The sequence below is a fragment of the Symsagittifera roscoffensis genome, chromosome 4 (assembly GCF_963678635.1).
Source record: "Symsagittifera roscoffensis chromosome 4, txSymRosc1.1, whole genome shotgun sequence".
Classification (NCBI taxonomy): domain Eukaryota; kingdom Metazoa; phylum Xenacoelomorpha; order Acoela; family Convolutidae; genus Symsagittifera; species Symsagittifera roscoffensis.
This window is the reverse complement of record NC_087065.1, coordinates 71,481,213-72,383,655: the sequence shown is the minus strand read 5'-3', so window position 1 is coordinate 72,383,655 and position 902,443 is coordinate 71,481,213. Positions and strand designations below refer to the sequence as shown.

The following is a 902,443-nucleotide window of genomic DNA, read 5'->3' as shown; positions in this document are numbered from 1 at the left end:
TTCCAAATTGGTTCAACGAAGCTTATATGTCATAATTGATTTGTTAATAGGAGCAAAATTTATAACTTTGTACTTAATATGGCATGTGGGGGCATGTTTTCACAAAAAACCTCGATCTTTTTAGAAAAAAAAGTTTAATTTTACTTTTTTACCTTTAAATTTTCCTTGTTAATACTGCTCCATAGACCTTAAAAGGCAGTCGGAACATTCAGGGCTTCGCCCCTGATACGTGCACTCTTGTTGTACTTAACGCGCAATAGAATGCGTTCTTATAACACTAGTAAATGGCAAATTAATCGTTCCAAATCAAATTGAGGCCGCCAATTTATTCCGTTGAAAGCAAAACGAGACGCTGAACGCAACCCTTCAATTAAGAAAAAAGCGAACAAGATTTCTTTTTTTTGGTTATTTTGTCAATTAATCAACCGAAAAAAAAACGAGTTAATTTGAAATGCAGCCCATAACATTCAGAGTTTCGCGCTGATATACGAGCAGTCTTGTCTACATAAATGAAGGCTAAAATGCTGGGTTCACTAATTCACTCTGACATGTTCTGCTGCAATTTAGAACAATAAAAAATATTGTAAATAGGCTTTAGAAATCGAATTTCAGAAAAACGCAATAGGGGATCTGGAAAAATTTAGTAGCGACTAAATAATTATATAGAACCAACATCAAAGTTTTCAAATATTGGCCGGTTATAATTTGGGTATTCCCTGTTGTGTTCTCTTCTAGCTAGTTATAGTGGGAAGCTGAATTTTCTGTTATTAGCCTGAGAGGCTCGGGGGACTATAACGGGAAAGACCCTAGAAGATTGTAGCTTGTAATCTGGAGGTAAAGTCATAATGGGAAACTGTTTGGCTCTTTTTTCTTTTCCCCAATTTTTTAGAAGTAAGTTTTTTGTTCGCAAGATTGTGAAATAAGTTTGCATGTGAACTAATTAGGCCATAGCAAACTTATTTGGTCTTGATATTTAACCTTTAGATCCTCTCGTTACACCATAAAACTGATGCTTATCTGAGGTGGTGGGGTGGGGTAGGGAATTAACTATTTTTTGCACTAATTTTTTCTTAGTTTTTATCTCGTTCAATCACTGTAACAATTTCTGATATTCATATATACTCAGCATGGGAAAAATCAACTGGTTGCAGAACAAATTTTGCCTTTTCGTAGTGAACTAAGAAGAATGAATTTTTTCATAGACAAAACTAGTTGTAATTACTTTGACCTGTGAGTGAAATGGAATTATTATACTTTTAATTGTAGCTGACGATTATTTGCAATTTTCTAACAAAGTTTGTTTCCACAAAGATCCGGTTTCCTTGTCAATTTATCTAGCAGCAAACATATTCAAATTGAATATATAAGTATTATAAGGCAAAGTTACAATTGCTGCTATGGACTTTGCTCAGTCTATAACCTATGTTCGACCGTCATAACTTGCGTCGAAAATAAGATATGGATCGACCGTGTGGATCAAATCATGAGTGGAACACCTCAGCACGGACAATATGAAAACTACAAAATTATAAACTTGGTTTCAACACCTTCCGGTTGTTTTTGATTTTGCAAGAACCAGAAAAATAAGAGTGGTTTTGCGATAAAAAGAAGATAATAGATCTTTTTAAAATTTGGACTTAAGCTAATTGAAATTATGCAATGCAATAACCACTTTTTCTCTTGTTTTCTCTTATTAACTACCCATTTTGATTGGTGATGACCCACAAACAAGGATTGAATACTAATTTAAAACATTTTGAGGCATAATTGTGCACTTTAAGAACAGTAGGCGGTTTCTTCAACAAACCAAAGTCAGATTTGTCGCGTAATCAGCAAAATTGCTACTTTTTTAAATCTTCTTCACTGTTTTGGATTCCACAAACAAATAGATAAAACATTTAGCCGCTCAAAATTGCTCCATAAATAGTATTTGCGGAATCTGGAACAGTTTTTCGAATCCGAACAGTTTGCGGACAACAAATATGAGTATGAAAATTGGAGCTGTTGTGAAATCCGCACCTGTAAGCGGAATCTGAAAATAGAACGCGGACTCCGCATACTGCCAGCGGAATCCGAAAATTGTCAATAGAATCTGCTTTCATTTGTGGAATCTAGTTACATATGTAGTTTCGTTTTTTTATAAACTTTTTTTTCACCAGGTGTTCACCAGCAAGTTCAACCTCAATAAATGCTAACAGTTGATCCGCTACCGGTTGAAAAACCAAACATTCGACTTTTTTTCTACCCCAAATTTACAAAGTTCGATCTCAACTCCTGCCATCATACGCTCAATTTCGATCTCAATTCTTGCAATTTACACTCAAATTCGATCTCAATTCCTGTCAACATACACCCAACTTCGATTTCATTTTCCTGCCAACTGATCAAAATGAAGTGAACTAATTCACCAGTTCATTTCAATTCAATTCAATTTCAATTTGCGAAAACAGAACAGACCAGAACATCGTTTAAAAAAACATTATGTGCTTTTTGCTTTTGAGTTTTTGACACTTTTGTGTTTTGATTTTAAAATTTGATGTAGCTGTAGCTGTTCAAGTTTTGTTAACCTTTATTCGCAAACAAATTTACTGTAGCAGCAGTTTTTCGAACTTCATTCTGTTGCCTTTACATCCGTTGTTTTTCTCCTCCACTGAACAGTTTGACCAAACGGCCAAACTTTAAGACCAAAACGTCGCATATTACATTCAGCAAAAATAGTACGGAAAATTAGAATACGTTTAAATTAGAAAACTCAAATAAAACGAACAAAAACAACAAACAGCTTACAGTTCAAGTAGTTCGTTCCAAGTTGCACTCTTATTCCAGAGTGGACTCGGCCATAATATCACAAACTATCTCTCGGGAATTATTCTCGTCGACATATTCACCTCAGCATGCTTTTTTGTGGAGTTGGATTGTGCTTATGATGGAATCTATCTGCTCGCTGAACTTGAGATTTTTCATTAAAGTGTCCGACTCACGCTCGTTTTTTTGCTAGCAACAGATCCCATCCTCCCTAAGCACAGATTCCCAAGAATGGCGACTTTCAAAAGGTTGTGAGGTTTTGCTGCTTAAAAACTTAGCAGCACACTATGTTGATTTCAAACCATTGGTCTTTCTCGATACTGATGTATCTGGCCAAAGCATCTCTCCTCGTCAAGCCAAAGCGTCTTTTTCTCGGCAAGAACGACGCAAAAAAATGGCTGATTGTAAGATTGATAACACTCAATTCGCAATTTATTTTGTTATGAAAACCAAGCACAAGGGAATTAATTTTCAAAATTGAAACAAAAAATTAAAAAATCAAGAAACTTTTTTCAGGAAGCTCCGCTAAAGCAGCAAGGATTCTCAAAGTGACATCCGCATTTTTGAGAGAATTCATTCCAGCAACTGCTTGTTTCTTTGTGCAATTGATTTTCAAATAACAAACACGGCATGTTTCTCCAGCCGGCAAGATAGTCGATCTTAGCTATTGTCAAAATTTTCAGAATCAGATGCAATTGGATGCACTGCAAAGTAATTTTCATGATCTCAGATTAAAGCGAAGAATAAATCTAGAGGTTTTTCATTTTGAATGTGATTAGCAGGTGAATAGTTAGGCTCTGATCAAACACATAACATTTTTACCTGCCTTATACCGGTGACGCATAATGCAAACTCAAAATTTCTGACAACTCAAAACGATCAAAGCGACTCAAAATATATTCCTGCGGTTTTCCATCCTTGTTTGTTTTTAGCTTTAGGCTTAGGGTTTTTGTTCGAGTCTACATTTATTGACACCCTGAATCACAATTTTTTTGAAATTGTCTGGCAAACATTATCTGACTCGTTTCCTTGATTCGGCATATAACTCTTTCTCAAATCTGAGTAATCAACGTATGAACTGCCACTGCCGGATGGTTCAGTTCCCGCAGTATCCTGTGGTTTGTCGACCAACCGAACTGTGCACTGGCGCACTTAACGGTCGCTGATTATGATAAATGTTCTTTGACACACCCAGATTGTTTCAAATAGACCATTTTTTGCAGCTGAGCGGGTTTGGACGATATCTTCTGCTCTCTCGAAACTCTTCAGCTGATGACACAAGTATCATTGTGCTCGTGGCTTTTTCTTATACTCAATGCAGCTGCGTTTTCTTTTCTGCCTTCCGGAACACTAAAGATTACGCTTCTCGGCGGTTTAGACCAGTTGGTTTTTAAGATTATTGATTACTGATAAATTTACTGCACTTTTCAGGTGGAAGAGACGGCATCAGGACATGTACTTTTTCGTTCACCCAAACACTTTTACTTAGCATAATGAAATGCCCAATGAAAGCCTTATGAAATAAAACCTGATATAAGACTAAACTGAGGAACGACTGAGTGACAGAATTTAAATGACTTTTGATTTAATGACTGACTGACTTTTTTCTTGGTAATTTCCCTGATGCAGGACTTTTTGCTTCAGTGATAAGGATTATTTTACTGTAAAAAAACTACAGTGGTGCTAAAATCGCCTTGAGGGCTGCAAAACCAAAGAGAAAAAAGTTTATAAGCCATTGATGAACAACAATCTTGATGATCCAATTAGAACTGGTGTTATAGATTAAATTAGATTTGGTGATTAATTGAATGCACTCTATTTTTGATGAGAGCCTTGGCTGCTAAATTGATATGAGTTCGATTTCATCTGGTGCTTAACATGAATTGGATCAACTCATCGAATCATTTCATCTCATTGGATCACATCATCTCAAAGCAGTGCTTTACTTTCATTTTTCAATTGCGCTTTACTTTCATTTAATGTTTTGCTTATCTCATTGCTATGCTGGTCTAGGTATAACAGAGGCAGTTTATTTGAATGGAAGGTTCGGTGGTTCGAATCCTTGCCAACGAAATCTCTGTTTAACAAAACCCAACAAGATAAATGTGTGTTTCAAAATTGTGTTGTCCTTAAATAGTCTTTAAAAAACAAAGCGTAAGAAAATTTAATGCTCGTCTTACTGTTTTTTTTTACTCCACAATTAATTAACCAAACAGTTCATCCACACAAAATGAAAAAACGTGGTTTTAATTACTGAAATGCCGAAAATAAAAAGAGTTAATGATATGCAAAATGTGTCAGTTCTAATTTAGTTTTAATTTTAGACCAGCAAAAAAGAGGTTTACAAAAAACAAATTAGTTTTTTTCAAGTATTTCATACCGGTTTCACATCTGAAAGGGAAAGGAAGAAAATCTCAAAATTTATCTGGCAATGTTTTAAATGTTGATTTGGAACTCCCTTGACAGTGGATGAAAATTTGATCTTAAGTTCCACAGATCATTCAACTTATGTTTTATTATCGGTTTTGGAAATGACTGTTATGTGGATTCTACAAACATAATGAGTCAAGCGACTTTTTCCCTTCGAGTATTTTTTTGTTTCAGACTTCGACCTTCGTTTTAGAACGCAAAAAAGCAACAAGCCTGCCATTTTGCTGAAGAGCGATGCCATTTTATCAATTCACGAGGACTTCTCCGGTACATCTTTGATGTCCATTTCAGTAAAAATTTCAGTTTGATTTTTAGGATCTGTTTTATTAGGCTGCAAAACATCCTAAATGGGTGCCCGTCCATCATCAACAAGCAGAGTTTCAAGGAATATCCCTCTTCATACCCCGAGAGTTGCACCAGTTCAATCCCGTATACTGAATTACTTATTTCATCTCAAAAACTGTAGATAATCAGTTTTATCGCACATACTAAAAACTTCTTAGTAATTTTCTGTTTTAGCCTACAACACAGAATAAGATGGCGACAAAACATTTGGACGTCGTTTTATATCACCACCATGGGCCTTGCGGCCTAATATTGCCAGTGGGAGCTTATGCTGGCTCAGTATAAGTGACAAGGGCGAATCTTACCCTCAGTTCAACCTCAGATTTCTTTTTGAATGATTGTCTGACAATTTCAATCTCATCTTTGTTTCCAAAAAAATGTTTTCTTCTGCGTAGTCATTCTCTTGTCATTATTTAGTCAGTTTAATCTCATAAACGTTCATCAGATAATGTCGAAACATAATTAGTAATTGACATTTTAAGGTCGTTTTTTTTATCAAATGTAACTTGTTATTTATATTTTCATCATGCAGTCTCAGTAACTAATTTGAAAACTGAATTTTAGAAAAGTTAAAGGAATATATTGGTCATCACCAAGAGTGTGGCCATTCCGTATCCTTGAAAGACCGCTGAAACAGATTCAAGACGTAGAGATTGGGAACTACCCATGGATTTCACTTAATATTTGAAACATGTTAAGAATCTTGTCTCTGGAATCCAGGAAAGGATAAAAAAACTAAATTGCGCGTCTATTTAGTGCAGAGTTTGGCCTCGTAAGGAAAATCGAGAAACACTGAGCTCCATATGATATCATAGGATACAAGCGCTGATAGAACGTTTAAAATATATGAGCGAAAACGCATTTTTGCTGCGTGCACATGGACAGGGACTAAAGTTCAACGTTTTTCTCGATAAATTTTTTAAAGCAAATACTAGGTTTTTCAAAGTATGTTTCAGTTTTGGCTGTTCTGTCATTGGCACTTATTTTTTCTGTATTTTTCAAAAAAAACTCAAAAAAAAAAACGTTTCCCTTGCGAGATAAACTTTGAAATGTTTGATAACCGGGATTAGTTTAAAATTTAGTCAAGAAGATGTCAAGTGGATGTAATAGTCAACAAAAGACTACTGCGACTTTTTTACAGCTCTCATTGCCTATAAACCCGGGTTGACCAAAACTTCTTATCATACAACTTCCATATATGAGAAATTTCTTGTCATACAACGTCATACATTTCCATGCGTACAGAAAATTGTATGAACACTCTATGATAAGAATTTTTTCATAAATGAAAGTTGTATGATAGGCGTTTTTCCATAAACCAAAAAGTTGATTTTTTGTTTCTAAATTAAATTACTGAAAAATTTTGGATTGTGTTTGTAGCTTAACACAAGTGACAAAGACCTTGGTTTACTCAAAGCACCAAAGGTTGGACGGTCTTGCAAATACAATGCAAAGAAAACAACCTGAATTGTCTTAAAGATGTTTTTCACAAATGATATTTACGAAAATAACAAACTTTTGAAATTTGGCAAATTTTGGATGATTATTTAAAAATTTGAACTTTTAAATTATCAGACATTGAGCAAAGCATACATAAACAAAAGAAATAGGAATTTTTAGCGTTTTTGAAAAAAATCATACAGCGAAAAGAAAAAAAAACCAACCTTAATGTACCCAGGACTACGTTATGCACACAACAAATTTAAATTGCATGCAAAAAAATTGTAAAATGTTTGATTGCGTACAAAATTCCATATGCAGTTGAAAAAAAAACAAATTCGGGTAATTTCATATATGGGAATGGTATGACAGTGCTTCCATCAAAAATAGAGTGAACTCAAATACTTAGTTCACTTCAATCGGTAACATCCGTTCTAATTGGATAATCAAGATTAGATCCATCAATGGCTTGATAATTTTTCACTCTTTTGTTTTGTACCTCTCCAAGCGATTGTAGCATCTCTATAGTTCGTTTCAGTGAAACGGTCCTTCTAAGTAAAGCAAAAAGTACTGCTTCAAAAAATTCCGTTAACCAATTATACCAAGACTAAAGTCATGCAGTCATCATACTAAAACTCAGTTCATTTCTGTCATTCAGTCTTTATTTAAGTCAGTCTTTCATCTTGCTTTCTTTCATAAGTCTTTCATCGTTCATTTTATCATGCTGTGTAGAATTTTTTGTGTGAATGGAAAAGTATATGTCCTGATAGTGTCACTTCCATCTGGGAAAAAGCAGTAAATTCATCAATAGTCAGTGATTGGTGCGTAAAAATAAACTGGTCTGAACCGCCGACAAGTGCCATCTTTAGCGTCCCGGAAGGCAGAAAAATACGCAGCAGCATGAAAAATACCAAAATTTCACAAACACAATGGTGCATCAGCTGTATCATCAGTTGTCAGTAGTATTGTATCGTGTCCCGGATCCTAAGGGGGGGGGGGTCCTTCCTAAGGGGGGGGGGGTCCTCACGTAAAGCAAAATCCTAGGAAAGGGGTCCTTAATTTTTTGGAGGACCCCTATCCTAGGATTTTGTAAACGAAAGAAATTTTCCACTCAAAAAGCAGAAGACCCCTACTTAGGATCTTGCTAAGTTTAGCTTAACAACAAGGGACACGATACAAAATTCTTTCTAATTCCAATTTTTGGGGTCCTAAATATTGGTCCTGGTTAATTATATGAATCATGTTAATTGTAATATTTGTTTCGAGCAAATGAACTTTCGACCTAGTTGAAATTTGTTAGTGAACGGGGAATTGACTTTTATGGTATATAATAAAAATGCGCCGGCCAATTTGGCAGCGTATCTTAACTGTTGGCAGCAGTAAACTAATTCCTTAACTTGACCTAAATTTTATGGTGAAAAGGCAGTAAATTGAAATTACTCTCAAAAGGCGGCGGCCGTTTCTGGGCAAAATATACCAAATGATAAATTTGACAAATTTTGAAATAAGAAAAATGAAATTAGAGGGAACTTGGTGTACTGAAGATATTGATAATGAACATTTACAATTAAGAGTGTTTTCAACCGCAGAAAAAAACTCATTTTTCAAATTTACTAATGAACGCTATGTCGTCTTCCTCGAAAGGGCAAAGGAAATTTCAAAGAAAGAATACGAGTTAATTTTCAAAGAACAATTTTATTTGAGTGAGCTTCAACAAATCTCTTGGTGCATTTCTACAAAACAAAAGTATGGTACTGTGAGCGATTTGAATCTTGCTGATTATGAAAACGTATTCGACTATTCGTATGATCTTACCTCAAAAAGGGTTGATAAAGACTTGGAGAGAAAAATCCGTCTATGTTTCAACAAGCTATCAAAATACAAAAAACTTCCGGTGGTTTATTTAATTATTTACCACCGTTATCTTAATGAGACTAAATGGTATTTGTAAGGTCACTTTTATTTCCACTGGCTTGAAATTCAGCAGGTTGGAGAGGTGTTGGAAAAAATAAATAATGAAATTGCAAAAAAGCAGAGTAACTCCTATTGATTTGAAAATAATTCACGAAATTTATACGTCTTTGAAACAAACTTATCCTGATAATTCTAACCGACGCAACTATTTTCTAGCTGCATGTTCTCTGTTTTTTGTTAGTTCTGATAACCTTAACTACGACATTTTAATTAAGTTGAGACCTTATGGTGGCTAGATCGGTATTGATAACTCTTCCTTGGACAAATACTTGAAAAATTCCAAAACTTTACGATTGCACGCTATTTTGCACGATGCGGCCGGATTTTTACACGAATTTTATCAACAGGGTCCCACGTACTGTTACATGTTGCCCTGGAACTGTAATAACAGCTTATTGGGACATTTGAGTGGAATAGCGTTCTGCCTTTTCATTAAGTTGAAAAAACCAGAAGTTTATCATTTACTAGAATGCTAGGCGAGAGATCAGTTGTGCTTGACGTGGAAGGCTTTCGTTACAAGAAAAACTCCTTTCTGGTTAAAGAATTAGCAATAACAACTTCAGACTACAGCGATCGACTCAATTTCCTACCTCCAGTAAATTTCAATATACTACCAAAGCTTGAACAAAAAGCTTACAACTGGTTAACAAATTATTTACACGGTCTCCATTGGGAAAACGGTGATTATCTTTATATAAACTTGAATCAAATACTTCAGAGTTTTGTGCTGAGAAATCCCGGTGCCGTTTTTTACGCTAAAGGAAAAGAAAAGACAGAATTTTTGGCCAAGTACTTGGACCGAAAGATTGAAAACCTAGATGATTTGGGCTGTCCTCGGGTTGAAAACTTATATTTTAAAAATTATCGAAGTTGCAATAAACATATTCCACATTACAACTCCAGGAATCATTGTGCCCTGAAGAAAACCAAGGTTTTTTATGATTGATTGAAAAATGAACAACAGCGAGAGATCAGCAAAAGTGGAGACATACCTATCACCAAATTCAATGCTTTGTGCGTGGATGACTCCAGAGGGTGATATTAAAATTTCATTAACGAGAATAGAGCTTATTGATTGCAGTGGCCAAATTGTTCAGAGGAAGGAGCAAATAATAATTTCCGAAGAAGAGTTGTCTACGTTGAAGAGGTTTTTTCCAGTTATTGATCAATTTGTATACTTCCAGAGATTCAAGTTTATCAGAAATGTTAGCCAGCAAGCGAGGAGTATATCTTCCCGAACTAGTCTTAGTACCCAAACGTCAGCCAGGAGTTCAGATGGATCTAAACAGCAGTGAATTGCCAGATGAGATTAAGACGATTGTGAAAGAGGATACTGTGAAGAAAATAATGTACTACAAAAAACTGCAAATACCCCAGCAAACTTTGTTCTAGAAATGCATGACATAAATGATAGAGATTTCACACGTTATGGAATTTTTTACTGTTCTCAAAACTAATTCAATTTTTTACAAGCTTCATTCAAAGAGAGAAAAAGTCTAACACAGTCTGTAGAATAAATAGTTTCTCAAATGTCAGAAGCAACAACAGCAGTAGATGAACCTGACGCAACATTAGTAACAGAGTTTGTTTATAACGAGACAAACAGTGAAAAAAAAATCATGGAAGTTTTGTAACAATGTAACTTTGCCAAGGTCTGAAGTAGTTTTTGTTGCGCAAATGGTAGTAATTCTAATTTTACTAACTTTCTGCATTCTCAAACTTTCTTTCACTAAATTAAGTTGCAAAGAAACGTCAGTTTGGTTCTCAATTTTATCAGGCTTGGTTGGTTACGTACTACCAAACCCAAGAATATGAATAAAGTGATTGATACTTTGACAAGAATTTTTATGGCGATAGTGGGACCTTCAGGATCCGGGAAAACTGAGTTAATTTTGAAACTTCTGATGGGAAATACTTTTTACCCTAAATTTGGAACCGTTCTATATTTTTACAAAGAGATGCAACCTGCATTCTTAGAAAAAGTGTCTTCTCGCGAAGTGAATGTGGAGTTCATGAAATTCGACGGATTCGAATCTGTGAGAAAATTAGAAAATGTTCTTCTAGTTTTCGATGATTCATGTGAAGACATCTATAATGACAAGGAATTTGTTAGGTTAGCGACAGCGGGTAGACATAGAGGGATAGATGTAATATATGTTAAGCATAACTTGTTTCAACAAAAACGATGGTCGCGTACGATTGATTTGAACACTTCACACATCATTCTGTTCAAATCGCTTCGCGACGTTCAGCAACTAGATTTTTTAGGAAGACAATTGAATGTATCAAAATTTTTGAGAAACTGTGTTACGAATTAGCTACCAGAGACTCTTTTGGACATCTTCTAATCGACTTGGACCCCCGTACATCAGATTGTTTGAGATATTGTTCAAATATCACACCACCTGGGCCAACAGTTTTTTATTTACCCTTATCTGAAGCAGAAACTACTCCAATCACAAATGAAAAAGAAAAACTTATCTATTCTGCGACATATGGTACAACTGAAACCTGACCAGCTAAGAAGATTAATTCGAAAAACTTCAAATCGTGAGATCATAACACTTATTTGTGAATGTTTGCTCAATGTAGTCAATGGAAACGTACCCGTTAAAATCGTAAACATCGAACGATTCGAGACAGCATACAAATACTTAATAACTCCAAAAACCAGTGTTGTCAAAAAACGTGCGATTATTTTGAGTAAAGAAGGCTTCTATTTAGTTCGACAAATACTTTATTTTTGTTACAAGTACCTCACAACTTAATGATGACTGCTGAAGAATTCATTCTAATTGCGAAACACTTACATGTTAAAAAGCAGCCACATGCTGCACGTGTTCTTCATGATAATAATATTAAACATAAAAATGCTCAACTGTCCTATCTTAACCGGCTTAGACCCCAATTACCTCCACAAACTAGTAAGACTACTGCAACGAAGGAAACATTTACGGATAATGTTGAGCCCCAACAAGAACAGCTTAAACTGTTAACGGACGATGAAGAAGTACCGGTCGAACGTGTTAAAGACGAAATACTAGAAGAGAAACACAATAGACAGACCGAAAGCTTTTTAGGACAGTTACAAGTTTTAGAAGACAAAAAATTTGTTAGAGCAAAAACCGTACTTGAAATCATAGAAAATTCAGAAAGAGTAACCATAAACCGTGACAATGAGGTGATATATGTAGATAAAGTACCAACAGGACTTAAAGCTACAATATTTTTATACGACATACAACAACCAACGAAAAAATTACACAATCCGGCGTTCATTAACATTTTAACTGCTCTCAACTTGAATGAAAACCTGGTAATAAATCGAAATGCCAAACACGCGGTTCAGTCAGCGCCTATTAACGCTCAAGAGAAACGAGAACCCGGACTCTCAAGAACCCGCTCAACGTCGCCCACTTGGCAGGAAAAAAGTAGTGCAAACCTTAAGAGAAGTAAAAAACACAAACGAAAAAGTCTCAGCGGTAATAGAAAAACCCAAAACCAAAAACGTGAAAAAGAGTCAGAAGAAGGCTCTGACTCATACGGAACGCCCCATAACGATTCAGATTCTCCAACGTCAGAAAAGACGAAGGCGCAAACAAAACAATGGGAAAATTACCAAGATTGAAGAAAAATTGTTGAAAACTAAATACAGTGACAAAGGTCCCGCGTTATTTGGTAGTGTGAACAACTTGATAAAAGCAAGCAATTTGTCGCGAAAGAAAGTTAAACATTTCCTTCATACTGAACCTGCTTACACGAAATATCAAACTGTGATCCGAAAAACGCCTCGACTCAAGGTCATAGTTTACGATATCGACGAAATTTGGTCATTAGATCTGGCCTTTGTTGATAAACTTGCCCAGTACAACCATGATGTTAAGTATCTGATTGTTGCAGTTGACTGCATGTCCCGCTATCTCAGAGTGCAACCCTTGAAATCAAAGTATGCTACTACAACAGCAGAAGCGTTCAAACTAATGATAACGACAAAACAACCGGAAAAAGTATGGGTGGACAAGGGCACAGAGTTTAAAGGGTCCTTCGAAGCATTATGTAAAAAGAAAGGCATAAACACATATAGCACAGAGAGCGAGAAAAAATCCGCATTCGCTGAGAGAAATATCCGTTCCTTGAAAAATCTTATTTATAAGTACTTGGAGGATAAATGGACTTACTCATACATTGACAAATTGCAAGATTTTGTCAATGCAATTAATTCGAGAACAAATCGTGTCACAAATCTTGCACCAAATAAAGTAACTAAAAAATATGTTCCTCGCCTGATTTCATTAAGAGCAGAGCAGTCTTTGAAGTTAGTTCGACGTCCAAAGCTTTATGTTGGTGATTATGTTAGACTTGCCAAAGTAGACATACGTTTTCGCAAGGGTTACAAACAATCGTTCACCGATGAAGTGTTTGAAGTTTGTGACATACCAACACAAAATCCCCCAACATACAATTTGACTGATTCTAACAGAGAACCGATTGAGGGAAAATTTTACGAGTCTGAACTAATTCGCGTTCTGGAGAAGGACAATCATGACTGAGGGCATTTCCGACAGCCTTTTCACCCATAATGTTCCCCCTTCCTTCACAATTACCCTAGTTTCATCTGCATCAATAAACGTTTTTAAAGATAACACTCTGGCCAACTTCAAAAATCTCCTGAGTGAAGAAATAAATTTGCAAGGTGAATGGAGAGTAGCAGTTACAGAAATTACCTTCCCTACTCAGATAAACAACGTAACTGACAACAACATTGTGTACTACAAAAAAGATCGGGTTATAGCAAGCATGAAAGTTGAGAAAGACAAGATCTCCAGACCTTATCTTGGAGAGACAGCAAAAATAACAAAAGGAGAATATACGAGCATTGATCAAATACTGGACGAGATTCGTCGAAAGACAGAATTAGAGAAATTGGATTACGTAATAGATCCAATAACCAAACATCTTTCCTTATGGCTGCATTATTGGGAAGGTATAACTTTTTCAAGCCCGCAAATTCCTAGTCTACTTGGATTCAAAGGAGTCAGAGATGGAACTGTTTATCATATAGGTTACAAACAAGGAAGCACGAAATATAGCACATTCTCTACCCAAGATCTTATTGCTGACTATCCCGTTGATGTATGCGCTGGTACTCAGCTTATGTTTAATTATCTGGACATAATTCATTATCAAATAGTCGGAGACACAAAAGCACCCCTTTTACGATCATTGATACAAATCGTCGAGTGAAAAACGGTTACGCATGTACAATTGAACCGAATCATCGTAAAGTGTTTAGTAATTTGGATTTTAAAAAACTTTTGGTCAATAATATTTCCAATATTTCTGTGAACTTGCGCACAGAAACTGGAGGACTTGTTCCTTTCGCTGGAGGGGGAAAAGTTGTTCTGAATTTGAAATTTCAAAAGTTTAGCAATTGATCATAATGGATTCATATTACCACAACCAAGCAAACCCACCACATTTCTCGGGGCATTATAGACAACGAGGCAGTGGCTTCGGTGCATTAGCTTTGGGAATAGGAAGAGTCGCACTTCCACTGGCTCAAAAATTTATGATACCCGCGGCTAAAAAAATCGGAAAAGAACTACTTCTTCAGGCAGCCTTAGAACTGATAGAAGTTGCAACAAAAAGAAAAAGTCCTAAGCAGGCACTCAAAAGCACCGTTCGAAAAACAATCAAAAAGCAAGTAGGAGGATGAAGTAGATCTCGGAAAAGTCATCCGAAAAGAACGACGGCGTTTAAACGAAAAACGAGACGCATCATTCCCAGAAAACGAACTGTACAGAGAAGTCGCTCCGATTTCTTTACAAGGGTTAAAAATGATTTCTAATTTAATCCCGAGTGAAGCAACTCACAGCTCCTTGAACTTATTTGAGAAACCGCCTTTACTTGTCTCTTTTGAAAATGCATTCACCCAAAAAATTGGACCTTCCTACTCTCCTGATGGTCCTATGCTCGAGTTTGAAGTACTCGGCGACAGAAATAATTTCATCGATCTTCAACGTACTCGTTTGGAAATAGTTGCACGAATTGTTCGAAGCAATGGAAACGTGCTTCGAACGCATGCTACAGAGGCGGCAAACAGAGATACGCCGTATTTTGTTAACAATCCTTTATCTTCATTATTTTCTGAGTGTACACTGTCTCTGAATGGTGAAAAAATATCAACTACCAATGCTAATTTTGCCCATAAAAGCTTTATTGAGACCGAGTTTTCATACGGTAATGATGCTAAGAAAACATGGTTGGCTTGTCAAGGTTGTTATTATGAAGAAAATACATCAGCCATTGACGGTGCTGGAAGGAGAGCTGATGATGTTACGGAGCGTAAAGGTCTCGTTGCGGCCTCGAGCGAGCTGAAGCTATTTGGTAAAATTGCTTGCAACTTTTTGTCGTGTGACAAGCATCTACTTAGCGGTGTGACAATAAGATTGTCTCTTAGACGTTCTCCTAATGATTTTGTTGTCATATCTGAAGATGCAGCTAAACACTACAAGGTACAAATAATCGAAGCTAGTTTTTATGTCAGAAAGATGATTGTGACTGACAATGTTCCCTCATCGATAGAAAAAAAACATTGAGAACCAGGCCATTTACAATTACCTTGAAGAAGTGCCAAAATCGGTTTTCGCAACTGCAGGAGTACAAAGCTGGCGACAAGAGGATGTTTTTGCAAAAGAACCTGTTCGAAGAATGATAGTAGCAATGAGCATAAACGAAGCATATTTGGGTACTAATAGAACAAACCCTTTTCATTACCAGAAATTTGGGTTGAATGAGATCATTGTGTACAGAAACGGTCTACCCATTGCCGGAACTCCCATCTCAACATCAGACAACAAAAGAATTTATTATAATACGCTTGAGGCTCTTGATTTTGTCTTAAACACTAGTCATGGAATCAGTCTCGCTAATTATGATAATCATTATATTATGGCTTTTGATCTCACGTCTACTCAGGAGGCTTCACACGATTTTATTCATCCTGAATTGACCAATTGCACTATTTCGCTCGAACTCAAGTTTGACGCAGGTCTCGGTAATAACGTCGAGTTATTGTTTATGGGAGAGCGGGCATCAACAGTTTATGTGCGTTCAGATAGAAAAATTACCAAAAACACTCCTATGACCTAAAATAGACATGGATAATCTTCAACTAGTAGAAATTATTAACCGTTGTAAACATTTGAAACATCGCTTTAGAGGTGTTTTTCCGGCAGATTTGCCATGCTCTTCAGTACTGAAAAACGATAATACATTCATGATTATGAATGCCTCACCATCGGATCAACCTGGAACCCACTGGTTGCTTTTTGCTCAAGCTGGAGGACAGATATTCTTCGCAGATCCTCTAGGCAAACGATTATGTGATTATCCCCTAGTGTACAAGAATATGCGACGTACAATTCACGAGGGAAATCAGCTACTGTTGAAAAAACCAATACAATCAGCTGATTCAATGTTATGCGGACTTTATTGTATTTATGTTGCTCATGTTATAATTACAAACAAATTTCCAATAGGTTTCAAACTTAATGATCATGATTTGATAAGATTTGCCAAACATATGTTATTCTAAATTAATTTATTGATGTTTTTGTAAAACTTTAAATTCGTTTTTTTTTTTCAATTCATTCTTATTAACAACAAAAAATTTTTTCTGCAAGTTTATGTGAACCGCGAAAAGTTTCATATCAAGTCCTTCGAAATATTAAGGCATGGCCGTTTGGTTTAAGGGGCAATAGCTAACCCGGCGTTGCTCGTCGCTACGCTCCTCGGGAACGCCTCCCGCTTGTGTAGTAACATTTTTTTTTGATATACAAGAGCGAAAGAAAACCAATATTTAAAACTTGAATTTCTTCTCCATGATAAATTTCACAAACAAAGTGTTTGAATCAATTTCCATACAACCATACCCAATTAAAATTATGTCAATTATTTTAGAAAACTCAGCAGCGTTTTCACCATTCAAAATGTTAGTAAAGCGTTCAATTGTTACGTTAGTAATCAGGTCAGTTTGAGTTTGAACAGATTTAGTCTGCGAGCCGAAGCAAACTTGAGGCAATCGTCTGCGAACTGGAACACCACTAACATCTAAGTTGTTGATGGAGTTATAATTCACAGCTATTTTCAGTTTTTCCATCAGAGGGCCAGACAATTCATAGTTGGAGCAACCCAAAATTAAATATTTGAATGTAGAGAGAAGACAAGTAACAACGAAGGCTTTTGAAGTCATCTTGTTAAGTAAATCGGTAGACTCTTTCGTAAATTCGACCAGCACATGATAATGTTTTTCGTTGTCAATCGAATGGTTGCAAAAATCTAATTTATTCGAATGGGAGGATACTGCAAAATTTGCTTTTGAAGCGAAGCCCGAAAAGTTGGGTTCATGATTCAGGATGAAAAATTTGTAATTTTTACGGAACTGTTTGAAATAATCAGGGGATTGCTCATACATTGCTTCAACCATTGCTTTGAAGTTTCAATAGAATAACGAGTTGATAATGTTACACAACCCGACAGTTATCATCTTTTTCACTTTCGCATTCCTTTTCAGAGCATGAAGATTTTTTAGATTTGTTTCGCTTTTTTCTAAGTTTTTCAGTCACGTCGCAGTTTTTTGCTTTCGTCAACTTTTTAATTTTTGTGTAATTGTCCGCCAAGGACTCGAATTCACCAGTTGACAAAGTTATTCCTTGTCGATACTTGAAAGTTCCCTCTTCGTCTTTTTTGTACAATTTGATAGTTATGTAAGTACCGGTCTGTGCGAATGATTTTGCACCGACTCTAACTAAACGTTTATCATTCGAAGATATATCCCTAAAATCATCGAAATAGTCTACATCCGTGTCAAGAGAAGCGTACATTATAAATGAATAACAACCAACTGGTTTTTAGTGTGGAACGTTGAAGAATGACTAATCACAGTATACGAGACAGATCATGCGCTCCCAAAGTAAAAATTTAGGTGATAAAGTTTACGAGCGCCCTAAGCCATATTGATAAGACTTAATCACCAAGGATATAATTTCTTTAACGATAAACCTCTTTTTATATGGGTATTTAGTTACTTTTTCCCCCGGCTATACTCTAAAAATCTTCTAGTGTTATTTATTGTGACGGTTATTTTAATGACTGTTATGAATCATGGTAATGAGTTTCTAACAGCATAACAATGATTGTCTGGCAAACTATCATGAAAACTTGATTTTGAGTGCTTTCGCCCGTAGCCACTATAATAAAGCTGTCACATAAATCTAAAAAATCGGGTTTTCACATTCATTCCTAACATGACCTCAGGCGTCATGCATAAAAGAATGAATAAAATTTGATAGCCCCCACCTAAAAAGTTTTTAGCTTTGACCTAATTGAACTATGCCACCCCTTTCCTGATCTCATTCTCATTAAAAAAACTTTTCATACTTTTCTTTCTCTCCATTTCATTTCGGTAGTTCGGTCATTTCATTTTAACAAAACTTTAAACCTCTTCAAGTCATGACTAGTCCTTTACAAATAATCTCAGTGTCTGATTGAAAAAGAACAATTATCTACCAAACATACACGAGAAAGTCGATTGCAGTCATCCATCAACAGAAAGAGAGAGTCTCTCCGTCTACAGCAAGTCCGTTCAATGACTTGGCTCCCCGAAAAAACGACGAGAATCAAAACGAGGAATGGACTACAAAAAGTCATATCATGCTATCGAACTACCTCCTTGATCACATCGATCTGCTTAGACAGAATCGAAAACGAATGTACGAGAGTTGCACTATTCACGATATCCGGCATTAGAAAAGACGGAGATAAACGACACAACCTCGCTCGAGCAGTCTCCAAGAAAAATTCTCTTCGCGTATGACTGCGAGTCAATGCCGTTGTATGAAAATCAGGAGGGATGTATTCGTGACTATGCAGAGCGCGAAGCGTACTGGGATATTCCGACAGCAATGTCTCCCGAGTCGTTTGTTAGGGGAGCAGTTTCAACTCCAGAACAATCAACTTCCTATTCGGATGCTCGGGTTTCATCTAGTGCGGAGACAATTGATCTAGTCACCCCAGATCTCATTCAAGGCACTCCTCCAAATGCAGCTTGCTATGCGCCAAAAAAGAGAAAACTACAGTTTCGAGGTTTCTAATAACTTAAACAAAAAACTTTCCTTTGTTTCAAATATTATTCCAAGGTTTTATATTTTCATTTTTGTTTGATTTGACTTCTAAGCTATTTTAACATTACTGTGTGTATATTTTTTGTCTCAGTTTTTATTTTGCTCAATAGATCAACTAAAGTTTGCCCCGTAAAGTTTTCAGCAAAATCTTAGAGAAAAACTAGAAAAAAAATCACAAATCGAGAATAATTTTACGCTAAAATTGTTGTTTGAGAAAGAATGAGAGAGAGAGAGAGAGAGAGATAAATACACTTGCTCAGTAGTGAACCCCATTTGGAATATCCTTTTTGGGATATTGCTTTCTTTTCAAAAGAAAGATAAATATGGAAGGGTCCAACATTTTCTTGTTGGTAGTCCAACCATATTTATTTGGCTTTTTTATCAAACACTCTCTGTCCTCTCTCTCATCATACTTTGTGCCCGGTGGGGTTAGCCAGGTCTTACGCAAAGTAACAGAGAGTGTTTTAAGCCATAAATTTGCATTATATTACATTCATATACATGTTTTGGGTGTAAAACGGACAATTTTTTGGTAAAAATGTGAAAAAAAAATTATGTTTTTTTTTCGAAAAATGAACATGACCCTTAACCCTGCTCAGAAATTCATGGCAAATTGATTGAGGATAGTTTCAATGGATTTGGAGAGAAAAAAATTTTTTCCCAATTTTTTTTTTCAATATTTTCACAAAAATCAGATTTTCTCAAAAAATCACAACTTTTTAAGCGTCTACTCTCATTGATTGGGCTATAATTGTTTTTTTTTAAATTTCTACGCTTGTCCTAATTACGTATCAGATAGCTCCTAAAAATTTCAAACCACATTCACTTGAATTTAAAACGAGAACGAATAATTCAAGCTAAAAATGAAGGAAAAAAGAAGTTAAAAAATTATGTTTTTTAAATTTCGAACTTGACCAGTAGAACTGTGCTCGAGGTCCCACAAAACTTACTGGTTTTTTTGTTGATAGATCTAAAAGACACTTTTTTGAACATTACTTTTCCTTTTTTCAGAACATAAAAAGTTTGAGGTTTTCCTTTATTTTGAAAAAAAAAAATTCACTTGAAATTACAGAACGGGAGGCGTTCCCGAGGAGTTAGCGACGAGCAACGCCGGGTTAGCTATTGCCCCTTAAACCAAACGGCCATGCCTTAATATTTCGAAGGACATGATATGAAATGTTTCACGGGACACTGAATGACATGAAGGAAACTTTGATTCCGATATCTTTTACACATTCAAATGACAATCTATGCTTATCATGCATCGGTAACTATCAAGGTGTCAAATTTGCAAAACTTTCATTTTTTAAGTTTAGTAGTTTATTTCAACTTAATTAGTTAGTTGAGGGCTTTACTTTCTGAATACTTTTAGCTCATGTTTCTGTTTTTTATTATACTTATTTACGCAAACCAAGAAGTGGGCTTGAAATCATTAGGAAATTACTGTTTCACGGTTACATTTAGTCAGAAAAAGTTTTAGGCTCTATCTGAATCCTTCTAAGCTTTAAATTTTGTAATTTAGTGCTGAAATGTTAATTGAAAGTCTAAACCAGTCCCCTAAAAAAAGCCAAAACTTTATCGCTAGCCCTTAAAATTAACAGCAAAAGTTTGAGGCTGTAAATGAATCAGTTTTTAGTATACAAAACCCCTGCACTTGAGCAGAGTGATGAGACATATAGAGCTTGAAGCTAGAATAAACCCTGTTTTTGGAAAGGAAAGTACTTATTGCCAAGACGGCGAAGTATAACTCTCGTTAATGGCTTCTACTTGCCCTTACCCGCAAAGTTTTTTGGTGCTAGTCACTTCTCGCTTTTGCTTTTTCATAACCAGTTCTACTTCTTGAAATTTTCCTGAATTACTTCAGTAACTTCAACAAACAATGCCGAACTCTACTTCTATCGCGACACCTGTTCCTTGCCAGCAGTGCGGAAAAATACTGAGCTCTAAAAGGAACTTGAGAAGACATGAGCAAAAAGTTCACAAGATCCTTCCTCCCCCTCCTCCTCAAACTGTTTGCGATGAGTGTCTCGATTCATTTGAGAGTTTGTCGGAAGCCCGAGAGCACGTCGAGCTGGTACATGACATGACTTCGAATAGTCATTGTATCTATTGCCATACAATATTTCTCACCGCGGAAAGCTATGGACAACACTTGCTGAAGAAGCACGCATTGCCAGTTTGGGACGGCATTGCGACGACGTCTTCCGCTGCCCCAACGGAAAGCGCGTTCAGAGGCAAATTGCGTCGATACGATCTCAAAGTTGGTGAAAAAGAAATGGATTTGTTTCAAGTCATGATGCAAAACAAGGAGGAAATAGATGCTCTTATACTGGAAAGGGTCAAAGAGGGTCCGAACAAGGTGCAATTGCACGTGGAAGTGGGAATGATCAAAATTCCCACTGTGCAAGACGGGGACAGTGGAAACTTCGAAAGGATCATGCTGTTTCTGAACACTAAGACATTGACAGTGTACTTCGAGGGAATAGCTGGGGTTCAATTCTTGGAACTGACTGAACATATGGTCAACCAAGTCAATTCGTTCTCTTCTCATGGTAGCGGATGGATTATTGACAGAATTGAAAAATTGCAAATCAGTTTCGCGGCCTTCTCACCAATAAGAGCAGGATCCTACCTCGAGCTACCTGATGCACTCAGCGCAGCATCTACTCTGCTCACAAATATCAACACTAAAGATGATGACCGTTGCTTTCTCTACTGCTTTGTTGCCGCATATCACAATGTGAATGAGCCGGCCCTCTACCCCACATCTAGACGGTGGCTGGAGAAAAACAAAGTCTCAACCTACAATCTCGACAAAGAAGGAATTGTGAAAGTCAATGGGGAATACGAAATGCCAATGGGTCTGATGGATATGGACAGATTTGAAAAGTTGAACAATTGTCAAATCAACGTCTTCCGGTAAGCAAATTCTAATTGCCTTCTAAAAATTTTAAAATTCCTTCAATGATGTTCTTCACCTATTCAAACACCCTTTTTATTTCATTCCAAACCTAAATATAAAAATTATTTTTTTGTTCAGGTACAACGATGGCGAATTGTTGCCCATAAGAGTATTGAGCAGATTCACTACTAGCCTGATTGTGGACTTGTTGCTGCTGACAGATGGATCAAAATATCACTATGTGTTGATAAGTGATCTCGAGAAACTGGTCGAGTACGGGCGGCACAAAGTGCACCGATTTCAATCTGAGATTTGTCGCAAATGTTTCCACACATGCGCTTCATTCGAAACTCTGAGAAGACATCAAGAACTGTGCTACCAAGACGAAGATGTCGTCATAACAATGCCCAAGCCGGGAAAAGATGACCACAAGTTCAAAAACTTAACAGCTCGTTGGTACGTACCCAGAGTAATCTACTTTGATTTGGAGTCACTGCTCTTACCAGTATACGGACCGCAACCTGATCCGCGAAAATCTAGCACGCAAACAATTGAAATCCATCAACCGTGCGACTACGCGTTAGCAGTAATCGAATTTGGGAAAAAAAAGACCTGTTAAAGTTTGAGCTTAAAAGAGGACCGAATGTGATGGAAGAGCTAATTAGCTCCCTTGAATCGTTAGCGAGACAAATTTACGTAGAAAAAAGGAAATATTACACTTTCACTGGTATAACAGACCAGGAACGGGAATATGCTACAATTTGTTGGATATGCGAGAATGATTTTTCCGACAATGATCAAGTGGTACTTGATCATTGCCATTACACCAACAAGTTTCTGGGTTGGGCACACAATGAGTGTAACGTTAATAGAAAAACAACAAATTACATTCCAGTGGTAGCTCATAATTTGTCAAATTATGATTTACACTTTATAATCAAAGCGCTGGCAAAAAGCGATTCGGAAAACACTTTTTCCGTAATACCCGCATCTGAAGAAAAATATATATCCTTGACAATCTCAGTCTACAAAAAAACGTTCACGGACAAAAACGGAAAAATCAAAAAACTCTACAAAAATCTGAGATTCATCGATTCGTGTAGGTTCATGCTAGCATCGTTGTCAAAACTTGTCGATAATTTACCCAACGAAAAGTTTTTTCTGCTGGAGAACTATTTTGAAAAACTCGGCCACTCACGTGAAAAAGTCAGCCTGTTGAAAGAGAAAGGGCATTACCCCTACTCATACTTCAACTCATTCGAAAAATTCCGAGAAACTCGCCTTCCCCCACGAGCAATGTGGAAAAATAGTCTAACAGGAGGGGATGTGAGTGTTTCAAGAAGCGAGTACAATCATGCCCTTAAAGTTTTCACCGAACTGAAGTGTGGCTCACTTGGTGATTACCACGACTTGTACTTGACTACAGATGTGCTATTGTTTGCTTCCGTTTTCGAAGCTTTTCGTGAAGTTTGCTATCAAACATACGGGCTGGATTGCGCCTGTTACTTCACGGCAAGTAACCTTTCCGGGGACGCCTTTCTAAAAGTTTGTAAGCCCGAACTGAAACTCTTAACGGACCGTGAACATCTAGACCTTGTGCAGCGAATGATACGAGGAGGCATGTCGTCGGTTTACGCGCGCCGATTTTACAAAGCAAACAATAAATACCTCGACGATTTTTTGCCCTCAGAACCATCAAGCTACATCCTAAATATTGATGCAAACAATTTGTACGGGGGGATAATGAAACACTGCCGTTTGCCCTTAAACGATTTTTCAATAGTTGAAAAAAATCTGGCAGACATACTGCTCACCAGCGAAACCTCAGAGTGGGGTTATATAGTTGAAGTCAATTTAACCATACCCGAAGAGCTTCACGACTTCTTTGCTGATTACCCCCTTGCCCCCTCTCGTGAAGAAGTGGACATCGGTGCCATGAGCAACGAGCAAGTCGACATGTTGGGAAAATTTGGAATCACCACTCTGCCAAAAGTGCCAAAGCTTCTACAGACCTTGCATCCTAAAGAAGGTTATGTTTTGCACTACCTTACCCTAAAATTGTACCATGAGCTGGGAATGAAAATAACTCACCTCGGAAAAGTTCTTCAGTTCCGCCAAAGTCACTGGATGGCACCCTTTGTCGACCTCAACACCCGCCTACGAAAAGCCGCGGTAAATAAATTCCAGGAGAACTTCTACAAGCTAATTGTTAATTCAGCTTTCGGTAAGACAATGGAGTCTAAGTTAGGGAGAAAGAAGCTGGAGATTGTAAGGAATGAGAGAGAACTTTTACAAAAAAAACAGCTCTGAGCACAATGAAAAGCTTTCAAATCATTGACGATCAATTAGCCACAATTAGCTTTTCAGTAACAAAAATATTGTGGGATAAACCTATGGTAGTTGGTGCGACCATCCTAGACCTCGCCAAGCGTTTCATAATTCAGTTTCATTATCAAAAAATGAAACCAAATCTAAACTTGGAACTCCTTTACTCCGACACGGATAGTTTTATTTACGCTATAAAAACTGATGACGTTTACCGAGACTTGGAGAAAATAAAAGCTGATTTCGACTTTTCAAATTACGATAAGGACCATTTCTTGTTCGAGGATACCAACAAGAAAGTTGTGCTGAAGTTCAAAGACGAGACTGGTGGGAAGCCGATCAGAGAATTCATCGCCCTAAAACCGAAACTATATTCGGTCGTCCTTAATGGTAAATAAAATTTAAGCCACCCTTCCACCCCCCATTCCTACCTTTTACAGAACAAAAATACCACCACCAACCTACCTACACCCCTTAATTTGTTGCATTAAACTATGGGCATTTAGCTGATTTAGGCAACATTATACAATGTTGCCTAAACGTTGATTTATCTGACAACATATTCCCTCTTTTTTAATCATAATTTAGAGTCTTCTGCTCTTTTTTGGTAAAATGAATCAAATTTTATTCGGTATAAATTGAGTTGCTGAAGTGAAATGAAGCTATCCCCAACGTTGTAGAAAAGAATCATAATTTTGCTTCTGTTTAGAAGGCACTCAAAAATTGAGTGCCAAAGGAATTAAACAGAGTGCACAGAGAGAACTGGTCCACCAAATCTTCAGGGACACCTTATTCACTGGAAAAACAATGAGAGTGTACAACTATAATATAGTTTCGAAAGGTCACACCAATATGACAGTGAAACAAAACAAACTTGCATTATCACCATTCGACTCAAAACGTTTTCTACTTTTCGACGGAATTTCGACAATGCCCTTTGGCCATAAAGCCGCTGAAGAAAATGCTTTTCTAGAAGACATTTACATGGACACCGAGTGGGCCAACTCATACAATGAAACTGATAACAGTTCTCCCGATTTTACACTTCCGGATTGGGGATTTTTACAGCGGCCCTACTCAGAAGCAGAGCTGCAAGAAGAAGAAGAAGCTTCTAGTAGCCCAGTCCGTGAACGTCCCCCTATAAAAAACCCATTTATTTTATCTGAAGCTTCAGAAGAACGACCATCTAAAAAACAGCGCAAAGAAAACCAAAACAATAAACATTAAAGTCTGAAACATATATTTTCAGATGATTTTTACTGTTCGTCCTTTTTATACTTCGACTTGTATATGTTTTGGTTTTTACCAATTTACAACTAATAAAATACTCGTATTGAGCTCAATCACTGTTTTAACATAAATAGCTTCAGGCAAATAAACTAGTAGACGCAAACCAAGTGTTAATTCAAACAAATGTCTGAAATCCTTAGGCCTGTTTACAATAACAAACTTTAATAGCATGACAAATCTTTGACGAAAAGAAAGAAAGCCAGGAAATGATATCCACATGAAACTAGGACGAAAAAGAAAAGTTCAGGAATTAGGACGATTAATTTTAATTATCGCGGGAAAAGGGACCGCTTTAAAAGGAATTAGAAGGAATTAATGTATCGCGTCCCGGTTGTTGAGCTCAGCTTAACAAGATCCTAAGGAGGGGGTCTTTTACTTACTTTAGGGGTGGGAACTTGCGATCATTTACAAAATCCTAGGATAGGGGTCCTCCAAAAAATTAAGGACCCCTTTCCTAGGATTTTGCTTTACGTGAGGACCCCCCCCCCCCCTTAGGAAGGACCCCCCCTTAGGATCCGGGACACGATACAATACTACTTTGCAGTTTTCAATAGTAAATCCTTAGTTAAAAATAGCAAAAGATTACTGTCGATATTAAATCTTCAAGCATCGTCGGATTCAATTAGTGTTATTGCAATCACACCTGTGATAGTGCTTCAAGGCTTTTATGGTTCAATGGAAATGTAGTTTGCCGCTTACAAGCAATGAATTAGATTTAACCGTGAAGGGCATCAGCACTACAACAGTAAAAAAACAATGCAAGTAAAAAGATACTCTAGGACCAAAGCGGACGATCTCGACAAAGGTTACACCATCACCATCACCACATTTACCACATCATACAGTTCTCAATCCGATTATACCTTAAAAAAATTGCCGTGTGCTGAATGGAGCATTAAAAAATTTCAATGAACTTCACGTATTAAAAATCTGCTAAGGGGACACGGCCAACTTCCAATTTTAGTTTTTTTTCTGCAATAATTTAGACATAATCAACATGCTGTAACAGCAGACATCGAGAAAAAATTCCTTCACTTTGGTGTTCTTCCAGAGGATCATTCTTCTGCTCGTTTTTTGAGACGAGGGGATCACACATCAGATGTCGCCTTGAGATACTCGCCCACTTGCGCAAACTAAGCATTTCACCAAAACACCATCGACAGGCAGGCAATGTTTTCTGATGCAGCTTCTGCTGTTTTTCATAACTTTTAAATGGATGACCATCTGAATTCTATTGAAGATCCAGACGATGCGTTTGAGCTAAGTGTGGATCTGGTTAGTTAGCTAAGTTTAGGTTTTTAGTTGACGAATTTATTCAGCAAACTAACAAAGAGAGTTTTCAATTTAGCGCCGCCGGAAGCGCAATCTCGCAAGTAGTTAAAGAAAGTTTATATTGTGCCGATAAGTCAACACATAATTTCGGTCTAAAGTGGGACCAACAAGAAGACACTCGTTGTTGGTCGGGGGTCAATCAACTAATTAGTTCGATGACTCAGCGCACCGTTTGTTTTAAACTCTTCGGTTTTCAATCCAATAGGTTTTATCACAGCCTACACAGTTTGAGCGAAATTTCAACGAGCTGCTTTTGGACAAAAAATAGCTATTTTTGAACCACCTGTGAGAAAATACTGGTAGCTTCTGCTGAAACTACCAATTTTTTGGCCATTTTATGAACAAATTAAGAGCTCTTTTTGACAACCTACGAGCTCTTTTCGACACTTTAGGACTTTTTTGGACATTTATTTGTTACCTTTGGCCAATTTTTGGACAAATCTGCAGCCAGTTTGACTTGCGTTTCATCAAGCATAAAGTTCGTGTTCTTTCATGTGAAACATTTGTGGCCTATTGCTTAGAGTTTGGCGCTGTGTTTGAATTGGGTTGAAAGTCGGCGGCCAGAGAAATGTTGATTGATGTAAGCGAGAACTGCAAAATAACAAAACAATAGTCCAAAAACTGTAAAAAAGAAACCCCAGAAAAAAAGCTAGAACGCACTAAAAACCAAGAAAAACAAGAAGACCTAAACCTGGTTCCGTTGAAAGCAGACAATTAGTTTTTCTCACAATTTTTGACTTGTAAGACCACTTGCCTAATGAGAGCTAACCGTATTGGGATAATTTTCTGATCTCCATGGACTAGGAAACCGCTTAACGATAATTTGTTTCCCAAAAAAAAATGAGTATAGATTTTAAACTGACAAGACGATGTTGGAGCACAAATAGCAAATCAGTTCCAAGAATGATTAGACCTCTTAACTTCACCGTCTTTCTTGGCTGAACCTCAGTAACTGGGCAAAAATTGCTTCCAGCAACTCGCGCATCATCTCTTCTGCAATGCATCGGAGATGGCTTTTTGTGTAGCTATTTATTTGAGGCTAAATCTTAACAAGGAGTTCGCGAGGAAGAAAGTTATCTTTTTGTTCCAAGACTTGGGCTGTGTTCAAAGTTCATAGGCTGTGAATATTTGAGACGGGTGCTATATTTAGGCAAATTTTTCATTTTGTTGTAAATGTCAACTACTGAAATGATTCAACAATAGTTTTTGCTTGGATGCAACCAACTCAAGCGGATAAGCTGTTCATGTAGCCAAATGCAATGCTAATTTTGAATATGAAGAGAACTCGACTGATAGCAGCAGCTGAACTGCAAAAGTTACAAGTTTGGCGGTCAGGACCAAATTGATATCCGACAAATCAAGACTGTTTTTCTACACAACAACTGTTGAAGCAAAAAAAATGGAAGAACAAGCTCATTCGGTGTAGCCAACTTGGTCGCTTGGACAGCTATTAAAAAAGAAAATATGTAAACCCCACAAGCAATCAGAACTAGATATTGGCTAGACAATTAGAATGCGATTTAGTTCAAAATCGTTTGTTGAAAACCTTTCCTTGAAGTTCTGTGCATTAGAGACGTAGCCGAAAACTTTGCCCTGAAAGTTCTAAAGAAAGTCACCGACAGTCAAAACTAGATTCAAAAAGTGTAAGTGAACTTTCTTGTGCGAGATGTTTTAGAGCAGTATTTTATTGGAGAAAAGCAAAACTTAATAAGAACGAGACACTAGCCGTACGTAGTTCTAGTTCATACGAGTCAAGATTTTGGCGCGAGTAATGATAGTCAACCGCCAGTTTTGAATTAAGTTCACGCAAAAAAAGAAGATTTTAAGGTTTTAGGCAAGTTTGCAGGTTTCTGGAGTTCAAAAAAATTAGTACCTCAATTTTGTTCCGCACCTTATTTGCAACTATCAGACTTTCATTGCCTCGGTACTGCACTATTTTCATGGTTGCTGTTTATCAAAACCCCATGATGTAGGTCCTTGTCCGGGCTCTTTTTGACTATTCCTTTGCCAAATCTGTCAAGGGTCCTCGAAACAATCTTATCGTTCCAAGATTTTGGGTGTAGGTATTTCTATTTACCTTCATGGCCACATCAAACTTATTCCAAGTTGAAGTACTTCTGAAAAATCGATGAAGTGCGCTTTCTATTATGTTCTTCTTATAAGGCTAGTTCTTTCTTGTATACTTTTGCTGAACCGTACAAACGAGCCGGATGTTTACCTGTGGACCTCAACTTAGTGTACAGAGGTTCACTTATGTCACTGCCCTTTTTCAGATTTAAGATTTTTTGATAATGTCTTTCACAAATTATAGCACCCCTGAATCATCAGTGTTGTTCATTGCTTTTGTAGGAGCAGCGCAACACTTGTTTTCTCGGAGTAGAACAAATATTGAGTGTAAGTTAAATTGAAAACTCGAATTATCTATAAACGCGATAAAATTTCTACTCAAAGTTGATCTCGCAGAATTATGAGATAATTACAGGAATTTAGTATTGAAAAGTTAATCAAGGAAGAATTTATTCACTAACTGATTGCTCTGAGTGTTCAATTATTACGATGTTCCTGGGTTACCCCGTTTCAATGCTTAATCTGGGTAAATAACGATTTTACCCAGATTACCGATTTGCGCACCTTTTGTCATTATCTCTCGCCTGTCAAGGCGTTCGCATGATTGTCAAAGTTGTTTAATGCGTTGAAAGTTCTCAGACATCATAAGTTAGCAATGACTTTTGCCAAAGTAAAACTAGTTCAAGTTATGATCTTTCTAAATTAATAACAAGGAAACTTCCGTTTCCCTACAAGGTTCCCCTTTTTGAAGTTGGAGTGTTCCACTCACGACAGAGCAACTATGCTGGGATTTTTTTCATATCAATTGGTCCTTCATGATACATTTTCTACCACTTTTAGCACGTTATAAGGGACTATATATTTGGAGCCAAACAACAATTTTGTCAAGAGACAAATATCCAGTTCAAGTGTCCATTTTATTGCGCAAAACAGCTTTTGCGGCTTCTAGGTCTCTTATAATGTAGTTTTTCCTCACCTCTGGATCCATGAGAATTTTTTGGGCTTCAACCAGCACCTTGAAGTAGTCCTGTCTTCCACTTTTATCTGGATGGCACAGACGCGAAAGTTTCTTAAAATGCCTATACAGTGTTTCAGGCGGCGCCAGTTCCGGCAACAATAATAAAAAAACAATGAGACTGGGAGGGCAGGAAGAATGACTATGTGCGTCATGTAGACGCAGTCTCTCCGAAGTAGTTATTTTGTTAAGCTTTCTGCTTTCATTTAACTCGAAGCTTCTTCCTCTCCCTCTGACTTCCAGAAGTTTTCTTCTTGTACTTGCTCTGGAGCGAGGCCCTCTCGTTTTCGAGAGCTATATATTTTAATTTGTAGCCTTCAACGGCTCCCTTCAATTGTAGGGTTTTTAGTTGCTCCCTCAGTTGCAGGCTTGTCACCCACAGCTTCTCGCTATTACTTCTCCGCTTTACTTATCTCACCTTCAAGATTGATCAGCTCCTCGCTTGAGATTAGCGCCGGGTTCACAGTATTTGATATTGAAGCTGTTCGAGTGGCGCCTTATTTCTATTTTTTGCTTATGCCTACTATCCTGTATACTTTAGGTCGCACCACAGCCTTAACTTTAAACAGATCCAGCAGAAAATAAACAAAACCCCCGACATCTGGTTCCTGTCGGTTTCCTAAAAACCATATATATACATCCTCCTAACCCCACAGTCTACGCCGTGCTTTCATTTCTTTTATCTTAATACCGCAGGTAACAATGGGTTTTGTTTTTTTTTAATTCTCAATCTCACAGGTTGCACTATGTTTTGTTTTAATTGCACTCAAACATATCCTAATTTTATTCCACTAAACATGCTATGCTTATGTGAATTGCAATATCCTGATGTAAATGCAATATTCTGATGTTCCGTGCATTGCATCTTTGCTTCCCTTACCAAACAATGTTTTTCTTTTTCCTGTCTCTATCTACTTCTGGAGTTTCTCCTCAAGTGTAATAATTGTTCTCTCCCAGTGGGTTTAATGGCTGGACTACAGTTTTTTATTTTCTCGTCTTTATTAAAGCTGCGGAGAAAAATATACGTAAAATCAACCCTATAATTTGAAATAGAAGCTCAACTGTCAGCGTAGTGATTGCGACTTCCCTAACTATTTCCACATAACGGAGCACCTGTGTTTCCATTTTTAGCAAACCATGGAAAGCAATGTCAGCTGTATGGTGAAACTTTTAAGCAAATGATCCAATTGATCATGTGCGTTTTCCCCGTTTTGTCCAGGAAGGCCTCCCTTCCTATTATTGTTTTCCCACTATGCTTAATAAGTTGCGACAAGTGACTGTCTCTGAAATCTTTATCCGTGAAAAAACCACCATTGTTATTATCAAAGGAGCTCAAAGTTGCATATTTTTGCCGGTTTCTCTAATTGTTTTGGCGAGCTATTCAACTTCAGTTGCTTCGCATGTGATACCCAGGACAAATTACCTAATTCAAAAGCATTAAGATAGACTCTATTGCACAGCGTGAGAGTATAATTATGATAAGTTAATCTGCTGATTGGGTCTATAAATCTTATGTGCGACCCACTCCCAACTTTTTTAACTTCCACCGGTGCTTCTTCTGTGCTGAAGGATATTTGGCAACTTTGACCTGTATGTTTGCACATTAATGTAAGAGATTAATAAGCTCCCAGCCTTTTCGGAGTGGTAACATCGAGGCAAATTTTCTTCTACAAAAATTTTTTTCGTTTCCGGTTTCTTTTGCTAAATGCCAAATAATGTCATCTAAGTCAAATTCGCGCTTTTCTAGAAAACGCAGTGTGTTTTCATTTGTTAAGACTTCCCATGTGAAAAACGTATCTAGTTTACTTTGTGCTACATCTTTACTGGATAATCCCGCGAAACTTGCTGACAAATCAAACGTGGTTTCCTCAGCTGTGGAAAACACAAAAAGGTGATTTGTTTTATTCACGAGTACTCCCTGAGTTATGGTTTGATACCTTAAAACTTCAACAGCAAAATACCTCTATTTTACGGATCTTTTAATTTTCCCTCATAAGTAATTACTGTTTCTTGTTGCCAAGAGCCAAAGCTACTTGAGGTCGAAAAAATTGCTAAAGAAAATACTGGTCATCTAGTTGTTTTCATTTCGTTTATGTACGTGACAGAACCAAGTTTGAAACTGCTGTTCCTCCACTATCTCACTTGTGCCATTCCTGTTGGGTCCTCAAAACCATTACACTACTAGTTTTTGCAATTTTCACTCGAGCATACAAGATCTCATTGATTAGTTCACCATTGATTAGGACTGGCTACAGTTTTTTTGTTAGTGGACATACGTATCTGACACCTCTATTGCTCCCTTTCCTCATCAAAGTATTTGATAATTTTACTTCAAAACTTTCTCATCCACTTTCTCCCAAGGAAAAAAATATCCTAATTTCCAAAGCTTGGCATTTTAATTTACCCAATCATTCACGCAGTGGAATTACAAAAGGAACAAAGCTTGGAGTATTCATGCAGGTATGTTGCATCATCCCAACAGCTGCTTTTCTTAAGTCCCGCCACTGAATATGTCGCCAAACACATGCAATACTTTAGCCTTACTTCTCATGCCACCGGTTTAAACATTAGTTCCCCGCTTTTAAGCGCTTCTGTTTTCCCTTTTGTTTGAGTGCATTTGCTATTTTTGCTCAAGGATATTCTTTCAATATTATTAATGTTTTCAAAATCATATGCGACTAAAATTTCGCCACTTAGTTTTCTTAAGCTTAAAACTATGATTATTAACCCACCAAAAAACGTTTCCTTGTTTTCCATGATGAGGATTTGTATTTTGCTTTCACGAGTAAATTACCTGAACAAAAACATTACTATTATCATCATCATGGTCTTTAAAAAACAAATAGTCCCCAAGTCACTTATACGCCGACCTTTTATTTGGTTTTCTAGTCTTGTACCGTTTATTGCCTCTCATTCCCTTTTGTGATTCATTATTAACGTCATTTACAGTACAAGCTGCTTTAGATTCCGATCCTGTTTCTGCTTTTCCTCTTGACGGTATTTTGGGGCTTCCTACGCTTCTCCTTGGTTCGTCGATGGGTCTAACAGATTGAGTCTGTGTACATGCTGATGTGGCGATCGGTTCTTTGATGTCCATTACTTCCGTTGGAGTGTTGTAATTTTGTCTGATGTAACTTCTTCTGGGGTAAACCGACTAGGAGCTTCTAGTTTTGAGTTGTCGTTAAGGAATTCCACAACTACAAAATCGTTTTATTTTTACTCTGTTCTTTTGATGCATTGTTTTTGGTGCGATTATTTTTTCCTCTCGCTTCCTGAGCGTTAAATTTTGTTCGATCAGAACAGCCTTACCCCTATCATATTAATTTTTTTGCTGTTTCTTAGCTTTTTGGTATTCAATTAAAAATTTTTTAGATGATTTACAATCTCTTTGAGTATGTATTGTCCGTTATAGAACGACTTTAATGCATGAATTGAAGATCTATAAGCCATCATAACTGTTTGAAGATATTTGGCCCAGTCAGTGTGGTTTTCTCCCACAAACTTAGAGAAGGTTTTTTCGAATGTTCTGTTGGTTCTTTCAATCATTGAGTTTCCCTGAGGACTATATGATGTTGTACTAGTTCTATCGATTCCCATTTCGGAACACAAATTTTTGAAAAGGTGTGAGATGAAGTATGAGCCCTTGTTGCTGCTTGTTGCTGTGCAGATTTGCTGGGCAGCCGAAGCGTGAAATCCAATTATCGTCCAATTCCTTAGCTACAGTCTTTGCTCATTGGTTTTGAAGTGGTACCCATTCGTACCACTGTGAGAATTGATCTTCGATTAGAAGAATATACTTGAATCCTACTGATTCCGGTAGCGATCCCATGATATCCAACGCTACCTGCCAAAATGGACGGCTTGGCTTCCATGTCTGCAATGATTGTTTATGTTCAGTTATTGCATTGTTTTGGTGCGATTATTGTTTTCTCCCGCATCCTGACTGTTTACATTTGTTCGATCAAGAAAAGCCTTTAATCTATCATAATGATTTTCTGCTGTTTCTTAGCTTTTTGGTTTTGGTATTCAAATAAAAAAATTGGCGATAGAGAACACTTTAATTTCTTTGTCGGTCCCTTGCAATGCGAAAGGGTTAAAAAGTAGTACTTTGTTGTTCACGTTATGTTTAGGTCCGTATTGCTTTATGTCGTAGTAGGTCTTTTGCTGTTCTTGTTCGACGTTCAATGTATCAGTTTGTGGCTTGTTTCTGAGTTTTTTTTATGTCTCTGACGTAGTCGCCTGGCGTTGTAGAGACTTTAGTTTGTGATGTTTCGTAAATGCAATCTATTGGCAAGGCGCAAGGGCGACCAAAAATCAAGTAATACAGACTGTATTTTGTCACTGCATGAATTGAAGATCTATAAGCGTTCATAACAGTTTGAAGATACTTGACCCAGTCAGTGTGGTTTTCTCCCACAAAATAAGACAAGGTTTTTTCGATTGTTCTGTTGGTTCTTTCAATCATTGAGTTTCCCTGAGGATGATATGATTTTTTGCTAGCTCTATCAATTCCCATTTCGAAACACAATTTTTTTGAAAAGGTGTGGGATGAAGTATGATCCCTTGATGCTGTGCAGATTTGCTGGGCAGCCAAAGCGTGAAATCCAATTATCGACCTATTCCTTAGCTACAGTCTTTGCTCATTGGTTTTGAAGTGGTACCGCTCCGTACCACTGTGGGAATTGATCTTGGATTAGAAGAATTTACTTGAATCCTACTGATGCCCGTAGCGGTCCGATGATATCCAACGTTCCCTGCCAAAATGGATGGCTTGGCTTCCATGTCTGCAGTATATGTTTTTGTTTTATGTTTTTGGCTAGGATTTCTCTTTGCTATGCTTTTTTCACAGCTATTAACCCAATCTGTAATATCCCGACTCATTCCAGGCCAGTAAAACGTTTCTTGAGTACGCTGAAAAATCTTTTCGTAACCAAAAATGACCACAAGATTCATTGAGCGAAACGAGCTTTTCCTCCATGAACTTTTGAGTCATAACCATTTGGACTACGATGTACTGTCTTTTGTAAATCGTTTTCTTTTTCTAGTAATTCGTTTTCAATTAGCAAATTTTCGAAATCCGTCTAACATTTCCATAACTTTTTGAGGAGCCACTCATTTGCCTTTTCTCTGGTCTCCCTTTGTTTTGCACCCAGCTCTCTGCCGTTCTTATTTCATAAGGTTTCAGATGAACCGTTTGTAAATCCAAATCGGGAGTTTTCAGGGCTTCTTCCCAGATTTTGTTCGAAATATCTGTTCATTTTCCTATTTGATTAACCAACTCCTCAGTGGTAGTTGGAACCCTTGATAAGCAGTCTGCATTAGGAATTTTCTTTCCCGCTTCGTGCTTTGAATTGGAATTGGAATTGATCTAGTTTTTCCAACCATCTAGCTATCATACCGTCTGGCTCCATGAAGCTATAAAGCCACGTTAAGGCTCTGTTATCTGTAACTGATGAGAACTTTGGTCCCAACAGATATTTCCCAAATTAATGCGTGAATTGTATAATTGCATATAGATTCCTTTTGGTTGCGGAGTAATTTCGTTGTCCTTTATTCAGCGTTTTGCTGGCGTACGCATCTATGTATTGCTGCTTTTGTACCGGAATGGCACCTATCCCAGTTAATAAAGCATACGTTGTAAAGGTATTCCTATTTTCATCATTCAGATATCTCAGTATTGGTGCTTGCTGCAGTTTTTCTTTCAATTTCTTCAATGCTTCTTCGCAAGCTTCCTTAAGAAAGAATTTCCCGCTCTTATTAAGAAGTTCGTAAAGCGGTTCCGAACCTTTCTCTAAACCTTCGATAGAACCCAATTAGTCCTAACTCCGCCCGCAATTGTTTATTTTTGTGAGGATCTTTCATGTCTTTCACTGCGTTTATCTTTTCAGGATCAAACTCTACACCGTTGTTCGACTCAATATTTCCAAGAAAATGAATTTTCTTTTGAAAAAATTTTAACCCAGCTTCTTTCAGTCGACACAGACTAAATTCTAACCTCTTTAGGTTTTCTTTAAATGTTCGACTAAGGATTATATTGTCGTCTAGATACACCAAAGCATTTTCGTATGATAACTCACTTAGTGTTAACTCCATTAAATTTTGAAATGCTCATGGCGCTGAAGCGATACCCATCGGTAGTCTTTACCACTAATAGAGACCCATCGGCCTAATAAATGCTGTAGGGTTTTGCGAGTCTTCATCTAGCGCCAACTGAAATTAACCAGAAGGTTAATCAATTGTGGAAAAGAGCATGTTACCATCCAATGAGTCGATGACAACAGTTATCCTTGGTAGGAGCCAGCTTGTCTTTTCGATCTGATTTTTCAGTCCCCTGTAACCAATTAATAATCTGTGGGACCCTTTTTTTTCTTAACAAGTCTATATGGGGATGCTCAACTCGAACGAATTGGCTAAACTCGGTCTCCTTTTTCTAAACACTCCACGAGTTTTTTCATGACTTTTCGCTTTTCAAAAATTATACTTCAGTATGCCCGCCGAAATGGCTTTGCATCTGCGCTTAACTTTATTTTAGGGCTGATTTTATCCGAAAATCCTAAGTTCGTTGAGCTTGGTGAAAATATTTGGTAATGATTATCAAACATTATCTGTACTTTTTCCTTAAATTCAGATGACAATTTTGCACCGTCCAGAGTAGCCTGTTTGCCTATTTCAAAGGTGCGCTGATGTTGCGGTCGTTCCTTGTTACCAAAAAGTCCGTTTACTTAAATCTGATTTCTCAAATCAGTATAACGAGCGATTTTGCTGTCATGGTAAATTTTAATAGATTGATTTTGCATGTTCAGTACCTTCAGGCAATTTTCTCCTTGTTTTACACTAATTAGTGAATCAGCTACCATCAGTCCGGCTTTTTCTTCGAATTGCTGTATGGTTTGAAATAAACCTTTGTAACATTCGCCCGGAAGATACATATCGACGGAGAACAAAACTAAGTCCTAAGACGACTGGCTAACGTCTAAACAGAGCTTTGTATGCTTTCACCGTCTCTACCAAGCCAGTACTTTCGTGGGTCTTTCTAACATCGGGTCGACAAAAAATGTTACTGCTTTCGGCTTCGGTCAAAACACTCAATTTAACTTAATTACATGCAGAAATAGTGAGCTCATGGCTGGGTCTCAGTATCCCCAGACCACGAGGTCACTCCTAAAAACAGGGCTACTACTACTTATTGAATTATTATTGTTTTTGTTCAGTAGATAAAAATCATCATCTCCATCGAAGATGGATCAACCCCTTCCCCCAACTCCTAGCTTCTCATCTTAGTAGAATGAATTCGGATGTTAATTAAATTCAATTCAGGACATGACAGGGAAGCTAAAAGTTCATATAAAAGGATAAAAGTTTCAGTCCCGAAACCCCTCCGGATTCTCGAATCCACTGAATCAAGCACGTTACGATTGATTTCCCTGTAACCCGGAAGGCTGGTTTCCACCCCTCACTGTTTTTAACAACTGCTTTGCAACTATTGTAGCGACACAATAGTTGCAACTTGGAGCGGTCTGCTTTTCTCTGATTCTGAGTCTCAATTTTCTTGTTGTTGTCGTCGTCGCAACTATCGTTGTTGTGTTGCTTTTCAGTTTTTCTGCCAAAATGGTCGTTTTTGACGTTTCTGAGAATTGTTACGTCATCATTTCGAAAATTTAAAATTTAGGAATTTCCGAATCCTTCAGCCGTCACGATTTGTCCAATCGTTCGAATAACGTTCTTATTCCTTCTAAATAGCCAATTCGGAAGGTTCGCTGCTAAAAACTCCGAGACTGCAGAGATTGCATTTTTCCCATTCTGGTCGAATGTCACATACTCCCCGGACAGTCCGGTCAATGTCCTCATTGAATCTCGCAATGTTCGTAAAATAGATACAGTGTCATCGAACAGAATTTACAAAATGCACGAAATTATTTTTATCCACGTCATATCGACTCACTGCAGAATACAAATGGCATCATACTACATCACTATAGCCTTCAAATTCTTTCATTAATCTGCACATTGAGGATATGACCTAAGATAAAACATATTTTCCGACTTCCAATGTCAATGTCCTGATTAAAACTTTTTCTCCTAGGTTTAAAAGGTGTTGGTTTGCAGGACAGTCCTGCCAACCAACAAGCTAAAATTATCCTACTATGCTTCTTCCCTTCGGAAATCTTGCTTGTTATTGTCCTAAATATTAAAACTAAGAAACTCTGAGAAAGAACAATGAAACAATCTCCCTCTTCGAGAGATTACCCAAGCCTTTCATGTCACCACAAAGTGATCAGTTCTCCTGCACAGTAGCTGATTAAAAACAGTCATGTAGGCTGGAATATTTAAATGTACTCCTTCACTCAAGCCTTTCTAAATAAATAGTAAGTAAGCGTCACTAAAGCCACTCAATTAAAATCAAAATGCAAATTTATAAATGCAACAATTTCAAAACTCAACTAAATGTTTCAGTTTTCAATTACAACTTGGTTGCTTGGTTTCTCACTTGAGTTTTTTTTCACACACTAAAACAATTCTGAGTTTTAACTTTTCTTCATCACTCCTTTGTTTTTCTTCTTTTATCGTCGTTTAGAAATTCTAAAACTTCTAAATTCTTCTTATTTCGTCTCTTTTTGCATCTCGTTTTTCGGCCATTCGTCAATGTTCCATTTCTTCCTCCTGTGATACTGACTCTGCACTCTCAGTTTCCGTATCCTGCAACACGTCGTTAGCTATCCTGACACTGTTGGAAGCCGTCCCCTCCAACACTTCTGCTCTTCTACCCTTTGTTTGCAACAAGGTAGGGGATCCACGTTAGATTATCTGTTCCTGCAGAAGCTGTTGTGGAGACACAACGTCACATTTCTCTCCAAATCTTCCTTTAGCATCTCTGCCTTCTCCTTTCTACTACGTTCACTTGTCCTGGAAATTCTTTTCACAGCGGTGGTCACTGCATTCCGATGAGTCACGAGAGCTCGCTTAAAAGCTCCTGCTCCAATTCCAGCTGATATTCACTGTACACTCTGCCGTGCTTCGACATATGCTTTTTAGCATATTCGTACAACCATGCAGTCATGTTAGCTCTGAACCATGGCATCAATCGTCTTCTTGCCCATATCTTCTTCACTTCCATCGGAATGTTGAGAATTTTGCACATTGTCTCAAAAAGATCTAAATCTTTTAGAAAATCCAATTTCCGCAAATTTTCTCTCGTTGGCGCTTCCTGTCTATTATTTTCTCTCACATGAGCTTCCAGCCATCGTATCGCCATCATAACTCCCACTATCACTATTGTTATGGGCTGTGATGAGTCTGGTAAACCCATGGAGAGCAGCTCTCCAGAGTCCCAGATTACTACGCTTGGGATACCACCAGGTCTGCAGCAAGCAGTGGCAAGGAAACTCGTCATGTGTCAAGATGATGCTCCTCCAATTACGTTTTCCCGAAGCTTCCAGTAATGGTTCCACTTCCATCATCACTCGGCGGACTTCATCATTCTCGTCTACTGTATTGTAATCTGTGACAGTTGATCCTCTCTGTTTCTGTCTCTCAAAGTCACTAAAGTTCCCGCTCACGTATCCCATGAACTTCTTTCCTAGTATTGATTCCAACTCTTCCTTGGTTCTCTCTGGAACTGCTGAGAACATCTTACATAGCAACTCGTAAGATTTCTCGGACATCCTTGCCAGTCTCACACACTTCGGCACTGAGAAGGCTTGATCCACGATCGTTCTCGTACTCTTTACATCCACGGCTACGAAATGTACCGGGTATCTGCTCTTGCACATTGGAGCCAATGTCGAACCCACCAATCATCGTGCTCCTGATGGCCTACATTAAATCTCACTGTGTCTGATGTTCATTTCTGTCTCGATCGCTTCCCTCCATTTTCCTATGTATTTCTGCTCAGTCTGTAGAACCAAACATGCTGTAGAATCCTAGTGCAGTCACTAGATTCACCTCGGTTCCTCCATGGCAATCTGCTATCAGTTCCGCTTCTGTTCTTGCTTTCATCACGACGTTTCCAAACAATACCGTCAATTGCTTGTGTTGTTTATCTAGGGTCTTCACACAGTCCAGACCTCCACAAACGTGACCCTCCAGTCCACAGACTTCCGCCAGACAGCTACCAGGTTTGACCCAGTCTTCTGGTCCCCAGCCAGGCAACTCCACTTTATCTTCTCCGTTGCTCCTAGAGGCCGTTATCATCACATTATATATGATGTTAATGTCACGCAGGTTACAGTCTGCATTCATTTCCCTCTGCACGTCTTGTGTCGCCCGTAATATCGAGTCAGCGTTGGGACTAGGACACCATGATGGCCTCATCAATTCCCACACTGCCATCAAGCTCGTTCTCAGTAATTCATCTGAGAATCCCAACCCAAACTCCACTCTTTTGTCGGATTTTGGTACGGAAGGTGCAGTCACCTCTTCTTCCGAGACCAGTCCCAATTTGGCCTGTGGATTGTTAACGCTCTTAATCGTTACAATTCTGGACCTCCAGAATCTTAGTAACACCGCCTGCTCGTAATCGAAGAAGCAATCGCGTATGTCTTCACTCAGGAAAGGGTTGTACGCTATCCCTATGATTCCGGATACGTAGCTATACGATTTCTTCTTGATCGGTCCACAGTATTCACTGGATTTCGACAGTGCCCCCATAGATTCTTTAGTGAGTCTCAGCTCCTTGTTTGAAAATCTCCTGATTTCATCTATCTTTCTCATGGGCTCTAATTCCTCGGGTTCTTTCATGTTCACCCTCATCGGTTTGCTTTGCTGCATATCCAGCAAAGCTAGCAAGAGTAAGGCTTTCGCTCGCTCATCGCCCTCCCTCAGCATCTTAACACAACTGTTCAATGCAGGTACTGAAATTTGCTCTATCATGAATCGAATGAAACAGAGAGCGTCTCTCCGTTTCGCACACGCTACTGCTGCTCCCTCTTGGACTATCAGATCCCTCAGGTTCGTCATAAGGGAAACCTTCTCTTCTTTTGACCTCTTCCTTTCTTCTGAATCATATTCCTCGCGAGTCAATCCCATCATGCACCAGGCAAACCTCAGTTGTAACTCTGTTCTTACGTAAGGTACTGCCACGAGAGCGTGTATTCTTGGCGTAGTCCTCATCTCTTCTTCGAGGTACCTTAATACCACTGCCTTCCATGGAAGGCTCACCAACTGCTCCATCGTTTCTGCCTGTATCTCAGACGACGCTTAAGTCCCGTACGCCTTCTGCTTGAGGGTGGTGCCTTGCAACATTGTCTCTAGATAACCCTCCATGGCACTCTTGTCTTCTTCCAGAGCCATCACGTACCCTCTAGCCGAGTTTCGGTACTCCAACATTTCCTTGTATCCACCGGCGGATTCATCTATCGACACAGCCTCCGATACTGTCAGTCGGTTGTATTCTACTGGTACTAGTTGTCCTGCGACATTTCCCTTTCCGTGATTCATGGGAGATGGCTTAAAGTCTTTCATTCTGCTCTCTCCACATTGGCTGAGTATTTCCATTTCTAAGGTTGCTCCAGTCAGAGTGCGGTCACTCCTTTTGGATTTATAACCTGTTGAATTTATTCCCGCCATGAGAATGGGTGGCACCATCGCTATATCAGTTAACATTTTATCTGTGCCAGGCAATTGATAATCACCTTGTCCCAAATCCATGACCTCGTTTCCTTTTCGCTGAGTTAACAGCTTTCACCGATATCTCCGAATCCACCTTCGTCTTTCCGACTCTCCTCGGTATCACTCTGCTGCCCAACTTCAGATTCATCGCATTGATTTTATCAATCACCAATTTTGATCGCATCGTCCCTCTCCTGGTTCTTGACAGATACACCACCTCTCCTTTATCGTCCTGCGGTGTCATCTTGATGGGAGATTTCGCTTCACTTTCATCAGTGGCCGAGTCGATCAACTACTCACTCAGTCTCCCTTCACACTCATCAAGCTTGTCAAGGACTTCCCTCATCAAGGGTTGGTTGAGACCCGTTTTCAGAATGGACTGGGTCCCATAGCTCTGAACCACTGTCCAGACTTCTTCCATGAACGCCACTCTGTCCAATTTGCATCCCGTCCTATTCTCGTGTTCTCGGTGATGTATTTCCCATTCTTCTTCGGGCAGCGTTCCCAAGAAAGGTACTCTGGCTGAGGCCTCTATTCTTCTCCTTCTAGGTGATCCCATGAGGATTCTTTGGTCGTTATTTCTTGAATTGCCAGGAGAGCTGCTCTCCGGCAAATTCCGCTTCATTTCCATAAAGGCTGACGGAGGCTCCAGTGTCGAGGTGCCTTCATCCGCTGGCTCAGTCGTCTCCAACGTATCTGCGTTGTTCTCAAGATCGCTGAAGATATTGAAATCCAGGCTGGATGCTCCTCCTGTCGATGCCCTGTCGTCTTCCCCACCAGCTTGACTTGCATCTTGTTGCATGGGTTCTTCGGTTTGACGGCTTCCTCCCTGTCCGTCATCTCCTTCTGACACATCCTTGTTCGAGCTCGAGGGTCCTTGTTCATCATTGTCGGCTCCTTCCGGAAATCTCGGTATGATCAATGTACCGGCCGATCTATCTTCCTCTTCTCCATGGACCACTTTGATTTCCTCGCAGCCGAAGGGTGCTAGGGTTCTCGCCGGCAGTGTTCCTCCCACTTTCAACTCCGGTTTCACACTAGTCAGGATCAAGGAGGCTTCAGGCAGTTCAGTCCTGCCTCTCATCTTCATCGGAGCTAAGCCTAATCCCGTCCATTCTTCGTCAAATCCTCCAGGCTTGGGAGTCGCGGCGTTGCTTATTCGCCTTCTCGTCGCTTGATCCGTATATGCAAATCGCGTGTATTGTAACACGGCGGCATTTCTCCCTACAAAGTATGGATCCATCGTTCCCACGAAATTCCCTACTCTCCTTTCATTGGTTTCGAATGCTCTCAATCTAGGAGTCTGTACCACGGAGACTGCTCCAAGCAACATCCTTCTTATCAGAGGGAATTCAGGAATTGCCTCCGGCAGCTTCTCGTAATCACCCCAGTCCTTCGTCTCTTCTCTCTTTTTATGATATGCTGCATTGAGACGAGGCACTCTGGTTATTTCACCATTCGTTTTATCATAGGGTCTCATATTCCAAAGCTTCGGAAACAATTTGATGTGTCCTCTTTCTACTTCTCCCATGCGATCACGGAAGTGATCGTCAAAATTGATGACTGTCATCTCGGGCTCCGATATTTTCGAAAATAACAGATCTTAACTCATGAGCTCCCGCAATGTGTGCTGCTCACACCAGTTCAGTGTACTACCGTCCACTGCTGATATGAGGTTCAGGTGCAGCACCGACCTCCTATACGCCTCCACTTTAACGTCAGGGAACGCAAACGTGACTGCTGGTCCATAGATCACTGTCACAAACTCCGTGACTCCTCTGATCAGCGCTAAGGGATCGGTTCTCATAGCCAAGCTCAGATCGGTTAACAGGGGCATGCCTCCAACATGTCGTCTCTTTCAATAGCCTCGTCTTCTCCCGTTTCAAAGCGATTTTGTTGTAAGAGATACTGGATAAGAGTGTGTCTAAGGTCTTTTATCTTATTCCACGAGTCCGTGGACTTCTTCATATCTAAGTTCCTCACTCTCTCTCTCTCATCTGCTCCGGACAACGTGTCAGTTTCATCAGTCCTCCCAAGTTTCCTTGGGTAATCGCAATCAATGTCAGAAGTCCATCTAACCGCAGGTTCTGAATTCCTTCGGTGAGCAGCATCGCCGGTCCTTTCACGAAACTCTCTGCTCCAAATGTCACGAACAAGGCTATTAGTTCCACTATTGACACTTCCACTACTGCTTGGAGGAATTCTTTTATCAAGTAATGCGAGACTTTTGGGTAGACTTTTGCCAAGAAGGACGCGGTCCATCCGGCTCCCAACTCTTCCAGCATGCTGTCTGTCCGTTCAAAGCCCTCCTGTCCCTTCACTTCCTGGGTCCAGAAGGTTTCCAGAGTAATCCGACACATTCTATTCACAAATTCAGCGGTCCTTTCTCCGGCATTTTCCGCCAGGTTCACCTCCTTCAACAAGTAGGCATGGATCTTTGTGATCATCACGGGGCCTTGCTCAAAAGCATCTGCACCCAATGCCGCTACTCTAGGATTCAGGTGTAGCCACTGGTTGGCTTCCGGCTTGGTTCTCAAAACCATCGCCTCCAAATGAGCTCTCGTCTCTAGTGAATTTTTCCTTCTCGTGTTTTCACCTGTCACTTCCATTGCTCGGAACCATAAGTCGTTGGACATCGCCGCGATCACTCGATGGTCGTCGTCTATTCCCGGTTTCAGTTTGAGCTGTCGACTGAAATTGGACAGTTCCAGCCCCAGCACCTCATCCAACACTTACATGTGTAGCGCATGGTCCCTGAATCCTCTCATCGCGTTTGAGATATCTGACCACACTGCAGGTAGTTCAGCCTTGAGTGGCCTCAGGTTCTCCATCTCTATCTTGCGATTCGGGGCTGATATGATCACATCATATTTTTTTTTCCGAAAGCAAGGTCACAATCGCATACACAAACTTCAGTCCATCCGGGAGATGTGCATACCCCGGAGACAACGCGAATACTATTCTCGGTGTCACTTTGGTGAACGACCCCTCCTTCGTCGCATCCACCACTTCACCCATCGACTCAAGGATATCTTTTATCGCTGGCCACACAGCGTTCTCTGCCGTTGTAGGATCTCTGAGTCTGCTCAGAAAACCTCTACTGTGTAGATGATCGTTGGTGCCAGCGAACACGATCGTAATTGGGTTCATGTCCGTCTGCCTTTGTACCCCTATAGCCAGAGATATCGATTGCAGTAGGTCCAGGTCGACCGCTGCCAACATTATGACGTCCGGCCAAAACAGAGACTTGGAGGTGCACCCGAACTCTGAATTTGCTACTATCGTAATCTTGGCCTACCTCATTTCTGCTTTGTCATAGGCGGCGAAGATGGTATCATCTTTCTTTATCGCTTTCAATCCGCCGTATCTTTGGGCATCACCATCTTGATTCACTAGTTTTGGGTATATTCTCTCCTTCACATGACCAGGGGGTGAGCTTAATTGCCTAAACATCTTCACATGTTGTCCGATCGGCGCCCTTGTCACTAGAAATCTTCCAGGTCTCTCTTCCGATTCCCTTCATCATGACTCAATCTCACGTCTTGCAATGGTCTCGCGTTCCTTGGTCCCATTGTGTTGTTAGAGGGCAGTCCCTCTAGGTCAGCAAATCTCAAGGCCGTCGTGGAGCTGAAATTTATGCTAGCGGCTATCAACCAGTCTACGCCGGTTATCGAGTACAATCTGATGACGGATAGCGTCGCTCCATTCAGCATCCTCCTTGCATCTTCGATGAAGCTTACCCTCTGGAGATCCAGCTTCATTAGCTCGTCTTTGTATACATGCCAGGGAGACGGTATGGGTCTTGATCACATCAACGAGCCTCTGCTCGGGCGTCTCTCCTCTCGACTGGTACTTGTCGTCTCCGATCTAGTGTCCGATCTAGACGTGCCGGCTGTCTCTTCGATTGGGTTGACAGGTCCTATTCTTCTCCTAGGATGGATGGTCCTTCTCATCGGCGCTTCTCCCAATCGATCCTGTACGTCTGTCCTTTGACCTGGTTCGCTGGAGCTCTGTTGCCGGTAGTTCGTGACGGCCGGGACCGTACCCAAGCGTGTTTCCAGGCTAGGAGGCACAAAGGTGGTAATCACCGCGTCACTCGCTGTTCCTTCTTCCTTCAGCACTCCTGTGTCAAAGAGTTCCGCTTCTAACTCGTACAACCGCTCTTCGAAGACTCGATTCAACCAAGCTTGTCCTTCGATACTGTCGAAGTGGATGCCGTCCGTGGTCAGTCTGGCCTGATCCATAGCTCTCAACTCATGTTCGATGTCCATGAGGATCATTCTTCCGGCGTTCCGACTTGCGAGGTTTCTCAAGATGTTATTCCACCTGACGACTCCCTCGTTGTGCCTTCTTCCTGCTGCTGTCAAGCTTCTCGTGTTCATTGGCACAGTGCAAACGGTCAGTACCGCGCAATTGAATTTCTGCCAGAGGGTAGTAAACAAACACACCATCATTGACTCGCATAGTGCTTCCTGCTCATCTGAACCTCTGGAAATGTCATTCTTCCCAACCAGGATCATCACATTGGGGATCCTCCCTGGATTCATCAGTTCCACCATTCGATATAACTGGGCTATCGTCGCGCCTCCAAAGGCCATCACCGTGGTGACCCACGAGGTCCTCAAATTCGATAGTACTCTGACCAAGCTGTCTCCCAGTATCAGATGAGATGTCACCAGTGGTGGTTGCTGCAGGTTTACTGCCGGGCTCCAAGTCGCTCGATTGAAGCAAGCTCTCGGATCTGTCTCCGGAACTCCCGTGAAATTAAATTTCAATTGATTGTTCTTTTGTACGTCTATGATGCGAGACACTTTCTTCGCTGGCATCTTCTGTATTCTTCTCTCTGGGGCCTTCGAGCTCCCCATGAGTGGTGTCACGTCACTTATCCCCTGTCTGATCACGGTCTGGGAGAGTCGTACTCTGCCCGTGTCGTCGATCGTTTCATAGGGTGCAGTCACCCCGGAACCTGGCGCATTCTTGTTGGCGACCAGTCGTCCAGCTGTCTCTATCAGCTTCCTCACTGTCTGTTCCACGATGGGGTCTTCCAAGGTGTCAGTAGGATCCGGCATCGTCACTCGATTTGTCTCTGTCGGGAGCCGTGTCTCTGTTGTTTGACTCATTTCTCGAGGCGTCAAGAGCTCCATCGGGGACTGCCCACGAGGAAAATTCCTTGCAGGTATCATTTTCTCCACGGCCGTTGTCAACGCCATCTGTTCCGATCGCTCTTTGTAGTCCTGCCTCAAGCGCTCAATTTCTTGACCCTGCTTCTTGTTGCAGTCTTCAAACAACCTTCTCCACATGTCTCGATCTTCCTCCATCTTGAGCATGCTTTGGTCATCTCGTCCAGCTCCTTCTTCGTACTTTCCAGCTCATCCTTCATCTCATCCAGATCTTACATGGTTTGGTTCGTCTGAACCTTCTGTCCTACTTTCGCCCTCTTAGGTGGCACAGCTGCTCTCAGTGGTGAACCAGACGAGGCAGCCTCGCTGTTCATCTCCTGATGCATTCTCGTCAGCCCAGGTTTGGGCTTGGAGGGCATAGGCATCTCACCTGGTTGTAAGTCCTAGAACTTCCCAATCCAGGCTCATTCGCCAACTCACTCCCTGAGAGAGCCCCGTTTCTCCACCTCATCACTCTCATGTTCGGGCGGTCTAGTACTCCCCTCTCTCCATATGCTGCCATCAACAGGACTTCCGTGGGGCGGTCTCCACGGTTGTCATGCCCCAAGATGTTGATCAGGGCGGTCAGCAACATGAATACCTCTGGCTCCTCCAGAGCGAAGTCTCGATCGATCAGCCGACGATAGATCGCATCCACCATCGGTCCCACATATGCCTCTGCCAGGCCCATCAATTCATCCAAGTTGAAGTTATCCATTCTATTCTTTCAAGTTCGATTCGGTTTTGATTCAAAGATTTGACTCAAGTGAGTAATTAAACGATCAATCAGGATCTAGAAAAGAGGTCACGAATATCACACTTGTCAGTTTCATCTTAACATATATCGCTAAAATGCTAAAATTTGCTTAAAAACAGTTCAGATGAAAAGAAATTTTATCTTAAAATTTATTAAAATCAGTCGGTCTCTAAAATTTTAGAATTCGACCTAAGATTGGACAGTCCAAACTTTGGATCTATTCCTAAGATCGTCATTCAGTTGTTCATGATCACTAACCCCTACTTACTCAAGAGCTTAATAACATAACACATAACATAACATAGCACAAATATCACATATTTACATATAACTTAGTCTTTAGCCTAACACCCTCTCGCCTGTCGCTCAGCCTATACTTAAGTAATATTTCTTATGTAAATATATTTGTATATTAGTGTCAGAGAATATCACGTGTACAAGCGCGTACAATTCCCGAGGATGCAGTCGTCCTCTGTTTGGATCGTACACTGGAAGCGAGAGCTCCTTCACGTCCATTTCCACCAGGAAGTCCCTCAGCCTCGTCAAGAACAAGACTAGATTCTCTGGGTCCACGTGCTGCTTTTCCGTCGCCCTCGTCACCAAGAAGCATAGGTATTTTCCCGGTATCTGTGACGCCGCCGGAGGTAAGGCTGCTAGGCCCCCTATCCCTGGTCTTTGCTTCCAAAGGAATTCCACGTTTTTGTATTCTCTCTTAAAATCTGCGGCTAACGCTGTCCTAAAACTCATGTCTGCTGTGATTGCTATCGCACATGTTCTATTTGTGAGCATGAAATCACTGTCTGTTAGTATTATGTTGCTTGAATATTCATTTGATAAGTTAAAATATGACTCAACTACCCTCCCAATCTCAGGTTTCTTAGGTTCTTCGCCTGTTTCTGCTTCTAAGTCTCCTGTTTCTCTTGCTACTCTTAATTTTTTTATTATCAAGTTTTCAGTGTGGGTAAGTCCTACCCCCACTCCCCGGACAAAAATATCCATCGAAGTCCCCGTCGATCGCATTCCGGGTATCAAGTCGAGATTAGAAGCTGGAATGAGTAGTCGTCCTTCCAGGGCAGCCCAGGAAGGATCATCTCGTTCGGTCTTGATGTATTTCATGCTTTCACGATCTACGTCTTGAATCGTGACGCTGGTCTCCTTAGGATCCGAGGTCGTTTCATTCAGCCACTCTAAGACACGCAGTATCGTCAAATCTTGTTCATATGACTGCTGTTGCTCGTCGTCGAATTCTACCTCGGGATTCGACCAGTCGTCAACCCACTCATCGTCGTGATCATCGACTATGTCAATGCCTTGTGACACAGTTATTTCCTCTAGACCCACTACTTCCTCCACTATCTTCTTCAGATCTATCCTATCCACTACAAAGTCGTCGCCGTAAGGATTGTACTTTCTTCTTGGTCTTGTCCCGTCCTTCTGACGAGTCTGTATCGTGAACGGAAGATCCGATTCCAAATTCTTGGGAACTTCTATCTGTTCGGGATCGTGCCAATCTTCCTCTGCGTAGGGTAAGGTTTCAGCGTCCGCTTCGATCTCCTCGTTTGGATCCAGGTCCAGCGGTGTGTCCGTACCTTCCTCCACGACTTCGTTTCCATCGTTCTTCTCCCTGGTGCCCTTCTCGTTGACCTCACGAGCAGGATCTATCATTAGATAATCGCCTTATTCCATGTCCGCAGGTATACACCAGTCTTCTGTCGATGGATTGTGTGGCTTGATGTTCTCGTAGTGGGCGGCTCGGCCAGTACTCAGTCTATAAAAGCGTCCCTCCTGGTGCACCTCTGTAATCATGAAGGGTCCCCACCATTTTTTTAGGAGCTTTTTCGTCCCTTTCGGTGGTATAACGTTCTGAAATACCCATACGTAGTCCCCCACCGAGTAAGCCTTTGCACCAGCTGCTTTCTTGTCGAATCTTTTCCTCTGCCTTGCCTGTGCTTGCTGAGTATTTCGTCTACACAAATCGTTCAACTCCTGTTGGCGTCTGATCACATCCCTCACGTAGACCTGTGGGGACGTTTTCTTTCCCTCATACTCTGGGTAGAAGAAGGTTAAGGGTAAAGACTTTTCGTGTCCAGTTAGCATCATGTGTGGACTGACTCCGGTGGTGGAGTGTTGCGTGCTGTTGTATGCTCCCATCACCTGTGGAAGGTATCTGTCCCAATCGGTCATGTACCTGGAACAATATACTCTCAGCATCGACACTAACGTCCTATTCTGTCTTTCCACTAAGCCATTGGTCTGAGGGTGGTATGTCGTGGAGTGAGCTTGAGCGACCTGTGAGCGTCTCATGAGCTCTTTCGTAAGCTCGCCTACGAAAGCTGTTCCATTATCCGATTGAAACGTCATCGGACAGCCATGTCTCGCTATCCACGCATTGATCAGGTGGTCGCATGTCTCCTCCGCCGAGGCAGTTATGCAGGGCACGGCCTCTGCATACTTCGTAAAATGATCTATCATGACCAACACCTGATTATAACCACAGTCTGTCATGCATATTTTCTGGTGATCTATCTGCACCACCTCATTGAATTCAGACGACTCGATCGATTGTAATGGAAATCGCAACTTCCTTGGATCCTTGACTTGTTGGCATGACAGACATGCTGTTACCCACTTCTCGCATGCCTTTTTCATTCCAGGCCACTCAAAGCGCTTCAGGATCCTCTGATATACTTTGTCGATCCCCTGATGGCCCATCTGATCATGTGACCTGAATAATAGTTCTGTCTGATAGAGCTGCGGTAACACTATCGCGTTATACTTGTATAGGACTCTGTCTTCCTCTCTTCTTTTGTAAGCCACAATCCCGTCCTTGTTCAAATATAACCTCCCTTCCTTCTGCATGAAGTACTGTCTCAGGATGCGATAACTATCTTCCTCAAGATCCCCTTTATCTGGAGAACCATTCTCGATCCACCTTTTCAGGTTGATTGTCATGCGATCTTTTCTCTGCGCCCTTAGAAGATCCGGGAGTCTGTATCTCGCCTTCAAGTAGGTCTTCATGACCCTCATCTGACTATTCAGCTCATTAGGCTGGTGTGTGTCATCTTCCATCTTAACGCACCAAATCTTCGCCAACGGCTGTGTTTCTTGTTTAAACGGCTGAAGATCAGTCCTGACTACCTCTTTCTGCGGCAACAGACTTATCGAACGTTTCGATACCGCTATTGTCTCCAAGTCATCCGCTGCGTTGTCAAAGACTCTTTCGCTTGGTATAAGGTAGCGATCGCTGTCAGGATGCTGGTACACCTCTCTGTCCAGATCCCTTGCCCGAGTTTCCACTAGTAGTGTGTATCGCTAGTTCGGACAGTTCTGATCCCGAGCTCGAGTTCCTGTCTGAATAGGTGTCCATTCCTGAGTTCCGGGAACTGTCATCCGTTGAAGAGTTTGTGCTGGAGACTGCACGCTCCTCCAGATCATGTCCGTGCCTTCTTCGCATCCATCTGAACTCCCCGGACAAAACCTTGTTCTCTAGGTCCTGTTTCTCATCAGGAATTTTTTCGTCTATCTCAGACTGTTCCGGGTGTTGATTTTGTGCTCGCTGGTTCTTCTCATCATTCGTCTCCCCGGACAAATAGTCTTGCAGCAGATTTTGTTCAAACTTTTCACCTTCCTTATCCTGGTCCACAAAGATGACGGTTTTCCTTGATGAGAAGAACCAGCGAGCACAAGATCAACACCCGGAACAAGAACATTACTACCCCGCAAGCCCATGGCGATTTCGAGGGTTCTGTCATGTCGTATTCAAGCAACATTTCTATTTCCGCTCGGCACGCTTCCGATTTGTGTGGCGTCATTTGTCTTGCGCCTTCCCTATGGGGAACGGCGCCCTATTCAAGTTCGATTTCGTGTTCGACGAAATTACAGCAACCGATATCCGCCTTATGTTTTGAAAATACATCTGCGTTCCGATTTAGGAGGTCCCGCAATTTTTCGAAATCTCCCTCACCTATTTTTCCTTTTAAATGTTCTATCTCTGGCAAAACCGGTTTGTCAGATTCTAGTTCATGTGACGAGGAGCGTTCCGGAAAATTCGAGCAGCAAAACTTATGAATAGATTTTAATTCATTAATCCTCTTTAAAATTTTATCTTTATTGGCATGATAAGGACAGTCTTTCACACTATGTTTCTTCAAGTTTTGTGTCTCTTCATAGTCGGTCCTCATCGGCAAAGCGTAACCAAGCTTCTTTCCACGCTGGATTGAAACCGTGGTGTCCAGTGTGTTCAATAACACACTGACACACAGTCCGTTTCGCGTTACCGAGAAGCTCCGGCCTAAAATCACCGAACTCTGACTATTTGGATTCGGTACTAAGCAAACCTGTTTACTATCACTTAACGAATTCAAGTTTCTCATTCTAAAAATTGCCACCACAGCTTGTCCTGGCTGTAGTTTTACTTTTCTAAAAAAATTGGTAACTTGTTTTTGTCTGTTATTATCCTATTAATTGGTTTCTTAACATACTTCCGGTCCGGGTTTCGAATCCGTATCAGACCGTTGTTCAAGTCAATCATAACGTCAAAATTCCTGACAAAATCTCTGCCCAAGATGAATTGGTCGGCGTCGTCCAAGTTCTCTAGTACCAGGAAGCTCATCCAAAGATCCCGTCCTCCCATGTGGAGGACCGTTATTGGTGTTCTTCTGGCTACGTAAATGGCTCCTCGATTGGCGGCGGCCAACCGGAGATTCGTTGGAATTAGATCTTCCCCCGTGAAGCCCATTCTTTCCCAAGTTTTTATCGGCATCACACTCACTACCGCTCCTGTGTCCAGAAGCCCTACGACTCCGATTTTTGTTCCGTTGGTGTCGAGCAGATGTTCGATCACATCTGCTTCATACCCAATGTGTACTGCATCTTGTTCCATCATGGCGTCATGGCCTATCCTGCGGACTTTGAGTTCCTCCTCACCCAAATAGATCTGCCCCATTTGGTCATCATCTGTTGTTACATAAGTCCTAGTGTAGATACTGATTCCATCCACGTTCAGCATCACTTGATACGGCCCATAGACCTCCAGGTTGCGTCCATGAAGTTTCTTCATGCGAGGGCCACCCGTTGTTAGTAGTGCTCGCACAGCTCTCGACTCAGTGCGTGGCTCCACCTGCCTCAGATAATCTGCATATGTGTCCAAATGCATCAAAGTGAACTCGGATGGTTCACTCAGATTTCTGATTACCTGGTGTCCAGCCACTGAAATTATCGACTGTATCTTGCTTCCTTGTGGCACCATCATGCCGAACCTCTGACCGGAGATCACATTAAGTTTCATGCTCAAACTGCTTGGTGCTTTAGTCTCCTCGACCTCCGTTGCTTTGAAGTATTCAGTTGCTCCTGTAGTTTCTCATTCTCCAGTTCGAGTTTCACTTTTTGTTCGATCTCTTTCGTCACCAGTTCCTGCTGCACTCTATTTAGAGCATCCCTCGCGGCTGCCCTATAATCAATCTTGAAGTCATCGGCCGCAGTCACTGGTTCCGGTCCACATGTCTCTTCTGTTACCGCTTGCATTTTCTTTGCCGCCAGCTCTTGAGGTTTATTTTTTCTGCGTGCCTCCGCTTCACTCAACAGGCGAGCCTTGCTGGCTTTCACTCCTGACAAAGCTTCTTCATGCCTTGGATGCTTGATGTCTGCAACTGCATCCCAGAATTGCGGACAATCTGATTTAAAATGACCCTCCAAGTTGCAAAAGAAACACCTCGGGCCGAATTTTGCAATTACCCCTCTCATGAAATCCTCATGGTCCAATTTGACGCATCTTCGTCCTCGAGGCTAAAGCCTATTGCTTTCATGCCTTGTTTGTAAGTTGGGCATGCCGACACATGATGGTCCGTTGAACTGCAATTGGCACAAGAGCGTCTCTTATCCATATCATCTCTCGATTTATACCAATTGTTCCCCTGGTTTGCTGGTCCGTTGTTAAAATTGCCATAATTGTTCTTATAGTATCCAGATCTCGAAGGAGGTTTCAGCAAAAGATATTCTTTTTACTTGAGCCTCAACTCATCTGGTGTTGGCGCATTGGTTGATAGTGGTGTGTAATGCGTTGCCAGCATTGTCCGAAGTTCATCATTCTTCACACCATCTATGAATTTTGAGGCTACTGCCAGGTTCATCCTTCGGTTTGACTCATCCGGTTGGCTGCGTCTTCTCAGCATTTCCAAGTCATCGAGAAACTTGTCTATCGTTTCATCTTCTCGTTGCCTCCGTTTCTCCAAGCGCATCATCGCTTGGTGCCCCTGCACCCCTGATCCGAAACGGTTTAACAAGATTTCGAAGATTTTCTCAGCTTTGTCACGCTGATATTGCTTCTTGGCGATGACACAGTTCAGGGCTGTCCCTTCCAAGTTGCTGGTGAGCGCACTGCATTCCTGTCTCTCCGACAAGTCCTCTTCCTCGAAATGCAGCTTCATTACCTCTACCCAGGTATCAATACAGCCATCAGATTCATCTTTATAGCATCTTGGTTTCTTAAAGACTCTACTGGACTTCTCACTGCGTTCATTGGTTCTGGATAACCTTGTAAGGAATGTCTCCAAGGACCTGTTTAGGGGTTCAAAGGCTGTGGCCAATGCTGTATCATCCCTTGAGTGTCCCGCCTGGGTGTCCTCACACCTTGTCAAAGGCTCTGTATGCGGTGCATCCCCGTAATCCGAATCGCCGTGAGTGTTTCCCGCTCGGCCCACATGACCCCTCCCCGGGCTTGCATACCCCCTGTTACCGGAATCACTTCTCCCAGTCGCATGTGTGCCCTGCGTTGGCCGTTCATTAGAGGTCTGTCTGTTCCCCGTTGAATTTGCTCTACTGTTCGAGCCCCATGTTCTGCCCCTGCATCTAGTGGATCCATATGTCTTCCTCTTTTGATGTTCATTGAAGTTCACCTTCGGCTCCCTGCTGGGACCTCCCGAGTTCGGTTCCCCTTCTTTTGGTCCACTCTTGCTGCTTAGTAGCCGGTTTAACCTGTCCATGATAGCCTGAGTTTGCCTCTCCATCATCGCGTCTATCTTTGTGTCAAGAGTCCCAAGAGACTGCTCTTGCTGAATTCTTAACTTCTCCATGTCTTCTCTTAAGCGTAACTCTCGCTGTTCCGCTTCTCTTGTCATTCGCGACAAGTTCTTCGCCATATGCTCGTCCGTTCTTTCTTTCAAGCGTTTTTTGCTTCTACCAACTTCTTCTCTATTGCGGTTTATCTCTTCCCGCAGACTTTCTCTTTCAATGTGAACTGCCTTTTCTAGTTCACTCATTCTTATGGACATCTGAATTTGTCATAATCGCGAAGCCACTCGACTGGCCCGGTGTGTTTTCCTCTTTGTTTATCGTTCTCACCACACCAAATTTGTCCATGGTTCCAGTCTCTCTTCCGACGTATGCCTCATTCTCCTGGGTCGAACTATTGAGGCTGACTTGAAACCCAAAGTCCACTTGCTCTTCTTCGTCCTCCTCCTCCTGGGATTCACCTTCATTTCCTGCGCCCCCTCCCATGGTGAATGGAAAGATGTTTCCTAAGGTGTTCCTCATTCTTTCTGAGAACGATGATGACGTTGTTTGTTTCTCAGTCCCGCCTGCCATCATAGTGTTGTCTGTTGGAGATCTTCTAGTTGCCGCTATTTCAGTTGAGACGTCGGACAGTTCCGACAACTCCTCTCGATCCAATGTCCCGTTGGAAGTGGCAAAATCATGGCCTTGTTCTACCGGAGTAGATTCACTCGCCAGCCTTCTGCCTCTCCCTTCCAGTCCATGTACTTCCTGATTGTCGTTCATGGCATGGTCCTTATTGACCTCCACTTCTAACAATTTTTTTCGCTCTTCTGAGGTCTTCTGACTTCTCGTTTCAACCATTCTGCCTGAAACCGTCTCCCCTTTGTCGGTCCGGGCTCGTTTGATCCAATCCACAAAAGGATCGGTCATCGTTTTTCTTTACTTTTCAGGTATGAATTTCCTAGAGCTATTACCTCGTTTAGGTATCCTTGACTTGTATAGACTCATTCTCTATTTGTCACTTCTTAATGCCTATACACTTAATTCGATTGCTAGTGACCTTATAGTTTGACTACCAATAATAATGACACAACACAATAAATTTCACAAGATTCTATAAAATTGTGACCACGAATCCCTGTATGTTATCAGAGTACAGTTTGTATAAAATTTTTTCAATTTAACCGATTATCGGTTGTAAGATTTGAGTACTAGCACAATATGATGTTATCAGTCAATTTAAAAGATAGTGTACTCACTACCCAATCAAGCACAGTTTATGTAGATTTAAAATCAAAAACAAAAAGAAAAAAGATAATATAGAATGACAGAATATGAATACCTCTATGAAAAAACGTATGTGTATTGTACTTTTAGTCGGTCGCAGTACAATAGTCGAACTCGTCTTTTCAAGAAAAAGCTTTCCCTGCTCGGTGCTGCACCAAACAGACAAAACTTTGAAAGCAGTAATTTTCTCAAATGGGCGTCTATTGCACCCACCGAGTACTGTGTTACCAATCTGCCTTCGGACTGCCCGAGCTAGACCTACTACAATCCTCAGGGCAGTCATTTTTCACAAAAACGTATTGTGTTACAATCCACACCAATGAATTACGCTCTTTTTAGTTTAGACTTAGTGTCGCGAATATCCGAGTTCGGACCTGATTTGTTTTGGTCTGGTTTTTATTGAAACGCAAGTTACCAGTGCAGTCACTGATATCTAGCCTGTCTGTTATCAACCTAATACCTCTCATTTTAGTCTTTCTTCCGTCTACCTAAGTCCTTTAATAAAATAATACCCCTCCGGATTGGCACAAATAGGACCCTTCTGGACTAACAAAATTTAGACCCCTCCGGATTGGGACCCCTCTGAGTTAGTTAATATAAGACCCCTCCAGATTTGGACCCCTCCGAATTAGCAACTATAAGACCCCTCTGGATTCGGACCCCTCTTAATTTGAAAAATTTTTTGACCCCTCTGGATTGAAGTTAAGCCTCTTGATTGACAATTCACACTAACGGTGAAGGGTCTTATCGCTCGCCTAACTTCGGCTCGAATAAGGTTTTTCTGTGCCTTTAGCCTTCCCTTTTTGTCTAGAACGGCCTAAAGTTACCTTATTCAACCGCTATTACCTTTTGGTAGGGGTATAAGGGCTTTTCTAAAAGAAATTTATAAAACGTGAAGGGTCTACCCTCCCAAATTGGTGAACTTGCTAAAAACAATCTCAAAAAATTTTCACGCTTTTTTTTCCAAAAAGTTTTTGTCCCTATCAGTAAGCTCAGCTAATTTCTGATCTATTGGTACCAAGATCAACTGGATATGCCCAGTAGTTCCAAAGTTATTTAACAAAAACGTCTTTTTTCTAAAGTCAAAAAAAAATTCTCTCTTATAGGTTCCGCCTAACTTTTTCCGCAATTCTGCTCCTTTCGACCTAAAAATTATTGATCCGAGCTCAAAAGGCCTATACTCTTCTAGTTCAATGCAAAAGACCCGATCTAAAACGCTTTATTTGAAAAAATTTGCGAAAAACTATGCTACCTGTACCCCTCCGGATTGATGAATCCACCAAATCAAACACGTTAATTTCGATTTCTCTGCAACCGGGAAGGCTTTCGGGTAGCGGGTTTTCAAACTTGTAGATTCACTAGTGGACGTTGTCCGAACAACTATTTTTACTGTTCTAACTCAAAAATTTCAAAAATTTTTCTGATTTTATAGTGTTTTGTTTTCTCAAAAATCACGAAAGTTCGGTTTTTGGTTCCAAAATAGTTCCAACCACTTTCGAACTAGACTTAACCGGTTTTATCTATTATAGTAGTGCAGTTACGATATGTCACACTACTTTAATGCTTTTTTCCGTTTCAAAAAATATCGATATTTCAAAAATCGCGACTTGTGGGGGGATCAAAATATCGCTATTTTAACCCTAAAAACCGGTCTGCTTTCTGTGTTTTTCACTGAAAAACGGTATAAGAGTATTAATATAGGCTATATAAGTAATACTATTAGTAATACTATACCCCTCCGGGTTTGTTTAATATCCGAATTAAGGTGCTTAACTCGGATATTCGCAGTTCGGTGAAGGGTCACTACAGTGCAGCATTGTCGAGCCCCCCACAGATTACTATCTTACTTTTTGTACCAAAAGGGATACAAAACTTGTTAACGATACCCAACAGTCGATTGTTGTTGTCCTTGAGCCCCTTCTTGTTGCTCCTTGTACTGCTTGCCGGATCAGTCTTCTCCCAAGACCCTTCCGAATTGAGCGCAAATCAGCTGACCCTTCCGGATTGAGCGCAATTTATCATTAACGTGCTTAAATGCTCAAATAACCCTACAGTACAAGCCTCACAAATGGGCTACAAAATTGATCGTAACAATCCTGACTGATATAAATGCCTGTAACGACAATTTATTTATCAACAACAAACGGGAGGGTCAGATCACATCTTGTCTGGGGGGATGATTTCTACTGATTTTTTACCTTTTTACTGTTTTTGGTTTTTTCGGTTATTTTTTATGTTTTTTGTTTTTCTTGGGTACTATACTACTTTTTGTTTGGTTTTATATATATCTTTACGTGTTTTTGGTCACAAACCTCTCAGGGAACGAGGGAATGGCCGATCCCCCCACCCTTCCTGATTCGTGAATTTTCGGTCTTAACTAAGTTAAAAAGCTATTCACGGTAATCCGGAAGGCTTCCGCGTTCCGAACTACCCTTCCGCCCCGGCGGCTTAGGCCTAATAAGGGCGTTAATGTGAGCATCCGCTCGGCGCGGAGTGCTCCTTAACGGTTCTGCCGGTCATGATGTTAAAAAAGAATAACACCCAGGAGCGGCATAAAAACATCTATGTAACATTCGCCCGGAAGATACATATCGACGGAGAACAAAACTAAGTCCTAAGACGACTGGCTAACGTCTAAACAGAGCATTGCATGCTTTTCACCGTCTCTACCAAGCCAGTACTTTCGGTGGTCTTTGTAACATCGGGTCGATAAAAAACGTTACTGCTTTCGGCTTCGGTCAAAACACTCAAATTAACTTAATTACATGCAGAAATAGTGAGCTCATGACTGGGTCTCAGTATCCCCAGACCACGAGGTCACTCCTAAAAACAGGGCTACTACTACTTATTGAATTATTTTTGTTTTTGTTCAGTAGATAAAAATCATCATCTCCATCGAAGATGGATCAACCCCTTCCCCCAACTCCTAGCTTCTCATCTTAGTAGAATGAATTCGGATGTTAATTAAATTCAATTCAGGACATGACAGGGAAGCTAAAAGTTCATATAAAATGATAAAAGTTTCAGTCCCGAAATCCCTCCGGATTCTCGAAGCCACTGAATCAAGCACGTTAAGCTTGATTTCCCTGTAACCCGAAAGGCTGGTTTCCACCCCTCACTGTTGTTAGCAACTGCTTTGCAACTATTGTAGCGACACAATAGTTGCAACTTGGAGCGGTCTCTGCTACTTCTGCTTTTCTCTGATTCTGATTCTCAATTTTCTTGTTGTTGTCGTCGTCGCAACTATCGTTGTTGTGTTGCTTTTCAGTTTTTCTGCCAAAATGGCCGTTTTTGACATTTCTCAAAATTGTTACGTCATCACTTCGAAAATTTAAAACTTAGGAATTTCCAAATCCTTCAGCCTTCACAATTTGTCCAATCGTTCGAATAACGTTCTTATTCCTTCTAAATCGCCAATTCGGAAGGTTCGCTGCTAAAAACTCCGAGACTGTAGAGATTGCATTTTTTCCATTCTGGTCGAATGTCACACTTCTGGGCTACTGAGGACGGTACCGTTTTCATCCTTGATGACAATTTCTACTAGTTTTTCTGGTGGGGATGCTTGCATTCCTCTCTGCTTTTGCAAAGATTCGGACAGCGGTCGTTTTCTTGAGCTGATATAGGTAGCGCTGTCTGATGCTTCGTACTGTATAGCAATTGTTCGCCAATGTTTTTAATATTTTCCTGATCTATCGTGAAATCCAAAACAAGAAGGCAGGGTAAGCTGTTATCCGCCGTTATTAAAAACTCTTGGGCGAACTCTCCAGATTTTGATTTCTTTTGGATTTTGATGTCGACACTGCCATCAAGTTTCAATGCCAAATTGTTATCAGCTAACACTTTATAATTAAAATCTTTTATAGTTCATGGCTTTCCAAGTAATTCATACGTGTCGAAACTTATGAGCGAAATCCTACTCCCACTGTCTAACAGTCTTGTTACCATTTTCTTATTCAATAACAATTCCACATTGAAAGACTTCGTTTTGTTAGTGGAGCACACCTTGATTTCCTTGGCTTGTTCCGTGCTTTTATTCCAGGGCAATTTCGCTGAATGTGGGTAGAACTTCCACAAGTAAGACAATTACGGCAGTTTTTTGCCCAATGACCCTTTGCCCACATAGTCGAAATTTGTCAGAGATATATTTTTTTGGGATTATCATTTCTTTTGCGCATATTTGGTCCTGGGGTGGGAGTTCTTGCTCGATCTCTTGCACCTTGTTTCTTAAACCGGTTCCAATTGCGTTGCGTTCCTCCCAGTGGCTGTTGTCTCTTCAACCGCCACTGCTTCGGGCATTTTTTTCATTACGATTCGTTATTTGTTGAACTAAGCTGTTCACCGAGTCTAATAGGATTTCTGTGTCATCCCTCCGGATGGCTGCTATTCGTGGCGTTTATTCTTGCTCAAATCGAATTATGGCTCTCAGGTGAAGTGCCCACTCTAAAGCATTCGCGATGTTCATGACCGCGGAATATCACCGTTTTTTTACTGTAATTTCTTCGAAAAGCTTTCATCGTAGCTATTTCTAGTAGCCCCTGAGAGGGTACTGTAAAATTTGATTGCAGATTTTTGAAATCTTAACACGAAATGATTTGGCTGTTCATCAGTTTCGGTTGCACTTACAGTACGTTTCTTCAACCTTCTGTTAGATTCAGTCCAATTACTTCTTGCATTAAAAGATTATTTGACATATTACAACACAAATCAGCGGAAAAACTTCAAGATGGATATCTTTATTATCTAGTTTTCCTAGTTTTCTCTACTAAACGTGACTTTAACGTTTAATTGGTTTGTAATGTTTTCCTGACTTAATCGATTTTTCAAAAATTTCCAGAAAAAACTAATTTTATAAAATTTCTCAAATTTTGAAATTCTCGCCCTGTAAACGGGTGCTGTCAGGGTACTCTCAGGGGTTGCGGATCTTGTCTACAATTCTCAATTCTCAAATCCTTGTAGTTTTCGAGAAATGACGTTTTTATGATTTTTTCAAAAGTTTTGGAATTGTGAATTTTTTCTGGTTTTCAAAAAAGAAATACCTCTTACAGAAAACTTAAGGTGAAGTTTCTCTAAATCTGAATTTCCCAACGTTGTAGTTGGGTACTGTATGGGTTTTCTCAGGAGTTGCAAATCGTTCATCCAAATGCGACTGCTCAATTGCTTGCAGTTTCCCAGATGTGACGTTTCTTAGTTCATTATAAACTGAGATAGGTACTACTATAATAGAGTGGTCCCTGGAAAATAACCAGGTCCCTTGAGAATAAGACACCTAGCGCTCTCAAATCGTTTAATAATTATGATTGAGCCCTTCAGAAAGATGTCGCAGTACGTTTTTATAAATTTTATGTTTTGTTATCTTATAAAACCTCCCCCTAACCATTTTAAAGTTGAAAATCTAAAAAAAAACCGCCAATAGTGGGTTTTGATGTCAAATTAGTCAACCCAATCGTATGGTTGTTAAACCGGCTCTTTTCCAGCCCCCCCTTTTCAAAATACCGAGTTTTATGATTGTTTTACGTGTTATTACGGATAAATGCGTGATGTTACGCTGTAATGTATGAAGAACAAATTTGTTCACAGTTGTCGATTTGTTCACCACGCCAAATTGCATTGCATTTTTACAAGGTTAAATAAGTTTTTCAGATGTGAACTTTATAAAGGGGGGGGGGGGGGGAACTGGAAAAGAGCCGTTAAACCGTAAAATAAAGTAAAGCGAGCAAATTTCAATATATAAACAATAGTGATTACAATTTTCAATCTGAAAACTTTTTGGCTGAACATATTTTTTGCAAGATTTTTGAAATGAATAATTTATACACAAATTAGTTTTCAAAATTAACACATGCAATATGCATGCGGGACCTGTTATCATAGTTGCTTTTTCGAGGGACCACTCTATCATAGTAGTACCCTTAGATATGAAAAATTTGTCACAATTTGTTATGGTTTTTCAAAATTCGAATTAAAAAATCAAATGAAAAATGTTACAACATTTGAAGTTACTATCAGGAGTTGCAAATCTTGCGTCCAAATGTGACTGCTCAATTGCTTTCAGTTTTCCAGATGTGACGTTTCTGAGTTCATTTCAAATTTTTCGAAGAACATTTATAAAACTTAACAAAATTTTATGGTTCCTTAAAATTTGTATAGAAAACTTGAATTGGGTGCTGTCAGAGTTCACTCAAAGAATAGTTTTTTGAGTTGTTCAAAATTCGAAGCACCAGAAGTGCGGTACACACTAGTAAATATTAAAGGTATTGAATGAGGCAATGGAAACATTTAACATTTTCTTGAATTTGGGATTTGTGAATTACGAACAAAATGGTAGTTTAAGTTAAAATTGGCTAGTGTAAAAAGTTAAAAATCGGAACTTTTGTTTCTTTTCAATTTTCAAGGGTGGTCGAAACAAAAACAAAAAGCAAGGTCAATAATACTGTGAACACCAGCCTTGATTATACATTGAATTGTATTCGAAAACGTCGAACTCGTTATTAAAACGTATTACTGTGACATACTTGTTCTTATTTTCACCGAAAATTGACATGCTCTCATATTTGAAAACATATTTATCTTGCAGTTAAAGTGTTATTATTTTTGTTTTTTGATGGCCTGTAATATTTCAGTATGTGTAGTCATGCTTCAGATGTCTGCCAGGCTCTTGCTAATATCGTTGCTATGACAGCGTTACAAGCAATTGAATGCAAATCGTGTGGTGATCAAACAAATGTTTGGATTTGCACTGCTTGTTTTCACGTCGGTTGCTCTCGGTACATCAAAAATCATGCCCTAAACCACTTCAAAGAAACAAATCACAGTGTGTCGATATCTCCTGCGGACGCTTCTGTTTTTTGTTACGATTGCGATAAAGATCTTACGCTTTACGAGCAAAAGATAGTAGAATTGCAGAAGGCAATCGTTGTCAATCATGTTAACCGTATACAAGTTGTCATTATTGAATCAGGTTCTGACATCAGCGAGGAAAAAGCCAAAAACACTAAGCAGAACTTGGACGCTAATGATAATCCAGTTGAAGTTTTTCTAACTAGAACTTGTGGACTACGGAATCTGGGTAACACTTGTTACATGAACGCAGTTTTGCAATGTCTTGCTAATCTTTCTATATTCGCTCAATACATAGCCCAAGTAGCCGTCGATCCGACATGCTCAAACGAGAGCCGAACCAGCTCTGGCCGTAGTACGAGGTCGAGTAGACATGCAACACAAGTACCGGTAATTGCCGAGAGTCTATCATCGTTATTTCGAGCTATGAATTCTGAGAAATTGAGTCACTCACATAGTCCCGACTCGTTTCGAAATGCGTTCGCGAAATTGCACGATTCTTTTTGGGGTTTCCGGCAACAAGACGCTCATGAGTTCTTGCGAATTCTTTTGAGCCAACTCGAATCAGAGTTTCCTGTTTACCAGCCTCAATTAACAGACGTAATCAGCAAGTGTTTTGGAGGAAAATTGCAAAGTTTAGTCGTTTGCATTCAATGTGGATCTGAATATGAAAAAGTGGATTATTTTTATGATCTGTCGGTTGACATTCCCCAAGAGTTTTGGAGTAAACCCAAAGATCAAAGTTGTATGGAAGTATGTTCTATACAGGACTGTCTCTCAAAATTTTTCACATTAGAAAGTTTGACCGAGAACGAGTGGTTTTTCTGCGAAGGATGCAAATTAAAACAACCTTCAGCAAAGCAGTTTATGATCCTCAAAGAACCCGAGATTCTGTGTCTTCATATTAAACGGTTCAGACATGACAAAACTACTAGGTCGAAATTGAACAGTTTCATTCAGTTTCCCCTGAAGGGGTTAGATCTATCTCAGTACCTTGTGGAAAATGATAACGTTGAAATGTCTCCCTGTAAAAAGATGAAGAAAACGGCTTTGTACAATTTAAAATCACTCATTTTGCACCATGGTAGCAATTTATCTTCAGGACACTACACTTCATTTGTAAATATATCTCAGAAAGCGGTGCCAAATCAAATCTCTCAGAGTGTACAAGAAACTGAAAAATGGTTCCATTTTAATGATAGTACAGTGACCGAAGCTTCAGTAGACTCAGTCAAAAAATCTTCCGCTTATATCTTATTTTATTGTAAATCGTGAGCTTTTTTATTTCTCTCTCTCTAGCTTAATTTTTCATTTCTGTATTGTTTTGGCTTTTTGTACATGTTGATTAATTTAAGTTTCTAGCAATTCTTTTCCTTTGCGAGAACAATTTGAAATCGAGTTGCAACTTGAAATCGAGTTTGCCCCCCAAGAGTTATCGAAAAAGACGAATTTGTTCGTCTTTTTCTGAACACTGCAAACTCAGCAGGCAATGCCGCAATTTAAATTTTTTTTAAAAATTGTAAAAAAAAACAAATAAGAAATAAATTTGTTCAAAAAATTGTCGCCTGTGCAGCTTAAGTTTTAAGAAAGGCCAAATTGCACTAAATAATGGACAACACCAAAAGGGACGCTTGTGCGCTTAAAAAAAGAAAAAACATCGATTAAATTATAACTTAAACGAGGTTTGACAAATGACAGAGATTCTGTACCACATACAGGCGCGGTCTTGGTTTTTATCGAAATGAGGCGGCAAATTTTGAAAACAAAAAGTCGGTCGACCTTTTCAGGTACACCAAATTACTTTTGCGAGCTCATTCAAACTTATTTTTTCCAAATATTCTTTGAGGCGGGCAAATTTTAAAATGAACAGGCTAAAAGTGAACTTTTAGGGCCTTTTTTTAGACGGCTTTGAAATAAAAAAAACTTCTCATTTAAGCGCGCTGAAAATTATTGTACTAACAAGTGGTCAGGGAGTCAAAAGGGTGGTCCGCTTTGTCCACCCTTAAGTCGATACTTCAAAGACATCGAGCACTTGAAAAAAAAAAACAGGTTTTATTCACGTTTCATTCCATTACCAGGCGGGAAGGGGGGGATGTCGGATGGCTCTTTCTTAACATTCAACTTGTTAGATAGATCAAACATCATTCGATTTATCTGTGAGTTTATATATTTATAGCTAAACGAGCTGATTAAGCTGAAGTTTAATCTTACCCTCAAATTGTACAGGAAATTTAATAATTGAAACACCATTGAAATCGTCCAAAATTGTATCTGTAATTGGATGTTACAGATAATGCAATTATGAAGCTGCGGTTTATTCTGTTCATATTGAGTTCAATTATAGGTATATCAGTAGCAGTAGAATCCAACAGATACGATTAAATATGTCCGATACATGGATTATACCGGTACTTCTGCCGTATAGTCATGTAATATATTTTACGTCAGTCATTTAAACCAGTCGTTCAAGTATTTTGAACTATATAATTTTATTTCTTACCAATAACTAGGCGACTGTGCATATCATAACGAAACCCGGAATATTCTGAACTCCCAATTTGTTTAGTGAATTTTGTAATTTGAAAGCAAATTATAAAATTATCTTTGCGATAAGCAAAGGTATTGCAATCGGGTACTAGACTTTTTCCGTAAATAACTTTGTTGACAGGACTCATCTGAACTAATCTCTGGTGGTACCTTGGTTCATAATGAATTCAATTTTCTTAGTGTCCCTGCACACTTCGACTGGGACACAAAGGATTTGCTTTTTTTTCAAACGAAATTCCGTTTAAAAAAATTGTCTGCTTATCTTTTGTCGGGTTAGTTGCCACAACGTCTTTCATCTTTTTTCCGGCTTTTTTAGTCCGATTATTGAAAATGGGGAGGAACTTTGTATTCGGGTGTGTTTTGTTTTTTTCCACGCAAAATCAGGTACCTCATAAAATTGTCGGAATAGGTTGAGTGCTATATGTTAGCACTCAACGCAAAATCAGGTACCTTTCCACACAAAATCAGGTACCTCAAAAAATTGTCGGAATAGGTCGAGTTCTATATGTTAGCACTCTATTAAAGCCCTTTCTATCGCAAAAAGTTTTTCCACGCAAAATCTGGTACCTCATAAAATTGTCGGAATAGGTTGAGTGCTATATGTTAGCACTCAACGCAAAATCAGGTACCTTTCCACACAAAATCAGGTACCTCAAAAAATTGTCGGAATAGGTCGAGTGCTATATGTTAGCACTCTATTAAAGCCCTTTCAATCGCAAAAAGTTTTTCCACGCAAAATCTGGTACCTCAAAAAATCGTCGGAATAGGTTGATTGCTATATGTTAGCACTCTATTAAAGCCCTTTCAGTCGTGATTCAAAAATTGTACCGTGTCGAGAAAACGGTTTTAAAAATTTTAGATTTAGTCTAATTTCGAGCGAAAAAAGCAAGCGAGCAGTCTAACAATAGCTTATTTCTTAATCGAAGCTCATAAAACTTAGTTGGAGTTTTTTAAGCGCCATTTCGGGAATCAAAAATTCAAAAATATTGTTTTTTTTCGAGTTATTTCTCTACTTGTTGTCTAATCTGCCTATTTTAATATGACTGTTAAATAAGTAGTTAAGTAGTTTTTTTTCACGCAGAAAAAACACACTATTTTGAAAATTAATAATAGTTTTGTAACTTTTTTAGACTGATCGGAACATTCTGCGCTAATTGATTTTTTTGTTGCTCCGCTTGATATGTTTCGGCCTACATAAAAATTGGCTAAATGGCCTCATATTGCGTGTTGCGACGAGCGAAATTTTTTTTTAAACGTGTGTGTGTTTTGAGGGTGAGGGGAACTTAATAACTTCATTAGTCATATATATATTTTTTGATTTCTAAGGGCTTTTTAAACTTTTTCTGCCTAATAGGTTTCGGTTTATATTATATCGGCTTAGTGACTTCATACTGTTTCATTTGACGAGCAAATAAAGTTTTGTGTGTGCTTTGAGGGTGAGTGGGAATTATTAACTTTTTTTCGACTAATAAAGGTGATTTTTTTCTTCGATCTTTTTTGTTGCTTTTTTTCGGCTTAGAAGTTTTCTGCTCAGGTATTTTCGCCATTTTTACCGCTTAGTATTTTTTTAGATGTTAATTTTACATTCTGTTGTTTTCTGTTGACATCAGAATTACGTAAAAATTGCATACCAACAGTGGCAAACTGTTATTATGTTGCATAACAAAATTATTTCTTGGCTTGTCGGAATGGTAATCTTAGTTACGGATTGTTGGCCTTCCATCGTTCTAGCTACCTAGAATCCAGCAAATAAACAATTGGATCAAGTCAAAATCCTTTTCCCGCTCACTCTCCATAACAATACCAAGTTAAGATCCTCCACTTTAGCGTTTAAATTAAAATTAATTTGCTAAGTGCTGCGTGTAAAGTTCTCAATTCTGATTGGCTGGAAATTCGATTTTAACCAAGTTAACATCCTCCCCTCCAAACGGCTTTTGGGGGATGTTAACTTGTTGTAACTAATTACCTAAATGAATTTGAAAAAAAAACACAGCTGAAGTCTCGCATGTGTCTCTTTGAGGAATCGTTTGTTACTCTTCTCTTATTCGAAAAAGCATAAAATGATTTTTTTTGTATAGTGATCAATACGAATAGTGCGCACGAAATGGTCTGAAAAAAATTAAATTAAGTTGAATAGTTGCGGCGGAAAAGAACGAAAGTGACAGATAGGTTGAAGTTAGTGAGTTCGACATTTATTTTGCCTTTGGACTTGAAATGTTAGCAAAAACAACGAACTCATCTCTGTGCTCATCTCAAACAACGAACTCATCTCTGTGCTCATCTCTGAAAAGAAATCAAGAACTATTTCAGACAAAAAAACTGGTTAATTTCTCATTCTTAGGCATCACTGCAGCGAATATTTTCTATTCATAAGAAAATCTAGTGCCACCCTACTTGAAACTAAGAAATGAAGAGACAAAATACAAATATGAAACAAGATTACCGGTTGTGGTGCAAGTAGCACGGAAAGTTCTGATCACTATCTTTAAAAAATGTTTTCAAACAATAGTTTTTTTTCGTGGTTTAATGAAAGGATCGGAACGAAAGCCTGGAGCCGAAGCAAATTTGATAATATAAAAACTAATAAAAAACTGTTTTTATTCGTGGTCTAATGAGAAGATCTGTACGGAGGCCTGGAGTCTAAGCATGTTTGATAATATAAAAACTATTAGAAACAAAGATAGCCGGTTACTGTGCAACTAGCACAGAATTTTCCGACCATAGTCTTAAAAAAAACAAAAGTTTTCACAAATTTTTGCCGTTGTTTTGATAGTCGTGGTGTGATAAAAGTGGGGAATAACAAAAAACTGGGGATTATTTATATTCAAAGGCCATACTAAAACAAAAAAAATGAAAAACATTTTGTGTAGAAAATTTACTAGCAAAACGAAAAAACAATTTTAAGAAATCGTCGAAAATTTTTTCAAGTGTTTTGCATTTTTTGGACTTTTGAAAAATTTGAATCCAAAAAGGCGCTAAACTACTCAAAGTAAATTAACGCCCCAATTAAAACTAAAATTTAAGCTTTTAAGTTAAGCTAATATAGTCTTTTAAGCAATTAAAATCAGTTTGCTGGGTCGCTTTATTCGCTCGAAATGAAAATTTTGAGTGATGAAAACACACCCAAATACAAAATTTCTCCCCAATTTCAATGGTCGGAACAAAACACAGTTTTTAATTCGTGCGCAATGAAAGGATCTGAACGAAGGCCTGAAACCGAAGCATGTTTGATAATATAAAAGTATATTAAAAAACTGTTTTTTATTTGTGGTGTAATGAAATGATCTGAACAAAGGCCTGTAGCCTAGGCATATTTGATAGTAACATATAAAAGGTCTATTCGACAACACGTTTCCTCGAAACATTAAACAAAAATAATATGAATAATAAGAATTAGACTATTGTATACCTGCTGATTTGCTTTATTTGCTCGAAGTTAGACTAAAAATCAAATTTTTCAGTCTGATTTTTCTTGACAAAAAAATTTTAGGAATTTTTAATGGCGTTTCGAGTCACAAATGAAACGGTTTGTAAATGATAAACCACTTAATTAATTCGGATGGTTTTATGTGGTACCTGAGTTTGCGTGGAAAAAAAGTTCAAAAAAAAACAACCAAAGGTAAACTTCTTCCCCACTTTCAATTGTCAGAACAAAAACACGAAGCGAAAACTCAACGAAAGATTAACAAAATACTGCTGGTAGTAAAAAATCCCTTAGCTGAGTGACCGAGAATAGTCTAAAATAACCGCGAATGTGAAGACTTTCGAAAACAAATTGGAACAGAAATTAAAAAAGCAATTAATATTTCCAGACAGGAAAAAATAATTATTTGCAAAAACCTTCTGAAACCGGACTAATTTTCAAATGTTTTAAGCTTCTTAAGTCTTATGTTTTGTTTTCTAATAATTCGAAATTACATCAAGTCTTCTCCTTTATCCAATATTCTCTCTTAAAGAACTGGAAATTGATTTCAAGGAAAATTCAGTCAAAACTTGCTAAAATTATTCGAGATATATTGAAGGGCAATATCAGTGCCCTGATACGAGCAGTCATCTGTTATTTTTTTTCGTTAAATGAAAAAACTCTGAAAAAACTTTGCATACATATTACAAGGTCGCAGAGTTTAATAAGTTAGTACAACAAGCGCCAAACAAATAGATCCACTAATTTCATCCAGCATTTATTTAACCCAAGAGTATTGACGTTATCAACAACGTTAGCATTAGGTTTTTGGTCAAAAATTATTTAGTTCATTATTCGGCAGCCTGAAAATGAGCAGCAGTAAATCCAGTAATGTTGAGTGTGTCGGCAAACAAGACTGGACTTCAGAATACAACCATATAGACTGCACCAGATACTACAGAGAGGTTAGTCCGGCCACCATCGAAAATATCTGGGAAATCATTATTGGAGCAAAATGTCAGATCATACCAAATGGGATCAAGACAGTTTAGATATGCTGAAATTCAGGCGGTTCAGTTGAAGCAAGAGTCCTACAAAAACGAGTTTTTTGCTTTTACGTTAACAAAGAGCAATTGCATAAAAAAAAAGATGAAAATCAGAGCTGAATTTCTCATTATTGTTTTCACTCCTATAGCAAAAACGGGAAACTCGTTACATTCCGAGTTATGTTCCAAATGGCTCGACTCATTTTTAGCATATCTAAACTGCCTTGATCTCAATCGGTATGATCTGATATTCTCCATTGATAAAAACCGTATTCGATAAAACTTGGATAAGTTTTCGGCCGACACGAATAAATGTGTACTTGTCTAGTCGATCAGGGCGAGAAAAATCTTTTCGATTGTGGTCGATGTTACTCCGATATAATTCAACCAGTTAAACAGTTCAGTTTTGTCAAATTTTCTTTTTCCGCCAACAAAAGATTGAAAATTAGACCGAGCGAAATCGAAGCATATCAGCCCAACATGTTTCGTGGATTGCAGTTATAAAAAAAAATCGAACAAAAACTAAAGATGTGTAATCGAGTTGTGTGTTTCGTTCGGTGATCTAAATTTTTTGCGAGTTGCTATGGCGTACCCCTTTTTTCTGCAAGATAAATGTATATAGACGTCAAAGATTCAATTAGTACATTTTGATTATCAAGGTGGTCGATAGCGTTTTTGGAAAGAATTTTTTCTCCGAGAGAGACATATATAGATGACAAAGTTGTAATAAGTAATTTTTGAGTTTTAAGGGAATATACCTTGTTGATGTGGACGAAAAAAAAATTTAATTCTTTGCAGCAATGGGCAATTCTTGTAACTAAAAAGTACAGCAAATGAAAATATTTTAAAATTTCTGGTCCATTTTTTGCGTAATTAAATGCCTGATTTCGAAATAAGGTGAACGTTTGGCTAAAATCAAACCTAATTTTTATTGGACAAATAGTGAAAACAACCAAAAAACTATGTTTTAAGGAAAAAAATTACGAACGTTTTTACGAAAAAGTATCCGCAGTACTAAATTCGGCAGGAATTTGTTTTGCTTTAAATTAAGTCCTTTAAGTACAGCTGGAAATCAAAAGATAGTGCAAAAGTATGCTGTTGACTACGCTTGCGATTAGCAAGCGTTATCGAACTAGAACAAAGAGTTTTTTGGGATTACATCTTGTTTAACACAATCACTTGTATCGTGGTTCATAATTAATTCCAACTTCCATGCGTTCCTGTCCAGCTTAGCCTGGAGGAAACGAATATGCCTGGGGTGGTGAAGGTCCTCAGTTTGAATCTGACCAGGGCCTGTTTTTTTAAACGGGAAATATTCTGTTTCAAAAAATTGTTGGCCGATTATTTGTCTGCTCATCTATTGTCGGCTTAGTTGTCACTGTTTGGATTCGTTTTTTTTGTTGCGCGCATTTTTTGTTAATGTTGCTTTAAGTGTTTGACTTACTCTACATTTTGCGATTTTCCTTACCATGACTTCGTGTTTTTTTTTGTTTCGCTAAAAAAATTCCTCTGCCCAAATTATTTCGGCCTATTTTTTGTTGGCTTAATGTCATAGTTGTGGCTCGTATCAAGGGAAACACAATTTAAACACTACCCAAACACCACCCTCCTCAGTTTTTCCAGCGAAATGTTGTCTCCGTGGGAAAATTGATTTCCTCAAAACTTTGTGATGTGATAGCGAGTTCTTTGTCTGTGTGACAAATTCAGTTACAAGTTCGGTTAAAACTTCGAATTAGCCCAATCATCATGCATGATTCAAAACTTTAGCGCTCCTAAAATTGTTTGCTATTTTCTGACAACAGACCAGGAGATGATTGGGCAAACAAATTTAAAAAAAATATGTGGTATCAATATAATCATATTTTTAAATATTATTATATACAGAGGCCAAGCGGAGCTTCGTATCACTTGTGAAACAAAAATGAAAGACTATGAATACCAGCAAAACAAATCAAAAATTCGAAAAAAATCTTCAAAAAAACCGTTTCATAACGACAATTGTAAAAAAGACAAAAAGTTTCTGTAACAAAACTATCTGCACCATTAGAAACTTTACAATGAGCTTTCAAAATGCTAAAAAGAAACAAAAATGTTCTGCGGAATTTAAGCCGACAAAAATTAGCAGACACGAAAAACTAAAATATTCAAACATATACGAAAATATACAAAAAACAGGTCCTGACTGGATTCGAACGATTGAACGCTGTCTTTATAGGTAGGTGCAATAAATCTTTGCCACATGTTGCAAGTGATTCTATTAAGTTAGTTGTTAACCCAAAAAAGTCTATATTCAGGTTTGATAAGGTTTGCTAATCGCAAACGTAAACATGGATTTATTTTTAAACTGTATTATGATTCTGATTATTCAGTATCAGAAGCTTAATCGAGTAGTGTTTATTATATTTCGGTACAGTACATTTTTGGCCAGAAAGTTTTCTTTCATTACGTGGTTTCTTGTTTGTTACCACACTGGTTTTTGCACGCGCGCTTCCTATCTCTTTCTTTCTCTATCTCTCCCAGTGTTCCGACTTTCAAAGAAAGTGACAAAATATTTGTGCTCGGGTGGTATTTTTTCCACACAAGTTTCGACTTTTGAATTAACAATTTTTAGCAAAGTTTTTAACAACATTCGAGAGGTATTGTGTTCTTGAGCTCAAATTTAAAAGTACATAATTCATCTGTGATCAATTTTCTTAATAGTGCTTACGGATTCTTATTTAATGGGGTTTATCTCTAATTATAATCAAATACTCGACCTAAATCAAGACTTATATTTAAACATTATATGGACTAACCGTACAAAATGAGTAATATATCAATTCTACAAATATATATCTGAAGCCAGTGGCTTTATCACTTAATTAACAGGGTTTTTATCGAGCATCTTAAAACGTATTTTGCAGTTAGTGAAAAAAAATGGAAAGTTCCAAAATACAACTTTGCAGTTGTGTATGAAGTGAATATTAAATACAATATAAGTTTTGAACATTAAATCCTGCTTGAGGAGACTGAGCGATGGGTCGGTCCTATTATATCGGATTTTTTAGACGAGACGTGAAGTCTAATTAAAACAAGGATTTCGGTTGGTGTGAAAAATATTCCTAGTGATGTGAACAATGCTAACTAGGGGCGGATCTAGGATTTTTTCGAGGGGGATTTTCAAAAAATTGCAGAAAATTTTGCCGACTACTTTTTATTAGGTCGACCAAATTTATTTTCCGACGAGCTCTACCAAGTTCAACCTCTAACCCTGTTTTGTCCAAATAGTTTGCGCTGCGGGCGAATTTTCGAAATTTAGCCCAAAAAAAGCCTTTTAAGGCACTTTTAGACAGTTTTGACAAAAAAAGTCGTGTTTTTTTTGGCACGCGCTCCCCACTCAAAGTTAGTATATATTGGCGCCGAAGATAAAATTTAGAAATATCTAAGGTCAGCCAGCCAAAAATGGAAGTCTTAAAATAGTACCAAAGGTAGGTAGTCGGGGTTCGAATCGCTTTGAGTAGTTAGCGGGTCCAATAGCTGAGGGGTCCAATTTCTCTAATGATCTTAACAACTCTGATCGCTGGAGCAAAGATCCTTTGAGCCAACTGAACGATTTGCTCTCTAAACTGATTTAGCAACAAAATTGTTTACTTTGTTCAAGATTTAGAAAAACAATTTAAAAAAGAAGAGTCTCGTGCTCTGTAAATTTGTCTTACAGTCTGTCTACTAATAAATCAAGACATACAACTTAATTTTTTTAGCTTATGGACAAAGGGCAGATTGTGGAGCGGTGTGAGATAGTAGCCAAGTACACTGAGAGATGCCTGCTGCCCTTGTTTCAAAAGTGGGCCATAGATCTCGAGAAACCCCTCAAGTTCCTGGATGTTCTCTGTTGCTATGGAAACGATACCCTGGCATACACCAATGCTTACTACCAAGAGGTCAGCGCTTCTAATTGTTTCAGACCATTAGGAGGGGATTTATGGCCCCCTTCCGGGTATCGACCCCACCTATGCCAAAAGCAACCCCCCCCCCCCCCTTGTTGCTATTTCACGACTTGCAGCTTCATCGGACTGACACTTTTTTAAAATCCTGTCCAAAAGAATCCTAGATCCGTAGCGGATTACAGTTATTATTTGAAAATGTATGGTTTAAATTATTAATCTAGGTAAAATTTGGCTGAATTTCATTAGTTTCGAAGTTTTTTCAGGATTACGCGAAAACTTGGGCCTCAGAAGAAACCTGTTATCAAATTATTAAGCCCAGACAATTTCCAGTCAAAACGCTGGGCATCGACATTAGCGTACCGGCACTCGAATTTGGAAAGAAAGCTGGAATATACGACGAAATAAAAACTTTGGATCTCAACAACTTGCCCGATATGGATATCAATTTTTTGGAAGAAAATTGCAAACGAGCCAACATTTTAATAATGAACTCTCTCAATTATATCAAAGAAGATCAAATTCATCGAATAATTGACTGGTTTTCCGGCGGAAAAGAGCCAGGAATGATTGCAGTTGGGTTCATTTATCCTTATGACATACCAGAGCGAATAAGTCGATACAAAGAGCATTTACTGGAAAAACTCAAATTTTTTGGATCAGTCTCGATGATGAACAGATATCTCCGAGAAGCAGAGGCTCTGAGCTTTGGACCGGAATTCGGAACATGGCGTCGAGTCTACTATGAAATTTGGTACCTGACAAGAAACGAATAGATTAAGTTTACGACAACAGAAAGCAATCTTATAACTGGGTCAAACAAATCGAACTGTTTTTGATTTCAAAATTGGTCATTCAATAAATTCAATAAATGAGAAGCTATTCTTAGGAAAAACTTGATATCTATTCGGTGAGATTTGTTAAATCAGAAACAAAATTTTCAACAATATTTCTTTAATAGAATAATGAAAAAAAACAAGGATAGCCAGTTACTGTGCAAGTAGCACCGAATGTTCCGACCATAGTCTTTAGAAAATTACAGTTTAGAAAATTTTTTTCCAAATTAGTGTAGTTTTTTCTGCTTCGTGTGATAAAAAGATGTCGTAAAAATTTAATTTCGGCATATTAGACAGTCATAGTAACATGGGCAAATTGGAAAAATTTTATGTAGAAAAATGACTAGAAAATCTAAAAAAAAAGGTTTTTTCAAATTTTTTAATTTTTTTATTTTTGGACTTCTTGATTCCCAAAATAAAGCTTAAAACTCTAAAAACTAGATTTAATTGCCTTAAATTAAGTTTTAAGGTCTTATTTTAGGCAGATTTGAAGATTTCAGCTATTGTAAGCCTGCTCGCCGGTTTTTCTCGACACTGCCAAAAAAAAATTGGGAATGTGGTTCGAATCACGACAAACAGCTTCAGTATGATAAATCACTTAACCACCCAGTCTGATCATTATTTGTGGTACCTCATTTTTGCGAGGAAAACAAAAAAACTAAACCACATCCGAATACAAAACTCATCCCCATTTTCAATGGTGGGAACAAAAAACTAATTGAGGACTAATCACAAGAAAGTTTTTTGTTCCGACCATTTGAAAAATGGGGATGAACTTGGGGTGCATTCGGTTGTCTTTTTCTTTTTGTTTTCCACGCAAAATCAGGTACCGCAAATAATCATCGGACTGAGTTGATTGATATATCATATTAAAGCCCTTTCAGTCGTGATTCGAATCACAAGACTGTCTAATATGCCTAAATTATATTTTTACATCAGATCCTCTTATCACACCTGGCAGAAAAAACTACACTAGCTTGGAAAAATTTTCTAAAGACTATGGTCGGAACATTCTGTGCTACTTGCACCGTAATTGGCTATCCTTGTTTGCATGTCATACAAACAAAATAACAAAATTAGTTTTTTGTTCCGACGATGATTTTATGTTTTTGTTTCGTGCAAAACGAGGCCTAAAAACCATCCGACTAGGTTCCCTAGTTGACCAAAAATGATTATCATACAATTTTCATATATGGAAACTGTACGGCAAGCATTTTTTATTCAAAAAAAGTTAAAGCCAGTTTTTTCCATCAGCAGTCTGTTCAACTGTGCTCAAAAAGCCGCAGAAATCATTTAAAATTTTTTTCAATTGTTTTTAAAAATGTATGAAAATTGTATGATAATCAATTTCTCCATAGACTTGATGTATGGAATTGTATGATAAGAACTTTTGTTATATGGAATTGTATGATAAGCATTTTCATACAATTCCATAGTTGGTGTATGGAGGTCAACCCGGGTTGAGAGTTTTTCAAAATCAAATTCTTTCACTTCTGATTGCAGCTGTTTAAAATATTTAAAAAAATTAGACCTCTGTCGAGATAACAACATTGAAAAGTTTCGCTTTGTAGTAAAATTTCAGTAAAAACTTAGTTTCAACAATCAGATTTACTTCGACCTGTTCGTGAAATGATCAGTTGATAACTAGTTCATTAAACTCAATTGAGTTGGGACGTATGTCTAACTCATAGATTAATTTCAGATAAAGTACACCGTCTGCTCGTCACGCTATCTTATTTTCGGCCGGATAGATTCGTGCAACTTCTTAGTCTAATACCAATCTTAATCTTTTTCGTATATCTCTATGTCTCAATAGATCTAGTGTATACTGGTTTGTTACGAGTTGGTCTCTTGGAAAAGGCAACTAAGTTGTAGGTTAAATTCAGAATGCTCTGGTGCTGAAATTACAAGTAATTTCAGCACTTACAAATAAATGGGTTGTTAATTAGATGGAGTATGATTGGTTAGTCTTCAAAATTTTATAGGGATAAAATATCTAATTTATAACCAAAAATAATATATAGTTTAGATCAGGTTCCACCCATCCGGGTTTTACAGAGTTTTTTAGAATTATCTTTCTGCAATTTAAAGGATGGATGATGAACGTTGGTATTTGGCGAACATCATACTCTTGTCCGGTTCTTCTTGTTGAAGAAGTTCCAGGACGCTGGAGTTAGGGATATCAATCGTTGTGTCGTCTTGTGACAACGACTGTGTTCCCCAATGAAATCAATCTGATTTCAAAATGGTTTGCTATGACGGGTTTTTCTGTATTATGTAGAGAACTTGTTTTGTGTTCAACCTCGTCTGGGAATGGCGTGGAGATCGTGTGTGGAAGGGATGCCTCGTAACTCGGATCTGTACGTATACTTGAACATCGAGGTGGTCATTGGTCTGTTTCAATGAAGTCCTTTTCTTCGGAATCAAGTCGTACTTCAAATCCTTTAAGTTGTGGTTGTGAGCGGCATATCGGTTGTGTTCAGCCATTCTGTGGGTTGTGTGTGATGAGGTCGTCTTAGCTGCTTGATGCTCAGTTATTTTAAAAGTTATTTTAAAGTTGTTGTTACTTTAGTTATTTTAAAAGAGTTACTCACACTTGAGTATCTCTTATCAAAAATAAGGAGTGTGTCACAAAGCGTGTGTTCTAGCGCGGTAGGTTAGGCCGGCTATTAGGCATGCTCAGGACGTCGTCCTCTTCTGGTGGGTTAGGCCAGGAGTGAGGGTATGATTTCATGCTGGTTTTTTATGGGGTCCTGTTTTGTGTTAACCTTTTGTGTCGTGTTTGTTTCTGGTTTTTTCCTTTTGTTGTTTTAGTTGTGTCCTTTTCTCAAAAATCAAATTGTTTGGTTTGGGTTTGTCTTTCGACTTTTTGGTGTTTTATGCTTTCTTTTTTAGACTTATCAATAGTCTTCAAAAGAATAGATTATCCAGTTTTAAACTGGGTTAATCCGGTTTGGGTACCGTTGGTTTTCTTTTCTTAGTCATGCTGTTGTTTTATGATTTATGGTGTTTAGTAAGCTGCGTTTGATAGTTGGGATTATTATATAATTCCTTTCCAACCGGGTTAAAAGAAAGTTTGAAACTTGTAATTATTAGTTTGAGTTGTTATTAGTGAAAGTTAAAACTTGAAATCAATATTTTAAACAATTCGTTGTGGGCGAGCTGTGCGAGTGTGGATAGAATTTGTGTACGAATGATTCTTTAAAAGCTTAGAACTGCTGACATTTGTAGATGTTTACTGCTAAAAATTCTAATTTTACTGCTTTGTGGGGATTGAAATTATAAAGTTATTTTCAGTGTATTTAGATTTACTACATTGGGGAAAACAATTTATAGATGAATTTACTGCTGTGAAGAATCAATTTTACTGCGTCAATTATTGCGGTTAGTTAAGAAAAAAGTTTGCTATTTAAAAAAGTTTATAATGTATAAAAGAGTTTGCAATTGTTATTTCTGTTTTCTGTTTTCTTGTTTGTAGATGATGGTGATCTAAAGACTAATAATAAAGAAACATTTAATAAGAAATGGTTAGTTCGTTTTGAATTTATTAGTGTTATATTATTTAGTTCATACTTACCTAATTATCGGGGAAGAAACCGTGAGGGAAGATATCGTGTATTGAATCTGATGTGGTTAGTAATTTTCCTAATATGCGAATGATGTTTTTAGTTTCAAGTAGTGGCCAAAGCAATTGAAGTGCTTTTATGGTGTTTAGTTCTTCAGTGCCAACGAAAAACTCGTGATTGGTGTGCTCGATGAGGTTAAAAAGTTTGTGATTATGTTTAGTATTGTGAATGAATTCTAATATTGGGATTTCTATAGGTTGAATATATTCATGCGGGACAATAAGTGGTCGGGATTCTTCTAGATTAAAGGTCTTATTGAGTTGACAAAATATATACATTTGGGTTATAGGGTCATAATTTCTGAGGATTCCTTGGAAATTAGTGTCTTTAATACAGTATGGGAAATTCAAGAAAAATGGTGAAGTGTACTTTGAATTAATAAACTGAAAACGATGGTGGGGTTGTCGTGAAGGTGTGTGTAAATTAAAATGATTTTGAATGAATCTATAATATGTGTAAGTATGCGTTTGTTTAGTTCGTAACATGATGCCGTGTGAACAGTGCAAAGTTCGTTGTTTTGGAGTGAGGAAGTGAAAGGTTAGTGAAAAAGTTTGAAGTTTATCGTAAAATGTTTCATAAGCTTGGATGTCGATTAGTGCTTCGGAAATCATGTGGTCGTGTTTTTTATCTAGTCAGCTTAGTGTAAAGATGTAGGGTGTTTGGATGAAACGTTTTTCGGTTAGTTGTGTCTTAGCGAACTTATCTTCGTCTAGAAATTGATCTTGATTAGGTCTGATGATGTTGTGATCATAGTATTCAATAGAATAATCATTAGCTCGTGGTGCAGTTAAAATTATTAGTAGTTTTTTATATCCTAGATGCGTAAATCGTCTAGGTGTTAGTGTTGCGGTTAGTCTAAAAAGGTCAAGTTTACTTTTTTCTATTTCGTGAGGTGTGTTATTTAGTGGTATACAAAGTGGATTTGAAAAATAATAAAATGATGTCCAGTGAAATGTAGGGATTAGTACATGCTCATCGACATTGTAGCGTTGTTCAGTGTGAGGGTTGGAATGACTAATGGTATATTGGGGAAAGAGGGGTAGGGAATTTTGGAGAAAGTCTGGAGTATTAGTGTGGTCAGGGTGGTTGACATAATCGCGGGTTGTTCCGGGTTTGGAGGGGGAACGTGTGGCTAGGAAATTTTCTTTTGAATGTTCTATATGCATGGTTAGTAGTGGATGATGAATGGGTTGATGTTGAGGATTGATCTAAAGAAGGGGTACAACTTGAAGAGGATGTAGGAGTAGTTGGATTTGATGATGTTATGTTTGATGATAACTGGTGAATGGTTAGAGTGTGAGGATGTTGTATTTGTTGTTGAAGTGTAATTAGATTATCTAGTTCTTGTGAAATTTGTGTGGTTTCTGGGGAATTGTTGTTGGAATGGTCATTGGTAAAGGGGAGTATGTCGGGGTTGCTTGGGAAATATGAGACATAGTAGAGGAGGAATCATTTGTGGACTGGGAGTGAATGGGTTGAATGGGTTCGGAGTTTGCAAATTCGTCTGGGGTTTCGATGTCTGAGTTAATAAATTGTGAAATTGTATTAAAAACGGTGATTTCTGAATTCGTGTCAGAATCCATGCCGGATGATGTGTTAACATGGGGTGATTCAGGTGGCGGGAAGGCAAAAAGTGGGATGATGGGAATTGGGAATTTGTCGGCTCATCGTGGGCTAAAAAAAATTATTGTTCTGAGATTGAAAACTTGTGGTATATAGTTGCTCAATTATTTGTTCATATGTATCGTCATTTTGAGGTTGTTGTGTTACAATGTGTTGAATTGGACTTTGTATATGATTTGGTCTTGAGTTTGCGATGTTCACTAGTGCTAAGTTTCTGAAGTTTCGTGGTACTAGTGATAGTGGGTGGTTACGACTTAAACTTGTTAATTGTGGTGCTGTAGGTAATGTATTTGTGTTATTCTGTGATTCGTCATTTGTGTTTGGTGTAGTTGATAATTTTGTGTTGTATTCTTTTATTTGTGCATCTGAAAGTATTTTATTTATAGATGTGGAAAATATTCCGAAAAATCCTGCAAAAAGTCTGCGTGCTACGCTTGCTTGTCTATTTACTTGTGTGTGGATTGCGCATGTGTTATAAGTTCCTTTTAATAAAGAAAAAATAAATCCAATAAAATTAAACATTGCGTATAATATAGTCAATCTTTCTAAGATGTAATATGGCCGCCTAGATAGGCTAAAAGCTCGTTTTTGAAATTTACAAAACTAAAAATATTGATTGGTGATATATCTTGTGGTCGATATTTTTCGCCGTTTAGATAATTAAAATCTTTTATATCTTTAAAATATCCGCTGTAATCTTGTGCATAAATGTCTGAAAGTCCTGCTGTTTCTGCAAGTTTTGATCTATTGATTGTCGTTGTATAGTGTCCATTTTTGTTTGTAGTTCTTGAAGTTGTTGTGTACGTATGTGGTGTTGTATGTCGGATTTAGAATAGATGCCTATCGATTGTAAATCGATGTTTGGGTTTCGGGCTATAGCTCTAATGCTTTCGGGTGAAAACTTTTTTAATGGTGGCATTAATGTTGGATATGGTGTAAGTAGATAGTATTTATCTTCATCGGGATTTAATTGTACAACGTTGTGGCTATTTTCTGTTCCACATGGTACTGCTGTATCCCAAAAATATGTTCTTCTTGAGAGTGCATCAACAAAATATACTTCTTTTTTGTAGAATATTGGGATTCTTTTATAACATCTATTATCTGCAAAAACCTATAGAGGTGATACTTTTTTGGTACAAGTGTAATACCATAAGATGTTTCCTTCAAAATCAGTGAAATTTGATCTATTTTTGGGTAATAAATATCCTGCATATGGTATTTTTAGAACTGCTAGTGCTAATGAGTGTCGAATTTGTGTTCTTTCAAGTTCACATAGTTGGAATAGTGTTTCTAATTCTGAAAGTGACATTTCTTAAAAAATTCAGCTTATTGTGTAGTCTAATTTCATATCTAAGTGTATATCATAGTGAATTGCGCCAAACTGTGTGCTGTTCATAAGTGATAGTTTTTTTAAATGTGTTGCTGGTGTAAAACGTGAATTGATTTGGGTATTTTTGTTTTGTCTTTGTGGTAATTTTTTTGTTATTTTTTGATAAATTTCATAGTTCTCTTTATCTCTACTTAAAAACCATTCGGTGTGGGTACCGGAAGCTAATTTTAAAATTTGTGGATGATGAAAGTGGTCTTCATCATGGGTATGTAGTGGTAGATTGTAACAAATTGAATCTTTGTTTGGTTGACATTAACCTTGTGCATTTTTATGGGCGTTTGTTGTAAACATTAATAGTTAAGTGGTTTTTGGTTAAATACCATTTCATATGGTGACATTCCTAATGTTGTTGTGATTTGGGAGTTATATGATAGTGGGAATAATTTTACATCTGCTGACCATTCAGTATATCGGTTGTCATTTCCATTAATGATACATCTGAGGTATTCTTGTAATGAACGGTTCGTACCTTCAACTTATCCATTTGTCCAAGGTGCATGAGGTGTACGTGGTTTATGTTTAATGTTATATAAGTGGCATAATGTGATGATTTCATTATTAATAAATTCAGTGCCAGTGTCTGTGACTAAAATTTCGGGTAATCCAAATTTAGCTATCCAGTGTTCGTAGAGTGTTGTGTATGCAAAATAAACATTACAATGGGGTACTTGGTTAAGTGCTACATAATGTGTAAATTCATCAACAATTACCATTATATATGAGTTTCCTTCTGAGGATGGTGAAATTGGTCCTTTTGTGTCAAATGATATTCTGTGATTGAAATAAAGACTTTGTCCTTTAAAATCTTGTTTTTCTGCAATTTGTTTTTGATTTGGATAATGTTTATTTAATTGGCGTATTATAAAATCGTTGCATATTACTTTAATCCAGATTGGTGCATTGGGGAAATAAAAATTTTTCATAAAATTAGAAAATGTTTTTTTTTCTGATCCGGAATGTCTTTTTGTATTTAAGGTATGGGAAGTATTGAATGCAATTAACATCATATTTAAAGGTAGACATGGTACTTTTTTAATTAGGTGTTTGATATTCTATAATGTCTGTGTTTTCAATTATGGTGGTATTATTAAATTTTCTGAAGTATCTAAGGAGTTATTTGTTTCCTAAGATTGTGGTATCAGCTTTTGCTGGCTTAATTTTATATTTGTGCCATGATTTGAGTTGTTTAATGACGGGATCAAAGTTTTGGTATTTCTGTAATATTTCGAGTTTGATTTTTTCTGTTGTTGGTAGAAAAATGTTTTCTATTTAGATTTTTGATGGGGGTGTTGTATCAAGTGGGTCATGAAGATTAAAAACTTGATTTATCGTGTATTTTGAATCATTTGGTAACGGTCCTGATAGATTTATGGTATCAGTTAGGTTTTCCTTTTCTATTAAAGGGAATGAGTCTTTTTTATGTGGTTGTTGTTTAACTCGTTTTTGTTGAGTATTATTTTCGATCCAATGTGAATATGGAATTAGTTTGAATGTAGATGTTGCTAATAAATCAACTTCAAAATGGTTGTTTTGACCATCTAAATAGAGTGGGAAATGTTGTAGATTGTTTATTTGAGATTGATCTATGTCAGTTTTTACTGCATATTTACATTCTAGTCGTGGTGAAGTGTCATCTTTGGCGTGATAGAATTATATATTTTGTGGTATTTCAACTGTTGTGTTTCTTGTTAATAGTTCAGGTGATGTATTTCTACTAAGAGTATCAGGTAGTGCTAGGTTTGTTCCTGCTGTCCATACTATGTGTAAGTTGATTGCTTTTTTTATACATTTACATATTGTCAGAATGAGCGATGTTAAAAATGTGAGAAAAATTATAAATAGTAGAAAATTATCTGTTCTACTAAATAGATTACGAAACATTTAAATAGTTATGAAATTATCGTACCTGAGGAGGTTATCAAAGATTGTGGAAAGGGATATATATACTTCAAAGATTGAATAAAAATTTTTAAAAAGATTGCAAAAGGTTATGATAAAGAATGAATAGGGTTTCTATAATATCGGTTAAAAAAATTTAAGAAGGTTTGAGAGTTTTACGAAAAGGTTTGAAAATATTCGTTTGAATTTAGTGACTGTTGTTGAGAGAAGCTTTTAAAAAATGACTTGGTTTGTCGAATCTTTTTCAATTTTTTGGTGCTAAGTTTGAGTGCGGTCGGATTATTTATTGATTTTTTGACAAGTGGGTTGGATTTTGTCAAGAGTTGTTGAGGGGTTATTTTGAGGTGTTGGGGAGATCTTCTTGGTTTTTTTTTTTTATGGAATAATCGGGGGTATCCAAGAAATATTCGTACTTTAGGTTAAATGATTATGTGTTTTCTGTTCTTTAGGCAAATTTAATACTTTTGCTTGAGGTGTTTGGAAGTGCTAGTTGGGAAAATTTTGTTGATCTTTGTATCGCTTGATAGATGAGGGTTGTAATATTGAGATTATATTTGTTTTAGTTGTCATTTTGTAGCGGTTTGCTTATATCTGACCTGGAGGTCTTGATGTTATAGTTATAGATAGGCTTAGAGGTGAATATGTGTCGGCTAATAAGGTCGTATTGCTACAAGTAAAGTGTCTTGTTCGGGATGATTTCTATTGGCTGATTTTGAACTAGATTTGTTCGATTGTTTTTCAGCATGTTATTTTGAAAATGTGTATTGTCAAAATAAGTAAAAGAAGATGATGGAAAATAAAAATGAAAGTTATTTTTGAATTCAACTTTCTTCAATATTTTAGATTGCGGAATGAAAGTTTTATAATTTTTTCGTGGTTGACTTCTAAGTCGTGATGATTCTCTATGTTCAGATTTTTCTTTTTGATCTTGTGGTAGAATTTTTTCTGTCATTTCTATTTTTTCTTTCTTTTTGAGATATTTGTGTTTTTTGTTTAGGGGATGTTTGGTGAACGATTTACTTTTGTTGATCTGTTTTTGAGCTCGTTTGTTCATCATTGCGGTGATTTAATTTAGTTTCTGAATTGTTTTGAACAATTTTCAAACCTGTGAAAAAATATAATTGTGTTAATTTACGAAGTGCATATTCTTTGGGGTAATAGGTTAATAGGTTGTCATTTCCATTAATGATACATCTGAGGTATTCTTGTAATGAACGGTTCGTACCTTCAACTTATCCATTTGTCCAAGGTGCATGAGGTGTACGTGGTTTATGTTTAATGTTATATAAGTGGCATAATGTGATGATTTCATTATTAATAAATTCAGTGCCAGTGTCTGTGACTAAAATTTCGGGTAATCCAAATTTAGCTATCCAGTGTTCGTAGAGTGTTGTGTATGCAAAATAAACATTACAATGGGGTACTTGGTTAAGTGCTACATAATGTGTAAATTCATCAACAATTACCATTATATATGAGTTTCCTTCTGAGGATGGTGAAATTGGTCCTTTTGTGTCAAATGATATTCTGTGATTGAAATAAAGACTTTGTCCTTTAAAATCTTGTTTTTCTGCAATTTGTTTTTGATTTGGATAGTGTTTATTTAATTGGCGTATTATAAAATCGTTGCATAATACTTTAGTCCAGATTGGTGCATTGGGGAAATAAAAATTTTTCATAAAATTAGAAAATGTTTTTTTTTCTGATCCGGAATGTCTTTTTGTATTTAAGGTATGGGAAGTATTGAATGCAATTAACATCATATTTAAAGGTAGACATGGTACTTTTTTAATTAGGTGTTTGATATTCTATAATGTCTGTGTTTTCAATTATGGTGGTATTATTAAATTTTCTGAAGTATCTAAGGAGTGTTTTGTTTCCTAAGATTGTGGTATCAGCTTTTGCTGGCTTAATTTTATATTTGTGCCATAATTTGAGTTGTTTAATGACGGGATCAAAGTTTTGGTATTTCTGTAATATTTCGAGTGTGATTTTTTCTGTTGTTGGTAGAAAAATGTTTTCTATTTAGATTTTTGATGGGGGTGTTGTATCAAGTGGGTCATGAAGATTAAAAACTTGATTTATCGTGTATTTTGAATCATTTGGTAACGGTCCTGATAGATTTATGGTATCAGTTAGGTTTTCCTTTTCTATTAAAGGGAATGAGTCTTTTTTATGTGGTTGTTGTTTAACTCGTTTTTGTTGAGTATTATTTTTGGTCCAATGTGAATATGGAATTAGTTTGAATGTAGATGTTGCTAATAAATCAACTTCAAAATGGTTGTTTTGACCATCTAAATAGAGTGGGAAATGATGTAGATTGTTTATTTGAGATTGATCTATGTCAGTTTTTACTGCATATTTACATTCTAGTCGTGGTGAAGTGTCATCTTTGGCGTGATAGAATTATATATTTTGTGGTATTTCAACTGTTGTGTTTCTTGTTAATAGTTCAGGTGATGTATTTCTACTAAGAGTATCAGGTAGTGCTAGGTTTGTTCCTGCTGTCCATACTATGTCTAAGTTTGGAAATTTCTTTAAAATTAGTTGAAATCTGTAAAATCTATGGTTTGGATTTGATTTTTGTGTGAAAAGAAAAATGATAGGTTTATGGTCTGAAAATAAAACTGTTGGATGTTTGGATCTAAGTATTAAAAACTCATATTCTGTTAAAGTATGTATAATAGCTGTGCATTCTCTCATAAGGGTAGATAGTTGTAGTTCAGCTTGTGTAAATAGGCGAGAGTTTGCTGATATAAGATTCATTTTATTTGTTCCATTGTAGGATTGTAATAATGCAGCTCCATTGCCAAACTTTGAAGCATCGAACATTGCATAAAATGGTTGATTTGGATCTGGGGTTGTGTTTGAAATTTGTTCAGTGAGAACTTTTTTGATTTCTTCAAATCGTCTTTGGTGTTCTGTTGTCCATTCAGAATTATTTTGTTGTCAAAGAATATTATAGGTTGGTCTTAAGTACAATTGCATTTTATATACGTTTTTACTTAAGAAATTTAACATTCCAAGAAACTCCTGGATTTTCGTTTTATTTGTTGGTGGTTGAAGTTTTTGAATTGCGTCAATTTGCGATTTGAGTGGGGTTATAGTGTCTTTTTCTATGATGTGTCCAAGAAATTTTATGCGTGTTAAGAAAACATGTGATTTATCTGGGGCTGCTTTCATGTTTTCGTTCTGTAGAATTTGATGATTTTTTTCTAGAATTATGAACATTTCATCTTTTCTTTGTGATTGCATAACAACATCGTCTAAGTATGTGATTGCATTTTTACTAGATAAGAGTGGTCTAAAATTTCACTCATGAAGGCTCATGAGAAAGCTGCTGGTCCTATGGATATGCCATGGAATAGTCTATTAAATTCGTTTTGTTGATTTCCAATAACGAATTGTGTTAATCGTCGTGATTGTTCATCTAGTGGTGTTTGGTTATATGCACTGTTCATGTCTGCGGTTGTGAAATATTTACCGTTTGTTTTTGTTAAAATTACTTGGATTGGTTCTATTGGCCAATTACTTTTGGATTCATCAATCAGTGAATTGAGATATCTAGCATCTAGAACTATTTTTTAAGATTCTCTTTTGGCGAGGATAATAACAGGGTTAATAAAGGTGTTTACTTTCGGTTGTTCTTCTTTATTTACTGGAGATAAAGTTTCGTATTGTTCAAGTAGTCTATTGAATTTGTCATGTAAAGGAATTGGTACTTTACTTGCTCTTTGTTTTTGAAAACTGCGTGAGGTTTCAAGGGTAAATGTAGTGGTGAATTTATTTTTCCAACGTCAATTTTAGATGTTGCATAAACTGTTGGATATCTTAAGAGTAAATCGGCTAATTTTTCAAATTCATTCTGTGTTAATTGAGAGTGTTGAAAATTGAACATTATCAAGAATTTTTGTTGTTGTTCTGTGTAGTGTGATATTTTGAATGTTGGCCTAAAATAAGGTGTTTTTGTGAAACAGTCTGTGTTTATTTTTTCATTGCTTATTATTTTATTTATTGATAGTTTTTCATCGAGGATCGTTGATTGACATATATCTAGTAGTTGTAGTATATTATTCACCCTGTATGCTACTTCTTTTGTGGGGGAAATTGTTGCCTTAGTTTCGCTATATCCTAAGAGTCCTAAGGGTAAGGTGATTTTATATGGTGAATTGTTATACACGTGTAGAGAAATAATATCGGAGTTTGAGTCTTTCGTGTATTTTATGGATGAAATTGTTACTCTTAAAAATTTGTGAATTGGACGGAATTCAAAGTCTGACATATAAAGATGTTGTCTATTTTGATTTTTGTCATACTGGTGAACTTGTTTAATTGGAAATTCATAAATATAACCTGAGAGTGGTTTAAGATGTTTTCTTTCTTTATTATAGATGGGGTAAAATTTCGAAAAGAATGGTGGTTGTTTGTTCATTTTTTGGAAGAATGTTAAAGCGGTGTTTTGCATTTTTGTATAATTATCTTTTATATTAGTTGTATATATTAATAGTTGATATATACTTTGAGATGAACGGAATCGCAATAATATTGTGTTTTATATCTGTGATATGGATTATTTGCTTAAATGTTTTGTTGAGAAGTTTATTATGTTCGATTGTCTTTGTGGGAACAAGGAGAAGTTGAATTGTTCCAGAATTTGTTAAGGTTGAGCCTTCCTTGTGATGTTGCTAGTCTACTTGTTGTTTTTACGGATATCAGTCTCGGGTGTAGGATTTTGATTTCATTCCAAGTTGGAATATTAAAGATCTTTGATTCTGCTCCAGAGTCTAGTAAAAAACCTATTTCAAGGTCTGTTGGTTGAAAATCTTTACCTTTTGGACTTTCTAAAAGAAGGGGGGTTGTCCGATTTTTTTCTTTTGGTGGTTCTTAAGTATATTCTGGTAAATGTGATTTGTACAAGAACATGGTGTTTGTTCTTTTTTAGATTGTTGTGATGTTTTTACTTCATTTACTATATGTTCTGTTGGTACGTTATTACTTCTAGGTCTAGTGTGATAATCTAAAAGTAATTCCAAATGATTTTCGTAAATATGTGAAAGAAAAAGTTGTTCGTATGTAACAGTTTCATAATCAATTTCAACTTTTATCATGTTGACTAAAAGTGTGTTTTCTATACCACTTTCATTGTCTGTTGATTCACAATTAATGTGATTCAATTGTAACTCAGTAATTTCTGTGTTATAAATACCAAGGGAGTCTGAGTTTATTTCATCAATTGTTTGTACTTGATTTATTTGTCTCTGATGTGTTGGTGTATTACTTCTATATTTGTTTTGAGAGTCTGAATAACGTGTGTTATTCCTATGAGGTGATTGAGTGTAGTTTCTTTGTTTTTTGTTATAGTTTGGTTTCTTGTGCTGTGAATTTTCTCGTGATCTATTTTGATAATTGTTACAATTAAATCTTTGGTGATTTGATCGATTGTTTGAACAACCTCGTGATCGATTGTTATTTTGTTGATTGCGATTATTTGAATAGCTTCTGTTCCTATTGTTGGAATAATTTCTGTGTCTATTGTATGATGAGTTTCTTGATCTATCATTTGAATAGTGTCTATTCCCAGGATATGAATAGGAACTGGTACCAAACAAATAATTCTGTCTGTTTGAGTTTGATCGTGAATAATCATTTCGATAATGGGTATTTCTGATGTGTGATTGACTATATCTATTTTGTGACGGATTTCGTGAATTTTTCTTATCTGGTGATCTACCTCTGTAGTTAGAATTATAAAGTGATTGATTTTTTGAAAGATTTGAGCTATTTGGGAGTGGTTTTCCAGAGCTATTGTTATTATGAATGTTTTTGTTTGGTAAATTTTGATCTTTTTTTATATATTGGTAGAATGATTTATTTGGTTCTTTGTACTTTTGTGGTTTATTTTGATTGTCTTGCTGTTTTTGTCTGCATTCAGCAATGCTGTGTCTGTATCTTCGGCAATAGTTACACCATTTTTTAAATGATGGTTTACCTTTAAAATTTGGATTTTTCTCATCTATAATCAGAATTTCCGTGATTTTTTTGGATAAATCTGTGTCTGAATTATGTAAAATATTTATTTGTGTTGTTGTTGTTTGAATTTTTTTAACGTACTGTAATTTGAGTTTTTCTGTTTCTTCTAGTTTCATAGTGATTTCTGCTTGTTCTAGTTTATCTACTAGTTTTCTGAAGTCTAGATCTGGTTCTCGAAATGAGGAAGGATGTGATGCTCTCTTTTTAATTGCTATTTTTTGTAATTGAGGTGTTAGAGTCAACATTAGAATTTCTGTCATTTTTGTATTTTAATAATCAAGAGTGTTTAGTAAGTATGCTTTTCGGACTAGTGTTTCGATCCTTACTGCTAGTTGTTTGATCGTTTAATTTGGTAGTCTACGAATTTCATTGCATAAGACTCTTTGATGTTGTTTGTTCCTCTCTGAATCAAACATTTTTGAAAATTTTTGTGTGAATCTTTTCCAATCTGATTTCATTTCTATAATAAAAAAATTGAAAACCATTTTTGAGCTGCGCCATTATTTGTGGTTTGTGTTAACGCTGTGCGTCTATGTAATCAATTTTGGTGAAGTGGCGTATTTACGAGTTGAGGTCCTATGTTTAAAATTAAATTTGCTGTGACTGCACTTAAAGAACCTTCTACAGAATATTCAGGATCTGTGCCAGTGAATACCATCAATGGTTTGTTTGATTGTATTGATGATCCACCCATGAGGTATGGATTCATAGTCATCTGTAGTGATTCTACGGCATTTGGCATTTGTGAAAAATTTGTGAGTTGATTTTTTGTGATTTCGTGTTGTTGTAAATAATAGGGTAGTGGGATTTCGTTTTGCATTTGTGTTGGTTGATAATAATCTGTATTAACTGGGTTTTGTATTTGTATTGGTTGATATGATTGTGTATAGGTTGGGTTTTGCGTTTGCAATGGTTGGTGATTTTGTTTGCAATGGTTGGTGATTTTCGGATAAATCTGTGTCTGATTTATGTATATTATTTATTTGTGTTGTTGTTGTTGTTTGAATATTATTAGCGTACTGTAATTTGAGTTTTTCTGTTTCTTCTAGTTTCACAGTGATTTCAGCTTTTTCTGCTTGTTCTAGTTTCTTAGTGGTTTTGTTCATTACTTTTACTCTGTTGAAAAAATGGATAATTTTCACTTTGGTCTTGTGAATTGCGTGGGTAGTCATGAGAATTTACTGAAATTGTTGTTGGTTGTCGAAAATTTTTTCTTTGTAAAAATAAATGATTTTGGGTATTTGGGCGAAAAGATTTGTGGTCTATTTACATAGTTAGAATTGTGTTCTGCAAAATTATTTCTTGTGAATGTTCTTTCTTTTTGTATCGGTTTCATCATTGGTCTAAATGGTTGATAGCTCAAGTGTGAGTATCTAGGTTCAATGGTGGGTTTAACCCTAGATTGTAGTGTTACTTGTGGTAAGATTGGATTTTTTGCTGTTGTTACTACTGTGGTAACTACTATTTGTGAATTGGAATGATGTTTGAATCTCTTGTTGAGTGAGGTTCCTAGTTCCAATTAGATTTTCTAGTTTTATGACAGTTGAATTTAAACTACTATTTCCTGTTCTACTGAGTAGAAATGAATTATAGCTTAAAGGCGTTGCATCAGTTGTGAGTAAGTTATATCTTAACATAATCTTTGTTTATGGAAATTGTGCCAATTGCTTGACTTGAAATATCTGTTGGTATGTTAATGAAAAAAGGATGAGACCATTCAGAGTCCCAAACATAATCTGATTCTTCTGCTAATACCGTATCATCTGTTGAATTTTGGAGTCGTTACTAGTTAAATTTTGGTTTTGTGAAATACGTGGGTAATTGTGAGAACTTACTGTAGTTGTTTTTGGTTCTCGAAAAATTTGTTTTTGTGAAAAAAAATGATAATGATTATATGGGCGAAAAGATTTTGTGGTCTATTTACATAGTTATAATTGTGTTCTGCAAAGTTGTTTCTAGTGAATGTTCTTTGTTTTTGCGTTGCTTTCATCATTGGTCTAAATGGGTGATAGCTTACGTGTGGGTATCTTGGTTCAATGGTGGGTTTAACCGTAGATTGTAGTGTTACTTGTGGTAAGATTTGATTTTTTGGTCTTGGAGTTGTAAGATTTGGATGTATTGGTGAGATAATTTGTTGTGCTGTTGTTACTACTGTGGTAACCGCTCCTTCATTTGTGAGATGTGATGATGTTTGAATATGCTGTTGTGTGAGATTCCTAGTTTCATTTAGATTTTTTTGTTGTATGACAGTTGATTTTAAACTATTATTTCCTGTTCTACTGGGTAGAAATGGATTATAGCTTAAAGGTGTTGTATCAGTTGTGAGTGGGTTATATCTTAACATAATCTTTGTTTATGGAAATTGTGCCAATTGCTTGACTTGAAATATCTGTTGGTATGTTAATGAAAAAAGCATGAGACCATTCAGAGTCCCAAACATAATCTGATTCTTCTGCTAATACCGTATCATCTGTTGAATTTTGGAGTCGTTACTAGTTAATTTTTCACGGATTGTATTTAAATATTCAGAAAATATCGTGATTTTATGTCTTACAATTGTATGTTTTGATGTTTGAACTGGTGAAGTTTCTTGGGAATCTGGTTTTTCTAATATAGATATATAGCTATACACTATTCGAAATACTTCATTAGTAAATATTGAATTTTCTCTTTGTTAATTTTGGTGTTGTATATTTTTTCTATGTATTCTGCGAATACTTTTGAGAATTCTATATCTACGCCGTCTGTTTGAAGTAGATATCTACCATAAAACTTACTTGGGCTCTGTAATTCTATGGTATAGATTCTGTACTGTTGTGTTAGATGGCATATTTTTTTGAGATAGTGGTCGACAATTTGTCTTTTGATTTTTACTTCTGGAAATTCTGCTGTGCATGGACTAACTCCTCTTTCAAATAAATTTGCGATTAGGTTTTGACAAAATTATGTTTGTCCTCTATCATCAGTGAGTGAATTAATTAAAAATGGGAGGACGGAGTTTTCATCTTCACTTTCTTCATTTTGACTCATTTTTGTGCTTTATAACTTTTAATTTGTAACTTTCAATGTGTTTTATTGGTTGATTCCAATTGTATAGTCGTACTCGTTTGTTTTTGTATGTGTTGTTTTATTCTGCGTTTTCCTTGTATTGATGAATGAGATGTGGTTTCTGAGTCAGAAAAATATAATGTATCATTAACTTGGTAATTCTTATTTATTGAGTCTTTTAATTTATAAAGCTCTTCTAAATGACTTGTTTCTGATTTGGAGAATGCGTTTCTTTATTTTGAAAATCTTTTTCGTGTAATCTGTCTTCGTTTGCTTAGAATTTTTTGTTTGATTGTTTGTCGTTTTGTTCTAATAAATCCTGTTGACTTTCTGTGTGGAGTGATTACGAGATCATATTTCTCGTTGTTTATTTCACAGTTGTATAATATGATTGTTTGTTTTTTTTCTAGGTTGTCTAGTGACATAGGGCTTAGGATGACGGATGCAATATTTGGATTAGTGGGTTTTAATGCCTAAACTATTAGTTCTTACAATTTTTTCGGGTTAGCCTAACTTGGGTCTTGTGTTTTGGGTTGGAGAGAAAAGCATATATCGACTCCGAAGATTGATTGTTACTTTCTCTTGGCTAGTCTAAGTTAAGGTGTTAGGTATAATTAGGTTCGCAAGTAGTTCGTTAGATACTATTTTAAACTTACTAAGTCTAAGATCTATCCTGGGTCTGGTAAGAGGAGGGTTCAAGTGAAGGATGAATAACCGAAGTTCTTCACTGTTTATCCTAATTTGAATGGTTAGTGTTATTGAAAAATTTCTGTTAGTCCTGGTTCGTAGAAAGGGTTGGATAGTAAATCGACGTTTTAGGTCGTTAGACACTTTGCTAAATGTGTGGGGGAGAACAAAATTGTTCTATTTGATCCAAGGATAAGCCATGATGATCAGGATAAAATTTAATGATACAAAATTTAGTTTAGATAAACGTGAAATGGAGATCCAAGGAAAGCTTTGATGATCCGCTAAGATCAAAAAGGTTTAATTTTGGCAAAAGTAAAAAGTTGAATAGGCCTCTTTAAGGTAATATAAAGTTTGATTGACAGAAAGGTTTAGTTTTTGATGATGTTAGTGGTTTATTATTTGCTTGTTATCTTCAGGTGATGAAGCTGAGATGAAGAAATGATTTATATATTACTAACAATTTGTGTATTTACTAACTATTTTTTAGTTTTCATTTTCAATAAAGTTTCTTTCTAGATATCTTTTCAATTTACTGCAGATTTAAAGAAACGATTAGAGATCTTTTCATCAATCGTTATTGTACAATAATAGGTTTAGCGCCTGTAATTATTGGTGAAGTGTTTTCTTCAATTATACTACGTCTGCAAATGAAAATCTAAATTCATTGCTAATAAAAACTCTAAATATAAAAGTTTATGTTGGCTTTTGCCGTACGACCATGAAACTTATGGAAACGATCCGTTGTAGTCGTATATCGTCTCTTGTCCGAGGTCTTCTTCTAATACCGGGGAGTTTTCGTATTGTTCGGAATGATGGCTCTGATCTATTGAGTCGTAGAGACATTTCAATTAAATTATTGTCGTGTAACATTTTTGTGAATTTTGTCTAAGTCTAATCTAATTTTAGTTATTTCTAAACTATTTTATTGCTTAAGGTCTTATTCGAGACTTGTGGTCGCACCAGATGAGTTGAGACGTATGTCTAACTCATAGAGTAATTTCAGATAAGGTACACCGTCTGCTCGTCACGCTATCTTATTTTCGGCCGGATAGATTCGTGCAACTTCTTGGTCTAATACCAATCTTAATCTTACTCTTATATCTCTTAATCTCGATAGATCTAGAGTATACTGGTTTGTTACGAGTTCGTCTCTTGGAAAAGGCAACTAAGTTGTAGGTTAAATTCAGAATGCTCTGGTGCTGAAATTACAAGTAATTTCAGCACTTACAAATAAATGGGTTGTTAGTTAGATGGAGTATGATTGGTTAGTCTTCAATATTTCATAGGGATAAGATATCTAATTTATAACCAATAATAATATTTAGTTTGGATCAGGTTCCACAATGTTCAGCATCGGCACTTTCTCCAATTTTCAAACAATCAAATCAAATCAATTGTTTCCACTTATGTTTAGGAAAATAGGTTAATGTGGAGCCTATGGGGTGCTGCCAACAATTTTGGAAATTAATCAGTTTTTAAGAAAGTAAACTTGTGGCTCCTCCAAGTTGGAGGAGCTGTATCGAGCTGGTATTTTTGTATTTCCTGACTGTGCAGTTCCAGCTAAGTCTATGGTGTTTCCTTTGAGGTCTAGGGCTACAATAGAAATTTAACGGACAAGGCGTAAGAAAACGTATGGCAGTTACTCCTAACCAAGTGGGTGGTATTGATGCTCAAAACACAATTCTGGAATACCAGCTGCACAAAACAAGCAGTAGAAACGCTTGATGCAGTCATAGCCATGAGGCGTCAATTCGTAACAGGTGAGGATTTATAACAGAAGAAAGTTCGATACACGCGACAATCCGTGAACTTTTGAAGGGCAAAATTTTGTATCAGACGATTCTTGGTAGCACTTAGTCGCTGAAATGATGGAGTAAATATTTCCACTTATTTGTCAGTTGCATCAAAACTTAATCCTTAGTTAATTTTTGATTCAACAACGCTTCGAATTGATTTCACTAACGTTATCATTCAAACAATGGTCATCGTGAAACTATTAACATGAAAACTATAAGCACGGATATTCTTACATTCATTGTTGCAATTTTGCCTCACTTTTTACTGAAATCAATTTCGTTTATCCACTGATCCTAGTAATTTGGTCCGGAAATGACTCCAGAATTCATCATCAGCAAACGCGGTCAACAGCAACTTCTTCAGGAGGGAGAAAATACTACCGAAATCGACACAGCAATGTTACTGGTCAAACAGTCCGTTATCTTTTTCGATGGCGCCGTCATCGTTGAAAAGGATCCAAATAGCGACGAAAACATCCCACATGAGCCAAAAGTCAACTCGCAATTTTTTTAAAACAAAATAAAACGTAATAAACAAGGATAGCCGGTTACTGTGCAAGTAGTCCAGAATGTTTCGACCATAGTCTTAGAAAAATACAACAAAGTTTTTTCAAATCAGTGTAGTTTTTTCTGCGTGGTGTGATAAAAGGATCTGAACGAATAGCTAGAGCTTAGGCATATCCGACATTCATAATAAAGTAAACAATTTGAAATTGGACAACTGTGTTAAATGATAAAAAATGAAGAAAAAAAAGGGAAATAAAAAAAAACATATTACCGAACAATGGCGTAAGAAAACTCCAAAAATTAATTTGACTTGAGTAAAACTAAACTTATGCACGAATTAGCAATTGTGAATGGCCTAAAATGAACGTATATTAGCTTTAGCGCTCGCTTTATTCGCTCAAATGAAGACTAAAAATCAAACTATTCAAACGGGTTTTCCTAGACAGGGATTATGTTTTCGAACTTGCTTAACGTCTTTCGAATTACGACTGAAGGAGCATTATTATGATGTATCACTTGACCCATTCCGATTATTACACTTGCGAAAGCAAGTGTCTCATAAAAAGGAGCTATAGTTTTTGCCGTAAACAATTTTTCTTGCAATTTTTCATCTTGACTTATCATTGAAACTTAATAACTGCTAGGTTCATTCCCACTTGGCCTGGAGAAAAAGCCGTCGCTTTTGCAATCTAAGTTTTGTAAATTTTATTCTGTTGATATTTTAAATTCAATTGTCTTGCTTGGCATGTTTGCCTAGACTTCCTGCTTGATAAAAATAGGTATTATCAAAATGTAAGTGATTGATTTGTTTTCGAGAAGCTGCATACTCCTCTCTAGTTTCTTGCTATTGAACCTCTTTGTCTACAGCCTTCGAAAAAATGGGGCCGAGGGGGGGGGGGTGGCGGATATTGGCAAAAATTTTGGCCCTCGGATAAGTTCAAATGTGATATTTTTACCGTTTTGGAAACTTTTTGCCTTTTTTCGATTTGTACTTTCCCGAAAATTTGATTTTGGTTTCAATTGAAATAACGGGTTGTGGACAACTTTCCTGTAAAATCGATTATCTACATTTGTTTAAAAAAAACTTTTGAGTTCTTGGCCTGTTTTTGACACTTTTTAACTTTTCTCGAGAACTACCCTACCAAATCTGAATTTTTGGGTTTATTCTCCCAAATACCCTCCCGAATCCGAGTGGCTGAAATTGCTTCCAAAAAAAGAAAGTTTTGATACTTTGACTGTTTTTAGATTTCTGTCTTTTCTTGAAAACTACCCAGTCAATTCTACAAACATATTAAGTGCTCAATAGAGAAAATTTTATTTCGGAATTGTTTTTTGTTGAACTGGCCCCAACATAATTTTAGCAAAAAAAGAGTGTGAACTTTTGACCGTTTACTAAAAACATTTTGACAAAATTGTTATGATCAAAACTGTTACAAATCAACCTCACCGAAAAAGTCAACTAAAATTTTTGAAGACCTGACGGCATTTTAACTGAAATTCTTAGGCATGAAGAATTAAATGGAAGAATTGAACTGATTTGGAAGTATATAATTCAGAGAAGAACTATGAACTGGGGTTTGTATTAAAACATTCTGCCAAATTCCTTCATGAGCCAATAATTTTTGGTGAAGTAAAGACTTCTCCGAAAAGATCAGCTTCAAAAAACAAAATGATAGATTCGAAATGATTTCGAAGGATATATTCCAGAGAAGAGCAGTGAACTGGGTTTTGCTTTAAAACTTTCTGCCAAATTCCTTCACGAGCCAATAACATCACGAGAAGTGAAAACTTTTTTGAACTCAGATACAATTATTTCACTCAAGAGAATAAATTTTATTAATTATATAAAAACTTTTGATTAATTTTTGTAGAACTCTAGTTTTTAGTTTGAATGGAATAACTTTGCTCAGATGTTTAATTTAGTTGAAGTACCGCAGAGAAATTGTCTTAATTAGTAAAATGAGATCATGGTAGCGTTATCTGAAATGTGGTGTCCCGCAGGTCTCTGTTTGAGACCGTTCTTATTCATATTATTGATCTTTCAAAAGTCACGTGCAACTTTAGCTAGGTTTTGTTTTTAACAGCAAAGCAAATGTAATTCATCAAAATTAGAAAGCTGTCAATAAACGATTATTTTTGAACAAATAACTCTTTATATGAAAAATTGGCTCAGTTTAATGTATATCTAAATAGTGTTTTCCACCATATATCTTTTATAAATAGCAAAGCTTTGAAAAATAGAATGTCCTGCATGTATCTTGATGTCCATATTGATGCTAATTGGTTTTTTTATTGTTGCATTGTAGTCATGAGGTCTAGGCCTAGAAAACAATGTGACGTTTTATCGAAAAGGTGCCAATATGCTCTCAAAACAGTTGTGATTGAATGTTATACCTCAAGCATAAAGCTTATTTTGCAAAATGGATTTTCAGAGTACGGTTGCAGTTTCTACACGAAATTTTTACCTCTTCTTTTGATTAAAAAAATTAATTGACTGATTTTCCTTAAAGATTTTTTTAAGTTGCGAAGGAAGAAATTTTTAAACAATGTAATTTTAGTATAGTGGGGGTTGAAACCACCGGAACCTATCGTTTTTGTAACGTGATTCTATGAATTGGGAGACATGCAAAACGAAATCCAACGGATAATGGATTCGCTGTTAAAAGACTAACCGTTTACCAACTGCTACATCGAGGATATTTTAATTGACTCGAAAGGTTCACTGGAAGAACATAAAGCCATACTTTGGAAAATTCTTAAAATCTTAGAGAGCAAAAACATGGCAGTAAAATGGGAGAAAGATGTTTTTTTTTCAAAAAGATATTGAATGGTTAGGTTTCAGGATTTCAAACAAAGGAGTAAAACTATTGGTGGGGAAATCTGACTCAATAAAAAATCTCACGAACCCGATGAATATTTCAGAACTAAGATCATTTTTTGGTTCAATAAAACAGTATATGAAATTCGTACCTAATCTGTCAACGCTGAGTTCACCGCTTCACCCTCTATTAAACAAAAAATCAGTCTACCCATGGAATGATTCCCACAAGACAGCTTTTGAAGAACTAAAAAATCAAATTGTGAATATAACCGAGAATAACCACTTTGACATTAAAAGAAATCCAAGATTGAAAACAGACGTTTCGCACAACGGTTTAAGAGCTACACTTGAACAATAGGATGGGGAATCTTATATAACTATCGCGTTTGCATCTCAATTCTTAAACTTTCACGAAATGAATTATTCAGCTAATGAGTTAGAACTTTTGGGAGTGGTCTGGGCAACCGAACAATTTAAGAAATTCCTATACGGGTCAGTGTTTGAAATTCACACCGATCATAGAGCGTTATTGTTCGCGCAAAATGCAAACCACAGCAATAAAACTATGCATAGTAGACTGGCCCGTTGGGTAAATCGACACTTGCCTTTTAATTTTAAAACTAAAAACATCCCAGGAAAAGAAATGGGATTTACAGATTTATTATCGAGACTCTCTTCTGAAAAAGCTTTCCCAACTTCACATTATGACAACGAATTAGTGGTGGCGACGATTAACAAGATGTCAGAAAAATAAATTGTAAACTGTGACTGTAAGAAGAAGAACTTTTACAAAGAACGATTTCTTCATAAGTAATCCAAGGGATGTACACAGTGTAAAGAGTATTACAAACTTGGTCGGAAAGAATGAGAAGTTACTGCACACCCAACTGTCGTTCTTCGGGAATGTTCTTCTTAATTACGTCACAGACACACTTCGAATTTGCCATTCAAACCACTCGCGCTCAGAGTCCTGTACGAGCAGTTGATTTCGATTAGATCTTTCCAAGTTGAACTTCAATCAAGATTTTATCAGCCAAATCATATTTCCTTTTTTAAAATACCATAATTTTTAACTTTTAATCGAATTAAAGCTAGAAGACAAATCTGAGTTCTTAGCCTTTAAAACCTCAGTAAACTCTATAGAGTTATCAATATTTTCATAAAAACAAGGAGTTTCATTAAAATTCGAAAACGATATTATGTCTCAAGTCCATCAGAAACATTTTATGAAATAACAGGGAGAGTTTTAGCTGCCATCATCCTCAGCAGTATTCAAGGATCAATGCTCAAATAAACTACTACTCATGATGACAGACGAAAACAAAATTCTTAACGAATTCAAGAAGGCGTTAGAAGGAGAGAACCACTGGACCAATTCGGAGCATACTTGAAGACCTTTCAACGGGGCAATCATTTGAAAGAAAGAATACTGTTTATTGACAACAAATTGTTTGTCCCAGCAGCCCTCAGATTCCGGTTCATAACCTTTTTGCACAAAACTTACCCAGGACAGTTAGGTATGAAGGCACTGGCAGAGAACATTTGGTTGCCACATTTATACCGGGAATTTTACCACCACGGAAGAAAATGTGCACATTGTATAAAAGCCGGTATTAATCTTAAAGTCATTTTGGGCTCGGCTAATACTTAGAAATAACCAAAATTGTCGGAACTTGACGAAACATTAAACCTGGATTTTGCAGGTCCATTGTATAAAACTGGGGCAACACAAAATATTTATTTTTTTGCATCGATAGTTCTACTAATTTTGCTTCTGCGAAAGTGCTAAAAAAAAACTTCATCGTCCTTAATACTTACATTTCTGATGGATTACTGCAAATTACACGGATTTCGAAAATCAATCAGAGAAAAACATGAGTCATGTTTCCTTTCCAACTAGTTTAAGAAAATTCTGCAAGAAAAATTTAATTTCATTTCATGTACTATGGGAGATCATAGATCAAATGGAGTCGTAGAACGTCTAATTTACACCGTCAAAGCATAATAATGGCAATGTTGTTCAACGAGCCCAAACCGACAATGAATGCCGCGATCGAAAAAACTAAATTGTACCTTCGTTCATCGAAGAAAGCATCCATTTGATGTACAGCTTTCTTAAAACATTTTAATAGATGGCCTAACACTTTTTGGAAAATTTGGTTGCACACGCGGTTGATTCAGATGAAGGGAAGTTGATCATCTCAAAAGAGAGAGCCTAAGATTGGGGAAAAACACGGAGGATGGCTAATTGAAGGAGACCAGACCTGATAATAAAGGTTACAAGAGCGACCCGACGGACGAGTCAATGCAGGTCGCATCAAGAGCCCCCTTGTCGAACACCTTCAACCAAGGAGGTAAATGGTTTAGGAAGACCATGAATAGAAGGAAAGACCAACCGTGTTCTATACTCTTGGTGGAAAACAGATTTCGGACACTAAACTAAACATATGGTTATTTTTGATAAAGGCCACGTTCTAAGAAAATCGGACCTAGCATTCAAGAATACTCAACCATTGGCTCCAAGTAAACTTACGACCGTTCCGAATACCTTAGTTAAAATCATGAGTTACCAGGGAAAAGAAATAGAAACTCGCCAATCAACGGATGGACTCGAATGAAGCAGGACCATCACTTTCGGGTTCATCGGGTTCATCAGCTTCGAAGAGGCGAAAAAAGTATCCCCAACGCAAAAGGTTTCTCTTACGCTAATTCAGATTTTTACATCGTCGTTAGAGTTAGACCATTGGAACAACGACTTGGACGATTATCTGAGCACAGATTCTAGTGTTAAATCTAATTCCCATTTTTTTCTACTTGAAAGTTCTTTAGATCATTCAAGATGACATACTTCTGACAAACGACCAATCTCGGGATCCCCATCAACATCTAAGGGCACGAGCGAGAAGCCAATTTCAATAGAGAGTTCCCCCTAAAAACCAAGTGAACCAGTTCAAGCCACACCATTGTGCAACACATCACGACCAAGAAGAAAACCTGGGCCTACTAAGTTCTATGGAGAGAGATGGACGTTTCATCGGGCAAGTGCTTCCATTGACAGCAGCGATAGACGTTGAAGATTCAAACGAGGAACCTTTAAAATCATTTGCATCCTCTCACAAAAGCAGAGTTCTTAACAATTTTGAGTCCCACTATGCATTTTTTTGACACCATTGGTCGATTTCCAATCTAGACCACCTTTAGTCGCCGAGACGACGCATGTTCCCACTCAACCGCTCATCTTTGGAACCGCAAGTAGTGTTGTTAGGATCACCTACTCATATACCCCCGATGGAGGATAAAGACCAAGAGAGTGACAGTTCTTGAATCATTGATGGTGAAACCAGAATAGAGGGGATCACTTTCATCAAAACTTTAACGCAGCCGAAAAAAAAACTTTCAATTTTATATGTAGTTTAGTTTAATGCGTTTTAAATGATTACCATTGATTTAACTTTAATAATTTGCTAAATCCTACAGACTACATTTTGCTTTACTCAATAGTGGAGTGGGTACATTAGTGGTTTTCTTTATAGCACATTTTCTTTTAGTTTGTTCATTTATTTAGTGCAATTTAGTCTAATTTGCTTATATTTTAAATATCCCCCTATGTACATATTTTTTTCTCCCTGTTGTATATATCTAAAATGAACTGTACGTAGCTTATAATTTTTAATCCATTTTCATCTCCTGATACAGTTGTATATTCTCTTGTATATTCCACGGTGTGCTGTAATTTAGATTCTTTTTGGTTTCAAACTTTGGATCCCGTGGGGTGAAGGGTGAATGGAGTATGTGTGTGTGATTTAGACTAGCTATTTCATATGCGCAGATATAAACTTTTTTGCATTGGGCATCATTGTGATCGCGTGTTTTATTCTATTAACTTTGACCTCTAGCAACTAATTAGATACCTGTCAGTTGTGTTCTAACCGAAGTCCATTGGACTTTGCAGCACTTAATGTTCTCGTTAGACAAAAATCATTTTTATTTCAATACTTTCATTTTTTTTTCTTTTAACTTAGTTTAGTTAGCTTTAGTATACCAGTGCATTACTCCGTGATGCCATCAAGTTATCGACCAAAAAGCAAAGTGAAAAAAAGTTAATGAGCTTTTTCTGGAATTGAATTTTTACTTAAAAGTTACTAGGTCTTTTAGCAGACTGATGTTTTAGAGGTCTGACATATAAGCACATTCAAAACAGTCAACAAACCAGTACGCTAACTTCAGAATGCAAAGGCATCATTGCAAGTAGCGACCAATTGTTCAGCTGCGCTTATATTCGGCACGAGAAGAGCAATGCGGGTCAATCAGGGTTTTGGGTAAAATAATAGGGCCAACAGATTCCTTTTTTAGAATGAAATTACACAAATATAAAAGAGGATAATACCTCAAATGCCATCAAAATTACTAGTACTAAATGACATTTTAGACAAACGAGATAGCGAGCGAAGCGTTTTATTGGAAAGCATAGTGTTTTTATTCCCCTTCGGAATTCGATCACTTGCAGACCATTAAGATCCTGCTTTGGAGCTATTCCCAGCACCCAACAATTTTGGCTGAACGACTTCAAAAATTTACTAAGAGTCTTTGGCGTCTATGTATGCTAAACTTGAGGGGGAGCGCGCGAAGAAAACACGCGATGTTTTGGTAAAAAATTTCCTAAATCCGCCCCCTGGTTTGAACATTTATAAATAATGTACCAGAGAGGACAACTAACGAATCCATGGAGATGACATGCTTTGCTGCATTAATCCTATAAAACATGGCACTTTTGATACAACTTCATCAATTTGTGTTGGTTAAATTAAGCCTAGGATGGAAACCTAAAAATTTGAAATGGGTTTAAGGAAAAATTTTAAATTGGGCGTAGTTTCTTCCGCAGGGTATTTGGATGTGTTTGTTGAAGAACATTCTGAATAAGGAGAACGCTACGTCAGACAGAGATTTTAAGAGTGAATTCATTTTGCGAGTTCAGGTATTCTCAATTCAGATGGGATATTATTCGCGATCCTAAAATCGATGATGTCGAGACGAAAATTTGATATCTTCAGGTTTTTCAGACTGATATGTGTCCGCGATCAGCGCCACCCATGAAAACTTATCCGACCGGCGCGCCAAAATAGTATTTGGCCACGATCGGTTCGGCCGAATAACATTAATTTGCCACTGGCGTGTTTAACTGCTATACGATTTAGCAATACTTATTCAATGTAACAACATTTTTCTATTGTTCTGAGGTTTTTCTTTTGTTTGCAAAACTTAGAGCTTACTCATTTGGATGTGAGGTCTACGAAAATCAGTTATCTTTGTCTTTTCCTGGGTTATTGGCTGAGATCATGCGCAGGATCAAAAACTGTTAAAATTAATTTTTTTAAATGATTTTGTCTGCTACCATTAACAACTGCTGAATTAAAATTTTTTGGTCGCGGAGTTAACATTGGCGCTATTTTGAAAGTCCAAGAATAGCACGCGGACATCTATCCGGGACCTATGGAAACTAAGGAGTCGTTGTCGCCGCATGATTTTTGGTCGTTAAAACGATATCCGAAGGGAAGGGTATGCGTGACCAACCGTTAAACTTGTGTCTGTTCTCTTTCAATTTGTATCGGTTGGTCTGCAAATAGTCGGTTTTGAAAATACTTATTCGTAGTTTACCCTACACATGTTACCGACTACGCAACTTTTTCAAAGAGCCATTTTAACAAAAAAAATGCCGAAAAATTGAGTTATAGTTCTTATAACTAAATTAGACGGGTTGATCAGAGGTTGATCACCGAATTTAACCTGATTCACTTTGAACACTCCTTTAATTATGACAACACTCATCCTTGCTTTTGTTTGGCTAATTCAATCACTTTTTCCAGAAAAACAATAACTGGAAACTTGGACGAAAAAATTTAAAAAAATATTTGTAGTTTTTTTATTTTGCAAATTTTTTCTTTATTTTGAATTTTCCTTACATCAGTGTGGTTTGTAACATTAAGTTCTATCCTTTCCTACGTAAAGCATGAGCTGTTTTTTTTATTACAATTCCTTCTCTCTATTTTTTACTTATTTGATACAAGGCTGCCGCTATCAAGTTGTCAAACTAAAAAGCGGTCTAGGGATTTTAACAGACCGGTTTTTTAGCAGCTTCAGAACAATTATAACGTGCTGTGCTAAGGATTTTAGCAGACCGGTTTTTTTTAGCAGACTCAGAACAATGATAAAGTGTGCTAGCTAACTTCAAAAGCAGCATTGGCGATTAGCGTCCGCTTGCTCCGCAGCACTTCAATTCAACACGAGTATTACTGTGCGCGTTAATCTTTGTTTTGTCGCTAATTTAGACAGTTGTGTTTTTGAAGTTGATAGTTTTGTTGAAAAATCGTGAGATAATTGACTTAATTGAGGAAGCTTGGCCCCAGACTGAGCGTCTTTTTGAGTCTACCAATCAATCATCCATCACTTTATTACGTTGGTCTGCTAAAAGACTCTTTTTTCACTTTTTATGCTAAAAGATTGGTCTGCTAAACAATCGGTCCCCATAAAGTGTGATAGCTAACTTCAAACGCAGCATTGGCGACTAGCTACTGCTGCGCTTCAATTCAACACGAGTGTTATTGTGCGTGTAACTCTTTGTTTTGCCGCAAATTTAGACTGTTGTGTTTTTAAAGTTGATAGTTTTGTTGACATATCGTGAGATAATTGACTTAGTTGGGGACGCTTGGCTCCAGACTGAGCGTCTTTTTGAGTCTGTCAATCAATCATCCATCAATTTATCACGTTGGTCTGCTAAGAGACTCATTTTTCACTTTTTATGCTAATAGATTGGTCTGCTAAACGATCGGTCCCCCTAAAAAGCAAAACAAAAAAGTAAAAGATCTTGTTCTTCAACTAAATTGTTCATTAATAGGTGCAATGTCTTTTAGAAGAAGGTTTTTTTTTAGCAGACTGTCATTTAAGTACACTGAAAACAGTTGCCAAATGAGAACGCTAACTTCAGAAAGCGAACTCGGTATTGACAAGTACAGACCACTTGCTCATTCGGACGACACTTAAATTTTGCTGAGTAAGGCAAAACAAAGAGTAGGGGCAACAAACTCTTTTTATGGTATGAAATTACAAACACAAAAAGAGTATAATACCTAAAATCCCATCAGAACTCTTAGTACTAAATGAGATTTTTCTTAAACGAGATAGCGAACGTAGTGTTTTATTACCAAGCGCAAAGTTTTATTGCCAGCCATTGTTTTTTTTTCTTAACCACTTGAAAAACTTCGGAAAAATCGCATCTTCTCAAATCTAAAATTTTTTCGCAAATAAGGCTCTTTTTAGCAAAAAAATATGTCAAGAAATACAATCGCTGCCGTTAAGTAAGCACTCAAAACTCTTGACCGAGTGGCAACTAAGTCGACAATACTTGAATGGACGCCAGTTGAGCCCAAAACAAAAAGTCGCACAAATTTGAGCTAAGCGATGCAGCTCCCCCTAGTTAATACAGCCTACCCCTAGACCATTTAAGCAAAAAAAAAAATCAAAATACAGATTGACCTTGTTTTCTTTCGGAGTTTGTTTGTTTGAGTAATAAATATCGAACAAAGTAAATTAATAAAGAACTCACATTGAACAAAAACTGTCATTTTGAATCGAGATAGTGTTCAATTTCATCGTTTGCCTTTATTTTTATTTTTCCTCTTATTAGAAAAAGAAGTTTGTTTATTGTTGCTTTGATTTAGTTGCTGGCTTTGCTGGGGGTGTCTAACCCGTGAACTTCTTGGTTGATTCTGTTTGCTGGAACTCGAAATCGGAAAAGTTGCCGGAACTCTTCCAGTAGCGTAATGAAACGGCATAATTCTGGTTACATCAATCGGCAGCCATGAAATCGAACTAGTCGGCAACAAATCCAAACTTTGCTCGTAGACTTTCTTCAAGTTCAAAGACTGTCGCATTGTCAAGTCGGGCGCATTGCTCAAATTTGATTGGATGAAGATTTCGCACTTGGACGAAAAATCAGGTCTGCGAAGTAAATATGTGGCATTGGTTTCAAGGCGGCCTAACTTATTGATGAATTGAAGCAGTTTATGAAGTATGGCTTGGAAGTTGTTCACAGACATTTTCATCATTAAGTGGTTGAACTCAGCGTAGCCGATGGCGTAGTCTGTGACATGCAGAATACATGAGCAGTCGGCATCTACGCGTACCAAAACAACCTAAGCAACATGAATCAAATGATAAAAAGATAAAGTGATTAGTAAATAGTTTCAATGGATCAATTTAACATCCCCCCCCGCCCCCCCCCCCCCACCCTCAACACTGAGATGTTCAGATAAAAAAAAGAGAACCGATATTTTAACCATTAAACAATTAAAATGTTTTTAACCGAATTGGTTCAACCAATTTAGCTTCTAATAAATGATAAAAACAAATTGTAACAAGACTGCTCGTATCAGGGCGAAGCCCTGAATGTTCCGACTGCCTTTTGAGGTTAATGGAGCAGTAATAACATTTAAAAATTAAATAAAACAAGACTGCTCGTATCAGGGCGAAGCCCTGAAGGTTCCGACTGCCTTTTAAGGTTTTTGGAGCAGCAGTAATAACATAAAAAATTAAATGAAATAAAATAAAATGAAATTTTTTTTTCTAAAATTTGAAAATTTTTATGAAAATCATCCCCCCACACGCCATATAAAGTACAAAAAGATAGATTTCGCTCCTTCTAACAAACCAATTATGGCAAATAAGCTTCTTTTAACCAATTTGGAACGATTTATAAGACGGATTAAATCTCCGCTTACGCATTAATAGCGCGAATTATATCGCGCGTTAATTGTCCCAAATTGGTCAAAATGGCCAAAATGGCAATCTTTAAACCCTCATAACTTCACGAAAAATGATCACAGGTGAAATGTCTTTTCAAATTTAAGTTCAGGACAACAATGGATTTCGAATGATATAAAAAAATTCCGTCAAAAATGGCTAGTTAAAAAGTCAACATTTGTCTGAAGAAAAAAAAAACCCACCCCGAGCACAAATATTCCGTTACTTTCGTATCGAAAGTCGGAACAATAAAACAAAATTAAAAAAAAAATTTCTAAAATTTGAATTTTTTTAAATGAAAATCATCCCCCCACACACCATATAAATTACAAAAGGATAGATTTCGCTCCTTGAACCAAATCAATTATGGCAAATAAGCTTCTTTCAACCAATTTGGAACGATTTCTAAGACGGATTAACTCTCCGCTTACGCGTTAATAGCGCGAAATATATCGCGCGTTAATTGTCCCAAATTGGCCAAAATGGCAATCTTTAAACCCCCGTAATTTTACGAAAAATGATCACAGGTAAAATATCTTTTCAAATTTAAGCTCAGGACAACAATACCTTTCGAATGATATAAAAAAATTCCGTCAAAAACGGCTAGTTGAAAAGTCGAAATTTGTCTGAAGAAAAAAAAACCACCCCGAGCACAAATATTCCGTCACTTTCGTATCGAAAGTCGGAACAATTACTCTGTGCATGATGCATTTTATGAAGGTATTTGAGATGCGATTTTTTTCGGACGTTAGCAAAAAGTATTAAATTTATTAAATTGCCACTTCCTGATTGAGGGAACAAGACTGATTGAAGGTTTGGAGTGGCGTGGTAAAAAATCTAATTCTTTGGCCTTACTCAGATTAAGAATGCATTCCTGAAAGCTAATGTACAAGCCAAGATAAAACTTTTTTCAATAAATGGTTACATTGGACATGACATCACTGTCTCAAAAGACCAAATTAAGATCTTCCAACCCAGCGTTCAATTTAAATTTAAACTGCGTGTAAAATGCTCTATTCTGACTCGCTTAAATTTTGAAATCAGAACCAAGTTAACATCAACCAAAATGGCTTTGGGGAAAGGGGAGGATTTTACCGTGGTCTTTTTGAATTGCACTTTATCTTATACAGTCGTGTCATGAATACGCTCAAGCAGTATATGCCGCTTCGTTTGTTGAATCCCACAAACAATTAATTTTCCCATAGTACACATAATAAAACTACTGAAACAATTAAACAGAGAGGCGAAGCTTCGCTTCTCAAACACTTGCGAGAATACGACAAAAAGCAGCTCTAAAGTGCAATAAGTAAAAGTAGAAATAAGCCTCGAATTAGCAAAAAATAATAATATATATCTGAGTTTATTTGCGAGTTAGCTTAGAAAAAAAAGGTTCATAACAATACACTAAGCTGACGCTAGTGTAAAAAGTGTAAAGTACAAGGAAACCGAAAAAAAATGGATCGCAAACTTTTGATCTTTCGGATTTCGAAGAAAAAATATCGAGAAATTTAGCACTTTTTTATGCGTATCTGAAGACACAATGTTCCCAGTTCCATTGAAGCCCGGAAGTCATAAAGTGTCTAAAAAGTTATAGACCAAATAATTACTTTTATCGACCAGTCTGTAAATATAGAGCAAGTGGCTAGCCTGCATGAAAGGTATTGTAAACAGGATCCCGCTGCGGTAACCAGAGACATTTATCGGGCTCTAAAAACCAGTCTACCCGCATTTCGCCCCTCTTAAATTTAGTGGCACGCTTCGCCCCTCACACATTTTGCCCAAAATATTTTATTCACGAAGTGCAGTAATAAATCGATGAGGGGCGAAATAAGTGCGGGGCTAAACGCACCACAATCGTAAAAACTTACCTTTGAACTGGGAAACAAGTGAACCAACATCACAATTCGTACAGCTTCATCAACACTGAGTTCCTCCAAGCCGAACTCACACTGCATTTCCCGCTTTACTACATAGAACACTAATTGGTCCAAAGCCATATTCGTATTCGTTTCTAATTCATGCACTGTCGGCTGTTTAACCCAAACTGGGTTCTCAATTCCGACCACGAAAGACACGCCACTATTAACCCCATATAAATTGTGCATTGAGACAAATCTCGTTGGTTTATCGCCAGAACCATCAGGCGGTTCTGTTTTCAAAGAGCCGAAACGTTCTTCTAGCAGAAATTTGACTGCCTCTGAGCAAAGTAACCTTGGAGGGAAGTTGTTTAAAGGCGTGACTTCGCTGTTGAATTTGATGACAGATTTGTTAATTTCTGCACTAAATGTTTTGCTGAAGATCAGAACTATTTCTATGTCGTAAGCCAGCGAGCAAGAAGCTTTTAAAATCATTCAGGAAAGTTGCTTTTTTTAACGTTTGAGAAACACTCATGTGAACTTTATGTTGTTTTAGCTATAGAATCGTTTTGTAGACCAATAAATTCCAAAACAATCGGAAAAAATCAGTTTACTAATTGAACCGGTCCTCATTTATAATTGAAACAATTTATTATAAATAGTTCAAAATATCTGGAGTAATTTTTCTAGAAAACATACAAATATGAGCAGAAGCATACAATCGCAGATCTATAATTATGAGTGATATAATAATCAATTTAAACCTTAATAAGAACTAAGTTTTGAATACTTAAACAAGTGCAAATCATCATAACTTGACTAGCAGGTAATCCAAAAAAAGGTCAGATTTGACACTCTTGTTCGGCCGGTCTATCTTCGGGTCTGATTTCCTGGTCTATATGTACCACTCGGTTGTACAACTTGTAACAACACACTCCGAAAAGCAACGAGACCACGAGAATCAAAAAGATTATCAATAACAAAATTTCAATCGGAGCATCCATTTTTTTTACCGAACTGAATAATAGTAAAGACAGAAAAACAGAAACAGAATTAAAGTTTCTGTTATATTGTCATGGTTGTTAAAGACAATCTCTCAAATTTCAGATTTAGCCAATTTAAACACGTATTTATCGTTTGATGTCTGTCAGAACAACGAAACTCGCAAACAATCATCATTGTCCGACCGAATCGAATAGTTTGATGACAAATGCGTTCTAATCAAATAACAATGATCGGTAGTAGATTGATTGTCAAGTTACTTTGAGCTCATTTTATTGAGAAGAATGTAATTGTCGATCAAAATCATTCAGCAGTTGTGTTAAAACTACCGAAGATCTGTTCATGTTTCTGAAAGGCTTAGTAGTATAAAAAAAATCATCCTCAATTGAACAAGTGTACCGTACACATAGCGCAGAATGTTCCGAGCACGGTAAGCAACAGCGAATTGAAATTAAGCTCCGAAGGTAATTCAAAGTTAAAATGGTTTCAATGTCTGGTTGGGAATCCAGAAAGAAAATAGGTATAAAACCAGTTGAAACTTCAAAAACTTGCCAATTTCTTTGTAACATCGAGTGAACTTTTTGAAACTTCGTTGGGCAATTGAAAATAAATTATATGGGCTTAAGTACCATACCTTACTTAACTACCTCTGGAACTTGCTGGAAAAATCCACGCTACCCCGTAGTTTTCACCCAACGAGATTTGCCCGACCAGTATTCCAGAATATCTTTATAAGTTAGAGGTATACAAAAGTCACAAAACCTATTTAATCCTCAAATTTTCAACATAAAAGTTTAAGCCAAAGAGTCACTGTTTAATAATAATGTAACGAATAGTTTGCAAAAAAATGCACAATTAAAATTCATGCTTCGTCAAGCATGTCGAAAGAGACATATTTAAGCTGCATTGTTGCTATTAAGTTAGAATATGTACAGCCTAGTATCATGAAAAAGGTTATACTTAGTTGCATTTTTGAAAATCTTCCGTGCCAAAAAATCTCAATCTTAACAATTATAAGAAAATGAGATTTTGTTAACAATTTACCCCTATTGCAAAGGGAGGGGGGACTTCATTACGAGGTACAAAAACCGTATATGGTTAACTGTTCAATTCTTTCTTCAAATCGTTTATTCGAGACAGTGAAGAAAGTACAATCTGCAAAATCATTCACTGCATCAGGGTAGCTAGAACAGGCTGTTCAGCGAAACAAGTAGCTACCCCCGGGATAACTATTACAATTAAGCAACGACAAATATCAGTTCATGCTAATTAGAAAAAAACTGTCGATCAGCTGTACATTATCATTCTTAATGAAGTGGAAGGGGGAAAGAGCATTCAAAAATTGTTCCATTCAGCTGATTTAGTTTCCGAATTTATACAAAGGGCCAAATTTTGGTACTAGTTTACGACATCAATTTATGTCTTAATAACCCTAATTTTCTAAGGGCGCCTTTGGCGAAAAATTGAAGTAACTTGGAATCGAACCCGCTCCGACAAAAACGCAAATTTTTTGGTCACAACAAAACCTTTCAATAAGTGCTCAAAAAGGTTATTTTTGGCCCGTTTTTTTTTTCAAAAACTACCTCCGGTGCAGAAATTTTTAACAGAATGGTGTCCTATTTGGGTTTAAGGGCCGAACAACTTGCAAAATCCCTCTCAAAAAAAATCATGCGCATCTGGTGTTTTTTTTCTAAATGAACTTTATCGTTAGGATTTTGAAACTTTCTCCAGCCCAATCAAGGATCGTCTTGACACATCATCAATACTAATTCATGACACCTCTATGATTTTTGTTCGATGAATCAGAAGTCAACATAGGCCTAAAATTTTTCAATTATCTGACCCTGGTTTTGACAGAAACAGCCAAAAATTATTATTTAATTGAAATTTGCATGCAGAAAAAATAAAATTAGCATGAATATTCAAAAAGTAATACCCAAGTCAAATTTATAATTAACTAGCAATGCAACTTTCCTAGTAGTGTCAGGATGTCGATATCTACGATACAGACCGTGTCGATCATATTCAAAAGAGTGTCTTGATTTACATACAAATGGCCGATTTGTTCAGGCCTTATTATGACTCCCTTCTGAGGAATAGAATTTTCCACCTTTCGTAGCGCGACATCGAAAAGATTCGGCTGGTTCAGAATAACAGGATTGGCTAAATTTGCCTGCGTAAGTGGCGGATAGCTGACTGTTCCTTCTGCTTGTTGCGATAATGAAGAGATTACATCAACTCGGATAACTGCGGGATGCTGAAAATCAAAATCACTTAAAGGGGGATTCGCTAATACGAGTTTGGGGTTAGAAAAAATGTTGGTTTTACTTTTTAAGGCTTCAGAGTTATCTGCTTACATTCAAACGGGCAAAGAAAACGTATTACTGATATTTCCCGACCATGATTTCGAAGTTAGTAATCTTTGTTCCAGACATCATTCGATTTTTCCTGAAACTAGATTTGTGAAAACTTATTTAAAATGACTTTTGATGTTCTTAAATGCAACAGAACGCGTCAGCATGAACAAGTGGACAATTTTTTTCAATTTTGCGAACATGCAAATTACCATATAAACAAAAATAAACAAGATTAGGTTGTAATTTTTACAAAGGGGGATGAAAACTGGGAAAGAGCCAAAAAAAATTATCTGACCTGGAATCCAAGTTGATCTGTAGCTCTAAAAACCATTTGAGAGAAGTCAAACTCAATGTCTTTGACGTACACTGCGTGTAGTCGTTCGAAGCTGGCCACGACTCGCTTTCTCAGCAGATGCGTGAACAGACTAGGGATACTTTTCGCAAACGACGAGTACTTTTCACCTCTAGTCCTCTTGGAGATGCGCTCATAAACATGTTGGCATTGCTGTTGCTCCGATTTGACCAATTCCTGGAGACTAAAACAACACATAAATAGATAACAAACTGGGGTGACGAGGTTACGTTTCAGCCTCTCAATCGGAAGGTCGGATGTTCGAGACCCACCATGATCCGGGCTCGTTGTTTGAGGGTGAGGCAACATTACCCAGCCCAGAAAAATAACCAAAAAATTGCACATAGAACTTAAATTGGGGTACAACAGCGGTTCTCCGTGAAGAGCTGAAAAGCTCTTATGTTGGTCCTTTCCCTCGTGAATAAACCGTTTTAACTTAATTTGAAGTTTTCTGCAAACCATTTTGTTTGAAGGTACAAACATACCTAAAAGTGAATCATCCTATTCACATCCCTTGCAAACAATGCAAAAACAAAGAACTTTTTTGTATTCTCTGATCAAACATCGATCCAATAAGATACTTCGATAATAATTCTGGAAAAATTGCAAACAAAATTGTTTTCATAATTACTTTTCTAAACTACACCAATTATAAGAAATTAGAAAATTCAAGTTAAAACGTGAAATTCAATTTATTTTGCACCAATAATTATAATCAGCTTTGTTTATAATGTATGCACTTCGGAAACGTAAGCAAAAATGGGACAGCGAGATCAAATAAACAGAATCTTTGAATGCAAAAAAAAATCATATAAATTTTCAAAAAGCAAAAAACATTACCAACAAGGATCAAACACACGATCTCCAAACCACGCTATAGACCTTTGATATTTTCAAACTCTCGACAAAGATAAACTACAAGCTGTTAGTTTGCCAATGCTAAAAAGCTGAAGAATTATGAGGCAAAAAAACTCATTTTTTGACTATTTATACTCAATTTTTGACTAGTTGGCTGGAAAAGTGAACCATTACACTCTTTTGGTTGTGTAAAAAAAATGCAGTTTATAAAAGCACAAACATCATCAGAAATCTTTATACAGTCAAACAGCTTTGAAAACTTTTTCAAACAGGAAAATTAAAAAACACAATGCCCAGAAGCTCATAGAACATTATGAACCGCTTGCTTTAAAACAACCCACAAAGTACTTTTTTGTTTTCTGCAAATTTTCAAAAACAACTCAGTGATCACGATGACATTATGAATACAACTCTGAGCATTGATTTACCTTTAACGAGCCATTTTTGGATTGAACTTCTTAATGCCTGTTAACAAAAAAGCTCATTTGTTGGCGAAGATTGTTCCTCTTGACAATATGCAATTAGTCAAATGAGAATTATTTATAGGACAATTAGTTTTACTTCCATCCATTGCAAACATTTTAAAAAGATATCTAAAATACACATGCTCTCCCAAATGAAAAAACAAAAGATTGTTTGAGTTAATCAGAAACAAAAACCTAATTTTGCTCACCCAATTTAAAGTTCAACCTGGCAAGTCAAGTTTCGATGTGTTAACTAGATTTATTAAAATCAGCAATTGACAAACAATAAATTTGAGTTTGCAATGCAAATTGACTTTAAAAAAGCGTTTCACATCGAAACTCGTGTAGATTGTATCTTTGCAGATGACACTATACTGAAATGAAAATTTAACTTTTTCTTAAAAAAAAGCTCTTCCCAAAAAATGGTTTGATAAAACAGCCCAACCATCAACTATTCAAAATATCAATATATAAAACTTTGTGTGAAAAACACGTGACAAAGTGACAGCTTTTCGGAAAAAAACTGATTTCCATTGATTGCTGAGAACATTTGGGTACGATGGTTGACAAAAATTTAGCATTCAAGTCCTTGACAATTACGTCAATGGTAAATATTAGCGTTCAAGTCCATGACCTCTCCCCGAAAAAATGATTTGATAAAACTACCCAATCATCAATTATTCAAATCATCAATACATGAAATTTAGGGTTAAACACCTGACGAAGTGGAAACTTTTGGGAAAAAAACTGATTTCCATTGATTGCTGAGAACATTTGGGTACGATGGTTGACAAAAATTTAGCATTCAAGTCCTTGACAATTACGTCAATGGTAAATATTAGCGTTCAAGTCCATGACCTCTCCCCGAAAAAATGATTTGATAAAACTACCCAATCATCAATTATTCAAATCATCAATACATGAAATTTAGGGTTAAACACCTGACGAAGTGGAAACTTTTGGGAAAAAAACTGATTTCCATTGATTGCTGAGAACGTTTGGGTACGATGGTTGACAAAAATTTAGCATTCAAGTCCTTGACAATTACGTCAATGGTAAATATTAGCGTTCAAGTCCATGACCTCTCCCCGAAAAAATGATTTGATAAAACTACCCAATCATCAATTATTCAAATCATCAATACATGAAATTTAGGGTTAAACACCTGACGAAGTGGAAACTTTTGGGAAAAAAACTGATTTCCATTGATTGCTGAGAGTATTCGGTCACGATAGTTGACAAAATTTAGCTTTCAACTTCGAAAGAATCATTGAACGCAAGGAAACGAAAAAAATTGTTGCTTACTGAAAAAAAAACAATGCTTCGAGAAGCTCTTTGAACTTCACGAACAATTTATGTTGTACACTTTTTTGATAAAAATTGACCCAATTTGAGAAAAATGGATCAATAAATAAATTTTTAGTTTCGCTGACAAATCTACAAAAAATCCAGGTTCGGAACTGGACGCCGATTTCGTTTTCCGCAAACTTTAATTTTTTTTTTTTCGATTGAGTTTGCCTTACAAGGAAATGAACTGAACTTCAAAAAAAAGAGAAATAGAAGTTAAATCACAAAAATTTACATTTGAGGGAGAACAAATTTTCAGAATTTTACTAAAACAAACAAAAACATCACAACCTACCTATATATGAGTTTTTATTATGTTTATTAACTTTTAAAATATTAACAAATGGGCTAAACTCTGTGGCGCTGATTATGATATAAATTTGAAACAAATCGTAATATTTTGATACTCCCACGCAAAACAAGTGATTCAAATTGACATACTAACAGTAAGACGAGCCTTAAATACCAGATAAAGTTGAACTAAGACAAGCCAAGCCATTCAAATGATTATTATGAAATCAAATAAATAACCAGCTATTTTTCCAAACAAAAACGTGATTCCGTGCGTGCGATTCTAATTCAGCACCACGTACCTTCAATCTTTAAAAACTTAAAAGATTTTGCTTAAAGTTGTTAAAAGACGGTACTAGAAATTAAAAATGAATGCGTATCAAACACGTAGTGGCGCTAAAGGTAATTTATCATCTTCTGCCTGTCGGTCATATTTTATGAAATCCCTGAAACGTTTCGTTTTGATAGCAGATAATTTTTAGAGAAAACTTTTTGATTTTTATGTCAACAGACCATGGCAAAATCAAGCACAAGCTTAACATTTGAAAGAAAAATTACATTCATATGTTGGAGAACCAAACGTTAAAAAATGATCTTCAAACTAGTTTCATTCTTTTTTGAGCATAATCAATTTCAATATTCACGTAACCCATTTGTCGAGTAGCTATGCTCTTCGGAAAACGTACTGGTCAATATTAAATGATTAATTGTTGACAGTTGTACGCTAAATTAATTCATACTAAATTTCCTTTAGACATGTTTACGGAGAAGTTTTCTACTCTCTTAAGTACATATTTGGATGGTTACAAGCTAGAATTTTTTTATTTTCCACTTTTCAGGTCATTCGAGCATCTTGTACTCTAGAAAAAGGTCCAATTTGTGATGTTGTGTGACTCAATTTATTGTTGCTTTTTGCTGCTTTATTGCTGCTAATTGCTTTTATTGAATAAATAAAAGCAATTAGTTTGCCTCAATTCAAATTGGAACGATTGGTAAAGCGGGATAATTCCCACGGGTAAAAAATACACGTTTAACAATCACACAGAAGCGGAACTTCGCATCACTTGCGATACAGTAGAAAATAAGATGTAAAAACAAAAAAAATTGAAAATGGAAAAAAAATTCACAACACTGGAGAGGCTTCTCAAAGTCAACTCACAACACTGCAGAGGTTTCTAAAACAGGAATTGGAAAAAAAACAAAAATTGTACAAGCCAAATATAGCAAAAGCCAATATATAGATGAATATTGAAACCCGGTGGCATAGGCCATAGTTCGAACATGCAGGAAATGTCCCATTGAGAACGAAAAGATGACAAGGAGAAGAGGAGCGTCAAATTATCTGCGATACAATGCAAAAACATCATTGCAAGCTAGCAAAAGAAAAATGAAACTGAAATAGCAAAATCGAAACAAAATTAAAAAAGAAACAAGTTCAGAAAAATTGTGAAGAAACACAATAAACCGCGTTTAATAAGTCTTTAAATTTTATAAACTACAGGAATACATCAAAAACAGTTACATTTTTCATCAAATTTTAAAACGAGAAGTTTAGGCTCCATCGTGTCAGGTTAATATAGTGGTGTGCTAACTCGGCGGGGCCAACGAAAATTGGTCTGAATAAAAAACACCTCGAAAGTCGGAGCAAAAAATCTTTTTGTACTTTACAGCGTGTTGGCGAATACTACTCCATAGATCTAAAAAAAGGCAGTCAGAGTTTTGCCGTGACACCAGCAGTCTTGTTTTGTCTTAAACTTCAAATTTTTTGAAGCATGATATTACTTCCCAGGTTAATTCACTTAGCACAAGTGCATTCATGAGACGCTATCGCGTTGCCATATTTTGAAAGAAGCCTAATTTAAAAGGCGAAGAAGCTGAGTAAAAATAGCATTCACTGAAACAGGAAACTCAATTAAGGCGAATCAGGGAAGGATGCATTAGATTTGATTAGGTAATTTAAGCTTCTATTGAATTTTACCTAAGCACTTATGTCCAATCAATTCATTAGAACAATCTTGAGGCTTTGCTTCGCCTTAATTGGTAATAAAAAATGAGTCACGGATATAATCAATGATGCATAACAATGATTTAAAAAACGAAGCCAAAGTTCCAAGATTTTTTACGCAAAACATTTTTATTTCCGAAATTTAGTACGCAAAAGCTGGGCGAAGCTTTACCCGCAGTAAAAAACGCATACGTACAAATCCGTTTAAATGCTCAAACTTAAAAATTCGAAAATTTGATTTAAAACAACATTTCAACATGAAAGTCTAAATCTCCACACATTCTGACAAATTTTAGTGAACTTAATCAAGAAATAATTCGGTAAGAAATTTTCAATACGCCAAAAAAGTCCGGGCAGGATTCGAACGATTCGTCCCATCAATTGACCCCACCTCTGCGACAAATGCGGAAAAAAATTGATATCAGTAAACTATCAAATAGGTCACCGATCTAGTCAGACCTGAAAATTGTTTACCTGAAAATTCTATCTTCCTACTCGATAAAGCTTGATGATCAGAACCTTGTTTTAAACCATCATCTTCTTACATTTGGTAGAAACATAAAATACAAAAAGAGAAGGAAGCTCTTTTAATGCCCACCTCACATAAGCACCAGTTTTACGGGGTAACGAATGGTTTTTACAAGTTAACTATAAGGCCTTTTTCTGATGAAGTAAACCCTATTTAAGAAAACTTCATAAAGAGCTCAAGTTTTTATTCCACTAAAAGGAAACCTTCAAACCAAATCCACTTCCGAAATCAGAGAATTAGCTAACGTTTTTGGCTCTTTTTCCTTCCCCCCCCCCCACCTGCAAATTTTTACATGTAAATTTGTTGACCACATTGTCCGATTGTTATGAAAATTTACATACAGACTAATAAGGCCATGACAAACAAATTTGGTCTTCATACTCAACCTCGTAAAATCCTTCGTTACACTAATATATTGAAGCTCGTGTGAGGTGGGGGGGGGGGGGGGGGGGAAGGAAAAAGAGCCACGTTTTTTCACGCTATTTAACTTTGCGTTGGAGAAGGTAATTTAGATCAGTTTTACGGCGTAACGAATGGTTTTACAAGTAAACTATGAACCTAATTAGTCCGCATACCAATTTTTGTTAATAATTGAACATGTGAACAAACAAACCATAAGTCAGAGTTCGCAGGTGGGATGGGGGAGGAAAAAGAGCCGAGAAGGAAAGCATAGGACAAAATACAAACCGCCGAATCTCCAATCGTTCTTCTTTCTCCTCTTTTGTCAAATTCGGTTCGTATGGCGATCGCATCCCGTGTTTTGTAAAAAGTTTCAAGTACTTCTCGTGCGTTAGACCACCAATTTGCGAAGAATTTTTGTCATGAAAATCGTGTCCATTGAAATTTTTCGCGTGCTTTGTCAAGTGTTTTCGATACCAAGAAGCAGGATGATCAAAGCCACTTAAATTAAGCGCCGCTTCATTGTAAAATGATAAATTTAGGTCATTTTTTACGTTTTTCGTATCACTGGGCGATTTGCAATAAACCAAAGGTCTTTTAGCGGCAGTTTTCGGTTCTTCCTTGGGTTCTGAAATTCGTTTCCTGTCTTTAATTTCTCCAGCTTCAGATTTTTTCGGCGTGTAATGCTTCTGTTGTTTGCACAGTTCATATTGATTTTCGAAAAAGATCTGCAACTGCGAATGTTCTTCGAACATAGCTGGCGTGAAAAACGCCATCATGCTATATAAAAAACAAAGCCACATTAAACTGGCAGTTTAAATGGACTGAACCTGTTTACACCTTGAAATTAACCTGTGACTAGCGGGTCATGTCAGAAACTCATGTTTTGAAATCATAACTAACAGAAAAGTGTCTATGAACTCAAGGAAACCGAAATTACTTATTTTTTCGTTTGATTTTAATTATAGTCATTCATTTTTGTATCGCAAGTGGTGCTAAACTTAGCTTCGCCTCTGTGTTTTATCATATTTTTAAACCTTCACGCCTACACGAGAAATGAACAGAGAACGTTCTTGGAAAAGGAATATTTGGAAAAAAAACTGAAATATTTGGAAAAAAAATTGAAACTTTTTGGAAATTTTTACAACAGCTACTGTTGCCTGAATATTTTCTCTTTGCAGAACAACTGGCTATTCTTGTTGTATAAAAATTGATGATTTAAAAGGCATTTTTGAATTAAATTATGGCACTTTGACTCATCGTCTGCACCGCTCATGTTAATTGAGGCTAATTTTTTCCAGCTGTCTAAATCTAGTTTAAAAAGGCACGTTTTGTTTTGACGTTATCTAGATAATCTCGGAACACTCTAAAGCCGTTTTTGGGCCCTTTTTGAAAATTTCGATCAAAAAATTGCGTTTTTCGGCGCGCGCTCCCCTTTAAATAAAAAATACCTTGATGCCAAAGGCGCCTTTAGAAAAATTTTAGGGTTGGTCGGTCTAGAATGATGACGTGAAATAAAACCAAAGGAGGGACCCCTTGGTTGGCGAGGGGGTCGAAGTTCACAATTTCGATACTGAACTCCCAATCAACATTGATTCTAAAGAAAAAAATCCTCTTTCGAAACATATGTATTTTGAACATCATTTTCAGTCTCATTGAAAATTAACTTTCACCAATTTTCTTCCAAAGTGCTTTTATGAAGCAATTTAAAATAATTTCAGAGAATTCGCCTTAATAGTAAAGAATATAATTGGTTTTTCATATAGCAGATAAACGAACCACCTGCGTACTCATTCAAACTTGACGCCAATTTAATTGGATTTCATGCAAATTAGTCAAACTTGGCAGCAAATTCAATTTGGTGTATTTTTAATGACAATCTTTTAAATATTATGAGACAACACCCAATATCAACCGTTATTTCTTTAAACATCAGAAAAAAATCAATTACAGAATCAATTACTAATTAATAAGTCTCAAGTGAGCGTCTCAAACACTTCTTGCGTTGCCAATTTGACCGGATTAGAAGGATGAAGACAAAATTGGACACTTAAGGTAAAATTTGAAGCAATAGACCCGAGCGGCTCAAAATTGTTCCAAATATTTTGAGACTACTAAAACTTCCCTGAAAGTCGGAAAAAAAGTTTTTTTCTCATCACTGAGACATAACTTTATACAGCTTCGGTGATTGCATGAAAGAAAAATAGCCGACAAAAAGTTACAGAAGTGCCAATGAACTCAAACATGAAAAACAAAATTGAACATCTTTCAATTTTTGAAAGAAGTTTAAGCTAACGCTAGTTAGAGCACTTTCAATTTTATGAAACTTTTGTAAGCACTATTTTTTCAAATAAAACTAACCAAATTAAATGAAATTGACTAATTTTTTTTACTACGCTGGGAACTCTGATTATTAAAGTTCATTTTTGAAGCTAATTGAAATTCAAGTTTTTGCACCAATTACACTTTTGTTAATGAAGAGTGCAACCTAGGCTTTTTTAAGCAAATGAATATGAATTAACGTAGAATTGGTGATTCTACTGTATTACATGCTATAGTAACCTGAGCGTAAGATTGATTCGTCATTAAGTTAAGCAGTAGAGCAAACAAAGGGTAAAGTTCGAAATAGTTCAAGCGGCTCAAAATTGTTCCAAATATTTTGAGACTACTAAAACTTCCCTGAAAGTCGGAAAAAAAGTTTTTTTCTCATCACTGAGACATAACTTTATACAGCTTCGGTGATTGCATGAAAGAAAAATAGCCGACAAAAAGTTACAGAAGTGCCAATGAACTCAAACATGAAAAACAAAATTGAACATCTTTCAATTTTTGAAAGAAGTTTAAGCTAACGCTAGTTAGAGCACTTTCAATTTTATGAAACTTTTGTAAGCACTATTTTTTCAAATAAAACTAACCAAATTAAATGAAATTGACTAAATTTTTTTACTACGCTGGGAACTCTGATTATTAAAGTTCATTTTTGAAGCTAATTGAATGGGATTCTGAACCCAAATATGGAAGTTTGACTCCGGTCGACCTCTGGGTGACCTTAATTTGACTTTTGGGCTTTTTGACCCCAAAATTGCATGGAAAGCCCAATATTAACACCGGAAAGTGGCGCATTTCCCAGCCCAACCCCTGGAAATGAGAATGGGTCACCTTGCTAAAAATTGGGAGGAAAACTTATATATCGGGAACTATAGCAGAAGCCGATAGAGATATAGATTTTACATTACAACCTTGGAGTAGAGGATTTAATTTAAAGCGGACTTGGTAAACATTGAGTTCAATTTAGCTTGGCGAATGCGCTAATAATAGAATATCAACCAGGGTAAAAGAAAAGTAGTCCCAGAGGAAATTGATAGTAATGAGACCGCGGCATGAGAGTTAAGTTTGCTAAATAGTATGAACGGACGGGAAACTTACTGGCTCCCCGGAGGTGACTTTCTGGTTTGATTTGACCCCTAATAGACGAACTACGTTCCCCTGATAGCTAGAAGGTCGGGATTGGAATAGAGTACAGATAGAAAATTTAGATGCCTGAAATTGGCTAGCTACCCATGAAAAGGGCCTCCCCATACCCTTGGGAGGTCGGAACGTTAACGGGATAATTAAAATAAAGACCTTGGGAGGATTACTGAGTAAACATAGCATGGTTTGGAGGTTGAATTGAACTCGAGAGCTGAAGTTCACAGAAATCAGGAATTGGTTGATTAGAATCGTATGACATTTGTTCGCTTGGTCAAATTGTGACAGCTACCGCATACCGGGTATCTAATAAGTGTGAAAAGATTGATAAAAGAAACCGAAGTTGGCACGTGGCAGAGTTGACAGGAGGAGGGATATAGTCTTATAACATGTGCGGACGGGTGATTTAGGCGGATGTCAGGACTGATAGGGAATGGCGTGACTTAACTAAAACTAAGTGTAAAGAAAGATAAGGAATTGGAGGGTACCGGAGAGCCTGTAAGAGTCAGAAGAATTATTGCGAGCGAATCGAATAGTTGGTTCTCAGTTAGTTAGAGAACAATTTGGGCTACAAGCTAAGGTAGTCGCTTGATTCTCAAAGTAAAGTGAGAACGAGATGGAAGACTTGTTAATGTGAATGTAGACTAGTTAGTGAATGTTAGTTAGGCTATCTAGAGGATAGCGGAATCGTTGTTGAACGATTGATTTTGAAAGAAGTTCTCGAGGAGAACGTTAGCTAGTAGTGAGGTGTTAATTGAACTGCAGGAGGCAGTTGGTTTAATTAATAGTAATCGCGAACCCCTTTCTTTAATTGAATGATTAATTTATATTTCAGCCAATTATAGGCTACTCGGAATTTGGTTATATTCATTTCTTAATTAATTCCTCTTATTGGAAATGTTGTTGCAATCGATTATTAATTGACGGGTGAGATACAGTTGAAAGAGCACGAATCACGGGGAGAGCAGCACAGTACAGTACAGAGCAGCCAACCACCAAATCAACCCATTTGGGATTGTGAACAATACTGGTAATCGGTTGCCCCGCTGACCTCAGTACCAAAGGGAACATATTGCGGCGGTGTGAAATAGCGAGCAAGACCGGCCTAAAGATATTGTGAATTCCCCCACGTTTACAATTAAACTTATCAAGAAACCAGAAGTCAAGGCCCAAGAAATCAAATTCTCCGAATACTAAATATGTGTCTTCACTTCGTTCCTTGAAATTTAAAAGCATATTTTCAAAATTCGAGTTGAATCTTGTTTTCATGAAACTGTGTCAACGATAATACGAGAATTAGATTGAACGTGAATTCTCCAAAAATTTCACAACAAAAATATCAAATTTGAGAAAACTTGAAAATAATTTTACGTGTATTCTGTGCGCGATTTAAAAGAGACTTGTAAGTCTGGAACGTTCTGCGCAGCAGCCGACAACAGTTATCACACTGCTGAATTGCATAGAATGGTACATCGCCAACCAATAATTATGAACTAATTTTCATCTCAGAAATTTCCATTATCGTGCGAAACACAAAAGAGCGCTGTTTTTGCCCAACTCAAAAACTTCTCAGGAAAATTTATTTTCCAAAAATAGTTTTGTCTCAATTTACGGTACGAAGTAATGTTTTAACCAAGAAATGATTTTCGTGTTACCAAACAAATATTCAATTATAAATAAAACTATAAAAAAACTAGAAAGATTGAATATTGTTTTTGAATAACAACTTATTATATAATCCATAATTTCTATCTAACGTTATATTTTAAAATCAAAAGTTACGTGTGAAATTTCGAAAGACTGAAGTTGTACAAGCAAAATGCTTAATGATTCAGAAAGTAAAATCAGCTATCATAAACTCGTGGCACAAGAGTTTCTTATAGAATATTTCATCTCAGTTGGAAAAACTTTTAGGCTGTATTCACCAGTTAAAATATAATAAATGAACTTGCTTGTATCTTCATTGATTTTCTTTTTGCTGAAACTTTCCCTGATCCACTAAAAATAGCAGGGGTCATACCCTTCTCCAAAAAAGGGACAAGCTAGTTTCGGAAGTTATCGTCCAATCTCGCTTTTACTATCAATAAGTCAAACTTTTGAAAAATTAAAAATCGGCAATTACTGGACTTTTTTCGTTTAGTTTGAACTTTGTATTCATTTCAATTTAGATTTCGCGATTAACGCTTGACTGTTGACGCTGTAGCCGAGCTAAGTGAACAAAAAAGGGACCCAAAACATGCCTGCCTGCGTTCTGTTGGGTCTGAAAAAGGCATTTGACACAGTTGATCAGAATGTTCTATTACTGAAATTGAAATGCCACGGTATCCGAGGGCCAAACTCGAAATAGCTAGAAAGCTATTTAAATAAAAGAATGCAAAGTGTGCACTTAACCGGTTTTGATTCAGAAACGCTTTATGAGTCTCATGGTGTACCGCAGTGGCCTATGGTAGGTCCTTCACTATTTTTAATTTATATCGAGGACCTGAATTCGGCAGCTATGAGTACTACTGTTATTCATTAAGCAGATGATACATCTCTGATTTCTAAGCAAAGAACGAGTCATTTAGAGTTCAAGGAAGATCTTAAAGGGTAGTGCATTGGCTGAAATCTAATTAACTAACGTTAAATCGAAAATTAAATAAATGCTAAATGATACATTTCAGAAACACTCCCCCTCCGTTGCTGCGTACAGACGGCCTCGTACTCTGTGTTATTCATGAATTAAATATCAGGATATATGCATTGACACCAAACCTATTTTGAAAGTACACATAGATAATGTATGCACTCACGTAGCAAAGTCGGCGGACTAGACCTGTCGATTGCGTAATTTTTCGAACAAAAGAATTCTCTTGCGATTTTATGATATAAACATTAAACCGTAAATAGAATACGGCACCTTAGTTTATGGACGTGTCAAAGAAAGGTCGCTTCGACCGATTTACTTTTCTTTGAAGACAATGTGCTGGATGGTTAGGTTATATTTTTTTACGATTTACTAGAAGCTGTTCTGAAAAATTGATTTCAACAATTTTTCTGATTACTTTACAAAGCCGAATCATAATTACAAGACTAGGTTCGTTATTCTAGGTTGTCTGAAACAAAAAAAATGCCAACAAAAAGATTACATTCAACTCCCAACATACACGTGGTACAAAACTATATAATCTGTTCGCTCGAATTGGACTGCTACCTCGCGAATCAAAAAATAACACTGCCATTCAGAATTAAGAGCAGAAATTTAACAAGACAATTTTGGAGTTTGATGATCAACTCATAGACTGTATTTACTAAATCTGTTTCGAATGAACATTTTTTTAAAAGTGCCTAAAAGCTTTAGTTTTTGTTTGTTTATTTTCTGATTTTATAATGAAAGGAAGCCATTTTTGATGCAAAAAAGAAACAGAACATAATACAATTGAGAACTACTTATTCGCAGGCTGTTTTTTGTTCTTGAAACTCAGGTTCATTCCTTGCAGGTGTGAGAATAGCAATTACCTTTTCTGGTGTACTTTTGTCAATTTTTTTCTTGTAATTTTCGAAAGGCAATCTCTCGTTAAATAATTTCATTACTTTTTAGGCTGTCCGCTTCGATGCTTGCCTCAGATTTTAGCATGAATTTGTTGACATAATTGATCCTACTTTTTGCCGAAAAAATGTTTCGATTTTTTTATTCCGAAATTTCCTACGGCTGAACTGACTTCTGAACTTAACTGAAATCTTAGCTGATTACGAGTTTCAAAAAAATAACTTTCAAACAAAAAAACTATTTTTTAACTTTCTAGTTGAAATGCACAACACACACAACCGCTTTCCCCGACTACCCCTACTCCTACACACATACAAACAATATCAAATAATATGCGTTATATGCGCTATCGAGTTCAAAAAACACTGTAACTACTGTGTACAATATTGATGCTTAATTGACGACTTTTAGACCACTTTAGTTTTCCACAAAAACAGCAAGTTAATTTGTTTTTGTTTCGACTTTCGTAACGAAAGTAACGGAATATTTGTGCTCGAAAAATTGTGCTTCAGAAAAATTTCGACTTTTTAACAGGCCATTTTTGACGGGATTTCTTTATTCAAAATGTATTATTGTCCTGAGCCTAAATTTGATAAGACATTTCACCTGTGATCATTTTTCGTAAAGTTATGGGGGTTTAAAATGCCTTTTGGCCAATTTGGGACAATTAACGCGCGATATATTTCGCGCTATTAACGTGTGAGCGGAGGTTTAATCCGTCTTAAAAATCGTTCCAAATTGGTTGAAGGAAGCTTATTTGCCATAAAAGATTTGTTACTAGGAGCAAAATTTACCACCTTGTAGTTTATATGGCGTGTGGGGGGATGATTTTCGCAAAAACCTCAAATTTTAACAAGTATATATTTTATTATTTTTTTTAATTTTGTTTTTCATGTTATTACTGCTCCATAGAACTTAAAAGGTAGTTGGAACATTCAGGGCTTCGCCTTGATACGAGCATTCTTGTTTAATTTTGAACTCGATAGCTCCATGGTTGTCTATAGCCCCACGGTAAATAAAACCATCAAATATTTATTTCGCTCAGGACACGTACAACTAGTCGCCATTTCAACAAACCCCGATATCTACAGACTAACACTTGAGGCACTTAATATACGCCAGGGCACCAACGCAACCTTTTTCTTAGAAAATATAAAGCTATGGCAATTTTAAAAAACTTCAGTGGAACAACGTTTTAAATCATATCTTTTCAAAACATTTTTTTTTTGATTTTCTTAAGACGCTTTGATAATTTTACAAAACATTATAAAAATTTACGAGCCGCTTTTATGTATAAAAATTGATTCATGCACCTCTAGCACAATCAGCAAGGAAAATCACATCTTATGCATGTGGCCCTGATTTTGCTACCAATTGCATGCTTAAATCCTTTCTTCCTAAAATCAATGTTTTTTGCACAAATGTGAGTTTACTGGTCGAACCCCTGAATGTTTCGACTGCCCTGTAACATCTAATGAATTACTTTTTTGAGATAATCTTTTTGCTAAATTTATAAAAGTGATGACAGGCTAAGTAAAGCACTTTATCCCCACACGCTAAGTAAATTGTAAGCTGATGTTTTAAGCGTCTAGTATTGTATTAGTATGCCCAAATAGTTTGCCTTAAGTCAACTTGGAGCAACTTCGAGCCGGATTGAATGTTTTTGATTTTGTTGAAGCCTTGTGGAATCTTAACGATAATCAGTAAGTTTGTTTGTTTTGGCAATCACGTTTGGTCCACCAGTGTTTTGGCCGCGACGGGATAGACAGGGAATGGACTTAAGCACCGGACTTCGTCTAAGTTTGCTCTCGTTTTGCTGTACTGTTTACAGTGCAGCAGTCTCCAATTATTGCCCTACCGTGCTAGGCGATCCGGCTCAAATAGCCGCTTCATCGTTAATAGCCTGTAGTATATCGCGCGTTAAATGTTCAAAGTTAAGCAAATTAACAAGCCTCAAACCCCCATAACTTTACGAAAAAAGATCACAAGTACTTTTCAGATAGTATTAAAAGTTCCATTTAAAAGTCTAGTTGTCTGAAAATTATTTGAAGACAAAAACACATCGAGTGCAAAAATTCAATCATTTTCTTTGAAAATTAGAGAAAAACTCAACTAGAACCAAAGAACGTATTTTACTCTTTCTAAAGAATTTACAAAATCAGCAAGACTTGAATGAAAACAAAGATTCGATTGCCAAAAATTTATCGCAGACTAATTATTGAAGTAATAGAACGCATAAAATATGCAAATGAAAAATAAAAATATAAAAAAATTGAAATCTAGAAGGTTTCGTAATTTTAGATTTTTTCGGTTTCAAATACACTTTAGTATTGCAATGCTTAAATCTTGTATGACTTTTTTTCTGCTTAATTGGTCCTAATTAAAAGGCGTTAAAAAATGTTGAATATTAACGGGAAAAAATTTATTGCAAGGGTAGTAACAATAATCACATTTGAAAAAACCAGATCAATCTGCATGTTATTTCGTTGGTAATTCCATAAATTCGGTCTTTTTTGTAAAAAGGATTTCAGGCTGGGTTGTATCTAGAAAATTATTTTGTGAGGTGAACTTCAACAGCAGCAAAACTTTAACAATTGAAACAGTAAGTTGACAATGAAAAAGCTGGAGAATTTTTCTGAAAAAAACCAATAATGTCGCATAAAAAGTTAAAAATTCAATACAATTTTTCTCAAGATTGTAAAAACGATAGTGACTCCTTTGAGCAGCTTGAACCACGGCTGTCAGGATATCCGGAAAAACACTCGACAAAATTCAAGTTTTTTGGGATATTAAATTTTATAACCCGAATTTCTACCAATCCATGAGTAGCCGACGAAAAAGTAACCACATGTAATGAAACAGCTCACTTGATAATTAGACCTTTGCAAACAATAAGTTTTGACTAAAACTATTTTCAAATGCTAATTTACGACGCTGATTTCTGCATGAGTAGAGTGATTTTCTCTAAACTATGCAATTAATGTTCAGACGAATTGAGAAGGAACTAAACTATGGCATTGGATCTGTTTTTTTTTCCAGCGGATTTGTCTCCTTTAACAAAAAAAACTTGTAAGATTATCACCTTGTAAGCCTTTTCAGCCGTGATTTGCATTCGAAAAGAAAAATTTGAAGTTGTCTCATTGTCGAGAAAAACTGGTCTGATTTTTTCGCTTTTCGGATAAAGGATTTATAAAACAATCTAAATTTTTCAAAGTTTTATCTACTACTAATTAATTCTTAGATCTCATTGACCAAAAGTCTCTTCTCACTAACTAAGAAACTAACAAAAATAAATTATTAATCACTTTTTTTGTTTCGACCAGTTTCGACTTTTTTGCTTCGAAAATTGAAAAAAAAACGACAACCAAAAAAAGGATTTTATTGTTACTTAAGAATTTACAAAACTACCAAGACTTGAATGAAAACAACTATTCGATTGCCATGAACGTATCATAGACTAATCTGTCTAGTTACCGAAGTAATAGAACGCATTAACTATATAAATGAAAAATTTAAAAAATCATAAAAAATTGGAATCGAGAAGGGTTCGGTTCGTAACTTTCAGATTTTTTCCGGTTTCAAATACACTTTAGTAATGCAATGCTAAAAACTTGTATGACAATTTTTCTGGTCAATTGGTCCTAATTAAAAGGCTTTTAGAATAAACTTTGACTATGAATGGGAAAAGTCCAGAACACGATTGCAATACCTTTGCTTGTCGCAAGCATAGTAACAAAAATCACATTGGAAAAAATCAGATCAATCTGCAAGCTATTTGCTGCATTTAGAAACTACTTTTGTACGGCGAACTTCAACAGTAAAACCGAGAAAGTAGAAAGTTTACAATGAACAATCGTCTTCTCTCACTAACTAAGAAACGAACAAAAAAAACACTTTTTTGGTTTTTTGTTCCGACCGGTGAAAGTGAGGAGAACCTTGCGGAAGTGCTTTGGTTTTTTTTGCTATTTTTTCAGCGAAAATTCAAATTTCATAAAAACTATTCAGATTGGGCCCTTTAAATAAAAGTCCTCTTAGCCGTAAAGCAACTGAAATTAAAAATTCTAAGAAATGTAATCTGTGTCGAAAAAAGCTTAAAAAATTTAGCTTTTTTGTCTAAATTCGAGCAATTAACATTTTTTTAAGATAAAAATTGGTTCATTTAGCTCTTCCGTGGCAATAAAAAAGCTGTGAAAAAATCAAAAAATCTTCCAAAAAAAATTCAGACATTTTTTTAAAGTTAGATGTAGCCAATTATGATTAATTTACTAAAACTCTGAGCTTTCGTTATCGCACTAAAACGACACAAATATGAAAAAAATTTCTCTAAGTTTTTTTTATGAATGTAGTCGAAACCTTCTGTGCGCTACTTTACACTGCAAACAACCGGTTTTACTTCCCTGTTTTATGAAACTGTTAAGTGTTATGACTTACAGAATTCCAATTAGAACAAAAGCACTTGGTTGCTGCGCACCTAACACAGAATATTCCGATCATAAATTCACTGTATTGATTTGAATTTATCAGTGTAAATTCCAGTGTCTAGAATTTCATCACAAGATGTTTTAATTTGGTAGAACTTGAGAAGTTTAAATCTATCTACTCTACGAAACGCTTATAAACTAAATATAAGACGGGAATGGCAATAAAGCAAGTACATTGGAATTTGCGTTTATAATGAAAAAACATCTTGGGATACATTTTTAGAATCCACGTTAAAGCTGATTAGCTTCTGATATAATATTTCGCTCGGCCGGATCGGACGTTTCGACACAGTATAGAAAAATGCTTCCGAGTCATCTGGTTCTTCTCACCAAGATTGCTGGTCTCAACAAAAACCACTCCATTTTGCTCCGAATTTCGAAAGACGAAATATTTTTGCTCGTGGTATTTTTTTCGCCAGATCAATTTCGACTTTTTAAATAGCCAATTTTCATTGTTTTGAGAATTTATGGGAGTTTGAAAACTCCCAATAGGGCTTATTTGCAACAATTAACTCGCGACATACATCGGGCTATATACGTGTGAGCGGCAATTTTATCGGCTCAAAAATCGTTCCAAATTGAGTTGAGGCAAAAAATTTTGTATTATTACTGAGCACCTTTTGTTTTGAAAAGTTTGTCAGTATTTTCAATTCATCGAGAATTAAGGGGCAGTCGGCTCAGTTGTGGCTTCACCCTGATGCGAACTGTTTTGTTAATTGGCTGTGTTTAGGGAGTATCAAAATATGAAATTCATCTAATTTTTATAACCTAAAACTAACTACTCGAGGTCAGTTAAAGGGCAGTTTAAACATTTAAGGCTTTTCCCTGATATACGAATAGTCTTGTTTTCTTCGGAAGCTTTGAATAATGCAGATAATCTGAACCTTTCTTCATCTACAAATAAAACGCGTGGCTGCGCAATTTTTCAATTCACAAACATAAATATCGATTAATCATAATTAAATTTATTTATTTTTATTAAACTAAAAAACGTTTTTTTTTGAAAATTCATTTCAGCATTCTTCATGGGGTTCGTTAACTATTGCTTGCCCCGAGGCTGCTTTGTTGCAACACTTGCTCATGATGAAAGTTCTAATTTGTTTGAACTGTTTGCACAAGTAGCTGCTGCAGAAAAAATACAACAGAGGATTGATGACAAAGTTCAACAGGTAAACTGTTTCAGTCATGGCGTAAATTTGCAGGACAACTTGTGGCGATATCACTTCGCTTGAGGAAAAATAGTTCACGACTTGAAGGATGAGCTGAGGAAGAACAATCACCACATACAGGAGGCAAACAATAAAAAGGGAGAAAGTAACTTTGTGTTTCTGGTTTCGTGATTTCTTTCGTTTCAGTGCCTTTTTTATCTTCGCCTGATGCTTACTTAAGCGACTGGCACGTTTTTCTCCGTTGGGTTGAGCAGAGTCGCTCTCTTTGCGTTTTCCTTTTTTCAGATTCACTTTTTCACGTGATTCGTAAACCGCCTCCGATTTATTTGAATCTAGAAGAATGTCATTGGTCGAGCCATGAGTCATGCAGTACTCTTCATTAATAGACATGGCTGAATAAACACTAAATTGACCCACGGAAATTTCCGACAGCTTTTTGCATCTCGAATCAATTCCGTTTTCAGATTGCTTTTCCGGATCTTCAATCACATTGATCGATATTTGCGAAGTGTTTTGACTGCTTCGGTATTCGGAGCAAACACGAGACAACGCAGCTTTTCGTTCTACTGTCGACATTTTCCGTTTTCGATTTGTGACAAGTTCAAAGGGATCCGAAATGCATTTAGAAGAGTGCTCAATTGGCAGATTGATAGACAACTTCTGTCGTGCTATCAGTGATTTGTCAACAGTTAGCTCGTCTTCGCTTGCAAAATTTTCATGGCTATTCGCATGAAATTTCTTGTCAATAATAGTTTCTTCGCGTCGCTCTAAAGGAAAATCCACAACAACTCTAGTTGAAATTTGTTCATTCCCTTCAGCTTTTGTCGCGCCATTCGAATTCCCGTTTTTGGTAACATCTTCCATTTTCAACTTGGTGTCTGCCGCCATTACTGCGTTTATAGCGTTTTCTTGCTTGTCAGCTGAATTAGCGGCCGGTTTGTAGGATTCCCGAGAGTGCAAAATCTTGGGATTGTACAAAGGCGCAAGAAACGAATGGGCGAAATAGTTTGAGATACCCTTGTACACTGCATAGAGTGACGCCCAACAAACTGATACGAGAAACACTCGCGACATTAGCCAATAACGGGGATAGAATTCGCTCAGCCAATCAGAGAGCTCAAAACAAATGAGGACTTCGGGTGAGCTATGGATTAAAACAAAGCTTGTCATTGCCACAAGCCAACGAACGACATGCGAGACTGAGAACCAGGTCTGATATTTCCAAGACATCTTAACGGCTACATAACGGTTAAAACTGATTGTTATAACTAGCAGGAAAGACATAGTTGTAAGAAAAGTGTAAGGAAAATATTCGAACGTGCATAACAGTTTTTGAGAGAAAAAGTTTATAAGAAAATTCGATAATTCGGTTTTGACGAGAACTACTATGCAAATAAGAAACTCCAACAGCGCGTTGGCACAAATCAAAATCTCGCTGGCCATTAGCTTCTTTTTTAATGCGAACATAATAAACAGAATCAAATTAAAAATACAAGCCAGAACTCCAAGAAACCGTTTTAGAGAAGAGTCAATTTCTGTCAAAACTGACACAGAAGTTGAATAAAATAGTATTTTCGACTCGTTATTGAGTGAAGAAGAATTTGTATCGTTCAAACTGCCCAGAATTAAAATTGGTTCCATTTTCGGTCAAACAAAGTCAGCGTTGAGCGGTAAGGTTATACAGGTTAGCAAGGAGAATTACCTTCAAAATAAAACTGGGAGGAGAAAATTTCAAATCAGACCTCATTTGATTATTAGTTCTACTAATCCCAGATGGTTAAAACAGGCACTGAGAAACAATATGTAAAGGAAGATAATTCCGGTGAAATTATAAACTGCAGTCAAGTTTTACTAATGGGTAATTTGAAATGCAGGAACTGCACGGGTAGCGCTTAATAGGATGAAATTCACTAACATAATCGACACCTAATTAGGTCTTTCTGTGAATTCGAATTAAAAAGAGGAAGTTATAAAAATGAAACCCCCCTAATAAAAATAAAAATAAATCTCATCAATAGTCATTAAAAATATGAACATTATTGAACCACGAAAAAACTAAGGGTTTGTGATACTTTTTGAACCAATGAAAGCAAAGAGAAAAAAATTTGGCCTTAGGGGTTTCAGTCAAAATAGACAGTTTTCATCTATAACATCATTTTTACTGATAGTTATGACTGGATGCCAAATCCAACGATAAGAAGAAAAAAATCTAAGCAGGCAGTGAAACAGGAAAATATTGGAGTAAACAATTAACGCTTACTATTGCCACAAAAAATAAAATATACAATAAAAAATGGCAGTAATTTGACCAGGACTTCAAAATGAAATTCATCAAAGCAGCAGTGGGACTTAAGGCTCAAAGCTTTCACATAAACAACCGAAGAATAAAATAAAACAGTGCGCTCTGATTCAAAGAACTTCAATTAGTTGCTAAAGAGCACCAGTAGTATGCATATAGTGCGTTAGGATCGGGGGGGGGGTTGTCATACATGGATGACCATTAGGTATAAATCATAATGGTCACCATGTATTAAATGATCAGCAATGGTCACCATGTAATAATCCTAATTGTCACCATGTATAATTTTATACCTAATGGTCACTATGTAATAATCCTAATTGTCACCATAAATAATTTTATACCTAATAGTCCTCATGTAAAACTTCGGTATATTATTGAGTATTCCCACTGAACGTTGTGGAAACGGGAATGGAATTAGGTTTTGGTCGGTGCATGTTTTCCCTTCTAAAGTTTGGGGGTATTGGTTTGTTTACATGTAAAATGACGTTATATACCTATTATATGCGACCAAACTATATGGTATATAGAAAAGCACAAGATTTTGGCAGCGTAGCTTAACTGTTGGCTGCGGTGAACGATTTCCTTCAAAAATGCATGTTTTATTACTGAATCTCGAAGAAAGCAAAATTCGTCAAGTGCGGCGGCCGCCACCTCTATTTAGGCAAAAATTAATAATCAATTTGACCAAAATAAGAATGAAAAATTTCGTTCAGCCAATTGAAGGTAAAAACAAAGAAAAATTATGGAACACTGAAAACTCTAAAATGATGAAATTGGCTTGAAAATTTTGACATTTCCATTTTCCGTGTCTACAAGAGACTGAAAAATAAACGTCTGAAATCTATGACAAAAACTTTGATTTGATAGAAAGGTTGAAAGAGCTAAAAGGTTGAAGTGGCTAAAGATCTTGAAAAACGAGAACACTGATGAAAGCCAAAAGTGCCCATTAATTTTGCTGCAACCATTTCTAAGACGTGTACCTAACTTGTTACTATAAAATTGAAGTGGAACAAAATTTCTTGGGGTCCGAGTAGAGGAAAACGCATGGCGCTCGACTCTCAGCCGAAAGGCGGCGTTTCGAAACCCGTCCGGAAATTGTACTGAAAGGAGGCAACAGTAGCTGGTATGGTGATATCCCCCCATAGATCGATTTTGTACTTTTTTTCTCACTTTGATAAAAAGCTTAACTTCTCGAATTACTGCTATTCAGTTAACAATTGGGTAAAATTTCAATTACTAAAAGAATGTATTGTTCAAAATTGAATTGTAAAATGTATAAATCAACCATATTAAATGGTTAGTTAATGGGTACGCATGTGAGTTAGGAAACGTTTCAAAACATGATCAGTTATATAAACAAAATCAGAAGCATCACCATTAAAGTTTTTATCAAAAATCAAATGTGCAATATAAATACAAAAAGAACCGCACATGGTAGAGTTTGAGTCTTGCATGGGAAAGTTTGTCATCAATTCAGTCACTTGATGAAAATTCTCGTTCAATCGTTTATACAGATTGGTGTACTGCCAGAGAGGAAGACCGAGAGGATCAGCGAAGTATAAAACATTTCTTCTGTTGCATATCACAATCCAATGTGTCCCCGGAGAATCTGATTTTGAAGTGTTCACAATCATAAAGATGTTGTTTGGGATGTGAGGTGGAAAATTGTCGGCTGCAAATACTCCAAAAAACTTATATTTCAGATGATTACAATTCTGAATGAGGTCCTGCAACTGGATTTCATCCATTTTCAGACTGTCGCAATGGGAAGGACGTTCTTTGTAACTTTGCGGTCGGAGGTAATAAATACATTGGATGAGCGTATACCCCAAACAAAAATTTCCAGGTTTGCTGTCAAAGCGTTTGAGAATTGAAGATCGAGTGAAACTGAGCAGTTAGTAAGTTCTGGATGCAAGAAGTCATGAGCTGCCTGCTGTGTGCTAGTGAGATCAAAACACATAATAAAGTGCTGTTGGTAGTTATCCAGAGTGATTCCCAGCCCGCAGTGCAACAAACCCAGCGCTGATAGTGTGTTGAAGAAGAGACGCTTATGATCTTGTGTACTGATTGGTGTACTTGCTATTGGTAAACCATTTCGTCTCAAAGTAACTTGCTCCAGTCCAAATTTTTGATAATGAAAAGGATTCGTTCGGTTTGTTCCTAGAAATGCATTATTTGTGTTCAATGCTATGATAATTTGTCTCACCGGTTCACGAGCAAAAATATCTTCCTGTTGCCAGCTGCGCTGACCAGCTGTTGCAAGAAATGTTTTTGTAATTTCTTCTTGATATGGGTAGTTCGCAGGAGTTTTGAGCAAAGTTGATTCAATGGCAGAGAGCACATGGTCGGTCACAGTCATTTTTCTAACATATAGGTTCGCTTCGAGTATTTGCAGCTTGTAATGCTTGGCAGCATCTTCCGATATAATGAGAAAATCTTCATGAGAACGTCTGTAGGAAAGTCTGAGGGTAACACCGCTCAACAAATGCTTGTCACATGTGAAAAAATCAACTCCAGCGGGTCCATAGAACCAAATTTCCCTCTATTCACGGACCAGTTCTCGTTGAGATGTGAAATCAGCTGCATCTATTGCAGCGGGATTGTTTTCAAAACGATATCCCTGACACTTAAGCCATGAGTCCTTGGCTCCTTTGCTGTTAGAAACTTCTGTTCCAATAAAGCTTTTATGCGCAAAATTACTATTGGCATTTGAGATTTTGAGTCCATTAGCAGAGAGGGTACAGTCAGAGAAAAGGGAATACAGGGAGTTGTTTACGAGGAACGGTGAATCAGACACAGTAGGATCAGTGTTGTCGTATCGCAGATCAGCTCCACTTGATTGCGTTACTTTGCATCGTATTTCCAAATAAATTTTTTGCAGGTCAACAAAATTATTACGGTCACCGGTGATTTCAAATTCAAGCATTGGTCCATTAGGTGAATAAACAGGTCCAATTTTTTGATCAAAAGCGTTTTCAAAAGTAATCAAAAGAGGTTGTTTTTCAAACAAATCTAGAGAGCTATGGGTAGCTTCATTGGGTAACAAATTAGCGATCATTTTTTATGTTTGAGAAAAAATCTGCTCGACTTCTCACTGGTCTGGTTTTTCTTCGAATGGTTGTTTTTCTTTTTCGAGCCCCTACTGACCTTCTTCTTCGTAATCCATTCATTGGTGTCTTTCGACGACGTCGTCTACCACCACCGAGTTGTTTTCTTGCAGTTTTTGTGACAGTGTTTTTCAATGCTTGTTTAGGAGACTTCTTTTTCATAGCGACATCAATTAGTTCTGGCGCTGCACTCATCAAAAGTTCTCTGCCCAGTTTTTTCGCTGCCGGTAGAATAACCCGTCGTGCAAACGGTATAGCAACACGACCAATACCAGCAGCCAAAGCGCCAAATCCACTGCCGCGTTGTCGGTAGTGTCCAGAGAAATGAGGAAGTGAAGCTTGCTTTGCATAATATTGTTCCATTGGTTTTCAATCAAAACGCTTGAATTTTAGAGTCAACACAACTTTACCAGTTCCTGCAAAGGGCACTAGTCTTCCAGTTTCTGTGCGCAACTGTACCGATATTGATTGTACAGATGAAGTGAATAATTTTTTGTAGTCTAAATTAGTGAAGTTTTTTCGATGATTAGGTTCAATGCTGCAGGCACTACCGTTTTTGATGCGTCTATTTGAATCAATGACGCGTAACAATGGGGCCTTTGCATCACCAACAGTTTGGTATTGACTAATGTCAATATAGACAAAAATTAGACTTGTCCCACTTGATAAGTCATATGGGAAATGAGATTCGTACAGTTCGTTTCCCTCATAAGATGCATCGAAGGAGGGTATCATTTTGTAACCAATGTGATATTCACCGTTCTCATCTAGCACAATCAGGTACTAGTGGTGGATGTTTGTTTTTCGTATTTAGTCAAACCAAAAGAGAGCGTGGTCATGCATCGACATAATGTGCTCAAGCAAATATGTGGACTTCTACGCATTCCCATTTGCAATGCGCCCTTCGGGCGCAAATGCCAATGCTCAATTAATTTTGCCAGGTGAAAAAAAAATTATTTTTAAAGTTCTGCTAAACTTTATTTTAAACTACCACCAGAAAACGCAAAGATTTCAAAGTGTAAAACAATCAAATTTTTGCCAATACCGGGCTTGCAATGAGACTGATGTTGGCAAAAGTAAAATAGAAAATGTAGAAAATGGAAAGAAAAAAAATTGTTCAAAAATAAGAACGCAACATCAAAAACTTATTTGATCTCCGCTCAAATCATAATTCAGATCAGCCTGATTTCAGATTTTAAGCGTAGAACTTATGGTTACGTCTGCTCCCTCTACAGGTCCCAGAGGGACCGAGTGAGCATCCTACCTCGATCCAGGTTAACGCATAGTTGTTCTTAATTTTTCACAAAATTTTTTTTCACTAATGATTGTTTTCAATTCCTCATGAGAAGCTGTATTAATTTAAAAAAAAAATGAATTTAGTCATCAATGCTTCCAAGAACAACTGATGTTAGGCGGTTACAAATGCGGTTGGTGAAAACTAGTTAGGGATAATGATGAGAAAAATTGTAAGTTTTCAAATGAATTTAAAAACTGTTTTTTTTCTTTTTTTCTTTTGTAAATCGGGAGAAATGAATCAGTTTTTTTTTAAGTTTTCCTCGCACCACCCACTGTTCCTAAGAAATGAAGATTCCTGCTCTAGCCGTTTATAACACTTTGGCAGAAAAAACATCAATATGATGTAAAATGTTTTAAAAAAGAGAAAAAGTTAAAAATTATGTTTTTTTTTTTAAAATCAAAAAATTGTAATTTTCAAAATTGAAAAAAAGTAAAAATTAAATGCATATTACAATTCACCGTACCCAACTTAGTGGGTATAGCATTTTAAATTACCAAAAAATGTTGAAAATTGTAGATTTTATGAAGTTTTCACTTTGGCTATTTTTCCTTGTCGCCTCCACTTAAGGCACCTTTGAGCCAACTTGAGAAACTGGAACCTAAACAAGCTATACAGATAGTCTGAATGAGCCATTTTCAGCGTGATAACACGCCTGGAAGAAAACAAAACTCCAGAAAAGAAAGAAAATTTTGAACTTTAACCTTTTTTCTTCTTCAAATGGCGATACTTAGAATAATTTTTCAGCTGAAAAGTTCAAAAAAAATCAAAAAATTCAAATTTTGAAAAAAATTTCAAAAAATCTCCTCAGTCTGTTTATTGGAGTCTTCGAGGTTTTGGGAGGTCTTATCTGGCGGCTAACAACAAAAGGATCACTTATTATAAAAATTTGAGAAAGTTCAAAAAAACATGTTTTTTCGATTTTTTTGACAGAATTCCGAAAGCAATATCTTGGCTAAAAACAAAAATGAGGGCCTAAAATTAGTACAAACAGTACTCCCACATAAAGTACATTAGGTTGGAAACAAAAAATTGACTCTGACTCAAAAATCGTTTTTTAACTTTATTTCTGAACAAAAAATTGTAAGAAAATCAAAAATTAAAAAATTTTTTGAAAAAAACGATTGTTTTGAAAAAGTGCCAAATTTTAGCTGAAACTTTTCATTTTAACTAAGAAAGCCAGAACAATGTTCTTTAAGCTCAAATAATTTAATTAAGCAAATTATTTTCAAGTTTTTTCGTTAAAGGCTTTTATTTTGAAAAAGTATTCAAAAATGGGTAAAAAAAAGTCAAAAAAATTAATTTTCTCAGATTGAAAAACCTCCACTGCCATGATGATTAGTTCGTTCGATAGTACTACTGAGATCAATTTAGACGTATTTTCATAAGTATATCAAAATTTTTATTTATTTTCGAGAATTAAGCAAAATAAAAACTTTTCTCAAATTGGGCAAAAAGCCCAAATTAGCCCAAACACCTGTTAAAAATTGTTGGGTCAAAAAGTCACAAAAGGAAACCCCTATTCGTTTGACATTTTAGGGCCGCATGCAAAAAATTAGACCAATCTAACCTGACAATTTCGAGAATCGACTTTTTTGCAAAATTTCTCTATAGTCCATTTGAGGGATATTACTTGTACCGGTGGGGGCCCCTACCCCACCTCAAAAAATTTTGTAATGCTGGAACGCGGCCACCAAGCTTTGCATTGTAGCCTAACAGACTGGGTATTTGGGGACTTGGGAATGAGATTCCTTCATTTGCGTTCATCCAAATGCTCATGCTATTCGTGATTTCTTGAGGACTCGCATCAAAATGAATTTTGTCTTTGAGTTTTGTTTTTATCTCATTAATCAATTGTTCTATAAAAGTGTACTCTCCTGATTTGATAAAAACTTTTTCGCCATAGTAGGGTCTGGAAATTGTATTCCGATTGCCAGCGTTGGATTTACTGGCTACTACTTCGGATGCTCTGAAGTACGTAAATTCCTCATCAGTAACATTGTTTAATTTTGTGGGGAAAATTATTTCTGAGAGAGCAACTCTCCAATCTCCGTCTAAAGCTATTTCTTCTTTACAAAAATTTCTAAAACTGGCCAAAGTGTTGCCTGGGAAATAATCCATTGATGCTGTTGAAATCAAATGTACAGTAAACTCATCACTGCCCATTTTCGTTATAATCAGCTTTGTTTCCAATTAAACTAAGTTCTTTTTCATAAAATTTTCCGCTGATTTCTTCCTTTTCCGCATCAATGAGACTGTATGTTGGAGGGTTTACAGTAGGAATGGCAACTATTTCAAAAACTTCGTCTGTAAAAATCTGCTTGTAACCTTTTCTAAAAGGCAAGTCAGTCTTCGCTATTCGAACATAGTCACCAACATAAAATTTTGGTTTCTGTACCAACTTCGATGAACTGTTTGCAATTAATGAAACTAAAGCAGGTACATGTTTTCTTGTGACCTTGTTTGGAGCCAATTTTGTTACTCTATTAACGCGTGAGTTAATCGTTTGAACAAAACTTTGTAATTTTTCAATATAACTGTAAGTCCATTCAAACTCCAAGTATTTGTACATAATACTTTTCAGCGATCGAATGTTTCTTTCGGCAAACGCTGATTTTTTTTCACTGTGAGTATTGTATTTGATGATTTCTCGTTTAGTACATAACTTTTCGAACTCTCCTTTAAACTCGGTGCCTTTGTCAACCCAAACTTTTTTTGGTTGTTTTGTTTTGATCATTTTTTTGAAAGCTTCGGTTGTTTCCTTAGCATATTTGGTCTTCAGGGGTTCCACTCGTAAGTAGCGAGAGAGGCAATCGACAGCAACTAACAAATATCGTACCCCTCGGTTATATTTAGCCAATTTATCAACATAAGCCAAGTCAAGAGACCAAATTTCGTTGATATCGTTAACAATCACTTTTAGCCGAGGATATGTTTTACGAAACAATCCATACTTTGTATGTGATGATTGAGATCTCAGAAATTTTTCAACTTTTTTTGGTGAGAGTTGACTAGCATTTGTTAAATTTTTAACGCTACCAAATGCAGCTGGACCTTTCGTGTAGAGTAATTTGAGTTTCTTTTCTTCACTGATAGTAGGATTTCCATTCTTTTGTTGACGTCGTCGCAAACGATTCTTTACTGCTTTCATAGTTTTTATCATCGTCGTCATCGTCGTCGTTGGTGTTGGGGAAAAATTCTTTTTTCTGGGTTTTTCTTTTGTCTGATTGCTTGGTTCTGGGTTTGAGAGTTGTCGATCGAGTCTTCGAAGAGGAGGGTTTTGATCTCTTCGAGTACTCAGTTGTCGGGTTGTCGTCGGAGACGAAGGAGGAAGAAGTTGAGAAGGGCTTAGCTGCTTCGCTCTTAAGCGAGCGGAGAATCTGTTTGGCATAAGTGTTGGACACTAAGCTAGGATCAAGATTCAGTTCTTTCAAAATTTGTGGATAAAAAACACCCTCAAGTTTTTTTGTGTTTTGCTGTGTATCGTACAAAAAAGATTCAATTTTAACGAGTGTTGGTTTTCCTTGAATTAAAACATATCCGTCAACGTCTAAAGTCAAGGATTCAACTTTGAACAACTGCTTTAGCACGATGTTTGCCCTTTCCAATTTATTAGCTTCCAATAGCCCTTGAATGGATTCCATAACCTTTCGAAACACTTCAGCGGTTTTTCCATTACTTTTTTCATCGTTTTTTTCTGTTCTCTTTGAACTTGTCTGCTGCAGTGAATTGTTTGATTCAAAATTTTTTTCTGCTTCATCATCACCGTCATCACTGAAATTAGTAAGTGCAGATAAATTTCTTTTTCGGTGCAGATTTGGTACTACATTATTAGGGGTTAAAGGAATAGGAGATGTTGGGTTTAATGGTGGTGGAGAGTCACGGCTGATATTTCGTTCTCGAAATCGTTGTATGTAATTGAGTTGAGATGATTTGTCGTTAATTAATGGATTATGAAGGATTTGAGATTGTGGTGCAGTTTTTTCATCTGGAGCATATGTTTTTCGAGGAATGAGGATGAATTCTTCAGCATACATGCCTGAGATTCTAGTTTTTCAAGTAAATGTAACACGATTCTCCGATTGATTTAACCAGTGGAATATTGTTTGCCAAAACTTTTCGTTTTTCTCGGATACTAAACTTAGGGTCAACAATTTTTCCAAATGGTATTTTCTTACTCTCGATGAAACTCTTGTTAGCTGGAACATGTCCCAGAAAAACATTTACAAAACAATCGCAAAGAAATCTAATAAAATTTGAATCAGCTTCTGTCAAAATTGATCTACAATGGCGAATATTGAGCATTTGCTTCAATATACATAATTCTTTCTCTTTCATTTTCAAGAGATGTGATAACTGCTTTCGAGGATGGTAAATAGAAAATGGTTGGTGATGGTGGAACTATGTTTGACGAATAACGAAGACATTCTGAAGTTTTGGGATCCAAGTCTATCAACAGATGACCAAAATCTTCTTTCGTTGCCAACTGATACGCATGACGGAGGAATTTTGCATTATTCAACTGTCTGCCTAAATAATCAATTTGTTGAATGTCTCGAGGTGATTTGAACAAAATTAAGTGAGTTGTATTCAAATCTATTGTACGTGATTGCTTACTTTGCTGAAATAAATTGTGCTTGACATAAATAACATGAACATTTTTATGTCGACCTGCTGTAGCTAATTTAACAAAATCTTTTTCATTAAAAATTTCTTCACAGGTATCATCAAAGACAATCATACAATCCCGTAAGTTATTAACAATTTCAAAGCTGGATAATTTTATAAATTCAATATCAAATTTGTTGTGAGAAACAAAGGAACGGTATTTGGGTTGATCGTGAAGATAAAAATAAAATATCTTGTTATACGATGGATAGAATGTACCTTTGAGAAGCATTTGAAAAATTAAATCAGTTTTGCCAGATCCTGAGGGACCTGAAACGGACATAAACAGACGATCTTTTGTTGAAATGATCTTATTCATTATTATAACTTGGGATTGGGTAACATGTAACCAACTGTACTGGATAGTATTGAAAGCCAAATGGCAGTCTCATCACAACTAAGGTTGTAAAAAGATAATTTTGAAATAGATAAAGAGAGCAAAATGAAAATGAAACAGACTTGCGTGAAAAAGACAACTTCTGCAGACGGAAGAGAAACAGAATTACAAAATTTCCAAGATCTGTTTTCGTGAGATAAAGACTTTTCGGCAACACCAATGTCAACAAAGTCGCAATCATTGTTCTCGACAGTGGTGGTTTCTTCAATTTCCATGTTTACCCGAAGACTTTTTTTGCTTATTTCTATCAAGGTTGATAGTTACAACTGCATACCAATCGCCTTTTTTTCTCTCTGATCTATTGCCGTTTGGTTTGTATTTTATTATATATCTTGCTATGTTTTTGTCTGTCAGAAGTATCCGAACAATTTTTTCTACGTTTCCGGTACTGATTTCGTCTAATAACTCTTTTGGTAAATTCTCACCTGTTAAACTCACATTTTGTGTGTTTTCTTTTGGCAAAAATATTTTTTTGAAATTTTGAATTTTCAAACACGACATGTTAGCAACTAGTAATCACACAAGATCAAAAGAAAATGAAGACAATCAATAAATATATTTATTATGATTCACAAAATTTGGCATATATATATATGTGATTCGTCATTTCGGTTCAACAGGCAAATCAACTCCTCGTTCAATGAAGAAAAACTCATATTTTGTGAATTTGTCATGGTTACAATTAGATTTGAACTTTACAACAAAATGAGCAGCAACTCTGATAGTGGCTTGAACTAAATGTATTTCCTCAACGTTATCAGTTTTGACTAATTCTTTCAGTTCAGCTGGAAGCTGATGGTCATGCAAATGAATTTGTCTTCTCTCTCCCAGCTGAGGTTGCAGCCCTTCCAGGTTGAGATTGAACAACGGAATTGACTGGCGAAATTCCTGGAGTCTGGACATTGTACAGGTGAAAGTAGTCAAGAACTGTAAAAAACTTCCGTAAATTATCGATTTCGATATCGTTCAGTGTAATTTGTTCGAGTTTTTGCAGGAGAGGTTTTCCTCGACAATCTAATATGCCTGTCCGCGTAAGAGTAACTTTAATTCTTGGTGTTAAATTGTTTTCAGGACTCTGATTAGTCATTGAAGCGTAAACCACCAAATTTGGAGATAAGGTTGTTTGCATCATTGGACAGTTCATTTTGTAACCAATCGAAAAAAACTTTGGATTTTCTACGGGTACAATGCTTTAATAATTGATGTGAGGGAAGTAAATGAGAATGTCGTTTGCAAATATGTTTTTCTTGACCCAATAACTGTTCAATCTTTGGGCAGCCAAAATCTTCCAAATTTGTCACGGGTAATTTCAAGTATTCAGCTAATAAAACAGATTTTTGTGTACCTTTAGCAAAAAAATGGGAATTTGGGTTCCTCAAACGAATGCTGTCAAAAATTTGATCCAAGTATGAGTAAGGGTATTCACCTTCGTCCCAACGAAGCCCGTGTAGAAATTTAGATACCCAATTGTACGCTTTTTTTTCTTCTTTTGATAAATTGTTGAATTGAACTGGTGGCAGAAAATGAATTGTATCAATTGTATTAGCAGAGCAAACGGAAAGTTCCTTTATGATCAAAGGTTTCTTGCCACATTTAAATCCTTCAATATCTAAAATAATGAGATGGTTGAAAAACAATTTTTTAGTTTTCTTTCTTTGGGTTAACATGACCTTCACTCAACATTCCAACAAACGAAATAACTTTGGTTTGAATGCTTTAAGAAATAAGCAAAACGCAATACCTGTCACGTGACCCAGGTAACAGTTTTTTATTGGACAAGGCAAAACATATGTGTACCCAGGACCGGTATGATTTTTTTCTTGCAAATATCCCGCTGCGTCATGCAATATAGCATGTATTCTAAGAAACTTGAAATGTTTCAAGTGTTTGTCGAGCGACGAATTGTCTATTCCAATTAAACCACCATATGGTCTGTTTTTCAAAACAAAATCCAAATTAATATCAGCATCCAAATACAAACAAGTGGCTAAAAAATACTGAAATCTGACTGATTTGTCTGGATATTGTGATTTTAAGTCTATAAAAATTTCATGAATGAGTTTTAAATCGAAAGTTGAAATCATGTTTACTGAACTCAATATAATAAAAAGGGAATAATGAAAAGTATGTATCAATTAAAACTTAACTTTCTCTTCAACAATAAATTTCACAAATAGCACATCAGTATCTACATCAAGTTTTCCATATCCACTTGTCAAAATATCCATTATTTTGCAAAAAGCGGCAGAATGGGGTCCATTAATTAAACTTTCAAATCTTTTCAAAGTTTCTGTATTCATCTCATCTGTTTGAACATGTCTGCTTTCTGTATGTTTCTTTGAAACTGAAGTCGAAACTCTTACGGATTTGTTTGATGTCGACGATGCAGCAGGCGTAACTGTATTATCAATTCGTTTCTGTCCCCCAACGGCCGGAGATTTCTTGCAAACGTTTTGATTTGGTGAAGTTTGTTTCTTAGATGATGTTGCAGAAATCAATAAATTGGGTAAACGTTTTTTGATTGCAGTGAAATCTAACAAATCGAGATTGGCTGCAACAGGTTGTGCTGAATAAGTGAGAGCTAGTTTAAGCTTGTCAAATAACTCACCGTTTCCTTTGACATCTTTAGCAGGAGAAACTAAGTATTTGAAGCAAGTGAAAATACAAGGAACACTGAAACATTTTTGGGAAGGAAAAAATTGGTTTAATTGTTCCTCTGAATCTACTTGAATCAATATATGGTAATGAATTTTTTTTTCATTCTCGACTGAAAAAGGGCAATATTCAGATTTGAAGTGGCTTCCAAAAACATAATTTTTAAAAGTAGATAAATTAGGAATTTTTTCAGTGATAACAAATTTGAAATTTGGTTGAAATTTTTTGAAATAATCAGGTAACACAACTTCGAACATAGCTTCTGCCATTTTGTAAAGGAAAATTAATTCGGGTCGTGCTTGAAATCCTTTGTGTTTGAGGAAAGTTGAGATTTCCTGGCTCGTTTACAGTTAGATTGTGGTTTGTCTTTGTTTTCAACAGTATCAGAAATTTCACTTGTTTGCGCTCGGATTGACTTTCCCGACTTTAGTAATTTTGAAAATTCTTCGCTGCTTAAGGAAAGTCTTTGTACACATTCAAATTCAGCGCCTTCAGCTGCTTTTTTGAAAACTTTCAGGAATACATAAGTTCCAGTTTGGTCATATGTTTTCAATGTAGCACGCACTAGTCTTTTACTGTTTTCCGAAATATCGAAATAGCAATCGCCAAAATCTTTATCTGCATCTGCTGTGGTGCTTGTTTTGGTTTTATTCATTGTAACGAGTAAATTTTCAAAGTAACTTGATTCAAAACTGAATAGAAAGAAATGAATGGTTCCGATTGATTGTATATGTCTGCAAAAGAAAGCGGCGTTGTATCTATTTTAATTTATATACACATGTAATTTATATCGCAAAGATATTGGATTGCAATTTAGTTCACATGGATAAGTATTTTGTGCATGTACAACTGATAAGAATTTTAATGGGTGTTAAAGGTCACAATGTGTAAACGTTATTTTTGATACAAGCTATTTGTTTGAATGCAATTTAGATAAACATAGAATACCACCCAAGGTAACATAAGTATTTTACACGCCCTCCCTTATTAAACCGATTAAAAACTACATAGGAGGTCTTGAAATTTCTAATTTTAGAAGAACCAATCCCTATTTTAATCTCTTGAGGCGTTTTCACAATTCATTTCAGTTTCATTTCTCTCCGCGTTACGTTTGTCATTTTCTTCCAACTTTTCTTCAAAAATGCCTTGTTATATTATTGCCGGATATTCCAATTACGAAAGAACCATTTTTTATGAAACCGTTCACGGTAATTTTGTAGCAATAATTAACGAAGAAAAAAGTTTCAATTCTGATGAGTGGACTTGTACTCATCACGTTATGATTCCCAAAATTTTTTTACATTTATTCAGTAAACTTTCCTTAAAAAATTCAAAGAAAGACGAAGAACTGAATATAAAGTATTTGAGTTACCTTACAAATTCTGGTAAATATACGGATCCTGACGAGCCTCTTGCTCTTCAGGTTGATATTTCAACTTTATCAAAACCAGTAAAAAAAATTTTGTATAAATACGATTGTGATGTTACTCCGATGTGTGAAAACCAATTAGAATACTTTGAAGAAATTGAATTTTTTGATCGTTTATGGGGAATGGAACAAATTGAGTCACCATCAGTAGTTACCCCGAAAGCTGATCCTTCCCCTGTAGTTTCACCATGGCTTGACGAACCGGGTTGCTCAACTCCAAAGCGTACCCCTGTGGCTACTGTGAGCAACCACATGGAAAACTTAACCCCTTCTCTCTGTCTAGCGCCAAAGAAAAAAAGGAAGTTAACAACACTAGAGAAAGCGCAGGAGTATTTGGACCTTATATAACTTTGAAACTGAGGTTGAGTTTTTTTGATTTTTGTTTGTATTTATTGTGTATAATAATTTAACTTTAAAATTGAGTTTGAGTTTGTATCTTGTATTTGTTCATTAATTATCACACGATTGGGTTCTGATTAAAAATTTATTTCAAAAGCCTTTAAAAATTGAAGTTACAAAATCATTTATTTTTATTAAATTGACTATTTTTTTTTCAATTAAAAACAAAAAAAAAATCCGTAAAATTTTCATTTTTTCCACAAATAGGATTTAACATATTAACATTGAAGTTCTTATTTACATTAGTGATCTTGACAAAAAACTGAAAAGCATCCATATATATATGCTAATTTTTAGAAAACAAGATTAAAAAAATCAAATTCGTTTTTTGAAAAAAGATAATTAACGTCAAAAAAAAAAACTGTAAAAAAATAATTTTGGATGAAAACTTATGTTGTCATATGTTTATTCAAATAGTTATCATACAAATTAAACATAATGAAAAATAGTATAAAAGATGTTTAAAACCAACTTTTTGATAAAAATAATTATTTTTTTTAAGGTTTTTTAGTTAAAAATTTGATTTTTTAATTACAAAAAGGAAAAAAAAGCATTAATTTTTTTCTTTTTTTACAAATTGGAGTTACCATTTGATCATTGATACTGTTGTCTCCAAAAATGGTCATATTGAAAAAAATACAAGTATTCATCATCATGCAAAATATTTGAGAAAAATAATAAAAATCAAACTTTTTAATTGATGACTCATCGTTTTTTCATTTTTCCGAAAAAATGCGATTTTCAACCAGAAGACGCAATTTTTTATTATGAGCAAGTGGTGTTATTATGAAAGTGCATTGAGGGGCACGACTAATGAGATTGTGGGAGTAGATGTTTTTTCATTAGTCTTCGAGAAAAACGCTAATCCCCTTAATCCCCCCTAAAACAACGAACTCATTTCTCTTTACAGAAAAGTATTTTTTCGGACTTTTTTTTCAACTCGAAAGACAACTGAGACAAATTCATGGTGATATGGACCGTGCGACCGCTCCGTGATTGACATCATTGATAACAATGCGCCTGGAAAGTTAAAAAACTGTCATTTTTTAGATTTTGCTTTACTTATTCATCATTTCAACTGTTTTTGATACTAATTTTGACGTTTTTATAGGATATTCTGTCCCCATGACAACTGGGATATTTAGGATCTATCATGTGTTGTGACATGCTCAACTTTTATTTGCAATTTCGAAAATTTCATCAATTTATAATTTGAATTGATAAAATATAAAATTAAAACTTTTCTATCTTGGCTCTAAAATCATTTTGGATTAAAATTTAGCCCAAACTTGGTTGGCTTAGATTAATTTCTATCGTTTGTAATAATTATTAACGTTTCAAACAACAATTTATCTGTTTCGTCCAATCGAATTTGAGTTTGCCAGTTATGGCGGGAAATTCAAATCTAATTCAAATTTTGGCGGGAACTTTAATTCAAATTCAAAATTACGCGCGCAAAACACAAACCGTTTTCTCTACAATTGGTAGACGAACAGTTATGCTTCTCATTTACTGTTGTTTCTGAGTGTAATTTGAGATCACTTGATTCTTTTTCTTTCTTAAAATCAATAGCTTAACTTATTTCAAAAAATGTTCAAATGCAATTTTTGTCCACTGAAATATGCAAATAAGAGCAATAGAAGTCGCCATGAGCGTGACAAACATTTTGTTGAAAAAGGACTTATTGTTTATCGATGCAATGAGTGTTCATTCACGGCTCAAATGCTTTCAAATTTACAAAAACATATTCTTCACACTCATGGTCAACTTGGAGGTGTTTGTGATTATTGTCATTTGGGATTTCATTCGCCCAAAAACTTATCAGCTCATTTACTAGCAACCCATGGTCTACCTGTTATGAGAGCTGCCTCTGCTGATTTAGCCACTACAAGTGCCGCTGCTAATGCTGCTCTCGGTGATGTGCATGCTGTCGATGAAGACGAAATCAACGGCACCAATCTTCAAAAAAGTGAGTCTGCTTTTTTCGGTGTTCTTGAAACGTATGTGATCGGCGGAAACCAACCCATGGATGAAACTCAGCCGATTGACCTTTTGCAGTTTATGCAAGAGAAAAAAGATGAAATTCAAAGTCTCATAATCGATCGAGTTGCAGAAGGACCTAGAAAAGTTCAGTTCAGCGCTAATTTAGGTTTGGTAAAACCTAAAGTAATAAATGACTCTAGTAAAACTGAGCACGACGAGCGGATTGACATTTATGCAAACTCTGATATGAAACCTGTGATGAGCTTAGGATTAGAAGATGATGAGTTTTTTGAAATGGTCGAAAAAATGCAAGCAGTTTTGGAGACTTTTGCATCTTATGGAAGCGGTTGGGTTTTGCAACATGTAATTCAAGTTTTTGTTAAACTTGCAAAGTTTTCACCAATCCGTGGGTCATCTTATATTGACTTGCCTTTTCGAATTCGAATGTCCCAGAATTTGATAAACATTAGAAATCACGAAGATAATAATTGCTTCGAACTTTGCTTTACCGCTGCTTATAGTCTGAAGCATGGTGTTGACCTACTTCTAACTGATCAACAAAAAGCGAACCCAGCAGCTGCGCGGACACAACCTGATACATACACTGCAGAAAGTGCACACAAAGCCCAAGGTAATTTTGATTCACCCATGAGTTTCGCTTCAATTGGAAAATTTGAACAACTTAACGACGTGCGGGTAAATGTGTTCCAGTACCACAAGGGAGATTTGTTGCCTATGTATATATCAAAACGACCAAACCAAGATAACAGCACCCAAACTGAAATATTTGACATGGACCTGCTTCTCTTGTATGAGCCTGCAAAGCATCACTATGTACTTATAATCGATTTGTTAAAGTTCATCTGCGAAATCAAAGGGTGTAAGTATCGCCCAATTGCACGTTTATGTAGAAACTGCTTTCACATTAGTTGGAGTGATGAAACTCACGAGCAACACATCCAGTGTTGTAAGGATCATGAACCTGCTCTAGTAGTCATGCCTTCAGCAGAAAAAGGTACCAACAGATACGAGTTCAAAAACCTCCAGGCCTTGTGGTTTGTACCACTTGTGATTTATTTTGATTTTGAATCATTTCTGAAACCTGTAGATTCTTGTCCTGATAATCCATCGCGATCATCTACCCGAGTTGTACAAAAACACGAAGCTTGTGGGTATTCATTGGCTGTAATTGAGCACGGAAATTCACAGCCCTACTTCTTTGACTATGACAGCTCTGATCAATGCATGAAAAAGTTTCTCAATCAGTTGCATCAATTAGCGAGAGAGATATATGATCAAAAGCGACGGTTTCCTCAATTTCTAGAAAGCCAAGAATCGTTGAACAAAGAAAACACATCAACATGTTGGATTTGCTGTATACATTTTACCAATGAGCACGAAAAATGTCTTGACCATTGCCATTTTTCTGGAAAATTTTTGGGATGGGCACATGAAAAATGCAACCTCGCAAGACGAACTGTAAATTTCACCCCAGTCATTGGACATAACATCCAGAACTATGACCTTCACCACATTTGTCTCGCATTGCATGAATGCGAGCCAACAAGTACAATGAGTGTTATACCTAGCACCGACGAAAAATATATATCGTTAAGCATTGGAGTCCTAATTAAAACTATAAAAAGGAAAAACGGATCCGAGCAAAAAGTTTTTGAATACCTCAGATTTATTGACTCATGCAAGTTTTTGAATTCTTCCTTGCAAAAATTGGTTGATAATCTACCAGCGGAAAAAATGTCAGTTTTGAACAAGTATTTTGCAAACGAGACGGAGGAGCAACGGTGTCTGATACGACAAAAAGGTTTCTACCCTTATTCGTACATGACCAAAAGAGAAAAATTTGCAGAAAAAGAATTGCCTCCTTTGCAAAATTGGTCCGATGTTTTGAATGGAGGAAAAGTTGCAGTTTCACAAGCGGATCTGGAGCATGCAAGGAAAGTTTTTAGAATGTTCAAATGTCAAAACTTGGAGGATTATCACAACTTGTATCTCAAGTGTGATACACTCCTTCTTGCTTGCGTCTTTGAAGAATTTCGACAAATTAGTCACCAAACTTATGGTCTGGACTGCGCGCACCATTTTAGTGCTTCAAACTTAGCTGGAGACGCCTTCAAACGTATCTGCAAAGACTCGAATGTTCAGCTTTTATCAGACCGCAGGCATCTCGAAATGGTCGAGAATATGATGCGAGGTGGTACTGCATCCGTGTTCCATAGTCGCTTTTTCAAAGCCAACAACAAAGAATGCCCCGACTTCAACCCAGATCAACCTAGCACCTACGGGTTTATGATCGATGCAAATAACCTCTATGGCGGCGTCATGCAAACGGAGAAATTACCGGTGCGTAACTTTGAGTTAATAGAGCATATAGAAGACGAGGTGATTGTGAACCAAATCCTCAACATGACTGAAGACTCTTTGATTGGATTTATATTGGAAGTTGATCTCGAGTACCCAGAAGAACTGCATGAGGATCATCAAGATTACCCTTTAGCTCCTACTAAAGAAAGTGTACCCCAGGATTGGTTGAGTCCCTACCAAACGAATTTACTCGAGCAGATGAAAAATCAAGACATTGCAAGACGTTCAATTGGAAAGACCAAAAAGTTACTGCAGACGCTGCATGACAAGTCAAACTATACAATTCATTACAAACTATTGCAATTGTTTGTTAGGTTGGGACTTAAAGTTAAAAAAGTGCACCGTGTGCTGAAGTTTGAACAAGAAGCATGGTTAGAACCATACATCACATTGAACACGACTAAACGACAACAAGCTAGAAATAAATTTGAGGAGGATTTGTACAAACTACTGAACAATTGTGCTTATGGGAAAACATGCGAGTCGAAGCGCAAACGGATGCTTGTTCGAATAGTTAGAGATTATCATGCCGCTTTGCGAGAAATTAGTGCATTCGAATTTAAATCCTACAAAATTTTTGGAGAAAACTTGGCAGCGTTCACTTCGAACCCAACAAAAATCTATTGGGATGTCCCAACAATTGTGGGAGCTAGTGTTCTTGAGTTAGCAAAGTTTCACATGTATAAATTTCATTACGATATAATGAAACCAAATTTTGAATGTCAACTACTGTATTCTGATACAGACAGTCTCCTGTACCAAGTCAAAAGTGAAGATTTATACCGAGAAATTTCCGAAAAAAGGAATATTTTGAATGAACTTGACTTGTCAAATTACCCGAAGAACCACCCTCTCTACGACCCAAAAAACAAAATGGTTGTTTTAAAATTCAAGGATGAGTTTCCAGGAGACATTATAACCGAGTTTATATCCCTCAAACCCAAGCTTTATTCCATTTTGTCCAGAGGTAATTAATTAATTTCTATTTGCCTTATTTGTGAGCACGAATTTCAAAAAATTTTGATTTTTTGTGGAATTTTTTTTGGAAAGCAATTTCTATTTGTGGGCGAAAAATTTTTTTTTTGTGGGCGAAATTTTTTTTTTTTTTGAGGGCGAAAAAATTTTTTTTTGTGGGCGATTTTTTTTTGTGGGCGAAATTTTTTTTTTTTTTTTGTGGGCGATTTTTTTTTTGCGGACGATTTTTTTTTTGTGGACAATTTTTTTTTTTTTGGAAAAAAAAAATTTTTTTTTTGTTCGAAAAATTTTTCGGGCGAAAAAGTGTTTTTTTTTTTTTTTTGCAAAAAAATTTTTTAATTTTTTTGGGCGATTTTTTTTTTTGTGTTGGTCGATTTTTTTAATGATGACTAATTTTTAAGGTCACACCTGGCCTTCATGTCATTTTTTTTTGTTGCACCTGACCTTCAAGTTAACATGATGTAGCTTCTAAAAAACACAAAACCACAGATTGCATTTGGTTCTTTTTTTACCACCACACATTAGTGATCATCAAAAAATTGATTAGAAATCATATAATTATATTTATAGATTGCAGAAAATTATCGGCGAAGGGTGTATCGAAAGCTGCTCAGAAGATGTTGAGCCATCAGCGATATCGAGACACCTTGACCTCTGGCTCGTTATTCAAAACTGAAAACAGTCGAATCGCATCCGAGTCACACAATCTGCAAACAGTGACTTCGACGAAAACATCGTTATCAGCTTTTGATGACAAACGCTACATCCTCGATGATGGTCAGCAGACTCTTCCCTACGGTCACAAAAACATCTTGGGTCAAACTGTGATTGGCATTGATGATAGTGATGACAACACAGCCGCTGTTAATTCTGACCCAACCGATGATGACGATTTGGAAAAATGGATGCCATTTTTTGAAGATCGTCAACAGCCAGTGTCGTGGGATTGTGACGATTTCCTAGATAGGGTGTCTGAAGAATTCGCTAACACTCAAAACATTAATTGGGACCATCCGGAAATTGATGATGAATACTCTGAGGATAGTTTTGCTGTTGAGAACACACAACCACATCGCTCGCTTCGACAACTGATGGACCAGGTCAATAGCAGTTGGCAAACTCCAGACCCCGGTCTGATTCGGGCAGCAGAAACCAACGACAGTGATATTGATAGCGGGGATATCGCGGATCTGGAGGCCAATACTTCCGATGAGGACGAGTCGTCATTCTTCAACGATTCGTTTTTCGATTATGAAGCAGTTGAAGTAGAAGAACCACGGTCAAAAAATCGACGAATAGATTAAAACACAAAAAAACACCACATTAACTTTTGTATAGTAAATAAAATTCAGTTATTTAATATGAGAATTGTCTGTACATAAAATTTGACCTACCGCTATTCCGTGTTTAGTGTGTATTTAAGTGCGAGTTTTTGTTCAGCTTTGGAACTCAATTAATCTGGGATATAAACAATTTCATTTAAGCGATAGTGTCTTTAGCATACTTTTGTATGTATTTGTATGTAATTTGAGTTTGAATCAAAGTTTTAAGAAGAATTGAGCAAACAGTCTATAGCGCAGTTAAACACTCCAGCTGGTTTCAGAACGAAGATTTGGCAAATCCTTTCCCGCACCAAACATGTAACCACAACGTTCAGTGGGAATACTCAATAATATACCGAAGTTTTACATGAGGACTATTAGGTATAAAATTATACATGGTGACAATTAGGATTATTACATGGTGACCATTGCTGATCATTTAATACATGGTGACCATTATGATTTATACCTAATGGTCATCCATGTATGACAACCCCCCCCCCGATCCTAGTGCACTATATGCATACTACTAGCACCTGCGCCTGAAAAAGCTTACGAAACAAAATTATACTATAGTAGCAGTGAGCTTTAATCAGTTCTTAATTAACCAAACATAGCTCGAAAAAATTCAAAAGCGTTTTCTTCAGTTCAAATTTTTTGGGACTTTTTTAAACGCTATAAGATAAATTTTAAAATTATGGCGCAACTGAGGGGCGTTATAAGGAAGCAATTTTGCCGATTTCTTTTCCAAGTTTGCTGTGAAAAGGCGGAATATTTCTTCTGTGGTTTTTTTTCACCATACAAATTTTTGTGAAGCCTGAAAGATTTGAATGCCCTGAAATTAAAATTTACACAGAGGCGAAGTGGAGCTTCCTACCACTTGCGATACAATACAAACATAATAAAAAATAGAAAGTCGGGAAGAAAATGAAAATGTTGAAAAAACTAGGTCCACCAAAATTTGAACTTCCTCTTCGTAAAACTAAACTTACGAAGAGGAAACAAAGCAGGCAATTTTTGAGCAGACAATAATATCCGAAAAATATATAATTTAACACTTGCACTTGCAACTTCAATGAAAATTGCTAACAGCACAAGAAAAATCCGTGATAGAGCAAGTAAGCCGACCAACTTTGAGCAGACATCAATTGATTCGAAAAAAAATTTTCGAATTTTTTATTAAAAAGTTTCATGTCTCCTGAAACTACAATGAACAACAAATGCACTTGCAACTACAATGAAAGGTGATTACAGCATTAGAAAAAACCGCGATGTAGCAACTAAGCCGAAAAATTTGAGCAGACAAACGAAAGTTCGACAAGTCAACTTTCACAGGAAAAAAAAACCAGTTGCATACATACTAAAAAAAAATCCGACCGTAACTCGAAACCCATATGATAGGGTGCAAAGGCAACTGCGTTACCTCTAGGCCAAGTGGGATCGAACGTGGAAGTTGTTAAGGTTAAATAGCAAAGCAAGTTAAAAATTTGTGAAAAAAAGTTGTTTACGGGAAAAAAGTCTAATCGCGATTACAAGACACTCGCTCTCGCACGTGTAAAAATCAAAATAAAACCCATGCTTTACAAATTAATATTTGTAATAGTTATAATAATACAAATTACAAAAACCAAATAATAAAAGTTCCATTTTAATAAACGGAAAATTAGCCGGAAACTGACTACACCTATTGACTACCTAAATACAAGTAGTCTTAGTTAAAATTTCAAAAAATTGAGCATTTCTTCAAATGTACCATTCCTACAAATTGACCATTTTGTGAACAAAGTTATTTAAAAAAGTCTAGTACCCGATTGCAATACCCTTGCCTATCGCAAGGGTAGTAAAAATCCATCTGTCAATTAAATTTTTGAGGATTGAAAATTGCTAATTCGATCCATTATTTATAATTAACGCGCTATATGTTTCGTTCTTATCAAAGCACAGACAACATCTAGCTCATAAACAATTCCAATTGAATTGATGCACTCTATGTAAGTTTTTGTTTGGTTTCGGTATAGATTCGTAGGTTTGCTTTTGATTTAATTTAGTTGCAGAACAGATGCAGTGACTTGGAATGGTTAGCGTAGCATAAAAGTGTTATTATATTCGAGTTTTTAGAACAATATGACGAGGACCGTTCTCGAGATTAAGAATTTTATTGCTAGGTTTCTTAGCAATTTTTCGCTGCAAATTTCAACTGACTGGGAAATTGAGAGTGGCCGGTTTGACATTTAAATTTTTATGATTGCCTTTTTCGATTGAATGTCACAATAATTGATCTTTTGCCCCGTTGAGACGACAAGACAATTTCCAAGGCGCTGGATCCAATACGCTGGACAATTTAATTTCAATACGCTGGATTGCTCTGGTTTTCGTTAATTAAAACGAAATAATTTCTACCACTTTTAAGTATTTCAAAAAATTCGAGTTCACAACTGTGATTAATTAGTATTATTGCAGCCAACGGCTAAACATAGATAAAATCAAGCGCTTGCCTCGCCCGCCAATTTTTACTGGATGATTTCTAATCCACGGTTGAATAGCTTTTCTAATGAAGCTTAAAAAAGGAATCGCAGTTGGCAAATAACTCTAAAAAGTTACCAGCACACAAGGCTGTTGCACCCTTCCTAGCCTGGGGCATAGTAAGGAAAAAGCGCAACTGTGTGACCACAACGTGGTAGGGGTCAACCCTTTTCAACCCATCGCTTTAACATCTTCAACCAACATTTTCCAGAGACCTTGAAGGACATTCGGAACGCTCAGGGCTTTGCCCTGATACGAGCAGTCTTGTTTTATTTCAAAAACGCTATTCACCATGAAATCTTTGGCATTTTTTTGTTCATAAAATATACAAAAGCAAAAGATGGTTGTAAAAAAAGAACAAAAAACCAAAAAAAATATTTGAAAATTTCGAAGAAAAAAACATATCAAGTTAAATCTATTTCAATATCAAGAATTGTTTACAATTGGCGCTTTTCTCCAAATTTAGACCAATTAGAGAAAACTGGATCAATAGATCAAGTTTTTACTAAAAGTCTACTTCGAAATTGAAAGTCATTCAATTTTTTTTACGATTGTGTAGTTTGCCTTCGTTTCAACAAAAGGAACAAGACTACTGGTATCAGGGCGAAGCCCTGAATTTTCCGACTGCCTGTTAAGGTCTGTGGAGCAGTAATAATATTTAAAAATTCAATGTAAAAAAATTTTTAAAAATATTTGAGATTTTTGTGGAAATCATCCCCCCACACGCCATAGAAAATACAAACTGATAGACTTCCCTCCTAGAAACACAACAATTATGGCAAATAAGCTTCCTTCAACCAATTTGGAACGATATCTAAGACCGATTGAATCACCACTCACTCGTTAATAGCTCGCAATATATGGCGCGTTAATCAACCCAAATTTGCCAAAACCCCCATAGCTTTACGAAAAATGAGCACAGAAGAAACATCTTTTCAAGTTAAAGCTCAGGACAACAATACCTTTTGAATGATATAAAAAATTCCGTCAAACATGGCTAGCTAGTTAAAAAGTCAAAATTTGTCTGAAAAAAAAACACACCGAGCAAAAGCATTCCGTTACTTTCGTTACAAAAGTTGGAACAATAAGCCGAAACTCGAAGGAATTAAAAAACCAAACAGCTGAAAAAAAACAAATTTGAGCGGAAAAAATTTTCAGACTTTTTCGTTTACTTGATAGTAACATTTTCGTTAACTTGAGCATAACAAGGACAGCCGGTTGCTTTGCTTTTTTGAGCGTAGTGGGATGAAAGAACAATACGAACGGGTAGAACGTTAACGAAATAGATAATCGACATTTGTCTTTGAATATTGAGAAAAAAAATTGGGACTGTTTTTTTTTGTGCAGAATAATTTTAAATTTTTTTGCCAAGCAAGCGCTAAATGAAGCTTCCAAGGCTAGTTTTCCTTGAGCAAAACTAAGTTTTTCATTAGTTAAAAGAAAACTTTTTCTCATTTCGAGAGGGCAGGTCTTATACTCGCTCAAAAATAGACTAAAAAATCATACCGGTTTTTCTCTTCTCTGGGACATTTTTCCCCATGTCCTTCAAATCACGACTGAAAAGCTTTTATATGACATATCACTCGACCAATTCTGATGATTGTTTGCTGAACCTCAGTTTGCTTAGAAAGGAAAAAAAGAAAACACACCTGAAGACAAAGTTCCTATCCACTTTCAATGGTTGAAACAAAAACATTAAAGAATGCTTTTTACAATAATAGAAAATATCGAGTGGCGAAGAGATGGCGTGTGACGTTATTAAAATGATAAGCTTCAATTTTTCCGTTTTTATTTCACAGTTATCAAGTGGGAATCAAAAAATGAAAATAACTCAAAGCTGTCCATTGAAAATCGATGGCTTCCGTCTACAAAAAGTCTCTCATGCTAAAAATTATCATGTCTTAGTTTTGCTCAAATGGACAAAAGAAGTAAAACTAACGGAAGAGATGGAAACGTATGTACACCAATCAGTTTTGTCAAAGGTCATTGTAACAAACTTCACCGACTAATAAATTTCAGACAACTTTACACTGCGTTTATTTCAAGGATAATTCACGCCTTCATTAAAAAATGAGTGTAAAATTAGTATAACAAAAATTGTACAGTTAAACGCAAAATCATTCACAGTTAGTGATTTGATCTGCAAAAAAAGGCGCGATTAAGATTGAAATTATCAGATTAAAACCGAAACCGAGGAGATAAGGGATTCCTACAGATTAAACTGACGGAATCGATTGAAATAAGATAAATACAATAAAATCAGCCTGGTTTGCTTGACTTCATATAAAATTTATGTTTTATATTCGATAAATTTGATTTGCTGAAGAAAAGAGAAACAATATCCTCTGTGACCATAAAAATAAAAATAACTAACCACCATTGCCTGCAGTTGATATGCGCTAAAGGGGGTCAACACGAAAGGGTAAAACTGTCCATAAAAGAGGAAACGCAAATTTAGATTCCAATTTATTAGAATTCTTACAATTTACGGATGGTTTTATAGCTTTGAACTTTGATTAAAGCATAATCAAAGTACGAATCCTAAATAGAAGCAGCTAACCAGCAGTAGATCATTAAAAGGTTGTGTGTATGAGAAAGAAACATTTCAAATAAGGGGCGGATTTAGGGGAAGCGGTTAAAGTGGACGCCCCCCCCCCCCCCCCACGGATTGGCCTCCTGCCTACCCGAAGGGTCCCCCTTTGTACTATTTTGAGATATCCATTTTTTGTTACAGAACCTAAAAGTTTTCTAAATATTCTAACTTTGAGGGGGGATCGCGCGCCGATAAAAAAAGGCCACAACTGTGTTATAAGAAAATTTGACCACAACAGGGCTCCAAAAATCAATTTGATCGACAAAATTTTCGAAATTTTTGAAAATCCGCCCCCCTCAAGAAAATCTTAGATCCGCCTCTGTTTCAAATAAAGCAAAAACTAAGCGAAGATTTAAAATAAGAGGTATTTAATCTTGAAAAATGGCTTACAATATTGTATATTCAATATTGGACGAATTTACTTGAGGAAAAAATTAGAGCAAAAAAAAACTGGTAGGAAGGAAAAATTGATCACTTGTTTTTAGCCTTCGACAGGGTATGTTCATTGATCTATATCTTTATCTTTCAGCCAAATTTTTTAAACAAAAAATCTAATTGAAAGCAACTTTTCGCAGAATGGCTTTGGCCTTCATTCAATTCTAATTCAATGTTTCTTTCAATATTACTAGCCTCTCAAGCACCTCCGGTGCTTCAAACAGATAAATGAACGCAAAAATTGTTTATATATAAAATGTAAGAAAAAAACTACGACATGAAGGCAACCGTAACAATAGACGAGGGAATCCAACGACGCTTTTGATTTAAAATTTGAACAATAAAAATGATTTCAACATCAAAGTTTTTTACAGTAAAACGGTCAAAGGTTCACATCTTCGTACTTTTCTCTCATGAAAAATGGCCGACAGCGTAAAACGGCACAGTTCATATTTAAAAAAAGATTGAAACAATTTCATTTGAGAAATCAACATATTCAAAAATGGGATTCATAATCCAGCGTAATTACAGTTAAAATATCAGACTCTTTTTTCTTAACATAATTGTAATAATAATGAAAAATTATGAAACATCATAAAATGCCAATTATTTTATTAACTTAATTAACTGAGCAATAATATTAAGATAAGAGACAAAATCTGCAGCAGCAGGTAGTAACCTAACATTACCCCACCAACAAAGTATCGACAATTTCACATTTTAAAAAGTTTTTTTTTTGAAATTCAACACTTAAAAATTTCAAACAAGATAAAATCTCACATATAGGAAAATGAAAGGCATTGAGCAGTCATGTTTGAAGTCCTCATAAACATTCTGAGAGTACCCCGCCATGGTGTTGAGTACTTCAAACTTTTTTAGAGCTGAAGTTTTTAAAAACTTTTAAAAAAGCTTATGTCTGAAACTAAGATAATTTGAGCAATCAAACTTGGAGGCAAAATCTGCAACCGTTGAGAATTCCCTGAGACCACCCCACTATAGGTTTGGGAATTTTCAATTTTGGCATATTTTATTTTTTTCAAAAATTTTGAAACACATCATATCTCAAAAACTGCAGTCAAATTGGATTAAAGAATTGCAACGCCTGAGAGTACCCTGAACAGCACTTCGAACTAGAGTTGAAACTTACAACTTTTGATCCAGTTTTTTTCCTTATCTTAGAGATTCGAAATTTAAAAAAACGTCATATCTCGAAAATAAAAATATTTGACCAGTCATGTTTTGAGGCAACATTTGCAACCCTTGAAAATATCCAACTACAGGGTCGAGAAATTCAACTTTTGTCAAGTTTTTATATTAAAACTCTTTGAAAATTTTTGAACAAATCATATAAACTGTCATATCTCGGAAACTAAAAGGCATTGAGCAGTCATATTTAGAGGCAGGATTTGCAACGCCTGAAAGCACCTTGACACCACCCCACACTTTACAGTTGAGAATAATCAGTTTTTTCCACATAATTTCTTTGAAATTTTTTTTAAAAAAACGTCTTATCTCGGAAACCAAAACTATTTGAGCAGTCATTTTTTGAGGCAAGATTTTCAAACCCATAGAGTACCCTAACAACACCCAACTACAGGGTTCAGAAATTCATATTTTGTCGATGTTTCAAATACACGTTTTATGAAAAATTTTGAAAAATTCACAAGAATCGTCGTATCTGCTAAATTGAAAAGATTTAGGTATTCATATTTGGAGGTTCAATTCGCAACCTATGAGGAAACCCTGACAGCATCCCACTTTTGGGTTGCTAATTTGAAACTTGAAGAAATTAACATTGCATTAAAGGTGAAAAATCGAAAACATTTTTTAAGCATTGCAATATACGATATAGCTTGAACGTGCAAAAATTCTTTCGTTGAACACGCAAAAATACGTTCAAAAGCTTAAACATGGTGAGATAGTGAAGCTCGCAATTAAATATCTAACAGACAGATTAATCATAGATAAAGGATTTTAAAATCAAAGCATTTCAGCCGACCAGCTGCATTCGAATAAATTTTCACCCCGCTATAGGGCTGGGAATTTCAAATTTTAACATGTTTTTCTTTAATTCATTTTTTTTGAAAAATCTTGAAAAGTATGGAAAACACGTCATATCGCGGTAACTAAAAAAAATTAAACAGTCAAATTTGGATTGATGCAAGATTTGCAACGAGGAGAAGCTTAAACATAGCGAGATGGTGAAGTCAGCAATTAAATATGTAATAATAGATAAAAGATTTTTAAAATAATACATTTCAGCCGACCAGCTGCATTTGAATAATTTTCAAACTGAGCCTTTTTAAGCAGATATCCCAACATTTCAATCAGACATTCAATCAAACCTGTCAAAAATGTAAATTAAATATTCACTTTTTTTTTAAAAACCCAAATTTCAGAGACCAAATGAGAACATTTATTTTATTTTGTGAGATTATTGAAATCCTCTCGCAAGCTTTTTCAAAAACTTAGACCAAAATCCATAGTTCATAAGTTTTGGAATCTGATTAAATACGCGGTAATCTAAATCATTCCAAATGAGGCAACTATGGTGTCAGTTTCAAAGTCAAGAGAAAGAGAAAAAAATGGGTATGACAAGTTTTCTGATCATCAGCAAAAAAAAACATATACAAAAAATAAACCAGCAAAAATTTCAGTGTGACTCCAACTCAACTGACGTTTAAAATTGGCTGGACTGCATTAATTTTCTCAAAGACAGGCAATGCAAACCATTTGTAAATTGTATATAAAAAGTAAAAGTCAAGAAAACACTATTTTCAGATTTATTTTTCTGATAAAAGAAATTTATATATAGATACCCAAGAAAAAAAATTTCGTTTAACAATTTCAGCTAGAAAAAATCAAAACCCAATTGTTAAATTGAAAATGCTCAGCCTACCCACAAACTTTTAAAATGAATCAAAATCAGGAATCTTTTTGCGGTTTAAAACAATTTTTGTTCAACAAAAACTTACAATGGACATGAAAAACCATATTATTTTAAATAGATATGAAGCGGAGATCAATGGCCATTTTTCATTTCTAAAATTAGAAATTTCGATCAGACAATAACGACAACTTCACAGAACGCAGTTGAACCAAATCAGCTGAACGTAAAAACTGAATAAAAAATTTAACAAAAAGAAAAAACTATACCGTTGTATTCATTAAGTAATCTTAACTATGCAAAAAAAATATCGAAATTTTTTTGAAAAAAATCGCGAAAATCAACTCAAGTTGACATTTTAGAACAATAAATATTTCTAGCAGCTTGGCTCAAAATTATCAATATTGAACTAAATAATTTCGAATTTGATAGAATGCCAGGATTGCTAAATACAAGCGCATCAAATAAATCGACTACGTTCGCACACAACATAGGCTAGAAATCAATGAAAACTAAACATTTAAAATCAATTGTTGACGAAAAAATAGCAAAGAAAAATTCTTTAAAAAGGACAAATCGAGAATTCAATTACCTGCACTCAAAACAAATGTTTCGCGAAGCGAACTAAAACAAAAAATGCTTTAGAAAGGACAACTCGACAATTCAATTACCTGCACTTTAAGAAAAGGTTTCGACCGAAGCAAACTCCAACAAAGAAAAAACAACTTTTTTTCAGAACAGTTTTAAAAATTTTTATTTTTATTTGTTTTGGCTTTCATTGCATAGGGTTTGTGAAATTGAGCTAGATTTCTCGGAAAACTCATTGAACCACTCTCAGATAAAACTAACGAAAAATAAAAAAGCCAAAATATTGGGAAAATAATCCGACAGAATTAAAGACAACTGACCTCCAGCAGACAAAAAAATAAACACAAACCTCTAAATCAAAAAGAACTGAAATGTAGAAAAACACAATTACAAAAACTTCATGATTTTGTCTCGATTAATGTTCAATTTCAGGAAAACAAGACCAGCAATACAATCGCCGCCGGGAAATAAGTATTCGGAAACAGTTGTCCAGCGGCAAGTGGGCGGACAAACTTTGGTAAAATCCCGTTAAGCTGAAAAATGAAAAAAAAATGACGAAAAAAACGCCAAGACCGATTAAAGGGTTTCCATTGCGTTCATTACTTTTGAAAACAGGGCCTGAATAGATTCAAACCTAACACTTGAGCCGTACCAGGCGTACTCTTTACCTGTAAACCAAGTGTGGTAGAGAAGCTAAGACATTTGAATTGATTATAAGCGAAGCTATCAAATGATTTTGTTGATCAACTGATTTCATTGATCAAATGGTTATTCTGAAAATAGTTTATGTTCCGATTTGATTGTGCTTGTTAATGCAAAGCAAAAAAAGTATATCGAAAGGCAAACTTGAAATTTCCATTTACAAGCAATAAAACAAAAAATCACTATATCAGGAATCAAAAATCAAATATTGATTTGATGATGATTTGAAAATCTCAAACTTGGGCTTCTGGCACATTCAAAACACGGCTATTTCCCATATTAGGTTCCCCAGAACAGACCAGTAAAAAAAATTGCATTTCCAACCATTGATTTTTTTTTGTAATTCGGGGGTATATGATAAGCTTACAAAGGCCCAAGAAGCCTTACAATTAAGAAAAATTAGGAACCACTTGCTTGCATAACGACTACAGGTAGAAGGTAGAAATTAAGGTAGAAATAGAGAAATAGGGTCTATATAGCTCAAGTTTTTAAAAACCCGTTTTGTCAAAACTGAGATTGTTTTTGGCTATAAGAAATCAAACGAAGTGCATCTTTAAAATGTGCCTGCAATAATCGATATTAAAGAATAGTCCACTATCAAAAGGACCCTGAATAGTTACAACTTATTATTTCAATGCAAAAAATGATTCTATAACTAAAGTAAGGGAACGGAGCTTTCGGCAGATAAAAAGAATCAAAAAGAGAATCAGAACTGTTAAGATTGGAATCAAATTTTAGAAGTGAAACAGAAAAAGCAACAATTAATTTCAACAATATTAAACATTGGGAGATCAAATGGTAAAATTTGCGATGAAGTGGCACGAATTTTTAATGAATTGGGCTTAAAAAAACAGGGGTTAAATATGTAAAATGAAAATCGATGGCCACAGACATTTAACCCTTTTCTCCAGGAAGGCTTATGCAAAACTAATGTATTTTGATCAACGCTGGGGAAATTTGCTGATAAAACGTAAAAGCTTTTGAAGAAGTAATAATTCTGCGCATCACTTTCTGTGTATGTAATCTTTCAGCCCTCTACGGGTTTCAGACATCCGTTTTTTTATGACGCAAATGATATGAAATGAGAATTTAAATTGACATACAATTTGTGAATGAATTTTAAATTTGGCCATTGATGTGAAATGCTCTTAAATAATTAAAATGCTGTGGGATATTTAATTAAATAAAGCTACGCAAGTCTGAGCAATTACTATAATAGTTAATTATTAAACTCAATTCTCGCGCTATTTAAAGCAAAATAGAATACAACAACTATAAAAAAAAACTAGCAATTAACGCACCTTCGGTGCTTCGAAATTTTTCGATAACTCATGAAAAACCGCATATATTGGAAACAACATCTGCAAACTTTTAGTGTACTCTGACTGCACCCAATTACAGGATTGGTAATTTCGAACTTTTAAATTTTTTTAAATTCCCATTTTAAAAGCGTCATCTCGAAAACTTAATGAGAAATTTGGAGCCAGATTTGCAACCACTGAGAGTCCCTGAGAGCACCCTACTATAGGGTTAGGAATCCAAAATTTGTGAATTTTTTTAAACCTAAGTTTCCCGAAAAAAAATTTAAAAAAACGTCATATCTCGGAAACTAAAAGGATTTGAGCATTCATATTAAGAGGCAAGCTTTGAGACGCCTGGGTGTACGCTGACAATAAGGTTGTATCTTCATCAAGTTAGTAGTTTCAAATTTTTTGAATTTCTTTGTAGATAAGTTCTTTGAGAAATTTTGATATAATAAAAAACGTCACATCTCGGAAAAAAAAAGCATTTGAGCAGTCACGTTTAGCAGTCGCATGTGGCAAGATTTGCAACTCTTTAGAGTACCCTGACAACGCCGAACTATAGAGTTGGGAATTTCAAATTTTGAAAAATAATTAATTTAAACTTTCTGAAAACTTTGAAAAAATCACAAAAAACGTCACATCTCGAAAACTACAAAGAATTGAGCAGTGATAAATGGAGGCAAAATTCGCAATCCTTGAGAGTAATTTAACAGGACCTAGCTACAGGGTTGGGAAATTCAGATTTTTATAGAATAATAATTTAAGTTTTCTGAAAATTTTTGAAAAAATCACAAAAAACGTCATATCTCGAAAACTACAAAGAACTGAGCAGTCACACTCAGAGGCAAGATTCGCAATCTTTGAGAGTACTCCGACAGGACCTAACTACAGGGTTGGAAATTTCAGATTTTTAAAGAAAAAAACAAACCAAGTTTTCTGAAAATTTTTGAAAAAATCGCAAAAAAGTCATATCTCGAAAACCACAAAGAATTGAGCAATCATACTTAGAGGCAAGATTCGCAATCTTTGAGAGTACTCCGACAAGACCTAACTACAGGGTTGGGATTTCACATTTTTTAAAACAAATAATAAATTAAGTTTTCTGAAAAATTTTGAAAAAATCACAAAAAACGTCATATCTCGAAAATTACAAGGATTTGAACAGTCATATTTGGAGGCAAGATTTGTAACTTCTTAGAGTACTCCGACAGCACCCAGCCACAGCTTTGAGAACTTCAACTTCTGTAAATTATTTTGTTATTTGAAATTCCCGAAAATTTTTGAAAAATCTCAAAAATCGTCTTATCTCGTTAACTAAAATGATTCGGGCATTCAAAATTGGAGGTCAAATTCGCAACCCCTAATTCGATATTGGGCTGCTTAATTTAAACTCGGTAAAAATAACCACTAAAATCAAATTGGAAAATCGAAAAAAATTCTTAACCATTGCAATATACGATACAGCCTAAACATGCAAAAATAATACGTTGAAAAAGCTTAAACACGGCGAGATAGTGAAGTCCGCATTTAAATTTATAATAGATATGAGGCCAAATTCGCAACCCCTAATTCGATATTGGGCTGCTTAATTTAAATTCGGTAAAATAACCACTAAAATCAAATTCGAAAATCGAAAAAAAAATTCTTAACCATTGCAATATACGTTATAGCTTAAACATGCAAAAATAATACGTTGAAAAAGCTTAAACATGGCGAGATAGTGAAGCCCGCATTTAAATATATAATAGATAGATTGGAAAATCGAAAAAAATTCTTAACCATTGCAATATACGATACAGCCTAAACATGCAAAAATAATACGTTGAAAAAGCTTAAACACGGCGAGATAATGAAGCCCGCATTCAAATTTATAATAGATATGAGGCCAAATTCGCAACCCCTAATTCGATATCGGGCTGCTTAATTTAAACTCGGTAAAATAATCACTAAAATCAAATTGGAAAACCGAAAAAAAATTCTTAACCATTGCAATATACGATGTAGCTTAAACATGCAAAAATAATACGTTGAAAAAGCTTAAACATGGCGAGATAGTGAAGCCCGCATTTAAATACCTGATAGATAGATTGGAAAAAACGTCATATCTCGGAAACTAAAAGGATTTGAGCATTCATATTAGGAGGCAAGCTTTGAAACGCCTGGGTGTACGCTGACAATAAGGTTGTATCTTCATCAGGTTAGTAGTTTCAAACTTTTTGAATTTCTTTGTAGATAAGTTCTTTGAGAAATTTTGAAAAAATAAAAAACGTCACATCTCGGAAAAAAACCATTTGAGCAGTCACGTTTAGCAGTCGCATTGGGCAAGATTTGCAACTCTTTAGAGTACCCTGACAACGCCGAACTATAGAGTTGGGAATTTCAAATTTTGAAAAATAATTAATTTAAACTTTCTGAAAATTTTGAAAAAATCACAAAAATCGTCACATCTCGAAAATTACAAAGAATTGAGCAGTGATAAATCGAGGCAAGATTCGCAATCCTTGAGAGTACTTTGACAGGACCTAGCTACAGGGTTGGGAATTTCAGATTTTTAAAGAATAATAATTTAAGTTTTCTGAAATTTTTTGAAAAAATCACAAAAAACGTCATATCTCGAAAACTACAAAGAATTGAGCAGTCATACTTAGAGGCAAGATTCGCAGTCTTTGGGAGTACTCCGACAAGACCTAACTACAGGGTTGGGATTTCACATTTTTTGAAACAAATAATAATTTAAGTTTTCTGAAAAATTTTGAAAAAATCACAAAAAACGTCATATCTCGAAAATTACAAGGATTTGAACAGTCATATTTGGAGGCAAGATTTGTAACTTCTTAGAGTACTCCGACAGCACCCAGCTACAGGTTTGAGAACTTCAACTTCTGTAAATTATTTTGTTATTTGAAATTCCTGAAAATTTTTGAAAAATCTCAAAAATCGTCTTTTCTCGTTAACTAAAATGATTCGGGCATTCAAAATTGGAGGTCAAATTCGCAACCCCTAATTCGATATTGGGCTGCTTAATTTAAACTCGGTAAAAATAACCACTAAAATCAAATTGGAAAATCGAAAAAAATTCTTAACCATTGCAATATACGATACAGCCTAAACATGCAAAAATAATACGTTGAAAAAGCTTAAACACGGCGAGATAGTGAAGTCCGCATTTAAATTTATAATAGATATGAGGCCAAATTCGCAACCCCTAATTCGATATTGGGCTGCTTAATTTAAATTCGGTAAAATAACCACTAAAATCAAATTCGAAAATCGAAAAAAAAATTCTTAACCATTGCAATATACGTTATAGCTTAAACATGCAAAAATAATACGTTGAAAAAGCTTAAACATGGCGAGATAGTGAAGCCCGCATTTAAATATATAATAGATAGATTGGAAAATCGAAAAAAATTCTTAACCATTGCAATATACGATACAGCCTAAACATGCAAAAATAATACGTTGAAAAAGCTTAAACACGGCGAGATAATGAAGCCCGCATTCAAATTTATAATAGATATGAGGCCAAATTCGCAACCCCTAATTCGATATTGGGCTGCTTAATTTAAACTCGGTAAAATAATCACTAAAATCAAATTGGAAAACCGAAAAAAAATTCTTAACCATTGCAATATACGATGTAGCTTAAACATGCAAAAATAATACGTTGAAAAAGCTTAAACATGGCGAGATAGTGAAGCCCGCATCCAAATTTATAATAGATATGAGGCCAAATTCGCAACCCCTAATTCGATATTGGGCTGCTTAATTTAAACTCGGTAAAATAATCACTAAAATCAAATTCGAAAATCGAAAAAAAATTCTTAACCATTGCAATATACGATGTAGCTTAAACATGCAAAAATAATACGTTGAAAAAGCTTAAACATGGCGAGATAGTGAAGCCCGCATTTAAATATATAATAGATAGATTGGAAAATCGAAAGAAACAGAACATAATACAATTGAGAACTATTTATTCGCTAGCTGTTTCTTTTTGTTCTTGAAACTCAGGTTCATTTCTTGCAGGTGTGAGAATAACAATTACTTTTTCTGGTGTACTTTTATCAATTTTTTTCGTGTAATTTTCAAAAGCCAATCTCTCGTTAAATAATTTCATTATTTTTTAGGCTGTCCGCTTCGATGCTTGCCTCAGATTTTAGCATGAAGTTGTTGACATAATTGATTCTAGTTTTTGCCGAAAAAATGTTTCGATTTTTTTTATTTCAAAATTTCTTACGCCTGAACTGACTTCTGCACTTAACTGAAATCTTATCTGATTACGAGTTTCAAAAAAAATAACTTTCAAACAAATCTTTTTTTTTCAACTTTCTAGTTGAAATGCACAACACACACAACCGCTGTCCCCGACTACCCCTACTCCCTACACACATACAAACAATATCAAAAAAATATGCGTTATGATTTACATCCAGTAACCGATTTTCTAGTTCAAATGACTTGCTCGAAGTAAATTAGGATATTTTTCTGAGCCTCCTTGAATAGAGCCTCCGCGATCGAGTTCAAAAAACACTGTAACTACTGTGTACAATATTTATGCTTAATTGACGACTTTTAGACCACCTTAGTTTTCCACAAAACAGCAAAACACACAAATTAATTTGTTTTTGTTCCGACTTTCGTAACGAAAGTAACGGAATATTTGTGTTCGAAAAATTGTGCTTCAGAAAAATTTCGACTTTTTAACAAGCCATTTTTGACGGGATTTCTTTATCCACAAGGTATTGTTGTCCTGAGCCTAAATTTGATAAGAAATTTCACTTGTGATCATTTTTCGTAAAGTTATGGGGGTTTAAAATGCCTTTTGGCCAATTTGGGACAATTAACGCGCGATATATTTCGCGCTATTAACGTGTAAGCGGAGATTTAATACGTCTTAAAAATCGTTCCAAATTCGTTGAAGGAAGCTTATTTGCCATAACAGATTTGTTACTAGGAGCAAAATTTACAACTTTGTAGTTTAGATGGCGTGTGGGGGGATGATTTTCGCAAAAACCTCAAATTTTAACAAGTATATATTTTATTATTTTTTTTAATTTTATTTTTCATGTTATTACTGCTCCATAGACCTTAAAAGGTAGTTGGAACATTCAGTGCTTCGCCTTGATACGAGCAGTCTTGTTTAATTTTGAACTCGATAGCTCCACGGTTGTCTATAGCCCCACGGTAAATAAAACCACCAAATATTTATTTCGCTCAGGAAACGTACAACTAGTCGCCATTTCAAAAAAAAAAACCGATATCTACAGACTAACACTTGAGGCACTTAATATACGCCAGGGCACCAACGCAACCTTTTTCTTAGAAAATATAAAGCTATGGCAATTTTAAAAAACTTCAGTGGAACAACGTTTTAAATCATATCTTTTCAAAACAATTTTTTTTGATTTTCTTAAGACGCTTTGATAATTTTACAAAACATTATAAAAATTTACAAGCCTCTTTTATGTATAAAAATTGATTCATGCACCTCTAGCACAATCAGCAAGGCAAATCACATCTTATGCATGTGGCCCTGATTTTAGCAATTGCATGCTTAAATCCTTTCTTCCTCAAATCAATGTTTTTTGCATAAATGTGAGTTTACTGGTCGAACCCCTGAATGTTTCGACTGCCCTGTAACATCTAATGAATTACTTTTTTGAGATAATCTTTTTGCTAAATTTATAAAAGAGATGACAGGCTAAGTAAAGCACTTTATCCCCACACGCTAAGTAAATTGTAAGCTGATGTTTTAAGCGTCTAGTATTGTATTAGTATGCCCAAATAGTTTGCCTTAAGTCAACTTGGAGCAACTTCGAGCCGGATTGAATGTTTTAGATTTTGTTGAAGCCCTGTGGAATCTTAACGATAATTAGTAAGTTTGTTTGTTTTGGCAATCACGTTTGGTCCACCAGTGTTTTGGCCGCGACGGGATAGACAGGGAATGGACTTTAGCACTGGACTTCGTCCAAGTTTGCTCTCGTTTTGCTGTACTGTTTACAGTGCAGCAGTCTCCAATTATTGCCCTACCGTGCTAGGCGATCCGGCTCAAATAGCCGCTTCATCGTTAATAGCCTGTAGTATATCGCTCGTTAAATGTTCAAAGTTAAGCAAATTAACAAACCTCAAACCCCCATAACTTTACGAAAAAAGATCACAAGTACTTTTCAGAACTTTGTTTGTATTAAAAGTTCCATTGAAAAGTCTAGTTGTCTGAAAATTATTTGAAGACAAAAACACATCGAGTTCAAAAATTCAATCATTTTCTTTGAAAATTAGAGAAAAACTCAACTAGAACCAAAGAACGTATTTTACTCTTTCTAAAGAATTTACAAAATCAGCAAGACTTGAATGAAAACAACTATTCGATTGCCAAAAATTTATCGCAGAATAATTATTGAAGTAATAGAACGCATAAAATATACAAATGAAAAATAAAAAATATAAAAAAACTAAAATCGAGAAGGTTTCGTAATTTTAGATTTTTTCGGTTTCAAATAGACTTTAGTAACGCAATGCTTAAATCTTGTATGACTATTTTTCTGGTTAATTGGTCCTAATTGAAAGGCCTTAAAATTAAATGTTGAATATTAACGGGAAAAAGTTTATTGCAAGGGTAGTAACAATAATCACATTTGAAAAAACCAGATCAATCTGCATGTTATTTCGTTGGTAATTCCATAAATTCGGTCTTTTTTGTAAAAAGGATCTCAAGCTGGGTTGTATTTAGAAAATTATTTTGTGAGGTGAACTTCAACAGCAGCAAAATTTTAACAATTGAAACAGAAAGTTGACAAAGAAAAAGCTGGAGAATTTTTCTGAAAAAAAAAACCAATAATGTCGCATAAAAAGTTAAAAATTCAATTTAATTTTTCTCAAGATTGTAAAAACGATAGTGACTCCTTTGAGAAGCTTGAACCACGGCTGTCAGGATATCCGGAAAAAACACACTCGACAAAATTCAAGTTTTTTGGGATATTAAATTTTATAACCCGAATTTCTACCAATCCATGAGTAGCCGACGAAAAAGTAACCACATGTAATGAAACAGTTCACTTGATAATTAGACCTTTGCAAACAATAAATTTTGACTAAAACTATTTTCAAATACTAATTTTACGACGCTGATTTCTGCATGAGTCGAGTGATTTTCTCTAAACTATGCAATTAATGTTCAGACGAATTGAGAAGGAACTAAACTATGGCATTGGATCTGTTTTTTTTTCAGCGGATTTGTCTCCTTTAACAAAAAACTTGTGAGGTTATCACCTTGTGAGCCTTTTCAGCCGTGATTGGCATTCGAAAAGAAAAATTTGAAGTTGTCTCATTGTCGAGAAAAACTGGTCTGATTTTTTCGCTTTTCGGATAAAGGATTTATAAAACAATCTAAATTTCACGACTTTTTTTTCAAAGTTTTATCTACTACTAACTAATTCTTAGATCTCATTGACCAAAAGTCTCTTCTCACTAACTAAGAAACTAACAAAAATAACTGATTAATCACTTTTTTTGTTTCGACCATGTTCGACTTTTTTGCTTCGAAAATTGAAAAAAAAAACGACAACCAAAAAAAGGATTTTATTGTTACTTAAGAATTTACAAAACTACCAAGACTTCAATGAAAACAACTATTCGATTGCTATGAACGTATCATAGAATAATCTGTCTAGTTACCGAAGTAATAGAACGCATTAACTATATAAATGAAAAATTTAAAAAATCATAAAAAATTGGAATCGAGAAGGGTTCGGTTCGTAACTTTCAGATTTTTTCCGGTTCCAAATACACTTAAGTAACGCAATGCCAAAAGCTTGTATGACAATTTTTCTGGTCAATTGGTCCTAATTAAAAGGCCTTTAGAAAAAACTTTGACTATGAATGGGAAAAGTCTAGAACACGATTGCAATACCTTTGCTTGTCGCAAGCGTAGTAGCAAAAATCACATTTGAAAAAACCAGATCAATCTGCAAGCTATTTGTTGTATTTAGAAACTACTTTTGTAAGGCGAATTTCAACAGTAATACCGAGAAAGTAGAAAGTTTACAATGAACAATCGTCTTCTCTCACTAACTAAGAAACGAACAAAAAAAACACTTCTTTGGTTTTTTGTTCCAACCATTGAAAGTGAGGAACCTTGCGGAGGTGCTTTAGTTTTTTGCTATTTTTTCAGCGAAAAGTCAAATTTCATAAAAACTATTCAGATTGGGCCCTTTAAATAAAAGTCCTTTTAGCCGTAAAGCAACTGAAATTCAAAATTCTAAGAAATGTAATCTGTGTCGAAAAAAGCTTAGAAAATTTTGCTTTTTTGTCTAAATTCGAGCAATTAACATTTGTTAAGATAAAAATTGGTTCATTTAACGCTTCCATGGCAATAAAAAAGCTGGGAAAAAAATCAAAAAATCTTCCAAAATAAATTCAGACATTTTTTTAAGTTAGATGTAGCCAATTATGATTAGTTTACTAAAACTCTGAGCTTTCGTTATCGCACTAAAACGACGCAAATATGAAAAAAAATTTCTCTGAGTTTTTTATGAATGTAGTCGAAACCTTCTGTGCGCTACTTTACTCTGCAAACAACCGGCTTTACTTCTCTGTTTTAGGAAACTGTTAAGTGTTATGACTTACAGAATTCCAATTAGAACAAAAGCACTTGGTTGCTGCGCACCTAACACAGAATATTCCGATCATAAATTCACTGTATTGATTTGAATTTATCAGTGTAAATTCCAGTGTCTTCAATTTCATCACAAGATGTTTTAATTTGGTAGAACTTGAGAAGTTTAAATCTATCTACTCTACGAAACGCTTATAAACTAAATATAAGACGGGAATGGCAATAAAGCAAGTACATTGGAATTTGCGTTTATAATGAAAAAACATCTTGGGATACATTTTTAGAATCCACACTAAAGCTGATTAGCTTCTGACAGGGGCGGATCTAGGATTTTCTCGAGGGGGGGGGCGGATTTCCAAAAAATTTTCCAAAATGCCTTCTGATATAATATTTCGCGCGGCCGGATCGGACGTTTCGACACAGTATAGAAAAATGCTTCCGAGTCATCTGGTTCTTCTCACCAAGATTGCTGGTCTCAACAAAAACCACTCCATTTTGCCTTTTTGCTCCGAATTTCGAAAGACGAAATATTTTTGCTCGGGGTATTTTTTTCGCCAGATCAATTTCGACTTTTTAAATAGCCAATTTTCATTGTTTTGATTTATGGGAGTTTGAGAATTTATGGGAGAGATCACTTTTTTGAAAATTTATGGGAGTTTGAAAACTCCCAATTGGGCTTATTTGCAACAATTAACTCGCGACATACATCGGGCTATATACGTGTGAGCGGCAATTTAATCGGCTCAAAAATCGTTCCAAATTGAGTAGAGGCAAAAAATTTTGTATTATTACTGAGCACCTTTTGTTTTGAAAAGTTTGTCAGTATTTTCAATTCATCGAGAATTAAGGGGCAGTCGGCTCAGTTGTGGCTTCACCCTGATGCGAACTGTTTTGTTAATTGGCTGTGTTTAGGGAGTATCAAAATATGAAATTCATCTAATTTTTATAACGTAAAACTAACTACTCGAGGTCAGTTAAAGGGCAGTTTAAACATTTAAGGCTTTTCCCTGATATACGAATAGTCTTGTTTTCTTCGGAAGCTTTTTATAATGCAGATAATCTGAACCTTTCTTCATCTACAAATAAAACGCGTGGCTGCGCAATTTTTCTATTCACAAACATAAATATCAATTAATCATAATTAAATTTATTTATTTTTTTTTACTAAAAAACATTTTTTTTTGAAAATTCATTTCAGCATTCTTCATGGGGTTCGTTAACTATTGCTTGCCCCGAGGCTGCTTTGTTGCAACACTTGCTCATGATGAAAGTTCTAATTTGTTTGAACTGTTTGCACAAGTAGCTGCTGCAGAAAAAATACAACAGAGGATTGATGACAAAGTTCAACAGGTAAACTGTTTCAGTCATGGCGTAAATTTGCAGGACAACTTGTGGCGATATCACTTCGCTTGAGGAAAAATAGTTCACGACTTGAAGGATGAGCTGAGGAAGAACAATCACCACATACAGGAGACAAACAATAAAAAGGGAGAAAGTAACTGTGTTTCTGGTTTCGTGATTTCTTTCGTTTCAATGCCTTTTTTATCTTCGCCTGATGCTTACTTAAGCGACTGGCACGTTTTTCTCCGTTGGGTTGAGCAGAGTCGCTCTCTTTGCTTTTTCCTTTTTTCAGATTCACTTTTTCACATGATTCGTACACCGCCTCCGATTTATTTGAATCTAGAAGAATGTCATTGGTCGAGCCATGAGTCATGCAGTACTCTTCATTAATAGACATGGCTGAATAAACACTAAATTGACCCACGGAAATTTCCGACAGCTTTTTGCATCTCGAATCAATTCCGTTTTCAGATTCCTTTTCCGGATCTTCAATCACATTGATCGATATTTGCGAAGTGTTTTGACTGCTTCGGTATTCGGAGCAAACACGATACAACGCAGCTTTTCGTTCTACTGTCGACATTTTCCGTTTTCGATTTGTGACAAGTTCAAAGGGATCCGAAATGCATTTAGAAGAGTGCTCAATTGGCAGATTGATAGACAACTTCTGTCGTGCTCTCACTGATTTGTCAACAGTTAGCTCGTCTTCGCTGGCAAAATTTTCATGGCTATTCGCACGAAATTTCTTGTCAATAATAGTTTCTTCGCGTTGCTCTAAAGGAAAATCCACAACAACTCTAGTTGAAATATGTTCATTCGCTTCAGCTTTTGTCGCGCCATTCGAATTCCCGTTTTTGGTGACATCTTCCATTTTCAACTTGGTGTCTGCCGCCATTCCTGCGTTTATAGCGTTTTCTTGCTTGTCAGCTGAATTAGCGGCCGGTTTGTAGGATTCCCGAGAATGCAAAATCTTGGGATTGTACAAAGGCGCAAGAAACGAATGAGCGAAATAGTTTGAGATACCCTTGTAGACTGCATAGAGTGACGCCCAACAAACTGATACGAGAAACACTCGCGACATTAGCCAATAACGGGGATAGAATTCGCTCAGCCAATCGGAGAGCTCAAAACAAATGAGGACTTCGGGTGAGCTATGGATTAAAACGAAGCTTGTCATTGCCACAAGCCAACGAACGACATGCGAGACTGAGAACCAGGTCTGATATTTCCAAGACATTTTAACGGCTACATAACGGTTAAAACTGATTGTTATAACTAGCAGGAAAGACATAGTTGTAAGAAAAGTGTAAGGAAAATATTCGAACGTGCATAACAGTTTTTGAGAGAAAAAGTTTATAAGAAAATTCGATAATTCGGTTTTGACGAGAACTACTATGCAAATAAGAAACTCCAACAGCGCGTTGGCACAAATCAAAATCTCGCTGGCCATTAGCTTCTTTTTTAATGCGAACATAATAAACAAAATCAAATTAAAAATACAAGCCAGAACTCCAAGAAACCGTTTTAGAGAAGAGTCAATTTCTGTCAAAACTGACACAGAAGTTGAATAAAATAGTATTTTCGACTCGTTATTGAGTGAAGAAGAATTTGTATCATTCAAACTGCCCAGAATTAAAAATGGTTCCTTTTTCGGTCAAACAAAGTCAGCGTTGAGCGGTAAGGTTATACAGGTTAGCGAGGAGAATTACCTTCAAAATAAAACTGGGAGGAGAAAATTTCAAATCAGACCTCATTTGATTATTAGTTCTACTAATCCCAGATGGTTAAAACAGGCACTGAGAAACAATATGTAAAGGAAGATAATTCCGGTGAAATTATAAACTGCAGTCAAGTTTTACTAATGGGTAATTTGAAATGCAGGAACTGCACGGGTAGCGCTTAATAGGATGAAATTCACTAACATAATCGACACCTAATTAGGTCTTTCTGTGAATTCGAATTAAAAAGAGGAAGTTATAAAAATGAAACCCCCCTAATAAAAATAAAAATAAATCTCATCAATAGTCATTAAAAATATGAACATTATTGAACCACGAAAAAACTAAGGGTTTGTGATACTTTTTGAACCAATGAAAGCAAAGAGAAAAAAATTTGGCCTTAGGGGTTTCAGTCAAAATAGACAGTTTTCATCTATAACATCATTTTTACTGATAGTTATGACTGGATGCCAAATCCAACGATAAGAAGAAAAAAATCTAAGCAGGCAGTGAAACAGGAAAATATTGGAGTAAACAATTAACGCTTACTATTGCCACAAAAAATAAAATATACAATAAAAAATGGCAGTAATTTGACCAGGACTTCAAAATGAAATTCATCAAAGCAGCAGTGGGACTTAAGGCTCAAAGCTTTCACATAAACAACCGAAGAATAAAATAAAACAGTGCGCTCTGATTCAAAGAACTTCAATTAGTTGCTAAAGAGCACCTGCGCCTGAAAAAGCTTACGAAACAAAATTATACTATAGTAGCAGTGAGCTTTAATCAGTTCTTAATTAACCAAACATAGCTCGAAAAAATTCAAAAGCGTTTTCTTCAGTTCAAATTTTTTGGGACTTTTTTAAACGCTATAAGATAAATTTTAAAATTATGGCGCAACTGAGGGGCGTTATAAGGAAGCAATTTTGCCGATTTCTTTTCCAAGTTTGCTGTGAAAAGGCGGAATATTTCTTCTGTGGTTTTTTTTTCACCATACAAATTTTTGTGAAGCCTGAAAGATTTGAATGCCCTGAAATTAAAATTTACACAGAGGCGAAGTGGAGCTTCCTACCACTTGCGATACAATACAAACATAATAAAAAATAGAAAGTCGGGAAGAAAATGAAAATGTTGAAAAAACTAGGTCCACCAAAATTTGAACTTCCTCTTCGTAAAACTAAACTTACGAAGAGGAAACAAAGCAGGCAATTTTTGAGCAGACAATAATATCCGAAAAATATATAATTTAACACTTGCACTTGCAACTTCAATGAAAATTGCTAACAGCACAAGAAAAATCCGTGATAGAGCAAGTAAGCCGACCAACTTTGAGCAGACATCAATTGATTCGAAAAAAAATTTTCGAATTTTTTATTAAAAAGTTTCATGTCTCCTGAAACTACAATGAACAACAAATGCACTTGCAACTACAATGAAAGGTGATTACAGCATTAGAAAAAACCGCGATGTAGCAACTAAGCCGAAAAATTTGAGCAGACAAACGAAAGTTCGACAAGTCAACTTTCACAGGAAAAAAAAACCAGTTGCATACATACTGAAAAAAAATCCGACCGTAACTCGAAACCCATATGATAGGGTGCAAAGGCAACTGCGTTACCTCTAGGCCAAGTGGGATCGAACGTGGAAGTTGTTAAGGTTAAATAGCAAAGCAAGTTAAAAATTTGTGAAAAAAAGTTGTTTACGGGAAAAAAGTCTAATCGCGATTACAAGACACTCGCTCTCGCACGTGTAAAAATCAAAATAAAACCCATGCTTTACAAATTAATATTTGTAATAGTTATAAAAAAACAAATTACAAAAACCAAATAATAAAAGTTCCATTTTAATAAACGGAAAATTAGCCGGAAACTGACTACACCTATTGACTACCTAAATACAAGTAGTCTTAGTTAAAATTTCAAAAAATTGAGCATTTCTTCAAATGTACCATTCCTACAAATTGACCATTTTGTGAACAAAGTTATTTAAAAAAGTCTAGTACCCGATTGCAATACCCTTGCCTATCGCAAGGGTAGTAAAAATCCATCTGTCAATTAAATTTTTGAGGATTGAAAATTGCTAATTCGATCCATTATTTATAATTAACGCGCTATATGTTTCGTTCTTATCAAAGCACAGACAACATCTAGCTCATAAACAATTCCAATTGAATTGATGCACTCTATGTAAGTTTTTGTTTGGTTTCGGTATAGATTCGTAGGTTTGCTTTTGATTTAATTTAGTTGCAGAACAGATGCAGTGACTTGGAATGGTTAGCGTAGCATAAAAGTGTTATTATATTCGAGTTTTTAGAACAATATGACGAGGACCGTTCTCGAGATTAAGAATTTTATTGCTAGGTTTCTTAGCAATTTTTCGCTGCAAATTTCAACTGACTGGGAAATTGAGAGTGGCCGGTTTGACATTTAAATTTTTATGATTGCCTTTTTCGATTGAATGTCACAATAATTGATCTTTTGCCCCGTTGAGACGACAAGACAATTTCCAAGGCGCTGGATCCAATACGCTGGACAATTTAATTTCAATACGCTGGATTGCTCTGGTTTTCGTTAATTAAAACGAAATAATTTCTACCACTTTTAAGTATTTCAAAAAATTCGAGTTCACAACTGTGATTAATTAGTATTATTGCAGCCAACGGCTAAACATAGATAAAATCAAGCGCTTGCCTCGCCCGCCAATTTTTACTGGATGATTTCTAATCCACGGTTGAATAGCTTTTCTAATGAAGCTTAAAAAAGGAATCGCAGTTGGCAAATAACTCTAAAAAGTTACCAGCACACAAGGCTGTTGCACCCTTCCTAGCCTGGGGCATAGTAAGGAAAAAGCGCAACTGTGTGACCACAACGTGGTAGGGGTCAACCCTTTTCAACCCATCGCTTTAACATCTTCAACCAACATTTTCCAGAGACCTTGAAGGACATTCGGAACGCTCAGGGCTTTGCCCTGATACGAGCAGTCTTGTTTTATTTCAAAAACGCTATTCACCATGAAATCTTTGGCATTTTTTTGTTCATAAAATATACAAAAGCAAAAGATGGTTGTAAAAAAAGAACAAAAAACCAAAAAAAATATTTGAAAATTTCGAAGAAAAAAACATATCAAGTTAAATCTATTTCAATATCAAGAATTGTTTACAATTGGCGCTTTTCTCCAAATTTAGACCAATTAGAGAAAACTGGATCAATAGATCAAGTTTTTACTAAAAGTCTACTTCGAAATTGAAAGTCATTCAATTTTTTTTACGATTGTGTAGTTTGCCTTCGTTTCAACAAAAGGAACAAGACTACTGGTATCAGGGCGAAGCCCTGAATTTTCCGACTGCCTGTTAAGGTCTGTGGAGCAGTAATAATATTTAAAAATTCAATGTAAAAAATTTTTTAAAAATATTTGAGATTTTTGTGGAAATCATCCCCCCACACGCCATAGAAAATACAAACTGATAGACTTCCCTCCTAGAAACACAACAATTATGGCAAATAAGCTTCCTTCAACCAATTTGGAACGATATCTAAGACCGATTGAATCACCACTCACTCGTTAATAGCTCGCAATATATGGCGCGTTAATCAACCCAAATTTGCCAAAACCCCCATAGCTTTACGAAAAATGAGCACAGAAGAAACATCTTTTCAAGTTAAAGCTCAGGACAACAATACCTTTTGAATGATATAAAAAATTCCGTCAAACATGGCTAGCTAGTTAAAAAGTCAAAATTTGTCTGAAAAAAAAACACACCGAGCAAAAGCATTCCGTTACTTTCGTTACAAAAGTTGGAACAATAAGCCGAAACTCGAAGGAATTAAAAAACCAAACAGCTGAAAAAAAAACAAATTTGAGCGGAAAAAATTTTCAGACTTTTTCGTTTACTTGATAGTAACATTTTCGTTAACTTGAGCATAACAAGGACAGCCGGTTGCTTTGCTTTTTTGAGCGTAGTGGGATGAAAGAACTATACGAACGGGTAGAACGTTAACGAAATAGATAATCGACATTTGTCTTTGAATATTGAGAAAAAAAATTGGGACTGTTTTTTTTGTGCAGAATAATTTTAAATTTTTTTGCCAAGCAAGCGCTAAATGAAGCTTCCAAGGCTAGTTTTCCTTGAGCAAAACTAAGTTTTTCATTAGTTAAAAGAAAACTTTTTCTCATTTCGAGAGGGCAGGTCTTATACTCGCTCAAAAATAGACTAAAAAATCATACCGGTTTTTCTCTTCTCTGGGACATTTTTCCCCATGTCCTTCAAATCACGACTGAAAAGCTTTTATATGACATATCACTCGACCAATTCTGATGATTGTTTGCTGAACCTCAGTTTGCTTAGAAAGGAAAAAAAGAAAACACACCTGAAGACAAAGTTCCTATCCACTTTCAATGGTTGAAACAAAAACATTAAAGAATGCTTTTTACAATAATAGAAAATATCGAGTGGCGAAGAGATGGCGTGTGACGTTATTAAAATGATAAGCTTCAATTTTTCCGTTTTTATTTCACAGTTATCAAGTGGGAATCAAAAAATGAAAATAACTCAAAGCTGTCCATTGAAAATCGATGGCTTCCGTCTACAAAAAGTCTCTCATGCTAAAAATTATCATGTCTTAGTTTTGCTCAAATGGACAAAAGAAGTAAAACTAACGGAAGAGATGGAAACGTATGTACACCAATCAGTTTTGTCAAAGGTCATTGTAACAAACTTCACCGACTAATAAATTTCAGACAACTTTACACTGCGTTTATTTCAAGGATAATTCACGCCTTCATTAAAAAATGAGTGTAAAATTAGTATAACAAAAATTGTACAGTTAAACGCAAAATCATTCACAGTTAGTGATTTGATCTGCAAAAAAAGGCGCGATTAAGATTGAAATTATCAGATTAAAACCGAAACCGAGGAGATAAGGGATTCCTACAGATTAAACTGACGGAATCGATTGAAATAAGATAAATACAATAAAATCAGCCTGGTTTGCTTGACTTCATATAAAATTTATGTTTTATATTCGATAAATTTGATTTGCTGAAGAAAAGAGAAACAATATCCTCTGTGACCATAAAATTAAAAATAACTAACCACCATTGCCTGCAGTTGATATGCGCTAAAGGGAGTCAACACGAAAGGGTAAAACTGTCCATAAAAGAGGAAACGCAAATTTAGATTCCAATTTATTAGAATTCTTACAATTTACGGATGGTTTTATAGCTTTGAACTTTGATTAAAGCATAATCAAAGTACGAATCCTAAATAGAAGCAGCTAACCAGCAGTAGATCATTAAAAGGTTGTGTGTATGAGAAAGAAACATTTCAAATAAGGGGCGGATTTAGGGGAAGCGGTTAAAGTGGACGCCCCCCCCCCCCCACGGATTGGCCTCCTGCCTACCCGAAGGGTCCCCCTTTGTACTATTTTGAGATATCCATTTTTTGTTACAGAACCTAAAAGTTTTCTAAATATTCTAACTTTGAGGGGGGATCGCGCGCCGATAAAAAAAGGCCACAACTGTGTTATAAGAAAATTTGACCACAACAGGGCTCCAAAAATCAATTTGATCGACAAAATTTTCGAAATTTTTGAAAATCCGCCCCCCTCAAGAAAATCTTAGATCCGCCTCTGTTTCAAATAAAGCAAAAACTAAGCGAAGATTTAAAATAAGAGGTATTTAATCTTGAAAAATGGCTTACAATATTGTATATTCAATATTGGACGAATTTACTTGAGGAAAAAATTAGAGCAAAAAAAAACTGGTAGGAAGGAAAAATTGATCACTTGTTTTTAGCCTTCGACAGGGTATGTTCATTGATCTATATCTTTATCTTTCAGCCAAATTTTTTAAACAAAAAATCTAATTGAAAGCAACTTTTCGCAGAATGGCTTTGGCCTTCATTCAATTCTAATTCAATGTTTCTTTCAATATTACTAGCCTCTCAAGCACCTCCGGTGCTTCAAACAGATAAATGAACGCAAAAATTGTTTATATATAAAATGTAAGAAAAAAACTACGACATGAAGGCAACCGTAACAATAGACGAGGGAATCCAACGACGCTTTTGATTTAAAATTTGAACAATAAAAATGATTTCAACATCAAAGTTTTTTACAGTAAAACGGTCAAAGGTTCACATCTTCGTACTTTTCTCTCATGAAAAATGGCCGACAGCGTAAAACGGCACAGTTCATATTTAAAAAAAGATTGAAACAATTTCATTTGAGAAATCAACATATTCAAAAATGGGATTCATAATCCAGCGTAATTACAGTTAAAATATCAGACTCTTTTTTCTTAACATAATTGTAATAATAATGAAAAATTATGAAACATCATAAAATGCCAATTATTTTATTAACTTAATTAACTGAGCAATAATATTAAGATAAGAGACAAAATCTGCAGCAGCAGGTAGTAACCTAACATTACCCCACCAACAAAGTATCGACAATTTCACATTTTAAAAAGTTTTTTTTTTGAAATTCAACACTTAAAAATTTCAAACAAGATAAAATCTCACATATAGGAAAATGAAAGGCATTGAGCAGTCATGTTTGAAGTCCTCATAAACATTCTGAGAGTACCCCGCCATGGTGTTGAGTACTTCAAACTTTTTTAGAGCTGAAGTTTTTAAAAACTTTTAAAAAAGCTTATGTCTGAAACTAAGATAATTTGAGCAATCAAACTTGGAGGCAAAATCTGCAACCTCTGAGAATTCCCTGAGACCACCCCACTATAGGTTTGGGAATTTTCAATTTTGGCATATTTTATTTTTTTCAAAAATTTTGAAACACATCATATCTCAAAAACTGCAGTCAAATTGGATTAAAGAATTGCAACGCCTGAGAGTACCCTGAACAGCACTTCGAACTAGAGTTGAAACTTACAACTTTTGATCCAGTTTTTTTCCTTATCTTAGAGATTCGAAATTTAAAAAAACGTCATATCTCGAAAATAAAAATATTTGACCAGTCATGTTTTGAGGCAACATTTGCAACCCTTGAAAATATCCAACTACAGGGTCGAGAAATTCAACTTTTGTCAAGTTTTTATATTAAAACTCTTTGAAAATTTTTGAACAAATCATATAAACTGTCATATCTCGGAAACTAAAAGGCATTGAGCAGTCATATTTAGAGGCAGGATTTGCAACGCCTGAAAGCACCTTGACACCACCCCACACTTTAGAGTTGAGAATAATCAGTTTTTTCCAGATAATTTCTTTGAAATTTTTTTTTAAAAAACGTCTTATCTCGGAAACCAAAACTATTTGAGCAGTCATTTTTTGAGGCAAGATTTTCAAACCCATAGAGTACCCTAACAACACCCAACTACAGGGTTCAGAAATTCATATTTTGTCGATGTTTCAAATACACGTTTTATGAAAAATTTTGAAAAATTCACAAGAATCGTCGTATCTGCTAAATTGAAAAGATTTAGGTATTCATATTTGGAGGTTCAATTCGCAACCTATGAGGAAACCCTGACAGCATCCCACGTTTGGGTTGCTAATTTGAAACTTGAAGAAATTAACATTGCATTAAAGGTGAAAAATCGAAAACATTTTTTAAGCATTGCAATATACGATATAGCTTGAACGCGCAAAAATTCTTTCGTTGAACACGCAAAAATACGTTCAAAAGCTTAAACATGGTGAGATAGTGAAGCTCGCAATTAAATATCTAACAGACAGATTAATCATAGATAAAGGATTTTAAAATCAAAGCATTTCAGCCGACCAGCTGCATTCGAATAAATTTTCACCCCGCTATAGGGCTGGGAATTTCAAATTTTAACATGTTTTTCTTTAATTCATTTTTTTTGAAAAATCTTGAAAAGTATGGAAAACACGTCATATCGCGGTAACTAAAAAAAATTAAACAGTCAAATTTGGATTGATGCAAGATTTGCAACGAGGAGAAGCTTAAACATAGCGAGATGGTGAAGTCAGCAATTAAATATGTAATAATAGATAAAAGATTTTTAAAATAATACATTTCAGCCGACCAGCTGCATTTGAATAATTTTCAAACTGAGCCTTTTTAAGCAGATATCCCAACATTTCAATCAGACATTCAATCAAACCTGTCAAAAATGTAAATTAAATATTCACTTTTTTTTAAAAAACCCAAATTTCAGAGACCAAATGAGAACATTTATTTTATTTTGTGAGATTATTGAAATCCTCTCGCAAGCTTTTTCAAAAACTTAGACCAAAATCCATAGTTCATAAGTTTTGGAATCTGATTAAATAGGCGGTAATCTAAATCATTCCAAATGAGGCAACTATGGTGTCAGTTTCAAAGTCAAGAGAAAGAGAAAAAAATGGGTATGACAAGTTTTCTGATCATCAGCAAAAAAAAACATATACAAAAAATAAACCAGCAAAAATTTCAGTGTGACTCCAACTCAACTGACGTTTAAAATTGGCTGGACTGCATTAATTTTCTCAAAGACAGGCAATGAAAACCATTTGTAAATTGTATATAAAAAGTAAAAGTCAAGAAAACACTATTTTCAGATTTATTTTTCTGATAAAAGAAATTTATATATAGATTCCCAAGAAAAAAAATTTCGTTTAACAATTTCAGCTAGAAAAAATCAAAACCCAATTGTTAAATTGAAAATGCTCAGCCTACCCACAAACTTTTAAAATGAATCAAAATCAGGAATCTTTTTGCGGTTTAAAACAATTTTTGTTCAACAAAAACTTACAATGGACATGAAAAACCATATTATTTTAAATAGATATGAAGCGGAGATCAATGGCCATTTTTCATTTCTAAAATTAGAAATTTCGATCAGACAATAACGACAACTTCACAGAACGCAGTTGAACCAAATCAGCTGAACGTAAAAACTGAATAAAAAATTTAACAAAAAGAAAAAACTATACCGTTGTATTCATTAAGTAATCTTAACTATGCAAAAAAAATATCGAAATTTTTTTGAAAAAAATCGCGAAAATCAACTCAAGTTGACATTTTAGAACAATAAATATTTCTAGCAGCTTGGCTCAAAATTATCAATATTGAACTAAATAATTTCGAATTTGATAGAATGCCAGGATTGCTAAATACAAGCGCATCAAATAAATCGACTACGTTCGCACACAACATAGGCTAGAAATCAATGAAAACTTAACATTTAAAATCAATTGTTGACGAAAAAATAGCAAAGAAAAATTCTTTAAAAAGGACAAATCGAGAATTCAATTACCTGCACTCAAAACAAATGTTTCGCGAAGCGAACTAAAACAAAAAATGCTTTAGAAAGGACAACTCGACAATTCAATTACCTGCACTTTAAGAAAAGGTTTCGACCGAAGCAAACTCCAACAAAGAAAAAACAACTTTTTTTCAGAACAGTTTTAAAAATTTTTATTTTTATTTGTTTTGGCTTTCATTGCATAGGGTTTGTGAAATTGAGCTAGATTTCTCGGAAAACTCATTGAACCACTCTCAGATAAAACTAACGAAAAATAAAAAAGCCAAAATATTGGGAAAATAATCCGACAGAATTAAAGACAACTGACCTCCAGCAGACAAAAAAATAAACACAAACCTCTAAATCAAAAAGAACTGAAATGTAGAAAAACACAATTACAAAAACTTCATGATTTTGTCTCGATTAATGTTCAATTTCAGGAAAACAAGACCAGCAATACAATCGCCGCCGGGAAATAAGTATTCGGAAACAGTTGTCCAGCGGCAAGTGGGCGGACAAACTTTGGTAAAATCCCGTTAAGCTGAAAAATGAAAAAAAAATGACGAAAAAAACGCCAAGACCGATTAAAGGGTTTCCATTGCGTTCATTACTTTTGAAAACAGGGCCTGAATAGATTCAAACCTAACACTTGAGCCGTACCAGGCGTACTCTTTACCTGTAAACCAAGTGTGGTAGAGAAGCTAAGACATTTGAATTGATTATAAGCGAAGCTATCAAATGATTTTGTTGATCAACTGATTTCATTGATCAAATGGTTATTCTGAAAATAGTTTATGTTCCGATTTGATTGTGCTTGTTAATGCAAAGCAAAAAAAGTATATCGAAAGGCAAACTTGAAATTTCCATTTACAAGCAATAAAACAAAAAATCACTATATCAGGAATCAAAAATCAAATATTGATTTGATGATGATTTGAAAATCTCAAACTTGGGCTTCTGGCACATTCAAAACACGGCTATTTCCCATATTAGGTTCCCCAGAACAGACCAGTAAAAAAAATTGCATTTCCAACCATTGATTTTTTTTTGTAATTCGGGGGTATATGATAAGCTTACAAAGGCCCAAGAAGCCTTACAATTAAGAAAAATTAGGAACCACTTGCTTGCATAACGACTACAGGTAGAAGGTAGAAATTAAGGTAGAAATAGAGAAATAGGGTCTATATAGCTCAAGTTTTTAAAAACCCGTTTTGTCAAAACTGAGATTGTTTTTGGCTATAAGAAATCAAACGAAGTGCATCTTTAAAATGTGCCTGCAATAATCGATATTAAAGAATAGTCCACTATCAAAAGGACCCTGAATAGTTACAACTTATTATTTCAATGCAAAAAATGATTCTATAACTAAAGTAAGGGAACGGAGCTTTCGGCAGATAAAAAGAATCAAAAAGAGAATCAGAACTGTTAAGATTGGAATCAAATTTTAGAAGTGAAACAGAAAAAGCAACAATTAATTTCAACAATATTAAACATTGGGAGATCAAATGGTAAAATTTGCGATGAAGTGGCACGAATTTTTAATGAATTGGGCTTAAAAAAACAGGGGTTAAATATGTAAAATGAAAATCGATGGCCACAGACATTTAACCCTTTTCTCCAGGAAGGCTTATGCAAAACTAATGTATTTTGATCAACGCTGGGGAAATTTGCTGATAAAACGTAAAAGCTTTTGAAGAAGTAATAATTCTGCGCATCACTTTCTGTGTATGTAATCTTTCAGCCCTCTACGGGTTTCAGACATCCGTTTTTTTATGACGCAAATGATATGAAATGAGAATTTAAATTGACATACAATTTGTGAATGAATTTTAAATTTGGCCATTGATGTGAAATGCTCTTAAATAATTAAAATGCTGTGGGATATTTAATTAAATAAAGCTACGCAAGTCTGAGCAATTACTATAATAGTTAATTATTAAAATCAATTCTCGCGCTATTTAAAGCAAAATAGAATACAACAACTATAAAAAAAAACTAGCAATTAACGCACCTTCGGTGCTTCGAAATTTTTCGATAACTCATGAAAAACCGCATATATTGGAAACAACATCTAGTTTATATATTGGAAACTTTTAGTGTACTCTGACTGCACCCAATTACAGGGTTGGTAATTTCGAACTTTTAAATTTTTTTAAATTCCCATTTTAAAAGCGTCATCTCGAAAACTTAATGAGAAATTTGGAGCCAGATTTGCAACCACTGAGAGTCCCTGAGAGCACCCTACTATAGGGTTAGGAATCCAAAATTTGTGAATTTTTTTAAACCTAAGTTTCCCGAAAAAAAAATTTAAAAAAACGTCATATCTCGGAAACTAAAAGGATTTGAGCATTCATATTAGGAGGCAAGCTTTGAGACGCCTGGGTGTACGCTGACAATAAGGTTGTATCTTCATCAAGTTAGTAGTTTCAAATTTTTTGAATTTCTTTGTAGATAAGTTCTTTGAGAAATTTTGATAAAATAAAAAACGTCACATCTCGGAAAAAAAAAGCATTTGAGCAGTCACGTTTAGCAGTCGCATGTGGCAAGATTTGCAACTCTTTAGAGTACCCTGACAACGCCGAACTATAGAGTTGGGAATTTCAAATTTTGAAAAATAATTAATTTAAACTTTCTGAAAACTTTGAAAAAATCACAAAAAACGTCACATCTCGAAAACTACAAAGAATTGAGCAGTGATAAATGGAGGCAAAATTCGCAATCCTTGAGAGTAATTTAACAGGACCTAGCTACAGGGTTGGGAAATTCAGATTTTTATAGAATAATAATTTAAGTTTTCTGAAAAATTTTGAAAAAATCACAAAAAACGTCATATCTCGAAAACTACAAAGAACTGAGCAGTCACACTCAGAGGCAAGATTCGCAATCTTTGAGAGTACTCCGACAGGACCTAACTACAGGGTTGGAAATTTCAGATTTTTAAAGAAAAAAACAAACCAAGTTTTCTGAAAATTTTTGAAAAAATCGCAAAAAAAGTCATATCTCGAAAACCACAAAGAATTGAGCAATCATACTTAGAGGCAAGATTCGCAATCTTTGAGAGTACTCCGACAAGACCTAACTACAGGGTTGGGATTTCACATTTTTTAAAACAAATAATAATTTAAGTTTTCTGAAAAATTTTGAAAAAATCACAAAAAACGTCATATCTCGAAAATTACAAGGATTTGAACAGTCATATTTGGAGGCAAGATTTGTAACTTCTTAGAGTACTCCGACAGCACCCAGCCACAGGTTTGAGAACTTCAACTTCTGTAAATTATTTTGTTATTTGAAATTCCTGAAAATTTTTGAAAAATCTCAAAAATCGTCTTATCTCGTTAACTAAAATGATTCGGGCATTCAAAATTGGAGGTCAAATTCGCAACCCCTAATTCGATATTGGGCTGCTTAATTTAAACTCGGTAAAAATAACCACTAAAATCAAATTGGAAAATCGAAAAAAATTCTTAACCATTGCAATATACGATACAGTCTAAACATGCAAAAATAATACGTTGAAAAAGCTTAAACACGGCGAGATAGTGAAGTCCGCATTTAAATTTATAATAGATATGAGGCCAAATTCGCAACCCCTAATTCGATATTGGGCTGCTTAATTTAAATTCGGTAAAATAACCACTAAAATCAAATTCGAAAATCGAAAAAAAAAATCTTAACCATTGCAATATACGTTATAGCTTAAACATGTAAAAATAATACGTTGAAAAAGCTTAAACATGGCGAGATAGTGAAGCCCGCATTTAAATATATAATAGATAGATTGGAAAATCGAAAAAAATTCTTAACCATTGCAATATACGATACAGCCTAAACATGCAAAAATAATACGTTGAAAAAGCTTAAACACGGCGAGATAATGAAGCCCGCATTTAAATTTATAATAGATATGAGGCCAAATTCGCAACCCCTAATTCGATATCGGGCTGCTTAATTTAAACTCGGTAAAATAATCACTAAAATCAAATTGGAAAACCGAAAAAAAATTCTTAACCATTGCAATATACGATGTAGCTTAAACATGCAAAAATAATACGTTGAAAAAGCTTAAACATGGCGAGATAGTGAAGCCCGCATTTAAATACCTGATAGATAGATTGGAAAAAACGTCATATCTCGGAAACTAAAAGGATTTGAGCATTCATATTAGGAGGCAAGCTTTGAAACGCCTGGGTGTACGCTGACAATAAGGTTGTATCTTCATCAGGTTAGTAGTTTCAAACTTTTTGAATTTCTTTGTAGATAAGTTCTTTGAGAAATTTTGAAAAAATAAAAAACGTCACATCTCGGAAAAAAACCATTTGAGCAGTCACGTTTAGCAGTCGCATGTGGCAAGATTTGCAACTCTTTAGAGTACCCTGACAACGCCGAACTATAGAGTTGGGAATTTCAAATTTTGAAAAATAATTAATTTAAACTTTCTGAAAATTTTGAAAAAATCACAAAAATCGTCACATCTCGAAAATTACAAAGAATTGAGCAGTGATAAATCGAGGCAAGATTCGCAATCCTTGAGAGTACTTTGACAGGACCTAGCTACAGGGTTGGGAATTTCAGATTTTTAAAGAATAATAATTTAAGTTTTCTGAAATTTTTTGAAAAAATCACAAAAAACGTCATATCTCGAAAACTACAAAGAATTGAGCAGTCATACTTAGAGGCAAGATTCGCAGTCTTTGGGAGTACTCCGACAAGACCTAACTACAGGGTTGGGATTTCACATTTTTTAAAACAAATAATAATTTAAGTTTTCTGAAAAATTTTGAAAAAATCACAAAAAACGTCATATCTCGAAAATTACAAGGATTTGAACAGTCATATTTGGAGGCAAGATTTGTAACTTCTTAGAGTACTCCGACAGCACCCAGCTACAGGTTTGAGAACTTCAACTTCTGTAAATTATTTTGTTATTTGAAATTCCTGAAAATTTTTGAAAAATCTCAAAAATCGTCTTATCTCGTTAACTAAAATGATTCGGGCATTCAAATTGGAGGTCAAATTCGCAACCCCTAATTCGATATTGGGCTGCTTAATTTAAACTCGGTAAAAATAACCACTAAAATCAAATTGGAAAATCGAAAAAAATTCTTAACCATTGCAATATACGATACAGCCTAAACATGCAAAAATAATACGTTGAAAAAGCTTAAACACGGCGAGATAGTGAAGTCCGCATTTAAATTTATAATAGATATGAGGCCAAATTCGCAACCCCTAATTCGATATTGGGCTGCTTAATTTAAATTCGGTAAAATAACCACTAAAATCAAATTCGAAAATAGAAAAAAAAATTCTTAACCATTGCAATATACGTTATAGCTTAAACATGCAAAAATAATACGTTGAAAAAGCTTAAACATGGCGAGATAGTGAAGCCCGCATTTAAATTTATAATAGATATGAGGCCAAATTCGCAACCCCTAATTCGATATCGGGCTGCTTAATTTAAACTCGGTAAAATAATCACTAAAATCAAATTGGAAAACCGAAAAAAAACTACAAAGAATTGAGCAGTCATACTTAGAGGCAAGATTCGCAGTCTTTGGGAGTACTCCGACAAGACCTAACTACAGGGTTGGGATTTCACATTTTTTAAAACAAATAATAATTTAAGTTTTCTGAAAAATTTTGAAAAAATCACAAAAAACGTCATATCTCGAAAATTACAAGGATTTGAACAGTCATATTTGGAGGCAAGATTTGTAACTTCTTAGAGTACTCCGACAGCACCCAGCTACAGGTTTGAGAACTTCAACTTCTGTAAATTATTTTGTTATTTGAAATTCCTGAAAATTTTTGAAAAATCTCAAAAATCGTCTTATCTCGTTAACTAAAATGATTCGGGCATTCAAAATTGGAGGTCAAATTCGCAACCCCTAATTCGATATTGGGCTGCGTAATTTAAACTCGGTAAAAATAACCACTAAAATCAAATTGGAAAATCGAAAAAAATTCTTAACCATTGCAATATACGATACAGCCTAAACATGCAAAAATAATACGTTGAAAAAGCTTAAACACGGCGAGATAGTGAAGTCCGCATTTAAATTTATAATAGATATGAGGCCAAATTCGCAACCCCTAATTCGATATTGGGCTGCTTAATTTAAATTCGGTAAAATAACCACTAAAATCAAATTCGAAAATCGAAAAAAAAATTCTTAACCATTGCAATATAGGTTATAGCTTAAACATGCAAAAATAATACGTTGAAAAAGCTTAAACATGGCGAGATAGTGAAGCCCGCATTTAAATATATAATAGATAGATTGGAAAATCGAAAAAAATTCTTAACCATTGCAATATACGATACAGCCTAAACATGCAAAAATAATACGTTGAAAAAGCTTAAACACGGCGAGATAATGAAGCCCGCATTCAAATTTATAATAGATATGAGGCCAAATTCGCAACCCCTAATTCGATATTGGGCTGCTTAATTTAAACTCGGTAAAATAATCACTAAAATCAAATTGGAAAACCGAAAAAAAATTCTTAACCATTGCAATATACGATGTAGCTTAAACATGCAAAAATAATACGTTGAAAAAGCTTAAACATGGCGAGATAGTGAAGCCCGCATTCAAATTTATAATAGATATGAGGCCAAATTCGCAACCCCTAATTCGATATTGGGCTGCTTAATTTAAACTCGGTAAAATAATCACTAAAATCAAATTGGAAAACCGAAAAAAAATTCTTAACCATTGCAATATACGATGTAGCTTAAACATGCAAAAATAATACGTTGAAAAAGCTTAAACATGGCGAGATAGTGAAGCCCGCATTTAAATACCTGATAGATAGATTGGAAAAAACGTCATATCTCGGAAACTAAAAGGATTTGAGCATTCATATTAGGAGGCAAGCTTTGAAACGCCTGGGTGTACGCTGACAATAAGGTTGTATCTTCATCAGGTTAGTAGTTTCAAACTTTTTGAATTTCTTTGTAGATAAGTTCTTTGAGAAATTTTGAAAAAATAAAAAACATCACATCTCGGAAAAAAAAGCATTTGAGCAGTCACGTTTAGCAGTCGCATGTGGCAAGATTTGCAACTCTTTAGAGTACCCTGACAACGCCGAACTATAGAGTTGGGAATTTCAAATTTTGAAAAATAATTAATTTAAACTTTCTGAAAATTTTGAAAAAAATCACAAAAATCGTCACATCTCGAAAGCTACAAAAATTGAGCAGTGATAAATGGAGGCAAGATTCGCAATCCTTGAGAGTACTTTGACAGGACCTAGCTACAGGGTTGGGAATTTCAGATTTTTAAAGAATAATAATTTAAGTTTTCTGAAATTTTTTGAAAAAATCACAAAAAACGTCATATCTCGAAAACTACAAAGAATTGAGCAGTCATACTTAGAGGCAAGATTCGCAATCTTTGAGAGTACTCCGACAGGACCTAACTACAGGGTTGGGAATTTCAGATTTAAAAGAAAGAAAATAAATCAAGTTTTCTGAAAATTTTTGAAAAAATCGCAAAAAAAGTCATATCTCGAAAACTACAAAGAATTGAGCAGTCATACTTAGAGGCAAGATTCGCAGTCTTTGAGAGTACTCCGACAAGACCTAAATACAGGGTTGGGATTTTAGATTTTTAAAAACTAATAATAATTTAAGTTTTCTGAAAAATTTTGAAAAAATCACAAAAAACGTCATATCTCGAAAATTACAAGGATTTGAACAGTCATATTTGGAGGCAAGATTTGTAACTCCTTAGAGTACTCCGACAGCACCCAGCTACAGGGTTGGGAACTTCAACTTTTGTAAATTATTTTGCTATTTGAGATTTCTGAAAATTTTTGAAAAAATCTCAAAAATCGTCTTATCTCGTTAACTAAAATGATTCGGGCATTCAAAATTGGAGGTCAAATTCGCAACCCCTAATTCGATATTGGGCTGCTTAATTTGAACTCGGTAAAAATAACCACTAAAATCAAATTGGGAATTCGAAAAAAATTCTTAACCATTGCAATATACGATACAGCCTAAACATGCAAAAATAATACGTTGAAAAAGCTTAAACACGGCGAGATAATGAAGCCCGCATTCAAATTTATAATAGATATGAGGCCAAATTCGCAACCCCTAATTCGATATTGGGCTGCTGAATTTAAACTTGGTAAAATAACCACTAAAATCAAATTGGAAAATCGAAAACAAAATTCTTAACCATAGCAATATACGATATAGCTTAAACATGCAAAAATAATACGTTGAAAAAGCTTAAACATGGCGAGATAGTGAAACCCGCATTTAAATATATCTCGCCATGATTAAGCTTTTTCAACGTTTTCGAGATATAATACTCCGACAGCACCCAGCTACAGGGTTGGGAACTTCAACTTTTGTAAATTATTTTGTTATTTGAAATTTCTGAAAATTTTTGAAAAAATCGTCTTATCTCGTTAACTAAAATGATTCGGGCATTCAAAATTGGAGGTCAAATTTGCAACTCCTAATTCAATATTGGGCTTCTTAATTTAAACTCGGTAAAAATAACCACTAAAATCAAATTGGAAAATCGAAAAAAATTCTTAACCATTGCAATATACGATACAGCCTAAACATGCAAAAATAATACGTTGAAAAAGCTTAAACACGGCGAGATAGTGAAGCCCGCATTCAAATTTATAATAGATATGAGGCCAAATTCGCAACCCCTAATTCGATATTGGGCTGCTTAATTTAAACTCGGTAAAATAATCACTAAAATCAAATTGGAAAACCGAAAAAAATTCTTAACCATTGCAATATACGATGTAGCTTAAACATGCAAAAATAATACGTTGAAAAAGCTTAAACATGGCGAGATAGTGAAGCCCGCATTTAAATATATAATAGATAGATTGGAAAATCGAAAAAAATTCTTAACCATTGCAATATACGATACAGCCTAAACATGCAAAAATAATACGTTGAAAAAGCTTAAACACGGCGAGATAGTGAAGCCCGCATTCAAATTTATAATAGATATGAGGCCAAATTCGCAACCCCTAATTCGATATTGGGCTGCTTAATTTAAACTCGGTAAAATAATCACTAAAATCAAATTGGAAAACCGAAAAAAAATTCTTAACCATTGCAATATACGATGTAGCTTAAACATGCAAAAATAATACGTTGAAAAAGCTTAAACATGGCGAGATAGTGAAGCCCGCATTTAAATATATAATAGATAGATTGGAAAATCGAAAAAAAAAAATCTTAACCATTGCAATATACGATATAGCTTAAACATGCTAAAATAATACGTTGAAAAAGCTTAAACATGGCGAGATAGTGAAGCCCGCATTTAAATATATAATAGATAGATTGGAAAATCGAAAAAAACTCTTAACCATTGCAATATACGATATAGCTTAAACATGCTAAAATAATACGTTGAAAAAGCTTAAACATGGCGAGATAGTGAAGCCCGCATTTAAATATATAATAGATGGTAACCAACTTTCGATTTCAAAAGCTTCAGGTTGGAAATGTTTTAAAATAAGGCAAAACATGTTTTAGAACAAAAAAAACTGTTTCTCATCCAAACTATTTCTTAAAACAAAAAAACGTTGTCTGCGAATCGAAACAGTCGTTAAAACACAGCCGCCGGTGAAATCATATGTGTACAAAGCTCATTTGAACCTAATCAAATAACCCGAACCCATTTATACCAAAATTTTTATCCGTCATTCTGATTGGTACATTTTGAGCAAACGGATAGCTAAGCTACTTGCCTTATGTCATACATCGTATAAACAAAACAGTCAACAGTGACCAAGAAAAAAAGGTTCGTACTAATACACTAATAATTTACTGACAATCGGTTTACTGAAAACACACCGAATACCCACCAAGCCGACTCACTTTAACGATTGCGTCATAAAAACTGATAAGCCTACCTTGATTTCACTATTTCATTATGATTCTACAAGTTCGTATGATACTGATTACTTGAATAAAATCTTTCAATAAACTTGAATAAAATGATTAAATCAAAATATCAGTATTCTTTTCGCGTTCCGCTAACACGGCAAAGAATTACAAAGCCAAAAAGAAAGTTTAGCAAAAATACGGGAAAACAAATTTTAGGGTCATCTAAGTTTGATTTAGAGAATAAGCATCTAATTTCAGGAGGTAATTCAGAAATTGTTCCACTTCAGAATACAAAATTTTGTCTGAAGCAGGTAAAAGTCAGACTGAAGCAGCAAAACTGGCATCAGTGGGCGAAGAACTCGATAGCCAATTCTTCCCAAGCAGCAATTCCTCAGCGCATGAAAGGATGCAGTCACTCAAGTCATAGAAAGTCTTAATTTTGGCAACTGACACTAGATAATTTCACCAATCTGACATTTCGCAACGTTGACACGTCACCGTTAATAGAAATGAATATGTTCTTCATTATCGCAAAGTTCTACAAATGAACGTATCGGTTTCAGTTAGCGTTCCGTTTATATCATGCTGCGGTCATCATTGGTTCACAAACAAATGAATTATAAATAATAACTTTAAGGGGGTATTCTCATGATGGAGGAAACGAATAATAAAATTTTTCAGACCAATCAGAATCGTTAGACATTCCTATTGTCTAAATAACTTTTGCACACAACCAAAGTCATTATTTACAAAAAATGAATTATACCAGCACAGCTAAGTTTTGTTTTACAATTCGTGTAGATATACAATAATATTTTTCTTTTTTTTCTTTTCTTAATCGACTTTAGGTTTCTATCTAATGAATGACTTCGATTTCACAATTTTCGAAAATTCCCGTGTTTGCTTATTTTCTAATCGGTCAATATGAATTTTAGTTGCCTGGCTTTTTTTAAGCTTTTTGTGAGATTTTTGCGAATTCGAGATTTTTGAAAACTCAATTCTGACGCTGCAGGCGAAACTTTCTTAGAGGGTTTTGACCTAACATTCTTATGGTTGGTCGACCAAAAATGAAGTCGTAAAATAATATTTTTTCCGCCGCCAACAAAAATCCGCCTCTGAACTTAACCAATTAAATTTTGACATTTGTTTTTTAATAATCAATCCACATTCAGTTCATCTTCGTACTTTTCAAAAAGTAAATCAGATTGTTAATTAGTTTTTAGGATGGAAATTTGAGGTTAAGTTGCTAAAAACGGACAAAAATGACCCAATTTTGCCGTATTTAAATATCATCAAACAAATACAGACCAACACAAAAGAGGAATAAAAGATAATTCAAGGTAATTTCATGAAAGCGAACCATCAATTAGGGTAACAATATGTCTAAATTATCTGCCCGTAAATAGCAGAACATGACAGCGATTGTTCTCTGCCCAAATTATTAGAACTCTTCTGTTAAATTTAAGAAAAACTTGCAAAGGGTGAAATTAAAAGCTAATGTGATGGAAACAGGCTTATCACAGAGAAGCCTACAATATACCTCGAATTAGCACTCAAATAGCTTTAGGTCAAAATAGAAAGCAAATGTCAAAATGAGTTCTGATAATCTGTTAAAAGCAGCAGCGTTGTGGGAAGTCAATGTGAAATCAGACGATCAAAACTATAAACGAAGAGCTTAGTTTTAACTTAGCTTAAGGAAAACATTTATAGAAGATGTATTTTTTTAATTTCGACAAAATTGAGACAATAATATTGCGTTAAAAAGACTTGCAGAATTTGTACGAGAGCGTTTCTTCAAAACCATTCATGCAAAAAGAGTCACTTCAGCCAAAAAAATTGTGAAGAAGGAATTTGGGAAATGAAGCGAACTCGAAAATAATTATTTATCCAATATGCTTTCTTTATTTAGACACCTCTTCTTGTTCTGAGAAACCCCGTCTAACACGCCTCAATTCACCCTTAATTTCCCCTTTTAATTGCTCTACAATAATTTCAAATAGAATCAAAAATCGAATAAAAGCTTCGCAAAAGCTCTTTATTCTAGGAAAAACATTTTAAAAAACAATAAAACGCTCGCGCGTTTTATTTTCGACTATTTTAACAACCACCCCCGCCGTCTAGGGGGAATATGTTAACTACGAGTGGGAATTTTCAGGTAATCAGAAATAAGCATTTTACACGCAGCGCTTGGCAAATTTATCTCAAATTATGTGCTGAAAAGGAAGGCTTAATTTGGTCAATCTGCAGTAGAATGTTAAGTCGATCACCTGATGCTACCGTGAAATGATAGCCGTTGAAGCGTATTCTCAACTGGGCTGGTTTGGAACGGCAAAATTCAGTCTGCAATCAGCAAAGACAGTGAGACTTTTATTTTTAACGTCCACTTAGCGAGGTTTAAATTGAATAGCACAATGATTGAAGATAGGCCACCGAAACTGAAAAACTCGCAAGGAACTTTCACGCAGCCGAAAAAAAACGAGATAATATATATTATAGAAAATAACTTTTGGATCTACTTAACAATCCGCAGCTAAAATATCTCTCGGGTCATCGAAATATTCAAAGAAATGCAGAAATTTCGTTCATCAGAAATTTCCCTCAAAGAAATGCAGAAATGTCCCTGAAAAACTATTATTTCGATAAATTTAGCTCAAAATTTTGAATGACTAGCGTATGTTTTAAACCTTGCGGAAGACGCTCCTTTTTGGCACCAGCGGATTTAGGGGCGAAGGGCGGACGCCCTTCCCTCAGGATTCGACCCCAGGCCGACCGAAAGGGTTCCCCCTTTCGTACTATTTTAAGATATCCATTTTTGGCTGACGGACCCTATAATCTTCCTAAAGGCGCCTTTGGCGCCAATATACACTAATTTTGAGAGGGGAGCACGCGCCGAAAAAACGCAATTTTTTGGTCAAAATTTTCCAGAAAAAAGCCAAAACTTCTTTTTTTTGGCCTGTTTTTTCAAAATTTGGCCAAAACAGAGTTTTTTTAGTGCTTTGGGAGCACTCGGAAAATAAAAATCAGTTTGGTTGACCTAAAAAAAGGGCCACAATTTTTTTTTAATTTGTTGAAATTTTTTTAAAAATCAGCTCCCCTTGGAAAATCCTAGATCCGCCCCTGACTTTAGGTATTGATCCCATTTTCGACCATACTTTAGGTTATAGGATCGAAACAGCGAGGTAGTGAGAGCTTTTTTCAGTAAGTAATTGAGCAACTTTGCTGTTCGTGCAAAAATCATTTAAGCAGACGATTCGAACTCACTATTTTACACTTCTGCGAAATACGATTTGCAAAAAAATGAATATTGATTATTCAATGCTGCACAATCGAAATATTACAAAGTTCAGCATTTGTTTTTATCTAAATCAAGCAATTCAAACAGGCAGGCCTTCAACACTTTCTCGAGGAGGCGGGGGCCACTACGGACCATCTTAAAGAATGCGTACCGACCATTCTCGTGTTGAAAATGCACACCTTACAAGGTGGCTTCGCCTGTTTCTATCGACTAGCAGCCATGCTTTTTGTGTTGTATCGCAAGTGGTGTGAGGCTTCGTTTCACTGAATTCGAACTGGAAAATTGAAAAATTTCTTAAGCATTGCAACATAAGATATAGCTTAAACGTGAAATTTTTTTCGTTAAACGTGCAAAAATATTACATTGAAAAAATCTAAAACATGGCTAAATAGATAAGCTCGCATTTAAAGACATAATAGAGATAGATTGACCAGAGGGGTAAAAAGAAGCTAACTAAACAAAGCTCGTGTAGGGTCAAGTAGGGTATCATATAAATACCTATTGGTCTTGATTCAGTTTCCAAGCAAATTTTTCAGCACAATTTTTAGGTTATGTCGCCAACTACTCAAATACATGAAGCCAATTACTCAATGCAAAACCATAAAACTGCATCGTGTAATTTCAGAGTGTTGTTGTTGTTAATGTTAGCCCCCAAGGGGCGCATCCGGCATGCTCAAACCGAGTCCTAGAAACTTTGCGACTTCGGTCGGCCAAAGCCAAAGGTCGATTGGGATACGAGTAATGGTGTATTTGGAGCAGTTGAAAAGGTGTAAAGTGGTGGGAGCAGAAGTACGGTAGGTTTTATTCAGAAGAAGAGATATCGGGAGAAGATATCGTACTTTCGGGAGAAGTGCATCTGCGCTAGCCTGCTTGAATTTTTTGGCGTGTAGTTGTTGCAGAGTCGATTTGTAATTTGTGAAAAAACTAAGCTCGTTAAAATTGTTTAGTGGTGAAAAATGAATGCATTTGATTTGTATTGGAAGATATTTTCTATTCAGGGACCGTATCTCAATTACTGTCGAGCGGATATGCCGAGGGGGTGGGGGGGGGGGGGGTTTGTTGAGGATTGGGGTGGTTGTGATAAAAAGGATTGGGTTTGAGGGGATGTATACTTTCAGTGTAAGTAATTGATGAAAAAAAAATTTTGCATTCTGAATGCAAAAAAATTTGCAACAAAAAAATTTTGCATTCTGAATGCAAATGTTCTAGAGCACTCATTTTTGTCCAACCTATTTGTGCAGAAAGCGGCCTTTTGAACAACATAAAGTTTGCTCAAAGACGTATAACTGGCTGCATGCAACCATGCTCGGCATACGTAATTTAAAGTTGGTCTGACCGAAGCCTTGTAGGTTACCAGTATCATCTCCTTCGACTTACCACAAGTTGTTCCCGATATGGCCTTCATGGACGCTTTCAAGCACGAGTCTTTTGCTGGAGTTCGCTTGCTGTCTTCTGCGAAATTAAGTGATTGCTCAGAAAGGACATCAAGTATTTTTGGGTGCTTTTCCAAAGGAATGGGTATTGTCCATTTTCACTAAAGTTCAGCATTGAATATTCTGGCCGAACCTTTGATAAAGAAAAAATAAGAAATCAGGATAAATTGGTGAAACTTATTAACTAGTTTGATAAAATAGGAGAAGTTTTTTGAAAATTGCTCGACTGAACGAAAGTAAAATCCGTCTGCGCACGATTGCAATTTTACTTCAGAGTGATAATGGCGAATGATGAACATCAAAAAATAAATGAAGTAGGTGATATGACTTACCCTTGTGGAGCACCTGTGCGATCAATCCTAGATATTGACAAAGCATCCCCAACAAATCTTCGCTTGGCGATCATCATCATCATCATCATCATATCCGATTTTTGATTGAGGTGCTGTCCTGTCCCATCAGCTGGGATTGGCACCACCAAGCATAGTCGAACTGCAGCTCTTCAAAAAACACAGTTTTGCGGGTCAGTTTGGGTAAGGCGACGTTCCTTGATATCATTTTTCACACAATCGAACCAAGTTTTTCTTGGTCTCCCACGTCTTTTGATGGAGATCTTCATCTCACTGGCGATTTTCATGAATGAAGCGGAGGGAGCGCGCTAAACTTGACAAAACCATCTAAGGCGTCTTCTCTAAAAGATGTTGATATAGTCACACAATCAGAGTTTATTAAGAAGTGTACATGGGCCATGAACACCGGGATCACTCAAATAATTTGGTAACAATAGGGTTAAGCTTCTCGGTACGCTGATGTCATGAAGGAGTCAAAAAAGTTCGATGACAGATCATTTAGAAAGCTTTAGATAAATCAAGCGAGCAAAAGAACTGTTCTAATGGGTAGCCTTTACTTTCTAAAACTCACTCACAAAAAAAATTCGAGGACTGATAGCCCCGTAGTAGTTGAATACATCGGTCAAAAGCCAGGTTGGTGGTCGGCTTTGGGCAGGTATTTACTCAGGGTTGGGTGAATTAAAATTTCTCAAAAATTTTAACAGCTGGGCTTGAAACTGAGGCCGGGCGGTAAGATTCGGACGATTTCGGGATCTTTGTATTTTTCAATATTTGAGGTATGATGTCAAGAGATAGAGAGCGGTTAAAAAGATGTGCTAAAAATGATAGTTACCGGGCCAATTCAATTTAGATGACCCGTGCATAGACCATCTGGCTCTAAAGCTTTTAACGGTTTCATCATTTTAATTGGCTCAGCTGAGTTTCAAAGCTTTTAGTTTGGTTACTATTTGAGTTTTAATGCTGTTTGTGTTCTCAATTTCGTTCGTTGTACAGAAAAAGCATACTACATGAAATGTGCTACATGCTAAAAGCTACAAGATTAAGGCGACGGTATGCAGAAAGTGTCTTATCACACAGAACCCGCTCAGCGTCAATGATATTATGCTGAAAAGGTTTCTTTACAAAATTATCTTCATTTTTTTGAACTTTTCCAATCCATTTTTTAAAACCTATAAAAAAATTTATGAGGCGTAAGAGAGATATCCTCGGCAATGGTGAGTTTTAGTAAAGTTTGCCGGTGGTCTGAGCCCAAAGTAAGAACTGTTTGCCAAGTAGAGCTGATGAGCTTCTACCATCTGGTCAGTCGAGTTTTGTGGTGATAATTTAGTGGGATGAATGAGAACTGAATAAGATCTGCTCCAAGCTTAGCCTAGCGTCGTTACTCTGGTATGATAGGAGCACCAAAGTGGGGAACCAGCGTTTGCATCGCCTAATACAATGCTATTCTCTTCAGAGAAGAGTGTTGTAATGGTTGCTTTATAGTCTTTAGGACAGCTACTATGGGGAGTAACATCAAAATTCTTGATTCAACTATTCTGATTCTTGACCTTCTTATTAATGCGTTGGGCCTCTAGAATTTTGTCTTCCACTATTTCAATTTCATCGTAGAGAGGACAATTAAGAATTGCAGCTAGTAGACCTCCTCCCTCTCGCGCTCGCTCTTTCCTAAGATAAGTGCGAGTACCACATTCATATTGCGTTTTTTCAAGAAACGACACTTAATCTGAAAAACCTAATTAGGGCCTAATTAGGGAGAGCGGTTTTTCGAAGTAAGTTAAGTTTCTTGAAAAAACGGCAATGTCAATCTAGTACTCGCACATTAGGGCTGCTTTTTCAGGTGCTTCACCAAAGATTCAATCACAGTTTTTTTGCAGAAGATTCAGGGTCTTTGTTAACGGAGAGAGTGGATTTGCTTGGTTAAAGGAAGTTTGTGGCAGATAATTGAACTAATAGTGTCGGTGTTTAAAATCGAGGCGGCGTTATTTACTGGGCAGAGTGTTGTTAAAGAAGGGATAGAGGTTGGTCGGGAGCGAGTTGCTGAGTTTATCAGGAGGGAAAAGATGCAGATAATTGACTGAACAAGTGGGACAAAAAAACTCTGTGATGATGACTCAACATGTTTAAACCGACGCATTTTAAATGAGCTCATCCACAAATGTGGCACCACACGCTTGCTTGGAACCGGATGACTTCGCGATTACACGGGGAGCAGGCATAACATTTGCGGTTGGGTTTTATGCCGGCGCGAAAAAGTATTAGGGTTAAAACCCGACCGACCAAGGAAACTCCGTAACCAAAAACCCAGTCCGAGTAAGCTTTTTGCGCTCCCAAAATGGGGAGGGGGAGGATAGAACAAGTGCAATTTGAAGCTGTTTGACCAACCGCCGAGTCCACCACTGGTAGGCAGCACTTCTGGACCCTCAACTACAGTCTGAAAAAAATGAGAAAGTTCAGACCAATTTAATATGTTAACATGTTTAAATATGTTTGTATACTTTAAAGTTTCGATTTTTCTTTAGCATTTGAAATTCACAGCCGAAACTTCTGTAGTTGGAGTTTTTCGTGTTACTTTCACAGCCCCCGCTATCGTTTTTAATACTAAACAAGACTGCTCGTATATCATGGCGAAGCCCTGAATGTTCCCACTGCACTTAAGGCCAATTAGAAAGTATTTTTTGTTGAATATAGGACTAAATAACGCTATGTGAAGTACTGAGAGTGTGTTTAGCGTCTCGTATTGTTTTAGTGGCATTAAATTGCTGACTTCAATTCAATTTGGAACGCAAAATTCTGCGTGGTCCTAGAACGCAATATATCGCGCGTTAATTGTCCAATATTGGCCAAATTAGCAATTTTCAAACCCCCGTTACTTTACGAAAAATAATCACAGGTAGAATATCTTTTTAGATTTGAGCTCAAACAACAATATCTTTCAGCTGCTATAAAAATACTCCGTCAAAAACGCTTCGTTAAGAAGTCGAAAATTGACAGCACAAAAGCTTGAACTTTTTGGTTTTCGTGAATTCGTTAGAAAATCGATGAACTTGGTTATATCTCGTTAGAAAAAATAACTGAAAAAACCACACCAAGCATAGATATTCGGCTTTTTCTTCGGAAGTCGGAATAAAATATTGCACATTCAGTCTCAACTGATTGGAGTTGGGTGAATTGTTAAGTTAACGTTGTGTTAATTTTTACTATTAAAATTGGGTAAGTGTTAAGGATATTTAAAAACCAGTTGCTTACAACTGGCTTTATGCTTGCTAATTTGTATAATGGAAAATCTTTCTGCTTTTTAGCCTGCCAGTCTGTTTACAAGTTTTTCTGCGAGCTGCGATAAAACCTACGCAAAGAAGCAAACTACAAAAGTAAGCCTTGAAAACTATCAACTTGAGATTGTACTTACTCAGTTCATTTAAAAATTTCAGAAAAATTATGCTTTTAGAAACCTTATTCACGAGTGGAACCTTATAGACTGGAACTTCCAATCACTTCATCAATGATTCTGACCTGAAACTTTCACATTCAAGGGTCATATCAGTAGATCACCATCTGACTTGATAGAAATTGAGTTTTCAATTAAAAAGCTGTTGGAAAGTCTCGAAATAAAACATAAGCAATTAAAGTTTAAAAAAAAGATAGAACAAAAAAATTAAGGGCTGCTGTTTCTGAGTAAGTTTTTGTGTGCTTTCAGATAAATTTATTCTTCGGAAGGAAGCCCGTTTTGAAAAACAGGACAAATTTGCTTTAACGACTTCTTCGATCTATGTCTCAGCTAGCATCTGAAAAATTTGTTACTTACGTTCAACATAATCGAGCAGACTGATTGATGGATTAAGTATCTAAAATCACGGTTTATGAACCAATTCCTCAAAGCTTGTGATATTCCAGTGGGGTAGTTAATCCGTCAAAAAGTCTGCTTATGATTACAGTTTAGTACTCAAAGTTTGATGTCTTGTAAGCCACAGGCCAAAGAAAATGCAACTTTTTGAATTCTAGCAAACAAATGATGTCTTCATTTTTGTCGTTTTTTCTGCAACTAGAGATAATAGTAATAAAAATTCCGCATAATTTGGATGAAACGATGTAGCTGGATCATAAATAGAACAATTTATTTTTCAAGGCTTTTTTACCACTCAATAAACCCATCATTAAGATGTTTTAGGTGCTGAAAAATCCCCATACACAGCACAAAAGCTTGAACTTTTTGGCTTACATGAAGTCGTTAGAAAATCGATGAATTTGGTTATCTATCTCGTTACAATTAAAAATAATTGAAAAAACTATTTGAACCGGCGTCTAAAATTAACCATACCTGATTTTGAGGCAACAGATATTAGAAAATCTAAAAAGCTTATACCAGAAAATTGAAAACATTTGAAACTAACGCAACTGGTTCTTTCCGTCAGCGCGGAATCATCAAAACAATTAGCAGTTTTCTGACGCAGGAGCAAACAATTTTTTCACTATTTTATTTTCTGTCGTTCTTGCGCTTCATATTTGAATTCACAAATAACGATGAAACAAACCTGTAAGTTAGCAAACGTGGATATTAATAGACTGCACTTGGGCTATGCGTGCCTATATGGCGATTGCCGTGATTATTATTGGTAAAATTTCAAAAGCTATCACCAGCTGATTGCCGCGAAATCGTAATAATCATATTATTAATTATGTTATATTCTGCGCAATCAATCTTCATTGATTCGGTATGATTTCGACCTTATGACTCTGTTTCATTTTATGCGCACTAAGCAAATGGATAAAACTACGATCAACGCAAAAAAACCTCAAGATTGCACCTCAAAGTCTCAAAACTTCACTTTTTCACTTGGATTGATTTGCTGTTAATTTGATTTAAAAGGTTTCGAATTTTCTTTCAAATAAATGAAAACGCACTTCCATTTCTGACTGTTCGCGTCCTCACAGGTGTTTGAGCGGAACAGCCCTACAAACAATCTTTTAAGGATCGCCCTGTCGTGAATCGTTCAAACCCTTAGGAAATGTAGTTTTTGTTTTCTTATATTCATTTGTAAAAATCTTCTTTCTTTTTTTACTTATGTAGCCGATACGGCATACGGATTGTAAGTTACGATCAATGATACTACCCCAGTTTCCCATCCCTTCAGAAAATCATTTCAAATGCGAGAAAACACTCACTTTTCAGAAGATAAATTTAGCGAAAAAAAACATGATCAAATTCACAACTTGAGAGAAAGATTTTTTATTTGATTCATATGCCAAACGAGTTCAATTCCACGTAAAAACTTTGCAAGTTAATCGAAGGAAATGATTTGAAACAAATATTTAGTAGATATTTGGTTTTCAAAACTAAAAATCGAATAGTGGAGCTTCTACACTTGGTCATTTAGGGGAAAGGGAGCATGAACTGTTGCTCCATAAATTACAGATTTCGAACTACTTAATTATGTTAAATTTATTCTTCGGGCAACTTGAGTTACTTATCTGACAACAGCTACTACAGGCTATTGTATGTAGAATCACAATTAAGCCTTTACAATCTCGAATTGGGATCCAAAACTCTAGCGTCTAGAAAACTGATTGTTGAATAAATCTACAAATATTTAGGTCGCGCGGGTTTTTTTTTTTACTTCATGAGATAGTCTGAAAATTGCTGACACTCACATTAATACGTTTGAGGATCCGATTTTGATGCCGGATCTTCGCAACAATTTCCCTCTCTCTTTTGGACGGACCTACTTAAGAATCCCCTTCTGCATGATATAGTTTTGGTGTAATTTTAGTATAAAAATTTCATTATCTTATGCAAATGCATCTTTTAACAATTTTTTTTCGTTGTAGTAGCGATTTGTTGTAGCGTTATTTAGGCACAGTATTTAGGCGTTATTTAACTTTCTATCGAAGACAAGTTTCTATAATACGACTAATATGTCACATAAAGTTCAAATTTAGAAAAATTTGAAAAACGAGGATTACTAAGAAGACCGTTGATTTCTCATGAAATCCCCTCAAATTCACTTATACATGATAGGCAAATTACACGCTCTCATAGCATAACTGCAGGTAAAAAGTGAGCTTGATGATTCAAGATTCCGAAATTTAAAAGCATAGGCAACAGACAGTTGGAAAAAGAGTCAATGAACGAAGTAATAAACAGAAAAAATACAGACCTATTTTTTGAAAAAAATCTCAAATTTCAGAGAATAGATGCCTTAAAGACACTTGAAGTTTTAGAAAAATTTATGATTACCACTTTTGTGATAAAATCAACCCAATTTGAGAAAACTGGAAAATAGGTAAAATTTTTATTTCGCTGGCAAATTCGATAATTAAGTTTCACTTTCGAAAGTAGAAGACAATTTATTATTCCTTACCTTTATACTTTCGCTGCTAGATTGTTGAGTTTGCTTTCCTTTTAACATTCTAGTCGAATTTGCCTTCTGTTTGTCCAATTTTTTTCAGGAAAAGTCTTGAAGTTTGTTCAGGCTCAAAAATTTCATTTCCTTTGTTAAAAGGAAGGCAAGCTCAATTATGGAAATGAGCTAACTTAAGCAGAAATCAGTCAAACCGCGATCAAATTTGAGCCTGAACAAACTTCGAGACTTTTCCTGAAAAAAAACGCAAAAAAATCATCGCGACCTATATTAAAGTCTGAACAACATTCATCACAAAGAAAAAACAAAGCCAACAGACAATTGAAAAAGAGTCAATAAATTCAAGGAAACAGAAAACAAACCTGATATGTTATTTCAAAGTAAAAATATAAATTGCTCTTTAAATTTCAATAAAAAAAATTAAGATTGACACGTTCTGGACCAAATCATCTCAATTTGAGAAACTGGTTACATAGGTAAAAAAAATTATTTCGCTGGGAATTCTGAAACTGAAAATTAACTTTCGAAATTAGAAGTCGATCATATTTTTCGTCATCTTTACACTTTCGCTGATTGCTAGTGGAGTTTGCTTTCCTTTTAACAAATAAAATGAACAAAAATCACAAATCAAACCGCGAAAAATAACTTGAGCGCGAACACGTTTCAAGACTAAGGCTTTTCACTGGTAAACACCAAGACCAATATAAGAGTCTTCACTGCGTTCATCGACTTTTTCAAAAAGAAATATTGATCGTTTGCTCAAAATGCAGTACTTCTTCAAAAAGCAAGCACGAACGATTCTTAAAATTAAAAAAAATTGCAGGTGAAGGTTTTTAATGGCAAAACCCAGAGATTTATCTAATAAAATATTTCGAAAAAACAGTTTCTTAGAGTTTTTAAAATTTGTTTGAAAATAAAACACGAATTTAAGTTTTCTGACTTTTTGGCCGAGAGCAATAAAATTCTCTAGTTATGAAACTTATGGCCTTTCAAAAGTGCTGAATGAATTAGCAGATATTAAAAAGCGCTACTATAAGCACTCGTCCTCGAGTAACAATTTGCTACCTTCATTTTACAAGGAAACATACAGAAAAATTGACTCAAAAAAGCTGAAAAAATTACCTTTAAAATTGTTGTCATAAAAACTTTAGTTCGATTTTTTATATTACAACCGACCTGAATTGTTTGACTAATAATAACTAATTTCTATCCTTAAAACCATACACAATCAGTTAACTAAGCCGACAAAACAAAAAAAACGTAATCATTTGAACCGAGAAAAAAACGAAAAAGCAAAAAAAGAAATTCAGAAGACAATTTTCCAACTATAAGACGATATAAAATATGCCAAAACTCATTAAGGCGAGAAGAAAAAAGAAAAAACGAAATTAAAAAAAAAAGACTTACAGACTGCTAAAAACGTTTAAAGTCCCATCCCCTTCATTACACACACACACGTAAACAATTTTTTTTGCTTATTAAAGGACGCAATATAAGGCCAATAAGCCGGAATAATATAAGCCGAAACTTACTGATGAACATTTTTGAATTTTTGAAAAAATTTCAAGATAAAGCTCTGACTTTCTAAACCAATTTACGGTTAAACCTTTTTGAAATTGTCCCAAGTTAGAAAAACTGGACTCTTTTCTGATTAGCACAAATCCGATTTGAGAAAAATTGATATTTAACTTCTCAGAGAAATCTAAAATCAAAATTGCTCACAGCAAAATCCATGATGTGGCAACTAAGCTGACAAAACACGTGTTTTGTCAGCTTAGTTGCTACATGGATTTTGTTGTGCGCAATTTTCATCGTAGTTACAAGTGTTGTTGATTAACTCCTGTACATACTGAAAAAAAAAACAAGCTCCAAGTGGTGACTTGAACCCTAAACCAAAGGGTACAGAGGCAATCGCGTTACCTATAGACCAAGTGGGAAGGTGTCTGAAGGTTCAATAATTAAGCAAGTTCAATTGACGGAAAGCTTATTATGGGAAAAAGTATTCTCATCGGGGAATTAGATGAGACTTCCTCTCGCAAGGGTTAATATTAAAAACAGCTTCATATATATTTTTTGCTTTTTGTAGTTCTTGCCCTTTTCTTCTGATGAAAATAACAAGATTAAGATTTTTTTTATTAAACTAACTTCAACTGTATGTACATGCTTAACATTATGATTTCGAGAGAATTTAAAACGCTATGATATACATACTAATAGTTCCCAGAAAAACAGCAGTTATTTTAATAAATTCGATTGATCCAAGCACCAATTCAACACAAGCTATTCAAGGCCCACTGCTAAGTTTATCTTGCAAAACGTGGAACACGCCGAGCGCACAACCCTCTTCAAAAAATATTTTGGTTCGTATAATTAAAATAACCACAAGACCGTTCGTGAGTGGAAAATTCGTGGCAGGCGACAATTCGTTACAATCGATAACTCGTAACAGAAGATATACCGATGATCACTGATTCACGCGCAGTTTTCCTCTTGCTGGATAAAAGCGCAGCGGAGCAAGCGTACTCTACTTTCTACTTGCCAATGCCTTGTTACCAATTGTCGCTTCTTACGAATCGTCGCCTGTTACGAATGGTCGCCCTGCCAAGACCATTAACACGTGTACCGAAGGTAAGATTTTTGTGTGGTTGCTTTTCTTTCAACGCTATAACGCAGGTACCAAATAAAACAGCCAATTGGCGCATTTACGAAGTGTTAAGAAATGAAATCGCACAAAAACGTCTTAATTTTTTTTTCGTCCGAATTTTTTACAGAAGTGATCAAAATATTCGGTGCCCTGCAAGTTTGCACAGCTATCGGTTATTGTTTTCAAATTTATGCAACTCCTATTCACTATTCATTGCCCTGCTACAACTTAAGCAGAAAAAAAGCAGTAGACCTAAATATAAACTGAGTCCTTGTCATCATTTTTCACATGGCGTCAAAGTGGAACTTATGCGCCTCTTCGCGTTTTTCTGCATCGTCTTCTCGTTTCTCTTGATACTGCAGTATGAGAACAATTATGCCAAGCACCACAACCACACTGAACAAGGCAATTGCGAACTTCCAGATGATGTCACTGGGAGTGAGCAGCAACTGGAACGTCCATTTCGAAGGCTTGTCTGGAGGATATGGAATCAAAATGAGCTGTGAGTTAGGAATCACGTTTTCCATCGACGCTTCCGCCACTTTCCCTCCCTCTCTGGTGGCTAGTGTTATAGTTAGTTTTTCAACGAAGTTGGGAACTTGTCCCAGTCCAAAAATGACTGAAGGCGACTGGAGGGCTTGATGGGTTGATTGAGATAGTTGAGTCCACACTGATTTACGAGACTTGCCATCAGATCCATGGGTTTCGTACCTATTAGAAATAAAAATTGATTTTATTATTCAGAAAATACCCGAACCCACACTATTTTACACACTCCGCAAACACAAGCAAGAAAATCTCAAAAAAAAATCTAAAAGACAAGGAATATTGAAATTAAAAAAAAACACTACTTAAAAAAATTTTTGCTAAAAAAAACTTGTGCCGGAATATAAAGCCGACCTGCAGCTTAAGAATATCACCTAGCATCTACACCATGGTCGCTTGGCGAGAAGACAACATTAGCCATCAATAAAGCAAATAGAACAGATGCTATGAGACATATTATGCCACCAAAGCACATGAGTTAAATAAGCGTCTTCACTTCGTTCATTGACACATAACGCACAAACAAGAAATGATTGCCTTTACCAATTAGCCATAGCGTTTGTAATATTCTTGAATCACGCCTACTTAATCGGCCGTCAAAGAAAACCAACTTCGACATTCAAAAACCTCTCGGACTACGGGATTGAAGCGCAGGTCTCCCAGTCAAGAGTCACTTGTTTTTACTGCTAGGCAATGGCGTCTTGCGACCAATTTTTACAAAGTTAAGGCGGTCTGAAAATTGCCAAACTTAATATACTGCGAGCAAAATGTTCAATTTCCATCAACGCGCAGCATGCGCGGCAAACTAATCCGGCCGAGAAATCATCCCGAATTAAATTGAGGTGTCTCAGTCAAAAACTGCACAAAGCTGTCTTTTGTATGCGCAAGATCAAAAACGCTTTCAAAGCAGAAGTAGCTGTGAAAAGGCCATAAGAGAAAAAAGCCAGAAAAAATGGTAAAGAGTTTTGAAAAATGACCTGTACGGAAATCGAACCTTATTCCTCAGTCATCCAATGTTTCAATCGACAGCCCTACACAACTGTGTAACTGACGCTTAGAGAATCCAAACAGTAGTCACTTATAAATAGGAGAATAGATGTTGGCAAACTGCCAATACTTGCGTGCGGTGAGAAAATTTTCGAAAAAAAAAACATTTTATCAATTTCTTTTACATCAAAGTGCCGACGGAAGATTCAAGTACTTTCCCTGATCCGAGCAGCTTTGTTGGATACTGAAAAATTGCTTCACAATTTATCAATAAGGTGCATTTTTAATGAAAAAAATTGAAAACTCACAACTTCAATATATTAAAGATAAAAACAAAATTTATCGCAAAAGGAACTATAATTGGGATACCAAAACATGAACATTACAAGGATATTTTCCAATGAACCATACGACTATGAATAGAAAAAACGGCCTCGTATAATAGCACAAAAACAATTGTTTATATAGAGGCGAAGCGGAGCTCCGCATCACTTGCGATACAATGGAACCATAGAAAAAATCATGTCGAAAATGAAAAACGTTGAAAAAATACAGGGTCTGCAAGAACTTTCGCATGTCTCGATAAAAATGCATTCTAGGCAAACCTACCAAGAAAGAAAGTCGAATATTATTTAAGCAGCAGAACAAAACTGACGAAGCCGAAAAAAAGCCTACTGTCTTTGAGCAGACACCTGTTGATCAAAATTTTTTTTTAGTAAAACATAGCTATCTGACAGTTGGAAAAGATTAATGAACGCAAAGAAACAGAAAAGAATACTAACTTGTTTTAGAAAAAAAACTTCAATTTGCGAAATTTAACGGGAAGAAATATGCCCTTAAATTTCACGAGCACCATGTTTGACCCCTTTTAAAATAAAATTAACACAATTGAGAAAACTGCATCAAAAGGTTAAACTTTTATTTAGATAGGAAATCTGATCATTAAACTCCATTTTCGAAGAGAAACTTCGATCACGTTTTTCGTAGATATTAGAATTTAGCTGTTCGATAGTGTGATTTGCCTTCCTTTTGACAAAGGAGATGAACTGAATTTGAAAAGAAATATCAAACGAAAGACAGCGAAAAAGTAAATTTGAGCCTGAACAAATTTTAAGACTTTTTCTAATACAGAGTCGAAGCTGCGCTTCGCTAACACTAGCGAGAACACGACAAAAAAGCAGTTTCGTAAAGTGAAATAAGCAAAAAAGAAAAGAGCGTCGAATTAGTAGAAGTTTGCTTATCGGATTCGAACCTGCGAACTCAAGATTTGGAGTCTCAAGCCCAGCCCTCTCGACCACGAACGCTTAGCAACCGGCAAACACTAGTCACAAACAAAGAAGCTACATATGCTGATAAATTGCCAATGCGATGCAACAAAAAAGGCGCCATATACGAATAGACACAATTTTGCATGTAATATTTTGGAATACAACAAACTGAAGGCATATCACGCTAACTTTTCATTTAATAAATTGGAAATCCACATTATGTATAAATTATGCATTTTAAAAAATTGCCTGATATATTGAGTAAAAAAATTCTGAAATCGAGTTTTTCTCAGTTTACTGTTGTTCGAAGAAATAGCTTTTTTGGTTCCTTTGATTTATTAAAAAAACATCAACTGTCTTAACTTATTGCTAATCGAATGTCAAAGCACATGCTATCAAAAAGCCACAAAGGTGCCACTAAGAGAGGCACTTATGTTTGGGACAGGTAAGAAAAAAAAGGTTCGTAATAATACACTACGCTCACTAAAGCTCACAAGAATAAAAAATGAAAAAAACATCACGGCCTATATAAGAGTCTGAACTACGTTCATTACTCTTAATAAAATCATAACTTTTGTTTAAACTGTAAAAATTACCTGATAGTTGGTCCGGGCAAATTAGCCCCGTAGTTCACATCTTCTCCAAATTTACAATCCTCGGCTCCACTTCCTCCTGGTCCACAATGGCCTCCGATAACCATGACCTTCAAAAACGCAGAATCCCCCTTGTCACTTATATCTTTATTCTCCATAAAGTACTCTCCATTTTTGTAGTACGAGTAGATCAAATTATTCCCTCCATCTTCCTTATAGTCAAAGAACGTAGCCGTCTCGACATCTCCTAAATTGAGATCCCGCGTGAAAAGTCCTCTGGCCCCGTTGCACTCATCTTTCCCGACACATTTTATATTTTGGAGCAAGAACAGCTTCGGTTTATCGGACGACTTCAAGACTACCAGAAAGTCAGGATACCCATCGAAATCAACATCCCCCGCTTTCAGAATCAAATTATTCGTCACTATTTTTGTATCTCCCACTCCTTGGAGCATGAAGCTCTTGGACTCTGGTTTGAAAGAGTGAAAAAGTTTCCAGTTGTTCTCAGAATAGTTACCACTGACCTCTTCTACATCATAGTAATAAATTTCAGACTCTTCGCATTTATCGTCAGTACATACTGGGAGCACAATCTCCTGTTTACCGTCTAAATCAACATCAACCACGATAGGAGTTCCATGGACTGACTTGCCTTCTGGAAAGGGGATTTCTGCTCTGCTCTCGTACTGTCCTCGGTCTCCCTCGAATATTTCAAGTGTTGTTTCGGAGCACAGAATAATATCAGGTTGATCGTCTCCCACAACATGGGCAAATGAGTGTCCACAGTTTTGGTTGTACTTTCCTGAGATGACGTTTCCACTCTTGTCTTTGAAAGGACTTGGTTGATATGCTTTGATATTTCCCACTAAAAAACTAACAATTTTATCGACTCGATTACATCGATCCTGCTTAACTTTAAACTCGCTTTTTCGTATTCAAGAAAGGGCCGTGTAGTGCAGGGTTGGATCTGTGAGATCTTTGGCCAGAATCACTCGCCGTCTGACGATTGAAACAGCCGCAGAGTGGGATTTATCTACGGTCGCTGATCGCAAATACGAAAATCTCTTTTCTGCTATTGATGCCAAAAAGTCCTCTTGTTTAATTAAATATCATGACGGGAGCTTAAGTCACGCTGATGAATTCGCTAAATTTTTGCCTTCGGCCACTAACCCGCTATATTATGATTTAAGCGGTGTCAAAATCCTGCCCCAAAAGTCACAACACTTACATCTCCCGGTCGCAAAATGGTTCAAAAAAACCTGATTTTTTCTGAAGTTTTTTTGTTTAAAAATTATTGTATATTTTTTGATATTATTATTTATGCCAAGACAACTACAGTCAGTTAAAACTCTTATTGCCCTTGCGATCCGCACGAGTATAGCAATCGAGGTACAAGACTTTTTTCCCGTATATAACTTCGTTCACAGAATGGTCAAAACTAAAAATGGTTAACTTATGTTCAGTTCATAATGAATTCAATTATTTTTTGTGTCTCCGGCACACATGGCCTGGAGTAACTAATATGCCTGGGATGTCAACGGTCTTATGTTCGAAGCTGAAATTCCGTTTAAAAAATGTCGGCTTATTATTTGACTGCTCATGTTTTGTCGGCTTAGTTGCTACATCGTAGAATTTGATTGTCTTGCTGTACGAACTTTACATTTTACCTCATTTTAGTTTTTTAATTTACTTTTCTTGTTTATAATTGTACCAACCTCGATTTCGTATAATCTCTTTTTTGGTTCACTTGAAAATTTTATTCTGCCCAGATGATTTCGGCTTATATTATAGCGGCTTAATGGCTTTTGAGTCATTTCAAGGAACATAATTTTTGTGCTCGATACATGTTTTTGTATTTTCATTAAACGGCCGTTGATTGTGTTTCGCGACGAGCTTTCTGCAAACAGAGGATCTTTCCAGGCAACCATTTGAAGCTTTATACTGTAGTTTTTTTTTCAATTTGGTATATGTTTTTGGACTTAACGGCTATCATTTTCTTTCCTGTCTACTAGCTTGCAATGCTATTTCTACAAGGTATCGCAAGTGGTGAAAAGCTCCGCTCAACCTCCATGTTCGAGTTCTAGAATTCTTTTGAGTTTATCTGGTCAAACCACACACAAACAATAGACTTAGATGAGGGGAAATATGGACACTTGCTATACAAATAGATGAGCATCGCAACCCTTGCGATACAAAAATGAAAGACGATGATTAATAGCCCATAGACAAAAGACAAAGCACATAATTAAAATAAAGCCAAGAGATATTTGGAAAAAGTCAATGAACGAACGTGTACAGAAACATGCTGACTTGTTTTTTGAAAAAATCTCAATCTTCGAATTTTCAAGAAAAATACATGGCCCTGAAGCTTCTTGAACTTCAAGAACAATTTATGATCGACACTTTCGTGATTAAATTAAGCCAATTGAGAAAACCGCATCAATAGGTTAAATTTTTATTTCGCTGGGAACTTCGATAATTAATTTAAAAAAATCATCACGACCCACGTTTGAACTACGTTTATCGACTCTTTAAAAAACACCTTCAAAAAACCATTTTTCGTCCAAAATTTTTTTAAAATCGCCTAATAAATCCTTGAAAAAAATACCTGCACCATTTACAAAAATTACACAGAGGCGAAGCTTCACTTCGCAACCACTAGCGAGAACACGGCAAAACGCAGCTTTATAAATTGCAATAAGAAAAAGTATAAATAAGCATCGAATTAGTAAAAATTCGACTACGTCTCGGTTTCGATCTGCGCCCTACTCCAACCTGAAGAAAATGAGCCTCAAGCACTAACCACTCTGCAATGGACGCTTAATAAATCACAAACACTAGCCACAAATAAAGCAGAGAACAGATGCTATGAAAACTCCAAGGCTACAGATCGTGATTATAGCAAAAAGGCACAAAAATAAGTTTTACTTGCGGGTTAGATTAGAAAAAAAAGGTTTGTACTAATACACTACGCTGCTGGCTAGTGTAAAAAGGAGCCTTCGGAATGCTAGAAAGAAACCGAACGTTCAAAAAAGTCCCTCATGTGGAAACTAAGCCGACAAAATTAAGCAGACAGACGATAGTCTAAAATAGCCGAACATTTTCAGTTTACAAAAAAAGTGCCCAGCTGGAATCAAATGCCCGGTCTTTGTCGTCTCAAGCATGCGTATTACGACTGCGCTTAAAGTTTTCCTTCATTTTGAATTTATACTAAAGCAAGTAAAAGACGTCTAACATTTTCACGAGCGAATTATGTAACAAAGTTATTTTCGTGAAAAAAGTCTAGTAACCGGTGACAACACCATTACTCATCGCAATGGTAAAAAAAACGGCAACCGAGATTTCTTTTTCCCTTTGCCAAAACAATAACAAACAATTAAAATCATTAACGCTTGGCGTACAGAAAATCTGGCAGTAAGCATATTACACTTACCGTCAATGGTATGAACTAAATTAAAGCCGCCTTCCACATTGCCTAAGAAATCCGGAACCTGGTCTCCATTCACGTCCAAAACCAGAGGCTGGCCATTGAAAACAATCGGCGATGAACCGTTGCCGTATGAGAAAGCTTCCAGTTCTTTTGAGTTCTGGACATCATGGTAGAACATTTTCAGTTCATACATCCGATCATCTTTTGTATTTTCAACCAGAACTGCCAGGTCAAGGGTATTATCGGCGTTGAAATCACCAGGAATTGCACCGACCGCCTGTTCGTCTGTTTTTAGCGACAATTTCATAATCGAGTCACGAGAGACGCGGGATCCATCGCTGTCTTTCTTCTTGTAGAACCAGATTGAAGCAGTTCCATTTTTATCAATCGAAACTATGTCAGTGTATTTGTCGTTGTTGAAATCACCTAGCGCTGCTAGAAGACCTTTCGTATTCGATGAAATAAAACTAGCCTTTGTCACGCTGTGAAAACTGGCTATGGTCAAAAGCAACAAAAAGTTTTGAGTGGTTGTCATTTTTTCCTAATCATTTCCTGAGATCTGAAATGAGCGACTGAGATGACAATCAAAACAAAAATTTGTCTAGACAATCAAATGGAAAACTTTTTACAACTAGTCTAAAAGCTTCAAAGGCAAACCTAAAATTTAAGCAAAATAAAACATTGGGCTATCATCCTTAGACAATGAGTCTGTATGCCTATTGGCTTAATAAAAAAAGACAGCTGCAAAAAACTTCGTTTATAGAAACATTAATCTATTTAATGACAATAGATCATGACAAATGAAGCCACTTTTGACTAACTCAAACAATAATTAAAATCAACGCATAACCCAGAAACGCTTTTAAAAAAGTGGCTCTTAAGTTCAAATACGAAAATGGTAATTCAAATTAAAAACAAAACGAAGACAAATAATTAAGTTAGCAACAAATACTGGCTCAACCAATATACTCAGTTGTACCTACTTCAAATACGGTAGAGCTACTTTGCACTTCAGCACTATAATTAACAGTTCAGAAAAATCATTGCCTTCAATTCAAGGAAACATTTTACATCATTCAGAATCTATTGTAACTTTCGGTAAGTGAATCTTTCAATTGGAAGTGAACAGCCAGATATCTGTATCTCTATAATATGAATGTGTTCCTAAGCCTGAAAAAAATTATGCACATTAAATTCTTCTAAAAGAGCTTTTTCATTTGTTTGTTTGCGATTTTGACGAGCTGGATGACGATATCTTGTTTTTTCCAGGGACTCAGGCATCATACATTTCACAGCAATAAACGTCCACAAATAACTATTCAACTCCTTCAGTGTCCTTGGCTCTATTTCACGACCGTCAATTTTTTGTTACATAGCAAAAAGAAGACAGGTCACAAAGTAGACAAGCCAATCAGAAAAAAAAAATCTTTTTTACTCGATTATGATTGGCTTAAGCCGTGCTTTTTAATGAAATGACAGCACTCCTCATTTCTCTGACCAAATTTAATTCTTAAGTGCCAACATACATTTTAAATTGAAGCACTTTTTTCGGTCTATTATGGTAGCTCCAATAGTCTGAAAATGTAAATGGCTAAACGCCCGTGATCGCCAGTGAAAAATAAACTGAAATTAGACATATCGATTTGGAAAATTGAACTGAATACATAAAATTGAGTAACTGCTACTTAATTTGACCAATTCTCAAAGCTTATTTTTTCGAAATCTGACTAAAGCTTTCAAATTTGGATAGTTTTTGATTTGAAACCTAGCGTTAATTTGATCCTTTTTGTTTTGTTACAGTAAAAAATCAATTTTGTAGATATTCATCGCGTTCAGTTCAGCTTTCATAAAAAAAAACTAGAACAAATCAAGTCTTTAAGAGTAACTATGCTCGAAATAATAACAGACTACTGATTGTTTTGTTAGTGTGTTGCAGTTTCAAAAAAAGTTATGAATCCAGAAGATTCCAATTCCAAGCTGTGCTGACTCTTCTGCTCAGAACATCCTGTTCTTTTTAGCCCGGTTAGAACCTCCTGGCCTTCTTGGAGGGAGGGGCATGCTTGCTGTTCCTGTGTGATGAGCCGGATGATACCTTGTGTTTACTGGATGAGGAGGGCTTGTGCATGGGGACCTGACCTCCCTTCTGACCATACTCCACCTCCTCTCTCATTCGCTCCTTGTCCTCCTTCGCCGCCTCTTCCTCCAAATCACTCCAGTCTTTTCCTTCAATGGAAACAAATAACTTCTTTTTTCTTTTTGACACAAAACCTTCAAAAAGCGAGAAATCATCACCATTGACCAGCGCAGGAATCGAGTATTTTTAGATCAACGGTCCCAATTTCTTAGTCTCCACCAAATATGAGAACAGATTTCAGATTACTCGCACTCGATTGAATAAGACCAGATAATTCTAAAACATTTGGACTCCGAGGCGGATGTAGGATTTTCTCGAGGGGAGGTGGATTTTGATCACTTTTTTTGGTTCGACCAAATGGACTTTAAAACACAAAAAGACATCGTATTTTTCGGCGCCTCTGTAAGACCGTTTTGGGCACTTTTTGGAAGGTATTGACTAAAATAATACATTTTTTTGGGCGCGAGCTTCCCTTAAAATTAGTATATTGGCGCCAAAGAAAAATCATTGGATAGTCGATGTATATTTTAGGCATCCATTCCCCAAATATGCATCTGGTTGGACTCTCGCGTTTTTCTTTCTTAGCCCCCGGTCCTGCTCAGTGCAAGGCCAACCGTTGGGGAGGGAGATGTCATTATCCACATTGCAGCGGCCTGTCCCACCTTGGAGGCGGATGACACTGGGACCCTCCAACAGAGACCGAAGTGGGAATTCGAACGCAAGACCTTCGTTTTGAGAGACGTATGCCTAACCCACTCGGCCTCTGCTGCTTTACGCGTCTTTCTACGACTCTCGCGTTTATTCATTAGTGGGGAGATGCAAAAAAAAATTTGAGCTTTGTAAGTCAAAATGACCCAAAAAATTATTTGACGAAAGACGTGGGTGGTTTTTTGAATAAATTTTTCATGCTTCTTGGAGCTTAGCCATTTTAAATGCATGTAGCGCTGCTGAAACCACAGAATGAACATATATAGCTGAACTTTCTGAGCCACAACTAGTTTTTTTGGAAAACATCTTTCATCCAAAACCTGTTTAGCTACCGTTTTCTCATCTTTTCAAAAATTGCGTATCATAGCCTCAAGTTTAATCTCAGTTCAAAACTCAAATCTATTTACTGGGCCGAACAAAGTGACTGAAAACGAGTGCGGCAGAACAATTGACAACGGATATAACTGGAAAAGATGTTAATTCTAAGTAAGTATTCGAGGTGTTGTATTTTTAACGTGAACAGCCAACGCTGACTCACTAACCACTGGACTCGTCGCTTCCTAGCTCCTCACTGCCGCCATCGTCCTCGTCCTCCTCTCCGGAGTAATCTGAGCCAGACTCATCACTGCTCTCCTCCTCCATCTCTGCCTCGTCGCCGCTGAAATGGTCCTCTAAGTCGTGAGACTACGAGTGTGAATACAGCAGCCGCAGTATGAGCCAATCGTAAATAAGCACCACTTACAAAACCAGCCAAACGCTTCGTCATCTGTAGTTTACATTTACTCTGGCTATTTGCACTGCCGTAATTGGAGAGCGTAATTTGCCGTTCTTTTAGCAAATTTGATAAGAAATCAACAGTAAAACCAAAAAAGTCAAATAAGAGCGCGATAAATTTTTAGGACTTTTCCCAAAAACCAAACGAAACCCACACACTCTAAGCATCTTCACTTCATTTTTTGACACTTAGTAACCCTAATTAATTTTGCACTCGAACCATTCAATCGCCAATGGAAATAGCCAAAAAAATTTCGATACAAAAAAAAACTTTCGGAAATTTTTCACAGTTTATCGAATTGAGATTGTGTGGGCTTCAAATGATATACCAATTAACCATTTAACTGTTTCGGACCTCATTTTGCGCTAAAAAACAGTGAATATAAAAAAGGGAGCTAATACATCTATAGCAATATCCAACCTGACTTTGAAGGTTTCATCCTCAACTTCGCTGTCATCGTCCTGGTCCAATTCCTCTTCCTGGGGATCCAGAAACTCCCAGCCTCCGTCAGCAAAGAACGCTTCGGGGTTGTCTGTTATGGTTTTCATAATCTTGGTCCAGTTCAAAGACTGCAAGCCTTCTGTGTACTTAATGTCGACTGAGTTCAGCCAGTCTTTGATTGCGTCGATAGATGCCATCGGAATCGAAGAGATCATTGCGGGTTTCTTGAAATAATCTTTGAAAATGAACACCATATCAAAGTGTTTCAATGTGAACTGAACTCTTTCAAAATGAACCAGTTCAACTTCTTCCAAAACTACTACAAATGTCGGCCACTCAACGACATTACAGAGCGCACTGCTAGTCGGTTGCAAGAAACACGTGGACCGGTGGGGCACTCCGAAAAACCCGAGCTCTCGGAAAGGCACCTCGAACTCTACCTGGCTTTTGGTCGCTTGCTCAACTCGGTCGATGAAACTCTTGAAAGCACTCTTTAATTTATGCCTCAGAACTCGCTCCTGCTGTTCTTCGTATACATCGTCCCTGTCTCGAGTAAAACTCTTTCCCAGATCTGTTGTAATCTCTCCCACTTCTGTGAAAAATTGCAAGTCAAAATGTTTCTTCTTTCCGATCATCAAGGCGTTTTTGAGATGAAAATGCAACGCAATTATCATTTCCTTATCACATGGTTGAAATATCGCAATTTTTATGTTGCTGAACAGAATGTCGACTTTATCGCCGTTCATACTTGTATATCTGAATCCATTAGTGTGCGATTCTAGCGACCCTTGCAACTTTTTTGACGAAAGAGTAGGACGACAGTAGAGATCTTTCAACTTCGGGTTGCCTTTGGTAGGGTTTATAACCAAGTCCTGCTGCTTAATGATTCCCTCTTTCTCTTTTTCCTCTGCTTCTCGAGCTTTGAATCTTTTCTGCACGTCCTTGATAAGTCGGAACGCGTTGTTCAGATTCGAACTCGGAGCCATCGATTCTCCAGCTTTCTTGATATTCGAAGCTCTGTAGTTGATTTCCTTGATGAAGTAGCTCTCGAGGTCTCCTTGAGTAGGATTTGTCAGAAACCCTGTAGGGTGGAAAAAATTTATTCTGAGGTACGTGTATTCGCCCTCAACTGCTGAACTAATGTTCTTGATTGTCGAGATGTGAAATGGAGTCGCGATTCCCTGTATTGGAAGAATCAAGCTTTCAGTTTTTCGGTCAACGTGTAATTTCATAGTTCGAACCTCAGGTTCAGAAAATGGCATGTTAGATACACTCTTATATGAGCTTTGCTTTTTCCGCGATTGTCCATCATCTTTTTTGTCGGCTTTCTGTGCAAGTAACCTTCGTTTCGCTTGGTCGTTCAGTTGTCGAGAAATCTCGCGTTGCCTTTCTTTTCGTTTCTCTTCCGCTTTATCATCTTGTCTCAATCTGCTCTGCAAAACAGCAACTTTGGCCTTCCTGGTTCCAAGTACTTCATTGACTTTGTTTTTATCATCGTCATCCTCTTCGTCGTCGTCATCTCTGAGATGTATTGACACATTTTTAGCCTTCCTCTTAGCGGTTGTCAGCACCTGAGCGCCTTTTTCATCCACAACTCTGACTGTATCTCCGACGAAAATTGCGTATACACTGTCTGTGCTGTTTTTCGCCTCTCGGTTCTTCAGATTCTCGAAACCCACGCAAACCACCAGAGTCATTCCTTTAGACACTCTAGCTTCACTTTTAGAGTTCAATACAAGTTGACCTTCTCTAAATTCAATTCCAGTTACGAAACCAAAATTTTTTGTAAGTTTCGGTGAAAGCTCTGGTTTTTTTCCTTTAACAAAATCAACTGTTTTACTGCAAATATCAGAAAACTTTGCCCCGGGAATCAGAGATGAAATTGCCAAATCTAATGCATCGCAGCATAATTCGTAAATGTCAGTTTGTTCTTTCGACGGGTTCACCATAAACGTCCGGACCAAGCAAGAACAGTGGCTTAAAAGCCTCAAACCACATTGAATTGTTATGACATTATAGGCTAAATTTCGATCATCGCTCTCAGCGCTGAACTTGAGCTGGTATTTGCCTCCACTTTGAATAATAGGCGGAAAACATGAGTCAACTTCAGATGGATCATAGCCTTGCAAATACTTCTTGTCTTCGCTAGCTTGCTCGATCTGCTCGGAAAATTTTGAGTGCTTAATTTTCCTATCTTTATCAATGAGAACAACTAGCTGATCTTTTATGTATTTAGTGAAGAAAGTTGACGTAAGTTCGCTGGATTTTTTCATCAGTTCCAGTCCTTTTTCATCTTTGGCTGCCAGCAAACTTGCGGTCTCTTTTGACACGTCCACTTTTCCAAAATTCGCCGCGTTAAGCGCCTTGTCCCATGATTTTATAAACTCGCTATCAAATGTATCCTTTACAAACGTTCCCAGTTGCTTTTTACTACCGTTTTCAAGAGCCCCGAATATTTTATCAAAATGCACTTTGTTGTCCCCTTTTTCTCGTACTATCATTTCAACTTGTGGCAGGTTTTCATCTTCATTCGATTGCAGAGGACTTAAGAATTCAACTTTTTTCTTCCCGGTCAAGACAAACAGTTTGTCACGCGCAAATACAACTAGAGTGTCCGTGATTTCGTACCCAAAGAGCCAGACTTGCATTGATTTCGATTTACAGTATACTAGGTCATCTCCAGTTCCTAAATATTGAACTTTTACAAAAGATGTCGCAAACTATTTTGTCAAATTATACTCTATGGAATTAGACTTCGCATACATATTACGAGTTTGCTAAATACTACGGTTTTTAAACCCTTTTCCCTCGGCTTTTTTGAAATCTGAATCATCTTACCGACAGCTACTGCAATGGCATCGCACGATTTCATCTCAGAAGTCCGCCAGTAATTATAGAAAACTTTCAACCGCTCTCGGCATAACGCATCGTTGAACTCCAGGGACATTCTGAATCTGAAACTGAGTTTTTGAGTTATATATCTAATTTTTGTCTCCCCGAAATATAAACGCCGATGTACAATACTAGTACAAAAAAATTTTTAAACTAAGCGAAGGAGCTAATAAAAACTAGTTTTTTGCATGAGGCAGGCTCGCTTGCTTTTTTTTTCAAAAAAAATTACTTTCTTTGCCAGTTGAAAGTTTTTTCAAATTATCACGGGTAAGTCAAATTACAATTCTAATCATAATAATTGTCAAAAACGGCAAAAGTTTAAATAACAAATTTGAAGTATTTGATTGATTGTATCACACTCTAACGAAATATTTAAGATAAATTATTTGAAAGCTTTCCTTGAGATTATTCCATAGGTTGCCACTGTTTTTTAAAAATGTAAGATATATTTTGTAACGGCAAAAGTATTAGCTATTAGCCTAATTGTTGTGATAAACTTATTAAATAGTTTGAGATGGGTATGTGCTAGTGATCACCTGGCTGGACGTTGCACACTTCCTGACCTGACCGAAGTGGACCACTGGTCTTCAGGTAGCGTGCCATCCACGATCTGGTCTGGACCCCGCACTGGAATTCTGGTCTCCTGGTGTGGAACCCGTAGCCCGATCTTGACTCTGGCTCTCCCCTTCTGCCTTCGTTATCTCTACGTCTGGGTGAGACCCCTCCTACGTTAGGCATGCAATTGTTTGCCTCTTTCTTCTCGACCGTGTTTCTGGTTTTAGCTTTCAACCGTGTGCAGAACGGTCACACCCCTGTTGGATCTACTCACATGCTGCTGCTGGCTCGCGAGAAACCTGATCCACAATCACGACAAGAACTGCGGTCACGCAAGTTTAAACTCAACTCAAAGCTGTCGTTTTATAACATTTCTATGCTCCTTCTTTTAAGCGCTGGTGATATTGAAAGTAATCCTGGCCCGGCTGTCGACCCTACTCAGTTGTTCAGATTTGTTAACGCCGCGGAGATCTTAGTCGGGTCGTCTGTGGCCATCTCGGATCTAACCTCCGGTATCTATGATGCTTCTATCCTCAAAGTTGACAACGATCGCTTCTTTGCTCACTTTCGTGGTTGGAATAAAAGCTATGACTCCTGGGTCAACCTTGATCAAATTTTCCAGCTCCCTGATGGTTATGTTCCGATAGGCCGGAATTCTCGCGGTCCTATTTGCCTTCTCGCGCCTCCTGTCTCCAGTCCTATCTCTGTCGCTTTAACGAGTTCTCCTTCTCGGGATGCTCCTGTTAGCTCTGGCCTCTCTCAAGGGATGTCAAGTATGACGATCTCGGCTGAGCTCGCCGAAAGCGCTGTGCCGGATCTTTCTGACGTCATGTCTTCCAGAGTTGACACTGTCCGGTTCGTTCCGATTTCTCTTCGTAACGAGTGGTCTGAGGTTGTTGGTCACGCCCTTGACAACTGCGCCACCGCTCCGGACAATCTGAAATACTGGACTCGGTTGCTCATGCTCCCCAAATGTATCTTGAAAGCCCCTCGCCGCGGAGGCAAGTCTCACGCCGCTAATAACTGCAGAGACATTCGCCAAAGAATCAAGTCCTGGAAGGAGGGCAATATTTCGGACCTCTGGTCTAACGCTACCAAAGGACCTAAAGAGCGAACGAAGAAAAACAGCAAACCTTCTCCTGACTTTAATGTCCGCAGAGCCAAAGAGCTATCAGGCCTCGGTCAGTTCGGCAGAGCAGCTAAAGCCCTGTGTTCCGATGGCCTCGTGTCCAAAAGTGACGAGTCGCTTAAGGACCTTCGCAGTCTTCATCCTTCCGCTGACCCTCCTGTCTTTTCTGGCCGGGATGAATCCCCTCTTGCCTACCAATTCGAATCTGAGTTCGTTCATAAGTCTCTCAAAAGTTTCCCGAGCGGCAGTGCTGCCGGTCCTTCGCGCTGGTTTCCTGAGCACTTTGTTCACGCCGTTGAGTGCCCCACTCCTCAGACTGCTGCCAGAACGTTAGAGTCTCTCAACAGGGTTGTTAATATCCTCGCTGCCGGGCAAGCCCCTTCTAGTCTCTCTCCGTGGCTGTGCAGTGCGAATCTCTTTGCCACCGCTAAACCCAAGGGTTGTGTCCGGCCTAATGCGGTCGGCGAAGTGCTCCGAAGGCTCACTGCTAAATGCCTTGCTAAAGCCGCCAACGCTGAAGCTCGTGATTTTCTGTGTCCTCACCAGCTTGGAGTCGCTACCAGCGGTGGCTCGGAAGCCATCGTCCACGCTACTAAAATGACAGTCAAAAAGTGCTCGGAACATGGTCACCAAGGCGTCTTAACAGTGGATTTTGAGAACGCTTTCAACACGCTAGACCGCACCGAGATCCTCCTTCAAGTTCGCAACCGTCTTCCCGGTCTCTCCGCCTTTGTTGAGTTTACCTACGGTCACCACAGTCATCTGCTGTTCGAGGATGTCATTCTCAACAGCGAGAAAGGAGTTCAACAGGGGGATCCGCTAGGGCCTCTCATTTTTGCGGTCACCCTGCACTCTCTAGTCGAATCTCTCAAGTCGGAAGTCCCCGGTCTCACCCTCAACTGCTGGTACCTTGATGATGGGATTTGTGCCAGCGACGAAGACTCCTTGCTCAAGGCTCTCGAACTCATCACTTCCAACGGCTTGCATCTCGGCCTCAAAGTCAAGCACAGTAAGTGTGAGTTGTGGGCCCCTGTGGAGTTCTCCTCCATCCCCGTCTCTATCCCGAGAGCAGCGTCTAATGGCTTCGAGCTTCTTGGCGCCCCCATTGGTGATACTGAGTTCTCAGTTAAAGTCCTGGACAAACGTATCTCGAAGGCCACCAAATGTCTTGAAAAGTTACCTCTTCTTGATGACCCCCAGCTCTCACTTGGCATCACTCGCACTTGCCTTGCTGCTCCCAAGCTGACGTACTCTCTTCGCACTCAGCCGCCCTCTCAGCCTGTCGCAGCTTCCCTGCAAGTTTTTGATGAACTCCTCCGCGATGCTCTTTCTGTCATAGTTGGCTCACCTGTTCCTGATCTTGCCTGGTCCCAGTCTTCCCTGCCTATCAAAGATGGCGGACTTGGCGTCCGGCAAGCTCGCGACCAACACATCCCTGCCTTCCTAGGGTCTTCGTGTCAGTCAGCTCATTTGGTCTCGTTTCTTACCGAATGCGACATCACTGATACGCCGGAGTTCCTGCGTGCCTCGAACGACTTCCGTGAACAGTCTGGAAGCGTTAACACTCCCGGTTTTACTCAAGAAGCTTTCCAAGAGAAACTCGATAAGGCCACCTACAACGCGTTCTTCTCGTCTCTTCCCGATTCCCGCGAGCAAGCTCGTCTTCAGTCGCTCTCTCTGCCTTACGCCGGCGCTTGGCTTACCGCAGTCCCCATTAAAGGTCTTGGCCTGCACCTGCTACCTGCTGAGTTCCAAGCTGCTGTCAGATACCGCCTTGGTCTTCCTGTGTTCGCGTCTGCTCGTAGGTGCCCCGAGTGTCCGTCTGGCATTCTGGACGTCCTCGGGGACCACGCTGTCGCTTGTGGGGGGAGTGGTGGCCGGATCTCCCGTCACGACAGACTACGGGACATTATTTTCAATGCTACCTCGGCTGCCTCTTTAGCCCCCATCAAGGAGCAACGGAACCTCATCGCTGGAGAACGGTCCAAACCCGGCGATATTTTTATCCCTACTTGGAGCGCTGGTCGCCCAGCTGCTTTCGACGTCACCGTGACATCCCCGCTGCAGTTATCTCTTCTCTCTCGTGCGGCGGAGACCCCCGGGGCGTCCCTGGAAGTTGCTGAGGACCGCAAATTTTCGAAACACGAGAAAAACTGTGAGGAACAAGGAATCAGTTTTTTCCCGTTAGCAGTCAAAACGCTCGGGGGTTGGTCCGCTTTAGCTATCAAAACCCTCAAGTCAGTTGCTATCCTCGCTGATGCCAGACGTTCTGGTTCACGTGACGCTCGTGTTGCCCCAGTTCGCCTTCTCAGAGCCTCTCAGTGTGCCTCATGAGAGGAAACGCCACTATGATTGTCAGCCGGGCCATCTAGTCTTGTGCAGTTTATTACGTTTTTTGCATTCCCAATTCTGGTGCTCCTTTGTTCCTTTGCTGTTAGCGCATCCCCCCTCTCTTTTCAATCCTCAATGATTCATCCCACATTTGTTGTTTGTTTTGTATATGTCTGCCATAGGTTTTATCTTTATTATTGCTTATTTCTATTATATTTAATTTTTTTTTGTAACAGTCGCCTACTTAAGTCACATATGAGGTTAAAGAAAAATAGGCCCTATAACCATTGGCTCAAGAATCAGGGACACTATCTCTTGTGTTTTTCTACCTCAAGCGGTCGGAGCCAATTCGGTTCACTTGCGACATGAGACTATAACCTTTGTTACAGCTTAAAGGCCACTACCAAAATACCCCTCCCCCCACTCTAGAAAATAAGAACGTCCCCACACTTAGGTCTCAAATTACCTAAAACACGCGAACGCCGTTAAAAAAAGGGTCGCAACCTTACGTATAGTTACTTTTTATTAGACAGTGGACCTTTGATCCATTTCAGATGGATCAACCTAAAAATTCTCCCTAACTTAACATAACAATATAAAACACACTCAAGAAGTTTCAATTGGGTACTCACATACCAGCACGACCTCTAGAATTGATTAACTAAATTAATAAGTATTTCTAGAATTGATGAGTAATTAAGTTTAACTCAAGCAGTTTTGCATAAGTCAGTTTTAACCCAAGAGACATGTTTTCGTTCTGGACCATTGGGAGATTTCGGTTGTCCACCTTTCCACCGAAGGTTCACTCTGGTTCATTTCTAATATATCTTTTCTTTACTCGCGATCACTATGCCTTCTGTTACGAGTAAGACAGCTCTACTCTCGTTCGAATTATGTAAAGGCTGCTAATTTTGACAACTTTCCCGCGATTGAAGTTCGAATCTTCTGATCTTACTTTTTGATAATTTCAGTTGTCGCGAGAAACTTGAGCATCACATGCTCATTTCGAAAATTTGAAAAATTGCATTTCACCCCAAAATCTTGATTTTTGCGTTGCACAAGGTCAAACTTCCAAATATAACCGACTGATACATACTCCCCGGACTCAAGATCGATGTCCTCATCGCGTGTCGTCGTCTTTCAGTGAGCCCCCAGAATAACGAGTGTGTCTCAAGATACAGTACCGGTAGTCATTCACAGAAAATTGCAGCACAATTAACTTTATCTTCACCCCAAAATTCACAACCATGCGAAATTGTCACATTTTCGCTATACAGCAATCAAAAATCTGCATACACCTGCACCCCGATTTTCTGCTTTGCAAGCTAATGATTAAAATTTCTTTTTTTTTCATCCAATCAGGAAATTGTCAAGCAGCATTTTGATTTATATAATAGATATAGCATATTAATAGCAATATTTTGGTTCATTAAAATTTCTTTTCCGTGACCTCAGGTTTCATCCGAGTTCGCACTCAAGCCCTTTTCCCTTTCCCGCTCAAGACTCAAGAATCCGACACTGAGCATCCTGCACATTTCGTGCTCCTCGCCCTTGAGGTGCTGGGCCGTGATGCACTCGACACTGTAACCTGCCTCAACAACTCTTCCTCGTCGTCGGAGCTGATCACGATCTCTTCCCAAGCCTTTAGTTGTTCGTAGGATCGCATCCATTCCCTCTGCTCTTGCAATCTCTTCGCCTGGTTTGGCAAACCCTTCACCTTGGACTCCATACTCCATGTTCAAGCAAAAGGAGTTATGCAAGCTCAAGCTCACGTTCTTCGCCAAGTCTTCATCCAATATTGACTCACTCGCCTTGGTATTATCTCTATACATCCTACTAACTCTCTTCCAACCCGTAGTGATTGCATTACGATGGGTCAGCAGGGGTCTCTTGAAGGCTTCCGTCCCTATCTCAGCTAGGAACTGTCGATAATCTTTCTAATATTTCTTCATGTGGTCCTTTGTCACTGCGTATAACCAAGACGTCATCGTCGCTCGAAACCATGGGAAGAATCTTATGCGGCTCCACCCGTGCCTGATGTCCATAGGTATAGAGAATACTTTGCCCGCAGTCTCAGACAAAACGAGCCTCCTGCTGTAATCAATAGCGTGTATCGATTCCGATGTCGGTGCCCTCGACTCCCGATACTTCGTCACGTTTTCGTCGATCCATCGCAACGCTAGCATTAAACTCAATACAAAGAGGGTGACCCTCTGTTGATGATCGGGTAACCCGATTGACCGAATTTCCTCCACGTCCCATATCAAGCAGAGGTTCGAGTGCTCCGGATACCACACCGTCTGTGCCAGACAGTGGCACGGGGATTCCCCATGTGTGATGTTGATACTCCGGAGGTTGCGTTCTCCTGAAGCTTCCTACAGAGGTTCTAGCTCCATCATTTTCTAGTGTGTCACATTATTTTCCTCCATGGCTGGGGCACTGTTCATCGTTTTCCCGATCGTGTTCTGTCTCTCGAAATCACTTGTGTTTTTGCCTTCCAAGCTCAAGAGTTCCTCCCTCCAGATCTCACTCAAGTGTTCTCTTTGGTCCCCTCGCTTTACTGGTGGAGTTCGTGATTGTCAGATCCATGCTCCGGAATCTCAGTCTGGCCGTTAGATGGCTTATTACAGGGTGATCGTCCCTATCTCCGGATTAAACTTCAATTGCCGTCCGAGATTCGACACCTCAGGGCAGAGGATCTCATCCAGCACAATCAAAATGTCCGCCATTTCGTAGAATCCCCTCAGAGAATGGGACACATCTGCCCAAGCCGCTGCCAGCTCCGACTTAAGAAGTCTCAACTTGACTGGCTCCACTTCGCGATTAGGAGCGGCCATCATCATCAGCCACGCGTTACCTTCCGCTATCAAGATCAACATTGCATACACAAACTGCAAGGCTGGTGGCATGCTCGCATAGCCCGGCGATGTTGTAAATACCATTTTCGTCTTGGGCTCAAACCGAGAAGCTACCAACTCTTGCACCTCGTTCATTGCGGCAAACAGCGTCAGGATTGCTTCCCAGATCTTCTTGGGTGTTGGTTCCCCGCCTCTTAGAGGCTCTAGAAGCCCTGCCGCATGCAGGTGGTCCTTCATTCCCGCAAATAGCAACATCTCAGGCTCGCAGGGCGTCTCCCACTTAATTGCCACCACCAGGGTCAACATTTGATTCAGTTCTACCCCAGGCAGCAGATACACCAAGATCTTTGGCCAGAACAATTTTGGAGACGTCCCCTCGAAGTCCGATCCCGCCACGATGATTACCCTCGCTGCTCCTGGGTCCGATCAATCATATACTGCCAACGTTTTGGCTAGCTGCGAGCTTCCACAGGGTTTTCCATACCTTGGGTCTTCGGCCAGCTTTGGAACTCCGTAAGCGGCATCTGGGAGTCCCATGTTATCCGGCTCAAGAAGCTTTTCCACCACTCTCAGCTGTGCGGGAATCGCTACCCTGATACTGGCTATACTTGTTCGGTGTTTGGGAGGTTGCGCTGTGAGTCCTGTACTCCCCAGTTGTTTGAAGGGGTTGTAGTTGACTGGGCCCATTATCGAGTTTGGCGGATTCCCAGTTAAGTCTGCTGTCTCCAACGTCCTAGCTCTCGAGAAATGTGCCTCGTGGGCCTTTAACCAACCCACGCAGCGGTGTCTGCTCAAGTCCTCGTGTGTCACATTCTTGATCCCCAGGATCTCTGCCAACTCTTGCCTACATGCCAGATCTTCCAGGTCTAGATCCTTCACCCTCTCCAGATATCGTGCCTTGTTCGTCTCTCCTGGTCTCTCCGCCTTCCTGTTGTCCACTACCACCATCGAGGACACTATCGAACTCTGGGGCGTGGATGATCCCACCTCATCTCCTTCCATCGGCGTGACTTCGAGTTGTCTAGTCCTGCTGCTTTTTGAACTGTCTCTCGAGTCGACTCTTCCTCCCAGACGACCAGATAAGGGTCTAGCTGCGAAGAAGGGAATTATTGGGGGTGGACCAAAGGTACACTGGGCTGTCTCCAGCATGTCTGACTCTAGAATGTTTATGTTCCTCTGGAAGACATCATTCAGCCACTCCATGCCCCTGGGCCTATCGAAGTGGATGCCATCTGAGGACGCGTCATCCGGAAGGGAATGTTCCATCATGTTGGCCACGTCCAGCAATCTCACGGGAAGCACGCTCCTTTGCTGGATCTGTCTGATTATCTCGTTGATGCTGCGCACCTTGTCATTCATTTCCCTCGCATGCTGGTTGGCCTTCATGTTATACGGGACGGTGCAAATGGTGAGTATAGCTGGATCTAGATAAATCCTCAGTTCTTCAAGAATACAACTCATCTTTTCTTGCAGCCTCATTATCTTTCTCGGCTCCCCTCTGGACACGTCATTGGTTCCCATCATCAGGTGACCGTGTGCATCTCCACCATATCCAACATCTCCAGTGACGCCAACATCTGCGGCGTTGCAGCTCCAAAAAAACTCAAGACCCCCACTTGCCAATGTGACTGGATCCGCGTCAACACTCGTATCAGACTGTCTCCTATAATCAAGTGGACCGCACCCTCAGGTATTCTTGCCTGTGTGAAGTATTCAGCCCAAGCCGCGTCATTGAAGGCATCCCTCCTTTCTCGTTGTGCCGCTGTCCAGTCCATTCGATGTGACTGTGATAGGCACTGTCTGTGTTTTTCTTGTAGCTCGCAATTATTACATTCTTGACTGGATGATCTCTCCAGGTGGGAGGTCGCTCCTTCACGCTGAATTGTCGCGAGCCTTCGACTGCAACCTCTCCTGTAGCTCCTTGAGACGTGATGAACCAGTCCCGGTCTGACTACCACCCGTTGAGCTGGGAGTGTATCCCGGCAGCGCGATTTCCCTTAAAGGCCGGATCGGTTTCGTCTCCAGACCGCGCACGGAGGGCATTGGCTCGGGCATTGTCCACGCACTTTCTTGTAGCCTCTGCTCTTGTACTCGTTCTGCCATCAGCAGATCCCGATCATGAATGGCCTTGTCTTGCTCAAATATTGTCTGCTCGTGATCAAGCTTAGCTTGATCCCTCTCAAGAGTCGCCTGATCCCTATCCAGAATGGTTTTGTCCCTCTCCCTTTGGGCCCTTTCCAACTCTCTCTTCATACTGCCGAGATCCGAAAATGACTCCTCTGTTTGTTGCGAGCGGAACTTCGACGGTGGCTTACTCGTGGACTGAGTCGCTGTTCCTGCTGGAGGCCTGGTCGGAAGTGGAAATTATCCCGCACTATATTCCGTGTCGCTACCCATGCCAGGGTTTCTCGCAAGGTCATGCCCTCTCAGGATAGCCATCTGGTCTGCTCCTGGTTTGATACTCCGTCTGAAGTGTATGCCATCATCAACACGGCTTCCGTCGCTGACTCCCTGCATTCGTCTTGTGCTTACAGTTGCAGGATGGCGTTCAACATCACCGCCAGTCTCTCATCCACTTGTGTATAGTCGAGGTCCCTCAAGCGCTTGTATAGCTCGTCGAGGGTAGGCTTTTTGAGCGCTGCTGGCATAGACTTCCAGAAGCGATCCGCTATCGTTACTCTACCTTCAAGCTATCTCGCGTATCAACCAACTCGAGAAGTACCTTTCCCAAACCAACTCAAGAAGTATCTTTCCCTGACCACCTCAAGAAGTACCCTACCAGTTGGACTCAAGAAGTGCCTTACCAGTTAGACTCGAGAAGGGCCTTTCCCCAATTGATACTTGAGAAATGTTTCCCTCTGGTATTGTTAGTGGAGAACTTGTTCAAGATCTCCCCTTTTATTCGAATGAGCGTTGCTTGATTGTCAATTCAATTTTGCAAATCAATCTGAAAATAAATTTTGTTTTTAGACTAAGATGCCTTTGCTCATGCCTAGCCTAAACCCTCCATTATTACCTTTAAGACATTACCTTAACAACTCCATTAAATTATTCAATTTAGATGTTAAAAAATGCATATTCATTTTATGTTTTAGCACCATCAATTCTCCAGATTTCAATTGTCATGCCAATCACAATAAAATGTATCTACCTGACTCGTGCCCCTCTTTTACCTAGCTCGAGAACCCTGTGCATCCCAACTCAAGATTTCCATGTCCAATCAAGCTCAGGTGATACTCATGTAGTACCTCTTGTGCAGGTGCACCATTATCTCCGTCTCTGCAAAGACCACGTGTAGGATGGCGTGCAATTCCCTAGGATTCAACTTGCCACTGTTTGGGTCGCAGACCGGCATCGAGACCTCCTGTATTCCTCTTTCGACCATGAAGTCCCTCAGCCTCATTAGTGCCAACATCACGTGGTCGGGGTCTATCGTGTTCCTTTCATTGACCCTTGTTACCAAAAAGCACAAGTATTTACCCGGATCTTGTGACACTGAGGGAGGAAGCGCAGCCATTCCTCCCAACCCCGGTCTCTGCCTAAATAGAAACTCCACATTTTGATATTCTCTCCTGAATTCGGCCTCTAGTCTCGTTTTGAAGCTCATGTCTGCCGTTATGCAGATCGCGCTTGTCCTATCTGACAAGATGAAGTCGCTGTCCGTGATCAAGATGTTCTCTGAATATTCATTGGGTATTTCAAATTATGTCTTGAAATTTCTCCCTATGGTAGGCTCAACTTCCTCCTGATTCAATTCCAACCCGTTGGTCTCTCTCACTTCCCCCTGAGCTTCTTTATCATCAAATTTTTGGTGTGGGTAAGTCCTACCCCTACTTCCCGGACAAAAATATTTATCGACGTCCCCTTCGATGATGCTGGGTCTAAATTATCCGGTGGTATGTCCATTTGCCGGTCGGTGGCTGTCCAACCGAAAATCGGATCTTTTGTCTTCACATGTTTTTAGTGCTGACACGTCGACCTGCTGGACACTTTGCGCTTCTTCTCCTTTATTCTTGAGATTATACATCCATTCCAGTATCCTCAGGTTTGTGTTTTCCCTCCTTTCTATCTCGCTCTGCTCCAGGTCCATTTCTCGTTCTGGTACTGAGTGATCCTCCTGCAAGGAGTGCTCGCCGTCGTTGATGATTTGCCACTCATCATCGGCTACCAGCTCGCCCACATTCACTAACTCCTCGCCTATCTCCTCGGGTTGTATCTTATCAATCAAGAAGTCATCACCATACCTGTTGTATCTCATTACTCTCCGCTTGCCATTGCCATTTCTTGTCCCTGCTGTCGTCGGCAAGTCTGGTTCCGTCCATTTTGGCACCTCGTTCTGCTCTGGATCATTCCAATTTTCCTCCGCAAAAGATCCCCATCTGAATCTACATCTATTTTCTCGTTATCCTCGTTGCCGTCATTCTTTTCTCTGGTGCATTTTTCGTTCACTTCACATGCTGGCTCTACCAGTAGATACTCGAGTTCTTCCATGTTCTGTGGTACACACCAGTCGTCCGGAGATGGGACATGAGGTTTCAGATTTTCATAATGCGCTGCACGCCCTGTACTCAAGCGATAGAACTGACCCTGCTGGTGTACCTCCGTTATCATAAACGGTACTCTCCATTTCTGTAGTAACTTTTTCGTGCCCTTTGGAGGTCTGATGTTCTGGAACACCCAGACATATTGTCCCATCGCATACGGTTTGGCCTGAATTATTTTTTCATCGTACTTCTTCCGCTGCCTCATTTGTGCTTGTGCCGTGTTCCTTCTGCAGAGCTCGTTCAATTCCTGTTGTCTCTTGACAACTTCCTTCACATACGCCTGAGGTGACGTCTTTTTCCCCTTGTATGCTGGATAGAAGAATGTCAGGGGCATCGCTCTCTTCCTGCCAGTTAACATCATAAAAAACTGATCCCTGTTGTTGAGTGTTGCGTGCAGCTGTACGCCCCCAACCACTTGCGGCAGATATTTATCCCAGTCTGTCATTTATCTTGAACAATACACCCTGAGCATGTTCACAAGCGTTCTTTTCTGCCTCTCGACTAATCCGGTCTATCTGCATAACTTCGTTAAATTCCGAGCTCTCTACGACTTGAGTGGGATTTTCATTTATCTAGGGTCTTTCACTTGTAAACACGACAGACATGCGTTCACCCACCTTTCGCAAGCCTTTCTGAACCCTGGCCAATCAAACCTGTGTAGTTTTCTTTGTTGTACCTTGTCTATCCCCTGATGTCCCATCTGGTCGTGCGATCTGAACAAGATTTCCGTTTGGTATAGCTGTGGTAGTATGATGAGATTATGCTTGTGTAATATCTTCTCTTCATTTTTTCTTCTGCAGGCTACCACACCATCAGCTGTGTGATAGAGTAAATCACTTTTCTCGTTGTGGATCTGGCTCAAGATCTTGTAACTATCTTCCTCCAGGCCCCCTTTCCCTTTGACTCCTCTCCGGATCCATTTGGAGAGGTTGCTGGTCATCTTGTCATTCTTCTGGGCTCGTATCAGATCTGACAGTCTATATCTCGCTTTGACGTGTTCTTTCAATGCCATCATCTGACCATTCAGTTCTCCAGGACTGTGGATGTCGTCTTTTAGCTTGACGCAGACTATGCTTCTCAAGACCTCCCTGCCATCATCTTGCACCAGGCTTGTTCTGACATTTGAATTGCATGATGGCTCCCTGAACGGTTTCCTTGAAACTGCAATTTCCTCAAGCTCTTCTCCTCCGTACACCTCCCGTTGATCTAGATTGTATGTTCCTGAGGAAGGGTCAGTTTGTAGTTCACTGTCGCGGTGCCTCATTTTCTCTTCTGCCAATATCATGCAAATACTATCTTGGTCATCGCCACTCTTCTCTGAGTCTTCATCCCATTTATCGGACTCCCCGGACAATTTTCTCTTCTTCAGCGTCTTCTTCTGATGTCGGCCACTCCCCGGACTCTTGACCAGGACCAAGGTGTTCGGCCACCTCCATGAATGACACTTTCTTCTTTCGAAACTTAGTCCGCCTCAGTATCTCTTCTGGGATTTTCTAAACCAATGTTTGCACAACTTGTTATCAGGTTGCTTTTCTTTCAACGAGTCCTCGCCACGAGCTGCTTCTCTTCTTCTCAGTATTGTGAACTCTGGTTCGTCTTTGTTATTGCTCCGGGCTTTTCTATATGCATCCAATTTATTAGGGGTCATACTCCTCGCCCCCTCCCTGTGTGGTACCGCCGACTCATCAAGCTCTATTTCATGTTCAACGAAGTTACAACATCCAATGTCTGCCTTATGTTTCGAAAAAAAGTCCTGGTTCCGATCTAGTACATCCTTGATGGCTTCGAGCTGTTCGTCCGTCACCTTAGCCCTCAAGTGCTCTATCTCCGGTCGGTGATACCGGTTTATCCATTTCTAATTCCTCTAGTGTGGGTCTTTCCGGGAAATTCGAACAGCTCGAAAGTCCATCGTCTGTCTCTGACTTAAGCGACTTCACAAGACCTGATGAATATTTTAATTTCTTCAATCTACTCAAGATACAAATATAAATTCAGCATTACCTCATGTGGACAGTAGGCTTCAGTGTATCTGTTGCCTATGCGAACTGATTTGCTGCAACCTTTTGTGAGTAGTGTCCTCAAGGATCTGGAAGGTGTTTGCGGGCTTATCGCACTCAAGTTATCTGCGTACACATCAATGTGCATTATCGTCTGGTCGCTCGGTTCACTCAGGTTTCATGTTACTTCGTGACCGCCCACTGTGATTATTGACATTGTTCTCGCCCCAATTTTTGTTATGCCAAATGGTTTTCCCGTCACCAATTTCACAGTGTTGCAATTATCACTGTTCATTGAGTTCTCTCCGGCTTCTGACACTGGCCTTGTCTTGTAGTGTCTCGTTCAATCTCTGCTTTTGCAGCCAGTGCTAGTTTGTGTTTGGGATGATTTTGATTCTTCACCACCCCCAAAACAACGGACAGTCCATCCTGAATTGGCCCTCTTGATTACAGAAGAAGCACCTCGCGCCTATCTTGAGGATCATGTCACTCTAAAGTTCATGTTCTTCCGTTTGGCTCAAATCTTCTTCATCTGGCGCTTATCCCAGGCTTTTCATGCCTTGTTTGTAGTCAGCAACATGATGATCCGCTGATCCGCAATTTGCGCATGACCCACCTTTATCCATCGTCGTGCAGTCAGCAACTTGATGATCCGCTGATCCGCAATTTGCGCTTGACCCACCTTTATCCATGTCGTCTCTAGGTTTGTACCATGACTACCTGTGTGGTTGGATTCTCTTGCATATTCCTGCCTTCTGAGTACGGGTACTTTTTTGGTTTCATCAACATGTACTCTCTAGATTTTTGTCTCATCTCCTCTGGTTTGGTGCATTATCCTTTGATAGTGTATAATACGTCGCCAACATCGTTCTCAAGTCGTCACTCTTCACCCCGTCGATAAACTTCGAGGCGATGCTGAAATTTCTTCTGTTTGTTGATTCTTCCGGCTCGCTCCTTATTCTCAAGCTCTCAAGATCATCCAGGAACCGATCGATTGAGTCGTCGTCCCTCTGTCTTCTTTTTTCAAATCTTATCATCGCTTGGTGACCCTTCATTCCTGATCCGAATCGGTTCAACAGTGTTTCGAAGATTTTGTCCGCCGTATCGCGCTCCTCCTCTTTCTTTGCTGCTACGCATTTTAACGCTGTGCTCTCCAGATTACTCAGTATCGCTGTGCAGGCCTGCCTCTTGTCATTCAAGTTGTCTTGTTCTAAATGTAGTCTCATGACTTATACCCATGTGTCAATGCAGCCATCCGAGTCATCTTTGAATTCTTTGGGTTTCTTGAAGGTCTTTCTGGATTTACCACTTCCTCTGCCACTTAAGTCTGTGTTCCTTGTTACGAACGCTTCAAGTGTCCTGTTCATCATTTCCCAGTGCTCGCCCATGTCGTGGCGTCAGGTGCTACATTAGCGTGTGTTCTGGATTCTCCTGGTGCATTCGTCGAGTTTGAGGATCCACCCTTCATAATGGTCTTGGACCCCCCTGCCCCTGTGCTCCGGATCCATTTGGAGAGGTTGCTTGTCATCTTGTCATTCTTCTGAGCTCGTATCAGGTCTGAAAGTCTATATCTCGCTTTGACGTGTTCCTTCAATGCCATCATCTGACCATTCAGTTCTCCAGGACTGTGGATGTCGTCTTTTAGCTTGACGCAGACTATGCTTCTCAAGACCTCCCTGCCATCATCTTGCACCAGGCTTGTTCTGACATTTGAATTGCATGATGGCTCCCTGAACGGTTTCCTTGAAACTGCAATTTCCTCAAGCTCTTCTCCTCCGTACACCTCCCGTTGATCTAGATTGTACGTTCCTGAGGAAGGGACAGTTTGTAGTTCACTGTCGCGGTGCCTCATTTTCTCCTCTACCAATATCATGCAAATACTATCTTGGTCATCGCCACTCTTCTCTGAGTCTTCATCCCATTCATCGGACTCCCCGGACAATTTTCTCTTCAACAGCGTCTTCTTCTGATGTCGGCCACTCAGAAGAAACATTACTTCCATTGGTAATGGAAGCATTACGTCCATTACTAACGAGCATTACTTCCATTGGCATCCCTGGGTTTCTCTTCATAATTGTCTTCTCTTGATGCTCCGCTGGTAGCTCGGGATGGTCTTCTATTGGTTTCCCTGACTTGTCGAGCCCCCTTGTGAGTGGAAGTCTGTCGTACGTCTCCTTGTCCATAAAAGAGAAGCCATCTTTGAATTCTCGCCTGTCCGCCTCCCTTTGTTGTTGACTGTCGTAGAATTCCGTCTTCTTGATCAAGCTATCGGCGTTTTGATGTTTGTCCCTTGTTATGTGTTCAATGACCATATTATAGCAGTCCAAGCGAACTATCTATCTCCAAATGTAGCTCTGATACATTGAGTACGTCTTCAGCCAACTTAGTGCTCTGTTGTCGAACCCGAGTTTGAATGGTTCGCTTCCTAGGTACGCCCTGTTTTTCTCTACAAAGGTGACTACCGCAAACATCTCTGCTTTGGGTGCCCCGTACTTCATCTCTGTATCACTCAAGACTTTGCTCCCGTACGCTATCTGTCTCACTGATTTCTCCTTGGCTTTATGCTCTTTTACGCTTCTTGTTTTGACCATGATTACTGAAGTGTTCTTTTTCATTACTTTCGGATTTGATAATGTTGCTTTCCGTTGCGACGAGGTTTGATTTTGTTTGGGTCCTGTTGCTTTTCTTTCGGTTATCGATAACCTATTTCGCTTCATGAATTTGCTTATACAATTTTCTTTATTTATATTTTTAATATTTACATTTTTCAATATTTAAGTCCCTGTTGTAAAATCCGATTGAAATTGTATATATGAAAAAAAAATTGTGTATTAAAAGCTAAAATCAGTCGAATTAGTCTAAAACAGCTTTGAGTCTATATCAATTTCAGTCCTTAGAACCCTTTGTTTAATGTTGGGACACTTCTTTACTGTCCCAGGACTACTTTTCCTAACCCTCCTAGGACCCTTCGCTCAAGTGTTGGGACACTTCTTACTGTCCCAAGACCTCCTGCTCAAGTGTTGGGACACCTCGCACTGTCCCAGGACCTCCCGCTCAAGTGTTGGGACACCTCTTACTGTCCCAAGACCCCTTGCACAAGTGTTGGGACACTTTGCACTGTCCCAGTACCACCTCTTGAGCTCTAGTGCTATAAAAGTCCCCCCCCCCCCAAAAACCCAATCCTACTAATCAACCTGTTTACTTACTAACCCCCTGAAATTACCTTCCCTTTATTAATCCTATTTAAGTCGAAACACGACTTGTTAGCAAGTGTCTTATGATCTCCAATTCGTTAGAAACCAATAAAATTAGATCCGAAAACGTAAAAAACCTAAGTGGAAAAATGATAAAAAAACAGAAGGACGAGTACACCCAAATTTCAAAGGCAACCAATGTCATAGGCGAAAAACTTGTCTGGTACCTGATTGTCACGCGTCTGTCCTCTTCCCTACTAACGGTCCTATGGGGTATTCTCCTTTTGGGTTCCAAAAACTTTCTATTTCCGATCCCCCACCCAATCCGACCAGGTTACCTTCCTTAATTCGATCTTAAACTTGGATACCCTTGCGTTGCAACTCTTGTTCTGAGTCTAAAGATGGATCGTTCCAGACTCTGGGACTACTACCGTAACTAAATCGACGATATCGATTGTATAGTTACTATAATGGGTCCCTCCTTTTAAAATTTTCAGCCGCCAACCTCTATCTTAACCATCCCCCTTCTAACCTCCCCCCTATTTAGCCCCCCACTTAAGCCGAAAACCACACTAAGCGCGATGGGTGCTAAACCTTTCGAGAGAAAACCGGTGAACCTGTTTCCAAGCTCTGCTCAAGAAAAAACGTTACCTCAAAATGGTGGGTAATCGCTTATCCAATTTTACACCTGTTTCCGAAAATGTAAAGTGGATTTTAACGATACCCGTTTGACCAAACATAACCTCTGTCAACCTTCCTCTGTTTGCCGTGTTCTGTTTTGATCACACTGCTGACTGGTCACCTGCCGGTTGGTCCCACTTTCCCCCTGGGCTGGTCACCTGTTCCAGTTAAGTCCCCCCGTGGTGGAACCTTCTTGTGGTCCACTATCCCACTTCGCTGGGCACCTCTTCCAGTTAAGTGTCCCACAGTGGTCCGCTGATATCACAAGCTATCTGAAAGCCTTACAACGCCCCACACTTGGGTACCTTTAAAACGTTGCTGGTTTGATCAAGACGATCGGCCTTATTGGAAAACAGTATGACTATACTATTTTAATTAATATGAAGGTTCGATCCACCTATTTTGGAAGTCAAAGCCACTGTACTTTCTATGTTTTATTGTTTTTTGTTCCTATTTCTAATCTTTTTTTCGATTTTTTTTTCGCTTTTTTCTTTTACTCGTTTTTTTTTGTCCCCCTAGCGACCCCCCTTACTCGGTTAGCTAGGCCTGTCGCGGTGCCTCATTTTCTCCTCTACCAATATCATGCAAATACTATCTTGGTCATCGCCACTCTTCTCTGAGTCTTCATCCCATTCATCGGACTCCCCGGACAATTTTCTCTTCAACAGCGTCTTCTTCTGATGTCGAACACTCAGAAGAAGCCTTACTTCCATTGGTAATGGAAGCATTACGTCCATTACTAACGAGCATTACTTCCATTGGCATCCCTGGGTTTCTCTTCATAATTGTCTTCTCTTGATGCTCTGCTGGTAGCTCGGGATGGTCTTCTATTGGTTTCCCTGACTTGCCGAGCCTCCTCGTGAGTGAAAGTCTGTCGTACGTCTCCTTGTCCATAAAAGAGAAGCCATCTTTGAATTCTCGCCTGTTCGCCTCCCTTTGTTGTTGACTGTCGTAGAATTCCGTCTTCTTGATCAAGCTATCGGCGTTTTGATGTTTGTCCCTTGTTATGTGTTCAATGACCATATTATAGCAGTCCAAGCGAACTATCTATCTCCAAATGTAGCTCTGATACATTGAGTACGTCTTCAGCCAACTGAGTGCTCTGTTGTCGAACCCGAGTTTGAATGGTTCGCTTCCTAGGTACGCCCTGTTTTTCTCTACAAAGGTGACTACCGCAAACATCTCTGCTTTGGGTGCCCCGTACTTCATCTCTGTATCACTCAAGACATTGCTCCCGTACGCTATCTGTCTCACTGATTTCTCCTTGGCTTTATGCTCTTTTACGCTTCTTGTTTTGACCATGATTACTGAAGTGTTCTTTTTCATTACTTTCGGATTTGATAATGTTGCTTTCCGTTGCGACGAGGTTTGATTTTGTTTGGGTCCTGTTGCTTTTCTTTCGGTTATCGATAACCTATTTCGCTTCATGAATTTGTTTATACAATTTTCTTTATTTATATTTTTAATATTTACATTTTTCAATATTTAAGTCCCTGTTGTAAAATCCGATTGAAATTGTATATATGAAAAAAAAATTGTGTATTAAAAGCTAAAATCAGTCGAATTAGTCTAAAATAGCTTTGAATCTATATCAATTTCAGTCCTTAGAACCCTTTGTTTAATGTTGGGACACTTCTTTACTGTCCCAGGACTACTTTTCCTAACCCTCCTAGGACCCTTCGCTCAAGTGTTGGGACACTTCTTACTGTCCCAAGACCTCCTGCTCAAGTGTTGGGACACCTCGCACTGTCCCAGGACCTCCCGCTCAAGTGTTGGGACACCTCTTACTGTCCCAAGACCCCTTGCACAAGTTTTGGGACACTTTGCACTGTCCCAGTACCACCTCTTGAGCTCTAGTGCTATAAAAGTCCCCCCCCCCCCAAAAAAAACCCAATCCTACTAATCAACCTGTTTACTTACTAACCCCCCTGAAATTACCTTCCCTTTATTAATCCTATTTAAGTCGAAACACGACTTGTGTCTTATGATCTCCAATTCGTTAGAAACCAATAAAATTAGATCCGAAAACGTAAAAAATCTAAGTGGAAAAATGATAAAAAAACAGAAGGACGAGTACCCCCAAATTTCAAAGGCAACCAATGTCATAGGCGAAAAACTTGTCTGGTACCTGATTGTCACGCGTCTGTCCTCTTCCCTACTAACGGTCCTATGGGGTATTCTCCTTTTGGGTTCCAAAAACTTTCTATTTCCGATCCCCCACCCAATCCGACCAGGTTACCTTCCTTAATTCGATCTTAAACTTGGATACCCTTGCGTTGCAACTCTTGTTCTGAGTCTAAAGATGGATCGTTCCAGACTCTGGGACTACTACCGTAACTAAATCGACGATATCGATTGTATAGTTACTATAATGGGTCCCTCCTTTTAAAAATTTCAGCCGCCAACCTCTATCTTAACCAGCCCCCTTCTAACCTCCCCCCTATTTAGCCCCCCACTTAAGCCGAAAATCACACTAAGCGCGATGGGTGCTAAACCTTTCGAGAGAAAACCGGTGAACCTGTTTCCAAGCTCTGCTCAAGAAAAAACGTTACCTCAAAATGGTGGGTAATCGCTTATCCAATTTTACACCTGTTTCCGAAAATGTAAAGTGGATTTTAACGATACCCGTTTGACCAAACATAACCTCTGTCAACCTTCCTCTGTTTGCCGTGTTCTGTTTTGATCACACTGCTGACTGGTCACCTGCCGGTTGGTCCCACTTTCCCCTGGGCTGGTCACCTGTTCCAGTTAAGTCCCCCCGTGGTGGAACCTTCTTGTGGTCCACTATCCCACTTCGCTGGGCACCTCTTCCAGTTAAGTGTCCCACAGTGGTCCGCTGATATCACAAGCTATCTGAAAGCCTTACAACGCCCCACACTTGGGTACCTTTAAAACGTTTGATCAAGACGATCGGCCTTATTGGAAAACAGTATGACTATACTATTTTAATTAATATGAAGGTTCGATCCACCTATTTTGGAAGTCAAAGTCACTGTACTTTCTATGTTTTATTGTTTTTTGTTCCTATTTCTAATCTTTTTTTCGATTTTTTTTCGCTTTTTCTCTTTTACTCGTTTTTTTTTGTCCCCCTAGTGACCCCCCTTACTCGGTTAGCTAGGCCTCGTTGGTAAAGCGCACCGGGAAGTTTTCTCATCAAGTTTTCTTAAAAAGCTAACGCGGTACAACCAAAAGGTGATTACGTTCCCGTTTAACCGCACCACCGGTACTCTAGAATGGGCATGTAGCCCGGAGCTGTGTCAACTGGATTTAATCCCGTAGTCTTGATGTCGTAAAACACCCAAAAGCGCCATAAAAACACTATGTAACAGTCGCCTACTTAAGACACATATGAGGTTAAAAAAAAATTGTCCCTATAACCATTGGCTCAAGAGTCAGGGACACTATATCTTGTGTTTTTCTACCTCAAGCGGTCGGAGCCAATTCGGTTCACTTGCGACGTGAGACTAAAACCTTTGTTACAGCTTCTACCTCAAACGGCCACTACCAAAATACCCTCCCACTCTAGAAAATAAGAACGTTCCCATACTTAGGTCTCAAAATACCTTAAATACGCGAACGCCATTAAAAACAGGGTCGGAACCTTAAGTATAGTTACTTTTTATTAGACAACCGACCTTTGATCCATTTCAGATGGATCAACCTAAAAACTCTCCCTAACTTAACATAACAATATAAAACACACTCAAGAAGTTTCAATTGGGTACTCACATACCAGCACAATCTCTAGAATTGAGTAACTAAATAAATAAGTAACTCTAGAATTGATGAGTAATTAGGTTTAACTCAAGGAGTTTTGAATAGGTCAGTTTTAACCCAAGAGACAAGTTTTGCTTCTGGACCATAGGGAGATTTCGGTTGTCCACCTTTCCACCGAAGGTTCACTCTGGTCCACTTCTAACATATCTCTTCTTTACTCGCGATCACTCTGCCTTCTGTTTCGAAAAAGACAGCTCTACTCTCTTTTGACTTATGTATCGGAAATTGCGAATAACAATTTTCCGCTGCTAATGTTGACTACTTTCCAGCGATTGTAGTTCGAATCTTATTGTTTTGATATTTTCAGTTGTCGCGAGAAACTTGAGCAAGACATGCTCAATTCGAAATTTCGAAAATTTGCATTTCACCCCAAATTCATGTCTTTTGCGTTGCTCAAGGTCAAACTTCCAAATATGAACGACTGGCACATTTATTTAAATTTTTTCTGTAGCTAAGGATATTCTTGAATTTGATTTTCTCATCATGTAACGTGTTCCAAATTCTTAAATTTTGACGAAAGAGTTTTGAGAAAGAGTTTTCAATGTAATCCCCTCGACTCTTGCGGCAAAATACAATTTGTTTGTTTGTTGTGTTCATGTTTAGGTGACTGTTACATATTGAAATTTTTCGTAAGTTGCTAATAAGAGGTGTTTTTTCTCCAGAAACGGCAAATTACTTTCCATTCAAGAAACGTTGTTGTTATAAAAATTGTGAACTGTTAATTCAAATGTTTTAGCACACTTTGTGCATCAGGTTTAAAAGTGTTTTTCTACAATATTTACAAAACGATCAAAGATCTGAAAAAATGAGAAACGTGTCAGAAAATGCTCTAAAATTTTTTTGACCAATCAAATTTGAACAACTGTAATTACATAATAATTCGGGTAATCGTTAATAACATTTTCCTGTAAGTTTTTTTTGAATTGTAAATTAAATTTTTTTAGTTGAGAGTTTCATAATCAATATGTACATCAAACAACATCATACTTATCGAAAACGACTCATCGAGTTAGAAATCTAATTGTTGACACAAGAAACACCTTCTAAATTGTTGAGAGCTCGTCTAGATAGTTTCTGAACTGTTTCTGTACTTTTTTTGTTCAAACGGATACTGAGTGTCCTGGTCGGCAAATTGTTTTTTGTTCTTTCTGTGACTTGAGCTCAAAATTCATTTTTTAGTACCGGATACAGAGTATCCTGGTACGCTTGAAATATCTACCTTCTACTTCTTAGAAGTTTTTGTTCAATTGACATTACTTTTACCGGATACTGGGTATCCTGGTTTGTTGCTGATGTCTAAAATATCCTTGGTAGTTTTTATCAGAAGGAGCAATTTGTATTTCGTATCTTGCATACTTCTCATGACACAAAATTTTGCAAGCTGATTTTCCATGACGTCGATGATTTTGAATATGCACCACGAATAACCGCAACAACATACTTAAGCCTTGCAATGTTCGATGATACAAAAAAGTCACGCCAATTGTTAATCTGTAATTTGTTTCTTGAAGGATGTAGCGAGGGACAACCGAAAAATAGGTGTTCGAATGCTTAGCATTCTAAATTAAAACTGAAATATTCGGTGGCATTCTCATGAAATAAAAAGCACTTTTTTCTCGATCTTTAAAAACAGCGTAAATTTTTGAGTTTTTTTGAGTTTTTTTGTTCTTTCACTGTTATAAAATTTCAATTATGGAATATTTTGGATTCTTACAAGTCAGTTTTTTGAATTTTAGCTATGTTATACATGGACTACAATTTTAGTGTTAATTCCCGGCTCCTAAATTCACTCGTGTGTTTATTTTCGGCCTCTCCCTCCAAATATGCAAAGCCTCTAGTGCTAGTAGCTTCTGAGCGTTGACTGCTTGGTCTTTAATATCTGACTTTAGCTCAGCAGTACCGCCTACCTCCTTATTACATTCTAACAAGTGCTGACTGCTGCCCCGGATATTTGCCGAAACTTTGCAGCTATCAGTTGAGTTGGATTGCCTCGATATTGCATTCGAAAAAGGGTTGGGTGCACCTTTCAACCGTTCATCATTTCTCGGTTCTGTTGCCGTCACCTCCAATTTTTTCTATCCGTCAAGGATCTTATTAAGAGTTTCAAACACTACCCTGTTCGACCAATTTTTCGGATATTAATTTTGAACCCATTTTTTTCAATGCCCTGTCAAAATTTTCCCATGGTGGGTAATTCTGAAAACCCTATGGACCGTCCCTTCAATAACCTTTCTCTTGTAGTGCAAAGGTGCGCAACCTCTAAAATTTAGAATCGCGCCGGTATTAGTGGGTTTTTGGTACCACCCACATGTGACCTTTTTCCTGAGTCCACGTTGAAGTTTAATTCCAAAAAGACCACATTACCGTTACTATCAAATTTTTTATGATGAGTTGCAAGATTGGATGCAACTTATTGGCAGCCCCGAGGACTACCACAGGATTGCCCTTGATAGTTCTAAATATGTCATTTACACATCCTAGAAGAAGTTTAACACCATTCTGAGTCCGATCTGCTTCTTGATGTTTTTTGCAATTCATGCAATACCATACTGTTTTAGCGGTGTCTACATATTCGGATTCCAATATGTTACCACACACTAAGTGGTACCAATTCAAAACAGTTTCGCTTCCTACTCCTTAAGTTCGATATGTCACCTTTTTCTGACATCCAGGGCAGACTTCCTTGTTATCCTCATATGGCACAGCCACAAATTGGCCAGTATTACTGTAAGAGAGGCGCCCCCTGCTTAACCGTCTTTTTGTACATACCACAAGACATTGCATTTAAAGTGTACCTAGCTCACTGCCAAATTTAGTATTTTTTTCATAGTTTTGCGAGATATTTCCGGAGGATTGATTTGCTCATATAATCTCCTCAGGGCTGTTTTAACAACTTCCTTGAGCGGGACATTAGTGGATAAACTCTGTACATGAAGAGAGATTATAATCTCATCAGAGTCCAGTTCTATCTTCTCCAAGATCTCCCTGGCCATTTGAGTGTCCGTTTCTATGATTGCCCCCTCATTTTTATCAAAGTATCTTGCCAATTTTTTTGTTTAGGTGGTCATATGAGCTACCAGGTAAGGAAAGGACGGGACGAAGTTACGTGCCTCGTTTGTGTACTTTTGCTTGTCCATACAGCCTAGCCGACTGCGCCCCTCTTGATCTCAACCTAGTATACGGCGCTTCACTAATCTCGTCCTTATTTTTAATGGCGATTAATTCTTTGCTGATGTATATTTCAATTTTTATGATCACGCTGTCAGTCAGATTCTTCCTTTCACTAAATTGTTTTGCTTGTAGTAAATCTTTCAGTTTCTTTTCATATGTCTCCTTTTTCATTACACAAAAATCCATCCCCTTATCAAACGGCACTGCCAGAAAACCGTTTTCGTTCAAAAACTTTTTTTGCTTTTTCAACACCTTTGTCAAAGGGGGTCTGCTTCTTGTTCATAGCATATCTCTTTGCTGCTACTTCAATCTCGCATATGTTTTCTCCGGATATTCTCTTTAACTTCAGTTCAGACAAAAAACTATCCATGTCCGAAAGAAAACGAATTTCAATGAATTTGTCTCGTACCGGATGTTTTGGATCAAAACTTAGGATTTCCCACACCCACTGCGGCAAAATCACTTCATCTAAGATTGACCAGGTTATTGACACTACACCTTGCTTGCAGGTGCAGATCGAACATTACCGAAGGCCACCACTTCTCATCTATACTCCTTCTCACTCCCTCCCTTGCTTTTGCTATGTTACCCAATACCTTAGCCGTATGCGCATTTGCCTGGCTTATTCAGATCTCAAAAGTCTCAATTGAAAGCTATGCACCGCCTGATCCGAAAAAAACACAGTTATCCGGCACGCAAAACCGTAAAAAATCTGGCATAATGTCGTTATCGAGACATTTTCTTAGAAATTTAATTCTCAGGAAACTGCTATCAATTTTACTAAAATGTTTTATATAATCTAACACAAGTTTCCAAGTGAGTTTTCTTTTCAAGATCAATCTAAGGAATGTTGGTGGTAGCAAAGTTGCGACTACCTCTTCTTTGCAGGCCACGAGCACTTAAACTCATGTGGCACTCAACAACGAAAAAAACAGCCCCAACATTATCTTACCTCTTATTGGTCGTTCGGCTCCAGCTGAAGGTCCTCAGCCAACACGTCCACTATCCGCGCCTTTGCCCGGCGGCGTCCCTGCGATGGTTTCTTTGTCTGGGCCCGTATCTTTGAGAAAAATCCTAGCAGGTAGTCTCGATGGGACAGCACCACCCGTAATGATTTAAATTCCAATTCACTTGAATGGTGCAGTTGGATATACTCTCCGAGGACCTCAAGATTTTGTCTATTGCCTCTAGAGATAGGGTTACCGGTTGTCTTTATGACGATTATCTCTGTCTTCCGCAGACCCTCAAAAATATCGGGAGTGCCCGTTCTCCTGCAGTAGACAATGGCACTTACTTGTTTTCGCTTCGATTGTAGATGCGCCAGTAGTTCATCAAGTGGGAAGGGCATGTGCGATGGGATGATAATGTATTGTTCAGCACATCGTGCCAGAGGATAACCTGCTTACTTGCCACAGGTTGCTGTTCCAATAAAACTAGCAAAATACTCCCCCTGTTCAAGGTATTAGGGTTCAAAGAAAGGCCGGGAACTGCGTAGACCTTTTGCTGCGTCTCTCTCCGTTCCTCTAGCTCAAGACCTTTCACGCTGCGATAAAGGGAGCTGGCAGCTACAATCATTGCCATTTTAACTCAAACACTATTGACATTTTGAACAAAAAGCGGTAGTAAAATTCTGTACAAATGGCAAAGAAAAAAAATCGATTTTCGTTAATTGATTCGTTGTTGTTATTAGTATAATAAATTTTAATTTGAGATCAGATGATAAATTGAATCTTGCACGATCACAAGAAAGTGTAATTGCCCAGCTTAACTGTCTTTCTAATGAGATTGACAAGTTTGCTGAAATTCCATTTAAATTGATGGTAGGATAGAGTAGGTGACTGACAGCGAGTGCGTCCATGAGGAGTAGTCTTGTTTTGATAGGAAAAAGATTTAGATCGAATGTAGTGTTTTAATCACGCAGGCTATTTTTCTTAAAATCAATTTCACTTCGTTTTGAAATGTCAAAAATTGGTCTAATTTTACCCAGAAATATTTAACATTGATTTTTTCTTCAGAAAATTTTTCGGCCACGGCAATTGCGTTTTTTTTCCAGGATTTTCTTTAAAATTTTCTTCTCAAGATGATAAGCTTCGTTTCGTAGCATTAACTTGGGATAAATGCCTCTAAAAAATTTTTGTTAAAAATTGAACTTTTTTTCAAATTCTTTGATTGCAGTTTAGATCTTTTTATCATCACAGAAAGGATTTTTGTCATCTGAATTTTGAGAGATTTTGCATGAGTTAGTCAGTTGCTTATTACGATATTTCTAATACACGTAAAAAATGAGAAGTTCTAATGCAGTGTCTTATGGGACACCTTGAGGAATTGTGACCCGGTCTGATTATGTACTACTCTTCTCTGAAATCTGTCGCCTATGAAAGAACTTATCAAATCTATACCCGATTCAGAAAATATTAATTGTTGAAGTTTTTGTTTTAAATGGGTATGGTCAAACGAATCAAAAGCGTTTGAGATATCTAATAATGAGCAAGCAACGAAATTGTTGATTAATCGTTGAGAAGAAAATTAAGATGCTTCGTTTCATTAAAACCAATTTTAGGAGATGGAATGTCAGATGGGCCTTGCCGTTTTTTTGCAATAAGTTTGAGAAGTTATAAGAAATTTGAAGTGTTAACTCAAACTTTTTGCACATTTTAGGAAACATCAGGATTATAAATTTTTACAATACTTACAAAACAATCAAAGATCTGAAAAATTGAGAAGTTATCTTTTTTACTCTGAGGTACTTAGAAATGTGAAAGAAAACGTATTTTTTTGGATTTCTTTTACGTGGTTCTACAATGGGACAGCTTCTGGTTCCTTTTTCATAGAATCAAACTAGTGTTGAAACCTTATAGCTAAACAGACCTGTCATTTTGAAGCTATTTTTATGGTTTCTCCGAAAGGACTTTTTAAAAAAGAAGTGTTGTTAATATATTTCTTTGAGTTTCTTGTGTCTTGAATAATGTGCCATTTTTCTCATTCAGTTTTTTTGAATTGAAGTACTGCGATCTGAAAAAATTTAACTTGTAAATTTGTCTTTGGCTTATCACAACTCATAAATACTAAAGTTTGAGGAGCATATATTTTCATTTTTTCTATTACTCTTCGACCATAAATAATCAACCTTGCTTCTGGGGTACTTTACTGGTAGAAACTATCTCATTTTGTTTTTGACCAATTTGATTTAAATCATTTTTTGAGTAGTTTTTCTTATCATATGTTTTTCGTTTATGATAAATATAAGCGCAAAATTAAGAAGAAAGAAGAATTAGGAAATTCAGAAGAAAATAAGTACCAAGTGATCTGTTCTTAGAAGCTGTGAATAGGATTGATTTGTTCGTTTTGTCTTCTAAACTAAGATTGGTATTAATGTAATCCGCTGAAGATTTCGAGTGAGTTGGAACTATTTAATTAGTAACATCAAAAGTGTCTAGTGGGAGAACTCCTTCAAAGGAATCTTTACCGTAAAGGTTGAAATAATTTAGGTAACAATCGACTAAAATTAATTTTTTAGTAATAAATGGTTGAGCATAGTCAATTGATTTAGCAAATTTTTCGTGAAATTCAGTTTTGTTTACTTTGCTTGGTTGGATTGTAAGATATCTTTAAGCGAATGGTTGTTTCTTTTTTATTGGATGCAGCTTCAAGTTCACAAGTTCAATCCAAGGACTGTCTTTTTTTGTGCAAAACATTTAAGTCTTGGCTTAATTTTGAATTAATTTTTTTGGCACTAAAAGCATGCGCCGCCTTCTTTTGTTTTCCTGCTGGCTTCGACTGATCTGTCACATCTAAATGAAACGAGTTTTTTACTATCTAGAGCCCATACTTTTTGCTCGTTTGACGCCAAGTTTCCAAAAAACCAAAAATCACATAGTTCTAAAGTTCAAGTATTATTTGGAGAGGCGCTGTTTTGGAAAAAATCCATTGTTAGGAAACTTGGCAACCCATGGAAAACAGTTTGTTCTGTTTCTTTTATTCTAAACAACGTAACCTACTAGGTCTTTGCTATCACAAAAAAAATTCAGATAAACTACTTACGACTAAGAGTAGTAGAAAATTTGTTAAATTGAAATAGTAGAACAAACTTGAAAAAAATTTGCCGTTGATTGACGAAAGCCCTCATCATAATTGAAAATTTGATGGTATTTTGATTGTAACCCCAAAAGTAAGAGAAAATAATTTGATTTTAATCAAATTTACGATGACGCCTATAGGGGTGCAATCGAAAGCTATTAGGTCGAGTCTTTTTATTCAAATAAGAAAGTTGATAACGCGCTTTGTAGGCAGGTTGGGAATGGGATGTATAATCATTAGATATTTTGACTCTGGGAAGGACACTAGAAAGATTACAAATGAAAGTACGAAGACAATTACGTTGAAAAATTGTGCCGTGATTATCAGTGAACTGGATTTTGTCCCACAACAAAAACCTACACTCTTTCGAGCACTTCATCAGTGAGTTCACTTTGAGCACGCCAAAACCTGCTCGAGATCCCAATTATTCTTTATATGCATCATTTAATTCATCCTTAAAAAAATTAGCATCAAGGCTTATTAAGATAATCAAGGTTATCAAGGTTAAAGTGACATTTTAAGTTTGATCTGTCGCTAACTTTCGGTTTTCGGTTTTAGTTAGTTACATTACTTCAAAATAATGACAACAAGGAAACATGTGGGTATTTTGAGGTTTTTCAATCTGTTGTTGTAACTATCCTCTTCCAGGTCTCCCTTCTCTTTCACTCCCGTCCGAATCCATTTTGAGAGGTTGGTCGTCATTTTGTCATTCTTCTGGGCTCGTATTGACAGCCTGTATCTCGCTTTGACGTGTTCCTTTAACGCCATCATTTAACCGTTCAGTTCTCCAATGATTGTGGATGTCGTCTTTAAGCTTCACAGAAACTATCCTTCTCAAGACCTCCCTGTCGTCCTCTGGTTCTAGACTCGTCCTGATGTTTGATTGCAGGATAGCTTCCTGAATGGTTTTTTTGACACTGCTATCTTCTCAAACTCTTACCCTCCATACGCGTCATGATTTTCCAGGTTGTGATTCCCTGACGAAGTGTCTGTTTGCAACTGCCTGTCTTGGTACCTCATTTTTTCTTCAGCTAATATTGTGCAAAGAATGTCTTGCTCATCGTCACTCTCCTCCGAACCATCGACCCATTCTTCCGACTCCCCGGACAATTTCTCTTCCTCAACATCCCTTTCTGGTTTCGGCCACTCCCCGGACTCTTGATATAGTCCAAGGTGTTCAGCTTCCTCCTTGATGGACACTCTCTTCCTTCGTATCGTCGTCCGCCTCAGTACTTCTTCCTGGATTCTCTCGAGTAGTGTTCGCACCGCCTCCTTTTTTCTGGCTCCCTTTTTTTCATCGAGTCCCCGTCATGTTTTTCTTCACCTCTTTTCAATATGGTGACTTCCGGTCTTTCTTAACCACTTTCCGAGACCATAGGTTTGTCGTCTGCCAGTCTCTCGAGTAGTCTCCTTAAATCCTCTCCTACTGTCACCTTTCCTGTTTCCACTTCGTCGAGGTCGTAGCCGTTTGCCTTCAGCGTTTCCCTCACTATCTTCAACTTGAGCATTGTTTCCATCGGCATCCCTTAAACTCTTTTGAGAATTTCTTTTGCTGTATGTTCAGTTGGTAATTGGTAGGCTGTCATATGTTTCCTTGTCCATAAAAGAAAAACCATCTTTGATCTCCGGTCTATCAGCCTCCCTTTCCTCCTGTCTCTCGTAGAACTCCGTCTTCTTGCTCAAGCTGTCGGCATTTTGATGCTTGTCCCTCGTTCTGTGTTCAATGATCATGTTGTAACCATCCAACCGCACTATCTATCTCCCGATGTAACTATGGTCCATTGGTTAAGTTTTCAAGATCTCCCTGGCCATTTGAGTGTACGTTTCTGTGTTTGCCCCCTCATTTTTATCAAAGTATCTTGCCAATTTTTTTGTTTAGGTGGTCATATGAGCTACCAGGTAAGGAAAGGACGGGACAAAGTTACGTGCCTTGTTTGTGTACTTTTGCTTGTCCATACAGCCTAGCCGACTGCGCCCCTCTTGATCTCAACCTAGTATACGGCGCTTCACTAATCTCGTCCTTATTTTTAATGGCGATTAATTCTTTGCTGATGTATATTTCAACTTTTATGATCACGCTGTCCGTCAGATTCTTCCTTTCACTAAATTGTTTTGCTTGTAGTAAATCTTTCAGTTTCTTCTCATATGTCTCCTTTTTCATTACACAAAAATCCATCCCCTTATCAAACGGCACTGCCAGAAAACCGTTTTCGTTCAAAAACTTTTTTTGCTTTTTCAACACCTTTGTCAAAGGGGGTCTGCTTCTTGTTCATAGCATATCTCTTTGCTGCTACTTCAATCTCGCATATGTTTTCTCCGGATATTCTCTTTAACTTCAGTTCAGACAAAAACTATCCATGTCCGCAAGAAAACGAATTTCATTGAATTTGTCTCGTACAGGACATTTTGGATCAAAACTTAGGATTTCCCACACCCACTGCGGCAAAATCACTTCATCTAAGATTGACCAGGTTATTGACACTACACCTTGCTTGCAGGTTCAGATCGAACATTACCGAAGGCCACCACTTCTCATCTATACTCCTTCTCACTCCCTCCCTTGCTTTTGCTATGTTACCCAATACCTTAGCCGTATGAGCATTTGCCTGGCTTATTCAGATCTCAGGAGTCTCAATTGAAAGCTATGCACCGCCTGATTCGAAAAAACACAGTTATCCGGCACGCAAAACTGTAAAGAATCTGGCATAATGTCGTTATCGAGACATTTTCTTAGAAATTTAGTTCTCAGGAAACTGCTATCAATTTTACTAAAATGTTTTATATAATCTAACACAAGTTTCCAAGTGAGTTTTCTTTTCAAGATCAATCTAAGGAATGTTGGTGGTAGCAAAAATGCGACTACCTTTTCTTTGCAGGCCACGAAGACTTAAACTCATGTGGCACTCAACAACGAAAAAAACAGCCCCAACATTATCTCACCTCTTATTGGTCGTTCGGCTCCAGCTGAAGGTCCTCAGCCAACACGTCCACTATCCGCGCTTATGCCCGGCGGCGTCCCTGCGATGGTTTCTTTGTCTGGGCCCGTATCTTTGAGAAAAATCCTGGCAGGTAGTCTCGATGGGACAGCACCACCCGTAATGACTTAAATTCCAATTCGCTTGAATGGTGCAGTTGGATATACTCTCTGAGGACCTCAAGATTTTGTCTATTGCCTCTAGAGATAGGGTTACCGGTTGTCTTTATGACGATTATCTCTGTCTTCCGCAGACCCTCAAAAATATCGGGAGTGCCCGTTCTCCTGCAGTAGACAATGGCACTTACTTGTTTTCGCTTCGATTGTAGATGCGCCAGTAGTTCATCAAGTGGGAAGGGCATGTGCGATGGGATGATAAGGTATTGTTCAGCACATCGTGCCAGAGGATAACCTGCTTACTTGCCACAGGTTGCTGTTCCAATAAAACTAGCAAAATACTCCCCCTGTTCAAGGTATTAGGGTTCAAAGAAAGGCCGGGAACTGCGTAGACCTTTTGCTGCGTCTCTCTCCGTTCCTCTAGCTCAAGACCTTTCACGCTGCGATAAAGGGAGCTGGCAGCTACAATCATTGCCATTTTAACTCAAACACTATTGACATTTTGAACAAAAAGCGGTAGTAAAATTCTGTACAAATGGCAAAGAAAAAAAATCGATTTTCGTTAATTGATTCGTTGTTGTTATTAGTATAATAAATTTTAATTTGAGATCAGATGATAAATTGAATCTTGCACAATCACAAGAAAGTGTAATTGCCCAGCTTAACTGTCTTTCTAATGAGATTGACAAGTTTGCTGAAATTCCATTTAAATTGATGGCGGGATAGAGTAGGTGACTGACAGCGAGTGCGTCCATGAGGAGTAGTCTTGTTTTGATAGGAAGAAGATTTAAATCGAATGTAGTGTTTTAATCAAGCAGGCTATTTTTCTTAAAATCAATTTCAATTCGTTTTGAAATGTCAAAAATTGGTCTATTTTTACCCAGAAATATTTAACATTGATTTTTTCTTCAGAAAATCTTTCGGCCACGGCAATTGCGTTTTTTTTCAGGATTTTCTTTAAAGTTTTCTTTTCAAGATGATAAGCTTCGTTTTGTAGCATTAACTTGGAATATATGCCTCTAAAAAACTTTTGTTGAAAATTGAACTTTTTTTCAAATTCTTTGATTGCAGTTTAGATCTTTTTATTATCACAGAAAGGATTTTTGTCGTCTAAATTTCGAAAGATTTTGCATGAGTTAGTCAGTTGCTTATTATTAGGATATTTCTAATACACGTAGAAAATGAGAAGTTCTAACGCAGTGTCTTGTGGGACACCTTGAGGAATTGTGACCCGGTCTGATTATGTACTACTCTTCTCTGAAATCGGTCGCTTATGAAAGAACTTATCAAACCTATACCCGATTCAGAAAATATTAATTGTTGAAGTTTTTGTTTTAAATGGGTATGGTCAAAAGAAACTAAAGCGTTTGAGAGATCTAATAATGAGCAAGCAACGAAATTGTTCATTAATCATTGAGAAGAAAATTAAGATGCTTCGTTTCATTAAAACCAATTTTAGGAGATGGAATGTCAGATGGGCCTTGCCGTTTTTTTGCAATAAGTTTGAGAAGTTATAAGAAATTTAAAATGTTAACTCAAATTTTTCGCACATTTTAGGAAACATCAGGATTATAAACTTTTACAATACTTACAAAACAATCAAAGATCTGAAAAATTGAGAAGTTATCTTTTTTACTCTGAAGTAGTTAGAAATGTGAAAGAAAACGTTATTTTTTTGGATTTCTTTGACGTGGTTCTATAATGGGACAGCTTCTGGTTCCTTTTTCATAGAATCAAACTAGTTTTGAAACCTTATAGCTAAACAGACCTGTCATTTTGAAGCTATTTTTTATGGTTTCTCCGAAAGGACTTTTTAAAAAAGAAGTGTTGTTAATATCATTCTTTGAGTTTCTTGTATCTTGAATAATGTGCCATTTTTCTCATTCAGTTTTTTTGCATTGAAGTACTGCGATCTGAAAAAATTTAACTTGTAAATTTGTCTTCGGCTTATCACAACTCATAAATACTAAATTTTGAGGAGCATATATTTTCATTTTTTCTATTACTCTTCGATCATAAATAATCAACATTGCTTCTGGGGTACTTTACTGGTAGAAATTATCTCATTTTGTTTTTGACCAATTTGATTTAAATCATTTTTTGAGTAGTTTTTTTTATCATATATTTTGCGTTTATGATAAATATAAGCGCAAAATTAAGAAGAAAGAAGAATTAGGAAATTCAGAAAAAAATAAGTACCAAGTGATCTGTTCTTAGAAGCTGTGAATAGGATTGATTTGTTTGTTTTGTCTTTTTATTTAAGATTGGTATTAATGTAATCCGCTGAAGATTTCGAGTGAGTTGGAAGTATTTAATTAGTATCATCGAAATTGTCTAGTGGTAGAACTCCTTCAAAGGAATCTTTACCGTAAAGGTTGAAATAATTTAGGTAACAATCGACTAAAATTAATTTTTTAGTAATAAATGGTTGAGCATAGTCAATTGATTTAGCAAATTTTTCGTGAAATTCAGTTTTGTTTGCTTTGTTTGGTTCGATTGTAAGATATCTTTAAGCGAATGGTTTTTTCTTTTTTATTCGATGCAGCTTCAAGTTCAGAAGTTCAATCCAAGGACTGTCTTTTTTTGTGCAAAACATTTAAGTCTTGGCTTAATTTTGAATTATTTTTTTTGGCAGTAAAACCATGCGCCGCCTTCTTTTGTTTTCCTGCTGGCTTCGACTGATCTGTCACATCTAAATGAAACGAGTTTTTTACTATCTAGAGCCCATACTTTTTGCTCGTTTGACGCCAAGTTTCCAAAAAACCAAAAATCACATAGTTCTAATGTTCAAGTATTATTTGGAGAGGCGCTGTTTTGGAAAAAATCCATTGTTAGGAAACTTGGAAACCCATGGAAAACAGTTTGTTCTGTTTCTTTTATTCTAAACAACGTAACCTACTAGGTCTTTGCTATCACAAAAAAAAGCTCAGATAAACTACTTACGACTAAGAGTAGTAGAAATTTTGTTAAATTGAAATATGAGAACAATTTTGAAAAAAAATTGCGTTGATTGACGAAAGCCCTCATCATAATTGAAAATTTGATGGTATTTTGATTGTAACCCCAAAAGTAAGAGAAAATAATTTGATTTTAATCAAATTTACGATGACGCCTATAGGGGTGCAATCGAAAGCTATTAGGTCGAGTCTTTTTATTCAAATAAGAAAGTTGATAACGCGCTTTGTAGGCAGGTTGGGAATGGGATGTATAATCATTAGATATTTTGACTCTGGGAAGGACACTAGAAAGATTACAAATGAAAGTACGAAGACAATTACGTTGAAAAACTGTGCCGTGATTATCAGTGAACTGGATTTTGTCCCACAACAAAAACCTACACTCTTTCGAGCACTCCATCAGTGAGTTCACTTTGAGCACGCCAAAACCTGCTCGAGATCCCAATTATTCTTTATATGCATCATTTAATTCATCCTTAAAAAAATTAGCATCAAGGCTTATTAAGATATGATTGTGGATGTCGTCTTTAAGCTTCACAGAAACTATCCTTCTCAAGACCTCCCTGTCGTCCTCTGGTTCTAGACTCGTCCTGATGTTTGATTGCAGGATAGCTTCCTGAATGGTTTTTTTGACACTGCTATCTTCTCAAACTCTTACCCTCCATACGCGTCATGATTTTCCAGGTTGTGATTCCCTGACGAAGTGTCTGTTTGCAACTGCCTGTCTTGGTACCTCATTTTTTCTTCAGCTAATATTGTGCAAAGAATGTCTTGCTCATCGTCACTCTCCTCCGAACCATCGACCCATTCTTCCGACTCCCCGGACAATTTCTCTTCCTCAACATCATTTTCTGGTTTCGGCCACTCCCCAGACTCTTGATCTAGTCCAAGGTGTTCAGCTTCCTCCTTGAACGACACTCTCTTCCTTCGTATCGTCGTCCGCCTCAGTACTTCTTCCTGGATTCTCTCGAGTAGTATTCGCACCGCCTCCTTATTTTCTGGCTCCCTTTTTTTCATCGAGTCCCCGTCATGTTTTTCTTCACCTCTTTTCAATATGGTGACTTCCGGTCTGTCTTAACCACTGCATTGTTTCCATCGGCATCCCTAAAACTCTTTTGAGAATTTCTTTTGCTGTATGTTCAGTTGGTAATTGGTAGGCTGTCATATGTTTCCTTGTCCATAAAAGAAAAACCATCTTTGATCTCCGGTCTATCAGCCTACCTTTCCTCCTGTCTCTCGTCGAACTCCGTCTTCTTGCTCAAGCTGTCGGCATTTTGATGCTTGTCCCTCGTTCTGTGTTCAATGATCATGTTGTAACCATCCAACCGCACTATCCATCTCCCGATGTAACTATGGTCCATTGGTTACGTTTTCAACCAACTGAGTGCTCTGTTGTCGACCCGTAACTTGAATGGTTCGCTACCTAGGTATGTCCTGTTTTTTTTTTACAAAGGTGACAACCGCAAACATTTCCGCTTTGGGTGCGCCGTACTTCATCTCCGTATCACTCATGACGTTGCTCCCGTAGGCGATCGGTTTCAACACTGTCTTTCCGTTCCACTCCTGTTCTTGATGGAGTATGCCAGAGATCGCTGCTACCGATGCATCCGTATCCAGCAGGTACATCTTTTTTTTGTTGGCATGCCTAGCACAGGTGCTTCACACAGTTCTTTCTTTATTCTTTGAAATGACTCCTCTGCCGCGTTATTCCACGTGAATTTCTAGCCTTTGTGCCTCATGAGCTGCCTCATGAGCCTTGGATATACTTTATCCGCATAGCCCTTGATGAACTCCCTGTAGTAATTCGCAAAACCCAAGAAACTCATCAAATGGTGTCCTGTTTTTGGCGATTTCCAAGTCAGTACTGCCTCCACCGCGTCTGGGTCTAGATGATGCCATGTTTATCCACCATTCTCCCCAGGTATTTAATCGAGTCCTTAAAAATCTCACTTTTCGAAGGCTTGTATTTTAGTCCTGCCCTTTTCATGTGAGTGAAAACCTCATCTAGTTGTTCAATGTGGTCCTCCAGCGTAGGTATAGGTGTTCCAATCACCACATCATCTACGTAGCACATTACCAAATTTTCATATTTCTTAGTTACGCTAGTCAGTGCTTGTGCCATCTGTCGTTGGAACGTGGCTGTCCCATTGCAAAGGCCAAAGGGCATCCTTTTCCATTGAAACAACCCCAGCACGCAGGCGAATCCCGTCTTGTCCCTGTCTTGTTTCCTCAGTGGTACCTGTCAAAAAGGCCGACCCTATGTCAAGAGATGTAAAAAATTTAGCGTCTCCCAATTTTGAAAGACTCTCATCTATCCTAGGTATGGGATAGGCATCCTTCACCGTGACGGAGTTCAGATATCGAAATTCACAACAGAACCTAAGTTGATCTCCTTTCTTTTTAGCCATCACTACTCCACACTTCCACGGTGATTTGGATGGTTCTATCATGTCATACTCTAGAAGGGTCTTTATCTCTTTTCTACATGCATCCAATATGTTGGGGGTCATACGCCTCGCCCCCTCTCTGTGCGGTACAGCCGACTCCTCTAGCTCTATTTCATGTTCATTGAAGTAACGGCATCCGATGTCTGCCTTATGTCTCGAAAAAACATCCTGATTCCTATCTAGATCATCCTTGATGGCTTCGAGCTTTTCGTCTGTTACCTTTCCACTTAAGTGTTCAATTTCTGGTAATACGGGTTTATCCATTTCCAATTCTTCTGGCGTGGGTCTTTCTGGAAATTCGAACAGCTCGAAAGCCATCGTCTGTTTCTGATTTAAGCGACTTCACAAGACCTGATGAATATTTTACTTCAATCTTCTCAAGATACAAGTCTTATCCCTATGTTTTGGGCAAAGTCAGGAACTTCATTTTCTTTCACAATTTTCAGTCATTTCATATCTATTTTTCACGGACAGTGTGTATCCCAGCTTCCTCCCCCTCTGGATTGTGATTGGTATATCAAGTATTCAACCAGACACTGACGCAGAGGCCACTCTTGGTTATCGAGAAAGATCTTCCTAAAATAGCAGCACTTTAACTGTTTGGGTTTGGTACTATACATAATTGTTTCTTGTAACTTAGCTCATTATAGTTTTTCATCCGCAAACTTACTATTGCCGCCTGTTTATTTTTCAGCCTTACCCTCCTACTCAAGAAAACTGGAGCCTTATTTTCATTCGCCATTATCAAAATTACCGGTACTATCTTTCCGGGTTTCAAATTGATAAGATCAATTGTTACATCGAAATTCCTGATGAAATCTCTGCCTAAAATGAATTGGTCAGACTCATCTAGATTCTCAACCACCAGGAAGCTCATCCACAAATTGCGTTCCCCCAGGTTTAGGGCTATTATTGGTGTCCTGTCTAGAACCCGAAGCGCCCCCTTGTTTGCTGGTGACAGCCGTATTTTTGAGTCAATCTAGTCATCTTTGTCGAATCCCATTTTTCTCCCACGCAGTTGAGTTTTCTTTCAGCGTATGTCTAGTTTGTTGGCAGATACATCTGCCTCCGTCCTGATAAGCATTGCATCTTCTTCTAACATAGCATAGTGTCCAATCGATCAGACTTTTGGTTCTTCTCTACCCACGTAGATTTGTCCGGCTAGATCTTCATCACACGTTATCATGGTTTTCGTGTAGATGTCTATTCCATCTAAATTCAGCATTACCTCATGTGGAAAGTAGGCTTCCGTGTATCTGTTGTCTATGCGAACTGATTTGCTGCAACATCTTGCGAGTAGTCTCCTCAAGGATCTGGAAGGTGTTTGCGGGCTTATCGCACTCAAGTTATCTGCGTACACATCAATGTGCATTTTCGTCTGGTCGCTCGGTTCACTCAGGTTTCATGTTACTTCGTGACCGCCCACTGTGATTATTGACATTCTTCTCGCCCCAATTTTTGTTATGCCAAATGGTTTTTCCGTCACCATTTTTACAGTGTTGCAAAATCTCAAATCAATTTCAGCATGGCATAGAATGTAATAATAGATGGACGTCATATAACAAAACATTTAGACAGCACCGCACTTTATTTCCCCCTCTAGGGAAAATTCGAATGGTACTTTTGAATTTCCTTGGAATACAAATAACTAACAGTACATTGAACTGCAGATAACGAAAACTTCATAGGCACAGGTATAGCACTAGTAGAAGTTGTACAACATTAACGGAGATGAAGTTTAAATAAATGTACTAAAATTGATTTGAGATTTAAATTAATGTACTGGAGTTAATTTAAATGATTAGAGAAATTAATTGACGAAAAAGTTTAAAGAACAAGGAAGTTTACTTGTGAACGAGTAAGAGAGTAAACTTCCTTGTTCTTTAAACTTTTTCGCGTTTTAATTTCTCTAATCATTTAAATTAATTCGAGTACATTAATTTAAATCTCAAATCAATTTCAGCATAGCATAGAATGTAATAATAGAGTGACGTCATATAACATTTAGACAGCACCGCACCATATTTCCCCCTCTAGGGAAAATTTGAATTGTACATTTGAATTTACTTGGAATACGAATGAGTAACAGTACACTGAACTGCAGATAACGAAAACTTCATAGGCACAAGTATAGCACTAGTAATATTTGTACAACATTAACGGAGATGAAGTTTAAATAAATGTACTGAAATTGATTTGAGATTTAATTAATGTACTGGAATTAATTTAAAGGATTAGAGAAACTACATGACGAAAAAATTTAAAGAACAAGGAAGTTTACTTTTCGACCCGTCGTAAGAGTGCTGGGGAAACGGGTAAAGTTTCTACTGAAACCCCCGGATTTGTCGGGAAGAATAGCCCGAGACTGCCCCACTTGAACAGATGGCACCTGACTAGCCACGGCAAAACGGACTTTCCTGTCCGGCGATACAGGAGTTGACGGAGACGACAGATTAGTTTGGACGACATTCACAGAATGTCTGATAGGGCTGCCATAAAATGTTGTTTGCTTTTTTTGACGAGATGAAATACGGGAAGAACTCGAAGAAGAAGATTTATCCCCGTCTGGCTCTGAAACTAAACCAGATACATCCCGAGGCTGCCAAATTAGATAAAGAACACTCTTGTAGTTTCGGATCTAATGACTGATCGTCAGAGTATATAGGGATAAGATCCAGGCAAGATAGGATCTTATCTTTTGTCGGAGAAGGTGACTTAGATTGAATACTGATGGGAACCTCCGCTACTTGGTTTCCTGATGTAGACGAAGAAGCCGTCAAATCTATCACTGGGGTAGGTTGCTGAATATAAGGAATAACCTGAATTTCTGGAGCCTCCGATGCTGATTTGTGCTCCGATTTGGACGCTGATACTTTGGTACGCGATGGCGTAGAAGAAGGCAACTTAGTCGGAAACTGCGGACGAGTAGGTACGGACACAGTTTTAGCAAAAATCAGTTGACGGGAATTAGTTGGCTTTAGAGGATGATTGTCTTCAGATGATGAGGGCGAAGATGACGACATCTAAGGCTAATAGGCATCTTGTACGATTTTCCGAAATGAGGAATTTCGCAGACTTCATATACCAACCCAATGATGACACATCAACTATCAGTGTTCCAAACAGATCAATCCTTTTCCTGTTATAATCCACGTATACCGTGTCTATTGGACGTTCCTGTTCACTAAAAATTTTGGCTGATGGAACTGACTTCAAGATATAATCTGCTGTCCTCTTATTTACAAAAGAAGCAGGGCTTCCGGTATCCACTGTAGCTTTGAAGAACGTCTTACCACAACGTAGTGTTATCTGGATACAACGTAATTTGCCCGTAGCGGCATTTTCTACTTCCAATTTCTTCACTGACGCGATGGGGTTTCTCGACTCTTCTGCCGACACCGACAAAATTGCAAACTCTGATTCACTATCGGACATAAAATATAACATTTTTTTCTACGGTCTCATCCGATTCGATATCTACAATCGCTACACACCTGGTGATACTCTGGGACCTCTCGCCCGGCGTTCTTCGTTCATCTCCGCCACTCTACGTACAGCTGCCTCATTTCTTGCAATACGATTCGCTATTGCCGCCGCATCTTCCTCCAACCCCACAGCCTCTGGTTTTGGAACAGGGTCATCGTGTACCACACTCGGTGGTTTTAATAGTTCACGAGGATCACACCTTTCTCTTAAGGTGATTGCCAAGTTGAATTGGCTTATCCAGGAATCCCAGCTACTGGGGGGATCCGCTGTTGATTTAAGCCAGAATACAGGTACACCTAACAGGTCAGTCCGATCGTCCGAGACCGGAACTGCTGGCTGCGCCCTGTGGTTTCTTAAGGAATAAAAGATTCGTACAAGACTCAATTCATCTTGTTTTATATAATAGATAAGTTGTTAACAATGTCATGACAAATTAAATACTTCAACTTAAATCTTTCATAAATTGAATAAGAGTGATTGAGCGAACTTGTCTAAAAATAGAATATGGATTGACAGGTCGATAGCGATCTTGAGAGTTATTATCAAATTAACAGAATAGCGTAGAATGTAACAATAGAGTGACGTCATATAACAGTTCATTTAGACAGCACCGCACCACATCCATCTATGTTCTACTTGACCTCATGTGGACCATAGGCTTCCGTGTATCTGTTGTCTATGCGAATTGATTTGCCACCACCTCTCGTGAGTAATGCTCTTAGTGCTCTAGAAGGGGTTTGCGGGCTTATTTTTCTCAAGTAATCCGCATATACATCAATGTGGATCAATGTTTGATCACTCGATTCACTCAGGTTCCTCGTTACGTCATGACCGCCCACTGTGATTATTGACATGATTCTCGCTCCAATCTTTGCAATACCAATTAGTTTCCCGGTCACCATCTTCAAGGTGTTGCAACGACTACTGTTCACTAAGTTTTCTACGGTCTATGGTTCTGGCCTCGTCGTCAAGAGTGTCTCATTCATCTTTTGTCTTTCTATTTCCTGTTTTAGCCGTTGCTCAATTTCTTTGGTCGCCAAGTCTTGATTCACTCTGTTGATAGCCTCTGCATTTTTTCTCTCATAGTTTATCTCTTGTGGACTCCTTTTCTCGGCCCCCGCGGCATCTTTGACTTGTGTTACTGCCTTTATTGTCTTCGTTGATAACTCACCACTCGCTACCTCTTTGTTCTGCAGACCATTTTCAGCTTGTCTGTTCCTGGTGTTCTGCACCGCAGCCAGTGCCAATTTATGTTTTGGGTGACTTTGATTCTTCAATGCCTTCTAAAACAGGGGACAGTCCATCCTGAAATGGCCATCTTGGTTGCAGAAAAAACACCTCGCGCCTATTTTGATGATCAAGCCACTGTAAAACTCGTGTTCTTCCGTTTGACTCATGTCTTCTTTGTCTGATGCATATCCCAGGCTTTTGATGCCTTGTTTGCCCATGTTGTCCATGTCGTCTCTAGGTTTGGACCATTACGACCTTGTTGTTAGCCTCCCTTTTGCATGTTTCTGCTTTCCGAAAACGAGTACTTCTCTGGTTTCATTAACATATTCTCTCTTGACTTTTGTCTCTGGCGTTGGTGCATTATCCTTCGACGGCGTAAAATACGTTGCCAACATCGTTCTCAATTCGTCACTTCTCACTCTTCGTCAAGCTTTCAAGATCATCCAGAAATCGATCAATCGATTCGTCAACTCTCTGTCTTCTTTTTTCGAAACTCATCATCGCCTGATGGCCCGTCATGCCGGATCCAAATCGATTAAACAGTATCTCAAAGATCTTATCTGCGGTATCACGCTCCTCCTCCTCCTTTGTTACCACGCACTTTAGTGATGTTCCCTCTAGATTGCTTAATATCGCCGCGCAGGCCTGCCTCTCATCGTTCACGTTGTCTTGTTCTAGACGCAATCTAATTTTTTCTTCCCAGGTGTCAATGCAACAATCTGAATCGTCTTTGAATGCTTTGGGTATCTTGAAGATTTTTCTAGATTTGCCACTTCCTCTGTCACTTGAGTCTGCGTTCCTTGTTGCGAATGCTTCAAGCCTCCTGTTCATCATTTCCCAGGTACTCGCCCACGTCAAGGCATCAGGTGGTACACCCGTGTGTGTACTTGAGTCCTCCGGTGTCCTCGTCGAGTTTGAGGCTCCCCCTTTATAGCATTCTTAGTCCCTCCTTACCCCATGCTGCTATCAATCCGTGGTAACGGTGTAGATTCCCGTTTCTTTCGTTGCGGTTCTACGACGTCGACTCTAGTTCCAGGTGGCTTGTCGTCCGCCAATTTATCTTGGGCTGTAGAGTTTCTCAAGAGTGAATCCAATTTGGACTGTATGGTTCCAGAATTTTCTGCTGGTTCTTTGCTCATTGTGTCCAATCTGGTTCTTAGATTCCACAACTTTTCATTCACGGTGTCGTACGTCCTTTTCATCTCCTCCATATCTTTCTTGTCTTGATATGTTTCTCTCGCTCTTTGTCGGTCGTCTCTACCTTGTCCGCCATCTGTTGTAGCTTTTCCTGCGTGGCCCCTGCCAGGAAATAGTTATTGTCTAGGTTCTCATTCTTGTTGTGTCGTGCTTCCTTTTTCAGCTCTTGGCGGTCTTCCTCGCTGCACTTCAGCTTTTTGTCAATTCGTTCTGAGTTTGCCATCAAGTCGGCCAGCTCTAGTGAAGGTCTTTTTGACTCCATAGTTCGTTTATCTCGGTTAGCCGTTGCTTTTTGTGTGACTTGCTCTTTATCTTGTTTAGTTTCTGTTGTTATTGCGGAAACTGTCCCAAACGTTTTACTTTTCTCGGTCGATACTCCTCCTCTTTTTCTTTTGGTTTCATTCCGACCATTGCTGCAAACTTCTCTGTAAACGACGTTCTCTTTGTCTGTGAATCGTCTTTTATCGTTTCTGGTGTGTTGTTAGTTGTTTCATCTACATTGCCTATTGGTGAGAACTCCATTGTTTTCTTCCCCTGTTCTTCTACATTTGGCATGGGTGTTGATTCCGTCATCTTTCGTTCCGCCCTGTCTATACTTTGATATGGTGTCTCAAGATCAGACTCCTTGACCGGTATAGTCGGTTCTTCTGATCCTTTTCCTTGGCCTTCTGTTCCTTGTTGCTTCTTGTGTTGACCATATTCACTGAAATATTCTTCCCCATTACTCTCGGATTTGTTGGTGTTAGTTTCCGTTGCGATGAGGTTTGGTTTTGCTTGAGTCCTATCCCTTTCCTTTTGTTAGCGATGCTCTTGTTTTTTTTTTCATAAATCTTAAAACAATTTTCCTTATCTACAATTCTAATATACACAAATTCCTACTGTAAATTCTAATTGAAAATATAAGAAAAAATTCCTAATCTATTATTTATTAAAAACCAGTCGAATTCGTCTCTCCAAGAGTTGGAGACCTAAATAAAATTTTGGGACCCTTCGATCAGGTCTTGGGATCCTTCGATCTGGTCTTGGGATCTTTTGGTAGGGTCTTGGGATCCTTCACTCTATTCCTGTGACCCTTCCGGTAGGGTCTTATGACCCTTCGCTCTAGTGCCGGGACCCTTTGGTATTGTCCTGGTACCCTTCCCTCAAATTCTAGTATCCTCTGGTAGGGTTTTGGGACCCTTCGGTATTGTCCTGGTTCCCTTCCCTCAAGTGCTGGTATCCTCTGGTAGGGTCTTGGGACCCTTCGGTATTGTCCTAGGACCCCTCGATACTGTCCTGGGAGCCTTCGCTCAAGTGTTGGCACCTTCCGGTAGGGTCTTGGGACCCTTCACTCGAGTGTTGGTGTCTTCCGGTTGGGTCTTTGGACCCTTCTGTATTGCCCTAGGTTACTTCGGTACGGTCCGGGGACCCTTCGCCCAAGTTCTGGTATCCTCTGGTAGGGTCTTGGGACCCTTCGGTATTGACCTAGGACCCCTCGATACTGTCCTGAGACCCTTCGTTCAAATGTTGGTACCTTCAGGTAGGGTTTTGGGACCCTTCACTAGAGTTCTGGTGTCTTCCGGTAGGGTCTTGGGACCCTTCTGTACTGTCCTAGGGCCCTTCGCTCGAGTGTGAGGACCTTTCTGTAGGGTCCTGGGATCCTTAGATCACTATCCCAGCACTCACGTGTCCGGACTCTTAGATCACTCTCCCAGGAATCTAGTGTTGGGACCCTTAGTTCACTATCCCAGGACTCTAGTGTTGGGACCCTTAGATCAATATCCTAGGGCTGCCACCAAGACTCTCGTGCTGATTCCACTGCCGTAGCCCAAGTATTAAAACTCTTTATTCAACCATCCAGTACCACTTCCTGTCTGGAACTCGTAGTAGAATCTCCCTGTAACCTGGCTCGAGTGTTAGGATATCCAGTTCACTATCCCAGTACTTCCTCTAGAAATTGTGTGAAAAATCCCCAAAACCCGATTCTGTTAATCTAAATTTTTCTTTTCTAATCCCCTGAAATTTCCGTTCGTTTCCAATTTCCAATGCAAGTCGAAATACGACTTGCTTTTAACCTTATTTTATGATCGCTATTTACTAAAATTCAGCAAAAATCAAACCCAAAAACCGTAACGGTCTAATGAGAAAAATAACAAAACCAAAAAAAACTTGTATACCTAAAAGGCAATTGCGACAATGCTTGTCTTTTGTAAAAAAAAATGTCTGGTACATGACTGTCACGCGTTCCCCCCCTACTAGCGGTCTTATGGGGGTTCCACCTTAAGGGTTCCAAAAACTGTCTATTTCTGATCCCCCCACCCGATCCCGCCAGGTTACCTACCTTAATATGAGTTCCCTATCGAATACCTTCGCGTTTCTACTCTTGTTGTGAGTCTTTAACTCAGTTGTTCTAATGTAACTAAATCGACGATATCGATTGTTTAGTTACTATAAGAAAGTGCCTTTTTTACAATATTCAACCACCAACCTCTATCTTAACCAGCCCCCTGCTAACCTCCCCCCTATCTAGCCCTCCACTTAAGCCGGAAATTACCCTAAGCGCGATGGGTGCTACACCTCTCGAGAGAAATCCGTTGAACCTGTTTCCAAGCTCTGCTCAAGTAAAAACGTTTCCTCAAAACTGTGGGTATCCGCTTATTCAATTTTACACTTATCTCCTCTATAATGTAAGGTGGATTTTAACAATACACGTTTGACCAAACGGAACACCTCTGTGAACCCGTCTCTGTTTGCTCTGTTCCGGTCTTAACCATGCTGCTGGATCTCTCTTTCCCAGTCGGGTGTCCTATGTCTCTGAGGTATCTATACCAAGTATACCACTTTCCCACTTCGCTGGTCACCTGTTCCAGTCAATTCTCCCATTGGTCCGCTGAGGTTACAAGCTATCTGAAAACCCTTTCAACGCCCCTAACTCGGGCACCTGTTCAACGTTGCTGGTTTGATCGAGACGATCGGTCTTATTAAAAACAGTGTGCATATACTATTTTAATTAAAATTAAGGTTTGATCCACCTAATCTGAAAGTGAAAGCTTTTCAGTACTTTTTGTAAATTTCATCAATTTTTGTTACTACATCTAATTTTTTTGTTTCGTTTTTTGTTTTTTACCCGTTTTTTGTCCCCCTAGTGGCCCCCATTACTCGGTTAGCTAGGCCTCGTTTCGGAAAACGCAACGGGAATTTTTTTTGAGTTTTCTTAAGAAGCTATTACGATACAACCAGAAGGTGGACAGGTTCTCGTTGAACCGTACCAACGTTACTCTAGAATAGGCATGTAGCCCGAGCTGCGTCAAGTGGGATCAATCCCGTAATCATGATGTCGTACAAACACCTAGGAGCGCTATAAAAACACTATGTAACAGTCGCCTACTTATGTCACACATTAGGTTAAAGAAAAATAGGCCCTATAACCATTGGCTCAAGAGTCAGGGACACTATCTCTTGTGTTTTTCTACCTCAAGCGGTCGGAGCCAATTCGGTTCACTTGCGACATGAGACTAAAACCTTTGTTACAGATTAAAGGCCACTACCAAAACACCCCCCCCCCCCCACTCTAGAAAAAAAGAACGACCCCAAACGTAGGTCTCAAAATACCTAAAACCCGCGAACGCCGTTAAAAATAGGGTCGGAACCTTACGTATAGTTATTTTTTATTAGTCAGTGGACCTTTGATTAATTTCAGATGGATCAACCTAAAAACTCTCCCTAACTTAACATAACAATATAAAACACACTCAAGAAATTTAAATTGGGTACTCACATACCAGCACGATCTCTAGAATCGAGTAACTACAAAAATAAGTAACTCTAGATTAAGTTGACCACGACCCTAGTTAATAATTTTGAGGATTTTGATGGCTCCAACATTATAAAAAACATCTTGAATGCCAGGAGGATTAGAGAAAGGAGAAAATTTGGAGTCCAAGGAGAAATTTGGAGTCCAATGAAAACATAATTCATCTTGATGCTAAGACTTCATTTATTGTACTAATCATGGTGGCAATTGATACAGTTTTTATAAAGTTCTCTGAGCAGTAAAAACCAGCGGCAATGACGAGAAAGAATATAAACAATGACTAAAAAGTACAATTCAGTACAAGTTAAGTACAATTTACGTTCAAGGGATCTAGAGTCGTTCAAAAAGGTAGATTAGGCATGGGCACCTCTATGGTCGTTATTTAAGCAAATTTTTGGCTCAAGGAGTTTGAACATGCACTGAATTTGGAAAAAAATTGACTAAATCCACAAACAATTTTAAAGAAGTTTGTCCTTAATTCAACAAAAAAATTACTTGCAGGTCAAAAAAAGGTAGAGTGTGAGGGATGCTTGAACTGGTATCAGCCTAAATGCTGAGATATATCGCATGCGGATCACCGAAAGCATAGCCAAAACGGTCTGGTCTTGTTAAAGTTGAAATTCGAATAATAGTTTTCTCCAATAGTTTTCCGCTCCTCTGACATATTTTATGCTGGACTTTGGTTTAACCATCGAGTTATTCGATGCAAACTACCATTGCAATATTACTGATGATTTTCACTGACAGATCTAATACAAACCTGGTTGAAAATGCATCATTGTTTTTGTCAATTTCCTCTTACCAGTTTTTGTGGGTGAATCAAGTTCAGTGAACTGGGCGTCTCGTGCCCTCGTGAAAAGCATGGGGGAGAAAAATAACATTAGGAGCAAAGGTGACAACCAGAGGTCATCTACTAGCACTGAGGACGTGCCACCTATGATGGTTATTCAATATGGAGTGAAAATCAATATAATAAGGAGAATCTCCGCAAAAGGTCAAGGTCAAGGTCAAGAAGTCAATAAGTACAATTTAAATCCAAGGGGTCTAGAGTCGTTCAAAAAGATGGATTAGCCATGGGCACCTGGCCAATTGGAAACTAATTGACTACATCCTCAAACTATTTCTGAGAAGTTTGTCTTTAGAGGCAAACCAATTTTAGAGATCAAACAAAAAATTGACATGCAGGTCAAAAAAGTGGAGTGTGAGGAATGATTAAACTAATATCAGGTTAAATGCTGAGATATATTGGATGCGGATTACCTACCGGAGCATAGCCAAAACGAGCTGGTGTAACAGTCGCCTACTTAAGTCACTTATGAGGTTAAAGAAAAATAGGCCCTATAACCATTGGCTCAAGAGTCAGTGACACTATCTCTTGTGTCGTTCTACCTCAAGCGGTCGCAGCCAATTCGGCCCACTTGCGCCATGAGACTAAAATCTTTGTTACAGCTTAAATGCCACTACCAAACTACCCTCCCACTCTAGAAAATACAAACGTTCCCATACTTAGGTCTCAAAATACCTAAAACACAAGAAAGCCGTTAAAAACAGGGTCGGAACCTTACGTATAGTTACTTTTTATTAGACAGTGGACCTTTGATCCATTTCAGATGGATCAACCTAAAACTCTTCCTAACTCGACATAATATTGTAAAACACACTCAAGAAGTTTAAATTGGGTACTTACATACCAACACGACCTCTAGAACTGAGTAACTAAATTATAAAGTAACTCGAGAATCAATCCGGTAATCAAGTTTAACTCAAGAAGTTTGAAATGAACAAGTTTTGACTCAAGACACAAGTTTTTTATTTGGACTATTGGGCAACTTCAGCCGTCCACCTTTCCACTGAAGGTTCACTCTGGTCCACTCGATCTCCTCTGTTTGTTCCCTGTCACTCTCGATTTTTTGCCAGGAATAACACAGCTCTACTCTCGTTCAATTTATATGGCAAAATTGCGAGTAGCAATTTCACGCTCCTCTTTTTTTGGACTATTTTCCCGCGATTGTTGTTCGATTCTTCTGATCTTATTTTCTCGTATTCTCAGTTATCGCGAGAAACTTCAGAGAGCATGACAGGCTCAATTCGAATTTTTGAAAAATTGCGTTTCATCCCAAAATCAAGACTAAACGTTGCTCAAGGTCAAACTTCCAAATATGACCAACTGGCACATGGTGTTGTTAGAGTTTAGTTTCGAGGAACGAAAAACTGGTAGAATTGCAGTTGTCAAAGTTCACCGCTACGTTGATGATTTAGTAAGGACGCTTAAGTAGATTTTTAGACAACCTCCCACCACTTTTTTGACATGTAAGTCAATTTTTTGTTTGTTCTCTAAAATTGGTTTGCCTCTAAAGACAAACTTCTCTGAAATAGTTTGAGGATGTAGTCAATTCGTTTCCAACTTTAGTGTATGTTCAAACTCCCTGAGCCTTAAATTTGCTTAAATTACGACCATAGAGGCGCCCATGGCTATTCCATCTTTTTGAACGACTCTAAATACTTTAGACTTAAATTGTACTTATTGACTTCTTGACCTTGACCTTGACCTTGACCTTTTGCGGAGATTCTCCTTATTTTATTGATTTTCACACCATTGTGAATAATCAGCATAGGTGGCACGTCCCCACTGCTAGTAGATGACCTCTGATTTTCATCCTTGCTCCTATTGTTAATTTTCTCCCCTCATGCTTTTTACGAGGGCACGAGATGCAACCCGAGACGACCCATTTACTGAACTTGATTCGCCCACAAAAACTGGCAACAGGAAACTGACAAAAACAATGCTGCTTTTTCAGCTAGGTTTGTGTTGAATCTGTCAGTGAAAATCACCAGTAATATTGCAGTAGTCGTTTGCATCGAACAACTCGATGGCTAAACCAAAATCCAAGCTTAAATTATGTCAGAGGAGCGGAAAACTAGTGAAGAAAACTATTATTCAAATTTCAGCTTTAACAAGACCAGACCGTTCTGGCTATGCTCCCGGTGATGCGCATCCAATACATCTCAGCATTTAACCTGATACCAGTTCAAGCATCCCTCGCTCTCTACCTCTTTTGACCTGCAAGTAATTTTTTTTTTTTCAATTAAGGACAAACTTCTTTGAAATTGTTTGTGGATTCAGTCAATTCTTTTCCAAATTCAGTGCATGTTCAAACTCCTTGAGCCAAAAATTTTCCTAAAGAACGACCATAGAGGTGCCCATGCCTAATCTATTTTTTTGAACGACTCTAGATCCCTTGAACTTAAATTGTAATTAACTGAGAGCCTTTTTAGTCCTGGTTTATAGTCTTTCTCGTCATTGCCGCTGGTTTTTACTACTCAGAGAACTTTCTAAAAACTGTAAACATTGCCACCATGAGTAGTACATTGAATGAAGTCTTAGGATCAAGATGAATTATGTTTTCAATGGACTCCAAATTAGAACTTTCTCTAATCCTCCTGGCATTCAAGGAGTTTTTTATAATGTTAGAACCATCGAGACCCTCAAAATAATCAACTAGGGTCAAATGATTTTTTGGTCAAAAGCTTCAATTCTGAACATTCGTTACAGTCTTGCAATTACAGCATTTGGCGAAATGACCCTTCTTACTACAATTCCGACAAATCACATTTCTAGCTGGATAGCTTTGTTTATGATTCGCTGAAAACTTGTTACCGCAAATTAACATAGTTTTGCTTTCTCGTTGGCATTTCCTTTCGACTAATTATTCTGAGCACAATTATTTCTATCTAACAATTTCTTCCCTTGGACAGAAAATGTCGGTTCCTGTTTGATAAATGAGTTCTGACCCGAACTGGACCCTGACTGGAAAAAACTGCCCATTGAAGCCGAACTTCCAAATTGCTTTTGTAGATCAGTGGCAGTTTGGGCCCCTTTTTCCTGCAATAGCGCTGACTTCAACGTTTCTTCCGGAGTGGCGCCTGGGCGAATACAAAGTTCTCTTTGAATGTCCTTATACCTCAATTTGGCAATAATGATGCTGATTTTGCCTGATTGACTTCTTTTTCCTGATCAATCGATCACCCACACAGGGCGGCTTGTCCCGTTAGTCGCAAATAAAAAGCTTCCAAACTTTCTAGGTCCGTATGTACGGCGTTATACATTTGCAATCGTTCGATAATGTAATTTTTCTCCTTTTTGAAAAGAAGAACAGAGAATTCGTGGAATTCCTGAAACGATATTGCACTGAGGTCCGCATGTGGATAACTCTGGAGGAACCTTTTCCTGCCTTCTTGCCTGCCTTCTTGCCTGCCTTCTGAACCAAGCGAAAAGAATAAACGAGATTTAATTCGTTTCTCTACTTCATTATAATACACACCTGGTGCTACTCTGGGACCTCTCGCCCGGCGTTCTTCGTTCATCTCCGCCACTCTACGTACAGCTGCCTCATTTCTTGCAATACGATTCGCTATTGCCGCCGCATCTTCCTCCAACCCCACAGCCTCTGGTTTTGGAACAGGGTCATCGTGTACCACACTCGGTGGTTTTAATAGTTCACGAGGATCACACCTTTCTCTTAAGGTGATTGCCAAGTTGAATTGGCTTATCCAGGAATCCCAGCTACTGGGGGGATCCGCTGTTGATTTAAGCCAGAATACAGGTACACCTAACAGGTCAGTCCGATCGTCCGAGACCGGAACTGCTGGCTGCGCCATGTGGTTTCTTAAGGAATAAAAGATTCGTACAAGACTCAATTCATCTTGTTTTATATAATAGATAAGTTGTTAACCATGTCATGACAAATTAAATACTTCAACTTAAATTTTTCATAAATTGAATAAGAGTTATTGAGCGAACTTGTCTAAAAATAGAATATGGATTGACAGGTCGATAGCGATCTTGAGAGTTATTATCAAATTAACAGAATAGCGTAGAATGTAACAATAGAGTGACGTCATATAACAGTTCATTTAGACAGCACCGCACCACATCCATCTATGTTCTACTTGACCTCATGTGGACCATAGGCTTCCGTGTATCTGTTGTCTATGCGAATTGATTTGCCACCACCTCTCGTGAGTAATGCTCTTAGTGCTCTAGAAGGGGTTTGCGGGCTTATTTTTCTCAAGTAATCCGCATATACATCAATGTGGATCAATGTTTGATCACTCGATTCACTCAGGTTCCTCGTTACGTCATGACCGCCCACTGTGATTATTGACATGATTCTCGCTCCAATCTTTGCAATACCAATTAGTTTCCCGGTCACCATCTTCAAGGTGTTGCAACGACTACTGTTCACTAAGTTTTCTACGGTCTATGGTTCTGGACTCGTCGTCAAGAGTGTCTCATTCATCTTTTGTCTTTCTATTTCCTGTTTTAGCCGTTGCTCAATTTCTTTGGTCGCCAAGTCTTGCTTCACTCTGTTGATAGCCTCTGCATTTGTTTTCTCATAGTTTATCTCTAGTGGACTCCTTTTCTCGGCCCCCGCGGCATCTTTGACTTGTGTTACTGCCTTTACTGTCTTCGTTGATAACTCATCACTTGCTGCCTCTTTGTTCTGCAGACCATTTTCAGCTTGTCTGTTCCTGGTGTTCTGCACCGCAGCCAGTGCCAATTTATGTTTTGGGTGACTTTGATTCCTCAATGCCTCCCAAAACAGGGGACAGTCCATCCTGAAATGGCCCTCTTGGTTGCAGAAAAAACACCTCGCGCCTATTTTGATGATCAAGCCACTGTAAAACTCGTGTTCTTCCGTTTGACTCATGTCTTCTTCCCAGGCTTTTGATGCCTTGTTTGTCCATGTTGTTCATGTCGTCTCTAGGTTTGGACCATTACGACCTTGTTGTTGCCCCCCCCCCACTTGCATGGTTCTGCTTTCCGAAAACGAGTACTTCTTTGGTTTCATTAACATATACTCTCTTGACTTTTGTCTCTGGGGTTGGTGCATTTTCCTTCGACAGCGTATAATACGTTGCCAACATCGTTCTCAAGTCGTCACCTTTCACTCCTCGTCAAGCTTTCAAGATCATCCAGAAATCGATCAATCGATTCGTCAACTCTCTGTCTTCTTTTTTCGAAACTCATCATCGCCTGATGGCCCGTCATGCCGGATCCAAATCGATTCAACAGTATCTCAAAGATCTTATCTGCGGTATCACGCTCCTCCTCCTCCTTTGCTACCACGCACTTTAGTGCTGTTCCCTCTAGATTGCTTAATATCGCCGCGCAGGCCTGCCTCTCGTCGTTCAAGTTGTCTTGTTCTAGACGCAATCTAATTTTTTGAACCCAGGTGTCAATGCAACCATCTGAATCGTCTTTGAATTCTTTGGGTTTCTTGAAGATTTTTCTGGATTTGCCACTTCCTCTGTCACTTGAGTCTGCGTTCCTTGTTGCGAATGCTTCAAGCGTCCTTTTCATCATTTCCTAGGTACTCGCCCACGTCAAGGCATCAAGTGGTACACCCGTGTGTGTACTTGAGTCCTCCGGTGTCGTCGTCGAGTCTGAGGCTCCCCTTTATAGCATTCTTGGTCCCTCCTTACCCCGTGCTGCTATCAATCCGTGGTAACGGTGTATATTCCCGTTTCTTTCGTTGCGGTTCTTCGAAGTCGACTCTAGTTCCAAGGGGCTCGTCGTCCGCCAATTTATCTTGGGCTGTAGAGTTTCTCAAAAGTGAATCCAATTTGGACTGTATGGCTGCAGAACTTTCTGCTGGTTCTTTGCTCATTGTGTCCAATCTGGTTCTTAGATTCCACAACTTTTCATTAACGGTGTCGTACGTCTTTTTCATCTCCTCCATATCTTTCTTGATATGTTTCTCTCGCTCTTTGTCGGTCGTCTCTACCTTGTCCGCCATCTGTTGTAGCTTTTCCTCCGTGGCCCCTGCCAGGAAATAGTTGTTGTCTAGGTTCTCATTCTTGTTGTGTCGTGCTTCCTTTTTCAGCTCTTGGCGGTCTTCCTCGCTGCACTTCAGTTTTTTGTCAATTCGTTCTAAGTTTGCCATCAAGTCGGCCAGCTCCAGTGAAGGTCTTTTTGACTCCATAGTTCGTTTATTTTGGTTAGCCGTTGCTTTTTGTGTGACTTGCTCTTTATCTTGTTTAGTTTCTTTTGTTATATCGGAAACTGTCCCAAACATTTTACTTTTTTCGGTCGATACTATTACCTCCTCTTTTTCTTTTGGTTTCATTCCGACCATTGCTGCAAACTTCTCTGTAAACGACGTTCTCTTTGTCTGTGAATCGTCTTTTATCGTTTCCGGTGTGTTGTTAGTTGTTTCATCTACATTGCCTATTGGTGAGAACTCCATTGTTTTCTTCCCCTGTTCTTCTACATTTGGCATGGGTGTTGATTCCGTCATCTTTCGTTCCGCCCCGTCTATACTTTGATATGGTGTCTCAAGATCAGACTCCTTGACCGGTATAGTCGGTTCTTCCGATCCTTTTCCTTGGCCTTCTGTTCCTTGCTGCTTCTTGACCATATTCACTGAAATATTCTTCCTCATTACTCTCGGATTTGTTGTTGTTAGTTTCCGTTGCGATGAGGTTTGGTTTTGCTTGAGTCCTATGCCGTTCCTTTCCGTTAGCGATGCTCTTGTTTTTTTTCATAAATTTCAAAAAACAATTTTCTTTATCTACAATTCTAATATATACAAATTCCTACTGTAAATTTTAACTGAAAATATAAGAAAAAATTCCTAATCTATTATTTATTAAAAACCAGTCGAATTCGTCTCTCCAAGAGTTGGAGACCTAAATAAATTGTTGGGACCCTTCGATCAGGTCTTGGGACCCTCCGATCAGGTCTTGGGATCTTTTGGTAGGGTCTTGGGATCCTCCACTCTATTCATGTGACCCTTCCGGTAGGGTCTTATGACCCTTCGCTCTAGTGCCGGGACCCTTTGGTATTGTCCTGGTACCCTTCCCTCAAATTCTAGTATCCTCTGGTAGGGTTTTGGGACCCTTCGGTATTGTCCTGGTTCCCTTCCCTCAAGTGCTGGTATCCTCTGGTAGGGTCTTGGGACCCTTCGGTATTGTCCTAGGACCCCTCGATACTGTCCTGGGACCCTTCGCTCAAGTGTTGGCACCTTCCGGTAAGGTCTTGGGACCCTTCACTCGAGTGTTGGTGTCTTCCGGTAGGGTCTTTGGACTCTTCCGGTAGGGTCTTGGGACCCTTCTGTACTGTCCTAGGACCCTTCGCTTGAGTGTGAGGACCTTTCTGTAGGGTCCTCGGATCCTTAGATCACTATCCCAGCACTCACGTGTCCGGACCCTTAGATCACTCTCCCAGGAATCTAGTGTTGGGACCCTTAGTTCACTATCCCAGGACTCTAGTGTTGGGACCCTTATATCAATATCCTAGGGCTGCCACCAAGACTCTTGTGCTGCTTCCACTGCCGTAGCCCAAGCATTAAAACTCTTTACTCGATCTTCCAGTACCACTTCCTGTCTGGAACTCGTAGTAGAATCTCCCTGTACCCTGGCTCGAGTGTAAGGATATCCAGTCCACTATCCCAGTACTTCCTCTAGAAATTGTGTGAAAAATCTCCAAAACCCGATTCTGTTAATCTAAATTTTTCTTTTCTAATCCCCTGAAATTTCCTTTTGTTTCCAATTTCCAATGCAAGTCGAAATACGACTTGCTTTTAACCTTATTTTATGATCGCGATTTACTAAAATTCTGCAAAATCAAACCCAATAACCGTAACGGTCTAATGAGAAAAATAACAAAACCAAAAAAAAAACTTTTATACCTAAAATGCAATTGCGAAAATGCTTGTCTTTTGTGAAAAAATGTCTGGTACATGACTGTCACGCGTCCCCCCCTACTAGCGGTCTTATGGGGTTTCCACCTTAAGGGTTCCAAAAACTGTCTTTGTCTGATCCCCCCACCCGATCCGGCCAGGTTACCTACCTTAATATGAGTTCGCTATCGAATACCTCCGCGTTGCTACTCTTGTTGTGAGTCTTCAACTCAGTTGTTCTTATGTAACTAAATCGACGATATCGATTATTTAGTTACTATAAGAAAGCCCTCTTTTTACAATATTCAACCACCAACCTCTATCTTAACCAGCCCCCTGCTAACCTCCCCCCTATCTAGCCCTCCACTTAAGCCGAAAATTACCCTAAGCGCGATGGGTGCTACACCTCTTGAGAGAAATCCGTTGAACCTGTTTCCAAGCTCTGCTCAAGTAAAAACGTTTCCTCAAAACTGTGGGTATCCGCTTATTCAATTTTACACTTATCTCCTCTATAATGTAAGGTGGATTTTAACGAAAAAAAGTTTCAAAAGTTTTGATTTTGAAAAAATTTAGAAGAAAATTGTAGGAAATATATGAAAAAAATTATTGCTGTTAGCAGCCATATTGAAAAAAAAAAGTTTTGTGTTCAGAATTGAAGCTTTTGACCAAAAAATCATTTGACCATAGTTGATTATTTTGAGGGTCTCGATGGCTCTAACATTATGAAAAACTCCTTGAATGCCAGGAGGATTAGAGAAAGTTCTAAATTGGAGTCCATTGAAAACATAATTCATCTTGATGCTAAAACTTCATTTATTGTACTAACCATGGTGGCAATTGATGCAGATTTTATAAAGTTCTCTGAGCAGTAAAAACCAGCGGCAGTGACGAGAAAGAATATAAACAATGACTAAAAAGTACAATTCAGTACAAGTTAAGTACAATTTACGTTCAAGGGATCTAGAGTCGTTCAAAAAGGTAGATTAGGCATGGGCACCTCTATGGTCGTTATTTAAGCAAACTTTTGGCTCAAGGAGTTTGAACATGCACTGAATTTGGAAAAAAATTAACTAAATCCACAAACAATTTTAAAGAAGTTTGTCCTTAATTCAACAAAAAAATTACTTGCAGGTCAAAAAAAGGTAGAGTGTGAGGGATGCTTGAACTGGTATCAGCCTAAATGCTGAGATATATCGCATGCGGATCACCGAAAGCATAGCCAAAACGGTCTGGTCTTGTTAAAGTTGAAATTCGAATAATAGTTTTCTCCAATAGTTTTCCGCTCCTCTGACATATTTTATGCTGGACTTTGGTTTAACCATCGAGTTATTCGATGCAAACTACCATTGCATTATTACTGATGATTTTCACTGACAGATCTAATACAAACCTGGTTGAAAATGCATCATTGTTTTTGTCAATTTCCTCTTACCAGTTTTTGTGGGTGAATCAAGTTCAGTAAACTGGGCGTCTCGTGCCCTCGTGAAAAGCATGGGGGAGAAAAATAATATTAGGAGCAAAGGTGACAACCAGAGGTCATCTACTAGCACTGAGGACAAGCCACCTATGATGATTATTCAATATGGAGTGAAAATCAATATAATAAGGAGAATCTCTGCAAAAGGTCAAGGTCAAGGTCAAGAAATCAGTAAGTACAATTTAAATCTAAGGGGTCTAGAGTCGTTCAAAAGGATGGATTAGCCATGGGCACCTCTAAGTCGCAATTTAAGCAAACTTTTGGCTCAAGGAGTTTGAACATGCACTGAAATTGGAAACTATTTCAGAGAAGTTTGTCTTTAGAGGCAATTCAATTTTAGAGATCAAACAAAAAATTGACTTGCAGGTCAAAAAAGTGGAGTGTGAGGAATGATTAAACTAGTATCAGGTTAAATGCTGAGATATATTGGATGCGGATTACCTACCGGAGCATAGCCAATACGAGCTGGTGTAACAGTCGCCTACTTAAGTCACTTATGAGGTTAAAGAAAAATAGGCCCTATAACCATTGGCTCAAGAGTCAGGGACACTATCTCTTGTGTTGTTCTACCTCAAGCGGTCGCACCTTTTCTTGTGTTGTTCTACCTTAAATTCGGTTCACATAGGACATGAGACTAAAACCTTTCTAGCAGCTTAGAGGCCACTACCAAAATACCCTCCCACTCTAGAAATTACGAACGTTCCCATACTTAGGTCCCAAAATACCTAAAACACGCGAACGCCATTAAAAACAGGGTCGGAACCTTAGTATAGTTACTTTTTATTAGACAGTGGACCTTTGATCCATTTCAGATGGATCAACCTATAACTCTTCCTAACTCGACATAATAATGTAAAACACTCTCAAGAAGTTTAAATTGGGTACTTACTTACCGACACGACCTCTAGAACAGAGTAACTAATTTATAAAGTAACTCGAGAATCAATCCGGTAATCAAGTTTAACTCAAGAAGTTTGAAATGAACAAGTTTTGATTCAAGACACAAGTTTTCTATTTGGACCATTGGGCAATTTCAGCCGTCCACCTTTCCACTGAAGGTTCACTCTGGTCCACTCAATCTCCTCTGTTTGTTCCCTGTCACTCTCGATCCTTTGCCAGGAATAAGACAGCTCTACTCTCGTTCGATTTATATAGCGAAATTGCGAGTAGCAATTTCACGCTTCTATTTTTTTGGACTATTTTCCCGCGATTGTTGTTCGATTCTTCTGATCTTATTTTCTCGTAATCTCAGTTATCGCGAGAAACTTCAGAGAGCATGACAGGCTCAATTCGAATTTTCGAAAAATTGCATTTCACCCCAAAATCAAGACTAAACGATGCTCAAGGTCAAACTTCCAAATATGACCAACTGGCACATGGTGTTGTTACAGTTTAGTTTCGAGGAACGAAAAACTGGTAGAATCGCAGTTGTCAAAGTTCACCGCTACGTTGATGATTTAGTAAGGACGCTTAACTAGATTTTTAGACAACCTCCCAGCATTTATTCTGAACTTCGTTCTAACACAAAGAGGAAGTCTGTCAACATAAGAAAGGCAAGAAAAAGATGCTAGATACCAAGCCAGTCCAATTTTCTGTACAAAAAAAATTGTCAGTGCATTAACATGACTCACAACTCGCAACCTTGACACACAACCAGATCCATAAATTTTTTGAATGGTTTTCTTGGCATGAAATGTGGCTCGTTTGGGCTCGTTTGTTTTTGCTGAGTATTTTCAATGGCTTTTTTGTGGGTTAATTTGAAGTCTACTTCTCTTTTGCTTAAGTTTTGTATTGCAATTTTCTTCCTCTTAAAGAAAAAAGTGGCGTTTTTTAACATTAAAACTCTTCCCGTAAACTATTGCCACTCCATTTACTGATAAGGTATTAAGCAAGTACAGCGAAAAAGTCTATGCATTTTTGTTTGTTCATTCAGAAAAGATAACCATTTACGTTTCAGTTGAACTTTCAAACAAACTTTTTTGCACATTTTCAATGCGATGTCAGCTTTTTTAAATCTAATTCTTAATTTTGAATGATTACAAAACATAAAATCTGTAAGACCCCGTTTCAGAAAATCTGTTTTTTTTTTTAATTATTAAATAACTTCTATTAAGCAATCAAAGTTAAAACACCCACCAAAAAATTTTTCGAAGAATCTGTTGCGTTTCCTAGTTCCCTTGTTCCAAACTTTTGATTTCATCTTCAATCTTTAGCTGATATGTCTTTTTTTGATGTTTTTGATGTTTTAGCCAAAAATTTTTGATTGTGCAACTATAGCTGTAATTTAATTACATAAAATAAAAATTAAACATGGATTTTGCTTAATTTTAGTGCATCATCAGGTTTAAAAATCTACTTGACCGTCATCGCTATAATATCAGCGTAGCGGAGAAGAGCTTTCACACCATGTGGCTCTGCCTCAATTTCTTTCCTCGAAATTCAATTTTAACAAGACCAGGCCGTTTTGGTTATGCTTCCGGTGATTGGCATCCGATATATCCAAGCATTTATCCTGATACCAGTTCAAGCATCCCTCACACTCTACCTCTTTTGTCCTGCAAGTAACTTTTTTGTTGAATTAAGGACAAACTTCTTTGAAATTGTTTGTGGATTTAGTCAATTCGTTTCAAACTTTAGTGTATGTTCAAACTCCTTGAGCCTTAAATTTGCTTAAATTACGACCATAGAGGCGCCCATGGCTAATCCATCTTTTTGAACGACCCTAGATCCTTCAGACTTAAATTGTACTTATTGACTTATTGACCTTGACCTTGACCTTTTGCGGAGATTCTCCTTATTTTATTGATTTTCACTCCATTGCGAATAATCAGCATAGGTGGCACGTTCTCACTGCTAGTAGATGACCTCTGATTTTCATCCTCGCTCCTAATGTTATTTTTTCCCTTGATGCTTTTTACGAGGGCACGAGATGCAACCCGAGACGACCCGTTTACTGAACTTGATTCACCCACAAAAACTGGCAACAGGAAATTGACAAAACAATGGTGCTTTTTCAACTAGGTTTGTGTTGGATCTGTCAGTGAAAATCAACAGTAATATTGCAATGGTCGTTTGCATCAAACAACTCGATGGCTAAACCAAAGTCCAGCTTAAAATATGTCAGAGGAGCGGAAAACTATTGGAGAAAACTATTATTCGAATTTCAATTTTAACAAGACCAAACCGTTCTGGCTATGCTTCCGTTGATCCGCATTCAATACATCTCAGCATTTAACCTGATACCAGTTCAAGCATCCGTCACTCTCTACCTCTTCTGACCTGCAAGTAATTTTTTTTGTTCAATTAAGGACAAACTTCTTTGAAATTGTTTGTGGATTTAGTCATTTCGTTTCCAATTTCAGTGCATGTTCAAACTCCTTGAGCCAAAAATTTGCTTAAATAACGACCATAGAGGTGCCCATGCCTAATCTATTTTTTTGAACGACTCTAGATCCCTTGAACTTAAATTGTACTTAACTGACAGCCTTTTTATTCCTTGTTTATAGTCTTTCTCGTCATTGCCGCTGGTTTTTACTGCTCAGAGAACTTTCTAAAAACTGTATCCATTGCCACCATGATTAGTACATTGAATGAAGTCTTAGGATCAAGATGAATTATGTTTTCAATGGACTCCAAATTAGAACTTTCTCAAATCCTCCTGGCATTCGAGGAGTTTTTTATAATGTTAGAGCCATCGAGACCCTCAAAATAATCAACTAGGGTCAAATGATTTTTGATCAAAAGCTTCAATTTTGAACACAAAACAAAATTTTTTTCAAAATGGCTGCTAAGAGCAAAATTTTTTTTCAGATATTTCCTACTTTTTTTCTTCTAAATAATTTCAAAATCGAAACTTTTGAAACTTTTTTGCCAGGGAAGCCTTCGCGTAGTTTTTCGAAATTATGTCAAAACTATTTTAAGATTGCTCTGTGATGCAAATTTTGGTCTTCGCGCCTTGTATAAAACTTTTGAACAAAAATTGAAACCATTCCTCAGTGAGAAAATCCGAATTCTCAATTGTTTAAAAAAATTTTGAGGTAAAAAGAAACAACATCGATAAAATCGAAATTTTATTAAATAACCAACAAAAACAGGTTCCAATGAAATTGAAGTAACTGTTTATTGAGCCGTCCGGAATACGTTAGGCTGCGAAGGTTTTAAGAAGCAAGAAAAATATCAATCGTAAACAGTAGTCGGAAAACTAGTATACAGAAATCTGATCGTCTCGGGTTGCATCTTTATGGCCTGTCCTAAGTGCACAAATTTGACACAAATCTGATCTCAGTCCTACTTCTTCCTAGAAGCTCTTACAAAAGTTGAACAGAACCCTAGCTGATTGTTCTGTTGGTTTCGATGGCTCCAACATTACAACAATTCCTTGAATGTCAGGAGGATCAAGGAAAGTTCTAGTTTGGAATGCAATGAAAACATGATTCATCTTAATGCTAAGACTTCAATCGTTGTACCAATTATGGTGGTAATTGAGACAGTTGTTAGAAAGTTCTCTGAGCAAAAAAAACAAGCGGCAATGACAAGAAAGACTGTAAGCAATTACTAAAAAGGCTGTCAGTTAAGTACAATTTAAGTTCAAGGGATCTAGAGTCATTCAAAAAGATGGATTAGTCATGGGCACCTATATGGTCGTAAATAAAGCATTTTTTTTTCACTCAAGGAGTTTGAACATGCACTGAATATGGTGAATATGGAAAAGAGAAGTTTGTCCTTAATGAAACAAAAAATGACTTGCAGGTCAAAGAGGTAGAGCGTGAGGAATGATTGAACTAGTGTCAGCTTAAATGCTGAGATATATCGGATGCCAATTACCGGAGCATAGCCAAAAGGAGCTGGTGGTATAGAAAGGACGTTTAAGTTAATTTTTAAACCTGAAGATGCACTAAAAATAGGCAAAAATTGACTATATTTTTTTATTTTACGTAATCGAACTGAAACTTTGGTTCCACAATCAAATTTTTTTGGCTGAAACATCGCAAATAAAAGTATTACAAAAAGACATGTTATCTAATGAGTAAAAGTCAAACTGAACATTTGGTACCATCGTGAGTATTAAAAACAGAAATTTAAAAACGCTTCTTCAGTACAAAAGAATCGTGTTTGAAGGAATTGATTACCATGTCTTCCGGGGTACGTCTACCTGGGAAGGTTTTGGTGAAGCAATGAAAATCATTATTAGTGTCGGAGAACTAGTTTCCAGAAAACTGGTTGTCTCGTGTTGCGTCTTTTTCCCCAAAAAATCATAGGGGAGAGTAAGAGCAAAGGGTAAAGGTGAAAAACAGAGGTCTTCTACTAGCGGATTATTACTCATACCTCCCATGCTGGTTATTGAACATCAAGGTATCGACACTGATAATTTTGCAAAAAAAAGTGCAGGTTATCACCACTTTGCAAACATTTTTACCACACGAAAATTAAAACATGTCTGCAGTCGTGTTTTATCAGCTTTTTTGAGTTGCTTTAAATTCACAGTGCTCGACAATTTAAAATGTAGTAGATGTGACTCCATCTATACCGGCCGAAGGCCAGACATCTCAACAGGCTGATGATTACCCTAAGGTGGATACCCCTGTCGAGCAACATTTAAAACAGTGTGGAGACAATGTTTTGAGTTAAGAATTAGTTAAAAACTCATTGACCAGGCCACTAGCAGCAATCATTTGTTTAAAATAGAAGCGCTGAATCTTAGGTAAAAGAAGCAAGGACTCAACAACAAGTTAGACTACTATTAAAGTTCTGAGAAGGTATTGGTGAGTTTGAGGTCGCTGCAAAAGTCTACAGTACACGGTAGAATTAGACACCATTGGACAAGGGCTTAGAAAAGGCGAGAAACACCTGTTTACTGCGTCGTCACGAGTAAGTTAACCTGGGAACGTTTTAAAAAGCAAAGAAAATCAATCGTAAACTGTAGTCGGACAACCAGTATTCAGAAATTTGATCATCTCGGGTTGCATTTTTATGGCATTGCCTAAGCGCACCAAGTTGACACAAATCTGATCTCAATCCTATTTCTGCTTGAAAACTCTTAGAATAAATTGAACAGAACACTAGCTGATTGTTTTGTGGTTTCGATGGCTCCAACATTACAACAAATTCCTTGAATGCCAGGAGGATCAAGGAACGTTCCAATTTGGAATCCAATGAAAACATGATGCATCTTGATGCTAAGACTTCATTCCATGTCCCACTCAGGGAAACAATTGATACAGTAGTTAGAAAGTTATATGAGCAGGAAAAACCATCGCAAAGGAGGAGAAAGACTACAAAAAATACTAAGAAAGTCTGTCAGCCGTGTAAAATGGAAGTCCAAGGGATCTTGATTCAATCAAGGACAAAAACAGGACAAAACTGAGCAAACATGGAAAAATTGCAAAATTTTGGGCTAGTCTTCTTGATACGGAGTCAAACATTATACGTAGAAAGTCACTTGCCTGGGCTGCATTCACTAAATTCAAAAATATCCATGTTAAGTTACGTCGGTTCTTTTATGTCTTTGCTTACATCTGTCGCAAAGAAAGTATTTTATTTTTGATAACGCACCAAATATTATCTCGTTTTTTTAAAGTTGATTACATTGTAACATTCGCCCAGAAGTACATATCGATGGAAAATAAAGCTACGTTCTAAAACCACTGGCTAGCGTCTAAACACAGCTCTATATGCTTTTCACCGTCTCTGCCAAAGTCAGTTTTTTTGGTGGTCTTCCTAACATCGGGTCGACAAAAACGTTACTGTTTCCGGCTTCGATCAGAATGGTCTAATTAACTTATTGATTTGCAAAAACAGTGAGCTCATGGCTGGGTCTCAGCATCCCCAGACCACGAGGTTACTCCTAAAAACGGGGCTACTACTTATTTATTATATTACTATTGTTTTGTTCAGTAGATAAAAATCATCACCTCCATCGAAGATGGATCAACCATTTTCCATAACTCCTAACTTCTCATGATCTGAAAATGAATTTGGATGTTAATTGAAGTCAGCTAAGGACATCTCCAGGAAGCTGAAAGTTTATAAAATACAGTTTGAGCTCTCCTCCCGAGACCCCTCCGGATTCTGGAATCCGGGGAAATAACGTCCTTATTTCTTTCAGGAAGGCTGGACACGCCGTCTCAACGCCCTTCCTTGTTCTCGTGAATCGCGTTGTAAAGATTGTAGCGGCACAATCGTTACAACTCAGAATGGTCTTTGTAAAGCTTTCTTCAATCTCGATCAGTATCACACAATTCACTTTTGTTATTTCTGTTGTTATTTTTGTGTGAGACTACTGTTGTTGTGTTTCCGCCGTTTCAGCTGGTGCGAAATTTCGACGTTGTCACGTGTCTTTGTTTTTGAACGAATTTTCAAAAATCAACATGAAAGTCCAAATTAATCCTTCCACGTTCGTCAAAATGAACGATTAGGACTATTTCGTTAAAACCGTTAATCTTCTCACTCCGATGTCACAATAAAGTTTCAAATTCCGACTTTGTCTTTAGTACGTTCTGGCCGAATGTCTCATACTCCGCGGACATCCCGTTGAATGTCCTCATTCAGTCTCGTAGTCTTCGTCAAAATCGTACTGTGCCATCAAACAGAATTTACAAAATGCATGAAATCACTTTTATCTACGTCATATCGACTCACTGCAAAATACAAATGGCATCATACTACACTATTATAGCCTTTCAAATTCCTTCACTAATCTGCACCTTCAAGGATATGACCTAAGATAAAACGTTTTTTCTGAATACCAATGTCTATGTCCCGATTTGAAACTTTTTCTCCTAGATTTAAAAGGTGTTGGGACGCAGGACGGTCCTGCCAACCAACAAACTAAAATTATCCAACAATGCTTCTTCCCCTCGGAAATTCAGTTGTTATTGGTCCTGAATATTAAAATTAGGGAACTCGGTGGTTAGAAGGAACAACCAAACAATCTCCCACTTCAAGAGATTACCCAAGCCTTTCATATCACCACCAAGTGATCAGTCATTTTAGTTGATTAAAAACAATCATGCCGGCTGAAATCTTTAATATACTCTCCACTCAAGCCTTTATAAATAAAAAGTAAGTGTCTCTAAAGCCACTAACTAAAATCACTATGCAAACTTATAAAGGTAACAAATTCTTTTATCTTCAAAATTCAACTAAATGGTTTCTCTTCAGTTTCAATTGCAAACTTAGTTGCTTCGTTTCTAATTTGAATTTTTCTTCACATAAACAATTCTGAGTATTAACATCTTCTCCTTCGTTGCTTCTTTGTTTCTTTGTTCACGCTTTATTTTCGTCGTTTAGAAGTTATAAAACTTCTAAATTCTCTAATTTTTTTCTTTTTTGCATCTTGTTTTTTGGCTATTTGTCAATGTTCCATATCCTCCTCCTGCGACATTCACTCCGCACTTTCAGTCTCAGTGTCTTGCAACACGTCGGTAGCTATTCTGACGCTGTTGGAGGCAGTCCTCTAACACGTCTGCTCTTCTACTCTTTGTTTGCAACAAGGTAGAGGATCAACGTTAGTCTCCCTGTTTCGGCAGAAGCTGTTGTGGAGGCACAACGTCAAGTTTCTCTCTAAGTCTTCCTTCAACATTTCTTCTCTTTCTCTCCCGTCACATTCACTTGTCCTAGACGTCCTCTTCACTTCGGTGGTTACTGCATTCCGATGAGTTACAAAAGCTCGCTTGAAAGCTCCTGCTCCAATGTCCAGCTGATACACACTGTACACTCTGCTGTGCTTCGATATATGCTTCTTGGCATATTTGTACAACCATGCAGTCATGTTGGCTCTAAACCATGGCATCAGTCGTCTCCTGACCCATATCTTCTTCACTTCCATCGGAATGTTCAGGATTTTGCATGTTGTCTCAAAAAAGATCAACAACAAGTTAGACTGCTATTAATGTTCTGGGCAAAATTTGAATGTAAGATTTATTAAAAAAAAAGAAAGAAATTCACAGAAAATTCAGCGGGATAGTCTAAAATTGATTGCATAACAGATGTTCAGATGTTGTGTAACAAAAAACATTTTGTATTTAGGAAAATTGTGTGTGGCAATTTTCATGGTTTGTGATCTTTCTCTAATTTGTTTAGTAAGGTTTATCAACATGAAGATGCACTAAAAAAGTCCAAAATTGGTTGTTTATTTTACGATTTAAACGTAAAATCTCTATAATTTTAAAATTTCTGAAACCCAAAGGCGACAAGCCACTTACAACAACTAATGTCTTGCTACGAGGGATCGTTTTTTTATTGTTCTTAACAGTTTTCTTAATTTTCTTTTTTCAATCCTTTTTTCATTTATTTTAGGGTCAAAATGTTCTTCAATTCAGCTGCCAGTTTTCTCCATCAACTACTGGAACACTCTTTTGACAAGAAGAAAAGCAGTTCCTTCTCAAGATATCATCAACTCAGGGTCTATCGTTACACTCAAACACCATAAATCTGCAAAATTTCTCAACGTGGCTCATTACTTTAGAAAACTAGTGGTTTAAACAAATAGAAATAAGAGTCATCTGATTAGCTTAACACCCATCAGGATTTTTGTGTATCGAAGAAAAAAAGTACAGCAGAAACAGAGCTGCTTCCAATTTCATTGATACAGCTACGCTGAACCACTGATAATTGTACTCATTTACAAGGACCACCTCCCAGCGTTTTCTTCTGAACTTCGTTCTAACACAAAGAGGAAGTCCGTCACCATAAGAAAGGCGAAAAAGAGAAAAACTGTAAATAGGGATTGGGAAACAAAAATAAAGCCGTGGGAAGTAGGTTTCCACGGAGAGCGTGAGTTAGGGTTGTTTAGAGTTTTTTTGTTTTTTTTTCTGTGTCACATATAATTGAGTAGAATGCGTACAATTTTGCTGCCCTTTCCAATGTTGATATGAACTCTAAAACAAAAGCTAACTTGAAAACTTGTTCGTGATTAGGCGTTTTTTATATTAATATTACTAATTTCCACCAACGTGTAAAATTTCTGAGAGTTTGCTTGGGAAGTGCTACTTTTCATTTCTCGAATGAAATGGGTGCTTGAGGACAAGTGATCCATTCTTTTGAATAAAAAATCTCAGAACAGAGATAAACAAGGCTAGTAGGACAGGCGCGAAAAACTTCTCAAGCAAACTAGATAAGGGAAGAGGGGTAATAAACAAGCATTTTTCTCCTTCGGTAGTAAGACTTTTAACACTCAGAGGAAGAAAAGCAACTACTTTAATCACAAAAAAACACACAAAAAGCTGAGAACATTTGCTGAAACGCGGGATTGACCATTACTTCTGAAAACGAGAGATCGGTGACAACCATCAATATTATAGAGTTATTATATTTAATTCAGCAAGATTTGTCATTGGGACAAAAAAATATCCGGTCCGGGATATATTCAAAGAGAGACACTTCCTTGCTGATATCAACATCTTCCTCTCAGATCTCAAGCATCGGAAAGGCCCAGAGAAGTTATTGGTGGTTTTGGGGTCGCTGCAAAAGTCTACAGTACACGGTTGATTTAGACACCATTGGACAAGGGCTTAGAAAAGGCGAGAAATATCTGTTTACTGCGTCGTCACGAGTAAGTTAACCTGGGAACGTTTTAAAACGCAAAGAAAATCAATCGTAAACTGTAGTCGGACAACCAGTATTCAGAAATTTGATCATCTCGGGTTGCATCTTTATGGCATGGCCAAGCGCACAAAGTTGACACAAATCTGATCTCACTCCTATTTCTGCTTGAAAACTCTTACAATAAATTGAACAGAACACTAGCTGATTGTTTTGTGGGTTTCGATGGCTCCAACTTTATAACAAACTCCTTGAATGCCAGGAGGATCAAGGAACGTTCCAATTTGGAATCCAATGAAAACATGATTCATCTTGATGCTAAGACTTCATTCCATGTCCCACTCAGGGAAACAATTGATACAGTAGTTAGAAAGTTATATGAGCAGGAAAAACCATCGCAAAGGAGGAGAAAGACTACAAAAAAGTACTAAGAAAGTCTGTCAGCCATGTAAAATGGAAATCCAAGGGATCTTGATTCATGCAAGGACAAAAACAGGACAAAACTGAGAAAACATGGAAAAATTGCAAAATTCTGGGCTAGTCTTTTTGATACGGAGTCAAACATCAAACGTAGAAAGTCACTTGCCTGGGCTGCATTCACTAAATTCAAAAAGATCTTCAAAAAAATCCATGTTAAAATTACTACCAAAATTCATGTGTTCCAGATTTTTGTCAGTAGTGTTTTCCACTACAATTCGGAGCTGAGGACCCTGACGAAGACACTGGAAAAAGATATTAACGTCATCCAAAGACGTATGCTCAGGTCTATTTTGCACATTTACTAACCAAAAGTCATCTCCAACAAAAACCTCTACGAAAAGACGAAAACCATACCGTGGAACGTTGTTGTAAAGAGAAGAAGACTTTCCTGGACACGTCACTTATTTCGTCTGGACCCTCGAACCTCTTCAAAAATCGCTATTCAAATTCACAGTGAACCCAGAAAAAAAACTCAAGGAGGACTGAAGAAAACCTGGATCAACAAGGTCACAAAAGAACTGAACATCCATATTGATTTGAATAACCAGGACACCTATCGCCTTGCTAACAACAGAAAACAGTGGAGAGAACTTATATATATCGCAATTAAGGATGCTAAAATGAAAATTATCTTGTGAAACAGCACAAGACGACGACGATTTGTTCAAAAAGATGGATTAGCCATTAGCTACTCTATGGTCTTAATATAAGCACATTTTTGGCTCGAGGAGTTTGAACATGCACTGAAATTGGAAACGATATGAATACATCCACAAACAATTTCAGAGAAGTTTGACAGTAATGCAACAAAAAAGTTACTTGCAGGTCAAAAGAGGTAGTGTGAGGGATGCTTGAGCTAGTATCAGATTAAATGCTGAAATATATCGGTTGCGGATTACCGGAGCATAGCTGAAACGGTCTGGTTTTGCTACAGTTGAATTTCTCGAAGGAAAATGAAGCAGAATTGCAGGTGTGAAAGTTCTATGCTATCTTGATGAAATAGTAAGGATGGTCAAGTAGATTTTTAAACCTGAAGATGCACTGAAAATAAGCAGAATCTATTGTTTAATTTTTTTATTCAAACGTAATCGAATTGATGCTATAGTTCCACAAGTTAAAGCATCAAAAAATAAAAAGTGACATGTTAGCTAAAGATTGAAATTCAAATCGAAATTTTGAAATTAAGGAACCAGGAAAAATAATAAACTCAGAGAATTTTCGTTGGCAGTTTCTAAAGCTGATCACAAAAGTAACTGGTCTGAGAAATGAACTACTCTCGATTCCAGGGACACGCTTTTACTGTACTAATGCAGCTTCTTTTTCATAATGTAACTAAAATATTTTTTCTTATTATTCTGTTATAATTTGTTTTATAACTTGTGAAGTTGTAATTCTCTCATATGTCAGTCTTAATTTGATGTTGATATGCTTGTAGTTTATGGAATTTTGTTTTGTGCTTACATCTGTCACAAAGAAAGTATTTTAAATTTGATAACGCACCAAATACTATCTCGTTTTTAAAGTTGATTGCATTGTAACAATCGCCCAGAAGTACATATCAACGGAAAACAAAGCTACGTTCTAAAACCACTGGCTAGCGTCTAAACACAGCTCTATATGCATTTCACCGTCTCTGCCAAAGCCAGTTCTCTTGGTGGTCTTCCTAGTATCGGGTCGACAAAAACGTTACTGTTTCCGACTTGATCAGAATGCTCTAATTAACTTAATCATATGCAAAAATAGTGAGCTCATGACTGGGTCTCTGTATCCCCAGATCACGAGGTCACTTCTAAAAACAAGGCAGCTACTTATTTATTATCTTACTATTGTTTTTGTTCAGTAGATAAAAATCATCATCTCCATCGAAGATGGATCAACCATTTCCCTTAACTCCTAGCTTCTCATGATCTGAAAATGGATTTAAATGTTAATTGAAGTCAACTCAGGACATCTCCAGGAAGCTAAAAGTTTATAACATACAGTTTGAGCTCTCCTCCCGAGACCCCTCTGGATTCTGGAATCCGGGGAAATAACGTCCTTATTTCTTTCAGGAAGGCTGGACACGCCGTCCCGGCACCCTTCCTTGTTCTCGGGATTCGCGTTGTTAAGATTGTAGCGGCACAATGGTTACAACTCAGAATGGTCTTCGTAATGTTTTCTTCAATCTCGATCAGTATCACACAATTCACGAGTTCTGTTGTTCTTTTTGTGAGACTACTGTTGTTGTGTTTTCGCCGTTTCGAAATTTCGACGATGTCACGTGTCTTTCTTTTTGACACCGATTTTAAAAATCAACATGAAAGTCCAAATTAACCCTTCCGCGTTCGTCAAAATGAACGATTAAGACCACTAATTCGGTAAAACCGTTAATTTTCCCACTCCTATTTCACAATAAAATTTCGAATTCCGACTTTGCATTTTCGTACATTCTGGTCGAATGTCACACACTCCGCGGACATCCCGGTCAATGTCCTCTTTGAGTCTCGTAGTCTTCATCAAAATGGTACTGTGCCATCGAACAGAATTTACAAAATGCATGAACTCACTTTTATCCACGTCATATCGACTCACTGCAAAATACAAATGGCATCATACTACACTATTATAGCCTTTCAAATTCCTTCACTAATCTGCACCTTCAAGGAGATGACCTAAGATAAAATGTTTTTTTTCTGAATACCAATGTCTATGTCCCGATTTGAAACTTTTTCTCCTAGGTTTAAAAGGTGTTGGGACGCAGGACGGTCCTGCCAACCAACAAACTAAAATTATCCAACAATGCTTCTTCCCCTCGGAAATTCAGTTGTTATTGGTCCTGAACATTAAAATTATTGAACTCGGTGGTTAGAAGGAACCTGCAAACAATCTCCCACTTCAAGAGATTACCCAAGCCTTTCATATCACCACCAAGTGATCAGTCATCTTAGTTGATTAAAAACGATCATGCAGGCTGAAATCTTTAATATACTCTCCACTCAAGCCTTTCTAAATAATTAGTAAGTGTCTCTAAAGCCACTAACTAAAATCACAATGCAATTTTAAAAATGTAACAAATTCTTTTATCTTCAAAATTCTACCTAATGGTTTCTTTTCAGTTTCAATTGCAAACTTAGTTGCTTCGTTTCTCATTTTAGTTTTTCGTCACATAAACAATTCTGAGTTTTGACATCTTCTCCTTCGTTGCTTCTTTGTTTCTTTGTTTACTCTTTGTTTTCATCGTTTAGAAGTAATAAAACTTCTAAATTCTTCTAATTTTTCTTCTTTTTGCATCTTGTTATTCGGCTACTTGTCAATGTTCCATCTCCTCCTCCTGCGACATTGACTCCGCACTTTCAGTCTCAGTGTCTTGCAACACGTCGATAGCTATTCTGACGCTGCTGGGCAGTCCTCCAACACTTCTGCTGCCCTTCAACTCTTTGTTTGCAACAAGGTAGAGGATCAACGTTTGTCTCCATGTTTCGGCAGAAGCTGTTGTGGAGGCATAACGTCAAGTTTCTCTCCAAGTCTTCCTTCAACATTTCTTCTCTTTCTCTCCCGTCACATTCACTTGTCCTAGACGTCCTCTTCACTTTGGTGGTTGCTGCATTCCGTTGAGTTACAAAAGCTTGCTTGAAAACTCCTGCTCCAATGTCCAGCTGATACTTTTGCAGGATTTTGCATGTTGTCTCAAAAAGATCTAAGTCTTTTAGACAATCCAATTCCTGCAATTGCTCTTTCGTAGGCGTTTCATGTCGATTGTTTTCTTTCACATGATTTTCCAGCCATCGTATCGCCATCATAACTCTCACTATCACTATCGTTCTGGGCTGATATGAGTCTGGTAAACCCATGGAGAGCAGCTCTCCACACTCCCAGATCAACACCAGATTACTACGCCCGGGATACCATCATGTTTGTAGCAAGCAATGGCAGGGGAACTCATCATGTGTCTCAATGATGCTTCTCCAATTTCGCTATCCCGACGCTTCCAGTATTGTTTCCACTTCCATCATCACTCGGTGGACTTCTTTCTCCTTCTGTCTTTCAAAGTCACTGCAGTTCACACTGGCGTATCCCATGAACTTCTTTCCCAGTATCGATTCTAATTCTTCTTTGGTTCTCTCTGGAACTGCTGAGACCATCTTGCACAAAAACTCGCACGATTTTTCTGACATTCTCGCTAGTCTTACGCATTTCGGAACTGAGAAGGCTTGATCCACGATCGTTCTCGTACTTTTCACATCCACCGCTACGAAATGCACTGGATGTCTGATCTTGCACATTGGAGCTAATGTTGATCCCACTAGATATCGCTTTCCCGACGATCTACGATACCGGATGTTCATTTCTGCCTCGTTCGCTTCCCTCCACTTTCCAATATACTTTTGCTCAGTTTGCAAAACTCCCGGAAACACTTCTACACTGATAGTCGTCACCATCTCATGCTTTTGTTCTAGATTCAATAGTGAATCTACAGAACCAAACATGCTGTAGAATCCTAGTGCAGTCACTAGATTCACCTCAGTTCCTCCATGGAAATCTGCAATCAATTCCGTTTCCGTTTTTGCTTTCATTACGATGTTCCCAAATAATATCGTTAATTGCTTGTGTTGTTTCGCTAGGGTCTTCACGCAATCCAGACCTCCACAGATGCGACCATCCAGTACACAGACTCCCGCCAGACAGCTACCAGGTTTAACCCAGTCCTCTGGTCCCCAGCCAGGCAACTCTACTTTGTCTTCTCCGTTGCTCTAAGAGGCTGTCCTCATTAAATTGTAAATGATGTTCAGGTCACCCAAGTTACAGTCTGAATTCAATTCCCTATGCACGTCCTGTGTTGCAGCCAATATCGATTCGGCGTTAGGACTCGGGCACCATGATGGCTTCATCAGTTCCCACACCACCCTTGGACTCGTTCTTAGCAGTTCGTCCGAAAATCCCAATCCAAACTCCACTCGGTTGTCAGATTTCGGCACTGAAGGTGCAGTCACCTTTTCTTCCGACACAAGTCCCAGTCTGCTGATTAGCAGCGCTTCTTATCGTTGCAATTCTTGATGTCCAGAATCTTAGCAACACTGCTTGCTCGTACTCAAAGAAACAATCGCGTATGTCTTTATTTATGGAAGGTTTGTACGCCATCCCTACGATTCCAGATACGTAACTGTACGATTTCTTCCTGATCGGTCCACAGTATTCACTGGACTTCGGCAGTTCTCCCATCTTTGTGAGCCTCATATCCTTGTTAGAGAATCTTCCTATCTTGTCAATCTTCTTCATTGGTTTCAGCGCAACAGGCTCCCGCATGTTCACTCATATCGGTTTACTCTGATGGATGTCCAAAAGTGCTAGTAAGAGCAAGGCTTTCGCTCGTTCATCGCATTCTCTTAGCATCTTGACACAAGTGTTCAACGCCGGCACTGATATTTGTTCTATCATGAATCGAATGAAACAGAGAGCATCTCTCCGCTTAGCGCACGCTACTGTCGCTCCTTCTTGTGTGATCAGATCTCTCATACTCGTCATTAAGGATACCTTCTCTCCCTTCGATCTTTTTCTTTCTTCCGAATCATATTCCCCCCGTGTCAGTCCAGTCATGCACCAAGCGAACCTCAGTTATAATTCTGTTCTCACATAGGGTATCGCTACCAGAGCGTGTATCTTCGGGGTGGTTCTCATTTCTTCTTCGAAGTACCGTAATACTACTGCTCTCCAAGGTAGGCTCACTAACTGCTCTATCGTTTCCGCGTGCATCTCAGAAGATACCAGAGTTCCGTATGCCTTCTTCTTCATGGTTGTGCCTTGCATCATCGTCTCTAAACAACCTACCATAGCTTTTTTGTTTTCCAGAGCAATTAAGTGCCCTCTAGCCGAGTTTCTCTATTCCACCATCTCCATGTATCCACCAACGGGTTCATCAATCGATACGGTTTCCGACACTGCCAGTCGGTTGTCTTCCATTGGGACTAGCTGTCCTACGACGCATCCTTCTCTATGGTTCATGGAAGACGGTTTGAAATCTTGCAGGGTACTCTCTCCACATTGGCTGAGTATTTCCATTTCTAATGTTGCTCCAGTCAGAGTGCAGTCACTCTACTTGGTTTTATATCTGGCTGATTTCAATCCTGCCATGATAATGGGTGGCACCATCGCTACGTCATACAACATTCTGTCAGTGCCAGGCAACCGGTCATCCCCCTGTCCCATGTCCAAGGCTTCTTCGACGCCTTTTATTTTGGCTGAGTTGACAGCTTTTATCGAGATTGCAGAAACCACCTTTGTTTTTCCAGCTTTCCTCAATGTCACTTCGCTGCCAAGTTTCATTTTCATATCATTAATCTTGTCAATCACCATCTTTGATCGCATCGTTCCCTTTCGGATTCTCGACAGATACACTACTTCTTCCTTGCCTTCTTGCGGCGTTGTCTTTAAAGGAGAATTTGCCTCATTTTCGTCAGTGGCCGAGTCGATCAATATTTCGCTCAATCTTCCTTTACACTCTTCGAGTTTGTCAAAGACCTCCCGCATCAGTGGTCTGTTGAGACCTATTTTCAGTATAGACTGAGTCTCGTAGCTCTGAACTACTGTCCAGACCTCTTCCATGAAGGTAACTCTGTCCATACTGCATCCCGTCCTATTCTCGTGGTCTCTACGATGAACTTCCCACTCTTCTTCGGGCAACGTTCCCAAGAAAAATACCCTGGCACTGCCTTCTATTCTTCTTCTCCTCGGTGATTCCATTAAAAGTTTATTTTCGGCATTTTTAGAATTGCTCGGAGACTTGCTCTCCGTCAAATTCCGGTTCATTTCCATGAAGGCCGAAGGAGGTTCCAGCGTGGAAGATCCCTCGTCTGCTGGCTCAGTCGTTGCTTCTAACGTGTCTGTGCCATTTTCAAAGTCGCTGAGGAAGTTGAAGTCCAGGCTGGACATCCCGCCTGTCGAAGCCATGTCGTCCTCTTTCTCAGCCTGATCGGGATCCAGCTGCATAGGCTCTTGCGATCGACGGCTTCTTCCCTGCCCATCGTCTCGTCTGGGACTCTTTTCTTAACTCGAGGGTCTTTGCTCTTCATCTCTTATTCCGTCTGGAAATTTCGGTACAACTGGTCTGCCAGCTGATCGATCTTCTTCCTCTCCGTGCATTAACTTGACTTCTTCACAGCTGAATGGTGCTAGCATGGTTCTAGTTTATAGTGTCGCGCTCACCATTAACTCTGTTTTTTCACTCATCAAGATTAGAGAGGCTTCTTGCAAGTCCGCCTTTCGTCTCATGACCATTGGCGCCAGATCTAATTTCTCCCATTCTTCGTGAAATCGTCCAGGCTTCGGATTTGCTCATTATTCATCCGCCTCCTCGTCGTTTCATCCGTGTAGGTAAACTGTGTATACTGCAGCACGGCAGCGTTTCTGCCCACGAAGCACGAGTCCAACGTCTTGGAGAATTTTGCTACCCTCCGTTCGTTAGCTTCTTGTAGTCACCCCAGCCTTTCGTTTCTTCTCTCAATTTGTGATATGATGCAGTCAGTCGAGGAATTCTTGTAAATTCACCGTTCGTCTTATTGTAGGGCCTTAGATTCCAGAGCTTTGGGAATACTTCGATGTGCCCTCTATCTACTTCTCCACTCCGATCGCGGAAGTGATCATCAAAATTTATGAGAGTCATTTCCGGCTCTGATATTTTTGCGAACAACAAGTCCTCACTCATCATTTCTCGTAGTGCGTGCTGTTCACACCAGTTAAGTGCACTTCCGTCCACTGCTGATATGAGGTTCAGGTACAACACCGACCTCCTGTATGCCTCCACTTTAACGACAGGGAACGCAAACGTGACCGCCGGACCGTATATCACCGTCACGAGCTCCGTGGTTCCTCTGATCAGTCCTAAGAGATCGGTCCTCATGGCCAGGCTCATGTCAGTTTACAGGGGCATGCCCCCAGCATGACGTCGCACGTCTTCTTCCTTCTGAATTGTCTCATCCTCTCCTGTTCCAAAGCGATTCCCCTGCAGTAGGTATTTGATAAGAGTATGTCGCAGATCTCTTAATTTGGTCCAGGAAACAGTGGACCGCTTCAAGTCAAACCTCCTCACGTTCTCTCTCATTTGCTCAGGGTAGCGGGTCAGATTCATCAATCTTCCCAAGTTCCCGTGCGTTATCGCAATTAGCGTCAGAAGTCCATCTAACCACAAAGTCTGCACTCCTTTAGTGAGCAGTACCATTGGTCCTCTCAAAAAATTCTCAGCTCCAAACGTCACGACCAGGGGTAGTATTTGATATGTCGTGTAGTATCACGACTTGGTGTAGATTGATAATGTTAGTCTCCCTGTTTCGGCAGAAGCTGTTGTGGAGGAACAACGTCAAGTTTCTCTCCAAGTCTTCCTTCAACATTTCTTCTCTTTCTCTCCCGTCACATTCACTTGTCCTAGACGTCCTCTTCACTTTGGTGGTTGCTGCATTCCGATGAGTTACAAAAGCTTGCTTGAAAACTCCTGCTCCAATGTCCAGCTGATACTTTTGCAGGATTTTGCATGTTGTCTCAAAAAGATCTAAGTCTTTTAGACAATCCAATTCCTACAATTGCTCTTTCGTAGGCGTTTCTTGTCAATTGTTTTCTTTCACATGATTTTCCAGCCATCGTATCGCCATCATAACTCTCACTATCACTATCGTTATGGGCTGATATGAGTCTGGTAAACCCATGGAGAGCAGCTCTCCACAGTCCCAGATCAATACCAGATTACTACGCCCGGGATACCATCATGTTTGTAGCAAGCAATGGCAGGGGAACTCATCATGTGTCTCAATGATGCTTCTCCAATTTCGCTATCCCGACGCTTCCAGTAGTGGTTCTACTTCCATCATCACTCGGTGGACTTCATTCTCCTTCTGTCTTTCAAAGTCACTGAAGTTCCCACTGGCGTATCCCATGAACTTCTTTCCCAGTATCGATTCTAATTCTTCTTTGGTTCTCTCTGGAACTGCTGAGAACATCTTACACAATAACTTGCAAGATTTTTCAGACTTTCTCGCTAGTCTTACGCATTTCGGCACTGAAAAGGCTTGATCCACGATCGTTCTCGTACTTTTCACATCCATCGCTACGAAATGCACTGGGTATCTGATCTTCCACATTGGAGCTAATGTTGATCCCACTAAATATCGCGCTCCCGACGGTAGCGCTCCCGATTCTAATACCGACGGTAGCGCTCCCGCGCTCCCGAAACTGCTGCAGTAGGTACTGGATAAGAGTATGTCGCAGATCTCTTATTTTGGTCCAGGAAACAGTGGGCCGCTTCACGTCAAAAATCCTCACGTTCTCTCTCATTTGCTCAGGGTAGCGGATCAGATTCATCAATCCTCCCAAGTTCCCGTGCGTTGTCGCAATTAGCGGCAGAAGTCCATCTAACCGCAAATTCTGCACTCCTTCAGTGAGCAGTACCACTAGTCCTCTCACAAAGTTCTCCGCTCCAAACGTCACGAACAGGGCTAGTATTTCCACGATTGATAACTCTGTGACTGCTTGGAGGAACTCTCTGATCAGGTATCGAGCGAGCGATGGGTAATCTTTTGCCATGAAGGACGCGGTCCAACCGACTCCCAACCCTTCTAGCATGCTATCAGTCCGGTCAAAGCCTTCTTCTCCCTTTACATTCTGTGCCCAGAAAGCTTCCAGGGTAACTTGAGACTCTCTGTTTACAAACTCGGCTGACTTCTCTTCAGCATTTTCGGCCAGGTTCACCTCTTTCACCTGGTAGTCATGGATCTTCTTGATCATCACTGGGCTTCGCTCGAAAGCGTCCGTGCCCAAAGCGGCTATTCGAGGGGTCAGGTGCAGCCACTTGTTAGCCTCTGGTTTTGTTCTCAAGACCATCGCTTCCAAGTGAGCTCTCGCCTCCTTGGAGTTCTTCCTTCTTTCTCCTTCCTCTTTTATTTCCATTCCTCGGAACCATAAGTCGTTAGACATCGCTACTATTACTCGATGGTCATCTTCAGTTTCTGGTCTCAGCTTGAGTTGTCGGCTGAAGTTGGACAATTCCAACCCCAGTACTTCGTCTATTACTAAATGTGTAGTGAATGGTCCTTGAATCCTCGCATCGCATTCGAGATGTCAGACCACACCGCGGGTAATTCCTCCCTAAGTGGTTTTAGGTTCTCCATCTCTATTCCGCGATTCGGGGCAGATATGATCACATCATATTTCCCCTCGGAAAGCAATGCCACCATCGTTTATACAAACTTCAGTCCATCCGGGAGATGTGCATATCCCGGAGACAGTGCAAACACAGCTTTCGGTGTTATCTTTGGGAATGCACCTTCTTTCAGCGTGTCCATTATTTCACCAATAGATTCGAAGATATCCCTTATCGCTGGCCATACGGCGTCCTCTGCCGTTGTAGGCTCTCTGAGTCTGCTCAGGAAACCCCTACTGTGTAGATGGTCGTTTATGCCGGCAAATACGATCGTGATCGGGTTCATTTCCGTCTGTTGTTGTACCCCGATTGCCATTGACACCGACTGCCTTAGGTCCAGGTCGACTGCTGCCAGGTTTATAACTTCGGGTCAAAACAGAGACTTGGAGGTATGCACAAAAACTGAGTTCGCGACTATCAAGATCTTTGCTTTTCTCACTTCCACTTTATCATACGCTGCAAAGATAGTCTCGTCCTTCCTAATCATCTTCATACCACCATATCTCTGAACATCGCCTACTTGAGCCACCTGTTTCGGGTACGCTCTTTCTTTCACATGACATGGTGGTGCTCGTATTTGCTTGAACAATTTCACATGTTGTCCTATTGGTGCCCTCGTTGTCAAGAATCTTCCGAGTTTTTCTTCTCAATTTCCTTCACCCTGATTCAGTTTCACGTCCTGCAAAGGTCTTGCATTTACTGGGCCCATTGTGTTGTTCGAGGGCAGTCCCTCTAAATCGGCGAATCTTAAGGCGGTCGTAGAGCTGAAGTTAAAGCCAGCTGCTATCAACCAGTCCACACCTGCGATTGAGTACAGTCCGTTGACGGATAGCCTCGCTCCATTCAGCATCCTTATGGCATCGGCTGCAAACCTTACCATCTGAAGGTTTAATTTCACCAGGTCCTGCAAAGAGTTTCTGTCTGGTCGTCGTTCCTCTCGACTGGTGCTCGTAGTCTTTGACCTAGTCTCTGATCTAGTCTCCGATGTCGCTTCCGGTCTCGATGTACTCCGTAGTCGTGTTGACAGGTCCTAATCATCGCCCTGGATGAATGGTTCTTCTTAGTGGCGCTTCTCCCAATCGGTCCTGTATGTCCGTTCTTTGCCCTGGTTCGCTGGAGCTTTGCGGCCTGTAGGTCACGGCTGGGACCGCTCCCAGACGTGTTTATAGGTTGGGGGGCACGAAGGTTGAGACTACCGGCTCATTCGTCGTTTCTTCTTTCTTTAGCACTCCCGTGTCAAAGAGCTCGACCTCCATTTCTTCGAGTCGCTTCTGGAAGACTCGGTTCATCCAGGCTTGTCCTTCTATACTATCAAAGTGGATCTCCCTCCAGGCAAAATATATTGCTTTTAGCGTTGTATTTGTAGCTGGTAAAGTAATTCAAATTTCATTACGACTCGCCAGATTTCTCAGTATGTTGTTCCACATGATGACTCCTTCGTTATGCCTCCTTCCTGCCGATGTCAACGTTCTCGTGCTCATCGGTACTGTGCAGACGGTCAGCACCACGCACTTGAACTTCTGCCAGAGAGTAGTGAATAGGCACACCATTATCGATTCCCATTGTGCCTCTTCCTCATTTGAATCTCTGGACATATTGTTTGTCCCTATTAGGATCATTATGTTAGAGATCCTTCCTGGGTTCATTGGCTCCACCATTCGATATAGCTGGGCTATCGTGGCACCTCCAAAGGCCATCACCGTGGTGATCCAAGATGTCCTCAGGTTTTGGAGAACTCTCACCAAACTGTCACCCAGTAGCAAATGAGATTTCCCAAGCGGCGGATATTGATTGTTTATCGCCGGACTCCAATCGATCGATTAAAGCAAGCTCGCGGATCCGCATCCGGATCCTGTGAAATTATTCTTCACCTGGTTGTGCTTCTGCACAACAAACACTCGGGAAGTTTTCTTCATCGGCATTTCTCTTATTTTTCTCTCAGGGGCTCCAAATGTCTTTGCTGGTAACGTGACAGTGTCATCTCCCGTTTTCTTTATCGTTTCATGGGAGAGTTCAACTCTGCCCGTGTCGTCAATTCTTCCATAGGGTGCAGTCACCCCGGAACCTGGCGTATTCCTATTAGCGACTAGTCGTGCAGCTGTTTCTATCAACTTCCGCACTGTCTTCTCCACGACTGGGTCACCTAGGGTATCACTTGGGTCCGGGATCGTCACTCTGCCTACCGTAGTCGGGGGTCGCACCTCCGTAGTTTGACTTAGTTCGCAAGGCGTTAGGAGCTCCATCGGGGACTGCTCACGAGGAACATTTGTTGCAGGTATCGCTTCTTCTACTGCCGTCGTCAACGCCAGCCGTTCCGATCGCTCTTTATATTCTTGCCTCAAGCGTTCTATTTCTTGACTCTGTTTCTTGGTACAATCTTCAAACAGTTTCTTCCAGATATTCCTGTCTTCTTCTACACTGAGCATAGTCTTAGTCACTTGATCTAGCTCTCTTCTGGTCTTCTCCAGTTCTTGCATCGTTCCGTTGAGATCTTGCATCGTCTCGTTTGTTTGAACTTCTTCTTCTACTCTCGCCCTCTTTGGTGGCGCAGCTGCTCTCAGCTGTGAACTTGACGAGGCAGCCTTGCTGTTCATCTCCTGATGCATTCTTCTCAAACCAGGCCTAGGCTTGGTTGGCAGAGGCATCTCACCTGGTTGGTAGGTCCTGGAACTTCGCAATCCAGGCTAGTTCACCAAGTCACCTCCTGAGAGAGCCCCGTTTCTCCACCTCATTACCCTCATGTTTGGGCGGTCTAGTACTCCTTGTTATCCAGAAGCGGCCATCAAAAAGACTTCCGTGGGGCGGTCCCCACGGTTATCATGCCCTAAGATGTTTATTAAGGCGACCAGCAACATGACTACAGCCGACGATAGATCGCATCTATCATCGGTCCTATATATGCCTCCGCTAGGTCCATCAAGTCATTCAAATCGAAGTTGTCCATTTCGTTAGATTCGGTTTGATTATTAGTTTGCTCAATTGAAATCTGATGAATAATTAAAATATCAATCAGGATCTAGAAACGAGGTCATGAATATCACATTTCAGTATCACATTTACTATAATTTTGTATTAAAATTGATTTAAAACAACCAGATAAAAAGATTTTGATCTTAAAATGAAATTAAATCAGTTTATTGCTAAAATTTTGGAATTCGACCTAAAAATGGACAGTCCAAACTTTCGATCTATTCCTAAGATCGTCATTCGATGATTCATGGTCACTAATCCCTTCGTACCCAGGTTCTTAATAACATAACACATAACACACAACATATCACACACAACACAATTGTATGACACCTCCTGCATGCAACTTAAACTCAGCCTATACTCAAATAAAATTTTTTAAGAGAGTATACTTGTATGTTAGTATCAGAAAAGATTACGTGTATCAGTGCATAAAGATCCTGTGGATGCAGTCGTCCTCGGTTCGGGTCGTATACTGGAAGCGAGAGTTCCTTCACCTCCCTTTCCACAAGGAAGTCTCTCAGTCTCGTCAAGGACAAGACCAAGTTTTCCGGGTCCGCATGCCGCTTCTCCGTCGCTCTCGTCACCAAGAAGTATAAACACTCTCCTGGTATCTGCGAAGCCGCCGGAGGCAAGGTTACTACGCCTCCTACTCCTGGTCTTTGCTTCTGAAGGAATTCTATGTTTTTATATTCTTTCCTAAAATCTGCTGCTAACGCAGTCCTAAAACTCATGTCCGCTGTGATTGCTATCGCACATGTTCTATTTGTAAGTACAAAATCACTATCCGTCAATATTGTGCTACTTGAGTACTCATTTGGCAAATTGAGATATGACTCAACTACTCTCCCTATGTCCGGTTTCTTAGGGTCCTCGCCTATTTCTGCTTCTAGATCACCTGTCTCTCAATTTTTCAGTGTGGGTAAGAACTACCCCCACTCCCCAGACAAAAATAATCATCGACGTCCCCGTCGATCGCATACCGGATATTTAATGGAGGTTGGATGCAGGAATGAGTAACAGTCCTTCCTGGGCAGCCCAGGAAGGGTCATCCCTTTCGGTTTTTATGTATTTCATGCTCTCACGGTCTACATCTTGAATCGTAACACTAGTCTCCTTTTGGTCCGACGTCATTTCGTTCAGCCATGAAGAGACACGCAGATTCGTTAAGTCTCCTTCGTATGATTGCTGTTGCTCGTCGTCGAATTCTACCTCGGGTTTAGACCGGTCATCGATCCACTCCTCGTCACGGTCGTCAACTATGTCTATGTCTTGTGACACGGTTATTTCTTCTAGACCCACCAATTCTTCCACTATCTTCTTCAGATCTATTCTGTCCACTACGAAGTCATCTCCGTAAGGATTGTATTTCTTCGTGAGTCATGCTCTGTAACTCTTTCGTGTCTGTATCGTAAACGGAAGATCTGGTTCCACATTTTTGGGGACCTCCATCTGTTCGGGGTCTTGCCAGTCCTCTTCTGCGTAGGGTAAGGTTTCTTCATCTGCTTCAATCACCTCATTGGGATCCAGGTCCAGTGGTGGACTTGATCCTTCCTCTACGACCTCATTCCCCTCATTATTTCCCCTGGTGCCCTTCTCATTGACCTCGCAGGCAGGGTTCATCATCAGATAATCCGCCTCTTCCATGTCTGCAGGTAAACAACAGTCTTCCGTAGATGGGTTGTGTGGCTTAATATTCTCGTAGTGAGCGGCTCGGCCGGTACTCAGTCCGTAAAAACGTCCCTCCTGGTGCACTTCCGTAATCATGAAGGGTCCCCTCCACTTCTTTGGGAGCTTTTTCGTTCCTTTCGGTGGTATAACGTTTTGAAATACCCATACGTAGTCTCCTAACGAGAAAGTTTTTGCACCAGCTGCTTTTTTATAGAACTTTTTCCTCTGCTTTGCCTGTGCCTGCTGAGTGTGCCGTCTGCACAAGTCGTTTAGCACTTGTTGACGTCTAATCACATCCCTTACGTAGACCTGTGGGGATGTTTTCTTTCCCTCATACTCTGGGTAAAAGAAAGTCAAGGGCAAAGTCTTCTCGTGTCCGGTCAGCATCATAGGTGGACTAACTCCGGTGGTGGAGTGTTGCGTGCTGTTGTAAGCTCCCATCACCTGTGGAAGGTATCTGTCCCAATCGGTCATGTTCCTGGAACAATATACCCTCAGCATCGACACCAACGTCCGATTTGGCCTCTCCATTAAGCCATTCGTCTGGGGATGGTGTGTCGTGGAGTGAGCTTGGGTCACCTGTGAGCGTCTCATGAGCTCTATCCTAAGTTCTTCCACGAAAGCTGTTCCGTTAACCGATTGAAACGTCATCGGACATTCATGTCTCGCTGTCCAGGTATTGATTAGATGATCGTACGTCTCTTCTGCTGAAGCAGTTATGCAGGGCACGGCCTCTGCATATTTCGGAAGTGGTCTATCATGACCAAAACCTGGTTATAGCCACTGTCTATCATACATTCTTTCTTGTGGTCAATATGCACCACGTCGTTGAATTCAGATGACTCGATCGACTGCAAGGGAAATCGCAATTTCCTTGGATCCTTGACCTGTTCGCATGACAGACATGCTGTTACCAACTTCTCGCATGCGTTCTTCATCCCAGGCCACTCACAGCGCTTCAGAATCCTCTGGTACACTTTGTCAATTACCTGATGGCCCATCTGATCAGGCGACCTGAATAAAAATTCTGTCTGATAGAGTTGCGGCAACACTATCGCGTCATATTTATACAGGACTTTGTCTTCTTCTCTTCTCCTGCAAGCCACAATTCAGATATAACCTCCCCTTTTTCTGCATAAAGTACTGTCTCAGAATGCGGTAACTGTCTTCTTCCAGGTCACTTTTGTCTGGTGCTCCATATTTGATCCACTTTTTCAATTTACTCGTCATGCGGTCTTTTTTTTGTGCTCATTGTAGATCTGACAGTCTCTATCTCGCATTCAATCACGTGTTCATGGCCTTCAACTGACTATTCATTTCATTGGCCTGATGCGTGTCATCTTCCATCTTCAGGCACCAAATTTTCGCCAATGGTTCTGTCTCTTGTCTGAAGGGTTGAAGATCAGTCGTGACTACTTCTTTCTGTGGCAACAAACTCATCGATCGTTTTGATACCGCTATTGTCTCTAGATCATCCGCTGCATAGTCAAAGACTATTTTGCTGGTACCAGGTAGCGATCACTGTCAGGGTCTTCATATACCTCTCTGTCCAAGTCTCTTGCTCGAGTCTCCACTAGTAACGTGTGGATCGCTAGCTCTGACAATTCCGATCCCGTGCTCGAGTACCTGTCTGAGTAGGTGCCAATTCCTGAATTCCGTGAGTTGTCATCAAGGAAAGAGACTGCCATGGAGCCCGTTTCCTCCTCGGGATCAGTTTTATGCGCTCTGCTCATCCATCTGAACTCCCCGGACAAAATTTTATCCTCCAGGTCTTGTTCCTCACCTTGAACATTTTCCTCTGCACCTGACTCCCCGGAAAAACTTTCTTGAAGGCAGAACCTAAGTCCAATGTGGTGAAGAACTTGGCATCACCAAGCTTAGATAGGCTCTCGTCTATTCGCGGTATCGGGTTAGCATCTTTTATCGTTACCGCGTTCAAGTAACGAAAGTCGCAACAAAATCTAAGCTGCCCCCTTTCTTTTTCGCCATTACTACCCCGCAAGCCCATGGCGATTTCGAGGGCTCTATCATGTCGTATTCAAGTAATATTTCTATTTCCGCTCGGCACGCTTCCGATTTGTGTGGCGTCATTCGCCTTGCGCCTTCCCTATGGGGAACGGCGCCCTCTTCTAGTTCGATTTCGTGTTCGACGAAATTACAGCAACCGATATCTGCCTTATGTTTTGAAAATACATCTGCGTTCCGATTTAGGAGGTCCCGCAATTTTTCGAAATCTCCCTCACCTATTTTCCCTTTTAAATGTTCTATCTCTGGCAAAACCGGTTTGTCAGATTCTAGTTCATATGACGAGGGGCGTTCCGGAAAATTCGAGCAGCTTGATAGGCCGTTGTCCGTTTCGGATTTCATTGAAAACGATTTTAATTCATCAATTCTCTTTAAAATTTTATCTTTATCAGCATGATTCGGGCAGTCTTTCACGTTATATCTCTTCAAGTTTTGTGTCTCCTCATAGTCGGTCTTCATCGACAAAGCGTAAACAAGTTTCTTTCCACGCTGGATCGAAACCGCGCTGTCCAGTGTGTTCAACAACACACTGGCACACAGACCGTTTCGTGTTACTGAAAAGCTCCGGCCTATAATCACCGAGCTTTGACTATTTGGTTTGAGTACCAGACAAACCTGTTTGCTATGACTTAACGAATTTCAGTTTCTCATCCTAAAAATTGCTATTACAGCCTGTCCCGGCTGTAGCTTTATCTTTCTATCTAAAAAAATTTGGCACCTGCATCATCTGTTATTATTCTAATAGTTGGTCTTCTAACATACTTCCGGTCCGCGTTTCTAATCCTCATTACGCCGTTGTTCAAGTCAATCATCACATCGAAAGTCTTGACAAAATCACGGCCCAAGGTGAATTGGTCTGAGTCGTCTAAGTTCTCAACCACCAAGAAGCTCATCCAAAGATTGCGTCCTCCCATGTGAAGGACCGTTATTGGTGTCCTTCCGGCCACGTAGATTGCTCCGCGGTTGGCGGCCGCCAATCTGAGGTTTGTTGGGATGAGATCTTCCCTAGTGAAGCCCATTCTTTCCCAAGTCTTTATTGGCATCACGCTTACCACTGCTCCTGTATCCAGTAGTCCTGTTACTCCAATTTTCTTCCCATTGGTGTCTAGCAGATGTGCAGTCACATCTGCCTCGTACCCTATGTGTACTGCATCTTGCTCCATCATGACATCATGGCGGATTCTACGGACCTTGAGTTCTTCCTGACCCAAATAGATCTGCCCCACTTGATCACTATCGGTTGTGACGTAGGTCCTAGTGTAGATATTTATCCGGTCAACATTCAACATCACTTGATACGGTCCATAGACTTCCACGTAGCGCCCGTGCGGTGGAGTTTCTTTGTTCGAGGGCCACCCATTGTCAACAACGCTCGCACAGCCCTCTACTCAGTGCGTGGCTCTTCCTGTCTCAGCTAATCTGCATATGTTTCTAAATACATCATGGTGAACTCTGAGGGTTAACTTAGGTTCCTGGTCACCTGATATCCCGCAACTGAAATTATTGACTGTATTCTGCTTCCTTGTGGCACCATGCCGAACGTCTGCCCAGCGATCAAGTTTAGTTTTAGGCTCAAACTGCTTGGTGCTTTCCTTTCTTCGACTTCTGATGCCTCGAAGGCGTTTAGCCTTTCCTGAATTTTCTCATTCTCTACTTCGAGCTTCACCTTTTGCTCGATCTCCTTGGTCACCAAATCCTGCTGGATTCTGTTTAAAGCATCTCTTGCTGCTGCCCTATAGTCGATCTTGAAGTCATCTGCCGCCGTCACTGGTTCAGATTCACGCATTTCTTCAGTTACTGCCTGCATCTTCTTTGTTGCCAGCTCTTGCGGTTTCTCCTTTCTGCTTGCCTCCGCTTCACTCAACAGGCGAGCCTTGCTGGCTTTCACACCCGATAAAGCTTCCTCATGCCTTGGATGCTTGATGTCTGCCTAAACATCCCAAAATTGTGGACAATCCGATTTAAAATGACCTTCCAAGTTCCAAAAGAAACACCTTGGGCCGAATTTCGCAATTAATCCCCTAATTAAATCTTCATGATCGACCTCTGACGCCTTTTCATCCTCGAGGCTAAAGCCTATTGTTGTAATGCCCTGTTTTTAGGTTGGGAATGCTGACACATGATGTTCCGTCGAACTGCAATTTGCACAAGAGCGTCTCTTGCCCATATTGTCCCTTGGTTTGTACCAGTTAATACCTTGGTTTGCTGGTCCATTGTTAAAATTGCCATAATTGTTTTTGCAATAGCCAGATCTCGATGGAAGCTTCAGTAAAAGATATTCTTTTATCTTGAGTCTCAACTCCTCTGGTGTTGGCGCATTGGTTGAAAGTGGTGTGTAATGTGTCGCTAACAATGTTCGAAGCTCATTATTCTTCACACCATCGATGAATTTTGAGGCTACTGCCAGGTTCATCCTTCTGTTCGACTCATCTGGTTGGCTACGCCTTCTAAGCATTTCCAAATCATCTAAAAATTTGTCTATCGTCTCGTCTTCACGTTGCCTCCGTTTCTCGAAGCGCATCATCGCTTGGTGTCCTTGCACCCCTTAGCCAAAACGATTTAACAAGTTTCAAAGATTTTCTCAGCAGTTTCCCGCTGGTATTGGTTTTTGGCCATAACGCAGTTTAGGGCTATCCCTTCAAGGTTACTGGTCAACGCACTGCATTCTTGTCTTTCTGTCAAGTCCTCCTCTTCAAAATGCAGTTTCATTACCTCTATCCAGGTATCAATACAGCCATCAGATTCGTCTTTATAGCATCTTAGTTTCTTAAAAACCCTTCTGGACTTTTCACTGCGTTCACTGGTTCTAGATAACCTCGTTAGGAATGTTTCCAGGGACCTGTTCAGAGGTTCAAAGGCTGTGGCCATTGATGTCGCGTCCATTGAATGCCCCGCTTGAATGCCCCGCGTTCTTCCCAATTCGCATTTCCGAATTCCTTTTATTTTTCTTCGTTTTTGGTTTTAAATCAATAATATCTGTTCTTTATTGGGTAGTGAGTACACTAATTTTTAAATATATTGATGTCAGCAGACTCTGCTAGCTTCATATCTTACAACCAATAATCGATTGTTGTGAGTAAATTGTGTATACGCTGTACTCTGATAACATACAAGTATTCGTGGTCACTATTTAGGTGAAACTTTTGGAATTTATTGTTTTGTGTTGTTATTATCAGTCGTCAAACAACAAGAACATTAGCAATCGAATTGAGTGTATAGGCATTAGGAAGTGATAAATCAAAAATGAGTCTAGACAAATAAAGGATACCTAAACTAAGTGATAGCTCTAGGAAATTCTCACCAGAGAAAGAAAGAAAGAAAGAAAGAAAGAAAGGCAATGAGCGACTTCTTTGTGGAAAGGATCGCACAAACCCGGACCGAAAAAAGGAAGAAAGTTTCAGGCGGAATGGTTGAAACCAGGAGTCAAAAGCCCTCAGAAGGACCACAGGCAATATTAGAGGTAGAGGTCCATCCGGACCCTGCAATAGATGAGAATTGGAAGGGACAAGGTCCGGAAGGGAGCGGAAACAGAAGATTGGCGAGTGAATCTACTCAGGTAGAACAAGACTAAGATTTTGCCACTTCCACCGGGACTCTAGACCGAGAAGAGATGTCGGAAATGTCCGACATCTCTACTGAAAACGTGGCGACTACAAGATCACCCACAGACAACACTATGATGCATGGTGTGACGGAGAAACCGGCAACGTCCTCCTCGTTTTCAGAAAGAGCGAGGAACACTTTGGGAAACTTCTTTCCATTTACCATGGGAACGGATACAGGTGATGAAGCAAAAACCCCAGCAAGAGGAGGAGGACGATGAAGAGCAAGATGACTTCGGATCTCAAGTCAGCCTCAACAGTTCGACTCAGGAGAATGATGCATACACCAATGGAAAGTCTGGCTCTATGGACCGATTTGGTGTGGTCATGACAATCAGAAAGACCAGAAATGGATCAGGCCAGTCAGGAGACTTTGTGACCATGACGAATTTTTTCAATGAAAAACGTATGTGTTTTGTACTTTAGTTAGTCGCAATACAATAGTCGTACTTGTTTTTAAAGAAAGATCGTTCCCTGTTCGGTGCCGCACCAAACAGACAAAACTTGAAGGCAGTAATTTTCTCAAGTGGGCGTCTATTGCACTCACGAGTCCTGTGTTACCTATCTGCCTTCGGATTGCCCGAGCTAGACCTACTAAAATCCTCATGGCAATCACTTTTCCAAAAAAAGCTTTGGATTTTAATCCACATAAACCAGTGACAAATTCTTATTCAATTTAGACAAAGTGTCGCGAATATCCGGTTTTAGACCTGTTTTATTGTACTCTGGTCTTTTTAAAAGGCAAGTTACCAGTGCAGTCACTGGTTTCTAGCCTGACACCTAATAACCTAATGTTCTTTACTATTTACTTTTCTTTTGTCTACTTGAGTTTTGACAAAAATAGGACCCCTCCGAATTGGCAAAAATAGGACCCCTCCGGATTGGCAAAATTGGGACCCTTCCGGATTGGCAAAAATAGGACCCCTCCGGATTGGCAAAATTGGGACCCTTCCGGATTGGCAAAAATAGGACCCCTCCGGATTGGCAAAATTTGGACCCTTCCGGACTGGAAAAAATAAGACCCCTCCACATTGGCAAAAATTGGACCCTTCCGGATGGGCAAAAAATAGGATCCCTCGGGATTGGCAAAATTGGGACCCTTCCGGATTGGCACAATTAGGACCCTTCCGGATTGGCAAAATTAGGACCCCTCCTGATTGGCAAAATTCGGACCCTTCCGAATTGGCAAAAATAGGACCCCTCCGGATTTGCAAAATTGGGACCCTTCCGGATTGGCAAAAATAGGACCCTTCCGAATTGGTGAAAATAGGACCTTTCCGGATTGGGACCCCTCCGGGTTTGTAAAAATAGCTTTTCCGGGACTTTTGAAAATTTCACCCGAGACCCTTCTGGATACGTTCTCCAATACTATTATGCTGTAGGAACTAACTAGGAAGGGTGCATTTTCCGTCCCTAGAACCTTCTGGATCGTAGTTACGCCTCTTATTTTACTATTCTACTCAACTGTGAAGGGTCTTCTAACTAGCCTAAATTCGACTCGACTATGGTTTTCTTGGTTCCTTAGCCCTTCCTTTTTATCTAGAACAGCGTACAATTGCCTTATTCAAACCTTACTACCCTCCTATAGGGGTATAAGGGCTTTGCAAAAAAATTTACAAAACGTGAAGGGTCTGCCTTCACAACTTGGCAATTTTGCTTTAAAAAAATCTTAAAAATTTTTTACGCTTATTTTCGGTAATTGAAGGCCCAATGAGTAAGTTCTTCTATTTTCTGATCTGATGGTACCAAGATCAACTGGATCTGTCCAGTAGTTCCAAAGTTATTAAGCAAAACGTCTTTTTTATAAAGTCAAAAAATTTTCTCTCTTATAAGTTCCGCCTTTTTTTCGCAATTATTTTTTTTTTCGACCTAAAAATTTTTGATCCGAGCTTAGAAGGCCTACAATTTTTTATTTCCAGCAGAAAACTTGATCTAAAACGTTCCAGTTTAAAAAATTTGCCAAAAACAACGCTATATGGACCCTTCCGGATTGATGAATCCACTAAATCAAACACGTTAAGTGCGATTTCACTGTAACCCGGAAGGTTATTAACAAACGGGTTTTAAAATCTGTCGATTCACTAGTGTGCGTTGTCCGAACAATAATTTTTACTGTCCTAACTCAAAATTTTCAAGAAATTCTTTTATTTTGTAAAGTTTTGTTTTTTCAAAAATCAAGAAAATTCGATTTTCGGTACCCAATTGGTTCCAACCACTTCCGAACTAAACATAACCGGTTCCAACTTTTGTACTAGTTCAGTTTTGGTGTAATTCACTAATTAAGCGCTTTTTCCGTTTCAAAAAATATCGATATCTCAAAAATTGCGATTTGTGTGTGAATCAAAATATCGCTATTTTGACCCCACAAACCGGTCTTCTTACTGTGTTTTTCACTGAAAAACGGAATAGGAGTGTTAATATAGGCTGTTAAAATAGTAATACTATTAATATTTTACCCCTCCGGGTTTGTTTAATATCCGAATGAAGGTGCACAACTCGGAAATTTGCAACTCGTTGAATGGTCACTTCATTGCACTCACTGTCGAGTCCCCCACAGATTTATATCTTAATTTTTGTACCAAAAGGGATGCAAAACTTGTTAACGATACCCAACAGTCGATTGTTGTTGTCCTTGAGCCCCTTCTTGTTGCTTCTTGCACTGCTTGCCGGATTTGTCTTCTGCTGTAATCCCGAGACCCTTCCGGATTGAGCGCAAATTAGCATTAACGTGCTTAAACACTCAAATAACCCTACAATACAAGCACCACAAACGGGCCACAAATTTGATCGTAACAATCCTGACTGATATAAACGCCTGTAACAACAATATATCTAACAACAACAAACGGGAAGGTCGGATCACATCTCGTCTGGGGGGATGATTTCTACTGATTTTATAAATATGTTTTTTAACTGTTTTTGGTTTTTTCGTTTTTATTTATATACTTTTGTTTTTTCTTAGATACTATACAACCCTTTGTTTGGTTTCCTGCATATCTTTAATTGTTTTTGATCAAAAACCTCTCAAGGAACAACGGGGCGGCCAATCCCCCCACCCTTCCTGGTACGTGAATTTTCGGTCTTAACTAGGTTAAAAAGCTATTCACGGGAATCTGGAAGGCTTCCGCGTTACAAACTACCTTTCCGCCCCGGTGGTTAGGGCCTTGTTTTGAGCATCCGCTCGGCGCGGAGTGCTCGTTTACGGTTCTACCGGTCATGATGTTAAAAAAGAATAACACCCAGGAGCGCCATAAAAACAACTGGCTAGCGTCTAAATACAGCTCTACATGCTTTTCACCGTCTCTGCAAAAGCCAGTTCTCCTGGTGGTCTTCCTAACATCGGGTCGACAAAAACGTTACTGTTACTGGCTTCGATCAGAACGCTCTAATTAGCTTAATTATATGCAAAAATAGTGAGCTCATGGCTAGGTCTCAGTATCCCCAGACCACGAGGTCACTCCTAAAAACAAGGCTTTTACTTATTTATTATATTAATTTTGTTTTTGTTCAGTAGATAAAAATCATCATCTCCATCGAAGATGGATCAACCTTTTCCCTTAACTCATAGCTTCTCATGATCTGAAAATGAATTTAGATACTAATTGAAGTCAACTCAGGACATATCCAGGAAGCTAAATTTTATAAAATACAGTTTGAGTTCTCCTCCCGAGACCCCTTCTGATTCTGGAATCCGGGGAAAAAACGTCCTTATTTTTTTCAGGAAGGCTGGACACGCCATCCCAACACCCTTCCTTGTTCTCGAAATTCAAGTTGTAACGATTGTAGCGGCACAATCGTTACAACTCGGAAGGATCTTCGTAAAGTTTTCTTCAATCTCGATCAGTATCACACAGTTTATGTTTACTGCTTTTTTCACGAATTCTGTTGTTCTTTTTGTTTGAGACTACTGTTGTTGTGTTTTCGCTGTTTCAGTTGGTGCGAAATTTCGACGTTGTCACGTGTCTTTTTTTTTGAGCGAATTTTTAAAAATCAACATGAAAGTCCAAATTAACCCTTCCGCGTTCGTCAAAATGAACAATTAAGACCAGTAATTCGGTAAAATCGTTAATTTTCCCACTCCGATGTCACAATAAAATTTCGAATTCCGACTTTGTATTTTCGTATATTCTAGTCGAATGTCACACATAAAAGAAGTTTACTTAACCTTATCGATCTATATAAGTGTAAATTTTCTGGGCTCTTTTCCAGTCCCCCCTTTCAAATTCAATAATGAAAAAATATTTTAGCGTTGTCAAAATGCAATAAAATTTGGCGTGGTGAACAAATCGACAATTTTGAACAGATTTGTTCTTCATACTTTACAGCGTAACATCACGCATTTAGCCGTAATAACACGTAAAACAAACACAAAACTCGGTATTTTGAAAGGGGGGAACTGGAAAAGAGCTATTTTCTGAAATACAAAAACATATAAGAAATTTAAAATGTTAATTCAAACGTTTTCGCACATTCTGTGCATCATCAGGATTAAATTTATTTTACAATATTTACAAAACGATCAAAGATCTGAAAAATGAGAAACGTGTCTAAAAAGGCTCTAAAACTTTTTAACCAATCAAATTTGAACAAATGTAATTACATAATATAATTACGTAATCATGAATAACATTTTCCGGTAAATTTCTGAGATTTTTTAGTTTTTTGTTCTTTCTGGTTATAAAATTTCGATTTGGGAACATTTTTGATTCTGACATGTCAGTTTTTTAAATTTTTTAGCCATGTTATACATAGACTATAATTTTAATGTTAATTCCCGGCTCCTGAATTCATCGCGTGTGTTGATCTTCGTCCTCTCCCTCCAAATATGCAAAGCCTCTAGTGTCAGTAGCTTATGAGTGTTGGCTGTTTGGTCTATAATCTCTGACTTCAGCTCAGCAGTACCGCCTACCTTCTTTCTACATTCTAACAAGTGTTGTCCTACTGGGGAGTCCCCTTTGCGGTGTTCATCGACCCTCGTGGCTAAATATCGGACTGTCTGACCGACATAGGTGGAGTTACATCCACTACATGTAAGCTTGTACACCATTTTGGATCTCAGTTCACGAACAAAGGAAGTTTTGAGCGATGGCACGCATGTTTTCAATTTTCTTGTTGTTAAAATTATTTGTGCCCCGGATATTAGCCGAACCTTTGCAGCTAACAGTTGAGATGGATTGCCTCGATATTGAATTGTAAGAAGGGGTGGTGAGTCTTTCAACCATTTGTCATTTCTCGGTTCTGATGCCTTCACCTCTAAATTTTTTTTCCCTCAATGATCTTGTTAAGAGTTTCAAACAGTACCCTGTCAGACCAATTTTCTGGATATAGATTTTCAATCCATTGTTTCCGATTTCTTTCCAATGCCTGGTCAAAATACTCCCATGTTGAGGTACTTCTGAAAACCCTATGAACCGTCCCTTCAATAACGTTTCTTTTGTACTGCAAAGGTGCGCAGCCTCTGAAATTTAGAATGGTGCCGGTATCAGTGGGTTTTTGGTACCAACCACATGTGACCTTTTTTGCTGAATCCACGTTGACATTTAAGTCCAAGAAGGCCAAATTACTGTTACTATCGAGTTCTTCTATGGTGAACCGCAAGTTTGGATGCAACTATTGGCAGCCTCGAGAACTACCCCAGGATCGCCCTTGACCGTTCTAACTATGTCGTCCACATATCTTAGAAAAACTTTAACACCATTCACAGTCCGATCTGCTTCCTGTTGTTTTTTGCAAGTCATGCAATACCATACTGTTTCAGCGATATATGCGTATTCGGATTCCAATATGTTACCACACCCTAAGTGGTACCAATTCAAACAAGCTTCGGATTCTACTCCTTTTGTCCGATATGTCACCTTTTTCTGACATCTAGGGCACACTTCCTTGTTACCCTCACTTAGCACAGTCAATTTTGGTACTTCTTTCTTTATGCAGGTTCGTATTCTTTGAGCCACAAATTAGCCAATATTACTGCAAGGGAGGCGCCTATTGCTAAACCGTCTTTTTGTACATACCACAAACCATTGCATTTAAAGTGTACCTTACTCACTGCCAAATTCACTTGTTTTTTCATAGTCTTGCGAGATGTTTCCGGAGGGTTGACTTGCTCATATAATCTCCTCAGGGCTACTTCAATTGCTTCCTTGAGCGGGACATTAGTGTTCAAACTCTTTACATCAAGGGAGATTATAATCTCGTCAGAGTCTAACTCAGTTTTTGTAACATTCGCCCAAATACTACACAGCGACGGAGCATAGAGAAAGTACCTATTAATGAATGGCAGACGTCAGTTACTTTAATCCGACTCGTTTTTCACCGTCTCGACCTTGCCATTTGATTTTCTGGTCTGTTTAGGGCTAAGTAAAAAGTTACTATTTTTAGGCCATCAGTCAAACGACTTTTGATCAGCTTTCGTTTACATGCGAACACAACCACATAGCGAGTCTCGGATCCTCAGTCTACGTGATTGCTATTGAAAACACGGCTCGAACACCCTATTTCATTATGTTTTTGTGTGACAGTTCTATATTAAATCCATTGGAGATGGATTGACCCTTTCCTCTTTCTAGCTACTCATGCTCTAAAATATCAAGTTACACCGGTGTTAATTCAAAGTTCTATGGCATCAGAGTAGCTAAAAATTAGTTTACTGCAGTCCTTCAACATATAACAGTCTCTGGGGGGCCAAGCCTCCGCTCTCGTATTCTTCTCGAGATAACGTTGTTATCTCTCCCAATTTGTGGCACGGGAGGGTTCCGCGGAATATTCCTTCCCCACTGAAGCCTCCTTTCTCACTGTTTCTCTCTGCTATCGGTCTTATCGCGTGTGATTGTCACGATAAGAGGCTTCGTTTTTCTCGTTTTCTCGTGCGACTGTTTTTCACTATATTTGTCGTTGTTCTGTTTTTTTTCGTTCCTTTTTGTCAAAATGGCCGTCTTTTTGTATTTCTGAGAAATACTTGCCCGTCAATCGAAATTTAAAAAATTTAAACTTCCGGAATATTTCGACCCTCCTTCGCAGCACTTTTTTGTTACTAAGGCCTTTAGTCGTCTTTTTCTGTGCCTGAAGGTTGCGCTGTGCCAATCTGACAGAATGGCACATACTCCCCGGACAAGTCCCCATAAATGTCCCTATTGATCGCATAACACCTGGTTATCGTCAAGTAGTGTTCCAGTTTTCTATAATCAATCTTACAAATCGCATAAGAAAATGAAATTTATCTACTCCACCTCAACTCACTACGTGTCACAAACGGCATCGTACTACATCTCACTGCCTTCCAACATTTTCACAAAACTTGCACCATGAGGAGTGTCCTAGATAAAATTTCTTTTCTGACTACTTACGTCACTTGTCATAAAACTTCTTTTCGCTCTTGCTGATTAAAAAGTTGGGACGTGGCACGGCCACGCACCCGTTAAAATTAACTTAACGTCACTCACCAAGTATAATCAGTTATTTATGCGGTCCTATTTGATATTAAAACTAAGAAACTCTGTGGCTAGGAAAGTTATTGAGTTACTCACCCTTTCCGAGCGAGCTTACCGAAACTTACATGTCGCCACAGTGAAATTGTGTCTTACACAGGTTAAAAACTTCAGTCGTGTTTAAATAGGTAAATATACTCACCTATGTTCTCCATATATATATAAATATCCATCATAATTCTGTGCAAATCGTCTTTCTCTTCTATGGTGGGGAATTCTGTGGGTAACGCTCCACTCGCTTTCTGCTTCTGGAACTCGCTCACATTACCTTCGTTCAACCTCATGAACTCTTCACCCACTACGTCTTGCAACTCGCCTTCAGATCTCTTCGGGACTGCCCAAAAGATCTTCGGCAGCAAATCATATGACCTCTCCGACATTCTGGCCAACCTCACGCACTTTGGCACAGAGAAAAGTTGGTCAATCAACACCTGCTGCGTCCTCGCATCCATCACCACCATGTGCGTAGGATACCTACTTTTGCAATATGGTGCGGAGCTTGAACCCACCAGATATTTTGAACCAGTAGGTCTATGATAGGCTTCACTATCCTTCAGATTCATTTCATTTTCCAGAGCTTCTTGCCAGCCAGCCTCCAATCTTCTGCTCTGTCTGCAATGCTCCAGGGAATACTTCCACGCTGAGGGACGTCACTAGCTCATGGGCACGCTCCAGGCGCTCCAGCGATTCTATCGAGCTCGACATGCTACAAAATCCCAAGGCAGTGGTCAAGTTTACATCCGTCACCCCATGGCAGTCCGCGACCAACTCCATGCCACTCTTATCCGACATGCTCAATCTTCCGTACAAACGTGCCAGTTGTCGATGCTGCTCGCTCAGCGTAATCAGGCAGTGTCCCAAGTTGCAAACATGTCCTTCCATCCCACTATGTTGAGCCAAGCATGTGCCTTGCTTCAACCAATTGCTCGATGGACCTTCCTCAGACAGCTCCGTGGATGGGTTGCTCTTCCGCTTCGTCAACCTCATGGCCAGCAGATGATGTATCATGGCCAGATCATGCAAACTCGCGTCATCATCTAGGTCTAACGTGATATCCGCCGTCATGTCCCAGATTAAACCGGCATTAGGATGAGGACACCAAGAAGGCTTCGTGAGTTCCCACATCGTCACCAGTCTGGTTTTCAAGGGACCGTCCCAAGAACCACAATCAAAACTCACTTGCCCCTTTAGCTCGGGAACCGAGGGTTCGACCACTCTTTCTTCCAAGATAATTCCCAGCTTGGGTTGTTCCACCATCAGCATTCCAGTTTCCTTAATACGTTCGACCCAGAAATTGAGCACTATGACTTGCTCATAGTCGAAATACGCTTCCCTGTACTCTTCATTCACGAAGGGATTATACGCCATCCCCGGTATGCCAGACACATATTGGAACGACTTCAATTTCCCTAGTGTTGCAAAGTCTTTCTGTTCCCTGACTGTTTCAATCAACTGCCGGCTCACTTTCAATCCTTTGTTGGAATACCTTCTCACTTCTTCCAACTTGCGATAGCTCTCCATGTCGTTCGACTCCCTATTTGGTACAACCAACGGCATATCCTGATATAGTTCCAGGAGTACCCTAAGGAAGTTTCTTTCGCAATCAACTCCCTTTTGCGGAATGATCTTTATGCATTCTCCCAAAACAGGAGTGGGGATACGATCCACCACGAACCTTACAACGCAAAGGGTATCCTTACGCTTAGCCCAGGCTATCGCAGAATCGTCTTTTGAAATCAACGCTCGCAGGGCTTCCATCAGCTCCAGCTCCTGTTCCTTTGATTTCAAATCATTACTGGCTTCATATTCCGCCTTCTTGATGCCCATCAAGCACCAAGCCAACCGTACTTGCAGGTCAGTTCTCGTGCACGGATGAGCCAGGTATGCTGCCACCGTCGCAGGCGCATGCATCGTCTCGTCGAAGTATCTTTGGAGGGTCGCCCTCCAAGAAATTTCCAGTAGTTTTTACAGCCCGATTTTGTTCGCCTCCGAGGACATTACCGTGCCGTCTTCTTTCCGATTTAGGTTAGAACTCTCCGTAAGCCCTTTCAGATATTCCTGCATAGCTCGCTTCTCGCTCCAAGCCATCAGGTGCCCTCTCGCGGAGTTCCTCGCCTTCAACATCTCCACAAAACCCCCTGCTGGATCTCCCATGTGGACCAATTCCGGCACAGTGACTCGACTGTACTCGACCACGTCGAGTTGTCCTCTCAGTTTCATCCGGGCCATGATGGTTCGCGAGGGCCTGTAATCATCAAGTCCTCCAGATCCACACTGACTGATGATCTCCATCTCTAGCTTAGTGTCTGCTAGGGTTCGTGCAGTCTTCTTTGATTTCGTGGCTGTTGTGGTCAGACCTGCCAAGAACATAGGGGTATCAGGTTCTCTCTTTCTCCCCAGCGTCGCACCATCTCCTTGCCCGTTCTCGCCTGAACGACCTGCACTCGTCAAAGAGGCCACCACTGTGCTGGCTTTTGATTTCACCACTCTCTGGTTTACGGCTCGACTTCCTGTCTTCCCTTTCAGCCGCTTCAGCCCTTTTTTGGCTCGTCTGATGGGTAATTTCTTCATGACCTGCTGATCATCGGCATTGTCCTCTGTAACTGACTCGGTCAGAACATCAGATTCTATGGAGTTCATTATTTTCTCCAGGACCTCACGCATAATGGGTTGATTCAATCCCACCTTCATTATGGACTGCGTCTCGTATCTTCGTATCACCTCCCATGACCTTTCCATGAAGTTCACTCGGTTCCAGGTTGCCCCTGTCTTGCTTTCTAGTTCACTTTGGTACCTCTCTCATTCGTCTTCCGGTAGCGTACTCAGGAAGGATACCCTCATTGACTCTTCAATCTTTCTCCTCCTTGGTGACTCATGAAGCAATCTTTCTGGATCCTTATTTCGGCACTCTCTCGCCTGACTTATTGGGTCCACCGGGGGTAAATCGGCCGACGCCTCTTTTGTAGGGGACATGAAAGACGATGGCATCATCAGCAATAGACTCCCATCGACTTCCCCGTCGTCGTCTTCACTAAACCGGTATTCCAGCAAGTCTCTCTCCAACGCTCCTAGATCCGTCTCACCCGGCTTTTCTGCCTTTTCCCAGATGTTGTCATCGTCCTGATCCATCAGTTCATCGTCATTCGCATCAGGTTTCGGCTTAGGTCCCGAAGGGCCTTGTCGTGTGTCTATGTCCGAGTCCGGCCGCGCCGGTACGGTCAGGTCTCCTGCGTGATAGAACAACTCATCATTCACCAGGAATTCTACCGACTCCTCGCCATGTGGTGCCAGGTCCTCTATCGTTATGTATGAGCCTCCTCTGCACTCTTTTGCGACTTCCAGCATCACTACTTTCACCTCTCCTGACCACCTCAGTCTTGATAAGTCATCTGTGGGGGCATACACCTCGTTCCACACCTCAGCCGAGACCTCTGGTCTCCTGGAAGGTGGTGCTTTGATCTTTTTCCTGCTCCAAGCATCAGGAAATGTGAAGTCAAATGTGTGCGCGGCTGCAACGTTCCAACTGATGAAGCGCGGCTCCATCCCTTCACTCCACTTCAGCATTCTCCTCTCTGCATCACGAGCTGCTCCGATACTAGGAGCAATGACGGGAGATGTGACTCCCAACAACATCCTCCTTATCGGTGGGTATCGGGGGATTGGTCCGGCAGCGGCCTGGACCCGGAAAGCCACGCTTGCTGGTTCTCTTTCACGTGTGCGTAGGCCTCTGGCAAAAGTGGGACTCTCATTGCCGCTCCTGAATCTTTCACTACTGGTCTCAGATTCCAAAGCTGCGGGTTGAACTGTATATGGGAAAGGTCTTCGCGGCCCATTCGGCACTTAAAGTTGTCGTTGAAATCCATCAACACCCAACCCGGCTCCGCTATTCTTCCGAACAGCCTATCGTCGCTGGCCAGCCCTCTCAGCTCCCTCTGCTCTACCCAATTCAGCACGGAACAATCTACGACTGAGACCAGGTTGACATACAACACTGAACTCCTGTATGCCTTGACTTGCACGTCCGGGAATACGAAAGACATCACCGGTCCATACACCACCGTGACGAATTCCCGCAGTCCGTGAATCAGAGCCAACGGATCGATCCGCATCATGACCGCCAAATCTGTCAGCAAGGGCATGCCACAATACTGTTTACACTCACCCGCATCCGTCGCCACCTTATCTTCTCCCGTGACACTTCTGTTCTGTTGCAAGAGATATTGGAGCAGGAGAGTCCTCCAGTCTTTCATTTTCCTGAGCGAGGCGGTTTCCAACTGCGCGTTGAACTCACGACTTGTTCCCTGGAGTTGTTCGGGGTAACGCCACAGCAGAAGCAAATCACCCAGCCGACCATAGGTCATGGCAATCAGAGTCCATCCAATCTCAAATCTGCCAACGCTTGGGTGAAGAGATTCGCCGGCCCCTTCACGAAATTCTCATGGCTAAATGTCACGTACAGGGCTAATATCAGGCCAATCGACAGCTTCCTGATATCCTTGACGAAGCTCGCGATCAGGTTCCGAGATGCCCTCGGATAGCACGTCGAGAGGAAGGATGGCGTCCATCCCACTCCCATTCCACTCAAGATAGCATCTGATTGTTCATATTGTGCCCTCGTGGCCAGTACGTCAGCTTGGAACTTGTACAATGACATCGTGTTCACATCCTGCATCAATTGCAACATCATACCCCCGGCTAACTCCCGGTCATCAAACAAGTTCTTCAGATACGCGTGTATCTCTTTGATCACTGCCGGTGCATGCTCGAACGCGTCCTCTCCCAAGGTACACAGTCTTGGTGACAAGTACAACCATAAGTTGTTGTGCGGCTTCGTGCCATGAGATCTTCTTCCGCTGACGTCATTTTTTTCCTGACTGTCCTTCCCTGCTCATTCTCTGCGTGATCCATCTGTCTAAACCAGAGATCGTCAGCCACCTGTTGTACTAACAGATGATCGTCATCTACCCCTGGTCTTAACTTCAGCAACCTGGCGAAGTTGGACAGCTCCAACCCCAGAACCTCATCTAACACCAACCGAGTTGTGCTACAATCTTTGAGTCCCTGTATGGCATTGGAAATGTCAGCCCAAACGGCAGGAAGCTCAGATCGGGATGGGTAATAATTGTTGGGGTCCACCATTCTGTTCGGGGCAGGAATTATTATGTTGAACCGTCCCTCTGCTATCGTTGTGACCATCGTGTACACAAATTGAAGGGGTTTTGGCAATGCAGCGTACCCTGGTGACAACACAAAGACCACCTTCACTACATTTTGAGTGAAACGTTGTTTTGCTGCTGTTTCTACCTCAGCCATCGCCGAGAACAATGTCATTATCGCGTCGCCTCTCCTATGACCTCATTGCTCGGGATCGACCCATCCGTCAGACGGGACAACAAACCCCTGCTTTGCAGATGATCATTCGAGCTTGCAACCACTATCACCTGCGGCTCCATGCTGACCACCCTTCGCACACTTTTCATCATGCCTATTGACTGTCCCCAGTCCAATTTATACGCCGTCAAGAAAATCACGTCGGGCCAAAAGAGAGAACGGGGCGTGTAGAGATAATCCGAACTGGCCACTATCATGTACTTGGCAGCTTTCATATCCAAGGGATCATAGGCGGCAAACAGGCCGTCACCGACTGGGGCCTTCAGTTCCCCGTATCTCCTGTCACCCCATCCACCGTGGTCGCTCGGGGGTAGTCTCTTGAATATTCGCCAGGCGTCTGACCGGGTGGTTTAGCAAACTGCCTGTACATCTTGTGATGCTTGTTGTTAGGCTTGCTATCTGTCTGAAACTTGCCCTTACGAGCAGGTGGCGTCAGTTCCCTGGCTCTCTGGTGGACGTCCGTAAGAGATCGGGTATTCAGAGGTCCATAGGTATTCCTGAGGCAATCCATTCAGGTCTGCGTGCTGGAGCGTAGTCGTGGAGCTGAACTGCTCCTGCTCTGCTAACAGCCAATCCACGCCCGGTATTCGATATAATCGCGACACTGTGGGACTTTCTCCGCTGATCATTCTCATTGCGTCCTCCCGACACGTCAATGTATTCATAATCAACTTCGTTGACATGTCCGTCTTGTACGGTCCCCAATGACTAGGGTCTGGACGGTTCCAAAGCAGCACGCTGCTCGGTTCAACTCCCTCCGCCGGCACGGCGCTTGTCGACGGTCCTGCTGCTGAAGCAGGGTTTGCCGTAGCGGGCGGGTCATTCCTCCTAGACACGGTCTGGGAGTTATTCCTGTTCTGATCAACCGATCTCCCATGTCGGCTTTCCAGCGGTTGTGCTCTGGGAGGAGGAGCAGTCCCTAGCATCTCTCTTACGTTTGAGCTCGGAGCGATGGGTGCAGCTGTAGCCGTCTCCGTTGCCAGGGGCCCTAGGCGGTTGACAAGGGATTCGGGCACGCTTCCCCTTATTCTACCTCCTCTGGTCGAACTGGTCCAAGCCAGAGAACTGGTCGCCCTCGACTCCTGCTCCACTTCCCTCAACTGCGTCTGAAATACGTCATTGATCCAGTGTCTCCCTTGTTGGGTGTTGAAATGTATCCCATCTCTGGTGAGCGCGATGTGATCAATCATGCGCAACATGTTCTCGAGATCCAGAAGTCGCAGCTCGCCAGGGTTGTTTCTCACCAGACTGCGGGTCATTTAGTTCCACCGGGTCACGTTGCCATTCATAAAATCTGCCACTAAGGTGCCCACCATCGGATTCTGTGGTATCGTGCATAGCACCACAAGCCTGGGCCTGTACTTCTCTTTTAGTTCGTTCAGGAGGCAGACCAATAGAGGCTCCCACTTGCTCTCCGGAGTCATTGGGGCTCTCGAGACGTCGTTGGTTCCCAGCATTATCCCCAGCGTGTCCAGGTAATCTTCGCTCTCGAACTCCATCATCTTGATTATCTGAGCCACTGAGGCTCCTCCAAAGGACAGAGCGGTAGTCTGACCATAGACGAAGATATCATTCAGATCCCTCACCAAACTGTCTCCTATGATCAAGTGGCGATTCCCTGGGGGAATTACCTGGTCGCTCGTAGCGGGGTTCCAGCTCATGTCATTCAGGCAGGCTCGAGGATGCTCCGCGACCACTTGCGTGAACTGGTGACGTGCCATCAGATTCTTTCTAATGTCTACCACGCGAGACTTTTGAAAGGTTTCGCCATGTGCAGTCCCCGAGGACGCTACCGTGCGGGGTGCTCGCTCCGAACTATTGGATGAATGATCACGACGTTGGGAAGGGACGACCCTACCCAATGTCCGCCCAGTGGTTCTGTTAATCTCATCCATTGTTGCTCTGGCCACTTGATTGAATGATTCTTGGAACTGGGGAGCGAGATAGGTGTCAGAAGGGTCTGGTATCGTGTTCCTCTGACTGGGAGCAGACTGTTGTGTCTGCTGAGGAGCCTCGGGCCCTCTCGGTGTACGCAGCTCCTATACTCTTGTCTTGGGGCGTGTGTCCCTGGATCCCTCCGAGGACTTCATCGTCGCCAGAACCTCCTGTGACACTTGGCTCACCTTTGCCATATACAGCTCCTTCAGGTGCTTTATTTCATCCTCCTTGTAGGCCACCTGCAGATCCTCGTACTTCTTTTTCCATTCGTCTCTTTCTCGAGCTATCGCCCTATACTCCTGGAGTTTGGCACACAGCTCGCTCTGATCTCTCTCTTTCTTCTCCAACGTCTCAATCGTCTCCGACATCTGTATCTCTATTTCGCTCACCCTCACTCTCTTCGGAGGAGGAGCAGCTGTTGGAGAGTCGACTGAATAGGACGGGCCTGGCCCATCGCGTTGTCTTTTAGCTCCGATGAGCGGCTGCGCAGGTTGGATCGGCAAAGGCATCTCACCTAGCCGGTGGTCCCTCTGTTCACCTAGTCCTGGCTCACAAGCCAGGTCGTAGCCAGACATTTCTCCACGCCGCCATCTCATCAGTCGGTTTCGACCTCTCTCGGCGGTCCCGGACTCACCGAAGGCCAACATCAACACCACTTCTGTAGGGCGATTCCCTCGACCCTCTCGTCCTAACGCATTGAGGAGCGCGGCCACAAACATCGCCAGCCCCGTGTCTTCTCGTGTAAAGTCACAATCGATCAGCCGCTGATAGATCTCGTCTAGAGTCGCTCCTAGACTCGCTGAGAGGAATTCCATTAGTTCATTCGTGTCACCCATTTCTTATCGTATTGATTCTCGTGTCGTGAAGTTTCCTCCGGCTCGTTTGATTCAATGAATTCAATAAACAATTTCTGATCAATCATGATTTAAAAAACAAGTCGCGACTTACAACCGTCATTCTTGGATAAAAAATCATTCAAATCTTTAAAACTCTTCATTGAAATTCTCTTCTCAATTCTGATTTAAAAATTTAGCATCAAGGTGGATCGTCCACCTGCATCTTTGCCAAGGTAGCACAAATGAGCGCTGTCATCTTGACTACCTGGAGTATTCTAGGTATTTTATGACACAAAACATAAAACATATCATAACAATAACATAACACATAAACATCACACATCTACACTATCACATACGGACATAATCCCTAATAGATAATACATGCACTTAATCCTAATCTAAAACTTGACCCTAATTCCCATCAAGTGAACTTAATAAAAACCACTTATCGCCGAATGCAATTCTTAGCATATGCTTAGATAGTATTTTTTATGTAAGTAAACCTCTATGTCAGTTTCTGAAAATATCACATGTACAAGGGCGTACAACTCTCTCGGATGTAGTTTTTCCCTATTAGGATCATATAATGGTAACGAGAAAAAGGTCACTCCTCTCTCAACCAGAAAATCCCTAAGTCGATTCAAGGCCAATACCAAGCTCTCTGGTTCTACGTGTTGCTTGTCAGTGGCCTTAGTAACCAGGAAACACAAATGTTTCCCTGGTATCTGTGATGCAACAGGGGGCAGCGCTATCATCCCTCCCACACCCGGCCTCTGTTTCCATAAAAACTCGATGTTCTTATACTCTCTTTTGAAATCAGCCGCTAGTGCTGTTTTGAAGCTTACGTCCGCGGTTATCGCTATAGCGCATGTGCGTTCCGTGAGTATAAAATCGCTGTCCGTAATTACGATATTGTTTGAATAATGGCTCGGTAGGTCAAAATAAGATTCAAAAATTCGTCCGAAAGCTGGTTTTTTAGCATTCTCGCCTTCTGTCTCTAGTTCTGCGGTTTTTTTTGCCGATTTCAATTTTTTTTATGATCAGGTTTTCGGTGTGGGTGAGTCCTACCCCCACTCCCCGGACAAAAATATCCATCGACGTCCCCGTCGATTGCCCAAAGTCTAGCAGATCGAGGTTGGATTGTGGAACACGTAGAGGACCATCTGGGGCGACCCAGTTGGACTCGGTATTGTCATGACTGACGTATTTGATGCCGTCTCTATCGACGTCCTGAATCGTCAGGATTGTCTCTTTTGGATCTGTCGGCAGATCATGGAGCCATTCAAGCACCCGCAAGTTCGTTAGTTCTGGCTCATGAGTCTGTTCCGCTTCTGGTTCGAACTCCACTTCCGGTTCTGATCGATCGTCGATCCAATCCTGATCCATGTCATTCACCAAGTCGATTTCTTCTAGCACCGCCACTTCGTCCAGTCCTACCAGCGAGTCCATCATATCACTTACAACTATCCTGTCTATGACGAAATCCTCGCCGTACGGATTGTATTTCTTCTTGTTTTTTCCTCTCTTGCTCTGGCGTGTTTCCATGGTGTGAGGAAAGTCAGGCTGTATTCCTTTGTCAATTTCAATTTGTTCCGGGCAGTCCCAGTCTTCCTCGAGACAAGGTAGAGTTTCATCGTCCACCTCTACTCGCTCGGTCAACTCCAGGTCCAGTGGTAGGTCGCAATCGTCCACCACCTCATTCCCGTCGTTTTTGTCGCGAGTACCCCTTTCATTCACCTCACAAGCAGGATCCACTATCAAATAGTCTCCCTCTTGCATGTCCGCTGGGATGCACCAGTCCTCTGACGAGGCATTGTGTGGTTTGATGTTTTCGTAATGAACTGCTCTTCCAGTGCTCAATCGATACAAATGACCTCCTTGGTGCACCTCTGTTATCTGAAATGGACCACGCCATTTCTTTAAAAATTTCTTGATTCCTTTTGGTGGAACCACTTCCTGGAACACCCAGACGTAGTCGCCAACTGAGTAGGATTTTGCATCGGCTGCCCTTTTATCAAACCTCCTTTTTTGTCTAATTTGCGCCTGTTGCGTGTTCCTCCTGCATAAGTCATTGAGGTCCTGCTGTCTTCTAATGACATCCCGCACGTACGTTTGCGGTGCTGTTCTCTTCCCTTCATATTCAGGGTAGAAAAACGTCAACGGAAGCACTTTTTCGTGACTCGTTAGCATCATGTGTGGACTTATTCCCGTGGTGGAATGCTCCGTGCTGTTGTAAGCACCCATCACTTGCGGCAAGTGCTTGTCCCAGTCATCCATGTAGCGTGAGCAATAGACTCTCAGCATGGATACCAGTGTGCGATTTTGCCTCTCGACTAGGCCATTCGTTTGCGGGTGATAGGTGGTCGAGTGGGCCTGCGCTACCTGCGACCTTTTCATAAACTCCTTCGTGAGATCACCCACGAGTGCTTTGCCATTGTCCGATTGGAATGTGATGGGGCAGCCATGCCTCGCTATCCACACATTTATCAAATGATCGCATGTTTCTTCCGCCGATGCTGTCATGCAGGGTGCTGCCTCCGCATATTTTGTAAAATGGTCGATCCATACCAGCACCTGATTATATCCCGTTGCTGTCATGCAGATCTTCTGATGATCAATTTGCACCACTTCGTTGAATCCCGACGACTCTATTGACTGTAGGGGGAACCTTAGTTTCCTGGGATCCTTCGCCTGTTGACATGACAGGCATGCGGCCATCCACTTCTCACAAGCCTTCTTCAATCCCGGCCATTCGAATCGTTTCTGTATCCTGTTGTCCACGCCTTGATGGCCCATCTGATCATGTGAACGAAAGAGCAATTCGGTCTGGTACAACTGTGGCAACACTATCCAATTCTATTTAGAAATGACCTTGTCCTCCTCTTTACGTTTACAGGCTACGATTCCGTCCTTGTTCAGGTACAACAAGTCTTTTCTCTGCAGGTAGAATTGCTTCAAGATCTTGTAGCTGTCTTCTTCCAAGTCTCCCTTGTCAGGTGCTCCATTCTCGATCCATCTCTTCAGACTGCTCATCATTTTATCATTTCGTTGAGCTCCTAGGAGATCCGACAGCCTGTACCTGGCTTTCAAATACGTATTTACCACGTTCATTTGCTCACTCATTATTTCCGGAGCATGAGCATCGTCCATCAACTTAACACACCATATCTCCTTCAAGGGTGTTGCTTCCTGAACGGATTGCTCCAGACTAGTACGGACGACTGTACCGTGTGGTAGTAATCTGGTGGGGCGTTTCGAAACTGCTATCAGCTCGAGCTCATCCGCGGCATTGTCTACCACAGTGCCCTCTTCATCTGAGGTGTACCTGTCTGTCCCTGTCTGGATCCTGATGCATTTCTCGGTCCAGCCCGCGCTGCTTCCAGTCTACCAACAAGGAGTGGATCGCGATCTTCGATATATCGGAATTGGAAGTTGTTTCAGATGTGTTGTACCAGGACTGGGGCCTCGAGTCATCACTTGAGCCGACTGATTCCCCAACGTCATATTCCAAGTTGTCTGAGATGTTTCTCGACTCCCCGGACAAAACTCTGTCCCTCGATTGCCTCGAATCCGACTCCCCGGACAACATTCTATCCCTCAGTTGTCTAAACAACCTCTCCCCTGGATAAGTCGTCCTGTACGAGCTCAAAGGTGTCAGACTCCTCGGACAAGTCGTCCTTGACGGGCTCGAAGGTATCAGACTCCCCGGACATTGTCTCGTCCCCGGACGAACAATCTGAGCTCGGCTCGTATTCTTCTCTTGCATCCGTGAAATGCACTTTCCTCCTGAAGCTAGATCTCGACTTGACCCTGACTTCTTCAGTGGCATGGGTCTGATTCAGTGTCCCATGTTCAGTGAACGAAGTTCTCAACAAGACCTCCTTCGGCATTGAGCTCACCAGCTGGTTGATTATCGAACTGCAACCCCGTTCAACACCTCGGCTCTGAATGGAGACTGGCCTCTTCTCTGTTCTCTCAGTGACAGTCAACCGCTGCATAGTCTCCATCCACTCACGATCATGCCTATCCACTTCCCTGTACAACAAGTCACGGAGCTTCCCCATGAGGTCCGGCGCCAGTTCACCGTCCTGTTCAATAGAGCTATGCTGTTTATACCCAGCCTGGTAAGTTCTTGCTGTACCAAATTGGATCGGACTAGCAGATCCAGCGGAACGGGCTCGCCCCTGGCTAAAACCTTTATCTCCGCGGCCGTCTCCACTGGAAGGTCACGGTGTCTAGATATAGGATGCCCTCACTTGTCTAACCACCTAGTAAGTGGCAGTTTGTCGTAGGTTTCCTTGTCCAGAAATGAAAACCCGTCTTTGATTTCCGATTGGTTAGCCTGCTTCTCCTCGAGGCGCTCATAGAAATCTTCGTGGCGGGGATGTTTCGCGTCCGCCACTGCATCCCAAAACTGAGTGCAATCCGACTTGAAGTGTACTTCCAAAATACAGAAGAAGCACCTCGGACCATATTTCATGATGAGCCCTCTGACGTACTCTTCGTGGTCCTCGTCGGTCGCGTCGACGTCGTCGAGAAAGAAGCCTATTGCCTTCATGTTCTGTTTGTATGCAGAACACGCGGAAACGTGATGGTCCATCGAACCACAATTCGCAAACGACCTCCTCTTATCCATGTCATCGCGAGGTTTGTACCAACTGGAGTTCGCACCAGTGTTTGTCCCGCTGTAGTTACCATAATTGCTGTAACGGTTTTGCGCCCTCGGTTTTATGAGTAAATACTCGCGTGACTTCATACGCAAATCATCGGGCGTGGGTACCTGGTCAAGTGACAGGGTGAAGTGCGTGGCCAACATCGTTTTCAACTCCTCACTCTTTACTCCGTCCATGAACTTCGAAGCAATCGCCAAGTTTCGCTCTGATATTCTCTCATCGAGATTGCTTCTCCTCCTAGTCGTCCAAAAATTTATCTAAGGATTCGTCATCTCTTTTACGCCTCTTTTCGAACTTCACCATAGCCTGGTGCCCTTGTACTTCAGAGCCGAAAAGATTCAGCAGGATGTCGAATATCTTGCGATCGCTGTCTCTCTCATTGGCTCTTTTCGCCATTACACAATTTAGTGCAGTACCCTCCAGGATGCTTGTTAGCGCGCTGCACTCTTGTTTCTTGGAGAGACTCTCTTCCTCAAAGTGCAGCTTCATCACATCTGGTTGACTATCGACCTGCAAACCCGTTCAACACCTCGGCTCCGAATGGACACTGGCCTCTTCTCTGTTCTCTCAGTGACAGTCAACCGCTGCATGGTCTCCATCCACTCACGATCATGCCTATCCACTTCCCTGTCCAACAAGTCACGGAGCTTCCCCATGACGTCCGGCGCCACGTTCACCGTCCTGTTCAATAGAGCTATGCTGTTTATACCCAGCCTGGTAAGTTCTTGCTGTACCAAATTGGATCGGACTAGCAGATCCAGCGGAACGGGCTCGCCCCTGGCTAAAACCTTTATCTCCGCGGCCGTCTCCACTGGAAGGTCACGGTGTCCAGATATAGGATGCCCTCACTTGTCTAACCACCTAGTAAGTGGCAGTTTGTCGTAGGTTTCCTTGTCCAGAAATGAAAACCCGTCTTTGATTTCCGATTGGTTAGCCCGCTTCTCCTCGAGGCGCTCATAGAATTCTGTCTTTTTACTGAGGCTATCTGCGTTCTGGTGCTTATCACGGGTACGGTGCTCTATGATCATGTGGTATCCATCTAGGCGCACGATCCAACGACCAATATAACTTTGGTCAATCGAATAGGTTTTCAGCCAGGCAAGGGCACGATTATCCACACGTAACTTGAAGGGAGCACTCCCCAAGTAGGCCCTGTATTTTTCCCTGAAAATGATCACCGCGAACATCTCCCCTTTTGGTGCGCCGTACTTCATCTCAGTATCACTCAGGACCTTACTCCCGTAGGCTATCGGACGGAGAACCGTTCTCCCGTTCCACTCCTGCTCCTGGTGAAGTATGCCCGATATCGCAACCACCGATGCATCCGTGTCCAGCACGAACATCCCCATCTCTGTTGGCATGCCGAGGACCGGTGCCTCGCAAAGTTCACGTTTGATGTTCTCAAATGAAACTTGTGCCTCATCAGTCCAAGTGAACTTTTTGCCCTTGTTTCTCATCAACCGCTGCATGGGGTATATTTTGTCAGCATACCCCTTGATGAATTCTCGATAATAATTAGCAAATCCCAAAAAACTCATCAGTTGTGTATCTGTTTTAGGTGCCTTCCAGGTCAACACCGCTTCGACCGCTTCAGGATCTGGTCTCACTCCATGTTTATCCACCAGGCGGCCCAGATACTTTATGGAGTCTCTGAGGATTTCACACTTAGAGGGTTTAAATTTCAGGCCCGCCTGCTTCATGCAAGTAAACACATCATCCAACCTCTCTATGTGGTCCTCTAAGGTTGGTGTTGCAATCACGACATCATCGACATAACACATGATGAGATTCTAGTATTTCTTAGTCACGCTCGTGAGTGCCTGGGCCATCAGTCGCTGGAATGTGGCCGTCGCGTTGCACAATCCGAACGGCATCCTCTTCCACTGGAACAATCCCAGCTCGCACGCGAAGCCCGTTTTTTCACGATCTTGCTTTCGGAGTGGCACTTGCCAGAACGCAGAGCCCAAATCTAACGTCGTGAAGAACTTCGCGTCTCCCAGCTTGGATAGGCTCTCATCGATGCGGGGAATCGGGTATGCGTCCTTTATAGTCACTGCGTTCAGATAACGGAAATCACAACAAAATCTGAGTTATCCCCCTTTCTTTTTCGCCATGACCACGCCACAAGCCCATGGGGACTTCGACGGCTCGATCATGTCGTACTCCATTAACATCTCGATCTCCTTCCTACACGCTTGTGACTTGTTTGGGGTCATTCTTCTCGCCCCTTCCCTATGAGGTACCGATCCCTCTTCTATCTCAATCTCGTGTTCTACAAAACTACAGCAACCTATGTCGGCCTTATGTTTCGAAAAAACGTCTGCGTTCCGACTTAGCACCGCCTTGAGCGAATCTAGTTCCTTGTCTGATATTTTACCCCTCAAATGTTCTATCTCAGGTAGGACCGGTTTATTCGCTGCTAACTCTGTTTCTGTCGGTCTCTCGGGAAAGTTGGAACAGATATAACGTTCAGTTTTAGTCCCTGCTTCCTGGGTTCCTCTTTGTCTTCTTTTTCCGTCGTTTTACCATGAATATTAAAATTTTCCCAAAGATCTGTGCTCTCCAGTTCGGACCTTACCCATTGCTCCGCTTTTTTGGTGGCTAGCTCCTGTTTGACATTTTGCAACGCTGTCCTTGCCGCCAGACCGTAATCCACCTTGAGTGGGCTAGCCGACTCTGCCTCCAGGTTCGAGGCTACCACCTCGTCAGGCAGTGTCTTTACCTTCTTAGTCGTAAAGGTGCTCGGTGTCGTCTCCTTTCTCCGAGACTCGGCCTCGTTCATCAGACATGCTCGACTGCCCTTGACACCCGAAAGCGCCTCTTCGTGGCGGGGATGTTTCGCGTCCGCCACTACATCCCAAAACTGAGTGCAATCCGACTTGAAGTGTCCTTCCAAAATACAGAAGAAGCACCTCGGGCCATATTTCATGATGAGCCCTCTGACGTACTCTTCGTGGTCCTCGTCGGTCGCGTCGACGTCGTCGAGAAAGTAGCCTATTGCCTTCATGTTCTGTTTGTATGCAGAACACGCGGAAACGTGATGGTCCATCGAACCACAATTCGCAAACGACCTCCTCTTATCCATGTCATCGCGAGGTTTGTACCAACTGGAGTTCGCACCAGTGTTTGTCCCGCTGTAGTTACCATAATTGCTGTAACGGTTTTGCGCCCTCGGTTTTATGAGTAAATACTCGCGTGACTTCATACGCAAATCATCGGGCGTGGGTACCTGGTCAAGTGACAGGGTGAAGTGCGTGGCCAACATCGTTTTCAACTCCTCACTCTTTACTCCGTCCATGAACTTCGAAGCAATCGCCAAGTTTCGCTCTGATATTCTCTCATCGGGATTGCTTCTCCTCCTAGTCGTCCAAAAATTTATCTAAGGATTCGTCATCTCTTTGACGCCTCTTTTCGAACTTCACCATAGCCTGGTGCCCTTGTACTCCAGAGCCGAAAAGATTCAGCAGGATGTCGAATATCTTGCGAGCGCTGTCTCTCTCATTGGCTCTTTTCGCCATTACACAATTTAGTGCAGTACCCTCCAGGATGCTTGTTAGCGCGCTGCACTCTTGTTTCTTGGAGAGACTCTCTTCCTCAAAGTGCAGCTTCATCACATCTGGTTGACTATCGACCTGCAAACCCGTTCAACACCTCGGCTCCGAATGGACACTGGCCTCTTCTCTGTTCTCTCAGTGACAGTCAACCGCTGCATGGTCTCCATCCACTCACGATCATGCCTATCCACTTCCCTGTCCAACAAGTCACGGAGCTTCACCATGACGTCCGGCGCCACGTTCACCGTCCTGTTCAATAGAGCTATGCTGTTTATACCCAGCCTGGTAAGTTCTTGCTGTACCAAATTGGATCGGACTAGCAGATCCAGCGGAACGGGCTCGCCCCTGGCTAAAACCTTTATCTCCGCGGCCGTCTCCACTGGAAGGTCAGGGTGTCCGGATATAGGATGCCCTGACTTGTCTAACCACCTAGTAAGTGGCAGTTTGTCGTAGGTTTCCTTGTCCAGAAATGAAAACCCGTCTTTGATTTCCGATTGGTTAGCCTGCTTCTCCTCGAGGCGCTCATAGAAATCTTCGTGGCGGGGATGTTTCGCGTCCGCCACTGCATCCCAAAACTGAGTGCAATCCGACTTGAAGTGTACTTCCAAAATACAGAAGAAGCACCTCGGACCATATTTCATGATGAGCCCTCTGACGTACTCTTCGTGGTCCTCGTCGGTCGCGTCGACGTCGTCGAGAAAGAAGCCTATTGCCTTCATGTTCTGTTTGTATGCAGAACACGCGGAAACGTGATGGTCCATCGAACCACAATTCGCAAACGACCTCCTCTTATCCATGTCATCGCGAGGTTTGTACCAACTGGAGTTCGCACCAGTGTTTGTCCCGCTGTAGTTACCATAATTGCTGTAACGGTTTTGCGCCCTCGGTTTTATGAGTAAATACTCGCGTGACTTCATACGCAAATCATCGGGCGTGGGTACCTGGTCAAGTGACAGGGTGAAGTGCGTGGCCAACATCGTTTTCAACTCCTCACTCTTTACTCCGTCCATGAACTTCGAAGCAATCGCCAAGTTTCGCTCTGATATTCTCTCATCGAGATTGCTTCTCCTCCTAGTCGTCCAAAAATTTATCTAAGGATTCGTCATCTCTTTTACGCCTCTTTTCGAACTTCACCATAGCCTGGTGCCCTTGTACTTCAGAGCCGAAAAGATTCAGCAGGATGTCGAATATCTTGCGATCGCTGTCTCTCTCATTGGCTCTTTTCGCCATTACACAATTTAGTGCAGTACCCTCCAGGATGCTTGTTAGCGCGCTGCACTCTTGTTTCTTGGAGAGACTCTCTTCCTCAAAGTGCAGCTTCATCACATCTGGTTGACTATCGACCTGCAAACCCGTTCAACACCTCGGCTCCGAATGGACACTGGCCTCTTCTCTGTTCTCTCAGTGACAGTCAACCGCTGCATGGTCTCCATCCACTCACGATCATGCCTATCCACTTCCCTGTCCAACAAGTCACGGAGCTTCCCCATGACGTCCGGCGCCACGTTCACCGTCCTGTTCAATAGAGCTATGCTGTTTATACCCAGCCTGGTAAGTTCTTGCTGTACCAAATTGGATCGGACTAGCAGATCCAGCGGAACGGGCTCGCCCCTGGCTAAAACCTTTATCTCCGCGGCCGTCTCCACTGGAAGGTCAGGGTGTCCAGATATAGGATGCCCTCACTTGTCTAACCACCTAGTAAGTGGCAGTTTGTCGTAGGTTTCCTTGTCCAGAAATGAAAACCCGTCTTTGATTTCCGATTGGTTAGCCCGCTTCTCCTCGAGGCGCTCATAGAATTCTGTCTTTTTACTGAGGCTATCTGCGTTCTGGTGCTTATCACGGGTACGGTGCTCTATGATCATGTGGTATCCATCTAGGCGCACGATCCAACGACCAATATAACTTTGGTCAATCGAATAGGTTTTCAGCCAGGCAAGGGCACGATTATCCACACGTAACTTGAAGGGAGCACTCCCCAAGTAGGCCCTGTATTTTTCCCTGAAAATGATCACCGCGAACATCTCCCCTTTTGGTGCGCCGTACTTCATCTCAGTATCACTCAGGACCTTACTCCCGTAGGCTATCGGACGGAGAACCGTTCTCCCGTTCCACTCCTGCTCCTGGTGAAGTATGCCCGATATCGCAACCACCGATGCATCCGTGTCCAGCACGAACATCCCCATCTCTGTTGGCATGCCGAGGACCGGTGCCTCGCAAAGTTCACGTTTGATGTTCTCAAATGAAACTTGTGCTTCATCAGTCCAAGTGAACTTTTTGCCCTTGTTTCTCATCAACCGCTGCATGGGGTATATTTTGTCAGCATACCCCTTGATGAATTCTCGATAATAATTAGCAAATCCCAAAAAACTCATCAGTTGTGTATCTGTTTTAGGTGCCTTCCAGGTCAACACCGCTTCGACCGCTTCAGGATCTGGTCTCACTCCATGTTTATCCACCAGGCGGCCCAGATACTTTATGGAGTCTCTGAGGATTTCACACTTAGAGGGTTTAAATTTCAGGCCCGCCTGCTTCATGCAAGTAAACACCTCATCCAACCTCTCTATGTGGTCCTCTAAGGTTGGTGTTGCAATCACGACATCATCGACATAACACATGATGAGATTCTAGTATTTCTTAGTCACGCTCGTGAGTGCCTGGGCCATCAGTCGCTGGAATGTGGCCGTCGCGTTGCACAATCCGAACGGCATCCTCTTCCACTGGAACAATCCCAGCTCGCACGCGAAGCCCGTTTTTTCACGATCTTGCTTTCGGAGTGGCACTTGCCAGAACGCAGAGCCCAAATCTAACGTCGTGAAAAACTTCGCGTCTCCCAGCTTGGATAGGCTCTCATCGATGCGGGGAATCGGGTATGCGTCCTTTATAGTCACTGCGTTCAGATAACGGAAATCACAACAAAATCTGAGTTATCCCCCTTTCTTTTTCGCCATGACCACGCCACAAGCCCATGGGGACTTCGACGGCTCGATCATGTCGTACTCCATTAACATCTCGATCTCCTTCCTACACGCTTGTGACTTGTTTGGGGTCATTCTTCTCGCCCCTTCCCTATGAGGTACCGATCCCTCTTCTATCTCAATCTCGTGTTCTACAAAACTACAGCAACCTATGTCGGCCTTATGTTTCGAAAAAACGTCTGCGTTCCGACTTAGCACCGCCTTGAGCGAATCTAGTTCCTTGTCTGATATTTTACCCCTCAAATGTTCTATCTCAGGTAGGACCGGTTTATTCGCTGCTAACTCTGTTTCTGTCGGTCTCTCGGGAAAGTTGGAACAACTAGACAACCCATCATCTGTTTCCGACTTCATTGAAAACAATTTCCTAGAAGACTACAGTTCATTTACTCTCTTCAATATACATTGTTGGTTCGCACGGAAGGGACATTTAGTTACATCAAACTTTTTCAAGTTCTCCACACTCTGAAAATCTGTGTTCAGAGGCAAAGCGTAGACAAGTTTCTTTCCCCTCTGTATTGTCACTGTTGTTGCTTCTGTGTTCAACAACACACTCACACACAGTCCACTCTGAGTGAGTGAGAAGCTTCCTCCTAACATAGCCGAGCTTTTACTGTTTGCATTTGGTACCAGACACACCTGTCTGTCATTGATGAGTTCATTCAAGTTCCTCATCCTAAACGTCGCTATTACGGCTTGGTTTGGTTTCAATCTAACTCTTCGATCCAGAAAAATCGGCACCTTGGCCTGGTTGATTAAGATCTTATTAAGGGGTTTCTTTTCATACTTTCTCTTAGGATCCTTGATCCTAATCAACCCGTCATTGAGATCGATCGTGACATCAAAGTTGCGTACGAAGTCCGTCCCTAGGATGAACTGATCGGATTCGTCCAAATTCTCCACTACTAGGAAGCTCATCCAAAGATGTCTTCCTCCAAGCTGCAGTGAAATGATCGGGGTTCGTCCAGTCACATAGATCGCTCCCTGATTGGCAGCTGCCAACCTGATGTTTGTCGGTATGAGATCCGATCTCTCGAAACCCATGTCGGTCCAAGTTTTGACTGGCATGACGCTGACCACTGCTCCCGTGTCTAGCAGTCCCTTTACTGAAAGTTGTCTGCCTTGCACGTCCAGCACGTGTGCGGCCAGATCGGCCTCGCAACCTATGTGCACCGCATCTTGTTCGAGCATGGCATTATGTCCGATTCGTCTAACCTTCAGCTCCTCTTGACCAATGTAAATCCGGCCAATCTGATCACTCGCATCAGTTACGTGAGCTTTTGTGTAGATATTGATGCCATCCACATTCATTAGAATCGGATATGGGCCATGGAATTCGATGTAATGTCCATCCACTCTCATCAGTCTGGGATCTCCTGTCGTGAGCAGCGCTCGCACTGCCCTGGAGTCCAGTTTGGGATCTTTCTCCCTCAGGTAGTCTGCATAAATGTCCGCTCAAGTTCTTGATCACCTGGTGTCCTGCGACTGAGATGATGAACATTAACTTTGTCCCTTCCTTCGTCATGCCGAAAGTTCTACCAGATATAACGTTCAGTTTTAGTCCCTGCTTCCTGGGTTCCTCTTTGTCTTCTTTTTCCGTCGTTTTACCATGAATATTAAAATTTTCCCAAAGATCTGTGCTCTCCAGTTCGGAGCTTACCCATTGCTCCGCTTTTTTGGTGGCTAGCTCCTGTTTGACATTTTGCAACGCTGTCCTTGCCGCCAGACCGTAATCCACCTTGAGTGGGCTAGCCGACTCTGCCTCCAGGTTCGAGGCTACCACCTCGTCAGGCAGTGTCTTTACCTTCTTAGTCGTAAAGGTGCTCGGTGTCGTCTCCTTTCTCCGAGACTCGGCCTCGTTCATCAGACATGCTCGACTGCCCTTGACACCCGAAAGCGCCTCTTCGTGGCGGGGATGTTTCGCGTCCGCCACTGCATCCCAAAACTGAGTGCAATCCGACTTGAAGTGTCCTTCCAAAATACAGAAGAAGCACCTCGGGCCATATTTCATGATGAGCCCTCTGACGTACTCTTCGTGGTCCTCGTCGGTCGCGTCGACGTCGTCGAGAAAGTAGCCTATTACCTTCATGTTCTGTTTGTATGCAGAACACGCGGAAACGTGATGGTCCATCGAACCACAATTCGCAAACGACCTCCTCTTATCCATGTCATCGCGAGGTTTGTGCCAACTGGAGTTCGCACCAGTGTTTGTCCCGCTGTAGTTACCATAATTGCTGTAACGGTTTTGCGCCCTCGGTTTTATGAGTAAATACTCGCGTGACTTCATACGCAAATCATCGGGCGTGGGTACCTGGTCAAGTGACAGGGTGAAGTGCGTGGCCAACATCGTTTTCAACTCCTCACTCTTTACTCCGTCCATGAACTTCGAAGCAATCGCCAAGTTTCGCTCTGATATTCTCTCATCGGGATTGCTTCTCCTCCTAGTCGTCCGAAAATTTATCTAAGGATTCGTCATCTCTTTGACGCCTCTTTTCGAACTTCACCATAGCCTGGTGCCCTTGTACTCCAGAGCCGAAAAGATTCAGCAGGATGTCGAATATCTTGCGAGCGCTGTCTCTCTCATTGGCTCTTTTCGCCATTACACAATTTAGTGCAGTACCCTCCAGGATGCTTGTTAGCGCGCTGCACTCTTGTTTCTTGGAGAGACTCTCTTCCTCAAAGTGCAGCTTCATCACATCTGGTTGACTATCGACCTGCAAACCCGTTCAACACCTCGGCTCCGAATGGACACTGGCCTCTTCTCTGTTCTCTCAGTGACAGTCAACCGCTGCATGGTCTCCATCCACTCACGATCATGCCTATCCACTTCCCTGTCCAACAAGTCACGGAGCTTCACCATGACGTCCGGCGCCACGTTCACCGTCCTGTTCAATAGAGCTATGCTGTTTATACCCAGCCTGGTAAGTTCTTGCTGTACCAAATTGGATCGGACTAGCAGATCCAGCGGAACGGGCTCGCCCCTGGCTAAAACCTTTATCTCCGCGGCCGTCTCCACTGGAAGGTCAGGGTGTCCGGATATAGGATGCCCTGACTTGTCTAACCACCTAGTAAGTGGCAGTTTGTCGTAGGTTTCCTTGTCCAGAAATGAAAACCCGTCTTTGATTTCCGATTGGTTAGCCTGCTTCTCCTCGAGGCGCTCATAGAAATCTTCGTGGCGGGGATGTTTCGCGTCCGCCACTGCATCCCAAAACTGAGTGCAATCCGACTTGAAGTGTACTTCCAAAATACAGAAGAAGCACCTCGGACCATATTTCATGATGAGCCCTCTGACGTACTCTTCGTGGTCCTCGTCGGTCGCGTCGACGTCGTCGAGAAAGAAGCCTATTGCCTTCATGTTCTGTTTGTATGCAGAACACGCGGAAACGTGATGGTCCATCGAACCACAATTCGCAAACGACCTCCTCTTATCCATGTCATCGCGAGGTTTGTACCAACTGGAGTTCGCACCAGTGTTTGTCCCGCTGTAGTTACCATAATTGCTGTAACGGTTTTGCGCCCTCGGTTTTATGAGTAAATACTCGCGTGACTTCATACGCAAATCATCGGGCGTGGGTACCTGGTCAAGTGACAGGGTGAAGTGCGTGGCCAACATCGTTTTCAACTCCTCACTCTTTACTCCGTCCATGAACTTCGAAGCAATCGCCAAGTTTCGCTCTGATATTCTCTCATCGAGATTGCTTCTCCTCCTAGTCGTCCAAAAATTTATCTAAGGATTCGTCATCTCTTTTACGCCTCTTTTCGAACTTCACCATAGCCTGGTGCCCTTGTACTTCAGAGCCGAAAAGATTCAGCAGGATGTCGAATATCTTGCGATCGCTGTCTCTCTCATTGGCTCTTTTCGCCATTACACAATTTAGTGCAGTACCCTCCAGGATGCTTGTTAGCTTGCTGCACTCTTGTTTCTTGGAGAGACTCTCTTCCTCAAAGTGCAGCTTCATCACATCTGGTTGACTATCGACCTGCAAACCCGTTCAACACCTCGGCTCCGAATGGACACTGGCCTCTTCTCTGTTCTCTCAGTGACAGTCAACCGCTGCATGGTCTCCATCCACTCACGATCATGCCTATCCACTTCCCTGTCCAACAAGTCACGGAGCTTCCCCATGACGTCCGGCGCCACGTTCACCGTCCTGTTCAATAGAGCTATGCTGTTTATACCCAGCCTGGTAAGTTCTTGCTGTACCAAATTGGATCGGACTAGCAGATCCAGCGGAACGGGCTCGCCCCTGGCTAAAACCTTTATCTCCGCGGCCGTCTCCACTGGAAGGTCAGGGTGTCCGGATATAGGATGCCCTGACTTGTCTAACCACCTAGTAATTGGCAGTTTGTCGTAGGTTTCCTTGTCCAGAAATGAAAACCCGTCTTTGATTTCCGAATGGTTAGCCTGCTTCTCCTCGAGGCGCTCATAGAAATCTTCGTGGCGGGGATGTTTCGCGTCCGCCACTGCATCCCAAAACTGAGTGCAATCCGACTTGAAGTGTCCTTCCAAAATACAGAAGAAGCACCTCGGACCATATTTCATGATGAGCCCTCTGACGTACTCTTCGTGGTCCTCGTCGGTCGCGTCGACGTCGTCGAGAAAGTAGCCTATTGCATTCATGTTCTGTTTGTATGCAGAACACGCGGAAACGTGATGGTCCATCGAACCACAATTCGCAAACGACCTCCTCTTATCCATGTCATCGCGAGGTTTGTACCAACTGGAGTTCGCACCAGTGTTTGTCCCGCTGTAGTTACCATAATTGCTGTAACGGTTTTGCGCCCTCGGTTTTATGAGTAAATACTCGCGTGACTTCATACGCAAATCATCGGGCGTGGGTACCTGCTCAAGTGACAGGGTGAAGTGCGTGGCCAACATCGTTTTCAACTCCTCACTCTTTACTCCGTCCATGAACTTCGAAGCAATCGCCAAGTTTCGCTCTGATATTCTCTCATCGGGATTGCTACTCCTCCTAAGCAATTCAAAGTCGTCCAAAAATTTATCTATGGATTCGTCATCTCTTTGACGCCTCTTTTCGAACTTCATCATAGCCTGGTGCCCTTGTACTCCAGATCCGAAACGATTCAGCAGGATGTCGAATATCTTGCGAGCGCTGTCTCTCTCATTGGCTCTTTTCGCCATTACACAATTTAGTTGCCTCCCCAGTACCCTCCCCAGGTTGCTTGCTAGCGCGCTGCACTCTTGTTTCTTGGAGAGACTCTCTTCCTCAAAGTGCAGCTTCATCACTTCTATCCAAGTATCAATGCAGCCGTCTGACTCGTCTTTATACGACTTCGGCTTTTTCGGTGTCCGTCTTGTCCTCTCTCCTCTCTCGGTTGACTTCGAGAGCTTAGTGATGAATGTCTCGAGAGATCTATTCAGAGGCTCAAACATCGAGGCATACATCGTCGTGTCCTGTGAGACTGTAGTCAGATCTGGCACTGAACTGACTTGTGGCACAGTTGGCAACCTTGTCTCCGGAGTAGCATCTGCCTCCGGCGGGACCGGATTCGTCCAACCAGGCCTCGACGGGGCTGCCCTTGGCCGCTCCCTATTCCCATGTTCGTAGTTCGTTCTCGAACTTTGCTGGGCCCTGGCATAGCTGCCCGTACCATCTCCATCATTCGCATGGCGTGAGTGCTACCTTGGGTTGGAACGCTCCTCCCAATTGCTCCCATTTAAGATCGCGTCAAGCTTCCGCATCATTAAATCAGATTTGGCTTCTAACCTTTTTTCCAGGCTAGTCATCGTATGGGTGTAAGTATTATCATGATCGTTCAACAATCGCTCGATCTCTCTGGTCATCCTAGCCTCCCTTTCCTCTGACTCCTTGTTTGCCTGTGCCAGGCTCTCCGCCAGGCATTGATCGGTGTTGCGAATCAATTGAGCCTGATCAACCCTCGCCTGCGACTTCACGTGCGTTAGTTCATCTCTCAAATTCTCCCGACCCTGGTGAGCTCTCTCGTCAATTTTATCTATTCTCTTAGTCATGTCCCGTCTCAGTTCATCCAGACCAGCCGGCGAACATGTAACTTATATCGCCAGTTGCCCCCGATGGCGGGGTTAGCACCAGAGAATATGAGGTCAACTGCGGCTGCAGCCTGGTACTTGATGACGCACCGCCTTTTTGCTTGCTCATCGACGTCATCAATCTGTCGAACGTTGATGACGCTCCCATCGTTATCCCATCTGAAATGGGCCTGGTCGGCGAGGCGAACGATGCCTTCCTGCTCATGTCGTTCCTTGGGCACGGTGTGAAGTTCACATCCGGATGGGTTATCTCCGGGTGGTCATAACTGAAAGACAAACCTTCAGTTCATAGTGACGCCATGCGCTCATCGTACAAAGACTTCCAGCTTTTCTTGGCCTTCGAACCCGGTTGTTCTTCACTCGGGCTTATACTCGTTGTTGCTCTGCTTGGCCAGAGATGAGTGGGTATTAGCTGGATGTGAAAATTCTCTTCTCCACCTATTACTCTTGGTCTCCGATTTGGACATTCCCCTGAATAACACTTCCTCTCGCGGCTCGACCTCGGAACGCTCCGAGGTCTCGTCCGTCCTCTCAACTTCCTCCCGCTCGAGGTCCTCGCTCGGCTCAAAGTCGGGTCGAATAAGCGTCCGTTCCCCTTCGTCAAAGTGGTCCACAAGCGTTTCGCTCGGGGGCCCGACCTCGGTGCTCCGCCCTTGATCGCCATCGAGGTTTTTCTCGCTCCTTAGTTTCATTTCGCTCACTGAAAGATCAGCTTGACCTTTAGTCGATTCGTTTTCAGCAAACACGTCGGAAGCGCTGCTAAACGAAGATTGGCTACGCCTAATTTTAAATTTTCGCATGCTTCCCTTGCTCAGCCTGGGAGTCTTAGTAGTCGATCCTAACGAGTCCCTACGCTGCATACTTTGTAACAAATAACAAAAATCGTATAATTTGATGGTGATATACACGTACCGCAAATAAGTTCAGGTTGATTTACTTAACACTGCCTACTCGATCTCGTAAATATCAAAAATGTCTCTTAGATTTCTCAATGACAGCTTTAGTGACTCGGCTAAAGTTACACACAGGGCCTACTCAGTATTGATATAATACTAACTCAATCCCCTTGTATAGTATAACAGTATCACAAAGTTTTCACTAGATATAGTCAATACGCAAAACACAATTGATGACCAGATAGAATGTCCTATAGGTGACAGCGACCTTTCGTCAGTATCAATTTACCGCCACACTCTTATTAAATCACTGCTTCGTTAAAATCAAACGATTTTCTGTAAAAGGCAGTGATGATTCAGGAATAGATAAATAAAACTTAGTCTTAAAGAAAGGACTTCCCTCAATCGGAACACTCCAAAAGAACGAAGCTCAGGACACTGTCTTCTCAAGTGAGTGTGTATTTGCCTAATACACTCGCCGAGGTCTTCTTCTAGGTGCCCTGCGATTGCCCGAGCTGTCCTACTAAGTAGCTCAAGGCAACCTCTAATCGAAAATTTCTAAAGTCTATGAAAAAGCTCCCCCACACCCGGAACGCTCCAAGTGCACGAGAGCAGGGAACAACTTTTCTTCTCAGGTGAGTGTGTATTTGCCTAATACACTCACCGAGGTCTTCTCTTATTTGTTCCCGGATTGCCCGAACTTTCCTATTAAGTAGCTCAAGGCAACCACACAACCAAAATCACAATAAAAAAAATTTTTGGTTTGGGCACCTCTGATACACCCGATCTAGAATCCAAAGTTGATCATGAATTTCCGGATCAAAATGGGCTCCTATGATACTAATAAGCACGCCTAATATCCTAATATGATCCTAATTAAATGGATATTTTCCGTTTCCCAAATTGCCACAGAAGGTTTCCTCAAGTTTCTAACAAGGAGGGTTGTTAAGAGGTTTATGTCACTCCGGAGGGTTACTTCGGAGGGTTGTTAAGACACTTAGCCTACTTCGGAGGGCTACCTCGGAGGGTACCTTAGCCACCCAAGTGACTTCGGAGGGTTCCTCTTCACTCACTAAGGAGGGTCTATTAGAGGCTTAATATGCTCCGGAGGGTTACCTCGGAGGGTTCTTCCAAAATTTTCAAATTTTTTAACCTCACTTAGAAGGGTCTTCCACTAGCTTCAAAAAGCGTCAAAACAAGCTAAAAGCTCTCTGGGGGGTTGTTTTAACTTCTTTGGAGGGTCCCGTGGAAACTTTCCACAAAGGAGGGTTGCTAGAGGGCTTAAGTCAATCCGGAGGGTTACTCCGGAGGGTTCCGCAAAAAACAAGAAAACGGGTTATTTTACCGGGGTAAAGTCTCCGAAAGCGGTCTACCTGAGTCAAATCTAGGTTGGCTGACACGGTCAACCTTCCCAGTAGGATAAAAAGGTGATTTTATAAAATTTTATGTCGCTCGGAGGGTTCCCTGTAATTTGGACCCTCCGAATCAACAAATTCTGAAAAAATTTTCTTTTCCGAGATTATCAACCCAAAAACGGTTGCGGTCCGGAAAAGTGGTCCGAAACGTCGACTTATGGTACCAAAATTATCCCGATCGAATGGCTAGTCTTTGAGAAATCACCAAAAACGTGTTTGTCCAAATGGCCTTTTTTCACCACCTGTCAAGGTTCTGAAAAACTTTTTCCGCAATTCCTATTGAAAGTGCCTAAAAATAATTGAAACGAGCGTAGTAGCCCTGTACGGCACTGGAATAATGCAAAAAACCGGACCAAAATTGGTTTGGAGACAAACATTTGGCCAATAACTATCAAATTTGGACCCTCCGATTCCTTCCTTTTCCAATCCTTAAGTCGTTAGCTCTACCCACGGAGCTAGTCGGAGGGTTACTCAAGAATTTTTCTGGCAGCCGAGCACGTTATGCTAGCACGCTCCTAACACAAAAAATTTTATTGCTCTAACTCTAAAAACTCAAAAACTCGATCCCCAAAACAGATTGACAAAATTCGGAAAATTATCGAAATTTTAATCAAAAAATTTTCGTTTTTTCCAACTTCTACTGAGTCTTTTCTCACGCGGTTTCTTTAGTCAGGGGGGATTGAAATACATAGCTACTCCCTATATAAAAGCTTTTTGCTGTTCGGAAAAGCTCGGATATCCAAAAATTTGGGACCTATAGTTTGGTCGAAGATCGGTAATTTTCGACAAGATTTGGGTGTTTCTTGGGTCTAAATAGGAGATAAGTAATATATAATAAGGATAATAACCAATTAAAAGTCGTTAATGAATGGTACTATACCCACCTTTGCACCAAAATACCCGAATTAAGACCCTTAACTCGGAAATTTGTAATCGATGGAGGGTACAATCGGACCACGCCAATCTTGCCCCCCACCACTTAAGTTTTTATGAAATAGTACCCGAACGATACTAAAATTGTTTCAACGATACCCAACAGTCGTTGTGGATGTTGTCCTTGATGTCCTTGTTAAGTGTGAAACACGTCGGTCAGCTTGCCACTCTACCCTCCGGCCACCGGCAAAATCACCATTAACGTGCCTAAATACTCAAGTTACACTCAAGGGAGGGTATGCAACCCTTCACCAAAACACACAATCTTTCTATCAGAAATGATATAAATCAATCTGAAACGACAACAAATAGGAAGGTCAGATCACATCTCATCCGGAAATAACATATAAACTAAAACCTTATGTTTTTTTACTGTTTTTGGATTTTTTTTTACTGTTTCTTGTACTTTTTGTTTTCAATTAAATTTGTTTTTGGCTTTTTCTTGGTTATACACAATTTTTGTTTGGTTTTACGCTTTCTCTTTAATTGTTTTTGGTCCTGGGACCTCAGGACAGGCGGGCTCTAGATTTCCCACCTAACCCTCCGGCCCCCGGAATTTTCGATCTTAACTAAGTTAAAAAGCTAAATAGTACTAGGCGGAGGGTACGCACCTTCACCCTAGTACAATAACGGTCATTAAGGCCTCTAACTCGGGCTTACGCCCGGAGCGCAGGGTTCGTCGCTGAAACGCTTGCTGATCATGATGGTCTTATGCCTTTGACAGGCCCACCCAGGAGCGCCATAAAAACGCCTATGTAACATTTGTAACCTTCGCCCGGAAGATACATATCGACGGAAAATAAAACTAAGTCCTAAGACGACTGGCTAACGTCTAAACAGAGCTCTATATGCTTTTCACCGTCTCTACCAAGCCAGTACTTTCGGGGGTCTTTTCCAACATCGGGTCGACAAAAACGTTACTGTTCTCCGGCTTCGACCAGAACGCTCAAATTAACTTAATTACATGCAGAAATAGTGAGCTCATGGCTGGGTCTCAGTATCCCCAGACCACGAGGTCACTCCTAAAAACAGGGCTACTACTACTTTTTGAATTATTATTGTTTTTGTTCAGTAGATAAAAATCATCATCTCCATCGAAGATGGATCAACCCTTTCCCCCAACTCCTAGCTTCTCATCCTTATAAAAATGAATCCAGTTGTTAATTAAATTCAACTCAGGACATGACAGGAAGCTAAAAATTTATGTAAAAGGATAAAAGTTTCAGTCCCGAAACCCTTCCGGATTCTTGAATCCACTGAATCAAGCACGTTAAACTTGACTTCTCCGTAACCCGGAAGGCTGTCTTCCACCCTTCACCGTTGTTCGCAACGGCCTTGCAACTATTGTAGCGACACAATAGTTGCAACTCGGAGCGGTCTTCTGTTTTTCTCTGTTGTTTTTCTATCACAATCTCCGTTGTTTTCGTCAGCGCGACTATCGTTGTTCTGTTGCTTTTCAGCTCTTTTGCCAAAATTTCAAAATACCAGAATATCTTGACCTTCACCGTTTTACTAATCATCCGAATAACGTCGTTAATCCTTCAAAATCACTAACTCGGAAGGTTCACTGCTAAAAATTCGAAATCTGCAGAGATTGCATTTTTACCATTCTGGTCGAATGTAACATACTCCCCGGACAGTCCGGTCAATGTCCTCATTGAATCACGCAATGTTCGTAAAATAGATACAGTGTCATCGAACAGAATTTACAAAATGCACGAAATTATTTTTATCCACGTCACATCGACTCACTGCAGAATACAAATGGCATCATACCACATCACTATAGCCTTCAAATTCTTTCATTAATCTGCACATTGAGGATATGACCTAAGATAAAACATATTTTCCGACTTCCAATGTCAATGTCCCGATTAAAACTTTTTCTCTTAGATTTAAAAGGTGTTGGTTTGTAGGACAGTCCTGCCAACCAACAAGCTAAAATTATCCTACTATGCTTTTTCCCTTCGGAAATCTTGCTTGTTATTATCCTGAATGTTAAAACTAAGAAACTCTGTGGTTAGAAAGAACAATGAAACAATCTCCCTCTTCGAGAGATTATCCAAGCCTTTCATGTCACCACAAAGTGATAATTTCTCCTAGCTGATTAAAAACAGTCATGTAGGCTGGAATATTTAAATATACTCCTTCTCTTAAGCCTTTCTAAATAAATACTAAGTGAGCGTCTCTAAAGCCACTCAACTAAAATCAAAATGCAAATTTATAAATGCAACAATTTCAAAACTCAACTAAATGTTTCAGTTTTCAATTACAATTTGGTTGCTTGGTTTCTCACTTTTTCTTCATCACTTCTTTGTTTTCTTCTTCTTTCGTCGTTTAGAAGTTCTAAAACTTCTAAATCCTTCTAATTTCACCTCTTTTTGCATCTTGTTTTTCGGTCATTCGTCAATGTTCCATTTCTTCCTCCTGTGATACTGACTCTGCACTCTCAGTTTCCGTATCCTGCAACACGTCGTTAGCTATCCTGACGCTGCTGGAAGCCGTCCTCCAACACTTCTGCTCTTCTACTCTCTGTTTGCAACAAGGTAGGGGATCCACGTTAGATTCTCTGTTCCTGCAGAAGCTGTTGTGGAGACACAACGTCACGTTTCTCTCCAAACCTTCCTTTAACATCTCTGCCTTCTCCTTTCCACTACGTTCACTTGTCCTGGAAATTCTTTTCACAGCTGTGGTCACTGCATTCCGATGAGTCACGAGAGCTCGCTTGAAAGCTCCTGCTCCAATGTCCAGCTGATATTCACTGTACACCCTGCCGTGCTTCGACATATGCTTTTTCGCATATTCGTACAACCATGCAGTCATGTTAGCTCTGAACCATGGCATCAATGGTTTTCTTGCCCATATATTCTTCACTTCCATCGTAATGTTTAGAATTTTGCACATTGTCTCAAAAAGATCTAAATCTTTTAGACAATCTAATTTCCGCAACTGTTCTTTCGTCGGTGCCTCCTGTCTATTATTTTCTCCCACATGAGCTTCCAGCCATCGTATCGCCATCATAACTCCCACTATCACTATTGTTATGGGCTGTGATGAGTCTGGTAAACCCATGGAGAGCAGCTCTCCAGAGTCCCAGATCAACATCAGATTACTACTCTTGGGATACCACCAGGTCTGCAGCAAGCAGTGGCAAGGAAACTCGTCATGTGTCAACATGATGCTCCTCCAATTACGTTTTCCCGAAGCTTCCAGTAATGGCTCCACTTCCATCATCACTCGGTGGACTTCATCATTCTCATCTACTGCATTGTAATCTGTGACAGTTGATCCTCTCTGTTTCTGTCTCTCAAAGTCACTGAAGTTCCCGCTCACATATCCCATTAACTTCTTTCCCAGTATTGACTCCAACTCTTCCTTGGTTCTCTCTGGAACTGCTGAGAACATCTTACATAGCAACTCGTAAGACTTCTCGGACATTCTTGCCAGTCTCACACACTTCGGCACTGAGAAGGCTTGATCCACGATCGTTCTCGTACTCTTTACGTCCACAGCTACGAAATGTACAGGGTATCTGCTCTTACACATTGGAGCCAATGTCGAACCCACCAAATATCGTGCTCCTGATGGTCTACAATAAGTCTCACTGTGTCTAATGTTCATCTCCGTCTCGATTGCTTCCCTCCATTTTCCTATGTATTTCTGCTCAGTCTGCAGAACTCCTGAGAGTACTTATACACTGATGGCTGTGACCATCTCATGTTTCTGTTCTAGATTCAATAGTGACTCTAAAGAACCAAACATGCTGTAGAATCCTAGTGCAGTCACTAGATTCACCTCGGTTCCTCCATGGCAATCTGCTATCAGTTCCGTCTCTGTTCTTGCTTTCATCACCACGTTTCCAAACAATACCGCCAATTGCTTGTTTTGTTTCTCCAGGGTCTTCACACAGTCCAGACCTCCACAAACGTGACCCTCCAGTCCACAGACTTCCGCCAGACAGCTACCAGGTTTGACCCAGTCCTCTGGTCCCCAGCCAGGCAACTCAACTTTATCTTCTCCGTTGCTCCTAGAGGCCGTTATCATCACATTATATATGATGTTGAGGTCACGCAGGTTACAGTCTGCATTCAGTTCCCTCTGCACGTCTTGTGTCGCTCGCAATATTGAGTCAGCGTTGGGACTAGGACACCATGATGGCCTCATCAATTCCCACACTGCCATCAAGCTCTTTCTCAGTAATTCATCTGAGAATCCCAACCCAAACTCCACTCTTTTATCAGATTTTGGTACGGAAGGTGCAGTCACCTCTTCTTCCAAGACCAGTCCCAATTTGGCTTGTGGATTATTAACGCTTTTAATCGTTACAATTCTGGACTACCAGAATCTTAGCAACACCGCCTGCTCGTAATCGAAGAAACAATCGCGTATGTCTTCACTCAGGAAAGGGTTGTACGCTATCCCTATGATCCCGGATACATAGCTATACGATTTCTTCTTGATCGGTCCTCAGTATTCACTGGATTTTGGCAGTGCCCCCATAGATTCTTTTGCGAGTCTCAGTTCCTTGTTTGAGAATGGGTTCTAATTCCTCTCATGGGTTCTAATTCCTCGGGTTCTTTCATGTTCACCCTCATCGGTTTACTTTGCTGCATATCTAGCAGTGCTAGCAAGAATAAGCCTTTCGCTCGCTCATCGCCTTCCCTCAACATCTTAACACAAGTGTTCAATACAGGTACTGAAATCTGCTCTATCAGGAATCGAATGAAACAGAGAGCGTCTCTCCGCTTCGCACACGCTACTGCTGCTCCCTCTTGGACTATCAGATCCCGCAGGTTCGTCATAAGGATAACCTTCTCTTCTTTCGACCTCTTCCTTTCTTCTGAATCATACTCTTCGCGAGTCAGTCCCATCATGCACCAGGCGAACCTGAGTTGTAACTCTGTTCTTACGTAAGGCACTGCCACTAGAGCATGTATTTTTGGCGTAGTCCTCATTTCTTCTTCGAAATACCTTAATACCACTGCTTTCCATGGAAGGCTCACCAACTGCTCCATCGTTTCTGCCTGTATGTCAGACGACGCTAAAAACCCGTACGCCTTCTGCTTGAGGGTGGTGCCTTGCAAGATCGCTTCCAGATAACCCTCCATGGCTTTTTCGTCTTCCAGGGCCATCACATACCCTCTAGCCGAGTTTCGGTATTCTAACATCTCCATGTATCCACCGGTGGGTTCATCTATCGACACAGTCTCTGACACTGTTAGTCTGTTATATTCCACTGGAATTAGTTGTCCTGCGACACTTCCCTTTCCGTGATTCATGGAAGATGGCTTAAAGTATTTCATTGTGATCTCTCCACATTGGCTGAGTATTTCCATTTCCAAGGTTGCTCCAGTCAGAGTGCGGTCACTCCTTTTGGATTTATAACCTGTTGACTTTATCCCCGCCATGAGAATGGGTGGCACCATTTCTCTATCAGTTAACATTTTATCTGTGCCAGGCAGTTGATAATCACCTTGCCCCAAATCCATGACCTCCTCGACTCGTTTCCTTTTCGCTGAGTTAACAGCTTTCATCGATATCTCTGAATCCACCTTCGTCTTTCCGACTCTCCTCGGCATCACTCTGCTGCCTAACTTCATTTTCATCGCATTCATCTTATCAATCACCAATTTTGATCGCATCGTCCCTCTCCTGGTTCTTGACAGATACACCACCTCTCCTTTATCGTCCTGCAGTGTCATCTTGATGGGAGAATTCGCTTCACTTTCATCAGTGGTCGAGTCGATCAACACCTCACTCTGTCTCCCTTCACAATCATCAAGCTTGTCAAGGACTTCCCTCATCAAGGGTTGGTTGAGACCCATTTTCAGAACGGACTGGGTCCCATAGCTCTGAACCACGGTCCAGACTTCTTCCATAAACGCCACTCTGTCCAATTTGCATCCCGTCCTACTCTCGTGGTCTCGGTGATGTACTTCCCATTCTTCTTCGGGCAGCGTTCCCAAGAAAGGTACTCTGGCTGAGGCCTCTATTCTTCTTCTTCTAGGTGATTCCATAAGGATTCTTTGTTCGTTATTTCTTGAATTGCCAGGAGAGCTACTCTCCGGCAAATTCCGTTTCATCTCCATAAAGGCTGACGGAGGCTCCAGTGTCGACATGCCCTCATCCGCTGGCTCAGTCGTTCCCAACGTATCTGCATTGTTCTCAAGGTCACTGAAGATATTGAAATCCAGGCTGGATGTTCCTCCTGTCGATGCCCTGTCGTCTTCCCCACCAGCTTGATCTTGTTGCATGGGTTCTTTGGTTTGACGGCTTCCTCCCTGTCCGTCATCTCCTTCTGACTTATCCTTGTTCGAGCTCGAGGGTCCTTGTTCATCATTGTCGGCTTCTTCCGGGAATCTCGGCATGAGCAATATACCGGCCGATCTATCTTCTTCTTCTCCATGGACCACTTTGATTTCCTCACAGCCGAAGGGTGCTAGGAAGGTTCTCACCTGCAATATTCCTCCCACTTTCATCTCCTGTTTCACACTAGTCAGGATTAATGAGGCTTCAGGCAGTTTGGTCCTGCCTCTCATCCTCATCGGAGCTAAGCCTAATCCCGTCCATTCCTCGTCGAATTTTCCAGGCTTGGGAGTCGCGGCGTTGCTTATTCGCCTTCTCGTTGCTTGATCCGTATATGCAAATCGTGTGTATTGTAACACGGCGGCATTTCTCCCTACAAAGTATGGATCCATCGTTCCCACGAAATTCCCTATTCTCCTTTCATTGGTTTCGAATGCTCTCAATCTAGGAGTTTGTACCACGGAGACTGCTCCGAGCAACATCCTTCTTATCAGAGGGAATTCAGGGATTGCCTCCGGTAGCTTCTTGTAATCACCCCAGTCCTTCGTCTCTTCTCTCACTTTATGATATGCTGCAATGAGACGAGGCACTCTGGTTATTTCACCATGCGTTTTATCTTAGGGTCTCAGATTCCAAAGCTTCGGAAACACTTCGATGTGTCCTCTTTCTACTTCTCCCATGCGATCACGGAAGTGATCGTCAAAATTGATGACTGTCATCTCTGGCTCCGATATTTTCGTGAACAACAGATCTTCACTCATGAGCTCCCGCAATGTGTGCTGTTCACACCAGTTCAGTGTACTACAGTCCACTGCTGATATGAGGTTCAGGTGCAGCACCGACCTACTATATGCTTCCACTTTAACATCAGGGAACGCAAACGTGACTGCTGGTCCATAGATCACCGTCACAAACTCCGTGACTCCTCTGATCAGCGCCAAGGGATCGGTTCTCATAGCCAAGCTCAGATCAGTTAACAGCGGCATGCCTCCAACATGTCGTCTAACATCTTCCTCTCTTTGAATCGTCTCGTCTTCTCCCGTCCCAAAGCGATTTTGTTGTAAGAGATAATGTATAAGAGTGTGTCTCAGGTCTCTTATCTTGTTCCACGAGTCCGTGGATTTCTTCATATCTAAGTTCCTCACTCTCTCTCTCATCTGCTCTGGACAACGTGTCAGTTTCATCAGTCCTCCCAAGTTTCCTGTGGGTAATTGCAATCAATGTCAGAAGTCCATCTAGCCGCAGGTTCTGGATTCCGTCGGTGAGCAGTATCGCCGGTCCTTTCACGAAACTCTCTGCCCCAAATGTCACGAACAAGGCTATTAGTTCCACTATCGATACTTCCACTACTGCTTGGAGGAATTCTTTTATCAAGTAGTGCGAGACTTTCGGGTAAACTTTTGCCAAGAAGGACGCGGTCCATCCGGCTCCCAACCCTTCCAACATGCTGTCTGTCCATTCAAAGCCCTCCTGGCCCTTCACTTCCTGGGTCCAGAAGGTTTCCAGAGTAATCTGACACATTCTGTTCACAAACTCAGCGGTCTTTTCTCCGGCATTTTCCGCCAGGTTCACCTCCTTCAACAAGTAGGCATGTATCTTCTTTGTGATCATTACGGGGCCTTGCTCAAAAGCTTTGGCACCCAATGCCGCTACTCTAGGGTTCAGGTGTAGCCACTGGTTGGCTTCCGGCTTGGTTCTCAGAACCATCGCCTCCATGTGAGCTCTCGTCTCCAGTGAAGTTTTCCTTCTTGTGTCTTCACCTGCCACTTCCATTGCTCGGAACCATAAGTCGTTGGACATCGCCGCGATCACTCGATGATCGTCGTCTACCCCTGGTTTCAGTTTGAGCTGTCGACTGAAATTGGACAGTTCCAACCCCAGCACCTCGTCCAATACTAACATGTGTAGCGCATGGTCTTTGAATCCGCTCATCGCGTTTGAGATATCTGACCACACTGCAGGCAGTTCAGCCTTGAGTGGCCTCAAGTTCTCCAACTCTATCATGCGATTCGGGGCTGATATGATCACGTCATATTTTCTTTCCGAAAGTAAGATCACAATCGCATACACAAATTTCAGTCCATCCGGGAGATGTGCATATCCCGGAGACAATGCGAATACTATTCTCGGTGTCACTTTGGTGAATGACCCCTCCTTCGTCGCATCCACCACTTCACCCATCGACTCAAGAATATCTTTTATCGCGGGCCATACAGCGTTCTCTGCCGTTGTAGGATCTCTGAGTCTGCTCAGAAAACCTCTACTGTGCAGATGGTCATTGATGCCAGCAAACACAATCGTAATTGGGCTCATGTCCGTCTGCTTTTGTACCCCTATAGCCAGAGATATCGATTGCAGTAGGTCCAGGTCGACCGCTGCCAACATTATGACGTTCGGCCAAAACAGAGACTTGGAGGTGTACACGAACTCTGAATTCGCTACTATCATAATCTTGGCCTTCCTCATTTCTGCTTTGTCATAGGCGGCGAAGATGGTCTCATCTTTCTTTATCGCTTTCAATCCGCCATATCTTTGGGCATCACCATCTTGATTCACTAGTTTTGGGTATACTCTCTCCTTCACATGACCAGGGGGTGTCGTCAGCTGCCTGAATATCTTCACGTGTTGTCCAATCGGCGCTCTTGTCGTCATCATGATTCAACCTCACATCTTGCAATGGTCTCGCATTCACTGGTCCCATGGTGTTGTTAGAGGGCAGTCCCTCTAGGTCAGCAAATCTCAAGGCCGTCGTGGAGCTGAAGTTTATACTAGCGGCTATCAACCAGTCTACGCCGGTTATCGAGTACAATCTGCTGACGGATAGCGTCGCTCCATTCAGCATCCTCCTTGCATCTTCGATGAAGCTTACCCTCTGGAGATCCAGCTTCATTAGCTCGTCTTTGTATACATGCCAGGGAGACGGTATGGGTCTTGACCACATCAACGAGCCTCTGCCCGGACGTCTCTCCTCTCGACTGGAACTTGTCGTCTCTGATCTAGTGTCCGATCTAGTGTCCGATCTAGACGTGCCGGCTGTCTCTTCGATTGGGTTGACAGGTCCTATCTTCTCCTAGGATGGATGGTCCTCCTCATCGGTGCTTCTCCCAATCGATCCTGTACGTCTGTCCTTTGACCTGGTTCGCTGGAGCTTTGCTGGCTGTAGTTCGTGACGGCCGGGACCGTACCCAAGCTAGGAGGCACAAAAGTGGTAATCACCGCGTCACTCGCTGTTCCTTCTTCCTTCAGCACTCCTTTGTCAAAGAGTTCCGCTTCTAGTTCGTCCAACCGCTCTTGGAATACTCGATTCAACCAAGCTTGTCCTTCGATACTGTCGAAGTGGATGCCGTCCGTGGTCAGTCTGGCCTGATCCATAGCTCTCAACTCATGTTCGATGTCCATGAGGATCATTCTTCCGGCGTTCCGACTTGCGAGGTTCCTCAAGATGTTTTTCCACCTGACGACTCCCTCGTTGTGCCTTCTTCCTGATGCTGTCAGGATTCTCGTATTCATTGGCACAGTGCAAACGGTCAGTACCGCGCAATTGAATTTCTGCCAGAGGGTAGTAAACAAACACACCATCATTGACTCCCATAGTGCTTCCTGCTCATCTGAACCTCTGGAGATGTCATTCGTCCCAACTAAGATCATCACATGGGGATCCTCCCTGGATTCATCAGTTCCACCATTCGATATAACTGGGCTATCGTCGCGCCTCCAAAGGCCATCACCGTGGTGACCCACGAGGTCCTCAAATTCGACAGCACTCTGACCAAGCTGTCTCCCAGTATCAGATGAGATGTCCCGAATGGTGCTTTCTGCATGTTTACAGCCGGGCTCCAAGTCGCTCGATTGAATCAGGCTCTCGGATCTGTCTCCGGAACTCCCGTGAAATTATATTTCAATTGATTATTCTTTTGCACGTCTATTATGCGAGACACTTTCTTCGCTGGCATCTTCCATATGCTTCTCTCTGGGCCCCTCGAGCTCCCCATGAGTGGTGTCACGTCACTTATCCCCCGTCTGATCACGGTCTGGGAGAGTCGTACTCTGCCCGTGTCGTCAATCGTTCCATAGGGTGCAGTCAACCCGGAACCTGGCGCATTCTTGTTAGCGACCAGTCGTCCAGCTGTCTCTATCAGCTTCCTCACTGTCTGTTCCACGACGGGATCACCCAAGGTGTCACAAGGATCCGAGATTGTTACTCGATTTGTCTCTGCTGGGAGCCGTGTCTCCGTTGTTTGACTCATTTCTCGAGGCGTCAAGAGCTCCATCGGGGACTGCCCACAATGAATATCCCTTGCAGGTATCACTTTCTCCACGGCCGTTGTCAACGCCATCTGTTCCGATCGCTCTTTGTAGTCCTGCCTCAAGCGCTCAATTTCTTGACCCTGCTTTTTATTGCAGTCTTCGAACAACTTTCTCCACATGTCTCGATCTTCCTCCATCTGGAGCATACTTTTGGTCATCTCGTCCAGCTCCTTCTTCGTACTTTTCAGTTCATCGTTCATCTCATCCAGATCTTGCATGGTTTGGTTCGTCTGAACCTGCTGTCCTATTTCGCCCTTTTTGGTGGCACAGCTGCTCCCAGTGGTGAACCAGACGAGGCCGCCTCGCTGTTCATCTCCTGATGCATTCTCGTCAGCCCAGGTTTGGGCTTGGAGGGCATAGGCATCTCACCTGGTTGGTAGGTCCTAGAACTTCCCAATCCAGGCTCATTCGCCAAGTCACTCCCTGAGAGAGCCCCGTTTCTCCACCTCATCACTCTCATGTTCGGGCGGTCTAGTACTCCCCTTTCTCCATATGCTGCCATCAACAGGACTTCCGTGGGGCGGTCCCCACGGTTGTCATGCTCCAAGATGTTGATCAGGGCGGTCAGCAACATGACTACCTCTGGGTCCTCTAGAGCGAAGTCTCGATCGATCAGCCGACGATAGATCGCATCTATCATCGGTCCTACATATGCCTCTGCCAGGTCCATCAATTCATCCAAGTTGAAATTGTCCATACTGTTCTTCAGATTTGATTTGATTCGATTCGATTCCAAGGTTTTGACTCAAGTGAGTAATTAAATGATCAATCAGGATCTAGAAAAGAAGTCACAAATATCACACTTGTCAGTCTCACCTCAACATATATCGTTAAAAATTGCTTAAAAAGAGTCCAGATAAAAAGATATTTATCCTAAAATTTATTAAAATCAATCGGTCTCTAAAATTTTGGAATTCGACCTAAGATTGGACAGTCCAAACTTCGGATCTATTCCTAAGATCTTCCTTCAGTTGTTCATGGTCACTAACCCCTTCTTACCCACGATCTTAATAACATAACACATCACATAACATAGCACACATATCACACATTACACAAAACTTAGTCTTTAGCCTAACACCCTCTCGCACGTCGCTCAGCCTGTACTTAAGTAATGTTTCTTATGTAAATATACTTGTATATTAGTATCAGAGAATATCACGTGTACAAGCGCGTACAATTCCCGAGGATGCAGTCGTCCTCTGTTTGGATCGTACACTGGAAGCGAGAGTTCCTTCACGTCCATTTCCACGAGAAAGTCCCTCAGCTTCGTCAAGGACAAGACTAGGTTCTCTGGGTCCACGTGCTGCTTCTCCGTCGCTCTCGTTACCAAGAAGCATAGGTATTTTCCCGGTATCTGCGACGCCGCCGGAGGTAAGGCCGCTACGCCCCCTACTCCTGGTCGTTGCTTCCACAGGAACTCTATGTTTTTAAATTCTCTCTTAAAATCTGCCGCTAACGCTGTCCTAAAACTCATGTCTGCCGTGATTGCTATCGCGCATCTTCTATTTGTGAGTATAAAATCACTGTCTGTTAGTATTATGTTACTTGAATATTCATTTGGTAAGTTAAAATATGACTCAAATACCCTGCCTATGTCAGGTTTCTTAGGTTCTTCGCCTGTTTCTGCTTCTAAGTCTCCTGTTTCTCTTGCTACTCTTAATTTTTTTATTATCAAGTTTTCAGTGTGGGTAAGTCCTACCCCCACTCCCCGGACAAAAATATCCATCGACGTCCCCGTCGATCGCATACCGGGTATCAAGTCAAGGTTAAAGCTGGAATGAGTAGTTGTACTTCCTGGGCAGCCCAGGAAGGATCATCTCGTTCTGTCTTGATATATTTCATGCTTTCACGATCTACGTCTTGAATCGTGACGATGGTCTCCTCAGGATCCGAGGTTGTTTCATTCAGCCACTCTAAGACACGCAGGTTCGTCAAGTCTTGTTCATATGACTGCTGTTGTTCGTCGTCGAATTCTACCTCGGGTTTCGACCAGTCGTCAACCCACTCATCGTCGTGATCATCGACTATGTCAATGTCTTGTGACACAGTTATTTCCTCTAGACCCACTACTTCCTCCACTATCTTCTTTAGATCTATCTTATCCACTACAAAGTCGTCACCCTAATGATTGTATTTCTTTCTTGGTCTCGTCCCGTCCTTCTGACGAGTCTGTATCGTGAACGGAAGGTCCGGTTACAAGTTCTTGGGAACTTCTATCTGTTCGGGATCCTGCCAATCTTCCTCTGCGTAGGGTAAGGTTTCATCGTCCGCTTCGATCTCCTCGTTTGGATCCAGGTCCAGCGGTGCATCCGTACCTTCCTCTACGACTTCGTTTCCATCGTTCTTCTCCCTGGTGCCCTTTTCATTGACCTCACAAGCAGGATCCATCATTAGATAATCCCCTTCTTCCATGTCTGCAGGTATACACCAGTCTTCTGTCGATGGATTGTGTGGCTTGATGTTCTCGTAGTGGGCGGCTCGGCCAGTACTCAGTCTATAAAAGCGTCCCTCCTGGTGCACCTCTGTAATCATGAAGGGTCCCCTCCATTTTTTTAGGAGCTTTTTCGTCCTTTTCGGTGGTATAACGTTCTGAAATACCCATACGTAGTCTCCCACCGAGTAAGCCTTTGCACCAGCTGCTTTCTTGTCGAATCTTTTCCTCTGCCTTGCCTGTGCTTGCTTAGTATTTCGTCTACACAAATCGTTCAACTCCTGTTGGCGTCTGATCACATCCCTCACGTAGACCTGTGGGGACATTTTATTTCCCTCATACTCTGGGTAGAAGAAGGTTAAGGGTAAAGAATTTTCGAGTCCAGTTAGCATCATGTGTGGACTGACTCCGTTGGTGGAGTGTTGCGTGATGTTATTTGCTCCCATCACCTGTGGAAGGTATCTGTCCCAATCGGTCATGTACCTGGAACAATATACTCTCAGCATCGACACTAACGTCCTATTCTGTCTTTCCACTAAGCCATTCGTCTGAGGGTGGTATGTCGTGGAATGAGCCTGAGCGACCTGTGAGCGTCTCATAAGCTCTTTCGTAAGCTCTCCTACGAAAGCTGTTCCATTATCCGATTGAAACGTCATCGGACAACCATGTCTTGCTATCCACGTATTGATCAGGTGGTCGCATGTCTCTTCCGCCGAGGCAATTATGCAGGGCACGGCCTCTGCATACTTCGTAAAATGATCTATCATGACCAGCACTTGATTATAACCATTGTCTGTCATGCATATCTTCTGGTGATCTATCTGCACCACCTCGTTGAATTCAGACGACTCGATCGATTGTAAAGGAAATCGCTACTTCCTTGGATCCTTGACCTGCTGGCATGACAGACATGCTGTTACCCACTTCTCGCATGCCTTTTTCATTCCAGGCCACTCAAAGCGCTTCAGGATCCTCTGATATACTTTGTCGATCCCCTGATGGCCCATTTGATCATGTGACCTGAATAGTAATTCTGTCTGATAGAGTTGCGGTAACACTATCGCGTTATACTGTATAGGACTCTGTCTTCCTCTCTTCTTTTGCAAGCCACGATCCCGTCCTTGTTCAAATATAACCTCCCTTCATTCTGCATGAAGTACTGTCTCAGGATGCGATAACTATCTTCCTCGAGGTCCCCTTTATCCGGAGAACCATTCTCGATCCACCTTTTCAGGTTGCTTGTCATGCGATCATTTCTCTGCGCCCTTAGAAGATCCGAGAGTCTGTATCTCGCCTTCAAGTACGTCTTCATGACCCTCATCTGACTATTCAGCTCGTTGGGCTGGTGTGTGTCTTCTTCCATCTTAACGCACCAAATCTTCGCCAACGGCTGTGTTTTTTGCTTAAACGGCTGAAGATCAGTCCTGACTACCTCTTTCTGCGGCAACAGGCTTATCGAACGTTTCGATACCGCTATTGTCTCCAAGTCATCCGCTGCGTTGTCAAAGACTCTTTCGCTTGGTATAAGGTAGCGATCGCTGTCAGGATCCTGGTACACCTCCCTGTCCAGATCCCTTGCCCGAATTTCCACTAGTAGTGTGTGTATCGCGAGTTCTGACAGTTCTGATCCCGAGCTCGAGTTCCTGTCTGAATAGGTGTCCATTCCTGAGTTTCGGGAATTGTCATCCGTCAAAGAGGTTGTGCTGGCGACTGCACGCTCCTCCAGATCATGTCTGTGCCTTCTTCGCATCCATCTGAACTCCCCGGACAAAACCTTGTTCTCTAGGCCCTGTTTCTCATCAGGAATTTTCTCGTCTATCTCAGACTCCCCGGACAAACTTTCTATTCCCGGGTGTTGATCTTGTGATCGCTGGTTTTTCTCATCATTCGTCTCCCCGGACAAATAGTCTTGCAGCAGAATTGGTTCTACCTTCCTGATCCTGGTCCACAAAGGTGATGGTCTTCTTTCGCTTGCTGCTCCCCTGTTCTTTCTGTCCGTAAGAAGTACTGGTTAAAATCTCGTGGGGTATTGAGGATACTAGTTGCTGAACTATTGTCCTACAATCCCTCTCGTTCTCTTTGTGCTGTCGTCTGGACGGCATGATCTTTACCTTCATGCAAACATTTCTGCTTTTGGTGCACCATATTTCATCTCAGTGTCACTCAAGACCTTGCTGCCGTATGCAATGGGACGGAGAACTGTTCTTCCGTTCCATTCTTGCTCTTGATGCAATATTCCTGAGATGGCCACTACCGATGCGTCTGTGTCAAGAACATACATGCCCTTTTCTGTAGGCTAGGCATGCCTAGCACTGGCGCTTCGCACAGTTCCCGCTTTATGTTCTCAAAAGCAACCTGTGCCTCATCGTTCCATTCGAACTTTTTCCCCTTGTTGCGCATCAGCTTCTGCATCGGGTACACCTTGTCCGCATATCCTTTTATGAATTCCCGGTAGTAATTGGCAAACCCTAGGAAGCTCAGGAGCTGTGCGTCCGTTCTGGGAGCTCTCCATGTCAACACTGCTTCCACTGCTTCCGGGTCCGGCCTCACACCATGCCTATCCACCATTCTTCCCAGGTACTTTATCGAATCCCTAAGGATTTCACATTTCGATGGTTTGCACTTCAATCCTGCTCTTTTCATGCATCCAAAGACCTCATCGAGCTTATCAATGTGGTCTTCCAGGGTCGGTGTCGCTATGACTACGTCATCCACGTAACACATCACGAGATTCCCGTACTTCTTGGTCACTCTCGTCAAAGCCTGAGCCATCAGTCTTTGAAAAGTGGCCGTTGCATTGCACAAGCCGAAGGGCATCCTCTTCCACTAGTACAATCCCAGTTCGCACGCGAATCCAGTTTTCTCTCTGTCCTTCTTCCACAGAGGGACCTGCCAGAAGGCAGAACCTAAGTCCAATGTGGTGAAGAACTTGGCATCACCAAGCTTAGATAGGCTCTCGTCTATTCGCGGTATCGGGTTAGCATCTTTTATCGTTACCGCGTTCAAGTAATGAAAGTCGCAACAAAATCTAAGCTGCCCCCCTTTCTTTTTCGCCATTACTACCCCGCAAGCCCATGGCGATTTCGAGGGCTCTATCATGTCGTATTCAAGCAACATTTCTATTTCCGCTCGGCACGCTTCCGATTTGTGTGGCGTCATTCGCCTTGCGCCTTCCCTATGGGGAACGGCGCCCTCTTCTAGTTCGATTTCGTGTTCGACGAAATTACAGCAACCGATATCTGCCTTATGTTTTGAAAATACATCTGCGTTCCGATTTAGGAGGTCCCGCAATTTTTCGAAATCTCCCTCACCTATTTTCCCTTTTAAATGTTCTATCTCTGGCAAAACCGGTTTGTCAGATTCTAGTTCATATGACGAGGGGCGTTCCGGAAAATTCGAGCAGCTTGATAGGCCGTTGTCCGTTTCGGATTTCATTGAAAACGATTTTAATTCATTAATCCTCTTTAAAATTTTATCTTTATTGGCATGATAAGGACAGTCTTTCACACTGTGTTTCTTCAAGTTTTGTGTCTCCTCATAGTCGGTCCTCATCGGTAAAGCGTAACCAAGCTTCTTTCCACGCTGGATTGAAACCGTGGTGTCCAGTGTGTTCAACAACACACTGACACACAGTCCGTTTCGCGTTACCGAGAAGCTCCGGCCTAAAATCACCGAACTCTGACTATTTGGATTCGGTACTAAACAAACCTGTTTACTATCACTTAACGAAATCAAATTCCTCATTCTAAAAATTGCCACCACAGCTTGTCCTGGCTGTAGTTTTACTTTTCTATCTAAAAAAATGGGTACCATGTTTTCGTCTGTTATTATCCTATTAATTGGTCTCTTAACATACTTCCGGTCCGGGTTTCTAATCCGTATCAGACCGTTGTTCAAGTCAATCATCACGTCAAAATTCCTGAAAAAATCTCTGCCCAAGATGAATTGGTCGGCGTCGTCCAAATTCTCTACCACCAGGAAGCTCATCCAAAGATCCCGTCCTCCCATGTGGAGGACCGTTATTGGTGTTCTTCCGGCTACGTAAATAGCTCCTCGATTGGCGGCGGCCAGTCAGAGATTCGTTGGAATTAGATCTTCCCGCGTGAAGCCCATTCTTTCCCAAGTTTTTATCGGCATCACACTCACTACCGCTCCTGTGTCCAGAAGCCCTGTGACTCCGATTTTTGTTCCGTTGGTGTCGAGCAGATGTGCGGTCACATCTGCTTCATACCCAATGTGTACTGCGTCTTGTTCCATCATGGCGTCATGGCCTATCCTGCGGACTTTGAGCTCCTCCTCACCCAAATAGATCTGCCCCATTTGGTCATCATCTGTTGTTACATAAGTCCTGGTGTAGATACTGATTCCATCCACGTTCAGCATCACTTGATACGGCTCATAGACCTCTAGGTAGCGTCCATGAAGTTTCTTCATGCGAGGGCCACCCGTCGTTAGTAGTGCTCGCACAGCTCTCGACTCGGTGCGTGGCTCCACCTGCCTCAGATAATCTGCATATGTGTCCAAATGCATCAAAGTGAACTCGGATGGTTCACTCAGATTTCTGATCACTTGGTGTCCAGCCACTGAAATTATCGACTGTATCTTGCTTCCTTGCGGCACCATGCCGAATCTCTGACCGGAGATCACATTTAGTTTCATGCTCAAACTGCTTGGTGCTTTAGTTTCTTCAAACTCCGTTGCTTCGAAGGTACTCAGTTGCTCCTGAAGTTTCTCATTCTCCAGTTCAAGTTTCATTTTTTGTTCGATCTCTTTCGTCACCAGTTCCTGCTGCACTCTATTTAGAGCATCAGCCGCAGTTGCTGGTTCCGGTTCACGTGTCTCCTCTGTTACCGCTTGCATTTTCTTTGCCGCCATTTCTTGAGGTTTATCCTTTCTGCGTGCCTCCGCTTCACTCAAAAGGCGAGCCTTGCTGGCTTTCACTCCTGATAAAGCTTCCTCATGCCTTGGATGCTTGATGTCTGCCACTGCATCACAGAATTGCGGACAATCTGATTTAAAATGACCTTCCAAGTTGCAAAAGAAACACCTCGGGCCGAATTTTGCAAATACTCCTCTCATGAAATCCTCATGGTCCAACTCTGACGCATCTTCGTCCTCGAGGCTAAAGCCTATTGCTTTCATGCCTTGTTTGTAAGTTGGGCTTGCTGACACATGATGGTCCGTTGAACTGCAATTGGCACAAGAGCGTCTCTTGTCCATATCATCCCTCGGTTTGTACCAATTGTTCCCTTGGTTTGCTGGTCCGTTGTTAAAATTGCCATAATTGTTCTTGTAATATCCAGATCTCGAAGGAGGTTTCAACAAGAGATACTCTTTTGACTTGAGCCTCAACTCCTCTGGTGTTGGCGCATTGGTTGATAGTGGTGTGTAATGCGTTGCTAGCATTGTTCGAAGTTCATCATTCTTCACACCATCGATGAATTTTGAGGCTACGGCCAGGTTCATTCTTCGATTTGACTCATCCGGTTGGCTGCGTCTTCTTAGCATTTCCAAGTCATCGAGAAACTTGTCTATCGTTTCATCGTCTCGTTGCCTCCGTTTCTCGAAGCGCATCATCGCTTGGTGCCCCTGCACCCCTGATCCGAAACGGTTCAACAAGATTTCGAAGATTTTCTCAGCTGTGTCACGCTGATATTGCTTCTTGGCCATGACACAGTTCAGGGCTATCCCTTCCAAGTTGCTGGTGAGCGCACTGCATTCCTGTCTCTCCGACAAGTCCTCCTCCTCGAAATGTAGCTTCATTACCTCTATCCAAGTATCAATACAGCCATCAGATTCATCTTTATAGCATCTTGGTTTCTTAAAGACTCTTCTGGACTTCTCACTGCGTTCATTGGTTCTGGATAACCTTGTAAGGAATGTCTCCAAAGACCTGTTTAGGGGCTCAAATGCTGTGGCCATTGCCGTAGCATCCCTTGAGTGTCCCGCCTGAGTGTCCTCACTCCTCGTCCAAGGCTCTGTATGCGGTGCATCCCTGCAATCCGAATCGCCGTGAGTGTTTCCCGCTTGGCCCACATGACTCCTCCCCGGGCTCGCATGCCCCCTGTTACCGGAATCACTTCTCCCAGTCGCATGTGTGCCTCGCGTTGGTCGTTCATTAGAGGTTGTCTGTTCCCCGTTGAACTTGCTCTACTGTTCGGGCCCCATGTTCCATTACCCCTTGTGGCATAGCCTGATGAACTGCCCCTGCCTCTAGTGGATCCATACGTCTTCCTCTTTTGATGTTCATTGAAGTTCACCCTCGGCTCCCTGCTGGGACCTCCCGAGTTCGGTTCTCCTTCTTTTGGTCCACTCTTGCTGCTTAGTAGCCCGTCCAACCTATCCATGATAGCCTGAGTTCGCCTCTCCATCATCGCGTCTATCTTTGTGTCAAGAGTCCCAAGAGACTGCTCTTGCTGCACTCTTAACTTCTCCATGTCGTCTCTTAAGCGTAACTCTCGCTGTTCCGCTTCTCTTGTCATTCGCGACAAGTTCTTCGCCATATGCTCGTCTGTTCTTTCTTTCAAGCGTTTTTCGCTCCTGCCAACTTCTTGTCTATTGCGGTTTATTTCTTCCCGCAGACTTTCTCTTTCAATGTGAACTGCCCTTTCTAGTTTACTCATTCTTATGGACATCTGTTCATTTTGTTCTCCTAAACTGTCCACTATGTTGTTTAAGGCTTCTTCTAGTGCTGCCCCGTTATCCACGAGTGGCGTCATTAGTGGCGGTGTAACCCTGTCGGTCCCAGGTAGTTTCGTGCTGGTCGAGATCCGGGCCTTGACTCTCTGCCTCGACGTCTTTTCATTGTCCACCTCAGGTTTCGCCAATGCGTTGCCTAGCCCTCTGTTTCTACTCTCTCCAGTTTGCGGCTCTGAATTTGTCATAATCGCGAAGCCTCTCGACTGGCCCGGTGTGTTTGCCTCTTTGCTTATCGTTGTCACCACACCAAATTTGTCCATGGTTCCAGTCTCTCTTCCGACATATGCCTCATTCTCCTGGGTCGAACTATTGAGGCTGACTTGAGACCCAAAGTCCCCTTGCTCTTCTTCGTCCTCCTCCTTCTGGGATTCACCTTCATTTCCTGCGCCCCCTCCCATGGTGAATGGAAAGATGTTTCCTAAGGTGTTCCTCATTCTTTCTGAGAACGATGATGACGTTGTTTGTTTCTCAGTTCCGCCTGCCATCATAGTGTTGTCTGTTGGAGATCTTCTAGTTGCCGCTATTTCAGTTGAGATGTCGGACAGTTCCGACATCTCCTCTCGATCCAATGTCCCGGTGGAAGTGGCAAAATCATGGCCTTGTTCTACCGGAGTAGATTCACTCGCCAGCCTTCTGCCTCTCCCTTCCAGTCCATGTACATCCTGGTTGTCGTTCATGGCATGGTCCGTATTGACCTCCACTTCTAACAGTTCTTTTCACTCTTCTGAGGTCTTCTGACTCCTTGTTTCAACCATTCTGCCTGAAACCGTCTCCCCTTTGTCGGTCCGGGCTCGTTTGATCCAATCCAGAAAAGGATCGGTCCTTGTTCTTCTTTGCTTTTTAGGTATGAACTTCCTAGAGCTATTACCTCGTTTAGGTATCCTTGACTTGTCTAGACTCATTCTCTATTTGTCACTTCTTATTGCCTATACACTTAACTCGATTGCTAGTGACCTTATATTTTGACTACCAATAATAATGACACAACACAATAAATTTCACAAGATTCTATAAAATAGTGACAACGAATCCTTGTATGTTATCAGAGTACAGTTTGTATATAATTTATTCGCACTAACCGATTATCGGTCGTAAGGTTTGAAAACTAGCACAATATAATGTTATCAGTCAATTTAAAAGATAGTGTACTCACTACCCACTCAAGCACAGTTTATGTAGATTTAAAATCAAGAACAAAAATTATATATATAATGACAGAATATGAATACCTCTATGAAAAAACGTATGTGTAATTTACTTTTAGTCGGTCGCAGTACAACAGTCGAACTTGTCTTTTAAAGAAAAAGCTTTCCCTGCTCGGTGCTGCACCAAACAGACAAAACTTTGAAGGCAGTAATTTTCTCAAGTGGGCGTCTATTGCACCCACCGAGTACTGTGTTACTTATCTGCCTTCGGACTGCCCGAGCTAGACCTACTACAATCCTCAGGGCAGTCACTTTTCACAAAAACGTATTGTGTTACAATCCACACCAATGAATTACGCTCTTTTTAGTTTAGACTTAGTGTCGCGAATATCCGAGTTCGGACCTGTTTTGTTTTGGTCTGGTTTTTATTGAAAGGCAAGTTACCAGTGCAGTCACTGATTCCTAGCCTGTCTGCTAATAACCTAATACCTCTCACTTTAGTCTTCCTTCCGCCTACCTAAGTCCTTTAATGAAATAATACCCCTCCGGATTGGCACAAATAGGACCCTTCCGGACTAACAAAATCTAGACCCCTCCGGATTGGGACCCCTCTGAGTTAGTTAATATAAGACCCCTCCGGATTTGGACCCCTCCGAATTAGCAACTATAAGACCCCTCCGGATTCGGACCCCTCCGGTTTTGTAAAAAAAAAATCTTTTGACCCCTCCGGATTGGGAGCCCTCCGGTTTTGTAAAAGTAGCTCTTCGGAGATCTCCTTCTTTCAACCTATACCCCTCCGGATATGTTCTCCTATGCAATTTTGCTTTTTCAATTAACTAGGAAGGGTATTTACTACTTTCCTAGACCCTTCCGGATTGAAGTTAAGCTTCTTATTTGACAATTCACACTAACGGTGAAGGTCCTATCGCTCGCCTAACTTCGGCTCGATTAAGGTTTTTCTGTGCCTATAGCCTTCCCTTTTTGTCTAGAACGGCCTAAAGTTACTTCATTCAACCGCTATTACCTTTTGGTAGGGGTATCAGGGCTTTTCTAAAAGAAATTTATAAAACGTGAAGGGTCTACCCTCCCAAATTGATGAACTTGCTAAAAACAATCTCAAAAAAATTTCACGCTTACTTTTCCGAAAAATTTTTGTCCCTATCAGTAAGCTCAGCTACTTTCTGATCTATTGGTACCAAGATCAATTGGATATGCCCAGTAGTTCCAAAGTTATTAACAAAATGTCTTTTTTCTAAAGTCAAGAAATTTCTCTCTTATAGGTTCCGTCTAACTTTTTCCGCAAATCTGGTCCTTTCGACCTAAAAATTATTGATCCGAGCTCAGAAGGCCTATACGCTTCTAGTTCAATGCAAAAGACCCGATCTAAAACGCTTTAGTTGAAAAAATTTGCGAAAAACTATGCTACCTGTACCCCTCTGGATTGATGAATCCACCAAATCAAACACGTTAAGTTCGATTTCTCTGCAACCCGGAAGGCTTTCGGGTAGCGGGTTTTAAAACTTGTAGATTCACTAGTGGACGTTGTCCGAACAACTATTTTTACTGTTGTAACTCAAAAATTTCAAAAAATTTTCTGAATTTATAGTGTTTCGTTTTCTCGAAAATCACGAAATTTCGGTTTTCGGTACCAAAATAGTTCCAACCACTTCCGAACTAAACTTAACCGGTTCTATTTATTATAGTAGTGCAGTTACGATGTAACACACTACTTTAGCGCTTTTTTCCGTTTCAAAAAGTATCGATATTTCAAAAATCGCGACTTGTGGGATCAAAATATCGCTTTTTTGACCCTAAAAACCGGTCTACTTTCTGTGTTTTTCAGTGAAAAACGGTATAAGAGTATTAGTATAGGCTATATAAGAAATAATCCTAGTAATACTATACCCCTCCGGGTTTGTTTAATATCCGAATTAAGGTGCTTAACTCGGATATTCGCAGTTCGGTGAAGGAGGGGCCCCCCACAGATTACTATCTTACTTTTTGTACAAAAAGGGATACAAAACTTGTTAACGATACCCAACAGTCGATTGTTGTTGTCGTTGAGCCCCTTCTTGTTGCTCCTTGTACTGCTCGCCGGATCAGTCTTCTCCCAAGACCCTTCCGAATTGAGCGCAAATCAGCTGACCCTTCCGGATTGAGCGCAATTTATCATTAACGTGCTTAAATGCTCAAATAACCCTGCAGTACAAGCCTCACAAACGGGCTACAAAACTGATCGTAATAATCCTGACTGATATAAATGCCTGTAATAACAATATATCTATCAACAACAAACGGGAGGGTCGGATCACATCTTGTCTGGGGGGATGATTTCTACTGATTTTTAACTTTTTTTTTTTACTGTTTTTGGTTTTTTCGGTTATTTTTTATGTTTTTTGTTTTTCTTGGGTACTATACTACTTTTTGTTTGGTTTTATATATATCTTTAAGTGTTTTTGGTCACGGACCATTCAGGAAATGACGGGACCGCGAATCCCCCCACCCTTCCTGGTTCGTGAAATTTCGGTCTTAACTAGGTTAAAAAGCTATTCACGGTAATCCAGAAGGCTTCCGCGTTCCGAACTACCCTTCCGCCCCGGCGGTTTAGGCCTATTAAGGGCGTTAATGTGAGCATCCGCTCGGCGCGGAGTGCTCGTTAACGGTTCTGCGGGTCATGATGTTAAAAAAGAATAACACCCAGGAGCGCCATAAAAACATCTATGTAACCTTCGCCCGGAAGATGCATATCGACGGAAAATAAAACTAAGTCCTAAGACGACTTGCTAACGTCTAAACAGAGCTCTCTACAAAGCCAGTATTTTCGGTGGTCTTTTCCAACATCGGGTAGACAAAAACGTTACTGTTCTCCGGCTTCGACCAGAACGCTCAAATTAACTTAATTACATGCAGAAATAGTGAGCTCATGGCTGGATCTCAGTATCCACAGACCACGAGGTCACTCCTAAAAACAGGGCTACTACTACTTATTGAATTATTATTGTTTTTGTTCAGTAGATAAAAATCATCATCTCCATCGAAGATGGATCAACCCTTTCCCCCAACTCCTAGCTTCTCATCCTTATAAAAATGAATCCAGTTGTTAATTAAAGTCAACTCAGGACATGACAGGAAGCTAAAAGTTTATGTAAAAGGATAAAAGTTTCAGTCCCGAAACCCTTCCGGATTCTGGAATCCACTGAATCAAGCACGTTAAACTTGACTTCTCCGTAACCCGGAAGGCTGTCTTCCACCCTTCACCGTTGTTCGCAATGGCCTTGCAACTATTGTAGTGACACAATAGTTGCAACTTGGAGCGGTCTTCTGTTATTCTCTGTTGTTTTTCTATCACAATCTCCGTTGTTTTCGTCAGTGCGACTATCGTTGTTCTGTTGCTTTTCAGCTCTTTTGCCAAAATGGCCGTTTCTCACGTTTCTCAGAAATGTTACGTCATCACTTCGAAAATTTAAAATTTCAAAATACCAGAATATCTGGACCTTCACCGTTCTACTAATCATCCGAATAACGTCGTTAATCCTTCAAAATCACTAACTCGGATAGTTCACTGCTAAAAATTCGAAATCTGCAGAGATTGCATTTTTTCCATTCTGGTCGAATGTCAAATGCTGATCATGATGGTCTTATGCCTTTGACAGGCCCACCCAAGAGCGCCATAAAAACGTCTATGTAACATTCGCCCAAATACTACACAGCGACGGAGCGTAGAAAAAGTACCTATTAACGATTGGCAGGCGTCAGTTACCTTAATCCTACTCGTTTTTCACCGTCTCGACCTTGCCAGTTGATTTTCTGGTCTGTTTAGGGCTAAGTAAAAAGTTACTATTTTTAGGCCATCAGTCAAACGACTTTTGATCAGCTTTCGTTTACATGCAAACACAACCACATAGCTGAGTTTCGGATCCTCAGACTACGTGATTGCTATTAAAAACACGGCTCGAACACCCTATTTCATTATGTTTTTGTGTGACAGTTCTATATTAAATCCATTGGAGATGGATTGACCCTTTCCTCTTTCTAGCTACTCATGCTCTAAAATATCAAGTTACACCGGTGTTAATTCAAAGTTCTATGGCATCAGAGTAGCTAAAAAGTTAGTTTACTGCAGTCCTTTAACATATAACAGTCTCTGGGGGGCCAAGCCTCCGCTCCCGTGTTCTTCTCGAGATAACGTTGTTATCTCTCCCAATTTGTGGCACGGGAGGGTTCCGCGGAATATTCCTTCCCCACTGAAGCCTCCTTTCTGACTGTTTCTCTCTGCTATCGGTCTTATCGTGTGTGATTGCCACGAAAAAACATACATGTAACATTCGCCCGGAAGATACATATCAACGGAAAACAAAACTAAGTCTTAAGACGACTGGCTAGCGTCTAAACAGAGCTTTGCATGCTTTTCACCGTCTCTACCAAGCCAGTACTTTTCGGTGGTCTTTTCTAACATCGGGTCGACAAAAACATTACTGCCTTCGGCTTCGGTCAAAACACTCAAATTAACTAGATTACATGCAGAAATAGTGAGCTCATGGCTGGGTCTCAGTATCCCCAGACCACGAGGTCACTCCTAAAAACAGGGCTACTACTTATTATATTACTATTGTTTTTGTTCAGTAGATAAAAATCATCATCTCCATCGAAGATGGATCAACCCTTTCCCCCAACTCCTAGCTTCTCATCCCTATCAAAATGAATCCAGATATTAATTAAATTCAAATCAGGACATGACAGGAAGCTAAAAGTTCATGTAACAGGATAAAAGTTTCAGTTCCTTTACCTTTCCGGATTGATGAATCCGCTGGATCAAGCTCGCTAATCCTGATTTTCTCTTAATCCGGAAGGTCGTCTCTCACCCTTCACCGTTGTTCGCAACGGCCTTGCAACTATTGTAGCAGCACAATAGTTGCAACTCGGAGTGTTCTTCTGTTACTCTGTAACTCGTTGTTGTTTTCCGATCTCAATTTCGTTGTTGTTGCTAGCGCAGCTAATGTTGTTCTCTTTTTCTTTCTCGTTTTAGTCAAAATGGCCGCTTCTGACGCTTCTCAGAAATATGACGTCATAATTCGAATTTTTGAAATTTTAAAATACCAGAATATTCTAGCCCTCACCGTTTGGCCAATCGTTCCAATAACGTTCCTAATTCTTAATAATCGTCAATCCGGAAGGCCTACTGCTAAAAATTCGAAGTCTGCATAAATTTCATTTTGGCCATTCTGGTCGAATGTCACACCGCTCCCGTGTTCTTCTCGAGATAACGTTGTTATCTCTCCCAATTTGTGGCACGGGAGGGTTCCGCGGAATATTCCTTCCCCACTGAAGCCTCTTTTCTGACTGTTTCTCTCTGCTATCGGTCTTATCGTTTTTCTCGTGCGACTGTTTTTCACTATATTTGTCGTTCTTCTGTTTTTTTCGTTCCTTTTCGTCAAAATGGCCGTCTTTTTGTATTTCTGAGAAATACTTGCCCGTCAATCGAAATTTTAAAAATTTAAACTTCCGGAATATTTCGACCCTCCTTCGCAGCACTTTTTTGTTACTAAGGCCTTTAGTCGTCTTTTTCTGTCCCGCTGGAAGGTTGCGCTGTGCCAATCTGACAGAATGGCACATTTCTCCAAGATCTCCCTGGCCATTTGAGTGTTCGTTTCTATGTTTGCCCCCTCAATTTCATCAAAGTACTTTTTTATTTTTACAAAAACATAATTTGTAAATCAATGCAGCGCAGTACTAACTAATTTTCAGTACGAACAAAACATAGATACCTTTTTGTATGAATGAGCATAAGAATCAAAGCACAACAATTGTTTTCAAGTCAGTTAAAAACTGACAAATCGGAGGGGCTGTATATATAATTTTTCTCTTAGGAAGATATTTGTTAGATAGGTTGAAATGTAGTAGTTCAAAGTCTTAGAACTCAGTAGCTAAATTTTTGACACAGCTTTCCTATGGTCATTTCAGTAGGCTTCTATTCACATTTTAAGGCTTTGTAGCCGCTCGAACAAAAAAAAGCATAATTAATGATAAGGGTTGTTTTTCTCGACTCTTTTTCTGAAATACGATTTTTCTTTTTCAATTTTTTTTCGACTTGATTTCCTAGGTTGCTTCGCCTCTGCATTTAAATATTTTTGTTAGAAAAATAGTGAATTTGTCGCTGTCATCTCTGTGTCAAATGTCTTGTTTTGAACTCAATATCACAAGACTTTCTTTGAGTTTATAATTTTATCACAATATTAAGGTTTGGCTGATATTTCCAAGGAAATAATGGTGCAAATAAAAGGTTCTGACTTGCTAAACGAGGCTGTAGCAAAAATTTCTCAACGAAAAGACGTCAATGGAACTTTATTTGTTACTAAATGCTCCATTCTTGTGAGGGAAAATCGAGCGTTAGCCAGTTCTTTACCTGGATTCACCCACACAATACAGCAAGGTGAAATTGACAAAATAATTGATGCGTTTCAAAACAGGCTCTGGACAGATCCGTCACTGAATATCACGATTAATAATGAGAAGGTAGTTTTCATCAGAGAACTCGAGGATGAAACCGAGATCCATGCTAAAATTTTGTCAGAGGAGCGGAAGAATATTGGAATTGCATGTTCTCCAAAGTTTGTGGCAATGGTCGAGTGTTCTGATTATACGCAAGGAGTGAACACTTACCTAGCCTGCTCCTTGCTAATAAAGGATTTGAAGCGACTGGAGGTGGAAAACCCTGACATTGACTTCACCAGATAATCTGAGCAATATATGAGATGGGCAGCAGAACTTAACGCGTGAAGAGATTTTTGAAAGCTCACAAAATGCTTTCAGCTACGAAAGTTTGACTTTCGCTTAATAATTTGTTAGAAATATTTGCTAAATTTTTGATATCTATAAGTATATCATGGGCGCTGCCACTCTGCAGATCACTTATGCTGGAATATTTTGCGTGCCTTTTTTTTGCTTCTAGTTATTATTTTGGTATTAAGCTAATGCTGTTTTATTGCATGTCTCAAAATAGATTTAGTCAGATATGTGGCTGAGCCTCATTCACATAGGTGCTCATGAAACACTACTCATTAAAATTTTAATTTTGTACTAAAAGCCAAGTAGCCTAGCAAAAGTTTTGAATCAGCTAAACCAGATTTCTATCCTCTTTTGTAGCTTTGATTGCGTCGCAACAGAAGTCAAGAGAATATTAAATAAACAATTGTTTTGATATCAAGTCTGCAGGAAGAAAAAGTGACACAAACTGTTACGCTTGCGATTAGCGAGGATTACCATTTCGGAACGTTAACTTTTTTGGTGGACGTGGCTACGAGAAGCGTTTTTCATACGACTCTTTTATAAGCTGTCATGTGTAATTTTTGAATTGATAAAGGTTTTCCGTGCTTCAGACTAAGTTTTCTGGGCTATTCTATCTATTATTACCCCTGCGATAAGCAAGGGTCCTATCCTACCTGGGAGCCTTTACGCGGCGGATGGGATATTCAATCCAATCCCCAGGAGAAAATCGGAGTCCAAGAACCTTCGGGAGTTCAACGGGACCCGCCAGCAGCAGTGTTTTTGGTGAAGCGCCCTGGTAACCCCGCATACCAGTGGCGCACCCTCCTGACTTCCGGGGACATCGAGACCAACCCCGGCCCTGTCAGGTGGCCTTGCGGGATCTGTGGGCGATCCGCGAAGTTTGATTAAAGCATCGAACGCCGTAGCAACTTGCCGTGAAGCTCAGCTACCACCGATCCTTCATGTTGCAGAAGAGGAATCAGCCAGGCTCTTCAACAAGATCGGAAACCTGGACCCGAGCCATTACCTCGCACACATGACAACAGACGCCCCCCGACGAAGACTGAAAGCGCACGGAACAGGAGACTTTCGACCTTGTTTCAGAACAACAGCCAAGAACCGACTCAACGACATAAACAGCACGGATGTGAAAGAAGCGCTCAAAGACGAGAGAGAACCGCGCTTCTTAGAGCACTACCTGCTGAAAACAGATCCAGAATCGATCCACAGAAGAGCTACAGGCGGCGAGTTCTTGGAGTCAGCCACAGGCAGGACGAGGACCGAAGAAACTACCTTACACCGACTCCGTCTGAACCGCCATGTACCACTGAAAGCAACGAAATTCCAACATGGAATCACAGAAGACCCCTCGTGTGAGCACTGCGGGACCGAGGAAGAAGAAGATACTGAGCACTTCCTCCTCTACTGCCCACGATGGGAGGCCGAAAGAAAGACCTACCTCGGCGAACAACCGGACTTAAAACTGCTGCAGACGGCGCCCGAGAACGTGCTGAAGTTCGTTCAGAAGACTGGGCTTTTCTAGCCCCCTATTTCAAGATAGAAGGCCGTCACACACAACAACATAAGCAAGGGTATTGCAACCGGGTACAAGACTTTTTTCCCGTATACAACTTTGTCCACAGGGATCGTCTGGAATCATCTCTACCATGTTTCATAATGTATTCAATTTTCTTAGCGTTCCCGGCCAAATTAGCTTGAAGGTAAGGAATATTCCTGGCACGGCAGAGGTCCTGGTTTTGAATCTGACCAGGACCTGTTTTATTTTTCAAACGGGAAATATTTTGATTCAAATAAAATTGTCGGCCAATTATTTGTCTGTTTATCTGTTGTCGGCTCAAATGTCATACCTTGGAATTGTTCTTTATCTGCGCGCATTTGTGTTTAATGTTGTTGTTAGTATTTGATTCACGCCTACATTTCGTAGTTTAACTTACCTTTCCTGTATTTCCTCTCCTGTTTTTTTTGTTTCGCTAGAAAAAATTCCTCGTCCAAAATCAGCATTATCGACAACTCCATTAGCGCTATTGTACAGGAAGGACGGCTAAGATAAATTAACATTACGACGATGCATTTAATGCTGACTTATGACTTCATTGATAAATTGATACAGCTTGCTGATATATATGCATTTTTATAAACGTTGGTATGGCCCTATCCAGCTTGTGCACTTACCGTAACTAAACGGAAGGGCCTCTTGTTATTTAGTTTTTTTTTTTAAAAAAAATATTTCAGCCTGTTTTCATCGGCTTTATAACCTAATTTTTGATCTTTTCAAGATAAACACAAGTTTATCACTCCCCTCAGCACTTGTCAAGTTGGTGTTATGTTTACCAATCGGTTCGTTCAAATGTCATTTTTTTTCTTTCGTTTTGGAAATTTATGTCACTTTTTGCGAAAATTTTAGTTTTTCTCAGAAACTTCTGGTTTTCCTTGTTTTTTACTTGAACCCTCTCTACAGCCTTCGAAAAAGTGAGGCTGATTATTTGACCCATATTTTTGATTTTTTTTCGTATTCTCGAAAACTACCCCTCTCAAATTTGAGTTTTTTGGTTTAATAATTGAATCTTTTTGGTTTAATAATTGAAAAGCTCGCCTGCATAAATGTCTACCACCAAATATTTTTTGCTTATACAGCTATAGCCCTCGGAATAGTTTTTGATTTTTGACAGTTTTTTGAATCTTTTCAACTTTTCTCGAAAACTAACCTCCCAAATCATATATTGTGGGTTCAAGGAGATAACGGGCAGTGGGAAGCTACTCTGCATTAGCGGATTTTAACAGAAAATCTTACACAAGAAGTTATCGTCCTCTGAAAGTTGAAATTTTTGATTTTTGAATGTTTTTTTAATTTTTTTTTGAATTTTCTCGAAAATTACCCTGCTATACCTAAGATTTTGGGTTCAATTCTCACAACAGGTTTCAGGAAGCTTACTTCCCTGTGCGAATACGCCCAAATTTTATTGACTCGAAAAGGTTTGGCCCTCGGAAAAATAAAAAGATCGATTTTGTGACCGTTTTTTTTGAAAGTTTTTGACTTTTCTCAAATTACCCTCCCAAATCTGAGAATTTGGGTTCAATCGTAATTGCAGGTTGCGTGCCTAACGTTTCCGCATAATTGTTTGCTGCAAAAAGCTATAATTCTTGGAATTGTCAATTTTTTGATTTGTTGACCGTTTTTCGTACTTTTCTCGATAACTATACTGCCAAATCTGATGTTATAGGTTTAATCGAATGAACAGGTTGTTTAAAACGGAACATTTTAATTGGCTACGCAATTTTGTATAATTTTAAGTTGTGGCTTTCAATCAAGTCAAAGTTTTGAATCTGACAGTTTTTTTGGAAAATTATTGATTTAATGCGAAAACTACTGGTCCAATTCTCAGGTTGTAATCGAAAAAACCGGCTTTGGAAATCTTCTCTGCTTAAGCGGCCTGAACCTGCTGTTTACTGAAAAATTTTATGGATTTTGAAAAATTCTGTGAACGATTTTTAGAACTTCGACCGTTTTTTGGAACTTTTTTGAGTTTTCTTTAATCTTCACTATCAAATGTGAAATAAAAAGTTCCATTGAAAGAACGGGTTGCGATAGTTTTTTTCTGCAGAAACGGTGATTATTTATTTTTGTAAGGGAATTTTGTCTCTTTGGGGATATTGATTATCTCTAAAGTTCTAACTCTTCTCTATTATTTTAGTAGAAAAACAACAAAGGTTTTAGGCAAAGTCCAATTTTTAAAAATCACACTTTTCGTGCTGCATCAGTATAGCAATTGCATTCAATTTCAAACACGTACCTGCAGTTTCAGCTGGGCCCGTATTTTCTTTTATCGAGAAAAGATAATTTTTGCTCACCTAGTTTTTTTCAGCATCTAAAATTTTTTCGACTTTTTTAATGTTTGCTGGATCGCAAGTGGTGCGAAGCTCCGCTTTGCCTCTGTGTATATTTAAATGCTGGCTTCAGTATCTCACATCATTTAAGCATTTTCAACATTATTTTGCATGTATAACGAAAGAATTTTTTCACGTTCAAGCTATATCGTATATTGCAATGCTTAGGAATTTTGTTTCGATTTTCCAGTTTGAATTCAGGGTTTATTTAACCGAGTTTAAAATCAGCAGAACAAAAAAGATGGTGCCTGGGTTCCCCCGGGGTTGCAAATTTGGCCTCCACTGGTGTATGCTCAAATCATTTTAGTGTACAAGATACGACTATTTTTGTGATTTTTTCTAAAATTTTCAGAAAACTCAAATAAAATGTTTTACAAACATTGAATTTCTCAACCCTCTAGCTAGATGCTTTCAAGGATTGCGAATCTTGCCTCCAAATATGACTACTCAAATCCTTGAAGTTATAGAGATATGACGTTTTTTATAATTGTCTCCGAAATTTTCAAAAAAAACTTAGATGTTAAAAAGTTCCAAAACTTTGAAATTTTTCAGAAAACTTAAGTGAAAAAAGTTTCACAAAACTTGAAATTATCATCTCTGTCGTGTGGCTCTGTCAGGGTACTCTCAGGAGTTGCGAATTTTGCCTCCAAATAGGACTGGGAGTTTTGCCGCTAGTTTTCTTTAACTCGTATCATGGAATAGACCATACAGACGAATTTAATCTTGGGGGTTTGTGTTAGTGAATAATGTCAGTTTCAAGTGCTTGAGAGTCGATGAACGTAGTTCAGACTCCTATATAGGTCGGGATGATTTTTTTTCATGAAAAAAAAAGACTTCAAATTAGTTCGGGCTCAAATTAGTTTTTTGCTGTTTGATATTTGATCTCCTCTAAGGTAAGTTCATTTTTTTGTTAAAGGGAAGGCCATCTCCAATATCGAACAGCGAAATCGTAAAATATCGAAAAGCGTGATTGACTTCTAGTTTTCAAGAGTGGAATTTAATTTTCAGATTTCTTAGCGGAATAAAATTTTTACCGAATATTAGTTATTTTTTCAAACTGAGTTATTTTTACTGTTTGATTGTTCATTTGATAATTTATTGTGCATAAGTTATAGAGATATGACGTTTTTTATAATTGTCTCCGAAATTTTCAAAAAAAACTTAGATGTTAAAAAGTTCCAAAACTTTGAAATTTTTCAGAAAACTTAAGTGAAAAAAGTTTCACAAAACTTGAAATTATCATCTCTGTCGTGTGGCTCTGTCAGGGTACTCTCAGGAGTTGCGAATTTTGCCTCCAAATAGGACTGCGAGTTTTGCCGCTAGTTTTCTTTAACTCGTATCATGGAATAGACCATACAGACGAATTTAATCTTGGGGGTTTGTGTTAGTGAATAATGTCAGTTTCAAGTGCTTGAGAGTCGATGAACGTAGTTCAGACTCCTATATAGGTCGGGATGATTTTTTTTCATGAAAAAAAAAAAGACTTCAAATTAGTTCGGGCTCAAATTAGTTTTTTGCTGTTTGATATTTGATCTCCTCTAAGGTAAGTTCATTTTTTTGTTAAAGGGAAGGCCATCTCCAATATCGAACAGCGAAATCGTAAAATATCGAAAAGCGTGATTGACTTCTAGTTTTCAAGAGTGGAATTTAATTTTCAGATTTCTTAGCGGAATAAAATTTTTACCGAATATTAGTTATTTTTTCAAACTGAGTTATTTTTACTGTTTGATTGTTCATTTGATAATTTATTGTGCATAAGTTGTTCTAGAAATTCAAAAACCTATTTGGCCACGTCTTTTTTCTTTGAAATTCGAAAGTTAATTTTTGTTTCAAAAAGCAAGTCATCATTTTTTTCCTACTTCCATTTGTTTCAAAGCATGTCATATTGGCATGCTGTTTTCATAATAGGTCATGTAAACAGAAGAAAGTATTATTAATTTGCTTTTGTGCTTCGGGGACGGAAGAAACTTCATATTAAAAATTCTAAAAATGCATATTGTTTTTTGCTAAATGGATTTTTTTTGCTAAGTGGACGTCTACCCAAGTACTGTATGCCTGATTGACGCTTAACAAGTTTTTGTCTCAGAGCTAATTCAACGCCATGCGTTGCGCGTCCCAAGTTGCTTTCCTCAAATTGGACATCTTTCATTTTACAATGTACATGTAGTGTACATATATGTGGTACAAATAGGTTTTTCTACCTTAATTAATTTTTTCTACTTAGTGGCTTCCGTCTTTTTTCATATCAGCTATCTTGCAACTCTATGTGTTTGATGTATCTCTTGCACTGCGACGCTTCACTTTGCTTATATGTGAATAGAGATAAATAATTATATTCTCAGTTAAACTTAATAAATATTCTCAGCATAAGGGGACTTGAAAATGGGAAGGAACTTTGTATTCGGGAGTGTTTTTTTCCCCACGCCAAATCAGCTACCACAAATAATCATTGGACTGGGTTGAGTGATATATTAAAGCCCTTTCAGTCGTGATTCGAACGACATTAAAAAAGTTTTCCCAGTGTCGAGAAAAATCGGTTTGAAATTTTTGATTTTTCGTCTAATTTCGAGCGAGTGAGCAGGCTTACATTAGTTTATTTATGCTTAATTTAAGCCTTGAAAATATAGTTTTACTCAAATGAAATTAGTTTTTGGAGTTTTTAGTTTCATCTTAGGAATCAAAAATTTTAAAAAATTTATAAGTGTCGTGGTGAAATTCCGAATTCACATTTGGTGTTTTTTTTGCTTTATATCTTTATTGGCAATTTAATATCATCTGTTCTCTTCTGTATAAATGGCCATTAATTCTCGATTTACAAGCGACTTTTGCGCAGATGCGAGGATATGAGACTTCTAATCTACAGATATCGGAAGTTCGATTCCATCCGATATCAGAATTATTTTTTTTCGAGGCTTATTTTCAAGTTTTTATTGGTGATTAATTTTTAGACACTGGCAAGCGATTGTAATTTAGAGCTGCCAGAACTCGAGACTCTATATACTGATTGTTGGTTCGATTCCGACATAAAGCGAAAGTTTTTTCTTAAAGGCGTTTTAACCTTTTCTTTCTATATTCCATTTTTTGAAGCTACTTGTTGCTGTTTTCTCGCTTGCTTGCAAAACACAGCTTGGCCCCCGTGTTATTAGTCTTGCCCCATAGTTTTGTCTGGAAACTTATTACGCTTACGATTAGTAAGCGTTATCAAATCGGCTTATAGTTTTTTTGGGGGTTAAGAACTTGTTTAACAGAATCACTTGTATATTGGTTCATAATCAATTCATATTTCTATGCGTTTCCGACAATTGTGAAGAAAACGCCTGGGACGCCCAAGGTTGTGGGTTCGAATCTGACCAGGAATTTTTTTTAAACTGGAAACATTTCCTTCCAATGAAATTTCGCTTATAATTTGTCTGTTTATGATGTGTCGGCTTAGGTGTCACATCGCAGAATTGATTTTTTGTACGCAATTTACAAGGAAGATGTTTTTAGTGTTTCGAATAACTCCTGAAACTTTTGATTTAACTAGCCTTGACTTTTTTTTATAATTTGCTGTTTTTGATTTTTCTTTCACTTCAAACTATATTCGGCTCAAACGATTACGGCTCATATTTCCTCGGCTGAGTGACCGAAGTTGGTGTCCTTTTCAAGAAAATTTGGGGCATTTTCAAGAAAACTTTCATGCTTCATTCCGAATCGCACAAAATGCTGAAGTTCTTAGAATAGGACCTATAGTTCAAATTTTTTCATGATAAAAAATTATATTTTTGGTTCTACGTACGAAACTATTTGTGTTTTATCGGCTCAGTTGCCGCTTGTTAATTATATTTTGTTATTAATTGCCGTCGATTGTGTTTCTGGACGTGTTTTACGCAAAGAGAATATGGTTACAGACAACATTTTGAATTTTTTCAAGATGTGGTTTTTGAATATTTTGGACTTGGTGACTTTGTTTTCCTTTCTGCTATCTTGCACTGCTTTTTTAATGTCGTATCGCAAGTGGTGCGAAGCTTCGCTTTGCCTCTGTGTGTAAAAAATTGTACTAGCTAGTCGTTGTCTTTCAATTAGATAGTTCAGCTTGTCTTTTGCATAAATGAGCGTCCGTTTGCGTAATTTGCTTAGAATAGTTGGCGCAGAGCTATTCTCCTTGTTTTACTTGCCAGAGTCATTCAGCTTTGCTGACTTATAAGACCCTGATTGATTTTTTCTGGGCGTTGGTAAGCTGTATAAGATGGCTCTAGATGCCCTCGGTTCAATTACCGGTAATAAAGTTATTCTGGCGCAACGGTTTGAAATCACGCGCTTTATCATAGGGTTTTTTAATTACATAATCTAGATGCTTTTTTGGCGCTCTTGCAATTACTATGTAATCACTTGAGACTGGGAGAATCGTTTCAGCTGTAAATCAGTATTCGAGAAATTAACATTCGTCGACGTTTTTCCACTATAATGTGCACTCCATAACAAGGTAGTCTTGATATTACTAAACATCATTCAAAAGGGAAAAGGTTAAGTTTTTTTTTTACTTTTTTGTTCTTGTTTAATTATACCCAGAATAACCCAGAATCTCGTGCTCGAACATTTCGGATGCTTGTCTTCTTCTGTCTTTTGTCTTTTTAGTTTCATCATTGTTCAATTATCTGTATGCAGAAGCAAATGTTAGTTGTTGGCTGCTGTTTGCGAAAAAACCAATCTTAAATTATCTTCAAATCAATTTAATATTGGTTGTTGATTCTTTCCTTTTGGGTTTGATAAGAGATTAGAACCTCTGAGTTTCTTTGAGCATGCTTTGTTATTGAAGCTTATCACAGTCGATCCCACATAGTGTTGTTGTTGTTTGTAGCCGCTATATCTCTGTGTCGTCTTCCAGTCTGAGAAAAGTGGATGCCTCCACTGGTTGTTTCCAGAGTGCATCAACCGTCAAATCAGTGGGGTTTGCCGCGCAATCGAAAAGGTGCTGGGTTGTGTGGCCGGGATTATTGCAGTTTGGGCAGATATCTTCAATTTTTTCGTCTATTCTTGACATATGAGTTTAAAATACGACAGTATCCGTTTCTGAGTTGTGCCAGGCGTGTTCTGCAGACCCTTGGTAGTGAACTTTCTGTTTCGTGTATTTCAGGAGGTGCGCTTCTGTAAACAGGGTTCGGTCTGAGACTGCTGCTGACTTCGTTGACGGTCTGTGTGTGCAGGACTTTTTGTAGTCTTTTGGCTTCTTTTTCTTCAATTCTTTGATTTGGTAGCTGGTTTTCATATTTGTAGAAAAGGTCAGGTTTCATCTGAGGTCGGTGCGGGAAAGGTCTTGTGGTCAGAGAGTGACAGGGGTTCCTCGGGTTGTAGCAAGTGATGGCGTACTGTTTGGCGAGCATGTGGGTGTGTTCTTTAATGGGCAGAACGCGTGCTTCATTGTGCAGGTCGTCTATGTTCGTCATGTTGTAGCAACCTGTTGTGATACGTAAGGCTTTATTCTGTGCCAGTTGTAGTCGTTTCCAGTGGCAGTCTTTGATGATGGGAGCCCAGGTGGAACAGCAGTAGTTGATGACAGATCTGCTGGTAGCTTTGTGCAGAGTCATGAGGGTTTCGCGGCCACTGCCCCATGCTGTACCTGCTAGAGCTTTAAGTAACGCATTAATCTTCTGAGCGTTGGCTGCGATGTCTCTTGTATGTGGTCCGAAACAGAGTATCGTGTCCAGGGTAACTCCAAGTAGCTTGGGCGTCTTCGCGAGTTTCAGAATGTTGCCTTGCACAAGAACCTGAGGGTGCTTGTTTGCCTGAGCAGACTGAGGAGTGAAAAGGGTGACTGTCGACTTGTCTTCAGAGATGGTGAGGTTCAGTGACTGGAAATAGTTGCAGACCGTCTCAATGTATCTGTTGAGTCTGTCAACGAGATCTTCAGGGTCAGGAGCCGACGTGTAGATGGTCACGTCATCAGCGTAGATGATGACCTTGATACCTTCTGGAGGCTCTGTGAAGTCGGCCATATAAAGGTTGAATAAGGTAGGCGAGAGGACACCGCCTTGGACAATACCAGCGTGTATTTTCTCCGAGGCTTGGAGCACTTCCCTCTGAAATTAACTTTTGCCTGTCTGTCTTGCAATTAGTTAATCATCCAGCGTTTGACACTGTTCGGAGCTGGATTGAGCAGAATGCGCTCGGCAAGGCAGCGGTGAGATCGAGAGCAACCAGGATGGTCCTGTCGGATGGCTTCTTTTGGTTGAAGCCACGAGTGATATCAGCGGCAATGTGGTGAAGGGCAGTGTTGGTAGAGTGGTGCTTGCGGAAACCGTGCTGGGTTGTTTGTAACACGGAGTCAGTCTCGATGTGAGGCAAGAGGATTCTTTCCATGATCTTGGCAGTGGCGCAGAGAAGGCTGATGGGTCTCCAATTCTTACCAACAGAGTGGTCTTTGCCAGGTTTGGGGAGACGGATGACGTTGGACTTTCTCCAGATGGTGGGGATGATGCCAGTTGAGGGAGAGCTGGAAGGTGTTGCACAAGTAACTGACGGCTAGCGGTCCTAGTTTCTTCAAATGCAGGCTGGTTATCTCATCCGGGCCAGCTGCTTTTGACGGCTTGGCGCGTTTGATCGCTTGTTCCACATCTTCGGGGTTGATGGTCGGGGCGTCGTCCAGACGGAGTTTGGCGGTTTTTCTTCTGATCTTGCGGTGTTTGTGACATCCTTTGGGTCTGTTGCTGGGAGCGACGAACTGTTTGCAAAACATGTTGCTGAGCTGGTTCGGGTCAGTGTAGGGTTTGCCTTAGAAGTTGATACCTTGGTTGTCGGGAGTAGAAGCTTGTCCTTTGATTTGCTTAACGAACTTCCACATTTGCGCCGGCTTCGTACGGATGGAGATGCCACTGACTTTCTCTCTCCACCTTTTCTGCTTGTCGTCGTTGACAACTTTGATGATCTTGGCATTCAGTTCCGTAATGCGAGGGTCAGCGGGGTTCTCTGTGCGGAGTCTGTCGCGCAGGTTAGCAGCTTCGGCGGCCTCCATCGGGAGGCGGTTCGGCTCGAAGTATTTTACTCTGCCGCGAGGGATGTGGTGTTCGGAAGCCTTGTTCACGATGTGCCTGAATTTCTTCTCGCTGCTGATGGCATCTCGTGGTGGCTGGAGTTTGGCGAACTCCTCTTCACACTCTTTGGTGAAGTTTTCCCAGTCTGCTTTCTTGAAGTTGGTGAAACATCTTCTCGGGTTGTCGAGGGTCTTGTGGTCATCAAGCGGAAGACTAATGCAGATCGGGAGGTGGTCGCTGGTCAACGCTGTCGTGACGTTCCACTCGGCTATGGTAGCGATGTCGCTAGTAGTCAAAGAAATGATTTCTTCTGCAATTTCATCGCCGCGTGTGTCTGTGGTTCCTCTAGTGTCCCAAAGCTCGTTGTGGGCATTTATGTCTCCGAGGAGCAGAGTGCTCTGGAGAGTGGTCAGGTGCTGAAGCGACGCTTTGTACCTGGTGGTGCAAGAGGATTGAGGTGGTATGTAGCAGTTGACAATCGTCAGGTCCTTGTTGCCGAGTTTGACGGCAATAGCTTGTTGCTCGATGGTGTCGTCATTTGGCGCAGTTGGTAGCGTGACAACTGAAGTTCACATTCTTCTTCACTAGTAGTGCGATACCTCCTCCTTTGCCTTTCGGCCTGTCCGTGCGGACACAGTCCCAGCCAGGTGTCGAGAGTTTGCTGTTCTTGGGGAGTTTTGTTTCTTGAAGTGCTGCTATGGAGACATTTTTCTCGTTCATGTAGTGGAGGATCTCGTCGATTTTCCCTCTGAGTCCATTGCAATTCAGTTGGAGAATCTTGAGGTCATCCGGGTGTTCTTCTTTGCTGGAGACGCTGTTTGCTGACGGAGGGTCTTGTTGTGGTAAAGGTGTGGTGCAGGTTCTGCATCGGTAATCTTTGTCGTAGACTTAAACGCTCTTCAGGCCTGAGCATTTGAAGTGTATCCAGTGCTTGCACTTGTTGCATAGGACTGAGTAGCAGTTCCTGGCTACGTTATTCGTGCAGACTCCGCAGGGCCATTTAGGCCCACGGTTTCTTTCGACGCCGGCTCTAATTAGTAGGTTGTGGAGCAGAGCGGCCGGCATGTGCTGCTCCCAAACCAAAAACACGACAGAGAGATAGAGGATAGATTGTGTCCCATTGGCCGAGAGATCTTGGAGGAGGTCTCGGGTGGTTCCGCGACGTAGACGCTGGACACTTGAGAACCATCCCACATAGTCTAGAGATACGGCGGTTACCTTTGCACCCTCAATGTATGAAATTGATTTTTTTCCCTGAAATTATCGGACTTTCGTTTGTCTGCTTATATTTTGTCGGCTTCGCGAGCTGTTAGCAGTTTTTGTTGTAGTTGCAAGTGTTATTGATTAATTCCTGCAATTTGTGAATTTACAAACTCTGGCTTTGTTAGATATTTTTTTTAGATGAAATGTTTTAGTCGGCTTATCTTTTATAAGCTTAGACAACTTTTTGTGTGGGGCTTGAAGGGGATAAATTGTTAAGGACGCTTTTTACGCAAAGAAAAATATAGTTTGCGTAATCATTGTTTTTGTAGAGGGGGTCTGCAACTTTGAAAAATAACGTTTTGTCCTGGTTCGGCTCAGTAAAAATACGAGGTTATTGTTAAAAGCTTACGAAAGGTTTCTTCACACCGATGATCCGTTTTTATCGTTGCGATAAGCAATGGTATTGCAATCGGGTACTAGACTTTTTTCCGTTAATAACTTGGTTCATAGGACTCATCTAAACTCATCTCTAGGGGTACCTTGTTTCATAATTAATTCCAATTTCTTAGCGTCACCGCCAAATTTAGCATGGAAGCAATGTATATGTTTGGGTCGACTAAGATCTGCGGTTCGAACATGGACAGGACCTGTTTTTTTTTAACGAAAAATTTTCTGTTTTGAATAAATTTTCGGCGTACGTTTATGCTTATGTTTTTTGTTACCACGTCCTAGATTCGTTTTTTTTCTTGCTGCGCGCATGTTTTAATGTTGTTTTTAATGTTTTGATTAACTCCTGCAATATGTAATTTTACTTACCTTGACTTCGTATTTCTTTTTTTGTATGGCTATTAAACTTATTCGGCCCAAATTATTTCGGCCTACTTGTTATCAGCTTTTTTGGCCGGTTCAAATAAACACAATTTTAATGGTCCCCTCCCACTTTTTAAGTTGGTTGTTTTTTTTTACCTTTCGGTTTGTTAAATTTTCATTTTTTCTTCGGCTGAATAGGTTTCGGCTTATTTCATATCGGCTCAGTAGCCTCATTTCGCGCGAAATAGGTTTTTGTATGCCTGTGTGTGTTATGAAGGGAAGAACGATTTCAACATTTTCAAATTAGTTCTGAATTACAAAAAAATTACGGCTTGAAGAGTTTCTGCTAAGGTATTTTCGGCTTCATCGCGTGATAAATTTTGTTACGATGGTGATTTTGCATTCTTGTTTTGGTGCATGTTTTTTCACCACTATCTTCTTTTAATTTGTCAGAATTAGTTGTATCGCAAGTGGTGCGAAGCTCAGCTTCGCCTCTGTGCTCATATTGTTTCTTTCTCCAGATCAAAATGGTTCGTAAGTGCCCCGCATTGACAAACAACAATTCCAGTCTGATCTGGAGTGTAGTTAAGAAGACGAACTGCTTCCGAAGACAATACAAGGATCCCAAATTGAATATATCAACGCACCCTGCCTCCCAGAAGTGTGTGAACAAACGATCCCAAGTTGGCTTCGTCGACAAGAAACAACTAACTGTGCTCTGTAAAAAGAACAAAATCGTCTTGGTTCGACAGGCCGAAACAAAGACGGGCAAAATTACTCGAAAGGGAGAGTCCATGACTGGTCCTAGACGAGCGAATAGGAAGGCATATGAAGCAGGAATAAATTTCTTGAAAGACATGAATTTGGCAAAAGCTGCCCGAATTAAGGCATGCACTATGTTTTGTGCGACGAACACAGTGAAAACGCGCAAATCGAAAACTACCTCGGCCTGAGATGTGAAACTTGAAACCTGAAACTGAACTGCTTTCTTTGAGTGATTGATTTCAAAGGTGTAAATTGCTCCTTTTTTCTCAATGGAAAAATGGTTTGCATTTTTTTTCTGTTACTCAGGAAGTGAAGCTGAATTCAGTTTTCGTTGGCGTTCTTTTTATAATGAAATTGAAAGCTCGAATATATCATTAAGCTTTTTTTTTACTGCTATCTATGGTCTTCGGAATGCAATGCACCTTGACTACTATTTCACATGAGTTTCCTGTTCTAAAAATGAAAATGAAGCCTCGTTATTCTTCAAACCGGGAACACAGCTAGACAGAATCCATTCCGCTTAAATTTCTTACCTAATTGAACTGTCATTAAATTCATTCAGTTGGCTGTGTGTTGAAATGAATCGCTAGGCTTTTGGAATAATACAACCGATACGGTTTGGAGTTTTAAGCTGAACTCACTTAAAAAAAATAATTACTTCAGCTTCAAATACTGTCAAAATAACATAATAACCAGAACTTTTCTTTTTTCCTAATAAGCACTTGCTTATTTTTCGAGCAGGCTGATTGCGCAGCGTAAATTATCTGTCGCTGCTTAAAAGGTAAGTTGAAAGTTTCAGTTTTAAATATTTGCGTTTCCTCAGTTCTCATAGCCGAAAAAAATGTCAAAACTGTTACAGTGTTACAAAAAAAAAAGAAACAAATTATTTTAAAAAGTTTGTTTTAATTTGAGACCATTATTAGAAATTTTTATTCGAAATACTATTTCATTAAAATTGAAGACTTTTGATTCAATAGCCCACCAAAATAAGCATACATAAATAATGTTTATTGAAAGAGCTGGTTATTATAGTAGACGTTCCAAAGAGGTACATGTAAAAGGCCAGTCAGTGACATAAATAGTAATCAGTCTGGTATATTTGAAGTATTTTCGCGCACTGAGCTTAAGCATGCTTCACTGATATAATGTTCATGTCTCTTCATTGGATTATCATGTGCGTGGAGAGAAAAGAAGATAGTGGTTGGAATTGAAAGCTGTTGAATAACTGACATCAAACCTGGAAAAATTGCCCTCAAATTGCATTATTAAAAAAAATGATGCACGTAAAAACTGTTATATGGGTCGTGATGATGTTTTTTTCCAGAAAAGTAATTTTCGCTTTTTCTCGTCTTGTTTTCTTTTTAAGTTGAGTTCTGTTCTTTTGTTAGAAGTAAGGCAAACTCCACAATTGAACAGCAAAAGTGTTACTGTCACGATAAACCTAGTTCTAGTTTCGAAAGTGGATTTTCAAACAGTAATTGTTGTTCCGGTTCAAAACAAGTACGGCCTATCTTTTGTCTGCTTATATTTTTTCGGCTTACTTGCTATATATAAGAACCGTTTGTTTTAGCTGTAAACAATTTAAACTGCAGTTGAATTTAGCTTTTTAAAAATCCGGCCGAATCAAAATTTGCTTTTCACATTGGTTGTAATTTAACCAGCTTGGACCGATTTTTTGATATCGACTCAGTGGCCACATATTTTGCGTCGTTACGTCCAAAAATGTTTTTGTGTGCTTTGACAGGAAAAATGACTTGACATTTTTTATAAGTTGATAATGTTTCTGAATTTCTGTTCCGCATAAAAGGTTTCTGTTCAGGTTTTTTTCGGCTTTGTCATCGTTAGGTAATTATAAATTCCAATCCAATCAACCATCCGGCGGAACTGGCGTAGAGGTAAAACAACTGCTTGAGATGGCAAAGATTAGCTATTCGAATCCGGCCGAGCCTTTTTTGCAAACTAGAGTTTTTGTGCTTTTTCGGATTGTTATCCGTCTGTTTATTTTTGTCGGCTTAGATCCCATAACTCGATGGTTCGGCTTGATTCCAAAATACTGTATTACCCATGCTTGAGATGACAATGCCAGGGAGTTCGATTACAGCTGAGACTTGTTTTTCTTGAAAATAGAAAATTTTGGCTAATTTAGATTATTGTCTGTTGCCTGCTTATTTTCGTCTGCTTAGTTCCGCAAAAAGGATTTTTGTTGAAAACTTATCTTCGTTATAGGATTTCCAAAGCTTTTCTCATATTTTCTAATGGTGCAGGCAGTTTTTTTCTGGATATTTTGGGCTTTTGCTCCAGTTTTTATTGACCGAAACTATTTTTTTTTCGGCTGATTTTCATAACATTTATATTTGTATCACAAGTGGTGCAAAGCTCAGCTCCGCCTCTTTGTAAACAAATAAATTGTTTTTCTTAGCTTTGGTAACCAAATTAAGAAATTAGTTGAATTTAAACTGTGATGTTTTAAAATGAGAAAATTTATACATGTTTCATTTTATTTTATACTTAGTTGTCGTACTGAGTTATACCATTTCAATGCATCAATTCTTTTTCTTATTACGTAAATCCAAGAAATCAGTTATTTTGTTGATTTTGCATTGTGAAAATGCCATTGAAGTTGATAGAAACAAGAATAGCCGGTTGCTGTACAAATACCACAAGGTTTTTCAAAAACATTCATTAAACAAACACATTTGGAGTGACATGAAAATCATTAAAAGGCGTAACTTGTTAATGAAATAGTCACAATTGACAACAAATTTCCTGAAAATGATTCGAAGACAAAATTTCCGAAAACTTTTTTTCTTCCAATTGTATGCAGAAAAATTTTTCGATTAAAATATTGCTTTGAAAAACATTGATTTGAAAAATATTGCTTAAAAGCGCTAATTGAAGACTATTTTTCTGGGAAAAATAAAACCAAAATTTTCACATCTATTTGCTCGCTTTACTTGTTCGAAAATAGCATCAAACATGTTAGATAAAAGCTGCGCGGAAATAGCCAACACTTCAATGAGAATGTTTGAAACAGCCAACTATCGTGCAAATCGTTTGAAGACGCAGTGAATAAAGGACCCAATGCAAAAACTCTTTTCCACCAAAGAGTCACATTTTTCAGTCCAAAATATTGAGAGAATTAGGTTTAATCGACAACAGTTGTCTTCAAAAAATGAAATAAAAAAATTTTTTGTACAGGATTTGTTTAAATGATATATTGCCAAAGGATCGCTAAATGAAGGTTTGAAAATAGTTTTCCTGTGGTAAGACTAGTTTTCACTCTTTTTTCACTACTCTAAAGTTGAAAAAAGCTCAAAAATATCAAATTCCCGTAAACAAATTTTCTTACTATCACGGTCAGTTTCACGTGCTGCCATGGTCTATTTCTTGAAATTTGCAAGTATTACTTTTTTGTTCTTATTTGGTACTTTTTCTTGTTTTCAAATAATTTTATAGAAAAATGGCATATTTTCGGTTCAGTTATTTTCGTCTTAACTTTTGCCCGATCACTTTTTTTTCCAAATGCATAACTATTTCCGGGTCCAGGTTTTTTTGTTGGTTTTTTTTCGAAGCATGGTTTTTTTAAATCTAAATAACTCATCTTAAACTTGCCACAACAAGTGTCTTATTTACGGGAACTAGACTTTTTAACGTTTGTTTGAATCCATAATTTTTTGAATACGAAATGAGATAGGAAATAACAAAGTTGAGAAAATCTATATAATGTATAAGTTATACATATAGATATACATATAGATATACATATAGATATACATATAGATATACATATAGATATACATATAGATATACATATAGATATACATATAGATATACATATAGATATACATATAGATATACATATAGATATACATATAGATATACATATAGATATACATATAGATATACATACAGATATACATATAGATATACATATAGATATACATATAGATATACATATAGATATACATATAGATATACATATAGATATACATATAGATATACATATAGATATACATATAGATATACATATAGATATACATATAGATATACATATAGATATACATATAGATATACATATACATATACATATACATATATATATATACATATACATATACATATACATATACATATACATATATATATATATATATATATACATATACATATACATATACATATACATATACATATACATATACATATATATATATACATATACATATACATATACATATACATATACATATACATATACATATACATATACATATACATATACATATACATATACATATACATATACATATACATATACATATACATATACATATACATATACATATACATATACATATACATATACATATACATATACATATACATATACATATACATATACATATACATATACATATACATATACATATACATATATATATATATATATATATATATATATATATATATATATATATATATAGATTTTCTCGACTTTGTTACTTTCTATCTCATTTCCTTTCTCATTATTTTTCAAAAGTTGGTTGCAAGGTTTTGAAATACACTAAAACCTTTCTCAGACTTTTTCACTAAAAAATTTCAGTGCTTGTTCTTCGAGCAATTTAACGCAATGCAGCCAGATAAAACATTGATTGGTGTCAAATTAAAACTTAGCAGCATAATCAATTGTTTTCGTTTCTTCATGACTTCGATTTTTCTGCATCTCAAGTGATGCGAAACTCTGCTTTGCCTCTGTATAATCAATTTATTATGCCTTTTGTACTTGGTGTTCAAAATTTTTCCTCGGTAACGTTTCTCGAAAGAACCGTTTGTCAAAGCAGTTTTTTTCAAAATTTTTGCTGCTTTGAGTCAAAAAGCTTCCGAGGTTATTTTTTTAATAGATAAATACAAAAAAAGCTTGAAAAAAGCAAAATCAACACTTACAAAAAAATTTTAAGTTTGAACGTTGAATTTTTTTTATGGAAACTTATAACGTTTGTTTGAATCCATAGTTTTTTTTCCAGGACAGATTAGAAACAGAGCCCAAAACTTAGCCTCTTGCATTGCAAATTCAGTTTTCTTGCAGTTTTTGAAAGTCATTAAAAATGAACGCAACTGTCATCGTCCAATTTTAAAATTGCGATTGAATAATTTTTTAAATTAACCCCGGATAAATTCTTAGCTGATTAAAAGTCAAAATCAAGTCATTTTCGCTAATTTTGTAATTTTCTTTCTGAAAATTGAAAACCGATTACATGATTTTGTGTTGACGATGTTTGTTTTTGGTTTAATTAAACCCATTTCTTTGCTTCAATTTGGGTTTACTTTAAATTTGTCTAAACCAATTAGTAACAAAGTTTATTTCTGATGCCAAAAAGGATGTAGTCTGTATATTTGTATATTTGCTATATATATCAAGCGATCAATTTTCTCAATAGGGCTTGTATTAGGCTAAAGATTTTTCTGCGAAACCAGTATCAAGTTATTGCTGCATTTGCGAAGTTTTCCATATGTAAAGTCAATTTTCAACGGAACTAATTCTAGCTTTTAGTGCTCAAGAAATGTGTCTTGCTTTATTTTTTCATGTAATTTTTGCTCTGATATCCTGTTATTTTGTTACTTTTGAAATGTCAAGCTACTTGTGCAGCTTAGATTTTAATTTTTTTTGCAGAGTTTCCGCTGGCAGTTGCTTTTTTTACGGAAAGTAGTCAAATATTTCAAAATTTTGCTGTTTTCAAAAATGCCTGAAAAACTTTTCCTGCTGAATAGTTTTCTTTTTTTTAACAACAACAAAAACATTATTTGTCTCTTTTTGTTTGTGTGGATATTCGAGTCAAGACCGATATCAAGATATGCGAAGCTTTGCTTTTTGTTTTGCTGAAAGCTCAGTCAGAACTAAAAAGTTTTCGATGAAAAACTTTGGTTTTCCGTTTAGGTAAATTTATTGTTCCAACCACTGAAAATGGGGAAGAACTTTACATTCGAGTGAATTTTACTTTTTTTTTTTTTTCAGCGACCTGGCAGATGACTGCAAACCCATTATTTGTGTAAGGTTTATTGACAATTCAAACAGAAATTTTAACTCGAATTAATTAATTGACGCCAATTTCAGAAAACATTCACTTACTCATCAGAACAAAAATGGTCAGGTACTTATAGTAGCAGTTTGTAAATAACTAATGTCCGAGTTGGAATAATTGAGTGGTGCAGTACCGTATCCAGAAAATATTTTTGTTCCGGCCATTAACTTCTTCCTTTTTTTTCCATTTTTTTTGTGTGAACTACCACAAGTAATCATCGGAATGGGTTGACTAATACATCATACTTAAGCCGTTTTGGTTCGAACGACGTTAACACACTTTTTAAAAGATATTGCAGCATAGAAAAAAATTGATTTTTTCGAAAATTGCAAAACTCACTATTTGTCATGATTTTGTTTTTTTGAATTTTGGAAATTTTTGATTGCCAAAAAAGGCGCTGTAATAACTCCAAAAACTAACTTATTTCATTGAAAATGTTTTTCACGGCTTAAATTAAGCATAAAAAGCTAATGTAAGCCTGCCAGCTTGCTTTATTTTTCGAACTTACGCTTCAAAACAAAAAATTTAAACCTAAATTCGAAAAGTAAAGCGAGCTCTGCCAGACTTACATTAACTTTTTTATGCTTAACTAAGGCCGTGAAAAATACTTTCAATGAATTTAAGTTAGTTTTTGAAGTTTTCTCAGCGCCATTTTGAGAATAAAAAACTTCCAATATTCAAAAAATTTATGCAAAAAAATTAATATTTTTTGATTTTTTAACGAATTTTTCATTGTCAGTTTTCTACAAAAATGTTGTTCAATTCGCCTTTTTTTACTGTGCCTGTCGAATATGCTTAATTTCTAGTTTTTAATTCAGATCTTATAATCACACTGTGCAGAATAAAGTCACTTAGATAAAAAAAAAGAAAAACTAACATATCAAGAATATGGTCGGAACATTCTGAGCTACTTGCACAGCAACCGGCTATCCTTGTTACTTTCGCGCCGGCAAATAATTCTAATCGGACGTCAATTTTTTCATCGTTAAATTTTTTTTCACATCGTATTCACGTGAAAAAGTTACGTGTTGTTTCTTCGTTTTATGTTGAGCAACGTTTACGGGTTGCTAAGTTGCGAAGTTGGCGTAGAGCAACATTTGACACTTGTTTGCTAAAAAGTGGAACCCAAACGGACCTGTTCGCGCAAAGTGTTTATGCTTTTGTCTTTGCGGTTTTTCTTATTGCAAAATTTGTTCATTTTTTAAAGTTCAGTTTTTGTCTTACTGCTTTCAATGTGGAACCAGTTTAAAAGAAGTATTTATTTTATACTTTGATATTTTTGGCAGCAAAAATTAATAACTTATCAATCATGGTCCAGGACTAAAAATTACGATGCTTGTTGAGCTGAAACTATTCTTAGTTTCAGTCAGAGAGTTAATACTAAAGATTGAAATCAGTTACTTCCTTCTCTCCTCTAACTCCGCAATAAACCAGTGCATCTCTGGATCTATTGAGACAAGGAAAAACAAAATAAAAGAGTAAGATTAGTATTGATATTTGACTAGGAAGTTGTACAAACCTATCCGCCCGAAAAAAGAGTAACAAAATGACGGTGTACTCTTAATCGAAATTACTCTATGAGAAGCCACCCCCACCAGACCTAGACTCAAATGCCTCATATTTCGTGATTTGAAATGTGAAAGTAGTAAAATAGGCAATTTTTGTATTCCTTGAACCACAATTTTTTTTACTCAACGGTTGTCCGCCAAAACTTTGCCGGCTTATTGCTGCTTTGTAGTTGGTTTCAAGGCTATTTCTATTTTATCATTTGCTTTTCTCAAAATTTACTCTACTTGAGGCAATCTAGTGTTGGTTTATATTTTTAATGAAATTTTGATCTGGCAATGTTTTCTGCTCTTTTATGCCTGCCTATTCGTCATTTGCTATTTTCGCCATGTACAAAAACTGGTACAAAATTCAGGGATTCGACCCCCTCCCGTTTCAAAGGGTCCCCCTTTGTACTATTTTGAAAAGTCCATTTTTGGCTATGGACTCTAAAAATTTTCTAAAGGCGCCTTCGGTGCCAATATATGCTAATTTTGAGAAGGGAGTGCGCGCCGAAAAAAAGCAAGTTTTGGTCAAAATTTTCTAAAAAACGCCTAAAAATGGCTTCTTAAGAATTGCCTGTTTTTTCTAAATTTTGCCTGAGGCGCAGAAAATTTGACTAAAACAGGGTCTTTGTAATGCTTTGAGAGCTCGGAAAATCAAGAGAGCTCGGAAAATCAATGTGGTCTACCTAAAAAAAGGTCAACAAAATTAATTTTTGGAAAATCTGCCCCCCCCCCCTCTCGAGAAAATCCTAGATCCACCCCTGCAATGATGTAAAGGATAATAAGTTTTTTATAATTCGACTTGGCTCTTTTTTATTTTTTTTTATGTAAGCTTTGATTTTATTTATTTGATGACAGTAGTTTTCTCCCAAACTTTGGTTGGAAATAAGTAATACTGGCAAGTAAATTTTCCATTCACTGTCAAATAAAACAACAACTAAAGATGTGTTTTTTTATTTTTTCAGAAAATTGTTCTTTTGTTGCCTATTTGTATCAAATATATTTAATTTGAAAAATCTAGATTAAATTGATTGTTAGTTGTTTTTTATCTCAATGTCAAGAAACTTTGCATTAGCATGGTTTTTTTGCCCTTGTCTATACATTTTAGTGTACAATAAAATTTTTAAATTATCAATATTTTTCAAATGAGATAATCTAAAATAAAAATCGAAAAACTTGTAAGCTCTGAAATTGGTTCTTACCTGAAGTTATTTAGTATTTTTTAAGTTTTTTTTGTGATTTTTTAAGGATCAAATATCATTTAACATATATTTCCAATTTTACACCAGTACCGAATTGCCATGATTTCAAGCTATAGCCATAAAGACTCTGTACGTCCAAATCGGGTTTGTTGATTATTCATTATTTAGTCGAGGTATCTCTTATAGCATAAGACCCCGTGTTTGACTTTATCCTTACAGGAAAGACTGTAATAGATTCAAGTATCAATTAAGCCTTATTTCGTATCCACTGAGGTCTCGATACAGTTGCTAACAAAATTAAAAAAAAAACTATCTGAGAAGCAATCTTAATGAGCAATACGTCGTGAGATTTCGGAAGACAAGGACTTCGCTGAAAAATATTTGCGAAGTTTGACCCAATCATAAATTATACTTGCACGGGAGGTAAAAAAAAAACAGCCAAGTAACTCAACTACGAAACTCAGGCACAAGTCACGGGTCGAGTTCGGATGAGATCGATCATCGCAAACCTCAACTCAAACGACTTATCCCGTGACCAGACATTTCCGCCCCCATTATTTCTGCCCCAGACACTTCCGCCCCAAAAAGTACACCATTTCTGCACTCAAAAGCAGTCATGTCCGGAACTGACTGTTTTTGGGGGAAGAAATGACCGTGTTTTTGGGCGGAAATGACTGGAGCGGAAGTGACTGGGGCGGAAAAGACTGGGAGTTGACTTACTTAAGTTAGTAAGGCATACATATAATGGACCTGTGTTAATTTCAGTATAAGTAGTAGTTTATTCAACAAAAACCACAAAACTAATTTACAAATTGCTTAGTTCTTTTCTTATTTGGTGCCTTGCCATTCTTGACAAACTTTTGTCAAGTTTTATTCGGCGAAAAAAAAAGAATATATGCGGTTATGGTGTTTTTTTTTCTTCAAGTAAGTTTCGTCGAACAAAATAGAAATCTTAACGGAATTTTCTTGGAACCCAACAAAAAGATATCAACTCCTTGAGTTCAAAACTAAAATGATATATCACCTACAATTTTTGATAAGATTTTGAACATTTATAAATTTCCAAATTAGCATCATTTTGGGGTCTTTTTACTTATTCAGCGCAGATTTCCTAATTTTGCGATTTTGTATTTTTCAATGTATAAATACCAAGATTAAGACGCTGATCGCATTGATTGGTTTAGTTAATACAATTGTGACAACTGTAGCCCGTCTTCTAACGAGGTGGAATTTTGAGCAGATAAGAAAGTGGTCATTTTTTTTCCTTGAGCTGTTTTTGTTCTGGTTTGCCATTTCTTGTGATTTTTTCTGGTGTGCGCCCTGTTTGCGAAAAAAAATTCAAACAGTTAACCAAACATTATATATGTTTGGCCAATTCGGCTAATTTGTAAGTCGACATAAAATCGTGAACGAAACATTTTGAAGCGGTGCTAAAATTTGATTGGCTAATACTAGCCAATCAGATTGAAGCAAAATAGTTTCAGTTCAAGATGTTGAAATTTTTATTTTTGGGCGGAATAAATAAAAAAGATCCTCATTTTGACTAGTTTATGCGCACATGAAAGATATTACTTTGATAACGAAAAACTACTGAAGTGAAGCTACCACGCGAAATATTTATTCGTGGAAAATTATCCCGCCTTAAATTTGCTTCATTTTGGGTTGAGGCAAGCTAAGTGGTCTTATTGATTCCTTATGCGACTCAAACTTCAGCAGTTAACCTGTTCAATTTCTATAGTTTTCAAATAAAAATTCTGAAATTATTTTCATATTCGTCTAAAGGACAGTCGGCTTTACTCTAATATACGAGCAGTTTTTCTGCTTCCAGTTTTTTTGCATGTTTAATATTTTTAATTTTTCCGACCATTGGGGGCGTTTTAATATTTTTAGTTTTAATCCAAAATCAGGTAATACAATTACTCAACGGAATGGAGCAAATAATTTCTTACATGAAAGTTTTATCAGTCGTGACTCAAACGACATTGAAAAATCTCCGAAACTTATCTCAAAGTCGAGAAAAACTGGTTTTACTTTTTTGAATTTTAGTTTAGCTTTAGAAACAAAGGGGAGCGAGCAGGTTTATTATAGAGAACCTGAAAACTTAACTTTACTACGGTTCAGTTAATTTCCAAAATTTTTACGCTATCTTGGGAATTAGAAAACTTCAACTTTTAAAAAAAACTTCGTAAAAAAGTGAAAAAAATTGAGGGGAACTATTTTAAAAACGTGCCTATTTTGCTATGAATATCAAATATTTCTGCAATTTCAAACCATTTTTATCGCACTACGCACAAAACACGTCACTAATATGAAAAAATTTTGCTTTGTAGTTTTTTAAGATTAATATCGAAACATTCTATGTTACCTGCGCGCTAACCGACTATCCTTGTTCGTAATACTGCGAACTGTTTTTGCGGGGCGGTTTATCCCGCACTCATAATCACTGCAAACTAAATCGAGGCAAACTAAATTGATTCATCCTTGTACTTTCAAACACTGCTCAATTTATAGCCCTTAATTTTGGCATCTAGTCTAAAATTTTTAGCTTATCTCGAGACCAGTTCGGTTGCAGTCGGATTAATCAGGCCTTCGCATTCATATACGAGCAGTCTTGTTCTCTCAAATTGATAATGTTTTTTTTTCACACATTTTGCATAGAAAGAAAAAAATAGTATCAGTTGCGCGGGTTGCGTAGTTTTTCGACTTTTCGAAGTTTCGACTAGCAATTTCGATGGAAAGTTTTCAAATGTTCTGAAATATTATAATGCCGACGGCTCACAATTAGAAAGGTGAAAGCGATGAAGCCCTTTTATAAGTTGCGCTTTTTATTCCATGAGAAGGCCACCCCACCAGACCTAAACTCAAATGCCTCATATTTCGTGAGTTGAATTGTGAAAGTAGTAAAATAGGCAGTTTTGAAATTCCTTGGACAACAATTTTTTTTACTCAACGGTTGTCCGCCAAAATTTTGCCGGCTTATTGCTGCTTTGTAGTTGGTTTCAAGGCTATTTCTATTTTATCATTTGCTTTTCTCAAAACTTACTCTACTGAGGCAATCTAGTGTTGGTTTATTTTTAATGAACTTTTTGATCTGGCAATGTTTTCTGCTCTTTTGTGCCTGCCTATTCGTCATTTGCTATTTTCGCGATATTTAAAATCAGGTACAAAATTCAGGGATTCCACCCCCTCCCGACTCAAAGGGTCCACCTTTGTACTATTTTGAGAAGTCCATATTTGGCTATGGACCCTAAAAATGTTCTAAGGCGCCTTGGGTGCCAATATATGCTATATTTGAGAAGGGAGGGCGCGCCAAAAAAAAGCAAGTTTTTGGTCAAAATTTTCTAAAAAGTGCCTAAAAATGGCTTTTTAAGAATTGCCTGTTTTTTCTAAATTATGCCTGCGGCGCAGAAAATTTGACCAAAACAGGGTCTTTGTAATGCTTTGAGAGCTCGGAAAATCAAGAGAGCTCGAAAAATTAATTTAGTCGACCTAAAAAAATGTCAACAGTATTAATTTTCTAAAAATCCACCCCCCATCCTCTCGAGAAAATCCTAGATCCGCCCCTGCAATGATGTAAAGAATAATGAGTTTTTTATAATTCGACTTGACTCTTTTTTATTTTTTAAAAACATTATTTTAAATGTAAGCTTTGATTTTGTTTATTTGATGACAGTAGTTTTATCCCAAAATTTGCTTGGAAATAAGTAATACTGGCAAGTAAATTTTCCAAGCACTGTCAAATAAAACATTAACTAAAGATGTGTTTTTTTATTTTTTCAGAAAATTGTTCTTTTGTTGCCTATTTAATTTGAAAAATCTAGATTAAAATGATTGTTAGTTGTTTTTTATCTGAATGTCAAGAGTCTTTGCATTAGTATGGTTGTTGCCCTTGTCTGTACATTTTACTGTAAAAAAATTTTTTAAATTAACAATATTTTTCAAATGAAATAGTCTAAAATAGAAATCGAAAAACTTGTAAGCTCTGAATTTGGTTCTTATCTGAAATTATTTAGTATTTTTTCAGTTTTTTTGTGATTTTTTAAGGACCAAATATCATTTAACATATTGTTCCAATTTTACATCAGTACCGAATTGCCATGATTTCAAGCCATAGCCATAAATACTCTGAACGCCCAAATCGGGTTTGTTGATTATTCATTATTCAGTCGAGGTATTTCTTATAGCATAAGACCCCGTGTTTGACTTTATCCTTACAGGAAAGACTGTAATAGATTCAAGTATCCATTAAGCCTTATGTCATATCTATATTGAGGTCTCGATACAGTTGCTTACAAAATTAAAAAAGAAACTATCTGAGAAGAAATCTTAATGAGCAACACGTCGTGAGATTTCGGAAGACAAAGACCTCGCTGAAAAATACTTGCGAAGTTTGACCCAATCATAAATTATACTTGCACGGTAGGTAAGAAAAACGAGCCAACTAACTCAACTACGAAACTCAGGCACAAGTCACGGGTCCAATTTGGATGAGATCAACCATCGCAAACCTCAACTCAAACGACCTACCCCGTGACCAGACATTTCCGCCCCAGACCCTTCCGCCCCAAAAAAACACTGTCATTTCCGTCCTCAAAAGCAGTCATATCCGGAACTGACTGTTTTTGGGGGCGGAAATAGCCGAGTTTTGGGGCGGAAATGACTGGAGCGGAAGTGACTGGGGCGGAAAAGACTGGGAGTTGACTTACCCAAGTCAGCAAGGCAATCATATTATGGACCTGTATTAATTTTAGAATAATTAGTAGTAGTTTATTCAACAAAAACCGCAAAATTAATTTACAAATTGCTTAGTTCTTTTCTTATTTTACGTTTATCAAAAAATTTTCAAACTTTTTTGGTGCCTTGCCATTCTTGACAAACTTTTGTCAAGTTTTATTTGGAGAAAAAAAAAGAATATATGCGGTTATGGTGTTTTTTTTCTTCAAGTAAGTTTAGTCGAACAAAATAGAAATCTTAACGGAATTTTCTTGGAACCCAACAAAAAGATATCAACTCCTTGAGTTCAAAACTAAAATGATATATCACCTACAATTTTTGATAAGATTTTGAACATTTATAAATTGCCAAATTAGCATCATTTTGGGGTCTTTTTACTTATTCAGCGCAGATTTCCTAGTTTTGCGATTTTGTATTTTTCAATGTATAAATACCTAGATTAAGACGCTGATCGCATTGATTGGTTTAGTTAATACAATTGTGACAACTGCAGCCCGTCTTCTAACGAGGTGGAATTTTGAGCAGATAAGAAAGTAGTCATTTTTTTTCCTTGAGCTGTTTTTGTTCTGGTTTGCCATTTCTTGTGATTTTTTCTGGTGTGCGCCCTGTTTGCGAAATAAATTCAAACAGTTAACCAAACATTCTATATGTTTGGCCAATTCGGCTAATTTGTAAGTCGACATAAAATCGTGAACGAAACATTTTGAAGCGGTGCTACAATTTGATTGGCTAATACTAGCCAATCAGATTGAAGCAAAATAGTTTCAGTTCAAGATGTTGAAAGTTTGATTTTTTGGCGGAATAAATAAAAAAGATCCTCATTTTGACTAGTTTATGCGCACATGAAAGATATTACTTTGATAATGAAAAACTACTGAAGTGAAGCTACCACGCGAAATATTTATTCGTGGAAAATTATCCCGCCTTAAATTTGCTTCATTTTGGGTTGAGGCAAGCTAAGTGGTCTTATTGATTCCTTATGCGACTCAAACTTCAACAGTTAACCTGTTCAATTGCTATAGTTTTCAAATAAAAATTATTTTCATATTCGTCTAAAGGACAGTCGGCTTTACTCTAATATACGAGCAGTTTTTCTGCTCCCAGTTTTTTTGCATGTTTAATATTTTTAATTGTTCCGACCATTGGGGGCGTTTTAATATTTTTAGTTTTAATCCAAAATCAGGTGATACAATTACTCAACGGAATGGAGCAAATAATTTCTTACATGAAAGTTTTATCAGTCGTGACTCGAACGACATTGAAAAGTCTCCAAAAAGTTATCTCAAAGTCGAGAAAAGCTGGTTTTATTTTTTTAAATTTTAGTCTAGCTTTAGAAACAAAGGCGAGCGAGCAGGTTTATTATAGAGAACCTGAAAACTTAATTTTACTACGGTTCAGTTAATTTCCAAAATTTTTACGCTATCTTGGGAATCAGAAAACTTCAACGTTTAAAAAAAACTGAAGAGAACTGTTTTAAAAACGTGCCTATTTTGCTATGAATATCAAATATTTCTGCAATTTCAAACCGTTTTTATCGCACTACGCACAAAACACGTCACTAATTTGAAAAAATTTTGCTTTGTAGTTTTTTAAGATTAATATCGAAACATTCTATGTTACCTGCGCGCTAACCGACTATCCTTGTTCGTAATACTGCGAACTGTTTTTGCGGGGCGGTTTATCCCGCACTCATAATCGTTCCGAACAAAATTGAGTTGTCCTTGTAGTTTTCAAACACAACTCAATTTGTAGCCCTGAATTTTGGCGTCTAGTCTAAAATTTTTAGTTTACTTCGAGACCAGTTGAGTGGCAGTCTGATTAATCAGGGCTTTGCATTCATATACGAGCAGTCTTGTTCTCTCAAATTTAGAATGTTTTTTTTTTCACACATTTTGCATAGGAAGGAAAAAGAGACTTTTCGAAGTTTCGACTTCACAACTTGCAATTTCGATGGAAAATTTTCATTCATTCTGAAATATTATATTGCCGACGGCTCACAATTAGAAAGGTGAAAGCGATGAAGCCCTTTTATATGTTGCGCTTTTTATTCCTCTCAATGTACTAATTTATTTAGATCAACTCCAATTCTCAAAAGGACCCAAAAATGGGTTTGGGCTGCAGCAAAAGCGTCAAAACGAGAAAGTGGATTGCTGCAAAGCTGCGAAAGATCCGAAAGACACGAAGACAAGGAAAACATAAGGCTGATGTTGAGTTTGATTTGATTGAAAACGAAGATTTGGATGACGACTTCCTTGAAAACTTTTCCCCTCATTTTATTAGTGATCAATACACCATTGAAGATAATGACGGCGGAAGAAGAAGAGTATCGGAAACTGAAAAATTTGATAACTTTGTCAGCGTTAACATTAACTAATTTATGTTCATGTTCTGATCGATTGAAGTATTATTACCCTTGCGATCAACAAGGGTATTGCAATCGGGTACTAGACTTTTTTTCTGTAAACAACTTTAGGCACAGGACTCATTTTATCTGGACTCGTTTCTTGGAGGTCTCTTAGCACCAAAATCAATCAAATCCTCTTCCTCTCTCTTGCAAAAAAGGCGTGCGTTTTAAATATCCCAAGTTTTCGAATTGCTTTTATGTTGGCTGTAGTTTTTTCAACTCGAACTTTTGCATCTTTTTGTCATTTTTTTTGGTTTCATAGGTTCCAGCCTATGTTAGACGGGCTTAAGGGCCTCATATTGAGCCGCTTAATTAGCAAAGAATTTTTTTTGTGAGTGTGTGTTTTCAGAGAAAAGTAAGCTTGAAATTTTTTATTTGTTTCAAACTTTTTTGAAACTTTTTTTTTCGTTTTTTTTGGTCATTTTTAGACATATGTTTCGGTCTAGTTTATATCAATTAAGTGGCCTCGTATTGCGCCGTTTGAAGAGCAAAATTTTTTTGGTGTGGGTGTGAGCTTTGAGGGAGAGCTGAACGTACCTTTTTCTATTACTTTCAAATTTTTCTAAACGTTTTTTTTTTTCGGATTTCTGCTTTTGCCTTTTTTCGGCTTAGTAGCTTTCGGTCTGTTCTATTTTGCTTTAGTGACCTCTTATTGCGTTGATTGCTGAGCAAAAACTTTTCTTGATATGCTAGGGGTCAAAAGCTGCAAACAGATTGCCGCCCTTTTTAAATTTAAATGTCCAAATCTTGTTTCGTTCTCACCTCTGGGATTCATCCGAGGATATTCTCGAGAATATTCATCCTCCCCTTTTCCTGGAGGCTTAAAGAACTGCCTGAACATCTTGTGGTGTTTGTGTTTGGGTTTTTTCTCGGAGAAAAATTTTCTCTTTTGGTTCGGCTGTGCCTTTTCCCATACGTTATGATGAATTTCCATCGGTGTTTGAGAGGCCCACCGTCTTAATTCGTGATAAGCCATCAAAATCTACTGGCATTAGTGTAGTTTCCGAGCAAGTAGAAGTTTTCGAACTTTCCGGCTAGCCGGATACAGGACATTTCCGCTGAAAAATCTGCTGAAGCTTCTGTCGAAACTTCTGCTCGGAGGAGAGGGCTCGCCGCTAAAACGTTCGCTGATCATGATGGTCATGCATCAAAAATGCCAAATTAGGAGTGCCGAAAGACAGCTATATTAACGTTTACCCAAAAAACTAAACAGCGACGGAAAGAAGCAAAAGTTCCGATTGACGACAGGCTGACGTCACATACTTTTATTGTACGGGGTTTTCCCCGTCTCCTCCTACCCTGTTGGTTTTTGTCGGTTGAAGAGTCCACGAACGTGTGACGAATTTTAGGTCATCAGCCGAACGAGCCTTGCGTAGCTATCGAATAAATTTAAATGCAACCCTATAACTGGGTGTCGGATCCCCAGACCACGTGCTTACAATTAAAAACGGGGCTGGAAAGCATAATTTATAGTTATCGTGACATTTATATATCGGATCCATTAGAAATGAATTGACTGCATTCCCGCCCACAATTACTCCTGCTCCAAATAATTAACTCACGAAAATAAATTTGGGTACTTCGGGCATTAGATTTTTAAAAATGTGTTTTAAAACATATTTCAGAATTTTTAGGTGCCAGGACTTCGATTCCGCTATCTCTGAAAGTTAAAGTCCTTAATCTCTAAACTGCTGGGTTCTGGAGGGTTCAAATTTGTCCTGATTTTGCTACTGAACTTTTTGGCTCCACTCGACTTTATAATTAACTCTCGTACATCGTAAGGGTGTCTAGTCAGGAGGCTTCTTGTTCTATTTCTCGCGCAATTTTTTCAGATAGTTATTCGGTGTGTTTTCTTTAAAACAGTTCAAATTTGGAAATTTTTCTGATTTGAACAATTGAAATTAAAAATTCTGGATTTTTCTGACCTCCATTCGCTTGATAAATTTTTTTTTGACAACTTTTTTTCTGCCAATTTTCTTCTCTGACGTGTCCTAGATAAAATGTCTTTTCTGACTACTGACGCCCTTGACACAAAAACGTTTTCTCTTTTTACTCTAGTCTATGAAAAACTCCCAAAGTTGGACCGTCCCTCGCACCAGTTTGAATTTAACTTAGAGTAACTCACCAAGTATTACTCCCAAAGTTGGACCGTCCCTCGCACCAGTTTGAATTTAACTTAGAGTAACTCACCAAGTAACTCACCAAGTTTTAAAACAAGTCATTGCCCCCAAGTTCTCAAATTGAAATGCTTTGTGGCTAGGAAAGGTACCCACCCCTCGAAATGAGCTTACTGCAACCTCACCAGATCGCCACAAAGTGATAACTTATCCTACCAGATTTTTTTTTTCAAATCTGTCAGTTTGTCAGTTTTAAATAAGTAAATAAACTTCCCGATTCAACTGTCATAAAAAAAATATAACACTTTGAAAGTTTCAACATTTCAACATTATGTACAAAACTTTAACGAGTTCTGGGCCGTCCAAGAGGTAAAACAAAACAAAAAATTAGGTTCTTAAAACAAAAACAAATAAAAAAATTTAAAACACGTTCAAGTCTTCAAGTTTACTCAAAACAATCCGATGGAGCTGCGGGCCTTACCCCGACTTCTCGTGCCTCAACCTTTTTGGTACAACAAGGCCAAAGGTCTACGCCTGTTTTCTGTCTGCTTCCGACAAAAATTGCTATGTAAGCACAGTTTGACGTTCCTATCAAGGTCAGCCCGTAAGATTCTTCCTCATAGCGGTAGTTACGGCATTTCAAGGAGTCAAGAAGACACTTCCGTAGTTGCCCGGTCCTGTATCTAGCTGGTAAGATTGAAAGGTTTCTGAGTTTCAGAAGAAATGACGCTTCCGGCAATCAGACACCCACGTAGTCATTGCTGCACAAAACTGAGTCATCAAATGCTGTCTCACCCATATCCTTTCAATTGCTTTAGGTTTTATCAGTGTTTTGCAGGCGGTTGGGAACAAATCCAGGTTATTCGTAAGATCCAGGCTGCTCAACTAATTTGAAGTGGCTTTTGCCTTTTTAAAGTTTTTTGGGCAGGCGTGATTTTCCAGATCATCCTCTATTTTTAAGCCACTGACCACCAATATTGAAATAGATTGGGCCTGGTCTGGAAGCCCTTTGGAGAACAACTCGCCTGTATCCAACACCGACAATACGAGTTTGGATACCATAACGTCTGCGCCAGGCAGTGTCAAGGGTTCTCCTCATGAGCCGTCATAACGTTTTCCAAGTTCTGTATCCGGAAGCCGCCAAGAAAATTTCCGTTTACTACATCATCACATGATGCGATTCTTCTTTCTCATCTGAAGTGAGGAAATCAGTCGGTAGCGCTCCGCTTGCTTTCTGTCCCTCGAAATGGTTTATATTCTCTTCAGTCACTTTCATAAAAGTTTCTCGTTTTTTGTCAATCAGTCATTTTTTAGATCTCTCCGGGACGGCAGGAAGAGTCTTCCTGGAGCAACTCATGCAAACTTCCTAGATTTTGGCCAATCGCACACAATTAGGCTTCAATAAAAATTGATCGATCAACCTTTGCTGGGTCTTCTGTCTGCCAAATGTTGGATGCACCGGTGGTGCTGCTCTAATATCCACTCGGACGATGGAGCGAATAGCCGAAGCACTAATTGAAAAAATTTTTTAAAAATGCTAACCAGAATCGATGAAAAGCATAAGAGCTAAAATAAGCGTCACCCCCCTCAGGAGCTCTATACTATGTTTAAAAGGGTGCAGAGTTCAAATTATCGACAACTCTATAAGCGCTATTGTAGAGGAAAGGCGGCTAAGACAAATTAACAATACAACGTTTCATTCAATGCTCATATATGATTTCATTGATACAATGATACAATTTGCTAATATATATGCGCTTTTAAAACCGTAGTGTAATCCTATTCAGCTTGTGCACTGACCGTAACTAAACGTAAAGGTCTCCTTTTGTAATATATCATAAGAAATGCTTCCGACATAAAATTTTTGGCTTAGTTGCCGGGTGTGCAACTCTATATCTTTTTTGTTTTTTTAAACATATTTTTTTTCATCCTCGGAGTAAAAGGTTTGCCGCTAAAAGTGACTCACAAATGTCACATAGACGAGAAGCAAATGACCAGAGCTACTCTTGATAATGTTGTCATTAATTAGTTTCGAATACTTACGATGTAATCCAGGTGTGCAAATCCGTAGTTTTATTTATTTCTAGACAGTTTTATATCGGATTCATTAGAGATGGATCAATTTTTTCCTCGCCCGGAACGACTACTGCTCCCAAGAAAAGGACTCACAGAATTATAACCAGCTGATCAAGGCATAACAGTTGTAATATGAGTTTTTGAAAAACGTTTCAAAGTCAACAGGCAAGGGGCCTCCGGTTCCGCTTCCCATAAAAAAAAACCTCCTTAATCTTCAAATTCCCGGTTCTGGATTCGTTCTAAATTTGAACCCTTCTGCTCTTCTTTTCTCGGTAATGAACTCTCTGGCCACACAAGTGTGCCGAGTCTGACAGCTTCTTTTTCTTGTGAGATTTTCGTCACGTCGAGATTTTCCTGTGAGATTTTCTGACAATTCGGAGAAATATTTTCTCGTGAACCGATAGTTAAAAAGTTGAAATTTGGGAAATTTCTGGCCCTCCATTCACTCTTATTTTCTTTGTTAACCACTTCCGAGGTTTGGCTGGTACCTTATACAGATCATAAATAAACTTAGCTGGTTAAGGTCAATCCCGGTACTAGTAAGACCGCAACAAACGAAAATAAAATTTGTTGTTGTCTTATGCCTGTTGAAAACATAATTGAAAAAATTTTGTTCCGTTGTTTGTTGTATACACTTCGGAGCCTAACTCAGGACTTGGTTTGGCAGGACGTTCATGGATACTGTAACTTTTAATAAATTTACCGGTCAACGTATTCCATTTCTGAAATAGTGCTGACCTTCTTGTTTAAACTAAATCAAAGCAAATCAATGTTGAATGAAACGGTTTTTTCAATTGAGCACTTGAAATAAGGCAAAACTGAAACTCTCCGGAAAATCGCAATCATTTGCATTGCTCTTTTGTCAGTTCAAATGCATTTCTGAAAATCGATTGCAATTTTAACGCAATTTCACAATCTCAAATTCACACTTATTTCAAAAATTTAAGCGTTGTCCGATATATTTGTCAAAAATTGTATATAGAATTCCTTTTGCTTAAATAAAGGAAAATTAGATTTTCAAAATAGCGTTTTTATTCAATTATTGTGAGGTGATATTAAATTAGAACCAAGATAAACTGCTGGGTTGTTTACCAATTCTTATTTTTAAAAACTGATGTTTGTTTCAACTTCTTAGCTGGAGTTGCAATTATTACCATACCCTGTATACAGCCTGCAGGATCGGTTCCCTCCCAGAATTCAAACGTTTCATTTTTAGATGAGCTTTGTGTTATTTTAGTTAAATTCATTTTGATTTGATGTAAGTCATGATTACCATTGCGTTAAGCAAGGGTATTGCAGTTCCTTTAGAATTGATGTTTTGTTAGTCAGCATCTTTCTTATGTCCTAAGAAATTTGGTATCTCGAATTTTTCTTAACAAAAGTGTTTTTCTAATCGTTTTTATATTCTTGTTATGAGTAGGAAATGAACGAAGTTGTTTCAGTCGGAACCTTTTTTTTGTCTCATGTTTTTGTTTTCTATAAAACTAGCAAAAAAATTTTCCTTATTTTTTGCTCACGTTTTCTTAGAAAGAATGCATTCCAGGTTTTCACTTAGATTTCCAAATATCAGCACAGATTTTTGAGCGTGGAGCTGAGTAGCTTCTGTCCGCTGATTGTCGGATGCACCGGTGGAGTTGCTCCAACAGCCACTCGAATGATGCAGCGATTAGCCGAAAAACTAATTTAAAAAAGACAAGAAAGCTACCCAGAATCAAAAAACTGCTTACGAACTAAAATAAGCTTCGCGCTCTTCTGGAGCCCTATACAATGTTCGAGGGGGTGCAAATCGCTGCGCAAGTTTAATTTATCGCTTTTGTAGAGGAAGGACCACTAAGATAAATTAACATTACCAAGATGCCTTTAATGCTGATATATGCCTTCATAGATACAATGATACAGTTTGCTGATATATCTGCATTTTTATTTTTATGGTATGGCTCCATCCAACTTGTGCTTTGAACGTAAGTAAACGGAAGGGCCCCTTTTGTAATTAACGTTTTTTTTTTTCGAAAAAAAATGATTTCGACCTTTTGCTTGTCGGCTTAGTTGCGTTCTGTGTAATTCTATAACTTTTTTTTTCTAGAAAGTTTTTTCTTCCTCGTCAAGTTTTCATATGTGGTTCATGGTTTCCTGGTTATTATCACCTGCCAAAGTTTTATTTTGTAAAAGTTTGTTCTAAAAATTCAGCGTGCATTTTTTTGTTGCAGTCAAAGTAAGTTCTTTGGTTGCAACGTTTCTGATTTGTTTTTGTTTTCTACAAATATGCAGAATTATTTAATAGTTTAATGTGTTTCAAGTTTTTAGATTGGAGAAACTTCACTTGAAATTGATTCAAGTTGACGGCGTAGCATATTGTTTTTATAATTCAAAACTTTTTTTGAAAAACTTCATTTGTTTTCCAAAATGTTTTTTTTTTCAATTTGAAAGAAAGTGACGAGTCCAAAAGTGTTATGGAGTTTGGCTATATCTGGCTAAATTTTTGAGAAAAGGAGTCTCGCAATTTTTTATACAGATTTTCTGCAACATTTTGCTTTATTCTTTTTGAATTTTTTCTTTCATTTTGATCCTACTCCATAGCAACTACGGGTTAAGGCTTTTTCTTATGCCCAATTGTTCTCTTGGGACATGCCTGCTGTCTGGTTACTAGGATTTAGGGAAAGTTATTGAGTAAATGTCAGGAATTTTAATGTAAGTTATGATTATCCTTGCAATCAGCAAGGGTATTGCAGTTCCTTTAGAAATAAACGAAATTGTGTTAGTCTTCACCTTTTTTATATTCTAAGAGTTTTTCTAAATCGACCTTTTCTACCGAAAGTGTTTTTCTAATCTTTTTTGCATATAATTGTTAGGAGAAATAAACGATCAAAGTTTTTTCAGTCGCAACTTTTTTTTGCTTTAGGTTAATGTTTTCTATAACACTTGCAAAAAGGTTTTTTTCTTTATTTTTTTTTGCTAATGGTTTCTTTAAAATAGAACTCCAAGTTTTAGCAAAAAAAATTAACGTAAAGCGAGCAGCTTTTGCCCGCCGGTTTGCGCATTCACCGGTGGCTCTGCTCGAACAACCACTCGGAAGATGCAGCGATTAGTCGAAAAACTAATTGAAAAAAGACAAGAAAGCTACCCAGAATAAAAAAAACTGCTTAAAAACTAAAGTCGGTTTCGGGCTCTTCAGGAGCTTTATACTATGCTTAAGGGGGTGCAGATTGCTGCCCGAAATTAAATTTATCGACAACTGTCTAAACGCTATTGTAGAGGAAGGACGGTTAAGATAAATAAACATTACCACGATGCATTTAGTAGTGATATTTGACTTGATTGATACAATGATAGAGTTTGCTGATATTTATGCATTTTTATAATGCTGGTATGGCTCTTTTCAACTTTTGCACTAATCAGAAGGGCCCCTTCTGTATGTAATCTTCTTTTAAAAAAAAATGATTTCGACCTAATGTTTTCTGGCTTAGTTGCCGGGTGTGTAAATCTATATCTTTTTTGGTTGTTTTTTTTTGAATTTTTTCTCGTCAAATGTTCCAATATTGTTTATGATTTCCAGTTTTTTTTACCCGCCAAAATTTGTAGTTGATAAAGAAATGTTTTTTCCTAATTTTTTGCTAGAATTTTCTTGTTGCAATAAATTTAAGTTTTTTTTTGAATGCAAGCTTTCTGATTTGTTTTGTTTTGTACAATAGTGTGGAAATATTAAACTTTTTATTTGGTTTATTCGGCTTCGTTTATAGAAAAATCCTTTGAAACTGATTCAAGTTGATGGCATGGTTTATTGTTTTCATAAGTCTAATTTTTTTTCGAAAAATACCGTTTTTTTGCGATTTTTTTTTCGATTCTGATATGACTGTTTTGTCTACAAAGGAAAAAAAAACGAGTTCAAAAATGATTAAAGATTTTGGCTTTTACTGGCTGAATTCTTTGCAAAAAAATAGTTTTACAATTTTTTATACAGTATTTCTGAAACATTTTGCTTTTATTCTTCTTGATTTTTTTTACTTCTTCTTGATCTTACTCTATAGCAATTAACGGTTAAGGCCTTTTCTTATGTCCAATTGTTCATTTCGGAGAAGCATGGTGTCTGTTTGCTAGGTTTTAAGGAAAGTTATTGAGTTAACTATAGAAATTTTTCGTTTTTTAGAAGTGAACGAAGTTGTGTTAGTCAGAATTTTATGTGATAGAAATTTTTGTATCTCGATTTGTTTTTTTTTGTCGAAAGCGTTTTTCTAATTGTTTTCATCTACTTGCCAGGAGAAAGAAATAAACTATTTTATTTTCTTTCAGACGGAATCTTTCTTATGTAATTGTATAAATGCACAAAAGTTTTTGCATATAAGAACAGATGACAGAGCGGCCTAAGCTAACGTACCGCCGACTATCCAGACATTTCAGGTGTCGTGGGTTCGAATCCCCCATACTCTAACATAAAAATAATTAAACCCGAAGAGCTATAGCCCCACTTGACCTTTTTAAACCGCGTTTTTGCTCTAATTCGATTCAGCTTTGGCTGACCGTGAAAAAGAGCAGTTTGTCTCAAGGACAAATACTGGCCATATGGCAGCTTAATTTGAGTTATTCAGATGATTATTGCTGATGGTTACCGATGATAAAATGTTTAAAATATTTTTCTTTCTAACTTTCCAGAGTCTTATTGCCGAAAAAAGCGCGTTAGTTCAATTGTGTATAATCAGATAATTTTTGCGATTGGTGGAACTTAGCGCGCATATTTTGGCGCCCAACAAGGGACATTATTGATAGATTTTTTTTTGGAGTTATTGATAGTTACCATTATGTTCCCCCCTGTTAATTGCAGAGTCAGGATCAATATCGACCTATTACCTGGTTTTGTTGCCTTTCAAGAAGTCCCTGTGCATAACTCGGCCAACAAAATCGGAGAGAAACGGATCTGAGGCCTTCAACACAGGTATCCTGAACTGAAGAATTGGAGACATTTTCAACTACCCAGACTGTCAACTATAGAAGTAGTAGTATGAAGGTCCGCCAGGGATCCTTAGGGGGGGGGGCAAAATCACCTAAAATAAGACGTGGGCACCTAAGATCCGACACCTAAGGGGTCCAAAATTATCTTGTAGTCAGCCGGCATTTTGCTGGTGGATTACAAGATCCTCACTTGAGGATCCAAATTTTTGGGTGGCCTCCCCCCTGAGGATTTTACCAAGAGTCATATAACCATGTAGCAAATTTCTAGATCCCTGGCGGATAATTAAAGTAGGATCCTTAATTTTGTACATTCATTTTCTCAGTCCTTTTACATTCATGTTTCTTTTCCTTCTTTCATTCCTTCAGAATGCATGATATTTTGCCGCCGTCATTGACCGCTAACATTTCCCTTTAGTTTTGCAGGAACATTTCTTTCCAGCTTCGAATTCTATTTTGGTGTTTGGAATTACTTTGCTTGGCTAAATCAAATTTCTCCCGTTGCGTTTGTTTATTGAATTTATAGCGGCGAGTAGAACTTAATTGGAAACAAAGACAAGTGGTATTTGCTCAAATTAGACCGGACAAATTTTAGAAACAAATTGTCTATTACTGATTGTGGTAAGTATGCAAATTAAAATGAGCTTATCTTACAAATGAAATATAAATATGGGTATGGTTTTTTTTTTGCAAATTAAGCTTTACAAATATTACAAGCAAAATATTAATCAGAGTGGGGTAAATGAAATATAAAAAGTTATTTTAGTTAATTAATCATTGTCTAATTGGGAGCGGTTTAAAACCCTTCTACTTTTCTTGGCAATTACTGGAGAGTTATTCGCACTCTCCAAACCGGTATTATCTAATTCACTGCTCTTTCCGTCAGCCGCCATAGTATTGTCACGTTCTTCTTGAGCCTCGAACGCAATGTAAGGATTGTTTGGGTAAGGTTTATCTACAGTTTTAGAACTGCCAGCCAAATCTTCACGGAATTCTTTCTTAGTGTATTTCCTTCTGTTATACAGTCCTGGGTCTGGCGGTGACCAGTCTGAGTCATTAATATTTATTTCCCTTTGAATTGGCTGTGTATTAAAGTTATCGAAAATGGTGTTCGAAGAAGAACAAGGGTGATTTTCTAAACTATCATTCCAGTCGTCGAGTAAAATTTGGTTATTAAATTCATCTTCGCGGGTCAAAAAGTGACCAAAAGGTAAACAGGTTACCAGGTCACCGAGGAGGAATCTCTTTGTGTCCAAAGCTGTTAACGCTAATTTTTTTATGTTGACAGTTTGTAGCTCGTGTTTTTTCGATCTGATGCTCGTGTTTTTAACTCGAAAGTTTCTGTGGTTGAATAGGGCGTCCTTAAAGCGATCATGTGTCAGCTGTTTTTGTGCATACCAAGAGATTCCTCTCGCTGAGACTTTGTTGCTCCTATCTAAAACAAAAAAAAAACAGATATTAGTTTTAAAATGAGCTCTGTTTATGTAAGCAATCTACAAATTATCATAAAAGCAAAAAAAAGGAAACTGTGAAAGGTAATAAAGGTGCCAACCAAATTTAATTATTTTTTTCTGTCATTGGGTTTTTGGAATTTGATTAATTTTTACCACTTACTTTTGAGTTTAAGAGAATATAGTTTCGGTTTGAGTGCTACAAAATCTTCTATCAAGTCTCCACCCATCTAGTCCTTGAACATTAGCACCTGTTTTTTGTGGATTTCATTATACAGTGGTGATTGTTTGGGATAGTTCGAGAAGTCAAACTAGTGTCCCATTTTTCTTAGTTCCTCGTATATATCGTCACATTTTATCATATGAATAAAGCTATCAGTATCGGAGTACAATAGCTCGAGATTAAAGTTTGGCTTCATTTGCACGTAGTGGGTTTCGAACATGTATTTTTTTGCAATGTCTAATATTACTGCGCCAACGATCGTTGGCTTATCCCACCGGATTGAGCTCAGATTGAATGTTATTGTAGCAAGGTCTTCGTGTATAAATTGGAATGACTTCAATGAGCTCTGGCACAACTTTTGCAGTAGCTCGGTTTCGTTACGCACTATACTCATTTTTGTTCTGTTTCGTTTGCTTTCCATCGTCTTGCCGAAAGATGAGTTTATCATGAGCTTATCAAAATTTTCCTCAAAAATGTTCCTAGCCTTCTTTCTTAGCTCAGTGTTCATCTGTACAAAAGGGGCCATCCATTTACACTGTCGAAATTGCAGCACTCTATGAAGGCGAGTCACCTTCACACCTAATTGTATGTAAAGCTGAAGGGTCAGATAATGCAAAACATATCCTGAATTTTCTTGTAGAGACTGTATAAGCTTAGGCACTTTGGGTAGACTGGTGATACCTAATTTGCCCATCATTTCCACTTGATCGGTATTCAAGTCAGTTATCTGTACAATTTCTTTTGATGGCGCGGGAGGATAGTCTTTGAAGTAGTCATGGAGCTCGTCGGGGAACTCGATATCTACCTCCGCTAGGTAACCCCACTCACTATCTTCTTCCGTCAGTAGTAGTTTAGGAGTCGTTCGCCCGTTTAAAATTGTTTAAGGGCAACGAGTAATTTTGCATAATACCTCCGTAGAGATTATTTGCGTCGATTTGTACGATGAACGATTTTTCCTCATTTTTATTGTGGTCGTCAAGATACTGGTTGTTGGCTTTCCAGTATTTTCGGGCATATACAGACGAAATTCCACCACGAATCATCCCCTCAAGAAAGTGAAGGTGGTCGCGCTCGGTTAGCAATCGAAGATCTGCTCGGCAGACTTTAGGGATCACATCCCCCGCCAAGTTACTTGCGTTATAATAGTGCGCGCAATCGACTCCATATGTTTCATAGCACACGGATCGAAAAGCTTCGAACACAGAAGCAAGTAACAGCACATCGGTAGAGAGGTACAGTTCGTGGTAGTCACCAATTGAATTATAGCCGACTTTACTGAATACGATGATTGCATGGTTGAACTCTGATCGATCTACACTGACCTCACCACCGGCTAGGCTATTCGTCCACAGTCTTCGGATGGGTAATCGCGGTTCCTTGAATTTCTTGAAGCTATCAATGTAGCTGTAGGGGTAGAACCCTTTTCGTTTCAAAAGATCGATTTTCTCCATTGAATGTCCTTTTGCTTTGAAGAAATTTTCCAATAGACTGAAATTATCAGGTGGCAAATTATTAACGAGCGTTGATAAGGAAGATTGCATGAACTTGTAGGAGTCGATAAATCTCAGATTCTCATACACATTTCTAATTTTTCCACTTTCATCGTAGAACGTTTTGATCCATACCGATATGGTCACTGAGATGAATTTTTCTTCGGTGCTCGGTATGACAGAGAAGACATTGTGTGGGTTGCTTTTATTCAATGCTCGAATGATACAATGTAGGTCATAGTTTGCTAGATTGTGGGCAACTACAGGAATGAAATTAGTTGTCTTGCGGTTGATGTTGCATGTATTATGTACCCACCCGAGAAACTTGTTGGTATAGTGACAGTGGTCTAATACTTTTTCCTCATCCCATGCAAAAGAAGGCAATTCGCATATCCAGCACTCGGATGTATCTTCTTTTCTTGTTTCTCTTTGCCCCGTGAACGCGTAATGTCTTCTTTTTTCAATGTAAACTTCCTTCGCAAGAGTTTCCAAGCTCAGTAACAGATGTTCAATACTATCAGGTCCCCTTTTCAACTTGAACTTGACCACCTCGGGGTTTCCAAATTCTACAGCTGCGAATGCATACCCACAGTTCTGGTGTTTTTCGATAAGGTGAGTGATCGATTTTTCGTTGTCAGGCTCTGGGCCAGCTACGGGTACAATTAATGACTCCAAGTCGAAGTATACTATACGTGGTACAAACGATCGTGCACCAAAGTTTTTAAACACATGTCGATCGTTGTCAGGCCCGGGCATCGTGATTTCAATGCCATCTTGTCGATAGCAAGTTTCTTGATGTCGACGTGGAATGTCGTTGGAAGTGCAAGTGTGGAAGCAATTTCGGCAGATTTCATTTCTGTCGCGTGGTGCTCTTTTACGAATAAAGTTGACCAGCTTTGTCAGGTCGTTGATTAGCACATAGTGATATGCAGAACCGTCGGAAAGAAGCAGCAAGTCTATCACAAATGTACAATTTAGCTATTTTGAAATCCGGATTGGTATCAGCTCTTCTGACTGGTACCTAAATAAGAAAAAAAAGTTTACTTTATATGAAATGGAATACACTTCTAGGTCATGGTTGATTTTTGTTTTTTTTTAATAGAAAAAATTTCTGGAAGAAATTCGAAATGTCAAATAAACTTACCGAAATACGTTGATTTGAACATTGTTCAATCTTTCAAATCTTCCTATTTCCAGAATGCTCATTGGCATCTCAAAATCTCCTTGAATCTTCACTATCTGTTTCATCTCTCGCTGTCTTGCATCTGGTTGCCTTTGTGGGGGTTCCGCGTTCCCTTCATCTTGATTGTCGTTGACGACAACGACGACAACGTCCTTATCAGACTCTCCTTTTACTTCATCATCATCGCTGTCTTCGTCCTCACTGTCTTCTTCTTTATACGTTGCACATTTGGTCTTCTTTCGGTATGCCTGAGAAGATGCGTATAGAGGTGGACCATGTTTGAGGTGATAGGCTGCAATGAAGCAATACAGAAAGCATTTATCGTTCGTCTTTGTTTGTATATTTACAAGGTTGAAGTTCTGTTTTTTGAGACCAAGGGGTAGCGGCAAGTAGCTTCCTGCGCGCATTGGAGACAGTTCAGCGAAATTGATAGTTACTTTCCAAATTTTTTCAATTATCCACCCACTTCCATGAGAAGCGAAGCAGTTGATGGAGTTGAGCATATGTTCAATCATCTCAATGTACTGCCCCTGTTCCAGACCACCATAATTGACACGTACCATCTCGGTGTTCAAAAAAAGTTGTAATTTTCTCAACATTGAGTTCTTCATCGTTTTCCACGGTGAGGTGTTTAATCAAGCTCACTTCAACTGAAAATTGCACCTTAGTTGATCCGTTTTGCGTGTGCTCGAATATGAAGTCATCAATGACTTCTTTGTTTTGCATCATGAAATCGAGCAGGTCGATTTCATTCTCGTCGAAATTTAGTTGATATTTTTTCAAATTGCCATTGAAAACGGTTTGACTCTCAGTCAAAATTGACCGAGTGCTTTGAGGTACTCGCGTTGTTGATGAACCTTCGATGGCGATAGTCTCATTGCTACCACCACCACCACCGGTTGAAGTAGAGCCAGCATCCGAATCCCAGACTGGAAGTCCATGTCGGTTGTTCATGTGACTCTGATATTTTTCCAAGCTCATAAACACTGTTCTGCAAATTGCACAGTGCTTGTTTGCTGATTTACCGTGATCTATTTCAATGTGCTGAATAGTTTCAGCCACCGAACTGAACTCCTCAAGGCAGTCATCGCATTTGACTCCGACGGCTGCAATCGGCGCATGAAGGTTGTGGACTCTCTTCTTATGACGTCGTATGTTTTTAGCAGAGCCCAGAACCGCATCACACAGATGACATGCGAGATTGGTTTTGGCTTTAGAAGAATTAGGCATTGTTTTGTTGATTTTTTTCGAAAGTTTATGAATTGAGAAATATTTAAACTGGTCTGAGTAATCAGAGGAAAGTTTTTGAATAAAGATTTTTTGTTTCAATCAAGAACTGCTGAAATTCAGATTCAGAAAGCAAAAGACAAAAGTAAATTTTTCCAACCACAAGCGTAGGTGAATTATAGTTGTTGATTAGCGGTTTTATTTTGCTGTTTGGTTATATTAGTCGGTCCTGTTAAGGAAATAATCCTTACTAAGACTTGATGGTTTGACTAATTCCTTTCAAGTATATAGATTTAACTTCAAGTCTTGCTCAAACACCTATCCCCTAGTATACTTAGTTTGAAGTGACTAATATTGCTGTGGGCAGGTATATAAAAGGAATTAGAGCTAACCACCACGGTAAAAGAAGGAAATGTATTCTATCATGATTGCTTGGAATTGGCTGAATACAGTTCTGAACCCAATAACTTTTGATCTGAATAAGATAGACAGTTCACCATGGAGACCTTTTCTGTTGACCTGTGACAGGTTGAACCAGTAGCCTAGCAATTTTTTGATTGCAGTCAATATACGAAATAAAAAACTTATAATTGCCAATTACAAAAAATAGAAAAATTTGAAAAAAATGAAAAAAACTAAAATTGAAAATTTTCTATGTTTCTAGCTTGAAATTGTTCAGTTTTGCAGGCAATCGACCAGGAAAGAGTGTACACACGCTGGATTATGTTCAAATAGCCAATCAGAATGACTTTCAGAAACGTTTCTTTTCCCCTATGGTAGGGCAACAAGGTGGTATAGCAAATTTTTGCTAGAAGCTAAAATTGAGACGAAAAAACTTTGTTGAAAATTAATGTAAAATTTTGAAAAAATTTGAAAAAATCGAAAAAAAAAATTAAAATTAAAAAAAAAATTATTTTTTATGATTCTCTAATGTTTAATTATGGTTCCCACCGATCAGGAAAGATTAACGACGCATTTAAACACTTTCTGAAGTTCACTAGAGGCGATATTCGAAAAAGTGAAATTTTCACTTGGGTGTCTAGAACGTGAACCGAGATGAAGTTCAAATGTTTTTTGTATCCATCAGCATCCCTGAACCATACTTCGTCTCCGGACGAACATCGCGAAAAACCCATTATTTTTTGCTGAAAAAATACTACTTCACGGTGAATTTTCATTTTTTCGATTTTCGGAATTTTGAACTACATTAAAAATAAAACTTCTTATAACTCAACAAAAGCGAACCAATTGATTTGCGTAGAACCATAGGTTCAGAGCGTCAAGTTTTTTAGTTCGGAATAAAAGATTTTGCTGACTTCTTTTTCAAAAATTGTTATTTTTGAAATTTTCATATTTTTTTAAAAATAGGATTTTGACTAATTCAAGGCTCTGAAACCAATAATTTTTGATCTGATAAAGATAGACGCTTGGTAAGGTGGACCATTTCTGTTCTCCTATGATAGGGCAAGCCATAGGAATCATTAATTGTTCAACTAGATTATTGGTAGAGTAAGAAATGACTTGTGAATTTTTTTGGGATGAAAAAGAAAAATTAAACAAAATTTCAAAATTTAACATTAACCTAAATTTTGTTTACACATTAGTTGAAAATTTTTTCAAAAAACATTTTAAAACAACACAAAAACTCAGCAAGATTGAAAATGTGATAAAGTTTTCAGAACTGTTTAAGCTCTATCTTCCTTTTCCTCGGTGCGTAGCAAGCATTGACAGGCGGAGTTTCAGGAGTAGCCAGGTCCACCACTGGGGTGATGGAATTCTGTGTTCCACTGCTTAGTTCTGAAGCCAAAATAGAGGAGATTGGAGTAACTTGGTCTAGAAAAGTAGAATCGGGAGAAGAGATGGTTGTTTGAATGTCCCAGTAGCCCTCGCGTTCAGCATAATCGCGAATTAATCCCTCTTGGTTCTCGTAAAGGGGTATGGAGTCACAATCATACCGAAAAAGTATTTTTCTTGGTGATTCTTCGAGGTATCCCGCGTCGTTTATTTCAGTCTTTTCGAGAGCCGGGTAGGATTGATGGATTTTAGGGCTTTCATACATCCGCTTACGATCCTGGTGAAGAAGGTCAATGTGATCCAGCACATAGTTGGGCAGCATTATATGACTCTTCGTTGACCACTTTTGCCATTGTTGATTGGCGACGAGGTCGTTAAATGGAGAGGATGCTAGCCTCTTTCTCTGCTGCTGCACAATGGCAACTGATTCTCTCGTATAAGTTTGGTAGATTTTTGTTCTCTCATAATCTGAGATGGAAATGATTTGTAGAGCAGTCATTTTAAGTTAGAATTATTTTGACAAACTAAGCTTCGGATCGAAAATTTGAAAAGAATTGAGAGAATGAAACCAACTCAGATTTATGCAAAAGCCAGTGTAATGTGTGGGTGAGAAAGATGAAAAGTATAATTCTAACCCGCCAGTTAGGTCGGAATAAGTATACTTCAAAGAAAAACCTTAATCCTGTCCTATATGCCTCCTAGACATTAAGGCATGCAGCTGACCACATCAAATGATTTACACGTGTACCGACGTGAATGTATATCCTGATTTACGAGCTACTTAAGGAGTGCCAGACAATAATGAAAGGTGTAATAAAAGTTTATATGCCTCATAAATTTCTAATCACGAAAATTAATTGGATGTTCCCTCTCGGAGCTTAGGTTTACCACAGAGATTTGTTTATCTTCTATCCAATTCATTATCCATTTCACTCTATTCAAAAAACAGTTGAACCAACAAGTCACTACCGTTACCATCACCACTATGTACTCGTCGCTAGAAACTGATACAGACTTTTACGATGATTTTCAAGATATATTTTCGGGAGAAAAACGCATTGTACGAGTTGGAACGAAAATTTTTGACAAAACGGGTACATATATCACAGTTAAGTTGTATAAATAGAATGAAGATGGTGTGTTTAAATGTTATCAAGCAATGGCCTTAACGACAAGAGAATTTGATTGTTTGGCAGATAATTTTTCAAAGACTAAAAACTCGGTTAAAAAACAAACTGATGAAAAGACTTCATCTTCTTCCTCCTCCTCCTCCTGCTCCTCCTCAGCTGCAAATGATAAACATCATAAGAAACGATACACGTCAAAACGATCAGTCCGTCCCGAAAAAGAATGTGCTGAAAGTGGTGATGAAAACGATGCGGATGATGAATACTCGAATAATAAAAAGTGTAGAGTTGCCTGAAATAGAAAAAAAAGATTAGAATAATTTGATTTAACCAGCAGAATGGTTGAAGCAATGTATGAGCAGTGGCCTGAATTTTTAAAAAATTTCGAAAGAATTTTAAATTTTTTATTCTGAACAACGAACCCGACGCCTCAGAACTCCCTCTAAACACAAATTTTGCATTTGCAACCCACTCAATTCAGTACGAGTCTTGCGCCCAATTGCTCGACAATGACCATCTCCACATCCATGTTCTCATCGAAGTAACAAAAGATTGTGTCGACGTAGTGAACAAGATGCCCTCAACCACTTTCGTTGTACCTTGTCTACTCTCATCTTTCAAGCATCTAATATTCGGTTGCAGTAAACTTCACCTATCGTGACCCCTGATGGAAAAATTCACAATTGTTGTCAACTACAAAAATTATATTAACAACTCAACTGACATTGGCAGTGCTCCTCTGCGAAGAAGATTGCCACAAGTTTGCTTTGCTTCACAAACTCGATCCATTCAAACTCAAACTGATTTAATCGCTTATGTAACAATTGAACGCTTCATTAATATTTTGAATGGGGACAATGCCGCCGAGTTGTCTAAAATTATTGATTTTATTCTGAGTGGGTATGGTCGTTTAGAGATTGATTCACAAACTTTGTTTGTTAAATTTATTATGAAAAAGAAATTCAAATTTTAATAATCTGTTTTCCTTTTGTTTTTTTTTTGATCAAACCCTAAAAAAAAACTGACAACACCAGCGAGAGGCGTTACCGAGGAGCGTAGCGATCCATGCCTCAATATTTTTTTGGGACTCGATATAAAAAATTTCCAGAAGACTTTTGAATTTTGATTGTTTTTTTTTGTTAACAAGATTGCTCTAGAACCCCCTGACTTAGATATTGGAATAAAAAAGTTGAAAAAAAAATATATAAGTTAAATCACTTCATAACATCAAATCAATTATATCAAGATATGTTTTGCAAATCGCATCATATCATGATCATTCACTTTAAGTCCTAGAGGAAATCTAGATGTTATTATCAAATGGGCAACGTAAACACAATAAAGTCCACATAAAACTGTTTTTGCTGATTGAATAGGTATGTTCATCAGTATTTGATTAGTTTCACCGTCATGAAAACTCATGAAGCGTCTCGCATATTTGTATACGTTCGGATACGTTGTTAGTTTCTGTCCAAGGGGATCAGCGAAGAAAACTTGTCCATCAGCTCGAGCAAACAGTAACCAATGAGTACCCGGTTGATCAGAGTTTGATGCGTTCACAATTAAAAATGTTTTGTCTTTTTTCAACGCCATTGGACAATTAGCTGGTCCAATACCTTTAAATCGATACTTTAAATGTTTGCATCGATTGATGAGCTCATATATCTGAACATTGTCCATTTTTTCCCGTTTCTTACTCTTTCTCTCTCTCTCTCTCTCTCTCTCTTCTAGGTCATGATAGTAATTTTGGCATTTTTCTGTCAGAACGGACGTATACTTTTGATGCACGCTCTCCCATAAAAAGTAACTCAATATTCCCAGCAAGTGGAGCGTCAAAATTTAGCTCCACAGATATTGTGCAATTGGTCAATTCAGGATGAATAAAGTCATGTGAAGCCCCCTGAGTAGATGTGAGATCAAATGCCATAATATAAAGATTGCTATAATTAGCCAGACTGATTCCATGACTATTGTTGAAAACAAAATCCAGAGCTTCCAATGTGTTATAGTAAATTCTTTTGTTATCAGTCGTAGATATTGGAGTACCTGCAATAGGTAGCCCGTTCCTGTACACAATGATTTCAATCAATCTGAATTTTTGGTATTGAAAAGGATTTGATCTATTTGTGCCCAAGTAAGCCTCATTTGTACTCATTGCCACAATCATTCTTCGTACTGGCTCTTTCGCGAAAACATCCTCTTGACGCCAGCTTTGTACTCCGGTAGTGGCCAGAAATGTTCGTGGTAGGGTTTCAATATAATTATAAACTGCTGGGCTTTTCAGCAGCGTTTTTTCTATCGATGACAACACAAAGTCTGTCACTGTCATTTTTCGCAGATATAAGTTAGCTTCAGTGATTTGAACTTGGTAATGTTTACCATTGTCCTCTGACATAACAACAAAGTCGTTAGGAGAACGTCTCAGAGAAAGACGGGCGGTGACACCACTAATTAAATGCTTGCCACAAGACAAGAAGTCACATGCTATTTTACCAAACAACCTCAACTCGGCCGAAGCTGCTACAAGATGTTTACGTTCTGCAACATCAACAACTCTCCCAGCCGTACCATCCACATTTGCTGGATTATCCTCATAATAATAGCCTTGGCAAGCAAGCCAAGTTTTTTTTGCGTCAATACCGTGAGAAAATTCAGTTTCAATAAAACTTTTATGTGCAAAATTAGCATTGGTTGTTGAGATTTTTTCGCCATTTAAAGACAGCGTGCATTCGGAAAACAAAGATGAAAGTGGATTATTGACCAAATATGGTGTGTCTCGTAGTCCCGCATCGGTAGCATGAGTTCGTAAAACATTTCCGTTGTTTTGTACAACTCTCAGCACTATTTCAAGACGAGTGCGCTGAAGATCAATGAAGTTGTTTCGATCTCCCGAAACTTCAGACTCAAGCATAGGACCATCAGGCGAGTAGGATGGTCCAATTTTTTGGGTAAAAGCATTTTCAAAGGTTACAAGTAGAGGAGGTTTTTCAAACAAATCTAGAGAACTGTGGGTCGCTTCAGTTGGTATCAAATTAGAAATCATTTCGCACTCTGGTGAAGAAATTAGAGCGACTTCTTGGTAGAGCTCGTTTCTTTGAAATGGTACCGCTGGTTTTTCTACTGATTCTCTTCATTGAAGTCTTCCTCTTCTTGATCTTGCGAGCAGATTTTTTTCCGCTTCCAACTTGTTTTTTAATCGTATTCTTGACTGTACTTTTCAAAGCTTGCTTGGGCGTTTTTTTCTTAGTGGCTATTTTAATAAGCTCCGGAGCAGCTTGGACAAGCAACTCTTTTCCGATTCGTTTTGCAGCAGGTATTATAGATTTTCGAGCTAAAGGAAGCGCAACTCTTCCAATTCCTATTGCCAAGGCACCAAAGCCACTGCCTCGTTGTCTGTAGTGCCCTGAGAAGTGCGGCATAGTCGCCTGATTATGGTAATACGCATCCATATATAATACCAGCACTGAAATTTTTGAATTTTTAAAGTTAGAACAACTTTTCCTCCTCCACTGGCAAATGGGACAAGACGACAAGTTTCGGTTCGCAAATTTACTCCAATGCTTTGAATACTATTTACTAGAAGTTTCTTGTAATCTAAATTGCTGAAAACTTTGCGATGATTAGGTTCGATCGGACACACGTTACCGTTTTTCACTCGCCGATTAGTATCAATGACTCTTAATAGCGGAGCTTTGGTATCCCCTACAATTTGGTAGTGAATGATATCCAAGTATATAAACATTGATTGAGTACCGGCAGTTATGTCAACGGGATAGTTAGAGATCAAATTTTGAATTGTTAAAATGCTATGTACTTGGCTGGAACGTTTGTAACCTATGTGGTATCCTGTTCCATCCCTTATGCCTTTGAAACCCAAAAAAACTGTGAATCTGAGGACTCTCAAACGTAATTCCCTCCCAGTAATGCATCCCTTACGTGAGGTGTCTGGTAATCGGATCGATATCATAACTGAAGTTTTCAAGCTCCGTCTTCAAGTTGATTTCGTTAATTGTTTTCTTAACATCATCATATAAACCCCTTGTAATTTCAACTCGTTCACCATCATATGGCCTGGAAATTTTATCTTTATTAACTTTTTGACTTGCTCTGACTTTGTCTTTTTTGTAATATATGAGCTTTGTGTCTGTTACATTGTTTATATGAGTGGGGAATGTTTTTTCTGTCAGTGCTACTTTCCATTCACCTTAGAGATTGATCTCTTCGTTTAAAAGATTTTTAAAATTGGCCAATGTTTTTTCACTGAAAACGCTCATAGACGCCGATGGCACCAAAGCAACCGTAAAGGAATCGTTGATAGCGTCATCAAAATTGTTAGTCATGGCTGATTTTCTGGTTCTTGTTCTTGTGCCTCCTCCTCCTCCTCCTCCTCCTCCTCCTTTTCTTCCTGCTCTACTTTTTCTACTACTCTGATTAGTTCAGGCTCATAGAATTTTCCCTCAATTGGCTCCTTGTTTGCGTCGATAAGGTTATAAGTCGGAGATTTTCTTGTTGGTACGTCAAATATTTCAAAAATTTCGTCAGTGAAAGATTGTTTGTATCTCTTCCGAAAAAGAATATCAATTTTTGCTAATCTGACAAAATTGCCAACATAGAATTTTGGTTGGCGAACTAATTTTTGAGATTGTTCTACTCGTAATGAAATTAGATGTGGAACATCCTTTTTAGTCACTTTATTTGGTGCCTTTTTTATGACACGATTCATTCGTGAGTTAATTGTGTGAACAAATTCTTGAAGCTTGTCTATGTAAGAGTAAGTCCATTTGTGCTCCAAATATTTGTAAATCAAACTCTTCAAAGATCGAATTTTTTTCTCGGCAAATGCAGATTTTTTTTCGCTCTCGGTTGTGTGAGTCAAAATACCCTTCTTATCACATAGTGACTGAAATGATTCCTGGAATTCTGTGCCCTTGTCTACCCAGAGTTTTTTTGGTTGTTTAATCTTAATCATTTTTTTGAATGCTTCTGCTGTTGCAGTAGCATATTTTGATTTCAAGGGCTGCACACGTAGATATCGAGACACACAATCCACAGCAACCAGGAGATATTTAAAATCTCTGTTGTATTTTGCAAGTTTATCAACATATGCTAAATCAACTGGCCATATTTCATCTATGTCATAGACTAATACTTTTAACCGAGGTATTTTTCGACGAAATGCTCGATATTTTGTGTATGCGGGCTCTGAGTGTAAAAAATGCCTAACTTTCCGTCGTGGTAGCTTGGTTTCGTCATTCAAGTTCTTCACACTTCCAAACAGAGCTGCCCCTTTAGATGTGTACTTTTTTTAAATATTTTTTCTTCAGCTGGTGTAGGTTTGCCATCTCTTCGTTTTTGTCTCCGTCGTTTCTGTCGCTGAAGTATCCGAATCGTAATAGGATGTTCCGTACGAATCAGAGTCTTCTTGGTAGTCTTTTTTTTTACCTCTTTGCTGTAAGCTTGTACTTTTGTTGCCTCTGCGTTTTTTTACTGTTTTTGAGCTTGAAGATGGGCTGTTAGTACTGTCAACACTTGTTGGTTGTTTGGTGGGACTTTTGATTTTGCTCTAGTAGCAATAGCTGACTTGATCGCGTGTTTGGCATATGTATTCATAACCGACTGTTCGTTAAGGTTAAGAGCCGAAAGAATCATTATGAAAGCAGGATTTTGTAATTTTTTGTTCTGTTGTTGCATATCATACAGAAAAACTGATGCTTTGATTCCAGTGGGGACCTTGTCCAGATAAATCATTTCGTCATTTTTGTTTATTTTGACCCGAGTCGATGATTTAATAATTTCCAGAACATTTTTAGCTCGTGTAAGTTTTTTTTACGTCCATGATTTCTAACTGTCCTAATATATGTCTTTCAACAGCATCCATAGCATCAGTGGACTCATCACTACCAACATTCGTTCCATCTCCTTCATCTTCGGTCATAAGCGTTGTTGTTGTTGTTGTTGTTGTTGTTGTTGTTGTTGTTGTTGTTGTTGTTGTTGTTGTTGGCTGTCTGTGGTCCTCAGGTGCAACAGTAACTGGTATTGGTATTGTGTCAGTTGATGCATCACTTTGTTTCGGAGGTAATTGCGGTCTCATTCGGTTCAAGTATGATAATTGAGGCTTTTAATGTTCAATTGAATTGTCAAGCAGTACATGTGCTGCATGTGGTTGCTCTCGAACATAGACATGCTTTGGAATTAAAACAAACTCTTCGGCTGCCACCATTGCTTATCTTCGAAGGTAATTGAAGCAAAAGTAGAGAATATGTCAGACTAGATTAAACCCTTGCTTACTCAAAATAATTGCTCGTTTTCTATCAAGGTTCGTCTGTGGGTTGATTAACAATTTATATATTTCTTCAAAATTGTGTATGTTAGGGATATTAACTCGCACGTTACCATTGACTACATTCAGCAAGCATTCGCATATAACTGAAATCCCATTTCGATTTGATGTTTTTCTAATAAAACTTCGAAGTTGAGAAGGATTCAATTGAACCATGTGCCGCAGAATAGATAGTTTTCTCGCGTTCATTTGTTATGAGTGTGACTGGTTCTGCCTTACTTAATGGTAAGTAAAAAATTGATGGACCTGGTGGTATTATGTTTGAACAGTATCGTAAGCAATCTGATGTTCGGGGATCTAAATCAATTAATAGATGTCCGTATGTGTCCTTTGTGGCAAGTTCATAACAGCTTCTCAAAAATTTTGTTAAATTCAGTTGCCTTCCAAGATGCTCTAGTTGCTGAATATCACGAGGTGATTTGAATAAAATGATATGCGATGTGTTTAAATCGATTGTTCTGGACCAACGACTTTGCTGGAATAAATTATGCTTGACATATATAACATCTAAACCTTTGTGTCTCCCTGCTGTTGCGAGTTTAACAAACTCGTTATCATTGTATATTTCTTCACAGGAATCATCAAACACTAGAAGAACATTTTCAATGTTCCTTAGCCCATCAAAACCGTTGAATTTTATAAACTCAATGTTAATATTGGGAGACTTCTCTTTTTCACTGTACATCGGTTGACTTTCTGTGTAAAAGAAGATTACTCTTTTAAACCTTGGATAAAATGTTTTTCCTTTCAAAAGTTTGAATGTTAACTCTGTTTTTCCGGATCCTGAAGGTCCAACAACTGCCATAAACACTCGCGTTGACATATCAACAATTTTATTCATATCCGAGGATTTGGTAGTACGTAGCCAACTAAACCGGACAGGATTGAGAACCAAACTGATGTTTCCTCACAGCTTAGTTTCGTCAAAGAGAGTTTGTAGATACAGAAAGTCAATAAAATTAAAATTAAAATCATTTGAGACATGAAAACCACTTCAGATCTCGGTACAGTTACATTATTACAAAATGTCTAGAGTTTTCACTCAACACTGTCATTATTTTCCTCATAGACAAAATCAGTAAAGATAGTTGCATCAGGTTCATCAACTGCTATTTCAGACATTTTGTTCAAAATGAAATAAAATGTGGTTAAAAAAATTAATTATTCTTCTGAACAGTAATAAATCTGATATCGAGTATAACTTGCACAGACATTACTATCACTATCATCCTCATCATCATACATTTGCAAAACATAGTTAGCAGGAACATTTTCAGTTTTTGTATGAAACATAATTTTTTTCACAGAGTCCTCTTTCACTTTCTGTTGAATTGTTTTGGGTAGCTAGATCCAATTGAGTTCCGGGTTGACGATGTTTGGGTACTAAGACTAGCTTGGGAAGGCAGACTCCTCGCTTGCTGGCTAACATTTCCTATATATTTGAATCGCTGGAAATAGATGAACTGATCAATCACGGGAAAAAATCTTCGCAGAGTAGTCAGTTCTTCTTCAGATAGAACAACTTGCTCTTTTCGTTGCAAAATTTGGCCTCTGCAGTCAACGCGCTCTATTCGAGTCAATGAAATTTCAATATCACTCTCTGGGGTCATACAAGCACAAAGAACTGAATTTGGAGATAGATATGTCTCCACTTTGGCTAATCTCTCCGTGTTGATCATCGTCATTATTTTTCATTTTTCAACCAATCAAAAAAGGCTTTGGATTTTTTTAGAGCACAATGATTTTTGGAGTTGTAATGAGGTATATGTTTGCAGCAGTTCAAAATTGTGTTGTAATGTAAGTTTTCAACTCTTGGACAACCCAAATCATCAAGATTCTCTACTCTGCGGTCTAAATATTGTGCTAGGAAGTCTGCTTTTTCCTTTCCCCTAGCGTAGAATGTAGCTCCGGGATTCCTCAATACAACACTTTGGATAATTTGGTTGAGATGGTAAATATAAGTAATCACCACTATCCCAATGAAGTCCTTGCAAAGAATTCGTTAGGCAGCTGTACGCTTTTTGATCGAGTTTTGGAAGGGAATTAAAACTGACTGGTGGTAGAAAAATTAGGGAGTCGCTGTAGTCAGCGGTTGTGATTGCTAATTCTTTTAAAATATAAGTGTTTTTCTTGTATCGAAATCCTTCTAAATCCAACACGACTGATCTTTCACTCAGCATTCTAACAAATGATAGAGTTTTGGTTTCCTCAATTTGATATATGAACAAAACGTGATACCGCTCAAGTGACCAATCAGGCTGTTGTTACATTTCCACGGTAAAACATAGCAGTATGTGGGACGGTATTGTAAAATTCACGAACAAAACCGGCGGCATCATGTAAAACAGCATGCATTTGTAAAATTTTTGAATCACTTAAATATTTGTCTAACGAAAAATTTTCGATCCCGATCATTCCACCATAAGGTCTTAGCTTGATAGCAACATCGTAGTTTATATCGTTAGTAGTCGAGAAGAAGAATAAGGAACATGCAGCTAAGAAATAATTCCGATGGTTGGTGTTTTCTAGATACGTTTTTTTCAAAGTAATAAATATCTCATGGATAATTTCCAAGTCCGTTGAAGTTACAGTTCTTTTTTCCAATTTCATTTTTAATTTTTGCTAACACTTCTCCGACCTGCTTAATTTCAAGCCAATGGAAATGAAAGTAACCTTCCAGATACCACTTACTTAGACCTATATCTCGATGGTATATATTTAGATAAACTACCTGAAGTTTTTGATACTTTGAAAGTTTATTAAAACAAAGTCGTATTTTTCGCTCCAGCCCTTTCTCAATCATCATTGAGTTGAAATCAAATGAATAATCAAAGATATTTTCATAGGTAGCAAAGGTCAAATCAGTTGCTTTTCCATATTTCTGTTTTGCATAAATACACCACGTTATTTGTAAAAGCTCATCCAGATAAAACTGTTCTTTACAACTTTCTGCATATTCTCTATTTCCAATTTCTTTGGCTCTCGACACGAAAACTACATGACGATTGTGAATGTATTCGTTTTTTATTTGACACCCAGTTAAAAAAACAGTGAAAGATAAATGCTCCGAATCAATGTCACTTGTATGCCAACTTCCCATTAAGTTCATTTTTCGCAATTCATTATTCCACATTTTTACCATTATTTTTTTATTACGTTATCGTCTAGACGTAACAGCGACTACTGCAACCGGATTGCAACCTTGGTGAGTAATTATAGTTTACATACGTTTCAGTGTTAATACATTTAAATCATGGAATTACTCTACAGCATTCAATAGACCGTTAAAACTATGCTGGCCAAAGCTATACTTGCTTTGTTTTATTACCCACTCCAAAATATGGCAGCATTCCAAGTCGAATGTACCAAAGGGCGAAAGAATGCTAATTTATGCTTTTTTCTAAACATAAATCGGGTGAAAATTTTTTTAAGGATCCTACTTTGAATATCCGCCAGGGATCTAGAAATTTGCTACATGGGTATATGACTCTTAATAAAATCCTCATGGGGGAGGCCACCCAAAAATTTGGATCCTCAAGTGAGGATCTTTTAATCCACCAGCAAAATGCCGGCTGACTACAAAATAATTTTGGACCCCTTAAGTGTCGGATCTTAGGCGCCCACGTCTTATTTTAGGTGATTTTGCCCCCCCCCCCTAAGGATCCCTGGCAGACCCTCATACTGACTCGGCCAACAGAATCAGAGAGAAACGGATCTGAGGCCTTCAACACAGGTATCCTGAACTGAAGAATTGGAGACATTTTCAACTACCCAGACTGTCAACTACAGAAGTTTTGTCTGAGTTCAGACGTTTTGTGTGAGTACAAGTCAGCTAGAGACGTTTTGTAAGATCTAGAGAACTGTTTGCCTTACAATTTCTCTTGTCAAAGTTTTGACAACCCGAAACCGTGATGCCAATTTTCGAAAAATCCGACTTGACTAGTTTTTAAAGAACTTTTCTGGCAATAAAATTATGCACGATGTATGATTGTAGATCGCAACCCAAAGCAAGCTTCAAGTGGTAATTGTTTCCCGATACCACAAAGTTAGGTAATTATGAACGTAGTAAAATCGAGAAAATTGGAACATAGACAAGGGTACGAGATCATGCTTTGCATAAATTTCTGACACGAACCTCGAACCGTAAGTTTTAGTGAAATTCTTCGTAATCGGAAACTTTAGGTCGTATAAATCACCCAAAGAGTCGGAAGTTGTTAAAATTTCAGGCATAAAGTCATCAAATTCCCTTGTTAATCAGATTCCAACTTTTGTTAAGTGGTCTGGTAAGGCAAAATTAGGAAAGTTAAGTTGAGTTTTTTCACCCGCAGGTATCGTCCGCTTGGTTGTTAGAACACAAATCTCTCCACAACTAACAATAGATGACAAGGATTGTACACGTCAATGGATCAAATCTTTGACCACAAGCAGCCTGACGCTGTTGTAGATCCCAAATCAAGAGCTGCACGTTCGTTCGATAGCTCCTGAACAAAGTTATCCTGTACTAGCAAGTTCCATGGTCACATCAAGTTTTGCAGGAGTGAATAATGGCCAGGCAGCTTCTAGAGATCCGGGAGTGTATTTCAGTAACCATATTCAAGGAGAACTACATTTTTTCTCAATTTTGGTTCAACAGCAGCTCTCGCTGGATTCCGCTAATAACCTATTAAGCTTACAGCAGTTCATGCAATCATTTTCTAATAATTTGCCTCAGTAAATTGTTATGTTTGCCCATCCAGTTCTGGAAAAAACAAACCCAGGCTCAGTAGTCCCGGTAACTTCTGAATGCTGTTTTGCTCCGACAACATCTGCAAACGTTCCTTCTGGTGTAGCACCGTTCGTTCCTGCATCAAATGCAATTAACTAGGTTTCTTTGAATCAGCGAAAAACAGGGTCAGTAGTAAATGGCTACCGGGCACCTGTAATATCATCACAACAACAAACAGAGGTTCCCGTTAGTAACTAAAACTTCTAGTACCTAATTTAAATTTTTTGAGTGCATTTTATGTGATTATGTTGAGATAAGGCAAGTTTTAGGTTGGTCCATCTGAACTGGATCAAAGGTTCACTGTCTAATAAAACTAATGGTATACTAGAGCTTCCGACCTTGTTTTTAATTGTTTTCGTGTGTTTTAGATATTTAGAGATGCCCATGGGGGCGTTCTTATTCTTAGAGTGGGGGTATTTTTAGTGGCCTTTAAGCGTTAACACAATTTGTAGTCTCATGTCTTACGCGAACCGAATTGGCTCCGACTGAATGAGGTATAAAAGCACAAGAGATAGTGTCCCTGACCCTTGAGCCAATGGTTATAGGGCCTGTTTTTCTTAACCTCATATGTGAAATAAATAGGCGACAGTTACGTGGACTGTTACTGCCCATTATTTTACTGCCCTTAACGTCAGCGCAACAAAACTACGTTTCTTCCACAAAGATTTTTCCGCAGTAACTCCGATTGCTCCTCTCAATGTTTTTGTTCCTCATACAAGTTGAGAAACAAAAATTTCGAGTTAATAGCGCCAACTCTCCGTAATTCACACGGTACACACGTCGAGCGTCCACTTTTGGCACGAGAAATGGTCGATATACTCATGCACAGCCGAAAAGATCATCTTCCTGAAAAGAAGCTGACAAAGTTCGATGGCAATCCACTTAATCGACATGAGTGGTTTGGCCAGTTCAAATCGACGGCTGATTCAGCCATACTCAGTGATGATGAAAAACTCATATCTGAAAACGCTCGTAGTGTGTAAAGCCAAATCCACAATCGTTGAGTATAGCTATAGCGCAGTACTATAAAAGGACGCATTAGCAACTCTTCACAGAAAATTCGGGCAGCCGCATGCCGTAGTAGGGGCTCATCTAGATAAACTCAGTAAATGCACAATTCGAAAAGTGTAATTAGCTTTTTCTTCAAATTTTCTGAACTCGTTGCCGTATTCAAGTCTCTGTCATTTAACGACGAGCTGAAAAGTGTTGTTTTTTCACTGACTAAAATTGTGTGTAAGCTTTTCCGAACCTTAAAGAGGCAAAATCATGGCAAACCTTAGGACGTCAGTGGCATCGACCAACTCTGCTAGATTTCAACAAATGGCTAACAGAAAAAGCGGAGGGTCATGAGAAGCTAAAGTTACTTAATTCTAAGAGTAAGTCTGAAGAACCAGTGGAACAAAAAGTAGGCATGGAAGTGTTCGCAATTAACGCTAAAGTAAGTGATAAGACTAAGAAAAACCCAAAGTTTCGTCGATGAAGGGTATGTAAAGGCCAATACGCTCTTTGGAATTGCGCGGTATTCAAAGGAAAAAACGCTACGCAACGTGAGAAGTATGTAGCCTAACAAAAACTTTGCTTTGCGTGCTTACAGAGCAATCACAGCTTTTGTATTTGAAGCAAGGCCACAGAGTGCCCCAAACCAGATTGTGAAACACTCACAACATGCTCTAGCCGGAAACTGAAAAAATTTCCCTCCAAAGGATACTGAAAATTCCAGATCGTCAGGTAACGCAAACACTAAACATGTATCGACTAACGCTGCCATCGGCGATATTCATAGCCAGGAGTCAACAAAAGGCCTCCTGCCAGTTGCGACACTCGCTGTTTCTTCGGATGCGAAGAATACTAATGCATTAGTTTATTGGAATAGTGCTTCCACGCACTCATGGGTATCCTTCGATATCGTAAATTGTCTCCTTTTGTTTGATACTCCGTTATCCTCAACATAAATGGATTCAATTTCACGAGCTTGATGAAAACTCATCCAGTAAGTTTTCAAGTTTCAAGTTTTCTTTTGGAGCTGATGTTGAAAATCATATTCGCATTGGATCGGTTAGCATAAGTCCTCCTGAATTACCGGAAAAACAACCGCAATTGGCTCAAATAAAACTTGTACAATATAAGTATGAGGAAGTCGAAATAATTATTAGACAAGACTTCTACCACGCAATAAGACCCGTTGAGTACCGTCTAGGGAGGAATCCAATTCTCCGTGCGCCGTACGCCTTCCAATAGGTTGGGTTGTTAGTGGTCCGTTATTACCACCCTTTAATTCGACACGGCTCTAGCTGACATAATTAAAACTTGGTATGAGTTGGAATCGTATGGAGCCTTCAAGAAAGTAGATGCCCCTTCCGCCACCGACAAACGCGCTTCGTGTATTTTGAAAAATGACATATTTCACGATGGTGAGAGTTACATTGTAGCAATGCTTTGGATTGATAATTAAGGTAATTTAACTAATTTTCCTCTTCAGCTCAAGTAAAAACTTTAGAAAGGAGGTTAGATAAGGATCCTTAGCACTGTGAGAATTACGCCGAAATAATTAGAGATGATATACAAAAAAGATATGTCATAACCGTTAAGGCACACGATACCAAATCACGAGCCGATCGTGAGTGGAATCTCCCGCATTATCCGGCGTTGAACCTGAACAAACCCGGTAAGGTGTGTCGAGTCTTCAATGATGCATCAAAGTGGCACAGAACAAACCTCTGTTGGTTGGCCCGGATCTCCTTCAAAACTTCATTTTTGTTTTTTTAAGATTCCGTCGGCATATACGCCGTTTCAGTCGACATTGAAGGGATGTTTTAAAAGTTGGAGTCCGTGAACAAGATCAACCTTCTCTCCGCTTTTTGAGGCGGGAGGACCCCACATCAAATTTGGCAGTTCACCAATACACTCGTTACATTTTCTGCAAGCCGACTTGTGAGAATTTGCTCGGCAGAAGACTGCAACTGATCATCAAGCTGAGTACCCCGAAGCTGCTTCAGCTGTTGTCCAGAAGTTTTATATGGATAATTACCTGGATTTTTTTTCAAAACTGTGATCACGCCATGAAATTAGGTAGGGATTGATCTCGTTGCTTAAACTAGGTGGGTGTCATCTGATAAAGTTTGTAAGCAACGTGCCCGATGTAACAACCGCTCTTTGTCCGGACAACCGTGTGTCCAATTCCTCTGTTAAAGATATTTGTAAGAGTCCAAACCAGTCATCACAAGTCCTCGGTCTTAATTGGAAGATACCTTGGTCGTTAGTAGAGGGGTTGATCGTCCACTAGTCAAAGCAATCACTCAGCGTACTGTGTTGAGTTTTGTTTCCTCTGTTTTTGATCCAATTGGATTATTAGCTCCGTATACTGTGAGGGCTCCCCTTCTATTAAAAGATATTTGGCGAATCAGTGGTCAAAAATGGGCGATGATCTCGCAGACGAAATCAAAAAGCATTTCTTTGAATGGCACTCAGGTCTTCCTTTGTTAGGTTCTCTGGCAAAACCTCGCAGCTATATCACTGAGCCATCCGATTTAAATCACCCGTTTTTTAGTAATGCACTGGTGAGATTCTGGAGTCTACCACCACTGATTAGTGGTATCAAATACTTAGCATTGACAACCCAGCTGATACCAGTACACGTGGGATTTCTTCGAAAGCGCTCAAGGAAAGCAGCTGGATTATGGGCCTAGTATACTGAGGACGACTAATGGCCATTCAAGCCCGATACAAGGGTCACCGATAAGATAAGACTAGAAGGACATTCATGTGGTATCGAAATCGAAAAGAGGTTGGAATATGTATCCTGCATTTGATAAATCTTCATATTTTCGACATTTGTTTACTTCTGGTGTAGATATGACTGATTTGGTTTGGTAGTGTCAGAGTCGTGCAGGTGATAGTGAATCAACGACCATTTTGTCCCAAATCAGACAGGCGCCTCTTATCCATGTTGAAGTTGTCAAGCCGTCTGGTCTCTAGCCATCGCAATTCCTTAGTCCAGGAGGTTCGAGATTGGTAGGGACGTGAACTGAGCCTAGTGACTGCTTTATTAGCACATTCAGAGCGGTGTGTCTGCTGAAACATCCATCGCTTTTCGTGCATGACAGCCCGTGGGTACCATCTGAGTCTACTTGGTGCCCGCATACACACAAATGTGGTTCGCTTTTTCTGATCCCTAATCTCAAAGCAACAGCAATTTTCTTTTGATTGTTTGTCATTTTCAGGCCAAGATTGGCAGATGGTAGCGCGTTGAGCCACGCCCCACTGCATTTTCTACTGAAAGCACCAAATCTAGCTCGTGTGTTTTCGTCGTCATTTGGTTTCAATTGCGGTAATTTGAATTCATGGCACTGTTGAGTCCAAGATTTTTGAATTTGATAAGTGACTGGCTTTTCGGGGCAATTTGATAGGTGGTACCAAAAGTCCACCACTTCAGGAATAGTCGGATTAGGTATCTCAAGCGAGTCTCGCAGGATTAGCTTTGACGTTTCCTTGCAAGCAACAGCAGAAGCCCGGTAGACAGAAGGTGCTAGGAGCGTTGCAGATTCAATGACAAGTCCACCCATAGAGGTAGGCAGAGATGCCTGATTGTAGGCCGCAGGAGTGAGATGGATGTTGCAAGTCTTTTCGAGAGCAGTGGTAACGAGTCGTATTTTTGTAGTAGATCTGATTTGAGAAAGCATGGTGGAAATCGGAGGTAGTACATGAGTTTTGGAATACTGAATGAATTAGTGAAAATAACAGCGCATGATGGCTATCAAGTTTGGACAAGCTGCCGGTGAGGCGTTGAAGATTTTCGGCTTTTTGCTGGAGTAGATCGTGTACAGACGAATCTCCAAGTGGAGCACCCAGAAAGACCCGATTCTCCAGACGCGTGATAGAAACTTCTGAGCATACACTGTTAAATGCTTCAATTATTTGATTTTTCTGGAAGTCTGTTGGCTGACCAAGAAAAATCAATTCATATTTTTTTGGGATTTATCTCCAGTCCGATGCTTCGACACTCTGTGATGATCATTTGGAGATCTCTCAGAACCTTCAGGTAATTCTCGGCAAGGTTCCCGTCGTCCAAATACCAGACGTTCAATTACCAGATTTTCTTGAAGAGATTCGTTTAGACTAGCGCGCATAGTCTTAGGTTATCGTTTTCTATAACATTTGCAAAAAGGCTTTTCTTGGTTTTTATGGTTTCTTCAAAAAAATCAATTCAATGTTTTTACCTATTTGGTATCGCAAGTGACGCGAAGCTCAGCTTCGTCTCTGTGTGAGTAAATTTATTCACAGTATTTCGTTTGTCCACCATGCCAATTTTTTTTTGCATTATGACTACGTTAAAGTGGACTTACGATGAATTTGAAGTGATGGGGTGTGGAAAAGGGCCGCATGAGCTAGTATGCAGGGCAGGAATACTTATAATGTGATCCAAACTAAGTAAATACTCAAAGACATTATGCAAATTAACGTTGAATGAATGACACACTAAAGTTTTGCTACTAATGCTGCTTATCAAAAAAGTGTGGTCTTCAAATTTGGGTTTCCTCATCATATCTGCTGACCTTAGCTGGAGTCAGCACATGGACAAGAAGTGCATCAAGCAAATTGAGTCATTGAAGGCCAAGAGAAAAATATCGAAATTGTTTTGAAAAGCAAAAATAAAAATGACGAGTTCATAGTTTTTTTCCAGTCTTTTTATCTGCTGATCCATCCATATGTTTATGAAAAATCATGTTTTTACACGAGATGAAACTAAAAAGAGCACAAACGTATTTTGCATAAAAATGCTTCGTAAAAAATTGAACAAGGTGCAAATTTTGCCCTGGCTACTAAACGTATAATTGAACAAGGATAGACTGTAACTGCAAGTAGGACAGAGTGTTCCCACTATTTTCATAAAAAAAGAATTTTTTAAAATTTAATTCAAATTAGTGTGCTTTTTAGTATGTGGTGTGATTTGAGAACTTAATGATTGCGTAGAAAGTTAGTAAACTAGGCATGATAGACGACATTTGTCTCCAAAAATGAAATAAAAACAAAAAAAAAATTAAAAAAAACTTCAAAAAACTTTTTTTTCTAAATTTTTAGCGCAATATTTTAGTTTTTTTTAAGAAAAAAAATTCTTTTTGCCAATTAAGCGCTGAATTGGAGACATTTTCAACTACCCAGACTGTCAACTACAGAAGTTTTGTCTGAGTTCAGACGTTTTGTGTGAGTACAAGTCAGCTAGAGACGTTTTGTAAGATCTAGAGAACTGTTTGCCTTACAATTTCTCTTGTCAAAGTTTTGACAACCCGAAACCGTGATGCCAATTTTCGAAAAATCCGACTTGACTAGTTTTTAAAGAACTTTTCTGGCAATAAAATTATGCACGATGTATGATTGTAGATCGCAACCCAAAGCAAGCTTCAAGTGGTAATTGTTTCCCGATACCACAAAGTTAGGTAATTATGAACGTAGTAAAATCGAGAAAATTGGAACATAGACAAGGGTACGAGATCATGTTTTGCATAAATTTCTGACACGAACCTCAAACCGTAAGTTTTAGTGAAATTCTTCGTAATCGGAAACTTTAGGTCGTATAAATCACCCAAAGAGTCGGAAGTTGTTAAAATTTCAGGCATAAAGTCATCAAATTCCCTTGTTAATCAGATTCCAACTTTTGTTAAGTGGTCTGGTAAGGCAAAATTAGGAAAGTTAAGTTGAGTTTTTTCACCCGCAGGTATCTTCCGCTTGGTTGTTAGAACACAAATCTCTCCACAACTAACAATAGATGACAAGGATTGTACACGTCAATGGATCAAATCTTTGACCACAAGCAGCCTGACGCTGTTGTAGATCCCAAATCAAGAGCTGCACGTTCGTTCGATAGCTCCTGAACAAAGTTATCCTGTACTAGCAAGTTCCATGGTCACATCAAGTTTTGCAGGAGTGAATAATGGCCAGGCAGCTTCTAGAGATCCGGGAGTGTATTTCAGTAACCATATTCAAGGACAACTACATTTTTTCTCAATTTTGGTTCAACAGCAGCTCTCGCTGGATTCCGCTAATAACCTATTAAGCTTACAGCAGTTCATGCAATCGTTTTCTAATAATTTGCCTCAGTAAATTGTTATGTTTGCCCATCCAGTTCTGGAAAAAACAAACACAGGCTCAGTAGTCCCGGTAACTTCTGAAGGCTGTTTTGCTCCGACAACATCTGCAAACGTTCCTTCTGGTGTAGCACCGTTCGTTCCTGCATCAAATGCAATTAACTAGGTTTCTTTAAATCAGCGAAAAACAGGGTCAGTAGTAAATGGCTACCGGGCACCTGTAATATCATCACAACAACAAATAGAGGTTCCCGTTAGTAACTAAAACTTCTAGTACCTAATTTAAATTTTTTGAGTGCATTTTATGTGATTATGTTGAGATAAGGCAAGTTTTAGGTTGGTCCATCTGAACTGGATCAAAGGTTCACTGTCTAATAAAACTAATGGTATACTAGAGCTTCCGACCTTGTTTTTAATTGTTTTCGTGTGTTTTAGATATTTAGAGATGCCCATGGGGGCGTTCTTATTCTTAGACTGGGGGTATTTTTAGTGGCCTTTAAGCGTTAACACAATTTGTAGTCTCATGTCTTACGCGAACCGAATTGGCTCCGACTGAATGAGGTATAAAAGCACAAGAGATAGTGTCCCTGACCCTTGAGCCAATGGTTATAGGGCCTGTTTTTCTTAACCTCATATGTGAAATAAATAGGCGACAGTTACGTGGACTGTTACTGCCCATTATTTTACTGCCCTTAACGTCAGCGCAACAAAACTACGTTTCTTCCACAAAGATTTTTCCGCAGTAACTCCGGTTGCTCCTCTCAATGTTTTTGTTCCTCATACAAGTTGAGAAACAAAAATTTCGAGTTAATAGCGCCAACTCTCCGTAATTCACACGGTACACACGTCGAGCGTCTACTTTTGGCACGAGAAATGGTCGATATACTCATGCACAGCCGAAAAGATCATCTTCCTGAAAAGAAGCTAACAAAGTTCGATGGCAATCCACTTAATCGGCATGAGTGGTTTGGCCAGTTCAAATCGACGGCTGATTCAGCCATACTCAGTGATGATGAAAAACTCATATCTGAAAACGCTCGTAGTGTGTAAAGCCAAATCCACAATCGTTGAGTATAGCTATAGCGCAGTACTATAAAAGGACGCATTAGCAACTCTTCACAGAAAATTCGGGCAGCCGCATGCCGTAGTAGGGGCTCATCTAGATAAACTCAGTAAATGCACAATTCGAAAAGTGTAATTAGCTTTTTCTTCAAATTTTCTGAACTCGTTGCCGTATTCAAGTCTCTGTCATTTAACGACGAGCTGAAAAGTGTTGTTTTTTCACTGACTAAAATTGTGTGTAAGCTTTTCCGAACCTTAAAGAGGCAAAATCATGGCAAACCTTAGGACGTCAGTGGCATCGACCAACTCTGCTAGATTTCAACAAATGGCTAACAGAAAAAGCGGAGGGTCATGAGAAGCTAAAGTTACTTAATTCTAAGAGTAAGTCTGAAGAACCAGTGGAACAAAAAGTAGGCATGGAAGTGTTCGGAATTAACGCTAAAGTAAGTGATAAGACTAAGAAAAACCCAAAGTTTCGTCGATGTTCTGTATGTAAAGGCCAATACGCTCTTTGGAATTGCGCGGTATTCAAAGGAAAAAACGCTACGCAACGTGAGAAGTATGTAGCCTAACAAAAATTTTGCTTTGCGTGCTTACAGAGCAATCACAGCTTTTGTATTTGAAGCAAGGCCACAGAGTGCCCCAAACCAGATTGTGAAACACTCACAACATGCTCTAGCCGGAAACTGAAAAAATTTCCCTCCAAAGGATACTGAAAATTCCAGATCGTCAGGTAACGCAAACACTAAACATGTATCGACTAACGCTGCCATCGGCGATATTCATAGCCAGGAGTCAACAAAAGGCCTCCTGCCAGTTGCGTCACTCGCTGTTTCTTCGGATGCGAAGAATACTAATGCATTAGTTTATTGTGATAGTGCTTCCACGCACTCATGGGTATCCTTCGATATCGTAAATTGTCTCCTTTTGTTTGGTACTCCGTTATCCTCAACATAAATGGATTCAATTTCACGAGCTTGATGAAAACTCATCCAGTAAGTTTTCAAGTTTCAAGTTTTCTTTTGGAGCTGATGTTGAAAATCATGTTCGCATTGGATCGGTTAGCATAAGTCCTCCTGAATTACCGGAAAAACAACCGCAATTGGCTCAAATAAAACTTGTACAATATAAGTATGAGGAAGTCGAAATAATTATTAGACAAGACTTCTACCACGCAATAAGACCCGTTGAGTACCGTCTAGGGAGGAATCCAATTCTCCGTGCGCCGTACCCCTTCCAATAGGTTGGGTTGTTAGTGGTCCGTTATTACCACCCTTTAATTCGACACGGCTCTAGCTGACATAATTAAAACTTGGTATGAGTTGGAATCGTATGGAGCCTTCAAGAAAGTAGATGCCCCTTCCGCCACCGACAAACGCGCTTCGTTTATTTTGAAAAATGACATATTTCACGATGGTGAGAGTTACATTGTAGCAATGCTTTGGATTGATAATTAAGGTAATTTAACTAATTTTCCTCTTCAGCTCAAGTAAAAAATTTAGAAAGGAGGTTAGATAAGGATCCTTAGCACTGTGAGAATTACGCCGAAATAATTAGAGATGATATACAAAAAAGATATGTCATAACCGTTAAGGCACACGATACCAAATCACGAGCCGATCGTGAGTGGAATCTCCCGCATTATCCGGCGTTGAACCTGAACAAACCCGGTAAGGTGTGCCGAGTCTTCGATGATGCATCAAAGTGGCACAGAACAAACCTCTGTTGGTTGGCCCGGATCTCCTTCAAAACTTCATTTTTGTTTTTTTAAGATTCCGTCGGCATATACGCCCTTTCAGTCGACATTGAAGGGGTGTTTTAAAAGTTGGAGTCCGTGAACAAGATCAACCTTCTCTCCGCTTTTTGAGGCGGGAGGACCCCACATCAAATTTGGCAGTTCACCAATACACTCGTTACATTTTCTGCAAGCCGACTTGTGAGAATTTGCTCGGCAGAAGACTGCAACTGATCATCAAGCTGAGTACCCCGAAGCTGCTTCAGCTGTTGTCCAGAAGTTTTATATGGATAATTACCTGGATTTTTTTTCAAAACTGTGATCACGCCATGAAATTAGGTAGGGATTGATCTCGTTGCTTAAACTAGGTGGGTGTCATCTGATAAAGTTTGTAAGCAACGTGCCCGATGTAACAACCGCTCTTTGTCCGGACAACCGTGTGTCCAATTCCTCTGTTAAAGATATTTGTAAGCGTCCAAACCAGTCATCACAAGTCCTCGGTCTTAATTGGAAGATACCTTGGTCATAAGTAGAGGGGTTGATCGTCCACTAGTCAAAGCAATCACTCAGCGTACTGTGTTGAGTTTTGTTTCCTCTGTTTTTGATCCAATTGGATTATTAGCTCCGTTTACTGTGAGGGCTCCCCTTCTATTAAAAGATATTTGGCGAATCAGTGGTCAAAAATGGGCGATGATCTCGCAGACGAAATCAAAAAGCATTTCTTTGAATGGCACTCAGGTCTTCCTTTGTTAGGTTCTCTGGCAAAACCTCGCAGCTATATCACTGAGCCATCCGATTTAAATCACCCGTTTTTTAGTAATGCACTGGTGAGATTCTGGAGTCTACCACCACTGATTAGTGGTATCAAATACTTAGCAGTGACAACCCAGCTGATACCAGTACACGTGGGATTTCTTCGAAAGCGCTCAAGGAAAGCAGCTGGATTATGGGCCTAGTATACTGAGGACGACTAATGGCCATTCAAGCCCGATACAAGGGTTACCGATAAGATAAGACTAGAAGGACATTCATGTGATATCGAAATCGAAAAGAGGTTGGAATATGTATCCTGCATTTGATAGTTCTTCATTTTTCCGACATTTGATTACTTCTGCTGTAGATATGACTGATTCGGTTTGGTAGTCTCAGAGTCGTGCAGGTGATAGTGAATCAACGACCATATTGTCCCAAATCAGACAGGCGCCTCTTATCCATGTTGAAGTTGTCAAGCCGTCTGGTCTCTAGCCATCGCGATTCCTTAGTCCAGGAGGTTCGAGATTGGTAGGGACGTGAACTGAGCCTAGTGACTGCTTTATTAGCACATTCAGAGCGGTGTGTCTGCTGAAACATCCATCGCTTTTCGTGCATGACAGCCCGTGGGTACCATCTGAGTCTACTTGGTGCCCGCATACACACAAATGTGGTTCGCTTTTTCTGATCCCTAATCTCAAAGCAACAGCAATTTTCTTTTGATTGTTTGTCATTTTCAGGCCAAGATTGGCACATGGTAGCGCGTTGAGCCACGCCCCACTGCATTTTCTACTGAAAGCACCAAATCTAGCTCGTGTGTTTTCGTCGTCATTTGGTTTCAATTGCGGTAATTTGAATTCATGGCACTGTTGAGTCCAAGATTTTTGAATTTGATAAGTGACTGGCTTTTCGGGGCAATTTGATAGGTGGTACCAAAAGTCCACCACTTCAAGAATAGTCGGATTAGGTATCTCAAACGAGTCTCGCAGGATTAGCTTTGACGTTTCCTTGCAAGCAACAGCAGAAGCCCGGTAGACAGAAGGTGCTAGGAGCGTTGCAGATTCAATGACAAGTCCACCCATAGAGGTAGGCAGAGATGCCTGATTGTAGGCCGCAGGAGTGAGATGGATGTTGCAAGTCTTTTCGAGAGCAGTGGTAACGATAGAGTCGTATTTTTGTAGTAGATCTGGTTTGAGAAAGCATGGTGGAAATCGGAGGTAGTACATGAGTTTTGGAATACTGAATGAATTAGTGAAAATAACAGCGCATGATGGCTATCAAGTTTGGACAAGCTGCCGGTGAGGCGTTGAAGATTTTCGGTTTTTTGCTGGAGTAGATCGTGTACAGACGAATCTCCAAGTGGAGCACCCAGAAAGACCCGATTCTCCAGACGCGTGATAGAAACTTCTGAGCATACACTGTTAAATGCTTCAATTATTTGATTTTTCTGGAAGTCTGTTGGCTGACCAAGAAAAATCAATTCATATTTTTTTGGGATTTATCTCCAGTCCGATGCTTCGACACTCTGTGATGATCATTTGGAGATCTCTCAGAACCTTCAGGTAATTCTCGGCAAGGTTCCCGTCGTCCAAATACCAGACGTTCAATTACCAGATTTTCTTGAAGAGATTCGTTTAGACTAGCGCGCATAGTCTTAGGTTATCGTTTTCTATAACATTTGCAAAAAGGCTTTTCTTGGTTTTTTATGGTTTCTTCAAAAAAATCAATTCAATGTTTTTACCTATTTGGTATCGCAAGTGATGCGAAGCTCAGCTTTGTCTCTGTGTGAGTAAATTTATTCACAGTATTTCGTTTGTCCACCATGCCAATTTTTTTTTGCATTATGACTACGTTAAAGTGTACTTACGATGAATTTGAAGTGATGGGGTGTGGAAAAAGGCCGCATGAGCTAGTATGCAGGGCAGGAATACTTATAATGTGATCCAAACTAAGTAAATGCTCAAAAACATTATGCAAAGTAACGTTGAATGAATGACACACTAAAGTTTTGCTACTAATGCTGCTTATCAAAAAAGTGTGGTCTTCAAATTTGGGTTTCCTCATCATATCTGCTGACCTTAGCTGGAGTCAGCACATGGACAAGAAGTGCATCAAGCAAATTGAGTCATTGAAAGCCAAGAGAAAAATATCGAAATTGTTTTCAAAAGCAAAAATAAAAATGACGAGTTCATAGTTTTTTTCCAGTCTTTTTATCTTCTGATCCATCCATATGTTTATGAAAAATCATGTTTTTACACGAGATGAAACTAAAAAAAGCACAAACGTATTTTGCATAAAAATGCTTCGTAAAAAATTGAACAAGGTGCAAATTTTGCCCTGGCTACTAAACGTATAATTGAACAAGGATAGACTGTAACTGCAAGTAGGACAGAGTGTTCCCACTATTTTCATAAAAAAAGAATTTTTTAAAATTTAATTCAAATTATTGTGCTTTTTAGTATGTGGTGTGATTTGAGAACTTAATGATTGCGTAGAAAGTTAGTAAACTAGGCATGATAGACGACATTTGTCTCCAAAAATGAAATAAAAACAAAAAAAAAATTAAAAAAAACTTCAAAAAACTTTTTTTTCTAAATTTTTAGCGCAATATTTTAGTTTTTTTTAAGAAAAAAAAATTCTTTTTGCCAATTAAGCGCTGAATTAAACATCCAAAACTAAAATCAAGTTTTTCTATCTTAAAAGTAAAAACAACAGTAAATTTCCATATAATGAGCAATATTTTGATTTTTTGAAGTTCGATTCACGATTGCAAGGGCTTTAGTATGATATATCAGTCGGCCTATTCTGTGTGACATTCAACCAAAATGGAGCCAAAATGCATGGCAATTTCGAAATTTTAATGTAACCGTAGACTGGGAAGATTGACAGTTTTGGTAGATTAACTGTGCTAATCGTACGATTTAACGAATTAGGAAAGGTCAAATCGAAGTGACGAAAACTTTTATACAAACTAGTTTTAAAATAAAGACATGTCACGACCTTGAAATATCGCTACAACTGAAAATGAGAGAAAAATCAGAACGAAGATTGTCGCGAATGGAACAAAACAGACAGATTTTTGCGAAGACACAGCGACATGCGACATTGACGACTGAAATTACAAAAGAAGCTGTCCGAATTGTAACGATTGTAGCTGTACAATCGTTGCCGAAGACTTCCCGTGTGACCCCCTAAAATGGTGTCATTAATAGTCATGATAATTTCAATAATCATTTCATGCTATATTTAGTTGCTTAATTTAAGTTATTCAAGTTATGAGACGGAATGAATTATTGTTGACCTAATGTAAATAAAATGAACAAATTAGACGTGGGAAAGATTATTAGCTTGATACAAAACAGTCGGGAGTGAAAATAATAAAGATCTATACTGACTTAAATTTATTCTCTGAGTCAAGCTGAGGAAAGGTTGAAGACACTGTCGGGCCAACACACTGTCGGGCCCACACACTGTCGGGCCATACATGAAGATACTGCTAGAACAAAATGCAGTTAAACATATGAAGTTCTTTAAAAGGGAAGAGACCAATGAGGTTCTTACATGGTGACAGTTCGCGGTCGACAGTGACACTTTTCACGTACTCCAGCAAGATGACAACATCCTGACGACGAGCTGAAACATAGATCAAGCGCAGCAACTGTGTCTAGTCAGAGTTTCTATGTATCCTACATCCTACAATCTAGCAGTTTTGGGCAATTCAAGAAGCTGCATTCATTTGGTACATTTGGAAAACTCGAGAACTTTCGTCTCTTCAAACTTGTAGGTCAAACCATTAAGACTTTCTGTGCTAAAAAAACTTTAAGACTATAGTGCTATAAATTGGTGTGCGCTCAAGTTAAATTTAGTCTTGAAACCATTCATTTGATATCATTCATTATTGGAGGAGCGTAAATGTGGTAAACTAAAACTTACTTAAAACAAAAGTAACGTTGCGAAACCCTAACCTAGAAAGAAACCATATTTAGAATCCAAAGTTGATCACGAATCTCCAGATCAACTGGGCCACTATTTTCGTAATAATCACGTCACGTGAGTAGTCGTCCTTCTTTTTAGACCTTAAAACGATATTTAAGATGTTTAAATTGTCCCTGAGGGTCCCTATCAATTTTCACTAAGGACGGTTGTTAAAGGGCTTAAGTCACTCCTGAGGGTTACTTCGGAGGGTCACCTCAACTTTGTGACATTCGACCAGAATGGCCAAAATGCAATTTGTGCAGACTTCGAATTTTTAGCAGCAAGCCTTCCGAGTTAGTGATTTTGAAGGATTAACGACGTTAATCGGATGATTGGTAGAACGGTGAAGGTCAGGATATTCTGCTGTTTTGAAATTTTAAATTTTCGAAGTGATGACGTAACATTTCTGAGAAATGCTGAAACGGCCATTTTTAACAAAAAACGAGTGAAAAAACACAACAACGTTAGTTACGCTGACGAGAACAACGAGAATCGTGATTGAAAAACAGCAGCAGATTGCAGAGAACGTTCCGAGTTGCAACTATTGTGCTGCTACAATAGTTGCAAGGCCGTTGCAAACAACGGTGAAGGGTAAGAAACCAGCCTTCCGGATTAGGAAGAAATCAAGATCAACGGGCTTGATTCAGCGGATTCAAGAATCCGGAAGGGTCTCGGGACGGAAAACTTTTATTGACTCATATGAACTTTTAGCATCCTGTCATGTCCTGACTTGAATTTAATTGATATTTGGATTAGTTTTGACAAGGATGAGGTGCTAAGAGTTGGGGGGAAAGGGTTGATCCATCTTCGATGGAGATGATGATTTTTATCTACTGAACAAAAACAATAGTAATATAATAAGTAGTAGCCCTGTTTTTAGGAGTGACCTCGTGGTCTGGGGATACTGAGACCCAGCCATGAGCTCACTATTTTTGCATGTAATTCAGTTAATTTGAGCGTTCTGGTCGAAGCCGGAGAGCGGTAACGTTTTTGTCGACCCGATGTTGGAAAAGACCACCGAAAAGTACTGGCTTGGTAGAGACGGTGAAAAACATGCAAAGCTCTGTTTAGACGCTAGCCAGTCGTCTTAAGACTTAGTTTTGTTATCCGTCGACATGTATCTTCCGGGCGAATGTTACATGTATGTTTTTATGGCGCTCCTGGGTGTTATTCTTTTATAACATCATGACCGGCGGAACCGTTAACGAGCACTCCGCGCCGAGCGGATGCTCACATTAACGCCCTTAATAGGCCTAAACCGCCGGGGCGGAAGGGTAGTTCGGAACGCGGAGGCCTTCCGGATTGCCGTGAATAGTTTTTTAACCTAGTTAAGACCGAAAATTCACGAACCAGGAAGGGTGGGGGGATCGGCCGTCTCCTCGTCCCCTGAGTGGTTGGTGACCAAAAACACTTAAAGATATAAGTAAAACCAAACAAAAAATAGTATAGTACCCAAGAAAAACAAAAAACATAAAAAATAACCGAAAAAACCAAAAACAATAAAAAAGTAAAAAAATCAGTAGAAATCATCCCCCCAGACAAGATGTGATTCAACCCCCCCGTTTGTTGTTGATAGATATATTGTTGTTACAGGCATTTATATCAGTCAGGATCGTTACGATCAATTTTGTGGCCCGTTTGTGAGGCTTGTACTGTAGGGTTATTTGAGCATTTAAGCACGTTAATGATAAATTGCGCTCAATCCGGAAGGGTCAGCTGATTTGCGCTCAATTCGGAAGGGTCCTGGGTGAAGACCGATCCGGCAAGCAGTACAAGGAGCAACAAGAAGGGGCTCAACGACAACAACAATCGACTGTTGGGTATCGTTAACAAGTTTTGTATCCCTTTTGGTACAAAAAGTAAGATAGTAATCTGTGGGGGGCTCGACAGTGCTGCACTGTAGTGACCCTTCACCGAACTGCGAATATCCGAGTTAAGCACCTTAATTCGGATAATAAACAAACCCGGAGGGGTACACTATTACTAATATTATTACTTATATAGCCTATATTAATAGTCTTATATCGTTTTTCAGTGAAAAACAACGAGAACAGACCGGTTTTTAGGGTCAAAATAGCGATATTTTGATCCCCCCACAAGTCGCGATTTTTGAGATATCGATATTTTTTGAAACGGAAAAAAGCGCTAAGTTAGTGTGTTACATCGTAACTGCACTACTGTAATAAATAGAACCGGTTAACTTTAGTTCGGAAGTGGTTGGAACTAGTTTGGTACCAAAAACCAAATTTTCCCATTTTTTGATAGTAAGAAGCACTATAAAATCAGAAAATTTTTTGAAATCTTTGAGTTAGGACAGTAAAAATAGTTGTTCGGACAACGTCCACTAGTGAATCTACGAGTTTTAAAACCCGCTACCCGAAAGCCTTCCGGGTTGCAGAGAAATCGAACATAACGTGTTTGATTTGGTGGATTCATCAATCCGGAGGGGTCCAGGTAGCATAGTTTTTCGCAAATTTTTTCTACAAAAGCGTTTTAGATCGGGTCTTTTGCATTGAACTAGAAGAGTATAGGCCTTCTGAGCTCAGATCAATAATTTTTAGGTCGAAAGGACCAGATTTGCGGAAAAAGTTAGGCGGAACCTATAAGAGAGAAAATTTTTGAGTTTGGAAAAAAGACGTTTTGGTTAATAACTTTGGAACTACAGAGCATATCGAGTCAATCTTGGTACCATTAGATCAGAAATTAGCTGAACTTACTAGTAGGAAAGAGAATTACTCGAAAAAGCGAGCGAGAAAATTTTTTGAGATTGTTTTTAGCAAATTACACAAATCCGGAGGGGTACACCCTTCACGTTTTATAAATTTTTCTGAAAAACCCTTATACCCCTACCAAAAGTTGATAGCGATTGAACTAAGTAACTTAGGACAGTTCTAGACAAAAAGGGAGGGCTGAAGGCACAAGACAACCATAATAGAGTCGAAATTAGGCAAGTGATAAGACCCTTCACCGTTAGTTTGAACTGTCAAATAAGTGCCTTAACTTCAATCCGGAGGGGTCTAGGAAAGGACCCTATACCCTTCCCAGTTAATTCAAACAGCATAAAAGCAACGCAGAACGTATCCGGAGGGGTATAAGCTGAAATTAAGAAAACTACGAAAAGCTACTTTGACAGAGCTAAGGGCTCCCAATCCGGAGGGGTCGAAATTTTTCAAAGTCAGAGGGGTCCGAATCCGGAGGGGTCTACTTTCCACAAAACCGGAGGGGTTCGAATCCGGAGGGGTCTTATAGTTGCTAATTCGGAGGGGTCCAAATCCGGAGGGGTCTACTATTAACTAACTCGGAGGGGTCCCAATCCGGAGGGGTCTATATTCTGACAGTCCGTAAGGGTCCTATTTGTGCCAATCCGGAGGGGTATTATTTTATTAAGGACTTAGGTAAACGAAAGAAAGACTAAAAAGCGAGAGGTATTAGGTTATTAATACACAGGCTAGGTATCAGTGACTGCACTGGTAACTTGCCTTTCAAAAAGAACCAGACTAATACAAAACAGGTCCGAACTCGGATATTCGCGACACTAAGTCTAAATTAAAAAGAGCGTGACTCATTGGTGTGGATTGGAACATAATAAGTTTTTGGGAAAAGTGACTGCCCTGAGGATTTTAGTAGGTCTAGCTCGGGCAGTCCGAAGGCAGATAGGTAACACAGTACTCGGTGGGTGCAATAGACGCCCACTTGAGAAAATAACTGCCTTCAAAGTTTTGTCTGTTTGGTGCAGCACCAAGCAGGGAAAGCTTTTTCTTTAAAAGACAGGTTCGACTATTGTACTGCGACCGACTAAGAGTACAAGACACATACGTTTTTTATATATACATTCATATTGTGTCAATATATAATTTTTGTTTTTGATTTTAAATCAACCTAAACTGTGTTTGATTGGGTAGTGAGTACACTATCTTTTAAATTGACTGATAACATCATATTGTGCTAGTTTCCAGATCTTTGGACCGATAATCGGCTAGTGTGAACAAATTTTATACAAACTGTACTCTGACAACATACAGGGATTCGTGGTCACTATTTAATAGAATCTGGTGAAATTTATTGTGTTGTGTCATTATTATTGTTAATAAAACTATAAGGTCTCTAGCAATTGAGTCAAGAGTAGGCATAGGAAAGTGACAAATAAAGAATGAGTTTAGACAAGTCAAGGATACCAAAACGAGGTAATAGCTCTAGGAAATTCATACCTGAAAAGCAAAGAAAAACGATGACCGATCCTTTTGTGGATTGGATCAAGCGATCCCGGTCTGACAAAAGGGGGACGGTTTCAGGCAGAATGGTTGAAACGAGAAGTCAAAAGACCTCAGAAGAGCGAAGAGAACTGTTAGAAGTGGAGGTCAATACGGACCATACCATGAATGACAACCAGGAAGTAAATGAACTGGAAGGGAGAGGCAGAAGGCTGGCGATTGAATCTACCCCGGTAGAACAAGGCCATGATTTTGCCACTTCCACCGGGACATTGGATCGGGAAGAGATGTCGGAACTGTCCGACATCTCAACTGAAGTAGCGACAACTAGAAGATCTCCGACAGACAACACTATGATGGCAAGCGGAACTGGGAAGCAAACAACGTCGTCATCGTTCTCAGAAAGAATGAAGAACACCTTAGGAAACTTCTTTCCATTCAGCATGAGAGGAGGAGCAGGAAACGATGGTGAGTCCCAGGAGGATGAGGAAGATGAAGAAGAGCAAGGGGACTTTGGATCTCAAGTCAGCCTCAATAGTTCGATCCAGGAGAGTGAGGCACACGTCGGAAGAGAGACTGGAACCATGGACAAATTTGGTGTAGTGACAACGATAAGCAAGGAGGCAAACACACCGGGCCAGTCAAAGGACTTCGCGATTAGGACAAGTTCGGAGCCACAACCTGAAGAGAGTAGAACCAGAGGGCTAGGCAATGCGTTAATGGATCCAGAAATAAATAGAGAAAAGACGTTGAAGCAGAGAGTCAAGGCCCGGATCTCGACAAGCACGAAGTTATCTGGGACTGACAGGGTTACACCGCCACTAGTGACGCCACTCGTGGATAACGGGGCAGCACTAGAGGAAGCCTTAAACAACATAGTGGGCAGTTTAGGAGAACAAAATGAACAGATGTCGATAAGGATGAGTGAACTAGAAAGAGCAGTTCACATTGAGAGGGAAAGGCTGCGGGAAGAAATAAACCGCAACAGACAAGAAGTTGACAGGAGCGAAAAACGCTTGAAAGAAAGAACGGACGAACATATGACGAGGAACTTGTCGCGAATGACAAGAGAGGCGGAACAGAGGGAGTTACGCTTAAGAGCCGACATGGAGAAATTAAGAATTCAGCAAGAGCAGTCTCTTGGGTCTCTTGACACAAAGATAGACGCGATGATGGAGAGGCGAACTCAGGCTATCATGGATAGGTTGGACGGGCTACTAAGCAGCAAGAGTGGACCAAAAGAAGGAGAGCCGAACTCGGGAGGTCCAAGCAGGGAACCGAGGGTGAACTTCAATGAACATCAAAGGAGGAAGACGTATGGATCCACTAGAGGCAGGGGCAGTTCATCAGGCTATGCCACAAGGGGTAATACAGCATGGGGCCCGAACAGTAGAGCAAGTTCAACGGGGAACAGACAAACCTCGAACGAACGACCAACGCAAGGCACACATGCGACTGGGAGAAGTGATTCCGGCGACAGGGGGCATGCAAGCCCGAAGAGGAGTCATGTAGGTCAAGAGGGAAACACTCACGGCGATTCGGATTGCAGGGATGCACCTCATACAGAGCCTTCGACGAGGTGTGAGGACACTCAAGCAGGACACTCAAGGGATGCTACGGCAATGGCCACAGCATTTGAACCCCTAAACAGGTCTTTGGAGACATTCCTGACAAGGTTATCAAGAACCAATGAACGCAGTGAGAAGTCCAGAAGAGTCTTTAAGAAACCAAGATGCTACATAGACGAATCTGATGGCTGTATTGATACCTGGATAGAGGTAATGAAGCTGCATTTCGAGGAAGAGGACTTGTCGGAGAGACAGGAATGCAGCGCGCTCACCAGCAACTTAGAAGGGACAGCCCTGAACTGTGTCATGGCCAAGAAACAGTATCAACGTGACACTGCTGAGAAAATCTTCGAAATCTTGTTAAACCGTTTCGGATCAGGGGTGCAGGGGCACCAGGCGATGATGCGCTTCGAGAAACGGAGGCAACGAGAAGATGAAACAATAGACAAGTTTCTCGATGATTTGGAAATGCTGAGAAGACGCAGCCAACCGGATGAGTCAAACCGAAGGATAAACCTGGCCGTAGCCTCAAAATTCATCGATGGTGTGAAAAATGACGAACTTCGTACGATGCTAGCAACGTATTACACACCACTATCAACTAATGCGCCAACACCGGAGGAGTTGAGGCTCAAATCAAAAGAGTATCTATTGTTGAAACCTCCTTCGAGATCTGGATATTACAAGAACGATTATGGCAATTTTAACAACGGACCAGCAAACCAAGAGAACAATTGGTACAAACCGAGGGATGATATGGACAAGAGACGCTCTTGTGCTAATTGCAGTTCAACAGACAATCATGTGTCAGCATGCCCAGCTTACAAGCAAGGCATGAAAGCAATAGGCTTTAGCCTCGAGGACGAAGATGCGTCAGCGTTGGACCAGGAGGATTTCATGAGAGGAGTAATTGCGAAATTCGGCCCGAGGTGTTTCTTTTGTAACTTGGAAGGTCATTTTAAATCAGATTGTCCGCAATTCTGGGATGCAGTGGCAGACATCAAGCATCCAAGACATGAAGAAGCTTTGTCAGGAGTGAAAGCCAGCAAGGCTCGACTTTTGAGCGAAGCGGAGGCACGCAGAAAGGATAAACCTCAAGAGCTGGTGGCAAAGAAGATGCAAGCGGTAACGGAGGAAGCACGTGAACCAGAACCAGCAACTGCGGCCGATGACTTCAAAATCGATTATAGGGCAGCTGCGAGGGATGCTATAAATAGAGTACAACAGGAACTAGTGACGAAAGAGATTGAACAAAAGGTGAAACTCGAGCTGGAGAATGAAAAATTACAGGAGCAATTGAACGCCTTCGAAGCAACGGAAGTTGAAGAGGCAAAAGCACCAAGCAGCTTGAGCATGAAACTTAATGTTATCTCTGGTCAGAGGTTCGGTATGGCACCGCAAGGAAGTAAAATACAGTCGATAATCTCGGTGGCAGGGCATCAGGTAATCAGAAATCTGAGTGAACCGTCTGAGTTCACTTTGATGCATTTGGACACATATGCAGACTATCTGAGGCAGATGGAGCCACGCACCGAGTCGAGGGCTGTGAGGGCACTACTAACGACGGGTGGCCCTCGCACGAAGAAACTTCATGGACGCTACCTAGAAGTCTATGGGCCGTATCAAGTGATGCTGAACGTGGATGGGATCAGTATCTACACCAGGACTTATGAAACAACAGATGATGACCAAATAGGGCAGATCTATTTGGGAGAAGAGGAACTCAAGGTCCGCAGGATAGGCCATGACGCCATGATGGAACAAGACGCAGTACACATTGGATATGAAGCAGATGTGACAGCACATCTGCTCGACACCAACGGAACAAAAATCGGAGTCACAGGGCTTCTGGACACAGGAGCGGTCGTGAGTGTGATGCCGATAAAAACTTGGGAAATAATGGGCTTCACGCGGGAAGATCTGATTCCAACGAATCTCCGACTGGCTGCAGCCAATCGAGGAGCTATCTACGTAGCCGGAAGAACACCAATAACGGTCCTCCACATGGGAGGACGGGATCTTTGGATAAGCATCCTGGTGGTAGAGAATCTGGACGATGCCGACCAATTCATCTTGGGCAGAGATTTTGTCAGGAATTTTGACGTGATGATTGATTTGAACAACGGTCTGATACGGATTGGAAACCCGGACCGAAAGTATGTTAAGAGACCAATTAATAGGATAATAACAGACAAAAATAAGGTACCAGTTTTTTTGGATAGAAAAGTAAGATTAAAACCAGGACAAGCTGTAGTAGCAATTTTTAGAATGAGAAATTTAAATTCGTTGAGTGATAGTAAACAGGTTTGCTTAGTACCGAATCCAAATAGTCAGAGTTCGGTGATTTTAGGCCGGAGCTTCTCGGTAACGCGAAACGGACTGTGTGTCAGTGTGTTGTTGAACACACTGGACACCACGGTTTCAATCCAGCGTGGAAAGAAGCTTGGCTACGCCTTGCCGATGAGGACCGACTATGAGGAGACAGAAAACTCGAAGAAATATAGTGTGAAAGACTGTCCTTATCATGCAAATAAAGATAAAATCTTAAAGAGAATTAATGAATTAAAATCTATTCATAAATTGTTTTCAATGAAATCCGAAACGGACGACGGCTTATCAAGCTGCTCGAGTTTTCCGGAACGCCCCTCGTCATATGAACTAGATTCTGACAAACCGGTTTTGCCAGAAAAAAAACATTTAAAAGGAAAAATAGGTGAGGGAAATTTTGAAAAATTGCGGGACCTCCTAAATCGGAACGCCGAGGTATTTTCAAAACATAAGGCGGACATCGGTTGCTGTAATTTCGTCGAACACGAAATCGAACTAGAAGAGGGCGCCGTTCCCCATAGGGAAGGCGCAAGGCGAATGACGCCACATAAATTGGAAGCGTGCCGAGCGGAAATAGAAATGTTGCTTGAATACGACATGATAGAACCCTCGAAATTGCCATGGGCTTGCGGAGTAGTAATGGCGAAAAAGAAAGGGGGGCAGCTTAGATTTTGTTGCGACTTTCGTTACTTGAACGCGGTAACGATAAAAGATGCGTACCCGATACCGCGAATAGACGAGAGCCTATCTAAACTTGGTGATGCCAAGTTCTTCACCACATTGGACTTAGGTTCTGCCTTCTGGCAGGTTCCCTTGCGGAAAAAGGATAGGGAGAAAACCGGTTTCGCGTGCGAATTGGGGTTGTACCAGTGGAAGAGGATGCCCTTCGGCTTGTGCAATGCAACAGCAACTTTTCAAAGGCTGATGGCTCAGGCTTTGACAGGAGTGACCAAAAAGTACGGGAATCTCTTGATGTGCTACGTGGATGATGTAGTCATAGCGACACCGACCCTGGAGGATCACATTGATCGGCTCGATGAGGTCTTCGGATGTATGAAAAGAGCAGGCTTGAAATGCAAACCATCGAAATGTGAAATCCTTAGGGATTCGATCAAGTACCTGGGAAGAATGGTGGACAGGCATGGTGTGAGGCCAGATCCAGAAGCAGTAGAGGCTGTGCTGACATGGAAGGCTCCGAGGACGGACACACAGCTAATGAGCTTCCTGGGGTTTGCCAATTATTACCGTGAATTCATTAAAGGATATGCGGACAAGGTGTACCCGATACAGAAGCTGATGCGCAACAAAGGGAAAAAGTTCGAATGGAACGATGAGGCACAGGTTGCTTTCGAGAACATAAAGCGGGAACTGTGCGAAGCGCCAGTGCTGGGCATGCCTACAGAAAAGGGCATGTATGTTCTCGACACAGACGCATCGGTGGTGGCAATCTCAGGAATCTTGCATCAAGAGCTAGAATGGAACGGAAGAACAGTTCTCCGTCCCATTGCATACGGCAGCAAAGTCTTGAGTGACACAGAGATGAAATATGGCGCACCAAAAGCAGAAATGTTTGCAGTAGTCACCTTTGTGGAGAAGTACCGTGCATACTTGGGGAGCGCTCCCTTCAAGTTACGCGTGGACAACAGAGCGTTATCCTGGTTGAAGACCTACTCGATGGATCAGAGTTATATTGGTAGATGGATAGTAAGACTGGATGGCTACCACATGATAATCGAACATAGGATGCGTGATAAACACCAGAATGCTGACAGCCTCAGCAAGAAAACTGAGTTCTATGAAAGATTGGAGCAGAAGCAGGCCAATCAGGCGGAAATAAAAGAGGGATTCTCGTTTCTGGACAAAGAAACTTATGAAGCGCTTCCCTTAACGAGATGGTTGGATAAGTGTGGACATCCAATTCCAGGGCACCCTGAGTTACCTGTAGAGAGAGCAGCCGAGATAAAGATCCTGTCAAAGGAGGACCCGGTCCCCTTGGATCTGTTGCTGCGCTCGAACCTGGTCCAGCAAGAACTCTCTCGCATGAATATAAACAGCCTCTCATTATTGGATAAAACGGTGCAAGTCACACCCCAAGTGATGCGGATGCTGGGTGGATTGTTAGAAAGAGAAGTGACCAGAGATAACCCCGAGTGGACAGCAGCAGTGGCATCGCTAACAGTCAGTGAGAAGGTCAAGATCATGCCGTCCAGACGACAACACGAAGAGAACGAAAGGGATTGTAGGACAATAGTTCAGCAACTAGTATCCTCAATACCCCAGGAGATTTTAACAAGTACTTCTTACGGACAGAAAGAACAGGGGAGCAGCAAGCGAAAGAAAACCGTCACCTTTGTAGACCGGGATAAAGAGGGTGAAGTTGTAGAACAAAATCTGCTGCAAGACTATTTGTCCGGGGAGAAGGATGATGAGAAGAACCAGCGATCACAAGATCAACACCCGGGACAAGGAAATTTGTCCGGGGAGTCCGAGATAGACGAGAAAATTCCTGATGAGAAACAGGACCTAGAGAACAAGGTTTTGTCCGGGGAGTTCAGATGGATGCGAAGGAAATACAGACATGATCTGGAGGAGCGTGCAGTCTCCAGCACAACACCTTCGACGGATGATGATTCCCGAAACTCAGGAATGGATACCTATTCCGACAGGAATTCGACCTCGGGATCAGAACTGTCAGAACTAGCGATACACACGCAACTAGTGGAAACTCGGGCAAGGGACCTGGACAGAGAAGTGTACCAGGATCCTGACAGTGATCGCTACCTAATACCAAGCGAAAGAGTCTTTGACAACGCAGCGGATGACTTAGAAACAATAGCAGTATCAAAGCGGTCGATGAGCTTATTGCCACAGAAAGAGGCAGTCAGGACTGATCTTCAACCGTTTCAGCAAGAAACACAACCGTTGGCGAAGATTTGGTGCGTTAAGATGGAAGAAGACACACATCAGCCCAACGAGCTGAATAGTCAGATGAGGGTCATGAAGACGTACTTGAAGGCGCAGAGAAATGATCGCATGACAAGCAACCTAAAAAGGTGGATAGAAAACGGTGCACCTGACAAAGGTGACCTGGAAGAAGACAGCTATAGGATCGTGAGACAATACTTCATGCAGAAGGAGGGGAGATTATATCTGAACAAGAACGGGATCGTGGCTTGCAGGAGAAGAGAAGAAAACAAGGTCTTATACAAATATAACGCGATAGTGTTGCCGCAACTCTATCAGACAGAACTATTATTCAGGTCGCATGATCAGATGGGCCATCAAGGGATCGACAAAGTGTATCAGAGGATCCTGAAGCGCTTTGAGTGGCCTGGGATGAAAAAGGCATGCGAGAAATGGGTGACAGCATGTCTGTCATGCCAACAGGTCAAGGATCCTAGGAAGTTGCGATTTCCTTTACAATCAATTGAGTCGTCTGAATTCAACGAGGTGGTGCAGATAGATCACCAGAAGATATGCATGACAGACAGCGGTTACAACCAAGTCTTGGTCATGATAGATCACTTCACGAAGTATGCAGAGGCCGTGCCCTGCATAACTGCCTCGGCGGAAGAGACATGCGACCACCTGATCAATACGTGGATAGCAAGACATGGTTGTCCAATGACGTTTCAATCGGACAATGGAACGGCTTTCGTAGGCGAGCTTACGAAAGAGCTTATGAGACGGTCACAAGTCGCTCAGGCTCACTCCACGACATACCACCCTCAGACGAATGGCTTAGTGGAAAGACAGAATAGGACGTTAGTGTCGATGCTCAGGGTATATTGTTCCAGGTACATGACCGATTGGGACAGATACCTTCCACAGGTGATGGGAGCTTATAATAGCACGCAACACTCCACCACTGGAGTTAGTCCACACATGATGCTGACGGGACACGAGAAGTCTTTACCCTTGACATTCTTCTACCCAGAATATGAGGGAAAGAAAACGTCCCCACAGGTCTACGTGAGGGATGTGATCAAACGCCAACAGGAGTTGAACGATTTGTGTAGACGAAACACTCAGCAGGCACAGGCAAGGCAGAGGAAAAGATTCGACAAGAAAGCAGCTGGTGCAAAGGCTTACTCGGTGGGAGACTACGTATGGGTATTTCAGAACGTTATACCACCGAAAGGGACAAAGAAGCTTCTAAAGAAATGGAGGGGACCCTTCATGATTACAGAGGTGCACCAGGAGGGACGCTTTTATAGACTGAGTACTGGCCGAGCCGCCCACTACGAGAACATCAAGCCACACAATCCATCGACAGAAGACTGGTGTATACCTGCAGACATGGAAGAAGGGGATTATCTAATGATGGATCCTGCTTGTGAGGTCAATGAAAAAGGCACCAGGGAGAAGAACGATGGAAACGAAATCGTAGAGGAAGGTACGAATACACCGCTGGACCTGGATCCAAACGAAAAGATTGAAGCGGACGATGAAACCTTGCCCTACGCAGAAGAGGATTGGCAGGATCCCGAACAGACAGAGGTTCCCAAGAACTTGGAACCAGATCTTCCGTTCACGATCCAGACTCGTCAGAAGGACGGGACGAGACCAAGAAAGAAATACAATCCTTACGGTGACGACTTTGTAGTGGATGGGATAGATCTGAAGAAAGTAGTGGAGGAAGTAGTGGGTTTAGAAGAAATAACTGTGTCACAAGACATTGACATAGTCGATGATCATAACGATGAGTGGGTTGACGACTGGTCGAAACCCGAGGTAGAGTTTGACGATGAGCAACAGCAGTCATATGAACAAGACCAGACGAACCTGCGTGTCTTAGAGTGGCTGAACGAAATGACATCAGACCCTAAAGAGACCAGCGTTACGATTCAAGACGTAGATCGTGAAAGCGCGAAATACATTAAGACCGAACGAGATGATCCTTCCTGGGCTGCCCAGGAAGAACGACTACTCATTCCAGCTTCTAATCTTGACTTAATACCCGGTATGCGATCGACGGGGACGCCGATGGATATTTTTGTCCGGGGAGTGGGGGTAGGACTTACCCACACTGAAAACTTGATAATAAAAAAATTAAGAAAAACAAGAGAAACAGGAGACTTAGAAGCAGAAACAGGCGAAGAACCTAAGAAACCTGACATAGGCAGGGTAGTTGAGTCATATTTTAATTTACCAAATGAATATTCTAGTAACATAATACTAACAGACAGTGATTTCATACTCACAAACAGAACATGTGCGGTAGCAATCACCGCAGACATGAGTTTTAGGACGGCGCTAGCGGCAGATTTTAAGAGGGAATACAAAAACGTGGAATTCCTTTGGAAGCAAAGACCAGGGATAGGGGGCGTAGCAGCCTTACCTCCGGCGGTGTCGCAGATACCGGGAAAGTACTTGTGCTTCTTGGTAACGAGGGCGACGGAGAAGCAGCACGTGGACCCAGAAAACCTAGTCTTGTCTTTGACGAGGCTGAGGGACTTCCTTGTGGAAATGGACGTGAAGGAGCTCTCGCTTCCAGTGTACGATCCAAATAGAGGAAGACTGCATCCTCGGGAATTGTACGCGCTTGTACACGTGATATTCTCTGATACGAACATACAAGTGTATCTACATAAGAAATATTACTTAAGTATAGGCTGAGTGATGTGCGAGAGGGTGTTAGGCCAAAGACCAAGTTGCAGGTAATATGTGATATGTGTGTTATGTTATGTTATTAAGATCATGGGTAAGTAGGCGTTAGTGACCATGAACAACTAAATGACGATCTTGGAAATAGATCCAAAGTTTGGACTGTCCAATCTTAGGTCGAATTCCAAAATTTTAGAAACCAATTGATACAAGCTGAGTTAAGGTGAAACTGACAAGTGTGACATTCGTGATTGCTTTTCTAGATCCTGATTGATCATTTAAATTACTCACTTGAGTCAAAGAATCGAATCAAATCAAACTTGAAAAGAACAGTATGGACAATTTCAACCTGGATGAATTGATGGACCTGGCAGAGGCATATGTAGGACCGATGGTAGATGCGATCTATCGTCGGCTGATCGAACGAGACTTCGCTCTGGAGGACCCAGAGGTGGTCATGTTGCTGACCGCCCTGATCAACATCTTGGGGCACGACAACCGTGGGGACCGCCCCACGGAAGTCCTGTTGATGGCAGCATATGGAGAAAGAGGAGTACTAGACCGCCCGAACATGAGAGTGATGAGGTGGAGAAACGGGGCTCTCTCGGGGAGTGACTTGGCGAATGAGCCTGGATTGGGAAGTTCTAGGACATACCAACCAGGTGAGATGCCAATGCCCTCTAAGCCTAAACCTGGGCTGACGAGAATGCATCGGGAGATGAACAGCGAGGCGACCTCGTCTGGTTCACCACTGAGAGCAGCTGTGCCACCAAAAAGGGCGAAAGTAACACAGAAGGTTCAGACGAACCAAACCATACAAGATCTGGACGAGATGAACGATCAGCTGAGAAGTACGAAGAAGGAGTTAGAAGATATGACGAAGACCATGCTGGCGATGGAGGAAGACCGGGACATGTGGAGAAAGTTGTTTGAAGACTGCAACAAAAAGCAGGGTCAAGAGATCGAACGCTTAAGGCAGGAATACAAAGAGCGATCGGAGCAGGTGGCGTTGACAACGGCCGTGGAGAAAGTAATACCTGCAAGGGATATTCCTCGTGGGCAGTCCCCGATGGAGCTCTTGACGCCTCGAGAAATGAGTCAAACAACGGAGACACGACCTCCAGTAGAGACAAATCGAGTAACGATCCCGGATCCTAGCGACACCTTGGGTGACCCCGTCGTAGAACAGACAGTGAGAAAACTGATAGAGACAGCTGGACGATTGGTCGCTAACAAGAATGCACCAGGTTCCGGGGTGACTGCACCCTATGGAACGATTGACGATACGGGCAGAGTACGACTCTCCCAGACAGTAATCAGACAAGGGATGAGTAACGTGACACCACTCATGGGGAACTCGAGAATCCCAGAGAGGAAAGTAAGGAAGATGCCAGCGAAGAAAGTGTCTCGTGTAATAGACGTGCAGAAGAATAATCAATTGAAATATAATTTCACGGGAGTTCCGGAAACAGATCCGAGGGCCTGCTTCAATCGAGCTACCTGGAGCCCGGCTGTGAACCTGCAGCAACCACCACTCGGGACATCTCACCTGATATTGGGAGACAGCTTAGTCAGAGTGCTGTCGAATTTGAGGACCTCATGGGTCACCACGGTGATGGCCTTTGGAGGCGCGACGATTGCCCAATTATATCGCATGGTGGAGCTGATGAATCCAGGGAAGATACCCAATGTGATAATCTTAGTTGGGACGAATGATATCTCCAGAGGATCAGATGAGCAGGAAGCACTGTGGGAATCAATGATGGTGTGTTTGTTCACGACTCTCTGGCAGAAGTTCAGTTGCGCGGTACTGACCGTTTGCACGGTGCCAATGAACGCAAGAAGCCTGACAGCATCAGGAAGAAGGCACAACGAGGGAGTCATGAGATGGAACAACATCTTGAGAAACCTAGCAAATCGAAATGCCGGAAGAATGATCCTCATGGACATTGAACATGAATTGAGAGCCATGGATCAAGCCAGACTGACCACAGATGGCATCCACTTCGACAGTGTCGAAGGACAAGCTTGGTTGAATCGAGTCTTCCAAGAACGGTTGGATGAGCTGGAAGCAGAACTCTTTGACACAGGAGTGCTGAAGGAAGAGGGAACGGTGAGTGATACGGTGATCACCACCTTTGTGCCTCCTAACCTGGAAACACGCTTGGGTACGGTCCCAGCCGTCACAAATTACCGGCAACAAAGCTCCAGTGAACCAGGTCGAAGAACAGACGTGCAGGATCGGTTGGGAGAAGCACCGATGAGGAGGACAATTCATCCTAGGAGAAGGATAGGACCTGTCAACCAACCAATCGAAGAAGTAGCAGGCACATCTAGATCGGACACTAGATCGGAGACGACGAGTACCAGCCGAGAGGAGAGACCGAGCAGAGGTTCATTGTTGTGGTCTCGATCCATACCGTCTCCCTGGCATATATACAAAGACGAACTGATGAAGCTGGACCTACAGAGAGTAAGCTTCATTGAAGATGCAAGGAGGATGCTGAATGGAGCGACGCTATCCGGCAGCAGATTATACTCAATAACCGGCGTAGACTGGTTGATAGCCGCTAGCATAAATTTCAGCTCCACGACGGCCTTGAGATTTGCCGACTTGGAGGGACTGCCCTCCAACAACACAATGGGACCTGTGAATGCAAGACCGTTGCAAGATGTGAGATTGAACCATGATGAGAGGAATCGTGAAGAAAGGCCAGGAAGATTCCTGACGGCGAGAGCGCCGATTGGACAACACGTGAAGATATTTAGGCAATTGACGACACCACCTGGTCATGTGAAGGAGAGAGTGTACCCAAAACTAGTGAACCAAGATGGTGATGCCCAGAGATATGGCGGATTGACAGCGATAAAGAAAGATGAGACCATCTTCGCCGCCTACGACAAAGCAGAGATGAGAAAGTCCAAAATCATGGTAGTAGCGAATTCAGAGTTTGTGTACACCTCTAAGTCTTTGTTTTGGCCGAACGTCATAATGTTGGCCGCAGTTGACCTAGACCTATTGCAATCAGTGTCATTGGCTATAGGGGTACAAAGGCAGACAGAAATGAACCCGATAACGATTGTGTTTGCTGGCATCAATGACCATCTACACAGTAGAGGTTTTCTGAGCAGGCTCAGAGATCCTGCAACAGCAGAAAACGCAGTATGGCCAGCGATAAAAGACATCCTGGAGTCGATGGGTGAAGTGGTGGACGCGACGAAGGAGAGATCATTCAATTAAGTGACGTTGAGAGTAGTATTTGCGTTGTCTCCGGGATATGCACATCTCCCGGATGGACTGAAATTTGTGTATGCAATGGTAGCCTTACTTTCGGAGGGAAAATATGATGTGATCATATCAGTCCCGAATCGCATGATAGAAATGGAGAACCTGAGGCCACTTAAGGCTGAACTGCCTGCAGTATGGTCAGATATCTCAAACGCGATGAGAGGGTTCAAGGACCACGCGCTACACATGTTAGTGTTGGACGAAGTGCTGGGGTTGGAACTGTCCAACTTCAGTCGGCAACTCAAACTGAAACCAGGAATAGATGACGACCATCGAGTGATCACGGCAATGTCCAACGACTTGTGGTTCCGAGCAATGGAAGTGGCGAGTGAAGACACGAGAAGAAAGAATTCACTGGAGACGAGAGCTCATCTGGAAGCGATGGTGCTGAGAACCAAGCCGGAAGCAAACCAGTGGCTACACCTGAATCCTAGAGTAGCGGCATTGGGTGCAGATGCTTTTCAGCAAGGCCCAGTAATGATCACTAAGATACACGCCTACTTGTTGAAGGAGGTGAACCTGGCGGAAAATGCCGGAGAAAAGACAGCTGAGTTCGTGAACAGAATGTGTCAGATCACTCTGGAAACCTTCTGGACCCAGGAAGTGAAGGGACAGGAAGGATTTGAAAGGACAGACAGCATGCTAGAAGGGTTGGGAGCCGGATGGACCGCGTCCTTCTTGGCAAAAGTTTACCCGAAAGTCTCGCACTATTTGATAAAGGAATTCCTCCAAGCAGTAGTGAAAGTATCAATAGTGGAATTAATAGCCTTGTTCGTGACGTTCGGAGCGGAGAGTTTCGTAAAAGGACCGGCGATACTGCTTACGGATGGAATACAGAACCTGCGACTAGATGGACTTCTGACATTGATCGCAATAACCCACGGAAACTTGGGAGGACTGATGAAACTGGCACGTTGTCCAGAGCAGATGAAAGAGAGAGTGAGGAATCTGGATATGAAGAAATCCACGGACTCGTGGAATAAAATAAGAGACCTGAGACACACTCTTATCCAGTATCTCTTGCAGCAAAATCGCTTTGGAACCGGAGAAGACAAGACAATTGAAAGAGAGGAATATGTTAGACGACATGTTGGGGGCATGCCGCTATTAACAGATTTGAGCTTAGCTATGAGAATCGATCCCTTGGCGCTGATTAGAGGAGTCACGGAGTTCGTGACAGTGATCTATGGACCAGCAGTCACCTTTGCGTTCCCTGACGTTAAAGTGGAAGCATATAGGAGGTCGGTGCTGCACCTGAACCTCATATCGGCAGTGGACGGTAGTACACTGAACTGGTGTGAGCAGCACGCATTGCGAGAGCTCATGAGTGAAGATCTGTTATTTGCGAAAATATCGGAGCCAGAGATGACAGTCATCAATTTTGACGATCACTTCTGTGACCGCATGGGAGAAGTAGGAAGAGGGCACATCGAGGTGTTTCCAAAGCTTTGGAATCTGAGGCCCTATGACAAAACGAATGGTGAAATGACCAGAGTGCCTCGTCTCACAGCAGCCTATCACAAAGTGAGAGAAGAGACGAAGGACTGGGGCGATTACAAGAAGCTACCGGAGGCAATCCCTGAATTCCCTCTGATAAGAAGGATGCTGCTCGGAGCAGTCTCCGTAGTACAAACTCCTAGATTGAGAGCATTCGAAACCAATGAAAGGAGAGTAGGGAATTTCTCGGTGACGATGGATCCATGCTTCGTGGGGAGAAATGCCGCCGTGTTACAGTACACACGATTTGCGTACACGGATCAAGCGACGAGAAGGCGAATAAGCAACGCCGCTACTCCCAAGCCTGGAAGATTTGATGAGGAATGGAAGGGACTAGGCTTAGCTCCGATGAGAATGAGAGGCAGGACAGAATTGCCTGAAGCCTCATTGATCCTGACCAGTGTGAGGAAGGAGATGAAAGTTGGAGGAGTATTGCAGACGAGAACTTTCCTAGCACCCTTCGGCTGCGAAGAAATCAAAGTGGTCCATGGAGAAGAGGAAGATAAATCGGCCGGTACATTGCTCATACCGAGATTCCATGAAGAAGCCGACAATGACGAACAAGGACCATCGAACTCGAATAAGGATAGGCCAGAAGGAGATGACGGACAGGGTGGAAGCCGTCAGACTGAAGAACCCATGCAACAAGATCAAGCTGGTGGGGAAGACGACAGGGCATCGACAGGAGGAACATCCAGCCTGGATTTCAATATCTTCAGTGATCTTGAGAATAATGCAGACACGTTGGAAACGACTGAGCCAGCGGATGAAGGCATCTCGACACTGGAACCTCCGTCAGCCTTTGAGGAAATGAAACGGAATTTGCCGGAGAGCAGCTCTCCTGGCAATTCGAGAAATAACGACCAGAGAATCCTCATGGAATCACCTCGGAGGAGAAGAATAGAGGCCTCAGCCAGAGTACCTTTCTTGGGAACGCTGCCCGAAGAAGAATGGGAAGTACATCACCGAGACCACGAGAGTAGGACGGGATGTAAGCTGGACAGTGTGGCATTCATGGAAGAAATCTGGACTGTGATTCAGAGCTATGGGACCCAATCCATTCTCAAAACAGGTCTCAATCAACCCTTGATGAGAGAAGTACTTGACAAGCTTGATGAGTGTGAAGGAAGACCGAGTGAGTTATTGATCGACTCAGCTACTGATGAGAGTGAAGCGAATTCTCCCATCAAGATGACACCGCAGGACGATGGAGAGGTGGTGTACCTGTCAAGGACCAGGAGAGGAACGATGCGATCAAAAATGGTGATTGATAAAATCAATGCGATGAAAATGAAGTTAGGCAGCAGAGTGATGCCGAGGAGAATTGGAAAGACAAAAGTGGATTCAGAAATATCGATGAAAGCTGGTAACTCAGCGAAAAGGAAGCGAGTCGAAGAAGTCATGGATTTGGGGCAAGGTGATTATCAATTGTCTGGCACAGATAGAATATTAACCGATATAGCGATGGTGCCACCCATTCTCATGGTGGGAATAAAGTCAACTGGTTATAAATCCAAAAGGAGTGACCGCACTCTGACTGGAGCAACGTTAGAAATGGAAATACTCAGCCAATGTGGAGAGAGCAAAATGAGGGACTTCAAGCCATCTCCCATGAATCATGGAAAGGGAAGTGTTGCAGGACAACTAACACCAGTGGAATACAACCGACTAACCGTGTCGGAGACAGTGTCGATAGATGAACCCACCGGTGGATACATGGAGATGTTGGAATACCGAAACTCGGCTAGAGGGTATGTAATAGCCCTGGAAGACGAAAAAGCCATGGAGGGTTATCTGGAAATGATGTTGCAAGGCACCACCCTCAAGCAGAAGGCGTATGGAACTTTGGCGTCGTCTGACGTAGAGGCGGAAACGATCGAGCAGTTAGTGAGCCTTCCATGGAAAGCAGTAGTGTTGAGGTATTTCGAGGAAGAAATGAGGACTACGCCAAGAATACATGCTCTCGTGGCAGTACCTTACGTAAGGACAGAGTTACAACTCAGGTTCGCCTGGTGTATGATAGGACTGACTCGCGAAGAATATGATTCAGAAGAAAGAAAGAGATCAAAAGAAGAAAAGGTTTTCCTTATGACGAATCTGAGGGATCTGATAGTCCAGGAGGGAGCAGCAGTAGCGTGTGCGAAGCGGAGAGACGCTCTCTGTTTCATTCGATTCCTGATAGAGCAGATTTCAGTACCTGCATTAAACACTTGTGTTAAAATGTTGAAGGAAGGCGATGAGCGAACGAAAGCCTTGTTCTTACTAGCAATGCTGGAGATGCAGCAAAGTAAACCGATGAGGGTGAACATGAAAGAACCTGAAGAATTGGAACCGATGAAAAAGATAGATGAGATCAGAAGATTCTCAAACAAGGAGCTGAGACTCACTAAAGAATCTATGGGGGCATTGCCGAAGTCCAGTGAATACTGTGGACCGATCAAGAAGAAGTCATATAGCTATGTATCTGGGATCTTAGGGATAGCGTACAATCCTTTCCTGAGTGAAGACATACGTGATTGCTTCTTTGATTATGAGCAGGCGGTGTTACTAAGATTCTGGACGTCCAGAATTGTAACGATTAAAAGCGTCAACAATTCACAGGCCAAATTGGGATTGGTCTTGGAAGAAGAGGTGACTGCACCTTCAGTACCAAAATCCGACAAGAGAGTGGAGTTTGGGTTGGGATTCTCAGATGAATTACTGAGAACGAGCTTGATGGCAGTGTGGGAATTGATGAGGCCATCATGGTGTCCTAGTCCCAACGCTGACTCAATATTACGTGCGACACAAGACGTACAGAGGGAACTGAATGCAGACTGTAACCTGCGTGACCTCAACATCATATATAATGTGATGATAACAGCCTCTAAGAACAACGGAGAAGATAAAGTGGAGTTGCCTGGCTGGGGACCAGAAGACTGGGTCAAACCTGGTAGCTGTCTGGCGGAAGTCTGTGGACTGGAGGGTCATGTTTGTGGAAGTCTAGACTGTGTGAAAACCCTGGAGAAACAACACAAGCAATTGACAGTATTGTTTGGAAATGTAGTGATGAAAGCAAGAACGGAAACGGCACTAGGACTCTACAGCATGTTTGGTTCTTTAGAGTCACTATTGAATCTAGAACAGAAACATGAGATGGTCACAGCCATCAGCGTAGAAGTATTCCCAGGAGTTCTGCAGACTGAGCAGAAGTATATAGGAAAATGGAGGGAAGCAATCGAAACAGAGATGAACATCAGACACAGCGAAACTTATTGTAGACCATCAGGAGCACGATATTTGGTGGGCTCAACGTTGGCTCCAATGTGCAAGAGCAGATATCCTGTACATTTCGTAGCTGTGGACGTAAAGAGTACAAGAACGATTGTGGATCAAGCCTTCTCAGTGCCGAAGTGTGTGAGATTAGCGAGGATGTCTGAAAAGTCTTACGAGTTACTATGTAAGATGTTCTCAGCAATTCCAGAGAGAACCAAAGAAGAGTTGGAGTCAATACTAGGAAAGAAGTTCATGGGATATGTGAGCGGGAACTTCAGTGACTTCGAAAAACAGAAACAGGGAGGATCAACTGTCACAGATTACAATGCAGTAGATGAGAATGATGAAATCCACCGAGTGATGATGGAAGTGGAACCATTGCTGGAAGCTTCGGGAAAACGTAATTGGAGGAGCATCATGTTGACGCATGATGAGTTTCCTTGCCACTGCTTGCTGCAGACCTGGTGTTATCCCAAGCGTAGTAATCAGATGTTGATCTGGGACTCTGGAGAGCTGCTCTCCATGGGTTTACCAGATTCATCACAGCCCGTAACAATAGTGATAGTGGGAGTTATGATGGCGATACAATGACTGGAAGCTCATGTGAGAGAAAATAATAGACAAGAGGCACCAACGAGAGAACAATTGCGGAAATTAGATTGTCTGAAAGATTTAGATCTTTTTGAGACAATGTGCAAAGTTCTAAACATTCCGATGGAAGTGAAGAAGATATGGGCAAGAAAACGATTGATGCCATGGTTCAGAGCTAACATGACTGCATGGTTGTACGAGTATGCGAAAAAGCATATGTCGAAACATGGCAGAGTGTACAGTGAATATTATACGGACATTGGGGCAGGAGCTTTCAAGCGAGCTTTCGTGACTCATCGGAATGCAGTGACCACCGCTGTCAAAAGAGTTTCTCTAGGACGAGCGAGCGTAGTGGAAATGAGAAGGCAGAGATGCTGAAAGAAGATTTGGAGAGAAACGTGACGTTGTGTCTCCACAACAGCTTCTGTAGAAACAGAGAATCAAACGTGGATCCCCTACCTTGCTGTAAACAGAGGGTGGAAGAGCAGAAGTGTTGGAGGACGGCTTCCAACAGCGTCAGGATAGTCAATGACGTGCTACAAGACACGGAAACCGAAAGTGCGGAGTCAGTGTCACAGGAGGAGGAAATGGAGCATTGACGAATGGTCGAGAAAACAAGAGGCAGCAAGAAAGAAAATTAGAAGAATTTAGAAGTTTTAGAACTTCTAAACGACAAAAAAAGAAGAGAACAAAGGGATGATGAAGAAAAGTCAAAACTCAGAATTGTTTTGTGTGTGTGAAAAACTCAAGTGAGAAACCAAGCAACCAAGTTGCAATTGAAAACTGAAACATTTAGTTGAGTTTTGAAATTGTTGCATTTATAAATTTGCATTTTGATTTTAACAGAAGTGGCTTTAGAGACACTTATTATTTATTTAGAAAGGCTTAAGGGAAGAGTATATTTAAATATTCCAGCCTGCATGATTGTTTTTAATCACTTAGGAAGATTGATCACTTTGTGGTGACGTGGAAGGCTTGAGTAATCTCTTGAAGAGGGAGGTTGTTGCATTGTTCTTTCTAACCACAAAGTTTCTTAGTTTTAATATTCAGGACAATAAACAAGCAAGATTTCCGAAGGGAGGGAGCGTAGTAGGATAATTTTAGCTTGTTGGTTGGCAGGACTGTCCTGCAAGCCGACACCTTTTAAATATAAGAGAAGAAGTTTTAATCGGGACATTGACACTGGAAGTCAGAAAAAATGTTTTATCTTAAGTCATATCCTCAGAGTGCAGGTTAATGAGAGAATTTGAAGGCTATAGTGATGTAGTATGATGCCATTTATATTCTGCAGTGAGTCGATGTGACGTGGATAAAGGTAATTTTGTGCATTTTGTAAATTCTGTTCGATGACACTGTGACCATTTTACGAATATTGCGCGATTCAATGAGGACATTGACCGGACTGTCCCGGGAGTATGTGACATTCGACCAGAATGGCCAAAATGCAATTTGTGCAGACTTCGAATTTTTAGCAGCAAGCCTTCCGAGTTAGTGATTTTGAAGGATTAACGACGTTAATCGGATGATTAGTAGAACGGTGAAGGTCAGGATATTCTGCTATTTTGAAATTTTAAATTTTCGAAGTGATGACGTAACATTTCTGAGAAATGCTGAAACGGCCATTTTTAACAAAAAACGAGTGAAAAAACACAACAACGTTAGTTACGCTGACGAGAACAGCGAGAATCGTGATTGAAAAACAGCAGCAGATTGCAGAGAACGTTCCGAGTTGCAACTATTGTGCTGCTACAATAGTTGCAAGGCCGTTGCAAACAACGGTGAAGGGTAAGAAACCAGCCTTCCGGATTAGGAAGAAATCAAGATCAACGGGCTTGATTCAGCGGATTCAAGAATCCGGAAGGGTCTCGGGACGGAAAACTTTTATTGACTCATATGAACTTTTAGCATCCTGTCATGTCCTGACTTGAATTTAATTGATATTTGGATTAGTTTTGACAAGGATGAGGTGCTAAGAGTTGGGGGGAAAGGGTTGATCCATCTTCGATGGAGATGATGATTTTTATCTACTGAACAAAAACAATAGTAATATAATAAGTAGTAGCCCTGTTTTTAGGAGTGACCTCGTGGTCTGGGGATACTGAGACCCAGCCATGAGCTCACTATTTTTGCATGTAATTCAGTTAATTTGAGCGTTCTGGTCGAAGCCGGAGAGCGGTAACGTTTTTGTCGACCCGATGTTGGAAAAGACCACCGAAAAGTACTGGCTTGGTAGAGACGGTGAAAAACATGCAAAGCTCTGTTTAGACGCTAGCCAGTCGTCTTAAGACTTAGTTTTGTTATCCGTCGACATGTATCTTCCGGGCGAATGTTACACTTTCTGAATTTTTCAAGTCTCGCCTCAAAAGGGTTTCCAGCTAGTGTTAAAAAGTTTCAAAACAGGCTAGATATACTCTGGGGGGTTGTTTGGACTATCTCGGAGGATTGTGTGAAAAACTTCCAGTAAGAAGGGTTGTTAAGGGGCTTAACTGTCTCCGAACGCTCTAAAGCCTCCAATCGCAGTCTAGCTTGCTTAAAACAAGGTGAGTTGACCCGGTCAACCTAACCAGTAGGATAAAAATAGGGTTTTATAAAAAAAATTCTGCTGCTCGGAGGGTTCCCTAAAAGTTGGACCCTCCGAACTAACAAATTCTAAAAAACATCCCTCTCCTAAAGTTATCAACCTAAAAACGGTTGCGGTTCAGAAAAGTAGTCAAGAACGTCGACTTATGCTACCAAAATTATCCCGATCGATTCGTGAGTCTTTAAGAAATCAACAAAAACGCGTTTGCTAAATTGGCCTTTTTTCACTACCTGTATCAGAGACTTTTTCCGCAATTATCGGTGAAAGTGCTTAAAATTACTTGAAACGGGCGTATTGGCCCTATACAGCACTAGAATAAGGCAAAAAAAAACAGGACTAAAATTGATTTGGAAGCAAAAATTTGGTCAAAAACTATCAAAATTGGACCCTCCGATTCCTTCCTTTTCCGATCTTTAAGTCTCTAGTTCTATCCACGGAGCTACACAGATGGTTACTCAAAAATCGTTCTAGCAACCTAGCACGTTGTGCCAGCCGGCTCCAAACGCAAAAATTTTTCTTGCTCTAACTCTGAAAACCCAAAAAGTCAATCCTCAAAACATATTGACGAAATTCGGAAAAATTAAAAAAATATTTTGATCGAGAAAATGTTATTTTCGCCAACTTCTATTAAGTCTTTTCTCGCGCGGTTTTTTTAGTTAGGGGGATTGAACTACGTAGTAGTTCAGTGCGCAGAAGCTTTTTGTGGTCCGAAAAACTCCGATACCCAAAATTTTTGGGGTAAACAGTTTGGTAGAAAATCAGTATTTTTCGACAAAAATGAGGTGTTTCTTGGGTCTAAATGGGAGATAAGTAATATTTAATAAGGATATTCACCTTTTAGTACTCGTTAAACAATATAACCATACCCTCCTTTGCACCAAGATATCTGCATTTAGACTCGGAAATTCGCAATCGATGGAGGGTGCAATCGGACCGCGCCAATTGTGCCTCCCACCACTTAAGTTTTAATGAAATAGTACCCAAACGATACTAAAATTGTATCAACGATACCCAGCAGTCGTTGTGGATGTTATCCCTGTTGCCTCTTGTTGAGTCTGGAATCCGTCTATCAGCTTGCCACTCTACCCTCCGGTCACCGGAAAAATTATCATTAACGTGCTTAAATACTCAAACAACACTCAAGGGAGGGTACCTTACCCACCACCAAAACACTCAATCTTTCGATCAGAAATGATATGAATCAATCTGATCCAATAAAAAATTGGAAGATCAGATCACATCCCGTTCGGAATTAATATATAAACTGTCATTTTATGTTTTTACTGTGTTTGGTCTTTTTCGGATTTTTACTGTTTTTTGTACTTTTTTGTTTTCAAGGTAATTTGTTTTTGGTATTTTCGCCGTTATACCTTATTTTTGTTTAGTTTTACGCTTTGTCTTTAATGGTTTTTGGTCCCAGGGCCTTGTGATAAGCGGGCTCATGGCTTCCCACCTAGCCCTCCGGCCCCCGGATTTTTTGGTCTTAACTAAGTTAAAAAGCTAAATAGTACCAGGCGGAGGGTCGGTATCTTCCGCATAATACAATACAGGACATTAAGGCCTCTAACTCGGGCATACGCCCGGTGCGGAGGGTTCGTCGCTGAATTTCTATTAAGTCTTTTCTCGCGCGGTTTTTTTAGTTAGGGGGATCGAACTACGTAGTAGTTCAGTGCGCAGAAGCTTTTTGTGGTCCGAAAAACTCCGATACCCAAATTTTCTGGGGTTAACAGTTTGGTAGAAAATCAGTATTTTTTGACAAAAATGAGGTGTTTCTTGGGTCTAAATGGGAGATAAGTAATATTTAATAAAGATATTAACCTTTTAGTACTCGTTAATCAATATTACCATACCGTCCTTTGCACCAAGATATCCGAATTTAGACTCAGAAATTCGCAATCGATGCAGGATGCAATTGGACCGCGCCAATTGTGCCCCCCACCACTTAAGTTTTAATAAAATAGTATCCAAACGATACTAAAATTGTATCAACGATACCCAGCAGTCGTTGTGGATGTTGTCCCTGTTGCCTCTTGTTGAGTCTGGAATCCGTCTATCAGCTTGCCACTCTACCCTCCGTTCACCGGTAAAATTATTTTTAACGTGCTTAAATACTCAAACAACACTCAAGGGAGGTTACCTAACCGACCAACAAAACACTCGATCTTTCGATCAGAAATGATATGAATCAATCTGATACAATAACAGATTGGAAAATCAGATCACATCCCGTCCGGAATTAATATATAAACTGTCATTTTATGTTTTTTACTGTTTTTGTTCTTTTTCGGATTTTCACTGTTTTTTGTACTTTTTGTTTTCAAGTTAATTTGTTTTTGGTATTTTCGCCGTTATACACTATTTTTGTTTAGTTTTACGCCTTCTCTTTAATGGTTTTTGGTCCCAGGGCCTTGTGATAAGCGGGCTCATGGCTTCCCACCTAGCCCTCCTGCCCCCGGATTTTTTGGTCTTAACTAAGTTAAAAAGCTAAATAGTACCAGGCGGAGGGTCGGTATCTTCCGCATAATACAATACAGGACACTAAGGCTCTAACTCGGGCATACGCCCGGCGCGGAGGGTTCGTCGCTGAATTTCTATTAAGTCTTTTCTCGCGCGGTTTTTTTTAGTTAGGGGGATCGAACTACGTAGTAGTTCAGTGCGCAGAAGCTTTTTGTGGTCCGAAAAACTCCGATACCCAAAATTTCTGGGGTTAACAGTTTGGTAGAAAATCAGTATTTTTCGACAAAAATGAGGTGTTTCTTGGGTCTAAATGGGAGATAAGTAATATTTAATAAAGATATTAACCTTTTAGTACTCGTTAATCAATATTACCATACCGTCCTTTGCACCAAGATATCCGAATTTAGACTCAGAAATTCGCAATCGATGGAGGGTGCAATTGGACCGCGCCAATTGTGCCCCCCACCACTGAAGTTTTAATAAAATAGTATCCAAACGATACTAAAATTGTATCAACGATACCCAGCAGTCGTTGTGGATGTTGTCCCTGTTGCCTCTTGTTGAGTCTGGAATCCGTCTATCAGCTTGCCACTCTACCCTCCGTTCACCGGTAAAATTATTTTTAACGTGCTTAAATACTCAAACAACACTCAAGGGAGGTTACCTAACCGACCAACAAAACACTCGATCTTTCGATCAGAAATGATATGAATCAATCTGATACAATAACAGATTGGAAAATCAGATCACATCCCGTCCGGAATTAATATATAAACTGTCATTTTATGTTTTTTACTGTTTTTGTTCTTTTTCGGATTTTCACTGTTTTTTGTACTTTTTGTTTTCAAGTTAATTTGTTTTTGGTATTTTCGCCGTTATACACTATTTTTGTTTAGTTTTACGCTTTCTCTTTAATGGTTTTTGGTCCCAGGGCCTTGTGATAAGCGGGCTCATGGCTTCCCACCTAGCCCTCCTGCCCCCGGATTTTTTGGTCTTAACTAAGTTAAAAAGCTAAATAGTACCAGGCGGAGGGTCGGTATCTTCCGCATAATACAATACAGGACACTAAGGCCTCTAACTCGGGCATACGCCCGGCGCGGAGGGTTCGTCGCTGAATTTCTATTAAGTCTTTTCTCGCGCGGTTTTTTTTAGTTAGGGGGATCGAACTACGTAGTAGTTCAGTGCGCAGAAGCTTTTTGTGGTCCGAAAAACTCCGATACCCAAAATTTCTGGGGTTAACAGTTTGGTAGAAAATCAGTATTTTTCGACAAAAATGTGGTGTTTCTTGGGTCTAAATGGGAGATAAGTAATATTTAATAAGGATATTAACTTTTTAGTACTCGTTAATCAATATAACCATACCCTCCTTTGCACCAAGATATCCAAATTTAGACTCGAAAATTCGCAATCGATGGAGGGTGCAATCGGACCGCGCCAATTGTACCCACCACCACTTAAGTTTTAATAAAATAGTATCCAAACGATACTAAAATTGTATCAACGATACCCAGGAGTCGTTGTGGATGTTGTCCCTGTTGCCTCTTGTTGAGTCTGGAATCCGTTTATCAACTTGCCACTCTATCCTCCGTTCACCGGGAAAATTATCTTTAACGTGCTTAAATACTCAAACAACACTCAAGGGAGGGTACCTAACCCACCACCAAAACACTCGACCTTTCGATCAAAAATGATATGAATCAATCTGATACAATAACAAATTGGAAGATCAGATCACATCCCGTCCGGAATTAATATATAAACTGTCATTTTATGTTTGTTACTGTTTTTGTTCTTTTTCGGATTTTTACTGTTTTTTGTACTTTTTGTTTTCAAGTTAATTTGTTTTTGGTATTTTCGCCGTTATACACTATTTTTGTTTAGTTTTACGCTTTCTCTTTAATGGTTTTTGGTCCCAGGGCCTTGTGATAAGCGGGCTCATGGCTTCCCACCTAGCCCTCCGGCCCCCGGATTTTTTGGTCTTAACTAAGATAAAAAGCTAAATAGTACCAGGCGGAGGGTCGGTATCTTCCGCATAATACAATACAGGACATTAAGGCCTCTAACTCGGGCATACGCCCGGTGCGGAGGGTTCGTCGCTGAATTTCTATTAAGTCTTTTCTCGCGCGGTTTTTTTAGTTAAGGGGATCGAACTACGTAGTATTTCAGTGCGCAGAAGCTTTTTGTGGTCCGAAAAACTCCGATACCCAAAATTTCTGGGGTTAACAGTTTGGTAGAAAATCAGTATTTTTCGACAAAAATGTGGTGTTTCTTGGGTCTAAATGGGAGATAAGTAATATTTAATAAGGATATTAACTTTTTAGTACTCGTTAATCAATATAACCATACCCTCCTTTGCACCAAGATATCCGAATTTAGACTCGAAAATTCGCAATCGATGGAGGGTGCAATCGGACCGCGCCAATTGTACCCCCACCACTTAAGTTTTAATAAAATAGTATCCAAACGATACTAAAATTGTATCAACGATACCCAGGAGTCGTTGTGGATGTTGTCCCTGTTGCCTCTTGTTGAGTCTGGAATCCGTCTATCAACTTGCCACTTTACCCTCCGTTCACCGGTAAAATTATCTTTAACGTGCTTAAATACTCAAACAACACTCAAGGGAGGGTACCTAACCCACCACCAAAATACTCGACCTTTCGATCAGAAATGATATGAATCAATCTGATACGATAATAAATTGGAAGATCGGATCACATACCGTCCGAAAAGAATATATAAACTGTCATTTTATGTTTTATACTGTTTTTGGTCTTTTTCGGGTTTTTACTGTTTTTTGTACTTTTTGTTTTCAATTTAATTTGTTTTTGGTTTTTTCGCCGTTATACACTATTTTTGTTTAGTTTTACGCTTTCTCTTTAATGGTTTTTTGGTCCCAGGGCCTTGGGATAAGCGGGCTCATGGCTTCCCACCTAGCCCTCCGGCCCCCGGATTTTTTGATCTTAACTAAAGTAAAAAGTTAAATAGTACCAGGCGGAGGTTCGGTATCTTCCGCATAATACAATACAGGACATTAAGGCCTCTAACTCGGGCATACGCCTGGTGCGGAGGGTTCGTCGTTGAAACGTTTACTGATCATGATGGTCTTACGCCTTTAACAGGCCCACCCAGGAGCGCCATAAAAACGTAAATGTAACATTTGCCCAAATACTACATAGTGACGGAGCGTAGAAAAAGCACCTATTGACGACTGGCCGGCGTCAGTTACCTAAATTCTACCCGTTTTTCACCGTCTAGAACTAGCCAGTTGATTTTCTGGTCTATTTAGGGCTAAATAAAAAGTTACCATTTTTAGGCCATCAGTCAAACGACTTTTGATCAGCTTTCGTTACATGCGAAGATAACCACATGGATGGGTCTCGAATCCCCAGACTACGTGACTACCATTAAAAACACGGCTCGAATGTCATATTTTACTATGTTTTTAATGACAATTATGTATTAAATCAATTGGAGATGGATTGACCCTTTTCTCTTTCTAGCTACTCATGCTCTGAAATACATAATAAAATTGGAGTTAATTCAACTACTCAAGGCATCACAGCAGCTAAAAAGTGTGTTTTATAGTCTTGTAAGTCTCTGGGCAACGGGCCTCTATTCCAATCTCCCTCAGGAATAACTCTCTTATCTTCTCGATCTCGTGACGCGGGAGGGTCTTGATCCGCTCCGGATATCCCACTGAAGCCTCCTTTCTTCCCATCGGTTCCCGTTACGCGGCGTCTTATCGTGCGTGATTGTCACGATAAGGCTTTTCGTGTTTTTCTTTCATTTTTCTCCACTGATTCTCGTAATGTGTATCCGGTTTTCTTTTTTTTTGATTTCTTGCCAAATATGGCCACTTTTCTAATTTTCCGGGAAAAATTCTGTCGCAATTCGAAATTTTGAAAGTTAAAAATTCCAGAATATTCTTACTCTCTTTTTGATCACGAACATGTCCTTAACGTCATTAATGTGCTTTTTATTCTCGTCGGAGGGTTCGGCTGTGCCAATTCGGGGAATTGCACATAGCTTGATACAAAACAGTCGGGATTGAAAACAATAAGGCTCTATTCTGACTTAAATTTATTCTCTGAGTCAAGCTGAGGAAAGGTTGGAGACACGGTTGGGCCCTCGCATCCATACATGACGATACTGCTAGAACAAAGTGCACTCAAACACATGAAAAATCTGTAAAAGAGAAGAGACAAGTGAGGTTCTTACATACCCAGAAACAGGAGGGGTATTGGGACGATTTTACCAGCTTTCAGGAAGGGAGATCAGATCGCTCTTCATCCGGATTTCAGAATCCGGAAGGGTCTCAGGAAGACGACTGAAACTCTAGTTTCAACAATTCTTAGCTTTCTGGAGTTTCCTGAGTTGAATTTAAACAACATCGATTTCATTTTCAGATTATGAGAAACTAGGAGTTAAGGGAAAGGGTTGATCCATCTCCAATGGATATGATGATTTTCATCTACTGAACAAAAACAATAAAAATTTAAGAAATAAATAGTAGCCCTGTTTTTAGGAATGATCACATAGTTTGAGGATACCGAGAGCCAGCCATGGGTTCTCTATCTTTGCACATAACTAAGTTAACCTGAGTGTTCTGGCCAATAGCCCAAAACAGTAACGATTTTGTCGACCCGATGTTAAAATGACCACTCAAAGAACTGGCTTCGATAGGGACGGTTAAAAGCATGTAGAGCTTTGTTTAGACGCTAGTCAGTCGTTTTAAAACCTAGCTTTATTTTCCGTCGATAGGTACTTCCGGGCGAATTCTACACTGATGAATATTTGTGTTATGTGATTTTGCGTAGAAAAAAAAGAAAATAACAAACCCAATACAATTTTCTTCCCCATTTTATATGGTGGTCGGAATACTAAATTGTCTCCTGGAGCCTGGACTGACTCATATGCTTGATTAATTATAAATTCAAGTTCACTTAACCAGCCAGAGCATCTTAAATAGAGATAACACGGTAAAGGCTAGTTCAAATCCAGCAGCGGATCGTTTTTTTTCAATCTCAAGTTTTTTTGTGCTTTTTTGGACAGTTTTCAGTCTGAATATGTGATTCGTGTTAGCTCCCGTAGCCCGGTTTGGTAACATTTGCCCGGAAAAACATGTCGACGAAAAATAAAGCTAGGTTGTGAAATGACTGGTTAGCGTCTAAACACAGCTCTACGTGCTTTTAACCGTCTCTGCCAAAGCCAGTTCTTTGTATGGTCCTTTCAATATCGGGTTGACAAAAACGTTACTGTTTCCGGCTTCGCCCAGAACGCTCAAATTAACCCAATTACATGCAAAATTAGTGAGCTCATGGCTGGGTCTCAGTATACCCAGACCACGAGGTCACTTTTAAAAACCGGGCTACTACTAATTTATTTTTTTACTATTGTTTTTATTCAGTAGATAAAAATCATCATTCCCATCGAAGATGGATCAACCCTTTCCCTCAACTCCTAGGTTCTCATTATCTGACAACGAAATTGGTATTAATTTATAGGTCACTTCTAAAAACCGGGCTACTACTAATTTATTATTTTACTATTGTTTTTATTCAGTAGATAAAAATCATCATTCCCATCGAAGATGGATCAACCCTTTCCCTCAACTCCTAGGTTCTCATTATCTGACAACGAATTTGGTATTAATTTATATTAACTTTGAGTTCTCCTCCCGAGACCCTTCCGGATTCTGGAATCCGGACGACGAGCTGTCTTATCTCTGTAACATTCGCCCGGAAGTACATATCGACGGAAAATAAAGCTAGGTCCTAAGACGACTGGCCAACGTCTAAACAGAGCTCTACATGCTTTTCACCGTCTCTACCAAGCCAGTTCTTTTGGTGATTTTTTCAACATCGGGTCGACAAAAACGTTACTGTTCTCCGGCTTTGACAAGAACGCTCAAATTAACTTAATTACATGCAAAATAGTGAGCTCATGGCTTGGTCTCAGTATCCCGAGACCACGAGGTCACTCCTAAAATCAGGGCTACTACTACTTATTATATTACTATTGTTTTTGTTCAGTAGATAAAAATCATCATCTCCATAGAAGATGGATCAACCCTTTCCCCCAACTCCTAGCTTCTCATCCTCGTAAAATGAATTCAGATGTTAATTAAATTCAATTCAGGACATAACAGGGAAGCTAAAAGTTTATATAAAAAGATATGAGTTCCAGTCCCGAGACCCCTCCGGATTCTTGAATCCGGGGAAATAAGACCCTTGTCTTCCTTCCGGAAGGATGGTTTTCCACCCTTCACCGTTGTTTGCAACGGCCTTGCAACTATTATAGCGACACAATAGTTGCAACTCGGAGCGGTCTCTGCTACTTCTGCTTTTCTCCGATTCAGATTCTCGAGTTTTTTTAGTTGTTGTTGTCGTCGCAACTATCGTTGTTGTGTTTCTATTTTGGTTTTTTTCTAAAATGGCCGTTTTTGACGTTTCTCAGAATTATTACGTCATCATTTCGAATTTTTAAAATTTAGGAATTTCCGAATCCTTCAACCTTCACGATTTGTCCAATCGTCTGAATAACGCTCTTAATCCTTCAAAACCGCCAATACGGCAAGTTCACTGCCAAAAACTCGAAACTGCATTTTCATCCATTCTGGACGAATGTCACATACTCCCCGGACAGCCCGATCAATGTCCCCATTGAATCTCGCAATATTCGTAAAATTGGTACAGTGTCATCGAACAGAATTTACAAAATGCACGAAATTACTTTTACCCGCGTCATATCGACTCACTGCAGAATACAAATTGCATCATACTACATTGCTATAGCCTTCTAAATTTATTCACTTATCTGCACTTTGAGGATATGACTTAAGATAAAACATTTTTTCTGACTTCCAACGTCATTGCCCTGATTTAAAACTTTTTCTCCTAGGTTTTAAAAGGTGTTAGTTTGCAGGACAGTCCTGCCAACCAACAAGCTAAAATTATCCTACTATGCTTCTTCCCTTCGGAAATTTTAGTTTTTATTGTCCTGAATATTAAAATTAAGGAACTCTGTGGTTAGAAAGAACAATGAAACAATCTCCCTCTTCAAGAGATTACCCAAGCCTTTCATGTCACTACAAAGTGATCAGTTCTCCTAGTTGATTAAAAACAGTCATGCAGGCTGGAATATTTAAATATACTCTTTACTCAAGCATTTCTAAATAAAAAGTAAGTGTCTCTAAAGCCACTAACTAAAATCAAAATGCAAATTTATAAATGCAACAAATCCTTTAGGGTTCAAAACTCAACTAAATGTTTTAGTTTTCAATTACAGCTTGGTTGCTTAGTTTTTCACTTGAGTTTTCTCACACACATAAAACAATTATGAGTTTTAACTCCTTCTCTTTTGTCACCTCTTTTTTTCTTTTTTTTTGTCGTTTAGAAGTTCTAAAACTTCTGAATTCTTCTAATTTCGTTTCTTTTTGCATCTTGTCTCTACGGCCATTCGTCAATGTTCCGTCTCCTCCTCCTGTGACATTGACTCTGAACTTTCAGTTTCTGTGTCTTGCAACAAATCGTTAGCTATTCTGACGCTGTTGGAAGCAGTCCTCCAACACTTCTGCTCTTCTACCCTCTGTTTACAACAAGGTAGGGGATCCACGTTAGATTCTCTCTTCCTGCAGAAGCTGTTGTGGAGACACAACGTCACGTTTTTCTCCAAATCTTCCTTCAACATCTCTTCTTTTTTCTTTCCACTACGTTCACTTGTCCTGGAAATTCTCTTCACCGCGGTGGTCAAGGCATTTCGATGAGTCGCGAAAGCTCGCTTGAAAGCTCCTGCCTCAATGCCCAGCTGATATCCACTGTACACTCTGCCGTGCTTCGACATATGCTTTTTTGCATACTCATACAACCATGCAGTCATGTTGGCTCTAAACCATGGCATCAGTCGTCTTCTTGCCCATATCTTTTTTTACATCCATAGGAATGTTCAGAATCTTGCACGTTGTCTCAAAAAGATCTAAATCTTTTAGACAATTCAACTTCAGCAATTGTTCTCGCGTTGGCGCCTCCTGTCTATTGTTCTCTCTCACATGAGCCTCCACCCACCTTATCGCCATCATAACTCCCACTATCACTATTGTTATGGGCCGTGATGAGTCTGGTAAACCCATGGAGAGCAGCTCTCCAGAGTTCCAGATCAACACCAGATTACTACGCACGGGATACCACTATGTTTGCAGCAAGCAGTGGCAGGGAAACTCATCATGTGTCAACATGATGCTCCTCCAATTACGCTTTCCCGAAGCTTCCAGTAATGGTTCCACTTCCATCATCACTCGGTGGACTTCATCATTCTCGTCTACTGTATTGTAATATGTAACTGTTGATCCTCTTTGTTTCTGTCTCTCAAAGTCACTGAAGTTCCCACTCACGTATCCCATGAACTTCCTTCCCAGTATTGACTCCAACTCCTCCTTTGTTCTCTCTGGAACTGCTGAGAACATTTTACACAGTAACTCGTAAGATTTCTCCGACATTCTCGTTAGTCTCACACACTTTGGCACTGAGAAGGCTTGATCCACGATAGTTCTCGTACTCTTTACATCCACAGCTACAAAATGCACCGGGTATCTGCTCTTGCACATTGGAGCAAATGTCAGGCCCACCAAATATCGTGCTCCTGATGGTCTAAAATAAGTTTCACTGTGTCGGATGTTCATTTCCGCCTCGATCGCTTCCCTCCATTTTCCTATGTGCTTTTGCTCAGTTTGCAAAACTCCTGGGAACACTTCCACACTTATGGCTGTGACCATCTCATGTTTCTGTTTTAGATTCAATAGTGACTCTAAAGAACCAAACATGCTGTAGAATCCTAGTGCAGTCACTAGATTCACATCGGTTCCTCCATGGCAATCTGCGATCAGTTCCGTTTCCGTCCTTGCTTTCATCATAACGTTCCCAAACAATATCGTCAACTGCTTGTGTTGTCTCTCTAGGGTTTTCACGCAATCCAGACTTCCACAAACGTGGTCTTCCAGTCCACAGACTTCTGCCAGACAGCTACCAGGTTTGACCCAGTCTTCTGGTCCCCAGCCAGGCAACTCCACTTTGTTTTCCCCGTTGCTCCTAGAGGCTGTTGTCATCACATTATATATGATGTTCAGGTCACGCAGATTACAGTCTGCGTTTAGTTCCCTCTGCACGTCTTGTGTCACTCGTAGTATCGAGTCAGCATTGGGACTAGGACACCATGATGGTCTCATCAGTTCCCACACTACCATCAAGCTCGTTCTCAGTAATTCATCTGAGAATCCCAATCCAAACTCCACTCGTTTGTCGGATTTTGGCAGGGAAGGTGCAGTCACCTTTTCTTCCAAGACTAGTACCAACTTGGTCTGCGGATTAGTCTCCTCTTTTGACCTCTTCCTTTCTTCTGATTCATATTCCTCGCGAGTCAGTCCCATCATGCACCAGGCGAACCTGAGTTGTAACTCTGTTCTTACGTAAGGTACTGCCACGAGAGCATGTATTTCTTCTTCGAAATACCTTAATACCACTGCTTTCCATGGAATGCTCACCAACTGCTCCATCGTCTCTGCCTGTATGTCAGACGACGCTAAAATCCCGTATGCCTTCTGCTTGAGGGTGGTGCCTTGCAACATCGTCCCCAGATAACCTTCCATGGCACTCTTGTCTTCAAGAGCCATCACATATCCTCTAGCCGAGTTTCGGTATTCCAACATCTCCATGTATCCACCGGCGAGTTCATCTATTGACACAGTCTCCGACACTGTCAGTCGGTTATACTCCACTGTTACTAGTTGTCCTGTGACACTTCCCTTTCCGTGGTTCATGGGAGACGGTTTAAAATCTTTCATGGTACTTTCTCCACATTGGCTGAGTATCTCCATTTCCAAGGTTGCTCCAGTCAGAGTGCGGTCACTCCTTTTGGATTTGTAACCTGTTGACTTTATCCCTGCCATGAGAATGGGTGGCGTCATTGCTACATCAGTTAACATTCTGTCCGTGCCAGGCAACTGATAATCACCTTGTCCCAAATCCATGACCTCTTCGACTCGTTTTCTTTTCGCTGAATTGACAGCTCTTATCGATATCTCCGAATCCACCTTCGTTTTTCCTGCTCTCCTCGGTATCACTTTGCTGCCAAATTTCATCTTCATCTCGTTGATCTTCATCAATCACCAGTTTCGATCGCATCGTTCCTTTCCTGGTCCTTGACAGATACACCACCTCTCCTTTATCCTCCTGCGGTGTCATCTTGATGGGAGAGTTCACCTCACTTTCGTCAGTGGTTGAGTCAATCAACGACTCACTCAATCTCCCTTCACACTCATCAAGCTTGTCGAGGACTTCCCGCATCAATGGTCGGTTGAGACCCACTTTCAGAATGGAGGATCATCCTTCCGGCATTCCGACTTGCGAGATTCCTTAGGATGTTATTCCACCTGACTACTCCTTCGTTGTGCCTTCTCCCTGTCGCAGTCAAACTCCTCGCATTCATTGGCACAGTGCAAACGGTCAATACCGCGCAATTGAAATTCTGCCAGAGACTAGTAAACAAGCACACCATCATTGATTCCCATAGTGCTTCCTCCTCATCCGAGCTTCTCGAGATCTTATTTGTCCCCACTAGGATCATTATATTAGGGATTCTCCCTGGGTTCATCAACTCCACCATCCAAAATAACTGGGCTATGGTCGCGCCTCCGAAGGCCATCACCGTGGTGACCCAAGAGGTTCTCAAGTTCGAGAGTACTCTGACTAAGCTATCTCCCAGTATCAGATGTGATGTCCCCAGCGGTGGTTGCTGCAGGTTCACTGCCGGGTTCCAGGTCGCTCGATTGAAGCAAGCTCTCGAATCCGCCTCTGGAACTCCTGTGAAGTTATACTTCAACTGATTGTTCTTCTGTACATCTATTACAAGTGACACTTTCTTCGCCGGCATCTTTCGTATCCTCCTCTCTGGGACCTTAGAGCTTCCCATTGAGGGCGTTGTGTCGCTAACTCCCTGTCTGGTCATCACGCTTTGGGAGAGTCGTACTCTGCCCGTATCGTCGATCGTTCCATAGGGTGCAGTCACCCGGGAACCTGGCGCATTCTTGTTGGCGACTAGTCGTCCATTGTCTCTATCAGCTTCCTCACCGTTTGTCCCACGACTGGGTCACCCAAGGTGTCACTCGGATCCGGGATCGTCACTCGACCTGTAGTTGTCGGGGGTCTCGTTTCCGTTGTCTGACTCATCTCTCGAGGCGTCAAGAGCTCCATCGGGGACCGTCCACGAGGAATACTCCTTGCAGGTATCACTTTTTCCACGGCTGTAGTCAATGCAACCCGTTCCGATCGCTCCTTGTAGTCGCGCCTCAAGCGCTCAATTTCTTCACCCTTCTTCTTGTTGCAGTCTTCAAACAATTTCTTCCACATGTCTCTGTCGTCCTCCGTAATGAGCATGGTCTTAGTCACTTCATCCTTGATGCATCTCTTGATGCATTCTCCTCAGCCCAGGCTTGGGCTTGGAGGGCGAAGGCATTTCACCTGGTTGATAAGTCCTAGAACTTATTCTCCAAGTCACTTATCCTATTCGCCAAGTCACTCCCTGAGAGAGCCCCGTTTCTCCACCTCATCACTCTCATGTTCGGGCGGTCTAGTACTCCCCTTTCTCCATATGCTGCCATCAATAGAACTTCCGTGGGGCGGTCCCCACGGTTGTCATGCCCCAAGATGTTTATCAGGGCGGTCAGCAACATGACTACCTCTGGGGTCTCCAGAGCGAAGTCTCGATCCATTAGCCGACGATAGATCGCATCTACCATCGGTCCTACATATGCCTCTGCCAGGTCCATCAATTCATCCAAGTTGAAATTATCCATTCTCTTTTCAGGTTTGGATTCGATTTGATTCAAGGTTTTGACTCAAGTGAGCAATTAAATGATCAATCAGGATCTAGAAAAGAGGTCATGAATATCACACTTGTCGGTTTTACCTTAACTTCGTTAAAAATTTATTTAAAACAGTCAGATAAAAAGATTTTGATCCTAAAAATTGTTAAAATCATTCGGTCAACCGAGATTGGAAGCCGGAATGAGTAGTCGCCCCTCCTGGACAGCCCAGGAAGGTTCTTCTCGTTCGGTTATCATGTATTTTATGCTTTCACGATCTACATCTTGAATCGTGACACTGGTCTCTTTTGGTCCGACGTCATTTTGTTCAGCCATTCCAAGACACGCAGGTTCGTCAAGTCTTGTTTATACGATTGCTGTTGCTCGTCGTCGAATTCTACCTCGGGTTTAGACCGGTCATCGACCCACTCATCGTCGTGATCATCGACTATGTCAATGTCCTGTGACACAGTTATTTCTTCTAGACCCACTACTTCTTCCCCTGTCTTCTTTAAATCTATCCTGTCCACTACAAAATCGTCGCCGTAAGGGTTATATTTCTTCTTGGATCTTGTTCTATCATTCTGACGAGTCTGTATCGTGAACGGAAGATCCGGTTCCAAGTTCTTAGGAACCTCCCTTTGTTCAGGGTCCTGCCAGTCTTCCTCCGCGTAGGGTAAAATTTCATCGTCCGCTTCAATCACGTCATTTGGGTCCAGGTCCAGTGGTGTACTTGTTCCTTCCTCTTTGACCTCATTTCCATCGTTCTTTTCCCTGGTGCCCTTCTCATTGACCTCACAAGCAGGGTCCATCGTTAGATAATCTTTTTCTTCCACGTCTGCAGGTATACACCAGTCCTCTGTCGATGAATTGTGTGGCTTAATGTTTTCGTAATGAGCGGCTCGGCCAGTACTCAGTCTATAAAAGCGTCCCTCCTGGTGCACCTCCGTAATCATGAAGGGTCCCCTCCACTTTTTTAAAAGCTTTTTCGTTCCTTTCGGTGGTATGAAATTCTAAAATACTCATACGTAATCTCCTACCGAGTAAGTTTTTGCACCAGCTGCTTTCTTATCTAATCTTTTCCTCTGCCTTGCCTGTGCTTGCTGAGTATTTTGTCTACACAAGTCGTTCAACTTTTGCTGAAGTCTAATTACATCCCTCACATAGACCTGTGGTGACGTCTTCTTCCCCTCATACTCTGGGTAGAAGAAAGTCAAGGGCAAGGACTTCTCGTGCCCAGTCAGCATCATATGTGGGCTAACTCCGGTGGTGGAATGTTGTGTGATATTGTAAGCTCCCATCACCTGTGGAAGATATCTGTCCCAATCGGTAATGTACCTGGAACAATATACCCTCAGCATCGTCACTAACGTTCGATTCTGCCTTTCCACTAAGCCATTTGTCTGTGGATGGTATGTCGTGGAGTGAGCTTGAGCAACTTGTGAGCGTCTCATTAGCTCTTTCGTGAGTTCTCCTACGAAAGCTGTTCCGTTATCCGATTGAAACGTCATCGGACAACCGTGTCTCGCTATCCACGTATTGAACAGGTGGTCGCACGTCTCTTCCGCCGAGGCAGTTATGCAGGACACGGCCTCTGCATACTTCGTGAAGTTATCTATCATGACCAATACCTGATTATAACCACTATCTGTCATGCATATCTTTTGGTGATCTATCTGCACCACCTCGTTGAATTCAGACGACTCGATCGATTGCAAGGGAAATCGCAATTTCCTTGGATCCTTGACCTGTTGGCATGACAGACATGCTGTTACCCACTTCTCGCATGCCTTTTTCATTCAAAGCGCTTCAGGATCCTCTGATACACTTTGTCGATCCCCTGATGGCCCATCTGATCATGCGACCTGAACAATAGTTCTGTCTGATAGAGTTGCGGCAACACTATCGCGTTATACTTGTATAGGACTTTGTCTTCATCTCTTCTCTTGCAAGCCACAATCCCGACCTTCCCTCTTTCTGCATGAAATACTGTCTCAGGATACGGTAACTGTCTTCCTCAAGGTCCCCTTTGTCCGGAGAACCATTCTCGATCCACTTTTTCAGGTTGCTTGTCATGCGGTCATTTCTCGGCGCCCTTAGAAGATCCGAGGGTCTGTATCTCGCCTTCAAGTACGTCTTCATGACCCTCATCTGACTATTCAGCTCATTGGGCTGATGCGTATCCTCTTCCATCTTAACGCACCAGATCTTTGCCAATGGCTGTGTTTCTTGTTCGAATGGCTGAAGATCGGTCCTGACTACCTCTTTTGCGGCAACAGACTCATCGAACGTTTCGATACCGCTATTGTCTCCAGATCATCCGCTGCGTTATCAAAGACTCTTTCACCTGGTATGAGGTAGCGATCACTATCAGGGTCCTGGTATACCTCTCTATCCAGATCCCTTGCTCGAGTTTCCACTAGTAGTGTGTGGATTGATAATTCCGACAGTTCCGATATTCAGCTCGAGTTCCTCTCTGAGTAGGTGTCAATTCTTGAGTTTCGGGAGTTGTCATCTGTTGAAGAGTCTGCGACGGAGTCTGCACCACCTCCTGGGTCAGTTCTTTGTTCTCTTCTCATCCATCTGAACTCCCCGGACAAAACTTTGTTCTCCAGGTCCTGTTTCCCATCAGGAATTTCCTCGTCTACATCAGACACCCCGGACAAACTTCCTTGTCCCGGGTGTTGATCTTGTACTCGCTGGCTCTTCTCATCGTTCGTCTCCCCGGACAAACAATCTTGCACCAGGGTTTGTTCTATATTTTCACCTTTTTTGTCCTGGTCCACAAAGGTAACGGTTTTCCTTCGCGTATTGCTCCCCTGCTCTTTCCGTCCGTAAGAAGTACTGGTTAAAACCTCGTGTGGTATTGAGGATACTAGTTGCTGAACTATTGTCCTACAATCCCTCTCGTTCTCTTCGTGTTGTCGTCTGGACGGCATGATCTTCACCTTCTCCCTGACTGTCAGTGATGCCACTGCTGCTGCCCACTCGGGGTCATCTCTGGTCACTTCTCTTTCTAACAACCCACCCAGCATCCGCATCACTTGCGGTGTGACCTGCACCGTTTTATGCAATAATGAGATGCTGTTTATGTTCATGCGAGAGAGTTCTTGCTGGACCAGGTTTGAGCGCAGTAACATATCCAAGGGGACCGGGTCCCCTTTGGATAGGATCTTTATCTCGGCTGCTTTCTCTACAGGTAACTCAGGATGTCCTGGAATTGGATGTCCAGACTTGTCCATCCATCTCGTTAAGGGAAGCGCTTCGTAAGTTTCTGTGTCCAGAAACGAGAATCCTTCCTTTATTTCTGCCTGATTGGCTTGCTTCTGTTGCAATCTTTCATAGAACTCAGTTTTCTTGCTGAGGTTGTCAGCATTCTGGTGTTTATCACGCATCCTGTGCTCGATTATCATGTGGTAGCCATCCAATCTTACTTTCCATCTACCAATATAACTCTGATCCGATCCATTGAATAGGTCTTCAACCAGGATAACGCTCTGTTGTCTACGCGTAACTTAAAGGGAGCGCTTCCCAAGTATGCGCGGTATTTTCCACAAATGTGACTACTGCAACCATTTCTGCTTTTGGTGCACCATATTTCATCTCAGTGTCACTCAAGACCTTGCTGCCGTATGCAATGGGACGGAGAACCGTTCTTCCATTCCATTCTTGCTCCTGATGCAATATTCCTGAGATGGCTACTACCGATGCGTCTGTGTCAAGAACATACATACCCTTTTCTGTAGGCATGCCTAGCACTGGCGCTTCGCACAGTTCCCCCTTTATGTTCTCGAAGGCAACTTGTGCTTCATCGTTCCAATCGAACTTTTTCCCTTTCTTGCGCATCAGCTTCTGCATAGGATATACCTTGTCTGCATATCCTTTTATGAACTCACGGTAGTAGTTGGCAAATCCTAGGAAGCTCAGGAGCTGTGTGTCCGTTCTGGGAGCCTTCCATGTCAACACTGCTTCTACTGCTTCTGGGTCCGGCCTCACACCATGCCTGTCCACCATTCTTCCCAGGTACTTGATTGAATCCCTAAGGATTTCACATTTCGATGGTTTGCACTTCAAGCCTGCTCTTTTCATGCATCCAAAGACCTCATCGAGCCAATCAATGTGGTCTTCCAGGGTCGGTGTTGCTATGACTCCGTCATCCACGTAACACATCACAAGATTCCCGTACTTCTTTGTCACTCTGGTCAAAACCTGAGCCATCAGTCTTTGAAAAGTGGCCGTTGCGTTGCACAAGCCGAAGGGCATCCTCTTCCACTGGTACAACCCCAACTCACACGCGAATCCCGTCTTTTCTCTATCCTTCTTCCGCAGCGGGACCTGCCAGCAGGCAGAACCCAAGTCCAATGTAGTGAAGAACTTGGCATCACCAAGTTTAGAGAGGCTCTCGTCTATTCGCGGTATCGGGTACGCATCTTTTATCGTTACCGCGTTCAAGTAGCGAAAGTCGCAACAAAACCTAAGCTGCCCCCTTTCTTTTTCGCCATTACTACCCCGCAAGCCCATGGCGATTTTGAGGGTTCTATCATGTCGTATTCGACCAACATTTCTATTTCCGCTCGGCACGCTCACAATTTATGTGGCGTCATTCGTCTTGCGCCTTCCCTATGGGGAACGGCGCCTTGCTCAAGTTCGATTTCGTGTTCGACAAAATTACAGCAACCGATATCCGCCTTATGTCTGGAAAATACATCCGAGTTCCGATTTAAAACCTCTCGTAGTAGCTCGAAATCTCCCTCGCCTATTTTCCTTTTTAAGTGTTCTATCTCTGGCAAAACCGGTTTGTCAGACTCTAGTTCATATGACGAGGGGCGTTCCGGAAAATTCGAGCAGCTCGATAAGCCGTCGTCCGTGTCGGACTTCATTGAAAACAATTTATGAATAGATTTTAATTCATTAATTCTTTTTAAAATTTTCTCTTTATTGGCATGATAAGGACAGTCTTTCACACTAAATTTTTTCAAGTTCTGTGTCTCTTCATAGTCGGTCCTCATCGACAAAGCGTAACCAAGCTTCTTTCCACGCTGGATTGAAATCGTGGTGTCCAGTGTGTTCAATAACACACTGACACACAGTCCGTTTCGCGTTACCGAGAAGCTCCGGCCTAAAATCACTGAGCTTTGACTATTTGGATTCAGTACCAAACAAACCTGTTTACTATCACTTAGCGAATTTAAATTTCTCATCCTAAAAATTGCTACCAAAGCCTGCGCTGGCTGTAGTTTTATTTTTCTGTCTAAAAAAATTGGTACCTTGTTTTTGTCTGTTATTATCCTATCAATTGATTTCTTAACATACTTCCGATCCGGGTTCCTAATCCTTATTAGACCGTTGTTCAACTCGATCATAACGTCAAAATTCCCGACGAAATCTCTGCCCAAGATGAAATGGTCGGCGTCGTCCAAATTCTCTACTACCAGGAAGTTCATCCAAAGATACCGTCGCTTCATGTGGAGAACCTTTATTGGTGTTCTTCCGGCTTCCGGCTACGTAAATCGCTCCTCGATTGGCGGCGGCCAGTCGGAGATTCGTTGGAATTAGATCTTCCCTCGTGAAGCCCATTCTTTCCCAACTTTTTATCGGCATCACACTCACTACCGCTCCTGTGTCCAGAAGCACTGTGACTCCGATTTTCTTTCCGTTGGTGTCGAGCAGATCTGCGGTCACATCTGCTTCGTACCCAATGTGTACTGCATCTTGTTTCATCATGGCGTCATGGCCTATCCTTCGGTCTTTGAGTTCCTCCTCACCCAAATAGATCTGCCCTATTTGGTCACTATCTGTTGTCACATAAGTCCTTGTGTAGATACTGATTCCATCCACGTTCAGCATCACTTGATACGGCCCATAGACTTCCACGTAGCGTCCATGAAGCTTCTTTATGCGAGGGCCACCCGTTGTTAGTAGTGCTCGCACAGCTCTTGACTCAGTGCGTGGCTCCACCTGCCTCAGATAATCTGCATATGTGTCCAAATGCATCAAAGTGAACTCCGATGGTTCACTCAGAATTCTGATTTTCTGGTGTCCTGCTACCGAGATTATTGACTGTATTTTGCTTCCTTGCGGCACCATGCCGAACCTCTGACCGGAGATCACATTAAGTTTCATGCTCAAACTGCTTGGTGCCTTTGTCTCTTCGACTTCTGTCGCCTCGAAGGTATTCATTTTCTCCTGTAGTTTCTCATTTTCCAGTTCGAGTTTCACTTTTTGTTCGATCTCTTTTGTCACCAGTTCCTGATGCACTCTATTTAGAGCATCACTTGCGACTGCCCTGTAATCAATCTTGAAGTCATCGGCCGCAGTCACTGGTTCCGGTTCGTATGTCTCTTCAGTTACCGCTTGCATTTTCTTCATCGCCAGCTCTTGCGGTTTGTCTTTTGTCTTTTCTGCGCGGCTCCGCTTCACTCAATAGGCGAGCCTTGCTGGCTTTCACTCCTGATAAAGCTTCCTCATGCCTTGCATGCTTGATGTCTGCTACAGCATCCCAGAATTGCGGACAATTCGATTTAAAATTACCTTCCAAAATGCAAAAGAAACACCTCGGGCCGAATTTTGCAATTACTCCCCTCATGAAATCTTCATGATCGACCTCTGACGCATCTTCGTCCTCGAGGCTAAAGCCTATTGCTTTCATGCCCTGTTTGTAGGTTGCGCATGCTGACACATGATGGTCCGTTGAACTACAATTGGCACAAGAGCGTCTCTTGTCCATATCATCCCTCGGTTTGTACCAGTTGTTCCCTTGGTTTGCTGGTCTGTTGTTGAAATTGCCATAATTGTTCTTATAATATCCAGATCTCGAAGGAGGTTTCAACAAAAGATATTCTTTTGACTTGAGCCTCATCTCCTCCGGTGTTGGCGCATTGGTTGATAGTGGTGTGTAATGCGTTGCTAGCATCGTTCGAAGTTCATCATTCTTCACACCATCGATGAATTTCGAGGCTACTGCCAGGTTCATCCTTCTGTTGTACTCATCCGATGGCTGCATCTTCTCAGCATTTCCAAGTCGTCTAGGAACTTGTCTATCGTTTCATGTTCTCGTTGCCTCCCTTTCTCGAAGCGCATCAATGCCTGGTGCCCCTGCACCCCTGATCCAAAGCGATTTAACAAGATTTCGAAGATTTTCTCAGCTGTGTCTCGCTGATATTGCTTCTTGGCCATGACACAGTTCAGGGCTGTCCCTTCCAAGTTACTGGTGAGCGCACTGCATTCTTGCCTTTCCGACAAGTCCTCTTCCTCGAAATGCAGTTTCATTACCTCTATCCAGGTATCAATACAGCCATCAGATTCGTCTTTATAGCATCTTGGTTTCTTAAGTACTCTCCTGGACTTCTCACTGCGTTCATTGGTTCTCGATAACCTCGTCAGGAATGTCTCCAAAGACCTGTTCAGGGGTTCAAATGCTGTGGCCATTGCCGTAGCATCTCTCGAGTGCCCCGCCTGAGTATCATCGCACCTTGTTAAGGGCTCTGTATTCGGTGCATCCCTGCAATCCGAATCACCGTGACTGTTTCCCCTTGACCCACATAGCTCCTCCCTGGGCTCGCATGTCCCCTGTTACCGGAATCACTTCTCCCAGTCGCATGTGTGCCTTGCGTCGTTCGTTCGTTTGAGGTATGTCTGTTCCCAGTTGAACTTGCTCTACTGTTTGGGCCCAATATTCTATTATCCCTTGTGGCATAGCCTGATGAACTGCCCCTACCTCTAGTGGATCCATATGTCCTCCTCCTTTGATGGTCATTGAAGTTCACCTTCGGCTCCCTGCTGGGACCTTCCGAGTTAGGTTCCCCTCCTTTTGGTCCACTCTTGCTGCCTAGTAGCTCGTCCAACCTATCCATGATAGCCTGAGTTCGCCTCTCCATCATCGCATCTATCTTTGTGTCAAGAGTCCCAAGAAACTGCTCTTGCTGAATTCTCAACTTCTCCATGTCGTCTCTTAAGCGTAACTATCTCTGTTCCGCTTCTCTTGTCATTCGCGACAAGTTCTTCGCTATGTGCTCGTCAGTTCTTTCCTTCAAGCGTTTCTCGCTCCTACCTACTTTTTGTCTACTGCGGTTTATTTCTTCCCGCAGACTTTTTCTTTCAATGTGGACTGCTCTTTCTAGCTCACTCATTTTGTTCTCCTATACTGCCCACTATGTTGTTCAAAGCTTCTACTAATGATGCTCCGTTTTCGACTAGTGGCGTCACTAGAGGCGGTGTCACCCTGTCGATCCCAGGTAGCTTCATGCTGGTCAAGATTCGGGCTTTGATTCTCTGCCTCGACGTTTTTTCACTATCCACCTCAGGATCCGCCGATGCGTTGCCTAGCCCCAGGTTTCTATTCTCCCCAGTTCGCGTCTCTGAATTTGTCATACTCGCAAGGTCTCTTGACTGGCCTGATGTGTTTCCATTTTTGCTTATCGTTCTCACCACACCAAATTTGTCCATGGTTCCAGTCCCTCTGTCGGTGTACGCTCCTGGGTCGAACTATTGAGGCTGACTTGAGATCCAAAGTCCACTTGCCCCTCATCGTACTCTTCTCCCTCCTGGGATTCACCTTCATTTCCTGTGCCCACTCCCATGGTGAATGGAAAGATGTTTCCGAAAGTGTTCTTCATTCTTTCTGAGAACGATGAGGACGTTGTCTGTTTCTCCGTCACGCCTGCCATCATGGTGTTGTCTGTGGGAGATCTTCTAGTTGCCACAATTTCAGTAGAGATGTCGGACAGTAGAGATGTCCCGGTGGAAATGCCAAAATCTTGGCCTTGTTCTACCGGAGTATATTCACTCGTCAGCCTTCTGTCTCTCCCCTCCGGTCCATGTATTTCCTGGTTCTCATTCATGGCCTGGTCCGGATGGACCTCCACTGCTAGCATAGCTTTTCGCTCTTCTGAAGACTTCTGACTCCTGGTTTCAACCATTCTGCCTGAAACTGTCTCCCCTTTGTCGGTCCGGGTTTGTGTGATGCGTTCCATAAAAGGGTCGGTCATTACTTTTCTTTGCTTTTTAGGTATGAATTTCCTAGAGCTATTACCTCATTTAGGTATTCTTGACTTGTCTAGACTCATTTTAACTTTATCAATTTTTACTATCTATACACTCAGTTCGATTAATAGTGTCCTTTTGATCTGACTACTGATAATAATAACACAACACAATAAATTCCAAAAGTTTCTATTAAATAGTGACCACGAATTCTTGTATGTTATCACGGCACAGCGTATTTACAACTTATTCACAATAATCGATTATGAGTCGTAAGATTTGAGAACTAGCACAGTATGATGATATCAGTCAATATAAAAGATAGTGTATTCACTACCCAATCAAGCACAAACTGTTGATTTAAAACCAGATATAACAAAATGAGAATATCTCTATGAAAAACGTATGTGTAGTGTACTTTTAGTCGGTCGCAGTACAATAGTCGAACGTGTTTTTATAATGAAAGAGCTTTCCCTGCTTGGTGCTGCACCAAACAGACAAAACTTGAAGGCAGTAATTTTCTCAAGTGGGCGTCTATTGCACCCACCGAGTCCTGTGTTACCTATCTGCCTTCGGACTGCCCGAGCTAGACCTACTAAAATCCTCAGGGCAGTCACTTTTCTCAAAAACGTTTTAGGATTTCAATCCACACCAATGAGTTACAAACTCTAGACTTAGTGTCGCGAATATCCGAGTTTGGACCTGTTTTGTTTTGGTCTGGTCTTTTTTAAAGGCAAGTTACCAGTGCAGTCACTGGTTCCTAGCCTGTCTCTTAATAACCTAACACCGCTCACTATTATCTTTTCTTCTATTTGCTTAAGTCCTTTAATAAAATAATGCCCCTCCGGGTTGACAAAAACAGTACCCCTCCGGATTGGCAACAATAGGACCCCTCCGGGTCGGCAAAATTGAGACCCCTCTGGTTTGGGACCCCTCTGGTTTAGCAAATGTAAGACGCCTCCGGATTGGGAGCCCTCCGGTTTTGTAAAAATAGCTTTTCTGAGACTTCCTTGATTTTCAACCTATACCCCTCCGAATACGTTCTCCGATGCTATTATGCTGTTTGTATCAACTAGGAAGGGTATGTGGTCCTTCCCTAGACCCTTCCGGATTGAAGTTAAGCCTCTTATTTGACAATTCACGCTAACGGTGAAGGGTCTTATCGCTAGCCTAATTTCGGTTCTATCAAGGTTTTCCAGTGCCTTTAGCCTTCCCTATTCTTCTAGAACAGCGTAAAATTGCCTTATTCTACCGTTTCTACCCTTTGGTAGGGGTGTTTGGGCTTTCCAAAAAAAATTATAAAACGTGAGGGGTCTACCCTCGCGAATTGGTGAATTTGCTAAAAACAATCTCAAAAAATTTTCACGCTTACTTTTTCGAATAATTTTTCCTCCTATTAGTAAGCTCAGCTAATTTCTGATCTATTGGTACCAAGATCAACTGGATTTGTCCAGTGGTTCCAAAGTTATTAACCAAAACGTCTTTTTTCTAAAGTCAAGAAATTTCTCTCCTATAGGTTCCGCCTAACTTTTTCCACAATTCTGTTCTTTTCGACCTAAAAGTTATTGATCCGAGCTCAAAAGGCCTATACTCTTCTAGTTATAAAACGCTATAGTTGAAAAAATGTACGAAAAACTATGCTATTTGGACCCCTCCGGATTGAAGTTAAGACTCTTATTTGACAATTCACGCTAACGGTGAAGGGTCTTATCGCTAGCCTAATTTCGGTTCTAACAAGGTTTTCCAGTGCCTTTAGCCTTCCCTATTCTTCTAGAACAGCGTAAAATTGCCTTATTCTACCGTTTCTACCCTTTGGTAGGGGTGTTTGGGCTTTCCAAAAAAAATTATAAAACGTGAGGGGTCTACCCTCGCGAATTGGTGAATTTGCTAAAAACAATCTCAAAAAATTTTCACGCTTACTTTTTCGAATAATTTTTCCTCCTATTAGTAAGCTCAGCTAATTTCTGATCTATTGGTACCAAGATCAACTGGATTTGTCCAGTGGTTCCAAAGTTATTAACCAAAACGTCTTTTTTCTAAAGTCAAGAAATTTCTCTCCTATAGGTTCCGCCTAACTTTTTCCACAATTCTGTTCTTTTCGACCTAAAAGTTATTGATCCGAGCTCAAAAGGCCTATACTCTTCTAGTTATAAAAAGCTATAGTTGAAAAAATGTACGAAAAACTATGCTATTTGGACCCCTCCGGATTGATGAATCTACTGAATCAAACTTGTTAAGTTCGATTTCTCTGTACTCCGGAAGGCTTTCGGTAAACGGGTCTTAAGACCTATAGATTCACTAGTGGACGTTGTCCGAACAACTATTTTTTCTGTCCTAACTCAAAGATTTCAAAAAATTTTCTGATTTTATAGTGTTCCGTTTTCTCAAAAATCACGAAAATTTAGTTTTTGGTACCAAAATAGTTCCAACCACTTCCGAACTACACTTAACCGGTTCTACCTATTATAGTAGTGCAATTACGATGTAACACACTAATTTAGCGCTTTTTCCCGTTTCAAAAAATATCGATACGTCAAAAATCGCGATTTGTGGGGGAATCAAAATATCGCTATTTTGACCCTAAAAACCGGTCTGTTTCCTTTGTTTTTTTACTGAAAAACGATATAGGAGTATTAATAGGGGCTATATAAGTAATAATATTAGTAATACTATACCCCTCCGGGTTTGTTCAATACCCGAATTAAGGTGCTTAACTCGGATATTCGCAAATCGGTGGAGGGTCACTACAGTGCAGCACTGTCGAGCCCCCACAGATTACTATCTTAATTTTTGTACCAAAAGGGATACAAAACTTGTTATCGATACCCAACAGTCGATTGCTGTCGTCGTTGAGCCCCTTCTTGTCGCTCCTTGTACTGCTTGCCGGATCAGTCTTCTCCCAAGACCCCTTCGGATTGAGCGCAAATCAGCGGACCCTTCCGGATTGAGCGCAAATTAGCATTAACGTGTGCTTAAATACTCAAACAACCCTACAGTACAAGCCTCACAAACGGGCTGCAAAAATGATCGTAACGATCTTGATTGATATAATTGCCTGTAACAACAATATATCTGTTAACAACAAACGGGAGGGTCGGATCACATCTTGTCTGGGGGGATAATTTCTACTGATTTTTTACTTTTTTTTTTTACTGTTTTTGGTTTTTTCAGTTATTTTTATGTTTTTTGTTTTTCTTGGGTACTATACTACTTTTTGTTTGGTTTTATATTTATCTTTAAGTGTTTTTGGTCACAAACCTCTCAGGGAACGAGGGGATGGCCGATCCCCCACCCTTCCTGGTTCGTGAATTTTTGGTCTTAACTAGGTTAAAAAGCTTCCGCGGTTTTGACCTATTAAGGGCGTTAATGTGAGCATCCGCTCGGCGCGGAGTGCTCGTTAACGGTTCTGCCCGTGATGATGCTAAAAAAGAATAACACCCAGGAGCGCCATAAAAACATCTATGTAACATTCGCCCGGAAGTACATATCGACGGAAAATAAAGCTAGGTCCTAAGACGACTGGCCAACGTCTAAACAGAGCTCTACATGCTTTTCACCGTCTCTACCAAGCCAGTTCTTTTGGTAATTTTTTCAACATCGGGTCAACAAAAACGTTACTGTTCTCCGGCTTCGACAAGAACGCTCAAATTAACTTAATTACATGCAAAATAGTGAGCTCATGGCTTGGTCTCAGTATCCCCAGACCACGAGGTCACTCCTAAAATCAGGGCTACTACTACTTATTATTTTACGATTGTTTTTGTTCAGTAGTTAAAAATCATCATCTCTATCGAAGATGGATCAACCCTTTCCCCCAACTCCTAGCTTCTCATCCTCGTAAAATGAATTCAGATGTTAATTAAATTCAATTCAGGACATAACAGGGAAGCTAAAAGTTTATATAAAAAGATATGAGTTCCAGTCCCGAGATCCCTCCGGATTCTTGAATCCGGGGAAATAAGACCCTTGTCTTCCTTCCGGAAGGATGGTTTTCCACCCTTCACCGTTGTTTGCAACGGCCTTGCAACTATTATAGCGACACAATAGTTGCAACTCGGAGCGGTCTCTGATACTTCTGCTTTTCTCCGATTCAAATTCTCGAGTTTTTAGTTGTTGTTGTCGTCGCAACTATCGTTGTTGTGTTTCTATTTTGGTTTTTTTCTAAAATGGCCGTTTTTGACGTTTCTCAGAATTATTACGTCATCATTTCGAATTTTTAAAATTTAGGAATTTCCGAATACTTTTTTGTCCAATCGTCTGAATAACGCTCTTAATCCTTCAAAACCGCCAATTCGGAAGGTTCGCTGCCAAAAACTCGAAACTGCATTTTCGTCCATTCTGAACGAATGTCACACTCGTTTCGGAAGGCTGGTCACGTCGTCTCAACACCTTTCCTGGTTTTCGGGAATCGCTTTGTAACGATTGTAGCTGCACATTCGTTGCAACTCGGAATGGTCTTCTGTCAATACTCTCGATCATAATTCAATTTGTTACTACTCTCTCGTTCGACTTGTCTGTTCTTACGAATGTGTTGTTGCGTTTTTTTGTAGTTTCAGTTGTCGATGAAAAAATAAATTGCTCCTTTCACGCCCAATTCGAAAATTTGGAAATTACCATTTCAGGCCAAATTAACCATCTGTAACATTCGTCTACTGCAGTCACACATGAGGCTTAAGAAAAATAGGCCCTATAACCACTGGCTCAAGGGTCAGGGACACCATCTCTTGTGTTTTTCTACCTCAAGAACGGTCGGAGCCAGTTCGGTTCGTTTGTGACATGAGACTACGACCCGTTACAGCTTAAAGGCTACTACTAAAATATCCCCCCACTCTAGAATTAGAAACGTCCCCATACTTAGGTCTCTAGATACCCAAAATACATGAACGCCGTTAAAAACCGGGTTGGAACAATCCGTTAAGTTACTTTTTATTAGACAGTGGAACTTTGATCCATTTCAGATGGATCAACCTAAAACTCGCCTTATCTCAACATAACTATCATAAAATACACTCGAGAAATTTAAATTTGTACTCACATAATAGCACGCTCAAGAAGTGGGAAATAATCCAGTCGGTAATTAACTCAAGAATTAAATAACGTAACTAAATGAGTCTAATGTTTTATAGTTTGAACAATGAGAACGAGTTTATACTCTAGACAATAGTTTTCTTGTGAACCATTAGGACACTCAAGTTGTCCACCTTTCCACCGAAGGTTCACTCTAGTCCAGTTCCGAATAACACTCCAGTCGCTATAATCCAATTCGTGGGAATGCTCTCGTCTCTGTCACAGATGGGACAGCTCTACTCTCGATTATGATAGTGATGGAAATTGCGAATAGCATTTTCCTACTGCTTTTTCTTACAACTTTCCCGCGTGTGTGACTCAATCGTTCTGACTTCTCTTTTCTGATTTTCAGTTATCGCGAGAAAATCGTGCATGACATGCTCCATTCGAAATTTTGAAAAATTAAATTTCTCTCCTAAATCAAGTGTTTTTTGCTTCTCTCAAGGTCAAACTTCCAAATATGACCGACTGGCACATACTCCCCGGACTCGAGATCGATGTCCTCATCGCGTGCTGTCTTCTGCCAGTGAGTCCCAGAAAACCGAGTGTTACTCAAGATACAGTGCCAGTGGTCATTTACAGAAGTTTGCAGCAGACTTAAGCTTATCTACACCCCAAAATTCACAGCCATGTAAAATTTTCACACTATCGCTAAACAGCAATCAAAATCTGCACACACCTGCACCCTCGAATTCTCGCTTTTTAAGCCAATCATTTAAAATTTCTTTTGTCCCATTTAATCAGGAAAATGTCATGCAGTATTTCCATTTATATAATAAATATAGTATATTAATAACAATATTTGCTTTGTTAAAACTTCTTTTTCGTGAATCCAAGTTTCACCCGGATCCACGCTCAAGCCCCCCTTTCCCTCTCAAGACTCAAGATCCATTCGAGCCACCTGCTCATCTCGCACTCTTCGCCTTGGAGGTACTGCATCCTGAAGTACTAGATACGGCAAACTGTCTCAACAGTTCCTCTTCATCATCGGAGCTAATCACAATCTCCTCCCAAGCCTTCAGCTGTTCGTAGGATCGCATCCATTCTCTTTGCTCTTGCAACCTCTTTGCTTGGTTGGGTAGTGCCTTCACCCTAGACTCCCGGTTCAAACAAAAGGAGTTGTGCAGGCTCAAGCTCACGTTCTTCGCCAGGTCCTCCTCTAGTATCGATTCCCTCGCCTTGGTATTGTCTCTAGACATCTTACCCACTCTCTTCCATCCTGTCGTGATTGCATTACGATGGGTTAACAGGGGTCTCTTGAAAGCTTCCGGCCCAATCTCGGCCTGGAACTGTCGATACTCCTTTTGATGTTTTCTCATGTGATCTTTCGTTGTCATGTACAACCAGGACGTCAGCGTTGCCCGAAACCATGGGAAGTACCTCAAACGGCTCCAGACATGTCTGACTTCCGTTGGTATGGCGAATACCTTGCACGCAGTCTCAAACAACTCGAGTCTCCTACTGTAGTCTATCGCGTATATTGACTCTGCCGTTGGCGTCCCCGCTTCCCGATACTTCGTTATATTCTCTTCTATCCATCTCAGAGCCAAGATCGTACTCACTACCAAGATCGTCACCTTCTGTCGGTGATCCGGTAGTCCGATCGACCGGATTTCTTCCATATCCCACACCAGGCAAAGGTTCTTGTGATCTGGATACCACACCGTTTGCGCTAAACAGTGGCATGGGCATTCTCCATGGGTGATTTCAATGCTCCTGAGGTTACGCTCCGCGAGGCTTCCAAGAGAGGCTCAAGCTCCATCATTTTCTCATGCATCGTGTCGTTATCTTTCAGGTTTGGAGCACTTCCCACAGGTTTTCCGATCACGTTTTGTCTCTCGTGATCGCTTGTGTTCTCTCTCTCCAACTTCAAAAGTTCTTCTCCCCAGATTTCACTCAAGTCATCTCTCAATTCTTTTGGTACTGTCCCTCTGATTTTTCTCAACAACTTGTGCGAGTGATGCGATATCCGAGCCAACCTCACGCACTTGGGCACTGAGAAGGCCTTGTCCACCAGTACTCTCTGGCTGGATGCTTCCACCATCACCATGTGCAGTGGGTAGTGACTTCCGCACAAGTTGGCCATCATTGACCCTATCAGCGATTTCGCGTTCAATGGCAAGCCATAAGCTTCGCTCATGGGAAATCCCATTTCCGCCTCGAGACCAACCTTCCAGCTCCGGATGTGTTTTTGAGTCACCTGCAACACCCCGGGCCATGATTGTACGCTCAACGCCGTCACTAAATGATGTTCAGATTCTAGTCTTTCCAGTGACTGCAGACTACACATTCTCGAAAAGAATCCGAGAGCTGTCGCTATATTCACCGTGGTTCTCGCGTAACACTCCGCTACTATTTGCACTTCACTTTTCTCCCTTTCTGTTATGTCTTCGAACCAAGTGACCAGGTCTTCTTTTTGAAATGACAGTATTCTAACGCATGACCGTCCATCGCAGGTGTGCTCTCCGTTTCCACACGTCGAATCCAGACAGCTACCCGGCTCCAATTTCTTTGCTGACCCGGGATTACTAGTCTTTTCGCCTGGCTCTTGCATCTGAGGTGAAATTAGCTTATGCAGCACACTCAACTTTGCCAGATCTTCATCTTCCGTTGGTGCTAACCTCACTCGCTCGGTGGTTTCCTCGATCAGACTCGCGTGGGGATGTGGACACCAGGAGGGTCTTAATAGTTTCCATACCACTCCCAAGTTCGTGGTTAACAAGCCATTTCCATCGCCCATGTTCACTTCAACTCTCTTGTCTGAACGTGGTATGCTCACCACCTCTGGTGTTTTCTCAAGAATCAGGCCCAGGCTCGGCCCCTCTTTTTCCACCGCGTCTATTTCCATTATTCTTTCTGTCCAAAACTTCAGTAGCTCCGCTACCTCATGGTTCCTGTGGGCGCCTCCAGCTTCCGAGTCTAAGAAGGGGTTGTAGGCCATTCCCATCACTCCAGACACATATTGGTATTCCCCCTTCTCGCTGATTCTCGAGTACTGCTCTGACGAGGCCAGGTTACGGTGAACATCATGTTCTTCTTCGAACTTCTTATTATAAAACCTCCGTACCTCGTCTAGCTTCCTATGGTTCTCTAGGGATAGTCTGGAACCCTCTTCCTTTTCTATTCCTGTGCTCTGATACACGTTCAAGATGACCGTTGAGACTCTTTTTTCCATGGTTTTGCTTGCGCTTGCTCTCTGTTGGCATGCCAGGATGGTGCTATCAGACATCATCGACATTATCCATCTCAAGAAACACGTGGCATCCTTTCTTCTGGCCAGGCTCAAGCCTGCGTTGTCCCTGGCTACGTGTTGCATCAGTGCCTGATACATCTCTAGCTTCTTGCTTCCCAACTTCAGCCTGTCATACGAGGTCAGTGTTTCCAACTCTATCCCCACCAGACTCCAGGTGAACATTAATTGTCCTGCAGTTCTAACGAAGGGATTCGCCATTAATGGTGGTGCTGATGAGGGTGTCCTCATTGCTTCTTCAAAATGATCCTTCAACAAACTCTGCCAGGACCTCTTCAGATGATTTGCCATTTCTATTCTATTAACCTCGGCCTTTTGCTGGGTGGCCCAATTACGTCGCTTGCGAGCTACTCCACTGTCCAACTTCTTCCAGCAGTCCTCCATTTCTTTCAATGTTTCAAGAGCCACCCACCACGTCCGGGAGGTGTTCCTCGTCTTGTTCCTTTCCAATGGATCACTTGTCACTCGCTTGCCCGTGGCCTGGTGTGCCTTCGAGATCCATTCTTTGCCGACATCTACTTCCCATGTCTGTCCGTTCGTTGAACCTCTCTTCACGTTTATCTTTTGAGGCTTGAAGTCTTCCTCCGATGTCGAACTGGTGGAAACCTCTATTTCCCTCTCTACTTCAAGTGGTCTTCTGAGCTCCGAGCTGCTCTTGTAGGCTGCCGTCTTGCATCTAGCCAAAACCATGGGCGCCGTCTCTCTCAAGTTTCCTTCCGAAACAGCATCCACTGAAGGACTACCCAATCCTTCCACTTCTCTCTTCCTCTTGCGAGTCTTCACATCTCTACTTGAGGGTGTTGTGGCTACCATCACTGATTCGACCTCTCCATCCACTCCTTCCAACTCTTGCCTCCCCCCTGCTCGAGCCTTAAGGATATTAGTACTTTTAATCATATTACTAGTCCCAACCTTATCAACCATTTTATCTACAGTTTTTTTTCTCCGAGTAGAGCTGTCCTCACATTTTTCTTCTCTAGTCTTAGATCGTGAACTCCTCAGCTCTACCAGCTTGCTCAGTAGCTCTTTTCTCGCCTTCTCATCTAGGCCCGTTCCTATCAGAAGCGGTTCTCCAAATCTTACGACTGTGTTCCACAGTTCCTTCTTGAATTTGTCCAGCGTCGTCTCGCTGCCCACTTCTTGATTGAATTCTTCCAAGAACTCCTGCCAAGCATCGTCCTTCAGTGATCCCAGGAATATGTCCCTGTTCCCTTCGAAAGTGTTCTTTTCCCTTTCCTCCGAGCTCAAGAGTATCATCCCCATATTGAAGGTCTCACTTGCCAATGGCAATTCCAGATCCTTCCGGGGAGACGGAATCAGGGGTGGTGTGGCAGTATCTGCCCAATTTTCCTCGCTCAAGTCTTTCAACAGCTCTTGAGTGGTGAGCTCCTCCCCTGATGGCCCTGGTTCAGGCGTATTCCCCACTTCCATGTCTTCACCGGCTTCACTGAGAGTTTCATCCATACTCTCTTCTTCTGACTCATGTCTCCTTCTCTCGAGAATTTTCTTAAATCGGTCCTCGACGGGTCCGCTCCTCTTGTCTCCAGGTGTGTCCGCGGACAGTGGTGATGGTGTCGTAGGATCCAGCTTTTTGTATTCCGTCAGTGCTACATGCAGTTGACCTGCTGCATCTAGTTCTGTTCCTTCCTGTCTTATTTCCACCTGTTCCAAGCCATAGGGCGCCTTATATTTTCTCGTGGCAAATTTCATGTCGTCCACCAGTGCGACGTGCCCCTCCATCACGATCATCCTGCCATCATCCCATATGGGTAACATGTTCTCAAGTCCCTCCTTCTCTAGAGTTCTCAAGACCTTCCGCACCTCATACCCTGGGGGCTGCGAACCTCTACTCTTTTTCGCTTGCGTCGTCCACGAATTTACCTTTATCTCGCTGGTATGGAAGTAGACCGCCGCCGTGTAGCCAATGAACAGGGGGTCCCAGCCATCAGTGAAATCCTTCTGCATTTCCTCCGTCGTCATCCTCGCCATTATGGAGGGAACTACCAAGGGACTATTCATTCCTAAGGTCATCCTCCTGACTATTGGGAACTCAGGCATGGTGGCTGGGAGGATTTCTTTCTCCATTATGGTCTCCAGCTCCCTCTTCACCAGTGCGAAGCACTCCTTCCAGGCAGGAATTCTCAAGATTTCTCGTCCGTCCGCCGTCAATGGGTTCAAGTTCCAGAATTTGGGATACATTTCGATGGGACCCTCTCGCTTGCCTCCCATTCTACATTGCATTTGCCCCCTGAAGTTGTACAGTATTAGTTCGGCATCTTTCACCTTTCCAAAGAGTACCGTGTTGCTCATTCGCCCTCTGAGCACCTCCTGCTGACACCAATTTAACGCCGTCCCATCCAGTATACTGATAAGGCTCAAGTGCGTTACAGAGTGACGATACGTTGTCACCAGGGGGTCTGGGAACGCGTACGTCACTGCTGGACCATAAATGCAGGTCACCACCTCCTCTAGGCCCCGGATTATCCCCATTGGGTCCGACCTCATTGCCAGGCATAGGTCCGTCAGCAGAGGCATCCCTCTGTTCGTCTTCTTCCATTCTTCTCTCGAAGTTGGATTCTCATCTTCACCCGTCATGTGCCGATTTTGCATCATGAGGTATTGCACTAGCAACGTCTTCAACCCTGCGGCACACTTGTAGGAGCTGGTTTCAATGCTCGTGTGGAATCTCCCCATAGACAGAGGCTCTCCATATTCCATTAATCGATGAAACGACACCAATTCCCCATGGGTCAAGAGCACTAGTGCCAGGTACCCATCAACTCGAAGTGTCTCCACTCCCCGACTAAACATGTATGCTGGACCCATGTTGAACAAGTATCTGGGGTAGACCAAATACAGGGCCAAGAGCAGGCTGATGGGCATGCCCAGTATCTCCTGCACGAAGGCTCCAAAGATAGTCGCCGTGGTACCGAATATTCCTGCCAAGAATTCCTTCTCCCAGCAAGGACTCAAGAACTTGAGAATCTCGTAATCCCTCCGAGTCTTCAATTCGCCTTTGGCGTGCTCTCTCCAGAACCCTGCGATCGTCACTTCATTGGCGGCCGAGACAAATCTAGCCACCGTCATGTCTCTTACTTCGGCCAGCTCCAGTTGCTTCTCTAGGAAACTCCAGACTTGCTTCACGAGGAGTGGTGCTTCCTCCCTTGTCTTATTCGTGGCGTTCTCCAGCCTTGGTGTCAAAAATGGCCACCAGCCATTCTCTTGAGTCAAACGATATTTCAACGATCCTAATTGCTTTTCCGTCTCGGCCACATTTCTTCTCTCGTTACTGGGACCTCTAGACTTGCTGGTGGAGTTCGTGATCTTCACATCCATACTCCGAAACCACAGGCTGGCCGTTAATTTGCTTATCGCCGGGTGATCGTCCCCGATGACTGGGCTGAACTTGAGCTGCCTGGCAAAGTTCGATATCTCTAGCAAGAGCACCTCGTCTAATACGATCAGGATGTCGGCTAGTCCATAAAAGCCCCTCAGTACATGAGATATGTCCGCCCATGCCGCCGCCAATTCTGACTTGCGAAGCCTCAGGTTCGATGGCTCCAACTCCCGATTGGGGGCTGCCATTAGAATCCGCCATTCACTCCCTTCTGCTATCAGGATCAAGACCGCGTACACGAACTGTAGGGCGGGTGGCATATTCGCGTATCCAGGGGATGTGGTAAACACCACCTTCGTCTTGGACCCGAATCTCGAGTCAACATTCTCTTGCACTTCATTCATCGCCGCAAACAACGCTTGAATGGCTTCCCATATCTTCCTCGATGTCGGAATTTCATCGCCCTTTAGTTGCTCAAGAAGTCCCATCGCGTGCAGGTGATCATTCATCCCTGCAAACAGCAGCAGCTCAGGTTCACAGGGCATCTCCGACTTTATCGCCACTACCAGAGTTAACATCTAATTTAATTCAGCTCCTGGCAAAGAGTATATCAAAGTCTCCGGCCAGAACAACTTGGGAGACGTTCCTTCGAAGTCTGATCCCGCCACAATGACTACTCTCGCAGCAGCTGGGTCTGCTCTATCATACACTGCCAGGGTTTTGGCCAGCTGTGTACTCCCACAGGGCTTCCCGTACCTGGGATCTTCCGCCAATTTCGGGCCTTCGTAAGCGGCATCTGGCAATCCCGTTCCTCCCGGATTGAGTAGCTTGTCTACCACCTTCAACTGTGCCGGGGTTGCCAACCTGATCCTGGCGATGCTAGTTCGGTGCTTGGGAGGTTCTGCTATAAGTCCCGGACTCCCCAGCAGCTTGAGAGGTCTGTAGTTAATGGGTCCCATGATCGTTTTTGTGGGAATTCCCGTCAGGTCTGTGGTCTCCATCAACTTCGCTCTCGAGAAGTGCGCCTCATGAGCTTTCAACCAGTCCACGCAATGATGCCTATTCAAATCCTCGTGTGATACTCGTTCGATCCCCAGGGTTTCCGCCAATTCTTGCCTGCATTCCAAACTCTCTAGATCCAGTTCTTTCACCTTCTCAGGATATCTCAAGCGAGCGGTCTCCATAGACTTATTTTCCCGTTTGCTCTCTGCCACTACCACTGAGGATATCGCCGAGCTTGGAGGTGTTGATGACGTCACCTCCTCAGACTCCATTGGCGTGGCACTCTGCAATCTGGTCTGGCTGCTCCTTGAACTGTCTCTAGTGTCAACTCTCGGTCCCAAGCGACAAGACAAGGCCCTTGAGGCAAGGAATGGTGGGTTCGGAGGTGGTCCTAAAGTGAATTGGGCTGTCTCTAGCAGATCCGCCTCCAGCGCATTTATGTGTTCTTGGAAGACGTCGTTTAGCCACTCTGCTCCCCTCGGTCTATCAAAATGGATTCCATCACTGGAGGTGTCTTCAGGGAATCCCTCTTTCTCCATGCGCTCTGCCACGTCCAACAGTCTGACAGGGAGCACACTCTTCCGGTGGATGTCTCTTATCCCCTTGTTTAGGTTCCGCAACTTCTCGTTCATCTCCAAGGCGTGTTGATCAAACATCATGTTGTAGGGGACAGTACATATCGTCAACAGGATGGGGTCCATCTGAATCCTCAGTTCCTCAAGAAGGCAGCTCACCTTATCGTGCAGCCTTGTTATTTTCCTCGCTTCACCCCTTGATACATCGTTGGTCCCGATCATCAGGGTCACCGTGTATACTTTTGTCATCCCCAGCATGTCAAGCGTTGCTAACATCTGTGACGTGGCAGCTCCAGCGAAACTCAAGATTCCCGTCTGCCAGTGCGATCGGATCCGGGTCAACACCCGCACCAGGCTGTCCCCTACGATTAGATGAACCGCACCTTCTGGTACCCGGGGTGGCGCCAAGTACTGCACCCAGGCCGCATCATGAAAGCAGTCTCTCCTAGCTTTCTGCTCCGTACTCCAGTCCAGCCGATTGTGCCTGTGGTACCTCCCCTCTGTATTCTTCTTATAACTCAAGATCACGACACTCCTAACCGGCTGTTCCCTCCACGTCGGGGGAAGCTCCGGTCTTGCCGAACTCTCACGACTCTTTTGCCGCAATCTCTCGCCCAGTTCTCTCAGACGCGATGAGCCGCCGCTCACCTGACTGTCACTCGAGGTCGAGGTTGGGGTATATCCCGGCAGCTCCACATCCATCAGTGGGCGTATGGGTTGCGTCTCTAGGCTACGCAAGGAAGACGTTGCGTCATTCGGTATCCAAACTTCCAACCCTTCACTCATGCGTTCACGGGCCTCGCGGTCAAGGTTGAACCGTGCTCTTGCTCTGGGGGCCTCATCCACCTCCATACGTGACTCTGGCCTCGAGCTGGTGACCACTCGCTCCTTCGGCCTGGCTCCCTTCTGTGCATCAAGCTCGCGTTGTCGTTGTTCTATTCTGTCTAATTCCGACCTCAGTTGATCACGATTTGCGGCGTTCTCCCGCACCCTTAACTCCTGTTGATGTTCAGCTTTTTGTATCTCAAGCAACCTCAGAGCCTGGTCTCGCTCGTTGACCGCCTGGTCCCTTTCCAGCTGAACCTTCTCCCGATCCAGATTTGCCTGATCCCGATCGAGGTTCGCCTTATTCCTTTCCTTCTGCGTCTTCTCGAGCTCTTTCTTTAGAACACCTAGATCCGGATATGCCTCGGTCGTCTGTTGCATTCGTGACATCGATGGCACCCTACTCGAGCTCTGGCTTGTGGACCTTACTGTTGGCCTAGTCGGTAGTGGGAATTCCCCTGCGCCATATTCGGTATTGTTATTCAGGCCAGGATTCCTTGCCAAGTCAAAACCCCTTACTCCTCCATCCACATTCCAAGACAACCATCTGGTCTGTTCTTGGTTCGATATTCCCTCGGTGGTGTAGCCGATCATCAAGACAGCCTCCGTTGCAGACTCCCTGCACTCACCCTGGTCCTCCAACTGGAGGATGGCATTCAGCATCACCGCCATTCTCTCGTCTATTTGGGTGTAGTCCAAGTCCCTCAGGCGCCTGTACAGCTCATCAAGAGTGGGCTTCTTCAGGGTCGCGGGCACGGATTTCCATAATCGGTCTGCCATTCTTCGTGACTTCGGGATGTATACAGGTATGTGTTAACCAGCTCAAGAATTACCTTACCAGCTCGAGAATTACCTTACTCAAGAATTCTCTCGAAATGTTCCCTTGCAAATACTTGCTGTAAGTGCCGATTATCGCGAGTTCAATCAAGGTTTCTCTCTCTGTTTCTCGCTTGAGTATAGTTGGATTTTCAACTTTGTTTTTCAAACTTGATCTGAAAACAGAAAGCATATTGAAACTTGACATGTCATGTTCCTAACCTAGAGGCCCCCCTTTTACCAGTATGGTTAAAATCTTATCATTTTCATATCACTTAAAACAATTCAATTGGAATTCCCTTAAAAGCATGCAGATTCATTTTATGTTTTAGCACCGTTAGCTCGTTTTAAAATTTAATTGTCATGCCAATCATATCTTTAAGATCCCTTTACCTGCGCCGCACCCCAGTACCTAACTCAAGACTCCTCCCTCACACCCGACTCGATACCCCCATGTACCCGACTCAGGCGATGCTCAAGTAGTACTTCTTATGAAGATACACCATTATCTCAGTTTCTGCAAAGACCACATATAGGATAGCGTACAATTCCCTCGGGCTCAGTTTGCCCCTGTTCGGGTCATACACCGGCATTGAGACTTCTGTTATCCCTCTTTCAATCATGAAGTCTCGTAATCTTGTTAGTGCCAATATCACGTGTTCGGGATCGATTGTGTTCCTGTCACTGACCCTCGTTACTAGGAAGCACAGGTATTTGCCCGGGACTTGTGCCACTGACGGTGGAAGCGCTGCCATCCCTCCCAGTCCTGGTCTCTGTCTGAACAGAAACTCTACATTCTGGTACTCTCTTTTGAAGTCAGCTTCCAATCTTGATTTGAAACTCATGTCCGCCGTGATGCAGATCGCGCTGGTCCTGTTTGACAGGATGAAGTCGCTATCTGTTATCATGATGTTCTCCGAGTATTCATTGGGTATTTCGAATTTCGTTTTGAAATTCCGACCTATAGCAGGCTCTGGCTCTTCTTCCTCCAGTTCCAATTCGCTCGTTTCTCTCACTTCCTTGAGCTTCTTTATCATCAAATTTTCGGTGTGGGTAAGTCCTACCCCCACTCCCCGGACAAAAATATTTATCGACGTCCCCGTCGATGTTGTCGGGTCTGAATTGTCCTGAGGAATGTCCAGTGGCCTGTCTGTTGCCGTCCATCCGAAAAGAGGGTCCTCTGTCTTCATGTAATTTGCTGCTGATACATCGACTTGCTGAATGCTTTGTCCTTCGCGGCTCTCGTCTTTGACATCACGCATCCACTCTAGAATCCTCAAGTTCGTGTTCTCCCTCCTCTCTATCTCACTCTGTTCGAGATCCGTTTCTACTTCTGGCGTCGAGTAATCATCCTGCGGATAATGACCACCATCGTCAATGACCTGCCATTCCTCTCCAGCTTCCAGTTCGCCTGCCTTCAGTAATTCCTCGCCCAATTTGTCTGGCTGTATCTTATCGATCAAGAAGTCATCCCCGTACCTGTTGTACCTCATGCCTGTGCGTTTGCGATTGCCAGTCCTGGTTTCCGGTGGTGTTGTTCGATCCGGTTCCATCCATTTCGGCACCTCGTCTTGCTCCGGGTCGTCCCAGTCTTCTTCTACAAATGATCCTGCATCAGACTCCACTCTTATCTTTTCATTGTCGTCCAAACTCAAGTTCTCATTACCATCATTTTTCTCTCGAGTACCTTTCTCATTCACTTCACACGCTGGCTCTACCACCAGGTACTCAAGACCCTCCATGTCCTTTGGTATGCACCAATCCTCTGGAGACGGGACGTGAGGCTTCAGATTTTCATAATGTGCCGCTCGCCCAGTACTCAAGCGGTAGAACCGTCCTTGTTGATGAACCTCCGTTATCATGAATGGTCCCCTCCACTTCTTGAGTAGTTTCTTTGTTCCCTTGGGCGGTATGACATTTTGGAAGACCCACACGTATTGGCCCACTTCATATGGCTTTGCTCGTAATATTTTTTCGTCGTATTTCCTGCGTTGCCTCATTTGCGCTTGCGCCGTGTTCCTCCTGCATAGCTCGTTCAATTCCTGTTGTCTTTTGATCGCTTCTTTCACGTATGCCTGAGGCGACGTCCTTTTCCCTTCGTATTCCGGGTAAAAGAATGTCAGAGGCATTGCTCTCTCCCTGCCCGTCAACATCATGAAAGGACTGATGCCCGTAGTTGAGTGCTGTGTACTGTTGTAGGCTCCTACTACCTGTGGCAGGTATTTGTCCCAGTCCGTCATGTATCTTGAGCAGTACACCTTTAACATTTGACCAGTGTCCTGTTTTGTCTCTCTACCAACCCATTGGTCTGTGGATGATAGGTTGTCGAGTGTGCTTGAGCAATGTGCGATCTCTTCATCAATTCTTTTGTCAAGTCCCCTACAAAAGCTTTGCCGTTGTCCGACTGGAAAGTCATTGGACAACCATACCGCGATATCCAATGCGTTATCAGATGATCACATGTCTCCTCGGCCGAGGCTGTTTGGCACGGGACCGCTTCCGCCAACTTTGTGAAGTGATCTATTATAACCAGTATCTGGTTATATCCCGACTCCGTCATGCAGATTTTTTGATGGTCTATCTGCACCACTTCATTGAACTCTGAGCTCTCAACGGACTTGAGGGGAAACTTCATCTTCCTTGGGTCTTTTACCTGGAGACATGCCAGGCAGGCATTCACCCATCTCTCGCAAGCTTTTCTCATTCCTGGCCAATCAAACCTGTGAAGTATCCTTTGTTGTACTTTGTCTATCCCCTGGTGGCCCATCTGGTCGTGCGATCTGAAAAGCACCTCCATTTGATACAACTGTGGCAGTATGATGAGGTTGTGTTTGTGTAATATCTTCTCCTCATATTTCCTCTTGCATGCTACCACCCCATCAGCTGTGTGGTAGAGTAAGTCTTTTTTCTCTTTGTAGAACTGGCTCAAGATCTTGTAGCTGTCTTCCTCGAGTTCCCCCTTCTCCTTGACCCCCGACTGGATCCATTTGGAGAGGTTACTTGTCATTTTGTCATTCTTTTGGGCTCTTATTAGGTCTGACAGCCTATACCTTGCCTTGACATGCTCCTTTAGTGCCATGATCTGTCCATTCATCTCACCAGGGTTGTGGATGTCATCACTCAGTTTCACGCATATCATCCTTTTCACGATTTTCATATCATCTTCTGGCACCAGATTCGTTCTGATGTTTGAGTTGCATGATAGTTCCCTGAATGGTTTCCTTGCGACCGCAATTTTCTCAAGTTCCTCACCACCTCGCATCTCCTGTATGTCCATGTTGTATGTCCCTGAAGATGGATCCGTCTGTAACTCCCTGTCGTGGTGCCTTGTCTTCTCTTCCGCCAGTATCATGCACAGACTGTCCTGGTTTTCGTTGCTCTCATCCGAGTCTTCATCCCATCCTTCACGCTCCCCGGACAATTTTCCTTCTCCGGTTCCTTCTTCCGTGAACCTTGAACACTCCCCGGACTCTTGACCTAGTCCCAGGTGTTCAGTATCTTCCTTGAACGTCACTTTCTTTTTCCTAACCCTGGTCTGCTCCAGAATGTCTTCGGGGATTTTGTCAACTAGTGACCGCACGACATCTTTGCTGTCAGTGACGCTTCCTCTTGATGAGTCAGTATCGTTCACTGTCTCTTTTCTCCGAAGTATAGTGAATTCCGGTTTCTCTGTACCCTTCTCCTGGATCACGGGCTTATCATCTGATAGTTTCTCGAGCAACCTCATTAAGTCATCATCTATCTGTGCAGTTCCTGCTTCCACCTGGTTAAGATCATAGCCTTTTGCCTTGAGCGTCTCCTTCACGATCTTCGACTTGAGTATAATCTCAATCGGAATCCTCTTGCTCTTCCTCAAGATGGTCTTCTCTGGAGGCTCTTTAGGCAATTCAGGATGATCTTCTATCGGTTTGCCTGACTTGTCCAGCCATCTCGTGAGTGGAAGACTGTCGTACGTTTCCTTGTCCATGAATGAGAAGCCATCTTTGATTTCAGGTCTGTCTGCTTCTCTTTGCTCTTGTCTCTCATAGAACTCCGTCTTCTTACTCAAGCTGTCGGCATTCTGATGTTTATCTCGCGTTCTATGCTCAATTATCATGTTGTATCCGTCCAGGCGAACTATCCACCTCCCAATGTAACTTTGGTCCATTGAGTACGTTTTCAGCCAGCTCAGTGCTCTGTTGTCGACTCGCAACTTGAATGGTTCACTGCCCAAGTATGCCCTGTATTTCTCGACAAAGGTAACCACCGCGAACATCTCAGCTTTCGGTGCTCCGTACTTCATTTCCGTGTCACTCAGGACTTTGCTCCCGTACGCTATTGGTCTCAAGACTGTCTTCCCATTCCATTCTTGTTCTTGGTGGAGAATCCCAGAAATCGCGACCACCGACGCATCCGTGTCCAGCACGTACATCCCTTTCTCAGTCGGCATACCCAGTACTGGTGCCTCACATAGCTCTTTCTTTATCCTCTGGAATGACTCTTCTGCTGCGTTGTTCCACGTGAACTTCTTGCCCTTGTGTCTCATTAATTGTTGCATCGGGTATACCTTGTCTGCATAGCCTTTGATGAACTCTCTATAATAGTTAGCGAAACCCAGGAAGCTCATCAACTGGTGCTCTGTCTTCGGTGATTTCCAGGTCAGAACTGCTTCCACTGCGTCCGTATCAGGTCTGATGCCGTGCTTGTCTACCATCCTGCCCAAGTATTTTATTGAGTCCTTGAGTATCTCGCACTTTGATGGTTTACACTTTAGCCCCGACCTCTTCATGCATGCAAACACTTCGTCTAGTCTCTCAATGTGGTCTTCCAGTGTTGGTGTCGCTATTAGCACGTCATCCACGTAGCACATTACCAGGTTGCCATACTTCTTCGTTACGCCTATCAGCGCGTGTGCCATCAACCGCTGAAACGTGGCTGTGCCATTGCAAAGTCCAAACTGTTCCATTGAAACAGACCCAACTCGCAGGCAAACCCTGTCTTGTCCCTGTCCTGCTTCCTTAGTGGTACTTGCCAAAAGGCCGAGCCTAAATCAAGAGTCGTAAAACATTTTGCATCACCTAACTTCGAGAGGCTCTCATCAATCCTAGGTATGGGATAGGCATCCTTCACCGTGACGGAGTTCAGGTATCGAAAGTCACAACAAAACCTCAACTGGTCGCCTTTCTTTTTGGCCATCACTACTCCACACGCCCACGGTGACTTGGATGGCTCTATCATGCCATACTCTAGTAACGTCTCGATCTCTTTTCTACACGCGTCCGATTTGTGTGGGGTCATGCGCCTCGCCCCCTCCCTGTGTGGTACCGCGTTTTCCTCAAGTTCTATTTCATGCTCAATGAAATTGCAACACCCGATATCCGCCTTATGCCTCGAAAAAACATCCTCGTTCCGCTCTAGTACGTCCTTGATGGCTTCGAGCTGTTCATCTTTCAGTTTGCCCCTCAAATGTTCAATCTCCGGCAGAACCGGTTTTTCATTTTGCATTTCATCTAGTGTGGGTCGCTCTGGAAAGTTCGAACAGCTCGAAAGACCATCATCCGTTTCTGACTTAAGTGATTTAATAAGACCTGAAGAATCTTTTATTTTCTGCAATCGTCTCAAGATACAAATTTTGTCCCTGTGATTGGGACAATCAACAACTTCATTTTGTTTTGAGTTCTCAATTGTTTCATATCGAGTTTTAACCGGTAAAGCATATCCCAGTTTCCTCCCTCTCTGTATCGTGATCGGTATATCAAGGGTATTCAACAAGACACTGACGCAGAGGCCGCTCTTCGTTATCGAAAATGATCTTCCTAAAACAGCAGCACTTTGACTATTAGGATTCGGAACTATGCACACTTGCTTGTTGTCACTTAGTTCATTGTAATTTTTCATCCTCAAACTTACGATTGCCGCTTCATTAGCTTTTAGCCTCACCCTCCTACTCAAGAATACCGGTGCTTTGTTTTCATTTACCATTATTAAATTTACCGGTTTGATTGCGTACCTCCTATCCGGGTTCCGTATCCTGAACATTGCGTTATTTAAATCAATCGTTACGTCGAAATTCCTGATGAAGTCTCTGCCCAAAATGAATTGGTCAGATTCATCTAGGTTTTCTACCACGATAAAGCTCATCCACAGGTTACGTTCCCCCAAATTGAGGGCTATTATCGGCGTCCTGCCCAGCACCCGTAGGGCCCCTTTGTTTGCAGCTGACAGCCGTATTCTCGAGTCTATCAAGTCACCTTTGTCAAAGCCCATCTTCTCCCAAGTTTCGATTGGTATAACGCTCAAGACTGCTCCCGTGTCAAGCAACCCACGCAACTGAGTCTTTTTGCCACTTATATCCAGCACGTGCCCTGTCACATCCGCCTCCGTCCCGATGTGCATTGCATCTTCCTCAAGCATGGCGCAGTGTCCAATCGATCTCACTTTCAATTCTTCTTTCCCTACGTAGATTTGTCCAATTAGGTCTTCGTCACATGTTATCATTGTCTTGGTATAGATGTTAATCCCATCTATATTTAGCATCACCTCGTGTAGACCATAAGCTTCAGTATACCTGTTCTCGACACGTACCGACCTGCTGCCCCCTCTCGTGAGTAGTGCTCTCAGCGCTCTAGAAGTCGTTTGTGGGCTTATACGACTCAAGTAATCTGCGTACACATCAATATGCATTATCGTCTGGTCGCTCGGCTCGCCCAGGTTTCTGGTTACCTCGTGGCCGCCCACTGTGATTATCGACATTATTCTAGCCCCGATTCTCGATATGCCGAATGGCTTTCCCGTAATCATTTTTACAGTGTTACAATTCCCGGTCTTTGTTGAGCCCGGTACAGCTTCTGGTGCTTGGTTCGATCCAGTTAATGCTTCGTTAAAATTCTGTCTTTCTATCTCCAGCTTTAGTCGTTGCTCTATTTCTTTCGCAGCCAGGTCCTGTTTCACTTTGGCAATTGCTTCCGTCGCCGCTTTCTCATAATTTATCTCTAGAGAGTTCCCTGCCGCGGATTCTATGGCATCATTAACATGTGATACAGCTTTCACTGTCTTCGTCGGCAATTCCGTGCTTGGTGCTCCTAAGTTCCTCGATTCAAATTCGTTTTGCCTGTTCCGCTGATTCTGCACCGCCGCTAATGCCAACTTATGTTTAGGGTGACTCTGGTCCTTGACCGCTTCCCAGAACAAGGGACAATCCATTCGGAAGTGCCCCTCCTGGTTACAGAAGAAGCATCTTGCGCCTATCTTGATGATTAAGCCACTATAGTACTCGTGTTCCTCCATTTGGCTCATGTCCTCCTCATCTGGTGCATATCCTAGACTCTTCATGCCTTGTTTGTATGTTGTGCAGTCAGCCACGTGGTGATCCGCCGACCCGCAGTTCGCGCATGATCTGCGCTTGTCCATGTCATCTCTAGGTTTGTACCATGACGACCTCTGCGGTTGACTTCCCCCTTGCGTGTTCCTGTTTTCTGAATACGAGTATTTCTTGGGTTTCATCAGCATGTATTCCCTTGATTTCTGTCTCATTTCTTCTGGGGTTGGTGCGCTGTCTTTCGACAATGTGTAGTATGTTGCTAACATTGTCCTTAAGTCGTCACTTTTTACCCCATCAATGAACTTCGAGGCAATGCTAAAGTTTCTTCTGTTTGTCGACTCCTCTGGGTCACTCCTTCTTCTCAAGCTCTCGAGATCATCTAGGAACCGATCTATTGACTCGTCGTCCCTCTGCCTTCTCTTTTCAAATCGCATCATCGCTTGGTGACCCTTCATGCCTGACCCGAATCGATTCAGCAATATCTCGAGGATCTTGTCCGCGGTATCGCGTTCTTCTTCTTTCTTCGCAACCACGCATTTTAATGCTGTGCCTTCTAAATTGCTGAGTATGGCTGTGCATGCTTGTCTTTCATCGTTCAAGTTGTCTTGCTCTAGATGTAATCTCATCACTTCCACCCACGTGTCAATGCATCCATCTGAGTCGTCTTTAAATTCTTTTGGCTTCTTGAATGTTTTTCTTGATTTCCCATCTCTCCTATCGCTCGAGTTAGTGTTCCTCGTGGCGAAGGCCTCTAGAGTCCTGTTCATCGTCTCCCAAGTGTTTGCCCATGTCATAGCATCCGGACCTGCGTTGCTGTTAGCTGTTGAGTCCCCCGGACCAGTCGTTGTACTTGACATTCCATTCTTCATGATTGTTTTAGCAGCTGTTGGTGCTATGCTCGCCGTATCCCGGGTTAAGGGCAACGGTGTCGATTGCCGTTTGTTCCTTTGTGGTTCCACAAAGTCAACTCTGGTGCCTTGCGCGCGATCCGCTGCCGGTCTTTCTTGTGAGGTAGAATTACTCAAGATTGCATCCAATTTCGCCTGTATTGCACACGAACTCTCGGCCTGATTTTTGCTCATTGTGTCCATTCTCTTTTCCAGGCTACCTAAATGGCTGTTGACATCATCATATCGGTTTTTTAACTGTTGCAAATCTTTTTTGATGTTCTTATCTCGTTCTTCATTGGTGGTTTCTACATTATCTGACATTTCCTTGAGTCTCTCTTCTGTTGCCTTGGCCAGGTTAAAATAACTATCCAGATACTCGTTTTTGTTGTATCTTAATTCTTTTCTTATCACTTCTCTGTCCTCTTCGCTGTGCTTCAGCTTTTTGTCGATCTGATTCAGTTTCGCCATCAAGTCACCTAGCTCAAGAGTAGCCTCTTCATGGTCAGCCGTCGGTTTTTCTTCGGCCGTCGCTTCTGCTCTAGTTTGTCCCTCTCTCGGATTGGCTTCTGTCGTCTTCGTGCTCACTGTTCCAAATGTTCGTGCTCTTTCAGCTTTTGGTTCTTCAGTCACGTTCTCTTTCGTTTTTATTCCGACCATCATCGCCAACCTTTCTGTAAAAGATGTCTTTTTTACTTGAGAGTCTTCTTTCACCGTTTCTTCGGTGTTGCCTATTGCATCTTCCGCGTTGTCTATTGGTGAGAATTCTATGGGTTTCGAGTTTGGTTCTTCTGCATTGGGCATTGGAGTTGACTCCGTCGCTATTTTCCTTGTTTCATCAACACTTTGATCAGGTGTCTCTAGATCAATCTCGATGGTGGGTTCTACTCGTTCCCCTTCCATGCCCTCTCTTGCTCTGTTCTCCGCTGTACTCCTTGTGCTGACCATGTTAACTGAAAAGTTCTTCTTTGTTATCTTTGGGCCCATTGATGTTGTTTTGCGTAGCGACGAATTATTCTTTGCTTCGGTAGGTCTTTTTTCAGCTACCGGTACCCTGCTCCGCCTCATTATTTCTATTTACAATTGCTCTTATTTATAATTTTACTATATACACAATCCTATTCTAAGAATAAAATGTTTTGAGAAAAAAAAATTCTTAAAAAAATATACAACGTGGTGAAAACCTTGTTTCAGTTCTCTTTATTAACTTTTCGAGAAAATTTCCTTATTTGTGGTCTCAACCGTACCTGGTTCCAATTAGTCTTGTTCTATCTTAATTCTGTCTTAAAACACTTCTTGTAATTTTACTTCAATTTTTATACTGTCCCAAGACTTCCAATTGCCGTCCCTACTCTTCTTTGTACCGTCCCAGGCTTCTTTCTCCTGTCCCAAGACTGTTCGGTACCGTCCCAGTACTTTCCGGCCGTGTCCCAAGACTCTTGTCCAAGACTACTGTCCCAATGCTAGTGTCCCAAGACTACTGTCCCAAGACTACCGTCCCAAGATTAGTGTCCCAAGACTAGTGTCCCAAGACTAGTGTCCCAAGACTACTGTCCCAAGACTACTGTCCCAAGACTAGTGTCCCAAGACCAGTGTCCCAAGACCAGTGTCCCAAGACTAGTGTCCCAAGACTAGTGTCCCAAGACTACTGTCCCAAGACTACTGTCCCAAGACTAGTGTCCCAAGACCCTGTCCCAAGACCTTGTCCCAAGACCTTGTCCCAAGACCTTGTCCCAAGACCTTGTCCCAAGACCTTGTCCCAAGACCTTGTCCCAAGACCCTGTCCCAAGACCTTGTCCCAAGACCCTGTCCCAAGACCCTTGTCCCAAGACCCCCGTCCCAAGACCCTGTCCCAAGACCCCGTCCCAAGACCTTGTCCCAAGACCCTGTCCCAAGACCCTTGTCCCAAGACCCTGTCCCAAGACCCTGTCCCAAGACCCTGTCCCAAGACCCTTGTCCCAAGAACCTGTCCCAAGACCCTGTCCCAAGACCACTGTCCCAAGACTGTACTGTCCCAAGACTGTCCCCAGACTGCTCTGTCCTAAGACTGTTGACAAGTGTCTGGGTGGTGGGACTTCTTCCCTCTTCGTTATGGGGACTTCTTGATTCGCCGTACCTTGTACCACCACTCAAGCTCTAGTAAAATTTTCCCAAAATCCTCTCTTAAAAGCCAAATGCTGACCCCCCTTTTTCTTATTTCTCTTTTTGGCTACCTCTCTTTCAATGTTCCAAGTAACTTGAGACCAAAACCTGTGCGCAGGTATCTTGTGATCACGCGTTCGTACAAAATTTTAACACGAATCCTCACCAAAATGCAACAAAAATCTAAGCAAGAAAAAGTAATAAAAACAGAAAGATGAGCCCACCTAAAATTCAAAGGTGAAAAATGTCTACCTTCTATCGAAAAAAATGTCTTGTACCTAATTGCCACGCGTTTCCTTCCCCCCTGCTAGCGATCTTATGGGGTGTTACAAAAACTGTCTATGTCCCTTCCCCCCTACCAATCCGACCAGGGTACCTTCCTTAACTCGAGTTCAAATTTCGATATCCACCTAATATTACCAACGCGTGTTAATTTCTAATGTAACTAAGTCAACGATGTCGACTAATTAGTTACTCTAATTTCCCCCTTTTCACAATTTACAACCGCCAACCTCTAACTTAACCAGCCGCCCTTCTAACCTCCCCCCTTTTTAGCCCCCCTTCTTAAGCCTAAAATTACCTTAAGCGCCGGGTGCTAAACCTCTCAAGAGAAAACCGTAGACCTGTCTCCAGGCCTGCTCAAGTAAAAACGTTCCTCAAAACCGGGGGATGTCGCTTATCCTATTTTACACTTATCTCCTATAATGTAATGTGGATTTTAACGATACCCGTTCTGCCCAACTTGAGAACTCGAGAATTGACAAATCCTTCTTGGCTGCTTTCCCACTCGACTGGTCACCTGTTCCAGTCCAGTCTCCTATTGGTTCAGCTCAAGTGTCCCTGAACCACCTTCCCACTCGGCTGGTCACCTCTTCCAGTCAAGTCTCCTATTGGTTCAGCTCAAGTGTCCCTGAACCACTTTCCCACTCGGCTGGTCACCTCTTCCAGTGAAGTCTCCTATTGGTCCAGCTAAGTTCCAAGCTATCTGAAAACCCTTGACAACGCCCCACACTCGGGCACTTTATTCAGTTTACTGGTTTAAATTGCTAGGTTGATCGAAACGATCGAACTTGTAAAACAGTATGGGTATACTATTCAATTAATATAAAGGTTTGATCCAACTAATCTGGTGTCAAAGTCACTGTCTTTTTTCGTTTTATGGTTTTTGTTCCTTTTTCTATTCTTTTTTGGTTTTTGTTTTGCTTTTTGTCTTTTTGCTCGTGTTTTTGTCCCCCTAGTTGCCCCCCTTTACTCGGTTAGCTAAGCCTCGTTCGGAGAGCGTACCAGGAAGTTTTCTCGAGTTTTCTTAAAAAGCTATCACGGTACAACCGGAAGGTTTGCACGTTCCTGTCGAACCGCACCGCCGGTACTCTAGAATGGGCATTCAGCCCGAAGCTGTCTCAAGTGGGTTCGACTCCGTAGTCTTGATGTCGTAAACACCCAGGAGCGCCATAAAAACACTATGTAACATTCGTCTACTGCAGTCACACATGAGGCTTAAGAAAAATAGGCCCTATAACCACTGGCTCAAGGGTCAGGGACACCATCTCTTGTGTTTTTCTACCTCAAGAACGGTCGGAGCCAGTTCGGTTCGTTTGTGACATGAGACTACGACCCGTTACAGCTTAAAGGCTACTACTAAAATATCCCCCCACTCTAGAATTAGAAACGTCCCCATACTTAGGTCTCTAGATACCCAAAATACATGAACGCCGTTAAAAACCGGGTTGGAACAATCCGTTAAGTTACTTTTTATTAGACAGTGGAACTTTGATCCATTTCAGATGGATCAACCTAAAACTCGCCTTATCTCAACATAACTATCATAAAATACACTCGAGAAATTTAAATTTGTACTCACATAATAGCACGCTCAAGAAGTGGGAAATAATCCAGTCGGTAATTAACTCAAGAATTAAATAACGTAACTAAATGAGTCTAATGTTTTATAGTTTGAACAATGAGAACGAGTTTATACTCTAGACAATAGTTTTCTTGTGAACCATTAGGACACTCAAGTTGTCCACCTTTCCACCGAAGGTTCACTCTAGTCCAGTTCCGAATAACACTCCAGTCGCTATAATCCAATTCGTGGGAATGCTCTCGTCTCTGTCACAGATGGGACAGCTCTACTCTCGATTATGATAGTGATGGAAATTGCGAATAGCATTTTCCTACTGCTTTTTCTTACAACTTTCCCGCGTGTGTGACTCAATCGTTCTGACTTCTCTTTTCTGATTTTCAGTTATCGCGAGAAAATCGTGCATGACATGCTCCATTCGAAATTTTGAAAAATTAAATTTCTCTCCTAAATCAAGTGTTTTTTGCTTCTCTCAAGGTCAAACTTCCAAATATGACCGACTGGCACAATCCCTGATTCATCAAATCGTCAGATTATCACTACTAATCCGTGAAAACCGTTAATTTTCTCACTCAGATGCTACAATAACAATTCGAATTCGAAATGCATTTTTAAGGCATTCTGGTCGAATGTCACATTTTTTTTAGAAGGTTCAGCTTTTTTCCTAAATACTGTAACATCAATGTTTGACGGCATAGCCCGGGAGTTCGATTTCAGTCGTCTGCTTGTGGCTTAATTCCCGCAGAAATGACTTTTTTGAAAGTTTGGCTTCTTTCTAGCATTCCGAAAGCTCGTTTTAATGTTAGAATGAGTAATTTTGTACCGGAATGTTTGCGCAGTTTTTGTTATTTTTTTTTTATATCAGAGCGGTTTTTTCAGTTTTTGATTTTTCTTTGCGTGTGAATTTAATCGCGTTTATTCATTTTTATATAGCAAGTGGTGCAAAGCTCAGCTTCGCCTCTGTATTTAAAATCGTTATTGGATCTAATTTTTGCAATTAATATACAAAAATTGTTTCACAGACAAAACATTCAACTCAAAATTGAAAAAAAAACAGCTCGGCTTTTAGGTTTTGAAAATAGGCCCCATAAAACATCTGAAAGTTTTTTCAGTTAGGTATGGCGTTGTCAAAAACGAATCTACTCGTAAATCAGCTTCCAAAAAGCATGGGAGATGTGCAATTTAAAGAATTCTTCGAACGGATGGGAGAAATAAAAGTATGTCAAGTCATTAAAAATCGGACAACCAAAGAAAGTATGTGCTATGGTTTTGTAGAGTTCTTGAAAGAAGAGGATGCTCAAAGAGCTGTCGATGAACTGAATAATTACCCAATAGAGGACAAGTTCCTTAAACTTCAGTTTGCTCGTCGCAATAATCCTAACAAAAAAGGTTAGGTTTTACCTGTTTCACTTGACATATAAAAAGCTGACTGCTTTTTAACTTACTCTTATAGAGATCATAAATATAGATGAATTATCATTTTTATCCACTTAGCTACCATAACTTCACAACTACAACAGATATATCTATTACGCCAACTACTATATACCTTGCTATTTTTTTTTATCTGTAGGTGGTACTCGTATCTTTGTCTCTAAACTGCCGCCTGAGGTATCCGAAGAGAAATTGCAGGAACTCTTTGGTGAGTTTGGCGAGATTAACGAGGTGCAGCTTCCTCTTAAGAATGATGGATCTGCTAAAGGCTATGCTTTCCTGACATATCAGGAAGAAATGGATGCGAAAGCAAGTATTGAGGCTCTTAATCAGTATTCAGATGATTTCTTCTCTCAGCCAATAAGTGTGAAGGTAAATGCAATTTTCGAGTCATTACGCTTGCGATTAGCAAGCGTTATCAAATCCGAATGTAAACTTTTTTTCGGGTTAACAACTAGTTTTACAAAATTAGTTGAATCAGTTGCTCACATGCTCATGCCTGCTGAAATACTTAACTCCTGGGTGCAATGTTTCTTAACTCCTTTATATGTAGTATCATTCACTAATAAAGTTTATTTCTTCTTCTTCTCTTCTCTACTGGGAAACTTTTTCAGAATTAAATTGATTTTTTTGTCGGCTTCATGGATTTCCTCCCAACTTTGTCGGCTTAGTTGCCGCATATGGTTATTTTTTTGAAATATTTTTTTTTAAATTGCTTGCTTTATAATGAATTATACAAGGGGAGTTTTTAAAGTTTAATCAAAACAATTGATTGTGGGAAAAGCCCCTGCCTAGACTCCTGCATTTTGTAAAATTAATAGCACTGCCATTGTATGTTTCTTCGGTTATCCTTTTTTCGCTAAAAGAAGCTTTATTCTGCTTAAATGGTTTCGGCGATATTTTTTTTTGCTTTGTTAACCGTGCTTTTTCAGGTAGTTTGTGTTGCAAGAAAAATTTAATTGGTGTTTTTCAACTGTGTTTTTAGTTGTTTTTCAACAGTTTTTCTGAAATTTGTTTCCTTTTTTCCCTAAACTTATTTTCATTTGTTTTTTGAATTTTTTTACTTCAGTTTCATTTTCTATTCGCTAGCTTGCAATGTTGCACTTGCGTTGTATCGGAAGTGATGCAACGCTTCGCTTTGCTTCTGTGTATGTTTTATCTTGGACACTCGAAAGTTTTAAACATTGTTATTTGGTATTTTAGTGTTCATCGTAACTTTTCCAACGGTCTGTTGGCAATGTTTTTAATTTGTTTCAGATAAGTGTATCAGACTTCAGTATACAGGCCGAGAAGAAAAAAGCTCAAAAGTTAAGCTCAAGTAATGGGAACCTTCTTCAAAATTCATTTGTACCGTATGCTGGTTATCTGAACGAATCAGCGCCATTTCTTGGAAACCATGTCGGGAACAGTGGGTTCGCTCCAGAAGACATGATAGATCCATCTATGATACCACCTCCTCCTCCAAAAAGAAAAGTATACTTCAGAATTCTTGATACTTCATATTTCTTATGATCCAAAAACTATTTAATTTAAAAATGAACGATTGTTTTTGTCAATGGGTTATTATCTTAATTTTGTGGGTTTCTCAAAAGAAAAATAATCCAATTGATTCCAAAAATTAGATTTTCTAAAAAATTTTGCTTTTAATTTTATCTAGGCTTTAATTGGCCTGCTTCCATTGCTCAATCAATGCTCAGGTTATAGTTCAGTTTTTTCAAAATTAACTCGAACATTTGTGCCAAGTATCGGCTTTTGGTGATTTAATTAGAATGAGCTATATCCGCTAAGTTAAATTGCATTCAGTGTTGCTGTTGCTTGTCTGAGGGAGGTGAATCCAGGATTCGTCGCGGAGTGAGTGAGGTTTTAATTTCGCTGTCTTGATATTCAAAGGCCAGTTTAGAACCTGCCTAGATGAAATTAAACAATTCAAGATTTTCTGAGAAGTTACAGGATTAAAAGGGTAGAAAGATTTTTGCAAATGAAGGCCTCTTGTTATTTTTTCGGGTGAGTATTGACTTGATTTTTTTTGGTTCCTGTTAACGAAGACAGACCTGATATTTCATATCCTTTGTTTTTCTAACGTGAAAGTAATTTTGAGATGTTTGAATGTGTCAAAAGTTCAATATATGAATTAAAGACGCTTATTTAAGGCCATTTTTTTTCGGTTTGACGTTGATTTTTTCGAAATTGATAGTCGTCTGGACCAACTGGTATCGAAAATTTCCAGTTATCGCCTGCATTGACGTCAGTATTGAATTGTTCAAAAAGAAATTAGCAACATCAAAGCATTTAATTGCGGTGGTCTCTAATGGTTTCATTGTCCTTAGTCATAAAGCATTCCGAACTACAGAAATTTCTAAAATTTGGATAGATCAAAACACATAGATCAGCACTAGATACAGTTAAAGAAAGATTAAGGCTTTTCTGACCATATTCCAGTCGAATTACAAGTTTTTCATCGTAACACTACATCTAAGGGGCCATTTTAGCAAGAGACATGTCTTTTACAAAAAGTAATAGTAAATTAAATTGTTCAATAAAGAGCTCCTATGAGAATTACCAATGGTAAGTTACGATCTGAATTATTTTAATGAATTGAATGACTTGACCTTTGCAAAGTCGTTGACAATTAAGCCTAATGTGCAACAAACTGCTTAAGGTGCAACAAAGAGATTATAATAAACAAAATAAGCCAAAAGTGTTTCAAGATAATCTCTGAAAGAAATAGACTCCATCGAGCTTGGCTTTTGAACAAGTCAAGTCGAAACGTCTTGTAGCGATTTAAACTTGAGAGGTCGAAAATAAAAATGAATTTCAGAAAAACAAATCATGTTTACTCAGAAAAGTTCGAAAGTGGTATTGGTGACTCAAGACAATTGTAAAAATTCTTAGATACATTTAAAGGAAATTTATCAAACAAATTTGGTTCTCGAGGTTAATGCCAGAAACGATTTCTCAATTATTTCTCAAAGTGAGATGTGCTATGAAATCAATAACATCCGTCAATTCCTCAAACCCAAATGAAACCTATTCGAACTTATCAATATTAATTCATCCATATGATGAGGAAGGGTTTTGACGCCCAGCTTAAGTTCATCAATTTTTTAAGATGGGATCGAAACTAGATGAAAGAAGTTAGACTTTTTTCTTGAAAAAATTGATGGAACAAATTTTTCAAAAATGCATCTCAAAAGAATTTATATGGTGGCTAATTTATTTTTTATTTGCATACAGTTTTTTATATAAAATGGTTGACAGAAAAGGAATTAACTGAAAACGTTCGGGCATTTAAAGGTATTATTGAGGTAACAACTGTTTTCCTTAATTTTTTCGATAGTTTGAATCATTTTTGTAAAGAAGAAGAAGTCAATTCAATATCAGCTAAAATCGAAGATTTTTGGAAGAACCTTTTATTAGTTGTGGAAGAACTCGGCTAGATTTTCTCCGATTAGTCGATGGAACAACAACACAAAAAAAGATTGGTATTTTATGGACATAATGGACCGTATCTTCAAAAAAAAGTGACTAATCAAACCGATTTCAATGCGTTGAATTGAATAGCAAACAGTCTTCTGGGGTGAAAGTCAGTTGTGATGGTGCTGCTCAATGATCAATACTTGGTCTTAAAATTTCAATGACTTGCTACTGGTCGGCAAAAGCTGTGAAGTGCTGCTGATTGCTGACGATACTAACTTTACGAGAATAACCTGTACCATTGAAAAAAAGAGTGAAGTTAAGCAAGGGTCTCGAATGGGTTGAAGGCAAATCAGACAATCTAAATTTCAAAAAATTGTGTAAGTTAGCGCATAAGACAGAAGTGCCTCGAGTTAAAACCTATTTTTTGATAATTGAATAATCCCTTAACTTTATGCATGTTGTTATGGTGTAGCCCTAGATTCTTGTAAGCGGTTGTAAGAATTTCAGTAAGCGTAAACAATGCGGAATCTTTTCTACAGCCAGGCCTTGTGCTCCAGGAGTGTTTTTTTACGATGCTACGACTAAAAATGTTGAATCGATTTTTCAGTCAATTGCTTTGATATCTGGTTGTATTTATTCTAATTCACTTTTAGCCATTTTAAAATTGCTTCGAAATTTTTGCCTCTAAATATTTGCTTCTGAAAAATTTAGAGTCTGTAACAACCCTATTTGAACGTACCAACTTTTTAACTGTCCACGATCTGAGTTCTTAAACTTTTTCTTCGACCGTTAGCGGGCAGGCATACGAGTAATTTTTTGAATAATTTGCTCGAATTCAGCACATTTTTTCGAAATATCAGAACATCAAATAATTCTAAAAATAATATTTGATCGAACTTAGATACAGAAGTTTGCAATAAAGGATAAGGATGCCAGGTTGATCGGGATGCTATGCTAGGTTTTTTTTGCAATAGAAATTTTTTTGTACCATTAGAAATCTTACTTTTAAAGAAAATCCAGCTTCTGAGAGTAGTTCATATTAAGAGAGATCTGATTATCTTCAGTTCCTGCCTTAGTTTTAGGATTTAGTTTGCTTGTGGCAAGCTGAATTATCTCTTGGACTTGTACACTAGTTACTGTTGCATGGGCTCATCTGGGTGTCATCTGTCCAAAAGTCTCCATCCAATTACAAGCTGTTATGGAGGCTATAGGCACATGACAAATGTAGTAGAGTTAGTAACCGCTGAGTGAACAAGCATAAAAGTATGAAGTAAAGGGCAAAACAGATTTTTGTGATAATTTTTTGATCTAAAATGAATTGCGGCTAACCTGTTTTCTCAGGGATTTTTACTTGTCATCGAATGTTAATTTCGATGAATTTGGATTGTGTTTTTGTTTCTTCCTTTTAGGAAATGGATCTTCTCCAACGTGATGCATTTTTCTTAATTTTTTTTTTTGGTTTCGTTGAGGTCATTGTTGGCTATGTTCAGAAAAAATGAGTCGTAGACCAGGTTTTCTCCAATTAGGATAATTTACCAGGAGTGTGAATCATAAATTATTCTTATAATTGAAGCCACGTATTTTGTCTTACCAGGATAATTTACCAGGAGTGTGAATCATAAATTATTCTTATATTTGAAGCAACATATTTTGTCTTTGAGAAAATTTCAAATTAAATCAATCGTCTGGTTCTTTTTTCTGTTGGCTATTTAGTAAATTCCAGTCATTTAGACATGTGAACATCGTTTTTTCCCAATAAATGAGGTTAACTGTTGGTTCGCTTGATTTCGTTTTGATTTAACTTCGCTTTATAGAGCTCCGATTTTTTAAGTCTGAAGTGTTTATTAGTTACGCACACTTTTTGTTTAGAAAGAAAACTCCGATGTTAATGAAGACATGATGTCCAGAAAACCAGAGAAGATAGTTCTTCCTGAAGTGCCGCCGAATTCAGATGGAGTGACATTATTCTTCTACAACATCGGCAAGGATCTTGACGAAGCTCAGATGAAGCAGGTTCTTCTTAATCAAGGAGTGGGCGCTATGTTATACCTGTCCATAGTTCGAGATCCGACCACTCTTTTGAGTAAAAACTTCGCTTTTGTCAAGTTCAAAAATCAAGAAGACGCTCAACAAACTATAGCGACGTTACATAGGTCCGATTTATTTGGCTGTGGGCCTTGCGAGATCAAATTTAAAACGTTCACTCCTGGAAATAGTGCACCGAATGGAAAAGCGACAAATGATCGGCAAAGAACAAGCGGTAGGAGAACTGACTATTCAAGTAATATTCCAGTTTTAGTGACAGATGAATGAGAATAAAACAAGAGCCCATTGAAAGTCTCATATCAAGGTCAAGACGTTTGCAGGCTCCAAGTTGCAATTGACTGATGAAAGAGCATAGCGGAAAGTGGAGTCAGATTGTTTTGTAGTATCATAAAACTGAAATCAATATAAAGACAAATGATTCTGTTCAAGTGTCAATGAACGAAATAAGGACAGTTTATAGGTCGTTCGGTTTTTTCAGGAAAAATTGTTCACTCTCACTTTTATTTTGTTTTTCGTAGTTCGACGTTCACCTCTTTTTACTGATCTATTGAGAAACGAAACTGCCCCAACACATCCGCCCGCTCCCCGTAAGAAAAGACCGAATGAATGATCTCGTCCAACCTAAAGCGGTAAAACGATGCAAAAGGCGAGTGGATGGATCGTTGCATATGGTAGAGGACAGAGGAGCCGGTCATTTACGATCATTTGTTATTTTTCCTTCTGCTAACTAGGCGCTACCCTATCCCTACTGCCAATAAGACCCTCTAGCATTACACGTATTCATTCTCTGCCGTTTGATTTTGACTTTGAATTTTTAAACTACGTTCTCTAAGTCCTGCTTCCAAGGTGTCCCGATGTCCTGCTTCCAAGTCGTTGAATGTATGGAGAGTTCTCAAGAAGCATCGCTTCTTGGTGGTATAGAGTCAGCGATTATCCAGGACAGTTTTCGATCTTCCAATTCGTTGAATGGGGAGTTCTCAGGAAGCATCTGTGTTCTGGTATTTTGGGGCTTTTCAGGGTGAGTTGCCACATTCATTCGTTGTCCTGGTTCCAAGTCGTTGAATGGAGAGTTCTCAGAAAGCATCGCTTCTTTAGGTGGTATAGAGTCAGCGATCATCCAGGACAGTTTTCGATCTTCCAAGTCGTTGAATGGGGTGATTTCAGGAAGCATCTGTGTTCTGGTAATTTGGGGCGTTTCGGGCTGTATCGCAGCCAGTATCATCTGATATGCAACTTCCAAGTCGTTGAAGGGAGAGTTCTCAGGAAGCGTCTGTGTTCTGGTATTTTGGGGCGTTTCAGGGTGAGTCGCGACCATCATCCGATGTCCTGCTTCCAAGTAGTTGAATGGAGAGTTCTCAGGAAGCTTCGCTTCTTTAGGTGGTATTGAGTCAGCGATTATCCAGGGAGTTTTCGAGCTTCCAAGTCATTGAATGGGGTATTTTCGGGAAGCATCTATGTTCTGGTTATTTGGGGCGTTTCAGGGTGTGACGCAACCAGCATCCGATTTTTTGCTTCAAATTCGTTGAATGGATAGTTCTCAAGAAGCATCGCTTCTTTAGGTGTTATAGAGTCAGCGATTATCCACGAGAGTTTTTGATCTTCCAGGTCGTTGAATGGGGAGATTTCAGAAAGTATCTGTGTTCTGTTAGTTTGGGGCTGTATCGCAACCAGTATCATCTGATATGCAACTTCCAAGTCGTTGAATGAAGATTTCTCTGGAAGCATCTATGTTCTTGTAATTTTGGGCATTTCAGTGTGTATCGCAACCAGCATCTGATGTCCGCCATTCAAGTAGTTTAATGGAGTGTGCTCCGGAAGCATCGCTTCCTTTGGTGTTTCCAGTCTACGCGTTGGGTTTCCATATCGATCTGATATGTGTGAATGAAATCTCGCTTTTCTAGAGATATCTCAGCTGCCAGCGTGGTTATAATTTTTAAATGAAACTTGATGAAAAGTTCAAGAGAAGTTGAAGTTGAAATCTAGTTGAAGCTGTTTTTTAAGCTAATCTAGAGGAACCTGAAGAAGCTGGATTTTTGACTACGATTGAATTTGATTCTGAATTTAGGAAAAGAGTAAGAATTCCCTCTATTGGCTCATTTATAATTTTATTCTCCCTAATATTTGAATAAAGCAAAATAGACCAGTGATACTGGATAAATAGGTCGATAAATAATTCAAGTGAAAACATTAATCTGATACAATTGTTTTCCCCTTATAGATGTCATAAAGCTATCCACCCTAATTACGTTTAAACAATTAACTCCCAAGGATGCCGGTTAATTACCCCTATAAAAAATTCAAGTGAAAATATTAATCTGATAAGATTTTTATTACACAAAACTGCCAGTATTGTGACAACAATTTAATTGGAACAATAAACATCACAATAGACTTGATGAAATGAACAATTGTCTTTCCAACTTGTGAAAACTCAAGTAATGTTTGGTAGTTAAGACCAAAAGTAGTAGAAATTACCAGTACTGTGACAACAACTTTATTGGGACAAAAACACCTCAGCGCAATTTCGCTTCTGCAAAGATCGCTACCTCGGTAGACTTGACTTTTTGAAAAAAATTGAGCGCACCAAGATGACTTTTTTGGCTACACACTGTCCTCAAAAATGTAGAAACTTGAGTAAAAAAAATTGCATCATTGACAAGAAAACTAAATGACAGATTGCAGGATAAAAAACTAACAAAGCGCTCTCAGGTACCGTAAACAAGTCAACTACGCTATATCAACAAAATGAAGCACAACTCTTTGAAATTTGTAAAATCTCAGTGATTGTTTGGTAGTCAAGACCAAAAGTAGTGAAAACTACCAGTATTGTGACGACTTCTCTATTGGGACACCCCAGTGCAGTTTGATTGTGCAAAGATCGCTACACCAGTAGTTTGACAAAATGAACAAAAGTGAGCTTAACAAGATGGATAAATTAGCAACTTACTATCCTCAAAAACGGAAAAACTTGCTTCTAAGTCGTTGAATGGGAGCTCTCAGGAAGCATCGCTTCTTGAGGTGCTTTAGAGCCAGCGATTATCCAGGTCACTTTTCGATCTTCCAAGTCGCTGAATAGGGAGATTTCAGAAAGCATCTGTGTTCTGGTAATTTGCGGCGTTTCGGGCTGTATCGCAACCAGTATCATCTGATATGCAACTTCCAAGTCGTTGAATGGAGATTTCTCAGGAAGCATCTATGTTCTGGTAATTTGGGGCATTTCAGTGTGTATCGCAACCAGCATCTGACGCCGCCTTTCAAGTCGTTGATGCTTCCTGAGCACTCTCCATTCAACGACTTGAAAGGCGGCGTCAGATGCTGGTTGCGATACACACTGAAAAGCCCCAAATTACCAGAACACAGATGTTTCCTGAAAACTCGTATTTCAATGACTTCGAAGATCGAAAACTGTCTTGGATAATCGTTGAGTCTATACCACCTAAAGAAGCGATGCTTCCTGAGTGCTCTCCATTCGACGACTTGGAAGGTGCATATCAGATGATACTGGTTGCGATACACCCTGAAACGCCCCAAATTACCAGAACATAGATGCTTCCCGAGAAATCCCCATGCAAGTAGACTTGAAAAATGAACAAAATTGAGCTTAACAAGATGGATAAATTAGCCACTTACTATCCTCAAAAACGGAAAAACTTGCTTCCAAGTCGTTGAATGGAGGTTTCTCAGGAAGCATCGCTTCTTTAGGTGGTGTAGAGTCAGAGATTATCCAGGACAGTTTTCGATCTTCCAATTTGTTGCATGGGGATTTCTCGGGAATTATCTATGTTCTGGTAATTTGGGGCGTTTCAGGGTGTATCGCAACCAGCATCTGATGTCCGCCTTCAAAGTAGTTGAATGGAGTGTTCTCAGGAAGCATCGCTTCTTTAGGTGTTGTGGAGTCTACGCGTCGGGTTTCCATATCGATCTGGTTTATATGGACGAATTCTCGATTTCCGAGAGCTATTCAGCTGGCAGCATGGTTTCAGTTATTAATTGAAACTTGATGAAAAGTTCAATAGAAGTTGAACTTGAAATTTAGTTGAAGCTGTTTTTTAAGCTTATCTAGAGGAACCTGAAGAAGCTGGATTTTGACAAACATTGAATTTGATTCCAAACTTAGGAAAGGAACATGAACTCCCTCTATTGGCTAATTTATAAATTTTTTCTCCCTAATTTTTGAATAAATCAAAATGCACCAGTGATACTGGGTAAATAGGTCGAAAAATAATAGGTCGAAGTGAAAACAATAATCTGATACAATTGGTTGCCCCTCGGTGATGTCATAATTTTATCCACCATATTTACGTATAATCAATTTATTCCCAAGGATGCCGGTTAAATACCCCTATAAGAAGTTCAAGTGAAAAAATTAATCTGATAAGATCTTTATTACGCCCCCAAGAAAAAAAAGATTAGACTAATTGAGTAACATATTCACGCGACTTTGACAGGTTGACCTCTCTCCCAAAATAGGCATGACCCCTTGTTGCTCTATACCACTCAAAGGTAACCTAAACAAGGCAGCACCACTATACCCACCTTAAAAAGCACAACCAACTATTTCAACTTTGTGAAATTTTGGGGAATGTTGGTAATCATGACCAAAAAGTAATGAAAACTGCCATTATTGTGACGACAATTTTATTGGACTATTAAACAACCCAGTAGACTCGATGAAATGAACAATTGTCTTTTCAACTTGTGTAAACTCAAAGAATTTTTGGTAGTCAAGATCAAAAGTAGTGGGAATTACCAGTATTGTGACGAAAACTTTATTGGGACACCCCTGTGCATTTTTGATTCTGAAACGATCGCTACCCGAGTAGTTATGACAAAATGAACAAAATTGAGCTTAACAAGATGGATGAATTAGCCACATATTATCCTCAAAAACGGAAAAACTTGCTTCCAAGTCGTTGAATGGAGATTTCTCAGGAAGCATTGCTTCTTTAGGTGGTATGGAATCAGCGATTATCCAGGACAGGTTTCGATCTTCAAAGTTGTTGCAGGGGGAGTTTTCGGGAAGCATCTATGTTCTGGTAATTTGGGGCGTTTCAGGGTGTATCGCAACCAGTATCATCTGATATGCACCTTCCAAGTCGTCGAAAGGAGAGCGCTCAGGAAGCATCGCTTCTTTAGGTGGTATAGAGTCAACGATTATCCAAGACAGTTTTCGATCTTCGAAGTCGTTGAAATGCGAGTTTTCAGGAAACATCTGTGTTCTGGTAATTTGGGGAGTTTCAGGATGTGTCGCAACCAGCATCGGATGTCCTGCTTCCAAGTCGTTGAATACAGAGCGCTCAGGAAGCATCACTTTTTTAGGTGGTATAGAGTGAGCGATTATCCCAGTCAGTTTTTGATCTTCCAAGTCGTTGAATGGGGGTTTTTCAGGAAGCAGCTTTGTTCTGGTAATTTGGGGCGTTTCGGGCTGTAACGCAACCAGCATCTGTTGTCCGCCTTCGAAGTAGTTGAATGGAGTGTTTTCAGGAAGCATCGCTTCTGTAGGTGGTATAGAGTCAGCGATTGTCCAAGACAGTTATCGATCTTCCAAGTCGTTGCATGGGGATTTCTCGGTAAGCAGCTGTGTTCTGGTAATTTGGGGCGTTTCAGGGTTTATCGCAACCAGCATCCAGCCTTCAAAGTAGTTGAATGGAGTATTCTCAGAAGCATCGCTTTTTTAGGTGTTGTGGAGTCTACGCGTCGGCTTTCCATATCGATCTGGTTTATGGGGACGAATTCTCGCTTTCCGAGAGGTAATCAGCTGGTAGCATGGTTTCAATTTTTTAATGAAACTTGATGAGAAGTTGAAGTTGAAAATTAGTTGAAGCTGTTTTTTAAGCTAATCTAGAGGAACCTGAAGAAGCTGAAATTTGACTAAGATTGATATTGATCCTAAATGAAACAAGAACTACCTCTATTGGCTAATTTACAATTTTTTCCCCTAATTTTCGAATAAATCAAAATGCACCAGTGATACTGGGTAAATAGGTCGAAAAATAATTCAAGTGAAAACAATAATCTGATAAAATTGTTTGCCCCTCGGTGATGTCATAAAGCTATCCACCCTAATTACGTATAAACAATTTATTCCCAAGGATGCCGGTTAAATACCCCTATCAGAAGTTCAATTGAAAAAATTAATCTGATAAGATCTTTATTAGGCCCCCAAGAAAAAAAAGATTAGGCTAATTGAGTAACATATTCACGCGACTTTGACAGGTCGACCTCTCTCCCAAAGTAGGCTTGACATCTTGCTGCTCTATACTACTGAAAGGTAACGTAAACAAGGCAGCACCGCTATACCCACCTTAAAAAGCACAACCAACTATTTCAATTTTGGGGAATGTTGGTAATCATGACCAAAAAGTAATGAAAACTGCCTTTATTGTGACGACAATTTTATTGGACTATTAAACACCCCAGTAAACTTGATGAAATGAACAATTGTCTTTTCAACTTGTGTAAACTCAAGGAGTTTTCGGTAGTCAAGACCAAAAGTAGTGGGAGTTAGCAGTATTGTGACGACAAATTTTTTTGGGACACCGCTGTGCAGTTTTGATTCTGCAACTATCGCTACCCCAGTTGTTTTGAAAAAATGAACAAAAGTGAGCTTAACAAGATGGATAAGTTAGCCACATACTATCCTCAAAAACGGAAAAAGTTGCTTCCAAGTCGTTGAATGGAGATTTCTCAGGAAGCATCGCTTCTTTAGGTGGTGTAGAGTTAGAGATTATCAAGGACAGTTTTCGACCTTCCAAGTTGTTGCATGGGGATTTCTCGGGAAGCATCTATGTTCTGGTAATTTGGGGCGTTTCAGGGTGTATCGCAACCAGCATCTGTTGTCCGCCTTCAAAGTAGTTGAATGGAGTGTTCTCAGAAGCATCGCTTTTTTAGGTGGTATAGAGTCAGCGATTGTCTAGGACAGTTATCGATCTTCCAAGTCGTTGCATGGGGATTTCTCGGTAAGCAGCTGTGTTCTAGTAATTTGGGGCGTTTCAGGGTGTATCGCAACCAGCATATGTTGTCCGCCTTCAAAGTAATTGAATGGATTGTTCTCAGAAGCATCGCTTTTTTAGGTGTTGTGGAGTCTACGCGTCGGGTTTCCATATCGATCTGGTTTATGAGGACGAATTCTCGCTTTCCGAGAGCTAATCAGCTGGTAGCATGGTTTCAATTTTTTAATGAAACTTGATGAGAAGTTGAAGTTGAAAATTAGTTGAAGCTGTTTTTTAAGCTTATCTAGAGGAACCTGAAGAAGCTGAAATTTGACTTAGATTGATATTGATTCTAAATTTAGAAATGGAACAAGAACTACCTCTATTGGCTAATTCATAATTTTTTCCCCTAATTTTTGAATAAATCAAAATGCACCAGTGATACTGGGTAAATAGGTAGAAAATAATTCAAGTGAAAACAATAATCTGATACAATTGTTTGCCCCTCGGTGATGTCATAAAGCTATCCACCCTAATTACGTATAAACAATTTATTCCCAAGGATGCCGGTTAAATACCCCTATCAGAAGTTCAATTGAAAAAATTAATCTGATAAGATCTTTATTACGCCCCCAAGAAAAAAAGATTAGACTAATTGAGTAACATATTCACGCGACTTTGACAGGTTGACCTCTCTCCCAAAATAGGCATGACCCCTTGTTGCTCTATACCACTCAAAGGTAACCTAAACAAGGCAGCACCACTATACCCACCTTAAAAAGCACAACCAACTATTTCAACTTTGTGAAATTTTGGGGAATGTTGGTAATCATGACCAAAAAGTAATGAAAACTGCCATTATTGTGACGACAATTTTATTGGACTATTAAACAACCCAGTAGACTTGATGAAATGAACAATTGTCTTTTCAACTTGTGTAAACTCAAGGAATTTTTGGTAGTCAAGACCAAAAGTAGTGGGAATTACCAGTATTGTGACGAAAACTTTATTGGGACACCCCTGTGCATTTTTGATTCTGAAACGATCGCTACCTGAGTAGTTATGACAAAATGAACAAAAATGAGCTTAAAAAGATGGATGAATTAGCCACATATTATCCTCAAAAACGGAAAAACTTGCTTCCAAGTCGTTGAATGGAGATTTCTCAGGAAGCATTGCTTCTTTAGGTGGTATGGAATCAGCGATTATCCAGGACAGGTTTCGATCTTCAAAGTTGTTGCAGGGGGAGTTTTCGGGAAGCATCTATGTTCTGGTAATTTGGGGCGTTTCAGGGTGTATCGCAACCAGTATCATCTGATATGCACCTTCCAAGTCGTCGAAAGGAGAGCGCTCAGGAAGCATCGCTTCTTTAGGTGGTATAGATTCAACGATTATCCAAGACAGTTTTCTATCTTCGAAGTCGTTGAAATGCGAGTTTTCAGGAAACATCTGTGTTCTGGTAATTTGGGGAGTTTCAGGATGTGTCGCAACCAGCATCGGATGTCCTGCTTCCAAGTCGTTGAATACAGAGCGCTCAGGAAGCATCACTTTTTTAGGTGGTATAGAGTGAGCGATTATCCCAGTCAGTTTTTGATCTTCCAAGTCGTTGAATGGGGGTTTTTCAGGAAGCAGCTTTGTTCTGGTAATTTGGGGCGTTTCGGGCTGTATCGCAACCAGCATCTGTTGTCCGCCTTCGAAGTAGTTGAATGGAGTGTTCTCAGGAAGCATCGCTTCTGTAGGTGGTATAGAGTCAGCGATTGTCCAAGACAGTTATCGATCTTCCAAGTCGTTGCATGGGGATTTCTCGGTAAGCAGCTGTGTTCTGGTAATTTGGGGCGTTTCAGGGTTTATCGCAACCAGCATCCAGCCTTCAAAGTAGTTGAATGGAGTATTCTCAGAAGCATCGCTTTTTTAGGTGTTGTGGAGTCTACGCGTCGGCTTTCCATATCGATCTGGTTTATGGGGACGAATTCTCGCTTTCCGATAGCTAATCAGCTGGTAGCATGGTTTCAATTTTTTAATGAAGCTTGATGAGAAGTTGAAGTTGAAAATTAGTTGAAGCTGTTTTTTAAGCTAATCTAGAGGAACATGAAGAAGCTGAAATTTGACTAAGATTGATATTGATCCTAAATGAAACAAGAACTACCTCTATTGGCTAATTTACAATTTTTTCCCCTAATTTTCGAATAAATCAAAATGCACCAGTGATACTGGGTAAATAGGTCGAAAAATAATTCAAGTGAAAACAATAATCTGATAAAATTGTTTGCCCCTCGGTGATGTCATAAAGCTATCCACCCTAATTACGTATGAACAATTTATTCCCAAGGATGCCGGTTAAATACCCCTATCAGAAGTTCAATTGAAAAAATTAATCTGATAAGATCTTTATTAGGCCCCAAAGAAAAAAAGATTAGGCTAATTGAGTAACATATTCACGCGACTTTGACAGGTCGACCTCTCTCCCAAAGTAGGCTTGACATCTTGCTGCTCTATACTACTGAAAGGTAACGTAAACAAGGCAGCACCGCTATACTCACCTTAAAAAGCACAACCAACTATTTCAATTTTGTGAAATTTTGGGGAATGTTGGTAATCATGACCAAAAAGTAATGAAAACTGCCTTTATTGTGACGACAATTTTATTGGACTATTAAACACCCCAGTAAACTTGATGAAATGAACAATTGTCTTTTCAACTTGTGTAAACTCAAGGAGTTTTCGGTAGTCAAGACCAAAAGTAGTGGGAGTTACCAGTATTGTGACGACAAATTTTTTTGGGACACTGCTGTGCAGTTTTGATTCTGCAACTATCGCTACCCCAGTTGTTTTGAAAAAATGAACAAAAGTGAGCTTAACAAGATGGATAAGTTAGCCACATACTATCCTCAAAAACGGAAAAAGTTGCTTCCAAGTCGTTGAATGGAGATTTCTCAGGAAGCATCGCTTCTTTAGGTGGTGTAGAGTCAGAGATTATCCAGGAGAGTTTTCGACCTTCCAAGTTGTTGCATGGGGATTTCTCGGGAAGCATCTATGTTCTGGTAATTTGGGGCGTTTCAGGGTGTATCGCAACCAGCATCTGTTGTCCGCCTTCAAAGTAGTTGAATGGAGTGTTCTCAGAAGCATCGCTTTTTTAGGTGGTATAGAGTCAGCGATTGTCTAGGACAGTTATCGATCTTCCAAGTCGTTGCATGGGGATTTCTCGGTAAGCAGCTGTGTTCTAGTAATTTGGGGCGTTTCAGGGTGTATCGCAACCAGCATCTGTTGTCCGCCTTCAAAGTAATTGAATGGATTGTTCTCAGAAGCATCGCTTTTTTAGGTGTTGTGGAGTCTACGCGTCGGGTTTCCATATCGATCTGGTTTATGAGGACGAATTCTCGCTTTCCGAGAGCTAATCAGCTGGTAGCATGGTTTCAATTTTTTAATGAAACTTGATGAGAAGTTGAAGTTGAAAATTAGTTTAAGCTGTTTTTTAAGCTTATCTAGAGGAACCTGAAGAAGCTGAAATTTGACTTAGATTGATATTGATTCTAAATTTAGAAATGGAACAAGAACTACCTCTATTGGCTAATTCATAATTTTTTCCCCTAATTTTTGAATAAATCAAAATGCACCAGTGATACTGGGTAAATAGGTCGAAAATAATTCAAGTGAAAACAATCTGATACAATTGTTTGCCCCTCGGTGATGTCATAAAGCTATCCACCCTAATTACGTATAAACAATTTATTCCCAAGGATGCCGGTTAAATACCCCTATCAGAAGTTCAATTGAAAAAATTAATCTGATAAGATCTTTATTAGGCCCCCAAGAAAGAAAAAAAGAATAGGCTACTTGAGTAACATATTCACGCGACTTTGACAGGTTGACCTCTCTCCCAAAGTAGGCTTGACATCTTGCTGCTCTATACTACTGAAAGGTAACGTAAACAAGGCAGGACCGCTATACCCACCTTAAAAAGCACAACCAACTATTTCAATTTTGTGAAATTTTGGGGAATGTTGGTAATCATGACCAAAAAGTAATGAAAACTGCCTTTATTGTGACGACAATTTTATTGGACTATTAAACACCCCAGTAAACTTGATGAAATGAACAATTGTCTTTTCAACTTGTGTAAACTCAAGGAGTTTTCGGTAGTCAAGAACAAAAGTAGTGGGAGTTACCAGTATTGTGACGACAAATTTTTTTGGGACACCGCTGTGCAGTTTTGATTCTGCAACTATCGCTACCCCAGTTGTTTTGAAAAAATGAACAAAAGTGAGCTTAACAAGATGGATAAGTTAGCCACATACTATCCTCAAAAACGGAAAAAGTTGCTTCCAAGTTGTTGAATGGAGATTTCTCAGGAAGCATCGCTTCTTTAGGTGGTGCAGAGTCAGAGATTATCCAGGACAGTTTTCGACCTTCCAAGTTGTTGCATGGGGATTTCTCGGGAAGCATCTATGTTCTGGTAATTTGGGGCGTTTCAGGGTGTATCGCAACCAGCATCTGTTGTCCGCCTTCAAAGTAGTTGAATGGAGATTTCTCAGGAAGCATCGCTTCTTTAGGTGGTGTAGAGTCAGAGATTATCCAGGACAGTTTTCGACCTTCCAAGTTGTTGCATGGGGATTTCTCGGGAAGCATCTATGTTCTGGTAATTTGGGGCGTTTCAGGGTGTATCGCAACCAGCATCTGTTGTCCGCCTTCAAAGTAGTTGAATGGAGTGTTCTCAGAAGCATCGCTTTTTTAGGTGGTATAGAGTCAGCGATTGTCTAGGACAGTTATCGATCTTCCAAGTCGTTGCATGGGGATTTCTCGGTAAGCAGCTGTGTTCTAGTAATTTGGGGCGTTTCAGGGTGTATCGCAACCAGCATCTGTTGTCCGCCTTCAAAGTAATTGAATGGGTTGTTCTCAGAAGCATCGCTTTTTTAGGTGTTGTGGAGTCTACGCGTCGGGTTTCCATATCGATCTGGTTTATGAGGACGAATTCTCGCTTTCCGAGAGCTAATCAGCTAGTAGCATGGTTTCAATTTTTTAATGAAACTTGATGAGAAGTTGAAGTTCAAAATAAGTTGAAGCTGTTTTTTAAGCTTATCTAGAGGAACCTGAAGAAGCTGAAATTTGACTTAGATTGATATTGATTCTAAATTTAGAAATGGAATAAGAACTACCTCTATTGGCTAATTCATAATTTTTCCCCCTAATTTTTGAATAAATCAAAATGCACCAGTGATACTGGGTAAATAGGTCGAAAATAATTCAAGTGAAAACAAGAATCTGATACAATTGTTTGCCCCTCGGTGATGTCATAAAGCTATCCACCCTAATTACGTATAAACAATTTATTCCCAAGGATGCCGGTTAAATACCCCTATCAGAAGTTCAATTGAAAAAATTAATCTGATAAGATCTTTATTAGGCCCCCAAGAAAAAAAAAGAATAGGCTACTTGAGTAACATATTCACGCGACTTTGACAGGTTGACCTCTCTCCCAAAGTAGGCTTGACATCTTGCTGCTCTATACTACTGAAAGGTAACGTAAACAAGGCAGCACCGCTATACCCACCTTAAAAAGCACAACCAACTATTTCAATTTTGTGAAATTTTGGGGAATGTTGGTAATCATGACCAAAAAGTAATGAAAACTGCCTTTATTGTGACGACAATTTTATTGGACTATTAAACACCCCAGTAAACTTGATGAAATGAACAATTGTCTTTTCAACTTGTGTAAACTCAAGGAGTTTTCGGTAGTCAAGACCAAAAGTAGTGGGAGTTACCAGTATTGTGACGACAAATTTTTTTGGGACACCGCTGTGCAGTTTTGATTCTGCAACTATCGCTACCCCAGTTGTTTTGAAAAAATGAACAAAAGTGAGCTTAACAAGATGGATAAGTTAGCCACATACTATCCTCAAAAACGGAAAAAGTTGCTTCCAAGTCGTTGAATGGAGATTTCTCAGGAAGCATCGCTTCTTTAGGTGGTGTAGAGTTAGAGATTATCAAGGACAGTTTTCGACCTTCCAAGTTGTTGCATGGGGATTTCTCGGGAAGCATCTATGTTCTGGTAATTTGGGGCGTTTCAGGGTGTATCGCAACCAGCATCTGTTGTCCGCCTTCAAAGTAGTTGAATGGAGTGTTCTCGGAAGCATCGCTTTTTTAGGTGGTATAGAGTCAGCGATTGTCTAGGACAGTTATCGATCTTCCAAGTCGTTGCATGGGGATTTCTCGGTAAGCAGCTGTGTTCTAGTAATTTGGGGCGTTTCAGGGTGTATCGCAACCAGCATCTGTTGTCCGCCTTCAAAGTAATTGAATGGATTGTTCTCAGAAGCATCGCTTTTTTAGGTGTTGTGGAGTCTACGCGTCGGGTTTCCATATCGATCTGGTTTATGAGGACGAATTCTCGCTTTCCGAGAGCTAATCAGCTGGTAGCATGGTTTCAATTTTTTAATGAAACTTGATGAGAAGTTGAAGTTGAAAATTAGTTGAAGCTGTTTTTTAAGCTTATCTAGAGGAACCTGAAGAAGCTGAAATTTGACTTAGATTGATATTGATTCTAAATTTAGAAATGGAACAAGAACTACCTCTATTGGCTAATTCATAATTTTTTCCCCTAATTTTTGAATAAATCAAAATGCACCAGTGATACTGGGTAAATAGGTCGAAAATAATTCAAGTGAAAACAATAATCTGATACAATTGTTTGCCCCTCGGTGATGTCATAAAGCTATCCACCCTAATTACGTATAAACAATTTATTCCCAAGGATGCCGGTTAAATACCCTTATCAGAAGTTCAATTGAAAAAATTAATCTGATAAGATCTTTATTAGGCCCCCAAGAAAAAAAAAGAATAGGCTACTTGAGTAACATATTCACGCGACTTTGACAGGTTGACCTCTCTCCCAAAGTAGGCTGGACATCTTGCTGCTCTATACTACTGAAAGGTAACGCAAACAAGGCAGCACCGCTATACCCACCTTAAAAAGCATAACCATATTTTTCAACTTTGTGAAATTTTGGGGAATGTTGGTAATCATGACTAAAAAGTAATGAAAACTGCCTTTATTGTGACGACAATTTTTTTGGACTAATAAACACCCCAGTAAACTTGATGAAATGAACAATTGTCCTTTCAACTTGTGTAAACTCAAGGAATTTTCGGTAGTCAAGACCAAAAGTAGTGGGAATTACCAGTATTGTGACGACATTTTTATTGGGACACCCCTGTGCAATTTTGATTCTGCAACTATCGCTACCCCAGTTGTTTTGAAAAATGAACATAAGTGAGCTGAACAAGATGGATAAATTAGCCACAAACTATCCTCAAAAACGGAAAAACTTGCTTCCAAGTCGTTGAATGGAGGTTTCTCAGGAAGCATCGCTTCTTTAGGTGGTGTAGAGTCAGAGATTATCCAGGACAGTTTTCGATCTTCCTAGTTGTTGCATGGGGATTTCTCGGGAATTATCTATGTTCTGGTAATTTGGGGCGTTTCAGGGTGTATCGCAACCAGCATCTGATGTCCGCCTTCAAAGTAGTTGAATGGAGTGTTCTCAGGAAGCATCGCTTTTTTAGGTGTTGTGGAGTCTACGCGTCGGGTTTCCATATTGATCTGGTTTACGGGGACGAATTCTCGCTTTCCGAGAGCTATTCAGCTGGCAGCATGGTTTCAATTTTTAAATGAAACTTAATGAAAAGTTCAAGAGAAGTTGAAGTTGAAATTTAGTTGAAGCTGTTTTTTAAGCTAATCTAGAGGAACCTGAAGAAGCTGTAATTTTGACTTAGATTGAATTTGATTCTAACTCTAGAAAAGGAACAAGAACTCCCTCTATTGGCTAATTAATAATTTTTTTCTCCCTAATTTTTGAATAAATCAAAATGCACCAGTGATACTGGGTAAATAGGTCGAAAAATAATAGGTCGAAGTGAAAACCGGACTGCAATAAGAGTGTCAAGATTCTGGTTAACTCATTCCGTAGGCTTCTCATAAAGGACCAGTTCACGTTGGGTCCGTCCATAGAAATTTGTAACTTCTGCTGGGGATGAACCTGAACAAAAGTTTTTGTTTCCGATGAACAACTAGTTAAATTTACCAAAACTTAATTTCGATAACTTACCTTGAAAACTCCTCTGAACTGCTGAAGAATATCCACAGCTCTCGCATGTCCCAAAGCACGTGAATCGTAGTAGTGGCTCCGCCCTGTATATGATTTCTTACAAAGAACACATCTGAACTCGTGTTCAGTTGTTGAGTTAGCAACCCACAATTTAAATTAAACCATCTTGAAGCCAGTCTTCGTCGATTTTACATCTTTCCTCGACTGAACATTCGCGACTCATACCCCCTGAAAAAATTACTGGCTAACTCTTAATGAACAATTGAATTTAGTGGAGTAAAAACTAAAAGGCCAGCAACGCTTTCACGCTCCTGGCCCTGACACAACTTTGCTCGCCCTGACACGGCCCTGACTGCCCTGACAATATTTTGTTTGCCCTGACCGCGTGGCAATCCTGAACTAGCATCCTGTGGGTTATCTGTTTTAAACGCTCGAATGAGAGATTATTTCACTTGCAAACGAAATGCAATTTTTTTGAGTGACTAAATGCATCGAGTGAATTAAGAGTGGCTTTTCTGGCCTCAATTAGTACACTTAATTGCAATACTACTATGGCTGTAAAAGGGCTTAATGTGAAGCAATGTATCGGTTTTAAAAGGGGTTTAAATTGTCGTGGCGTTATTTTGTCACGGCGTTATAAAATAGAAAGGTGTAAACATAGGGGTGTAAACATAGGGGTTGAATGACGTGGGGTTAAAAAGTGTGGCACCGTAATTCTCACCCGATTGATTGTCCGACTGATGTTTTTCTCTACATTAATGACGAGAAAAAATTCGGTAACTTTTTTTCTGTTTTGTTTGAGCAATCATTTGCCTCAAAGTAAGAGCGAGCTTGAGTGGGACAAATTTTGCTCAATTGATTTGTTTTGAGTAAATATGAAGTTCTTTTGCTGAATGGAGGGTGAACTGCGCTCTGCAAAAACAAAATGACGTGAAAAATGGTTTCAAGCGTGTATATCAGTTTGAAGTGGAGTTAAACGTTTTCTCCTGTGTTCCAATTTTGCCCGATTAGGGATCTTAATCAAAGTAGTTTCCATCAGAAAAAGTCCTGAAGTTCAAAGCTCGAAACAGTTTTTTGGTTCAATTATTCATTGACACCTTTTAACTATTAGTTTGCTTTGTTAGTTTCTGTAAATGTTTAATTCAAACTTTATGTTTACAGACCTTTTTTTATCTCAAACGCCGCGATAGTTGGGTGGGTTCGCAGAAGAAATTGTCAAAAAAAAATATCGACAGTCCTGTGTTGTTTTATCTTAAATCACGCATTAACTGACTCCAACCTGATTTTTTTCTTATAAATCAAGCCATTCTATCTGCTATAGAATCACCTGATATAGTGATGGCCGGGTGATACTCAACTTTAAAAGTGCTCGAAATCGCTCTTCGAAAATTCGCCGTGAGTGCAGGAAGTTTCAACAAAAAGGCTGTCAGTATCGTCTTGTAAGAAGTATAAACATAAATTTCGTCATCCGTATAGCATGAAGGTTGCTTATTTCCTAAAATTTATTTTGGGTACTCTAGAGCAGTTTTGTTCGACTTGTTTTTTTTTTTAAATGGACGTTAAGCATTAGCAGATATTTTATTTGTTTCTCTTCAAAACCATGGCGATATGGTTTTTCAAAATGTTGAATTTCAGAGTCCGGTTATGCCTAAAGCAAAGCCGGTTAAAAGTGCTCGGCCACCTGGGCGCAAACAAGGCAGCAACAATCAGAAGGAAGGCAAAGATGTGAAGCTAACAAAAGACGAAAAGGCAGTCGTCAAGTTCCTATTTGACAACGTCGAAAATAAAAAAGCGAACATGTACGGCAACAATAAGCTCTACTTCGCTGGGGCAAAAGCAGTAACATGTTTGATGGAGTCCAAATTCGCCCAAGGCAAATATGGAGAGACGTTGTTCAACAATCGGAAAATGGCCATCGAGTTTTGCCAAAACTTACTCAACAAAAATTCATTCCACCGCGTTATCAAAATAGTCAAAAAACAGAAGCCAAGAGTTAAAGAAACTAGTAAGGACGAAAGCAGCAAAAGCAAGTCATCCAAAAAGAGCTCTAGCAAACCAGGAGAAAACGAAGAAAAGGAAGAGAAAGCAACAGCTGGACCAGGGGGTGACCAGGATTCGAACTCGGGACCTCAGAAAAGAAAGATCAAGAAAGTGGAACCAGAAGTGTCTGACAAGAAGAAAGAAAATAAAGAAGAAAAAGAAAATAAAGACAGCAATAGTAAATCAAGTGTTAAAAAGGACGATAATGAGTCGTCTTCTGAATCTAAACCAAAGAAAAAGATCAAAGGAAAAGTCCATCTCGATTTGAATCCGGTTAGTATCAATATATAATGATAAGGGATCTACTTTACAATCTCCATCCCCTTCCCTCCTATGATATCTACCAAAGAATCTCCACCTTTATAAACAAGACAGTAAATACGCTCTAAATAGTTCTATCGAAATTCTAATTTAGCTGCATTCTGATTTGTCGAAAAGTCGACTAATTTAACCTACTTAACAATCCCCCATCTTGAAGAGGGAGGGACTGTTAATTAGATCTATAATAAGAACTGCTTCGAAGTCAGATCAGAAGAATGGCTTTTTCCGTGAAAAGTTCATTTGTGCGTAGTATGAGTTATTGGTAAATCACAGAGACCGTTCTGCTCTAGACAAAGATAGGTAAGAAACTAGTCAGGGCGAAAGCAACAAAGAGCTCTACCAAATTAGGCGAGAACAAAAAGAAAGAGAATAAAAATAGCAAGGCCAGTGTGACCAGGATTCGAACTCGGGTCCTCAGAAAAGATAGAAAAGAAAATCAGACTAACTGTTGTGAATGGTGATCAAATTTTCGGCTGATGATTTTCTGCTAATTGGGTGCCTTGCAAACTATTGAGTAAACAAGCTTCGGTTTTGCTTGTTATTATGTCTGCCATAATTTCCTATTAAGTTACCTACTAAGAAATCCTACGATAATCTTTAAATTTTGGAAAAATCATTAGCAAAGGGAAGTAAATTCAAAAAATTAAGCGCTGTATTTTATAAAGTCTTACAATCAAATCATTAGACGTAAAAAGAATTTAGAATCTTTTTTAGAACCAAACATTCTACGACGATCCCAAGTGCTACTACGTATGGGTGTACGAGTCGCAATCGATCTGGAAGAGTCTGATTGGCGGAGGCCTCATCATCGGCTCCATCGCAATCTGTCTGTTCCCTCTCTGGCCAGAATGGCTACGCTACTCGTCCTGGTACGCCACCAGCTCCGTGGCCATGCTTCTACTCGGCATCCTCATAGCTCTGGCTCTAGTGCGGCTGATGGTCTATGGAGTGGTGTTTGTGTACACAAAGTCAAAGTGTCGATTCTGGCTGTTGCCGAACTTGTTTGCCGAAGTCGGGTTCTTCGAGTCGTTTGTGCCATATTACGAGAGCAAGTGGATAAAGTCGGGGGATAAAAAGAAGGATAAAAAAGACAAGGCGAAGAATTCATCGGACGAGGAACGAGATGAAGAGGAAAGTGTGCATGGAGGCGAGGATGAAAATCAGGACAACAAAGAAAATGAAGATTTGTCGTCGGATGAAAACAAATCGGATGCCAATGACTCAAACTTAGTTGGCAATGAACACTTGCCAAATAATGACGCGACTCCTGAAGAGAATGAAAACAACGCCAATGAGAACGAAGAAGAAAATTCGTCCACTAACTCGGTTAACGAGAACGATTTTGAGGTGCTAGATGCGCAATCCTAGCATTCGCTATGCTTCCATGTCAATTTTTAAATCCTAAACCAATGAATTACACTAAAAATGGCCACCGCGTCACATGTTGTAGAAGAAAAAACTATGTTAATAAAGCTTTTATAAATTCACTCTAAAATTATTGAATTGCTACATGTTTTAACGTTGTCAGGCGGGTTAGCTTGGTTAGTGTTTTCCATTATTGTGCTGTCTTACTTGCGGGTGGTTGTAATTTTTCCTCTAATTTAATGTTACATATCTACCTACTTTTTCCAAGAACTCAAATATCTCAGGTCCTCAGCTGGTTTGAATTGAGAAGTGAGATAGTTCGCACTAACAGTCATAATTATCCTTGCGAGAGCAAGTGTCTGGTTATCGGGAACTAGACTTTTTCCCGTAAACAACTTGTCTTACAAATCTGTAAGAAATTGATTTTGCTTTATTATTAATCTTAAAAACATCCAGGCTCCTTCACACGTGGTCTGTAGCTAACGCTTCGCACCTTAAGGTCACCGGTTCCATTACCGGACGGCTCTTATTTTTTTTGGTATGCATCAAGTTTTTTTTGTATGCATGAAATAGAGGTTTTTTTCCGAGAGAAGATGAATTGTCGGACTTTCGCTATTCTGGTATGCTGTTTTTTCGGCTCAGTTGACACTTCACGGATGTTTCTTGTGCTGCGAGCATTTTTCCTTGTAGTTGCAACTGTGATTTACTCCGGTAATTTATAAATTTACTTAACCTGACTCAGTATATTTTTGGACACTTTAAAAATACACAGTGACTACGTGAAGCTTTGCATAACTTGCGATACAGAGCAGGCATAGCATTGTAGGCTAGTGAATAGTTCAAACAAATTATTTTTTTAGAAAAAAAAATATTTCAATCTCATTCTCTATTCAATAGCTTGCAATGCTACGCTTAATGAGATACAAAGCTCCGCTTTGCCTCTGTGTATTTTTAAGTGTCAATCAACGAATTGAAGACACTTAATTTTACGTAGATCTTGGTATTTACGTAGATTGTTTTTTTTTATGTTGGTTGTGAATTTACCTACTCCGATTTTGGAACACATATATTTTTTTTCTCTTGATTATTTGGCATGAAACGTTTTGGCTCGCAATTTACCGGCTTACAGACCTCTTTTTGAATCGTTTGAGAAGTTAAATTGTTTTATCTAACTTTTTTGAGGTGGTACTTAAAAAAAAATTTTGTTGTTAATTTTTTTGAATAAAAGTTTTGTCGACGCAACTTGTGCCTGCTCAAGAATCGTCGGCTTTGTTATCGCGCATCGGCCATGCTAAGCATGTTTTGTACTCCAAGTATTGCTATGCTTGCTGCACCTCTGCTCAAGAATCATCGGCTTTGTTACCGCGGATTGGCCATGCATTGTATGTATTGTACTGCAAGTATTGCGATGCTTTGCTGTATCTCTGTTTTTGAACCTTCTAAATGTGCAAGTAATTCATTTCTAATATTTCGGATTTTTTTGCAATTTTTATTATTTTTTGAGAAAAAATTTTTTGAAGTTTTTTTTCTATTTGTAGGTTCATCTGCAAACAGTGAACATCATTCATTTTTTGTATCGCAACTGGTGTGAAGCTCTGCTTCGCCTCTGTGTAAAAGATTCTTTTGGAATTCAAAGAGCTCTAGACCGATTTATTTTATCTTTTCCGAATCTCAAAATGTAATTATTTAAAAAAAATTAATCATTTGTTTCTATTTTTTGACACTTTTCCATTAAAACTTTGCAAATCTCCTTTTGCTATTTTGCCCATTGTTAATGGTTTGCAAATTGCTTGGATTTAAAAAAAAATTTCAATCTGTTTTATAAGAGAATTTTTGCGATAAGTTTTTCAAGGATTCATTTATAGCCATTGTTGGTGCACCACCTTTTTTGAATAATTTTTGATGCAGAATTGGTGTCAGAATTTTTTGCCTGCAAAAATGACACCTAACTTTTTGAGTTAATAATTCTGAGCTTTAGTGCCATCAGCTTGCTTGCCCCTCTTGGCTTTGGTTTCGTTGTCATTACATTTTGAGAGAATAATGATATCTGATCAATCGAGTGTTTTAAAAAAGACAGTTTTGTTAGGTATAGTCTTTCAAGTTTTTGTTTTTCATTAATTTTGGAAGATACCTTATTATGAACTTAAAATATTTTTCGAGTATTTTTACGCTCTCGATAAGCGAGCGTTATCAAACCGAGATGTAGACTTTTTTCGGGTCAACAACTAGTTTAACAGAGTCTTTTGAATCTTTTTACCTTTGTTTTATAAGAAATCAAAAGTCAGATGTTGATTCGCTCATGTGGCGAAGAGCTAATGCACCTGCCTATAAAGACAGGTCAATTGTTCGAATCCGGCCAGGACCAGTTTTTTTGTGAGGGAAAAATGTCCGCGGGATTTTTTGTCGGCATAGTTGCCGCAGCACGCAATTTGCTCAAAATTTGGGCATTTGTATTCAAACTAAAAAATGTTTCGAGTGTATTTTGGTGTTCGGCCAGTAAGTGAGTTCTAGGAAGTTTTGTCTATTTTTTTTCTATTTTTTCATGCTGTTCATTACAATTGCAAGTTATTTTCTTTCTAAATTCCAAAAGTGCTCTGTGCAGTGGTGACACCGATGCTTGAGTCGACATCGCTGAAGTTCCAGTCGAGACCTGTTTTTTTTTTGTGGAAACTGAAAGTTTTCTAATATCTGTCTGGAAATTTTGGCGGCTTAGGTCCCGCAGAAAGATTCGGTTTTCGGAATTTTCAAAGTTCTTTGTAAACCTTCTAATAGTGCTGGTAATTTTGTTACATGAATTTTTGTCCTTTTTTGCAATCCTTAATAGTTTCTTTGTCAATGTTATAACAGGTTTTGATAATTTTTAAAACAGTTTTTTATTTTAATTTTTGAGTTGTCTTTTTCTTCGCAGTTAATCACAGTCATTCATTTTTTATCGCAAGTGTTGCGAAGCTCCGCTTCGCCTGTGTGTTTATTTTGTTTTGGTGAAGCGTTGCAGTTTGAGCATTTGGTTGCAATGTTTTTATCCAATCTCGCTAACAAACGTCGTTGCGCTGCCGAGTAAATCAATATTAGTACTAGGCAACTTTCTGAAACAGCTTCGCTATGTGGCATGTCTTTTCAGGACGGAGAGCTTGTCAAAATTTTGAATTTCAAAACGTTTTAGCTCATTTTTTTGACAGCAGTTTGATTTTCGGCTAAACGGGGTAGACAAAAACATGGTCGCCTTAGTTGCCTCTCGGGAAGTGATTTCCGATGTTTGTAATGCAAAGTTTTTCGTAAAAACGCTAACCGTAGTGTTGTTATGAACGTTGATTTTATGCGATTCTTAACTTTGTAACCTTCTTCAACTTATACACAAGCGGGCGTAATGTATTAGATTTTTTAAAATCTAAATTACAAATGAAAGTGCTTAAAATCACGATCTGTAGCATTGGATTTTTCCTAGCATTTGTTCTCTGCTGTTTTAAGGTGGCTAGTGTTTGCAGTTAGTCAAGGTTACTTGGCTTAGGGAGGCGGACGCGAGCTTCTCAAGCTACTTCTTGAAGGCTCAACGCCGCACTAGTGCAAGTTTTATTTATAATTGATGGCATTTTTGCTGCATAGCCATGGCAATTTATTAGCATCTATAGCTGTATCATTGCTGGCTAGTGTTAGCAAATTTTCAATGAATCGTGCAGATGCGAGACCGTCAAACTGAAATTGCGAGGTAGCAATTTAGAATCCGATACATAGCAAATGTTTTAATTCAAGGATTATTTCTACTTTTGTTAATTCCATTTTAAGAGGAGCTGCTTTTTGTCGTTTTCTCGCTAGTGTGCGAAGCGCAGCTTTGCCTGTATGTTTATTCTTACAAATAAATTGAAAGCATCTGCTGGATCGATGTTTTCTGTTGTTCATTGAAAAACAATCAGTATAAAAGCTCGAAAGTAAGTATTTGGACAGCTCGAATTGAGTTCTGCGCAAGGTATATTTGTTTCAGGAAATTGATCAGAATTGAAATTTTACGCTCGTGACCAGCATGCGTTATAAAATCGGAGTATTTGACTTTTTTCCTGGTGAATATCTTGTCTCGCAGAGTCACTAAGTCATTTGATAGCTTGCCTTATAAATCGTTTGATTAAAAAAAAGGTTTTAAGAACGTGTGAAGAAGGATCTGGTTTTTAAGACGCTTTGGAAAACATTTTCAGCTTTTCTCAAAAACCTAAATTTTTTCTCAAAGGCACTCTTCTGATTGTCTTATATTTGGTTCCAATGGGAAGAACGCCCACTCTCCTGTGTGCCTGCTTAATCTCCTAGTCTCTTCTTTCCTTAGTCCACTTTCTGCAGTCTTCAAAAAAGCCTGTGGGGAATTTTACCACTATTTCTGGATTTTTCATCATTTGCTCGGAAACCGCTCATCCAAATTTGAGATTTTGGGTTCAACGGCTAGAAAGGATCATTGGAAGCTCCTCTGTCTAATAGGCTATAACCAAATTTTGGTACACAAAAAGTTTGGGTCCTCGGAAAAGTCATTTTTTCGACTTTTTGACAGTTGTTTGAAACTTTGTTTTTTTTTCTCAAAAACTACCTTACTAAATCTGAGATTTTCATTCCAATCGAAATGACGGGTTGTGTGAAGCTCCCCTAGCTAAGCCCAAACTTATTAAACAAAACTTATTTTGATTATTTGACAGTTTTTCAACTTTTTTGAACTTTCTCGGAAACAGCCCTTTCAAATCTCAGATTTTGGGTTCGATGAAGTGAAAAGAGTGTGTGAAGTTTCTGAATAAGCGGCTCTGTCCAATTTAGATCACACAAAAGTTATGGCCCTCCAAAATGTCATAATTTTGATTTATTGGCTGTTTTTTGAAAACTTTTCTTCTCGATAACTACCCTACCAAAGCTGAGATTTTGGGCTCAAAAGAGAGAAAGATTGTGCTAAGCTCCTTTGCATAAGCGACGAAGTCCAAATTTTTTTCCACAAAAATTTTATTAACCTCGAAGAAGTCCAAGTTTCGATTTTTTTTGCCGTTTTCAATTTTTCTTTTCTGGAAAGCTACTATGCCCATTTTGACAGTTTGGGTTCAATGTAGAGAGCGGGTTGTTCCTTTTATGAGCAGCAACCAGTCTAAACTTTCGTACAAAAATGTTATGACCATCAGAAAAGTCAAGGTTTTGGTTTCGTATCCGTTTTTTGAACTTTCTTGACTTTTCTTGAAAACTACCCAGCGGATCCTAATATAAATGTTTAATCGAGGCACCAGTTTTTGGGAAGCCTGAATGCAAAACCCCCATGCTACACCTTGAAGTTAGTGAGAAAAATAATAGGTCATTGGGAACATTCCAAAATTTCACTCTTACTTATCCGTACAACAAATTCAAAAATATAAAATAGGTACTTCCGGCTTTAGCTAGCCTCTAGTTCAAATTCTAGTTCTGTCGCTGCACTATTAGTCTTAAGGTAACGTCGATGCCTGGCTCTCCGAAGGCCCGTCGTTCGAATACTGCTAGGACCCGCTTTTTGATAACTGAATCTGGTTCCGTTTGACAAAAAAAGGTTTGACTATCGTTTTTCTGCATACTTTTGTCGGCTTAAATGCCATCACATGGACTTTGCTCATAATCTTAACAAGTTCCACTTTGTTTGAGAATATGTTCTTGTTGTCTTAATATTATGTTGCAGTGATTTGAATTCCAAGAAAATGCCGATTTTTTTGGAACTTTTTTATACGATTAGAGTTCTTATTGTGTCTGCTCATTCTCCTTTCTGAGATAAAAGAAAGCATTTAAATTATGATATTAATCTGATCGCAAAAATAAAAATTAAAACGATTTTCCCCTTTATTTTTTTTGCAAATGATTCTGCTGCTTGTTTCAAGTTTGTCAAGGGAGCTTTTTTTTAATTAAAAAGACGATAGAGAACGACATGTGCGTGCCTAGTTTTGAAATACTTTGAAGTTTACGACAACTTTGAATCAGGAAGCAATCGTTTTACAGACATTTTACCTGAAGACAGTCATATAATTTTGTCTCCCAAATGTTGCGAAGAAAGTATGAAAACCTCTGTGTAAAAACGTATAATTCTTTTTCGGAAACTGAAATCAAATTTCCGAGTATGGCTGATCTCTTCGTAAATGGTGCGAAAAAACGTGCGAGACTTCTAGTTTCGAAAATGGAATTTAATTTGAAGATTATCCAGCGACATGAACATTTAACCCATTTTCAGAAACTAGCAATATATTGTTTATGATATTCGGAGAGTTTTGCTTGTTGTTTTCTCTCTTGAATAAATAGAGCCAAGGAAGTCTCTATCGTTTTTCATTTTTTTCCAAACCAGCCAAACCCTGAGATTAATTATTTAAGGTTAACTAAGCTGTGGCAATCTTACAAGAGCTTACCTTGCAAATTGCAGCGCATGTGCGATTTGAACCCGCAACCATATTATTGCTAGGCAGCACACGATCACTACCGGATGCGCCACAACGCCGAGTATATATATTTTTTATAGAAACAGTATAATAATGTTACTGGACGTTTTTTAAAGCCTTTAATAAGTAAAATGAAGTTAAACAAAACGTTTTGAATTCCCCTTTTTTTCGAACCCTTGAAAAGTATTTAAATAATTATTTTTCTACATCCAAGTTCTCTTTTTTTTAGGTAGAATGTCTGATAATTAGTATTAGTTATTTATTTTGTGGGAACTGAACTTGTTCCTGATTGAATCTGTGAGAACATGAACAGATCATTCCGCGTTAGTTCTCTCGGATCCTGTCGGCGTCTGATTGGGCCACGACATAAAGTGACGTCATCTTCGTCAGTAACTAACGAGAATGGCGTTCAGAGACTCGAAAGCCGAGTATTTCTTTACAGATGTTCATGTTCTTCGCCTCATCTACAAGATGGTACCTTCGGTATGTAGAGTCGCTTTTTTGGTCTCCTGTGTTTTCACATTAATATTTGGTACTTTTAGTTGTGACTACTTTTGCATTCTTTGTTCGGTGATTAGTTCATTTTCAATACAAATGACACTGCGTCGGAGAAGTTGTTACCATATTGCATTACCCTAGTACAGTGCAATACGTTTTGGTTGATGAAAACCCGCCAAGATATCATTCTAATTGCTTTTGCGTCACATGGTTCAGTAGTGCCGTATTTTTTCGAATCAGAGTCGTGCAGTATCTTTCATGAATTTCATCGCGCGAAAGTTATTCTATTAGCTGAAGATGTATTTTTATTTAAAATCTGAGATATATTAAAACCTCGACGAAATTCCAGCCACGAAAATATCAATTTCACTATTGAAAAAACATTTATAGAGATTTTGATGATGGCTATAATAGTGATGTTATGATGGAATGAAGTTGTTCAATTATTTCGAGAGTTCGATGAATCCAAATGAGTTGAGAGTGTCTCTTATTATTTTAATTCTTAAGCAAAGACATCTTTGAATCGAGGGTGACTCTTTTGAGAAATTATGCTAACTAATACTGTCTGTTTTAGCGCGAAAAGTGCGCATTTCTTCTCGCTCCCAATCTTATTTGGTGCGTATGTGTTCGAACTCTGACAAAAGTGGTGGCGAAAATGGCGATCCAACTTGTGATCGTGTTGAGTCAGCTGTATCTGGAACAAGTGAGGGTGCTGGAAATGAAGAAGGTACTTCGGGTGATGTTGGCAAGCAGAAGAGTGAGAGTAAGTCTATGGGAGGTGGACTGGATGAGAAAGAGATGTCTCAGATGGAGAGTGAAATTCAAGACGAACTGCAGTTGCATCTCAACCAGGAGTGTAAGTTCTGGCTCTTCATTATATCGAACTTCCAATGTATTTGGAAAATGTTTTATTCTTTTTCGATTAAATATGTTATAATAAATTTTTTGTAATAATTTTGATCGGTTCTGTGATAATATAACCTTTTTGTTTTGTGTAACCCTATTCGAAAAAAATGTTGACCCAGTTTTCTCGTCTTAATTCACGAAGAGTTATCGTCTAAATTCAGCTATTTTACGATCGTCTTATTTGCTTGTCGTCTAGTTTTCTAGGCCCTAACAGCTTCATAATTGAAACTTTTTGTCCCATCAGTTTCCTTGGAGGGTAGTTAAGAAAATATTTGGTCAGGGCGAAAATGGGTGTCATAAGATTTGGAACTTTTAATGCACAACGAAGCGTAGTGTATTATTACAATGCATCTTCATAGTTTTTAACAAAATTATCGGACAACGTCTCAAATTTCTGAAGTAGTTCTGACCTTGAGACAGTGGAAAAGAGTTGAAAATACAATGGAATTTTCAAAATTGCTTTTGAACTGTCAAAAGCGCAAACCAAAGTGATTGCCCTTCTTCAGAGTTCTGTTTTTTGAATATAAATTGGATCCAAGAATCTCGTTCCAAGAATCCGACATAGTGAAAAAAATTTTATTCGAGGATTATTTTTTTCCTTTTCTTGTTTCTTTTTTAGAGCTCCTTTTTGTCGTTTTCTCGCGTGTGTTTGCGAAGTGCATCTTCACTTTAGTGTAAAGCGCAATCTTTGGTGCTATTTCACGACGCTTATTTTCGCCCCGTCCAAATAAGCTTCTTAATTATTCTCCGGAGAAGCTGATCGTACAAACTTTCAATAATGAAATCGTTGATTGAAGTCAAAGAATTGAAAAATAAGTTGGGTCTTTTGCTCTAAACGGCCCTAAATCATAAGTTGAGCTGAAGTTTATTCGATCGAATCTGATTGGTTATTTTAAGCCAATCAAATTCAAGCAACACGGCCAGGAATTTCATTGAACCTTACTAGCAGATGAAAACAAACCTTAGCCGAAAATACCAAAAATGTGGAACTTTCCAAATAATCAAATTGATTTCTAGTCACTCGTGACATTTTGATCATAGACATGAATTTTTCAGTAATATCGCTTCCACGAAAAAAATTAAAGCGGCATTTCCGCTACTAATTTTATCTGCATGTTTGAATTTGCCGCATTAATTTTAGTTAAAGATGTATAAATTTTCTTTTTGGCCTTTTAGTGCATAAGACTTTTAGTGCATGTTCGTAACAATGGATAGAATAAATTTCAACGAAATCAAAAACATCTTTTGTATGAATGTAGTTCGAACTAGAAATATTAGCTCTCTTATGATAGCCCTGTTCTATTATACCAATCGAAAAGAGCCGAAATATTGATGTGTGGTTTATTTTAGTCGAAGCCCTTCTGAAAGACACGCACAGTCTTTCAGACATGATAGATGGCAGCAAAGCCATGTCTAACTGCGCCTCCTCCTCATCTGATGGCAGCAGCAGCAGTGACGTCACCACTGGAGGGGCGCAGCAGCCACCTATTAAGGGCAAAGGGGGCAAGAAAGGAACGAAAGGGGGAGGAGGAGGGAGTAAGGGAACTCACACGTGTACTCATTGTGGAAGCAGCTGCAGTGTAGTCGAAACATTTGTCTGTAAGTGTATCCTTTTTTATTAGAAAAAATAATTAACTTAGGGTATAATTTTCGCTGCCTAATTAGTTGAAGCACGTTTTTGACTGATAATTCGTAGTTGAATGGAAAAAATTGACGTGTGAATAAGTAAGTTCTGATGCTTTAAGTAAGAAGGAAAAGTGAGAATGAGTTTTAAGGCTGAAATCCGTGGCAGTTTAAGTTGATGTTAATGGATCAGTTGTTTTTTTTTGGTTGTAGCGTCGACCAGATTCGTGAAGTGCGACAACTGCAGCTACTTCTTCGCAGTCCTGTCGGAGGAGGACAAACTGAAACAGATGCAGCAGGAAATGAACAGCAGCAACAACAACTTCTCATCCAGCGAACAAGAAAAACTTCAGCAGCAGCAGAATAAACAAGAAAAGGAAGAAGCCGAGACGCTGCCCCCACCCAAACAGGTGGGACTTAAGAATTGAAAGAAAAAGTGTGAAAAAACTAGCCAAAAGTTACGCACCATTGTTCTCAATACCCCCCCCCCCGCCCTAAGAGGCATGGGAAAGGCGTAGCGTGAGGTTTTTGGCAGATAAAGGAGAAGCGTATCGAATCAAGATGGGTGTCATATTAAAGCTCTCATGATGGCCGTGATTTGGGTTCCAATAAAAAAATCAAAAAGTTGCTTCAGTGTCAGTGTTGAGAAATATTGATCTGGATTTTTCCATTTTTCGGATTATTGTACTTGTTGATTTCTTTTGAGTTTCGTTTCAAGTTCATATGCAAAAAAAAGAAAGAACATTACGCTCTCCCATAGCAATGTGCAAATGATGCAAAAAAAAAAACGTGAATGACTTCTAATCTTAAATATGTTTTTTTTATTCCGCTGAGTATTCTGGAAAAAAAAATAAAAAAAAATTGTCTCCAGATTTTATTAATGTTTTATGATATAATCAAACTGGTAACAATTTTTTCTTTGCTACCCGAAATTTGAATTTCCTTAAATGTTCCAAATTGAAAGGAGGCTAGCTAATCGGTCGTATTAGTTTCGCACGACTCAAAATTTTAGAAGCTTTCAACTTAAAATTTTACTAATTGAAGCTTTCAAAATTAGAACGCTTTTCCAGCCGTTTTTTTCTCGACACGGGGACACACAATTATTTGATGGTTTTTAATGTCGCTTGAATCACGACCAAAAGGGCTTTCATCTGATATATCCCTCAACCCATTCCGATGATTACTTGTGGTAACGATTTTTGCCTGGAACTCACATTCTCTTTTCTACACAACTAGGAGCAAAATTTTGCATAATTAAACAAGGCAAAAAATGATTCTATGCGATATGTGTACCTTATCGCATAGAATCATTATTATGCATAATGATGCACTCTCCACTATGAAGTTAGTTTTTCTGAAATGGAATTTAATCTTAATGTTAAAATTAACCCTTTTTTACAGAATAAAGGTATCCGTGTCTTACCCGATAAACACCTCGTAACTGATTTACTGAAAGAAGGAAAGTGGACGCTGAAGGATTATTTGAACTACTTTGATCTTCAAAGCACTCTCCTACCTGCTAAAAAACGGAACCAAGTTGACCTTGCGCTACTTAGTTTAGACAGAGCCCTTACAAAGAAACAAAAATTCAACAAAGATCGCCATTGGCGAGAGAAAGGTGTCAGAATCAAATGAAATTTAACAGGCAGTTTAGCAATAAATAAATTTTTTGATGAAATTTCATAACGTTTTAAGGCAGAAACTACTCAGGATTGAGTAAAATCAAATATCAAGAACTGAATAAGTTAATCCTCAATAAAAAGTGCAGTTGAAATTTTTTTAAAACAGTGTCTTAAATCGCCTTTTTTGCTATCAATGTGGTACTAGACAAGAAACATCTCACTTAGTACTTTACATAGCGTGTGGGGAACTCAAAAATTCCACTAACAGTTATCTGTGATTTTTTTATTGACTTATTATTTAATTATTATTATTTATTATTATTGATTTATTATTTAAATAATTTTGTTAAACGCATCAGAACTTCTCGTCTGTTATTAGCAAACACGGTAGTTGTTAAGCTACGCCTCCGTTCAAATAAATTATGCCCAAATAAAAATAGTATGAATGAATAAATTTAATACTGAACTTTCCTTGATTTTCAGCTTACATAATCAATAAGATTTTATTACTTCGACGATAATCAAGGGTTTTGCTAGCGGTTACAAAAACTTTTTTCCATAAAGAGCTTTGCTCGTAAGATTTGGACGTAAAAATACAGGCAGCAAGTCATTCTCGTCTCAAGCAGGTTCGAATCCGGCCGGGACCTTTTTTTGCAAATTAGAAATTTTCTATATTTTTGTCGGCTTTGTTGCTATAGCTCGGTCTTTTTGAAGGTTCAGCTTTCTGTGAGGTTTTTGAATGCCTTCTCAAAGCCCCATTGGTAATTGAGTTATACTATTTTTTGCGGAATGTGAGATTTATTTTTTTGACAAGTTTTTAATATAATTTTTATAAATAGAGGTCTTTTTTTTTTAAATCTTTTGCTCGTTGATTAATATGCACGTTATTATTACGCACGCAATTAGCAAGCGTTATCAAATCGGAACATACGTTTTCATGTAAGCCACTTGTCCAACAAAATAACATTTTCTCAACCTGCACTTTCGTCAACCAACAGATATATTTTGAGCAAGTCTGCATTTCAAATACTCGTTCTAGTCTCACTAGCGGTCTTACGAGCGTTAGTGTTTTAGCACAAACCTTTTTTTCTAACCTAACTCGCAATAAAAGTGTTCAATTTTTTGGAAATTTCACTTAAGCATTGGAAATTGCATATCATCTGTTCTCTGCTTTATTCGTGTCTAGTGTTTCCGATTAATCAAGTGTCCGTGGCTGATTGATTATTGCGTGAGACTCATAATCTTTAGATCTCAGATCGAATCCCAGTCGTAGCCGAAATTTTTACTAATTCAAAGCTTATTTCTACTTTTTCCTTATGCACTTTTTTCGATCGAGTTCTTGCTAGTGTTTGCGAAGCACAGCTTCACCTCTGTGTCAATATTTGCTTTGCATGTTAGTTTCAAATTTACCGTCTCCGGTTGGGTATAATTTCAGTTATTAGTTTTTCTTTGTTTTTCGGTTTATACCTTATGGGCCTATTGTATCATATTATGTCGTTGGCTGAGCAAAACATATTTTCCATGGGTGTGAGTCTTTTTAGAGGGTAATTTATTTTTTTCCAAAAATATCTAACTTAATGCAATCAATTTAATTAGGTCAAAGGGTGTCAGCTCAAATTGTCGGCTTTTTTTACCACTTGGTTTTGTTTGATGTAAATTTAACTTTCAATTGTTTCGCCAATTGTTTCAATTTGACTTTTTTTAGCAGTTTTCTTACTTAGCGGATTTCGTCTGAATTTTTGTCTGCCAGTTTGCCATGCTATGTTTGTAATGTATCGCAAATGGTGCGAAACTCTAGCTGTTTTGCAATTAGATGTATTCGTGTGCATATGAAATTTTATTTGATTCTATCAGCACCAAAGCATACGAACAGAGACTTGAAGAAATTTGACAGGAGAATGAGAGAGGACTTGTTATTATATCACATCAGTTAAATTCGTTCCATGCCCAAAGAAAAAACTATAAAAAACAGAGGCATTTTTTGAAGAATTTAAAGATAACTGGTAGCCAAAATCATTTTGAATACTAGTGTTTTATATATTTTTTATTGGCCAAAGGGTTTGAACTTCAAAAAACACGCAGTTTGAATTAGTATTGCTATACGAAATATTGAATTGACATTGCAAAGTAAAAAGGTTTTTGAGGCGGGATAATTCGATACGAAAGTAACGGAATATTTGTGCTCGGGGTGGGTTTTTTTTTTCTTCAGACAAATTTCGACTTTTTAACTAGCCATTTTTGACGGAATTTTTTTTTTAATCATTCGAAAGCTATTGTTGTCCTGAGCTTATATTTGAAAAGATATTTCACCTGTGATCATTTTTCGTGAAGTTATGAGGGTTTAAAGATTGCCTTTTTGACCAATTTGGGACAATTAACGCGCGATATAACTCGCGCTTTTAACGCGTAAGCGGAGATTTAATCCGTCTTAGAAGTCGTTCCAAATTAGTTGGAAGAAGCTTATTTTCCATAATTGATTTGTTACAAGCAGCGAAATCTATCCTTTTGTACTTTATATGGCGTGTGGGGGGATGATTTTCATAAAAAATTTCAGATTTTAGAAATTTTTTTTCCCATTTTTATTACGTTTTATTAAACATTAAAAGGCAGTCGGAACATTCAGGGCTTCGCCCTGAAACGAGCAGTCTTGTTTTTATTTCTTACCTCCTACTGACTTAAGAAAAATCGAACGAAAACCTGGTTAAAAGTATACAAAGATGATATCAAAGAAATGCGAGAAAGAAAACATGAGCTGGAAATAAAGAAGCGCTCTGGCGATGGTCCTTGGGATGTTAAATTTGAACAAGGACGTGAAATATGGGTTCCGCGATTAATTAAAACTCCAAAAGAGGTCAATTCGAATCTAAACTCTTCTCTCAACCCAATGGGCTCAAAGATGATTTTAAACTTTTTTTTATGTTTCTGTGATTGTTCTGTCGTGATTCTTAAACATGATGCAAGCGACGATTTAAACTCAAATTCTGTCCAAAAAAAATTGATTATATTGTGGATAAATTAATAAATTATTGATGTTTAGTTGGGTTGCTTTAACCAAAACTACTCCGAGAATAATTCCGGGAACTAGAATATCATTACCATTACAGCTTTGTCTTTTTTAGATATTCTCTTTCCTGGAAAAGTTTGTGATCGGCCAGACGTATGCAAAGAAAGTTCTCTCAGTCGCGACTTACAACCACTACAAGAGGTTGAGACACAATCTGAAGATGAAATCAGACCCGAATAGCCAGTCTAGCGAGACAGGTGTTGCTGCAAATGGAGCGGGAGGAGGAGAGGTTCTCCCGGAGCCAAGTGTTGATCTCCGGAACTCGAGTCAGCAGTCGTTCGAGTTCCACCATAGTCCGAACCAGCCGAACACGGGGCAGTACATATTTGCACCTAAAGGTTACTTTTTAAAGAGGTAAACAGCGGTGCATCTGGCAGCCAGCTGAAAAAATAGAATAACAAGAGAAGTGAATAACAAGGAAACTGGTCTGATCCAATTAATGAACTTAATAGACAATTATGAGAGACAGTAAAGCAAACAAAGCTGGTTAAAAGCGCCCTACTGAAAAAAGCTTGTTACAGTAGTTAGTCTTATTTTAGTTCGGTTTAAGGACAAGCAAGTTGTGAAACAATTAATCATTTACCGCCAAAATGCCTTCATTTTGTTTGTTTAGCTCGTTATTAAGTTCAGTATCAGGATCAGACGCGTCTCCTTGTCATTCACCACGATGAATGCTCACAAAACTTAATAATTTAGCTTTAGATACGGAAGATAAAGTATGGTGGTCCCTCAAATCGAATTTGTAAATCTGAACCTCAAAAGTTAGACAGACCTGTTAGAGAAGCAATTCTCATCAAAGTACAATTCGAGGTTTCGCTTTACATTGATTGATAGTCATTTTTATACGCTTTATGTTGATTTTTAGTCTTTTTCTACTAATTAAAGTTGCTTCGGACCGTGATTTAGTTGCAAGGACATCTGAAGGTTGGTGGACAGAATGAGTAATCGTTGCTTAGATATCTCGGGATTCCACCCCGTCACGGGTCGACCAATCACTGGAGGGCTTCTGCAGCTCAACTTCATCCCCAACTCCTCCCCCGCACATCCACCCAACCAATCGAACTCAAACAACTCGAAAAAGAAGACAAACAGTAACAGAGGCTCAACTCTGCTGTCAAACAGCACAGTCAAAAACACGGGGGATAATATTAACCTGGAGAAGAGCAATATTCTGTTACTGGGACCAACTGGCTCGGGTGAGAGGCGCTTGATTATAGAACTCTTTTGGAACTAGATTTTGGATCATCAGGAACTTGTTTTTTGAACTCATTTGTATATTTAGTTTTGAAACACCCAATTAGGTGAAAAATTTTTGAATTGATGAAGGTTTTCCGTGCTTGCGACAAAAGTTTCTGGGCTTATTTTAGTTATAATTCTGAATTATAAAAGTAGATAACTTGCCGTGAAGCCGATGAGTTTGCATGTTGGTCTTTCTCGTTTAAGCAATTAAAATGTCTCTCTCTTTTCAGGCAAGACGCTCCTGGCGCAGACTCTGGCCAAATGTCTGGACGTTCCCTTTGCGATCTGCGATTGCACCACCCTCACCCAGGCTGGATACGTAGGCGAGGACATAGAGAGTGTGATAGCCCGATTGCTACTGGACGCAAACTACGACGTCGAAAAGTGTCAACAGGGTAAGGGCGTCTCTGTTGACACTTTTCCGGTTTCATATTACTGTAACGTAATAATTAAGTCAAAATGATCCGACTGCTTTCCTATTGGCGTCTATGGTTTTATGTTACGTCTATTTTTTTCATATTTTATTGTGACCCATTTATCAAAATTCTACGTTATACTGAACAGAAGGAGAGTTTTTCAAACGAAATTTCAAATTTTATCTCACCATTATATGTTGCTTCTTTTTTTTGAAACGAGAAAACGTGACGCAAATGTTTGGTTTTCCTTTCAGGTATTGTGTTTCTGGACGAAGTGGACAAGATCAGCTGTGTGCCAACTGGACACCAAGTGAGAGACGTCGGAGGTGAGGGGGTCCAACAGGGACTCCTGAAGATCCTGGAGGGTACCATGGTGACAGTTCCAGAAAAGAGCAGTCGAAAAATGAGGAGTGCGGGGGCAGGGGGAGGGGACTCGTACCAAGTGGACACGAGTAATATCCTGTTCATTGCCAGTGGGGCTTTCAACGGACTGGACAAGATTGTAGCCAGAAGGAAGAATCAGAAGGTACTTCTAAAATAGCATATTCAATTCACTTTGTTGTTATTGTAAGCAACATAAGTATTGAGCTGGTACTAATAGATACGGTATGGAAGCATAATATAGACGTTTATAGAAATATGAGTGAGGAGTTAATTATGATAAAGTTGGGTGAAAACCAAATCTGCTGTTTTTCTTCGGAATGATTTGCGGGTTTGTTTTTCAGTTTCTCGGATTTGGTGCTCCTAAAAAACTACCGACTCCTCAGCCCTTAGCAAAGACGATCGAAGAAGACATGGTTTCAAGCGGCTCGGTTGAAACATCGAATTCAGAAACAGCCTCTCAAAGTGAATCTAGCAAAGATTTGAAGGACAAAGATGCTTTCTTAGCAGCATCAGAAGCTAGGTAAGTTTTATCTAATTTAGATGTTGTTAGTAATCGTCAATAAACGTAATAAAGGCTCTTTTAAGATTCGATGAACGTAGTTTAGACTCTTTTGTAGTCGTGATGTTTTCAGGAAAAGTTGTTCAGGCTCAGTTTTAATTTTTTGCGGTTTGAATTTTGATTTCCAAGTTCAATTCATTTCATTTGTAAAATTAAGGCAAACTCCTCTATCGAACAGCAAAAGTGTGAAGTGTATATTTTTGCTCTTTCACACATGTTCTTTCACGACGAGGCATGAATTTAAAATAAAATATTAGAACGCATGAATGAAAAATGAAATCATTTGCATAGTTTCGCGCACTTTTCCGGGCTCTTTCACATTTTTCCGGGCTCTTTCACAATTTTCCGGCATCTTTTCCCTCAGAAAGAGCAAAAACATACTCTTCAACAGTTAGAACATAGTTGAAGATGGCCTCGGGCAAAAGAGCCGCCATCGGGTACTTCGTGCCCTCAGACCGAGCTGTTTTTCCCTCGGGAAACTTTCAACTATGTTCTAACTACTACAAAGTTCACAATGGTTTTTGAACTTAGAGCTTTAAGGCCATCTATTTTTTATTTTGAAATTCGAAAGTTGAAGTTTTCGTGAAAAAGGTCAGTCTTTTTTTGTCTTGAGTTTTTAGGCTCTTTTCCAACTATCTGTTGGCTCTTGTTTTTATTCTTTTTGTACCGCAGAACTATTTTAACTGATTTTGTAAAACTTATAATGTGAGAAGGTAATCCTGTTTTTAGTAAAAGAACGAAGTAATTTTCACTTATATAGGTCTTTATTTTTTAGGGAAAGATTTAAAATGTTCAAAAACTACAGGAGCTCACTCATACATATTAATCCATTTAATTATATGCTTTTTTGAGTTCAATTCGAGTCCATCTGCTAAAAGTAGGTAAATTGCTCTCTCCAATTACTAAAACTTAAATGGCGCGAAAAAAGTTTCAAAGTTTTTTTAATTTCTAGATTTCCCAGCGAAGTTAAGGCGTGCCCAGTTTTCTTAAAATGGGCTTGCTTAACCAAAAAGTAAATTGTTCTTTTTATTCGACGAGTTTAAACCTGATCGTTTTTTTTTCTTCGGAAGGTAAAAAATTTCGATCAATTTTTTTGAATTGCGTGGTCTTCTGCACAAGTTTTTGTAACCCTCATGCTTGAGACGACAAAGCCCTGGAGCTCGATTCCAGTTGAGAGTTGTTTTTCTTGCAAATAGGAAATTTTGGCTAAGTTAGATTGTTGTCTGTCTGCTTATTTTTGTCTGCTTAGCTCCGCAGAAATATTTTTTTGACAACTTGGATTCGGTGTAGCATTCACAACTCTCTTTGTAGAGTTTCCAATGGTACAAGTAATTTTGTTCGGGATATTTTGGGCTTCTGTTGCAATTTTTGTTGTCAAAAACGATATTTTGATTTTTTTCCGATTTTTGTTATTTTCGTAGATATTCATATTAGTATCGCAAGTGGTGCGAAGCTCAGCTTCGCATCTGTGTCCTTATTGTGATGTTTTAGAGACTTGATTGACTTTGGCATGATCCCGGAGTTCTGTGGGCGGCTGCCAGTGATAGTGGCATTGGGGAGTCTGGACGAGCATGCTCTAGTGCAGATCCTGACTCAGCCCCAGAACGCACTCATTCCTCAGTACCAACACCTCTTCCACATCGACAAGGTCCGAGGTTCTCCGCGATAAGCTTAAGATATATTTGTATGTAATGATAGACCAGCTGCAGTTTTAAAACACTACCTATGCTCTGTGACTCATTCTTTACTCAGTTTTTGAACATTTTCACCATCTTTCATAATGTTTTTCCTATTGTTTAAAAAGTTATCATCGTACGATATAAGAAGGCAATCAATAGCTGAGGTTAGGTGAAATAGGATTGACCTAGTAGTAGATTTTAAGGCTTTGAAATGGTTTTTAAAAAACTCATTCTTCAGTGTGAGCTAAGCGTGACGGACGATGGTCTGCAAGCAATCGCCAAGTCAGCCCTCGAGAGAAAGACAGGAGCCAGGGGACTACGCGCAATAGTGGAACAGCTCCTACTGGAACCGATGTTCGAAGTTCCTAATTCAAACATAAAACGAGTCAAAATCACCGAGGATGTCGTGAACCGAAGAGCCGAACCAGAGTACACTTACGATGTCACCATTAGATGCTCGGAATCATCCACCGAGGAAGAGGCGGCATCTAATTTAGTTTAGAAAATTAGTGCTAAAACTAAACACAAAATTTTGAAGCTTATTGATGAGCTAAGACTTGATTTAATTGCTTTTAATGAAGCCACTGGTTTTAAAGTCGATGTTTGTGATTTTCATGGGTTATGAGTAATATTGATGTATTATATGGGCTTATGATGATATCCTTATTCGTAGATAGACCTAGCAAAATGCTTAGCCAACTTTAGTTTCTCTTGAAATAAAAATTGAAAAATTTGGTTTTCATAGTAAAATTTGTAGTTTTAATCGAATTGGCACATCTTAATCAACGAATATGCCGAAAAAACTGAGATTTAGTGGAAGCTTACTTTAAATCCCTTTTCGTCGGAATCGAAGAAATCGAAAGCTCGTCTGCTTATCCCGACTAAAAAATAGATAAACAAATGACCTGTTAGCATCAACCTCGTAAAAAGTTGTCATGAAAAAATTGAAATATTTTCAGGCTCAAGTTTTTGTTTTGTGGTTTTGATTTTTCATGTTTGCAAACGCCTTTAGAAGCAAGATTTTCCTATTCAAAATCAGATAAATAACTGAATAAACAGATGTCAGCTTCACTTATTTCTAAATATTAAATTGGAATCAGCCTATTTTAAAAGTAAAAATCTAAGCACGTTTGCTATAACACGCTCATGATTGATAATCTGAAGACAACCAATGTGTGCATTAGAAAAAAAAATTGATAGTTCGCGGTTTAACATATGATATTTCCTTTAAGTTCAGTGCATTCCCATTAATAAACGGAAGGCAATTCCACTATCTAACAGCAAAAGTCTAAAGGTCACAAAAAACAAGATCGAATTCTAGTTCCGAGAAAGTTTAAATGTTCAGATTTCCCAGCGGAATTAAAATTTTAACTAGTGATCCAGTTTTCTCAAATTGAATTAATTTTATCGTAAAAGCACTAATTGTAAATTGTTCCTAGAATTCAAGAGGCTTTCTGGACTTTTATGAAGTTCAAAAATTGAAGGTCATTTTTTTTTCTAAATTTCCTTGTGTTCATTTTTCTTTCCAACTGCGAGTTGGCTACGTTCGAGTTTTCAGAACAAAAGAATTTTCCAGTCCCCATTTGAAAATTATTAAACAAGCGAAGTGTATTATTACGCACCTACTTTTTTCCAACCTAAGTCGCAAATAAAAGTGCTCATTAGTGGCACTTTTGTTATATTTCAATTTCATCATATTTAAGCGTGTTCAAGCATAGATAATTTGATAATATTTAGTGCTGGTTTATTTTTGGCTAGTTTCAAGTCCTGTTTGAAAACAACAGGTGTTATGAAAATGTATGAGATTTGTTAGTTTTTGTTTTTTTGCGACCCTCTGAAAAAGTTTTGAACCTATCGCAAAATTTTCCTTTTTTCTTCAAAACAATGGTTTCCTTGGAAAAACTGGCTGCTATTCTATGTGCCTGCATATTTTGCCAGTCTTTTTTCAGTTTGGACCACGTTCTACGGCTTTCGAAAGTTTAAGTAGGGGGATTTTTGACTTGAATTTGTTCATTTTCTCAAGTAATTAATGCATAAATCTGAGATGAATGTTTAAACTGAAGAACTTATTATTGGGATCTCTCCTTCTCAAGCGGCTATTCCTTAAATTTAGAAGAAAAAAGTCTGGCCTCGCACAAGCCCGTTTTTTGACTTTTTGGTTAATTTATAACTTTTTTGACTTCTCAAAAATTACCTTGCCGAATCGGAAAATAAGAAATCAACCGGAAAAAAAAACGTAGTATGCGAATCTTACCTGCGCCAGCAAATATGCCCTGCGTTTTGAAAAACTATGGCCTTAGAAAATGTACTGTTTTTGAAACTTGGCCCATTTATTGGAAATTTTTTTTCTTCAAAAACTAACCGGCTGATTCTGAGGTTGATAATTCATTTAAACTAACCTTTGGCTTAGATTTTTTCTGTGTAATCTGTTTTGCCTCATTTGTTTTGTAGAAAAACCGATATGGACATCGGGAAATTGATTTTTTGAAGTTTTTACCGTTTTTTTTAAAGAAATATCATCACTGTTCTCGAAAGCTACTTGCTAAAGCCGATTTTATGGATTCAATCTAAAAATCAGGGTGTGGAAATCTTCCCTGCATACAAGACTATTCCCGTGCCTAAGTAGAGAAAGTTTGTGAAATTAGGAAAAGCCAACTTTTTCGATTTTTGATCGTATTTTGGAATCTTTTTCAATTTTTTTTTCTAAAACTACCCAGCCAAATCTGAAATAAAGAATTTATTTGAAAGATCGATCGATGTTGTTTTTTCTTTAGATATGCAGCTAATCCACTATTTAAGCAGAAAAATTACTGGGATTTTGCGTTGAGTCTAGTTTTGAAATTTTCAAAATTACGCATTTCGTTATCAGTACAAAATATGATCAAAATCTTAAAACATGTGAATCTAGCTATAATTTCCAACTATTTTTTCTGCAATTGATTTTTTCTTCCAAACTGGGCAACTAATTTTTCTTTCAAGCGCTCATGGCGCGATTGCGAGGAAGTGGAAATCCTAAGCAAACGGTAGGAGATCCAAATCCGGAACAGTGAAATAGTTACAGTTTTTTTGGTCGAGTTTTTCCTGCATCGCTTTGGCAATTTGATAGAAACTGCAGCTGCTTTATTGGTGGCTAGTGTTAGTAAAATTACAAGCGGTCATGAATCAGATGTGAGAACAAGTAACTCCCAAGCTTTGCAAAAATGTTTATCAAGGTGTCTTTTTAACCTTTTCCTGATTTCACTTTGTTTTGCCTGTTTAGAGTTGTTTTTTGCGTTTTCCTCGCTTGTGTTTGAATTTTGTCGTAATTTTTGTGCTGGATTTCTTGAGAAATTTTTTTCCAACTGCGGAAAATAATTTTATGGTAGCTTAATAGTCAAATTAATAGTCTTTTTTAATAGTCAAGTTTGTAGTTGAAGGGTAAACTGGCTTAATTAAGTTTTCTGACGGGTGGCGTTTTGGTTTTTACCCAAAATTATAAGTGTTCTTAGATCGTTTTCTTAGTTTGGAAAAATTGACGCTGCTCTCATACTTCTGGAAGTGTTTCTTTAAAAAAAATTTGAAATAATTTTTTAAAGAGTTCAGTTTAAATATAGCCGATGATTAAAAAACTTAGTTCTCTTAAGCCAAGTTTTGTCAGTTTTTATTTAGACTGGCGGAGCGTCGCGTGAAACTACAAGACCAATTTTTTCAAGCTGAGTTTTAATCATTGGTGCTATTTTTGGTGGCAACATTTTTTTTGTACAAAAACGGTGCATGACCGGCTACATACCTGTTTGCCGCATATTCCGCTAGTCTCTGTCGACCAAACCCGAAGGCCTTTGCAACTTTCAGTGATGGGAATTTCTTACTCATTTAGAGATTTGTTTTTGGCAAAAACGACTTTGCCAAATCTGAGACTAGGCTATCAATCAACAGAACATGTTGCGAGGAATTTTTTCTCCGCAAAGCTGATCTGCCTTTATCTGTTTAAAAAAAGATTTTTTGCCTCAGAAAATATCACTATAGGAAAATGCAATCAAAGAACAAGTTGAAAACTTGTAAAACTAGCCAGTTAGTTGTATGACAACGAGGTCAATTGAAAAATTGGGCGTCAAGATTTCCCTCTGCAAATCGGCTACGCCTTAATTTTGTTTAAAAATCAATGCTGGCCTTAGCGAAAAAAAAACGATTAGTTTTTTTTTTAATTTTTCTCCTCACTAACTACGTTGCCAAATCTGAGATAAACAAATCAATCGAATAACTAACTGTGGGGTGTTTTAAGCGAGTGTTCCCAATTTGCGGTACTGTTTCCGCTATAAACATAGGAAATAATCAACCTAATGACACTGTCCTGGATTTTGTTCAGTTTATCAAAAACAACCGTGTCGTGTTGAAATTAAAAAATCAATAGAATGGTTTTCCTTGCAAAAAGATTTTTCCGAATTCAAAAAAATCACCCATTGATCCTATTAACATTTTGTTACTTTTTAAAGAGTCGATGAACGTAGTTCAGACTTATATTAATTGTGATGGGTTTGTTTTTTCAGTTTTTCTCAGGAAAAATTTTATATTGTTTTGTGGATCAAACTCAATTTGTTTTGATTTTGTTCACTGTTGATTCTGTTCATTGTTGTTCTGTTCACTATGTTCTGTTCATTGTTGATTTTTTTTTAAATTTAGTTCAATTTTTTGTGAAAAATAAGTCACAACTATTGAACGGCAGTAGTGTAAATCGCACCAAAAAAAAGATCGACTTCTAGTTTCAAAAATGGAATTTATTATTGAGATTTCTCAGCGAAGAAAAAGTTTTACCTGTTAACCCACTCCTCCTTAAAAGAATTAATTTTATCAAAAAAATGACAATTATAAATTATTCTTTAAAATCTGAAGAGCTATAGGACCATTTACTTTTTCTTTGAAAATCGAAAATTGAGATTTTTCGATAAACTGCTTAGTGTTTTTTTAACTTGCGTTCATTGAATTGATGGTTGTCGGTTGATTTTATTTTAATTAACGCATTACATTTCGCATCTTAAAATTTGTTGGTTTCTCAGTAAATCTACTATCAGAAAACAAAAACGGGCACACCAGATCAGTAAACAGAAATTGAAGTATTTTCTACATAATCAGATGAAAAAAAAAGTTTGTGCAACATGAATAATTTTATCGCAAACCAAAAGTTGACGCAAAAAATGAGCACAAACTTTTTTGCCATGAAACCCACAACTCTAAAATATTGTTTGATCACAAGAAGAAAACCGATCCTTAAGTCTTTGATACCACAGTTCATTAGCTATTACGTTTTTGGTTCATCGTAGTTTTCATTGTAGTTGCAAGTGCAAGTAGTTCTCATTCTAATTTCAGGAGGGACTTGAAAGACTTGAAAAAAAATTTAAAAAAAGACTTCGTGAAGTGTTTTTTTTTTTTTCGTTTCAGTTGCTTTCTGCTTAAAAATTGTCGGCTTTGTTTTTAGTTGTAGAAGAGTGAGCAAGAGTGGGGTGGTAGTTCGAGACCCTTATGTATTAAGATAGGGAATAGAGCATCCGGTCTCCAAGCTGTGTATTATGATAGGGAATAGATTTCCTATGTATTAAGATAGGGAATAGGTTTCCTAATTAAGATGGTAAGGTTTCAGATGGTAAGTTTCAGAAAGCAATTTTGGGCGCCCAATCTTACCATGTTTTAACACTCATTGTATTAACACAGGGAATAGGTTTCTCAAGGTATTAAGATAGGAATGGTAAAGTTTCAGTGTGCTGGTATCTATACACTATCCTAATACATGGGAAATCTAAACACTATCTTAAAACATGGTAAAATTGGGCGCCCAAAATTTTTTCTGAAATTTACCATCTGAAACCTTACCATCTTAAATAGGAAACCCCTTCCCTATCTTAATACATGGGAAATCTATTCCCCATCTTATTACATAGCTTGGAGACCGGATGCTCTATTCCTTATCTTAATACATAAGGGTCTCCAACCACCCCTCCCCCCACTCTTGCTCACTCTTCTACTACTGTTTCTTTTCGTAATTTTTTTAATATTGTTGCTGATTTAAAATTCAAGTGCTTGGCATATTTGTCTAGAATGAGCTTCTATCGAGACATATGAAAGTTTATTTTCATTTTTTTTTTGATTTCTTATGCTTTTTTATGCTTGTGTTTGCTCCGCTTTGCCTCTGTGTCAAACATATACCTCCAGCTGCAGCTTCCCAGATGTCTCTGACCACAAACCATTAAAACTTTGTTAATGATATTTGCTATGATATTTGTGAGGCAGTTTAGAATGGTTTTCCTTATAGCACTTGCTAGTTTTCAAAAGAATAAAAACTCATCAATATGCAACAAAAACTAAACGAAATTAGATGAAAATGAACGTTTCAATTTATCGTTAAGTTGAATATTTATTTCCTCATTATAAGGAAGGATTTTTAAAATCATTTCAAAATTCACACTTCATTGATTTACGACTGCATGATATTCTGATTTAAAAAATTTGGCTTCCTAATTGGCCCATATGTGAACCCCTACGCCTCCTATTGTGAGAAAACTCGAAAATAACTAGTCAAGCTTGACAAAAGTCAATTTGATGTAACATCTCGAGAGAACGACCTAGTACTGAGAAAGTGGATCGTAGTTGATCAAACGGATAGAGCAGAACGAATCATCCGTTTGATCAAAGTGGATCGAAGTTGATCAAACCGATTATGAACATTTTGCTGTTAGCCGCATTTTTGAGCAGGGATGGGATTTTTTAACACGTTTATAAGCATTTGAGTAGAACATATGTTTTAAAATCTGAACAAATACTTAAGTGTTATGATTTGAAGGTTAAGATATTGAGCTAAAGTGCGTATAGTCGAAAAAAAAATCGAAGACTTGTTTCTAATTTGCCTCAAAAATCTCTCAATAATTACACTTGCAATAGCAATTGTATTGCAACCTGGTATTTGATTTTTTCCCTTAAACAACTCGTTCACGGAATGTCAAAACTAGAAATGGTAAATTTAGTTTCATTTCAGGTTGAATTCAGTTTTTTTGCGTCTCCAGCACACTAAGGTCCTGGGGTCGAATCTAACTGGATCTGTTTTTTTTCCAACGGGAAAAAAATCTGTGACAAAAGTAAGTCAGTATATTAATTGTATGCTTCTGTTTTGTCGGCATACTTGCCTCATTGCAAACATTTTTTGCGTTACAAAATTTACTCTAGTTGTTTTTAAGGTTTTGTATTATTTCTGTTGTTAGTAATTTTACAAACCTTGACTTCGTATTTATCTGTTTATCCATACTTGTCAACGGGCCGGGCCGCCCGTGGGCCTCAAGGGGCCGGGCCGGGCCGGGCCGAGGTTTTCATTTTTGTCAACGGGCCCCAACGGGCCTTACTTTTATTGACTAACCAATGTTATGTTTCAGTGCGCACTGTACAGCTTGCAGTGTGCTAAACGACATGACTACTACGTTCACTGCCGATTCACTGCAGAAACAAATTCGACGTAACACGAAGCACGAAATCTTTGCATTTGTGGAAGGAGACTCTGTGGGCACCACAAAGCACTTCAAATCCGAAGTCTGGAAGACATTTAAACTTATGAAATTTGTTTTTTTTAAACGGGCCGACATTTAATAAAATCCCTGTTTATCGGGCCGCCAACGGGCTCGACTTGAATTATATTGGGCCGGGCCGGGCCTCAATTATGGCGGCCCGTTAACAAGTCTGTGTTTATCGCTCAAAAGTTCTATTCTGCTCAAATAATTTCATCCTATATTTTATCGGCCTAGTTGCCTTACATTGACCGACTAAATTGTTCGTGCGCGTGTGTGGGTGTTTTGAGCTGAAGGGATTTTCGAACATTTTTAGTAATTTCTATGTCTTTTTGAATTTATTTTCGGCTCAGGTAATTACTGTTTTTTTATCAATTGGTACCTTTTTTTGATGTTAATTTCCCATTCTAATGTCTTGGAATGTTCTTTTTTAAACTTAGCTATGTTCATTTTGATATATCTACTTTTTTATTTTTCCGATTTTTTTAGACTATTTTTCTAAGTGATTTTCGATTTTTCCCAATTGATCCGCAAGTGGTGCGAAGTTTTAAAATTTTTAAAAAACAGTTTCTGCGTTGAAAAATAGCTTGTTAGAAACATTAAAAGATGTTTCTCTAAGCCCCATCCTTGCCACTAAGTGCTTACAGTCACGGTGAATACTAGTTTTGTGAAGTCTTTCATATCAAATTTCAAGCCCGCTCAAATTTTCTACTTCGATCGTTAAAGCTCCTAAAGTATAGCATAGCTCTTTGGTTTTTATATCAATTATTGGCTGTTGGTTTTTTAAGCTGGTTTTTGTACCGACTTCCGAAAAAAGTGAGTTGCACTTTGAAAATTTTTCACTATACAAAATTTTGATTTTAACCCAGCCCTTTGTGGTGCAAATGCTATCTAAAACCTATCATTGTGATAAGCTCATTTATAAAAAAAAATATAGATTTAACTAGATCATTTTTCGTGAAGTGAGGTTTGAAACTATCCAATTTGGCCAAATTGAGAAAAGTAACGCGTAATGTTTAACGTTATACAGGGGTGGATTTAGAGAAGAAGGCGTCCGCCCCCCCCCCACTCAGGGATTCGACCCCCTCACAAACCAAAGGGTCCCCCATTTTGTAATATTTATGACATCTTTTTTAGGCCAACCAACCGTAAACTTTTTCCAAAGGAGCTTTGGGCGCCAATATGTAGTAGTTTTGAAGAAAAGCACTCACCGAAAAAACGCAATTTTTGGTCATAAATTGCCAAAAAACGCCAAAAACGGCATTTTTGACGTGCCTTTTTTTCAAAATTTTGCGAGCGGCGCCAAACTTATGGTCAAAAAAGGGAGTCTTTACAATGTTCTGTGAACGCTTGAAAAATCAATTTGTTTGACCTAAAAATATCGACAAAATTTTCGAAAAGTTTTTGAAAAATTCTCTCCCTCCCCTTCGAGAAAATCCTAGATCCGCCTTTGGCGTTATATAACGAGTTAATGGCGAAATAACCCGGCTTAGAAATTGTTATAATTTGAATTGAGGCAGGCTCTTTAAACAAAATATGTCATTTTACTCCATACACTCCATTTATTCTTCGGAGCAGATTTTAAAAAATTACGAACTCTTATTTTTTTTAGTTGGCTACTATTCCATAGATATTAAAGGCAGTCAGAAAAGTTAGGGATTTCTAAAAGGTGAATGGAAGAAAAAACATAGCCAGGTTTAGAAATCCTTAATTTCAGTTAAAATTTAAGCCAAAGTGAAGCGAAACTTTTTTTGGTTAAACTAAAACTTTGGTCGAACAAAATTTCGGTTGAGGTTTAAAATTTCGTTTGATATAAATGAGTTATTTGCTTCTTGTTTTGAACTTTTGTGATAGACAAACAAAGTTTGAATTAGGTTATATCAAGATCAAAAATAAAATTCCGGAGATGAACTAAACTTTGATCCTCTGGGTACTTTTCCACTCCGCCGCAAAATAATTTTGAATTTAGCAAATAAATCCAGATTGTTGAGTTTTTGGAACGCTTTCTAATTGATTGAAATATTATGGACAAATTGCAGCTTTCGCCGATTGATAAAGCCCTGCACGATGTCGGTTATTTTGGATCGGCACAGTATTTTATGATTTTCACAAACATTTTCGTCCAGATATTTGTCGGTTGGCCTGCCGTTATATCTGTTTTCTTCGCTATCGATGTGCCTTTTAAGTGCCAAAATCTGAATTACAGCCAAAATACTTCAAGTGGTTTTGGAGCTTTTAGTCAACTCAGGTTTAATTTTGACAATCAGTGTCGTGAAAATTGTGAGAAATACATTTATGACTCATCGCCTTCATCGATTGTTTCCGACTTCGACTTGGCGTGTGGTTCGGGTCCCACCCTGACTTCGGCTGCCATTTCGGCTTTCTGGTTCGGCTTTTTTCTCAGTTGCTTCGCGAGTGGTCCCCTCTCGGATGGAGTCGGACGACGATTGACTTCCCTCATTTCGTGTTCCTTTTACCTCATCATATCAGGGACATACTTAGTCGAAAATTGTACAACTAATTAAATTAGAAATAGTTTTTTTAATTAGCTGCCCTCGAGAGAAAAGAAAACATTACAAACTAATTTGCTGGTTTTGGAGAACTGCTGTTTTGTCCCTAATGAAGAACTAAGTCTAACTATTTAGGTTAATTTTGTTTTCTGGGAAATGAAATGTTGAATGGCTTTCAAATATTGCGCCTGCTATGGAAAGTAAATTCAAACCCGACTACCCCAAAGAAACGGGATTTCAATTTTTGTTATAATCTTAAATATTTTAGGAGAATACGTTAAAAAATGACCGCATTAGATAAGGTATAAATAGACACAATTTTGTAAAAATGCTCGGAAAACATACTTTTAAGAACAATATTTAATCTGTATGTCACTTCAACAGTTGTTATTCCGATGTCACAAAATATTTACCAGTTTATTGGTCTGCGATTTCTCTGTGGCCTTTTTCACTACCCTGTCACAGTCATAGTGTATGTGTTGGTCTCCGAATGGATAGAACCCAAAAAGTTTGCAACTATTGGGCTGACTTCTGTGATATTTTTTGATCTTGGCTCCTCCGTTTGTGCATTATCTGGATACATTTTCAGCTATTCTTGGAGATTGCAATTTACAGTTTTGTTAATTCCTTTAACTTTGACTATCTTTTTAATTTACTTCAAAGTTCCTGAGAGCGCAAAATGGCTCTACGCGAAAGGAAAAATTGATAGATGTGAAAGAGTGTTGAAAATAGTAGCAAGCCGGAATGGGAGATCTTTTGACTCATTGGATGTTTGTCGGCCAAAAGAACAATCGCTCAAACGAGACATTATCAGTGTCGAAGGCGTGAACTCACCAATCAACGAAGCTACTAGTTTGATTTCGGATAATGATACAGTTCAAGCGGGCGAATATCAACATAAGCCGACCAGCATCTTTTCGCTTTTTGAAACTGCACGTGCATCGATTCTCATGATGGTGAATTTATCCTGTTGGTTTTCATTGAGTTTATTGTATTATGGATTAGCATTTAATGCGTCGAGATTGGGCGGTAACATCTATATAAATAGCGCACTTCTAGGTTTGACAGGGGTTCCAGCGTGGCTTGTATGCGTTCCTATGAACACAATTGGTCGAAAACCGACTCTATTGTCTTGCTTACTTATATCCACTTTAGCTTGTGCTCTAATCCCGTGCGCTAACAAATACCTCCCGGGTGTGACCTTGTACTTGGCGCTAGTCGGGAAAACAATTTCGACTGCTGCGTTCGATATGATGTTCGTCTATTCACCCGAACAGTTTCCGACAGAGTTGAGAAGCAGTGGAACTTCAGTCTGCTCGGCGGCGTCTCGTCTAGCAGTAATGGTTGCCCCGTTCATTATTCAGACCGGAAAGTCAGCCGATTTTGAACCTTACGCTATCATGTCCACAATTGGAATGCTGACGTTTCTGATAAGTGCGCTTTATGCAATTGAGACGCGCAATAAGCCTCAGTTGGAGACGGTAGAACAGTACCTTAGATTTGCTAGTAAAAATTAATCCAGTTACAAATTGAAACAAGGATATCTGGTTACTGGACAAGTTGTACAGAATGTTCCGACCAGTCTTAAAAAATTACAACCAAATTATTTTTCCAATGAGTGTCGTTTTTCGGCTTGGTGTGATAAGGGAATCTGAGCGAGAAGTAGAGCTTGGCATTTTCGTCGGTCATTGTAAAATCTGCAAATTGGAAAACAATTTTTTGAAGACAAATAACAAGAAAAACAAAAAAAATGTTTAAAAAAATTTTTAAATAACTTTTCAAAATTTTTTCCCATTTTTTTATACCTAAGAAAGTTTTTGTTGACACCACGCGGATTTTTTTGAAATTTTTTGATGTCGTTTAATTCACGATCGAAAGGGCTTTCAGATGAAATATCACTCAACCCAGTCCAGTTATTATTTGTGGTACCTAATTTTGCGTGAAAAAAAAAGAGAAACCAACTAAAACACTCCCGAGTTTAAAGTTCCTTCCCATTTTCAATGGTCGGAACAACAAATTAAGCTGAGTGCTGTGCAAGAAGCACAGAGTGTTTATATCACAAAAAAGAAAAAATCTACATTAAAAAAAACATTCTCCAAGATGGTGAGAGGAGAATCTAAATGAAAGCCTGGAACTGAGAAAGTATATTGAATATAATAAAACATTTAGGCACTTTGGACAACGTTTTTTTATTCAAAATGTTAAGAAGGAGTAAACTAAGTTGCACTTACTAAGGAATTAACAATTTATCGTCCTATGATAAGATTGCTCGCTCGTTTTGTCTGCGCAAAACTAGACTAAATATTAACACTTTAAACCGTTTTTTTTCCGACACTGAAACTTTCTTGAAAATTTTTTTGATGTCGTCCGACTAATCAAGACTGATAAGTCTTGAAAATGACCTATCACTCGACCCATTCAGGTGATGAATATTTGCGGTACTTCATATTGCGTGGAAAAACACTGAAAACAAATAAAAACATACCCGAAAAGAAATGTTCTTTTTGCTTTTAGTGGTCAAAACAACATACAAGACCTCTCAAATTTGTTAGCAGTTTTTATTTTATACGTTTTTTATTTTATAAGTTATTCAAGCTCAAAAACAAAAAAATTTGAAAAAAAAAATTAAACCTTTTTGGCCCCGGAGCTACATCACCCTAATGTTTAGCCACGATCATATAAGATTTGTTTTAGTTTTGAGCTTTTTGAAAAATTTGCGTTGCTCGAAAACTTTAAATTGGTTAACATAAAAACCACAGAAGTAAAAAAAAATTCCGTATGCTATAATTTAGTTTCAGAATCGATCAGCAAATTTTGGCAATTTTTTGAGATTTTATTATTCAGAAATTGACTTAATTTGATATAAAATTTTGTTACAGTTTTTGAAACTTTTTAATTAAAATTCGCAACACGTCTTTTCATTTCAACTACAAGGAATATACATTACCCAATTTTGTTCCAGCTGTTAGAAACTTACAAGCAGGCATTTTATTAACATTCAATGTACTTTAAAAAAAGAAAGTCGCAGAGTTTTGTTCGTACTCGATGACTCCATTATTATTTTAAGAACTTAACTGGTCTCTTTACATTGAGACTGAGAATTGAACAGCGACGATTGTGAATTTCTCAATAAATCTAATGCCACCAGATGCATGCCTCCAATAATTTTAATATGGCTGGTTGGCTCTCGTGAAGAGTTGACTAAAAAGATCTTCTGATTACCGGTATCACCAGTTTTTTATCCAGAAAAAAAAACAAGTGATCCTTTGCATGAAGGGTTTTGCAAAATTCTTGATGTAAATTTTTTGAAAAATTCAAGAGAGTTTGTTTTTACTAAGCTTAAGAAAACGCAATTAATTCGTCCTCTTTCGTCAGTAAAGATGAAACTTTTCTCCAGCTGTGATTTTCCTGAGTTAATGATGAGATTGGTTATTTTAGAACCGCTTTATTTTTAGGAGAGTTAATTAATATGCCGGGATAAATCCATTTTGGAAGTTAAAAGCAATTTTTATGTTCCTCCTAGGCTAATAATGGAGTATCTGAAGTAGATGAAAAAAAAATCAATTGATTTGGTTCGAGCTAATTCAATATCAGAGAAGTTAAATTGATGGTAATATTTTAAAAAAATAATAAAATGCTATGTCGGGAAAATGAATTTGCGTAACACTAAAATTAAAAGTATCGATTGGAGTTCATTCTGAATTATTTTTTAAAATACGTTTGTAGTTTTTGTTGCAAATTCCCCAGATTGACCAAAACTTCTTATCATACAATGTCAATATATGAAAAACTTCTTGTCATAGAGTTCCATGCAATTCCATACGTACAAAAAGTTGTATGAAACCTCTATGATAAGCATTTTTCCATATATGAAAATTGTATGATATGTTTACTTCCATAAACCAAAAAGTTGATTTTTTTCTTATTTGTAACCGAACGCTACTGACAAAGACCTTGGTTTACTCAACGCAACAAAGGTTGGACGGTCTTGCATTTACAATGCATAGAAAACGACCTGAAGTATCTTAAAAATAATTTTCACAAATCATATAATGAAAGTAACAAACTTTTGAACTTTGGCAAAATTTTTCCACGATGGTTGTTTTTAAAATTTAAATTTTAAAATTATCAGACATTAATTAAGACATACACAAATATGCCATACAAAAAAAAAACGAGTTTTTATGGCTTTTGTAAAAAAATTGTAAAAAGTAAAAAAATTTGACATTAATGTATCCAGGACTACGTTATGCACTCAAAAAATTAAATTTTGCATGCAAAAACTTTTTTTGGAAAATGTTTGTTTGAGTGCAAAATTCGATTTGCGGGTGAAAAAAAAACAAGAAATTTTTTTGATGCAGTTTCAAAATAAATTGGAAAAAATTTTGGGTCACCATCAAAAAAATGCTAGTCACTCAATTTCCATATATGGGAATTGTATGATGAACATTTTTTTCAAAAAACAAAAAAAAACCATGGTTTTTTCATCACCAGACTGTTTTATTAGAATCAAACCGCCGCAGAAGTTAGTTTAGATTTTTTTTCACCAATTTTTTGAAATTGTATGAGAATTGTATGACAAGCATTTTTCATGCATTTGATGTATGGAATTGTATGATAAGCTATTTCGGTTTATGGAGGTCAACCCGGGTCGTAAGGACTGAGAAATAAAAGTAATAATAAATGCAATAAGTTTGAGTCTAAACTCGACTGATAAGCTTGTATTAGTCTCTCGTCCAAAACAATTGTTAAATTTTGAATCTCTCAACGGGATCATTTACTGTCTGCAATTAAGTTTACAGCCACTGCTTGTCAATTTTCAAAGTTGTTTTTTTTTCTAACAAACGTTGTTTTTTAAAACTCTTCGTTTTTCCCTTGTACAATTTCCTCTCTAATGGTTCTAGCTTAGCACTCAGTCCATTTGAAGTCGAATCCGGTTTTTTCCTTGGTGTCGAAATGACTTTTCCCCTTGACTTTTAGGAATGCTGATATTAATTTTACAAATGCCAAAGTATTCCAATGGAATGACAATTTTGTGTTTAAAAAAGGTCTGAGAGGGTGCTCAAGCTTGCAAAGTTTGGTACAATTCAAACATATTGGTTAACTGAGCCGAAGAACAATTTCAATTTCGATTTGTTTGGGCATAGATAAAATCTTGATTGCGTCTGCTTTTCCGATAAAATGTCGTACTTTCCCTTATCAGTTGTTGAATTGCAGCCATTTGGTTTCATTTTGGAAAATTGCAATTTTCTTCATTTCATCGCCATGTTGTTCTTATCTAATCTACTTAGAAAATACACGAAAACCATTTTATGACCATCGAATGTGTCCGTTTGAGGCAATGAAAATATCGTTGAGGTAGCAGTTTGCAAAAAAAAGTCTTTTCGCAATGAATCCATTTCCTGTTGGAAACCAATTTGTTTGTCCTCCGATACATAAAATACTGTTAAAATTCGGTTTGTTTTGGTCTTTTTATCGCCCAAAGTGCACTGTTCACTGGTCTCGTCACATAGCTTTGAATGACTCTACGCATTGCGAATTCTCAACTGCTGAACCCGACTGGTCTACAGGGCTTCTTGAATGCATGCAAAGCCACGTTGTCAACAGCTGAAATGAAAATGTTGGTTTGATTTTTTTGAAGAACTCTTGTACAGCTCCTAACATTCTTTTTTTAGTTAGCGACTAAAATTTAGTAATTTTTTGTTCCGAAAAATGTTTCATTTACTTTTTGTAGGCTAGTCAGCAGGGCTAGTCTGCGCATGTGTCAATTAACAACAAAAACAGCTTCCAATGGTTTAAAATTGAGGCTCTTTGTTGATTTTAATTGGCTTCATATTTATCTGGGAAGCAAGAAAGACCCTGTATTCTTGCAAAGAGATAAATTTTTAATTTTAATGTATAAAAAATGATTTTAAACTAGAACAAAGATAGCCGGTTGCTGTGCAAATAACACAGAGTGTTCCGACCATCACTCGTAAAAAAACTATGAAGAAAAACTTTTTTCAATCTTCACTTTACCGTAGTTTTTTTTCTGCGTGCTGTGATTATAGATTTATACAAACGCATAGAAAGTTGGTGAATCAGACATAAAATACTACAATTGTCTTCAAAAATTTAAAAAAAACTAAAAAAAAAAGAATTTCAGTTAAATAATTTCTAAAATTTGTTCTAATTTTTTACACTAAAAATTTTAAATTTTTATGAAACATTTTATGGCCAATAAAGCTTTTAAAAAAGACAATTGCAGTGATGGTCGGAACAAAAAATGGTCGGAACAAAAAAAATGGTCGGTTTTGTTTTTGTGATTGATCATACTTTTAGATGATTGGAACTGAATTTCTAAGAATTCAATGGTTCTTCTTAAATTAAGAATATCCCTCAGGAAAATTTACTTTACGTTATTTATCTACGTCGTATTATCAAGGAACAATAATTGCGACAAAAAAAATCATTTCAAGGAGGAGTCGTATTGGGAGAACAAAATACAGTTTATCTCAAGAAAAGGTATTTGAAACGTTGTAAAATATCTTTTTTCGTCTTCTTCGTTATCTTCTTTTTTTAACTCCTCCTCCTCCTCCTCCTCTTCTTCTGCTTGACAAATTTCCTCCAATTGCTCTTCAGCCTGTTTATTTTGTGTCGCTGAATTTCGACTCCCTTAGTGTCATTTGCTTGTTAGTAGTAAAATGGGTCTTTAGTAACCAAAGGCATCAGAAAAAGTCTAAATCTTCACACAAAAATCTTTTTGAGATGAATGTTTTAAGGCTGGATCTCTCTCTCTCTCTCTCTCTCTTCTCTCCCCAAACTTCACAAACATATTTGCTTTTTTGATGAATTGATTTTTCTAATTTGGCAAAACTGGCTGCGTTCAAAAAAACTCTGTGAGTCTTATTTGCAGACTTAATTATTGTTTTCGTTCAATTTAGAAAGTCACAAAATTTGTTGTATTTTCTAATTGTAAATCAATTTTCGGTCTGAACTCTTAAAAATAAAAGCAAAGTTTTTTTCGCTTCTGTGTTTCAATTTAGAAAGAATTAAATAGTTTTCTTGTTGATTTTATTCTGCATGAATCAATTTTTTTTAAATTATTTTCTGATTTGTTCAATCACTGAGTGTGGGAAAAATTTTTTGTGTAAATGTAATGCAAGACATAATTTTTCATAAAATGGTCTTTTGGGTTCAAAAAGGTATCTTAACAAAACTTTTGTAATTGATATTTGGGCTGCGATGGAAAATTTCCAGAAAACATTTCTTGTGTCGAGAAGTTACGATAGAAATACGTTGCTTATACACCAAATGCAGAGGTAATAAAAGATGAATTTTATCCACAATTTCTACTTTTTTTATTGAAAGCAAAAGTGCAAATAGTCACAACCACTGTCGAAAATTAACAAAAATAAATCGAAAAAACGGTTGATCATTTTGCTCGTTAATGATTGCTGAATTTTTTTGCACCAATGAGTGCGATAAGAATAAATTTTGCTTTTTATTGGTTATTTTCGTTGTAATATTTTTAAATTCGTGTTAAAAAATAACAGTTTTCATACCTTTCTGGAATTGTTTTTGGGAGATTCAAAAATTATAAAAAAATTATTTTCGAGTTCTTCTCAAGCAGGAAAACAAAACTAAAATTATTGTTCGAATCTAAGTCTTTATTTATCCTCTTGATCTAAACAAAGAGTAATAAATTGAGAAAGTTGATTTTTAAACTAGGATTCTTTTTGGGTGCTGTTACGGATGCTGTTACTTTCTTATTTTCTTACAGATGTTGCTTAATTTTCTGCAAGCTAAAATTTATGAAAGATTATTTTACAAAAATTCATTTTGCCTGGACGTTTAAAAAAGAATTTAAAGCAATGAATGGAAGAAAATAGCACAATCACAAAATAATAGAATGAAAAGGATTTTAAATGAGATTTCTTTGTTATCATGCCTTGGCAGAATTGTATAGTTGAAATTTGTGTTGGTTATTTTTGAAATTTTTATGTTGAATTTTAACTTTTTTAAGGCTGTTTGTTGGATTTGAACGTCATACTGATGTATTTGAACTTCTTCTTGTCGCAACTGAATTACAAAAAAGTGTGATCGATAGAAAGACTGGAAGAAGTACAAAAAATTTTCCTTATTTGAATCTTTGTGTCCATTCGTTTTCGTAGAAAAAAATAGGGCGACCATGCACGAATGAGCGAAAATTTTATTGCCAATCATAACTACCTGCTATAAAACCAGACTTTTCCTTTCAAAAGTTTTTGATTGGTTAAAATTTTTTGCTTTTTGAGGTCCTTCAGCCATGAGGAAAGCATCCACTTCCACCGCTCATTTTAAATGATATGACGTAATTGCAGATTGCATGAACAGTTAAAAGAATCACCAGGGAATTTTTGCATGTGACGTTAATTTCATCTGCAAGAAAATTTTTTGCTGTGTAATTCTTATTGGGTAGCTTCCCAAATGGTATAATTCCCAAATGGCATAAAAATGAAATTTTTCCCAAATGGCCTAAATTTCAGGTTTTTATTGTTACTCAAACATTTTTTTCATCAACTTTTATTTCTAAAATTTTGTCAGATTTGAAATTAACTACTTGCGAACAAACGTTAACTGACAATTTTATGCTTTTCACTTTTGATTAAATAATTTTCCAATTTATTCAAGATAAAATGTTAATCAACATTTGAATTGACCGCTCGGCGATATTTCTCACATTGTTCACGGCAGAAATTTTCTCGATCTTCTTAATGCAACTGTTGCATGAAGCTTATGTCATATGGGACATTTATCGTTTTTATGCTAATTGCGAATTATGCCATTTGAGTCGTAATCCTTTATTGTAGTTATGTGAAACACTTAAGCTAACAATCTAAAGAGACCCAGTTCGAATCTAAAATACTTTCGAGGGGCAGATTTTCAAAAAAAATTCTTAAGCCCATAATTTTGTTGATGTCATAGAAGATCAGTTTCCAATTTGCATCATATACTTTAAGAATCCAAAGTCGCTTAAATTTTCTGAGCCTCTTTTAGATATAGGCAGCAATGACGTTTTACGGCACTTTTTAAAAATTTCAGGGTTGGTTGGCCAAACAAAGATTTCATAAAACAAAACCTAGCCATGCTGACAAGAGGGAGAACTTAGAAAAATTAAAATATACAATTTGTTTAGCTTGAAACTAAAAATCTTAAATAAAAATTACGGATATATGTAATCAAAAAATTGGGTTGCCATTTTTTTCTGAAACTTTTTATGGTGTTTAAAAGAAATACATGTACATCAAAGCTTCCAAATCATCCTTATTTTGCAGATAAAAAGAATTCAACTGGCAAATTAAATTAACTTTTCGTACAAGACACCAAACGAAATAAGAAGTGACAATTTGAAGTTATTTGAAGATTGAATTGATGTGAAGCAGGTAATTAATGCTTTTAAATGCATGTATTTATGTGTGCATGGCTATATTTTGTTATTTTTTCTGGCGAAGTAGCCTACGGCAGCTAGACCAATCAGGAGTAGAGTACCCAGTCCGAAAATGAGGGCGAATGCAAGTGCTCCTCCTCCGTCAGCTGCGACTGCTGGTTTCACCAACAGAGCCAGAGTCACCAGGAATATGTTGAAAATTGTCAAAGTGTTCAACTCCATTTGTTACTGCTGCACTCTATTTTTGTTGCTAAAAGAATTGCAACTCAATGTCAATTCAGTCATGGCAAAGGTTTCAAATTGCTACAGAAAAAACTGTCGGTGAAAAACTTTTTCAAAAAATTTGTCTCAATTCTCAGATTTTCCTTCCAATGGTGGCTTTAAAAAAATTCTAAACTATTTATTCTTAATATAAGTGGCCAAAAGATTCAGCAGCTGACATTCGATCAAAGAAGCTTACCTTATTTCTAGAAAAAAGACCCGAAGAATGCTAGATCTATCAAATAACAATCAATTTTCAATCATTTTTACCAAAATTAATCAATCATTTTTTTGCTAAAAACGCTTTATAAGGCAATGGCTAGTAAAATATACTCACTTGCAAACAAAAATTTCACTGATGATTAATTTCAGATTGCTTTCACCGTCCAAAATAAGTAAGCTTAATTAAATTATGAATTATAACTTGTTTGTTTATTTTATTGCGATTTAGTATTCACGAAATATTTACCTGGAACAAATACTAACCCAAGTTTGAAATGCAGATCAAGTTGTTAGATGGTTGTTTGCATATGGACAACCCACTTAACGAGTGCTGCTGGTTATCAGATATTTGATCTAAAATTAGTTAAAATCATAACTGAGGAAAAACGATCATAACTTTATTCAACTTTCAGAATAAAGTCCACCTCTTTCCTTGAGCAAACCATTGATTAAAATTCTGTTATTCTACTAACTGATTATGGCTGGTTATATCAAATTTGAGTTTCACCTGTTAGTTTCTCCAACTCCTATTCCAATTCTGCCAGTGTTCTTTATACCTTTTTTAAAAAAAATAGATCGGGAAAAGTAAGTAGGCTATCTCCAACCAAAATCAACAAAATATACAAAACCAACTGTATTTTAATCAGGGGCGGAATCTAAAGTTTTCTCGAAGGGGGTGGGAGGATTTCCAAAGCACTAAAAAGATCCTGTTTTGACAAATTTTTGAAAAAACCGGCCAAAAGAAATCGTTTTATAGGAACTTCTCGAAAATTTTTGACCAAAAAAATGCGTTTTTTTGGCTCGCGCTCCACAAAATTAGTATATATTGGCGCCAAAGATCCATTAACAAAAGTTTTAGAGCCAGCCAGCCAGAAATGAAGGTGTTAAAATAGTACCAAAGGCAAAATCCCCCCCCCCCCCCCCCACCCTCCCTATATCTGCCCCTGATTTTAACCAAGCTAAAAACGTTGCACTATTAAAATGTTGGTTTCAGTTTCATAACAATTTGACCAAAGACGTCTTCCTTAATAACTTTTTAAAATTCAGTCGTTTAATTTAAGTTGTATACCATTTCACTTAAATCTTAAATGCTATTTCGCGAGACTGCATTATCTCGAAATTGATTTGAAGGGTAAAAATTTCACAAAAACATAGATTCTTTGACTAGGTTTTCTTCTCTTGCCATAAGAAACCAGCTTGTATCCAGATAGGTTGACTTCGTTTGTTCAATTTGTTTAAATTGATATCATATTTTTTGTAGGAAATGCTGCTAATCGTTTTCCATCGGTAGTTACCTGGTTCCTGTGCTAATTCATTTTGACGATAAAAGTAAAGCCTTACACAAAATTTAAATCCTTTGGATTTGCACATCAAATTCATTGTGTGAAATTTCTTCCAAATATCGCAAATTCGATTTTTTGTGTCCTGCTTTTACCTTACTGAATTTGATTATTGTTCCGGAATTGGAAAACAATTTCAAAATATCGGAACATATATTCTAAGCCTTCAAATTCTATTTTTCAAATAGGGCGATCAAATTTTTTTGCGAAAACTTTGGTGTACTTTATTAAAGATTACAAAAGCATCGTTTGTTATTTTGATGCAACCAATATCACGAAGTATGAACTATCATCACAGGAAAGAACTATGGCGTAGGGTGGGGTTTTATTCCAGCCGATATTAAGTAAAAGTTCGATTGCGATCAAGTTTAATATCATATTAAAACCTAACTGGTCGTAATTCGGATTTCTAAAAAGACTTGTTCAGCTTTAAGTGTTCTTTTTTCAGGGCAATTTAGGGAAAAATTGGTGTAGATTTCGATCTCAGAGCAATTTTACTAAGAAGAACAATTGGTTTGAAATAATGATCTCTACCGACCCAAAATATTCTCCCTTTGGTATAATTTTGAGAACTCGATTTTTGGCTGACTAACAATTTTCAAAAGACGCCTTTGCACCAAAACATAGTGATTTTGAGGAGATAGCGGGCGCCGAAAAAAAGCAGTACTTTGCTCAAATTTTTCCAGAAAATGCCTACCAACATTTTTTTGGCCTGTTTTTGGTCAGAATTAGGTATTTGTAGTGATTAAGGAGAGCTCAGAAATTCAATTTAGTCGACCTCACAAAAATACAAAATTTCGACTTTTTTTTGAAAATTTGCCCACCCTCCTCGAGAAAACCCTAAATCCGCCGTTGGTAATGACAGGAAGTAGTTCTTGATTAACTCATCCATTTTAAAGCACAGTATCTGTGTTTTACTATACTTTACCAAGACTTAAATTAATTTGAGTAACCAGTAACCGGAACAAACTTGACGAAGCGTTGAAAATTAACGAAGAAATTTGGAAGAAAAATTAGTACACAGAATCCTGGAAATCAAAAAATTTGAGTAAAATATTGGAAAAGATCCTTATTGAAACATCAAAAAGCCTCACAGTACTCAAAACTGAAAAAAATTGAGCGAAAATTGACAAGCCGAAATTCTTTCTAGAGTATCGAGAAAACTTAAGTTTAAAACTGAAAGAAAAACTTCAAAGGTCAAGCCCAGTTTTAGCTTTTTTCACAACGTGTCAAAGGATAATTTGCTTCCCGTCGTTTAAGTTAAATTTTGATTGTAAACTGAAGTCTCATGTGGTATATGAAACAAATTAAACAAGAAAAAGGGAGAATGTTGAGGTGAAATATTTACATAGATGGCAAATTCAAGTTAAATGGCTGAATCGCTCTTTGTTGTAATTCTAACAGTAATAATAATTTTTTTCGAAGCTAAGTTTTTTGGCAAACAAAAGTAACATTCGAGTTTTTGAATGCTATTTCAACTGGCAGACTAAAATTTTTTTTAACAAAGAAGGCCTTGGCAGCATGTACAATTGATTTGAAATGATTTGAATATTAAACGAATTAGGGCTAAAACATGCAATAATCAAATAGTTCTCAAAATGCCAAATAATGATCATGTCACCACTGTTACAAAGATTAAATCAACAAACTTTTCACCAATCAGAATGCAGCAGAATTAGCATTTTCATTTGAAAGTTGTAGGGATAATATACTGTTTTTTTACCGAGGTGGAGATTTCTTAGGAGATACCAAAAAGAGAGAAGGAAGAAATTGTTTAGAAGCTTTTTTCACTAAAAAAATTGCAGAGTTATTTTTACAAGCTCATGCGTACCCACGGGTTGATTTTCTAGTATTGGGTTCCGTGCTGTTTATCAGTATACTAATTAATTAGTAATTGTTCATTGAAACTTTTCGACAAATTAGCAATGATTTATTAATGATTAAGCCATTCAATTGTTTTTGAAAGCTTTGCCAAATCAGCGATAAAAAACACTGATTTTATTGCGCTAAAATATCGCTTAAATATAACCATCAACCGGTAACTGGAACAAATTGGACGAAGCGTTGAAAACTAACGAGAAAATTTGGAAGAAAAATTAGTACCCAGAACTCTGGACATCAAAAACTTTAAGTAAAATATTGACAAACGGATGTTCTTTCTACAGTATTGAGAAAACTTAAGTTTAAAATTGAAAGAAAAGTTTCAAAGGTCAAGCCCAGTTTTAGCCCTTTTCACAACGCGTCAAATGAGAACTTGCTTCCCGTCGTTTAAGTTAAATTTTGATTGTAAATTGAAGTCTCATGTGGTATATGAAATAAATTGAACATAAAAAAGGGAGAATGTTGAGGCAACTATTTACATAGATGGCAGATTCAAGTTAAATGGCTGAATCACTCTTTGTTGTACTTCCAACAATATCTATAATTTTTTTCGAGGCCAAGCTTTTTGGCAAAAAAAAAGTAACATTTGATTTTTTGAATAATATTTCAACTGACAGACTATTTTCTTAAACAAAAAAGCCTTAGCAGCATGTATAACTGATTGAAAATGACATGAAAACATTACGCATTAGAGCTAATACATGCACTAATCAAATAGTTCTCAAAAAAGCTAATTATTGAACATATTACTACTGTTTAGCAGATTAAGTGAGCAAACTTTTGACAAATCAGAATGCAGCAAACTTAGAATTTTCATTAGAAAGTTGTAGTGCAAAATACTGTTTTTTAACGGGATGGAGATTTCTTAGTAGATACCTTAGGGGAGGAGAGGGAGAAATTGTTAGATAAATTGCTTAGAAGATTTTTTCCACAAAAAAGTTGTAAAGTTATTTTTACAAGCTCATTCATACCCACGGGTTGTTTTTCTAGTATTAGTTTCCATGCTTTTTATAAGTATATTAATTAATTAGTAACTATTCATTGAGATTTTTTGACAAATTAGCAATGATTTATTAATGATTTAGCATTCAATTATTTTTGAAATCTGTGCCAAATCAGCGATAAAAAAACACAGTTTTTTGCGCTAATTTATCGCTAAAATGTAAAATTTTAGTAAAATTTTTTGCTGAATTAACGCTGAAAAAAATGCCTTTCCATTACCATTTATCATGACAATTTGCTTATGTTTTTTCTAAAAATGGCCATAAAATCTAAAATTTTTTGAAAAAAGTTTTTTTTTCCTCAAAATTTTAGTTAGTTTTTGTTACTTTCGTTTCATTTTCTGTGATGATGGAACATGGCTTATTTTAGTCTTTATTTTTACTTTTTAATCAAAATTTAGGGAAAAAATTGATGAAATGTTATAAGCATTTTCTTAAATCACCCGTTATTTATTGCTGTTATTACTTTTTTCAGCGCTAAATTAGCGATAAACCATCATTAATAAATTAACATTTTCATTGCGCTAAGTTAGTGATAAGCCACCAGTAACATCTGCTGCTCTGGCAATGATCATTGAAAATTCATTGATGGCGATCACTGTTTTTACAATTTTTTTGACGCAAATTTTCAATGCGAAATCAACGCGGGCTCATAATTTTTTGATTAGTTTTGAAAATATTTTTCCAAATCAATTTTAAATTTGTCTTTACTTATGCTTTTTTATAGCCTGTATGTAAGCAATATACAGGTTTTATTGAAAATAACAATTCTATATTTTTGGAGCCGATTCCATTTTGCCTATTGAAAATATGGTTAACAATCTCTTATTATATTGAAAGAAATGAAGGCATACCTTTAATCTAATTATTGTACAGACTTTCGAAGAAATTAAGGAAAATATATGCTTGGAGTGGTTTTGGTTCAGACTACATTTTACCTCCGTTGAGGCTCGATCTCCGGACCTACGTTCTCTCTATCTTGCACGCACACGACTATGTTAGCGCGCCTTTCTGGGAATGCTGAAACGAGTCTATGTAAACTGCTCGTTTTATACTCCGTTGCTGAAAGTATAACTCAAATTGTTTAAGCACGGCAAATTATCCCGCACTGCAAAGTTCTTTGAATTGAATTGAAGTAATCTAATTGGTCTTATTATTTTCATATAAGACTCAAACTTGAACACTTATAGTTTGGTATTATCAGCCTTAAAGCAGTTATAGGGCAGTCGAAACATGCAGGGTTGTGCTCTGATACGAGCATTCTTGTTATACGAAATATATTGCTTTAAAAATAAAATTCGGCGTCACCAGTAATCTTGTCTTTTTTTAGTGCTTAATCGCGTAATAACGTTGGTATTCAATCAATTCTTTTACGCTTCTAGTTTGACAATCTGATACAAAACGAAGTAGAAAAATAGCTTTAAGTTTTTAAATTGTTAAGGTAATTTTGCTTATTTTTCTGTTAATCGAAATGAAATTGACATTGAGGGTGAAGGAATTTAATACAAAGTCAATTCCATATTATTAATAATTAAAATACAGAATAATCATTTACAACAAGACAAAATGAAGCACAGGCATCTGAAATAACCTCGAAGGTACTGTTTCTTCTATTTTTGCAACATCAATTTCTCTTTTTCTCTTTTCAGCATATATTTTGCCGCAAAATGATCCAAAATGAGTTCTTCAGTGCCGTTTCTTCATTGTCGAAATTCAGCTGCAAAATAATTTAAATTAGAACCGTTTACATATAAGTCGTATTTTGTTATTTTTCGTGCATGGGATTGCAAAAAAGTGTTGCGTGACCCGGGTAATTTTAGAGCTGTGGTTGACTTAAAATATGAGAAATCAGTTAGTTTATTTCAAGCTGGGCAGTTATGCAATTAAAATAAAGGTTTTTTTTTTACCTGGTAGTGCAATTTTGAAATAATGTGTGATCCCAAACTTTGTTTGTAATGTTTTTAGCTAACATTTAAGGCGTGATTAACATTAAGAAATATATATTTCTATGATTTTTTGAACTAAAAACGTTTGAAATCGCCAATAGCACAATCTAGGACAAACTTTACCTTCAAAATTTCCTTTTTACTTTCAAAACCTAGAACTTGTGGCAATTAATTTAGCTAAAAACATTACAAACAAAGTTCTAGGTTTTGAAAGTAAAAAGGAAATTTTGAAGGTAAAGTTTGTCCTAGATTGTGCTATTGGCGATTTCAAACGTTTTTAGTTCAAAAAATCATAGAAATGTACATTTCTAAATGTTAATCACGCAGACTCTAAAAAAAACCAACATTTTTCAGAAATCTAATCGAAAATCATTTGACAAAAAAAAACACAAAAAAGAATTTAGGAGGACAGTAAGATTAAAGTTTTTCTGATCCTCTGAGCCATGCGCTACAAACAAACCAACTTTAAGAAAAAAACTACAAAAACTTCCTGTATTTTAGCCAAACAAATTTCTTAAAAAATTTATCCCTCCTTTATTGAAAAACCATTGATGCTATTCTGTGTGTAATAAAGCTTTTTGACGCTTCTTGTTACGCTTCAATTCAGTGGCATGCGTAGAACTTTTTCTAGGGGGGTGGGGGTTTTTTCGATTGTTCTTACTTTGACTTTCTTGATTTTCCGAGCTTTTTGAAAATACTGTAAGGACCATATTTTGTCAGAAACATTTTCTGAGCCGCAGGAAAACTTTTGAAAAAAGTTAATCTAGTGCTCGACCAAAAAAATGTGCTCGACCGTTCTCGACCCGAGCAAGATATCTTTCGACCGTGCTCGACCAAAAAAAATTAGCTCGACCATTCTTGTCCCGAGCAAGATAACTTTCGACCATTCTCGACCGAAATTGGGTATGTTTCGCTTTCAAACACCATGTGTTATCCAAATTTAAACTTGAAAGTTTATGCTTTTCTTGTAACATCTTGTGATGCTTTTTTATCACAATGAAATCATTTGAGTTATTTGCAAATTAAATGCTTTGTAGAGATGAACTGTTTTTGAGCTATTTTTGAGCTAGATGGTTTGCAATTTGAGTCGAAAACGTTAAAAAATATGTTGATATTTGAAAAAAAAGTTCTTTATGACTACGAATTGCCGCGGGAAAATCGGTGTTTTCGACCGTGCCCAAGGTAAGTTTCTACCCTGCTCGATGTATGTTTCGACCGTGCTCGAATTATGTTTGACCGTGCTTGAGTCTTGATTCGAATTTGTGCTCGACCCAAACCCCTGTCTCGACTACTCTTTTTCGGTCGAGCACTGACTTGAATTGGACTTTGAGAGTCAAAAGATAGTGAGCACCTTGACCCCTCTGGTAGGGAGTTTTCAATAAACAATTTTTTTAAAGGCCCCGATGATAGATTCTATAACTGAAACTGAGTTATAAAAATTGTCAACCGGGACTTCAAAAGTTTATTTCAAGCTTCCTAAATCTAGACTGAAAAACTTAAAAATAAAAGCAATCTGATCACCCGCATCTGGCCAGTTTTTCTCCGCTAGCAATCAGCTGCTTGTAGTTGTCTATGCCGAAGAGAGGCTGGCCATTAATATTCCCATGCGCTAGATAGTGACATGTGACGATAGTTTTGCCATTGGAGCAGGTGCCTCTGCCACAGCCTATTTTAGTGGTAGTGGACCACATCATCTAAACTCAAGTTGAAAATCATTTTTTAAATTCAGTTACAAACAAAAAAGTAGACAAGTCATGAAGTAGACGCGTCATAGAGTAGACAATTACTATAGTAACCAATCAGAATGTAGAACAGATTAATTATTTGTTTTCTAAGTTGGCTTTTTGATCTAAATTCTGATTGGTTTATATAGTATTTGTCTTTTTTTAGGAAAATGAATTGAATTCTGCCTAATTTTGGACAGCAATCCCTTCGACTCGAAGTAGAAAACATTGATTATAATGCGGCACCTTTCTATTTACTCACCCGACTTTGATTGTTTCGTTATTCGGCAAAACTGGACTATAAGGCTTCAAAAAGAGTGATTATAGTAATGTAAGCAGAGCTATTGAACTAACTCTCAGTGAAAATTTTTGCAACGGTCGGCTTTTTCAATTTAAACAATTTTTCTTACCCATTTGTAAGAAATTGTGAAATTGGTTTATTAGCGAACCTTTGCAGCTTCGAGACTTCTTTTCACTTAGCCTAGAGGTAACGAGTGGCCTTTTGTACCCTAAGGTCCGGACCGTACTTTTTTCAGTATGTTTGAAATGGAAACAAAATTTCCGAGAAAAGTGTAATTGTCGGACGTCCGTTTGTCGGCTTATGTTTTGTCCGCTAAGTTTCCACATCAAGAATTGTTCTTGTGTTGTCGGCCATTTTTATGGTAGATGCAAGTATTTTTGAATTACTTCTGTAATTTATAAATTTGTTAGCCCTGACGTATGTTTTCCTTGGTTTTCGTTTTCATTTTTTTTTTGCTTGATTAAAAGCTTTATTCGTCCTAAAGGTTTTCTGATTATGTTTTTATCGGTTTACTTACCGTATTTTTTGTGTCGCTTCAAAAGTTTTAAAAAAATGATTGAGGTTTCTTTGAAAAATTCAAAGATTTAAAACATAATTGTTCTAAATTTGTTGATGACAACAATTTATACGGCATTTTTTGTTTTTGGCTCAATGGGCGTCTTACCTTTCTTGCCGGCTTAGTATCCACTCGGTAAATGTTGGAAATTTTTTTTAATAATAATAATTATGTTTTTCGAATGCTTCTTTGTAATTAATTTAAATTTTCTTCACTATTAAATTATGTTTCTTGTTATTTCCGTCTCCTTAAAATTTTTAGCTTGAAATGCTGCGCTTGCGTGATATCGCAATTGAGCAAAATTTTTGAAGCTTTTTGTATCGTTCGAATTGGTTTTTCAAACAAAGGAATCAATTTGATTAAGAAAATCAAGTTTTAAACAATTTCAAAGTTTATTATTATGATTTTTTTTTATGATTATAATTATTATGTATATATATATATATATATATATTAAAATTTCCGAGAAAAATGTAATTGTCGGACTTCTGTTTGTCGGCTTAAGTTTTGTCCGCTAAGTTTCCACATCAAGAATTGTTCTTGTGTTGTCGGCCATTTTTATGGTAGATGCAAGTATTTTTGAATTACTTCTGTAATTTATAAATTTATAAATATAATAAACTTTGAAATGGTTTGAAGTGGTCGACTACTTTCAAATGGTTTATAACTTGATTTTCTTATGCGTTTGAGTTCAAATTGATTCCTTTGTTTGAAAAAGTTCTACGCTTTTGTTCAGATGCTTTCATCAGACCACGATGTAAAAAGCGACACAATTTGAAGAAAAAAAACCTGTTTTTTATAGTTTTCATGATTGTTGCTGGAGTTTTTGTGCTAATTGCAATTGGTTATTCTTGTTCCAGCAAATGTTTATCCATTTTTGCACACCAGAAACTTACCAAATTGTATGAACGAGAAATAAACCAACAAATGAGAGCCCAAACTATAAAACTGAGAAGGTCATTTAGGAGCTCGAATCTTGATGTTTCCCATTGTGAACATGTGATTCACAATCAGTGAAATCGCAGAAAGTAGTTTTCAGTTTTTTTTTCTCTCTCTCACCTGTGTGAAGTGTCCGACTTTTTTCCAATCGACACACGAACTCCAAGAATCAGTTGGGTTCTTGGGGTACTTGTAGCGGTCTATTTCTCCGTACCAACCCTTGGCGGCACTAAAACCAAGCTTGTAAGCAGTCAATCCCTTTTGACTTGTCATCCACAGGTTTTCACCTAAGAATTGAGCCAAGTTTTTCACCTATGAAACATTTTGTCAATTTTTTTAGTCCTTAAAAAGTCTATTTTCGTTTAGTCAGCTGGAAAAAAAATAGCTCGCGCTGTGGATTATAATGTAGTAGATACCAAAAAATTGCCAAAAAATAATCGAATAGCCAATAGCCATTTATCCACGAGTCTATTACAACTATTTTACCCAAGACCAAAAATCGAAAAATTCATTCAACTTTGATAGCCGATATTGAAACACGAAAAAAAAGTGACAGACTAACTCAAATATATATTGTAGCAAAATGAGATACAAAATCAGTATCTAATTTGAGATATTGTTTCAATAGGATAGATTTATATTTTTAACTTATATTTACACTTAACTTATATTTTAAGAGCTGATCGTTTAATTTCTTCTAAGAAACTTCCTGCAAAGTGAGCTTTTATTCATATAGCTTTAGTTGATCTTAAATAGTTAGACCTTAGTTAACCTCTATTTAGCCTCCTGAATAGTAAGGCCCTGGCTGGTTAACTTAATATGAACTGACCTTGGCCGAGTGATCTGAAATCTCCCGTGGAATGTTTGAGATGACAGCCGCTTTGGGTAAGGATATCCGTGTGAGCCTGCGCAGCGGTTGCTAAAGATTTTTAACTGTTAATTTCAACTTCATTAACTCATTTTGTTCTCATTTCATCTTCATTATTTTCTATAATTAAAGTTAAGAAAAAATTTTAAAATAAGATATTCAATGACTGCATTGATTAAACAGTTAACAAAAATGAGTTATGATTTCGTTAAATTTTTTTTTCTTATAAAATTTTGAATAACGAGAAAAAATTCATCATTTGCCTAGAGCGAAGTTCCATGTGAGCAAAGGCAATCCAGCGTTTCCACGGTGCAGATTGTGTTTGTCCAGTATAGCCTTTCGGAAGCTTCCCGATGAGTACCTGAAGAAATGTTATAATCATCCCGCACTTGAGTTTCTTGGATAATAATCAATTATCGATTATACTGTTTGAAAACAATCAATTACAATTGATTAAAATATTGGATTACAATATTACTATATTTAAACTGATTTTATTTGATTATTTTCAACTTAACTTCTTTTTTTAAAGAAAAATAATCCATTTATTTTAATCTATTATAATGGATTATAACTCATCTTTTTAATTTTTTTTGTGAGCTGTGTTCTTTTGTTAATAATAACGTTAAACTTAAATTAGTTAACTTGTTGTCTCCGTAAATTTCACATTTTTCTATTATTCGAACGCGCTTCTGTACTGAGTACGCTTCTGTACTAAGTACTATATTAAACGAGGGTGATGTGGGTAAATAGGTGCGTGGGGGCCGTGGGAGTTACGTTGAGGGGGTTTTGGTGGGGGGGGGGGGGCGTAGCGGGAGGGGGCTGTTGTTGTTGTTGCCTAGGTGCCCGTAGTTTGGCCCTCCTCTTGTCCGTCATTTGTGGCTTCTTCTGTATCGAGTTGCAGGAAAGCAGCTGCCTCGATCGGGTTTTCCCAGAGTGCGTGGGGGGTGAGTGTAGTCGGGTTTGCGCTGCACCTGAATAGGTGACCCGTTGTGTGGGTTTCTGAGTTGCACTGTGGGCATGTTTCTGGGGTTGATTCGTCTAGTCTGTGTAGGTAGCTTTGTAGGAATGGGGAGTAACCGCTCCGCAACTGGGCAAGGGTCCGTGTGGTACCTCTCGGCAGTCGTAATTCATCCTTGCTCAGTTTAGGGGCTGGTTCGTCGAGCACTTTGTTGTTGTCCCGGTTGTCTAGGGCGTCTTTGACCTCATTTGTGTGCACTTTTTTGAGGAGCCCTCTGTAGTCCTCTTCGGTAACGTGCGTGTCGTCGTCTTCTTCTGAATCGGATGTTTCGAGGAGTGCAGTGACGTACCTCTCGTACCTGCTGAAGAGCGTTTCCTTCATGTTTCTGGGCGGTTCCGGTCGGTCTAGCAGCCTGTTGCCAGGGTGTCCTTCGAGATGATGGGCTAGCTGGTGCTGGACTGCTTTCATACGGATATGCCGCCTGACAGGTAGGATTTTCGTCTCGTCGTGCAGGTGCTGGATAGCGGTCATCGTGGTGCATCCTGTGGCCACTCTTAGGGCTGAGTTTTGGACTTTCTGCAGTGTTTCTACGTGGGTCTGTGCAGCGATCGGAGTCCAGACTGGTGATGCGTACTCTAATACGGACTTGATGAAGGCTTGGTAGGCTACTATGAGGGTTTCCTTGCTCTGTCCCCAGGTAGTTCCTGCCAGCGCTTTCAAGACATTCACTCTGCTCCTTCCTCTAGCTGCGGCTAGTTTGCAGTGTGGGCCAAATGTCAGGGCTGTATCGAAGGTGACGCCTAGTATTTTCGGTGTTTTCGCCAGAATGAGGGCTTTCTCGTTGATCTTCACGTCTGGTGTGATTTTGTGTTCTTTGGTGCTGGGCGTGAAGAGCGTGACGGAACATTTCGGTGTTGAAACCTCCAAATCTCGAGAGTCTAGAAAATTGCAGAGCGTCGTCAGGTAGCTGTTGATGTCTTTGCTTAGTGTCTCTATGTCGGTCCCAAGGGCGAAAATTGTGAAGTCGTCGGCATAGGATACTAAGAAAATTGGCGGTGGAGGCATTGGAGCATCTGCCACGTAGAAATTGAACAGCGTAGGAGCCACAACCGATCCTTGTGGAACTCCAAATCTGAAAATACGACTGCTTGACAGCGTGTCTCTGAGCAGTGTGCGGGCCTGTCTACCGTGCAGGTACGTGGCTAACCAGCTTACAAGTGCTCCTGGAAGCGTGGACTCGTTAATCAGCTTGAGGAGGGTAGCGTGACACACAGTATCGAAAGCTTTCGAGAGGTCTAATGCAACGAGAACAGTACGGGCAGCGGGTTTTCGTTGATTGAAGCCGTCTGCGATTACAGTTGATAGCTCATTGAGCGCTGTGACTGTTGAGTGTCGCGGTCTGAAGCCGTGTTGATGTTCTGCCGTCTTGAGGTGTTTCTGGAGTATCGGGAGAAGGCACTTCTCGAGTATCTTGACTGCGGGGCAAAGAAGTGATATCGGCCGGTACGAGGCACTCTCGTTGGCGGGTTTTCCTGGCTTCAGTAGTGGAATAATGATAGAAGTCTTCCAGATGGCGGGTATTTGACTTCTTGAAATCGACAGGTTGAACGTGCTCGTCAGATGTTCTATGGCTTTGGGTCCCAGGTGTTTAAGATGGATCATTGTGATGCCATCTGGGCCTGTGGCTTTCGAGTTTTGCGCTTTCTTCAGTGCCTTGATCACCTGGGTTGTGGTGATTGTCGGATGGTCTTCGAGGGACCTGTTTTGGATACTCTTGGTGATGGTCCTGTAGGCTTGCGACGTCGTGTGGGGCCTCGGGGTGGTGAACTGCTTGTTGAATCTGTGTGCCAGGTCTTTTGCGGAGGTGAACGTCTTCTTCCTCTTTTTCCCCTTGAACTTGATAGGCTGGTTTCTCGGGCGGGAGGGGGCTGAGGGGGTTGATAGGCGGGAGGGGGCTGAGAGGGGGATGCGACAAACCGATTATATTCAAAACACAAATGAATTATATTCGATTCTAATGGATTATAATAGATTTGTATTTTTGACAATAAGTGGTTATTATTTAGTGCGGGTTTGCATTGCCAATCATTAACTTAGATAACAAAAAAAAACGTTTTTCAGCGCATTTTTTTTTCAGTTTTTGTTCAGTTTTTCTAGCACATGTTTTCCAGTAATTAACAATTATTTACAATTGGTAAGAATTCAAGTACATGCTTCTTTGCAATTGTCACGGGGGTAAAGTTGATGCCTTGTGTCACAGTGGCCTTGGTTCTATCACGACCTCGACTATATTGGGGAGGTTGGGGTTTGGACGCCTTTCCCTCAGAGTTTCGACCCCGTCCCCACCCAAATGGGGACAAGTTAACCACATCCATTTTCGGCCGACCGCTCCTGAAAACGTTCTAAGGGCGCTTTCGGCGCCAATTCGTTACTTATTTCCTCCCTCTAAACTTGACTGAATAATTGTCTATATTTCAAGTTTCATTTTTTTATGGAAAAACGTTTAGCTGAAACATTTTGTTAGAAAAGTTTTATCAGTTCTTGACAGCAACAACAGTGCTCGATTGCATATCAAAAAACAATCGTTTTATATAGAAAAAAACCGACAGCAAAAAATGAACTCGAGTTCTCCCTTCTTCTATTAAAACTGCTTAATGAATTTATATAGCTCGTTAAGACAAAAAAGTTAAAAACAATCGAAAAAAAACTACAAAAAAGTGTACGCAGTATAAATTAAACAATTATTTTCCAATCTTTCTTACCCGAAGAGCACGAACAAGGTGATCATACGAGCACCAGTAACATGAGTGGTCATTTTGCAATTCGTGTTATGGCCTGGAATCCTTCAAAAAAAATCAATTTGTTACTAACTTTCAGAGTAAAAATGAACGAGTTTGATTTTGGATGCGAAAGTTAATTGTTGTAACGCTGGAGGCGAGTAAAGCATATGAACATGCAGAAAATTGTTACCTAAAGGCAAGTCTGGCCAATTTGATAAAATGTAGACCTGCTATTGAAAGTAAACTGCCTTCGAATCATTGAATCGATATTAATTTATGAGCTCTTGAAACTCTATTCAACCATTTTATAGTCTCTTCTACTGCTTCAGCTTTGCAAAACTGTTAATTTATCGGCGTGTGTTTTGATTTGATTCTAACGTTTTGTTTTTTTTTCAAATAGGCTTCATTTCACATAGCTCGTGAAGATAAAAGAATTATTAAAAACAATCAAAAAAAAATACTACAAAAAAGTACACGCAGTATGAACTAAACAATCTATTTCTTCAATTTCTTAGTTTAAGAGTACGAATGAAATGATTATACGAGAACTAGTAATATGACTTAGCACTCTGCAAGCTCTTGTGATGGCCTGGAACCCTTAAAATGCAAGTCTTCAAAAAAATCAGTTGGTTACTAACTTTGAAAGTAAAATTGAAAAAATTTAATTTTGTATTATAAAGTATTTTGCCATGAAGCTGAGGGGCGGGTATGCAGCCAATTGTGATCATGCTGAAAGTTTTTACCTGCAGGCTAGTCTGGTAATTTGGTAAAATATAGACTTTTGTGAGTTGAATTCGACAGTAAGCTGCTCTCGAATCATTGAATTCATTTTAACGTATCAGCTCTTGAAACTCTATTCAACCATTTTATAGTTTCATCTTGTGCTTCAGCTTCGCAAAATTGTTTATTTAGTGACGTACGTTTGGATTTGATTTTAATGATTTGTTTTTTTTTTCAAATTGGCTAATTTCAACTTCATTTTTACTCAATTTCTGTTCATGAGATTGAAAATATGAGAAGAAAACACAAAAGCTATACGCCTCCTACACACCCAAAACCCAATCATCAAGCCTACTTTTTAGGCATAATTGAACCGATTTTAGTTTCGGAATGAACTTCAGCAAAGTTTTGAATACAGTCGTAACTGTTGTCAGTCGTAACTGTTGCAAAATATTTTTGGTGGGGTTGCATTTTTTCTGAACCCTTTTTCGGCAATTATTAAAGCCGTTTTCAGTTTTAGAATTTTTTCATTCAAAATTTCTCGGGTACTTTTTGTCACAAAAAAACAGTTGCTGAGTTTGATCTGAACTTTCATGATCCAATACAAATTTAAATTAACACATTTATATTAATCGAATAATTCCGAAAGATGATACCAAAGTTTAATGGATTTCAAATCAAAAGGGGTTCTTTCATTTTTTTTCTCATTGGGTTTCTTAATATTTGAATAAATCTGTTTTTTGATCAGGCACAGTTTTGCATTTTTTTCTCTCAACTGGCAATCAGTTTGTCGAAGTTGGCCTGGGCCATCATTGCTGTAACTGGCATGTTGCCAGCTGGAAGTACTGACAGGTGAAGATGGAGCGGCCGTTGCAGCAAGTCGCAAAACCCCACCAGTGGACCAGATTATCTGTGAAAAATCAACTTAAACTATTGAATATTGAAAAGTCATAAAATTAAAAGCATAGAAGGCATATGATTAGAGAAAAGAAATGACTTCCAGGTGAATGAAAATTTTACAAAAAAATTGAAGCTACAAAACAAGTTATAAGCTTTTTCGAACTTCACCTCACAAAGCCTAATCATCCAGGTGAACAATAAAAAATCCGAGGTTAAAAGATTAAAGTTGCGAATTTTTGCAGTTTTTTATTTCTTGCAAGCTGATTAATAGATCAGTAATTTTTTTGAAATATCGATTAAATTCATGATTTAATTGAGTTGATTTTATTCATATTCGAGCAAGATTTAGCTCATTACAAATTTTTATCAATATGTGTTTTACAGTTCAAGTTTCACCCAAAAATTCTGTGCAACCCAAAATTCTATGAGATCTATTTTAGGAATCTCTGCTATCTATTTTATTGATCTAATTTGAACTCAATTTTTGAGAGTCTATTATTAATCTAATCGTCCTAGTGCTGAATTGTTCCAGTTTTGATTGTAGTTTAAAGGTGGGGCGAATCTAGGATTTTCTCGAGAGGGGGGGAATTTCAAAAAAATTTCCAAAATTTTGACGACCTTTTTTTTTTTTTTCTAGGTCAACCAAATTGATTTTTCGCGCTCCCAAAGCACTGTTTTGCCCCTATTTTGGCAAAATTTTCTGCGCCGCATGCAACCTTTTGAAAAACAGTCAAAAAAAGCCGTTTTTGGGCACTTTTTGAAAAATGTTGACAAAAAATCGCGTTTTTTTGGCGCGCGCTCCCCCTCAAAAGGTATATATTGGCGCCAAAGGCGCCTTTAGAAAAATTTTAGGGTCGGTCGGCCAAAAATGGATTTCTGAAAAAGTATCAAAGGGGGGACCCTTTGGGTCGGCAGGAGGTCGAATCCCTGAGGGGAAGGGGCGTCCGCCCCCCCCCCCCTAAATCCGCCCCTGGTTTAAAGTGTTAAATTATTAGCAAACAAATTTATTTGTTGAATTTACAAATTTTTTAATAAATTCTGATCAACCGTTTTAATTTTAATCAACCGTTATTTTTTGATCAACCATTTTAATTTTAAAAAACATAAGTTAGTAGGTAATAAATGGTAACAAATTTCATAAATAATGGCTGTATTTTAGCCGGTTTTAAAATTGAAGGATAGTATGATAACCCTACACAATTGATAACGATAAAGTTAAGCACTTCAGTTATAACCGAAACGTATATTTTTGATCAGGTGGTTTGTTTTGAAGTGTCTGGGCTGTTTTTGCTTCTCAGGTTCGTAGTTCTTAAATCCTTAATTTTTATCTCACCCAGTTGCTTTTTCATCTCAATTTTTACTTTGAAAATTATTTTCAAATAAAAATGGCTTTTGTTTTCATGTGACTTTTCCTATTTACGTTTCGAGTTTTGGCAATTTTTTCTCAGTTTCGATCATTGATACGTGAATTTTTAACGATTAAATTTACGGTTTTTGTTTGTGTTTTTTTTAAACTAATCCATTCGTAAAATTCTTCATTCTAGCCTTGTTCTCTGAGTGACCCTCAGTTTGTACAATTCTGTTTGACCCTCGAGGTCTCTCAAAAGTTGATAGAATTAAATAAATTGCTTTTTTTTTCTTCGACTAAGTTTGGCAAACTGAGCCCAAGCATAAGCAAGCTGTTTCCGGGTTTAGAGAGTCATATGTAAATTTTGAGCGAATATGTAAATTATGTACCTGGAGAAGTTTTCTTGCACGCAAATTCATGAAGTAGACTGGATAGGCGCACAGCTTAGTGAGTGTAGGCCTCTGGAATCCAGATATAAGTCTTTAAGTATGTAAGAATTTTGTCGTAAACAGCAAAGAAAAATAACAGAGAGCGTCCTTATTGCAAAATCAGCTTAAAATTTGCAAAATACACAGTTTGGCCTCGTAATGCGGTTTTTCAAATAATTCTTGGAAGTTTTTTCAATCCTGATTAACAAAAATGCTAACAAAATAAATTCCATACAATTTGTCTCGCATTCTATACATTTGAAAAACATTTGGCATTTGGAAACTCGACATGTATAACAATTTTAAACATCATGTGGAACTATCCATGAACTATCAAATAAAATTCAAAGTTTCCAAAAAATGCATGATTGCTTTTTACGAGGTGCTAAAATTAGTTTTGAAGCAGTAAAGCGAAAAAAACTACTAGGAAATTGACGCAAAAATTTCAGCTGTAGTTCTTCTAACTGGTTTTAGGTTTTGAGTATTTTAACTATTGCGATAAGCATCTGTATCGTAATTGGGTACTGGACTTTTTCTCGTAAATAAATTACTTCGCAGTACACATATCATGGTCTCATTCAACTTCTTGCCTTATTATAATTTAAATTTCAGCCAACCACCCCTTGAGATGGCAAATGCTTGTGGTGTGATTGGAATCCAGCCAGAACCAGTTTGTTTTGCAAACTAGCTTTTGTTCTTTTTTGATAGTTTTTCTGTTCATTTGTCGGTTTTATTTCCGTAGCTCCTTTTTTCGAAGTTTCAGCTTTCTTTCAAGTTACTGTTTGACCATGCTTGAGACGATAAAACCTGGGAGTTTTATTCCAGTCGGGACCTGTTTTTTGTACAAATTCGGCTGTTTTTGATTTTTCCCAATTTCTAATGGTGCAGGTAATTTTTTCCGGACTTTCTAGGCTTCTTTTTTCTGCGATTTTTAAAAGTTTTTTTTTGACGAAAACATTTTTAAAGGTTTTTTTCTTTCATTTTTTGATTTTTCAGTTTATTTGGCTTTAATCACAGCCATTTTTTTGTTTCGCAAGTGGTGCGATGATCAGCTTCGCTCGCTTCTGTATTTAACTTGAAATAGCTTGTATCGATCTAAAGAAAATATTTTCGTTTTTTATATCGATATGAGGCGCATTTTTTTTTTACTGAACTGACGGAACCCAACCTGACAAATTTCGACTTTTTAACTAGCCATTTTTGACGAAATTCTTTTTTATCATTCAAAAAGTATTGTTGTCTTGAGCTTAAATTTGAAAAGATATTTTACCTGTGATCATTTTTCGTAAGGTTATGAGGGTTTAAAGATTGCCATTTTGACCAATTTGGGACAATTAACGCGCAATATAATTCGCGCTATTAATGCGTAAGCGAGATTTAATCCGTCTTATAAATCGTTCCAAATTGGTTGAACGAAGCCTATTTGCCACAATTGATTTGTTACAAGGAACGAAATCTATCTTTTTGTACTGTATATGGCGTGTGGGGGGATGATTTTCGTTTAAAAAAATTCAAAATTTTATTTTTTTTTATGTATTACTGCTGCTCAATAAACCTTAAAAGGCAGTCGGAACATTCAGGGCTTCGCCCTGATACGAGCAGTCTTGTTTTATTTACATTTGTTTTCTATAAAATAATGCTTTTTGTAAATATAGGCCTCAAAAACAAACTTAGACACCATCATTTGGCCGTCAAACGCATCTTCAAAAAATAATTTTGTAATAAATTTTTATGATCTTTTTAATTTCGGAGAAAAAATCTATTTCTGAATAAGTTCTAGTCATAAAATTTTCGGAAAATGTATGACAAGCATGATTTTATAAAGAAGTCGCGTAGAATTCTATGACTAGCAAAGTTTGAAGAAATTAGGGTCAACAGCGGAGACTTTTATAGGTCCACTAATTTGTTTTACGACATCTCTAAAAGCACAATAAACACCCTACAAAAAACATTCTATTATTTCTACTTGAATACCCTACTATTTCTAAAATTTTCACAAAACGTACTTCAACATGCGTATTTTTTGAAACATTAGTTTATATTGACGCCAAAAATTCTTCAAGAAACACTTCACACTTCAGAGTTATTGGACCAAAAATGGATTTTAATAGCATTTTTGGGTAGTCAAGGTGTTGAATCCCTGAAGCGAAGCGTTCATCTTCCCTAAATGGTCATGCGTTTTTTACACGCGTAATAAAGTATTGCATTAAACTTGTAGAGCTTTGAGGCGGAATACATATTTAAGGTTTTAGAAGATTTTTCTGAAAACTCTTTCATTGTCAATAAAAACTGGCTGGAGCTTTTTTGCGATTTGATCTAATTTACCGCATGGGGTAGAGGAACAGAAAAACCTGCAACAAGTTTTTTTTATTTCTTGAAAACCACATTTAATTTTGAGCTAGATATTGAAAAATCTGCGGTGTGCAGTCTTTTGTAAATTGGCTTCCGCCATTTTTGCATTAAAGTTGACTAAATAAGAGAAACGGACTATTGTAGACAGGCTAGAAAAAGCCTTTCATAGATCCTCTGCGAATCGCAGAAACCACGCATCATCATCATCATCAAATATGAAATTTTACTATTCATGAAAAATGAATCCATATATGATGGCGGGCGGGGCATGGTTATGACGCATTCGTCTGCCTGCACTTCTTTCCACTGTTTCCGTCCCCGAGGCCAATTAACCTTTTTTTTCCAATGTCTAGCCTTTCCCGTCTCCGCCTATTTTTCTCACAGTTGGAATCTGCAATCTGCGGGCTTGCATGTGCGGCCTATTTTGATCATTATACTTTCAAGCTTTTTTATGTCGGTTACTCATAATTTTCTGGCTTCTAATCTGATTCAGAATTTTTAAGCCCAATTGCTTAATTTTTCGAAACTTAACCACCGAGAAAAATTAGTCAGAAGTTTGTCTCTTGGCCAGATTTTACAGACTGAAAATAGAACTTTCAGATCAACTCAGAGACGGAGTATGTTTTGTTCCTAGTTCTTAATTTTATAGTCAATTTCACTTCTGTTTGTTTTGAAATTGTCTTGTATTTTATTGACCTGACCTGTTAAACAAAATTGTAACTGTTTGATTTTTAATGGCATGAAGACGGCTGATTTCAGTTATGGCATATACTTCATACCATTTTATTTCACGCCGCTAGGGTGAAAAAAAACACGGGAAACAAAAACACTGGACAGGTTACAGAAATTTTTTAAAGTGATCATAAGAGCCCGCTGGCTTGATCCAGTTAACCCAAAACGCGATTGTTTTCCAACCTTACCATCGTTTACCATCTGAAAAGACTTCATAATTTATTCCGGAAGGCGATCACCGGTTCTCATCTTTTGTTCAGCGGTTTACTCCCTTGATACCCGATAAAGTTCAGCAACGTTTCTTTTCATATTCAGGGTTATCTGCATCCTAATTTAACCAAAAAATCGAGAGTCCTATCATTTTAAAGCCACAATCAAAAAGATTTTTGAAAGGGCAATTCCGCTTTGTAAGAAAATAAACGGATAGAAAACTCAGTAGAAACATGCGATTTGTTTTGCCTCCTGTCAATATTATTTTAGTGAGTGTCAAATTTAAAGGGAACCAATTTCAGTGAAGGTTTTTTGTTCAAAATAGGACACTTCCTTTGAAATTGGAGATTTACCTCGTCTTTGAAAACAACACATTTTTGAAAACTCCGATCAAGCTGATGGATAAAATTCAAGTCATTTTGTTTTGATTGATTTTTGGTACGGCCATTGATTTTTTCTTGATTGCGATGATTGTTTAGCTCAACGAGTCTTTCATCCCAATTTACTCAATAATTTTCACCTCCTGAAATACTCTGATTGCTTTTTAAGTTGCTCTTATTTTTCTGTCACTCAATGGGTAATACTGAGCATTTTCTCCCTTATAATTACTCATCGTTTATTGATTTTTAAGCCCATTCTTATTTGACTTTTTGATTAACATTCACTGAACCACCATTGAGCGGTAGTAAACTCTTCCTTTGAAACAGTTCACAGCAAGTTATAAATAAATAACTGAACACACAACTAGACAACAGTCTTAACCCATAAATACAATTCAAATCTGTCATAAAATTGAAAAGCTATTTGTAATTTAATTCCATTTTTGATGCCCTAATCAATAGTGAGTTTTTAGTCGACTATAAGACCCAGTTTTATTACAACTTTTTGTCTGTTGTCTTCCATATAATCAGATTGGAACCCCAGAAATTCCTCAATTGGGACAGTTAAAACTTATTTGCATGTTTATTCGAATCGGTTGCTACCCTTGCCTTGTTTATGAGACTCGGGCTAATCAAGTAAATAAAACCTATTTATTATATTTGCCATAAAGTTTAATGAAAATAAGCGCGCAGTTCTCCCTACTTTTTCGGGAAGCATAAAAAGTAAGTCAGGGTTAATGAGAAACAAAATGTTCGCCTTTGAGGTAAATCTGGTTTCAATAGGCACGAGACGTTTTTAGCTAGGCCTAGCTGCGGGAAAAGATTTGCCTGATTGTTCACATTTGGGTCTGCGAAGTCTCACAGATTATTTGTATCTTTCCAGTGATCTTCGCCTAGTCTTGCCTTCAAACTTACCCCGCTGATCAGAAACTTACCTGCAAACTCACCCACAAATATTCGCCCAGATTTGCTTCTATAGATTCAAAATTGTACCAAAATCTTTAACTTCAAATCCTTCTTTCTTGACCACAGTCAATCAGTACAATTCGCGGGGTTGCTTAAGCCCGTTTTGGAAGCGGGCTTAGGATGGGTATTAAAAACCAATTTCGGAATTAAATCTACATTTGCTATGGACCCTTAAACAGTAACCTTTGAGTCAAAAGAAGCCAATCTTTGGATTAGTAAAGAGTAGTTTGTGATATTAAAAAACTGCGTTCTGGGCTCATATTGTAGCGAAAGCAGAGTTCATAAAGATCTAATCGCTTTTGTTGCAACCCACAAAGCAACAAGCGTGTTAATATTAGCCCCAAATACAAGCAAATACTTGGAGATTTTACCAACAATTGTTCCCCGATCCCAAATTATCCTTGGTCAATCCGCGCGGCAGGAAATTGATTCCCTAAATACCGCCGGATATTGTGTTATCTGTCTCTTATTATAAATTTGAAATATTCTTTTAAATTTCTTTTCCGTTCTGCAATAAACAGGCCAAAATTGGCAAATAATCTAGAAACTTTATTTCGATTTATGATTATAACCTGTTTACCCCATAACTGTGAAATTCATAACTATTCCGCCGGTGCTTCCGACTATCAAACACAGATTTTGTCAAATTTACTTGTTTTCACAGAGTTACAATGTTGATCTTCAAGTCAAGAACCGTTCAAAAATAAATCCCATTTTGTTTATTTGGATATGTTTGCCCAATATTTTAGTCAGCTTTTGACCGCCCTTATTTTTTGTCTTGTTGCAAAACCCGAACTTTTTGTTCAGTCGTATGGCGAACCGAAAGCGGCGGCGCTCGTGAACAAATTTCACATCCCAGATCAGAAAGTGTTCTACGGGACGCTGTTCCAGTTTAAACTACCTCTTACCGCTTTCCATTCGCCGAACATAAAGTCAGTAGATGTGCATGTTGTCCCGAAAACCCCGTTGCCGACATGGCTGAAATTCGATCCGCTCACCCGAGAGCTTCTTGGACTTCCGGGATCTAAAGATATAGGCGAAGTGCAAATTAGAGTAATAGCGACTTACCTTGACCGCGAAGCTCTCAGCTCGCATATATTCAGAATAAAAGTTTTAAATATCGAGCCGGTTAATTTAGCAATTCCGTTAACATCTTACAACATTTCAAGCGGAGGATTCGATAGAAAATGTGTCGGAGTTTATCCAACTTTAATGACTGTCTTATTCAGTATACACTATCAGTTTTTAAACTTACAGGAGAGAATTAAATTCTTCCTAACCGCGAAAAACGAGTTACAACTTTCTTCGGATGACTTGAAAATAGGAACAGCACATGACTTTTACCGAACACCCGACTGCCAAAAGCCGAACTCGCCAGCAATACAATCGAAAAAAGCAGATCAACTAGCATTACGAATCGTGATTAAAATGTGCTCGGGTGTTTGTAAATATGCCGACGAAGTCTACGAGAAGACTCGGAGAATTGAGTTCGGAGGACCCGAACCAATGCATTGGATCACATACAGCCTCGATAAGCCTCAAAAATTACCCACTTATGAAGACTCAAATAGCAAAGAAGAAGTTAAAAATATCCCAATGACGACGAACTTTAATAAAATCATAACAGATCCAAACGCTCCTGAAATTAAACATACAATAAATTGGGATTTTATGTTTGAAGAAAAAATTACGCTCAAAGTCGGCCAAATTATGGTTATTCCAATATCGCCGTATTTAGTTCAAAATGAAAAAGCATACATGTTGTCAACAGCTGAAAGTCATTTTGCAAACACAGTTAATGCTAAAAAAGAGCGCGAACGAAGCCAGTGGATCCAACTTATCAACAATTCGACGGACCTCGGCGAGTCTCGAATCACAATCATAGGACTCGAATCCAAAATCGGCGACCATACTTTTTGTCTGGAACCTAGTTTACTACAAGACCAATGTATAAAGTTTGTAATAACTGTTCAAAATCAACCTGCAGATTTACAATTGAATCAAGCCATTTCGATAAATTTTGATTTTCCTCCAAAATCTTTCGAACAAAGCACGGAAGTTAAACTGAATGTGATTCGGTGTATTTTGTCGACGGCTTATCCGAGTTTAATGAAGCAAAGAACAAATTCGATTCTTCTAAACGACTTTTATCCCGCAATTGATTCTTCTTTGAGAATAAACGTTAGTTTGAGCGATTATCACGCCTCGCTCTGCTCAGTCAAAGACGAAATTAGCAATTTGTATACAAACTTTGCAAATAACGGAAACTCGAACGAACCTTCACAATTTTTCCGAGAAAAGTGCGACGGATTTGACCCGAAACGAGTTGAAATTCAGTATTTTGGTCCGTGTTCGGGAATAAATGTTGCCAAAGTTGAACTAAGTAATCAGCAAAATTCTGCTTCAAGTGACGTCATCAAAATCAGCGTGTCAACAGTTTTATTGATTTCGATTATTTCGTTTATAATTCTAGTAGTGGTTGGAGTTTCAATAGTATTTTTAATTATTCACTTTACAGTTCGGAAACCGGAGTCGATTTACTGTGCCGACTCATTCTGCGAAATGCGCGCCAAAAACATGCCAACAATTTTCCCCCACGAGGTCCAAGATCACAACTCCTCAAGGTCATCTTCCCCTTCTCGGCTGTACTCGTTAGTTCATCAAAGTTCAACCAAGTCTAGCCTCGCCCAGCCGACGATCATCCAGCCGACTCGGGTAATCACGAGCTCCCGATCACCTGACATGTTCCAGAGCCGAAACTCGTTCGGGTCGAACCGAAGTGATCCGAACTACATCATGCAACAGCAACCCCTAGTTTTCGACAGCATAACCGAAGTCGTAAAAACATCGCCAACAGCTTCGTATGCCTCGACTGTTCTCGCAAACCCGAACTCTCCGATTCTCATAACAACAGGAACACCAGACGTGTTGCTAAACTCGGGTCAGATGCCGCAACAACACGAAATATACGATGTGCCAAATGTCGACTCGGTTCTCAGATTCGGATCATTCCGCAAGCCTAGAATCGAATCTAACTCGAGCTACGGCGGAACTAAAGGCACGCCTCTCTCTAACAGCAGTCCATACCCTATACAGAGAGGCAACCACAGCGATTACCAAGACAGCGAAGAGCAACAACCTACGGCGACCATTTTGGCGCCAAAAGTGAGACTGTCGTCCGATAATTCAGAAGATAAACAGTTCCTGCAGTTTCGAATGCCGTCACCCCTGCCTACGCAAGCTCTGCTACTACAGGCGCAGGCCGATTTAGATAAACACAAACTTATGTCCCACCGATTTTGCTGAGTCATCGACATGATTTTAAAAACACTTTTTTGTAATTAATTAATATAAAACTAGGGATAGATTTCGTAAACAATTTTGAGGCTATTTATGTACCCCATTTTGTATGCCAACTTAAAAGTTGTTCTAACCCTTTCGTATTTTATTTAGATTAAATTTATGTTTGTTTTCCTTTTTGGCACAGAACATGGCAAGTTTGGCGCTCACGTTTCGGCTATTAATCTTGAAGCGTTAAATGTCAAAACAAAACTTTTATTATTAGAGATAATTCAGTATCATAATATATCCTTCCAGCGCTATAAACAAGATTTCGAGGTAACTCAAATCTGGCTTTCCGTCCCACTTCAAAAGCAGATTGTCGTAAATTTCAGAAGATATAGTCGGGAGGCCGCACCAAATTAATCTGCTGGAAAGTACCCCTTGTTTTAATGTGTGATTCATAACAACATATTGTGAGTTTGGTATAAAATTGAAACACTACCGGAAGCGTTTTGGGCACAGATCTGTAAAACCGCCGCCCCTTTGAGTGGTACCAAACTCACTCGAGAATGCAATCAAAATAAATGTATTTTCACGAAGCGGGATTTTAAATATGAAAAAATTGAGAGAGGACAAAACGTGAACTTATTATCACTAGATATATTTCATTTCAGAACTCCGCATTTTTGTAGAAAAGTGAAAAAGTACAAAAATATCCAAAATTGAAAACTTTCAATTTTCATTTCGTTGTTATTTTAACACCAAAAACTGAATGAAAAATTTTCTGAAAATTTCTCAAGAAAGATTGTCGAAGAAAAATCTCATTAGCATTTTAAGACATTTTAAAAACCTGAAGGCATTTTAAAAAAAAAACTAAATAATTTGTTTTGAAACATAAAAATGGCAATCCGGTTCGGTTTTTAACTGGTATGTCAATTTTATCATAGAATAAAGCGAAACTAAGCAATATTGATTATACTAAAAGTTTGATACTTTTTGAATCTTCAATCGACAATAAGGTAAGTTCGCTGTTATTCACATAAAAAAACCATCACGCTCACTAAAAGACCAGTTATAGCAAACCTAAATTATGGCAAAGATAATTTTTCATTGGAAGGTGTTATTGAGACCATTAAGCTTAATCACCGAGCGTTTTGTTTTCCAGCTACCAGAAAACTGTTTCATTACGCACCACTAGCTATATAAAAACCATAGAATTAAAACAATGGTAGCCGCTTATTGTGCAATTACCACAAAATGCTGGTCGGAACAATTAGTGTAGTTGTATTAGTTGAACTTTCAAGTCATATATACCTTAATTGAATAACTTTAATCAGACATTCAGGCATTCAATTTAACACAGTTGCGACGGAAAAGAAGACAAAAATAATTCCATAGCACACCGTTTGATGTTTCCAACTCTTCCCAAAGAGCATCTTGTGGGTTATTAGGCATGAAACCCTGTCACAAAGTAAAAATACAGAGGCGAAGAGGAGCTTACGATACAACAAAAAACATTTAAAAAAATTAAAATTCGGAAAAAAAGAAAATTGAAAAAACAACTAGGTCTATCAAAATTTTCGTCTAAGAAAGAAATAATAAAACACAAAAAAGTCAAAAGACAAACCCATACCAAAAACAATTTGATTTTTGAAAAAAGGACACAACCAACGAAACATAAGAAAAACCACAATAAACCCAACATAAAACGTTATCACATAACAGGACCTCTCACAGAAACCGCACGAAATCATACTCCCACTCCTGGCCTAACCCACCAGAGAGGACGTCCTGAGCATGCTCTATAGCCGACCTAACCCACCGCGCTACATCCACGCTTTGTGACCACACTTCTATTTTTAATAAGAGGTACTCAAGGGTGAGTAACTCTTCAAAATAACCGAACTAAAACAAAAAGCTTTTGTGAAAACAACTAACCAAAATCATAATTAAAACACCGAACTAATAAAAATTTTATAAAATGTAAATTATACCTTGCAGTATATAGATCAGCATACAACACCAAAGACGAACATCCAAAGACAAAAGGACCCCACTACACTCGAAAAAGAATGGCCAACCACAATCAATATGCCGTCCACAATCACAACTCAAAGGATTTAGAGTACGACTTGACTTCGCAGAAAAGGACTTCATTGAACTAGACCAATGACTACCTCGATGTTCAAGTATACGTACAGATCCGAGTAACCAGGCATCCCCTCCACGCACAATCTCCACGCCATTCCCAGACTAGGTTGAACACAAAAGAAATCAGATTTGAGTTTGTTGAGAAAACCCAGTCGTTGTCATAAGAAGACACAACGATTGATCCTGGAACTTCTCTAACAGGAGAACCCAGAAGAAATATGATGTTCGCCAAATACCAACGTCCATCATCCATCCTTTGAATTGCAGAAAAACTATTCTAAAAAACTCTGTAAAACCCGGATGGGTGGAACCTGATCTAAACTACATTTTATGATTGGAAAAATTAGATATTTTACCACTGTAAAGTATTTAATATTAACCAATCATGATCCATCTAACTAACAACCCACTTATTTGTAAGTGCTGAAATTACTTGTAATTTCAGCACCAGAGAGATTTGAATTTAACTTAGAAATTAGTTGCCTCTCCAAGAGAACTTCAGCAGCCGCTATAAACCAGTATACCCTAGATCTATTGAGCCTAGCAGAGACTAGTTAAACAACCTGAGACTAGAATAGTATAAGAGTAAGATTAGGATCGGTATTAGACTAAGAAGTTGCACGAATCTATCCGGCCGAAAATAAGATAGCGTGACGAGCAGACGGTGTACCCTATCCGAAATTACTCTATGAGTTAACCACCTCGGTTATAACTCATCTGGTGCGACCATAAGTCTCAAACAAGACCTTAATAGCTTAGAATTAACGAAAAATAGATTAGAATTTAGACAAAACATTTTTAAAATGTTATACGACGATAATTTAATCGAAATGTCTCTACGACTCAATAGATCAGAGCCAATATTCCGAACGATAATAGAACTACCCGGAATTGGAAGAATACCTCGAACCAGAGATGACATACGACAAAGTAGAAACTTACCAAATAGTTATATGATAGTACGGCAAAAGCCAACACAAATTTTTTACATTTAGAATTTTATTAGCAATGAATTTAGATTTTCATTTGCAAACTTAAATCTTGAAGTCAATCTTCATGCTCATTTCAGGCGCTAAACAAAATATTAATATACAATAACGATTGATAAAAATATCTCAGATCGTTTTCCTAAAATTCTGCAGTATTATATAAAACATGTTTGGAAAATATTTATTGAAAATCAAAATAAAAATTAGTAGCATGACAATAAACTGTTAGTAATCATAAAATCATCAGTTGTCTCAGCTTCATCACCTAAAACATAACAGCAATCATAAGCTCACTAATATCATTAAAACACTAAATCTTTTCTTAAACAAATTTAAACCATTTTAAACTTAAATTCACTTAATTTTAAAATCAGATCATCAAGGCTTATCCTTGGATCTTAATTCATTTTCTTTTTAATTAAATTTTAAAACTTGATCATCAAGGCCTCTCCTTGGATCAAAAAGAACAATTTTGTTCTCCCCCACCCACTTAGTTAGTGTCTAACGACCTCAAACGTCGATTCACTATCCAACCCTTTCGCGATACCCAAGACTAATAGAAATTTTTCAACAAAACTAACCATTCAAATTAGGATAAACAGTGAAGAACTTCGGTTATTCATCCTTCACTTGAACCCTCCTCTTACCAGACCCAGGATAAATCGTAGACTTAGTAAGTTTAAAATAGTATCTAACGAACTACTCGCGTTCTAATTATACCTGAACCTTGTGGATCGATTTACTATTCTCCAACCCTTGAACACAATCACAACCCTTAAGTAAGATTAAGTAAGTTAACACCTTAGCTTATACTAGCCACGAGAAAGTAAAAAATCATTCTTCGGAATCGATATACTTTTCTCTCCAACCCTGAACAAAAAGACCCAGGTTAAGCTAACCAAAAAATCGTAAGGACTAACAATTTAAGAAAATAGAAATCATCTAACAACTTTTTGCATCCGTCATCCTAAACCTTATGTCATTTAAAAATCTAGGAAACAAACAAACAATCGTTTTGCACAACTGTGAAATAGATAACAAAAAATACGACCTTGTAATCACACCTCACACACAAACAGTTGGATATATTAGAACAAAACGACAAACACTAAAAAGAAAAATAATAACTAAACAAAGACAAATAACACGAAAAAGATTTTCCAAAAATAGAAACGCATTCTCAGAATCAGAAGTCAGCAATTTAGACGAACTTTATAAATTAAAAGAATCTATAGATAAAAATTGCCCCATTCACGATCAATTATATTTTTCCGACTCAGAAACCACTTCAAATTCATCGAAAAGAGGAAAAAAAAGAATAAAAAAGCAATACAAACCAGTACATTTATATAATTGGAATCAACCAATTAGACACATCGATAATTACCTATTAACAGTCATTAAACGAAAAAATGAGCCAAACACACACTCCAAGTGAAGATAGTCCAGATGATGACGATATCTTCCCCTTCCTCGTAGATGCACCTAATGATAGAGGACAGCATATACTTTGCAAGAATTTACTACTAAATTTATTTGAACCCGGAATCAGCCCATGTAAAGCAGAGTTCCCAGATGTAAAGATCAAAAGACAAATTATTGATCACTATCTGAAAGATATATGTAATTTGACACAACACTACGGAATCTACACCATAGAATTCAGCTCACCAAACCCGAATCACCGCAAATATGTAATTCAAACAGACGACCTTGATTTAGAATTTTCAAAAGTATTCTCAGAATACATAAAAAGCATACAATATCATAACTCACAAAGAGCAAACTCCATATTCACTAATGAAGTTTTTGCCATAATATATAGTTATATCTCAATATTAGAGAACGAAATTCCAATCCCAAGTGTCTCACCGACAGAGACATCCAAACATATAAAGGTACGACATGAAATCACGCTAATTTCAACTTTTCTACTAATAATTAATGAAAATTTCACTAAAGATGACGTTTTACAACATACAAAACATGACTTACAAAAAATTTTGGCATGGTTTATAATAGATTATTTCACACATAATATAGATTTAATTTCACAAGCAAGAAAAAATTTCAGACCTCAAAATTCAAACGATGATACCGCCATCACAGAACAGTCAGACTACGTTTGGGACCCCGAATGGTCTCATTATGCATTTATAAATATCCCACAATCAATTGCAAGTCAAGCAATAAGTACAATATCTTATACCAGAGATTATGTGAGAGTAGTACCATTAACAATTGATGCAACACCATTAAACTACAATACATTTTTACCCGATACGCGAAATAACAGCTTAAACTCGACCGTCATACACAATGAAAACCTTAATGGAACTAGGAACCTCACTCAACAAGATATTCAAACACCATCACACTTCATAAATGAAGAAATTGTACAAACAACAACAACTACACAACAAAATATTTCACCAATACGTCCAAATTTAACAACACCAAGAAATGCAAACACTTCACTAGCACAGGTAACATTACAGTCTACCGTTAAACCTTCGGTTGCTCCAAAATATTCACAAATGGATTATCAAACATATAGACCCCTGACAATACCGTCAAAAACACGCAGAACGTTCACAAGAAACACTTTTGCGGAACACAATTCTAATTACGCACATTCATCAAAAACAAACTACCCCCACGAAATAATAATAATAATCAGATAAGATCTCGATATTGGGATAACCCAATGGCAACAACCAACTCAGTAAATTTTCAAACTAATTCACATCCTCCACAGGATCGTAGTGAAAATTACCCATTCTTTCAACAAAATGAATATAAAAAGCAAGCATCTCATCAAACGGATTATTTATCCTCTGATGATGATTATTTACAACCAGATATATTTGCACCATACACTCAAGAATATCGTGGACAAGGAGTACAAAAACCGTATACATATCATAGAATTTTTTCTCCACACCCAACAGATACACAAAATCAACAACCAATGCAAATGCAAAACCCAATAAATACCCAATCTTTTCAACCAATTCAGCCACAAAACCAAATGATTACACACTCGTATCAACCAACACAAATGCAAAATGAAATACCACTTCCATATTACCTTCAACAACACGAAATAACAAAAAATCAACTTTCGAATTTTTCACAAATGCCAAATGCAGCAGAATCATTACAAATGACAATGAATCCATACCTTATGGGTGGATCATCAATAACATCAAACAAACCATTAATGGTATTCACAGGAACAGACCCTGAATATTCTGTAGAAGATTATTTAAATGCAGTAACAGCAAATTTAATTTTAAATATAGGACCTGAACCAATTAATACGCCACTACATCAAAATTGGATACATCGACGCACAGCGTTGATACAGACAACCCTAGACGGCGCAGCCCAAAAATGGTTTTCAGTATTGCCTATAGAAATAAAATCAAATTGGAAAAGAATTACACAAGAATTTTCAAAAATGTTTGACTCCGAAAGAAACAAACAACAACAAAGAGTTTTATGTAATGAGATTCGCAGATTACCAAATGAAACCATCAAACAATTAGCAGTACGTATCGAAACACTAGTTCGAAAAGCATATTCATTAAATACACACGACTACAAAAACACAAAAATGACAGAAATCTTAATGATGACCTTAACACCTCAATTAAGGAAAATAGCAATAAAAAAGAGAGCATCCCATCCCTCCTCAATTTGAGAACCCGATTTAGATTTTCGAAAACTAGTAGACAAACAAGAGCAAGCAGAAATCACAATGAAACTTGAAGAAACAGAAAATCTGAAATTACAATATGTTAACCGAATTGAAACAAATACCACAAATATCAACAATATACAGGAATCAGATACAGACCTCGTTGAAAAAATCACTGAAATACTCAATATTTATGAAAAACACCCAAACTTTAAAAGCAAACCATCTTTCGAAAAATGGTGTAATTATTGCCGACGATACGGACATAGTATTTCTGAATGTAGACAAAAACAACAGGACAATCAAAACAAACCTCAAAAATATAAGGAACCAAATAAATCATTCTATCAGTACATGAAAAAAGATCAAAATCTACCGAACAAAAATGTATACCGCAACAACAGTTCAGGAAAACCACTTCCGAACAATACCAATTACACGAGAACTCAATCACCATATAACTCAAGTTGTAGAGGAAGATCACCAGAACGAAGAAATACACAAAATTCATCACAAAACCATTATAATAGACCAAATAGTCGAAATAACTACTCCAGATCAAATTCAAATACAACACAATTTGTTTCTAGATCTAATTCCCAATCAAGAAATAATTACTATCCAAACAATCAATCACGAAACTCATCATACAATAGAAATAGAAACTACTCCAATAATCGAAATAGAAGTTATTCAAACAACCGAAACCAGAATTATCCGAACAATCGATCAAGGAATAACTCATATAATAGATCAAACTATAACAGACCAAACAATAATTATCAAAACAGATCACGAAATAATTCACAAAATCGACATTCAAGTTATAATAACCGTTATCCACACCCAACAGATACACAAAATCAACAACCAATGCAAATGCAAAACCCAATAAATACACAATCTTTTCAACCAATTCAGCCACAAAACCAAATGATTACACACTTGTATCAACCAACACAAATGCAAAATGAAATACCACTTCCATATTACCTTCAACAACACGAAATAACAAAAAATCAACTTTCGAATTTTTCACAAATGCCAAATGCAGCAGAATCATTACAAATGACAATGAATCCATACCTTATGGGTGGATCATCAAAAACATCAAACAAACCATTAATGGTATTCACAGGAACAGACCCTGAATATTCTGTAGAAGATTATTTAAATGCAGTAACAGCAAATTTAATTTTAAATATAGGACCTGAACCAATTAATACGCCACTACATCAAAATTGGATACATCGACGCACAGCGTTGATACAGACAACCCTAGACGGCGCAGCCCAAAAATGGTTTTCAGTATTGCCTATAGAAATAAAATCAAATTGGAAAAGATTTACACAAGAATTTTCAAAAATGTTTGACTCCGAAAGAAACAAACAACAACAAAGAGTTTTATGTAATGAGATTCGCAGATTACCAAATGAAACCATCAAACAATTAGCAGTACGTATCGAAACACTAGTTCGAAAAGCATATTCATTAAATACACACGACTACAAAAACACAAAAATGACAGAAATCTTAATGATGACCTTAACACCTCAATTAAGGAAAATAGCAATAAAAAAGAGAGCATCCCATCCCTCCTCAATTCGAGAGCCCGATTTAGATTTGCGAAAACTAGTAGACAAACAAGAGCAAGCAGAAATCACAATGAAACTTGAAGAAACAGAAAATCTGAAATTACAATATGTTAACCGAATTGAAACAAACACCACAAATATCAACAATATACAGGAATCAGATACAGACCTCGTTGAAAAAATCACTGAAATACTCAATATTTATGAAAAACACCCAAACTTTAAAGGCAAACCATCTTTCAAAAAATGGTGTAATTATTGCCCACGATACGGACATAGTATTTCTGAATGTAGACAAAAACAACAGGACAATCAAAACAAACCTCAAAAATATAAGGAACCAAATAAATCATTCTATCAGTACATGAAAAAAGATCAAAATCTACCGAACAAAAATGTATACCGCAACAACAGTTCAGGAAAACCACTTCCGAACAATACCAATTACACGAGAACTCAATCACCATATAACTCAAGTTATAGAGGAAGATCACCAGAACGAAGAAATACACAAAATTCATCACAAAACCATTATATTAGACCAAATAGTCGAAATAACTACTCCAGATCAAAATCAAATACAACACAATTTGTTTCTAGATCTAATTCCCAATCAAGAAATAATTACTATCCAAACAATCGATCACGAAACTCATCATACAATAGAAATAGAAACTACTCCAATAATCGAAATAGAAGTTATTCAAACAACCGAAACCAGAATTACCCGAACAATCGATCAAGGAATAACTCATATAATAGATCAAAGTATAACAGACCAAACAATAATTATCAAAACAGATCACGAAATAATTCACAAAATCGACATTCAAGTTATAATAACCGTTATAGAAATTATTCCCAATCACCACACAGGAATAATAACCATTATAATAATTCTAACAACCGCCACAGAAGTAGTACACCTAAACATCAAAAAAATATTAATCAAGTACAATCAAACCAAGAAACAACATCAGACCCCCAGGTATTGATGACACAGGAAATAACGAACTACAACTAAATCAAATAAACTGTGAATCATCAGATTCAGAAAGTGATACAGGAAACACTATCTCCATCAATATGATAGCAGTCGAAAATGACTACGAACCTATTATATATGAACAACCTTTTTCAGCACATATATATGAAAATCAATTAGAACTCCTTCACAATTATTATATTGAACCCATCCATTCTACACAAACGGCACAAGAAACTAACGAAATCAACACTACAAATCAATCCGATGAAAATAATAAAAAAAATGCTCGAATACAAATCACATCTATCAAAATATACAAAAAGAACAACCCAAAGAAAAAATTTGGACAATACCATTTCTTTTAGAAAGTCCAAGAAGCAAAGAATTTCAACCACCAGATCTTGAAATTGATTTCTTAATTGATTCAGGAGCAGAATCAAACATAATAAACATTCCCACATGGAATGAGATAAAATCATTACACCCAAAACTAACGCCTCTTGAAACCTCCAGTAAACTAGCAACAGCACAAGGATCAACATTGGTAAACTATGGAAAAATTCAGTTATTTCTTCTCCCCACAAGAACAATAGAGCAAAATAAAATTTTAAATAAACCATTTAAACAAATATTTCATATCACTGATATTAAACACAATATCATTGGAATACCATTTATCTCTAAATATATACCAACAATCAACATTTTGAATAGTAAAATATTAATCAAAGATAAATACACAAAAACAAAAGACACATCCCTAACATTTTTTCAAAGATTAAATAAACAACCACCATTCTTTTCAAAATTTTATCCGATATATAATCAACAAAGAAAATACCTGAAACCACTATCAGGAAACATATATAATTTTTCAATAAAACAAGTTCACCAATATGATAAAAAACAAAATAGACAACAACTCTATATGTCAGATTTTGAATTCAAACCTATCCATAAGTTTTTCAAAATCACAATCTCATCCATAAAATATATGAAAAACTCGAATTCAGATATTATTTCTCTACATGTATACAACAATACACCCTATCAAGTAACACTACCTTTAGGACTTTTAGGCTATTGCGAAACCAACGCTAAGATATCACCAGTACACGAAAAAGCATACCGCGTAAATAATATACTCCAATTATTAGATATTTGTCAATCCACAATTCTTAATGAAGAATTATCCATAAATAATATAATAAGTAATGAAAAAAGAAACACAGATTATTTCACAAAAACCCCATATTTCAAAACTACATTCAACATAAATAACTATACAGAGAATCAACAGAAATTTTTAACAATGTTTAACTTCCAACATTCACAAATAACACAAGACGAATTTGATAAATTAGCCAAACAGCTAATAAAATATTCATCAGTCTATGCAACATCTAAATTTGATGTTGGCAAAATCAGTTCATCACTACATCTCCCATTAAAACCTGACGCAGTTTTCAAAAAACAAAGAGCAAGTAAAGTACCAATTCATTTACACGATAAAGTGAACAGATTACTCGATATTTTAGAACAATACAATATAATTTCACCGGTAAACAAAGAAGAACAACCAAAAGGTAACACATTTATCAACCCTGTTATCATCCTAGCAAAAGGAGAATCATTAAAAATAGTTCTAGACGCTAGATATCTTAATTCACTAATAGAGGAATCAAAATGCAATTGGCCTATTGAACCAATACAAGTTATTTTAACAAAAATAAACGGAAAATACTTTACAACCGCAGATATGAATAGTGCATATAATCAAATGCCACTAGATGAACAATCGCGACGCTTAACACAATTTGTTATTGGAAATCAGCAATATGAATTCAACCGCCTATTCTATGGAATATCCATAGGACCAGCAGCATTTTCAGCTTTTATGAGCAAAATTTTTCGACCACTAATACTTAAGAAAAACGCAATCACCTACTTAGACGATGTTTTTATGCAATCTTAGACAAAAGAAGAACTGTTTAATGTTTTAGAGCACTATCACAAAATACTTCAGAACGAAAATCTGAAGGCCGCTCCCGACAAGTCACACTTCTTTTTAACACGAGTTAAATTCTTAGGACATAATATAGAAAGAAAAACAATCACTCCATTAAAATCACGCATTGATGCTATTCAAAAGCTCCAACCAGCAACAAACAAAAAGAAAATCCAAGAATTCCTTGGAATGTTAAATTTTTTAAGCAAATATGTCTATAAAATGCAATTATACCTAAGACCTTTCTATAATATACTTAGACAACAAAATAATTTTGAATGGAACACAGAACATCAAGCACAATTTGAAGAAATTAAAAAACTCTTAACTGAACAAATTTTGAATACAATTCCAGATCCAAATCAACCATTCTATGCAATGTGCGATGCTTCGAATTTTGGCATCGGCGCAGCATTATTACAATCACACAATGGTACAAACAAAATGAACTTTATATCAGCAAATTCTCGATTATTCACTCAAGCAGAGCTACGACTCTCAACTCTAATGAGAGAATGTACAGCCATAATATATACACTAACAGAATATGAATTTCTAATACTTGGATCAAAACATCCAACAGTTTTATTCACAGATCACAAACCAATCATTTTTCTCTTTACACAAAAATCTAATCCAAATCACCGAGTTTATAGATTTCAATTAATTCTAATGAAATACCCAAACTTACATATAGTTTGGACAGCAGGAAAGAATCTTGCATTACCAGACACTTTAAGTCGAAATACACCACCTGAGTTACTTACACGTAAAACTACAGTTGAAATACCCAAAAATATAAACTTTTACCTTGCAGAAAACGAAACATCACCCCGACTAGAATGCAAATTTGCAGTAAAAACTGACGTTGAACAATCACAGATAAACAATCTACAACACTTCCCACTTTATTTAGATTGCCAAAATAACCACTTTCAAACATCAACTTTCAAACCAATTCCATACTCACAATGGATAAAAAATAACACCCAACAAAAAAGAGTAAAACAACACTCGCATAAAAAGACCTTTTTCCATTAATTGAAAAAGAAAATCTAACTGATAAAATAAATTTATCAGGACCACAAACAAACGATTCAAAATACACAATAAATCAAGTTTTTGACCTCCATGACCCACTTGATACAATTCCTTTATCTAAATTAGAAATTGAAAACATTTTTCTCCCCCCAACAGATAAAATTACAATTAATACTTTGAAACAATATCAAAATCTTGACCCAGTAATTAGACAACTAAAATCATGGCACAAATATAAAACTAAACCCGTCAAGGCAGATACAACTATTTTAGGAAATAAAACACTCCTCAGATATTTTCGAAAATTTAATAATACAACAATTAACGAAAACACAGACCTTCTAGAATACCAATTAAATGAATCTACAGTTCCCTGTCTCCCTCTAAGTATGATTCTTATAGCTTTTAATATTTCACATACACAAAACATTAAAGGACACTCTGGATCAGAGAAAACATATTCAAATTTCATACAAAACTTTTATTTTCCAAATGCACCAATTTGGATAAAAGTATTATGCAATGATTGTATAGTATGTCAGCTAAATAAAACTTATCCAAATCAAAAACAAATAGCACAAAAACAAGATTTTAAAGGACAAAGTTTGTACTTTAACCACCGTATTTCATTTGATACAAAAGGACCAATTTCACCCTCATCCGAAGGAAACTCCTACATTATGGTAATTGTTGACGCGTTTACACATTATGTAGCACTTAACCCAGTACCACATTGTAACGCTTATTACGCTTACACAACACTCTATGAACACTGGATAGCCAAATTCGGACTACCAGAAATTTTAGTTACAGACAACGGTACAGAATTCATAAATATGAAATCATCACATTATGTCATTTATATAACATCAATCACAAACCACGTACATCTCATGCACCTTGGACAAACGGCTTAGTCGAAGGTATGAACTGTTCACTACAAGAAAATCTTAGATGTATCATCAATGGAAATGACACAAAATACACTGAATGGTCAGCAGATGTAAAACTATTTCCCTTAGCATACAATTCACAAATCACGACAACTCTAGGAATGTCACCATATGAAATGGTTTTTAATCAAAAGCCACGCAAACCAATTATGTTTACAGCAAACTCTCATAAAAATACACAAAGTTATTGTCAACCGAATAAAGAATCAATTTGTTACAACTTACCTTTACATACACACGATGAAGATCATTTTCATCACCCACAAATTCTTAAATTAGCCTCCGGTACACACACCGAATGAATTTTAAACAGAGATAAAAAACACAATGAAATTTACCAAAAAGTAACAAAAAAGTTGTTACAAAGACAAAACATTAATGAACAAATAAATTCACGCTTTACACCAGCCTCCGATTTAAAAATTGGAACATTTGTTTTAATACCCAATTTTAACACTGAAAAAGGAATCTCTAATCAATTACAACCCCTTCGAAAAGGACCATACCAAATAAATGCCAAACCCACTGATGTCACATATAAAATTACCGACTCAAACAAAAAAGAAATTGTTCAACACCGAAACAACCTATTACCTTATTACCCAAAAGAATACGCACTACGCGAACTAACTCAATTATATTCTTTCACAGGTTTAAAAGTTATTCAAAATAACCCACATACGGAGAATGAAACAAAGGAACAACATGACATTCATCTCGAGAACCAAAATAAAAAATCAACCACAACAAAAAACAATACAAAAAAGCTAGATCAAAATATACCTCAAAAAGAAAGAAAAAATAGATAATTGACAGAAAAAATAATACCCTAAGAACAAATCGACAAATCAGAACATAGAGAGTCATCACGACTTAGAAATCAACCACGTAAAAATTATAAAACATTCATCCCACAATCTAAAATATTAAAGAAAGTCGAATTTCAAAAACAGCTTTAATTTTATATTTCATAATCTTTGCACCTCTGAAATATTATAACTTTCATTTTTCAAAATAACATGCTGACAAACAAGCAACGATTCTAGTTCAAAATTAGCCAATAAGATTCATCCAATCCGTCACCTTCCAACTAGACGAACGATATTAAACTCCAGGCATATCTATAACTACAACTTTGCGACCTCCAGGTCAAAAATAAGCAAACCACTCCAACTTGACAACTAAAATAAACACCACCATATTATCATAACCCTCCCTTATCTAATAACCCAAAGATCAACAATATTTCCCCAACTCCGATCTCAAATACCCCCCAAACAAATATGTTAAATTAGCCTAAAGTAAAAGAACGACCAATTTAATTAGCCTAAAGTATAAAAATCTCAAAATTACCCCAGATCACTTGACAAATAAAAATAAAGACAAAGAAGACCTCCCGATCACCATAAAATTCGCCCCCAACAATTTTTCACAAAACTCAACCCACTTGTCAAAAAACCAATAAATAATCCGACCACACTTGAAAATTGCCTCAAACAACAAAAAATATTCGATCGAGAAGCCATTTCTTAAATGCTCTTCTCTCGACCAGTTAACTTATTACTCAACATTTTCATAAACTTTTAAACGATATTTAAACTTTTAATCATATTTCTTTTTGATACCTTTGAATCTTTTGTAATAATCTTAATCATTTTTTGCAATATTTTTTAAATTTTCTATTCCATATTTGAACTATACCTTCAGCTTTCAAAAGCTATTGACTATATCCACAGGTACGATTCACAAAACTTATCTAAATGATACGAACCATTTTTAGAAGAACAGATATTTTTTTACTATTTGTAATTTTTATAACATTTCTATCATCCCTCATCTTGACAATATGCAAATGTATAAAGAAAGCAATCATCACATTCGCCCTAGCAACAATCCTCCTAATTCTTTTTCTAGAAGAATACTATAATAAACATAAATTTTACCACTAAAAGAATAAATAAAAAGCCATCAAAAATTGCTAACCAACAATCACTCAGTCAGTCTTCACCGACATCATCCCAAGATAACCCAACACCATCTTCAAATACCCAAAACCCCCAAACATCCACACGAATTTCTTTTCAAGATAACCCATATACCTTTGAAGAACGACACGCTCGCTTATCTGAACCGCTAGAACCAGTTCAACGACAAGCACCTTTAAGCGAACCAACATATAACTTATACCCAACACTACCACAAGAATTAAGTAGAATACGAAATCCTAGTCAAAACCAAAATACAGTCGAAATAAATAGACAAATTATACATCCTCGACGAAACAGAAATTTTCAAACTCCCCGAGTTCATTTTGATATACCTCAATCCCCATCACAAAGTATTCCAGAAAACCCCATCGGTATATTACCAGAAACCCCTACGCTTCTTTCACAACGTAGCACCTCAAGCCTACCCTCAGATTACTTAGGTTCAACACCAACATCTGAACAAATACGTGAAAATCCCTTTAACCCTACAAACCAAACATCACGACTACCATATTGGACAACACATTCATTCACACAAGGTGAACCAAATTTAATCAATGATCCAATAGATATTTCTACGGATACGACAACATCCTCATCACTACCAGAAACATTATCACTACCATCAACACCATCAATCAGTCAGATTTCACCACCGCCTTTTAACCTAAATTTCCCAAATAACCTCGACGCTAGATATCGAGAACAATCATCAACAAATATTCCTTTAAGACTAGACTGGAATACATTCACAGCACCTCCACCATTATTTGGACAACACCCTGAAAGTAACCGACTCCACAACTGGGCACTAAATAGACTACAATATAGACAAGACATTCACGAAGACATTCGTGATCATAACATCCAAAAACTCCAACAAAATAGTCTACAATTAAAATTTGAAATCACGGTTAAATTAAAGAACATTACTCAACATCCCTATCCATTAAACCCACCAAATATAACAGCTCAATCCCTACCACCACCGTTTATAACAACTGAAGTGATATACAAATACGACAGATATACCAAAAAGACAATTGGTTACATCACATTTTATAACCCATACTCAGGATTGTCATACACATGTATATTCTAAAAATTTTAATTTTTCTCCAACTCCTTTTTCTAATAACATCAAATGAAAACATAAACCCTTCCCCCCGCACAGGACCCCAAGATTTATTAGTAACACATTACGATTGTGAAGAAAACGAACAAAAAACATTACACAAATATGCAATAAATCAAGTATCACAATGCGAAACAGAACCACAAGCCATAGAAACAACAAATGTTATAGCGACACTTTATTCAAAAGCCCGAGCAACAACAGTTATAGGATATAAATTCACAGCAACATTTTCTGAAAAGAAAGTACATTGTTCACAAGTCTCAAATGGAAATAAAAAGAGACTTGACCACGAATCATTCTACCAGAGTAATATCGAACGACTTTTACATCTCAATCCCGAAGATTGTAAAAACGAGTTACTAAGACTCAATATCACAAGAAATAAAAACACAGATAGAAAATTAGTATATTTCCAAGTTTTTTCAGATTCTGTACATCAAGCAGAACTTGAAAGATATCAAGGACATATAAAATTAGATGAAAAATACCCATACAACGGCGCACACGGAAGATTAACTTATGATATACACGATAAACACTGGATACCACACATTGGTATAAATGACCCATCAAACTGCAAAGCAGACACAAAAAATAAAGGATATCAAGAAATCATGTTTTTCGATTGGAAAATACAACTCGAAAAAATACAACTCACACGCGATTTATCTGACAACACCATAATCTATCAAGGAATTAGATTACCTTGTAAAAACGATCAAGGCTATTGTGACCCTACAACACGAACACAAGCAACAATTGTTTGGTTCCCCGAAGACACATGTAAAACATTTCAAGTAGCAAAAGTACATGCTCGTATGATAAAATTTCACGAAAAATATTTTGTACAATCAATTCCATATGAACAAGTCCATCCATCACGAAGACAAAGTTCAAATTTTAGAAACATACACAATATAGAAAATAAATTGACACGTTTTCAAATATATCAAGAAACAGAACTTGCATGTAAATACAGAAATCCACTTCACAAAACACAATACTCCGAGATATTAGTTGAATACGAAAAAGGATTCGACATGACCACTGGAAAAGTAAAAATCGACCCATACGCCACAAGTCACCCCATAAATGAAGGAACATCATATATACCAGTTGATTTTCAAAAAAGTAAAAGTCAACCTGGTGGACATCTAAAGCCCCATAACACTAGAAGCACACGTTTACAAGAACTATCACTAATGAATAGTACTTATTTCGGTAACATCCACTATGATATTCACCTAGATATGAAATTAGACTACACAATTAGCCGAATTTTTCAAGAAATGTCACTCTCTGAATTAGAAACACTTCACCAGCTATGCGAATTAGAAAGGACACAAATCCTACAATCACTTGCACTAGCAGTATTAAAAATACCCTACGCAGGATATCTACTATCAGGAAATAGATCAAATTTTTTAGACTATGAAGGAAACATTTTATGGTTTTATACCTGTACCAAAAAAGTATCACCACTATATGTTTTTGAAGATAAACGATGCTATAAAAGAATCCCTATCTTTTATAAGAATAAAGTGCATTTCGTTGACACGCTTTCAAGACGAACCTATTTTTGGGATACCGCAGTCCCATGTGGATCAGAAAATAGCCACAATGTAGTTCAACTGAACCCTGATGAAGATAAATATTACCTTCTTACCCCATATCCCACATTAATGCAATCACTCAAAAAATTTTCACCTGAAAGCAACAGAGCTATTGCTCGAAACCCAAATATTGACCTACAATCAATTGGAATATATTCAAAATCCGATATCCAACATCACATTAGAACACAACAATTCCAAGAAATATTAACACAAATGGACACTATACAAAGACAATCAATTGACCAAACTTACGCAAACTTGCCGAAACCGCAGGATTTGCAGATATTTATACACAAGACTATAGCGGATATTTTAAAGACATTAAAGACTATATATATCTAAACGGTGAAAAATATAGACCACAAGATATTTCACCTATAAATATTTTTAGCTTTGTTACACTAAAAAATGAAATTCTCGATTTTCTAGGATGGCCCTACTACATCTTAGAAAAATTAACTATTTTATACGCAATGTTTAATTTTATAGGATTTCTTTTTTCGCTTTTAAAAGGAATCTATAATACATGCGCTATACACACACAAATAAATAAACAAGCAAGTGTAGCACGCATACTATTTGCAGGATTTTTTGGAATTTTTTCATCATCAATAAGCAAAATTCTTTTAGACGCACAAATAAAAGAATACAACACAAAAATAGCAACAAGACAGAACACATACGACGAAGAACATAACAATGTAGACATAACGCCTACAGTACCACAGTTACCACCCCTACCACATAACCATCCACTATCACTAGTCCCACGAAATTTTCGAAATTTAGCAATAACACATAATCCAAATTTTAGACCAACCATATCACAAAGTCCCATTCAACATATAATGACACACCATCCACTAGATGAAAATACATATGAACAAATTATAGAACAACCCCATACCACCGCTTTTCAGTCTCAAAATAATAATTTTTTTAGCCCACGATGAGCCGACAACTTGGATCCCTACACCGCTCAAATTCCCACCCGACCAACCTCAACACTCCAATTACAATAATTCCACTTTTTGCTTTCCCGCCACCCGATTTCCCAACCAATAATGTAACATCAGGCATGAATTCAGACACTAATTCACATATCTCAGTTTTATACTCCATCTCACAACTCAATAACCCAGATATTGAAACCCCTGATGAATTTGCAGACTCTGAACCATCTCCATCCAATAATTTTCAAACCAACTCCTCAGTTTTTTCAAAACCCCCTTTTCAACCAATCCCGCCAAATAACCCACTCCCATCGATTTCTACACCCTCTTATGCTTCACAAGTCACCCCAACCTACTCTTCATTTCATTCAGACCGATCATCCAATTCTCCAGATACTCCCCAAATCTCCCAGGAACTAGATAATTTTATCACCCTACAACAACAACCCTTCCACCTTGAACATTCCACTATAAATCAGATTTCATCCACAATAGAATCATCAAACCCACCTACCCCTACACCCTCTTCAGCTTATACCGCATCATTAGCACCATCCTCCACATCCACCGAATCATCAAATAGCACTAATAGAGCTTATCGCACTTTTAAAAGAAAATTCCCGAACCATCCATTTCCAACAAAACCAGGAACAGCCCGTGAATATATTAATCATCCAAATCACACTAACACGAAAGATTTTTTAGCCATCACCCTACCTTCATTTCCACAGTATACTTTGAACACCCCCCTAACGACACTAACAACACACGCAGTTTTGTAGATGAACACGTTTTAATGCCTACACTTCAATGGACATCATATTATCATTTTACTAACCCCTTTTTGCCTACCTTTATCTAATACTCACATCGATATAGAAAGACATAAATATATGCTATATCGACTCACCACACCATTAACACATAGACAATTTACTTATATAGGATATAAAACGTCACTAAAAACATACACTGCACCCCGAGCTAACGAATACACGCTAGAATTTTACGATCACAACATCATCCGAACTAACCAAGACCAATTTTTAGATGATGACCGTTTCGCTAACCCACAAATCACAGAAACATTTTTCATCAAAACACCATATGTATTTACACTCAATATATTTGATCGCAAATTCGACCACATCATTTCTGAAGCACTAACCGACACACAAGCTTACGAAAGTTTTAAAGAAAAATTTCAATTATTTTCACTAACCTTTCATTTCCTTGCACCACATGAACGAGATTTGCACTGCTCACACAATATTATGTTACGCACTAAACAAACCCACACATATACATATTATCGTTTCATACAAAATCACTTTGATCTACACACTCCATCAAGACAACCACACCACCGTTTTCAATTTATTAACTCTAAGTACACTTCACCATTTTTCTTAACTTCACATATTGCATCAAAGATACTAACCTTCACGGTATTCTTCGCAATTATGATCCCATAACCCCAATGTATATTTTTTGTCCCATCACAAAGACCTTCAACGCAAAAGAATCCAGACCCTTCCTTATCCCACATGAATTTGTTCAACCTATAGAAATCCCCATATTAGAATTCATCCACGACACTAAATATAACCACAAACTATATAATCTCATCCAAAACACACCTTATGATTTTGCAGTTGGCACTGAAGAACTAAAAACCATTAAAGCACTTCAATTGCTTTGGCCACTGCTTCAAACTAAAAACATCATTCGCATACTAGCAAAGTTACTAACAAATTCCGACATAATCCACGACATCTTCCCCCACGGTTTTTTCCCCGACGACTAACAGGTAAGTATAAATTCTCATATTCTTAACTAATAAATTTTAAAAAAAACGCTAACCATTCTTTATCCATGTTTTATTTAGATTTTTAGTCTTCATCTCACGATCATCTGCAAAATACACAAAAGAAAAATAAAAAATAGAAAACTTCTTCAAATTGTTCAAAACTCTAATACTCTTTTGCACCAGCTAAATTAAATAAAGTTCATACCAATGTAGTAATTTAATTTATAAATTATTTCCCTAAAAGCAGTAATTCTAATAATGATGAAAATTTATAACTTAATTTTTCCCCAAAACTAGCAGTAAAATTGAAATTCTATGTAGTAAATTGATAAGACGAAAATGCAGTACTAACCTTTTGATATTTCCATTCACTCGCACAAGAATTCTATCCATACTCGCACAGCTCGCCCACGAAGAATTGTTTAAATAATGATTTTCAGTTTCAAGCTTTCACACTCAACAACTCTAACACACGATAACACGTTTCAAACTTTCCTTTAACCCGGTTGGAAAGGAATTATATACTAAACAAAACTAACCAACGCAGCTTACTAAACACCACAACACATAGAATAACAGCATGACTAAGAAAAGGAAACCAACGGTACCCAAACCGGATTAACCCAGTTTAAAACTGGATAATTTATTCTTTTGAAGACTATTATAAAGTCTAAGAAAGAAATAATAAAACACAAAAAAGTCGAAAGACAAACCCATACCAAAAACAATTTGATTTTTGAAAAAAGGACACAACCAACGAAACATAAGAAAAACCATAATAAACCCAACATAAAACGTTATCACACAACAGGACCCCTCACAGAAACCGCACGAAATCATACTCCCACTCCTGGCCTAACCCACCAGAGAGGACGTCCTGAGCATGCTCTATAGCCGGCCTAACCCACCGCGCTACATCCACGCTTTGTGACCACACTTCTATTTTTAATAAGAGGTACTCAAGGGTGAGTAACTCTTCAAAATAACCGAACTAAAACAAAAAGCTTTTGTGAAAACAACTAACCAAAATCATAATTAAAACACCAAACTAATAAAAATTTTATAAAATGTAAATTATACCTTGCAGTATATAGATCAGCATACAACACCAAAGACGAACATCCAAAGACAAAATGACCCCACTACACTCGAAAAAGAATGGCCAACCACAATCAATATGCCGCCCACAATCACAACTCAAAGGATTTAGAGTACGACTTGACTTCGCAGAAAAGGACTTCATTGAACTAGAACAATGACCACCTCGATGTTCAAGTATACGTACAGATCCGAGTAACCAGGCATCCCCTCCACACACAATCTCCACGCCATTCCCAGACAAGGTCAACCCAAAAGAAGTTCTCTACATGGAACAGAAAAACCTGACATAGCCAACCATTCTGAAATCAGATTTGAGTTTGTTGCGAAAACCCAGCCGTTGTCATGAGAAGACACAGCGATTGAACCTGGAACTTCTCTAACACGAAAACCCAGAAGAATTATGATGTTCGCCAAATACTAACGTCCATCATCCATCCTTTGAATTACAGAAAGACTATTCTAAAAAACTTTGTAAAACCCGGATGGGTGGAACCTGATCTAAACTACATTTTATGATTGGATAAATTAGATATTTTACCATTGTAAAGTATTTAATAATAACCAATCATGATCCATCTAACTAACAACCCACTTATTTGTAAGTGCTGAAATTACTTGTAATTTCAGCACCAGAGAGATTTGAATTTAACTTAGAAATTAGTTGACTCTCCAAGAGAACTTCAGCAGCCGCAATAAACCAGTATACCCTAGATCTATTGAGCCTAGCAGAGACTAGTTAAACAACCTGAGACTAGATAGTATAAGAGTAAGATTAGGATCGGTATTAGACTAAGAAGTTGCACGAATCTATCCGGCCGAAAATAAGATAGCGTGACGAGCAGACGGTGTACCCTATCCGAAATTACTCTATGAGTTAACCACCTCGGTTATAACTCATTTAATCAAACAAGAAGTAATGACCTGGAAGTTTTTGGCATGGAGTTTATTCCCACGTATAAGCGCACTCAATCTCTTCTGACTAAAGCCATTTTTGAAATAGCAAAAGGACATAATTTAATCAAATCAGAAACATTTAGTTAAAACCAACATATTTTAAGGAAATACAGACAAAAAAGAATAAAAAAAAAACATTTTTTTAAAATTAAAAACTGTATTTTTGAATAATTTTGGATTTACTCAACAACGCAACCCCCTTCCCCCTATGGTAATTACTAAAAAATATCTACCCCAATAAATAAATACAGAAAATTAGCACTAGAAATTTGTATTGAGAAAATTAATTTTGCTGCATTCTGAATGGTTGAAAGTTCGACTAACATGATCTACATAACAATCGTCCCCATCAACAATATAAAAGAAGAAGGGAAAATTGTTAAATGGATCCATAAGTTTTACAATTAAAATGTAATTTGTGAAAAACATAGGAAGAAGAATTTGAAATTGTAATCAATCATAACAGAAAGCTGATGCGAAGCTGCAGTTTACAAAAGACCCAAAAGCTTCAAATAAGCTTCACAAAAACCTTGAGAAATAAAAAAACCGCCGGCTTCGGTTTTCAAATGAACAAACTCCAGGTTTACAGGTTTACAGGTTTAAAGTCTAACGTCGAGACAACTTCATCAACGGACTTTGCTGTCCTTAAACATTAGAAATTTAAAAAGGCGGATAAAACACACGCTTATAATTTGCCAATTTGAAATGCTATGCGGCAAAATTTCCATCTAAATTGAACTCTAATTCATGCGAGTTGGGTCGAAAACAATTAAACCCGTAGTAAAAATTTTTTTTTTGTATAATAACTGAATTATAAATGTCCACAATGAAAGAGATTATCAAAAATTCAAAAATCAAATGCACCAAAAATAAACCATCAAAGCAGTTTCATGCAATTAGATCAATTACAATAGGTCTATAAAGGTTTTGCAGGTAACAATTGAGAGAACAAAACCAATTTGAAGAACACTTTTATTTTTGAGAAAAAGGTTCTCGTTTTAGGATTACAACTGATAGTTAAATCCTAACCCTTCCTGTTTGATATTTAAAAAAATGTGTAATCAAAAAATGGCCTAGAGAAACTGGAAAACGTTACTAGCAACAAGATGTTTAACCAAAGAAAAACAGTTCCAAAAAAGCTTAAAAAACTTTGCGAGAGCGACAAAAGTACACCCAAAAGGAATGTCAAATAATCTTGAAACTGTCTTTTGATACTCGAATCTAAAAAGTTCGGGTCGGTACATAAGGAAATTTTTTGGTTGGCGTTTTTAATTATTGGAGAGGGTCTTTTCCATATGAATCGATGCCTATAGTGATAATGAAATTCAATTATTTCAACTACAAAGATGCTGTGTACAGTAAAAGGAAAAAGTTAAGGTAATGAAACCAATTGAATAGACGCCAATTGTATATCAATGAACTTCTTCCGCCAGAACAAGCCAAATTGAAGCGAAAACCTGATAGTAGGTGATATGTAACATCAACGAGGACCTGCATAATAAGCAGCCTTCTGAGGAAGATGAATTGGGTTTTGTGTCAAAAAAAGATTTGTTACATTCTGGTCAGGAAAAAAATCAACACGATCTCAGATATTAACTTGTAAGACAAAAGTTTGAAAAAGGTTGAGAGTCTTGACTGTTTTGAACAGAAGATCAAATGAAAAAACAGACAATTTTTGGTATCTTAAGCTATGCATTTTTCAGTCCTAAAAGTTGAAGCAAATGACAAAAGTTTCATTTGGCGAGAATTCAATATTGGTGTGTGCAAAAAACGAAAAAAAAATGAAAACATAGGCAGGAAAAAAAAACAAATCAGATAAAATGTGTACTGAAAATTGCTTTGCAGTTCTTTAACAATATCATCATCAAGCATTTTTATCTCTGAAAAAAATATATTTCAAAAAATCGAATGCACCTAAAGTTTGAACAAAATAGATAAGTGTGAAATGTTGAAACAATACCAACACTTATATGCAAGCTCGCCCGCTGCCGATTCAACTGAATCTGATAGTCAGTCAGTTCTTTCCAGCAATACTCATCTCTGGTGCTGATGGAGGACAAGTTTGTGCAATAACCAATGCCTCTTACGTAAGAAGTGTGCAATTGCATCTTTAATTTCTGCTGACGATCTAATAAATACATGGGCCACAACACAAGATGTAAAATGCGAAAAAATTGGCGTTATTTAGATAACACAAAAGGTTGATATGTTGATAAAATAAATACCCGTGAATCAAAAAATTTCGCTTCATGTACCGACTTAGTAAACTATGAAACAGGAGCATCAAATTACAAATCCAAAATCAGTATTCATAAAACATTTATTATTCATTGCGGAAATTAGCTCAGGAAATAAACACACATATCGAATCCAGAAACCAATTTTTACAAAAACAAGAAATATCTTCATCGAAAGGACAAACTTAAAATCACAACTATAGCATTGAAAACAATACAAAACCCAATTCGTAAATATATCAAGATTTTAAGAAAAAACTAAGACGAAATAATTGTTCTGAAACTTTACAAATTATTCAAACGATAAGATTTGGAGAGCTTTTAGAAAAAAAAAGAAATCATGTCAATAAATATTTTTTTTTCACAAATTTAATTTTTATTACTAAAACGATTCAAACAATTTGCAAAGAAGCTCCAAAACAAAAGTCTTACAACTGTAGTGCCTTCACACGCACAAACGTCAGAGAAGTGTTTTATTCAACTTCAATTCTAACGAAGGACAGCCGTTTACTGTGTAAGCAGCACAAAACGTTCCGACCACAGCTTAGTGTTTTCTCAATTTCGTGTCGTTTTTTGCTTGTTGTGATTTAAACGTCTGAACAAAATAACAAAACTCAAGCATATTTGAAAATCATAGTAAAATAGGTCAAAGGGAAAACCGTTTTTGAAGAATCATTACTAGGGAAACTTTAAAAAAACTTTAAAAGAACAATTAAAAGTTTTTGAGTTTTAAAGTATTCGATTCCCAAAATTGCGTTAAAAAACTCCAAAAACTACCTTTATTTGAGTATAACTAAGTTTTCACGGCTTAAATTAAGCTTAAATAAGTTCTTGCAAGCACTAACTACCTTCCTAAATAGCTCGAAATTAGACCACAAATCAAAAAGTTCAAACCAGATTTTCTCCACACTGTGAGAACTTCTTTGAAATTTTTTAATGTCGTCGAATCACGACTGAAAGGGCTTTAATTTGATACATCATTCAATACTCTCCAATAAATATTTGTGGTAGCTGATTTTGCGTGGAAAACAAAAATTGAAAAGAAAATAAAACATACCCGAATACAAAGTTCCTCCCCAATTTCAATGGTCGGAACAAAAATAAACCAACAATCGATAGATTTTATTGACTTTATAAACTATTTTAAAACATCCATGACCAGTGAAGATTTTTGACACTGTTAGCCAATGGGACTAGTTCTAAATGATGTTTCCCAGATTGTCTGAAAGGTGATAAAGTAATTCCATTGTTCAGAAATGGGGGTTCAAACACTGATCTTGCGAAACATCATCATATATCACTGTTGCCGATTTTCAAGAAACTTTCGAAACAATTGTTTGAAAGAGATTGATTGTGTTCTGGAAAAGTACATATTTTGTTCAGACAAGCAAAACGCTAACCAAAAAAAAACAAAGTCAATCTCAAGGAAATATTTTGATAAAAATTGGAAAAAAAACAGTTAGAGATGCCTTTTGGCACAATTCCACACTAGCTGTTGCTAAAAAAGTGTTTCAATCAAGGATTAGGTGGAGCAAGGTATAACTTATTTATACTATGATTAGGTGAAAGACCGCAAAATTTTTTTCTGCAAAAAGCAATCGAACTTGAAATCTCCATCTTGAAAACTAAATGGAGTGACACAAGCTTCAGTTCTTGGTCCCATACATTTTCTAGTCAGTACAAGTGATATTTTTGATCAAATCAAAAACTCGCAACTAAATTTGTTTGCCAATGACACTATGATAACAGGCAACATTGAAACAAAGTCTCACTCACTGAAATTTGAGACAAGATTTAAATACGTTAGACAATTGATTCAATACTAGCCAACTGAAAAAAAATTGAGCTCTAAGCATTGTGATTCTTTATACACTGACAAAATATCTTACAAAGGAATCATCACTACAAGTGACTTGCAAAACTTTTATTAGGCCTGTATTTGAACACTGAGAACTGATATAAGGCACTTTCAACAAAGCTGTTCTTAAATACTTTGGGAACTACCAGCGTTTTTTCTATAAAAATTACTTTCATCTAACAAAAATTGGCAGTTTGTAAAAGGCAAGATATGAGAAGAAATTAATAACAAAGAAAGAGATTCATCGAAACAACTGATTAACTTTTCAGCAGAACTATTACGAAATGACGCATGTAATGATGACTTGCGTCAGCAATAACCAAAACTGAATTACAAAAATCACTCAGTGGTGAAAACATTATCAGTGTCCTCAAATCAGAACTTCCTAATTCAAAAGAGTTGTTGAAAGATCTAAAAAACAGATTAAGAGTGTTGGTAAAAGGAATCAATATTTTTATCGAAAACCTCGTTGATAAAATTGAGAAACAGCTCCAATGTATCTTAAGACTGTCTCTGTTATTATATTTTTCGATAATATAATTTTTGAAAACCTATAAAAATAAAAACGGAATTCTAATCAATATGATTCAAGAAAAATAGTTTAAAAATAACTTAAAGATTGTAGTAAAGTTTTAAACCTTTTTTCGTTTTTTAACGGTGAACATTTTTTCCTCTTTTCTTTTTCAGTTTAGTTGATATTTTGGATAAAACATTGTCTCATGTAATCCAATTTGCATTAATTTTTTTTGTCTGTTTACAATGTTTGAACGAATCTCTTGTGTGTTTTTTCAATATATCCTTTTGATTACTGAAAGTTGTCTTTGTTTAAGTGGATTAGAATTATATCGCAAGACCTGATAATCTTCTACTATTTGTTTCAATCTATGTAAACAGGAAAAAATTATTGTTTGCTTATCTCGATTCAAGTGACAGTTAAATGTTACAATCGCATTCCAGATATATACATTGAAGCTGCCTTGGTATGCCAAAACTAAAAACAAAATTGATTGAAAAATTTTGACATTACTTTAAAAATTAAATATATTGCCGTTTTTTTTTCTGATTCAATTACTAAAACGTTGTCCGTTTCTACACATATCTGATGATGTAGATTCCAGATGAATTATTGCAATTTCTGATGCTTCATGAGTTAATTCATTTCAATTCGGTTTAAGAATCCCTATTGATATAGTAGCTATCGATGGCGAAACTGTTGTTTTTACTCTGTTGCAGAAAACTCAAATCGTAGACGAGGAAATCCATTATTCTGATCTGGGTTGGATCCATGTAATGAAATGAGATTACTTTCTTCGACACGCCCTGAAACAAAACAACTTTGAATTCTTGTTAACTATCTTCCTATTGTAAACTTCGTTACAAGGTAATAAGTTTGCATACGCTAATTCGTTGAATTAGTCTTTTATAAGGGTGGCAATTCCTGGCAATTGTTAACTATTTTCCTACATTAAACTTCGTTACAAGGTACAAAGTTTGCATATGCTAATTCGTTGAATTAGTCTTTTATAAGGGTAACAAATCGGTACCATGGGGGAGGAGGGGGGGGGGGGTTGGATGTAGCTAACAAGATCTTAAGTATGTCTTTGTAGTATTTTTCCATGCCATTATAGACAACTGAAAAACGAACTATGTTTCATGATTAATTGAAATTTTTAGAGTTTTAACTTATGGCTTTAAAGAAGATTCGAACCTTATTACATGTACTTTCAAATGACGAGTCAATTATAGGTGAAAAATAAAACTAATAAATTAAAGATGACTATAAAACGCCACCTTTTTTGAGCAATTTTCAACTGACAAATTATGCAATCCAGCAACATTTAAAGAAATTCACTTAAAACAGCCAAATTAAATTTATCTTCGGAATCCAAAGGCAAAAAAAATTTGTCGGCTTTTTGTGTAGGTATCATTTAGTTGTAGAAATTTCTGAAAAACGTCTGTGAACAACACAAATGATGAGTCTGGAATCCAGATGCGTGAAAGCACAAATATGCGCTTAGTTATGAAAGTGAGCTTGGCATCGTAAAGTTTGGCCTTCATACAAAACATTAAAATCAATAGTTTACGTGCAAAGTCCATTTTTTCCATTGGTGCAAGGTGAAAGAGCCAAAAACTTCGACAAAGCATTTTCCTCGACTGCATTCTTCAGCCTAAAACTAAACTTGACCATGCATTCTTCCTACTGTAAGCTTCGTTACAAGGTAGAATGCTTCGTTTTAAGGTAAGCTAACTTACCATACAAAACACTCATTTTTGAACTAAACCAGGGGTAAAAAAAAGCTCAAATCACTTACAAACGCTTAAAATTTTCGATGAACCGGGTTGAGGTGCTCAATTTACTTTAGAATTTTTTGACCAAATTGGTATGCTTCGACCGTCTCGACAATATTTTGGATTGTTTTGATTTTTTCGGCCAGGTTTTGGTGTGTTTTGACTTTCTCAACCAAATTTTGGTATGTTTCGACTTTGTTCGACCCAGCTCTGATATATCTCCACTTTCTCGACCAAAATTGATATTTTCAATTTTCTCGACTCTCGGTCAATATTATAAAAAATTTTTGTTTGTTTTACCCCGCATAGACTTGTTTTGACTTTCGCGACCAAAAAATTGGTTTGTTGGTAACTTGTTTTTCGGTACTTTTCGACTATCCCATTTCTCTTGACAAAAACTTCAAAATTTATTTAACTATCTCAAATTTGTTCCACGCGTGACTAACATTTAGATCTATAATTGTTATCTCAAAACTTTAGATTTAAAAAATTGAGCTTAATTTGTTATCAAGTACTTTGGAGAAAATGGCAAGTTAAAAGGCCACTTTTATCTGTTTAAGGAAAAACTACCCGAGCTCAAACGATTGGTCTTTTTCTTCGAAAGTCTTCTTCAGGGCTGTTTGTATCAGGGCACAGCCATGAGTTTAACGCTCTGTAAAGCGGTTAAAGTAGTTGCGGATAAATTTGAAAAAAAACAAGAGAAATGAAGTAAGTCAATTTTTTTTCAAATCATCTCATGGGAGGTGATACAAAAGAGACACGTAATTACACTCACATAGTAAGTCTCAAAAACAATTGCAATGATTTTGAAATGGCATAAATTGTCGCTAATAAGAGTGCGGCAAATTATTCGACCCTGTTGGACCCATGACTCGACCTTGTTTGATTCTATCAACTCATAATTCGACCTTTTTCAAATGAAAGACATAACGTACTTTCTAATTTACGTATTCAGACATCGTATAAAGTTTCGCAAAAACTGACGGATGTCTTATTTGAACCGAAGTATTTGGATTAGCAACTTGGCTTGTCAGAAAAATTTCTGGTTTCGAACGAGTGAGTCGTATTCAGTTCAGAGGTTACTATTAGGGATCAATAACTGATCTGTACTGAAAAAAATTAACAACTAGCTTTCCGTAAAAGAGACGGCTTTGAGATCCTTCGGTCCATGGTAGTCGTCTATCATTGTTGCTTTTGTCATTATCAATCGACGAAGGATCTACTTCATAGGAAAAATTTTGATTAGCAAGTTTAGTTTTCACACAGCCCTCGGTATGAGACAGCTCCGTTTCAAGAAATTTTTTCTGAGCGTATAAGTTGTTAGAAGTGTGGACAACTTCATTGTTCAATATAAAATCGTAATTGGAAAACATTGAGTGTAAAGAATTATTACAGAATGCAACTTTTGAAGTATCTGTAATATTTCTCGTAGTTGTTTGAGCTGCCAGATTATTACCGACATTATTTATTGTAGCTCCAATTTTCAATTACATAATCTGCAAATCTAGATAAATGTTGTGATCGGTATTCAACAAAAAGTCAACCACTGTAGCATCATCGGAAGTGATGGGAAGTGTATCCTGTTCATATGAGTTATCAAATGTCACCAGCACTTCGAGTCTGTTAAAATCGATGTGCTGCTTTGGGAATTTCTATATTTAATAGGGAAGCTTTTTGAAAATATCAGGTTTTCGTTTTGTAGGCTTTTGTTTCTTTGCTTTGGATGACCGACTGTTTAGAGACGCGGTTGTCTAAATACTGATGCGTAACCTAAGGTCACTGTCTGGATCAGACGTGTCTCCTTGTAATTCACCGACCAAAAGATCAAAAAAAGCTTCAGAACTGCCTTCCAGTCGGATTAAAAAAACAACAACTTAGGTTGGCGATGCAGTAAAGCAATGGCTCAACCAACTCCCAGTTTTACAAGCAATCAAAACATCACCTGAGTCACCAGAGTCACCGCGAATACACAGACGATGGATACGGATAGAAAAAGAACCTCGATTATGATAAAGATGGCTGAGAAAACGCCACAACCAAACTCAGCTATTAAACCGAGACAAAACCTAGGACCAACACAAATATTTGACAACACGTGGGCGGTAGGTTTTGTAGATGACAGTACAGAAGATGACAGAAAGCAACTTCAGTCAAATCATGGTGAAAGATTGGTAGAAAAATATAGTCATCTGGCTTAATAACTTTATTTAAGTTGAGGAACCGGAAAAAGCAATTGCAATAGCCGTTGTAGATGACCAGAAAAATTTGATTTATGAACTTTGATATTCAGTATATTATCTATATATGCGAACTCAAATTACTTTTTAATTGCAATTTTTTATATTCCTACTTTTGTGTGAGCTTAGAGTTTTCAATCTGTGATTTAGTTAGTTTGATATTCCTGCAGAAAAAAAACTACTTTTATATGAATTATACCTAGCAATTTATCAAACGGTAAAATGTACAAAGTCGTTTCAGTCTTTTCTTTTTTTCAATCTGATTTAAAACACCAAAACTAACTTTAAGTTAATCTGGGAAAACATAATTCAAAAAACCTAAAACGGGGGATTTGAAAGCTCGAACACAACAAATGTGCCGACAAAACTTACGTTACACTCATATGTACGCGGAATCCACGGAATTTTTCTAAGTGGAATACACTTACATTTTTGAACATGTTTAAAGATCAGTTTTTGGAATCCAGGAACAGGCAGACACAAAGTTGTGCGCCTATCCAGTGCACAGTTTGGCCTCGTAATGAGAGCCCCGAAGAAATATAATTTACTTATACTGACCGTAACTATTGGGTCGTTGGAGAATTTGATGTACCAGCTCGGAAAAGGTCTGTGCTGGATTGAGTGACTAATTGGGAAAGATGAGAACAGATCTCGTCCGTCTTCATCCACTGCTTTGCCTGGATGTATTCCAATTGCAGCCAGACAATTTCCTGGAAAATCCAAATATTTTGTCTCTTGCGCTACGAGTTTACTTTTTACAAATCAGTGAAATATTCTGGGAAATCTGTCAATCAAATTTTCTAAATCGAATTCGAAGACAAAGCTCGAGTTTTTGGGAAAACTTTTATAAGCCTGAACTTTGGGTTTTAGATTAACGTTTTTGAATCTAAAAAGTTTGATTCAAACTTTTTAGATTTAGATCCAAAGTTTTAGAGTTTAAAAAATTCTCACTTAAGCAAATAGTTGAGAGGTTGAACCAGGTAAAGAATCACCCCCCCCCCCCCCCTCCCATCAATTTTGAAAGGAGATCATTTATTAGATAAAACACTCTCTTTCAGCCAATCAGACTTCACCATTTTGCAAAATGGCTAAATACTTCAATTTGCTACTCAAATTTAATGGGCTGTCGTTATTTTAGGGGAGAGGGCTTGGGGGGATATAGATTGCTGGCGTGGATCAAGAGTTTTCCTACTTTTGCCGAATAATCAGGTTTGTTAAGCCATGTGTATGATGAATTTCGTTTTGGAAGAAGATCTGAAACTTTTTTATGACCTGGTTCACATGATAAGTATACACCAAGAGATGTTGTCACACTTACCCATTAAAACGTCCTCCACACCATTAACCATGGTCGCTTTACATTTTTTTCGCCGGGTTTTTGACGAAGTTTCTTTCTGAATTAAACTTTCCAGCATAATCAGCGATTGGCGACTTAGAACGTAACCAGCACCTCCGCTCGTATACCCTCCATATGGTTTGTAATGCTTTCCAAAGTAATGAGGCACGTCTGGGTTGTGATTGGCCAAAAATATTTTCAGATTTTCAACTACGACATAGGTATCGTCGTCCGTTTTCATGAACCAATCAAAATCGTTTAAATAATTTTGGTGAAGATAGCGAAAAGTGGAAACTGTTTTCGACCACAGAGCTTTGTAGCCAGCGTGAACACCTGGCGGAGCTAAGGTAGGAAATGAAGTATTGTTTTCGTCACTGATGAAAATCGTTTCATCACATCGTTTTGCCCATGTTTCTTTGATTGCTTGTGCTTTTCGTGCCAGATTTTTACTGCAAGTTTCGACAAAACAGAGAACTCGAATAGATTTTTGGATTTCTTTGAAAGACACTTGATGTTTGTTCGTCGTCAAGATATCTGTATAGAAAACAAAAATTTATTTTAAAATGAAGTTTAAGCAGGGGCGAAGCTGCACTTTGCTTATAAAAAATCCAACAATTATGCTACAAAAAAAAAGATTTTGCCGCCGAAGCGATTCAAATCATCGTTTTTCAGAATTATAGTCCAATATGTTGATAACAGCGCCATTTCCACGATCTCACTTCTTAAATCAGCCACCATCAGAGCAGATAAAAACACATGATATAGATTGCTAATGCTGAAATGCTCAAAAGCTTTGCAAAGTGTGGGTTACTTAACCATGGGAGTCCATCCTGGAGCCAGGCTTGGCCAGGGGAAAACCATTATCAAAGTTTTGAGGGATTGCCTTGGACCTTGTGGATTAGTCTAAGAGTTCAGACCGGGACTTTTATGATTTTTTGGTTAACTTGCAAATGTGAAAAAAACAGACCGAAATATATTTTCACTCAAGAACACCCACCGGTCATTTGGCAAGTATCTCGGAGACAAACTGCAGTTCTTGATTCATCATTGAATTTAAGTTTTGAACCTTGCACAGGTTTATGATAAAAAACACAACTTTTTCTGTGTGACTAGATAGCTTCTACAGCAAAAAAACTGTGTTTTAGAATATTTGGGATATGTTTTGACATATTTAGGCTTATATTGCCATTTTTAAACAAAAAAACTAATAATGGTTCCCGCACAAAACTGTCATTTCAATTTTTGGTTCTTGTGTGTAAAAAATTGAGTCTGGGTTACCTTATACGCCAAAATAACTAAACTTTTGCATGCATGTTTTTTCTGAAAATGTTTGTTTGAGCCTAAGCATACCTTTGCGCCGACTAAAAACTTATCAAAAATTTTTGTATAAAAATTGGTGTTCAACTGGATTTTCTGGAAGCGTACTTGCCATGTGTTCAGGCCTGGTTTTTCAAAATTTCCTGTCTTAGACTTCAAGGCAAGGTTCCTGGATGGCCCCTGCTAGAAATTCCACAATTGCCTTGAATTCTTTAAATGGTTGGCAGAAATTCTATGTTTTTTCATGGCTTTGTAACACGGGAAGTGCAAATTTGCAAAGAACTAATTTATGAGAGTTAGATTAAAGGAGAAACGAACTCCTAATTAATAAAAAACGCTTGCTTTGTAAACACAGAGGCGAAGCGTAACTATGCGCTACTTGCGGTACATCACAAGCAGCATGGCAAGCTGGCCGATGAGAAAAACGATCATTGAAAAATCAAAAACAATTTGGAAAGTATCGAATAATGATGTCAAAGATTTTCATATCTGTCGACTTTTATATCCTTATTGGTTCAAAAGAAAATTTTAAAAACAATTCTCATTATTAACCTTGCACCTTGCAGAAATTACAAAAACGTACAAACTCGTGAACATAAAACCTAGATGCTCGTTATTATGTCAAAACGAATGATGAATGATTTCATACAAATCTTAGCTACAAATTATTGAGGTTTTTAGCTATTTCTAAGCCTGATAATATTTTTTTCTGCCAACAAGGGGCATAAAAGCCGATATGACACAAATTAAAACTTTCTTATCTGAGCAAAAAAAAAGTTTTGCGAAAAAAACTATAAATTTGAGCAGAGTTGGTAAAAGAGCAGAGTTTGTAAAATTACAAATTTGTAAACAAAAGATCATTTTATACACTATCACCCAAAAGATCATGTTCCCAAAAAATATTGGTCAAATCGATTAGTCAAAAGGTTGAACTTGCGCTTTTTTTCATCCGGAATTAGTTTTATTCCTAAAAAAAATTGTGTAACAATTCATTTTCTATATTTTTCTCCAAATAATAACGGCGCAACCGATCAGGCAAATTTTGATTCTTTACAAAAAATTGTTTTAAAACTCATCAAAAATTGACATCCAATAATAAATAGTGAGTTTATTCCTAGAGGAAGTTGATCCGCATCTAGTTTCAAGCATTAGTAATCAATTATAAGACGATTTTGGTAACAGTCTTAATAAAATTGCGAAACAATCGAGTTTAATCAATTAATAATTGATTATAATCTCTCTTTTTAAAATCAAATTATTATTAATTATAATACATTATAATCGACAATAATAATCAATTGTTTATTCGTCTTTTTTATACAATAATAATTAATTATAATTGATTATAATCCATTATTTTCATTCCAATTTCCAATTCATTTGTTTTGCACACAAATCTATTAGAATGGATTATAATTGACTATAATCCTTTTTGTTCGTCCATTTTGTCTCCGAAGTTGCTTCTTTTATGCTTTTTATAGACCCTTTTCACTAGTATGAAAGGATCTCTATGAAGCTTTGTGTTCAGATGAACTAACGTGTTCAAGAGATCTCTTTTTTAGAAATTTTCTTATTGACACAAAATTAATAACCCAAAAGATATAATTTGAATATATTTTGGTTTGACAACATTTTGGCAAAATAAGAGATTATAATTGATTTTAAGGGTTTTTTATAAGAATTATAATCAATCATAATCAATTATAAAAGATTATAATCTCTTGGAAAATATCACGATTATAATCAATTATAAACACTTTAAACATCTTTTTTGGTAATTATAATCAATTAAAAATTGTCAAAAAATCCGTTATAATCGATTAATTTACGCCTAAACTTGGATCTTTAAATTAAACTGAGAAATTATATAGAAATCTATACCTCTATTCTCCATCACTCTGTTATGTTGAAGATTTCGCCTAATTGATATTAGTCCATTCCGTTTCCCAGATTCAGGCAACAGTAGCGGTGATAAGTTCATAGGAGCTGCTAAACAGTATTAAACAAAAGAAAGTCAGTCACATACAATTATATGAAAACTAGTCATGTGGATTGACAATCCTGGTCACTTGTGTACAAGGAAAATTACTATTAAAAATTCTGTCTCCGAAACGAGAAAATCCATGCAAATTCATACAAATTTTCAGATATGAAAAAATTCACGCTAGGTTCGCTTCTTTCTAAACAAGTTTCAAAAGGCTTTAATATGACATTTATGTCACACGACCCATTTTAGTTCCTGATTTTTCGACGTGGTCAGAACAATAAAGATGCCAAAAATAGCTGATTAGTTTGGTTCAGTTCAGTAGCAAAATTTTTGACAAAAATTAAAATAAATAAATGTTTTACCTCGAAAATAAAATTGGAGACTTCGTGTGTCGGTTGCCCAGTATACGAGGTAAAGAGCCCACGAACTTGTTACGACCGTGAACAAAATATTGAACAGAAACCGATTGTACATATCGCAAGTGGACCGAAATTTAAGTTTAAAATCAGTTGTTTTATATTTGTAAAGTGTGAACGAAAATTAGCATTGAAAGAAATTAATTAAAAAATAGATGTTTCCATTTGTGTTTAAAAATTCTATTGATAATATTTATTCATTGCACGAAAAAGTGAATTTCGAAAAATCGCAGGTTTCACTGAACAAATAAGCATGCGCATGATTGGTACGAAGCGAAGAACTTTTTACTATGAAGTACGGTCCACTGAAAGAAAGCGGCGCTGAAAAATTAAGCATGAATGGAGTCGTTCTTAATTACAGGTTTTTGCGACAGGTTAACAAAAACATGGTGATGACGTGATAACAATCTCTGGCAAGGAATCTCAATTGCTTATGCTTTTTTAAGCCTTGCTTACTTTTTGTACTGAGCATACAGTTAGGAATACCCTATCTTAGTTTTTCTCGCCACCAAAGCAACTTTAGATTGAGTCCACCCGAACTTAAGTGTTCAGCCCAATTTCAAGCTAAATTTGAGCGGTTTGAGCGAGTTTTTAGATGATTACGCTAAAAATCTTGCTTAAAATGAGCAGTTTGTGCGGCTTTGAGCGACTTCTTGAAAAACGTTGAATGGTTTCCAATTCAACTTTTAGGAGACGTAATCAACCTTGACAACTATTTTTTGGGCACTAGAACCTCTTAGGTTGTTTTATGATTTATATTGTGATATTGTGGTATGTAAAGTTCAGACTTTTTTGGGGCTGGTTGTGTGCGCTGCAACCGGGAAAAATTTCTTGGGATAAAATTTTGAAAAAAGCTTAAGAGCTTAAGATTTGAGCGGTTTGATAGTCTCTAGCATTTAAGCGGTTTTTGAAAGGAATGTGCGGTTTCAGCTCAATCATCTACAATTTGTTTGTCCTAAGCAAGTTTTGAGCAGGTATCGACTAATACCATCAAGGAAAGATTTAGCGCGTTGATTCCCTTTAAGGTAACCTTTTTTGGGCAACCAACACTAGAATTTTTAACTTATAAATAATAGTAAATTCCAAAGGGAGGAAGATAATGTGAGTAAAATAAAAAGTTTTTTGGTAGAAAAATTGTTCTAAAAACATTTACAAAATACAGTTTTGTAGAACTTAACAAAAACTGTTGAAAATATCACTGCAACTAAAAACCTTTTGTAGCCAAACGTTCTTAATGCTTTATTCCTTTACTATCATAAACAAAAACAACTGAAAAGTTACAAACAATTTTGAAACTGATGAAACCTCTAGTTTATAAGAGTATAATTTTGTCTCGCAAAAAACTGTTGCTTCAATATTTGAGTCTTGCGAAGTGCCCTGAAAATAGGCAACTATACGATAAAGCACGAGTATTTGACAGACTTGAAGAAACTAAGAATGTTCATAAGTAAAAACATTGATGGCCGTTGATGTACAGGTAGCGCAATGTTATGTTATAACGTTTTAATGTGTTAAATCTTTTTTTCCATGATTGCCATTATATATTTTTTACAAGTGCAATTCAATTAGGTGAACTAAAACTAGAATGAGTGCTAGGCGTAACTTAAAACAGTTTTAATTTTTAAAAAAAATTGATTCCGAGGTTAGTTTTTATTCAAAAACTGTATATTTTACTGCAGAAAAAGTCTTAAAAAAGTCAAAACAAAAAAGGAAACATCTTTTGTTTAGTTGTTTCAAGAGCCGTTATCAAAGTTGAAAGTTATTCAATGTAAAAGCACAATTGAGACAAGTTTTTATTGAGACAGTCAAACCCGGCAAAAACAAGCCTAATCGAAAGTCAATCAATAAACGTTTTGCTAGGATAGTTTCACAAAGTTTTGTCAAAATCTAGACAAAAAGAGGCGTATAGCATATACCTAATTAGAAATGTTCAGATACCTTTAAAATTAGAATATCACATTTTTTCCAAATCTAAATAGCATTCGGAATTGTTTTCTCAACAGTCAACTAAAAATGACCGGAGCATTTCTTCTCGGCTATTTTTGAGAAAATTTTTATGACATCGATAAAAACCATCATTTTGGAAAATCTAAGGGTTATATAGATACATATCCGTAATTGCGAAATACTCGACAGCGCAACCTGAAACAAACATTTGATTATTTGTTTCAGGATTCGACAAGTTTTTTCTAGATTTCGGAAATTTTTTTTTGGATAACGCAAACTTTTTTAACCCAGCATTTTTAGCGCTGCTACGGTTTAGCTAAATTTCTCTGGATTCAACCACTTCAAAAAATAAGAGAAAAAAGCCTGGTTTTGGATTCTATAACAGAACTTTGTTCACGCTCGTGGTGCACACTCTCAAAATACACAGTTCAGCCTCGTAACAATTTTTAAGTTTATTTTTTCCCTCAATATACGGTATTTATACAAAATAAAAGTTGACCAGCAAAATTCAGACATTTTTTCGGATTAATTGAAAATTGAAAAAGAAAATCTTTGTCCGGTTAGCTCAAAAACTTGGCTTTTTTTCAATTAAAATCTGCAACGGTAGATAAGTTATTCAAGTTTCATGAATTCAACAGAAAACTTTTAGTGGAAATCCCCGGTCATTTGACAGATGACCCTGGCGTCTATACTCAAGAACAAACTTAAGAAACTTAATTCAAGACCACTTTTTGAAGCAATTTCTCAAATGTGTTGATTTTTGAGAATTAGTTGACTTTTGGAAACTAGCAAAACGTTCTGTTAAACCTATAGAAAGCTCAATTTCTGCAAATAGGTGAAGTCATCACAGCCGAACAACTCTATGTAGTAAGAAATTCAGCAAAAGGTGAAGCTTAATCTGTAGAAAAAAAAAGCAAAAAAGAACACGTTTTGATTGAATTATAACAACAATCAGGAAACTGTCAAGATGAAAAAACAGGAATCCATCAATCAGCAGATATCTATTTAGGCAAAGAGAAACTTATGCAAAAAGAAATAGCTTTCAGAAGAACAACTCAAGAAAAACAGAGTCTGAAATTGTTGCTTTTGAAAAAAAAACTGAAATCAAAAATCAAAAGGAAGGAATTGAGTAAAGCCCAAAAATTAGTGAGCCAACAAATTTTAAAAGCCGAAAGTTGAAGTTTGAAAATCCGGCAACGTTTTCTGATGTCAAGTTTTGTGACGCTAATGTAAACATACAACTTTATTCTAAAAACAATTTTAAAAAACTCAATTCAAGTAGCGCTGTATCATACAAAACGACTGATATTAAAAAAAAAACTGCAATTTTTTTCGGAAACAAAATCACTTTATTGTTAAACACTTCATTGCCAAAAAAACTAAAAAATTTAAAATTGTTTTAGGAAAAAACGAATCAGAAAGAAAGTACAAGATGGAAATAAAAATAATCAAAACACTTCAGTGCAATTTATCATGTATAGATAAAGCAGAAAGATTTTGGGAGTGAAATAATGAAAAATGGTTGCTGAAGAGCTGGTTCTAAAGTTTCGCATTGTATTTTTACATCAAAGAAACACAAAACTTCTAGTTAAGGGCAGTCAGTTCGATTACTAGCCTAACTTTCATGGACGAAAAGGAAACTGGTGCCATATAAATATCCGATATGTCAAAGATCCGAAAAACCAAAAAGTGTTGCAACCATTTGAAAAACAGCTTTACTATAGCGGCGAACATCCGACAATTTAAAAAAAAAATAAAGCAAAAAATCTGATTTCTACCGTTTGTTTACCAGATGCTATAGTGTTCGAAGGAAAGCGGTTGCCGTCGTCATGTAAACGTTTCGCTAGCTTTCCAACAGAGGGTAGGAATCGATTTCAAACTCAGAGCCGGTTATCGCCCACCGACGACATTATATAGCGCGCCCACCGACGACCTTAAACCGAGAGTAGGCTAAGTTAAAATCTGTTAATAAAACAACGTCTTGCTTTTGCAATTTTACAGTCATTTTATCACATAATTAATATATATGTTCAGATTATTGACAAAGTTGACGTTTGACATATCGGATGTTTGCCGTACACCCCAAAAAAAAACGTTTCAAAGGGTTTAAAATTTATACAATTCAAAAAATAAATTTTTAATTTTTTGGAATAACTTTGAAATAAATAACAGAATTAAAACAGCGGATCTTCGCGCCAATACCATGATAGATAGTTGAAGACCAACCGTCAGATAATGAGATTAAATTCACTTACTCCAAAAAGTCGCCAAAAATTGTCCAACAAACGACATCTATCGAGATTTTTTTTAAAAGCTAACTTAAAGAAAACATTCCGAGAAAGACAAGAGTCAGTTTTCAATTAGCATTGAAACAGAAGCTAACAGGCTCTTACAAAATCGAATTTAATTGGGCACATTACCGTTGGTTCAAAAAACTCTAAAAAAAGCTGTTATACGTTTTGAATCTTGCGCATTTAAACTCAATTGAAAAGTAGCTCAAGAATTAGAAACAAAATCATTCTAAATTTTCAAACGAGGAAAATTGAAAATGAAGATCCAAGAAAAAATAGAGCTAGATGGCTTGAATCGGAAAAAAAACATGTGCAGCAAAACAGTCAAAATTGAAATAATACTAAAATGAAGTCCGTAATTTTACCACCAATTTTAAAGACATTTTAAATTGAACGGTTTGCAAATGAAAAAAAAAGCTCAATTTAGTTTTTTTTTAAAGCCCACGCTTGTTTGGAGTCCATTACTTCAGGAAATGAGTCTTCTGAACAAAGTTTACCAATGAAAACCTTCTAATACTCAGTCGCAAATTGTCGTCGCAAGTTAAATAAATTATAATTTTCTATGTTTTAAGCAACCAGCAATCTTGAATTTTTTCAAAATACAAAGAAAATCGCTAGCAAGGGTACTGAGTTTTAATTGTACTGCGACAAAACAGTTTGGTGACCTCAAATTTTGATAATTAACTTGTTCGGATGTCCAGAGTTGTGCTTATGGTAAGCCAGTTTGTACACTTTGCCGAAAGGAAAATTTTGTGTTTTTGTGTTTGCACTTCAACTAGTTAAATGTGTTAAATGTGAGGATACAACTTTTTGTCAATACTTATGAATTTCTAGCAAACTAATTCGACATAAAAACCCAATTGATTTTTTTTTACTTTGAATAGTTGTTTACTACTGAAATTTAGCCGGCAAACAACTTTAATAATGTTACATTAAAAACAAAATTTGAAAAACATTGAGAACGGAAAAAAAACTAAAAATAAAATCAGTTAAAAACAGATTAGTTTTAAAAAAATTACAAATAGAAAAAAAATGAGACCGAAAACTGTTTCCCAGAATCATTTGTTTTGATTTTGATATAACTATATCAACTTTTTATTCAATACAAAATCAAAGCAAATAGTGTTTTAATCTAATAGTACGTCTAAATAAAAATCACTTAAAATTCAGCAGGCAGAAAATTTTTTCTTAATGCTATTTTTTCAATTGTAAGGATTGATCAATGGATGTAAAAAATAGAACACAAAGCTAAGACTCATGTTTGTTCATTAATTAGTGCTGCCAGGGCTTGATTGAATGGGTGCAGACGTTTTAGTGTGTATCATCAATATTTTTGTTCCGACTTTCGATACGAAAGTAACGGATTATTTGTGCTCGTGGTGGGTTTTTTTCTTCAAATTTCGACTTTTTAACAAGCCATTTTTGACGAATTTTTTTTATGTCATTCAAAAGGTATTGTTGTCCTGAGCTTCATCTGTGATCATTTTTTGTAAAGTTATGGGGGTTTAAAGATTGCAATTTTGGCCAATTTGGGACAATTAACGCGCGATATATTGCGCGCTATTAAAGCGTAAGCGGAGATTTAATCCGTCCTAGAAGTTGTTCCAAATTGGTTGAAAGAAGCTTATTTGCCATAACTGATTTGTTACAAGGAGCGAAATTTTTTCTTTTGTACTCTATATGGCGTGTGGGGGGATGATTTTCGCAAAAAAAAAATCAAATTTTGGAAAAAAAAATCATTTCGTTTCACTTAATTTTTTAAATGTTATTACTGCTCCATAAACTGTAAAAGGCAGTCGAAACATTCAAGGCTTCGTCCTGATACAAGCAGTCTTGTTGTTTCGACTTTCGATACGAAAGTAACGGAATATTTGTGCTCGGGGTGGGGTTTTTTTTCTTCAGACATTTCGACTTTTTAACTAGCCGTTTTTGACGAAATTTTTTTTAAATCATACAAATAGTATTGTTGTCTTGAGCTTAAATTTGCAAAGATATTCCAACTGTGGTTATTGTTTTTAACGTTATTAGGGTTGAAAGATTGTCATTTTAGCCAATTTGGCATAATTAACGCGCGATATGTTTGCTATTAACGCGTATAACGCGTAAGCGTAGATTTAATCCGTCTTATAAATTGTTCGAGATTGGTTCAAGGAAGCTTATTTGCCATTGTTGATTAGTATAAAGGAGCAAAAATGATTCTTTTGTATTTTATCTGGCGTATGGGGGATGATTTTCATAGAAACATTTTTTTTTTTTTTCATTTTATTTTATCACATTTGACAGTAATGTAAACATACAAATTTCTTCTACAATCAAATTAAAAATTCAAGTAGCGCTGAATCCTACTAAGGGTCTGATATTGCAAAACAAAACGGTGCTAGTTTTAGGAAACAAAAACCCTTTATTGTCAAACTCTTCGTTTGGCCACAGAAACCTACAAAAAGCAAAATTAAATTGTTTTAGGAAAAAGCGAATCAGAAAAAAGTACAAGATGAAAAGAAAATATTCAAAACACTTCAGTGCAGTTTATCATGTTCATATAAAGCAGAAACATTTTGAGAGCAGAAAGAAAGGAAAGCAATATAAATGAAAAATGGTTGCTGAAGAGCTGGTTCTAAAATTTCGCATTATATTTTTACATCAAAGAAACACAAAACTTCTAGTTAAGGGCAGTGAGTTCGATTATTGGCCTAAATTTCATGGAATAAAAGGACACTGGTGCCATAAAAATATCGGATACGTCAAAGATCTAAAAGACCAAAAAGTGTTGCAACCATTTGAAAAACAGCTTTACTATAGCGGCGAACATCCGACAATTAAAAAAACATAAAGCAAAAGTCCAATTTCTACCGTTGGCTTATCAGATGCTATAGTGTTCGAAGGAAAGCGGTTGCCGTCGTCATGTAAACGTTTTTCTAGCTTGCCAACAGAGGGTAGGAATCGATATAAAATTCAGAGCCGGTTATCGCCCACCGACGACCTTACATAGCGCGCCCACCGACGACCTTAAACCGAGAGTAGGCTAAGTTGGAACCATTTAATAAAATTACGTCTTGTTTTTGCGTTTCTACTGTCATTTTATCACATAATTATTGTATATGTTCGGATTATTGACAAAGCGGAGGTTCGACAAATCGGATGTTTGCAGTAGACCCAAAAAAAAACGTTGAAAAAGGTTTCAAAGTTATTGATTCAAAAAACAATTTTCAATTTTTTAGAATAGCTTCGAAATAAATAACAGATTTTAGAAAAACTCAATTTTTGCGCCGCTACCATAAGAAATGGTTCTAGACCACACGTCAGATAAGGAGATTAAGTCCACTTACTCCAAGAAAACGCACAGAAATGTCCAAAAAAAGACATCTATCGAGATTTTTTTTAAAAACTATCTTGAAGAAAACATTCCGGAATATATTAAGAAATTAGCATTGAAACAGATGCTAACAGGCGCTTAAGAAGTCGAATTTACCATATGTTCGTTGGCACAAAAAACTCAAAAAAAATTAAGCTGTTATACGTTTTGAATCTCAAGCATTTAAACTATACTGAAAACCAGCTCAGACATTAGAAACAAAACCATTCTGAGTTTTTAAACAAAGAAAACTGAAGAAGAACATCCAAGAAAAATAGATCTGGATGGCTTGAATGAAATAAACGTTTATAGCAAAATCATTACGAGGCCAAACTGTGCACTGGATAGGCGCACAGTTTTGTGTCTGCATATTCCTGGATTCCAGAGACAAGCCTTTAAACATGTTAAAACTTTGTCGGAACAATCAAAGGAACGTAAAGAACAAAGGGAGCGTCCTTGTTGCGGAATGCGCTTACAATGCACAAAATGCACAGTTTGGCCTCGTACTGAAAGTCTATACTGAAATAATACTTAAATGTAGTCCGTACTTTTTACATCCAACTTAAAGACATTTTAAATAGAACTGTTTCTCAAATAATGCAAAAGTGCCCACAATTTATTGTCTTTTGGAGCTCAGGCTTGTTTGGAGTCCATAAATTCAGGAGATGAGTCTTCTAAACAAAGTTTAAAACGGAAAACATTCTAATACCCAGATGCAAAATGTCGTCGCAAGTTGAATCAGTTATAATTTTCTGTTTTAAGCAACCAGCCATCTTGAAGTTTTCCAAATAAAAAGAAAATCACTAACAAGGGTTATGAGTTTTTAATGTACTGCGACAAAACAGTTTGGTGACCTCAAATTTTGATAATTTACTTTTTCGGATGTCCAGAGTTGTGCTTATGTAAGCCAGATTTGTTAACTTTGCGTACGGGAAAAATTTTGGTTTTTGCAGTTCAATTAGTTAAACTTGATTAAGTATATGCAAACGACTTATGCAGTCTTATGTGAAGATACAAATGTTTGTCAAAACATATGAATTTCTAGCAAACTAATTCGACATAATAACCCAATTAATTTTTTTTTGCTTTGAACAGTTGTTTTCTACTGAAATTTAGCCGCCAATCAACTCTAGTGATGTTACATTGAAAATAAAATGTGAAAAACATTGAGAACGGGAAAAAAGTACAAAAAAAAATCAGTTTAAAAATAGATTAATTTTAAATAATTTCAAATAGGAAAAAAAAGTGAGAACGAAAACTGTTTCCCGGTATCATTTGTTTTGATACTAATATAACTACACCAACTTTTCACTGAATACAAAACCAAAACAAATAGTGTTGTAATCTAATATTACGATTAAATAAAATAACTTAAAGCTTAGCAGACAGAAAAGATCTTCTTATTGCAATTTTTTTTCATTGGGATGCGGTTGTTAAACCAAAAAATGAAATACAAGAATAAGTTGTCTGTAAATTTTTGGGAAGGATTGATCAAAATATGTGAAAAAAAGGAACAGAAAGCTAAGGCTTGTTCATTGATTTTTGCTGTCACGGTTTGATTGAGTGTGTACAGATGCTTTAGTGTGTACCCACAATCTTTTCTATTTTTATTACAGTGCAAAAGAGAAATGGCAAGGCTATACTCATCCAAATTTAGGCTTAAATATTCGATTAAATTGGATTATTATGATGATTTTTTGACAATTATAATTGATTATAATTACCAAAGTTAGTTGTTTAAAGGATTTAAAATAGATTATAATCGTGATATTTTCCAAGAGATTATAATTCCTACAAAAAACCATTAGAATCAATTATAATCGATTATAATCTCTTATTTTGCCAAAATTTTGCCAATTCAAAACTATATTTGAATTATATCTTATGGTTTATTATTTTTGTGCCAATCAGAAAATCTCTAAAAGGGAGATCTTTTGATTACTTTGGTTCATCTGAACACAAAGTTTTACCTCGAAACAGAAGTTTCATAGAGATCCTTTCATATCAGTGGAAAGATTCCTGCGGTAGATGAAAAAAAAATCTTCCGAATCAATCATGAAATTATATCAATTTGCTGATGTTTTAGTATTTAAAAAGCTTAAAATATAAGCAATTTAGATTCAACTTCGATGACAAAATGGACAAACAAAAGGGATTATAATCAATTATGCGATTAAAATGGATTTTTGTACAAAACTAATGAATTAAAAATTGGAATAAAAATAATGAATTAAAATCAATTATAACTGATTATAATTGTATCAAAAAATGGACGGATAAATAATCGATTATACTCAATTATAAGGGATTATAAATAATTATAATTTGATCTTAAAAAGAGACATTATAATCAATTGATTAAAATTGATTGTTTCTCATTTTTAGTAAGACTGGTACTAAAATCGTAATATAATCGATTATTAACCCTTGTAACTGGATGCGGGTAGTACAAGAAGCAATAGCCAATTTCAAGTTTGGTAATCAAAGAGGCCAGTAGATGCTAGTACTTAAATTTAAGAACAAGTAAGAAAACAGAGAAAAAAAGGCATCCAATTTTTGACAACGTCAATTTTGATACTAACACAAGTTTAGAAAAAACAGCGAATCAATAACTCTGCCTGATCTTGTTATTTAGATACTGTTGCCTGGTTTTAGTTGAGTGCATACTCACAATGATGTTGAGGCACAACAACTTTTTTGACGTAAAGTTGGAGCTAGAGAAGTTGCACGATTTGTAGATACAGTTAGCTTTCTGTCAACAAGTTTAAACATTTAATCGAACCTGCTAGTAGTGTTACTGTCATCGAGTTTTCAGAATTTAACAGATCGAAAAATATCATTGAACATTTATTTTCTCTGCACACAATCTAAGTCCTGGCAATTCCTAAGGTTCAAAGACTTTGCTACGTTCGAGCGGCAATGTGTTCAACTCGCTCATAAATGATACTTCGCTGCTTTTCGCAACCTTAAGCTTTCCTAAAAATGAAGTAAGATGGTAGGATTTAAAACTATCAATATGAGTTTCAAAAAGTCGTTTAGAAATATCGTTTCTTGAACCGAAGTAAAATGTTTCGACACAGTTTTGCCTCTCTTGTGAGTTAGGTTCGATGTGTAACTCATAGAGTAATTTCGGATAGGGTACACCGTCTGCTCGTCACGCGATCTTATTTTCGGCCGGATAGATTCGTGCAACTTCTTAGTCTAATACCGATCCTAATCTTACTCTTATATCTACTAGTCTAAGGGTGTTTAACTAGTCCCTGCTAGGCTCAATAGATCTAGAGTATACTGGCTTATTGCGATTGCTAAAGTTCTCTGGGAGAGGTAACTAATTTCTAAGTTAAACTCAAATCTCTCTGGTGCTGAAATTTTAAGTAATTTCAGCACTTAAAAATAAGTGGTTTGTTAGTTAGATGGATCGTGATTGGTTAATATTAAATATTTTACAGAGATAAAATATCCAATTCATAACCAAAGAATAAATATAGTTCATATCTGGCTCCAGCCATCCGGGGTTTACAGAGTTTTGAATCTTAGATCTTCTATCTGTAATGAAGGATGGATGTTGGTCGTTGTTGTTTGACGAACATCAATTCCTGTTTTGTCCTTGGAGAACAAAGCTCCGGGAAGCTGGAGTCATCGATAGGAAGTTGTTAGTTATCGTTTGACAAAGACTTTGACTGTCAAAGAAATCAATCTGATTTCAAGATGGTTTGTTATGATCATCTGTTCTTGATTGGTTGTGTAGAACTGTGTTTCGATCTGGTATGGGAATGGCGTGAAGATCGTGTTTGGAGGGGATGCCTTGTAACTCGGATCTGTACGTATACTTGAACATCGAAGTGGTCATTGGTCTAATTCAATGAAGTCCTTTTCAGCGAAGTCAAGTCGTACTCTAAATCCTTTATGAGTCGTTATTGTGAGCGGTATGTCAGTTGTATTTAGCCATTCTGTAGGTTGAGTGTGATGGGGCCGTCTAGTCTTTGGATGCTCGTTCTTGTGGTTGTTCGTGATCTATGTACTGCATATTACAATTTACAATTTATAAAATTTTGTTAGTTCAGTTTTTTAGTAATGATTTTGATTAATTGTTTTCGCAAAAGCATTTTAGTTTTAGTTTAGTTTTTTTTAAGAGTTACTCACACTTGAGTACCTCTTGGCAAAAATAGTGATGTGGTCACAAAGCGTGGATGTAGCACGGTGGGTAAGGCCGGCTATAGAGCATGCTCAGGACGTCCCCGCTGGTGGGTTAGGCCAGGAAGGGGAGTATGATTTCATGCTGGTTTTTTAGGGGGTCCTATTTTGTGTTAACTTTTTTGTTATATTATTTGTTTGTTAGTTTATGGTTTATGGTGTTCAGTAAGCTGCGTTGGTTAGTTTGGTTATTGTATAATTCCGTTCCAACCGGGTTAAAGGAAAAGTGGAAATTTGTTATTGCTTGTTTGAGTTGTTGTTAGTGCAAACTTAAATCTTGAATTCATTATTTTAAACAATTCTTCGTAGGTGAGCTGTGCGATTGTGGATAGAATTTCTGTGCAATTGAACAGAAGTTATAGAGAAGGTTAGTACTGCATTTCATTTGTATGAATTTACTGCTTTAAGACTAACTTTTACTGCTTTGGGATTGAAAAGTATAAATTGATTTTCATCGTATTTAATTTTACTACATTTGAGGAAAGAATTTAGAAATGAACTTACTACTTTGAATTGACTTTTACTGCATCATTTAGTGCTATTGGTTTAATAGAGTGTAAATTGGAAAACAGAGTTTATATTTTTATTTGTCTTTTCTTGTTTCGAAGGTGTTCGTGGTGTGAAGACTAAAGAAAATGCAAACTACTGAAAAAAATGCTTAGTTTTATTTTGCATTAGTTAGTTTGAAAATTATTAAATTCATAGTTACTTTTAGTCGTCGGGGAAAAAGCCGTCTGGAAAAAAGTCGTGAATGGCGTCTAAGATAGTTAGTAGTTTTGCTAGTATGCGTATTATGTTTTTAGTTTGCAACAGTGACCAAAGCAATTGCAGTGCTTTGATGGTTTTTAGTTCTTCGGTGCCTACTGCAAATTCATGAGGTGTGTTCTGGATTAGATTATAAATTTTATGATTATATTTAGTGTTGTGGATGAATTCTAAAATGAGTATTTCTATAGGTTGAATATATTCATGCGGAATGATCAGGGGTCGGGATTCTTCGTCGTTGAAGGTCTTCGTGAGGGGACAAAATATATACATTTGAGAGATGGGATCATAATTTCTGAGGATGCCTTGAAAGTTAGTATTTTTAATGCAATACGTGAAACTTAGCAAAAACGGTGAGCTGTATTTGGAATTAATGAATTGAAAACTGTGGTGAGGTTGTCGTGATGATGTGTGTAAATGAAAATGATTTTGGATAAAGCGATTCTAAGTATAAGTATGTGTTTGCTTAGTTCTCAACATGATATGGTGTGAGCAGTGCAAATCGCCTTTTTTTGGTGTCAGGAAGTGAAAGTTTAGTGAAAATGTTTAAAATTTTTCATGAAATGATTCATATGCTTGGATGTCTGATAGTGCTTCTGAAATATTGTGATCATGCTTTTTATCAAGTATGTTAAGTGTGAATATGTATGATGATTTAATAAAAAACTTTTCTGTGATTTGTGGATTAGCAAAATTATCGTCGTCAAGAAATTGGTCTTGATTAGATCTGGTGATCTTATGATCGTAATATTCAATTGAGTTGTCGTTAGCGCGGGGTGCAGTGAATGTTTTTGGTAATTTTTTATATCCTACGTATGTAAATTGTCGGGGAGTGAGTGCTGTGTTTAACCTGGAAATTTCATCCTTATTTCTTTCAATATCGATAGTGGTGTTATAGAGTGGTAGCGTATGGGGGTTAGTGAAATTATAATAAGCTGTCCAATGAAGTGTGGGTATTAATACATGTTCATCTATAAAGTGACGTGGTTCAGGGTTAGGGTCGGATTGATTTAGTGTATATTCGGGAAATAAAGGTAGGGTTATTTGGAGAAAATTCGTAGTATTGGTGTGGTCTGGATGGTTGATATATTCTCGAGCGGTTCCGGGTTTGGATGGGAACGGGTGATTTGGGAATTTACGTTTAAAAGTTCTATGAGCACGGTTAGTACTATTGGATGATTCTGTTGAACTGGATGAATGAGCTAATGATCGAGTATAATCTGAAATTGGTGTAGGTGTTGGTGGATTTGATGATGTTATTGTTGATGATAATTGGTGAATAGTTAGGGTGTGGGGAGATAGCAATTGTTGTTGAAGTGTTATAAAAATATCTAGTTCTTCGGAAATTTGGATATTATCTGGGTAGTTGTTGGTGGAGCGGTCATTATTAAATGGGGAGGAGGTTGGGGTTACTTGAGAAGGAGTGTAGGGGGATGTATGTTGGCTATGGGATTGTATAGGTTGGAAAGGGGGTTTTGAGAAGGTTTTTGAGCTGGTCGGGGTATGTGTAGAAGGGGATGGTTCATAATCTGCCAATTTGTCGGGGGTTTCAATATCAGAATTATTGAATTGTGAAATTATTGTATAAATTGTGATATCTGAGTTAGTGTCAGAACTCATGCCTGGTGATGTGTTAGCTTGTGGTGAATCAAGTGGCGGAAAAGCAAAAAGTGTGATAATAGGGAGTGGATTTTGGAGGATGGCAGGGTGGGAGTTTGATCGGTGGAGTGATCCAACTTGTCTGCTCCTCGTGAGCTAAAAATGATTATTTTGAGACTGAAAATTGGTGGTATGGGGATGTTCAATGATTTGTTCGTATGTATTGTCAATTGGAGGGTGTTGTGTCACCAAATGTTGGATGGGGCTTTGATGTGGCTGGGTCTTACGTTTGGGGGGTTTGTGATTGCTAAGTTTCAAAAATTTCGTGAGACTAAAGATAATGGATGATCATGATGTAGATTTGGCAAATGGGGTGCCGTAGGTAATGCATTTGTATTATTGTTTGAGTCATCGTATGTGTTGGTATTTGTTGATAGTTTTGTTTTGTATTCTTTAATTTGTGCATCTAGGAGGATTTTATTTATTGATGATGAAAATATTTCAAAAAATCCTGCAAATAATATGCGTGCTACGCTGGTTTGTCGGTTTACTTGTGTATGTATTGCGCATGTGTTATAGATTCCTTTTAGTAATGAGAAAAGAAATCCAATAAAATTAAACATTGCGTATAGGATAGTCAATCTTTCTAAGATGTAATATGGCCATCCTAGAAAGGCTAGAACGTAGGTCGATATTTTTTACCGTTTAAATATATGTAATCTTTGATTTCTTTAAAATATCCGCTGTAATCTTGTGCGTAAATATCTGAAAATCCTGCTGTTTTTGCAAGTTTTCGTAAATTTTGGTCTATTGATTGTCGTTGTATAGTGTCCATTTGTGTTAGTAGTTCTTGAAAATGTTGTGTTCTAATGTGATGTTGTATATCGGAGTTAGAATATATACCTTTCGATTGTAAATCGATACTTGGATTGCGGGCTATAGCTCGAATGCTTTCAGGTGAAAACTTTTTTAATGGTGGCATTAATGTCGGGTATGGTGTTAGTAGATAGTATTTATCTTCGTCGGGATTTAGTTAAACAACGTTGTGGCTATTTTCTGATCCACATGGTACTGCTGTGTCCCAAAAATATGTTTGTCTTGAGAGTGTATCAACAAAAAATACTTTATTTTTGTAGAATATGGGGATTCTTTTGTAACATCTTTTATCTTCAAAAACGTATAAGGGTGATACCTTTTTGGTACAAGTGTAATACCATAAAACATTTCCTTCATAATCAATAAAATTTGATCTATTTCCGGATAAAAAATATCCTGCATATGGTATTTTGAGGACTGCTAGTGCTAGTGACTGTAGAATTTGTGTTCTTTCAAGTTCACATAATTGGCGTAGTGTTTCTAATTCTGAGAGTGACATTTCTTGAAAAATCTGCTTATTGTGTAATCTAGTTTCATGTCTAAATGTATATCATAGTGAATTGCGCCAAAATATGTGCGGTTCATGAGTGATAGTTCTTGTAATCGTGTACTATCGGCGTCTTGTGGTTTTAATTTTCCACCTATTCTTCCATGTTTTTCTGAAATTTTACTGAAACATAAAGGTTTCCGTCGGTAAGTGAATGAGATGTGGCCATGGGGTCTACAATTAGATGTCCTGTATTCATGTCGAAACCATGTTCGTATTCAACAAGTGTCGAAATCAAGTTCGTATTATTTGATCTTAAAAAGAGACATTATAATCAATTGATTAAAATTGATTGTTTCTCATTTTTAGTAAGACTGGTACTAAAATCGTAAAATAATCGATTATTAACCCTTGTAACTGAATGCGGTTAGTACAAGAAGCAATAGCCAATTTCAACTTTGGTAATCAAAGAGGCCAGTAGATGCTAGTACTTAAATTTAAGAACAAGTAAGAAAACAAAGAAAAAAAGGCATCCAATTTTTGACAACGTCAATTTTGATACTAACACAAGTTTAGAAAAAACAGCGAATCAATAACTTTACCTGATCTTGTTATTTAGATACTGTTGCCTGGTTTAGTTGAGTGCATACTCACAATGATGTTGAGTCACAACAATTTTTTTGACGTAAAGTTGGAGCTAGAGAAGTTGCACGATTTGTAGATACAGTTAGCTTTCTGTCAACAAGTTTAAACATTTAATCGAACCTGCTAGTAGTGTTACTGTCTTCGAGTTTTCAGAACTTAACAGATCGAAAAATATCATTGGACATTTATTTTCTCTGCACACAATCTAAGTCCTGGCAATTCCTAAGGTTCAAAGACTTTGCTACGTTCGAGCGGCAATGTGTTCAACTCGCTCATAAAGGATATTTCGCTGCTTTTCGCAACCTTAAGCTTTCCTAAAAATGAAGTAAGTTGCTAGGATTTAAAACTATCAATATGAGTTTCAAAAATTCGTTTAAAAATATCGTTTCTTGAACCGAAGTAAAATGTTTCAACACAATTTCGCCTCTCTTGTGAGTTAGGTTCGATGTGTAACTCATAGAGTAATTTCGGATAGGGTACACCGTCTGCTCGTCACGCTATCTTATTTTCGGCCGGATAGATTCGTGCAACTTCTGAGTCTAATACCGATCCTAATCTTACTCTTATATCTACTAGTCTCAGGGTGTTTAACTAGTCTCTGCTAGGCTCAATAGATCTAGAGTATACTGGCTTATTGCGATTGCGAAAATTCTCTGGGAGAGGTAACTAATTTCTAAGTTAAACTCAAATCTCTCTGGTGCTGAAATTTTAGATAATTTCAGCACTTAAAAATAAGTAGTTTGTTAGTTAGATGGATCGTGATTGGTTAATATTAAATATTTTATAGAGATAAAATATCCAATTCATAACCAAAGAATAAATATAGTTCATATCTGGCTCCAGCCATCCGGGGTTTACAGAGTTTTGAATAAGATCTTCTATCTGTAATGAAGGATGGATGTTGGTCGTTGTTGTTTGACGAACATCCTTTCCTGTTTTGTCCTTGGAGAACAAAGCTCCGGGAAGCTGGAGTCATCGATAGAAAGTTGTTAGTTATCGTTTGACAAAGACTTTGACTGTCAAAGAAATCAATCTGATTTCAAGATGGTTTTGTTATGATCATCTGTTCTTGATTGGTTGTGTAGAACTGTGTTTCGATCTGGTTTGGGAATGGCGTGAAGATCGTGTTTGGAGGGGATGCTTTGTAACTCGGATCTGTACGTATACTTGAACATCGAGGTGGTCATTGGTCTGATTCAATGAAGTCCTTTTCTGCGAAGTCAAGTCGTACTCTAAATCCTTTATGAGTCGTTATTGTGAGCGGCATGTCAGTTGTATTTAGCAATTCTGTAGGTTGAGTGTGATGGGGTCGTCTAATTTTTGGATGCTTGTTCTTGTGGTTGTTCGTGATCTATGTACTGCATATTACAATTTACATTTAATAAAAATTTGTTATTTCAGTTTTTTAATAATGATTTTGATTAATTGTTTTCGCAAAAGCATTTTAGTTTTAGTTCAGTTATTTTTAAGAGTTACTCACACTTGAGTCCCTCTTGGCAAAAATAGTGATGTGGTCACAAAGCGTGGATGTAGCACGGTGTGTTAGGCCGGCTATAGAGTATGCTCAAGACGTCCCCTCTGTTGGGTTAGACCAGGAAGGGGAGTATGATTTCGTGCTGGTTTTTTAAGGGGTCCTGTTTTGCGTTAACTTTTTTGTTATATTATTTGTTTGTTTTCCTTTTGTTTCGTTGGTTGTGTCCTTTTCTCAAAAATCAAATTGTTTTTGGTTTGGATTTGTCTAGCGACTTTTTGGTGTTTTATTGTTTCTTTTTTAGACTTGGTAATAGTCTTCAAAAAAATAAATTATCCAGTTTTAAGCTAGTTTAATCCGGTTTGGGTACCGTGGGTTTTCTTTTCTTAGTCATGCTGTTAGTTAATTGTTTATGTTGTTTAGTAAGCTGCGTTGGTTAGTTTGGTTATTGTATAATTCCGTTCCAACCGGGTTAAAGGAAAAGTGTAAATTTGTTATTGCTTGTTTGAGTTGTTGTTAAAGCAAACTTAAATCTTGAATTCATTATTTTAAACAATTCTTCGTGGGTGAGCTGTGCGATTGTGGATAGAATTTCTGTGCAATTGAACAGAAGTTATAGAAAAGGTTAGAACTGCATTTCATTTGTATGAATTTACTGCTTTAAGACTAACTTTTACTGCTTTGGGATTGAAAAGTATAAATTGATTTTCATCGTATTTAATTTTACTACGTTTGGGGAAAGAATTTAGAAATGAATTTACTACTTTGAATTGACTTTTACTTCATCATTTAGTGCTATTGGCTTAATAGAGTTTAAAATGGAAAACATATTTTATATTTTTAATTGTCTTTTCTTGTTTTGAAGGTGATTGTGGTGTGAAGACTAAAGAAAATGCAAACTACTGAATAAAAGGCTTAGTTTTATTTTGAATTATTTAGTTTGAAAATTATTAAATTCATAGTTACCTTTAATCGTCGGGGAAAAAGCCAGGTGGAAAAATGTCGTGAATGGCGTCTGAGGTAGTTAGTAGTTTTGCTAGTATGCGTATTATGTTTTTAGTTTGCAACAGTGGCCAAAGAAATTGCAGTGCTTTGATGGTTTTTAGTTCTTCGGTGCCTACTGCAAAATCATGAGGTGTGTTCTGGATTAGATTATAAATTTTATGATTATATTTAGTGTTGTGGATGAATTCTAAACTGGGTACTTCTATAGGTTGAATATATTCATGCGGAATGATCAGGGGTCGGGATTCTTCGTCGTTGAAGGTCTTCGTGAGGGGACAAAATATATACATTTGAGAGATGGGATCATAATTTCTGAGGATGCCTTGAAAGTTAGTATTTTTAATGCAATACGTGAAATTTAGGAAAAACGGTGAGCTGTTTTTGGAAATAATGAATTGAAAACTGTGGTGAGGTTGTCGTGATGATGTGTGTAAATGAAAATGATTTTGGATAAAGCGATACTAAGTATAAGTATGTGTTTGCTTAGTTCTCAACATGATGTCGTGTGAGCAGTGCAAATCGCCTTTTTTTGGTGTCAGAAAGTGAAAAGTTAGTGAAAATGTTTGAAATTTTTCATGAAAAAATTCATATGCTTGGATGTCTGATAGTGCTTCTGAAATAATGTGATCATGCTTTTTATCAAGTATTTTAAGTGTGAATATGTATGATGATTTAATAAAAAACTTTTCTGTGATTTGTAGATTAGCCTAATTATTGTCGTCAAGAAATTAGTCTTGATTAGATCGGATGATCTTATGATCGTAATATTCAATTGAGTAGTCGTTAGCGCGGGGTGCAGTGAATGTTTTTAGTAATTTTTTATATCCTACGTATGTAAATTGTCGGGGAGTGAGTGCTGTGGTTAATCTGAATAATTCGTCCTTGTTTCTTTCAATATCGATAGTGGTGTTATAGAGTGGTAGCGTAAGGTGGTTAATGAAATTATAGTAAGCTCTCCAGTGAATCGTGGGTATTAATACATGTTCATCTATAAAATGACGTGGTTCAGGGTTAGGGTCGGATTGATTTAGTGTATATTCGGGAAATAAAGGTAGGGTTATTTGGAGACAATTCGTAGTATTGGTGTGGTCTGGATGGTTGATATATTCTCGGGCGGTTCCAGGTTTGGATGGGAATGGGTGATTTGGGAATTTACGTTTAAAAGTTCTATGAGCACGGTTAGTACTATTGGATGATTCTGTTGAAGTGGATGAATGAGCTAATGATGGAGTATAATCTGAAATTGGTGTAGTTGTTGGTGGATTTGATGATGTTATTGTTGATGATAATTGGTGAATAGTTAGGGTGTGGGGAGATAGCAATTGTTGTTGGAGTGTTATAAAATTATCTAGTTCTTCGGAAATTTGGATATTATCTAGGTAGTTGTTGGTGGAGCGGTCATTATTAAATGGGGAGTAGGTTGGGGTTACTTGAGAAGGAGTGTAGGGGGATGTATGTTGGCTATGGGATTGTATAGATTGGAAAGGGGGGGTTTTGAGAAGGTTGTTGAGCTGGTCGGGGTATGTGTAGAAGGGGATGGTTCTGAATCGGCGAATTCATCGGGGGTTTCAATATCAGAATTATTGAATTGTGAAATTGTTGTATAAATTGTGATATCTGAGTTAGTGTCAGAACTCATGCCTGATGATGTGTTAGCTTGTGGTGAATCAGGTGGCGGAAAAGCAAAAAGTGGAATAATAGGGAGTGCATTTTGGAGGTTGGCAGGGTGGGAGTTTGATCGGTGAAGGAATCCAACTTGTCTGCTCATCGTGGGCTAAAAAATGATTATTTCGAGACGGAAAATTGGTGGTTTGGGGCTGTTCAATAATTTGTTTGTATGTATCGTCAATTGGAGGGTGTTGTGTCACTATATGTTGGATGGGGCTTTGATGTGGCTGGGTCTTACGTTTGGGGGGTTTGTGATTGCTAAGTTTCAAAAATTTCGTGAGACTAAAGATAATGGATGATCATGATGTAGATTTGGCAAATGGGGTGCCGTAGGTAATGCATTTGTATTATTATTTGAGTCATCCTATGTGTTGGTATTTGTTGATAGTTTTGTATTGTATTCTTTAATTTGTGCATCTAGGAGGATTTTATTTATTGATGATGAAAATATTCCAAAAAATCCTGCAAATAATATGCGTGCTACGCTGGCTTGTCGGTTTACTTGTGTATGTATTGCGCATGTGTTATAGATTCCTTTTAGTAATGAGAAAAGAAATCCATTAAAATTAAACATAGCGTATAAGATAGTCAATCTTTCTAAGATGGCTATCCTATAACGGCTAGAACTTCGTTTTTGAGATTTACAAAAGTAAAGATATTGATTGGTGATATATCTTGTGGTCGATTTTTTTCACCGTTTAAATATATGTAATCTTTGATGTCTTTAAAATATCCGCTGTAATCTTGTGCGTAAATATCTGAAAATCCTGCTGTTTCTGCAAGTTTTCGTAAATTTTGGTCTATTGATTGTCGTTGTATAGTGTCCATTTGTGTTAGTAGTTCTTGAAACTGTTGTGGTCTAATGTGATGTTGTATATCGGATTAAGAATATATACCTTTCGATTGTAAATTGATTTTTGGATTGCGGGCTATAGCTCGAATGCTTTCAGGTGAAAACTTTTTTAATGGTGGCATTAATGTCGGGTATGGTGTTAGTAGATAGTATTTATCTTCGTCGAGATTTAATTAAACAACGTTGTGGCTATTTTCGGATCCACATGGTATTGCTGTGTCCCAAAAATATGTTCGTCTTGAGAGTGTATCAACAAAATATACTTTATTTTTGTAGAATATGGGGATTCTTGTGTAACATCTTTCATCTTCAAAAACGTATGAGGGTGATACTTTTTTGGTACAAGTGTAATACCATAAAACATTTGCTTCATAATCAATAAATTGTGATCTATTTCCGGATAACAAATATCCTGCATATGGTATTTTGAGGACTGCTAGTGCTAGTGACTGTAGAATTTGTGTTCTTTCAAGTTCACATAACTGGTGTAGTGTTTCTAATTCTGAGAGGGACATTTATTGAAAATTCTGCTTATTGTGTAATCTAGTTTCATGTCTAAATGTTTATCATAGTGAATTGCGCCAAAACATGTGCGGTTAATGAGTGATAGTTCTTGTAATCGTGTACTATCGGCGTCTTGTGGTTTTAATTTTCCACCTATTCTTCCTATGTTTTTCTGAAATTTTACTGAAACATAAGGGTTTCCGTCGGTAAGTGAATGAGATGTGGCCATGGGGTCTACAATTAGATGTCCTGTATTCATGTCGAAACCATGTTCGTATTCAACAGGGATTTCTGAGTACTGTGTTTTGTAAATCGGTTTTTTATACTCACATGCTAGTTCTTTTTCCGGGTATATTTGAAATCGTGTTAGTTTAATCTCTATATTGTGGAGGTTTCTAAATTTGGGGTTATCTCGCTTCTGATTTGATCAGGATTGACTTTTTCAAATGAGATTGATTCAATAAAATATTTTTGGTGAAGTTTAATCATTCTAGCGTGTATTTTTGCGACTTGAAAAACTGTGCATGTTTCTTCAGGAAACCATACAATGGTTGCTTGTTTGCGTGTTGTAGGATCGCAATATCTTTGGTCATTTTTACAAGGAAGTAGAATGCCTTGGTAAAGAATTGTGCCGTCTTTCAAATCTCGTGTTAGTTGTACTTTTTCAAGTTGTATTTTCCAGTCAAAAAACATTATTTCTTGATATCCTTTATTTTTTGTATCTGCTTTGCAATTTGAGGGATCATTGATACTTATATATGGTATCCAGTGTTTATCATGTAGATCGTATGTAAATCTTCCGTGTGTTCCATGAAAGGGGAAATTTCTGTCTAGTCTAAGGTGACCTTGGTGTTTTTCAATTTCTGCTTGATGTGCTAAGTCTGGGAAAACTTGAAAATTTACAAGTTTTCTATTCATTCCGTCGTTTTGTGTTAAGTTTAGTCGTCTAAGTTCATTCTTACAGTCTTGAGGGCTAAGATGTAGTAATCTTTCTATATTACTTTGATAGAAAGATTCGTGGTCTAGTCGGTTTTTGTTTCCGTTTGAGACTTGCGAGCAATGTACTTTCTTTTCGGAAAATGTTGCTGTAAAATTGTATCCTGTTAATGTTGTTGATCGGCCTTTTGAGTATAGTGTGGCTACTATATTTGTTGTTTCTTTGGCTTGTGGTTCGGATTCGCATTGTGTGACTTGATTTATAGCGAATTTGTGTAGTGTTTTTCGTTCGTTTTCTTCACAATCATAGTGTGTTACTAACAAATCCTGAGGTCCTGTACGAGGGGATGGATTTGTATGTTGTTTGGAAAAAATTAGAAAAAGAATGTGTTGAAACGTAAATATCTTTAAAATATACATGTGTATGATAATCCGGCGTATGGGTTATAAAATGTGATATTCCCAATTGTGTTTTTGGTATATCTATCGTATTTATATATTAATTCAGTTGTTATAAATGGAGGAGGTAGTGATTGAGCTGTTATACTTGGCGGACTTAGGGGAAAGGGGTGTTGAACAATATTATTAAGTTTGACTGTGATTTCAAATTTTAATTGGAGACTGTTTTGTTGAAGTATTTGAATGTTATGTTCTCGGATATCATCGTGGATATCTTTTCTATATTGTAGTCTATTAAGTGCCCAACTATGGAGTCGGTTACTTTCTTGATGTTGTCCAAATAGTGGGGGAGGTGCTACGAAAGTTTTCCAATTTAATCGTAAAGGGATATTTGACGATGATTATTCTCGGTATCTAGCGTCGAGGTTGTTTGGAAAATTTAAAGGGAAAAGTGTCGGTGAGACTTGACTTATTGATGGTGTTGACGGAAGTAAGAGTGTTTCTGATAAAGATGATAGCGTTGTATCAGAAGAAATATCTATTGGTTCATTTACTATGTTCGGTTCACCTTGTGTATATGAGTGTGTTGTCCAATATGGTGGTCTTTCTGTGGTGTCTCGGGGATTAAAAGGGTTTTCTCGGATTTGTTTGTGATGTGGGGGTTGAACCTAGGTAGTCTAAGGGTATATTTGAGGTGCTATGTTGTGAAAGAAGTGTAAGAGTTTCTGGTAGTGTACTGCTTGAAAGTTCTGAGGTAGTTGGTGTTGGTGATTGGGGTATATCAAAATGAACTCTGGGGTTTGAAAATTTCTTTTTCTTCTCGGGTGTATAATTTGTCTATGTATCTCAAATGTATTTTGATTTTGGCTAATGTGTCTGACTCGATTGAGGTCTTGTTGCAAGGTGGGATATAGGTTATATGTTGGTTCACTTAAAGATGCTTGTCGGTGAACTGGTTCTGGTGGTTCTGATGAGCGTGCGGGTCGTTCTTCAAAAGTGTATGGGTTGTCTTGAAAAGAAATACATGTTGATGGTTGGGGATTGTTTGTAGTTGTAGGTGTTATTTGACTTGCTTGGGATGTGGTTGGTGGGGGCTGGTTTGGTGGTGGTTGTTTAGCAATTTTGGAAAAATATCTGAATTTTATTATTTGTTGTTTCTATGGCTTGTGGTTCGGATTCGCATTGTGTGACTTGATTTATAGCGAATTTGTGTAGTGTTTTTTGTTCGTTTTCTTTACAATCATAGTATGTTACCAACAAATCCTGAGATCCTGTACGAGGGGATGGATTTGTATGTTGTTTGGAAAAAATTAGAAAAAGAATGCGTTGAAACGTAAATATCTTTAAAATATACATGTGTATGATAATCCGGCGTATGGGTTATAAAATGTGATATTTCCAATTGTGTTTTTGGTATATCTATCGTATTTATATATTAATTCAGTTGTTGTAAATTGAGGAGGTAGTGATTGAGCTGTTATACTTGGCGGACTTAGGGGAAAGGGGTGTTGAACAATATTATTAGGTTTGACTGTGATTTCAAATTTTAATTGGAGACTGTTTTGTTGAAGTATTTGAATGTTATGTTCTCGGATATCGTCGTGGATATCTTGTCTTTATTGTAGTCTATTAAGTGCCCAACTATGGAGTCGGTTACTTTCTTGATGTTGTCCAAATAGTGGGGGAGGTGCTACGAAAAAATCCAATTTAATCTTATAGGGATATTTGACGATGATTGTTCTCGGTATCTAGCGTCGAGGTTGTTTGGAAAATTTAAAGGGAAAAGTGTCGGTGAGACTTGACTTATTGATGGTGTTGACGGAAGTGAGAGTGTTTCTGGTAATGATGATAGCGTTGTATCAGAAGAAATATCTATTGGTTCATTTACTATGTTCGGTTCACCTTGTGTATATGAGTGTGTTGTCCAATATGGTGGTCTTTCTGTGGTGTCTGGGGGATTAAAAGGGTTTTCTCGGATTTGTTGTGATGTGGGGGTTGAACCTAGGTAGTCTGAGGGTATATTTGAGGTGCTATGTTGTGAAAAAAGTGTGGGAGTTTCTGGTAGTGTACTGCTTGAAAGTTCTGAGGTAGTTGGAGTTGGTGATTGGGGTATATCAAAATGAACTCTGGGGTTTGAAAATTTCTATTTCTTCTCGGGTGTATAATTTGTCTATGTATCTCAAATGTATTTTGATTTTGGCTAATGTGTCTGACTCGATTGAGGTCTTGTTGCAAGGTGGGATATACGTTATATGTTGGTTCACTTAAAGATGCTTGTCGGTGAACTGGTTCTAGTGGTTCTGATCAGCGTGCGTGTCGTTCTTCAAAAGTGTATGGGTTGTCTTGAAAAGAAATACATGTTGATGGTTGGGGATTGTTTGTAGTTGTAGGTGTTATTTGATTTTCCTGGGATGTGGTTGGTGGGGGCTGGCTTGGTGGTGGTTGTTTAGCAATTTTGGAAAGTTATCTGAATTTTAATTTTTACTGGAAAATTTGTGTTTATTATAATTTTCTTCAATAAAAAGTATCTAGAGAATAGTTGCTAGGCCAAAGGTGACTATTGCCTTTTTTATACATTTGCACATTGTCATGATGAGGGAGATTAAAAATGTGAGGAAAATTATGAATAAAAGAAAAATATCTGTTCGACTGAAAATCGTTCGTATAATTTAGATAGATTATATATGTATTCGTACCTGTAGATGTGGTCAAGGGTTTGGGAGAGTTGGTGATATATTTCAATTAGGGAAAAGAAAATTAAAAATAGATTGCAAAGAATTATAGAAATTATTATTAGAAATTCAAAAATTTCAATGAAAAAGAATATCAAAAATTTAAATAGATTGAAAAATTTTGTGAAGAGGTTTAGAAGTTTTTGTTTTATTTGATCAACTGTTATGGAAAGAAGCGTTTAAGAAATGATTCGTTCGTCGAAATTTTTTAACGTTTTGAGGCGAAATTCAAGTGTGGTCGGATTATTTATTGATTTTTTGACAAGTGGGTTGAGTTTCGTGAAAAATTGTTGAGGGCAATTTTATTGGTGTTCGGGAGGTCTTCATAGTATTGTTTTCGTTTGTTGAATAATTGAGGGTATCTTTGAAATATTTGTACTTTAGGCCAAATGATCATGGGTCTTTTTTACTTTAGGCTAATTTGCCATTTTTGGTTGGGGGACTTTTGAGGTCTGAAATGGGAAAATATTGTTGATTTTTGCATAATCTGATAGGGGAGGGTTATAATATTGAAGTAGTGTTTACTTTAGTTGTCAAGTACTAGCAAATGGCTTATTTTTGACCCGGAGGTTGTAAAGTTATAGTTATAGATATGCCTGGAGATTAATTTCTATCGGCTAAATAAGTTTGTGTTAGAGATATAAAGGTGACAATTTGAACTATTTCTATTGGTTGAATTTCAACTAGAATTGATTGAGGTTATTTTTAGCATGTTTTTACAAAAATTTAAAGGTTTAAAAAGATTTAAAAGAATGATTGCAAAAATCTAAATTAAAGTTGTTTCTGAAATTCAACTTTCTTTAATAATTTAGACAGTGGGATGAATGTTTTATAGTTTTTCCCTGGTTGGCTTCTAAGACGTGGTGAAGCTCTATGTTCGCATTTTTGTTGTTGATCCTGTGATAAAAAAATTTTTTGTTAGTTTTCTATTTTTTCTTTCTTTTTGAGGTATTTTTGGTTCTGGTGTGTTTGATCTTTGAGGGTCTACATTTTGCTGTTGAATTGTTTTTGTATTTTTTGTGGTATTAATGTTTTGATTTTGTTCTATTTGTGGGTTATTTTGAACGATGTGTAAACCTGTGAAAGAATATAATTGAGTTAATTCGCGGAGTGCGTATTCTTTTGGGTAATAAGGTAATAAGTTGTTACGGTGTTGAATGATTTCTTTTTTATTTTAATCAGTAAGTTTGTATGTCACTTCAGTTGGTTTATCAATTATTTGGTAGGGTCTTTTTCGAAGTAGTTGTAATTTTTTGAAGATTCCTTTTTGTGTATTAAAATTAGGTATTAAAACAAATGTTTCAATTTTTAAGTTTGTGGCTGACATGAAGCGTGAATTAATTTGATTATTTGTATTTCGCCTTTGTAACATTTTTTTTGTTACTTTTTGGTAGATTTCATTGTGTTTTTTATCTCTTTTTAAAATCCATTTGGTATGTGTACCGGAAGCTAATTTCAAAATTCGTGGATGATGAAAGTGGTTTTCATCATGTGTGTGTAAGGGTAGGTTATAACAAATTGAATCTTTGTTTGGTTGACAATAATCTTGTGCATTTTTATGAGCGTTTGCTGTAAACATAATTGGTTTTCGTGGCTTTTGATTAAAAACCATTTAGTATGGTGACATTCCTAAAGTTGTTGTGATTAGTGAATTAAAGGATAATGGGAATATTTTTACATCTGTTGACCATTCAGTATTGCGTGTATCATTTCCATTAATGATGCATCTGAGATATTCTTGTAGTGAACAGTTCATACCTTGGACTAATCCATTTGTCCAAGGTGCATGAGATGTATGTGGTTTATGTTTGATATTATATAGGTGGCATAATGTGATAATTTCATTGTTAATGAATTCTGTGCCGTTATCTGTGACTAGTATTTCTGGTAGTCCGAATTTAGCTATTCGATGTTCGTAAAAGGTTGTGTATGCATAGTAAGCATTACAATGTGGTACTGGGTTGAGTGCTACGTAGTGTTTAAATGCATCAACAGTTACCATAATATAAGAATTTCCTTCGGAGGATGGTAAAATTGGTCCTTTTGTGTCAAATGAAATTCTATGATTGAAGTATAGACTTTGTCCTTTGAAACCTTGTTTTGTTGCTATTTGTTTTTGATTTTGATAAGGTTTATTTAATTGACATATTATGCAATTGTTGCATTATACTTTAATCCAAATTGGTGCATTTGGGAAATAAAAATTTTGTGTAAAATTTGAATATGTCTTTTCTGATCCTGAGTGTCTTTTTGTATGTTGCGTATGAGATATGTCAAACACTATTAGCATCATGCTGAGGGGGAGACAGGGTACTTTAAAATCGGGTGTCTGATATCCTAAAAGGTCTGTGATTTCATTAATAGTTGTATTAATATATTTTCTAAAGTATCGGAGGAGTGTTTTATTTCCTAATATTGTTGTATCAGCTTTTGTTGGTTTTGTTTTATACTTGTGCCATGATTTGAGTTGGCGAATTACCGGATCAAAGTTTTGATATTTCTGTAATAACTGTAATGTAATTTTTTCTGTTGGTGGTAGAAAAATATTTTCAACTTCCATTTTTGATAATGGAATTGTGTCGAGCAGATCATGAAGATCAAAAACTTGATTTATCGTGTATTTTGAATCATTTATTGGTGGTCCTGATAAATTTATTTTGTCAGTTAAATTTTCTTTTTCTATCAGTGGAAAGGTTTTTTTTGTGTGGTTGTTGTTTGATTGTTTTTTTTTTTTGAGTATTATTTTTTATCCAATGTGATTAAGGAATTGGTTTGAATGTGGATGTTCCTAATAGATCTACTTCATAGTGGTTATATTGACATTCTAAATAGAGTGGGAAATGTTGTAAGTTATTTATTTGTGACTGATCTATATCAGTTTTTACTGCGTCTTTGCATTCTAATCTTGATGATGTTTAATTTTTTGCAAGATAGAAATTAATATTTTGTGGTATTTCAACTGTCGTTTTTCGTGTAAGTAGTTCAGGTGGTGTATTTCTACTTAATGTATCTGGTAGTGCAAGGTTTTTTCCTGCTGTCCAAACTATATGTAAGTTTGGGAATTTCATTAAAATTAATTGAAATCTATAAACTCTACGGTTTGGGTTTGATTTCTGTGTAAAGACAAATATTATAGATTTATGATCTGTGAATAGAACTGTTGGATGTTTTGATCCAAGTATTAGAAGTTCATATTCGGTAAGTGTGTATATTATAGCTGTGCATTCTCTCATGAGATTAGAGAGTCGTAGTTCAGCTTGGATAAGTAAACGAGAATTTGGTGATATAAGATTCATTTTGTTTGTTCCACTGTGTGACTGTAGTAATGCTGCGCCGATGCCAAAGTTTGAAGCATTGCACATTGCATAAAAAGGTTGATTCGGATCAAGGATTGTATTTGATATTTGTTCTGTTAACAATTTTTTTATTTCTTCGAATCTTGTTTGATGTTCGGTGGTCCATTCGAAGTTATTTTGTTGTCTGAGGATGTTATAGAAAGGTCTTAAGTATAATTGCATTTTGTATACAAATTTACATAAAAAATTTAACATTCCAAGAAATTCTTGGATTTTCTTTTTATTTGTGGTTAGTTGAAGTTTCTGAATCGCGTGTATTCGTGATTGCAATGGAGTTATAGTGTTACTTTCGATAATGTGGCCAAGAAATTTTACGCGTGTTAGGAAAAAATGTGATTTGTTTGGGGCTGCTTTCATGTTTTCATTTTTGAGTATTTGATGATATTGTTCTAAAATTATAAACATTTCGTCTTTCGTTTGTGATTGCATGAAAAAATCATCTAAGTATGTGATTGCATGTTTTTTGAATATAAGTGGTCTAAAAAATTCACTCATAAAAGCTGAAAAAGCTGCTGGTCCTATGGAAATTCGATAGAATAATCTATTGAATTCGTAATGTTGATTTCCAATAACGAATTGTGTTAATCGTCGTGACTGTTCATCTAGTGGCATTTGATTGTATGCACTATTCATATCTGCGGTTGTGAAGTATTTACCATTTATTTTGATTAGAATTACTTGAATAGGTTCAATGGGCCAATTACATTTCGTTTCGTCAATTAGTGAATTGAGGTATCTAGCATCTAGAACTATTTTTAGTGATTCTCCTTTAGCTAAGATGATAACTGGGTTGATAAAGATGTTACCTTTTGGTTGTTCTTCTTTGTTTACTGGTGATATATTTTCATATTGTTCTAAAATGTCAAGTAGTCCGTTAACTTTATCTTGTAAATGTATCGGTACTTTACTTGTTCGTTGTTTTTTGAAAACTGCGTCAGGTTTTAAAGATAAATGTAGTGGTGAACTATTTTTTCCAACATCGAATTTGGATGTTGCATAAACTGTTGGAAACTTTAATAACAGTTCGGCTAATTTGTCGAATTCTTTTTGTGTTATTTGGGAATGTTCAAAATTAAACATTGTTAGAAATTTTTGTTGTTCTTCCGTATAATGTGATATTTTAAACGTTGGTTTAAAATATGGTGTTTTTGTGAAGTAATCAGTGTTTCTTTTTTCGTTGCTTATTATGTTGTTTATTGATAATTCTTCATCAAGAATTGTGGATTGACATATGTCTAGTAATTGTAATATATTATTGACTCGATATGCTAGTTCATTTGTGGGTGAAGTTGTAGCATTTGTTTCACAGTATCCTAAGAGTCCTAAGGGTAGTGTTATCTGATATGGTGAATTGTTATATACTTGTAATGAAATAATATCTGAGTTTGAATGTTTCATGTATTTTATGGATGAGGTTGTGATTCTAAAAAATTTATGGATTGGTTTAAATTCAAGGTCTGACATAAAGAAAGGTTGTTTGTTTTGGTTCTTATCGTACTAGTGGACTTGTTTGATTGAAAAGTTTTATAAATTGCCTGATAGTGGTTTCAGGTATTCTCGTTCCTGATTATAAATAGGATAAAATTTGGAGAAAAATGGTGGTTGTTTGTTTAATCTTTGAAAGAATGTTAAGGATGTGTTTTTTGTCCTTGTGTATTTATCTTTTATATGAAGTTTGCTATTCAAAATGTTTATTGTGGGAATATACTTAGTTATAAATGGTATGCCAATGATATTATGTTTTATGTCTGTAATGTGAAATGTTTGCTTAGATGGTTAATTTTGTATTTTATTCTGTTCCATTGTTTTAGTGGGAACAAGGAAAAGTTGGATTTTTCCGTAATTTACTAATGTTGATCCTTGTGTTGTTGCTAATTCACTGGCGGTTTTTATAGGTGTTAGGATTGGGTGTTACAATTTGATTTCATTCCAAGTAGGGATGTTAATAATATTTGATTCTGCTCCTGAAACAATTAAAAATTCTATTTCAAGATCGAATGGTTGAAATTCTTTACTTTTTGGGCTTTCTAAGAGAAATGATATTGTCCAATTTTTTTCTCTTGGCTGTTCTTTTTGTATATTTTGGTAAATGTGACTTGTAATTGAGCGTTGCTTTTCGTTATTGACTACTGTATTTATTTCGTTTACATTCTGTTCAATTGATACATCGTTTCTTATGGGTCTAGTATAGTAATCTTGAAGGAGTTGCAATTTATTTTCGTAAATGTGTGAACTAAAAGGTTGTTCGTAAATGATGGGTTCGTTGTCGTTTTCGACTGTGATAATATTAACTGAGATAGTGTTATTTGTGTAACTTTCGCTGTCTTTAGTTCGGTACTTTCTGTGTTGACAATACCAGGGGGATCTGAAGTTGTTCCTTCAGTTGCTTGTACCTGATTAAATTGTCGCTGATGTTTCGGTGTGTTACTTCTATATTTGTGTTGGGAATCAGGGTAACGATTGTTGTTTCAATACGGGGATTGAGAATAATTTCTTCGATTGTTATAGTTGGGATTCCTATTTTGTGAGTTGTTTCTTGACCTATTATAGTAATTATTTTTGTTTCCTTGATAATTAGATCTGTTATAGGAATTGTTTCTTGATCTGTTATTTTGGTAACGTTGGTTTCTGTTATTTGAATAATTCTCTTTCTGTTATTCGACTAGTTTCTATTTCTATTGAATGATGAATTACGTGATCTATCGTTTGAATAGTGTCTATTCCTAGAATTTGAATGGGAACTGGTATCAGAAATTTCTTTTCTGTTTGAATTTGATCGTGAATAGTTGTTTCTATACTGGTTATTTTGGCTATTTGATCGACTATATCTGTTTTGTGAGAAATTTCGTGAATTTCTTTGTTCTGGTGATCTATCTCTATAATTAGAGTTATAGGGTGATTGGTTTCTTGAGATTTTTGAATTAGTTGGGAGTGGTTTACCAGAGCTGTTATTACTAAATATATTTTTGTTTGGTAAATTTTGATCCTTTTTCATGTATTGGTAGAATGACTTGTTTGGTTCTTTGTACTTTTGCGGTTTATTTTGATTATCCTGTTGTTTTTGTCTGCATTCGGCAATGCTGTGTCCGCATCGTCGACAATAATTACACCATTTCTTGAAAGATAGTTTACCTTTGAAATTTGGATTTTTCTCATAAATGTTCAAAATATCAGTGATTTTTTCAGTTAGGTCTACATTTGAATCGTGTATGTTGTTTATTTGTGTGGTATTTGTTTCGATTCCATTAACGTATTGTACTTTAAGATTTACTGTTTCTTCAAGTTTCATTGTGATTTCTGCTCGTTCTAATTTATCAACAAGTTTTCTGAAATCTAAATCTGGTTCTCGAATTGATGAGGGGTGTGATGCTCTCTTTTCTATAGCTATTTTTCTTAATTGGGGTGTTAGAGTCATCATTAAAACTTCTGTCATTTTCGTGTTTTTATAATCATGAGTGTTTAGTGAATATGCTTTTCGAACTAGTGTTTCGATTCTAACTGCCAATTGTTTAATTGTTTCGTTTGGTAGTCTACGAATTTCGTTAAATAAAATTCTTTGATGTTATTTATTTCCTTCAGAATCAAACATTTTTGAAAATTCTTGTGTAAATCTTTTCCAATCTGTTTTTATGTCTATTGGTAAAACTGAAAACCGTTTTTGAGCTGCGCCATCAAGTGTTGTTTGGATTAACGCTGTGCGTCTATGTATCCAATTTTGATGGAGTGGTGTATTATTTAGTTCATGTCCGATATTTAAAATTAAATTTGCTGTGACTGCGTTTAAATAGTCTTCTACAGAATTTTCTGGGTCTGTGCCTGTGAATACCATCAATGGTTTATTTGATGTTATTGATGATCCACCCATGAGGTATGGATTCATAGTCATCGGTAGTGATTCTGTGGCATTTGGAATTTGTGAAAAAGTTGTCAGCTGATTTTTTGTTATTTCATGTTGTTGTAAATAATATGGTAGTGGTATTTCGTTTTGCATTTGTGTTGGTTGATAATAATCAGTATTTGCTGGATTTTGTGAATAAAAATTATTATTTCGAAGTTCGTAGTTTAGTCTAGGTTGTCGCATATGTTGTTCTCGTGTATATTGTTCAAAAATATCTGGTTGATTTACGTGATAAGACTGGAGTCTTTGGTTTTGAGAATTTTGTTGATGGTTTTGGTCATGAAAATTGTCATCATCTGATGAATGATAATAAGGTGTATAGTAAGGTGTTTTTTTTTTGTATTGGTATGGTTTCTTATTAGTTTTATTTTGTTGAAAAAACGGATAGTTTTCACTTGGGTCTGTTGGATTTCGTTGGTTATCATTAAAGTTTACGAAATCGGATGTTTGTTGTTGGAAATTTTGTCGTTGTGAAAATGAACGATTATGCGGGTTTGTACGAGGAGGTTTAGATGTTTGTGATCTATTTACGTAGTTATAATTGTGATCTGCAAAATTACTTCTGGTGAATATTCTTTGTTTTTGTGGTGGTTTCGTCATTGGTCTAAATGTTTGGTAATCCATATGTGAATATTTTGGAGCAACCGAGGGTTTAACCGTAGATTGCAATGTTACTTGAGGTAATATTGAAGTCTTTGGTTTTGGCGTTGTAAGGCTTGGATGTATTGGTGAAATACTTTGCTGTGTAGTTTTTACAATTGTTTCAACTATTTCTTCATTTTTAAATTGTGATGGTGTTTGAATATCTTGTTGTGTAAGATTTCTAGTTCCATTTAAGTTTTCTTACTGTACAAAAGTTGAATTTAAACTATTATTTTGTCTTCTATCAGGTAAAATGAGTTATAATTTAAAGGTGTTGCATCTGTTGTGAGTGGAATTAGTTTTACATAATCTTTGTGAATAGTTATTGTACTGATTGCTTGACTTGAGATGTCTATTGGAATATTCAGAAATAATGTATGAGACCAGTCAGGGTCCCAAACGTAATCTGATTGTTCAGCAATGATAATGTCGTCATTTGTACTCTGGGGTCAAAAATTTTTTCTTGCTTGTGCAATTAAATCTATATTGTGGGTAAAATAGTCTATTATAAACCATGCTAAGATCTTTTGTAAATCGTGTTTAACATTTGGTGAAATTTCGTTATTTGAAAAATTTTCACGGATTGTGTTTAAAAATGCTGAGAATGCAGCAATTTCATTTCTGACATTTGTGTCTTGATGTTTGAACCGGTGATGTGCTTTCGATTTCTGTTCTTTCTAGTATAGATAAATAAATATATATTATTGCAAAAACATCGTTAGTGAAAATTGAATTTGCTCTCTGTGAATTTTGATGTTGTATGTTTTTAATGTATTCTGTGAATACTTTTGAAAATTCTATATCGACATCATCTGTTTGGATAACATATTTGCCATGAAAGTTTCTTGTTGTACTGAGTTCTATGGTGTAAATTCCATATTGTTCTGTTAAGTTACAAATTCTTTTTATGTAATGGTCGACAATTTGTCTTTTGATTTTTATTTCTGGGAATTCTGCTTTACATGGGCTAATTCCTTGCTCAAATATATTTGCGATTAGGTTATGACAAAATTGTGCATGTCCTCTGTCGTCAGTGAGTGAATTGATGATAAATGGGAAAACCGAGTCTTCGTCTGGACTTTCGGCACTTGGGCTTATATTCATTTTTTCGTTTTATGACTGTCAGTGCGTAATGTTCAATGTGTCCGATTGGTTGGTTCCAACTGTATAAACGTACTGGTTTGTTTTTGTATATCTTTTTTATTCTTCTTTTTCCTTTTTTTGATGAATGTGATGTAGCATCTGAATCGGAAAAATATAATTGATCATGAACTGGGTAAATTTTTTTTACTGTCCCTTTTAATTTGTAGAGTGCGTCTAAATCGCTGACTTCTGATTCGGAGACTGCGTTTCTACGCTTTGAAAATTTTTTTCGTGTAAGTTGTCATGCTTGCTTAAAATTTTTCTTTTTATTGTTTGACGTTTTGTGCGAATATATCGGATTGTTTGTTTATGCGGTGTAATCACAAGATCGTATGCTTCGTTATTTATTTCACAATTGTGTAGTACAATTGTTTGTTTATTTCCTAAATTGTTCAGTGACATAAGGTTTAGGATGAGGGGTGCAAGGTTTTTATTACTAATTTTAAAATCTTAGACTGTTAGTCCTTACGATTTTTTGGTTAGCCTAATTTGGGTCTTTTTATGTAGGGTTGGAGAGAAAAATATATATATCGATTCCGAAGAATGATTTTTACTTTCTCGTGGCTATTCTAAGTTAAGGTGTTAACTTACTTAATCTTACTTAGGGGTAGTGATTGTGTTCAAGGGTTGGAGAATAGTAAATCGATCCTTTGGGATTAAGTGAAGGATGAAATAACCGAAGTTCTTCACTGTTTAGCTTAATTTGAATGGTTAATGTAATTGAAAAATTTCTATTAGTCCTGGGTCTTTGAAAGGATTGGGTAGTGAATCGACGTTTGAGGTCGTTAGACACTTTATTATTTGGGTGGGGGAGAACAAAATTGTTCTATTTGATTCAAGGATAGGCCTTGATGATCAGCTTATAATTTTATATGGTATAAAATAGATTTAATTTAATTATTTAATGGAGATCCAAGGAAAGCCTTGATGATCTGGTTTAAGATTGAATAAATTGAGATGAAAGAAGGATAAAAAATTAGATAAGGTTTTGAAGATAATTTAAAATTATTTGATAAAAATTTATAGTGTTTGATGATATTAGTGGTTTAAATGTTTGCTATTATGTTTAGGCGATGAAGCGGGGGATGCCAGGATGATTTATATATACTAACAATTTATGATCATGTCAACTAATTTTTATTTTTTCTTTTATTAAATATATTTTTCAGATATCTTTTTTAATTTTACTGCAGGTTTAGAGGGAACGATTTGAGATGTTTTTATAAATCGTTAGTGTACAATAGTAAATAGGATTTAGCGCCTGTAACAATCATTGAAGATTTTTCTTCAAGGTTTCTATGTTTGCAAATGAAAATCTAAATTCTTTGCTATTAGAATCCTAAATAAAAAAGTTTGGTCTGGCTTTCGCTGTACGACCATGAAACTTAATGGTAAGTTTCTTCGTAGTCGTAGATCGTCTCTTGTCCGAGATCTACTTCCAATGCCTGGTAGTTCTATTATTGCGCGGAATAGCGCTTCTGATCTATTGAGTCGTAGAGACATTTCAATTAGATTATTATCGTGTAACATTTTTGAAAATGTTTTTGTCTAATTCTAATCTATCTGTTAGTTCTAAGCTAATTTGTTTTTTAAGGTCTTGATCGAGACTTATGGTCGCACCAGATGAGTTAGGTTCGAGGTGTAACTCATAGAGTAATTTCGGATAGGGTACACCGTCTGCTCGTCACGCTATCTTATTTTCGGCCGGATAGATTCGTGCAACTTCTTAGTCTAATACCGATCCTAATCTTACTCTTATATCTACCAGTCTCAGGGTGTTTAACTAGTCTCTGCTAGGCTCAATAGATCTAGAGTATACTGGCTTATTGCGATTGCTAAAGTTCTCTGGGAGAGGTAGCTAATTTCTAAGTTAAACTCAAATCTCTCTGGTGCTGAAATTACAAGTAATTTCAGCACTTACAAATAAGGGGTTTGTTAGTTAGATGGATCGTGATTGGTTAAAATTAAATATTTTGTAGAGATAAAATGTCCAATTTATAACCAAAGAATAAATATAGTTCTTATTTGGTTCCACTTGCGATATCGTACAAGAAAGCCGCTGAGTAAAAAAAAATCGAAAATTTTCAGAAATGTCGAATAAACAAGGCCTATCGAAATGAATCAGACTAGTTTATTTAAAGGATCTTGTTAACTATCCCCCCCTAATTTCGATTTTCAGAAGTTTAAATTTGGCTGTCACATTTTCAATAGCTTAAGACAATTTTCAGAAAATATATTTAATTAAAATTTTTTATGTAGGTACTATATAAATAGTAGCTAATACAAATACGAACGCGCGAAATTAAAAACCCAATTAAAAATTAAGCCAATATTTCGCCACTTTTAACAGTTTCTTTTTCATCTTTTTAACAACGGTTATGTAAAAAATCATTTTCTGTAATCTTTAAATCATAATAACTTTAATCAGATTTAATTCACTATTTCTACTAATTCTACCATGTTTATAATTCGCTAGGGTGCAGAATCAAAATAAAGACCATAACGGCCTTCGATATTAATTTTCACTCATTGGATATGCTGTCGTGGTATCGCGGGTGTTTTTTTCATGAACACATTTTTGTAAACCCAATTTCCGTTGTCGTCTTGAGTTTTAGCCTTAACGAGGAAACTCAAATAAACACTGCGGTCACTTAGGGTCACGGAAAAATAGTTGTCGCAACTTCCAAAATGTACCTTAGACGTCACAAAATAACCGGACCGGGAATCTTGTCTGCGTAGAAAGGTCAAGCTACTGGTTGATAACGACCAGATTATAACAGTGGATTTGATATGTGAAATGCAGCTGATATCACAAACACCATGAACGCAGTATTTGATGACAGAATCCGAAAATGGGTAGGACGGATGGGTTTCAATTTCTACCAAGTCGTTTTTCTGGTTTACAAAGTGTACAAACGAATCGTCTTGCCACGAACTCACAATTTGAGGCAAGGAATCGCTTTCAAACTTGACGCTTTCTTTGTTAGTTTGTCTGACAACGTTGTTGATTTTGTCCCAATAAACAAACTCAGCAACATCGCCTGTGCTGATGGAAGTAAAAAATAAAGGAATTTGATGAAATTCAAGGTTCGATTTCATACTTCGGAAGCAGTTTAAGTGTACGTCAAACAGCCGCAAAACTTTGTTGATTTTGATTAGAATAATTGGACTTGAATTTAATTGCACGAGAAAAAATACTTGAAAACAGTAAATCGATGCATCGTTTTCAAAGGTCGCCAATTCATTTTTCGACATCGAGACATCATCTTTGTGCTCTTTGAACTTGCATTCGTAGACTGTAACATTATGGCTTTCATATTCTACGCTATACAAAGAGTCACAATTTTTGGAGTACACGAAAGAATTTTCACTTGAAGACACGGCGTTTGGCAATTTAATTTTGCTGAAAAAATGGTCAGAAAACTTTTCGACCAACGGGGTCATCTGTTTAGACGCGGACAAATCTACGCCGCTAATGCGACGTAACCCAAGCTCTAATTCTTTAATTTCTATCTCTGAAACTTGATTTTCTTTTTCCCTAAACTGCTCTACCATAATTCCATCTGAGCAACATAACAACTCTTGAAGATCGTTTTGGCATTGTAACAACAGTTCGTAATTTTTGGTCGATTCCTCCTCCAATTTTACTATTTTCTCGTGTTCTGATTTGATGCTATCCAAGATTTTTTGTTTTAGAGCATCCATTTCTGATGATATATCTAGCACTAATTTATCATAACTTTTAGTGCGTATTTCCTTGTTTTCATTTAGCTTTTCCCGAGTAACGCGAACTGATACCTCAAAGGAACTCAAATTTGCGATCAAATCGAATATTTTTGGTCTCAAATCAGAAGCTCGATCTTTGATTGACGTTAAGTTATGGTTGGTATGTTTCAAAACACAATTTACACACAAAATTTCCTCGCAATTTGCGCAAAACATTGAACACAAGTTTTTGTGAGTTTTGCAAATCGTCGGGGTCATTGATTTATTGTCCAAAATTTCATGGCTTTTTCTCAAATGAGGCATAATACAACCTCCACAAAAAAATGTGACAGCGTTGAGACCTTCCAATTGATTCATACAAGTCGCGCATTTGAAGAGTCGTTCTTTCTCGAAAACTTCGAAGCATGAATCGCAATTTATTTCTGTAGGTTCAACCGACATCGTAAAACTATGAATGTTCAGTATCCGTTAAGTACTCAGTTTGAGTTAATTTCGATAGATAACTTTGCAAGCAAGCTTTTGAACGAGTAAAGTTTGAATTTGTTAAGTCAATTTTGATTCCATGCACTTTGCATTCGCATTAATTTCACAATTTCAAAAGCTAGATGTTCAAATGGTTTTACTTCAAGTTAAGTCAGTTAATTCTGAAGATTTCAAAACAAATGCAATTACTCGAGCCATAAATCTTTCAATTTCATTTCAACTGGCTAATTTATTTAAGGGGAGAGACTTCATATTTGAATCATGTCAAGTGATTTTTTTCTATAATTTGAGCCAGTTCACGAAAAACTAAATTTCCGAAGTAAAGCTGGTCAAATATTTGGCATTATTTTTTGCTCTTCAATGAAGCTATTTTAATGGCGAAACTTGATAAACACTTAGACCCCTAGACAAAAAAAAATTATCGCGTGATTTTGAGAATTGTAACTAGTTTTGTAAGAATTTTGCGTACAGTAATTTTTGTGCAGTGAATTTTGCGTACAGTAACAACTCAAAACTCTCAAAACTAGACAGTTTGATATTCGATTAAAATTTACCGGTCTAAGAAACAAATATGTGGTCACTAAACCACCGGTTCGGAAAATTTTTAATAAGAGTAGAACTTTTGTTTCAATGACGAAAAAACTAAAACCAACTTGTACAATGTTTTAATTTTAACGAAGAAATTTTCAGTCATGACAGTTTGAATCCTCAGTATACTGTTTGATAGGCGGCTGCGACTCCTCTGCGTGATCTGCGTGGCTGTGAATTTCTTTTTCTGTTTTAATGTCAATTGAAGTTAGAAGTCTCATTAAAAATGCGGTTAAATTATGTCTCGTCAGGTTTCAGCTTCACCGCGACCTCTTTTCATCAGAGTTAGAATCCTGATGAAAAACTTCATTTTAAAAATCGATTTTTTTTGGAAAATTACCCTTAAAGATTCTCTGTAAATTAGGTTTTCCAATCTTATCTTTCAACAAAGAAATTTGGCCGCATTCTTAAGTTCTGATTATTTTTTGACATATATTTTTTGCGGATGACACGGCGTCGTTTTGCTTTAATAAAAAAGTAAGCAGGGTAAAAATTATATAGAAAAGTTGAATGTAGAAAAAATCGTGCAAAAACATTAAAACAACTTTTTACAAAAAAAAATCAGGTAAACATTTCTGAGTGAGCAGAAAAGAAAATAACACGGAGTATTTTTAGGAGAAAACAAAACCGAAAAAATTGGAAACTTCGTTTTTTGCTGTCGTGATGGACAATCTAATGACTTTTTGTCTGTATGTTATTGCTATTTGCAAACAGTTAAGATTGAATCAGAGATTTCAAGCCCTTTACTTTTAATGCTTCATTAGCATCTGGCGGTAAATCATAAACTGTCTTGCAAAGAATTGTTTCAATGCAAAAACTACTAATAAGAGACAATTTTTGAAAAAAAATTGAACACGTCCCTAGTCGATCAAGGGAGGTTATCTTGCAAGATCTTCCAAGATTCTTGCAAAAGAGGGTTATCTTGCAAGATCTTGCAAGATGGAGGTTAGCTTGCAAGATCTTGCAAGAATCTTGCAAGATAACCATCCCGAAATTTCTGTCGAAAAACACAAAACAAATAACAGAAATTAGGTGTAAGATCAAAAAAATTGTTTCTAGAACGAGAATCCAAAACGTTTTCGAATTGATCTCAAAAATTTACTTGCATCACTTCAAATAAATGCTTAACGAATAAAATTAGACAAAAATCATGCGTTAAAAAGTAGTCGCATATTTGTTGTTAATTTATTCAATGAGATTAAAAGTATCAACCAATCAAATCTTTTTAATTTATTTGCAATTATTGCGGCTACTGGTTTGCGAAAATTGAAGGATTATTGGCCAAAAATTTTTTGTGACGAATTGCTTTAATTAGTTCAAACCGGGGATATTTAGTTTTTTCGAATATCGATTTCTAGTTTTGAGAGTGGAATTTACATTTTAGATTTCCAGAGAATAAAAACTTTACTTATTGATCCAGTTTTCTCAAGTCGGGTTCATGTTATCAAAAAAGCGCCCATCATAAATTGTTCGAGAAATTTAAAGAGCTTAAAGGGCTTCTATTGTTTTCTTTGAGTTTTGAAAGTTGAGATTTTTCAACAACGTCAGTGTTATTTTTTAATGTTTACTTGCGTTCATTACTCCTTTGCAATCTTCGCTTGGCTATGTTCTAGGAAAGTGAAGCTTTCATCACAAAAGGCTTCTTCTCAAATTCCTATTTTGAGAGATTAAGGTATAAGCAGTCGATCAAAACTTGAAGATAGCCGCCTATCACAAAAAAAGTTTTAAAAAAAGAAGCTTTCTGGGGGCAACCGCCTAGCGGGCTGTGTGTATGTATGCGTAGCTAAGATTGCTTCCTTCTTCCACGAACGCTACTTGGTTGTCTTCGCGTGTAAAGCTGTTTTTGCCCAAAAAAATTGTATCTTTAAAGATCTTGCAAAAAAAGGTTATCTTTAAAGGAGGTTATCTTGCAAGATCTTGCAAGAATCTTGCAAGATCTTTTAAAGAGATGCATCCTCTTTAAAAGAATCTTGCAAGATTCTTGCAAGATCTTGCAAGATAACCTCCCTTGATCGACTAGGGGTGTGCCTGTTTTTTGAAAATTACAAAAAAGCTGTTTTCGAAAACTTTCTCAAAAATAATTCGCAGAGACTATTAAATCAATGCTTAAGAAGAACCCACTGCGTTTTTAGACGTTGACCAGTTTTCAAAAACGGTGATGTACGAGAACTCGCAATTCAGATTTTCTTCATTTGCTATGGTAAATAGATATTTCAATCGAAAGTTAAAAAACTTTCTATCATTTATTCTCAAATAAACTGCTACTTAACAATTTCAGACAGATAATGAGGAAAAAAATTAATAACCACCGATATTGTAATTAAAACCATTTCTCCAATTTTTTTTTTTTCAATTTAGATACAATACCTTTTTTTGAAGTGTTGAGCCATCGACTCTTGGTGTTTCTTGGGTTTTTGAGGGTCTAGCACTATTCTTGTGGGATGAATATTCGGCGTACTTTTTCTCACTAAAGGTCTGAATTGAATTCAGTTCAATCAACTGATAGTTTTATTCAGAAGCAAAGCAGGGCTGAGTCGGAAAAAAATCAAACGTGGCCAAAAAAGAAGGACCAAAAACTCCATATGATTGTTTTGATCTGCCTTGAACAGGTTTCAATTTTTTAAAAAAAGAACCAATTAGGGCAATTAAAAGTTAATACAGCCTCGAAGTAAAACTTGCAAACACCTGTCGAATAAAAAAATATAAAAAAACTGTCCCCCATAAAAAATTTTGAGAAAAAATTTTGAGAAACAAATAGAAAAAAAAATAAAATAAATATAAACAAAAAGTTTGAAAAGATATTTGGAGGAAAATTGCCTCGGTTGCAACACACTTTAGAATAGCAAAAGAAACCAATGCAAGTTGAGGTCACTTTCACATTCAATTTTCGAAAAAGTAGCAAGCTAATCAAACTATTCATTTTTTTTCAAAATTCAGTCGCAAACAAAAAACAAGCAAGACTATCAAACAAAAAAACATTAAAGTAAAATGAGTTCACGAAACTGTTTTATCAAAGCTTGACAAACACTTCAGCAAGATTAATAATGAGTGTGACTCATTTTTATCTTGCTTTAAAATTCTTCAACAGTATTCAAAGTTTTTTGAGGTATTCTGCCCCTAAAAAGCTTCGCTCTCAGAGGATTAGACACCGGAAATTTAGATTCGAAGTCATAGTAAACAACATTCATTGTCCTTAAAACTAATCAAAGGGACTCCCACAAATCCTCTGCTACAGCCAGTACTTTTTAGAGGTTTTAAATTTCGAAATCATCAACTCCGTTCACAAAAACTTAACACAGGCGAAGCAGAGCTTTGCAAACTTGTGGCACCGCATAAACATAGCATTGCAAGGTACCAAGGAGAAAAAAAAATTGTACAAAGTTTTTAGAAAAATTTGGTCTGAATAGATGAAATATTTGAGGAAAAGCACATCCAAATACACATTTGCCGGTTTTATATAAATCTCTAAAAAATCGAGCGGCAACTAAGCCAAAAAACGGTGGCTAAACTCCTGTTGAGCCAAAAAATGAAATTTTTCTGAAATTTTAAATTTTCGCACCCACCATCCTCCGTAATTACACCCGTGATAAAGCAATATAAGTCGCAATAATTGAGGATAATTAAGCTTTAAACAAAAAAAGAAGTATCAAAAATCAGATTCACTAAATTTACACATTACAGCAAAAAATTGGAAATACGTTCATTCCAAAGGAAAACCTTTTAGAGCACAAAAAATATTATGTGATAACTAAGTCGACAAAACATAAACAGACAAACAGAAATCCGACAAAAGTTGTGAAACGGAAAATTTTTAGTTTTAAAAGAAGTTTGTTCCCGGTCAGATTTTTAGTAAAACATAATTTTGTTAATATAACAAGGCGGTTAAAGAAAACATTCTGTATGATGTAGGCTCACAAATTATTACAAATGACCAATTTAAACTAACTGAATCCAAGCTGGCTTCTAAGCAATATAAAAATTAGTTAAGTAAAAAGACCAGACTAATTTCGTAGTTGTACAAAAACAGAGTGACAAAATCTGCAATTTCTTCTCAATCTTTTTTCTATCCCTTCTTTCTCGGGTTGCTCCGATTTTTTTCAGGAGTCATTTACAAAAGTCTTTGCGAGCATTTTTTACTTTTCTACTTACAAGGTTGCGAGAGCTTTTGAAGGATGTGAAAGTTTTTCTCATTTTTGTTCTCTTGCACTCACTAGACAGAGTATGTTTTTTAATATCAGTTGCTCTAAGTTTTTAGACCACCAAGGTTTCGAACAGTTTTTTTTGTGGCGAAAAAAAAAAACATTTTTTTTTGTGGTTTTGTAGAAGCATGTTTACTTAAAATTGTTACGAAATGTCGGCAAGAACATGAAAAAATTCGCGTCCCAAATTCGTCTTGCATGAAGCTAGTAAAAAATATCCAAAATTGTTTAGTAAAACGCTATGTCATTGTATTTTTTTTGATAACTGGAACCAAGATTTGAATTATATGTTACAAGCAAAAGATCTGTGTCAAATTTTGAAAACGATGTTTCACAGTGAGTAATTTGATTATGAGACAAAATACGATTATCAATAAATGTTACCTTAAAAAAGGCGAGTGCAAAATGAAAATTCTTCTAAAACTGAATATCCAGTTTTACCCAAAGCATTAGTATCAGCAGAAAATTTTTGCCGTACCAGTCGTAGTCATTACATCTAACCCACGAAATGTGTCTGAGAATCTAAGAAATATGAATTGATTAGAAGCCAAGTTATCAAATGTTTTCAACCAAAAAAAAAATCACTCCGTGAGATTTTGAGATCTCTAATACGATTTAAAGATAATTCCTGAACTGTTTTCTTAAAACTTTTTTTAGATTTTTTAGTTATTATTTATTTTGGCGAAAAGAATTTTAAAATAGGAGCACTTGCCCCATTTTGAAAAAAAAATATTGACAAAAATTCTTTGAGATCACACGGTTATACTTAATAAAAAACGCTTGTTTGAAAACAATTTTAATGCACTCTTAAAATTTGCTTTCGTTTTAGTGTTTTTTTTTCGAGAGCATTACCGTGAGATCTCAAATGACCTTTAATTTACTTTCAACGAGAAGCAAGCGTTTGTATTTGTTATAGCCTCTTTTGTCGAATTACAGACTAGTTGAAAACGCATCTAACAAGTTAGTCATCAAATTGGTTCAGGATAGATCTCTAATTTGCATTAAAATTATCAAAATCTCTCGGAGTAAATTTTTTTTGGGTTAAAACTTTTGATAGCGTGGTTCTTGACTCATGGCTTAACAAATGAGTTCTGCGATGTCCTTTATTGCTCCTTAATGGATCCATAAATGGATCCAAATACTGTTTCCGAAGAAAGATTCAGCGAAACCAAATACTGGTTTGTGTTCAGACGCAGCTAAGAAGTTGGGCATCAAGTCACCTCTATCTCGATGAATCTAAGCACTAAAGAGAAATCCGAGTAAGTGAAACAGATCATCCGACAGGCCACCATAGATCTGAGTCATCAACAGAATCATAAATAACAGTGAAAATCATTCGCGTTCCCAATCTTCTCAGTCATTTGAAGCAAGAAACAGTCATATTTTATCAAACTTGTATAGTTATAAAATTTTTGACTTTGAACGAATTTTATATTAATGATGACCTGATACACGTCGATATAAACAATAAACGTACAAAAAAGAATTTTCGTAAGATTCAAACATCTCTCACAAAAATTGCAAACATCTCAAAAAAATTAAACAGAAACAGGCCATTAAGAATAACATAGACAAATTTTTAAAAATAAGCAGACACTTGAATTTTCAAATATTGCAAAATTGAAGTCGGGTATTGGAAAAAAACTTGAAACCAATTTTCAAAAAATACAAAAATGAAACAAACAAACTCATATATATCTACAGGAATTAAGCAGCAAATTTTGCTGCGCTACTATAATTCATTTTTTGCTAATAATGGCTTTGGTGTTGTTCAAAACTCATTTAATCAACAGGAATGTCTAGCGATTTAGAAGTTTTCCAGCATTCGGTCCCTCCATAATGAGAATATCTTGATAATTTTCCACCTGCTTCATTTTTAATTACCCGGCAGCAATAAAAGCGCTTTCATAATGCGCATAAAATATATGAGATCTAGGAGAACAGGAATCCGGACTTCAAGCTGATTAACTTCAAGCCAAAAAGCTCAGTTCGAAAAACTCCAGGCGGAAATGCATGAAAACTTTTCACATATGAAAAGCAATGAAAAGCAATTATAGTTCATTTTTGAAAAACAAAAAAATAACTAGTTAAGCTGCCGTATTTTGTAGCTGTTGTTGTAAGAATTGAGGCTAGTTATCAACATTTTTTTACTGAATCAAATCATATAAGAGCTCAGTTCAAGCTTCTATACTCACTAATTCAAGTTATTATGACTGAGATTTTCTTTCAAACCAACGGCTATCATATTTAATCATAGGCCCAATTTTTTTCAGCTTTGGCCCAATCAAAACACTCCTGACTGAGGGTGTCAAAATCTCTACTCAGATATTGCAAACCAGTGTTTTTCGTAAATCTTTCAAGACTTCGAAATAAAAATAGGACGAAATCTCAATATTGGACAGACTAATTAGTCGGAGAAACTTTCTGGTTAAAATTGTTCGCGTACCAGGCAGATGCTGTCCAGAAATAGAACGTGATTTCTGTGAAATAAACAAGCTCTTAGACTTAGGTACTTTTTTGTCTAATTTTGCAAGTAAAATCCTTCTCGCTCGCTGTACTTGCTCGAAATAAGACTAATACACAAAAATTTCTCGACAATGGACAGATTTTTTTGCATATTTTTGAAATGTTGTTCGAATCGCGACTAAGGAGGATTTAATACGATTCATCAGCAATCCATTCCATCGATTATTTGGGGTACTTGATTTTGCGTTGAAACAAAAAAAAACAACGGAATACAAAGTTCCTCACCATTATCAAACGTTGGATCAATTAGACGAAATCATAGAAATAACTTGAAATGATTAACTTCAATCATGCTAAATGATTGCTAAATTGGCATACAAACGAAAGTTTGACAATTTATTTTTTTCATAACATTTACCCAATTTGAAAATAAAAATCCGAATGACCTGTACCTTTTGGTCCAATCTACAATAAGTGCACAAAGTATTAGATAATTAGAACCTAAATGACGTCATTCGATTTGACCTTAAATGACCGCGTTTTTTAAATGTTTCTTATTTGAAGTGCATTACCTTCGATATTTCAAGCCAGGCGGCTTGATGAAAAGTCGTATAAAAAAGACTTTGAATTTAGTTATAGCCAGGATACAGTTATTACAAAAGGGTTGAGATATCAGACAATAAGCAAAGTAGACGGAGGTAATTAAAAGAAAAAAGGACGATTTACCAAAAGTGCAATTGTGAGCAAATAAAAAAAAGTGAGAGATTAAAATTGTTTGCGGTCAAATTGTGTGAGAAAAATAAAATTGTTTTCAGACAACAGTTAATTTTCGGTGGCCAAAAATTGTACAAGTCAATCATGCACAATTTATTCAATTCAAAACTCTCCTGTAATACTCGGATTTGACATTTTATGTTCATTTAAACTAATTTGTTTGATAGGTATTGAGATTTCCAGTTCTTTTTGTGTTCGTGAAACTTCACCCATAAGAAAAAAGAAAAAATTTTAATGGCCCTTTCCTTTTCATAGCTTTTTCGTCTAAAATGCCAGATCTGTACAAAAAACATTTCGTCTAATTTCGTTTTTGTAGCATCCGTCTAATTTGCTTATTGTCTAATTTTCTTGGCACCATTAAAAATCACTCGCACTGAACTTTCATATTGGTTTATTAGGCGTTAATCCTTTGTTCTGATCTTGGATAATGGGTAGGAGCTTTGCACTCAGGTGAAATTTACTTTTTTTTTCTGTTTTCCACGCAAAATCAGATGCCACAAATAATCATCCGAAAGGGCCGAGTGATAGATTTTATTAAAACCCTTCTAGTCTGCTTTTTAACTACATAAAAAAAAACAATTTTCAAAACCTCTTACTAATCTGCATGTATCAAATACAGGTACATTCATTTTGAAAAAATGTCCTTTTTTTGGCAATGACAAAAATGGTCGGAACATATTCTGCTACATATAGAGCGAATGACCCTTCATATTTTTCAAAGTGTTACTTTTCAGACAACCTTGCAAGAATTTATTTTAATTTCTACTCCTTATACTCGTTTATAATCTGAGAACTAATTGTATGACTTTCTACACCCTAAAAGTCCTATTAGTCCAATAAGAGTCTCAATGATTAATAGTTTTGTCGCCTGCCTGTAAAAACGAACACTTTTTTACACTTCAATTTGTTGAAATACGAGTAGACCAATAAACACTATATAATTATTATTTGATAGATCACAATTACCTGAAAACGAAATGAGTTACTACAACCCGTAAATTCAACTTCATCAGAGAAGCAAAAAGATTCAGTTATTCAAGGGCTTTTTATAAGACAAATAGTGAGTTGTACAAAACAGCTAATTAATTACTTGGCATTATTACACTCAATTTGATCGACATCTAAAATCAATATGTTTATATCAGCATAAAAATATTCACCTGAACTCAGAAACTGCTAGCAGCAACATACCACCAATTAAGTCAGCTAATAAATGGTTCGCAATAATAAACACACTTTATTTGATTAAGGTATTAATGAAAGGGTTAAAACTTTAAGAAAAGGACACGAAAGCTACTATGACAAACTACTAGCAACAAAATGAGGAGAATAAAAGAAACGAAAACTATCAAAATGTCAAAAAGTTACGATGCAAGACTTGAGTTTCTCAACTGCTAAAGAAAGTCTTTTTTTTCAGAAACCATGTCCAACTACCAGCAACAGACTTTTTACATCTTTCCTTGGGATCCCTTCTTCCCTATGAGCGATTTGTGAATGTGAGGAATGACACCTCCGCCCGCGATGGTCGCCTTAATGAGCGAATCCAGTTGTTCGTCTCCGCGAATGGCCAGCTGCAGATGTCTGGGTGTAATACGTTTCACTCGCAGATCTTTGCTAGCGTTTCCTGCCAGTTCCAAAACCTCCGCTGTCAGATATTCCAGGATAGCAGCGCTGAACACAAACTCAAAATAACTCAATTCGTTCGATAATGCTCATTAATTCAATTGTACTCAGTATGTTAAAGTCATCCCCTATTTGAAATTTTCAAAAACAAATTATCTGGACAACATCCAACAATCGTTATATTAGCCAAAAACAAATCCACATAAAAACAAGGATAGTCAATTGCTGTAAAGTAGCATGAAGTTCTGATCACATTTATAAAAAAAAAAAACTTTCTTTTTTATAAATTTATATAAATTTCTTTTTTTTATGAATTGGTAGTTTTTGTGCGTGAGGCTGTTATTCTTCGAGGTGCGATAACAGAACTACACGTGCACTTACAAAGTTCGTAAATTGAAATAATCGTTATTTGTCTTAAAAAATGACGAAAACAGATTTTTTTAAAAAAATTTTTGAACAAATTTAATAGAAAACCTTGATGGTCGGAACATAAATGGTCGGAACATATTCTGCTACATATAGAGCGAATGACCCTTCATATTTTTCAAAGTGTTACTTTTCAGACAACCTTGCAAGAATTTATTTTAATTTCTACTCCTTATACTCGTTTATAATCTGAGAACTAATTGTATGACTTTCTACACCCTAAAAGTCCTATTAGTCCAATAAGAGTCTCAATGATTAATAGTTTTGTCGCCTGCCTGTAAAAACGAACACTTTTTTACACTTCAATTTGTTGAAATACGAGTAGACCAATAAACACTATATAATTATTATTTGATAGATCACAATTACCTGAAAACGAAATGAGTTACTACAACCCGTAAATTCAACTTCATCAGAGAAGCAAAAAGGTTCAGTTATTCAAGGGCTTTTTATAAGACAAATAGTGAGTTGTACAAAACAGCTAATTAATTACTTGGCATTATTACACTCAATTTGATCGACATTATAAATTTATAATAAATTTATATAAATTTCTTTTTTTTATGAATTGGTAGTTTTTGTGCGTGAGGCTGTTATTCTTCGAGGTGCGATAACAGAACTACACGTGCACTTACAAAGTTCGTAAATTGAAATAATCGTTATTTGTCTTAAAAAATGACGAAAACAGATTTTTTTTTAAAAAAATTTTGAACAAATTTAATAGAAAACCTTGATGGCTGCCAAGAAGGCACAAAAAGAACCTTCCAAAACTAGTTTTCATTATAGTAAAATTAATTTTTTTTAGCATAAATACCTATAAAAAGTGTAAGCATTCATAAAAAGAACGTTACTCGATTGCTTGAAATTCAACTTAAATTATAAACTAGTTTTTCTCGACACTGGGCAACTTTTTGAAAATAAAAAAAACGCTGGAGCCACGACCGAAGGTGTTTTAATTTGATATACCACTCAACCCATTCTGATTGTTTGTGGTACTTGATTTTGCGTTGTTTTGCTGTGACCGGCACGGGAGATAAAACCATTCGTCGAAACCTATCAATCAATAGGGTAATTGAGCATAAATGATGGATTCGGAAGGCCTTTTATGTTCATAAACTCAATAATTCAATCATAAATTTCGACAATAACCATATGTGACTAATTCGCCTCGCGTTTCAAGAGTCTAAGCAAAGCTGGTTTTTACAGATTCTTTGAGTTTTCACGGCTGCTGTAGCAGTTAAAGCTTTCGTAGCACGATTCATTTTCTTCAGATTTTCAATCAAAAAATTGAAAAATGTCTTGCAGGGCAAGTTTCAGTCTTTCATTCTTCATTATTATCTTTATTTTTCATTCTTCCACGATCTTGCTGCTTTATGTTTTTTCAAACTTAGTATTTTTTTCTCCAATATTTTCTTTTATGTTTTCAGATTTATATATTTTTCCTTTTCATTGAAGATCTCAAGTTTCGTACTTCATTTGATCAAACGGGCAGTGCTCTGTTACCCAATTGGGTTTGTTAACTGTCCCCTCATTGTTTCTGGTGCTTCGTGTTTACATTCTCGTTTTATGCATATTTACCATAAACAATGAGAAATAAATTCTTTCTTTCTTTCTTTCTTTATCCTTGATACATTTATTACAAGTACAAGTGATTATTAAAACTATACTGATTACGTATTTTAATAAGTTAAATATGTGGTACATCTCTTGGTTAGTGATGACATGAACAACTTTAGTTTAATCGGTCTGACACACTATATTCGTGTAATTTTTCAGGTCCTTTTCAGAGAAGGTTTTTGAAGTCATTACTGAATAAAATACATATTTTGCTCTCATTTTGGTTTGAATTGAAAACATCTGCAAAATCAAATATTCGACGTTCACTTAGATTTAAGTCATGAGGTTCTGTGTCGTATTCTTTTTGAAGTCTATGTAAATGAATTGCAACAATTTAAGTTTCACGTGAGCGCTAATTTCATTCATCTCGTCCATGAACTTCAACATCTGAAGTGTTGTAGATCTTCAGCACAGAAGTCAAATAAATAACATGAATTTGAGAAAATCAGCGCCAAAAACTTAAAAAACAAACTGATTAGAGCGTTTGAGAGCGAGGTGGGAAGGCTGTTTGGATTGTAGTTCATGACAGACTGTTTGTTTTTACAATTTAATAGAATGATTTGTTTCAAAGTACCGATAGTCTAGGGACTAGGATTAAATATTTGTTTACTCGAAGTTCTTGTTTCACTTGGCGCATTTGATGATTAATTTGCTTCCTACTTTGATATAGCTACTATAATAGTTGCATGATAGAAAGTGTACTATAATAGTTGCATGATAGATTCTTCTTCATTGGAATTCGCTGGATTTTTGACGTCTGATGTTAAGTTCATGTTGAGAAACTGGGATCTCTTTGCAGTCGTGATTACGTTTATTCTTCCGCCTTTGTCCTTAGTTCAAGAATATCCTATTACTGCGAGTCCTTCGATCTGGCATTGGACGGGGTGTTCGGAGAAACCAGTTTTGAACCAATTTTGGCTTTTGTTTGAGTATGTGGGATAAATTTTTTAGTAATCCAAGTTTTAATCAACAATCTTAGAGGTCTTCTGCAACTGAACTCAATTGACCAAGTTTCTCATTTTTCTTGATTATTTTTTCAGTTTTCTTTTATGTTTTCAGTTTGCTTGGGGTATTTTTAACTACTTGACTGCTTTTACCGTTGGAAAAGCAATTAAGGCATATCAGCAGAGCATTTTCATCAGGTTAAATGATCCCTTTGAGTACAACTGTTCTGACACCAGTGCAAAGAATCAATTTCAAGGTTCATAGAGCAGTTGCGGGTCTTTTTTCATTTTGCTTTTTCTCAATATTTTCATCCCTTTCATCCTACGGCTTATCTTATTATCTACAGCCTTTTAAACGATCCAAGAAGTAGCCGCCTGAAATCTTAATTTTTAGAGCATTCTAAGACTTCTAAAAAATGTTATCGCGACCCGTGTAAGAGTTCATCGACTCTTAAATAGCAACGGAACAAAACTTATGAAGAGGAAACAAAGCCAAAAATATTTAGGCAGACACAAGTTGAGTCGGAAAAAAAATTATGCAGAGGCGAAGCAGAGCTTTTCACCACTTGCGATAAAACACAAAAAAAAACAGAAGAAAAAAGTGTTGAAAACTAGGTGAACTGAAATTTTCGTATGCCTCGGTAAAAAATGTAATGGGTCAGCTAAAGCAGGAGGTATCTGTTTGACATTTTTTGCATTTTCCGACTTCTTATACTGAAACGGGATGAAATGGGTAAAGTCAAATATTGGACTTTGCTCAAATCCTTAGTTATTTCTCTATTGAAATAATTGAGAAGTGTACATTTTAGAGAAATTGGAATCTTCTCAGAGACATTCCACAAAAAATGAGGAGTCAAAAAACGAGGATAAATTCTTTAAAAAAACTAAGAGCCGCCCCTTCTGAAGAATAAATTTTTGCAACTGACTCGTTCGACTGAAACCTTCTCGGATTTGCGAGGGTAGTTTACAAGAAAAGTCAAAAGTTTCATAAAAAGCTGTTAAAAATTTGACTTCCGAACCCCATATTCACACCACTTGAGACACACCACATAAAACTAGTATTGCAAGCTGCAAGCTATCACACAGGAAAGGAAAGGCCAAAAATAAAATTAAAAAGAAAAAAAAACAACCAACTAGAAAACTTTGAATCATTGCCTGAAATTGATTAATTTAACCGATATTAATTTTCACTCATTGGATATGCTGTCGTGGTATCGCGGGTGTTTTTTTCAAGAACACATTTTTGTAAATCTAATTTCCGTTGTCGTTTTGGCCGTAACGAGGAAACTCAAATAAACACTGCGGTCACTTAATTTCACGGAAAAATTGTTGTAGCAACTTCCAAAATGTACCTTAGACGTCACAAAATAACCAGACCGGAAATCAATTCTGCGGATAAAAGTCAAGCTACTGGTTGATAACGACCAGATTATAATAGTAGAGTGGATCTGTGAAATGCAGCTGATATTACAAACACCATGAACGCTGGCTTTGATGACAGAATCCGAAAGTGGGTAGGACGGATGGGTTTCAATTTCTACCACGTCGTTTTTTTGGTTTACAAAGTGTACAAACGAATCGTCTTGCCAAGAACTCACAATTTGAGGCAAGGAATCGCATTCAAGCTTGACGCTATCTTTGTTAGTTTGTCTGACAACGTTGTTGATTTTGTCCCAATAAACAAACTCAGCAACATCGCCTGTGCTTATGAATGCAAAAAATAAAGGAATTTGATGAAATTCAAGGTTCGATTTCATACTTCTGAAGCAGTTTAAGTGTACGTCAAACAGCCGCAAAACTTTGTTAATTTTGATTAGAATAATTGGACTTGAATTTAGTTGCACGAGAAAAAATACTTGAAAACAGTAAATCGATGCATCGTTTTCAAAGGTCGCCAATTCATTTTTCGACATCGAGACATCATCTTTGTGCTCTTTGAACTTGCATTTGTAGACTGTAACATTATGACTTTCATATTCTACGCTATACAAAGAGCGACAATTTTTGGAGTACACGAAAGAATTTTCACTTACAGACACGACATTTGGCAATTTAATTTTGCTGAAAAAATGGTCAGAAAATTTTTCGACCAACGGGGTCATCTGTTTAGACACGGACAAATCTATACCGTTAAAACGACGTAACCCAAGCCAATTCTTTAATTTCTATCTCTGAAACTTGATTTTCTTTATCCCTAAACTGCTCTACCATAATTCTATCTGAGCAACATAACAACTCTTGAAGATCGTTTTGGCATTGTAACAACAGTTCGTAATTTTTGGTCAATTCCTCCTCCAATTTTACTATTTTCTCGTGTTCTGATTTGATGCTATCCAAGATTTTTTGTTTTAGAGCATCCATTGATGATGATATATCTAGCACCAATTTATCATAACTTTTAGTGCGTATTTCCTTGTTTTCATTTAGCTTTTCCCGAGTAACGCGAACTGATACCTCAAAGGAACTCAAATTTGCGATCAAATCGAATATTTTTGGTCTCAAATAGAAGCTCGATCTTTGATTGACGTTATGTTATGGTTAGCATGTTTCAAAACACAGCTTACACACAAAATTTCCTCGCAATTTGCGCAAAACATTGAACACAAGTTTTTGTGAGTTTTGCAAATCGTCGGGGTCATTGATTTATTGTCCAAAATTTCATGACTTTTTCTCAAATCAGGCATAATACAACCTCCACAAAAAATGTGACAGCGTTGAGACCTTCCAATTGATTCATACAAGTCGCGCATTTGAAGAGTCGTTCTTTCTCGAAAACTTCGAAGCATGAATTTCTGTAGGTTCAACCGACATCGTAAAACTATGAATGTTCAGTATCCGTTAATTACTCAGTTTGAGTTAATTTCGATAGATAACTTTGCAAGCAAGCTTTTGAACGATTAAAGTTTGAATTTGTTAAGTCAATTCTGATTCCATGCACTTTGCATTCGCATTAATTTCACAACAAATGCAATTACTCGAGCCATAAATCTTTCAAGTTCATTTCAACTGGCTAATTTATTTAAGGGGAGAGATTTCATATTTGAATCATGTCAAGTGATTTTTTTCTATAACTTGAGCCAGTTCACAAAAAAATAAATTTTCGAAGTGAAGTTGGTCAAATATTTGGCATTATTTTTTGCTCTTCAATGAGGCTATCTTAATGGCGAAACTTGATAAATACTTAGACGCCTAGACAAAAAAATTATCGCGTGATTTTGAGAATTGTAACTAGTTTTCTAAGAATTTTGCGTACAGTAATTTTTGTGCAGTGAATTTTGCGTACAGTAACAACTCTAACCTCTCAAAACTAGACAGTTTGAAATTCGATTAAAATTTACCGGTCTAAGAAACAAATATGTGGTCACTAAACCACCGGTTCGGAAAATTTTTAATAAGAGTAGAATTTTTGTTTAAATGACGAAAAAACTGAAACAAACTTGTACAATGTTTTAATTTTAACGAAAACGTTTTCAGTCGTGACAGTTTGAATCCTCAGTATACTGTTTGATAGGCGGCTGCGACTCCTCTGCGGGATTTGCGTGGCTGAGAATTTCTTTTTCTGTTTTAATGTCAATTGAAGTTAGAAGTCTCATTAAAAATGCGGTTAAATTATGTCTCGTCAGGTTTCAGCTTCACCGCCACCTCTTTTCATCAGAGTTAGAATCCTAACAAACTTTTTCTCAACTCCATTTTAAAAATCAATTTTTTTTGAAAAATTATCCATAAAGATTCTCTGTAAATTAGGTTTTCCAATCTTATCTTTCAACAAAGAAATTTGGCCGCATTCTTAAGTTCTGATTATTTTTGTACATATATTTTTTGCGAATGACACAGCGTCGTTTTGCTTTAATAAAAAGTAAGCAGGGTAAAAATTATATAGAAAAGTTGAATGTAGAAAAAATTGTGCAAAAACATTAAAACAACTTTTTACAAAAAAAAATCTGGTAAACATTTCTGAGCAGAAAAGAAAATAACAAGGAATATTTTTAGGAGAAAACAAAAACGAAAAAATTGGAAACTTCGTTTTTTGCTGTCGTGATGGACAATCTAATGACTTTTTTTCTGTATGTTATTGCTATTTGCAAACAGTTAAGATTGAATCAGAGATTTCAAGCCCTTTACTTTTAATGCTTCATTAGCATCTGGCGGTAAATCATAAACTGCCTTGCAAAGAATTGTTTCAACGCAAAAACTACTAATAAGAGACAATTTTTGAAAAAAAATTGAACACGTGAGCCTGTTTTTTGAAAACTACAAAAAGCTGTTTTCGAAAACTTTCTCAAAAATAATTCGCAGATACTATTAAATCAATGATTAAGAAGAGCTCACTGCGTTTTTAGACGTTGACCAGTTTTCAAAAACGGCGATGTACGAGAACTCGCAATTCAGATTTTCTTCATTTGCTATGGTAAATGGATTTTTCAATCGAAAGTTAAAAAACTTTCTATCATTTATTCTCAAATAAACTGCTACTTAACAATTTCAGACAGATAATGAGGAAAAAAATTAATAACCACCGATATTGTAATTAAAACCATTTCTCCAATTTTTTTTCCAATTTAGATACAATACCTTTTACTGAAGTGTTGAGCCATCGACTTTTGGTGTTTCTTGGGTTTTTGAGGGTCTAGCACTATTCTTGTGGGATTAATATTCGGCGTACTTTTTCTCACTAAAGGTCTGAATTGAATTCAGTTCAATCAACTGCTAGTTTTATTCAGAAGCAAAGCAGGGCTGAGTCGGAAAAAAATCAAAAGTGGCCAAAAAAGAAGGACCAAAAACTCCATGTGATTGTTTTGATCTACCTTGAACAGGTTTCAATTTCTTAAAAAAAGAGCCAATTAGGGCAATTAAAAGTTAATACAGCCTCGAAGTAAAACTTGCAAACACCTGTCGAATAAAAAAATATAAAAAAAACTGTCCCCCATAAAAAATTTTGAGAAACAAATAGAAAAAAAAATAAGATAAATATAAACAAAAAGTTTGAAAAGATATTTGGGGGAAAATTGCCTCGGTTGCAACACCCTTTAGAATAGCAAAAGAAACCAATGCAAGTTGAGGTCACTTTCACATTCAATTTTCGAAAAAGTAGCAAGCTAATCAAACTATTCATTTTTTTTTTCAAAATTCAGTCGCAAACAAAAAACAAGCAAGACTATCAAACAAAAAAAACATTAAAGTAAAATGAGTTCACGAAACTGTTTTATCAAAGCTTGACAAACACTTCAGCAAGATTAATAATGAGTGTGACTCATTTTTATCTTGCTTTAAAATTTCTTCAACAGTATTCAAAGTTTTTTGAAGTAATCTGCCCCTAAAAAGCTTCGCTCTCAGAGGATTAGACACCGAAATTTAGATTCGAAGTCATAGTAAACAACATTCATTGTCCTTAAAACTAATCAAAGGGACTCCCACAAATCCTCTGCTACAGCCAGTACTTTTTAGAGGTTTTAAATTTCGAAATCATCAACTCCGTTCACAAAAACTTAACACAGGCGAAGCAGAGCTTTGCAAACTTGTGGCACCGCATAAACATAGCATTGCAAGGTACCAAGGAGAAAAAAAAATTGTACAAACTTTTTAGAAAAATTTGGTCTGAAAAGATGAAATATTTGAGGAAAAGCACATCCAAATACACATTTGCCGGTTTTATATAAATCTCTAAAAAATCGAGCGGCAACTAAGCCAAAAAACGGTGGCTAAACTCCTGTTGAGCCAAAAACGAAATTTTTCTGAAATTTTAAATTTTCGCACCCACCATCCTCCGTAATTACACCCGTGATAAAGCAATATAAGTCGCAATAATTGGGGATAATTAAGCTTTAAACAAAAAAGGAGGTATCAAAAATCAGATTCACTAAATTTACACATTACAGTAAAAAATTGGAATTAGATTCATTCCAAAGGAAAACCTTTTAGAGCACAAAAAATTTTATGTGATAACTAAGTCGACAAAACATAAACAGACAAACAAAAATCCAACAAAAGTTTTGAAACGGAAAATTTTTAGTTTTAAAAGAAGTTTGTTCCCGGTCAGATTTTTAGTAAAACATAATTTTGTTAATATAACAAGGCGGTTAAAGAAAACATTCTGTATGATGTAGGTTCACAAATTATTACAAATCACCAATTAAAACTAACTGAATCTAAGCTGGCTACTAAGCAATATAAAAATTAGTTAAGTAAAAGGACCAGACTAATTTCGTAGTTGTACAAAAACAGAGTGAAAAATCAGCAATTTCTTCTCAATCTTTTTTCTATCCCTTCTTTCTCGGGTTGCTCCGATTTTTTTCAGGAGTCATTTACAAAAGTCTTTGCGAGCATTTTTTACTTTTCTACTTACAAGGTTGCGAGAGCTTTTGAAGGATGTGAAAGTTTTTCTCATTTTTGTTCTCTTGCACTCACTAGACAGAGTATGTTTTTTAATATCAGTTGCTCTAAGTTTTTAGACCACCAAGGTTTCGAATAGTTTTTTTTGTGGCGAAAAAAAAACATTTTTTTCGTGGTTTTGTAGAAGCATGTTTATTTAAAATTGTTACGAAATGTCGGCAAGAACATGAAAAAATTCGCGTCCCAAATTCGTCTTGAATGAACCTAGTAAAAAATATCCAAAATCGTTTAGTAAAACAGTATGTCATTGTATTTTTTTTGATAACTGGAACCAAGATTTGAATTATATGTTACAAGCAAAAGATCTGTGTCAAATTTTGAAAACGATGTTTCACAGTGAGTAATTTGATTATGAGACAAAATACGATTATCAATAAATGTTACCTTAAAAAAGGCGAGTGCAAAATGAAAATTCTTCTAAAACTGAATATCCAGTTTTACCCAAAGCATTAGTATCAGCAGAAAATTTTTGCCGTACCAGTCGTAGTCATTACATCTAACCCACGAAGTGTGTCTGAGAATCTAAGAAATATGAATTGATTAGAAGCCAAGTTATCAAATGTTCTCAACCAAAAAAATATCACTCGGTGAGATCTTGAGATCTCTAATACGATTTAGAGATAATTCCTGAACTGTTTTGTTAAAATACTTTTAGATTTTTTTTAGTTATTATTTATTTTGACCAAAAGAATTTTAAAATAGGAGCACTTGCCCCATTTTGAAAAAAATATTGACAAAAATTCTTTGAGATCACACGGTTATACTTAAGAAAAAACGCTTGTTTGAAAACAATTTTAATGCACTCTTAAAATTTGCTTTTGTTTTAGTGTTTTTTTTCGAGAGCATTACCGTGAGATCTCAAATGACCTTTAATTTACTTTCAACGAGAAGCAAGCGTCTGTATTTGTTATAGCCTCTTTTGTCGAATTACAGACTAGTTGAAAACGCATCTAACAAGTTAGTCATCAAATTGGTTCAGGATAGATCTCTAATTTGCATTAAAATTATCAAAATCTCTCGGAGTAAATTTTTTTTGGGTTAAAACTTTTGATAGCGTGGTTCTTGACTCATGGCTTAACAAATGAATTTATTCATCAATTATTCGTCGTTTGCATTTGAAAATCTTGCAATTGAACTTATTTATCTGTTAAATATTCCAGCAAGTAACTTGATACACATTTCCCACAGAAGTCCAGAAACAAACGACCACTCGGAACACAAGAAACTGCGTGAAATTTTCATTGAGGAGGGATTCAACAACGGTGTACCTTTAATTGCGACTACCAACAGTTCTGCGATGTCCGTTTATATTGCGACTACCAACAATTCTGCGATGTCCTTTATTGCTCCTTATTGGATCCATAAATGGATCCAAATACTGTTTCCGAAGAAAGATTCAGCGAAACCAAATACTGGTTTGTGTTCAGACGCAGCTAAGAAGTTGGGCATCAAGGTCACCTCTATCTCGTTGAATCTAAGCACTAAAGAGGAATCCGAGCAAGTGAAAGAGATCATCCGACAAGCCACCATAGATCTGAGTCATCAACAGAATCATAAATAACAGTGAAAATCATTCGCGTTCCCACAGTCATTTGAAGCAAGAAACAGTCATATTTTATCAAACTTGTAAAGTTATAAAATTTTTGACTATGAACGAATTTTATATTAATGATGACCTGATACACGTCGATATAAACAATAAACGTACCGAAAAGAATTTTCGTAAGATTCAAAAATCTCTCACAAAAATTGCAAACATCTCGAAAAAACTAAACAGAAACAGGCCATTAAGAATAACATAGACCAATTTAAAAAAATAAGCAGACACATGAATTTTCAAATATTGCGAAATCGAAGTCGGGTATTGGAAAAAACCTGAAACCAATTTTTTAAAAGTACAAAAATGAAACAAACAAACTCATATATATCTACACGAATTATGCAGCAAATTTTGCTGCGCTGCTATAATTCATTTTCTGTTAATAATGGCGTTGGTTTTGTACAAAATTCATTTAATCAACAGGAATGTCTAGCGATTATGATGGTTTAGAAGTTTTCCAGCATTCGGTCACTCCATCATGAGAATACCTTGATACTTTTGCACCTGCTTCATTTTTAATAACCCGGCAGCAATAAAAGCGCTTTCATAATGCGCATAAAATACATGAGATCTAGGAGAACAGGAATATGGACTTCAAGCCGATTAACTTCAAGCCGAAAAAGTTCAGTTCGAAAAATTTCAGGCGGAAATGCATGAAACCTTTTCACATTTGAGAAGCAATGAATAGCAATTATAATTCATTTTTTGAAAAATAAAAAAGAACTAGTTAAGCTGCCGTATTTTGTAGCTGTTGTTGTAAGAATTGAGGCTAATTATCACACATTTTTTTACTGAATCAAATCATATAAGAGCTCGGTTCAAGCTTCTATACTCACTAATTCAAGTTATTATGACTGAGATTTTCTTTCAAACTAACGGCTATCATACTTAATCATAGACCCGATTTTTTTCAGCTTTGACCCAATCAAAACATTCCTGACTGAGGGCGTCAAAGTCTCTACTCAGATATTGCAAACCAGTGTTTTTCGTAGATCTGTCAAGACTTCGCAATAAAAACCGGACGGAATCTCAATATTGGACAGACTAATTAGTCGGAGAAACTTTCTGGTTAAAATTGTTTCGCGTACCAGGCAGATGCTGTCCAGAACGTGATTTCTGTGAAATAAACAAGCTCTTGGACTTAGGTACTTTTTTTTGTCTAATTTTGAGCAAGTAAAATACTTGCTCGAAATTAGACTAAAACTCAAAAATTTCTAACCTTTTTTTCTCGACACTGGTCAGATTTTTTTGCATATTTTTAAAATGTTGTTCGAATCACGACTAAGGAGGCTTTAATACGATTCATCACGCAATCCATTCCATCGATTATTTGGGGTACTTGATTTTGCGTTAAAAAAACACAACGACGGAATACAAAGTTCCTCACCATTATCAAACGTTGGATCAATTAGACGAAATCATAGAAATAAATTGAAATGGTTAACTTCGATCATGCTAAATGATTACTAAATTGGCACACAAACGAAAGTTCGACAATTTATTTTTTTTCATAACATTTACCCAATTTGAAAAAAAACATCCGAATGACCTTTACCTTTTGGTCCACTCTACAATAAGTGCACAAAGTATTAGATAATTAGAACCTAAATGACGTCATTCGATTTGACCTCAAATGACCGCGTTTTTTTAAATGTTTGTTATTTGAAGTGCATTAACTTCGATATTTCAAGCCAGGCGGCTTGATGAAAATTCGTATAAAAAAGACTTAGTTATAGCCAGGATACAGTTATTACAAAAGGGTTGAGATATTAGACAATAAGCAAATTAGACGGAGGTAATTAAAAGGAAATTAGACGATTTAGCAAAACTGTAATTGTGAGAAAATAGACGAAGGTGAGAGATTAAAATTGTTTGCGGACAACTTGCGAGAGAAAAATAAAGTTGTTTGCAGACAACAGTTAATTTTTGGTGGCCAAAAATTTTACAAGTCAATCATGCACAATTTTTTCTATTCAAAACTCTCCTGTAATATTCGGATTTGACATTTTATGTTCATTTAAACTAATTTTTTTGATAGGTATTGACATTTCCAGTTCTTTTTGTGTTCGTGAAATTTCACCCATAAGAAAAAATTTTATTGGCCCTTTCCTTTTCATAGCTTTTTCGTCTAAAATGCCAGATCTGTACAAAATACATTTCGTCTAACTTCGTTTTTGTAGCATCAGTCTAATTTGCTTATCGTCTAATTTTCTTGGCCCCATTATAAATCACTTGCACTGAACTTTCATATTGGTTTATTAGGCGTTAATCCTTGGTTTTGACCTTGGATAATGGGTAGGAGCTTTGAACTCAGGTGAAATTTACTTTTTTTTTCTGTTTTCCACGCAAAATTAGGTGCCACAAATAATCATCCGATGGGCCGAGTGATAGATTTTATTAAAGCCCTTCTAGTCTGCTTTCCAACTACATAAAAAAAAACAATTTTCAAAACCTCTTCTTAATCTGCATGTATCAAATACAGGTACATTCACTTTGAAAAAAATGTTCTTTTTTGGCAATGACAAAAATGGTCAGAACATTTTCTGCTACTTATAGAGCGAATGACCCTTCATATTTTTCAAAGTGTTACTTTTCAGACAACCTTGCAAGAATTTATATTAATTTCTACTCCTTATACTCGTTTATAATCTGAGAACTAATTGTATGACTTTCTACACCCTAAAAGTCCTATTAGTCCAATAAGAGTCTCAATGATTGATAATTTTGTCGCCTGCCTGTATAAACGAACACTTTTTTACACTTCAATTTGTTGAAATACGAGTAGACCAATAAACACTATATAAATATTATTTGATAGATCACAGTTACTTGAAAATGACACGAGTTACTACAACCCGTAAATTCAACTTCATCAGAGAAGCAAAAAGGTTCAGTTATTCAAGGGCTTTTTATAAGACAAATAGTGAGTTGTACAAAACAGCTAATTAATTAGTTGGCATTATTACACTCAATTTGATCGACATCTAAAATCAATATGTTTATATCAGCATAAAAATATTCACCTGAACTCAGAAACTGCTAGCAGCAACATACCACCAATTAAGTCAGCTAATAAATGGTTCGCAATAATAAACACACTTTATTTGATTAAGGTATTAATGAAAGGGTTAAAACTTTAAGAAAAGGACACGAAAGCTACTATGACAAACTACTAGCAACAAAATGAGGAGAATAAAAGAAACGAAAACTATCAAAATGTCAAAAAGTTACGATGCAAGACTTGAGTTTCTCAACTGCTAAAGAAAGTCTTTTTTTTCAGAAACCATGTCCAACTACCAGCAACAGACTTTTTACATCTTTCCTTGGGATCCCTTCTTCCCTATGAGCGATTTGTGAATGTGAGGAATGACACCTCCGCCCGCGATGGTCGCCTTAATGAGCGAATCCAGTTCTTCGTCTCCGCGAATGGCCAGCTGCAGATGTCTGGGTGTAATACGTTTCACTCGCAGATCTTTGCTAGCGTTTCCTGCCAGTTCCAAAACCTCCGCTGTCAGATATTCCAGGATAGCAGCGCTGAACACAAACTCAAAATAACTCAAAATGAATGATGTTGCTCAATATTTCGCTGAAATGTATTTTCCGTGAAGCATAAAAATATATATTTTGGCAGATGTACACAGTAAAATTAACTTAGTATGTTACTCTCAGGTGCTTAACTATCGGGACCAATAAACCCCCCGATACATGCTTTCATTTAAAAATTGAATGTCATCCCCTATTTGAAAATTTCATAAAATATTACCTGGACAACATCCGACAATTGTTATATCAGCCGAAAACAAATCCACATACAAACAAGGATATTCAGTTGCTGTAAAAGTAGCACGAAGTTCTCACCACATTTATAAAAAACAACATGATTTTTTTTCGAATTGGTGTTGTTTTTTTTTTGCGTGAGGCTGTTATTGTTCGAGGTGCGATAACACAACTACACGTGCACTTACGAAGTTCGTAAATTGAAATAATCGACATTTGTCTTAAAAAATGACAAAAACAGATTTTTTTAAAAAAATTTTGAACAAATTTATTAAAAACCTTGATGGCTGCCAAGAAGGCACAAAAAGAACCTTAACTAGTTTTCATTTTAGTAAAATTAAGTTTTTTTAGCATAAATACCTATAAAAAGTGAAAGCATTCATAAAAAGAACGTTACTCAATTGCTTGAAATTCAAATTATAAACTAGTTTTTCTCGACACTGGGCAACTTTTTGAAAATTAAAAAAAAACCACTGGAGCCACGACCGAAGGTGTTTTATTTTGATATACCACTCAACCCATTCTGATTGTTTGTGGTACCTGATTTTCCGTGGAAATAAAAAAAAAACTAGAACACCCGAATACAAAGTTCCTCCCCATTTTCAATGGTCGGAACAAAAACAACTATTAAAAATGTTTTGCTGGGACCGGCACGGGAGATAAAACCACTCGTCGAAACCTATCAATCAAAAGGGTAATTGCGCATAAATGATGGATTCGGAAGGCCTTTTATGTTCATAAACTCAATAATTCAATCATAAATTTCGACAATAACCATATGTGACTAATTCGCCTCGCGTTTCAAGAGTCTAAGGTGGGCTTTACAGTTTCTTTGAGTTTTCACGGCTGCTGTAGCAGTTAAAGCTTTCGTAGCACGATTCATTTTCTTCAGATTTTCAGATCAAATATTTGAAAAACATGCTGTGAAGGGCAAGTTTGAATCTTTATTCTTCATTATTCTACGATCTTTACCATAGATGGTTGATACATTTATGACAAGTACAAGTAATTATTATAACTATACTGATTACATATTTTAATAAGCCAAGAATGTCGTACGCAATGTCTGTGATGACGAGAGCGATTTTAGTTTACTCGGTCTGACACACTATATTCGTGAACTTTTTCAGGTCCTTTTCAGAGACCGTTTTTCTGACCAAAATTCATATTTCGCTCTCATTTTGGTTTGAATTGAAAACATCTGCAAAATCAAATATTCGACGTTTACTTAGAAATAAATCATGAGGTTCTCTGTCGTATTCTTTTTGAAGTGCAAGTAAATGAACTGCAACAATTTAAGTTTCACGTGAGCGCCAATTTCATTCATCTCGTCCAAGAACTTCAACAGCTGAAGTGTTGTAGTTCGTCAGCACAGAAGTCAAATAAATAACATGAAGTTGAGAAAATCAGCGCCAAAAACTTCAAAAACTAACTGATTAGAGCGTTTGAGAGCGCGGTGGGAAGGCTGATTGGATTGTAGATCATGACAGACTGTTTGTCTTTACAATTTAATAGAATGATTTGTTTCAAAGTACCGATAGTCTAGGGACTAGGATTAAATATTTGTTTACTCGAAGTTCATGTTTCACTTGGCGCATTTGATGATTAATTTGCTTCCTACTTTGATATAGCTACTATAATAGTTGCATGATAGAAAGTGTACTATAATAGTTGCATGATAGATTCTTCTTTATTGGAATTCCGTGGTCTTTTGAGGTCTGATGTTAAGTTCATCTTGAGAAACTGGGATCTCTTTGCAGTCGTGAATACGTTTATTCTTCCGCCTTTGTCCTTAGTTCAAGAATATCCTGGTATTGCGAGTCCTTCGATCTGGCATTAGACGGGGTGTTCGGAGAAACCAGTTTCGAATAACTTTGGCATTTGTTTGAATAAGTGATGTGATTTTAATTAGTAATCCAAAATTATAATCAACAATCTCAGACGTCTTCTGCAACTGTACTTAATTTAACAAGTTTTTCTTCATTTTTCTTGATTTTTTTTTTCAGTTTTCCTTGACGTTTTCAGTTTGGCTGGGGTATTTTTAACTACTTGACCGCTTTTACCGTTGGAAAAGCAATTAATGCATATCAGGAGAGCGTTTTCATCAGGTTAAATGATCCCTTTGAGTGAAACTGTTCTGACAACAGTGCAAAGAATCAATTTCAAGGTTCATAGAGCAGTTGCGGGTCTTTTTCATTTTGCTCTTTCTCAGTATTTTTCCGAACCCCATATTCACATCACTTGAGACACACCACATAAAAACAGTATTGCAAGCTGCAAGCTATCAGACAGGAAAGGAAATGCCAAAAATAAAATTGAAAAAAAAAACAACCAACTAGAAAACTTCGAATCATTGTCTGAAATGATGCCGTTTTTGCGGAAAAACAAGCTACATCGCGTTTACGGAAAATTGAAAAATATTATTGAAAGGGCAACTGAGCCAACAAAACTTCGGTTATTTTCAGTAGAACCCAACAGAAAACTTTGGTCATGAAAAACTTTGAATTAATACTTTCCGTTATAATACTTTTGGCATTTTGTGCGATTCGGAGGGGATCATAAAAATTGTGTTTCCCATGGATCGACCAAAAGTTAGGGAACTACGCCGATAAATAATAAACCAAAATAATTTCGATCGAAAAAGTTTTAATGCGAAACAAAAATATGAAAGACAAAAACGTTGTTTACGGGAGAAAAAGTCTAGCACAAATTTGTAATACTCTTGCTAATCGCTAAGTTAATAAAACCCACAAGGCTAAGCAACCTGTAAACGGCGGCAGTGGCTCCGACGCGTCCCTTTGATGTTGTTCTACTTTTTAGAAATCTATGGATACGGCCGACAGGAAACTGCAAACCAGCTCTTTGGGATCGAGAAATAGCAGATCTCTTCGCTTTGCCAGAATCTTTTCCTGATTTGCCTCCAGCCATTATAAGACTGAAAATTTGAACTAATAACTGAAGAAAAGCTGGTTCAAACTGTTTGTCCTAACAACTTCCTGGAACAAGATGGCTGAGAATCTATTTCGAATAGATAACAACCTAGAGACAAAGCATAGCTTTAAAATATTTACAATACAGTGAAAAAAAGACAAGCCGACAGAAATGTTGTTTAGGTTTTCTACATTTTATATTGTAGACAACTCATATCACGTCAACTTGGCGAATGTAGACAGTCTTCCACAAAACTATGAACTAAGGAGATGATCCGTGTGCCCCATTAGGCCAATTCCCAATTATTATTATTATTTATTATTATTTGAAAGCTAAATATAATAAAATAATATTTACACTTTCTTTTTGTTTTAACCCACTAAATTACTTCAAATAGTCTGGCGGGACCACATTTATAAATGAGTTTTTGAATACGACTCACGGCGCGCCCAAACTTCTAGAGGAGGACCGCCTAAAAATAAATAGTACATTGAGGTTTTTTACATCAAGTGGCTCAAATTTTTTTCTTTATTTATGGTGGACTTATTTAGGTAAACACAAAACTAGTGCTCCAGAACGCAAAACAGCGAACTATCATTGTGCTTATGAACTAATTTGAGTTATTCGAGCTTCTGAACTCTAATTGCTACAAATGAAACGAGTTCAGAGTTTGAATTAGTTCAGTCCCCTTGTGTCCAGTCAAAATTCCTTTTTTTACCCTAGGTGTACAAGCAAAGAATGCTTATAACCTTCAGGACTTTTACCAAACGGCAATGCGGGGCTCAATTTCTTGAAATCGCTTACTAAACTCATAAACCTTATTGGAGATATTGCAAAAAAAATTATGCAAAAAAAAATATTTCAAAAAAAAATATTGCAAAAAATGGCCCAAGGAATTGAAGAAGAAGAACCAATAGGGATACTAAAAAAACATCAGTTTTAAGAATTAAGAACGAGCTGGTATTAAAACTTTACAAACAATTTCACAGATAGTCCAAACATACAGCGTATATACAGAGTATATACAGATTCTCTTTCAAACAATGTGTGAAAAATTAAACTAAATTAAAACATATAGAACTAGCAAAAACGGAAATCACGCCACGTATTTGTATTTGTACATATCGGATTGTTTCTCAATTCACTCACGTAAAAATCTTTCAATTTTTTCTTGAATCCTGTTCTCGATTTTTCTAAATTGCGCAAAATTATGGGCAGTGAATTCCATTTTTTAGAAGTCAAATGAAAAAATGATTTTTGTAGAGAAGCTGTAACATTCGCCCGGAAGATACATATCGACGGATAACAAAACTAAGTCTTAAGACGACTGGCTAACGTCTAAACAGAGCTTTGCATGCTTTTCACCGTCTCTACCAAGCCAGTACTTTTCGGTGGTCTTTCTAACATCGGGTCGACAAAAACGTTACTGCTCTCCGGCTTCGACCAGAACGCTCAAATTAACTTAATTACATGCAACTAGTGAGCTCATGGCTGGGTCTCAGTATCCCCAGACCACGAGGTCACTCCTAAAAACAGGGTTACTACTTATTATATTACTATTGTTTTTGTTCAGTAGATAAAAATCATCATCTCCATCGAAGATGGATCAACCCTCTCCCCCAACTCCTAGCACCTCATCCTTGTCAAAACTAATCCAAATATCAGTTAAATTCAAGTCAGGACATGACAGGATGCTAGAAGTTCATATAACAGGCTAAAAGTTTCAGTTCCGAAACCCTTCCGGATTTGTGAATCCACTGAATCAAGCTCCTTAAGTGTGACATTCGACCAGAACGTCAAAAATGCAATCTCTGCAGAATTCGGAATTTTAGCAGTAAGCCTTCCGGATTGGTGGTTTTTAAGAACTAAGGGCGTTATTGGAACGTTTAGCCAAACGGTGAAGGCTGGAATATTCTAGTATTTTAAAATTTCAAAAATTCGAATGATGACGTCACATTTCTGAGAAGTGCTGAAACGGCCATTTTAACAAGAAACGAGAGAAAAAACACAAGAACATTAGTTGCGCTGACGAGAACAACTTTATCGAAATTGAAGAAGTCGAAATTGAAGAAAAACAGCAGCAGATTGCAGAGAACGTTCCGAGTTGCAACTATTGTGCTGCTACAATAGTTGCAAGGCCGTTGCGAACAACGGTGAAGGGTAAGAAACCAGCCTTCCGTGTTGTCGTGAAATCGAACTTAAGGAGCTTGATTCACCGGATTCAAGAATCCGGAAGGGTCTCGGGACGGAAAACTTTTATTGACTCATATGAACTTTTAGCATCCTGTCATGTCCTGACTTGAATTTAATTGATATTTGGATTAGTTTTGACAAGGATGAGGTGCTAAGAGTTGGGGGGGAAAGGGTTGATCCATCTTCGATGGAGATGATGATTTTTATCTACTGAACAAAAACAATAGTAATATAATAAGTGGTAGCCCTGTTTTTAGGAGTGACCTCGTGGTCTGGGGATACTGAGACCCAGCCAGGAGCTCACTATTTTTGCATGTAATTCAGTTAATTTGAGCGTTCTGGTCGAAGCCGGAGAACAGTAACGTTTTTGTCGACCCGATGTTAGAAAAGACCACCGAAAAGTACTGGCTTGATAGAGACGGTGAAAAACATGCAAAGCTCTGTTTAGACGCTAGCCAGTCTTCTTAAGACTTAGTTTTGTTATCCGTCGATATGTATCTTCCGGGCGAATGTTACATGTATGTTTTTATGGCGCTCCTGGGTGTTATTCTTTTATAACATCATGACCGGCGGAACCGTTAACGAGCACTCCGCGCCGAGCGGATGCTCACATTAACGCCCTTAATAGGCCTAAACCGCCGGGGCGGAAGGGTAGTTCGGAACGCGGAGGCCTTCCGGATTGCCGTGAATAGTTTTTTAACCTAGTTAAGACCGAAAATTCACGAACCAGGAAGGGTGGGGGGATCGGCCGTCTCCTCGTCCCCTGAGTGGTTGGTGACCAAAAACACTTAAAGATATAAATAAAACCAAACAAAAAGTAGTATAGTACCCAAGAAAAACAAAAAACATAAAAAATAAACGAAAAAACCAAAAACAGTAAAAAAAAGTAAAAAATCTGTAGAAATCATCCCCCCAGACAAGATGTGATTCAACCCCCCCGTTTGTTGTTGATAGATATATTGTTGTTACAGGCATTTATATCAGTCAGGATCGTTACGATCAATTTTGTAGCCCGTTTGTGAGGCTTGTACTGTAGGGTTATTTGAGCATTTAAGCACGTTAATGATAAATTGCGCTCAATCCGGAAGGGTCAGCTGATTTGCGCTCATTTCGGAAGGATCCTGGGTGAAGACCGATCCGGCAAGCAGTACAAGGAGCAACAAGAAGGGGCTCAAAGACAACAACAATCGACTGTTGGGTATCGTTAACAAGTTTTGTATCCCTTTTGGTACAAAAAGTAAGATAGTAATCTGTGGGGGGCTCGACAGTGCTGCACTGTAGTGACCCTTCACCGAACTGCGAATATCCGAGTTAAGCACCTTAATTCGGATAATAAACAAACCCGGAGGGGTATAGTATTACTAATATTATTACTTATATAGCCTATATTAATAGTCTTATATCGTTTTTCAGTGAAAAACAACGAAAACAGACCGGTTTTTAGGGTCAAAATAGCGATATTTTGATCCCCCCACAAGTCGCGATTTTTGAGACATCGATATTTTTTGATACGGAAAAAAGCGCTAAGTTAGTGTGTTACATCGTAACTGCACTACTGTAATAAGTAGAACCGGTTAACTTTAGTTCGGAAGTGGTTGGAACTAGTTTGGTACCAAAAACCAAATTTTCCCATTTTTTGATAGTAAGAAACACTATAAAATCAGAAAATTTTTTGAAATCTTTGAGTTAGGACAGTAAAATAGTTGTTCGGACAACGTCCACTAGTGAATCTACGAGTTTTAAAACCCGCTACCCGAAAGCCTTCCGGGTTGCAGAGAAATCGAACATAACGTGTTTGATTTGGTGGATTCATCAATCCGGAGGGGTCCAGGTGGCATAGTTTTTCGCAAATTTTTTCTACAAAAGCGTTTTAGATCGGGTCTTTTGCATTGAACTAGAAGAGTATAGGCCTTCTGAGCTCGGATCAATAATTTTTAGGTCGAAAGGAACAGAATTGCGGAAAAAGTTAGGTGGAACCTATAAGTGAGAAATTTTTTGAGTTTACAAAAAAGACGTTTTGGTTAATAACTTTGGAACTACAGGGCATATCGAGTTGATCTTGGTACCAATAGATCAGAGATTAGCTGAGCTTACTGACAGGACCGGGAAATTTCCCGGAAAAACGAGCGAGAAAATTTTTTGAGATTGTTTTTAGCAAATTACACAAATCCGGAGGGGTACACCCTTCACGTTTTATAAATTTTTCTGAAAAACCCTTATACCCCTACCAAAAGTTGATAGCGATTGAACTAAGTAACTTAGGACAGTTCTAGACAAAAAGGGAGGGTTGAAGGCACAAGACAACCATAATAGAGTCGAAATTAGGCAAGTGATAAGACCCTTCACCGTTAGTGTGAATTGTCAAATAAGTGCCTTAACTTCAATCCGGAGGGGTATAGGAAAGGACCCTATACCCTTCCCAGTTAATTCAAACAGCATAAAAGCATCGGAGAACGTATCCGGAGGGGTATAAGCTGAAATTAAGAAAACTACGAAAAGCTACTTTGACAGAGCTAAGGGCTCCGAATCCGGAGGGGTCTACTTTCCACAAAACCGGAGGGGTCCGAATCCGGAGGGGTCTTATAGTTGCTAATTCGGAGGGGTCCAAATCCGGAGGGGTCTACTATTAACTAACTCGGAGGGGTCCCAATCCGGAGGGGTCTATATTCTGACAGTCCGGAAGGGTCCTATTTGTGCCAATCCGGAGGGGTATTATTTTATTAAGGACTTAGGTGAACGAAAGAAAGACTAAAAAGCGAGAGGTATTAGGTTATTAATACACAGGCTAGGTATCAGTGACTGCACTGGTAACTTTCCTTTCAAAAAGAACCAGACTAATACAAAACAGGTCCGAACTCGGATATTCGCGACACTAAGTCTAAATTAAAAAGAGCGTGACTCATTGGTGTGGATTGAAGCATAATACGTTTTTGGGAAAAGTGACTGCCCTGAGGATTTTAGTAGGTCTAGCTCGGGCAGTCCGAAGGCAGATAGGTAACACAGTACTCGGTGGGTGCAATAGACGCCCACTTGAGAAAATTACTGCCTTCAAAGTTTTGTCTGTTTGGTGCAGCACCAAGCAGGGAAAGCTTTTTCTTTAAAAGACAGGTTCGACTATTGTACTGCGACCGACTAAGAGTACAAGACACATACGTTTTTTTTATATATACATTCATATTGTGTCAACATATATTTTTGTTTTTGATTTTAAATCAACGTAAACTGTGCTTGATTGGGTAGTGAATACACTATCTTTTAAATTGACTGATAACATCATATTGTGCTAGTTTCCAGATCTTTGGACCGATAATCGGTTAGTGTGAATAAATTTTACACAAACTGTACTCTGACAACATACAGGGATTCGTGGTCACTATTTAATAGAATCTGGTGAAATTTATTGTGTTGTGTCATTATTATTGTTAATAAAACTATAAGGTCTGTAGCAATTGAGTCAAGAGTAGGCATAGGAAAGTGACAAATAGAGAATGAGTCTAGACAAGTCAAGGATACCAAAACGAGGTAATAGCTCTAGGAAATTCATACCTGAAAAGCAAAGAAAAACGATGACCGATCCTTTTGTGGATTGGATCAAGCGATCCCGGTCCGATAAAGGGGAGACGGTTTCAGGCAGAATGGTTGAAACGAGAAGTCAGAAGACCTCAGAAGAGCGAAGAGAACTGTTAGAAGTGGAGGTCAATACGGACCATACCATGAACGACAACCAGGGAGTAAATGGACTGGAAGGGAGAGGCAGAAGGCTGGCGAGTGAATCTACTCCGGTAGAACAAGGCCATGATTTTGCCACTTCCACCGGGACATTGGATCGAGAGGAGATGTCGGAACTGTCCGACATCTCAACTGAAGTAGCGACAACTAGAAGATCTCCGACAGACAACACTATGATGGCAAGCGGAACTGGGAAGCAAACAACGTCGTCATCGTTTTCAGAAAGAATGAAGAACACCTTAGGAAACTTCTTTCCATTCAGCATGGGAGGAGGAGCAGGAAACGATGGTGAGTCCCAGGAGGATGAGGAAGATGAAGAAGAGCAAGGGGACTTTGGATCTCAAGTCAGCCTCAATAGTTCGATCCAGGAGAGTGAGGCACACGTCGGAAGAGAGACTGGAACCATAGACAAATTTGGTGTAGTGACAACGATAAGCAAGGAGGCAAACACACCGGGCCAGTCAAAGGACTTCGCGATTAGGACAAGTTCGGAGCCACAACCTGAAGAGAGTAGAACCAGAGGGCTCGGCAATGCGTTAATGGATCCTGAAATAAATAATGAAAAGACGTTGAAGCAGAGAGTCAAGGCCCGGATCTCGACAAGCACGAAGTTACCTGGGACCGACAGGGTTACACCGCCACTAGTGACGCCACTCGTGGATAACGGGGCAGCACTAGAGGAAGCCTTAAACAACATAGTGGGCAGTTTAGGAAAAAAAATAAACAGATGTCGATAAGGATGAGTGAACTAGAAAGAGCAGTTCACATTGAGAGGGAAAGGCTGCGGGAGGAAATAAACCGCAACAGACAAGAAGTTGACAGGAGCGAAAAACGCTTGAAAGAAAGAACGGACGAACATATGACGAGGAACTTGTCGCGAATGACAAGAGAGGCGGAACAGAGGGAGTTACGCTTAAGAGCCGACATGGAGAAATTAAGAATTCAGCAAGAGCAGTCTCTTGGGTCTCTTGACACAAAGATAGACGCGATGATGGAGAGGCGAACTCAGGCTATCATGGATAGGTTGGACGGGCTACTAAGCAGCAAGAGTGGACCAAAAGAAGGAGAGCCGAACTCGGGAGGTCCAAGCAGGGAACCGAGGGTGAACTTCAATGAACATCAAAGGAGGAAGACGTATGGATCCACTAGAGGCAGGGGCAGTTCATCAGGCTATGCCACAAGGGGTAATACAGCATGGGGCCCGAACAGTAGAGCAAGTTCAACGGGGAACAGACAAACCTCGAACGAACGACCAACGCAAGGCACACATGCAACTGGGAGAAGTGATTCCGGCAACAGGGGGCATGCAAGCCCGAAGAGGAGTCATGTAGGTCAAGAGGGAAACACTCACGGCGATTCGGATTGCAGGGATGCACCTCATACAGAGCCTTCGACGAGGTGTGAGGACACTCAAGCAGGACACTCAAGGGATGCTACGGCAATGGCCACAGCATTTGAACCCCTAAACAGGTCTTTGGAGACATTCCTGACAAGGTTATCAAGGACCAATGAACGCAGTGAGAAGTCCAGAAGAGTCTTTAAGAAACCAAGATGCTACAAAGACGAATCTGATGGCTGTATTGATACCTGGATAGAGGTAATGAAGCTGCATTTCGAGGAAGAGGACTTGTCGGAGAGACAGGAATGCAGCGCGCTCACCAGCAACTTAGAAGGGACAGCCCTGAACTGTGTCATGGCCAAGAAACAGTATCAACGTGACACTGCTGAGAAAATCTTCGAAATCTTGTTAAACCGTTTCGGATCAGGGGTGCAGGGGCACCAGGCGATGATGCGCTTCGAGAAACGGAGGCAACGAGAAGATGAAACAATAGACAAGTTTCTCGATGATTTGGAAATGCTGAGAAGACGCAGCCAACCGGATGAGTCAAACCGAAGGATGAACCTGGCCGTAGCCTCAAAATTCATCGATGGTGTGAAAAATGACGAACTTCGTACGATGCTAGCAACGCATTACACACCACTATCAACTAATGCGCCAACACCGGAGTAGTTGAGGCTCAAATCAAAAGAGTATCTATTGTTGAAACCTCCTTCGAGATCTGGATATTACAAGAACAATTATGGCAATTTTAAAAACGGACCAGCAAACCAAGGGAAAAATTGGTACAAACCGAGGGATGATATGGACAAGAGACGCTCTTGTGCTAATTGCAGTTCAACAGACCATCATGTGTCAACAAGCAAGGCATGAAAGCAATAGGCTTTAGCCTCGAGGACGAAGATGCGTCAGAGTTGGACCAGGAGGATTTCATGAGAGGAGTAATTGCAAAATTCGGCCCGAGGTGTTTCTTTTGTAACTTGGAAGGTCATTTTAAATCAGATTGTCCGCAATTCTGGGATGCAGTGGCAGACATCAAGCATCCAAGACATGAAGAAGCTTTGTCAGGAGTGAAAGCCAGCAAGGCTCGACTTTTGAGCGAAGCGGAGGCACGCAGAAAGGATAAACCTCAAGAGCTGGTGGCAAAGAAGATGCAAGCGGTAACAGAGGAAGCACGTGAACCAGAACCAGCAACTGCGGCCGATGACTTCAAAATCGATTATAGGGCAGCTGCGAGGGATGCTATAAATAGAGTACAACAGGAACTAGTGACAAAAGAGATTGAACAAAAGGTGAAACTCGAGCTGGAGAATGAAAAATTACAGAAGCAATTGAACGCCTTCGAAGCAACGGAAGTTGAAGAGGCAAAAGCACCAAGCAGCTTGAGCATGAAACTTAATGTTATCTCTGGTCAGAGGTTCGGTATGGCACCGCAAGGAAGTAAAATACAGTCGATAATCTCGGTGGCAGGGCATCAGGTAATCAGAAATCTGAGTGAACCGTCTGAGTTCACTTTGATGCATTTGGACACATATGCAGACTATCTGAGGCAGATGGAGCCACGCACCGAGTCGAGGGCTGTGAGGGCACTACTAACGACGGGTGGCCCTCGCACGAAGAAACTTCATGGACGCTACCTAGAAGTCTATGGGCCGTATCAAGTGATGCTGAACGTGGATGGGATCAGTATCTACACCAGGACTTATGTAACAACAGATGATGACCAAATAGGGCAGATCTATTTGGGAGAAGAGGAACTCAAGGTCCGCAGGATAGGCCATGACGCCATGATGGAACAAGACGCAGTACACATTGGATATGAAGCAGATGTGACAGCACATCTGCTCGACACCAACGGAACAAAAATCGGAGTCACAGGGCTTCTGGACACAGGAGCGGTCGTGAGTGTGATGCCGATAAAAACTTGGGAAAGAATGGGCTTCACGCGGGAAGATCTGATTCCAACGAATCTCCGACTGGCTGCAGCCAATCGAGGAGCTATCTACGTAGCCGGAAGAACACCAATAACGGTCCTCCACATGGGAGGACGGGATCTTTGGATGAGCTTCCTGGTGGTAGAGAATCTGGACGATGCCGACCAATTCATCTTGGGCAGAGATTTTGTCAGGAATTTTGACGTGATGATTGATTTGAACAACGGTCTGATACGGATTAGAAACCCGGACCGAAAGTATGTTAAGAGACCAATTAATAGGATAATAACAGACGAAAATAAGGTACCAGTTTTTTTGGATAGAAAAGTAAGATTAAAACCAGGACAAGCTGTAGTAGCAATTTTTAGAATGAGAAATTTAAATTCGTTGAGTGATAGTAAACAGGTTTGCTTAGTACCGAATCCAAATAGTCAGAGTTCGGTGATTTTAGGCCGGAGCTTCTCGGTAACGCGAAACGGACTGTGTGTCAGTGTGTTGTTGAACACACTGGACACCACGGTTTCAATCCATCGTGGAAAGAAGCTTGGCTACGCCTTGCCGATGAGGACCGACTATGAGGAGACAGAAAACTCGAAGAAATATAGTGTGAAAGACTGTCCTTATCATGCAAATAAAGATAAAATCTTAAAGAGAATTAATGAATTAAAATCTATTCATAAATTGTTTTCAATGAAATCCGAAACGGACGACGGCTTATCAAGCTGCTCGAATTTTCCGGAACGCCCCTCGTCATATGAACTAGATTCTGACAAACCGGTTTTGCCAGAAATAGAACATTTAAAAGGAAAAATAGGTGAGGGAAATTTTGAAAAATTGCGGGACCTCCTAAATCGGAACGCCGAGGTATTTTCAAAACATAAGGCGGACATCGGTTGCTGTAATTTCGTCGAACACGAAATCGAACTAGAAGAGGGCGCCGTTCCCCATAGGGAAGGCGCAAGGCGAATGACGCCACATAAATCGGAAGCGTGCCGAGCGGAAATAGAAATGTTACTTGAATACGACATGATAGAACCCTCGAAATCGCCATGGGCTTGCGGAGTAGTAATGGCGAAAAAGAAAGGGGGGCAGCTTAGATTTTGTTGCGACTTTCGTTACTTGAACGCGGTAACGATAAAAGATGCGTACCCGATACCGCGAATAGACGAGAGCCTATCTAAACTTGGTGATGCCAAGTTCTTCACCACATTGGACTTAGGTTCTGCCTTCTGGCAGGTTCCCTTGCGGAAAAAGGATAGGGAGAAAACCGGTTTCGCGTGCAAATTGGGGTTGTACCAGTGGAAGAGGATGCCCTTCGGCTTGTGCAATGCAACAGCAACTTTTCAAAGGCTGATGGCTCAGGCTTTGACAGGAGTGACCAAAAAGTACGGGAATCTCTTGATGTGCTACGTGGATGATGTAGTCATAGCGACACCGACCCTGGAGGATCACATTGATCGGCTCGATGAGGTCTTCGGATGTATGAAAAGAGCAGGCTTGAAATGCAAACCATCGAAATGTGAAATCCTTAGGGATTCGATCAAGTACCTGGGAAGAATGGTGGACAGGCATGGTGTGAGGCCAGATCCAGAAGCAGTAGAGGCTGTGCTGACATGGAAGGCTCCGAGGACGGACACACAGCTAATGAGCTTCCTGGGGTTTGCCAATTATTACCGTGAATTCATTAAAGGATATGCGGACAAGGTGTACCCGATGCAGAAGCTGATGCGCAACAAAGGGAAAAAGTTCGAATGGAACGATGAGGCACAGGTTGCTTTCGAGAACATAAAGCGGGAACTGTGCGAAGCGCCAGTGCTGGGCATGCCTACAGAAAAGGGCATGTATGTTCTCGACACAGACGCATCGGTGGTGGCAATCTCAGGAATCTTGCATCAAGAGCAAGAATGGAACGGAAGAACAGTTCTCCGTCCCATTGCATACGGCAGCAAAGTCTTGAGTGACACAGAGATGAAATATGGCGCACCAAAAGCAGAAATGTTTGCAGTAGTCACCTTTGTGGAGAAATACCGTGCATACTTGGGGAGCGCTCCCTTCAAGTTACGCGTGGACAACAGAGCGTTATCCTGGTTGAAGACCTACTCGATGGATCAGAGTTATATTGGTAGATGGATAGTAAGACTGGATGGCTACCACATGATAATCGAACATAGGATGCGTGATAAACACCAGAATGCTGACAGCCTCAGCAAGAAAACTGAGTTCTATGAAAGATTGGAGCAGAAGCAGAAGCAGGCCAATCAGGCGGAAGTGAAGGAGGGATTCTCGTTTCTGGACAAAGAAACTTATGAAGCGCTTCCCTTAACGAGATGGTTGGATAAATCAGGACATCCAATTCCAGGGCACCCTGAGCTACCTGTAGAGAAAGCAGCCGAGATAAAGATCCTGTCCAAGGAGGATCCGGTCCATTGGATTTGTTGCTGCGCTCGAATCTGGTCCAGCAAGAACTCTCTCGCATGAATATAAACAGCCTCCCAGTATTGGATAAAACGGTGAAAGTCGCACCACAAGTAATGCGGATGCTGGGTGGATTGTTAGAAAGAGAAGTGACCAGAGATGACCCCGAGTGGACAGCAGCAGTGGCATCGCTAACAGTCAGAGAGAAAGTGAAGATCATGCCGTCCAGACGACAGCACGAAGAGAACGAGAGGGATTGTAGGACAATAGTTCAGCAACTAGTATCCTCAATACCCCAAGAGATTTTAACCAGTACTTCATACGGACAGAAAGAACAGGAGAGCGGCAAGCAAAAGAAAACCGTCACCTTTGTGGACCGGGATAAAGAGGGTAAAGTTGTAGAACAAAATCTGCTGCAAGACTATTTGTCCGGGGAGAAGGATAAGGAGAAAAACCAGCGATCACAAGATCAACACCCGGGACAAGTAAATTTGTCCGGGGTGTCCGAGATAGACGAGAAAATTCCTGATGAGAAACAGGACCTAGAGAACAAGGTTTTGTCCGGGGAGTTTAGATGGATGCGAAGGAAATACAGACATGATCTGGAGGAGCGTGCAGTCTCCAGCACAACACCTTCGACGGATGATAAGTCAGAAAGCTCAAGAATGAACACCTATTCAGACAGGGATTCGACCTCGGGATCAGAACTGTCAGAACTGGCGATACACACGCTACTAGTGGAAACTCGGGCGAGAGACCTGGACAGAGAGGTGTACCAAGATCCGGACAGCGATCGCTACCTTATACCGAGCGGAAGAGTCTTTGACAACGCAGCGGATGACTTAGAAACGATAGCGGTATCGAAACGTTCGATAAGCCTGTTGCCGCAGAAAGAGGTAGTCAGGACTGATCTTCAGCCGTTTCAGCAAGAAACACAACCGTTGGCGAAGATTTGGTGCGTTAAGATGGAAGAAGACACACATCAGCCCAACGAGCTGAATAGTCAGATGAGAGTCATGAAGACGTACTTGAAGGCGAGATACAGACTCTCGGACCTTCTAAGGGCGCAGAGAAATGATCGCATGACAAGCAACCTAAAAAGATGGATAGAAAACGGTGCACCTGACAAAGGTGACCTAGAAGAAGACAGCTATAGGATCCTGAGACAATACTTCATGCAGAAGGAGGGGAGATTATATCTGAACAAGGACGGGATCGTGGCTTGCAGGAGAAGAGAAGAAGACAAGGTTTTATACAAATATAACGCGATAGTGTTGCCGCAACTCTATCAGACAGAACTATTGTTCAGGTCGCATGATCAGATGGGTCATCAAGGGATCGACAAAGTGTATCAGAGGATCCTGAAGCGCTTTGAGTGGCCTGGAATGAAAAAGGCATGTGAGAAATGGGTAACAGCGTGCCTGTCATGCCAACAGGTCAAGGATCCAAGGAAATTACGATTTCCTTTACAATCGATTGAGTCGTCTGAATTCAACGAGGTGGTGCAGATAGATCACCAGAAGATATGCATGACAGACAGCGGTTACAACCAAGTCTTGGTCATGATAGATCACTTCACGAAGTATGCAGAGGCCGTGCCCTGCATAACTGCCTCGGCGGAAGAGACATGCGACCACCTGATCAACACGTGGATAGCAAGACATGGTTGTCCGATGACGTTTCAATCGGATAATGGAACGGCTTTCGTTGGCGAGCTTACGAAAGAGCTTATGAGACGCTCACAGGTCGCTCAGGCTCACTCCACGACATACCACCCTCAAACGAATGGCCTAGTGGAAAGACAGAATAGGACGTTAGTGTCGATGCTGAGGGTATATTGTTCCAGGTACATGACCGATTGGGACAGATACCTTCCACAGGTGATGGGAGCTTATAATAGCACGCAACACTCCACCACTGGAGTCAGTCCACACATGATGCTGACGGGACACGAGAAGTCTTTACCCTTGACATTCTTCTACCCAGAGTATGAGGGAAAGAAAACATCTCCACAGGTTTACGTAAGGGATGTGATCAGACGTCAACAGGAGTCGAACGATCTGTGCAGACGAAATACTCAGCAAGCACAGGCAAGGCAAAGGAAAAGATTCGACAAGAAAGCAGCTGGCGCAAAAGCTTACTCGGTGGGAGACTATGTATGGGTATTTCAGAACGTTATACCACCGAAAGGGACAAAGAAACTTCTAAAGAAATGGAGGGGACCCTTCATGATTACGGAGGTGCACCAGGAGGGACGCTTTTATAGACTGAGTACTGGCCGAGCCGCCCACTACGAGAACATCAAGCCACACAATCCATCGACAGAAGACTGGTGTATACCTGCAGACATGGAAGAAGGGGATTATCTAATGATGGATCCTGCTTGTGAGGTCAATGAAAAAGGCACCAGGGAGAAGAACGATGGAAACGAAATCGTAGAGGAAGGTACGGATACACCGCTGGACCTGGATCCAAACGAAAAGATCGAAGCGGACGATGAGACCTTACCCTACGCAGAAGAGGATTGGCAGGATCCCGAACAGACAGAGGTTCCCAAGAACTTGGAACCAGATCTTCCGTTCACGATTCAGACTCGTCAGAAGGACGGGACGAGACCAAGAAAGAAATACAATCCTTACGGTGACGACTTTGTAGTGGATGGGATAGATCTGAAGAAAGTAGTGGAGGAAGTAGTGGGTTTAGAGGAAATAACTGTGTCACAAGACATTGACATAGTCGATGATCACAACGATGAGTGGGTTGACGACTGGTCGAAACCTGAGGTAGAATTCGACGATGAGCAACAGCAGTCAAATGAACAAGACCTGACGAACCTGCGTGTCTTAGAGTGGCTGAACGAAATGACATCAGACCCTAAAAAGACCAGCGTTACGATTCAAGACGTAGATCGTGAAAGCGCGAAATACATTAAGACCGAACGAGATGATCCTTCCTGGGCTGCCCAGGAAGGACAACTTCTCATTCCAGCTTCTAACCTTGACTTAATACCCGGTATGCGATCGACGGGGACGCCGATGGATATTTTTGTCCGGGGAGTGGGGGTAGGACTTACCCACACTGAAAACCTGATAATAAAAAAATTGAGAATAGCAAGAGAAACAGGAGAGTTAGAAGCAGAAACAGGCGAAGAACCTAAGAAACCTGACATAGACAGGGTGGTTGAGTCATATTTTAACTTACCAAATGAATATTCAAGTAACAGACAGTGATTTCATACTCACAAACAGAACATGTGCGATAACAATCACCGCAGACATGAGTTTTAGGACAGCGTTAGCGGCAGACTTTAAGAGAGAATACAAAAACGTGGAATTCCTTTGGAAGCAAAGACCAGGGATAGGGGGCGTAGCAGCCTTACCTCCGGCGGTGTCGCAGATACCGGGAAAGTACTTATGCTTCTTGGTAACGAGGGCGACAGAGAAGCAGCACGTGGACCCAGAAAACCTAGTCTTGTCTTTGACGAGGCTGAGGGACTTCCTTGTGGAAATGGACGTGAAGGAGCTCTCGCTTCCAGTGTACGATCCAAATAGAGGAAGACTGCATCCTCGGGAATTGTACGCGCTTGTACACGTGATATTCTCTGATACGAACATACAAGTATATCTACATAAGAAATATTACTTAAGTATAGGCTGAGTGATGTGCGAAAGAGTGTTAGGCCAAAGACCAAGTTGCATGTAATATGTGATATGTGTGTGATGTTATGTTATGTGTTAGGTTATTAAGATCATGGGTAAGTAGGGGTTAGTGACCATGAACAACTAGATGACGATCTTGGGAATAGATCCAAAGTTTGGACTGTCCAATCTTAGGTCGAATTCCAAAATTTTAGAAACCAATTGATTTTAATAAATTTTAGGATAAATATCTTTTTATCTGAACTGTTTTAAGCAAATTTTAACGATATATGTCAAGGACCAGGAGAGGAACGATGCGATCGATAGATGAACCCACTGGAGGATACATGGAGATGTTGGAATGCCGGAACTCGGCTAGAGGGTATGTAATGGCCCTGGAAGACGAAAAAGCCATGGAGGGTTATCTGGAAATGATGTTGCAAGGCACCACCCTCAAGCAGAAGGCGTATGGAACTTTGGCGTCGTCTGACGTAGAGGCGGAAACGATCGAGCAGTTAGTGAGCCTTCCATGGAAAGCAGTAGTGTTGAGGTATTTCGAAGAAGAAATGAGGACTACGCCAAGGATACATGCTCTCGTGGCAGTACCTTACGTAAGGACAGAGTTACAACTCAGGTTCGCCTGGTGCATGATGGGACTGACTCGCGAAGAATATGATTCAGAAGAAAGGAAGAGATCAAAGGAGGAAAAAGTTTTCCTTATGACGAATCTGAGGGATCTGATAGTCCAGGAGGGAGCAGCAGTAGCGTGTGCAAAGCGGAGAGACGCTCTCTGTTTCATTCGATTCCTGATAGAGCAGATTTCAGTACCTGCATTAAGCACTTGTGTTAAAATGTTGAGGGAAGGCGATGAGCGAACGAAAGCCATGTTCTTACTAGCAATGCTGGATATGCAGCAAAGTAAACCGATGAGGGTGAACATGAAATAACCTGAAGAATTGGAACCCATGAAAAAGATAGACGAGATCAGGAGATTCTCAAACAAGGAGTTGAGACTCACTAAAGAATCTATGGGAGCATTGCCGAAATCCAGTGAATACTGTGGACCGATCAAGAAGAAGTCATATAGCTACGTATCCGGGATCATAGGGATAGCGTACAATCCTTTCCTGAGTGAAGACATACGTGATTGCTTCTTTGATTATGATCAGGCGGTGTTACTAAGATTCTGGACGTCCAGAATTGTAACGATTAAGAACGTTAACAATCCACAGGCCAAGTTGGGATTGGTCTTGGAAGAAGAGGTGACTGCACCTTCAGTACCAAAATCCGACAAGAGAGTGGAGTTTGGGTTGGGATTCTCAGATGAATTACTGAGAACGAGCTTGATGGCAGTGTGGGAATTGATGAGGCCATCATGGTGTCCTAGTCCTAACGCTGACTCAATATTACGGGCGACACAAGACGTACGGAGGGAACTGAATGCAGACTGTAACCTGCGTGACCTCAACATCATATATAATGTGATGATAACAGCCTCTAAGAGCAACGGAGAAGATAAAGTAGAGTTGCCTGGCTGGGGACCAGAAGACTGGGTCAAACCTGGTAGCTGTCTGGCGGAAGTCTGTGGACTGGAGGGTCATGTTTGTGGAGGTCTAGACTGTGTGAAAACCCTGGAGAAACAACACAAGCAATTGACAGTATTGTTTGGAAATGTAGTGATGAAAGCAAGAACTGAAACGGAACTGATAGCAGATTGCCATGGAGGAACCGATGTGAATCTAGTGACTGCACTAGGATTTTACAGCATGTTTGGTTCAAGAGAGTCACTATTGAATCTAGAACAGAAACATGAGATGGTCACAGCCATCAGCGTAGAAATATTTCCAGGAGTTCTGCAGACTGAGCAGAAATATCTGGGAAAATGGAGGGAAGCAATCGAAACAGAGATGAACATCAGACACAGCGAAACTTATTGTAGACCACCAGGAGCACGATATTTGGTGGGTTCAACGTTGGCTCCAATGTGCAAGAGCAGGTATCCTGTACATTTCGTAGCTGTGGACGTGAAGAGTACAAGAACGATTGTGGATCAAGCCTTCTCAGTGCCGAAGTGTGTGAGATTGGCGAGAATGTCTGAAAAGTCTTACGAGACACTCACTTATTATTTATTTAGAAAGGCTTAAGGGAAGAGTATATTTAAATATTCCAGCCTGCATGATTGTTTTTAATCACTTAGGAAGACTGATCACTTTGTGGTGACGTGGAAGGCTTGAGTAATCTCTCGAAGAGGGAGATTGTTTCATTGTTCTTTCTAACCACAAAGTTTCTTAGTTTTAATATTCAGGACAATAACAAACAAGATTTCCGAAGGGAAGAAGCATAGTAGGGTGATTTTAGCTTGTTGGTTGGCAGGACTGTCCTGCAAGCCAACACCTTTTAAATCTAGGAGAAAAAGTTCTAATCGGGACATTGACACTGGAAGTCAGAAAAAATGTTTTATCTTAAGTCATATCCTCAATGTGCAGATTAATGAAGGAATTTGAAGGCTATAGTGATGTAGTATGATGCCATTTATATTCTGCAGTGAGTCGATTTGACGTAGATAAAAGTAATTTCGTGCATTTTGTAAATTCTGTTTGATGAACCGAACAAATTAAAGAAAATGATGAACCGAACATTTTGTAAATTCTGTCCATTTAGAACATTGCGCGATTCAATGAGGACATTGACCGGACTGTCCGGGGAGTATGTGACATTCGACCAGAATGTCAAAAATGCAATCTCTGCAGAATTCGGAATTTTAGCAGTAAGCCTTCCGGATTGATGGTTTTTAAGAACTAAGGGCGTTATTGGAACGTTTAGCCAAACGGTGAAGGCTGGAATATTCTAGTATTTTAAAATTTCAAAAATTCGAATGATGACGTCACATTTCTGAGAAGTGCTGAAACGGCCATTTTAACAAGAAACGAGAGAAAAAACACAACAACATTAGTTGCGCTGACGAGAACAACTTTATCGAAATTGAAGAAGTCGAAATTGAAGAAAAACAGCAGCAGATTGCAGAGAACGTTCCGAGTTGCAACTATTGTGCTGCTACAATAGTTGCAAGGCCGTTGCGAACAACGGTGAAGGGTAAGAAACCAGCCTTCCGTGTTGTCGTGAAATCGAACTTAAGGAGCTTGATTCACCGGATTCAAGAATCCGGAAGGGTCTCGGGACGGAAAACTTTTATTGACTCGTATGAACTTTTAGCATCCTGTCATGTCCTGACTTGAATTCAATTGATATTTGGATTAGTTTTGACAAGGATGAGGTGCTAAGAGTTGGGGGGAAAGGGTTGATCCATCTTCGATGGAGATGATGATTTTTATCTACTGAACAAAAACAATAGTAATATAATAAGTGGTAGCCCTGTTTTTAGGAGTGACCTCGTGGTCTGGGGATACTGAGACCCAGCCATGAGCTCACTATTTTTGCATGTAATTCAGTTAATTTGAGCGTTCTGGTCGAAGCCGGAGAACAGTAACGTTTTTGTCGACCCGATGTTAGAAAAGACCACCGAAAAGTACTGGCTTGGTAGAGACGGTGAAAAACATGCAAAGCTCTGTTTAGACGCTAGCCAGTCGTCTTAAGACTTAGTTTTGTTATCCGTCGATATGTATCTTCCGGGCGAATGTTACAAAGTTCGACTTCACGATAACACGGAAGGCTGGTTTTCACCCTTCACCGTTGTTTGCAACGGCCTTGCAACTATTGTAGCAGCACAATAGTTGCAACTTGGAACGTTCTCTGTAATTCGTTGTCGTTTTCTTTAATTTCGATTTTCGTTCTGTTCGCAATCACAGATAAAGTTGTTCTCGTCAGCGCAACTAATGTTGTTGTGTCTTCTCTCTCGTTTTCTGTCAAAATGGCCGTCTCAGCATTTCTCAGAAATGTTACGTCATCACTTCGAAAATTTAAAATTTTAAAATACGGGAATATCTTGACCTTCACCGTTCTGCTAATCATCCGAATAACGTCGTTAATCCTTCAAAATCATTAACTCGGAAGGTTCACTGCTAAAATTTCGAAGTCTGCAGAGATTGCATTTTGTCCATTCCGGTCGAATGTCACATACTCCCCGGACAGTCCGGTCAATGTCCTCATTGAATCACGCAATGTTCCTAAAATAGATACAGTGTCATCGAACAGAATTTACAAAATGCTCGAAATTACTTTTATCCACGTCACATCGACTCACTGCAGAATATAAATGGCATCATACTACATCACTATAGCCTTCAAATTCTTTCATTAATCTGCAAATTGAGGATATGACTTAAGATAAAACATATTTTCTGACTTCCAATGTCAATGTCCCGATTAAAACTTTTTCTCTTGGATTTAAAAGGTGTTGGCTTGCAGGACAGTCCTGCCAACCAACAAGCTAAAATTATCCTACTATGCTCCTTCCCTTCGGAAATCTTGCTTGTGATTGTCCTGAATATTAAAACTAAGAAACTCTATGGTTAGAAATAACAATGAAACAATCTCCCTCTTCGAGAGATTACTCAAGCCTTTCACGTCACCACAAAGTGATCAGTCTTCCTAAGTGATTAAAAACAATCATGCATGCTGGAATATTTAAATATACTCTTCCCTTAAGCCTTTCTAAATAAATAATAAGTGAGTGTCTCTAAAGCCACTTCAACTAAAATCAAAATGCAAATTTATAAATGCAACAATTTCAAAACTCAACTAAATGTTTCAGTTTTCAATTACAACTTGGTTGCTTGGTTTCTCACTTGAGTTTTTCACACACATAAAACAATTCTGAGTTTTAAGTTTCCTTCATCACTCCTTTGTTCTCTTCTTTTTCGTCGTTTAGAAGTTCTAAAACTTCTAAATTCTACTAATTTTCTTTCTTGTTGCCTCTTGTTTTCTCGACCATTCATCAATGTTCCATTTCTTCCTCCTGTGATACTGACTCCGCACTTTCGGTTTCCGTGTCTTGTAGCACATCATTGGCTATCCTGACGCTGTTGGAAGCCGTCCTCCAACACTTCTGCTCTTCTACCATCTGCTTACAGCAAGGTAGGGGATCCACGTTGGATTCTCTGTTTCTGCAGAAACTGTTGTGGAGACACAACGTCACGTTTCTCTCCAAATCTTCTTTCAGCATCTCTGCCTTTTCATTTCCACCACGCTCACTCGTCCTGGAAATTCTTTTCACGGCGGTGGTCACTGCATTCCGATGAGTCACGAGAGCTCGCTTGAAAGCTCCTGCCCCAATGTCCAGCTGATATTCACTGTACACCCTGCCGTGCTTCGACATATGCTTTTTCGCATACTCGTACAACCATGCAGTCATGTTGGCTCTAAACCATGGCATCAATCGTTTTCTCGCCCATATCTTCTTCACTTCCATCGGAATGTTTAGAACTTTGCACATTGTCTCAAAAAGATCTAAATCTTTTAGACAATCTAATTTCCGCAATTGTTCTCTCGTCGGCGCCTCCTGTCTATTATTTTCTCTCACATGAGCTTCCAGCCATCGTATCGCCATCATAACTCCCACTATCACTATTGTTACGGGCTGTGATGAATCTGGTAAACCCATGGAGAGCAGCTCTCCGGAGTCCCAGATCAACATCAGATTACTACGCTTGGGATACCACCAGGTCTGCAGCAAGCAGTGGCAAGGAAACTCGTCATGTGTCAACATGATGCTCCTCCAATTACGTTTTCCCGAAGCTTCCAGCAATGGTTCCACTTCCATCATCACTCTGTGGATTTCATCATTCTCATCTACTGCATTGTAATCTGTGACAGTTGATCCTCTCTGTTTCTGTTTTTCGAAGTCACTGAAGTTCCCGCTCACATATCCCATGAACTTCTTTCCTAGTATTGACTCCAACTCTTCTTTGGTTCTCTCTGGAATTGCTGAGAACATCTTACATAGTAACTCGTAAGACTTTTCAGACATTCTCGCCAATCTCACACACTTCGGCACTGAGAAGGCTTGATCCACGATCGTTCTTGTACTTTTCACGTCCACAGCCACGAAATGCACAGGATATCTGCTCTTGCACATTGGAGCCAACGTTGAACCCACCAAATATCGTGCTCCTGATGGTCTACAGTAAGTTTCGCTGTGTCTGATGTTCATCTCCGTTTCGATTGCTTCCCTCCATTTTCCTATATACTTCTGCTCAGTCTGCAGAACTCCTGGAAATACTTCTACGCTGATGGCTGTGACCATCTCATGTTTCTGTTCTAGATTCAATAGTGACTCTAAAGAACCAAACATGCTGTAGAATCCTAGTGCAGTCACTAGATTCACATCGGTTCCTCCATGGCAATCTGCTATCAGTTCCGTCTCCGTTCTTGCTTTCATCACCACATTTCCAAACAATACTGTCAATTGCTTGTGTTGTTTCTCCAGGGTTTTCACACAGTCCAGACCTCCACAAACATGACCCTCCAGTCCACAGACTTCCGCCAGACAGCTACCAGGTTTGACCCAGTCTTCTGGTCCCCAGCCAGGCAACTCTATTTTATCTTCTCCGTTGCTCTTAGAGGCTGTTATCATCACATTATATATGATGTTGAGGTCACGCAGGTTACAGTCTGCATTCAGTTCACTCTGTACGTCTTGTGTCGCCCGTAATATTGAGTCAGCGTTGGGACTAGGACACCATGATGGCCTCATCAACTCCCACACTGCCATCAAGCTCGTTCTCAGTAATTCATCTGAGAATCCCAACCCAAACTCCACTCTTTTGTCGGATTTTGGTACTGAAGGTGCAGTCACCTCTTCTTCCAAGACCAGTCCCAATTTGGCCTGTGTATTGTTAACGCTCTTAATCGTTACAATTCTGGACGTCCAGAATCTTAGTAAAACCGCCTGCTCATAATCAAAGAAGCAATCGCGAATGTCTTCACTCAGGAAAGGATTGTACGCTATCCCTATAATCCCGGATACGTAGCTATATGACTTCTTATTGATCGGTCCACAGTATTCACTGGATTTCGGCAATGCTCCCATAGATTCTTTAGTGAGTCTCAGCTCTTTGTTTGAGAATCTCCTGATCTCGTCTATCTTTTTCATGGGTTCCAACTCCTCAGGTTTTTTCATGTTCACCCTCATTGGTTTACTTTGCTGCATATCCAGCATTGCTAGCAAGAACAAGGCTTTCGTTCGCTCATCGCCTTCCCTCAACATTTTAACACAAGTGTTTAGTGCAGGTACTGAAATCTGCTCTATCAGGAATCGAATGAAACAGAGAGCGTCTCTCCGCTTCGCACACGCTACTGCTGCTCCCTCCTGGACTATCAGATCCCTCAGATTCGTCATAAGGAAAACGTTTTCCTCCTTTGATCTCTTCCTTTCTTCTGAATCATATTCTTCGCGAGTCAGTCCCATCATGCACCAGGCGAATCTGAGTTGTAACTCTGTCCTTACGTAAGGTACTGCCACGAGAGCATTTATTCTTGGCGTAGTCCTCATTTCTTCCTCTAAATACCTCAACACTACTGCTTTCCATGGAAGGCTCACTAACTGCTCGATCGTTTCCGCCTCTACGTCAGACGACGCCAAAGTTCCATACGCCTTCTGCTTGAGGGTGGTGCCTCGCAACATCATTTCCAGATAACCCTCGATAGCTTTTTCGTCTTCCAGGGCCATCACATACCCTCTAGCCGAGTTTCGGTATTCCAACATCTCCATGTATCCACCGGTGGGTTCATCTATCGACACTGTCTCCGACACGGTTAGTCGGTTGTATTCCACTGGTGTTAGTTGTCCTGCAACACTTCCCTTTCCATGATTCATGGGAGATGGCTTGAAGTCTTTCATTTTGATCTTTCCATATTGGCTGAGTATTTCCATTTCTAAGGTTGCTCCAGTCAGAGTGCGGTCACTCCTTTTGGATTTATAACCGGTTGACTTTATCCCCGCCATGAGAATGGGTGGCACCATCGCTATATCAGTTAATATTCTATCTGTGCCAGACAATTGATAATCACCTTGTCCCAAATACATGACCTCCTCGACTCGTTTTCTTTTCGCTGAGCTACCAGCTTTCATCGATATTTCTGAATCAACTTTAGTCTTCCCAATTCTCCTCGGCATCACTCTGCTGCCTAACTTCATTTTCATCGCATTGATTTTATCAATCACCATTTTCGATCGCATCGTCCCTCTCCTGGTTCTTGACAGATACACCACCTCTCCTTCATCGTCCTGCGGTGTCATCTTGATGGGAGAGTTCGCTTCACTCTCATCAGTGGCTGAGTCGATCAACAACTCACTCAGTCTCCCTTCACACTCATCAAGCTTGTAAAGTACTTCTCTCATCAAGGGTTGATTGAGACCTGTTTTGAGGATGGACTGGGTCCCATAGCTCTGAATCACGGTCCAGACTTCTTCCATAAACGCCACTCTGTCCAGCTTACATCCCGTCCTACTCTCGTGGTCTCGGTGATGTACTTCCCATTCCTCTTCGGGCAGCGTTCCCAAGAAAAGTACTCTGGCTGAGGCCTCTATTCTTCTCCTCCGAGGTGATTCCTTGAGGATTCTCTGGTCGTTATTTCTTGAATTGCCAGGAGAGCTGCTCTCCGGCAAATTCCGTTTCATTTCAATAAAGGCTGACGGAGGCTCCAGTGTCGAGATGCCTTCATCCGCTGGCTCAGTCGTTTCCAACGTGTCTGCATTATTTTCGAGATCGCTGAAGATATTGAAATCCAGGCTGGATGTTCCTCTTGTCGATGCCCTGTCGTCTTCCCCACCAGCTTGATCTTGTTGCATGGGTTCTTTGGTTTGACAGCTTCCACCCTGTCCGTCATCTCCCTCTGACTTATCCTTGTTCGAGTTCAATGGTCCTTGTTCGTCATTGTCGGCTTCTTCCTGGAATCTCGGTATGAGCAATGTACCGGCTGATTTGTCTTCCTCTTCTCCATGGACCACTTTGATTTCTTCACAGCCGAAGGGTGCTAGGAAGGTTCTCGTCTGCAATATTCCTCCCACTTTCATCTCCTTTTTCACACTGGTCAGGATTAATGAGGCTTCAGGCAATTCTGTCCTGCCTCTCATTCTCATCGGAGCTAAGCCTAATTCCTTCCATTCCTCATCAAATCTTCCAGGCTTGGGAGTAGCGGCGTTGCTTATTCGCCTTCTCGTCGCTTGATCCGTGTATGCAAATCGTGTGTACTGTAACACGGCGGCATTTCTCCCTACGAAGTATGGATCCATCGTTCCCATAAAATTCCCTATTCTCCTTTCATTGGTTTCGAATGCTCTCAACCTAGGAATTTGTACCACGGAGACTGCTCCGAGCAACATCCTTCTTATTATAGGGAATTCAGGGATTGCCTCCGGTAGCTTCTTGTAATCGCCCCAGTCCTTCGTTTCTTCTCTCACCTTGTGGTATGCTGCAGTGAGACGAGGCACTCTGGTTATTTCACCATTCGTTTTGTCATAGGGTCTCAGATTCCAAAGCTTTGGAAACACCTCGATGCGGTCGATACTTCTCCCATGCGGTCACGGAAGTGATCGTCAAAAATGATGATCGTCATTTCTGGCTCTGATATCTTCGCAAACAACAGATCTTCACTCATGAGTTCCCGCAATGTGTTCTGCTCACACCAGTTCAGTGTACTACCGTCCACTGCCGATATGAGGTTCAGGTGCAGCACCGACCTCCTATATGCTTCCACTTTAACGTCAGGGAATGCAAACGTGACTGCTGGTCCATAGATCACTGTCACGAACTCCGTGACTCCTCTGATCAGCGCCAAGGGATCGGTTCTCATAGCTAAGCTCAAATCTGTTAATAGCGGCATGCCTCCAACATGTCGTCTAACATCTTCCTCTCTTTCAATTGTCTCGTCTTCTCCGGTTCCAAAGCGATTTTGCTGCAAGAGATACTGGATAAGAGTGTGTCTCAGGTCTCTTATTTTGTTCCACGAGTCCGTGGATTTCTTCATATCCAGGTTCCTCACTCTCTCTTTCATCTGCTCTGGACAACGTGCCAGTTTCATTAGTCCTCCCAAGTTTCCGTGGGTTATTGCGATCAATGTCAGAAGTCCGTCTAGTCGCAGGTTCTGTATTCCATCCGTAAGCAGTATCGCCGGTCCTTTCACGAAACTCTCCGCTCCGAATGTCACGAACAAGGCTATTAATTCCACTATCGATACTCTCACTACTGCTTGGAGGAATTCTTTTATCAAATAGTGCGAGACTTTTGGGTAAACTTTTGCCAACAAGGACGCGGTCCATCCGGCTCCCAACACTTCTAGCATGCTGTCTGTCCTTTCAAATCCCTCCTGTCCCTTCACTTCCTGAGTCCAGAAGGTTTCCAGAGTAATCTGACACATTCTGTTCACAAACTCAGCGGTCTTTTCTCCGGCATTTTCCGCCAGGTTCACCTTAACATATATCGTTAAAATTTGCCTAAAACAGTTCAGATAAAAAGATATTTATCCTAAAATTTGTTAAAATCAATTGGTTTCTAAAATTTTGGAATTCGACCTAAGATTGGACAGTCCAAACTTTGGATCTATTCCCAAGATCGTCATTCAGTTGTTCATGGTCACTAACCCCTACTTACCCATGATCTTAATAACCTAACACATAACATAACATAACACACATATCACATATTACACACAACTTAATCTTTGGCCTAACACTCTTTCGCACTTCACTCAGCCTATACTTAAGTAATATTTCTTATGTAGATATACTTGTATGTTTGTATCAGAGAATATCACGTGTACAAGCGCGTACAATTCCCGAGGATGCAGTCTTCCTCTGTTTGGATCGTACACTGGAAGCGAGAGCTCCTTCACGTCCATTTCCACAAGGAAGTCCCTCAGCCTCGTCAAAGACAAGACTAGGTTTTCTGGGTCCACGTGCTGCTTCTCTGTCGCCCTCGTTACCAAGAAGCATAAGTACTTTCCCGGTATCTGCGACACCACCGGAGGTAAGGCTGCTGCGCCACCTATCCCTGGTCTTTGCTTCCAAAGGAATTCCACGTTTTTGTATTCTCTCTTAAAGTCTGCCGCTAACGCTGTCCTAAAACTCATGTCTGCGGTGATTGTTATCGCACATGTTCTGTTTGTGAGTATGAAATCACTGTCTGTTACTTGAATATTCATTTGGTAAGTTAAAATATGACTCAACCACCCTGTCTATGTCAGGTTTCTTAGGTTCTTCGCCTGTTTCTGCTTCTAACTCTCCTGTTTCTCTTGCTATTCTCAATTTTTTTATTATCAGGTTTTCAGTGTGGGTAAGTCCTACCCCCACTCCCCGGACAAAAATATCCATCGGCGTCCCCGTCGATCGCATACCGGATATCAAGTCAAGATTAGAAGCTGGAATGAGAAGTTGTCCTTCCTGGGCAGCCCAGGAAGGATCATCTCGTTCGGTCTTAATGTATTTCGCGCTTTCACGATCTACGTCTTGAATCGTAACGCTGGTCTTTTTAGGGTCTGATGTCATTTTGTTCAGCCACTCTAAGACACGCAGGTTCGTCAGGTCTTGTTCATTTGACTGCTGTTGCTCATCGTCGAATTCTACCTCGGGTTTCGACCAGTCGTCAACCCACTCATCGTTGTGATCATCGACTATGTCAATGTCTTGTGACACGGTTATTTCCTCTAAACCCACTACTTCCTCCAATATTTTCTTTAGATCTATCCTATCCACTACAAAGTCGTCACCGTAAGGATTGTATTTCTTTCTTGGTCTCGTCCCGTCCTTCTGACGAGTCCGCATCGTGAATGGAAGATCTGGTTCCAAGTTCTTGGGAACCTCTATCTGTTCGGGATCCTGCCCATCCTCTTCTGCGTAGGGTAAGGTTTCATCGTCCGCTTCGATCTGTTCGTTTGGATCCAGGTCCAATGGTGTATCCGTACCTTCCTCTACGACTTCGTTTCCATCGTTCTTCTCCCTGGTGCCTTTTTCATTGACCTCACAAGCAGGATCCATCATTAGATAATCCCCTTCTTCCATGTCTGCAGGTATACACCAGTCTTCTGTCGATGGATTGTGTGGCTTGATGTTCTCGTAGTGGGCGGCTCGGCCAGTACTCAGTCTATAAAAGCGTCCCTCCTGGTGCACCTCCGTAATCATGAAGGGTCCCCTCCATTTTTTTTAGAAGCTTCTTTGTCCCTTTCGGTGGTATAACGTTCTGAAATACCCATACGTAGTCTCCCACCGAGTAAGCTTTTGCGCCAGCTGCTTTCTTGTCGAATCTTTTCCTTTGCCTTGCCTGTGCTTGCTGAGTATTTCGTCTGCACAGATCGTTCAACTCCTGTTGACGTCTGAACACATCCCTTACGTAAACCTGTGGAGATGTTTTCTTTCCCTCATACTCTGGGTAGAAGAATGTCAAGGGTAAAGACTTCTCGTGTCCCGTCAGCATCATGTGTGGACTGACTCCAGTGGTGGAGTGTTGCGTGATATTATAAGCTCCCATCACCTGTGGAAGGTATCTGTCCCAATCGGTCATGTACCTGGAACAATATACCCTCAGCATCGACACTAACGTCCTATTCTGCCTTTCCACTAGGCCATTCGTTTGAGGGTGGTATGTCGTGGAGTGAGCCTGAGCGACCTGTGTCTCATAAGCTCTTTCGTAAGCTCTCCTACGAAAGCTGTTCCATTATCCGATTGAAACGTCATCGGACAACCATGTCTTGCTATCCACGTGTTGATCAGGTGGTCGCATGTCTCTTCCGCCGAGGCAGTTATGCAGGGCACGGCCTCTGCATACTTCGTGAAGTGATCTATCATGACCAAGACTTGGTTATAACCGTTGTCTGTCATGCATATCTTCTGGTGATCTATCTGCACCACCTCGTTGAATTCAGACGACTCAATCGATTGTAAAGGAAATCGTAATTTCCTTGGATCCTTGACCTGTTGGCATGACAGGCAGGCTGTTACCCATTTCTCACATGCCTTTTTCATTCCAGGCCACTCAAAGCGCTTCAGGATCCTCTGATACACTTTGTCGATCCCTTGATGGCCCATCTGATCATACGACCTGAATAATAGTTCTGTCTGATAGAGTTGCGGCAACACTATCGCGTTATATTTGTATAAGACCTTGTCTTCTTCTCTTCTCCTGCAAGCCACGATCCCGTCCTTGTTCAGATATAATCTCCCCTCCTTCTGCATGAAGTATTGTCTCAGGATCCTATAGCTGTCTTCTTCTAGGTCACCTTTGTCAGGTGCACCGTTTTCTATCCATCTTTTTAGGTTGCTTGTCATGCGATCATTTCTCTGCGCCCTTAGAAGGTCCGAGAGTCTGTATCTCGCCTTCAAGTACGTCTTCATGACTCTCATCTGACTATTCAGCTCGTTGGGCTGATGTGTGTCTTCTTCCATCTTAACGCATCAAATCTTCGCCAACGGTTGTGTTTCTTGCTGAAACGGCTGAAGATCAGTCCTGACTACCTCTTTCTGCGGCAACAGGCTTATCGAACGTTTCGATACCGCTATCGTTTCTAAGTCATCCGCTGCGTTGTCAAAGACTCTTTTGCTTGGTATTAGGTAGCGATCACTGTCAGGATCCTGGTACACCTCTCTGTCCAGGTCTCTCGCCCGAGTTTCCACTAGTAGCGTGTGTATCGCCAGTTCTGACAGTTCGGATCCCGAACTCGAGTTCCTGTCTGAATAGGTGTTCATTCCTGAGTTTCGGGAAGCATCATCCGTCGAAGAGGTTGTGCTGGAAACTGCACGCTCCTCCAGATCATGTCTGTGCTTTCTTCGCATCCACCTGAACTCCCCGGACAAAACCTTGTTCTCTGGGTCCTGTTTCTCATCAGGAATTTCCTCGCTTATCTCAGACTCCCCGGACAACTTTCCTTGTCCCGGGTGTTGATCTTGTGATCGCTGGTTCTTCTCATCATCCTCCTCCCCGGACAAATAGTCTTGCAGCAGATTTTGTTCTACAACTTCACCCTCTTTATTGTTCAACTTTTAACAATGTTAAATGTTAACAATGTTTGTCATAAATAATTTGATTCGTTCTTTTGTTGAGCCTATAATTGGCGGTCGGTAGTCTCAATGTATTTTGAAAAGCCTTCTTTTTGTTTGTAAGATATTGGTATAAGTATGTGTAACCAATTCTTTTCTCGATTCCAATGAACGATTTGCTAATTCGAAGGGAAGAAGATTTAAATTTCCATCTGAAATATGTTCTTTTTAACGCCCAGTTCAACTGTTTCTCTAGAGACAGCATCAAAGTAGCATTAATTTGTTTTAAAAATATTGCTGAATAATCTAAATGTGATAAAACAAGACAATGAAGCAAGGCAACTAATGATAATTTCGGCAGTTGTTGTCCAATTGTATCTATAGTTTTAATTCCTTTTGCCTTTTTTTGGAGAATTGTTTTGATTTGAGCATGAAAAGATAAACTTGAATCAAGAATAAGGCCTAAATATTTGCATTCTGATTTTTCGGCTACATAATGCCCATTAATTACTTTTTTATCAGTATCTACCTTTTTGCTATCATTTTTTTGACAAAATGTTATAAATTCCGATTTAGATGCATTCAGATTCAATTGGTTCTCTGTAAAAAAATTCCGCTAGATTATTGAGTGATTTTAGCAATCGATTCAAGGCATCCTCAGAAGTTATAGAAGATGAAAAAACCATACAGTCGTCAGCATATTGAACTAAAGTACAACCTTCATATAATCGCTCTTGTATGTCATTAACATATAAATTGACAAACAACGGACCAAGTACCGTTCCTTGTGGGACACCTCGTTTGATTTCAACCCAGTCTGAAAAGATTCCATTGACGTTTACTCTTTGAATACGTTTGTTTAGGAAGCTAGCAATTAAAGCATTTGCTCCATTTGAAAAACCGAGAGAAAGCATTTTTTCAATTGAAACTTCATGCGAAATGGAATCAAAAGCCTTGGACAGATCTAATAAAGCTGCATGTACAATTTTTTTTGAATCTATTTGATTTCGAATACTTTCTGTCACATAAAAAAAAGCATCTTGTGTTGAAATGTTTTTGCGAAATCCGAATTGAAATGGTGTCATTATTTGAAATTTGTCAAGATGTTCAGTTATTTGGGCATGCAAAATTTTTTCAAAAATTTTAGAAAAAGCACAAGTTATTGATATTGGCCGATAATTTTTTGCATCCATTGGGTCATCTTTTTTAAACAAAGGGGTTACGTGAGCTTTTTCAGTTCGATCGGAAAAATGATCTCATCTAAGCAAGTATTTATGACAAAAGTTAAATGTGGAACTATAACTGATTGACCGTCAATGATTGCCCAAGCAGGTACGGTACAAGGTTCGAGTGGTTTTCTGACATTGATTTTTCGAACGATATTAAAGCATTGCTTCACTGTAATGTGTTGAAAAAGGAAAGGCGCAGATTCAGAGGCAGATTTGTTGTAATTCGGAGGCTTTTTAGCGCCGAAAAATTCGCCTAAGTTTGAAAAAATATAGTTTAAATGATTGGCAATTTTTTTGTCTTGGGTTATCATCTTGGAAGGAATTTCGTAGAACTGTAATTCGGTTGTTGCCAGAACATGTACCTCTATCTTGGTTAATATATTTCCATTTTTGTTGGATAGTGCTGAGAAGTGAAAAACAATTTTTTAAATGATCGAGTTGTTTACTTCTAATCAATTGGCTCATTTGATTACATAAAAATTGGTACTTTGACCAATTATCGCTTGTGCTTTGACTGCGATATGATCTGAGTGAATTCTGTTTCTTAATCAACAATTGCTGACATTCTGAATCGAACCGTTCCGTTTTCAACACATATTTTTGTTTAAATATACGAACAAATTTTTTTTCGATAGGAGCATGTTACTGAAGAGCACTAGAAATTAAATAAATCATCGTCGAGAACATGTTTTGTGCGTCTGTACATTGATATAAGAGATACCAAGGAAGAGCGGAGAGTGTATTGCAAAATTCATTTTTCTGATAATTTTTCTTATTGAAAGTCGAAATTATCCTCGGTAAACTTTTGCCGCAATTTATATCCGTCAAAATAAATGAAGCAAAATGGTCGGTTTTATAAGGTGTATCTTTCAGACGCGATGAGCCGCCGCTCACCTGACTGTCACTCGAGGTCGAGGTTGGGGTATATCCCGGCAGCACCACATCCATCAGCGGGCGTACGGGTTGCGTCTCTAGGCTACGCAAGGAAGACGTTGCGTCATTCGGTATCCAAACTTCCAACCCTTCACTCATGTGTTCCCGGGCCTCGCGGTCAAGGTTGAACCGTGCTCTTGCTCTGGGGACTTCATCCACCTCCATGCGTGACTCTGGTCTCGAGCTGGTAACCACTCGCTCCTTCGGCCTGGCTCCCTTCTGTGCGTCAAGTTCGCGTTGTCGTTGTTCTATTCACTCCAACTCCGACTTCAGTTGTTCACAATTCGCGGCATTCTCCCGCACCCTTAGCTCCTGCTGATGTTCAGCCTTTAGCATCTCAAGCAACCTCAGAGTCTGATCTCGCTCGTTGACCGCCCGGTCCCTTTCCAGCTGAACCTTCTCCCGATCCAGCTTTGCCTGATCCCGATCGAGGTTCGCCTTATTCCTTTCCTTCTGCGTCTTCTCGAGCTCTTTCTTTAGAACACCAAGATCCGGATACGCCTCGGTCGTCTGTTGTGCTCGCGTCATCGATAGCACCTTACTCGAGCTCTGGCCTGTAGATCTTGCTGTTGGCCTAGTTGGTAGTGGGAATTCCCCTGCGCCATATTCGGTATTGTTACTCAGGCCAGGATTCCTTGCCAAGTCAAAGCCCCTTACTCCTCCATCCACATTCCAAGACAACCATCTGGTCTGCTCTTGGTTTGATATACCCTCGGTGGTGTAGCCGATCATCAAGACAGCCTCCGTCGCAGACTCCCTGCATTCACCCTGGTCTTCCAACTGGAGGATGGCATTCAGCATTACCGCCATTCTCTCGTCAATCTGGGTACAATCCAGGTCCCTCAGGCGTCTGTACAGCTCATCAAGAGTAGGCTTCTTCAGGGCCGCGGGCATGGATTTCCAGAATCTGTCTGCCATTCTTTGTGACTTCGGGATGTATACAGGTATGTGTTAACCCAGCTCAAGAATTTTCATTACTGGAAATGTTAAATGTAGATTTGCACTCAACCCACACTGACTCATATTTTTCTCTATCAAATAAATTTAAATCAGGCCTCAATATCGGAGCCAATTTGACTGGTATATATAACAAAACGCCACCGCCTTTCTTTTTTACCGCTCATATCTGAACATCGCATGCGTTCTAGGGTGGGAATTCCATAAATTGTCACTATCTTCTTTTTTAAGCCACGTTTCGGAAATTCGTATAATTGTATTTTCGCCCATATCATCAAGAAATTTTTCAAATGCATCCGTTTTCTAATAATACTTTGAAAATTCAAATGAACAAATTTAAGATTTGCACAATTTTTTGAGCAGATGCCGTAGACTGTTTCAATGGTTTCAATAGGACAGGGTTTTTTTCAACATCCCCACTCTGGGTTAGTAACAACGCAAAAAGGAAAAGATGAGTCAGTTTGGTAGCTCTCCGCTCATTTATCCCATCTTTCGATGTTAACATCTTTTGATGGCAGCTTAGATAGCCCCAGTAAACAATGGTTTTTTCTATATTTTCCATCTGAGCCTTGGAAAGTAGAAAAATTGCACAAAACAACCAGAACTTAATATTCAGCATAATAAATTAAATAATCGCCAAAGTTTGCACCAAGAAAAACTGCGAAACTAGTATTTCCTAAAAAATTTTGCACCGTTTTGGAAAAATTGTATCATTTCTGCCGTTTTTGGATCTAAACTTGATGATTGTTGGGTTTGCTTCATTCTGGGGCGGGTTGTAATCTCACATGTGTTTGCATTAATATTAGAACCTCTAAAAGAATCTCTGAAACTTTGCACCAAAATTTCAACACCCCCATCAGAAGGATGCAAACCATCCGAGCTAAGCGCATCGGTATTTTGACTAAAATTTTTGTTTATGTCTAAAATATCCAATTTTACTTCGCCCAAGTCCTTTACATTCCGTACTAATTTAAGAATTTGCTTGTTTAGCTTCTGTACATTTGGATTAAAATCTTTTCTAAAAGCGCCTAAGGGAGTTACAGTACATAGTGAAATTGTTTCTGGGGAGAATTTATGATTTACGAGATAAATTAGTTTTGTTAAGCTACTCACGGCTTCCATCGCGTCAAAATCATTTGAGAGGCAGTCATTTATTCCAAGTTACATGTTTAAAATGTTGCGATTTACTATTTCTCACGCGTTCCAGCAATGCAGAAATTCTTGGTTATTCTTGCTTTCTTGGTTATTTTTGCTTAGTTTGTTCTGATTTCTGCTCCGAGTTTCAATCTTGCTCCATTCATTTTCAAATTTGTTTTCTGCAATTTTCGAATTGCCCGTCTTTTAAAATTTTCTAGATCAATAAATTTGTTTCCTTTTTCTTCATCTTTCGTTGATACAGTTAAGTTTTCGATAATTCGTTTAAAATAAGTAAAATTTTCGATCAAGTCTTTATACAGCTCGTATTTCAATTCGTCGTTCAAATTTCGGAAAGTTTCGAGGTCAAACAAGTCGGCGATTAAAAGCGAAATTAAAATTAAGACTGATCGCTAGAAATTTAAATTGGTTGTGTGAAATTAAAACTATAGATACTATTGAACAACAACTTCCCACATTGTCTTTGATTGCTTTGCTTTATTGTTTAGTTTTAGGTCATTTAGATTATGTAGCAAGATTTTTGGAGCAAATTAAGGCAACTTCGATGATGTCGTCCAAAAAAACAGTAGAACTGGGTTTTGAAACACAGGTTTTTCAGATCAAAAATTAAATCTTCTGCCGAACTACGAAAAATAAATCATTTATCGGAATTGAGATAAGAAATAAATTGAAGTGTGTTAAATATCTATATCAGTATCTTACTAACAAAAAGCGAGCTTTTTCAAATGCATTGAGGCTACCGACAGCGAATTATAGAATAAATCAACGAATAAAGCCAATCACATTTGATAGCCAGTGTTCGACTTCTCGGCAAAAAAATTTTCTCATCTAAATTCAAAAATATGGAATTCGTTGCCCAGCAAATTACGAAAGTTTGGTATTACAACATCAACATTCAGGAAAAAACTAAAACAGTTCTACACTACTGAAATGAAATCTATTCCTATATGTACCCATACTAATACATCCTCAGTTGGACTTCTAGGACTGAGTCGATTGGGCAGCAATTTGGATAGCGTTCGTGATGATCTTCCAGCACCTTCATTCTGCTGTAATTCGAGCTAGGTGAAACAGGTTTTCGAGTGTCTCCAGTGGTGCGAGTTCAAGGACTGCTGCTGTTTCTTGATTTGTTCCTTCGAATAGTTTGATGTCTTCGTTAAGTGTGGTCACGAGTGCGTTGCCGGCTCTACCAAGGAATTTCATCAGTCCTTCTTGATTGAAATAATGGTTCATAGACCGCCAGCAGGGTGTTGTCTTTGGTAGGCGTTATACGTGGCCGAGGGCATTCCAGCCCCTTCTGGTCACTTCGAAAGATACTTGCGATGAGTCGCACCGTTCATTTTGTTGTTCATTTGATACCTTGTATGGTTACTTGATCTTAAGTACTTTTCGTAACTGTTGGCGAAGGAAGGAGTCAATTAGTTTTCGTTCTGTCTTGCTGAGACCCAGGATTCGCAGTATCGGTTTCACAATTATACAGTTGCAATCGTCTTCTCAGTTTGATTTTATTGCTGCGCCAGACTAGTTGTAGTTTTGCTAGTGCTGTTGTGAGTTTTTTAAAGTCCGTTTGTTTTAGTCACATGACTAATTCGGTTCTTAATTGATGCTATTTTTAAATTCATTTTGATGTTATTTTTTATATATTTTTTGTAATTTTTACACATCCATTTCCATTCCGGTTTTACGGTTGGTTTGTTTTTTAGATTAGCTGATGAAGACTTTTATGTCGAAATCGTTTCTGGAATTTGTTTTACATTGATTTGCCGTTTTTACCACTGTTAAGGCTAGCGTTTTCCTACGTATCCGGTCTTCAGAATCTTCCAATAACGAGCCGAGCTTCTTCGTTTTCCTCCACCTCTCTTCTGGATCTATTTCCTCGTTTGATCACTGTGATCTCGGTTTTGTCCGGGTTTGCTTTAAGTCGATGCGTCTGCAAGATGGCAGTGACGTTCTCTTGAATCTAAGTTGAGTCGTTTTCGTCTTCCGTTATAAATTCGGTATCCTATGCGTGAATCGCTTTGTTTGATTTTGGAATTGAGTAATCGTGGCCTAATTGTGCCGGTGGTTTCGCTTTGTCTCGTTCCTGTCTCCCATCTCTTAGGGAATTTTCAAAGTACACATTATAGTTGACTCCGCTTAGCTCGTCTCCCTGGGGGGATCCGTTATTGGTAGTGAATATTTCGTGGTTCTGACAACTCTCAATCTTGATTTTCAGGTTAGTTTCCGTCAAAAGTTTTGTAAGTAGTCGAACTTCGTCTCGTGGGAGGATCTTGTGATATGTATTGATTAGCTGTTTTCCGTCGATCGTGCCAAATGCAGCTGACATGTCGATCCCTGTCAAATACACTTCCATCTGGAACTTCTGAGATTTCGCGACCAGCCACTTCAATCCCCAGACTACGTCCGTTGTCCCTCTGCCCTGTCGGCCTGAACTCTGAGAGTCGGAGATGCGTTGTTCAGTGGCCGAGCAGATTGGGTTCAGTGTGATCAGTGACATTAGTTTGCGGATTGTTGGAAGCAATATAACTGGTCGGAGGTTCTTGAAGATTCCCTTCTTTTTTCCGGGTTTCTGGAGGGGAACGAGGATTCCGTGTCCAAGCTTCAGGTCGGCGTGCTGCTCGAATGCACCGTTCAGTATGCTGGTCACGCATGTTACTAGGATATCTGGTCCGTATTTGAGCAGTTCTACGCTGATCCCATCGAACCCAGCAGCCTTTCCGTTCTTCATTTTTTTCAGCGCAGATTTTACTTCACTTTCGGTTATTGGCTTATCCAACGGTTCATATGACGTGTCACTTTCTTGTTCGTCGATATCGTTTTTGAAGAAGTGTTGTTGGAAATGATCTTTGATGCCCTCGTATCTCTCCTCCGGTGATGTTATCGTGTGATTGTTGCCATCCTTCATCGTCGGATTTTGCCGCTTCCCTCTTAACAAGAATTTCACAGATTTAAACATCTTCGCATTGTCAGGTGTGCTTTCAAATTCAGACAATACCAAGTCGAGACTGTCCTGTTTCGCTTCCTTCACCTTGGCAGGAACTTCGTCGAGGATCTGACTTCGTTCGCTTCTGAGCCTTCTAATCTTGTCCTCGTCCGTAGCCTCCTTGATTTTGAGTCGTAGGTCTCTTTGCTTCTGTGACAAGGAATGGATCTCTGGGTTATGATCCTATCTCGTTACGTCCTCTTCCAAGGTTGATGTTGTGGCTGCGAGAATGTCCTTGCGCAAAGCTTCCCAGGCCGTGTTGGGTTCTGATTTTCTTTATTCGAGCCTCCAGGTCGGTTTGGTTTTGTAGAGCAGTATCGGTGTGAGTGACGACACACACGAATAGAAATATTCGAAAAGTCTCCTGCAATGTGCACAGCGAAGCTGAAAATCGGCACTTTCAACGTAAGCGGTGTGAGCAACAAGGTGAAACAGGAACATCTAGTAGACGACGCGAAAAAGTATAAAGTCGACATTTGCTGCCTTCAGGAAACAAAGATCCAAGAGGAACGAGACTTGAATATCGATAAATTAAGATTAATAACCCTGGAAACGTCCAAAAAACACTACGGAAACGGATTCCTTGTGTCGCCGACGATTGCCAACAGCGTCCACAGCTATTGGAAAGTATCCGACCGGATTTTTGTTCTCCAAGTTCGATATGAAGATGAATACCAAATCGAGAAAACCGGGTAACTGACGATGAAACTGCGAAAACGTGACACAGGTTGCGAACGCGTCACCGATACGAAACTGAAACTAACAACTCAGACCCGAATAATCTCCTCACCATGATCAATATTTGTGCCTCCACACAGGCAGATTACAGCACAACCTAGATGAGTTGGACGAAGTTTACCATAAACTGAACAAAGTGATTGGTGAGAACAAGAAACACAACCTCTTGTAGATCATAGGTGACTTCAACGCAAAAATTGGATGCCCGATCGGTATTTCAGGGGACGGACAAACAACAGCGGCACAGCTCTTCTAGAATTCTGCGAGAAGAACCAATTCTTCATGGCGAACACCGGCTTTCAACATCGTTCCAGCCACATCACTGCGTGGGAATCGAGAAGAAGCGTTAATGAAAAACCAATAACATTGTTCAATCAGATTGATTACATAGCTTGCTCCATCAATATGAAACGAAATCTGACGAATGCGAGAAACTGCAACGGAACGATAACAGACTCTGGTCATCGTCTGGGAGTAGCAAGATTCAGCCAACGAAAATACAAGTTGTACAAGCCAAAAACCGAGCGAATTCAGCCACCACTTAACATCAATCGCTTCGTGTCCGAGAAGAACACGAGAGAACAGTACCAAACCGAACTGGATGCACGAATAAGAAAATCAGAGCCCAATGCGATTAAGTTCTGATTTCAGTGTTCAGTTTGATAATGTTATAAAAATTTTACCTTGTTAAACTTTTTACGGGTGTACAGTTTTTTTTCTAATTTGATGATTTAAATGATGTAATAATTCCATCTATTTTTTTTTCAAACATGAGTAACTAATTTTAGATTGTAAGTTATAATAATTTTACGCTATTACTATGCTAATGCATTGACTATTCTGTATAGTAATTAAAGTGTTTCCTCTTCTTCTTCTTCTTCTTCTTCTTCTTCTTCTTCTTCTCCTTCTTCTTCAAGTATCCGAACAGCTAAGACCTATCATTTTTGGAGTCGAGATTATGCTCAGACGCATTGCGTCTAAATGCGCAGAAAAAAACTCTCGCAGAGCGACAACATTTCTTGTGAGTTCTCAAGTAGGATGTGGTACTAGACGAGGAGCCGAAACTGCTGTAGACTCCTTCAGAGATTGGATGGAGCATGGTGACCACCCGAAGTGCTCAGGTTTAATTTGAAAAAGTTTTAATAGCGCATCGAATTCGCTTAATAGTGAAACTATGCTGAAATACGTTTTTTCGAACCGCCCGGAGCTGTACAAAAATATTCATTGAGCCTACATTAAAAAGTTATACTTTTTACGGAAATTCCTTCATCAAGTCAGAGGACGGAAGACAACAAGGTGACCCAGAGGCTCTACCGCTTCTTGTTGAAACAATACAGACGCTAGTGAAAAAAAGCTGGAATCCAAAATAAACGTTCGGTATTTGGATAAAGGAAGTCTAGACGACGACTACAAGATAAAGCTCCGAGAACTTGAAAACATACTGAAATCAGAAAAATACTGTACTTTAAGCAGAAACACAAGAAAAGGTGAGCTATCTTTTCTAGGACAGAACACAAAAAAGCAGTACAATACAATCATAGGTCAGACTCAAAAAGATGTCCAAAACAATCAAGTCCAAGGGTGAACTTGTATACTTGGGCTCCCCTAAGGCGAATTTTGTCGAAAAGAACTGCCAAAGGAAAAAATAGCTGCACTGGAAAAAGTTTCGGAAATTGTTGTTAAACTAAAAGAACAATATGGTGAATACATCCTAAAAGTTGCCTTTTCAAACCGAAACTCCTATAATTTTTGAGTACAAGTCCTGGTTTGTTGCAAATTGATTTTTTGGAAAAAAACAATCGAATTTTAAGAAACTCTTTATGTAAGATAAAAATGTAAGAAAGAATGATAGCCACTTTTTGCTAGCAGTTCTCCCGGCAGCAAAAGGTGGCTTGCGTGTATCTCCGTTTGCCTTCTTACTTTACCCGTTTTTTTAGCCTCAGCAGTAGGAGCGAAAGCCAATCTTCTATCCGCATGTGGTGTCAATTTCGAGAGTTCCCTACATCCGTTCAAGAAGAACCTGCATCGCATCCTTCTCGATCGTATTGCGGGATTTGACGTCTCCAACCCTTGCACATACTACCTTAAATGTAACTGTTCCCTCTGTCGGTGCTAATATAATCTCAAAACATCTATTCTGTTACAATCTCGATGAGATTTAAGTCTTTTACTACTACTACTACTACTACTACTACTAAATGAGAGCAATTTTTGGTGAAAATGACCATATAACGATGCATTAGAACTTTGGTTTGATTCGCCAAAACTTAAAGTAGCTCCGGAAAGCGAAATCCAAAACAATGGGGCAGCGCCCATTTTTGATAAATGTAACATTCGTCTACTGCAGTCACACATGAGGCTTAAGAAAAATAGGCCCTATAACCATTGGCTCAAGAGTCAGGGACACTATCTCTTGTGTTTTTCTACCTCAAATCAGTCGGAGCCAATTCGGTTCGTTTGCGACATGAGGCTACGACCCGTTACAGCTTAAAGGCTACTACTAAAATATCCCCCCACTCTAGAATTAAGAACGTCCCCATACTTAGGTCTCTAGATACCCAAAATACATGAAAGCCGTTAAAAACCGGGTCGGAACAATCTGTTAAGTTACTTTTTATTAGACAGTGGAACTTTGATCCATTTCAGATGGATCAACCTAAAACTCGCCATACCTCAACATAACAATTATAAAACACACTCTAGAAATTTAAATTAGTACTCACATTGTAGCACGCTCAAGAAAGGGAAGTACTTCAGTCGGTAATTAACTCGAGAATTAAATAATGTAACTAGAATGAGTTTAATGTTTGTCAGTTTTAACAACAAGAACAAGTTTGTACTCTAGACTGTAGTTTCTCGTGAACCATTGGGACACTCAAGCTGTCCACCTTCCCACCGAAGGTTCACTCTAGTCCAGTTTAGAATAATACTCCAGTCAAGTCACAATAATCCAGTTCGTGGGAATACGCTTCTTTCTGTTTCAAATGGGACAGCTCTACTCTAGATTATTACTGTGACGGAAATTGCGAATAGCAATTTCCTACTGATTTATCTTGCAACTTTCCCGCGATTGTCACTCGATTGTTCTGAATTCTCTTTTTCGACTTTCAGTTATCGCGAGAAAATCGTGCATGACAGGTTCCATTCGAATTTTTGAAAAATTAAACTTCACTCCAAAATCAAGTGTTTTTTGCTTCTCTCAAGGTCAAACTTCCAAATATGACCGACTGGCACATACTCCCCGGACTCGAGATCGATGTCCTCATCGCGTGCTGTCGTCTGCCAGTGAGTCCCCGAAAACCGAGTGTTGCTCAAGGTACAGTGCCAGTGGTAATTTACAGAAGTTTGCAGCAGACTTAAGCTTATCTACACCCCAAAATTCACGGCCATGTAAAATTTTCACACTATCGCTAAACAGCAATCAAAATCTGCACACACCTGCACCCTTGAATTCTCGCTTTTTAAGCCAATCATTTAAAATTTCTTTTCTCCCATTCAATCAGGAAATTGTCATGCAGCATTTTGATTTATATAGTAAATATAGTATATTAATAACAATATTTGATTCGTTAAAATTTCTTTTTCTGTGAACCCAGGTTTCACCCGGATCCACACTCAAGCCCCCCTTCCCTCTCAAGGATCAAGATCCATTCAAACCATCCACTCATCTCGCACTCTTCGCCTTGGAGGTGCCACACCCTGAAGTACTTGATACGGCAAACTGTCTCAACAGTTCTTCTTCATCATCGGAGCTAATCACGATTTTCTCCCAAGCCTTTAGCTGTTCATAGGATCGCATCCATTCTCTTTGCTCCTGCAACCTCTTTGCCTGGTTGGGTAGTGCCTTCACCCTAGATTCCCGGTTCAAACAAAAGGAGTTGTGCAGGCTCAAGCTCACGTTCTTCGCCAGGTCCTCCTCTAGTATCGATTCCCTCGCTTTGGTATTGTCTCTAGACATCTTACCCACTCTGTTCCATCCTGTCGTGATCGCATTTCGGTGGGTCAACAGGGGTCTCTTGAAAGCTTCCGGCCCAATCTCGGCCTGGAACTGTCGATACTCCTTTTGATGCTTTCTCATGTGATTTTTCGTTGTCATGTACAACCAAGACGTCAGCGTCGCCCGAAACCTTGGAAAGTACCTTAAACGGCTCCATACGTGTCTGACTTCCGTTGGTATGGCGAATACTTTGCACGCAGTCTCAAACAACTCTAGTCTCCTGCTGTAGTCTATCGCATATATTGACTCAGCCGTTGGCGTCGTCGCTTCCCGATACTTCGTTATATTCTCTTCTATCCATCTCAGAGCCAACATTGTACTCACTACTAAGAGCGTCACCTTCTTCCGGTGATCCGGTAGTCAGATCGACCGAATTTCTTCCATATCCCACACCAGGCAAAGGTTCTTGTGATCTGGATACCACACCGTTTGTGCCAAACAGTGGCATGGGCATTCTCCATGGGTGATCTCAAAGCTCCTGAGGTTACGCTCCCCCGAGGCTTCCAAGAGAGGCTCAAGCTCTATCATTTTCTCATACATCGTGTCGTTATCTTCCATGTTTGGAGCACCTCCCACAGGTTTTCCGATCACGTTTTGTCCCTCGTGATCGCTTGTGTTCTCACTCTCCAACTTCAAAAGTTCTTCTCCCAAGATTTCACTCAAGTCATCTCTCAATTCTTTTGGTACTGTCCCTCTGATTTTTCTCAACAACTTGTGCGAGTGATGCGATATCCGAGCCAACCTCACGCACTTGGGCACTGAGAAGGCCTTGTCCACCAATATTCTCTGGCTGGATGCTTCCACCATCGCCATGTGCAGTGGGTAGTGGCTTCCGCACAAATTGGCCATCATTGATCCTATCAGGGATTTTGCGTTCAATGGCAGGCCATAAGCTTCGCTCATGGGAAACCCCATTTCCGCCTCGAGACCAACCTTCCAGCTCCGGATATGTTTTTGAGTCACCTGCAACACTCCCGGCCATGATTCCACGCTCAACGCCGTCACTAAATGGTGTTCAGACTCTAGCCTCTCCAGTGACTGCATACTACACATTCTCGAGAAGAATCCGAGAGCTGTCGCTATATTCACCGTAGTTTTCGCGTAACACTCCGCAACTATTTGCACTTCACTTTTCTCCCTTTCTGTGATGTCTTCAAACCAAGTAACCAGACCTTCTTTTTGAAAGGACAATATCCTGACACATGAACGTCCATCGCAGGTGTGCTCTCCACTCCCACATGTAGAATCCAGACAGCTACCCGGCTCCATCTTCTTGGCTGACTCGAGACTGTTCGTCTTCTCGCCTGACTCCTTCATCTGAGGTAAGATCAGTTTGTGCACCACACTCAACTTTGCCAAATCTTCATCTTCCGTTGGAGCTAACCTCACCCGTTCGGTGGTCTCCTCGATCAGACTCGCGTGGGGATGTGGGCACCAGGAGGGTCTTAGTAACTTCCATACCACTCCCAAGTTCGTGATCAGCAAGCCATTGCCATCACCCATGTTCACTTCAACTCTCTTGTTCGAGCGCGGTATGCTCAGCACCTCCGGTGTTTTCTCAAGAATCAGGCCCAGGCTCGGCCCCTCTTTCTCCACCGCGTCTATTTCCATTATTCTTTCTGTCCAAAATTTCAGTAGCTCCGCCACCTCGTGGTTCCTGTGAGCGCCTCCAGTTTCTGAGTCTAAGAAGGGGTTGTAGGCTATTCCCATCACTCCTGACACGTATTGGTATTCCCCCTTCTCGCTGGGTCTCGAGTACTGCTCTGACGAGGCCAGGTTACGGTGAACATCATGCTATTCTTCGAACTTCTTATTATAAAATCTCCGTGCCTCGTCCAGCTTTCTGTGGTTCTCTAGGGATAGTCTGGAACCATCTTCTTTTTCTATAAACGTTTAAGATGATCGTTGAGACTCTTTTTTCCACGGTTTTACTTCCGCTCGCTCTTTGGTGGCATGCCAAGATGGTGCTGTCAGACATCATTGACATTATCCATCTCAAGAAACATGTGGCGTCCTTCCTCCTAGCCAGGCTCAAGCCTGAATTATCCCTGGCCACGTGTTGCATCAGTGCTTGATACACATCTAGCTTCTTGCCTCCCAACTTCAGCCTGTCATACGAGGTCAATGTCTCCAACTCTATTCCTACCAGACTCCAGGTGAACATTAATTGTCCCGCAGTTCTAACGAAGGGATTCGCCATCAATGGCGGTGCTGATGAGGGTGTCCTCATTGCCTCTTCAAAATAGTCCTTCAACAAGTTCTGCCAGGACCTCTTCAGCTGATTCGCCATTTCTATTTTATTAACCTCGGCCTTTTGCTGGGTGGCCCAATTGCGTCGCTAGCGAGCTACTCCACTGTCCAACTTCTTCAAGCAGTCCTCCATTTCCTTCAATGTCTCGAGGGCCACCCACCACGTCCGGGAGGTGTTCCTCGTCTTGTTCCTCTCCAATGGATCACTCGTCACTTGCTTGCCCGTGGCCTGGTGTGCCTTCGAGATCCATTCTTTGCCGACATCCACTTCCCATGTCTGTCCGTTAGTTGAGCCTCTCTTTACGTTTATCTTCTGAGGCTTGAAGTCTTCCTCCGATGTCGAACTGGTGGAAGCCTCTATTTCCCTCTCTACTTCGAGTGGTCTTCTGAGCTCCGAGCTGCTCTTGTATGCCGTCGTCTTGCATCGAGCCAAAACCATGGGCGCCGTCTCTCTCAAGTTTCCTTCCGAAACAGCATCCACTGAAGGACTACCCAATCCCTCCACCTCTCTCTTCCTCTTGCGGGTCTTCACATCTCTGCTTGAGGGTGTTGTGGCTATCATCACTGATTCAACCTCTCTGTCTACCTCCAGTCCTTCCAACTCTTGCCTCCCCCCTGCTCGAGCCTTAAGGATATTAGTACTTTTAATCATATTACTAGTCCCAACCTTATCCCTTTTTATATCATCAACTATTTTATCTACAGTTTTTTGTTTCAGAGTAGAGCTGTCCTCACATTTTTCTTCTCTAGTCTTCGATCGTGAATTCCTCAGCTCTACCAGCTTGCTCAGCAGCTCTTTTCTCGCCTTCTCATCCAGGCCCGTTCCTATCAGAAGCGATTCTCCAAACCTTACGACTGTGTCCCACAGTTCCTCCTTGAATTTGTCCAGCGTCGTCTCGCTGCCCACTTCTTGATTGAATTCTTTTAAGAACTCCTGCCAAGCATCGTCCTTCAGGGACCCCAGGAACATGTCCCTGTTCCCTTCGAAAGTGTTCTTTTCCCTTTCCTCCGAGCTCAAGAGTATCATCCCCATATTGGAGGTCTCACTTGCCAATGGCAATTCCAGATTCTTCCGGGGGGACGGAGTCAGAGGTGGAGTGGCAGTATCTGCCCAATTCTCCTCGCTCAGGTCTTTCAACAGCTCTTGAGTGGTGAGCTCCTCCCCTGATGGTCCTGGTTCAGGCGTATTCCCCACTTCCATGTCCTCACCGGCTTCACTGAGAGTTTCATCCATACTCTCTTCTTCTGACTCATTTCTCCTTCTCTCGAGAATTCTTTTGAACCGGTCCTCCACGGGTCCACTCCTCTTGTCTCCAGGCGTGTCCACTGACAGTGGTGATGGTGTCGCAGGGTCCAATTTTTTGTATTCCGTCAGGGCTACGTGCAGTTGACCTGCTGCATCTAGTTCTTTTCCCTCCTGTCTCACTTCCACCTGTTCTAAGCCATAGGGTGCCCTGTATTTTCTCGTTGCAAATTTCATGTCGTCCACCAATGCGACGTGCCCCTCCATCATGATCATCCTGCCATCATCCCATATGGGTAGCATGTTCTCAAGTCCCTCCTGCTCAAGAGCTCTCAAGACCTTTCGCACCTCATATCCGGGGGGCTGCGAACCTCTCATCTTTTTCGCTTGCGTCGTCCACGAAATTACCTTCGCCTCGCTAGTATGGAAGTAGACCGCCGCCGTGTAGCCGATGAACATGGGGTCCCAGCCATCAGTGAAATACTTCTGCTTTTCCTCCGTCGTCATCCTCGCCATTATGGAGGGAACTACCAAGGGGCTGTTCATTCCCAAGGCCATCCTCCTGACTATCGGGTACTCAGGCATGGTGGCTGGGAGGATCTCTTTCTCCATTATGGCCTCCAGCTCCCTCTTGACCAGCGCAAAGCATTCCTTCCAAGCAGGAATCCTCAAGATCTCTCGTCCGTCTGCCGTCAATGGGTTCAAGTTCCAAAACTTGGGATACGTTTCGATGGGGCCCTCTCGCTTGCCTCCCATTCTACATTGCATTTGCCCCCCTGAAGTTGTACACTATCAGCTCGGCATCTTTCACTTTTCCAAAGAGTACCGTGTTGCTCATTCGCGCTCTGAGCACCTCCTGCTGACACCAATTGAGCGCCGTCCCATCCAGTATGCTGATAAGACTCAAGTGCGTCACAGAGTGACGATACGTTGTCACCAGGGGATCTGGGAATGCGTACGTCACTGCTGGACCATAAATGCAGGTCACCACCTCCTCTAGACCCCGGATTATCCCCATAGGGTCCGACCTCATTGCCAGGCATAGGTCCGTCAACAGAGGCATTCCTCTATTCATCTTCTTCCATTCTTCTCTCGAGGTTGGATTCTCATCTTCACCCGTCATGTGCCGATTCTGCATCATGAGGTATTGCACTAACAACGTCTTCAACCCTGCGGCACACTTGTAGGAGTAGGTTTCAAGGCTCGAGTGGACTCTCCCCATAGACAGAGGCTCTCCATATTCCATCAATCGATGAAACGACACCAATTCCCCATGGGTCAAGAGTAATAGTGCCAGATACCCATCAACCCGAAGTGTTTCTACTCCTCGACTAAACATGTATGCTGGGCCCATGTTGAACAAGTATCTGGGGTAGACCAGATACAAAGCCAAGAGCAGGCTGATGGGCATACCCAGTATCTCCTGCACGAAGGCTCCAAAGATAGTCGCCGTGGTGCCGAACATTCCTGCCATGAATTCCTTCTCCCAGCAAGGACTCAAGAACTTGAGAATCTCATGATCCCTCCTAGTCCTCAGCTCACCCTTGGCGTGCTCTCTCCAGAACCCTCCAATCGTCACTTCATTGGCGGCCGAGACAAATCTAGCCACCGTCATGTCTCTCACTTCGGCCAGTTCCAGTTGTTTCTCCAGAAAACTCCAGACTTGTTTCACGAGGGGTGGTGCTTCCTCCCTCGTCTTATTCGTGGCGTTCTCCAGCCTTGGTGTCAAAAATGGCCACCAGCCATTCTCTTGCGTCAAGCGATATTTCATTGACTCTAATTGCTTTTCCGTCTCGGCCACATTTCTTCTCTCGTTACTCGGACCTCTAGACTTGCTGGTGGAATTTGTGATCTTCACTTCCATGCTCCGAAACCACAAGCTGGCCGTCAATTGGCTTATCGCCGGGTGATCGTCCCCGATTACTGGGCTGAACTTAAGTTGCCTGGCAAAGTTCGATATCTCTAGCAAGAGCACCTCGTCTAATACGATCAGGATGTCGGCTAGTCCATAAAAGCCCCTCAGTGCATGAGATATGTCCGCCCATGCCGCCGCCAATTCTGACTTGCGAAGCCTCAGGTTCGATGGTTCCAACTCCCGATTGGGGGCTGCCATTAGAATCCGCCATTAGTTCCCCTCTGCTATTAGAATCAAGACCGCGTACACGAATTGTAGGGCGGGTGGCATATTCGCGTATCCAGGGGATGTGGTGAACACCACCTTCGGCTTGGATCCAAATCTCGAGACAACATTCTCTTCCACTTCATTCATCGCTGCAAACAACGCCTGAATGGCTTCCCATATCTTCCTCGATGTCGGAATTTCATTGCCCTTCAGCTGCTCAAGAAGTCCCATCGCGTGCAGGTGATCATTCATTCCTGCAAACAATAGCAACTCAGGCTCACAGGGCATCTCCGACTTTATTGCCATCACCAGAGTTAACATCTGGTTTAATTCAGCTCCTGGCAAAGAGTATATCAGAGTCTCCGGCCAGAACAACTTAGGAGACGTTCCTTCGAAGTCCGACCCCGCCACAATGACTATTCTCGCAGCGGCTGGATCTGCTCTATCATAAACCGCCAGGGTTTTGGCCAGCTGGGTGCTGCCACAGGGCTTCCCGTACCTGGGATCTTCCGCCAACTTCGAGCCTTCGTAAGCGGCATCTGGCAATTCCATTCCCCCCGGATTGAGTAGCTTGTCCACCATTTTCAACTGTGCCGGGGTCGCCAATCTGATCCTGGCGATGCTTGTTCGGTGCTTGGGGGGTTCTACTATGAGTCCAGGACTCCCCAACAGCTTGAGAGGTCTGTAGTTAATGGGTCCCATGATCGCTTTTGTGGGAATTCCGGTCAGATCTGCGGTCTCCATCAATTTCGTTCTCGAGAAGTGTGCCTCATGAGCCTTCAACCAGTCCACGCAATGATGTCTGTTTAAATCCTCGTGCGACACTCGTTCAATCCCCAGGGTCTCCGCCAATTCTCGCCTGCATTCCAAACCCTCTAGGTCCAGTTCTTTCACCTTCTCAGGATATCTCAAGCGAGCGGTCTCCATAGATCTCTTTTCCCGCTTGTTCTCTGCCACTACCACTGAGGATATCGCCGAGCCTGGAGGTGTTGATGACGTCACCTCCTCAGACTCCATTGGCGTGACACTCTGCAATCTGGTCTGGTTGCTCCTCGAACTGTCTCTAGTGTCAACTCTCGTTCCCAAGCGACCAGACAAGGCCCTTGAGGCAAGGAATGGTGGGTTCGGGGGTGGTCCTAATGTGAATTGGGCTGTCTCTAGCAGGTCCGCCTCTAGCGTGTTTATGTGTTCTTGGAAGACGTCGTTCAGCCACTCCGCTCCCCTTGGTCTATCGAAATGGATTCCATCATTGGAGGTGTCTTCAGGGAATCCCTTTTTCTCCATGCGCTCCGCCACGTCCAACAGTCTGACAGGGAGCACACTTTTCCGGTGGATATCTCGGATCACCTTGTTTAGGTTCCGCACCTTCTCGTTCATCTCCAAGTCGTGCTGGTCAAACATCATGTTGTAGGGGACGGTACATACCGTCAACAGGATGGGGTCCATCTGGATCCTCAGCTCCTCAAGAAGGCAGCTCATCTTGTCGTGCAGCCTCGTTATTTTCCTCGCTTCTCCCCTTGATACATCGTTAGTCCCGATCATCAAGGTCACCGTGTACACTTTAGTCATCCCTAGCATCTCAAGCGTCGCCAACATCTGTGGCGTGGCAGCTCCAGCGAAACTCAAGATTCCTGTCTGCCAGTGCGACTGGATCCGGGTCAACACCCGCACCAGGCTGTCCCCTATGATCAGGTGGACCGCACCTTCTGGCACACGGGGTGGCGCAAGATACTCCACCCAGGCTGCATCATGAAAGCAGTCCCTCCTGGCTTTCTGTTCCGCACTCCAATCCAGCCGATTGTGCCTGTGGTACCTCTTCTCTGTATTTTTCTTATAACTCGAGATCACGACGCTCCTGACCGGCTGTTCCCTCCAAGTCGGGGGAAGCTCCGGTCTTGCCGAACTTTCACGACTTTTCTGCCGTAATTTCTCGCCCAGCTCTTTCAGACGCGATGAGCCGCCGCTCACCTGACTGTCACTCGAGGTCAAGGTTGGGGTATATCCCGGCAGCACCACATCCATCAGCGGGCGTACGGGTTGCGTCTCTAGGCTACGCAAGGAAGACGTTGCGTCATTCGGTATCCAAACTTCCAACCCTTCACTCATGTGTTCCCGGGCCTCGCGGTCAAGGTTGAACCGTGCTCTTGCTCTGGGGACTTCATCCACCTCCATGCGTGACTCTGGTCTCGAGCTGGTAACCACTCGCTCCTTCGGCCTGGCTCCCTTCTGTTCGCGTTGTCGTTGTTCTATTCACTCCAACTCCGACTTCAGTTGTTCACAATTCGCGGCATTCTCCCGCACCCTTAGCTCCCGCTGATGTTCAGCCTTTAGCATCTCAAGCAACCTCAGAGTCTGATCTCGCTCGTTGACCGCCCGGTCCCTTTCCAGCTGAACCTTCTCCCGATCCAGCTTTGCCTGATCCCGATCGAGGTTCGCCTTATTCCTTTCCTTCTGCGTCTTCTCGAGCTCTTTCTTTAGAACACCAAGATCCGGATACGCCTCGGTCGTCTGTTGTGCTCGCGTCATCGATAGCACCTTACTCGAGCTCTGGCCTGTAGATCTTGCTGTTGGCCTAGTTGGTAGTGGGAATTCCCCTGCGCCATATTCGGTATTGTTACTCAGGCCAGGATTCCTTGCCAAGTCAAAGCCCCTTACTCCTCCATCCACATTCCAAGACAACCATCTGGTCTGCTCTTGGTTTGATATACCCTCGGTGGTGTAGCCGATCATCAAGACAGCCTCCGTCGCAGACTCCCTGCATTCACCCTGGTCTTCCAACTGGAGGATGGCATTCAGCATTACCGCCATTCTCTCGTCAATCTGGGTATAATCCAGGTCCCTCAGGCGTCTGTACAGCTCATCAAGAGTAGGCTTCTTCAGGGCCGCGGGCATGGATTTCCAGAATCTGTCTGCCATTCTTTGTGACTTCGGGATGTATACAGGTATGTGTTAACCCAGCTCAAGAATTACCTTGCCGACTCAAGTATTACCCAACTCAAGAATTCTCTAGAAATGTTCCCTTGCAAACACTTGCTGTAGGTGTCGATTATCGCGAGTTCAATCAAGATTTCTCTTTCTGTTTCTCGCTTGAGTATAGTTGGATTTTCAACTTTGTTTTTCAAACTTGATCTGAAAGCAGAAACCATATTAAAACTTAACAAGTCATGTTCCTAACCTAGAGACCCCCCTTTTCACCAGTATGGTTAAAATCTTATCATTTTCATTCTACTTAAAACAATTCAATTGGAATTTCCTTAAAAGCATGCAGATTCATTTTATGTTTTAGCACCGTTAATTCTTTTTAAAATTCAATTGTCATGCCAATCACGTCTTAAGATCCCTTTACCTGTGCCGCACCCCAGTACCTAACTCAAGACTCCTCCCTCACGCCCAACTCGAGACCCCGTGTCCCCAACTCAGGCGATGCTCAAGTAGTATTTTTTGTGCAGATACACCATTATCTCAGTTTCCGCAAAGAATACATGTAGGATAGCGTACAATTCCCTCGAGCTCAGTTTGCCCCTGTTTGGGTCATACACCGGCATTGAGACCTCCGTTATTCCTCTTTCAATCATGAAGTCTCGTAGTCTTGTTAGTGCCAACATCACGTGTTCGGGATCAATTGTGTTCCTGTCATTGACCCTCGTCACTAGGAAGCACAGATATTTGCCCGGGACTTGTGCTACTGATGGTGGAAGCGCTGCCATCCCTCCCAGTCCTGGTCTCTGTCTGAACAGAAACTCCACGTTCTGGTACTCTCTTCTGAAGTCAGCTTCCAATCTTGATCTGAAACTCATGTCCGCCGTGATGCAGATCGCGCTAGTCCTGTTTGACAGGATGAGGTCGCTATCCGTTATCATGATGTTTTCCGAGTACTCATTGGGTATTTCAAATTTCGTTTTGAAATTCCGACCTATGGTAGGCTCTGGCTCTTCTTCTTTCAGTTCCAATTTGCTTGTTTCTCTCACTTCCTTGAGCTTCTTTATCATCAAATTTTCGGTGTGGGTAAGTCCTACCCCCACTCCCCGGACAAAAATATTTATCGACGTCCCCGTCGATGTTGTCGGGTCTGAATTGTCCGGAGGAATGTCCAGTGGCCTATCTGTTGCCGTCCATCCGAAAAGAGGGTCCTCTGCCTTCATATAATTTGCCGATGATACGTCGACTTGTTGAATGCTTTGTCCTTCGCGGCTCTCGTCTTTGACATCGCGCATCCACTCTAGTATCCTCAAGTTCGTGTTCTCCCTCCTCTCTATCTCGCTCTGCTCGAGATCCGTCTCTAATTCCGGCGTCGAGTGGTCTTCCTTCGGATAGTGTCCACCATCGTCAATGACCTGCCATTCCTCTCCGGCTTCCAGTTCGCCTGCGCTCAGTAGTTTCTCGCCCAATTTGTCTGGCTGTATCTTATCGATCAAGAAGTCATCCCCGTACCTGTTGTACCTCATGCCGGTGCGTTTACGAATGCCAGTCCTGGTTTCCGGTGGTGTCGGTCGATCCGGCTCCATCCACTTCGGCACCTCATCTTGCTCCGGGTCGTTCCAGTCTTCTTCTACAAATGATCCTGCATCAGACTCCCCTCCTATCTTTTCGTTGTTGTCCAAACTCAAGTTCTCATTACCATCATTTTTCTCTCTGGTGCCTTTTTCATTCTCTTCACACGCTGGCTCTACCACCAGGTACTCAAGACCCTCCATGTCTTTCGGTATGCACCAATCCTCTGGGGACGGGACGTGAGGCTTCAGATTTTCATAATGTGCCGCTCGCCCAGTACTCAAGCGATAGAACCGTCCTTGTTGATGAACCTCCGTTATCATGAATGGTCCCCTCCACTTCTTGAGTAGTTTCTTTGTTCCCTTGGGCGGTATGAAATTTTGGAAGACCCACACGTATTGGCCCACTTCATATGGCTTTGCTCGTAATATTTTTTCGTCATATTTCCTGCGTTGCCTCATTTGCGCTTGCGCCGTGTTCCTCCTGCATAGCTCGTTCAACTCCTGTTGTCTTTTGATCGCTTCTTTCACGTATGCCTGAGGCGACGTCCTTTTCCCTTCGTATTCCGGGTAAAAGAATGTCAGAGGCATTGCTCTCTCCCTGCCCGTCAACATCATGAAAGGACTGATGCCCGTCGTTGAGTGCTGTGTACTGTTGTAGGCTCCTACTACCTGTGGCAGGTATTTGTCCCAGTCCGTCATGTATCTTGAGCAGTACACCCTTAACATGTTGACCAGTGTCCTGTTCTGTCTCTCTACCAACCCATTGGTCTGTGGATGATAGGTCGTCGAGTGTGCTTGAGCAATGTGCGATCTCTTCATCAATTCTTTTGTCAAGTCCCCCACGAAAGCTTTGCCGTTGTCCGACTGGAAAGTCATTGGACAACCATACCGCGATATCCAATGCGTTATCAAATGATCACATGTCTCTTCGGCCGAGGCTGTCTGGCACGGAACCGCTTCCGCCAACTTTGTGAAGTGATCTATTATAACCAGTATCTGGTTATATCCCGACTCTGTCATGCAGATTTTTTGATGGTCTATCTAAACCACTTCATTGAACTCCGAGCTCTCGACAGACTTGAGGGGAAACTTCATCTTCCTTGGGTCTTTTACCTGGAGACATGCCAGGCAGGCATTCACCCACCTCTCGCAAGCTTTTCTCATTCCTGGCCAATCAAACCTGTGAAGTATCCTTTGTTGTACTTTATCTATCCCCTGGTGTCCCATCTGGTCGTGCAATCTGAAAAGCACCTCCGTTTGATACAATTGCGGTAGTATGATGAGGTTGTGTTTGTGTAATATCTTCTCCTCATCTTTCCTTTTGCATGATACCACCCCATCAGCTGTGTGGTAGAGTAAGTCTTTCTTTTCTTTGTAGAACTGGCTCAAGATCTTGTAGCTGTCCTCCTCGAGTTCCCCCTTCTCCTTGACCCCCGACTGGATCCATTTGGAGAGATTACTTGTCATTTTGTCATTCTGTTGGGCTCTTATTAGGTCTGACAGCCTGTATCTCGCCTTGACATGCTCCTTTAGCGCCATGATCTGTCCATTCATCTCACCAGGGTTGTGGATGTCGTCGCTCAGCTTCACGCATATCATCCTTTTCACGATTTTCATATCATCTTCTGGTACCAGATTCGTTCTGATGTTTGAGTTGCATGATAATTCCCTGAATGGTTTCCTTGCAACCGCAATTTTCTCAAGTTCCTCACCACCTCGCATCTCCTGTATGTCCATGTTGTATGTTCCTGAAGATGGATCCGTCTGTAACTCCCTGTCGTGGTGCCTTGTCTTCTCTTCCGCCAATATCATGCACAGACTGTCTTGGTTTTCGCAGCTCTCATCCGAGTCTTCATCCCATCCTTCACGCTCCCCGGACAATTTTCCTTCTCCGGTTCCTTGTTCCGTGAACCTGGAACACTCCCCGGACTCTTGACCTAGTCCCAGGTGTTCAGTATCTTCTTTGAACGTCACTTTCTTTTTCCTAACCTTGGTCTGCTCCAGAATGTCTTCGGGGATTTTGTCAACTAGTGACCGCATGACATCTTTGCTGTCAGTGACGCTTCCTCTTGATGAGTCAGTATCGTTCACTGTCTCTTTTCTCCGAAGTATAGTGACTTCCGGTTCCTCTTGACCCTTCTCTTGGACCACGGGCTTATCATCTGATAGTTTCTCGAGCAACCTCATTAAGTCATCATCTATCTGTGCAGTTCCTGCTTCTACCTGGTTAAGATCATAGCCTTTTGCCTTGAGCGTCTCCTTCACGATCTTCGACTTGAGTATTATCTCAATCGGAATCCTCTTGCTCCTCTTCAAGATGGTATTCTCTGGAGGCTCTTTAGGCAATTCAGGATGATTTTCTATCGGTTTGCTTGACTTGTCCAGCCATCTCGTGAGTGGAAGACTGTCGTACGTTTCCTTGTCCATGAAGGAGAAGCCATCTTTGATTTCAGGCCTGTCTGCCTCTCTTTGCTCTTGTCTCTCATAGAACTCCGTCTTCTTACTCAAGCTGTCGGCATTCTGATGTTTATCTCGTGTTCTATGCTCAATTATCATGTTGTATCCGTCCAAGCGAACTATCCATCTCCCAATGTAGCTCTGGTCCATTGAGTACGTTTTCAGCCAGCTTAATGCTCGGTTATCTACTCGCAGTTTGAAAGGTTCACTGCCTAGGTACGCTCTGTATTTCTCGACAAAGGTAACCACCGCAAACATCTCTGCTTTTGGTGCTCCGTACTTCATTTCCGTGTCACTCAGGACTTTGCTCCCGTACGCTATTGGTCTCAAGACTGTCTTCCCATTCCATTCTTGTTCTTGGTGGAGAATCCCAGAAATCGCGACTACCGACGCATCCGTGTCCAGCACGTACATCCCTTTCTCAGTCGGCATACCCAGTACTGGTGCCTCACATAGCTCTTTCTTTATTCTCTGGAATGACTCTTCTGCTGCGTTGTTCCACGTGAACTTCTTGCCCTTGTGTCTCATTAATTGTTGCATCGGGTATACTTTGTCTGCATAGCCTTTGATGAACTCTCTATAATAGTTAGCGAAACCCAGGAAGCTCATCAACTGGTGCTCTGTCTTCGGTGATTTCCAGGTCAGGACTGCTTCCACGGCGTCCGTGTCAGGTCTAATGCCGTGCTTGTCTACCATCCTGCCCAAGTATTTTATTGAGTCCTTGAGTATCTCGCACTTTGATGGTTTACACTTTAGCCCCGACCTCTTCATGCATGCAAACACTTCGTCAAGTCTCTCAATGTGGTCTTCCAGTGTTGGCGTCGCTATTACCACGTCATCCACGTAGCACATTACCAGGTTGCCATACTTCTTCGTTACGCCTATCAGCGCGTGTGCCATCAACCGCTGAAACGTGGCTGTGGCATTGCAAAGTCCAAACGGCATCCGTTTCCATTGAAACAGACCCAATTCGCAGGCAAACCCTGTCTTGTCCCTGTCCTGCTTCCTTAGTGGTACTTGCCAAAAGGCCGAGCCTAAATCAAGAGTCGTAAAAAATTTTGCATCACCTAACTTCAAGAGGCTCTCATCAATCCTAGGTATGGGATAGGCATCCTTCACCGTGACGGAGTTCAGGTATCGAAAGTCACAACAAAACCTCAACTGGTCGCCTTTCTTTTTGGCCATCACTACTCCACACGCCCACGGTGACTTGGATGGTTCTATCATGTCATACTCTAGTAACGTCTCGATCTCTTTTCTACACGCCTCCGATTTGTGTGGGGTCATGCGCCTCGCCCCCTCCCTGTGTGGTACCGCGTTTTCCTCAAGTTCTATTTCAAGCTCAACGAAATTACAACACCCGATATCCGCCTTATGCCTCGAAAAAACTTCCTCGTTCCGCTCTAGTACGTCCTTGATGGCTTCGAGCTGTTCATTTTCAGTTTGCCCCTCAAATGTTCAATCTCCGGCAGAACCGGCTTATCAGTTTGCATTTCATCTAGTGTGGGTCGCTCTGGAAAGTTCGAACAGCTCGACAGCCCATCGTCCGTTTCTGACTTAAGTGATTTAATAAGACCTGAAGAATCTTTTATTTTCTGCAATCGTCTCAAGATACAAATTTTGTCCCTGTGATTGGGACAATCAACAACTTCATTTTGTTTTGAGTTCTCAATCGTTTCATATCGAGTTTTAACCGGTAAAGCATATCCCAGTTTCCTCCCTCTCTGTATCGTGATCGGTATATCAAGGGTATTCAACAAGACACTGACGCAGAGGCCGCTCTTCGTTATCGAGAATGATCTTCCTAAAACAGCAGCACTTTGACTATTAGGATTCGGAACTATACACACTTGCTTGTTGTCACTTAGTTCATTGTAATTTTTCATCCTCAAGCTTACAATTGCTGCTTCATTAGCTTTTAGCCTCACCCTCCTACTCAAGAATACCGGTGCTTTGTTTTCATTTGCCATTATTAAATTTACCGGTTTGATTGCGTACCTCCTATCCGGGTTCCGTATCCTGAACATTGCGTTATTTAGGTCAATCGTTACGTCGAAATTCCTGATGAAGTCTCTGCCCAAAATGAATTGGTCAGATTCATCTAGGTTTTCTACCACGATAAAGCTCATCCACAGGTTACGTTCCCCCAAATTGAGGGCTATTATCGGCGTCCTGCCCAGCACCCGAAGGGCCCCTTTGTTTGCAGCTGACAGCCGTATTCTCGAGTCTATTAAGTCACCTTTGTCAAAGCCCATCCTTTCCCAAGTTTCGATTGGTATGACGCTCAAGACTGCTCCCGTATCAAGTAACCCACGCAACTGAGTCTTTTTGCCACTTATATCTAGCACGTGCCCTGTCACACCTGCCTCTGTCCCGATGTGCATTGCATCTTCTTCAAGCATGGCGCAGTGTCCAATCGATCTCACTTTCAACTCTTCTTTCCCTACGTAGATTTGCCCAATTAGGTCTTCGTCACATGTTATCATTGTCTTGGTGTAGATGTTGATCCCATCTATATTTAGCATCACCTCGTGTGGACCATAAGCTTCAGTATACCTGTTATCAACACGTACTGACTTGCTGCCCCCTCTCGTGAGTAGTGCTCTCAACGCTCTAGAAGTCGTTTGTGGGCTTATACAGCTCAAGTAATCTGCGTACACGTCAATGTGCATTATTGTCTGGTCGCTCGGTTCGCTCAAGTTTCTGGTTACCTCGTGGCCGCCCACTGTGATTATCGACATTATTCTAGCCCCAATTTTCGATATGCCGAATGGCTTTCCCGTCACCATTTTTACAGTGTTACAACTCCCCGTCTTTGTTGAGCCCGGTACAGCCTCCGGTGTCTGGTTCGATCCGGTTAATGCTTCGTTAAAATTCTGTCTTTCGATCTCCAGCTTTAGTCGTTGCTCTATTTCTTTCGCAGCCAGATCCTGTTTCACTTTGGCAATTGCTTCCGTCGCTGCTTTCTCATAATTTATCTCTAGAGAGTTCCCGGCCGCGGATTCTATCGCACCATTAACATGTGTTACAGCTTTCACTGTCTTCGTCGGCAATTCCGTGCTTGGTGCTCTTAAGTTCCTCGATTCAAACTCGTTTTGTCTATTCCGCTGATTCTGCACTGCCGCTAATGCCAACTTGTGTTTGGGGTGACTCTGGTCCTTGACCGCTTCCCAGAACAAGGGAAAATCCATTCTGAAGTGCCCCTCCTGGTTACAGAAGAAGCATCTTGCGCCTATCTTGATGATTAAGCCACTTGCGTGTTCCTGTTTTCTGAATATGAGTATTTCTTGGGTTTCATCAGCATGTATTCCCTCGATTTCTGTCTCATTTCTTCTGGGGTCGGTGCGTTGTCCTTCGACAATGTGTAGTATGTTGCTAACATTGTTCTTAAGTCATCACTTTTTACCCCATCAATGAACTTCGAGGCAATGCTAAAGTTTCTTCTGTTTGTCGACTCCTCCGGGTCACTCCTTCTTCTCAAGCTCTCGAGGTCATCTAGGAACCGATCAATTGACTCGTCGTCCCTCTGCCTTCTCTTTTCAAATCGCATCATCGCTTGGTGACCCTTCATGCCTGATCCGAATCGATTCAGCAATATTTCGAAGATTTTGTCCGCGGTGTCGCGTTCTTCTTCTTTCTTTGCAACCACGCATTTCAATGCCGTTCCTTCCAGGTTGCTGAGTATGGCTGTGCATGCTTGCCTTTCATCATTTAAGTTATTCTGCTCTAGATGTAATCTCATCACTTCCACCCACGTGTCAATGCATCCATCTGAATCGTCTTTGAATTCTTTTGGCTTCTTGAAAGTTTTTCTTGATTTTCCGTCTCTCTTATCGCTCGAGTTAGTGTTCCTCGTGGCGAAGGCCTCTAGAGTCCTGTTCATCATCTCCCAAGTGCTTGCCCACGTCATGGCATCCGGACCTGCGTTGCTGCTAGCTGTCGAGTCCCCCGGACCACTCGTTGTGTTTGATGTTCCATTTTTCATGATTATTTTAGCAACCGTTGGTGCTATGCTTACCGCATCCCTGTTTAAAGGCACCGGTGTTGATTGCCGTTTGTTCCTTTGTGGTTCCACAAAGTCAACTCTGGTGCCTTGCGTGCGATCCACTGCCGGTCTTTCTTGTGAGGTAGATTTTCTCAAGATTGCATCCAACTTCGCCTGTATTGCACTCGAACTTTCGGCCTGATTCCTGTTCATTATGTCCATTCTCTTTTCCAGGCTACCTAATTGGCTGTTGACGTCATCATATCGGTTTTTCAACTGTTGCATATCTTTTTTGATGTTCTTATCTCGTTCTTCATTGGTGGCATCTACCTTGTCCGACATCTGCTGGAGTCTCTCGTCTGTCGCCTTAGCCAGGTTAAAATGACTATCCAGATATTCGTGTTTGTTGTATTTTAACTCCTTCTTTATCAGGTTTCTATCTTCCTCACTATACTTTAGTTTTTTGTCGATCTGATTTAGCTTTGTCATCAGGTCGCCAAGCTCAAGAGCAGCTGTTTCCTGAACAGCCGTTGTCTTGTTTTTGGCTGCCTCTTCTGTTCTGGCCTGTTCTTCCTTTGGGTCGGCTTCTGTCGCCTTCGTGCTCACTGTCCCAAATGTTCGTGCTCTTCCAGTCTGTGATTCTTCGGCCGTGTTGTCTTTTGATTTCATTCCGACCATTTACTTGAGAGTCATCTTTCACCGTTTCTCGGGTATTGCCTGTTGTGTCTTCCAACGCGTCTATCGGCGAAAACTCCACGGTTTTTGGATTTTGATCTTCCATATGGGGCATCGGTGTGGATTCCGTTGTCTTTTTCTCCACTTCATCTACGCTCTGGTCTGGTGTCTCTAGGTCGATTTCGATTGTGGGCTCCACCTGTTTTTCCCTCGCATCTTCTCGCGTCTTGCTCTCGGTGCCACTCCTCGTGTTGACCATGCTAACTGAAAAGTTATCTTTTGTTTTGCCTGGGCCCCTTGATGTCGTTCCGCGGAGCGACGAGTTATATTTCGTGTTTGATCCACTTGACCTTTTTTCTAGCACCGGTACCCTACTCCGTCTCATTATTTCTATTTACAATTGATCGTATTTACAATATTATTATATACACAATTCTATTCTACGAATAAAATCTTTTGTGAAAAAGAATTTTAAAAAGAAATATACAACGTGATAAAAACCTTTCTTGAAACTTTCTTTATTTGTGGTCCCAACCGTACCGGGTTCCGACTAGTGTTGTTCTGTTTTAAATCTGTCTCAAACACTTATTGTAATTTTACTTCAATTTTTATACCGTCCTAAGACTTCCAGTTACCGTCCCTACTCTTCTTTGTACCGTCCCAGGCTTCTTTCTACTGTCCCAAGACTGTTCGGTACTGTCCCAGTACTTCGTCAGTGTCCCAAGACCCTTGTCCTGAGAGTACTATCCCAAGGCTACTGTCCCAAGGCTAGTGTCCCAAGACTAGTGTCCCAAGACTAGTGTCCCAAGACTACTGTCCCAAGGCTAGTGTCCCAAGACTACTGTCCCAAGGCTAGTGTCCCAAGACTACTGTCCCAAGGCCAGTGTATAAGGCTAGAGTCCCAAGACTACTGTCCCAAGGCTAGTGTCCCAAGACTACTGTCCCAAGGCTAGTGTCCCAAGGTTAGTGTCCCAAGACTACTGTCCCAAGGCTAGTGTCCCAAGACTACTGTCCCAAGACTACTATTCCAAGGCTAGTGTCCCAAGACTACTGTCCCAAGACCCTTGTCCCAAGACCCATGTCCCAAGACCCTGTCCCAAGACCCTTGTCCCAAGACCCTTGTCCCAAGACCACTGTCCCAAGACCCTTGTCCCAAGACCCTGTCCCAAGACCCTTGTCCCAGGACCCTGTCCCAAGACCACTGTCCCAAGACCCTGTCCCAAGACCCTTGTCCCAAGACCGCTGTCCCAAGACCACTGTCCCAAGACCACTGTCCCAAGACCACTGTCCCAAGACCACTGTCCCAAGACTGTATCAAGAATGTTCTGGTCCAACACTGTCCCAGGACTGCACCGTCCCAAGACTGTCCCCAGACTGCTCTGTCCCAAGACTTCTTTGGCACTGTCCCAAGACTGTTGACAAGTGTCTGAGCGGTGGGACCTCTTTCTTCTTCGTTATGGGGACTTCTTGATTCAAGTTTCTTCTGTTTGTCGACTCCTCCGGGTCACTCCTTCTTCTCAAGCTCTCGAGTTCATCTAGGAACCGATCAATTGACTCGTCGTCCCTCTGCCTTCTCTTTTCAAATCGCATCATCGCTTGGTGACCCTTCATGCCTGATCCGAATCGATTCAGCAATATTTCGAAGATTTTGTCCGCGTTGTCGCGTTCTTCTTCTTTCTTTGCAACCACGCATTTCAATGCCGTGCCTTCCAGGTTGCTGAGTATGGCTGTGCATGCTTGCCTTTCATCATTTAAGTTATCCTGCTCTAGATGTAATCTCATCACTTCCACCCACGTGTCAATGCATCCATCTGAATCGTCTTTGAATTCTTTTGGCTTCTTGAAAGTTTTTCTTGATTTTCCGTCTCTCCTATCGCTCGAGTTAGTGTTCCTCGTGGCGAAGGCCTCTAGAGTCCTGTTCATCATCTCCCAAGTGCTTGCCCACGTCATGGCATCCGGACCTGCGTTGCTGCTAGCTGTCGAGTCCCCCGGACCACTCGTTGTGTTTGATGTTCCATTTTTCATGATTGTTTTAGCAACCGTTGGTGCTATGCTTACCGCATCCCTGTTTAAAGGCAACGGTGTCGATTGCCGTTTGTTCCTTTGTGGTTCCACAAAGTCAACTCTGGTGCCTTGCGTGCGATCCACTGCCGGTCTTTCTTGTGAGGTAGAATTTCTCAAGATTGCATCCAAGTTCGCCTGTATTGCACTCGAACTTTCGGCCTGATTCCTGTTCATTATGTCCATTCTCTTTTCCAGGCTACTCAATTGGCTGTTGACGTCATCATATCGGTTTTTCAACTGTTGCATATCTTTTTTGATGTTCTTATCTCGTTCTTCATTGGTGGCATCTACCTTGTCCGACATCTGCTGGAGTCTCTCGTCTGTCGCCTTAGCCAGGTTAAAATGACTATCCAGATATTCGTGTTTGTTGTATTTTAACTCCTTCTTTATCAGGTTTCTATCTTCCTCACTATACTTTAGTTTTTTGTCGATCTGATTTAGCTTTGTCATCAGGTCGCCAAGCTCAAGAGCAGCTGTTTCCTGAACAGCCGTTGTCTTGTTTTTGGCTGCCTCTTCTGTTCTGGCCTGTTCTTCCTTTGGGTCGGCTTCTGTCGCCTTCGTGCTCACTGTCCCAAATGTTCGTGCTCTTCCAGTCTGTGATTCTTCGGCCGTGTTGTCTTTTGATTTCATTCCGACCATTTACTTGAGAGTCATCTTTCACCGTTTCTCGGGTATTGCCTGTTGTGTCTTCCAACGCGTCTATCGGCGAAAACTCCACGGTTTTTGGATTTTGATCTTCCATATGGGGCATCGGTGTGGATTCCGTTGTCTTTTTCTCCACTTCATCTACGCTCTGGCCTGGTGTCTCTAGGTCGATTTCGATTGTGGGCTCCACCTGTTTTTCCCTCGCATCTTCTCGCGTCTTGCTCTCGGTGCCACTCCTCGTGTTGACCATGCTAACTGAAAAGTTATCTTTTGTTTTGTCTGGGCCCCTTGATGTCGTTCCGCGGAGCGACGAGTTATATTTCGTGTTTGATCCACTTGACCTTTTTTCTAGCACCGGTACCCTACTCCGTCTCATTATTTCTATTTACAATTGATCGTATTTACAATATTATTATATACACAATTCTATTCTACGAATAAAATCTTTTGTGAAAAAGAATTTTAAAAAGAAATATACAACGTGATAAAAACCTTTCTTGAAAATTTCTTTATTTGTGGTCCCAACCGTACCGGGTTCCGACTAGTGTTGTTCTGTTTTAAATCTGTCTCAAACACTTATTGTAATTTTACTTCAATTTTTATACCGTCCTAAGACTTCCAGTTACCGTCCCTACTCTTCTTTGTACCGTCCCAGGCTTCTTTCTACTGTCCCAAGACTGTTCGGTACTGTCCCAGTACTTCGTCAGTGTCCCAAGACCCTTGTCCTGAGAGTACTATCCCAAGGCTACTGTCCCAAGGCTAGTGTCCCAAGACTAGTGTCCCAAGACTAGTGTCCCAAGACTACTGTCCCAAGGCTAGTGTCCCAAGACTACTGTCCCAAGGCTAGTGTCCCAAGACTACTGTCCCAAGGCCAGTGTATAAGGCTAGTGTCCCAAGACTACTGTCCCAAGGCTAGTGTCCCAAGACTACTGTCCCAAGGCTAGTGTCCCAAGGTTAGTGTCCCAAGACTACTGTCCCAAGGCTAGTGTCCCAAGACTACTGTCCCAAGACTACTATTCCAAGGCTAGTGTCCCAAGACTACTGTCCCAAGACCACTGTCCCAAGACCCTTGTCCCAAGACCCTGTCCCAAGACCCTTGTCCCAAGACCACTGTCCCAAGACCACTGTCCCAAGACCCTTGTCCCAAGACCCTGTCCCAAGACCCTTGTCCCAGGACCCTGTCCCAAGACCACTGTCCCAAGACCCTGTCCCAAGACCCTTGTCCCAAGACCACTGTCCCAAGACCACTGTCCCAAGACCACTGTCCCAAGACCACTGTCCCAAGACCACTGTCCCAAGACTGTATCAAGAATGTTCTGGTCCAACACTGTCCCAGGACTGCACCGTCCCAAGACTGTCCCCAGACTGCTCTGTCCCAAGACTTCTTTGGCACTGTCCCAAGACTGTTGACAAGTGTCTGAGCGGTGGGACCTCTTTCTTCTTCGTTATGGGGACTTCTTGATTCACTGCACCTTGTGCCACCACTCAAGCTCTAGTAAAATTTTCCCAAAAGCCCTCTCTTAAAAGCCAAATGCTGACCCCTCTTTTTCTTATTTCTTTTTAATTACCTCTCTTTCAATGTTCCAAGCAACTTGAGACCAAAACCTGTGCGCAGGTATCTTGTGATCACCTGTTCGTATAAAAACTAAACACAAATCCTCACCAAAATGCAACAAAAATCCAAGCTAGAAAAAATAATAAAAACGGAAAGATGAGCCCACCTAAAATTTAAAGGTGACCAATGTCTACCTTTTGTCGAAAAAAAATTTTGTCTGGTACCTAATTGCCACGCGTTTTCCTCCCCCCAACTAATAATCTTATTGGGTATCACCAGAATTGTCTACGTCCGTTCCCCCCTACCAATCCGACCAGGGTACCTCTCTTAACTCAAGTTCAAATTTCGATATCCACTTATTATTACCAACGCGTGTTAATGACTAATGTAACTAAATCAACGATGTCGACTAATTAGTTACTCTAATTTCCCCCCTTTTTACAATTTACAGCCGCCAACCTCTAACCTAACCAGCCCCCCTTCTAACCTCCCCCCTTTCTAGCCCCCCTTCTTAAGCCTAAAAATTACCTTAAGCGCCGGGTGCTAAACCTCTCAAGAGAAACCGTAGACCTGTCTCCAGGCCTGCTCAAGTAAAAACGTTTCTCAAAACCGGGGGATGTCGCTTATCCAATTTTACACTTATTTCCTATAATGTAATGTGAATCTTAACGATACCCGTTCTGCCCAACTTGAGAACTCGAGAACTGCCAAATCCTTCTTGGCTACTTTCCCACTCGACTGGTCACCTCTTCCAGTCGAGTCTCCTATCGGTTCAGCTCAAGTGCTCCTGAACCACTTTCCCACTCGGCTGGTCACCTCTTCCAGTCAAGTCTCCTTGTTGTCCAGCTAAGTTCCAAGCTATCTGAAAACCCTTGACAACGCCCCACACTCGGGCTCTTTATTAAGGTTACTAGGTTAAATTACTAGGTTGATCGAAACGATCGAACTTGTAAAACAGTATGGGTATACTATTTAATTAATATAAAGGTTTGATCCAACTAATCTGGTGTCAAAGTCACTGTCTTTTTTCCTTTTATGGTTTTTGTTCCTTTTTCTATTTTTTTTTGGTTTTTGTATTGCTTTTTGTCTTTTTGCTCGTGTTTTTGTCCCGCTAGTTGCCCCCCTTTACTCGGTTAGCTAAGCCTCGTTCGGAGAGCGTACCAGGAATTTTTTTTCGAGTTTTCTTAAAAAGCTATCACGGTACAACCGGAAGGTTTGCACGTTCCTGTCGAACCGTACCACCGGTACTCTAGAATGGGCATTCAGCCCGAAGTTGTCTCAAGTGGGTTCGACTCCGTAGTCTTGATGTCGTAAACACCCAGGAGCGCCATAAAAACACTATGTAACATTCGTCTACTGCAGTCACACATGAGGTTTAAGAAAAATAGGCCCTATAACCATTGGCTCAAGAGTCAGGGACACTATCTCTTGTGTTTTTCTACCTCAAATCAGTCGGAGCCAATTCGGTTCGTTTGTGACATGAGACTACGACCCGTTATAGCTTAAAGGCTACTACTAAAATATCCCCCCACTCTAGAATTAAGAACGTCCCCATACCTAGGTCTCTAGATACCCAAAATACATGAACGCCGTTAAAAACCGGGTCGGAACAATCCGTTAAGTTACTTTTTATTAGACAGTGGAACTTTGATCCATTTCAGATGGATCAACCTAAAACTCGCCTTACCTCAACATAACAATTATAAAACACACTCTAGAAATTTAAATTAATACTCACATTGTAGCACGCTCAAGAAAGGGAAGTACTTCAGTCGGTAATTAACTCGAGAATTAAATAATGTAACTAGAATGAGTTTAATATTTGTCAGTTTTAACAACAAGATTAAGTTTGTACTCTAGACTGTAGTTTCTCGTGAACCATTGGGACACTCAAGCTGTCCACCTTCCCACTGAAGGTTCACTCTAGTCCAGTTTAGAATCATAATCCAGTCAAGTCACAATAATCCAGTTCGTTGGAATACGCTTCTTTCTGTTTCAAATGGGACAGCTCTACTCTAGATTATTACTGTGACGGAAATTGCGAATAGCAATTTCCTACTGATTTATCTTGCAACTTTCCCGCGATTGTCACTCGATTGTTCTGAATTCTCTTTTTAGACTTTCAGTTATCGCGAGAAAATCGTGCATGACAGGCTCCATTCGAATTTTTGAAAAAAATTAAATTTCACTCCAAAATCAAGTGTTTTTTGCTTCTCTCAAGGTCAAACTTCCAAATATGACCGACTGGCACAAAAGAAATTTCCCGAATTATTTTGAAACTAGAACCTACTGATCTACAAAGGTTCAATGCATACCAGGATAAAATCGGATCTCAATGATTGAATGTCATACCGTATAAGACTCTAAGTTTGAAACTGTCGAATCAGCAGCTTAGAATCGCAATTGGACTCGTAGGTTCAAAGTTTTCTGAAAAACAGATGCATATAGAAAAGATGTAACCGAAGAGGGATGGGTTGGCCTATCTTTTCTCAAAAAGGCAAGGATATTCTCTAGGCATTCAAAATTGAATGCCCTTATGAAGGAAAGTCTCGCCTCGACTCACATGTTTTCTTTTTTAGAGCAACGACACCTCCACAGGACAGATCAGAAGCTCCTGTGGTATTTAACGGTAGTTGACTGACTCCCTAGCACCTAGTAGAATAAGCACAGTAAGCTCGGTTTGTATCCCTGGAACGGCCGCAGCTGATATGGGAGATCAAAATTTCGACAAATATAGAGATTTAATTAATGTTGGATATAATTTTCAACCAAATGCTTTTGAAATTCAGGGTGTCGCCGGCGCTAGCAGTGAGATTTTTACTGTAAAATAGTTTTTGTAAAAAACTGGTCAGTTGTAAAGAGGAACCCAGGGGAGGTAGTTTTCTTCTGCAGATAAACTCACTCGCAATACAAGTGGTGAACAGTGCCTGAGTACTCGGCCTTATTGATGATAAAAACTACTTTTGAAGAAACTTGTATTGATAGAGCCAAGGGAACAAAAGCGCAGTTTTATATAAGTATAGGGTAGATCCGTACCCTTATTCCAGTTCAGTCTTTTTGAGTCGACTCCTTTTATTCTGTGCAGCATTTAGTTTTCTCAATCTGGTTTTCTTGAGTCCCAACCATCTGACTGTCTGTTGATTTCTTTGTTTTCGCTAAGAAACAAGTCAATTTCATCGCCGAAGCCATCCTTCAGTGTTGTGTGGATCTGTCTAGGCTCCCTCGTAAGTTTGATATGGTGTTCAGTTCTATATGGACGGTGACTGCCAACTAAAATTTGCTAGGATATCAGCTCATTGGGAAGCTTTACTTCAATCGTTTCTCTTGATGTTTGGTTCAGCCATTTTCACATTTCCACTGATTGCTCTGAGAGCAATGTTTTCCTTCACCTGGAGATTGTGCCAATTGTGTTACTACTGGCTGGCGTTGATATTGATATTCCGTAGTTAAGTACATTGCACCCAATGACCTTCTAAGTAACAATTTGAGCAACTCCAATTAGTACCAGACAGAATTTAAATGAAGTTATTACGTTTTTGAAATTTCACATATGTGTAAGGATGCGTTGTGAGAAATTGAGCTAGCTATCAAATTTTACCCCCAAAAAATTTGGTGTCGTCTTCAGGGGGTATCGTTTGACCACTAATTGATAGCTGTTGTTCAACAATCTTCTTTGCTCCAACTCATAAAAAATGTCGATGATGATTTGTCTGCGAACATTGTTGATTTTTTTGAAGTAAGCCATTCCTCGACTTCTGTCAATTACGGCGAGGCTGATGAATTCAGCTGTTCGATGTCACTGTTAGATGTTTGTATGTATATTGATATCGTCGGTATATGTTAAAAGGTTTATACCAGAGAAGGGCTCTAACAGAGTGCTCATGTAGAAATTGTGTTACTACTGGCTGGAAATTGTGTTACTACTGGCTGGCGTTGATATTGATACTCCGTAGTTAAGTACATTGCACCCAATGACCTTGTAAGTAACAATTTGAGCAACTCCAATTAGTACCAGACAGAATTTAAATGAAGTTATTACGTTTTTGAAATTTCACATATGTGTAAGGATGCGTTGTGAGAAATTGAGCTTGCTGTCAAATGTTACCCCCAAAAAATATGGTGTTGTCTTCAGGGGGGATCGTTTGACCACTAATTTATAGCTGTTGTTCAACAATCTTCTTTGCTCCAACTCATAAAAAATGTCGATGATGATTTGTCTGCGAACATTGTTGATTATTTTGAAGTAAGCCATTCCTCCACTTCTGTCAATTACGGCGAGGCTGATGAATTCAGCTGTTCGATGTCACTGTTAGATGTTTGTATGTATATTGATATCGTCGGTATATGTTAAAACGTTTACACCAGAGAAGGGCTCTAACAGATTGCTCATGTAGAAATTGAGTAACATAGGCGAGAGTACTCCGCCTTGAGGCACACCATATTTGACGCTACGCAACTTCGATTTGGAGTTCCGGAACTCCACAAAGCTGAAGCGCCCTCAAACACAAGCAATACAATCACCCAATGTATAAAATCAGACCTTAAATATCACGGTAAAAACTTCAACTCTGCTTAGGCCAGATATGTGGAATCGAATATGCTATCCACAGCTTGAGGGACGAGTTTGAAAAACCGGAAACGGATAGAGAACTTGCTCAAAAAATTGCAGAAATCCTTCGTCCGGCACTACATTATGCGCTGGCCACTTCATATAAACATCCCTCAAATTTACATGTCAAGAACACGGTTTTGACATCTACCGAAGGCACAAGGTAAGTTGATCTCCTCGCAGTGGCTTTGTACGGAATTGGAATAATCTCACTGATCGAGCTCCTGCAAAAACCAATTGTCACCCAAGAATGGTACGCAGATGACGGAAGCGCTAAAGGTTCTCCGCGCACCTTAAACATTAAGGTTCTCGGAAACCTTAAGGTTCTCCGCGCAATACTGGACAACCTGGATAAGCATGAAAGGTTTTCGGCTACAATGTAAAGTTTTCTAAGTGTCAACTCCTCGCATAGGAAAAATGTCGAAAAAGCGCCATAAAGGTATTCGAAGGCACAATTATTAGAATAGTAGACGGTTTTAGATTCCTTGGCTCGGTTATAGGAGCACCATCAAAAAAATTTAAATAAATAAAGTTCAAAATGAAAAGAATTCAAAATAAATAGAACTTTATAACCAGAACAACTCCGGAAGCAATAAAGAAAATGAATGAAACTGAGAAAAACGTAAGAGAGCAGCTTCTTCTTAGTATTACTAGTGAAAACCATATAATCCTTGTTTTTGATTTTTGTAATTCAATTTTAAAATTTAAATTCATTTAATTGTCTGTTATTGTTTTTTATCTGCTGATTTATAAAATACCACTAACCGCTTATCATGGGTTAGTTCAGTCCCCTAAAATCTTGTCAAAGTCCTTTTTTTTACCTTTATGCTGAAAAAACAGCAAAGAGTGTACAAGCAAAGATTGCTTAAAACCTTCCGGACTGATAAATTGGGTTGGATGTGATTGTTGTTCTAGTTGGTATCATATCAGTTGTGTAAGTATTTCTCTTAGTGACTCTAAGAAAACCCAATGGTCCTTTATGCGTAGATGTAAAATCTGTTAATAAAGAAACAATAGCGAATGATTTAGTGCTAGACAGTTATGTTAATACAGCACTCTCAGATGTCCGAGTACTCAAGAGAGTACCAAAAGACTCACGTGTTCCCTTGGCGGAAAGTCTGTCGGTCAAAATAAATGACATCGTCTGCAATGTAGAAGATATTACAAAATGGCTAAGTTTTTTTAACGCCCTTCTTGTTTTTTTGGAGCAACCGAAAAGAAGTGGACGCAAACATTCCACAAGCATGAGCTCTTTGATAAATAAAAAAATTCGGAGCAAATTACGTGTCACTTCCAAAACCCCATCCCCAAATTTCAAGCCCGCCTCTGAGTGACCTTGAGCAGAGAATAAAGCTAATAAGTAGTAAGCTCGGTGAAGGAAATGTAAAGGGAGGAATAAGGCTTGCTGCTTCGGATGACAAAATTGCTCCTTTTTCAAGTGATAACTATCAAAAATTGTTGTCTAAGCACCTTCAGCGAGCTAAATTTGCAGCTCCAAATCCAGAAAAATTAGATAGTTTTTTCGTAACCGATTTTGACCTATACAAAGCGAGAATGTCCTTTCCGAACGGATCAGCAGCAGATCCTGATAAAATAGTTCCTCAAATTTTTGAAGTTCTTGTTACTAAGTCGAATGGCAGTGCAGGACTTAATTTTATGAAATCGCTTACTAAGCTGATAAACCTCATTGGAGATGGCAAAATACCCGAAGCCCCAAGACCTTTCTTTTTTGGCGCAAAGCTCATCGCCCTCATAAAGATAGACGGAGGGTTGAGACCGATTGCCATAGGCAACACGCTGAGACGTATCGCGTCTAAATGCGCTGGAAGCAAGGTCCTCTCCGAGCGACCAAATTTTTCGGAAACGTACAGGTAGGATGCGGTACCAAACGAGGAGCAGAAATAGCTGCACACTGGTTTCGAAAGCTAATTGAACGCGGCGACAATCCAAAATGCACTGTTCTTTTAAAACTAGATTTTAAGAATGCCTTTATCTCTCTAAATAGAGAAACAATGCTGAATCATGTTTATTCAAATCGCCCCGAATTGTATAATTACACCCATTGCGCGTATAGTAAACCTAGTTACCTTTTTTACGGAAGCTCTGTCATAATGTCAGAAGACGGAACTCAGCAAGGTGATCCTGAAGCCCCACCCCTTTTTGCGGAAACAATTCAGACACTAGTCAACAGTTGGAGTCGAAAATTAACATCTGGTATTTAGATGATGGAAATTTAGCCGACGACTATAAGGTAGTTTTCCGGGACCCTAAAAACATTCTGAAATCGGAACAAATTTACGGCCTGAGCTTGAACATTGAGAAACGAGAACTTTGTTTTTTTTTCAGGACCGACTACGAGTACTCAGTATAATTCAATTTTAACACAATTTCGAAAAATATGCCCAAAATACAAATAAAAACAAAAGAAGAACTCCTCATTTTAGGATCTGTTGCCGAAAAGAATTGCTCGACGAAAAGATTAGGGAGCTTGACAAAATCTCGGATTTCATTGACAAACTAGACGCCCATTATGGCTTTTACCTCCTGAAAAATTGCTTTAGCATGCCAAAACTCCTCTGTTTTTTTTGCGTACGAGCCCTTGTTTTTTGCAAAAAAAAGATTTTTTTGGAACGCTACGACAAATTACTAAGAAAATCGTAATGCAAGGTCACTAGTGTGAAAATGGATGATAACCAGTTTTTACAAGCAGTTCTCCCGGCAGCCAAAGGTGGCTTGGGCGTTTCTTCCGCTCGTCTACTTGCTTTACCAGCTTTCTTAGCCTCAGCAATAGGAGCAAAAAATGCCTTGAGCGCACTCTTTGGTTTGGAGCATGTGGATGGAACCTATGATGATGCGCTTAAACGGTGGGTTGAACTTGTAAAAATTGAAATGGCTCCGGAAATTGAAACCCAAAAAAAATTGGACAGAGCCAATTTTTGACAGCGAAATTGCAGACTTGATTTTACGACTCGAACCAACGGACGTAAAACAATTCAACGCGTTCCAAGATAGATTTGGCTCACAGAGGTTGAACGTCATCCCGTGCAAAAGTTTAAAGTTAAAATTGTCGAGCAAACAACTCGATTGCGATAGGACTTCGATTAGGCTCGAAAATATGCGAACGGCATAAATGCGTGTGCGGAAAAGACGTTACCGAGGATGGTTGGCATGGTCTTTCTTGCCTCAAAAGTGCAAGGAGGTTCTCTAGGCATTCAAACCTGAATGCCCTTATAAAGCAGAGTTTATCTTCTACTCACATTCCGTCTGTTTCGGAACCACGACGCCTCTACAGCATTTGTAATTTTCAACATTTGTAATTTTTTTCTACTTATGTTTTTTATGCTTGTGTTGTATCGCAAGTGGTGCGAAGCTCTGCTTAGCCTCTGTTTTATTATTTTACATGCCGTGCCTAATTGATGTGAAAAAATAAAGTTGCTTACCTTCGAGTCGCATAATAGTTTTTGATGGTGCCAAATAACTGCCGGTGCATGCCTTTCGTTCGTAATTGTTTTCCGAGGCTCCTCGAAGGCCAATATGTCATAAGGCAAGTAGTTTCAGGCGGAAATGCCGAAGAAGAAACCTAATGCTGCTAGTGATAAATCAGGGGATACTAGCTCGAAAAAAGAGAAAGGTGGTGGATCTTCATCCGTAAAAGTTCGTCATATCTTATGTGAAAAACACTCTAAATGCATGGAAGCTATGGAGAAATTGCGAGCTGGTGAAAAATTCAATGTCGTTGCTCAACAGTATAGTGAAGACAAAGCTAGGAATGGAGGTGACTTGGGCTGGATGAATCGAGGTTCTATGGTTGGACCATTTCAAGATGCCGCTTTCGCTCTTTCAACCAGTACACCAGATAATCCTCAATATACTGATCCCCCTGTTAAAACTCAATTTGGTTACCATATAATTATGGTTGAAGGAAAAAAGTGAAAATTATTTTAGTGTAGTTAATGTGCATTTTCCTAATCAAATTTGAGCTACCACAAAAATAGGATTTTATTTGATTTTATTTTCAGATCAGATTGTTTCAAATTCTACAGGAATTTGCTTACAGCAAGAAAATGGCAACCAAAGTAAGTTTGTTTTAATTGATAGAGCGTTGAGTTTCCTCGTGACTTCCATCGAGAAGATTCATGTTTTTTCCACGGAGACGTAGGTGCATCCATTTATATAGTCAGGTGGAATCCCAAGTAATATGGTATCTAACTTAACATCGAGTTTCGTGAATAACAGTCGTAAGACTATTTGAGAGCGAAGATTGATGCGACAAAATAACAACGGTTGTAAACATTCGAGCTTTCTATGGCAAATTTAATTTAAAACACCCAATTTTTGCCTGAAATTTTGTTTCAAATATTTTAAAGCTCAAAAACTTTTCTCTGCGCAACAGTTGTCTGATTAGTTACCACTTGGAAAAAATATCAATTCTAATATATCACTGGTCATTTTGTTATTCGATATGTTTTCCTAAAATTGATTTTACTCGAGACAAACGTATCGAAACTTTTGATGATCTTTTTTTGCGACCTTTTCAAATTGTATATAATTTTTTGATTCTTAGGCTTTCGCCTTATTCTTTTTTTTGTATCGCAAGTAGTGCGAAGCTCCGCTTAGCCTCTGTGTTAAATTAATTTATCAAGTTCAGTGCACATTCAGCTGTATGAGAAAAATAATGGAATTGGCTCAGATTATGGCGCCGGATTGTTAGTTTCAAAATCTAATCTATCTATACTATATTTAAATGCGAGTGACAGCTATCTTCCATGTTTAAGCGTAATAATTTTGCATGTTTAACGAAAGAATTTTTTCATGTTTAAGCTATATCATATATTGCAATGCTTAAGAAAATTTTTCAATTAGTTTTTCGCAAGGTCATTAATTTTTCACTACTTTTTTTTCGAGGCGAAGTTAAGTCTGTCTGTCTGTATACCTGCTTTTGTAATTAATTTGATTATGTCTGTCTACCCGTCGCCTAATTTTTAAACTTTTTTCTATTATCTCTCTATTATATATTTAAATGCGGGCTTCACTATCACGCCATGTTTAAGCTTTTCAACGTATTATGTTTAAGAAATGAATTTTTTCACGTTTAAGCCATATCGTATATTGCAATGGTTAATGTTTTTTCAATTTTCCACTTTAAATTCAGTGTTTTTCCATCAAGTTTGAAATTAGCAACCCAATAGTAGGATATTTTCAGAGTTTTTTCAGGTTTTGCGATTCTGGCCTCTATATATGAATAACCAAATCCTTTTAGTTTACGAGATAAGCAATTTTCGAGGTTTTTCCAAAACTTTCTTGAAAATTTAATTTTTTTTTATAATTTCTCAATTTTTGAAATTCTCACCTTGTAGTTGGGTGCTGTCAGAGTACTCTCAGGGGTTGCGAATCTTGCCTCCAATTCTCACTTCTCAAATCCTTTTCGAGATATGACGTTTTTATGATTTTTTCAAAAATTATTTTCAAAAACTTGAGTTTTAAAAAGTTCCAAAATGTTGAACATCTCAATCCTGCTGTTGGATATTGTGAAAGTACTCTCAGGGGTTGCGAATCTTGCCTTTTGTTTTGGCTGCTCAAATCCGTGTAGTTTTCGAGATATAACATTTTTTTTTCAAATTTTTTCAGAAAACTTAGATAAAAAATTTCACAAAAACTTGAAATTACCATCTCTGTAGTGAGGCTCTGTCAGGGTACTCTCAGGAGTTGCGAATTTTGCCGCCAAATACGACTGCTCAAATTCTTGTACTTTTCGAGATATGACGTTTTTGATGATTTTCTCCGAAATTTTCAAAAAACACAAATGTTAAAAAATTCCAAAACTTTGAAGATCTCAATCCTTTTTTTTGGAATGTGTGAGTATTCTCAGGGGGTTGTCAATCTTTCGTCTGAATATGGTTTCTCAAATTCTTGTAGTTTTCGAGATATGACGTTTTTCATGATTTTCTCCGAAATTTTCAAAAAAAAACTTAAATCTTAAAAGGTTCCAAAACTTTGAAGATATCAATTATAATATTCCGTATCTGGCGGATGGATAATACGGGTATACTGTCGTCTACTGTTATGCGAGCTGTTCAATTGGTAATGTTATTTAGCACTACTGGCTATCAATTGTATTTAGATTGGATTCATTATTTAGATATGTCTCGAGCGGTAAAGACCTATCTTGCTTTAAAGGATGCTGGTTCCGATTCCTAGCTTCTGATATTTCGCAAGTCGATCGGCGCAAGTAAGAGCATGATTGGTATAGTTTATTAAGTTGATCTCTATTCAATTGATTCGTAGCTCGGTATAAATCTCCAATGATTGGTATTAATTACCATCAATGTTTACATAGTTAAATAAATATATGATGCAGCTCTATTTTAACATCAAGGTGAATTATGTAATCTATTCGGTTCAGATGGTTAATTAGAATGAATGACATCATGAAGGGATGATGTCACACAACCTCACAAGAGGAAGTCTTCCCGGGTGGTTGAAGTGTTTCATCAGATACATTTACAATAATTCACATAATAATTTAAGACTGCTTTGATTAAGAATATGTACAAGTATCAATATGGTATGGGTCTATCAAAAGTTATATCGCAATAATTTAATAAACTCATAGTATTAGAAGCACAGTTTATTAATTCAATTTATAAAACGAGAGAAGATAAATTATTTTAAACTTAAATGGGAGATAATTTTTAAGCAAGCCACCTTGAGTCGGGGTATGGGAGTTAAAGTGATAGATGATAAGGATAAATTAATGATATCATGATGTATTCAGTTGTCAACTGTAACTAAATTTCCACGGCAAGAACTGTCGTGTGGAGTAGCTGAATAGTTTTGGTCGTCGTTTCGTTTTAATTTTTGATATCGCTGTCTTCGTTCGTTGTTGCCTTTCATTCTTTTTGTGCTCGTTTGATGCTGAAGTCTTTTTGATATGAGGCGGTGTGGTTCCAATCGTTGCCTCATAGATTGTGAATTGATTATCAACAACTTAACAGTGATATGTTTTGTTGATTTCTTCACGATTTCTTTTGAAAATTTTCAACTAGCTTAGCAATTAGTACTTTATATTACTTGCTAAAAGGTTGATATTTCATTTACTGTTCGTTGTCTATTTTTCAGAAGTCTTCATCGTATGGGCGTTTTGTGCCTTTATTGGCCTTACTCCCTGAATGAAGGTGATCGACTTTTTTCTTTGAAAAAGTCAAAATTACACATTTCTACGATGTTTTTGCATTGATCGCGATCATCGTATTGTGTGTAGTGTCTGGCTTTTTGTTTTTTTTTTCAGTTCTTTTCTTCTACTGTAGCTGCACTTCACTCCTATAGGCTATTCAGACAATTTGCTGGTTCGCCTGAGCAAAATTTGGCGTCAGTTAGAGTAGTTGATAAATTACTTTTTTTTTTTTTTCCATTAATTTCGTTTATCTTTTTTTGATATCTTCTTGGCATTCAAGATTCGTGTGTTGTTCTTCAGTATCACTGACAACCTTTTAGGGTTGCCTAACAAGCACATTGGATGTTTGTTGGCTCATTTGAACGCTTTCTTTCTGAATTTCTGCGAAGATATCCCTCGAATTTTATATTTTTTCTTGTTTTGCCTATCATAATACATGGGAATAGTGTAAATTGATGTATTTCTCCAAATTTTGATCTGCTAGTGGATCGACTTCCTGCCTGTTCCTTATTGGTGGTCTAATGATTACTGAGCCCAAAAAATTTCTTTCTTCTCTAGCTAATATTTTTGGGGGGAGCAGAATCTTTTTATTCGTAATGTTTAAACGTTGGCAACAGGTGGATTTTTCGAGATCTCGCGAAGTTGACTTCTCCTAGTGAGCCGACTTCCTGCCTGTTCCTCATTGGTCGTCTAATGATCACTGAGCCCAAAAAAATTGGTTCTTCGTTAGCTAAAATTTTTGGGGGGAGCAGAAACTTTTTATTCGTAATGCTTAAACATGGGCAACAGGTGGATTTTTCGATCTCGCGAAGTTGACTTCTCCTAGTGAGCCGACTTCCTGCCTGTTCCTCATTGGTCGTCTAATGATCACTGAGCCCAAAAAATTGGTTCTTCGTTAGCTAAAATTTTTGGGGGGAGCAGAAATTTTTTATTCGTAATGCTTAAACATGGGCAACAGGTGGATTTTTCGAGATCTCGCGAAGTTGACTTCTCCTAGTGAGCCGACTTCCTGCCTGAGTCCTAGTTGGGCCTTGAAGGTATTCCACGGGTTCAAAGCGGTTGCATTACGTATATTTCGACTTGGGTGTCAGTTTTTCAGAAAAGCTCAACTTGAGGAAATGAGAGTTTTCTCGAAATTTTATACTTTTTCTGTTTTATTTTGGTTTTTTCGTGACTTCAATTGTATCGATTGGGTGGTTTTGGAGCTTACATTGTTAAGAATGCATGCATGAACGTTACTAGCTGATATCGTGATTTTTCGTCACACATAAATAAAGATTTTGATGTTCGTTTTTTCGAAAATGTCGCAAATTAGGCTGAAAACTCTGCTTTCTTTCAATTTGTCGAGTCCACATCCGATTTTCGGCATGGCTATAGCGTTTATTCCCTTCTGCAGTAGCTGCTGCTTCATGCAGTTGAGGCTTCTTGACAAATCGTAGTATGTTGGCTTGTCAAAAAATTGTGGTTTTGTGACTAAATTGAAAATTGACTTGTTTTCCCAAGGCAAAGAAACTGAAACTGATGATCCAACTATCGGTGTTTCAATGCTTTTTAGGGTTGGTTTGATGCATGGGTAGGCGCTGCTGATCTGCTGTGCTACTCCTTTTGCCATTTGAAAGTCACTTGAGACGCAGTGAGCTATAGAGCCAGGGAACTGTAGGACATCACCTGATCCCACAAAGATATTTGGTTCATATATTGCATTTACCGAGTCTTTGCTGCTTCCAGGTCCATCTTTTTGTTTAGTGAATTGTTTCGCTCGTTTAACGCTGTCCATAATAATGTTCCTTTTCGAATCCCGTGAAGGAAAGTCTTCATTCGCCGCCTCCGCTTTCTTTCGTATGTTTGCTTTATTGTCCTTTTGCGTTGATCGTGGAATGAATGTAACTGGGGCCACTTCGTGTCCGTCAACGGTTCGGAGTCCATACTTTCGCGGTTGTTTTGGGCGGCTGGGTATTGGGTGATATCGAACATCATTACTAAACCGAATTTGGGCGTGAATTCGGTCTCTAGCTTCAGCTGCTGCTTTTCGTCTGACAACTGGCTGTGGTTCGCGAAACAATTCGTCGAGGTTGTATCCCTCAGGATCAGAGTTGTTGCTGGTTAATCTGTCAGTGACCTGTTCATCAATGATATCCATTGGTGGCGCTGCTGGTAGTTCAGCGAGTGGTAATTCATGCACATGTACTGCTCCTGGGATTGGGGGTGGATCCGGCGGTGGTGGTATTACTGGTACTGGGACCGGTAATGGTACCACTATTGGTGCTGCTGGAATTGGCATCGGTGCAGGTGCTGCTGCAACTGCTGGCGCTCCAAAGGGCACTGATAGTCTGATTCTAGCTGGTGCGGCTGGTTGATCGGTTTCGTCAGGATTATCAGGTTGGATCTCATCTAAGAGTTTCGGCAAGTTTTCGTCGAAAAGTCCTGGTTCGCTTCGGTATTTTCCGAGTGAAGGATCCGTTTGAAACTTCGTTGGATCTATTGGATTGAGATCTTCTGGTTGATGCTGTGGATCAACTGGTCTGAGACGAATTCGGTGCACACATTGGGTGTAGTTAGTTCCAACTTTCCGAATTATATAGTTCGAATTTGTTAACACTTTCTCAACTCTGTACAGGGGTATCCAGACTTGCATTGATTTGCTTCCAAAGTCTGACTGTGTAGTCAGCAGAGGATTTAGTAGTAAACAAAATGATTCGACTGTGAGAGGCTGCGCAAGTGCCTTTTGATCGTAATATCCTCGATACTTGTGGTACGAAGAAATCAAGTTCTTTTTTGTTTCTTTGAACTTTTCTAGCATCGCGTCTTGCATTGCCGTAACGAAGTCTGATTCTGCTGTTACTGATTCCATTGCTTTCGTCGAAAAGCGAAGATCAAGTGGTTTTGTTGGTTCTCTTCCATGAAAAATGGAGCTAGGGCAGCATCCAATTGATGAAGAGTACGACGTATTGTGAATGAATGTTGCCAATGGGACATATTTGTGCCAGTCTGACCATTGTTCATTAGTATTCAGCTTCAAGATCCTTTTTAGAGGTCCATGAGATCGCTCGACAAGACCAATTGATTGTGGATGTTTCAGCGTTGCATGGTTGATTTGAACTTCTAATAGAGTTGTCAATTCATGCATTAGTTCTGACGTGAATGTCGTTCCGAGATCTGCTATGATCTTTTTCGGTATGTAGCTGTGCATGAAAAATATTTTCGTGAGTTCCCTTGCTACTGTATCAGCGCTAGCGTTTGTCAATGGTGCTGCAAACAAGTATTTCGAGAAGACATCGATTCCAGTTAATACAAATTTGTACACTGGTGACTTCAGTGGTCCAACGATATCGATTTGCATCATGTCTCCAGGAAAACATTGCAATGACGAGATTGGTTGCAATGGCGGAATTTGAAATTTTGCAGATGCTCTTTTGAGTTGCAAGCATGTTAAGCAATTTTTGATTGTGTTAGTTAAAAATTCGGTGAATCCTGGAAGGTAGAATCGTTTTCTGAACTCTTCTGTGGTCCTTGTCATTCCCAGATGTCCACCGGTTCGCGAGTTGTGTAGTCGGTACACGACCTCGTTCCAAAGATGTTTTGGTAGGCAGTATTGCTTATGTTTTACGTGTCCCGTGTCATCGTAGAAGTTTCGATACAGTACTTCGTCGTCGATTATCAGTCTATTGAATTGTTTAGCATATTTTTTCTTGTGGCTATTTTCGTATGTCAGATTGGGAACTTGTTCGTTTCGTTTCCAATCCTTAACTTCTACTATATCATTATCTTTGTCTTGTTCATTTTTCAAGTCGAGTACTTCGTGACTCATATTCAGGTCACTGAAAACATCAGCAGGATCAGGGTGTTGTACTGCTGCGATGATTGGTCTCGTTATTCGGACAAAGTTTTGTGGTTGAATGGTTGCACTAGCTTCCTGTGAGCTTAGCTCTCTCATGACGTTTTCATACAGTCCGAGTTCAAGCAGTTGTGCTCTGAGGTTGTCGTCGATCTTCTTCTTTTCAGGAAATGCATCATCCATTGAGTGGATCAGGTTGAGGGATGCATCCGGTAGTTTCGCTGTCGTGTCGATTTGTATCTCACGCACTGGTATTTTGTCCGTCAATTTCAGTGACAATGAAGCTGATGGGTCAGTTTGCATTCGTGACAAAAAATCTGCTGCATAGTTTGCTTTTCCAGGTATATGAGCGATAATGATGTTGAATGACATGACGCGGTCCAAGAAATTCCAAACCGAGGGTGGAATAGTCTTCGCTTGGAAAAATTGTGTTAAGCTTCGATTGTCAGTCAGTATTATCACTGGTTTTGATGATCCCCAGATGAAATGAGAAAAATGATCGAGGGCAAAATATAGTGCTAAGAACTCTTTATAGTAGATGGAGAACTTCAGTTGTGCTGTGTTGAAGAGTCTTGAACCAAATGACACTGGTGCATACGTTTTCATTTCACCTTTGTTGTCAGTTTTCACATAGTCTTCAACCATTAGCACGAAACCTGTTCCATGATAGCTTGCATCACATAGTATTACATATTGTAATCCTGGTTTTGGTAAGCGGAGCGTTATGTCCGTTGCCTGAATTGGATCATGTTTTAGCACTTCGAGACTTTTCTGATGCTCTTCATTTGTTTGAAATGCTATATCTTTTCTGAGTAGGCGATAGAAAGGTATCAGTTTTTCACCTAAGCTTGGCATATAATTCCGGAAGAATTGAACAAATCCGATTAGTCTTTTAACTTGTTTTACAGTTTGCGGCATTTTAATTTTCTTAAGGAACGTCGAAATTTTCTCTTGTTCAGGTGATATTCCTGCTGGTGTAATTATATTACCAAGGAATTTCATTCGTTGTGTTCCTATTTAACATTTGTTCGGTGATAATTTTAATCCCGATTTCCTTACACATTCGAAAATTTTTGAGAGGGTCGGTATTAGTTCATCAAAATTATTCACTGCACTTCCTATGTCATCCATGAACTGTGTACATAAGTCGGCTGCTAAGCATGGGTCAAGATAGTGCCGTATGAATGAACTAAAGCCCGTGACTGATTTGCTTAGACCTTGAGCTAGGCATTTGTATGCATAAGTTCGTGAACCGAAATTAAATGCCAAAAGTTGGACTGAAAGGTCATCTGCCATTTGCACACAGTGGTATGCTTGCGAACAATCAAGTTTGGTAAACAAGCTCTTTCCTGCGAAGTGGTTTGATGCATCTGTCATGTTTGAGATCGGAAAGTTGCTGTTGATATAGTCATTCTTCAGTGAATGATTTATTCTTCTGAGGTCAATCATCATCCGCAATTTACCAGATGGTTTTCGATGTGCAAACAATGGACTGCTATATTTTGAATGTGACAATGTTGTTATAAGTCCATAATAGTGCATTAGGGCAAGTTCCACTGTCAATTCTTGTCGCAAATGTATCGGCGTAGGTGGGCCTTGTGTGTACAAAGGTCGTGTGTGTTCCGGTTTCAGTTTGATTTTGAGGTCGGAATTGTAACCAACATCAAATCTATGTTTGGCGAAGATGTCCGAAAATTCAACAAGCAAATCTTCTACTTTTGACCTTTGGTCATGTGTCAATACCGAGTTCTCCCACTTAAAATTCTTGATAAATGTCAATCGATCTTGAAAGTTCATTTTTGGTTCAATTTTTTCAAGACCTTGAAAATGAAGAATTTGGTCGTAAATGTCACGTTGGATTTGTGGAAGTAATACAGGGTTTTGACATGTTTCAGGAGTAGGAAACCAAAATTTTTCATACTCAGGTTGACGTTGCTGTTGAGACTGCTGATTATCACAATGTTGCTGAATTAGCTCGTTAATGCCCATTTCAATATCGTCTGGATTATTCATTTTTGCAAAAGCAAGCATTTCTGCATCAATTGGTATTAGATTTTCTGCTTCAGTTAGAGTCAGAATTGAAAATTTTCCAATTTCGGTTTTGAAAGGCAATGTAACATGATGATCAGTGATGTTAAAGGCTGTGATGTATAGCAGGTTATTTGTCAGAACTTCACTAATTGAGGAAGTGAATGCAATTTCGCAATTTTCTTCAAATTCTTTCGATGGCATTACGATTCCGGTTGTTTTTGCCATGTCCCGGCATGCGTCCTTTAAATGACATTCCACCAGAATGGTTTGATGCGGAGCTATTGTTTGACGTTTTGTTAGAATTAACGGGAATTTTTTCACTCGATTAATTCTTCTAGGCTCGTTTGGAGGTTTTATTTCGTTGATTTGCAGAGTCAAATCTGGGAAATGAAGTAAATTATACTTGGCACAGATATGAATGTGGTGTTTTTTGTAGAAAGGGTTTCCTAGAATTATTGAGTTGGCTGCATGTAGAACGAGAAAAGATTCTACAAATGTCATGTCTGCCAATTTAAATTCCAGTGTTACTTCTGTTTCAATTGGCACGAGTTGTCCTCCTGCCATTCTTACTCTCTTAAGTTTTGATTCACTTATTTTAAGAGGGCGGTATAAAGATTTTTCATCTTTTAAGTCGTCAAATGTCTGTTTTGAGATGACATTTGCGCAGGCTCCTGTATCAACCAGGGCTCTTCTTTGTAATCCCGATGAGAATCGTAATTTTGTGTACGTCAAAACTGTTCCTTCCGCAGGAATTACTGCGTAAAGGTTGATTATCTCATCAGGTGGAATTGACGGTTTTGATGATTTAGATGATTGAAATGATTTGGGGGACTGACTCGGTGGCTTGATTAGTTTTTTGGCTGATTCTGAAACGGAAATGATTGACCGTGTCCTTGTGGTTTTTGTCTCCACCAGCATTGGCTTGCCGTATGGTTGAATTTACCACAAATGTCACAGAATTTGGCTGATGCTCGAACCATTGGTTCGAAAGATCCAGATGGAAGTTGAATGTCAGCTTGCGCTGTCTGAGTTCCATTGAATTGATGTTGTTGTGGTTGCAGGTAGTTCGCGTTTTGCTGTACCTGTGCTGGTTGAATCTGCACCATCGACTGATTTTGCTGCATATTTGGGTACTGTTGGTATTGATACCATGGTGGATATTGCTGAGGTGCAATTGGTCCCATATTTTGGAAATTAGTCTGATTATTGTTAAATCCAAAATGATTTTGCCAGTTAGATCTGTTTTTTCCTTTCCTGCCACTTTGCTGCTGTCCAGGCCAATTATTTTGGTTTTGGTTACCACTGCACTGACTGTTTTGGTTTGCGTTGTTCTTGTTTTGATGAGAAGGCGGATTCAATTGTTTCTTTGACTGCTCAGTTATTTGTGATCTCATTTCGTTGATCTGCTTCTCAATTTGTTCCTGATTTGTGGACAATTTTGTGAGAGCACTGATCAAATTTTCTGAGACTCTGTCGTTTACTTCATTAAATCCGTCTTCTGGGTAGTCTTCGTTTCGGCAAACTTCTCGGATCATGATCTGCTTCTTCGTCAAATTACACAATTCTTGGACAGTAGTTGCTTGTGGTTGCTCCATCAATTTTGATCGCAGCCAGTTTGGCATTCCTTTTATGAACAATCGTTTAATTTGTTCATTGCGATTGTCATTTACTGCATCTATTCTTTCTTGTCGTTGTGCAGTTTCTCGGTGAAATCGCGCTGTGTCTGCTACTAATGGTGCTCCGTTTAATGCAACATCGATTGGGTCGACAGCTGGCAAATCTGGGGTTGGGTACGCTCGTTGCGCTTTATTTGTCAAGTTCACCAAGAAGTTCTCGGGTGAATCGATTTTAGGATCGTAACGTAGCTGTTCTAATTTCAGTACATGGATTTCTTGAAGCTGGGGATTGCAGAAATGATCCCTTAGGGCGCCAAGACTATTCTCTACGTTCGCTCGAATTGCTGCTGGCAGCGTTTGGTAGAATCGTAGTGCCGCTTCTCGTAGGTGTAGTTGCAAGAAGTTCGCTTGCTGACCAGGAGCGATTCCCGCAACTCCGATGTATCCTCGGAACAATTGCTCGAATTGCTGGAAGTCTTCTTTGTCCGTTCCACCGTATGGTGCGACCGAAATTTGCGCGTGTGCCATCTTATTACAGTTGAATGATTATCAGATTTGTGATACAGTTAATGATTGAGCACAGCACTTAGTCGATTTAAGGGGGGCACAAGAAAATTTTGCTAGACTTTCCTTATTTTGGATTATTGAACCTTTATGCATCTATTGCTTTTCTGATTTTGGTTATTCTTTCCATCAGGGTTTGCTAATATTTCCGTTACTTCGCTTTTTTTGGTTGGGGAACTTATTAGTTACAATATCAATTTACTGCAAGTGAGTTTTGAGTTTGTTTTTAACTAACTGTTTTGACGTTGGAAACCTTTCATCTACTTCCTTTTCTGCCTCTTCAGTAGCTCACTTGACATACCATCTGACAGAAGTAGAGAAGCTGTAGGTCACAATCCACATGTCTGCTTGTAGATTGGAAAAAGTTGTCAGCTCAGGAGATGTTGAAAAGTTGTGGTTGTCTTCTTTTTTCTCCCTGTCTGTCAGTTGTTCACTGAGTTTTGCTCTGCTGCCAACATCTGAGCATTGCTGTGCTGATCAAGATGTTTTTTTTTTTTTCTGCTTCAGCAAAGTAGTGTTGTCACTTTCTGCTCAAATTATGATGTTTGGAATCGCCGATGACTGTTTTGAATCCAGAAGTTGAAATTCCCGCGAAAGTCACCATATAATATTCCGTATCTGGCGGATGGATAATACGGGTATACTGTCGTCTACTGTTATGCGAGCTGTTCAATTGGTAATGTTATTTAGCACTACTGGCTATCAATTGTATTTAGATTGGATTCATTATTTAGATATGTCTCGAGCGGTAAAGACCTATCTTGCTTTAAAGGATGCTGGTTCCGATTCCTAGCTTCTGATATTTCGCAAGTCGATCGGCGCAAGTAAGAGCATGATTGGTATAGTTTATTAAGTTGATCTCTATTCAATTGATTCGTAGCTCGGTATAAATCTCCAATGATTGGTATTAATTACCATCAATGTTTACATAGTTAAATAAATATATGATGCAGCTCTATTTTAACATCAAGGTGAATTATGTAATCTATTCGGTTCAGATGGTTAATTAGAATGAATGACATCATGAAGGGATGATGTCACATCAATCCTGTTATTGGAATCTTTGAGGGTACTCTCAGGGGGTTGCGAATCTTGCCTCTGAATAGGACTGCTCAAAATCTTGCAGTTTTCCAGATATGACGTTTTTTGTGATTTTTTAAAAAAATCTCCATGAAAATAAAAAATTTTTTTTTTCAAAGTTTGAAATTCCTGATATGTTGTTGGAGGGCTGTCAGAGTAATCTCAGGGCCTTCAATTAAGAATGCCCAAATCGTTTTTGTTACAGAGATAAGACGATTTTTGTGATTTTTTGGGAAATTTTCAGAAAACTCAAATTACAAATTAATTCGTGAAATTCCCAACCCTGTAGTTGTGTACTTTCAATGATTGCGAATATTCCACTTAAAAAAGACTGCTCAAGTTTTGTTAGTTTTCTGGTTATCAAAAAATACCTCTTTTAGAAAGTTTAAGGTGAAACTCAAAATTTGAATTTCCCAACGTTGTAGTTGGGTACTGTAAGGTTTCTCTCAGGAGTTGCAAATCTTGCGTCCAAATGCGACTGCTCAATTGCTTTCAGTTTCCCAGATGTGACGTTTCTTAATTCATTATTAACTTAGATATAAAAAAATTGTCGCAAATTTTTATGGTTTTTCCAAATTTGAATTAAAAAATCGATTGAAAAGTTTTACAAAATTTGAAGTTACTCTCAGGATTTGCAAATCTTGAGTCCAAATGCGACTGCTCAATTGCTTTTAGTTTCCCAGATATGACGTTTCTTAGTTCATTTAAAATTTTAAACATACAAATTTTGAAGAACCATAAAATTTTGTGAAGTTTTATATAAGTTTAAAATTTTAAATGAACTAAGAAACGTCATATCTGGGAAACTAAAAGCAATTGAGCAGTCGCATTTGGACTCAAGATTTGCAAATCCTGAGAGTAACTTCAAATTTCGAAAACTTTTCAATCGATTTTTTAATTCAAATTTTGAAAAACCATAAAAATTTGCGACAATTTTTTTATATCTAAGTTAATAATGAATTTAGAAACGTCACATCTGGGAAACTGAAAGCAATTGAGCAGTCGCATTTGGACGCAAGATTTGCAACTCCTGAGAGAAACCTTACAGTACCCAACTACAACGTTGGGAAATTCAAATTTTGAGTTTCACCTTAAACTTTCTAAAAGAGGTATTTTTTGATAACCAGAAAACTAACAAAACTTGAGCAGTCTTTTTTAAGTGGAATATTCGCAATCATTGAAAGTACACAACTACAGGGTTCGTAATTAAAAATTTTGCAAAGTTTTTTATACAAATTTTGAAGAACCATAAAATTTTGTGAAGTTTTATATAAAAAACTTTGCAAAATTTTTAATTACGAACCCTGTAATTGGGTGCTGTTAGAGTACACTCAAAGAATAGTTTTTTGAGCTGTGGAAAATTCGAAGCACCGGAGGTGCGGTACACGCTAGTTCAGTTTTAATTTAAGGGTTACAGGTCTGCTTCGCAAGTGATATGAAGCTCCGCAACATCCCATGGTTTTTTGAAAAAGTTTCTTATTCCATTCTTTCTAACTATGGATTAAGGTCCGTTTTCATTATTTCCAGCCAATTTCGTCTGTGGTATCATTCTGAAGTCTATTGGTAGAGATTCGGACCCAAAAAAAATGTTCTCAGTGTAAAGAAAAAGTGTAAAGAATGTTTTCGATTTTCAGACTAAATTAGCTGAGAAGCTCGCCTCCCAACTTAAGTTCTTCTTGAATTTTAACGCCCTATTTTAACGTCTTTTAAACTGCAATTAACGCTCTTGGCTCTTAATTCAATCGCACTTTCTAAAAAAAACTGTAAAGTTAGACTGCAAAACTCGCAAATGTATATTTATTTTTTTGAAACCAATTTTTGTTTAAAAAAAAACGCCTTTGTTTAAATTTACTGTTCTTAAATTCCTATTTCATAAAAATAGGTATTATAAAAATGAATGGAGTTGAGTTTTTCGAGACGCTTTGGAACAGTTGTTCACTTTTCTTAAAAGCTACTTTTTCGATTTGCAAAAAAGTGACCCTAGACTGTTCTCGAGCCAATTTTTTTGGTTTCGTATTCAGTCGGGAAACCAGGTTTTGAGAACCTTCTCTTACTTAAGCAACCACGACCTTCTTCTTGTAGAAAATTTTATGTCCTGCGGAAAGTCTAGTTTTTGAACTTATGACCGTTTTTAGCAACCAAGGAGTTTTTCCTTCTCAAAATTATCCTATCAAATCTGAGATTAAGGGTTTAATCAAAAGAACCGTTTTGCGTGAAATTTGTAAGAAAAATGCTATGCCTGTGGGAAAAGTCCAATTTCTCCAAAAAATTACACTCATTTTAATAGAAAGGATGTGGGTAAAGTCCAATTTTGAAATTACCCATTTATCCCACATCAGTACAAAAAATATCAAACAGGTACCTCCAGCTTTAGCTGGGCCCGTTGTCAGTTTGGTCGGAACATTCTGTGCTACTTGCTTAACAACTAGCTATACTTGTTAATTTTTGCGTCTTGTGCGACTTTGAGATTTAATTTCAAAAAAGTTGTGTAGTGTTTTTGGTTCGCAAAATGAATTCATTTCTTATCGGTAAGGCATACATAGTAATATTCGGCCCAGTTTCTTGTAACCATTGATTAAACGTGCAATTTTTGGCGCCCGAAAAGCTCATTGCAAATGTCTAATTGTTCAGTGACATCCTGGGACATACTTTTCCCATATTACCAGTTGTGACCATCTTCAAAACCTATAATATCGAAGTTTAGTTTACCTGTTATTGAAAATGTTCCGATTACCCCCAGTGATGGGGAGAAACTTTGGCATAGGGTGCGTTTTTTCACGCAAGTCACGTGCTACAATTAATTTCAACTTTTATTTGAAGGGTGATACTCTTTTGCTTAATCGTGCGCTGTTTTTCCTTGTGCTACTTTCACAGTCACCGACTGTCTTGTTTCATTATTGAAACTGTATCCCTTTTGCAGATGAAAGGAGCGAAGGACTTTTTGAATGACTTGGCGATGCCGACTGTCAAAGGCGAAGGTATGCGAGGTCTGGCAGTGTTCATCTCCGACATCAGAAACTGCAAAAGCAAAGAGGCAGAAGTGAAACGAATCAACAAAGAATTGGCAAACATCAGATCGAAGTTCAAAGGAGACAAGACACTTGACGGATACCAGAAGAAGAAATACGTCTGCAAGTTGCTCTTCATTTTTCTCCTAGGACATGATATCGACTTCGGACACATGGAGGCTGTTAACTTACTCAGCTCCAACAAGTATTCAGAAAAACAAATTGTAAGTCGAATTAAAGTCAATGCGACCTAAAATATAGCTAGAGATTATTAATTCAGAAGTTTCGTTGATCTAAAGAATATTTCTATAAAATACAATAAACACAGTAAGGAATTAATAGAGCTGCCGACTACTTCTTTCAAAGCTTAGTTGGTCTTGGTATGGTTATTTGGATTATTATTCGAACTTTGGATGAATTTTGAAAAGAATTTGATCTCTTTTTGATCAAAAACAGTCAACCAACTGATTGAAATTTGTTGCAGGGTTATTTGTACATCTCAGTATTACTGAACAACCAGAACCATGAGCTGAACAAATTGATAGTTCAGTCCATCAAGAACGACCTCGGGTCTGCACAGCCAATCCACATCAACCTGGCGCTGCAGTGCATTGCAAACATAGCCGGCAAAGAGATGGCCATGTCACTGGGTCCAGACATCCCTAAACTGCTGACTTCCGGTGATGTCAGTCCAGATGTGAAGCAGAGTGCGTCACTCTGTCTTCTGAAACTCCTCAGAACGTGTCCCGAGGCTGTTCCTCACGGAGAATGGGCGACAAGAGTGGTTCATCTGCTTAATGATCACCATTTGGTAAGGAGTGAGCTAAATAAAGGAGGAAAAATGGTTCCTTTTCAGGTTTTGATCGATCCCGTGGGCTTCATTTCATTGACAATCTAAGTCAATACTTGATCGCAAATTTTTACATCTAAATATGTGTATACATTTTCTCGGGTTGAGAGCATCATCAACCATCAATGTTTTTTTTGTTTGTGAGAATAGTTACATCGAATTAAACGCTGTAAATGTTCAATTTTTGTTATATAACTACACTTTCAATTCTTATCAAATTGAGCCCTTTTCTAAACACCCCCAAGCCCATCTTATTTGGCCTTGCATTATAGCCGTACAAATACTGTTGAGTGTAGCCTAAAAATTACCACACTATTGATGTTTTTGAGAGGTGGAAATCACGCTGGAGAAGTATTTCTTTTTTTTGGAAACCATTCGATGTAACATCCCATTTTTTTCAGGGTGTAGTGACCGCAGCCACAAGTCTGATTCACGAATTGGTGAGGCGCAACCCAGAAGACTACAAATCCTGCGTCTCTCTCGCCGTTTCAAGACTATGCAGGGTCAGTAAATTTGATAACATAGCAACAAGTAGACAAATACCTTCTAAGAAGACATTTATGTCATTAAATTGAAAAATACTTTATTAAATAATCCGAATCGAAATTAAAAAAATGTACACAAGAATAATTTTTGTATTATTTTTCTTATCTCGACTCTGATTGGTTAATATAGTAGTTGTCTAAATGATAACCTGCTTTGGTTCTCGTTTAAATTTATGGTTAGGTTAAAACCTCGTATAGAAGTACAGTTCCGGAAAAAGATAATTATTCAAAGGTTCCAACTGGTCAAGGACTACTTTAGCCGATTCTCATTTTAAGGGCACCGGCTCTAAAATTTGTTTAGAGTTGTATTCTCTGTTGGCACGCTCGCAACACGTGGGCGCGACTGCGGTGGTCACTAATCTGCCGTTTGATTTAATGCTCTTTGTACAATAAACCATCAATTCTTTGGCTCAAAATTCAACCAATCGGAATTAAAAATGAAAAAAAAAAATGCGACTGATTTTCATTTTGGGTCCTATGTACGTTGGGACCTATAGAAATTAAGCCGAAAACTACTTTTGGGTTCATATAAAAATCATAAACAAGCAAGTAGTTTTTAAATTTTTCCAGCAAGTTGATATTTTAACACTGGCGAACTTAAGTGAGCGTTAGTGTTTTACAACCACAATTCTTTTTTTTCTAACCTAAGTCGCAAATATTGGTGCCACTTTTTTTTTACTGGTTCGAGGCTTATTTATATCTTTTTTTTATTGCACTTAATAAAGCTGCTTTTTTGTCGTGTTCTGGCTAGTGTTTTCGAAGCGCAGCTTTGCCTCTGTGTTGATAATTCTCTTTTGTAGAAAACTTAAGTGGTAACCTCAATACTATAGCTAATTGGTTGCGTTCCTATCACGAAAACAATTTCAAATTGAGCAAACAAATCCAGGCAATTGAAATTGATAGATTGCAAAATAAACTAACCAATTTACACTAGTGAGCTTGCCAAACGTAGTGTATTAGTACGAACTTCATTTTTCTAACCCAACTCGCTAATAAAACTTATCACTTATTTATAATAATAATAAAGGAATTTACGGATTGGTACCGATGGGATTCCGCCCAAACAAAGCGAACTAAAGCAGGAGTCTAGGGCACATTAAACAGTTTTTGCAGATGCAGAACATGCGCCAACTAGAGGAGTCTTCGACACTGTATTGGAGATAGAAATAATTCCAGTAGATATCGGAAAGTTTTCTTTTGAGGCCAGTGATGCAGAAAAGGTCAATTGAATGACTTAGGTGGTTGGCGAGGCGCGCACATCGCACCCAGTAGTTTTGATTTGATTTGGAGAGACGAAGTTTTGGCACCTGGAATCTACAAGCAGTGGACCTGGTTGAATATCCATGATCATTGTTGAACAAGATATGTTGGGACCAGTCGAAGTCCTAGTTGTTGTTGATGATAGCGGCGAACAATAATATGTCGTACATTTCGATATACAAGCTAAGTGGTAGTAATTTGAGTCTGACAAATCGATCAACGTATGACAGCTCAGTGTCGACAATCCAGCGTGTAGCTCGTTTCTGTACAAGTTCTATGCGTATCAGATCTGTCTTTGTTGGGTACCATACTTGTGATGCGTAACAAAGTATTGGAACAACCATAACACAGTAAACATTGAGTTTTTTAGGTTGACTCGCTTTGATGGGGAGATTCCGTTTGATCAGAAAAAAAGCAACCCAATGCTTTTTGGCACCTCAGCTTGATGTTGTCATGCCAGTTTAACTGGTGATCGACTTCTGAGAAAAAGGCACCTGTTCATTTTTCAACAAACATTCATTAAAATTGCCTTTGAAAACAAGGATGCGGGTTTTGTCGATATTAACACTCATTGAATTTGCGTCGCACCACGCTGAAAGAAGAGAAAGAGTAATTGATATTCTCTAGTGATTTGAAGTCATCAGCAAAAAGGTATTTCTGCACAGATTCAAAGCCCGTAGGGAGGTCATTGATGTATACCAAGAACAACAAGGGCCCAATTATAGAGCCTTGTGGGACACCACTGTAGATTGGGAGTGTTGATGACAGAATATTGCTCACTTTCACACATTGCTTTCTTCCAGTCAGGTAGTCTTTGTTGAGCGCAAAAAGTTTGCCATATATTCCCGTAGCCCACAGTTTCTTCAATAATATTGCATGTTTAATTTTATCGAATGCTTTTCCGAAGTCGACGTACAGGGGCGGCAAGGTTTTTCGTACCCAGGGAGTCACTGCATCGATGAAGATTGTCGACGTAGTTGAAGAGCTGAACAACAGTTGACCTATTTCGTCTGAAACCATACTGGAGTTCAGAAAGTTTCGATCTGAGCTTTTCGTTTAGCGTATCAAAAATAATGCGTTCAAAATCTTTTGCCTCTGAGCTGAGCAGTGATATCGGTCGGTAGTTCGTAACTATTTCCTTTCTTGTGTATTGGCACGACTTGTGAAATTTTGCACTCATCAATAAATTTCCCTTTGTTGAGATAAGTTTTGAAAACTAGATGCAGCGATTTGGAAAGAGAACAAGAGACACTTTTCAGTAATTGGTTGGGAATACTATCAGGACCTGTTGCTTTAATGAGTTTCAGTTTATTCAAGCAATGTGAAACAGTGTCTACTGTTATCTCTCTCCACCTTCGTTGCTGGTCCACTGTCAGCATCGTAGAAGCCATTCAAGGTTTGGTTCACGGGAGAATGCGTAAAAACGCTTTGGAAATAGGAGTTGAACAAGGTAGCCTTAGCTTCGGCAGTCTCTGCAGTTTTCTCCAGCCAATGAATGTTGGACGGCACATGGAGCGGCTTGCGAATGGACTTAAAGTATTTATAAATGGTGGTCAAATTACGACCGGAGATAGTTTTTTCCTCATAAATACTTTTGTCTTCGGCTAGTGCAGCATTAACTTGTTCCATTGATAAAATTTTTCCATTGCGTTTTGAGTTCTTCTTCGCTGCCTCTCGGAGGGTGTTCAGTTTTTCTTTAACAGGTTGGAGGTCTCTTGTGATACCCAGGGTGCCAGTTTTGCCCGGTGTGATGTAGGACGAGGAACAACTCTTCTAAGAATGGTGAAGATCCACTCACACCATTGACTCAATAGAAAGTTGACATTGCTATAACAAAAAGGATATAAAGGATAAACCATGATCTCTTGGTGCAGTAGCTCCCAGTCTAGAGAGGCATATGACAGATGAGGTACGATGCGTTGGTTTTGATTTTCTGGCAATTGGAACTCAAGTGTAAGACAGAATGGTTCGTGGTCCGATAAGTATCTTCCATTAGTGTAATAAAGTGTGCGGAAACTATATTTCACAACACAGTCCAGCACTGGCAGCAGTTGGTCAGTCAAGATAACATCAAGTGATCGGCCATTTTCCTCGATAGGAACTATTTGCTGAACTCCAAGGTCGACAAAACCATCAAGTTCTGTGTCATCCGTCGATGACATTGTGTGCCAGTCAGTATCACTCAAGTTCATATCGCCAGCAATGATATGATGAGGTGATCATATGCAAACTGCAACTTCGCTTCTTTAATACCGCGAATCAGTTGTTGATGTTTATCTGTTAACCAACAGTATGGGCTGCACCGAGGTGGGCAATACACTGCACAAACGAGAAGAGTATCCGTGCCCAGCGCAACGTGGCAAGCACAGCAGTCGGTGATGTTGATATTTGAAGCGTGCGTAGTAAACGATTTTTTTAAACTGCAATGAGTAACCCGCCATGTTTAGTTGCAGAGTCATCTGTACGATCGCGTCTATATATAGAGTAGTTAGAAAGAAACAATGCTTGGACAGGGACGTCGTTTGTTAGCCTAGTCTCACTGATACAATGACATCATAATCTAGAAAAAGTATTGCGTTTGCCAGAAGTGTTCGGCGTTCCATGCTCAACTTCGAGCATTGACCGTTAGCATTTTTAGTTCAGAATCGGTTGCCTTGGGATAATAGACTAGTCAGTTTTCCATGACTTTCCATTCTCCCTGTGTTTTCATTTCGAGTTTCAGATCTCTGATTCTGAGATTTCTTCTCTCTATGCCATCACCGATGAACTTTTTTCTTTTAATAAAAATTTGGTTTTCTGTTTCCAAGTCCTTTTTCGATAGCTCCTTTGAATTGAATACGCTGCCATCCCCATAGTTTTCAATTTCGGTAACGACAATAGAATCAGTCGCCTTTGCCATGCATTAGGAACTTGAACGAGCAGTACTCTAGGTTGCTTAACGTCTTCAATAGCTACACCCCCAGTTTTGCTTTTTGTTTGACTTCGCGCGCCTAGGCGTCGTACATCGGATGTTTCTGCCTTGATTCCAAGGAGAATGCTTTCCACCGCTTCCATATCAGCTTTTGTTTTTGCCAGTTGGTCTCCGGTTTCATTTTCTGGAATACCTCTGACACGAATTTCGATTGATTTTTGTTCATTTGGATGCACTCGGTTGGGGTAAGAAGTGGCGTCATTTTCTGCAGAAACCTCTTTCACTTGTTTCATGACTGCTTTAAGGTTTTCGGGAGTTTTGTTAAGTTGCATTTGCAGCGTTGTCATAGAATTCTCCAGCGCAACTACTTTGTCACAATCTGCTGATTTCAGCAAGCTGATTTTTTCGTTAACACTTTCTAATTTGTTCTCTAGACTTGGAAGCATTTCGGTAGACAGCACCGCTAAAGACTTGGACACATCGTCGAGAACCGATGATTTACGTGTAGCTATTCTCAGTTCGGATATGCATTCGCGTAGTAAACAGGACAATGCGTCTTCTTTCATGTTCCCAATCAAGGCATGGACATCAGTGTCGCTTGCCCATACCACTTGTTCCACTGTTGGGTAGTAGTCTTTGCTCGAGAGTAGATGTGACTGTCTAGGATTTGAGCCGGTCCCAGGATCATTTTCGTTTGTTTCATTCACCATCACCTGGCGATGGGATAAATGGTTGATCCACATTCGTGAATATAGTGTAATCCGTCCGCTGCCGCGTTAGTCCTCGCACATTTCCAATATGAAACTATTTAATAAGTTTATTTGGTGGCATTTTTGTTATAATCACGATCTGTAGAATTGGAAGCTTCATAGCATGTGACCTCTGCTTTGTTTGTGGCTCATAGCTGTGATTTATTAAGTGTTCGTGGCTGAGATTTTAGTGCGTGACACTCGTAATTTTTAGGTCACAGACTGATTTCGAGACGTAACCGAATTTTTACTAATTCGAGGATTATTTCTTTTTCTTATTGCACTTTATAGAGATGCTTTTTGTCGTGTTCTCGCTAGTGTTTGCGAAGCGAAGCGTCGCCTCTATCAAATTTTGTCGCTCTAAGATGCATTGGAACCACTAATTACCCAAAGGATATCGATTCAAAAAAAGTATCGGATAGCAAAGAAAAAATTTCAGGCACGAATTCTACAGCAAAGCTTAGCTGTACTGCTTAACTTCATTTTCTGCTTATTTTGACTTTGATTTAGTACAAAAAACCATTGAATAAATAGAAACACATAACGATTCCGATAGTTGAGAATGTTCCATCATTTGTTCCCTCTATCATGAGAATAGCCCCCAGCTTGATTCAGAAATGATTACAAGTTTTCTTTTTGTTTTCATACACAAAGTCTGCTTTCAAGTGGTCTGGCGGGACCACACTTCAAAACAAGTTTTTGAATCGGACTCATCAAATACGGCGGAACGATCCTTTTAAACAAATATCCTGCCTTTTTAAAAGGTTCTAAATATAAGCCTCAAACCAGTAAAATAAATGCTTCTTTCTTTGCACTTTTCTGGACACCATTTTCGCACTTTCTCAGTGAACTAAATGATAAATTGTTAAAATGAAATTTGCTTTAAATGATCTTGTTAAAAATCCTTCTGTGGTATCTAGTAATCAGTGATGTCTGTTTAAATAAATATTTCAAATTATTAAAAGTTTTCATTTAAACTTTAAATTATTGCAGTGGAAGAAATGAGCGAAGATAGTCTAAATGAAAAACAAATGATGGGACTTGAATTCATGCCTGAATATGTCAATTTTCCATAGGTAAAAACAAATAATTTGAATGTTTGATTATGGCAAGGTTTTTTTCAGAAAAAAATCTGGTAAAAATTGTTATTTCAAGAAGAGAAAATAGCTGAAAATTGTCAAAAAAAATTGGAATGTTGTTTTGTTAGTAAATAATTTAATTTTTTGTCAAAACATTAAAATTGCTTTAATTAATTTCAAGGTATATAAAAAATTTAACTAATTAAAGATTAAGACGTATAGTGTACCTTTTAATGAACCCCACCTTCTCCAATAGAGCTAAGGGGATAAATAACAAGATCACTCAAAATTGGCTATACAGTATGCTCGCCATTAACATATGAAATTTTCTGCCTTTAGATTTTTGATGAAAACCTGTTCTAACACAACAAATCATCCTTGACAGAAGTGATTTTTTTGAATTGCTTAAGTGTCATGGTGAAAAAATGGCTGCCACCTACGTTGCTGATATCCTGCCCGAGATGGAACGCATGAATATTGCCGTTTTTTAAATTGAAGTGTCCTGAATTGTCTGAATGATTGCACATGCAAACGCTATGGTTGAGTTTGAAATCGCAGCGAAGATAGAGCAGGATGAAATTTTGAACTCCCGATCGAAAGGTTAATGGTCAATTTAAGTGTTTAGACAAAAATTTAAATTATTTATAAGCAAATAAACCATTTCATTTTTTTGGACAATTTTCAGCTTTTTTTTGAAACTTTTTTCTTGAAATCACAATTTTTACCATCTATTTTTGCAAAATTTTTATTCTGCGAAGAGGCCAACTTAACTACCGATCTTACTAAAAGATAGCAAAATAGCTAGAAACAGATGGACGTGGAAACTTATTACGACATTTTTTACACAAGCATAGCTTGTGTTATAGTATGAACTTTCTTTTTTTTTCCAACCTAAGTCGTAAATATTGTTGCGACATAGTGTTCATTTTGAAAGTGTTTTCCTTTGGTCTAGCTATTCAGTACAGCCAATGCTAAGGATATTAACACAGACTATTATATTGCAAAAAGTACTTTAGCTTCAAGGTATCATGGTTCTGTAGCGTAGAGGTAGGGAAGGAGAACAGCAAGAAAATAAGGGGGTTCAAAACTGGGCAGGGTCGGATGTTTTTAATGAATTTTTCCGTGTACTAGTTAAAATGCGTCCGCTTCATAAATTAAGGCATGTTATTTGGTAATTTTTTTTTTCAAATTGACTGGTTCTGCTAATGCGCCATAACCGGCTTGAGTCACTTAGCAATTTTGTAGGCTCATAATTGGCGTGCGTCACTTAAATAGTTTTGTAGACTCAAAGTGTTACCCATTCAGTTTTTTCCAGTAGCTTTATCAGTCATATTTTTGCTTTTGTATGCGAAGTGCAACTTCGCCTCTGTGTAAATAATTGTTATACACTTGCGAGAGCAAAGGTCTTAACTAAACTTTTTTGCCCTAAACATTTCAAGTGAAAAATTGACCTACCTTTATTTGTAACAATAATTTTTTTTCGTGTAGTCGCTCACTTGGTGTATTGGTAAAGCGTCTGCTTGCGGGTGCAAAGGTTCTGAGGTTTGAGAGCCGACCGAACTTTTTTTTTTCGCTATACATGTATTTAGGTATACATTTTTGTCTCATTGGTCTTCATCTCGCTTCTTGTCGGCTTAGTTCGCGTTCTGATCTTTCAGCACCCAATTTAGTATTCTTAAATGTTATTTATAAAGAGGGATTTTTACCACTTTCGATTGAAAGTTCGCCCGTTTAGTTTCCGAATTGTATGTATAAATTATGTATGTTCGTGTGCTCATGCAATGACGTATATAGGAGAGACTTGTCTGGGTCTACTAATTACACAAGCAAGTAAATACACGAGCAAAATCCTCAAGCGAGAAGAATCTGTTTTTTTTTTCTAGCCCAACTCGCTAATAAAAGTTCTGATTACTTTTATCGTAGTAATTACGAGACGATGGACTTGGCGAAGACTCTTTTATAGGTCTTGGTGATTTTTTGTTTGTTTTTTTTTTCTCAGGAAAAGTTCATGAAATTTGTTCGCGCTCAAATTTGATTTTTTTCTTGTTTTGACATTTTATTTCTTTTTCAGTTAATAGGTGTAAAAGTCACGAAAAACGAGATCGACTTCTAGTTTCCAAAGTATATTTTAATTTTTAGATTTCCCAACGGAATAGCAATTTTACTTGTTGATCCAATTTTCTTACATAGGATTAATTTTAAGAAAACAAATGTCAATCACGAAGATTTTTGGAAATTAAAATTAACTCAGTAGTGGTTTAGTGGGAGAGACAGACCCTCCTCTGGAATTCGACTCCTGAATACCCAAAGGGTCCCCGTTTGGTACTATTTTAAGAAATCCTTTTTTGTCTGGCTGACCTTAGAATTTTTCTAAAGGCGATTTTGGCGACAATATATACTATTTTTGAGGGTAAAGCGCGCGCTAAAAAACACGATTTTTTTCGTTAAAAATGTCCAGAAAGTTTCCAAAACGCCGTTTTTAGCCTGTTGTTTAACAATTCCTCGGCGGCGCAAAATTTCGCAAAAACAGGGTAGTTTTAGTGATTTGGGAGAGCTCGTAAAATCAATTTAGTCGACCTAAAAATGGAAAACCCGCCCCACCATCGAGAAAGTCCTAGATCCGCCCCTGCTTTAATCTGACGATGTTTTTGTTTCTTTGCTTGACTTTTTGATTACGCATACCCAGCATGGCCCCAATTTTAAGTCTTTGGGCAAACTTGCAGTCGTTCAAAAAGCCGCTCTACGCCTTATAACGGATTTCACAAAAATGAATGCTCCAAAATAATCATCATATCATCATACTCTCCTCAGTTTGCCTTCAAAAATTTTTCGCCTAAAGCGCTTTAAATTTTTACCACCAGCATCCCAGACCTCGGAATATCTGTCCCACAGTACTTGAAATATATGGACTGGAAAAAAAACATATCCTCCAAGACAGTGCAAAGGCATCTTTAACCACCTTGAACGATTTTAACGAACTCATTTCCTTAGCCTCCCAAAAAATAATCTATTTTAAATTAACTGCATAGTAGAAGTCTTGAGCAGGTTGTTGCAGATGCACCTGCTCCGAAAATTTTTCCACTCAAACTCCCTGCTGAGAAATTCCTCACCCGCGGCACCAGAAGATCCCTTTCGCATTTAAAGTCCTACTCATAATTTCCTGCTTAAACAGAATATACCCAAACCTCCCTCCAAACTGACCTCACCATACTTCATCCAGCTCACCACTTCACAACTTCTAACTGTTCCAGAAACACATGTTTTTCTAACCTCCTCTTCAGACTTTGGTTTCGGCTGATCGAAGTTAAAAAGTTTATAGGCCTCAGTTTGAACATGTCGGGCGAATACTTACAGCAACAAAAATTCTGACTACATTCTTTTGAGCATGCTAACAACAAGAAGAATGACTTGAGTTTTCCAATTCTCCAAGAAATTTCAAAATTTTCCGTCTTCATATTTTCTCAAAACCTCTGTTATTTCCTTTTCCTCGACTTCAATAAATCTTTTCAAGCTCTTTTTATTTATTGGCTATATAAATTATAGGTTAGGAAAAAGTATATCGCAGTCTTGCCACAGTAGTTTTTTTGCATATTTTTTGTATCCAAGATGTTTTTTCCAGTAAGCGCAAGTATCTATAAAAACCCTTGCTCGCGATTACCTTTGAAATTTATTCTAGCACATGTATGAAACTCCAAAAAAAAAGACTTCAATGATTTTTTTGAGCTTGTCTGCTTTTTAATTTTTATTTCGAGTTTTGTGTTTGCAGTGGTTCTAAACTCACTCCAACTTTTTAGAATTCCTGTTACTTTTGTGTGTTTTTGCTGAATAAATCAAATGGCTATACAGATTTTAGATTATCTTATATCGGCTCATTCGCATCCAATTTTCGTCATCATCAACATCATATCCGATTCAAAACAACCGTAATCAATAATCGTTCTGTGCTATCAGAAGCGCTTGGCGGCACCAGGCCTCGTCAAACTGCTGCTCTCCATGATGAACGATCTTGCGGGTCAATGTGGAAAAGGCAAGGCTGCTTGATATTAATTTTCGCAACACAATCTGAGTTCATCAAAAAGTGCAGCTGGGTCAATTAACACCACAGATCCAACGGATCATTGCATGGTCATTTCGTCGCAGTTGTTGCAGATCTGATACACTGGGACTGCAAGTTGCACTTCCGTGCAGCCTCGTTGATCGACCTCAAGAAGAGTACACTTTTCCACGTTTTCTAACTGAGATGTTCCTCGAAGTTAGTACAAGGAGAAATTTTCTGAACCTACACCAGGCCGAATAACATCGGTCTGCGATTGCACTATCACAGCTCCCGCCAGCACTTAGCTTGCCACCCAGGTAGCAGAAGGTTGGCCTTATCATTAATCGTAAGGCCGGATCAGATTCGAAGGGCGCCCATCGATAGGTCGCGACAATCATGTGTATATGGAGCAAACATGTTTTGAGTTGGCTATCAGCCGGATTGATATTCAACATTTCTTGTGAACCCACAACTTGCAAGGAAGGCAAGCAATCGTGTTGCTTCCGACACCTTTACGCCAGAAAGTACAAGTTTAATTCCCGGAATCCTGAGTCTAGCAAGAGTATCTGGCATTAGTTATAAGTCATCCGCATAGAGGAGCTCTTAAGGCACGTTTTTACGTTGATTCAATTGCTGTGAGATGGCCTCCAGGCGAAGGATGAAGAGAAGTGGACTAAAAACAGAGCTCTGGTGTACATTAATATCAAATTTGAATTTTTCACTGTACTGACCATTCACCCGAACACAGCTCCGGGCATCACAGTACAAACCCTGGACGAACTGACTTCGAGACAGACTTCAACATGGTCGCAAGCTTTATCCAGGTTCACGAAAGCTCAGTAGAGAGGTCTTTGAGCAGCAATGAGTTTTTCTTGTAGGGCCGAATTCTGAATATGGCGTCAGTAATACCTATGCCAAGTACAAAGCCAAACTGCATCTGGTCTATTTGCATCATCGTACAGATGATGTGCTCGTGCACTCGTTCCACCAGTTCCATCAATTGGCCAGTGAGTTTCAATCTTCGATAATTTCCACGGCTTAGAACTCCTTTCTTGCCCATGTAGAGGTTCTGAAGAGTCTTCAGGAATTACACCATTTTTGAATATGGCCTCAGTTAGCTGCCTCGTCAGTTCGAGACCAACATCACCGGCTGCTTTCAATATCTCAACAACAATGCCTGGGGGCCCTGTATATCATTTCTGTCGAAACTTCAGGCGGCTGTCCAGCAACCGACGCAGTCTTCGGGAACGTTTCACTTGGCCCATCAAATTCTACATTGAGAAGTCTGTCAAAGTGTTCAACCCACGCGCTCATTTTATCGTTGGCGGTAGCTAGCTCACTGGCAACCTTGCGCACACAATTCTCCCCCGATATGTCCTGATTTGAACAATTCGTCTGATTTGCGATCCGAAAGACACAATCGCGATTCTGAGACACTTGGGGCCTGTTCCTTCTCAGCAGCAGACTTGGCATAGTAGACAGTATGTTTTGAATTGTGCTTTGCTCTCAGATAAATTTCGAGAGCCTTCAGGGCGTTAGTCGTCTTGCCTACTTTTAATAAAGCTTTGTAAATTGTTTCAGGTCTCTATTTGTGGTTCTTTGATAGTCTACGTATATCGGTAGCAGCCTTTGGAGTCGGAAGCTTTAGACGAGACCAGACAGATTCAACAAATTGTTTCCGACATTCTTTGTCGCTCAAAAGTTTTTTTATGACAGATATACTCAATCTTTGTCGCCTTAGTCATTGATTCAGAAAATTTGTTTCAATACTGTTTTTACTACTAGCAATTGTATTTCTCGACTTAATTTCCTAAAAATGAATTTCATTCTAGAAAAACGTATGAAGTTTTGGTTACACCTATTTTTCGATGCTTTTTCCGGACCTTTTTGTTCGAGTTAGTGGCTTTGTCTAACTTCTCTGCCGGCTTGCTTGACGTGCTATGCTTGTGATGTATCCGCTGCATATCTGTGTCTAAAAATTGACTTGTGGTCATTTCCTGACTTTCATTTTAATCTGTAAGGAAGAATCAGACTAAAGCAAGCACAGGAAATGGATGTTGATAGCTCTATTCGCAACAAACTGAAGGAAGTAAACTTAGAATAGCTACAAATCAAGCTTAAATTATGTACATGGTAAAGTATCCAAATAAAGTGCTAAAAGTTAGATTACTTTGGTTATTGCATGGGCGCACAAAAACAACGTGCATTAAAATTCTGCATCAACACCTTTTCTCAGAACTCTCTGCTCAAAAAACCAGCAATACCATGCTGCAAGCAAGAAACCATCAACCTGGACTGCCAAGAAAAGGGTTGTCATCAATAGTTAAATATCATTTAAAAAAACAATTTTCTGGACTCTCGAAGTACATAAATGCATGGTTTCAGAGAAGAATACCGCAAAAAAATGAGTCTGGAAACGTGTTTTAAACTGTAATGAGGCAGGACTGGCTATAGTTACTCTAGCGAGAGCAAGTGTCTTGAATCCGCTATACTTTTCTCGTCGACATTTTTTCTTTGCAAATCTGTAAGAAATTTAGAATTCGCTCGATTGTTGAACCTTAAAAACTTCCAGGCTTCTTCCCACTTGGTATTGAGGAAAATAGATTTTTTTTCAAAAAAAAACCGAATTATCATTTTCTTTTGGCTGGTTATATCTTGGCTTAATTTTTGAAGCATGTTTTTTTTCTGATTTGAACAATTGTTACTATATCTGTCAGTCATCCTGTTATTTCGTCAATTTACCAACTCGATTGTTGTTGTTTTTTGTGTTTTTTTTCGATTAGAATGGTTTTGACATGTTTTATGGCTAAGACTATTTCTTTTCGGTTAAAAGGCAAACATAGATTAATATTTTGCGAAGATTATTCAGGTTGATTGTTGTGTAAAAATTCAATTTTTAAATTTTAAACTTAATCGGTCAAAGTTTTTTTATGACAAAAATATTTAGGCGCTTTTTTGTTTTTGGCTCTATTCAAGTATTGTCGGCTTAGTGGATCTGTAGCGTAGAAGTAGGGAAGGAGAACCGCAACAAAATGAGAGGGTTCGAAATTGGGCAGGGTCATATGTTTTTAATAAAATTTTTTGTGTTCTAATTAAAACGCGTCCGCTCTATAACTTGAAGCATGTTAGTTGGTAAATTTTTTTTCAATTTGACTGGTACTGCTAATGCGTCATAATTGGCTTGCGTCCCTTAGCAATTATATAGACTCATAATTGGCGTGCCTCACTTAATAAATTTTGTAGACCCAAAGTTTTCTCATTCAGTTTGTCCCAATAGCGTTATCGATCATATTTTGCTTGTATGCGAAGTGCAACTTCGCCTCGGCTTAAGTAGTGTGTTATTGCGTATTAATCTTCAATAGTGTATTAATCTTTACGAAAGTAATAAAGCTTATTTATGCTAGTGCTTGTGTTTCTCGACTGTTTTTTTTTCTGTAATTGATTTTTATTTTATGAACGTAGTGAAGACTTATATAGGTCTTGTTGATTTTTTTGTTATTTTTTTGTCATGCATTCATACTTATTAATGCATTTATGAATACCTTTAGGTAAAATGATTTTTTTGATTTCAATTGAAATTCATCTGCTGAAAGTTACGTAAATAGCACTCTCCAAATACGAACGTGGAAATGGCGCGAAAAAACGTGAACGATTTCTAGTTTTGAAAGTGGAATTTAATTTGTAGATTTCCAGTTGATTGAAAATTTTACCTGTTTTCTCCAGTTTTCTCAAGCTTGGTTAATGTTATCAAAGAAGCGCTACTCATAAGCTGTTCTAGAACTTCAAAGAGCTTGAAGGGCATCTATTTTTTTCTTTGATGTATTGGTTACCGTCTCAATTTCTTTTCGCTAGCTTTTAATGCTTCGATTGCGTTGTATCAAAAGTGGTGCGAAACTCCGCCTCGCCTCATTGTAGACCTATTTTACTCCGAAAAAAAAATACATTTGTCCCTCATTTTTCCAAGTTTTTTGTTGGAGGCTACCTCATGGTTAACTAATTATTTAGAATTACGTAATTCTGAGCAATACGTCAAAAAAACTTTCTGCTGTTTAAGCGAATCAACTGGGAGTTTTTGCATGAATAAAAGCCTGATAATTGGTATAACATCATTAATATAAAATACAATTAATATGAAAGTTGTCTTAAAAGTCAGATGCCTGGGGACGGTACCGAAAGTGAGAAACGTCATTCCAATTACGAGATTTTTTTTGGTTTTACGCTTTACTGCTAGAGGTAAGCTTCTTTTGGAGGGAAAAACGTCAGACTTGACAGGATAAAAAGGAAACTTCCGCAATGATAGAGTAAATTGAAATCATATTGGTATATTTTGTATTGGTTTATTGATATTTAAAAACAAATGCTTGACATTTCCAGAAATTGTATGCCTTCAGAAAAGAACAATTTATCTACAAGTTCTTTCAGATGAAATTTCTGAAATTTAACCTAAGTTTCTCATTAACTATTTGTGCAGAGAAAATGAAATTTTCACCCAATGTTGAAAATAGTTGGAACTTTTGTTCAAAATGGTTTTTTGAAAATTCACGCTGACGATTGAAGGGAAATTTTACTTGCAGTTTGCCTAAAAGTTGTATACATGAAAAAAAAATTAAATTATCGAGATAACAAAAATGTTACACAGACATTTAAGGACAGTTTATTCACCAAAATGTTATTGACGGAAAATAATAACCGAGGGCGTTTAATGGTAAGCCATTGAAAAGCTTATTTTGGACTCTTTTGCCGATTGCCATCGCCCGTTTGCTGTTTCTGGCGTTCCTAAATTTTGTCCAATTGGCGTCAAAATTGAAAGGTGGCTGCATTAAGCCTTTAAAAACCCATTTAGTAATCATTCGCGTAAAATCATTCGTTACACTGTTAATATGTTCATGAAAAAAAATGCAAATTGCGGGTCAACGTTTGAAGAGCTATTTTTGAATGTTAACATTTAATAGTTCGTTTTGGCGCGGATAAAATATCGACTTTCAAAGAAGATAAAAACCAAATATTTTCTCGATGTGGCGTTTTGTTTTTACCACTTATTGATTTATGACATCTTTCTGAAAAATAAATACAAAAACTTTCTTAGGTTAGTTAAACATTCCCAAGTTTTATCAGTGTCTGAGCTCAATTGTCCAATAATTGAGCAAAAGTATCTGAAAGACCTTTCGGAGCTATCAAGAAATGAAATAATGTGGATATAAGTTTAATTTAACTAGATTAAGCGTCCATTTGTTAAATTAAGTTGGGTAAAAAATTTTTATTTGCTTCGACCTTATCCATGTCGACGCAGCCGTTCTCATTTTGAGAAGGTTTAGGGCATTGGAGACCCCCCGACCGGGACCGAAGTGGGATTCGATCCCCCGATTCTCGTGTTGAGAGGCTACCGCCCCTCTTGGGCGACAATTTCCTTCAAGGAGTGAGCGGTTGTTAGTTGCCAATCAATGCCAAGTAGCAACCGCTTACTCTCTGCACTTGATTTCGTGCCATAGTAGTCGTGAATTAGTGCACGTCGCTTAATCTACTAATATGAATTGTCAGCTGCTACAATTTTTCGCCTCACGTCAAATGTAAATGGATTTTAATCAAATGTTGTGATTGTTTCTGCAGATAGTGACGGCCAATTACACGGACTTGCAGGACTACACGTACTACTTCGTAGCTGGTCCGTGGCTGTCGGTGAAGTTGCTCCGGCTGCTCCAGCTCTACCCTACTCCAGAGGATCCGGCCATCCTGCAGAGACTCAGCACTTGTCTCGACAACATCCTCAACCGAACCAACGTTAGCCCCCCCCCCCTCGCAATTATACTGATTGATATAGGAAAGAGTCAATAGAGATGTTTCAAATGAGTGTTAATAAGCTATCACATTTAGCTTGTTTCCGAAAGGCCTGTCAATTTCTCTCAATGTTAATCTTTGGTTTATGAAAAAGACTCATTATGTTTACTATCAAGTTAATAATCGGTTTTCCTAACAGGACTATGTCCTTGACTATGTGCTTGCACACCGGAATATAAGTCAGTTATAAGTGATTCTATGTCCTGGAATGAAACGAAAAAGTCGTCAGGATATTAAATTCGTCTCTCATATTATGGACGCCTAATTAAGTATACAAGTTGTGTGCGTTTTTTAAATCAGTTCTGATAGTTTCACTTGCGAAAACAATTAATCTATGTTGGAGGATCATTTAAACGTTTTTCAATAACCCAAGATTTTTTTTTTCAGGAAGCACCCAAATCGAAGAAGGTGCAACATAGCAATGCTAAAAACGCAGTACTTTTCGAAGCCATCAACCTCATAATTCACATGGAGAACGACGAGCGACTTCTCACTCGTGCCTGCCAGCAACTCTGTCTCTTCCTCTCCCACAAAGAGACCAATCTGCGATATCTGGCTCTGGAGAGCATGTGTAATCTGGCTAGCACTGGGTGTGGGAAGTACATAGAACCGGCTCAGTTGAACCCAGTTATTAACTCGTTGAAGAGTGAGCGGGACATAAGTGTGAGACAGAGAGCGGTGGATCTGTTGTATGCGATGTGTGACTACCAGAATGTGAAGACAATTGTAGCTGAGATGCTGTCTTATTTAGAACTGGCAGATTACTCCATCCGAGAAGAACTGGTTTGTCGTCTTGGATTTTTAAATGCAAAAACAATCTTTTTTATTCGACTTTTTATTTTAAGAAAATTGATGCATTTTTCGTGAATTCCTGTTATTGCCATAGAAATTGCACTTCATGCTGCGGAAATAATTTTTGTAGTGAATCCATGTCTAGGTGTTGAAATATCCCAATGTGAGGTATAACGTATCTAGGTATAACTTGACAATCTTTCTCGTATGCTTATTTCTGTATAATTCACTCCTATATGTACACTGGGAATTTAACAATCTATTGGGTACGGCGTAAAGTGGTCGATTTATGGAACTTTTGAAGACTTTCAATATTTCAACGTTCTAATTGATTTTAAAAAATCTTCTGGACAAAAATTTATATCAATTTTGCAGAAGGCATTTATAATCTTCATGGTTTCACTTGCAAAAGCAAGTATGAAAGGCCATTTTTTTAAAATCTGGTACGGTTTTTATTTGCCTACTTTTAAAACAGTTTTATACTATAACTGAAAGTTCTGTAATCGAGTAGTTACTTGTAATAGGGAACTAGTCATAAATTGAGGCATTGCATTACAGGTACTGAAAGTGGCGATCTTGAGCGAGAAATGGGCGAAGGACTACACGTGGTATGTGGATACGATTCTACGATTGATCAGAGTGGCAGGAGACTATGTCTCGGAGGAAGTGTGGCACCGAGTCATACAAATAGTCACCAATGTCGACACTGTCAGACATTACGCGGCTAAGACAGTGTTCGAGGCACTACAAGCCAATGCATGTCACGAGAACATGGTCAAAGTGGGAGGGTATATTCTAGGTGAGTTCGGACACTTGATAGCCAAGGATCCGAGCTCCACACCTCTCACGCAGTTTCAGCTCTTACATTCCAAGTTTCCTCTGTGCTCTGTGTCGACGAGAATAATGCTGCTCAACACATACGTCAAGTTTGCAAATGTGTTTGAGGAGTACGCAGGCGTCAAAGATGCTATCAAAGATGTAAGTTTTTTCTAATCTGCCGATGGAAAGCAATATTAAATCATCGTGTCTTTCTTGGTGTATGTAATCAAAGTATTGTCTGTGAGCTTACATTTAGTTGAAAATCTGAAAACGCTTGGAGTGCTTCATTATTTATTTGAAACCGTTGTTGCAGGTTCTTCTGAATGATTCCAATATTAAGAGCAGCGACGTAGAACTTCAGCAGAGGGCATCGGAATACCACAGACTGATTACTATGAACAACACGGATGTCCTGGTTAGTACGTTTCAACTCTGGTTGGTTTAGAACTTAAGTTAATTTTTTCCCGTTTTTTTTCAAAGGCTTAGCTGTGAAAGGCTGGCGCCATATTAAAAAATACTTTCTGGTTGTGTGTCAATTTGATATGTTGTGGTTAAATTAAATGAATCAAATTTACAGAATACTGTATTGGACGAGATGCCTGCTTTCCCCGAAAAAGAGTCGAGCCTTCTGGCTAAATTGAAGCAGTACAGTAGAACAAACGCAATTGGCGCTCAGAACGAAGAAGAGGAGGGTGAAACTGGAACTTCAAAGCAGATGCCAGCCGCCAAGGTCAGATCAACTGATGACGTCAGAACAAACGGCGAGGCTCCAGCGAACGTATCCGGAAAGTCCTCACCAGTTCCAAACATTCCGCCGTCAGTCTCTGAGGACTTGTTGCAACTTGGGGACTCCCAACTAGATTTCTCGACACCAGTTTCGAGTACCAACCCTTATGCCCAGTCGAATGCAGTTGGAGATCTAGGCAGTAATCTGGACCCTCTTCTGGATATTTTTGGACCTGGTCCGACTACTAATGGATCTCTGACGAATGGTTCACTCAGCTCTTTGCCCGGAGGAGTTCATCCAAATGCTGAAGAGGCTTTCAAGAGGTTTGGAATAGCAAAAATTGGAAGTTTAGAACTAACTCAAATTTCATTATACATATGTTTTACAAATTCTAAAATCATAAACATTTTTGCATAAGCATAATCGAAGTCAAGCAGCTAAGAAATCAGTGCTAATGAGAGAAATATTTGAAAATTTTAACTTCTCATAACTTAAGGAAACGATTAACATAAGAGCTGTTCAGTTGTTTACGGGGAGAGCTGCTGTTATACCCCCTGGTCAAAATGTCCATCAATTTTTTTGGTGTTTCCTGGGTTGGCAAATGCTGCCTCACCCAGAAGAAACGAGCACAGATCACGGATGGTCTCGAACCTCTAATCTTTCGATTGACTTGGCAAATTATCAATTCAGTTGGTTTAGATTCGTGCTTTCCGACTCAGGCGTGTTACATGAAGATGATCAGATCCATATTAGCGCGCAAATTGAACCCCGTCAATCAACTGGTAAGTCTCACTTATCTTGATTGTAAGTGAACCAGTTAAATTAGAAAAAGTCATTTATTATGGGCTAGTTGACTCATTGATTCTGTGGTGTGTTAGCTCATTTGATCATTTTGGTGAGTCCTTTTCAGCTATTAAACCTCCTTACCAAGGTAAGTGGCTTGCCATGATGATGTTACTCAACTGCTTGCGTTCCATTTGCAAATTACTAAAAATTAATTTATCTTCGGGATCTTCTCTATCATCTGTGATGCTGAATTTGTGCGAAACATGAACATATTTTTTCAGATTTTTTCTAAATCATCTTTTTGCTAAAAGTAATACTTGGGCGAATCGGATTTGCTTGGCAAGATTTCAGAAATTGAGTGAGGTTTGTATAAGATTTAGCCGCTTCTATCCGAGAAAAAAAAACCAGTATTATTTAAATAAAAAATTTCAACATTATCATTTAAATTTTAAAGAATCTCAAAAATTGCTGTTTTAAATGTTCGCGCTTTTTTAAACAACCTTCGCTTCTTTAAATTTGAGATACGAATATTTAAGAATAAAGTGCTTCTTGATTTCATTATTATTTTCGTTTATTCATCCATAAATAAAAATTCAAACACGAATAGTTCTGGAATGGCGTCAAAAAAGGCTGAGTTTGGTAGAAAAATACTCGAGCTGAATCAAAACAGTAGCTGAAATGTTTTTTTTTGTCGTGTATTATTTAAAAGAGAATTTAAATTATAGGTAAAATGCCAGCTGCATGTCCTTTCTACTCAATTAACAATTATTTGCGCTTCTTAACCAGTCCTCGAGAGAATAATTAATAATTATGGAAGTTTTTCCTTGTTAAATTGGGCGAAAAATAACTTGACACCATTCCATTTTGTTGCTTTCAGCACAACTGACGCTTCTGTTCTCGAACAGTGCAGCTTCTCCTCTCAACGACTTCAGCATCTCCGTTAAGTTGCCCGAAAACCTCTCCGACTTCTTATCTGTAAACGTAAGTGCTCTTTCTTTCAAATGGTCTTGTAAGACTTGATTTTGTCTATATGTTGAAAAATATATAATTTAAAATTTTATATACTGACAACAATTATATAATGAGAATATGATGGAAGACTTCGCCAACAAAAATAGGTAAAAAACGAACAAAGAAAAACAATATTTTTCTGTTGTTTCTCTCCCAATCTTTCAAACTTTTAATGTAAAAAATACTTTAAACGTTTTTTGAGTTCGACCTCAAGAGACGTGTTTCTGATTTTCCACTCATAATTGCATCTTAAGAATTTCACTCATCAGAGAGAAAAAATTGTGTTGCGGCATCCTATTATACAGTGCTGATTTAAATTAATCGGACAAAACGAGCTAAACTTGAAAATTAAAACGCGTTTTTCTCAAATTGGGTCAAGATTAGACAAAAAGTGAAGAGAACAAAAGTTGCTTAGAATTTCATCAAAATTAATATGGTGCATTTTTTTCTTCGAAATTCTCAACCAAAATTTTACCCCAAAAATGGGTCATTTTGGCTTTTTTCAATTAATCAAGAATTACACTGAAACTACTTTGTTAATTGATGAGAAAATTATATCACAAGAAGCCTCCTACATAGCCCAACAAAGTTTAAGAAGGGTTAAATCTCCAAAAACCAGTCAATAAATGTGATTTTTACTATATAAAACCCAGAATATCTGTTTTAAAACAAATTTTAAACAATTTGGGCAAATTTTTGAAGAATTAACCCTTCCTAAACTTTGTTGGGCTATGTAGGAGGATTCTTGTGATATAATTTTCTCATCAATTAACAAAGTAGTTTCAGTGTAATTCTTGATTAATTTAAAAAAGCCAAAATGACCCATTTTTGGGGTAAAATTTTGGTTGAGAATTTCGCAGAAAAAATTGCATCATATTAATTTTGATGAAATTCTAAGCAACTTTTGTTCTCTTCACTTTTTGTCTAATCTTAACCCAATTTGAGAAAAACGCGTTTGAAAATTCAAGTTTTGTTCGTTTTGTCCGGATAATTTAAATCAGCACTGTATACCAGGTGAAAATAAGTATATAATCAATTGAAAATAAATTATTAAATGAAAATAAGTGATTTAATAAGTTTGTTTAAACGCAGTACAAACTATGGTAACTTGTATACATGCAATTCAAAAACTGATATTGTAGAAAGATACCACATTGAAGCGATCTTTTCGCTTGCGAAAACTTATATTATTGATACTTTTTTTTGCAGAAGAAACAAACACTCGAGCGATCTTTGAATACTCAATCATTAATTAGATTACCAGTTAGAGGAAAACTTTCTTTTTGAGTTTTTCCATTATGCGGAAAATAGCGATGAACTTGTTTGCCCGGATCATAACGTGCTGTGACTGATTATCCATAAATTTAATTTTTCGACTTATTAAGAGTCAATGAACGTAGTGAAGACTCTTATATACGCCGTGATGTTTTTTTTAGGAAACAGTCAAGAAATCTATTTGTGCTCAAATTAAATTTTTTAAACTTTTTGTTTCTTTTCAAGTTCAAATGAAGGCAACCTCCACTATCGCATACTAAAAGTGTTAAGTTCACAAAAAACGTGATCAACAATAGTTTCGAAAGTGGATTATAATTTTTAGATTTTCTAGCGGAATAATAAATTACCTAATGATCCATTATTCTCAAATTTGGTGAAACTTATCAAAAAGTGGCAATTGTTAGTTGCTTTTGATGTTTGAAGCTTTATTGTTCTGTGGCATCGATGAAATACAGCCCTTCATACTCGTCAGTAAACAGACAAAACGGATTGATTGAAAAAGGATACTAAGTATTTTCAAAAAAGGCGGTAAACATAGTTTAGACTCTTATATAGGTAGCGTTTTTTTGCGTTTTTTTTTTCAGGAAAAATTTTTAAGTTTGTTCAAGCTCAAAAATAAGTTTTCGCGGTTTGACTTTTCATTTGTTTGTAAGTTCAGTTCGTTCCTTTTTTAAAAGGAAGGTAAACTCCGCTATCGCACAGCGAAAGTATAACGGTTACGAAAAACGTAATTGACTCCTAGTTTCGAAAGTGGAATGTAATTATCGAATTTCCCAGCGAAATAAAAATTTTACTTATTGATCCAGTTTTCTAAAATTAGTTAATTTAATCAAAATAGGGACATCTACTTTGGCCATCTACCTTAAGGCCATCTACTTTAAGGTTGTTTCAGGCCATCTACTTTTTTCCTTGAAATTCGAAAGTTGAGATTTTTTCAAAACGTATGTCCGTTTTTTTCAGTGTAATTGCGTTCATTGACTCTTAATTAACTTTCTGTTTGCTATGTTTTTGAACTCTTAATTTTGAAGTTGGGTAAACTTACAAATATTTTATACCGAAGTCATTCAAGTTGGTTTGATTTTAGAGAAAGTTTTATGCTGTTTTAAAACGTAATAACAGCATCTTTTTTGCTTTACGCCTGTTTAATGGAAATTGAAAAACGTGTTTGCTTACTGGCCTGTTTGGTTACCACATTTTCTGGTTACTCCTTTGTAACCGGCAACAATGTCGAAAAATTTTGTTTGTTTTACTCTTTAATGTTTTCTAATTTTTATTATCATTTTACTAATTGACTCTGGCTGGTGTATAGATGATTCCGATCACGCCTCCTTCCCTCGCCCCTGGAGCACAAGCGAAGCAGATGGTGGAAGTGACATGCAAAGCAGACTACATGACGAAGCCAATCCTCAATGTCTGCTTCACGTAATAACACCATCTACGTCTACTAGCTGCTTCGATTTTTGTTTGTTTGAGGTCATCTTCAGATGCAGATCTTCGGCTCTTTTCCAGTTTTCTCCCTTCGATCATATTCTGAAATTCAATTTAAGACAAATTAATAAGAGCAATGAACGTATTGAAGACTCTTACATAGGTCTTGTTGATTTTTTTTGTTTTTTTTTTCGAAAAAAAGTCTTAAAATATTGATGCTTCTAGGTATATTTGCACTTTTTGAGTTCAAATGTGACGTAAATAGCACTCTCCAAATACGAACGTGGAAATGGCGCGGAAAAAAAACGAGAATGATTTCTAGTTTTGAAAGTGGAATTTATTTTTAAGATTTCCCAGCGGAATAAAAATTTTACCTATTGATCAAGTTTTCTCGAGTTGGATTCATGTTATAAAAAAATCGCCAATCATAAATTGTTCTATTAATTTAAAGAGCTTAAAGGGCATCTATTTTTTTCTTTGAATTTCGAAAATTGAGATTTTTCAAGAAAGTCAGGGTTTTTTATGTTTAATTGCTTTCATTACTCTTTTCCAATCTTCGATTGGCTATGTTTTAAAACGTTTTTGACTTTCTAAACTGCAATAAAAAATGTCAGCGTGAACAAATTTCTAAAACATTTCGGAATTTTATGGGATGAGAAACGGGAAAAGAGCCAAACCTTCCAGAAGATTAGCCTCAAAAAATATTTTGATGACACAACAAGTTCTGTCTGTTATGGTTTCTTTTCTGTTCCTAGCAGCTCTGGAATTGTTTTTTGTTGCTGTTTCAGAAATGGAGGCAGTGGTCTTCCTACAAACCTGTCAGTGTACCTGCCCCTGCCTGTGAGCAAGTTTTTCCAGCCGGTCGTGTTCAACTCTGGCGACTTCTTCACCAAGTGGAAGTTCCTCAGCCAGCCTTCGCAGGAGTGCCAGAAGATATTCGCTGCCAAATTTCCACCCATTAACACCGTAACTGACCATAGCAAAGTTAGTACTTGGCCACTTGCAACCCAAAGGGATCATTAGTTGTCCTTTCATTGTTTCTAGCGCATCACTTTATGAATTTTGCTTGTATATTTTACCATTAACAATGAGACAGAAATTCTTCGTTTGTTAAGTTGAGCTTGAAGTTAAAACCCTGTCTCTATGAATACTAGAAATATCGCAACCTCAAACTGACTTAAGGTTGTTGTTGGTTAATTGTAAACTTAAATCAAAAAGTGTGCTTTGGTTGCAGCTGCAAGGCTTTGGCATGGGTCTGCTGCTCAACATAGATCCCAACCCGGCCAACTATGTATGCGCGGGCGTATTATACACCACCAGTGCTAACGTCGGAGTCCTGCTGAGGCTAGAGCCGAACCTACAGTCACAGGTATTGAATTAACCGCTGTTTTCATCCAAATCGGTGTAGTCGTAAAATTATTGATCACGGAGGTCAAAAGTATTGAAGTTGAAGTCGTAAAACTTAGAATCCAGAAAATTAAAAAACACCTGATCAATCAAATGAATCAATCTTTCCCAGCCATCAACAGTGTTTTTTTTAAATGTTAAGTTTATATTGTTTATTTTTTATACTGAACACGTGAATCCTGAATCCTTAGGCGAATGATTTCTCTCTGATTTCAGATGTACAGATTAACAGTCAGATCACTCAAATCTTCAGCTGCACAGGCTGTCTGTGAACTACTTGAGCCACACTTTTGAAACCCTCTTCTTTTCAATCCCTCTGCGAATTATTTCACGAGATAGCCAATGGCAAAATTATGACGTCATAATTAACTCTCCTCGGTCCTATTTCCAACTAGTCTGTTTTACGCAAGCGAGCCTATGTACTTCTGAAGTCAGACATTTTCAAAAGTTTGACGGCAGTTTTTGTTGCTACTTGCTTTTTATAGGTCGCAGGCTTTCAATTCAAGATGCTTACTTTAATTGCGGTTATGACAGTTAAATTTAATAATCTGTTCTTGTAGTGCTTCATCTCAATCAAGGCTCAATAAATTCTAGTGTGAGCAAAAATATACTCATAGATTTTGATTTTTTATTTCGTTCCAGAAATGGTTTCGATCTTCGTAATTATTGGTAAGTTCAAGACGTATATCTGCCTTTTACAATCAAATACGGTTTCTGATCATACGATAGAATTTAGCGTCAAAAAACGGACTCGGCTTCAATAACCAATCAGTTGTTGCGGCATGGCTATTCAAATTTCGACTGGTAAAAAGAGAGCTGGCTGCTGAATTTTTTTTGAATTACCTTGATCTACGCCTCATATATTGAATTGCAGATTTGACATTAATTTCAATTATCTCGATTAAACGTGAAGCCCAAAAATACTTGATAGAAAAAGCATTGATTTTTTCTGAACTATGATTCTTATTTGAGTGTGAAATGGTTCAATCGAATCCATTTTTTGCTTTTTGCTAAGACCGTGTCATACTACGCGTACGCTATATATGCAATGTACCATGCACATTTGAATGAATTTTTGTGTTTATTTATTCAATTCATTATAGCTGAGCTAATTGTTATCCCAAAATTATCACAAAAATCAAAATCCACAATTTAATGGCGCAATTGTATGTTACGATGATTTACCAATTGTTGCAAACACGGAAAACAAATCGAAGCAATATTTATATATTTTCACTGCAGAGGTAGTTTGTTGCCAGTATTGTTTATCTATAAATTAAAATGTTAATCTATTCTTTGTAGCCTTTTGAGACTGATTGTTACAATATTTATTTTGATCTGTTCCGACTCTTTCGGGAACATACCCAGGTTGATGCAGTTTTGCTCAAATGCCATTATAAACCCAGATATATATGCCTGATTGTGCTACAGTTATGATTCGGTATATCGCAAAAAAAATCCATTTTTCAATTTCTAGATACTGGCAATATCTTAGAAAAATTAGCTTGATCTGACAGTTTTTGGAATAAGACTCAAGATTACTTTTTATGATCTATCATGCGTGAAGTCGTGAAAAAAAGATGTGTTGAAAGGTGGAGCTTATTGAAGCCATTGTCACCCCAAACGTAATTTGACTTGCCCTGGTAAAAGTGGATAGGGTCTCGATGTCCAGAAATAAGTGAATGAAAGTTGACCAATAACGTGTATTAAGTATACCATGAGACGTAATTTTGCATCCTATAGATTGTATTGTATAAATCAAAATTGTTCTTCTCCATTTGAATATTTGTTTAGACTTAAATAAATTATGAATTGAAATTTTCTACTCTCGTCTCCGTTAAACATGTAAAGCGAAGTTTCATCTTGCGCGTAGTTTTCATGAAAGTTGACAATTTGGTTTAGTAGAATTTGAAATGTGTATATTATTTGGGACTCATGAATTTGAAAATTGATCAATTGTAATGCTGGCTATTGTTGTCGCAAGCCTTTACTTGCTACCGGTAGATGAATTCCCTTGCAATCAGCCGCTGCTTTCTATCCTTTTTTTTGCACCCGGGTAGTAATTGAATTTTTTCAGCTTAAGGAACAAACATTTATTGGCATATAGCAACAAGGATAGCCGGTTGCTGTGCAAGTAGCATAGACTGTTCCGACCATGCGATATTTTATTACAGATTTAAAAATTAAGAAACTTTTGTTTAATTTTTAGCTAGAGAGTTGAGAGTAAATTGGTTGAGTCTCAGTAATCAGTCCGTTACACTATCGGGCTTGCTAAAGTTTTGTCTTGGTATGAGCCTTCTTTTTTCCAAACGCACTCGCAAATAAACATGCTGATTTGGTGGCACTTTCGCTATAATTTCGATCTGTAGCCCTAGAAATGTTTATACCACCTGTTGTCTGCTTTATTTGTGGCTAGTGTTTGCCGATTGCTAAGCGTCCATGTCTGAGAGGTTAGGGCGTGAGATTCGGATCACAGGTTCGAGTCTGTCACGTGGCAGAATTTCTTAAAACTAATTCCAGGCTTAATTCGACCTATCTTATTTCACTTAATAGAGTTACTTTTTTGTCGTGGTTTCGCTAATGTTTACGAAGCGCAGCTGCGCCTCTTTGTAGAAGATATTTTCTGAAGTCTCAGAAGTTTTCCGTCTGAAATCTTATTAGTCTGAAAAACAAAAATTCGAACCAACTTTTCTCGACACCAGGAGACTTTTAAGAATCCGAATCACACTAATAGGGCTTTAATGTAATGCTTGACGCCATTTGAGCTTTCCTTGAGGTAGTCAAAATTGGCTGGACGAAAAACTCACCAAAAACGGAAACTTATCATAGTTCTTTTACACTCTTCGAGTGGTCGGAACAACAAGGTGAGGACTTCGACTCATTCAACATCGCATAAGCTTGCATCAAAAGAAGCTTCAAGAAAATTTTAAGCTCTGTGCAGCTTTTTTGGAAATTTTTCATCGCATCTGGAATCATATCTGTATGATATATCACTCAACACATTTGAAATTTGTTTGTGGTTTCTGGTTTTCGTCAAAGAATCTTAAGTTCCTCTTCTTTTTAAATGTACGAATAGCGACATGTGTTTTTGAAAAACTCCCTGGCAAATTTAATATATGTGATAATCGCAATGGATTTTCTCTGTTCAAGTGTTTTTAAAAGCAATGCGGTTTCTTTTTTAGGTCGTGTGCTTTTCTAGGAACAGTTAAAATGCGTTCATGCTCAAATTCGTTGAATTTTGAGAATGACATTTTAGTTTTTTAAGTGCGCTTCAATCCATTAGCTTGTAAGTTTGTAAGTCCTCATTTTGCATTAAGTTTGTAAGTCCTCATTTTTGGTGGGTTGAGTTAAGCAGCTCGTCTTTGAACTCCATTTTAGCCTGAACTAAGATTTTAATCTCCAATGTCGCTAAAACCTGCATAATGAGTATCGCGGGCGGACTGTTTAATTTCCTGGAAACTTAATTGTTTACAGTTCGTATACAATCCCAAAGGACAAAATACTCCAGGATTGAATCGCGCATAGGACCAAATCCCCCTAAAACAAAATCACCCCCCCCCCCCCCCCCGCAGTTGAATTAAACCACAAGGCGATTTCGGCAAACAATCAATTGATGAAAGATATTTACCAAAAACGAAGCCATTAGTAGAATTAAAATTAAAAACTAAAATTTCGAAGACAAATAAAGGCTTTGAGATAATCCAATTCATTGTCGTTGGGCGGCAGCGCGTACGATGCTCTTTATTCTACCAAAATTTTTCTTCTTTATTGAGTGTTTTTCCCTAGCTTCATTTGAGAAAAACTAATTGGTTGCAGTGACTGCTGCCTCTGAATGGCCTCAATATTGATTCATGTTTAAATAGAATTCAACTGGAATCAGTGGAAAAATCAAATAATAATGCTTTTAATGGATACAATTAAGTTTTCAGAATCTATTATATATTTAAATGCGGGCTTCACTATCTCGCCATGTTTAAGTTTTTTCAACGTATTATTTTTGCATGTTTAACAAAAGAATTCTTTCACGTTTAAGCTATCGTAAGCTATTGCAATGGTTAAGATTTTTTTTTCGATTTTCCTGTTTGAAATCAGTGTTTATTTCACCAAGTTTGAAAGTAGCAACCTCATAATGAGATGCTGTGAGGGTTTCCATGGATGTTGCGATTTCGGCCTCCATATATCAATAAGCAATTCGTTTAGGTTACGAGATACGGCAATTTTCGAGATTTTTCAAAAATTTCTAGAAAAATTGTTATTTTTTTAACTTTCTGAAAATTTGAAGTTCGCAACCCTTTAGTTGGGGGATGTCAGGGTAGTCTCATCAGGTGTTGCGAATCTTGCCTTCAAATCTTACTTCTCAAATCCTTGTAGTTTTCGAGATATGACGTTTTTTTTAATGATGTTTTCAAAATTTTCAAAAACTTAAGATTTTAAAAACTTTGAAGATCTCAATCCTGTAGTTGGAAACTGCGAGGGTACTCTCAGGAGTTGCGAATCTTGCCTCTGAATATGACTGCTCAAATGCTTTTAGTTTTCGTGATAGATTTAAATAGTTTCACAAAATTTGAAGTTCCCACTATGGCGAGGCTCTGTTAGGTTACTCCCAGGAGTTGTGAAGTTTCTCTCCAACTGTGACTGCTCAACTCTTTGTAGTTTTCTAGATCTGACAATTTTTGTTATTTTTTCAAAAAATTTTCAGAAAACTTTAATTTATTGTTTTTCTTCAAATTTTGAAGTTCCTAATGCCCTGTAGTTGGGGGCTGTCAGAGTACTCTCAGGGATTGCGAGAGATCTTGCCTCCAATTGTGGCTGCTCAACTCTTTTGTTTGTTTTCGACATTTGACGTTTTTTTTCTGGTTTTTTCAAACTTGAAATTCCCAACGCTGTGGTTGGATATTGTAAGAGCTCTCTCAGGAGTTTCAAATCTTGCGTCCAAATGCGACAGCTCAATTAGTTTTAGATTCCGAGATGTGATGTTTCTTAATTTTTCAAAGATTTTAAAGTTTTTCAAAGAACTTAGATTTAAAAAAAAACGATGGTTTTTAAAATTTTGAATTGAAAAAACTTGAATAGAATTTTTTTTTCAAAATTTGGAATTACCAACCTTGTATTTCGGTTCTGCCAGAGTACACTCAAAGGATGCTATTTTTTCCAGTATTTACAGTTTTTTATGAGTTGTTAAAAATTCGAAGCACCGGAGGTGCGTTACTCGCTTGTATTAATTTAAAGTAGGGGTTATATTTTCCTAGGGTGATTTAATCCTTTTGCGTAATTCATCCTGGGCCTCTTACCTGGAGGTTGTTTTCTGCCTACGAGTGGTAAATGAAGCCTATCATCGGGTTTTTGAAGTAAATTTGATCAATATCTATTAAAGTTCCTACAGAATTTTTCCTTAAAAATAATTTAGTTAAACGTGATTTATTGGCTCTTTTTAATCAACTTAAAAAAATGACCAAATTGTTTTGTTTAATTAGTCGTAATTGATCGCCGATGATTTTTAAATTGGCAGTGAGTTGGTTGATTTGTTTTTTCAGACTTTCTTTTTTAGACTTCATTTAACTATTTATACAGGCCGGCTAGCGCGTAGTGTTATATTACGAATCGATTTTTTTCTAAATTATTTCGCAAATAAAAGTGTTTGTGAATTCAAAAACACATGGTGCAGTTGTGAGGATTTGAGTCTATATTTTTAGTTGGATGTTCATTTTCGGCTTATACAAAAATTTATTTTTCAAGGCCTACATATATACCTTTTCTTTAATTTCACCTTTTGCTTTATTAGAGATATTTTACGACGTTTTTTTTCGCTTGTCTATGCGAAGTTCAGCTTCGCCTCTGTGTTAGCCGCTCAAAGTCGTAAGATAATTATGCACAACCAATTGTACAGATTAACCCAATTGAACAGATTAGCGCAACTGAACGTATTTTCTCTCAACTTTCCCTCGGAGACTGTCCATTAAGCATAATAACGTCCCATTTTCACACTTGCGATTAGCAAGCGTTATCAAACCGGAATATAGACTTTTTCGGGTTAACAACTTGGTTAACAGAATCACTTGGTACCTTGGTTCATAATGAATTCGAATAACTAAGTGTCTTCGGCACACTTAGTCTGGATGTAACTAATACGCTTGGGAAAGCAAAGGTCCTGAATTCGAATCTGAGCAGGGCCTGTTTTTCAAACGGGAAATATTCAGTTTCAAAAAATTGTCGGATTATGATTTGTCTACTTTAGTTTTGTTGGCTTAGTTGCCACATCTTAGAATTTTTTGCTGAATGCAGTTCCACTTCAGTTGCTTTTTATGTTTTCATTTACTCCTGCAGTTTATAATTCTACTAAACTTGACTCTTTTATTTTTCGGCTAATTAATTGTCTGCTTATCTGTTGTCGGCTTAATTGTCACAACTTGGAATCGTTCTTTTTGCTGCGCTCATATTTCTTTGATGTTGTTTTTAATGTTTGATTTACTTCTACAATTTTTAGTTTTACTTACCTTGACTTCGTATTCCTTTCTTTGTTTTCTTTATTTTGCGGGAAAAAAAATCGTCGGCCCAAATTATTTTGGCCTAACTTTTATCGGCTTAATGACCTAATTTTGGGTCATTTCAAGGGAAATACAGTTTTAACATTACCCTTCGCCTTTCTCAAGTTGGTTTTTTGTTCACCAATCGGTTTGTTGAAGTTTCTTTTTTCGTTATGAAAAATTATTTCCAAATATATTGGAAAATTTTAAGTTCTCAGAATTTTCAACTGATTTTCAAAAAACGGGTATCAGTTGGAAGACCGCCTACTCCCAGGTGTGCCTGCATACTCCTATCTAGTCTCTTTTTACTTAACCCCTCTGTCTACAGCCTTCGAAAAAGTCTATGGGGAATGTTTGACCCATATCTTTTTTTTTCGCGAAAACTACCTCTCTTAAATCTGAGTTTTTCGTTTCATTGAAGAGAACGGTTTTGGAAAGCTCCCTGCACAAGCGGTTACGCCCAAATTTTCTTTACACTTATTTTTATGGCCCTCGGAATAGTCAAGTTTTTGATTTTTGACCGTTTTGTGAAACCTTCTGGCTTTTCTCGAAAACTAGCCTTCAAATCTGATATTGTGGGCTCAATGGAATTATTGGGTACTGGGAAGCTCCCGTAATTTAGCGGTATCCTACAAAATTTTTTACTAAAAAAGTTATCGCTCTCGGAGAAGTCAATTTTTGATTTATGTCCGTTTAATAAACTTTTGAATATTCTCGAAAACTACCCTGACATATCTTAGATATCGGGTTCAATTCAAAGAACGGGTTGTGGTAAGCTCCCTTGCTTATTCCAATTCGCCCGATTTTTTCTGACACCAAAAGTTATGGACCCGGGACAAGTAAGTCAAATTTTTGATTTTTGACAATTTTTTTGTTTGAGTTTGTGACTTCTCGAGAGCTACGCTCCCAAGTCTGAGGTATTGGGTTCAAAAGAAAAAACAGGTTGCGTGAATGCCTGCTTTGTAAGCAGTTATGCCCTATTTGTTGACCTTTTGATAAACGTTGATTCTCGGAAGTCAAATTTTTGATTTGTTGACCTTTTTTGGACTTTTCTCGCTAACTATCCTGCCAAATCCGATATCATTGGTTTAATCGAAACAACAAGTTGTTGAAAGCCTAATTTCATAATTGGTTTTGCTTAGTTTGTATTGAAAAAATTATACAAAAATTATGGCCAACAAAGAAGTCAATGTTTTACAGCTTTGAGTTTTTTGGAAAGTTGACTTTCCATTTTGGAAACTTGACTTTCTTGACTTTGCGCAAAAAATACTGTGCCAATTCTCTGGCTGTGTTCAATCGAGAAACCCGGTTTTGGGAGTGTCCTCTGCTTTAGCGGCCATAACCTGCTTTTTTTGCAAAGAAAAAATTAATGGTTTTTGAACAGTCTTGAACGTTTTTAGAAGTTTTGATCGTTTTTCATCCGAGATGACAAGTTCAATTGAAAGAACCGGTTGCGATGATTGTTCCAGGAGAAGCGGAGACTTAATGTTTTGTAAAATATAGATTATCTATTTGGGTAAACTGATTATCTCAATTTTTTTACTCCTACTTATTTTAGCAGAGAAACAACTGAGGTTTGGGGCAAAGTCTAACTTTTGAAATCACATTTTTGGTTCACCGTCAGTATATCAATTTCGTTTAATATCAATTTTGGTTCACCTAGTTTTTTCAACGTTAATTTTTTTTTCTTCGACCTACTTTTTTTTCTAATGTTGTAATGTATCGCAAGTGGAGCAAAGCTCCGCATCGACTATGTGTGTATATTTTTTCAAGTGTTCCATTACAAATAATTTTTTGAAGCTTTTGTGCGGGAATCAATGTTCGGCTTAAGCCATTAGAGGTCGGGGATGTGATTGATTATAATTTCTGTGTTAGGAACTCAAAAGTTTTTGTTCCTAATTTTTTCCAAATTTTTGACCTATTACGTATAAAAACTACAAAAAATTATACGTGGCATCATACAAAACGCTATATGTACTGAATGAGACGTCACCACGTCCATCTTTTAAGTTACGGCTATCCTGATGAAATCTAACAGTCACTTTTTAATATTATAGCATAATTTTCTTGTTTTAAAATTGTGCTATAAAACTTAATTGGATGCTCTGTGATATTCAAAAAATCTAATCTGACTGCAAGCATTTTAAAAATTCCGTCTACATTAAGGGAAGAGTGAACTTTTCGAAAATTCGGAATTAAGTTTTTTAAAGTAGTTTGAAAAAAAAGGCTTTCAAAGATTTAAATTAAGTTCACATGTCTATGCATTGAGAGACTTAATGTTAAGTTCATTCAACTTGGAATACTCGGATATTTTTTACTCTTTTTCAATTGAACATTTTTCATTGTTTGAACAAATGCTCTTTTTATTTACTTTTTTGCTATTCAAGGAGTTTGTTTAAACAGACTAAACTTACGAACAAAATGCTCGCTTGTAAATGAAGATACAATAGTTTTTTTTCTCGCATCATTGCTGCTGTTGACTCAGTAACACTCAATGTTGGTAACACTCTTTTTGTTTTGGCCACTGTTGAATCAGTAACTTATCGTATTTTCAGATTTTATGATAAGCATAACGAAGTTGTGAACTTCGTCCGCCTGTCTAAAACACGCCATGTCTACTTAATTTTTGGTCACCGTTCTGCAAACACATCATAGTTCTTAAAACTTGTGCAATTAATGATCCGAGATCGAACGAAAGAGGATGGCAGATAGTCAAAATGGTAAACGTGAGTCATCGTTTTTAATATCACTATATTTCATTGTCAGAATAAATTCTCCGATAATTTCTCGAAATTAATCCTTCCGAAAAATTTAATTATTTTCATTCATTTTCTAGGAATTTTTGTCCGGTGTTCAAGATCTTAATGAAATCTAATTGAAATCTGTACAAGTGTGATGTTTGAGTGCCTAGAAAAAGCTAGCATGAAAGATTGGTCCTTTCGTTTCTATGAAAATCTATGAAAATTTTTTTAAAAAAACAATCCCAAAACCAAATTCCGGAGCGTTAAGTTTTCTCCAAGGGCCATCTATGTTTTAGGGACCCAATTTTTTTTTACTTGCTTCAACATCCGAATAGTCAGACATGGTTTAGAAAATTCAGAACGACGTTAAGGAGGTTGACACTCAAATTTTGCACCAAAATTAGTTAAATGCACAATGTATTTTCGGAAGCAACACAATCGTTTTTTTAAGTTTGAGGAAATTTGTCCAACCTGGGAAACAAATCAGAATTCATTTTTCGATGCCAATAATGGATGAAATCAGGCAGTTTAAAGGGCATCGATTGGTTGTGAATTTCCGAGAATTTGGTCTTTCGAGGATGATAAAAGTCTCCAAGTCTTGTTTTAAGCTGGGGTCTCAGGAAACTATCTGTTTAAACTCGAATTATTTGGGTTGTGTCAGATAATGGACTGATGCCACAGTGCAGTGATGAGGGGGTGGAGGTGGCAGAGGAAGCCCTGGACACGATTAGTCACTCCAAAGAGAGGGGTGTGTGGGGTACAAAGGCAGAGTTCATATTGTCCTGTGTCGGATTCGCAGTCGGACTTGGTAATCAATTCAGACATTTTTGAACTTTTCAGATTAAGTGGTGTAAATTTTAATTAGATCGAACGAGTGAGTATCAGCTTAAAAAAGTAATATTAAAATGAAAACCGGAAAAAGAGAAAATTGAAAACTGAATACCGATTCGAAAGTATCGTCGTTCTTTTTATTCAAGCAAACTGGATTTCTCTAAATCGGTAAGTTTCAGTTTTAGTAACTCAGGATCAAATGATTGCAGGTCATTTAGAGAGCACATTAGAAGTACTGTAATGACCTAAGTGAGTTGCATGCAAACCCGTTGATATGCTAAAGAACATTTCGAAACGAACTACCATAAATCTATTATGACATGAATGTCCGACAATTACGTAATACCGGATTACGTCTCCTTGTTGAACTTAAATAATGTTTGTTTCTGAACTAATGGTTGCTAATGTTACGTAATTAGTTTCTTCGCTTCTAGGAAACGTAGTTCGCTTCCCATACGTCTGCTATGAGTCGGGAGGCGGCGCCTTCCTCATTCCCTTCTGTGTGTTCCTCGTCATCGCAGGGATCCCAATGTTCTTCCTAGAACTGGCAGTCGGTCAGTTTTCCAGCTCCGGGCCAATTACAGTGTGGCGATGCGCACCTCTAGTTAGTGGGCTGGGCTACTGTGTATGCTGTATTTGCTTCCTGTTGACGTTCTACTATTCAGTGATAGTTGCATGGTGCATGTACTACCTCTTCAATAGCTTCAGTTCCCCCCTCCCCTGGTCTCAGTGTAACGACGACCCTAGGTGCATCGGGGTCCCCTGTGGATCAAATGCAACGGATAATTCCTCAGTCGACTGTAAAGAAGCGCAGATGTCGCCAGCGGCTCTGTTCTATTTCAAAAATCTACTGGGCATCACTACATGTAAGTTCATTTTCATCTTAACACTTTGGAAGCAAAGTGTATTATTATGAGTTTTCCCTTTTTTCCAACATAAGTCGCAAATAAAAGTGCTATTTTTGGTAGACGATTGAATCGTTAGGCTCCGGTAGCAGTATAATATCATATGTGCTTTGACATTTGATTAGTAAAAAGTTAACACCGCTGATGCATTTTTAATTCATCAAATGAACCAGAACAAGTGATTTGTTTCAAACAACATAACAATACGGAAAACTCGATTTCAGAAATTTTCCAACTCAATTTATCTTTTTTTTTCTGTACAAGCAGTTTTATTAATAAATCTCTTAATTTAATCTGCCAAAAATACTAATTTAGGTCCATATGAATGACATGAAATTTTTTATCTACCTTAACGTGATCCATATAGGACATTTACACAAGCCCACCACTTTCGTCATCAGCGAAACTAAAAGTGCAGGTTCAAAATAAACATAAGAAATTGTCACGGAACGAAGTGAAGACACTTGTTTCGGTTTAAATGTTTGTTTGTTTTTTGAATTGCTCACAACTTAATTGGTTTTTTCGCTCAAATTTCATTTTTGTTTCTTTTTCAATTCAAGCTCATTTGCTAATTGAATTGCAAATTACGCTCTGCGATAACGAAACTCCAAATGAACTCTCAAATGTGACTACTTTTATCGAAAAGTGTGCACGATAAATGTTATTGGAGCTCAAAGAGCCTCAAGATGATGTTTTTCTACAAAATACGAAAATTAAAAAAGAGAAAAAATAGCGTTTTTTTGGTTCCTGGAAATTGTTGACACTTTTCCAACTGCCAGCTTGTTGGCCATGTTTTTGCTTTAAAAATTCGGTGTCAGCTATAGACTCAGGAACTGAAAATTGAATGAGTCAGTTTTAAAACTGAGCTGCTACCATGAATAATTTCAGTGGAACGATAATTTAATCGGATCGATTTTGTTCTCTTTAGCGATCGAAGAGGTAGGCGAGTTCCAGTACCACATTGCAATCTGTCTCTTTCTCACCTGGCTTCTCATCTTCCTCGCCCTAATCAAGGGCATCCACAGTCTGGGCAAAGTGGCTTATGTCACATCAGTGCTGCCCTACATCCTTCTCACAGCCCTTCTCGTATTCTCAATAACCTTACCCGGTAAGACATAACTTCAATATTTGAGGAGTGAACAATTTTTACATAATTTGCATAATTTATCTCAGAAAAAAACCCATTTTGTAAAAACAGCAAAAAGACCCTATAGAATGGTGTCTTCAGCAGCAAAGAATTGAACTTACAGTTTGTTTTCTGACTACCAAAAGAATTTATTTAGATAAAGTGATGGATCAAAAAGAAATATTTTTTCCTTCAAACAAATATTATACATAGTTTTTCCTCGTGAAACAGTTTTTTCTTGTTTATAGTTATGTTCTTTGAAAATTTTTTTTTCGTATTTTAGGTAGTGGAAACGGAATAATTTACTACATCAAACCCGACTTCGCTAAACTAGCCGACCCTGTGGTGTGGAAAAGCGCGGCGTCCCAGATTTTCTTTTCTTTCGGGATCGGCTGGGGATGTTTGATTGCGTTTTCCAGTTACGGCAAGTTCGACAACAACTGTCTCAGAGACGCAGTGCTTGTCAGTATTCTGGACTGCGCTACCAGTATATTCGCTGGTTTTGTCATCTTCGCAATCATTGGATTCATGGCACATGAACAGGTATTTAAGACTTTGGTTAATTGGCTCTTTTCCAGTTTCCCATCCCCCTTTGATATTTTCTGAAATTCAATAATGAAAGTCTTTTTAAAATGTCTTTTTATGTAATAAACTGCGTGTAACACTTGTATATTATATTTTCTCGTGGCGAGTTGCGTGTTCTTATTGAGGATTTTGACTGGAATACGTAATGAAGGAACTCCTGACTGTAACCTCGGTTACTATGATACTTTTGACCTTCTGATTACCTCAATAAACGCGTTAAAAGGTGGCAGCGTGAACAGGCGAACAAATTTGTACAGCATTTTTGACATTTTTTTAATATATGAAGTTAGTGTTCACTTTGTGCGATTGTCATGACAATTGACACGCAGACTGATTAGGCCATGACAAACATATTTGGTCTTCATAATTAACCTCAATAAAAACAACTCGTTAGACCATAAAGTTCATGTTTTGAGTGAGGTGGGGGGGAGGAAAAAGTGTCCAATTTTTGAACAGTTGTATTTTGTAATTTTTCGAGGGGGTGGGAAACTGGAAAAGAGTCGGTTAATTTTAAGAAATGGTTAATTTTAATTTTAAGTCTTAATTGTTTCTTTAGTTCAAGAGTCAAATTTTATTTTATTTATCAAGGGCCAACGAATCAGGACAATATTTTACGATTTTACCGCCTTTTCTTGTAATTTTTGAGACAATCCGTACCATAAAACAGGCAAGTGTTTTGTTTTTTGATTTGTGCATAGCACAGCACCCGAAATGCATACTTTATTGATATAATCTTTCAGTCAGGGGCAGATCTAGGATTTTCTCGAGGGGGGGGGGGGCAGATTTTCAAAAGACTTTTTTTTTTAGCTCGCTTTTTTTAGCTCGATTTTCTGAGCTCTCCCAAAGCAATAAAAAGGACCATGTTTCGGCCAAATTTTGTGCGCCGCAGGCAAAATTTTGAAAAAACAGGCCTTAAAAGGCGGTTTTTGCACTTGTTGGAAAATTTTGACCAAAAAAATGCGTTTTTTCGGCGCGCGCTTCCCCCAAAAATTTTATGTATTGGTGCCGAAGGCGAGCTTAAAATTTTTAGGCCCCGTCACCAAAATGGATATAGTACCCATAGTACAAAGGATGAACCCTTTGGGTCGGCAAGGGGTCGAATCCTTGAGGGGGGCGTCCGTCCCCCCCTTTCTGTAAATCCGCCCCTGCAAATTTTTAATGAAAACTTGAATTTCCTAGCAAAAAGTAAATTGAAATTGCTGATTTTAATCCCGGTTGCTGGTCCTGAAAATGAGACCCGAGCCTGTTCCGGCAAGTAAAAAGCCCGGGCCCGGTTACAACTCTGGTGATTACGTCTCCGCCTTTGAATCGAAAGGTCATTTGTTCGAGGCCCACAGTGATCTGTGCTAGTTGCTTGAGGGCCAAGAAACTTTACCGAGCCCAAAACAGTAACCAAAAGCAAAACGCATGTAATTCGCATCTAGGGGTAGAGAAGTGGTTCTGCAAGCAGCTGAACAGCTCTCGTATTGGTCCTTTCCCCCGTAGATAACTCGCCGTAACGTTGTTTAACCCTAGAAATGTTGACGATTGTCTTTATGATCACACTTGGATGTAATGCTCAGAGAATAATTAATTTTTAAAAATTTTAGTTTCGAGTCTTCTTATGCAGATTCTTAGAGGCTTCTCGTGATTCTCCTTGACAAGCTGAAAAGCTCAAACTTCGGGCCTTAACGTGAAGAAAAAAGGCATTTAGATTAATCGATTTAATTCCAAATGATGTTTCAGGGAACAACTGTGGGTAGGGCAATTGAGAATAGCCCTGGACTCGCTTTCGTCACCTACCCGACCATCGTGAACGAAATCAAGTTCCCCCAAGTGTGGGCAGTACTTTTTTTCGTCATGCTTATAGTCCTCGGAGCCGACACTCTTTTCGCACTCGTCGAAGGAGTGGTGACTGCAATTTGCGACAGATTCCCTCATAAATTGAGAACCAGAAAGATGTATGTTACCCTAGCCTATTGTTTGTCCAGTCTATTCTGTGGCATTTTTCTCTGCTTCGGAAACGGACTATACGTTTACACTCTGTTCGACAGCTTTGTGGCAAGTATCAACCTCCTAATCATTGGAATTCTGGAGTTAATTATAATCAGTTGGGTTTACGGCGCTGATCGATTCATAGATGACATAAGCTTCATGCTGCAGTATGATGTAAACAGGTTCTGGAAATACGTCTGGCAATTCGTTTCTCCTCTATCTCTTCTCATAGTTTTAGTCCTGAGTTTAATAAACTACTCTCAAGCGACAGTTCAAACTCTATACGGGACCTACACGTACCCCTTATATTGCGAGTGTATAGGTTGGGCCATGGTTATTCTGCCCTTCTTCTTTATACCCTGCGTTGCGATTTCAAAAGTGTCAGCAATTGAAGAAGGAACACTTAGGGAAAAAGTGGAAAAGTTACTCAAGCCGGATCTAAGCTGGGGTCCGAGGAATATCGATGACTGGGTGCGAGATCGAGAGAGGAGACCGGAATTATATGAAAAGAACGACAAGTACACAGATTGTATCGAAACGAGTGCTTAATATTTATCTTATCATAATAAGAGTGTCATCTTTGATCTTGACTTTTATTTTCTATCTAGATTCTTATCGGACTGGCATCCATTATCAGTTGTCTGTGAATAAAGGCAAGTGAGTTTGAAGTATCTCTGTTCAGTGAGCCAATCAATTTTAAAGTCAAGGTTATTTGGTGATATATTACTTCAATATATATTTTTGATTGGGGCTTCTTATGCATTTTTATTTTTCGTTTGATTATTTTTTTTGCGATTTTTTGCTATTTCAGTTGTTAATTGTATAGGTTCGATTCCTACTTAAGGGTTATGAAATAATGCTTTATGTTGAGAGAGATTCCAAATTATCTTCAATTGCCTTATATATGAATTAATTATTGGAGGACATGAATTGAAATGGCTGATAAGAATTGGAAAACATTGCTTCAACATTTCGTTTTCTAAAACTAGTTAGAAATCTTAGGGATCTCTTCCTATGTCGGTCTGCGTAGTTCACTAGTTAGTATTAGGAATGAAGTTAGACCAAGGTCATGGGAAAAAAAGGAGAAAAATGAAATAACAAATGATTAGTTTTCTGTGGGAGGGAAAATGAAAAATTAGGTTGGATCAAGGGTTGTTCAGAATTAGATGGTGAGGGAATAATTGTTTATAGTAAGTAATCAAAGGCAGATATGTCGGGCGCACTTCCGTGACATTTAGAAGTGAAATATGTTTCTTCTCATTGTCCTGAAGACGTTTACAATATTAAAAGAAAAAATAACCTTTAAAGATGCTCAGTTGCAGTGGTCAAACAATGAGTTATATAGAGAGTGTTGCTAAAATTGATTGAAAGGAATATGAATAATAACAAGTTTTAATCTCTTTGACAAAAATGATTGATTGGAATCTGTAGTAAATGCCCACTCAATGTGAAACAGCTGTCCAATTGCTCCTGCAGATCAATCGATCTCAATACCACTGTCGCTGGATTGACCCTTTCCTTGTACCTGGACACCTTAGCTGGAAAAGCGAGAGAGCTCAGCTCCCCTTGAGACTGATTTAGTGTAACGGAGAACGCTGACCTCACTCAGCAGCGAAGCGTGACATTCAGTTCAACGAAGTCCAAATTCGAAACTATGTTCAAAAACCATGTTCAACACATGTTTTCCATATTTCAGTGGGCAAAGAACAATCAGCTATAGACGCGCCAAATCTAGCGAATATAAATTGTAATTCCCTCTGAAATTAAATGCCAGATTGAAAGAAGCTCAAATTATGAAGAAACAGACAAAAATAGTAGCGTCTCATTTGCCGTCGAAAAATAAATTCGTGCTCAAATGATGAAAAAATTTAGGAAAAAAAATACATCAGTTTTACAGCTCTAAAAGCGGCGTAATGTCAGGTAAAAAAATAATGGTGGTGAAGTAGCTACTCACTGTTTTGATAGCATTAATACGACGCGTCTTTGCTATTACTAATTATGTTCACGCAAGCTACTCTGGTGTTATAATACGAGCCGACCTCTTTTCCCAAAAATGGTCGCTCACTTTTGAGCTAAATTTAACGTACTCTGTAGTTTTAGTCCTAACTGACTCTAGCTGCACCAAATTGCGTTCCTTGCTGTCTAATATTCATTAAAAACGAGTGTGTGAAAAAGTTTACAAGCCTTCTACTAATAAATTGATTGTCTATCGGTAGGTGTCTTTTATGTCCTCAGCGGTCACCTGTTCTTTTTAAATTTGAGAGAGCTTGTGTCTTGTAATCGGGAATCTTGGAATAGAGTTTTCCCCATAACCAACCTTTTACAAATCTGAGAAATTGATGTTGCCTCTATTATTGAACCTTAAAAACGTTCAGCCTTCTTGGTCTAGAGGCAACGCGGTTGCATCTTCAGCTCTGGTGTTCGGGTAGTTGGCCGGACTTCGTTTTTTTTTTCAGTATCTGTGAATTGTTTCTTGGAAAAATAGAATTGTCGGATTTTTGTTTGTCTGCTCATGTTTTGTCGGTTGCTAAAATGCTCATGTATTAACGGCTAAAATGCCAAATTACGGATTTTTTTGCTATGTAAGCAATTCTCATTGCAGTTGCAAACGTTGTTGATTTATTCCGGCAATTTGTAAATTTACAAAATCTGACAGTATATTTTCTTTTTTTTTAAATTTTTTTTCAGTAGTTTCTTATTTTGGATTAGAATATTTTTTCTGTTTTTTTTTTGGATTAGTCGACTTATTTTGTGTCGTTTTAATAGCACAAAGCGTTTATAATTTAACAATTGTTTCAGGTCAGCTGAGGTGACGGTATATTTTACTTTTTGATTTTTTTTTCACTTCATTTTCATGCAGCCATACTATTTTCTTTCTGTTTTTTTTTGGATTAGAATAGTTTTTCTTTCTGTTTTTTTTTTGGGATTAGTCGACTTATGTTGTGTCGTATTAATATCACAAAGCGTTTGATAATTTTACAATTGTTTCAGGTCAGTTGAGGTGTAAAACCTCAAAGCTTTAAAACTTAATCGCTATAATCTATCTATTATATATTTAAATTCGGGCTTCACTATCTCGCCATGTTTAAGCTTTTTCAACGTATTATTTTTGCATGTTTAACAAAGAATTTTTGCATGCTTAAGCTATATCGTATATTGCAATGGTTAAGATTTTTTTTCGATTTTCCAGTTTAAATTCAAGGTTTATTTCAAGTTTGAAATTAGCAATCCAATAGAAGGATGCTGTCAGGGTTTTTCAAGTTTTTGCGATTCTGGTCTCCATATATGAATAACCCAGTCCTTTAAGTTTCCGAGATACGACAATTTTCTAAATTTTTCAAAAATTTCTAGAAAATTTAATATTTAAAAATTTCTCAATTTTAGAAATCATCACCCTGTACTGTCAGGGTACTCTCAGGGGTTGCAAATTTTGCCTCTGAATACGACTGCTCGAATCCTGGTAGTGTTCTAGAATTGGCGTTTTTTAAGGATTTTTAAAAAAATTTCAGAGAACTTGGATATAAAAATTTCGCAAAATTTGAAGTTCACATCTCTATACTGAGGTTCTTTCGGGTTGCTCTCAGGATTTGCAAAATTGGCCTCGAAATATGACTGCTCCGAACCTTGTAGTGTTCCAGATATGACGTTTTTTGTGATTTGTTCAAAAAAGTTTCAGAAAACTTAATTTTTTTTTCTTAAATTTGAAGTTCCCAACTCTGTAGTGGGGGATGTCAGAGTATTCTCAGCTTTTCAGGGGTGCGAATCTTTCCTCCAATTATGAATGCTCAAATCTTGTTAGTTTTCCAGATATGACTTTTTTGTGATTTTTCGAAAATTTTTCCGAAAACTTAAATTAAAACTCTTATTTCAAAATTTGAACTTCCTAACCTGCAGTTGAAGGCTGTCAAATTAATCTCAGGGGCTGCGATTTTGGCCTCCAATTAAGAATGCTCAAATCTTTTTAGTTAACGAGATACGACAATTTTTGTAATTTTTTTCACAACCTTGTAGTGGTGTTAGCTGTCAGAGCACTGTCAAATCTTGGTAGTTTTCGAGATGTGACGGTTTAGCTGCTTTTCAAAAAGAATATATCTTTTTTAGAAAACTTAAGCTTGAAGTTTTTCAAAAATTGAAAATCCCATCGTTGTTATTGGGTACTGTAGGAGTAATCTCAGGAGTTGCGAATCTTGCGTTCAAATGCGACTGCCCAATTGCTTTTAGTGTCCGAGATGTGACATTTTTTAGTTAATTTTAAATTTTTTCAAAGACCTTATATAAAACATCACAAAGTTTTATGGTTTTTCAAAATTTGTATTAAAAAACTTTGAAAATTTTGCTAAATTTGTAGTAACGAACCCTCTAAAGGTGCTGTCAGAGTACATTCAAAGGATGCAGATCTTATTTCCAATATATGCGGTTTTTTGTGAGTTAATAAAAATTCGGAAGTGCCTTACACGCTAGTTTTTTTTATGATAATCGAATTTCTTATGGCATTGCTGATGGTTTCCGACTCAATGGGCTACATACGTATTGTCGGCTTAATGTCTACTCGGTTAATACTAGAAGCTTATAAAATGCTGCTGTTATCTGAAAATAAATTTTTCATTCTTTGAAAAAAAAAATCCAACCCTTTTTTGAAACTTGGATATTTCTGTCTCAATTTCTAATCGTTAGCGTGCACGTAAGTTGTATCGCAAGTGATGCGATGCTCCACTTTGCCTCTGTCGAGATTTTTGCTTAATCAGCTTGATTTTTATCGGCTGATAGTTTTGGTTGCCTATTGTTTCCTCAATAACAGGAAATAAGATTTTTTCAACGAGTGTGCCTAGATGAGAGCATCTAAAAATTTCAAATTTCAGACATAAGGCAGATGAAAATTTTTCCTTGAGAGCGAAGTGAGTTTAACTGTTTTGCTAGTTTGTTAAATGACGTTGCTTGAACTGCTTTTGCTTAAAGCTTGCAAAGAGCTTGAAAACTTTAAGTATCTTCTTTGAGCATTAAATAGTAAATACACTTGAGTCTTGCATATTGTGATGTTTATTCTTTTGTGACAACCCAGTGATGCGAATTTCAGCTTCTATTTTGTGTTGATGTTTTACGGCGCGGAAAATTGTAATTGAAAATGATATCTTTCGGAGTTCAGGAAAGTAGAAACGACTGATTAAGAAAAAGTATAAGTGTTCTTGGAAAACCATCGAGAAGTCTCTTGAATTCATACGTATTATAAACGATTCACAGTTTATGAATGAGTGATTAATCAATGGCTTCGGTCATCAGCGCGATGTTTTTTCGGTCAAAGTCCTGTTTTTGACTTTGACTTCTGCTCGCCCAAGTATCCAATTACAATGCACATTTGAACGAACTCATTGAGCTCAAGTTGAAAATGCCTTCTATTATAACAGTTAGAAGAAAATAGTAGGAAAAATAGTATTATTTCTAATTTCAGCAGTTTGTTTAGTCCTGTATGCTGGTAGCGGAAAGATATATTACCTGATAGTTTTTTGAAGAGAAGAAAAAACCGTCTGGTACACATTTCGAGTCCTTGTTTTTCTCTGGTGTGATTTTTTCTGAAGTAAAACGGTTCTAAATCAACGCGGCGGATCTAGGATTTTCTCGAGGGGGGCGGATTTTCAAAAAAGTTCGCAAATTTTGTCAACTTTTTTTTAAGTAGACCAATTTGATTTTCTGAACTCTACCAAATCACTATAAAGACCCTATTTTGACCAAATTTTCTGCACCGCAGGCGAATTTTTGAAAAAAGGTTTTTAGGCATTTTTTCAAAAATTTTGACCAAAAAATTTTAGGGTCCGTCAGCAAAAATGGATATCTCAAAATAGTATATAGGGGGACCCTTAGAGTTGGCAGGGGTCGAATCCCTCAAGGGGGAGCGTCCTCGAGCCCCCTCCCTAAATCCGCTGGTGAAATCAACCCTTATCGATCATCCGTGAACTAATTTCAGGTTGAACTTTTGTTTATTTAAATTTTGTTCAGTTCCAGACATGCTTTGTTTGCTTGAACGAATTTTGAATCACTGGACCTGACGTAGGGTTTAGGGTATTTGTCCTCTAACATTTTAACAAACTAAAGGTCACGAACTCATTGGCTGAGCCCTAAACTATAACGACGCTTATGAGATATTTACTTACCATTAAACAATTGAAATTCTAGAACTAAAATATCGACTCAGTTTACTTGCAATTGATTACACGCCGCTTATATCATATGGTATATTTTTGGTTCGAGATAAACCTTGAGAACGCCCGAAACCATTTGTCTGCTGACATCAGCGTAATTTGCACAACTCTCGTTTTATTTGACGGTAGAAGGTTGTTTTGAGTTAAGTATTTGTCCAACTCATGGTTGTGTCATTTCAGATTTGAAGTTATGAGAAGTCGTACGGCGTCTTTTCTAATTTTGCTTCTAAAGTTCAAATATTTAGTTACGAAGTTTTAGTTTTTAATTACAAGTATAATGACAAAAACAAAGTTTGATGCTCTAAACGCGGTGGACAATCTGCCGCCCCCAGGGACCCCGGATTACCATTTGTCGTTTTCTGGATGTGGGTTCCAGGGATTGTACCATATAGGAGTGGCATCTTGTATCCAAAGACATGCACCCTATCTGTTCAATGGAAAAGTTGCCGGTTGCTCAGCGGGAGGACTAATCGCCGCCTGTGCCGTATGCAATTGCAGGTTTGCAAAAATTTTGAGGGAAACGTCTATTTGCGTTCTCATATGTGGAAAAATTGTAGAAAAAACGGAAGCCAAGTTTTTGTTTAGTTTTTGCCTTATTAAGTCCTTGAACGCATACGTAAAATTTTTATACGGATGATTATTTCATCAAACTAAAATTTTGAGAATTTCATGCTCAATAATTTCATGCCAGTTGACGCTATCTGAAGTGTTTGAATTCAAAAAGACAACAAAGCTGTTCATCAAGTAGTTGAAGTGTTTTTTTTCTATTAGACAAATGATTTCAGACTAGAAGACGCCACGACGTGGTCATTGGACATGGTTCGCAAAGCCCGCGCCAGGACATTCGGACCCTTCCACCCGACATTTGATCTGATTGGACTGCTACGAAAGGGAGTGAGCGCGTTTCTCCCTGAAGATGCACATATAAAGTGCAGTGGGCGGTTGCACCTTTCTTTGACGACCCTTCCAGATCGGAAGAATAAAATTGTGAACCAGTTTAGTTCCAGAGAAGAACTGATTAATGCTCTTGTGTGTACATGTTGGATCCCACTATTTGCGGGGATAATTCCGCCAACGTTTGAAGGGCAAAGGTACATTGATGGAGGTTTCACGTGTAACTTGCCGGAGATCGATAATAATACCATAACTGTGGCGCCGTTCTGTGGCGCTGCGGATATTTGTCCGTCCGATGATGGTCATACATTCAATTATATCAATGTGACAAATCTGAGGATGGAGCTGACAGCTGAGAATGTTGTGAGGTTCGCGAGGATTTTCTACCCACCGAATACCAACGGCGTGTTGAATGATCTGTGCAAAAGAGGCTATAACGACGCGTTCAAATATCTTCAGACTCATAAACTATTTTCTTGCCAACAGTGTCTCAACTCAAGCATGACTTTGTTTAATTTGGCCAAGTTTCCAAGAAGGAAAACAACCGATCAGTTGAAGCGACAATTGGCCCCAAGTGCACAAAGCATTGCAGTAATGCCAATGGTTCCACGGAAAAGGACAAACTCACGCGAACAGATCTACGTCGGAAGAAGCCTTACCCGTTTGAAACGGAACTCCCTGAGTAAAGCCAGTCATCTCTCGTCAAGTTCGCAGCAGAACAACACGGACGACGAAGGGTTCTGCGAGAACTGTCCCGAATGTCGTCGCATCAAAGACGAAGAGAATGCCATCTTGCCTGAACAAATTGTGACCTTACTGCAAAACTTTACGATGAACGAGACATTATACAACCAGATTTGCGAATACAAAATAGTCCAGTTTATAGGACTCATAACACTTCCAGTTAGGCTCCCTCTTGAAGCAATTTACTGTACTAGTAAGAAACTCTACAATTGGCTCCCAGAAGTCTCAGACGACTTCAGTTGGTTCGTTTGCTCAATCAACTCAGCGGTGAAAGAATTAATGGCAAAAACGGGAACAAATTTGTGCTTTGCTCGTCTCCATTTAGAACTTGTGAACGTCGAAGATCCGCCTCCTAGTAATAGCAGACCTTTGAGCTATTGTTCTATGCACTCGAACCCTGCAAGTCGCAGATCTTCTGTTTCATTTGAAGCGTTGGAGCAATTCAGAGCTTTCGCTAGCCGGAATGAATCAGTTGCTTCGATGAATGACGGGGGAGACAATTCAGGGGAAACGCCACATGAAAATGAAAATCGCAGAATGTCTTTTGATTTGACATTTGGAGTGTCAAACATCACCTGTATGCCTTCAGGTTCGCCCAAGTTCGAAGCTATGGAAACTTACAAGACGATAAGTTACCCAAGTGAGTCGAACGACAAACCGAAAGTAGTCGTGGAACTCATGTCTCCAACAGGTTCCGAATGTAACTTGGCACAGGACGATGAAGACGATCTGGAGAACTCCGGATACAGTTCGGATGACGTCATATTTTTCGAAACGAATGTTCCAAAAAATGAACCAGAAGAGAAAACGGATCAACTGGACGACGATGAATCGACGGAGGATAGTTCGACGAGTTTTGACGTGGTTACCGAGGGATCTGTCTTTTCTGCTCTGAAAGCAACAGAAGTGCAAGTGGAAAATGAAATGCTTGGCAGTTGTGAGGAAAACTGAACTGAACTTCAAAAGTTTTTAAATAGCTTAGACGTAAGGCTAATTTACTATTTTGGACGAGGGTCCTTCATTAACTATTTATTTGTCATTAATATCAGTTATTTTTTTGACTTACCGAATCAAAGGCTACGTTTAAATTCTTATTGCATTATATTTGGTGCCATTTTTATTTGGTTTTAGGAGTAACTTGAAAAATTTGTCGTTCATTTAACTGATTTTATAATAGGAAATAGTCTATTTTTTAAATTTTGATTTCTCCTTTAGTTTTAGATTACGTGGAATTGTGCTGTCACGATTTTGGTTAATATTTGTGTTTACAAAACATTACAATAGAGAAGTGATTTCAAAGTTTCTATGAAATTATTAATGAATTAAATGGCTCCTTAGAGTTACGAAGAAAATTCATGATTCTCAATTTCTGTTTTGATTTTAATTTGAAAGTTACTTTCTGGTCAATAAATTTGCTATTTTTATATGCCTCTTTTGCTGTAGATTCATGAGATTGTAGGCTTAAAAACGTCAAATATTTTGCGATTAGCAAGCGTTGTCAAATCGGAATATATATATATATACTTTTTTCGTGTTAACAATTTGTTTAACAGAATCACTTGGTATCCTGGTTCATACTGAATTCAATCTTCTAAGCTTCTCCGGCACACTTAGTCTGGAGGTAATGATTACGCCTGGGACAGTAGCGGCTTCGAATCTGAGCAGGACCTGTTTTTTCGGCTTAGTTGCCACATCTTGGAATTTTTGAGATATGCAGTGTTTATTAGAGTTGCTTTTTATGTTTTCGTTTGCTCCTGCAATTTGTAATTCTACTAGCCTTGACTTCGTACATATATAAATTTCGTTTTCCGTTTTTGGCTCTCTTTTCTTTTCCTGTCTGCCAGGTTGCAATGCTATTTTTGTTGTATCGCTTCGCCTGTCATTAATATTGAACCCTTATCCTTCGCGTTTGGCATAGTGGTAACGCCGTTGCCTTTGTTGCATCCTAAGGTCTGGGGTTCGCGTCTCGGCCGGAGCTTGTTTTTTTTCAGTTTGTATGCAATTGAAAAAATTTTTGGTTACAATTGAATTGTCGGACTTTCATTGGTCTGCTCAAGTTTTGTCAGTACGTTGCTACATCACTGATTATTCCTGTGCTGTAATTAACGTTCGTGGCTAGTGCAAATATTGTTCATTCTAGTATTAGGGGAGAACTTGGAAGATTCAAAATTTTTTCTTCATAAATTTTTTTTTCGCCTCAACTGGTGTCTGCTTAAAAATTGTTGGCTTAGTTGCTACATGACTGACTGATTTTTCTTGTGCTGTAAGCAACTTTCACTGTACTTACAAGTGCAAGTGTTGTTCCTTTTAGTTTCAGGTGGGACTTAAAATCAGGTTCGATTTTTTGTAATCATGTTTTTTTTTGTATCAACTTGTTTGCTTTAAGATTGTCGACTTTGTAAGTCTTGTTCCATTGCTAGTTTAGTAGTCATTCTTCTGGGATCTTTGGCTGGAATGATTTTATGGAGAAATTCAAAACTTAGAAGACCTTTGAAGATATTTGATGAACTGTTTTTTTCATAACTTAATTTTTTTGGATTGTTTTTTACTTGTTTCCGCTTCGCCTCTGTTCATATTCTTCTACAAAATTTGAAATTCTGTTGCACACATTTTCAGTGTTTATTTTGAGTTGAGTTTAGGCGAAAGATAACTCTTTATCCAGCTCTTGAGTTGTTAAGTGTTAATGAACGAACTGGTTAATCATTTATAAGTCTTGTTGATATTTTTCTCTGTTCATTTGAAGAAAAATCAAAAGTCAAATCGCAAAAAAAAATTAAATTTACAAGTTATCAAAAAAGGAAGGCAAATAAGGATGTCTCAAAATAGGACTTAAATTTTCCGAATTTATAGTGCTAAAAAATCCCATTTACCTTATTTTCTCTAATTGGGTTAGCTATATGAAAAATTTGTCCATTTTGAAAGGATCTCGAATATCAGAGAACTTCCAAGTGGCATGTTTTTTTACTAAAATCTAAAACTGAAAAATTAACCTTAAAAATTAAAAAGTTAGCTGCGATGTTGTTGCAAATAGTTTTTTTAAGTAATCGTTATAAAAAAGAACGTGCACTTTTGAATTCCAGTGTTAGACTCGTGCAAATTCAGTTAGGACCAACCACATTTTGAAAAACTGGAAGAAACTTCTTTATGCGCAATCAGTTGTTAGATTTGACAACAATTTTCAAAAAGTCGTTCCGCGAAACTACATGCATCGAAAACAGCTTAGTAATAGTCGCATTTCAAGCGTTTATTTCAAATTTTGCGTTTCCAGGTATAATTTTGTCTGAATCTAGAGTTTTTTACATGACCCGCAAATTGACTCAAGGCGTTTTTAATCTAAGAAAAGTTTTTTTTGCTATTTTTTACGGGCGAGGTCTTAGCTAAAGCTAGTAGCAATGAATTATCCGACCGCAATATATCTTGCAAAATTTTAAAAATCAATAGGTTGGTGTGGGCTAAAAGAAGGCATGGAAAATATGACGACGCTCGACTATGTTAATAAAATGGTTAAAACTATTGGGCGTAATTTCACCCACTGTACTAGCGATGAGGTTAAAAGGCTCCAAATTACAATTTCAAGAGTTTGATTTTACACCTTTTTATCGTATTTTTCAAGAAAACGTAAAAGGAATTTAGCTCTGGTAATAATGTATCAATTTTTACTTTTCCCCAACATGATAGTTTCAAAAAATAAAATTCTATACATGAGATTTATATTGTACCTGACATAGCGTACCTTAGTTTTTGACAATCTAAATATTAAAATCTGTTGCAAATGTTTCATGAAAAATCAAAATAGCTAGTATTTTCATTTGCTTTTTTTCACACTTGGGAAACCAAGAGTCTTGTTATTGGGAAATAGATTTTCTTAAACAACTTTTTTTTACATCTGAAGTTGAAATTGAATTTACTTGATTTATGAATGTTAGGGGAACTTCGAGACTGCTTTCCACTTGGTCAGAAGGTAACGCGGTTGTCTTTATAGTAAGATCTGGAATTCGAGTCACGGCTGGATCTTGTTTCTTTTGATCCGGGAAAATTGAATTGTAGTTCTGTTTCAGCGTATGTTTTGGCTTAGTGAACACATTGTAGAAATTTATTTTCCAGCTATCAGTTTTTGTCTCAGGTGCAAATGTTTTCGATGTATTCCTGTAATTTATTAACTTAATAGCCCTAACTTTGCATAAAAACTTCATTCGGCCTGAATGTTTTCGACTGATCTTTTATCGGATTAGTCCAAACATTTTTTTCTCAAGATTTATTTATGACAACAATTCTTAAGGCGTGGTTTTGTTTTCGGCGCAAAGAGCGGCTGTTTTCGGCTCCAGGAACGCTTTGTTGGTTTTGTGCCTGCTCATTTAAAAAACTTTTATTCAAAAAAAATTTTCAAAAAAAAACTTTATGGCCGCGATTTGGTCGAAAAATTAGGGGCAGCAGTCGAAAAATTAGTCGCGGCGTTCGAAAAATTGGCCGAGGCATGGTCGAAAAAATAGTCGCGGCGGTCGAGAAACTTTCTAATCTAAAAAAAGGAAAAACTCCATGGTCGCGGCATGAACGAAAATTTAGGGGGTAAATTTATAAGAGAGAACAAAGATCTCGTGGGGGTAATTCTTGTTAAAACGACCGTATCTCATTGGATTATCATTATAATTATAATAATCTTAATAATTATTAAGATATCTTTTATAATATTTCTTTATGACTATGTGTCTTGAGTGCTTTGAAAAGTTTAGTATATCAGCTCCAAAAATCTTGCACAACACCACGTAAAACATATCTTTCCTCAACACCATTTAACTTTTTTTTCAAAAACTCTTGTTAAATTGTTTTCAATACATATCTTATAATTCATTATCGAACATTTCACTATATATTTTTTTTTCTGAAAGCAGATGTTTGTTTTTCAAAACACAGATTAATATGCAACAGTTTCACTCTATTAGAGATCGTCTAAAAACAATGATTATCAAAAAGTGCTGGTTCAATAAATTTTATTTTTCGACAATCTCATTGGATTATTTTTAAATATATTTATTTATAATAGATTTTCTTAAAAATTTACACCCCCGCACCCCCCACAAGATACGGAAAAATTGCACCTAAGAGAAACTAAGAAAGTCTATCATTTTTGACGCTGATTACCACCAATGAAATTTTCTTGTTTTTAATCCAAAAACAAGACACGTGACAAAACATTTAATTCTTGTCGAAAAATTATGAAAAAAAAAATCTTTTTTTTTTGGTTTTTCAGAATAAAAATGGTTTATTTCTAACAAGAAAAACGAAATATCTTTTCTGTACAGATAATACATCATGTCTGACCGAGTATAGTCAAGTCTGATCAGGTATAGTCATGTCTGACCAGGTACATCATGTCTGACCAGGTATAGTCAGGTCGAACCAGGTATAGTCATGTCTGAATCAGTTATAGACTGCAAACGGCAATGTTTGCAGATGTGATCACATGTGAAACAGTTATGTCCAGAGCTGGAAAACAGCTATTGTCTGAAAATTGTATGATCAGACGTGAAATTTTGAGAAAAGTTCAGTACGAGTATCTCAGAACATGTCAAGTAAGAATCAACAACATCTTTCACAGTTAGGTTCCACGAAAGTTACAAGATAGGGAATTTTTCACATAAGAAAATTGTAAGATAGTGACATTACTTACAAAAAAAATGCAAGATAAAGACTTTTCTCTGAAAAGTTGCAAATCTGTAATTTTTTAAAAGAAATTTTTCTATTTTATATATTCAGTTCGACTTTGTTTCGACTCAGTTCGACTTTGAGATCGACCCTAGGCCCTGCGCGGTTACGGTTTTTTGGTACAAAAAATAAAATTTGGTTCGACCACTTTGGTCTAGACATACAGTCGAAACTTTGATCCGGGAATGCTTTTTAAATATCCTTTAAGATAAAACAAAGTTTCATTGCTGTGAGGTGCGCTTACATTAAAAATTGACAAACGGAATAGCGGTCTTTGTTGTCCGATTTGAGGTTCACATGTGAACGCGTTTTGAAAAGCTGGGCACTGTGTCGAAATGAAAACGGTTGTACACGGGTATTTGAATTGAAGTTAGTTTTCTTTAAATTTCATTTCAGTGTCAGCCGCTGAGTTCATTTTTGCGAAATTAAAAGTTATGTGACTCGAGAGCTTCAGGAAGTATCAAATTGTTTCACATTTCCTCTTTTAAGTTTAAGAAAAAAAACAAGATATTTCGGAAAAGTTGCCAACAATCATGGGAAAGAAAAATATCGTTCTGACCGGATAGATTCAGCTGTTTCTCCCGTGCGGAGTACCACATCCATGTACCACAATAAATTCTGGAGGAATTTCATAATTTTCAGCCGGGGTTCGAGCTGCAAAAACAAGCTTCAGAAAAGTTCAGGTGTCGAAGAAATGGTTCGAAACTAAATTTTTAGACTTATTCACAGTAGAGAATCTTTTGTTTTGCAAAATCCTTAAATGTTTTTTGCAACTATTTTTTTAGCAAAAAATTACTTGATTACACCAATCAATAGTACTCGTACAACAACTGGATTCCTTAAGGATTCAAATTATTTTAACTAAAAGAACAAAATTGGAAGTTTTAAAAAATTTAGTTAAAGTTAGACAACAAGTGATCAGAATAAAATTTGAAATGGATATCAGAAGATTATTAAACAAGCAAAGCTTGTGTGAAAGTATGAACTCTCTTTTTTTCCAACCTTAGTTGCAAATTTTAATGTTGATTTTGAAAAGGTTCTTTTATTGCAGTATGTGCAGAAGATCAATAACCAGCTATAAAGATATAAAGTACAGTTAATGCTAAGGATATTACAACAGACTATTTTATCACAAATAGCCCTTTAGCTTCAAGGTAACTTGGATTTATAACTTAGAGGTAGGGAAGGAGACCGCGAGAAAACAAGGATTCGAACCTGGACAGGGTCGGGTGTTTTTAATGAACTTTTTTGTATACTAGTTAAAAAGCGGCCGCTCTATAAATTGAAGCATGTCTTTTTTCAAATTGACTGGTAGTGCTAATGCGCCATTATTAGTTTGCGCCAGTTAGCAATTATGTAGACTCAAATTTTTACGCATTCAGTTTTTCCTAGCAGCGTTATCGGTAATATTTTTGTTAATGTATGCGAAATGCAACTTAGCCTCTGTCTAAATTTAATGTTTGTTTTTGCAAATTAGACCAAAATTGTATCTCAAACTGGGGGTCATTTTCGGCTCTTTTTAAACACTAAAACGCTAAACTAAAGTTACTGGGTAATTAAACAATTTTTTTTTATCAAAGTGAAGGTTTTTTTTTATTTTAACGAATTTTAAGGAAAGTAATATCCAAAAAAATGTTTTTCATCTAAGCTGGATTTTTTGGTTATTAACTAAAAAAAATTTTAATTAAAAAACTTGGGAGAGAACACCCTTGTGAAGATTGTTTTTACCATTCACGATGCTCAATTTGATACAAGTTTCTCATCAATTGACCTGGTAAATTTATAGCTGATACGCTGACAATGCTTATTATGGTTACTTCGACAGACAACAATGAATATGAAGTTTGCTCATTTTAAGAGTTTCAAACTATAATAAAACTCAGATTTAATTAAACACTAAAACAAAAACGGTTTTGTAAAAATATAAATGAGTTGTTCAATAAATGTTTGTCTCTGTCCTAAGAAGTCAGTTTTTTTTAATAAAAAATTATGTGACCTGGGAGTTTTCGGAAATATCAAATGGTTTCATATTGCCTATTTTTAAATTAAAAAAAAAAACAAATTATTTCCGCAAACCAGTTGCTCTGATGGAACTATTGCCAGTCATTGGACAAAATTGATTATCGTTTTGGCAGGGGTTGAATTTTGAATTCAGATGTTTCTGCTTTGAAGGATAACCCATCCAGGTAACTTAAATAAATTCTGTAGGACTTGAGGAAAAACATTTTTCAGCCCTGTTTAACAAGCTCCAGAAACGTAGCGATGCCGAAGAAGCGGTTAGAAACTTTGGTAGTGTAGACATTTGTAGAGCGACACTAATTACGATAAACTTAAAGCGAAAAACTTGACCAATTGTTACAAGACGCTAATAAAATCCTTATGAGCTGCCAAATTTTTTTCTTATCTTTTCACTACCAGAATTTGCTATTTTCGGATTTTTCCTTATTTTGTCCGTAATTTCAACAATCGGCTCTACTGACGCATCAACTGGTTACACATGATTTAATTTCAGTTAATTTAGTTGACACTGGACTCGAAATTGTCAGAACAAGAGTTGATAAGGATTTTACTTCACTAAATTTTTTGCAGTTGACTTTTCGAAAGCCAGACCCAAAATTATACCCCAATGGTCAGTTTTTGCTTTTTTATGCAAAAAAAATTAACGCTACAGTTAACGTGTCAGTTGCTGTGCAAAATTTGTCAACTTGAACAAATTTTGTATATCAAATTGCGCAGAAGATAGAAAAAGCTTTTAAATTTTTTCGATATAAATTGCTCATCAATTGACTTGGTATAATGCGAGATGATTTGATGTTAATTATTAACGGTGACTACAAAAAATAACTTAAAAAATTGGGAGTTATGTATATACTTGTTCATACTTGATTGCTTCGAGAATTTTTGTTTCTTAAAATAAAATTTGAACTCACGCAATTATATCGCCACGTATTTACTAGAAAATTTTTGCAATCGATTTTATACAGATAGTCTAGCAAAGATCTAAGAAAAATTGATTTGTTTTTATTAAAAAGTGATTCACTTCGAAACAAAATTGCAGCTCAAGAAATCAATTTGGATCAATTCGAAATCAGAACAAACCTGTTTTGTCAATTATTTTTTGTTTCATTTTCCTCCCAATATTGAGTAACTATTAAGCCGATTTAAATCAATTTTTCTTAGTTTTTTGGATAGTCATTTTATACAGATTTTGTACAGAATTTCTTCAGATTTTCTCGGTTATCAAAGAATAGAAAAAATAGAAAAAAAATATAAGGCATACTGTTCATTTGACTTTCATGCTACTGTTTGACTCAAACAAACTCTGAGGATAACTAAATTGTAGATAAACTGCGCCAAAAATGAATTGTTCCTAATTGAGTTTTTCAATTATATGTTATTTGCTTAACTGAAGTGCACCTAGAACGTTGATAAAAAAAGGCAGTTGGAGAAATTTTGTATTATTTTACAATTCGTACTGCGGAATCTTTTAGATTTACAAAACTCAAAAAGGATTCCTTTCATCACAATGGTTTGCGGTAAAAAAAGTCTCCTCGAGTGACTCTTGCTCTCTGTAGCTCCCATGGAGATTTTTTTCTGTACAAAATTTTAATTTTGCTCAAGCTTTGAAACAAAAAAAATAGCTACTTTAAATCAATTTGGTTGAGATTTTGATGCATATACCTTTTTGCAAAAATCAATGTAAATCGATTTAAATTGATTTTAGGCAAAAAACGATTTTTTTTCTACCGTAAGAACTCATTTAGTCCATTTTAAATCGATTTACGTATCTAAATAGGCTATCCGATTTACTTATCTAAAATCAATAGGCTAAATTGATTTTCATACAGCATAGCATCTGTAAAAATTGATAAAAATCATTTTCAATCTCAAGTTTGACAGTGCGGGGTTGTAGTAATAAAAAAAGTTACAAGTGGTTTTCCAGCTATAAAAAAACTCCTTTTTTCAGCACTGCAGTTGCTTAATTCGGGGTACGTATTACGTAATCAGGGTAATTGCTACGTAATGCATAACTCAGAGCCATGGCCTATAATTTCATACCCAATATAGAGGTATCTTTATTTGAAATGTCATTTTTTGTGCTAGTAAACAGCCTAAATTGTTTTTATAATCTTAATAGAGCCATAGGTTTTCGAAGTTTAGCCACAATCCGCCACCCCCCTCTGGCTTTGCAAATTATAGAAAAATCGGGTCTAAGCTAAAAGAGGTATAACCAAAAATACCCGACGTTTTTCGAAATCTCCCACTCCTAACTGAAGCAATTTTAACTAGGGTGTAGTCTTTCAGTGAGAGTTGCACTGCAACATTGGCTGCACTTTGTTTGAAATTGAAATATTCGATGCGAGGCTAACTCGGCCTCTTTGCACCAGCAAATATGAAACTCATACATGAGTGGCAAAAACTTCATAATGATATAAAAAATTCCGTCAAACTGGCTAGTTAAAAAATTGAAATTTGTCTACAGAGAAAAACCACTCCGAGTACAAACATTCCGTTACATTTGATATGATATTTTTTTTGGTTTGTTTTTAATTTTTTAAGTGGCTCGATTTTTCAACAAAAATGCGAGTGGTGTATTTTTTTTGAATTTTCGTATCCTCTAAACGCTAACACTTTTTATGATTTCAAAATGAATGCGAACCGTTTCACTAAAAATCATCATTCTCTAACGGAGATATTTTTCTAGTTCAGTTTGTTGAGATTACTAGTGTTAGATGAACATTTTATAATCGTGTAGTCTTTTGTTGCTAGATTTTGATAATACAAGAGTAGAGTAGACATCAGTTTTTAAACTGAAGCATGCATTTTGAAAAATTTAGACGAGTGTAACTACTTTTTTATATCAGGTTTTTTTTTCAAACCACAAAGACTGTCTGCTGATTTATGGTCTAGGATTATCGTGCTAAAACAAACAAAGTAAACTTTTAAAATAAAATACCATTTGATAGCAAAAGTATGGGATAAAACTTTAAATTTTAGAAGTTGTGAATGGTTGGGTTTATATCTTGCATTAATAAACATGGGTATTTGTTTAGAAGTCTGGTTTCGCTGTTTTCCATGCGTCCATTTAAAAACTCGTTGAAAAGTGTGATACTTTGCTTTTATGAAAATAAAAAAACTTATTGAAAATTTTTTGTTAGATATACCACAGAAGCTTTCTGAAAAACGAAAATACCAAAAAGTCATTTTTTTCGAAAAACCTACCCCGTTGTTAATTTTAGTTTTCGTGGCCATAAGTTTAAACAATGTTTTTGGAGAAGCCACACTTTTGAAAGAGTACTTTAAATATGTTATTTTGTTTGTTAATTTTGAGAATTCATTCCGTTAGGATGTTTAGGCTCTAGGTATTTTATGATATGTTTTCTTGGAAGTGAAAATTTTATGGAAGCGTAAAACTTTTGGTCTTTTTTTTTTTTAAAATTCGAACAGAAGTTTAGCAAAGCTTGGTTTTGCTTCTGTATAAAATATTACGAAAAAAAACACTGAAACACTTTTAAAAGGAAAAAAATTTTTTTTGTTGTACCATAGGAAACCTTTATTTATTGAGGAAAATTATCAAAAAAAGCTTTGGTTGCAATTTTGTTTCTTTCGCAAATGCAAACGTTTTGTAAAAGGGAAACCGTTTTTTGCTTACTTTACTCATATGTATTCCCAAATTTCTTTGAAAAAAAAACGGAGTTTTATAAAAGATCCAGATGCTCGCAACAAGATTTAAAGTTTCAGAGATTGAATTCCAAGTAAAAGTGCAGCAAGATATTTAAACAAACTTTTACCTTGTAAATTTCATCCTTGAGAACCAATTAAATTAGCATGAAAATCAATTGTTTGAAGTTATAGTAGAAAAAATTCTTTGATAATTTGTTTGATTTTCTTTTTCCATTTCATCATCACGTTTTGTGAACCATCAGAAGCACTTGCTAAATCACCTAGAGTGTGTCTCATCAGATTGGACCTAAACAACTTTGATATGGGTTTTTCTATGTAATATTTCTCTCTTGGATTCTCATTAAGCGTAATTGGTATTCATCTCGACTACTGAATTTTTTTGCTATAATTGTGTTATTGAAGTATGTGGTAGAATTAAGATTGTAATTAAAGTAGAAGCAATGCAAAAAAAACTCGTATTTTAATTTATGATTTCAGAATTGGTCTCATTTTAAATTTTCTCTAAGCCGCTTTTGGTAATTAGTTTTAATTAAAGGCTAATTTGACTAAATTGATTTCACATGCTGTGCAAAATTCCGGTGATTAACTTTTGAGATTGAAAAGTTTTTGGTTTTTTTAATCTTGTAGATTAGTTTTTTGTTTTTCTTCGATACGGCTCGCGTTTTCTGCAATAATTTAAACATTTATCTTGTATTTTAATTTTCGCATCCTTACAACGCTTCTGACAGCTTATTTTTACGTTTTCTAGATGAATGCAAACAGTTTATCCAAAAAAAAGTTTTGTCTGACGAAGATTTTTTTCTAGCATGATTTGTTCGGCTCACCGGTTCTAAATGAAGTGTTTTATTGTGTGCTCTCCAGGTGCTAGATTAATACAAGACAAAACCAAGGCTGAACTAAGCATAAAAAAACTCGAAAAAATAAGACGAGCTGAATTGTTGTTCTTTCAGCTGTATTTTTCAAATCGTAAAAAGATGATTTTCGTGATAAAGAACGCACAATCTTTGAAAAAAAAATCCAGTCAAAAACCAAAACTTGTGATAAAATTTACAATTTAGAATGATTTGGTTTCTATTATGTCATCACTTTATATGAGTACTAGACTAGAAGTGGGGTTTTGCTGTTTTTGATGCTTTCATTTAAAAACTTGTGAAAAAGGAGATCTAGCTAGACCACTTGAACTGTAGTTCAACTACTTCGCTTGTACAAAAACAAAAAACTTTTTTTTTCGTAAACTTTTCCATTGAAGTTTTTCTGAAATAAGGAACTATCAACCAAAAAGGTCATTTCTTTGGCAAAACGTACATTTTTCTTTCACCACTCTTCTGAAAACCTTTATATGAGACCACAAGTAATTTTCCGGGACCGTCTTTCTATACAAGATTCTCAACGGGGCCGTACTTCAAACAAGTATCTTTCACCCGAAATTCGAGTTGATTTTTTTGAGATTGTGTTCTTTTGGATGTTACTGTTCTTGTATAACTTGATATGACTGTTCTGGTATAACCGTCAAAAACTGATACACTTTTTTCAAAAAATCAAAAAATGTTCAGAAATTTTTATTTCCTATTTTCTTGAGGCAACTTTATACGATTAAGTTTTAGTCTTTTTCTGAGCTTAATTTAATTTTTGGATGATTTACGTGGTAATTAGAATTTTATTTATCTCGAATAGAGTTCTCAATTGAAACTAAACTTTTCTGGGTTAGTATACTCTATCATCAAAACTGAAAAAACTTCCAGAAAATCTGAAAAATTTAGTTGGATATCATTTCCATTGACCCATTTTTTTCAGATTGGCGCTTTTATCAATCCACGTGTACTATCAATTTGCGCTATTAATCCGCTAAAAACAGTTCACGTCCTATTGAAATAACTGATTTGGGCTAAAAATCAAGTTAATCAATGCAAAAAGTTTGAAACTTGTCCCATTTAACTTTTAACGTGTCTTTCGGAAGCGCATGCAGATTCGAAACTTAGTCAGGCAAAAAATGAGAGATGATTTCAGTTTGAGGACAGAATCAGTGTGCGTTGAATCAAAGGAATTTTTTAATGTTGCCAGCCTGAAAAAATAATGAAAAAGTTTATTTAAAACCCTAACAAGTTGAGCTTTTGAAACATTTAGTGCAACTGAACAATATGAACGTTTTTTTCCTGCCTCTAACAAAATAACTTCGCGTCTTGAGTTTAACAATATTTTTCTGAAAAGCAAGAAAAACTTGAATGTATCTTTTTCCCAAATTGAGTAATGGTTTTTGTTGAAGTGAGGCATGACGAGTCTGTGCTTTTGCAACTACGCATTCTGATTATCTTATTGGTGATTATGAATCAAACAGACACTCTTGATTATGAATCGAACAGAAATTCATCGATACACCCTTAATAGCAGACAATTTTAACTTTTTACGTTCAATTTTTCAATTTTTACTTTCAATGAAGGTCATCAACAAAAGTTTTTTTTTGCAAATCTTCATCTGCTCTCCCTTGCTTTCAATTGTATCATTATACAGACAAACAATCCTTGTTCTCGAAGCTTTAAAAAAATTGCATGCGTTTAAGCAACAGGCTCCAATTTATTAATCATATTCGAGTTTCCGCTTCCAGCAATTCCAGAATCACTGCTCTGCATATTTCTTTTGATGAATTGATCACTCAAAACTTCTAAATTGTCAATCAATTAGTTTATGTAACTTGTGGGATTTTTCGCCACCCCTAAACCTCCTTTTTATAATCGAGGCAGCTCTGGTTCGCCGATTTTTGAAAAAAAATCCAGTCAAAAACCAAAACTTGTGATAAAACTATCAATTTAGAATGATTTGGTTTCTATTATGTCATCACTTTATATGAGTACTAGAGTACTAGATTAGAAGTGGGGTTTCGCTGTTTTTGATTTTTTCATTTAAAAACATGTTAAAAAGGAGATCTAGCTAGACCACTTGAACTGTAGTTCAACTACTTCGCTTGTACAAAAATAAAAAAAGTATTTTTTTTTTCGTAAGATTTTCCTTTGAAATTTTTATGAAATAAGGAACTATCAACCAAAAAGGTCATTTCTTTGGCAAAACGTACATTTTTCTTTCACCACTCTTCTGAAAACCTTTATATGAGACCATAAGTAATTTTCCGGGATCATCTTTCTAAACAAGATTCTCAACGGGGCCGTACTTCAAACAAGTATCTTTCATCCGAAATTCGAGTTCGTTTTTTTGAGATTGTGTTCTTTTGGATGTTACTGTTCTGGTATAACTTGATTTGTTTTCTAGAGATTTCAATATCCAAGGAAAAGTGTGGTAATTGTTAATTACAATTTTCGAACGGAAATTTTGCAAAGCTGTCATGCTTGCAAGATTCAAATACTAACTAATGATGCAAATTAAACAAAGAAAACCCTTGTTAAATCATAGAAAAAATGAAAATTCCTACGTATGTTCTGAAGCACCAATTCTCAATTTGCACCGAATAATTCAAGCCAGAACTGGTTTTTGAGATAAATATACTCTTCTGTTGATTACAGATTTTGAGTTTCTTACAACGAATTGCTATAACCAATTTTTTAATAGTTTTTCTTAACCAAATTGAAATTCTAGCAAAAAAAATACCAAGCAGTTAAAAAAACCAACGAACAAGAAAAGCACCTATTTTTATCGAGAAAAACCAAATACTACGGTTCATTTTTGTTTGACTCGCTAAATATTAGAATGAAAGAGAGCAAAAATTTGAAATCTTCTGGCATGAGCTCTTGAAGCCCAAATACTCTGGGTTTTGAGGAACAAGTAAAAACAAAAATTTGAGACATTTTATACACGTAACTGCACTAATTAGAAAATAAACAACTGCTTTTCAGACATTTTTGCTGCAAAAAACTTCGTGAGTATTTTAGGAAAAATCATTTTTTTCCTTGAACTACAAGATCTTTCACCAATTAATTTATGTCTGTTCAGTACTAGCTGTAACAGGATATGGAAAAAGCTTCAACCCAAATCCGTAAAACAGCAACGAGCAATACCTTAGTTGTGTTTAAAACTTTACAGATTTTGTATAAAAAAGAGACATTTATGACATCCCCATTCACAAGGATTTTACTCAGAGTTTTGATATTCCTATTTTGCATTTTGGTGCAATTATCCAGGGATTCAAATTGAAATTATTCAGTAACAGCAAATACAATTTCAGTAACAATTCGATCAAAAATAAAAATGACCCATCAGCAATCCAGTTTAACCGTCAACAACTGATACATTTTTTTCAAAAATTCAAAAAAATTTCAGAAATTTTTATTTCCTATTTTCTTGGTGCAATTTTATGCGATTAAACTTTAGTCTTTTGCTGAGCCTAATTTAATTTTTGGTTGATTTGCGTGGTAATTAGATTTTTATTTATCTCGAATAGAGTTCTCAATTGAAACTAAACTTTTCTGAGTTAGTATACTCTATCATCCAAACTGAAAAAACTTAAGTTGGAAAAAAAATTTAGTTGGAAATCATTTCCATTGATCCATTTTTTTCAGATTTGCGCTTTTATCAATCCACGTGCGCTGTTAATCCACGTGTGCTATCAATTCGCGTTGTTAATCCGCTAAAAACAGTTCACGTCCTATTGAAATAACTGATTTGGGCTAAAAAATCAAGTTAATCAATGCAAAAAGTTTGAAACTTGTCCCATTAAACTTTTAACGTGTCTTTCGGAAGCGCATGCAGATTCGAAACTTAGTCAGGCCAAAAATGAGAGATAATTTCAAATTGAGGACAGAATCAGTGTGGGTTGAATCAAAGCATTTTTTTAATGTTGCCAAACTGAAAAAATAATGAAAAAGTTTGTTTAAAACCCTAACAAGTTGAGCTTTTGAAACATTTGGTGCAACTGAACAATATGAACGTTTTTTGCTGCCTCTAACAAAATAACTTCGCGTCTTGAGTTTAACAAAATTTTTCTGAAAAGCAAGAAGAAAACTTGTGGGATTTTTTCGCTACACCTAAACCTCTTTTTTATAATCGAGGCAGCTCTGATTCGCTTTTGGTTTTCAGGATATAAAAGCGAAGCAATTTATGATATACTGCGAGAACTGCAAGACTGATTACCTCCGGGACCTGGTTTTGTTCCTGCTGGGCAATAACCGCTCGACACTGATAACAGTGCTACAAAAAACGTTTGATAGTTGTGCCTGCGTAGCTGAGAAGGTTTTTTGCACTGAGTGTTGCAACGCAAATGTAGAGTATAGATGCATTAAAAACAGAGTAAAGATGCATATAAAACAGAGTATAAATGCATATAAAAACAAGCACAGTTGGCCGAGTGTCCTAAGCTAACGCCGAATATATGTGTGACATAACAGTTGACGTAGGTTCGAGTCCCCCACTTGCCCATGTATTAATATACTAAAAACGGGGGTTATATCCTATTTTAACTGTTTTTTGGTTGTAATTCGGTTCAGCCTTGATTAAGGCTGACCGCCAAAAAAGAGCAATTTGTCTCAAGAACATTACCGACCGGTTCTTGTGGCTTGCTTGCGCCGATTTGTACCGAAACAAGCTGAAGATTGAAGTTATCTGATGTTTTACTTGACCAAAAATATGATGAATTATTGAGTTGCCGAGAGTTTTGCCGATAAATACTCTTTATAATTCAAGCATTCGACTTCATAGTTTTTTACCAACTTACGGAGATTGAGCGAGCATATTTTGGCGCACCACAAAGAACAGGTGTTGGACAGTGCCTCTAGCTGGTTTCAACTATAGCAAAACGGAGGCCTTTTAAACGGGTATCGTGTTTTGGACAAACGGAGGCTTTTTCAACGGGTATCGTGTTTGGGACAAACGGAGGACTTTCTCAACGGGTATTGTGAGAAGGGGTGACGGACAGTCCGCTGAGGAATTTGCCAGTTGCGCTCAGAAGTTACTGACACGCAGAAGGGTGCTGACACGCAGAAGGGTGCTGACAAGCAGAAGGGTGCTGACACGCAGAAGGGTGCTGACAGACAGAAGGTGCTGACAGACAGTCCGCTGAAAAGTTTTCTAGTTGTCCTCAGAAGGTGCTGACAGACAGAAGGTGCTGACAGACAGTCCGCTGAAAAGTTTGCTAGTTGTCCTCAGAAGGTGCTGACAGACAGAAGGTGCTGACAGACGTTACCTGAAGAAGTGAAGCTGCTCAAGGAACAATCTTGTTTTCACGCCAAACTTCAGAAGCTGCACGACCCGGATAAGTACCCAGTGGGCCGAATTGGCCAAAACAGAGCGCGAAGTTGGCCAATACAGAGTGCAATTGACATGAGTGTAGTTGGCTCAGCGGAGGATTGTTGGTTCACGTGGAACTGATTTCTTTCTCGACTCCTGAAGCTTTTCCCGGTGATCGACCAATCTCCAAAACTGTAAGACTCGTCAAACTTTTAAAAACTTTGAAATTGTGCTATAAAATTGATTTACGCTGTCATACATCTTAAAGTTTTTCCCGCAAGCTAGAACCTGGTAATTTTTCTCAATACCCGAAATTTTTGGACAGTTCCGTTGAACTGAAATATCTTACAATCGGTATTTAGACAACTTACTTGACATTTTTTCTCGATACCAAAAATTTTTGGATATAGGTGAACGGAATATTAATCCGTGAAATTGGAACATAGACAAGAGATACTGGACTAGTTTTTTGGATTGGTTTTTGACTCGAACCTGCTGACCAAAGTTTTCTAAACAATTTTGTGAAAAAAGTAAAAAAAAAATGCCAAAAAATCCTCAAAACGTCCCCAGAATTCTGCGAAACTGTGCTGTAAGATGACACCAACCTTATGTTAAGTGGTCTGGTAGCGAAATATCAGGCAAATTAAGTTTTTCATCCTCAGGTTTCTTCAGAGTGTGTTGTTGGAACTTAACCAATTTGCCTGATACCCCACCCAACTTTGGTGAAACTGAAAACCAGTTCGCTTCAGACCATCCGATTATTGACTTCGTTGCGTGACAGTACTGTTAAGTGGTCAGGTACGGTGATATTAAGTGAGTTAAGTTGAATTCTTTCATCCTCAGGTTTTTTCCGTGAGTGTTGTTGGAGTTCAACCGACCTACTTAATTTTCCGACCCCATTGGTACTTAAGCGTAACGAAGCCGTCGCATAGGTCCCCTAAGTGTATGGTATTCTATCTAGGAGTTAGTTCCTTGGATCACGCGCTCCGAAAACTTCCCGCTCCGTCCCAGAAACGCGTCAAAGATACTTGCTTTACAAAGCCAGGTTTAAGTTTCCCACAAAACGATACAGTAATACCTCCATCACTACTTAGCTCACCGTAACCACCTTGTAATTGGGCACGACGCCAATAATAACTCGATGAGTAGGCACCGCAGCAACAATAACCGCAAGCTGATTAGTGAGCAACTTGTCAATTTGTTATTAAGGTATAGGACAAACATTTTTGCGATCGTATACTGTAGACGGAACAAAACCGAGGATATAGAGGAAAGTTTAGGTTCAACAGGTTTTCTCGTTCTGAAGTTTGTCAATGACTTTATCTCTAACCGTAAGGCTAAGGACCAGGTACTAATTGAGAAGTACAAAGAGCTTCACCAGCCTCCTTCACTTGACTTAAAGACTCTCCTCCTTCTAAGGCGTTATAGCGCTAATCTTTACATCCTTAAGACTCGTAAGAAGTGGAACCGCTTACCACTCAAAGCTCGGAAAGCTATAAAAAAATAGGCTTCTGGCAGAAGCTTTGATACGTCAAGTTCCCTCTTCTTGTAAGCTAATGTTGATATATTAATGCAAATTTAATTACGTACCTAAACAGTATCTCATTTTATTGATTGTTTTCTACAAGTGAGCATCCGTAGAGCACTGTCAATTTGTGAAAAACATGGACAAAAAATTCCAAAGTAAGATACGCAAGTTATTTGAAACCCGTCTAAATTTAGAAAATGAGCTGCGTAAAGGTCACTCATTTTTACTTGAGTACATTGAGAACAATAGTCGCACCGCAAAAATTGATAATGCTGTTCACAAATGTAAGAATGCTTTGGAAAAATATGTTGACGTCAATGAGCATTTAAATAAGTTAGCGGGAAAAACGGAAAACCCTTAAAAATTATTTCTCAGCAAGACCTTTGGCGTAAGAAAATAACCGAAATGAACGATAAAGTAATTCATGAAGCTCAGAGTTACAAGATGAGCCTTGAACTTTCGTCATTCCCAGCACTCGGCATTACCGTGAGCAAGGGATCTTTACAACAAACTAGGTCTGAGACATCCTCACGCTCGCACAAAACAAGAGATTCGGAAGCACGAGTATCTGAAAACAGGTCTAAGGTCTCTAATAAGTCTAAGGAAAGTAGAAAACGTGTGTTACATAAGTCTGATGAATCTGCTTCCACTCGTCATACCTCGACTGTTCACATATGCCGTTCTGCCAGATTGGCACAGCGCAACCTTCCGGCGACATGAAAAAAAACGAATAAAGGCCTTAGTAACGAAAAATTACTGCGAAGGAGGGTCTAGATATTCCGAAAATTTGAATTTTTAAAATTTCGGTTGACGGGCCAGTATTTCTGAGAAATACAAAAAGACGGCCATTTTGACTAAAAAGGACGAAAAAACACAGCAACGACGGAGATAGCAGAAAACAGTCGCACGAAAGCACAAGAAAAACGAAGCCTCTTATCGTGGCAATAACACACGATAAGATCCTTAGCAGTGGAGATTAGTGGTAAAGGAAGCTTCAGTGGGGAAGGAATATTCCGCGGAACCCTCCCGTGCCACAAATTGGGAGAGATAAGGACGTTATCTCGGGAAGATTACGGGAGCGGAGGCTTGGTCCCCCAGACTCTGTTGTATGTGAAGGGACTATATAAAACTGACTTTGTAGCTTCCTGGATGTCATAAAACCTTGAATTAATACCGGTATTATTTGATATTTTAGAATATGAGTAGCTAGAAAGAGGAAGGGGTCAATCCATCTCCAATGGATTTAATATAGAACTGTCACACAAAAACATGACAAAATAGGGTATTCGAGCCGTGTTTTTAATAGCAATCACGTAGGCAACTGGCAAGGAAATCAACTGGCAAGCTCGAGACGGTGAAAAACGAGTGGAATTAAGGTAACTGACGTCTTCCAGTCGTTAATAGGTAATTTTTCTACGCTCCGTCGCTGTGTAGTATTTGGGCGAATGTTACATAGACGTTTTTATGGCGCTCCTGGGTGGGACTGTCAAAGGCATAAGACCATCATGATCAGCAAGCGTTTCGGCGACGAACCCTCCGCCCCGGGCGTAAGCCCGAGTTAGAGGCCTTAATAACCGTTATTGTGCTAGGGGGAAGGTGCGTACCCTCCACCTAGTACTATTTAGCTTTTTAACTTAGTTAACACCGAAAATTCCGGGGGCCGGAGGGTTAGGTGGGAAATCTAGAGCCCATCTGTCCCGAAGTCCCAGGACCAAAAACAATTAAAGAGAAAGCGTAAAACCAAACAAAAATAGTGTATAACCAAGAAAAAGCCAAAAATAAATTTATTTGAAAACAAAAAAGTACAAAAAACAGTAAAAAACATAAAGTGACAGTTTATATGTTATTTCCGGACGAGATGTGATCTGACCTTCCTATTTGTTGTTGTTTCAGATTGATCTATATCATTTCTGATAGGAAGATTGTGTGTTTTGGTAAAGGGTTGGATACCCTCCCTTGAGTGTAATTTGAGTATTTAAGCACGTTAATGGTGATTTTGCCGGTGACCGGAGGGTAGAGTGGCAAGCTGACCGACGTGTTCCACACTCAACAGGGACATAGCGACAACATCCACAACGACTGTTGGGTATCGTTGAAACAATTTTAGTATCATTCGGGTACTATTTCATTAAAACTTAAGTGGTGGGGGGCACGATTGGCGCGGTCCGATTGTACCCTCCGTCGATCACAAATTTCCGAGTTAAGGGTCTTAATTCGGGTATTTTGGTGCAAAGGAGTGTATAGTAATATTCATTAACGACTACTAATAGATTATTGTCCTCACTATATATTACTTATCTCCTATTTAGACCCAAGAAACACCCAAATTTTGTCGAAAATTACCGATTTTCGACCAAACTATAGACCCCCAAATTTTTGGATATCCGAACTTTTCCGAACAGCAAGAAGCTTTTATATAGGGAGTAGCTACGTAGTTCGATCCCCCTGACTAAAGAAGCCACCTGAGAAAAGACTCAGTAGAAGTTGGGAAAAACGAAAATTTTTTGATCAAAACTTCGATAATTTTCTGAATTTTGTCAATCTGTTTTGGGGATCGAGTTTTTGAGTTTTTAGAGTTAGAGCAATAAATTTTTTGTGTCAGGAGCGTGCTAGCATAACGTGCTCGGCTGCCACAAAAAATTTGGAGTAACCCTTCGATCAGCTCCGTGGATAGAGCTAACGACTTAAGGATTGGAAAAAGAAGGAATCGGAGGGTCCAAATTTGATAGTTATTGGCCTCCGGAGTGACTTAAGCCCTTTAGCAACCCTCCTTAGTGGAGATTTTCCACGAGACCCTCCGAAGAAGTTAAAAACAACACCCCGTAGGGAATTTAGCTTGTTTTGACGCTTTCTTAAGCTAGTTGAAGGCCATTTTCAAAAAATTTGAAAATTTTGGAAGAACCCTCCGAAGTAACCCTCCGGAGCACATTAAGCATCTTATTGACCCTCCTTGGTGAGTTAAGGGGGACCCTCCGAAGTCTCTTGGGTGACTAAGGTACGCTCCGAAGTGACCCTCCGGAGTAGGCTAAGTGTCTTAACAACCCTCCGAAGTAACCCTCCAGAGTGACTTAAACCTCTTAACAACCCTCCTTGTTAGAAACTTGAGGAAACCTACTGTGGCGATTTGGGAAAAGGAAAATATCCATATAATTGAGATCATATTAGGATATTAGGCGTGCTTATTAAGATCATAGGAGCCCATTTTGACCCGGAAATTCGTGATCAACTTTGGATTCTAGATCCGGTGTATCAGAAGTACCCGAACCAAAATTTTTTTTTTGTTGATTGTGATTTTGGTTGTGTGGTTGCCTTGAGCTACTTAGTAGGACAGCTCGGGCAATCGCAGGACACCTAAAAGAAGACCTCGGTGGGTGTATTAGGCAAATACACACTCACTTGAGAAGAAAAGTGTCCTGGGCTTCGTTCTTTCGGATCGTTCCGACTGGGGGAAGTCTTTTTCTTTAAGACTAAGTTTTATTGATCTGCTTCTGAATCATCACTGCTTTTTACCAAAGATTGTTTGATTTTAGCAAAGCAGTGACTTGATAAGAGTGTGGCGGTAAATTGATACTGACGAAAGGTCGCTGTTACCTATAGGATATTCTTATCTGATTATCAATTGTGTTTTGTGTATTGATTATATCTTGTGAAAATTTTGTGATACCGTTATACTATACAATAGGGTTGAGTTAGCATTATATCAATACTGTGTAGGCCCTGTGTGTGTAACTTTAGCTGTGTCACTGAAATTGTCATTGAGAAATCTAAGAGGCATTTTTGATACTTACGAGATCGAAGAGGCAGCGTTAAGTAATTTAAATTGAACTTGTTTGCGGTACGTGTGCATCGCCATTAAATTATAAGAATATTGTTATTTGTCACAAAGTATGCAGCGCAGGGACTCGTTAGGATCGACCACTAAGATTCCCAGGCTGAGCAAGGGAAGCACGCGAAAATTTAAAACTAGGCGTAGCCGATCTTCGTTTAGCAGCGCTTCCGACGTGTTTGCTGAAAACGAATCGACTAAAGGTCAACCTGATCTTTCAGTGAGCGAAATGAAACTAAGGAGCGAGAAAAACCTCGATGGCGATCAAGGGCGGAGCGCTGAGGCCGGACCCGCGAGCGAGACGCTTGTGGACCCCTTTGACGAAGGAGAACGGACGCTTATTTGACCTGACTTTGAGCCGAGCGAGGACCTCGAGCGGGAGGAAATTGAGAGGACGGAGGAGACCTCGGAGAGTTCCGAGGCCGAGCCGTGAGAGGAAGTACTATTCAGGGGAATGTCCAAATCGGAGACCAAGAGTCAAAGGTGGAGAAGAGAATTTTCACATCCAGCTAACACCCACTCATCTCTGGCCAAGCAGAGCAACAACGCGATGATGTCGAGCATAAGCCCGAGTGAAGAACAACCGGGTTCGAAGGCAAAGAAGAGCTGGAAGTCTTTGTACGATGAGCGCATGGCGTCACTACGAACTGAAGGTTTATCTTCCGGTTATGACCACCCGGAGATAACCCATCCGGACGTGAACTTCACACCGTGCCCAAGGAAAGACATGAGCAGGAAGGCGTCGTCCGCCTCGCCGACCAGGCCCATGTCAGATGGGATAACGATGGGAGCGTCATCAACGTTCGACAGACTGATGACGTCGATGAGCAAGCAAAAAGGCGGTGCGTCATCAAGTACCAGGCTGCAGCCGCAGTTGACCTCATCTTCTCTGGGGCTAACCCCGTCATTGGGGGCAACTGGCGATATAAGTGACATGTTTGCTGGTGTAATGAATGGTCTGGATGAACTGAGACGGGACATGAACAAGAGAATAGATCAAGTTGACGAGAGAGCTCACCAGGGTCGGGAGAATTTGAGAGATGAACTAACGCACGTGAAGTCGCAGTCGAGGGTTGATCAGGCTCAATTGATTCGCAACACCGATCAATGCCTGGCAAACATGGCAAATAAGGAGTCAGAGGAAAGAGAGGCTAGGATGACGAGAGAGATCGAGCGAATGTTGAACGATCATGATAGTACCTACGCCCGCACGATGACTAGCCTGGAAAAAAGGTTAGATGCCAAATCTGACTTAAGGATGCGGAAGCTTGACGCGATCTTGAATGGGAGCAATTGGGAGGAGCGTTCCAACCCAAGGGAGCGCTCACGCCATGCGAATGATGGAGATGGTACGGGCAGCTACGCCAGGGCCCAGCAAAGCTCGAGAACGAACTACCAACCTAGGAATAGGGAGCGGCCAAGGGCAGCCCCGTTGAGGCCTGGCTGGACGAATCCAGTCCCGCCGGAGGCAGATGCTAATCCGGAGACAAGGTTGCCAACTGTGCCACAAGTCAGTTCAGTGCCAGATCTGACTACAGTCTCACAGGACACGACGATGTATGCCTCGATGTTTGAGCCTCTGAATAGATCTCTCGAGACATTCATCACTAAGCTCTCGAAGTCAACCGAGAGAGGAGAGAGGTCAAAAAGGACACTGAAAAAGCCGAAGTCGTACAAAGAAGAGTCAGACGGCTGCATTGACACTTGGATAGAAGTGATGAAGTTGCACTTTGAGGAAGAGAGTCTCTCCAAGAAACAAGAGTGCAGCGCGCTAACAAGCAACCTGGAGGGTACTGCACTAAATTGTGTAATGGCGAAAAGAACCAATGAGAGAGATAGCGCTCGCAAGATATTCGACATCCTGCTGAATCGTTTCGGCTCTGGAGTACAAGGGCACCAGGCTATGGTGAAGTTCGAAAAGAGGCGTCAAAGAGATGACGAATCCATAGACAAATTTTTGGACGACCTTGAATTGCTTAGGAGGAGAAGCAATCCCGATGATAAAATATCCGAGCGAAACTTGGCGATTGCTTCAAAGTTCATGGACGGAGTAAAGAGTGAAGAGTTGAAGACGATGTTGGCCACACACTTCACCCTGTCACTTGACCAGGTACCCACGCCCGATGATTTGCGTATGAAGTCACGCGAGTATTTACTCATAAAACCGAGGGCGCAAAAGCGTTACAGCAATTATGGTAACTACAGCGGGACAAACACGGGTGCGAACTCCAGTTGGTACAAACCTCGCAATGACATGGACAAGAGGAGGTCATGTACGAAATGTGGTTCGATGGACCATCACGTTTCGGCGTGTTCTGCATACAAACAGAACATGAAGGCAATAGGCTACTTTCTCGACGAGGTCGACGCGACCGACGAGGATCACGAAGAGTACGTCAGAGGGCTCATCATGAAATAAGGTCCGAGATGCTTCTTCTGTAATTTGGAAGGACACTTCAAGTCGGATTGCACTCAGTTTTGGGATGCAGTGGCGGACGCGAAAAATCCCCGCCACGAAGAGGCGCTTTCGGCTGTCAAGGCCAGTCGAGCACGTCTGATGAACGAAGCCGAGTCTCGGAGAAAGGAGACGACACCGAGCACCTTTACGACTAAGAAGGTAAAGACACTGCCTGACGAGGTGGTAGCCTCGAGCCTGGAATCAGAGTCGGCTAGCCCACTCAAGGTGGGTTACGGTCTGGCGGCAAGTACAGCGTTGCAGAATTTCAAACAGGAGCTAGCCACGAAAGAAGTGGAGCAATGGGTAAGGTCGGAACTGGAGAGCACATATCTCCGCGAAAATTTTAATATTCTGGGTAAAACGACGAAAATAGAAGACAAAGAGGAACCCCGGAAGCAGGGACTAAAACTGAACGTTATATCTGGTAGAACTTTCGGCATGACGAAGGAAGGGACGAAGATAATGTCCATCATCTCGGTCGCAGGACACCAGGTGGTCAAGAACTTGAGTGAACCATCCGAGATTACATTGGTCCACCTGGACATTTATGCAGACTACCTGAGGGAGAAAGTTCCCAAACTGGATTCCAGGGCAGTGCGAGCGCTGCTCACGACAGGTGGTCCAAGGCTGATGAAAGTGGATGGACATTAAATTGAAGTCCATGGCCCATACCCGATTCTAATGAATGTGGATGGCATCAATATCTACACAAAAGCTCACGTAACTGATGCGAACGATCAGATTGGCCGGATATACATTGGTCAAGAGGAGCTGAAGGTTAGACGAATCGGACACAGCACCATGCTCGAACAAGATGCGGTGCACATAGGCTGCGAAGCCGATCTGGCAGCGCATATGCTAGATGCGCAGGGCAGGCAACTTTCAGTGAAAGGACTGTTAGACACGGGTGCAGTGGTAAGTGTCATGCCAGTCAAAACCTGGACTGACATGGGCTTTGACAGGTCGGATCTGATACCGACAAACATAAGACTGGCAGCTGCCAATCAGGGAGCGATCTATGTGACTGGACGAACCCCGATCATTTCACTGCAACTTGGAGGAAGACATCTTTGGATGAGCTTCCTAGTAGTGGAGAATTTGGACGAATCCGATCAGTTCATCTTAGGGAGGGACTTCGTGCGCAACTTTGATGTCACGATCGATCTCAATGACGGGTTGATTAGGATCAAGGATCCTGAGAGAAAGTATGAAAAGAAACCCCTTAATAAGATCTCAATTAACCAGGCCAAGGTGCCAATTTTTTTGGATCGAAAGGTTAGATTGAAACCAAACCAAGCCGTAATAGCGACGTTTAGGATGAGGAACTTGAATGAACTCAGCAATGACAGACAGTTGTGTCTGGTACCAAATCCAAACAGTAAAAGCTCGGCTATTTTAGGAAGAAGCTTCTCACTCACTCAGAGCGGACTGTGTGTGAGTGTGTTGTTGAACACAGAAGCAACAACAGTGACAATACAGAGGGGAAAGAAACTTGGCTATGCTTTGCCTCTGAACACAGACTTTCAGAGTGTGGAGAACTTGAAGAAGTTTGATTTAACTAAGTGTCCCTTGCATGCAAACCAAGAATGTATATTGAAGAGAGTAAATGAATTGAAATCTTCTAGGAAATTGTTTTCTATGAAGTCGGAAACAGATGATGGGTTGTCTAGTTGTTCCAACTATCCCGAGAGGCCGACAGAAACAGAGTTAGCAGCGAACAAACCGGTCCTACCTGAGATAGAACATTTGAAGGATAAAATATCAGATAAAGAACTAGATTCGCTCGAACGGTGCTAAGTCGGAACGCAGACGTTTTTTCGAAACATAAGGCCGACATAGGTTGCTGTAACTTTGTAGAACACGAAATTGAGATAGAAGAGGGCTCGGTATCTCATAGGGAAGGGGCGAGAAAAATGACCCCTCACAAGTCAGAAGCATGCAGGAAGGAAATCGAGATGTTAATGGAGTATGACATGATCGAGCCGTCGAAGTCCCCGTGGGCCTGTGGCGTGGTCATGGCGAAAAAGAAAGGGGGGCAACTCAGGTTTTGTTGTGATTTCCGTTATCTGAACGCAGTGACTGTTAAGGACGCATACCCGATTCCCCGCATCGATGAGAGCCTATCCAAGCTGGGAGACGCGAAGTTCTTCACGACGTTGGATTTGGGCTCTGCGTTCTGGCAAGTGCCACTCCGAAAGCAAGATCGTGAAAAAACAGGCTTCGCGTGCGAGCTGGGGTTGTTCCAGTGGAAGAGGATGCCGTTCGGGTTGTGCAACGCGACGGCCACATTCCAGCGACTGATGGCCCAGGCACTCACGAGCGTGACTAAGAAATACGGGAATCTCATCATGTGTTATGTCGATGATGTTGTGATTGCAACACCAACCTTAGAGGACCACATAGAGAGGTTGGACGAGTTGTTTACTTGCATGAAGCAGGCGGGCCTGAAATGTAAACCCTCTACGTGTGAAATCCTCATAGACTCCATAAAGTATCTGGGCCGCCTGGTGGATAAGCATGGAGTGAGACCAGATCCTGAAGCAGTCGAAGCGGTGTTGACCTGGAAGGCACCTAAAACAGATACACAACTAATGAGTTTTTTGGAATTTGCTAATTTCTATCGAGAATTCATCAAGGGGTATGCTGACAAAATATACCCCATGCAGCGGTTGATGAGAAACAAGGGCAAAAAGTTCACTTGGACTGATGAGGCACAAGTTTCATTTGAGAACATCAAACGTGAACTTTGCGAGGCACCGGTCCTCGGCATGCCAACAGAGAAGGGGATGTTCGCGCTGGACACGGATGCATCGGTGGTTGCGATATCAGGCATATTTCACCAAGAGCAAGAGTGGAACGGGAGAACGGTTCTCCGTCCAATAGCCTACGGAAGTAAGGTCTTGAGCGACACTGAGATGAAGTATGGCGCACCAAAAGCGGGAATGTTCGCGGTGATCACTTTTGTGGAAAAGTACAGGGCTTACTTGGGGAGTGCTCCTTTCAAGTTGCGTGTGGATAATCGTGCCTTTGCCTGGCTGAAAACCTTTTCGATGGACCAAAGTTATGTTGGTCGTTGGATCGTGCGCCTGGATAATACCACATGATCATAGAGCACCGTACCCGTGACAAGCATCAGAATGCTGATAGCCTCAGTAAGAAGACAGAATTCTATGAGCGCCTCGAAGAGAAGCAGGCTAACCAAGCGGAGATCAAAGACGGGTTTTCATTCCTAGACAAGGAAACCTACGACAAACTACCACTCACTAAGTGGCTGGTCAAGTCAGGGCACCCTATACCAGGACACCCTGACCTTCCAGTGGAAACGGCCGCTGAGATAAAGGTTTTAGCCAGGAGTGAACCCGTTCCGCTGGATCTGCTAGTCCGATCCAATCTGGTGCAGCAGGAGCTTACCAGGCTGGGTATAAACAGCATAGCTCTGCTAAATAGGACAGTGAATGTGGCGCCGGACGTCATGGGGAAACTTCGTGACTTGCTGGATAGAGAAGTCGACAGACATGATCGTGAGTGGATGGAGACCATGCAGCGATGGACCGTAACTGAGAAGACAGAGAAGAGGTCGGTGATCATTCGCGGCCGCGATGTGGAACGGGATTGCCGCTCGATAGTGAATCAGCTGGTGACCTCAATGCCAAAGGATGTCTTGTTGAGGACTTCGTTCCCAGAACGTGGGAAACCGATCCCGGTCCAAATCACTGAGGAAGTCAAGGCGAAGCCGAAATCCAGCTTCACGAGAAAAGTACGTTTCACAGATGCAAAAGCAGAATACGAGCCGGGCTCAGATTGTTCTTCCGGGGACGAAACAATGTCCGGGGAGTCGGACATCTTCAGGCCCGTACAGGACGATTTGTCCGGGGAGAGGTTAATGAGACCACCTAGGGACAAAATTTTGTCCGGGGAGTCGAGAAACATCACAGACAGAGTGGAACGTGATGGTGTAGAGTCACTCGACTCCAGTGATGACTCGAGGCCGCAGTCCTGGGACAACACATCCGAGACTACTTCTAATTCTGATGTATCGGAGATTGCGATTCATTCCTTGTTGGTGGACTGGAAACAACGCGGGCTGGACAGGGAAATGCATCAGGATCCGGACAGAGACAGGCACACCTCCGATGAGGAGGGCACCGTGGTGGATAATGCCGCCGATGAGCTCGAGCTGATAGCAGTTTCGAAACGCCCAACCAGATTACTGCTACATGGTACGGTCGTCCGTACCAATCTGGAGCCATCTGTGCAGGAAGCGACGCCTTTGAAGAAGATATGGTGCGTTAAGTTGATGGACGATGCCCATGCCCCGGAGATAATGAGCGGTTAAATGAACGTGGTAAAGACGTATTTGAAAGCCAGGTACAGGCTATCGGATCTCCTAAGGGCTCAACGAAATGATAGAATGACGAGCAGTCTGAAGAGATGGATCGAGAATGGAGCACCTGACAAGGGAGACTTGGAAGAAGACAGCTACAAGATCTTGAAGCAGTTCTACCTGAAAAGAAAAGATTTGTTGTACCTGAACGAAGACGAAATCGTAGCCTGTAAACGTAGAGAGGAGGACAAGGTCCTTTACAAGTACAACTCGATAGTTTTACCACAGTTATACCAGACCGAATTGCTTTTTCGTTCACATGACCAAATGGGCCACCAGGGAGTAGACAAAGTGTATAACAGGATACAGAAACGAGTCGAATGGCCTGGCTTGAAGAAAGCATGTGAAAAAAGGATCTCTGCGTGCTTTTCATGCCAACAGGCGAAAGACCCCAGGAAACTGAGATTCCCTCTGCAATCAATAGAATCATCAGGATTCAATGAAGTGGTGCAGATTGATCACCAAAAGATATGCATGACAGCCACGGGCTACAATCAGGTGCTGGTAATGATTGATCATTTTACGAAAAATGCAGAGGCAGCACCCTGCATGACAGCATCAGCGGAAGAAACGTGCGATCATTTGATAAATGTGTGGATAGCGAGGCACGGCTGCCCCGTCACATTCCAATCGGACAATGGCAAAGCATTTGTGGGTGATCTCACGAAGGAGTTAATGAAAAGGTCGCAGGTAGCGCAGGCCCACTCGACCACTTATCACCCACAAACGAATGGCCTAGAGGCAAAATCGCACACTGGTATCCATGCTGAGAGTCTATTGCTCGCGTTACATGGATGATTGGGACAAGCAATTGCCGCAAGTGATGGGTGCTTACAACAGCACGGAGCATTCCATTATGGGAATAAGTCCGCGCATGATGCTAACGGGTCATGAAAAAGCGCTCCCGTTGACGTTTTTCTACCCTGAATATGAGGGGAAGAGGACAGCACCGCAAACTTACGTGCGGGATGGTATTAGAAGACAGCAGGACCTCAATGACGTATGCAGGAGGAACACGCAACAGGCGCAAATTAGACAAAAGAGGAGGTTTGATAAAAGGGCAGACAATGCGAAAGCCTACTCAGTTGGCGGCTACGTCTGGGTGTTCCAGGAAGTGGTTCCACCAAAAGGAACCAAGAAATTATTAAAGAAATGGCGTGGTTCATTTCAGATAACAGAGGTCCACCAAGGAGGTCGTTTTTATCGATTGAGCACTGGAAGAGCAGCTCATTACGAAAATATCAAACCACACAATGCCTCGTCAGAAGACTGGTGCATCCCAGCGGACATGCAAGAGGGAGACTATTTGATAGTGGATCCTGCTTGTGAAGTGAATGAAAGGGGTACTCGCGACAAAAACGACGGGAATGAGGTGGTGGACGATTGCGACCTACCATTGGATCTGGAGTTGACCGAGCGAGTAGAGGTGGACGATGAAACTCTACCTTATTCCGAGGAAGACTGGGACTGCCCGGAACAAATCGAAATTGACAAAGGAATACAGCCTGACTTTCCTCTCACCATGGAAACACGCCAGAGCAAGAGAGGAAAAAACAAGAAGAAATACAATCCGAACGGCGAGGATTTCGTGGTAGACAGGATAGTTGTAAGTGATGTCATGGACTCGCTAGTGGGACTGGACGAAGTGGCGGTGATAGAAGAAATCGACTTGGTGAATGATATGGATCAGGATTGGATCGACGATCGATCAGAACCGGAAGTGGAGTTCGAGCCAGAAGCGGAACAGACTCATGAGCAAGAACTAACGAACTTACGCGTGCTCGAATGGCTCCATGATCTGCCGACAGATCCAAAAGAGACGATCCTGACGATTCAGGACGTCGATAAAGACGGCATCAAATACATCAGTTATGACAATACCGAGTCCATCTGGGTCGCACCAGATGGTCCTCTACGTGTTCCACAATCCAACCTCGATCTCCTAGACTTTGGGCGATCGACGGGGATTGAAATTGGCAAGAGAAACCGGAGAACTAGAGACAGAGGGCGAGAATGCTAAAACGATGAATTGATGGATCAAGACAATGACGACATCGGGGGAAAGACAGAAAAGCCGGGTGAGACGGATCTAGGAGCGTTGGAGAGAGACTTGCTAGAATACCGGTTCAGTGAAGACGACGATGGGGAAGTCGATGGGAGTCTATTGCTGATGACGCCATCGTCTTTCACGTCCCCTACAAAGGAGGCGTCGACCGACTTATCCCCGATGGACCCAATAAGTCAGGCGAGAGAGTGTCGAAGTAGGGATCCACAAAGATTGCTCCATGAGTCATCGAGGAGGAGAAAAATTGAGGAGTCAATGAGGGTATCCTTCCTGAGTACGCTACCGGAAGAGGAATGGGAGATATACCAAAGTGAACGAGAAAGCAAGACAGGAGCAACCTGGAGCCGAGTGAACTTCATGGAGAGGTCATGGGACGTGATACGACGATATGGGACGCAGTCCATAATGAAGGTGGGATTGAACCAACCCATCATGCGTGAGGTCCTGGAGAAAATAATGAGCTCCGTGGAGTCTGATGTTCTGACCGAGTCAGTTACAGAGGACAGTGCCGATGATCAGCAGGTCACAAAGAAATTACCCGTTAGACGAGCCAGAAAGGGGCTGAAGCGGCTGAAAGGGAAGACAGGAAGTCGAGCCGTGAACCAGAGAGTGGTGAAGTCAAAAGCCAGCGCAGTGGTGAGGCTTTGACGAGCGCAGGTCGTTCAGGCGAGAGCGGGCAAGGAGATGGTGCGACGTTGACCGGGGGAGAAAAAGAGAACTTGATACCCCCCTATGCTCTTGGCAGGTCTGACCACGACAGCAACAAAATCAAAGAAAGCTGCACGAACCCTAGCCGACACTAAGCTCGAAATGGAGATCATCAGTCAGTGTGGATCTGGAGGACTTGAAGATTACAGGCCCTCGCGAACCAACATGGCCCGGATGAAACTGGAGGGACAACTCGACGTGGTCGAGTACAGTCGAGTCACTGTGCCGGAATCGGTCCACATGGGGGATCCAGCAGGGGGTTATGTGGAGATGTTGAAGGCGAGAAACTCCGCGAGAGGGCACCTGATGGCTTGGAGCGAGAAGCGAGTCATGCAGGAATATCTGAAAGGGCTAACGGATAATTCTAACTTAAATCGGAAAGAATACGGCATGGTAATGTCCTCAGAGGCGAACGAAATCGGGCTGGAAAAGCTACTGGAAATCTCGTGGAGGGCGGCCCTCCAAAGATACTTCGACGAGATGATGCATGCACCTCCGACGGTCGAAGTGTACCTGGCTCACCCGTGCATGAGAACTGACCTGCAAGTGCGGTTGGCCTGGTGCTTGATGGGCATCAAGAAGGCGGAATATGAAGCCAGTAATGATTTGAAATCAAAGGAAGAGGAGCTGGAGTTGATGGAAGCCCTGCGAGCGTTGATTTCAAAAGACGATTCTGCGATAGCCTGGGCTAAGCGTAAGGATACCCTTTGCTTTGTAAGGTTCGTGGTGGATCGTATCCCCACTCCTGTTTTGGGAGAATGCATAAAGATCATTCGGCAAAAGGGAGTTGATTGCGAAAGAAACTTCCTTAGGGCACTCCTGGAACTATATCAGGATATGCCGTTGGTTGTACCAAGTAGGGAGTCGAATGACATGGAGAGCTATCGCAAGTTGGAAGAAGTGAGAAGGTATTTCAACAAAGAATTGAAAGTGAGCCGGGAGTTGATTGAAACAGTCAGGGGACAAAAAGACTTTGCAACACTAGGGAAACTGAAGTCGTTCCAATATGTGTCTGGCATACCGGGGATGGCGTATAATCCCTTCGTGAATGAAGAAGCCAGGGAAGCGTACTTCGACTATGAGCAAGTCATAGAGCTCAATTTCTAGGTCGAACGGATTAAGGAAACTGGGATGCTGATGGTGGAACAACCCAAGCTGGGAATTATTTTAGAAGAACGAGTGGTCGAACCCTCGGTTCCCGAGCTGAAGGGGCAAGTGAGTTTTGATTGTGATTCTTGGGACGGTCCCTTGAAAACCAGCCTAGTAACCATGTGGGAGCTCATGAAGCCTTCTTGGTGTCCCCACCCTAACGCCGGTCTAATCTGGGACATGACGGCGGATATCACGTTAGACCTGGATGATGACGCAAGTCTACATGATCTGGCCATGATACACCATCTGCTGGCCATGAGGATGACGAAGCGGAAGAGCAACCCATCCACGGAGCTATCCGAGGAAAGTCCATCGAGCAATTGGTTGAAGCAAGGCACCTGTTTAGCTCAACATAGTGGGATGGAAGGACATGTTTGTAACTTGGGACACTGCCTGATCACGCTGAGCGAGCAGCATCGACAAGTGGCACGATTGAGCATGTCGGATTGAGCATGTCGGAAGATTGAGCATGTCGGATAAGAGTGGCATGGAGTTGGTCGCGGACTGTCATGGGGTGACGGATGTAAACTTGACCACTGCCTTGGAATTTTGTAGCATGACCAGTTCGATAGAATCGCTTGAGCGCCTGGAGCGTGCCCATGAGCTAGTGACGTCCCTCAGCGTGGAAGTATTCCCTGGAACATTGCAGACAGAGCAGAAGATCGGAGGCTGGCGAGAAGCTCTGGAAAACGAATTGAATCTGAAGGATAGTGAAGCCTATCATAAACCTACTGGTTCAAAATATCTGGTGGGTTCAAGCTCCGCGCCATATTGCAATAGTAGGTATCCTACACACATGGTGGTGATGGATGCGAGGACGCAGCAGGTGTTGATTGACCATCTTTTCTCTGTGCCAAAGTGCTTGAGGTTGGCCAGAATGTCGGAGAGGTCATATGATTTGTTGGCGAAGATCTTTCGGGCAGTCCCGAAGAGATCTGAAGGCGAGTTGCAAGACGTAGTGGGTGAAGAAATCCTGAGATTGAACGAAGGTAATGTGAGCGAGTTCCAAAAGCAGAAAGCGAGTGGAGCGTTACGCACTGAATTCCCCACCATAGAAGAGAAAGATGATTTACACAGAATTATGATGGAGGTGGAACCGTTGCTGGGAGCCTCAGGGTATGGGACTTGAAGGAACATAGTGAGAACCCATGGGGAGTATCCTTGCCACTGCTTGGCGCAGACGTTATGGTACCCCAAACGCGGGAATCTGATGCTAGTGTGGGACGTGGAGGAGTTGTACTCTACGGGGTTGCCCGATCAGAATCAACAGGTGTCAATCGTGGTGGTTAGTGCCATGCTGGCAGTGAGATGGTTGGAGGCTAACGCGGACACGAGTGAACAGGAGACGGCCGTGCCAACTCCTGAGCAGCTGAGCAACGTGAAGATGAGCCGCGAATTGGATCTTTTCAGAACCACCTGCAAAATTCTGAGAATACCCAAGGCCATTGAAAGAATATGGTCAAGGCAAAGGTTGATGCCTTGGTTTCGTGCAGTGATGACGTCATGGATGTATGAACGCGCGAAGCGCCACATGTCGAGGAACATGGAAGCCTATCAATCTTTCCAGCTAGATATAGGACCGGGAGCCTATAAGAGAGCATTCCTGACGCACAGAAACGCAGTCACCACGGCGGTGAAGCGAGTAGCTGGAGCGCCTTGTGTAACTGAAGATGAGAAGAAAGAGGTCTTAAGAGCTGACCAAGAACGATATGTGAGCCTGTGTCTTCACAACAGCTTTTGCAGGAACCGGGAGCAAAAGGTGAATGTGGGCCTGCTACCTTGTTGCAAACCGAGGCTGATGGAGCAGGAGAGTTGGGGCACAGCCCGCAACTCCATGGGCATGCTGGAGAAAGTCCTAGAAGACAGCGGAGCTGAAGATCAGGATGGAGAAGCAATGGAATGAAGATGATGGAACGAAGAGGACCAGTGAAGACGTGAACAAGAAAGGAAGTGAAGGAGAAAAAACTTGATTGTCTTTGAGTGTAAACCCTTGAACCAATCAACCAAGTTTGATTATTGAACTTGTTAAACTTTTTGTTTTGATCTAGTTTGGTCAAACCAGACTTTGAAAATTGTTGCAATTGTTAAAATTGTTGAAAGAAAATTTTAGTTATGCTACTTATGTATATATATAGCACATAGGTGAGTATATTTACCTATTTAAACACGACTGAAGTTTTTAACCTGTGTAAGACACAATTTCACTGTGTGGCGACATGGTAAGTTTGGGTAAACTCGCTTGGAAAGGGTGAGTAACTCAATAACTTTCCTAGCCACAGAGTTTCTTAGTTTTAATATTGAAAGGACCGCATAAATAACTGATTATACTTGGTGAGTGACGTTAAGTTAATTTTAACGGGTGCGTGGCCATGCCACGTCCCAACTTTTTAATCACAAAGAGCGAAAAGAAGTTTTATGGCATATGGCAAGATGACGTAAGTAGTCAGAAAAGAAATTTTATCTAGGACACTCCTCATGGTGCAAATTTTGTGAAAATATTAGAAGGCAGTAAGATGTAGTACAATGCCATTTGTGACACGTAGTGAGTTGAGGTGGAGTAGATAAACTTCATTTTCTAATGCGATTTGTAAGATCAATTATAGAAAACTGGAGTACCACTTGACGATAACCCGGTGTTATGCGATCAATAGGGACATTGATGGGGACTTGTCCGGGGAGTATGTGCCATTCTGACAGATTGGCACAGCGCAACCTTCCGGCGACATGAAAAAAACGAATAAAGACCTTAGTAACGAAAAATTACTGCGAAGGAGGGTCTAGATATTCCGAAAATTTGAATTTTTAAAATTTCGATTGACGGGCCAGTATTTCTGAGAAATACAAAAAGACGGCCATTTTGACTAAAAAGGACGAAAAAACACAACAACGACGGAGATAGCAGAAAACAGTCGCACGAAAGAACAAGAAAAACGAAGCCTCTTATCGTGGCAATAACACACGATAAGATCCTTAGCAGTGAAGATTAGTGGAAAAGGAAGCTTCAGTGGGGATCGAATTATCCGCGGAACCCTCCCGTGCCACAAATTGGGAGAGATAAGGACGTTATCTCGGGAAGATTACGGGAGCGGAGGCTTGGTCCCCCAGAGACTGTTGTATGTGAAGGGACTATATAAAACTGACTTTGTAGCTACTTGGATGTCGTAAAACCTTGAATTAACACCGGTATTATTTGATATTTTAGAATATGAGTAGCTAGAAAGAGGAAAGGGTCAATCCATCTCTAATGGATTTAATATAGAACTGTCACACAAAAACATGATAAAATAGGGTATTCGAGCCGTGTTTTTAATAGCAATCACGTAGTCTGAGGATCCGAGACTCAGCTAGGTGGTTGTGTTCGCATGTAAACGAAAGCTGATCAAAAGTCGTTTGACTGATGGCCTAAAAATAGTAACTTTTTACTTAGCCCTAAACAGACCAGAAAATCAACTGGCAAAGTCGAGACGGTGAAAAACGAGTGGAATTAAGGTAACTGACGTCTGCCAGTCGTTAATAGATACTTTTTCTACGCTCCGTCGCTGTGTTGTATTTGGGCGAATGTTACAACACTATGTCATCAAGTGAGAAACGACGGCATGAGTTATCTTTGTTAAAAGGACGCCATGAGGAGCTGTAAAGGCAGTATCAGTTATCTATAAGACTTGAAGAGCAAGAAAACCGTCTTAAGTTCGAACAAAATCAGTTGGAGCTAGCGCAATTGGCTGAAAGTCATAAAAAGCAACTGATTGAAATGGAAATGAAAGCGTTTGAACTTGAGGACAGTTCATCTGAGGTTAGCGAGAAGGTAGCGGAAAGTAACTCGACAGGAGTAAGTCAACCTATTTTCAAAAGTAGCAACCGATCGAAGTAATGATTGGGTAGACTCTGTTAGTTCACAGTCATCTCCTGACGTTGCTAGTGTGCCAGGTTTGCTGGCCTTCGCTCCTGTACCCATTTGGTCAGAACCGACGTTTTCCGCGATCCTCGCTCATGGCAATTCACACCAGTAACAGTCATAACCACGAGCACACAGCCTTGAGTGACTATGGAATCTATAGTTATGGACATCGGGCTATGCCTCAATTTGGCAGTGCAAACCTTTTGCCATTGCAAGCTTCTATTCCATCTGTTTCAGTCCCAGTTAACAATATGCATTGTAGTGCTCACGAGTTGCCACCACCGTCTGCTGTTCCTTTACAGGCCATGAGTTTGAACATAACTAATGGTAGTTTTGCCATCGCGCAACCGGAATCATTACCTGTCCCAATGTTACCGGCACAACCCGGTTCTGGTTTTGTTTCTTTGTCACCTGCCTTTGCTGGTGGTGGCTTCTCATCCTCTGGAGTAAACCCAACGCCGGTTTTTTTCGGCACCTAATTGCCATGCAGCGCCAGTCCAGACGCAACATAATCTTCCCTTTGTTCCGCATACTGTGTCACCTAATATCAACGATTACTACACAAGTGATGCAAATTTATGGCGATTGGCAGCTACAACTCCAATCGTCACGCCTGCTCAGTGTTGTAAGGCTGGAAAAAAATTTTCTAATGTGACAACTGTTGTCCCATTGTGTAACACCGCCGCCCCATATACTAGTGGAGGGACTGTGTATTTCAATACTCCCCCAGTTCATCCACAACATGTTCCGCATTTTGTCAATAATAATCATACTGGTTATCAGCCAGTCAACGAAGACTACGCACCGCCTTCTGCTTATCCGAATCAAGGTTGTTCATCGGATCAACCTATCTCCGCTCGTGAACTGGCGGAATTTTTGATGCATTGCCGCAAAGATCATCTTCCTGAATGGAAGTTAGCCCAGTTTGACGGCAACCCGTTAAACTGGCACGAATGGATTGGTCGGTTTAAGTCCACCGTTGATTCTGCTGTTCTCACCGATGATACGAAACTGACATACTTAATAACGCTCGTCACAGGCAAAAATACGCAATTGCGGAGTTTAGTTATAGTGGCGTTATGTACAAGGATGCACTGGCTACCTTGCAACGGACGTTTGGGCAACCACATGCCATTAGTGGTGCGCATCTTGATAAGCTGAATACTTTTCCTCCACTTAAGATGCACAATTCGGAAAATGTCATTAGTTACTCCTCTGCCATATCTGGCCTCGTAGCAGTTTTCAAATAATTTTCATTCAACGATGATCTAGAGAGTGTTAACCTGTTAAACCAAGCTGTTAGTAAACTTCCGCGTAACCTCAAGGAAGCTTGGTCAGTGCATACTGTTAGGTATAATTGGCAGCCATCAACATTCTTAGACTTTAATAAGTAGTTGAAAGAAAAGGCCGAGCGGCATGAAAAATTACGTGTACTCAACTCTAAGGCAAAAAACGAGGAGCCAGTCAAACCAAAAACAACCAAAGTTTTTGCAGCCAATAGCCAGGTAACTAGTAAGGCTCAGGATAAGTCTAAGTTTCCGCCGTGCGTTTTGTGTAAGGGTAGTCACGCATTGTGGAACTGTGCCATTTTCAAGGAAAAGAATGCTACTCAGCGAGCAAAATACGTAACTGAACAGAAACTTTGCTTCGCTTGCCTCAATGGCAATCATAGTTTCCGGTAATGTTTTAGAGCTGAAAAATGCTCGAAGCCAGAGTGCGATAGCACACATAATGTATTGCTCCATGGAGCCGAAAGATTATTTCCTCGCAAGGAAAATTCAAATGTCTCGAATAAGGCTGGAACAAACAAATCCAAGGAGAATACAAACACTTCCACCCATGCCGCTGTTAGTGATGTACATGACATTGAATCATCTAAAGGGTTATTGCCAATTGCAACACTTGGTGTATCCTCGGATGTAACCAGTCTCCTGACGTTGGTTCTTTGTGATAGTGCTTAGACTCACTCTCGGGTGTCTTCGTAGCTCGTTAACCGTCTCGGCTTAGTAGGAGAGCCCGTTAAATTGTCAATTAGTGGTTTCACTTCAACCACCGTCGTTGAGACTCAGAGGGTCAAGTTTACAGTTTCCTCCGAGCCGAATAATAGTGATTTCGTATTTTCTCTGTGTGCATATGTTAAGGACAATATTCAAATTGGTTCCGAATTAATCAATTTTACTGATTTGCAGAATAAATATCCACAATTAGCACCTATTAAGCCCACTCAATATACTTATGAGGATATTGAAGTTATTATAGGACAAGACTACTACCACGCCGTTAGTCCCATTGAGTTCATCTTGGGAGATGACCAAAACTCACCGTGTTCCGTTCGCCTACCAATATGTTGGGTCATAAGTGGTCCGTTGCCGCCGTCCGATAATTCTGCTTTTTCGTGTTTCAAGTGTGTTGTTGAAGATTCTTCTCTGACCGACCAGATGAAATCCTGGTACGAGTTGGAATCTTATGGTGCTTTAAAACAAGACGATGCCCGTTCCGCCGCGGATAAACACGCTTTATCAATCCTAATTTCTGAAACCGTTCACAATGGCTAAAGATACATTGTGCCTATGCTTTGGATTGATAGTAATGTCAGTCTACCAAATAACTATTACTCGTCACTCTCCCAATTTAAAACATTGGAGAGAAGGTTAAGTAAAGACCCTGAGCTGCGCGAAAGATATGTAGACACAATTAGAGAGGACATTAGTAAAGGCTATGTCGTTACCGTCGAACCGCATGATCCACGTAAGCGTTTTGATCGCAAGTGGCATCTTCCGCACCATCCCGTCATAAACCCGAATAAGCCGGGTAAGGTGCGCCGAGTCCTTAATGGGGCTTCTAAGTTTCACAGCACATCCTTAAATAAGTCCTTATACCTACTCCAAAATTTAATTTTTGTACTTTTGCGATTCCTTGAACACAAGTACGCCGTCTCCGCGGATATAGAGGGTATGTTCTTTCAGGTAGGAGTCCTCGCCCGCGATCAAATTTCACTCGTTTTTTGTGGCGGGAGGATACCACTTCCGATGTGGTAGTTCATCAGTACACTCGCCATATATTCGGCGCACGGGATTCGCCTACGTGCGCCAATTTCGCGTTGCGGAAAACAGCAACTGATAATATGTCCACATACCCTGAGGCCGCCTCAGTCGTAAGGGACGATTACACATGGACGATTACTTGGATTCGTTCGAGAACGTTACCCTTGCAATTAAAATGAGCCGCGATTTGGTTTCGTTACTAAAATTGGGAGGATTTAATTTGACTAAATTTGTCAGTACTGCTGATGAAATCACTTCAGCAATGAACCCTGAAGATTGCGAAACCTCGTCTTCTTCCATTAAGGAAATATGCAACGGTGCCGAACAATGGATCGTCCTCTCGATAAAGCAATAACTCAACGAACCGTCTTGGGTTTCGTCTCTTCTGTGTTTGACCCTGTTGGGTCGGTAGCTGAAACACAGTTAGGGCCCGTCTTTTGCTTAAAGATATTTGGACAATTAGTGGCCAAAGTTTGGACAATGAATTGCCGGAAGAGATAAGAGATAAATTTCTCGAGTGGTACTCCGGTCTCCCTCTCTTAGGGCAATTGACTATCCCCCGTTATTACTTCACAGAGCCTGTGGATCAAATTGAGCTCCACATGTTCGGTGATAGCTCACAGGACGTTTTCTGTGCAGTTGGACTTTTGCGTGCGCGACTCTCGAGCTCGCACAAAACTCAAATATCCTTCATCTTTGTTAAAGTTCGCGTTGCGCCCATGAAAGCGCTGTCTATACCGAAGCTAGAGTTTCAAGCTGCTCTGCTCGCCGCACGTCTGAAAGATGATATAATGACCGCACATACTATCTGCATTAATCATGTCTACATGTGGACAGATAGTACAACAGTTTTGCAGTGGCTAAACTCCACTGAAAAGTTACCTGTATTCGTCGCTAATCGTGTCGGCAAAATCCTCGAATCGACCACTATTGATGAGTGGCACCATGTTCTGAGCGGCGATAATCCAGCTGATACCGGTACCCGGGGGATTTCTTCGGAAGCCCTCAAGGATAGCAGCAGGGTTATTGGTCCGAGCATTCTCAGGACTACTGATTGGTCGTTTATACCCGACGAACGTGTAATCAATTAAATTCGTTTGAAGGGTCCTTCTTGTGATGTTGATAACTGCTTGGAGACATCATCTTCCTTCGTCACCGATGTCACATCCATCAAACATCCCGAACACGGGTTCAATTGGGAAAGGTTCAGTTCCTTTACGAGATAAAACGAGTAGTCGTTTTATGTTGAGGATGCTGCCTTCACATAAGCATTTTTGCGGTAAGGACTTACGAATCACCGACCCCTCTAAACTTGATTTTACAGAAAGCAAACTGATTCATCTTGCTCAGATGGAATCCTTCGCCGTTGAGTTAAAAACACTCATCGCTGGCAAAACTATTAAAAATAGCAGTAAAATTGCCACATACTCAACATTTATCGGTCCCGCTGGTATCATTCGTTCCACCGGACGGATTGTTCGCTTGGTGAATACCGAGTTTGATACTAAGCGCCCAATATTACTCGACGCTTTACGTTCCGGTTCGCAGAAGCACTGAAAAAAGATGGGGGTTTCTTTTTACTTGCTTCACCACCAGGGCTGTACACCTTGAGATTGTACCATCTCTGGACACCAGTTCTTGTGTCTGGGTACACCAAGAACGATCTGGTCGGATAACGGCACGAATTTCGTTGGTGCGGAAAAGGAATTACTTGCCTGCATCAAGAGCTGGAATGGCATGCCTCTGACCATTTTTGCACACAAAGGTGTTACTTGGAAATTTAGCCCGCCAGGCGCACCCCATCATGGCAGCTCCTGGGAACGCCTCGTCCGAAGCGTGAAGCGCATGCTGTACGGTATCCTCGGCATTAGGCGAGTCACCGAAGAGGTGTTAGGAACAACTCTCTGCTTAGTTGAGCAGGCTTTGAATTCGAGGCCAATCACTCCCGTTAGTACCGTTAGTACTGATTCACTGCGCTAACCTCAAACACTTTTTGCTTGGACAACATGCCACAAGCTTTCCTTCGCTTTTACCTGGGGAGCACTTTGACCACAAGAAAAGGTACGTGCGATCGCAGTCATATGCTAACGCGATTTGGTCTCGTTGGCTTCGCGAATATGTTCCCTCGCTGAACAAGCGTGTCAAGTGGCACACTCATTCTGACTTCACTCTTAAAACAGGAGGCGATCTCGTGTGGGTAATTGAGAACGATAGTCCGCGTGGGTACTACCCTCTCGCCCGAAACGTCAAGCTAAACTACGGACAGGACGGTTGCAACAAGACCGCAATTCGTGAAGTCACTCGGCCGACCGTTAAGCTCGCTCCGATTCTTCCTTCTTCAGGGGGAGGATGTTGCAACGCAAATGTAGAGTATAGATGCATATCAATACATATAAAACAGAGTATAAATGCATTTAAAAACAAGCACAGTTGGCCGAGTGGCCTAAGCTAACGCCGAATATTTGTGTGACATAACAGTTGACGTAGCTTCGAGTCCCCCACTTGCCCATGTATTAATATACTAAAAACGGGGGTTATATCCTATTTTAACTGTTTTTTGGTTGTAATTCGGTTCAGCCTTGATTAAGGCTGACCGCCAAAAAAGAGCAATTTGTATCAAAGACATTACCGACCGGTTCTTGTGGCTAGCTTCCGCCGATTTGTACCGAAACAGGCTGAAGATTGAAGTTATCTGATGTTATGCGTGACCGAATATATGATGAATTATTGAGTTGCCGAGAGTTTTGCCGATAAATACTCTTTATAATTCTAGCATTCGATTTCATAGTTTTTTACCAACTTACGGAGATTGAGCAAGCATACTGAGCTAAAAAAAAAAGTAAAAATAACGCCAATGTTAGAAAAATATGATTCAGTGGATCGTCAACTAATCTACCTATTTCAACAAACTGTGCATTTGTCAAAAATCTTTTTTTGCTCAAATCTCAAAAAACTTTGAGAAACAATAAATGATGACTCATTTTCAGGTTGGTTTTCGCAAATACTTTTATACACAAGATGCGCTCATATACATTACTGAAAAAAATCGAAAGAAAATTGATTCCAAAAAACTTTAGTCACAATTTTATCAAATCTATCAGAGGCTTTCGACTCTATTTCTAATAAAATTATCGTTGCAAAAATCTTGCCTTTTCAACAAAAACTAATGCATTTGGTGAAAGTTTTTTTTTTTAAAAATGCGCTCAGAGAGAGAATATTGATGGAGTTTTTGTGGGTTGGCTGGAAAATATGAAAAGCGTAGTATAAGCAACAATACTAGTTTGGTTGTTGTTTATTTAACAAGGAATTTCACAACCAAGTCTGCGATGGTTGTACTTTTATAAGTTTTCAGACGTTTCTATGGTGTATGCGCAAGTGATATCATCAAATGATGCTCTGAGCAAAAAATTTTCAAAAGCTTTTTTTTTGCTGAGAACCAGTTAAATTCAAATGCATCACAATCGAAGTTCATAAGATGTTTTCAAAAAAAAATAAACAAAAAATGGATTCAGTTTGTCTAGTTATCAATTATTATTATATTGAGAAAAAAAGAATGCAAATATTTACGTTCGGTTCTAATCAGCCATTTCAAACTCGAATTTAAAAAAATTGCAAAAAATGGCTCAAAGTGTTAAGACATCAGATACAATTGAAAACAAATGCCTTCAAAATGTTTGGTCACCTTGATTCACCGTTTAGTTTTTTCCCACATAGGTCATGCAGAAAATTTTTGCAATTTCAATTTATTTCATTTTCAATGATTTTTCTAGTAAAGCAGTTGAAATGGGAAATGGGCCTTAACTCGCATTTTTTGAGATGTGAACTAATTTCCTCCGCCGCACTGCGTAAAAACAACCTTTTATTGGATTTGAATGAAAAAAAAACATTCAATTGAAATGTTTAAATTATCTTTATCAATACCTAACTAGTGAAAGGAAAGATATTTTAAAACTGACAGCCAATTATAGAATTAATGATCGCTTTAGCCAATTAATTCGTGATAATCACTGTTCACCAATTTTTCTCAACAAATCACTTTTTCACCTCGCATCGATAAAATGGAACTCAGTGCCAGTAGAGTTAGAAAAGTTTGACAACACTACCTAGAAATAGATTAAAAAGGTTGAACAAATTCTACCTCACTCAAGTTCAATCTAAATCAGTATTCACGCATACTATAACTTGGTGTGAGTTCTGTTTTCTTAAATGGATTTGTATATATTATCAAATAAATTTAACGTTGTTCTTTAAATTTGTTTTTATTTTCTAAAGTTATGTTCTTGTTTATTTTTATTTATGTTGTAAAACCCTAATTTGATGATTTTATTCCATCAGTAATTTTTTTGCATCTTAGTCATTAATTTTTCTATTTGATTTTACCGAATAATGTTTAAGCAACTGAATCGAAGTTTCGAATCAACAATTTTTTATATTTACTGTGTTGATGCAAATAGTGTTAATATACACTAATTAAAGTGATCTTTATTCTTCCTAAGATATTCTGTGACGAGGGATCCGTTGTTCCCTCTCCAGCTTCCAGATTTCAGATTTATGTCATCTCTTTACACGGCCCCTTTATTTTTTACCTCAGCAGTAAATGAAAGTTTTTTGGCTGTAGCCTGCAAGAGGAGTTCTTCTGGGGGGGGGGGGGGGTAATTTTCGAAACTACTTAGATCTTTTCCATTACGAGGCCAAACTGTGCACTCGATAGGCGCCCAAATTTGTGTCTGTATGTTGCAGGATTCCAGAGACAAGTCTTTAAACAAGTTAAAATTTTGTCGGAACGATCAAGAAGACTTAAATAACAAAAGAAGAACAAAAGAAGCGTCCTTGTTGCGGAATCTGCGAATTTTTGGGAAAAAAACGGCCAAAAGGTGTCGAGAAAAAGTTTCTTCAGGGAATTCTTTGGAAACATTTTGGAGCCAGAATTGAGGCACGCTACTGCTGACTGGTATATCTATACAGTGAAAACCTCAGATCTTAAGTCAATTGTAATTAATTTTGAATCAGTTTATTTTGAAACAATTTATTTGAAAAAAGATTACTGGATTGGTTATACACAATAAAGGGATTACACAGCGAAAGGGATAACACAATAAATAGAGCAGCAATAAATAGATCGAGAATGTTTTTAAAGCCTTTTCCGTCACGACTGCGCTGTTAAACTACAAAAAATTTTCCTGGTGTCGAGAAAGCCTTTTCAGCAGCCTGGTTTTAGTATCGACTCGGATAGTTACTTGAAGGGTATTTATTTGAAGTGTGATTACTTGACGTGGGATGTAGAAAAAGATCCTGCTGGCTCGCACCTGTCGGGAATTTTACTTTAGTAAACATAATCTGCTCTTTATCAAAATAGCCCCCCAGTTAAAGTCAGTTTGCTGGGTGGGAGTTCAATGGTTATGTCACTAAATTGATGCGAGGGGAGACTAAAATCGAAAAAAGCACTCTCAGCCTTTTGATTTTTTAGATGGACGTATTAAACGAAAAACGCAAAAAAAGTTACCCTTATGTGGAGCCAGTAGCGGATTTAGAGGCCAATCTATACTAATTTTGAGGGGGAGCGCGCGCCGAAAAAACGCAATTTTTTGGTCGAAATTTTCCAAAAAGAGCCTAAAAACGCCTTTTTTGGCCTGTTTTTTGAAAAATTTGCCTGCGGCGCAGAAAATTTGGTTAATCTAGGGTCTTTATAGTGATTTGGGCGAGCTCAGAAAATCAACTTGGTCGACCTAAAAAAAAAGAAAAAGGTCGACAAGATTTTCAAATTTTTTGTCAAAATTTCCCCCCCTCGAGAAATTATTAGATCCGCGCCTGTGTGGAGCTGTAGTTTTTAATCTCAAAAAATTAAGAAAAAATAAGTGAAAAAAATGACTTTGTACCAGTTTTTTTATGTTTTTATGCTGTTTTTTTTACAAAGGGGGAGGTGAGAACAAAATTTGAACAGCTTTAGTTTGTAATTTTTTCGAGGGGGTGGGAAACTGGAAAAGAGCCGGGGTGGGTGTTGTAAGGTGAGTAGTACAACGAGAGTTGCAAAGTTGAAGTAAGCACCTGTAATTCTAGCCCGCCAGATCGAAAATCTTCGACGAATCACTGCTGTGTCGGGACAGAACATGACCAAAACATAGACGACCACTATCACCACCATCGCCACGTAGGTGTAGGGATGCACGGAATGTTTCTTCACGGAACTGGTATCCGCGGAACTCCCATAGTTCAAATTCGAAATTTTTCCCATTTCTTATTTTTAACCGTTTGTAGTGGATTAAATACGAAAGAGACGAAAGTTTTTAATGATCATACTTTTGTTTAAATTTTAGTTAATGCTTAAAAGTGTTTTTTGATTTTACCATATTAACGAAGAGGAAGTTGTGCCTTTAAAATTACTTAAACTAGTGTCAGATTTGTCGCCAACGCTTTTAGCTACCAAGTCTGTTCACGCTGAAACTAGTGTACTATCGACTCAAAAATAGCAGCGTATGAGCTTAGGAGTTTCCTACAACCTCAGAAATTATGGCTTGTGAATTCTTGAACCAATCTGGAACCAAAAAAAAAATCAAATCTCAAGAAGTTAATAAAGATATATTCGAAAGCCAAAGAGGTAACCTATCTCCAAGAGTGCACTCTCATCTTATGGCTCAACGAGAGTTTGTAGTTTGAATGGCGTGAACATGAAAAAAAAACTTCTTCGTTCGAAAAACCTGTGAGATCTTCCGAGAGCTTATTGGAGGTTGTAGTCGACTTTTTAGAAGATCATGTTCTGATTATGATGATCTAAGCGCGATAGAAACTTAGTTCGCTTGCGGAGCAGTAGCAGTGAACAGAAATAGGCAAAGTTGAAGACGGCTAGGTGTTTTCCCGGGTTGACCTCCAAAGACCAAAAACGTTTATCATACAATTTCATAAACTAAATATATGGAAAAATAGCAGCCATACAACATACACTTTGCTAAATTGAAGTCATCGAATTGTGAAGACATTTTTCATGTATTAACATAAAAGTCGGTGTATCGTCATGAGTGAAAAAAAAATCATTTTATCAAAAAAAACGCTTATCATACAGTTTTTATATCTGGAAGCATCCATTGATGAAGACAAGAAAAATTGCCAAGTAGTTTTAAAAATGCTCCCAATTTTTTTTTTGTTTTTTTTTAACCGCAAAACAAGTTTTACATTCAAACAATCATTTCCCTAAATTTTTTATGCAAAATTTAAATTTTTGTGTGCATAGCGTAGTCTTGGATACATAAAAAAATGGTTTTTTTTCCGTTTCTCTGAATAGTTTTTTCAAAAACGCTCAAAAGACCTGCTTATTTTGTACGGCATGTTTATGTATGCCTAGATCAATCGATGAATAATTAAAATTCAATCTTTAAAAAAATCAACCTCAAAAATTTTTGCCAAAAATTAAAGGTTCGCTTCTTTCGTGATACTATTTGGGTAAGACATAATTAAGACATTTCAGGCCGTTTCCAATGCATTTTTAATGCGAGACGGCCAAACTTTTGGTAACTCCGAAAACGACCGACAAACACGGTTACAAACACAACCGAAAACGAAGAAGAAGTTGTGACTTTAAAATTACTTAAGCTAGTGTCAGATTTGTCGCCAACGCTTTTAGCTTCCAAGTATGTTTACGCCGAAATTATTGTTTTACCGAATTAAAAATAGCAGCGTATGAGCTTAGGAGTTTCTTACAACTCAGAAATTATGGCTCGTGAAAGTCTTGAACCAGTCTGGAACCAAAAAAAAAGTTCAAATCTGAAGAAGTCAATGAAGATATATTCGAAAGCCAAAGAGGCAAACTATCTCCAAGAGTGCATTCCTTCAAACTCCTTCGCTCGAAAACTCTGTGGAATCTTCCGAGAGCTTATTTGAAGTTATGGTTGACTTTAACGAAGATGATGTTCTGATTATGATAATTGAAGCGCGATAGAATCTTAATTCGCTTGTGAAGCAGTGGCCTTGAACAGAAATAGTCAAAAGTTGAAGTCGGCTAATTGTTTTGGTGAAAATTTTGACGCTTCGTTAGCAAATTAGTCACACAGCTGTTCGTCGCTATGAAAATAACGGTCGCTGTTTTTTCATAGATCTTATGAAAGCAAAACATTTTCACTAAATTCGACTCATCTTCTCAAAATTTAGCTATTTGTTTAATGTTTTTTGTATAATCTATGATAAATTATTGCGCAATTTAAGCTAAGTTATTTGACAAAGGAAGGTCCGAGCTTGCGAACTCTATCTTTCGATGTTATTTTCGATCTTTGACTCAGAGTCAACTGAGTATTCGGGTATGTTGTTTTCAGGTACTTCTAAAACTTCAAAAGAGAGAAATAGGATATATTGAAATATTGAAATAATTTATGTGGTCACGTGATTTACAGCGAACCTATTTCAGTCCTGACTGCTTTGCCGAACAGTGATATTGAACACTCAGGGCAGGGTAGCACAGCTTGACTTCGGCTATTCGCTTTGATGAAGCTTTTGACGTATCATTGGCAAAGGAGACGTACAGCTGGTTGGTATGTAAATCTATCGCGCTTAGATCATCATAATTAGAGCATAACTTTTGATTGCACTCTTAAGAGTTTCACCCACATGATAATTCAACCAACACTGATTGGAGCTGCATAAATGCTACTGGTGCAGCATTGGTGCAGCACAAGTAAAAAAAAATTCGTTCTTCTACCTACGAAACTCAACAAAAACAAAATATTTAATTGCTGCACCCCGCAGAAAAAGTATTCAGACAAGTATAATCTTTGGCAACTTTCACAAAGTGATAAAATCATTAGCGAGACAAAAAACCACATTGAACTCGTCTCTTAATTAAATTCATGTCTTCTGTGATTTTGGTTCTTTTCTCCAATTGTTAGGCTGAGTTATCAGTTTATTGGTTAAGAAGCTTGGATGTGATAGTAATTCAGCTCAGTTTTGTTTCGGAAAACTTTTTGGTACTTTCAGAGCATTTAGTTCTTCATGTTCACAAATGAAATTGGGCTTCAGGCTTGTTTGTAGTTTAAGCCTTCACGCCGAATTTTTTAATTGAGCGCTAATTGTTTGATTACCTGATTATTATAATGACACCGTGCAATTCAAGAGGACTTTCAGCCCACCTGATGGAGTTTCACCCCTGATAAAGTTTCACCCACCTGATATTCCAAGAAAGTCTAAGTCGTGCAGTAAAATCAGTCAATCAGATTAAAGAAATGGCGTTCATCCACCTACGAAAAAAAATGAAACAAAAAAAGAGCTTGCTCCACCCTAAAAATGTAGATAAATACTAATCACTTGCGTTTTTTCAGAAAATGATTAGGTATGTTCAAAAGCCGCAGAGCAAAAACGATCTCTAAGACTGCACGTCAACCAGATGGCCCATGGAGACCTTGTACTTTGAATGGCAATAACATGAAAACACTTTTTCAATCAAATAAAAACATTTGAGATGTTCCGAGTGTTTATTGGAGGTTGTAGCTGACTTTTTAGGAAGATGTTGCTCTGATGGTGATGATCTAAGCGCTAAAGAGTCTTCAATTGCTTGCCGAGCAGTGGCATTGAACCAAAATTTTGGCAAAGATTGAATCCGGCTAATTGTTTTTTTTTAAATTTCGAGGTTTCATTGGCAAAGCGGTCGCCCAGCTGATCGGTGCTAACGTTTGTGTTGCAGCTTCGTCACAGGAAAATTTAGCAGGACAAGAAAATGAAGTTGAAGCTACAACCTAAACAGCATGAAAAAGAAAATGGAAATAACGGAAGCTGGTTTTTCATTGATGTTGAAAAGGCAAAACCGTTTAATAAAATTCGACACATCTCAAAACTTGGACAATTGCTTAATACTTTTTGCATCCTCTTTAAAAGAATCTTGCAAGAAAACAATGCCCTCATTGATGTAGCTTGCTGGGGATTCTGTACCTCTTCAAAAGATTTTGATATTCGACCCACGCACCGGAGTGCTCTAAGTTATATTCCCTGCTGAAATATTATAAAATTAAAATTGGAAAAAGATGAGCTTGACGACAGTGTCTTTCAAATCAAACGTGCTACTTTAACCCCCTCGCTCGGTCTTGGCTATGGACGAAAAAACTGAGCCGTCATCGCGTTCTTGCAGAAAAAGTGATGGAAAACTTGAGATCAGTTTTCCTAATACAATAAATTTTACCACGTATGTCCAAGTCTGAAGCAACATCTAAGAGAGGCAAGAAAATTGATACAAAATTGCTTCAACTTTAGCATACATTGGCAAAATTGTGGATAGTTTGACGTATTATTAGTCTTTTTTTGACTTTCGTGGCAATTGTAGATATCATACGTCAAATTATATTTAATTTACCAATAAATGATGTAGCTGGAATTTTGCATACGTTCGGTGGCATTCATCAACTAGAGGTTGCTTTGGATTTGGACACCCTTGGTAATTTTGATTTATTGGAGATTACAATTGAAAAGAGGCATTTTTTTTTACAAAAACAGACATCTCAGTTTCGCCTTGTTTTTCTTCAGTACAATTGAGGTTGTTACAAAGGTCGTTAAAAATAAGTGGTAAAAACATCTACCTTTCAATTTAAAAAATTATTTTGTGACTTATCAAGCTCTAAGCCAGTTAACCTGTCAGATTCTTTTGACTTAGCCGGACAAGTTTGAATTTTTTTTCGGCTTTTAATTTGTGGCGACTCGTTACAATTCTTCTCAGGGCGTTATCAAATTGTACGGTGAAAGATATTTGAGTGTAAAAGTCAAAAAGGGTTTAAACGCCAAATCAACGCTGTTTTTTTATTTTTTTTGGAGGCAGTTTTTAATAAAATTGTTTATATTGAGGTTGATAGATTAAGTTGAGGAAATGAAGCGTTTACAAATTTTCAGTTTTGCCATCATAAATTCTTTCGCCTACTATTCCTGTAATTTTCAATTTTCTCATATACTTTTTCCCAAAATAGTTTATCTGCATAGGTGAAAGACCAACAAACCAGCTGTTTGGCTCTTCTTCGAGTACCGCTGTTACGCCCCTGCTTAAGAATTTTACGCAATTTGTTTGTACTTTATTCTGGGTAATTTTGG

At 38.8% G+C, this 902,443-nt stretch overlaps 16 protein-coding genes and 1 long non-coding RNA gene across 23 annotated transcripts; 7 read left to right on the top strand and 10 right to left on the bottom strand.

Annotated features, from left to right (window-relative positions):
* Positions 1–62,284: 62,284 nt before the first annotated feature.
* On the top strand, positions 62,285–64,102 carry LOC134844530 (ubiquitin carboxyl-terminal hydrolase 3-like). Its single transcript, XM_063861255.1, has one exon. The coding sequence runs from the start codon at positions 62,531–62,533 to the stop codon at positions 64,019–64,021; it is 1,491 nt and encodes a 496-aa protein (XP_063717325.1). The 5' UTR covers positions 62,285–62,530; the 3' UTR covers positions 64,022–64,102.
* A 1,097-nt stretch (positions 64,103–65,199) lies between these two features.
* Positions 65,200–74,572, top strand: LOC134844531 (uncharacterized). Its single transcript, XM_063861256.1, has 4 exons — positions 65,200–65,215; positions 69,544–69,661; positions 73,483–73,662; positions 73,932–74,572. Exons 2-4 carry the CDS (start codon positions 69,566–69,568, stop codon positions 74,439–74,441), a joined length of 786 nt encoding a protein of 261 aa, XP_063717326.1. The 5' UTR covers positions 65,200–65,215; positions 69,544–69,565; the 3' UTR covers positions 74,442–74,572.
* Positions 74,573–105,502: 30,930 nt separating this feature from the next.
* Positions 105,503–110,485, bottom strand: LOC134844466 (little elongation complex subunit 2-like). The gene is made up of 2 exons (XM_063861163.1): positions 108,599–110,485; positions 105,503–106,123 (listed from the first exon to the last, which is right to left on the bottom strand). Exons 1-2 carry the CDS (start codon positions 109,079–109,081, stop codon positions 105,578–105,580), a joined length of 1,029 nt encoding a protein of 342 aa, XP_063717233.1. The 5' UTR covers positions 109,082–110,485; the 3' UTR covers positions 105,503–105,577.
* Positions 110,486–110,529: 44 nt separating this feature from the next.
* On the bottom strand, positions 110,530–118,975 carry LOC134844465 (uncharacterized). The gene is made up of 3 exons (XM_063861162.1): positions 118,479–118,975; positions 112,241–112,481; positions 110,530–111,845 (listed from the first exon to the last, which is right to left on the bottom strand). Exons 1-3 carry the CDS (start codon positions 118,967–118,969, stop codon positions 111,546–111,548), a joined length of 1,032 nt encoding a protein of 343 aa, XP_063717232.1. The 5' UTR covers positions 118,970–118,975; the 3' UTR covers positions 110,530–111,545.
* A 55,642-nt stretch (positions 118,976–174,617) lies between these two features.
* Positions 174,618–181,487, bottom strand: LOC134844315 (uncharacterized). Its single transcript, XM_063860947.1, has 2 exons — positions 181,368–181,487; positions 174,618–176,657 (listed from the first exon to the last, which is right to left on the bottom strand). The coding sequence occupies exon 2, from the start codon at positions 176,212–176,214 to the stop codon at positions 174,760–174,762; it is 1,455 nt and encodes a 484-aa protein (XP_063717017.1). The 5' UTR covers positions 176,215–176,657; positions 181,368–181,487; the 3' UTR covers positions 174,618–174,759.
* A 27,616-nt stretch (positions 181,488–209,103) lies between these two features.
* On the bottom strand, positions 209,104–217,014 carry LOC134844479 (T-cell immunomodulatory protein-like). Its single transcript, XM_063861182.1, has 3 exons — positions 216,463–217,014; positions 213,033–213,894; positions 209,104–210,346 (listed from the first exon to the last, which is right to left on the bottom strand). Exons 1-3 carry the CDS (start codon positions 216,992–216,994, stop codon positions 209,920–209,922), a joined length of 1,821 nt encoding a protein of 606 aa, XP_063717252.1. The 5' UTR covers positions 216,995–217,014; the 3' UTR covers positions 209,104–209,919.
* Positions 217,015–218,253: 1,239 nt separating this feature from the next.
* LOC134845123 (FACT complex subunit SPT16-like) lies at positions 218,254–809,126 on the bottom strand. Of its 3 annotated transcripts, none has more exons than XM_063861984.1 (5): positions 809,119–809,126; positions 223,356–223,479; positions 220,497–223,203; positions 219,844–219,959; positions 218,254–218,682 (listed from the first exon to the last, which is right to left on the bottom strand). In XM_063861984.1, the coding sequence occupies exons 2-5, from the start codon at positions 223,462–223,464 to the stop codon at positions 218,483–218,485; spliced, it is 3,132 nt and encodes a 1,043-aa protein (XP_063718054.1). In that variant the 5' UTR covers positions 223,465–223,479; positions 809,119–809,126; the 3' UTR covers positions 218,254–218,482. The 3 variants fall into 3 exon arrangements, with proteins under 3 accessions (XP_063718054.1, XP_063718057.1, XP_063718056.1); XM_063861987.1 differs by having other exon boundaries at positions 223,356–223,473; XM_063861986.1 differs by lacking the exon at positions 809,119–809,126 and adding an exon at positions 474,068–474,071 and having other exon boundaries at positions 223,356–223,473.
* Positions 223,888–830,087, top strand: LOC134845124 (AP-2 complex subunit alpha-2-like). Of its 3 annotated transcripts, none has more exons than XM_063861988.1 (17): positions 223,888–223,917; positions 787,458–787,514; positions 802,659–802,970; positions 803,231–803,557; positions 803,998–804,099; positions 819,784–819,954; positions 820,399–820,794; positions 821,362–821,781; positions 821,936–822,037; positions 822,200–822,672; positions 823,049–823,131; positions 823,260–823,280; positions 824,013–824,116; positions 826,731–826,843; positions 827,638–827,833; positions 828,084–828,218; positions 828,473–830,087. In XM_063861988.1, exons 2-17 carry the CDS (start codon positions 787,503–787,505, stop codon positions 828,548–828,550), a joined length of 3,045 nt encoding a protein of 1,014 aa, XP_063718058.1. In that variant the 5' UTR covers positions 223,888–223,917; positions 787,458–787,502; the 3' UTR covers positions 828,551–830,087. The 3 variants fall into 3 exon arrangements, with proteins under 3 accessions (XP_063718058.1, XP_063718060.1, XP_063718059.1); XM_063861989.1 differs by lacking the exon at positions 223,888–223,917 and adding an exon at positions 345,617–345,626 and having other exon boundaries at positions 787,456–787,514; XM_063861990.1 differs by lacking the exon at positions 823,260–823,280.
* Positions 524,727–531,023, top strand: LOC134844542 (ELAV-like protein 3). Its single transcript, XM_063861269.1, has 4 exons — positions 524,727–524,999; positions 525,184–525,416; positions 526,302–526,517; positions 530,331–531,023. Exons 1-4 carry the CDS (start codon positions 524,729–524,731, stop codon positions 530,772–530,774), a joined length of 1,164 nt encoding a protein of 387 aa, XP_063717339.1. The 5' UTR covers positions 524,727–524,728; the 3' UTR covers positions 530,775–531,023.
* On the top strand, positions 547,178–549,504 carry LOC134844019 (translocation protein SEC62-like). The gene is made up of 2 exons (XM_063860469.1): positions 547,178–547,851; positions 548,614–549,504. Exons 1-2 carry the CDS (start codon positions 547,183–547,185, stop codon positions 549,265–549,267), a joined length of 1,323 nt encoding a protein of 440 aa, XP_063716539.1. The 5' UTR covers positions 547,178–547,182; the 3' UTR covers positions 549,268–549,504.
* Positions 587,001–587,834, bottom strand: LOC134844493 (uncharacterized). The gene is made up of 2 exons (XR_010162686.1): positions 587,702–587,834; positions 587,001–587,353 (listed from the first exon to the last, which is right to left on the bottom strand). It is a non-coding gene; the product is annotated as an uncharacterized LOC134844493 (long non-coding RNA).
* LOC134844492 (uncharacterized) lies at positions 593,389–601,941 on the bottom strand. The gene is made up of 6 exons (XM_063861196.1): positions 601,866–601,941; positions 598,406–598,503; positions 598,104–598,193; positions 597,395–597,561; positions 595,276–595,448; positions 593,389–593,525 (listed from the first exon to the last, which is right to left on the bottom strand). Exons 1-6 carry the CDS (start codon positions 601,916–601,918, stop codon positions 593,522–593,524), a joined length of 585 nt encoding a protein of 194 aa, XP_063717266.1. The 5' UTR covers positions 601,919–601,941; the 3' UTR covers positions 593,389–593,521.
* LOC134845011 (glycoprotein-N-acetylgalactosamine 3-beta-galactosyltransferase 1-like) lies at positions 641,455–697,962 on the bottom strand. Its single transcript, XM_063861843.1, has 5 exons — positions 697,956–697,962; positions 649,345–649,452; positions 646,129–646,680; positions 645,369–645,520; positions 641,455–641,604 (listed from the first exon to the last, which is right to left on the bottom strand). Exons 1-5 carry the CDS (start codon positions 697,960–697,962, stop codon positions 641,455–641,457), a joined length of 969 nt encoding a protein of 322 aa, XP_063717913.1.
* LOC134845010 (histone H2A.V-like) lies at positions 698,314–705,068 on the bottom strand. The gene is made up of 2 exons (XM_063861842.1): positions 704,977–705,068; positions 698,314–698,536 (listed from the first exon to the last, which is right to left on the bottom strand). The coding sequence occupies exons 1-2, from the start codon at positions 705,066–705,068 to the stop codon at positions 698,314–698,316; spliced, it is 315 nt and encodes a 104-aa protein (XP_063717912.1).
* Positions 711,941–825,221, bottom strand: LOC134845125 (histone H2A.Z). Of its 2 annotated transcripts, none has more exons than XM_063861992.1 (3): positions 825,214–825,221; positions 716,007–716,179; positions 711,941–712,999 (listed from the first exon to the last, which is right to left on the bottom strand). In XM_063861992.1, the coding sequence occupies exons 2-3, from the start codon at positions 716,168–716,170 to the stop codon at positions 712,777–712,779; spliced, it is 387 nt and encodes a 128-aa protein (XP_063718062.1). In that variant the 5' UTR covers positions 716,171–716,179; positions 825,214–825,221; the 3' UTR covers positions 711,941–712,776. The 2 variants fall into 2 exon arrangements, with proteins under 2 accessions (XP_063718062.1, XP_063718061.1); XM_063861991.1 differs by lacking the exon at positions 825,214–825,221 and adding an exon at positions 771,470–771,473.
* Positions 830,088–837,252: 7,165 nt separating the features above from the next.
* On the top strand, positions 837,253–843,899 carry LOC134845122 (sodium- and chloride-dependent glycine transporter 2-like). 2 transcript variants are annotated; one of them, XM_063861983.1, is made up of 6 exons: positions 837,253–837,500; positions 838,183–838,329; positions 838,787–839,218; positions 840,186–840,365; positions 840,667–840,926; positions 842,694–843,899. In XM_063861983.1, the coding sequence occupies exons 1-6, from the start codon at positions 837,482–837,484 to the stop codon at positions 843,489–843,491; spliced, it is 1,836 nt and encodes a 611-aa protein (XP_063718053.1). In that variant the 5' UTR covers positions 837,253–837,481; the 3' UTR covers positions 843,492–843,899. The 2 variants fall into 2 exon arrangements, with proteins under 2 accessions (XP_063718053.1, XP_063718052.1); XM_063861982.1 differs by having other exon boundaries at positions 837,255–837,506.
* Positions 843,900–849,234: 5,335 nt separating this feature from the next.
* On the top strand, positions 849,235–852,149 carry LOC134845121 (1-acylglycerol-3-phosphate O-acyltransferase Pnpla3-like). The gene is made up of 2 exons (XM_063861981.1): positions 849,235–849,634; positions 849,922–852,149. The coding sequence occupies exons 1-2, from the start codon at positions 849,414–849,416 to the stop codon at positions 851,723–851,725; spliced, it is 2,025 nt and encodes a 674-aa protein (XP_063718051.1). The 5' UTR covers positions 849,235–849,413; the 3' UTR covers positions 851,726–852,149.
* The last annotated feature ends 50,294 nt before the right edge of the window (positions 852,150–902,443 follow it).

What these genes read in the sequence shown, in the direction of transcription:
- LOC134844315 (XM_063860947.1), bottom strand. Translation starts at nt 176,214, where the DNA reads ATGTTCGCATTAAAAAAGAAGCTAATGGCCAGCGAGATTTTGATTTGT.
- LOC134845010 (XM_063861842.1), bottom strand. Translation starts at nt 705,068, where the DNA reads ATGAGACTTCTAACTTCAATTGACATTAAAACAGAAAAAGAAATTCTC. An exon ending in TCGCAGCCGCCTATCAAACA is followed by an intron (nt 698,537 to 704,976) that starts GTATACTGAGGA and finishes GTTTGTGTTCAG; the next exon opens with CGCTGCTATCCTGGAATATC.
- LOC134845122 (XM_063861982.1), top strand. Translation starts at nt 837,482, where the DNA reads ATGGCAGATAGTCAAAATGGTAAAC. An exon ending in AGATAGTCAAAATGGTAAAC is followed by an intron (nt 837,507 to 838,182) that starts GTGAGTCATCGT and finishes GGGTTGTGTCAG; the next exon opens with ATAATGGACTGATGCCACAG. An exon ending in ATTCTCAATAACCTTACCCG is followed by an intron (nt 840,366 to 840,666) that starts GTAAGACATAAC and finishes TTCGTATTTTAG; the next exon opens with GTAGTGGAAACGGAATAATT.
- LOC134844479 (XM_063861182.1), bottom strand. Translation starts at nt 216,994, where the DNA reads ATGACAACCACTCAAAACTTTTTGTTGCTTTTGACCATAGCCAGTTTT. An exon ending in TTTAGTTCATACCATTGACG is followed by an intron (nt 213,895 to 216,462) that starts GTAAGTGTAATA and finishes TTAGTTTTTTAG; the next exon opens with TGGGAAATATCAAAGCATAT. An exon ending in TTGCCCGGACCAACTATCAG is followed by an intron (nt 210,347 to 213,032) that starts GTAATTTTTACA and finishes TATTTCTAATAG; the next exon opens with GTACGAAACCCATGGATCTG.
- LOC134844542 (XM_063861269.1), top strand. Translation starts at nt 524,729, where the DNA reads ATGGCGTTGTCAAAAACGAATCTACTCGTAAATCAGCTTCCAAAAAGC. An exon ending in CTCAGCCAATAAGTGTGAAG is followed by an intron (nt 525,417 to 526,301) that starts GTAAATGCAATT and finishes AATTTGTTTCAG; the next exon opens with ATAAGTGTATCAGACTTCAG. An exon ending in CTCCTCCTCCAAAAAGAAAA is followed by an intron (nt 526,518 to 530,330) that starts GTATACTTCAGA and finishes CTTTTTGTTTAG; the next exon opens with AAAGAAAACTCCGATGTTAA.
- LOC134845121 (XM_063861981.1), top strand. Translation starts at nt 849,414, where the DNA reads ATGACAAAAACAAAGTTTGATGCTCTAAACGCGGTGGACAATCTGCCG. An exon ending in TGTGCCGTATGCAATTGCAG is followed by an intron (nt 849,635 to 849,921) that starts GTTTGCAAAAAT and finishes AAATGATTTCAG; the next exon opens with ACTAGAAGACGCCACGACGT.
- LOC134845011 (XM_063861843.1), bottom strand. An exon ending in CAGAGTGATGGAGAATAGAG is followed by an intron (nt 646,681 to 649,344) that starts GTATAGATTTCT and finishes TTTTCTATACAG; the next exon opens with ATATCTTGACGACGAACAAA. An exon ending in TGTGGAGGACGTTTTAATGG is followed by an intron (nt 645,521 to 646,128) that starts GTAAGTGTGACA and finishes TGGATTTTCCAG; the next exon opens with GAAATTGTCTGGCTGCAATT.
- LOC134845123 (XM_063861984.1), bottom strand. Translation starts at nt 223,464, where the DNA reads ATGTCCCTGGAGTTCAACGATGCGTTATGCCGAGAGCGGTTGAAAGTT. An exon ending in GATGAAACCTTCAAAGTCAG is followed by an intron (nt 219,960 to 220,496) that starts GTTGGATATTGC and finishes GGACCATTTCAG; the next exon opens with CGGCGACGAGGCAGAGATGG. An exon ending in AGGAAGCGACGAGTCCAGTG is followed by an intron (nt 218,683 to 219,843) that starts GTTAGTGAGTCA and finishes TTTCCATTGAAG; the next exon opens with GAAAAGACTGGAGTGATTTG.
- LOC134844492 (XM_063861196.1), bottom strand. Translation starts at nt 601,918, where the DNA reads ATGACCACTCATGTTACTGGTGCTCGTATGATCACCTTGTTCGTGCTC. An exon ending in ACCTTGTTCGTGCTCTTCGG is followed by an intron (nt 598,504 to 601,865) that starts GTAAGAAAGATT and finishes ACATTTCTTCAG; the next exon opens with GTACTCATCGGGAAGCTTCC. An exon ending in CACATGGAACTTCGCTCTAG is followed by an intron (nt 598,194 to 598,405) that starts GCAAATGATGAA and finishes AAAAATCTTTAG; the next exon opens with CAACCGCTGCGCAGGCTCAC.
- LOC134844465 (XM_063861162.1), bottom strand. Translation starts at nt 118,969, where the DNA reads ATGATGGCGTTTTTCACGCCAGCTATGTTCGAAGAACATTCGCAGTTG. An exon ending in GAACGATTGGAGATTCGGCG is followed by an intron (nt 112,482 to 118,478) that starts GTTTGTATTTTG and finishes GTGTTGTTTTAG; the next exon opens with TCTCCAGGAATTGGTCAAAT. An exon ending in CAGATCAACTTGGATTCCAG is followed by an intron (nt 111,846 to 112,240) that starts GTCAGATAATTT and finishes TTTGATTTTCAG; the next exon opens with CATCCCGCAGTTATCCGAGT.
- LOC134844019 (XM_063860469.1), top strand. Translation starts at nt 547,183, where the DNA reads ATGCCTAAAGCAAAGCCGGTTAAAAGTGCTCGGCCACCTGGGCGCAAA. An exon ending in TCCATCTCGATTTGAATCCG is followed by an intron (nt 547,852 to 548,613) that starts GTTAGTATCAAT and finishes AATCTTTTTTAG; the next exon opens with AACCAAACATTCTACGACGA.
- LOC134844530 (XM_063861255.1), top strand. Translation starts at nt 62,531, where the DNA reads ATGTGTAGTCATGCTTCAGATGTCTGCCAGGCTCTTGCTAATATCGTT.
- LOC134844466 (XM_063861163.1), bottom strand. Translation starts at nt 109,081, where the DNA reads ATGATTTTAAAAGCTTCTTGCTCGCTGGCTTACGACATAGAAATAGTT. An exon ending in ACTTGTTTCCCAGTTCAAAG is followed by an intron (nt 106,124 to 108,598) that starts GTAAGTTTTTAC and finishes CATGTTGCTTAG; the next exon opens with GTTGTTTTGGTACGCGTAGA.
- LOC134844531 (XM_063861256.1), top strand. Translation starts at nt 69,566, where the DNA reads ATGAGCAGCAGTAAATCCAGTAATGTTGAGTGTGTCGGCAAACAAGAC. An exon ending in GCACCAGATACTACAGAGAG is followed by an intron (nt 69,662 to 73,482) that starts GTTAGTCCGGCC and finishes TAATTTTTTTAG; the next exon opens with CTTATGGACAAAGGGCAGAT. An exon ending in CCAATGCTTACTACCAAGAG is followed by an intron (nt 73,663 to 73,931) that starts GTCAGCGCTTCT and finishes AAGTTTTTTCAG; the next exon opens with GATTACGCGAAAACTTGGGC.
- LOC134845125 (XM_063861992.1), bottom strand. Translation starts at nt 716,170, where the DNA reads ATGGCTGGAGGCAAATCAGGAAAAGATTCTGGCAAAGCGAAGAGATCT. An exon ending in GCCACTGCCGCCGTTTACAG is followed by an intron (nt 713,000 to 716,006) that starts GTTGCTTAGCCT and finishes GTTTGTGTTCAG; the next exon opens with CGCTGCTATCCTGGAATATC.
- LOC134845124 (XM_063861988.1), top strand. An exon ending in TCAAAGATGCTATCAAAGAT is followed by an intron (nt 821,782 to 821,935) that starts GTAAGTTTTTTC and finishes CCGTTGTTGCAG; the next exon opens with GTTCTTCTGAATGATTCCAA. An exon ending in AGCCGAACCTACAGTCACAG is followed by an intron (nt 828,219 to 828,472) that starts GTATTGAATTAA and finishes CTCTGATTTCAG; the next exon opens with ATGTACAGATTAACAGTCAG.